Genomic DNA, 960773 nt, shown 5'->3' on the forward strand with positions numbered 1-960773 from the left:
CATTCGCTGTGAAGAGAATGCTATAATTAAGGCTGCAAAGGCTTCTTCCTGGAAATAAGTCTCAGCTTCAGCATCTTTTCAAAAGAGGCTGTCTCTCCCTAAATTCGTCGCACCAGCTTGCTTTGGAAAAACACCAGCTCGTAAGCATATTCCCCGTTGGATCAAACCAACCGTCAATCAACTGCAGCACCTTGCTTCTTACACTTGAGTAAGCCAAGGATGGGGAACCTATGGCCTTCCAGATGTTGTTGGACTCAAACTCCCATCAGCCCCGAGGCATCATGGCCAATGGTTCAAGGATGATGGGAACTGGAGTCCAACGAGATCTAGAGAGAGCTGGGCTTGTGGGCAGCAATCTGGAATAAGGTAGAAGATGGGAACACAGAGTCAGGTCTGAGAGCCAGATGACCCACAGGGTCCCTTCCAATTCTACAATTCTATTATAAGAATGGAAATAAAATAATAATCTAAAATACCCATTTGCTATATTATATATCTGTTATATGTTATATATATATGGAGAGAGAGATGACAATGGTAGATCTCACTCAACCCACCCCATTGAAAAGATGAGTGGAAGAAGAGACCACAAGCATATCTAAAGGTAAAGGTAAAGGTAAAAGTACCCCCTGACTGTTAGGTCCAGTCGCGAACAACTCTGGGGTTGCGGCGCTCATCTCGCTCTATAGGCTGAGGGAGCCAGCGTTTGTCCACAGACAGCTTCTGGGTCATGTGGCCTGCATGACTAAGCCGCTTCTGGTGAACCAGAGCAGCGCATGGAAATGCCGTTTACCTTCCCGCTGGAGTGGTACCTATTTATCTACTTGCACTTTGCTGTGCTTTCGAACTGCTAGGTTGGCAGGAGCAGGGACCAAGCAACGGGAGCTCACCCCGTCGCGGGGATTTGAACCGCTGACCTTCTGATCGGCAAGCCCTAGGTTCTGTGGTATTCCCCAAATTAAGGGCCACAAGCCTGGGTATAAATAAAAATGTTTTTGCCTGTCACCTAAAAACAGGCAGTGGTGGCACCAGGCGTAACAGGGAGGCCCATTCTGTTGTCACCACCCTCCAAAAGGGCCTCAAATGATGAACACAAGGTCTGGGTTGATTCATGTGAATAGAGGTAATCATTGAAGAATTGGGATCCTGATCTTTCTAGGTTGAAACCAGCACTTTGAATTGAGCCTGGAAACTAATCGGCAGCCAATGCAGTCAGGCCCAGATTGGCGCTCAGATTGTCTTGCCCCGGTGAGCAAACTGGCCACTGAATTCTGCCCCAGCTGCAGTTTCCACCTAAGCAGGCTTCAAAGGCAGCCCCACGCACAATGCATTGCTGTCATCTAATCCCAGACGTTGCCACGGCAGAGCTCACAGAAGTTAGGCTGTCCTTGCCCAGATTGTTGCATAGCTGGACCACCAGCCGAAGCGGGTGGAACGCACTTCTGGCCACCGAAACCTCCGGACGGTAGCAGAAGTCTCTCCCCACACCCCAAAGCAACACACCTGCTCCTTCCTCTTCCACCTTATCAGCACAACCATTGAACAAGCAACCTGCTCCTCTTTCTCCCGGGGCTTATGCAGGTGGGGAGCAAGACGAAGCATGATTGCCTCCTGCTTTTAGGAACCCGGTACAGAGGAGCCTATTTGAAGAGCACTTGCTGGTGTTTGGAGCTTGCATTATGCACCACAGGGCAGGGGGAGATGCAGCCAATTATCCTAATGCTGCTTTTGCGCTCTTGTTACGGAGAGTCATTGCTCACCCAGAAGCTATTGAATTAGATAAGTGCAGAACAAACAAAACTATTCATTTAAACTCCCTCCGTATTTATATACCTCCCGCCCTGTATAAACACCCACTGCATTCCGGACATTATATATTCTGCGCGGGGATCAAGACAAAAGCAACATTCATCAAGGCTGCAGGCATTGTAGCTTCTCGCAGCAGCTCTCAGGAAAATGAATGCGTGCACTTTTTTGTCCTGAGAGAGATGCCCCATATCTCACCATCCCGGCTGCATTGCTACAATTTGTCCTCAGCTTTCACAGTTCTTTGTTGTTATTATTTCTGTCCTTGTTCTGCCTTTTAGCTGCAGATATGCATCAGCCTGATTCAGAATTCTCCCCAGACCACCATACTCTTTCTCTCCAGGCTACAGCCCCACATGGATTTTGCCTGGCTGGCATTTGTCCTTGAACCCTGAGGGTACTTCTTCCTTGCTTAGATGGAGGGTAGAGAGGACTGTGCGAATTTTACCATTGTTGTTGTTTAGTCGTTCAGTTGTGTCTGACTCTTCGTGACCCCATAGACCAGAGCACGCCAGGCACTCCTGTCTTCCACTGCCTCCCGCAGTTTGGTCAAACTCATGCTGGTAGCTTCGAGAACACTGTCCAACCATCTCGTCCTCTGTCATCCCCTTCTCCTTGTGCCCTCCATCTTTCCCAACATCAGGGTCTTTCCCAGGGAGTCTTCTCTTCTCATGAGGTGGCCAAAGTACTGGAGTCTCAGCTTCAGGATCTGTCCTTCCAGTGAGCACTCAGGGCTGATTTTCTTAAGAATAGATAGGTTTGATCCTCTTGCAGTCCATGGGACTCTCAAGAGTCTCCTCCAGCACCATAATTCAAAAGCATCAATTATTCGGCGATCAGCCTTCTTTATGGTCCAGCTCTCACTTCCATACATCACTACTGGGAAAACCATAACTTTAACTATACGGACCTTTGTTGGCAAGGTGATGTCTCTGCTTTTTAGGATGCTGAATTTTGCCATACAATGCTAAAATCAGTATTTGGGGCTCTGCCCACCACTGTGGCATGTGGACTGGATAAAGTTGCCCACCACGGAATAGAGTCTTCGGAAATGAGTGGCGGGTACAAATGATGGAGTATCTGCAGTAGGCTATGGTGACAGGGAGAGTCAGAGGGTATCCAATACAGAAAGTACAGAAAGAATGGAAAATTTTTAAAGAGTATTTGAAAAATTATTGTAACACCAACAATCTCCTGGCAGAACTCAAATGATTATTGTGAAATAAAAAATATAGACAACTCCTTTTTGTGATAAGAACAAAGAAAATAAATGGTAATTTGAAACTGTGCGTGAAACAATAATAGGAACAACAATACAATGAGTCTAATCAGAAGTCAAATTTATTTATTTTTCCCCATTTATCCTATATTTTTTTTTCCTCTCTTTTCCCTTTTTTTCTTCTTTTTTTCCTTTTTTCTTTTTTCTTCTTCTTTCTTCTTTATGTAAAATAGATAAAGTTAAAACATATATGGAATGTCAATCCAGTTGTTGTGACGTTTTGTAATACTATGTATTATTAAGGATGGTTGAATGTAGTGAATAGTGAATGTTGTGTTATCTATTGTTATTGCTTGAATGTTAAATAACAAGTTAAAAAAGAAAAGAAAGGAATAGAGTTTTCAGGCTGAAAAATATCCCCCAACCCTGTGTTAAGTCAAACCATGGCTTAACAGAAATGTGGGAGCATGTGAGCTCCCAGAGAGGAGATTGCAGCCACTTTGCTCCTCTCTGGTCATTCAATTGTTGTGCTCTGCTTAGCTAACCTAATCTGTACTTCGGCTTAATTTGTTGACCAAATGTAGGCCAAGGGTTTCACTCTCCTGAACAAACCATGAGCCATAAACCGTAGGCCAAACTTTGGAAACAGCTCATACTTTGGACTCAGCTGCTAAAAAAAATTAAAACACTTTGAATGTGTTATAAACATGCAACACCTGATGGTGTTATGTGATTTTTACATAGTGTTTTTTTCTTCCTTAACTATTTAATTTCTGACTTATTTATAGTGGGGGGCGGGTTTCCTGCACCCCTAGTCTGGAAAGTGCTAAATCAGGTTCAGATGACACATTGGCTGAGCACAACACAGGAGCAGAATGATCTGCAAAGACCAATCTGCTCCTCTGGAGAATATATATAGGTGAAAGGTAAAGGTAAAGGACCCCTGGACAGTTAAGTCCAATCAAAGGCGACTATGGGGTTGCGGCACTCATCTCGCTTTCAGGTCAAGGGAGCCAGCGTTTGTCCACAGATAGCTTTCCAGGTCATATGGCCAGCAGGACTAAACCGCTTCTGGTACAACAGAACACCGTGATGGAAACCAGAGTGCACAGAAATGCCGTTTACCTTCCCACTGTAGTGGTACCTATTTATCTACTTGCACTGGTGTGCTTTTGAACTGCTAGGTTGGCAGGATCTGGGACAGAGCAACGGGAGCTCACTCCATCACGGGGATTTGAACCACCAACCTTCTCATCAGCAAGCCCAAGAGCCTCAGTGGTTTAGACCACAGCACTCATTAAGATGTATCTGCATTTTAGTAAAAAAAAAAAAAAAAATTGAAAACATTTTTCTATACTGTTTTGACCAATTTCAAAGCATTTTTTCCTAATGGAATGCATTTTGCATGTTGTTTTTCGTGAATATATGCATCTTGGCTCCTAGAGGACCTGCTCCCTGCCTTGCAGGCCCCTTCCCACCTGACCTGGAAGAGTGAGGCCCTAACTGATTCTAGCTACAAAAGCTGAGGCTGCTGAAGAGGCCAAAGACCATCTTGGTGGTCTCAGAGTGCAGATTCGGGTCATTCCACTGCTTGCCATGAGAAACCATTGGCAGGATTGGCAGCAACAGCAGCAATTATGCTCTGTGCTTAAGGAAAAAAAATATTCTCTTGCTAATTATGCTGTTTTAAATTAGCGTGTTTTTTTAACTTCCTTTAGTAATGTTTTCTATTAAAATGTTTAAGATTTTTAAAAAGTTATATTTGCTGTGTTAAATGTGTATTTTGCAGTTGACCTCCTTTGTAACAGTTTATTTTGAAATCTTTACAATAACATTTCAGCTTCCTGTTAAATCACATTGCTTTGAACATATATTTGAGTTTATTCGGTGATGTTTTACTCTGGGTTATTTCAAATAGGTTGTAAACGGCTTTGAGATTATTATTATTTTCTTAAAAATATAAAGTAGTATTAAAATGAAATGAATAATGATGGTGATATTTTTATGCATGCTTTAGGTAAAGGGACCCCTGACCATTAGGTCCAGTCATGTCCGACTCTGGGGTTGCGGCGCTCATCTCGCTCTATAGGCTGAGGGAGCCAGTGTTTGTCCACAGACAGCTTCCGGGTCATGTGGCCAGCATGACTAAGCCGCTTCTGGCGAACTAGAGCAGCACATGGAAACGCCGTTTACCTTCCTGCCGGAGCAGTACCGATTTATCTACTTGCACTTTGACGTGCTTTCGAACTGCTAGGTTGGCAGGAGCAGGGACCGAACAACAGGAGCTCACCCCATCGCGGGGATTCGAACCGCCGACCTTCTGATCGGCAAGTCCTAGGCTCTGTGGTTTAACCCACAGCGCCACCCGCATCCCTGCATGCTTTACACAAACATTTTTGTAAACAAGACTTGGCTGGAGAAGTCCATTACAAAATTTAGAGTACGAAGTCCCATGGGGGATTGTGTTTTGGTTCACATGTTATTTTGGAAAGCGCAATTTCGCTAAGTTCACCTTTAGATGAGAATGGAATTGAATTTCCCTACTTCTGGGAAAGGCGGGAAAGTTTTAAAGGAAATAAAAGAGGCAGAATCACACAGGCATTCCGAGAGGCAGTTTTGAGGTGGTCTGAATCGGAAATCAAGTTGTCTTTTGCTTGGGGCCTTTATTAGGGTCCAGGGACTTCACACTCATGGGGGTAGTAAATGGTTGGGGGAGGGACTCTGTTGCTCTCCCAAGGTGAGAGGATGAGAGGAGAAAGAAAAGATCCCAGGTGAGAGCTGGGAGGGACCACTGCCTTCTGTTGCAGCATGTTATTCTTTGAGGAAGAACTACTTGAAAATGATTTATAGGTGGTATTTAACTTATGATGCTGGAGGAGACTCTTGAGAGTCCCATGGACTGCAAGAAGATCAAACCTATCCATTCTTAAGGAAATCAGTCCGGAGTGCTCACTGGAAGGACAGATCCTGAAGCTGAGGCTCCAGTACTTTGACCACCTCATGAGAAGAGAAGACTCCCTGGAAAAGACCCTGATGTTGGGAAAGATGGAGGGCACAAGGAGAAGGGGACGACAGAGGACGAGATGGTTGGACAGTGTTCTCGAAGCTACCAGCATGAGTTTGACCAAACTGCGGGAGGCAGTGGAAAACAGGAGTGCCTGGCATGCTCTGGTCCATGGGGTCACGAAGAGTTGGACACGACTAAACGACTAAACAACAACAACAACAACAACAACAGGCTTGCTAAGATGTATAAGACTGAATCAGATAAGTGCTGGACATGCAATGAGGCTGAGGGTACTTTCTTTCATATGTGGTGGACCTGTAAACGGGTAAAAGAGTATTGGGAAATAATTCATAACTGTCAGAGCTGCCTCTAGGTCCCAGCTCACAGAGGACCAACGCCCGGTTGATGTAATGTACAAAAGTCTTTATTGAAGTTTAGTTTCCATTTCAAACCCCAGAGCGTGCAGCCCTACGTCTTGACTCTAGATCGGCGAAGTCCCCTCTGAGTCACTATCCCTTCCGCACCAGTTCAAGATCCTAGCCCGGCTCCACCTCCTGCGCTGTTCCTTCCTCCTCTGGGTCCTTCTGCCCCCTGGGGTTTCCTCCTTCCTGGACTCTTCTGACGCTGACCCCCCTGAGTCTTGCCCTTCCTTCCGGCGGGCTTTAGGACCTGGCTCCCTATCCGGGCTACCTGCTGTGCCGCTCGCCTGTACATTTGAACTTGGCGCGCGCGCCCAGCCTGTGACTTTCCTCTTGACCGTTTCCCCACTCTCCGATGGAGGCGTGGTCAATCCTGACTCATCTCCTCTCTCTGGTGGTGAGAACACTGGTCCCGATGCCTGGGACTCCTCCCCCCCACTGCGCTCTGGTGGGGAAGCTGGTCCTGATTTCCAACTGCTGCTCAGGGAGTCCCCGCTGGCCCCTTCCTTCTGGGGTTTCCCCCTTGGCACCCCCCTTGCCCTGGCCATCGGCGCTCCTTTCTGTGAATCTTCCGATTCGCTGGAGAGACTCGTGGAATCTCTCTGACCACTGTCACTGCCTACACCCCCCTCGGATTCCTCCTCACTCTCCATTTGCTCCATCTCCTGTGTCTCTGCTCCTGAACCCCTGACAATAACGAATTGAAAAAAATGTTTAAAAGTACTCCCCCCCCCACAAAAAAACCCAACAAAGTCCTTTTTGTTGGGGATAATTCAGATGGACAACCCCAGGTGTCAAAAAGGTTATTTGTGTATGCCACTGCTGCGGCCCGTGTTTTGTTAGCCCCAAAATGGAAAATGAGTGTGGTTCCAACTAAAGAAGATTGGCAACTTAAACTGATGGAATATGTGCAGCTTGCAGACCTAACATATAGAATAAGAGAACAAGAAGAACAGACGTTTAAAGAAGATTGGGAAATGATTATTGAATATATGGGGGGAACACTTGAAATGTGAATATATGGGGGGAACACGTGTACACTTGAAAATGTTGGCAGCATTAAGATAAATTCAACAGTGTAAACAAGTTTTGGTGGATGTAATAATGGAATACTGAATGGTTTAGTTTATGTAAAATATGCAAGGATTTATGATATGCAAAATGAACCATGGAAAGAGAAGAAGGGAAGTCATTGAGATTTTAAGGTTGTTTAAATGAATATTCTAAAGTGTACGACAGAAATTTAATAATACACACACACACACACACACACATACACACACACACACACACACACCTTTAGGAGAGGACTCTGTATTCTATTTTTACTTCTTGCAGCTGTTTTAGTTTTCTATACCTTAGTGCATTATGGGGGGGGACTTTAATAAAAATCTTAACACAAACAATAAAAGCATGAAATAAAAAAATAAAAGGGACATCAAGTGGTGGGAAATGTAATTATGGAATGAGAAACATGTTGGGTGGGTGAGGGGGGTGGAGATGGAACAAGGGTAAAACAATGAGGAGTGTATTTGTGTGTGTGTGTGTGTGTGTGTGTGTGTGGCTGCCTTATATCACAAGGTGACCTAGATCGAGAATCATAAAATATAAACTACATGGTGAAAATAGCCAAATGATTTTCAAATAGTTCTAAAGTAATTACATGTGTGGTTAATGCCATAGGGGGATCTGGAGGCTGAAGCAAGCGCTTATAATAAACACATTTCTTAAATAAATAATCGTTTCCTGAAGTTATCCTTTTTCTCCTTGGAACACCCTGCCTTGCCCACCCTTAGTTGGATTAGCTAAGAGGACTTTTAGTATTAGTGGCGCTCTTGTCGTTTTCTCCGAGATCACTTAAGCACGAAGGGCAATTGAATCTGAAGAGCCCTCGGGGTGTACAGTATCTTACGTGGGTGGCCTGAGATGGACAGCTAAGATTTGCAGCATGATTCCTGCTCTGGGCAGGTGGGGGAAAGCAGCTGAGCTGCTTTAGGTATGTGCTAAAAGAATAGAAAATAAAGTGTCCTATTCTTTTATATATATGTAAAAGCTTTTGCTGTTGAAATCGAAAAGCATTAGAGCCAGGTCTGTTCTACCTTGGTCAGATCCTACCTGGAGTACCATGTCCAGTTCTAAGCACCAAAGTTTGGTGGGTATTATTGGGTTGTTATTGTTGTTTTGATCATATATATTGTGGATTTTATGTTGAACTTTTCTGTGAACCGCCCTGAGACCTCTGGGTATAGGGTGGTATATTGTTCTCTCCTCCGCTCTGTTGCTAAGCCTCCGTTCTCCCACTTCCGCAGCCGTGTTTGCCAGCCTGTCAGCTTTTGCTACTGCCTGGCTCTTTATCCATAAACATTGCCACAGCCCCGTATGCTCTGAGAGCCCCCCAAGTCATCAATATTCTTCCCCAGCCCGCGTCTTTGCCACATCATTTACTTTCTTCTTAGCGTCATCTGATCAGATCATTTCACCCTCTGTTTTTGTTATCGCAACCTTAAACCCATCCGAGGAAGTGAATGCGGGGGGGAGAGACTCCTCCAGCAATCAAATCCTGACTGCTTATGCTCACCGTTTGCTGAGCTCTGGCTTCCAAAACTCTTTTTGACATTCTGCATCTCTTTCGATCGCCAAAACGGAAGGCTAAGCCTCTCCATTTGACTTGGAAATTGAGCCTGACAGCACCAGTTTGGACAGGGTTGCAGAAAAGGAGATGCAGAGCTTCGCATCATGAAAAGCAGTAACAGAGGAAGCTGATTTATGCAAGTCAAGCCTTGGGTTCACCTCACTTGGTATTCTTGACTCTGACTGGCAGAGGCTCTTCAGAGTTTCAGACAGGGGTTGTTCTTAGCAATTATTCTTGGTGATGCTGGGGGTTGAGGCAGGGACTTTCTGTATTGTTATAGATTTGGGAGGAAGACACACACACACACACACAAAAAAAAAACACCCTAGAGATTAACAACTGGTTGGATTTTAATTATTGGAGATTGGAATACCTGCATTGGAATTCCTGAGTTAGCCTATGCAAAAAAAAGACATGGCCAAGCTAGGGCCTTTAAGAATCCATACAGGGCCATTGGCAATGCAAGAGAACTGTCCTTCCCCCTTGGCCTGAGGTATGAACATACTGGGAATTTGGGAGGGTAACTGGGTGTGAGGTGACAGGAAAAGAGAGTCTTGACCAAGGGTTGCTGGGAAGAAGAAGGAAGAGGAGGAAGAAAGCAATCCATCTTGGGCAGGTTGGCTGAAGGCTGGCTGGGAGAGATGCCTCAGACTCCAGGGCTGCACTGCTGTGGGGGACAAGACCCTCTTGAAATGAGCATGCTGTAAGATCTGGACTCCCTCCAGGAAGACTGAAGGCAAAACCAGGTGAATAAATCATATTTCTTAAAGCTACGACAGTCTCCACCATGTCTCAATTCCCCAAAGGACAACAGACCTTGCGGGAGTGCCTTGGAATCTTGCTTCAGCTTGGCAGAGAGAGGGGATGGCATCCAACTTTTGTAACAGTATGCAAAGCACATACTCTGCCACTGAACCGGAGCCAGTCCTCCTATGAGGCAGAGTGAGGCAGCTGCCTTGGGCGGCAAATTCTGAGGAGCGGAAAGTGGCTAAAAAGCTGTGCCACGTGATCTGCTCTGAGCTAGCTTGGCCAGAGCACCAGTGAAGTGATCTGAGGCAACCAGCCCCATGCAGCATGCTTCCCCCACCCCACTGGGGCATGGGCCCAAATGTAGCAGTGAGTGCTCTTGGCTCAGGTACCAAAAGGTCTCCAGCTGGCCCCACACTGAGCTATGGTCCTTCTCTAAGGTCATGTCCAAATTGACGTCCCCAAGAAGCAAGGTGTCAAGGCTTCGGGAAATATATCCCTCTCCTGGTTGCAGCAAGAGCAGAGAAAACAAGGTAGAGTCCTTTTCAACGAGTTTATTCATTCATAGTAGTGAGAGACAACAGAACGCAGCAAGCCCTGACAATGGCGTTGCTCCAACTGCTCTCCTCCCTCCTTCCTAGCAACAGCATCTCCCTGTGGCGTTTGCCCGTTCATTTAGAAAATGTCTGTACGGGGGGAGAGAGAAAGGGTTAAAATGTAGACCAATAGGAAAGCCGGAGGCGGAGCCTACCTGTTTATAAAAGGGCTTAGCCCAGGGTTTGAGTTAGTTGTTGGTGGGTAGTTGGTTGGTTTTAGTGGGTTGGTTGGTTGGTTGGTTGGGAAAAGCAGTTGGCAGGCAGTTGGAAATAGACAGTGCAGTTGGTTCTTGTGTGAGGGGAGGTAGAAGAGAGACAGGATAAAATAAGACTAAGAAGGTAAAGAGTAACAACGTCTCGAATGCGGTTAAAGTTTGTTTGTGTCTGAAATAAACCACACTCTTCTCTGTTAACTTGAGAACCCGACTGAGACTAAGTGATTTACCAGGGAGGACCTCCCCTTCTTCTAACACTTCCCAACTCTGCTGTTCATCTATCTCTGAGCTGTGACCTTCCTAAAACTCCTGCTGTCAATCAATGCTCCATTCCTCTTCTCCTGCAGCGTCAGGAGAAGGGGAAGGTGATCTCCACCATTCCTCCTCCCTCCCGTCCCCTTGAGTCCAATCCCTGAAACAAGGATGTTGTGAGCAGGTCCACCTGGGGATGTCCACCTGGTGATTTGACCAGGCCCCCATTCTATTGCCTGTTCCTCCTCCTGTTTTCTGACACATTTCCTAACACTAGAACTCAGAGGCATTGAATGAAGCTGACACTGGAAGATTCAGGACAGAGAAAAGAAAGTACTTCATGCAGTGCACAGTTAACCTATGGAACTTCCTCCCACAGGAGGCACTGGTGGCCACCAAATTGTTGTTAGGATATTTCATTCCACCTTAAGTACAGGCATGACTGTTGTGTGTCACATGCCTGTTTACACTCCAGCACAGCTTGCTGGGAACTTCCGTTTTGTGTATAGCTATTGCTTATGCTGCTTGCTTGGATATGAAGGAGAGAAGACATGTTTTTCCTATTGTCCTGATTATGCTGAATAAGCTGCTTGTAAATATGCTCATCACAGCCTCTCCCTGCCACTTCTGTTGCGTAGCGTTTACTCTGCTGATTAGAGCGTGCTCCAGCTTCTGAAGCTGGGGTCGCTGAATCTGCACCAAGGACTGGAGATCGCCCGGCACACCGGCCAGTGGGCTGGAGCCAGCTGGGGGCCGGCCAATTGCCCCCGTTTCCTTGGCTGCATCCCAACAGTTGTATGGCTTTAATAAGTCTCTAAGAATCGCTGGTGGGCAGGGTGCTGCTGCAGTCAGGTCCTGCTTGTGGAATTCCCATATTCATCTGCTTGGCTACTGTGAGAGCAGGATACTGGGCTAGGAGGGCTGTTGGCTTGATCCAGCACACCCTTCCTATGATCTTAGGTTCCTCTGCCCTTCCTTATGCTAGATGGTATTGACTGGGGGATGGGACGCGGGTGGCGCTGTGGGTAAAACCTCAGTGCCTAGGACTTGCCGATCGCATGGTCGGCGGTTCGAATCCCCGTGGCGGGATGAGCTCCCGTCTTTCGGTCCCAGCTCCTGCCCACCTAGCAGTTCGAAAGCACCCTTAAGTGCAAGTAGATAAATAGGTACCGCTTTATAGCGGGAAGGTAAACGGCGTTTCCATGTGCTGTGCTGGTGCTGGCTCGCCAGAGCAGCTTCGTCACGCTGGCCACGTGACCCGGAAGTGTCTCCGGACAGCGCTGGCCCTCGGCCTCTTAAGTGAGATGGGCGCACAACCCTAGAGTTGGACACGACTGGCCCGTATGGGCAGGGGTACCTTTACCTTTACTTATTGACTGGGGGCAGAGTGCTTCTAAGTACATGCAATAGCTGAGTAGGGTGGGGAAGGAGAAATGGGGACAGGGGAGGAAGTGAGGGACTGTTGATGTTCTGGCATTGTCAGGCTTCAGATCCCTCCCACGGTGGCAGCCAAGAAACAGATAAAAAGGAAGAGTTCTTACCAAGCCTTTTATTCAATGTTTACAGAGAGAGAACATAGGAATGCAGCTTCTCCAAGATAACGGTGTTGCTCCGAGTAAAGTCCCACCCCCTACGTCTCTCCTATTGTACGTCAGCTGATCTCTGCTTTCTGCCTCTGAGCCTCCTGTTCTACTACTCTCAATGCACGCCAGGTTCTAGGAGAGGGGAGGTCAGGAATGCTTTCTAATTGTGATGGCCTGGGATTCCGATTCAGAGGCTGAACCAGAGGAATCCCGGCCTGCACAGGAGTCCCCGCCTCCAGGGCCGGCTGAACTGGGGCAAGGCCTAGATTCTGAGGAGCCTGCACCTGTGTCAGATCCTCAGGAGCAGGCACCAGGTGAAACCATTCTGGCCCCAGAGGTGCTTGAGGACTCAGTGTCTACAGGTGAGCCTCCTCCGGGGCCCAGTAACCCTTTGGCCTCTCCTGAACTGCAGAGGCTTAGGGCAGAGAGGTGAAGGGAACTGGTTGCTCCCAGGAGGAGTGCTCGCCTTAAGGCCAGAGGAGGCGGGGCTCCAGGGGGCCGGGACCGCCCCTGGCCTTAGAAGAAGATAAAGGTCAGTCAGCCCGGTCCCAGGTTGCGGGAGCAACGTCGTTGTTGGCTTCAGACCTTCCAGTGTTCCTGTTCCCTGCCCGGCCTCCTGCTCCTGACCTTCCAGCGTTCCTGTTCCCTGCCCGGCCTCCTGCTTCTGACCTTCCAGCGTTCCTGTTCCCGCCCGGCTCCCAGTTTCGGACCTCGCCTCTCATCTTGTGAACTCTGACTACGATCACGGTACCTTCCCCCCGGGACCAGCACACTAATGATAACGTGTCAGCCAGCTCAGGGCCGTCTTACCCATAGGCATTAGGGGTGTGGGGCATCTGGGCACCGGGCTCTCAGGGGTGCCAGGCCAAGATTCCAGATTTGTCCAAGATTTGGAGTTTGGGGATTGGGAAGAGCCAACAGCTGCTGCTGAGTGGAGCAGAGCCCGTTGGAGCACCACAGCTCTTCTGCTGCGGGAGAGCAAGGCGCTGAGGCAGCCGGCCAGCTCTGCCTCCCTGCAAGCCTGGGATTGGTGGGCCATCGAGAGACCCATCCAGCGCACGCCTCATGCTCAACTGTTGCTGCACTGGGCCCTGCTTGCCCCCTCCCCAAGTGGCCGGAGCCAGCCTTGCTCTGCTGCTGCCGCCACCACTGCCTTGCCGGCCTGCCCTTTAAAAAGGGTCAACAACTTTGGGATTCCCCTCTAAAGAAAAGGTTGACAACTCTGGGCAACCTCGGGGAGCAGCGCTGGGCAGATCTTTGCACCCCGGCGCCGCATATGCTTAAGACGGCCCTGAGCCAGCTGCTCTGGCTCTGCTGCTTCCCTCTCCTCTTCCATTATCTCCCAGCTTTTCCCCTCTTTTGTCTCAGAGTCATGACCTTCTGCAACCACCGTTGTAATTCTATACTACTGTCCTCTTCTTGGGAAGGTTCAGGAGAAGGGGGGGGCTGTCTCCACCATTTCTCCTCCGGTCCCTGGAGGAGTCCCTGACAGGCATATTCTGAAGTGCAGACCTTCTTCTTTGCAAGCTCCATCTCTAGGTCCCTTCCCAGACTATAGAACAAAAACTAAATTTTGACCAGTGCAGACATTACGGCGGACATTTTTTCAGCCTGAGGGTTGAATTCCTCCATCAGCAATCTTTCAGGGGCTGCTTGCCATGTGGGCAGGCAAGAGTCAATATTGGAATGGATGTTGGCCACTCTGAGAACAGAATGCTGACCCCCCAGGGCTCTTCTGGTGTGATTCTTACCATTGTACCATGGCAAATGGATGTGGAAATGTGCAGAGCTGAACTTATGGTTTGAAAAATGAGAACCTGAGAGAAAACAAAATTGACAGCTTTGCCCATCCATGGTTGTAGCCATCACTACCAGGCATTCCTGACAAACTCAGGAGCAAAGGTCTGAGTCCCTGTCCTCTTAATTTTTTGCAGTGCGGGTCTAACTTGGCTGAACATGAGAGCTTTCTAGATTTGCATGGTGCCTAGTGCACTTCCAGTTCAGCTCATCTCTGGTCTTCTCATTTCTCAGTTTCTGTAAATCCCAATTTCCTCGGGACATTGTAAATCCAGTATGCTCCTTTTGATGATTTCTGAAGCCTGACACCCTACGTCACTATTCCCAGATCATTCTAAATCCTCAATGTGGATTTGACTGCCAACCAGGAGAGGTGGGTTTTTAAAAATAAAAATTAAAAAAGGCAAAGCAATGCTCCTGGATTCATATTAATGCAATCACAACACCCATGGAATAATAATAATAATAATAATAATAATAATAATAATAATAATAATAATAATAAATAATTTGTAACCCACCCTCCCTGGCCGAGGCCAGGCTCATAGCAGCTAACATCATAAAAACAACACAATAAGCATAAAAACAGACATCATTTAATTAAAATGCACCTTAAAATTAATTCAGACAAGTTAAAATCCAGGCAGGTGGCAATTATCAGGGTAGAATTGAGAGTGGTTAATAATTGCCAGGACCAACTGATCATACAAGGACCTGTGAGCGGGTTGGGGGCCTCCTTGGGGCTTGTTTTATACAAAGGAAAGTAAGTCTAACTGCACCCTGCTCAAAGGCCTGGCAGAACAGCTCCGTCTTGCAGGCCCTGCAGAAAGATGTCAAATCCTGCAGGGCCCTGGTCTCTTGTGGGAGCACATTCCACCAGGCCAGGGCCATGGCCAAAAAGGCCCTGGTTCTAGTCGAGGACAGTCTAATTTCCCTGGGGCCTGTGATCTTCAGGGTGTTGTTGTTAGCAGACCGTAAGGTCCTCCATGGGGCATACCAGAAGAGGCGGTCCCATAGGGACGAGGGTCCTAGGCCATATAGGGCGTTAAAGGTTAATACCAACACCTTAAACCTGATCTTGTACTCCACCAGGAGCCAGTGCAGCTGGTATGTTGTTGTTTAGTCATTTAGTCGTGTCCGACTCTTTGTGACCCCCTGGACCAGAGCATGCCAGGCACTCCTGTCTTCCACTGCCTCCCACAGTTTGGTCAAACTCATGCTGGTAGCTTCGACAACACTGTCCAACCATCTCGTCCTCTGTCGTCCCCTTCTCCTTCTGTCCTCCATCTTTCCCAACATCTTTCCCAACATCCTCCATCTTTCCCTTTTCCAGGGAGTCTTCTCTTCTCATGAGGTGGCCAAAGTATTGGAGCCTCAGCTTCAGGATCTGTCCTTCCAGTGAGCACTCAGGGCTGATTTCCTTAAGAATGGATAGGTTTGATCTTCTTGCAGTCCATGGGACTCTCAAGAGTCTCCTCCAGCATCATAATTCAAAAGCACCAATTCTTCAGCGATCAGCCTTCTTTAGGTCAAGCACCAAGTGAATGTGATCCCGCAGCGAGGACCCTGTAAGGAGTCTCACCATGGCATTCTGCACCCACTGGAGTTTCTATATATTTCCATCTACTGGTCAGGATCCAGGGCAATATTAATCTCTTGCTTTGACTGATGCGATAGTTCTGCAACTAAAACTCCTGACATCTTTTTAGAATTGCAGAATAAGGGGTTGGGACACATTTGTTTCAGCCTGAAGGCCACATACCACATACCACATTCACAGTTCAATGACACCTTCAAGCCGGGGGAAATTGCTAGAGGATGTCATGGAGCAATGAGGCAGTGGCTTGGGGAAGGAGCGTGGCCTGGGCAATCCTGAGGACCAGGTAGAGAAGGCCAGAAAGCCACGCAGGCTCTTGAGGTTTGGAGCCAGCTTGCTGCTTGGTGTAGGAAACCCCAGTGAGAGCATCCTCAGCAGAAGGCTCCTCAGCCTCTATCTAAAGACCATCACTGGAGGAGAGCCCACCATCTAGACCAAGGTTTCCCATACGTTTTTGGACTACAGCTCCCATCATCCCTAGTTAGCAGGACCAGTGGTGAGAGATGATGGGAATTGTAGTCCAATACAGCTGGAGACCCAGGTTTGGAAAAGCCTGCTCCAGACCATTGGTTGCATCGTCAGGAAGTTTCTCCTAATATTCAACAGAAATTAATCCTCTTGCAAAGGAGGCCATTAGACCTCATCCGGCCTACTTAAGGCAGCAGCATGGAACACTTTGCAGGCAGTGAGTGGCTTTTGAACCATGTGGGATAGTGCGATAGTCAGGTTCACGAAAGCTTCCTATTTCAAAATTCTCTAAGCAGCGTACACTGTGTACAATATAAAAACAATACCCGTTAAAGCAAACATGCAACCTGAAACCAATAAAACAGCAAATTAAAATAAATTAAACAGAGATTTGGGGGTTCAGACCCATAAAACAGTGTGCAGTCTCATGGGACAAGGAAAGCCTAGGCAAAAGAAGGTAAGTCTGCTGCAACAATTCAATGTGCTCCTTTTGTCCCTGTTTAGCAAATCATTGTGCCTGTGTTTGCCTTTTGGGAATGCCTGGTTCAACGGATGCCATCTGTTGGAGATGCTCTAACTCAGGATTTTCAGCACTGAGCTGGGATTTGGACTACATGGCAGACAAGGAGGAGCTGAAGGCAGTCTCCTTCAGCTCTGTGGCTCCACTCTGTCTTGCTTCACGATGCAATAGCTCCATCCTTCACTGATCTGAAAGCCCACGGGTGACTGGTATTTTGTTTCTAGCAAAAGATATGCTTTCCCAACCTGGCACTTTGCAGATGTTTTGAACCGCAACACCCATCGTTGCTGACCAATAGCCATGCTGGCTGAACCTGGCAGAAGCCACAGTCCAACACCATCTGGAGGGCTGCAGGTTCCCATCCCATGACCCACAGAGAAGGGCCATAGCTTAATGGAAGAGCATGTGTTTTGCATACAAAAATATGTCACAAGAGACTAGGGCCCTGAGGGACTTGACATCTTTCCACAGGACCTGCAAGACAGAGCTGTTCCACCATGCCTTTGGCCAAGGCACAGCCTGACCCCCTCCTTTGGTAATCCTCATAGAACTCTAGCCCAATGGTTGCCATTAATTTGATTTTGAATTGATTTTAGAATGAATTGATTTTAGAATGCTGTATTACTTTTACTGTTGTTAGCCGCTCTGAGCCCGGCTTCAGCTGGGGAGGGCACGATATAAATAAAATATTATTTTATTAAAAAATACCCCGGGTTCAATCTTTGGCATCTCAAAGTAGAATCTGAAAACTCACCTCTCTGAAACCCTATAGCATGGGTAGGGGTCCAGATCTGGCCCAATCGCCTTCTAAATCAGGCCTGCGGACGGTCCAGAAATCAGCATGTTTTTACATGAGTGGAATGTGTGCTTTTATTTAAAATGCATCTCTGGGTCATTTGTGGGGCATAGGAATTCATTCTTTATTTATTTTTTCAAAATATAGTCTGGCCCCCCACAAGGTCTGAGGGACAGTGGACCGGCCCCCTGCTGAAGAAGTTTGCTGACACCTGCCCTATAGTGCTGCTGCTGTAGACTAGCTTCTCCTAGCCTTTTCCATGCTGTTAGACTACAAGTCCCATCATCCCTAACAATTGACCATATTTGCTGGGGCTGATGGGGTTTGTAGTCCAAAGCATCAGGAAGGGACCAAATTGGGGGAAGTTGCATGGGGATTCTTATTGAGCTTATCTGCAATAAGTTTTTGACACCACAAAATACATGCTCTCATCACTGTTTCTGTTTGAACCGGGCAGGTGTAACCTGCTTCATGGCAGTATTATGATGATAAACTCTGTGAGGGTATTTTCTGCGGGGGGCGGAGAGAGAACCATGAGTACCGCCCTGAGTTTCTTGAAAGAACGTGTAATAAATTCTAAACCCAATTTTAGAGGGCTGTGAGATTCAGGCAACTTTCTTGTATCTTATTTGATACTTGCCTTCAGCCATGAAAATATGCTGCGCTTGGGGACAGCCCAGAGCAACTTACTATAAAGTTTCGAGCCTGATTTGTAAAATTGTAGCCGGCTCTCTATAAATAAGCTCCTCCGTGGGAAACACGTTGCAGGCAAATTTAAAACATGTAATTATCTACTTTGCCTTGCTAATGAGTTCTTCTCTACCATTTCGGCAGGACGCAAGCAGGCGGGTGGGGGGGTCTCAGAAAAACGTCGGGGCAAAATGCAAAGGAGACGACTCCGTCTATTTTGACATTCAAAAGGTTAAGGCAGCAGGTGGGGGACATAATGGGAAAGGATGCTCATCAAAGCACCTTGGGCATGTTTATCTGGGGGGTGGGAGGGATGCTGCAAATGCACTTGCGAGCCTTGTTCCTGGTAACGTGTCTGGCTTGTCTCCCCTGTCAATGTGGAAATTGCTGCTAAACCTGGGCGCACCCAAAACCCCTTTGCTTTTTCCTGCCTGGAAGAGGCCCACCTTGCCTCGAGTTTGCCATCTCGTGGCCAGTCCTGGAAACAGCACTGGAATAAAGCAGTATTGTTGCTGCCCTGCTGTAAAAAGTATTCTATGACGCTTCCTGGAGCCCATGCCAGTGGCATAGCAAGGTCAAGTGGTACCCGGCGGGAATATTTCTTGTCACACACACCCATTGAATTTTATTTTATTTTGTTGCCTGTAAAAATGGTTTGACTTTATTTCATATTTTGGGGGGGGGGCAGAGTTGCTGAGCTTTTTATGGGGAGCCTGACTTGTTGAGCTTTTTTTGCAGATATTGCGTGTCTCCCTGCTGCCCTACAGCTGAGGGGGAGCCGGCAGTCCGACTTAATTCGTTCTGGAGGTCCGTTCTTAACCTGAAACTGTTCTTAACCTGAGGTACCACTTTAGCTAATGGGGCCTCCCACTGCCATCGCGCCACCGCCACGCGATTTCTGTTCTCATCCTGAAGCAAAGTTCTTAAGCCGAGGTACTATTTCTGGGTTAGTTGAGTCTGTAACTTGAAGCGTCTGTAACCTGAGGTACCACTGTACAGGCAATTTTTAAAAAATGTTTAATGTTTTCTTATTTTTTTAATAAGTTGGAAGCCGCCCAGAGTGGCTGGGACAACCCAGTTAGGTATAAATAGTATGCTGATGATGATGATGATGATGATGACGACGACGACAGTTATTATTGTTAATATTGTTATTATTGTTGTTAAATAGGAGGTCCCTATTTTCATCAGAAATATTGGAGGCTATGTAGGAGAAGTGGCCTGGAAACAGTCCCTCAGGGCTGATAGAATGAAGTAATTCTTACTTACTTACTTACTTACTTACTTACTTACTTACTTACTTACTTATTTATGAGGGGAGCTCAGTCCTGCTTCATCTCTATCTCCTCCTGCCCAAATCCCATGGACCAACTTTGACAGGTGGGCAGGACAGGTGGGGTGAATAATAATCTGCCCCACTGGGCCAAAAACACTCAGCGATTCTGGCCCAGATGGCCCATTGGCTTGACTCATTATGAAGCTACCTCCTATCTTCTCCCCCCGTTGCTCATGTAAACACCCGTTGATTAATAGGAAACGGCTGCCGTTGAAGGGAGGGAGACTAATAAAGCTCTATTAATTATTGAATTTAATTTAGCTCCCAAGGAGGGAGTACAAGAAGCCTGGGGCGTGTGCCGGTTTTGCAGTGTCACACGCTTGCGCATCCCATTGCCACGGAGCCTACATTTCCCCACAACCCTTTGCTTTGCCATGCCTTGGTTTAATTCATCTCCATTCAACACTAGAGCTTATGAAATATGCAGAGTCGTTGCATGTTAACCGTTCACCTATAAATAAGTTATTTCCTAGACACAGCATGGAGTCTGCACATGGCCCAGGAACACGATGTTCGGGAGGTTTGTTTTCTTTCCCTGTGAAGACTTCCCTCCTCTTTCTCCGCTCATTAATGGATCTTGGCAACAAACAAACAAATGATGGAGGCCAAGCACTCTGGCACTCCAACAGAGTTTGTAACAGCAACCTCCCCGAATGAGCGGTGCTAACAGATGAAGGCATGAAGTTGCGTTCTGTTGAGTCAGGCCACTCGTCCAACCAGCCCAAGGGTGGGAAAGCGAGTCCTTGTTTATTCATTCATTTCATTTCTATCTCACCATTTTCTCTAAGGAGCATAACAGGGCATCTTACATGGGTTTCCCCCTCCTCATAGCCGATCACAAGGTTGGCAGTTCAAATCCCTGTGACGGGTTGAGCTCCCATTGCTCTGTCCCAGCTTCTGCCAACCTAACCGTTTGAAAGCACACAAGTGCAAGTAGATAAATAGGTACCACTGTGGCGGGAAGGTAAATGGCATTTCCATGCACTCTGGTTTCCATCACGGTGTTCCGTTGCAGTTTAGTCCTGCTGGCCACATGACCCAAAAAGCTGTCTCTGGACAAACGCCGCCCTCCCTGGCCCATAGCAAAATGAGCACCACGACCCGATAGTTGCCTTTGACTGGACTGAACCGTCCAGGGGTCCATTACCTTTACCTTTAATCCCTGCAACAGTGCTGTTGGTGTCAGGAGCCAGCTAGCAGTAAATGACACAGAGTTAAGTGAAGCTAACTCTTCATTAGAAAAATCAGGATCGGCACAGGAGTGTCAGCCCTAATGAGCACAGCAACTCTCTCTGGTAGGTCTTGCCCCTGTGAGGCAGTTGGAAGATCCCTGCCTAAGTGCCCTCCTCTCCCAGGGTTTCTGCAAGCAATCTGAGACTGCGCCAGCATGCCTGTCCTCTGCTCCTCCCGCTTCATGCCTCTGTGGGTTCTGGGAGACCAGCGAGGAGAGAAGGTTGTTGTTGCAGCAGCAGGAGACACCTGTGCCTCTTCACCAGCCAGACCCTCTGCCTCTTTCCTCTCCTGTCTCTGATTCTGGACCTCTCTGCCACAGACTCTCCCAGCTCTCTAAGCCCTGTTTACCTCTTTAGCTTCCGAAATCTCCTCTCTCCACCCCCACAGTCTTCTCCTGCCAACCACTCATCATCATCCCACCACCAATCCCCTGGCTCTGAGCCTTCTCCCCTTGATGTTTCCCAGCTGGTTCCTCCCACCATTGCTATGTGTCCAACGAGTCCATGAAAGTGAGGTAGGTTAGGCTGAGAGACCGTGATTGGCCCAAGCTCACCCAGTGAACTACACGGCCAAGTGAGGATTTGAACCCTGGTCTCCCAGGTTGTAGTCCAACAGTCTAACCACTACGCCACGCTGCACTTCTCAAGGGCTCAGTCAAAGAGATCTTTCCTGAGATAGCCCATTTTGCTGCCTTGTTTGGGGCAGGGAAATGAAGAAAGGGCACCCTTGTGCTGAAACGGGGCCTCAGGTTGTTGTCTATGGAGTAGACCAATAAATAATATTACTAATAACAATAGAAATGTCCCTGTAATGGGGAGACCACATGCATGCCTGTTTTTTCGTCTTCCTCCTCTCAGCCTAGCATGAAGCACCTGTAATTAATTTTTCAAGAGGACTATAAAACTGCAGATCCATTTTTAAAGAGTCTGGAACTCTTGCGAACAGCACGGGGCAGGAGAAAGGGCCAGTGAACCATCTGGCAAGATAGAGAGAAACCCGGCAGAAGGCCTGTTGCAAAGGAACTATTGTTCCATGGAATTTCAGGTAGGCTTTAAAATACACTGCTATGGGACCTCGTGGAGATAATCAGCCAGAGGTATTGAACCACCACGGCCAGACACCATCTGCACTGCATGCACAAGGTCACAGGGACCTCCAGGTAGGACGAGGAATGTTCAGTGTCTGAAATCCTGAACAGCTGCTACATAGGACACATTTCTCCTTAATATACACAGATTACAGTGACTAACTAAACAGGGGTATTATCAGGGGCGAACGAAGGCATCGTGACACCTGGGGCGGGGCGTCGCTATGTAGGGCGCATGTGTGGCGTGCGCTGTAAGTAGTGATGCCACATATGAGCTGTACATAGCAGTTTGCCGGCTGCGCCACTCCAGCGCCATACGGCCGGTATGCGGCCCTTGGACCAGACATTCCCCAGCCCTGCAGCAGAAAAAGGAAGAACTATGGTGGACTCTTGATTAACGACCCTGTGTAAGAGGCAGGGAAGAGAAGATCTCCCAGGGTGGGAGGATGGGAGAAGAAAGGCCAGCTTCCAGGTGAGAGCTGGAAGGGTTCACCTTTCTCTGTGTGGGACAAGGCAAGATTTATCTGTAAAACATGATTTTGCATTCTTTTTCTCTTTCCTTTCCTTCTTTTTTTTTGGGGGGGTTAGTTGGTTTTTTATTGTAATGTCTTAATAAAACTTTGTTAAAAAATGGAAAAGGAAGACACCAAGGTAAGACTCTTCTTGCTTCTTAGGGCTCATATTTCCTTCAAACCGCTCCATCTTCAGGAGGCGAGGCTTTCACTTCCCACTTGACACTTCCCGGGCAGGGATGGTTGGTGCAGAATGTGCAGAAGGTTTGGAATCTGCAGGAACAAGATCATGTGGCTCCTTTCTTGCATGCTTCATGGCCTGGGGACAGAGGGGGTGTCTGAGAAGGGTGTGTGGCATGGGCAGAAATCCTAAGGAATGGAAGAAGGTCGTCTTTTCCCATGCTGTCCTGTACGCACTGCATGCAGTGCTGCTTCCGTTGTGCTGCGGTTCGTTTTCTGCAGTTCATTGAAAGCACTCCCCCTGTCATCTCTGAGGATCATTCTCCCAGGCTGCAATGCCTTCTTCCCCAGGGAACCCTTTTATTACCCTGAGATGCCTTTTCAGTGGACGAATGCAAAAGTTTGCCTCTGTTCAAGACTTGACAGGGTGAATGATGGCGAAAGCCAACTTGGATTATTGCTATGAGTCCAAAGTTAACCTTGGAAATCTTTTTGTTTTTATACGTGTGCAGAAGAAAGCCTGGGGAAAGGGAAGGCACTGTGGCCTTTTGTTAACAGCATGTACAGGTTCGCAGCACACGGCAACTCTGGGGCTTGTTAAAACACAGCCATATTGGAGACCGGCTCGTAATTGGCATCTCAAATGTGAGCTTGCTGGACGCAACGCATTAAAAAAGAAAACCATACAGCACCCTGAGGACCATGTACCGATGAGCAGCTGGACAGCTCAGGAAGGCAAAAGCCCTTTATGAGAAGTCCACTGCTAAAGAATCCCAACAGAAGACGTCCAATAAATCAGGGCAGATTCATGCGGTGCTCTGAAATGCACAAGAAAACGAGGGCCAAAGGAGGTTCAGGGCAGGAGCGATGAGCCTCTGGGCTTTCAAACCTCTCTTTGTGGCCCTGTGAATACACCCCAGGTCATGTCCAGGATTGTGGGGGGTTTCACTACAATTCAACGCCAAAGAGCGAGCTTTTGCAGGGAAAGCACCAGGGCAAAAACAAAGAGAGGAAAGGTGGGGGCTTGGATAAGCAGAGATCTGTGCCAAGAAATGCAGCACAGAATGAAATCTGAGTGAGCCCTTCGAGCATGTCCACCAATTTCCATTGTATCAGAAAGGGTTTTAAAGATAAAGGGAGCCTTGACCATTAGGTCCAGTCGTGGCCGACTCTGGGGTTGCGGCGCTCATCTCGCTTTATTGGCCGAGGGAGCCGGCGTACAGCTTCCGGGTCATGTGGCCAGCATGACTAAGCCACTTCTGGCGAACCAGAGCAGCGCACGGAAACGCCGTTTACCTTCCCACCGGAGCGGTACCTATTTATCTACTTGCACTTTGACGTGCTTTCGAACTGCTAGGTTGGCAGGAGCAGGGACCGAGCAATGGGAGCTCACCCCATCGCAGGGATTTGAACCGCCGACCTTCTGATTGGCAAGCCCTAGGCTCTGTGATTTAACCCACAGCGCCACCCACGTCCCTTAGAAAGGGTTTTACTAGCATCCAAAATATGGGAATGTCACAAAATCTGGGCTAGGAGACCTGTGGCCCTCCAAATACTGTTGGGCTCCAATTCCCATCAGCCCCCCCCCCCCCCCCCGTGTCCTGAAAGATCAGAGATGATGGAGCCCAACAAAATCTGGAGAACTAGCTCCATTTTATTATTTTAAAGCACAACTCTCTGGCCCAGAAGTTGTCTGATATCCATTTATTTGAGGGGAACCCATGACCCAGAGCACAAAATGGGAAACCTCATTAATTTGCCATCTATTCAATCCTGCTTTTAATTCCTACATTGCTTTAGCGGGATTGTTTGGTTGCATATTTTAATTACGGGTGTTTATATTTAAATGTTTTTAATGGGGTCTGTTTATTGTGTCGTTTGATGATGGGTGTTAATATTTCGGTGTTTGTGTCAACTGTTTTAATACTTGGAAACCACTTAGAAGCCTACAATGGCATTAAGTGGTATATCAATAATTCAAGTAATAAATAAATAAAATAAATGAATATCACGCTTTGTCAGCCCACTGCTTGGTTTACCGGACATGGCACGCTAGACACTTCTAGCTTCTTGTGGATTTCAAATATGCATAGCCTGAGCCCTAGCTCAAAGTAGCCTCCCTGCAAAAAGAAAAAAGGGGGGACAAGGGGGGATGTTACACCCCCAAGAGTGAATAATGGGAAGTAATGGTTCACCTAATTAGCTCCAACCACACCTCGCTGCTTCTGGAATGCCTAGGAAATGTGCTGCAGGAATAAATGAAAACAACCTCCTTTGCATGTGAATGAGCCCTCCTCTGTTTCCAACACCAGCATCTTGGCTGCAGCAGCAAAAAAAAACCCTGGCATTGCCAGGGCAAAACCAGGGCCCACATCTCACCCCAAACCCTAAATGGACATCTCCGTTTCCTCCATGATGTGTGTGTTATCTTCTGTGTCATTTGGCCACTATGTTGATACTAACAGTAAGTGACAATTGGCGCCAGTCTAATATTGTTACATACCTTCCAACATTTCCCCACCCAAATCCAGGGCGTTTCCCCCACACCCACACACACACACACACACACACCATGCCTCTGCCACCACCCCTCGCCCACCACCGCCATTGCCCCAGCATCTTCTGTAAATCCCAGGTGCCCTGCTCAAAGCGAGACTACGGGGTAGTAAGTTGTTAGGGGCCCTGGCAAGCATTTCTTATTAAGCAGATTGGTGGTTAATAGTCCACAATCTCTAAGCTGATGTTTCATCAGTGATAACTATTCTTCAGGTCCTCGGATAGGTATAACTCTTTCAACATGCATGCATGCTGGCACACTAAAACTCTCTGGCAGCTCCGAGTTAGGCCCCTTCCAGGCCCCTGCCTTCCTTTGTTAATCAATGACCTCCATGGGCCTTTCTCCCTTAGTGGTTCTGTGGGTGCCTCTGGCAGGGGCGGAGGAAGGGGGGTGCAGTATTAGGATATTCCGTTCCACCTTAAGTACAGGCATGACTGTTGTGTGTCACATGCCTGTTTACACTCCAGCACAGCTTGCTGGGAACCTCCGTTTGATGCTTTTGAATTATGGTGCTGGAGGAGACTCTTGAGAGTCCCATGGACTGCAAAAAGATCAAACCTATCCATTCTTATGGAAATCGGCCCTGAGTGCTCACTGGAAGGACAGATCTTGAAGCTGAGGCTCCAATACTTTGGCCACCTCATGAGAAGAGAAGACTCCCTGGGGAAAAAAAAAAACCCATACAATTTTCCGATTGACTTGCCTAAGATCCAGGACAAAGCACCACCTTTCAGAATTTTACCCCCGGATGTCAATTCCGCCTTTGAAATCCTGGCAGCCCTAATGATACTGAAGGAATGGCAGAACTTCAGGAATTCACACCTCAGGGATGGGAAGCTGAACTAAAAACTGAATTTTGCCTGCAGACATTTTTTGCTCTCACCTGCGATAATCTCTCTCCACACCCCAATAAGTCATGGATGAAGTGGAGTTAGATTCCTGAGAAACGAAGTTGACTGTTGCAAACTCCTTGTTGCGCCAACGTCTCCAGCCGATCCAATCTCACGTCGGGAGCAGCCAGGCTGCCTTGGGCTGGGTGTGTTTGTCTAAACTTTGGGGTAATAAAAAAGGATGCTACAGATTCATCAAGAGTTAGGGAACTGTCACTGGAAAGAGACATACCCTGCGCAATGGGGAGAAATCCATACCCTGCTCTAATGAGCACAGCGAACAGCAGAACAAAGCTATTTAGATCCTGTCACATTTTATCTCTTCTGCTCCCCAGTTTTATCAGGTTAATGCAGCAGAGAATACACTGGGAGAGCAATAGCGAAAAGAGGCAAAGGAGCCAGCCTGGGCGAGTCTCAAAGCTGGGCCCTGAGTAGGGAAGGGGGAGAAATTTGATTCAGTTCCCCTCTGAAGATGCATTTACCCAATTTGCACTTTCGAAAACCGCAGACAAACCGAAATCCATCCATCGGAATTTGCATTCCTCTGAATTTTTCAAATTGGTTCTCCAGCTAAGCATAGGTAGAGGTAAAGGGACCCCTGACCATTAGGTCCAGTCGTGACCGACTCTGAGCTTGTGGTGCTCATCTCGCTTTATTGGCCGACGGAGCCGGCATACAGCTTCTGGATGTGGCCAGCGTGACTTCCGTGCTTCTGGCGAACCAGAGCAGCGCACGGAAATGCTGTTTACCTTCCCACTGGAGCGGTACCTATTTATCTACTTGCACTTGATGTGCTTTCGAACTGCTAGGTTGGCAGGAGCTGGAACTGAGCAACGGGAGCTCACCCCATTGCAGGGATTTGAACCGCCGACCTTCTGATCGGCAGGTCTTAGGCTCTGTGGTTTGGTTTAACCCATAGCGCCACCTGTGTCCCTCCAGCTAAGCATAGTGTACAAAAATGTGTGGCACCCCCCCCCCATGGTGAATTTGTTGCACCAGGGCAACTGATGGATTTAATCCACTTTTAAATACACAGACCTAAAGTTCTGGCATGTGCTTGAATCCTCCCACAAAATACTGGCAGTCCAGAGGCCTCTGGAGTTTGCCTCCCTCCTCCCACTCAGCCGCCCTACAGCTGGGGGGGGGAGGCAGCGGGTGGACTGTCAATCGGAAAATTGTATGGGGTTTTGTTGGTTTTTTTGGCAGTTTTGTAAAAGAAAGCTCAACAACTGTTGGTTTTCCTTTAAAAAAAGCTCAACCATTTTGGTGGTTTCGTAAAAAGCAGCTCAAAAATTTTGGGGCCTCCCTTAGAAAAAGCTCAACAACTTTCAGGGTGTTTTGGTATCATCGATCCTAGTATTACCCATTCAGATAATGGTCTCCAATTAGAGCAAGGATGGGAAACCTTTTTCAGCCCAGGGCCACATTCACTTTTCAGAAACCTTCTGGGGGGCCACATGCCAGGGGCAAGTGGGGATCAAAAGGAAAAGCAGACAGAGCAGCAAATGCACATTTTAGCTTTGTCCACCAGTAGGCTAGTTTATATAAATACTCTCCTCCCCATCCCCCTCTATCATCAATTCAGGCAAGCAAGAGGCATGATCAGAGATTAATAATAATAATAATAATAATAATAATAATAATAATAATAAGTTATTTATATAAATTATAAATAATTTATTATTTATATAAATATTATTATTTATATTATATATATTAGTTTCCCCAGCCACTCTGGGCGGCTTCCAACAAAACACTAAAATGCAATAATCTATTAAACATTAAAAGCTTCCCTTCTCTTTGACATCTGGTGGAAGGGTGTTCCACAGGGCGGGCGCCACTACTGAGAAGGCCCTCTGCCTGGTTTCCTGTAACTTGGCTTCTCACAGTGACGGAACCTCCAGAAGGCCCTTGGCGCTGGACCTCAGTGTCTGGGCTGAACGATGGGGGTGGAGACGCTCCTTCAGGTATACTAGACTGAGGCCATTTAGGGCTTTAAAGGTCAGCACCAACACTTAGAATTGTCCCCGGAAACATACTGGGAGCCAGATCATTAACATTCCAGCCAGACAAAAACACTCCAGGAGTGTTTGCATCAGTGTGATTTGGATCTGGGTAGTTTAGTGGAGTTCAGACCAAATGCCGGCATCTAATGTCCTTTCTCCTAGATTCTAGGTGTCAAGGGAAGGCCATTTTATTCTCCCACATGTCCATGGGAAACTCACAAGGAAGACCTGAGCGCAGCAGCACTCTCCCCACTTGTGATTCTCAGCAACTCATGTCCAGGTGTATATGGCCTCCAGCAATCTGATGTAATCCGCTGAGAGCAGTCAAGTACAACATTCCTTATAATGCTAGAGAAGACATGCGGGGGAATGTTTGGTCCAGCCAGTCAAAACTTCCTGTTCCACCTGGCTGCAGCATTCTTTTGTTGCATGTGATAGAAGGTGGGTGTGACCATACCTGTCCAGGTAACAAAAGGACGAGTCACACAGCACACCTCTCTCTTTTTTCACTTCCTTCTTCGTTTGACCAGCTTTTAGCTAGGAATGCTCTGCTAGCTTCTCAGCTAGCAGAAGCACTGGGATTATTCCCCCATATGGGGTAGATCCACATGCACATATTTGTAATTAAGTCTGTCTTCAGGAATCCAACCGTGAACTGATGTGAGTAAACTTCTTTTATTGACTTTGAATAAGGTTGTCGTGTCTTTATTCTTTTAAGAGGGATTCAAGGGAACTTACCAGGAACATACAATTCGATATGATACAGACTGAATTGTATAACAGTGAGAGACTTACACAAGTCTGCTGTGCATGTAAGAAAGGGGATTGTGACTCTGCTACATAAAGAAACTTGCTAGAACAAGTTAGGGAGGATATTAATAAACAATATATCCTCTCCTGCCACCCTGAACATTCCCACAGTGGCTGCCTTGCCCTGTCTGCCCATCAAAGTGTGTGCGGTGATTGCATGCTTTTGCTGAAAGGTGGAGAAGACTGTCCTCTTTCAACAAGCCTTTTCAATAGAAATCTTCATCCCAGTCTGCATCTAAGAACATAAGAAGAGCCTGCTGGATCAGGCCAATGGCCCATCGAGTGCAGCATCCTGTTCTGCAGTGGCCAACCAGATGCCTGTGGGAAACCTGTAAGCAGGATTCAACCACGAGAACACTTTCCTCTGCTGCTGTTTTCAGCACCTGGCATTCAGAAGCTTTACTGCCAATGACCATGGAGTAATGGCTAATACAGTGGTACCTCAGGTTACATACGCTTCAGGTTACATACGCTTCAGGATACAGACTCCGCTAACCCAGAAATATTACCTCGGGTTAAGAACTTTGCTTCAGGATGAGAACAGAAATCGTGCTCCAGTGGTGCGGCAGCAGCGGGAGGCCCCATTGGCTAAAGTGGTGCTTTAGGTTAAGAACAGTTTCAGGTTAAGAACGGACCTCCGGAACGAATTAAGTACTTAACCTGAGGTACCACTGTAGCCATTTGCATCTGTATTAGAACCATTTTGAGATACACACCCACACACCCACACACACACCTGTTTTTAGTTGTTTTACACCTGTTTTATTGTTTTTAAATGATGTTTTCCTTTTTCTCACTGTATATTTTATTGCTGTAAACCGCCCTGGAACCTTGTTGTGAAGAACGCATAATCTAATACAATAAATTATTCATTCTTTTAAATAACAGAATAGCTAAATAAACAAAAAATGGCCAGCATCAGCCTTCCCCTCTCTGCTTGGGTTCCGGAGGACAGGTGTCCTTATACTTCAGTTCTAGAACTTCAGTTCTTTCACTGAAGCGTCTTCTTGGCCTCCAAATGGGGCGGCCAGTTGAGTTGGATCTGGTGCATTCCCTTGGCTCCCTTTCCTAAGAGCTGTGTTGTATTGCAAGAACATTAAAGCAGCCCCTAGGAGGCCGAAAACCTGAGGCAGGAAGTTTGGTGGAGATAAGGGAAGGGATGTTTCTCAAGCAGAACCATTTATATTAGGGTGACATCTTTATTAAATTTACAAGAGCTGAGAGGAACCTCCAGCAAAAGCAGTACAAAGAGTCGTTTTGCTTTGCGGGGCTCTGCTGTGCCACTTCCTGCTTCTTCCATTAAAAGTGCTCCTCTTAAATGTGGCTTCAAGGCCGAGCTAAATCCCATTAGTCTCAGAAAGAATTTAAAACAAATTATATATTCAACGATGGGGTTGGGGGGAGGAGGTAGGAAACTTTAAGGTAGAATTGTGGCGCAGGCACTTGCATGTCTCCCAGAGTCTAAACACAGACCCTCCAAGTGCCCCTGTTTTCCAGGGACAGTCCCAGATTTACAGAAGGCATCCCAGTTTGTGATTTGATCCCGGCTTAGGACAAGCCCTATTTTCATTGGAGAAACGTTGGAGGGTATGGAGTTATGTGATCCCCGAGCCAAGGCATCCAACATATATAAAAACATAATAAAGCACTAAAAAACTTCCCTATACAGGGCTGCCTTCAGATGTCTTCTAAAGGTTGTATAGTTACTTATCTCCTTGGCTCGGGGGTCACATAACTCCATAGCCTTTGACATTTCTGCCTCAGGCAGAAAAATGTCTTGAGACTGACCTGCTCCCAAGCCTATTTATTTGGTAATACAGTGGTACCTCAGGTTAAGAATTTAATTTGTTCTGGAGGTCCATTCTTAACTGAAACTGTTCTTAACCTGAGACACCACTTTAGCTAATGGGGCCTCCCGCTTCTGCCACACGATTTCTGTTCTCAGCCTGAAGCAAAGTTCTTAACCCGAGGTACTATTTCTGGGTTCATGGAAGCTGTAACCTGAAGCGCCTGTAACCTGAAGTGTCTGTAACCCAAGGTACCACTGTATATATTTGTGTGTGTGTGTGTGTGTGTGTGTGTGTGTGTGTGTGTGTGTGTGTCTGTCCCAATTCTCCCCCTGCAAAATGGAGGTGCCCAAGCTGACAAATGAAACAAGACATACAATGAAAACCAAAAATGAAACAAGACACACAAATAAAACCAAAAATACTGTACAAACTGGGATGGGCATCATGAGATGTGATCCCTCTTCCAAAGCATTCTCAGCTGCCTAAAATTGTGTGTGTATGCCTTAGAGGTTTTTTTTCCAACAGAGGGCAGTCAAACATAGACCTGGTGAGAGATTAAGCCAGTCGTTTTTCAAGCCATATTAATATATTTCCGAAGATGAAATTTGAGAGCCCTGCTGATTTGTGGCTTCCTATGGCTCTGTCCTAGGAAATTCAATTTGGGGGAGTGCGTCTGCAGGTACTTCCAGACAGTTGCTATTTTCAGGTGGGATTCAATGACAAACCAGCAAATTCAGATTAGGCAACTGAAGTTGATTGTGCAGCAAATTCAGCCCACCGCCACCACAACAACAACAACCACACACGTGAAATCTGACTTTGTGTAATATGGAAAGCAAGGGGAAACTGCACTGGAAACTCTGGGAGATCCCCTTGCTTGACACAACATTGTCTAACACCTGTACAAAAAAAATAATCAGAAGGAAGGCTCATCTATCCTTCCTGCAAACTGCTCAATAAAGCAGATGTCCAGGAGTGACCTACGTAAGAGCACATGGCACTGAAAGGGTGCTGGTTGTATTTCCACTGAACTGGCAAAGCATTTTCCCCCCTTTATTGAGATGCAGGGATAAAGGTAATAAAGTGTGTTCCATTTAGGCTGACACACAAATGAGGTTGAAAATACATTGCCCTGCTGAAAACACTTACCGGCTGCCACGGCTGGTGTGTAGAGCTGAGAAATAGGGAAGCCTTGCCTTACCATAATGATTTTCTCGCAAGAAATCTTTACAAGTCATATTTCCCCATTGTCTTTCCATGGCTGGCCTGAGATGGCATTCATGCCCCCAGAAGGAAGGCAATGATCATCATCCCCAGTTAGGCCTTGTCTGAATCCTTGGAGAGGGGCTGGGGAGCATGTGGGTCTTCAGATATTGATCAAGTTCACACACACCATTAGGCCAAACTAGGGCTGGATGAATCTGCCAGTTTCTCTCAGTTTCTCACATTTCACAATCTGAGATTTTCTTCCATTTTAAAATCCTCATAAACATTTGCTGGCATGCTAGTACAAAGATCTCCCAATAAAAACATGTTTGTATGCAGCTTTGGGTAACGTGCACATTTTTGCAAGTGATTTCCCTGAATACGATACATTTTGCATGACTACATGCTTTTTTTATCCATAATATATGCATTTTTCTACAACTGTCTCACCACAAATTTGGAAACGTGCAGATTTTGAAGAACAGCTGTGTTTTGGTTCATGCATTGGCTCAAGAAGTGCAGATGGGGCAATTGCTCATGAAAATGGAAACAAAATCACATTTCTCCCAAGAAGCGAGCCAGCAATAAATCACACAGTGCAAGTTGGAGTTAACTCTTTATTAGCAAAAAAAACCATGATCTGTCCAGACCTATTGAAATATCACGCCTAATGAGCACAGCAACTCAAGGTGCCTTCATTATGCTGATGACCCAGCTCTATTCCTCCATAATGTCTGAATCAGGTGAGGCTGTGCAGTCCCTGGGCCATTGGCTGGACGCAGTGGCCAACTTAAAAATGGAAAGTGTAATGCTGGTGGTCAACAAAAGAGGTTTAGAAACTGTCTCAAGGCAAATCTAAAAAAAAATGTAGTATAAACACTGACAACTGGGAAACACTGGGCTGTGAGTGCTCCAATTGGAGAACAGCCTTTTCCAAAGGTGTCATGGACTTTGAAGACACTCGAACTCAGGACAAAAGGGAGAAATGTGCTAAGAGGAAGGCACGCTTGACAAACCCTCACCGTGATCAACTCCCACCTGGAAACCTATGTCCTCACTGTGGAAGGACATGTGGATCCAGAATTGGCCTCCACAGTCACTTACGGACTCACTGTTGAAAGTGTGTTCATGGAAGACAATCTTACTTGGCTACAAGGGATTGCCAAAGAAGAAAGAAGAAGCAGTGGTGAAATGGATGGGGGGAAACAATAGGAGCTTGAATCCTGACAAGACAGAGGCCCTGTGGGTGAATCGTTCCAGTGTCCAAGAAATTGGTCAGTTGCCTACCCTGGATGGGGTCGCACTCCCCCAGAAGGAGCAGTTTCATAGTTGTGGGGATGCTTCTGGATCCAGATCTGTCACTGGAAGCTGAGGTAGCCTCAATGCAAAGGCAGATCTATAGGAGCGCAACCACTTGAGTCGGAGAGCACATGGAGCTTTGGGGGCACTGCACCAGGCACCGCAACTATGAAATCCAATGGAAAGCGAGAGATGGAGGGCACTGGATTTTGGCATCGCCCAGGGCGCCACTGAAATTGAGAGGACAAGACCCGCCGCTGCTCAGTGGCAATTATTATTATCATCATCATCATCATCATCATCATCATATTTATACTCCGCCCATCTGGCTAGAAATGCCATTTATCAACTGAGGCTGGTTTGACAATGACGGCCATTCCTGCACTGGGAAAGCCCTGCCACAGTAGTTCGCACATTGATTACTTCAAGTATGGATTACTGCAAGGCGCTCTATGTGGGGCAGCCCTTGTGCTTGATCCGGAAGCTGCAGTTAGTTCAGAACGCTGCTGCACAATTGCTGACAGGGCTGAGGCCTTGTCAGCACAGTGGTACCTCGGGTTAAGTACTTAATTCATTCCGGAGGTCTGTTCTTAACCTGAAACTGTTATAATAATAATAATAATAATTTATTATTTGTACCCCGCCCATCTGGCTGGGTTTCCCCAGCCACTCTGGGCGGCTTCCAACAGAGATGAAAAATACACTAAAATGTCACATATTAAAAACTTCCCTGAACAGGGCTGCCTTCAGATGTCTTCTGAATGTCAGGTAGTTGTTTATCGCTTTGACATCTGATGGGAGGGCATTCCACAGGGCGGGCGCCACTACCAAGAAGGCCCTCTGCCTGGTTCCCTGTAACTTGGCCTCTCGCAGTGAGGGAACCGCCAGAAGGCCCTCAGAGCTGGACCTCAGTGTCCGGGCAGAACGATGGGGGAGGAGATGCTCCTTCAGATATACTGGACCGAGGCCATTTAGGGCTTTAAAGGTCAGCACCAACACTTTGAATTGTGCTCGGAAACGTACTGGGAGCCAATGTAGGTCTTTCAAGACCGGTGTTATATGGTCTCGGCGGCTGCTCCCAGTCACCAGTCTAGCTGCCGCATTCTGGATTAGTTGTAGTTTCCGGGTCACCTTCAAAGGTAGCCCCACGTGGTGCCAGGGTGGTGTAGTGGTTAAGAGCGGTGGACTCCTAATCTGGGGAACCGGGTTCGATTCCCCGCTCCTCCACATGCAGCTGCTGGGTGACCTTGGGCCAGTCACACTTCTCTGAAGTCTCTCAGCCCCACTCACCTCACAGAGTGTTTGTTGTGGGGGAGGAAGGGAAAGGAGAATGTTAGCCGCTTTGAGACTCCTGAAAGGGAGTGAAAGGCGGGATATCAAATCCAAACTCTTCTTCTTCTTCACGTAGAGCGCATTGCAGTAGTCCAAGCGGGAGATAACCAGAGCATGCACCACTCTGGCGAGACAGTCTGCAGGCAGATAGGGTCTCAGCCTACGTACCAGATGGAGCTGGTAGACAGCTGCCCTGGACACAGATTTGACCTGTGCCTCCATGGACAGCTGTGAGTCCAAAATGACTCCCAGGCTGCGCACCTGGTCCTTCAGGGGCACAGTTACCCCATTCAGGACCAGGGAATCCTCCACACCTGCCCGCCTCCTGTCCCCCAAAAACAGTACTTCTGTCTTGTCAGGATTCAACCTCAATCTGTTAGCCGCCATCCATCCTCCAACCGCCTCCAGACACTCACACAGGACCTTCACCGCCTTCACTGGTTCTGATTTAAAAGAGAGGTAGAGCTGGGTATCATCTGCATACTGATGAACACCCAGCCCAAACCTCCTGATGATCTCTCCCAGTGGCTGCATGTAAATGTTGAAAAGCATGGGGGAGAGGACAGAACCCTGGGGCACCCCACAAGTGAGAGCCCAGGGGTCTGAACACTCATCCCCCACCACCACTTTCTGAACACGGCCCAGGAGGAAGGAGCGGAACCACTGTATGACAGTGCCCCCAGCTCCCAGCCCCTCAAGACGGTCCAGAAGGATGTTATGGTCGATGGTATCAAGCGCCGCTGAGAGATCCAGCAGAACTAGGAAACAGCTCTCACCTTTGTCCCTAGCCCGCCGGAGATCATCAACCAGTGCGACCAAGGCAGTTTCAGTCCCATGATGAGGCCTGAATCCCGACTGGAAGGGATCCAAATGGTCCGCTTCTTCCAGGCGTGCCTGGAGTTGTTCAGCAACCACTCACTCAATCACCTTGCCCAAGAATGGAAGGTTTGAGACTGGGCGATAATTGGCCATCTTAACCTGGCTTCTTAACCTGAAGCACCACTTTAGCTAATGGGGCCTCCAGCTGCCACCGTGCTGCCAGAGCACGATTTCTGTTCTCATCCTGAAGCAAAGCTCTTAACCTGAGGTACTATTTCTAGGTTAGCGGAGTCTGTAATCTGAAGCGTATGTAACCCGAGGTACCACTGTGTATGGCACCGGCGCTTCGAGATCTGCACTGGCTGCTGATTGCTACCGCGCCAAATGCAAGGCGGTGCAATTACCGTATTTTTTGCTCTATAAGACTCACTTTTTCCCTCCTAAAAAGTAAGGGGAAATGTGTGTGCGTCTTATGGAGCGAATGCAGGCTGTGCAGCTATCCCAGAAGCCAGAACAGCAAGAGGGATTGCTGCTTTCACCGCACAGCGATCCCTCTTGCTGTTCTGGCTTCTGAGATTCAGAATATTTTTTTTCTTGTTTTCCTCCTCCAAAAACTAGGTGCGTCTTGTGGTCTGGTACGTCTTATAGAGCGAAAAATACGGTAGTTTATAAAGCCCTTGATGGCCTACAAAATCACCTTACCCCACATGTGCCCACACAACTGCTTTGATTGGCATAACTGGCACTACTACAGGTGACACATAATACCCGTTCCACAGTGGTAAGAACTCAATCATTTTAGTGTGACAGCACCTATATTTTGAAACTCCCTGCCTATTGAGATCAAACAGGCACTTTCACAGTACTCTTTCTGGCGCCTGCAAAAAACATTCCTGTTTAGACAAGCCTATGCAGATGCTTAGAACATTAAGGTAATTTTAATCTAATTTAGGATTTTAACTTTGGTGTGTTTCAAAGTAAGGTTGAGAGATTTTCACGTGTGTGTGTGTGTGTGTAATTAAATTTTATATTTTACAATTTGGAATACGCATTTAAACGTCCTTAAAATATCAACGACTTCCCTTCCTCTCTTTCCGTGGTTCATTTTGCATATCATAAATCCCTGCATATTTTACAAAAACTAAACCATTCAGTATTCCATTACTACATCCATCAAAACTTATTTACACTGTTGAATTTATCTTAATGCTGCCAATGTTTTCAAGTGTACACAATTTCCCCTGATATATTCAATAAACATTTTCCAGCCTTCTCTAAATGTATGTTCTTCTTGTTCCTCTTATTCTATATGTTAAATCTGCAAGCTGTGCATATTTTATCAGCTTAAGTGGCCCTAGCTTCCATCAGCCCCAGCCAGCATGGCAAGGGTCAGGAGTGATGGGAGATGGAGTCCTACAATATCTGAAGGACCACATGTTTGCCATCCTCGTTTCAGGCTTCTTAGTTGAATTCTGCACATCAGGTAGACAAACCTATTTCGAGAAGGGTGGTGAGGATGGGTTAAATTTAAGCCCAGCTTGCCTCACCCCATGTGAGACTTATACGCGATACCACAATAGTATGCCACAAATCATTGTTATTTTTTCCTTCTGTGGGTTTATTTGGGACTTCAAAGGGAAACACAAATAAATTGGGAGGGGGCTGGAAGTAGAACGGCAGGACTGCTGATGCGGGAAACAAAGCTGCCCTTTCTCTGAGTAATTCTCCATGAAATTGTTCTGCGGTAGCATATCTCGAGAATTAAATGGATCAGAAGGAAGTGGAGAAAATTCGGGGGGTTTTATTTTCTTTTAATCTTGATTGCGGTTTCTTTCGAATGCTTTTGATGATTGAGGTTGGTTCTTTCAGAACCGAGGAAGGGAAGATCAGAGCAATGGAAAAAGTAAGGCGGGGGGGGCGAATGCGACCCTCCGTGACTCTCTGTCTGGCCCTCAGAATGCTCCACACCTTTCACTGTCTCTGTTTTCCACCCGAAATGTTTGTTGTTGTTGTGTTGCCTGGTTGTAATGTATCCTTGATCTCTGATCATGCTGCTTGCTTGACTGGAGGAAGAATGGGGAGGTCTGTATGAGTCTGTGTAGAAACAAAGGTCAGAGTTGTATTTGTTGCACCTGGCATGTGTGAGACACACACACACACACCCCAAGGCAAAGCAAGATGAAGATAAACTGTGTAATTTAAAATACTCATTTTACATCCTTAAGATATCAGTGACTTCCCTTCTTATCTTTCCATGGTTCATTTTACATATCATCAATCCCTGCATATTTTACAAAAATGATACCATTCTTTATTCCATTATTGCATCCATCAAAACTTATTTACACTGCTGAATTTATCTTAATGCTGCCGGCTTTTTCAGCTGTACACAATTATTTCCCATATATCCAATTAACATTTTCCAATCTTCTTTAAACGTAGGTCTCTTATTCTATATAAGTCTGTGAGTTGTGCATATTCTGTCTACTTATGTTGCCATTCTTCTTTAGTTAGGACCTTGCTCGTTTTCCATTTTGGGGCTAACTAAACATGGGCCGCAGTACAGTGGTACCTCAGATTAAGAACTTAATTCATTCTGGAGGTCCGTTCTTAACCTGAAACTGTTCTTAACCTGAGGTACCACTTTAGCTAATGGGGCCTCCCACTGCCACCGCACCACCGCCACGCGATTTCTGTTCTCATCTTGAAGCAAAGTTCTTAACCTGAGGTACTATTTCTGGGTTAGCGGAGTCTGTAACCTGAGGCGTCTGTAACCTGAGGCGTCTGTAACCTGAGGTACCACTGTATGGCCACTTGTGTCTAATGGAGAGAAATATACCGCCCCACCCTCCAAAGCAGCCATTTTGTGTCTGGCACCCATAGCACTTTCTCGAAATTGCAAATGTCTCCACTGGCCACAAAAGGTTGGCAACCCCTGAATTAGCTCATCAAGAAAAAGAAAATGGGAGATCCTCTTCAAAGATCCTCTGCACCACCATTTTGTTTGGCCTCGTCTCCCTTGCAGTAATGACATTCAGAAAGCCTTGTGTATTTGCAGCCTTTATCCCTGCTTGTTTCCTGCGGTCAAGATATCTGCAAGGTGATATTCTAGTTTGTAATGCTCCATATTACAGTCCAAACACCATCATGGTCTCCTTGCTGGTATCATCATTATTAATTATTATTACTTCATACATTTGACTCTACAAAAACCCCTAGTAATTTGATAACATGATATTCAATTACTCGCCTGACTAGTTATTGCAAATTACTTCAAAATATTTAGGCAGTTAACTTGCTAAGTAATTGAATCACTTCTGATGTAAAGGAATGCAAAACACCAGCAATTACTTTAATTTATCAGAAGCTGTCAGTCAAACGGAAAGGCTGCCTGATCACAGTTTGATCATCACGCACTTTTACCTGGTGGTATGCACCTGGAAAAATGTCTCCAGGGTTTTGCTTTTTGAACAAATGCAGGTGTCATGATACTACACCTATAGTTTTGTTTTGTTTTTTTACTACTGTGCGTTTTTTAAAAAAACTGATTTTACTTACTACTCTGGATTATGTTTTGCTTTTTAAGTCATTTTTGTTTTTTCCAAGTGAATGCACACACATAATGCCTGCTTTGCACGAGATGATAAGCCAAACAACGGCTTGCCAGGACTGTACAAACATGCAAACTCTTGGAATCTACAGCCATTTTGCTCCTCTCTGCCCCTCTTGGTTTAGCTTAGCATATTTGTTGTCTGAACCTGGGCTCATGGCTAAGCTCTCTCCTCACTAATCATTGTTAGCAACATCACTTAAATAATGTGAGCATTCATTGTAAGGAGAGCTGAGCATCCTTAAGTAAAGGTAAAGGTACCCCTGCCCGTACAGGCCAGTCTTGCCAGACTCTGGGGTTGTGCGCCCATCTCACTCAAGAGGCCAGGGGCCAGCGCTGTCCGGAGACACTTCCGGGTCACGTGGCCAGCGTGACATCGCTGCTCTGGCGAGCCAGAGCCGCACACGGAAACGCCGTTTACCTTCCCGCTGGTAAGCGGTCCCTATTTATCTACTTGCACCCGGAGGTGCTTTCGAACTGCTAGGTTGGCAGGCGCTGGGACCGAGCAGCGGGAGCGCACCCCGCCGCAGGGATTCGAACCGCCGACCTTTCAATCGGCAAGTCCTAGGCGCTGAGGCTTTAACCCACAGCGCCACCTGCGTCCCGAGCATCCTTAAGAGATCGTTAAACCCCTCTCTGAGCTACAAGTCCCCTTGGAAGAGAGATTGGTTATTAAACCACACTGGGAATTGCAGCTCAGTGAGGGAAGTCTCCCAACAACTCTCAATACCCTTAAAAAATTATAACTCCCAGAATTCTTTGGGGAAAGTCATGACTGTCTATTGTAGTGTTTTAAATGTATGTGGCCACAGATAAGACAGATAGTAATGAAAGCTCTAGAAAGGCCACCTTAGATCCAGCATCATTTTGATCAGAGCAATTGACAAAGGCAGAAGCTGGAATGTTTTGCTATAACAGTTTAGCATTCAGGTTTTGTTAGCCACTGTAATATGATTATTCACATACACACACACAGCCCAAAAAGCATGTAAAAATTTAAAATCAGACGATCCGCTAACTATTACGGAAGATATTTTCTTAGTGGTCAGCATACGTGTGGTGGCATAAACAGTTTTTAAAAATTGATTCTGTAAAAATGACTTTAAGTTCAGTACAGATATTGACTAGGATTTTTTTTTAAAGTTATTAGTAGTTTAACTTAGAATAAATTCATCTGAAGTTGGAAAAAAAACTGTGGGTTTTTTATGCACTCTCAACACAGCCAAATAGGGGATGGGGGTTCCAGAATGTTCTAAAGTGTTCTGTGTGTTCCCAACTGCCGGATATATATTTTCCACAGAAGCCCCTCTGTTCCAGCTCCAGGTGGCCATAGGAAGAGGGAGCTCAAGAGAGCAAGAAAAGAAGGAGGCGCGCGTGAGGAGAGCACACCGAGAGGACAGGGAAGCATGCCTTGGACCACGTGTCGTGGGGATATGGTGAAGCGGCGGTACCTGTGGTGGGCTTTGGGCTGGCAGTTTAGGCAACTGCTACCACTGCCCTTCCTCGGCCGAAAAGTGCACCGCAGAACCTGGCTGGGCCCAAGCGGGGAATCGGTACTGAAGATCAACCAAGCCAGGCCATGGGGACCCAGGGAGCGCCCACAGGTCAGTCACAGAAAGATGGGTGGAGATGAGACTGAGGACGCCAACCTGGCCAGGCTGCACCACTTGTGGAGATGTGTGTGTGTGTGTCTTTGAATTCTACTCAGGGCCATCTTTAGCATATCCAGCACCGTGGTGCAAATATCTCTCTGGCACACTCCCCATTTCCTAGAGTTTTTTTAAGTGGCGGGGGGAGGACTTCGGTCAGTCCAGCTTGTTTACATCATGTGGTCCAGCGCACACTCAGCGTGGCACGTAAGTAAGAGGTGCCCGGATCATAGCTGTCAACCTTCCCTTTTTTTGTGGGAAATTCCCTTATTCCAGCACCATTTCCCGCTGCTTCCCGCTGCTATCCCGGATTGTTAGATATCCTGTAGATTGTCCCCGGAACAGGTGCGGCTGCTGATCCCTTATTTTCAAGGCTGCTGATCCCTTATTTTCAAATCTGAAAGTTGACAGCTATGGCTTCCGGGATCGCAGCCCAGATGGCCTTCCATGAAGCCTCCCTCTAAGCGCCTAGTGCCCCTTACCTGCCCCCATCCGGGGAAGTCTGTGCCACATGAGGGCCAGCAAGCAGATCAGGTGGCTTCCCAGCTGTGCCATCCTCGCTCGGCACCGGGATCGCGCAGGGCGCTTCCCTGCTCCGCTCGCAGACTCCGCAGGGAGGCGCGCAGGCAGTGACATAGCCAGAGAGCCATAGGCACCCAGGCAGCCCCGGTGGGAGGGGACATGAAGGGGATTCCCTGAGCCAGATGCAGCATGCTCCAATAGGTGGTTGAGAGGAGAGGAGTGGGCTGCCCCAGACAGTGGCGTAGCGTGGGTTGTCAGCACCCAGGGCAAGGCAAGTAATTTGCACCCCCTAACCCGTGGATTTGCGCCCCCTAACCTGTGGATTTGCGCCCCCTAACCCTAACCCCCAGATGTTGCGCCCTGTGCGGCCGGCCCCCCCTGCACCCCCCACGCTACACCACTGGCCCCAGAGCGCGGAAGGGAGCACACCCCTAATCTCCTTCCCTGACACTCAGCTTGAGGCGCCCTCCAAAATCTGGCGCCCTGCACCACTAACGTCTATGGGTAAGACACCCCTGATTCTACTCAATATTGATCCAGAGCAGATTCCAATATTAATAATAATAATAATAATAATAATAATAATAATAATAATAATAATAATAATTTATTTATACCCTGCACATCTGGCTGGGTTTTCCCAGTCACTCTGGGCAGCTTCCAACAAAATATTTAAAATACATTAAAACATCAGTCATTAAAAACTTCTCTAAACAGGGCTGCCTTCAGATGGCTTCTAAACTTCAGATAGTTGTTTATTTCTTTGACATCTGATGGGAGGGCGTTCCACAGGGTGTATAGTTAGCAGTGTAAAAACTTAAATGTGTTGCCCAAAAAATAGACCAAAGGCAATTATATTTCATCCAGCAGAGCTTTACTGCTACTGAAGACAAATGAGCATAATGGTCACAAATCCAATACATTCAATATTGGCACTGCCCATAAGAAATCCAGTTGCATCAGACTTAACTTAAACTTACAATAACTTATAAAAGTTAGAAAGTTATAAGTTATATATATATAATAAGTTCAGTTCCCTGGAAGAAGGACTGATTCCTAACTTGCTGTGTGAACTGTAGCTCTGTGAAGGAAATGGCGGGGTCTGCTAGCAACTTGCGGCACCTTAGCAAGCTACAGTTCCCAGGAATCTATGCGAAAGCCATAACTTTAAAAGTGGTATAATGATACTTTAAATGTAAGGTTCAAGTGCGGCATTGAAGTTGTATTAAACCAAGTTTAATTCAGAGCCAACACATCGAAATTAATGGCCATGGTAAAGGTAAAGAACCCCTGGACGGTTAAGTCCAGTCAGTGGTGCCCATGGGGTTGTGGCGCTCATCTCGCTTCAGGCCAAGGGAGCTGGCATTTGTCCACAGACAGCTTTCCTGGTCATGTGGCCAGCAGGACTAAACCGCTTCTGGTGCAATGAAACACCGTGATGGAAACCAGAGCGCACGGAAACGCCGTTTACCTGCTTGTCACAATGGTACCTATTTATCTACTTGCACTGGCGTGCTTTCGAACTGCTAGGTTGGTAGGAGCTGGGACAGAGCAACAGGAGCTGACCCAGTCTCATGGATTTGACCCGCTGACCTTCCAATCGGCAAGGCCAAGAGGCTCAGTGGTTTAGACCACAGTGCCACCCACGTGCCATGACAAATGTATGGCAATCAATTCCCAATAGGTCTATATGGAAATGGCAGAAATGACTGGCAGAATACGAGATCAAGGAGAAGAGCAGGTGGAAGATTGGAAGAAGTTTAAAAATTATCTACAAAAACATTGTAAAAATTTTGAATGTTGAGGACATTGAAATGAAACGAAGGGGTTCTAGTGAATAAGATAAATAAGAGTATGAAAGAAGGCATAGATATTGGACGAAAATCTGAATAATACAATATGTGAAGGAATTTTTAAAGGATAAAATTAATAAGAATGAACTTGCTAAATTAATTTTAAAGTGGAATACAAGAAAGGAGGGCGGGTGGAAGTCAGGAAAATAAGGTTATGAAGGATATGAATTTGAAAAGAGCTCTTTTTCCCTTTTTATGTTAATTTGTTTTTTAATTTTTTTTAGGTTTGTAATATTTTGCTTTTTCCAGTTTTTTGGCTGTGTTTTGATTGTTTGTTTTTGTTGCTTGAATGTTGGTGTTTGTTGGGGTTTTGATGTTTATTGTTCTATTGTAATCTTTCTTTTTTTTGAAAAATTTAATAAAATATTAATTATAAAAAAAAAAAACAATTCCCACTAGGTCTATTCTGAGTAAATGTTAAATGATGACTACCTTTCGTTTCCACTTCTCACATTCCTTAGGGAACAGAGGAAGCTGCCTGACACCGTCAGACCATTGGTCCATTTAGCTCAATGGTTGCCTGCACTAACGGGCAGCAGTCCTCCAGGTCTCAAACAGGGGACATTATTATTATTATTATTATTATTATTATTATTATTATTATTTGAATTTAAATACCACCCTATACCCAGAGGTCTCAGGGCAGTTCACAGAAAAGACCAACAGGAAATCACAATATATATAATCAAAATGAAAACAACAACTCAATAGCACCCCTGCCCAAAAAAGAGCCACGTTTTAAAAGGGCATAGGGACATTCCTAGTCTTAACTGAAGGTAAAGGTAAAGGACCCCTGGACAGTTAAGTCCAGTCAAAGGTGGCTATAGGGTTGTGGCACTCATCTCTCACTTTCAGATTGAGGGAGCCGACGTTTGTCCACAGACAGCTTTCCAGGTCATGTGGCCAGCAGAACTAAACCGCTTCTGGCACAACAGAACACCGTGATGGAAGCCAAAGGGCACAGAAACGCTGTTTATCTTCCTGCCACAGTGCTACCTATTTATCTACTTGCACTGGTGTGCTTTCGAACTGCTAGGTTGGCAGGAGCTGGGACCGAGCAACGGGAGCTCACCACGTCATGGGGATTCGAACCGCCAACCTTCTGATCGGCAAGCCCAAGAGGCTCAGTGGTTCAGACCACAGCACCACCAGGGATTGAACCTAATACATTCTGCATACAGAGCAGATGTTCTAGCACTGAGTCACATCCCTTCCCCAAAAGTCCCGTCACTTGATTTTCCCAGAACACTTAGGAAATAATAGCCATCCAAACTAACTCTTTAAGAAATGATTTCAGAGATCCAACACTCCACCAGTCGACTTTGACTGAGCATAAATGGGGCCAGATACAAATGGCTTAGATTGTTTAATGGAAAATAGTGGATGAGGTAAAGATTAGGAAAACGATATAGGGAGGGGGCACAGATAGAAGAAGAAGATAGAGAGTCGGACGTTGCTGAGGTGATGAAGAGACGGTGGTTGGCCAAAATTGCAAAAGAGCTAAAATGTAATTATTCTATTTGCAGGCTCAATTGTAAGAACAGTCTGACCATTAAGTTATTGATGGCACAACGGCAAGGTAGGTCATGAGTTATTCTCTCCCTTTGAAAGTGTCAGGGTGTAGAGAGAAAATGATAGCTTCTAATCTTACCCAGAAAAGCTGTGTGGTACTGTCAACCACGTCTAGATATTTAAACTGCCACCTGCTAGGGATGCTGGAGTTGCAAGATTGCTGCACCAAGAAAAGAATTTGATTAGATAGCTCCACAAGATCCCTTCCAACTCTACAATTCTATTGTTTTATGTCTTCATATTATTCTAATTATTGCTACTACAACGACTACCTGCAAAGTCCCAGGAGGGGCTGCAACAATTTAAAATTAAAAAATGAGAAGAAAGATGCAACAGATTATAATCACAGGAGTAAGAAAGCCCTGAGATGTCTTTTTATATAACAGCAGCGGCAGCATCTTCAGGTTGGTAAGATTTGTGAGGCAGGCTAGGCTGAGAGAGTATGGCTGCCCCCAAAGTCTCCCAGTGAGCTTTAGGGTTGAGTGGTGATCCCTCAGCTCACTGGCTCCAACTCTAAGGGGTCCCTTTGAGCCCCCAATAATACATCAGACTGAGTTCCTTGCAGGATAAAAATATAGTGACTAGAATAAGGTGGGGACAGGATATTTGGGAGCATGACTAAAGACAAGCAGTACTGATGTAAAAAACTTAGGATTTTGGTTTGGGGTCCGCTACAATCAGAGAAGACAGGTGATGTCCAAACAGGGAGAGAAAGAAGCAAACAGCTTTTTAAAAGCAAAGTTCCTTTATTCAGTTGCCACCAAATTCCCTATGTGAAGGTGATAAAAGGTACAAGGAACCCCGCACAAAGGTAAGTCCAGAATTTTATACAGTCACAATTGTGGGTGGTCTTATTTCTTATAAGAAAAAACTTGCTCCTTTTCCCTTATGGGGTACCCAAGAGCCCGTATAGAGACCTTACTGTATGTAGGTTCCCTATCAGTAGGAGAAAATAACAGGGGCCAACCAGAGAATATTGAGAAGCAAAGCAGCTAGTAAGCCTGATCTTTATTAACTGTTGCAACAGGGTGCTCTCAACCACACAGTGGAGGCAGGAGGGACCCAGAACATTGGTGTGCAAGCTCTTATATAGACTTTTGAAATAGCCCACCCTGTAGCCCAAGACCACCCCCCTGAAACATCATACATACATCACAGAAGGAGGCGGTCTACAGCAGAAATCATGTTTGCCAGGGTACCTGATAATGGTCACTGATTGCTTTTACCTAGGTAGTCTGGCTACTCTTTTGTGATGGTAAATACTCAGTTCCTGACTCCAGGTCACAGGCTCACCCTATTCATACACAGATACACCCTTAAGACAGGATTTGTGAGCAAAGAGACAATGGGGAGGTTTTCCCATTTCGAAACATTTGAGGTCAATTAGGGAGAAACTACCGTATTTTTCGCTCTATAGGACACACTGGTCCATGGGGTCACGAAGAGTCGGACACGACTAAATGACTAAACAACAACAGGGAGAGTCAAAATGGTTTCAGGACTGATTTCCTGTACTGTTTTCAGACATGTGGTTTATACTGTATATATTTGAGACCTTAAATATATATATTTAAATATATATATAATTAAGTAATTAAGGAACAAAAGAAGAAAAGGCACACTAGCCTGGGAACTTCCTCTCTGCCCAGAACATTGGAGGCTAGACACCACACCCCCTCTACAGTATTTATAGGATCTCAAACATTGAGATCCCGCTCTGTTCCAGTAACAAGAAGCCGAAAGCACCAGCCTGAAGATGACGAGTGAGACCTCGTCGAAACGTCGCCTAGACACCCCAACTTTTACACGGGAAGACACCCGAGGACACCAAAACCTGCATTCCTGTACCCGTGAAAATCTACGAAAGCAAATATATATAGACATCTGGAAATTAGCCCTCCCCACAAAAACTGACACCAGATCCAGAGGCACACAGAACGCCAACACCAATCAACCACACCAGACCCAAACCCAGACCCTCTCCACAGATGAATTACTGACACCATCCAGTAGCCAATCCATGGTGGCACCTCCGGATGCTGCACCCCCCTGCAATCCCTACACAGATCTGGCTGACACAAGCCACAAAACCACAGCTCGCCCCTATACACGAAGCCAAGCCAAAGCACAACTAAGTGCAATACAGCCATCTTCTCAGGAAAACTCTTCACAAAGTTCAAGAGGTCAAGACACAAAGACTTTAGCAACTAATCCACACCTAATGACCCACCTAAGTGGTACTCAGGATATCACTCAAGAAATCACTCAAGGTATCTCTCAAGTAATTAAGGAACAAAAGAAGAAAAGGCACACTAGCCTGGGAACTTCCTCTCTGCCCAGAACATTGGAGGCTAGACACCACACCCCCTCTACAGTATTTATAGGAACTCAAACATTGAGATCCCGCTCTGTTCCAGTAACAAGAAGCCGAAAGCACCAGCCTGAAGATGACGAGTGAGACCTCGTCGAAACGTCGCCTAGACACCCCAACTTTTACACGGGAAGACACCCGAGGACACCAAAACCTGCATATATATATATATATATATATATATATATATATATATATATCTTATAACATATTTGTCACAGATTCGTCAAATTACAAGGTAAGGGGGAGGTACATGGGTGCAGGGTACAAAAGGGGGGGTTGGGTGCAAGATGCAAGGTGGGGGGCAAATCCTATCCACATGAGTTAGGTAATACCTAGAAATCCAGGAAGACATGGCAAATGATATGGTAATCCGTTTTTCAAGATTAGCAATAGGGATGAGAGTGTCATCCAACAGTTGGATTTTTCTCCCTACAGGGTCAAAGGAAATGGATCTGGTCCTCCGGCACTTTACGGAAGAAGGAAGGGGAGCTGAGTGGAAGTGATTAGTTTGAGGCTAAAAAGAACATTTATCCTTTCATGGTTGCAATAAAGTGGTGCAATTTGAATACATGGGTTCCAGTTCTTATTTTCCTGAAAGTTGTTACATTCATTGAGAAGTCGAACGAATGCTGATAAGGCACAAGGATACAAAGGGGTCAGTTCCATTTGCAAAGACGCCAAATGTAACAATTGCAAAAGGGTCACCTTAGGGATTCACATTTACAAAGACAGAATTATGAGAAAAATACCTAGATACAATTTAAAATTACCTGGATACAATTACGAAAGAATACTTGGATACAATGATTAAAATAGAAATAGGGTAAATTCAGGAAATAGGGTAATAGGCAGTGAAGGGAAGAAAGAAAAATGCTTTACAGTGGTACCTCAGGTTAAGAACTTAATTCGTTCTGGAGGTCCGTTCTTAACCTGAAACTGTTCTTAAGCTGAAGCACCACTTTAGCTAATGGGGCCTCCTGCTGCTGCCGCCACACCACCACCGCACGATTTCTGTTCTCATCCTGAAGCAAAGTTCTTAACCCGAGGTACTTTTTCTGGGTTAGCGGAGTCTGTAACCTGAAGCATCTGTAACCCGAGGTAGCACTGTATTTGACAGAAAGGAAAGAAGGGATTTGAAGGAGGGGAATAATGGGAGAAGCAAACTAAAAGGCAAAATTCAGACCAAGGTTTATATATATATCTTAGGTTGTCTTCATTTGGTTTATTTGGTCTTGATTTTCAGCTTCTTTAGCTTTTTTTCTACACCAGTACTTAGACAGGAGTGCATGAGATAGTCTTCGTGTCTTTTTCTCCATTCCTTCCATTCAGCTTTTGCAAAGGTGTTTACTGGTGCTGGAAGATTTCAGAGGCCCTGGAAGGACACAACCTCCACCCATGAACCTGACCCACCGCAAGCAGCATCTCAGCGAATTTCATTCTCATCTGTCTGGCCTATGCATCTCAGTCAGCTCGAGGCATAGAGGACTCCAGGGTACTAGATTGCTCCCAGAGGTCATGATGGACGGATGTTTCTTGCTAAGACATTCGGCAAATGAGACCGTGGGGCCTGGCCCACAACTCAGCAGATGACAAGACCATGGAAGAGCTGCTGGGTGTTGAAACATGACTATTGCTCTTGTTACAAACCCTGTTCCATTCAAGTGTGGGGAGGAAAATGGAGCCATGTCCTTACCCATATCATCCATCCATCCATTAATAAATTACCATTCCCCCAAGTTTGCAATAGCATTGTCTTGACTAACGACATCACGGATGTAGGCCCTATCACAGTGGCCTTATGAACTTCTCAAGGTGTCGTTATGAAGTGACTCCTTTCCTTTCTGCGATGACATTAAAAGCTAGGAGCATAGCAAATCCCACAGGCAGGATATGAGTGAAGACCATTGTCCTCTCCTGCTCTTGCCTCCAACAGCTAATTGTCAATGGCCTACATCCTTTGAACCTGCCATCTTCACAGCTTCATGAGTTTGCCTAATCCATTTAAAAATACTCGAAACCACAGTTTGGCAAGAGGCGAGGCTGACCCCTATCATCAGGTAGAGTGAAACCAACCCCAAGAGATCTGGGAGACAGTAAAAGGTAAAGGGACCCCTGACCATTAGGTCCAATCATGGACAACTCTGGGTTGCGGCGCTCATCTCGCTTTATTGGCCGACGGAGCCGGCGTACAGCTTCCGGGTCATGAGGCTAGCAGGACTAAGCTGCTTCTGGCGAACCAGAGCAGCACACGGAAACGCCGTTTACCTTCCCGCCGGAGTGGTACCTATTTATCTACTTGCACTTTGATGTGCTTTCGAACTGCTAGGTTGGCAGGAGCAGGGACCGAGCAACGGGAGCTCACCCCGTTGCGGGGATTCAAACCACCGACCCTCTGCAGGATATTGGGCATAACATTATGTTTGAGGACTGGGAAAGGTTATGGACCACTGGGCTGAACTTCACTGCATGTAATGCTTTGAAGGAAAATGTAATGAAAATGATATATAGATGGTACATGACCCCAGTTAAACTTGCCAAAATATACCATTCGTCTGATAATAAATGTTGGAAATGTAAGGAAAATGAAGGAACATTCTTTCACCTCTGGTGGACCTGCCCTAAAGTGAAGGCCTTCTGGGAAATGATATATAATGAGCTGAAAAGGGTATTTAAGTATACCTTCACCAAGAAACCAGAGGCCTTCCTCTTGGGTATTGTCGGCCAGGGGGTGTTAAAGAAGGACCGAACATTTTTTATGTATGCAACAACAGCAGCAAGAATACTCATTGCCAAGAATTGGAAGACTCAAGATCTACCCACACTGGAAGAATGGCAGATGCAGCTGATAGACTATATGCAATTGGCAGAGATGACTGGCAGAATCCGAGACCTGGGAGAAGAAAGGATGGAAGAAGATTGGAAGAAATTTAAAACTTATTTACAAAAATATTGTAATTTGATTGAATGTTAAGAAGGATGCTTGATCATAAATAATTGGCCACCACTAAACTAGATTGAAATTAGATGATAAGTGAGATTAAGGAAAAGACAAATCCTTTGGGAGAACTATCAGATTATATTTAAACGAGTGGATATAAGATTGTAAACAAGATGATAATTTGCTTGGAAAAACTTTTTAACAATGTAAGTGGGAGCGGGAGACATGAGGAAGTCCAAACGAGTTATGAAATTTTGTGTATGACATAAGCAATGTTGTTTGTTATTTATGCTTTTTTCTTATAAAAATTCTTAATAAATATTTATAAAAAAAAAAAAAACCACCGACCCTCTGATCAGCAATCCCTCTCTGGGAGACAGTAGCAGATGTCAAACAACACCAACCCTAAATGCCAGCCCTAATGATAGAAAGCAAAGCCAGGGAACCTCAGACTTAGGAGTCAAATGCGATCTTCTAAACTGCTCCATCTGGCCCTCAGGACTCTCCCTTGGCCAGTGGTTCTCAAACTGTTTTCCTCTGGGCCACACTCTCAGAATAAAATTTTGCTTGCGCCACACCAATTTTTTTATTGAAAAACGAGCAGAAACAACTCCTAGCAGTGCCTGATTTATAACATCGAACACAACTATTTTATAATACGATCGTGGGACACCCAGAAAGTATAAAACAATGCAGCAACATAAGAACATGAATCACTCCCAAAATATAATTATAAATGAGCCTCTTACGTATGCACCTTAGGTATGCATACAAACTCAGTGAGGGGCACGAGCTTGCTTTTGCAGGGTAATCTCGTTTATATTAGGTCTAATTTGAGATAAACAGACTTTCTTCTCATCAACACAAAGAAGCCTTTCTCTGCTCTGGTCTTTCATATTTGTCAGAGTTGAAAATCCATGCTCATGATATGGATATGTCTTGGAGAATTGTAGAAGAATAGCCAATGTTTTTGAAGAGAGCCGTGCATACTATTTCTGGCTATATATATATATATATATAGTATTTTGATACTGTACTAATTAGCTGGAACTGACCACTACTTTCTGACTAAACTTCTAATCTCTAATGACCCTTTATTTGCAGTCAGAACCAATTTATAACAGATAAACATCAGTTCTTCACTAAACAGGGCTGCATTTGAGCAATAAAGTTGCATTTATAGCTTATTACAAATAAATTCAGCTGCAGATTAAAATTAATGACAATCTTAAGAGGAATGCTAAGGATGGGGGGGGGGGGAATCAGTGGAAAATATAGATATTTGACTTATGCAAGATCAAAGATTTATCCATGTACCCAGTATTAAAATTTCCACATGTATGTGACACTTGGAGCCTGTATGGTGTAGTGGTTAGCGTTTCAGACTAGGACCTGGTAGTCCAGGGTTCAAATCCCCACTCAGGCACTGGGTGACCTTGGGCCAGTTACTGTCTCTCAACCTAACCTACATCACACGGTTGCTGTGTGGATAAAATGGGGAATGGAAGAACCATAGAATCATAGAAGTGTAGAGCTGGAATGCACTCTAATATTCCTCTAGTCCAACCCCATGAAATTCATGAATGCAACCTTGAGCTTCTGGAATGAATGAAAGTTTTTTCCACAGTAGTGCATTGCAGCAAAATCAACCAAAAGACTGAAGACGCCTTAAAACCTAACAAAAGGTATCGTGGCATGAGCTTTTACAGTTTACAGTCCACTGAAGTGGCCTCCAGGTCATGGAACCCTATGCCAACCTGGTGCCCTTCTGACGTTTTGAACTATACCAGCTGGAGCTGATGAGAGCTGCAATCCATAACATTTGGTGAGCACCCAGTAGGCAAAGGCTGGCTTAAAAGGTAAAGGGACCCCTGACCATTAGGTCCAGTCATGGCTGACTCTGGGGTTGCGGCGCTCATCTCACTTTACTGGCCAAGGGAGCCGGCGTACACCTTCTGGGTCATGTGGCCAGCAGGACTAAGCCGCTTCTGGCGAACCAGAACAGCGCACGGAAACGCCGTTTACCTTCCCGCCAGAGCGGAACCTATTTATCTACTTGCACTTTGACGTGCTTTCGAACTGCTAGGTGGGCAAGAGCAGGGACCCAGCAACATGAGCTCACCCCATCGCAGGGATTCGAACCACTGACCTTCTAATCGGCAAGTCCTAGGCTCTGTGGTTTAACCCACAGCGCCACCCGCATCCCTAAGGCTGGCTTATGCCATAATAAAATCTACCACTTCTTAAGGGGACACAGGACTCTTGGTTTGTAATGCTTTCAAGCTATCCATTTTATCCAGTTGTCGATGCATGCATTTTAAAACTGAGAAAAGAAAATGTCCATTTTTAAAAAATAAATAAATTAGGAACTACAGTGGTACCTCGGGTTAAGTACTTAATTTGTTCTGGAGGTCCGTTCTTAACCTGAAACTGTTCTTAACCTGAAGCACCACTTTAGCTAATGGGGCCTCCCGCTGCCGCCACGCCGCCAAAGCACGATTTCTGTTCTCATCCTGAAGCAAAGTTCTTAACCTGGGGTACTATTTCTGGGTTAGCGGAGTCTGTAACCAGAAGCGTATGTAACCCGAGGTACCACTGTATAGAATTGCTCTTCCTTTGAAAAAGCACTGTGAGACTTATCTCAGCTGTGGCAAATTCAGCCACAGAGACCACGTCTATGACTAGGTTTTGCTAACCTCATCCATAATCATTAGCAGTCATGGATATTGCTAGTCAAGTAAAGCAACGCTGGGCTAGCTAGCGGCAAGGGTCCTGCCACCATTGTTTCATTTCATTACCCAGTTTAATTGCGTTTTATAAAGGTTGCTGTATAGGGGAAAGCCATTACACATAACAAGCACAGTGGAATACCTTTTCTGCCTCGTCTCTGCTTGCACTTACACTCACCCCTGGTGGAATTCATTCTGCGCCTTGTCCCCTGGGGAGGGAACTGGCTAAGATCCTCAAACTGAGCTGAATTTTCAGAAGCAGGGGAGCCCAGGTATCATAATTGAGATGATACACAATTCCTGTACCAACTGTTGAGAATTTCCATTCCACCTTAAGGAACAGACATGGGATTATTACGTGTCACATGTCTGTTTACATTCCAGCGCAGTCTGCTGGGAACTTCCATTGTATGTATAACTTTTGCTTTTCTCTGTCTCTCTGAGGAGAAGAAAGGGAGACGACATGTTTTCTTTGTCCTGATTTATGCTTAATAAATCTTTAGCTGTTAGTATGTTTCCAAAAGCCTCAAGCCTGTTCTGTTTGTGCAGTATGCTCTGCTAATATAGCATGCTCAGGCTTTTGAAGTCTGAGTTGCTGATTTATGTCGCACCAGAGATCGGGGGATCGTCATGGCTGGAAGGGCATGATCCAGCTGGGGGCTAGCCAGCTGGCATTTTGGCCCCCTAAGGATGCTGACACCAACATGCTCCCACCAAAATGTCTTAAGAGCCCTTCTGGGTAAGAATTTAGTCCAGGGGTGAGGAATCTGTCGCCCTCCAGATGTAGTTGGATGCCAACTCCCATCAACCCCAGTTAGGATGGCCAATGGTCAGGCATGATGGGATGGAGGTTCAAAGGTTCCTCACCCTGATCAGCAGTCAACGGGACACCTCTGGGAAGGTCACAAGAGGTATGGAAGCAACACAGCCCTCCCTATTGCTGCTTCCCAGCAGCTGACCTTCGGCGTCATACTGTGTCTTCTAATGCCAGTTCTAATGCGAACCAACGCCAGTGTACTGGAAGAAGCATAGATCGCCAGTGTTGAAGCAACAATTCTTCAAGATCAACTTCATTGGACTGGTCATGTTGTGTGGATGCTTGATTATCGTCTTCCCAAGCAACTACTCTACTCCAGACTTCAAAATGGAAAGTGTAATGCTGATGGTCAACAAAAGTGGTTTAAAGACTCTCTCAAGGCAAATCTTAAAAAATGTAGTAGAAACACCAACAACTGGGAAACACTGGCCTGTGAGCGCTCCAGTTGGAGAACAGCCTTTACCAAAAGTGTCATGGACTTTGAAGATGCACAAACTCAGGACGAAAGGGAGAAACATGCTAAGAGGGAAGCACGCTTGGCAAACCCTCACTGTGATCAACTCCTGCCCGGAAACCTATGTCCCCACTGTGGAAGGACGTGTGGATCCAGAATTGGCCTCCACAATCACTTACGGACTCACTGTTAAAACCGTGTTCAGGGAAGACAATTTTGCTCAGCTACGAGGGATTGCCAAAGAAGAACTGTGTCTTCTCCTCTTTATTATTATTTAAAGGACGTACATACTACTTTTGATCAGAAAAGGTCACATAGCAGTTTACAAAGAACGGCATGGAACAAAAGACAAGAAATGAAACACAGGGTGCCAAACAGAGGCGTAGAGGGCGTCTGCAGGGTTTTCCAATAGTGTCTCAAATATACGCGATGTCCCTTAAATGTGCGGGGCCTCGGAATGTGACCCCTGTGTAAATGGGGAGCTGCCTGGGTTCACACTTCTCTGAACTTTGCAGTGCTGTTCCCCAGCCAAGTAATGTGTAGAAAAAGGCATAACTAGGGTCAAGTGTGTATAAAGTGAAACTTTCAACAACCATCTGCTCAGGCTTGGGATATTTGGAATCACCCACTGAATGTCATAAGCTGTCTACATGCTTCCTTTCTTCTGTGTTTACTGAAATTGTGGTGATCCAGATGTTTACTGCTTTACTTTGAGTTTTATAATGTGCATGCCAGGAACAGGGGAAGTCACTTAATCTAGTTTTATATGGTTTTCTCTCTTCCTCCATTCCTTCTTTCTCCCTTTTCCATTTTGCTCTGCTCCTCTGCTGTCTTCTCAATGTCTTCTTTCTTTCTTTCTTTCTTTCTTTCTTTCTTTCTTTCTTTCTTTCTTTCTTTCTTTCTTGGTATGCTGTCCCTGCTAAAAATGCAACAAAATTTTATTTACCAAAAATGCTTATATTAGTGAAGATAATATACAATAAATGCATTATATTATATTCACTTGCAAAACATGTATATTAGGCAAAGTTGCATTTTAAAAGGTGTATATTGGATGCAATTCACACTAAATTAAAAATCAGATGTGGAACTGAACTTAAGATTGGAACAAATGAGCAACAGAAAAAAACCAAAATGGACTGATTTGCCTATTATTGAGAGCTGGACCATAAACAAGGTTGATCGCCGAAGAATTGATGCTTTTGAATTCTGGTGCTGGAGGAGACTCTTGAGAGTCCCATGGACTGCAAGAAGATCAAACCTATCCATTCTGAAGGAAATCAGCCCTGAGTGCTCACTGGAAGGACAGATCCTGAAGCTGAGGCTCCAATACTTTGGCCACCTCATGAGAAGATAAGACTCCCTGGAAAAGACCCTGATGTTGGGAAAGATGGAGGGCACAAGGAGAAGGGGACGACAGAGGACAAGATAGTTGGACAGTGTTCTCGAAGCTACCAGCATGAGTTTGACCAAACTGCGGGAGGCAGTGGAAGGCAGGAGTGCCTGGAGTGCTCTGGTCCATGGGGTCACGAAGACAAGAACAACAACAACAACAACAACTGCAGCTTAAACCTATTGACAGGTTTTGGGGTGCAAATTCAATCTTCTCATTTGGATCAAACCCTGTATATATATTTGTTTGTGTTTGTGTGTGTGTGTGTCAGATTGTTAGCCAACATAGCCAAGACCCCAGCTGTAAACGACAACATGAGCTAGAAAGAGAATTCCTCATTTAGCAATGGCACCCCAACCTTTTCCTCCCTCTCCCCACCTCCTCTGTTTGAAAATAGGCTCACCCGCAAACAAACAAAAAGGAGATAACTTTTCGTCTGTTGCAACATCGGGACTCATTTCCAAAGTGACAGAAAGCTGAGCCAAAGGTATCATTATGCTCAGCCATATACCTTAGCAGAGTGTTGACGACAGCTCCTGCCAAGTTCAAGTAGGCATCCATGGCGGGGAGGCCATTGTGTCTCTGAGAAGTAAACAACGGATAATGGATACCTTGCCCAAAGTCAGCTGAAAGGTAATCATTTCCGCATCCTTTGACTGGCAGGCAGATTGCTAGCTTCCATACCCTTTCACAAAAGGAAAGGGAGATATAATTAATCTATTTCTTCTTAACCAAGTTAGGCAACTCATCGTTTCCTCTCTGTGTGTGGAAGCCAGCTATTAGGAGAAGGAGAAGGAGGGTTGCACGCTCAGGGCACTTCAAACTAGTGTGCAAGCAGCAGACCTTCCCACAAAGGGCACTCATCCAACAGGACACTCACTTTCACAGATTCCCTGTTCAAATTCCCCTCCTGCTTGCTTGATATGTTATCGGGGCAGGCCCAGGATGAAACAAAGAAGTCCCACCCTGTCAAAGGCAGCCATTGCTTTCTCATCGATGGATCTTTCAACCAGCTGGACTAAACTGTTGGATTACGGCATTACCTAGTGCACCATCCTTTCCAACATGGTCAGTGTCCATCTTCGGAACCAAGGATGTTTTAGCACAGGCAGGGGAACGAGGGAGAATCCCAGGTCCCGGGAGCAGATGGGGACTTGCAAGCCTCTCTATCTGGCTCTTGGGACCCTCCCCAGGTCTTGCTTCATACTCACTTTCCCCCCCAAAAAAAAAAAATTGGGGAAGGGGTTTCCTCTGGGTGAAACACATCCTTGAACTCTGATGATGCCTTCTGCTTGAATGGATGGAGGATAGAGGTGTGAATGCATGTGCGTAGAAACCAGCCTGCTGTAGAAAGCTACAAATCACATTTAGGCCTCTACCCACTCTTGCCTCCTGCCTTACCCATCACTGTCATGTGACCTGCAGAAAGTTGCCCAGAAGGGAATATAGCTTTCAGGTTCAAAAGGTTTTTCCACCCCCAGGCTGTATATACACCAATCACTTTTCCATTATTATTTTTTTGTTGTTGTTGTTTAGTCGTTTAGTCGTGTCCGATTCTTCGTGACCCCATGGACCAGAGCACGCCAGGCACTCCAGTCTTCCACTGCCTCCCGCAGTTTGGTCAAACTCATGCTGGTAGCTTTGAGAACACTATCCAACCATCTCATCCTCTGTCATCCCCTTCTCCTTCTGCCCTCCATCTTTCCCAACATCAGGGTCTTTCCCAGGGAGTCTTCTCTTCTCATGAGGTGGCCAAAGTATTGGAGTCTCAGCTTCAGGATCTGTCCTTCCAGTGAGCACTCAGGGCTGATTTCCTTCAGAATTGATAGGTCTGATCTTCTTGCATTCCATGGGACTCTCAAGAGTCTCCTCCAGCACCATAATTCAAAGGCATCAATTCTTCAATGACTTCTTTATGGTCCAGCTCTCTCTTCCATACATCACTACTGGAAAAACCATAGCTTTAACTATACGGACCTTTGTCAGCAAGGTGATGTCTCTGCTTTTTAAGATGCTTTCTAGGTTTGTCATTGCTTTTCTCCTAAGAAGCAGGCATCTTTTAATTTTGTGACATCAAAGATTATTTACGCTGTTGAATTATCCTAATGCTGCCAGTGTTTTCAGCTGTACACAGTTATTTTCTGTATACCCAATTAACGTTTTCCAATCTTCTTTAAACACATTTCTTCTTGCTCTCTTATTCCACATGTTAACTCTGCAAGTTGCGCATATTTTGTCAACTTAAGCTGTTTATTCTTCTTTGGTTGGGACCTCGCTCGCTTTCCATTTAGGGGCTAATAAAACACGGCCCCAATTGTTGCATACATAAATAACATTTTCTGACACCTGGGGATTGCAGTCTGAGTTATCCCCAACAGAAAGGACTCGGGGGGGGGGGGGGCGGGTTGGGGGAAAAGTAATTTGAAACATTTTTTTCAATTCATTATAAATCATTTCCCAATACTCTTTTACCTTTCTACATGGCCACCACGTATGAAAGAATGTTCGCTCCACCTCTTTGCATTTCCAGCACTTATCTGGTTCAGTCTTGTAAATCTTAGCAAGCCTACTCAGTTAGAGACCACCTATGAATCGTTTTCAAATAGCTCTCCTGCAAAGAATAACATGCTGTAGATTTCAAGTCCACCCCAGGCCTTTGGTCTGATTCAGAAGGGCTCGTGGTGTTGTTGTTGTTGTTCCTATTGTTGTCATTGTTGTCATATTTATACTCCACCTTTCCCCCTGATAACTTACTTCACAGTGGCTTGGAGTCCTTCCTCCAGCACTTTGGACTCTACACATCACAGTCTGAAAGATCCAGCTCCCAAGAGGGAAATGTCCCATTTCTAAGAACCTCCTTGCTCACTCTCTTGGCTGAGTTTCTCCTGTCAGCAAAATTAGGTCAGCAAGCTGTCCGCATTCCTTAGGAACATAAGACGCTGCCTTACTCTGAGTCAGAACTTCGCCTGGGGAATGACACCACCCGCCACCCGGGAATGACACCACCCACCACCCCATGTTCGTCTTGCTCGGCAGACGACGCTTCACAGAACTATGATTCCCAGAGCAGATTAACATACAATCTCCCTTCCCAGGGAACAGGGGAATATGGCTCTCCTGGAAATTCTCAGCACCCTTAATAAACTGCATTTTCTTTGGAGGAAGCCATCAGTCTTTAAAGGGCTTTAAATGTAAGATGCAAATGCGGCCCTGAAAAAAGTGCCCATCTGTGATCTAAAGGAAAGACCATATTTATAGTAACTGTTTTGGATCTTAAGAGACCTATATTAGATCCTTCCTACTGCCACTAGCACATGGGTAGGCAAACTAAGGGCCGGGGGCCGAATCCGGCCCAATTGCCTTCTAAATCCAGCCCGCGGACGGTCCGGGAATCAGCATGTTTTTACATGAGTAGAATGTGTCCTTTTATTTAAAATGCATCTCTGGGTTATTTGTGGGGCCTGCCTGCTGTTTTTACATGAGTAGAATGTGTGCTTTTATTTAAAATGCATCTCTGTGGGGCATAGGAATTTGTTCATTTTTATTTTTATTTTCAAAATATAGTCCTGCCCTCCACAAGGTCTGAGGGACAGTGAACCGGCCCCCTGCTGAAAAAGTTTGCTGACCCCTGCATGTGGCCCCTGAAAACTTGCCCTGAAGGGAAAGCGGACCTTGGACCGAAGAAGGTTCTACATCCATGAATGGGAGATCTGGCTCACAAAATGATCTGCAGTACGAGACTAAGGGGCATTATAGTGTGCCCTTCTTTCCATCAGCTGGGGGGGGGAGTGCCTCAGAGGCAGGAGTTCTGCCTGCCTGCCGTCCCCAAACTTCAGGCTCACTTGCAGTCAACTGAGCCTTGTGTCCTGTGTAACTACATGGGGAGCCCGGCTGTTGAAAGAAAACGTTACAAGAGGATTTTGTATCTTTAAACTCTGACCGTGTTTTAATTTATTTTCCCCCTGCTGCTTCCAATTCTCAGCTTGAGCGCGGAGGAATGGGGCCAGCTCAAGCAAAGGGAAGAGGGAGATGTTTGGAGGCCAAATGGAGCGCATTTGGGAAGGCCTTGTCAGGCCACCGGTTTCCTAACACCCTGGAGTGGGTTGCTGGCAATGAGATCCTTCGGCCAAACAACAGCTCAGCGTTCAGGACCCCAAAGAACTTGGTGCCCTTGTGTGCTATTTTCCTGTTTATTCTCTCCCCCTCTCTCTTCCTCTCCTCCTCCTCTCTCTTCCCCCCTCTCCCCTTCCCCCCTTTCTCCCCTCAGGGATTGGAAATACCAGAGCTGATGTCACGAGCAGGCAGCACTCGCCAGAAATAAAATCTTGGATAAACTCACAGGCTCCAGCCAGTCCTTTTCAGTCCCTCTCTTTGCCATCTATATTCTCTTCCCCTCCCAGCGCCACTTCCTAACAAGATCTCAGCCTGAGCCAACCAACTTCCTCCCCACCCTCCCAGGAGGAAGAAATATATATTTTTTAAAATTGCATTAAGGCATTTCAAGCAGTTGGTCTTAGAGGGCAGATCCCAGACCAGAAACCAGTTTTCATGTCAGAGTGTATGGATAGGAGTCACCTTGGCTTTTGCTTGGTAGCTGTGGCCCAACAGGTTTGAATCAGGGTACAGCCCCCTGACATAAATCTGTACCAAATCTGCATATGCTAATTTATATATCTAGAGAGATGCATATTTAAGGCAATGGATGGTTGGAGATCTAACTGGCAATGTGCTTTGCAAAATGCCCAGCAGCTCTGCAAGCAAAGGCCACAACTTCACCATACATTTAAAGCCCTCTTATACCAGTCCGGGCTTCTCCAAAGAATCCTGGAAACTATATTTTATTAAAGGGGGGGGGTGTCCATTGTTAAGGGGCCACCACTGAGAAAGCCTCTCTTGTGCTTCCCAGGGAAACCTCTAGATCTTTAATGGTGGGCTCCCAAGAAGGACCCTTGAGCTAGATCTTTGTATATGGGAAAAATTATTTGACCAAAGATGACTGTTTAGATAAGTTACCCCCATGCTGTTCAGGCTTTGAACAAAAGGGGGTAGGTATCTAATCTTTCCTTCTCTCTTCCTGGCTCCTGTTGCTTGCAGCTCTTCAGCCTTGCCAAGTGATGCCTGTTACTACTGACCAAATGGCATGTGATGGAGGCATGAGCAGGGCATGGCTCATATAAACCCCAGTGTCATCACACATCCTCTGCGTGGGAATACATGTGGCCTGGGTGACTCAATTTCTTCAAGTGTGGTGCTGATAACACCAAGGCTATAGAAAACTCAAACTTTTATTTGGCTGGAAAGGAGCCTATTCTACAAGTGTCCTGCCCATCACTCTGCCCACTTCTGCCTCTGGTCCCACTGATCACCCCCATGTGGTTCCTGGAAGTTTCTCCATGAAGGAATGTGGCTCTTGGGCTGAAAAAATCTTCTCCATTCCAGCCTTTCCCAGTGCCTTGAGTGGTGATGGTGGTTTCCTGACAGAAGGAGGAAACTGGCGGTGCAATTCATTTCCTACTCAGACATTAAAGATTCAACAGCCTCTGTCAGGAAAGGGGAGGTCAATTGTGAATCTGGGCTCTTAGTAATAATGTTCAGGAACATCTGGGCCAATGCCAACCCTCCCAGATGAATATTCTATAAACAAGCCAGCTATGTCAACCCCTCAAATTCCCCTCAGGCTACAGCAGCATATTTATTGATGCCGGATTCATTCCTCCACGACGACTGATTTCCATAGTTTCCTCCATCCCCAAGGTACAATCTTCAAATTCAATTCGACGACCAAAAACACACACCTGGTTGCAATATTTCTTCTGTGCACAACTGGGTGGTTTCCATCCTGAGAAGTGTCAACGCACTAAGAATGTGATGCTTTCAAAGCTGGGATAAAATCATAGGCAGAGACTAACCTCTTGAGACCGTGGCCTACAAATAATGCACAGTTGTGAGGGCCCCATCCACATCCACCCAGGGCAGCATGGGACCCTGTTCCCTGTGATGCAATCCTAAACCCTTTCTGAAACTGCATCTACTCTATTCCATCTTTCAGGTTGCATGTGCCATTGCTCATCAGGGCAAAAAGGCTGGTGGAAGCTGGAGTTCACCAATGTCTGAATGACCACAGGTACGCCATGCCTGTCTGACACAGCAATGAATTTACCTCCACCCAAGAAAAAACCTTGAATACAAGAGTCAAATAAAGAGCAAAGTTTCCTTGCATGCTGGAAAAACCCACGCTCAGCTGTATTTTCTGGGTATGTTGCGTGTGTGCATGTACACATTCATTTTGCCCTTCTATCATGGCCTGGCAAAACATAAGGACATGTTTCAGTTGCTCTGTCTAGTTCTTTGGGGGTGTCCACTGTTATCCCTGAAGACGGAGTTTGCTTTGAAACATTCAACTGAAGCCGTTTGGTCGAGGTGCTTTGAGAGTGGGGGGTGGGGAAACACTGAGAAGCTAACAAAATAAAAGTGGGCGGCTTTTAGGACCCTGCATACCAGACACTCGCAAAAGAGTCCTGAAACTTCCCAGCATTTTTTCAGAGCCTGTTGCTTATTCATTCAGACCAGAAGCAAAGACATTCAGCCAAGAGTAAGCAGGATCATCTGGCGTCCCCTGCGATGGGCAAAGCAGCAACGTGAAGACGACGACCAAGAGCAAGTAATACGCAAGGAACAAAACTTTCCAGGCTCTCCTGAGTTCTCAAGAGACTCGTTCATCTTCCTCTCTCCCTTTCTCTTTCTCCTCCAACAAGCTCAACATGAAGCTTGCGGGAGACCCCTGGAGCAGCTTCAAACAAACAGGGAATGGACAGAGTTGAGACCAATTCACCTAAAGAAGAAGAGAAGGCAGCGGAGAAAGAGAAAGGGGACAAGCTGTTGCCACAGGCCCTCCAGGCTGCTCTTCCACAACTTCCTCCCGTCAAAAACACCCATTAAGGTCATTGATCCCTTTCATCACCATGGCACCTCTCAGCTTCTGGGACCTGTGGGCTTTGATGGGCTTTGGGGCTGTCCTGATGGTCCGGGGGCAACATCCACAAGGCAGCAACGTAGACGCCGGTCGATGGAGGCAGATGATCCAGTGGGAGAACAACGGCAGAGTGTACAGCCTCCTGAACTCAGGCTCCGAGTATGTCCCGGCCAGCCACACAAGGGCAGACAGCAGCGCAAGGGTCATGCTGGCTGACGCTGTCGCCAGCCAAGGCAGCAGAAGGGTCCCGGGGAACACCCGGCGGCAGGCTCCCACCTTGCCAGTCCGGGCAGGATCCGATACCATCCGGGGCCAGACACGGCATCCTTTTGGCTTCGGACAGGTCCCTGACAACTGGCGGGATGGGGCCACCGGGGACGGTCACTCCAACTCTCCACGTCCCTGGTCACCCACCTATCGGCAGCGTCAGGTGGGCTCCTCTTCCTCTTCTTCCTCCTTTGCACATTCCTCGTTTGGACAGCTCTACCCGCAGGCCTCTTACCCCCAGCCACAGCCGCCGTTTGCCAACCAATATGAGGCCTACGACCCGCAGGTCCCCCGTGCGTACGACGAGAGCTACACCTACTACCGCACCACGGGAACCGGAGGGGGTGCTGTCGCCGCAGCTGCAGCCAGCGCTGGGGTCGTCTACCCTTTCCAGCCCAGGGTGAGGTATGAGGAACATGCCGAGGAGCAGAACCCCTACAGAGCCCAAGGATACTACCCGGCGCAGGAAAGACCCTATGTCCCTGTGCCCCAACAGCTACAGCCCTCGGACGGCTTAGACCGAAGGTACTCGCACAGCCTCTACCATGACACTGGGACTAGCTATGACCAAAGTGTCCAGGACCCTTATGCCCAGAACCAGCAGTCTGTGGGGCAAGGGGTGCCTGTGGCAGACAACTTGCACATCAACTCGGGGTCCCCCGTGAGTGCTGGGACCAGGTATGGGAACGAGCCGTGGGCAGGGCAGTACCCTCCCTTTGGAGAGGCACCCGCAGAACCCTACGTCCCTCCCCGCAACGTGGAACCTCAGCCACCTTTCCGGCCCTTAGACCCCCATGGGGTGCCTAGGCCGGAGCCCTACCTTCCCATCCGGAACGCTGAGCCTCCCCAACAGATTCCAGACAGCCAAGGTGCAAACCAGGCCCGGGTCAGCGTGGGCAGCATCTACCGGCCCAATCAGAATGGACGGGGTGAGTCACGGACCCCAATGATTGGTGGGAGGGGTGCTGGGGAGGAGAGGAAGCAGTGGGTTGTGGGGTGATTCCTTTCTGTAGACCTCTAGGGACGAGGCAGTCCAAGAAAGAACCTTCAGCACCTTGTCTTAGCTTGAATCTCTCCTACTCTTCTTAAGAAGAACAGCTAGGAAATGCCATGTCTTCTGGTAAAGCTGCTTGAGCAATGATCTGCAAAGCTACTTGAGCTGCATATAGCTATAGGGTCCAGGAGAAGAAATTCTACTTGACACTGGGGCATATTTGTGCCATAGCTTCCTGAAAGTGTGAAACAGTTGTGTTGGTGTGCAGGGCCTTGCACATCTTCCCCTATGGAGGCTGTTCCATTGCCATTATCTTACTCATTTGCTGGTGGCTCCTGCCAAGTTAACCTAATCAGCTAATAGAAATCTCTTTAGATGACACCAAATTGGGCAAAAACAGGGATGGGAAACTGACGGACCTCTGGATATTGTTGGACTACAAGTTCCATCACCTGTGACAACCGGCCGTGCTGGCTGGGGTAAATGGGAATTGGAGTCCAACAACACCTGGAATGCCACAGGTTCTCTATCCCTGGGCAAAAGCAACTGATAGCTAATCGCTAATAATTTGTATGGGATTTGCATAGGGGAGAGTACCGTCTAGAACAGGCACCCCCAAACTTGGCCCTCCAGATGTTTTGGGACTACAACTCCCATCATCCCTAGCTAACAGGACCAGTGGTCAGGGATGATGGGAATTGTAGTCCCAAAATTTGGAGAGACAATTTGGGCAAACAGAATACTATGGGTAAGACCAGGGGAAAGCAAACGTTGTGTCTTCCAAATGTTTAGACAACTCCCATCAGCCTCAACTATCATTGCCATCACAGATGATGGGAGTTTTAGTCTACAAAATTTGCAGGGGATATTGGCTACCCCTGGTTCATAAGATCAGAAACAAGCCACAAGTGCAGGAACACTTTTCCTACTCGCTTCATTTCTGATGTGTGACTTCCCTTGCACTTTCCTGTTTCGCATTAGCTGCAGTTTTCAGTTTCCAACATCCAAACCGAGAAAACACATTTGCTATTGCTAGGATTGCTGTTTATTTCTTTCATAACTATTTCTACTTGCGTGGTGGTTGTTTTTTTAAAAAACAACCCTCAAAGTGGTTTACAAAGAGAATAAGACAATAACACGATCAGCATAACGTATATCAGAATATAAAATTATCAGCAACTATTTAAAACATTAAAAAATGGTAATAAAATAATAACAGATTAAAGCATGCATAGGCATTCCATATGCCTGGGTAGGCTTGTCTGAACACAAAAAATGTTTTTAGCAGGTGCTGAAAGGCGCATAGCGAAGACGCCTGTCTGATGCTGTGGGGAATGTGCCAGAAATTCAACAGGCATAGCTTTCCCCTGTACTGGGTATAGGGAGGGGGGCAGATAAGATGCCGTTTTTAATCTTGCCCTGCCTGTCAACCAACTGGCTGGACAGGGTTAGGGAACCTCAGGCCTGGGGGACCAAATGAGGCCAGGTGAGCTTCTCTGTTTGGCCCCTGGGATGCTCCCCAGGCCACACATCCACACACCTGAGCCGCACACCTGAGTCTCACCCATCACCTGCCCTGCTTTGCACCTTGCTTGAGCATTTCTGCCTGGCTGGAGCATCTCCTTGAAACTTCGACCATGCTACTTGTTTGCCCAGATGGAGGGTAGAGAGGGGTGGGTGAGTGTGAAGAAACTGGCCTGCCCTAAAAAGGTAAGATTTGCCTGGATTGCTCTGTCCACTTTTGCCTCTGTCCCACTAGAGATGGGGGAGAAATCAGATTCAGTTCACGTTTAAAGCCAATTTATCAAACTGGCACTTTCGAGACCTGAAGCACAGCCCTCTTTCAAAATCAGCAGTGCTCCACATTTTGCAATGCGGTTCTGCAGCCCAAAGTTTACAAAAATGCACACTCTATCAGGGTGGAAATGTGCATAAAATAAATATATCAGTGAGAGTCACAGACAAAAGACACTGTGTTAGGTTGTATTACATTCCTCAGAATGCAAGCAAAAAGTGTGTTCACTGGGGGAAATCTGCACAAAAAGTCGGGAGAATTTTCAGGAGGATTTACAGAAGTTGTTGCAGAAATCTGGAGAAGTGGAAAAATGAGAAACAGAGAGAGAGCCAAAACGGACTGATCCTTCCATTCCTAGTCTCCACCTACAACTGATAAGTGACCCCCCCAATTAAAAAGTTGCCCAGAAGGGAAGGTGACCCTAGGGTTTAAAAAGCTTCTCCAACCGACTTGTGAAGAATAAAGAAGGCTAAGACCCTTAGCACTATAACACACACTAACTCTCTCTCTCTCTCACACACACACACACAAACATAAAATCCACCCTTCTCCCTTTCCTGGCCACAAAGAAGGCAGTTTCTGCACGAGCTGTAGAGGAAAATGAGGGCAAAATGGGGCTCATCACCCTGGGAAAATAGCCCATCTAGGAAAAGGAAAACGCTGATCCTAAAACTCTGCTGCCTTGTGGCTATACTCATTCCATCTTTGGAAGGAGAAAAGATTAAGGCGTAAACCCAACACAAATTCAGAGTGGAGTCCCTAAGCAGTGGTGGAGCTTCATGCTCCGGCACCGGAGGGGGCAGAGAGCAGGCGGGGGCAGGGCTGGCACGCGTCCTGGGGGCATGGCACACCACCCACAGGGGTGTGGTGTGTATCCTGGGGGCATGACACGCCACCCACAGGGGCGTGGTGTGCGTCCTGGGGGCGTGGCACACCGCCTGCGGGACGTGGTGCCCAGCACAGATGGGGGGACAGCCAAGATGGCACCCCACCCGGATCATGCTGCCGGGGGCAGTACGTTCCCCCCGCACTCCTCTTCCTCCGCCAGTGTCCCTAAGGCAGTTGGACGGCAACTTGTACACCTCCTTTCGGCAACTCCTGCAGCCCAGCTAATGTCAAACGTCTCGCTCTGCTTCTCTTTGGATCACATCAGCCTATTGTTGGAGTCAATATATCCCTGAATGTCCTGTTGCTAGCATGGGCATAGTCAGGATTTGCGGGGGGGAGAGAACCGATGTGATTGGTCAGTTAGTTAAGTATTTCTATGGTTTTACTTGATTTTGAGGGTGGGCAGCTGCCGCCCCCTCCCCCTTGGCTACGCTCATGGTTGCCAGGAGTCACAAATGGAGGGTGTGCTTTTTCGCTTAGCTCCTGCTTGCAGACTTCCCATAGGCTTTTGGTTTGCCACTGTGAGAACAGGACTCTTGTCCGGATGGGTCCAGCAGGGCTTTTCTTGTGTCCCTGATTTCTTAGCTCTGCAAAGCCAGCACCAATTACTTGTTCTACAGGGGAATGTGCAAAGAACATGTGCCTACAGCCTGAGGCTGTGCCTGAAGATCTGTGGGTTGTGGTAGTGATCTGCCCTTCACCATCTTGCATGTGGTCTATTCATTTCCTCTGCAATAACTCCATCCTCTGCTTCTTTAAAAGCCAAGAGGGTGATGTTTCTCTGGTTTCTTAAAGATATAGTAGGAAACCAGGGTTGTCCTACAGTGTATTATTATCAGTTGGAAGCACAGTAGCTGCAGCTTGCAAAATGTCAGGCACTGCATGATGACTTACAGCACAAATGTATATAGCTTATTCAAAAGTGAGGCCCACTATGTTCCATGGGACTTATTCCCAGGAAAGTGTGCATAGAAGGCTGTTTTGCAGCTGTAGAGTTTGCATGCATTGTTGTTGTTTAGTTGTTTAGTCGTGTCTGACTCTTCGTGACCCCATGGACTAGAGCATGCCAGGCACTTCTGTCTTCCACTGCCTCCTGCAGTTTGGTAAAACTCATGCTGGTAGCTTCAAGAACACTGTCCAACCATCTCATCCTCTGTCGTCCCCTTCTCCTTGTGCGCTCCATCTTTCCCAACATCAGGGTCTTTTCCAGGGAGTCTTCTCTTCTCATGAGGTAGCCAAGGTATTGGAGCCTCAGCTTCACGATCTGTCCTTCCAGTGAACACTCAGGGCTGATTTCCTTAAGAATGGATAGGTTTGTTCTTCTTGCAGTCCATGGGACTCTCAAGAGTCTCCTCCAGCACCATAATTCAAAAGCATCAATCCTTCGGCGATCAGCCTTCTTTATGGTCCAGCTCTCACTTCCATACATCACTACTGGGAAAACCATAGCTTTTACTTCCAGTTGCTGTTGAACCAAAACACCCAACAGACCTAGCCAGTTTGACTAATAGTCAGGGATGATGGGAGCTGTAGTCTGGGAACATCTGGAGGGCCGCAGGTTCCTCATCCCTGCGTTTACCCATGCACCCAGTCAAATTCACCCTTATCTGGAACAAGTCCCATGGGATACAATGGGGCTTACATCTCAGTAGACATGTAGATGATTGCACCATTAACCGCTTGAGACCAGAGCTGGACTTTGGACATTGACAGCTATAGCTAACAAAATTGAACAAGTACCTTGGAAGGCCCCAGGTTTACCAGAACAGGCTTGTTACTTCTGAACCCGAGAGAATTCCTTTCACGGTGCAACAAAACCATGCCAGAACTATGCTTGAGTAATGGCAGGGCCAGCCTTTGGCTCTCTTTTTCTCTCCCAAGGCCTGGTGCCTCCTGATTAGATAACCCCTAGCACCGGAGTCACAAACTGTCTCTCAGACTGGTGGGAAATCCCAGCGGTCCATGAGGATGCCAAGCTCCGAGCATGTTCCTGAGATTAGACCTCCTCCTTGGAGTGCACTCCACGTTTCGTGCAAGCAAGAGTGAACAAAAGGCTAATTTCATTAGCTTGACCTCATCTGATTTGGGCCTGGCTCCAAGAGCTCTAGAGGCTAAAGGGAGCCATGAGTGTGAATATCCTTGTCAGCTCTCTCTGACATATGTTAGCTTCTCTAAAATAAAAACAAACTCCTACTTTACTCCCCTTCGTTCCACTGGTACTGCCCTTTGCACTCTCCTCCCTATATTAGCTCACACCAGTTAGGGATGATGCAAACCTTTCTCTTCAATCAAGCCCTGAGGAGAATTCAGCTGTTTAGCAGAATTCAGATTACAGGATGTGAAGCCAGGTCTGTCTTCAATGAGTCGCATTCCTGAATGCCCCTGGATTTTATTTATTTGTTATCAATTAACTGAGTACAGTTAATTGACGCAGGTGGCGCTGTGGGTTAAAGCCTCAGCGCCTAGGACTTGCCGATCGAAAGGTCGGCGGTTCGAATCCCTGCGGCGGGGTGCGCTCCCGCTGCTCGGTCCCAGCGCCTGCCAACCTAGCAGTTCGAAAGCACCTCCGGGTGCAAGTAGATAAATAGGGACCGCTTACCAGCGGGAAGGTAAACGGCGTTTCCGTGTGCGGCTCTGGCTCGCCAGAGCAGCGATGTCACGCTGGCCACGTGACCCAGAAGTGTCTCCGGACAGCGCTGGCCCCTGGCCTCTTGAGTGAGATGGGCGCACAACCCCAGAGTCTGTCAAGACTGGCCCGTACGGGCAGGGGTACCTTTACCTTTTTAACTGAGTACAGTGGTACCTTGGTTTACAAACTTAAGCTGTTCCGGAAGTCCATTCTTAAACCAAAGCGTTCTTAAACCAAGCCTTGCTTTCCCATAGCAGCGGGGGACTCAATTTACAAATGAAGCACACTCAACAGGAAGCAAAACATGTTCTGCTTCCAAGGCAAAGTTCACAAACCGAAACACCTACTTCCGGGTTTGCAGCGTTCTTAATCCAAGTCGTTCATAAACTAAGCTGTTCTTAAACCAAGGTGACACTGTACCGTTATCAGACATCTCATCACCAAGCTTCTCTGGACATGGAACCATTTGTTATAAACAGACCCAAATATAAAACATTGACAGATCACTGCTCAGAAACCCAGCCTTTGTCAAACCAGAGCTGAGCAGAGTTCATTCCATTGCAGCCTGATTCAGCAGGGCTTTTCTTATGTCCTGAACTTATGGGACTTTCTTAGCCCTAATAATGCAATGCAAAGAGTCCTAAAACATTAATGCAGAGCTAAAACACAGCATACAGCAGAGTTGTGCAGCCTGTGGCCCTCCAAAAGTTGCTGGACCACAATTCCCATCATCCCTGATCATTGGCCATGCTGTCTGGGGCTGATAGGTGGTAGCTCAGTCGGTAAAGCATGAGACTCTTAATCTCTGGGTTGAGGGTTCAAGTCCCATGTTGGGCAAAAGATTCCTACATTGCAGCGGGTTGGATTAGATCAGGGGTCAGCAAGGTTTATCTTGCCTGGGCCAGATCAGTCCCACAGAGATCCCTCTGTGGGCCGGATTGCGGGCATGCGTGAGTTTGTGCATGTGATGGCCTGGGACTCGGGCTTGGAACTGGAGGAGTCTCGGTCTGCACCAGATCCTCTGCCTCAGGTGGCATCTGAACCAAGTCTGGGGCCTGATCCTGAAGAGCTCCAGTCTGCAGAGGTTCCCCTGCAGCAAGCACCAGCTGGGCTGAGTCAGGGGCCTGAGCCTGCGCTGGCTCCAGGTGCAGGGATTACCTCGTTGCCCTCTGCTGGGCAATCACGTGCAGCTGCTCCACTACCAGTTGGGTCAGGAGAGACTGAGGTGGCCTCTGGGTCTATTAACCCACCGACATCTCCCGAGCTGCAGAGACTCAGGTCTGAGAGAAAGAGAGTGTACTGGACCCTGGCCGTGTTGCTCGGGTTAACCCCCAGGCCCAGCACAGTGCGCCCGCAATTCTCAGTGCGCCGCAGAAGTGAGTCCCCGCGCAGCGCACAAGCAGGCAACTTGGTTCGGGGGCAGCTCGGGGGCTGGTCAAATGCCCTCCGCAGGCCGCTTCCGGCCCATGGGCCTTAGGTTGCTAATGCCTGGATTAGATGATCCTCAGTGACTCTTCCAACTCTACAATTCTATGATTCTGTGAACATCCGGAAGGCTACATATTCTCCTTCCCTGTCCTAAAACCTCAGCAAGAAGCAGAGATTACTTTCCTAATATAAATGTCCTTCTTCTTTTTTTAAGCCTGGGGTTTTTCTTTTAAAACTCTGTTTAATGTACACACTAGGCAAGTCTCCCTGAGAAGAGTGTTCTACAGTCAGGGAGCCAATACTGAAAAGGCCGTAAGGATATGTAACCAAGGTGCCAGGTGAGCCTCCCTGGGGAGGGCATTCCACAAGCAGGGAGCCAGCACAGAAAAGGCCCATTCTCATAACGCAACCCTCCAGGCCACTTGTGGAGGAAGCACATGAAGAAGGGCCTCTCATGATCATCTCAGGGCTGGTTCCTATGGTGAGAGGCAGTCCTTGAGTATTGTGGTCCTGAACCATTCCTCCTGTTCTGAACCTATAGGCACAAACGTCTCTGCCTCTCCCCTTTTTCTTTCTTTTTTTCTTGGTGGGTGGTGCCTGCTGGAACTGGTGAGACAGAAGACAGGAAGTCCAACAGGAGGTGGCACCAGAGCCAATGACACACAGAGTCAATGAATTCTAGTTTTGTTCCTGTCCTCCTCCTCCTCCCTGCTGAAGTCTACAGAGTCAACACGGAGGCTAAGGAGCAGGAAGCTGACAGTCACCCCCAGGACTGGATGTTGTTAGGATTCTGCCAGCAGTTCCCGGCTGGTTGCCCAGAAAAGTATAATTTATTCAATAATTACAGAGAGAGGCTCTAGAACCCAGCCTCCTGGATAACGGCGCTGTCCCGAGTGATGGGACAGCGCCTCATTCGTCACTTCTATGGGTGTTGCTATGTTCCCTCTGTCTTTGAGCTCTTTACTCTCCTACTTTCAAGGCTCACCGGGCTCTAGGAGAGGGTGAATCTGGAATGATTTCTAAAGGCACAGTGTCCATCAGCTGCCGCTCTGCCTATGTCCCATCCTCCTCCTCCTCTCCCATTATTTCCCATCTTTTCCCCTCATCTGCCTCTGAGCTGTGACCTCCGCAAACTCTCTGCAAACTGTCTTCCTCTTCGTCCTCCCGGGAGGGATCAGGCTGGAGAGGCAGTCTCCACCATTCCTCCTATGCCCTGTCCCTGAATAATAATAATAATAATAATAATAATAATAATAATAATAATATGTATACCCCTCCCATCTGGCTGGGCATCCCCAGATGTACATCAAAGGCAGGCTGAGGTTGATGGGGCAGGACCCTGTGTTCAGTGGTGGGTCAGCCTGGGTGGGTTAGTAGGGGGTGTGGACCTACAGCCCTCAGCCTAGTTTCTGGCAGCCTGAATCTTAAGCACTCCATAGACAAGGAGGCAAATACAGTGGTACCTCGGGTTACAGACACTTCAGGTTACAGACTCCGCTAACCCAGAAATTATACCTCGGGTTAAGAACTTTGCTTCAGGATGAGAACAGAAATCACGCAGCGGCAGCAGGAGGCCCTATTAGCTAAAGTGGTGCTTCAGGTTAAGAACAGTTTCAGGTTAAGAACGGACCTCCAGAACGAATTAAGTTCTTAACCCCGAGGTACCACTGTAGGAGGGAGAGGGCTTTACAATCCAGCAACGTTGCAAACCCTGCCCATTTTTTACTCTGGAACCACCCACTGCCAGCATGCAGTCTTCAATAGAAAACAGAGAGCGGGGCTGGGGGGTGAGCAGTGCTGGACAGAGGTGGGGGGGAGAATAAAGTTTCCCCACCCCCTGTTCATCGTGTGCCAGGTCGTATCAAAACAAGCTGAGACGTCTTGCCAAAGAGTTTAGGAACCATGGAGAAAGCAAACAAACAAACAATGGAACTTTTGAGGCTATGAAAAGAAAAAGTTATTAAATGCAACCTTACGAAGCAATAGGGGAAATCTGCCCATCTTGAAAGGCTTATACGGGAGACAGCAAACAGGAAGCAAGACCAGGACACAATTGTTTCTCCCTGACAGGGACGGAACAGCAGCAGGAAACTCCTGACTCCACCCAGAAATAACTACGTCTAGGGCCACCTAGTGGCTAAGCTATATAACAACAGTATCCACACGCCGCTCCTTTCATTTGCAATGTTCCTTCATTCAAACCTTAAAAGCACAGGAAGCTCAAACCAGCCAGGACATACATTTGATGTTTCTTCCACATTCTCTTGCACGTTGGTAACATTCAATAGCCCGAGAGTCAAAAACATTCAGTGTTTTGCCATGAGAAGCATCATTTTATTTGTTTAATAGGATTATTGAATATTAAAAAATGTGAAAGCATTTTTTAGCAGAATCTCCTCACCAAGTAGCAAACATAGGATGCAGCAGCAAACCAAATTATAATCTCCAAATGTCTAAACATCAAATTGGGTAACACAGAGGGGGAAAACCAACAATCTGGCCAGCACAATTAAAAGCACTGCTTAAAATCACTTCATAAAACTGTAAACATGTTGACTGGTACCCATTGAGACTGGTAGAGCAGAAGACAGGGAGCCCTCCAGTTGGTGGCGCCAGAGCCAATGACAGGCAGAGACAACTAATTCTAATTTGGTCCATTTCCTCCTTCCTACTGAGATCTAGGAGGCCAAAGAGGAGGAAGTTAACAGGCAGGGCAACCCCTGGACCGGCTGTAAGTAAGAAGGCAGGCAGGTAGGGCCTGGCTGAGGGCAAAGTGAAGTTGGTGAAGCAGTGTCCCATTTTCTGCTAATGGACCAGCCTCTACTGCACGACAGATGAAAAATTGTAGGTGACAGCTGAGGAAGTATTAGTATTAGTATTAGTATTAGTATTAGTATTAGTATTAGTATTAGTATTATTAGTATTAGTATACCCCACCCATCTAGCTGGGTTTTCCCAGCAACTCTGGGCAGCTTACAGCACCTATAAAACATAGTAAAACATTAAAAACTTCACAATACAGGGCTGCCTTCAGATGTCTTCTAAAATTTAGATAGTTGTTTATTTCCTTGACATCTGAAAGGAGGGTGTTCCACAGGGCGGGTGCCACTACCAAGAAGGCCCTCTGCCTGGTTCCCTGTAACTTCGCTTCTCACAGTGGGGGAACAGTCAGAAGACCCTCAGAGGAGGACCTCAGTATATGGGCAGAACGATGGGGGTGGAGACGCTCCTTCAGGTATACTGGGCAGAGGCCAGAATGGGCTTGATGTTTATCTATCCCTCCATACATTAATTATCCCCAGAACTGTCATCTGTGCAGGGCTCTAATCAGTCCATGCATACTTCAAACAAATTCCTAACAACATATTAAAACCAGCACCATTATGGCAATTCAGCTCTCAGAGCTAATCTACAGATCAAAGTTGCTGTTGCTGCTTTTTTTTGTCCTTCTACTGTGGTTGCATTTTTCTTTAAAGTTTTTCTCTTCCTTGTGTCCATTAACTGGCCAGTGAGGAGCTGAACTCTTGCAAGGAGCTCCTGATTGATGTAGCAAGTTAGCTCTTGCAAAGCTGATCTTAATTCTGTAAGCCTGCAGGAACAGCTTTCTCGGAAAAACAAAAAGAGAAACACCACAAAGCCACAGGGACAGTGGATCAGATCGAAAGCAACCTAAAACCTAGACCAGGCCCTGCAGTGGTAATCTACCATTTTAAAAGAAAACACTTGCCTTCTATATTCAAGCCTGACCCAATGACCAACAGAGGCATTTTGCTTGAAACTGCCTGCCTTCTCCTCTGCAGCCTCCACATGTCTCTGATTAGATTTATTTTCATTTTATTTCCGTATATGTACGAGGATCACTTAGCAACAGCTTGGCTTTGCATATTTGTCTTGGATTCCCACCGGGATTTTGATTCACCGCGTGGGCGTTGGGGTGGTTTTTGTGTGCCCCCCCCTCTTTTTCCCATTTGCAAGTTGGTCTGAATCTCAGACCCTAGGATACTGGCAGCAAGATAACCAGGTCCCTACATTCCTCCCCTGTTCCCCAGGTGCTCACTTAAAGTGGATGGCGATTCCTTGGGTTTCTGCTGAGAGGTAACACCAAGGTCCTGACCCAGGGTGCCCTGAAAGATTCCTTGACAGTTTTTGCAGGCGGGAGAGGGAGAATCTGCGTCTCTTGGACGCTTTTCCATCTGAGTAATTCGTTTCTGGCTTATCGGAAATTCCCCGGGCAGTTCCAATTACCGAACTTCTTCTCCTATAAACAATATTTGCAAAGCACTGCTAACACAGAAGAGGTGTCCATTCCACTTAAGAAGGGGCTGAGCTCAACATGCCCAGATGTTCCCAGGCTGTATAGGAAACCCAACAGTGCCCAAGCCTCATTAAGTGAGCCCAGAGAAACTGGCTTTTAGGCCCTCTTCCCACAAAAAAGCCTCCCCTGTCTTGAAAGAGTATCAGAAACTGCCTTATAAAGGCACACACACCATAAATTTAAAGCCCATCTAAAGCACATGCATTCCGCTAGAGAATCTCAGGAACAGCAGTTTATCCCTCGCAGAGCTACAATTCCCAGCACCCTTAGCAAACAGCAATCCCCAGGGCTTTGGGGGGGGGGGAGTCATGTGCTTTGAACATATGGTGTTTGCACAGGGAGAGTCTGACAACTGGTCCGTGTAGCATAGTAAGATTTATTCCAATGCAAATCACCCTGTGCAAGTTAGCCTAATTAGTCTAAATTAGCCTAATTTCCCAGAAAAAAATCTACATATCCTTCCCTCCCACCCCGAAAACCCACATCACTGGTCTTCCTTCTTCCAGATCCACCGACTCCAGTCCATTCCTACCTGCTCCCAGTTTCCCATTTCCCCCCAAAATCAACAGTCGACATTAGAGGAAGCACCGTGGTTCAATGGCAGAGAATCTGCTTTGCATGCAGAAGGTCCCAGGTTCCATTCCTGGCAGGTAGGGCTGGGAGAGAGCCTTTCCTGAAAGCCCAGACAATACAATGGACCAATGGTCTATATATAAGGCATCTTCTTGTGCTCCTGTGTGGCAACTGCCCATGCTCAGTCTTTGTTAGGCTGCTTTTGCAGGTTCCCCCAAAAGCAGTACTCCTGAAAACCTTTGGGAACCCCCAACCGATGGGCATGGTTGGTGCAGTTTTCACTGTTTTAACTGAGTACCCTCTGGGCTTTTAAATTAGCAGAAGAGAGGCTATGTCAGTGTACCATACAGTAGGTGGAATACAGCCTATAGCAGGGTGAAATAGCAAACCAGGGCATGTTGTTGGATCCTTCCTTCAAGACCACGGTTGTTATATAAGCACATTTTCACCTGTAACACGTTGGGGGTCCTGGTTGCTACCAAGCTGTCAAAGCAAAAACAGGAACTGATGGCTCCAGTACCAATCCAGGAAGAATGCAGGGCATTCAGATATCATGCATGCTGCAAAGGAATCCAGCTTTCTCCTGCCTTCTGTTTCTAACCAGTTATTACAGGAATGGGAAACCAGAGGTTATGCCTTGGCCCCTGAATGGTTTCTCAAAAGTTTTGAATCATCTAGCTCAGTACTGCGACATAGATGGCGCTGTGGTCTAAACCACTGAGCCTCTTGGGTTTGCCGATTGGAAGGTCAGAGGATCAAATCCCTATGACGGGGTGACCTCCTGTTGCTCAGTCCCAGCTCCTGCCAACCTAGCAGTTTGAAAGCATGCCAGTGCAAGTAGATAAATAGGTATCACTATGGCAGGAAGGTAAATGGCGTTTCCGTGCACTCTGGCTTCCGTCACAGTGTTCCGTTGCGCCAGAAGCGGTTTAGTCATGCTGACCACATGAACCAGAAAGCTGTCTGTGGACAAACGCTGGCTCCCTCAGCCTGAAAGTGAGATGAGCGTCACAACCCCACAGTTGCCTTTGACTGGACTGAACTGTCCAGGGGTCCTTTATCCTTTTGTTTCCCTTTTTTCTACACTGACTGCCAGTAGCTCTCTGGGAGAAATAAGAATGCCCTTGCACATCCACTTCCTTATAAATATATGTCGCTTGTAGTCCGATGCCAACCATTTGTTCTGCAGGTGGATATGGGCACTGTACCCCATCATGTGCAGACCACTGCTGAATGTGAAGATCTGCAGGGTGGGGCACCAATCCAGGGATGGGCAACCTTTGCATTGCCCAAGTTGTTGCTGGACTCATCAGCCTTGACCATTGGCTGTGCAACATCTGGAGAGCCAGCAACATCTGGAGAGCCATAGCTTCCTCATCCCTGAGTTATTACAAATAAGGGGAGTGTGTGTGTGTGTATATATATATGCATGATGACAAATCTCTCCCCACCCCCACCCTCTTAATGCATGTATGCATGCATCACTGAGTCATAAAGATCCCTTCTCCTTAAACACCGACAATCAGCTCAAGGAATTGGGGGGGGGGGGCGAGTCTCACGTTTCACTTTTTAAGAAGGGAATAGCTCAGTTAAAGAAACTGTTTCCCTTCCCCTCCACAACACCTCCCCCCCCCCCCATCTTCTCTTAATGTGAGAATCCCTTGGGGATTACATCAGCAGAAATGACTAAGCATAGAGGCAGGAAACGAGAGCCAATGTGGTGATGTGATTCCTCCGGGGAGAACAGCCCATGAAACAAGAAAGCATTGTTCTTTTTCACTCTAAGTAAAAATAAAAAAATGAAAAATGAAATCAGGGGCCAATGGTGCTCCCATTAAAATCTGGATCAGAGGAGAGCAGGCTTTCCCCTTGAACAGTCAGCATTCGTTTTCAATCAGAATCTCCATGGCCCATTAGCAGGTTTCACATTTTACACAGCAAGAGTACATCAAGAAAGGACATTGGACAAAAGCCTGGGGACCCCCCCCCCAGCACAATGAGCTGCTGAGGGGTGGGGGACAACCACAACAGAGCTGGCTCGGCCCACACATGATCAGCTTAAGAGGTAGGTGTTGGAGACAAGATCATTACAACCAGAGTTTAAGGTCGTGTGCACATTGCTGCTTACCCTGACTCCAGCATGCTCCCACTGCTAGGGGCAAGTGGCGTTAGCCACGATCCATAGGTATCCCATAGGTTTTTGAGAAATACTCCTGTTTGATGCACTTTCCTACGAGCCAGCTTCCATCTGATTTGAAAGCAGAAGCTGCCGTTAAGTTGAGGTGTGTACATTTCAGGCAGCCATTGAGCGTGCTCAGATGACAGCTTCAGGGAATAGGGAAACACATCAGGAACGGGCATCAGAATATGACTTGAAGCACTGCAAAGCAAAACCTCGCAAACCACTGGTATGAGCATAGCCCAGAGTCACCAGTGGGATGTCTTCACACTACTGGCAAAAACCGCAGGACCCTCCGTTGTGCGCCTCTGAGGGCATTTCCAGGTGACATGCTCATCGAGCATTCAACCTAAGGTTAAATGATGTTGTCTATTTAACGAACATTCACTTCAATTTGTTTGCGGGGCAGTCAGATGACATCTCAAAGCAAGTGTTATCCCACACATTCCATCAGATTTTCCCCATCACTTTCCTTACAGCAAAAAGCCCAATGCTTTTGAGGGAGTGGGAGAGAGAGAAGGGTTTTTTCCCCCCAAGAGCATCCAATCAGCTTCAGTTGCATGGCCTGGATTCATTTGGTTGAAAATAACCATGGTCTGGAAGCACCCAATATCAGTAAATCTCCTATGAATATAGGGCTGGGCCAAAATGGCCCCCTCAGTGTGGTGGCCCCCTTTGCAGACTGAGACATTGGGTGGGGGATTTTCAGGGGTAATAACAACAATATTCAAGGCAGGGAGGGGAAATTTCTCACGAGCTTTTATTAGTGGTCATCTCCCCAGCCCTACCTTCCCAAATTCCCATGTTTTGAGGGTTATGCTCAGGGTTGGCATCAGTGAGAGGCCACAATCCAATGTCCACAATCTTGCAGGGCATTCTGCCAACCCTTGGAGCCTGCTGCTTGGGCTGCTGCTCTTAACTTGATGTCATTGCCTGTTCACTTGAGGCTTGTTCACACATTACACCAAACACGGGTCAACACCGTCCATGTGTTTTTGAGGACGTTTAAACAGAAATAGAGTAGATCTCACCATACCAGGAAGAAGGCTTTGTCCAGGTGGAGTAGGTGGACTAGGTGATAAGGCCTCTGAGGTCCCCACTTGCCCTTCTTGTGGTTCCTTCTCTTCAAGCCACACATGAGCAGAGAGAGCCCTTGGGCAGAGGACTCCTTCAAACAGGGGCCTGTCATCTCACAATCCTCTAACCTTAGAGAGAATGGTGACAGTAGGACCCATGGCCACCCTGAGCTTACAGGGGGCAAAATCACCACAGATGCTCTGAATGGGGCCAGCCTAGCAAAATGAAAACACTCGATTTAATCAACTCCAGAAGAACAGCCAAGTGGTCTTGGACAAGGTACGTTTTTTATTTGCCAACACACACAAAATAAACTAAAAAAGGGTCAGGCTTAGACAGGCAGGCTCTTTAGCTAAAAATGAAAGCTGTCTTCTGCTTTGAAATTTTTCATAAGTCCATCTTTGGCTGGTTGCTCTTGCACAGGGGTAGGCAACCTAAGGCCCATGGGTCATTTAACCGGCCCCCGAGCTGCCCCCGAACTGAGCCGCCCACTCGACGAGTCCCTGTGCACTGCTCTAAACTGGCACTGCGTGGCATGGGGGCTCACTTCCGCAGCACCGGAAATCGCGTGCACATGCGCTCATGCACACGCACGATCCAGCCCACAGAGGGATCTCCTCTGGAGTGAACTGCCCCAGGTGAAGTAAACCTTGCCGACCCCTGCTCTTGCACCTACATCACCACAGCTAACTAACTAACTCCTGCCTCTCTCAACAGGCCTCCCTGACCTTGTTCCCGACCCAAACTATGTCCAAGCTTCCACTTACGTCCAAAGGGCTCATCTCTACTCCCTGCGTTGCGCTGCTGAAGAGAAATGTCTTGCAAGGTAATGTCCCTTCCTTCGGAACAGTCCTGTCATGGCTGCCTTCATTCCGCAACCCCCCACCCCTGAAACAACTTTCTGCTGTGTGGTTCATCTGTCTCATTGTTCATAATCAGATCTGCCATTTTAGGTTGCCCCTGGAAACAGCCTTGTGATGCCTTTTTGAGCTCATTTGGAGGGCCTTCCCGGATGGGCCCACTTTTTCACCACTAATGTAGGAACATAGGAAACCATCTCATACCGAGTCAGACATCCCTCTGGCTCAACATAGCCTAGACTATGACTGGGACACGGGTGGCACTGTGGGTTAAACCACAGAGCCTAGGACTTGCCGATCAGAAGGTCGGTGGTTCGAATCCCCGCGATGGGGTGAGCTCCTGTTGCTCGGTCCCTGCTCCTGCCAACCTAGCAGTTCGAAAGCATGTCAAAGTGCAAGTGGGTAAATAGGTACCGCTCCAGCAGGAAGGTAAACGGCATTTCCGTGCGCTGCTCTGGTTCACCAGAAGTGGCTTAGTCATGCTGGCCACATGACCTGGAAGCTGTACGCCGGCTCCCTCGGCCAATAAAGCGAGATGAGCGCCGTAACCCGAGTCGGTCACGACTGGACCTAATGGTCAGGGGTCCCTTTACCTTTACCTATCTGGCAGTGCCTCTCCGTGATTTCAGGCAGGGCTCTCCCCCAGTGCTACTTGGAAATGTCAGTTCCTTACATCCACACTTAACTTTGCTCTGCGTTTCTGGGCACAGGACTGGGCTTTCCAGATCTATATTGGAGAACTTCTTTTTTTTCTTCTCAGTGGTGTAGCGTGGGGGGTGCAGGGGGAGCCGGCCGCACCGGGCGCAACATCTGGGGGGGGTGCGCTCGCACTCGCAGCTCTCTGCCCCTACCTGGCTCACTCACTCTCTCTCACCGCTGTGCGAATCCAATCCGAGCCGCCGGGTCGCCACCCACTGTGGAGGGGGGGTGCCAGGCGTGCGGGTTAGGGGGCGCAAATTACTTGCCTTGCCCCGGGTGCTGACAACCCACGCTACACCACTGTTTCTTCTTTTCTTTTTTTCCTTTATTTTGCCCCACCGCTTTCTCTGCAAAAACCCACTCTTTACAGCTAAACCGGAGCAAACGGCAATACATAGAAAACCCACATTGCTGTTTGTTCTGATTCAGGGGTAAAGAGTGGGTTTTCCTGGGGAAAGCAATGGGGGGGGGCAGGACTCAAAGTGCTCAGACATGGACTAGGAAAGCACAGAACTGTCCCTGGAAAGTGTGGGGCAAAATGTAAGTGTGGATAAACCCTAAATGCAGACATGTCTTAAAACCTACCTGCCTTTAGGCTCTAAGGTAGTGTTAAGATAAATGTGGTGATACCTTTAAGGACATTTTCACTAACTAGTTTAGGAGGTAGACCCAAACATGAGGCAGAAGGAGAAAGTAGCTTAAGGAGAGAAGATGTGTTGTACATGGTTCTTTCATCAGACTATTTCTTACTCAACTCCTCATTAAACAGAGTATGTTACAGATAGCAACCAATTCGCTAGGAAACAATGGACCTCTTCTCTTGACACCTGCCCTTGTTTCATCTGTCAGATGTTTGGGGAAATACTATATCGATGAAGCAATGTTTCACAACAGCAATATCATGACTTGCGGACCACAGACTAGCAAACCAGCAATTAATTTTTAATGCTTCTCTGGGTGTTTTTGATCGCCAGTCCAAGGCAACTAACCATCCAGAGGATCACTGAAAAGAAAGAGAAAAGCATTTTAATGGAAGATGCCTTCATGCACAGGTACAGCCTGCCAATAAAGTCTGTGCTGTGTGCATAAGTATGGGGAGTTTGTTCCATGGCTGCAGAAGATGGCACTGAGCTTGAATGACCTTGGCGAAGGGGCCAAGCTCAGTGGTAGAACATCTCCCTTGCTTGCAGAAGAACCCCTGATACAATCCCTGGTATCTCCAGGCAGGTCTTGAAGGAAACCCAGCCTGAAACCCGGGAGACCCACTGCCCATCTGTGTATAAAATACTGAGTTAGATAGACCAAGGGTCTGACTTAGTATAAAACAGCTGTCTTTGTTCCTAAGCCAGCCTGGGATCTGGATGTTCAATTTATTCAACAGCATGTCTCCAGCATTTGTGGTTACAGAGAAATTTCGAAACATCTTCGTGTTGTTTTTTCTCCATTTCCTCAATTCCCTCTCTATCACCCTTTCCTTTCCAGAAAGGTAATATTATATGAATCAATTATTCCTTATGGTCCTCGACCAATAAAATTAAGCACACATTTAAAATCATACAACTAGATATAACAATTAAAAACTTAATATAGATAAACATGCATTTTTTAGAAGAAGACAACAAAATATACCGTATCTCCTAATCTGCACTGCAGAATCTTCTTCCTCTTCTTCTTCTTAATATTATTAATAATTATTATAATTGCAACTCTTAATGAGATGGAAGAAACAATACCAAAATCTTCCCAGTTCTTAACAGTGGGCGAATCAAGCTCTCTCTTCATTCACTATGCAAGTTATAATGCAAAAGGAAATGATATCAATATTAACACTAATTTCAAATTATTTTAACTCTAATCATAGAGGATTTCAAGCGCTTACATGGGAGTAAGCATCACTGAGGCCAAAGCGACTCACTCCCAAGTAAATATGCCTGGGATCACAGCCTAGGTTGTACAATACTAAGCAAGGCATGCTAATAGGTGTGAAGTACATACATCAGGTGGCGCTGTGGGTTAAAGCCTCAGCGCCTAGGACTTGCCAATCGAAAGGTCGGCGGTTCAAATCCCTGCGGCGGGGTGCGCTCCCGCTGCTCGGTCCCAGCGCCTGCCAACCTAACAGTTCGAAAGCACCTCCGGGTGCAAGTAGATAAATAAGGACTGCTTACCAGCGGGAAGGTAAACGGCGTTTCCGTGTGCGGCTCTGGCTCGCCAGAGTAGCGATGTCACGCTGGCCACGTGACCCGGAAGTGTCTCCGGACAGCGCTGGCCCCTGGCCTCTTGAGTGAGATGGGCGCACAACCCCAGAGTCTGTCAAGACTGGCCCGTACGGGCAGGGGTACCTTTACCTTTACCTTTACCTTACATACATCAGTCCTTCTAACAGCAGAGTGGTGAGTGCCAACAGCAATGAGGCCCACTGAAGAACAAGAAGCGGGGAGTCCTGATTTTTTCAGAAGCATTTTTTTAAAAAATCCAATGAGGACCCCAAAGCTGGGGGTGCTATTTTATGGCATGGAAGTAAACACTGGGTGCACTTCGAAAGCTGGCAGCCCTTCCGCATTTGCACCCAGGACTGATCCTTTCCCAGAAATCCTCTTACCTTATCCTGCCACCTGCTTTAACGTCCTTCCAGCACTGCCTACACCCCTGAAGCAACAGACTACGACGTCCGAGTTCTCCTGCGTTTCCCGCAAAGAGTGAAGAACCAGGGCACAGCAGACTTCCTGCCCAACCGAGCCCGCCACACCTGGGAGTGGCACAGCTGCCACCAGTAAGTAGGGGGTGCTATTCATGGGACTCTCTGAATGGGGCTGGGAAAGGGCTGGGCGATAAACAGGGTTCCCTGTATAATCCCATTGTTCCATGGGATTTAATAACAGTTTTTCATTTATTCATGACACTTTTATCTCACCGGTTCTCCAAGGAGCTCAAGGCAGCATGGATGAATCTCTTCCCACCCCCACTTCCTATTTTATCTTCACAATAACCCTTTGAGGAAGGCCCAATGTCACCAGAAGTGAGCCCAGTGGGAATTTGAACCCCAAACTTCCAGATCCTAGTCTGACATTCTAAAACCACCACCCTAAGACCCAGGTCCATTCCTTGCTAATTTTATTAATATATTATTATTAATAATAATATTTGCATTTTTCTTTTACTCAATAAGCGACTTCTGAGCCCAAGTCATCTTCAGATTTTTTTGAGGAGCGGCTTGACAAAATACCTTCTGTTGGACTACACTGGCTGACTACAAATCACAGGCTTATCTGGCTGGTGGGAAAAGCTGCAGGCAGCAATTTTAAATTCCCCACCATGCCCTGGAGTGGGAAATTTTAGAAGGCAGTCCTCAGAGGGGCATGAGTCCTACTTTACAGAACACAATCCTCTCGGTGTTCTCATGTCCTTATCCTGTTTGTCTTGCACATGCTTGAAATCCTTGTATCGAATCATAGAATCCTAGAGTTGGAAGGGCCCCGAGGGTCATCTAGTCCAACCCCCTCCAATGCAGGAATCTCAGCTAAAGCATCCATGGCAGATGGCCATCCAACCTCTGCTTAAAAACCTCCAAGGAAGGAGAGTCCACAACCTCCCAAGGGAGTCCGTTCCACTGTCAAATAGTTCTTACTGTCAGAAAGTTCTTCCTGGTGTTTAAAACGCTCTTGAAAACATTTTTTTCCCCTGAGGCCGTGGGTCTGAATAGCTAGTTTTATTAGCCCTGATGTAACGGCTTGTGAATTGTACATTTTAAACTTTTGATTTTCACTGCATCAATTATTTGTTGTTTTAGATTGTGTGCCCTTTGGGGTAGAATATTTTTATTACTTATTCATTCATTTTTAATTTTGTGAAAAACTATGTACATTGATGGAGCAATGAGGATGAGGATAATAATAACAACAACAACAACAACAATTTGAAGAGGTGTCAGAGGAAAGTCCTCCGTTTGAAAGTGTCCTCTGTTTGAAATGCTGTCTGGTCCAATTCCAGTTAAAGGATTTCTCCCACTATGGGGAGAAATATATTGCAATTCTATTAAAATTACAGCCATTGTTCCCAAATTTGCATGTATACATAAAAAATAGCATGTAGGTTTTCCCCTTTGGTGATTTATTAGTGGCCACCCAAGACAGCTTGCAGACATGACAGCTCAGCACAGCTGCCCAATAATAGGGATGTAACAAGGCAACAAATTTCGCCCCTACCTACATTCGTCACAATCAACACTGTTTCCATTTCGCTGCAATTCAGCTTCTGCCAAAAACTGTTTTCCATCTCCCTGTCCATATTTAACATACGGTACCCAAGTTAAATAACTTACATGACTATTTACATAAAATGCATTAATTTCTGTGTAAAGGGAACACCAAAATATGGAAATAAAAGAAGCCTGTATTGTTTGTGGACTTAAAAACAACACAACGTGAATGAATACAGATTGCATTCCCTTAGGTGATTTTTGTTCTGGACCAGCAGCAAACTTGTAAACTGGAGCAATTTCCACTTCCTTTCCCATTTTCACTGGGATTATTTAACATCCCTATTAGAGAGTGGCCGGTACCTATGCCAGGCCTGTTCTTAGGGCTTCGGTAATGTAGAACACCTGGGACGCAGGTGGCGCTGTGGGTTAAACCACAGAGCCTAGGGCTTGCTGATCAGAAGGTCAGCGGTTCAAATCCCCGCGACGGGGTGAGCTCCTGTTGCTCGGTCCCTGCTCCTGCCAACCTAGCAGTTCGAAAGCACGTCAAAGTGCAAGTAGATAAATAAGTACCGCTTTGGCGGGAAGGTAAACGGCGTTTCCGTGCACTGCTCTGGTTTGCCAGAAGCAGCTTAGTCATGCTGGCCACATGACCCGGAAGCTGTACGCCAGCTCCCTCGGCCAATAAAGCGAGATGAGCGCCACAACCCCAGAGTTGGTCACGACTGGACCTAATGGTCAGGGGTCCCTTTACCTTTCTAATGCAGAACAGTAACATGAAGAGGTGGCTCATATAATGATCTCTAGCATTAGAGCAGGTGTGGGGAAACTTTCGACCTCCTGAGGGTGATGGAAGTTATAGTTCAGCAGCAATTGTTGGCCAAAGGTTTTTGACACCATTTTTAGAATCTGAATGCTCAAAGTACATCCCTATTTGCAAAAAAACAAAAGAAACAATGGGTTGTGTCTGTTCTAGGCTCACCCCATGCACTCCTGCTGCAGATCGAGGGCTGGATTTAGGTTTGTTGAGGCCCTAAGCTACTGAAGGTAATGGGGCCCTTTATATGTCCAGCCGTCCTTTGTCAACAACAACTTGTTGACAAACCAGTGATATTTCAGGGAGGAGGCTAGCAGGCAGGGCCCATTACTTACATCATAGGAGCCTACACAAAACAAAACACTGTTGCTGTATGTAGGTTTTATTTGTTTTTTATCTTATATTTTGGAAATGTACATCCAGTGGGGTTTTCCTTTAATTTTTTTGGGGGGCCCCAAGAGAGTGGGGCCCTAAGCTATAGCTTGTTTAGTTTATACGTAAATCCGGCACTGTGCAGATCTGTGTGTGTATCCTCCTGCTACCATCCTCAGGCATTACCACAGCATGGATGAATTCAGCCACTATGACCTGCTAGATGCGGCCACGGGCAAGAAAGTGGCCGAGGGCCACAAAGCAAGCTTTTGCCTGGAAGACACCACCTGTGACTTCGGGAACTTAAAGCGCTATGCCTGCACATCGCACACCCAGGTGAGGACTGGGAGAGGGAGGTCCTCTGCCTCGGGACAGGTCCTCTGCCAGCTGTTGCTCACGAAACAATTTAACCCCTGTGTTGCAAACAATAGTCAGTAATATCCAAGGCAACACAATGACCAAATGCAACGATACGATATCAACGCACACTCTTTTTATAATATGAAATATATGAAATCACATAAACAGAAAACTTATGAATCTCTGAAAGTCACAAAATATGCACTCTTAATGGATTCTCTTGAAAACATAAAACCAAATAAACATAAGTCTTATAAGTCTCTGAAAGTCTTTGAAGACTATGCAAGTCTCTGAAAGAAGAAATGTATCAGATTCCTTTCTGGGGAAAACAGGCTGTAAAGCTTTGTTTATGGCGTCCAACGCTGCCGAAGTAGTTTGCAAACAGACGTTGTGAACAGTGATTCTGGATATACCCACTGTTTCATGGAATTCTTCTTCAGCACAGCATAAGGATACAGAAGTGCTTCATAAACTCATCTATATGTTGAATGGAAAGTATAACAACAATTGCTATGGAGCAGTGTATATTTATATCGTATCATTGTATTGCCTGGGATATTACTGAACTATTGGTCACAGGCATGCAAGTAGCGATGCCAAGGCCTCATGCTTAAGACTAAAGCAGACATGTTGGAAAGTCCACGGTTCAACTCCTGGCAGTTTCTCAGGTAGTCTGAGGGGGAAATCCTGAATAAAAACCTGGCCAGCCACTGCCAGTTAAGTGAAGACCAGGGATGGGGAACAAGATCCTGCCAGGAGACTAATTCCTGATATTCCCATCCACCAAAGGCCACCAGGATGGAAGAGTGATGCCACCCATTTGTCTGTTGCCTGACATTACCATGGCATCAGGTAGAGCGTTTGCCTTTGCAAACTGGTTTTTCAAACCACACAGGCAAAAGACACGTCGAGCAAAACACTTCCTTTGAATGCACAGTTCAAAGTTAAACCCCACAGGCAAAGGAAACAGGACTGGCAATCATTGACAATCTGTTGATTGATGGATGCCAGTCTTGCTTTCAGCAGGGATCAACCTGAGTAGGTCCTAGGTGGACCCCATCCCTGTTTGAGCTTAATAATAATAATAATAATAATAATAAAGCAATAAAATATCAAACATTAAAAACTTCAAATGTTTTCTAAAAGTCAGATAGTTGTTTATTTCCTTGACATCTGACGGGAGGGCGTTCCACAGGGCAGGCGCCACTACCGAGAAGGCCCTCTGCCTGGTTCCCTGTAGCTTCACTTCTCGCTGTGAGGGAACCGCCAGAAGGCCCTCAGCGCTGGACCTCAGTGTCCGGGCTAAACAATGGGGGTGGAGATGTTCCTTCAGGTATACTGGGCCGAGGCCATCTAGGGTTTTAACAGTCAGCACAAACACTTTAAATTGTGCTCAGAAATGTACTGGGAGCCAGTGAAGATCCTTCAGGACCAATGTTATATGGTCTCGGCGGCCACCCCCAGTCACCAGTCTAGCTGCCATATTCTGGATTAGTTGCAGTTTCCGAGTCTCCTTCAAAGGTCACCCCACACAGAACGCATGGCAGTAGTCCAATCAGGAGATAACCAGAGCATGTACCACTCTGGCTTTGTGTTTGGCGCCAAATTAAAGTTGTGTTTTCTGTGTTAGGGTCTGAGCCCTGGTTGTTATGACACTTACAATGCTGACATCGACTGCCAGTGGATTGATATCACAGATGTTCAGCCTGGGAATTATATCCTAAAGGTAAGTCGTCCTCTTCATTGTCTTTCTAAATCTGTCAGGACAAAACTGAGCTGGCCATAAAATGAAAAGCAATTTCTGTGTTCTGCTGTGCCAGTAATATTCGTAGAAGAGATTCTGCTTTTTGGCTGGCATTTTGGATGTTTCATAGCCAAAACACTTACAGTATCTCCAAATTTGCCATCTATCAGTTTCCATTCTAAAGGAGAGAAAATTTCACAGATTGAGAGGAAATTTGAACATTTTTAAGTTTCTTTTTTAGAGCTTTATTGAGCAACGAAAACAGACAATACACACAAAGAAAAGAAAACCAAGAACAAAATAATATAAGAGAGGCATGAGGAGCTTTTGATAATAAAGCCAAAGGGGGGGGGGAGCAGGAGCGAATAAAATGGATACAATTATTACATCATAAATTGGGTATAAAGCAGAGCTATGTAAGAGGCAGAGACAGAAAAAAAAGAAAATCAGAAGGTCTTCCTGTTTATAGATGCTGCCAGATAAAATAACATTTCTAAGGGATTTGACTATTCAAATGAATGATGGCTATACAACACACCCAGGTCTTCATCCTGGAGTCTGACTTGTTCTTTCTGCTTTGTTGCCACAGGTTCAGGTGAACCCCAAATATATTGTGATGGAGTCGGACTTCACCAACAATGTGGTGAGATGCAATGTTCACTACACCGGGCGCTACGTCGCCACTACAAACTGCAAAATCTCCCAGTAAGAGTTCTGAGAATCATAGAGCTGGAAGGGACCCCAAGGGTAATCTAGTCCAACCCCCAGCAATGCAGGAATCCTTTGACCGTGACTTGAACCCACGACCCTGAGATTAGGAGTCCAGTGTCAACTGACTGAGCAATCCTAGAATTTTAGAGCAGCGGTTCCCAACTAGGGGTCCATGTAACCCACACAGGGGGTCTGTGGCACCATTCACATAACAAAAACTACCATAGAGATATCAAAGTAGAGAGTCCGTGACTTGGCTTTGGAAAAACGGGGGGGACAGTACTTAGATAACTGGGACCCACTGTTTTAGAGACTAGAGGGGATCTTGTAGGTCATCTAGCCCAACCGCCTGCTTCAGTACAAAAGTCCAATATCATCTGGAGGTCCACAGCAGTGGTGTAGCATGGGTTGTCAGTGCCTGGGGCAAGGCACTGCCCGCCAATAGGCTGTAATGAAGGGGCAGAAGTGTGGCGACCTATTGAGTGACAACCACAGCATCCCATGAGCATTGAGCAGGGCGGAGAGCAGGACAGGGGATTGGTCGGGAGCAGGCATCTTTCCAAAGCCCATGCGAAAGGTGCCGTAGCAACCAGACGCTGCCCAAATCTGCTTCTCAGTCTACCTGGGCAAACATTGGGAGATTTTTTGTGTGAAGATGAGGACACACTATTTTTAATTTGTTATTACTGTTTTACTTTACTTTACTTTACTTTTGACATTTTGCACCCCTAAGAATTTTGCGCCCAGGGCAACTGCCCCTGTGGTCCCACCCACGCTATGCCACTGGTCCACAGCATCCTCATCCCTGAATGGCAGCATCCCTGGCAGATGGCCACCCAACCTCTTCTTAAGCACCTCCCAAAGCAGGTCTCTTCCACTGTCAGAACAGCTCTCACAGAGTTTCCTGGGAAGAGGGACTGACAGTTAAATCAATCTGAGAATTGTAGCTCTGTGAGGGGAACAGCGGGGAGGTGTCTCAGCACTCTTGACAAACTACGGTCCCTAGGATTCTCTGGAGGAAGCCATGGCTGCATAAAGTGGCACAATACTTTTTAGAATGTATAGCTCAAATAGGACCCAAGTCACTATGTCCCTGAAGATGCTCAGAACAAGAGGAGCTAGTGACAATCAAAGTCCCCGCCTCCGATCACTTCACTCATGACCACTAGCTGCAGTTCTCATCTTTCCTTTGGCCTCCTCAGCCCAGCCCAGCCTTTCTGCATGTTTTGGTTCCTGAGGCTGACCAGAGTCAGCTTTTTCATGCTTCTAAAGCCTTTTCATGCTCCTAACCACATTCGATGGACCGCCAGTATAAACAGGAGCCTTCCCAGAACTGCACTGCAATGCTTGTTGATTTTGACAAAGGAACTGAGAGGGGAAAGGAAGAGGAAGGGAGTGTTTTCCCCTAAAATTATGTAGTTGTGTTGCTGCTCTTTAAAAAAAAAAAAAACCTCATAAAAATGCATTCCTAGCTTTAAATTCTCATAAAAAGTGCATTTCTAGTGTTTGCTCCAACTTGGGTTTTGAATGGAAAAGCAGGAAGACGCCCGTGGTGGATGGGGATTGGACCTGGGGATATAGTGGTGCTCAGAGCAGAGTACCCTAAGCAGCCACAATCCTGGATTTGCAGGGGTGCCGATTCTGGCTCCCTAAATGTTAAGGAAGGAAGATGAATGGGAGTGGATCCATACTAAACCCTGCTGCAGACCATCTCAAACTGGCGGAGTATTCAAAACTGGACCTTTCTTGGGCTCATTTGGAACATTGACTTCTCCTGTTGAAGCTGAGCTGCTTTGAGAATTTAAAACCAGCGTGGCATTGGGAGGCATGTCATGCCTTAGATCAGTGGTTCTCAACCTGTGGGTCCCCAGATGTTGTTGGACTACAACTCCCATCATCCCTGAGCTCTGGCCTTGCTAGCTAGGAGTGATGGGAGTTGTAGTTCAACAACATCTGGGGACCCACAGGTTGAGAAAGGCTGCCTTAGACTGTAATCGAGAGGTGTGACGAAGGCATGCACAGATGGAAGCATCCACTGGCTTACACACACACCTGCGCGATACTGTAATTAACCCTTTTTGCTTCAGCCATGCACCCTCTGCTGAACTGCTGCCAATTGTATCAACTCCCCAGTGGGTTGTAAGCAACGTAGTTCTGAGTTAAAGTCACTTAGAGGTCTACTTTGTCCCACTGACCAAATGATTTGCTCCAGTGGAACATTAATGCGCAAGGGGATGCGCATGCAGGTTGCTGGTAGCTTTGTGGCACAATAGCAGCAGGTTCCTGCTAGCACAACTTTTGTGTTGGATTCCTCTGTTGCACAACATAAAAAAAAACTCACCGTTCCACTCATGCAAGACTCAACTTAATCTCCATACCATAGGAATATAGTTTAAAAGTGTGTGAGTGTCAGGGACTGGGCAGAGGAGGAATGGTGGAGACCACCTCCCCAGCCTGACCCTTCCAGAGAAGAAGAAGACAGTTCCGAATTACAGCAGGGGTTTGAGGGAGGTCACAGCTCAGAGGCAGATGAGGGGGAAAGCTGGGAAATAATGGGAGAGGAGGAGGAAGAAGCACCAGAGGGGGGACAGCTGATGGACACAGTGTCTTTAGAAAGCATTCCAGACCCCCACCTCCCCCAGAACCCAGCAGGCATTTAAAGTAGGAGAGCAGAGAGCTCAGAGGCAGAGGGCACATCTCAGCAGCTGTGGTGATGATGCATAATGGGAGAGAGAGGGGGGTGGAGACTCACTCAGAGCACTGTCATTACTCCAAGAGGCTGCATTGGTAAGCCAGATAAATTATTATTATTATTATTATTATTTGTTCCTGGCAACCTACCATGGGGGTTTGACTCTGACACCTGACAATGAGCATCCACAAACATCAAGGAAGTTGTCAGTACAAAACTGATGTACAGTTGCTGTCCGTAGCCTTAGACCTTTCTCCCTCACTCTCCCTTTTACAGGTCTTGATTCCAACCAGGGTGGTAGAATGGTAGAGGCCTCACTCTTCCCCTGTCCCCAGACCCTGCAAAATCCAAACATCTCTCAAGCTGGTAGCACACCCAGAGGAAACGGCTTGACTGCCACCAGCATCTGCGTGAGAGGACAACCGTTCGACTGCTTCGTTTTGAGAACACAAGTTAAAGAGTTGTCACTTTAAATACTTTTATAAATACTTTTGTCTTTAATCTCTGTGTCTGTTTTGCGCAAAGGTCATCAGTCATTTGGAGTGGGGGGGGGGCATGTGATACGTGTGAATGGGACACAATGGTCTGCTCTTCATTGAATATCTTCTATCCCAGATCAGGGAACAAAGCAATAAGATAAACGGGGGAAATGGTATGCGAAAATTACAAAATTATATAAATAGGTCCGTTAAAGCAACAAAACTTAACAATCCTGCCATGGTAAGCAAGCAAAACTACAAGCAGCCACCATAAGTAGCAATAATGTTGGACCTGGGCAGCGTGGGCCCCTGTAAATTAATGGGCCCTTTATCTTCTACTGTAGCTTCGCTCTCTTTCAAGCAGAGAAGAAGCACTCCAACTGTGCTGGTCCCGGGGGGTTACCGTGCGGCGTGGTCTGTGTCCAGTCCAAGGTCAAGGGTGTGGTATGGAGGTTGTCCGTCAAGGCTGAAGCGGGGTCCAAGGCAAGGAATCAGGTGTGGTCAGGAACTCTGGCAGAAGAGCAGGACAGGGTGCCGGCAGGAACAAGTTACCAACAATGTTGCTCCTACAACCTGGGACTGGGCTGGCTGGCTTTTATCTGCCCTGAGGCATAGGGCAGCCCCGGTCCACAGGTAACTCGCCTCTCCTGGCCTGGAGGCAAGCACTCTTCCTGCGGGAACTTAGTTCCCTCCACCTCTCTGCCCTGAGCCTCTGCAGCTCAGGAGAGACTGGAGGGTTACCAGACCCAGAGGCAACTTCACCTTCCCCTGACGGGGCTGAGAGTGAAGCAGCTGCAGGCAATGGGTCCTTGATCACCTCCGGAGCCAGAGCAGATTCATCTGGTGTCTGCTCCTGAGGATCTGGCACAGGTGAGGGCCCTTCAGGTTCAAGCCCCAGCCCCGGCTCAGCTGGTCCTGGAGGCGGGGACTCCTGTGCAGGCTGGGATTCCTCAGGTTCAGCCTCTGAATCTGATTCCCAGGCCATCACTCCAACACTCGATTCAACTTAGCAGTGTTCACAGTGGATTCTACACCACAGTCATCTTGCTTCACATAAAATGGAGTCTCTCCTTCATGTGGTGTCTTTAGGATACATGGTTTTATTTCCACATGCAGTCAAACCTCGGTTCCCGAATGGCTCCGTTTTGGAATGTTTCACCGAAACGCCGAAAACCCGGAAGTAAATGCTCTGGTTTTCGAACATTTTTCGGAAGCCAAACGTCTGATGCAGCTTCCGCTTGAGTGCAGGAAGCTCTTGCTCTTGCCTCAATTGTTGAACATTTCAGAAGTTGAACAGGCTTCCAGAACGGATTACGTTCAACAACCGAGGTTTGACTGTATATACAACCTGAGTCTAGGAGCATTAACACCCCAACAGATCTTGGATCTGTATGAGGTTTCCAGGGGAGCCCCAAAGCCCAGAATGGAGCAAATATGTCTCTGTGTCTCTAGCTTCCAGTCTCCTTCCAACTCACTCACACACAACTCCGGCTCTGGTTTTATGTCACAGCTAGAATCCAGAGCAAATTCTTTGCTCATGCTGAATCGTGGAACTTAACCAGCCACGCTTGACAAAGGAACAGATTTGGCAAGCTTTTCCCTCACAGATATAGGGTCCCAAGTTTGGTAGGGGATCTGTGGTTTCATCCAGACTTGTAACAGCGTTGACCGTCTGAAGGAAACCTGATGCATTTGTAACACATCGTAACACCCTGGCTGATGGCAAGGATCTCAGTATACTGTAACTCCAAAGTGACATCTCTTGTATCAACAGAAGGTGGTCTAATTGCAGGCATTGTTCAACCTGCTGTTCATTTGTTTCTTTAAGGTTCTAACCTTTAATAACTGATTAATCAATTTTAAGCTTTTTCAGCCAACTGAAAAGGCATCTGCAAGTCATCAGGAAACACATTTGTTTGTTTGCTGGCTTTGTTTTTGCATACCAGCTGGTTTTTAGGACAGTTAGCAACCTGGTAAACAATACAAACAAAACAGTATAAACATAAATGGACAGTTGGGGGGAAAAACAGGCTTCTTACAGTCAGAGTAGAACCAGTATAATTAAAGGACATGGCTAACTTAGATGCATTCATTTCAGGACTGAGTAGAACTTTGTTGGATCCAATTCATTAAAGTCAGAAATGAACAGGACAGCTCTATCCATGTCTGTTTATTTTATATGCCTAATTGTAAGTGATCTGCCTTGCTCTTTAATAATTGTGCTATGAATATGCATTTGTTTTAACTGTAACCCTCTCTCAAATTACAACTGCAATGAAGAGCAGGTAATCACAAGAGAGCCTAAACCAGAGGAAAGACCTACACCCACGTATCCAATGTCTTCAACAAGCAGGAATCAAGTACTGATGGGCTTCTCCTTTCACCTCATTGTAATCACCAACACGGCCACCAACATACCTGAAGCCCTGCAACTATTGGAGAACCTCAGACTCGATTCTCTGCCAGAATGGCAACCAACAGATCCACCCATTGACAGCCATGGAAACACAACAAGCGAATTGTAAGAGAACCAATACAAGTGACGCTGACAGAAAACCCCACACATACACAAAGCAGAAGAATAGAAGCCTAACCACCCCACCCCACCCCAATCACCACCCCCCCTCTTCCCCTCTCTTTTCTTCCCAACCTAATACTGCACACAGAACTAATGTCTCGCAAGGAATGAAACTGATCTGTAAAAAACAGAACTTGAAAAAAGAGACAATGCATGTATTTTTGCGAACGGAGAAATCTTTAATAAAAATATATATAAATATATATTTATATATAAATATATAAATAAATGAAGTGCAGGGAAGAAATGCAGCAAAGGAATAAAAACAGAATAAATACTCAAGAGTAAGCCCCATTGGTTTCAACTGGACTTGCTCCCAGGTAAGTGTGCATAGGACAGCAGCCCAAGAGCAGCTGATTAAGGTTGCAAATCTATGCCCGATTACTAGGGGAGTTAAGTTCAACAGAACACAGCAACATTTACTTTTGAGCAAGCCTTAATAGGATTACACTGGAAATTGCAGTTCAGGCTCAGAGCTTAAAAGCTCAAAATGCCCAGGAGAACAGAAAGGTCTACTTCTGGCACTAAAAAAAAGATGACAGCAAAGTGAGTGCCAAGACCAGACAAGCCTCTTTGGGGAGGGAGGTCCTTAAACAGGGTGCTGCCACTGATTAATAGGGCTATGCACAAACCCCTGACTATATCCCTGATCAGATCAACTCTTCCCCGGGCCAGCCCAGGGACCCCCCCCCCCATCCCCACCGTGGATCTGGCCTGAATCAATTAAGAGGGTGGTACTAATGTTCATGGGACACGGGTGGCGCTGTGGGTTAAACCACAGAGCCTAGGACTTGCCGATCAGAAGGTCGGCGGTTCAAATCCCTGTGACATGGTGAGCTCCCGTTGCTTGGTCCCAGCTTCTGCCAACCTAGCAGTTCGAAAGCACGTCAAAGTGCAAGTAGATAAATAGGTACCGCTCCGGCAGGAAGGTAAACAGCATTTCCGTGTGCTGCTCTGGTTCGCCAGAAGCGGCTTAGTCATGCTGGCCACATGACCTGGAGGCTGTACACCGGTTCCCTCGGCCAATAAAGTGAGATGAGCGCCGCAACCCCAGAGTCAGCTACAACTGAAGCTAATGGTCAGGGGTCCCTTTAACTTTACCTTTACTAATGTTCATAATTTTAAAACACTGATTAAACTAACAGTGGGGGGAGGGGCAGGAGAGGAGATGCTGTGTGAAAACAGCATCCCAAAATGCAAAATCGCATCCAACAATGTGCATATTGGGAAGAATTTGCATTGAAATGCCGCTGAATTTTTCATAATAATTGGTTTGCATACGTCTTGGTTTGCATACGTTTTGGATTACAAACACGTCAAACCCGGAAGTGCGTGTCCTGGTTTGCAACCTTTTTTTGGATTACAACCCATTTTTTTTATTACAAACAAATTTTTTGGGAGGCCCCATTGGCGAAAGCGCACCCCGGGTTACAACCTGTTTTGGCTTACAAATGGACCTCCAGAATGGATTATGGTTGTAAACCAAGGTATAATAATAATAATAATAATAATAATAATAATAATAATAATAGCAGCAAACCGGTGTGGAAATGTGAAGAGCTGAAGACTGGAAAGATGAGAATCTGAGAGAACCGAAATGGAGAGGTTTGCTCCTCCCTAGGAGGCACCTTCAATTACGTTTTGTAGATGTCACATTCGGAAGCCCGCCAGGCCATTCTACATGCTTTCCATTCATCTAGCACTCCTGAGATTAGACAGTAATCCTCTCCCCGCCCTCCCCAAGAAAGAGCAGCCAAGTTCCCAAGCTGCAGGGCCTGGGAAAGCAGGTCAGGGCAGAGACAGTCAGGAATGAGTAGAATGCAGTGGCCGATTCAGCACATTCCTCTCGGAGTTAACCCCTTGAAAGAAGCAGGAGAGGACACAACTCTGGTTTTATGCATCATCTCCAAAGCCAGACCTCTGTAACTGAATGTTTTAGGACATCAATGAGGGATCTCTGTGTCCCTACAACCTTGTGCAAATTAACTTAAATAAAGTCGGCATGTTCGAAGGTCACAGGGAGAGAAGCTTCGTGATTGCCACATCAATGAGTCTGTCAAGAACCCACAAAAGAAGATGTTTTCGGGATATTTCAGTTGTTATGGTGTCGGAAGCCTGCAGCCAATAGAAGGAATGATGCGCTCACCACAATATATTGAGGTTCTACGAAAGAGAGTTATTCCAGAGCTGGAAAAGAGGTACCGTATTTTTCGCTGTATAAGATGCACTTTCCCCCTGCTAAAAAGTAAGGGGAAATGTGTGTGCGTCTTATGGAGCGAATGCAGGTGGGAGGCTCTGTCAGCGCTCCCTTTAAAGAGCTGCATGGAGCATGTGTGCGGCTCTTGGGGGCTTTTCCCCCCACTCCGCGCGCTCTTTAAAGGGAGCGTGGCTCTTGGGGGAGCCTTAGCTGCACGCAGCCTCTCCCGGGAGGGGATGAAGGCTCCCCTTGCCCGGGAGAGGCTGCGCGCAGCTAAAGAGGAAGCCAGGACAGCGAGTGGGATCCTGGCTGTTCTAGCTTCTGGCTTAGCATGTGGCTCTGTCCCTTCCCCAGAAAAGCCTCCAAGAGCCGCACTCCCTTTATTTTTATTTTATTTTTTAATATTTATTAAGGGTTTTTTAATTACAACACAAAAACAAAACATACAAAGATATCACATTTTATAACATATTTTCTTATCCTCTTTGGACTTCCTCACATCTCCCTCTCCTACATTCCAAAATTATAAAAAATTAGTCCAGCAATTTATCACCTTGTCCCCACCTTACAATCTAGTTTTCCAATGTTATATCTTAAATTTTAGATATATTCATTTCACTCTTTAAGACATTTAGCTTAGCCTAATCATTATCTAAAAATTGATTTTTTCATGAATTTAACTTATCTTCATAATTCACTTCATCTGATTCGATGGTGCCAAATTGTTTATGCTCAAGCATCCTCCTTAACATTCATACAGCTTACAATATTTTTGCAAATAGTCCTTAAATTTCTTCCAGTCTTCTTCCACCGTCTCCTCTCCCAGGTCTCGGATTCTGCCAGTCATCTCGGCCAGTTCCATATAGTCTATCAGTTGCATCTGCCACTCTTCCAGTGTGGGTAGATCTTGGGTTTTCCAATGCTTAGCAACGAGTATCCTTGCTGCTGTTGTTGCATACGAGCCGCACTCCCTTTAAAGAGCATGTGGCTCTTGTGAGAGGAAAGCCAGTAGGCTTCCTTTCGCTGAAGCCAGGAGGGCAAGTGCACACCAATCCTGCTTGCTGTCCTGGCTTCAGGGATGGTCCCGCAAGGCCTCCTGAGCAAAGATGGAGGAGCGCTCCCTCTTAGCTCAGGATGTTTTGCGTTACTTTCTTATTTCTTGTTTTCCTCCCCTAAAAACTAGGTGCGTCTTATCGTCCAGTGCATCTAATAGAGCGAAAAATATGGTATCCTGGTGGTACTGGGATATTACAGCAGGTCCTAGCCCTCTTTCACACATCAAAAGTGGTGAAGAAATTTGTGACAGAGCAGCAAATGCAGGTTCTTGATTGGCCAAGGAATTCCCCGGACATAAATCCCATTGAGAATTTGTGGGCTATATGCAAAATATGTACAGATGCAGCAGAACTCCCAACTCAGATGAATCCCCAGCAGCATGGTCAGTAAGGATTTCAGAAGAGGCCGACTGCTGGATCAGGCCCCATTCCCAGAGTGGCCAACCAGATGCCTCTTCTGGGAAGCCCATAAGCAGGATACGAGCACAACAGCATTCTCCCCACATGTGCTTCCCAGCAACTGTTGTTTAGAGACCTTCTACTGGAGCTGGATTGTACCCATCATGACTAGTAGGCACTGACAGCTTTATTCTCTGCGAATTTGTCTTGCCTCTCCAAAAGGGTATGGGAAGTGAGGTACCACTTTAGCTAATGGGGTCTCCCGCTGCCGCCACGCGATTTCTGTTCTCATCCTGAAGCAAAGTTCTAAACCGAGGTACTATTTCTGGGTTAGTGGAGTCTGTAACCTGAAGTGTCTGTAACCCGAGGTACCACTGTATTTAAAATAGGGGCTCATCACGGGCAGTTGAGCACATCAGGGTGTTGATGCCCTTTGACTTCCAAAGCACTACAGAGACACTTAGCCAGAGAGGACCCGCCCTGCCCCATACTAAACTCAGACGGCCTCCTTACTGCCTCTGAATTCCAAGCAGAAAACACTTTGAACATGAAAAGACATTCAAGCCACAGGGGAAAGCGGGTAAATATGGTGAGGAAATGGCTGTGGCGAGAGTGTGCAGGCAGATCAAAGAGCTTGCAAAGCACCTTTGGCAACGGCAAGCAAAGCGGCAGGTGCATGGTTCTTTCTCCGCAACTAAATAAATTCACACGTACCTATTCCAGTCTGTTTAAGTTACAGACAGAAATACACCCAGGCCGCATTTTGCACGTACAGTGCTACCTCGGGTTACAGACGCTTCAGGTTACAGACTCCGCTAACCCAGAAATAGTGCCATGGGTTAAGAACTCTGCTTCAGGATGAGAACTGAAATCGTGCTCCGGTGACGCGGCAGCAGCAGGAGGCCCCATTAGCTAAAGTGGTACCTCAGGTTAAGAACAGTTTCAGGTTGAGAACAGACCTCCGGAACGAATTAAGTTCTTAACCCGAGGTACCACTGTACTTCTAAACTCAATGCAGGATTTGTTCCTTGTCAGGTGACCACGTGTTCTACTTTGTGGAAGACAGCTCTCCATTGGAAAGGCAGCCAGATTCAAGCCCAGCCTGAAGATCAAGCGAGAAAGGAGAGCAGGTGGGGCCTTGAAATTGCTCATCAACCATCATGTGGAAGATGGAACAAGCATGTTCCTGTTACTCCAGAGTAACAGGAATCAATGGCTTCAAGTTACAAGAAAAGAGATTGACTAAACGTTGTTGTTGTTTAGTCGTTTAGTCGTGTCGGACTCTTCGTGACCCCATGGACCAGAGCACCCCAGGCACTCCTGTCTTCCACTGCCTCCCGCAGCTTGGTCAGACTCATGTTGGTAGCTTCGAGAACACTGTCCAACCATCTCGTCCTCTGTCGCCCCCTTCTCCTTGTGCCCTCCATCTTTCCCAACATCAGGGTCTTTTCCAGGGAGTCTTCTCTTCTCATGAGGTGGCCAAAGTATTGGAGCCTCAGCTTCACGATCTGTCCTTCCAGTGAGCACTCAGGGCTGATTTCCTTCAGAATGGAGAGGTTTGATCTTCTTGCAGTCCATGGGACTCTCAAGAGTCTCCCCCAGCACCATAATTCAAAAGCATCAATTCTTCCGCAATCAGCCTTCTTTATGGTCCAGCTCTCACTTCCATACATCACTACTGGGAAACCCGACTAAACATTAGGAAGAACTTTAAGGCAGTAGGAGCTGTTCAGCCACGGAATAGACTCTCTTGGAAGGTGGTAGACCCTCCTTCATTGGAAGTTTTTTTAGCAAAAATGTATAAAACAGGATCAAATGCTTGTTGGAAATGTAAGGGAAAAGAAGGCACCTTTTATCAGCTGTAGTGGACATTTAAGGTAGTAAAAGAATCTTGGGAAATTATTTATAAAGAGTTGAAAAAATGTTTAAAATAACTTTTTCTAAAAAACCTGAAGCTTTTCTTTTAGGAATTCTAGGTGCCGAAATCCTAAGGGAGCAGAAAAGACTATTTATGTATGTGACCACGGCTGCAAGGATATTATTGGCCCAGAGATGGAAAGAAGATAAAGTCCCTACCAGAGAAGAAAGGCAGATTAAATTGATGAATTATGCCAAATTGGCAAAAATGGCTGGAAGAATCAGAAATCAGGAAGACCAAAATTTTAATAAGAAATGGGGGAAATTTATAATTTGTCTTAAAAACCATTGCAAACAGTTAAAACCAGTGCTTTTTTCTGGGGGGATGCATACCCCTAAACATTTTGTGAATCTAAGTTTGGCCTTATTGAGAGGCAGTATTTCAATATGAGTAGAAGAATGAGAGTACCCCTAAACATTTTTTTAAAGAAAAAAAGCACTGGTTAAAACCATTAGTAGGACTGGAATAACACTTGCAGATTAATGGTGAATTTTAGACATAATGGAGAGATAAAAGATATGGATTATTATAAAAGATACAGGAGGAAATGATTCATAATAGAACCCACAAAGAGGAGGAGGGAAGTCCAAGAGATTCTTTGGAATCTTGTTTTTATGTTGTATATTGGATACGTGATTGTAAAACATTGATCTGAAAACCAAAGAAACAATTTTTTAAAAAAAGACAATGTTGAGCTGGACAAACCAGTATAAGTTCACTTCCTATGCCTTCCAGTCACAGTGCGTACACTGGAATCCCACACGCGAGACAGCCTCCCGGTAGAAAACAGGAGCTTGGCTAATCTAATAAACTCCAAACTACCGCTAAGTGGCAGTCAAGGACAAGCTATCGCAGGCAATTTAGTTGATTTGTTAAACAGCAGCTATTCTAGCAGGAAGGCAGGAGAACCTCTTAGCTTAATGGAAGGTGGATAAACATTACTGGATAAAAACCATCCCAAGTGTCCCGCAACAGGCCCAACATGTGATTCATTATACGCTGACACACACACACCCCCCCCCGAAGCCTCTCTGAAGCATCAGCAGCAACGGAAGAGACTTCCGCAGTGATTTCAGGCGCTCACATTGCTTTGCAGACAAAGTTCTGTTACAATCCTTACAAGCAGCCTGTAAAGGTAAGTCAGCTTTGTTTTCGTCCTGCGCCGTTCAGGAAATAGCACCCCAAAATGGTTTCCAGAAGCAATATTCGGGATTAATGTCGCTTGGAAAACAAACCAAGAGATTGCTGTTGGGTTCATGTCCTATCTGCCCCTTTTAAGGGTTCATAAAGCTGTGTAAGTTGTGTTTGAGTTCTACAAATGATAAGCGTGAGTCAAAGATGAGGAACCTGATGTCCTCCAGCTGTTTTACATTATATTACATTTTAAAATTACCAATCATCAATTATCATTATCAATTTCGCTGCTTAATGTTGGTATATAAGTGGTTACAAAGTACAAAAAGCAGTTGGGCAAACATTTTTTAAAAAAACCCTCCTTGTGTGTTTTTGCCCGGCTGGAAGGTGCCCTTGAACTCTGATCATGCCTCTTGCTTGCCTGCATGGAGGATAGACAGCATGCACAGAAACTACTCTAGTGTGCAAGAAAAAATTTACATTAGTTGTTCCACCCACTTTGGCCTCCCAAAGGTTGCGGAGAATGGAATGTGGTCCCTGCGCTGAAAAATACCGTATTTTTCGCTCCATAAGACACACTTTTTTCCTCCTAAAAAGTAAGGGGAAATGTCTGTGCATCTTATGGAGTGAATGTGTGGTCCCTGGAGCCGAATTGCCCAGGAGCGAAAAGGAGATCATGATTTTTTATTTTAGAAAGAGGGAAGTGAGTGTTGAAACAAAGCCGCTGATCAGCAAGCGATCGGGAGGGAGATAAGGCTGCTGGTTAAGGAGGCTGCCAGGGGAGGGGGGAGGTAAAGACAGTGAACCTGCAAGAAGAGGAGACAGGAATACTAAAAACAAGCAATGAGGAGAGAAATTAGAAGAAAAGGAGGTGCAAATAACTGCTCCACCTAAGGAAAAGACACTAAGGCAAACAAGAGGGAAGGGGGTGTTGAAAGGAAGCAGGTGATCGGCAAGCGATCTGGAGGGAGATAAGGGAGGCTAGCGATAAAAGAGGCTGCCTGGGAGGGGGGAGGTAAAAGCCCATGGATCCTCAGGATTTTTGCATTGGGTCACCCCCAAATTCACCATCATATCACATAGCATGTCTATGGCTACAGCCTGCACCAAAAAAATCACGCACCCACTGTTGCATGGGGCCACAATGGCACAAAAACGTGGTTACAAAGCACGGATCTACATGGATCCTCAGGATTTTTTGCATTGGGTCACCCCAAATTCACCATCAGATCACATAGCATGTCCATGGCTACAGCCTGCACCAAAAAAAAAAAATCACACACCCACTGTTTCATTCAGAATATTTTTTTTCTTGTTTTCCTCCTCTAAAAACTAGGTGCGTCTTATTGTCAGGTGCATCTTATGGAGCGAAAAATACGGTATTGCCCTCCAATTCAAGAAAATAGATTATGCAGTTCATTTGGCGAGAAGGAGCCGCTTCCTCCAACAGGAGACAGATCTGCATATCAAAAGTTTTTATTTTCCTTTCCAGACAGATTGTCGCTTTTGTACATCAATACTTCAGAGGATGGGTAGTACTGGACGTCCCAGGGCATTGTAAACATGCCAGCTCTTTTCCTGGCACCCCTTGTGCCTTCAAGAGCCACATGCCCAGCAGGAATTCACCATGCGGTTTGCCCTGGCACCAGGATTCAATTCTCATGAAGAGCTTTATCTGCTGATGTTCTGCTCTAGCCTGCAGAACTGGCAGCAAAGAGAGAGCACAGCCGGCAGCTGTGAGCCACTCGGAATGGATGCCAGCCCAGACACTTGAACTAGGGTAGAGATTTGGCAGGGCCAGAGGCAGATTTAGGGCAGAGTTCCACCGCTTCTAGCTCTTTGCCCTAGACTCTTACTTCATTTCCATTCCTTGATTCTTTCTTCCCTCTGTAGGCACTAGTTTATGGAACAAGTCACAACAGACCGTGTTAAATATGCTTCAGGTTGAGCGCTTTCGGGTTGCGCTCCGCAGTGACCCGGAAGTAACAGAACGCATTACTTCCGGGTTTCGCCGCTCACGCATGTGCAGACAGTCAAAATGAAATCACGTACATGCGCGGAAGTGGCGAATCACGACCCGTGCATGTGCAGGCGTGGGTTGCGTTCGCTTCAGGATGCGAACGGGGATCCGGAACAGATCCCATTCATATCCAGAGGTACCACTGTATTTGTTTTGCTGTTATGCTTTATTATACTGTTTAGATCATACAATATTCAATAAGATAAAAGGTAAAGGGACCCCTGATCATTAGGTCCAGTCGTGACTGACTCTGGGGTTGCGGCGCTCATCTCACTTTAATGGCCAAGGGAACCGGCGTACAGCTTCCGGGTCATGTGGCCAGCATGACTAAGCCACTTCTGGCGAACCAGAGCAGTGCACAGAAACGCCGTTTACCTTCCCACCGGAGCAGTACCTATTTATCTACTTGCACTTTGATGTGCTTTTGAACTGCTAGGTTGGCAGGAGCTGGGACCGAACAATGGAAGCTCACCCCCGTCGCGGGGATTCGAACCGCCGACCTTCTGATCGCAAGTCCTAGGCTCTGTGGTTTAACCCACAGTGCCGCCCGTGTCCCTTATTCAATAAGATTTTATACACACACACACACACACACACACATATATATATATATATATATATATATATGCTTTCGTAGATTTTCACGGGTACAGGAATGCAGGTTTTGGTGTCCTCGGGTGTCTTCCCGTGTAAAAGTTGGGGTGTCTAGGCGACGTTTCGACGAGGTCTCACTCGTCATCTTCAGGCTGGTGCTTTCGGCTTCTTGTTACTGGAACAGAGCGGGATCTCAATGTTTGAGTTCCTATAAATACTGTAGAGGGGGTGTGGTGTCTAGCCTCCAATGTTCTGGGCAGAGAGGAAGTTCCCAGGCTAGTGTGCCTTTTCTTCTTTTGTTCCTTAATTACTTGAGAGATACCTTGAGTGATTTCTTGAGTGATATCCTGAGTACCACTTAGGTGGGTCATTAGGTGTGGAACTTCCTCTCTGCCCAGAACATTGGAGGCTAGACACCACACCCCCTCTACAGTATTTATAGGAACTCAAACATTGAGATCCCGCTCTGTTCCAGTAACAAGAAGCCGAAAGCACCAGCCTGAAGATGACGAGTGAGACCTCGTCGAAACGTCGCCTAGACACCCCAACTTTTACACGGGAAGACACCCGAGGACACCAAAACCTGCATATATATATATATATATATATGTGTGCTTTCGTAGATTTTCACGGGTACAGGAATGCAGGTTTTGGTGTCCTCGGGTGTCTTCCCGTGTAAAAGTTGGGGTGTCTAGGCGACGTTTCGACGAGGTCTCACTCGTCATCTTCAGGCTGGTGCTTTCGGCTTCTTGTTACTGGAACAGAGCGGGATCTCAATGTTTGAGTTCCTATAAATACTGTAGAGGGGGTGTGGTGTCTAGCCTCCAATGTTCTGGGCAGAGAGGAAGTTCCCAGGCTAGTGTGCCTTTTCTTCTTTTGTTCCTTAATTACTTGAGAGATACCTTGAGTGATTTCTTGAGTGATATCCTGAGTACCACTTAGGTGGGTCATTAGGTGTGGATTAGTTGCTAAAGTCTTTGTGTCTTGACCTCTTGAACTTTGTGAAGAGTTTTCCTGAGAAGATGGCTGTATTGCACTTAGTTGTGCTTTGGCTTGGCTTCGTGTATAGGGGCGAGCTGTGGTTTTGTGGCTTGTGTCAGCCAGATCTGTGTAGGGATTGCAGGGGGGTGCAGCATCCGGAGGTGCCACCATGGATTGGCTACTGGATGGTGTCAGTAATTCATCTGTGGAGAGGGTCTGGGTTTGGGTCTGGTGTGGTTGATTGGTGTTGGCGTTCTGTGTGCCTCTGGATCTGGTGTCAGTTTTTGTGGGGAGGGCTAATTTCCAGATGTCTGGCAAGCGGGATGTGTCGTCACGCTTGTTCATGTTGTGAGGGTGTTTCTCTATCTCGATGGCTTCCATGATTATTCTCTTGTGGTGATGTTCCGTGTTAAAGAGCAATTTGGAATCTGCAAAATTAATTTCGTGTCCTGTTTCTTTCATGTGTTGGAAAAGAGAGGAAGTTTTTTCTTCTTTTTTGACGGCATTCTTGTGTTCTGCGATACGTGCATTTATTCGTCTGTTTGTTTGTCCAATGTACGTGGCTGGGCAGACTTTGCAGGGTATTTCATAGATCCCTTGGTTTTCCAACTGGATTTTATCCTTGGGGTTTCTGAGGATATTGGCTATTTTTTGGTTGGTGCAAAAGGCTGTTTTGATATTGTGTTTATGGAGGATTTTGCTAATTTTATCTGTAGTGCCCTTGATATAAGGAAGGAGGGCCATGCCATTGTTTTCTTCTGTGTCTTGGTTTTTGGGGGGTGTTTCCTTTTGGAATGGCCAATGGATACCAGCAAAACAGGATTACGAAGCTAATCCAAAAGGAAACACCCCCCAAAAACCAAGACACAGAAGAAAACAATGGCATGGCCCTCCTTCCTTATATCAAGGGCACTACAGATAAAATTAGCAAAATCCTCCATAAACACAATATCAAAACAGCCTTTTGCACCAACCAAAAAATAGCCAATATCCTCAGAAACCCCAAGGATAAAATCCAGTTGGAAAACCAAGGGATCTATGAAATACCCTGCAAAGTCTGCCCAGCCACGTACATTGGACAAACAAACAGACGAATAAATGCACGTATCGCAGAACACAAGAATGCCGTCAAAAAAGAAGAAAAAACTTCCTCTCTTTTCCAACACATGAAAGAAACAGGACACGAAATTAATTTTGCAGATTCCAAATTGCTCTTTAACACGGAACATCACCACAAGAGAATAATCATGGAAGCCATCGAGATAGAGAAACACCCTCACAACATGAACAAGCGTGACGACACATCCCGCTTGCCAGACATCTGGAAATTAGCCCTCCCCACAAAAACTGACACCAGATCCAGAGGCACACAGAACGCCAACACCAATCAACCACACCAGACCCAAACCCAGACCCTCTCCACAGATGAATTACTGACACCATCCAGTAGCCAATCCATGGTGGCACCTCCGGATGCTGCACCCCCCTGCAATCCCTACACAGATCTGGCTGACACAAGCCACAAAACCACAGCTCGCCCCTATACACGAAGCCAAGCCAAAGCACAACTAAGTGCAATACAGCCATCTTCTCAGGAAAACTCTTCACAAAGTTCAAGAGGTCAAGACACAAAGACTTTAGCAACTAATCCACACCTAATGACCCACCTAAGTGGTACTCAGGATATCACTCAAGAAATCACTCAAGGTATCTCTCAAGTAATTAAGGAACAAAAGAAGAAAAGGCACACTAGCCTGGGAACTTCCTCTCTGCCCAGAACATTGGAGGCTAGACACCACACCCCCTCTACAGTATTTATAGGAACTCAAACATTGAGATCCCGCTCTGTTCCAGTAACAAGAAGCCGAAAGCACCAGCCTGAAGATGACGAGTGAGACCTCGTCGAAACGTCGCCTAGACACCCCAACTTTTACACGGGAAGACACCCGAGGACACCAAAACCTGCATATATATATATATATATATATATATATAATCATAAGCAGATTTTGTCTTCCAATACAGTACATCGGGCACACCAACTCCAGGAGGGCATGTCTTTTGCCCCCTTGAAATCTATGGGCAAGGGGCTGGACCTCCTCAATATGTGATGTCACACACACACAGCACTGGTATGCTGGGCTCTTCAAATGGTGGAGTGCTGGACCTTTGGCATTCTGGCACAACCCTGCTGACAAGTCCAGTTCACCTTCCTGTCTGACACTGGCACTCTAGGTTCATCAGCAGGGTCACACCAGAGTGCCAAAAGTCCAGCACTTTGGAGTGACCCTGTGTACGAACCCAGCACACTTTCTCATCTCATCAGAGGTATATAAGTGGTTACAAAGTACATAAAACAGTTGGGCAAACTTTTTAAAAGAACATCCATGTTTAAAGCACATAATAAAACCGGGGTGAGGAACATAATGCCCAAAAGCTGAAAGTGGCCCTCTATTAGCCCCCTTGAAATCTTTGGGCAAGGGGCTGGACCTCCTCAATATGTGATGTCACACATACAAACACACACACACGGGGGGAGAGAGAGGGGGGAGAGGGCAGGCACTGGTATGCTGGGCTCTTCAAATGGTGGAGTGCTGGACCTTTGGCATTCTGGCACAAACCTGCTGACAAGTCCAGTGTGCTTTCCAGTCTGATACTGGCACTCTGGGCTTATCAGCAGGGTTGCACCAGAGTGCCAAAAGTCCAGCACTTTGGTGTGACCCTGTGTATGAACCCAGCACACTTTCCCATCTCATCAGAGGTCATGCCAGAGTGCCAAAGATCTGGCACAATCCTTTGAGGGGCCCTTGCAATCTTGGGCACAACTGAGTGCCTCTGTAGTACGTCACGTAACTCCCCTTCTTCCCCTTTTCTTTTATTTTGGCCATTTGTCTAACTGTCCTGCAAAAAAGAAAAAAGAAACCCGATAAAGCACATCTGCTGCTAAAAACCTATGCTCAACGATTTTTTAAAAGAAAGATCTTACCCATGCACAATCACTTCTATGTCACTTTTGCTTGTTTTGCAAGTACTAACTTTTTTAGCTACGATTCTATTGTAGGCATTATATAAACTTTTCCTCCCTTTAAGTTGGTTGATTGATTTATCAACCATATGTAGTATATGTTATTCTAGTATTGCACTATAGGCAATTATCAACACGAACAAGTGCCCATGGAAGAATGGCAACCAATGTGATCTTGGCTTTCAGCACTTCAGCAGTGGAAGGAAAACTTGTGTAGATTCCACTGAAAAGATAAGGGGGCAAGAGCTCTGGTTCCCAAAGTTTAAGTTCAGAGAGTAGTTCTAGAGCAGGATTATAACTTATCTGGGAGACCACTGTAAGCAGATGAAAACATTAACACTTGTTATGTAGCAAATATTATGGACAAGATGGACTGGCATAAAATATAGATTGCTGAATAATATGCAGTTGAAAAGGTTGACAATATGACCCATGGAGGGAAAGGGGAATTTAGAAATCTCTAAATAGGGATGCTGCTGAACTACAATTCTGATCAGCCCTACCAAGCATGGTCAATGGCCAGGTATATTAGTTGTTGCAATTCAACCTTGTGGTTGGGCAAACCACAGAAGACCATTATGGGTTTGAGGAGTTTAGCTCCTTCATGCCTAGATATCTTGTGGCACCTGCGACCTTTAAGTAGTTAATTCTTTTTCTCTGGTTATATAAAATGCTATTCTCTCAACGTTACTTACATATCAAGATGGCAGCACCTGGGAATTTTAATCTCTCGGATAAGCCCCTAGCAGGGTCTTACAGTCCCACCTGGCATAAAGCATATGGATGAACTTGAGAGATTTATGTGGGCTACATGCCAAGTGCAAAGTAGTCCTTTACCTTACAAGAATGTATAAACATCAGGCTGCTGAACAATAACCTGAATACCTGGTGTGGTTTATGTAAACCTAACAGTATATAAGTCTGAAGAACAACTCTGTCAGGTAGAACCTGAGTGCAGACTAGATTTGGAAAGTGATGTGGGCTGGCCAAGCTCCAGCTTCAAGAGTCCATTGCTCTCGGGGCCGCCAGCAACCAAAGGAAGGACAGCAAGAAAATAAAGCTTTTTAAGCTTTCTTTCAGATATTAACAATATATTCAGCTTTCACCTAATCTGTGTGTTCACTGTGTTCTAAATCCAGAAATAGCCTTTGCTCAGAAAAATATGGAAGGCCAAAGGTTCCCCCACACCTGTTCCAGGGGTGCATCTTGGAAAAATATTAACCTCTTATGATGGTAGAAAGAGAATAATCCCCTCTCCTTTTGCTCATTCTCGATTTAACTATCATTTATTTCAGCTACCTCCAGAGATCACTTGGACACTGTTTAAACTACAAGCCTACCCATTCAAGAGGTCCCCTTGGTTGGACAACACTGAGGTGGATAGATTCTCATCCTTGCATCCTTTCAAGGTGAACAAAATAAAGCTCTGCCATAGATACTTGGATCTAGTGACTCCAGCCATCAAGTCATGTTACTGCATTTGTAGACTCTAGAGAATGGAGTTACCACAGTGTTATTTAATAATAATATTTTTTTATTTATACCCCGCCCTCCCCAGCCAAGGCCGGGCTCAGAGAGGCTTACAAGCAATAATAAAAACAAGATGAATGGTTACAACTTAAAAACAAAAATAAAATACATTAAAATAATGGAACATTAAAATATTAAAATGTAGCCTCATCGCAGGAGGAGAAGGAAAAGAAAGGGGGAGAAAAGAGAGAGGGGGGGAATCAAATTGGCTCCAAGCCAAAGGCCAGGCGGAACAACTCTGTCTTACAGGCCCTGCGGAAAGAAATCAGATCCTGCAGGGCCCTGGTCTCATGAGGCAGAGCGTTCCACCAGGTCGGAGCCAGTGTTGAAAAGGCCCTGGCTCTGGTTGAAGCTAATCTAACTTCTTTAGGGCCTGGGACCACTAGGGTGTTGCTATTTATGGACCTTGAGGCTCTCCGTGGGGCATACCAGGAGAGGCGGTCCCATAGGTACGAGGGTCCTAGGCCGTGAAGGGCTTTAAAGGTCAAAAGCAGCACCTTAAATCTGACCCTGTACTCCACCGGGAGCCAGTGCAGCTTGAAAAGCACTGGGTGAATATGCTCCCATGGCAGAGACCCCGTGAGGAGCTTTGCTGCAGCAATTTAGGGAGGGGAGCGAGTTGTCAGGGCTACCACACACTTTTTAGACATGGCACAGATGCCCATGCAACTCTTAGCATTACATTTGGACATCGCTTGAAAGCTCAAATATCATGTGGAAATTAACAGCTGAGGAAGCTTCAGGGAAATTGAATAAACCAACATGTGAATAAAGCCATCATGAGTAACTGAGCAACCTAATTCAAGAGTGGGGAACCAGTGGCCTCCCAGGTGTCCCTAGAATGCACCTCCCATCATCTCCAACTATTGATCATGCTGGCTGGGGCTGATGGGCACTGTAGACCAACGGCTTCTTGGGGGGCACCATCCTATTGGCTACCCCAATTACATACCCCCCTTTCCATTACAGAAGAAGACTGCAAGTCACAGTCAAGTTCACCCATTTTTATTTTTATTTTATTTTACACAGCTTTTCCAGAAAGCTCTGAGATTGGAGTAGAATTGGAGCGGCTATTTTTCTTGCAGGCAACGAGATATCCAAGAATCCCCAATGTCAAAGCTAGGAAGGCAGTTGCTATGGACAGTCCTGCCATTGTCAACAGAGACATCTCATGGGTACCTGAGAAAGAAAAGTGGAGATTGAATATGGGCCCTTCTGTGTTTAGAGCATGAGGTAAAGGTAAAGGGACCCTTGACCATTAGGTCCAGTCGTTGCCGGCTCTGGGGTTGCAGCGCTCATCTCACTTTATTGGCCGAGGGAGCCGGCGTACAGCTGTAATGTGGCCAGCATGACTAAGCCGCTTCTGGCAAACCAGAGCAGCACACAGAAACACCGTTTAGCTTCCTGCCAGAGTGGTACCTATTTATCTACTTGCACTTTGAGGTGCTTTCGAACTGCTAGGTTGGCAGGAGCAGGGATGGAGCAACGGGAGCTCACCCTGTCGTGGGGATTCGAACTGCTGACCCTCTGATCGGCAAGTCCTAGGCTCTGTGGTTTAAGCCACAGCGCCACCCGCATCCTGTGCACTACCATACAGCTATGCAATTTACACGTTTCCGCTCATGGAAATGTCATTTGCCAGGAGGACCTTCACCATCATTGCACATTGCAGCCCATCATTGAGGACAGTCCTTCTGGATCTGATGTTACATGACCTGGACAGGCCACATTCACCCACCACATGGTGAAGACAGGTGGTCAAGGGCCACACCTTCTCCCTTCCCAGGAAAAAGTCATTCCATTGGAGGCCAACTGATTTAGAACTCCAGGCAGCTGCAGTCGTCCCGTTCCCCCCAAGACTCACAAGGCCAAACCTGCTTACTCTCCTGGCTAGCACTTTACTATGGTTAACATAGCTGCCTTAGAACATACACAGCTGCTTCAGGTCACCTTGGAACTAGGAGTCCATCCAAGGCTACAATCCTAACCACAGTTAGCTGGAAGTACACTCCAATGAACCCCATGGGATTGACTTCTAAGTAGACATGGTTAGAATTGCACTGTATGATGCCTTATACAAAGCCAGACTATTTATCTGGCCTACTATCACCTAAGTAAAGGTAAAGGGACCTCTGACCATTAGGTCCAGTCACAGATGACTCTGGAGTTGCAGCACTCATCTCGCTTTACTGGCCGAGGGAGCCGGCGTACAGCTTCTGGGTCATGTGGCCAGCATGACTAAGCCGCTTCTGGCGAACCAGAGCAGCACATGGAAACGCCGTTTACCTTCCCGCCGGAGCGGTACCTATTTATCTACTTGCACTTTGACAAGCTTTTGAACTGCTAGGTTGGCAGGAGCAGGGACCCAGCAACGGGAACTCACCCCGTCGTGGGGATTCGAACCGCCAACCTCCTGATTGGCAAGCCCTAGGCTCTGTGATTTAACCCACAGCACCACCCACGTCCCTTTACTATCACCTACCATGGGCAAAAAGATTGCAGGGAGTTGAATTAGATGACTCTAATTCTATGATTCTATGACTGCCAGCTCTCTAAGTGTCAGGCAGAGGTCTTTTTTAGCCCTACCTAGAGACGCAAGGGGTTGAACAGCAGACTTTCTGCATGCAAAATTGCCACCCAAAACTGCAGCCTTACCTTCTTCCATTGCCCCTATGGTTCTTTGGTTTTCAGGAAGATGCCCCAAACTCTTTGGGACACCCAGGACAACAGGTCCTATCACCACGTCAGCCTCTGCTCTTCCCACCGAAGGGTCACCTGCGAAAGCATGAAAGCCTAGAAACTTATTTTCATCAGGTTCGAGTTAAGCTCCTTTTAACACATTTCCTCCTATGGGACAATTATAGCCAATCTAGACACTGACGATGCAGAGGGGTTGGTGACAGCAGGGGGTGGTGGGAACAGGATGAGCTCTAATGGGGTTAAGTCCCAGGAGGAGGGTAGTCATTGGCTGAACATTAGGAGAAACATCTTGGATGGCAAGAGCAGTTGACTGGAACCAGTTGCCTTTTTGTCCTCTGAAAAATTAGAGCCAATAGGAAGCTTTTTTGACCCATGCCTAATTGTTATTTAGGAAGCAAGGCCTCATGTCCTGGAGTCACCACCCCTGTTCCATAAGTTGCTCTGGACACAGAATTTACCATGCACAATAACAGGAGCATCTCTCTGGAAGCGTCCTCTCGTCTCTCTCCACCAGGGATCCATCCTTCCAGACCGGCCTCCAGGTGGCATACAGTTCCTCCTCTCACAGCAGCTGCAGATGTCTGCAGCACCTTCAATGGGAGTCCAGCTGCAGCAAAAGGGGGGGTACAGGAATCACTCATCCCATGCTGCTCTCAGCTTCTCAGACAGCCCCACCCTCCGCGGTCCTCAGCTGCTTCCCTCACCTGTTCCTTGCTTTATTGAAAGAGCAAGCCTTGTTCTGAGGACCAAGAGGCTGATCAGCTGCTGTGACTTTCAAGTGGCAAGTAATGTAGACCTGGAGAAAGTGAGGGGGGAGAAAGTGAGGGGGGACCCCAAAGAAGGACCATTGGACTTTCCTGCATTGCAGCCTATTGAGCAACTCAATGCTCTCCAAATGCCATTGGGCTCCAAGTGCCATCAGCTCCAGCCAGTATGACCAAAGGTCAGGGATAATGAGAGTTCTAGTCCATCCATATCTGGAGAACCACAGATTGCCCCACACTCATGCTCAAACAATTCTGTCACAGTGGCTTTACCAACGAGCTAGTTCTATTATTTTATTTATATACAGTATTGAATTTATAGACCGCCCTATTCCCAGAGGTCTCAGGGTAGTTCACAGAACAAAATCAAAATATAAAACCACAAAATATATAATCAGAATAAAAACAACAGCCCAATAAAAGGCTAAAAACACAGCGTGTGGCTATATCTGGAATCCATAGTGTACAACGCAGCCTCTCTAGCCTTCAAAGTACAGGAGGCACAAGGAAGTTAGCCAGTACCGTATTTTTCGCCCCATAAGACGCACTTTTTCCCCTCCAAAAATGAAGGGGAAACGTGTGTGCGTCCTATGGGGCGAATGCAGGCTTTCGCTGAAGCCTGGAGAGTGAGAGGCATCAGTGCGCAACGACCCCTCTCGCTCTCCAGGCTTCAGGAAGCTGTCTGCAAGCCTTGCAAGCCCGGCGGGAGTTCCTGCGGGCTCACAAGGCTTGGGGGCAGCAGCCTGCAGCCCCGGCGAGTGTCTGCAAGCGATGCGCACCCGGCGGGAGGTCCCGCCGAGCGCGCAAGGCTTGGGGCGGCAGCCTGCCACCCGAAGGAGGTCCTGCCAGGCGGCAGCCTGCAGCCGGAAGCACGCGGAGCCCTCTGGAGGGCTCCCCGTGCTTCAGGCTAGTGTCTGCAAGCCTTGCGCGCCCGGCAGGAGGTCCCGCCGGGCGCGCCAGGCTTGGGGCGGCAGCCTGCAGCCCGAAGCACGCGGAGCCCTCCAGAGGGTGCCCCGTGCTTCAGGCAGGTGTGCACAAGGCTTGGGGCGGCAGCTGCGGCTGGGGGGGGAATAATTTTTTTATTATTCATTTCCCCCCCAAAAAACGAGGTGTGACCTATGGGCCAGTGCGCCCTATAGGACGAAAAATACGGTAGTTTGCCCTTGGGAAGCACTGTGCAAGGGGCTTTTGCAGGCATTGACAGTCAGCTGACTGGCATTACCTGCAAAGCCCCTTTCATCCATGCCCTGCTTTTCCTGTAGGTAGGGATGGAGGAGAAATTCAATTCTATACACATTCAAAGGCAAATCTTCCAAATTTGCACATCCCTAAATAATATGAGAACTGAAATGCAGCTATCCTTCAAAATCTGCACCGATTTGAATGTTTGCAATGCAGTTCTCCTAGAAACATACAACTGTAGAGCTGGAAGGGACCACGAGGGTCATCTAGTCCAACCCCTGCAATGCAGGAATCTTTTGCCCAATGTGGGGCTCAAACCCACAACCCTGAGTTTAAAAGTCTCATACTCTACCAACTGAGCTATCCCAGCTGACAATTACAAAATCGCACACATTAAGGAAAGTGGATTTTAAAAAACCAAGATATTAATGAAAACAACATACAAAAAAGGGGGTGTCCTTGCAAGAATGTATACATTAGTCAAAACTGCATATAAAATGTATTTATTACAATAAATTCACACTAAAATGCTGGTGAACTTTCATGGGGATTTTTTTAAAAAAAAATGCCAATTGCTGCAAAATGTGCCAGATCAAGAAGCTTGCTGTGTTCAGTAATGTCTCACCAAGCCTTCATTATCTCCTGCAAACTGGAAGGCATCAACTGTGAACTGGAGAGAATCTTGTCTGTGTCTTGGGGACACAAAGGCTGAACTGGAGTCATCTGATCTCCCATCAACCAGGCATCTAAGACAAAACACATGGTTACCAACAGTGTCCCAGTAGTTGACAGCCAAATAAATGCAACCCAGAGATCCTGGCAAGAAAGACAAACTTACCCATTGAAGTCAATTATAGCATAACTGGGAGAAGAGTCTCTGTCTGGGCTCAGCGTGGCCACACAGTTGTCAACGAAGAGCTTCAGAACCACGTGGTTCTCAGTGTTGACATCAGCCTGGATGTGCATGGCATCTCCCAACTGATACCTGTTAATGGTTCTCTCTGCACTCCAGTCATCTAGAAGGCAAGCCTTATCTTAATACAGGGATGGGATAATACAAGTGCCCTATGCAAGCACCTGAAATCTTGCATCGCTCAGAGATTGGGGTAGCCTACTGTACAAAAGTTAAGATTTATATTCATTACTCCACACTTTTTCCTCTAGCCTCACCCATCACCGACATACAGCCCTTGAAGCCCTTGGACTAAAAAAAAGGTTCCTCGTCCCAACTTATGAAGTAGACAGTATTTTCCCCAAGGCTGCCACCTACCGTTCATCAGACGCAATGAGAAAGCCAACCTTGCTTCTGCAGAAATGGTAGAGCTGAAAGGAATCCACGTTGGCCTGATGGACTTGCTGCTCACATTGTCTTTCCTGAAAGGGACAGTCTTCACTGATCAACCAGTTCTCCAAGGAACAGTCATTGGGAAGGTGTGATCAGAGAACAAAGAGCCACTCACCTTGGATAGTGACATTCAATAGGAACTTCAGCTGGGCTGGTCCTGATGATTTGAGAGTTTCTTCCAAGTTTTGGACTATAGTAGAGGCTTATGCTATAGACAAGAGAGTCTGGAGTCATCTGGAAGGAGAAGAGTAGTGGCAAATATAGATTCACAACAGGCTTTATCAACCTGGTGCTCTCCAGATGTTATGGACTCCAATTCCCATCATCTGCTCTAGTTGGGGCTGATGGGAGTTGGGAGTCCACCACATCTGGAGGGCACCAGGGTAGAGAAGGCTGCTCAAACTATTGTTGGCTCATATAAACACATCATATTCCTAAAAATAAATGCCATCTTAAAAATATGGACTTGACCCTTGGATCTCTCCCAACTCTGCAATTCTATTATCATTCCATTGCTAGTTTCAATATATATACCCTATTAAATGTATGGAGGTGCAATCACCCCAGAGGGATGTCCTCTCCATCGACTGTTATAATGTAGGAGGATAGTGAGGGACCATGCAGAGGTGGCCTTCTGCAGGGCTTAGCACATGGACACAAAGAACCTAGGACCACCCACATCCCTTTTCTCACCTTTACCTGCCCCATTAAAAAACAACACATTACCAAGCATTTTACAGTTCCAGGGTTCGTTAAAGCATTTATATTTCTGCAAATATTTAAAAAGGTAAAGGATCCCTGACAGTTAAGTCCAGTCGTGAACGACTCTGGGGTTGCGGCGCTCATCTCACTTTACTGGCTGAGGGAGCCAGCGTTTGTCCTCAGACAGCTTCTGGGTCATGTGGCAAACCAGAGCAGCGCACGGAAACGCCATTTACCTTCCCGCCAGAGCGGTACCTATTTATCTACTTGCACTTTGACATGCTTTCGAACTGCTAGGTGGGCAGGAGCTGGGACCGAGCAACGGGAGCTCACCCCATCGCAGGGATTCGAACCACCAACCTTTCGATCGGCAAGCCCAAGGCTCAGTGGTTTAGACTACAGTGCCACCCATGTCCAATATTAGGGTTCCCCCAAAGCCATCAATACCTCCCTCTCATGCACGGGCAGTATCTTTTTAACCACATAAACAAACAGTAGCCACAGTCGGAAAATCAGAAATATGAAGAGTCTTTCCACCCCCATTTTACTTCTTTACTCATTAGGCTTTTCTTGTTACTTTACAACAACTAAAAGAAGCTCAAGGAACTCAAGAAGCACGTGCATTTCATAAGTCCGCCTTACCTGTAAGATGCTGCCACACTCATGGAGCCCAGCTTCAAAGACCACCAAATTCTCTGCATTGTCAAGGGAGGTGTATGGGCAACCAAGAGAGCCCAGGATCAGGTCCTCAGCTTGGATGAGCCTCCTTGTCCCAAACAGGTCCCTGTTCACAGTTACCACCACCTGAGCCTCCATGCAATGCACAGTCACGGGAGTCAGGAGGGATAAAGCCCTCAGCTGGGGAACGTCCACCCAAGCCCAGGGTGAAGGCTGAGACAAGACTGAGCCACGAGGCTGTCCCACTGGAGGGACAGTCCTGGAAGGAGATCTCCAAACTAGATCATCCCCAGACAACTCCCAAGGGCCTGCGATGTCCACCACACTAATTACTACACACAACAACAGCACACCACTAACAGAAGCTAACAGCCCCATTCTGACTGCAAAATTAACCCACCACCCACTGTGTCCCAAAGAGGGCCAGGGCAGGAGAAGAAGGCTTTAAATGCTGCAGAACCAGCCCTTTCACAGCTGCCTTACGTTCCAAGCAGCCTTGCCTCCCCTGCCAGCTGTAGAGAAGGAATAAGAGCAATGAGCCTCAGCTGGAGACAATGCAGCTTGACTCGCTAGGACTTTATCCTGTCTTTTTTTAAAAAAGAAAAAAAATCCTTATTGAAAGTGCAAAAAGCACATAATTATATGGGCACTAAACATGGTGAGATGTAAATAAAAGAGAGAGAGAAACAGAACCCATGTAGAAGGGTAAATAAAGGGGGGAGGGGGAACCCAAAACTCTGTATTTTACAATGTTGTTACAGTGGTACCTCGGGTTAAGAACTTAATTCATTCTGGAGGTCTGCTCTTAACCTGAAACTGTTCTTAACCTGAAGCACCACTTTAGCTAATGGGGCCTCCCGCTGCTGCCGCGCCACCGGAGCACGATTTCTGTTCTCATCCTGAAGCAAAGTTCTTAACCTGAGGTAATATTTCTGGGTTAGCGGAGTCTGTAACCTGAAGCGTATGTAACCCAAGGTACCACTGTATTGTACTTCACCAGATCTTAACCTATTGCAGTATTTGTAAGAATGGATTCCACATATCAGTGAATTTGTCCACGGCAAGTCTGCGTTTATATGTAAGTTGTTCATATTTTGCAAGTTTGTATATAAGTCTTCAATCCAATTGTAGAAGGTACTTTATCCTGAAAACACTTAGCCCATGGGTAGGCAAACTAAGGCCCAGGGGCCGGATCCGGCCCAATCGCCTTCTCAATCTGGCTTGCAGACAGACTGGGAATCAGCATGTTTTTACATGAGTAGAATGTGCCCTTTTATTTAAAATGCATCTCTGGCTTATTTGAGGGGCATAGGAATTTGTTCATTTATTTACAGTATTTTTCAAAATATCATCTGCCCTCCCACAAGGTCTGAGGGACAGTGGACCGTCCCCCTGCTGAAAAGGTTTGCTGACCCCTGACTTAGCCCAAGGGCGCTTCCGTATGCTTTTACTCTCAACTGCCATATATTAGTACATAGCTCTGAATAGACTCTCCAAGGACTCTGATCACACAGGCACAGAGCAGGTGGAGTTCAGGGGGTTGGACTAGCTGACCCTTGGAGCCCCTTCCAACTCTACAATTTATGATACAATGATTCAGACTGCATAGTTGAACTATACTGTGTATTTCACACCCAATAATAATCCACCTGTGTTCTCCATGTTGCTGCAAGGAATAACCCATGAACAAGAGCTTTTGATTTAGTAAGTAAAACTTTAAAAACTTACTCAACAGTGTGTGGCCTGTGCTTTGCTAGAGGGGTAGAGAGCGGGGGCAAGACCTATAAAGCAGACTAAACAGGGTCTGCAAAAGTGTTTAACAACTTGTATTCCACACTATGCTGCTGGTTAACTCTATAATAGTGTTTTTAACTTTGCTGGGAACGCTCTCCCACCAAAGAGTGTGCAGTGCCCCGTGTTTTGAATCTAGATGCTTAGCTGATTCTTTTGTTAATTGCCCACACACGGCTCGGATCTATTTTCCACTCCCACAGTTTGAACTTTCATTATGCAGTCCACTGTGCTTGTATTGACTTTTATTGGACTGCGACTGCCATAAATTGCTGTTCATTCAACTGTTTTCACAACCAAGCAAATCATTGCTGGAAGCAGAGTCAACGTGGTGCTTTAGAGAAGTACATTTTATCTTACTACTAAGGTTTATATTAGAAGCCCTTTGATATTAGAAATCCTTTCATCAACAAAATGCATGGATTTACTATAATTTTTATAATAATAATTTTATTATTTATGCCCTGCCCATCTGGCTGGGTTTCCCCAGCCTCCCTGGGTGGCTTATAGCACATAAAAAAATGGTAAAACATTCGATATTAAAAATTTCCTGATACAGGGTTGCCTTCAGATATCTTCTAAAAGTCAGATAGTTGTTTATTTCCTTGACATCTGTTGGGAGGGCATTCCACAGGGTGGGCGCCACTACCAAGAAGGCCCTATGCCCCCATTATAATGCCCCACTACCACCAACACACTTACATGCCCCTTAAAGGGAAACCATGTACAGTAGAGGACATCATTTATGTTACCACCCATCTGACAAGATCACATCAGAGGAAGCAGAGATGGCATGGCAGCACACAGCATCAGGTGACCCCTTCCACATAAGATGATCCTGCCAGATTTGGCGAATGACCCAACTACTCCAACTTCCTGTTCTCACAGTGGCTGACCAGATACCTGTGGAAACTGATATTCAGGGGCATAGCACTTCTGACAGTGGAGGTAAGACATAGCATGGTCTTCCACGAATTTACCTTTTTTATGATTTTCAGTTTTATACATTTCAATAATTTTACAATCATTTTAACATTTCACAACTCGACTTCCTCCCCCCCCCCTTTTTTGCAGTTCCTTAAATTTATTTTTAATATTTTCTGCATATCCAAATTAACTTAATTTGCTAATTTATTTACAATAATCCTGCCAATGTTCTTATCTGTTAACAGTTTGTAAATATTCCATAAACGATTTTCATTCCTTTATTAGAAGTTTGTTATCTTGATTTCTTATTTTTCCAGTAAGTTTTGCCATTTCTGCATTTTTGTATCCATTCTTCTTTCTCTGGGACTTCTACTTCTTTCCATTTTGGGGTGAGTAACATTCTTGCCGCTGTAGTCGCATACATGAATAGATTTCTATACAGTTTGGGTAGTTCTGTCCCTATTATCCCCAAAAGGAATTCCATGAATTTGCTTAATCCTCTTTTAAAGCTGACCACCACCACAATTTGGAATATGCAGAAAATATAAAAGACAAATTTAAGGAATCGCAGAAAGGTGGGAAAGGAAGTCGAGTTTTAAAATGTTAAAACGATTATAAAAAACTTAAATGTATAAAACTGACAATCATAAAATAATTGGGGGGGGGTTTGACCACCACTACCTTCTTTGGGGGGACACGGGTGGCGCTGTGGGTTAAACCACAGAGCCTAGGGCTTGCCGATCAGAAAGTTGGCGGTTCGAATCCCTGTGACAGGGTGAACTCCCATTGCTCTTTCCTAGCTCCTGCCAACCTAGCAGTTTAAAAGCATGCCAGTGCAAGTAGATAAAGAGGTACCACTGTGGCGGGAAGGTAAATGGTGTTTCTGCACACTCTGGTTTCCATCACGGTGTCCCGTTGCGCCAGAAGCGGTTAAGCCATGCTGGCCACATGACCCAGAAAGCTGCCTGTGGACAAATGCCAGCTCCCTTGGCCTGAAGCGAGATGAGCGCCACAACCCTATACAGTGGAACCTCGGGTTGCGAACATGATTCGTGCAGGAGGCACATTTGCAACCCTCAGCGTTCGCAACCCACAGCACCGTGTCTGCGCACACGCGGGTCACGATTTGGTGCTCTGCGCATGCGCTACCACCGAAACCCGGAAGTAACCCATTCTGGTACTTCTAGGTTCGGCGCAGTGCGCAACCCAAAATCGCATAACCTGAAGCATCTGTAACCCGAGGTACCACTGTAGTTGCCTTTCACTGGACTTAACCGTCCAGGGGTCCTTTACCTTTTTTTACCTTTCATCAGGGCAAGAGCTACTGGAGAGGAGTTGCTGTGCGCATTAGGCCTGACACTCCTATATCGATCGTGTTATAGATAATAAAGGGTTAACTCCAACTCGCAAGCTGTGATTTATTGCTGGCTGATGCAAGTGAAAACTAGAGCAGGGTTGGGAACAGTCTCCCAATTCAGTCTCAGCAAGGGCAGCCAATGGTCAGGGATCCCAGGAGTTACACATTATGTGTTCTCTTGTTTTATTCTCGTTTTAAAGGCTTTCAGAAGAATCTTAAGTAACCTGCTTATTTTTGCTATTTCCTAAAGAAAAGCTATGGTGTAGTCAGCATGGTGCCTTCTCATGGAGCTTCTACCAATAGGGGGGGAAATATTATGAACATATGAAGCTGTTTTAACCCCACACCACTGCTGCATCTAGTTCAGCAGTGTTTCGTATCCACACTAGCAGCAACACTCCAGCATTTTGAGCAGGATTCTCTCCCAACATACCCCACAAAGACTTTTCCAAGAACAGGCTTCAAAAAAAAAGCTGTTACAGTTTATTCAGGACTATATTTTAATACATAACATCATTCTTTGGAAATAATGGCAATGAGCCCGAGGGAAGAGGGGAGGAAGTATATTGTGTTTACTAACCAGGTTCAACTTAATTACTTTAAAAGAAAGGCACTTCTGCCAAGTGATTTGGAGGGGGAAACCATTTGCCAGGGATAAAAGCCAAAATGAGGTAAAAACTGAAGCTCCCTTGGAAAGGCAATGTGAGCAAAAGATACTGCGTTTCCCCAGAGGCAGGGAACCTGTGGCTCTCCAGATATGGATAGACTACATCTCCCATCATCCCCAACCATTGGCAATGCTGGCTCAGGCTGATGGGAGTTGGAGTCCAACCCCACTCCCAGTTTAAACGAGACATTCAAAAAATACAGACATAAGACACCTCCGTTAGCAAACGTGTGAAGCCAGGGATAGACATCTTCCTCAAAGCTACTGAAAGAACCAGATTCCTGCAGTAGCAAAACTGAAGCTAAGGATCTCACCTGGAAATTAGTGCACCTACAAATAAAATCTTTTGGATCCTAAGCTGGGCTGCTGAAATGCATGTTATAACAAGTTGACTCTTTGGGATCACTGGCAGTCTGTATCAGTTTCACCCTTGTGACATCCTAGCTAGAAAATTGAACTAAAAGCGCCTCTCAAATTCCTCATGCTATAGAAACCACCTGGGTTCTGCACAAATTTGGAGGAATAGCAGCAAAGAGGCACATACTCTCTAAAGAGAGGTGTGTTCAGAGCTGCAGGTTGTTCAAGAGAGACTGTTACCATCAGATACACCCAGGGCTCTATCTGCCCCCCACCCCAAATCTGCCTACCCCCCCCCCACCCAACACACCTTGAGTTCTTATCCCACCAAGATCTGGTCAGGAACAGTAAACATCCAATCAGGAAAAACTAACAGAAACTAGCTTCTATGCCCTAAACATACAAAGTAATAAGAAATGTTTTAAAGACATACATAAAAGATCAGCTTAGTCATAAAAAAAATACGAGACTGCTTTGCTGGTTTGGGAGGAGAGAACTTTGCAATGAAGGCCTCAAGCATGGGCACAAGGGAAAGGTATAATAAACCTTTTGACCTGTGTGCTTAAGTTCTGGGGCCACCCTTCCTCAAAGCTACAGAACACAACCAGCTACTGCCTTGCACTCTCGTTCTGGACCATTTGCCTTTCCTGGCATTAAAACCTCACTTCTAGTTTTAAAGAGATGCCCAGTAAATCAAATGTGGATTTTACAAAGGGAAGCCATTACACACTCCCCTCTTTTTTAAAAAAAGTTTTGTTGCTTCCACATCCCCCTTCCCAATTCTATTCAAGACACTATGCAGAAATTTTGCATTGAGATCAGTATTTGCATTTCTTCTTATGACCAGTCACCGGTCGACACCTTCCTGCATCCTCCGCCGCTCTGGCTCAGACACCGTTTGGTATCACATCAGCAGACAAAAAGGCCCAACTCAGATAGTATGAAAACATCCCATCTTCATCCCAAGCCTTTGATTCTTCTAGCTGAGTGATTTTGTAGAAGACTAAGAGCATCTGGCACCATCCTGTGGACAAAAGGCAAAACAGATCGCTGTCAACTCCAGAAGCCCGTGAACTGGGAAACTTTCAATGCTGGACGCACTGAAATCCCCCATCACTATTTCAACATTTCTAATCTGCTAGAATTTAAAAATCTAAGCTACATCAAGAGAGTGTGTCTTCACAAATTATTTTGTTTTTATTCAGAAGCATGAAAGCCTGATGTACTCTACTCATAAAAAGGAAAGACGGTGCCTTGATTAGTATATCCAGTTATCAGCACACTGCCAATTCAGATGTTGTGCTTTGGCAATGCACAAAGAAGTTTTTTCATGGCAGAAGCCCTTGTCCCTTCTCCCCCTGCCCCCCCCAAAAAAAACCAAGGCATGTAGTGCCATATAACCAAAATACCAAAGATTTCTAAATTCTTCAAAGGCCAGTTTGGGGAACTTTCAACTCCTTTGGAGCTGGCTGCACACTCACATTTTTCCATATGTTCTGACAGTCTGGAGTATACCTCATCCGGAGTTGGGTAGAATCCTGGGTTATCTAGTTCAAATGTCTCCACACATGCTTCATGGTCACGCCACCTGTTGATAATAATCTTGTCTCTCCGGCCACGCACCTTTCGCTTAGGAGAAGTTAGTAGAGCTGGTTAAGGGACTGTAGCCTAGCAAGTTGCCAGTTATAATAATAGAACTGTAAAGTTGGAAGCCGATCAGAAAGTTGGCGGTTCGAATCCCTGTGACAGGGTGAACTCCCATTGCTCTTTCCTAGCTCTTGCCAACCTAGCAGTTCAAAAGCACGCCAGTGCAAGTAGATAAAGAGGTACCGCTGTGGCGGGAAGGTAAATGGCGCTTCTGCACACTCTGGTTTCCATCACGGTGTCCCGTTGCGCCAGAAGCGGTTAAGCCATGCTGGCCACATGACCCAGAAAGCTGCCTGTGGACAAATGCCAGCACCCTTGGCCTGAAGCGAGATGAGCGCCACAACCCTATACAGTGGAACTTCGGGTTGCGAACATGATTCATGCAGGAGGCACATTCGCAACCCTCAGCATTCGCAACCCACAGCACCGTGTCTGCGCACACACGGGTCACGATTTGGTGCTCTGGTTCAACCCCCTGCAACGCAGGAATATGTGGCTGTCCCATATGGGGATCAAACCTGCAACCTTGCATTATCAGCACCATGCTCCAACCAACTGAGCCACCCAGACTTCCAAACTAAGTGGCGCTCAATGGAATAAGCTGCTCATAGTACAAAAGAAAGCTGCTTCCAGAAGTCTGGAGCAAGCATGACCCTACCAAAGATGTACATCATTCCTACATCATAGGATCATCTGATGATCTCTCCTAATACAAGATTAAGCCTTTAGTGCTTTACCAAACCACATTCTGCCTGTAGACCAGGGGTGCCAGTTGGGTGCTCCCCAAGATGTTGCTGAACTACATCTCTTGTCCCCGGACCATTGACCACACTGGCTGGGACTGATGGTGAGAGGACAGCCACAGGTCTCCCAGCCTTGCATGGCCAGAAGGCAGGATTCAAGTGATGGCCCACCAGCGGATAGGCCTGTGCTGTGCTCTGAAGTCTTGGTGATCATCACTGGATGTCCTTGTGCCATCAGGTGACTGACAGGTGGGTAAAGCTAAAAGGTAAAGGAGTCTTGGATAGTAAAGTCCAGTCAAAGGTGACTATGGAGTGTGGTGCTCATCTCGCTTTCAGGCCAAAGGAGCTGGTGTTTGTCCACAGACAGGTTTCCAGGTCATGTGGCCAGCATGACTAACCCACTTCTGGCACAACAGGACACTGTGACAGAAACCAGAGTGCACAGAAATGCAGTTTACCTTCCCACCGGAGTGGTACCTATTTATCTACTTGCACTTTGACGTGCTTTCGAACTGCTAGGTTGGCAGGAGCTGGGACAGAGCAACAGGAGCTCACCTGTTGCGCAGATTCGAACCGCCAACCTTCTGATCAGCAAGCTCAAAAGGCTCAGTGGTTTAGACCACAGCACCACCCACGTATCAGGTGGGTGGCACTGACCAGTGAGGCACAGAGGAGAAAAAGATTTGGCCCTCTGTCCAGATCAGGTTCTGCACCTCAGTTTGCTCAAGAGCCTTATTTTCAGCACACCTTTCCTTCTACATGCCAGACTCAGCAGGAAACAATCATAAACATTTTGTGATATAAAAAGTGATTCCTGACGTGGGTGAGGGAGGAGGGGAACTCCATCAAGCTTCCACCTGGCTTGGTGGGCATTCTAACTGCCATCAGGTCAGCTGCCTAAGGGAAAAACTGAATAGCAGGATCTGCCTTGACCCACTGGACATTGTCACCCTGGTTCTGAGTGGGGCGCAGGGACAGAGATGCTCTTTAACTAGGGTAGTGTTTCATAAACTCGAGTCTCCAGCTGTTTTGAACTACAGTTCCCATCATCCCTGACTGGGGTCCTGCTACTTGGGGATGATGGGAGTTGTGGTCCAAAACCAGCTGGATGGAGACCCAAGTTTGGGAAATGCTGATCTAGGAAAGACAAAACCAGAACTCTTACAGGGGGCAAGAGCAATGCAAAAAATAATGATTGTATGGTTCATATGAGGTGCTTACCAGCAGAGCCAGGATAGGAAGAGCAACTATTGCAAGGACACAGAGTACAATGATGGCTACCACATAGCCAGGGACACCTCGATGTATAACGGGAGGCTCCAGCCCATCACCTAAATAAATATTTAAAATGAAGAGCAGTCGCAGAATCATCGAGTTGGATGGTTCCTAGAAGTTCATTTAGGATGTTCATCATCCACCACCCACTGCTAATTGCAGGGGGAGAAAGCAGATTATAATTCAGAAGTGCTTTATTGGTCCAGTTTCAGATGGGGTTACAGTTCCTCTGAAGGAGCAGGTTTGTAGCTTGGAGGTAACTCCTGGATCCTTTGCTCTCACTTGAGGCTCAGGTGGCCTCAGGAGTGCCTTCCATCAGCTTCGGCTGGTGGCCCAGCTATGCCCCTATCTGGATGAGGATAGCCTAACTACTATTGTCTATGCTATGGTAACCTCAAGATTAGATTACTGCAATGCTTTCCCTTTAAGGCCCCTTTCTGAAACTTATACTGGCATACCTGCTACAGTAAAGGAGAATGGGTCCACTTGGAGATCTGAGGAGTCCAGATAATCCTTTGGGCCAACTGAAAGAGCGAGCGTCTGTAGGACATCCTTGCTTGTTGGAGCTGGGTGCTGGAATATCACATCTCCATGACATATCAGGGATCCACCGCTGCAGTCAGAACAAAGAGATAGGCTTAAGGATAGGAACCTGTAGGAACTGAGTTTCCAACACTACCCAAGTGCAGAAACTTGGCTAAATTCCCAGTTGTGAAGAAGGGGCAGACCAGGCAAACTTACAATTGTGGAGAAGGGGTCACACAATAAGAGGCACAGCTAGTGGGAGAGTCACCTTGGTTTTAAAAGAGATAAGCTTAGCCTTTAAAAAACAAGTCCTGTTTACCTAGGTTAAAAAGGCTGTGCAGGTTTTGCAAATGAAAGAAAGACTCAACTGTGAGTCTAGTCTTTCAGTGCCTAGTCTGTATTAGAGCAAGTGAAAATCAAGACAGAATTACTTACGTGATGTCTCGGATTGCCACTTGCAGGAGGTTTTTGTACTTCCCCAGAATATGCGTTAGCTGGAATAATAACAGTAATAATAGTAATAATAATAATAATAATAGATGTTTATGTTCCATCTTTTTTTCATCATCCAGTGGTTTCCTGCTCCTTCAAGCAATTCCATCTTACATCCCTTGCTGCTGTTAAAGCAGCAGTTCAAGTGCTTTTACCTATCTGGAATGTGTCTTTAGAGGGCAGGATGGAATGGGGCTAGTGAGAGTTGAAGGGCCAGACAGAGAGGTCTGAAGGGCCACATCCAGCCTATGGGCTGGAGATCCCCTGTCCTTGTATTAGAGACCCTACCAACCATTAATGTTTAGTATTAACATCTCATGCCTACCACATCAGATATATCCTTGGCAATGTTCTGATGCTCTACAGAAGAACGATCCATCATTCTCTCATTGAATATCCTGTTGGTTACCAAGAAAGACACTGGAAAGACCTGGAGACTTAGGCGTGACCCTGTAAGCAGAAAGCATGGGGTTAGGAGCAGAGAATTAAACTTCCCACCTACTGCCATCATCATCTCTAAAAGCAAGCCAGACGGAGAGCGGCTACTGACCATTGATGGAGAGAGATGTGAGGTCCACAGAGTAGTTTCTAAGCCCCATCAGTGCTTTTAGAGCCCAGTCAATGTCCACATGAGCACTGGTCTCAATATAGACATCTCCATTTATATCGACACCACCTTGGCTATATCTGCAAGCAACAGAAGTTGTGTTACCCTGTGCACATAAGAGTATCCCTACCTACCCCCAAGTGGTGCTACAATACACCCTAAGGAACCCAGCCAGATGGGTGGGGTATAAATAATAAAATTGTTATTAAGCAGGCACCTGGCCAAACATGTTGAAAAACATTGACTGTTTTAATACTTGGGATTGGTTTTGATCAGGCACCCAATCAGAGGTCTTTGAGGTCCTCCTCAAAGTTACTGGTGAAAAGCATTTTATTCCTAGTCAAGTCTAAAGGTTCCATCAATGCACACCAAGACTACAACCAAGGGAAGGTTATCCAGTTTTGACCAGCCTAGGCATTTAGGTACTAGATAGCTCATACCTCCAGCTCAAAAAGTATACACCAGCACTTTCTAAGGTTCAGATTATAAAGTAATAATAATAATAATAATAATTTTTTATTTATACCCCGCCCTCCCCAGCCAAGGCCGGGCTCAGAGCGGCTTACAAACAATAATAAAAACAAGAAGAATGATTACAAGTTAAAAACAAAAATAAAATACAGCATTAAAATAATGGAACATTAAAATATTAAAATGTAGCCTCATCGCAGGAGGAGAAGGAAAAGAAGAGAGAGAGAGAGAGAGGGGGGGGGGGGAATCAAATTGGCTCCAAGCCAAAGGCCAGGCGGAACAACTCTGTCTTACAGGCCCTGCGGAAAGAAATCAGATCCTGCAGGGCCCTGGTCTCATGAGGCAGAGCGTTCCACCAGGCCAGAGCCAGAGTTGAAAAGGCCCTGGCTCTGGTTGAAGCCAATCTAACTTCCTTAGGGCCCAGGACCACTAGGGTGTTGCTATTTATGGACCTTGAGGCTCTCCGTGGGGCATACCAGGAGAGGCGGTCCCGTAGGTACGAGGGTCCTAGGCCGTGAAGGGCTTTAAAGGTCAAAAGCAGCACCTTAAATCTGACCCTGTACTCCACCAGGAGCCAGTGCAGCTGGAAAAGCACTGGGTGAATATGCTCCCATGGCAGAGACCCCGTGAGGAGCCTCGCTGCAGCATTCTGTACCCGCTGGAGTTTCTGGGACAGCTTCAAGGGCAGCCCCGCATAGAGCGAATTACAGTAGTCAAGCCTGGAGATGACCGTCGCATGGATCAAAAAAAAAGTAGGGAAGAGGAACCCATGAAAGCATCCAAAATATTGCCAGACTACAAGTCCCAACGATTGGCTATGCTGGCCTTGACTGATGGGTGTTGTAGTCCAACATTGAGGACCGCAGGTTCCCCTTTCCCCATTATACAGCTTTGCTGAGATACAAGCTGTTTGCTTGAGCCAGTACAAATCTAGTATAGGAGATGCCATGACCAGAGATTTACCTTCTTCAAGAATGGTTCCTTCCCACTAGGACACAAAACAGAAGCAGACACTTGTAAGCTGCCCAACAGCACCACTGCCCAGCCCCTAAAAGAGATTAACTCATGTACATACCCGACTTGATCAAGAGAGATATTCTGGACTGTGTACCGAGTTCCAAGCAACAGGAACACCTACAGACAAAAGTCAATGTTGTTCTTACTCAGAATTCATCAGCATGCAGATGTTAACTTCAAAGCTGGAGCCATCACCGCCAGACAGAATCATAGAGAGTTGGAGAGATTGAGTCTCATGCTTAGCAGAGCTTAGGGTTTCAATGGAAAACAAGGCAAGATGAGTCCACAAGAACCCTGTGAGCAGAGCTTGGGGGAGATTCCTCTTCAATGAGCCACAGCGTTGGTGGTTCAGCTGGAAGGTGAACCAGTTGGACAGGAAAGGATAAAGCAGCGGGAGCCTAAGAGATGAGAGATACATTGGGTGTGGATCCCAGCCACTAAGTGAAGGGAGAATGGGGAGAAAGTGGGAATGTGTAAGGAAGCATGAAATGGAGGAGGAACAAGCAGAGATTCGGGAATTAACAGGAGCGGGGAAAGGTAACAAGAGATGAGAGCAAGGTGCTGACTGAAGCAGGAATAAGGGGAAAGAGCAGACACAGGGTTCTGAAGGCACTTGGGACCCACAAAGAGATAAGACAGGAATCTTCCCAAAGCCATTCCAGCCACGTCCTCCTTTGCTTCCTAATGAGGGCAAGACCTGACCATGGTATGTAAAAGCAGCACCATTCATCCATTTGAAGGCCTTCTCAGATGCTGCCACTTGTGGAGGTTAGGCAGCTGCCAGTCAGAGGGGGCCTCCTCTATGGTGGCATGCCATTAATTAATAATAATATTAATAATTTATTTATACTCCGCCCATGTGGCCGAGCTTCCCCAGCCACTCTGGGCGGCTTCCAACCAAATATTAAAAACAACACAGCATCAAACATTAAAAACTTCCCTAAACAGGACCACCTTCAGTTGTCTTTTAAAAGTAAAATAGTTGCTTATTGCCTTGACATCTGCTGGGAGGGTGTTTCACAGGGCAGGCGCCACTACCAAGAAGGCCGTCTGCCTGGTTCCCTGTAACCTCACTTCTTGCAGAGAGGGAACTGCTGGAAGGCCCCCGGAGCTGGACCTCAGTGTCCGGGCTGGATGATGGGGGTGGAGATGCTCCTTCAGGTATACAGGACCGAGGCCATTTAGGGCTTTAAAGGTCAGCTATGTACTTTCCTCTAATCAGGAGCAGGTGCCCAAGAGATTATGTTTTGACTCCCAGCTCCCATTGGCCCCAGACGGCCTGGCTGATGGTAAAGTATGATGGAAGCTGCAATCCTCCTAACTTTTGAGACTGCAGGTTTCCCATCACTGCTTTAGACATGACTTCCGGGCTTCTTCAACACCACAGATGCCAAGCCACCCAAAGCACTGCTTACAAAACTTCATTATTATCTGCAATCTATACCTTCCTTTTATTCTGCACTCTTTTTTCCTGCCTTTTGCTCCCATCTGGTATTCTTAGGTGGCTTGCAATTCACTAAAAGCAGGGTTGAGAGCTATTGTGGGTAAGGGAGGATCAGTTTTCTAAGTGAGGAGTTGTCACCAGCACCAGTAAGCTTAGGCAGGATGTGCCAGCCACTCTTAAAAGATTAGGCTACACTGCTACAGCCACCAAACTACATCTGAGAATGAGAAAGGTAAAAAGAGAATTATTGCAACCAACTCACTAGGAGGGCAGCATCTTCCAGACGTTAAGTCTCCCACACCTGAAGCCAAAGGGCCTTTCACCCCCAAATTACCTTGCGTCTTAGCTTTTCCATATGTTCCAAGTTCATCATGCCATCAAGTTCATCATGCCATGCTGAAGATCCCAGCCCCAGAACAGTGAAAGATACAGCCAGCTTCTCTGGTTCTAGGTTTTTCAAGCTGAACCCTAGTGGACATTCAAGGGACATAGCAATTAAAAATAATTGCTTTTATTTCTCATTTTTTTGATTTGTTTTATAATTATTAATAGAAAAAGGAACGGGCTTTCTTTCTTCCTCCCTCCCTCCTCTAGCTTATCAACTGACTGCTATTACTGCTGTATAGACAGTTGATTTTTTTAAAAAAATTATACTTTTCAGGTTTATACATTTCACTAATTTTACAATCATGTTGACATTTTAAAATTTGACTTCCTTCCCCCTCTTTCTGCGGCTCCTTAAATTTATTTTTAATATCTTCTGCATATCCAAATTAACCTAATTTACTCATTTATTCATCTTCTTTAAATATATAGTATAGACAGCTGATCTTGAGACAGCAAGTGTGTGTGTGTGTGTGTGTGTGTGTGTGTGTGTGTGTGTGTGTTTAGAGAGAAAACTGGAGTAGAGACCTGGGTTCAAACCCCCTACTCAGTCACAGAGCTGACCTTGGGCAGACACTCTCCCAACAAAATCTACCCTGCAGGGCTGTTGTTGAAGCAGGACCCTAGAGGATTATTATCCTTAGGTTTTTCATATAATCAGCTATTCATATAATCAGTTATCAGTTATCAATATATTCACATATGCTCACATATAACCAGAGTTTTACAGTGATTTTTATAATCCTTTTGAATCATAAAAGCTTTGCCTAGTCTAACAGCAAACTGCTTGAAACCGCAAGTTCAGAGATGGACCTTTCCCCCAGTGCTTTCTTGCACCCTAGAGAAAGAGGAAGCTATAAATCAATAGACGCTGGTACAACTCTCTCCCTCTAGTCCAGACTAAAATTGTACACAAAACAGGAAGGGCTGACCACAATGCCCCTACATGAACAGATGCGCGGGGGAGTTATCGTCAGGAGATCCCCTCCTAGCCAAAGTTTCAATTCCCTGTTCCATCAGCTAGGGAAAAGGTCAGACTGTACAGACAAAGGAAAGCAGAAGTTGGGAGTTGTACTCGTGCACGGTCAAGAGCATGGCAGAATGCGCGCTCATTGGTTATTTTTCACTGGCGTTCGTGATTGTCTCATGATCTGTGATGCTGCACTCAGGTATATAACTCCTGAACAAAGCATGGGAAATAAACAAGATGAGCTTGAGCTCTTGGTACAGCAAACTAAATATGACATAATAGGCATCACTGAAACCTGGTGGGTAAGTCCCACGATCGGAATGTAATAATGGAGGGATACAATCTACAGTGGTGCCCCGCAAGACGAACGCCTCGCAAGACGAAAAACCCGCTAGACGAAAGGGTTTTCCGTTTTGGAGGCGCTTCGCAAAACGAATTTCCCTATGGGCTTGCTTCGCAAGAAGAAAGCCCATAGGGAAATCTCCGGGGACCTCTTTTAAATGCTAGCGGTGGGGAGCAAAGCCTTCCCCCCCCCCTCCGGCCTTCAGAAGAGGTCCAGGAAGGCCGGCGGGGGCCGAAAGGCTTTGCTCCCCACCGCCAGCATTTTAAAAGCAGTCCAGGATAGCAGGGAAGCGCTTCCCGCTATCCCGGATGGCTTTTGAAGGCGGGCGGGGGGGAACAAAGACTTTTGCCCCCCGCCCACCTTCAGAAGAGGTCCTGGACCTCTTCTGAAGGCCGGCGGGGGGCAAAAGTCTTTGTCCCCCCTGCCTGCCTTCCCGGGGGCTTTTAAATCGCCCCGGACAGCGGAGAAGTCTCCGCTGTCCCGGGGGCTTTTAAAATCCTGGGGGATGGCAGCATTTTAAGATCGCCCCGGGACAGCGGAGAAGTCTCCGCTGTCCCGGGAAGGCAGGCGGGGGGGAAGCAAAGACTTTCGCCCCCCCGCCGGCCTTCAGAAGAGGTCGGGAGACAGACTGTCCCCGGACCTGGTCTGAAGGCGGTTTCCATAGGAACGCATTAATTGATTTTTAATGCATTCCTATGGGAAACAGTGCTTCGCAAGACGAAAAACCCGCAAGACGAAAAGACTTGCGGAACAAATTAATTTCGTCTTGCGAGGCACCACTGTATTTCAGAGAAACAGACCAGACAAGAAAGGAGGAGGAGTGGCATTATATGTCAGGGATGTGTATACCTGTGAAGAGATCCAAGATTTAGAACCTCAAAGCCAAAGTGAGAGCATTTGGGTCAAAATTAAGGGAGAGAATAACAACAGTGATCGCATTGTGGGAGTTTACTATAGATCCCCAAGCCAAACGGAGGACATAGATGATGCCTTCCTGGAACAGATGGCCAAGCATGCAGAAGGAAGGGAGATAGTAGTAATGGGGAACTTCAATTACCCGGATATTTGTTGGATGTCAAACTCAGCCAAGAGCATAAGGTCTAACAGATTCCTCACTGGCCTTGCAGACAACTTCATTGTCCAGAAAGTGGGAGAAGCAACAAGAGGAACAGCCATTTTAGATCTGGTCCTAACCAATGTTGATGACCTGGTTAGTGGGGTAGAAGTGGAAGGATCATTAGGCGCAAGTGATCATGCTCTTCTGAAGTTTACTATACAGCGGAAAGGAGCAGCCAAGCATACTATGACTCAATTTCTTGACTTTAAGAAAGCCGACTTCATAAAATTTAGGGAAGTGCTGGGTGAGATCCCATGGACAGTAATACTAAAAGGAAAGGGAGTTCATGATGGCTGGGAGTTTGTTAAGAGGGAGATTATAAAAGCACAACTTCAGGCAATACCAATGAGACGGAAACATGGAAGGTGCCTAAAGAAGCCAGGGTGGCTATCTAAAGAACTTTTAACTGAGTTAAGATTAAAAAAGGATGTGTACAAAAAATGGAAAAGGGGGGAAACCACCAAAGAGGAATTCAAACAAATAGCCAGCACGTGTAGACACAAAGTCAGAAAAGCTAAAGCACAGAATGAACTCAGGCTTGCTAGAGAGGTTAAAAGCAACAAAAAAGGCTTTTATGGGTATGTTCGTAGCAAAAGGAAGAACAAAGAAACAGTGGGGTCACTCAGAGGAGAAGATGGTGAAATGCAAACAGGGGACACAGAAAGGGCTGAACTCCTCAATGCCTTCTTTGCCTCAGTCTTCTCCGATAAAGAAAACAATGCCCGACCTGAAGAATTTGGAGCAAATGATTCAGCAGAGGAAACACAGCCCAGAATAACTAAGGAGATAGTACAAGAATACTTGGCTAGTTTAGATGTATTCAAGTCTCCAGGGCCAGATGAACTGCATCCAAGAGTATTAAAAGAACTGGCAGATGTGATCTCAGAACCACTGGCAGTCATCTTTGAGAATTCCTGGAGAACAGGCGAAGTCCCGGCAGACTGGAGGAGGACAAATGTTGTCCCTATTTTCAAAAAGGGGGAAAGAGAGGACCCAAATAATTACCGCCCAGTCAGTCTGACATCAATACCAGGGAAGATTCTGGAGCAGATCATTAAGCAAACAGTCTCTGAGCACCTAGAAAGGAATGCTGTGATCACCAATAGTCAGCATGGATTTCTGAAAAATAAGTCATGTCAGACTAACCTGATCTCGTTTTTTGACAGAATTACAACCCTGGTAGATGAAGGGAATGCAGTGGATGTAGCCTACCTTGATTTCAGCAAGGCATTTGACAAGGTGCCCCATGATATTCTTGTAAAGAAGCTGGTAAAATGTGGTCTTGACTATGCTACCACTCAGTGGATTTGTAACTGGCTGACTGACTGACCGAACCCAAAGGGTGCTCATCAATGGTTCCTCTTCATCCTGGAGAAGAGTGACTAGTGGGGTGCCACAGGGTTCTGTCTTGGGCCCGATCTTATTCAACATCTTTATCAACGACTTGGATGATGGACTCAAGGGCATCCTGATCAAATTTGCAGATGACACCAAACTGGGAGGGGTGGCTAACACCCCAGAGGACAGGATCACACTTCAAAACTTGACAGATTAGAGAACTGGGCCAAAACAAACAAGATGAATTTTAACAGGGAGGAATGTCAAGTATTGCACTTGGGCAAAAAAAATGAGAGACACAAATACAAGATGGGTGACACCTGGCTTGAGAGCAGTACATGTGAAAAGGATCTAGGAGTCTTGGTTGACCACAAACTTGACATGAGCCAACAGTGTGATGCGGCAGCTAAAAAAGCCAATGCGATTCTGGGCTGCATCAATAGGAGTATAGCATCTAGATCAAGGGAAGTAATACTGCCACTGTATTCTGCTCTGGTCAGACCTCACCTGGAGTACTGTGTCCAGTTCTGGGCACCACAGTTCAAGAAGGACACTGACAAACTGGAACGTGTCCAGAGGAGGGCAACCAAAATGGTCAAAGGCCTGGAAACGATGCCTTATGAGGAACGGTTAAGGGAGCTGGGCATGTTTAGCCTGGAGAAGAGGAGGTTAAGGGGTGATATGATAGCCATGTTCAAATATATAAAAGGATGTCACATAGAGGAGGGAGAAAGGTTGTTTTCTGCTGCTCCAGAGAAGCGGACACGGAGCAATGGATCTAAACTACAAGAAAGAAGATTCCACCTAAACATTAGGAAGAACTTCCTGACAATAAGAGCTGTTCGACAGTGGAATTTGCTGCCAAGGAGTGTGGTGGAGTCTCCTTTGGAGGTCTTTAAGCAGAGGCTTGACAACCATATGTCAGGAGTGCTCTGATGGTGTTTCCTGCTTGGCAGGGGGTTGGACTCGATGGCCCTTGTGGTCTCTTCCAACTCTATGATTCTATGATTCTAACTCGAATTCTTTGGGGTCCCAGTCTTTTGGAAAGGATTCCAACTGGGTCCATTATTGCTCAGCAATAAACTTCACCTTTTTCTCCAAATTGCTGTGTCTGTCAATCCTTTGTCTCCACATAAGTGGGTACCACTGCCTAAATTTTGCAACATTGTGAGTGTAAAAGAGAGACCATGCACACAACTAAAATACTTGCAAAGCAAGTATTACAGTGCACAGGGAACATCAAAGCGCTTGAGTGGGCAAATATGGTATACAGCTATCTTACAAGTAAACTGGCCTAATACTGTTAATATAAGGCTGAACAAACTGTAGTTGTTCCAATATTCAACAATTACTATCCCCCCCAGTAAATTCATTTGCTACACATCCTTCAATTACTCATCTATATAATACACAGGTTGTGTCAACTATGCTACATCCCATATAGTTTTATTCCATTGTAAGACGTCAAATGCTTTATCACATTTCCAGTTTCTTGCTATGACTAGTCTGGCTGCAGCGATCATAGCTGTTGCAACTTCCAGATCCTCCTTGTCTTTATGATGGCTTTCAGATATTCCAACAGAGCTCACCTTTAGACTGAAGAGATTTCAGATCCACCCTCCAGCCAAAGAAGGTGTCCATTTCCCGCCTCTCCACCTCTGTGACAATTGTACGGATGATGTCTGAGGGTATGGGAACAGGGCCTCCAGCCTGGAACACAGCCACAGCCTCAGCGATCACAGAGCCATTCCTGTGGAGAAGCCAGAACCATGATGTATTTGGCCACCTCTAGTAGACCTCCTAGCATAACCCCATTGCAAGGAGGAAAGAATCCACCAGCCTCTGGAGTGCCATCAAATTGATCAATATGATCCCTTGTTCCTAGAAAAGCAAGTTTGGGATGACGTGCTGTGACTAACCATTTTAAACTCTACTTGGAGAGCAAAGGTTTGGCCTTCAGGCATTCTCAGAATGCCAGGAGGAAATGGGGCCTTAGAGTGTTCCCATTAAAATACTCATTTAAACATCCTTAAAATATCAATGACTTCCTTTCTTCTCTTTCCATGGTTCATTTTAAATATCATAAATCCCTGCATATTTTAGAAAAACTAAATAATTCAGTATTCCATTATTGCATCCATCAAAATTTGTTTACACTGTTGAATTTATCTTAATGCTGCCAACGTTTTCAAGTGTACACAATTTTTTTTCATATATTTCTCTAAACGTATGTTCTTGTTCTCTTATTCTATATGTTAAGTCTTCGAGTTGTGCATATTCTGTCAGCTTAAGTTGCCATTCTTCTTTAATTGGGACCTCGCTTATTTTCCAATTTTGGACTAACAAAACACAGGTCGCAGTAGTGGCATACATAACTAACCTTTTCTGACACCTGGGAATTTCAGTTTGGGTTATTCCCAACAGAAAGGACTCTGTTTTGGGGAGGGGGGGGGAGTAATTTTAAACATTTTTTTTCAATTCATTATAAATCATTTTCCTATACTCTTTTACCTTTTTACATGTCCAGCACATATGAAAGAACATTCCCTCCACCTCTTTGCACTTCCAGCACTTATCTGATTCTGTTATTTACCTATAGACTCTTCCCATTATGCAGGCTCCCCACCTTTGGGGAGAACTCTATGCCTGATCAACTGAATGAGAAGATTGAGACTTCCCCATTGAATGTGTGATGGCTAGGATGGAGCTTGTAGGCATGGATCTCCTCCATTCATCCTCCTCTGTTTAGATCTGGTGCCCCTCCAGATGTTTTGAACTGCAGCTTCCGTCAGCCAAGCCAATGTGGGCAATGGTCAAGGCTGAGTGGAGGTGTAATCCAGCAGTATCTGGGTGAGAAAGTCTGGTTCAGATACTCCATGTCTTGGTGCCACTTGCATTTCCAAGCCACCCAATGGTATTTGGCAGTAATTCACAGGCGCACTGGTGGTGAAGACCCACCTGCACTATACACTCAAAGCAATAATGTATTACTTAATACAGTTGTGATTTCCCCCTCCCCCAAAGAATTCTGGGAACTGTCGTTTGTTATGGGCGTTGAGAGTGGTTAGCAGATCCCTCTTCCCCTTGCCATGTTGCAGTTCCTAGAGTGGCGTATCAATCAAGCCCTCTGTTATGTACTGAAGTTCTCACCCTGGGCCAGCAGGGGGATACTGTAGATAGTTTTCACTCAGGTCCACGTCAGTTATTTTAGGCGGGAAACCCTGGGTTGTTGTTGCTACAATGTTGACAGCCCGGCTGCCTATAAAAGCAGGCCGGCTGAGCTGTTTGCTGTTCAGTTCTGTCCAGCTTACAAATAAAGAGCTGCTCTGGAGAAATCGCTGTGTCTTCTGCTATGTTCGCCCACAACTTAACACCCTCTTCCCAGGAACCTCTTGGAATTGTAACTCAATGAGGGGAAGAGGGTCTCTGAACATCTCACAGCACTCTTAACCAATGAATTCCCAGGATTCTTTGTGGGAAGCTGCAGGTGTTTAAAGTGGTAGGCTAGGCTACGGCTTGAAATGTATAGCAGTGACCTGCTGAAGAGTGTAGGTCAAGTTGCACCAAGAAACATGGATGAGGAATAAATTAGTTCTCGCTTTCTCTCAGCTTGAAGTGCACCTCAAAAAAAAGGCCTTTTTCTATATTGAAGGTGAATCCTAAGTTCACAGCTAAGTGATGTGTGATAATGCTCAAGAAATGAAAGCCAGGTGCTTTCTGAACAGGCCAACCTTTTTCTCTCTGGAAACACAACAGTGCGGTCGATAAAGAGTAACTTACAAGAAACGGAGAATGTTTGCTTGAAGAAAGGTCTCATAGGTAGACAGCATCTTGTTTAACTGAAAGCAGAACACAAAGATGCTTATTTGTGCAGGGACTGTTTGCCCAGAAGAACATTTAGAATGCAGAGTTCCCACAGAACAAATATGCAGATGGAGATGAAGCTCAGTGTTTGCTCTTCCAGGACAGCAAGAGACAAATTGGACCAGACACATAATGATGCTGTTTTTGCCTTAACTGCAGGGGTGGAGAACCTTTTTCAGTCCAAGGGGGACATACCCTCGTAGGCAATTTTCCAGGGGCCACTTGCCAGTTTCAGAAGAGCCAGAGCACAAAGAGAGAAGAGCAACAAGTGTAGATGTTATAGTTGTACAGTAGGCTTTCTGGCCCTCTTTAAAAAAAAATTACCGTATTTTTCACCCTATAGGATGTACTTTTCCCCCTCCAAAAATGAAGGGGAAATCCTTGTGCGTCCTATGGGGCAAATACAGGCTTTTGCTGAAGCTTGGAGAGCGAGAGGGGTCGGTGTGCACCGACCCCTCTCACTCTCCAGGCTTCAGGAAGCTATCCGCAAGCCTGGGGAGCCCTGCGGGAGTTCCACAAGCTCGCGGGACAGCGGGGAGGCGCAGCGCCGCCATCCAGCTGTTCCCCAACCTGGTTTGGTTTCCCCGACCTGGTTTTGGGGGGGGGGGAATAAAGGGTGGAATTTCCTTTATTTCCCCCCCAAAAAAACTAGGTGCTTCCTATGGGACGAAAAATACGGTAATTGCCAAGAGCATAAAGCTGAGTGGGTGCAAGTTAAATGCACGTAAATTGCAGATCTGCTGTACAACTGTACAAGTAATTGACTCAAGAGGGATAAAAATAATAGTACGGACTCCTACAGTTGGCCTCACCCATGGATAGAGGGCCCGCCACCAACAATCCTGTAGGACAAAGTGGTGGAAGGGTAGATTACACAGTGATAATGTCAAAAGTGCTCCAAAATCTGATCCAAAGTCTGTTAAATAGGTGTGGTGGTGTGTGTTTTTTGAAACCATTGTCTAGAATACTTACGGTCAACTTTACTTCTTTCTCCAGCTTCTTGTAGCTTTGAGAGGACTTGTTCTGCAAGGATTCTTCATAATCAATTCCAATGAGACGGAACTGCAGAGGCAGATTATGCACAGCCAGAACAGGTGGCGTAGATGTTCTCCAGGTCAAACTCTCCTTCCTGGTGAACTGGCTCAGTGCTGGAGCCTCGAACTTTGACACTGGCTGCTTTGGAGTGTTGCCGTCTTGGTTTCCAGACACCATTTGTGTAGTTGTGCTTATCAGATGCTCAGGGCTGGTCTTCTTGGTGCCAAGAACTGCACTGGCCTCATTCTTCATGGCATCTGTTGACCTCAGTAGAGTAACTAAAAGCTTTCTAGTCGTGAGTGCTTGGGTAGTAGTCGGAATCTGAGTTGGTGCACCTTGAGATGGAGTGAAAGATGCTGGGATGGTGCTCACTGTACAAGGGGCATTCCTGCAAGCTGCTCTTGACAACTCACCAGGAAGAATTCTTGGGCTAGTTGGCAGATCTGTTGTAACAGATGACACAGGGACAGCCTGGGTAGATGTGGTCTCTGGGAGAGACAGATATGCAGGGCCTTGAGAGGCAGTGGAACTTTCATACCCTGAGCTGCCAATGTGCAAAGCCATTGTGCTAACTACTTGTGGGACAGCTGCAGGAAAGGCATCTGTGATCTTGTATCCTAGTATGGTCCCCAGTGTAGTTGTTACAGCAGAGACATTGAAGTCAACCTCAGAGGCCCTTGTAGGCAAAAGTGTGGTTGTATCTGTAGTGTTAGCTGCTGTTTGAGAAGAAGTGATGGCTTTCAAATCATGTGTCCATGCTTCTGCACTGGACGCAACAGGCAGCATTGTGTTGGTAGGTGTCCCCTGCTCTTTCCACCAGCTCATTGGGCCCTCAGTAGCCTCATCATTTATCTTCAAAATTGACTCAGGAATGCTGCTTCTAGAGGAGCCCATTGAGACAAAGCTTGTAGATACAGACCCACGGGTTGGAATGACCAAAAATATTCCTGATTCTGTTATGTTTCCATGTGAAGCTGTGGCATGAGATGACATTGGAATGGCAAGCTTCCATCCCTGGGAAGTCACACTGAGAAATTCTGCTGCAGACCTGGTTGTAGCATCTCCTGTAGAGAGATCAACATGTACCGTACCATCAGAAACATCTCTATTTGGCAGGGTAGCCTCTGCTGTTTCTAGGTATGGGCTAGAGAGGCGCATAGTGTCACTTCTTGCTGTAAATGTGTGCACAGTGGAATCATTAGCCATCTTTGTGGTCAAGGACACTGTTAGAGTCTCTGGCCCAGAAGGCTCCTTGGACTTCAGCACAACCCTCGATGTGGCAAGAGAGGTAGAATTTGGAGAAGGGGTTGGCATCGATCCACTCCTCCTCCTGGGCAAAGCATGGTGCTCATCTGTCAGCTGAACTGGGGACTCTGCAGAAGTTAAGCTAAAGACCAAGTCTTCAGCTGGAGTACCTCCTGAAGCCATCAGTGGGACCTCCGAGGAGAACATAGGCATCAGTTGAGCAGCAGCAGTTATTTTATGGGGCTCCCTGTAACTAGCAGTGTTGGTTACACCTTCCAGTGGACCAACATTATATCCTGTTTCAGCATCCCCAGCATGCAATGTGCCAAGTGAAGAACTTGAAGCTTGCCAGGGTGGGGAACTAATGCCAAAGCTGGTCATGCCACTTTTGCTGTTTGAAATGGTGCCATGTGTAGAGGCCTCATTGAAACCAATGGGTACAGGAGAGGGATCTTCCTTAAATTCCAGCCTAGCTTCTTCGCCTGCAGAAGTGCTTATCACCCCAACAGTGTCTAAAGAGTCCTCTTCAGTAGTACTAGGAGATGGCGGCAGAGATGTGACCTGCTCTTTCATCCGAGAACTCTGGGATCCAACAGACAGGCCAGTTGCTGCATGAGTGCCAAGGCCGAGTGACATAGCAGCAAGAGAAAGGCTGAACGCTGCCTCCCCATCTGCTGATGAATGAGGAATATGTGTAGCAGTCTCCAAAGCCAGCTTGTTAACACTGCCATGAGCCACATCAGCAGAAGACTCTGCTGTCAAACTATGAGAAACAGGTAAAGTAGGATTTCTAGCTTTGGACCACGGGGACCTGTTCATGGTGGGCTCTGTCATGGTTGGTTGGCTTGAAGAGCTAGTCAGAGCAGCTGTAGATGGTAAGCTATGGGTGGGCGGGATTGTGCCCTTACCCTCCCAATAAGGGAAGACCGAATTCAGAGGGACCTCAGTGTAGTTCTCTGGATTGACATGGGCTCCATCCGTGGCAGCCGACAGTGAAGACACAAAAGGAGACTCTGTAGTCCTGGGGATAGGTCTATGTGGAGAAAAGCCAGTGCTTAGGAGTTCAAGCTGTTGCGGAGTGGGAAACCCTCTGGACTTTCTAGAGCCTGTGGAGCCTGCCAAAGTTGTAAAAGTGGGTAAAGTAACAGCTGGCAAAGCTTCTTTTGAATGACTAAGTGAGGGCCAGAGGGAAGACTGGGACAAAGTTACAGGAACAGCTGCAGGGGGCTCTTTACTCAATGATTCAGTGGTATCAAGTTTCTGGCCATTGGACACAATTTTTGGCTCAGAGTCAGCCTTGTGTGAACTTGCACCAGAAGACTGTGAAGAAGAACCAGGGAAGGTATTGGCAGGAGTATGCAGCGTGGAAGCCAGAGAACTATGGGATGCGTGCCCACTGCTTGGGTGGAGAAATTTCATCCTTATATTAGTGGTTCCAGCAGAAGTTGTTCCAACAGAAGAGGTCGTCGAATCTTGACGACTGGTATGCAGTGTCTCATAACCTACAGATGTTAGGTAGGACCCTTCTTTCTTCCTGTACTGCTCACTGAGGAAGTCCCTATGTGTAGAAGTAGCTATGCCAGCATACTCAGACATTATCCTACTTATACTGGTTTTGTAGACCATTTCGGTTGAAGACAACGTTTCATGTAGTCCCTGTGCATCCCTGGTGATGTGTTCCAGAGCAAGTTGGCTTCTTGAAGTTAAGATCACAGTGTCAGCAGCAGTTGGCTGATCAGTAGCAGCAGTATTTTGGAAAGCAGGTTCAGACTGGTGTGTTGTATTTGGATCCAACGGCAAGGAGCTGCTCATGTCTAGAAGAGGCAATATTAGGGACAATGTAGGAGTTACCCTTTTGGTGTAAGCAGTCTCCATTTTTTCGGTTCCTACTGCTTGTGATATGAGAGACAGAGGTGCCGTGGTAATTTCTAGCTGCTCAATCCCTTTAGAAGCAAGCTTAAGAGAAATGCTTGAAGAATCAGGCGCGAGTGAAGTTGCAAGGTCCAGAACATTAGAACTGTTCTCATCCATCTTCAAGACAGTGGAGTCAACACTCAGGGGTCCTTGCTCACCAAAGTTTAATTCCGTATTTCCAGAGACATTATTTGAATCCCATTGGGTATTTGCAACAAAGGACCAGTCAACAGCGCCAGCTGTGCTGGCTGATAAGTTTGCAGTATACAGATCTCTCCCTGTAGCAGGAAAACGTGGTCGGCCACTGTCAGACCAATCTTGCAAGTCTTGCCTAGTCAACTGCTGCCCATCAGTAACATTCTGGAAAGGCAAGGAATCTGAAGACCCTGGTTTTGTGCCAGGTGGAGTCTGGTAAGTCGCAGCTAAATAGCTTTCGTTATAAGCAGCAGTGCTGACAAAAAGAAGAGGAATGATGGACAAGACAGTTTGCCATGTCTGTCTTTGGGCAGTTGTTGCCAAACCCAAATTAAAGCATGAGGATGTTCTCCTGGCTTTACTTGAGCTTCCGGAAGGGGCCAGTTTGCCACCAGGTGGTCCTGTTGTTTGACTTATCATAAAAAACCCCATCATGGTTGCTTGGCTGTGAACTGGAAGGAAGAGATGATTTATTTAAACAGAAATAAAAGTATGAGAACAGTAGTTCTCCTAAATTATAAATCCTATAGGCTAATAAGGATCCACATTATGTAGACAGAACAGCACCAGCCATGCAAGGGATTCTGCAGATGGGTGCCATCACTGAGAAGTCTCTCTGCTGACCATTCACCTTACTTTAGTTGGCAGCAACACCTGTGCTCCATGGAAAAAAGGCTCTTTAAAATGGATTTTTAAAGCACATTCCCCATCATTTTAGAATATGGGGTAAATTGTGTGAAGTGTCCCTTAGGACACCAGCCCTGCCCACTCATAAAAGCCAGTGTTGAGCAGTGGTTAGAGTAGGGTTTCCCAAACTTGTAGTTCAAAAACAGCTGGAAACTCAACTCCGATTATCCCTAGCCACCAAGACCAGTGGACAGGGATGATGGGAATTGTAGTCCAAAAAGAGCTAAGAGATCCAAGTTTTGGAAATCCTGGGTTAGAGCACTGGATTAGAACCTAGGAGACAACGGTTCAAACCCCCACTCAACCATGAAGATCACTAGGTGACCTCAAACCAGTCACTGTTTCCCAGTCCAACTTACCTCTCAGGGGTTGTGATGCTAAAATGGGGAGTGGAGGGAGAACCACATATATGCCACCTTGGGCTCCTTGGAAGAAAGGCAGGATAGATTAAAAAAAAGTACTAGTCCGAACAGAAGAGAGGACTTCCCTCTTCTAGAAGCCCATTTGATTTCTATGCCAAGCACAGAGGATGGGTGCAATGCTCCATCCATGCTGTGCCAGCCTGCTCACTCGCCTACATGCAATTCCTGGTCACCCATTGCTACTAAGCACATACTAAAGTGCAAGGTTGGAATAAGACAGCTACCTCTGGGAGCTGCAACCCAACAACATCTGGAGAGCCACAAGTTGCCCACCCCTGACCAAATGAGACCCGCCTAGTTTTCCCCAATCCAAACTGCACACCCACAAACATGAAGTGACAGCCAAGGCCATAGCACACTTGGGGAACGGGTGGTAGGGCATCTACTTTGCATGAAGAAGGTTCAATCGCCAGCATTGCAGGTAGGGCGAGGAGAGACCCCCATTTAAAATCCCAGCTACTGTCAGATGGTATAGATCATGCTAAGTGAGATGGATGGATGATCTGACTCTGTGCAGGACACCCAACTCCCCTTTAAGCAGCTTTTTCCCCAACCCTAGTGCCCCCCAGATGTTTTGGATGACAGCTGCCATTGGTTGCCATCCAAACGATCTCGAGGGCACTAGGGTTGGCAGAGGAAGGCTGCCCCACAGCTTATGCCCTGCTGCTCACACCAAGACCCAGAGGCAAAGGACCTCTTCAAAGCAACTAAGGTGTACTTAGGGGAAGGGGCTGCCTGAGGAGACTGGAAACAACAATGCAGGCCAACGGATTGGGTCCTGAGCTCCCCCACTGCCCATCCCGTTTCCCCATCCCTACCACAGACTGCTGAAGATACAACAAGGCTTCAAGGAATGGTTCTTCCTCATCACAAGATATTACAACTACCTCCTCAAGTTCTTCTAGACCTCCATTTCCCAAACCTGGGCCTCCAGCTGTTTTGGGACTACAATTCCCATCATCCCTGACCACTGGTCCTGCTAGCTAGGGATCATGGGAGTTGGAGTCCAAAAACAACTGAAGACCCAAGTTTGGGAAACACTGTTCTAGACTTGCATTCTGAGGGCTTGCCCACATGCAACCATGAGCAAGCCATTCAAGTTGTAGGGTGGGCCTTCAGCTACTATTTACTCTAAACCAGGGGTCGGCAAACTATGGTCCCCAGGCAGGATCAGGCCCACCTGGGTCCTAAATCTGGCCTGCACCGCAAAGCTAGAACCCATCGTGAAGCCGAGACTCCCGGCGATGACAACGGGAAGAAGAGGCCAAGCGGCAGCGGCTCTGCCACTCAAACGCCACGCCTGGTTTACCTCAGCGGCATTTGATTGGCAGAGACATCCCCGTGCTGAGCTGAGGTAAACCAGGCATGGCGTTTTTGACTGGCAGAGCCACCGCCACTCAGCCTCTTCCTCCCATCGCCATCGCCACCCTGGTGCTTCTGTGGCCCAGAAAGTGGAGCAGAAAAGCTCACTCTGTCTACCCGCTTCATGAGAAGCAACAGCAGCAGCGGTGGTGGTGGCACCAGCCCCTGGGAAGGTAAGCACAGCACTTTCTTTCTCTAGGCAGGGAGGAAGCCCGTTTCGCACCACTGCCACCAGCCCTTAGGCGAATGAGACTGGCAGGAAACCGAGAAGGGGGCCGGGGCTGGGGTGAGGAGGACTACTTGCCCCTCTCACAATGTGCATAGAAATTCAGATGGATAGATACATGATGGAGAGAGAGAGAGAGAGAGAGATGATATAGATAGATAGATGATAGATAGATAGATAGATAGATAGATAGATAGATAGATAGATGATAGATGATAGATGATAGATATAGATATAGATAGATAGATAGATAGATAGATAGATAGATAGATAGATAGATGATAGATAGATAGATAGATAGATAGATAGATAGATAGATAGATGATAGATAGATAGATATAGATAGATATAGATAGATAGATAGATAGATAGATAGATAGAGATAGATAGATAGATAGATAGATAGATAGATAGATAGATAGATAGATAGATAGATATAGATAGATGATAGATAGATAGATAGATAGATAGATAGATAGATAGATAGATAGATGATAGATAGATAGATGATAGATAGATGATAGAGATAGATGATAGATAGATAGATAGATAGATAGATAGATAGATAGATAGATAGATAGATAGATGATCTATGATAGATAGATCTATGATAGATAGATAGATAGATAGATAGATAGATAGATAGATAGATAGATAGATGATGATAGATAGAGAGAGATAGAGATAGATGATAGATAGATAGATGATCTATGATAGATAGATCTATGATAGATAGATAGATAGATAGATAGATAGATAGATAGATAGATAGATAGATAGATGATAGATACATAGATAGATGATAGATAGATAGATAGATAGATAGATAGATAGATAGATAGATAGATAGATAGTCTGGCCCTCCATAAGGTCTGAGGGACAGTGGACCGGCTCCCTGCGGAAAAAGTTTGCTGACCCCTGCTCTAAACATCCCTCAATGAGAGGGATTAACTCTCTGCAAGACCATAGTTCCCCATCAGACAACCTCCATTCTACATGCGCTAATGGCATTGGCACCAAATCATGCTTTATTAATCACACTATTTGAAGATGAGGCAAATGGATGCCAGCCATTTCTAGTTAGCTACCTAATGAAAAGCTGAGATGATGCACTGTTTAAAACGCCTAACCTTATTAAAACAAAAAACAGCACAGTGGCTTCCCCACTGGAGGTGATATCTCCCTTAAAAGAGAGAGAGAACTGACTGAGCAACTGATAAAGAATTATTAATGGAAGTAGAACGTGAATTAAAATTAAAGAGCTTTGAAGATATAAGAGGACTATTAACTTATATGGTTACAATACCATCAGCTTAATGATATCTTTAAGATGGACAAAAGGAAAGGCTTTTCTAATGAAACCTCTAAATTTGAAAAAGAGCTGTTAGAGAATAGGACTAAATTGCTTTCTAAAATATATAAATTAGTATTAGAATGGCATGCGAAAGTTGAACAGGTCAAATCAGTTATGATACACTGGGCAAGGGACTTTGGACATAATATACAACTTGCAGCACGGGAGAGGTTATGGAACTGGGATTTAAAGTTTACAGTATGTTATACTCTGAAAGAAAATTGTATAAAAATGATGGATCGCTCGTATTTAACCCCTAGCAAATGTGCTAAAATGTACAAAGCAAGGTCAAATACATGCTGGGAATTTAAGAAGAAGAAAAGGCACCTTTTACCACAAGTGGTGGACTTGTAAGGTAGTAAAAGAATTTTGGGAGATGAGAATAATGAACTGGAAAAAAATGTTTAAAATAACTTTTTCTAAAACGAAACAAAAACCTGAAGCTTTTCGTCTAAGAATTCTAGGTGCCAAAATACCAAGGAACAAAAAGAGACAATTTATGTATGTGCCCACAGCTGCCCAGGGAAAACAGAGCCCCTACCAGAGAAGAATGGCAGATTAAATTGATGGGCTATGCCAAAATAACAAAAATGACTGGAAGAATTAGGAATCAGGAAGACCAGAATTTTAATAAGGAATGGGGAAAATACATAATTTATCTTAAAAATCATAGTAAACAATTAAAATTATCAGTAGGATTGGAATGATACTTGGAATTGAACATTGGGCTATGGTTATAATGGAGATTTAATAGAATTGTATTAATAGAGAAAATGGGGGGGGGGGGTTAACGTAAGAATCCACAAAAGGAAGGTGGGAAGTCCATAGGAATTTATTGAATTCTCTTTTTGTTTTGGTTGTTTGACTATTGTATATGTCAAAATTTGGAAAATTAAATATTAAAAAAACACACGAATATAATGCCTGACCTAAGAATCAGAATTCCCTGGCTCAAATCTGCTGTCCACCAGGAGCTCTTTGAAGAAAGCTGCTCTCAGCCTCGGATCCCTCCATCTACAATATGGAGTCAGGAGAAGAATGATCATTAGAGCTGTTGCAAAATTAATGAATGTTAGAATGATGTTGGATAGAAACTAAGTGTTTTCCAGCTGTAATGCCCTAAGAGAATGTGGAAAATAAGGTTTAGAATGAGGTTAAAATTTATTGATAAGGATTTGCTGAACTAACAATTTGAATTGGAATACAAAAAAGGGAGGTATGAGGAGGTCTGGGAAATAAGTTAATGGAAATAAGTAATGGAAATTTCGTGTGTTTTTAATTATTTTCATTTTTGTATTTTTGTTATTTTTCTTTTCTTTTTTCTTTTTGATTTTTATTGTACTACTATTGAAAACTTTAATAAATATTCTTAAAAAAAAAAATAATCATCATTAGAGCTGTTGGCAGGATGGCAGCCAGAACAAACCTTGTGTGGCACTTTCGGAAACTTGAATAAGCGCAATACAAATACTAAAGCACTATTTGATGTGGCTCCCCCTTTGCTGACTTGGAAGCACCCTGCAGACTGACAAAATTGGGGTGGCAGGGGGGGGAGAAGACTCCCTACACATAGGAAGGCAAAAGGCTAGAGTAGGGCTCACCCCTGGCAGAATTTATTTAGGGCATACAGGCAGGACTGGATGAAGACCTTTAGAGGCCCTAAGTTAGGCATAGGCAAACTCGGCCCTCCAGATGTTTTGGGACTACAATTCCCATCATCCCTGACCACTGGTCCTGTTAGCTAGGGATTATGGAAGTTGTAGTCCCAAAACATCTGGAGGGCCAAGTTTGCCTATGCCTGCCTGTACTTAAAAGATTTTGGGGGGCCCACAGATATCCAATTCAAAATATAAACAATAATAAATCGTAAAATAAAATTTTCTTTTTCAAAATGAAGCAAAACCTACAGCAAGATGGAAAATAAAGTTTATATTTCTATAAATAATGTTTATCTTTGTTCAGCTGCACCATCTAGTCCATGGTAAATCTGGCAATGGAAAATTTCTGGAGTGTTTCCCTTCCCTTGATGCCCTAACCATGTGCTTATTTCGCTTACTGGTTAATCCAGCCCTGCATACAAGCACACAAAATCATGCAAATACAGACTTAAGCTGGTACAGTCCATACACCAATTTATGAGATAGTACAAAGTTTGTGCAAATATTAGGCTCAATATTTTTGTCCCCCCTTTTGCTTATGCAAGGAAGTGCCTTCACACTCGTGCGTGTGTGTGTGTGTGTGTGTGTGTTGCCCTCATCCTTCCTTCTGTTTCACACAAAGGATCCCATCCAGCCAACACTCTGTACCCAGCCTTAAGGCCCCTTGTGGCAGACCAGCCTCAACCCTTGCCCTCCAGATGTTACCAGATCCTGCCATCAGCAAGAACGATGGTCAAGGATGATGGGAGCCCAACATATCTCAGGCCCAGGTGCCCCATCTTTGGCAGGGGTGGCCAACATGGTGCCCTCCTGCAAACCCCATCATCCCAGACCACTGATCCTGGCAACAGAAGCTGATGGGAGTTGTAGTCCAAATACATTTAGATATCGCCTCCAAGTTAGAACATTGTGGCTCACAAACCAACCTATAGCAAACAAAAGTTGGAGAGAAGGAAGAAGGTGAAGAGATGAGGAGCGGGAGACCCATCAAGGCTTTCAAAGCTTGGCATTCATTGAACCCTAGGAATTGCTGTAGAAACAACTGAGGTTGGCTTTTGCTGCCCAACTCCCCAGGGGACTCGAGGTCCCCTAAGTCTGTGATGGGTTAAAGAATTGATGGAGGCAGGAACCAGTGGAAGGAAAGCCAGGAAGATCTTTATTTTCCTGTTGCAACAGAGTCCTCTCCCCCCCTTTTTTTTTAATAGGAGGAGAGAAAAGAACAATGGCCTGCCCTGCAAAAGCCAATCCCAATTTTTTCTACAACAATTGCAAGGCAAGTGTGAGCCCTAACCTTCAATGGAGGAGGAAGAGGAGCCAGATATGTTTTGGTGTGCTCCAGTCTTCCAAAAAAGCTCAAGACAACATGTCCAGACGGTGCTCGTCCTCCTTCCTCAGTTCCCAACAACCCTTTAGGCCGAGAAGCAAATTTCCAACACGCCTTTACCCAGTTGAGCGCGAGGATCTGAACCTCGCACTCCTTACCTCGCGATTTGTCTCTGGACCATCTCTCTGGGCAGTCCTACAGGCGTGGCAAGGAGTTTGCATTTGCCAGCTTGTTCAAAGACTTAAAATATTCCTCTACCACCACCCCCCGTTAAAAAGATAAGGGCAATTCAGCCCAGTTCAACACTGCTCCAACGACAGCACAGCATTAAACTGCAGACCATCATCGTCCTTCATTTATTATAGTTATTATTAGAAGGGGGAGCAGATTGGGAAGAGAGAGTTCTTGAGACAGGGCTAGAGCAAACCAGGTCGCCTGCTCGCTCCCCTCGACCCATTTCACAGAAAACACCGTTTTCTTACCTGCAAGGAACTAATCTAAGCACAGAAACGAAGACTTGCACCCCAGCCTGCTCCTCCGCGCCTCCTGTTATTGCATTTGCCCCTGGAGGGGCGGAGACTGAGATTTCCCAGAAACCCAATGCCTGCTTCAGGTTGCAAACCCAATTAACACCTTTTTGCAGGAGATAATCGCCTCCAGGCCTAAGGTGGGCCCATCTCAACAAAGGTTTTGCAAAACAATCGCGGCCACCCGGCGGGTCGTCTTTTTTTTCCTGGTGTTGACGCCTCCCCGGCTGTCTGAGCAAGTTTTACTCATGAGGAGGAAGAGGAGCCAGGTACATTTTGGTGTGCTCCAGTCTTAAAAAAAAAAAAACTGCTGTAAACCACCTTGAAACTTTGGTACTGAAAAGCAACATGCGGGTTGCAAAACCATCACAACAGCGACACTGTAACAGAACATATGCGTAAAAGTAAAAACAGTACAGTGTTGCCAACTTTTGTGCAGCTGTGTTTTTTGCTGGTTTTTTTAATATAATTTTTATTAGTTTTTTTAACATGTCATTTTCAACAGTAATTAAACATACTTTTACATCTTATTCAAATTTCTGACTTCCATCAATCCTGTCTGAAAATTTTCCAATCTAATCTCTCAGTATGCATTTCTTATCTTCCCTATTACATTTCAAACTCATAACCAATAGCTCTATCTTTTTCTGCTTTGTAACATTTCGTATATTTCTCCTTACAAAACTTCTTGTAGTCCTTCTAGTGTAATTTGCTGATTACAGTTGCTCTTCAAATAATTCATATACTTCTTCCAATCTTCTGTAAATCTCTGGTCCCGCAGGTTTCAAATCCTTCCTGTCATTTTGTCCAATTCTGCATAGTCCATTAATTTCATCTGCCATTCTTCTTTCGTCGGAATTTCTTCTTGTTTCCATTTCTGGGCTAACAATACTCTTGCCGCAGTTGTTGAATATAAAAATAATTTAACATCTTGCCTATTAATGTCCTGACCTATAGTAAAAGGTAAAGGTACCCCTGCCCGTACGGGCCAGTCTTGACAGACTCTGGGGTTGTGCGCCCATCTCACTCAAGAGGCCGGGGGCCAGCACTGTCCGGAGACACTTCCAGGTCACGTGGCCAGCGTGACATCGCTGCTCTGGTGAGCCAGAGCCGCACACGGAAACGCCGTTTACCTTCCCGCTAGTAAGCGGTCCCTATTTATCTACTTGCACCCAGGGGTGCTTTTGAACTGCTAGGTTGGCAGGCGCTGGGACCGAACAACGGGAGCGCACCCCGCCGCGGGGATTCGAACCGCCGACCTTTCGATCGGCAAGTCCTAGGCGCTGAGGCTTTAACCCACAGCGCCACCTGCGTCCCTCCTGACCTATAATAACAAGTAAAAATGCTTCTGGTTTTTTAAAAACCTGCTGCTGTGTTTTTAAGCCGCAGGAGCAAGCACTGACTTCTCTGTGGGCTTCCTCGATGCCTATTGCAGAGTACTTTCACAAATAATTAAATTAACCAAGGAGATGGATTTTGCAATTTTATCTTTCTCTTACACCAAGGGCTTTAATTTAATTTCCCCCACAACAACCCTATGTGGTAGGTTAGGCTGAGAGAGAATAACTAGCCCAATGTCAGCCAATGAGCTCCATAGTTGAGTGATGATCTACCAGGTCTAACTTGCTAACCACAGCCTTTTCTGACCTAGTGCCCTTCAGATGTTTAGAGTAGACTTTGCCACACATTTCCTCCTAGGACTTCTATTGAGCAAACCTGGCTGGAGGACCATGTATTAACAGGATAGGGCTCCTGTGGGATATGGCTCCTGTGCCTTTAAGTAAAAGGTGATGTTTAGAGGTGAAATATGGAATCGAATAAAAAATGCAGATCACCTGATAATTGCTGCAAGTGGCACTCCTGTTAAAAGAACAGCCTCAAGGAGGGATTCCAAAGTTCATAGCCTTAAAGAAAGTCATTGCTACAGGTCTTTTATGGGGGAAACTGCAAGACAAAGAAAAGGCTCTGTTTGGATGCAACAATAACATCCTGTCTTTCAGCATATTTTACCAAGTCAAGCTAGCTTTCTTCCTTGCCAGACATTCTGGGGTGTTAAATCCAAAAGAAAGGGAAGGTTGCGCTGGAGAAAAATATGTTTATCTCATTTTATATGTATATGCTGATGTACACCATCTTGATATTTTCTGTCAGTGAGTAGTATACACAGATTTAAATGAATAAAATAAGTTCTTTCACAAATGAATATTTTACTTTATAACAACAGTTTGCGGGCCACTTATCTTTTAGCAACAATATCTAAGCAGTTTGCCACATTTTTAAAAATCCTAGTCTTGAACACATTACAAAAAATAATAATTCTGGTATTGAGTACATTTTTTTAACAAAAACTAAAGTTTCAGAGAAAAAGTTAGAATGCCCCCCACACAAAAAAATCTGTGTTTGAATGTTATAATCATTTCACACATTTACCAAAAGCTGGGTAAACAGAATCATAGTGTTGAAAGGGACCTCTATGATTCTAGTCCAACACACACACACCCCGCACAATGCCAGAATCTTTTGCCCCCCAACTAAGCCATTCCAGAGCAGTAAATGGTATGCCTATTGTAGAAAGGTAGGGAGCATGTTACAAAGTTGTAAAGTTTGTATGTCGATCACATTGTCATTGTATCTTGCATTGTTTTGTATTTATAATATGTTGCGTAATAATTTGTATCTATTTCTGTTGCATTTATAGCCCACCTTTCCTTCAAGGGACCGAAGGTGGCAAAGATGGTTCACTTTCTCTTCATTTTATCTTCACAGCGACCGTGCGAGGTGGGTAGGACTGAGAGAAGTGACTGGGCCAAGGTCACGTAGTGAGTTTCACAGCTGAGTGGGGGATTTGAACCCTGGTCTCCCAGGTTCCCGATCCAACACACTAAGTGCTACACAACACTGGCTCTCACACTAGGTATGGAAGAGACCCTGTTTGTAAATTTTATTATAGAGTGTGTTTTGCCCCCAGACCAGTATGGTTGCTTCTGGTTTTTGTCACCCAAAAGCAACTGTACCTGTTTCAGCCCATGTAGAAAAACTCCGAATTCCAAACCAAGCTGTTACAAAATAAAGTGTGCAAGCTTTTGAGTTTCCCAGAATGCTTCATTGGACAAGAGAGACAACAGAAATGGAGGGGGGACAATGTCACATTTAAATGAAGCTCTGTGAGGTGTTTTCCACCCCACCCCACCCCACCCCTGCATTCCACCTTAAGACTGTGTGTGAATGCAAATTACCTCTATGTCATGGCAAACTAAGGCGGGGGGGGGCAGATCCGGCCCAATCGGTCCAGCCCTTGGATGGTCCAGGAATCAGCATGTTTTAACATGAGTAGTATGTGTCCTTTTATTTAAAATGCATCCCTGGGTTATTTGTGGGGCCTGCCTGGTGTTTTAACATGAGTAGAATGTGTGCTTTTATTTAAAATGCATCGCTGGGTTATCTGTGGGGCATAGGAATTCATTCTCCCCCCCCCAAAAAAAAATTGTCCGGCCTCCCACAAGGTCTGAGGGACAGTGGACCGGCCCCCTGCTGAAAAAGTTTGCTGAACCCTGCTCTATGGCTCCAATATCAGCCATCCCACCACCACCACCCACACCCAACCCTTTGTATTGTTTACCACCCATATACCCAAACGTTTACAGTGAAGGTGCCTGGATGTTAATAGCCCAGAGATGGAAAGAAGAGAGAGTCCCTACCAGAGAAGAATGGCAAATTAAGTTGATGGACTATGCAGAAATGGCAAAAATGACTGGAAGAATCAGAAATCGGAAAGACCAAAATTTTAATATGGAATGGGGAAAGTATATAACACCTTAAAAACCATTGTAAACAATTAAAATTAGTAGTAGTAGGACTGGAATTGGAATAACACTTGTAGTTTAATGTTGAGTTTTGGTCATTATACAGTGTGTAGATTTGGATTAATAGACAAGATGCAGGAGGAAAAGGTTAATATAGGGACCCACAAAGGGGAGGAAGGAAGTCCAGGATATTCTTTGGAATTCTCTTTTTATGTTGGTTATTGGATAATGGTTTGTAAATTTCTAAAATCTGAAAAACTAAATAATTTTTTAATAATTTTATAATTTTAATTTTTTTAAAAAAAATTACAATTTAAATTTTAAAGAGAAGAAAATCTGAATGTGTGCACACTTACACTGTCACTGTTTTGGTTGCCCTAATAAAGGTGGATTTTATAATTGGTGTGACTCTCCAAGCTCTTTGCAAATGTATTCTCTTAGTGACACTGGAAGCTACCTTATCCCCAATCTGCCAAGACAACAAAGAGGGGGAAATCCCCAAACAAAGCTAAAAAAAAAAGAACCAAAGTCCATTTTAAACATGGGTCCACCTTCCCTTTAGGAATGTGTTTCCAGAGGTGCCAAGATCTGCCAATGGGATCCTCCCCCTGGCTGTTATATACATCAAATGTGAATGGTGCTATCATTTTATTGCATTGTCCGTTCCTCATGCGAGACTTGTTTTCTGCAAACGTTTTGTTTCTGTCCTGCAGGAAGGGAATAGTGTTGAAAAGCTTTTCTTTTAGCATACTGGTTTTGTTTTTAACAGGTTGGTTATGTATATAAAAGGTAAAGGTAAAGGGACCCCTGACCATTAGGTCCAGTCGTGGATGACTCTGGGGTCGCAGCGCTCATCTCGCTTTATTGGCCAAAAGAGCTGGCGTACAGCTTCCAGGTCATGTGGCCAGCATGACTAAGCCGCTTCTGGAGAACCAGAGCAGCGCAGAGAAACACTGTTTACCTTCCTGCCAGAGCGCTACCTATTTATCTACTTGCACTTTGATGTGCTTTTGAACTGCTACATGGGCAGGATCTGGGACTGAGCAACGGGAGCTCACCCCGTCACGGGGATTCAAACCGCCAACCTTCTGATCAGCAAGTCCTAGGCTCTGTGGTTTAACCCACAGTGCCAGTAAAACAGAGTAAAAGCAGTGTTTTGTTTATTTGTTGCATCTCTATCCCTCCTTTCCTCCAAAGGGGCTCAAGGTGCTGTACATGGTTTGCATTTTAGGCCAAGTAGTGAGCTTCATGGCTCAGTGGGGATATGAACCCTGGTCCCCCAGGTCCAACTTCCTCCACCCACTATTGTTTCTTGCCCCCTCCCCAATGCACACATTTATAAGTGTTTCTGCAAGGGGGTTCAGTCTTTGGGCTGAAAAAGCTCTCCTTCCCCTACTTTCCCTGCCAGTTGTTCATGGATTTCTAGATCAGGGTTTCTCAAACTTGGGTCTCCAAAAAAACAGTTGGACTACAATTCCCATCATCCCTAGCTAGTTGGACCAGTGGTCAGGGATGATGGGAATTGTAGTCTAGCTGGAGACCCAAGTTTGGGAAACCCTGTTCTAGACACGCCAGTTGTGTTCTTTTTATTCATAATGTTGTATGTTTGGGGGGACCCACCCCCTAAATCCTAGAAATTAAGAAACGATAGGGCTTTATTTCACCCGGGTCAAAGACCCAGTTTGGCACCAACTAATGGACTCTCCAGTGTTCTATTTGTCCTGGAAGTATTCATGTTCTTGACAGGCCATTTGGGGGATTTTAAAAAAAATAACGTGTAGACTTGCACTAGAGAGTCACCAAGGTCTGCTATTAAACTGAACGATGAATGAACACACAAAGAGAAGACCGCAACACACCAGTTCCAAAACAAACATTTTAATCTTGGTGAAGCACCTCTTAGAAATTGTATCCTTACAAAACTTTTTTTTATTTAAATAAAAAGGCCAAGGTGCTCTCGTTGGAACTCTGTACAAAATATACAGTATCAAACACTTGTTTCCAAATGGTTGCACAGTACTTAAATGAGGCGGAGAAAAGACCCCCTTTTTAAATTGTCTGGCAGGACTGCAAGGTGGGGAAATAGCAGGCTTTCCCCCACCCCTTTCCAAACCGATCTGCACACTCAGTGCACCACGGAAATAATAATATTAATAACAATAGCAACAACAACAATAACGAGGAGAAAATGGCAAGCGGTGCTGCCTCTATCACATGAGCACAAGGGGCGTCGCGATGCATCCCTCGCCTAAGATTTGCTTAAGATAAATTGCTTCCTCTGTGACCCAGCTTGCGGTTCTGTACACACATCTAGTCTCTGAATTCTGTCTGGACCTTGCTGGAAAGCGACTTTGTCATATTCAAAGCCTTCCAGTCTGCTGCAAGTTTCAATGTGTGGCAGGGAGAGGGCCAACTGCTGTTAGACACCCAACTCTCATAGAATGGCCAATGGCCAGGGACGGATGGGAGTTGTAGCCCAAGAACATCTGAGCAGCACCACAGTCCTGCCTTAAAACTATCTTCCATTACTGCCTCACGTCTCTTTTTCAGAACAGTAATTTTGCCACCAGCACAAACACATCTTCAGGTGTCTTGGACGATTTGCACGTGACAGAGCTAATCTATCATTCATACTTTCCTTTCCGATTCCCTTTAATATACACAAGAGCTTCTTTAAAAAAATAAATGATCTTAAGTCCACAAACAGTACCAAGAGCTGCTTTGAAAACCTGCACAAAAATAAAGTACCAAATTTGAAGCCTTTAATTAAAAAAAAAAAAATAGATCTGAACACAGCAGCAACTCCTTATAAAGGCCAAGCTGCCACATTTCTAAAATGTGGTAGTTTAAGCCACAAAAAACCAAACATTTAAGTACAGGAGTCATGTCCCCACTGACATTATGGAGAAACCAGGACTTTTCAAAGCTGTCTTCCCTTTTTTTAAATACATACACAGGAGGGAAACTGCCTTTAAAAAAATATATATGTATCAAGTGGTCCCCATTAGAATTAAGCATGGGTCACTGTTATCACAGAAAGCAGGTGAAATGGTGAAGTTATTCCCAGGCTGATTCTCTTCTGATGGTGACGGTTGGAGGCCACCAAGACTGAATGCTTCACAAATCCCCAACCTCAAAAAGAAAAGGAAAAACCTGCCGCACTTAGAAAAGTAGCACATCAGGGGGAAATAGAACCCTGGCCTGCTAGCTTTCTATGTGCGGTGATACTTTGCATCCATACGTATTGTTGTATGGAAGGCGTATTCAGTCATGCGTATTCAGTAACTCAGAAAACTGGGCTTCCACCTCACCTGCATGGTTTGAGCAAGTGAATTTGGCAAGAGAGGCATCATGGCACCTCCCATGAATGAAATTCATCTACAGGAAAAGGAAACCCATGAAATTCAGCTCTTTCTGCAATGCCAGTGGGGGAGGCAGGACTCTTGAAAGGTGCTGCCCATCTCTTTTTGGAGGCCTCAAGAAAGCAGGAAGAAGACGAAGCTGCTAGTACAGCAACAGCTCCCGCCTCCATGCTGCAAGGATCCGTTCCTCTCTTCCACCCACCCACCCACCAGTCTTGCCTGCTGCCTCAACAAGCAAATCAACCGAACTGCAGGCTCAATCCACACTTTGTGGCAAACCAGGGTGAATGGCTTTTACTGCGAACATGATGATCTGGGCTGCTTTCTTCCACCCCATTGGGAGAAACAAACTGATGATTCTGGGCGTAGCATTATGTCTCAAACTATGGAATAGCGGTCTTTTTTCAACTCAAGCAAACCCCTGAGAGGTAAGCCATGAACAAACCTCAGGTGCTGAGCATGGTTGGTTGGTTTTTGAACAAAACAAACCATGGTTCTTGACATGGACAGAGGCTTGGATCCAGTGCTAGTTCAATTCAAAGCCAACCCACTGAAATTAATGGACTTAAGTACATTTATTTCAATGGATCTACTCTGACTTAGTTGGGAAGAATGCTGAGCCAGGGATCATGGTTTGTTTCTCTCCTTGCAACAGCCAAGGGGTAGCAGAGCAGCTAAAATCAATGTGTTCACAATGAACCATTAGCTATTGTTCACCAGGGTGAGCAAATAGGGCCAGTGGTCACAGATGAAGTTCATTGCCCTCTGATGCCCCTGGACCAGTAATGCTGGATTCTCTCTTTTTGTCATGGGTGTGGAGGCAGCAGGAAGGAGAATGATCTACAAACTGCCAAGCAAAATCTTTCCTCTCCAGCACCCAAACTGGCAATTGCTTAAGAATTGTGTCTGGATCATTTCAGAATATATGGAAGTCTCGTGGTTTGCAAGGGATCCAGGAATCCACACCTTTTTTTCTCACTGGCCCTCTGAGCAGTGCCAGGCAGCTTTTCCTTTCCCACAATGCCCCTGACCTGCTGTCACTCTGGAGCACTGTGGGAAATTTAAAGGGTGACAGCTGTCTGTCACAGCGGCCAGCTATACTTGCCGGTGCCCACCAACACAAGAGGAGGCCCACCAGTGGGAAACAGACCAAGGGCATCCTCAAACCTGGACCTCAACGCTGAACGGAGGAGTTTTAAAAGACCAGTAGCCAGCTGCCTCATTCAGCAGCAAGCGCAGTGTGCTTTGGTGCTGGGAGGAAGAGCACAAAAGCCATCTTGTGAACTCTAGGTCCTGTTCCCATGTTCCTCCTTTGACATGGCTGCCACCACAAACTACCACAATATGCCAAGGTTTCCTGAAGACATGTGGAGCCCTGTGGCATTTGGCGGGCTCCACGCCACCAGAGGAACATCTGGAGAGAGTCCTCATCAGCCTCTTCAAAATGCATGGAGATTAGGCCTGGGAGATGCCCAGGACCATGGAACATAGCTATGCTTTCAGGCACCTTGCTAATGGGGTTCCAATCTGCCAGCAGGATGACCCAATTGGACATTATCTCACTCTCCCCACCCACACCAAACACACACACACTCTCACTCATCCACCTCCAACCAGCCTTTCTTATAGTCCTGCAAAATCTCGAGGTAATATTGCCAATCAGGCTCACTGTCATATTGCACCGCAAAAACTGTCTTCAGAGGGTTCTTGTGGTATTTGTGAATCCGCAGCACCAATCCTGGGTACCACGCTTCTGTCTTGTCCTTCTCCTCGTACAAGTGCCTGATCCGCTTGCCAACAAGGTCCGGATACTGAGGGGGCAAAGCGTAGGCCTTCGTACCACCCAGCGCCCGGTGCCTGAACCTCTTCAGGAGCACTGAAGGCTGCTTTCTCCTCTTCTTGCGGGCAGCTTTTGGGGCCGGTGGCCCCTGAATATCTCGAAGGGCGTTCTGGAATTTGATGTGGACCATAGATTTCTGACAGTGATGGAGATCCTTTGAGGTACTGGCTGATTTCCTGTCATCCGATTTGGCCAGCTTCACCTTAAGAGCCCCAGGGAGTTTAAGGGCTGGCAAAAGCTGCTCCGCAGTTTTAGGGTGAAGCGGCAGTCCTTTGGTCTTCAAGGCCACAGAGGCAGAGTCTTTCTCAGGCTGCAACTTTGCTCCCTTTAATGCAGTGTCCCTTTGGATAGAAGGTGAGGAGGGTCCCTGGGACATATCATCATCTATTTGATGGCAGGTCTTGGAGGGCAAACAAGAAGCCAATCTATATTTTTTGCCTAGCTTATGCTTCCTTGCGAAGTGTTGGGTGAGAGACTGGGCTGTCATGCCCTGTAAACATCTGGTTGCATCTGTTGACTTCAAGCCATCTGGTGATAAAGCTTCAGTGTCGATCTTTGGGCTCTCCTCTGCAAGATCACCTGTGGAAACAGAAAATTAATAATAAACGTTCAGCCAAATTAGTGCCTGCGCCCTCAACAGACAACCATCCATCGCAGTCCTATAACCTGATCAGAAAATACACAGCCTTCACTCAGAAGATGCAACAGACTCTCACTTGGACTCCCCCAGTAGGTGGGACTGTAGATAAAAAGGTAAAAGACCCCTGGATGGTTAAATCCAGTCAAAGGTGACTATGGGATTGCGGCGCTCATCTCGCTTTCAGGCCGAGGGAGACAGAGTTTGTCCACAGACAGCTTTCCGGGTCATGTGGCCAGCATGACTAAACCGCTTCTGGCCCAATGGAACACCGTGACAGAAGCCAGAGCGCATGGAAACGCCATTTACCTTCCCGCCGCAGCGGTACCTATTTATCTACTTGCACTGGCATGCTTTCGAACTGCTAGGTTGGCAGGAGCTGGGACAGAACAACGGGAGCTCACCCCATCACAGAGATTCGAACCACTGACCTTCTAATGGGGAAGCCCAAGAGGCTCAGTGGTTTAGACCACAGTGCCTCCCCATGTCCCTAGGTGGGACTGTACACCTGATCTAGCTCCTCCTCTTAAGCCATGCAGAGGGAAGAAGGTCAACTGGAGTCCACTGGACAATTTGCAATGGAATACTGGTTTCCTTGCAAAGAAACTGGGGGCCAGGTGAATCTTGTTCTTGAGCACACAGCTGGGGAACATGGAGCTCTCCAGATGTTGCTGGACTCCACACTCCCAACAGCTCTAGCCAGCTTGGCCAATGGTCAGGGTTTGATGAGAGTTGTGGCCCAGCAAATACCTGGGTTGGCCACTAATTCCCCATCCACGTTCGTAATCAAGAGTGCAGACTCCACGATAACAGCATCACTGCAGCCTTTTGAAATCTCCATCACAGAGGTGGCACCCGTTGATGCCCACACTTGCAGTGCTCATGTCAGGTGGCAGAGGAACCAACCCCCACGGCAAATTGCCAGGAAAGAATAAGACAAGCAAAAGTTCTTACCATCTGCTTTTTATTCAAAATTCACAGAGAGAGGCTTAGGAATGCTGCCTCCTGGAATAATGGCGTTGTCCCGAGTGATTCTCCACCCTTCCGTCTCTCCCACTTACTCATGCATCATCGCTACAGGTGCTGAAAAGAGCCCTCTGCCTTTGTGCTCTTTGCTCTCCTACTTTCAATGCTTGCCAGGTTCTGGGAGGGGGGTAAGGAATGCTTTCCAAAAGGACTGTGTCCACCAGCTGTTGTGCCCCCGCTTGGTGCTTCTTCTTCTTCCTCCTCCTCTTCTCCCACTATTTCCCAGCTTTCCCCCTCATCTGCCCCTGAGCTGTGTTCTCGCTCAAACCCCTGTTGTAATTCTGAACTGCCTTCTTCTTCTCTGGAAGGGACAGGCTTGGAAGGCGATCTCCACCATTCTTCCTCTGCCCAGTCCCTGATATCTAATGCTTTAGGACAGCTTATCACCACTTTCATTTTCCAATTGATTTCTTCAGCACCCTTCGCCTGCTGAGCAACGAGGCGACCGGCGCACACATGCCGAGGTGGCTGCAAGCCGACCATCTCTGCTCCAGGCAATTCACACTGGAACAGCGAGGTTCAAAGTATGTTTTCAAGCAAGGCTGGCATCGTCATCTGGCACCTTGGGACAGCTGCCGCAACCCCAGCCCCTTGGGACAGAGCCCACCACAGCCTGCTCAGGGACACCCCCACAACAAGGCTGGCTATGCACTACCATTCAAAATTTCACAAAGCGCCAGAGCAGCTTCATTCCAGGGCAGGCGGTGGGGCACTTCTTTCAGTTAAGGGCTGTATTGCCTTGACAGTAATCTGCCAAGGGCAGGTGGTTGGCAGAGGGTGGGGCCAAAGGCAGACAGGAATCTGCTTTTCTGACTTCTTCCACCAACCCCTTTTCTCTCTCTCTCTTTGTGACACCTTGAACCAAGATGCCTTGAACCCAGCCACTAGTCCATTTAACTCTGATCAGTGATGAATCACTACAGTGTTAGGACTGGGGTGTGTGTGTATATTTTTCAGCACTCACTACCTTTGAAGCTAAAACTTCCCACTACCCCTGCCTATTGGGTCATGCTGCCTGGGACTAATGGGAGCTGGAATCCAGCAACATTAAGAGTGCACCCAGTTTCCTCATTCCACTGCTGGGGGTCAAAGCCAGGGTCCTTCAGCAAGCAAAGCATGGGCTCTACTACTTAGGGAAAGTGCAGGGGGGACATTTGGCCCTCCAGTTGTTGCTGAACTACAAACCCCACCATTCCTGGTGGGGGTTGCAACTCCCATGAGCTCCAGCCAGCATACCTGCTGGTCGGGGATTATGGAAGTTGGGAGTCCAAGCACCCCTGGAGGTCCAGAGGCCGGGGGGCACCAGCTGGTCTCCACCACTATAAGCAGCTGCACACCACATAAACCCACACAAAGAACAGATACCTACTTGGAGGTATGCAGGACAGCCTGTGAAGTGGGACCTGGAAAAAAATAAAGTTACGCAAAATCATCTGGTGTGTTAGTGAAAGGGTCGGTCATAAAGTTGGCTGGCAGTGGGTGTTTGGTTGGAGCTAATCTACGGGCGACAACCCCCTCTGCAAAAAGAAGACTGTGCCCTCTCTCTCTCTCTCCAAATATATATATATACAGTGGAACCTCGGTTTCTGAGCATCTCGGAAGCCGAACGCCGAAAACCCGGAAGTAATTGCTTCCATTTTCAAACGTGCCTCGGAAGTCGAACAGCTTCCGAGGCGCATTTTTCATATTTTTTTCCCATTGACTTTGCAGCCAACCCATTGATCCTTGGTTTTCAAATGTTTCGGAAGTCGAGCAGTCTTCCAGAACCTTGTAAACAGAGGTTAGACTGTACACACATTAGGCTGCCATTTCACATCCCCTGTGTGAGGAGTTGCAGTGCCTGGATTTGTCATGAGGAGGGGGAACAGGCTTGGAAGAGCCGTGAGGCTATGGGGCACCAAAGGAGCTGTTAAGGGATGCAGCGTTCGCATGAAGTGTAATGTGGGGTGCTAGGATCGGTGAGCAGCACAAATAGGGCCACCAGCCCCTAATACCCTCCCCCCACACACGTGGATATAGACAGCTGCCTTTTACAAGGTCAAATTGTCCACTTAGCCCAGTATTGCTTGCTCTGGCTGGCAGCAGCTCTCCAGGGGCTCAGGCAGACGTCTTTCCTATCAGCCGCTTCTTTGATCCCTTGGCTGGGGACTGAACCAGGCACCTCCGCCATGAGCCTCGGGGATATTGTTCAACACTTTGCGGAAAGGCAAAAAAGCCCACCGGGCTCACGGTGCCATCTTTGGACCCTTGGTGTAATGGCAGGAAAACAGATTCAGAAACCACCGGCAGGGGTGGGGGTGGGGGAGGCACGGCCATGCTGCAACCAGGGCTCTCCACCAGAACCAGGTATCCAGACAGTGGCAGAGCCCATTCTGCCCCTGCAGGCTGCTTGGACATGATTTTCACCTGCATCCCCAAGGCTAGGGAGCAGACGGAATATCCTGGTGTGCAGTGGGTGTTGCATTCAATAACTTTCTGACTGTAGGAAGAAGAAGAAGAGTTTGGATTTGATATCCCACTTTATCACTACCCGAAGGAGTCTCAAAGCGGCTAACATTCTCCTCTCCCTTCCCGCCCCCCCACAACAAACACTCTGTGAGGTGAGTGGGGCTGAGAGACTTCAGAGAAGTGTGACTGGCCCAAGGTCACCCAGCAGCTGCAGATGGAGGAGCGGGGAAGCGAACCCAGTTCACCAGATTACGAGTCCACCGCTCTTAACCACTACACCACATTGGCTTCCTCGGAAGGTGGTGGACTTTCCTAGGTGGTTTTTAAGCAGAGGTTGGAAAGCCATCTGTCATGGATGCTTTAGTGGAGATTCTTGCATTGCATGGATTGGACTAAAAAAAAAAAGAAGGTAAAGGTAAAGGACCCCTGGACCTTCCCGCCACAGCAGTACAGGTTTATCTACTTGCACTGGTATGCTTTCGAACTGCTAGGTTGGCAGGAGCTGGGACAGAGCAACAGGAACTCCCTCTATCGCGGGGATTCAAACTGCTGACCTTCCAATCGGCAAGCCCAAGAGGCTCAGTGGTTTAGACCACAGCGCCACCTGCGTCCCCCGGATTGGACTAGATGAGCCTCAGGGTCCTTTCCAACCCCATCTACAATTCTATGGTTCTATAATTCTGACAGGTAGAAATGTTTCTGTTAAGGTAAAGGTAAGGTAAAGGACCCCTGGATGGTTAAGTCCAGTCAAAGGTGACTATGGGGTTGTGGAACTCCACTGAGCCTCTTGGGCTTGCCGATCGGAAAGCTGGGGGTTCAAATCCCTGTGACGAGGTAAGCTCCTGTTGCTCTGTCCCAGCTCCTGCCAACCTAGCAGTTCAAAAGCACGCCAGTGCAAGTAGATAAATAGATACCTCTATGGCGGGAAGGTAAACAGCGTTTCCATGCACTCTGACTTCCGTCATGGTGTTCCATTGCAACAGAAGCGGTTTAGTCATGCTGGCCACATGGCCCAGAAAGCTGTCGGTGGACAAATGCCAGCTCCCTCGGCCTGTTTCTATTTTTTCCAGCTCAAGGATGTGCGTATGCATATGCACACACGGAGAGAGATTTCCCCCTCTCCCCCTAACAATTTCACCGTTCCTTCTGCCGACCTCCCTGCAGCCTAAACCAACTCCTTTCTGCCCTATCCAAATCAAGTGGCTGGAATGGTCCGAGATATTTGCACCCACACCCCACCAGATTCTGAACTAGACAAGAGCTCCCAACCTACATGTCACACTCACAGTCATGCAAATGCCTAGACTTCACAAGAATAGCATCCATGCCAAACGAGAAGCAGCTGAGCGCAGGCACGAAAACCCAAGAGTACAGCAGAGATATCATTTTGCTTCAGGGTAGAGCGGGGAGAGAGCTCCTTGCTGAAAAGCAGATTGCATGCCATCGTTAGCTGTACTTACCAAGCTGTTGCTTGATGCAGTCGTGCCAGTGGAGGTTCAGAAGGTCTGGGTAGATATCAGGCAGCTGTTTCAAGGCCAGCAGTTTCAACATCCGGGAGGTGCAGCTCTTTAGCTCCAGGTCCCTCAGCAGCCTCTCCTCAGATAAGGTTGTAGGACGTAGCTCCACCCTGTGGTCCTGCAGCACGTGGTCAACAGAGGAGCTAGACAGGTTGGGGAAGAGGGTCTCCTTCACCACGTGGATGGGGATGAAGATGGTGCCCGCTCGGATCACGTGAGGAAAGGGGCACCTGCGAGTAAACAGGATGGCCTCCAGCTGAGACAGCAGTTTGTTAAGGAACAGTGCCATGTCCTTGAAAGCCAGCCAGATCTCCTTGCCCTTGGAAGGCATCGGAGCTTCAGAAAACTTTGAGCCGTTCTTGTGCTTCGCCGACCCTACTGCCTTCCCTTGGCGATCCCCTTTGGACTTGGTCTTCTCCAGCCACTCCTTGAGTAGCTCTGGAGCGGAGGTAGACACGGAGCAGGAAATGATGGCGCAGATCGAAGTATGCAAGGCAGTGAAATGCTGCCTGGGGGAATGTTGCTTATCGGACAATTCGCTGCTGGTGGAAAACGAGGCACTGGTCTCTTCCAGGGCAGGAGACACAGCAGGTGCACTAGGAGGTGGGGCTTTTGAAGCATCTGGCAGCTTAACGTTAAAGCAATTCTGTGGCAAGAGTTGAGTTTCGGGCTGAGTCACCGCCTGTTGAAGGCTTTGATGAACCGGAGACGTGTTTTGCTGAGTCGCTGCATAGGGGAGGCTTTGCTGAACCGGAGACGTGTTTTGCTGAGTCGCCATGTGTGGGAGGCTTTGCTGAATTGGAGGTGTGTTTTGCCGAGTTGCTGCATAGGGGAGGCTTTGCTGAACCGGAGGGGTGTTTTGCTGAGTCGCCACGTGTGGGAGGCTTTGCTGAACCGGAGCCATGTTTTGCTGAGTCGCCACTTGCGGGAGGCTTTGTTGAACTGGTGGGTTGCTTTGCAGATCTGTTGCTTGTCCAGAGCCTTCTCGCAATGTAGAGACATCACTGGCCTTATCAAACACATGGGTGCTCGGCTGCAAGGAGGAAGAGTCTTGTTGCACTACACAATCTCGCCCAGCTGCATGCGATTTTTGGATTTTGAATTTTTTGTACAAGAATGCTGAAGAGCTGTGAAAACTGCTCTTTCCCGCAGGGCCGCTTTTCCCGGCCAACTCGGCCATTTGCACATTAGCCTCCTGCACAATCTCCTGTCTCTTAGGCAAAGTCTCGCTCGCCTCCTTCCCTTTGCTCTCTGAACTTTCCCTTTCAACAGCCTCTATCTTCCCAGGTGACCTCCGAAGACTGGGCACTTCTGCCAAGCCTTCTGTTTTAAAGCTGAGATCCAGGGCATGGTCTTCTCTGGCCCCAGCACTGCCATTTATACAAGCTGGTGGGGCCTGGTGACTGGGCGCAGGCCCACTGGGAGGCAAGCGTTTGACCCGGCAGCTCTCCCAAGTCCCAGCATAATCTTCACGCCCTCTCACAACCCCGGCACAGTTGCTGCTTGGCTCCCTTTCAACAACTTTTGCCATCACATCACGAGCGGTTTCTTTCCTTCCGGGCAGCAGTGCCTGAGACACTTCCCCTGACCGTACAGGGTCTGGCTGCGGTGGGCTCTGAACTTCCATGCATTTGCCTGAGTTACCAAAAGAAGTCTCCTGGGTTTGACAGCTTTTAGAGAGCGAAATCTCTGCTGACTCAGAATCAGCCAGGTAACGTTGGTAAGGCGCCAAGCTAAAGACGTTGTTGATAACAGGCATAGGAGGGGAAGATGAGGGGAGGGGTTCCTCGGGTCTTTTAGCACCCCTTCCTTTGTCCTCTGATGGCTGCAGCATTCTTTGGAGTGAGGAACCGGAATCCTCAAGGATGTTTTGGAGGAGATCTCCTTTAGGGCAGGAGTCATGGGACACAACTGGACTGTCCGAAATCACTATGCACTTTCCTGATTCAGTTTTGCAAGCCCAGAAGTTCCTTTTCTTGGCTTCGGGTATTAAAGCGGACCTTCTGGGTGTGTCACAGAGTTCCTCTCCCTTAGCGTTGGCCTCTTCCGAATGGCTCCGACCTGCCCTGCAGGCAGCCTCTTGCATGGACCGAAACCCACTAAAGAAGCCAGGCAATCTGTCCGCAGGGTGGTGCATCTGCGAAGGCTGGCGTTGAGGAGGTGCCCATTGACTCGGAATGCTCTCGTTGCTTAGCTTGGCAACGTGATCGCCCTCGCGACAATCCGGAAGGCCATCTCTGCTGGGGAAAGAGCCACAATACGAAGCCTTTTCCGACAGGGTGCAGCTGGAGATGGGAGCCTCGTGCACCAAGTCCGCTTTGGTCCTCACGTTTGGTTGGGGCTCCTGTTCCCGAAAAGGCTGGTGGCTCGGCGGGGTTGCCGCAGGAGGAGAAGGACCAAGTGATCTGTAGATATAGCTGTCCAAGTGACTAGGATAATAACTCTGTGGTGTTAAGTAAGATCCTGGGAGATGCTGGGGATCTTCGCGGCCCGGAGAGGCAAAGCCTTTGCACGCTGGCAGAGCAAAGAGGGAATTGGGTTTCTCCGACTGCACACAACTCTGGTGGTACAACAGCATCTGTTCGTGTGAAGGCAGCGGGTAGGAAGTGAGCGGGTAACAGGCAGGTGACCTCTCTTGATACATCAGGTTCTGGGGATTGGCCAGTGGGCTGGTAGCAGGAGGTAGCTTTGACCAGGCATGTTTGAGAGGACTTCCGCCACGAGCCTCAGGGATATTCGGTGGGCTGTGGTATGTGGCCTGGCATTTCTCAAATACTTTGCGGAACGGCGAAAAGCCAACAGGGCTCACAGAAGTGTCTTTGGACCCTTGGTGGGACGGCAGGTAACCCGATTCAGAAACCACCGATTTGGGGGGCACGGCTGTGCCGCAACCGGGCCTCTCCATGTGAACCAGGTGTCCAGACGGTGGCAGAGCCCATTCTGCTCCCGCCGGCTGCTTGGGCATGCTCTCCACCTGCATGCCCAAGGCTAGGGAACCTTTTGGGCTGTAGCCAGACTCGCCACAGTAACTTTGGTTCCGGTACACAGGTTTCGGCACCGCCAGAGTTGAGAAACCTGCCGTCGTTCGAGGAGAATGCTGTGCCGGGTAGCTGTGCACCCAGGCCTGCTGAGCGAGTCCTGTATGGCCCATGTAGTTGGACAACTTCTCCTGAGCAGCCATGCACTTGCTGCCAGCCTTCTCGTGCCCGGAAATTTGACCCCGTGCCCCAAAACTTTCTGTTTCCGGTCTGTACAGCATGCACAGGGCTTTGTCTGTCCTCGGGGGGTGACTGGCCGCGGCACCCGTGCAATGGGCGTAGGTCTCGGTGGGAGTCCAGGGAGACAAAGACTTGGGCCCTTCGTGGCATTGCAGTGGGTAGGCAAAGCACGATCCCTTGTAGCTGTAATGGTTGTCCGAGGTGTAGCCAGGGAGGGCGCTCGACCTGCACAAACCCGACGAGAGAACATGGCCTGCCTCCACCTCCAGTCGAGGGTGCTTGCTGTAACTCAGGGCCCCGAGTGGCTCCAAACGTCGCTTCTCAGCCATTACACTGCCCTCACCACCTCTGGTCTTGGAGAGTCACTCTGGATACTCTGCAAGGGGACGAAAGAAAAGGCAAACAATCAGGGATCCAAGCCTACCACACGGTTTTCTTGCTAGGCAAAGATTTGCTCGCATGGCAGTTAAGTTGTGGGCAAACATATCAGACGACACAGCGATTCTTCAAACAGCCAAAACAGAACTGAACTGAAGGGCTCAGTCAGCCTGCTTATATAGAGCTCCAGTGCAACGTTACTGTAGCAACTTTCTAAAACTATCCAATCACTAACGTCACTTTCGATCCTTCATTTGCATAACTATCTACAGTATCCCCCTGCTGGCCCAGGGTGAGAACTTCAGTACATAACAGCAGTCATCTGCACACCAAGGCTCTCCAGATGTTGATGGACCACAATTCCCATCTTCATCCCTGGCCATGCTGGCTGGGGCCCAGGAGAGCTGTAGCCCCAAAATACTTGGAAGCCATCAGCGTTACCTATCCCTCCATAGCTGGTGCTTCTCTCTTGCGAGTGGGTGATGCCATTTTAGAGACACAAGCAACAGCACTCACAGCCTCAACCTCAGAAACAGAGGGAATTACGTTGTCTCCCTGTTTGAGTATGTAAAACATTGGGGGTATATAACCTATTGCAAATCAAGTTCTCTGGTTATGTCACCAAACTGGGAAAATTATGAGAGAAGGAGAAAATTCTCTCTTGCACTTTTCCCACTCCATTCCAGATTTCATACACCACAGTCATCTTCCTCTTCTTCTTTTGAACTGAAAACGTTGCAGATAGATCTGACATCTTTCCAGCAGAGGGCACACAGAGCCAGCTGCTGAGGCACTGAGAGAGGAAATCCCCTTTTCACTACAATATAACAGAGGAATTGCTTTGCAAGATCCTGTCGTTTTTTTAACCTGGCAGTATTTTGTATAGAAAACATTTATCGAGGAAGGTTAGTTTTTAAAGGGGGAGGGGATCAATCATAAATGTACACATTCATTTCATCTTTCATAATTTCATTCTGCTTTTTTTCCCATAGCCCCCCGAGGGGCAAAAGTATTAAGTAGGGCGACAAAGTCCCCTACAGTAAACCTGCTCAGATTCATCTGGCATCATCCACACATTTTCAAGATACATCCACTGTCTTAAGGACTAGAAACTTGGCTTAAAAAAAAAGAAACAAATCATGAAAGCGGAAATTCTCAGAGTGCTATGCTAACTGGCCAATTTAGCATGTTTATTTTATTTGTATTTAGTGAACAAATGCAATATTTGGCCAATGCAATATTTGGGAAGCATGGCAGTTTTGACATTTCTAGCTTTGTTGACTAAATACAAATAAAATAAACATGCTAAATTCACTCTCTGGTGAAAAGGTTCCCGATGCAAACTGCCATCATTTGCATAGGAACAAATTCATACATTGAGGGTTTTTGCCTGGCTGGAAGGTGTCCTTGATACCTTCATGGTGTCTCTTGCTTCTTGGAAAATAGAAAAGGCTGAACATGCCCAGTGGGCATGGTACAGTGGTTGACTTTTGGGGAGATTGAAAACCAGGGAGGAGGCAGAATAGAATGAAATATCCTAGAAAAGGATAGAGCTGGCTGGAATGTATAACAGGAGCATTCTACACTAATGCATTTTGTTGGTGATCCTACTGGTCCATGCTTTGATTTTTCAAAGCAGACAACAACTTTTGCAGAGGGGGTTAAGAGGAGGGAGAAGGGAGCCTGACTTAAGAGAGAAACAGGCTCTAAGCCCTGCTGGCTCCTGTTTCAAATCTTGCATCACTTAAGTGGTCCCCCTGCATTCGCATCTTCACGGTTACACATTCGCTTAAGTCAGAAAGTCAGCAATTCGACCAACTAAGAAGGAACCGTCAGACAGCACTAGGTCCCTGCGTGATTCCTTGGCAGGAGCAAAAAATGTCTAGGAACTAAACATTTCAGGCTTCTCAGCAAATGCAGAGTCACCACTAAACTGTTTGGGATTTGGGATTCTTACATTAGGAAGGAGGCACTTCTTAAAGGTTCCTCTATTTTTCTTGGAAATTTCAAATCTGACCTCAAAACACCTGCTCTTCTCCAGGCTACAGTCAACACCTGCTCTCATCCAGGCCTCTGAGTCTGCAGAAGGTAAACAACTTAGATAGAAACTACTTTGACAGAGCAATCCTGTGCATGTCTACACAGAAGTAAAGTCCCATTTACTACTTACTTGCTTACTAGGGAATAAGCTCAAGCAGGCTTACTCCCTAGTAAGCAAGTCTGCTTAGGATCTTAGTCACGTTCTAAACTTATCCCACGACTTGGTCACCCATGACAAAAGATGTTTGGAAGCAGAAATATAAGATTGAGAACATTCTGCTATTGCAATTTGTTTATTGTGGAAAGATTTGTTTATTTTCTCTCCCCAAATTGTTTATTGTTCTGTAGGGGCTACAGCATTATCCCTAACCACTGGTCCTGCTAGCTAGGCAATGAATTAAATTTCTCCCCATCCCTAAATTGTCAACCGCCTGAAGCACTTTGCTTAGCAGGTGTGCTTTACATTCTCCCAAATAAATTAGTAACACCATATTCACAGATTATCTACTTTGGCCACAACTGAATTCTGAAAGGTAAAGGTAAAGGTACCCCTGACCATTAGGTCCACTCGCAGACGACTCTGGGGTTGCGCACTCATCTCACTCTATAGGCCGAGGGAGCCAGCGTTTGTCCGCAGACAGCTTCCGGGTCATGTGGCCAGCATGACTAAGCCGCTTCTGGCAAACCAGAGCAGCACACGGAAACGCCACTTACCTTCCCGCCGGAGCGGTACCTATTTATCTACTTGCACTTTGACGTGCTTTTGAACTGCTAGGTGGGCAGGAGCTGGGACTGAGCAACGGGAGCTCACCCCATCGCGGGGATTTAAACTGCCGACCTTCTGATTGGCAAGCCCTAGGCTCTGTGGTTTAACCCACAGCGCCACGGGCGCTTTGAGATCATCAACTCTCTCTGACCCCTAACTCACCCCCATTCTTCTCCCCCCCCCCCGCAAAAAAATACAGTAAGGTCCCATGAGACCTTCCTCTTCAGCACCCCAGTTTAAAAAAGGGAGTTGCAATTAGGTCAGAATCAGCGGCCACATTCATAGCCAGATTTGTGTCAGCATCTAAGCCAAGGTACAACAGACTCGGATTCCAAAGTTCAGAGCTGGACGCGAACTATCTTTCCTTTCCACCTCCCTAAGGACACGCTAATTATATACTTCTCTCCAAAGAACAAACCGAGATTAGCTGTATGCACCGCGGATTGGAACTATTAACTGCGGCAAAACAGTGTGTTTGAAAAATATACCTGGGGAGTTGAAGTGGAAACCTGCATGCTGAATCTGTGCATGGTGATAATTATAATCATCACACACACACACACACACACACACACACACACACACACACACTGCTGTTCGTCCCATGGGGAAAACACACAGGTGTCCATAGAAAGGGGTAGCCAGGTGCAAAAGGCCTTTCAGCAGGTGAAATTCTTCTGCACGATCAATAAAGGTGCAGCTCTTTCTGCTATTCCATCCTGCCCCCCTGCCCAGATAATGGCCATATATTGAGCTCAAAAGAGGAAACAGAAGACGAAGGGGGAAAGATATCTGTTGGGGGGGGGGGGGAATAGCGATACAAGAGTGTGGAGTTAATTCACTTCACAACAAACTAACCCTCCCAGCTCTATGCTTTTCACACAGGAGAATCCGTCCCACATCTTCCCACACATCTTTTCTATTTATACTCCGAGAAACCCTTTCAGAGTGTGTGTTTTATAAATTTCATTTAGTTTTTCCAGATTTTGAAATTTACAACAAAATAATAACATAAACAACATAAAAAGAGAGCTCTGAAGAATCTCCTGGACTTCCCTCCTCCCCTTTGTGGGTCTTTGTATTAACCTTTCTCTCCTGCATGTTGTTTATTAATCCAAATCTATTAAATCTCCTTTATAACCAAAATTCAGCATTAAACTATAAGTGTTATTCCAATCCTACCAATAATTTTAATTGTTTACAATGGTTTTTAAGGTAAGTTACACATTAAGGTAAGTTACATATTTTTAAGGCAAGTTACCAGTATATACTTTCTCCATTCCTTATTACAATTTTAGTCTTCCTGATTTCTAATTCTTTCGGTCATTTTGCCATTTTGGCATAGTCCATCAACTTAATCTGCCATTCTTCTCTGGTAGGGACCAGAATGTGCTTTTTAGCAGGGGGTGAACAAAGCGTGGAGGATTGTATCATACTGGCCTGAATATAAGCCTCACTTTTTCCCCAAATTCCGAGCGTGAAAAGTTAAAGCATGGCTTAAATTCATGACCTTACATAAATGGGCTTTTATGATGTCGCTGCTGAAACAGACGTACGGTAAAACGGAACAAAAAAATGTTTTATTGCCGATTTGCGAGCTTGATACTGTTCATTTGTCATTTGTTACAAATCTATCAACCGCAGCAATTTTCAGTCTGTAACCCAATTCAAAGGGAGTGGCTTATATTCGGGTATTGTCTTTTTCCCCCCATGAATTTTAAAGATGTGGTTTATTTGCGGGTGCAGCTTATATTCGGGCCAATACGGTATGTGTTGTGTTTCTCCTCACGCAGCACTGTGACGTAGACTAGGCTGACAGAGACAGGAAACGCATTCACACACAGGAATTACTGTGTTTGTTTTTCCTATTATAATGCTAGCATTTCTATCCCAGATTCTAAGGCTCCTTTTACAAAGCATTAGCCATTCCATTCTGGAACTCTGGCTTAAAAAAAAAAAATCAACATACTGCTAAATGTTAAATGGCACGAAAAAATGTACGTTGGAATGCCAACACACCACATTTCATAGTATGGAATTACAATAAATTGCCATTTTCAAAACTCTTGCAATTTTCCAGGTTGGCTGGGTTGCAAACGTTTTCCGTAAGCAAATAACATAGAAATAAATGCAAAACTTCCACTCGGTTTTGCTAGGTTTCCAGAAGCGACTTTTGCATCGTGAGAAAGATCACGTGAAACATGGAACTTCTCAGATGAGGAAATGTCACCAAAATGGAATAAAGTACAGGAAGAAACACCACGGACAGAATAATTGCCACACACAGGAAGAAGAAGGATATAGTTTGTGTTCCTCACTCATGGTTTTATAAATCATTTAATGTGTCAACACGAATAGAAGTTATTAATATTGCAGTTGTTGTTCAAGGGATTATTATGATGACTGGAATGTAATGGAAGTTAATAAGATTTTGGAATGCAGAAATAAAGTGGTACCTCAGGTTAAGAACTTAATTCATTCTGGAAGTCCGTTCTTAACCTGAAGCTGTTCTTAACCTGAAGCACCACTTTAGCTAATGGGGCCTCCAGCTGCCGCCGGAGCACAATTTCTGTTCTCATCCTGAAGCAAAGTTCTTAACCTGAGGTAATGTTTCTGGGTTAGCGGAGTCTGTAACCTGAAGTGTATGTAACCCGAGGTACCACTGTACAGCAAATAATCAAGCCATCAATTCTAACACATGGGGGAGCCACCTTATCTAAATTATTTAATTTGGTATTTGAACTATTGGCATTAATAATTGTATTATAAATTGGTATTGTTATAATGTGGCCATTACTGGATTGCAATTGAAAACTAATAAAAATTATTATCGAAATGGAATAAAGTGCGGTCTGAATGCAGCCAGGAACTGGCTTGGTGTCACCCAGCAAACTTAATGGCTTCATGGAGCTTTGAACCTTGGCATCCCAGCTACTAGTCCCAACACTCAAACCACAATACCACACTGGCTTCCAAGCTGGGTTAAGTGTGACATACAATATCTGTAGTCCAGAGGTCAGCAACTTTTTTCAACCGTGGGCCAGTCCACCATCCCTCAGACTTTGGGGGGGTGGACTATATTTTTTGGGGGGGAGAACGAATTCCTATGCCCCACAAATAACCCAGAGATGCATTTTAAAAAGCACACATTCTACTCATGTAAAAACACACTGATTCCTGGACCACCCACAGGCCAGATTTAGAAGGCGATTGGGCCTCATCCAGCCCCTGAGACTTAGGTTGCCTACCCCTGCTGTAGCACCCTGCTTGTGGTTAACGCTTAGCTGGAATGAAATATTCAACGCAGCGATAGAGAAATTAAAATAATAATTTATTTGTCAGACAAATAAATGATAGGCACAGTGGTATATGGTTACCAAAGCTCTGCCCCCTCCAGCCCTGATGGCCAGCACTTATATTTCCTCAGCCCAGCCCCCTTGCTCCTCCTTTGGCTGCCTCTGTCCAATCAGCCTGGTTGAAATTCCTATTGGCTGTTTGCTAGAACCAATCATAAAAGATACACCCATTTCCTATTACCTTTTATGGGAGACAAAGAGCTATATTTCCTTCTATCCATAAATGGCAAACAAGTAGCCATATATCTTACGTTTGCCTCAACAAGGCACCTTAATTACCAGATCACCTTTTGCCCTTCTTGCCCCCCATTCCAAAATAGATGACTAAAACAGATGGCTCATTCTGTCTTACATTATAGTTTTAAAACAGAGATCTTGGGTTCACATTCTCACACACCATCAATGAAATAAGAATCTAACATAAGAATCTAACATTTATTACTTTCTAAATCCTTTGCATCATTACATTTAAGCCAACAATCTCATACATTAACATAGATAGCTTTTTAAAGTAAAACCTCTTCAATTTACACTCCCCTTTCCTGGCCAGCTGCTTTTCCCATTAGCTCTTGCCCTTTAACCTTAGGAAAATGTGGCTAAAGTCTCTAATGGGAGGCACATGGTATTATTTTCTGTTAAACAATAAATCCTACTATTTACTAACTTTTAATTAGTGTTTTTGCAGCTTGATTGTATTCTGTAATATGTGGGGTCAGTGTAACCTTTTTGCTCCCAGCCTATAATTCCCTTTTACAACTTTGAGAATTTTGGCTCCTGCTATAAATCAGGGGGGCCCTTGTCCAGGAGGATAAACATCTGCCAAAGTCCTTAACCAGCTGGTCTTCTGCCTGGCATAAAAAACATTTGCTAATATATCTTTAAGCTCATTTTAAAATACAGGCCTTGATCAGATGCCTCACTGCTATTATCCATTGCCTGCAAACAGAAGCCTATCATGCTATAGCTAGAAGTCCTGGGATGCTTTCATAGGATCCACTTTTCCTGTTTACTCCACCCACCCCATAGATCATCCACTCTCGGTGTCAGAACTCATGGGGCCACTTATTTTGGCAGTCCCCTTTCCTGCTGCAGTCCTGCATGCATTGAAAAATGCGTTGATAACCGCAACTTTATTTAAATGGTTTGCTCGTGGCGTAACTTTGGACCACACATTTCTCAGGAGGCAACTCATTATGAGAACACAGTTGCGCCACCAGCCTGTTATGCAATGAGGCAAGCCCATGGCAAGGCAGCAGGCTGTACACACTTAATATGCAGAGGGAGATAAGTAGGCACAGTACCTACTGAACTCATACAAAAGGTATTTTTGCCCAAGCTGCCAGTACATAGTGGCCCGACATCAAGCCCTGAAAGATTGCAGCTAGCAATTATCTCACTTGGCTAGCACCATTACGCTCAGGTTTCTGAGACGGTTCCTTGCACCTTCCTCTAGAAATACCTTCACATCCTGGTTGTGGGCTTCTCCTAAGCACCTGATCAGCCACAGTGTGAAACAATATGAGGAACTAGGTGGGTCTTTGCCCTCACCCAGCAAAGCTTTTCTTATTTTCTTGCGAAGGAGAAGACAAAACGTTTTGGTCCACCCAGATGTCTGAAATCATGATAGCTGCAAGATGTACTCTTGGCACCAAGGATGGTGACCAAAATACGTTATAAACAGCCTTTCTCAACCTTGGGTCCCCAGATGCTTTTGTCCTACAATTCCCATCATCCCTGACCACTGGTCTTGTGAGGTAGGGATCATGGGAGTTGTAGGCCAGAAACATCTGGGGACCCAAGGTTGACAAAGGCTGCTTTATATCAAACTCAAATAAACATTTGGCATGAGAAATACACTCATCAGAAAGCTACATCCTCAAGCTGCCTCAGGGCCTGGCCTCTTTAGAGCTTGTGTGGAAGACCCAGGCAGGAACTGCTCCAGAACCTGGCATACTGGAACATGCATAACCATGGACTGACCTCCCCAACATCACATCCTTCTTTTCTTACTGCTAAACAAAACCTCCAGCCAACTCTAGGGGCTGAGGGGTCTTCACCCGCCCCCTGATAAAATATTTGAGAGGGCCACACAAAAGCGCCCCAAGTTGATGGGCATTGCCATTCTTTCTTTTTTTCCATGCTTTATTGAAGATCTCATATAACATATATAGCATATATGATGTACATCATCTTGAATATACAAAAAGAAAACAACTGTATAAACAAAATCCATATACAATTAATATACCACATATTTACAGAACTTAAACTTAGGTTCTATTTGTAGTATCTCTTGTATTCTTATCTAATTACTAACATAAGATTAAATGTCTGATTAAATACCTGATTAGTAACATAGATTAAATGAAATAAACTAAAAATTAGACTTCCTATCATTTCCCGATGTATATTCTCATTCTAATAGCGCATGTACATATCATTATTATCATATTTGTTTTTTTCTAATACATCCCTACAGCAATTTGTACTGTACCTTTTGTCTTCCCACCCCCCCCCCATATTTGTCTTTAAACAAGGGTCATTCAAATGCTCCCATAGACATTATGCATCTGTTATTTTTTCGTAAATATTTCTTATATTTATCCCATTTTTGAACAAATACTTGCCTAGAGTTGCCTCTCAAACTATTAGTCATTTGTGCCATTTCTACATATTCCTGCAACTTACTTTGCCAATCTGATGTAGTTGGGACATTTTGCCCTTTCCAGTTCATTGCTACCAGCATTCTGGTGGCAGCCACTGCATAAAGGAAGAGCTCTCTTAAAAAATTTGGTATATCATTGCCTAGAAAACTTAACAGAAAGGCTTCTGGCTTTTTTAAGAATGTTAGCCCCATAATTCTTTTTCAGCTCTTCATAGAAGAGACACCAAAACTCTGATCTTTCTGCATGACCACCACATGTGATACTTGTCTCTATTGCTTTCTCCACACCTCCAACAGTTGTTCGCTATGTTTTTGTACATCTTTGAGAGCCTTGATGGTGTAAGATACCATCTATATTGCAAATTTAGCATATTTTCTTTGATGTTGTAACACGCAGTAAACCTCATAGTTGTATTCCAAAGACTTTCCCACTCACTCAGCAGTATAGGGCGCCCTATATCCTGAGCCCATCTGATCATAACTACCTTAACCTCCTCCTCCTTGATTTACCAGTCAAGGAAGAGTTTGTACATCCTTGATATTATCTTAACATTATTACAGTGTTTACTTATTCCTTTTCAAATCTCGAGGGCTCATTAGTAAATCCGTTCTTTTTATCCTGTCTAAACGTCTCGTGGAGTTGGTGATATTCTAGCCCTCCTGAGAGCTGATCTTTAATTTCCTCATATTTTCTAATCTTAATTTGACTACCATCTTCTATCAGTAGTGACTTATATGTTAGCCAGTTTCCTCTCATATTTTTCTTCTTTACGGCCTTAGCCTCTAATGGAGATATCCATCAAGGGGTCTTAGGTTCCATCAGTCTTTAGTATTTTCCCCATACCTTAAATAAGGCATTTCTTACTATGTAAAGACCTGTAAAGGGGTAAAAGAGTATTGGGCAGTAATTAATAATGAAACCTTTATGCACTTTAGATTTATCATAATTTAGATACGCATGCTAACCGTAGCTGTTGTTAGATGGGCATTGCCATTCAAATGATGTGCATGCACTGAGTCATATGATCGGTTATGCAAGGTATGGCTTACCTGCCCCCCCCCCCATATTTTATTCCACTCAAACAGGACTGAAAAACTGCATCTTGCATCAGTCTGCACCTGAAGCCTGAGCGTTGTCTTTGCAAAAATGTACGTTCATTCATATTTACCCTGTAAAGGGGTAAAAGAGTATTCACAATGAATTGAAAAAAATGTCTAAAAGCACTTTTCAAAAAAAACAAAAAACAACCCAGAGTCCTTTTTGTTGTGGATAATTCAGACGGAAATTCCCAGGTGTTAAAAAAGTTTATTTATATATGCCACAACCGTGGCCAGTGTTTTGTTGGCCCAAAAGTGGAAAACAAGCTAGGTCCCAACTAAAGAAGAATGGCAACTTAAACTGATGGAATATGCACAGCTTGCAGATCTAACATATAGAATAAGAGAACAAGAAGAACATACATTGAGAGAAGATTGGAAAATGTTTATTGAATATATGGGGGGAAATGGTGTACACTTGAAAACGTTGGCTGCATTAAGATAAATTCAACAGTGTAAATAAGTTTGATGGATGTAATAATGGAATACTGAAGGGTTTAGTTTATGTAAAATATGCAGGGATTTATGTTATGCAAAATGAACAATGGAAAGAGAAGTCATTTGATATTTTAAGGTTGTTTAAATGAATACTCTAAATTGTAAATTTATATATATATATGCACACAAAATGGGGGGAAAGAGAATTGTCTTTGCATAACAGTCTCTATAATGCAGCATCATAACATTGGGTGGTATTCAATGACGTGTTATTCAAAATAGACGGACCTTACTTAATTTCAAGGGTGTACTCCGAACAAAACTTAGTTGAACATCACCCATCATCTCTGAAACACTCTCTACAACCTCCGTGTGTCCCCTGTGGATAGCTTGAGGCTCCTCCGCTACTTTGAAAACCTGGCTCTGGAGCTGGTGACATGGGAAGTTGGGTACCATCCCTGGTGCATTCTGATTCGGTAGTTCCACCCCGTCCAGAGGCCCAGGATAGAGTCTCGTTAGGAGTCCAAAGTGGGATACATTTGGGGTGACTTTATTATGTTTTTGCTGTGCTGGAATCATAGTTCCTCAAATGCTTATGACCTTGTATGGCTTTGGTATATAAGACAGAGAAGGTTTGCCTTGCGATCACCAAATTTTTCACCAAGGGTTAATCTCCTGCTTGCATGGTTGGCTGTCATAGGGTTCTGTGCTTCTCAGTATTCTCCATTTATTTTTCTTTTGGCTGGCATGTCTTGCATCTCAATCCTGCCATGCTGAGCTGGAACTGTAAGTTCTGGCATCAGACATCCAAAAAGTACAGTCGCTGGGGAAAACCTTAGAATATCTCAACTTTCCCTCACTGACAATATTGCTGAATTCAGAGAAAACAGCTTGGTTTCTCAGACATGCATGAAGCTCATCCCTGCATTCTCCTTGCTTCTGTATGGTCTGGCATAACTTAAAGGTAAAGGTACCCCTGACTGTTAGGTCCAGTTGAGGAAGACTCTGGGGTTGAGCGCTCATGTCGCTTTATGGGCCAAGGGAGCTCGCGTTTTTCCGCAGACAGTTTTTCCGGGTCATTTGGCCAGCTTGATTAAGCCACTTCTGGCGAACCAGAACAGCATACGGAAAAACGCCATTTACCTTCCCACCGGAGCAGTACCTATTTATCTACTTGCACTTTGACATGCTTTCGAACTGCTAGGTGGGCAGGAGCTGGGACCACACAACGGGAGATCCCCGCATCGCGGGGATTCAAACCACCAACCTTCTGATCAGCAAGCCCTAGGCTCTGTGGTTTAGACCACAGCGCCATCCGCGTCCTGGCATAACTTATACATCTCAAAATCTATGTTCTTCTTTGGACCATAGTACTTTGTCAGTGCATTCTTCCCTTTCATGTAACCATCACCATCTCCTGCAACTGGGAGGATGGTAAAGATGTCACACACTCTGTAGCACAGAGCAGAAGGAGAGCATATTCCATTGTGCTGCATTCCATTACCATAGCAAGGAACAAAATTTCCAGTCTGTGGCTCCATCCATCCCAACAGAGCCCTACGGTTGTGTGGGAAACATGAGCATCAGTTGAGGGAAAGTCAGAGGGAGCAGCCATAGCAGGTTTGGTTTTCTATTTTCCATCTTATACAAAGCAGGAAGACGAAAGGACATTTACACACCTATTTATACACATTTATGCACACCTGTGTACCTGAAGGAGCGTCTCTACCCCCATCATTCAGCCCAGAAACTGAGATCCAGCTCTGAGGGCCTTCTGGGGGTTCCCTCATTGCAAGAAGTGAAGTTACAGGGAACCAGGCAGGGGGCCTTCTCGGTAGTGGCCCCCGCCCTGTGGAACGCCCTCCCATCAGATGTCAAGGAAATAAGCAGCTATCCTATTTTTAAAAAACATCTGAAGGCAGCCCTGTTTAGGGAAGTTTTTAATATTTAATGTATTGTTTTTAACACTCAATTGGGAGCTGCCCAGAGTGGCTGGGGAAACTCAGCCAGATGGGCGGGGTATAAACAATAAATTTATTATTATTATTATTAATTATTATTAACTTATGAGCAGGTATATGGAGGCTTTTGTCTGTGAAGTAGACCTCAGCCAGCATCCCAAAATCCATGTGAGTTCGTAAGTCTCTTGTTGCCATATTCTTGGCACAGATGACAGTGACCAAAATACTTTCTTTATAACAAACATGAGCCATGAGAAAAAGCCCACCGGAAATCTACAAATTCAGCTGCTTCAGGGCCTGGTGTCTCTAGAGCTGGTGTGTAAGACCTAGTCTGTAACTGCTCCAGACCCTGGTGAACTGAAACACACATAAACCATGGACTGGACTCCCCAGCATCACAATAGCTGAGAACAGAACCTCTGTTTTCAGGGCCAGTCTACCTCTGAATTTCAATTTCTGGGGAGCAACAGCTGCTGGGGCAATTGGTTTCAAGCACTGATTGCAGGCTTCCTGGAGGTATCCAACTGGTCCCAGAGGGAAATATGTTGTCTAAGTGGGTCTTTGGTCTACGTTAAGGTAAAAGTACAGGGACCCCTGACCATTAGGTCCAGTCATGACCAACTCTGGGGTTGCGGCGCTCATCTCACTTTATTGGCCGAGGGAGCCGGCGTACAGCTTCCGGGTTATGTGGCCAGCATGACTAAGCCGCTTCTGGCGAACCAGAGCAGCGCACGACAATGCCATTTACCTTCCTGCTGGAGCGGTACCTATTTATCTACTTGCACTTTGACGTACTTTCAAACTGCTAGGTTGGCAGGAGCTGGGACTGAGCAACAGGAGATCACCCCATCGCAGGGATTCGAACCGCCAACCTTCTGATCGGCAAGCCCTAGGCTCTGTTATCATGAGATAATAATAGAAATGCATCTGTGTGGTCTTTGTGGGCAAATGCGAAGTGATTGTTTCATAAATTCTTGGGCGTGACCCAGAAAAAGTGGCTCACTGTTACCTATGATCCATTTGCTCACAAGGAATCTGGGTTTGTGAGCATAGCAAAAACAAGCAACTGAGTGCCTCTCACTCGCCTTCCTTTTTTTCAGTGCAGATCTTGATCTGGTTCATACGCAAAGAATAAAGCTCTTTTCCCCTGAAGACTGCCAACATTTTAAGCTGGCAGGCTCTGCTATGATAAAGCACTTTAAGGAGAACCAGGTGTCTCTATTGTAGAGAACACACCCATACAAACAAGGAGGCAATCTTCAGAGAACAAAAAAACGTTTCATAGTTCAAGTGCTGTGGCTTTTTTGTGCAACAGAGATGATGACAATGAAGACGGTGATTCATTCCATTTCAATACCACTTTATATTTTAAAGAGCAAATCTCAAAGTGGCTTACAACACATTAAAATATCAAATCAGACAATCCACAGTACAACAAATGCAAGCTTCAAGGAAAATATTTCTTTTTATATATATATAAATATTTATTAAGATTTTTTGTGAAAGAAAAACATAAGTAATAAACAACATTGCTTATATCATAACAAAGTTTCATAACTTGTTTAGACTTCCTCACGTCTCCTGCTCCCACTTACATTGTTGAAAAGTTTTTTCAAGCAAATTATCATCTTGTTTACAATCTTATATCCACTCATTTAAATATAATCTAATAGTTCTCCCAAAGGGTTTGTCTTTTCCTTAATCTCACTTATCATCAAATTCCAGTCTAATTTAGTGGTGGCCAATTATTTATGATCAAGCATCCTTCTTAACATTCAATCAAATTACAATATTTTTGTAAATAAATCTTAAATTTCTTCCAATCTTCTTCAATCCTTTCTTCTCCCAGGTCTCGGATTCTGCCAGTCATCTCCGCCAGTTGCATATAGTCTATCAGCTGCATCTGCCATTCTTCCAGTGTGGGTAGATCTTGAGTCTTCCAATTCTTGGCAATGAGTATCCTTGCTGCCGTTGTTGCGTACATAAAAAATGTTCGGTCCTTCTTTAACACCTTCTGGCCGACAATACCCAGGAGGAAGGCCTCTGGTTTCTTAGTGAAGGTATACTTAAATACCTTTTTCAACTCGTTATATATCATTTCCCAGAAGGCCTTCACTTTAGGGCAGGTCCACCAGAGGTGAAAGAATGTTCCTTCATTTCCTTTACATTTCCAGCATTTATTATCAGACGAATGGTATATTTTGGCAAGTTTAACTGGGGTCATGTACCATCTGTATATCATTTTCATTACATTTTCCTTCAAAGCATTACATGCAGTGAAGTTCAGCCCAGTGGTCCACAACCTTTCCCAGTCCTCAAACATAATGTTATGCCCAATATCCTGTGCCCACTTTATCATAGCAGATTTAACCATTTCGTCTTGTGTGTTCCATTTTAACAGCAAGTTATACATTCTTGATAGTACCTTAGTCTTTGGTTCTAACAATTCTGTCTCCAACTTTGATTTCTCCACCTGGAACCCTAGTTTTTTGTCATTTTTAAAAACTTCTTTAATCTGGGCGTAATGTAACCAGTCTCGCACTTTACCCTCCATTTTCTCCAAACTCTGCAATTTCCAATTGTCACCGTCTTTTTCTAATATTTCCCAATATTTTGGCCATTTGGCCTCCATATTGGGTCTTTTTCGGGCCTTAGCTTCCAGAGGGGACAGCCACCTCGGAGTTTTGTTTTCCAATAAGTCTTTGTATTTTGTCCAGACATTGAATACTGCTTTCCTGACAATATGGTTCTTAAAGGCCTTATTGATCTTAACTTTGTCATACCATAAGTATGCATGCCAACCAAAAGCATTGTTAAAACCTTCCAAGTCCAACACATCAGTGTCTTCAAGAAGTAGCCAGTCTTTTAGCCAGCAGAAAGCTGCGGCTTCATAGTACAGTTTTAAGTCTGGCAGGGCAAAGCACCCTCTTTCTTTCGCGTCAGTTAAAATCTTAAACTTAATTCTGGGCTTTTTGCCCTGCCAGACAAATTTAGAGATATCTCTCTGCCACTTCCGGAAACACTCCGTCTTGTCCACAATTTGCAATGTTTGAAACAAAAAGGAAAATATTTCAGATCCTTCTCTTAAGTGACATTTTGTTTCCCAAAATTGTTTAACCACACCAGTTAACAAACGTGGATACATATGCTATAATGTTATTGTTTTAGTTAAATAAATTGTTCCTAAGGAAATGATTATTTTTCTCCTTCCAATAAAGTACAGCAGAAAAGTTGTCCAAAAATAAACAGTTAACTTATTCAACCTCACAATAATTTCATAATTATCTGCCTATGTATTTCTAATGGTATAACCAAATCAGTTGATTTTTGATATAACTGTGCAGGAAAAACTACTCTGAAAATTTACTATTCCAAAAATGAAACCTTCATCTGGTTGTCAATATTAAGATTATACCAGCAAGAATGAGTCTTTCTGTAAAAAAAAAAAATGATTTAAATCAAGTCTTACTAGTGATTGAAATCATGATTGAAATTGATTTGATTTGTGAATCAAATCCACCCTGTTTTAAAGCCACATTCCCTTTAACCTAATCAGGCAAGCAAATGGGCAGCAGCAAGAACCATGAAGACGTAGGAGGCCCAGTGAGGTCATTGCCAAATCCTGGAGCCAGCACCAGTCCCCATTCTGCAGGTGCAAGAAGCCCCCACCTCTTAATTAAACTTCCCTGGCTGCCAACATCATTAATTGCCAGGGCCAGCATCACCAGGCCAGCCTGGTCAGGAACCTGCTGAGAGCCCATGTCCAAGCAGTAGCTTCCTGGACCGCCTCTTCCTCTACAGCTTGCCCACTCATCTCTTGCACCGAGAATCTTCAACCTGCACCTCCCTGCTACAATTCCCCGCAGCCCATCCAGTTCAAAGCACCAAGCATTTCTTCCCTGTTCTGAATGGTCCAGTTATTTTATCTTAAGTTCATAGCTGCCCACCCAGTGGAGCAGGCTCAAGGATCTTTTTGTCCCAGAGAACTCTAGTTTTGATTTATTATGGTTTTCGCAAGACACCAGCTCATTAGAAGGTTGGAAAAGAGGAAAGGAGATAAGTGCTGGAAAGTAAGCCAGGAGTTGCGGCCGGACGCTGGAGTGCTTTCGGTTTTGGAGATGCAAAAGGGAGTTGTGGCGTACTTAGAAATGAGTTTTCGAAGGAGGGGCAATGTTGAAGAAAATTGATTAATTACAACATGAAGGAAAAGAAGAAGGTAAACAAATATTTCACACAGAAACTACAGGATATAAATTCCCTCTGCAAGTTAACGGATATGAATTTATTAAATACGAACAAAGGTCATCACACCAGTGGCTGCTAAAACAAAGGATTAAGACTGGAATTGTGTAATTTGGACTAATTAAGAGAATTGGAGCAGGACCGAGGATTAACATCAGCTCCAGATAACCAGAGCACGGGAAGTCATCCAAAAACATTGAATTCAGAACTGATTAATTGGCTTTTTTATTGTATTGTGATTTGGCATTGTAGCACCCTGCTTGTGGTTAACGCTTAGCTGGAATGAAATATTCAACGCAGCAATAGAGAAATTAAAATAATAATTTATTTGTCAGACAAATAAATGATAGGCACAGTGGTATATGGTTACCAAAGCTCTGCCTATGCTCCAGCCCTGATGGCCAGCACTTATATTTCCTCAACCCAGCCCCCTTGCTCCTCCTTTGGCTGCCTCTGTCCAATCAGCCTGGTTGAAATTCCTATTGGCTGTTTGCTAGAACCAATCATAAAAGATACACCCATTTCCTATTACCTTTTATGGGAGACAAAGAGCTATATTTCCTTCTATCCATAAATGGCAGACAAGTAGCCATATATCTTACATTTGCCTCAACAAGGCACCTTAATTACCAGATCACCTTTTGCCCCTGTTACCCCTGCATTCCAAAACAAATGGCTCGTGGTATTAAATTCTATCTAAACAGAGATCTTGGGTTCACATTCGCACACACCATCAATGAAATAAGAATCTAACATAAGAATCTAACATTTCTTACTTTCTAAATCCTTTGCCTAATTACATTAAGCCAACAAATCTCATACATAACATAGATAGCTTTTTAGAAGAAAAGGCCTTTGCAAAGTAAAAAGGAACTCAGTAAAAAACAGATTCAAAAGAAGCCTCTTCCCCAGGCCAGGGCAATGCAACTTTACTCAGAATAGCATTATCAACATAACACAACACAACACAAACAGACACACACACACACACAGTGCCAGGCTCCTGAGCAAATACTGTACAATATGGTCAAAAATCAGCAGTCTTTTTTCCTGAAATGGCAATTCAGCAATGGGAAATGTGATTTTTGCATAGCGTGCACACACACACACCATGTTCCATGGTGTATTGTCAGGTCAAAAATTATGAAACCGACGCCACAATACTGACTCCAAATCAGTTTTGGACAATACATTGGTACCTTGGTTGTCAAACGTAATCCATTCCAGGAGTCCGTCCAACTCCCGAAACAGTTTGAAAACCAAGGCACAGCTTCCGATTGGCTGTAGGAGCTTCCTGCACTCATTCGGAAGCCATGGAAGCCATAGCGGACGTTTGGCTTCCAAAAAATGTTCGCAAACCGGAACACTCACTTCCGGGTTTGCGGCGTTCGGGATCTGATTTGTTTGGGAGCCAAGCCTTTTGAGTACCAAGGTACCACTGTATATCGATATATCCGCAAAGAAGCTGGAGGGGTGTGGGGGAGCTGCAAGGAGTGGAGGTTTCCCAGGGATGAAATTCTTGGCCCCTGGAATTCTCCCCAGGCAAAACCCTCTATGCTTTGCATCTTGAGCATTTTTGCCCGGCTCAAGTGCTCCTAGAATGTCTCTTCCTTGGCTGGAGGACAGGGGCAGCAAGAGTGTGCGTAGGAACTGCCTACTGTACAGAAGTGAAATTTTCATTTGTTGCTCTGCCCACGTTGCCTCTTCCCACACCCCACCACCAGAATGTGGCTTCAGAAGGCTGCTCAGAAGAGAATGTGGCTCTCTGACTCAGAAAGCGTCCCCCACCAACCCACCCACCTCCGTTTCCCCCTCTTGTTTCTTACTAAAAATGAAGGCCAGGATAGACACTGTCATCACTTTGCTGAGCAAGGAGGAAAGGTGTAGCGAGGTGGGAAGGGATGCTGAAAAAGAAGGCAAAACTCTTGCCGGTATTTCAACACGTGCAAAGTTCTCTGTGAGCGATCTCGAAACCTCGCTGCTTAGGTAAATAAAGACTTCTTCCTGTTTTTAAATGGGATTTTCCCAGAAGCACCAAAGGGGAGGGTGCAAGCAGCTGCTCTTCAGAACCAAACAAGAGGCTGCGTGAGCCACAGGCCAAATCGCAAAAGGCTCAGTATTTGCCAATTGCAGCCCGGGGTTATCTGGGGGCATCGAGAGTCACAAAGGCCAGGGATGGGGAGGAGGAGATGTTTTCACTGCCTTCCTGCTTCCCACCCCAGCTACCCCTCAGCTCCTGAAGCAAGAAAACCTTTTTTAAAAACACCCCACACATACAAAATCACCCGAGCCAGCAACCGTGAACTAGGAAGTCCTTTCGCAATGGTACTGTCACTTGTTGAGGTCAACAAAGTGACTGTCTAGCATCACTTCAGCCCTCAGAAGCCTAGCAGTCACGAGGCCTTGGCACAGATGAGGCCAGACTTCCTCCACATCAGCAACAAATTTAGACGGGGGGGGGGGGAGGTGTCATTCCTCATCCTGCGCTTTACAAGCTAAAGTAAGCAAGGCCCTCACCACCAGCTGATTATTTCAGCTTGCAAAGGGCGAATCATAGGGCTCAAAGAACTACAATTCACAGGGGGTTATGGTCTAAACCACTGAGCCTACAGCTTGCGGATTGGAAGCTCAGCAGTTCGAATCCCTGTGACGGGGTGAGCTCCCGTTGCTCGGTCCCTGCTCCTGCCAACCTAGCAGTTCAAAAGCACGTCAAAGTGCAAGTAGATAAATAGGTACCACTCCGACGGGAAGGTAAATGGCGTTTCCGTGTGCTGCTCTGGTTTCGCCAGAAGCGGCTTAGTCATGCTGGCCACATGACCCAGAAAAAACTGTCTGTGGACAAAAGTCGTCTCCCTCGGCCAGTAAAGCAAGATGAGCGCCGCAATCCCAGAGTCGTTCGCAACTGGACTTAACTGTCAGGGGTCCTTTACCTGTTTATTCATTCATTTATATTTATTTCATGTATAACCCATCTTTCCTGCATGGAGCTCAGGCTGGCATGGAATTCCTTCCCCATTTTATCCTTCACAACAACCCTGTGAGGTAGTTTCAGCTGAGAGTGACTGACCCAAAACTGGAAAGAAGAAGAAGTCCCAGCAAAAGAAAAATGGATACAAAAACTTGTGGGATACGCAGAAATGTCAAAACTTACAGGAAAAAATAAGAAATCAAGATAACAAACTTTTTATAAAGGAATGGAAGTGGTTTGTTGACTATTTACAGAGAAATTGTAAACAGGTAAGAAACTTGGCAGGATTATTGAAATAACCTGCAGTTTTTAAGAGTGTATGCTTAAGGTAGATGAATAAATGAGCAAATTAAGTTAATTTGGAATATGCAGAAAATATTAAAAAAAATAATTTAAGGAACCGCAGAAAGAGGGGGAAGGAAGTAGAGTTTTGAAATGTTAAAATGATTATAAAATTATTGAAATGCATAATATAAAAATCATTTTTAAAAAATGAGAGAGAGAGAAAGCTTCATGGATAAGCAGGGATTTCAACCCTGGTCTCCCAGGGTCACGGTCCAACACTCTACCCACTACCCCACACTGTTTCTCTGAGTTCTCTGGGAAGAGGGATTGGTTGCTAAACTGAGGCATCTGATCAAGGCCTGTATTTTAAAATGAGCTTAAAGATATATTTGCAAATGTTTTTATGCCAGGCAGAAGACCAGCTGGCTAATGACTTTGGCATATGTTTATCTTCCTGGACAAGGGCCCCCCTGATTTATAGCAGGAGCCAAAATTCTCAAAGTTGTAAAAGGGAATTATAGGCTGGGAGCAAAAAGGTTACACTGACCCCACATATTACAGAATACAATCAAGCTGCAAAAGCACTAAGAGTTAGTAAATAGTAGGATTTATTGTTTAACAAAATATAATACCATGTGCCTCCCATTAGAGGCTTTAGCCACATTTTCCTAAGGTTAAAGGGCAAGAGCTAATGGGAAAAGCAGCTGGCCAGGAAAGGGGGGTGTAAATCGAAGAGTTTTACTTTAAAAAGCTATCTGTGTTAATGTATGAGATTTGTTGGCTTAAATGTAATGATGCAAAGGATTTAGAAAGTAAGAAATGTTAGATTCTTATTTCATTGATGGTGTGTGAGAATGTGAACCCAAGATCTCCGTTTAAGACAAAATGTAAGACAGAATGAGCATCTGTTTTAGCCATCTATGGAGGGGCAAGAAGGGCAAAAGGTGATCTGGTAATTAAGGTGCCTTGTTGAGGCAAATGTAAGATATATGGCTACTTGTTTGCCATTTATGGATAGAAGGAAATATAGCTCTTTGTCTCCCATAAAAGGTAATAGGAAATGGGTGTATCTTTTATGATTGGTTCTAGGAAACAGCCAATAGGAATTTCAACCAGGCTGATTGGACAGAGGCAGCCAAAGGAGGAGCAAGGGGGCTGGGTTGAGGAAATATAAGTGCTGGCCATCAGGGCTGGAGCATAGGCAGAGCTTTGGTAACCATATACCACTGTGCCTATCATTTATTTGTCTGACAAATAAATTATTATTTTAATTTCTCTATTGCTGCATTGAATATTTCATTCCAGCTAAGCGTTAACCACAAGCAGGGTGCTACAAAACTGCTCTGAGAAGTGAACAAGGGTCTCCTAACAACTCTCAGCACCCTTAACAAACTAGTTCCCAGAATTCTTTAGCTGTTGTGCCCGTGCCTGAGTCCAGGGGGATATTTGGGTGGGGGAGTTAGCCCGTTCCCAGCTTTCCGCTTATCCAGGTGTTCACCCTTGGCTGACCTATGCTGGAACCCTGGGTCAGCGCTACCTGCATGTCAGGGAGCTAGTCGAACCAGAGCCTATGCAACCACTCACTTTCTGTAATCAATAAAGTTGTGGCCTAAATTCTGCCAAAAACCAAACTAAAATTTTGAGTCAAGTGTGAATTTATTTAGGGGGGAGGTCTCTGGGTCGGAACACGCAAAATAAATGATATGGTAAGAAGGATAGGGCTGGGCGATGTCTGGTTTTCAACTAGCTATAGCACGATATCTAAAATAAGGATGGAACTATGTAGAAGCAAACAACAGGGCTGGGTGATTTGTGGTTTTCAACTTGATGTATAACCAGTTAAAACACTGTGATATACTGATGAATCACAATGTCTGCAATAAGGATGGAACTATGTAGAGCCATCGGCTGGTATCACGGTTCTACCCACATTGTGATTTCTGTTTAGCACACAAACACGCATCATGCTTCATGATATATTGCCAGGTCATGTCCTGAGTGCAAGAGCACTCTCCCTACTGATGTGGCCCTATTACGGCTAGTGGCCATTGATTCCCTTCTCCCCTATTAATTTATCTAATTGTCCTTTAGAGCCAATCCATTCAGGTTGGGGCCATCAATATATCTCTCAGGAGCAGCAGCATAAAAGAATTTATTTATTTATGTATGTATGTATGCATGCATGCAGTTTATAGCCAACCTTTCCTCCCAAATGAGCCCAGGGTGGCGAATGCATCGTTGTTGTTCGTTGTTGTTGTTGTTATCATTATCATCATCAACAACATTTTTAAAAAACTAAAAACTTATAAAGACTTATTTTATGCCTGGTGCTCTTCAGCCATCAAATGCCTGTGTAAATAAGAATGCTTTGAAATGTCTTCTTAAAGCGACTGTCAGGGAACTGCCATCGGAGGGACAGGTGGTGGACAGGCTCCAGGAGAATAGGAGAGAATCGGCAGCAGAGGAAGGAACCAGCAGGGGGAGTGCAGGAGTCACAGCGGAGGGGAGGCTCTGGGATACTTCTAGTGAGAATAGCGAAGAGGTAACAAGACCCCCATTAGGAACTCCCACCCTTCGCCGGAAACTGTCACGCAGAGAGTCACGAAGGCGCATGTCCGTCAAACAGCTTTTATGTTGGCGTAAATTCCGTAGACGCCCACTGTCAGATTCTACCAGCGACTGACGGAGTCATGCTTTGGGGGCTCCGTTAGTGCCTCGGTTTGGATGACCAGCCAAACCCCAGAGGGATCAAGCTTTTACGCACAAGCAGCTCACTATCCCATCACAGCAATCTGACAGTCTTTGAAAGCAGCTTGTGCAAGCAGAGGGCTCAAGATGCGGATAAAGGGAAAACCACCCCACTTGCCAGACGGGTGCCTGGATTGGTGCAGAAATTTGGGGGGGATCCCAGGAACTATCAAGCCTTTAGGACAGAGATGCAATATGCTCTCAATCTACTGTTTGATGACTTCCCCGATGAGAACTCTAGAGTGGCGTACGTGATTGGCCATCTAGAGGGAGGGGCGAAGGACTGGGTTCGGCCCCTGATGGCAGCCAATAATGAAATCTTAAAGGACACTATGAAGTTTTTTCGCGCCATGGACTTGATGTTTTCCAGCGAGATCGAGCAGGGGGTGGTGCGCAGACAGTTAATGGCGTGTAAACAGGGGAGCCGATCTGTACGTGAGTACTGGACTGAGTTCACCATGCTGATTCATAGACTAGGGTGGGACCTTGCTAGTGAACCTATTCAAATGCTGTTTGAAGAAGGTCTCTCTCCGGCAGTGAAAGATGAACTTTCCCGGGCGCCTAGGGCGGAGTCTATGGATCAGCTGACTAAATCAGCGCTGTCCATAGGAGCACGCCAGGAGGCTAGAGCTATGGAAAAGCGGGAAGGAAAGGGGGAACGTTGGAAGGACTTCCGCATTCCAGAGATTCCGGAGCAGCCTTTCCCGCCAGCAGAGCCGATGGAACTTGGAACAGCGCGCGCGCGCGCAGTTTCAAACACCAGTGAAGGGCGGAAGAAGGAGGGAAAGAGCAGCAAGAGATGCTATCTCTGCCAACAGCCAGGTCACTTTGCCAGAGTCTGTCCGCAAAGGAAGGAATGGCAAGGGATGGCGGGAACTGTTGGGGGGAAGGAGGAAGAAGAAATCACGGAGCAAGTAAAAGCCAACGCCTGGTTGCCAACATCAGGGCACAGCAGCCAGGCCAGGGAGTAGTGAATGTGCCCACGCCGGAACCTCCAAGACCAGCGCTTGTGATAGAGGTGTTGCTGGAACTGGCAAACGGACACCCACTGAAGATAAAAGCGCTATTGGATTCAGGTAGCTCATGTAATTTCATGAGTAAGGAGTTTGCAGCTGAACACCAGATACAGACTATCCCATTAAGTAAGCCTTTGCAGGTTACCACGATTGATGGGAGGGAGCTGTTGGGAGGAGAAGTGAACCAACAAACTGTACCAATGATAATGAGGGTGGCAAGACACACAGAACTGATAGCGTTTAACGTAGCCACCTTGGGAGGAGCTCCTATTATCTTGGGAATGAGCTGGATGGCACTACACGATCCGCTAGTAGGCTGGCATCAGAGAGTGGTTTCCTTTGGATCAGCACATTGCCTAGAACACTGCAAGGAGGGAGAGGCTCAGGCAGGGGGCAGGGCCACTCTAGCAGGGATGGAAGTGATGGACAAGGGGAGGGTGCCACCACAATACGCTGACTTGATTGACGTATTCAGCGAAAAAGAAGCAGATAAACTGCCCCCGCACAGACCCTTTGACTGTCAAATTAACTTACTCCCAGGAGCACAATTGCCAGTGGGCAAGCTGTATGCAATGTCAGACAGTGAGATGCAGGAGTTAAGGGAGTTCATTGACAAGAACCTCAAGCGAGGTTTCATCAGAGAGTCACGAGCGGTGGGGGGCAGCCCAGTGTTCTTTGTGGACAAAAAAAACACGGGCAAGCCCAGGCTTGTATGTGATTTCAGGGCCCTAAATGCAGTGTCAGAACCAGTGACTTTCCCTATGCCTAGAATTGATGACATTCTAACACGGGTGAGAAAAGGGAAAATTTTTACCAAGCTGGACCTTAGGGGGGCATATAACTTGATACGTGTGAGAAAGGGGGATGAGTGGAAGACCACTATGTTCACCCCCTTGGGGGCTTTTGAGTACCGGGTTATGCCTTTCGGATTACAAGCGGGCTCCGCCTGCTTTCAATCATTCATGAATCACGTCCTGGGGCCACTGCTCTACAAGAACTGCGTAGCGTTCTTAGATGACGTCCTGGTGTACTCAGAGAATGAGGAGCAGCATGTGCGAGATGTAAGAGAGGTACTGAGCAAGCTGCGAGAAAACCGGCTGTGGGTGAAACTGGAGAAGTGTCAGTTTCATACCAGGGAGGTGGAATTCCTGGGGTACCGGTTGTCTGACAAGGGATTGGCCATGGATCCCAGCAAGGTTCAAGCGGTACTGGAATGGAAAACACCAAAGACCAAGAAGGACGTGCAAAGGTTCCTGGGCTTCGGAAACTTCTATAGGAAGTTCATCAAAAACTTTGCCCATTTAACAGCGCCCATCACGGATTGTCTTAGTAGCAAAAAGAAATTTGTTTGGACGGAAGAAGCGCAGCGGGCGTTCGAACGTTTAAAGCAGGCGTTTGCGTCGGAAGAGCAACTTTTGCACGTGGATCTACAACAACCAATGAGAGTGGAGACTGACGCGTCAGACCGAGCGGTGGGGGCCGTTCTTCTCCAGCCGGGAAAAGATACGTCTGAATGGAGACCGTGTGCATTCTTCTCGCGGAAGTTGAACAAATCCGAGAGGAACTACACAGTATACGACCGAGAACTGCTCGCCATTCATGAAGCATTCCGGAAATGGCGGCACTTGCTGATTGGGGCGCAGCACAAGGTTCAAGTCCGAACTGACCACAAAAATCTGGAATACTGGAGAACAGCCCGAGTGCTGAACCAGAGACAAGTGCGATGGGCCCAGGAGTTCTCCAAATTCCACTTTGAGATTCGTTACGTGCCCGGCTCCGAGAACGTGAGGGCGGACGCTCTTTCCAGGAAACCTGAGTACTTAGAGGGGGAGGGAGCGCCTGAGGCAAGGCATGTAATCCCTGAAGACCGCTGGGTGTGTGGGGCGGCATTGGTCGGGCAGAGGGAACTGATAGAGGGTACTGAGAACGATGAATACGCCCAAGAGAAACTCAGAGAGCTCAGGAGGACAGAGGAGAACACAGGGGGGTTTGAAGAAAAGAACGGGGCATTGTATTACAAAGGGGCACTGTACATACCCGATGGGGAACTGAGGGGCAGAGTACTCAAGCAGTTGCATGACAGCCCCACAGCGGGACATTTTGGACAGCACAAAACCATGTGGTTGGTTACCAGGGAGTTTTGGTGGCCCAAGGTGAGGGAGGACGTACGGGAATATGTCAGGGGTTGCGACAGGTGCCAGCGAGCGAAAGGAGAGAGGGTGGCGCCAGCGGGGCTATTACAACCCTTACCCACGCCAGAAAGGCCATGGGAGGCAGTATCCATAGATTTTATGACGGACCTGCCAAAATCCAAAGGCAAAACAGCTGTCATGGTGGTGGTAGATCTATTAACCAAGATGTGTCATTTTATAGCTTGTTCACATGCGGTCACAGCGGAGGAAACCGCCAAGTTGTTTGTAGAACATATTTTTAGGTTGCATGGCGCCCCCTTGAGGGTTTTGAGCGACAGAGGGAAACAATTTACTTCCAGGTTCTGGAGGAAACTTATGAGCTTACTGCACGTAGAACTCAATTTCTCAACTGCCCGGCACCCAGAAACAAATGGGCAAGCGGAAAGGGCAAACGGGATTTTACAACAATACCTGAGGTGTTATGTAAAAGACAGAGAAAATGATTGGGTGGATAAGTTACCTCTAGCAGAATTTGCCTACAACAACGCGGAGAACGTGTCCACAGGGATGAGTCCCTTTCTGGCAAATTATGGGTGTCACCCCCGGGCATTCCCAGGAGAGGGAGGGGAGAGGTGGAGCGTGCCGGCGGCGGAATATTTTTTTGAAGAGATGGAAGCGATCCACCGTCAGCTTCAACTTAACTTAGAGAAAGCCAAGGAAGAATATAAGAAGCAAGCAGACAGAAATAGGAGGGAAGGTGAAACTATAAGGGTGGGAGACCGGGTGTGGTTATCCACCCAAGGACTACCGTTCAAGGGCGGGAGTAAGAAATTGAGACCCAAAAGATTGGGACCCTTTGAGGTCATACAGCAGGTCAACCCAGTAGCATTCAAACTCAGGCTGCCCAGTCACATGAAATTACACCCAGTATTTCACAGGTCATTACTGTCGCCGTACCAAGAGGGACGTGAGTGGGGGGAGCGTGAGAGAGAGGCCACCCAAACGCCCGTGACAGAAGAGAGAGAGCGCGACATGAACGTGGCAGGAATCATTGATTCCAGGTGGAAGGGGAATCAGGTGGAATATCTGGTAGAATGGGAGGGGGAAGTAGAGTCGGAAAACACTTGGGTACCAGCAGAGGTAGTCAATGACGAGGTCTTAATAGAAACATTTCATCAGCGTTTCCCAAGAAAACCGCAACCCGTGGCACGATTTAGAAGGGAACACTTTGGGACCACCGATGAGGAAGGAGAGTTTGAAGGGTTCCCAGAGTCAGGGGTGGGTGAGGAAGCCGACTCCGACGAAGAAGAGGAAGACGGGGAGAGAGACGGTACGCCGTGGCTAGAAGTGTTTGAATCCTCGGACGACGAGGAGAGTTCCTTCAGGGGCTTTCCGCCCTCACCGCCAGTGGGAGAGGAGGCGGGAGGGGGTGAAGGGGGCCCTGGGGGGGAGGTGGATGTCAGGGAACTGCCATCGGAGGGACAGGTGGTGGACAGGCTCCAGGAGAATAGGAGAGAATCGGCAGCAGAGGAAGGAACCAGCAGGGGGAGTGCAGGAGTCACAGCGGAGGGGAGGTTCTGGGATACTTCTAGTGAGAATAGCGAAGAGGTAACAAGACCCCCATTAGGAACTCCCACCCTTCGCCGGAAACTGTCACGCAGAGAGTCACGAAGGCGCATGTCCGTCAAACAGCTTTTATGTTGGCGTAAATTCCGTAGACGCCCACTGTCAGATTCTACCAGCGACTGACGGAGTCATGCTTTGGGGGCTCCGTTAGTGCCTCGGTTTGGATGACCAGCCAAACCCCAGAGGGATCAAGCTTTTACGCACAAGCAGCTCACTATCCCATCACAGCGACTAATGAGACAGGCATACCTCACCGGAAGGGGCATTCAACCAACAGGGAACCACCACTGAGAAGGCCCTGTCTGGGGGGTCAACGCCAACCAGGAAGCCCCCAGTGGCAGCGCCACCAACAAGGCCTACCCCCTCCAATCGTAGAATCTAACATGGTTGAAATTGCAGAAGGTACTCTTTTAGGTATATGGGGGTAAGCAGTTTAAAACTCAATAAATGGCTTAATGGATTTGGATTGGATTGGATTGATCTTTATTACGGCCATTGGCCCGTCACACGACCCGTCACACGGCTTAATGGATTTTTTTTCTTAAAAAAAAAGAGGGGTGGAAAAGTTCTAAGGGAAAGAGAATTCAACATGTGGGGCCAAGTCTTTTAGACTGCTGCACTGCAGGGGGTTGGACTAGATGACCTTTGTTGTCCATTCCAAATCTACAATTCTATGATTTCTATGAAAATCCCCTGTTTCTTACACCTGCCAGCTTATCAGCCTTAGTTGCCCCGGGCTGCTGCAGCCAACCTAGGACCCAAGTAGGTTCACAAAGGAAGTTATTGAGGGTGTGAGAACACTTAACAAGAGCAGCAAGACACCACAAGTTTCTGGGCACATTGTGTCCCAAGTCTGTTTATTTATGAAAATACTTCTATATGACAATCTCATTAAAAACTGTACACGTTTGCAACGACTGTGCATACACGCCATAAAAACCACGTAAGAGCATCAGAGATCAGCAGCTGGCTATTACAGAAGAGGCTTTCCTAATTGTCTACGGAGGTTTGGCAGCATAGAGAAGTTTTCAGCAAACAAGGAAAAGTTAAAACAGAAGGCGCCCTGCTGAATCTCTGTTGAGTTTTCCACTGATGGCATTCAAGACTTGGACCGATTCAGAGCGAGTGCGCTCAGGTGCAGGCAATGTTTCTCTGATGTTTGAAAGCCACACCGTGGCTTGGTGGCACTTTCAAAAGATTACGAGGCAGGCCACAGAAATAGTCATGATTACACAGGAAGGATGAGGAAGCCATCAAGGGAGAAAGCCATTTTGTAAAATAAAACACCCCCAGCCAGCCTTCTCAAAGGCACGTATCCAAAATAGGCTAATGTTAAACATTACAACGAAGTTTCAATCTTTTTTCAGACGGCCAGCCAGCCCAGCGACACTTGATGAACTGTCTGGCACTCTTGAGCATGTTTACTGGGAAGTTCATGTCCCTCATTCTGTAGAATTTTCCTGGAAAATGAAGCTTAGCATCGCAGACATATATTGTGTCCAGGAAAGTGTGTGTGTGTGTGTGTGTGAGTGAGTGTGAGAGAGAGAGAGAGAGAGAGAGAGAGAGAGAGAGAGAGAGAGAGAGAGAGATTTTCTCGGCACTAAACCAGAATTTCAGGAAGCCGCAAAGTGGGTACATAATGTAACTATGATGCCATTCTGTCAATGCCAAACGCAAAGCCTGCGGCTGCTCGAAATTACAGCTGCCATACATCCAGACATCACCAGTACTTCAATGGCGTAACTGACATCTGGGGGGAAATTTCTGAAAAGCTTTGTCCTGAATCTCAGGCAAGTCAATCAAAAAGAAAACCTCAACAACTTTGGGAAAGCGCAAGGGGGAGGAGCAAGAGGGCTGGGTTGAGGAAATATAAGTGCTGGCCATCAGGGCTGGAGCATAGGCAGAGCTTTGGTAACCATATACCACTGTGTCTCTCATTTATTTGTCTGACAAATAAATTATTATTTTAATTTCTCTATTGCTGCGTTGAATATTTTATTTCAGCTAAGCGTTAACCACAAGCAGGGTGCTACAATCGTGCTTTCTGTTTGCCTGGATAGAGAGGAGTATTTAAGTGTGGGCGAAAACCAGCCTCTAAGAAATGTACTCCAAGGCCACTGTGTAGTACTTTGGAAAAATTTCAAGCCTTTTTCATTCCTAGTATACAAAGTGGTTGTGCACGTGTAATGGCAGCTGAGCCCGTTTTTCTAATCAATCAGTGGGGGAAAAGGCACTCTTTTCATGGGGTTTTCCTCTAGAATGGATTATTTAAGGCACAGTTCTATTCTGCTTCTGTTTCTCCTAGTATTGGCAGTTGTGCAACAAACATACTGAAAATATTGTACGTGGATATCAAACATGGCTTAGTTGCTCTACCCACATGCAAGGCAAAAGTCTGTATCCGTTACTGTCATCACTGAGATTTTAATACCATATGGCTGAAACTTTGCACTACCAAAATCATCTCCCCCAAAAAATCATTGGTTCTGGTGGTGTTCAGTTTTAAAGTTTGTCACAACAGTAATATGACACAACTGATAGTTTTATTAGAGGGGTGCGAGTTAAGCATTGCTGTGTTTGGGAAATCAGAACAACTCTGTTTGCATTTCCAAGAGCCAAAACTGGAAGTCTGTAAATGATGTTTAGGAATGGCTGTTCTACAATGAGGTTAGCATGAATAATCTATCAATCCTAATTTAAATGAACAGTTTAACAGACACAGTCTGTGTGTACAAAAAGTCATCTCAATGAGATTGATGATTGATGTAAACCATGCATTCAATCATAGAAAAAGCAGTGAGAAAGGATTTCATGGGAGGTTTTCAAGCAGCAGTAAGATGGCCATCAGTCGTGGATGCTTTAGTCGAGATGCCTGGATTGTAGGGGGTTGGAGTAGATGATCCATGGGGTCTCTTCCAACTTTAGGAGTCTATCTGCACATTATTCCAAGAGGTCACCTCCTATAGGAATTTGCAAAGATCAAATTCCGCAAACATGCCTAGATTTACATTGTGGTAGAGCATATGGCTTTGCATATGCAAAAGGTCTCACAATTTATTCCTAGCACCTCCAAGCAGAATCAGAAAAGGCTCCTGTCTGAAACCCTGGAGTCAGTAGCCGCTGCCAGTTTTGATCTAGATTATGGGTAGACAAACTAAGGCCCAGGGGCCGGATTCAAGCCCAATCACCTTCTCAATCCGGCCCGTGGATGGTCCGGGAATCAGCGTGTTTTCACATGAGTAGAATGTGTCCTTTTATTTAAAATGCATCTCTGGGTTATTTGTGGGGCATAGGAATTCATTCCCCACTCCAAATATATATATATATATAGCCTTTTATTGGACAAGTGACTCCATCCTGAGCACGAGAAAGATTCAGAAGTTTGCCTCCTAGCTGCTGTTTGCTTGGGCCAGAATCTTCTGTCGAACACGGCCTTTGCCAGCCTAGTGCAGCCAAGATATTTTTCTTGGACTACAAATCCCATCAGCACCAGCCAAGGGTCGGGAATGATGGGTGATGTAATCCAGCAAGAGCCAGGTTGGAGGAGGCTGGTCTAACAGGTTGTATCAGAGGTGTTGAAAGGAGAGCAGAGTTTCCTGCATGTAGAGGGGAGGGGGGATCCAAAATTCCCCAGGAAGAAAGGCTGATTGGTAAAACCACTCCAGGAATTGTAGCTCCGTGAAGGGACCAGGGGTCTCTTAACAACTCTCAGCACCCTTGAACCACAAATCCCAGATTCCCTGGGGGAAGCAATGGCAGTGCAAAGTGATAGAATACTGCTTTAAATGGGGTCCATGTGTCCATGCTGTGTGAAAACCTATGACCAAACCCTTTTCCATGGCATGTGTACCTGTATCAATCAGAGGGATTTGCTGTGCCAAAATTTTAAGTTTTGTCCCATGCACATGTTAAAAATATAGCAGGTACAGTGTCGACAGCTTATCCTTCACAAGATTTCAGTGGTACCTCAGGTTAAGAACTTAATTCGTTCTGGAGGTCCGTTCTTAACCTGAAACTATTCTTAACCTGAAGCACCACTTTAGCTAATGGGGCCTCCCGCTGCTGCCGGAGCACGATTTCTGTTCTCATCCTGAAGCAAAGTTCTTAACCTGAGGTACTATTTCTGGGTTAGCGGAGTCTGTAACCTGAAGCGTCTGTAACCCGAGGTACCACTGTAATACATTGCCTATCCACAAAGTCCAGCTTCCCATCACAGGCCTGAATAGTGAGACCTACCCACATTTTATAAACCCTGACAAAGCAAGCCAAAAAGTTTCAGTCTCAGAGAAACACACATTTGGTAAGGCTTTCTAGAAAGCCACCCGTCGCCTCGTGATACTGATTTTCAGTCTTACAAGAGCTGAGTACAACATAAATCGAAAATGCCTTCCTCCAGCTTCATGGCCATTCTGTTGCATATTATATAAATACAGGCGTCTAACTTATAAAGCACTTTTTTTTTATTTAAAAAGACCTCCTTTGAAAGTAAGTTCTATCCTTCTTTAACACCAATTAGCCGACCATGCCCAGGAGAAAGGCCTCTGGAACTTTCTTTATGTACGCTACAACAGCAGCAAGAATACTCATTGCAAAGTATTGGAAGACACAAGATCTACCCACCTTGGAAGAATGGCAGATGAAAGTGATAGACTATATGGAACTGGCAGAAATGACTGGCAGAATCTGAGACCAGGGAGAAGAGTTGGTGGAAGAAGATTGGAAGAAATTTAAAGACTATTTGCAGAAACATTGTAAAATTAATGAATGCTAAAATGATGTTGGATTGAAATGAAGCTTTAGCAACAAGGTTAAAAAGAATATGTAAAAATGGATTGATAATCAGATGAAAATATAAAGCTATAATATGTTAAGACATAGAATTAAGATAAAAACAAAGAGGGAAAGGATTTGCTGAATTAACCATGTGAACTGGAATACAAAAAAGGGAGGTGTGAGGAGGTCAGGGAAATAGGTAAATGAAATATAAGATATGAAAAGATTGATTTGTTTTTAATTGTTTTTTACTTTTCTTGTATTTTGTATTTTTCTTATGTATTTTTGTATCTTTCTTTTATTTTTATCTTTTTTGCCTTTTTTCTATTCTGTAACTTCTATTTGTAAAACTTTAATAAATATCATTATAAAAAAAAAACTGACCTCCTTTGTCAGGGAAACTCTCCCGGCTGGCAACTCCATGAATGTTGCCTTGCTTGAGAGTTTCCTTTTGTCTCTGAACAACTGTGTTGTTCAATCCCAAACTAGATTAATGTGCACAGAGCACATCATCCATTTTACTTGAGGTTCTTCTTAACATCAAAGTGACAAAGTCTATATGGTTCCAGCGCTCACAAGCATTTCCAGGCTGCTAGAAACGTGCTACTCTCTTGCTGACTGTAGCTCACAATACTCCACCAGCATTGATAGAATACACACAGCTAGGCATAACCATAGTCATAATTACTAGGGAGTCCAGAAGGATGTAACTACCACTGATGATAGGGGAATAACTCAAATACACCAAATACCACTGGCATAACATTCTGCCACGTTTGATATTCACTCATAGCCAAACAGAAACATTACAAATAACACTGGTCGGGTTTTTCCTGATGGGCCAACATAGTTACCTGACTTCTTTATCTGTAACCAGGCAGTGCTTCTGGTTATTATTAGTGACAATTTATTTGAGCTATTTTTATCCTTCCCTACATCCTCAGATCACTGTGCAGGTCACAATACAATCGCTAAGTCATGGACATCTCAGTTGAAAACACAGGTTGCAGGAGGCGACAGGTGGGGGCAAAGAAATCAACCTTCGATCTAGGAGGGGGTAGCTGCATCCAATGTCAGTCCTATCCATTAGGCCCTTTGAAATCAGCCAACAAAACTAATTAAGGTTTGTTAATTTCAATTAGTTGAATACAGCTGTGTGTGTGTATCACTCTAACAGCACAATCCTGTGCATATTTTCTAATGAACGGCACTTTTTTAAAGGGAAAAAGATACCAGTACTCACTATGAAGTTGTCACAGTAAGTGTCACACTTTTAACATGGGGGGGTACCCTTGAGTACTGCCAGAAAAAAGCAATGCTAATGAGTAAGCTTGCCTGTGTTCAACAGGGCTAACTTCCTAAGTGTGCCTAGGATGACAGCTATGCAGTGGCGTAGCGTGGGTTATCAGCACCCGGGGCAAGGCAAGTAATTTGCGCCCCCTAAGCCATGGATTTGCGCCCCCTAACCCGTGGATTTCCCTAACCCCCAGATGTTGCGCCCGGTGCGGGCGGCCCCCCCTGCACCCCCCACGCTACGCCACTGCAGCTATGACTTACCTGGGACAGCCCCCATGGAACGCAGAGAGAAAGTTCTGATTAAATATTGTTATTGTTATCTATCTAGTGCCATTAGAAACTTCCGGTACTCTATTCCGAACTTTAAAAAATGGAAAGCATAGTGCTGGTGGTCAACAAAAGAGGTTTAAAGACTCTCTCAAGGGAAATCTAAAAAAATGTAGTATATACACAGACAACTGGGAAACACTGGCCTATGAGCGCTCCAGTTGGAGAACAGCCTTTACCAAAGGTGTCATGAGCTTGGAAGACACTCAAACTCAGGACAAAGGGGAGAATCGTGCTAAGAGGAAGGCATGCTCACCATGATCAACTCCCACCCGGAAACCTATGTCCCCACTGGGGAAGGACATGTGGATCCAGAATTGTCCTCCACAGTCACTTATGGACTCACTGTTAAAACCGTGTTCATGGAAGACAATCTTACTTTGCCACGAGGGATTACCAAAGAAGAAGAGATGGTGCCATTAGTGTGAATGGTGCTTCTTAGAGTACAAGGGGGAGGGGGTCCCTGTCTCAGAGAGCTTACAATCCAAAATGTGACACGGGGAAAGGAAGTGCAAGGATAAGGACGCATAGGTTGGGGTAAACGGACAAAGTGCGCTGGACAAAGGCCGTAGCTTAGCAGCACAGCACATGTCTTGGCATGCAAAAGATGGAAATCCATGGACACTGAACTGAGAATAATAAACCCAACTGAACTTGGCAGGGGGCCTACTTCCAAGTATACATGCATAGGGTCCCCCCACAATATATTCCTTCAGAGGCATTAAACACTCAACCGAAACCAGTGGTGGAATCAGAGAACCTGCGGCCTTCCAGCTGGCAGTTGTGCTATAGCTCCCCAACCATCAATCATGCTGATGGGAGTTCAGCAGCATGTGGTCAGTGGAGTAGGGTTCAGCAGTGAGTTCCGCAGGCTTAGGTTGGAAGGTCAAACAAGACTACACCCATGAAATTGAAGCAAACCAGCAGCCAGAAGGCCTGATCTTTATTGATGCAACAAAACTCGTTACTAGGGGGACTAGGCCCCCTAAATGTTCCCCTGGCACCTCCTTTCCAAGCCTGGGAAGCTTCTGCCTGGCTCAGGGAGGGAGTTGCGATGCTCACATAAACAACTCCCTGCCCCCCAAATCACCTTCGCAAGCTGGTGCCTCTGGCTCTAACTATCTCCCTATAACAACAAAAAATCGCCACACATCACTGTGGGAGTTGGGGTCCAGCAACATCTGGAGGGAAGCACATTCTTCACCCCTGGCTTGGTGCAACTAAGAGACATCCTTTCTCACACACACACACACACACACACACACATCCCTTTCTTTGTCGCCGGACCTTCTTACTTCATTCTGGGCATCTGCAGAGAAAACGGAGCCAAACCGTTCCTCCATGCCTCTGCTCCAAGCATCACACACTCACTCACACCAATGGCATTTCCTAAACTCTGCCCACTGAGAGCATTTGTGTACACGAGCACTATAGTTACCGCAAACACGAGCTTTCGGAACAGAGGCGGTGCCCACAGATCCATTGCCGCAACGCATGGCTGAGCTGACCACGTGCCTGCAGAGCAGCAGTCTCCAGCACCGGACATGTGTGCGCATGCAAGCACTCCTATAAAGTACACACACAATTTAGGCAATCCATAAATGGTCACAAAGGCCCTAACCAGAGCCTCAAGGCCCTTATATTTTCATAAGCATCCAACAAGAAACAGATGATCTTGTGGGAACAAGTTGTTGGGGTTTTCGTCAAAGGAAAAATCCCACCCTTTAGCAAATGAGAAGGGAGAGAGGGGGGGGGAGAGAGAGGAGGAGTGTCAGGATAGAAAAACACAGCACACTTTTGTCAGCCCTCCTCTAGGGGGTGGGATTATGTTACCTCCTCCTGCTGCTGAAAGAGAAAGACCGCGCTTTACTTACTTCCTTAGCTCTTGTAAGCAGGCAGCAAATCTGAGAAAAACCACCTTGGGGGTTTGAGACCCAGAATTCTAGGCATGCTACCTCCACCCACCCCCCAGAACTTAACCCCTGTCTTCAATGAAGCCTCCACACAGCTAAAGATTGAAGCCTTAATTTTCCTAAATGCTCCTGTCTTAGGGAAAACAGGACAGGGCACACACAAACAGAAAAATAACAACAGAGGAACAGAGTTCCTCCACTCATGTGCAGAATGCTTTGCAACCAGCCTCTGTATTAGAAGTCTCCAAGGAAACCTAAGTGGTAGGCAACTCTCGTTTTAAATAACAATTTAAAAAATTGTGTTTTCTTTCTTTTAAACAGACTAGACTGCCCTGTGATTAAAAAAAATAAGCCAGCACAATCTCCTGCATGGTTCCAAGAGAACTCTGCTTGGTAGAGCGAGAACTGGTCCCTGGCATCCAACGCACGATCCCTTCTTGGGATCGAGTCCGCAAAGCGCGTTTGGGCACCCTTCCAAACGCACCAAGAGACTAAACAACGCTTGCTTGCTCTCCCCCTTCCTGCCTTCCTGCCTTCCTTCCTTCCTTCTTTTTCTTTCTTTCTTTTTTTTTTAAGGCTCTCTGTTTATCTTGGAGGAGACGCTTCCCCGCCAGACACCAACCCAAACACCCCCCTCCCCTCCGCACAGCTGAACACCTGGGTGCTTTTGGAAATGCGCCCTGGCCGCCTCCCCAGGCCAGCAAAGTGATGCAATCGCCATGCTTATCATTCCGGGTTTTGTTCTGGCTTACTTCTGTCTACATTGGGGAGGCCAGGTTAACAAAAGGCCGTTTCAGACGGGGGGCAGGCAGCCCTCCCCAACACACGCACGCAGGCTCGTATACCTCCTTCCCGAACCTCCGTGTTTACTCGCGAGTAAGACCCACGCAAACTCCACGCGGCTCCTACTCCCATCCTTTGACAGGGATGCAGCCCGGGGCTACCATCCTGACAAAGACTGACTTAATTTAGTGGGCGCAGCGCGGCTTACTCCCGAGTAAACATGCCTCTGGTAAGTTGCAGGGAGGGAGGGAGAGAGAGGGGGGAAGTCATATTTTTATATATAGTTTATATATATAAACTTTTATATATATAAACTTTTATATATATAATCTCTCTCTCAGTATATGGAAACAAACAACCCTCTGACTTTTAGAAGGCAACATCTGAAGGCAACCCTGGTTCAGGGGAAAAATTGTGCCTAATGTTTTACCATTTTTAATGTGCTCTAAGCCGCCCAGAGAGTGAAACCCAGCCAGATGGGCAGGGTATAAATAATAAAATTATTTATTTTCTGTGAACCGCCCTGAGACCTCCGGGTCTAGGGCGGTATATAAATTCTATTATTATTATTATTATTATTATTATTATTATTATTATTATTATTATTATTATTATTATTATTATTATTATTATTAAGCCACGATCCCCCATGTATGAGCGAGTTGAGATTCCTTCATTGCACGGCGTTGGACTAGATGAACCCGGGACCCCTTTCCAATTCGACAATTTTACGCTTCCAGCGCGCCTTCAAAGGGCTGGTTTGAGGCAGCCGCCGTCTCTCCATCGCTGGAAAGCGGGCTTGAATCTTGCGCGGAGAGGAACCGATCTTACCTGGAGCTGCCGGGGTCGGACTCCGTCGCTCCCCGCAGGTAAGGCTGCCCCCCAGAAGCGCATCTTAGTCCCCCGATAGGGTGGGGAATCGCTCCGGGAGGATCGGGGCGGGGGAGCAAGTGGTAGAGGAGGACGAGATAGTTTCTCTATTTAAAAAAAGAAAAAAGAAATAGAAAAAGGCAGCCTCGCAGGAGGTAAAAGTTGCAAACGCAGGGCGCACTCGGATCCGAGCCGGCCAAACGAACTCCGGGTACCTAAAAGAGGCAGGCAGCAAATAGAGGATCCAGATCCGTAGCGAGCGCTGATCCGGACTGATTTCGCTTCTTCTCCTTTTTTAAAAAGGGAAAACTCACATCCGAGTTGCCCAGGCCTAAAAACTCTGTCTGGACTTCTTTTTCCCCGCCGTCCCCCGTTGGTTCTCTCCACGCGCCAACAAAAAAAACCACAAACAAAAACCACTTTGCAGAAAGGAAGCGACGAGAGCTTGATCCGGAGCCGCCGCTGCTGCTTCAGTCATCTGAAAGGATCTCTGTGTGTGCGTGTGTCTCTCCGGTCCCTCCCCGCCTCGCGGGAGGAGGAAAGGAGCGAAGGGGAGTCCGGAGGATGAGGGCGCGCGAGGGGGAAGGGAGGAGCCGGAGAGGCTGAAATGTGATGGCAACCTTCCGCGTAATCCGGATTCGGGACGAGCCGAGCCAATCGGATCCCACGCGGAGAGGTTGCATCAACAGGCGGAAAAGAAAGAGGCTAGAAAGTTCGCAAAGATAGAAAAGAAGCCAGCAAGATCAAGAGCATGCGCGTGGAGCCAAGTCCTGTGCATCATCATCATCATCATTCTTATTACCTTTTACCCTTTTTGATTTACTTCTTGTTGTTGCTCATTCAATTCCTTGCAACAATGAGTTCATAGAATCATGGAGCTAGAAGAGGCATCATATTCTAGCCCGACCCCCAGAATGCAAGAATCACAGCTCAACTGGAAGGAACATACATAGCCCCCCTCCCTTATTCTCACAACAACCCTGTCAGGTAGCCAGTTCTTGGAATGGGAGAAAAAAGGCCCAGCTGTCTCCCCAGGTTTTGGAAAGCAGGAGCTAAGACTGCGATCATACCAGCTGGAAGTAGTGCTACTGAATTCAGTGGGGTCTGTGGGTTAAACCACAGAGCCTAGGACTTGCTGATCAGAAGGTTGGCGGTTCGAATCCCCGCGACGGGGTGAGCTCCCGTTGCTCGGTCCCAGCTCCTGCCAACCTAGCAGTTCGAAAGCACGTCAAAGTCAAGTAGATAAATAGGTACCACTCTGGCGGGAAGGTAAACGGCATTTCCGTGCACTGATCTGGTTCTCCAGAAGCGGCACTGAGCACTCGGGGTCAAAAGAAAGTAATTTAAATCAACTGTGGTTGAGACATTTTATTCTGAATCTGCTAGGCAGATGACAGCAGGTGGGTGTCCTGCCCCCCCCCCAAAAAAATCCTGGCTGTGTCTAAGCAGGTCTCCCTACTCTGAGGCTGCACTCCTTGTTAGTTCCTCCTGGGAGTAAGCCCCACTGAAGACAATGAGACATGCAAGTGCTTCCACTGTAACACCTCAGGTCCCAAAGCAGACCATAGAGGATCTAATCTCACCTTTATTTCCAGATATGCATGTGCAAGGTCACAGCTTTATATCGCAGTTTGCCAGCTGGGAGCTCACAACCAACCCCAGCGAAACTTTGCGAAACATGGGTTAGAATGACATCAGAATTCAGTTGTTACAGCTTTAAGAACTCCTCTCCATTAAGGGGGGGTCAGAACATAAGTACGGCAACTGTCTGACAATTAAAAGAACATGGGGGGCATGCTATCCCTTAAATTCCTCTTTGAAAATTTCCCCAGAGTCCTCCCTTCTGAGAAGTCATTGCCTGTTCTACATCATCACATATTTCTAGATGATCAGTTGATTGTGTAATAAGTGTACATTTGTCATTGCGTCTTATCTATTTATTAAAAATAGGTATATCCTGCCTTTCCATCCTAAAGGAAGAAAGCCACAAGCTTGATCTGACATCAAGACAATAAAACACGAACTATAAAAACAGAAGCCAGGAATTAACCACTGATAGCATTGCCCATTAAATTGAAGGAGAGTTTGGATTTGATATCCCGCTTTATCCCTACCCAAAGGAGTCTCAAAGTGGCCAACAATCTCCTTTCCCTTCCTCGCCCACAACAAACACTCTGTGAGGTGAGTGAGGCTGAGAGACTTCAGAGAAGTGTGACTTATTGGCAAAACCAATTTGACGTTTCATGACTTTCTAGTTGCAGGACCTTACCCAGACCTAGCAGAGTCAACGCAGAATCCACGGAAGCAATTGGCGACTTGGCTGCAGACAGGATGGACAAAGCAGGAACCAGGAACTTGTAGTTAGATGTTTATTATATTCAGTGGACTATTTACAGGAGCAGAACACGGATCTTTAGCTAGCTCTCTCTCACACAACTCACAATTCCTACACTGACACAGAACTCTGAACTCTGAACTAACACATTCCAGTTAGTGGGCCATTAATTATCACTCCCTTGAGAGAGCTTGACCAGTCAGAGAGCTGTATCCATGCCTCTGTTATCACCAGGCAGACTTACGGTACTCCTTCACACGACCTTCTGGCTGTCTGCCAAACCTTAATTGACTCTGTGTGAGTAGCTGCACGTACACAGTTTCCCAAGACCCCCTCACAGCTCTCACACAGTGCAATTAACTTCTGAGCACATACAGAGTATTTTACCCAACTTTGTTCTGCAAACCCAAGCTTTCACACATTTGCTTGTTCTTTACAAACGGCAACGGTTTTGTAAATCTGTCAGCAACATTTTCAGCCCTCTGAACATATTCCCATGCAATGACATTTCTCTGTACACTACATAACACATTTTGGTATTTTACGGCCACATGTTTAGATCTGGATTGGCATATTGCATGGCAGTGGAGCGTGGATCTGGGCCTCCTCTGACAAGCAATGCATGACAGCAGCAGGTTCCTACTGAGGGCAGAGAGGCGGTGCTTTCAATAACCACATCCAAACTCCTAGAACTTGAAGGGTCAAAATGAGTCCTTTGAATTGTCTAGGAAGGGGAGTACCATACTTTTTAAACCCAAGGGCCACATTGCTTCTGGGAAACCTGCCAGGGGCCACGTGCCCGTGGTGCACAAAGCCAGAAGCAAAAGTGGGTAGAGTAACAGATATGAGTTTTACTTGAGATCCTGAGGCTCAGCTGCTCTACAGGCACTCGGGCACCCCTCTCTGTCTCCCAGCCAGGCAAACCAGAGTCATCGTAGGAGTTCAAGGAAACCTTCCAGCCAGCCACAAATATCCAAAGCGGGTGGGAAGTAAGGCCAGTGAGGGATGTATTGAGAGTTTGAAGGGCCAGACAGAGATTCCCAGAGGGCCACATTGGCTTCCTGCTTTGAGGTTCTGCCTGCAGCTGCCTTTCAGAGACATACCACCTCCAGTAGCCTAATCCTCCATAATTCTGCCTAATCTCCTTTTAAAGTGCTCAAATTGGTGGCCACCACTGCATCCCTTTGGAGAGAATTCCATATTCCGCAGTGCACTATTGTGCAGTCCTTCCTTTGGCCTGTCCTGCATCTCCTACCCTTCAGCTTCATTGAGAGACCCTTGGTTCTAATATTATGAGGGACAGATAAAAACTTCCCTCTATGCCCTTTCTCCACCCCACACACAATTGATTGATTGATTGATTGATTGATTGATTGATTCATTTGATCCTGGTTATGAATCACTTTCCACAGAATAACCTGAAGGGATTCACAGTAAAAACATCAGCAGTTAGAAACAACTCCATATACACAAACTATTAAAACAATTTCATATTTGAAAACAATTGCAAATCCAATAAAGACGCAGACTGCTATCTTAAAAGCCCCAAATTCTGTGACCGTTCCTCATTGCAGGAGTTGTTCCAGGTCCTCAGTCATGTTCATTGTCCTTTTCTGCACAACTCTTTCCCTGCGTGCTTTAGGAAATTTCTAAGAAGCCAACTTTAAATAAGGAAGGGGCCCCACAAAGGCACAGTCATTCTCCCTCATGATTGCCAAATTGCCAGAAAAAGAGGAAGAGTCAGTCTGAATCTGTAGATTTTCAACAGAGGGTTGATCTCAAGGCTGGTGTCAACATCTGTCATCCTTGCCTGGGCCTCAGTATCCTGCAGGGCCAACTGTTCATGCTTGCCTGAGGCCATTTTATATTTTATATTATTTTATATTATTTTATATTATTTTATATTATTTTATATTATTTTATATTATTTTATATTATTTTATATTATTTTTCCCCAGCCTGGTGCTTCAAGCATAGGTAGGCAACTAGATCTATGCATCCTGACTTCCAGGGCATTGTGGGAAATTGAAAGGGATGGCCAAAACCTCCTTCCCAGTGCTGCCATCACAACCTGGGAAGACCATCAGGGCCCATGGATAGAGGAGGGAGCTCACCGGAGGACATACTGCCAGGGCCCCCTGAAGCCTGGTTCTGTTTGTCTGGGTGGTGAAGCTCATCTAGACATCGAGATAAGACTTGAGTCTTTGAGAAGGGCTGTTTCTCAGTGGCTAGGGCACCTGCCTTGAATGCAGAAGATCGCAGGTTGAGTCCCTAGCATCTCCTGCCTTGCAAAAATACTTGAGGAAGGTGCAACTGGGGATCAAGTGTAGCCTGGGGAGGCCCACCAGGGCCTGAGCTTCCCCACTCCTGGATTCCAGACTTTATCAGAGAGAAGGAGAGAGGGAGAGGGAGAGGGAGAGAGACTGACTCACCTTTCCACCAGATGCCCTTTGAAAGAAAATTCAGCCAGCTAAACTGTAGAATAAGGCATTCCTCTTCCTCTCCTCTTGTTCCTCCTTCCCTCCCCTTCCTTCCATCCTTCCTTTCTTCCTTCCTTCCTCCCCTCCCCTTGCCAACCTTTGACAACAAGGGAGACTTCAGTGAATGATGCAAGAACCTTCTGGCTTTTGATGAGCTGCCAGCTCAGAGTGGAAAGTTTCACCTAACAAGACCCATGGGTAAGGAAGGCTTGAAAGCCTGAACAGAAGCAAGCAAAACACCTCCACAAAGCCGAGAGAGAGAGAGGATGACCAGATATCTAGGTTCTTATGCCTTGCGTGGAGAAGAGAACCATCAACAGCTCTTCTCTAAGAGCTGTTCAAAAGTGGAACGGTCTCTCCCAGAAGGTTGTGGGCTTTCCTTTCTTGGAGGTTGGATGGCCATCTGTCATGGATGCTTTAGTTGAGATTCCTGCATTGGAGGGAGTTGGACTAGATGATCCTCAGGGTGTCTGCCAACTCTCTACAATGCTACGATTCTCCTTCAGGAGCATTTCCCTAGCAGCCCAACCCTAGCCTATTGCCTACCAGAGCCTGTTGAAATCAACTGGTTTAATCTAACTCCTGCCTCCATTTGCAGTGATGGGCTGAAAGGGCATCCCTGCTAGAGCAGAGCTGAGCCCTGCAGATGTTGGACTCCAACTCCCATCAGTCCAAGCCAGTGTTGCAAATGGTTAGGATGATGGACATTGTAGTCCAGCAGGATCTGGAAGGCCCCAGGTTCTCCTGTCTTGCTCTGCAATGAATACTAGCACTGGCTCTCAAGGGTTTCATGGAAGGGTCTTCTTCAGCCATACCTGGAAATGTCAGGGGTTGAACCTGGAACATTTCCCCCTCAAAGCATATTCTCTACTACTGATCTATGGCCCTTTTGCTGAAACATTTTCCTTTCCTCTCTGAAGGAAGCTAACCTGAAAGGAGGCGACCGTCCCAAGGTCACTCAGTGAGCTTCATGCATAAACAGATTAAGCTTAACTAGAAGGTCAGCAAGGCCTTTTGTCAATAGCAACCATAACTGCAAGTTGAGACCAAATGAGCTCTGCTAGAGCCTGCCTTGCTCCAGTTGCTCAAAGTTGTTTCTCGGCCTTAAGATCCCTATAAAAATACAAGTGCTAATTAAATGTATTAAATATGTATCCTACCTTTCAAAGAAGGCAGCACACATGATTCCATTGGCCATCAACCCTGGGAGGTAACCTGGGCTTAGTGGGCGGAGCTGGCCCAAGATCAGTCTCACAGCTGATCAGGAATTTGAACCTGGGCCTCTTGTGAAACTGGAACTGCTGCACCAGGGATGAGGAATTTGTGGTCCTGGGACTGTTGTTGAAATACAGTTTCCATCATCCCTGACCATTGGTCATGCTGGCTCGAGTTGATGAGAGTTGAGAATCCAACAACACCCTGAGGGCCAGAGGTTACCCCGTATCTGCAATGCGTATCATTCAGCTTTTGATCTTTGTCTTGGAAGCATCCCTGATTATCCTGATGTACATCTTCAATGGCCTCCACCCTGCCCATTGTCTTCTTTTCTTACCTTGGCAGGTAAGATCCTTGGCAGCTGTGTGATAAGATGAAACAAACAAGGAGCAGGTCCTCTCATCTTTCGGTTGAAAGAAGCTGCATTTGTTGAATGATGGTCTTCCATGCAATTATTAAAAGCAAAGCCCCAAGGCCTTGGGGAAGGAGGGACAGAGGGGTCACCTGCTTGTATTTCCGACCTTGTTTTGCATGCAAAGGTCTTCTCCAAAAACTAGGCAAACAACCTCATTTTGTATGAAAATAGAATCATTGTTCCAAAATATGCATTGGCAGTTAAGGGATGTCAAGTGATTTCTCTTTACTGAATAAAGGTAAAGGTACCCCTGCCCGTACGGGCCAGTCTTGACAGACTCTGGGGTTGTGCGCCCATCTCACTTAAGAGGCCAGGGGCCAGCGCTGTCCGGAGACACTTCCGGGTCACGTGGCCAGTGTGACAAAGCTGCATCTGGCGAGCCAGAGCCGCACACGGAAACGCCGTTTACCTTCCCGCTGGTAAGCGGTCCCTATTTATCTACTTGCATCCGGAGGTGCTTTCGAACTGCTAGGTTGGCAGGCGCTGGGACCGAGCAGCGGGAGCGCACCCTGCCGCAGGGATACGAACCGCCGACCTTTCGATCGGCAAGTCCTAGGCGCTGAGGCTTTAACCCACAGCGCCACCTGCGTCCCCCTTTACTGAATACCTCTCCATTATTGACACAATTGCTCACTTCCAGAAAAGGCTTAATTAAAGGCTTAGCTAAGCATACTCCCCATCCCCTAACTGTCCTTACCCTAAAGGGGAAGAGCAAAGCAAAGCCAAGTAAAGAATTTTGGAGCACACATACCTGCAGAATGAATGAAATAATATAAACCTGAGCTGCAATGTAGTTATAGCAGAATAAACAAGAGACAAGTGGATTATGGTGATGCTTGATTTAAATCTGGGATAGGGAGCCTGAGGCCCTCTGAACGTTGTTGGACGAGGTCTCCCTTCATTCCTGATTATTTGTCATTCTGGCTAGGGCTAATGGGAGTTGGGTAAGTGGACTAGTGGGTTGCGGTACCAGGGTGTGCCCTCCGGGAATTATTTCAAATGATAACAGAATGAGTTCTTCAACTGTGATATTGCCTCTTGCATTCCTGAGTAGGGGAAAGGGGTGTGTCCGGAGAAACCAGTGACTTTTGCATAGTAGAATGCAAACTGCCATAGGAAGGTCAGAATCCATCCAGCACTCTGCCTTAGCTTGGGCCCTTTCCCTGCCCATTTTGGCTTTGGCCTAACCTAGCATGCAACCCCCTCCAAGGCCACCCACAAAAGACTGGAAAGGTTCAGCACTCCTGCTCTAGTTAGTTTTGACTAATGCAAAAACACAGCATCTTGAGAAGTAGAGACATCACCTTGCCAACAAAGGTTCGTATAGTTAAAGCTATGGTTTTCCCAGTAGTGATGTATGGAAGTGAGAGCTGGACCATAAAGAAGGCTGATCGCCGAAGAATTGATGCTTTTGAATTATGGTGCTGGAGGAGACTCTGGAGAGTCCCATGGACTGCAAGAAGATCAAACCTATCCATTCTGAAGGAAATCAGCCCTGATTGCTCACTGGAAGGACAGATCCTGAAGCTGAGGCTCCAGTACTTTGGCCACTTCATGAGAAGAGAAGACTCCCTGGAAAAGACCCTGATGTTGGGAAAGATGGAGGGCACAAGGAGAAGGGGGCGACAGAGGACGAGATGGTTGGATAGTGTTTTCGAGGTTACCAGCATGAGTTTGACCAAACTGCGGGAGGCAGTGGAATTCAGGAGTGCCTGGCGTTCTCTGGTCCATGGGGTCACGCAGAGTCGGACACGACTAAACGACTAAACAACAACAACAATGCAAAAACAACATCGGTCCCATCTCCACCATATGTTTAAAGTGCTATCATACCACATTAAATAGTCACCAAAGAATCCTGAGAACTGCAGTGAAGGGTGTTGGGCATAGTCAGGAGACTCCTGTTCCCCTCACAGAGCTACAATGGTTTAGCCATCAATCCTTCTTCCTGGAGAACTCCAGGAATGGCAGCTCTGTGAGAGAAATAAGGCTCTCCTAACAATTCCAAGTACCCTTAGCTAACTATAGTTCCCAGGATTCTAGTCCAGCATCCTGTTCTCACAGTGACAAAACAGATGCCTTTGGGAAACCAGGGGAAGCAGGATTTGAGCATAAGAGCCCTCTGCCCCTTCAGCAACTGGTATTCGCAAGCATTGCAGCTTCCAACTTTGGTGGCATAGCGCAGCCATCGGTAGTCCTCCACGTTGAACAAGTGGAGGAAGGAACCATCTCTGTGTCCATAGTAAGCCCTTAACTATAGTTCAGGGTGACAGTAGATGTGCTTTTTCAGAAATGGGTTCTGCTTATTATTTGCCTTTTGCAATTCTCCCTTGATGCAGAGATTGTGGGGGAGGTTTTTCAGCCAGAAAGCCACATTCCCTCATGGGAAACCTTCCATGGCAGTGGTGGGCAGGGCCAATGCAAAAGCAATCAGAGCAATATGCTGATTGTGTGTATGCAAAAGTCACAAGTTTCCACATGCCTTCATCTTCATCCAGGAGAGCAAGAGGCATTATGTCATGGACTGGTTGGATTCAGAGGAGTGATGGGCGACACCAGCTGTGGAACACCCAAGGAATGAAGGCTCCGTGTCAGGGGATTGGTGGTGGGATGACAATGAGTGGTCAGAGGGAGAAGAGGGAGCAGGCAGGGAGGAGGAGGCATCAGAAGCTGAAGAGGTAGCAGGGCTTAGTGAGCAGGGAGAGTCTGTGTCAGAGAGAAGTTTTGAGCTGGAGCTGAAGCTGAAGCAAGTGAGTAGGATGGTCGAGACCAAGTGGCACAAGTGTCTCCCCCTTCTGCTGCGACAAGCTCCCCATCTCCCTTGTCTCCCAGAACCAGAAGAGGTATGAAGAGTGAGGAGCAAAGACAGACAAGACAAAGGAGCCTCAGACTGCTTGGGAAGGAGCCAAGGACTTAAGGAGCTGTGGGAAAGCAGGGGCCTTCAGTCCTCACAACTACATCCTTGGGGCAAGATCTACCGGGAAGGGTTGCTGTGCTCACTAGGCTCCTGAGCTGTTTTGTTTCTTTGAGTAAAGAGAGTTAACTTCACCGGCACCATGTGAGTTACCGCTGACCTGTTCCTGACACCTACCCTGACACATTATCACAATCCAAACACACATTTGTGGCCAGGCAAGAGCACTTGAGGACGGTGCAGAGCCCAGGGAAGAATGTGTCCTGAGGAGAACCTGAGGGCCAGAGAAATGACTGTGATTGGGGCCATATTTGGCCCTTGGTCCTGAGATCCTGAGAAACGGTTGTGCGTTTGTGTAGAAATCAGTGCACCTATTTTTAGTGGGAGCAGTTTCTAATTTGAAACAAAAACCACCTAGGATTGTTTATGTGAGTACAGCAGTCGTTGCTAAGATCCTAAGGATGACCCTCTTATCGCTGCATCAGCCCAGCAGAACTGCAATTCGGTTAGCTTCATGTCATGTGAGACAAGCCTCAGATCTTGTCTGTGATAAGGCATCAAATCTGCCTGTAGAAACCGCAAGTTCTGTAGAAAAATGCCTTGTGTGGGAGCACTCCAGCTTTCGCTTTTGAAATCAGTCGGGATCAGGTTAATGAAACAGCTGCATTTGCAGCTGTAGTTATCTCCATTCCTGTGGCTAAGGGTTCCTGTGCAATTTCTACACCAAAGCAGCTCTGCTATACATCAACTGTCAGTTTTATTTATTTATTGCATTTTTTTTTTGCATGCCTTTGGCCCAAGGACCCCAAGAAGGCACACACGGTATGTCATTCTGACTAAGATGCACATTTTTGCAAGCAATTTCCCTTAATATAATGCATTTTTCACTAGTAGCTTTCTTTTATGCACCCTTCCCTCTGATATGTGCATTTATAAAGACTGCTTGATTGGAAAACCACAGCTCAAAATCTGGATAAGATATTTGAAGGATGGTTGTGTTTTGGTTGTCGCATTGTTTCACCAAGTGCAAATTTGATAGATTTTCCTTTAAATGAGAACAGAATCAATTTTATTTCCCTTCCCTAATTGAAATGATTCACTACATATATAAGTTGTATGTACTGACAAACGAAAGAGTGAATAAAGCATAGAAAAGGCATTATGTGTCTCTCATCTCATCCATTCATAAAAAGAAATACTAGTAGTGACTGGTGGCTGAAAAACATCCTCATTTAGCATGAACAGGCACACTAACCTTGAAAAACTTACAAGATTTGAGGAAACCAATATACAGTACAGTGGTACCTCGGGTTAAGAACTTAATTCATTCTGGAGGTCTATTCTTAACCTGAAACTGTTCTTAACCTGAAGCACCACTTTAGCTAATGGGGCCTCCCGCTGCTGCCGGAGCACGATTTCTGTTCTCATCCTGAAGCAAAGTTCTTAACCTGAGGTACTATTTCTGGGTTAGCAGAGTCTGTAACCTGAAGCGTCTGCAACCTGAAGCACCTGTAACCCGAGGTGCCACTGTAATCAACAGTTGCCAATAGGCAGGGAGTTCTAAGGTACACTAAAAGATTGGTTTCTTGCCATTTGTTTATTAAGAAAAAATTGCACTGAAACGCTGATGAATTGCCACGAGATATTATTTAATCACTAATTGCTGCAGAAAAGAATTGAATTTAAAATTGGAAAAACGAGAAGCTGAGAGCTCCGAAATGGACAGATCCTTCCATTCCTAATTTCATCCCACACACATCCTGTTCTAATACACTAAGCAAAGAGTTGATATGCTCCCATTCTAATCCAGCACGAACCTTACTAGGCTCAGTTGTCCAGGCTAGCTTGCCAAATTCTTTGGCAGCTTGCCAAATTCCATGCCAAAATGATCAGGTGGGCCTCACCTTAAGTGTAGATCATGGTGTGCTTGTGATCAACCCATGCCTTCCAGCTCTCACCATGGCCGACACACAGTATGCCTTGCTATGATTTTGTCTCCAAATGTGCCCAGACTTGATACAATGTTTTTGCTCTTCTATGTCACTCAGTATTCTCTTGAGACATTTCACTTAGCTTACATGAAAAACGCAACTAATAAATGCTAAGAAGCCTAACAACAACATTGTGCGCGCACCCAAGCAAGAGATTCCAGGGGTTGCAGTGCTCAACCAGGGTTTGGTTTTCTTGGAATGAAGACAAAGCGCTGTTCTCCTTCACGGAGAGCACGTGTTGTGGTGGGGGCCGCCAGGACACTCCAAAGTTGGGGGCGGGCTAACTGATCGTTGGCCACTGATGCGATTGGGGCTTCCCTTGTTGTTGGGAAGAAGTTAATGTTGCCATTTATTGATTGACAGCCAGAAATACTAAAACTCCTTGCACGAGGCTAGGGCTTCCTCTTTTCGCCCGTGCAGCGGATTGCCCGTCCCTCCCTCCCTAGAATAGGGTTGTTCGCTTTGACCTTGCTATGCCTGTCATGGGGTCGTCTGCTTTGGAGCGGGGGCCTGGTAGGAATTTTGTCCATCTGGCTGATTGGCTGGGGCCATTTGGTTTTTGCCTACTGCGTAGCAAATCCTCACGACTTGTAAGGTTGCGGTTAGGCATTGGTTTATGGTTTGGTTGGTTGAGGGGCATGGATTGGCTGTGCCTGCCCCTCTAATGCTGCTGCTGCAAGGGATTCCGTTAAAGGAATTGGGGGCTAACTATTGCTTGTCCACTCTGTCAAGGGGGCTCGGGCCATAGCAATGAGCTCCTGGTTGTATTTGGGGTGAGGGCAGGTTCCCTGCTCCGCATAACCCCCAAGTGTATTCCCCCATTCTGACTTTCGCATCGTGCAGAATGTCAGTCTGTCCCCCATGGTGGGGGCAGATAGTCGCAACCAATGCCTAAGCAACCACTCACAAATTTGTATTTTAATAAAGTTGTGGCCAAAATTATGCCAAAAATCTTAAACAAAAATTCTGTGTGATGTGTGAGTTATTGGGGTGGACCTGGGGACCTCGACACGCAAATGGACATTCTGGTGGATTTCTTTACACATACATACAATCTGAGTACACTGTTATGGCTTGAAAGCCAGACTAACGCCATCCTGAACCAAGCAGACACCATTTTAGTGTAACATAATTTTTGTTTTAATCATGCTGTAACACAAACTAAAGAGAGGAACAAATAAAGAACAGATTTGTGTATAAAGGGAATTATGGAAGGACCCTTTGGAGGTATAAACAGGAAAATGCCTAGATACTATTGCTCAAGTGTGAAAACACCTGCCTGTGTAGTTAGGGTGACAGTTAGACCATACCTCCGGGTGTGTTGAATGTCTGAACTGTATTGCCACTGGGTGGACACAAAGGTCAAGGTTACACTCTCTAATTGAGTCCCCAATTGCTTGCTGTAACCTTGCTCAAGTAAGAAATACAACTTTGCTTGTTAATGAATTATCAAATGTCCCTTGTCCTTGCTAGTGGGATGGAGGGGTTCACAGCATTCACACAGATCTTGCCTTCCCATTAGGGATCCAGGAAAACCCAAGTCTCAGCTTTGGATACAGCACAGAGCAAGACATGCCTCTGTCTCTCCCACTTCCAGCGTCAGCCAAAATTCACACACACACACAAACCTCCTTGGCCTCTTGTCCCCCAGCCTGGGATGATGTTGCATCTAGCCAGGTGAGGAATAATTATGAGGACATGCCTACCGCCTTCTTGGAGAACAGACCCTCCAAGTGTCCCTATTTTCCAGGGACTGTCCCAGATTTACAGAAGCCACCCCAGTTCCTGATTTGATCCCAGAATGTCCTGCTTTTCCTTAGGTAAAGGGACCCCTGACCATTAGGTCCAGTTGTGGCTGACTCTGGGGTTGCGGCGCTCATCTAGCTTTATTGGCCAAGGGAGCCGGCATATAGCTTCCGGGTCATGTGGCCAGCACAACGAAGCCACTTCTGGCGAACCAGAGCAACGCACAGAAACGCCATTTACCTTCCTGCCAGAAGGTACTTGAACTTTGACGTGCTTTTGAACTGCTAGGTTGGCAGGAGCAGGGACTGAGCAACGGGAGCTCACCCTGTTGTGGGGATTCGAACCGCCGACCTTCTGATCAGCAAGTCCTAGGCTCTGTGGTTTAACCCACAGCGCCACCCGCTTTTCCTTGGAATGTCCCTATTTTCATTAGAGAAGTTTTGGAGGGCATGGAGTCATGCAACCCCAAAGCCAAGAAGATAAGCAACTATACAACCTTTAGAAGGCATCTGAAGGCAGCCCTGTAAAGGGAAGTTTTTAATGTTTATGGCTAGGGCAACCTGGCCAGATGGGTGGGGTATGGTAAGATATATTATTATTATTATTATTATTATTATTATTATTATTATTACTACCCTATTTTCACTGGAGAAATGTTGGCAGCTATGAGAGAACACCACCACTTAGCTCACAGTTTATGATGCTAATGAAAGGACTTTACTGGCCAGCAAAGGCCATGACCTTATGAAATGACTGGTTTGACTGGTTCAGCAGCTGCTTCTACTAGATTCTAACCCTTACTGGAGACAGACTCTCAGGCCTGGAAGGCTGCCCCCCCCCCCCATGGATGGCATGCAAGCCGACACCCCAAACTCATAGCAATATAATATTTCTGCTGTCATCTACTTAACACTTTCACACTTTGCTTAACCTACACTATGTCAGCTATAACGTCATTCCTAGTCCTCCTCCTTATAATGAGTTTTCTCCCTGAGAGGGTCAGCATTTCTGACATGTGTTATCACTTTTCCCCTTCACTGGATTTTTCGTCCGATACATTAAGTCACCCGGAGGTCTTTCCATAGAGCGTAATTATGGGATTTCTCCTTTTAACGTTCCCAGCCTCTTGATACATGTGGAGGGCTGCAGCTGACCTGGGGAGGGCTGCAGTTTTAGGGGGGGGGCAGCTCAGTGGTAGAACATCTGCTTTGAATGCAGAACGTCCCCGATTCAGTCCCTGGCATTTTCAGGTAAGCCTAGGAATATTCCCACTCTGAAACCCCAGAGAACTACTGCAGTGTGAAGAACACTGAGCTAGATGGTGTGACTCAATATAAGACAGCTTGCTGTGTTCTCATCCATGGGACTGTACCGTTCTGTGCCATGGAATGAGAATTTCCAGGAAATTCCCTGAAAATTTCTAGCCTCACCCATCAGCAGGGGTGTGGGTTTGTGCATGCATGCGAGAGGATGGAATACTATTGCAAACAATTGTAAACCGGCATGGTAGGAATTGTCTTAATAAATAAATCTGGCTTCTTGACCCTCCAAAGCCTAGTCCTTACCTTCACTGCCCCTCTTCACCTCTCTGCCACAATCACTTAACTCTCTGCTTTTTTTTTAAATAATTTTTTATTGGTTTTCCAACACAAATAAAAGACAAAACAACACACGCACATAAACAAACAAAAACATATAAACATGTATAATTTCAAAAACTTTTTTTCATAACCTTACTTCTCGGACTTCCCCTTACCTCCCCTTTTCTGCACCCCTGTTTTAAAATTTCTTCAGCAACTCTTCACACCAATTAATTAATTACTTATTTTCTTTTTAAGCTTCTTCTAACACTTAATCAGTTACAGCTGTAATTCTATATTTTCCTTTCCCCTGACATTTTAGCATTCTTCAATTTTACAACAATTTTTAAGATATACTTTAAATTTCTTCCAATCTTCTTCCACCGTCTCTTTTTCTTGGTCACGGATTCTGCCGGTCATCTCCGCTAGTCCCATGTAGTCACACTTAACTCTCTGCTTTTATACCCCAATATATTGCTGCTCATAGGGGATGTGGGTGGCGCTGTGGGTTAAACCACAGAGCCTAGGACTTGCCAATCAGAAGGTCGGCAGTTCGAATCCCTGTGACGGGGTGAGCTCCCGTTGCTCGGTCCCTGCTCCTGCCAACCTAGCAGTTCAAAAGCACAAAAGTGCAAGTATATAAATAGGTACCACCCGGCGGGAAGGTAAACGGCGTTTCCGTGCGCTGCTCTGGTTCGCCAGAAGCAGCTAAGTCATGCTGGCCATATGACCCGGAAGCTGTCTGCGGACAAACACCGGCTCCCTCGGCCAATAAAGCGAGATGAGCGCCGCAACCCCAGAGTCAGTCATGACTGGACCTAATGGTCAGGGGTTCCTTTACCTTTGTATCGCTGCTCTGCTCTCTTGAGAGTCCCATGGACTGCAAGAAGATCAAACCTATCCATTCTGAAGGAAATCAGCCCTGAGTGATCACTGGAAGGACAGATCCTGAAGCTGAGACTCCAGTACTTTGGCCACCTCATGAGAAGAGAAGACTCCCTGGAAAAGACCCTGATGTTGGGAAAGATGGAGGGCACAAGGAGAAGGGGACGACAGAGGACGAGATGGTTGGACAGTGTTCTCGAAGCTACCAGCATGAGTTTGACCAAACTGCGGGAGGCAGTGGAAGACAGGAGGCCTGGAATGCTCTGGTCCATGGGGTCACGAAGAATCAGACACGACTAAACAACATATCACTGCTCATGATCTCTGCTCCTCCAGCTGTGATAATGGGGCCCCAGGCTAGGTGTGCAGAGGGAGGGACCGCACCTCTGTATGATCCTGATCCAGGGGCCCAAAGGAGGGGTTGTGCGACTGGTTTGGTGCAGGGGTTCCAAAGAAAGATGTCGAAAACGGCAGAGTGATTAATCCTAGTGTTTTGTTATAAAAAGGCGAAAACCTGTGATGCAGTGCCAGTTACAGACTCAGACACCAAAACAGCAAGCATTCGTCAGGACTGCCCATGAGAAGCTAATATGTTAAGCGTTGCTTATACGAAAAGCAAACTAAATTAGCTGGCAGCAATAGCCCAATTAACCACTCCTGGCTTAAAGGCCTGTTTGACATTCCCATCCATCTCTCAGATAGGGAGTAGTTGCTGGCAGGCAGTGAGAAGCCTCCCCTTTCCCAACTAAAACCAAAACTCAAAACTTCAAAGCTTCAAAGCAAGCAAATATGATCTCATTTTACATCTTCCACCAATCAGTCCCGGGGTCATCTCAGCTACCAAGATGCTGTTCACAGGCCTGCCAAGACATTTGCACCATTTGGCTGGGGGGGGGAGCTGTGACTGTTGACTGAGTTGGACCCTCTGAATGGCTGCTGGAGCACATTTATCTGCATGTGTCCTTAGGAATAATTTGCACGTGGATGTGTGTGCAATTTCTCAGGTTACATATGCTTCAGGTTACAGACTTCACTAACCCAGAAATAGTGCTTCAGGTTAAGAACTTTGCTTCAGGATGAGAACAGAAATCGTGCTCCAGCAGCGTGGCGGCAGCAGGAGGCCCCATTAGCTAAAGTGGTGCTTCTGGTTAAGAACAGTTTCAGGTTAAGTACGGACCTCCGGAAAGAATTAAGTACTTAACCTGAGGTACCACTGTATCAGCTAAGAGCAGGAACCAGAAAACATGCCCTGTCCCTGATACAGTTGGGATAGGTGAAGGATATTAAACCTCATTACCTTAGGAATCGAGAACCTCTAGGCCTCCAGATGTTCTTCAACTCCAGCTGCCAGCATCCCTGATGGTTGCCTGTGCTCTCTGGGCTGATGGGAGTTGTAATCCAACAACATCTGGAGAGCCACAGGTCCCCCCACCTTTGCCCTAGAGTGTAATCCTATCTATGCATGTTTACTCTGGAGCAAGTATTCACCTAGACTCACCTCTAGGTAAGTGTGCAAAGGAGGCAGCCTGTATTCCATGAATGCAGAGAATTAGCTGAAGGCTTTATTGGGCCTTGAAATCCGTAAGTTCATTTTTTGAAAGAATAATACTCATGATCAGTGCTGGATTTATATATAAGCTAAACAGGCTATAGCTTAGGGCCCCACTCTCTTGGGGGCCCCAAAAATGTAAAGGGGGGAAAATTGGATATACATTTCCAAAATATAAAAAACAAATAAAATAAAACCTACATACAGCAACAGTGTTTTGTGTTGTTTAGACTCCTATTTGTTATGTGCAAATGGCTTTGGATGCCTATTAGGTCCATAAATTACCATATAGCATATACTCAGCACAAAAAACAGCGAGAATTTGTTGTTGACAAAGGACAGCTGGACATATAAAGGGCCCCATTACCTTCAATGGCTTAGGGCTTCATCAAATCGAAACCTGCTCATGATGTATGAAAGCATCTAATGTTCCTTTGACTGTCGCACCATGTAGCCATGGTTTGCTCTTATCCTTCCTAACCCTCTTTCCTTCCTTCCTTGGGTGCATGTCTGCTCTTGCCCTGACCTCAGATGCATTCTGACTGTTTTCGTAGCAGAAATGCTTAAGACTTAAAATACATATACAGCAGAAATATAAATATATACATTCCAGTGAATGTAAACCTGGAAAACTGAGAAATTGAAATTGCCACATCCATCCCTCCATCCCTTGTCTCAGATGTCCCATTAGACCACAACATGGAAACAACTTTTGAATTACAGCCTCTAGAGATCAGCGTCATTTATCAAAGTAGTATAAAAGTCATTCATGAGCTTAGCTCTATGAGCATTCGGTGGTCTAGAGTCTCAGGATCATGAATTCAGAGCATTTATACCCCACTCCTGGGGTACCAATCAGAAAAGAAATAGAACATTCCCCACTTCAGGCTTACAATCTAAAAAGTCATAACACAAAATGAAAAGGGGATGGGAAGGGAAGAGGAAAACCAAGTCAGCTCAGGTACCAAATCTTACAAGATTCTTATAATGAACAACTCAGATAAAAACTCTTCACAGTTCAAAAACAAGCTTTGATGGCTCCCGAAATATAGTCCGGTAAGTTGATCCAACCTTTCTGGAAGCAGCTATAAAACAACTGGAAGTTGTTGATCTTTCAGGGTGGGACCTCAGTTTCCAGGAGCCTAACTGGAATCTGCCTGAGCCAACCATCCCTGAAACCAGAGCTCTGAATCAAAGACTATCAGGATGTGTAGGCAATTACCTGCTGGAGCTATTTAGTTTGCTTTGGAACAGGATCACTGTTAAATCAATGAGATTTCATTTGCTTTGACCGAGGTGGGCGGATACTCTGATGATTTAGATAGAGAATGAAAGGCATTCAATGTCCTGTAGCTCTCGGGAGAGCAGAGGGGGCAGCCTCCCCCTCCCCAGTGCGACCGGGACAGCGTAGACAGGCAAAGTGGTCGCTCACACAGCACATCCCTCCCCCACAAAAAAATGAAACAAAAGAGGACACAGATCTGCATAAAATGTGTGCATGCTAATTTTTATGTACTGTTGCACAGCACCTCGTTCCAGGCGCTTATCTAGGGCTTGTGTTTCCTTTTGGCATTGAGGCACAACAGAGACTGTGGCATCTTTATTATACATGGTTTATTTACACAGATCATTAACATCTTTTTATGCAAGCTGAGCCTATGATGGTGTCAGGGACTGGGCAGAGGAGGGATGGTGGAGAACACCTCCCCATCTTGACCTTTCCAGGGAAGAGAAAGAGGAAGGCAGGATGGATTGACAACGGGGGGTTGACGGAGGTAGCAGCTCAGAGGCAGATGAGGGGGAAAGCTGGGAAATCATGGGAGAGCCAGAACAACACCCGGCTGATACGTTGTCATTAGAAAGCATCCCAGACCCTCCATCTCCCAGAACCCGGCGAGCCTTAAAAGTAGGAGAACAAAGAGCTCAAAGACAGAAGGCGCATAGCAGCACCCGTAATAGAGACGAATGAGGAAGTGGGAGAGACGGGGGTGGAGATTCACTCAGGACAAAGTCGTTATCCAAGAGGCTGGGTTCTATAGCCTCTCTCTGTAAAGATTGAAATAAAATGGACAGTAAGAAACCTTTCCTTGTCTTTATATTTTCCTGGGCAACTGGCTGGGAGCCGCCAACAGCATCCAGGCAGAGGGAGGGGTTCCTATCATAAGCACCCCAATGGGGTCTTTTTTCTCCCATAGGTGCAAAGTTGGATCAAAGCAAAAATCAAACATTGCTCTGACACTCTCTCCATGTGATGGCCTGGGATTCCTATTCAGAGGCTGAACCGGAGGAATCCCAGCCGGCACAGGAGTCCCCGCCTCCAGGGCCGGCTGAACTGGGGCAAGGCCTTGATTCTGAGGAGCCTGCACCTGGGCCGGATCCTCAGGACCAGGCACCAGGTGAATCCATTCTGGCCCCAGAGGTGGTTGAGGACTCAGTGCCTGCAGGTGAGTCTCCCCCTGGGCCCAGTAACCCTTCAGCCTCTCCTGAACTGCAGAGGCTCGGGGCAGAGAGGCGAAGGGAACTGGTTTCTCCCAGGAGGAGTGCTCGCCTTAAGGCCAAGGGAGGCGGGGCTCCTGGGGGCCGGGACCGCCCCTGGCCTCAGAGAAGATAAAGGCCAGCCAGCCCGGTCCCAGGTTGCGGGAGCAACGTCATCATTGAAGAGCTGTATCGGCCAGCATCCAGTCCTGTTCCTCCAGTGTTCCTGTTCCCTGCCCGGCTTCCTGCTTCTGATCTTCGAGTGTTCCTGTCCCCGCCCAGCTCCCTGTTTCAGACCTCGCCTCTCATCTTGTGGACTATCTCCAGGCTAGTGACTCAGGACTGAACCTTGACTACGGTAGCAGTAACCTTCCCCCCGGGACCAGCACACTCCGGCTTGCCGCATTACTTCTTGGTCAGATCACACCCACCTCCAACTGCAAACTCTGGCTTTCTCTGTTGAGGGAGGGGGAACCACCCATTTGCCTCTTCGCACCACGCCCCTTAGTCTCCCATAATGGCTCATCACCCAGACTGTCAACTCACCAGGAGACTAAAATGGCTATTCCAAGATTAAATTATAACACTTGCTGGGTCCAGGGATTAGAGGGGTCTAGCACCCATCTTAACACCTCAAACACAAGCAACATATTAAGAAGCAGTTACAGTGGTACCTCGGGTTAAGTACTTAATTCGTTCCGGAGGTCCATTCTTAACCTGAAACCTGAAACTGTTCTTAACCTGAAGCACCACTTTAGCTAATGGGCCTCCTGCTGCCGCGGCGCCACCAGAGCACAATTTCTGTTCTTATCCTGAACCAAAGTTCTTAATCTGAAGCACTATTTCTGGGTTAGCAGAGTGTGTAACCTGAAGCGTATGTAACCTGAAGTATATGTAACCCGAGGTACCACTGCACTGTAATTCAAACAAAAACACAACAGATCTTGTCATTATTATTGGACTGCATCCAACATCCCGCCAAATTAAAGTGACTTTGTGGTCCCCTTATTATGCTTGTGAAATGCTGTTTTGCAAGGAAAAATGCAAGTACGTTATCCATGATTGCAGCACAATGGATTGCATGACCATAGTCAAGCTGTTGTATGAAAAGCTTCCCTTAGCACTACTTCTGCATTGTATTGTTTTAACTCTGCCATGCACCAGCACAAGGCTTTCAGTTGCCACCAGTCTTTGCCAGCAAGGTCGGAGCAGGTGGGTGCTGGAATTTGGAGGGTACCAGGTTGGGAAAATTAAGGGAAGGTCTTCACAAGTTACATGGCCACTGAGTCGGGAGGTTGGGTTTGGCTTAGTGCAAGGCCTTCTCAGTTGTGGCTCTTGGATTGCACAATTGCTTCCCTTCTCTTGAGTTTTAGGAGGTTAGCAAAGACTTCCCCCCTCATTCTTCCAAATATTTGATCTGTCTAAAACAGGCATGTCCAAAGTCTGTTTGGGGGGGCGTATCCAACCCACCAGTTGGTTTAATCCTAAAAAAAGGTCTACAACCCTCACGCATTTTCACTTCATCAAATCTGGCCCTCTTTGAAAAAGGTTTGGGCACCCCTGGTCTAAAAGCAACTACAGTGGTACCTTGGGTTAAGTACTTAATTCGTTCCAGAGGTCTGTTCTTAACCTGAAACTGTTCTTAACCTGAAGCACCACTTTAGTTAATGGGGCCTCCTGCTGCCGCCGTGCCGCCAGAGCACGATTTCTGTTCTCATCCTGAAGCAAAGTTCTTAACCCGAGGTACTATTTCTGGGTTAGCAGAGTCTGTAACCTGAAGCATCTGTAACCTGAAGCATCTGTAACCCAAGGTACCACTGTACTATGGGCGGAAATGGGTGCTTATCAATTGTCAGTGTTTTGTGGGAGGGATTCAAAAGCATACTGGAAATCTAGGTTTGTGTAACAGGTTTGAAGAGCTCTGTTGGCCATACAGAGGGCATACTGGGCTAGAAGAAACAATCTTGATAAACTCTTTTGAGCATTGTGTAATTTAATCTGGGTTTCCTCATTTCCTCCTTTTTCAGGGCAATTGTGTTTTTGCCCTTACATGTTTCACGCCTGCAACCTCTCTGCCTTCCTTCCACTGTGATGTCAAACAATGCCCTCTCAATTCCTTGGAAGGGCAACCAGAGAGTTCAAACTAACTAAAAGCTCTGTGAGTAATCCAAGATCTTTCCCAAGACATGCTATATTATTTTGCTTGTGCTGTTACGGAGGCGTTGAATGGGAGACTGATCGTTTGGATGCAAAGCACTGATGGTTTATCTCAGATTATCTAAATCTGAAAAAGCATACGATGTACAAAGCCGCGGGGCTTGCAGGAACCTCCCAAAACAATTCATTGAAGCAAATTAAGTAAGCTGTAAGGCATCCATATGTATCAGCATGTTGTTTTATCCAGAGAATTCTTTCTGAATTTCACATTCTACCCTGGGATCCTTTGGGAGGGAAAACAGGATATAAACCAAAGAAAGATTTTGATGATGGGGGTGATTCCACATTATATTCAACAAATATACTATCTGTGTTCAGAGCAGTTGAGCTGTACACCTGTAAAGTTATTCACATGTACCGGTAATATTTAGTGAGTGTAGTCCCTGTGTGTGCAACTGCTGAGCTGTACAAATCAAGAAGTGTACACTCTCGCACAAATCTTTGCATGAGTGTTGTGCCTGAGTTCAGAGTAATGTACGAAGAAGTCCATTGTTATGCCCTATCCACTTTTCCAGGCAGTGGGGGAAGGGCAGGGGCTTACCTCGATTTCGTTTCCTGTTGAAGGAAGCCCTGGAGGCTTCCTGGTGTTTTGTAATACGTTATTTATTCTGTTTGAAAGACTTACACCCTGCCCTTTTCTTTTCTTTTTAAAAGCGAATTCAAGGCAGTTTACAAGACACAACCGTGCTGCAACAAAAAAAAGCACATGGTGGATCATCTGTATGAACCTCTGACCAGGGCTGGCCCAGTCATGAGGCAGGCTGAGGCAGCTGCCTCGGGCAGTGGAAGCCCAGCACCTCCAATGCTGGTGGAGAAACAGCATTGGTAGCCCCAGCATTTCCAGCGAGATCTTGCCAGAACCAGCCGTTGTTGTCACAACTTGGCAAGCGCCACCACACCGGCCAGATTAATGGAGGCTTCGGCGGGGGCAACAAGGCCCCCTAAATTCAATCCCTTGTATCGCCTACCCAAGACCACCATGCAGAGCTTCTGCCGTAAACAATACTTCGTGACTCAGAAACTACAACTAAGCCGGAATGCGGTAGCTAGACTGGTGGCTGGGAGTGGCTGCTGGGACCATATAACACCAGTCCTGAAAGACCTGCAATGGCTACCAGTACATTTCCAAGCACAATTCAAAGTGTTGGTGCTGACCTTAACAGTCCTAAACAGTTTCAGCTGAGTATATCTAAAGGAACATCTCCACCCCCATGGTTCAGCCCAGACATTGAGGTCTAGCTTGCAGGCCTCCAGTGGTTCCCTCACTGTGAGAAGTGAAGTTACAGGGAACCAAGCAGAGGGCCTTCTTGGTGGTGGCACCCACCCTGTGGAATGCCCTCCCTTTAGATGTTCAGGAAATAAAACCATTTTAGAAGACATCTGAAGGCAGCCCTCTATAGGAAAGCTTTTAACGTTGGATGTTTTGTTGTGTTTTTAATTATCTGTTGGGAGGTGCCCAGAGTGGCCAGGGAAAGCCAGTAAGATGGGCAGCATATAAGTAATAAAATTATTATTATTATTATTATTATTAGCCACTCACCACCCAAAGAGCCCCCAAGCGACTTACAAAATGTTAAGACCATAAAGTGTAACATAAAAATAAAAAATAATAGCACTTTTCAATAAAGAAATACAAAGATCTATAAAATGCACGCCACAAACCAGCAGCAAAAGCTTCTGCAGAAAAACATACAATCAATAAATAGCAAAACCATCCCAATTCATCAGATGTCTGGGAGAAGAATAAAGCGTTTTCCTAGTGCCAAGAAGATGTTAATGATCATGCCAGGCAGCCCTCAAACATATTCCACAAGTGGGAAGCTGCATTTGAAGAGGCCCTGGCCTAATTGTTCCATGCGTGTTCCTGGTCCCATTGAAGCCTTAAGTGCTCAAACAAACACATCCGCCAATCAGATTCAGGTTCTTTCCCATTGAAGCTCAAGATCCCAAATGAATGCCACGTGGGAACCAACCGAGGCCTGCTGGCTTCGGAACCAGGTGGCAAGGAACTTAACTCAAGTGGGCAGGGAACCTGTAGCCCAGGTGTTGTCAGAACCACAACTCCCATCATGCCTGACCATTGGCAATGTTGGCCAGAGCTAATGGAAGCTGGAGTCCAGAATACCTGGAGGGCACCGGGCATTAGCTGCTCTTTGACTACAGGGACTAGGAAGTGGTGGATTCTTTGTGGCTCAGTGGAATGCAACGCTTCTCTCCCCCTCCTCGTTCCATGGCTGATTTCTGCATATTAAGCATGTGTTAAATTTGCAGGATCAGGCTAGACCAGTTATTTCCTAGTCAGCTGGCAACCCTAAGGCAGGCATGTCCCAAGCAGTGCTGATTAATATGCATATTTAAAATAGTTAATATTTATGATATCCCAATGCACTTGGTTATCTTGACCTGGTTCAATATGTCCTGTCCTTTTGAGTGTTGAAATAGGGAAGAATTTTCAGGAGTCTAGTTGCGTTAGTCTGTTGCGGCAAAACATTTATTTGATGGATAAGCTTTTCTGGGCTGGAGTCCACCTCATGAGATGCACAAAGTATCATCCTAAGTTTTCACACAGTTGGAAAGGGGAATTTGTAAGCAGCAAGGCTGGACGGATAGGAAATGCAAAGAGCATCTTCATCATTGTCATGGACTGGTTAGACACAGCCGAATACTGGGAGGAACCAGCTGGGGAACCATCAAGGGAAGAAGGCTCAGAGCCGAGAGAGTGGTGGTGGGGCAATGATGAATGGGCAGAGGGAAGAGGAAGCGTCAGAAACTGAAGATGTAACAGGGCTTAGTGAGCTGGGAGAGTCTGTGGCAGAGAGAATCCAGAATCAGAGGCAGAATCTAAAGTAGGAGGGAGGCCAAGAGGCAGAGATGAATCTGACTGGTGAAGAGTCGCAGGTGTCTCCCCTTCCTGCTGCAACAAGCTCCCCACCCCACTCATCTCCCAGAACCAGAAGAGGCATGAAAAGGGCACAGAAGAGGTTGACTTCACACAGGTATAGTCTCCGATTGCTGGGAGAAAGCCCTAGAGAGGTGGAAACTTAGACAGCTGCGGGGAGGCAGGACCTGTCAGTCTCGGGAACTGATCCATGGGGCCAGACCTATCAGAGATACTTAATTAAGCTATTGTTTTAATTACACTATTGTTTTAATTAATCTATTAAGGAGGGATTTAAAAAAGAAATCAGGGAAGGAGGGATGGGACGTCAAGAAGAAAACGTGTAATAAAAAACCCTGATATATATGATTGGAGCGATGTAATAATTTGGAAGATATGGATTACGTGGAGTAGCAGAAAAGCAAAGGAACCAGGAAAAGGGAAATAATATAGTGTATGTATACATGCTTTATTTGGTACGAAGCTGTAAGTGGAACAGGAGGAGGGGAGGGGAGGGGGTTAAATATGTTCTCTGTTCCTGTTTTTGAAAATGTAATTTTTAAAAAAAGAAAAGAAAAAGAAAGCCCCAAATGCTGTAACCTCTCCTCATTGGAGTTGCTCCACCCAACATTCAAGGCACATGCAGGGAGTGAGCGAAGTGAAAGTCACATCCCCAGTTTGTGGAAGGGCATGTGTACACAGAGGATAAAACAAACAGGATGCATCCTTTATCTCAACTTGATTATCGCAGGGAGCAAGGCAGGATTCAGTCATCCAAAGCTGATGTTCATAGCAGAGCATTACAGAGCCCTTGCTAGCAATCAGCCTAGAAAAAAAGGAATTGGGTCTGCTGAGCAATGCTCCCAGACCACAGGGGGCACAATTACTGGTTTGCAGAGGCATTGAGGGTGCCTGCTCCTAATGAACTCCCTTTGGTGTCATTACCAAGGGGTCACGGAAAGGTCTAGGCTAAGATTCACCCTGATGCAGTCACCAAGTGGCGGCAGGGGGTCTCTTAAGCACACAGCAGGCACCCCCAGGTCCTCTCAAAGCATGTGGGGAAGACAAAGCTTTCAAATAGCTACCAGTGAAAGGGAGGTGCAGACAGATATCCTCTCATTTAGTAGCTGCTCCTCAAAATCCATTGCTTCTCTACCTGCAAGTCGTTGAGCGCAATGGGCATTGCACTATTCCTTCTCTTTCAAAACCAGGCACCTGTTTTCCTCCTCCATTTATAATTGAGATATTTTTTTTTAAAAAAAAAGGTGATGTGGAAAAACACCTATTTTTTGCACAGAAGTCTCACTGCATAATAATGAAAGCTTCTTGTATCAGTGGGATTTGCAACAGAATGCAACAGTATAATGTCCTTGTCTCTTAATAGGAGAGCTCTTGTTCAGTGCAACAGCCAAGCCAGTCATGTGCTCCTCTGGGATGCGTCATTCAGCTCCCCTCCAGTTTTCTGTTCTTCTTTTCCAGATGATCCTCAACATCCTGTGGTTCCTGGCAGAGCTTAGAAAGTTCATTCTGAGGAGGAACTAGGTATAGTTCAACACGTCCCAATGAGAACCAGCTCCAATTTATGTTTGCCCCTTGACAAAATGAACTAGTTTGTTTCATGGGGAATTTATTTCATGTACGTACATCTGAATGATCGTCAGGAAAAAAAAACACAAGAATGGAAACTCGACATTCAATAAGGTCCTGTGCCGAAGTAGAACATATTCTTTTTTCAAAACTATTTTGTTGTTATCTTGCCAACAATACAATCAAACCAAAAATTTAAAGAAAGCGTTGTTGAGATGCCTTTTCTAAACTCAGCTTTCCTCAGCTCAAGGTACTGAAAATCCATAGTTAAAATTTGGAGGTATTTGGTATAAAACTACAACAGTCAGTGAACTAACTCCACTATGATAAAGTAAAAACAAAACAAAACAAACAAAAACCAACACTGTCTCTATAATTATGTTCTCAAAGTCTAATGCAACAAGTTACAATTTTCATCATATACTTAAAAAGATTAAGATGACATCCCACACCAAAAGAAACTTAATTCACATTCAAGTTCAGCTGGAAATTACAGGAATTACCGTATTTTTTGCTCTATAAGACGCACCAGATCACAAGACGCACCTAGTTTTTGGAGGAGGAAACTGCGAAAGAAGCAATCCCTCTTGCTGTTCTGGCTTCTGGGATGGCCGCGCAGCCTGCATTCGCTCCATAAGATGCACACACATTTCCCCTTACTTTTTAGGAGGGAAAAAGTGAGTCTTATAGAGCAAAAAATACGGTACCTTAAGATGCTGGTATAGTTCTGAAGGGAGGGGGCTGCCGTAAGAGATTTTCCCTTAAAGATTTTTTGCAAACTTGGAGGAGGGCCATAGCTCAGTGGCAGAACATCAGTCCCAGGTTTGATCCCCAGTTTCTCCAGGTAGATCTGGGAGCGGTCCAGTGTCTGAAATCCTGCTTAGCCGCTGCCAGTCATAGAATAATAGGATTTTGGAGTTGGTAGGGATCCAGAGGGTTATTTAGTCCAACCCCCTGCAATGCAAGAATCTTTTGTTCAACGCACGGCTCAAACCCACAACCTTGAGATTAAGAGTCTCCTGCTCAACTGATTGAGCTATCCCAGTTAGAAGGTGAAATATCAGATAATACCAAGCTAGGTGAACCAATGGTCTGACTTAACATATGGCCTCTTCCTATACTAGGTAAAGGTAAAGGGACCCCTGACCATTAGGTCCAGTCATGGCCGACTCTGGGGTTGCGGCGCTCATCTCGCTTTATTGGCCAAGGGAGCCGGCGTACAGCTTCTGGGTCATGTGGCCAACATGACTAAGCTGCTTCTGGAAAACCAGAGCAGCGCACAGAAACGCCGTTTACCTTCCCGCCGGAGCGATACCTATTTATCTACAGTGGTGCCTCGGGTTAAGTACTTAATTCGTTCCGGAGGTTCGTTCTTAACCTGAAACTGTTCTTAACCTGAAGCACCACTTTAGCTAATGGGGCCTCCGGCTGGCTGCCTCCGCGCCGCCGGAGCACGATTTCTGTTCTCATCCTTAAGCAAAGTTCTTAACCCGAGATAATGTTTCTGGGTTAGCGGAGTCTGTAACCTGAAGCGTATGTAACCCGAGGTACCACTGTACTTGCACTTTGATGTGCTTTCGAACTGCTAGGTTGGCAGGAGCAGGGACCGAGCAATGGGAGCTCACCCTATTGCAGGTATTTGAACCGCCAACCTTCTGATCGGCAAGTCCTAGGCTCTGTGATTTAACCCACAGCGCCACCCGTGCCACCTGCGCCACCTGCGTCCCATACTTCCTATACTATGTCTCCTCAAATATGCCAATGCCTTCCTTCTGGGCTGCATAGCTGTCAGCACTCATGTCTAAGTTTGCTATTAGAGAGAATTATAGTGCTTGTTGTTATTTTCTTCAATTTGGGGAAAATACAGGGTGCTCTTCAAAGCAACACCAATAAAACAGGTCTCTGTCCTAAGGAGATCATCACTGATGTTATAAACATTTATTAGGTGTTCTTGGCTCTCAGGGTGATGTACAGTATAAAACAGAGTTGCTACCCTGAACACCATAAAATGGCAAAAACAAATAATGTCAGCAACAAAATAAAAAAATAAAACACGAACCTTTTGAAAAGTCATTGCAAAAATACAAAAACACTTTACCCCTTGATTGGTGTCACCAAAAATGGGTATTACAGGTTGACGAATCTGTCAGTTTTGGATTCTCATTTTTTTCGCCCTCTTGAGTTAAGTGTGTCACATTCTGGCATCGCTTTGCCATTTTCTAAATGGAAAAAAAGTCCTTATGGAAATCTGTCAGCATCTGAGTCTGCATGTCTCTTAACATACTTGGTTTCTGTATGCTGTTTTGCCCAATACATACACCTTTGTAAGTAGCTCCTCCTAATATTTATTTTTTAAATAAAAATTATACAGTGCTTGATTGCAAAAAGAAGACCTCAAAGTGGTTTACAAAAATGCATTTTCATTAATATATGCATTTTTATGCATGCTGACATACCCTTTTCCACACGCTTTTATTTATTTTTCTAGTTTGAGAACTGCATTGCAAAATTCTGAGAATTGGGGATTTTGAGGGACAGCTGCATTCTGGTTCATGCATCATTTCAGGAAGTGTGAATTAAGCACAGTCCAGCCTCCAGCTCATCCATGCAGATCATGGTTCGCCTCTCAACACTTTTTACTTGATGAATCTCATGAGTAGAGAGGGGGTGATTTGCATCCAATTTGCCACAGAGATCTCCCCCACTTTGCATACAATCTGCCACAGAGGGAAGCAATTTGCCTGAGAAATGTCTAAACGCTGCAGCTTACATATTGTGGCGTACTAAAGCATATGCCACAAGAAGTACATTATGCCTCAAAAGAGGCACCACAGGGTCCTTCTACTGTTTTGCTGCTGTGGGCAAACACGACCTACCTCGTGAATTTGCATGAGATATATGACTGTAAACTGCTTTGAGAAGGCTAAGAATCTCTTAAATCCATAAAATAACCCTCTGGAAGATTTGGCAGGGCAGGTTTCCCTGTGACGCAAAAAGATCACAGAATCTGATGCATCATTGTTGTTCTAATATCTGCTTTTGAATGTCCTAGAAACTATCTAGAGATAGCGGAAGCAGCAACAGTTTCCCTCAAGGCAAGCAGAATGACGTTAAGAGACTGTGGCGTTTGCCCTCCTAGGTGGGTCATAAGGAAAGGGTTAAATGAGTGTGAAGTGATTGGCCAGTGGGAACCCAAGGGGAGGAGTTAGAGTTGGAGTTTTTAGAAGTCAGTTGGGAGTTGGAGAAGGAAGAGGGAAGATAAGTCTGTGGGTTGGTCTAGTTTTGATGTGAGAGAGTGAGGGAAACTGTTAGGAGGAGTCAGAGAGAAAGTTGGGATAATCAGTTAGAAGTTATTAGGAAGGTAGAGGCCGGTAAAGAAACTAAGCTTAAGAAACTGACAAGAAGAATTATCTGAAACCATAAACTTGTTAATGATTATAAAATAAACTTGCTTATTTGATTTAATGTTAACAACTGTCTGGACTCTGTGTGTACCCGAGAGAAATGGGTTGGTGACAGCGGGGAAGCAATCACAGTGGCGGCACAGGGATCAATAGACCGTCAAACATCCGGAGACCCTGTGTGATCGCCACAGAGACTCTGATAGCACCTCTTTCCTGGTCAGATGCAACGCCCAGAGGGGTCCCCCCCCCCACTTCTGGTAGTTCTTCAGACTCTACCCCAGCCAGTAGGGTGGGTGTGGGGAGTGTTGGTTGGGGGGCAGGTGGGTGCTAGAGGCCACCAGCCACCAAAGGCCATTTTGCTAGCAGACGAAGAGATGCCTGCAATGTCATTCCTTTAAGAAGGTGCAGAGACATATGCGAAGTACTGGAAGACACAGGATCTACCCACTCTGGAAGAATGGCAGATGAAGATGATAGACTATATGGGATTGGCAGAAATGACCGGCAGAATCCGAGACCAGGGAGAAGAGCCAGCGGAAGAAGATTGGAAGAAATTCAAAGACTATCTACAGAAATATTACAAAATTAATGAATGTTAGAATGATCTTGGATAGAAATTAAGCGGTTTCCAGCTGTAATGTTTTAAGAGAATATGGGAAAAAAGGGTCAGAAGCAGGTTAAAACTTATTGATAAGGTTTTGCTGAATTAACAATTGAATTGGAATACAAAAAAGGGAGGTACGAGGAGGTCTGGGAAATAAGTTAATGAAAAATAAGTTATTGAAACATTGTGTGTTTTTATGTATTTTTTGTTTTTGTATTTTTGTTATATTTTTCTCTTCTTTTGATTTTCTTTTTATTGTATTAATATTGAAAACTTTAATAAATATCTTATAAAAAAAAAAAAAGAAGGTGCAGAGACATCGACCTGCTGGGCTTCTTCCATTGGCCTTCGGTCGGGAAGAAGGGCACCAACCGCACCTCCTTTTCGCCTGCCGCAAGAACGCTGTTCTTTTAAAGCCATAAACCCTTGCTATGTCCCCGCCTTGGCCCACCCTCCTCCGCAGAGCAAGCAGCACGCTTCTCTTGGAAAGCAACAGGCAGGAGACAAACAAGCTGCAGGCTGACGTCTCCCACCTGCCCTGGGGGAACTGACTCGGATACCAGACACCATTCTCCACCCGCTTGGGGAGGGCAGGTAATGTCAGATGGAGTCACCTGCCTTGCAGGCATTCTCCGAGTACCTTCCTTGTAAACTGAGCTGACCTGGCTTGTTAGCTTACGCTCCGATGATTGCCACTCCAGGAAAATTTTGTACAAACCATTCCGCGCTGTCACCTGTGTGTTTTCATATCGCTGCTGCTGCTGCTGCTGCTTCTTCTTCTTCTTCTTCTTCTTCTTCTTCTTCTTCTTCTTCTTCTTCTTCTTCTTCTTCTTTGTCGATCCCTTGTAGCAGAGTAAGATTGTCTTCCATGAACACGGTTTTAACAGTGAGTCCGTAAGTGACTGTGGAGGCCAGTTCTGGATTCACACGTCCTTCCACAGTGGGGATATTGGTTTCTGAACAGGAGCTGATCCTCTTAGCACGATTCTCCCTTTCGTCCTGAGTTCGAGCGTCTTCAAAGCCCATGACAACTTTGGTAAAGGCTGTTCTCCAACTGGAGCACTCACAGGCCAGTGTTTCCCAGTTGTCGGTGTTTATACTACATATTTTTAGATTTCCCTTGAGAGAGTCTTTAAACCTCTTTTGTTGACCACTAGCATTACACTTTCCATTTTTAAATTCGGAATAGAGTAGTTGCTTTGGAAGATGATAATCAGGCATCCAAACAACATGATCAGTCGAAAGAATTTGATGTTGAAGAACCATTGCTTCGACACTGGTGATCTTTGCTTCTTCCAGTACAATGGCATTAGTTCGCCTATCTTCATATTGCATATGAACCTACTGGAACATGTTTGCCGTGTATGTGAGAGTCTGAGGGATGCTCACTCAGGCATAAGTCTTGCAGAGTTGCTCCCCAAAAAAGTGAGGGCAGGATTACTCAGTCTGAGTAGATCCTTGACATCTGAAGGGAGCCCTGTCTAGGATTTTTTTAAAAAAATAAATGTTTTATGTTTTGTTATGTTTTTAATATATGTTGGAAGTTTCTCAACAGCAATGGCTGGGGCAACTGAGTCAGATGAGCGGGGTATAAATAATTGTTGTTGTTTAGTTGTTTAGTCATGTCCGACTCTTCATGACCCCATAGACCAGAGCACACCAGGCACTTCTGTCTTCCACTGCCTCCCACAGTTTGGTCAAACTCATGCGTATAAACAATACAAGTATTATTATTATTATTATTATTATTATTATTATTATTATTATTAGACACCCATATTTTCTTTGAAGAAATGTTGGAGGGTGTGTCCTTACTCCAATATCAAAGGCAATAATAAAAAAGGTGAAGGTAAAGGACCTCTGGATGGTTAAGTCCAGTCAAAGGCAACTATGGGGTTGCAGTGCTAATCTCGCTTTTCAGGCCGAGAGTGCTGGTGTTTGTCCACAGACAGGTTTCTGGGTCATGTGGCCAGCAGGACTAAACCCCTTCTGGCACAACAGGACACCATGACGGAAACCAGAGTGCACAGAAACGCTGTTTATCTTCCTGCCACAGTGCTACCTATTTATCTACTTGCACTGGCATGTTTTCGAACTGCTAGGTTGGCAGGAGCTGGGACAGAGCAACGGGAGCTCAACCCATCACAGGGATTTGAACCTAAGAGGCTCATATGCCTTCCTGGGACCGGCAATGAGAAGAGTCCGTCTTTCAGGCTCCACACAGGCCTCTGGGTGGTCACTGTGGGAACAGGATGCTGGGCTAGACAAGCTTTCTGGATTGCTGTTTTATGTTTTATGCTCTCATAGAACATATGGTTTCTCTTATCTGCTGTTTCCGTTTAACAGCCATTTGTTAAGGTTTCATTGTTTTAATTGTTGGTGAATTTCTTGTCTTTCAAACTGACATCAGTAACTTTTGAGAGAGATAGTGGAGGATACGAATCTCCTAAATAAAACAAAATTAAAAGTTAAGGGGAAATGCTTATCAGCCAAGAACCTTGGGAAGATAGTACGTCAAATGGCCTAGCAATGTCACCTTGTGTCAATGGAAAACAGAAAGGGAGGAAGGGAGGAAGGAAGGAAGGCAGGAAGGAAGGCGGGAGGGAGGGAGGGAAGGAAGGAAGGAAGGAAGGAAGGAAGGAAGGAAGGAAGGAAGGAAGGAAGGAAGGAAGGAAGTTTCTGAACTGCCTAGCAAAAATGGAATGGAATGTTGTTGATCCTTGTAAGAAACATAGGACAACTGTCAATGTAAATGAGAAAGTTTAGAAATTTTGCAGCCTGCTTAGTGGTTAAATATTTAGAGCCCTCGGACAAAATTGTCAACAGAGACTCTGAAAATCATCCTGGAGACTGTGGAACAGGGTACAGTGGTGCCTCGCAAGACGAAATTAATCCGTTCCATGAGACTCTTCGTCTAGCGGTTTTTTCGTCTTGCGAAGCAAGCCCATTGACAGCTTAGCGGATTAGCGCTATTAGCGGTTTAGCGGCTTTTAGCGATCAGCTGTTAAGCGGCTTATCAGCGGATCAGCTGATAAGTGGCTTAGCGGCTTAGGAAAAGGGGGGGAGGGAAAAAAACCCACAGGAACTCGCAAGACATTTTCGTCTTGCGAAGCAAGCCCATAGGGAAATTTGTTTTGCGAAGCGCCTCCAAAACGGAAAACCCTTTCGTCTAGCGGGTTTTCCGTCTTGCGAAGCGTTCATCTTGCGGGGCACCACCGTATATCAGTTTCTCTTATCCTCTCCTAAAAAACAACAATCCTACATTTAAAAAAAGAACATGCAACATTGACTCTTCAATATTACAAGGCTGTATCTGTAACTTACAGGAACCTTGTTAATATTGCCCCCCTAAAAGGTTTGCAGGTTAAGCATTGCCAGAGAATTCCTGAACCAATATGCAAACCAAAATATAGCTTTTTTTCAAAATCTGCACACTCCAAATTTTGTGATGCAGTTTTCCAACCAATGAATGTGTGCAAGAAGTGTTTATATTAGTGAAATGTGCAAGCAAAAATGCACATATTAGTGAAGATAATCACACAAAGATGCACAGCCTTCCAAGGAAGTTCATTCCACTGTTGAACAGCTCTTAATACCAGAAAATTCTTCCTGATATTTAGTTGGAATCTAAAGAATCTCTCAAGAGTCTCCTCCAGCACCATAATTCAAAAGCATCAATTCTTTGGTCCAGCTCTCACTTCCATACATCTCTACTGGGAAAACCATAGCTTTAACTATATGGATCTTTGTCAGCAAGGTGATGTCTCTGCTTTTTAAGATGCTGTCTAGGTTTGTCATCGCTTTTCTCTAAAAAAGCAGGCGTCTTTTAAATTCGTGGCTGCTGTCACCATCTGCAGTGATCATGGAGCGCAAAAAAGTAAAATCTCTCACTGCCTCCATTTCTTCCCCTTCTATTTGCCAGGAGGTGATGGGACCAGTGGCCATGACTGCATCATTGAGATTGGCCTCTGTAGGAAACAAAGACCTGGGTTTGATGAACCCGCAAGACTCCTCCTAGCTTCTTACACAAGTCTCTGATGGAAGCAGGAGTTTGACTGCAAAGGAAGGTGAGATCTGGTTTCTGACGGACAAAATAAGTTCGCAATCCCACAGCACGAGCGACAAATCTACCGTTTTTCCAGCATCGACATAAGGGCATGGTCTCTTACTCTATAAGGGATTTTGCAACATGTTAAAAGCAAGATACGTTTTCTATCATGATCTGCATTATAATTTATCTTCGGTCTGGTAGCCATATGTGCCCTACAAGGGCCTCCATTCTGAAACTGAACTTTGGCACAGAGCATTTAAAACCTTAAGTACTTTTAGACTGCTCCTGGGAGCTGGATAATAAATGGAGCAGTGTGACAATGGTAAGGGGGGAAAGGTCAGGTGTTTTTCATTATGAAGTGATTATTATAAATTACTTGTGTATATAGTGATTCATTAGAGGAAACCAAATATCCTGGAAACAAGGCTAGAACGTTTGGGGTAATGAACAGGAAAGATGACCTTTTTTCCCTGATGCATTATCAGGGGTCAGCAAACTTTTTCAGCAGGGGGCCAGTCCACTGTCCCTCAGATCATGTGGGGGGCCAGACTATATTTTGGGGGGGAAATGAACAAATTTCTATGCCCCACAAATAACCAAGAGATGCATTTTAAATAAAAGGACACATTCTACTGATGTAAAAACAAGCAGATTCCCGGACCGTCCATGGGCCGGATTGAGAAGGCGATTGGGCCGGATCTGGCCCCCGGGCCTTAGTTTGCCTACCCATGATCTAGGCCATGGGTTTTGAAACCTCAGTGTGTATTCATATGTTTTGACCTTGCAGAAGCCAGCAGAATTTAATCAGACAGCAAATCTGGTGGAATCTGGTGAGAAGTATGTCTTTAATGAGTACGAGGTTCTGTCATCGTGTTGCCAGTCCAAAGACACTGTTAAAGAAGCACAATCTGAGCCCCTTGTAAAGCAGGGAGCACAGAGGCCATTTTTCCTCACCCCCCAAAAAAAAACTTACACCAACCTGCCCTGCCCCGACATCAAGTGTGAAGCAGACGGCTGCTCTCGCTTCAAAGTCCATTTGCTAAGTGGTTTTTATTGAAACCTCATTCCGCCCCAGTACTAAACCCCGCTTCTCCCAGCACCCAGTCTAAATTAAAAACCACCACACACACACACACACAAACATGGGTGTTTTTTGAAACATTTTAAAATATGATGCACAGCCATCTCTTATCTGATGTGGCTCATGTGGGGAGCTAGGGTTGCTATACCCCCAGGGCCACCCTGAAATCTCCAGGTCTCTTCCGCCTTCTCGCAGGTGGCTGGAGGAGGGCTTAAGTCTCCAGGTGGGCAGGAAAGCCTTCTCCACCCAGTATCTCTAAGCAGGTAGAAAGGAATGATCCCCTTCCTGCAGCTGGACCTGGAAACAGCTCCTCCTGCAATAATAATAATAATAATAATAATAATAATAATAATAATAATAATAATAATTGTACCCCGCCCATCTGGCTGGGTTTCCCCAGCCACTCTGGGTGGCTTCCAACAAAGATTAAAAATACATTAAAATGTCACACATTAAAAACTTCTCTGAACAGGGCTGCCTTCAGATGTCTTCTAAATGTCGGGTAGTTGTTTATCTCTTTGACATCTGATGGGAGGGCATTCCACAGGGCGGGTGCCACTACCGAGAAGGCCCTCTGCCTGGTTCCCTGTAGCTTTGCTTCTCGCAGTGAGGGATCCGCCAGAAGGCCCTCGGTGCTGGACCTCAGTGTCCGGGCAGAACGATGGAGGTGGAGATGCTCCTTCAGGTATACTGGGCAGAGGCCATTTAGGCTAAGGTTTCAATTGTGATTTCATACCAGTGAAGCATTGGCTCATCTGTTAGGCTTTGTGTTTGTCATTTGAGTGACATATGCTCAGCGACGCATACCCTCCAGCATTTCTCCGATGAAAATAGGGACGCCATATTTAATAATAATAATACCCCACCCGGTTGCCCCAGCCACTCTGGGCAGCTTCCAACATATATAAAAACACAATAAATCATTAAACAACTTCCCTATCAGGGCTGTCTTCTAAAGGTTGTATAGCTACTTATCTCCTAGGCTCAGGGCTCACATAACTCCACACCCTCCAACATTTGTCGGATGAAAATATGGACGTTCTAAGGAAAAGCGGGACAATCCAGGATCAAATCAGAAATGGGGGTGTAAATCCAAGACTGTCCCTGGAAAATAGGGACACCTTGGAGGGTCTGTGGTTAATGCTTAATGTGTTATGCTTACTGACATCGCCAGGGCCTGACCCTCAGGTTTAGGTCCTGAAATCTCAGAGGTCTGGGATATCCCTGTCCTGGACACCCTACAAGGAGCAGAATCCTGCATAAGAGCGATAGACTCGTAATCTGGGGAACCGGGTTCGTGTCTCCGCTCCTCCACATGCAGCTGCTGGGTGACCTTGGGCCAGTCATACTTCTCTGAAGTCTCTCAGCCCCACTCACCTCATAGAGTTTTTGTTGTGGGGGAGGAAGGGAAAGGAGAATGTTAGCCGCTTTGAGACTCCTTCGGGTAGTGATAAAGCGGGATATCAAATCCAAACTCTTCTTTATTTAAAATCAATTATATGCCGTGTAATACTTTAATAATCTCTTAAGGGCCATAAAGTCTAGAAAAACCCTCAACTATATTCTTAAAACAAGAGCACAACCTAAAACCAGTAAAACAGCATCATAGAAAAGAAAACATAAAAAACATATAAAAGAGAATAAAAGAGAAACCAGGAAGATTCACGGACAGCCTGGCCAAGATATTAAAATGAAGAAAATGCTGGTTGGATGTATATACAACTGCATCTATAGATGACCTGCTACTAGGAGCTAGCAAGTTATAGCATTTAGGTTTATCCTATAGGCAGTGTCCCCAGCAGATTTCTGCATCTTGTTAAGGACATGTGTTTCCTTAGTTTTGAGTTTTTTTAGTTCCATATGGCTCAGGCCTGGTCTGCAATTCCCATCATCCCCCTGGGCATCCCTGCTGGGACTGACAGTGTCCATCTGCATCTTCCGGGCCACAGGTTCCCTCACCCCTGTAGATTTATTTATACAAAACTCAAAATTTCAAAAGGAAATACCAGAAATCTTACGCCACTTTTGCAAAAGGCTGATCCAGCTGGCTGGTTCACAAAGCGAGAGAACTCAGATGTCAAAGAGCTACTTAACCTTGAAACCACAGCATTTTTGTACCCTTTCTGTTTTTAAAAGTACATCATGTTGATGACATAGCTTAACTGTCCCCTAAATCATCTGCCCCATAAATAATCGCAATTATTTTATTGTTGCCGAAAACTCCTATGAGATTAAACATAAGGAAGGAGACTGTCACATATAAATTCTAAATTAACTTCTGCATTTCTTCTTCTAGAAGAGATAAGACAGGCCTTAATTCAACAATACCATTATCTTAACAGGAGGATATATCAATTTTATAGTTTATAAACATTTCCCTTACACAATATTATTTACTGATCATTCACAGATAAGCAAACTTCAGGAAAACCTTTTAATCTTGAGCAATAAAGTTTTACTGCCCAACGTTCCCTACTTTTTAAATTGCTCTTTGTCCAGAACTTGTTTGGAATGGCACCTAGCACCTTCCTTTAACAGTCAATCTTTTCATCTATGCAAATTTCAAGATGCTATACTGCTTCTTAAGTACTGTACCATTTCCGGCTGCCTGTAGTTTGCAGTAGAGAACACATGACATTTTCTGTCTTTTTGCTGAAGTAGGAGGAGCAGCTGAGTTTCCAGATAATATTCTCAGCAATTTCTGGAATGCCACAACCGTTGGTGCAAAATATGTGACAATATCAACACTCTGATAACGGCCCAGGAAGAAGCACATGGAGGAGGAGGCAATAATACATTCAAATTCTGCTTGCTGGCTCACAGGCATCTCGTGGGCCACTGTCAGAACAGGATGAGCCACAGACCCTGAAAGTGTCCCTATTTTCCTTTTTATATATATATATATACGTTTTTATTAATTTTTAAACATATCAGTTCCAACAATCATACAACATAACTTCTCATCTTATACAATATTTCTAGACTTCCATCAACACCTCTGATGATTTTCCGTTCTTTATCACTTATTATGCATTTCTTAATTTCTATATTACATTTAATTATCCTTAACTAATAATTCCCTTCATAGTCTTTCTTGCAATGTTTCGAATAATTCACCTTACAAAACTTCTTGCAGTCCTACTAGCGTAATCGGTTCATCACAGTTACTTTTCAAATAGTTCATATATTTACTCCAGTCTTCTAAGAATCTCTGATCCCTCAGGTTTCGAATCCTTCCTGTTAATTTATCTAATTCTGCATAGTCCATCAACTTCATCCTTCATTCTTCATTCGTCGGTAGTTCTTCTTGCTTCCATTTTTGTGCCAATAAATTCTTGCTACTGTCGTTGCATATAAAAACAACTGACAATCCTGTCTATTGATATCATCTCCTACAATGCCCTATTTTCCAGGGACATCCCTGATTTAGAGAAGACACTTTTGCCACCCCTACCATTACTATCGGTGCATCCCCTCCTCCCACAGCCCGGAGCATTGCCCACCACAAACCCTCAAGTGTCCCCATTTTCCAGGGGTGCCCCTGATTTAGAGAAGCCATTCTGGTTTCTGATTTGATACTAGAATGTCCCACTTTTCCTTAGGACATCCCTATTTTGTATACTTTACAACTGCACTGGCTGCTTAATAGTTTCCAGATCCAATTCAAAGTGCTGGTGGTTCACCTATAAAGCCTTAAATGGCTCAGGACATCAATAACTTAAGGATCGCTTCTCCACATATGAACTGACCTGGACGTTGCGCTGGTCAGCTGAGACTCTACTCTATGTGCCCCCTCTCAGAAAAGTTCAGAGGGTGGCAACAAGCGAATGGGCCTTTTCTGTGGTGGCTCCCCATTTGTGGAATGGTCTCCCCAGAGAGAGCATGTCCTGGCGCCATCACTGCATGTCTTTAGGTGCCAGGCAAAAACATTCCTCTTTACCCAGGACTATGGCTATTAAATAATCTATGGCCTGTGAAAGTGCGGGGAAGCGGACTGTTATTACGATGATTGTATTACTATTAGGCTGTCTGTCATTGTGTTTTATTATTTTTTATGAATAATAATAATTATTATTATTATTATTATTATTATTTATTTATACCCCGCCCATCTGGCTGGGTTTCCCCAGCCACTCTGGGTGGCTTCCAACAAAAGATTAAAAGTACATGAAAACATCAGTCATTAAAAACTTTCCTAAACAGGGCTGCTAATGTCAGATGTCTTCTAAACGTCAGATAGTTGTTTATTTCCTTGACAGCTGGTGGGAGGGCATTCCACAGGGTGGGTGTCACTACCAAGAAGGCCCTCTGCCTGGTTCCCTGTAACTTGGCTTCTCGCAGTGAGGGAACCACCAGAAAGCCCTCGGTGCTGGACCTCAGTGTCCATGTTGAACGATGGGGGTGGAGATGCTCCTTCAGGTATACTGAATATTAAAAACACAATAAAACATCAAACATTGTAAACATCCAACACTGAAAACTTCCCTGAGCAGGTGAATGATGTTTCTCCTGCCAAGACACCCAGATGACCTTCACACCTTAATGTTTTTTATCACTGATGTTCTGTAATGTGTTTTTAATGTTGTACACCACCCAGGGATCTTCTGATAAAGGGTAGTACGTATGATGGTGATGATGATAGTGATGATGATGATGATGATGATGATAATGTAGTGTATTGACCCTCCTGGCATGACGTTCTAAAAATTACCCAAGTCAACTATTGGACACTCTGCTTTCAGTTTCGTTTATGTATGACAAGCAGCGGCCTGAAGCTTGGGTTTTCCTTCTGCAAACCATTTGTTGTGTGTGTTTGTGCAGTCTCTGTGTAGCCTCCTCTTCAGGATACTTTTGAAACATAGTTAGCCTTCCATCTGCAAAGAGATTGCGATGTGTGGGTCCATTTTACTATGTGATTGCCAGGTGACACTCCAGGATGGCACAATCACAGGGGTGGTTGCCCCACAAGCTTTTTCTAGACGTGTAGATTGGGCTCCAGTCTCAGCAGGTTCTGCATTTTGACTCCCCTGAACAAAAACACAGGTCAATGATAATGCAGGTCGGCCACAGAAATCAGAAGCCCAATGCATCAAGTCAAAGAGAGGAAGATGGTTGCATCCTATCACAGACTAGGCCACTTCAACTCAGGCTCTGGTTCTGGGGTGAGGAACCTGCAGCTCAAGGGCCATAGGTGGACCTCAACCCAATTTCTTTTGGCCCTCAGCATCATCTGACTCTCAGGATACTGCAGGCCCACACTTGCTCTCTGAACTGTGCATGAACCCAAGAAGTGGAGAAGGAATAGGGTGGTGCAAGGAGGGAGATATGAGCTTCACTCACCAACAGCTCTGACTCCCTGGTTGGTTTTTTCCATGAGTCAATGGCCATTAGTAGGGGAAAGGGAGTGGGAGGCCCCATTAGCTAAAGCGGTACCTCAGGTTAAGAACAGTTTCAGGTTAAGAATGGACCTCCAGAACAAATTAAGTACTTAACCCGAGGTACCGCTATACTACGAATAACAAAATAAAACTGAACTGATTGTCCACTCGGATTATCCACACAAAGTCCAAATCATTTTCACAATAGAAAGACCACAGCTTGGGAGACCGCTATTGAGCATAAGGCGTCTTCTTTTGCTCCTATGTATCATGAATTTAGGGAAGGTCAGTAGTGGAGCATTGACTTTGCATGCAGAAGGGCCCACATTCAATCCCTGCCTTTTCCAGGCGGGGCTGGAAATGTCGCCTGTCTTAAACCCTGCAGAAGCCACTCTGTGTTGACAACCCTGAGTGATATGAATCAATGGTCTGACTCTGTGTAAAGCAAGTTCCTATATTCCTCAGTGCCAAGGCTGAGTGATGCCCATAAAAGCCAATACTGTACTGGCGTTCAGTTTCTACCCAAAGTTGAGGCTAATTGTGATTCTTGCTGCTTTCTATCTATGCAAACAAAATGGGTACAAAGTGAGGTGTTCCTGGTAGTTGCTCACCAGCTTGGAACCTTCCTTCCCCTTGAGGTTTGCCAAAAACCTTGAATACCTTCTAGGGGTAATGTAAGGCTCTTCTGTTTGAACAAGCATTTCATGCTCATGCATGCATAAAGATTTAATCTAACAGTATTATTAACCACGCTGCCCCGTTAATGCAAATTGGGCAAACAGCTTCCTCTACAAACCAGGCATCGCATCATTATCTCGTAGGAGTCAATGGGCACAATCAGCTATTCATCCCTTGCATCATAGCAGCCTGCAAGGGGGGGGGCTAAAAGTTTTGCCTGGCGGAGGGGGAGAGTGAAGGGTGATTTTTTTTACTTTAATGTGTTGGGTTCACCTTGATACAAGCACTGACAGGCAAGCCCTGACTCACCTTGATACAAGCCATGTACTGGCATCAGGACCCTATAAGGCTCAACCTGTAGATTTCTAAATAGATTAGTTAAATCAGTAATATTATTTAAATATCCTATTCAAATTGGTTTCTTTTTTCTCCCTTTGTGTATTTGGGTTTGCATTCAATGTTCTCTGTCTGCTAGCCCAAAGCAAATTTCACAAAGCAGGTGTGCTCAGGGTTGCCATATTTCAAACAGTGAAAATCCGGACAGAAAAGTGGTTGAGCTTTTTTCAGCAAAGTTGTTAAGCTTTCTGAAGTTTTACCCAAGGTTGTTGAGCTTTTCGGACAAGTACACTTTAAAAAATGCTGGTTTTGAGATTTATTTTATTTTATTTCATTCTTTTTTTTTTGAAAAACAGCCATACATCCGGATATTCCTGGACATTTCTCTGATTTCTGCCCGGACACATATGTATGGGGATATCTGGAAATATGGCAACCCTAGGTGTGCTTTAATGCTTTCATATCGTGCGAGCTGCAACTCTTTTGTACAACGGGTGGTGTAATCTGTTGTGCAACAAAGTTACCAGCAACTTGCTTATGAAACTACTTTACGTTGGTGCAAAACATCTGCCAGTGGCACATGTATATGACTCAGGGCCTGTCCATACCATGGCTTCATGTGGATCATGAACCCCTTAGATTCATAGAATTGTAGAGTTGGAAGGGATCCCGAGGGTCATCTAGTCCAATCCCCTGAAATGCAGGAATCCTGTCCACACCCGCCACCTCCTTGGATTCCCCCTCATCCATGCCCTGTTCTCCTCCAACTGCTGTTGCCCCCCCCCCCCACTTTCTCCTCACTGAATCCAGAGATCCCCTATGCTTTGAAAATCTGAATAGGAGAACTACATTGATTGTACAGTGGTACCTCAGGTTAAGTACTTAATTCGTTCTGGAGGTCAGTTCTTAACCTGAAACTGTTCTTAACCTGAAGCACTACTTTAGCTAATGGGGCCTACTGCTGCTGCCGCGCCGCCGAAGCCCAATTTCTGTTCTCATCCTGAAGCAAAGTTCTTAACCTGAAGCACTATTTCTGGGTTAGCGGAGTCGGTAACCTGAAGCGTATGTAACCTGAAGCGTATGTAACCCGAGGTACCACTGTATAGGGAATCTCTGGATTTAGGGGGGGAGAAAGTGGGGGACAGCAGAAGTTGAAGGGAAATTCTAGGGGGTTAATGTGGGGGGAATGGTACAGGGGTTGGTGTACATAGTGAGTTAGGGGTCCAATCCCTAGTAATATATATTACAGTGGTACCTCGGGTTAAGAACTTAATTCGTTCTGGAGGTCCGTTCTTAACCTGAAACTGTTCTTAACCTGAAGCACCACTTTAGCTAATGGGGCCTCCCGCTGCCACCGAGCCGCCGCCGTGCAATTTCTGTTCTCATCCTGAAGCAAAGTTCTTAACCCGAGGTACTATTTCTGGGTTAGCAGAGTCTGTAACCTGAAGCGTCTGTAACCTGAAGCATCTGTAACCCACGGTACCACTGTATTGTGTTGCAAAATTTCAGGATTCTTCATAGGAATCAATTCACAAAATAGCAACATCATAATAAAACTCATTTCAGTGGGCAGCAGATAAAAGATAAGTCCTATCAGCAGACTAGCAAAGGTTCCCAGTGTACCCAACTATGCCATATTTAGAGTTGACCTGTTGACGTTAAAGGACCGGAGATACCGGTAGCTGTGTCTGTTAAGCTCAGTGAGTCTCCTAAGAGAAGGACTGACCTTGGATACAACCAGGACTTTTTATACTGCCTGACTCTCAGCAGATGCTTTTGAAAAACAACAGAAGGTTTTGACCGTGACCATGACTGATGATCTGACAGCAGTTTTGAGCTTCAGCAGCTTCGCTGGATGGGTGAAGTTTTGCCACTACAGCGGCAAGAATGTTACTTGCCCAAAAATGGAAAGAAGAAGAGGTCCCAGCGAAATAAGAATGGGTACGAAAACTTATGGGATACGCAGAAATGGAGAAACTTATTGGAAAAATAAGAAATCAAGATAACAAACTTTTTATCAAAGAATGGAAATGGTTTATGGAATATTTACAAGCAAACTGTAACAGATAAGAACATTGGCAGGATAATTGTAATAACCTGCAGTTTCACAAGAGGATATATTTAAAGTAGATGACTAAATGAACAAATTTTTAATTTGGACATGCAGAAAATATTAAAAAATAAATTTCAGGAACCGCAGAAAGAGGGGGAAGGGAGTCGAGTTTTGAAATGTTAGAATGACTGTAAAATTATTGAAATGTATAAACCTGAAAATCATAGAGATAGATGATAGATAGATAGATAGATAGATAGATGATAGATAGGTAGATAGATGATAGATAGATAGATAGATAGATAGATAGATAGATAGATAGATGATAGATAGATAGATAGATAGATAGATAGATAGATAGATGATAGATAGGTAGATAGATAATAGATAGATGATAGATATAGATAGATGATAGATAGATAGATAGATAGATAGATAGATAGATAGATAGATATAGATAGATTAGATAGATAGATAGATAGATAGATGATAGATGATAGATATAGATAGATAGATAGATAGATAGATAGATAGATAGATAGATAGATGATAGATAGATAGATAGATGATAGATAGATAGATAGATAGATAGATAGATAGATAGATAGATAGATATCGAGATAGATAGATGATGATAGATAGATGATGATAGATAGATAGATAGATAGATAGATATAGATAGATAGATAGATAGATAGATAGATAGATAGATAGATAGATAGATATAGATAGATGATAGATAGATAGATAGATAGATAGATAGATAGATAGATAGATAGATAGATAGATGATAGATAGATAGATGATTGATAGACAGATAGATAGATAGATAGATAGATAGATAGATGATAGATAGATAGATAGATAGATAGATAGATAGATAGACAGACAGACAGACAGACAGATAGATAGATAGATAGATAGATAGATAGATAGATAGATAGATAGATGATAGAGATAGATAGATAGATAGATAGATAGATATAGATAGATAGATAGATAGATAGATAGATGATAGATTTTCAGATCATCAGTCATTATATATTTTTATACACACACACACACACACACACACACACACAGTGATGATCTGACAGCAGTTTTGAGTTTCTGCAGCTTCTCTGGATGGGCGAATTTTTGTTCCAAGAACACACTGTTGATTGCTTTCTTCCTGGTGCCCGAGACGGAGAAATCTAATAAATGTAGATGAAATTAATTCTGCACATGGCCTTGTTAGAAGGTAGCACCAGGCGGTGAAGAAAAACAATAATCAAAACAGCTCCCAAAGTGTCCCTGAGGGGAGCCTTTTACAGAGCTCGATATCCTTCTCTTGACAAATAAGGAACAACAAGGAAGGGACCTTGGGAATTCTCCAGCCTCTTGATAACGAGGGCCATGATGAAACTCTCAGCGAGGCTTGCAGGAGGTTGCAGCGAAGGCGCGGCATCTTCTTTGCCTCCTTGTGCTGCTGATCAGCACTGAGTTCTTCCTTCAGCAACAAATGCAGCTCATTTTCTCTCCCAACACGTGGAGCATCGTGTTTTTCTGGAGTCCAGTAACCAAAGTTCTTGAGGCAGGTTACCAGTATGAGTACCACGCAGTAAAATAATTAAGAGGTAGTAGACCTAGGGTTAAATACATCCTCCGCCCTCTGGCCCTCCCCTAGTTCTTCCACGAAATATATTGAGCATTCACCTTGAATTGCTTGGAACAAAGTGACATGGAGATTAGATGGATTATATCTGGTCTTTACTGAGCATTTGTTCTTATTATTTTTTGCAGCAGCAATTATTATTTCTACAACAAGTCCTCAACCTGAATTCACCCTGATTTGCTGGTGGGATGAAGATCTGGTGGGATCTGCCAACTTCAGTTTCTCATTTTTCCCCATTTTAAATTTGTTTCTCTACCATTCTGCAGTGTGTGTGTGTGTTTAAAACCTTCCTGAAAATTCACCAGCATTTTAGTGTGGATTTCTCCTAATAAACACATTTTTACATGCAGTTTGGACTCATGCACACAGTATTGTAAGCAATTGCTTCTACTGTAATACATTTCTTGAATGCTTGAGTTGAGGTTCCTGCATTGAAGGGGGTCCCTTCCAACGCTACAGCTCTATGATTTTATGATTCTATGAATACCAGTTGTTGGGAATTGCAGGTGGGCAGAGTGCTATTATGCTCAGGTCCTTGCTTGCATGTTTCCCAAAGGCAGCTGATTGGCCACTGTGAGAACAGGGAGAGCTGGACTAGGGAGGCCATTGGTCTGATTCTGCTGGCCTCCTCTTATATTAAGAAATCACTGGAGTCCAGCAATGAGGAGGAGAGGCAATCTGCTTTGTGGGTGGAGGAGGGCAGTCACTCTCCCTCCTGGAATGTTGGGGAATTCCAGTGGAAACAGGAACAGGAATTTCCAGTGTTTGCCGATTTGTGCTATCTCTGGAATCCAGTAAATATGATCAGTGTGTACTGCAGTGGTTACTGGCTTGCAAGGACTACTTGATCTATGACTTTTCCCCATTTTCTTTTTTCTTTTTTTAACATTCCTTTACATACCGGTAACTAAGAACAAAAATGTGCGCCCCACCACCGAGACCATTCCAGTGTAATTATCCAGCCTCCCAAAATTTCAACACCTCTTGCGATGGTTTGACTCCCTTTCCCTTTTAACAGTACAAATTCTACAAACACCCTCCATATCTCCTCAGAATCCTTTCTCCTGCATATTTCCCCGTCTTACCTTAATGGCACATGTTAATTTATCATTAATAGCGATATCCCACACCTCTTTATACAGTGGTGCCTCGCAAGACAAAATTAATCCGTTCCGCGAGTCTCTTCGTCTTGCAGTTTTTTCGTCTTGCGAAGCACGGCTATTAGCGGCTTAGCGGCTATTAACGGCTTAGCGGCTTTAAGAAAAAGGAAACAAACTCGCAAGAATTCACAAGACGTTTCGTCTTGCGAAGCAAGCCCATAGGGAAATTCGTCTTGCAGAACGACTCAAAAAACGGAAAACTCTTTCGTCTTGCGCATTTTTCGTCTTGCAAGGCATTCGTCTTGCGGGGCACCACTGTACCTTTCTTCCTTTTTATATTTTGCTTGCCCTTCCACTTCCTAGCTATAATAATGCGTGCAAATCAGTCTCTTAAGCTTAAGCCAAGAAATAGTATTCTTTATGAAATTGAATATCAATATACATATCAAGGCTTTGAGATTAGACCACTGAAGAAGCCCGGAAAACTACCTTGGGAGTGTGCTACCTTCAAGCCCCATTTAAAGGGCCCCATGGGGGGGGGGGTGAACAGTGGCCTGTTGATTACTTGGACTGCCAGGGCAAAACAGGTGCAAAACGCCGGCACCCTGTCATCTACAACTTCATTGTCCACAACTTTATCAACATCTATCTACAATTCTACTAGCATCTCTCAGTATTGTGAATATCACCGAACTTACCTTTTGTTGGTATCTTCATGAACTTACCTGAAAAGGTAAAGAAAACAAAAGACTGAGTTACCGGTAAGCATTTGAAAAATCCATTGAAACCAGATGTTATAAGCTCATCTTTGGTTGAGTAGTCCATAAGTCTCTGTGGCTTTGCACAAGGTTTTGTATTTTTCTCAGAAGATTGATAAAGAATGTATAATTATTGTGTGTATATTAGTTGCCAACGTGTTGCATGAGTCGTACTGCGTCTATCAACAGCACAGGTTGCATTTTTCTAGTGTTAATAAATTTGTGAGAAAGTCATTCATAGCCTGCTAACCTTCCACCCCATCATAAATTGATAATAATGCCACTTTTGGTTAGCTTTAGCCCAGGGACTTCTGTTATCTCCTTAAACACCCTTTGCCAGAAAAATTGTACATATTTACAATTTCCCCATTTTCATTGTGTTTCTTTACCATCGAAAAGAGCGGCACTTGCAATGACCCTTACTAAATGCTTGGGATTTTTAAAATAATATTTATTAAAATTTCAAAAAATTACAAACATAAGAAAAAAGTAATAAAACAAAAAATACAAAAAACTGAAAAATTAAAAATTAAAAACAAATCAATTTTTCCATAGCTTATCTTTCATTTACTTGTTTCCTTGACCTCCTCACACCTCCCTTTTTTGTATTCTAGTTCAATTAGTTAATTCAGCAAATCCTTTCCATCTTTGTTTTTATCTTAATCATTTATCTTAATATGTTGTGACTTTGCATTCTCACCTGTTGACAACCCATTTTTACATACTCCTTTATAACCTTACTGCTAAAACCACATAACTTCATATAAATGTTAGGATTTAATTAGAGTTGAATCTGAGAAGTAGGCACACTCAGGTGTGTACTAGGGGTAGTAGGAAGTGTGCTTGACCCACTGATAAGAATCAGTAATTAGCATGCATAAACACAAATTAAATTAGGCAGATTTCTGAAGTTGTGTACAGTGGTACCTTGGGTTACAAACACCTCAGGTTACAAACACTTCAGGTTACAGACTCAGCTAACCTGGAAGTAGTACCTCAGGTTAAGAACATTACCTCAGGATAAGAACAGAAATTGCACACCGGCAGCAGTGGGAGGCCCCATTAGCTAAAGTGGTACCTCAGGTTAAGAATGGTTTCAGCTTAAGAACGGACCTCCGGAACGAATTAAGTTCGTAACCAGAGGTACCACTATATTAGGACAGTAATCCTAGCCAATCAACAAGTTTTAACTCGGTTCTGGGGCTGTCATGATCTCTTCCACACCTCCAAGATGGCGCAACAGGACCAGGGGGAGAAGGAGAAACCCATGCGGGAAATGCACACCCACAAACTTTGCCTGAACATCTGTGTTGGGGAAAGTGGAGACAGGCTCAGCCGGGCAGCCAAAGTGCTGGAGCAGCTCATAGGCCAGACTCCTGTTTTCTCAAAAGCCTGATACACAGCCAGGTCCTTTGGGATCAGGAGAAATGAGAAGATAGCCATTCACTGCACTATATGCTGGGGGCCAAAGCTGAGGAGATGTTAGAGAAAGGGCTGAAGGTGCGAGAATACGAGCTGAGGAGGAATGACTCTTCTGACACTGGCAACTTTGGCTTTGGAATCCAGGAGCAGTTGATCTAGGGATGAAATACAATCCTTGTGTTGGTTCTGGGCAGGCCTTGCTGACAGGAAGCACCGAACTGGTAGCATTGGGGTCCAGCGCCGAATCAGCAAGGAGGAAGCCATGCGTTGGTTCCAGCAGAAGTATGATGGCATCATCCTTCTTGGTAAATGAAAAGTTTCCAGTATAAAAAAGTAAATAATCCAATATAAAAAAGTGTTAACTCAAAAGACTAATTTCCTCCTGAAGGAACCGCCTGTGGAGATAGACCATGTAATGTTCAAAGCATTGAAAGGGCTAAGTGTGAATAGGTATGAAAAGCTAATCTCCTGTGAGGTAATGAGCTTTAGCACATCAAAGGAGGGAACTTCCCCTGGGTCATGAGACAAGAATTTTGGCTAGGAGGAGAAGCTGTGGGGTTAGGACTGGAGTGATGTAACCAGAAAGTTGTATTGTGCCCTGCAGAGAAAAAATGGTGCTGGGCTTATTGTTGCTGCTGCGATGGCATAAGCTGGTGTGTTTTTGGGTACTGCTGCTGTATGACGCTCCATAAGCAGGCTCAGCTTGTATACATGTGTAAATAAACCAAATATCATGAAGACACCACAGTCGCCATTGTGCCTAATCTTCCAAAGGAAACACAAATCCTGGGTGAGTGCCTGGAATCCTCAAAGTCTTGCGCACTGATTGGGGTGGCATTTAACAATGCGTTGTGGAATAATGTAATAACGGTGCAATTAATGGTGCGAAATTCTGCCACACAGGACCATGAGACTACAGTGGTACCTCGGGTTAAGAACTTAATTCGTTCTGGAGCTCTGTTCTTAACCTGAAATTGTTCTTAACCTGAAGCACCACTTTAGCTAATGGGGCCTCCTGCTGCCGCCGCGCTGCCAGCACGTGATTTCTGTTCTCATCCTGAAGCAAAGTTCTTAACCCGAGGTACTATTTCTGGGTTAGCGAAGTCTGTAACCTGAAGTGTCTGTAACCTGAAGCGTATGTAACCCGAGGTACCACTGTAATGGCATTTTTTTGGTTGGAAGCCAAAATGCAGCAGAAGAGAAACAGTGCTGCGTGCAGTGAACAAAGCCTGGAAAGGAAATAAACGCCTACACACATCCCTAGTTGCCCAAAGAGCCAGCAAACAAACACAGAAGTTCCACTAAAGGCTAGTAGTCACGAGGGCAGGTGTTGCCAGTGCCTAAAGTATTATAATGAAGGTTCCTGGCAGATATCTCTTGGGAGGGACAGCACCACTTGGAGAAGAACTACAGAAAACATATTCAATCTGGTTGTCACCCACCCAGCCTCTGCAGGCAAGGGCACCCAGAGATGGGTGATAGGAACACAGCAAGCTGCCTTATATGAGTCAGGCCACTGCTCCATCTAGCTCAGCATTGTTCGCACCTGGAGTAGCCAACGTGGTGCCCTCCAGCTGTTCTTGGCCTTCAACTCCCATTAGCCCAAGCCAGCATAGTCAATGGGCAAGAGTGATGGGTGGTGAGGTCGAACAACATCTGAAGGCTGCCGTGTTGGCTGTCCCTTGTCTACACTGACCGGCATGTCAGTGAGGACGTCAGAGATGGAATTCAGGACCTTCTGCATGCAATTCATGTGTTCTGTCGCTGAGCACATCACCCTCACAGCTTGGACAATGACCTCAACTGCTGGGCAGAATCGCATGGGGTTATCTATAATAAGTACCGATGCAAAATGTGCAGTTCCATTTTCAAAGCCAGCTTTCACAACATGTCCCAACTTGCTGGGAAACATCCTTGGGAATCTGCATCCTGACCTTGAAGCTTCCAGGCTGTTATGGCTGAAGCACACCCAGGTCTGTGACGGTTTCTGATAAGACCATTTCAGCTGCCCAGCCTCCATTCCTGAACAAAATTCCTGAGTCACTTGTTTAGTAGAAGGCTCCTGGGAAGCTCTGTTTTAATCAAAACTCCCCAAGTCCTTGATGTATCTTGAGTACATCTTGCTAACTACTTGCACTTCTGGGAATTCCATCCATTGAAATATCTAACCAAAAGGTCAGGTCACAAAATTTTGCTGCTTATGTGGTAAAACAACGATGAGAGCTTACTTCTCCTTTTTTCTTTCTCTGGTGATTGGTCTTGTTAGGATGTTCTGGTAGGTCACAAGCACGGACCTCCTCTGCCCTGTAACAACTATTATAAGAAGGCTATGTGGGACTCACATATGGAAGCTGCACAGAATCCTGTTCAGGGTTCCAGTCAGGCAGTTAGGTCCTATTCCAGGATACTCTGCATGCGTGCCACATAGTTAAAGCACATGGCTTCCCCCACATAATCCTGGGAACTGTTGTTTGTTAAGGGTGCCAGAAATTATAGCTCTGTGAGGTGCTAACTACAGTTCCCAAGATTCTTTGGGGGGAAGTCATATGCTTTAAAGGTATGGTGTGTACCCAGTCAAGTGTTTGTTCCAATGCTCCATACCCATTTTCTATTGCACCCCTCCAACATTTCATGTCCACTGGGCATGCCCAGTACTTATTGAGCTGTTTCTGGTCTAGCACAGTTGTGCTTCTAAAGATTTTTTTGGACTTCTGCAAACCCTGAAGTTCCCCCTAAGTCTATCAATGCCACCTTTTTGTTTATGGATAATAGTTTTATCTACATGAAGATCCACACACTCTCCTGAACTTTGATGTAGAAGGAATCAGGGCTTTTTTCCTGCCGTAACTTGCTGTAACTCCATTCTGGAACCTCTCAGGTGGGCGCCATTCTCATTATAAGAGAACAAGGGAGGCGTTCATAGTGAGTTCTGGCACCTATTTTTCTAGCAAAATAGCACTGATAGGAATTATTTACAGTGGTACCACGGGTTACATACGCATCAGGTTACAGACTCCACTAACCCAGAAATAGTACCTCGGGTTAAGAACTTTGTTTCAGTATGAGAACAGAAATCATGCTCCGGCGGTGCGGCGGCAGCAGGAGGCCCCATTAGCAAAAGAGGTGCTTCAGGTTAAGAACAGTTTCAGGTTAAGAACAGACCACCGGAACGAATTAAGTACTTAACCCGAGGTACCACTGTATTTAATACATTTGTTAGTCGCTGTATCTTGCCCTGAGCAACCCAAAGCAACTTGCAACCAACCACAAATAAGAATAAACATGGCATATTCATTTTCATCTTATTATTATTCATATTATTATTATTCTTCATATTATTATTATTATTATTATTATTATTATTATTATTAATTCAAATTATATCCTGCCTTTTTCCCCAAAGGAGCTCAGGGCAGCAAACGTATCAGTACTTAAAAACATTCCAAAAGCAGTTAAGGACATTCTAAAAACATTAGAAACCGTATTTTATTTATTTTGTGAACTGCCCTGAGACCTCCAGGTATAGGGCAGTATATAAATTCAATAAATAATAATAATAGTGGTAGTAATAACAACAACAATAATAATAATATATTTCCACCCGTGATTTTAAAGTTGCCAAGAACAATATCATTCAGCCATCAAATGCCCAGGTGAACAGAATTTTTTTTAAAAAATGTATTTATACATTTATTTAATTTTCAGATTTTGAAATTTACAATCGTCAAGCGACCAAAACAAAAAGAGAATTCCATAAATTCCCATCAACTTCCCTCCTCCCCTTTGTGGGTCCTTACGTTAACAGGAATGTTAGGATGAGGAAGATACTGCATAATTACCAGGCAAAGTGCTCCACAGGTGGGGAATCTGCCACCAAAAAGCCCGTCATGGGTCAACGCCAACCGGGTGGTTTCTGGGGGCACCATCACCAACAGGGCCTTGCCTTGGGTCCACCTGTCAATCTGATTTCACAAATGCCTAATGAAAATATGCTTGGCATTGCCATAAATCTCAAAGGCTTAATTGTTGTTGTTGTTTAGTCGTTTAGTCGTGTCCGACTCTTCGTGACCCCATGGACCAGAGCACGCCAGGCACTCCTGTCTTCCACTGCCTCCCGCAGTTTGGTGAAACTCATGCTGGCAGCTTTGAGAACACTATCCAACCATCTCATCCTCTGTCGTCCCCTTCTCCTTGTGCCCTCCATCTTTCCCAACATCAGGATCTTTTCCAGGGAGTCTTCTCTTCTCATGAGGTGGCCAAAGTACTGGAGTCTCAGCTTCAGGATCTGTCCTTCCAGTGAGCACTCAGGGCTGATTTCCTTCAGAATGGATAGGTTTGATCTTCTTGCAGTCCATGGGACTCTCCAGAGTCTCCTCCAGCACCAGAATTCAAAAGCATAAGGCCTTGCCAGGACATTTAGGAGCATTTGTGATCACCACCGCAGTCATCATGAGAAATCTTACATTCATTGCATGCCCCTCTGCTCATTCACAGCAACCCGCAAAGAGTCCTTCTGAACGACGACAGTTCTCAGACCGTCCAATTTCTGCAATGAAAACGAATAAAAGCAAAAACGAGGGATCCTGTATATTTCTGCAAGGCAGATCTCAGAGAGCAACCGCAAGTGGGGGCCGCACATCTTTTCTTGACATCAAGCTGAGCTGGGCACTTGTAGAAGAAGCTGAAACCAGTGTGCAGGTGTCAAGAGCGGTAGCTGAAACGAGATAAGGAGCCCGAGGAGACGTGGGAATCCCCACCATCTCAGGAGAATCAAAGGCACTCAATGCCTTTGTTACAAAGGGAGGAAATGAATCAAACCAGAATTGGTCTCTGAGTCATTTTCCAGTGATAAGAAAGCTTTTAATCACGGGCACTGTAGCAAAGTAATAAGTGCTGGAAGCCTGCCAGGCCAGCCTATCAGCAGAAGCTGTATCTCAGAGCACGATTCAACTTCTCCATCGCCCTGTCCTTGACCCACTTGAGATCTCCTTGTACCAGGCTGTGGCTTCATGTGTAATTTGGTTCTTTTCATGTTGCTCTACACTAGAGCTGCCGCCTTCAGAAGAAGAAGGGGAAACCCTGGCCAGGTTCCAAAGAATGCCGTTAATGGTAGCGTACCGGTCGGAAATTCAACAGATGAAGCTTCCCCAACATACTTATCTCCATGCCTTACCAGAAGAAAGCTGGCAACCCTACCAAGCACATGGGTGTGGGTGTAGACACAAACATACACACACAACCAGGTAGTGCCAGGTGCTGTCCAGGTATTTTAGGGGGGGAGGGGAATGTGAGTGTGTGTGTGTGTGTGTGTGTGTGTGTGTGTGTGTGTATACACATATATATATATATAGAGAGAGAGAGAGTAATTTGTGAGTTTGGACCTGTCAAGCCAAAAGTCGTGTGAAGTCAAGCCAAAGTCACATTTGGATCCGCCATCTTGATTCAAAATGGCTCCCTAGAATACATGGGGCACAAAACACATTTATAGTTACACAAAATACAAACCAACAAGTGCTCATATCCCCATGTCAAATATTATACCATAGCAACAACCCGTAACTCACTGTATCTATATCTATCTATCTATCTAATCTATCTATATCTATCTATCTATCTATCTATCTATCTATCTATCTATCTATCATTTCATAAGATGTATACACTGCTTGATTGTAGAAAACCTCAATACCTCAATTACTATCATTCATATAAATGACAAGTGCAGCACAAAAATAACATAAATAATTAAATATCTTTTTAATAATGGCACGTAAATATTTCAACTCGCTTATTCTCATCAGTGGCACAGATGCTGCAAATAAATTCCTTCCGCACCACAATATTTTAATGCCATCCATAACACGAGTCTCATGAATTTAATTGGGGTCATCTAATACATAAATAGCAACATGCTATTGTTAATTTATTTGATAGGGTGTTAGTCATTTGTTCTGTTTTTTATTTATTTACAATCTTACAAAGTTTCAATTATTTCACAGCACACCACAACAAAGTTTTTAATGAGCTGGCGGTTTATAAATAAATAAGACGACGGTAATGATTAACAACAAGAACAACAACAACAATTCAGTTTATATCTCCATTCCTATCACTGCCTTCACTTCAAGGCAATTGTCCAGAATACCAGGGCTACACAAAGTGCCAAGCAATTGCCAGACACGACTTTCTGCTGCCTCCACCATCACGTTTTGGGCCCTGGCATTGCCTAGTGGGAGGTAAAGAGAACATTGTGGTCAATTCCCCAAAACTCAAGAAAGGGCGTCTAAGATCAGAGGCTTCTCTGTGGAACCAACATCAAAAGTTAAGAGCTGCTGATTCAGGAGAACAGGAAGGCTAGAAGAACAGGGAATGAGAGCAGGATTGGGACATCACAGTGGCAAACGCTCCCAGCATGTGAAATATTTGGCCTAGTTTTAGTTGGCTTTCCTTTCAGCGTCAATTTGGAATGCGGTGTGCCAATGAGCAAATTATTATTATGACTTTAAGCATTTCTTACATACTGTATTGGCCTGAATATAAGCCTCACTTTCCCCCCAAATTCCGACTGTGAAAAGTTAAAGTGCGGCTTATATTCGCAACCTTACAGTTTGCAGCCAGGAGCGTGGGGAGAACAGCACCAGGAACGCAGCAAAGCAGCACCCGCCATATGCGTAGTCTGCCGTTCTGTGGGAACCAGGGCTGTCTTAAGCCGTAGTCAACACAGCGCGGCTCCGCCCCCCCAGGAGCAGCGAGGAATGGAGCGGTTTAAATTGGGGGGGTTCATTTTTTTTTGCCCCCCCTCCAATTTTAAAGGTGCGGCTTATATTCAGGTGCAGCTTGAAATTGAGTAAATAAATTATGGTGCTTCAGGTTAGGAACATAGGGAACCATTGCTCAATATTGTCTGCAATGACTCTCTCTCGAGGGGTTTGGACAGGTAGGCACACCATGGACGTATAGACTACAGGCACTGTGCGGCTCATAATTTGTGGGCTATGAGATCTTTCTGGGACCTGCTGGCAGTCATAGCTTGAGCTCAGTTATTTATTTATTTAAAAGCATTACCAAACCACTTCATATTTTTTTAAAAATAAAAAAAATCTTTAAGAGGCATCCAAGAACACAACATGGAAAAACAACACAACTGTTTCCTAACAACAGAGATACAAACGTCACCCCAACGGTCTTTCAAAATCAGATTAAAAACAAAAAGTTCCGTGAAAACAGGGCCCAATCTTATGAGTCAGGGGAAAGCCTGGGCAAAAAAGTTATGTCTTTGCAAGTCTTCTGAAGCAACTGGTGAATGGTGCTTTGTGTACCAAGTGTGGGAAATCATTTCTATCTGAAGGACCATGTTCCCAGGTGGCATCCATACCCTTCAACATTTCTCCAATGAAAATAGGGATGTCTCATTTGATAATGATAATTTTACTATTTATACCCCACACAGCATACTGGGCTGCCCCAGCAACTCTGGACGGCTTCCAACATATATAAAAACATTAAACATTATGGGGAGGGGGAACCCTTCCCTATACAGGATTGCCTTCAGACAGCTCGGGCGTCGGAAAACTCCATGCCCTCCAACATTTCTCCAATGAAAATAGGAAATAGACATCCTAAGGAAAAGCGGGACATTCGAGGATCAAAACAGGAAACCAGGATGGCTTCTCTAAATCAGGGACGTCCCTGGAAAATAGGGAGACTTGGAGGGTTTGTGGTGCGTAACGCTCTGGGTTGCAGGGGGAGGGGGCACACTGGTAGCTATGGTAGGGGTGGCAAAAGTGTCCATGGACAGACAGACACACCTCCATCCTCAATTGAAACAAACAAGAGATGTTATCAGAGTTCAAGGCACATTCCAGCCAGGCAAGACCACCAGAGGAGGGTGCCGAGAACAGGTGTTTGCCTGGACAGAGGAACAAGGGCCACATAGAGCTCAGACACTGAGATCCAGCTCCAAGGGCCTTCTGGTGGCTCCCTCACTGCGAGAAGTTACAGGGGACCTGGCAGAGGGCCTTCTCAGTAGTGGCACCAGGCCTGTGGATCGCCCTCCTGTCAGATGTCAGTTATACGACTTCATGTAAATTTCTGGAGGTAGCCCTGTTTTAATGTTCAGTGTTTCATTATGTTTCTGGATATTCTGGAAGCTGCCCAGAGTGGCTGGGGAAACCCGCTCAGATGGGTGGGGTACAAATAATAAAACCGTCATCATCATCATTATTATTATTATTATTACCTGGAGGGCCTCATTTGGTCCCCAGTCCCCAACCGTGATTTACATACTGGGTTGGGCAGCGTAGCAATCCACAGCTCTAAAGCAAACAGCTTTCATCCATTCTGTGGACCTTGTTTGTTTTCCTTAACAATGCCTGCAGGCACTTGGCTGCAAAGTATGCTAATCCATAAATCAGTTTGGGTGGGCAGCCTTTGTCCTCCCTCTTTTCTGGCAGGTGGCAAACAAAGCAAATGTCGAAAGGTTTCGACACTCGCTGAGACTGACGCCTGAAGCCCGGGCTTTCACGTTCCTTTATAGTCAAGGCGGGCCCAGTGAAAATATTTTAAAACTGCTGGCGGACATAGACGGAGAGCCCTGTTGACGACGCAGGCAGGAAGTCACATGGCGACTCCGAGGCAAGCGTCAATCTCTCCACCGCAGCCCTCCGTCTGCAGAATGGAGATAACTGATCCCAATCTACCTTGCAGGGTTACTCTGAGGTTTACAAGATAATGTATGTGAAATTCTGAGAATACTCGAAAGCATCTCAGTGGGGGATGGTCATAGCTCCATGATAGAACATCTGATTCATGCGCCGACAGCCCCAGTTTCAATCCCTGGCATCTTCATATAGGACTGGGAGAGACTCCTTATCCATGGGGAGCCTATGCCAGTCAGTGTAGACAATACTGAACAATGGTCCATTTCAAACCTGCAAACCTTCTCACTTGGGACATCAATGGGGCGGAACTGACATGCCATCTCTGGAGGAGGAAAAAGAAGAAGAAGAGTTTGGATTTGATATCCCGCTTTATCACTACCCGAAGGAGTCTCAAAGCGGCTCATAATCTCCTTTCCCTTCCTCCCCCACAACAAACACTCTGTGAGGTGAGTGAGGCTGAGAGACTTCAGAGAAGTGGGACTGGCCCAAGGTCACCCAGCAGCTGCATGTGGAGGAGCGGAGACGCGAACCCGGTTCACCAGATTACGAGTCCACTGCTCTTAACCACTACACCACGCTGGCTCTCTTAAACTTAAACTTAAACACATGTTGCAGAGTTCCCCACAAAATAGACCAGAGGCAATTGTACTTCATCCAGCAGAGCTTTACTGCTACTGAAAGCAAATGAGCATAATGGTCACAAATCCAATACATTCAGGATTGGCACTGTCCATAAGAAATCCAGTTGCAGCACTTACAATAAAACTTACAATGCTTATAATAAGACATAAACTTAACACTATAGCATACAGAACACCAGATCAAAGAGACAGAAAGAGAAAGTAAAAGACCCAGAACCCTCCTGGCCTCTTGTTATATTCAGCATGACCTTGGCAGAAAGATAACAGAATTGATTTAAACCAGCTGCACTCAGCTTCTCAGAAGGAGTAACCAAAACAAGAAACGTCTGCCTGTTTCTTTCACATAGGAAAATTTCCAAACGTTCCAATATACTCTTGAACCAAGCAGAAGGGGAAAGATCTCTACATATCAGATCAATACTTTCTGTACTAAGAAATGCAAACTGACAGGAAGCAAAGGGGAGAAGGAGCATCTCTCCTCCGCTGGGCTCTGGCGTGTGAGGGGAGGTACGGACAGCCTCTGTAGGGAGATGACCCTTGCAGCACCTGCCATGCCTGTGGCTCCTGCAGCAGGTGGGCCAAAGCTGCAGTCACTGGGCACTGGGCTTCACAATGGCAGCCTATTGTCTTCCGCCCATTCTCCAGCAACCACTACAAGCCGCAAAAGGGCAGCAGTGGCCATGGAGAGGCTCAACAGGTTCATCCTACTCCCAGAGCTCAAGAGCTGTTCTGGAGGGGGAAAGCGGGACATTCCCAGATCCAAAGCTGGGAATGGTTTTGTGAATCCAGGCTGTCCCAGTAAAATCAGGGCAGTTGTGGGAGTCTGCTGTTTTAGTATGGGGCAGCTGCCTATGGACTCTTGCTTTCTCTCATGCTTTGGGAAGCTGGGGGGAATGCAGGGCTCTTCCTTCGGGGCCACCTCGTGACCCAAACGCTGTGAGGCTGTGCTCAGACTAATCCCAAATGATCCCAAAGCAGGTGAGTGGGTTGCAGAGTGCTTCTCTTTCAACACTTGCTGTTGTTGTTGTTCTGCATTCCAGTAAGAGGATGCTGCCTCTGTTGAGCGCTGGAAGGAAAGGTGCCCTTGTATAAATACGGGACCCAGAGGGGCAGCTGGAGGCTTTGACCCTCTTGGTCTCTATTATCTCAGCAAGGTTCAGGTTGCAACCTGTCTGGCAGACAGGCTGCAGCTTGAAGAGCATTTCCTCCAGCCAGCCAAGCCGGAGCAGGAAAAAAACACACACTTCCTGGATCTGTTTCACTCTTACACCGCTGCCTCCTTGTCTCCTGCTGCAACCACTGTTGTGTCCAGCCTGGCTCAGAGTCTGGGAAGTGATCAGCTGTGATCTGCAGGAAGGCTTTTGTGTAAAGGACCCCCTTACCGTTAGGTCCAGTCATGGACGACTCTGGGGTTGAAGTGCTCATCTCACTTTTATGTAGTCAGTCACTAATCCCCATCAATTTAAACTGAATTCATGTTCCTCCCCCCTGCCACCCCCAGATTATGTGAGCACAGAGGAAACATAGGAATTCAAATCTGATCAGTTTGGCCCAGTGCTGTCTACACTAACTGGCAATGGCTCTCTAGGTTTTTGCTGCAGAAATGTGGAGAGATGAATTTAAGGGCTGGGGGAAAGTGAGTAACAGAGAGAACAGAAATGGACAAACCCTTCTATTCCTATATGCAATTAGAAAAACAAGTGAAACAATTCAGACAAAAGGAGCAGAGTATAGATTCAACAAAAGAGACATGGTGGGTCCCGTAAACTGCCCAAGGTCAGGGAACAGAGGTACTCCTTCAGCACACAACAGAAGCTGCACAAAAAAAGTGTTAGTTGCATCTCTGTAAGGAGGGAATCCCAAAATTTAGTGCCTGCCACAAAGAAAGTCTTCTCCCTTTATATACCTTTCCTTATACAAATGATTCAGTCCCCAATTAATTAGCCCGATTAGGCCTTAACAATAGAGCAATCCTTCTTCTATATAGCTTTGACTCCTTTCCAACTGGTTTTGACGCTCTTCCAGCAAGTCTTGGTGCCTTTCCAACAGAAGCCAGCCCTCTGAGGGATGGCGCCATATTGTTTTGGACAAGCACAGATGGGCCTGGAATGCAAGCAGGACGCATAGTGACCTTATCAGGAGCAAAACTTGCAATCACTCAATCACTTACTCAAACTTCCTAAATTAACTACTGGTTGGTAAAGCAAATCACTTCCTTTCAAGCTTTAAACTTCCCGCTTCTTCTCCAAGATAGTTAGTTCAAGCTAGTTACAGCATGAGCTAGGAAGAAGAAGAAGAAGAAGAAGAAGAAGAAGAAGAAGAAGAAGAAGAAGAAGAAGAAGAAGAGGAGGAGGAGGAGGAGGAGGAGTTTGGATATGATATCCCGCCTTTCACTCCCCTTCAGGAGTCTCAAAGCAGCTAACATTCTCCTTTCCCTTCATCCCCCACAACAAACACTCTGTGAGGTGAGTGGGACTGAGAGACTTCTGAGAAGTGTGACTAGCCCAAGGACACCCAGCAGCTGCATGTGGAGGAGCGGGGAAGTGAACCCGGTTCACCAAATTACGAGACTACCGCTCCTAACCACTACACCACACCGGCATGCAGGGTTGGCTGATGTCCAGTTTTCAACATCATGATACATCACCAGCTAAACATTGCAATACACTGATATATCACAATGTCTGAAATAAGGATGGAGCTCTGTAGAAGCATTGGCTGGCTTCACGGTTTTTCCCATATTGTGATTTTTGACACACACCATGATTCGCAATATATTGCCAGGTCAAAATGAGGAGTTGGGTTACAGCCAGCTAAGTTGTACTCAGAGTAAAAAGGTAAAGGGACCCCTGACCATTAGGTCCAGTCATGGCCGACTCTGGGGTTGCAGCGCTCATCTCGCTTTATTGGCCAAAAGAGCCGACGTACAGCTTCCGGGTCATGTGGCCAGCACGACTAAGCCGCTTCTGGCGAACCAGAGCAGCGTATGGAAACGCCATTTACCTTCCCGCCTATTTATCTACTTGCACTTTGATGTGCTTTCAAACTGCTAGGTTGGCAGGAGCAGGGACCGAGCAATGGGAGCTCACCCCGTCGCGGGGATTCGAACTGCCGACCTTCTGATCAGCAAGCCCTAGGCTCTGTGTTTTAGACCACAGCACCACCCACATCCCGTACTCAGAGTAGACCCACTGAAATTATGAGAGATTAATCATGTTGATTACCCAAGTCTGCCTCTGACATGCCAGCTCCTATAGAGTTGCCATTTTCACCCATGCTGCTCCCTTACTCAGCAGGGATTTACCAGTTCAAGTTTCAGCTACAAGCCAAAAACCAAGAACAAATCCTCTTTGGCTAACTTCTCCTTTATGTTATCTTCTGAAAGAGCCACGTATGTTGAGGAGGAAGCTGCTCTAGCCTTCCACACATGGCTCCCCCACCCATCATTCCATCATGCCTAAAATTGCCTTTGGAGTTTTGCTGGATTGCGACAGCCTTAACATCTGCTTTTCTGAAGCCAACCCATTTCACAAACTTGCTCACTAAAGACCAGCTGGTAGCAAGTCGCTGCTGGCAGCCTCTTGTGCAACTGGCTGGACAGAAATCTGTTCTAGGCATCTTGACCTTAGTAACACTTTGGCATGCAATGTTTGGGGTCCTGTTCAAAGCAGACATGTTTTGCCCAAAGTTCTGCTTGGCAAGAAGGGCCACAGCAGTGACTGGGGAAGTGGATAAGAATCTGAACTAGCTGAGTTCAGAATGACAGGGAATCTGAAATGACTTGATTCAGAACTGTCTCGTTCGTGCCAAGCTTTTTCGGAGAAATCTCAGGGAAAGTGCAGGGTTTTGCTGAGGACTTTGCACCCTTCCAATTCTGCCCTGCCAGCCCTCCATTGCTTTCCATCTACCTGGGACCCCAAATTTCCCCTTGATCCCATTCCCTCCTTGCCTCTGAAAACTGTACCCCCACAGGGATGGGAAAATATCATAGAATTCTAGAATTGGAAGAAGATTTCTGAGGATCATCTAGTGCAGGGATGTCCAACAGGTCAATTGTGATCTACTGGTCGATCTCAGGTTCCTGGTTGGTTCCACCCCAAAAAAAAAAAGCTCAACAACTTTGGCTCTGCCTCCCCCAAAGAAGCTCAACAATTTTGGTCAATCCAATGGGTAGATCACTGCCAGGTTTTTTTATAGTGGGAATAGATTACAGTTTCTTGGGAGCTGCCCATGCCTGATCTAGTGCAAGCACCTGCAGTTCATGAATATGCTGCTTTCCCATACAGGGATCAAACCTGCAACACTGGTGTTATAAGTGTGGTCAATTTTTGCTTCTCTCGATTTCTCATTTTTTCCAGTCATAAATTCAGTTCTCCAATTTCCATATCAGTTTGCGAAAAAAATTAAGTCCTCATGAAAATTCACCAGAATTTTCCTGAATATTATACATTTTTTTACATGTTGTATTCAATCAGAAGGGACGCGGGTGGCGCTGTGGGTTAAACCACAAAGCCCAGGACTTGCCGATCAGAAGGTCGGCGGTTCAAATCCCCGTGAAGGGGTGAGCTCCCGTTGCTCGGTCCCTGCTCCTGCCAACCTGCAGTTCGAAATCACGTCAAAGTGCAGGTAGATAAATAGGTACCACTCTGGCGGGAAGGTAAACAGCATTTCCATGCGCTGCTCTGGTTCACCAGAAGCGGCTTAATCATGCTGGCCACATGACCCGGAAGCTGTGCGCCGGCTCCCTCGGCCAATAAAGCGAGATGAACGCCGCAACCTCAGAATCGGTCACAACTGGACCGAATGGTCATGGGTCCCTTTACCCTTACCTTATTCAATCATTTGTGCATTTATTTAACCTAGAGTGTGCACTTTTTGTATTGCAAAATTTGGAAAAGTGCAAATTGGGAGAAGGCAGTGCTTCAGTTTGCATATTGTTTCAGAAAGTGTGAATTGAGTATGTTCATCTTTAGATGCGAACTGAATCGAATTTCTCCTCCATCCCTGCTCTCTGAGTAGTGGTGACCAGATCATGAAAGGGAGATAAGTTCCTTGGGCTTTTATTAGGCATCAAAGGTTTACCAACAAAATATCCCAGTGCAAAGATGTCTGGGATATGAAGTTTGTCCAGGCTGCCAAGTTTAAGGACCCTAAAATTCTGGCAAACTTCAATTCACAGGGATTTTTGCGCAGAGAACTACCCATTGGTAAGGCTTTGGAAACTCATAAAGGTCTGAGGAGCAGCCCTTTGACTTGTGCCCTCGTGGTGGGTAAGTTTGGGGACAGGAGAGCGAGAATAAGTTGGCCTGAGCTTACTTACAAGCTGATCACAAATCACCTCGTTCTTCCCAACATACTGGATTTTGTGTGGCCATTTAGGCATTGCAAAAATAGAAGACAGTTTTGAAGAAGAGTTAGGCTTGTTCTATTGCATTTATATATCATTTCCCAAAAAAAGGCCCCAAAACAATTTAATACCAAGTTAGAAAAATACAATTATGAGAAATGTGTTTAAAAAAATAGAGCTAACAAACAATTCAATTCCCTAGTGCTGCCCAGGAAAATGCCCAGGAAAACAAAAGCATCTTTGCCTGGCACTGAAACATTGGCAAGATTGGCATCTCCTGGAGGGGGCATTTCGCCAGTCTGGGGGGGGGGCGTGCGTGTTGAAAGAAAATGTCAAATATGCTATTTTATATGGGTAGAAGCCATTTGGAAATAATTACTATAATGTCAAAGAGACGCGCAATGCACCTCTGGACTCTTGCAATGGGGACCGGGCAAGAGTAATGTAAATAAATAAGTAAACAAACAATAACAGACTGATTTATGCCAAGATTGACTGAAGCTTCGTTCAGTTTCCTTTGCGGGGTGGTGATGAAGAAGGAAATTGCCCTGCCATTTCGATATTTGTCTCTTGTAACAGGAACGTTGTGCTTCCTTCGTTTCCAAATGTTCTTTGTAAACTGCCCTGGTCTGATTTGATAAGGGAAGGTGGGGTTCAAATTATCTGACATGAGCATGACTTTCCTGGGCCTTCCCTGGAAGGTTTTCCCCTGGCTCACATTCCTGCGGCTTTGGGTAAAGCACACGGCCTGCCCATCTTCCGCCAGGGTTCACTGAGATGCCAGGCACAATGGCCCTTTGATCTTGTAGCTCCAAGACATCTGTGTCATTTTTGCTCTGTGAGCCAAGAGGATCAAATGAATTCCTTGTATACGCATCACATTTGCAACCACCAGTACCCAGGAACTTCCTGTTCAGGGACAGGGTGGGGAGACACAAAGCGATTGTGTTCTGCAAGGATGAGATCGTTCACCCTCCACCTCTGATTATCTGCCCGGCCGCCTCTCAGAGACTGCATCCCTCATTTCCAGAGAGAGACTCAAGGTTGCCTGTGGCAGCAGAAAGAACAAAGAGTCCCGTGGCACCTGAAAGTCTACCCAATTTATTATGGCAGTGTTCCCAAACCTTTTTCACCACTGACTGCTTTAAAATGGCTGAAAGGGGTGCAAACTCGAATAAAATATATGGGGCAGGTAAACCCCACCCTGCAAAATTGATCACAAGAAACGGCACATGCACACCATTTGAATGGCAATTGCCATCAATTTTGGGGGCGGAGGGAGGCCCTCAAATATTTGGGGGGGGGGGGCAAAGGGCCCTTGGCCCCTAAGAGTTGGCACCTATGCTGTCTGTCAGCTCAGTCATAATGCATTGTGCCAGAGGCTGTATGATTTATTTTTAATTGCATTTTTATTGCTTCTTTTACTTCTTATAAATTGCGTTTTTTCTGCACTCCGTAGAATTCAAATCATGATATAACAAAATGCAACATAATAGATGAAAGAAGCAAGTAATATGCATTTAAAAATCAGTAGAGGTATTTAGCTTTTGACAGATGTGCCACCTGACGTTTTCAACCACAAATCCACAGGTACGCTACCAACCATTAGATTGAGACTCCTGGACGACTTGGCCACAGTTTAATAACTTTATTGGACCACAGTCCATCAAATACAGGAAATGTTATTCTCAGTTATGGGACAATGACGGCATTTATATGCCACCTTCCTCAAGCAGCTCAAGGTGGCAAACATCAGAGACAAGTTTAGGGGTAGCATGACCAGTTCGGGTGCACTGGGCGCAGACCCTCAGGGGACGCCCCAACTATGATGCAGAATGGAAGGCAAGAGGTGAGGGTGGGGGCAGAAATTTGGCATTGCATAGGGCGCTGCTGAAATTCTTAGATCCCAAGGTCCGTCACTGCACACACAGTGTTTTATCCGAAGAACAACCTTGTGATAATAGCCAGTCAGATAAATTAAGGATCTATACAATTTTGTAACATGCAGAGAATAACATTTGATAAACCAGAGAGATGCTGAGGGAAGTCTGTGGGGGGAGGGGAGGGGGTTACTTTATGGGGAGGGGGGAGGGGGGAAATAGGGGGAATTAAGGAATATATGTTTTTTGATAAAATGTTTTGTTAAAATTCCTAATAAAAATATTTAAAACAAAAAAAATTAAAAAAAACTAAGAACAACCCTGTGAGTTAGGCTAAGCTGAGACACAGTGACCGGCCCACGGTCACCCAGTGAGGTTGATGGCTGAGTGGCAGTTTGAACCCTAGCCTCCCAAGTCCTAATCTGATGCTCTAACCACTGCACCACACTACTTGGAGCAGGGTTGCCCCTAGGGTGGCACAGGGCCTGGGGCAAATCCCACTGTGTATTCCCTCCCATTGCTTTCTTCCACCCCCTTCTCATCGCTGCCACTCCTCTTCCTCATGGCGATGGCGGTGGCTCCTCACCCAGCTTACTTTTTGTTGTCGTTTTGATCTGTCTTTAATCTTGGCGACCTCTCCCCCATCCCTCTGACTTACTCCTTCCCCCATTTGCCATTGTTTTAGCAGTGCCAGCCCCAAAGGAGCCCTTCCCCTTCTCTCTCAGTGTCTATTTACAAAGGCAAGAGGTGGAGATCCTTACCAGGTGGTGAGATGTAGAACAGCTGCTGGAAGAGGTCATAGACACCAGCATCACTGCGCCTAAGGTGGGTGGGTGCCCCAAAGCATGGGCCCTGGGGCAGTTTCCCCTAGTCCCCTCCCCAGAGAGGACCCTGGGTTGGGGGTGGAGAATTATAAGCAGCAGAAAATGAAAAGCAGAAAGTACCAATGGTGATAATTGCATTATTAACAGTGGCTGTTCACAACACAAACCAAATTTATTGATACCATGGACATCCTGGCATTGAAAAGCTAATTCACATACAATGCAATTTTTAAAAATAACCTTTGTGCTGATTCAGTCTTCAGTGGGTTGTAATTTATTGCCTCCTAGACTCTGTTTTTTTGACTCATCAACCTTATTGCGCCTTTCCTTGTCTCTCCCACATTCAAGCTATTTCTCTTCTCTTGCTTCCTGTCTGTCTCGCTCTTTTCTCTTCCCCTTCATTTCAGTCTGTACTGAGGATGCCTCTGTCCCAGGATTTGAGCCAAAATCCACAGAGGATGAGACTAGTTTCACCATCCTCCTTTCTTTTCAAGATTCCTCCTGGCTGTTCCTCTCTAACTTCCCAGGATTGTGAAAAGCGATCTGTCCCCCTTTCCATTTCCTGACTCATTTGTCTCCAGCAAATAGTTCCCACCTGACATTCCATCTTGGGAGAAGGCATTCCCAAGGATAACAGCCAGGTCAAACCAACAGATGCTGGGCAGTTTTTCTTCATTCCCTCCCACAGATAGTCATCTCCCACTTCCCTCCCCCGTTCTGCAGGCTCCAGGGAAAACCAGGGTGTTTAGAAAAGTATCGGGAGAGAGTCAGCAGCAAGCATTTCTAACAAAGAAGTTCCTTACCTAACTCTCTTACACATGTATCTCGGAAAATCTGGGGTGCATACGAATTGTGGGGCAAAAATTGCATATTGCAAACCACCATGGGAGCCTTAATAATGGACGAATGGCAGTGCATCTCAGTGCTTCAGAACATTTAAAGGTCGCACATTATTTTTAGGTAAGGACTCCAAATCACTATTCCTAGGGATATTCCTGTGGGACCCTGAGCATTTTGCTGTCAGATCCCTTGATAATGTGGTTAACTTGGCGTGTCTCTATGCGTGTGCTTGGACGCAATGAAGAAGAAGAGTTTGGATTTGATATCCCGCTTTATCACTACCCAAAGGAGTCTCAAAGCGGCTAACATTCTCCTTCCCTTCTTCCAACACTTTGAATTGTGCTCGGAAACGTACTGAGAACCAATGTAGGTCTTTCAAAACCGGTGTTATATGGTCTCGGTGGCCACTCACAGACACCAGTCTAGCTGCCGCATTCTGGATTAGTTGTACAGTGGTACCTCGGGTTAAGTACTTAATTCGTTCCAGAGGTCCGTTCTTAACCTGAAACTGTTCTTAACCTGAAGCACCACTTTAGCTAATGGGGCCTCCTGCTGCTGCCACGCCGCCAGAGCCCCGATATCTGTTCTTATCCTGAAGCAAAGTTCTTAACCTGAAGCACTATTTCTGGGTTAGCGGAGTGTGTAACCTGAAGCGTATATAACCTGAAGCATATGTAACCTGATGTACCACTGTAGTTGTATATTCTGTCAACTTAAGTTGACAGTCTTCTTTGGTTGGGACCTCGCTCATTTTCCATTTGGGGGCTAACAAAACACGGGCCGCAGTTGTTGCATACATAAATAACCTAACTATTTTGACATTGAATTATGGCCCTTCCCCAGAAGTGTTTAGGGGGCCATAGGACGTGGGCTGACTGAGATGGAGCGGCTGGTGTCAGACAGGGTGGAAGAGAGAATGGACTGGAATAATACGGAGGAAGAATAGCTGACTGGCTGGGGCAGAGAACAAGCACAGCAGCTTTTTGTTGCTGCTCCCAAAATAGGTATAACACAGTGTAACCTGTCATTAATGGATAAAATGTTTCCTGATTTGGAGGCTGATTTGGGGGTTTATTAACATCTCAGAGATTTCCCCTCCCTGCCCCCCACAAAAGCTTCAGTGCTGACAGCATTCATTCTGAGGGAAGAAAGGTATCCAGCGTGGTGTAGTGGTTAAGAGCGGTAGACTCGTAATCTGGGGAACCGGGTTCGATTCTCCGCTCCTCCACGTGCAGCTGCTGGGTGACCTTGGACCAGTCACACTTCTCTGAAGTCTCTCAGCCCCACTCACCTCACAGAGTGTTTGTTGTGGGGGAGGAAGGGAAAGGAGAGTGTTAGCCGCTTTGAGACTCCTTAGGGTAGTGATAAAGCGGGATATCAAATCCAAACTTTTTTTTTAATCCAAAAACTCAGCCAACTGAGCAACTAGTTCCACGTGCCAAGAAAGACTTTGAACTTGCAGCTCTTAAACAGCGGCTTTGCCCAAGGGACAGCAACAGGACAGCAAACTGCACTGGAAAACTTGACAGAGTTTTTTCAAAGTTCTCTGTGATGTGACATGGGAGCTCTGCTCTAAGAAAAGAAGAAACTAACTGCACTGGGAATACAAAAACTATTGGGAAAACCTATGTAGATAATGAAGAGGGAGGAGAGGACAGTAGCTGAATCTGAGAACAGAAAGGGAGAAGGGACTTGGCCTGATTTCTCATTTGTTCCAATGAAAAAGTAGTTGCTGACCATGGCTGCAGGAACTGGCTGCCTGGGATAGGGCATTTTTTTGTCAGAAAAAAACCTTATATTTATTTGATTTCATATAATAATCTACATAGGCATGAAAAAAGACGAAGAGAAAAGAAGAAAACCAATATATTAATTGCAATTTGTGCCTCAATCTAATTAATATAATCATAATAATACCATTCAAATTTTGAATTTTATAAAAGTGCAATTTTAATGCAATGCATATCCTCTGTCCTAAAAAATATTTGTGATGAATTTATCACCTTAACAAGAGAATAAGTGATTAAAGTTACCCAAATTAATTTGAGAATAAAGGTAAAGGGTAAAGGGACCCCTGACCATTAGGTCCAGTCCTGGCTGACTCTGGGGTTGCGGCGCTCATCTCGCTTTACTGGCCGAGGGAGCCAACGTACAGCTTCCGGGTCATGTGGCCAGCATGACTAAACCACTTCTGTCTGCAAAAAAACCAGATAGAGTCCAGCTGAATCTTGCAGCCCAACAAGTCACATCAACTGATGAGGAGCGGAAACAAGAATTTTACGATGGAGAGCAGTATTCAAATTCATAACCAAAAAAGATAAGCAAACAGGGCTTTCTGCTAACTAGCATACCTAACATGTGGAAATCTCTCCCCCAATAATTAAAAACTTTCTTTCCCAATAGTTACCGGGTGGGGGAAGATACGGCAGGGATAGGGAAGTTATGATCCTCCAAATCCCATCATAGCATTCAGATATTATGTGCAATGTTTGGGTAGCCACAGGTTCCCTATCACTAATCTAATGTTAGAAGTGAATTGCCACTGATTTATTACCTTAACAGCCACAAAAAGGCCAAAATCTTCTAAAGATAAAATAAAATTGGAATTCTTGATCAGAAGAGATTGTCATTTTAAATCAGGATTGGGGATCCTGTGGGTCTTCAGACATTAGCCGGAATACAACTCCCATGATCCCTGACAACTAGCCATGCTAGCGGAAGCTGATGGGAGTTGGAGTATGGAGAGCCACAATCTCACAATCCCTGTTTTAAAGGAGCGGCGGCAATTGTCCTAAGGACTTTTCCCTTGACCCATTATATAAGGGACCGTTCTCTGTATGGGACAAGTTAAGATATACCTGTAAAAGAGGACACTGCACTCTCCTCTCTTTCTTTTTTATGTTCTTGTTTAGATTAGTTGATTTTCTTACTGTAATGTATTATAAATGTCTCAACAAAACTTTATTTTGCCATCATGGTATCTGGATATAGTTTGAATGCTTCACCTGTAGGTTTATAAATCATTTAATGCGTCAATACAAATGGAGGTCGTTAAAACTGCAGTTGTTGTATAAGAGGCTGTTATTTTGACTGGCGTGTAATTGAAACTAATAAGATTTTGGAACGCAGAAATAAAGTAAATCTTCAAACCATCAATTCTAGCATGCGGGGGGGCCACCTAAATTATATAATTTGGCATCTGAATGATTGGTATTAGTAACTGTATTATAATTTGCATTGTTATAATAAGGCTATTATTGGATTATTGTAATTGAAAACTAATAAAAATTACTATCCGAAAAACAAAACTTTATTCTAAAAAGAGTGCTGCCATACCACATGGAAAGTTATTACTTTTTTTAAAGTTAATATCATCAAAATATATTAGCTCAGAGTTTAGTTGCTTTTTTATTTTTTAAAAAATCACTTTCTGCATCTCGCTGTACCGTTTGCATATATTGGGCTCTGCTCTTGACAGACTATAGCGCCTTTCTAAGGGGTTAATGGCTGATGAAACCCTGCAAGCCAGTTGCTTGCCCTTCTGGAATTTGCCACGAGGTGGCAAGTCTTTGGGGAAAATAATACACAATTCCACAAGGCCGGCAGGCTGGCAGAGTTCTCCACCTCTAATTGCCATCCCGCCCCTGCCGGGCAGCCAAGGTGTGCCTATAATTAATCAGCCCAAAGGACCAGGCTTCGCATATAGCTCCTTGAAACTGAGTACAAATGGGAGGATTTAAGAAGCCCAGCACACCGAACTCCTCAGATCCTTGGTATACTTTGGTTCATCTCAAACCATCCATTCCCCTGTGCTCATCCTGGGACGACCCAGGTCAATGGGAGGACTATACCATTCTGTGGAAGCTGGTCTGATAGGGCAAGCGGGTCACAGCCCCACCATCCTCAAACATCCAAAAAACCAAAGTGCTGCACCAACAAGTACAGTGGTACCTCGCAAGACGAATGCCTTGCAAGACGAAAAACTCGCAAGACGAAAGAGTTTTTTCGTTTTTTGAGTTGCTTCGCAAGACGAATTTCCCTATGGGCTTGCTTCGCAAGACAAAAACGTCTTGCAAGTTTGTTTCCTTTGTCTTGCAAGTTTGTATCCTTTTTCTTAAAACCGTGCATTCAGGGGGTGCAGTTGCGACTTGACTTCAAGGAGCAACTCATAGCACGCGGTGTGGTAGCCTTTTTTGAGGTTTTTGAAGGCTTTGGTATTTTTGAAGCTTTTCCAAAATCCGTGCTTCGCAAGACGAAAACATCGCAAGACGAAAAAACTCACAGAACGAATTAATTTCGTCTTGCGAAGTACCACTGTACAAAATAACCCCTCTGCAGCTCCACAAATCCAACTCAATGGTGTAACGTTGAAAATGTCAATCACTTCTCCTACCTAGGCAGTTATCTTTCCACAAGGGCCGACACTGATGCCGAAATCCAGCATCACCTGAGCTCTGTGAGTGCGGCTTTCTCCCGATTGAAGTGCAGAGTGTTTGACAACCGGGACATTTGCAGGGAAATTAAAATGCTTGTTTACAAAGCTATTGTACTACCAACCTTACTGTATGCTTGTGAAACATGGACCACTTATAAACGCTATCTCCAACTCCTCAAAAGATTCCATCAAAGGTGTCTCCAAAAAATTTTATACATCACTTGGGAAAACAGGCAAACTAATACCAGTGTACTGGAAGAAGCAAAGATCACCAGTGTTGAAGCAATGATTCTTCAACATCAACTTCATTGGACTGGTCATGTGTGGATGCCTGATTATCATCTTCCAAAGCAACTACCAGTACTCTATTCCGAACTTAAAAATGGAAAGCGTAATGCTGGTGGTCAACAAAAGAGGTTTAAAGACTGTCTTAAGGCAAATTTTTAAAAATGTACTATAAACACCTGCAATTGGGAAACGCTTGCCTGCAAGAACTCCAATTGGAGAACAGCCTTTACCAAAGGTGTCATGGGCTTTGAAGACACTCGAACTCAGGACGAAAGGGAGAAACGTGCTAAAAGAAAGGCACATTTGGCAAATACACACCGTGATCAACTCCTGCCCGGAAACCTATGTCCCCACTGTGGAAGGACGTGTGGATCCAGAATTGGCTTCCACGGTCACTTACGGACTCCTTGTTAAAGCTGTTTATGGAAGACAATCTTACTCTGTTACAAGGGATCGGGGGGAAAGAAGCCCGCAGACAGCCCCTGCCTGCCATTGGCTCTGGCTCCACCTAAAGTTGGCCTTCTGCTTCCTGCCCTACCAGTCTCAAAGGGCCCCACGGCCAGTGCCATGTCAGAGGGTTGTGTGCAATGTTACTTAGAGGAGCCCCATTGATGGGCATGGCTAAAAAAAGGCCTGTTAATTTCAGAGAGTCAGCTCTAAGGAGGATTTAGTTGGTAACAAGGCAGGATCAGCATGCCTCTAGCATTCAAACCGGACAAAAATGATAGTCCATTTAGATGAGGATATCTTGGACTAAGAATTGCTATTCTCTCTCTCTCTCTCTCTCTCTCTCTCTCTCTCTCTCTCTCTTTTCTCTTTTCTCTTTTCTCTTTCTCTTATTTTATCGACTTCCCAATCTTTTTTTCCAAGCGGTTGTTTTTCTTCCCCTTCTGCTACACCCTACCTTCTATCTGTTAAATATTTTGATTTTATATATTGTGGTTTTTATGCTGATCTTGTTCTGGGTTTTTTAATAATAATTTTTATTAGTTTTCAATTACAATCCAATAATAGCCTCATTATAACAATACCAATTTATAATACAATTATTAACACCAATAGTTCAAATACCAAATTATATAATTTAGATAAAGTGGCCCTCTCACATGCTAGGATTGATGGCTTGATTATTTGTTTCATTTCTACATTCCAAAATCTTACTAATTTCCATTGCATTCCGGTCATAATAATAATCCCTTATACAACAACTGCAATATTAATAACTTCTATTTGTGTTGACACATTAAATGATTTGTAAACCTGCAAGTGAGGAACTCAAACTATATCCTATGCTGATCTTGTTCTGTGAACTGCCCTGAGACCACCAGGTATAGGGTGGTATATAAATTCAATAAATAAATAAAAATAATAAACAAATCAAAACCACAATACTATGATCTACTTACTTCTGTTGCCCATAGCTCAAATCCTGCTCTCAAGTTCATCATACTATAATATTTCTTCAAGAACAGTGGTACCTCAGGTTAAGAACTTAATTCGTTCTGGAGGTCTGTTCTTAACCTGAAACTGTTCTTAACCTGAAGTACCACTTTAGCTAATGGGGCCTCCCGCTGCCACCACACCGCTGCCACCCGATTTCTGTTCTCATCCTGAAGCAAATTTCTTGACCCAAGGTACTATTTCTGGGTTAGCAGAGTCTGTAACCTGAAGCATCTATAACTTGAAGCGTCTGTAACCCGAGGTACCACTGTAGTCCAAAAAAGGCATCCATTCTTCCATAAAACACTGATCATTAGATTTTTTAATTTTGCTGTTAATTTTGCCAGTTCTGCATAGTCCATTAATTTGCTTATCCATTCTTCTTAGGTGGGAATACTTGGCCAGGGGTCAGCAAACTTTTTCAGCAGGTGCCAGTCCACTGTCCCTCAGACCTTGTGGGGGGCCAGACAATATTTGCGGGGGGAATATAAACAAATTCCTATGCCCCACAAATAACCCAGAGATGCATTTTAAATAAAAGCATGCATTCTACTCATGTAAGAACACGCGGATTCCCGAAGCGTCTGCGGGCCAGATTTAGAAGGCAATTGGGCTTCATCCAGTCCCCGGGCCTTAGTTTGCCTACCCATGGCTTGGACTATGCCTTGCTGTTTTCACATAGACTGCCTCCCATGTACTTTTTCCCTCCTAAAAAGTAAGGGGAAATGTGTGTGCGTCTTATGGAGCGAATGCAGGCTGCGCAGCTATCCCAGAAGCCAGAACAGCAAGAGGGATTGCTGCTTTCACTGCGCAGAGATCCCTCTTGCTGTTCTGGCTTCTGAGATTCAGAATATATTTTTTCTTGCTTTCCTTCTCCAAAAACTAGGTGCATCTTGTATCTGGTGCGTCTTATAGAGCAAAAAATATGTTAATCCCGTGAGAGGACTGTACCATGCCAGACATGGCATAGCCAAAATGACTCGTAGGCCCAGACTTTACATGTCCACATATCTAACATTACCAAGTTCAATGTGCAGGTACTGCTGCACACAGTGGCGTAGCGTGGGTTGTCAGCACCCGGGGCAAGGCAAGTAATTTGCGCCCCCTAACCCGTGGATTTGTGCCCCCTAACCCGCACCGCATGCCTGGCACCCCCCCTCCACAGTGGGCGGCAACCCGGCGGCTCGGATCGGATTCGCACAGCCAACACTGCAGTGAGAGAGAGTGAGTGAGCCAGGTAGGGGCAGAGAGCTGCGAGTGCGAGAGAGCGCCCCCAGATGTTGCGCCCGGTGCGGCCGGCCCCCCTGCACCCCCCACGCTACGCCACTGGCTGCACAAAGCCCTATACAGCTTGGGACCAGAATACCTAAAATATATTTCCATCCCCTATACACCCAGTCCATGACTATGTTCTGCAGAAGGCAGCCTGCAGAGATCATTCTGTCAGGAGATCTGTTCTGCACAATGTTGGAATCATGCCTTTTGTGTGGCAGAGCCTACCCTTTGGAACTGTTGGAATTCTGCCTGGGTCAGAGGAATGTGCCACAATGTAGGCACCGGCAGATATTCCTTGTCGACCTCCCTGCTGCTTCTCCCGGCAGATAAGCAGGCGAGGTCTCGGCGATTCTTCCCAGATGTGAGAAGAACACACCGTTTCATTCTCTCTCCCCTTTGGTATCCCCAGGGAGGGGAAAGAAGCAGACAGAAATCTATTTACATCCTTTATTTCTGTCTCTTATATCAGAACAGAGAAACATGTCTGCACTCAATAGCAGTAAGAATCAAACTCCACCCATGTACTTCCAGTACGGGTCACATGACACACACACTGAGCTAACATCCGGTGCTCAGTACAGAATGGACTGCCCCTTTGTTCCCATGGCAACAGTCACAAACATCCTGTCTGGCTTTCCAGCCACCAGCAGCTGACTGAGCTGCTATAGCCTTTGCTTGCTGCTGCATTGGTGCTTTATGGTAACATACTCCCCCTAAAGTATCAATGCGTGCTGCGAGCAAAGCGTCATCCAGAGAAGAAAACAAACAGTTGTTATACTTATAACATTCCCCTGTTGTTTCAGTTCCACCCTTGGAACTACCCGCCACTGGTTTCACCAATGTACCTCTCTGGTTATGTGACTTCCAAGGAATGAGTGCTTCTGCATTACCTTGGTTAGCTACTCTCTGTTGTGCCTTTGTCTCTGACTTAGACACAGCTTCAATTTGTCCTTGGTCGTTTACAACAGCAACACATGCAATAGCTAGGTTAGCAAACTCGTTTGAATACCTCTTGGGTGGTACACCCTTCGTTGCTCTCTCAGACCTACGTAAGAGGTGCTGCTCTTCTTTGCTTTCTGGTTCAGCTTCTGAACTCTCTGGAGAACCAGTACTAAGCTTAATCAGTGGTTCATCCTCCTCTTCTGAGGGTTTAGTCATTATGTGAGATTTCCTCTCAATGACTGTGACAACTGAGCTCCCTGAGCTATCGCTGTCATCATCAGTACTACTGAACTCAATAAGATCAACATCATCATCATCAGAATCATCTGAATCATCTCCAGTGGGAAATGTGTGAACAATCACTCTCTCCTGTCCAGGGGCACTCTCTAGAAATTTTGTGAGAATCACCTGACCAGATTCAGACAAAATTACTCTGTAGAGACCCTTTTCATAACCCACAAAAATGCCTCTGGCATTCTTTACCCCACTTGGAGTTTCTGTTCTCACATGAGACCCAAAAACCTTGAAATGGGCAACTGAAGGTTTTCTCTGGAACAGTTTCTCAAAAGGAGAACATCCCAACTCTTTTGAAACCTTCCTCAACCACGTGTAAGTGTATGACAATAGCGATTCAGCCCAGAATTCATTTGACAGATGCGAACTAAGCAATTGCGCATGCATTCCCTTTTGCAATTCTTTGTTCACCCTAACACAGACACATCTCTTCCATGCTTCTTCGGAACTAGCCATTTTGTGTCTTATCCCTCTCTCCTGCAGGAACCTCTGGAAATCCTGTAAAAGAAAAATAGGCTTCCTATCTGTACAAAGACAAGCAATATTAGCATCATGCATATTTTTAACCTTGTCACAAAACTCTTTAAACCTTTCTAAGGCTTCTTTTGGTTTCTCCAAAAGATAAATCCAGACATAATTTGTGAAAGAATCCACACACACAAGGTAATATTTTGCATTGCCTCTAGATGGTGCTAGAGGACCAATCACATCAGCATACACCCGCTGAAATGCTCTGTCGACCCTCGAGGTCACCTGCTTGGTGTTCTTCTTGGTCAGACCTGCAAAAGAAATCATGTTAGAATCACAAGAATTACATTTCATGTAATCACTTTGATCAAAAGTCAACAAATACAGTCCATCTTTCTCTTTGGCAGAAAGATACAACTCTCCATCTTTGTAGATCTCGCAGCTATCAGCATCATAGGACAGTTTTAGTCCCTTCTTGGCAATCTGTGAAACGCTGAGCAGATTGAACTTCAACTCTGGAACCAAGTAAACATCGTTTATAGTCAAGTTCAGACTTTCAAGATACACAGTTCCAATCCCGGTCGCTTTCAGCTCCTGACCGTTGGCTTGTTGCACAGCGAAGCTTTGCTTCTTAAACGTCGAAAATAGTCCTCTGTGTGGACACATATGAACCGTCGCTCCAGTATCGATGACGAAGAAGTTCCCCGCTTCTAGTGTGGCTTTTAGCGACATCAAAGCCTTTGCAGTCTTTGCCTTTGACGTGGTATGACCTTTGCCTGATGCCTCAGACTTCTGTGAGCTCCCTTTGGCTCCTTTGTGCTGACGCGGCTTCTTACAGTTCCTCTGAAGATGCCCAGTTTGTCCACAATTGTAACATTGGACAACGTTGAAAGCTACAGCATTTTCTCCAGTAGCAACAGCAGTGGGGGTGTCCCTCCCCCTATCTTTCAGTCTGCACTCAATAGCAGAAAGAATCAAACTCCACCCATGTACTTCCAGTACGGGTCACATGACACACACACTGAGCTAAGATCCGGTGCTCAGTACAGAATGGACTGCCCCTTTGTTCCCATGGCAACAGTCACAAACATCCTGTCTGGCTTTCCAGCCACCAGCAGCTGACTGAGCTGCTATAGCCTTTGCTTGCTGCTGCATTGGTGCTTTATGGTAACAGGAACTCCCTCCCACTGGATATGAAACAGATGCAGTCTCTATTTTTGGCAGCTGATGAAAACATTTCTCTTTCAGCAAGCCTTCTCGGTGGACACATCTGGCACCAGTATTGCATGCGAATTACATGGTGTGGTGTTTTATATTGTCTTTAGAGGTATAATTGTTGTTTTTTATGTGCAAATGTTCTGTGCATGTTTTTATTGAATTGTAAATCACTTCAGGGTGCTTTGTGGGAAGCAACTAATAAGGAATAATACGAAAATAACTTGTGCCACAAACCTGTGTACAGCCGAAAACATTGGCAGCATTAAGATAAATTCAACAGTGTAAATGAGTTTTGATGGATGCAATAATGGAATACTGAATGGTTTAGGTTTTGTAAAATAAGCAGGGATTTATGATATGTAAAATGAACCATAGAAAGAGAAGAAGGGAAGTCCTTAATATCTTAAGGATGTAAAAATGAGTACAGTCATACCTTGGTTTTCGAACAGCTTAGTTCTCAAATGTTTTGGCTTCTGAATGCCACAAACCCAGAAGTGACTGTTCCAGTTTGTGAACTATTTTGGGAAGCCAAACGTCTGATGGGGCTTCCAATTGGCTGCAGGCACTTCCTGCAGCCAATCAGAAAAACACACTTTGGTTTCCAAATGTTTTGGAAGTCGAACGGACTTCCGGAACAGGTTCCATTTGACTTCCAAGGTACGGCTGTATTTTAAATTATAAAACAGAAAATTTAATAAAAATTATAAACAACAACAACAAAAAAGAAAATAACTTGTGCCCAATGGCCATTTGGATGGGAAAAAGCAACTTCTGGCAGAAAGTTGGTACCAGTGTCCAGCACAGGTGGAGGGCAGTGCCAGATTTATTTATAAGCTTAAAAAAGCTATAGCTTAGGGCCCCACTCTCTTGGGGACCCCCCAAAAAATTAAAGGGGAACTGGATGTACATTTCCAAAATATAAGATAAAAAAACAAATAAAATAAAACCTACATACAGCAGCAGTGTTTTGTGTTGTGTAGGCTCCTATGATGTAAGTAATGGGCCCCGCCTGCTAGCCTGCTCCCTAAAATATCACTGGTTTGTTCATTTCTATATATATATTCTATATATTTCTATATATAGGGTACCTACATTCTGCATGGACTAATTGCACGGCAACAGGTGCAAATGGCTTTAGATACCTGTTAGGTCCAGAAATTACCATATAGCATATATTCAACACAAAAATAAGTGACAAATTGTTGTTGACAAAGGACAGCTGGACATATAAAGGGCCCCATTACCTTTGGTACCCCACTACTGGTACCAAATATGTTATCAATAAAATATAGGTTCCTTTAATCTGTTTAGGTGTTTAGCATAAATGAGACTCAACATGCTCCAGGGAAAACGCAAGTAAGCACAGACAACCAATATATATTGGAATTTCTCTACAACATAATTTATTATTAACAAACAAATATATACCAAGACAGGGAACATGCACTTAGTTACACACACAACTACTCATCCATACTCACCACTCTTCACTGGAATTGATCAGTTTCCAGTAAGAGTTATGGGTGGCAGACGGCAGCACTGTCGTATGTCCGGCACACAGACCTATCTGAAAAGTCTCATCTTATATAGTCCTTTTGGGTGTTCATCTGAATCCTAGCATTTCTGACTGTCTTTGGCATGTTCCTGGAAGTCCTTTGTCCTTAGCATGTTCTTGGCATATCACAACTTTCATTGTTCGAACCTGGTGTTCTGTACCTTGTGGTGTGTTACAACACTCATTGTTTGAGACTAGCATTGCATAGCCAGTCTTTACGCTGCTTTCCATGCGCCATTCACTTGGCCACAACATGCACATTCCAGTAGCTCTTTGATCAACACAGTTCATTATTAGTTTATCAACAGCATCCATTCTGTATGGGCCATCTTGCGGCCCATATAAACATGGCATTCACTACAGTAGCTTAGGCCTCATCAAACCTAAATCTGGCCCTGGTGGGGGAGGAGGAAGAGGCACATTTCCTTGCCGTAAATAACCTCTTTCCCTGCCACCTTCCCCCTGAAGTAATTTCCCCCAACATTGTTGTTGTTGTTTAGTCATTTAGTCATGTCCGATTCTTCGTGACCCCATGGACCAGAGCACACCAGGCCCTCCTGTCTTCCACTGCCTCCCGCAGTTTGGTCAAACTCATGCTGGTAGCTTTGAGAACACTGTCCAGCCATCTCGTCCTCTGTCGTCCCCTTCTCCTTGTGCTCTCCATCTTCCCCAACATCAGGGTCTTTTCCAGTGTGGTGTGGTCTTCTCTTCTCATGAGGTGGCCAAAGTATTGGAGCCTCAGCTTCAGGATCTGTCCTTCCAGTGAGCACTCAGGGTTCATTTCCTTCAGAATGGATCGGTTTGATCTTCTTGCAGTCCATGGGACTCTCAAGAGTCTCCTCCAGCACCATAATTCAAAAGCATCGATTCTTTGGCGATCGGTCTTCTTTATGGTCCAGCTCTCACTTCCATACATCACTACTGGGAAAACCATAACTTATGGGATTCCAAATGCATGTTGGCCAACCTTTAAAACCCAATGGTGGCAGTGGGGAAGCTCCTTGGGGACATGTGCTTTGGAACAAGGAAATGGCTGAGCTGCACCACCCATGCCTGACTGACCCCTATGGAAGAAGGGCTGCCTCCAAACGGTTAGTATTGTTACAGATTTATAGGTGCTAGAATTCAATTAAGATCTGGCAGTACGGTAAGTTAAATAAGCAGGGAGACAATATACAGCCTTGTCATACTCCTTTCCCAATTTTGAACCAATCAGTTGTTCCATATCCAGTTCTAACTGTAGCTTCTTGGCCCACATAGAGATTTCTCAGCAGACAGATGAGGTGATCAGGCACTCCCATTTCTTTAAGAACTTGCCATAGTTTGCTGTGGTTGACACAGTCAAAGGCTTTTGCATAGTCAATGAAGCAAAAGTAGATGTCTTTCTGGAACTCTCTAGCTTTCTCCATAATCCAGCGCATGTTTGCAATTTGGTGTCTGGTTCCTCTGCCTCTTCTAAATCCAGCTTGCACTTCTGGGAGTTCTCGGTCCACATACCGAGCCTTCCTTGTAGAATTTTAAGCATAACCTTGCTAGCGTGTGAAATGAGTGCAATTGTGCGGTAGCTGGAGCATTCTTTGGCACTGCCCTTCTTTGGGATTGGGATGTAGACTGATCTTCTCCAATCCTCTGGCCACTGCTGAGTTTTCCAAACTTGCTGGCATATTGAGTGTAGCACCTTAACAGCATCATCTTTTAAAATTTTAATAGTTCAGCTGGAATACCATTTAAATAGTTCAGCTGGAATACCATCACTTCCACTGGCCTTGTTATTTGCAGTGCTTTCTAAGGCCCATTTGACTTCACTCTCCAGGATGTCTGGCTCCAGGTCAGCAACCACACTACCTGGGGTGTACGAGCCATCCATATCTTTCTGGTATGATTCCTCTGCGTATTCTTGCCACCTCTTCTTGATGTCTTCTGCTTCTCTTAGGTCCTTACCACTTTTGTCCTTTATTATGGTAATCTTTGTACGAAATGTTCCTTTCATATCTCCAATTTTCTTGAATAGGTTTCTGGTTCTTCCCATTCTGTTGTTTCCCTCTATTTCTTTACAATGCTCATTTAAGAATGGCCCTTATATAAGAATGACACTTATGAGTGGCCCTTATAGTCAACAAAAGAGTGGCAAAAGCTGTACTGGGATGAAATCTCAAAAATAATAGAATGATCTCGATACGAATCCAAGGCAGACCTTTTAACATCACAGTAATCCAAGTTTATGCACCAACTACTGGTGCTGAAGAAACTGAAATTGACCAATTCTATGAAGACTTACAACACCTTATAGAAGTAACACCAAAGAAGGATGTTCTTCTCATTATAGGGGATTGGAATGCTAAAGTAGGGAATTAAGAGATAAAAGGAAAAACTGGCAAGTTTGGCTTTGGAGATCAAAACAAAGCAGGGCAAAGGCTAATAGAGTTCTGCCAAGAGAACAAGCTGGTCACCACAAACATGCTTTTCCAACAACACAAGAGACGACTCTACACATGGACATCACCAGATGGGCAGCATCGAAATCAGATTGATTATATTCTCTGCAGCCAAAGATGGAGAAGCTCTATACAGTCAGCAAAAACAAGACCTGGAGCTGACTGTGGCTCAGATCATCAGCTTCTTATAGCAAAATTCAAGCTTAAACTGAAGAAAGTAGGAAAAACCACTGGGCCGGTAAGATACAATCCAAGTCAAATCCCTTATGAATACACAGTGGAAGTGAGGAACAGGTTTAAGGATTTAGATTTGATGGACAGAGTGCCTGAAGAACTATGGATGGAGGCTTGCGACATTATACAGGAGGCAGCAACTAAAACCATCCCAATTAAAAGGAAATGCAAGAAAGCAAAGTGGCTGTCCAACGAGGCCTTACAAGTAGCGGGGGAGAGAAGGCAAGCAAAATGTGAGGGATAGTGAAAGATACAGGAAACTGAATGCAGATTGTCGGGGTACCTTTACCTTTACCTTTACCTAGCAACCTTTTCTATTGCACATTCACAATGATTTGCGCTTGTGATGCCAATGAGGCAGTCATACACGATCCTGCTTTCAGTACTGTTTACATTGGTCAAAACTGCTTCATTTCCAATCTGCATATCCCATAACTTCCTGCCAAAATCCAGTAACCTAAGGTTAGCAAAAAAAAAATTCAATGAATCCGGGGACTTTTCAACTTCACTTTTCAACTTCAGTAGGAATGGATGGATTTTGTCTGGGGGCTGATTTGTAAATCTGGCGACAGTCCCTGGGAAACGGGGACGTCTGGTAACCTTACCAAAACTTTCTTACCGGAACTGTTTGGTTGGGGTAGGTTGTCCAACTTTCATCATGAAATTAGTGCAAGGGGTGCAGTAACGTTTGGAGAAGCGTCACAGAGCAACTAAGAAAGCAGAATGAAGCTACCACTCATTACTGTGTAAAGAACAAATGACTAAGGCGAAGGCAAGTAAACACCCCATAAGTAAATCAGGATAAATGCACTCATCATATAACCATCCTATAAACATATAAGGAGGAATGCTCAATAAAGACCAGATATAGGCCCCATCTGCACTAGACATTTAAAGCAGTACCATACCACTCTAAAATAGTCATCACCTCCCCCAAAGGATCCTGGTAACTGTAGTCTGTCAAGGCTGCTGAAAGTTGATAGGAGATCCCTGCTCCCTTCATAAAGATACATTTCTCAGAGTTGTTTACAGTCAATTCTTCTTTCCTGGGAATTGCAGCTATGTGAAGTCACCCTACCTCTCTCTGAATCTCAGAGACTGCCACCACCTTTCTCCAACTATGGGAGAAGGTGGTACGGATGCCAACTTTCTACTCCTCACTTCCCACAGGAAAGGGCAACATGGGTGGTAGTGGTAAAATGAGCTGCAGACACAGGCAAGTAGATTTAAGGAGCAGCCTGTGGTATATGCACTGGTACTTTCACTTCCTCCCTCCCCTCTCAAGTTTCCCCATTTCACTAGGGTGCAGCTCTGCAAATGCAAAAACCTGGTATTGTTTTTTCAATGAGGTAGCAAAGGGTGGAATTCTAACTCCAGAAGTAGGAAGAACACCAGAGAGAGAGAGAGAGAGAGAGAGAGAGAGAGAGAGAGAGAGAGAGGGACATGAGGCACCCAAACATTAAATTCTAGAATCAGCAGAGATGGCTATTTGTTTTTTTCTGTGTAGTTAATAGGAAGATTTCTAAGCAGGCAAAACTCCCAGTTCATCTAAACCAGTGTTTCCCAAACTTGGGTCTCCAGCTATTTTGGGACTACAACTCCCATCATCCACAGCTAGCAAGACCAGTGGTCAGGGATGATGAGAATGGTAGTCCAAAAACACCCAAGTTTGGGAAGCACTTATGCAAAGCTATGCAAGCTTTGAGATTTTGCATTTCCCCTTCAGTATGGCATTTCATGCATTCCAGTGGAATTCCATGTCTGTGAGAGCATCTTGTCACAGCTCAGACCCAGCTTGGTTACTCAAAAAAGTGCTTCAGACCCAGATTCTGTAACCCCGTAACTTGGTGGAACCCAAGATATGGCTGGACTACAACTCCAGCATCCCTGGCGACGGGACACGCGGACTATGAGCTACTGCGAGGTGGAGTCTGCCAACGTCTGAAGGACCACAAATTCCCCACAAGTCCTGCTGCTACTGATAGCTGAGCTATCTTTGACCGCACTTTCAGGCGGTATCACTAGATTTCAACGGGATTAGATAAATGCAGAGAACATGCCTATCAGTGGCACAGGCGTGTTGCATCGTGCTCCTCCCTCAATTGTTACCCGTGGCAGCCATCCCATCAGATGGGGGGGGGAGTTGGTGCCGCAGGACCTCACCCCTGTCTCTGTTGAAAAAAAGCAACTTTTGGCTCCTCTCCAAAATTTTACCATTTCTGGTTCTCACCACAATATCTCTGTACCTAAAAAGTCACACCTGAGCTTGTCCCTCAGATTGCGAGTCCGAGGGCAAGGTCTTGACTTTTAGATAGTTGTCGGCTACTTCGGGAGCCCCTTCCTGAGGCTGAAGAGTGGGATGGAAGAAAATGCTCATGCTAAACAAACCGATGGTGATGATAGCCAAAAGGCTACTCTCCATGTTCTGAGGCAGTGTTATCTCCAAATACCAGTCTTTGGGAAGCAACAGTAGAGTAGGGTTATCACCTGCACCAGGGCTTCCTGAGAGAAACTGGGTGCTGCCCTAGATCTGAGTGGTTTGTGCTCTTAAATAAAAAGAGAGAGAGGCTTGGCAGGCAACCACAGCAACGGAAGATTGAGATCAGAGGGTCAACAAGTGCAACCCAGCCTTCTCCTTTCTTCCACGTCGCCGGAGTTGTCTGTAATCACAGTCAGTTTCACTTCCGCCCCACGCATTCGTTCCAGCTTGTGAAATCCGACAGCTCAACATTTCTGTCTGTTTAATCGGAATTCGGTCCCAAGTTCAGCAGGACTTGCTCCTGAAGAAATGTGCACAGGGCTGCAAGATCTCGTTTCAGTTCCTCTTCGATCGCCCTTTCCAACCCGCAAGGCCCAAGTGCCTCAAACCACTTCTATTCTTGCGCTTCCTGGCTGTGGCCACAAGACACCCACCCCCACGTGCCTGCATCTTACAACAGCATCTAAGGGTGTTCCTAAGAATTAGGCTGCCAACGGCCAAGTCCTTTATCTTCTCTTCTTGTTTTCTTTATCAGTATTGTTTTTGCCGCAAGCTTGGAATCGCGTATTTCGTTGATGAACGACATCTAAAGGAGGAAATATGAACACTCCAGATAGAGTTGATCAAAGTTGCATCCACTCCACACATCCTGTTCCTCAAGGTAGCCAGCAAAATCCAACCCAGGGAGGAGCCAACTCCCAGAAAGACTTTTCACAGGTATGCTATGGGATGGAAGTTTCCATTTTGCAGCAAATTGCATAATGGTGTTTTTTTTAAAAAAAATCCTCATGGAAATTCATCAGTAATGCCTCCTAACTAACACATTTTTATATGAAGTGTACACATTTGTGTACATTTGTACACAAAGTGCAAGCAATCAAATTTCCCACATATAATGGATTTTGGTATGCTATTTTCACTAAAAGATTCATTTTTTACACACACCCTCCCCCAAACAGGCATTGTTTTGCAAATGTTGGCTGGGGAACTGCATCAAAATGATCGGAAATGTGCAAACGCTGGAGGGGTAGCTGTGTTTCGATTCACATATTCCATCCGAAAGCACAAATGTGATGGATTCAGCTTTAAATGTGAACTGAACTGAACTCCTCCCCCATCCTTTAGGTATGACACCACTATCAGTATCGCTAAAAACGTTAATAAATCTTACAAATTGGAAATTTGGACTTTTAGTATAAGCATGCCCACATGAAAAGGCACCAAGAGCCTGTGAGCTTTGATGGGTAGAGGGACTTACCGGTATCTATTTGGGAGGAGGGGGCAGGGTGGCATATATATTAAAGGGGGGGGGATGTTGAGGGTTCTGGGTTTTTTCCCCCCCATGTATTGGAAAAATGTATAATAACTATTAACTAAATTCCCAGGTGTCAAAAAAGGTTATTTATGTATGCTACTACTGCAGCCTGTGTTTTGTTAGTCCAAAAATGGAAAACGAGCGAGATCCCAACTAAAGAAGAATGGCAACTTAAGTTGACAGAATATGCACAACTCGAAGACTTAACGTATAGAATAAGATAACAAGAAGAACATACGTTTAAAGAAGATTGGAAAACGTTTATTGAATATATGAAAAATAATTGTGTGCAACTGAAAATGCTGGCAGCATTAAGATAAATTCAACACTGTAAATAAGTTTTGATGGATGCAATAATGGAAAACGGATCGGTATACTTTTTTGTAAAATATGCAGGGATATAAGATATGTAAAATGAACCATGGAAAGAGAAGAAGGGAAATCATTGATTTCTTAAGGATGTAAAATGAGTATCTTAAATTGTAAAACAGAAAACTTAATAAAAACTATTAATATCGAAGATGCAAAAACCATGCACACACATATCCTGATGTTCATTTGGGTGCAAAGCTCTTCTGATGAGCAACAAAATATTTGACCAGCATGACATTCAGCGAAAAGCTCTCCACTGCCATTTGTTCCACAGCAACGCAACTCAGGGCAGGGTAAAGAGGGCGCCCAGGTACTTTCCTACACAGGTGCTGACCAGACCCAGGTCTCTTCAGCTTCAGCAAGGTTGCTGCCTTGCATGCATTCAAGACCTGGGTGGACTAGAAGCCAGAGAGCCTCTGGGGTTCGTGGGTTATTATTCTAGGACGATGCTGCTGACTCAGTACTGCGTTCTCACAACATAAAAGACAGACTCCCAAGCTCTGTTCAAAGACTTAATTTGTCCTTAGCAAAGCAGGACAGGAGGCCTGGCAATGCATTAATTAAAACTCGGCTTTTTCCCATATACATAAAGGTCAACCCCAGGGGGGAGATGCGGCCAGCTATTCATTACCACGTACCAAATGTGAAGTCCACATACCCTTGACAGATACATCATCTTCTCCAGTGATGATAGTGCAATAATAATAATAAAATTAATCACTTCCTTAATTATCACGAGCTTCCATAACACATTAGCCATCATAACCCTGCCCTGGGCCATCACAGCATGAGAAAGACTCTAATATTTATTTAGAACACCAGTCAATATTTAGTTCCACTCATTTAAATGTATTGTTTTTTTCATCCCTTCTTTCAATATAAATATGGTCAAGGCAGCTTACAAATTAAAGGCAAATAATAAATTTCCTTGACTTGATAATATTGTAAGCAGTCCATTACCACATAACTAACATCTTCCAGCTTCTTCAATCTGATCTCTTATTGTGAAAAGTCCAGTAAATCTCTATATGTTATCCATTGGCGATATTCTCAAGGATTCTGCGTCTGCGGGTGAGCGCCATGTTTTCCTTTCAAGCAGGTTTTTGTATTTATCCCATACTCTAAACAAATTCTTCCTGACTACATGATTCAAGCAGCTCTTATATATTTCAGCTTTACCATACCATAGACATGCATGCCAGCCAAATTTTATATTGTGTCCTTCAAGATCTAAAATGTGTGCATTCTTCAACATTATCCACCCCATTAACCTTGTTTAAAGTTGACAAGAAAAATGGGTTTATGACACAAAGTTCACAATTTGAAAGGGAGCTTATAGAATCATCAGGAAAGTTAATTTCCAGGATGTATAAATTATTGTTGGAGTGGGAGATAAAAGACGAGATAGTTAAGTCAGCTTAACTAGGTGAGAGACATAGGACATAATATAGAACTGAGTGCGGGAAAGGTTGTGGGAAAAGAAATTAAAATTTACAGCATGTTATACCCTTAACAGGCAACCAGTCCAACAGACCACTGTAGACAGTTTGGGTGGCAAAGCCAAAGCGCCCAGTGGAAGCCTGAGAACCTTAAGGACATACCAGGACCTTTCCCTGAATGTTCAGCTTTCATTGAAAATAATAAAGAAAGCCTCTGCCCCTTTTGTTTATGATGGTGAAAAGTATAATAGGGGAGTATATCTATCCCATCCTTTGCTAAGAAGCAATTCAGTTAAGGAACTCTAAACTACCTGTTCTGTCTGTTCTACAGCGATATCTTGCAACATATTTGTCTCCGAGTTGCTGGGTTGTCAGCCAAACAGAAAGTACCTTGAGTCACACCCACCTGCTTAGTGGGGTTAGTCTGGAACCGGTTTATCGAGACTGAAACACTTCATCTAAATGGGTCTTCAAGTCACATGACAGAGCACAAGTGGTCAACCCACATCATGTGAACCTATACCAGAGCCTCTCTTGGAAAAGGCAGAGAAGAGAGCAACTAGAGCAGGCATAGGCAAACTCGGCCCTCCAGATGTTTTGGACTACAACTCCCATCATCCCTGCCCACTGGTCCTGTTAGCTAGGGATGATGGGAGTTGTAGTCCCAAAACATCTGGAGGGCCGAGTTTGCCTATGCCTGAACTAGAGACTGCAGCCCAATGCACACTTACACGAGAGTAAGCCCTAATGATGCCCAGAGGGGCTTATTTCTGAACAAACATGCGCAGGATTGCACTTTTGAACGATTCAACTCATACAACGGATACGAGTGGCGGACACTTCCATGGAAAGCTTACAAGAGCAATCGCATTAAAGATCAATCTCAGAGGTTAACTTGGGAGTTTTGCGGATGTGGCTATTTTTTGTGTGCACTGGGCAAAATTTGTTTTTGGGGGCTGCCAGGCCTCCACCGTCGGTGGCGGGAGGGCAGACACCACGGGGCATAGAATCCCTCAGTGACGAAGCCCGAGTAAAAGTGTCTACATGCTGTGTCTGTACTGCCATGCAACATGCAAAGCAGAGGAGTCTCCCAGGACTTTTATCTGCTTGGCCTCGGTTTATAAGATGGACAGGAAAATTGGCTTCCAGGTGGAAAAATCAAAATTGGAAACAGAGTTGCTAGAATCCAATACAAAGAATTTGTCAAAAATGTATAACTTGTTGCTGAAATGGAATACGCACGATGAAACGGTGAAATCGGTTATGATTAAGTGGGCACAAGACATTGGTCATAACATTATGTTTGCTGACTGGGAAAAGTTGTGGACCACCGGTATGAAATTTACGGCATGTAATGCCTTAAGAGAGAATATTATGAAAATGATTTATAGGTGGTACATGACACCAGTCAAGCTTGCAAAAATTTACCATTTGCCGGATAATAAATGTTGGAAATGTAAAGAAACTGAAGGAACTTTCTTTCACCTTTGGTGGACATGCCCAAGGATTAAGGCTTTCTGGGAAATGATCTATAATGAACTGAAAAAGGTACTTAAGTACACTTTCCCTAAGAAACCAGAGGCCTTTCTCCTGGGCATAGTCGACCAATTGGTATTAAAGAAGGATAGAACATTTTTCATGTACACCACAACATCAGCAAGAATACTCATCGCAAAGCACTGGAAGACACAAGATCTACCCACCGTGGAAGAATGGCAGACGAAGGTGATAGAATATATGGGACTGGCAGAAATGACCGGCAGAATCCGAGACCAGGGGAGAGAAACAGCGGAAGAAGATTGGAAGAAATTTAAGGATTATCTTAAGAAACATTGCAAAATTAATGAATGTTAGAATGACGTTGGTTTAGAAATTATATGGTTCTCAGTGGTAATGGATAAGTAAAATGAAAAGAAAATTTAAAAATTAAGTTAAAATTAAGGGTAAGGATTTGTTGAAGAAATAAAATTGATTTTGGAATACAGAGAGGGGAGGTATGCGGAATTCGGGAAAGTAAGGTACAAGAAAGTAAGGGTTTGAAATTATACTTGTTCTTTTCTTTTTTCTGTTTTTCCGTTCTTGTTTTTTTTTTCTCTTTTTCTTTTTATTTTTATGTTCTGTGTTGTAATCTTATGATAAAACTTAATAAAATTTCATTATAAATATATATATATATATATCTGCTTGGCCTTGCTGGGCATAGTGAGGCAAGCAAGCTTCTGTCAATATTTATAGATGCAGCTGGTCGCCAATCTGCAAGACCAGTTTGCAAACATCGATGTTGCGCATGCAAATTGTCAGAAAGCACCGCCTTCCCCTGGCCCTGAGCTTTGGACGGCAACCATTGCACAATGCCTATAAAAACCCTCTTCGGCGGGTCACGTTAGATAAACTGACGGCAGCAGCGCTGCTGGAAACACCGTTGGTCCAGCCAATTCTGGCACAGAAAGTCCATGGTTGGTTTGGCTTAAAAGCAAAACATGCATGTACATAGGGAGAGAGGAACTGTTTTATACCAGGTGAGACTATTCGTCCATCTACCTTGACAGGCAGATTCTCCCCAGGAAACAGGACTTTCCCATCACCCTTTTTGTCCAAGATCCCTTTCATTGAAGGTGCCAGGAATTAGAAACAGGGACTCTTTGTATGCAAAATACTTACTCTACCTACTGAAATAATAGGAAAATGTGTCTGGTCTTTTCTCCCATTTCCTGATCAAAACTGTCTTACTCCCCAAGCTACTAGCACCACTTTGGTGGTTGGGGGAGAACACAGACACAATGCAGGCACTGGGTTGGCTCAATGGAGCTGATAGCAGAGATAGGGAGGTGATCATGAAGAGAAAACTGGTTGACACCCCTTGCCATGCCATTGCTCCAGTCAAAATCAGAGGTTGTCTTCCAGGGGGAGACTCCATCCAACCGTTTTGTCGCCAAAAGCACAAAGAAATATATGGCCTGTATAGGCAAAGAAAGTTGTGGCCACGGGTCAGCTTCCCAATTGCTGCAGTGAATTGGGGAATTAATCCAGCAGCAAGTTTAGAATACAGGTTAAGAACTTAATTCGTTCTGGAGGTCCATTCTTAACCTGAAACTGTCCTTAACCTGAGGTACCACTTTAGCTAATGGAGCCTCCCGCTGCCGCCACACGATTTCTGTTCTCATCCTGAAGCAAAGTTCTTAATCCGAGGTACTATTTCTGGGTTAGTGGAGTCTGTAACCTGAAGCGTCTGTAACCCAAGGTACCACTGTATACCAGGGCATTTTTTGTCCTCTCCTAGTTAAGGCAAAGCAGCAGCTCTTCCAAGAGCAGCTGGGTGGGGTGACAGGGCAATGATGATACTTTTGCCCCCACAAGTTCAATGTGGATCAGTGAGGGTCCTCAGTCAGGGGTTCAAGCCACCCTGGTTTCGGCTGGTGGAGGGGAAAAGGCACTGTATGCTTCAGAGCAAAGAACCCATTCTCCCTGGAATTCCCTGCTGTCTTCAGCTATGCCATCCCTGCAGTCTGAGAACCAAAGATTGAGGGCAAGAAATCACCCTCCATTGTTCCATCTAACTCCAACTGGTCATGACTCTCTCAAGGCCACCCCTGCCAAGCTGCCGACTTGAGAAACCAGAGACTCTTTCTGGGCGCAAAGTTTGTGCTCCGTCTCCGAGAGATGATGACCTATGGTGAATCTCATGCCCTTAGCCCCAGTCCTCCATCCCCAAGCAGTAAGTAGTGTCCCTGCGATAAGCTGGAAGGCAAGGTGGGAAAACTACAAAGAGCTTTTTATCTGTAGGAGACAGACAAGGATCCAATGTTTCTCTTGTGTGTAGCAGTTCAAAGTTTGCCCTTCATGCGCCATGTACGTTTTGTTCCAGGCGCTCCTGTTTGTGCGGAACCAGCTTTGGTTTTAAATGCACTCTAAGGACACGAGAGCAAACTCTGCTGTGTTTATGTGACAGGCCACTGACCAGGCAGGCCAGTCCACCGACCCCACCTGACATTGGCCCACCGGCAGGGATCAAAGGGATAGAGACGGGCCTGGAATGGATCTCTTCCCACCATCCAATCCCGGACTGCACCACCCCAACTCTTGTGTAACAAAGCTGTTAATCAATTGTGAGTGTTTGTTTAGCCCGTTTCTCAGCAAAGAAATTCCCAGGCCATCGCCCACCCCAGCCCCGAATCAAGGTGCCGAAAGCACTACACAGCGGTAGCGAACTTGACAAGACCTCTCCTGCAGAGGGTCTGTTTCCTTGTGTCTTTGATGTCAGCATTCCTGAGCGTCAGCAGACATGGGGAGCAGCAAAAGCTAGTCATAGGGCCCCTAAGCAGACTTACTGATGGAAGCCAAACCCCAGGAAAGTTGTGCAACAGCTCCCATTCTAATCCTGTGAAATCCCTGGTACAAAGGCTAGACCTAAGAAACCATTATGAACCTCTACTACAGCTGCTCTCCTGACTTTTTATGAACACCCTCTCTTGTCTGCAAGGTAAATGCCACACCATTAAAACTGCCTGGCATATTGTGAGTTTACAACTCCCTCTTCAAGCTGGAACAAACACTGGGGTTGCAGAAAAGGAATTACAGAGGATTCCCCCCACCCAATCAAAACTCTCAAGTTCAAGTGCAGGAGGTCTCCAACCATGCAGAGACAGCTGCCAGTAAGGATCCAGTTTTTGTGGTCTTCACTTTCCCTCCCTGCTCTTTCTACCTTCACAGTCCCAGAAGGAGAAAGAAATGCTGTCTGTTCCTGGGGATCAGCTGTGTGCCGACAGGCCCCGCTCCGACAGGATCGCCTTTACTTTCGCCACAATGGTTGGCACTTCTGCCATGGCGCCACGACCTGTAAAGCGAGGACAGAAGCAGGGTGAGGCCAAGCTCCTTCACAGGGAGAGATGGTTCTCTCCTCCAGCTCTGATCTCCAAGGCTGAATACACCTTCCTTTTGACCAGGGCTGGGCAACCATAGCCCTGGAGATGTTGCTGAACTCCAACTCCCATCAACCCCAGCCAGCATGGCTAATCATCAAGGATGATGGGAGCCGAACAACAACTGAAGGACCACCTTTGAAATTATTAATCAGATAATCAAACTGATGGTGGTGGTGGTGATGATTAAATGAGCTTATATATCACCCTATACCTGGAGGTCTCAGGGCGGTTCACAGAAAAGATCGCAACATATACAATCAGAATAAAAACAACAAGCCAGTAACACGCCCCCACCAAAAAAACCCACCACGTTTTAAAAGGACATAGGATCAAATCAACCAAAGGCCTGGTTAAAAAGGAACGTTTTTGCCTGGCACCTAAAGGTGTACAATAAAGGCGCCAGGCAAACTTCCTTGGGCAGAGCATTCCACAGACGGGGAGCCACTGCAGAGAAGACCCCGTTCTCATGTTGCCATCCTCTGGATCACTCAAAGAGGTGGCACACGAAGAAAGGCCTCAGAAGATGATTTCAGGGTCTGTGTAGGTTCATATGGAAAGAGGCAGTCCTTGAGAAATTGCGGTCCTGAGCCGTTTAAGGCTTTATAGGGCAAAACCAGCACTTTGAATTGGACCCAGAAGCTTAATTGGTAGCCAGTGCAGTTGGACCAGGATAGGTTTAATATGCTCCAACCATCTTGCTCCAGTGACTGGCAGTGCAATCTTAGACATGTCTGCTCTGCGGGGTTCAAGGGGACATACTCAGAGGTATATGCATACAAGATTGCACTGTAAATATTGGAAGCTTTCTTCAAAAGAATGTGTAGCAATTTCTGGATGTTCCTGGAGTGACTCAAAGGAGCCCAGCAGCATCTTTGAAACGCAGCATGGGAACCAGCCCACAGGGGCAGGGTTGCATACCTCCTGCTATCCCCATAATTTCATTTAAAGGGAAGAAAGGATGAAGGGAAAGAGAGCTGGCTATCTACCAACCTTCGTCTCCACAGATGAGTTTCTTCACAATGCAAGGAATTTCCACATAGCCAAAGCTCTTGAGCCGATCCACCTGCTGAGCAGTGATGGGGTGCTCCCACATGGCGGTGTTCATGGCGGGGCAGAAGAGCAGCGGCTTGCTGAGATCCCAGGCGCGGATGACGCATGTCTGCAAAGGCAGGCAAAGCATTGGACAGCCTCTCTTGCCACATGGGTAGTGCATCTGCACAAATGCAAGCAAGGAAGGAATGGCCCATCCCATTCCTTGGCTGACAAACTAGAAATGACCACAGATGAGTCATGCTACTGTTCGCTGGGGCTTCGGGGCCCAAAGACCCCCAAAGCGATAAGCAGCATATTAATAAATTGGCTCACGACAATAGCTGAAAACAATTCATAATGGGGGTGGGAGAGAAACAGCAAAACAAGAATGAAATCTGAAATGTGAGTTGAGTATCTGAATGCAGCCAAGAAGGAAGTAACAGAGCTTAGTTGGGACATATCTCCCTGAAAAGCTTGAGAAATTAAAGCAAAGTTTTCGACTGGCGTCTAAAAGCCAACAAATGTAGGCACCTGGGACATGGCAGTCCCAGAGCTTGGGTGTCACCATAGAAAAGGCCCTGTCCGGAATAGCCCCCACCCCAGAGTCGTCTTCATCTTAGTGTGAGTCAGAGTAGACCCACTCAAAATAATGGTGCTACGTTAGCCATGCCCATTAATTTCAATGTGTCTACCCTGAGGATGACAAACGCTGGATACAACCAAAGTGCAGGCAGGTACTGATGCAGGTACTGTGCTGGCTGGTACTGATGGGAGTTGAAGACCAAAACATCTGGAGAGCACCTGGTTGGGGAAGGCAGGCTTGGGGCTTTTAAGGGTCAAAACAAGAACTTGGAAGTATTGCTTAGAAACATGGTATTAAACTCACAGGATGGAATTCAACTACACTAGACCTACTGAAATTAATGGCTCTAACTTAGCAACGTTCATTCATTTCAGTGGATCTACTTGGAGTCAAACTTAGCTGAACACTACTCATAATCATCATGTAATCATTAGTATCTGAAAGATTGTCTCACCCCATATATACCCAATTGATCGCTGCTCTCTGTAGAAGAGGGTCTCCTGCAGATTCCATCTAATCAGGAAGTGCTTTCCACACAATGTAGGAACTGGGCCTGTACTATGGTGGCCCCTTCCCTTTGGAATAAAAAGGTAAAGGGACCCCTGACCATTAGGTCCAGTTGTGACCGACTCTGGGGTTGCGGCGCTCATCTCGCTTCATTGGCCGAGGGAGCTGGTGTACAGCTTCCGGGTCATGTGGCCAGCATGACTAAGCCGCTTCTGGCGAACCAGAGCAGTGCACGGAAATGCCATTTACCTTCCCACCAGAGCGGTACCTATTTATCTACTTGCACTTTGACGTGCTTTTGAACTGCTAGGTTGGCAGGAGCTGGGACCGAGCAACGGGAGCTCACCCCGTCACGGGGATTCGAACCGCCAACCTTCTGATCGGCAAGTCCTAGGCTCTGTGGTTTAACCCATAGCGCCACCCGCGTCCCTTTGGAATACCCTCCCCTTAAAAAGGCACCATATCTATTGCCTCTCCAGTGCCTACATAATACTTTCCTCTTTCAACAAGCCTTTTAAGTAGAGATCTTTCCTAGTCTGCACCTGTATTGGAAATGTTTTTCAATATGTTTTTGATGTTTTATCTCTTGTTGTTTACCCTCCTGAGCACCTCTGGGAAGGGCGGAATATAAATTTAGTAAAATATTATTTGCATTAAAGGAAATTAAGTAGCTTTATTCCACCAAAAATGATTAAATGGGCACACAGGCAAAGAGCAAGGGCATGGAGGTATGAATCTGAAGCAAATTATTTAGTTTCTTTGCAACACAATCTAGGATTTCCAGTTCAATACAAGAGAGTGTAAACCTGAGCCTCAAGCAAATGGACAGAAACAGAAGCTTGGCAGATACAGGCAGGCACCAGTGATGGGGACATCTGCATGAAGCATCAGACGAAGCTTGCAGAAACTCACCAGTAAGTTGTCGCAGAGGCCATTGGCCATTTTGGCCAGGGTGTTTGCATCCAGAGGAGCCACCAGCAGAAGGTCAGCCCAGCGCCTCAGGTCAATATGCAGCACAGGATCCTCACGCTTTTTCCACAGCTGCAGAAAATACCCTCAAATCAGTGAAATCACCTGGTATGTTTAAGTACATTATAGGTACAACACACTAACAGACACTAAGCCCCACTGCATGTTGCAAGATATCTGAAGGTTATGTGGAATGTTTAGGGGCAAGGGAAATTCTCACCTGGAACCACAGTTAGAAAAATGCAGAACAGAGACAAAAGGACAATACGAGTGGACTCTCTGTGCCCTTATCACAACAAAAAGACTGATACTGATGAATTGGGAAAATAAAAATGCAGCTCTCTTCTACAGTATGATTGAAGACTTATACAAACACACAACATGCGAACAACTTGCATATAAATGCAGACTTGCCATTGACATATTCAATGATATTTGGAATCCATTCTTACAAATACTGTAATAGGTTAAGATCTGGTGAAGTACAATAACAACTTTGTAAAGTATATAGTTTTGGGGGTTTTCACCGTCCCCCCCCCACACACACACTTTACTATCCCTTCTACATGGGTGCTGTTTCTCTTTTTCTTTTTCTCTTTTATTTACGTCCCACCACATTTAGTGCACCTATAATTAGGTACTTTTTAACTTTCAATCAAGATGAAATTTAAAAAATAAAATAAAATAAAATGTAGAACAGAGACAATACACCCCTCCTCCCTCTCTCTCTCTCTCTCTCTCACACACACACACACACACACAGAGAGAGAGAGAGAGAGAGAGAGAGAGAGATTCCATGGCGGGGGGGGGGGACACCTCTATCACGTAGAACATCCTGTGCTCTGTAAAGTTGACATGGTACAATTAGACCATACTTGCAAATTCAAATAATACCAGATGTGCAATGCAGGACACACTGCCACCTGCCCCGAAGGAAAGCAAATTCCAAAGGTGAATTCTGCAACCTGAGAAAGTTATTATCCTTTTCCAGAACACCGTCTACATAAATGGGAATTGGGGTGCAAACCAGATCCCCTTTCAGCCAAAGCTCTACCTGGGAGTTCAGATCTGCTGCATGCAAAGAATCGCATGAGGGAGGCGGCACGCTAGCTCCAACCCCTCCATCGCTGACACTGTCGCCCTCCAAGAGTTGGAGGGCTAAATGTAGGGAGACTGCCCTACCGGTAGAGGATTCTCAGGTGATTTGCAACTCTGAACTTCTAGGGTCCTCAATCATGCAGGGAATCTCCACACACGGAAAGGGTTGCCCGCTGCAAAGAGATGTCCTTTCAATATGGGAAGATGCTTAAACCCAAGAAAGGGATGCAATCAAGAGCGTAGAGGCAATGGGCTCCTCTCCTCTCTCTCCCTCATCATGCGAGGCTTGAACACCTGAAGACGCAAGCAACACTTTGCTCTTTACAAGAGCAAAGGTGTCCAGGCAGGACACTCACAGCCCTGCAAAGGCTGGCATGAAGAGTGTGGCAAGGAGCTTCTGAGCAGCCTTTTGGGGATGGGCAGGAATGAATTGACAGCCTCATTTTCTCTACTTCCCTCCACACGCTTAAAAAAACCAGTATGCTTCATTTTTTAAAAAGGATGCTGATTTGGGAGAGGTGCTGTAGAGCATGTGCTTCGCCCTACACATGCTGACATCTCCAGGTAAGACTGTTTACCTGCTTGAAATCTTGCAGAGCTGCTGCCGGTCAGAGTAGGCAATACTAAGTTAAATGGAGACCAGTGGTCTGACTCAGTATAGGACAGCTTTCTATGTTCCTAACTGAAAAGTTAAGTGGCATTGAACACCAACCTGCCATTCATCAGAATCGCTGTAGAGGGTCACAGGGACCTCCTGGGAATTATAGAAGTGCTTTGCATTCTCGGTAGTCACCACCCGCACTTCCACCTGGAAAGAAAAAAGCAGGGGTGGGGAAAGCACGGAGAAGGAGGAAAGAAAAGAAGTCATTCAAGATATTTATTTATTCATTCATTCATTCACTCATTCATTCCCCAGCCACTCTGGGCAGCTTCCAAAAAAAAAAAAATTAAAATACTGCAATAGATCAAACATTAAAAGCTTCCCTAAACAGGGCTGCCTTCAGATGTCTTCTAAAAGTCTGGTAGTGGTTGTTCTCTTTGACATCTGCTGGGAGGGCGTTCCACAGGGCGGGCGCCACTACTGAGAAGGCCCTCTGCCTGGTTCCCTGTAACTTGGCTTCTCGCAGTGAGGGAACCGCCAGAAGGCCCTTGGTGCTGGACCTCCGTGTCCGGGTAGAACGATGGGGGTGGAGACGCTCCTTCAGGTATACTGGACCAAGGCCGTTTAACTCTTTTGAAACTTAAGTCTTATTTGTACTCCACTGAGCTAGTGGAGGTGTAGTCAGATAGGGCCACAGAACCAGATTCCAAGCGAAACACACCTGAAAAGTTAATTCCCATCAGCCTTGCAATTAAGCACTTGCCTGACGAGGTAGGTGAAAAGGAACTGGCATTCAGGTGAGGGAGCAGGCTGAAGGAGGAGCAATGGAGCAGCACCCCAACCCTCCCTCTGTGCACAGCAAAGAACTGCAAAGGGCTGCTGACGAAGGGATGGCATTCTCCATGCCTCTTCAGCCAGTCCCCAGCAGACGAGAACATTTCTCTGCAGGCTAAATCACTTCTGTGGACTTGGTTCCAAGGCGGATTGAAATCACGGCGGGCCAGAGTTAGAGAACCATTTTCATACCTTCTGGGGGCCACGTGCCAGTAGCGAAGAAGAGCAGAGGTGAAAATAGGCACAGAGACAAGTGTGAGTGTTGGCTTTATCTTTATACGGTAGGCTAGTCTCAACATATTCCACCTAACACCCAGACAAGCAAGAAGCGTGGACAGAGTTTGAGGACACATTCCAGCAGTAAAGGAGAGTGAAAAGCAAAGCCAGAAAGGAAGGTGGCTGAGGAAAGTGTTTGGTAGGGAGAGTCCTAGAAGCCCAACAGAGATGTCTGGAGGGCAGGATTTGGCCCCTGGGCTGAGGTTCCCCCTGTAAACAAATGGCAAATAAGCTTGTGACCATGATAGAAACGTAGCACAAAAGAATAATATGTCCATGAAAGATGAAATAAGTACAGTCATACCTCGGCTTAAATGTGCTTCAGGTTGAGCGCTTTCGGGTTGCACTCTGCGGCAACCTGGAAGTGACGGAACATGTTACTTCCGGGTTTCGCCGCTCGCGCAGATGGTAAAAATGAAGTCACGTGCATGCGCAGAAAGTGGCGAACTGTGACCCACGCAGACACGCGTTGCGTTTGCTTCTGAATACTAACAGGGCTCCAGAACGGATCCCGTTCATATCCAGAGGTACCACTGTATATGAAAGACTACACTGTACTAAAGCATAAGATGAATATGACTAATATATACAATTATGAATGCATGAGATTGCATAATGCAGAAAGAACAGTGAATTGAGGGACAGGACAGCACAGTATATTTTCCAAAAACAGCAACAAGTTGAATACTGCCATCCTTCATTGCCACCTCCTATACTGGTACAGAATCTTTCTAAGGCTCCCACGGTTACTTGGGAGTAAGTCCCAATAAGGTGAATGAGACTTATTACTCTGAGTATGCATGTATAACATCACACTATAAATTCCTAGTTGTACTAACAGCCCGTCATTTTAACATAAATATCAAGAGAAATGTATAGCTACCATTCAAGAGCAGACCTAAAGAAGGAGGAGAAAGAGTCATGTAGGTCTCAGGTAAGAAGAAGTGAAACACAGAAGTGGTCCTCTGGTGAAAACTAGTAAAAATCTGAAAACAGGTCTCATTCTAAAGTATCAGAAGGAAATGGAATGCCAAAAAGGAAGCAATAAGGACTGAAGAAAAAGAAGAAACAAAACATTCAGTCCTAGAAAACAGAAGCTTTCCAAGAACTACTCCAGTGTAAACATTACCCAGGGCATGTATAATAAGCAAGAGGGGAAATCAAAACATGAAGCCCCTTTCTCCTCTGTAAGAGAAATGGCAAAAAACTGGAGTCCAGAAAAGACCCTCCCCACAACTGCCTTAAAAACAAAGTGAGATCTGGTGAATAAATGACTTCTCCTTTTCTATACTTCCCTTTGTCAATCTTCCTCAACCCTCCCATAAGTCACTTTCCCAATTAAAATTCATTTCTGTATAGATCAGAGTTGGGGAAGCTGTGGCTGGACTCCAACTCCCATCAGCCCCAGGTAGCACAGCCAACGATCAGGGATGATGAGAGTTGTAGTCTAACATCTACAGCTCAATTGCCAGGCTATGACAATTTTGCAACATCATTTAGACCAGGCTTCTTCACCCTCCGGCCCTTCGGGCGCTGCTGGACTAGAACCCCCACTAACCCCAGACAGCAAGATCAATGGCCAGGAATGATAGGAGTTGTTACTCAACAGTATCTGGAGACCACAGGGCTGGGGGGAAACTGAATTGGACAAGTTTCCCTTTGTTTGCTTAAAGCAGGGAGACCGGCACATTATAGGTGTCTTATCAGGGAAACATTCCAGGCCAAAGCCATGAAGATTTCACAGCTGCTGCTGACCAAAGAGAATGTACAACATTGCTGTTGTTGTTCATCCTAGTCCATTATTTAATGGCGGAACAGGGCCAATTAAAGCCATTAATCAGCCTCCCTTGCATTCCAGCATCAAGGTCGAGGGAGGCTCAGTTCTGCTATCCAAGCTGGAATGTAATCATGACTGTTGATGAGCAAGATTCTGGTTCAGAATAAACTCTGGATGAAGGAAGCCTTTTTTCTTCCCAGTATGCCAGAATCGAAAGAACCAGATGGACTTTCTTAGACTGCAATCCTATATACAAATAGTCTTTATATTGTGGAGGGGGGGGCACCCCTGGATTGCAAATCAAGGAGTCTGATGGCACATTAAGGCAGGGATGGAAAAACTGTGGCACTCCAGGTATAATTGGACTACAACTCCCATCATCCCAGGCCATTGGTCAGGCAGGCTGGAGCTGACAACAGTTGGAATTCAACAACTTCAGGAGGGTTGCAGGTTCTAATCCCTGGATTAAGGCATTTCTTGAGGTATATTTTGTATGCATGAAAATTTATCCCCAGTCTCTGCAGGCAGTTCTGCACAGGAACGCTTCCTAGCAGGTAACAAATGAAGCAGCCACTGGAATCATAGCTCAACAGGAGCCATCTTGAATCAACTGACACTGTATTTGGTTTTCCCATCGGTCTTTAACTGCAAACGTTTATGCTAGTCTTCGCCAACCCGACACTGTCCAGATTATTTCAGACTACAGTGGTACCTCGGGTTAAGAACTTAATTCTTTCTGGAGGTCCGTTCTCAACCTGAAACTGTGGTACCTGAGGTACCTGAGGTACCACTTTAGCTAATGGGACCTCCTGCCACCGCTGCACGGTTTCTGTTCTCATCCTGAAGCAAAGTTCTTAACCTGAGGTATTATTTCTGAGTTAGCAGAGTCTGTAACCTGAAGCGTCTGTAACCCGAGATACCACTGTACCACTCCCATCAGTTCCAACCAGCACACGGTGACTGGGGCTGATGGGAATTGTGGTCCAAAATGTTTGGAGGGCACCAAGTTGGCTAAGGATGTTTTATGCTAGCATAAGCAGAAAAGGGGCTTCATTTAGAAAAATCTCTTCCCTGCTTCCTTCTCAAACAAAAAAACCCTTCTTATTTATCTAGAAAGTGACCTTTATGTGTCTTCTGATGTATTATCTGGGAGGTGAGGGAAAGAGGGAGTTTGAGATGATGCACACAGGTGTATTAGGAGGTACCATCTCAGAATAGCTATTTCCCATTCTCACTCTTACAGGAATGAATGCCTCTTCTAAGATAATGCTTGCCACCTGCTGTTTTATAAGTACTGTTGTTGTTGTTGTTGTTGTTGTTGTTGTTGTTGTTGTTGTCGTCATTTAGTCGTGTCCTACTCTTCGTGACCCCATGGACCAGAGCACGGCAGGCACTCCTGTCTTCCACTGCCTCCCGCAGTTTGGTCAAACTCATGCTGGTAGCTTCGAGAACACTGTCCAACCATCTCATCCTCTGTTGTCCCCTTCTCCTTGTGCCCTCCATCTTTCCCAACATCAGGGTCTTTTCCAGGGAGTCTTCTCTTCTCATGAGGTGGCCAAAGTATTGGAGCCTCAGCTTCAGGATCTGTCCTTCCAGTGAGCACTCAGGGCTGATTTCCTTCAGAATGGAATAAGTACAGTACTGTACTTGTCTTTAAAATAACTTTTAAAAATGAAATTTTGTTGCCATATTAAATGGGGGGATGGGAGCTTTTAGTGAAACGTGGTTTCCATGTATTAACTAACAAGCTAACTATTATACCTTCTTCGGACTGTGAAAGTATTTTTAAGAGCAGGGGTTCACAATGCCACAAAGGATTTCACTGGTGTCCCTGGGCAGATGTCCCAGACTCTGAGCTTTCATTACTTTTTAAAATTAAGTTTTCCCTCACACAAGTCCCCACTAGATAACCTGTGGTAAATTGTATAAATTTGTGCAATTGGTGTACTATGAGGTGGGTGCACTATATTTAATTGGGGGAAGTTAGCGGGAGCAGATCCGCTGCATTATTAATTGGTGGTATTAAGTGGTGGGTCTGCTACAAGGGGCAACCACAAATAAGTTTTTGTGTGGAAGACCACTGAGTGCCATTCTTAGACACAGTTTCTGAGCGTCAGAAATCTTTGATTCTAAGTGTATGTCTTTTGCACTGTTATAAGAATTCTAAGTTCTCAAAAATAACATAAATACGCATAAATACACACATATCTAAATATATAAACAATGTGTCTGAAACAGTACAGGAGAGCAATCCTGAAGCCATTTTGACTTTCCCAATGACCTCAAATATTCCTCTGCAGTAAGGGAGGCAAATGGGGACAGCCTTCCCATTGTCTTTTCACTTACAAATCCTGTCTTCAGGGCATATTTGTGTATGAATAGGGTGACCCTGTGACCTGGATTCAGGAACTAAAGTATCCATCACAAAAGAATGGCCAGGCTGCCCAGCGAACATTATCAAGTATCCTGGCAGACAGGATTTAAATACCATAAATACTATAATCTTTATTGTCATTGTCTCATACAGAACAACAAAATTGAAAAAATCTACATCAGACATTCAAAAACCAACAAGCCTGCTGTCCCAGCTATTTCTGCTGTAGATGCCTCCTATGCAGTGGCATAGCGTGGGGGGTGCAGGGGGGGGCCGGCCGCACCGGGCGCAACATCTGGGGGTTAGGGTTAGGTTAGGATTAGAGGGCGCAAATCCACGGGTTAGGGGGCGCAAATTACTTGCCTTGCCCCAGGTGCTGACAACCCACGGTACACTACTGCTCCTATGATGTATGTATGATGATGATTTTAGGGTCGTCTTTGGCTAAGGGGGTTGGGCAAAGTCAAAAGTCTTTAAAGGTTCCTGCATACTTTTGTTCAGGGTCTCTCCCTCCTTGGAAGGAGGACAGGGAACTCTGTTGCAACAGAAAAATAAATATCTGCCTTGCTTTCCACTGAATCCTACTTCCATTTATTTTTCTCTGACCGATCATCGACTTAGGGGACTCCAAGTCCCATGGGGAGTTGGGCAGCAAATGCCAAACCCCAATTTTTACATCAGTACCAAGCTGGAATCTTGCACACCTCTGGGTTTAACGGCACAATTCTCCTGTTGGATGCAAAATGTCCTGTGTTCATTTAATAAACAAGGCTTTTAAAAGAAAAGACACGTGCATGAAGGAAAGAACAAGGCTACCAGCTGCCACTAGGAACAATGGCTTTCTTGCCTAGCTTGCAGACTTCCCACAGGCCTCTGGGTGCTGACAGTGAGAACAGGATAGGGGACTAGGTTGGCCTGATGCAGCAGGGTCATCTTACGTTTTTAAGGCCCTGGAGTAAAGACAGGTCACACCTCAGTGGAAGGGCCATAGCTTGTTTTACATGAAGAAGGTCTCAGGTTCATTCCCCAACATTGCCTGGTGAAAGGATCAGTTAGCAAATGATGGGAAACACTTTCTCTGCATGAGATCCTGCAGACACAAGGGACACAAATTGCTTGGCCTGGGGTAGGCCAGCTTCCTAGGCAAACAATACATTTTTTATAGTGCTTAAGGTGCCATTAGACTTTTGTGTGTGTGCTAGTTGAGGGTTGTACAGTGGTACCTTGGGTTACATACACTTCAGGTTACATACGCTTCGGATTACAGACTCCGCTAACCCAGAAATATTACCTTGGTTTAAGAACTTTGCTTCAGGATGAGAACAGAAATCGTGGAGTGGCGGCGCAGCAGCAGCAGGAGGCCCCATTAGCTAAAGTGGTGCTTCAGGTTAAGAACAGTTTCAGGTTAAGAACAGACCTCCGGAATTAATTAAGTACTTAACCCAAGGTACCACTGTATTTCAAGCAAATATTTGGAGTAGTAACTCATGAACCAAGTCTCATGAGCTACAGTTGTCAGCCATGAATTCAGGCATCTCTAGTAATTGAAATTAGCAAAGGATTTTGTTATATTGCCACAAAGGCACCAGGAGAGCAATGAAATTTCTCAGAGGAAGTACAGTACACCTCTTTCAAAAGATGCAGTCTAGCATCCATTCAAATGGAACGCAAATCATCTTAGATGGGCATAAATAGGTTTGCAGGTTACTGCAAAATCCAGGACTGTAACCTGAGCCTAAAGAGGGGGGGGACACAACTTATTAAACCCACTCAGCCTTGGCTAACAGTGACATCTACCGGTCAGAGGCATTACTACATACAACAGCTCAAGGGATGATATAGCCGCAAGCATGTCTGTTCCCATGAAACCTCCCAACTCTATTCAGAGTAGCCTTCCAAACCCTGAACTGTATGAGGTGTAAATTGACAGAAAATCCTGGGATCTGGATACCTTAAGGCATGGGTAGGCAAACTAAGGCCTGGGGGCTGGATCTGGCCCAATTGCCTTCTAAATCTGGCCCACAGACAGCCCGGGAATCAGCTTGTTTTTACATGAGTAGAATGTGTCCTTTTATTTAAAATGCTTCTCTGGGTTATTTGTGGGGCATGTGAATTCATTCATTATTTTTTTTCAAAATATAGACCGGCCCCCAACAAAGTCTGAGAGACAGTGGCTGGCCCCCTGCTGAAAGTTTGCTGACCCCTGCCTTAAGGGTTGCTTTAGCCTGTGCCATCTGATCAACATCAGAGGCCCTGTTCTGTCACTGGGATATGATCTCTGGCCTCTGCCATTGTTATTAATTACCTGCCCTTCACCCTGAGGTCCCAGGGCTGGTTACAACAATTAAAACACAACATTAAAAACAGTTTAAAACAACTTACAATCACAGGAAATCAAGTGGGTCCTAAAATATACATCTAAAGTTTCAAAAGTCAGGGTAAAGAGCCTGTGGTCTAAGGACTGCTTTGCATGTGTACTTAAAAGGAAGAAACAAAATAAAAAAATTCCTTCCAGTAGCACCTTAAAGATCAACTAAGTTAGTTCTTGGTATGAGCTTTCGTGTGCATGCACACTTCTTCAGATAAAAGGAAGGATTGGTGACCTTCTTCCTTTAAAAGGAAGAAGGTCACCAATCCAGATCAGAGGATCCTACTATCCTGCTGAGGTTACTGGTGGCTGAATTTGCATGCTTTCCTCTTCCTTCACAATTTATTTTGTATCATGTTAGTGAGTCTGCAGGTAGGGGATTACAGTATCTTTCTTTTAAACTCTACAGAGCACTTCCAAACAATTTTAGGCATGTTACAGGCACTAATCAAGAACAAGAGGTATGTTCTTGATTAGATGAGGTATGTTCTTTTACATAGTGCCCTGAGAAACTCTTTGCCTAATTATTAAGTGCCCAATGCAAAAAGACACAAAGAAAAAGAAGCAATGACCCATTGTAAATACAAAAGCCAGCAATTTACACACATCAGCCCAGGTAACAACTACTCACCCCAGGTATCTTTAGAAGCTCTGATACAAGAATAGGCAACTTTAAAGCAGCCACACTTCCAGTAACACCAACAAGGATGTGAGTGTTCTTCTGCATGGGATCCATTTCAATCTTGGGAACCATCACATTCTGTATGCAAACAAGGAAAACATGGGACTTGTTGCTTTCAAACATCATTTCAGGAATCTGTGTAGGGCCAGATTTTGTTTATTTATTTCCTTGATTCCGTGTGTGAATCGCTTCGCATAAAATATATGAAAGGATATTTTATTTTCAGTAAGCACATCAACAACAAAAACAATTCCATATGAAAAAACAACTCCATATATACAACTAAAAGCAATTCCATATGTAAGGACAAGTTCCAACACAGTGGCATAAAGGTTTCCACTTACCTCATGAAAAAGGAAGGTCTTCAGTCGGGACTAAAAAGACAATAGAGACAGTGCCTGTCCGAGGGAGTCCCAAAGGGTATGTACTACCACGCTAAAGGCCCAATTACTATATTGTATGGAATGGACCTCCTGATGAGATTATATCCTGTAGAGCACAGTAATCTATTGGATATAATAAGGGGTGAGCTGATCTTTTAGGTATCCTGGTCCCAAGCTGTATACCGCTTTGTATACCAGAACCAAAAGCTCAGACTTCACTTGCTAACTAATTGGCAGCCAGTGCAATTCTTTCAACAGCAGTATAGCACAATGATGACAGTCACCCCAAGTGAGCAGTTCAGGCACTGCATTCTGCACTAGCTGCTGCTTCTGGGCCAACCTCAAAGGCCAGTCCCACATACAGCACACTGCAGAAATACAACCTGCAGGTTACCAGCACAGGGACAACAGTGGATTCAATGCACAATGACTTACTAGTTTACTTTACTACAGAAAATGTCAATTCAGGACCAAACACAGGCTAAGCAATCTCTGAAATGGCAGGTGTGTATAGGAGGAGAGTGATGGGACTGCAGGACCTCTCCATGTAGTCTGCTGAACTACATGGAGGAATTTTTGGCTGCTCTCTTTTAAATCTTTCCATTCAATCTTTCCATTCCATTCCAATAACTCCATAACTAGGATAATATCCAGCTCATTAAAGACATACAAACTTTGGAAAAATACATATCTGATGAATGTACACATCAGGCTTGAACATTGAAGCATGGTACTCCAGAAAATGGACAAAAGCTGACATGCCACATTTGTGCAACTAAAGGGAATTCTAACCCCCATATTTTCTAGAATGTGTGGCAGTGTTAGAAACTCAGAAATATAAACTGGGCACCAAAAGGATGTCTAGTTGTCATTTGGGGGCAAGATGGACTGACTATGGTTGAATTATCTTTTCAGCATGGGAACATTGCCTTGCAAATCAGCCAACAAAGGATGCAAACCATGTCAACTCAGAAGTAATTCCCACTCAATTCAGAGGGGCTTACTCTTAGGAAGACGGGGTGAGGATTACAGGCAAAAGGGCCACTCTCCTTAAAGCCTCTTCACTCCTACAGGAGAAGAGAGGAACCAGGCCTTCTCAGTAGTGGCACCCGCCCTGTGCAACGCCTTCCCTTCAGATATCAAGGAAATAATCAACTAACTTTTAAAAGACATCTGAAGGGAGCCCTGGATGGGGAATTTTTTTATGTCTAATGGTTTACCATTTTTTTAATGTGCTGTAAGCCGCCCAGGATGGCTGGAGAAACCCAGCCAGATGGGCAGCGTATAAATAAAATTGTTATTAAAATAAAATTGTTATTATGCCTTTCAGCAGCCACGCCATGTGCACACGGCGAGGAATACATGTGTATGTATATATGCATGTCAGGGCGTGTTTGATCCGAGGATGGATCAAATCCCCAGGTAACCATTATCTTGGCTCGATCCCTCCCTCTCTCATTCTGGCCCACCTCACAGGGCTGTTGTTCGTGAAACCCGGGCTGCGATCCTAACCGCGCTTCTCTGGGAGTCAGTCCCACTGAATTCAAGGGGGCGTTGTTAGGACTGCAACCTAAAACGGGGGGGGGTGGCGAGGAGAGAACGGGGTACAATGCCCTCAGCCTCCTGGAGGAAATGCAACTAGCATTAAAAAGCATATAAATAAGCAGCGACTCTCGACATTCCCTTCCCCCAAACTCACCTGAGGGAACGACCCGTCCTCGGAACCTTCCAGCGAGGGGCGCAGGAACACGGACACTAATGGGAAAGGACCTTCCGCTTCCTAGACGGCTGTTGCAGGCGCATTTATTTGAGCGCTACTCGGAAAACCACTTCCGCTTCCTTCCATAGACTTACTGGACAGACTGACGAACTGTGCGGCTCAACTTCCGGTTCCTTTCTAGAACGAATGTAACCATAAAAGTAGAGTGGCGCTCCTCCATTCCCCCCCACCCACCCCAGGATAGAGGAAGCAGCAGATGCTCATGGCATTTAATGGATGATTCCAGGATTTAGGAGATGTTTTTTAAAAAAGGAAAGAAAAAACAAATCAGCCAGGTGTTGTATCTCTTAATCCTAGCATCTCTAAGGGCAGCCTGCATAGGACATAGGAAATCCCACAACTATTTTTAGTTAGTTACTGATTTTTTTATTCGCAAATTTAACAAAGAAACAGAAATAAAATTAAAAAAATTATTTAAATACTGCTAATAATAACAAAAAACATAGCAATCATCTATTCACAAGCTGAATGCAATAATCATCAGTACATATGTCTTCAGTTACTATAAGCCCTCCAAATGCCTATTAATTCTGTTCCTACTCACAATCCATCTTAAGACTGAGACCAATGCAGACTTTATGGCTTTAACGCCAAACCAGTCTCCACTCCTGCCCTCAACACCTTGCTTAACACCAGGCTTTGATGATGAGTTCTGTAGAACTCAGACATTTGTTCACTATTTTATGACATTTTAATTAGCCCAATAAAGGTACTGAGCTACTATGGACTTTGGAATTCTGCAAGGGGCCACATTCCCTGAATAGCCAAGCTTCTTTGGGCCCCAGTGCCAACATGGAGCCAGAAGAGAAAAGAATGGACAGAGCAGCAGACATGTCTCTTACATTTGGGCAATAGGCTACATTTCAGTCACACACAAGTTACAGGTTGAACACATAGACGCTCCAACAATTTATCCATCCTCCATCAAGGAAAGCTTTTTTTCATGGGGAACTCAGCAGAACTCGGTCCCAGCATCTCTCAGTTGAGTTTTGGCACCTCTAATGGGTGCCATTGCCATTCTAAGAGAAGGAGGGAGGTGTTCATGACAAGTTCTGGCACCATTTTTTTCTTAAAAAAAAAGAGCACTACTGAGAACAGAGCATTTTAGTACTAGTTATCTGAACAAACTTACATTCCCTGAAGAACTGTCTTTATTGAGCTGCATTTCCAAGTGATGTCCACTGCAGTCTTGGATGGCTGCTACAACAAGGTCCTGTATGCAGGCAGACTTTGTATTTGTGGTTAACCTTGGGTGGAATACCTGCCCCTTATATAGAGATCCCAAAGATCGCTTTCTGAAACCTTTGTTCACACAAGCAGGCAGGTACACCTTGGCAGAAATGGTTCAGGGTTTTTTGAGTGACAATAATAGCTTTGTAACACACAGTGACTCTATGCGAAAACCGCAAAAAAGACTTCAGGAAAAAGGAGTTAGCTAAAATCACTGTAAATTGTTGCAGTGATTTGGAGGTTTAATCTGAAATCAAGCTAGATTTTGGCAAATTGGTTTCTCTGTGTCTTCACTCTCTTACATAATGGATGTTGGCTTATGTTATGGGTATATGTTCTGTATTGTTTTTATTGGTACTATTGCTACAAGTATGTCATGGCCTTTGGCTAGAACAATAAACTTGTGAACTGATCTAATACTCAGTGATGATTAGTTTATGAAACTGTGTTAATTAAGTAACTAAAAGGCATGGAGTATTTTAAAAGTATTTATGAAGATGCAGAGGATTACCTGTTTGAAAATGAAGATGGTCTAAATTAAGGTGTTTCAATATTGCCAGGGTATTTTGTTTTAAGAATGGATACTGAAGGCATACTACCCTTATGTAATTTGTGTACATGCTGTTCCTGATGTTGCCTGTTTTTAAGTGCTTAATAAACACATAAACCTAATGTGTCTAATTCCCCCATTTTTCAGACTGCACATTATCAGATTTCCAACTGCACACTATAAAAAACCTCCTCCCCCAGCCCTGCAACCATACACTTGCTGACTACTCACCCAATTAGCAACCCATGCAAGAATCTATATCCACCCACTTTCTTGCCTGTCTGTCACAGCTATCTGGCAGTCTCTCCCTCTCTCTCATATCAACTTCTCGAACATTTTTGTATTCCTCTTCACCATCTCTGCATCTGACTCTTCTTTTCTCTTGCCATTTTCTTTCCGATGAATTCTTCTCCAACGATGCACACATTTTTATTTTTATTTTTGTGGTGATGCACCATCACAATACAAAACCAAACCAAAAGCACAACCTTTGATATAATTTGTTTTATTAATTAGACTCCAGGTTGACACCATTTCATCAGGGACAGACATGGAATGACTGAATAATCACAAGTGGTCCCCATATTTAAAAACCCCACCCCTTGCTTTTCCCATTTGTTCTCTATATAACATTTGTTTAAAAACTCTGTTGTGAATTAGATACATTGAGATGATTACTTATGGCACCACAGCTATTTGAGGAGTCTCTGAAAAGAAATGCAGAACAGGATCGCCAGTGTCTCTCTCTTCTTTACCAAACAGGAGCTCAGCGGAGGAGAAACCTCTGCTCTGCCTGAGCAAGGGAAACTCACAAGAATTCAATGCACAATGATTAGAAGCCATTATATTCCCTTTTTGAAAAATAAATTATAACAAATGCATTCAGCCCACAATTGTTCCCTATCAGATTGAATTTTTTTCCATGAGTAACTCAGTCCAGCCATCAGCATCCAGCAAATGAAAACCCTTCTAAGACGTTACTGTCTCAAGTGGCAGCCCTTAAGCAACACCCACTACATCCAGGCTAAGATTCAAGGCCTATTGGTGCTACCATTTCAGCACACAGTGGACGCTGGAAATGCAGCTGCAAGATGGCCTTGAGGGACAAGAAGCCAGAACCCAACTAAGGAGGAAAAAGCAATGGGAAGCTAAACGTCAGGACAGATGAACAGAAGCTGGTGCTGGTAACCGTGAGGTTTGGTGCATGAGGTTTGTGAATGCAGAAGACATCTATGGCTTACCATAGGTGCTGGGAGATGACAGCAAGCAATGGAACAATATATAATTGCAGGTGATGGGACACCACAAGCAGAAGAGCCCTGCTGGATGAGACCAAAGGCCCATCAAGTCCAGCATCCTGCTCTCACAGCGACAAGGCCAGATGCATATGAAAACCCCACTAGCAAGACATGAATACAACAGAACTCACTCACTCTTGTTCCCCAGCATCTGTTATTCACAGTTACATTGTCTCTGACACTACGGCTATCCTTTCTGGTTCAGCTCCACGCACTTCTTCTCCAAACCATCTCAAGGAGGCATTCCCCAATCCCTGCAAACAGCAAGCTGGCTGGCACAGAGCCCACAGTCATTCCCCACTTGCATGGTCTCCATTTGGGAGAGCCACAAAGAATGAACAAAATATCTAGCCTAGAATCCCTGAGATGCAGTTCGGGCACAAGATTTATCTGTACTAAAAACGCGCCTGCCGTTTTGGCTTACAACAAAACCTGTGAACAAGGGAGGATAGATGCTAACACACACACACACACTAGAGCTGATATCATTTGGGTCCTGTAATCACCAAGCTGGTCAACCTGGGATGGGACAGTATTACTTCCAGCTGCGGGTGGGATTTCACATGATGGAAAGCCCCTCCATTCAAAAACAACAGCATCCCTACATGAAGAAAACTAGCACATCAGGGAGATAAATTCTAGCTTAGCCTTCTCACTGCTTGCTTTCCACGTACAGGGATTTTTTCTCTTTTTTTAAAGGAGGAACATTTACCTGAAGTACTGTCAGGGAAAAATAAAAAATTGTCCAGTAGAAGAAGAAGAGTTTGGATTTGATATCCCACTTTATCACTACCCGAAGGAGTCTCAAAGCGGCTAACATTCTCCTTTCCCTTCCTCCCCCACAACAAACACTCTGTGAGGTGAGTGAGGCTGAGAGACTTCAAAGAAGTGTGACTGGCCCAAGGTCAACCAGCAGCTGCATGTGGAGGAGCGGACACACGAACCCAGTTCACCAGATTACGAGTCTACCACTCTTAACTACCACACCACACTGGCTCTCACAATTTAATTTAATTTAATTAATTTATTAAAAGCAGCATATTTAATTATTATTTTTCGACTGCATCAGACCAACATGGCTACCTACCTGAATCTGAAGTACTGTGTTCAGTTCTAGATACTGCAGAGGATACTGATAAACAGAGCATGTCCAAAGGTGGGCAAGAAAGATGGCTAGAGGCCTGGACACCAAGTCCTTCAAGGAAGGTTCGAAGGAGTTGGACATCTCTAGCTGGAGAAGAGACAATTAAGAGGTGATGCGATAGCCATCTTCAAATACTGTGCTGGTTAGAGTATTGGGCTGGGGCCTGGGAGACCAGGGTTCAAATTCCCTACTCAGCCATGAAGTTCATTGAGTGACCTCGGGCCAGTCACAATCTCTCAAACTATCCTACCTCACAGCGTTGTTGTGAGGGTTAAAATGGAGAGGGGGAGAACTCTGTGTGCCACCGTGCGCTCCAGAGAGGAAGTGAGAGATAGTCATGTAAAATAATAGAATCACAGAATTGTAAAGTTGGAAGGGGCCACAAAGGTCTTCTAATCCCACCCCCTGCAATGCAGGGATCTTTTGCCCAATGTGGGGCTCAAATCCACGACCCTGAGTGTAAGAGTCTCATGCTCTACCAGCCGAGCTATCCACAATAATAATAATAATGGCAGAAGGCTGAACTAGTTGATTTTGAGGTTCCTTATAACTCCTTATGATTCTACCATTCAAGATTCAAGCTTATGAGCCCTTACTTGCAAGCTGAAGTAATACGTCCCCAACACAAATTCACCATTGCAGAGAGAACTGCTCATCGTGTATACCTGAAGGGCATTTTCTCTCTTGGGGATAAAGAGCTACAGATCATCTTCAAACCACATTGTCCCCCCATTCCCTTCACAGATTCGACCAACTTCTCTAATCCCAGAGCTTCAAGGATCATTAAAGGGCACTGCCAGGCACACTCAATGGGAAGCAAGTTCCCCCCCCCCTTCTTGTTGCTGCATTTGAAAGCAGGGCTCCCTGAATTTCTCAAGTCTGACTCCTCCGACTGATGAGCGAGATGAGCAGAGGCCAAGCTGTTCCAACTGATTCAATCTGCTCAGAATGACAAAGCTGGCTTGCCATCTTTGAGAACAGGCCGGCCTTTGCAGTTTTTAACGAGAGAAACAGGCATGCACTGAGAAGGTGGGTGGACTTCTACTGGGATGCTTAAAAATAGCAGAGTTTAAAAACCCTTGCTGCTTCCCCCCCTGCCCCACCAACACATACAGTAACCCATTTCACAGAACCAACACAGGAGCAGGAAATATGCTCTTGTGAAGCAGGAGGAGGAAATTGCAGGTGATGGAGGTGAGGGGAGAAAAGGAAGTAAAAAGATTCAAGAAGGGAGGAAAAGCACACCACCACTCTGAACGAGTTTTGAAAGCATTCTTCTTTGGTGGTCTCTAATCCTACGGGATTAGCCCACTTTTATTAGATCTAACACAACAGAGGAAGAAGTTGCTGCAGGTAGCCAAAAAGAATGGCTGCCCATACAATAACTCCATTCTGGAGGACCCACCAAAATTAAGGTGAAAAGAATGTACTCTTACCAAAAGTCTACATTAAGTTCTGAAGGCAGACAAGACTCTTTTAAGTGTCTCTGATTCAGTGGAACTGCCAATCTTTAATAAACCCTGAATGCACACACACACTTGTGAGGCCGAACAGTAATGATCTAGCAACAGAGAACACAGCAAGGTAAGATGCAGGGGCAGAGGAAGGCATAAACATACTTCACAGCCACTTGAACACCAGGGAATATCACATTCTCTTATTCAAAGCACACAATCCCATAAAGCAAACAAACAATAGCCCTGTTCAAGTACCATGCGTACCAACCCACTTAATGAGCAAGGGGGTGAATATGGTGAACCCATCTCCCAAAAACTCCATCCTTATCCACTCAGTCCCTACATTCTTCCTGTGTTGACCTGGGAAGATCAGGAGGAGCCAAATGCACGTAGAAGTCACCCACCAAACCTTTCCAGCTCAACATGCAAAGGTTGGGAACCGTGGGGAGGAGGGGCAGGGTCCATGGGGGCCATTGGGAGCAGGGCCTGCACACATGACCCTCTGCCTCCTACCTGGGTTATATTTCCTGTTCAGGTGTAGCACTGTATTTCACCATGGGAAGGACCATGAGTGTGGCAGAACACCTGCTTTGCATGCAGAAGGTCCCAGGTTGAACCCCCAGCATCTCCCAGTAGGGCTGGGAGAGACCCCTAGCTGATACCTTGGAGACTGGGTGTGGCTGCCAGTCAGTGTGGGCTATACTGAGCCAGTGAACCAATGGCCTGACTTGGTATGAACCAGCTTCCTATGTTCTGGTGTTGGATATGATGGGGAAGAGGGTGTGTTGGCCAAGGAAACCAGAATGAGTTGCCATATTATTGGTTATTTTATTTTTATTAATTAAATTTACATGCTGCCCTTCCTCCATAGATCTCAGGGTGAGTTAAAATACAAGATAAAATACAAGATCTATACTCAGATCAAGAAAAAGCATTGGAGGTTGAAGTGAAAGTCTGCTCAGGATGAAGTAGAGGCTTCCATGTTCCGAAAAGCGTTTGTCCATGTGTGGTGGCTCTTCACACAAGACAGCCTGTTGTAGACAAGCTTCACATTAATTCCTATACAGAAGCACCTTCTGTGCCTGCATGTTTTTTTAAAAAACAAAAATCGATAAAGCAGCCTTGCGGCTCTGTGGAAACACTGATACAAATCAATGAAAATACAATTACTGGATGCTGGGCCTTCTGGCACCACCAGACAATTCAGAAACATTAGGAATTGTACTACAATGTTTCGGCCAAGGAAAGAAAAAACTCCATTCTTTATATTTAGTTGAGAATTGCCATGTATCAGTGACCAATGGAATTTGGAACGTTCTTCATAGAAGAGTTTGGATTTGGTATCCCGCTTTATCACTACCCGAAGGAGTCTCAAAGCAGCTAACATTCTCCTTTCCCTTCCTCCCCCACAACAAACACTCTGTGAGGTGAGTGGGGCTGAGAGACTTCAGAGAAGTGTGACTAGCCCAAGGTCACCCAGCAGATGCATGTGGAGGAGCGGAGACGCGAACCCGGTTCCCCAGATTACGAGTCTACCGCTCTTAACCACTACACCACACTGGCTCTCATAGAATTGCAGTGTTTGAAGGATGCCAAGGGTCCTCTAGTCCAATCCCCTGCAATGTAGGAATCACTGCTAAAGCATCCATGACTGATGGCCATCCAACCTCTGCCTAAAAACCTCCAAGGAAGGACAGTCCACAACCTCCTGCGGGAGACCTGTCACACAGCTCTTGCTGTCAGAAAGTTTTTCTTGATGTGTAGTCGGAATTTCCTTTTATGTAACTTGAATCCAATTGTTTAAGTCCTACCCACCAGAGCAGGTGAAAACAAGCTTGCTCCATCTTCCACGCAATAGTTCTTCAGATATTTGAATATGGCTATCATATCTCCTCTCAGTCTCCGTAAAATTATGAGGTCATGGAACCAACTGCCTGGTTGGGGGGAGGCTCTCGCTGACCAGAGGTCTTCGAGCACAAGTTGAACAACCACCAGTTGGCAATGCTCTACATCTGGGTTTGTGGCATCAAGCAGGGGCTTGAATTATATGGCCCACACAACAGGGGTGGGGAACCTCAGGCCTTTTGGCCCTTCCCCCAGGCAACACCCCTCACTTGACCCTGTTACTTACACACACACACACACACACACACACACACACACACACACACTTTTCATGATTTTGCCTGGCTGGAATGTGTCATGAGCTCTGATTGAACTCTTGCTTGTCTAGATGGAAGGCAGAGAGAAACTAGCCTGCTGTACAAAAGTAACACAGGCGTTCATAGCTCCACTTGGTTTTGCCTCTGGCCCTGCACACCTCCAGCACATGGCCCTCGAAAGCTTGTCCAGAAGGGAACAAGATCCTCTCCTTAATTCTAGGTATGGGGCTTCTGGGGTTGGGGGCATGTTTGGAATGTGGTTCACACTGAACACAGAGGTCTGCTCCAGTTCAAACAGGGCAGCTCTACAGCACTGCTCATAACTTTGTTTTTTAAGCCACACACTAGCACTGCCTTCCTATCAATACATCGGAAGAGTAAATGGACTTGTTTATAATACCGCACGTTAAGGTAAGTGGTAACCTCTGGTGGATCAGCATGGAATGAAAAGGTTGAGCTCTGGTTTTGAGAGTGGAGAAAGAGTGTGAAAAAGAGCAGGGTTTAAACGCTAAAAAGCCAGCAATGCCCTACGTCAGAAACATGCAGCCCCCCCAGGTGTTGGATTACTACGCCCATCATCTCTGACCATGCTGGCCAGGGCTGATGGGAGTTGGAGACCTTAACACCCAAAGGGTCACAGGCTCCCTAACCCTGTTCTATACAGTATAAGTTGCAAATAGCTGAGACAGAATGAACCCGACAAAGTTCTTGCAACAGGCAGCTATTGTGAACTGGGTTATTCATGAAACCCCCAGAGTGTCCCTTTAGTAGCTCTTGAATGTTTGGGCTCTCCACGCTCACCCCGGCTGATGCAGCTATAATATCATCTACCACCACAGTAAAATTTAAAAACCACCACTGTACATAGTTTCACAAAAGGGGGAGGGAGACCAGCACACACATGTACAGTCACTACAGCACGGCACAATAGTCCTGCATGTCAACGCAACAGCTTCTTCAGATTGGGGGGAGTGGGAGAGAGAGAACAAATTATCTCCAAGGACAATTATCCTAGAACAAAGTCAAAGGGTGGAGGAAGAATAACAATCTTAACATGCCTCCATCCCATCAAGGAGGCTATTATACAGCCAGCCCTGCGCCAACCCTCCTATACAGTGGAATTTACATACACAGAGAAACACACACGCTCTCCTCCAGTTCTTCCTGCCCACTTCAAGTCACAACCCTCTCAGGTTCACATCTCACTCGGGAAGTTCTAGTTGGGTGGGGAAGGTCACACCTCACATGTCATTGGGGTAGTTATAGTTAGGAGTGGCCGAATACTGCGTCTCGTGTGGCATCATGGCTCCCTGGGCAGCACCGACCGCCACGTTCTGAGCTGCCTGCTGCACATGGGGGTTCTTCCAGGCTCCCGTCGTCCACTCCTCTTGCGCTTTGCTGATACTCCCACCGCTTCCCCGGTAAAATTTATGGACCTGGAATGGGGGAAAGAAAAACAGGGTCGTTCATCACCTTTTTCAGTTGAGCCTTGGAAGGACAAACAAAGGAGTCAAGCTCACAGTTGTTTCTTTGGGGAAATCATGTAGCCATCTAACATCAGAAGAGCTCTGTGTGATCAGGCCAAGGGCCACTGTAGTTCAGCATCCTGCTTTCACCAGACCCCCATGGGAAGCCTGCAAGCAGGACCTGAGTGCAACAGCACTCTCCCCACTTCTGAATCCAAGTAACTAGTATTCTGAGTACCCATTGATAAGCCTTTATTCTCCATGAAACTGTATAATACTCTTTTAATTCAAGTTGGTGATCATCCATAGTTTAACTGTGCACCATGTGAAAAAGTTCTTTCTTTTATCTGACCTGAATCTTGCTGGTGGCTGCCCAAGATTCTCCAAGTACGTGGACAGATACTACTGAGGCACACATTAAATATATAGGTGTGAGGTGCACACAGAAAAAAATGTAAAAGCAGCTTCTTGGTGACTGATATACACCAATCAAAATCCATGCATACTGCACGTCACTTGTGTGAACACAGTCATGTCAACTCTGGCCTTTGGAAACAGAAGGATCAGCCAACAGGAGTCTCCTGGGCATTCTCAGCCAATAGAGTGTGAGATATATCTATGTAGCATCCCCATGCAAAACCTTTCCCACATCTTACCATACTGAGGGCAATGAAGGAGAAGACAGACATGGCTGTGAACATGATGGTGGGGATGAGCATCACAACAGCCGACCCCACGTTCGTCCCAAAGAAAGATATTGCTGCAATCCAGCCACTGCAGAGAAACAATGAGAGTAAGAGGAAACATTGTGAGGAAGCTATGGAGCTGCTACTGCCACCACTCAGAACCACTCCTTTGAGTCATAACCTGGAGAAAGGTCATAGTGCAGCGGCAGAGAGCCTGCTTTGCATGCAGAAGGTCCCAGGTTCCAAGCTCAGAAGGTGGCCTCTAGGTCGTTATATCAGTTATATTTGCCTTATAGGATTTCTCAGCTAAGGCCAGTTCTTGAGCCAGGCTTGTTGGGTAGTTAATATTTTCAGAATCTTGTTGGAGCACTTTAAGATGAGTTGACCAATCAGAACAGTGGAAGGAGGAGGAATGGCCTCATCTAGAATTAACTCATTCAGCTCCCTCTTACCCCCCTCCTTTTGGAGAAAATAATGTGTGATTTTGCTCTGTCTCCTTCAGGGCTCTGGGGAGCTGATTAACGAATCTGGCATAATTCCCAGAACTTTGCAGTTCTTTCTAGTAAGTACCATAATAATTATGATTATTCTTCGGCAGTTTGCAGAAGTCAATTATCTCCATATGTGGTGGCCTTGAATTTATGAGTCCGGCGTCAGTGCCATCCAGCAGAAGGGAGCATTTTGGAGACTCTCTGCAGCTGCCACCTGGGCTCGCTCATCCAACAGTTCTGATAATCAATATGTTTCTCTTCCTTAATTTATAACTAGTACAGTGGTACCTCGGGTTAAGAACTTAATTCGTTCCGGAGGTTCGTTCTTAACCTGAAACTGTTCTTAACCTGAAGCACCATTTTAGCTAATGGGGCCTCCCACTGCCGTCGTCGCACAATTTCTGTTCTCATCCTGAAGCAAAGTTCTTAACCCGAGGTACTATTTCTGGGTTAGCGGAGTCTGTAACCTGAAGCGTCTGTAACCTGAAGTGTCTGTAACCCAAGGTATCACTGTATCTTGTAAACTTTGGCTCAACCTTGCGTTTGGCACAGTCTAGCAAAGTGCTCCAGCTTCATGCAGCCTCACAGTTTAGGGGAGTTAGAACAATAAAACAATGGGATAAAACAATAAATTAAAAAAACAAAACAAAGCACTAAAAGGTGTTAAGAAATAAAATGGATGAGAGGATAAAAACAAATGCTATGGGTTGGTTATAGAGCAGAAACTTGCCTTACAGTTGACCTTAGAGCTCAAAACCCTGCCTCAAGCATTCAGCAGCCACCTTCCCCTCTCCTACACAGCAGGTATGAAGGACAGAAAGGGCATTCAATCCCTGGCATCTCCAGCTAACGAGATCATAGGGCAGTTCCCTATCCCTGATCTAGGCCATACAGTTAATTGCCTAAATATTTATTTTAAGTGGATGGCTGCTCTTGTTAACACCTTAGATGTCCAACTTACCAGACTCCCCAGCCGGGGATCCCGACTGCCTGGATGATGCTGATCACCAGCTGAGCCATGAAGGTGAAGAAGAAAGCCATGAAGCTGAAGGAGCTGTCTGTCCTACAAAAGAAAAGAGCCCATCATTGTTGTTTTCTCCACTGCTGTTACTGGCAACCAGTCCAACCACTAGGCAGGTCTCCCACCAGCAGTCAAGACTTAAAAAGAAAGACAGAGTGCTCTCCCATACTTTGAAAAGAGACCTGTCACCAAACAAGATGACCCAGCTAGGATGTAAGCAGCCTCCAGGAAAAGACAGGAGGGAAAGCACCTATTTATTGATGGCTGAACAGGGAAAGGATGACCAAGCTAGCATTAATTTGCAGTGCTAATTTTAAAAAGCTTTCCCCCATTTCTGCATGCCTAAGAACATCGAACACACACTGAAGATGACTAGGACTGCTTGGAAACGGAGAGGACATACTGCCACACTGCCTTTCCTTATAGTGATAGTGATCAGACACATGGCTTAAAGTCATGGGCGGGGGCAAGGATGGATAAGAGAAGGAAGGGTGATGTGATTCGCAGGTGAGAACTACAGAAGCAGAAATGTGTGGTAGAAGCTGGAGACCACCATCGGTTATTCTCTGTGCACAGGAGAATATAACAGCAACTAAGAAATGGGTGGATATGGAGGGGTTACTGAACGCAGTAGCAAAGGGGTGGGAAACCTGTGGCCTTCCAGATGTTGCCGGACTATAATGCCCATCATCCCACACTGTTGATTAGGCTAGCTGGAGCTGTTGGGAGTTGAGAGTCCAACAGCAAGTGGAAGCCATGGATTTCCCATCTGTACAGTAGGACCTAGCCAAAAGAACTGAGGAGCACACTGGGGTGGGGCTGGAGAATGAGAGAGAGAGAGAGAGAGAGAGAGAGAGAGAGAGAGAGAGAGAGAAGCTGTGCCTATCACTTACTTGAAGGCTTTGTAAATGGGTCTAAACCAGCAGACATAGGAGCAAGGCGTAAAGAGAATGAGCCAGAGAATTGCCAGTCCAAAGTTAACTGCTCCACCACCTCCGATCATCCACGCAAGGCAACCAATCAGATTCACTGCCAAGGTGATGCTATTCACTGCAAACACATTTATCGAAAGAGACACACAGAGAGAGGAGCAAAAGTAGCAGATCACACAGCAAGAGCTGGACAAGCTGAGAATGGGAAAGATAAATGAGTTCAGAACTTCAATGAAGAATAATAAGTGCCGCCTCCACGATTTTCCAGGGGTGTTTCCAGACCATAGCTATTTTCAGGTATGATTCAACCACATGCTGGCAAATTCAGATTACGCAATTAAAGCTGAGTTAGAGGCCTTGCCCAACAAACCCACTTCTCCAAAATGACAGGAACCTAGCCTCCCAAACCTTTTACAAACCTTTTACAAACAAATCAGTATGAATGTTCTACAAACATACATCGTCTGGAAGTGCCCCTAGTCAGGTTTCTCATGTTCCCTTTGGGAAATGCAAGGAAGAGAGACAAAGGAGTAGAACAACAAAAAGGAAGCAAATAAACCTACCCTCTTAACAGTCAACAACTACCTACACTGTTGTTGTTTTAAATTGTTTTTATTAAATATTTTGAGACTACACTGATGACTGAGTTGGCCCTTAATGGAAACAGAAACCAGGAACAAAGATGAAGGCTGGGACTGGAAAACTGTTTCATGCTGGCCAAAACCTTTTGTCCAGATCTGAAGAATTAAGATTCTAACTGGACTTGGTTCCACACGTATGTCTACAAATAATAACCTAGGATTGCCATATTTCAAAGGGTGTAAATCCAGACACAAAAGTTGTTGCCTTGACCCAGTATACCTGAAGGAGCGTCTCCACCCCCATCGTTCAGCCCAGACACTGAGATCCAGCTCTGAGGGCCTTCTGGCAGTTCCCTCACTGTGAGAAGTGAAGTTACAGGGAACCAGGCAGAGGGCCTTCTTGGTAGTGGCGCCCACCCTGTGGAATGCCGTCCCATCAGATGTCAAGGAAATAAACAACTATCTGACTTTTAGAAGACATCTGAAGGCAGCTCTATTTAGGGAAGTTTTTAATGTCTGATATCCCTTTTCTTCAGCCATTGTGGCCCTTTTCTTAAATAGCAATTAAATAGCAAATGGCAGAGAGACTATTGACACCACATCACTCCAGTGCTTAAAATCTTGCAGACTGCCCATATGTTACCAGGCCAATGTCAAGTTCTTGTCTTAATTTACAAAACCTTTAACAACTTGAATCCAGGATGCCTTTAGGACCATGTGATGCCTTCAATATCCAGGGTCTTTCAGGGTATATCTGTTGGAGCCAAGGCTAAGATTGGCTCATATCTGCCAGGAGCTCCACATTCCGCATTGTGAGCCTAATTCTGCCTCTCTGGCCAAAAAATTCTATCAATATTGAAAATAAATTAAAATTTTAAATTCAGATTTGTGGAAAGGGAAATGAAAGAGTGGGTCCCTTCCTACTTCTGGTCCATGCTTCCCCACTTACACCCACTGGAATGCTGGCTTGCCCTTTTAACCCTCCAACCTCCACAACTTACACATCCAGAGGTAGTAAAGACGTTTGACTGTGGTTCGGTGTAGGGGTGGGATTTCCTCATCAAAATCCTGGTAAAAGCACGGTTTCAATGGGATGAAATGAGGGAGAGGAGGGAAATTGTTCATTCTTTCTGCAAGAAAAACAGAAGGCAGGTTGTTTCTTTTCCATTTCCCTCTACAAGTAATATTCAGTATTTAAGCAGGGACGTTTCTGAATGGTTCAACACTTTTGTACACAATGATTGTATACAAAAGCTAGGCACAAAACCATGGCTTGCACTAACCATATTAAACAACAATGGCTTAGCAAAAACAAACCATGGTATTGCCATTATGTCTGAACCCAGCATATATCTCTGCCACCCTCATAACAACCCTACTGTGAAAATACTATAGGCAAGGGATAGGCATTCTGTGGCTTCCCATATGTTGCTGAACTAGCATTCACATGGTCCTTGGCCACTGACCATGCTGGGGACAAATGGTGTTGGAGTCCAACAATATATAGAGTGCCAAGTTCCCAAGCCCTGTTATAAGCAAAAAGCAGAGATAGAACAGCTTGCCTTGAGTCACTCAGTGATTTCATATGTTCAGACTGAGGGACTTCCTGGTGTACAGCTGAGACTCTTGAACATTACAGCATTGCAACTTTCAACTAGCCATATTGCAGACCCTCTGAACTTACTTTGTCCACGAGAATGTGAGTGTAAATGTACAGTAGTTTGAAATGTGGTTCAGAAGTGACTGCATTTTTAAAAAAGTACTGCCCATTCTGCTCCCAAGGACAGTTCCATTAATAATTTAAATACTTCTCTTTTGGTCTGTCCCCCATCCCCAATGCACACTTTACATACAGATAAAGTTAGCAGCCTCCTATGCACCTGTTCTGTGACAAAGATAACACAGAAGCTGATGCCCCAGACAGTGGGGGAGCAGAGAGAAGAGGACATTCTAACAAACCATTACTGGTCGTGATGACTAAATTAATTATTCAGAATCCCCAGACAATGAGCTGTGCATCTTATTTGTGACAATTTGCTTGACGTGAACAGGAGCAGTTCAATATGCAATCCTAAGAACATTTGCCTGGAGGTGAACCTGTGGAAAGAGGATTTATTCCTAAGAAGGGCCTGCCCAAGACAATTCAGCACTTTAGATATAAAATCTAAATGGCACTGTTTCATGCCATCACCTCCCAGCAGTAAAAATCCAATAATAAATTAAATGAATGACAAAGATATCCCAGGTCTGAGTCAACAGCCCTTCTGCCTAATGGCAGATTTGGCTTAACTTCCAAGAAAATACATTTATGATCAACAGCATAACATATTGATTAGAGGGAGAGTAGGGAGGGCAGAGAAATGACAGAGGTCTATAGAACTATATACAGCAAGAGGAACTGTTTCTCCCTCTCTTGGTGCTCTGGGGTTCGTGGGACTGATAACAGCCACAATAATATAAAAGGCTCATTTGGGTGACTTTCAGGTCAAGGGAGAAGGGCGACTGACATACAGAAAAGGGACCACTAGCATTCCAATGATGAGTGCCATTAAGAAGTCTGGAAGCCTTCCTTATGAAATAAAAATCCAGAGTGTATAATTGGGCTGATTTCCATCTACATCAAGGGTGGGGAACCTCTGGTTCACAGGCTACACCCCCTGGTACACCTGCCAGGGGTACCAGTTTGGCCTCTTCGCCCCTCCACACCTGAAATTATAGGTGATGTTAGGTGTGGGACTGATATTTATATGGCTTCAAATGAACAGTTGGGAGCTGAAAATGAACTCCTGGTGGTTCCTTTGCTGGAGCAAGGCATGCTTCCACTGCCCACAAATGGAGGAAGGAGGAGGAAGTGATTTCCATTGAAACACTTGCTAATATAGATAGGCCTTTCTTGTCCATTTTAACAGCATTTTCAATGGAAACTGCTTTCTGCTCCTGAAGCAAGGTTCAACACAGGGCTATTTGAAAGCCCTTTTGCAAGCAGCCCTTGCTGTAACTCTACATCACTGAGGAATTGTGGGTGGCTTCTGCCGTAGACCATTCTACATATCACTGACAGCCAATGTAGAATCCCCCCAGATGTCCTTGGCCTCCGGCTCCCATCAGTCCCAGCTAACATGGTCAATGGCCAGGGATGATGGGGAGTCAACAACAATGGGAAGCGACCACATTGGCTATCCCTGGCATATACTCATGGCAATCTCCTTATCTGAGTGTGGACTCTTGTGCAGTCAGAACAGCACCATCTACACACAAGAGAGAGGCATCAGCAGACTCAGTGGAACCCCAAGGTGTGTGGAAGTACAGACACACACACAAATCTACAAGAAAAGGGGGGGGGAATGGAGGAAGAGTCCCATAAGCACGCTCTGTGGGAATGGATTGTTGGCTGACTGTTGTGGTGGGGCAGAGGAAGAAGGAAATTGAATATCCTGAAAGAAGGCATGGCCAGCTGGCTGCCTTGAACAACAGGATTCAAGACTGCAACAAAATCTGTGTTTCCTGAAATTAACCAAATAAGAGCACAAAACTTATTACCAGTGACACTGCTAGGTATTTGGGGCAACCAGAACAAATAGAGTCAAAGCAAAAGTTGGCTTTTAATGGCTGCAAGACTATTAATCTCTAAATACTGGAAATATCTGAAGGGCCACTCTATAGAGGCTTAGCATGAAAAGCTATTGGTATTGGCTGTTTCAGAGAAGATTATCTCTCAAGTACGATTATTTGGAGGACAAATCAAAGAAGCCAAGTTTTGCACCATTTGGTCAGGCTTCATTGATTATTTAGCTAAATTGAAAGATCCTAGTGGAATACCAAAATGGTTTGCATTCATATGGGGCCAATAATCTCCACTACGTATTCTTTTCAAAGTCCAGATACCTTTGATGGGTACAAGAAGTTGTTACTGGAGATTTCTGTGAAGCAACAGATGGGCATCTCTAGACTGGTCCCACTTATTGCTGTCTATCTTTGGCCATTGGCAGACCACTGACAGATCAACACTGTGAATTGCTATGAAAGTGGGAGCTCTGTCCATCAAAAGTTGTCGCTGTGTCAAACACAGGCATCTCAGGAGTACTGATCTTGTCATCAAGTCTTGACTCACTTCAGCCTCCCAGTTCACCCTGGAACATGGGAATATACAAACTACTGTCCCAGGATAAAAAGTGTTGATAGAATCAGGCTTTGCTCAGAGCATCAATTCCTCAAACAATGAAAGCTTTTCCTCACACAAGGAAATCTTACTGTCATCTTACCTCCCATGATGTCGCCCAGTCTTTATTCCACAGATAGACAGAAGAACTTGTCACACCACCAATAAAGCTGAAAGAAATCAGGGAACAGTTATGTGGATAGCATCATTATATAGTTTTGCCACCAGATGACACTGGACTTATTTGTATCTGTTTGGAGCCACGCACTTCCTGCTTGTTTGAGAGAAACAATCAAGTACTGGGCTAGCTTTATGACTTGTGTGTGCTCCCAAGACTTCAATGACAACAGATATGATGTTAAAGGAAGACACATGGGATAAACATGTCCTTGACATGCAAGCCTTTCCACTTCTGATAGACCAGGCCTAATCATGCAATTTGCTTCCTTTGCTGGCTCAAAATCCAAGGGAACATTTGCAGTGTCTTGGCACCACTCGAACCAAAAGCATCACCACCTCAGTAAACATAAGAACAATGAAAATAAGGGCTGGGGAACTTTTTTTCCAGCTGAGGGCCACGTTACCTTCTGGGCAAGCTTCTTAGAGGCACAGGCCAGTGGTGGACAGGGCCAGACACAAATGTGGGTGGAGAAATGAATGCAAAGTTTATAGTTTGTACACACACTCCTCTCTAGTCTCCAGACAAACAAGAGGCATTATTCGAAGGACATATTCCAACCATGCAAAAACACTTGGGGGGCAAAGGAGGACCATTAAGGGGTACAGCATGGAGAGAATTCCCAGGGAACCAGATATAGAAGCCTGGAAGGCCACATTTATTTCCAAACCATTATATAAAGAGTAAGGCCTTCTTAGCTATTTTAAGCCTGATGTATTTGCCTCCCTGGGCTCCTTTGGGAGAAACAGGCAGGGGGAATATACATTTAACGGTACAATAATAATTGTGCTCATCTTCCTATTCTTTCCCAGTCAATTAGAATCCCTTTCCTAGGTAGATAAATTGGAAATGCACAAGATCTGACTAGCAACTGACAGGCAAAACTGTTAGAGGCATCCATAGCCAGCGTCCAGCAGAAGCCTGTGTTGCTAAACAAACCAGCTTTAGCCTAAGAAGTTAAAAAAGGTTCGACAATGTAGGACAGACATACTTAGCCGCTGGCTCTTCCTGAGTAACCTATGAGTGACCTACATTGACCCACACTACTCTCTAATCCACAGATGCAGACCTGGACAGGAAGAGCCAGAATAGATCTACAAGGACAGCCAGCTTGACTGTAATGGCACTACAGTCCCAGACTTTGGCTCATGTTTTCTGAAGGATGTATCCAAAAAATCCAAGCTTCTGCCTTATGACATCCAGATGAAAATACAGCAGAATGCATTGTTCCTCATAGAGGATTATCTCCCTGTTTTCTTGCAGGTATTGGTTTGGTGCATTCCCAAGGACTTAGAGCAGGTGACTCTATAGCTGCATACGCACCATATACTTAAAGCATGTGGCTTCCTCCAGAGAATATTGGGAACTGTAGTTTACCCACATAGAGCCACAAAGCCTAGCACTTCCTGAACAAACTACAGTTCCCAGGATTCTTTGTTGGAACTATTGTATGTGCTTTAAATGTATGGTGCACAGACACACCTATGCTAAGCTTAGAGTCTTCTGCACAAGGTCTGCACAAACCAGGATTGCAAACCATGGTTTGAATACTCTTTGCAAATCTATTGTTTCATTTGATTCCACTGATACCTCGTCTTTCTTCCAAGGAGCTCAAGGAGGTTACACAGCACTTTCTCCTTCTACAGTGGTACCTCGGGTTAAGTACTTAATTAGTTCCGGAGGTCCATTTTTAACCTGAAACTGTTCTTAACCTGAAGCACCACTTTAGCTAATCCTGCTGCTGCCACATTGCCGGAGCACGATTTCTGTTCTCATCCTGAAGCAAAGTTCTTAACCCAAGGTACTATTTCTGGGTTAGCGGAGTCTGTAACCTGAAGCGTATGTAACCTGAGGTACCACTGTATCTGTAGTCTCACAACAACCCTATGAGGTAAGCTAGGCTTAAAGACTGGCCAAAGGTTATCCCATGCAGCTTCATGGCTAATCAATTCATGGACATGGTGATAGCTCAGCACCCACCTCCAATTCTGTGTAGGGGCCCTCTGTGTCTTGCGGAAAAATTGAGGTGTTGTGACCCCTAAAGGTCCCAGATTGGCCTCCACCGTCTTACTGCCCAATGGCCCAGCTTGCTCCTCTGTAACACGTGCTTTGGGGAGTGCCAGGTCCTCCTCTGAAGAGGATTCATCCAGTAGGCCGCATGACAGTTAACAATAACTTAAGAGGTACACAAATCAATGCCACTTTGAAAGGTTCGATCCACTATCTTGATTCAAAATAGCATTCAATAGTATTGAAATATATACCAAAAAAACCTGCCCCTTGATCTCAGGAACCATCATGCCAAGTTTGGTGACTACACCTCAAGAGGTGTCTGAATGTATAGAGAACAGACAGAGGGGCAAACAGCAACTTTCCAAAATATACACCAGAAGAAAAGAAGATACTGTGGGGGAGAGGTGGATGACAGAACCAAAATATGCAAATCCTGTATTTTTTCCATGTATAAGACGCCAAATTAAGGGGACTCCAAATTAAGAAAACACCCCTCAGCACTACCCATGTATAAGACGAGCCCCAAATTTAAACCTAATTTTTTGGCAAAAGAAACCCTAGTCTTATACACGGAAAAATATGGTACTTATATGTGCTTATCCCATACTAAATGTTTTCAGAACTGGTTCTCAGATTTGAACTTATACATTACATTGATTAGCATGAAAAACCATTTACAGATCTTTCCGAGAACTAATGTTTCCGTTTCATTTATTTACTTAAATGTTTTAATGTCACACCCTACTTTGCAATTAACACTTAAAAACTAATGACAACCATATTAAAGCTAGCACAAAACAATAAGTGAAAATAAAAACAAAATTAGCATTAAGTGGCTTTTTTAAAAAGCCAGAGCAAACAAGGTCTTCTCTTGGTGGCAAAAGGATTTTAAATTCAGTGCCAGGGAAGCTTTCTTGGGGAGAGTGTTCCATAAATGCAACAAGGGAGGCTGTCCCAACCTGATACCAGCCCAGTGTTTTGGACTAGAACCCAAGTGATGTGTCTTTTCTGAAAAATGTCAAAGTTGCATAGGGGAATTTTCAGTTTGCAGGAAATGATTCTGAGCAGGGGTGGGAACTGAATCTGACCAGTGGGGCAGATCCCCAGGCCACCTTTAGAAGATGGATTGGGCTGCAGCCCTGTCAATAACCTCCAATCATCTTATTAGGTGACAACTTTAGAGGGACTCACTAACAAACTGATTGGACCCCTTTGAAGATGTGCTAATCAGCTTATTTGGGTTGAGAGAATGCATTCAGTGAGGCTTGCTGTAACCCCGAAGCAGCTGATTGGCAGTTACGGTATGTCCTTTTAATGTCAGCTTACAGGGGTGATTTGTATCAAAATGCTCTTGCAAATAGACATTTTTCCTCCCCAAACTGGCAGTTGTAAAAACTTTCATGTGCTGGGCAGCACCAAGAGTAACTCCCATCAGCTGTGCTAGAAAGTTCGCAGTAGGAAACTCCCTAATGCAGCCAATCCCAGCAGGTCTCACAGATCAGTGCTGTCAGTGAGTGCTACTCACCAAGAAATGGAATACAGGTGCTAAATCAATTCAAAACAAGACATGATCAGGAGGAAAGTTTAAGTTCCCAACTGCTCATTTGCAGCCAAATATTTACCTGCCCCCACACCTGGCATCACATATGTAAGGTGTGGGGCAGGTGAGTGTGGTTAGGGGGAAATGGCCTGGGGGACCCAACTGTGACCTTTGCTGGGTATAATTAGGCCAATAGGTTGGAGGTTCCTCAGTGCTGCCCGAAGGAATGATCTAATCTAGCATGTCTATTCAAACTGCATTTAGTAAACAAAGCTAAACACTTTGAAACTGCCAAGTTTGTCTAACGAGGTATTTTCACTTAGAATCCATTCACTGTTACTAATACAGTGGTACCTCGGGTTACATACGCTTCAGGTTACAGACTCTGCTAACCCAGAAATAATACCTCGGGTTAAGAACTTTGCTTCAGGATGAGAACAGAAATCGTGCTCCGGCGGCACAGCAGGAGGAGGAGGCCCCATTGGCTAAAGTGGTACCTCAGGTTAAGAACAGTTTCAGATTAAGAACGGACCTCTGGAACGAATTAAGTACTTAACCCGAGGTACCAAGGAAAAATAAAAGCACTGTGAAATTTTCTTCCCCACATCACTATTAGAACCAATCCCTTGTGACCATTAGCTCTGCTTGCTGCAACTGATATGGTTCAACATATAGAGGACACCAGGTTGGGAAAGGCTGGAATAAATACCAAGCCTTGTGCAAATGGACATTTTCAGAATCTTAAAATGTGAATGATTCAGGCACAGTTATGCAAGCTGCATAGGAAAGCTGCCTTATAACCAATCAGTGGCAGGCTCCTGTCCCAAAATATGGATGTCAACGACTCTTAATTGTAAGTGAGGAAGAGATAACTTCTCAGGCTAATAGTGGTAAAGGCTCAGCAGGAAGCAGGGGGTCCAGAGGTCAAGGTTCCAAGATGCACAAACGAGGCACGTGGTTCATAACCAAATGGAAACTACACAGATGTCCCAAGAGTTGACACATCCCTTGTGTCAAGTTATTAAAGAAAGGATGGGGTGAGCTCACTCAGGGGGGACTCTTGTCATACGAGGCTGCTGAGTGTGCACGTATCTGTTCTGAGTGGGTACATCTAATCCCACCAAGGAAGGGGGTGCCTGGTTCTTGACAACAAAACTATCTCCTGCCCCCCTGCCTCCAACTCTGAAATCAACTCTGGCCATAAGAAGCTGCCTTATAGTGAGTCAGACCAATTGGTCTATCTAGCTCAGTACTGGCTCTCCAGGGTTTCAGGTAAGGAATCTTTCCCAGCCCGACTTAGAGATGCTGGGAATTGATTGAACCTGGGATTTCCTGTATGCAAGACAGGTGGCTACATCCCTTTCCTAAGGAAGTTTCTCCTGGAATTTAGCAAAAGTTGGCTTCCCTGCAATTTCCACTCATTAATTTTATGGATGTTATGGAACGAGAGTTAAGTTTTCTTTCTCATAACTCATAACTTTGTAAACCATAGTCATATTCCACTTAATATTCTTTCTCTTTAAGCTGGAAAGTCTCAACTTGCCTAACTGGAAACATGTTCTGCCATCTTAATCATTTGGATTGTGATTTCTGCACCTCTTCCAGCTCTACAATAGCTACAGCATAGAAACTTCCACATACATTCGCCACCACTCGAAAGTGTAAGACAATAATCTGCAAATGCCCACAAATTCTGCTGTTCTCATATTACAGGTGACAGCAGTCTCTCTGCTTCCAGCCAGATCACTGGATTGGGAACAGAGGAAGCTGCATTGAACAGTCAGTCCACTGATCCACTTAGCTCAGTACCGTCCATCCTGACGGTGGTTCTCCAGGGTTTCAGACAGCAGTCTTTCATGGCCCTATCCGGAGATGCCAGGGATTGAACCTCAGGTCATCTAAATGCTCTATGAAGAAGCTATGGCGCTTTGCCTGAGATGGTGCCACCAAGGAAGGACTTTGGGGCAGAAACACATCCAGGGCCTGTCCAACAGAATAAGCAAGGGGGTGCAAATGCAGAACTGGTTTACTGTATTTTGAAATAAGTGAAGTAATACATATTGCCACTTAAAGAGCACCCACCCACACCCAAGTCCATTAACTCTAGGGTCTAAAATGCCAGCTGCACCACTGGGAGTAGACCCTATTTTGAGGAATGTGAAGGAACACCTGGTAGCCTTGTGTCAGAGAAATAATAAGAAAAGGCATTTCATTTTCCAGCTGAGAAAGACAGACTCTGCTGCTACCTAATTTCCAAATGCAATACCCCTAGGCTGGGTTTCAAACTGACTGATGCACACTCAACTGCCGTTCATCTCAGGAGGACAAGTAAACATGCAAAGGACTGGACTGAAGAGCTTGTGCATATTTTAGGACTTCAGTCCAACCCAAGCAGATATTTCGGCATTGGTTGGACCCAACACTTTTGATCTTATAAATAATATAAGTCCCATCTTCATGCAAAACATTATCTGCCATTTGCAGATGAATGGAGCCTGAACATCTACCCTAAGGAGTTTATGGTTGTTTCTCTCTCTGAGGGTTGCTCTCTGCTTATTACTATCTCTCTTTCTAATGCAAATAAATGCCCATACTTCTGGGAGATAAAATCTAGTTATAAAACAATGCCATTTTTGTTTTCTTTCTACATATACACAAGTACATTGATTCTCCAGTCAATTTTTGAAGTCCCCAGGAAACAATTGTTTATATTTTTGTGAGAATGGGTCCATCTGAATGACTTTCCCAAAGAAAACATCATCCTACACTAACCTTCCCCAACCTGGTGCCCTGCAAATGTTGCTTGGAAATGGGAGCTATAAGCATAGACCATGCCTAGAAAGTACGGAGATGTAAGTGCAGGTAAGCCTTGTGTTAGAAGTGCCAATGCTTGATTCAACACAAGGCAGCTACGTAGGTTTATTGACCTGTACTAGCTGGCGTGTTCAAGTCCCCCGCTCTGTACTAAATAACACTGTTAGACAGTTACAGTGGTACCTCGGGTTACATACGCTTCAGGTTACATACGCTTCAGGTTACAGACTCTGCTAACCCAGAAATAGTGCTTCAGGTTAAGAACTTTGCTTCAGGATGAGAACAGAAATCGTGCTCCGGTGGCGCGGCAGCAGCAGGAGGCCCCATTAGCTAAAGTGGTGCTTCAGGTTAAGAACAGTTTCAGGTTAAGAACGGACCTCCAGAACAAATTAAGTACTTAACCCAAGGTACCACTATATATCATTAATTATATTTATTTATTTCATAAATTGTGTACACTGCTTGATTGTGACAAACCAAACAAGTCTCAAAGTGGTTTACAAAAAGATAAAAACAAGAAAATCAAGGGGGGGGGATACAATACTATAAACAGACAGAAAGTTAAAATACTAAAACAGATCAAAATTCACATAAGCATTTCTAAGCATCTGGATAGGCTTGCCTTGAACAACAATATGTTTAGGTTAGCCACAGATCCTAGGCCTCTGTTAGCAAAACGGAAGAATCAGCTTGAAAGAAATGAACCTCGTACTTGAGCAGCCACATGATAAAGGTGACAAGATTATGTATCAAGTCCCTGGCGTTGGATGCATTTGCAGCCAAGATTCCAAGCGAGAAATGATGCATAAGAGAAGGTCAATACAGGCTGTGTACACACCAGACCTTTAAAGCACATCCGAAGCACACACATCACAAAGATTCCTGAGAACTGTAGTTTGTTAAGGGTGCTAGGAATTGTAGCACAGTGAAGGGTAAACTACAATCCCCAGGATTCCTGAGGACAGGAGATGTGCTTTGAATGTATTTTAAAGGTATGGTGTAGGATGCTGCCTTATACTGAGGGCTCATCCTGACTTCCTTTTGCACTGTGCTTTCCAGGAACAGGTTCATGCTTTAAAGCTCTGTATCTGACCAGGGTTTTGCTGTTATTTTTTGTCCCAACACTTTCCCCAGGGAACCTCACATTTTACCACTGAATCAGACCAAATGGCAATCCACAGAAAATTTGAGTGCTGTTTGCTTCAATTCAGCGCCAAAATGTGAATTTTCCCAAGGAAAACACCAGGACAAAAAAATACCACTTGGACATTGAGCTTTAAAGTCCGGACCTGTGCCTAGAAACACGGTACAAAAGGGAGTCTGGGTGAGCCCTGAGTCAACCATTGGTCCACCCAGCTCCATATTGCCTATGAGACTGGCAGAGGTTCTCCAAGGTTTCAGGCAGGGATGTCTTCTTGACCTACCTGGAGATGCCAAGGGCTGAACCTGCAAATTTCTGTATGCAAAGCTGAAGCTCTACCACTGAGCTGTGACCCTGGATAATACAGAATCTAGGTGATCTAATACAACTTCCTGCTCAGTTAAAGAATCCAGAGCTGAAGCATCTCCAGCAGATGACTGTTCTGCCTCTGCTTAAAGACCTCCAGCCATGGAGAACACACCTGCCCAGGTCATTGCTTTCATTGGTCAACTGCTCTTACCATCATTAAGTTCCTCCTAATGTTCAACCAAAATCATTAGATCACACACACACACACACACACACTTACTAAGGCCTTCTTAATGCATATAACTCCTCCCCAACACAAACCTGCCCTTAAATTCTCTGACAGCGCCATCCTATTATCTACCTATTGAAAGTAAATCTTGCTTATTTCTGTGGCGTTAACTGGCAGTCAATTGGTTTGGGCATAGTGGAGATATAACCCACAAAATTTGGAATGTTCAGGGTTAACCGTGGAAGAGGACAACTGCCTTAGGGAAGATGCTGATTGGATGGAGTTCAGCAAAGCCCTTGGTTCTACAATACCATAGCTGAGGTCACTCTGCAAACACATTTTGTCTCTGCTGGAATATCTTTGCACACTCAAGCACTCATTGAAGGAGGGGTGGGAAGAGAAGGAACTTACCGTTTTACATAAATATAACCCATATAGAGCAGAACAGTTTACACACACTAACCACAGGCACACATCTACCGGAAGGCCTCAAAATGCAGGAACCCGCGCTCCCCACCAGCACCATCAATGTCAACAGCTTGCGGATGGAACCTGCACAGTCTTTTGCCTCCAATCCCTTTTTCCTTTTTACACGGCGCTACTGTTGGGGGAGGGAGCGGGGTCCAGTGCATGCATCTTGCAAAGGTTAGGAGAGAAAAGGGAAAGCCAAGAGGTGGCTCCCCTGATCCACGGCCCCCCCCTTTTTTTTTTGCAAGGGTGGAGTGCGGAGAATGAGGGGAAGAGACGCGCCGGGGAAAGGCTCCATTGCGTGTATCCTCTCCAGGAAATCGCACTGAAGGCCACATTGCTCGGCCCCGGGGAAAGATAAGCACAACCCCGAAGGCACCACGCTAACATAGCGCGGGGAGGGCAGCGGACTGGAAGGAGGAGGCCTCTTTGCCCAGGCGTCCAACGGGAGAAGCCTCCGCCCTTCTCCCTCCCCCGCTTTTAGGACTCACCGCTTCGCTGCCCCGGTCCTCGGGCCCCGCCGAACGTCTCCCCCGGATCCTGACCCGCAGCGCCCACCGGCGCCTCCTGCTGCAGCGGCCGCAGCTCTCGCGAGGCTCCTCCGATCCTCCTTCTCCTCCCCCCGCCCCGCACGCACCCAGGGCTGGGTGGCTCCGGCGGATGAGAGAGGGGCGGGGCGGGGCGGAGGCGGAGATGCTGCCGCTGTCCCCGGTGCTGAAACGTCTCTGGGTGCGGCGAGCAGCCGGAGAGGAGGAGCCAGGATGCAAGGCGGAGGAGATGCGAGGCTGCTGGTGCCTACAGTACCAGAAGGAGGACTTCAGGGCCTGCTCAGCGGAGTGAGCAAGCCCCCCTCCAAGCAGAAGGGCTGGCTTAGCGCATTCTGACGTGCACATTTATTTATAAAACCATGCCCTCTTGTAAAATATCAGGGTGCAGTACAGCAATATAAGCGCATTATTTTTAGAAAACATACACATTAAGATCAGTACAGAACACTCATTAAAATGACCGGCCACTTAAGAAAATGGTGAACTTTAAACAAGTTTGAATGTTTTAAAAGCTGCATACGCCTGTCAACATTATATTAAAAATAAAACACCTGTTCAAGAGACACCTGGAAATTAAAAGTGAGGGGGCCTGCCACATCTCTGCTGGAAGAGTGTTTGACAACATGGGACCAGCAACACTAAATGCCCAGCTTCTGGTTGAGGCTGGTCAGGACTCTATAACACAAGGGACAACTAACAGCGCTTATCTCTGTTACCAGATTGAGATTTAAGGATTCAGGTGGTCCTTAAGATATCCTGGACCCAGGTTGTCCCAGGCTTTGTACAGTGACACAAGGGCCTTGAACCTGGCCCAGCTGCCTATGGGCATATGTTGCCCTCTAAAGAGCACTACTATGAATCTGAAGAAAAACATGCATCTGCTCAACTTAACCAAAACTTTGCAGCTCAGAGTGGAAATACAGTCCAAACTCAGGCATACATAAAGCAAAGAGTTGTCAAACTGTGGTCTGCAGACCACTGGAAGTCCATGAACTCCATTCAGGCAATCTTCAGAAAGGCTAAACTAAAGCTGAATATCCATTCTTTATCCTGCTTATGTTTTTTATGTCTACAGAAATTAAGTCTGATTAAAAAAAAAACTGGGGTAGATTTAGCAAACAGGCTGATTACAACCATGTAGACTATGGGTAGGCAAACTAAGGCCCGGGGGCCGGATCAGGCCCAATCGCTTTCTAAATCCGGCCTGAGGATGGTCTGGGAATCAGTGTGTTTTTACATGAGTAGAATGTGTGCTTTTGTTTAAAATGCATCTCTGGGTTATTTCTGGGCCATAGGAATTTGTTCTTTTCCCCAAAAAAATATAGTCCGGCCCCCCACAAGGTCTAAGGGACCTGCTGAAAAAGTTTGCTGACCCCTGATGTAGACAGTGTGACAAACTCACATCCATGAGCAGCTCTGATTCCACAGTAAACTTCAATCTGTAAGCACCACATGTGGCAGTGGATCTACAGGATCTGAGACAGAGACCTTTTCCCAGCCCTAGTGAAAGGTGCCAAGGTGCAAACGTTTCACACTCTCTATGGAAAGTATGTGTTCTACTATCACATTTGGATGTGTTGTCAACTGCATATTTTTACCTCACAAGCTGGACCAGGAACAAGAACGTAAGAGCCTGCTGGATCAGGCCGCTGGCCCATCTAGTCAACCAGCCTGTTCTCAAAGTGGCCAACCAGATGCAAGTGGGAAGCCTGAAAGCAGGACCTAAGATTGGGCTGCTAAAACTTATCACCCTGCAATTCAGAATGCTTCTCCTTGTATTATAGATGACCTTTGCAAGCAACCAAAGCAGCTTCATTGAAAAGTAGACACACACATCTATGCAGAAGTAGTAATACTGAAACCATTGCTATTCGGCTTAAGTTCTAGTAATAGAACAGAAATCAAACAAAATTTTTGGTAGTTCTGAAATTATAAATTATTTACAGAATTTAACTGTTCAAATTCTAAAGTATCGTGCAGGACAAAACTTTCTAATGTAAAATTGCTAATCCTTTCAGGAGAAAATTCAGAGTAAAGCACATCTGGCAAAATTAAGAACGAGGAGCACAAGGAAGAATATTCAGAGGCAGGGTGTGTTTGTTAAATGTTACTTATAACTTCCGTTTTAATTTTGATTTCCGATCAGAGAAAATACTTGTTTCATTTGGAATCCAGTATGCCAAGTAATCAGAGCAGCCAGGAATGAAATCCTGTATTTCTCCAAGGAATTTGTTCATCTCTTTAGCAGAAGGATAACCTGTGAAGTAAAGGTTTAAAAGGTACACATTTCTCAATCTCAATATTGTTTTAAAAAACACAGAAAGAAATGAGGCAAAACACAGAAAGAAATATTGGAAGGCCTTAAAAATATTGGAAGGCCTTAAAAATTGCTTAATTACAAAGCAATTTTTTTTGTTGGCTGGGGAACCCTTGTGTTTCCACTAATGGGACACAATTAGCAACTTGAGAGAAGGTGATTTAAACAGCACAGAGGAACAGGGAAAGAGTTTTTAAAAAGTCCTCCACTAGCCCAACAATCCAATCCTACACACACCTGCTCTTAAAATAATGAAATTTTCAAAGAGAGACAGAAAATTCAGGGATAACTCTCCAGTGTCATATTTCATTTTGTCCTGATCCGCATATGGGACAGCTGCATATTCCTGCATTGCAGGGGGTTGGACTAGATGAACTGGCTGGGTCACTTCCAACTCTACAGTTCTATGATCTGATGTCATAACCCAAGGACAGGAATATGAAGAAAGAGAGAGATCATTAATTTAAATTGTGTGTATTTGCATGAATAAATGTAATATTATTTTGACTGCAGCTTTTAAAAAACTATTAAAACTGGATGAAAAGGATTGCTTCTGGATTGTAAATCCAATTCAATTTTAATATCTGAAATCAATAACAAATTCACTTCAGCCCTTTCAGAAACTGTTGGCAAAACAGATGAAATTAAATGAATTGAACCATACTAACTAAACCCACACTTCACAGTTTAAAGGTACACTGAGATCCAGTCTTGTCACTAGAGATGGAGGTTGTCTCTGTGGCATGGAGTGCCTTTCACCAGAAATGTCTGGCTTGCCAGCTATGACCACTTCTAGACACTAATAGTGGTACCTCGGGTTAAGAACTTAATTCGTTCTGGAGGTCTGTTCTTAACCTGAAACTGTTCTTAACCTGAGGTACCACTTTAGCTAATGGGGCCTCCCGCTGCCGCTGCTCTGCCACCGCACAATTTCTATTCTCATCCTGAAGCAAAGTTCTTAACCTGAGGTACTATTTATGGGTTAGCGGAGTCTGTAACCCGAAGAGCCTGTAACCTGAAGTGTCTGTAACCCGAGGTACCACAGTAATCTGGATAGAGTGATGATTGGATTATTGCAATGGTTGGATTATTGCAATGTGAGTTATGTGGGACCACCCTTGCAGGAGGTTTGGGAGCTTCAGTTAGTAGAAAATTCACCCACATTACACCAGTTCTAAAAAGGTTAATTCTTTGCCTTCTTACCTGGGCCCAATTCAAGATGCTGAATTTTATCTAACTAAATTGAGACCTGAATTCCTAAAGAAGTAGCTGTCACAAAGGACTCTGGTCTCCTGCCATTTCTCTAAGCCAGGCTGTCCCATATCTCCCACCAGTTCTATTCAAATGCACTTAAGGATGCATGCCTGTAGTGCAGTTTGTGGAGGGTGCTGGGGATTGTAGCTCTGTGAGCCATTAAGCACAGTTCTCAGAATTCTTTGGGAGAAAGAATGTCCTTTCAATTTGCTTTAAATGTATGGTGTGTACTGTGTACAGAGCCTGTGTCTCTAGGAAAACCACAGTTGTTGAACCAGGGGTTTAAATAGATTTTTTAACTTATCTAGCTGAGCAAGATATAGTTTGCCATTCATTGATGAAGATCAGATTAAAATGTGCTGCTTTTAATCTTTGTTTTGTGTTTTATTGTATTGGCTTTATGCTGTCCTTAAAACTGAGGCCATGTGCATAATACGGTAGTGATAAATCCTAATAGTGATAAATCCTAAACTACGCTTTGTTCTTACCTATCACCATATTGCTTGCTGGATAATCTTGTAGTGGAATATATGCCATCTTCACTGTTTCTACTGTCCCTGGGATTTGATTGTCTTCACTGTAATTTCAGACAGAAATTTTGCTATTATTTACACTTTCAAAAGCCTTTTGTTTTTTACAACAATCAATATAACACCAGAGAAGTCTTTTAATTCCAGATTATTATTTTTGTTTTCCATCAGCTTGCTACTCAAGGGACAAGAATCTGTGCACTGCCCTGAAGAAAGAGATTTACAAGAGCATAATTTTTAACTTGTGCTGTTTTGTATTATCTAGACCCAGACTCCAGCTATGGTTCATCAGACATTTATATTAATGAAGTAAACAGGTTTAAACTGTTAAAAGGCATCCTTTCTTCATAAATATTCTTGGAACTGTCAATTCCCTGGAATTACTTTGGTTGGAAGTCATGGGTGCTTCCATATGGGAGCTTACTACTGTGAACAGGTTGTGACTTCATATGGAACATACACTGAAAGCACATAATTTCCCCAACAAATCCTGGGAACTGTGGTTTGTTAAGAGGGCTTTGAATTGTAGCTCTGACATAAACTGCAGTTCCTATGAGTCTTTTGGGCAGTCACATGCCAATATATATCACCAGTGTACACAACCAGCGATATATTCTAAATGTGTTGCCAGAAACAGATTTTTTAACTTACAGGATTTCCCCCAGAATGGGAAAATCAAGATGAAGTGGGGGAGCATACAAGCTGGCATTTTGATGCCAATAACATCTTGCAGACACAGAAAAACAAAAAACAACAAACCTGCATTCATGAGGAGCACTATTCCCACAAACAAAACCTGTCCAGACGCATCATATGATAAAGTGGAATAAAACCAATATAACTGACTTCTAGCAGAGACTGCCCTGTATGACGTCTAGTATGCACTGCCCTGAGACCTCCAGTATATAAATTCAATAAATAAATAAAATAATAGGCCAAGGCAATGGAACAAGATGCATTAAGTAACCTGATGTAGACATCTTTTCTGGCTGTGGGAGCTCAGTTGGGCAGACTAACATTCTTTGGTTCAAATTACTTCCCTTCTGTGAGGGGAGCTAATTAATGCTTTCATATTGGGTTTCCAAGCTCAACTTAGAGTAGACTCACTGATATTAATAGACTTAAGTTAATCATGTTGATTAATTCCAGTGATGATTAACTCTGGATACAACTCTGGGCATTGTTGATAAAATTACTGTTGGTGGAGTGATAATGATATTGGACATTTCCAATAAAAAATTAAGAATTGAGAACTAGCTGTGAGAACTGACTTTAGCTAATCGACACTATTGAGGCATCTAATCATAGCCTGCATTTTTATCAAAGCTTATATTTTTGATTAGGGCCTGTATTTTAAAATGAGCTTAAAAATTCACAAATGTTTCATGCCAGGCAGAAGACCAGCTGCCTAAGAACCTTGGCAAGATGTTTATCCTCCTGGACAAGGGGCCCCCCTGATTTATAGCAGAAAACAATTCTCAAAGTCGTAAAAAGGGAATTACAGGCTGAGAGCCAAGGTTACACTGACCCTACATATTATAGAATATAAAAAAGGCTGAGAAAACATAATTAAGAGTTGGTAAACAGTAAAATAAAACCATGTGCCTCCCATTAAACTTGAGCCATATTTTCCTAAGGTTAAAAGGTCAAGAGCAATGGAAAAGCATCTGGCTGGCAGAAAGGGAGGGAGTATTTTGGGAAGTCTTTTTCTAAAGTTGTTTCTTTCTTAAACTGAGATCCTTTTAAGATTTCTTTTCCTTTTAAAAGGTTATTTATGTTATGTATTAAATATATTGGCTTAAATGTAATTATGCAAAGGATTTAGAAACTAAGAAATGTTAAATCCTTATGCTAGATTCTTATTTCATATAGTTGTAAGAGTTGTAACTATCCTGAAATTAAGTCAGCCACCAGCCCAGCCCCCCTGCCAAGCAGGAAACACCATTAGAGCACACATATGGTTGTCAGGCCTTTGTTTAAAGACCTCCAAAGGAAGGAGATCTTTCAATGATGATGTGAACTCAAGATCCTTGACATCTGTTTAAGATAAAAATTTAAAACTATTAAACCATCTGTTTTGGAAGGCAATAGGGCAAGGAGGGCAAGAGGTGAGCTGGTAATTAAGGTTCCTTGTTGAGACAAATGTAAGATATATGACTACTTATTTGTCATTTATAGATAGAAGAATATATAGCTTTTATTTTCAATAAAAGGCAAAAGGAAATGGGTGTATCTTTTGTGATTGGTTCTAGCAAACAGCCAATAGGAATTTCAACCAGGCTGATTGGACAGAGGCAGCCACAGGAGGAGCAAGGGGGCTGGGTTAAGGAAATATAAGTGCTGGCCAGAATGGCAGGAGGCCAGGCCAGAGCTTGGTAACCATATACCACTGTGCCTCTCATTTATTTGTCTGACAAATAAATTATTATTTTAATTTCTCTATTGCTGCGTTGAATATTTCATTCCAGCTAAGCGTTAACCACAAGCAGGGTGCTACACTATCACTGAACACATGCCACCACCAGTGTATTTTAGCTACTGCATAAAACTACAGACATCCAACAATATCATCTGATACAAAATATACCTTTTATCCAACCCTCTCTGGGCCTTGGTCTCTTCTTCCACCCTGTGGCACTTTACATCAACAGGTTGACTGGGCTGTGGATATAAAAAAATGGCAGCTCTAAAGCAGTGTTTCCCAACCTTGGGCCTCCAGATGTTTTTGGCCTACAACTCCCATCATCCCTAGCTAGCAAGACCAGTGGTCAGGGATGATGGGAATTGTAGTTCAAAAACAGCTGGAGGCCCAAGGTTGGGAAACACTGCTCTAAAGGAAGGAGGAAACTACATACCAAGTTCATGCTTTCAGCAAATTTCAGTTATTTCATTTTGGAGTACTATTCCATACTGTACATACAAATGCTGTATGTGAAAATCTAAAATAAAAAAGTTACAGACCAAAACAGATAACTAAATTAAAATCAAAATCATGTAATGTACATTCGATATTCTTCTTACCTGCAACTTCAGAGGGTTGGAAATCTGCTCCCATATAAAGCTGCCATTTTTTCCTCTAATTTCTGTCGGGATTACAAAAGGAAAGAGAATCAGGCTTTCAGTGCAGCTTTATCATTTGATGCAATGTAATGGCCATCACTTAACTAACAATGTTTGCCTTGGTAGTACTTCAAGGACCCATTTTAGTCAGGCAAAAGCACTTGAGGCAGGTGCTCAGCTGGGTTGGTGAGGGATGTGTGGCCTGATGAGAGTGCCAAGGGTTGGACAGAGAAAACTGAAGGACTGCTTTTCACACATACACACACATCATGCCCAAGGTTTCCATCCCTGTCTTAAATAACAAGTTTAATATTGAAATGGGGGGGAAATACTTGTGCCCACACACCTTGCTGCAAGCAGGCAGGTAGAAGGAGGAAGTGCCCTAATGCTGTTGAGTTTTTTGTTGCAGAGTTGACACATGCCGTAAGATAAGAAGAATGAAAAACAGTGACTCTGTCTTCTAGATAATCTAAGCTCTGGTGTATTCTAGAGGAAGAGGAAGGGGGTTACAGAAATTAATATGAAACATCCAAACAATTGTTTTAATTACAGCTTTCAATTAACTCTCAAGCAGGACGAATTCCTCCAAAAATCAGCCAAGTTAGAGAGGATTTGGAGGCATCCTTAAATAGAATTAGTTTGTTTGTTGCTATATTTTTTACCACCACAAGGGAGTGCTGCTAGGATATTTTGCCTTGGCAGCAAAATGCCTTAGATCAGGAGTTCCCAAACTGTGGTCCATGAGCTTCATTCAGGTGTTCTGCAGCCCGTATGTGGATTTGTGGTTGGAGACGGCGCATCCAGCACATTAAATATTCATATTGAGTTTTAACTGCATTTGCATTGTTTATTTCCCACACTGTATTTAACAGTTTTCCAATTTGAAGATAATGGAATTCAAATTGTAATACTATAAAATACATAAAACGATGTAGCATCTAGCACAGGCAGCACATGACAATTGCTACAGTAATCCAGAAAAAATCATTAAGTGGTCCACTAAAAGCCTCAGCAATTTTCATGTGCTAGTGTGGGGGGGGGGGGAGTTTGGGAACCACAGCCTTACATCATCTCCATTCTCAGGTATATAGGCAATATAATCCACAATATATGCATATCCTCCATCCCCAAGCTATTAAATATCTGTGAGATACCTCTTGCATTTCCAATACAGAAGGATATTTTAAAGCTGATTTACATCCCAACACTTCTCCTTCCAGAAATTAAGCAGTAGAAGCAGAAGCTTCTAGTGTACAATGCCCAGACTTCAGACCATGTATGGTATTGATAAAAACTGAGCTATAAAGCCAGCTACAAAATATACCTTTTTGTGTCAGGGTGGGAAGCATCACTGCTGAACAGATAATCAGCAGCATCCTGGTTTGTGATCACTCCTCCTTCAGCAACTGCAGAAAAATGCCACAAGGGAATAATCTTTCTTCTTCAAAATATACTTACTCTTTGAAATATGGGTTTTGAAATTTGCAAACATGCATCTCTTGCATTGAACTGTTGTTGTTTACTAATTCTTTATTAAACTTTTTTGAAGATGCAAATTAAAAATGAAGCCAATCAGAATCAAGGGGTGAGTTATTAGCATAACAGGTTTAAGGCAGCTTAATAACGAAACATAACGGTATTCTTAATACTTTCTCCTTTATGTTATCTTCACAGGAATTTCTTTACAGGGCGTTTCTTGACAGAGTCCAAGGTGAAGAGATAACTCAAAAGGTTCATAGTTTATATTGAGGGTTGCGGGGCCGACATTATTCTTTGCACTGGTATAGTCTCTCTTGCCTCCTTGCTAGGAGGGGAGATAACTCAGTTGCAACAGAAAAATAATAATAATGATCTGCCATGCTTTTTTGGCCTCCTGCCTCCACCCATTCATCTCTGACCGATCATAGACTTAGGGGACTCAGTCCCTTGGGCAGCAAAAGCCAACCACCCCTATTTTTTCTATACCAATAGATAGATAGATAGATAGATAGATAGATAGATAGATAGAAAGATAGATAAATGTTTGCTGTGCTGGAGCTCTCCGTCCCTTCAAAGCTAGCTGCTCCCACCAACCCCTCTCGATCCCATTTCCCATAGGAGCCAAAATAAAATATTTGAGGGGGCTGCCCCCACCCCCCAAAAAGTATATGGGCATTGTCATTTCAAATGATGTGAGTGCTCCGTGACATGGGATTGATTTTGCAAGTCAGGGCTTACTTGCCCCCCCCCCACACACAAAAAAACCATTTTATTCAATTTGGCACCCCTGCCAATTCCCTGCCCTCAGTGAAAACACAGAGTTTGACTTTCACCCTCAACCTTCTCCTCAGGCTGAGGGATATAAAATCTCCCCCTTTCCTTCCTCAGAGTGTCGTGATTTCCCCTCACCCCAAAGGCCACGGAGCTCATGGCTGACGCTTTGAGAAAACCAAGCGCTGCAGCCCCTGAACATCCTGAAGGGGGGTCCTGACAGGCCTCCACTTTCCCGCCTTTTTTTTGATACAGTGAAATCAAAATCCTGCAGAGCGAAGGAGGGAGGAATATGTCTCCACCCTCTTTCCACAACTACATTTGACCAATACGTGCACACGTTTTCCACAGTGTATTGCACACAAAAGAGAACCCACAAAAAATTGCTTTTCCTCACAGGAATTCATGGAGTTTTGCACACAGAGGGTGTCCCAGGCAGTCTCTGCCCCCACCCCAATATAGGCTATTTCGATGCTACTGACTTTCCAGCATTCCTGTCAGAATTCAAATCTACCAATTAATCGTGAACAAGGCCAAATCTAGGTTTTGAAGGCTTGTGCGGTCTCCATTGCTAGGCCCCTACTCTGTTGGTGGGCCTTGCTGGGACTGCCCAGCTATGGCAGGTTGCAATTGTGTGAAAGAGGATTTCTGATATATTTTGGCTGCTAGTGCCCGTCTTGGTAGCATAAAGGGCAATAAAACGGAAAGCCTACTTGAAAACATCTTACAACATGGGGTCATGGTGAAATTAGGGACTTGATTTTCCACCGACAGTTATGTACATCTATCACAATAAGGGATGGATGAATCTGCCAGTTTCCCCAGTTTCTCATTTTTCCAATCTTACATTCAATTTTCCACATTTTGCAGGAAATGTTTTAGGTTTTTTTATTTTTTTATTTTTGTGTGACTTTCTCCTTAAAAATAGCACCCTTCAACCCCAGCTAGCCCTGCAGTAGGGTAGTGTAATGAGTGCAAAACCTGTGTAAGCCAGATAATAATGGTCTACAGACACAAACATTTACCCTTTATTAAGACTATTATTTGAACTTTATTCAAGAGCCCAGCAGCACACTGTGAAATTGATATGAGTATTCTTTTTATTGGATTTCATCAAACAAATACAAAAGGACACACCAAAACATTTTTGTTGGGGAACAAGTTTTATCCCAGAGTTATTACTTATTAACCTTTGCTTCTGCCATTTCAAAGCTGAATATTTTTCTAATAAATATACATGTGGACAATTTTATACATGTGCTAAACTTGTGCTACATTGTGAACTTGAGAGGTTTTTTTAAAAAAAATTAATAAAAATTTGCCTTTCAGGGGAAAAATATATAATTAATCTCTCCTTACAAGTTTACAATTAGGAGTGGTTAGTGTAAGAATGCCGTAGGCCTCAACTGCGATGTCACTTTTAGGGACCTACGTGGGATCCTGCTAACTTTTCAGACATGGCAGGGCTGTGTAGCAGAATTGAAGCTGGACCACAGGAAGGGTCAGGATAGCTACCAGAGCAGGTCCCAATGATAGGGCCAGAGTTAAGTCCCAAAAGAAGTCCAGGGGCACCTGCCGTCCCCTTTCATTGACAATGGGATCTTAGCACTGGATCATATGAGTTGTCTATATCTAATAGCTCAGGGTGAAAGAGATCTATTTTACACTAGGTGCTCCTTCTCACCCTGGCTCTATAAGTGAAAAGCAACAAGTCTCAGGGGCTCACTGTTTTGTCCTGCGTCGTTCAGACATGGACAAAGGTACGGGTAGAGTTTCTCTGCAAAATTGTCCATGAAAGTGTAGATGTGAGACATATTGTCTGCATTATAAAAGGATACCTGACCACCCTCATAATCCAAGAACACCCCAATTCTAGAGGGAATTTTGGACAGGGCCAGAGGTTTTGATTCCATGTCTATAGCTTTAAACTCATTCTTATTCCTTAGCTTTATAAGCCAGTGACCCTCTTTGGGTGACAGTGGGTAGTTCCCTTTTCGGTTAATGCTCTCTCTCACAACCCCCAAGGTCCATTTGGTCTTGTTCCATGTCTCCACTTCCCAGTAGTGTCTCCCAGTGGTGAACCCTTCAGCCGCCAGGACAGAAACGCTGCAGTCAAATCTCTCTGGAATGTCCGGCAAAACTAGCTTTGTGTCAGTATGTCTCACGCAGGTCATCCTGTCGGAGAGAACCAAGTTTGGATGTGCGGTTTTGGGGTCCAGAGTCAGGAAGGAAATGTCTGGTGGGATCAAGAAAAACATGACTATTGTAGCATTGGAGACATTTAAGGACAATTGTAAAAGTGTAAATACACCCAATAAATAAGACACCACTGTCAGGAAAAAAAAATTTGTTATGCAAAAAAATTGATTCCTCAATATATGATGTTCTTTTTAATGCACCAGCTAAGGTCTTAATTCAACAGCTTTGCTGAAGCTAAGCAAGTCTGGGTTTGGTGAATGTTGAGTTTGGAAACCACTAATAATTCTGTTAAGGCTGTCTTAAGTTCCATAGTGGAAGAAAAATGAGATATAAATACATGAAAAACATTAAGAAAACTTTTTTCTTGATGTAAAGATATGCAAGTTATTCATGAAAACCTGCATTCCCTGTCCCAACAAAAAAGTAATACAATGTCATTTTAAATTTTGCCACTTTCATTTTAAAGTTTGCAGTCCAAATGCCACTTAACTCACTAATGCTGAACGGCAGTATCTTCAGCTACAGCACCTTTTAATGTCTATTTATAGACTGTAGGCATTGAATAACTAGATATCTCCAATATTGCTAAAGGAAATAGTTGGATATTTGTGTAATGGTTGTTGAGAAATGTTTTTGGAAATGTTGTAAATTGGATTTTCAGAAACTTGTTGATGAATGAATAGAGCATTCCATTCACCTCTATTCACTGAAAAGTTGCTTCAGCATCTATATGTAGTGATGAAGCAGAGATTTAAAACGGAGATTAATTCAGCAAAAAATGATGTTCCATGTATATTGGACTCCACAACACTTTTAGAGAAAGGAATTTGCTAGTTCAGGCAGATGCTGGTGATGTAACACTGAAAACACCTCTTTGAGGTACCATATTTTTCGCTCTATAAGACGTACCAGACCACAAGACGCACCTAGTTTTTGGAGGAGGAAAAGAAGGGGGGGGGGGAATTCTGAATCTCAGAAGCCAGAACAGCAAGAGGGATCGCTGCGCAGTGAAAGCAGGAATCCCTCTTGCTGTTCTGGCTTCTGGGATAGCTGCGCAGCCTGCATTCGCTTCATAAGCCGCACACACGTTTCCCCTTACTTTTTAGGAGGGAAAAGTGAGTCTTACAGAGCAAAAAATACGGTATCTTCTTTTAGGTTAGAAATTATTGTTCATGTTAACTTTGTTTTGAAGAAACTGATTGGTAGATGTTTGCACTCTCTTAAATTATATTCCTGTGTTGTGGGGGACTAACAGGAGACAACAACAAATGATCCTGCAAGCCCTTATTGTGGTGAGAAAGAGGAATCAGAACACTTATGTGAAGCTCAGTGACTGCCTGTCTTTTCTCTTAAACCATTTTACAGCACGGTCCTATACAAATTTATGGTGCCTTTCCTGCCTTTGACTACAATGCAGTGCCAATTTTTCTAATGCCTTGCTGCAGTATCTTTAGAATTACTCAGAAGTTAGTTCAGTGGGGCTTACTCCCATGTGTGTATAGAGCTGCAGCTTTTGTTTGATTTAAAGATGAGTAAGTGGTACAGGACACAGCTTTACCTGGGCTGAGGATGGATTTCATTTCCTTCCATACGGCATAATGTATGGGCCCTTTGTAGTCCCCTGCATTCAGAGTTCCGATCACTAGTTCACCCAGAGATGAATTTTCTGTTTTCTGTTCCATCCTGCACAAATCATGAATTCACATTGCAGTTAGCAGGAAGTGATACTGCCTGAAAAAAAGGTTCTGTAAACAACCACTGTAGTGGTTCACATATCAAAACAAATCTTCATTGCTTAGCCAAAGGCCATCAAAGCATTCAAAAGTATAATGACAATGTGGGATGCACTGCTCAAAATATACTTAAAATATGTTTGTTTAAGATAATGCATTACTATATTCAGTATTGTTGACAGTGATTAAAAACTGTAAGAGGCATTGCAGAAATGGCTACAATAGGACCCTATAAATGAATAAAAATAACAATAACAATAATGGTGCAGCAGTAGTTGGAGCAAGGGAGGAACGGAAAGATAAATTTTCAGCAGCATGTACTAGTATGCTTCATGTTCACATTAAGCCATAATTTGCCTGAAGATACATTTGTGACCAATTAAAATATAAGTTCACTATGTTTCTCATATTCCGAATATTAAATTCAGTTCTCCACATTTCTATAGCAATTTAATATTCTGTCCATCCCCCTGCCCCCTAAAAAAGTTCTTTAAAATTTGCCAGCATTTTTGGGTGCATTTCTCCTACTAAGCACACATTTGTATGCAGTTTTGACAAATGTACATATTTTTGCAATTAATGGCCCCTAATATAATGCTATTTTGCATGTTATTTTAACTAAAATGTATGTTTAATTTGGATGCAGAACTGCACTGAAAAATTCAGAGTAGTGCAAATTTTGACGGCTAGCTGTGTTTCAGCTCAGAAACTGTTTCATAAAATGTGAAATACTGAGGTAGTTTCTCCTCAAAATGCAAACAAAATCAAATTTCTCTTCCATCCCTACACTCTGGCATATGCCAGCAGAAGAGAAGAGCACACGAGCCCAAGGCTCGTGCTACCTCATTCCTGTAATATTAAATTATGCTACAGGCAACTCTCAATTTATGTGAGGCTTACGTTCCGGAGATAGCACACAATGCAAAAATTGAGTGTAGTCAAAAGACATTAGGTGCAATGGTGGGGGAAATTGCCAAAGGTTTCCCCCCAAAAAAACATCACCCACTTTCTACCCACTATGTGTTTGTGTGCCTGGAACCCAAGCCTCAATGTTCACAAGTTAAATAGGTGTAAGTTATGAGTTACCTGTATAGTGTTATGTCTGAACCAGGCCCTACTCTTCTGTAATATGAAATATGAAATATAGCCCTTAATTACATATGGTGAAACTTACAATATTTAGTCCTATTTAGCTATTTAGCATCCATGCAAGATACCAAGAACCAAGGTATCAAGAATGCATAGCCTGGTCCCATGGAGAACATCCTGCCACTGGAACATATGCCAACTTTCAAGGTCATGGCTAGTATACTCATTCCTGCTACCCACCCTATCACACTCACATTTGGTACCCACACCTGAATAAGGCTTGTCCCCTGACTGATTAAAGAAAGCCTGCCTTACTGTTTCGATAACACTTGCTCACAGACTCACACTTACTTTTCCATGAAAGCTTTTATTCCCTGTCAGAGGAAAGGAGAGAGAGGGGAAAAAACAGTTATTTACTAATGGTCTTTGGGACACACTTTCAGCATATGTGGAACCTAGCAAACCCAAACAGGACAGGTGGTTCATTTCGCCGGAAACCAATCGATGCCCCTCACAGGCTGCCTGTCTCCTCTTCCAGAAGGTGTTTCTTTTCTCGCAGATGTTCAAGGTGATCTAAAAAGTTGCTTTCACCAAATCTCTTTGCGAGGCTATAAAAACATGTTGTTGTTGCTGTATCCCACATTCCCTTCTTCTATTTTCAGCTTCCATTACTAAAGGGGCAAAACAACTCTATGTGGGGACAGGGAGGAAGGAAAGCAGTAGATTAACTGCCGCATCCTAAATCCTACCGGCCAACTAGCGTGAATTTCCTCCTAAATCTTTGCTATATCAGCTCCAGGCTAGCATAGGCGTTAAGGCCTGAGTATCAAAGCCTTCTGGCAGCAGGCATTGTGGGGTAGTGAATTGGCACACAACACACACACACTCAAGGCCACTGCTCACCTCACTATTAGCTTGGCTGACTGGCTTCCTGCCTCACCTCCATGTAAGAGGGCCCAAATACGATTTGTGCTTTAGCTCATAGAAATTTAGGGCTTCTTCCTGTGCCACAAATTGCTGGACATTTTGCATCTCCCTGGTCAGGACCTTCAGAGCTCAAGTGGTGCAGTCAAGGGGAAACACAGGGTAATGCAACTCAGAGCATCATTTCCTGGAGCTGGAAAACTCCCTTTTTTCAATAACATATCCCTTATTACTATGGGCTGTTTCCTTATACTAAGCACACAGTGACTGGGCTAGAAATCTCTGAAATAACCCATGGACAATAACCCAAACAATGCTATACAGTTAGGTCCAAATTCCTTACTTTCAGGAAGCCAGCAGAATTCTGCTGGTACAGACGGGCCTGGATGCAGACCAGGGTATCCTTAGCGCTCTGTGTTTGGTCTTGGAGTTTGTTTAGATTTGCCTCCATTTCTTGGAGGAGAATTTCACCCTCTTCTTTTAACTGATTGATGTACATTTTCTCCTTGCCATGAAGAAACTGGTGCAGTTTTAGAAATTCCAAGGAAATGTGGTACTGAAATTGCAATCTGTTCTCCTGGAAAAAAAACAATTTATCAGACAAAGCAAAGGGTACTCTAGTAGCTGATATAAGTATTTTTATAAATAAGTAAGATCTTCTCTTTTTTTGAAAACTGTTGTCTATTACTGCATTGTAATAATTCAGTGACCCTTTCGCAGTATTAAGACCCCACCGTGAAGCACACAATTATTAAAATAGCAACATTATTGTTGGGGGGATTCTCTAGATTTTCTTTTCCTCTTTAATAATAGGCAGTCAAGAGCAAACTCAAAGTGCATCGAGTTACAATTCCAGACAAGCTTACTTTTATATCAGGGGTTTACAAACTTCAGGCGTGTCAAATTTATTTTATTTATTTATTACTAAAATCACATGATCTGTCAACCAGACCTTGTGCAATTAAAGAACAAGGTATCTCTGAGTACATCCTGATATTAGAATTTGTTTTCAGTACCAGAACTGAACAGAGCCCAGTTAGCTTGGGCTAGATTAAAACATAGTTGGGGCCTTTCCCCTCCACTGGGTTTCAAATTGCATTTGCACATCATTGATAATTATAATAATGATGATGGTGATAATTTCATTACATATTGTTAAGTGCCTCAGTATGGCTGGATGTGTTTCTAAGTAGCCTGGTGTCTGTTGACACCATTGGATGGAGAGACGTTGCAGGCGTCTTGATATTCAATCAAATAAGATTGAAGCTACTTTGCGGGGAAATGCATCAAAACACAAAACTTCTCAAGAAACTACAGAACAGATGTGGATTGTGACTAACAGCATGTGTACATGGTTTCACAAACCAGTGGTGGGAGCACATTGGGTTCAGAGTAAACTGAAGTATGTGCACAGCATTCTAGTTAGTTAGTTAGTTAGTTAGCTTCCTTCATTCAATTGATTTAATGTAGGTATGGAAAACACTAGTGACTGGGAGCAGCCGCCAAGACCATATAACACTGGTCTTGAAAGACCTACATTGGCTCCCAGTACATTTCCAAGCACAATTCAAAGTGTTGGTGCTGACCTTTAAAGCCCTAAACGGCCTCGGTCCAGTATACCTGAAGGTCCAGTATACCTGAAGGAGCGTCTCCACCCCCATCATTCTACCCGGACACTGAGGTCCAGCACCAAGGGCCTTCTGGCAGTTCCCTCACTGCGAGAAGCCAAGTTACAGGGAACCAGGCAGAGGGCCTTCTCCACCCTCCCTGTGGAACGCCCTCCCACCAGATGTCAAAGAGAACAACTACCAGACTTTTAGAAGACCTCTGAAGGCAGCCCTGTTTAGGGAAGCTTTTAATGTTTGATGTATTACAGTATTTTAATATTTTTTTGGAAGTCGCCCAGAGTGGCTGGGGAAGCCCAGCCAGATGGGCGGGGTATAAATAATAAATTATTATTATTATTATTATTATTATTATTATTATTATTATTCAGTTTAAAGTGGATTCAGTGCATTCCATGTGTGCCTGTTTTTCACACAATGTTATCCTCATCCAAGGGGCAGCCTATACTTTCCCTAATTATAATTTGAATTTTCCTGAAGTATGGATTAAGCAGTGAAGCGGTGGGGTGGAATTTAATATAAAATCTCGTGTTACCCAATTGTGGGTGTACTGCAGTTCACTTTGCGGATGGATGGCCAAGTGGGGCATTTTTTACATGTATGACATTTTACTTGGTCCCATCTATTTCCACAAACCACTATGTCCAATGGTGAGGCACTCCTTAATGACCTGCTACTGGCGTGGCTAGGCTCACATGTACATTTTAAAAATTGCATAGCCTCCAACATTTCTCCGATGAAAATAGGTACGTCCCATTCCATAATGACCATCTTACTATTTATACATCATACATCTTACTGGGTTGCCCCAGCCACTCTAGGTGGCTTTCAACATATAATAAAACAAAATAAAACATTAACCTTTTTTTTAAAAAAAAAAAAACCCTTCCCTATACAGTATTGCCTTCAGACAGCTCCATACCCTCCAACATTTCTCCAGTGAAAATAGGGACATCCTAAGGAAAAGCGGGACATTTCATGATCACATCAGATACTGGGACAGCTTCTCTAAATCAAGGATGCCCCTGTTAAATAGGGACACAGAGGATCTGAAATTGTTTGCCTCTTTTGTGCATATCTGGTATATCTGATGACTTGTACCTCAAAAATAAAAAAATAGGTCATGCACTGGTAAACAAATACATGAAGGCATGCCCACTATGGTCCTCAGGCTTCCAGAACTCTGGGAGGGTTGGGAAGTATTAACTGAAAGGAGAAGTCGGAAGCTCATAATGCAAACACACGTCATCAAACACCACCCACAAGTGTGGATGGGAAAGCATTCAGACAGAAATCAATTGAAAGAGCTCGTGTGTGGACAAACATGCACCAAAGCTACAAGGAAAAAATCGGATCTGTGAGACCCACGTGTGCATTAACATTCTGGTGTATAGACAAAGTAATTTCAGTGCTGCTATTCTTAAACACAAATTAATGCTACTCACTTTATGACTAGAAATCTTCTCCTCCTGAGCATTTTTCAACATCTCGAGTTTCATCATGATGGACCTCAGCTGCATTCTCATCATGAGCAGTTTTTCCTGGAGGGGGATAGGAATAATTCTATAATCCACAGAATAATTCTATAATTATAAAAAATAATCCAGTCATTCTATATCCAAGGAAGGTGATCAGTCCCATTTAAGTTTGCTAGCCGCATTACCAGAGTTGCATGAAACCTTTCCATGGTGGTCACTGCATTTCACATCTTTCACAAGCATATTACTATATAGATAGGCACAGTGCTTTTTTTCTTTAAAAATGTTTAGGGGTACTCTCTTTTTCCTACTCATATTGAAATAAAAAGGTAAAGGTACCCCTGACCCTCAATGAGGCCAAACTTAGATTCACAAAATGTTTAGAGGTATGTGTACCCCTGTGTACCCCCCAGAAAAAAGCACTGGATAGGCATATACTGTAAATATGTGCTTCCTATAACTCTCTGCAACATGCAAGGAGTCCATGACAGAGAGGCAGACATTCCTTGGCAGATGAGTTAATCTGGAAAAGTGTTACTTTTAGTACAGCTAGAAATTTAAAAAATCACTGGCAGGATGCAAGCTGTTATGTTGGCACCATCTCTGTTCTTTTTGAGCTGTGCCAATCAGGAAGTATCTTTGCTTCATGGCTGAGATTCTTTGATGTAATAGTAATGCCATCTGCAACTAAAACCACTTAAATCGCAATACTAAGTAAGCCAACTTCCAAGTACTGTAAATATATGCACAGGATTGGGCAAGACCAGCATTTCCCATCTTCATGCTCTAGAGGGCAACTTTAACTCACATGTCATCCATTCACCCCCGCAGAAAAAATTGAACTGAAGTCCTAGAAAGTCCTAGAACCATAGGGAGGGGAAGAATCATAGGAAGGGACCACAAGGGCCATCTAGTCCAACCCCCTAATGCAGGAATATTTTCCCCCAACGTGGGAACTTGAACCCTCAACTTCTTCAAGTGTTGTGATAAAGTTCTACAACCCAAAACGGTGTAAAAATATGTGCATATATGGGGAAAGCATACACAAAATTTAGTCAAAATAACATACAAAAATGCATGGTATTAAATAAAATTGGTTGCAAAAATACATATACTAGACAAAAAATGTGTGTATCCGGAGAAATGTGCACTAAAATGCTGACGAATATTCATTGCAAACTGATGCAGATATATGGCAAACTGAATTTGCAACTGGAATAATCATATTTGACAGATTTGTCCACATATTAAAAAAAGAGGAGAAATTCTTTTTAGAAATATTTTAAAATAGAAAAAAATATGTTTTCTGACACAGATGCTGTTTTGCTCATCATCAGGAGTGACATGGGTGCTACCCAACATGTGTTTGTGATACTCCACACTATTCTCCACAGGGCAGCCACAGTTGCAGTTGAGTGGCAATAGGCTGTCCTGGGTACATGGAATTTTCCTTCTGCACAAAATGCAACCATGAGAAAAGCAGTCCATGAAGCAACTAATCTGTGCCACTTGTGTGTGATAAAGCTGTTTGTTTGTTTGTTTGTTTGTTTGTTTGTTTGTTTGTTTGTTTGTTTGTTTGTTTGGTAAGGCTATAAGCTGCATCCAGTTAGCAGAAAAGTCTATTTGAGCTAGAGGCCTGCTTACTGAATGGAAGCATTTTAAAATGTTTGTGCAGGATCATCTCCATCCATTGTTAAAACATTATCCAACCAGCCAGGAGGTTGTGGGTGCAGGGAGCAGGTGGCCCAAAAACTGGATCTTTTGAGCTGGGCCCCCAATTTCCTGACCCTTGCACCTTAAAAAAGAAAGCAAAAACGTTTAAAACAATGTTTATAGGGCAGCTGAGCATGCTGCAAAGCAAGGTGCTGGTGGGACCTCAACCACCCATCTTCATTTCCCCAGAGGAACACTATACATTCATGAAAATGTGTGTCACAGGTAGGTACTTTTAAGTCCTTAGCAACGCCCAGCTAGCTTTAAAACATATATACACACCTTTGATTTCAATGGACCTGATAAGTAGGTACTTAGGTGTTTCCCTTTGAAACCAGCATACAGTAGTTTTAAAAAGCTTGGGTTGTATTTAGCTAAGGGCTTGTCCACACTTACCTTTCCTCCACTCTTTCCAGGTAGGGGCGCATCCACTTTAAAACTCAGTGTTGAGCACCTCTTCTTCTTCTTCTTTTGTTCCTGAGATTTCCCCTCAAAAACCCGCTCATTAAAGCTGAATCAGAGCAAATGGCAACCTGCAGAAAGCCTGAAATTGCCATTTGCTCCAACTGAGCACCAAAGCGCAGGTTTTCACAGGGAAATCTGGGGCGAAAATAAAACACTTGACACAGAGCTTTAAAGCACAGAACAGTGCCTGGGGCAAAAAGGTAAGTGCAAATCAGCCCAGAGCCCTACTCCGAGTTGACCCACTGAAATTGAGAAATCCAAGTTAGTAGTGTCCATTAACTCCAGTGGGCCTGCTCTGAGTAGGACTAGCATTGAATACTGCTACTTGAGTTTGGCTGGATCATTTCCCATGTTTTGATCCGGCCTTGGTAAAATGGTTACCGTATAAATCTGGACGGCATCTGGGATAAGGAGAAACTGGGTGCTTTGTTCTTTGGGTTGTTGAGTTTCTCGGCAGCTGAAGCAGGCTAGCTTTTCTTGCGGCTTCCAGTAGAGGGTGTATGGCTCGCTGTGTTCTATGCACTTCTGTTGCTGGCACCCTACATGAAAGGTCTTAATCCTTTCCGCCATTTTCTCCAGTGTTTTGTTTGCTATGAACTTTCGCTCTGGAACGCTTGCGTGGCATTGTGGACAGAAGACTCCCTTTTTCCCCCATACTGCCTCTAGACAATTTTTACAGAAGTTATGGCCGCAGGGCAGAATGACAGGCTCCTTAAACAGCTCTAGACATATAGCACAGGATAACTCCTTGGTGAAATCATCTGCATGTATCTCCCAAGAGGTTTCAGAAGAACTGGTGCCGGCAGGCTGGGCTTCTTTTTCAGTTGTAGTAAATGAGGTAGTTGAAGGGTTTTTGCTTGCGGGTGCGGACATTATAGCAGAAAGACATGCCCTAAGGCAGCAGTCAAGATAGGGCCATCCTGTCAGATGAAAAAGGAGTTAAATGAGCTTATCATAAAGCATAATAATCAAGGCTGGGCGGCAGTTATGTGAGGACATCCTGCATTGTGGCAAAACTCTACTCGATGTGAGACCTTTCAGTAGTCTTCCCTCCAAGGGCAATATCATTGCTATTTGTACGTTTCTGAGAACAATTCAAAGTCTTGGTGCTGACCTTTAAAGCTCTAAACAGCCTCGGTCCTGTATACCTGAAGAAGCGTCTCCACCCCCATCGTTCAGCCCGGACACTGAGATCCAGCACCAAGGGCCTTCTGGCGGTTCCCTCATTGCGAGAAGTGAGGTTACAGGGAACAAGACAGAGGGCCTTTTTGGTAGTGGCACCCGCCCTGTGGAACGCCCTCCCTTCAGATGTGAAGGAAATAAGCAGCTATCTTCTCTTTAAAAGACATCTGAAGGCAGCCCTGTTTAGGGAAGTTTTTAATATTTAATGCTGTATTGTTTTTAACACTTGATTGGAAGCTGCCCAGAGGGGATGGGGAAACTCAGCCAGATGGGTGGGGTATAAATAAATTATTATTATTATTATTATTATTATTATTATTATTATTATTATTATTTAGTTTGCCATGTGTTACCCAATTAACTCCAAGTGACTTAAAGCAAAAGGAACAAGACAACTCCTATAGCAGCCACAGGAAGCTTTGGGGCATAGTAATAACAAACAGTATTGTCTTAGTCAATCAAAAGCCTGGGGGGAAATATAAGTCTTTAAATGATGCTGAAAAGATGTCATGAAAGGTACCAGGCACATAGCACCAATAGGGAGTCACAACTGAAAAGACCCTCTTCCTTGTCACCAGTATCCAAGCCTCCCTCAGAGGGGGTCCCTGGAGAAGAACCTCAGAGGGAGGTCTAAGGCAGGCATAAGCAAACTCGGCCCTCCAGATGTTTTGAGACTACAGTTCCCATCATCGGAAATGTAAAGAAAATGAAGGAACATTCTTTCACCTCTGGTGGACTTGCCCTAGGGTGAAGGCCTTCTGGGAAATGATATATAATGAGCTGAAAAAGGTATTTAAGTATACCTTCACCAAGAAACCAGAGGCCTTCCTCCTGGGTATTGTCGGCCAGAAGGTGTTAAAGAAGGACCGAACATTTTTTATGTATGCAACAACGGCAGCAAGGATACTCATCGCTAAGAACTGGAAAACTCAAGAGCTGCCCACACTGGAAGAGTGGCAGATGCAACTGATGGACTACATGGAACTGGCCGAGATGACTGGCAGAATCCGAGACCTGGGAGAGGAGAGGGTTGAAGAAGACTGGAAGAAATTTAAGATTTATTTAAAAAAACATTGTAATTTGGTTGAATGTTAAGAAAGGATGCTAGATCATAAATAATTGTGCACCACTAAATTAGATGGAATTAAGATGACAAGTAAGTTGAGGAAAAATTATAAACCTATTGGAGAATTAACAGATTATAGTTAAATGAATGTGACACAAGATTGTAAACAAGAGGATAAATTGCGGGCAAGAATTGACAATGATGCAAGTGGGAGCGGGAGATGTGAGGGAGTCCAAAGAAGTTAAGAAAGTATGTTATGATATATGTTATACTGTTTTTTATCTTTGCATTTATGTTTAAAAACTTTAATAATATATATATATATATATATACAGTTCCCATCATCCCTGACCACTGGTCTTGTTAACTATGGATGATGGGAATTGTAGTCCCAAAACATCTGGAGGACCGAGTTTGCCTATGCCTGGTCGAAGGGTCCAGGTAGGTTTGTATCAGGAGAGATGTTCTAGAAGATACTGGGGTCCTGAGCCGTAAAGAGTTTTCAAGGTCAAAAACAGCACTTTTAATGGGGCTCGGAAGCATATGGGCAACCAGTGTAGTGTTCACCTTGAGCCTGGTAACGGTCACCGCTAATGCTGCCAGGCAAGTGTGGGGCACAGAGGGTTCATGGGGCTGCGATGCGCCACCTGCCTGCCTGCCCACGCAGGGGGAAGTCCAGCTGGCAAGTCAATGCAGCCTTTGGTGGGTGCATCCCTCCAACGCTGGGTGGGCGGCCATTTGGCGAGTGGTTCAGGAGCACTGTGGCAAGATCAGGCTGGGCTCTAGGGCCCAGAAGGAGGTCGTCGTCTGGGCAGCCCAGGACATCCATCCACATTGCCCAGGCTTGTGGTTTGATTTCACCCTGGAGGCACACTCCATTACCTCTCAAGACAGGACAGGTGCCAGCAATAAGGTTACTGCTGCTGGGATGAATATAGCCTCTTCACACAAGGCGTATGGTTAGCTCAATACATACACAGAATCGCCAGGAATTCTGTGTTGTTTGGGAAAAATAAAGCTTTTGTCAGTACCAACCTTCTATCTTTCCACACCAATACCACTTTCCCGCTCTGGATCTCCCTTTCAAAATTACTGACAGATTGAGAGTGGCATTCTATATTAAAATAGCTTCCCGTTGCCATCATTTTTCTAAGCGATTTATTCCCAACTCACCTATTTCCCAGAAACAATGCGTTTCAAGGAGCTATTATTTCTCTTCCACCCTATCTCATTAGACAGCTTTGCCGTCCTGGCTGATAACTGCCACTCACCAACTGTTTTCCTCTTCCAGAAGATTCCATCTGTGTTCCAGTGAAATTATTTGCTCTCAGATCCAGCCATCAGGCTCTCCAGATGAGATCAAAGCTTAACTTCCATCAAAACAGGCCTGTTTTTATTCTTTCCTCAGCATTGTTGTCCAATTCCTTTATGCCGTATAACCAGAAATCTCTCTCACATGGTATCCATGGTCACTAATTACTGATGTACGCTTCTCCTCTAGTTTGAATACAGAAAAAAATCTACTTTTGCCTTGCATGTGATAAGGTGTTTGAAAAACATTTATAATCTTGGTAAAATCAGTTGTTTACCATCAGTTTGATTCCCTCTCCACTCTGGAACTGTGGATGTTGGCCCAGAATATGCTTTTGTGGGTTATATGGTGTGTTAAAACAACGAGTCTTATGACACCTTAAAGGCTACTTTATTATGGTATAACATTTCATGGTCTACAGTCTAGTTCATCAGATGATCCTGAGTAATGGGTGTATATATACACAAGCACACAGCAATTTCACATTGCAGTCTTCCTTTGATGTTCCTTTGTCCTTAGGGTGGCTACTTTTAGATCATATAGAGTCTCCTGGAAGGTAGAAATGTTCCCCTACTTGTTTTGAACGCTGTCATTTCTAATGTTAGATTTGCAATCATTTATTCTTTCACAGAAGGAATGACCTGTCAGAGAGAACTCAGGGCATATAGCTTCTTGCTTGGGGTGTGTTTAGAAACCTGTTTCTGGAATGCAGCCTACTGCAAAAGGTAAAAATCCCATCCATTGCCCATCCCACATTTGCCCCTTCAGGAAGATCAAAGTGTTTCTGATTGGTCCTGCCTTAATCCAGGGGTTGGCAACCTGTGGCCCACAGGCCACAAGCGGCCCCCAGGGGTCGTTTAACCGGCCCACAAGCCACCCCCAAACCAAGCGGCCTGCCTGGCAAGTCCCCGCACGCTGCACTAAAGTGGTGCAGCGCAGCATGGGGACTCGCTTCCACGGCGCCAGAAATTGTCTGTGCATGCACCGGAAATCGCATCTGCGCAGACGCAGGTAATTGCGGGTGTGGGCTCTCTCACACACGTGATCCAGCCCACGGAGGGATCTCCGCTGGATTGAACCGGTCCAGGCGACGTAAACCTTGCCAACCCGAGTTAATCCTTTGCTGTCAGCTCCCCTCTTCTACAGGCCAAGAATTACGGTATTTATCATAAGCAGAAAGCAGTGAGACAGTTTGCTTTTTTCTGAGCCCTGCAGTTTGTTTTTAGTTTCGTTTTAATTATTTTTTTAAAAAGTTACAGCTTGCTACATATGGGCAACAAGCATCTTTTACTTATCTTATTTTTCACAGACTCAAAGAGTTATCTGGGACCCACCCCCAAGTCATGCAACGCATTTTGAGACATTGGGATTTGAGTTCTGATACAGATATAATTTGAGGCCTATTTTGTGAAGGGAGTGCAGTGTGATTTACAATCTCTCTCCTTATTCTGATTCTTAAAACTCGCTTTTAACTGCAACTGTGTAATGAGAGGAGAAATATAACGCTCCTTATGAATAGAACATGTTTGTGAAGATCTGTTGACGGATGTAATCCTGCATTTTGTATGCAATCCTGTTTACACTTACCAAGGATAAGGCGCTGTGGGTTAAAGCCTCAGCACCTAGGACTTGCCGATCGAAAGGTCGGCGGTTCGAATCCCTGCGGCGGGGTGCGCTCCCGCTGCTCGGTCCCAGCGTCTGCCAACCTAGCAGTTCGAAAGCACCTCCGGGTACAAGTAGATAAATAGGGACCGCTTACCAGCGGGAAGGTAAACGGCGTTTCCGTGTGCGGCTCTGGCTCGCCAGAGCAGCGATGTCACGCTGGCCACGTGACCCGGAAGTGTCTCCGGACAGCTCTGGCCCCCGGCCCCCGGCCTCTTGAGTGAGATGGGCGCACAACCCCAGAGTCTGTCAAGACTGGCCCGTACGGGCAGGGGTACCTTTACCTTTTAACATAATAGGACTTACTTATGAGTAAACATGCGTGGACATGCCCTGGAAAACCAATAAATCAAGGCCACCAACTGTTACAAAGGGAAATCTTGGTAGGAGTATTTTATTAAGAGTTTAATAAATGCCAATACTAATAGCATTGCAAGTTACATTCCAGACAGGCCAAATGAGAAACTAATTCATAGGCAAAAAAGTGAAATATATACGATACTCAGAATAGATCCACTGAAATTAATGGACCAAAGTTACTCAAGTCCAATAACTTTAATGGCTCTATTCAACGTACAACTAGTATGTGATGCAACCCATAAGCCTTTCGACTTGCTTCTTTTTGGAAAGATTCAAATTCCTACAGTATAATGAGAAGGGTGGGAAGGATTGTGTCGATGAACACTTTTATTGTGTAAATAATGTTGTCTTGTCTTTTCCTCTTTTGATTTTTTTTTACTTCGTATCTTTGTTATTTCTTTATTTTTCCTCTTTTTTGTTCTTTTAGAAATTTTCTATTTTCTACATAATTTTCTTTTTCTTCATATGTAAAGAGATAGCACATGTTTGTATAGATATGTAAATTTTTAATCAATAAAGAACAATATTTTTAAAAAATTCCTGGAAGATTTCGCTGATAGAAGTATTTGAAAAATCAACAGAAGGTTACTTTTTTTTTTATGAAGCCACATTGCAAATCACTGAATGTTACAATAAATGCATGACTGATCAGATTTCCAAGGCAATCTTCAATTGTCTGCTTGCAGTAGACACACATATATGAAAGCCCACATCATACACTTCAAAGTCTCAAGCACAGCCCATCAGCAGGTCTCATGGTGGAAAACTATCCAGAGAGCTACATAATCAGTAGAAAAGCAGGAACAGTGCAGGAAGAATGCTCAAGGAGCAATTAAAAGGCTCTTTGGACCTGGAGAGGAAAAACATAAAAAAAACCTTTATAAAGACTCATATGTGGGGGGGGGGAAATCCAACAGTGGGTCAAATGCTGCCAAACTACAATTAACCTCAATGTGATCTTGAGCATCATTATTGCAACCTAATCTTGCCTGTTAGTGGCAGGGGAAAGCAGGATAGATACGTAGAATAGCACTTTGAATAGTGAGAAGTATTGGGAGAGCTAACAGGGCTGAGGTGCAAATCCAGAAATCTCTTGGTTCATCAGGAACTCATTGGGTGGCCTTGACCAAGTCACCCCCTCTCTCTCTTAGTCTCAAGCCCCCCCCCCCAAAAAAAATAGGCAGCAGTACTGATTTAAGAAGGGTTGAGGAGCATGTGGTGTTGTGGCTAGAGTGCTGGACTAGGGTCTGGCAGTCCAGGGTTCGAATTCCCAAATCAGCCAGGAGACTTGCTGGGTGACATTGGGCTAGGCATAGGGCCCTTTGGCAGTTCCCTCACTGCAAAAAGTGAGGTTACAGGGAACCATGCAGAGGGCCTTCTCGGTGGTGGCGCCCGCCCTGTGGAGCGCCCTCCCATCAGATGTCAAGGAAATAAGCAGCTATCTGAGTTTTAGAAGACATGTGAAGGGAAGTTTTTAATGTTTGGTGTTTTATTGTGTTTTTAATATTCTGTTGGGAACTGCCCAGAGAGGCTGGGGAAACCCAGCCAGATGGGTGGGGTATAAACAATAAATTATCATCATCATCATCCCAGCCTAAACTACCTCATAGGACTGAGGATAAAATGGGAGCAGAGGCAGAGAAGCATGCATGTTACCTTGCGTTCCTTGGGCAGCAGGGGGAGGGAGGTGGGATATACATGAAATAATAAAATAAAAACGGTGCTGGACTTTAGGGGAGAAATTCATCCTTGCATGTATTTGTTTTCCTGTTCCCTTCATATCATGCCTTTTTGTAGGACTAGGCTGCTTTGCTCTTCTGTTGCAAACTACAGGGAGTGGCCTTTTTACACCACGGGAAATGCTAGGTTTCATATACCCCACCAAGGAATGACACCGTGGTTGTAGATGGGGCCATAGGAAGTTCAGCACACATTCAATATAACCCTTGTGGTCGGTACATTTTATGGTTTGCATTCATTTAAAAAAACCAGTCTGTTCCTTATTGCTAAGTTATCTGTGTGCAGCTGTATATATAATTAAAATACAGCAGTACCTCTGGTTGCGAACGGGATCTGTTCCAGAGTCCCGTTCGCAACATGAGCAATACGCAACCCATGTCTGCGCATGCACATGACGTCATTTTACGTGTCACATGCGCGAGCAGTGAAATCCAGAAGTAACCCTTTCCGGTACTTCCGGGTCGCAGCAGGACACAACCTGAAAAAAATGTATCATGAAGCAAACGCAACACGAGGTATGACTGTAGTGTAATGTTAGCACACCATAACTGTAAAATATAATTTGTATTATGACGCTATAACCCACCAATGATGATTTTTTAAAAATAGTTTGCTGCTGCCACACCCCCAAAAAACCCACCAAAAGTTTCTGGTCGTTATCAATACAGTTGCCAGTGAACAAAAAGTTATTTTTAAAGAAACCAATTAAAATCAACACTGAAAGGAGTTGGTTGGTACTGGCATCCATGTTGTGGCATGGCTGACCCAACTCACTGGGAGAAGTGAGGTTACAGGGAACCAGGCAGAGGGCCTTCTCAGTAGTGGTGCCCGCCCTGTGGAATGCCCTCCCAATCAGATGTCAAGGAAATATACAGCTATCTGACTTTCAGAAGACATCTGAAGGCAACCCTGTATCGAGAAATTTTAACGTCTAATGTTTTACCATTTTTTAATGTGCTGTAAGCCACCCAGAGTGACTGGGGAAACTCAGCTAGATGGGCGGGATAGAAATAATAAACTTATTATTAATTTGTTAGTAGTAGTAGTAGTAGTAGTAGTATACATGGGCAGGCTGAAAATTATGTGCTGTGGCAAGTACAACAAAATGGCTGCCTGCCATACTCCTCCTTCCTCCTACTGCATAAACAGGAAATGTGGTTGGGGAGGAGGGAGAGAGGGCAGCAGCAGAGGCAGTTGTATCGTGCCTCTCCCCAAGAAAAGACCAAGTCTGAGCAGATGCAAGGGAAAACTAGCTGTGTACAACCAGTGATGGGTCAGGATGGGGAGGACAGTAAAGAGGAGTACATATGGTTGGGGGGGAATAGAGTCATAGCCATCCGCCTTTGCATGCAGAATTCCCCAGGTTCAACCCCCGACATTTCCTGGCAGGGCTGGAGAAGACCCCTAGAGAGCTGGTGCCAGTCAGTGTAAACGATGCTGAGGTAGATGGACCAATGGGATGACTCACTAAAAGGGTGCTTTCAGTTTTGCCCCAAGAGGGGATAATATGTTCAATAGGATATTCATCACAGTGGCTGCTCCCCCTGACCTGAATGCTGATTAAAAGACTTGAGGGTTCGCCCAGCACCTCAGAAGTTAAGAGAGAGGTTTGGAGCTCTGAGGGCTTCCCACGTTCTCATTTACTCTGCCCAACAGATTTCAGATTCTCACAGCATTCTACGGTGTTGTGGCGCTTCGCCTTTCTTTCAATAATTCATTAAAACAACAACAAACAACAACCACAAAAGCAAGGTGGCACCCAAGGCAAAAGTTCTAACAAATGTGTGCTGAGCTGCGATAGGTTCAGTTTCCTAATATACGTCCAAACCCCACTCTTGAATAAAAGTCAGAAGAGTGGACCAAAGGGTATCTGCACTGATGAATATTGTGCTACTCTTCTATTCCTCCTGAAAAAAGTTGGGCTTTAGGCCCTTTGAGAAAGAGAGCCATGGAGAAAATACAGAACAGCTATGACTGACTGGGTGCTGGTGGTGTGTGGATGCCTTGTACGAAGGGAAGAAACAAAGCATTACCTGAGAGTAAGTCCCACTGAATTCAGTAAGATTTACTTCTGAGTATACATGGTTAAGATTGCACTATAAATGAAAGCCTTGTGTTCCCCCCTCCACAAAGTTAAGTCTTGGAACCCCCAGCATTTTGAAATAATTATTATATATTAAAATGTGTTGTATTCAGCTTTTTTATATAACTCAGAGTAGATATACTGAAATAGCTACGGCTAACTTTGCTCCATGAATTTGAATGGGTCCACTCTTGAGTAAAAGCTAGCTGAATAGAACTATTTTATTAATTTATGAATCACCTTTCATGAGAGTTTCAAGGTGACAAATGGAACAGCTAAAAACAGATTCAAAAGCAATACAATGCCCCCTCACACACCATAAAGACATATTTTTAAACAATGTGAGGAAAGGGGGCAACAATAGTCTTTGATCTCTCCACAAAGTATCACCGCAAGGGGTAAAGCTATGTTATAGCAAGACAATCGAAGGCAGAGTTCTGGGGAAAAAACTGGTCTTGCAAATTTGTGGAGAATCTGGCATTACATGGCACTGATTGGCTAGTACCTCAGATGTCACAAACCCACCTACCCCCAATCTCTAGAGCAGTTTGGCCATCTGAAAAAAGCTTCCCTATTTCCTCAATTAAGACCAACCAACCCCCTCCGACAAATAAATGTCTGGATAGCAATTTAATTTTTAAAAATAAAGGCAAAAAGCCCACTGGAATAGTGAAGTAGGGCAGATGGTGGTCCAAACCAAAGATCGATTTGCTGCCAGGTACATCCATCACAGTAACTGCAGCTGGGAGTAAAAGATATGGCTCAAGAATTAGGTGCAAGTTCCTTTTCATATTATATCTGTTTTCACCCACAGTTTATAACTAGTCCAACACAAAATTGATTGATTTGTCCCTTATGAGAGAAAGGAAAGGTATTTCTTTAAATTAAATTAAATTATCGTTCATTAGTTATTTTTGTAAAATAACTACACTTTTGTAAAAAGTGAAGATTAAATTAAATAATAATCATGTATATCTTACCTTTGCTGCTGAGGGGGTCATTTGGTTATTACTCTTGCTCTGTAGAAGAAGAAAACAAGTTAAGTGTCTCTCGGACATAAATTGGTCCAATATTTTATGACAGCGTTAATCTGAAGTGCCTACAGATTTCTTGCAATTTGCTGAAAGATTATGGTCAATGAATGTCTGCTGCTCTTGCAAAGGATGACTAAGTTGTTCATGACAATTTGTAGCAACGTATAGATGCAAATCTTAGCCTGTGAATGTCATCTGAAGATAGGTGTTTTCTGGAGGGACTACAGATGGCACAGCTGTTCATGTTTCAAGACTTGGCAAGAAAATGAAAGGGAAGAGAAAGAAGACCACAGTGGCAGATACTCACCCCATTTGACAACTTTTGGTTCAACAAGGGTGCTGTGTTCCACTCTGCAGGCGACATCTTCCCCATCTGGAGTGACCTTGGCATAGACAAGGCGATTGAAGGCCCAGGTTTTATCAAAAGAAAGGTCAGACTGTTTCACACCTTCAAGTGGCTTCCCGCCCTTCTCAATTGTGATGTTGATTTTGGGAGGGTGGAAGTTGTCCACATAGCAATTCACAATGTTTTCTTTGCCCTTCTCCACAGGATAGCGGGAATAAACTTGTACGTTGGGAGTTCCTGTAGGAATGGGTGAAAGAGGTAAAAAGGCAAGGTTTAGGGATACAGGTTATCATCTGCCATGCTTCATTAGCTGTGCACTCAAGGGCTATATCCGACCTAGGAGATAAATTTCCTACCTGGACATTGCTTCCATACAAGAAGATGCATGTATACAGTGGTACCTCGGTTTACAGACGCTTCAGGTTACAGACTCCGCTAACCCAGAAATAGTACCTCGGGTTAAGAACTTTGCTTCAGAATAAGAACAGAGATTGGGCGGTGGTGGTGCGGCAGCAGCAGCAGCGGAAGGCCCCATTAGCTAAAGTGGTACTTCAGGTTAAGAACAGTTTCAGGTTAAGAACGGACCTCCAGAAAAAATTAAGTTCTTAACCCGAGGTACCACAGTACAGTGGCACCTCGGGTTACATACGCTTCAGGTTACATACGCTTCAGGTTACAGACTCCGCTAACCCAGAAATAGTGCTTCAGGTTAAGAACTTTGCTTCAGGATGAGAACAGAAATCGTGCTCCGGCGGCGTGGCAGGAGTGGTGCTTCAGGTTAAGAACAGTTTCAGGTTAAGAACGGACCTCCAGAACGAATTAAGTACTTAACCCGAGGTACCACTGTACTGTCAGAGACTGAAATAGCCCATGTGCCCATTTTGCTACATACACATAGAACAGGAGCCCACTAGTCCAAGGTGATACCTGGTTTTCAACGTCTAAACATCACGGTTTAATGATAAATCACTATGTTTGAAAGAAGGGTGGAGAAGTAGAGTCATTGGCTGGCTTAACGGATTTCCCCACATAGTGATTTTTTTACTGGTGCCTGCTCCTGTGATTTGCTGCCCCCTGCATGTATTTGACTTTCTGTGGATACATACAAGTGTCTTTCTAGCCTTAACCTGTCCTGGAGGTGCCATGCATTGAATGTAGAATGTTCAGCATGCAAAGCAGAACTGCCCTGCTGCCCTTCTCCAAACCTGTAAGATCTGTGGCCATCTAGATTTTGTTGGACTACAACTCCAATCAAGCTGGATCACTAGCCATTGCTAGCTAGGGCTAACGGGAGCTGGAGTCCAACAACACATGGAGGGCCACAAGCTGCCTATTCCTGCTCTATGCCATTCATCTTCCCCAACTGGGTTGCAGCCTAAACTAAAAGTGGTTCACAACAGCACTCTACCAGTATACTAATATACAATAAAAAGAGGGGGTCCCCAAATGCATGTTTTGGGGCTAAACTAAAGATGTCATAAAGGTAGATTCTGGGCCTGAAAAACCAGAAGATCACTGTGTACGTACTAGAAAGGAAATAAAAAGTGAAAGCAACATTTGATCTGCACTCATAAAAGACCAAGACGCCATTTCACTTGCTTTTCTAGCTGCATGTGATAGTAATGAAAACAGAACTGGTCAAAGGCCAATGACTAGTCAGAAAGTCCCTGGAAATGAGCCAGCAAGGGGCAATGGATAAATTATATGTTAATAGGCCACCTTGAGTTCCACCACAGAAGTAGTAGCAGATATAAATGTAAGTCTCCACTGTTTAGGTATCTGAAATTAAAGGAACAATCTGGTGTGTGTTTAACTCCTTCCCTGCTGGCCACCTCCGTGCCACTGCCTTTCACTCCCCGCCCTCCCCAGTGTTCCAGATGAATGTTTTACACATCTGGAAACTTAAAAGCAATGCAGCTTGGGGCAAGGATTAAGACACACCCCGTCCTCAACCCTAGGCCACAAAGTGCAATGGATCACCCACCCTTCATTTTCAGACAACGGCTTCAATTGCTGAGTGGAAGGACAATTTCAGGGACAAGATTTCTAATTGTCTGTCTACTCTGAGGCAAAAGTGCACCAGGAAGTGCATCCAAGGAACTTGGTCCATTAGTGCAGGGATTTACACTTGCACAAATTCCCCTCCATTCCCACACTATGGCACACCCTCCCCAAATCCACTGCAGAGGGTTGAAGTACCCCACATAACAGATTTAGTTCAGATCCACAAGCATAAGCGCTTAGGCACACTTCCACTTGTCCCATGCCTTTAAAGCACAGATCTGAGCAGTTTTTCCTTTGCCTCGCCTCGCTGCCTTCCCACTTCCACTCTTTAGTGCTAAATCCAAACAAATCGTGATCTGCAGAAAACTCGACTGCCATTTGTTCCAATTTGATACTAAAGGTCAGGTTTCCCAGAGGGAAAGCGGTGGTGCAAACTGAGGTGCGGATGTAACCTTAATCTTTGCTCTACCAGAACAAGTTACTTAGTGCTGTTAGATACAACCCATCATTATTTTGATATAAAAGCAGCTGCGGGTGTGCTCAAGTTTCATCAAAGCAGCAGTGACTAAGGGGGTGTTTTCTGGTCCAAGTGTCCTCTCCTCGAACTACTATTAGCTGTAGAGTAGAAATAAACACCAAGGTGTGTTCTTCTGTGGCAGAGGCTTCAAAGGGGTGCTGCGATGGGAAAACAATGTCAGGCCAGAGCCTCAATCTAAAGCACTCCTGCACTGGCTGCTTTTAAATAAAAATGAAAGCACTGGGAGATCTTGTGGCAGACTTTCTGAGACTTGTGTAGCTTGGCCCTGTGAGTCTCTTTTTAAGTTTTCCACTATTGCCCTGGCAGCATTTCCAGCTTTCAACACAAGCTTATCAAGGGTTTTTTTATGACAGTACTCACTGGTGCAGAGTACGGCCAACTCTCTCTCTCTCTCTCTTGCTTTTTTCACCCACAGCCGCCATTTTGTGATGGCACCCATGACACTTTTATCAACATACAAGTACTGGGACTTCATTTTTGATCCCTAAAAGTTCTAAAGCTGACCCTTTGCACATACTGGAAACCCAAAACGAGAAGGAGAATTTCAGGAAAGCAGTAGGGGGAATTGAAATGGCCCCCAAAACAAGGGTTAACACATGTGGGCTTCTTTCCCCTGAGGAATATCGCTGGGGGAAGAGATAATCATGTAGGTGCTGTCACTATGTGGGCGCAAGATTGGGCACAGAGGGCAGCAGCTTTTGGGGGTGGCGGGTGTTAGCTAGCTCAAATACCCCCCTTCTTTCCCCTAGGGAGATGGTGAATATGAGCTCTCACTTTCCCACAAAATGGTCGTGGGGTATGTGTGTGCATGAATTTACCTGTAAACTGCCTAAATTCACATTTTAGAAATTCTATTCTCTTGAGTTTAACAGCTGTAAAATGCTCTAGTCTACAGTAAAGGGAGGAGGAGGAAGGGAAGGAAGCACTTCAAACTTAGCTTACAAAGACGGCACCACAAAACAAAAAGTGTTCCTTTTATCAGGATGTTACTGTCTCATTGGAATCAGCTCCAAACCTTGAGCTCCAAAAAATCCCACTGGACAGACAATACTTCCACCCTCCCTCTTCTCGAGTCAACTCCCATTTTGCACTCTAGAGCTAAGATAGCATCTGTTGGGAGCCCTGCACTTGTGGTTTGGGCCGGAAGTGTAACAAAGGAACCAACGATGTTTTAAGAAGTTAGAAGCACAAAGGAAGACAAAATGTTTCTCAGATGCCATCATGAGCCTTTGTTGTTTTCTACTGACTCACTCAGGTCAGCTGTTTCCTTCTGCCCCATCAGCTTTGGCAAAACACGGATTAGGCCCCCCACAAAACCCCACAAAATATCAAGGAGGCACTCTTAACTCTTTTAATCACCCCAATTCCCCAACAGGATGAACTAAAACAACACAACCTATACGTGTTTACTCAGAAGTAAAACAACAGATCAGTTGGCTAGGAAAAAAAGCATACTTGGGTATACAGGGACAACTGAATATGCCTGCATTGCAGGGGGTTGGTCTAGATGATCCTCAGGGTCTCTTATAACTCTATGAAAAGCCCAGTTGTGTTCGAAAGCGCTTGCTTAATATGATATTTAGGATTACAAACACTAAGGAACACTGTAGCACCTTTAAAAGCTCGGGCGGAAAACCTATACAGGAGTAGGACTACAGTGGGACTTAGGGGGAAAAGCGTAATTAGGTTTGTTCGCCAAGGTCGCCATCCTTATTTCAGAGTAAACACACTCAGAACTGCGGTTTAACAAATTCAGAATAGCACAAGGTTTCTTAGTCTAAAGCCTGCTTGACATATTCCACGTCTGCCACTATGGATCTTTTAATTCTTTAGCAGTGCAATGCTACATACGCGCCCACCGCGTATATAATTAAAACCCACCGAGTTTCACGGTGCTAAATTTTGGACCAGTGGGCACAGGGCGAGGTAACCCGTGTCAAGCTACTCGTGAGAACGCGCGCGGGAGAGGGAAAGGGTTGGGCGGGCTGCAACACAGCCTTACTTACTTGGAGTGGCCTCTAGGATGCCGACCAGGAGCACGAGCGTCAAGCACGACAGCATGAGAGCCTTCGCCATGGCAAAAAGAGACTCGCTGCGTCCGCTTCAGAGTCTCGAAACTCGGCGACTGAGACTGCAGAGTTCGGCCGAGGGAACTTCACGCCCAGAAATCGCTCCTTTCTGACCAATCACAATAACGCACAGATCACGCATCACTAGTAGCCGGGGAGATGTCTCAGCGCAAGCCGGCTGAAAGGCCGCGGGGACTTTCCAGCACATGCGCACTCAGGCCGCTCGATGATTTTTAATTTTTTTTGTATACTGTATTTTACTTTCGGTTTCCGTTGCTTGGAAGGCAGGCCAGTTCCGAGAAATGGGAGAAGCGCAGCTGCGGCAACAGGATAACAAATGAACCAGGGCCAGAGTGCAAGATGTTTTATTATTATTATTATTATTATTATTATTATTATTATTATTAATGTTCCACAGGTTCAGATAAAGCCTGATACCTGTTCAGAACCTGTGGCATATTAATAATATTAATAATTAGTATTAATAATAATTGCTAGCATGGAGGTGCTGTGATGGGGCTCCCTTTGAGGAATGGTTGCAACGTTTGAGACTTTTTAGCTTAGAGAAAAAGCAACTAAAAGGTGATATGATTTGTTGCTGAGTCGTTTAGTCGTGTCCAACTCTTCATGACCCCCTGGACCAGAGCACGCCAGGCCCTCCTGTCTTCCACTGCCTCCCGCACCTTGGTCAAACTCATGTTCGTAGCTTCGAGAACACTGTCCAACCATCTCGTCCACTGACGTCCCCTTCTCCTTGTGCCCTCCATCTTTCCGGGTCTTTTCCAGGGAGTCTTCTCTTCTCATGAGGTGGCCAAAGTATTGGAGCCTCAGCTTCAGGATCTGTCCTTCCAGTGAGCACTCAGGGCTGATTTCCTTCAGAATGGAGAGGTTGGATCTTCTTGCAGTCCATGGGACTCTCAAGAGTCTCCTCCAGCACCATAATTCAAAAGCCTCAATTCTTCGGCGATCAGCCTTCTTTATGGTCCAGCTCTCACTTCCATACATCACTACTTGGAAAACCATAGCTTTAACTATACCGGGGTAGGCAACCTAAGGTCTGTGGACCTTCTCAATCTGGTCCACAGACGGTCCGAGAATCAGCATGTTTTTACATGAGTAGAATGTGTGCTTTTATTTAAAATGCATCTCTGGGTTATTTGTGGGGCATAGGAATTTGTTCCTTTCCCCCAAAAAAATATCGTCCAGCCCCCCACAAGGTCTGAGGAACGGTGGACCAGCCCACAGCTGAAAAAGGTTGCTGACCCCTGAACTATACGGACCTTTGTCGGCAAGGTGACATGATAGAAGTCTATAAAATTACTGTGTTCATGGCGTGGATAAAATAGATGTAGATGAGCTCATGAACATCCAACAAAACTGAATGTTGGAAGATTCAGGAAAGAGAAAATAAATTTCTTATTCATGTAGCACATTGTTAAACTGTGGAACTCACTCCCACAAGATGGTTAGAGGCAGTATTGCTTCTGAATACCATTAAGAACAGGATGCTGAACTAGATGAGCCCATTGGCCTGATCCACCAGGCATCCTGGTCACTGTCTCTTTGAGCTCCTGACGTCGGGACGGAGATACAGGACGATGAAGACAAGAACAAGCCGTCTTAAGAACAGCTTCTTCTCATGAGCGATCTAGGCCCTGAATGGGAAGCCTGGACTTTGAAAGTCATCTAATCTTCCTTGCTGTATTATACTGTATTGTTTTAATTAGTGTTTTTATAGTTGTTTTGATTTTGTGTGGAGTGCCCTACCTGGGTGGATGGAGCAGCCAAGTAATTTCGTTGTCCCGGAGAGGGGGCAATGACAATAAAGATATTATTATTATTATTATTGTTGTTGTTGTTGTTGTTGTTGTTGTTCTCTTACCGAAGGTGGATGCAATGCAGCTGAAAAAAGGGACTATGTACAGATGTTGCAAAAATGGCAGGAGGCGAGATTTATATACCACAATAATAATTAAAAAGCTGTTTACATACAATAGCACGAAATATTCATTAAAATAGCAATGAAACTAGACATTCAACATTGTAAAATTACCAAATACAGATAAAACCAACAGCTTTAAAATATACATACTAAAATATGTCATAGTGGATAGTTCAGTGAAGGTGTCGAGCCAGTGCCCAGCAAGTGTGAAAAATGAGAATTCCATAGGGATGATAAGGAATTGAAAAGACAAGCTGCCAATATAATGCCATTAGGCGAATCTATATTGTGACTGCATTTTAAATACAGGGTGCATTTCTGTGTGCAGCACCACAAAAGCCTGGGAAAGTTTCCAAGCAGGGCAGCCAAAATGTTCCAAGAAACTGGGGCGACTTCCCCGAGGACAGCTTACTATATTAATAATAAATAAATAAATATTTATACCCCACCCATCTAGCTGGGTTTCCCCAACCACTCTGGGCAGCTCCCAAAAGAATAGTAAAAACACGATCAAACATCAAACATTAAAAACTTCCCTAAACTAGACTGCCTTCCGATGTCTTCTAAAAGTCAGATAGTTCCTTATTTCCATGACATTTGATGGCGTTTGACATTTGGCGTTTAACCCTCTTCTTCTGGCACAGGATGCCCTACAGAATCATCGAATCGTAGAGTTGCAAGGGACACCCTAGTCCAACCCCCTGCAATGCTGGAAATCTCGGGATCGAACCTGCAACCTGGACCTTATCAGCTCCAACCAGCTGAACAAAGCGTTGGTTTGGCTCTCCTTTTATTACCTACGTGGGCTTTTCGTTTTTGCATTTTTATGTTGTGGACGCCAAGGTACAACAAATGCAATAAACGACAAGAGTGGGAAGATTTCGCCCAGAGCCTCAAGATACACAAGCGATGGTGCCAACCGAGAGGCGAGCCTCGCAAACAGCAGCAATAGCGGTATATTTTTAAATGAAGCCCAGCAGCTGCTGCCCCTCCCTTAACGAGGCCTCTTCAAAAAGAGGCAGGAATGGGAGACGCCGTCGAGGGAAACGCGCGTTCCCGATGGCGGAGGGAGGGGAAGCGGCGGCGGCCGGGGCCGCGCAGGATCTGGTAAGCGATTGGCGCCGGAGGGATCCCCGGCCTCTGTTGGCGGCCTGGAGCTCCACCTCCTCCTTGCTTTCTGTGTTTGCAGCTCCTTGAGAGCCGGAGGGAGAGAGTATCTGCTGGAGCCACGTTCAGACGTTCCACCAGCGGCTCTGCCCTCCCTTCGCCCTCCCTCTCTCGGGAAGCGACACGCGTGTTTCGCCTGGATGCTTAATATTGTTATTATTTCGGGGCAGCGGAAGACGAAAAGCATCGGGCGGTTTAAGCACGCTTGTTTTAACGAGTTTTTTTGGGGGGGGCGGGATGAGTCCAGTAGGGTTTACACGCGTTGTACACGCGCACGTCGGCATGAGCCTCGCTTGAACACGGAGGTGGGGTTTGCGGAAAGAGTAAAGTAAAATCCCAGCGAGGTGTTTCGAGGATGGGGGAGGCCCCTGCTCAGTCACTTCGCTCTAGGACTCACCCGGGTGCTCTTTATTTTTATTTAATAATAATCAATTTTATTTATACCCCGCCCTCCCCAACCAAGACCGGACTCAGGGAGGCTAACACCAGGTATAAAAACAATTGATTAAAAGACAACTTAAAAACAAGACAAGTACATTCAAATGCAGCCTCAATTCAGTAGAAACTCAAATCAAAAACTTTTTGGTCCTACGCGGGCCAGAAAAAAGCCACACCACGCAGCCTGATTATTACCTGAAACCAGTGCTTGCTTTCTGGGGGGATGCAGGGGGACGCATACACCTAAATATTTTGTGGATCATTGAGGGGCAGTATTTCAATATGAGTAGGAAAATGAGAGTACCCCTAAACATTTTGTTTAGAAAAAAAGCACTGTGTATGGGGGGGGGTGTGTCCTTAAAATCCCTGCAGGCTTACTGTAGTAAAAGCCTTCCTGCCACATTCAAATCTGCTAGCTTTTAACAATGCAAGTCTACTCAGAAGCAAGTCAGGTAGAGTTTCGCAGGTGTTCTTGATAGTGGCTGTACATTCTTGTAGCTTTGGCTTATTTAATTAACAAGATTTGCATGTTGTTTGATGGTAAGAAAACCTGAGCAGTTTACAAAAACACAAAATGAAACACAAGTTCTCAGTAGAAACAGGTCCTTTAAAACATTCTAAAGAACTTTGGCAGGCAACATGCCTATAAACAGTCAAAGTGAACAAGGGTAGGGTTTTCTTTGACTGGTCACCTTTGAAATGACCCATGGCTGTGTATGAAATGGTAAGGGGTGTGTGTGTTTAATTTATTAATAAATCAAATTTCTATAGCATTCTTCATCCGATGATCACAAGGTGGTTTGCAATATAAAAAGTGACCAAGAAGGTTTAAAGAGTGAGAAATGCATTTCTGGCCAGGTGGTCATAGAAAATGTTATGTTGGTTATTATAACTAGATGTTTGAGAGGAACTAGTGTACACTGAGCTAGGATTGTCATATTTCAAAACAGTGAAAATCTGGACAGAAATTGTTTTGTTTTTTGCAAAGTTGTTTAGCTTTGGGGGGGGGGGTCCCAGGAGTTGTTGAGCTTTTTTAAGGGGAAATCGACATTTCTGGCATGGGCTACCATACATCCAGATTTCCCCGGGCGTTTGACCAATACAGTAATTGTGAAGCTTCTGTTTCCCTAAAATCTTGGAGCAGGACACATCCTCCTTCTTGAGATTAATACGTAAGTCTCAAGCCTCAAGTCAGTGAGGGATACTTAACAAGTAACCTGTTGCCAAGGGGAGGCCAGACCAGTGGCATAGCGTGGGTTGTCAGCACCCGGGGCAAGGCAAGTAATTTGCGCCCCCTAACCCGTGGATTTTAGTAGGGGTAGAGAGCTGCGAGTGCGCGCCCCCCCCCCAAGATGTTGCGCCCGGTGCGGCCGGCCCCCCCTGCACCCCCCACGCTACGCCACTGGGCCAGACATCTGAGTCTGAATATGGGTGGGTTAGAAACCCAATGTACTTGCTGCATTCACATCACAGTAAACCATAGATAATGATTTACCATGAATGCATAGATGGCTCCTTTCCCACCCCAGTGTGAACAGAGGCAAGAAAATACAATCTCTAGCTTAATGTTGTGTTGTGTCTGAACTGGGAAATGTTTTCGTTCCAAACTGTGGTGTGAAGCCAGGGTTTCTTCTTGGCTCTACGTGGGGCTGTCCTTGAGACTGACCCAGAAACTCCAGCGGGTGCAGAATGCTGCAGCGAGACTCCTTACAGGGTCCTCGCTGCGAGATCACATTCACCTGGTGCTTTACCAGCTGCACTGGCTCCCGGTGGAGTACAGGATCAGGTTTAAGGTGCTGGTTTTAACCTTTAAAGCCCTATACGGCCTAGGACCCTCATACCTACGGGACCGCCTCTCCTGGTATGTCCCACAGAGGAACTTACGGTCTTCAAACAAAAAACATCTTGAAGGTCCCAGGCCACAGAGAGGTTAGGCTGGCCTCAACTAGAGCCAGAGCTTTTTCGGCTGTGGCTCCGATCTGGTGGAACGCTCTGTCACAAGAGACTAGGGCCCTGCGGGACTTGACATCTTTCCGCAGGGCCTGCAAGACAGAGCTGTTCCACCAGGCCTTTGGCCAGGGCACAGCCTGACTCCCTCCTTCGGCAATCTTCGCGGAGCTCTGGCACAATGGTTGCCATTGGTTTGATTTGAATTAATTTTATAATAAATGATTTTAGAGTGTTGTGTTGTACTGTTGTACTGCTTTATTGTTGTTAACCGCCCTGAGCCCGGCTTCGGCTGGGTTGGGCAGGATATAAATAAAAATTATTATTATTATTACCATTATTACCAATCACGGTTTGTTTGAAGTGAAACGAACCCTGATTCTGTTCTAACACTAAGCCAGGGATTGTGGTTTGTTGGCTCTGATAGGAGAGGATGATGTTGAAGCCATACTTGCCTCATGGTTCATAGTTTACCGTGATTGCAGGAACCGGTGTCGTTGGCTTTGGTTCTGTGTACCTAATTTTGGAAGAGGTTTTGATACTGTCCATCGATTTCTCCCACAAGGGAGTTGACAGCAGGTTGAGGCCCTTATTGTTTCTCCATCTCCAACCAGATCCTGGAGGATTACTTTATGACGGAAGAAGAACATTTGGGTGACAAGACAGCTGAAGAGGAAGAAATTGATCTTTACGTTAACTTGACGTTCACTTCAACAGGTAAGAAAATATTTAAACTGTTCCAGAAATAATAGTATATTCCAACAAAAGCAAAGCAATATTTTCAGATTTTAAAACTCAAAATCACTTCAATGCAATTCAAAAAAGCATTGAAGGCATTTCACTTGAATAAAAGGCTGAATACGCCCCATGCATTTGGTGCAACCCCAAATCCTGAGAACTAGTTCATCGCTCGCAGAGCTACCATTCCTAGCATCAGGGCCGTCTTAAGTATATCTGGCTCCGTGGTGCAAAGATCCCTCCAGTGCCCCCCCCCCATTTCCTGCGCCCAGCCTCCGCCTCTTCCCTGGCACCTGTGCCACGACGGCCACGGCAGGTGGAGGCTCTGGGCTGCTTCGGCGCAGCATGGCGGAGGCGGGCAAGGGCAGCAAGCTGGTGGTGGGAGGCACCGCGTCCAGCCTCTGTCTCTTCCCTGGCGCCCTCTAGAACTTGGATGCCCTGGAGCCCTGCGCCACTTGCCTCTATGGGCAAGACGCCCCTGCCTAGCACCTTTAGCAAACTACAGCTCCTACTATTGCTTTAAATGTCTTTTAAATGTCTGGTGTGTTCACAGCCAAAACAAAATTCCAAAAGAATATACCAAGATTGACAATGGCAGTGGTGTGTCTCTTCTACAGTGTGGGATTTTTTTGGCTGTCTAAAGCATGGGTAGGCCAACAAAGACCCGGGGGCCGTATCCGGCCCAATCACCTTCTAAATCCGGCCCGTGGACGGTCCGGGAATCAGCGTGTTTTTACATGAATAGAATGTGCCCTTTTAAAAAAAATGCATCTCTGGGTTATTTGTGGGGCAAAGGAATTTGTTCATTCCCGCCCCCCTTTTCAAAATATAGTCTGGCCCCCAGAAGGTCTGAGGGGCAGTGGACAGGCCCCCTGCTGAAAAAGTTTGCTGACCCCTGGTCTAAGGGCCTGATTCCTGCATTGTAGTTGATTCGCTGTGGCAGGTAAAATGTTGCTGCCCTCTTCCTAAGATCCCTCCTTCTTCTGCTGATCTGTTCCCCTCACTTCTACAGCTTACCTGGAGCAGACTAGAGGGAAAGTCCTGGAGACAGATGCAGAGCACGCTCATGTGGGTGGATTTGAGGAGGTGATGGTGACTGTTGGGGAAGAGAAATCTGAAGCTACTGAGGCAGAACCCATGCTAGAAGATGCGGCAGAGAATGAAAGCCTTCCCACTGAGCCACAACATGCTTATGATGATCATGATGATGAAGAAGAAGAGGAGGAAGGGGAAGAGGAGGAGGAAGTGGCAATGGCTGATCAAGATGAGGAACCTGCATTGGAGAAGGATCATAAAAGCAAGGAAGCTGGAGAGCCAAACAACCTGGGAGACCCAGCAGTTATGAGAGCTGTGCGTGGCCAACGTACGTTGGAGGTAAGATAGACTTAAGGTGTGCCACACAAGACTTCTCTTACAGTCTTGCCAGTCTCTTCTGTTCATTTGGTATTTGCAACCAAACGGGCAGAAGGTTTGGTAAAAGAGTTGGATCGTATGACTTGGGGTCCCTAATATGGATAGGGTGAGCATGTGACGTTTAAGGTGTTTTGAGAGTAGGTGTCAGCTGGGGCTGCTGATTAATGATCTGTGTAAAATATAAATTGCCCTTTGGGTGTCTTGTACTTTGAGAAAGCTGAATAACTTGAGGCCAGCAATATGGAGCCGATTCTATCATTGTGACTTGTGTTATGTAGGAATTTACTTAGTAACCCAGCCCAGCAGCTATAGAGGGCACCATTTTGAAAATGGCTGGTGTGTTGTTTTCACTGCTGCATAGAATGAGCTTATATCCCAGGTGCATAAATCTGTGTCACAAAGTAAAACAATGGTACCTCAGGTTACCACCTTAATTCATTCCGGGGTCCATTCTTAACCCAAAACCATTCTTAACCTGAGGTGTGCTTTCACTAAAGGGGCTTCCGCTGCCACTGCACCACCACCATGCGATTTCCGTTCTCATCCTGGGGCAAAGTTCACAACCCGAAGTACTACTTCTGGGTTAGCGGAGTTTTAACCCGAAGCATTTGTAACCCAAGGTACCATTGTAGTTTTGCTATTAATTAATATACCACTTACATGGCAACATGCAGTTAATAATGCCTCAATGCCGTATTTTAGATATTCTCTTTTAGGCTCATTTTTTTGTTTGTTTTGCTTTGCAGAGAGAAGATTCTGCTGTCCTGGACAGCAGAGTTGCCAACGACCTCTCAGATTATCCTACTGATTTCTTGGTAAGACTGCTTTCTCCCCCCTGCACCCCTTTAAAATGCAGCCTCTTGTACATTCATTTTATCAGTGTTTTCTGATACATCAGCTGCAGCCGTATTGGGATAGCCTGGCCACTGTAGTCCATGCACTTTTAACCTCAAGACCGGAGTGTGCTCTCTTGTGGGCCTGATTTGGAAACTCCAGGCAATGCAAAATGCAGCTGCCAGACTGCTGGTGGGTGCAGACAAGTGACAGCATGTGGCAACTCTGCTAAAACATCTGTATTTTATTGGGTTGGGTTCAAGGTTCTCATACTAATGTACAAATCCCTGAGCATCCTGGGTCCAGGATACCTTAGACTGCCTGAGCCCTGAATTCTAAGCTCGGTCACTGGGATAATCTGATAGAACACAGTTGGCTGTCCCTCTAGTTTTAGCAGCCCAGCTGGTTTCAACTGCATCATGCTTAACAGCCTATTGCAATCCTTTCAATGTGCTGAAATTGGGTTTGAATTACTCAGTCATTATGATTAATCGTAATTGATTGCTTGCTTCTTTTCCTTTCTCGTTTTGTTTAATTTCATTGAACGAATCTCGCTGATCCAGGGGTAGGCAATTGGGATGTGGCCCAATCGTCTTCTCTTTTTTAAAAAAAATATTTTTATTAATTTTCCAATAAAAACAGCCAATTAACATATCCATCAAATCATAATCATAATCCAATTAAAACCAATAAACTAACATTTAAAAACTTATTACAGTCCAAATTATTAATTATTATTTTTTCCGGGCTTCCCTTAGTCTGGACCTCTGAAGTTATCTCCAATATCTTTGTTCCTGCCTTCTTCTTGTTGTTCCCATATTTTCCACATTCCGATCTTAACGCTTTAAAGTTCTCCGTCCCTGGCTATGCGATTCTCAATCGTGTCAGAAATCATATATCCTTTCATCCATCAAATACAGTTTTATTTGTGTATATATATTTTTTCAACTGTCTATTTGCCAGCGCAGCTTTTCCTGACTTCATTCCAATCTGGGCTGTTGTCCAAGACTATCGTTTGAAGTTTAATGACGCAGCAACTCCCAAGTTGCTAAATCCTTCCAATCTGGGCTGTTGTCCAAGCCTGTCGTTTGAAATTTGAAATTTTGGCCCAATCACCTTCTCAATCTGGTCCACGGATGGTCCGGGAATCAGCGTGTTTTTACATGAGCAAAATGTGTCCTTTTATTTAAAATGCATCTCTGGGTTATTTGTGGGGCATAGGAATTCGTTCATATATTTTTTTTCAAAATATAATCCGGCCCACCACATGGTCTGAAGGACGGTGGACCTGCCCACGGCTGAAAAAGATTACTGACCCCTGCAGTCTGATCCCTTTCAGACAGCTTCAAAACCTTCCATCTGGAATTCTACCCGGAGGAGAGTCCAGTCACTGTCTATGATGGAGGTAAGGCTCATTCTACACCACTTTTCTGCCCAGCAAAGGGAATGATAACAGCACTTGCCCTGTCTTTACCACAGAAGCAGCTTAGGTTCAAGTCTGCTGTATCCAATGGCATCTTGCCTCTACTCATATTTGATCCTTTGATGCACTCAAAACTAACGTCTCACAACAAATGCCAGTGAAATGTAAGAAAGATTGTACAACCTGCAAAAAAGAGACAAGGCATGTACTTCTGTAAACTAATTAAATATTTAATAAAAATAAGTTTTAAAGAGAAACTAAAGACCAGCCTTTCTAAGGCTACAAGTTCTTGAAACCAATAAACCAATTAACTCCTGAACTGTATCTCACACCTCGTGTAAGCAATTAGGCTTCTCTGGTAGGTTTCTGGAACATTCTCCACTTCCAGTTAACAGAAGCTTACTCACGCAAACAGTTTTCTGCAAAATGAAAGATCAGTCCCCAAACACTTAGGCCAGTATCTGCTTCCATGTACCGTGTCACTTAAAATCTGAGTTGGGAGTCACTTCAGAGCATGAACTGAGAGCAAACCAGAAATTCACCAAAAATATAAATTTCTCTAGCTACTGAGATGGTGCAATGCGCTTCACCACAATATCCATGGGGGATTAATCTTGGATTTAAAGGTGAACCTACCAAATATGCTTCTTCTGTAACAATACATGAGCAAAGCACAATCATCCATTGAAATTTAATTCTCTAACCAGGTAAAGTGTACAAAACTGTATTTGCTAGGGTAGTGATTATTTGTTTGTTTGTTTGTTTGTTTGTTTGTTTGTTTGTTTATACATTACCCCACCCATCTGGCTGGGTTTCCCCAGCCACTCTGGGTGGCTCCCAACAGAATGTTTAAAATGTGATAAAACATCAGACACTAGTGTGCATAAAAATGCATACATGAGTGAAACTAACATGCGAAAATTCAGTTATAATTAGGAAAATTGCTTTGTAAAAGTGTGTATATTGGCATAAGGGCATGAAAATGTATATTAGAAATTTGCATGAAAGCGCTGATGAATTTTCATGAAGACTTTCTAACAAGCAAATTGTGAACTGCGGGAAGTGGAGAACTTAACACAGGGGAAAAATGAGAAACCAAAATTGACAGATTTATCCCATCCCTAACCACAGTATAATTGTATTAAATATTACTGTTGCCTCTTGTGCCTCAGGCGCTGGACAGGGCTTCTATGTCCCGGGTAAACCTAGATCTTTTGGCCTCACCGGCACAGAGAAGCTATCTAGACACATCTGGCCTGGAGCGTTCAGGCTTCCGTGCGAGAACCTTCAAGCCCTCTTCTCAGCGCTTCATGCGGCAGGTAAGCTGGCTCATCACCTGGCCCTGTCTCACTTCCGCCCCCGATCCTCAAACCCTCGATCTTGCTACTGTCATTCTGTGCTATGCAGAGCTAATTTTCCAATTGCTTGTGTCAGAACGACAAAGCAGTTGTCTGGGTTTACTAGTCTGGAGTAACAGTTCTATACAGTATCCAGAACATGCACCTAATGCCTGAGGATACCTGAGCTGCTGTGGATATGCCCACCCTGTGGAACAACCTCCCCTCAGGTGCCAAGGAAAGAAACAGCTATCAGACATTTAGAAGACACCTGAAAGCAGCCCTGTATAGGGAAGTTTTTAATGTTTGATGGTTTACTGTGTTTGATGTTATACCGTATTTTTCACTCTATAAGACGCACTAGACCACAAGACAAACCTAGTTTTTGGAGGAGGAAAACAAGAAAAAAAATATTCTGAATCTCAGAAGGCAGAACAGCAAGAGGGATCGCTGCGCAGTGAAAGCAGCGATCCCTCTTGCTGTTCTGGCTTCTGGGGTAGCTGCGCAGCCTGTGTTTGCTCTATAAGACGCACACACATTTCCCCTTACTTTTTAGTAGGGAAAAAGTGAGTCTTATAGAGCAAAAAATACGGTAATTTGTTGGAAGCTGCCCAGAGTGGCTGGGGCAACCCAGATGATGGAATATTATTATTATTATTATTATTATTATTATTATTATTATTATTATTATTATTACTATTAATTTATTATTAATAACTATTTTTTATAATTGTCTTTGCTACTGTCCTGTCTCACAGCAATCTCCCACAATGTCTGGCTCTATGAGATCACCTTACCTGTTTACTCCACCCCGCAGAACACGGCGTGTACTTGGCCTTAATCAGGTAATGTCATGTGTCGTGTCGCCTTTGTTGGTTGCCAAGTTGTTACCAGTCAATTTCAAGGTATTACTATTGATAAAGAAAGCCTTGATTGGCTTGGGACCAGTTTACTGGTGGGGGTTACCTTAGACAATATGTGCTCACTTGTTCACTTTGATCTACAGAACTTTCACTGTTATAGGTGACATATATTAATTGTTCCACAATTGTAAAAAAAGAAAAAAAGGGGTATTTCAGTGTGGCAGCACCTACGCTTTGAACTCCTGGCTTATTGGCACCTGTTTAAAATTCTTTGTTTAGGCAAACCTATCCAGATGCATAGATGTTGATGTGTTTTAATCTATTTTACTATTTTAATCATGTCTTTAACTGCTCTTTATTGATTTTTCTTTTTAAAAAAAATATATTCCTTGTAAATGGCTTTAGAGTTCCTCAACAGTCCAGTGGCATATGAATTTTGTGAAATGGATAAAAACAAATGTGTAGCTTAGCTCCGTTCTCACAGGAAACTATTCCACCTGCACTTCTTCTTTTAAGTTTAGATGTGCCATGACTTGTGATTTCCTTTTACGCAACCCAAGGCACAAGATTGCAGTTAGTATATAATACTAATGGACATCTCACTTCTGAGTGCTGACCCAGATGTAACCGAAACATCACTCCTCCCCCCTTAAGGGCAGCGTTGGTGGACTTTGCAGGGGATCCCAAGGTTTGCAGAAAGAAATATTTAGAAAAAACCCTGGGGTTGCGGAAAACTCAAAATGTGACAGTGAAGGCTGAGCATGCCCAGTGACAGTGGAATGCTGGCTCGGGGCGAGGGATGGAATGGAGTGTCCTGGAGCAGGACATCAGCAGGAGTATCCCACAGGGCAAGCATTTTGTTGCAGGTCCCACTTGTTTTCTTTTGAAATTAGATAATCCACATACACATATTGTATTACATTTTACATTTATACTTGCTTTTCAGAGCTGACTTCCCTCCTTCCTTCTTCTGGTTTTTTATATCGAATATAATTTTATTGCATTATTTTCTTCCATTTTGTATATTGTTATTCATTTTCCATATTTGTCCATAGTATAAGGTAAAGGTAAAGGGACCCCTGACCATTAGGTCCAGTCGCAGACGACTCTGGGGTTGCGGCGCTCATCTCACTTTACTGGCCAAGGGAGCCAGCGTACAGCTTCTGGGTCATGTGGCCAGCATGACTAAGCCGCTTCTGGCGAACCAGAGCAGCGCACGGAAATGCCGTTTACCTTCCCGCCAGAGCGGTACTTATTTATCTACTTGCACTTTGATGTGCTTTCGAACTGCTAGGTTGGCAGAAGCAGGGACCGAGCAATGGGAGCTCACCCCGTCATGGGGATTCAAACCACTGACCTTCTGATCGGCAAGTCCTGGGCTCTGTGGTTTAACCCACAGCGCCACCCGCGTCCCTTGGCCATAGTATATCCATAAACAAATAAGTCCTCATGTTTATACAATTCTTGTTGTCTGTATTCATTTACAACTACTGTTAGTTATATTGGTTTCCTTGTTTTCACCTGAGAGAGCGAAGTACAGATTTCTTGGACCGAATTCTGCCTGGCTCCAAACGTTTGTCTCAAACCGTATCAAGAAGTTTCAAAGTAATTGGCAAAGAATTCTTGGCATTCGGAGCAGCCCTGTGCTATCTCTCGCCAACAGGGGGACACTTTACATTCACTGGGAGATGGGAGTCCCCACTTATGATGATGATGATGATGATGATGATGATGATGATGATGATGATGATTATTACAGAGAATGGTTTTTTGATGGCAGAGGGCATGACAAGTCCTCAAGGGTTTTAAAAGGCAGGGTTACAGAAAGCTGATCAGGAGAGGGTCGGTTGCTAATGCTCTACTGTGTATAGGAGGGAATTTCTCCTGAACGGGATTTAACAGTTCAAGTGTAGGTTTTGGAAAGTCAGAATTCACAACTTGTTTCCTGTGTGTCCTGACCACAGGAAACTGAACATATACAAAGCGGCAGCCAAGTTGTTAAGAACAGTGCTTTTTCTTCCTGGGGGTACGCAGGGGTACGCATACCCCTAAACATTTTGTGAATCTTTGTGCTTTTGTCCATTTTCTGTATTTATTTTCCCCGATCTGAACTATAAAATGGTGGTTTTCTTGAGTCAAAATGGGAGTACCCCTAAACATTTTTTTTTAAAAGCACTGGTTAAGAATATATAGATATTTAACTGTAAAGTATCAAGCTAAACCTTAGATATGCAGGCAACGTATGCTTTTTTGGGGTCTCCAGGTAAGAGAAAGTTATTTGTTTGCAGGACTCCTCCTTCCATTAGCTGCTATTAGGATGCAAAGTAGAGAGAATTGTCAAGTAAAGGACTAGAATGCCCCCAAGTGCTTAGATGTGGCCAAGCAGCTGCATTTTCTCAATCGCCAGTTATAGTTGCCTATCAGAAACCACCAGAAGTTGCTTCATGAGCACTGTTAACAGATGTCACATACCCGTAGTTTTCGCTCTATAAGACGCACTAGACCACAAGACAAACCTAGTTTTTGGAGGAGGAAAACAAGAAAAAAAATATTCTGAATCTCAGAAGGCAGAACAGCAAGAGGGATCGCTGCACAGTGAAAGCAGCAATCCCTCTTGCTGTTCTGGCTTCTGGGATAGCTGCGCAGCCTGCATTCGCTCCATAAGACGCACACACATTTCCCCTTACTTTTTAGGAGAGAAAAAGTGAGTCTTATAGAGCAAAAAATACGGTATTTGTTCTGCATCTGTAAGAGAAAGATCTTTAAGTGACAGTATCCGAACTTTGGAACTCCCTGCCTGTTGACATCAGGTTGGCATCTTCACTGTACCTTTTTCCAGCTTCTGCTAAAAACACTTTTGTTTAGGTAAGCTTAGCCTGATATGTGGAATATTAACACATTTGTTTTTAGTTTCTCGCTGGTTTTACATTTTTAATTGTTTCAAATAGTTGCTTTTTTATCAATAGTTTTATTGTTTGGGTTTTTTGATTCAACTACTTTGACATTTTTTACAATCAACGGAATATCAAACTTAATAATAATAAAAATCTCCTTTCCTCCCTCTTCTCTCCAGACATCTGCCTATGCGTCTCCGCCTCCATATAGGCCCTTTTTCCCAAATGTCAATAGCCCAAGCTGGGCTATGGCCCATAATCTTGATCCTCCACTCTTCAGTCCAACATCTGGCAACCAGCAGAAGTTCAGGTACAGAAAGCATGGGTGAGATCACCTTGTGTTTGATAGGATGCAGCTTGTTCAGGAGTCCATCTCCATCTGCGGTTTAGTACGTGGGATTAGAGTTGTGACGGGGTTATTTTGACTAGCTTGGAGAACTATAATCACAAGAGTTTCTTGGCATGCTCTTGGATCCCTGCTATGACACCTAATTGATTGACTGATTGATTGATTGATTGATTGATGGCATCCGTGTGTCTCAAGAGATGATGGAGTGCACCTCCGGGTGCGAAGTCAAACCACTGCGTTAGCAGTCCCAAAGTGACCTCTCTGGGACGCAAGCTGGACAAGTGGGTATGGAGGTCCTGGGCACCCAGATGGCAAGACGCCCCTCTTGGGCTTGCTGATGTGGTCCAAAGGAGAGCAGAGCAATACGGTTGGCACCAGCTTGGCTTCAGGAGTTGCCAGAAGGAGGCATACAAGGTGCCATCCAACCGTCTTAGGGACTCCACTCTGAATTTGTGTATTTATTATTACAGTCACAGTCCACTTACAATATCAGAAAAATCATAAAACACAACAGGAATACATTGAATTGCAACTGGGTTTAACAGAGACAATTCAGATATAACAGCAGTTAAAAATATACATTAAATCTTGATCAGTAAAATATAACCTAAAATTGACCACTCTGAATTTGTGTAGGGTTTTTTCCTTAGCCTTTTCTTCTCCTGAAGATACCCTGCAAGGCAGCGGAGGTTTAGGATCAGAGTTTTCCTTCTAGATGGGCTACCTTCCCAGGTGATTGAGCCCCACCTGCCCCTCACTTCCCTCCAGGGCACAGGCAGATACCTCCTCCTTGACTATTGCACCCCACTTGCTAGTGCCAGGCAGATACAGTGGTGCCCCGCAAGACGAACGCCTCGCAAGACTGAAAACCCGCTAGATGAAAGGGTTTTCCGTTTTGGAGGCACTTCGCAAAACGAATTTCCCTATGGGCTTGCTTCACAAGACGAAAATGTCTTGCGAGTTCCTGCGGGTTTTTTTCCCTTTCCCCCCTTTTTCTAAGCAGCTAAGCCGCTTATCAGCTGATCCGCTAAGCTGATAAGCCGCTAAACCGCTAATAGCGCTAATCCGCTAAACTGTCAGTGGGCTTGCTTCGCAAGACGAAAAAACCGCTATACGAAGAGCCTCACGGAACGGATTAATTTCATCTTGCGAGGCACCACTGTAGCACAGCCAAGTGCTCAAAAGGCTTTCTATAAGCCCTGGTTCAGCGCAGAGTGCAGATTTGGAGTGTTGATTGTGATCTGCAGACTCTGTTTGTCATCTGTTAATTCAAATAGTATTTGGGGGGAAAGAGGACATCCAGCAAATAGTTTGATCAGGGTTGTTGCCAGTAATTGAGTCTTAACTTTGGAGTAGGGAACTTGACATGCAGGCTGAATATTTGAGAACTGTGGGCAAGATCTGTACTTGCAATTTGGGATGAGGAGAAAATCAATTCAGTTACCATTTAGATAGATAGATAGATAGATAGATAGATAGATAGATAGATAGATAGATTCTTTATTGTCATTACACAAGTGCAACATTGCACAAGTGCAACGAAATTGGATGCCATCCCTTAAAAACAACAAAAGCAACACAACAACAACAACCAAACAAACCACATTCCAGCCACACCCACACCCACACCCATCAAACTCCCAGGTCACACTATCGAGTTACTGCATTTAAGAAGGCCACAGCTCTTGGATAGAAACTATTTTTCAGTCTATTTGTCCTTGACTTGATGTTTCTGTATCTCCTGCCAGAAGGCAGTAGTACAAACAGACTGTGTCCCGGGTGAGATGCATCCTGCAGGATATGGTGGCTTGCTTTAAGTCAGGGGCAGAGGAAGGGCAGTGCAGTGGGGGCAGGCCATCCTGGGTGTCACCACTGAGGGGGTGACAAAATGCCGGGCGGCACTCACCATAGGGCCAGCAGAACGCCCGAGCCATGCGTTTCTCCTGGAAGTGACACAGTGGCTTGGGCGCCCGCAGGCTCCACGCTGCCCCAAACGGTCCACCCGCTGCCTCCCCCCCCCCCCACAGCTGTAGGGTGGCTGAGTGGGAGGAGGCAGGCAGACTCCTTGGACGCCCCGCGGAGTGTCCTTCCCCTAGCTGGCACCGCCCCTGGACACAGGGCACGCGTACCGCCCAAGGTGCCCAAACGGCTTCTTCCGCCGCTGCTTTAACTCACACTTTCTGCCACAATATGAAAACCAAGCACAGCCCATCTTCGAAATAGCAGTTCTCAGTTTTTCAAACTACTTCTGCAGCCAAGTAATGTGCACAGAAGAATGTATATTGAGATAAAGTGCACATAAAAATAGCATGTTAGTAGTAACAAACACACTATATTAGGGGAAGTTGCTTTGCAAAAATGTATTTAAAAGGTCCTAAAAGCATGGGAGACAGATCCTGGTACCTCACCTTTGTCCTCTGTTTTATTACAGTGTTCCCAGTGCCATGACGCAACTTCACCCCCTGCATCAACGGATCCTGACCCAAAGACAGCGAGGGCAAGAAAGGAGGTAAGTGAGGGCAAATGAAGACAACTTAATAGGAACATAGCTACAATCTTTATGTATTTATTTATTACATTTATATGCAGCCTTTTTTCCTCCAAGGAGCTCAAAGTGGCATGCACACTTCTCCCCCCTCTCCATTTTATCCTCACAACAACCCTGTGAGGTAGGTTACACGAAGAGGCAATGACTGGCCCAAGGTCACCCAGTGAACTTCATGGCTGATTTGAACCCTGCTCTCCCAGGTCATAGTCCATCACTCTTAACCACTGCACCCCGCTGCCCCTCATGGGATCATTTGGTGACTCAGTACAGTACCTATTATAATGGCAAAATTAACTTGTTATATGAAGGAAAGTAAAGGGACCCCTGACCATTATGTCCAGTCATGGCCAACTCTGGGGTTGCAGTGCTCATCTCACTTTATTGGCTGAGGGAGCCGGCATACAGCTTCCGGGTCATGTGGCCAGCATGACTAAGCCGCTTCTGGAGAACCAGAGCAGCACACGGAAACGCCATTTACCTTCCCTCCGGAGTGGTACCTATTTATCTACTTGCACTTTGACGTGCTTTGGAACTGCTAGGTTGGCAGGAGCAGGGACCCGAGCAATGCGAGCTCACCCCATCGCAGGGATTCGAACCGCCGACCTTCTGATCGGCAAGTCCTAGGCTCTGTGGTTTAACTCACAGCGCCACCCGCGTCCCATGAAGGAACGTAATACACATCATATTTTTGTGTTAAAATGGATTAAGCTTGTGGATTACTGTAGATAATGTTGGCTATTTTCTGAGGGCTAGTTACAGATTTTCAATGTTTTGATGCGCATTGGAGATCATTTAGTGTTTTTCTTTTCTCCTCTCCTCCCCCCCCCCACCCCAAACTTTTTGGTACGAATGAAATAACTAAACTGGAAAAATACAATGAAAGCACCAACTTCATTCAGACTTCTAAAACTTAGACAAGCTTCTATTCTGAATTACTGAAGGTATTCAAGTTCGGTGCTGTTACCCTAGATGAGACTGCCAGTTTTCATTTCTTAGTGCAGAAAGTATGGATCTGATGTGTAGAGATTTTTCCTAGTCTGATTAGTTCAGGGGGATTCTGTAAGGTTTATTTCTATATGAGAGAAACAGAGAGAAGGTTTCTGATGTTTTGTTTATTTCTCTGGGAAGCTGATTATAGCTGGTTTAAACTGGTTCTGTTATGTTTCTGTCAAGGCCGTGCAGACTATAATAATAAGGCCAAGAGGAGCCTAGCTCTCACTTTCTCTTTCTCTTTGTTCTGGTGGTCTGTTCTGTACGCTGTTAAGGTTTAAGTCTTATTATAAAGTTTGTAGGTTTTATTTTAAGCGCTGCAAGTGGATTTTTATGAACTGTGCCAATCCTGATTGTATTGGATTTGTGACCCTTATTCTCATTTGCCTTCAGCAGCAGTAAAGCTCTGCTGAATGAAGTACAATTGCCTCTGGTCTATTTTTTGGAAACTCTGCTGCGTGTTTATGTTTTCTTACTCCTGACGTGACAGAGCCCTTTTTAAAAGCAGTTCAGAAGAAAGAATACAGTTGTACCTTCGTTTTCAAGCAGCTTAGTTCTCAAAACATTTTGGCTCCCAAACGCTGCAAACCTGGGAGTGAGTGCTTTGGTTTGCGAACTATTTCTGGTAGCCGAACATCTGACGGAGCTTCCGATTGGCTTTCAAGAGCTTCCTGCAGCCAATCAGAAGCCGTGCTTTGGTTTTGGAAGTCGAACGGACTTCCGGAACAGATTCCTTTTGACTTCCAAGGTACGACTGTATGTGACCACAGCAAGGCCTTGGTGGTATTCTGGACCAGTGCAGCAGCCTTTTCGTAAGCGAATTTCTTTTTCTCTTAAAGAATTCCCCGTATGAAGCGCCAGCCGCCGAAGGAGGATCCCTATGCTGTGCTCATGACTCCGGTAGAAAAAGAGTGGGTGATAAAGGTGCAAATGTTGCAGCTTCAGAGTGACAACCTTCACAGGGATGACTATTATTACCAGGTGAGTGTTGTTGTTTAATCGTTTAGTCATATCTGACTCTTTGTGACCCCATGGACCAGAGCATGCCAGGCACTTCTGTCTTCCACTGCCTCCCGCAGCTTGGTCAGACTCATGCTAGTAGCTTCGAGAACACTGTCCAACCATCTCATCCTCTGTCGTCCCCTTCTCCTTGTGCCCTCCATCTTTCCCAACATCAGGGTCTTGTCCAGGGAGTCTTCTCTTCTCATGAGGTGGCCAAAGTATTGGAACCTCAGCTTCACAATCTGTCCTTCCAGTGAGCACTCAGGGCTGATTTCCTTCAGAATGGATAGGTTTGATCTTCTTGCAGTCCATGGGACTCTCAAGAGTCTCCTCCAGCACCAGAATTCAAAATCATCCATTCTTTGGCGATCAGCATTCTTTATGGTCCAGCTCTCACTTCCATACATCACTACTGGGAAAACTATAGCTTTAACTATAAGGACCTTTGTCCACACTTTTCCGTTCCAGCCAAGTAATGTTTATGATACATATGCCTGTATAACATGTGCAGTAAAAACTCACATATTACTGGAAATATTATACAGAAATGCTTTGTACTGGGGGAAATCTACTTTGTGAAGAATACGTATATTGGATGTAATTGCATACAAGGGAGTATATTGGGATAAATTAGCACTACAATGCTGGAACTCCCTCCCTGAAGAAAGTAGACTAGCTCCTGACTTGTCCTTCCACGGACAGGTAAATACCTCCTTGTTCCAATGGGCTTTGGGGAACCGGCTGCTTTTAATGAAAAGGGTGGTGCCATGCTGTTTTTATTGTAATTATTTGTAGGTTTTAAACTGATTTCATATATGTATTGAGTTTGAATTCTATTGGGGTTTTTAAAATTAATTTTCTATGTTTTTAGTGCTTCTTTTATTTAGAGACTTTGAGTGCCATTAGGAAAAAGTTGGGGTGTAAATGACAATAATTAATAATGATGATGGTACTTATGAATTGTTTTTAGGATATCAGAATGTGGAGAACTGAACTTAAGATGCGAAAATTGAGAAACTGCCACTGATAGGTTCACCCACCCCTAAGCAAGAATCCTAGACTGCTCTTGAGAGGGTGGGCATAGCCTTCCAGTCACAAGGCTTGGGTCTGGGTCAGTTCTGTCTCTTGCAACTGCACACCTGCTCTCATATGATGGGTTGCATTCTGACAACCATATTCTCCACCCCGTGGTGGAGCTCCTTCCCTTGGGCTCTGTTAGGTTTGCCCAGGAAACAGAGAACTATAGTTCAAAAGTCAAAACAAAAAAAATTCCTTCCAGTAGCACCTTAAAGACCAACTAAGTTAGTTCTTGGTATGAGCTTTCGTGTGCATGCACACTTCTTCAGATACATAGTTCAAAATATATATAGTTCAAAAGGTGTACGTTAATCACTGTCTGGCGAGGATGGCTCGGGGAGAATTGCCATCTTGACAGTTTTGGATGCTGGAGTTGGGGTGAGCGGGGAGCAACAGAAGTGCTGTGTGCTTCCACTGGCTTTGGTACTGAGCTGTCCTGTCCTCCCCACCCCCCAGGAATATTATCGCAAGCTGGAGCACAAACAGGCAGAGAAGGGGCTTCTTGGAGGGTCCAAGACTGAAGTCCCCAAGCTAGTGACACCGTATATCCAGAAAGTAGAGGCATACGAATCTGGTAAGCGCTCTGCAGAAAAGAGGCTCTTCCCTAGATGTTAGGGATGCTAGGCACTTCCTGACAATGGTTTCCTCCTTCTAGTGGTGCGGATACCGGGCTCCCTGGGCCAAGTGGCAGTGTCTACGTGCTACAGTCCCCGCAGGGCTATTGATGCCGTGCACAACATCCCACTGGAACAGGTAATGCACCCGTCCTGTTGCCTCTGGCTCGCCAGAAGCTGGGACTCGACTCCACCAATTTGCTGCGTGTGGACATGAAGTCTCTTGCGTATATATCTTCACTGGGACCTTCCAACCCATGGGCTTTGTCTCACCAGACTATTTGGGCTAACCATGCCTGATTTCCTGGGCCTTGGAGTCCCATGAATGTTGGGCATGGGAAAGTTTGAGGAAGGTTCTTCATTTGCAGTTGTCACCAGAATTCAAGTTGGGGTTGCAAAGGAAGAATCTTCTCTGCAGCTGCTGCTTGAACCGCCTGACACGTGACACAAGATTTATGGTTCACCTGTCAGTGGTCCACAGCGGATGGTTGTTCCCCACCCCCTAATAAGTAGGGCACGTTATTAACTGGCGGGTGGACGGTATATTCTATCGGCTTTTTCCTCCTGGTTTTCATGCCACCTCTAGTTGACCAGTGAAATTCTGCCCGCCTTGTTGTATTCCGTAAATGGAAACGGCCCCACTGGAAACTGTATTGCAGAGCCCCCTGAGCTGTTAATGTAGCATCCAGGGATGCCAAGCTGGTCTGGTTGCTCTGCTGTTGAAAACTAACACCTGTTCCCCCTCCCCTTTTTTATCCATTTTCTGAAGGCTGTGGGTAATCAGCGACTGCAAGTGCTATATGAAATTGAGAAGGTGAGTCACTAAGATAGCTTCGGAAGGCAGTTCTGTGTTTGTTTGTTTTTTAAGCCAGTGTCCTTGGAGTGCGGCAAGGCCAGTACCAGAAGCATTATTGTTGATTAACTCTTGTTTGGCTTCGTATTTATGTATTTAAACATTGATTTTGGGGGGGATGTTTGGTAATACAGTGATATCTTGGTTCCCGAACGGCTTAGTTGTCGAACAAATTGGCTCCCAAATGCCACAAACCCGGAAGTAAGTGTTCTGGTTTGCGAACGTTTTTGGGAAGCCGAATGTCCAACGTGGCTTCAGCAGCTTCCATTTGAATGCAGGTATCTCCTGCAGCCAATCAGAAGCCCCACCTTGGTTTTCAAATGGTTTCAGGAGTTGAACGGACTCCCGGAACGGATTAAGTTCAAGAATTGTATTGATATATTCTGCATTTGTTGAATTGTTTATTTTTGTCATTTGAATTTACTAATATGTTCTGTATTTTGTATGTTTGTATTTTCAATGTTTTGATGCATTTGAATGTTTGCTGCAAGCTGCTTTGGGTACAGCTTATTGTGCAAAAGCAGCATATTAGTAAACTCCATCAATCTCTATTCAGAAAGGCAGTGTTGTGCTCTTCTTCCTCCAGTCACATACCCACCAGGATCATGGCATTCCAGTGGAGCAGATTCCTAGTGTGGTGTATCCAACACAGGCAATGTCATGACTGCAGATGATGATGATGATGCATAGAAACTCTTGCAGAGTCGTTAGCAAATAGCTCTGATAAGCTAGAACTCTGCACATGCCTCCAGAACTGAGTGATTTGGCTGAGTTTATGAAATAGTCATAGAATATGAGAAAAGCCCCTACAGTGTGAACCAGTCACAAGTACAGTGGTACCTCTGGTTACGAACTTAATTCATTCCGGAGGTCCGTTCTTAACCTGAAACCTGAGGTACCACTTTAGCTAATGGCATAGTTGTCAACTTTCAGATTTGAAAAATAAGGGATCAGCAGCCTCGAAAATAAGGGATCAGCAGCCTCACCTGTCCCGGGGACAGTCTACGGGATATCTAACAATCCGGGATAGCAGCGGGAAACGGTGCTGGAATAAGGGAATTTCCCGCAAAAAAAGGGAAGGTTGACAGCTATGGCTAATGGGGCTTCCCGCTGCCACTGCCGCCGCACCGCCACCGTACAATTTCCTTTCTTATCCTGGGGCACGTTCTTAACCCAGTACTACTACTGGGTTAGCGGAGTCTGTAACCCGAAGTGTTTGTAACCTGAAGTGTTTCTAACCCGAGATACCACTGTGGTAGATTGCAATTGCCTAATTGATGGGAGTTGTAATCCAGCCACATCAGTTTGCAGGTTGCTGGACAAAACTGCTACCTGCCCCCTAGTGACCCTGCCAAAAGATTTTACATTGCAAAAGTAAAAACTAACTAACGCATAATTCCTTGGCGCGGGGTGTAAATGTACATGCCTGTGGTGCCTGAGCATGTGATCCTTAATGCTAGCACCAAATTAAGGGTTTGACCACTGTTTGGAGAATAGTTGATTTATGCTCCTGAACTTGTGGCTTTGTGACACTGCTGGCTCTAAACAAGTTTAGGAGACTCCGTGGAAAATGGAGGCATGGATTTCTCTACAGTTCCCATGAACTCTAGGTAAGAAAATGCTATCTGCTGCCTTCCCTTTGCCCCCCCCCCAAAAAAAAAACAATTGGCAGATGGGAGATAACAGGGGAAACAGCAACCGCCTAGAGAGCACAGCTAGACGCTCGGCAAATATACCGTATTTTTTGCTCTATAAGACGCACTTTTTCCCTCCTAAAAAGAAAGGGAAAATGTGAGTGCGTCCTATGGAGCGAATGCAGGCTGCGCGGCTAAACCAGAAGCCAGAACAGGGAGAGGGAGCGCTGTGCAGCGCTTTGTCTCGCTGTTCTAGCTTCAGGGTTAGCGGCGCAAAGCCTTCGCAGGGCAGCGGGGTGCCTTCATCCTGTTGCCCTCCGGAGGCTTCACGCAAAGCTAGACCAGCTAGAGGGAGCACTGCGCAGCCCCTCCCTCTAGCTATTCTGGCTTTTGGATGGCCCCGCGAAGCTAGACCAGCTATCCCAGCGGCTATCCCAGAAGCCAGAACAGCAAGAGGTGATCCCAGAAGCCAGATCCCTCTTGCTGTTCTGGCTTCTGGGATTCAGATTTTTTTTTCTTGTTTCCTCCCCCCCCCCCAAACTAGGTGTGTCCTATTGTCTGGTGCGTCCTATAGAGCGAAAAATACGGTAGTTGGCTAAAGAGCTGCCCTGTCAAAGACGGTGGTTTTATGGATCTTGTTGGTGTGTTCCTGAAACAGATGTACCTGCAGCTGCTGGATATAGAAGATGGTCAGCGGAAACTGGCGCAGGTGCCAGAGGAGGAGCACCTCCACTTCTGTGAGAAATTTGCGCAAGAGCTGGGACATATCTATCAAGCCCTAAGAATCGAAGAGCAGAATTCGGAAAAGTGAGTGAGTCCAGGGGGAATATTTGCGGCAGTGATGGTACATGAGATGGGTGTTGGGATGAAGAAGACGATGATTATTCTGGCCATGTGTCTGTGGACCCACCTCTATCCATCAGGCCAGCTGCCTACTTAGGTTATCAGGCCGCTGACAATTTCTAATGGTTCATACCATCCTCCCTCTCTAGCGGAAGAGCCAGGAGATGTATAGGGCTGTGTAAAGATCTGCTGAAAGAATACTGAACACAGATAAGCAAAGAACTTGAGCCAATCAGAAATTTCCTCTCGGAATGTTTGGGCCTGCTTACTTCCCTGACTGAGCTAATTAGGAGAAAAGAAGACTGCTGTCCCCATAAAGCAGTCGACAACAAGCCCAATGGAAATATAATCCAGTCAGGCACAGAAAACAGAAAAACAACTAGAACTAAAACAGGCCAGGTAGAAAAAGCACTTGCTCCCAAGAAATCTTCCTTAAAGGGAAAGTGTTCAATGCACAAGAAGAAAAAAGAGCCAGGAGATGTTCTGTTCTGTTAAACAGCCAGGTCTGAAGTCCAGACAGCACTAGGTAGAACATAACCATGGGCCTTTATGTTTACGCATTGGGTATGTTTTAGGCCCCTTTCTAGACTCTCATGGTGCTTTGGCAGTGAGATACATGTGTGGACCAGCTGGTCTTTTCCTTCCAGGGAAGCCAAAGATGAGTTCCTTCAGATCTTGCTTGTGGGAAAAGGCAGGAGGCTGGTGGCCCGTCTGTTGCCACACTTGTCGCAGGAGCAGGCCAAGCAGGTCCTTGTCAGCATCACCCAGCACCTACCGTTTCTCCTTCAGAAGGACATGATGGATGAGGTATCCGTCCTGTGTGTTCCACTTCTCCCTAAAACCATCTGCATCATTGATGACCTTGTTATGAGGCTCCCATTAGAAATTGACTTTTGGGGTGCAAAAAGGGCTTGCCCTAAAATAAGACATTTAAATTGGGTTGTGGAGGAAGCTAAACTGCATTGCTTGCACAATTTAATTTACATCAGATTTTCTTGCATAACCAGACCCAAGTAGGTCAGTGAAGCCTTGCCCCAAGCCGCCAGAAAACTGAAACATGTGCACAGCTTTGTGGAAGCTGAAATGTATAAGATGGGCTGTGTCTTTACTGAATGAACCGAAAATGTTGCTTGAATCCTGTTAGGCTGAGAGTCAGACTGCAGAATTTTTCAGAGAGTAGCCAGTAACCCTTGCTTGATAGGTTGTAAGGGTTTGGGTTAAATTTATCAAGCCCATCCTGTTCTGGGAGTAGAAACTTTATTTCTCTTAACAGGCTCAGTTTATAGAAATAAAGACCTATAACTCTTAACACTACTTCCTATGGTGTTAAGAGTTCTCTATCCCATAGATTAGGTTTATTAACTCTTAAAGGACAAGCAAGCTTGATATTAACATTTATCCTTTCAATTTACTCCTTCCATGTTCTGTGGACTTGGTAGTCTCTGCCCATTCTCTACGGTCCTCTCTGTGATGTCATTGAGCAGTTGACCTTCAGTGAGATGATAGACCTCTTACAGGAGCTAACCAGATTGCAGCCGGAGTCTGTCCAGCAATCGCTTGCTATGGTGTTTGGGAACAAGGTAAGTTTGGGGACAGGGCTTTGAAACTTTCCTGGGGGTCCTGGCAGAATTTTGTGGTAGAGCGACAAACGGGGTGGGAGGGGAGACTTTAAAATTACCTTAGTATTTGCCAGTATCGGTGTGGTTTTATGCCACCCTACCTCAAGGTTGGCATTGAGTGAGGTGGGTTCTATTGCTGCTGTTCCCTTGCTAACATTTCGTGCTGTGTCATCTTCTCTCCCTGCCTCTCCAAGTTTGCCATCTCACTTCTATACCTTCTGCTGAGTCACGGGGAGAGATGTCTCTCCTCCGGAATGCCCCTGAACCCCCGCAACGGAGACTTTGAAAAATGGTGAGGTGGCATCTGTTGGGCAGGGTAGTCCCAAGTAATTTGTGTCTGCAGACACCAAGCCTCTTAACCATCTCCGTCCTTTTTTTTTCCTCTCCTCCCCCTCTTCCCTTTTCTTCCCCTTAGGGTGGATACAGTGCTCCTTGTTGCTAGGGAGCTGTCTCAGGTACCCAAGGCATCGATGGTAGAACCATTTCACCTCCCCAGCAACCTCCTTTTTCTCTTCTGCCGCTATGTAGACAAAGACATGGCAAACCACTTAGATGCCAAGATGGAGTAAGTTTTGGGCATTGACAGAGAGCAGGTAGATAAGTACTGTGAGGAGTGGGGGAAGAGCATTCCATGTAGAGTGGTTGGGGAAACCCAGCCAGATGTGTGGGGTATAAATTATTATTATTATTATTATTATTATTATTATTATTATTATTGCAAGTGAGCTCTTAAATAGAGTGGAGACTGTATTAGTTTGAATGGGATACTGTCCCACCAACCTCACCTCAGTCAGATGACTGCCTGCCTCGTTAAAACCACACAGTGGGGTGGCCCTAGCTGTCAGGTTCCTCCCCCCTCTGTTTTGCCATTTGTTAATTCGGCAGGGAGAGTGATGGGGGCCCAAACGAGAACCAGCTGGTCCCATGTCTCATTGGCTCTGGCTTCATCTACTGTTGGTCTCCCTGTCTCTCCACCCCGCCAGTCTAAATGGGCACCAGTCACCACCGCTGACACAAATAACATGGCAGAACCCAGATGTAAGGCAGAGCTGCAAATTGGAGCATAGCAGGCGACTGCAGAGAAGATTCTCCTACAGGAACATGTCCTTTTTTAGCTGTTTGCTTTTGGTCTCATCTCATGGCGGATCCCTGTTTATGATGGCTTGTTGCTCTTGGAAATGAAGGGCCCATTATGGGCAAGATGAGTTCATTGTTTTCCCTACCAGAAAATTCACTGCTTTCGCAATGCTTATTTTCATGTTCAGCATGCTAAACTGCACTATAAGTTAGACCATTGGCCCCATTAGTTCAGTATTGTCTACCCTGACTGCCAGAGGCACTCCCAGGTTTCAGATGATGGTTTCTCCCAGACCTACCTGGAGATGCCTGGGACCATCTGCTCTACCACTGACCACTGCCCTCTTAACATTGAAGGACCCTTGCTATTGTTTGGGTTTACTTGTTGCCACCTCCTGGCAAGGGGACACGGGTGGCGCTATGGGTTAAACCACAGAGCCTAGGACTTGCCAATCAGAAGGTCAGCGGTTCGAATCCCCGCAACGGGGTGAGCTCCCATTGTTTGGTCCCTTTTCCTGCCAACCTTGCAATTTGAAAGCACGTCAAAGTGCAAGTTGATAAATAGGTACCGCTCCAGTGGGAAGGTAAACGGCGTTTCCGTGCGCTGCTCTGGTTCACCAGAAGTGGCTTAGTCATGCTGGCCACATGACCCGGAAGCTGTACGCCGGCTCCCTTGGCTAATAAAGCGAGATGAGTGCCGCAACCCCAGAGTCGGCCACGACTGGGCCTAATGGTCAGAGGTCCCTTTACCTTTACCTCCTGGCACAGCCAAGAGATGCATATATTGATATGTGAGATACTTTGGGGGCCTTTAGGCTGCTGTGAGCGCCATACATTTTTGGATAGCGATCCTGTTCTCAGCAGAACTCTTCCACATTGTAATTTCTTTTAGGTGGGCTTCCTTCGACTACCAGGCTGAGAACCTTGATTTCTGAGTAGCAGAATGAGAGATGTGGCCAAAGCAGGCTGGGGAAAGCTATAAGAGCCCTTACTCAAGTGCTTCCTGTTTAACATCCTTGCATGGTTCACATTCTATGCATGCAAATGGTAGACCCATTATGAACTGCTTTGCTAAATAAAAATGGGAGGCAGGGTAGTAGCTAATGACTGGGTGGCCAGAAACTTGTGTAAGCTTCATGTTTTGCAAATATAATTGTGGAACGGTTCCTTGTAGTTGGTAAAATTGGATAAAAGGAGATTGGAGAGAGCTCTTCACTGGGGACGCCACAAAATAGCTGAAGCCTTGCAGCAGGCATGGCCAAAGTGGTGCCCTCTCAGTGTTGTGTACTACAACTCCTGTAATCTCTTGACCATTAGCTACACTGACCGGGGCTGATGGGAGTTGTGTTGCAAAACAATATGCAGAGCACTCCATTGGCTAACCCTGCTTTACAGAACACAGTTGGCCACTGACGGGAACTACCATATTTTTTGCTCTATAAGACTAACTTTTTCCCTCCTAAAAAGTAAAGGGAAATGTGTGTGCGTTTATGGAGTGAATGCAGGCTGCACAGCTATCCCAGAAGCCAGAACAGCAAGAGGGATCGCTGCTTTCACTGCACAGTGATCCTTCTTGCTGTTCTGGCTTCTGAGATTCAGAATATTTTTTTTCTTGTTTTCTTCCTCCAAAAACTAGGTGCATCTTGTGGTCTGGTGCATCTTATAGAGCACAAAATACAGTAATACAGTAATTTTCCCCTTTGAATCCTGATTTGCTTTCCTTTGTTTCAGGTGATTGGCTTCTGCCTTCATGAGCTATCGCAACACTTGGAGCCTTCTTTGTTGCTGCAGCGCGATCTTCGGTGGTAGTATCAGTCTTTGAGAGGCCTGGCTGTAGCTAGAACACAGTGGTTATTTAAAGAAAACGATTATTTAATTCACGAATTCTGCTTTTGTTTGTGGTACGACGTGGTTCCCCACAGCCCAAACTGCTCTGTGCCAATTGTAGATATTCAGTGCTAGCTCAGCACGTAAACTCAGCCTGAAATGAGTGAACACAGGCTTCCCTGTACAGTAAATACTAGGTTGTGGGGGATGAACTTTGATTTTTACAATATCTTGTGTACAGCACTTATACAATAAAAGCAAATAAAACTAGTTTGAAATATTGAATCTTGGAGGTGAGGTGGCGCATAGTTGCCCTAAGAAAGATTGCGCATATTTTCTTTGTTAATATTTAACTTTTCCTACAGATGTGGGTAGGTACCCAGAGACCCTTGAAGGCGATAGAACTGCCAGTGCCTTGAATAGGATGCTAATTGTATCACATGTTTCATTTTCCCCCCCAGTCTTTTCATTAGGACTTGTGGGTAGGTTAACCATTTCCTCCCCCATTGTGGTCCCTATTAAATTGCCTCTACACTGCTATGAAGGCCAGTGGCAGCTTTCACCTGGGACTATCATAGTGTGGGAGGAAAGGTTGAACCTTCTTGCAGTCCCCTCCACCTTTTTTTTCTTTTAATAAAAATGAAAATGCAATTTCCCCTTCTTTTCTGCTCCTTTTTTCCCCCCACCCCTGTCCTGGCCAGTTAATAGTAGAAGAGAGAGAGGACATGAAATTTCAAGGGCTGTGTTTTTCAGTATTGTATGTAAGTTGGTCCTTTATATTACATGAACTGCAAGCACTGGTAGAGATCTGGCTTGATGCTACATCAGAATGAGTTGTTGATCTTCAGAGATTGTTAGTGTCTGTAACTGGAGCTAGATGACCACTCTTTTTCAGAATAGAAAGGGCTTGCTGCTTTCAAATGTACAGACACATCCCATTTTTATCTCTGTTAAACAGACTTTTTTTCCAAAAAGTACAGACACTTGTGTGCTGCTGTCTGGTTCTGGTATATGAGGTGGGTCCTAAATTCACACACACACACACACACACAGAGAGAGAGAGAGAGAGAGAGAGAGAGAGAGAGAGAGAGACCTTGAAAATTGCTGGACGTTTTGGAACACTGCTTTATGTTGTTGCAATTATTAATATGCTATGCCAGATGCTGTAGGATATTTCAGTGTATTTTTATTGCTGCTGTTATTTATTACATATTTCATTTCATTGTTTTGCAAATAGAATTGCAGTACAGTTAGAATATACAAAATAAAAGCAGCAATAAAAATGCAATATCATTATTTAGTGTGATAAATGTGCTGCTTCTTGTCTTCAACTACAGATTCACAGACACAGTATGGTAACTCCTTCAATCCTGGCCACTGCAAGCTACTGTAGTCTGTATACTTGTGTATTTACAATGTGGCTTTCTCCTGTACATTATCGTGGTTCCTGAACTCCTCGGACAAGAGAACTGCCCCTAAGCAGTTTTGAATTTATCCATTGAGCTAGAAGTCGCACAATCTCAGCCTCTGTATTACTAACTAAACATGACATTGTACTCTCTGCCATCTCAGTGCTACAAAAAACTACCGTAGTTGGAATTTTACCTACAGTTGCAAGCAATGGACCAGTGTAGAATTCAGTCTTTTTCATTTCCTGTGGTAGCCCTCTGAGCCTGAGAGGTAGAATGCTGAACCACATAGTCTTAATACTTTGTCAAACGAAAGTGCTTTCAGCTCCAAGTAAGTGTTAGCTTTGTTGTCTGTGTTTAGTAAGCATCAGAGCAACTATGTTAAGGCTGTCCCCGTGCAGTTGGTGCCAGATCGTTGCAGAGGTGGGGCAGCCAGGTACACTTACTCTGGGACCAGCTTTTTTTATTCTAGCAAGACTCCTGCCCCAGGCCTCAAACAAGCTCTGCACGGGCCTGGTTGGTGTTCTATCTTTGTGCTAAGTAAGTGTAAGGATGAAAATGGGTTGCAATGGGTAAGCTTCTACAAATGCTATAAGTTACCTTAGTACTAAATACACCCAAAGTATTTTTCTATAAACAGTATCTTGCTATAACCAGTGGCGTAGCGTGGGGGGTGCAGGGGGAGCCGGCCGCACCGGGCGCAACATCTGGGGGTTAGGGTTAGGGGGCGCAAATCCACGGGTTAGGGGGTGCAAATTACTTGCCTTGCCCCGGGTGCTGACAACCCACGCTATGCCACTGGCTATAACTGCCCACTTCCATCATGGCTACATTTACTGTATAGGAAATCATGTGGTGGTACATCTGTTTACTGGTGAGTACAGAAAGAGAAGAGGGTTTTGTCTTTGGCTGGGCATGAAGCCATTTCTGTTAGAGCCAACCACCACTAAAGAATTTCCTTTGCCAGCTAAAAGGCAAGCCTATCAGCTAACTTCATAATGGGATGAAGTAGCTATACTGCTGTAAGTAACCTAGGTGTTCTAGTGTTACCAATTACTAGATCAATAAAGATTAAATCTCGTGTCTAGCATGGCAACAGTTTAGTGGGATCAAATGCTGCTTTATATAACAAAAGGCTTGACATCAGTATTTGGCAATCTGCAAAACTAGGGTGGAATAAAATTTCCTTCTACTCTTCCCACCCCCTACACTCCGCTCTGCCCCATATATAAGGTAGATGATCTCTTTTTGTAGATATGAGAAGAGGCAGAGTAGTAATCAAATCCTAGAGTAGTAATCAAATTATGCATACCGTGTAGTGGTTAGAATCTCGGACTAGGACCTGGGAGACCAGGATTCAAATCCCGCCTCTGCCATGAAGCTCACTGCATGACTGGGCCAGTCACCGTCTCTCTGCCTAACCTACCTTGCAATGTTGTTGGGATTAAATGGGACCATGTATGCCACCTTGAACTCTTTGGAGGAGGGATATAAATGCAATAGGTAATAAATATACAATGTGCATGATCCGGGGTGCCAACTTGAATAAAACACTGTAGGGGCTCAGATAAGCCCTGTTGTTTAGTTGTTTAGTCATATCCGACTCTTCATGACCCCATGGACCAGAGCACGCCAGGCACTCCTGTCTTCCACTGCCTCCCGCAGTTTGGTCAAACTCATGCTGGAAGCGTCGAGAACACTGTCCAACCATCTCTCCCATCTCTCCCTCTGTCGTCCCCTTCCCCTTGTGCCCTCCATCTTTCCCAACAACAGGGTCTTTTCCAGGGAGTCTTCTCTTCTCACGACATGGCCAAAGTATTGGAGCCTCAGCTTCACGATCTGTCCTTCCAGTGAGCACTCAGGGCTGATTTCCTTCAGAATGGACAGGTTTGATCTTCTTGCAGTCCATGGGACTCTCGAGTCTCCTCCAGCACCATAATTCAGAAGCCCCGCATAACTAGTCACATGATGCAGTGACAACACTATTTGAATGGGAATGCCTATTAACTGGGTGGGAGTGGCCCCTTCTAATATTTTATTGTGGGGGCCGAAGCCCCCACGTCCCCTAGGAGTTGGCCCCTACGTGCATTATTATACAAAGTAGCAAAGCGCAGACAAATCTGCACATTCATAAGTTTCATAATTTGCACATTCATAATTTGCACATTCATAAGTGCATGTGACAAATTCGGGAGGGGCCATCCCGTTAGACTGTAATGCACTGCATTTTGGGGGGAGTGGGAAGGAATCCCCCCCTAACCGCCCCACCCTGTCCTGTATTTTGCCAGAACCAGGTGGCAACCCTACGTGACGGAAGAGGCAGGATCTGTTGCCCCTGAGTGTCTTGACATTGCCTCAAGAGAGCCGTGTAGTAGGCCGCCTTGCGCTCCTTGGAAAAGCAAGGCGGAGCCGGCTGCCCAGCCCCAGGCATGCGTCTACTCGGGAGTAAGCCCCCCCCCCCCGCTCAATTCCACAGAAGCCAAGCGAGGTAGGACCAGGCGTGGGAGAGGAGGATGCCAAGAAGCCACGCCCTGCTCCTCTCTCCCCCGCCCTGATTGGCTGCCCACCCCCCGTCCCCCTCTCCTCCCCCCTCCTCACTCTTTCCCAGGGGCGGCTCCGGCTCCGCCCCTTTTCCCCTCTCCGAGGCCCCGCCCCCTCGTCCTGGCGCCGCCGCGGGCTCCCCTCTCCCCATAAGCCGCCTGTTGCCGCTTCCGGCGGGGCTGTGCGGGAGCCGGAAGTGGCCTCCGCGGGTGGCGGCGGCGACATGGCGTCGGGAGGCTCCCCTGTGGACCGGCTGCCTCCGCCTTTCCCCGCGGCGGAGCCTGCGGGCGTCCCGGAGGCGGGCAGCGACTCGGACGGGGAGGACATTTTCACCGGCAGCTCCGTGAGTGGCTTCCTCGGGGGGGGGGCGACCTCCCTCCCTCCCCCTGCTGGGACCCCCACCACCACCAGGACCCCCGCCTTGTCAGTCGCCTTCTTCCTCCTCCTCCTCCTCCTTCCCCTCGGCGCTGCCTTGAGAAGTTTCTGCGGACTTGGCCAAGGGCGAGGAGGGGCCACGGCGGGTCCGATGCGCCCGTGCATCGTCTCGCCCGAAGCGGAGCCTCGCAGGCTTCAGTGGGGCTTTGCTATCCCGGAAATTGTGTGTGTGTAGCAGAAAATATTAAAAATAAATTTAAGGAACCGCAGAAAAAGGGAGGGGGAGGGAGTCAAGTTTCGAAATGTTAAAATGACTGTAAACTCATTGAAATGCATAAAACTGAAAATCATAATTTTATATATATATATATATGAGAAATTGTGTGTGTAGGATTGCAAACTTAATGGCAGTGCAAGCTTTCGGAAACGGGCTGCAAACTGCCCACTTTTTTAGTTTCCACGAAGTTGTTCAGCAAGGGTGTGGGTGTATCTTTCCGTGCCTGCGAGCGGGAAGGTGCGGTTGGTCTGCTTGTGTTGTTTTCGTCGTGCATTTTGTGTTGTGTTTCTGTGTTGTAAGGCGCCCTGTGACCTTCCAGTGAAAGATGGTGTACGAATTCCATAAAGAATCATGCATGTGGGGCTGGAAAGGCTAAATGGCGAATATCATACCCATCTCCCCTCCCCTTTCCTGTATAGGCACCTGCCTTCGGAGGGTAGCCCATTTACGCAGTCTTCCTGTACTCTGTTCCTTGAAGATGTGTTATGATAAACCTGGTGGCATTTAAAGTGCCCCAAGGTTCTTGATTGGTTTTCCTGTAATAGAGTGGGCATGGCTTCCTCTCAGAATGCTGCAGATTGATTGATTGATTGATTGATTGATTGATTGTAAGGATATGGTGCTGGGAAATCAAATCTTGGGCTTATGTTATGAATCTGTTGCATGGTGGAGGCTTGGAAGCAGTTTAAATGTAGAACATAAAATCATCTTTGTCCCCTCTTTTGGATGGCTGGAGGTCCCACTGGTGTTGACTGTTTGATCAAAGTTCTAGACTTGGGTTGAGTTCAGGTCAATTCAGCGGCCCTGAGCCTGGGGAGGCGGGGTATAAATTATTATTATTATTATTATTATTATTATTATTATTATTATTATTATTATTATTATTATTTCCCTGTTTTGTCCATTGCATTAAAGCAGCAGCCTAATATGTTACCTCTCTGTAGCTACTTAATCTATCATCTTTTCTCTGTTTCACAGCCTTTCTTTGCTAATAAGACTTCATAGAAGGCTCTCTAAATCCCATGCTGCATAAGAGCATATATTTTGTATTCTTCCTGAGAGTTGCTGCTACTGCTTGTCTTAAAATGAATGTTGTTTACTTTGAGGCTTGTTTTATGTTACACTTCTGCTAGAATACTAGGTCATACACTTGATTAGTCTTTAAACACTTGTTTGTCACTTTTGCATCCTAAGTCAGTGGTATGTTTTCCACTGAACAGTTACCCTCTGCATTAGTCTGAAAGGACTTGAATTTACTTTATGGTTAATTGCTCAAAAGGAGGATCACTTTAATCTACTGTCCTCAAAAGGAGGATAACTTTAATCTACTGATTCACATTCTTACTGTTGCTGATAATTGCAATTTTTACCTGTTCTTATCAACAACATCCTGAAAAGCCTTTCTTACTGCATGCAAAAAACTGTTCCCGTGTTCATTCAACCATTATTTGACCAGTCCTGGGGATGTTCATCGTGTGATGGAATATAATTGATGTGATGGGGAAAGTTTGGTGCATTTAAGTTTTTGGCAAAATTGTCCTATCCTGATTCCTTTTTTAGAAGTTTAGAACTTAAGTTAATGTGAAGGTAACTTCTAAACTGCAAACAGGGCATAGAATTCTGCTTGAGGAGCCCCTTTTTTGCAGTGGATGTCCTATCTTATCTAGATGCAGCTAATTGGCTAAGAGTCATAGTTAGTCAATGTTTACCAGGTCTTATGTTTCCAGAAAGAAATGTTTCTTTCAGGTAACAGTCTGTGTGATAAACTGCAAAACCTAAAAAGTGAATGGTTTTGAGATACCTACATAAAAGGAGATGAACTTGAAATTCAGATTCCTGGTAAGGGGATGAGGAAGAACTCTGTGGCACCAATTGACTGGAAAAAATCAGTAAGCATGATGCCGGAAGTTGCTCAATCTCTGTAGAAATCATGCAAAACTTGCAAAACTTCAGCAAAATGACTAGAGCTATTGGAAAGGCTAGCTTTACTCTGCTCAGTATTGGTAACTTTCTAAGAATTCTCCATGGATAATAGTATATCTACTTCTGATCTGATTTCCCCCCACCCCCATAGGGCCGCATGTTGCCATGAGCTGTGCCTTTTCATACAGAATAAAAGAGTGCAGAAACTTGCAGCCTCAAACTTCCAATCAAGTTTCTGCAACTTAGAACTTCAGGGAGCACATAAAACATAAGAGCTTCCTTCTGAAGCATTATGGCTCTGGCAGAGCTGCAGGGGACTGAAGCCTTCCAAGGATTTGTTTGTCCTCAGCAAGCCTTGCTCCTGCAGCTCATTGCTCTGGCAACAAAGAGTCTGACTTCTAGCCTCAACAGCTCTGTCCATGGTGCCTCTTGGGTCTGTGACCCCGTTCATGCTGCTATTTTATTTATTTATTTTGAAATTAGCAACTCAGCCGTGCAAACAGTGTCAGTGCTGTCTCCAGATACCAGAGCATTGTGTCTTCAGAAAGTTGTTGGGAAACAGTGGGCCTTTATACGCCAGCACTACAATGACAGAATAGTGTAAAATGCACCAATGTATGCATTATTAATTCCGACCCAAAGAAGCTTTTTTTGACTTTTATTTTTCATAGCTGCTGAGAAGAAACATACTTAATGTACTGAAATGGGAAGGTTTTTTTTTTAAAAAAAAAATAAGGGTTTGAAAAACATTGGGTTTGCAAAATAACTTTACCTTTGGTAAAGTTGGCAGAGTTTTGTGAAACCCGTGGCATCCATGTGGCTGAAGGCATGCAATATATTTTTTCAGGCTTCTGTGGGCATATACTTCAATAACAGATTTAACTTTGTAACATGTATAATAACTGTTATCTGTTCTTCTTAGAGCAAGCCAATGTCGCCTAAGAAAGAGTCGCCTGTAGCAGTAAGAACTACCTCCACAGAAAATGGTGTTCAAGAGGAACAGGATGATCAGGACCTATTCGCAGGTATGTCTTCTTGCCAGGTGTGATGGTGTAAGTTCTTAAGAAAGCATGCACTGCTGTGGATTCTCCAGTTGCACAGGAGAAGAGGTGCTATGTGTTAAGGTGTTACAAAGTTGCTGGAAACAAACACCTTGACTTTGCAAGCAAGCCTGTCTGCTGATATTCTTCTGCTAAAACCCATGTAGCAGTTACAGCAGTCTTCTGCTGTTAACCCTTTTGCAGAAATGGGGCTTTAGATCTCTCCTATAGAAAATCTCTGGGCATGAGCTCAAAAGCTGTGCTGTAGTGGCACTGCAGATCAAGAAATCTCCAGTTTGAATTTTGCTTTTACCACAAGCTCAAGTAGGTGATCTCAGCCTCCGTGCCCTCATCTGCAACATGGGGCGGGTGGGAAGTAATAATACAGTGGTACCTCGGGTTACATATGCTTCAGGTTACAGACGCTTCAGGTTACAGACTCCGCTGACCCAGAAATAGTACCTTGGGTTAAGAACTTTGCTTCAGGATGAGAACAGAAATCGTGCTCCAGTGGCGTGGCGGCAGCGGGAGGCCCCATTAGCTAAAGTGCTTCAGGTTAAGAACAGTTTCAGTTTAAGAACAGACCTCCAGAATGAATTAAATACTTAACCCAAGGTACCACTGTACAGAGTTATCTTACATGGTTGTAAGACTTACAGCGTAACACACGTGAACATTCGTATGAACATTTATATGAATGCTAAGTAGATAATATTAGATGGTGGAAAAAATTTGACAGATACAGAGTCAGAACGGTTTCAGAGAGAGACAGAACTAACTGTGGTTAAAAAAGTAAAGTACCTAGGGGTAAACATAACAGCAAAAAATCTGAGTCTATTTAAGGATAATTATGAAAAATGTTGGTCTGAAATCAAAAGAGACTTGGACAGTTGGACAAAATTAAAACTTTCTTTGTTAGGCCGAATTGCTGCTATTAAGATGAATGTATTGCCAAAAATGTTGTTTTTGTTTCAAACACTACAGATTGTGGACAAGACGGAGTGCTTCCGGAAGTGGCAGAGAGATATTTCTAAATTTGTCTGGCAGGGCAAAAAGCCCAGAATCAAGTTTAAGATATTAACCGACGCGAAAGAAAGAGGGGGCTTTGCCCTGCCAGACCTAAAGTTGTACTATGAAGCCGCAGCTTTCTGCTGGCTAAAAGACTGGCTACTTCTCGAAGACACTGACGTACTGGACCTGGAAGGTTTTAACAATGCTTTTGGTTGGCATGCATACTTATGGTATGACAAGGTTAAGATCAATAAGGCCTTTAAGAACCATATTGTCAGGAAAGCAGTGTTCAATGTCTGGACAAAATACAAAGACTTATTGGAAAACAAAACTCCAAGGTGGCTTTCACCTCTGGAAGCTAAGGCCCGAAAAAGACCCAATATGGAGGCCAAATGGCCAAAATATTGGGAAATATTAGAAAAAGATGGAGACAATTGGAAATTGCAGAGTTTGGAGAAAATGAAGGATAAAGTGCGAGACTGGTTACACTATGCTCAGATTAAAGAAGTCTTTAAAAATGATAAAAAGTTAGGGTTCCAGGTGGAGAAATCGAAGTTGGAAACAGAACTGTTAGAACCTAAGACTAAGGTACTTTCAAGAATGTATAACTTGCTGTTAAAATGGAACACACAAGATGAAATGGTTAAATCGGCTATGATAAAGTGGGCACAGGATATTGGGCATAACATTATGTTTGAGGACTGGGAAAGGTTGTGGACCACTGGGTTGAACTTCACTGCATGTAATGCTTTGAAGGAAAATGTAATGAAAATGATATATAGATGGTACATGACCCCAGTTAAACTTGCCAAGATATACCATTTGTCTGATAATAAATGTTGGAAATGTAAAGAAAATGAAGGAACATTCTTTCACCTCTGGTGGACTTGCCCTAGGGTGAAGGCCTTCTGGGAAATGATATATAATGAGCTGAAAAAGGTATTTAAGTATACCTTCACCAAGAAACCAGAGGCCTGCCTTCTGGGTATTGTCGGCCAGAAGGTGTTAAAGAAGGACCGAACATTTTTTATGTATGCAACAACGGCAGCAAGGATACTCATCGCTAAGAATTGGAAAACTCAAGATCTACCCACACTGGAAGAGTGGCAGATGCAACTGATGGACTACATGGAACTGGCCGAGATGACTGGCAGAATCCGAGACCTGGGAGAGGAGAGGGTTGAAGAAGACTGGAAGAAATTTAAGATTTACTTAAAAAAACATTGCAATTTGGTTGAATGTTAAGAAAGGATGCTAGATCATAAATAATTGTGCACCACTAAATTAGATGGAATTAAGATGACAAGTAAGTTGAGGAAAAATTATAAACCTATTGGAGAATTAACAGACTATAGTTAAATGAATGTGACACAAGATTGTAAACAAGATGATAAATTGCGGGCAAGAATTGACAATGATGCAAGTGGGAGCGGGAGATGTGAGGGAGTCCAAAGAAGCTAAGAAAGTATGTTATGATATATGTTACACTGTTCTTTATTTTTGTATTTATGTTTAAAAATCTTAATAAAATATATTTTAAAAAAAAACACATAGATAATATTAGATGGTGATAATATTAGACACGCAAATCTGAGCCAAGGAGGATCATTGGAGATTTAAAACCAGGTAGAGTATTTAACTAGCTGAAAGCTAGTTGGAACAAATGTATGGTATTTCTAATTCTGGTAATTCTACATGTTCAAATTAGGACAGTTTTGTGATAATTGCATGTTCTCCAAGGAGTGCTTATGCCCAGGCTAGTAGCCGCTCTGTGTTTAGGTTAATTAAAGGAAGTGAAATTAGCAGGCCCTCAAGTCTTTGTACTAAACTATACTTGAAACATGAAAGCTCCCAAACAGGAAACCCAACCACCTCATCTGTCGTACGTGTGCCTAGATATGTCCCTAGGTCCAGACCACAATTTACATGTGTTCCTCTTCTTTTTAAACTGACAACTGGCCATTTGTTTTCAGATAGTTTGGGAACTGATGGGACCTGTTTGCTAACAAGATGAAGTTTATGCAAAATGAAGTTTATTCTTGTTTTGGTATTTTGAAAAGGTCAATAAAATAAGTTCGGAGAAGAAAACAAAGTTTATACATAACCTAAATGACAGCTTTCAGGTGGCTTCTCAATGCAGTCCTGACCTCTACTGCTGAAGGCTGCATACTTCTGGATGACCGTTGTTTGGACCTGCAGGAGGGGAGATTGCTGTTGTGCTCAGGTCCTTCTTGCAGTCTTCCTTGGAGCATCTGGGTAGCCACTGTGAGAACAGGATACTGAACTAAATACACCATTGGCCTGATCCAGGGGGCTATTAAATTCTTATGGTATGCAGTATGACTTAGGCAATTATTTCACTATAAATCTATCCAGAAAGAGCAGGAATTGGTGTTGTGGCCTAGTACAAAGGAGTGCAGCAGCGTTATAGTTGCATATTTATATTCCTTGATCAGATTTGATTGCCAAAGATTACGGCAAATCTCTAACTTGAATGCCTGCCACACAGGCTGGAATTGGGGAGGACAATGTCTAATAGCTCTTCCCGATACATTTCTTGTGGCCTAGAAAATCTCAACATATTTCCTGATTTTTAAGCCATTCTGGTTCTCTGTCCCCAGTTATAAATCTTATCCTCTTTCAGATGCCACTGTAGAATTGTCTCTTGATAGCACACAAAACAACCAGAAGAAAGAGATGGCTACTGTGATCAGCCCTGTCCCTTCTTTAGAGAAAACAGCAAATTTGCCTTCTAAGCCACAGTCAAAAACCTATGAGGAGGTATGTGTTTCTGTGATTGGCTAGTCATATAGTCAGTTGTATATTGTACAGTGGTGCCTCGCTAGACGAAATTAATCCGTTCCGCGATTCTCTTCGTCTAGCGGTTTTTTCGTCTTGCGAAGCAAGCCCATTGACAGCTTAGCGGATTAGTGCTAGAGCTGTCAAGCGGCTTCCAGCGATCAGCTGTTAAGCGGCTTATCAGCGGAACAGCTGATAAGCGGCTTAGCGGCTTAGGAAAAGGGCAAAAAAAGCAAAAAAAAACCGCTGGGGGACGCAAGATTTTTTCGTCTTGTGAAGCAACCCCATAGGGAAATTCGTTTTGCGAAGCGCCTCCAAAACAGAAAAACCCTTTCGTCTAGCGGGTTTTTCGTCTTGCGAGGCGTTCGTCTTGCGGGGCACCACTGTATATCAACTGGGAAGGGTGAATTTTGGTGACTATTGTGAATAGCTACGTTCCTGAGCTAATTTCATACCCACATCTAACAGGTAATATATAAAATACATATCTCCTGCCTTGCAGTTTTAAAGCTTACAACATTTACTATTTTGTCAATTATATATAAATAATATGTTTTTTTGGGGGAGACCCTATTGAACCTGACAAATAGAAAAAAACTTACAAAAATGAATTTTTTAGAAGACAATTTTTTAGGAAACAGTAGATTCCATTTAGGAGAGGATGCTTCAGAGCTGTGGTACTATGTTAGAAATTATGTTTTTATGTATTGAACATGAATGAGCTGTACATGCTGTAGCCTTCAGTCTACACCCTAACTCTTTTAATATTCACACAATATTTAAATATACACACAAATGTGAATATTACGTTGTGCCTGATACACGTCCTGACAGAAGTCCCTGGGTTAACTGACTTGAATGTACTTCTCTTACAGTTGGAAGAAGAGGAACAGGAAGACAAATTTGAACTTTCAGTGGAAGTGAGTGATCCTGAGAAAATTGGTGAGTCACTATGAAATGGAAATTACTTGACATAATTGAAGGGGAAAGCTGCCTGGGTATGTGTTTTGCCTTCCGGACTGAGGCAAGGCTGGTAATAAAGTTCTGCTTTCGGTGGTGGAGCTCAGAACTGCACTGATTGAACTGTCAACCCCCATCACTTACTGTTATGGATCAGCTTCAATACTTTGCTCTTGCTTCTTGCATAGAATGGCAGTGCAAGATTCTGCAAAAGCTTCTTGTTTCTGAAGTTTTTCCTGTTGCCAGAAATGTGATAAAAGAGTACTGTCAAGGGGGAAACTGATTACTGAGTTAACTTCCCACTCCCCTTCTGTGCCATTGTGGGTGATAGCTGGCTAGTAACAGCATAAATCACTTGGGTTTCTTAACTTATATATGTTCAAGTGTAATACAATAGATGCCCATTCTGAAGCTGGATGGTCTCATATATTGTGTTCTTGACCAGAAGCTTAAGACAATTGTGTTCTGTTACTGCAGGTGCTGAAGTCATTGCTTCAAGCTTGTTTTCTAAGCAACAGATGATCCTTTTAAGTTATACTTTGTATCTGTTGAGTAATTAATAACCTGAATATTTAGATTTAGATCTGATTCTATAGAGGCTTTTGACTGATGCACAGCTCTATAGAGGGGTGAAGCAGCAGTACAGCAGTTTCTTCAGCATCATCCCTCTCACTCCTGAATTTCTGTGGTGTTTTTTAAACTGCTCAACATTTTTAAAAGGCTTTGTGTTTTAAAAAGCAACTTGGGCCCTGAATACAAGAGCTTGCCTAAAACAATACCTGCACTTCAGCTACTCTTGTGCCCGAATTCCCAAAAATGCTACTTAAATGAGAGACAGCAGTTTGTTGGGAGCTGGTGTACAGGAACCTTAAAATTCAAATGTACACATGGAAGGTGTGCTGGCTTGCACCTTCTTGCAGCTGTTGGCTGAATGCACACGACCATTCTCCTAAGTCCTGACTTAATACAACCATCTTCCAATTTACTGGCATTCAAAGCATGTGCACCATTTTCACCTAGCAACACCAGGAGTTGACTTCTTGGAGAGGAATATTTCAAGACCAGCTGAGATGCAGCTATTTTGCATAATAGATAATTTGGCACGTATCTTTTATTGCAGCTGCACAGATCCTGCAGATTTTAATACAGGAAAGGATTCTGCAAAAATAATTCTGTATCTATTTATGCTACTTGCTTTTAGACTTTCTATGCTCTGAAAAGCAAGCCGTGTGCAGTGAAGGGATTCTTTGGCCAGCATCCTGTGTGTTGTTGTTTTTTTAAAATGCCTTCAGTGCCATAACAGCCACTTAATTGTTCAGCCTGGGGCAGATGTGCAGAGCTCTCCCAGATCCTAGCAGTATAACAAGTCACTAATTATTATGTTAGGCTCATCTTTGTAGGAAGTAGAGACAGTACTTGGCACCACTGAGGAGCCACTATTGTGTAAGCTTCAGCTGTCAGCATCCTGTAGCTTGTATGGTTGGATAGCTGAAGGAGACCTCCTGGATCATCTGAACCACCTCCATACATGGGGGATGACTAGCAAGATGGAAAAATACTCAAGTGGGGCTTATTTATTCAGTGAAATGGAAAATGTTCAGAATGTTTCATCCTTGACTGGTTAAATGTTTTCTTCTTTGCTTGCTTGCCAATTCTAACACTCTGTTTTAGTAAACTTTATTTACAGTATTACAAACTACCATGCTTTTCTAAAACCTTCATTGCAAACTTGTTTCTGGAGTCTTCTATGGTTCACTGTCCCCCCCCCCCACACACACACACTCCACAACAAAATCAGCTGATGCACATATTATTCCAGCAGTAGCCTATTGAATTCCAAATGTTTTTGATATAGGAAACATGAGATGCAGCCCAGAATTCTGCATGCCTTTGTTATAACATCACATGGCTCAGCTTGTGATTCACTCTGCTGCCCGGAAACTTCTCGGCCAGAGCTATTGCTTAACTATCTCACTTTTAAATTGATTCATTGTTTAGCGCATATAACTTTTCACTTGCTGCCATTTTTAGCTTCACATCCCTTTTTCTATACTTGCTAGTTTGGTAAGTTTACGTTCAGCTTCAGGTAAATTGTGTCACCTTGCTAGGCTGAAATATAGTTGCCCAGCCATTGTGGAAGTGTGAGTTGTTGCAGGTAATGTTGAATTCAATATTGGAGGATTGTCTTCCTGACAGTTTTCTAAAAAGCAAAATTCTAGGGTCTCACCCAGTAGAATAGCATAAGCCATTTGGGAGCTAAGCAGGACTTCTGGGAAGGTGGATACTGGGCTACACTGCCTATTACAGCTTTTTTCAACCCCCCCCCCCCAAAAAAAAACAACCCTGATTCTTAATTTCTCGAGGTCACTTCATGCCTTGAAATGGTGTGGAGTTCAGTATGCTTCAAATGTGCTTTGAGCACATGTAAACACCACGATTGCACTAAGAACCTTGCGTAAGGTACACAGGCTAATCCACAGCCATGTGATAAGATCAAAGCTAGTTTGCAATACTTGGCATGACCCTCAAACAATCAGCAGAGATTCTTCAGCTATCCTGGGCAACAGCCTCCCGTTAATCAGTTTACCAAGAGCCCACTAGGAGGAGGCATCCCCACAGTATGGCAGTTTGCTAGAGACAACTGATTTTTTCCTTCCTTTCTCCTCCTCTCCATAGGAGATGGTATGAATGCCTATGTGGCCTACAAGGTGTCAACACAGGTATGTCTTACACTCTTTCTTGGTAGCACCGAGTCCAATCAATGCGAAGTTCCTTTCAGTTGGCTTTCTGCTTAAATTGCCTTTCCATTGGTATTGCACTGCAAACCTTGAGTAGTCAATGCACTTTTCAATTGACTGATTACACACCAGTTTCTTTTTTTAGGGTAGCGCAGTCATTTCCCTTCCTACCCTTCCTATATTGATTGGTGCTGGTCTTACAGGGAAGCAGCAGAGGAGTCAGGCTCCTGTGGCTTCCAGAGAGTACATTGTGAAGGAAAATACAGAAAACACAGTAAGATGCATCAAAAAGTTCAGAGGAAAGGCCTTCTCCCCACCCCAACCCCCAGAGACACACATCAAAGCACGATATAGAAAAACTGAACTTCTTAATAATAATGAAAATATTTTTGCATGATTGGAAACTATTTTAATAGGGGTGTGCAACCTCATACACGAGTCTCTTCTTCAGCATGACAACATTCCAGTTAATGGCTAAGAAATAGAACTTGAATACCTAGTTACACCAGCAGACTGTTCAACTACAGCTTTGCTTTGCTCAGCTAAGGCCAACTTAACTTTCTGGAGCTGAGAGTTAAAGGACTTTTTAATGCTCACTTGGTTCTGGGTAAATCTCAGTAAGAGGGAAGCTCTTAACAGAAAGCTTTTCTTAATATTTTTCATGAATATCTTGAAGCATCCACTCTGGAATCTTTAGTCACATGCACATTTACTCAGTTTGGTTGATCAGTTAAAAGACAAGGAGTTGTTGAGTTAAATCTGCTCATCCATTTGCAGCCCAGCCACAGTGCTGGTGGTTTCTGTTTCCAACCTGTGTTTCTCCTGTTCCTGCAAATGAGTAAAAATATATCGGGCAGGATCCAAAGAATTTCATGAGAGTCTTTGCTTCTGAACATAACTTCTTCATGCTGCATGGCAAACCATTTTTACAAGTGGAGGACAGTTTGATATGGTATACTCAAAGGGAAGCAAAGTGGCATAAACCAGGTCACAGCCTTATCTCAGTAGAATTATTGTATCCTGACCATGCCTGGGAACCTCTGGAGGGCAGCAGCTCCATCTCCATCATTGTCATTTTGTCTGAGTAAAAAAATCAAAAAATATATAATTAATAATGTGAACTGTTCACTACCTTTACTATATGTAGTGCCAATCCTAAGTATGTTTTACTCAGAGTTCAGTCCTCTTGTCTTCAAAGCGGTTTACTCCCAGGTAAGCAGTCAAAGGACTGCAGCAATGTAAAAATCATGCTTGCCAATGTTGTGTGTTTTTCAGTTCTTTCCAAAAAAAAAAAAGTGTGGCTCGCAGCAGTGGCAAATAATAGTTCATTTTTATAGCTTCAAGAATTCTGCAAGCAAAGCATCTCTATGCACATGCTTGTGTTTGTAAGATATAACTTGATACAGGATGCTTCCATGTTATCGTGATGTCATTGTGTCCTCCTCAGACCACTTTGCCAATGTTCAGGAATAAGCAGTTCTCTGTGAAGAGGAGATTCAGCGACTTCCTGGGCTTGTATGAGAAGCTATCGGAGAAGCACGCACAAAATGGATTCATCGTCCCCCCACCTCCTGAGAAGAGTTTGATAGGTGAGGTTGGTCAGTCGCTCTGGCAGCAACATCTCTGCAGACCTCTGCTCTCTGTTTTCAGTGCATTGTTGTAACTGAGGTGCCCTTGATACTGTGATCTTAACCTTTCCAAGGTTATTAACACTTAAAACATGCCAATGGAGTTTTAAAAGCATAACACTGCGCAACAAGAAAGTATCATCAGCCCACCTTGTCCTTGTGCACCCTGTACGTGTAATTGTTGGTTGCTCTTTGTTTTGCAGGGAGCAATAAACACATAAGGCATACCTGACTTCCTTCCTAACATTGCATCTCTGATACTGGTGAAGTTTCACTGCCAGCTTCCATCTGCAGATCGCTACTACTATACTCCAATACTCCATGTGCTTCTCTCAGCCTCTTGTAGCACTTCTGCCTTTGGGCTCTACACAGAATGTTGTGGCTTTCTATAGAGAGCAATGCCCTTCTGGACGCACAGTGTTCATGTGACCTGTGCTGTTGTCATAATGCCTTTCTGGCTCTTTGACTTGCTCTGCAAGCACTGTTGGAGTCAGTTGCGCACAGTGCTTGCAGAGTGGAGAGCAGTTTTCTTCACATGGGTGCTCAGGTGCTGCACCGAGAACATGTTTGTCCTATTAAAGCCACAGCGAGAGCAAGCTGAAGGTGCAGCACAGGTACAGCTGACCATATTGCTTCATTCTTGTTCCAGGAATGACCAAAGTAAAAGTTGGGAAAGAAGATTCTTCCTCCACAGAATTCCTAGAAAAACGTCGAGCTGCCTTGGAAAGGTAATCACTCTATGCATGTAACTGTCTGCTGTAGTTGACCATTGTCAAAGGCCACAGTAAGCTGCTCACTTGGCCTACTCTGCTATGTAAAACTCTTTACTGAGGAAAAACTGCCATATATGGAGTCAGTTCATTGGTCCCTCTAGTCTTCTCTGAATGGCAGCAGCTTTCTCAATCCCCAAGCAGAGATTGCTCTGAGCCTTCCTTAGCCATATGCCTAGGTGGGGTGAGGGAAGTTGCCACCCAAAATATCTGGAGGGCACTAGGTTGGGGAAGGCAGCCATTGGGCTTTAACCCTTCTCCTTTGTGTTGTCAGAGGAGCAAATATTGAAAGCTTTGGAAGAAGTGCCTGAAATAATTCATAATACAAAACGCAGCCTCCTTTTTGTTCTTGACTTCTGAGAAGAAATCCTCTGACTTCAACCTAATAAAGAAAGTATCTCCTTTGCTTTCAAGCTGATTTTAACAAGGCATGCTTTTTCTTAAAATTCCTCATCATCATCATCCTGTGAATTTCCATCAGTTATAAAACATTCTCTGTAACCATACCTTTACAAACAAACAAACAAACAAACAAACCTCTTCTAGCATGATCCTACTAGCTGAAGTTAAATTCTGATAAAAACGGGCTGGCAAAGATAATTAAAATCGAAAGCAGGTTCAGGTATCTCTCATTGGATAGGGAAGTGAGAGAGGAAGCAGGCACCGTTCCAGTTTTTGTTCTGCTTTGTTACACTTTTGCTATCAGTGATGCAGACTGCAAAAGGGTCACCTTCCTTTAAGACATCACATGTTTTGCTCTATTACCTTTCCTTATCTAGGAGTGTGCCTCTCAAATGAGTTGGAGAGCAAACCTGCTAGCCAGCAGTTTTGCAGAACCTGCACCCCATAGTCTTTCCCTGAACAAGTTACCTCTCTTGATGTTGATGGAAGTGGAGATGGCTAGAGCTTGGCTTCTGAAATTCAGCTCCAAAATATCACTCTTGCACATCTTGCCTGATGCATTGCTTTCACCAGCATTGCTGCTCCCCCAGTCTCCTGTCTCCCCCGCCAAGAGAAATCACACAGCTTGACTCCATCACCTGATTCTAAACCCAGAATCCCGCTGCTTGCCGTCTAAAGAGCCGTTTTCAAGCTGAAACCGGCATCTTGCCCATCATGCCAACCTAAACATCCCTATCATTCAAGTCTCCTTCTCCATTAACAGCTGCCACCACACATTCCACACCCTCCTCCCTTGGTTGTGGATCCTGGCAAAATGCAAATCCCACACATTCCAATTGTCCTGAATGTTGTGGTGTCAATTTGCATTCCCTGCCCCCTTTTTAAAAAAATAAATGCTAAATGAAGGGAGCCTGGCCTCATACTTTCCTCTCCCACAGGTATCTTCAAAGAACAGTCAACCATCCAACCATGCTACAGGACCCAGATGTCAGGGAATTCTTGGAAAAAGATGAGGTTGGTTTGCTGCCGTACCTGAGTGCACAACACTTGTCTGCAAATTGTTTCTGCACTTGGGGCCCGGTTTATTTATCTAACATGGTTTATTTGGTAAAACTCTTGAGGAATTCGTTTTGTAGATGTTCTCAATCGGAACGAACTTGTACTCTCGGACACATTGGTGAGCTGCAGAGGAGGCAGAAAGGCACAAACCTCTTCTCACAGCTTCTCTGTCAAAACAGAGAAACCACTTGTGTGTTCTCCCTCTGGTCAGCTGCTCTTGGGCCACTCAGTCTTGCAGCAATTTGATGAGCGACATGTGACACCAGATACAGATTGACTGGGACTTACTCCATGCCACTTCAGACTGTTCTTCCTGGAGTGGGGCTGAGGAGTTTCTGATGGCATAGGGATTGCTAGATGCGTAAACACTGGAGGGAGTTTGTTGTTTTTTTAATGGTCTTGTGCTCCAGCCCTAAGCTCTTGAGGTCCCTTCCTTATGCAAGCCTTGTGATTCTTTTTTGTCAGTATTCTTTGGGTGGTATTCAGCAAAGTTTACTTGGAGCAGAGCCATTGAAATGAATGGAGCTAACTTAGTTAACTTTCTCCTTTTGCAGTTGTGTAGGGCTAATATGGGACGTGGGTGGTGCTGTGGGTTAAACCACAGAGCCTAGGGCTTGCCGATCAGAAGGTCGGCAGTTCGAATCCCATGACAGGGTGAGCTCCCGTTGCTTGGTCCCTGCTCCTGCCAACCTAGCAGTTCGAAAGCACATCAAAGTGCAAGTAGATAAATAGGTACCGCTCCAGCGGGAAGGTCATGCTGGCCACATGACCCGGAAGCTGTACGCCGGCTCCCTCGGCCAATAAAGCAAGATGAGCGTCGCAACCCCAGAGTTGTCCGTGACTGGACCTAATGGTCAGGGGTCCCTTTACCTTTACTAGGGCTAATATTAGACACTTCAATGCATAGCATGGCCACAGCTTCTTCTCTTTGTTGCTCTCTGTAGTCGTAACCAACTTCTCAGCAAATAGCCTTAGTTTCAATCTTCTGGTTTCGTGCTGAGGCATCATGGCTTGTTTCTGCTTTCCTTCCCCACTGGTTCTGGTTTGAAATTAGGCTTTCCGGTCAATGTGTGGTTTTTTGGTGAAGTCTCACCACAAAAGTTGCCTAGTTGTATCATGTTCTCCTTTTTTAAAAAAAGGAAAGAAAGCAAGTTCTAGTCGCTATACACAGTTCACAAATCATAAATAAGTACCCGTATGTTCAGGGAACACTTGGAATGTGTTCTAGGAATGGGACTGTAACAATATCCCTCCATTGCTTCCAAGTCATGGGCTTGTATTCCTAGCAGCTCCAGAAGCATGATTTATAATTAGGTCTACTGGTTTTACTTGTTTCCCAAAGGCGTCTGGGCCACTTGGGGTTTACCTATATACCTGAAGGAGCGTCACCACTCCATCGTTCAGCCTGGACACTGAGGTCCAGCTCCAAGGGCCTTCTGGAGGTTCCATCAATGCAAGAAGTGAAGTTACAGGGAACCAGGCAGAGGGCCTTCTCAGTAGTGGCACCCACCCTATGGAACGCCCTCCCATCAGATGTCAAACAGATAAATAAATATACCACTTTCCATAGACATCTGAAGGCAGCCCTGTATTGGGAAGCTTTTAATGTCTGGTATATTTTGTGTTCTTTTATACTCTGTTTGTAAGCCGCCCAGAGCGGCTGGGTCAACCCAGTCAGATGGATGGGGTACAAGCAATTCCTATTACAGTGGTACCTCGCAAGACGAATGCCTCGTAAGGCGAAAAACTCGCAAGACGAAAGAGTTTTTCGTTTTTTGAGTTGCTTCGCAAGACGAATTTCCCTATGGGCTTGCTTCGCAAGACGAAAACGTCTTGCAAGTTTGATTTTCAATGCATTCCTATGGGAATCCGTGCTTCGCAAGACGAAAAAACTCGCAGAACGAATTAATTTCCTCTTGCGAGGTACCACTGTACTATTATTGTTACTGGGTTGCGTAGGTTGTTCACTGAGCAGCCTTATTGGAGGATGCTAATCTTTAGCAGGCGATTGGATCAGATGAGGTCTTGATGCCTTCTTGCACTCTGAGAGGCCTCCTCAGCTGCTGGGCCCAGCTATCATGAAATTGGAAGAGAACAAGATTAGAACCTTATAAGATTTCAAGAGCTACTCCAGCGTCCAGCACAATATGACATGTTAGCAGCTGCACATTAAACCCCTCTTCCCACCTGGTGGTCCATCCCAGCTGACTAGTACATAGCATGGAAAGAAAACAGCAAGTGGGTCAGGCACTCTCTTTCCAAAGCAGGGACCCAGTCCCAGGAGGCAGTTTCTATATGGGAAGAAACACCATTCACAACTGATGGGCCTCGGAGCTCCTTTTCTGTTTTACAAGAGGCTTTTCCTAGTGCAGAATACAGACTGATGCTGAACTGTATGGAACTCGGGGATATTTTCTGCCAAACATTGCTGCCTGCCTCTGTTTGGAATATCTCTTGTACCCATTTATACTTCATGCTTCTTTCATGGCCTCTTAATATAAGACTTCAAGTAGCTCAGTTTGTCAGTGCTGTAGAGCAGGGGTAGGCAACCTAAGGCCCGGGGGCTGGATGCAGCCCAATCGCCTTCTCAGTCCGGCCTGTGGACGGTCCAGGAATCAGTGTGTTTTTACATGAGTAGAATATGTCCTTTTATTTGAAATGCATTTCTGGGTTATTTGTGGGGCTTGGCTGGTGTTTTTACATGAGTAAAATGTGTGCTTTTATTTAAAATGCATCTCTAGGTTATTTGTGGGGCATAGGAATTCGTTCATTCCCCCATATATATATAGTCCAGCCCTCCACAAGGTCTGAGGGATGGTGGACTGGCCCACGGCTGAAAAAGGTTGCTGATCAGGCTTTACTCTCCCTACAGTTGCCACGAGCAGTTGGCACTCAGACCCTGAGTGGAGCTGGACTTCTGAAGATGTTCAACAGAGCTACTGATGCCGTCAGCAAAATGACCATCAAGATGAATGAGTCGGACATCGTAAGTTTTTAACAGCTGTATGTTTGACATAAATGTATTTCTTTGGGGAGTGTTTGTGGAAGTGAATACCTATCTCAGGGGTTGCCAACATGGCGGCTTCCAGATGTTGGCAGACCACAACTTGCACCATCCCTGAGTATACCATGCTAACTGGGGCTCATGGGAGTTTAACAGCATCCAGAGGGCACCATGCTGGTGTTTCTAGGCCTAGCTGGATATCGCATTGACTTCCCTTAAAATGAGACCTTGGTGGTTTTACCTCTTTTCAGTGGTTTGAAGAGAAGCTTCAGGAGGTGGAATGTGAGGAGCAGCGCCTGCGGAAGCTACATGCTGTTGTAGAACTGCTAGTTAATCACAGGAAAGGTAACGTCGCAATTCGCTGTCATGGACTGGTTGGGCGCAGGTGGGAGAAACCAGTTGGGGGACCACCAAGCAGAGAAGGCTCAAAGCCCGGGGAGTGGTGGTGTGACAATAATGAGTGGTCAGAGGGAAGAAGACTGAGAAGAGGTAACAGGATGTGGTGAGCTTGAGAGTCTGTGGCAGAGAGCAGTCCAGAATCAGAGGCAGAAGCTGGAGTAGGGAGGCCAGGAGGCAGAGATGAGTCAGGCTCATGAAGCGTCACAGGTGTCTCCCCCTCCTGCTGCAACAAGCTTCCCCCCATCTCCTAGAACCAGAAGAGGCAGGAAAAGGGCAGAGGAGAGGTTGGATTCACACAGGTACAATCTCCAATTGCTTGGGGGAAACCCTGGAGAGTAGGGCACTTAGGCAGTTGTGAAGAGGTGGGGGCTTTCAGTCTCTGCAACTGATCCATAGGGCAAGATCTACCAGGGATGAACTGCTGTGCTCAAGATCTACCAGGGATGAACTGCTGTGCTCATGAGTTTGTGCAGATCATATTTTTGCTAATAAAGAGTTAACTCCAGCTTGCACGGTGAGATTACTGTGGGCTCACTCCTGGCACATGCTTTGTAAAGCTGAAAAACTATGCAAGACTTCTATAGATCTCTGTGCAGCATCTTGAGCATGCTGCAAATCAGGGCTGGACAACCTTTTTCAACCCAAACGTGCACATTCCCTTCTGGGCAACCTTCTAGGGGCTGCATGGCAGTGATGGGTAATAGCTACTGAAGGCAAAGAGCTTCCAGGGGCATGGGAGGCTGCCATGTGGCAAAGAGCAACATGCAATTATTGGCATAACATGTGGCAAACTGTAATCCAGGTCCTTACTTTCTGTAGCATCTTCAGTCTCCAGCTGCAGCATATCCCAAAATACCAAACGGTGAGGTGCAGGCCAGTGGATTGTGTAACCAGTTGCTGCATCTCCAGCAGTGATCTTTGGCTGGCTTAGTTTCTCACGTTTCCTGCTGCGCTTAATGCTTTCTGTTCCACCCACCAGAACTGTCACTGAATACGGGTCAGTTTGCCAAGAGTTTAGCCATGCTGGGGAGTTCAGAGGACAACACCGCCATGTCCCGGGCGCTCTCCCAGCTGGCTGAGGTGGAAGAGAAGATTGAACAGCTGCACCAAGAACAGGCCAACAGTGACTTCTTCCTCCTGGCTGAGCTCCTGAGTGACTACATTCGCCTTCTTTCTGTTGTGAGGGTGAGAATGCCTTGGCAAGAAGCTGGAATGTGTTGATGTGTAATGCCTACGTTCCCAGTCATGGGCTTGAGAGCCCCAGGCCTTAAATTCAGAGGCCTTCTTGAGATACAAACAACAAGTCTGTGCTCTGAATAAACCCAGGTGTGTCACTGTAAACAAGTTAGAACCAGGCAGAGGGCCTTCTCGGTAGTGGCGCCTGCCCTGTGGAACGCCCTCCCATCAAATGTCAAAGAAATAAACAACTATCTGACTTTTAGAAGACATTTGAAGGCAGCCCTGTTTAGGGAAGCTTTTAATGTTTGATTCTATTTTTAATATTATGTTGGGAGCCACCCAAAGTGGCTGGGGAAACCCAGCCAGATGGGTGGGGTATAAATAAGTAATTATTGTTACTGTTAATTAATTAATTAGCTGCCTTTGCAGTGCTACTGTTCTTGACTGGGCTGTTCAGCTACCTAATATTAGACATGGGCATTTTAAATTGTCTCTAGCTATTCCCATGATCCCATCATTCAGATTCCAGAGTAGCAATGATGACTGTGCAACACCCAGGTCTCATCCTGCTGTTCCACTGTCCACAACATGTGTTGGAGGTGGAGGGAGGTACCAATTTTTATTTTTCAAATTTATAACACAACAGCACCAAATTAAAACCAATACATTTTTTTTCAAAAACTGGCTTCCCATTCTCTCAGATATTTCCATTATTTCCCCTTTTAAATGCTGCTTATTTTCCAGATTTATCTCTAATTAACACCCTTCCCTTTCCCTGTTTTCATTTGAGTTACCAGCCTCCCAAGGCTATTTCTTACATTCCACTGAAGATGCAGCATTTACAGCCGGCCATTGTCTCAGAAGTGTACAATGCACTGGAGGGTCTTTTGATGCTCTGATTTAACCCGTTGTTGTGTGTGGTGTTCCCTGATGGAGGAGAGACTCGTTCTGAAGGTGTGCCCTTCCCTGCCAACAGGGTGCCTTTGACCAGCGGATGAAGACCTGGCAACGCTGGCAGGATGCCCAGATCATGCTGCAGAAGAAACGAGAAACGGAGGCTCGGCTGCTGTGGGCCAACAAACCCGACAAGCTTCAGCAAGCCAAAGAGGAGATCTCAGAGGTGAGAGGGACACCCAAACCTGACAGCTCTCCTCTCTCCATCCCTGCTGGTGTGTGTGTCTCCCTATCCTAATAAGCCCCGAGGAACTCAGAAGGGTTATATGAACCAAATCTTCATCTGTAAGCAAGGAGAGATGGCATGGTTCTTTCTGAGATGAGCCCCTCCAGTTAGTGGGGAAACCCGATGGTTTTAACAAAAGCTTTATCTTTATATATCTGCTTACATGTCTGTTCTAGGGTGTTAAAACGTGTAGTGCCAAGTTGTGTGTAATGAAGATGTACACACACACACTTCTGCATCATGACAATGTCCTTTTCACATTTCTGCAGTGGGAATCTCGTGTGACGCAATATGAGCGAGACTTTGAACGGATATCTGCAGTTCTCCGGAAGGAGGTGTTGCGGTTTGAGGTATAGAACTTGCATTAAGCGCATTGGAACCCCTTTAACTTGACAGTATAACACGGCGCTGGCAGACCAGGGAACTGGTTTCCTACCACTCTGAACTGAGATATTGCTGGGTGGGGGAAGTCGAAAGGTCTCATAACGAGGTTTGACTTGGATGCTGCTTTCATTACCCTTAATTTGGTAAACTTTTCCCTAAAGCAGATACACAGTGGTTGGTAGTCTCTGTGTCAAGGAAAGCTAAAGATTTGGATAAGACTGAATGCTTTAACATGGAGGTTTCAGTTTCCGTTGCAAAGCAGCTCCAAGAAATGCTGGTCAGTTTTCCTGTGATAGCTTGTGAGACTGGGCTGCAGGTATTTAGGTGGCTTCAGAATCTAGCGTGAAACAGACCTGTTGGCTTGATTTTGCTGGGCAAAACTGCAAGAGGAGTGGGCAGCAGCTAGGCCCTTGTGGTCTCTTCCAACTCTATGATTCTATTGTTGGATCTTTTGGTGATTCTGCAGTAGATAAGCCAAGGTTTCTGGTTTAATTTTAGCAGGAGCAACAGCAAAAAGCCTTTTTTTCTAGATTGGGCTGTTTTAAAAGAACAGCACTGCTTTGGGGAGAAGCTGGGGTAGATGCTGCAATTTAAGTTCTGAGCTTCAGTAAAAAGGTAAAGGGACCCCTGACCATTAGGTCCAGTCGCAGATGGCTCTGGGGTTGCGGAGTTTATCTCACTTTATTGGCTGAGGGAGCCGGCATACAGCTTCTGGGTCATGTAGCCATCATGACTAAGCCCTTCTGGCAAACCAGAGCAGTGCACGGAAATGCCGTTTACCTTCCCGCTGGAGCGGTACTTATTTATCTGCTTGCACTTAGACGTGCTTTTGAACTGCTAGGTTGGCAGGAGCAGGGACCAAGCAACGGGAGCTCACCCTGTCACAGGGATTCGAACCACCTACCTTCTGATCAGCAAGCCCTAGGCTCTGTGGTTTAACCCATAGCGCCACCCGTGTCTCTGGTTCTGAGCCTTTGGTGCAAGGTTCTGGTTAGAAATAAGGTAGATCTGCAAACCGTATGTCCGCCTGTTCCTGCTGCTCAAAACAGTCATCACTGTTCTGTTACAGGAAGATAATTTCTGTGGCATCTTGGGGGTTGATTGGTTTTGTGCCATCAATAGGCAAAGCTTGTTTTTTTGTGGTGTTGCTTAATTGGGCATGCAGCTGTCTACGAAGCAGGATGCCTTCAGTATCAAGCCGAATCCTAGTGCCTGATGTCTCATAAGAGACTTGCTACAACCTCTTGTTGGGAGGGTTAAGTCTTCACTATTATTATTATTCTTTTACATCCTTTGTCTACAGAAAGAGAAAACAAAAGATTTCAAAACTCATGTGACCAAATACCTGGAGACACTGTTACATTCGCAGCAACAGGTGAGGGAGCAATCAGCCATGTACATCTTCCCTTACCTTTCATCATTTGCCGGCTATTTATCCCAGGAGACACCTTGCAGAACAACGCAACCCAGTGAAATGCTCATCTGTCTCGTTAGAGTTGCCCTGCTTTTGCTCTTATCCAGTACATAATGCAAGTGGGATCCCATATGAGAACGAAATCCAGTGGACCACAAAGTATAGCTGCCCTGTGGCCCTTCAATACAGACTCTCTCCAGTGCTTTACACAAGGCAGAGCACAGGTGTATGTTCTTGCCTAAAGAAAGATGCCCCAGCAGCTTGCAGGGCCATGTTGATTACCCACATAAAAAGAATTAAGGAAGGGAACAAAGCCCTTCAGTGGCCAAAGTCCTTGGTGGGTGGTAAAAGGGGGTGGCGTTACCAGATACTTTTAGATGAGCAGCTTGTGTTTTCCTTTGCTGACATTTCCTCCTCTTTCTTGTGTCCTGTGCAGTTTGTGAAGTACTGGGATGCATTCCTACCGGAGGCAAAGGCCATCTCCTAACCAGGCCAAGCAAAGTCATGCAACCTGGACTGATTCTGCCTTTACTACATTATACCTCTTGGCCTTTCAGATGGATCCTGCAGAGCTGATAGACTCCACAAGCAAAGCAGCAGTTTCCCCAGCTAGTAACTCTTCTTCTAACTGTATATTTTTTCATTTAGGTTCATATATATATACACACACGCGCACACACACATATATATATTTTCCTATTGAAGAGACTAGTCCCCTGCTTTAACAAGCCAAGACCCGCTGTAGGGAGCGGAGAATGGGCAGGGGTTATTGTGTATTTTTTGGACTTTGGTATTGGGCCCAGGAATGCTTCCTGTGACTCCTGTGGTGCCATGACGACTATGTAATAAAACTTAAAATCAGGGCTAATCTGTTTCTTATTTCTGCATTGTGGTAGCTCCTGGCAAGGAGGTGCAATGGAACAAATGTTACTATCGACTGAATAGCTGTGTTCTGGGGAAAGCAGTCATCTGCCAGAATCTGCCTGTCGCTTGGTGCCACAAGCAAACCCCTGGCATTCTGCAGCAGGAGCTGGCAGGAGCCTTCAAATGGCTCGTGCTTTGTTGATGGTGTGTGTGAATTGTGAATATTCAGCCTTACGTACTTTTCAGTCTACCTACACTTTCCCCTTTTCTCTGTATCCACCAGCCTCATTTTATCCCAGGTTACAAACTCTCCAAACCTTTCATGCACTTCTAGCGCAAGAGCTGCTTCTGCCTGAGCAGCTTGTTTTGAGAGGCTCACTGTTTGAATCAATCCTGGTGCTTTGGGGAAGAGCCATAGCTCAGTGACAAAACAAATGCCTTGCGTGCAGACGGTCCTCTGGTTCCATCCCCAGTAACATCTCCGGGTAAGGCTGGGAATGTCCTCTTTGGAGATTTGCTGCCAGTCAGTGTAGACATTACTGAGTTAGATTAACCCTATGGTCTTGACTCTGTTTGAATGCAGCTTCCTAGATTCCCTTGATTTGCAGGTGGAGAAGAGAAGATTGCTGGCCAGTCTCTCATCATCCTTGGAAAAACCTGATTTAAATACTAGCAGCCAAACATTGTCTGGTGCTTGCTAATATTCTAGTGTGTAGTTTTTAGTTAAGCCGAAAACACTTGATTTCTTGCCTGCTCAGAGTCCTTGCTTTGATTTTTGTTCTCCCCCCACTCTGAGACATTGGTGCTAAAGATTCAAAATTAGCTTGACCACAACCATGCCCTTAAAAGCCTTGTATGCATTTTTATCTGCCTTCTGCTTTCAGTTCTAATAAGCTGGGGCTAGAGGTCTCTGCAAACTAAATACCAACTGATATTAAAGAGGAACCTGAAAGTCCTTTGTTTCTATGCTATCCCATTAAATCTGTATCTGAAAAGATTCCCTGTTCCTTGCTCTTCCACGTAGCCTGCAGAGCAGCAGTGGGTACTTCATCCCTTTTGCGAATATATATTTCTGTTTTGTTCTTGTTGGCATAGACTCAGATTGGGGAAGTGGGTTATAAATCCCACAGACGTTCTGTGGACTCAGCACAAGGAAGTATGAGGTAGTGTCACTTAAGCCAAAATGATGGGTTTACCGGGGGGTAGGGGAAAACTGTATTGAGCCCCCAAGGTATTTGTTCCAGACTCCTATACCTGAGAGAGGAGAAACCGGAGCAAGAGTTACCCAGAAGTCTTTCTGTTCATTCAGCCACTGACTATCAGTTCCATTCGCAGGCTGTGCAATGTATGGCAAACTGATAAACTGGGTGGCGCCCCTGTACCTACAGGGTGTGGAAAAACAACCACAGATGCCACTGAGCACACTTGCCCTAGTATGTTGTATTTGGGTTGGTTAGCCATGAAGTGTAGTCCTAAATTGGCAGCCTGTCTCAGGGAACCTGTGCTGCTCCAGATGTTGTTAAACTATAATGCCCATCATCCCTAGACCCTGACCATTAGCTATCCCGGCGGGGGCCACACAGTTTCTACCCCAGTGCACAAGAAAAACAGGATACAGGTGTTTAGGGAAGCTTTTAATGTTTGATGTATTACTGTATTTTAACATTTGGTTGGAAGCCGCCCAGGGTGGCTGGGGAAGCCTAGCCAGATGGGCGAGGTATAAATAATAAATTATTATTATTATTATTATTGGTGAGCTGAGCAGATGTGAGGTCAGGAGGAAACAGAACTTTGCCCATGATAAATTGATGTCTTTAGGGGGCTGAAACACTCCTTGTTTTGTAACTGGCAGTGACTCTCCAAGGTCTTGCCAGACAGAAGCATTTCCTATTGCTCTGTCCTCTAATCTGGAGATGCCAAGGCCAGCTTGGGGAGAGGGGTCTCCTCCACCATATAAATATCATTGTTGACTTTATAACTAGTCTATACCATTGGATCTTGTAGTAAATATTTAAAAGAGGGGAAGTTAAAACAATCCAACCGCTGAGTAACTTCTTATCTGTGAAATACCTGAGTATTCAACTGGAAGTCTATAATACATCCCCAATCTTGAGAGAAGATAACAAAGATTAAAGCTCACTCATTTCAAGTGCCAGGAATCTGAATCACACACTGGCAAGCAACTAGGGGCTCATTCATGCTGTTGCGTAGCATGGCTAAGTAAGCTTTCTGTCATTCCATTAATTATCCGCGGTCCATACTATATTCTCTCCAGATTGCAGCTTTCCTGCACTTTCCCCTCTCTCTAGCCATTATTATTATTATTATTATTATTATTATTATTATTACTATTACTATTATTACTATTATTACTATTATTACTATTATTATTATTTATTATTTGTATACTGTGCTATACCTGCAGATCTCAGGGCAGTTGCAACATACAATCACAATATTAAAAACACAAAATAGACAATAAAAACAAAAACAACCCAATAACCCTCCCCTCCCCAACACATTTTAAAAGAGAATTGGATGTCAATCAACCAAAGAACTGGTTAATGAGGAACTTTGACCCCAATGCCTGGCGCCTAAAAAAGTTTAATGAAGGTCGCCAGGCAAATCTCCCTGGGGGGTGAGCATTCCTCAAAGGAAGAGCCATTGCAGAAAAGGCCCACTCTCAAGTTCTCACCCTCCAGATCTCTCCTGGAGGAAGAAATATAATCTTTTAATACCCCCCATTTTTTCCTAATATTTCTTGATCATTTAATAAGTTCTCATTTAATCTCCATCTCATTGGGAAATTTTGCCCTGTTCTTAATTCCACAATAATAGAGTTGTGATCTGATAACGTTCCGGGTAAAAATTATACGTTCTTTATCTTAATGTACAAATCTCTAGAAAGCCATGCAGAGTCAATTCCGCTCGCAGAATGATCCGCGCTAGCATAAAATGTGAATGGTCGTGGAGGAAGAAAAGGGAACGGGTAAGAGGAAAGTAGGATAGAGGAAAGTTTGGGAAGGAGGAGGGGAGCGGACAAGAGAGAAGTTTGCTCTCCACTTTACGCGCAGCGCACGCGAGCCCTCCTAAGCGGCGGCGCTTGGGAACTGCGCGGCTGGAGTGCGCAAAGGCGGCGTGACCCGACGGGGCGGATCTCCTCCGCAGAGGGCGGAGCGGTTTCAACAAGCGCTGAATGAGTCCGCGGGGGCGGCTAGTCTCGGCTCCGAGGAGGCGGCATGCAGCTGCAGGTCGCGGTGCCCTCGGTGGGACTGCAGCTGTCCGAGGGCGACCAGAGCCCGGAGAAGGCGCGCACGGTGAGTGGAGGCGGCGGCGGCAGCCCGTCGGGTTGCTCCCGGAGCGGGGCTTGGGTTCTTTTGCAGCCGCGGGGCCGGGAGGGAGAGCCCGTCCGCCGGTGCCTCTGGCGGGCTGGAGGGGAGAGCGAAGGCAGCGGGTGCCGTCGGGGCCCGAGGCCAGCCTGCAAGCGCCTTTGGCAGGGAGAAAGGGGGCGCTGAACTTGCTGGTGGGGCTTTGCAGAGGCCGGGCGAGCGAGAGAGGGGGTCCTTTGCGGCGTCCACCAAGGGAAATGAAGGAAGGAGCCCGACACGTGTAGCCTGGGGACCCTTCAGAAGTGAGAAGGCGAACAGCCTGCTTTTGGCGTCTCCAAGGGACGCGAGACGCGATTGTAATTCTTCCAACACCGCTGCCTTTTTGAGTCTGGTGAAAAAGAAGATAGCTGGAAGAAGAGACGCTCGGAGGAAGGACGGACCTCGAGACTCCCTTTAGCGATTGAATGACTCGAGTCTGTGTCCCCCAACAAGTGCGCACCCCACCGCTCAGAAAGGGGGGGTTATTACAGCCTCTGTGGACCAGAGAGGTGGGATATGGCAGGTATAGATAGAAAGAAAAATGTTAGCAGTGAGGGCGGAGAAGAATGAAATATAGACCCTGATAATTGTGCCTAAGGTTAAAAGTGTCCCAAACAAGTACAGTGCCCCCATCACATGGCAGAGTTGGTGAGACCACCAGCCTCCTGGCAGAGCCGTAGCTATGGAGGGGGGGGGCAGCCAGGTTTTATGCCCCAGGTGAAGCCTCCAGCAGGGCGCTATTGAGGCTCCCAGTCCTCTGTGTGTCTGTGTGTGTGTACACAAATGCACATGGGGGAGCATGAAATTGGGTCTTTGACCTGGGTGAAATAAAGTCTAGTTTTGCCTCTGCCTCCTGGCACTGATGAGCTAATGAACAACTGCAGTGCGATTAAAAAAAAAAAAACCCTTATCTCAATTCAAGGCCACAGGTGATAGAACCAAATTTCAAAATACTTCCTTCTCTGGGAAGAAAGTGCACACTATGGAAAACACTTGATTAAATATATCCTCCTTGTTTCACTGTTTAAGCGGAGTTCCCATTGGCATCATCAGGCAGCAGTTTCTTATAAGATGGGAATCCTGTCACATACACAAACACACACCAGAAGTTGTTTGACTACAATTCCCATCATCGCTGATGCGGACCATGCTGGCTGGGCCTGATGGAGTCAGTCTCACAACATCTAGAGGGCCACAGGTTCTGTGTTCCTCTAAGAAGGCTTCCAAAAATGGGGTAGCTGGAAACACATTCATTCCATGACGTTTCTCAGTGTCTCTGTTGTGTTAAAAGATAAGAGCTGGCATGGGAAGCCTGTCGGCCTCTAGATAATTATGGAGTCCATCAATATCTGGAGAAGCAGCCGTTTCCTACCCCTGACTTAAAGTAATGTTTATGCTGCTTGAAAGTATACCGGTTGAGACAATAATACACAGAATACGGGAATAATGTGTTTTATTAAAATGATGCATATTGTTCCAGTAACCTGCCCCCCCCCATGTTTGGGGGGAGGGAACAGCCACTCCTCACACTGTTGCCACAATAACACACACACAAACACACACCTACCCTGTAGGAATGGGCAGAATGGCAGTTGTTGTGCCTCTGCTCCTTGCAGAACCAGAAGAAACTAGGAGGTTGCTAAGATCTGTAAGGCAAGATCTACTTCACTCACATTCACACACTTTTAAAAAAACCCTTCCAGCCACAAGGAGCCAGAAGGCACAGAGTAACTGCCGCCAGTACATTTTGGCACCTGAGGCAGACCCCAAAATTGTACCTCCCCTTCCCGCCAGGAAAGAAGAGGTGCAGCAAGACCTACATCCAGAACAAGGGGGGCGGAGGAAGAGTGGCACTGGAATCAGCTGGGACTTGGACTTGGGAGATCGGGGTTCACATCCCAACTCGGCCACGGAGCTCACAAGACAACCTTGAGCCGGTCACAGTCTCTCCATCTGAAATACCTCACAGGGTGGTTAAAAAATGAAGAGACAGGAGAAGCATATACAGTGGTACCTCGGGTTACAGACACTTCAGGTTACAGACTCCGCTAACCCAGAAATAGTACCTCGGGTTAAGAACTTTGCTTCAGGATGAGAACAAAAATCGTGGAGCAGCAGCAGGAGGCCCCATTAGCAAAGGTGGTGCTTCAGGTTAAGAGCAGTTTCAGGTTAAGAACGGACGTCCAGAACGAATTACGGTAAGTTCTTAACCCGAGGTACCACTATACACCACTTTGAGCTCCTTAGAGGAAAGTTGGGGGCATACGTCTAATAATCAGGGCCGTCCCTCCCACAAAGCAAGGTGAGGCGACTGCCTCTGGTGGCAGGATCCACAAGTGCAGCAGAACCCAGTAGAGATCTTTATTCCCCACTAGTTCATGATGTAGATCTTCACTCACCCCTTCTTTCCTGGTGGGGAGGTATGCCTCGGGTGCTAAAAGGTCTTGGGATGGTCCTGGTAATAATAAATAAATAAACTCTATTGTGTGGCTATAGAATGACTTGGGCCTTTGGATTCCTCTAGGCCAGTATGATAGACTTTGACTGGCAGCAGAGTTTTTTCCAGCGTCTTGGACAGAGGTGATCCCTTGCCCTAAAATCTGAGATCCTTTTAAACTGGAGGCAGAAGAAGAGCCTGTTGGATCAATTCAATGGCCCATCTAGTTCAGCATACTGTTTTCGCATGAACTGGACTAATCCTCTTTTAAAACCATCCAAATTGTTGCCCATCACTGCCTCCTGTGGCAATGAGTTCCATGGTCTAACTGTGCATTGCATGAATAAGTCCTTTCTTCTTCTTTTGCCAATTAATTTTTATTAACATTCCAAATTGTTAACAAATTAACAACAAATTAATTCAGTTTAAAAGTTGACTTTCCACCCCACCCTTCCAAGATGCTTCTTTCCCCTCCCTCCTTTGCTGCTAACGATAAAACACTTTATCTTAATTTTGAATCCTTTTGCATCCATTCTCTATTTCCATTGACTGTTTATGTTCAATTCCTGCTTAGGCTTTTATTTACTCTTTTGCCAGCTAATCGAATAGAGTTAATCTTTTATCAAGCCATGTAAATCATTCATCATAATTTTAAATCACATGTCCTCCAATACGACTTATTCATCATGGCTTTATTTTATCCATCCTGAATCTTCCAACATTCAGCTTCACTTGAATGCCCATGAGTTCTAGGGTCTAGAGATGTGAAGGTTTCAACCTGGGATTTTCTGTGTCCCAAAGCATGCGCTATGGGAAATCTGAGAAGCCCAAATAGATCAGATTTCTGTCGTGCATCTAGCAGTGCTAATGCCAAGAAGCCCAAGCCAAATTAAGAGCAGACACTTAAGACAGGATTCTGGTAAATTGAGACACCAGCTGTGGGATGACCAGCCTTGTTTTCATGGAGGGAAGTGAACTTAGAGTGGCCTGTCTCCAGCGCACACTGAGCGAAGCATCAACATCAGGCATGGCATCTCATGGGCACAGAGTTTCCTGGTTTCCTTATTGGTTGGCAATTCTCTCTGTTTAGTTAAGCTGGGTGTGGTGACCGTGGTTCTGTATTCCAGCTGGAAGGAGCTTATTTTGCTTGTGCCTTTATGGGGAAACTGCAATTGGAACATAAAATGCCTTATGTAGCAGGATATTTTTGGCCCTAGGAACCTAAGAAATCACCTACCAGCCATTGGTCCTTCCAGCTCAGGCAGCAACTCTCCGAGTCGGAGGTCTCTTCTAGCCCTACGGAGAGATGCTACGTGGAACTGAACATGGGGGAGCTGAACATGTCGGATTCTATCACTCAGCCATGACTTTTCACTAATGAATCCGATTTTTTCCTTTTTAAAAAGCAAGCTTCTAGACCTCATGGAAAGCAATGATAGGCTTGAAGGCACGGGATCAGAACCTCATGCAATTCCAGGAAGCAGAGGAGGAGTGACACAGCGATCCCACTGGCCAGAGGGTTAGACTTCAGTGCCCTGCATCGCTTCTTCCCTCCCCAACCCTATTCCACGGTTGTGGGAAGGAAAGAGAATGCATGCATATTGGTTTAAAGTAGATCACAATATGATTTTTTAGTTGCCAAGTGCTCCCACTGCTGGCACAGCAGGGTTCTTGTATGTGTGCCTAGATGAGGAAGAGAAAGCAGCGTATACTAAAAATAGCAGTGTGTACACACACACACACACACACACACACACACACACAACCTGCTGCTGCCACTACACAAACTTTCTGTGAGTAGACTGCTTTTGACATTCTGGGGGTACTCCAATTCTTTTTCCCCCATTGTCTTTTCCTTATTTCATTTTTAATTCATATACAGTACCATCTTTTTCCATTGTTGACCCCAAGACAGTTGGCAGCCCAAGGTGAGGACTATACCATGTGTTTTCCCCCTCCCCCAAATATTTGGATCTGCTGCGCAGAGGAGGGTCTGTTGCTGTAGCTGCAATTCATGGTGAACAGAAGTGAGTGTTGGGTGTGTGAATAGTTGCTTCAGCCGGGTAAACTGAGGCCTGGGCCCAGGGACTTTGGCTTGTTTCCCCTCTAAGGAGCTTGCCCCTTTGGTCTCCTTTTCTCTCTCCTGAACGACTAAGTACACAAAACCTGTGTGGCACCTCTGCTACATCTCTGGAGCATCTGGGCACAAACCCTTCAAGAGGAGATATGTGCTGCATTACAATCTGTGCTTTGCTGGAGTTGTCCGAAGTGTATTCGCCGCACTTCAACTGCACACATTCCTCAGGCCCGACACGGAGTCTTCTGCTGGGCGTTCTTTTATGCAGAGCAGAGTTTATTCAGTATCCCTGCCCCTGCCCCCCTGCTCCCATTTGGCACTTTTGAGAAGCGAAGCCAAAGGCTGATTTCAAAGAGGCTTTTGTCAAGCGGTGTTTGCTTTGGGGAGAGACTGGACTGCGGTGCATTGTGGGGGAAGAAAGCAAGATGACCGCCCTGCTATTGCAGAGAGTTAAGACAGATCTCATCTGTTCAGCAGCAGCAGAGCTGTTTTGTGGTGTGGGAGGGGCACGTCTGGGTGAAACTGACAAGCTTGTGCCTAACCTTTCAGGTGTTCAAGGTGGAAATCCTGTGGAATGGGAGGAAACATTGCATTGAGAAGCGCTACAGCGAGTTCCATGCCCTCCATAAAAGGGTAAGGTGGGTGCATGAGAGTCGGGGGGGTGGCGAGCTTGTGGCCCTGCTGGGTGTCATTGGACTACAAATCCCATCATCCTCGACAACTGCCCATGCCGGCTGGGACTGATGGGTGCTGGAGTCCCACCCACTAAAGAAGAATGGAGAAGTAAGGGGATGGATTGTGCAAAACTGGCAAAGTGTACGTTACACTAAAATAAGAAAACAAGGTTTTATGGAAGAATGCAAACCCTTTTCGGATTACAGTGGTACCTCTGGTTATGTACTTAATTCGTTCCAGAGGTCCATTCTTAACCTGAAACTGTTCTTAACCTGAAGTACCACTTTAACTAATGGGGCCTCCTGCTGCCGCCACGCCACCGGAGCACGATTTCTGTTCTCATCCTGAAGCAAAGTTCTTAACCCGAGGTACTATTTCTGGGTTAGCGGAGTCTGTAACCTGAAGTGTCTGTAACCTGAAGCGTATGTAACCCGAGGTACCACTGTACTTAACCTGAGGTACCACTGTACATGTAACTGTGAACCTGAAATACAGCTTAGCTTTTCGGTTTCCTGGAGTGTCACATTAAATTTTGCTGCTTTGGGCATATGTCTCTGCTCAAGGGAAGTGCAAGAGCCCTCAGCTTCCATGTTGTGTCTGTTTGTTTTTGGAGGGGGGATGGAGGAGTTGAAGAAGGGCGGCCCCATATTACTGCCTATGGCCATAGACACTGCACACAACACACATTTAAAGCACACACACCCTAAAAAGAATCCTGGGAACTGTAGTTTTTTCCCCAGTCCCCAGCACCCTTAAACTACAGCTCCCAGGAGTGGGTATACGGTTAGATACACGGTTTTACCAGTCATATATCTGTGAGCAAGATTAGAGGGGAATGTAGAAAGGGAAGCCTTGTTTGACTGTTGCTTTCAACAGTGTGTGGCAGGAAATTTCCCACTGCTATCTCTCTTTTTTAAGTTAATTTGGGCACTGTTCATTGGGTGTGCTAAGCTAATTCAAGAAAAGTCTTGCTCAATCACCATGTCTTCCTTGCGAGTGTTCTGATGAAAATAACATGCAAATAAATCTTTGAATTTGCTTGAGTACCATCTTTGTGCCATCTTGAGAATGCTCTGCTGAATTCTCTCCCTCCCCCGCCAGTCAATACCTCAGTCCAAATACTTTTAGGGTGAGTGTGGAGGGAGACTTAAAAATATATATATATTTATAAAGTAAAATGAATGCAGTGTGGTTTTTTGCTTACTGAGTATGGGTCACATAAACATGGCAGATCATATACCCATGGGTTTTGGGCAGTGGCAGCAAACTGGTACCCCTCCAGATGTTGTTGGATTCCAGATGTTGTTGGACTTTCAGGCCAGCAACATCTGGAGGGCAGGCACCATGTTTCAAATGCCTGCCCTTGCTTTTGGGGCAATGGATTTTTCCTCCTGGGCATTGGATAATTCTATATTCCATATTTTCTGTAAAGCCCACATTGCAGGTCTTGACCCAAGACTTCCAGACTTCCAATTGGGGCTGACCCAGACTGCTTGCTACCTTGATGCAGAGGACAAGATGGTTCTCCCTCTATCCATGCCCTGCCAGGGTGGGGGACTGTTTGGGCCCCAACAGGCCAGATCCTTACCTCCCCAAAACCCAATGCCCAACTTGGACAGGTGTGCGATCCACCCATCTGTCAGAGTTGACCCATGTGGGAAAGGATCCGCTTTGCCAACGCATTTCCTGCAGGAAATGCACTGGCAAAGCACTGCCCGGAAGGACTGAACTCTACTCACCAGCCGATGAACAGAGGGTTCGATCCTGCTCTCTGCTTAGGTCTACTTTGCCTGCATGTTCCCAATAGGGAACAAAATGACAAAGCGGTATCCAGCAGGATTGCTATCACCCAGCGACATTAGCTGATTGGCAGATGGGCGTGGTTTGGGGAAGCAGTTTTGTGGGCTGAATTTGACCCCTGGTGGGACGAGATTGCCCCACAGGCCATAAGTTTCCAACACCCGATGCACAGAAATGGACCCTGCTGGCAGCTGAGCCTGACTTCAACACTCTCAGCGGAGAGCTGGCTAGTTCTGGGGTCGTAGGACAGAGCACCTCTTCTCCCAGTGCCTCTCTGACATTCAGCATCCACTGCCAGAAGCAGCGGCTTCCCTCTGCCTAACAGTAGGACTGGCCGTGGGCCTGGTGGATCTTGGAGCTCCTTTGATGTCCACACAGCTTCTCTGCTCTCTCCCAACCCCCACAGATCAAGAAGAGATGCAGAGTCCCAGACTTCCCACCCCGGCGTGTCCCCAACTGGATGACAAAAGTCCTGGAGCAGCGGCGGCAGGGCCTGGAAGCTTACCTCCAGGTAAGGATGCAAGGCTGGCAGCCAAGTTGAAAACAGCCTCCCTTCCTCCCCAGCCTGCTCTCACTGATCTTGGTTCATCCGTCTCCTGCAGGGCATCTTGCTATGCAATACAGAGCTTCCCAAGGAACTTCTGGACTTCCTGAAACTCTGGCAGTTTGAGCAGGAGCACAAGGCAGATCTCGGGTGAGTGTTTGGGTGAGCCGGGGGGAGACTGAGCAGGAGCAACACTTTCCCCCTTTGTGCCACTGTCTGGCGCAGGTGGGGAGAACCTTTGGCCCTCCAGATGTTTCTCCAAACACCTCCATAATCCAAACACCATGATGAGAATCTCTTTGAAGTCTGAACCTAAACCCCAGGGACTGTACACTTCTGCAGGTTTTTTCTTAAGCTGCTTCAATCCAGTCCATGTCTATTTATTGTCCAAATCTATTCATTTTTTCAAACAAATGTTCCCAGCTATGCAAATGGCATCGGAGAGTGCCAGCCATCCCATGCTCTGTGACCCAGTGTCCTGCCGCCTGCACCTTGATGCAGGTCGGCAATCTCGGACAATACGCAGGTCTACGAGACAGTCCTCACCCACCCTGGGGAGGTTGCCAGGGCTAATTACCCCCATATCAGCCCTGAATTACCGGCACAGCTGGAGTCCGGCCGTGTGGGAGTCAGCCATTTCCACCGCCGGAAACGGGAATCTCCCGGCCCTCCAGATGTTTCTCAACTACAATCCCATCCGCTTAGCCAGTGGGTTGTCAGGGCCCAGGGTCGTCTTGGTTCCAGCTGCCATCAGCCAGCATGGTCTGGGATGATGGGAGTCCTGCAATATTTGGAGCCACAGGTTTCCCACCCCTGCCTTATAAGCTCCCAGAGCCACCCGTTTCCACACACCAGCTTTTGTATGGAAAGGCTGGCTTTGTTACCACTGTTTGTGAACAGCCTGTCCTGCCGCACCCAATGTTCTTCCCTGGGCGACTTTTCCTCGCAGGACACAAGGCAAGTGCTTCACTGCCCCAGTGCTTTGTTTCCACCAGTGGGAGGGAGTCAAAACAAGTCCCAACAACAGAAGGGTCCAGCCTTTGTCTACGTACTCCCCAGGGGATAAATGGGCTCATCCAACCATGGAGGCTGGCGTTTATTTTCTCGCTCCGGGGGAATGGGCACTCCCTGTGGCTTGCTTGCTGCTACAAGCGGCTGGAAATGCTCTCAAAGGCCAAGTGCTCTTTGTGCTCTTGCTGGCCAAGTTGCAAGTGCCTGTTCCTTTTGCAGAGACACAGAGCGCACCCTCTTCCAGCACTGCAGCATAGTGGTAGAGCACCTGCTTTGTGTACAGATGGTCTCAGGCTCAATCCCTAGGTAGGGTTGGCCTGGAGAAAGGCTGCTGGTAGGCATTATTGACTCAGTATAAGAAAACTTCCTATGATCCTTTGTTCAGAGCAGCAGCATCTGCCTGGTACAGAGTTAGGCCATTGGTCCATTGCCTACATTATTCCAGTGTGGGGTGAGGCTCTCCTGTTTATTGCATTTTTAGCTTTCCTCTCCCTCTTAGGTTCAGGGTGGTGCATGTTGATCCTCCCTTCCGCACATGCATTTTATTCTCACAACCACCTTGCGAAGTAGGCTAGGAGCTGAAATGGACAGATTCTAACCCAAACGGTGGGGCTCAATTCTCTTTGCAGCCCTGGTTACCTGCTGTCCCACCGGCCGGTCATAAGTTTCCAAAGTGATCCATACATCCTCCCGGCTTCCACAGGTAACGGCTTCCTAGTAAGGTTTTTGGGGTGGTGATGGAGGGGAGCAGAGCTCTGGGCTGGTTAAGGTCTGTTATCAAGCAAGGGTCTGGGGTGCATGTCGACACTTTACCCGATACAGAAACAATTTGTCGTGTAGTTTTCGATATGGGTGACAACAGAACCAGGGGTCCCTCACCTGCCATCCTGGACTGGCAGGATTGGGGGAGTAGATGGAGAGCACTTCTTGTTTTGCTGAAAGGCACCTGTGCAAAAACCATTGCAGTGTTAAAGGTAAAGGGACCCCTGACCATTAGGTCCAGTCGTGGGGTTGCGCGCTCATCTCGCTTTATTGGCCGAGGGAGCCGGCGTACAGCTTCCGGGTCATGTGGCCAGCATGACTAAGCCACTTCTGGCAAACCAGAGCAGCGCACGGAAATGCCGTTTACCTTCCCACTGGAGCGGTACCTATTTATCTACTTGCACTTTGATGTGCTTTCAAACTGCTAGGTTGGCAGGAGCAGGGACCGAACGGGAGCTCACCCAGTCGCGGGGATTCGAACTGCTGACCTTCCAATCGGCAAGTCCTAGGCTCTGTGGTTTAACCCATAGTGCCACCCATGTCTCCTTACTGCAGTGTTAGAGATGCCCAAACACTCTGGTTTGGGGTAGTTAAACAGCGTCTCCTGCAACAGAAGGAACCGGTGCATGCTGAAATAATGAAACACGGGATCGCAAAGTCCCAACATAAGCCACTTTTTGTGCTCTGGAACTGAACCGTGTGCTAGATCTCATCTGAGTGCCAGGTTGAAGGTGCCCCTTTGCCCTCTGCTGGGGGCGGCATTGTCCGTCGGCCCATCTCAGAGGACTTAGCTTCCTAGGCCAGAAAGAGAAGACAGGAAGAGGCCTCTGGGGCTGCTTTCTGCTCCCACCTTTTAAGGGTTGAGTGAATGGATTGCCACCTGTAAATTCCCTCCTCTCCCTTTCAGACTTGCTTCCCGACGTGATCCTGAGCGGAGTGCTGCAGGGCTTCTATGCACCCCGGACCTTCTGCCTGCAGTCAAAGCTCTTTGGGGCTCTGCCACCCGCCGACTCTGCGTCCTCTCCTTTGCAACCGGCCTAGGGAACGCTCAGAGGATCAAGTGCAGCTCTGTTTGTTTGCAAAAAAGCAACCGCCGGCTTCCTCCTCGTGTTGTACATTGGAAAGAGGGAGGTTGGGGACAAGAGTACAGCTGGGGAAGCCACTTCTTGAGGCAGGCAGTGGGAAATGCAGTAGGTTGCTTTGTTAGGCTGCTGAGCTCCAGTAGAGTGCAGCTAACACGGGCAGGGCTTGTTGCCACTTCTGGCAGAGCTGTGGCTCTCAGGTGTTTCCAGGTGACAGCTCTTGTCAGCCCATGTGAGTGAGAAGCAGCTGCGAGTCAGGGAGGTACGCATGCCTTCCTCCAAGCTTCATGGGCAGGAAGCAAGAGCAGCACAACAGCAGCTAGGGGAAGGTCCTGACTCAGGTCAGGTGCTGACAATGCAAGATGCTCCTAGTGTTTGTGTGCACAGTGACGCCACATTGATAAGTCTCCCAGCCTTCTGTCTAGTCCAAAGGGAGGCAGCAACTGCTCCCTCACTGCAGTGGCGAGAAACCACTGCCAACTTGGCATGGATCTGGTCCAGTTGGCACCTTAATGCAGGTGTAGCCAACGTGGTGCCATCCAGCTGCCAACAGCCCCCCAACTCCCATCAGCCCCAACTGGCTGTGGTCTAACAACACCCAGAGTGTATCAGCCTGGGGAAAGCTGCAGTGATGGGACACAGGTAGCAGAGCCCTCCCAAAGGAGTCTGGATTTCTCTACAGCATGGCAGGAGACCAGGAGCTCCTCTAAGCTATCCCGATAGTTTGGGTCATTCCTGCTGCAGAAGATAACTGCTTTCTCAGTGGGGTAGATGGTCTACTTTAACAAGAATGGCTATGCAATAAAAACACTTCCACTAGAATTATTGAGTTGTTTTGAAACTGCTGTAATTTGAGGGAGGGGGGTGGAGGGGAGAAGAAGACATTGCCAGTGGGCTGGTTTGTGGCCAGTGCTTCTTAAACCATGGTTTACTTTTACACTGAATCAGTATGCTAGTGCTGGGGGGGGGGGGGGAGCTGAGCCAAATCATGGTTTAGTTGCAAGAGAGGCTTTGTCATTCATGCTCACTTTGTGTTTGCGATGGCTTGGAATAGGCCCCTTTATAAACATACCCACCTTTCATGGGATGCTAAGATTGGACAGGAAGGGACGCGGGTGGCGCTGTGGGTTAAACCACAGAGCCTAGGACTTGCTGATCGGAAGGTCGGCGGTTCGAATCCCCGTGAAAGGGTGAGCTCCTGTTGCTCGGTCCCTGCTCCTGCCCACCTAGCAGTTCGAAAGCACATCAAAGTGCAAGTAGATAAATAGGTACTGCTCCAGGGGGAAGGTAAACGGCGTTTCCATGCGCTGCTCTGGATTCGTCAGAAGCGGCTTAGTCATGCTGGCCACATGACCCGGAAACTGTACGCTGGCTCCCTCGGCCAATAAAGCGAGATGAGCGCCGCAACCCCAGAGTCGGCCACGACTGGACCTAATGGTCAGGGGTCCCTTTACCTTTTTAGGATTGGACAGCCACTTGGCTTTGCGTTCTGAACAGGGGAGCAAAGAGCTTTCTGAACGAATTTGGCAATGGCTAACAAAGAGAACTTTCCTTGGGGAAGTAGTAAATTTGTGACATTCGCTATCTAGAATACCCCTCCAAATAAATGCTGGAAGTTCAGGGTTGGGGTGGGAGGACCTAGCTGTAGCTAATAAAAACAACAACCAGGCAGTGCTACAAAAACACAATGGTCACGTTTATTGGTCCATGTGCTTTCTTACAAAACGGAATGGGACACCCATTGCCCCCCCCCTCAAAGCCACTTGGATGACCAGTGGCTGATGGAATGAGTTGTTACAAGAATGGAGACCCCCCCCCACCCACCCCCGAAGTGTGTAGCTGGGGGAAGGGCGGACAGAAAGGGAGCAGCAGTGGCGGCAGTTCACCTGCTGTGGGACAGTGATGATGCGAGGCCTCCGTGAGTGTGTAGCCCCCCCTCGCAGCCCTTTGCAAGCCAGAGTCTGACCCTCCAGCGGCCACCCGGTTATTCTTTGGCAATGGCAAATGGCTTCTCCACCTCGATGACGTTGCAGTCGGCAATGGTGACGTCTTTGAGAGGCTTGTCCCGACTATCGGTCTTTGTGTTCTCCACTTTTCTCACTACATCCTAAGAAAGGGAAGCAGGAATAAGAAGGGAGGAATGTTGGAAGTTAGCCAGGGGGCATTTTGCTTCTGGTGTGGGTCCAACTGCAGCCACATGGAAATCTCTGGATGCCAGGTTCCTGACTGACATCTCCACCTGGCTGGCCCCTCCAGCTTTCTTAAGCAGGTAAGCATAAGAGCTTATTCATTGCATTGAAATCCCACCTTTTCTTCCAAGAAGTACATGGTTCACCCCTCCCCTGGTTAATCTCTACAACAACCCTGTGAGGTAGGTTAAGAGGCTGTGACTGTCCCAAGGTACCCCAGTGAGGATTTGAACCCTGATCTCCCACGTCCTAGTCCGACACTCTAGCCACTACACCACACTGGCTTCCTACAGTTCTTCTGCTATGGGGCAGCTACATAAATTAAGTAGGTAAATAAAAACGGGGAAAGCAAAATGTCACTGAGAGAAGGTTCTGAAATACTTTCCTCGAAGCCTAAATTTATTTTATTCTGGTTTTATTTGGTGTTTTCATATAGAGTTGGAAGGGCCCCGAGGGTCATCTAGCCCAGTGTTTCCCAACCTTGTGCCTCCAGATGTTTTTGGCCTACAACTCCCATCATCCCTAGCTAGCAAGACCAGTGGTCTGGGATGATGGGAGTTGTAGGCCAAAAAACATCTGGAGGCACAAGGTTGGGAAACACTGATCTAGCCCAACCCCCTGCAATGCAGGAATCTCGGCTAAAGCATCCATGACAGTTGGCCACCCAACCTCTGCTTAAAAACCTCCCAGGAAGGAGAGTCCGCAACCTCCCGTTTTAATGTGTTGCAAACTGCCTTGAGATTTTTTTCCCTTTAGTAGGAGATAAATTAAATGAATAGTCATAATGATAAATCTCATTGTTGTTTTTTAAAGGTGCCTAGACATTCCATTGTGGGGATTGTAAGCTAGGTTTAAGGTGAAATTTGCTTATATATCTGAGTTTCTAACATTTACGATACAATATACCTGTGGAGGGCACTTGGCAATGTCCATCGCATAGGCATTTCTAGCTGCCCCATTTTGCCCTGTAATGTAGCCTGGAGAATGGCAATACAGTCGTACCTTGGAAGTCAAACGGAATCCGTTCCGGAAGTCTGTTCGACTTCCAAATCGCGGCTTCTGATTGGCTGCAGGAAGTTAACCAATCGGAACCCCCGTCAGACATTCAGCTTCCAAAAGAACATTCGAAAACCTGAACAGTCACTTCCGGGTTTCAACTGTTCGGGAGCCAAAACGTCCCGAGTTCCAGGGTGTTCAACAAATAATGTACAACTGTATGGGGTTCCTGTAGTAAGCTCTCTATATATTCGCTCTTAGGCACTAGTTATGCCAATCTTTGACACTATGTGCGCAGAGCTGTTTCCCATACACACAGGGAGGCAAGACGTTGTCAAACTCCCAACTTCCATCAGCTCCAGGCAGCATAGCGGATGGTCAGGGGTGATGGAAGTTGTGGCCCCTCTTCACAGGGAGGGCCCTCGGTTCTCCACCCCTGCAGTTCAAATGTCAGAATTGGCATTACCAGATAAAAATTCAAGTCCACCACAGAGATCTAAAAAGCCCAGGAAGCTGCACAGATTTGTGCCCGATGTCAAAAGAGACAAAGAACAAAGAATAGGCAAAACTATTGTTGAGGGACTCCAAAATTGGGCACCACCCCAGAAAAAGCACACACACCCCCGCCCTTCCTACAGCAGCGGGATCTGGAGAAGAGCCTCCTTAGGCCCATGAACTGCCATGGCAACAATCTAGGAGGCAGTGAAATTTTAATATGCTCCATTTGCTTGGTCCTGGTCCGCGGTCAAGTTCCCATTATTTGGAACCACCAACTGCATTAGAAATCCAAGTAAGGGCCCAGATGCTACTAGGCACAACACACACACACACACACACACACACACACATTCCGCTCACCATCCCTTCCAGGACTTTGCCGAAGACAACATGCTTGCCATCCAGCCATGACGTCTTGACGGTAGTGATGAAGAACTGAGAGCCGTTGGTGTCCTTGCCAGCGTTGGCCATGCTCACCCAGCCGGGCCCATAGTGCTTCAACTTGAAGTTCTCGTCGGGGAAACGGTCCCCGTAGATGCTTTTACCTGGCAGTGAGCAAAAGGGAGAGAATAACACCGTCTTCCAGTGTCCAACTTTGTTTTTTGAGGGTCACTCCTGCCCAGAGGAGGATCCCTGTCCAATCCCATCCAGAAGAGACAGAATTGACTCGGCCCTCACCTCCTGTTCCATCTCCCCGGGTGAAGTCTCCTCCCTGGATCATGAAGTCCTTGATCACACGGTGAAACTTGCTGCCTTTGTAGCCAAACCCTTTCTGAAAAGGAAGGGAGTTTGGTAAGAGTGAGGACAGTTTGCAGCACCACTCTGGGAAAGGCTTGGTTTAAAGTCCTTTCCCAAGCAGTCCAGAACCAGACAGTTTTGGAGCATCAGCTGTAACCTCTCCCATCTGTGGGCAGAAGAGAGTCACGACTGGTGGAAAAGGGTCCAAGATACTGGGGAAAGCAGAATACTTTGCTGCTGCAATGCAAGTGAGGCCTCAGCAGTTTCTCCTCCACCATCACTAGCCCCCCACTGCCTATAGGGCGTCCTATAGGGCGAAATATACGGTAACTTGACGGTCATATTTTGAAAGTTAAAAGCAGCAGCGAGAGGGCAGAAGCTTAATCATGGCAGCACCTCATCTTTCTCTGTGCTCAGCTTAAAGAAGAACATTCCCTCTCCAGCAGATCTTCACTCAGTTTCCAAATATTTGTGCAATTCGGCCAGCAGCAGCAGTGAATGGAGCGCAGTGGAGGCAAATCCTGACATGCAGCCAGTCAGGATTCCTTCTCCCAAGGGCCTGCAAAAGCAAAAGGCTGTAGCACCCAGACTTTGGCCTTAATAGTTTTCCAGGCCCTCTTCACACCAAGGCTCTTTAGATGAGCAATATAATTATTTCACTTATTCAAAGTGGGGTAAGCCAGCCCTCCTGCGTTTGGGGGGCCTTCCTGTTGTGTGGGCCTCTGGATGCGTGCCCCACAGTCCTTGCAGCCACCCCAAATGCCAGCCTTCCTTCTGCGCCCTTGTAAGCAGACTGACCTACTGAGGACTCTGACCCAGCATTTGAACTCACCTCTCCTGTGGACAAGGCGACAAAATTCTCAACCGTCTTCGGAACTGTCTTTCCAAAAAGGCCGAAGACCACTCGCCCCACGTCTTCATCCCCGATCCGCAGATCAAAATACACCTGGTGATCAAAACAGGCTGCATCATGGAACGGCTGCAGAGTGGAGCCCCCTTCCTGTTCTGACCTCAGCCTCAATATGCAAGAGTCCAATGCCTGCGGGGAGTTAGGCTGTCTGCAGCAAGGCTGATATGTAAAGAGCCACCCATGGAACCGTACTGCTAGTTTTATTGGGATCCTCCTCAGGTTATGCCCCATTCAAGTAGGAGGGGGAGAACCACATCCTTGGGAGAAAAAGGTGGTGCATAAATTCAATAAATAAATAAATAGAATATTTGTCCACCTAGACAGGTATTGTCTTTTCTGACCAGCAGTCCTTCTCTCTCTCTCCTCTCAAGGCATAAGCAAAGGTCTCAACCTTGCAATTTGATTCCACCACCCCCAGGCTGCGCCCAACACCAGCAGTGCTCTGAACTCTCCCCACATGCAATGCATTTCAGACAATGCCTAGTGCTTGCTTGAACTGAAAGGTTTGTGTGCACTAGAAACTTCTGGGTTATATGTGGCTGAAGAATAGCCCGCTGTACTAAGTAGAGAGACATATCTATTGCCCCACCCACACCAAAAGTTTTCGGGCTGCACACTCTTCCTCCTCCCTGCTTCTGAAGTGTGGCAAGTGGGCTCTGCCTGACAGTTCATGTTTGCTGGTCTGGAGTGGGATTCTCACTTTTTGCGAGTACATCTTGGGTTAAATTCCCAGACAAGTCCATGCTCCAGAGAGGGATGGGGGGGGGGGAATCTTAAAGGGGAAGGTCATTGGTTCAATTACTCACACCTGCAGCTTGAAAAAGATCTCCCTGGTACAGAGGAGAGATGCTACCAGCTGCATTAGGAAACATCCTCAATCCCTTCCCAGGAGTTTGAGGAAGGGAAGGGGCCAGAATGCACAGACAGAGAATACTTTGTATGTCTGCGGTTCCAGGCCGAGTCTCTGGCATCTCCAGCGGCAGCTCTTGAGCAGCAATAGCTAGTGGTGCTGTCAGGACAAGTCTTTGGGTTCGGCCAAAGGAGGGAGGGACCCCAAACACAGGAGGGCTTTTAAAGGAAGCAAAATAGTACAAACTGTTTTGGAGCACATGAGGACCATTAAGTCCAGAGCCTAAAATTTCCCACTGGCTCCACCTCTCTGGAATGAATTGCCGAGACTCCCAAACCCACCTGCAGTGTTCTAAACTCCCATTGTTCTAGGCGCATTTTGCGACAGGGAATTTCATTAGCACGAGCAGTTTCTGAGCGCTGGGCGCAGTACTGCGCCTGACATTTCAGATATAAACTGCAGAGTGGAAGGAAAGGAGGACCTTTTTCTGCCTCCCCACTTCCAGCTACTCTCTGAAGACTGGAGAAGAGACCCTCTTAAGAATATTAGGAGGGGGGTGGGCAGGGGGAAGGCTAGACCATGTGAAAAATGAATTATTTTAGCAGCAGTTCATTCATTTTCAGCTTTGTGTTCTTGTTATAAAAAAGTGCATCTAGACATTCCGTTGTTGCGTCCATAGCCAAGGTTTAAGGTGACATTTAGCTCCTAGCTTTCATATCTCAGTTTCTAACACTGCCCATCTGCTCTCACTGGCCTTTGCTTCAGATCACACATTGCTTTGTAAGGTTTTTATTTTAGTTTTCAGCCGGCCAGCCTTTTTCCTTTCGTTTTATCCTTTGGTGCCTGTAATATTGCAAGCTGTCTTGGGAGGGTTTTTGCTCTGAAAGACAGCCAGAACGATTTTTTAAGCCAAGAAACTCAAACAACAAAGCGTTCAGAGGCACCATCAGATTCCTTGTGACGTAAGAATGCATGTTAGTCTCTAATGTTGCCGCAAGACACTCTGCTAATTTTGGAAGTTGTCTGATAAAATGATACAGTAACAGGAAAAAACCAAAGGTCTGGCTCAGCATAAGGCTGCTTTGTAGAATGTGGGATCTCTTATCCTGGCCAAGGGTTAGTCACAAAACCTAACCCTTTCTGCAGACATCTCTTTTCAATATGCATGACAACTGTCCTAATTTACCAGGGGCAGCCCCTAATTTCTGACCCCCCCCCTAAATCTCTCTCCTTTCCCAGCCCTGTGCCTATGAATACTCTATCACTTTGGGGACCCCCCCCCCCAAATCAAGGCTCCTAATACCTAAGTCTAAGCACACATACCAGGAAGTTCTATTACGCTCAGTTGTACTTCCTATTGATGCAGATGCAACAAAAGCACAGCCTGTGTTAAACTTGTTGGCCTTTAAAGGAGCCGTAAGATATTTCTGCAGTGGGAGACAAGACACGGCTGCCCCACTGGGGCCTCCAAGCGATAACCACCATGCTTGGAATCAATCATGTTAAGAATGAACAACTGTTTCATTTTTATTTGCTGGTGTTTTGAGAGTTAATTCTATTGTGTACTATTCTAATAGATTGCTGAATATTACTTTACTTGATATAAGTGGCTCCATTTTAAAGTTACGTTTTAGTATGAATTTTTGACCTGGACCTGATCATTATAAGGCATGTGTTCCTTGCTGCATATTTTTTTTGCTGCAAATCGCCTTGCTTATAGCAACATAGAAAGGCGGCATAGAAATTAAAAGCCAAATGAAATGAAGCCGTGCATCCTCGGAAGGGTCTTTCCATCGCGCATGACTTTATGCACCCGCCTGGCCAGCTAAGACCCCACCCTAAGCCTCCCAATGCTTCTTTCCACCCCTCCTTGCACACCACATCCCGATATAAAACAAGACTATGGTCTATTGAAGCCTTTGCCGTACAGTGGTACCTCAGGTTACATACGCTTCAGGTTACAGACTCCGCTAACCCAGAAATAGTACCTCGGGTTAAGAACTTTGCTTCAGGATGAGAACAGAAATCGTGCTCTGGCAGCGCAGTGGCAGCAGGAGGCCCCATTAGCTAAAGTGGTGCTTCAGGTTAAGAATAGTTTCAGGTTAAGAACGGACCTCCGGTATGAATTAAGTACTTAACCCGGGGTACCACTATATAGTCTTTCAAGGAGCACACGCAGGGGACAAGGTTCAGCTCTGAGCGGTTTGCTAAGAGAAGAAAAATCGCCTCCCCGCTGCCTGGGTGCACTGGCCATAAATCGCCTTTTAGGCTTTTCCAGCAATTATCATGTTAGGATAAATCCAATAAATAATAATAATAATAATAATAATAATAATAATAATAATCATTATTGCACAGAACCGGCCATAGGGCTTCTGCTGCTGCGGAATAGAGGGGTGCAAGCGCAACAGGGGGGACCCCCACCCTGCAGAGAAGTACAAGGGGGGAGGGGGCTGCAAATAAGGCCCCCCTCCCCCTCCCCCGCTCACCTTGGCCGTGACCTTGGGCCCCTTCTTGCGCTCCTCCGCGTGAGCAGCCGGGAAGAGCAGCAGCAGCAGAGAGCCGCCCAGGCCCAGCAAGGCCGCGGCCGCCAGCAGCTTCATCTTCCTCCGCTCGCAGCCCCAGCAGCGCCAACCCGGCCACAGAGCCCGCATCCGCCCCCTTCCCCTCTCGCTCGTCCTCCCCTCCCGCCTCCCCCGTGCGCAATGGTACAGCCCCGAGCCGGGCGGAGCGGAGTCCTGGGCGAGAGGGATTGGCCGCTTCCATCTCAGGAGAGGGGGAGGGAGGCCGTTCCCCACCCCCACCCCGGGGGGCGTCGGCGGCTCCTGCGACAAAGGAATGCCACGTTTCCAGCTTCCGATTGGGCGGCGAGCTCGGCCAATGGGAAGCGGGCACGAGAGGCGCCGGCGGCTGCGCGCCGCTTGGGCCAAGTGGCAGACAAAGGAGAGGAAGGACGCGCGGGGCGGGGACTACATTACCCAGCGAGCAGTGCGCGGCCGCCGGCGTCGTGCTCTTCGCTGAAGTTGCCGCCCTTCGCCTGTAGGGGGCAGTGCAACCATCTGCATAGGATGGAGGAGGATGTTCTGTTTGTAGCCCTTTGGAAAAATGGTTGCGTGTTAAAAGGATCAGACGTGTATAATTCCCATCCATAGCCAGATTTCCAGGGATCTGGCCCTGTTATGCTAGTGTCTAGTACACACTTTGTAGTTGTTGTTTAGTCGTGTCCGACTCTTCGTGACCCCCTGGACCAGAGCACACCGGGCACTCCTGTCCTCCACTGCCTCCCGCAGTTTGGTCAAACTCATGCTGGTAGCTTCGAGAACACTGTCCAACCATCTCGTCCTCTGTTGTCCCCTTCTCCTTGTGCCCTCCATCTTTCCCAACATCAGGGTCTTTTCCAGGGAGTCTTCTCATGAGGTGGCCAAAGTATTGGAGCCTCAGCTTCAGGATCTGTCTGTCCTTCCAGTGAGCACTCAGGGCTGATTTCCTTCAGAATGGATAGGTTTGATCTTCTTGCAGTCCATGGGACTCTCAAGAGTCTCCTCCAGTGCCATAATTCAAAAGCATCAATTCTTTGGCGATCAGCCTTCTTTATGGTCCAGCTCTCACTTCCATACATCACTACTGGCAAAAAAGCATAGCTTTAACTATACAGACATTTGTTGTATACACTTACCTGCTGCTTAGTGTGGTGTACTGCTACACACACAACGTATTTGCTCAATTCGGTGCAAACAGAGAAGCACGGGGCTATTAGATGCAAACTGGGTTTATGACTTACTTTGGCTTAAGACACTTGGCACATTGAGAAAGCAAAGGTATTAAAAAGCAAAGCAAAACATCTCAAAGATCCAGCTTATAAAAGAGTAAAGGGACCCCTGACCATTAGGTCCAGTCGTGGCCGACTCTGGGGTTGCGGCGCTGATCTCGCTCTATTGGCCGAGGGAGCCGGCGTACAGCTTCCGGGTCATGTGGCCAGCATGACTAAGCCGCTTCTGGCGAACCAGAGCAGCGCACGGAAATTCGGTTTACCTTCCCGCCAGAGCAGTACTTCTTTATCTACTTGCACTTTGACGTGCTTTCGAATAGCTAGGTTGGCAGGAGCAGGGACCGAGCAACGGGAGCTCACCCCGTCGCAGGGATTCGAACCGCCGACCTTCTGATCAGCATGATTTCGTGTTGCGCACTGCGCCAACCCTAGAAGTACCGGAACAGGTTACTTCCGGGTTTCAGTGCTTGCATGTGTGCAGAAGCGCTAAATCGCGCTTTGCGCATGCGCAGAAGCACCGAATTTCGACCACCGTGCGCGCAGACACGGTGCTGCGGGTTGCGGACTCTGCGGACGTGCTTCCCGCACAGATCACGTTCGCAACCCAGGCGTCCACTATACAGTACTGAGAATATAGGAAGCTGCCATGTATATACTGAGCCAGACCAATGATTTATCTAGCTCAGCGTTACCTGACTGACAGCAGCTCTCCAGGGTTTCAGGCAGGATTGATCCTCAGGAGTGATCCACAGCTCTACCACCAAGCTACAGCCGCTTCCTTTGAAGTGTTCTCTAAAATAGCATTGTGTAGTGTGCAAACCAACATGAGTTTGACCAAACTGCAGGAGGCAGTGGAAGACAGGAGTGCCTGGTGTGCTCTGCTCCATGGGGTCACGAAGAGTCGGACACAACTAAATGACTAAACAACAACACAACAGAGGGATATAAAATTATGCATGGTGTGGAGAGAGCAGACAGAGAAATGTATCTCTCCCTCTCTCATAATAGTAGCACTTGTAGAAGGTTAGAAGAATCAAATTACATCTTCACACAGTGCAAAACTATGGAATTTGATCCCCCATGAGCAATGGTCACCAATGGATGGTTCTAAAAGTTAAATTCATTCTGAATTAAGGTTAATCACCATTACTAACCCTTTCTTCTTAATGTCAGTTGCTGGAAAACACAGGAAGGGGGAGTGCTGTTGTGCTTGGGTCCTATTTGCAGGTTTCCCACACTGGCTTGATCCACAGGCTCTTATGTTTACTTAAACCTTATTCCTCATTCCGTTGCCCAACCATCCTAACAGAAGCATTTCAGAATTGTTCACTATCCCAAATAACATGACAGCACTTGGCTACCTGGCCACTCACTCTGACTGCAGAGGATAGCATGCAAGTGAATGTAAAATACTGTGTTCAGTGTGCACATAGTACACAACATATTCACTACAGCATCAAGACAGAGAGTAGTGTTTCATAACTTCTGCCTGATGATGACAAACAGCCTGGCGTTAGTAAACTAACCCAGTGCATGGTCTCAATTCAAAACCAAGGTGACAGAATTGAACATGAATGCTTCCTTTGTTGGTGAGACCATGGAAGCACAAAAGCACATGCAAGCTGTGTTTATGCTTCTTTTGCAAATATAATCTACGTTGCAAACATCTCCAGTTTTCTCTTAGACAATACAGTATTAGCATATTTTGTGGTTACTGGTTGGAAATGCAGTGTCTCATCACAGGAGTAGCATCCTCTTTGTTTTCAAGATGCTAAATGTGATGGGACATGGCACCCGAGAGAAAATAAAAAGGACTACACAGATGTGAACAGAGCAAATTTGATGGTTTATTTTACATTAAAAGGGTGCAAATAGGGGAAAGGGGGTTATTTAAGGTACACAACATTTCTTGCAATGTCCCATTAAAAACAGGCACATCAGAAAAGATCAGTAGCAGGACCCAATTCCTGGCAAAGTGAAATCCAACTAGCGCCAGAGGAGCCTCCTGCACATCGTGTTTGTGAGCCCTTATCCTGAACCGTTTCAAATGCATTTGAAATTGACATTCATGTTAAAAAATACTACGCTTCATGTTCACTGCCAAGTTCCAAGAGCAGTGCCAGGATTATATGAATAAAACATTGCATTACACATTTAAAATAAAAAGATTAAAAATCAAAAGGCATTTCAACAAGAATCAGACATGTGCACACAATACTTTAAAAAAGATTTTTCACAGCTGATTTTTCTTTACAGTAACAAGAGTTGCACTCATTATCCCAATCATCCCATTTTTAAAAGCACAAAAGGCCTACATTAAAGAAACAGACTTAATAAATTATACATCACAAAATTTCCAATGGGAACAAGCCACTTAACTGTGGTTTCCCTGTTTGGGGAAGATACAATATTTGGTATGGTCCACCTGCCCCCAAATGATAATTCTCTTCTCTGCTTGGTAATTGCAAAGACAGACTTATCACTATCAAGTTGCTTTTCTAACTGGAGAAGATTAACCTGTTCCCAAGTTCCACAAGGTAGCCTATACAGTTATGCAGCAGTTATGCAGTTTGGAAAAGCATTTCTTAGAAAAAAAGTGATCATTTTCCTGAGACAGTCTTAAGAGGATGAGAGAGGCTATTTAAAGCCATTTTCCTGCCTGTGTTTGATTGGCATGCACCTGTCATTTCGGGGGGGGGGAGGATACTGAACTCAGAGCAGGCACTGGAACCAGGTGCTCAATGTAAGAGTGTCCCAGTCCCTCTCAGAAACCACACCCTCCAGAGGAGCAGTATTCTGAGGCAACAACTCCAGAACTAAATCCCCATGAGGTGCTGAAGTGGAGGTTCCTACTACATCACTAAGCTGAGGCAAGGGCATCCTGGTCAGAGACTGAGGTTTCCTCGCTATTAAGAAGTTTGGTAATAAAGCATGCAGACTAAGCTGCAGCTCATCCTCAGACCCAAGGCCTGCTGCATAACAAATACTGAAGTAAAGATCTGCACCCCCTCCAGACATTCACACAGCAGAGAGTAATTCCTATAGTGGTTCATCTACAGCACAGATAGGAAGCCTGTGGCCCTCCAGATGTTGTTGGATTCCAGCTTCCGTTGGTCCCCGCCAGCATGGTCAGTGATTAGGGATTATGGGAGTTGTAGTCCAACAACATCTAGAGGGCTAGAGCTACCCCACCCGAGACCTGCAGTAAAACTATTAAGGGAGGCTTGAGAAATCAGTTCCCTTCCAGTCACTTACTGGGATATGCATAATACAAACACGGCACTGAGTACTGCCAAGGCAAGCAAAGTAGCCTGGCATTCTTAGGCCCTTTAACTGCTACACATCATGCCAACATCAAGACCTGCAAAAAAGAAAAGGAAGCTCAATCGGTGAGGCTCAAAACCAATGGGAAAAAATAGCCTTCCAAGCCAAACAACGGGTACTTCCTTTAAGGCCTGATAAGCAATGGAGAAAGCATATTTTCCCTCTTCCCCCATCTTTAGTATTTTGAGAAAACGGGGCTTATGGCTTTGTATTTATAGGGAGGTGCATATTTGGCAGTTCACACCCAGCAATACAACACCATCTTCAGACTACATACAAAGAAATGCTCACCATGGCAGTTTACCTTCCACAAAGCATCACTCATAAAAGCTCTTGGGAGAGCTTACAAGTTCCATTCGTCAAGGAGCAATATACATTTTGTTCCTCCATCCTGCATGCCATTATAAACCACGGATGTGGAAAGATTTAAGTCATGCGTGCCTGTTTTGGACTACAGGGGCACTGGGCAGGTCATTTTGAAGAACAAGCGTCCCAGGAAGCAATAGTTTTTGAAGATAAATTCATGGCGTGTGTTTTAAAATACAAGATTAAGGCCTGAAAATTGAAAGGGAGAAAGGAATTCAAACCAGCCCCAAGGAAAAGAATTTTCTAATTCTGCCACTGGCAATTTTCAGAGTGATATACTCATTACATCACAAGAAAGCTGCTTTTATAGAGACTAATGCAGATTAGCTATTTTAATTCCTTCCACCCTAAAAAGAAAGGCAACTGTTTGGTAGCAAAGTCTTGATCATGACTGTTTAAAATTCAAGAGGGTGGAGGGGTCTACAAAGGATTACCAGTCCATTTTACAGACACCTGCCTTTCCAAGCAACAAAACTGAAGGTAGATTTTGAATGAGCACTTGGAAGAACTACCCATGTCTTTTTTTAAGAATATGTGCTGACATGTTATTCTCCGAGACCCAGAGAACATTAGAGGCCAGCTAGTCAGCTCCTGAAGCAAGGCAATCCCCACAATTAAGCAGATTTGGCCTTTGGAAAGACACACATCCAGTGATCAGAGGGAAAGGAGACCTATATAATCTTACTCATTCCTATTCACTAGCTTCTGACCGTTTGTTTCAAAATAATCAAATACCTTCAGCTTTGTTTTGCAAAGGATGGCGCTGATTTAGAACTGGAAGCAAAAGTAATTAGCTGTAGTATTATTGATGATCATCATAGTATTCTCTTCAAAACAGCTAAGATTGAATAGTTAAGAATGAAGGGGGAGAAAGTCATTTTTACCACTGACTGTTCTCTGGGAAAATTAGCACATTTCAGAAATGGAGAAGAATTCTTGAAGATGGCTTCGGCTCCATGTTGCTTCATTGAAAATGGGAGGCTGCAGAGACAGCCCTGATATGAAGACACTGTATGGAAGCACTGGGAAACTGGGAGACTGTTTTGATAAAATGGGCCAACACTTTGCATACATTCTCCCATATAGATGCTTAACAACTGAAATGTTCACTTGCAGTAGAAGAGGGTCGTACAAGTAATCCAGACCAAGTTAGTTTCTCTTGCTCCTTACCATGAGTCCACTAAATCTAGACTTTTACTCAAGTATCCCTACTGTGAGACATTTCTTACAGTTTGGTTTGGATAATAACCTGCTTCAAGAGCACATGTTCCCTATATGCATACAAATATTTTCATTCAGAAGGAAGCTAGATCTCCTGAGCAATGGAGCAGAGAAGCAAAAGCAAGATCGATTTCAACCATCAGACATTAAAAATAATGAAGACTTCTAAAGAAAAACAATTTGGGGGGGGGACTGTTTATTGTGTAGCTTCCTCCATTTGCAAATTCTAAGATGCTCCTCTGTGGAAGAGAACTAGACTGCAAAAGGACAGATGCGTGTGGTGCAGCTGGGAGCACAAAGATCAAGTTTTCATGAAATCTTACATCTCATATTTGATATTTCCCATGCCAAGAGCGGGAAGCAAGGCTCATTTTAGCAGGTGGCCTTAGAAACATTTAAAGAGAGTGTTAGTAGTCAGGAGGAATGGGCTGAGAAGTTTAAAAGGTCTTCTAAAAAAAGCAAACCCTTCTAATCAATGACTGATGGTGAAGAGTTCACTCCTCTTATCTGCATTTTAAATGCAATAAAAAGGCAATTGGCCACACTCAGAAAATGGATGCACAACTTTCTAGGATGGACAGCTCATGAGGAAAACAAGTCTACCATTTGGCTCAAGGGTTGAAGTAGTGTTGGGGGAACCAGGGAGAGGAAGGCAGTCAAAGCTCAGCCAAGCAAAGCTAAAAATGAGGCTTTTAGATTAAGAAGAATACTCAAGAAATTGACGGGAACCAAAGGAGTTACTGCAGAGAGAGTTGCTTCTTCTCCCTGAGCAGGTTTCTTCTGTCTGTAGGCAAGGAGCTCCCAGAGTTTTTCCCAACAAGTTAAGAGGGTTATGGTCATGAGATAACTCCCTCCCCAAGGATTACTGTCTGAACTACAGCATTGTGGTGCCACCTATTAGGGAAGATGAGACACAAGATTTCAGGTATCAAATTTCTGAAAAGGAAACATTTTCAGTTCACTTCAAGGCAGTAGGCAGAGGCCACACGGTATGTCCTGGCCTTTGGGGCCAACTCCCTCAAATTTCCAATTATTTGTCTCAAGCCATATCCACAGAAGATCTGCTGGAGTTCACAATCTCTGCCTTGGAGCACACTGAATGGAGAGCGGCCAATCCCATTTGGAAAGTCAGAATAAAACAAAGTTATCCAATTGCCTGGGGCATGTTAATAAGGAGCCCTGACTGCATAACAGAAAGAATCATAGGTAATACTCAGACTGCTCTGCTGGAAGCCACATGCTATTCTAGTCTGTATAGATGGCCTCGAACTTCTAAAAGGCCTGATAAAATATGTCATCTAAGGCAGTGGCAGTGTCCTCTCGCTGATGAAATAGCTTTGCTCCCTTTAAATGGCCAAACTGCCTCATCCTTTCCACTTTCGGTTACAGTAGTCTGCATTTGCATTTCTGTGACCTGCCCAGAATTCAGCCCAGCTGACTTTTCTCCTTCCTGCCAGCAGAAAGACTTCCAATTCCAAGCAGGTTATGTCAGGCACCATGGAGAAAAACCACAAGAGGGGTGTTCACTGACAGCTGGAAAGGGCAGCTGAAAATTCAAGTAAGCTTCAGTGCACAACCAACAGTGGGGTATGAAAACCCCTGAATAGTCCCAGGGGATTCCAAATGTGGTGGACAAACTAAGTCAAAGGGAGGCTTTGCACTCAAATACAAGCTGAACATGTGTGCTGGCATCATTCACACCCACAAGGGGGGGACGGGACACGCAAGTACAGCATACGCATACATAATGCTAAAAATAATTAAAAGTGCAACAACGTAAGTTCCTTTAGAACAACTGACACTTCTCTGTAACCATTCTGAGAAGGGAGATGCCACAGAAACCAGTAAATCAAGGCAACTGGAAATGTAGATTGCAGTTCTCTCGCCATTGGCTTACTATCATGGAATTCGTTGGAGTGCGATTAAGAAGGATCAGGTCTAAGCTGCCAGTGTAGTCAAAACTAAGCCGTTCGCAGCAAGAGGAGCTGGGTCCTCTGGAGAGCATCCTCTCTTCACCACCATCTTGACCCCGCAGTTCATAAAGCCCCCCGCTGTTGGTGGGGGGGGAAAGCATGTCGAGAACAAAAGAGAAAGGGAGCAGGAACAAAAGCACATCCACCAGGAACGCCCTCTTTGCTGAACTGCTGTACAGACAGGAAGGTAGCCAGCCAACCTTCCAACAAGGGCAACGAGTGCTGAAAAGGATGCAATCCTGATTCCAAAAGGAGCTTCAAGCGTGGAGTGAGCAAGCGAGACCATTTAGGGAATCCACCTGAATGTTTATTTTGGAATTTCCCCCCCTTCCTCTCTTTTTGGTTTAATATGTCCCTTGTTTCTTGTCCTCTCCCCAAGAGAAGCCCCATTCAATAAGACGTGGCAGGAACAGCAGGTAAACAAAGTCCCCCAAAGACCTCAAGGAGACGCCTGTCATTTCTGGCGTTGGGAAGACTTCTTCCTTTTCCTCTTATAGAAGCAGCAGCACCTGGAGCACAAAGAACACAGCAAATCAATAGAGAGTACCGGGACCTCCAGCAAGCCCTCTCCTTCCAACACAAAGCATGTGACGTGGCCAACGTCTTCACTCTCAGAAACACACAACACACATGCTCCCAACACCCACCCTCTCCTGCAACAACAGATAAACTCAAGGCATTCAAAGCATCAAAGTAGTCCAATAATCACCACCAGGAACCTCCACCATGCTCTGGGGACCCATGTGATTTTTCAAGGGCTGTAATAACTTGAGGGTTACCATGACCAGTTCTAGCCTCTAGCTTTGGTATTATTTTCCAAACCAACATCATTTGCAACTAACGGGGAATGTGAACATGGCACACAACTCAGAATTGCCACCCCCACCGCTGGCAGAAAGCTGCAAGAACACACACTTTTAACCAAGTTGCTTTCACCAACACAGATGATACATTTACTATACAAGAAACTATGAACAAACAGGATGCTTTTAGAGTGGAACCGTGGCTAAGAACTCCTAAGATAATTCTGAGACATGAAGAACCCTGGCATGGGATGCTGCTGACACAGATGGACCTATGTAGCATAAGATGAGAAAATCCACCGCTGTTGCCTAAAAATACAAGAGGGATTGAAAAGAAGTGTGGAAGAATTATTTAAACAACACGGGTTGGAATTCAACTGCTAAACACAAAGTTGTCTTGATGTGAAGTTTCCAAAACACTTGAAGTAGAATTCTAGAACAGTGACTTGAACAAGAAATCGCCCTTGCTATAAAAACAGATGGAAAAAAACATGCTTTATAGGGAAGTGGACTTCAAGCAATCAATTTAATCTATGATTAATCAGAAATTAAAGTTGTAGTCATGACGATTTGTAGAAGATAATTTTATCAATTAAAAAAAATCAGTTATACAGGGTACCCAGATTTGTGTGCTTCCTCTTCTCTGTGTCGAGCTTGATGGGAAAAGGTACATTTTCTCCCAAGGTTAGCAGGTATTTTTTGCCTTACACCACAGATTTCCTTCTAGCATTAAGAACTACAGGAAACTGAAACTTACGGTTGGATTCAATGCAAGTAAGTCTTTTAATTCTGTATTATCTTAAATGCTGGTGGGGTCTGAAATTGTTCAAATCTTGAAGCCATTTATATTCTGGTGTGATTGTCCATAATATCCTGTAATCCTAACTCTCAAAATGATACAAATAAAGATGTTTTTCGCCACTTTAGAAATGAGAGATAGGTTTTATCTGTTATTTGCTGTCTCATGTTGAAGAGCCACAGTGTCTTTCTGCCAAAATCACCACCACCAATACATACCCCCAAATTTTGGTAATATGGAAATTTAATCGATCAAAAGCCAAGGTAGAATCAATTATTTTTTAAAGCAGAGTTTATAATTGATAAGGCAACAAAGATAAAGCAGGTGGATTTAACAACACGCTTAGAGTAGATATTTTTGCTCTGAAGTAAAATGTATCTGGCATATGCATGAAAGCTGGATAAAACCTAGGCTTGGCTAAGCAGGATCTGCAGTAAAGGTGGACAGGCTTCATGACTTGTGAGGTTACGTGGTTCTTTACCAGAACCCCAAGATCTACTAACCAGAGCCAGGTGCCAAAGACAGAAACATAGAATTAAAAAAATTATAAGGCCAGACATTTGCGTGTGTTTTTTCTTTCTTTTTGAGTACCAGAATGAAATGAAGTCATTCAATATAAAAAGCCCACTCCAGGTTATCATTTCAACTGCATAATCTAGATCAAGAGAGTGTCATTTTGTTGTTAGAATGGTTAAACAGTTGGGAATCAGAAATCCTTGCAATCAACCTTCTTCCCAACACCACCCTACAAGATTTTAGGAGATTATTTTTACAAATATCTTGAGAGACCAATAAAGACACAAGCAGGGAGGCAAGGCATTCCCATGCTTCAGCGGCTAGAAAGTTAAGCATATAATTACTAGATTAATAGTAAAATACCGTTCACAAAGTTAAATTGATAGCATGGTGGCAAATTTGCATTCAACAGGACATTTCTCTCAGATAACAAACATGGAAAGATGATTTAATGATATTTTTTTTACAGATAATAGAGCCCACTCCATGTATACATATTGTGAACAGTTTTATATCAAATGTATTTGAGCAGTAACTGGCACTCAAACTTATGCTCAAACACAAAATGAGTATTGTAGGGTAACTCCAATGGATTTCTCAACTCTTTCAGTTATACCCCAAAATAATAAATGATTGAATCTCTATCATAGCTGGGGTGGTTTTTTAAAAAAACACACACAAAAAAACCACATAGGCGGCAGTTAGTCAATGAAATGATTGGTCATCTTCCTAGGATCTCAAGATTACACATTTATTAACAGCAACACAACTGGCTATTAGTCATAAATGAAAGAAAATTAACTTGCCCTCTATTGACCCCTGGTGCTTGAGGGTATGGGCATGGCTTATTCAATTAAACTCACAAACGAGGTAACAGGGGAGGAAAGCAGCAAAGTGATTTATTGAAAGATTGAAGATTCCCTCACCCCTCAATACTGGAATAATGAAGTCTATGAAAGATTGAACTTTTCAATCCCACTACATTCTGGGAATAAGTTGACCAACAGATGAATATCTGAATTAGCTAATTAAAAGCAAGTTAATACTGTTTAGATCATGATTTATTGTCATTAGATTTAATTAATATTTTTGTCTTCATTTGTTATTTATGTGTACTGTAATGTATAATTATTGTGGAATTATTGTGGAATAATTGCTTACATAATACTTAGTAGAAATAATATTTTTTTCAAAAAATTGCCGTGTTAGCAATTTATGGCCTAGAAGCCCTTCCCTGATAGGTCTCCTGCCCTTTGTGGTCAAAAAGGAATCACCCATTGCCTTCTCACAAATTAGATTATCCTCCAGGAGTTTTTCCTCCTTCCTTATAGCATGTTGCTTGCCTTCTTACCTGAGCCACCTGGACTTGCCTGACAAAATTTACTAGACAGAAGCAGCTTTCAACATGCGTCTTATCACCCTTGTACTCCCTCTTTCAATAACTCAAGGAGAAAACTATTAGTCACCCAAGCATAATGAAGCAGAACAAGGACAGATGACTTTTGAATGTTGCCCATTTTCATCCTCGAAACAGGGATGAGAGAGGAAACTTTGCCCACATGTGACCATGAGGAGCTCTCCGTGGTTTGGAGAAAGACACCACAATGAACAGCCCATGCAAAGCAATAAGCCATTGCGTTGGTCTCACAGAGCTGTGAATGATGGGGAAGAAGGGGGAGGAAAAGAAAAGGCGGAGAACTCACTGTGTTGCACTGAGCTACAATCAAAGTTAACATTAGCATCTGGTCACCCACTGCAATATCAAATGCCTATAGTGCATAGCCTGCCGCATTAGAACAGAGCTACAGGCACTGCTAGCATCAGCACAACTATGTTTCTCCCACTCTCAGTTTCTGGATCAATTACAATGTGTGTTTTTAAAGGAGACTCAACCAATTTGGGAGAATATGGCATGCTGGCAAAATGCTCAACAGTACACATGGACTGTATGTATCCTTCCCTTTCCAGAGAAGTGAATGGTTTTTCCACTAACAATATTTAGCATTACGGATTCCACTACCTTCTACAATAGTAATCAAAGCAGCTGCAATTGGAGACATTGCAGGGAGTGGACAAAACTTGATCTCCTCCTTGGGCGCTGGCAATCCCTACAGAGCCTCCTATGCTCCATCTCATGGATGAAAAGAACCCCATGGCACCAACCTTGCTTGGAGCAAAGAAGAAGTGGCAAGGCAGTCCTTAGAGGTACAACTGGTTCTTGCATAAACTTCCACTCCACAAATAATAACTGTTTACCTAACTGAAATTTCTGTAACACAGACCTTACTAGAAAATTATTATTCACAGAAAATCTGCATCTTGAGAGATCGAAGTAACTTAACTTGCTATAGAGAGTTGCTTATTTTCCATAATTAATTTTAGGTGTAAAATCTGAAACCTTGATTACACAATTTGATTTACTTTGCATAGGTAGCCCCATATAAGGCATGTGATCTCATTAGTGGATAAAACCTCAGAGAGAAAGACAACTCTATAATAAAACAGGAAGGTGACATATCTAGGTTTTGACATGGTGTATTTTAATCAATGATAAAATGAACAACATAAGTGAAGGAAGTTGATCTGTAAAACCTGGGAGGCATGCATGAAGCTAGGGTGACTTATGCTGCACAGATGGCTTCCATTACGGATGACACAGGCTGGATGGTTGGCAGAACCAGACAAGCCAGTCTCTTATGAGAAGCCTGGAGTGGACACTGGGTGGCCTTCACCTATGAAATTAATTCACTATGAAATGAAGCAGAGACAGAGAGAGAGAGTCACAAAGACTGATGGAATACGCGATATATTCCTTAAAAACACCCATTTCCCACGTTCATTGTTTCCATCTATACAAACAAGTGGCAGAAGTAGATATGCTAGCGATTATTTCTAATGTTCCCATCACCTCAAATTTCTAAGGTGGAAGAGTTGCCATAAAATGGTTTCCCCTCCCAATAGTCACATGGCAAAAGTGTCTTGTGAAATTCACTATACTGTATAATTTCTGGCTAACCATGTCCTGAACATGGTTTTTCAGAAATAATACAAGGAGATCCGCCCCAGTTCTGACTTTCCCACTTAAGAAAATGGGTGTGTGTATCAGCTCTTAATGCAATGCAAATGATTCCATAAATGCTAATAAATAACAATGGCCTACCACTCATGCCAATGGAAGATGTACACTTTTGAAATATGCAGCTTGCCCAGTCCAACCAAAAGATTATGACTGAGCATGGTACATACAAAAACACACAGAAGTTGAATAAAATGCACCAATTATGCTAGAAGGCCGGCATCATAATGCAAAGCCATTTGCATATTTCTAAACACACACACACACACACACACACACACACACCCCTACCCACCGAGATAGATGATGATGTTGCAATGCTGCCAGACAGCACAAATATTCTGCAATTGCTTCCAGCAAAAAACTTCACTAACTTCTCTGGTTTGCTCTGAGCAAAATTTAAAGTGCTGGTTTTGACCTATCAAGACCTAAACAGCCTAGGACTTTTACCTGCTAGGTGAAAATTATTATTCAGCAAAACTTTGGAATGGGTTTAATTATAGGGGCTTCCAGATGCCCAACTGCTTAAGTTACACTGTGTTTGTTTGTGTGCTTTTATTTGAATTTATTTTTTAGGTTTGTAAGCCAACTTGTTCCTAAACAGTAACAGAAGTAGAGGATAATATTTTGAAGACAGTAAATACAGGCCGTCAGACAGATTGCTTGTTAAGGTATTTTAGCATTTTAAATGCTGCCCAAATATGAGAGGAGGGTCAAATGCCTCCAAGGGATATAACCTACAAAATAAGGTAGGGCAGTCGGGGACACCACCAACAGGATAGCCTTGGATTTTTAGTTCCATAGCCTATTGCAGCATTTCCCAACTTGGGGTCTTGCAGTTGTTTTGAACTACAACTCCCACCAGCCCCAGCCAAATGGGAGTTGTAGTCCAAAGCAGGTGCAGGGCTGGCTTATTGCACACATTTGGTTTGGTAGCAAACAGATATCTAACATAGTTTTCTCTCTTTTAAAGGATCAGACAATGTTACAAAAGGGTGATCTAAGACTAAATTCTTGAACTGTGGGTAAAATTCCCTGGGAGACTAATGATCCACCACTGCCAAGTGTCAAGTTCTCCACCACCTAGAAACAAATGGACAGAATCATATACTCTTACTCCAGCAAGAACTCAGCAAACAAAGCCAGGGGAGGAAGGTACTTAGTTTGTAAGGAATGCAGGTTGGCCCTAATCCAAGATATTCTCACAAGTGTAAGAGATGTACTCCTGCTGAAATCTCCAACGTCACACACACTGTCCTGCTACAGGGTTAAGAGAAGTTCCCCCAGGCAGCTTATGTTTAGAAGGGAGACCCCTCTGAAGCACACACAGAGTATTTATGATATTTTAATTTTTGTGTGTAAACCGCTTACAATACTTCGGTTTGAAGCAGTAGGCAAATAAGAAATAAATCAAGTGCCCTTCCCACAGCTGCAGTGGGAAGCTATTCAAAAAGTAACAGCACATGATGTGGCTCAAAAGACTGCAGATACATACTCAGGAACTCTGAACTCTTAAACACACACACACACACACACACACACACCCCTAAAGAGTCAGGTATGGCCAAGTATGTCTTAAGACTACAGAAATGCTAATAACCATGGACTTTATGGGACACTTTATGCACATCTATTGCTAGCTATACCTCTTTGGGGGGGGGGAATATATACACACTGGGTTGTATGCAATGCAGTGCCAAGTCACTAAGCAGGATACTTGCCCTGCGGGTGAAATGTTTTGCACCAGCAGAACGTTGTTGAACCAGAGAATGCATATACAGGCCTTTGGTAACTTCGTTGCGTGACAGACAGCACAATATGTTGTGCAATGAATTTCCACGTGTGCAATTATTGTATGGGATTCACCTGTTGTGCAACATTAAAACTCATCCTTGTGCTAGCAAACAGAGAACACTGGATATAGACTATTGTATTTTATGAGCCCACTTGTTTGTACAGTTTATATTTAAAACAAAAAGGTAGCTACAGACAGAAATGAATGAATATGCGTGGATATAAAAGCCTACAGTTTAATCTGCAGCCCTCAGCAATAGTCAGATCAGGAAGGAAAAATATAAGCATCAGCATCTCCAAACTATCTATGTTCCATTCGGCCCAACAAGACTTCAATAATGGCCTAATCCACAATCATAGTTCAAATATGACTATTTGGTCAAACTACTGCCACATTGATGACAGAGTAAACATTTGGCATATATATAGACCAGGTCTGAAAATAACTTCAAGAAGGGGCAACAGTACACAAGGAATAAACCCGTGAAAAGGTAAAGTAAAACACACACAGCCTAAAACACCCCAATTACTGGAAAATTCATGCCTAGTAGTGAATTCACTAGGCATGTTTATCCTAGCCTGTTTATCCTAGCCTTATATTTAAGAATTTGCCTGTGATAGTGAATTTTATAGTGTGTGCACCTGGTAGAGAAGGGACTGAATGCTCCATCCCTCCCTTGCTAGCTCTCTGTGTTTCCATATACTTTCCTCTGCAGCCACCACAGAAATACAAGCAAGCAGAAACAAGACTGGTATATCACATAAAATGAAAACATAGAACAAGCAAAACTTCAGAAAAAATAACATTAAAAAATAACATTAAGCTCTGCAAGCTCCATGGTTCCTTCATAAAAAGCCTTACAGATATAAACGCCCCACCACATAAATTGAATTCACTAGTCTTTTGTAGGAAGATGCTCCATAGACATAATGATACCAGTCCTGTTGGACAGGGACAAACAATTTTGTTTGCTAGGCTGGGATAATTATGCCTGAATCAGGCCATACATTTGTGCCTGAAACTCATGGGCTCACAGTGCCATGGTACTGGACGTCACGTAGAAAGCTAAGATTTGCTATGTGTTCAGTTTTCAAGACACTCTAGGTCCTCAAGTGGGGACACTTGTGCAACTCTCTAAGAATAGAGGCCAGGAAGCATAGCCCAAAATAGTTAAAAGTACTTGCATACCACCCAGAAGTAGAAATTTGGTATGCATACAGATGCCCCAATTACAGTCGTACCTTGGAAGTCGAACAGAATCCGTTCTGGAAGTCTGTTTGACTTCCAAAACATTCAAAAACCAAATTGTGTCTTCTGATGAGAAGCCGCGTAAGCCCCGTTGGATGTTCAGGTTCCAAAAGAACATTCGCAAACCAGGACAATCACTTCCGGGTTTGCGGCATTCAGGAGTCAAAACATCCCGAGTTCCAGGGCGTTCAACAACCAAGGTACGGATGTACTAGAAAAGTCTGAAAGAGGACCATTTTAACACTCAACAGTCAAAACTCAAGAATGGCATTTGTTCTCCAGGACAGAACACACACAGGACTGAATGTTGGGTTGTGAGAGTTCTGTTGTTCTTTAACACACTCCAATAATTAACTTATTTTGTTGTGGGAGGAGGAATTGTTACCAGTAGCAGCCGGAGTCAAGAAATCCATTATTGCAGAATGTAAGATACAATAGTAACATTTGCCTCTTGCAATGAATACATGATACTGCAAAGCAGCAGGAACCTGAGCTAAAACATGACTCGACTCTACTTTTCACTCTAACAATCTCAATCTTCTCTCTCTCCAGTGCCATCAACGCAGATGCAATTCACAAATGCAATTACAACAGGCTGTGTTTTCAACAGAGATTACAGGCAAATGAGACTTCCTTCATGATTTCAACCCCAAACCTGTTAAGATTGCTACCATTTTTCTCCACTACAAGGTATACAACAGTTATCTGCCCTTTCTTTCAGCTACAACAGTAGCCAGGTCCTTATAAGAAAGAAACATGTGTACAAAAGACATAAACTGGGGAAGAAACAGAGCAGCCAAAATATTCTCAGGGCTCTAGATTTCATGGATTAGAACAGTAATTTCTTCCCCTGGTGGAAGTGCCTCATTAACCTTGACTTTTAAACTTTGAATTTGATGTTCTATGCAATAACCTATATAGTTTATTTTGACAATATCATAGAATCATAGAATTGTAGAGTTGGAAGGGACCACAAGGATCATCTAGTCCAACCCCCTGCAATGCAGGAATCTTTTTGTCCAGAGTGGGGCTTGAACCCACAGCTCTGGGATTAAGAGTTGCATGCTCTACAGACTGAATTAGCCATCTTCCTTTGGCTGATTTCGTTCCGTATACAGTGGTACCTCAGGTTACAGACACTTCAGGTTACAGACTCTGCTAACCCGGAAATAGTACCTCGGGTTAAGAACTTTGCTCCAGGATGAGAACAGAAATCACGCGGCAGCACGGCGGCCCCATTAGCTAAACTGGTACGTCAGGTTAAGAACAGTTTCAGGTTAAGAACGGACCTCCAGAACGATTTGAGTTCTTAACCCGAAGTACCACTGTATAGCCAGAGGAGGAAGAAACTCAAGGGCTGCAGCAGACCCTATGAGGGACTCAATACAGAATCCTCATGGGCAGCTGGTTCCTTAAAAACACTCCGCTTTCCACACGTTTCAGACATCACAAGCTTCTCACCTGCTTTTAAAGAGTCCAGTTGTCAGGAAAAACATTCCCATTTCATAAAAAAATGCATCCCTTTCTCTACAAAGCCTCAGAGAAGAGAGAGGCACTAATTTACTTTCCCATTTCTTCCAAAGAGCATCTAGAAGTCACCCTCTGGGAGTGTCCCCTGCCCATTTGGTGAGTAGGACACCCAACACCACACAAATTCCTCTCCACTGCAGTTTTCAAGCAGAAAAGAAAGAGCAGGACTCCTACTTTCTCTATATCCCACACAATAAGAGAAGACAGAAAATACAGGAGTGGGATTGGTGGCAACTATGAACTTTGTGGACCCTTGCCCCAAATCACTGCTCAGAAAGGTAACAATTTGTTTAGCCATTTGCAGTAGCATTACAGACCTCACAGCAATAAAATCTTAAAGTTATCATTTCTTCATGAGACAGTTCAGGTTAAAATGCATGAGGATGGCACCTCTTACACAGAAAGGAGCACATAGTGTTTGACAACTATGAGAGCCCAGCTAGAAAGGAAGAAGAGCAGAGTTGGTAATCTTGGTGCATCAGGACAGGTAGGGGAGGTTTTGCCCCTTGTTGCCGTGTGTAGGTGGCCCTCAAAACTAGCCAGAAAGCAAGTAAACCTATCTCCATAGCCATTAAGCTGTGACTCTTGATTTCTGCAGCTCAGACAAGGAAACTCTTGCTTATTCTGGCCCCATCAGGGCTCAAAATAGGTGTAAGACAGAATTTTTAAAATGTTTGTACCCTAGCTTGCCTTTCCTCTGTTGGGGAACAACACATGGTCACATACATGAGAATCCCAGGTGGTCATCCATACAGAAACTGACCAGACCCAGAACTGCTTATCTTCAGTAAGGGAGTGGACTCAGGTGCATTCAAGGTTATACTCTGGCATGAAACATTATGGATGCCTTTTGTTCACACACACTGTTTGAGAGAACAGCTGCAGTTTGGGGCACACATAAAAACAAGTACAGTGGTGCCTCGCAAGACGAAAAGAATCCGTTCCGCGAGTCTCTTCGTCTTGCAGTTCTTTTCGTCTTGCGAAGCAAGCCCATTAGCGGCTTAGCGGATTAGCGCTATTAGCGGCTTGGCGCTATTAGCGGCTTAGCGGATCAGCTGTTAAGCGGCTTAGCGGATCAGCTGTTAAGCGGCTTAGCGGATCAGCTGTTAAGCGGCTTAGCGGATCAGCTGATAAGCGGCTTAGCGGATCAGCTGTTAAGCGGCTTAGCGGATCAGCTGATAAGCGGCTTCGCGGCTTGGGAAAAGGGGGGGGGGGAAAACCTGCAGGAACTCGCAAGACATTTTCGTCTTGCGAAGCAAGCCCATAGGAAATTTGTTTTGCGAAGCACCTCCAAAACAGAAAACCCTTCCGTCTAGCGGGTTTTCGGTCTTGCGAGGCATTCGTCTTGCGGGGCACCACTGTATCAGCGATAATCACAATGGTGAGAGTAGTAGCTTTTCTCCAACTTGCAAACAACCCTCATCACATAGGTTGCCTCCTTGTCCTATCCTCACCCTCTACAACAAAATATGAAGCTCTAACCCACCTTCTGCAGCCTGGTGCCCTCCAGATGTTTCAGAATACAGTATGACCATTGGCCGACAGACATCTGAGTTCAAAACACCTGGAGGGCACCATTTTACAAGCTGAAGGCTATAAACTAACTCTTCCCCACAAACTGCAGGAAGCCACAGGAAGTCAAGTACCTTGATCTGTGCCTGGTATAAGCAGCCTAGATGTAATTCAGAAAATAGTTTATTGGTTCCCAGTCCAGAATAAATACTATTTTCTTACTGTAGAAGCCTAGCTCTGGAAATACCAAGCAAAGGGCGACACCCACCCAAGCCACATTTTTACCACGAAGCTGCTAACAGAAATCAGGATTGAAAAGAGCAGAACTCTAGCTCTGTAGCAAGTGCAATGCTTTCAGGACAGTTGTGCCCCTGCCACAAAAAATTGACAACTGACAAAAGTGTGCAAGTAGAGAGAAAACTGCATAGGAAATGTATTGCCTCTAGCTCCAAGCACTTCCTAACTTCAAGTATTTGATCACCCAAGTAAAACTTAAAAGACAAGTGTATGGTGTGTTAGGATGACAGTCCAAGGACTCTGAGCAGCTCACCCACCCCTTCTGTTAATTTCATTTTGATTTGGCCAATCATGGCCTAGTCTGGTTCACGCCCCCTTGTATGTGAACCAGAGAGAGTGACTCACCACAAGTTGAGCATTTTCAGGCAGCTACAATAGACAGTGTGAGGAGAAAGAAAGAAAGACAAATAAAAACACAGAAAGGTAGGGAGACATTAGTTCAGAGGCGAGATGGAAGCATGTCATGGCAAGTCATGCAAACATGCAGTGCAGATCTGTGATACACACGACGTCTACCTGCCTTGTCAAACCTGGTTCCACCTGAACCTTCTGCAACTAACCAGGAAAGAACTATCACAAGGGATTGTTGCTTTGAGACAAAGTTTTCACAACTGTCTAGGACAACTATGTTAGAGCATCAGAAAATCATCATTGACGGGAATGTGCTCTAGAGGACTTTGGCAGATAGGAGCAGCAAGAAGGTTTCTGACCCTTTTAAGTTGCAAGGAAACTCTAGAGATAGCTGGCTAAAAAGGCTCAAATGCAAATACCTTAAGTGCTTTGATGGAACATGGCAACTGATCAAAACAATACCCCTACATTTCCTTAACTTCATTTATCATTTTGAGAAGGAGTTAGTCTCCCTACATGCCTTGGAAATAAATTATTACCACCATCACTACTGTGTTATTTAAGTTTCAGCATGTGCTGGAGAAAGCAGAAGTAACGCTTCTGGCACAAAGTATTTACAGTCTAACTTAGGCAGAACATAGGCGACAGTGGAAAATGTGGAAGAGAAACCAAAATAGATGGGACAACATCAAATGAGCTTATGGTCTGGAGCAAAATAATGGAGAGCCTTTAAATTTAAAAGCTACAAAAGACAAAGCTGGTGTGGAAAGTGACAAAGGAAGCTGGAAAAGAGATTTAAGACAATGGGTGACTTTCAGCTACGGTAGCCAGCAGAAAGAGGATGCAATACCATGGATGGTGGTTTAAAACAGTTTTAGAGGTGGAAACAGTAGCAGTATTAAGACAACAAGAAAGAGAAGCATTCCATGTCCGCAGGTTTGCAGTCTTGGGAGATTGGGAAAATATCAAATTTCTGCCAGCAACAGAAGTAGGGACAGGTAGTCAGGAGAGGAAGTATCTGAGTGAAAAGATCCTACCTCTGAATACTAGCTGTTGAAAAACAACAGCAGGAAAAGACTATTGCCCGCATGTCCTACTTGTGGACTTCCCTTAAACGTCTCATTGGCTACTATGAGAAACTGGATTCTAGACTGCATAGGTCTTTGTTTTGATCCAGTAGGGCTCTTCTTAGGTTCTTAAGATTGATATCTGAATTCTTACCATGTTGTTTAGTTTGGGTTACAGGAGTTGTTAGCAATGCAATCAGAGTAAAAGAATTCATTAGAAGTTGATAATTAAGAGTTTTAAAAAGAGAGAATTTTTATCTGTATAAGTGTAGTAAGCACAAGCAATGAGAGCTAAATGCAAGCAACCAGAGGCAAATGGCTACATTTTGAATAGAAGTAGAGCATATTATGAGTCAAGGAATGAGATAAAGGAAAAGGAAAAAAGAAGTTAAAGAGGATCATGTACGGCAAAAACAATATATTTAAGGGAAAGTTGACATGATTGAAGGTACCAGATTGTTTAATTAGAATGAAAGCTACTCTAAGGTTTGGCCAGAAGAAGGTATTGAAAACTTTGGTAAAAGCAGTTTCAGTGAAGTTAATCTAGCAAAAATCAGATTGAAAAGAGTAAAGGAAGGAGTTGGAGGTCAAAAGGTAAACAGGATCATACAAAATGCTCAACAAATTCTGCACGGAAAGGTACTGGATGACAGCTGAAAGTGGGGGAAGGATGAATATAAGGAGGAAATAAGGACTGAGAAATATTTGTATGTCTGAAAGCCCATGATAAGGAACTAGGCAGCACAGAACAAATGAAGATAGCTAGAGAGAGAAATCAGAGGTAGGAAAGGATGGATCAAGAGATAAGGTTGCATGATTGAAGGTAGTGAGCATCTTTCATATATATTTGAAGGATAGAGAAACTGATGAATGACAAAACTAGGGAATTCTGCATATGGAGGAAAATAGAAAAAGGTCTGGATAGAAATTCACAAAGAGATCTTATATTATTCAAGCAGGAGATTCACAGCAAGAAAAAAAAAGAGCAGACAGAAAGGCTTCACTAGCAAGAATAAGTCTGGAGACACACAGACACAGCAGGCTTAAAAAATGACGAAGTCACACAGCTTGAGCTAGACAACATTTGAATGGTCTGTTAGAAGTTGATGGCTTAATAAGTAAATAAAGATCATCCATGGCTGGGAGATGAACAGGCAGAAAGGAAGAGTAAAAGGCAGAGTGAGGAAAGAGAAGAGACAGCATCTTGTCTAGAGGAAAGTAAAACTGAAACGCCTTTTTCAGCTTTCCAAATTTTACTATACAAGTTAAACACACACACACACACACACACACACTCATCAGTTTTATACATAGTTAATTGCCCAAAGCCCTATGAAATTAATAAGACTGTGGTATCAGTCATTTCCTTTGAATAGCTGTACATTTCAACTGAAGTATCATGTTGACCAGAAGTCTGTGTGAATTCAAATGTCTTGGAAACTTTTAGCATACCCAGGAAATTGTGGGTAAAGCTTGAATGTGCAATTTCCATGGAAAGGTCAAATGCAGAGGAGATATGGTACACCGTGTTGTAACCACAGGACCTTCCCCAATTCTACAGTCAACATTAAATGTCCCTAACTTTCTTATTTACTGCAGAAGAAAACAATTCTTCACATAGCTCAGCTGTACAATCAAAGTCAGTAATGGTATTTTATTGGCATCTCCCACTAAGGAGGCAATCCTAAGCATGTTTACTAGGGAGTAAAAAAACTCAATGAATGTACTGTGATTTATTTTCAAGTTAAAATGCAGAGATATTGCTGTTGTCACAGCTGCAGCAACAAGTCCACCACAGGAGAGTATGTCCTTGGGGACATTCTGGAGTCTTAATTTTTAGGCTCCATGGATATGGCGAACCTAACTTAGCTGATGCTGCAGCACCAAAGCAAAGGCTGTCTTGCATAGAGCAACAAGCTGAACAATTTATTGAAAGCTAGTATCCAAAGCAAAGTATAAGTACTGAAGCTTAGTTCACTTGAGTAGCACTTGGTGGAAGCTAGTCTGCTGTCGAAAGAAACTCAGGCAGAAAGCTCTGTATCATATAACAATAAATATCCAAAGTAGTTAATACCTCATCCCACCCCCCATCTGCTGAAATATGCTGTTCCCCTGCAGAGGAACAGAGGCTCAGCTGGGAATGCAACACACAATTATTAAGTTTGCCACAAGGAACACTCAATTTTATTTAAAGACATTCAAATCCTGCAATTCCTGCAGCTATGAAGCTCTCCTTATGGCTGAAGACAGAAATGTTCACAGAACGATAACACATTTCTTGGGTAATGGAGTGCTAGGCGATTACTTCTCAGCTGAAGAGTCATACCTAAAGCACAATTAGAGGTATTGCATACACTTGCTTTTCTCACAAGCAATTTTAGGCTATTTCCAGCCTAGGAAATAAAGAATCGCAATGTTTGCCAAGAAGCCTATGATTGCTGAGACATTCAGTAGCCACAAGGCAAGTCAGTCAATCTGCTATGCCTTGATCGATGAAGCCTTTGTGGAACCTCCTTCCCATAATGCATTAGGTGTGTGCTGACTTCATTTATAAAGAAGAGAGGACTGCTGATTACCTAGAGAAAATTCCACATCATGGTTCATGTAATGGTAGAAGATCATGCAAAGTGCCACCGAATGGTGGAGATGGAAAAACAGCCAAGGCATTACTCTCTCAACAAAATACCTTGCAACACCCAGCAGGCAGCTTTTAAAGTTACCTTACGTGTTTCCATAGCAAAAAAAGGAGGTACTCACAGTCTGGCAGGTTAACCTAAAATTGCATAGGCTCAGGTTTCAAGAATGAGGGATAAAGAGGGACTCTGGCTTCTGCATCCCCAGCGCTAGTTATGCGCATACAGTTTGACAAACAGAAACTACAGCCCTAACTCAAAGGACTTTTACTATACATGCCACTTGCAAATTCTTCTGAAATACTAATTTGCAATGCATGCTCTGGCCAACAGCAACATTAACTGGGCAGTGCAAGTGAAAAGAAGCTGTACCATCAGCAGCAGCAGCACTGAGGTTATCATGCAAAAACAAAGCATCTGATAGCAGGTTATGGATATAGGCATCAAACACAAGAACACACAAACTGATCTGACACACAAATGATGCAGGGGGGGGGGGGACTGCTTTCACGGCAAACATACTTAGCTTCCTCCACTACTTCCACCTCAGTACGTGCTGCAATTTGTACATTGGAAGGTGCTCCTGTTGGTTCATCGATGTTCAACTCACCATTGGTCGAGTTTACCACCTTAAAAAAATAGAAACAAAGCCCTGACATTAATATGAAAACATAGCCCCAGTTTGTGTCACACGCATTGACACATTAAATTAAATTAAGTGAAAATGAAACTTGGTGGTCAGTAAGGAAGTTCATTCTATGACCTGGGTTGTAAGTTCTCTGCAAACATCCCAGCATTTTTTGGTTTTTTCGGATTAGGATATACTTAAAAAATGTGTGAGACATAGAATGAATTCTGCAGACTACTAGTTTATGAATCTTAAGGCATTAATTTTTACACCTCTAGCCTAATTTGGGATCAAGAGGGTTCCAATGACAGAGAAGATCCACAGTGCTCTGAAATAATCAGTGGAAGCATCATCAAAAAGAAAGAAAGCAGTGCAAGTGGTCAAAATATACATATAGTGTACGTGACCAAAGTTTGCCTGTATAAAACTGTCTGAGGAGTGATGGCTTGTCTCTCTATCTCTACTATGTATAATATACACACTCCAACTACAGAGTGTAATAACGATTGAAGCTGGGACCTACATGTGAAGCACATGGTCTGTCCACAAGTTTTGCTCTGCTTAGAGAGAGGGGTTTTTTTTTAAGGGCTTTGCTTTGCTTTGCTTTGCTCACATGAATGAAGGTAAATGGACTACTAAGAATCTGTGGGCTATTAGTTTTGTTTGCTTATTTTCAACACTACATTGGAAGCATTGACTTCTCTTTACCAAATGTTCAAGCAATTCTGATCGGTGAGGGGAGGAAGCAGATATCAGGGTAGCTGTAGCCAGATACCAGACAGCAGCAGCCTCCTTGTATACTCCCCACAAATTCTCATCTATTTCCTTATTGCCTATTTCAACTGGCTTCTATTATCCTGACCACTTTCAGATTTCTTGTCTCTCAGTTCTAAAACAGACTTTGCATACTCATGTATGTATTTATTGCAGGGAGGTTGTAATGCAATTCCACTGAAATCTCAGAACAACTGCCTTCCTGTTTGAGATTCTGGGTCCTCTGGTCTGAAACTTTTTGCTCCCAAGGTTTGAGGCTTTTTAGTTTACTTGTTAAAAAGTGAGTAAGTGGGTGGGGAAATCACAAAGTTGTATGAAATCATGCATGGCATGGAGAAAGTGGATGAGATGAACACTAAGGATCAACCAATGAAGTTGTCAACAATAAATGAACAGTCAACAATAAATAAAGTTCCTGGTACAGAATAATAGAATACAAGAAAGAGTAAATCATATTGTGCTATTGGGTGAAATTTAACCCTTAGAAAATAAAGGTAATAGCTTTATAAATAGTTCTAAACTTCTACTTTCCTCTTTCTCCCCCTTTCTAGCTACATAAATTATTTTATTTTTATTGCTTTAATGGTAAGTACAACCTATTTATAATGTTGTTCTACCCAATACAATTATTTATAGCATTTGTTTCTAAGACACTGTGGAAATACCATAAGCATGGTAACATCAGTTACAAAATAAAAGTATCTGGAAGACACTAAAACAAAATCTGCAAAAAAGAAACAAACTCTGTCTAAAGAATCAACAAATGGTGACATCACACTTGCCTACCAAACACTCTCATACAACACCAAACTGAGGAAATCTGTGTCCCGGAGATATTCTGAGTACAGACAAAGTTCTCAATACTGTGCTGCCTCATACCTTGTGACAGGCAATTCACACATTTTAGCTGAAGCGTCAAGTTAACCAAATATGCACCAGAATGTGGGGCATATGAACATTACAAGAAAGTGACTGCGGTAGAAAATTTGTGTGGAACAGAGAAGGACAATACCTGTACTGATCCCCCATGCCGATCTGAAGTTAAGTGAGATTGCAGAAACAAAGCATTGGCTTGTCGCATTGGTGCCATTTCCCATTCTCCACGACGTTCTGATGCAGACTGCATAGGCATTTGCAAGCACAGAGCAAAAAGAGAGGAGGGAAGGCAAAGGTAAACCAGAGCAAAGCAATGCTTTATTTTAAAAAGCACATTGTCAGCTCGCTGTAGGGTGGGCGCCGAGAAGCAAAGCAATGAAGAAGTATTAATTCTGACAAGTCTACTCCCAACCGTTTGCACAGAAGCCAAAAGCAGTAAATACCAAAGTGGACTTCCTATGGGGGGGGGGGGTCCAGGGCAAGTCTCTGTTATCAAACATTTTAAAGGTTAGCCAAGCCTACTTGCAGTCACACAATCTCTCACACATGTGTACATACTTTATAGATATATACACACACATCATAGGTCCAAGTACAAACCTCTCTTCTCAGCCCAGTGCTGCAGTGGAAATGCAGATCATTCCATTACAGCGATGGGTAGAGAGATCTAAAGCCATCCCAATACTGTAAAAAGTCCTATCTTGCAAAAAAAAGTCTCTCCTTCCTTCAAAGCCTGACATTCACCATTATATATCACTCATTTCAAATATACAGTAAAGCAGATTAGCAGGAAAGATTCCTAAATAAATGATAATATTAATTATTCAGCCTTCCTACCACCCCAAACACCCAAGAAACAGAATTAACAGTCTTTTCTCTGTATGTCCCTCTTTATAAATTACAAGTTTCAGTAAAGATTTGAATGGAAAGTTAATAGTTGAAACAATGTTATGCTAACAAACCTGATTTCGGAGAGGCTGCATCGATGATCGATCCCTATGTGCATGGATGTCTCTTGTTACAGATGGTCCAGACTCCACATGCATGGGCCCCACTGGAGTGGGCTGGAAAAGAAACACACACACAAACAGAATTGACCCACCAGGTGACTCTCAAACAATCCGTTGACTTAACAACTAGAGCAGATAATTTTTTAGTAGAAACCAAACAGATGCTGCCCCCCTATCTTCAATTAATGAACTTGCTGCTTTCAGCCAGTAGCCTACAGCTTCAAGACAAAGAGCTACACCTGAAATCTCATGCTATCCAGCTGGCCAAAAAAATGCACATTTTTAACATCTACATGAATGTGGTAGATGCCACAGTGCTGTTCTGAACTTCTCGTTCTGGACACTCCTCTACCTTCCTGGAGGTTTAATCTTCCCCTGATAATGATGGACAAATGTCTCCTCAGAATATATGAGGTTTGCTCTTCGACCCCCTCTTGGTCCGAGAGGAGAGTTTGGCAATCAGATTGATTCACCCACCCTCACCCACTGGTCACGTTTGACCCTCTAGAGGGTGGGGAGATAACAATCTGCCTGCAGCCTGGAAAAGTTCCTCAATGCTGCCACACACGGCTGAAGGCAGGGAACAGATTATGTAACATGAAAATAATCTTATGGCGAATTTAGTTGATAAGGGAAAGGAGAAAAGGCAACTAAGTCATACTAAAAAAGAAGTAGAAATGAGCACAAACAGTTACAATCGGTCATATCTGACAATCTATGGTTCTTGAGGAGAGCCAAGAAAATATGCATTCTGTCATCCCTCCAGTCACAATGCAAGAGCACCAATTGCACCTACATTAAAATACCACTTGTTCGGAAAGACACATTTAGTAACTTGAACAAAGAAAAATGTTTGGAGCCTTGAACACGTATATGGCTTTGCAGTAAAGTTTTCAATGTACAGCAAAAAGGTCATATTGTGTTCTCAGTTCATCATGAAGTGATTACTTGCAATGCAACTGGCATTTAAAAGGGACATTATAGAAAGAGCAACAGTCAAGAAAAAAAGGAATATGTCACTCAGCTCCAACATACAATTGGCCTGCCAACCCAGTCGTAGGCGTAATCAAAGGTGAATCCTCTCTTTTCAAATAACTCTGTGAAGATTGTTCGTAGATAATCATAGTCTGGTCTCTCGAAGAAGTCTAATCGTCTGACATAACGAAGATAAGCTGCCATCTCCTCTGTTAAAGGGAATTAGGAAGAAGCAACATCAGATAATCTGTTCAGAAAGAAGTAGAAGCAGAATACATTTCAACATTACCTACTGGTTGGATTAATCCCCTAAGATATAAACCTACAAAAGTAGATGAGGGGGTCAACAAACCTGTGCCACTGGTAGGATGATATTTCCAAATGGTTCTCCTTAGTACACTTGAGGCCATTTAGACATATGAAAAGGCAAACTTTCAGGTAGCAAAAATATATACTGGAGAGCAGTTTAGAGAGCAGGAAGCATTTACACCAGACCTCCCAATTCTCTCAGTGGACATCAACATAAAAATACTCATTTTTTCAAGTGTACTACCTCAACAGTTCAGGGTAGGTTAAAGCATGAAGGGTAGGTTAACACTGAAGGGGCGCTGCGCAGAGAGGGAGAGCTGCGCAGCGACCTTTCAGTGAAGCGGGAGGAGAAACGAAGCCCCTTCCATTTCTCCTCCCGCTTTGCTGTAAAGGTGCTGCACAGAGAGGGAGAGAATATTTTTCCCTTGTTCTCCTCCTCTGAATCCAGGTGCGTCTTATGGTCGGGTGCGTCTTATAGAGCAAAAAATGCGGTATATTGAATAGATGGGCTCCTGTCTTCAAAACAAGGGCCCATAAGCCAAGTTACAAAGAGAGGCAAAAGCAAATGAAAATAATGAAGAATAGCTGCATTTTAAGAGCTATTTGAATCTATGTCCTTGCCATAACATTCTGTAGAGGTCATTGTGCTATAATCAGATGCAGGGAACAGAGCCTACACTGCTAATCTGGAGTCAGTAATAACCCAAATAAGGCCACAAATGTTTTGAACAATAACTCAACATACTGTATTCTTCAGCGTATAAGACACTATTTCCCCCCTATTTTTTCAAGTTTAAAATTGGGGATCGTCTTATACAGAGATAGTGCATATGGGGGATTTCTTTATTTGGAGTCCCAAAAAATGGGGGTCTTGTTATACACGGGGGCATGTTATACACAGAAATATATGGTATGCTGCTCAGAAGTTTAAAGGGCTACTTGATTTAAATCAGTCACAACCTGCTGGTCTTGAATGTTCTTTGAGGTACAGCACCTCTGCTGAGCTACATATATATAATGACGAGTAATATGACAGCTATCAAACAGCAAAGAGGTATTTCTTCCCATTGTTAATTATGTTGCACTTGCATGCTGGACTAAAAGAAAGAGTGGGTGCAGGTAATTCTCTCCCCGACCCTCCCCGATGACATCAATAGCAATCAGATTGCTTGAAGTCCATATAAGTATAAAACAGAGTATTTTCAGGTTCATCACACTTATCCAATGACTCACTGACTTAGGAAAGCTATTCAGAGCCACTACTGCCTCCCTAGGATTCAGTGAAAATGAGACAGAGTTGGGTGCTAGTGTGCTGACAACACCACACACCTAGTCTCCTAAGAACCCAAGGAGGACTGGAACCACCAAAGGCAATGCCCATGAGGTCCACATTGGAAGATGTCCCAGATGGACCCCAGCCCCAGTCCATGATATTGGATATTACCACTGAGAGTTCTAGAAGAAACAGCAAAGAAAAACATTCCTCCCAATTCATTTTCCAGCAATCAAGGCACTTTCTATCCTTGAAATGGGTCAACAACCATGTTTGCTAACTTGTCACTCAGCTACTCACATCACCATTCTAGGGCCCTACCTATCAAAAACAATCAATTCCAAAGAAGCGCATGGAGGACTGTAGCCATATGCAGGCTACAAAAGAAAGCTGCCTCTCTAGCAGAGTTGTTGTGGACTTGACTAGACTGATGTACTCTGTGCTAGGACTGGCACTTATCATTAGCCAGGTGGCTGCAAGCAACCATTTAAAACCAGCGAAGGGTAACCTGTGGCTCTCTGGATGTTGATGGGCTCCAACTCCCAGAAGTCACAGCCATTATGGTCAATGGTCAGGAATGATGAAAATAGTTACCCAACAACACTTGGAGAGTCACAGGTTAAACACAAGTATCACTGAAATTTACAGCCAACTCTGATGTTAGCCATACATTGAACAAAGAATCCAAGCATACCAGTAGGAACACATTTGTTCCAACACTTGAGCTCAGGAAATGCTGCTTTAACAGGAGCCTGGTTCCTATTTTCAGAAGGCACCTTGCACAGAAGATAAACGACCCAGTATGAAACTTACCTGGGAAGTTCTCACAGAGAACATCAATTGGAGTGTTCCTCTTTGTGTCCCCAATCTTCTGGTATCTCTCTTTTAATGTATCAGCCTGTGTAAAGCAAATATATATATTTTAAGAGGGTTAGGCTACGCAGTAAGGCAAGCCACTCTCTTCCCCTCTCTGCCTCCCATATGCAACATGGGGATAATATTGACCTACTTTGCAAACTAAGATTATGTAAAGCCGTTTGAGCACTATAAAGTACCATATACACATTACTTGTTACTACTATTGCATGAACAGATCTGCATGTGCAAGCTCCCACAACATGGCTTTCCTGCCAGCTCCTTGACCCATTACAGCCAGTCTGCACCCTCTCCAAAGCTCCTCTTTCTACACAGCCCAGAAAAGGGGTGTTTGAAGTTATTCTGAAACGTGCTCTTTACAAGAACATTTACTCTAAGACCATTACTATCTATAATGCATGATAATCAGCAAGTTGAGAGCGACTCTACTAAACTAATTATCTCCTTCACCCATTAACTCTCTAACCCTTTGCTGTATTCATCCTGACAAAGGACTTCCATCTGCACCACAGCACAGCTCATCAAGCATCTGTTTACAACAGAAGATCTAAAAAGGATGGGAGCCTGATCCTTCCCACCCGATAAAAGCCTATTCCAGATTTTCCTCCTTTATTTGCACACTAGACCTCTTTTTTGTTACTGTTCCTTAATGAGGTTCCAAGAACAAAACAAGGAGAGTTGATGCTAAACCTCTGTGTGGGAGGCCTCCTCCTTTGTGGGCTGACAAATTGGATGTGAGGGACTCCAGCTGTGAAGTGGACAGGAGGGGCTAGGCAGATGAAGAAGGGTTATACAGAGAAAAATCAGGCAAAATGAAAACAGGAACTAAAGGGAAGCTTGAAAATGCAGGTAGGTAGTCGAAACAAAATAAAAAAAAATCCTTCCAGTAGCACCTTAGAGACCAACTAAGTTTTTTATTGGCATGAGCTTTCATGTGCATGCACACTTCTTCAGATATCTGAAGAATATTTGGTCTCTAAGATGCTACTGGAAGAATTAAAAAAAAAATTTTTTTTAAATGTAGCTCATCTGCATTGGGGCAAAATTAAGGATAAGAGATGCAGCAGAAGAAGCATGTCTTGCAGTCATATTTAGCTGCTCAGTAAGGAATATGTCAGCAATTAAAAACAAAAGGGCAAGACATGCAACTTCCGCTGGCTGACTATCAGGATTAAATTCAAAGTTGACTAGCAAACTGAAGAGTATCATAGTGAGTGGAGCTTGGGCAATGAACCAGTCAGGGCCAGCTTGTCCATGAAGACAGGTGAAGTGCCTGCCTCAGGTGGCAGAAATGCATGAGGTGGCGCCCCACCTGCCCCACCACTTCCGCTGCCATAAGGGAGACGTTCTAGCATCCAAACATTGCCTCTCATCTTCCCCGCACCTGGGGAGGGAGAAGCCAAGCGATAACGTTTTGAGGGGTGCCCTGGCTCCTGCCAAGTTTGGCAAGTTCAAAGACATTTCTGTGTGACATGCTGCCACTTGGCTCCCACTTCCCCAATGGGAGGGGTGGGAGAAGCCAAATGACAACATTTTGAGGAGTGCCCCAGCCCCTGCAAAGTTCAGTAAAATCCAAGGCGCAGAAGAAGTAGTGTTGGGGGGTAAGGAGTGAAGACAGGAGGTGGGAAATCCTATTTTGCCTCAGGTGGTGAAACAGGAAGAGCCACCCCTGCCACCAGTTATCACTGACCAAAGCCATGTTTTCTTATAAACTGTACACTCGTACCTTGGTTGACGAACGCCTTGCAAGTCAAACGTTTTGGCTCCCAAACACCGCAAACTTGGAAGTGAGTGTTCCGGTTTGCTAACGTTCTTTGGAACCCGAACATCCGACACGGCTGACACAGCTTCCGATTGGCTGCAGAGGCTTCCTGCAGCCAATTGGAAGCCGTGCCTTGGTTTCCAAATGTTTTGGAAGTCGAACGGATTTCCAGAACGGATTCCATTCGACTTCCAAGGTACCACTGTACAAGTAAATCTGAATCCTCAGAGAAGAGAGTAAAGCTCTACGTCAAACAGGAAGTATCTGCTGGCAGCTATTATGTTGAGCAACACACTTTAGCAAATACCTTAAGGCCTTGCCAGGGCAAACTGCCTCGAAGGAAATACATGAACATATGTCCAAGGGCTTCCAAGTCATCTCGACGACTTTGCTCTGAAAAGATGTAAGAAAATGCACCACTGCTTTATCCGCTCTATCAGAAATGCCTACTAAATTACATTCCTAGCTCTGGCACAATGTTGAAAACATTTGTAGGCAACAGGGAGCACAGAAGGGGATATTTGTCAAAGACTCCTAATTGGCCATGAAGTCTTAGTGTAGATTTATTCTCTATTTACAAAAAGACATCCCTGCTTCATGCTCTATGGATGAACTGGCTCCAAATCTAGATACAGCTATTTCATTAAAGTGGTCTTTAGCTTATTGCAAGTCAGGAATAAAAACCCCAGCACTATGGTAAAAATAGCATTTACAGTGGTACCTCGGGTTAAGTACTTAATTCGTTCCAGAAGTCCGTTCTTAACCTGAAACTGTTCTTAACCTGAAGCACCACTTTAGCTAATGGGGCCTCCTGGGGCTGTTGCGCCGCCGGAGCACGATTTCTGTTCTCATCCTGAAGCAAAGATCTTAACCTGAGGTACTATTTCTGGGTTGGCAGAGTCTGTAACCTGAAGCGTATGTAACCTGAGGTACCATTGTATAGGGTTGCTTATGCAACCTCTACAAGATGGATAAATGTGTCCTTTCAAGTATGACATAGCCTATGCTGTGAAGCTTCCAAGATATTCAACGGAGTACAGTGCACTCTACTAGTGTGAAGACAAAGCATTACGGGCAATGAGAAGTCAAGATTGCAAGGACAGTAAAACAGTAAAAGCTCCAAAGAAGCCCATGTGGATTACACAAGTGCAACTAAGGCATTTACATAAGTAGCCAAACAAGAAGCACTCTGGAAGCTAAATAATGCTTTGGGTGTTTTCTGCTAGAGCTGGCTTACAGGTTGACATAAAACAACACAAACACTGATTTGCTAAAAATCTATTTCAGAGTTTCAAAAAGCTATCAATACCAAAACAGCTAAGGACAAAACTGTGTGTATATGGGCAAGAGCAAAATCCAAATGGAACTAAAAAAGTGCAAGGAAACTACTGAAGAGCTAGTCAGATAAAAGCCATTAATGGACAAAATGAAAAGCTACTGCTGTTGGTAGGTTTTCATTTGGTCTGGTAAAGGCTATTTTATGTATATTATTTGTAATCAACATACCGTATTTTTTCTGTGTATAAGATTATATTTTTCCCTAAATCCACTTATACATGGATAGTACATTTTCTTAATTTTGAGTCCTGAAAAATAGCGGGTGTCTTATACACGGAGGCATCTTATACATAGAAAAAGACGGTATTTATTAATATTCTTAATAATGAAATTTAAATATATTTGTAAAAAAAGGTGCTACTGACAGGTAGGCATGCAAAATTATGCAACAGTAACAACAATATGTCTTTTAAGTTGTAAGCCTGAGGACAGTCTTCTTCCACTTAAGAGCAGGATAAAAATGCTTTGAAAACACACAAAAAGCATTCAAATGTCTCATTTTTGGTAACATCTGAAAATGTTTTAATGGCATAAGTTCTGTAGAAAAGAGCCTGAGCTCTTCCGCTAATACAGATGAAGTAATACATAATACAGATGAAGTAAGATACAAAGGTATCGTAACAAACCTTTGCCAAGATGGGTGTTGATGGACATATATCTTGCTGTTCCAGTTAGACTCTTGTGTTCCCTGTAAGGTATGTGTTTTTGGGTTTCAGGATCAATGTACTCCTTGGCCAGTCCAAAGTCTATTATGTGGATGATGTGTTCTTTCTTATTTCCTTGTCGTCCAATAAGGAAGTTTTCTGGCTTGACATCTCGATAAATGAGATTCTTTGAGTGCACAAATTCCATTCGAGAGATCTGTAAGACAAGACAGTATTTAAATGCCTTTAATTACAAAACTGTCAAGGGTTTGTCAGTTATTCAAGAGCTAGTGTACATTAAAGTGTAAGTTAACATCATTCCCAGATGTTAAAATACCTTAATAAAAAAGAAATAATACGGTGTTTTTTATAGAAGAAATCCATCTGCCAAGGAAACCTCAAGGTGTTCCAGAAGATTTTGAAGTATGATCTACATAAGAGAATCAGTTCATTGAATGGCTCTGAGCATGCCTGTTGTCATTGTTGCCCCACATGAACAGACAGGCAGCGCAGAACATCCTCAACATCCCAAGGAATAGGACGCTTGACAGCAATTGGAAGCAAGCCAACTTCTAGGAGCCTTGTTCATCATTCCTCATCTCACTGATAACACCTCTTATAAGCTTCAAGAAATCCCAGAGTTCCATACAAGTTTGAATGCCACTTCTCTAATCCATGTTCTGCTTTCCATCATCATCAGACTCTTGAAAACTAGAAGTTATCTAGCGCAACCTACTCTTCAACTCGTACACATTTAACATGATGCACTTGCAATCAATCTGACCAGCTTAACACATGTACAACCATTTGAAAGTGCCCAAACTCTATTTTGGGAACCGAACCTTACGCACAGGACCAGCTAAGTTGCATTTCCTTGTCTGCCACCAACAACAAGGCCTGATAATATAATTGTAGACCATGGGGTAGTAACCTCAAGGCTGGAATACTACAATGCACTCTTATGTGGAGCTACCTTTGGCCTGGCTCAGAAGCTCCAACTGGTGCAGAATGTGGCGGTTGGACTGCAGATAAGCACCTGACAAACAACATGTGACACCATTACTAAAACCTCTACACTGGCTGCCCATTACTACTGAGCCAGGCTAAAGGCCCGTGTATTAGCTTACAAAGCTCTTAACTATTTAATTCCAGGGTATCTTTGGGACTGCCTGATCCCTTACACCCCAGCTCAATCACTGACACATGAAGAAGAGTTGTTAGTCATTCCCCAAGTTTGTGAGGCTCATTTGACTGCAATAAGAAACCAAGCCGTTAATACAGGGGTCGGCAAACTATGGCCCCTGGGCCGGATCAGGCCCACCTGGGTCTAAATCCGGCCCATACTGCAAAGCCCGCTGCGAAGCCGAGACTCCTAGCGATGATGACAGGAGGAAGAGGCCGAGCAGCGGCGGCTCTGCCAATCAAATGCTATGCTTGGTTTACTTCAGTGCAGCGACATCTCTGCCAATCAAACGCCACACCTGGTTTACCTCAGTGGTATTTCACTGGCAGAGACGTCCCTGCGCCGTGCTGAGGTAAACCAGGTATGGTGTTTGATTGGCAGAGCTGCCGCTCGGCTTCTTCCTCCCATCGCCGCCCTGGTGCTCCTGTGAGCCAGAGAACAGCGAGGACGAGCTCACTCTGCATACCCGCTTCACAAGAGGCAGACGCAGCAGCGGCGGTGGTGATGGTGGCAGACCCTGGGAAGCTTTCTTTCTCTGGGCGGGGAGAAAGCCCGTTTCGCGCCACTGCTGCCAGCCCTTCGGCGATTGAGGCAGGCGGCAAACCAAGAAGGTGGCTGGGGCTGGGTGGGGAGGAGGACTACTGGCCCCCCTCGCAGTGTGCATATATAGTCCAGCCCTCCATAAAGTCTGAGGGACAGTGGACCGGCCCCCTACAGAAAAGGTTTGCTGACCCCTGCTTTAGTAACTATCACCAGCCCAGTCTTGTGGAATACTCTGCCAATAGATTCAGCAGGCACCTGTCATTTCAACTTTTGAACACCTGTTGAAAACTTTTCTATTCTGTCAAGCTGAAATAGACGATTATGAATATATCTTTCCATAATACATAGTTGATTTCTAATTTTTATATTTTTAATGGTCTTTTTGTATATACTGTTGTAAACCACTGATATTTTTCACAACCACCAGATATGCTAGCTGGGGTTGATGGAATCTGGAGACCAATGAGATCTGAAGGGCCACAGGCTCACCAGCCCGACATATGCAATCAATAATCCTTTCTAAACATCAACAAGAACATAAATCATTCCATTCAGTTCTTGATATGTTCTTGATATGTTCAAATCTTGCTGTCTAAAGTGAACAAAGCATAGTAAACAAACCATTTATACTTACTGAGTTACTGAAGATTAACTCAACTAAGTACGACTAAGAAGCAAGAAAAAAACCCAGTGAACTAAACAAATAAATCACACACAAACACTTACTTTTCTTGAAAACTGAAAGTTAGCATAGTGCAAGGGAAGCCTGTTCCCATCAGCCCAAGTCAGCACAGCCAATGGTCAAAGATGTTGGGAGCTGTAATCCAACATCTGGAGACACTTTGTTGGCTACTCCCCATGTAAGAGTTAATATGTAGTTTCCTGAACCATTTGTTAATATTAGGAAATCATGTAAAATTGTAAGCCAAAGACTGCGAAATCAGCACAAACTATTCTTTTACTCACCAGCTGGATTGCTATCATTAAGACTGTCTTCAGAGTGAATGTTCTATCACAAAGGTCAAATAAGTCCTCCAAACTTGGACCAAGGAGCTCAAGTACCATGGCATTGTACTTTCCACACGGCCCATAGTAAAACACCTGGGGGAAGCCTTCAACTGAAAGTATACAAAACATACTTTTGGAATACATCCAGATGGTTGCAGTAGCATCATTACTATTGTATGAAAACTACCAAAGCCAGCAGATTTTACTTATGCCAGTCAAATTCTGTCACAAAAATGGTTCTGAAATTTATCTATCAATTGTTCTCCCCACCACACCACATGAAACCCTTTCAATTAATTTGTGAAGAGGTGGTGGTGGTTGTGTGTTGCTTTTTTGTAGAGCTGGTGTGCACTAGGACAGTAATAATCACAATCCATCAAACTTTACAGCTGGTATTTAAGAGCTACTTGGATGGGTGCAACGGTTTCTTCATGCTGACCAGGATATTTTACCCTTTTTTTATTTAAGCAAACCATATGACGTCACAAAACTGTTTTTCAAACTCCCCCACAAATTCACTTTCAGAAATGGCTCACAGAGCATGGGAAGATGCTATCTGAGACATCAAAAGTTTAAAGCTCCCTTGGGCATACAGAACTGACTGATCCTAACTAGTACAGTCATATCTTGGTTCTCGAACAGAATGCGTTCCAGGAGTCCGTTCGACTTCCAGAACTGTTTGAAAACCAAGACGTTTTCAATCAGAAGCCGTGGAAGCCACATTGGATGTTCGGCTTCTGAAAAACATTTGAAAACCAGAACACTCCCGGTTTCATTTGGGAGCCGAAACATATGAGTTCTGGGGTATTACAGAACCAAGGTACAACTATCTCTGTTACAAGAACAAAAGAGTCATGCTGGATCAGACCAAAGCCCAACTATTCCAGCATCCTGTATCCCACAGTGGTTTATCAGATGCCTGCTGGAAGCCCACTTGTCCTCAGGACATGAGGACAATAGTACCATATTTTTCACTCTATAGGATGCACTGGCCTATAGGACGCACCGCACCATAGGAGGGGGAGAACAGGGGAGGGGGATTTTTTCTTGTTCTCCCCCTCTAAAACAAGGTGTGTTCAAGGTGCATTCACTCAAAGCCTCCGGAGCGCAGTGGGAGTTCCTGCTGCGCTCTGGAGGCTTCAGGCGGCTACCATCCCCAAGCTAGAACAGCGAGACGGTTCTGGCTTCGGGGACAGCCTTTCTAGCCTCTGCGGGGCAGCGGGGTGAAGGCACCTCGCTGCCCTGCAGAGGCTTTGCGCGCAGCCATCCCCAAGCTAGAACAGCGATACCGAGCGCTCCGCAGCACTCCGTCTCCCTGTTCTGGCTTTGGGCTTAGCTGCGCAGCCTGCATTTGCTCTACAGGACGCACACACATTTCCCCTTAATTTTTGGAGGGGGAAAAGTGCGTCCTATAGAGCGGAAAATACGGTACTTGCTCACTGTTGTTTCTCAGTGACTGGTATTCAGAGACAAGCTCTCTCTAATCCTGGAGGGAGAACATAGTCATGGTTAACAGCGGTTGGCTGATACCTTATCCTCCAAGAATTTATCTAGCCCATTTCAAATCGACCCAAGTTCTGTTTCATGGACCAATTCTCAGCCATAAAATACTATCCCCAAGCAAAGCTTCCAGACAATGGGTTTCCAGTCCTGGAAGTCAATGCCACACGTAAATTTAGTATCTACTGCTCTGTTCTTTGGCTGGGCTGTGAAGATCAAGTAGCATTTTCTTTATTTTGATGCCTACCCTACCCTACATAACAGACATCTTATGTCTTCAAAGAGCATGCCTGGTCAAACAAAGGAATTTATGCAGCAAGATGCAGTGGCGTCCATTGGCTTAGATGGCTTTAAAAAGAGGGCTGGGCAAACTCATGAAGCATAGCACTATCGATGGCTACTAGTCATAGTGGCTCTATGCTACCCTCCAGGATCAGAGGCAGTATAATATCCTGCTTCTAGGAAGCCATCTGGTTGACCACATTTGGAAACCAGGTGTTGGACTAGAGATGTTCTGATCCAGCAGAACTGTTCTGGGTGTATCGTGTATCACACATGTGTTATGGCAGTCACATCTGTTTTCCAGTATACCAGCTACAACCCTTAAGTCAGATCTATTATACGTGCCTTCTACATATATTTTCTCAAAGTTACCTACTAACAGAAAAAAAGAGTTCCCTTTATGCTTGGGATACAAAGGTAAACAAATCTTGAGGACTGTGGTAGTGCATCAAAATTGCAATTGTCAGATCAGCCAAGGACAAACAGTGGTCTCCAGGAATGATATTAATGGGGTTTCAAATACCGTATTTTTTGCTCTATAAGACTCACTTTTTCCCTCCTAAAAAGTAAGGGGAAATGTTTGTGCATCTTATGGAGCGAATACAGGCTGCGCAGCTATCCCAGAAGCCAGAACAGCAAGAGCGATCACTGCTTTTGCTGCGCAGCGATCCCTCTTGCTGTTCTGGCTTCTGGAATTCAGAATATATTTTTTTTCTTGTTTTCCTTCTTCAAAAAATAGGTGTGTCTTATGGTCTGGTGCGTCTTATAGAGCGAAAAATACGGTACATCAACTACAAGTTAAATACTCTCCTTTTATTATCATTTCTAGCGATGAGATTACTTACCTGTGCAGCCAATGTGTTTATAAAACCTATACTCTAAATGCAGCTGTGGGGCACGAGATTTTAATGGCTCCTACAAAAACAGAATGAAAAAATAGTCAAATTAAATGGAACTCTATGGCAGCCTTAGCATCTCTCAAACTTGGAAAACCACCTAGGACCAGGATTTAATTTGACTGGCTTTGAAGAACTGCTATTAAATCCTTGCCCTTTGAATTTCCAACACAAAATATCAGGTGTGAATTCATGAGAGGCCAACTTCAATGTAGGCAAAAACTGAAGATAAGCAGCTACATGGTCACATTGTCAGATAGGAAGGAGCCTAATATTAAGCATCTGTCAAAGAACTTAACTTGGGTCATTAATCTGAATTACATACATGATATTTCATATATGTATGTATGTATGTATGTATGTTACCTGCCTTAAAATCTGCGGATGAAGGGAAGGATATAAGTTAAATAAATAAATAAGTTAGAAAGAAGTGGCCATTCACTAAAAAATATTATTAAGATACATGGCAGGTTAATAACAAAACAGCTTTCCAAATCTCTTTATGGAAGCATTTCATGAATGTGTTTACAACAGGGAAAACAAAAAAAATTCCTTCCAGTAGCACCTTAAAGACCAACTAAGTTAGTTCTTGGTATGAGCTTTCGTGTGCATGCACACTTCTTCAGATACACTGAAGAAGTATCTGAAGAAGTGTGCATGCACACGAAAGCTCATACCAAGAACTAACTTAGTTGGTCTTTAAGGTGCTACTGGAAGGAATTTTTTTTGTTTTGACTATGGCAGACCAACACAGCTACCTATCTGTATTTACAACAGGGAAGTGTTCTACCAAGAGTTTAAAAGACAACAGTTTACAGAGATGTCCAGGAAAACATAGTCTAGATCAACGGAAGAATAATCTAAACTCCTAATTTGCTTAACACTCAGAATTTCAGAGATGTTTAAAAACTGCACATTACTCACCAGTTTGATTGCTACGTATTCATTTGTATAAAGATTTTTGCCTGCAATGGAAACAGAGACACAATAAACATCACAATGGTGACAGGTAAGTCAGTATTGCTAGTTTTTCAGGTTTCCAGAATGAAAAGAGGTTTACTCCAGATATTAGGGCTACAAGTACCATCAGCCCCAGTCAACACAGCTGTGCTGGCTGGCACTGATGACAGTTGTAGTCCAAAACATCTGATCTGCTGTATAACTGCATCAATTAAATCTGACTACAGTCGTATTTTGGAAGTCAAATGGAATCCGTTCCAGAAATCCGTTCAACTTCCAAAATGTTTGAAAACCAAACTGCGGCTCCTGCAGCCAATCAGAAGCCGGAGAAGCCCCATCGGACATTCGGCTTCCAAAAATAGTTCACAAACTGGGACACTCACTTCTGGGTTTGTGACGTTTGGGAGCCAAAACATTTGGGAACTAAGCTGTTCAAAAACCAAAGGTGTGACTGTATGTTATTATGAGTACATTTTTAATGTGCAAAAATGAATTCTATTCAATATTAGAGGGGATAATGTGTAAGTCACCTATTCTTTATCACCCATTGTTTTAGAACTTAAATTCTTCAAAGTTTTAATGTTTCTTTTATATACATTTAATAATACAAAACTATTCAGAGAAAAGTATGAACAAGAATGTCCCTATGTAGGGGGGGAGGGAACCAAAGAAAATTGTTTGAAATGTATTTTTTTAAAGAAAACTGAGCCTAAACAAACTTAAACAAACCCAAGTTTCACGTAAGCACAAAGGTCTTGAAATTGTCAGCTAGATTGCCTACTTCATTTATATACTATTGCTAAAGTTTAAAGTGTATGCATGGTAGTCAATTGAAATATAATTTATATCCAACTTTTATATGAACTACCTCGTGCTTATACTTTTCTTCAGAAGCATAACTGAAATCTGAGTTTAAATAAAATTCCTCATTCTTTTGAGGCTCAAATAAAATCACGATAAATGAAACCCTAGTGAGGTTTATTTTACTCCCCAGCTAAAACTTGCTGTAAAGTCTTTCCCAAGTAGTGTATCAGCTACAGAGTAAACACAAAGTCCAACCTCTTTGGGGTGAGGGGAGAAAGGTGAAGAAAGAGCATTCATGTTACGAGGAAGCAACAGTCAAAATTAGGAGCTGCCTACCTGCCCTTCAGTGTTTGGGGCAGGAGAAAAATTAAGGGTCCTGGACAGGGGAGGAAAATATAGGCATGTGTCTTGAATTCAGAATTTAAGATTTGAGTTGACTGAACAAGCAAACCACTGATTAGATTTGCATATGGGTAAAAGTATATCAGAAGAAGCACAATTCATTTATTTTTAGATGATGTGCATGTGTCATAGCAGAAACCTTAGCATTTCTTTTATGTGTGAGAAAACAGAGAATGTATGGGATTATGGTTGGACAAACCTGAATAGCTAAACTGCCTCATTAGCATTGAGAATTTCATTTTTTTTAATAAAATATTTATTAAAATTTTTAAATACAAATGCAAAAATAATAAACAATATAACATATATCATAACATAGTTTCATAACTTCTTTGGACTCCCTCACGTCTCCCGCTCCCACTTACATCAGTATAGATTTTTACCAGCAATTTATCATCTTGTTTGCGTTCTTATGTCCCGCTCTTTTAAGTATAATATAATAAATCTCCAAAAGTTTTATATTTTCCTCAATCTCACTTATCATCCTAATTCCATCTAATTTAGTGGTGCTCAATTATTTATGATCTAGCATCCTTCTTAACATTCAACCAAATTACAATATTTTTGTAAATAAATCTTAAATTTCTTCCAGTCTTCTTCAACCTTCTCCTCTCCCAGGTCTCGGATTCTGCCGGTCATCTCAGCCAGTTCCATGTAGTCTATCAGTTGCATCTGCCATTCTTCCAGTGTGGGTAGATCTTGAGTCTTCCAATGCTTAGCGATGAGTATCCTTGCTGCCGTTGTTGCATATAGGAAAAAAGTTCTGTCCTTCTTTATCACCCTCTGGCCGACAATACCCAGGAGGAAGGCCTCTGGTTTCTTATGGAAGGTATACTTAAATACCTTTTTCAACTCATTATATATCATTTCCCAGAAAGCCTTCACTCTAGGGCACGTCCACCAGAGGTGAAAGAAAGTTCCTTCATTTCCTTTACATTTCCAGCATTTGTTATCAGACAAATGGTATATTTTGGCAAGTTTAACTGGGGTCATGTACCATCTATATATCATTTTCATTACATTTTCCTTCAAAGCATTACATGCAGTTCAACCCAGTGGTCCACAACCTTTCCCAGTCCTCAAACATAATATTATGCCCAATATCCTGTGCCCACTTTATCATAGCCGATTTAACCATTTCATCTTGTGTATTCCATTTTAACAGCAAGTTATACATTCTTGAAAGTACCTTAGTCTTAGGTTCTAACAGTTCTGTTTCCAATTTCGATTTCTCCACCTGGAATCCTAACTTTTTGTCATTTTTAAAAACTTCTTTAATCTGAGCGTAATGTAACCAGTCTCGCACTTTATCCTTCATTTTCTCCAAACTCTGCAATTTCCAGTTGTCTCCATCTTTTTCTAGTATTTCCCAATATTTTGGCCATTTGGCCTCCATATTGGGTCTTTTTCAGGCCTTAGCTTCCAGAGGTGAAAGCCAAGCACTGAGAATTTCAGAGAAGTGTGGATGAAATAGTATTTGCATGCATTATAGCTACCTAAGATGTTTTATATGGTGAGTAGCATGTGCTGTTGGTGTGGACAGGGGAAGGATGACTTTGTCCTTAGCTGGTGGTTTTACCCAGAAGCAAGAAAGTTTAGGAATAATATTGTACACACGGATCCCGCTATCAAAACACTTGTTATCTGAAATCTCGGTTATCTGAACACAAAGAATTATACGCAAACTTCACTACATAAGGCTGGCTCAGATATCCTAACAACTGGAGTTTGCCTACCTTCTTACTTGTTTGTGTTTTGCTGGTTGGAGGAGGCAATTTTAGGCAGAAACCATGTGGGGGAGGGGGAGGGGGAGGGAGAGAGATCAGACAAATCAGTTTTTCCTTTGTTTTCCTTTAGCTGATTTGCTGCTGCAGTTCCAGGCAGAGTGGAGGGAGGTAGCATGGGTTAGAAATGTTCCCATAGGAAATAATGGATATCATCATCTCATTTTAAGAAACAGCATTCTGCAGCAACCAGTTAAACCAGTACAAACTGGTGGGTATTATACTGGGCTTTAATTATTTTATCTGCTCTAAAAAATAAAAACAAAATAATTGCTTGTTTATGTGGGAAAATTTCATTTAGCAGTATTATGGAACAGAAAATTATATACTGTACTGTAGAATTCTGAAAAACAGCCGCTCAAGAAAGAACTGCATTAAGCATTATTTATAAATTTATATAAGCTTCATCATTTTCTGTATATATGGAAATTACTCAGCTAAACCAAGTTATGTATAGTAAAAAATAGCATATTAAAACTTCCTGAGCAGAAAAGGGGGGGGGGGAGAAAGATGTCACCCAAGTAAAGAAGTGTTATTTATAACTTTCATATGAAACAATATGAAAAACATATGTTTTGAATGAGGTATGTATATACTGCAGCAAAAACTACCTTAGAAAGGGCATCCCCCTTACGCAGGCGAGAGGGAAATGCCTTTCCCAAGGTGACACCTGCTATCTGAAGTTTTGACATGTACTGTACATTAATTGCACAATTAGGGACACCTTTTTAGCTGATCAAAAGATTTTAACTAAATAGTGTAGCCCTGTTTACAACCTGTGAAAGTTATATGCTCTTACCTAGCCTGAGCTCTCCGAAATTTCCACTGCCTATCTTCTTGCCAACTCTGAAATTGGGCCCAACCATAAGAACACCAGAGGCTGAAGTGGAACTTGATGCTCGGGAACTGTGTGAACTTCTTGCTGGATTTCCTTTTCCGGTTCGCCTTTCATCTTTCTCCCTAGTAAGATGGTCCATGATCTTAAAATAAAAATATCTCCCAGTGAGCAGGATTTGGACTTTGCACTTATTCTTGAAGAGAGAAATATATATCCAGAAGAATCATTGGGTCAAACTATAAAATCATTTGGAGATCTTTTGGCACCATATCCAGGTTATTCGTGTTCTTCCACCGAACATTCGATGGGCAACTCCAGAGTCCTCCACAAGGTAGGGGAGAATCTTATATAACCTACAACAGAAAAAAGGGCAATTGTAAGATCAAAATCCTATTTATAAAAGAACAAGCTGTTCACTAAAATAGAATTCAATGATAGCTATTTTGGAATCAGCATTTTCATCAGGTTGCCAGTGTCAGTGTAACCATTTGTTGTTTCTCACTGTGGAAAATATAAACTTGAATAGAGATGGACACTACCCATAGCCATTCCCAGCTATGGAAACGGCAGTTTTCCTCCATTCCAAAAGTCTCACACTTTTCAATCTAAGATATTAGAAGAATATCTTAGCTTTATATCAGGTAACAAAGAAGTGGATCTGGCTACACTTATGAACAATGTTCATGAGTCTAGATGTACAGAACAAAGGGACAAATAACGCTTGACAGAAATAACGCCCAAGAACACAAATGCATTTGTACATCATACAAATCACACAATTTGTCAGCTAATGCTTTGGGTAAAGTAAGGGTAGCCAGAGTTTAATTTTTAGGTTTATTATATGCAAGGCTTTTGCATTTCTGCATTATAAATACAATTTCAACATTATATTTTACAAAATTAAGATTACGAATTTTAACCATTATATGTGCTATGTAGAATTCTACAAGGCAATCTCAGTCAAACCCCAGAGTTCTCTTAAAGTTTGTTAAATCTGTCTTAATGCAGAAGTGGTTACTGCTAAGTTTTGTAGCATTTTAAATAGTATTTAAAACAAAGTAAGTATAAATACAATTTAAAATGTTACAAAACATAGCAGCAATTGCTTCTGCATTAAAACAGATTTAAAAGACTTTAAATTCTATATTGTAAGTAGCCCTAGAAGTTTTCAAACTGAAGATGGGGTATGAAATGTTGAACATAAAGTTGGTTTCAAAAGCAGACATGATAAAATTCTTCAACCTAATGCTGATTATATTAAGCATTGTCACAGCTTCAGTTTTTAAATGTTAGAAGGAAAGTCAATTTTACTCACACACACACACACTCCAACACTTTTAAATGCCTTATTCATCAAACTGGCATAAGAGAGGCAATACTTCTTTGCCTAACAGTGTACCCTTCACACTTAGCCCCACTAATCATGAAACAAATTTAAAGTCTTTCATTACCGATGGTTACTTGCCCAATCCCCAGCCAAGAACACAAAAGCTAAGTCCTCAGATTCTGGAGACATCACAGACCCAAAACATAATGTCTATTACTGCCAGCTCTAGAGATAGTTGTAAACATTCTCGGTAAATGTATCTCACTAAGAAATAGTTCATATCCATGTACTTTTAAATTTTTCAGCCACATATGAAGTTCTCTGTATCACTATTGCCTAACATTTAAGAATTGTTGTCTGCTTGATATAAAATACTTCCTTTGAGGGAGATTTATAACAGAAAAGTAAAAAAATTAATTAAAATAGTTCCTTAATAGGCTGGGATACTTTTATCTTTAGACTGACCAATTATACTTGCACTTTGACATTAATATGCACATTCAAAGAAAGACAGAGCCTTGTTGACTTAATTTGAATACACCATAGGAATCAGACTTCATTGAAGTTGTGCAGCTTATTTCATATAAGTCAATTTATAAAACAAAACATTAGAAATGACAAGGTTTTATCTTCCTAGGGGCCTGATAACAGCCTATTACCATGAGTTTGGATTGCTTCCCTATTATAAAATTCCCTAATCCTTCTTGTGTATTAAAGCTGTACATTCAGTTTGACTCAAATTACTCTGATTGCATTAACTTGTATTCCTAATTATATGTACTTTTCTGCTCATCACAGCGCCTCTTCTGTAATACAGTCCTGAAGATTGTCAGAAACTTTTAAGATACAAATAAACTGAGGCTGAATAATAAAGACAAGACAACCTAGTGTCCATGCACTAAACTAACATTACCGTATGGGAACAGTTCTGCTCTAAAACATAATCTCAAAGAATAGCCATATCCAAATGCATTTTTAAAAAATGAAATAGAAATAGTTACTAATATTGTATTCTGTTATCCTAACTTTTTACTTGTCATATTCTGCTGTTTGACAACCCTAGAATGTATTTTCAGAGCTCCTGAAACCTTTACTTAGTTCAGTAACTCTTTAACTTGCTTAAAAACAGGTAGAGATGGGGGGTTTTAAGTCTGGTACCTGACATTTTCACTAAAGGATAAACTATGTTATATGAACAAAAGAAACTGTCATATACCAAGTCCGAATATTGGTCCATCTTGCCTAGCCTTGTCTGCTCTGACCAACAGTTTTCCCCAGCTCTACTACCCAAAAGCTAAAAACTGATACTGAACCAAAGAACTGATTCATGCAAAGCATTTAGACTTCCAACAGCGGGACGGGGGGGAAAGAACTGGGGGAGAACCCATATGAACCATTTTCTCTTTTAGAATAAATAATTTGTGAAATGCTTTTTTAATAAAGAGTTTTAAAGTATTGTTTTAACAGTACTTTATTCAATCAAAAATAATGTAATACCTTTGTAACACTCTAACAATATTAGGCAATTACCATTCTCAGCATCGGATTTAGGGAAGTTTAGACAGTTCCCCCCAAAAAGGTGCCGAGCCGAAGGGGTGCATAACAATAACAACAACAACAACAACAACAACTTATATTTACACGAGTACCTACTCAAACTTGCTTAAAGGTAAAGGGACCCCTGACCATTAGGTCCAGTTGTGACAGACTCTGGGGTTGCGGTGCTCATCTCGCTTTATTGGCCAAGGGAGCTGGCGTACAGCTTCCAGGTCATGTGGCCAGCATGACAAAGTCGCTTCTGGCGAACCAGAGCAGCGCACGGAAACGCCGTTTAACTTCCCGCCGGAGCGGTATCTATTTATCTACTTGCACTTTGACGTGCTTTCGAACTGCTAGGTTGGCAGGAGCAGGGACCGAGCAACGGGAGCTCACCCCATCACGGGAATTCAGACCGCCGAACTTCTGATCGGCAAGTCCTAGGCTCTGTGGTTTAACCCTTGCTTAGGGCACCATATTACCAAAGCCAGCCTCTGACTCTGTACACTGCAGACATGTATAACTCGAAGCTATTTCTGTTAAGATGAGAAAGCCTACTGTTTTCCCCACAAGAAAATTCCACATCTGTTGAGGGAACAGCACTTTTGCTAGAACAAATTTCCATATACATTCATTCCAATTAATAGATTTTTGTACACAGCCACTAGATATGTCACTGCACATGAGAATCTCCTCACGCTCACCCACTAAAAGATAGTAGTTGTTGCTCGGCAAGGCAGTGATGGGGACAGCAGCTCAGATAACTTAAGATGCCTCCACAAGTTCAAAATATGCAAGACAAACTAGCTTAAAATATTGGTTAATGGCCATTCAAGCTCACCAATCAGTTGGCATTTTACTGTCCAGTCCATATGTGGATATTGCACCATACAAAGTGTAAGGTGGCTTTGTGATCTCATTTGGATGGAACTGAGAGGCCACTGCCAGTCAGAGTAGACAATACTTCACAAGATGGATCAACTGTCTGACCTGGTATAAGGCGGCTTCCTATGTAAATTATGTATACCCGGCTGCAAAAGCAAAAGATGAAAAGCCCAAGTAGAAAATACAAAAGAAACAGAATTCCAATTTGCTTCATTTCTGTCTAGGAAAAAGGTAATGTCAGATGTAGTACTGTAATGCAGATATGTTTGAAAAACTGTATGATCTGATTTTGTGAAAATTTAAGGCAGTATCTAATTTTCCGTATTTTTTTTAATGGCTGCTATAATAGGCTATTTTTCTAACTACTATCCTCTTAGACTCCCCATTAACCTAATTATTTTGACATACCTGGCTCAGAAAGGATAGGTACAATAGCATTTTGTCGTTTAACCCAAGAAAAATCTTTATGTTCCAAGTTACATGTCTTCTGTAAAACCCAATTGGCCGGTTGATGTTGAGAAGCTGCATCACCCTAGAATGTGAGAGACTCATAGAACTTAGGTGGCTGTGATAACATAATGCTGTTCAAGTGTTATTCAGCGAGTATAATCACAACCGTTAGGAAGGCAAGGAGTCCTCACGTTGAATAATATTTTGCCGTTTAAATATATAGTAATAATCAAAAAGTCACGTGTATTATTTTGAAGTCATGTGTATTACACTTAGAATTTACTGAGCACTTTAAAAACTATGGGTTGTATCCAGCTAAGTTCTACCCTGAGTAGACACACTGAAATTAATATCTCTATATTAGTCACATCCATTAATTTTAGTAGTGAGCATGACTAAAATTGGATACAATTCTATTATGCACAGCACTGACTCTGTCCAACAAGATTTATAAATCAATACTGTACATACTGGAATTATTCTCTTTCTGCAAGTTCTTTAGCACTTAAAAGAGCTATGTGAAGGAAGAATAACCCTAATATTTCATATGTCTACTTTGTGTATATGACCAACCAACCAACAGCTCCTCTTTCTGGTCTGTAGAAACAGATATCTTTCTGCTCATATTCAGGCATGAAAAGACAGAACACAAAACTATTAATGTTTAGCCCAGAATAAAACAGTTTAATCACTTGGTGTCAAGAATGAATGAGAAGTATGTCTACTGGGCCTGGAGAGGTATTTGGAGCCATGCTTTATCTATAGCTGCATTAAAAGCTGGGACCAGAGCAATATTCCAAAAGTTTCAGCAATGACAAGCAAGTCTTCACCAGAGGTACTCAATACCGTGTTAGAAACTCAGATATGTAAGCTATTCACTAAATGGCTCCTTAAACCTAGACTATGGGCGCAACAACAGAATGTCTAGTCACCACCGGGGGGGGGGGGGAGATTGTGTATATTGTCAATGTTAATATATTTTACAATTCAGTCACACATTTTAACAATTACGGTAATCTTTTTTTCAAAACAAGTGAACTAATATACAATTCACATCAATGACTCATTTTTAATATCACATTTTTCATGGCAATTATTAACGGACCACCAGAAACATTAATGGGGGTTAGCCTCAGCAGTAGTGGACAATCATAAGTCATTTGAACAATTAATATTTATAAATACCGGTATGTACATAGATACTCTTAACCAAATATATTAAGTCGCAGGTTCATCAAGTACTGCAGTCACAGTTAAATATGTTTGTTATATCAGAATTCTTGGAAGAACAGGCCTAACCGCAGAATCCTAAACATTTCAACACAGAAATAGATGCTACTGAATTCAAAAGAGCCTGCTCTCAGGCAAATGGGATTGGGATCACAACCTAATTCATAATTTTTCAGCAGTACCTCTATAATAGCATGTTTATGAATACTCCATTCGCAAGATAACGTGTTTTGCAGGACTGCTTGTACAACTGAGTCTTCAGAATCTTGTTACCTAAAAGGTTTTGGGTACTTGGGATGCCACATTTCTTGTGGCATGTAAGCTCAGAGACCAGGGACGGTGGTGGCTGTTGTCCAGTGGACTCCCAAGGAGAGAGGAGAGAAGAGGAGGCCGAGGGAACACTTCACAAGGGAGGGTGTTCAAAAAGAGGTGAGGGGCTGCCCACAGGCAACAGGGGAGCTGCAGAAAGAATGGTTGGTCAAGGGAGCAGTGGACTCAGAAAGGTTGAAAACCGCTGGTGTACATGATCAACATCCAGCTCAATTGTCTACCAGCTTGCACTGCTCAGATTAGAACTCTAACACATATGTTACTATTATTATAGTTGTTGTTTTTGTTGCTGTGGTAATTTTCAGCAAAGTTCCATGATTCCTACTGGGGCAAAACCCTAGCATGTGCAAGCTTGACTCAACAACAGATGGCAACATTCTTTCTTTAGAATTTAGGCAGCAACCCTATGGAAAACTTCACACATATATTTTAAAATCAACTAAGACTGCCATCCTCAGTCCATTTATCTGTAAATAAGCTTCAATGAATTCAATGGGATTAGCTTGAGTAGGCATGTATAGGATTGCATTGTAAATTTATCTATACTGGGGAGGTAAAATAATTGGGAGCTGAGTCCTGTGGAATGGAGTACGATGAAATACTTCCACCTTTTCCTCTCTGTATCCATACTGAATGAACTCTGATTTCAGTAAGCAGCACTGTATAGTGCTAAAGTTAGGGGGCTAAGTGGCACTGGTACACTCAAAATATAAAACAATAATTATCATAAGTCTTTCTTTTTCAGCAAATAACAAATGTATCATGGCAGGAGCTTTCATGGACCACTGTTCAATCCAGATGCATGAAGTTTTTATCCCAGGTTGTAAGTAAATGTGCGTGGCATGATATATTTGTTTACAGACATATACACATGTTAGGTAGGTGGAGTGTAAACAGTGAGATTAAATGGAAAAACTAAAACCAGATTTTCCACATTTCATTTCCCTCTGATTTCACTGTTTACAATAAGCACCTGATAAATTTTGGGGTAATACTAATATTAACAGTCTTCCAACATTTATAACAGGCCTCTGTCTCCTCAGAAGTAATCCTCTCTGGGCTCTAGAGGACTTACTCTCAAGGACTGAAGTCTTATTTTACTAATCCTGAGGGAAAGAAGAAACATTACAACTTCTATAATGAAAGGAGAGTCAAGCCCAAATTCTTAAAGAAGGAAAGTAGCCAATGGAGGTGGCAGGAACAGAAGCTTGCATAATCTCCCCTCTTTCTTCCAAATGTCCTCACCAGCTGCTACTTCTGACAACAGAACAAGGGGGCAACAAAATATATTATTTGGGGGACAAGTTGGTGATGGTAACCCACCTTCCCCTTCCATGTTGTCCTCTGCTCAGTTTTCAAAAATTAATTTGATAAACGCACTCACTGACATGATCTTTCTGATGTTTGGCGGCACTTCATCTTCAAGTCCACCAAGCCTACCCCTCTCTCTCAACTCACAAACCTTTCAGGCAAAGCAATAAAAATATTATAAAAGCAAGCTATAGCCTGCCACACTCACACTCTTAATGTAGCTCCTCTGCTCTCTGAATGAATAAAAGATAAAGATTGGGAAATGCTGTAAACTGGATTGGTTGGAGGCATTGATTGGGACCACCCTTTCTCTACGGTATATTGCTCTGTCCTGAAGGCCTGCTGAATGTTGGGAGGGAGGGTTAATAGAGGGGTGCTCCATCCCATTGCCCTCCCTCAGGTTTTTCTGTGTATGAAGGAAAGAGCTGACATGGGGGGAATTGTCCCCACCACAGCAAACAGGGGTGAGACCTAGCAACACATCATATAGCGATTGTTCAATGGATGCATGCATGCTGAGGCTTGTAGCTGCCTGGCCTTCAGAGGAAGACTGAAAATGGAGTCCAGAGAGACTGAGAGAGTAATTTGGTGAAGGCCGGGTGGGGGCAAAGAGTGGAGCTCTGATGGGGGCAATCATCATAATCTAAAGTGAAATCCCCCTTGAGAGATGGATTAATGTGTGTTGCAGGGAGAATAACAGAGACTGGGTTCTTCTGGCTTTAAGAGTTCTGGAATTATTGGGAGAGCAATGCTCCACTTGTGCAAACTCACCGTCATCCCCAACACTCTAAACTAGAAGAACAAAGCAGAAGCAGAGCTTAGAATTTGACTGGGGTTTGGAGTCTTGCTCTGAAAATGAACAAGCCAAGATGAGTTCCACTTCTCTGGACAGGCAAGAAAATGCCGTGACCTAAATTTACCAACCCACCATATACAGTGGTACCTTGGGTTAAGAACTTAATTTGTTCTGAAGGTCCGTTCTTAACCTGAAACTGTTCTTAACCTGAGGTACCACTTTAGCTAATGGGGCCTCCCACTGCTGCCACACCACCACCGCCCAATCTCTGTTCTCATCCTGAAGCAAAGTTCTTAACCTGAGGTACTATTTCTGGGTTAGAGAAGTCGGTAACCTGAAGCATCTGTAACCTGAAGCATCTGTAACCCGAGGTACCACTGTATATCAATGTCTATAAACATTTTGAATAAATCTGCATAGTTTAGCCACTTATTTGTAGTTCAGTCAACAGCTAAAAGTGGTTACCATGGATGCAGTTCACAGTTGTACCCACGCATCAGTGCTGAGAAACTGAACAAGTAGGTGGCTACAGGATATCTGAACCCTGATAGCACAAAGAGGCTGGATTTTTTCTGCAGCAATAAGTTCTACTGCACCCATAAATCATAGGTTAGAATAAATTATCTTAATATTTATGCTCTCTCCAGGTTACATAAGTTTCCCAGTAATGACAAGCAGCGTAATAGCAAATGCCACACAGACGTTCTACCATGGCAGGCATCATTGCTCAGTCATTTTGTGTTTATAAAGCACCTACAATAAGCTGTACAATAATAACTAGGTAAAATGGTAACCAAGACCTTGCCCACCTATTTATCATAAAAGTGTTCAGAAGACAGCACCAAATGAAGCTTTCTGTTTTTTAACATGAAACAAAAGCTTCAACTATTTTAACTAGTCTTAGACCCCACATACGGAAACCTAATACATACTCATCTGTACTGTAATCCAAACCAAGGCTATTAACATATCTAAAAGCACGCCTAACAGAAATGTTACACAGCCTCTAGATTGAGTTCAAAGCATTTCCCTGGGTTATCCATTCCAATGAATAATAATAATAATAATTTATTTGTACCCTGTCGATCTGACTGGGTTGCTCCAGCCACTCTGGGAGGCTTCCAAAGTATATCAAAACATAATAAAACATTTAAAAGCTTCCCTTTACATAATAATAACAATAATTTATTATTATGAGCAGATGACCACCTTGAAAGGAGGCTCCCACTGCAGTTCCCTAACATTTTCTCGATCTGCATGTGGGTTGGTAGCTGTTCAAGGTACAGCTGAGTTTACATTTGCAAGGTCTGTGCCATAAACAGCTTTATAAAAACAAACACAGTCACTTTGAACTAATCCCAGAAGTTAATACGGAACCAATGTAATGCTGCAACACTGGTAGGACCAATTTCCTCTTCCCAGTATCAGTTAGGTAGGGCAGGATGCAGCATTTTGCACCAGGTGTTCCAAACCACGCACAGGCAAACTCAGCCCTCCAGATGTTTTGGGACTACAACTTCCATCATCCCTAGCTAACACGATTAGTGGTCAGGGGTGATGGGAATCCCAAAACATCTGGAGGGCCGAGTTTGCCTATGCCTGTTCCAAACCATTTTCAATAGTAACTCCACGTTAACAACAATGTAGCAGTCAATCCTATAAATTGCACAATGAATAAAGACTATTGCAAACAAAATGTCACAAAGATAAGAAAGATTCAAGATTCAGTACAGTGGTACCTCGGGTTACATACACTTCAGGTTACATACGCTTCAAGTTACAGACTCCGCTAACCCAAAAATATTACCTCGGGTTAAGAACTTTGCTTCAGGATGAGAACAGAAATCATGCTCCGGCGGTGTATTGGCAGCAGGAGGCCCCATTAGCTAAAGTGGTGCTTCAGGTTAAGAACAGTTTCAGGTTAAGAACGGACCTCTGGAACAAATTAAGCACTTAACCCGAGGTACCACTATACAAAGAAACCTCTACGTGGCACATACCCTGCACACACACCCCAACACCTCTGTCACTGCTGGATTCACTTTCACTATCCCCTCAAAAATAGCTACCAGGCATTAGTTTAGAACTGGCACCACTATTCTAACTTGTACTTTAAAAATGACAAATTGAACTTAAGTGAGTTATTGAATGATCCTGAATTCTAAATCGCCAGTGCCTCTATATAGATACTGAACAACAAAATCACCTTTCTGAAATGTGCTGGATTCTATTAAAGACAACTAATTTAAGTATAAATATCTGTCATTTTCAGCTACCAGGTGTATACTGCAGGCAGAAGTTTGGAAGTTTGCAAATCACATGGGAAGAACGCCCTTATTGCACAAGTAGAGCAGGTAAGTCTAAGTGACATCAATCCCATAAATGAGCATGGCTCCAGTAATTTATGAACCTAACATGTTTGATAAATCAACACTAGTACCACACACTGCTAAAAGAATTTAGTCACATTCCAGTAGAGCGGTACCTTGGTTTGCAACCGCTTTGGTTTACAACCGTTTTCTATTACAACCACGTCAAACCCGGAAGTGTGTGTCCCTTTTTTTGGATTACAACCAATTTTTTGGAGGGAGGCCCCATTGCCGAAAACATGCCTTGGGTTACAACCTGTTTTGGTTTACAACCAGACCTCCAGAACGAATTATGGTTGTAAACCAAGGTACCACTGTAATATCAATGATGCTAACTCCTAGATCTGTACTTAAATGTCAGGCTACCAGAATAAAAATTGCTAAAATTTTATTTTTGCTTGTGTCTGTGAAATTTGCTCTATTTCTGAATCATGCAGCCTTCAGTTTTAATAACAATTTTTTAAAAAATCTATTCTACAGCTTTCTAACAGGAAGACAGTGACCATTTTAGGAGCACCCAATGTTTGTAGCTGCTCACGCACACATTGCATCAAACCCGGAAGTGACCCAAAAACATTACAAAAAGAGGTGGAACAGGTTGGGGCGTTTGCAGGCTTTTTCAATGGTGTTTCAAATATACACAATGTGTGGTGCCTTGGAACGAAACCCTGCATAAATTGGGAGTTTTCTGTAGCTGCAGAGTGACAGGTCACCCACGGTAGTGGAGATCGAAACATCTTCTGGTAATATACTTCATATACCACATATAAGATTCACTCAGGTCCTAACAAAGAATTAAACAAACTTGCTGCTCCCCCCCCCCGAAATAAACAAGTTGTATTTTATAAATAATGTAGTGCAGAAGCATATGCAGGCATTCCATCTGCACTACAATAAGACAGCCAAACTTTAAGCATGACTTGAGAGACTGATTTAACAAGACCTAGTTTCAAGTAACTATGTTTAAGATTACCTCTGGTTTTCAGCTGCATATTTTTAACAAACACAGAGTACACTAGTATAATTTTGGCACATATCTTGGCATCCTTGGACACCATATGAATCTTGCACACATGGTAGTATCAACTGGACAAACACCAAATAAACTATTTTTAAAAAAATTACAAGCTAATACAATCCGAACAGCAAATTATTTTTCTTCATACAAACAATCCTCTTTCAGCCCCACAACTAGTAAAATGCAGAAACAAGGCATATTAAGAAGCACAGCAACAGATCAACATTAGTTTAAATCTCCACATAAAGGGTAATAACAATAAACTGCTGCATTTTGTCTATGGAATCATCAAGGCTTAGAGAAGAAAAATAATATGCTCAACAGGCCCATAGCAGAAAGAAAGCAGAAAAACTTCCAAGTTCCTTTAATGGAGTCACATCCTTACTCTTCCTAAATTGTTTAGCTTGGCTTCCTACACAGAGGAGCAAAAGGCTGCATGCTCCGGATATGAAGGATATGAAGTATCCAACACCCACAGAGCATTTCAAAATTGCCAGAAACTTGACTCATAAACACTATGGGTGTGACCCCCAACAGGTTTAAAGAAAAAAAGACAAACCATGTTTTCCACACCATGTGCAGCTAGCCAGTGGAAGTGTGTTTCACGGGATTTGTGCGTCACAACCCTGTATCAGAAGTATCCTTTTAAAAAAGACTGACAACCAAACATGATTTCCTAATCTTTGGCAGCATTATTTTGTATGGTGCTCCTTAATTTACCAATACCGCCCCAATATGACCAAATCTTGTAGACAAAAGGCTGACCTAGACAGACCATTGGCCTGAACCCCTAATAGCAATTTGGTCTCCTTTGACGGTAGGAAGCATCATAGCAGCAGCACTATTGTCTTCTCCAAAGGCAGAGCTGGTGGGAGGGCAAAACCTGGAAGCTAGGAAACTAGGCTTTCTCACACACACGCGCGCGAACTTTTTGATCAAATACCCCTTAGGAGCCAGTCCTTCGTGGTGAGCAGCAGCTCAGCATTTTGCTAGAGTACATCGAGTTAAGGCAAATACAATAATCACCATTATTATTCTGAAAACAGGTTGCAGCGGAAAAACAACACACACACAAAGAACCCTGGAAACACCTGCGCAAAAGCTCCTGCATGGCTGAAAAGGCTCCGTTCTTCAGCATGGAGGGAAAAGGCGAAACTCTGCTCCAGGCATCCCCCCCCCAAAAAAAACGGGGCACACGCAGCCTCCACTTTGGGCAACCTCAGCGTATGCGCTTCACGCCAGGCGCGCCAAGTGTTATCAGGTAGGCGAGGCCTGGGCAAGTCAGAACATGCCTGAGCCGAGGGAGCGCCCCCCTCCCCAAATCCCCCCTTCCTCTCGCCCTGCCTCGCAACGGCAGGCCCCGTCGACCGCCGTTAATGGCACAGAGAGACGCCCCCCGCGCCGCCCTCCTCGGAGGTAAAGCAGCAGCCTGAGGCGCCTCTGCGCTGAGGGAAAAGTCAACGCCGCAAACGAGCGCTATAGACCGCCGGTACCCGCCCTGACCTCCTACCGTCCTGAGGAAAGGCCGCTTCTCCCGGGGTAGGGGGTGGGGGTAGGGGGGGCGCGGGAGGGGGCGCGTACCCCGAGCCACTGCCCCCTCCTTCGTCGAAGCACTCTCAGGAGGGGGGGGGAGAGCGGGACACCCCGGAAGCTCTTGCTGCGGGCTCACGCCCTACGCCCAGCCAGCGCCCTATCGGAGGGAAGCCAGCCGGCCCGAGGCGCCGTCACAAAAACTGCTTCCGGGTCGCGGGCTCCGCGGACGCGCCTTAGCAACCGCGTTCGGTTACCAAGCGGAAGCTGGAGGGGATTTTATGGTGAGAGGGGGGTCACGTGACTCAGAGGGGGAGGAGTTGCCGCCGCCCTGCCCCCCGCGGAGCAGCCGCTGATTGTGAGGATGTGGAGACACGTGGATTAAAAGGAACCGGAGGGGTGAAGGCGACGCATTCGTTCCAGAGAAGTAGCCAAGTTAATGTTTCCAACAAAAGGTTGGCTGGAAGCAGAACTGCTATGTCTACTCTAGTGCAAGCCCCCATTCAGTTCAGATCCCTGGCCTGCTCCTGGGAAAGTAGGCATAGGGTTGCAGCCAATAATAATAATAATACATTTTATTTATACCCGCCCTTCCCAGCCAAGGCCAGGCTCAGGGCGGCTAACAAGCAATAATAAAAACAGGTTGAATGAATACAACTTAAAAACAAGCTTAAAACACATTTAAACATTAAAATGCAGCCTCATCGCAGCAGGAGAAAAAAGAAAGAGGGGGAGGGAATCAAATTGACTCCAAGCCAAAGGCCAGGCGGAACAACTCTGTCTTACAGGCCCTGCGGAAAGAAATCAGATCCTGCAGGGCCCTGGTCTCATGAGACAGAGCGTTCCACCAGGCCGGTGGCTCTAGTTGAGGCTAATCTAACTTCCTTACGGCCCGGGACCACTAGGGTGTTGCTATTTATGGACCTTAAGGTCCTCCCTGGGGCATACCAGGAGAGGCGGTCCCGTAGGTACGAGGGTCCTAGGCTGTGAAGGGCTTTAAAGGTCAAAAGCAGCACCTTAAATATGACCCTGTACTCCACCAGTGCAGCTGGAAAAGCACTGGGTGAATATGCTTCCATGGCAGAGACTCCATGAGGAGCCTCGCTGCAGCATTCTGCACCTGCTGGAGTTTCTGGGACAGCTTCAAGGGCAGCCCCGCGTAGAGCGAATTACAGTAGTCAAGCCTGGAGGTGACCATTGCATGGATCACTGTGGCCAGGGCGGTGTGGGAAAGGTAAGGGACCAACTGCTTGAAGCTCCCCCGCCTGCGTGCTTCATCACCTTTGTCATTCCTTCCCAATCTTCCCCTTCCTCATTGAAGGCAATGCCAGCTGCCCTCTTGAACAGACTTGAAGAGTTGGAAGGGACCCGCTGCCATGCAGGAAACTCAGCTAAAGCACCCATGACAGAGGGCCGCCCAGCTCCGCTTAAAAACTTTAAGCAGAGTTCATTCACAACCTCCCAAGGGGGACTGTCCCACTTAGCTGTGGATTTATCTCTGACTCTTCTTTCTGCTTGAAGATCAGAAGAATCTTTATTTGCATCAGTCACTAGCCGTAGCCAATGCTTTTTTCTGGGGGGGATGCATACCCCTAAACATTCTGTGAACCAAATTTGGCCTCATTGAGTGGCAGTATTTCAATATGTGTAGAAGAATGAGAGTACCCCTAAACATTTTTTTAGGGAGGGAAAAGCACTGGCCGCAGCAATAAGATAAAACATACTGAAGATAGAAATAAAAACCTTAACTATACAAAATACATTTTGGAGGCTTACATCAATAATCAAATCATTTTATTACTTATTACACTTATTTACCACCTTTTTTTCCAGAGAGCTCAAAGTAGTATATTTTCCTCCCCAGCTCATCCTCACGAGCCTGTGAGGTAGGTTGGGGTGGTGACTGGCAGAAGGTCACCCTGTGAGTTTCATGGCTGAGTGGGGATTCAAACCTTGGTCTCCCAGGTCATGGTCCAACACACTAACAATTTCAATACACTGGCTCTCAAAAATACATTCTCTGTCCCTTTGGCAAAGGCCCCGCGGTCACTGCTCATTTCTCACCTAGTGTGAGCTGTTCTTTTCTATCTTCTATCCCCCATGCCTATCCAGCTTTCTGCTGCCATAATCAGGGGCGCCGACTTATAAAAAATATTGGGGGGCCCATACTGGGGTCCTGCCCTGGGAAGTTTTCTAAGATCCGCTCCCGGCCCGTTGCTGCTGCTGCCACCCGCCTCGTGGCCCCCTCGCCAGCTGAGGGAGGGAGAGAGACCGAGAAGGAGAGAGATGCGTGGTGGGCAAGGCAAGTGCCCGCCGCGCCTCGCCTCCCACCGCCCCTCGTGCCGGCCGCCCCCTCCCCTCCCTTCCCCGCCCGCACTCGCTCGCTCGCCCTCCTCACCCCAGCTCTTGGCCGTTCGCCCCAGGAACTCGCCGCTGTTGGGGTTGTAGATGAACCTCCGCCACTCGGCCATAGACTGGCTGAAGGGCTTCTCCTCCTCCTTGGCCATAGCGAGAGAGAGAGAGAGAGAGAGAGAGAGAGAGAGAGGGAGGCTGGAAAGAGAGAGGGAGCTCGGCGGTTCGCGGGCGGCGGTTTTTCCCCTGCCGAAACAACAGCGGCTCCTCAGAACCGCTAAGTAACTCTCCCTCAGGCGCCCGGCGGGAGAGCAGAAGAGAGGAAAAGGAAAGAGGGGCTGGGCCAGTCGCACGCACCGAGCAAAACTACTCGCGCCGCCTCTTTTACTACCGTAATAATTATTTGTTTTAACTCATTACTGAATGTATTTTAAAAGGTAACTATCATCAAACAAGGAAAATAAAAAATACCAACATAATTTTGTGATTTTACAAAGCATAATATAACTACCGTATTTTTCGCTCTATAACACGCACCTGACCATAACACGCACATCGTTTTTAGAGGAGGAAAACAAGGGGAAAAAACATTCTGAATGAAACAGTGGATGTATCATTTTTGTGCTTCATGCTGTGGCCACAGACATGTGATCTGATGGTGAATTTGGGGTGACCCAATGCAAAAATCCTGAGGATCCATGTGGATCCATGTTTTGTAACCACGTTTTTGCACCATTGCAGCCCCAGGCAACAGTGGGTGCGTGATTTTGGGGGGGCAGGCTGTAGCCATGGACATGCTATGTGCTCTGATGGTGAATTTGGGCTGACCCAATGCAAAGATCCTGAGGATCCATGTGGATCCATGTTTTGTAACCACGTTTTTGCACCATTGCAGCCCCAGGCAACAGTGGGTGCGTGATTTTTGGGGGGCAGGCTGTAGCCATGGACATGCTATGTGCTCTGATGGTGAATTTGGGCTGACCCAATGCAAAGATCCTGAGGATCCATGTGGATCCATGTTTTGTAACCACGTTTTTGCACCACTGCAGCCCCAGGCAACAGTGGGTGCGTGATTTTGGGGGGGCAGGCTGTAGCCATGGACATGCTATGTGCTCTGATGGTGAATTTGGGCTGACCCAATGCAAAGATCCTGAGGATCCATGTGGATCCATGTTTTGTAACCACGTTTTTGCACCATTGCAGCCCCAGGGAACAGTGGGTGCGTGATTTTGGGGGGGCAGGCTGTAGCCATGGACATGCTATGTGCTCTGATGGGGAATTTGGGCTGACCCAATGCAAAGATTCTGAGGATCCATGTGGATCCATGCTTTTTAACCACATTTTTGCACCATTGCAGCCCCAGGCAACAGTGGGTGCGTGATTTTTGGGGGGCAGGCTGTAGCCATGGACATGCTATGTGATCTGATGGGGAATTTGGGCTGACCCAATGCAAAGATCCTGAGGATCCATGTGGATCCATGCTTTTTAACCACATTTTAAGTGGGGAGGGAAGGAAAAACACAGAAGGGACACGGAGCAGGAGAGGGGTGTGCAGAGAAGCAGCTGGCTAAGAATGCAGGAGAGGGGTATAACAGGAGGAGGGAGGAAAGGAAGGCAAAAGTTTTCCCTCACCTACCCACCCAAGTCAGCCAGCTCGTGCGCTCTCTCTCGCTCTCCCTCCTGCACGGAGCACAGAGACACACTCTGCTTTCCCTCTGCCTGGAGGGGAGGGGCTTTCCCTGCTCTTTGTTCCGTTTGAGCAAACACAGCAAGGAAACAGAGCAGGGTGGGCAGTAAGACCCTGAGGCAGAATGCCGGAAAAATACGGTAATAATTTTCTTAAATTATTGGGGGGCGGAGCCCCCCCAAACGAATTTTTGAGGGGGCTCGGGCCCCCTCAGGCCCCATGGAGTCGGCGCCTATGGCCATAATCAATCATGACACCCCTGCTTAGATCCCTACACTGGTTCTCCTCTCCCTCCTGCTTCAAGGTGCATCACAGCCAACCTAAGCCATCTATCTATCTATCTATCTATCTATCTATCTATCTATCTATCTATTGTTGTAAATAAAAACTGACCTTTTCCCTTATCGGGTATCCAAGAGCCCATATAGAGTCCTTACATAGGTTCCCTATTGGTAGGAGAGAATAACAGAGGCCAACCAGAGAATATTGAGAAGCAAAGCAGCTAGTAAGCTTGATCTTTATTGATCTGTTGCAACAGGGTGCTCCCCTCACCTGCAGGAGAGAGGAGGGACCCAGAAAAAGGGAGCGCAAGGCCTTATAAAGACTTTTGAAATTGCCACCCTGTAGATCAAGACCACCTCCAGAAACATCATACATACATCACAGAAGGGGTGTAACCTAAGACCACCCCCAAGATACATCATAACTACATCACAGAAAAGGCAGTCTAAAACAGAAATTTGAATATTGTTTTTCTCCTGTTGTTGTTTATCTCCTGTCTGGCAGGTTACTTGATTGGATTGCCTGGGGAGCCTGGCCATTCTTTTGTAGTGATAAATACTTAGTTCCTGGGACAGGTCACAGGCTCACACCCTATTCATATCTTAAATGTGTCCTTAAGACAGGATTTGTGAGGAAAGAGGCAATGGGGAGGTTTCCCACTTTCACCTTGCAGAGAAAACATTTGGTCAGTTTGGTCAAAATGGTTCCAGGTCGGTCTTCCTGTGTTGATCTACGTACGTGCGGTTATGAACATTACCATACATCTACACATACAAAATTCCTATCACACTATCTATTTTAAAGATTTATTGGTTTACAAAAGTATGTGCAACATCTCTTTTTTTCAAGTTACATTTTCTACAGGTCAGTTTCATTTGTTGAGACTCTTCTGAGCCCTCCCCTGGCCTTTCCCTATCTCTTCTCTCACTTTGCTTTCATGAGCTTCACTTATCCACCTTGACTGTCGTCTACTGCCTCATGGGTGCCTGCTCTCTGATTCTGCCTTACTGATTTCTTCTTATTTCCTATTACCCTGTATGTTTAAAACCAGTCTCCAAAATAATTGCCTTCCAAAATATATTCAGGATACCACTTCTTCCTTCAAAGCCAATCTGTTTCATGAAATCTTAGACACAATCCTATTTCCATACAAAAAACTTCTGACTGAAATAAGCATTCTTCCTGTTTATTCCCATTACTGCTTCCCTCAAAGTGCCACATTTTAGACTGCAAATTCCTCAATGCAGAGAGCTATCCTTTTGTACAGTTGTTCAGCTATTAGAACACGAGAGTCTAATTTCAGGATGGTGGGTTTGAGCTCCATGTTGGGCAAAAAAGATTCCTGTATTGCAGTGGTCTCTTCCAATTCTACGATTCTGTGAAACACCAAGCATACTGATGGCACTGCGTAAATAATAACTCTCAGTTCAAATGGAACCTATCAGTAATTGTGTTTTGCATATTAGCTTTATTATGACAGCTTTCATGGGTTAGAGTCCACTCCACATTAGCAGCTAAAGCATTATTCTCACTCAGCAGATATTATATGCAAGTACAGAGACCAAAGGCCATAACACCCTGTTGGTATTTGTGCCCTTTGTATAGTTACGGTATATGTATACAATATAAGGTGTCGTATCAATAACTGCGAAGCCCAGCTAATGTGTAGGTTTAAAGATTGGTGAACATGCAAATATACCCTTAAGTCAACTGAAACTATTGGATTGTGAAATTTGACATTTTAGCTAAACTTTAAGGGTGGGATTCAGCTAAGATTTACTCAAAACAAACCCACTGAAATTAAAGGATCTAACATTTATCCTCATTATTTCACTTGGTCTTCTGTGAATAAAAGGTAGCTGAATACCACCCCTAGAGCAGGAGTGGCAAATCCACAGTCATTTGAAGTCTGCCATTCCCCAGCAAAATCCTTAACTTCTTCTACTTCTTGCCCCTCCTTCTACTTCTCACATCCTCCCATTGCTACCAGGTCAAAGCACACTTTCCTGTTTTCTTACTACCTGAAACCTTGCATCACCATAATGCAAGATGTCTGCAAAAAGCATCTTCCTCTGCCTCACAGCACAATGCGGAGGAAAATACTTTATATCTGCTAATCAGATGCTTAAAGGTCCTGCATCTCTTAAAACTGCAGTTCTCAGATCTGAAAGTGAACTATAATAATTAATAATAATTATTTATACCCCGCCCATCTGGTTGAATTTCCCCAGCCACTCTGGGCGGCTCCCTATCAAGTGTTTAAAACAATACAGCATTAAATATTAAAAACTTCCCTAAACAGGGCTGCCTTCAGATGTCTTTTAAAGATCAGATAGCTGCTTATTTCCTTGACAGCTGATGGGAGGGCGTTCCACAGGGTGGGCGCCACTACCGTGAAGGCCCTCTGCCTGGTTCCCTGTAGCCTCACTGCTTGCAACGAGGGAACCACCAGAAGGCCCTCGGCGCTGGATCTCAGTGTCTGGGTTGAACGATGGGGGTGGAGACACTCCTTCAGGTATACAGGACTGAGGCCGTTGGGGGGTTTAAAGGTCAGCACCAACACTTTTAATTGTCCTTGGAAACATACTAGGAGACAATGCAGATCTCTCAGGACCGGTGTTATGTGGTCCCGGTGGCCACACCCAGTCACCAGTCTAGCTGCCGCATTCTGGATTAATTGCAGTTTCCAGGTAACCTTCAAAGGTAGCCGCGCATGGAGCGCATTGCAGTAGTCCAAGCGGGACTACTACTACATATGTGTTATTTTTATTCACCAAGAAGAAACTTTCCAGTAAACTTTTGAAGTTTCTGGTAAAGCTATTCAAATATTAACTGTCTTGGTCTGGGAATTATTGGCTATCAGGTGAAACCTCCTTTAAAAATAATCCAGCTCTTTGATTTAGCTAGCAGATTTTTCATGTGACTATTTCTAAATGTGGCATATGGCTTATTATAGCATGATTCAAAATAATTCAAATAGAGCAGGGTTACAGAAGAAGCAGGTCGCCAACCCTGTTAACCAACATCTTTTCTTCTGGAAAAGGAAAAGCCATTCCCTTGTGTTGACTATATAACACCAGAGTGGCTAACCCACAGCTTGTGTCCTCAAGAAATCCCAAGTGATTTCTCGTGACTCCATAATTTGTCAGCAGCAGCAACAAATAATTTTCTTTCTTTTTCTTTTCCTGAACTCATTTCTTTGTGTGAGATGGTGCTGTCGGTCTCCCTTGTGCTGGTTTGGGCAAAGGGTTTCAGTCTCTGCCCACCCAAGGGCAGCAATGAGGGCGCAGACCTCTTCCTCACCCTGCTCATCAGATTAATCCAGTTGAGTCTCAAACTTTTTTCTCTGGGTCAATACATCTCATTCTATTCCCACTATACCTTCCCTCCATACATGTTAAGCACTGTCTCATACTGTGTTAAAGCATAAGAACTAGAACACTGACATGAGTCGCAGTATGTGAATAAGCAAAGTATATCCTGAAAGTGCAGGGAGGGAATACACAATGAAAGAATTTGAATATAATTTGTTTCAGTGGCATTTACATTATATCCCTGATGTTATCACTACTGCCATTACCGACATACACTATTGCCTCTGGACCACACTCTGGCTCTGTCAGAATAAAAATGCACAATATAGAAAACTCAGGAAGTTATTTTATTACAAATTATACTTTTTGGTGTTCCCAGTTTAAATAGCTGGAGTTTCAGATTCACCCTTCTCGAACACTCAGAAAGAGAGGCCAAGTGATATCAACTCAAGGTAATGAATTGCATCAAAATACAAACAGGTTTTTTAAAAAGGTAATACAGTCATTTCAACACTCATATGGCACAGAACTTTAGGGAGTGCAGAAAGAAGTAAACCACACCATTTAACACAAACCCCAGGATTACTACTTACTCAACACTGCAATGCTTGATTGGTAGCTAAGCTCCCAAGAAATACTAGTTTTCTCAATTCCCTTAGAGTCATTCAAGTTTTAGGTTATTTTAGTAAACAAAACAGCATGCTAGGTTTTTAGAGACCTGTACTCAAACCAAAACGCATGCAATATATACAGATTTACACACAAAGCTGCCACAAACATTGAGCATGGCAAGATCTGTCAGAAGAAGAGGCAAAGCATCTGATCACATCTGATCATCTTCAGAAGGTGATCCGTCTTCAGCAGGATGAGGAGACAAAGGGCGAGCTCTGTGGAAAGGAGAGATTTTTATCATCAAAAAATCAACCGTACCATGGTTTATTTATATATTAAATAAGTATATATGGAATTGTTAACTCCTATGGTGATATATTTTTTTCTTTTTATTAAAAACAAGCAATTTAAAGAGTTTTTAAAAACTTATTTTCAAAGTTTCTCATTTCGTATAACATAGAAATATATATATTAACATGATAAGTCTAGGCATGAATAAACAATCAAGATTACCAAGGAGTCACAACCTCAAATTATTTAAGAGATTGTAACATTGATGACAACACTGCAAATGTTTCCTATCAGAACTATTAAAACTCAACACAATAATGTTTTATCTGTTGTCAATGTACCACTACATATTGGAGAAAACAAACGTTGTGGAGACAAATATTTCTGTGCTTTAGATGAGATAGGTAATTCTGCCCAACTGCCAGCCAGAACATTTTGCCTGATGCAGTATGTCTGCTGAGATAATAATAATAATAATAATAATAATAATAATAATAATAATAATTTGTACCCGTCCATCTGACTTGCAGCACATATAAAAACATAGTAAAATGTTATAGGGAATCCACAAGCTCTGGCACTTTTGCAAACATTTAAGTTTATACCCCAGGTTATTTTTGAAATAGGCTAGACAGAACAATTCATGGCCTGCATTCCCAGCATCCCAGTACCAAAACATTGTGAATGCAAATAGATGGGGCCATGCAAAGCATTGGAGATTTTATGAACAGTTTCCTGTATCAGTTGCTACATTCTACATCTCCAGCTACCAATACCAATTTCCCCCATCTATTTAGAACAAGTTATTCATGTTTCATGTTTCTCATTTATTAAAATACCATACATCCAAGTCAGCTATATTTAGGAAGCTAGTGCCCTTTAGCAGGGATTAAAGTATCCTAATGCAGGATGCTCAACCCCTGGAATCTAGATTATAACTGAAGATAACAAATTAGTTTAACAAGATTATTCAACAGCCCTCCTTTTGTAATGGAATGGATACTGAGGATCGTGATCATCATGACAATGGACTCAGAAAGTGACTGCCAAAAGCTTCTTCCCTAGTATGGAATCATTTAAATCAAACCCAGCCCACTTCTGTATAAAAGGCTGCCTTTCTTAAATTCTGCTGGGAAACTATGAATGTGTTTTTAAGAGCAATACATAAAAAGCAACAAAGCAAAATTTATGTGTATTTTATATGTTGAAGTAACTTAAAAACCTAAAATTTTGCTCCTGTTCTCCATGATTCCCAACAGCTTTTACCAAATGGTCATGCTGAGGAAGGGAGTTTAATTAGGACAAAGATCTAGTTTAACTGATGGTCCTTCTTGCTATGGATAATAGGGAACCTAAAGCTAAACCTCTTATCTGTGGGTGGAAGCAGAAGTCTCTGCAAGTGAGCAACTTGGGAATGCTTGTTTAAGAAACGAGCAAATTCAGATGAAAATTGCAAACTTTTTATCAGCTCAGGGCCAGCCTGTCCAGGAGGCAGGCTGAGGCAGCCGCCTCAGGCAGCAGAATCCAAGGGGCACCGCCATGAGTAGACTCCCCTAGCACCACCAGAGAAGTGGCTGCAGCAGCTTCCCGCGAGATCATAGGAGAGCGGCACAAAATTGAGCAGAGGCCTTGTATGATCTCACCGGAAGCCACAACCACACAACCTTAATAAGCGAGACTTCAGCAGGGACAAGGGGAGGCGGGTGCTGTGAAAGGCAGCCCCTTTGGGTTTCACCCCAGGCAGCCCGTTTCAGCTTGTTCAACAGGTAAATTTGAAATGGGTTCTGCAAACCCCACAGGAATGTTTCACAGCTCAATAGAATACATGGCTTATCACATTGCACTTTCCAGTTGCAGTATTGTTTTATTTTTTGCAGATCTCCTTTCTTACTTTCTTCTGTGCTTTCCTATTCCACTGCATCCCGGCTCTTCAGGGACCTGGTTCTCCTTCTCCAAATGCTTTGGGGACTGTGTGAAGAACTCCCCGATTCCTTTTTGCCATGGCGGTGTTGGCCTCACACACACTGGGTTGCCACCAGCATATTTACTTTCAGCTGCAAAATGTGGTTAAAAATACTTCAGCGCTGATCAATCATAAAGAACTCAACACACCCAAGATCATTAACTGCAAAAGCTTCAATCCAAAAATGAAATCTGCATAAAAGACAGGAAACCTAGGGCATGAGGAATAAGCAGTCAGGTGGTTTTACCCATCTTCAGGGAAGTCTTAACGAAAGAGCACTGATTAATGTGACTATTTGCCAGATTCTAACATGTTTGTCAGAAGCAAAACTCAAATGATTTAAACTGCATAATCCCATAAAAGGTTAGTCACTAAATGCCACAGTTTACAGTACTGCAGTCTGTCTTTTACTCAAGTGCCTTAAGACTGCAGCCTAGATCTCAAATCACAATGGATTCCTTAGGTTCAGTGCATACTTGGGTGGATGGTACACATCAGATACAAACTATTCAAGGAGTAACAGTCAAAGGGGAAGAAATGAAACTCATCAACTGAACGTTGTATACAGAGCACCAAGGTTTCTCAAGCTGCTATGCTTTTGAAGCTGCCTAGCTTGTACTATTCTGTATTTGCAGTTGGCATCAATTCATTGTTGCTAATGAACTTACAAAAGGGAACTTTTTGTATGGAAAAATGCAACACTGGAAAATCAGTTATGGAAAGTAGTGCATGAAAATGTTCCCCCTCACTTCACTAATTAAAATTATGCAAGGCCAGAGCAGGAAAAACACAAAAGCAGCTTCTTCTGTAGTTGGAGAATTCAAGCACACTGGGCCTTTAACTTATTACAGCACTCTTGCATCATGACAACTGGTTCCGGAATTAACTGCCCTGTTTGGTAAACACCAAGTCCTTGTGCAGCAGAGCACTATCCAATCAGAAGTTAACCAAAATTAGGATATCAGCAGCATTACATATTTACCAAAGTGCTGTCTTCCAGACGTGACGAAGGAAGTCGCTGAGCAGAGATCAGAGAATCCCTGTTTTTGTTTTTAAAGCAGGTAATCCACAACACATGCCCCAAGCCACATAAAAGGCAGCCAAGACTCAAACCCTGCTGCCCTCACCGCTTTGCTCACCTTTCCGTGAAGTAGGAGAGGAGCCCACATCAACGTTTCCGGAGCCCAGCACTTTCCGTGGAGCCCTGGCAGCCACCACTAGGGTTGTAGGAGAAGAAAAGGGTTAGATATTTTCAGGAACTTCACCCACAAAGAAAGAAGAGCTCTTGATTCTACTTGATACCAGCACAACAAGCCTTTACCCTAGGGGTCTGGCTGTAGTTAATTCAATGGTTAGAAGGCACATAGCACATGCATGGAGATGTGGACCCCCAACCAACTTTCACAGGAAGGCAAGGTTGAATTGCAGTGCCAACCATACATGCAACTCTATTTTATACATGCATACTAACAAGTTCCCCTGAGTTCAACAGGGCCTAATCCCAGAAAAGGGCATGCGGAATCACAGCCCAGCTACAGGGCTTTTTACTTCTCAAGTAAAACTGCTTACACATTTAAACCACAGCACAGCTATAGGTGAACAATAAACCCCATTACCAAGCATTACTCTATCACAAATGGAAGCCCTACCACAGTCACCATCCCTAAATTTAGATATCCACCATAAGAACCAACCTAGGGGAGAGGATAAGAAGCTAAACATGTCCAGAAGTCTCCAGTTCAGGGCTCGCCTCTGTTACTGGCCACATTCACACCATACTGTTATGCGTTGGGGGGGGGGGAGGCTAAATGCCTGGGCCCTCTTTTAATTTCTGGATCCAGCAGATATTCAATAGTTGGAATAGCAACGCCAGCCAGGTAATGGCCCCCTAAGCACTTAGCTACATTGGCAAAGAAAAAAAACACTTTACGTATACAGTATGTGTTCTTTATGCATTCTAACACTGACACCAGATGGCGCTGTGGGGTTCCGTTTTTGCTAACCCGATTTCTAATACAAAATTTGCAAACTGAAATGTATCTTTGATGTGTCTAGATCCAGCCTAAGTATGAGAACAAGAGGAGTGGCTCTGTGCCAGAAGGCAAATGGGTGGGGCCCCCTCCCTCAACTATCTGTTAGTTAGAAAGTCAAAAGGCCCCCTGATTAGGCGTTTTAGCTGTGGGATGCTGAATGTTGTCTGTTTTAAACTGTTTCCTTTTTGTTATAATTTTTATTTAAACTATGAACCAAGTACTTGTACATTAACCAATAATAATGTTGTAGAGATTCCTGCAAATTTATTGTGCCATTTCTGTGGTTTTTAACTTACATGAGACTTACTCTATTTATCTGCATCATTTATAATTCCTGTTTATAAAACCCAATAAAAAGTTACTTTAAAAAGAGAGTCCTGTTTTGATCCAAGACTGTGGCTATGGGAGAAAGAAGACCCCTTCAGATTGCTGATGCTGTGTACCTGGTAAGCTCAGGCTGTATAGAGATCTAAATAAACCATTTATTCTAAAGACACCACAGTGTCTGCTGTGCCTCATTCCAAAAGCAAACACAAACCCTGGAACTCCTGGAATCTCAAACTGCTCAAAGATTGGGTTGGTGTGCAACAATACATTTAAAGTACTGTAATACCACTGTTAAACAGTCATGGTTTCCCCCAAATAATTCTGGGAGCTGTAGTTTGTCAAGGATGCTGAGAGTTATAGCTTTCAGAGGGGAATAAAGGGATACTAACAATTCCCAGCCTTCAATGTAAAGAGGGATTGGTTAAGCCACATTGAGAATTGTACTTCTGTGAGTGGAATACAGGTCTTCTAACAATTCTCAGCACCCTTGAACTACAGCTCCCAGAATTCTTTGAGGTGCACCATGACTGCTTAAAGTGGTATCCTGGTGCTTTCAATGTTTGATGTGAATGTGGCCGTTATTTCACTAGCTGACCTTAGGATAGGTTGCTGCAGAGGTCCCAATAAGACATTTATAGTGCAGATATTTGCCCTAAGCCTCCAACACCAACTGATTAAAAAAAAACAGTTTAATGGATCTCACAATGCTCCAGATTGTATCTAAATAAGGTGTCCAGAGCACTACAGGAAATTAAAAGCGGAAGCTCATAGCACACCTGCAATGCAATAAGATCATGTCCGCTAACTAGGAAGGAACATGCAGAAGACACTTGGCCAAAGGCAACGGCCCTTTCGAATCCTATATCCCGCCCTATGGTAGTCCATCTCAGCATCAACCTTTCCAAGGCCAAGTAGGGGAAAAAAAGAATGCCAACTAATCTTGCGGTAAGGATTGCAACACAGCTAATGCACAGGAAACACTTGGAACCATAAAACGCTGAAGATTATTCATTTCCTACCATCCCACAACTTGCCATACTCAAATCTCCCCAGGGCTTCAAGGTTAATGCAGGAGTAATGCAAGTCTCGGCTCCACCACCTGGCTCCAGAACTGGAGCTTAGTTCTAGAAAGCTGCAAAGGCACCCGCAGTTTTATCTAACGATGCTTTCGAATATTTTCTTGCCACGGCCAGCGCCCCCCACGAATGCAGGAGGCAGTGGGCCGGTCCGAATATCCGAGCAGGTTTAAGACAAACTACTCCAAATATATTCCCAACAACCTTCTACCCCCCCTCCCCAAATCCCGGTCCAGTAACAAGACTCACTCTCCCCGTCTACTTAAAAAAAACTAAACAAAAAAAACTCTTTAGAAACTTGGCTAAAGTTTAATGCCCTCCTTCCTCTAAAGATGCTCAGGGCGACACATGGTTCTGCTCTTCCCTCCATTGCATTCTCACAACAACCCTGTAAAGTAGGCTAGCCTGAATGACAGCGTGCAAAAACCACCCAGGCGCAATTGCACGGCTGAGAAAAAGTTGGACGCCGGGTTTCCCTACGATGAGCACAGTAGTTTGCAACCCAAGTACACTAAAACCTATGCCCTACCTTTCCGGTAGGCTCCGCCGGTCCCGCCGCAGTCCGCCTTGGTCCGCACCATCCTGCAACGGCCGCTCGCAAAAGCAGAATCAGACTGCAAGATGCAGCAGCAGCAGCAGCAGCAGCAACGCCCGCTATAAAAGACCCGCGCAGTCTTCTAGCTTCCGAGACTTTCAAGCTGCCAAGTTTTGTCCTTCCCGCGCGCGCGCCCCGCTCCCATTGGCTCTGGCGGGAAACCCGTTTGGCCAATCGCAAGCAAACCCGCGGCTGGCGTTCTGATCAGAGAACGCCGTCGCTTTTAGAACTTTGGTACATGTAACTCCTTTCTCCGAATCGCGGCCTGACCAATCAGAATTGCTGCTCCGCTGCGCGTGGGCGTGGCGGAGGGGGGAAACGCGGCGGGGGATGAATGGGTCTCGCTCGCCTTTCATTCTTCAGAAAAGGCGTTCCAAAAGCCTTTGACTCAGAACTTGCCCTGCAAGTTCGATATCTGACCGTTTGGGCATGGATCGGGACGGCGGGTGCCTTGTCACACTGGTGGTGTGAAGTGGCTCAGCAGCGGGTGAATTGTTGTGGTCTCACCCACGACTGCTGCTGAAAGCGGGCAGGCACTGAGGTTATTCTGTATACGTTTAAGAACTGTATTCTCCCAGTGCCAGATTTACCTATAAGCTAAAAAAGCTGTAGCTTAGGGCTCCACTCTCTTGGGGACCCAAAAAAAAAAAACTAAAGGAAAAAAAGTGTACATTTCCAAAATATAAAAAAACAAAATAAAACCTACATACAGCAACAGTGGTTTTAATATACCTTTTTTTAATTGCGTTTCAGTTCAACAATTACTTTGATAAAATACATATTTTGTTACATGCAAATGGCTTTAGATACCTATTAGGTCCATAAATTATCATATAGCATATATTCAACACACACAAAAAAAATTGTTGACAGACGTCAGCTGAACATTTAAAGGGCCCCATTGCCTTCAGTAGCTTAGGGCCTCATCAGACCTAAATTCGGCCCTGATTCTTACAGTTTATCTTTTGTTTCATTTCATTGGAATTTGACCCCGTGTGTATAGAACTTAGAACAACACTTTGTGTATCTACTGAAATGGTCACTAGTCAATGAGAGCTTATGCCATAATTAATTGGGAGGGGGCATTATTGGGTTGCTTTTTATTTTGACTGGTTTTATATTCTGATTTTGTTCTGTGAACCGTCCTAAGACCTTCAGGTATAGGGCGGTATATAAATTCAATTAAAAAAAATAGATTTGTCAGTCTTTTAAGGTATCACAAGACTTGTGCTTTCGTTGCAAGAGACGTAAAGCTCTCCCATGCTTGGGAGCAAGTCACGCTAAACTCAGTGAGACTTCTACAACTAGACGCATAAACCCTATGCCAAAGGATAAATGGACATAAATCTGATATCAGGAATCACAAGACAGAGAAACCAGTAGGAGGACACTTCAATCTCCTAGGACATTCTATACAAGATCTCAAAGTAGCTGTCTTATTACAAAAGAATTTCAGAAATAGACTGGAAAGAAGTTGCTGAATTGCAACTTATTACCAAACGTAAAACCATGGAGAGACCTGGTCTGAATAGAGACATTGGATTCTTATCTCATTATACAGGATAAAGCTATTTTTAGCCATCTCACCCCTTGCTTTTTCCTGTAAGACCAATTGCAGTGCTTAACAGTCGTCAACAGGTTTACCACACCTATCAGCCAATCACCCATTCCCACCGCCCTTCTGAGTAATACCCCTCCCCGCCCTCTCACTATATATAAGGGTCTGGTGACTTCTGTTTCAGTATATCTGAAGAAGTTTGCATGCACACGAAAGCTCATACTGTACCAATAACAAACTTAGTTGGTCTCTAAGGTGCTACTGTAAGGAATTTTTTGTTTGCTTGTTTCAACTATGGCAGACCAACATGGCTACCTACCTGTAACTAGAACTATAAATGAAAGTTAAACATGAATTAAAGCTGGTATAAGCACCTTCCTGATTTCAGCTGTGTGCATCCCTGCTTGTTACCGAATACAAACCTTACAGGTGCTAAATACTTACCATTATCTATCTTGAATGGTTCCATTCAAAACCAAATACAGCTGAGCTAATTAGGTATAAAGCCAATTTAAGCTCACTTTGGCATTCCCATTATTTTGTTAAACTGACTTAATTGGTTTTAGAGCACTTTAGTGTCGTGTCGTTTACCAAAGAGTAATTGTAGTAATCTGCAGCAACAAGATTACAAGAATAACAATTGTATTTAACTTGCTTGTTGTGGAATGAGCTGCCCTTAAGCAACACATTCCATCAGAACCACAAAAGTGACTGAAAGAGGAAAAGATAAGCAATCTATAACACAGAGAGAGAGAACACATTGGAGATAGAAAGCAAAACAAACTGATTGTCGGAACACTACAATGTACAGTCAAATATGACAATTTATTTCTGTCCTTCTAATACAAGACCTGAGAAATAGGGTGCTTTTTATTAATGGCTAACAGTTTTAGTTCAGGGCAGATAAAACAGTTTTTCTTACAACACATTCATTAACATTTTGGATTTCCTAGCTCTTAATGTAGATGCTCATTTAGATGTTCATTTTGAAATATCCTTCCAGTTTAAAGTGTAATATGACCTAATGGTTTGAAAGCATTATATTATTATTTTTCTATTTTGTTGTGACTTTTTACAGTAGCTTAAGCCCTCACAAAGCGACATATAAAGCATGAGACACAAGGTACAAGAGAAAAACAGTCACTGCAGAATGCATGTACAGATTAGAGGTACAAATAAGGTATTATAATTATTATTAATAATAATACCTGTATAAGAAGGTCTCTGGGGGCACAAACTATTGTGGTATAAATCAATGTTACCCATTAATAGGCCTACCCAAATGCCAGAGCTGGAAGCAGCTCCTGAGAAGAGCCTTGCTGGACCAAACCAAAGACCTACCCACTAGTTTAACATCTGCAAAGTCCTCAATCACGACATGAGCACAGTAGCCCTCCCCCTCTCATGTTTCCTAGCAATTGGTATTCAGGGGTAATACACTAGTTTTGGGGCCACCATTATGAAAGCCCCATCTCCTGCACATGGCAATCAATCAGAACTTAACAGCATGCACTCAAAAAAGGACCTTTGAGATACATCTTCCTGTGCTGTCAGGATGATACAGATTAATATGTTGGTTCCTGCATGGACAAAGGGATTCCCTTCTTAGACCATAACGGATCTACAGTACTTCATCACTATGTAACACTGCCCAATTTTTATTTGGTTGACCTGGTGCACCACCTAAAGTTACTCTCCAGCTTTAATTGGACTGTAGTTGAGAAATCAGCGTGAGCTGCAACGTTCATTCAATCTCTCTTCCATGTTCTGTCCTGTGTGTGCATATTAAATGCACACCTGGCACAAGGTGTGCTAGAGAGGGATGTTAGTACTGTTTGTGTGTGTATGGAATCTAGGATGAACTTCCGCAAAGCTCACTTCATAGCCTTGGACAAGTTGCTAACTCTCACATTATTATTTTCAGGATAAGGAAGATAAGAAGAGCCCTACTAGATTAGACCAAATGCTGTCTGTACCAGCATGTTGTTTCCTACAGTGACCACTTCAGGCTTTGGACCTACCCTTCCCTAGACAATAATCAAACCATTTTGGAAAGAAGCACTGTGCTGCTACAGTTCAAAGTTGGTAGGCAGTATAGTTGAGTGGGTTGACGACTGCACTGGTTAAACATTTGGCATGTGGAATATATTGCCAGGGTGGCTATCTATCCACATTGCCTACCTTACCAGGTTGCTATGAGTTAAATACAGGAAGAGAATCACCACTATCCTCCTAGTGCAGAGCTTTCAAAACATTTAATGTGTTGGCTGCAGTTGACAGGTGTGTCATATGAACACTCCCCGCACTCTTCCCAGGGCTGGAAAGAGGTTAATTTAACCTCTGGCGGTTTGCTAGTAAAACTGAATTATTGTGTTGCAAAATGATGCATGTCTAAAAAGTGTGTCACCACCATGAAAAGTTTGGAAAGCTCTATCCTAGTGAAATTCCTAAGGAGTTTTCAGAGCAGGGTGGTTTTCAGACTGTAGTGATATGCTTGTAGGGGGTAGAACCAGGGGTGGAGGAAGGGGGTGGATGTCTCCACTGAGGGGGGTGACAAAATCTCGGGCAGCACTCACCACGGGCCCTGCAGTGCGCTCTAGCCACGTGTCCCTCCTGGGAGAGACACAGTGGCTTGGGCCCACACAGGTTCCAGGCTGCCCAAACGGTCTGCCTGCTGCCTCCCCCCCAGCTGTAGGGTGCCTGAGTGGGAGGAGGCAGGCAGACTCCGGAGGCCCTGCAGTGTGTCCCGCCCCTATGGGCGGCTTGCCCTGCCCCTGGGCGCACCACCCCAGGCGCCCAAGCGCCTTCCTTCGCCGCTGGCTAGAACTAAGACGTACAGTGGTACCTCTGGATGCGTACAGGATCCATTCCAGAGCCGCGTTCACATCCTGAAGCGAACATAACATGCGACTGCAAGACTGCGGGTCACGTTTCGCCGCTTCCATGCATGCGCGTGACGTCATTTTGAGTGTCTGTGCATGTGCGAGCGGCGAAACCTGAAAGTAACGTGCTCCGTTACTTCCGGGTCGCTACGGAGCGCAACCCGTATATATTCATCCCGAAGCTACTTCAACCCGAGGTATGACTGTACTGAAAATGTGGTAATGGTAAACGTGCTTCCCATTCATCTAAAATGACTTTGGAATCGAAATTTGCTTGCTACATTTAGCATATGAATACAGTAGTAACATTAAATGTTGCTTACTTAAGATGTATACATTTGTTCCAAATTTATTTCAGCTCCTGTTTCAATAGCCCATTTTATACAGGAAACTTACTGTCATATCTCAATGTGTGACATGCACAAAAGAAAATTGATATGAATTGACAAAAAAAAAAGAGGATAAAATAATGCTTTTGTCTTTTTGAACTTTACACTCTAGCACGTAACAATAATATTGCTTTATAGACTGGGCTGATTAGAACCAGGCCAGAGAGCACTTCAGAGCAGTGAATCACGAATCAAGCAGTTACTCTTTGTATATGTAACAGAGGAGGTATACAGCCATTTTAACCAAGTGGCACAGGCAATGCTTTGAAATATATGAAGGGAAGGAAACCACAGGAGGCCTCCTTTTTCCCCTGCTAGTGTTGCTGCTGGTTTCAAGGCCAGCTCAGCCCACAGATCACTGTCTCCTTTGTGTATGTGAAAAAAAAGAAAGGCAGTTGGAACATCACACAACACAGTGCACCATTTCCCCCCCTCCTTGCAGAATATGGAAACTACTTGAGCAGAACTCTGAGCCTTTGGAACTGCACCAGGGTAAGAACTTGTGGGAATGGCATCTCCTTCTGTGGGATTTTTATCCCAATTTTCTGCTTCAATTTCTTCATTACCTATACATACGATTGCCTGTTCTTTTCACTATGTATTTATCTTATTCTCCCCCCTGCCACATTTATTTGTCTCTCATTTTCTTTCCTGCACCCACTTGCTATGTTTGAACTTTCTTCTAACTCTGGGCTTGTCCAGAAGACAAATTTACACATTCCAACTTTTACATATCTACCCCTTCCCAGGAGCATTGTGGCCCTGAGTCTTTTGCACTGGGCTCCAGATCACCTCCCACTACACTTCCTTTTAAAACTTTTAAAAACAATGTTTTCACATTGCTGACAAGGCTGATAGACATGCTGCAAAGCACAGTGCCGATGAGACCCCAGCCAGCCACCATCTTAATCTACTCAGAGACCTACATTTGTGTCTATACTGTATATACAGATAAGCAGGTGCACATTTTATGCAGAATTTATGTCATGGCCTTAGATCTTTTAAGTAGCTAGGCAACAACTCTGTCTGCTAGCAGGAAGGACCATAGCTCAGTGGTAGAGTATCTGAGGTCCTAGGTTTAATCCTTAGCACCTCCAAGTAGGGTTGGGAATGTCCCCTGCTGCCCATCAGTGTAGACAGTGGTGAACTAAATGGTCTGACTTAGTATAGGGAAGCTCGTTATATCCCCCTCCCTCACTTGTCCTTGTTTTCAACCTTCCCTCCTGGATCCCAGTTATGAGAGAGCATAAACAAGATCATGATGGGCGTCTTCACATGAACCTGTTTTGAATAACTATAAAGCCTGGGTTTTGGACTCACAATTCCTAAAAAAATATGAATTCTACTCACACAACACATTGGCAGGAAGCAAGAAAATGATCTAAACGTTATAAATGACTAACATAAAATATATTATAACGTTACATGTATGTTGATAAGAGTCTGAATTGGCAATGACTAAGCACTGCAAAGAGATTTTAGGATCAATGACATTCTCAGTTGGGGGGGGGCAATGAAAATGTAAAATGTCATGCTATTATTAGAAATGGGACTGACAATAAAAATGTCATCTGCAATCCTGGCTTAACAATGAGGATTTTAAATAAATTTGGAAAACTGGGTAAAATTTTAGACACTCCACCTCAGAAGGGATACTGTAAGCCTGGAAAAAGACTTCCCAAATGACAAATGGTTCACAACATATTCTCTTAAAGGAAAGGCTAAACTGGGGCTTTTTAGGCACACACTCTTTAAAAAAAAAAAATATTCACTACAACCCTGTGAGGTAGGTTTAGGATGAGATGGGATTACTGGCTCAAGATCACCCACCCAGTTTGCTTCCTGGTTTAGAGACAATGAAAATCCAAGTCTCTTTCACCCTTATCTATCACTCTGTCTCCTAGATAAACCATACTTTGCCCAGCTGTACCTCTGATCCCAACATAAGCAATTTTAAACTCTAAGTAATGGTCTTCTAGTGCCCGCCGTCTTTAGGATCTTTTTCCTAAGACGGTCCTGGGACCTGACGGCCACTGACGACTGCTAAGCGGACCCAAAGATCTCTTCTTCCGGATTAAATCAGAACCGGAACTATCGATGCACAGCCCTAGTTGCGGAGCCGAGATTGTTCGGCGTTGCACCAAGGTGCCGCCGGCTTACGGAGAAGGTGCACCCCCTCTTTCCTTCCCCCAGCACCGAGAGGAACTCGGGCAGAAGCCGGGATGGAGGCCGCGGCTGGGGCGCTCGTGTCGTGGTGTGTGGGGCAGCTGCGTGGCGGCTTCGGGCTGGATGTCGGCGAGGAGCTTGTCCAGTGAGCTGAGGGGAGAGGAGGGGAGGGGAGGGGGAAAGGGTCGATTCGCCGAGCCGGTTACCCCGCACGGTGGTTGTGGAGAGAAAGTGCTGCCGGCGTTGTGACAGGGAGAGGCGAGTCGCCCCCTTTTCGCTTGGCAGGCGGCCGACGCTAGGCCCGGTGGGGCTCCTGTGCCTTTAGCACAGGCATAGGCAAACTCCGACCCTCCAGACTACAATCCCCATCATCCCTTGCTAACAGAACCAGGGGTCAGGGATGATGGGAATTGTAGTCCTAAACATCTGGAGGGTTGGAGTTTGCCTATGCCTGTTTTAGCAGCTGTAGGAGAGGCAGAAATGCCAATACAGTCATACCTTGGGTTACAGACGCTTCAAGGTGCACATTTTCGGGTTACGGACGTGCCGAAACCCAGAAGTACCGGAACGGGTTACTTCCGGGTTTCAGCGCATGCGCAGAAGCACTAAATTGCGCTTTGCACATGTGCAGAAGCACCAAATCGCAACCCGTGTGTGCGTATACGCGGCACTGCAGGTTGTGAACGTGCCTCTCACACGGATCACGTTCGCAACCCGAGCGTCCACTGTACAGCCACCGGAGTTGACATGTCTGTTACTATTATTATTACAGTGATACCTTGGTTCTCAAACATAATCCGTTCTGGAAGTCCGTTCCAAAACCAAAGCGTTCCAAAATCAAGGCGTGCTTTCCCATAGAAAGTAATGCAAGACGGATTAATCTGTTCCAGACTTTTAAAAACAACTCCTAAAACAGCAACTTAACATGAATTTTACTATCTAATGAGACCACTGAGCCATAAAATGAAAGCAATAATAAATGTACTATACTATAAAACAAATAAGACAGCGTTGCAGATGATAAAAATTAAAATTAAATTTTTTTCTTACTGCACTGATGATAGGCATTGCTTGGATGTGGGGGATTTTATCCATTTCCGCAGTCACACAATCAATCAATCAATCAGTAGCTGAACTGGGTTCCACATGGTCACAAAAACAAATTATCCGAAAAAGCCTCAAAAACAGAAACGCAGAATAAATAGCAAAAACAATTCCTAGCAAATCTGAATTCTACCCACACAATGCATTGGCAGGAAGCAAGGAGAATGGCAATAAATTGATGTAATCGTCATTAATCACTATTTTTAAATTTTCATCAAGCAAACAAATAAAACAATTTCCATAAGTTCCCTTGTGCTAACCCCCTCCACTTTTGTGGGTCTTTATGTTAACTTTTTCTCCTGCACCTTCTCTGTTAATCTAATTCTATTTAATTTCCAATAAAACCATAGTCCAACTTTTAACTACGAGCATCATTCCAATCCTACTAATAATTTTAATTGTTTACAAATTTTTTTTAAAAGATAAATTGTATATTTTCCCCATTATTATTAAAATTTTTGGATTCCTGATTCTTCTGGTCAGCTTTGCTGTTTCTGGATAGTCCATCGGTTTAATCTGCCATTCTTCTCTGGAAGAAACTGCCTGCTTTCCATCTCTGGGTTAATAGGGTCGAGGCAGCAGTAGTTGCATACATAAAAAGTCTCTTCTGGTCACTTGGAATTTTGGCACTTACAATTCCTAAAAGAAAATCTTCTGGTTTTTTAGAAAATATTATTCTAAAGCCGGTTGAATGTCTGCTTGTCCTGTTCAGTTAAATCTATTTACTTACAATAATAAAATCCTGGCAACTTTTGCTCCCAGCCTGTAAAAAGTACTGTTAAAGTACAAACAAGAATGGCCATCTGTCATGGATCCTTCAGCTAAGATTCCTGCATTGCAGAGGGTTTGACTAGATGACCCTTGGGGTCCCTTCCAACTCTACAATTCTATGATTCTAAGAATAAAGTTACAATTAGTTCAACAACAACAACCTAGTTAGGAGATTACTGTAGATTGCATGCATGTGTCTTCAATTTTATATGCTACTTGTTCAAGTAAGGAGGTCCTATAAAGGTAAAGGTAAAGATACCCCTGCCCATACGGGCCAGTCTTGACAGACTCTGGGGTTGTGCGCCCATCTCACTTAAGAGGCCAGGGGCCAGCGCTGTCCGGAGACACTTCCGGGTCACGTGGCCAGCGTGACAAAGCTGCATCTGGCGAGCCAGCGCAGCACACGGAAACGCCGTTTACCTTCCCGCTGGTAAGCGGTCCCTATTTATCTACTTGCACCCGGAGGTGCTTTCGAACTGCTAGGTTGGCAGGTGCTGGGACTGAGCAGCGGGAGCGCACCCCGCCGCAGGGATTCGAACCGCCGACCTTTCGATCGGCATGTCCTAGGCGCTGAGGCTTTAACCCACAGCGCCACCTGCGTCCCCCAAGGAGGTCCTATAGATGACCATTTATCACAGACAGGAGAAACCAAATGTATTTCTATTTGTCTGTGAGCAGTTAAAGGCATAGGAACCCAGCAGGGTGGGAGAGCATAAGCATGTGTCAGCCCTAATTGAGTGATACTGATATTTTGAGTTGACAATGACAGCTGTTGCCAGTCAGTTAGTATAAAGAATATAGACAATATATCTTAAGTTAATTGTTACAGCAAATGCAGTAATCGAGGAAACGAAGGACCCACGCTGAAAGAGACAGAAGTCTCAAAGGATGAAAGAACTTTATTTTATGTATATGCAACATTTTTTTTAGTAACATTTTACTTTCTATACAACATATTTTTGTTAATATGGGTGGTGTATTTTCTTTTTACCACCACCGATGGGTGGTGTATTTTCTTTTTAATTTTGTGATGTAATATTCAAATTTCATATATATTGTTGCAGCTGCTGCATATATCTGTCCTGTAAAGTGCTCTACCTGCTGATTTCTGCTAATCAAAACCTTGTTAAAAATACAGGCAGAAGCTAGAATGCCTCCCTTCTCCCTCCCCTATCTAACTGACAGCCCTGTTGGCACCTCAGTTCCTAGGGCACCACTGCTTTTGACTGTCTCTTTTTAACTAGGAGAAAAAAAAATCTTAATAATAAATCATGTTTCAAATAATAGGATAAAAAATAATAAGATAATAATATTGCTTTTAACTGTTTTATCAAGAATGTTTGTAAACTGCTTAGAGGTTTTCTTGCAATCAAGTGGTAGATAAATTTTGTTAAATCAATAAGAAGGGGGTGCACAGATCTTTCTGAGTGTGGAGTTTGTATATTGTTTCCCTGTGCATTCAGCCATAACTCTAATTTGCTACTATGTTGTCTCATTTAGTTCTTTATTTTGCCCCAGTGCCCTTGGAAGTCTCATTATACAAATAGCATGCTGAGAAATTAAGTAGCAAAAGCGTTTAGCCTTCATCTTGTCTTTTGAACAAGGCACTCCTACAAGCTTCTGCACTTTCTGTTCCTTTATAGATATATCTTGTCTATTGAGGATGAGGAGGAGATTCGAGATTATGTCACTGACCTAATCCAGGGGGCAGATGGCAAGAAGAAGCACTTTGTGGATGAGCTGGTAGCCAGATGGCAAAAGTCCTGTCAGCCAACTTCTGACCCTTTGCCAATATATCGGAAAAAAGATGGTAAGTGGGAGTATAATGAGGCAGTAAGTAGAAGAAATAACTGTTTGATTGCTAGATTGCAACATTTTTAGGTTACCACTGAATCCAGTTTCATTATTGATAAATATGAGATCTTAATCTGAATTGTTCTTGGTGCTCCTCGAGAAAGGTGCTGATGGTAAATTGTTGCACATTGACTTGTGCTGATGGCAAGTGATGTGGCGCAGAGAGCAAGTGAATGTTACAAGGGGAAGGGGAGAGGAGTGGCAGGAGCTATTGAATTTTTCTTTACTGTACATTCTCTTTTAGATAGCTCAGAGGTTCTTCGGCCAGGAGACCAAGTCAAGAGGGGAAGACGCAAAGGAAGAAACAAACAGGAAGCACCTGTTCATGTTGAAGCTGAACAGCCTGTAGAGGAAGTAAAAACACCACTAGATTTAGCCAAGGTAGGTGCATTTGTTGTCCACCATGGGGTCAGATTGACTTTGTGGGTGCTTTATCCAAAGACAGAAGCCTAATCTTCAAAACAAAAACGCATTGGTTGTAAGTTTTTACTTGAAGAGCATAAAGGAGCCATTGTATTTCAGTTGTAGGGACTGATAAGGAGCCTGCTATTCGGAGAGTCAAATGTTTCATCTTTTATCATGGAATGCACGAATAAATCTGTCATCAGTGACCAGAATCTTTCCACATGCTTTTTAAGGACCTAAGGAAAAGTTAAAAAGGGAAATCACCTGAAGCCCAAATTAGAGTTCAAGGAGTTCTGACTATTGATTTATTGCATACTTTTCTTGTTGAGAATTTAAACAAATATGCAAAGTCAGTGTGTGCTGTTCCTTTTTCTTCTGTGGCTAAAAATACAAAGGATTAATGGCATACTTTCTCATTTAGACTGCTTTGTTTGTCTCAAAGTCTTCCAGAGTATGCAGTCCATGCTATTTTCTCTCAAAAATATTTTCCACTCACCAGGTTTTCCAAGTTTTGCTGACTTGCAATAACATTAAAAGTGGTGAGAGGGTACAATTTAGCTGGATCAAACTCTGAGGTGGTCTTCATCTGCTTCCATTTCTCTCCTGGAATCCTTCTAACAGGGCGGGTGGTAATAGATAGCCCAGCTAGAGCAGGCCCTAATGTATTCGCTGCCTGCCTCTCCTGGAAAGTTTTCCATAGGGTCCTTTGTGATAGATGGTACTGTAATCTCAGCAGATCTCTTGGCAGCTGAATAAGTGTTGCCTAATCTTTTACCATAAAAATCACAGTCAATAAAGCCATTGAAATGGATGAAGTGACTACTGTTTCCATGGGGCTATCTGTTTAGCCCATTTTAGTGTTGGCTAAGCTCTAAAATCTTCCTGGATGTTTAATTGTGTATTGACAAATGTACTTTTTTCTGACTGACGGTCGAATAAAAGGTTGATGATGATGATGACTACTGTTTCCAGATAGCTGAGGCATTGGTTTTTGTGTTCAGATTTTTATTCACAACCAGAAATATATGTATATGTATATTTTTAAAAAGAGTATGCCACTGTTTCTTTTATTGAATACAGTGGGAACACTTGTGACCAACAGCTTTAACACACAATTAGGCTTTGCAAATTTCCCACCATTTTGATTCTGCACATTCACGCTAACCTTTTTTTTTACACAATTTATTAAATAATTTACACCCTGTTTTCCAGTTTGTTCAAAGCAATTTCCTGTGTATATTTAAGTACAATTTAAAAAATCATATCGGCACATTTTATGAAAGCCTAGCAGACCCATTTGATAAAATGTAATCCAGATCCCAATTAGGTGCTCCTTTACTTCATCCTCTCCAATGGCCACCTCTAAACTTTCATTAAGAAATCCTTTCCTGTCTCATAGGAGGTTCCCCACTTAACTAAACTCACCCCACACTCATACAATGGACACCCCACCCCATATTCAACCTTTTGGTTTCCTTGCTCTCTCACAACTGGCTACCAGCTTTCTGACAGATGCACATGGAGTGGGTGTTGCTCGCCCTCCCCTCTTCTGCCAGCCAGCATATGGACTCATGGGTCTTTTCAAGGCAATGGGAATACAAAGTTCTGCCCCTCACAAATGAAGTAAGAACAAAAGAAGAGCCTGCTGATCAGGCCAGTGGCCAGTCTAGTCCAGCCTTCTGTCCTCACAGTGACCAACCAGATGCTTCTGGGAAGCCCATCACCAGAACCCGAGTGCAACAACACTCTTCCCACTTCTGATTTCTAGCAACTGGTATTCAGGGGTGTATGGACTGACAGTGGAGGTTTGTTTGGCATCGTGAGGGCCATGGCAGCTTTCTCTTCTTTCTCCCAAGTAGGGTGCCTTAAAGATCTGTTCATATCTCATGAAGGCATAGGACAAATCCTTGCAATCAAATCTCAGAAAGTTGTTTGTATGGTTCTGTGCTTGGCAGAAATAGTTCTGCTGCCACGATTCCCTATTCTCATAATGATAATTCGATGATACAGATTACATGGCTTCTTCTCGTCCTGCATGATAATGTAAGTTGATAAAGTTAAGCTGGAGATAACTGGAAGACCTCCCTGGTAGGTGGGGCATAAAAAACTTGAGTACCAAACAAACTCTGCAAGAGGGGACAATGATTAGGTTGTTTTGTCCCGAGGGAACCTTCCGCAATCTTTACGTTGGTGAAAAAGAAGTGGAAAAATAGATAAGGCATTCCAGTTCTGAAGATTCTCATGCCATTTGTTCTCTGAAATGTGTTTTCTTCTCCCTTCCTGCAACACCTCCGCATAACTTAGGCCCAGGAGATAAACAGTGGCAGCTCCTCCTGCAAGAAGAAGGCAAAATACGTCAATTTGTACACGAAGGAGGGTCAGGACAAACTGACAGTCATGCTCCCGGGGCGCCACCCTTGCGAGTGCCTGGCTCAGAAGCACAAACTCATCAACAACTGTCTGACATGTGGGCGCATCGTCTGTGAGCAAGAAGGCTCTGGGCCTTGCTTATTCTGTGGGACACTGGTATGTTAACAACCTCCTGTATCTATTTGTCTGCCCCTCATTTTCTACCTTGCTTAATTATATCACTTTAGCACTATATTGTTCAGTATCCTGTATAGTGCACTAAGCTATCTCTGTTATACTTCTCAGGGAAAAGAGGAAAGACTTATCCCTCTTTGCTGTTCAGATCTAAATCTCTCATCAAAGAGAGAGCTGCTTCTCATGTGACATGGATGCATGTTCTTAGACCTTCTTTTGAAGTTTTATTCTAAACATAGTTTGTCTCGCAGACATAAGCTGATTTAATGTCCTGACATCTTGCTTTGAAACTTCATAAACCAGTACCATGAGAAGCAGTTCCAGGACAATTACAAGGGCTGTCATGGAAGCTGCATTTCAGAACTCCTGGTGGATTTTGGTATTGAGCAGGGAGCAGGTGAAAGGTGGAGTTCAACGGATTAACCCCACCTAGCAAATTGAGGTACAATCTGAAACGGGAGCCATGAGAAGCAAAGACCTCAAATCTTCTTATGGCTGCCCTTTCATATATGCACAGTGCTTAGAAAAAAAATAGGCACTTGATAACAGGTGTTATTAATAGTGTGTAGAAATTTCATTTTCTGGATCTAGATGGCAGCCTGTGAGCAGCAGAGGTGGGGGATGCTGCTTGACACCTTGTGGAGTCACTGCCACTCAGTGTAGACAGCACTGGGCTAGAATCAGCAGTGGCCCAAATATGTATTTGTGGGCCCACTTCTTAATTTATTATCATGTTTTCAGATGGTGCTAGTGCTGTTAGTGTGACTCACCTTAGCTCAGGCTGTGACCCAGTATTGGGTTTTGACCAATGGGCCATTTGAAGAATAATGGGCTAGATGAGGACGGGGGTCTTTGGATGTATGAAAATTGTGAGTCTTGGACCCAAACTATTGGGTGCAGGTGCGTCATCTGGAACATGGTGATGTTTTAGATGCTACTATTCTATTTTTGTGTTAGTATTATTCTGTCTTCTGTTCAGTTTATGCTATTAAATTTGGTTAGCTACTTGTATTTTATATATTGGTTGTATAAACTGATACACACACACACACACACACACACACACACATATATACAGTGGTGCCTCGCAAGACGAAATTAATTTGTTCCGCAAGTCTCTTCGTCTTGCGGTTTTTTCGTCTTGCGAAGCACGGCTATTAGCGGCTTAGCGCTATTAGCAGCTTAGCGGCTATTAGCGGCTTAGTGGCTTAGAAAAAGGGGAAAAAAGGGAAAAAATTCGCAAGAACTCGCAAGACGTTTTCATCTTGCGAAGCAAGCCCATAGGGAAATTCGTCTTGCGAAGCACCTCGAAAAACGGAAATACATACATACATACATACATACCTATAACAGATACTATGATTATTTCTAGTTTCCAATGTGTGTGGTTTTTTTAATTGTTATACTTATTGTTCATTTGAAATGAGGTGAGCCACCTTAGGCATAATTCTGTAGGAAAGCGGCATACAAGTCAGCAGATGGTGCTGATGAGCCAACCGTAGAAGGCAGTTGCATGGCCATGTGTTCCTGCATGGAGAGAGCAGATCTCATAGTTCTCCATTCTCTTTTAGGTGTGCACAAAAGAAGAGCAGGATGTCTTGCAACGAGATTCCAACAAGAGCCAGAAGCTGTTGAAGAAGCTCCTGGCAGGTTGGTAGCTTATTTTTTTTGGGGGGGGGGGGAGAGACTTGATCCTTGTTTGCAGGATCAGGGAATTTTGCTAACTTTAAAGATTTGCAAGAAGGCAATCCTTTCTTACACATGTTTCTTACGCATTTTAAGTTTTATTTAGAAGGGTAGTTAAAAGCGTCCTGTCCATAAGTTGTTTTAACGCCACTTCCTTCTGGATAACCCTGGCTGGGCTGGACGTTGCACTTGCAGCAGTCTTTGGTGGCTGTTGTCAACCATTTTTATTTGAGTGACTTGCTTGGTCCCCAACTATAAATGCACTTTCAGAGCCAATCAGAGACCTTTAGAAGTCTGATTTGGATTGAAACCACTTCTTCTGCTGAGGGGGAAATGAATGCTCTATTTGCCATGGATTCAAACTGCTCCCTCCAAATGGAGCATTTGTTCCTCTGCAGAGGAAGTGGTTTGGATTCTCTTCCTCATCTTATATCAGAAGTGGGCAGCAAGTAGCAAATGGTTACCAGCCCAATTTTATGTGGGTGGCAAGGCAGGGGGCAAATGTGGGAGAAAGGGGGATGGCTTTGCCCACTTTTGGCTCTGGTCCACATCCTCCACCAGCTTCACCCCCCCCATGTGCCAAGGGAATGCATCCCTTGACAGATGAAAAGGTTCCCCATCCCCTCTTTGTGTGCTGGTGTACAGGCAAGCCTGTGCAGAAATTATTCTCAAAGTGCCACCAGTGTAATCTGTGCCAGGTGGATGTGTAAATTGATGCATGGAGTGCAGGTCGCAATGAACTCTTGTGGATTTCAGGCACTGAGAGTTCTGGAAAGGTGGATATAAGTGGCAAGGACATACTCCCCCGCCAGGAGTCTCGACTCAAGGCAGGTCTGGAGGTGGCTGTGAAGCACAAGGACAAGCTGCTGGAGTATGACAAAACAAGGTACGTGACAGAGCGAGTTAGACATGTGTCTAGATCCAAAGACTTCCTGTGAGGAAAGTTTCTCCAATCCTTCTTTATGAGCAGCCTGAACCACAAGCTGAACTCTCTTCTAAAGATTTGAGGACTGATTTCCAATATTAATATTTGCAGTTTCCGTCCTTGGCCCTGTTCTTGCACTTTCTCTTGTATAAAGCACACAGGTTTCATTTTTTACTCAACAGGTTGCTTTTGACAGAAAAACCTTGAGGTTTTCTTTAAAAGCTTTGATGTGAAGATGCCCACTGTGCCAATTGCTCAATCTCGACTAGCTGGATTTGCCTTTTAGCAGGATAACACCAGCAAGGGGGTGAATTTGACAATTTCAGATCCTCAGATTGAGAGAATCAAAACTGTGCCTGCTTTGCTTCTCTCCCTAGCATATGTGTGAAGCAGTGTTCATTCGGTCACCTCTGTCCCATGCTGTAGACTAGGGATGGGGAACTTGTAGCTCTCTAGATGTTGCTGCATTGCAGCTCCTATTAAACCCAGCTGCCAGACTTTGGGCTCTCATATTTCAGTGGCACCCTGTGTGACCCTAAAATTCAGTCGTCGTCATCCCTCTTGCACTCCGTTCTACAGCATAGTTGTGGCACCCCCTGCAGCATGGCACCCAGTGTGGCTGCAGCAGTTGTGTTACCCTAAAATAGCCTCTTCTGCCACCATGGCCAGTTGTTATGAGCAACTGGCCATTGGTTGTCTCTTACTGCCCCAGGGTGTTGTCCAAAGGCATCTGAGCCACTGCCTTGCTGACGTTATGCAGGATTTGTCAGTGTTTGTAAAAAAGCAAAAAAAAAAAGAAGGAAAGGGTTCTGACCTCCCTTTGTCTCCTCAGTCTCCTTGTCGGCACAAAAAGAGTCCACGAGAATATCCTTGCAGAGTTTTATTCTTAAAAGTCTTTGTGCAAAACACAACTGAACAACTATACACACCAGCACCAATCAACCAACCAACCCAAACACCAGCCTCAGCACCAAACTAACATTTCTCAGTATATATATACAACCTGCTGCAAGCCTCTGAGTCATGCTGACCCAGCTTTATTCGCATTAAAGAAACAGCAGCCATTTTAGCCGTGACAGGATTGGGTCTAGTGCAGGCATCCCCAACCTTCGGCCCTCCAGATGTTTTGGACTACAATTCCCATAACCCCTGACCACTGGTCCGGTTAGCTAGGGATCATGGGAGCTGTAGGCCAAAACATCTGGAGGGCCGCAGGTTGGGGATGCCTGGTCTAGTGAGTGTGTGTGGCCTGGGAACCACGTGTATGCCAGGAAAAAGGTGGACTATAAATGTAAGAAAATAAGTAAAGGAATATAGGACTTGTAGTATCTGACATCAAAGATCATCTCTGTGCTACATGGCAAGAAGTAGTGTGCTAGTGTGTTTAGGGAAGTCTTTAATGTTTTATCTTTTATCAATTTATTATTATTATTATTATTATTATTATTATTATTATTATTATCATCATTATTATTATTATTATTAATTACCAAACATTCTGATCTCCCTTTAGAGAGTTCCCATCCAATTTCTCTTGAATCCAGTGTGTACCCACAGATTGATTCTTTACTTACAAATGCTATCATGGGCTGTTAGGTAGTAATAGCTTAGTGGCAGATCACTTGCTTTGCATACAGAAGATCCTAGAAGTTTCAGTCCCCAGCATCTCCAAGTAAGGCTAAGAGACAACCCCGTCTAATACCCTGAAGAGCTGCTGCCAGTCAGTATATCTGTAGACAGAACCAAGCCAAATGGACCACTGGTCTGACTCTGTATAAGGCAGCTTCCTATGTTCCCTGACACCTGCAGATAAAAAAGGGGTCAGATAGCAGGTGATGGGAAAGACCTCTCCCTGAGCCCCTGGAGAGGGGTGGGGTATTCCCCCCTTTTGTCTTTTGAGGGCTGCAATCCCTGTTGCAAACTACATGTAGGCACTGAGCAAGATGAAAGCCAGAGGTTTGCAAGGCCTTTCTTTCTTTCTTTCTTTCTTTCTTTCTTTCTTTCTTTCTTTCCTCCACTTGCATGAGAATAAGCTGAGAGCTGCATGAAATGAGCATGAGGAGCCACAGGTTGCCCACTCCTGAAGCAAACTGTGCAGGGCTAAATGAACAAATCAGTCCTTTGTAATGACACTGTGTTTCCCTCGGGGCTGCTGGGTGACCGTCTTCTGGTTTGCATGCTAGTGCGCGCCGAACTCAAGTCATCGATGACGAGTCCGACTACTTTGCTACCGACTCCAATCAGTGGCTCTCAAAACAGGAGAGGGAAGTACTGGAAAAGAGAGAGAAGGAGCTACGGGAGCTGAGGCATGCTTCTCGACTCTCCAAAAAGATCACAATCGACTTTGCCGGACGGCAAATCCTGGAGGAACAGGGTGGCATGGCAGACTATCACAGCAAGTGAGTATCATGGCACAGTAGGTCAGGGTGGTGGATTCACTTTTGACAAAGAGGAAAGCTTGGTGGCTACAGAAGCAACTGCTCCTTTTTTGTCAAATGGATGTAATGTTTGAGGCTGGTCTTTCCCCCTTGTCTCATCCTTCTCCCCTTTAGGAATAGGACTTGTAATCAAATAGTTTGCTCTTACTGTTGATGGTCTTCTCACTTCCACTTCTTGTTTTGTGACATCACAGTCACATGCACAAACAAGGATAGAGTGTGTGTGGAATTGAACAGGCGAGGCTTCCAGGATGGCACTTCTTTGCATCTGCTCCTAGTGATGAATGTAATAGCCTGAAGTGAAATAGAGCAGGGCTTGAATCACAGTGCTGTAAGGATTTGGTGAAGTACCTTAGCCTCATTCATCCTGATCCTAAATGCACCTCCTGGGAACATTTTTCATTATTAACAATATAGACTCGCACGTAAAATATTTAAGATCAGGGTTAGTTTGCTAGGACCCTTGCACCAGAAAAAAACTGGCTTACTGAGTGGTCATTAAACTTTTCCTTTGAGTGAAAAGAAGAATTGCTTTGCTGAATTAGGCCAAGGTCTGTCCATCTAGTCAAGCTTTCTGTCTCTAACAATAGCCAGTCACGTGCTGCTGGAAAACTCACAAGTGCTGCATGTTGCTGGCCATCCCTTGTTGATTGTTGAAATCCTACAGCAGTCAGAGGGTCCATTAACCTTTCATGGCAGTTGGTGCATTTCATGAATTGGTCTTTCTATCACCTCACCACTGACATTGCAATTCCTATGGTGGAGGTCTGCTACAGTTGTGTAGCCCAGTGTTTCCCAACCGGTGTTCCGCGGCACACTAGTGTGCCGCGAGAAGTTGCCGGGTGTGCCGTGGGAGGGAGGCGGGCGAGTCGGGCTGCTTTAGCCCCGTGCCTGCTCTCCCAGCTGGAGAGGTGATGCGCGCCTATGGAGGCTCCTGCCATAGGCGCGCGTCACCTCTCCAGCGGGGAGAGGGTCGCGGGGGGCTGCTTTAGCACGCACGGGGCTAAAGCAGCCCCCCGCGACCCTCTCCCCGCTGGAGAGGTGACACGCGCTTATGGCAGGAGCCTCCATAGGCGCGCGTCACCTCTCCAGCTGGGAGAGCACGCACGGGGCTAAAGCAGCCCCCCGCGACCCTCTCCCCGCTGGAGAGGTGACGCGCGCCTATGGCAGGAGCCTCCATAGGCGCGCGTCACCTCTCCAGCTGGGAGAGCACGCACGGGGCTAAAGCAGCCCCCCGCGACCCTCTCCCGGCTGGAGAGGTGACGCGCGCCTATGGCAGGAGCCTCCATAGGCGCGCGTCACCTCTCCAGCTGGGAGAGCACGCACGGGGCTAAAGCGCGACCGTCTCCCGGCTGGAGACGCGGGGCTGGGGCGGGGGAAGCCCGAGCTTCCCCCTCCCCCAGAATGGGACCCAGAGCTCTGGGAGCTTGCGGGGCTGGGGGAGGAGGAAGCCCTCCGCCAGCCTCCAAACCATGTCGGGAGACAGCGGGTGGGCGCGCTACGCCTCTCCCGCTGTCTCCCGAGTTTGTGGGGCTGGCGACGGGGAGGAGCAGGCTTCTCCCCCCGCCAGCCTTCTAGCCAAGTCGGGGGACAGCGGGAAGGGCGCGCTACGCCTCTCCCGCTGTCGCCCGAGTTTGCGGGGCTGGCGACGGGGAAAAGCAGGCCTCTCCCCCCCCCCCCGCCAGCCTTCTAACCAAGTCGGGGGACAGCGGGATGGCGGCGTTCCTTCGGAGGACGCCCCGTGCTCCGCGCTGGTGTTGGCCCCCCAGGAGCGCAAGGCTTGCGGGCGGCGCAGAGCACGGGGCGCCCTTCGGAGGACGCCCCGTGCTCCGCGCTCGTGTTGGCAAGCCTTGCGCACCCGTGGGGGCGCGTGGGGCGCCCTGAAACAGAGGGTTCCCCATGCTGCGGACTGTAGCCTGCCGCCCGATGCGCGGGGCGCCCTGAAGCAGAGCGCCCCTCGCGCCAGGCAGACATGGGCCAGCCCCACAAGCTCGGGGGACAGCGGGGAGGCGCAGCACCGCCATCCCACTGTTCCCCGACCTGGTTTTGGGGGGGGGAAATAAAGGAAAAATTTTTTTCCTTTATTTCCCCCCCCCAAAAAAAGTAGGTGCGTAATTATAAAATACCGGTACTTTCTTTGTGTTTATTTGATGCCTATTAAAGAGAGTTACTTTATATATAGTCAATATAGGCACAGAGTTAAATTTTTAAACATTTTCTAATGGTGGTGTACCTCGAGATTTTTTTTCATGAAACAAGTGTGCCTTTGCCCAAAAAAGGTTGGGAAACACTGGTGTAGCCAATGCACTTATGCACGGTGTTTCTATCTTTCTCCAAGCAAAGAAGTTTCATTTAGCAAAGAAGGTGAAGGGAGCCTGGAAAGGCATTTTCAGTTGGACAGGTGCAGAGTAGTTGAAAAGACTTAACGTAAAACTGGTTGGCTCTCCTTGCAGATTGGATGAAACAATTGAAGCTATCAGTAGGGGAACCTTGACCAAGCCAAAGCAGAACCCTGAAGGAAAATATGAAGAATCCGGAGTCTTGGTGAACCCAAACCTTCTCCAGCCAGCTCCTGTGGTCAGTACTCTTCCTCCTTAACAAAATTCTAGATCTCAGGTGGGGAACCTATGATCTTCCAGATGCAACTGATGTCGCAAAGCTAGTACAACACAGCTTCAGCCAGCAAGTAGTTGAAAGGGTGGTACACCAAATATGAAAAAAGCACAAGTATTCATACATTTACAAGCAAAGGGGCAGTGATGTCCATATATGGCAGTAATCCTTTCACTAGCTTCTTCTAATCACAAGGCATAGCAACTTTCTTATCTTTGCCTCCTTCCTTTGTCCTTAACAGCTATAGCATGAGCTCATTCACAACTGTCACTCTGTCCTTTTCTCACAACTTTCACATTCCGACTTTCACTCATTCAACCTTTCTCACACACATCTCAACTTTTAATTTTTTTTTATTTCTGTAACTTATACGACAGCAGAGTCCAGCAATGCACACTTTGGCCATTTATTCTCTAAATAGTGTTGCTTGAACAAGGGCTCTTTTGCCACTAGTGAGGCAGAGAACCAGCCATGGGGTCTGTCCACGGTATCTCCTGTTGGAGGCCTAGTGAGGTTTTCTTATGCTTTTGTATATGTTGGAAGCCACCCAGTGACTGGGGCAATTAATAAATTGCTATTATTCCTGGGCAGCAGGATCTTCTGGCACAGTGGAACCTCGGGTTGCGGATGTAATCCGTGATGGAGGCACGTCCGCAACCCAAAGCGTTCGTAACCTGCAATGCCGTGTCTGTGCATGCGCGATTTGGTGCTTCTGTGCATACGCAAAGCACGATTTGGCGCTTCTGTGCATGCGCAAGTGGCAAAATCCAGAAGTAACCCTTTCCAGTACTTCCAGGTTTCCCGCAGTCCTCAACCTGAAAACACGTAACCTGAAGTGTCTATAACCCGAGGTACCACTGTAGTTGCATGGGATTGTGTATGCTTCCCCAGATCTTCAGGGTCCTCATTGGAGGATTACTTGTTGAGGTTTGAGTCTGGGCTCAGTATAAGAGTCACAAGCAATGCTGTCACCTGGAACCTGATAGGATTCTTGCTCCGTGCTTGCAGTCATGGGATTGGTTTTAATCACATGACGGTGTATGTTTTCATTCCACAGAGTGGGAAGTGACGGAGACAGGATGTTTATACTACTGTGTTCCGTGATGTAGGACTATTGTCCTTTGTCCTTTCTCTTTGCTGTCTGATGAGAAAGAGGAAGGAGCTGAATCAGAATGCTCCAAGTGTATTATATGTAAATAAAGTAGTTTGGTCAAAATGCTGTGCTGCTGAGTCTGTTCTGCAAACTGCTAATACTGTGCATGATCCTTAAGTGTGCTGATGCCTCTTGGTATCAGTCACTGTGATGTTCAGGCTAGAGGAAGCTTTTGAAGCTCCCAAATGACCGACTAGGAGGGAGAGAACATGCCAGTCGGGTATGTGTCTCTGCCAGGATCCTACACGCGAGTAGGATGATCCTGACAGAACCTACAAGCTACAAAACACCCAAGACACACTTTTACACCTCCCTGTTTTGCAGTTTAAATAGAGAAATGTTAACCTATTTGTGTGTTGTTCTTGTTTTAAGTGGGTGGAGCAGACTGGTTTGCACAGGAAAAATATCCCTTCTGCAGAGGCTGGAAGCGAGGCATGTTTGGAAAGAAGTCGCTTACGAATTCAAGACCGAGAGATACAGGAGATCTCGGATGATGGCTGGTGCCTTAGCATGCATCAGCCTTGGGCCTCACTGCTGGTCAAAGGGATCAAAAGGTAAGCAGAAGACCTGAAACTGGGAGCATTTGAGACAGGGAGCAGCTTGTTTAAGGGAAACTCTTGTGCAGTTATCTGTTGAGGATGATTTTCCCTTAAATGGAGTGGCCTGTCTTATCTAATGAGCGTTATCCAGAGCCTCTTAATTTTCTGTGACAGTAACTGCAGTGTGTAAATAACAGGAACATGAGGCACTTTTGTCCTTGCTGCTACATAAGAGACACAAGGAGAGCTTTCACTTGCAGAAATATTCCTTGGGGCTTAATTTTCAGTAAAGGCTTATTCATGTAACAGAGGGTGAAAGGAATCTAATGCATCAGCTAGAGCACTGAACTTAGACCTGGGGACTCAGATTCAAATTCCTGCTTGGCCTGTCTCGCAGGGGTGCTGTCAAGATAAAAGGGCTCGGAACTGTCAGCTTCTTGGAGAAAGTGTGTAGTAAAATTAAATGTTACATATTTTTTAAAGGACCAGCTTCTAGTGATTAACTTTGACCTATACTATGCTTACTGGCTTCTGGCCTTAAAATTTTCACTTCCCATTTCAAGTGTTAGGTGGCAGTGTTTTCCTCTATTCCTCTGGGTGGAAAGGCAATAACCTTTTGAACAACTGCTGTAGTCACTTAAATGTAGATCAAAAGACTGAGGGCTGCATCTATCACTAGTCCCACTCAGGGCAGATCTGTTGAAGTTAATGGCTATAACAAAAAAAAATTCCTTCCAGTAGCACCTTAAAGACCAACTAAGTTAGTTCTTGGTATGAGCTTTCGTGTGCATGCACACTTCTTCAGATACCAGTGTGCATGCACACGAAAGCTCATACCAAGAACTAACATAGTTGGTCTTTAAGGTGCTACTGGAAGGAATTTTTTTTGTTTTGACTATGACAGACCAACACGGCTACCTATCTGTTAATGGCTATAACTTAGTCATACAGGCCGTGGCCATTTTAGGTGGCTCCAACTGATGCACAGGTCTTTTTGAACCTGGAGGAGGGCAGAATGGGGGTGTGGTGCAGGGCTTATGCATGCTCTGCTGACATGTGCAGGAGCTGGGAATGGAACCCCCGCACAAAATGGTTGTTGCCTGTATTTGCTAATTTCAATTGGACTTCTGTTACATTAGATACAATTCAGAGTATTCAAGTCCAGGTATGGTTGCAAAATGAGTTTTGAGTTACCCTTGAATTTATTTTGAGGCAGCATTGGAGACAATCGGGAGGTTTCTACTGCTTCATGTTTTATGTTTTTAGATATGCTGTAAGCCGCCCAGAGTGGCTGGGAAAATATTATTATTATTATTATTATTATTATTATTAATTAAACCACTTCTGATGTGATCAGGTTGTTGCTTGGCTGTGGAACAAGCTAAGTGTCATTGGGCAAGTCCCTGTTTCGTAGCCTAAGCTGCCTCACACAGTTGTGGAGTTTGTTTCTTCGTCCTTATTTGCTCCAGCATTTATCAGTTAAAAAAAAAAAATCCTAACTGCTATTCTATTTATATGTTGTTGTTTTTTTATCCTGGTCTGTGACCGTAATAAAGTTCATTCATTCATTCAGTTGTGGAGCGGGTAACAAGGGCCCATGCCGCCTATAGCATCCTGAGCTCCTCAAAGAAAAGGGGTGATAGAAATTTTATCAATTAATATGGGGACCACCTCACTGCTTCCTTGCTGTATCTGACTCCTGTGCTTTTGAGACTGTGGAGACCGCATGGCTCTTCCAAGCAGTCTTGGGCTTCAGCAGCTCTTTTACAAACTGACTGTTGCTCAACTCACACTCTCAGGCCCCCATCCCCACCATACTTTTAAAGCAGCATCATGTCACTTTAAACAGTCATGGTTCCCCTCACAAGAATCCTAGGAACTGTAGTTTAAGCATGCTGAGAATTATTGGGAAGCCCCTATTTCCCTCTCAGAGGTCTAATTCCCACACTTACTTGGGAGTAATAATAATAATAATTTATTATTTATACCCCGCCCATCTGGCTGGGTTTCCCCAGCCACTCTGGGCGGCTTCCAATAAAAGACTAAAATACAATAACCTATAAAACATTAAAAGCTTCCCTAAACAGGGCTGCCTTTAGATGTCTTCTAAAAGTTTGGTAGTTATTTTTCTCTTTGACATCTGATGGGAGGGCATTCCACAGGGTAATAATAATAATAATAATAATAATAATAATAATAATTTATTTATACCCCGCCCATCTGGCTGAGTTTCCCCAGCCACTCTGGGCAGCTCCCAATCAGTGTTAAAAACAGTACAGCATTACATATTAAAAACTTCCCTGAACAGGGCTGCCTTAAGATGTCTTCTGAATGTCAGGTAATTCTTTATCTCTTTGACATCTGATGGGAGGGCGTTCCACAGGGCGGACGCCACTACCGAAAAGGCCCTCTGTCTGGTTCCCTGTAGCCTCACATCTCGCAATGAGGGAACCGCCAGAAGGCCCTCGGCGCTGGATCTCAGTGTCCGGGCTGAATGATGGGGGTGGAGACGCTCCTTCAGGTATACTGGACCAAGGCTGTTTAGGGCTTTAAAGGTCAGCACCAACACTTTGAATTGTGCTCGGAAACGTACTGGGAGCCAGTGTAGGTCTTTCAAGACCGGTGTTATTTGGTCTCGGTGGCCGCTCCCAGTCACCAGATTCGCTGCCGCATTCTGGATTAGTTGTAGTTTCCGGGTCAACTTCAAAGGTAGCCCCACATAGAGTGCATTGTAGTAGTCCAAGCGAGAAATAACCAGAGCATGCACCACTCTGGCAAGACAGTCCGCAGGCAGGTAGGGTCTCAGCCTGCATACCAGATGGAGCTGGTAAACAGCTGCCCTGGACACAGAATTGACCTGTGCCTCCGTGGACAGCTGTGAGTCCAGAATGACTCCAGGCTGCGCACCTGGTCCTTCAGGGGCACAGTTACCCCATTCAGGACCAGGGAGTCCTCCACACACGCCCGCCTGCTGTCCCCCAAGAACAGTACTTCTGTCTTGTCAGGATTCAACCTCAATCTGTTAGCCGCCATCCAACCTCCAACCGCCTCCAGACACTCACACAGGATCTTCACCGGTTCTGATTTAAAAGAGAGGTAGAGCTGGGTATCATCTGCATACTGATGAACACCCAGCCCAAACCCTCTGATGATCTCTCCCAGCAGCTGCATGTAGATATTGAAAAGCATGGGGGAGAGGACGGAACCCTGAGGCACCCCACAAGTGAGAGCCCAGGGGTCTGAACACTCATCCCCCCCCACCACTTTCTGGACACGGCCCAGGAGGAAGGAGCAGAACCACTGTATAACAGTGCCCCCAGCTCCCAGCCCCTCTAGACGGTCCAGAAGGATGTTATGGTCGATGGTTTCAAAAGCCGCTGAGAGATCCAGCAGAACTAGGAAACAGCTCTCTCCTTTGTCCCTAGCCCGCCGGAGATCATCGACCAGTGTGACCAAGGCAGTTTCAGTCCCATGATGAGGCCTGAATCCCGACTGGAAGGGATCCAAGTGGTCCGCTTCTTCCAGGCGTGCCTGGAGTTGTTCAGCAACCACTCGCTCAATCATTCAAGAGAATGATTGTTAAGCCACTCTAGAGAGGAGAGTGATCTTGTGCTCAAATTTTGCATGCGGGTTTCCCGCAGGAATTTGGGTGTCCACTGTAACAACAGGATGCTGGACTAGAAAGAGCTAATGGCCTGACCCAGCTGGCTCTTCTTTTGTTCATATATCATTGCCATCAGAATGGCAAGACTCCAGGATGAGTTCAGAGAACGTCAGCTTTGAAATAAAAGTAAAAAGTTTGTTTCTGGCAGTGTATTGTAGCTGGGGGGGAAATGTGTCAGCACTTTATGGATAAATGGGGAAATGTATAAACTTTGGTGCTTTGAAGATCATGATTCCTTAAGCTGGTCTGTTAATGCCTGAGGCCCTTTCATGGATTTTCAGCTTGCAACTTTAATTCTGTCACTAGCGCCTTCCTTTTGAAAGGACTGTCTGTGCCAAGGGTGTTTGCCTCCCCCAGAATACACAGCTTGGATACTAGAATGGCAATTCAGTGTTCCCTGAATCATGTGGGTCCCGAGGATGTTTGGAGACTGAATCTGTTTCTGTTCTATTCCTCCCTCTCTAGGGTAGAAGGCAGGACTTGGTACACATCACACCGGGGTCGATTGTGGATAGCAGCTACAGCTAAAAGGCCATCCCCTCAGGAAATCTGTGAGCAGGAGGCTACCTACAAAATACTGCTTGGGAAAGGTGAGCCTCCCCCCTCCTCCCACCTCTTAAGACCTTGGGATTGCCTGCCCTTTTACCTGAGTCAGGAGGCCAGCTGGCTAAATGAAAATTAGTTTGTGGGCTTCAGAGTGATCACTGCTATACATGTTCTGATTATATAGTGCATATATGTGCACATAGATGAAAAGAATGAGAGGACAGGTCCCTGTCTCCTAAGGGGCTTACAGTGTGAAAACACAACTGGGGTATCAAAACAGGGCCATTTGCTATACCAGCTGTGGATAATGAGGGATAAAGTTCAACAACGTCTGGGGACCCAAAGTTGAAGAAGTCTGCTATAGCTTTATTCTGCTGCCACTGGCTCTTTTCTCCTTTGCCTCACATTTTCCTTTTCTCATTCTCATTTTAAATACTGCAATAACTCAAAATTCTTCAGTCTGAATACAGCATTTGAATTGCATACAATGTGTTCTAACCAATTAGAGAGTTAGAGTTCTTCTTGCCAGTGAACCTGGACCGAATGTAACCTTTGACCTTAGATAATACCTCAGCAAGGCCTGGGGCTGATCTTTGCACTGGCTGGAGGCATGTTAATGGAGCAGATTAGAAGGCCTTGGGAGACCAAGGTCCTCGTGGAGAAATGCTTTTCCCAGGATCAGAAAAGCTTCCCTAAGCAAACGTACTTTTGTCCAAACCATGAAATTAGCTGTATAAAACAGTGTGGAGAGAGCTCACGCAAGGCACTCGAAGGCTAATCAAGACCATGTGGAGAATGGCAGGGCGTGCATCACATGCCTGAGCTTGCCTAACAATTTTCTCTCCGGCTTGCCATAGATTTGGAATTTCCCAAAGATTATCCCTCTGGCTGCCTCCTTGGCTGTGTGGACTTGATTGACTGCTTGTCGCAAGAGCAATTTAAGGAGCAGGTGAGTGAGCACCAAAAAACCCCCAACCTGCTCGGTTTTGTGAGTGTTGAAGCTGGAGCGCATTATTTGGCTGCCTTTGGCAAAAATGAAGGTCCTCCTTTCTCCTTCCTCCCCCCAGTAGGGTGGCAAAATTATGCTATTGCTCTGATTTTCCAGACTGGAGGTTTCCAAAGGGGCTGTGAGTGTCCCTTTCAAGTCCTGCTGCTTCAAGCATAGGAGCCTGCCTTATCCTAAGTCAGGACTATTTATCCATGTAGCCTGCCCAGTGTTGTGTCTTAGGTTTTCACTGTCCAATATTTCAGGCTGCAATCTTTTCCATCATTTGCTGCTTGGTCCTTTTAGGCCAGGGAATTGAGACTTGGGACATTCTGCATGCAGCGCTTGTGCTCTGTGGTCTTCTCTCTACAGCAGGGGTAGCTGAATGTGGCCCAATTGCCTTCTTAATCTGGTCCGCGGATGGTCCGGGAATCAGCGTGTTTTTACATGAGCAGAATGTGTCCTTTTATTTCAAATGCACCTCTGGATTATGTGTGGGGCCTTCCTGGTGTTTTTACATGAGTAGAATGTGTGCTTTTATTTAAAATGCATCTCTGGGTTATTTGTGGGGCATAGGAATTCGTTCATTATTTTTTTCAAAATATAGTCTGGCCCACCACATGGTCTGAGGGACGGTAGACTGGCCCATTGGCTGAAAAAGGTTGCTGACCCCTGCTCTAAGGCAACTACCTGTTCCTCTGGTAGAGTTGGGCAGGCACCAACAGCTTGCTTTTCCAGAAACATAAGAGAAATCACCATAAAACAAAGAGTATGAATTAAAATTTAAAGCAAGTCTTCTGCACACAGGCCACAGGTTTGTTGCAGATGATACCTCTCGGATAGATCTGTTCTCGAGCTTATGGTGGAAGCAGAGGCGGGAGGGAGTGTCTGACTGTGTGTGTGGGGGGGTGCACTTCTCAACCTTGTGTGTGGCTTTGAGCGTCGCTCTTCTCTTTCAGAGCCATGTCGGTTGTGACCTGTATTTGTTTAACCAAATCAGTCCTGAGTCAGGGAAATCCCTTTTTGAATAGGGCTCCTGGCAACCAGTTGGTTGGTTATTGATTTACAGAGGCAGCTGCAGCTAGGCCAGCACACCTAGTAGATTCATAGCAGTCCGTTGGCAGGGAGGGAGATCTTTCTCTACCAGACAAAAGCAGCCGCCACTGCTTGTTTACCCATGTTTGGTAATGTTCTGCATAGAGGCAAAATCTTCTGTTTGTGAACCCACCCACACCCTGGTGTTTCATTCACTGTTTTCTCCAAGGGAGGCTCAGTAAGTGGCCTTTGTATCTGAGCTTCAAAGGATCCCTCTTACTATCACATTCCTGGCCTGTATTTAATAGGTTGTATGTATCTAGTAATGGGATATCTGGTTTTCTTTTGTTATGAGGTTATGTATTTCGTGTTTTTATGCTGTAAACCGCTCTGTGATCTTTGGATGAAGGGTGGTATATCAATTTAATAAAAATAATTGTACCTAAACTTAGGCCCCTCCTGCAGTGTACATTTAAAGCACTGATGCCACTTTAAACAGGCGTGGCTTTTCCCAGAGTATCTTGGGAACTCTTGGTTTCTTAAGGGTTCTGAGAGTTGTTAGGAGATACCTTTTTTCCCTTCTAGAGTTACAGTTCCCAGAGTGCTTTAACAATTGATTTCTCTTCCCAGGGAAATCTGGGAAGTGCAGCTCTTCGAGGAGAATATTGTTGTTTCATGATGGGAGTTGTAGTTCAAAACACCCAGAGGGCACGAGGTTATGGGAGGCTAGCTCAAAGGTACAGCGGTACCTGTACCTTCCTGCCGGCAAGAAGATGAAGCTGACCATGATGATTCACCTGGAGAAGTACTCTAGAGTGGGAGAGCCTTGCACAGTCCATCACTGCTTCCATGAGTAATGGTTTGGGATATGGCTGCATTGGGTTGAGCTCTGCAGAAAGGAGCACTGTCTTTATTTTTTTCATTTTTTTATTTTATTTTTTAAAATATTTTATTAAGGGTTTTCTTGTTTTACAGTGTAAGTGTAATGCCTCGTATTTTTTCCCCCATGTAACATTTTTACAAATCCGTTTCATTTGTTGAGGCATTAGGGGGAGAAGAAAAAAAAGAAAAAAAGAAAGGGGGTGGAGGGAGGGGAGATGGATGGGGGTGGGGTCGGGTAGCGGTGTTTCTATTATGCTTAATGTATGTAGAGTTTGGTGTCAGCGTGCTTGTGTTGTTCACTTGTGTTCCTTTGGTGGTGAGAGAGGTTGGGGTTGGCCTAGGGTGTGATTGTTTGCTTGTGATTGGCTGTGGTGATCTTTGTTTTCGTGTGTGAGTGAGGTGGGTGGGTGTTTTGGGTCAGGTTAGCCATATTGATTTGTATGCTGTTGGTGGATTATTGTCATTGTCCTGTTGGGCTGTGTATGTGATAAAGGGGAGCCATACCGGGGTGAAGGTGTCTTCTTCTGTTTGTCCCCGTGTCAGTTTCAGTTTATTAGTTAATTTTTCTAGTAGGGCTGTTTCCCATACTATTTGGTACCATTGGTCCATGCTTACTCCTGACAGGTCTCTCCAGTGTCTGGTTATGGTGTTTCTGGCTGCTGAGCATTGTTGTCTTGGAAGGTGTTTAGTAGGGCCAATTCTGGGGTGATTTCTAATACTTACTTAGTTATTTTACATATTTCTTGTATGGCTGTTGTCCAGAATAGTTGGATTTTGGGACACTCCCACCACATGTGGAGGTATGTGCCTGTGGAGGTGCACCCTCTCCAGCATTTTGGTGAGGTTCCTGGGTGTATTAGCGCTAGTTTCCTTGATGTTTGGTACCACCTGTAGGTGAGTTTCAGAGCGAGTTCTTTGCTTTTCGTTGATATGGATTTAAAGGGGGGTTTACACCACATTCTGGTCCATTGAGTGGGGTTAATTTCATAGCCTATGTCATTCTCCCATTGTTTTTTGATTGCGTCTAGAGGATTTGCGGGATTTTGGAGTAGTATTTTGTATATTGCGGATACCGTCCTTTTGCCGTTTCCCTTTGTTGTTAGGAGGAGGTTTTTGAAGGTTGTCAGGGGCCTAGTTGCTGCTGATTTTACTGTTGGGTTGTTTAAGAGGGCATGTACTGTAGTTGGTGTTGTGTTAACCAGGGCATTTGGGTGTCTTCTAGTTTGTCTTGTATTTCTTGTGTTGACAAGGGTTTGTTATTTTTTATAAAAGTCTATTAGGCGATATAAGCCTTTGGTTCGCCAGGTTTTTATCTGGAGGTTTTGTGCTGCATGGTGGAATAATGGGTGGTACGCCAGGGGGATTAGTGGGGATGGGGTTGGGGATAGTTTGCCTATTTGTGTTTTCCATGCTTTGAGCATGGTCTGTGTGTACCTATTAAGTGTTGTGGGAATTTTCTTTAGTTTGTTTGGGAGGAGTGGGTATGTTGTGGTGCAGGTATTTTCAATTGTGTCCCTCTCATCGTACCCATCGTTTTGTCTCATCTTCTAGTATATATGGGATTATATGGCGTATTTGGTTGGCAATGTAATATGCTTCTATGTTGGGGATTCCCCACCCTCCTTCTGAGGTGGGGAGTGGCTGAGCAGTGGTGTAGAGCCACACATGGCTTTGTCACAGTGGGGAAACCTTGTTATGTTCCTGGACCTCACCTGTGGGCATGTGACGCAACCGCTTTACTGAAGTTAAGAAGATCTGGGTCTGGTCATTGCCTGGATGGGACGCCATGATTGAGTTTCCGGATTGAAGGAAGGCAGCAGGATGTAAATATGCTAAAGAAATGTGACACAAATGGTTGGCTGATAACACATGTTGGATTCCTTCTGATGGAGCAAACTTTCTGAAGTCTTGCATTCTTCAAGCCAGGTTATCTGACTTTCAGGTTATCTTCTTCTAGGCAGCCAGCTCTTCAACCACTGACAGACCTACCTATTACAGGTGTATATAGAAAGTATGGGTGGGGACCCCAGCCCAGGCCATTAGCTGGGAGCAGCTTGCAGCTGGATTTCACCTTGTCCTTCTGGGTGCTCTTGTGCCAATTAGCTGTTCTGTGGGCAGCAGCTGAGAGGGGAAAAGGGCTTTGATATATGGCAAAGTGTGCACACTGCCATTCTTAGAATTTTTCTGTGGAAAATACTAAGTTGCTTTTGACTTTTATATGGTCAGGGCAAATAAAGGGTGTTGGGGATGATTTGTTGTTGTTTTTATTTATTAAACACACTTTGTAAAATAAAGTCTATGGAGGAATGGAAGGTTTAAGAATTAAATATATGTTTCTGCTTCCATGGGAAATACCTATATGTTTTTTTTAAAAAAAATATTTATGATTTTCAATTTTAACATTTCAAGACTTGACTTCCTTCCCCCCTTTTCTGCAGTTCCTTAAATTTATTTTAAATATTCTCTGCATATCCAAATTAATTTAATTTACTCATTTATTTGTCTGCTTTAAATATATACTCTTATGAAACTGCAGGTTATTACAATAATCCTGCCAATGTTCTTATCTGTTTGCAGTTTGTTTGTAAATATTCCATAAATCATTTCCATTCTTTTATAAAAAGTTTGCTATCTTGATTTCTTTTTTTTCTTTTTTTGTATGCCATTTCTGCATATTCCATCAGTTTTTGTATCCATTCTTCTTTCATCGGGACTTCTTCTTTCCATTTTTGGGCAAGCAACATTCTTGCCGCTGTACATGAATAGATTTCTATACAGTTTGAGTCGTTCTGTCCCTATAATACCTATATGGTTAAGGGTATGAGATGGTGTATGGCTCTGGCCCATTCCTGGAATGTGTCCCCAATAGCTTTCCACTGGGTAATGTGGTCCTAAGACGGCAGAAGACTCTCCACTCCTGATATAAAGCAAACCTTGATCTTACCTGTGTGCCAAAGCATAGGGGAAGCTCTGTTGCTCTTAATGATGTGCCTTCTGCCTCTTTGCTCTCTTCTTGCCACCAGAGGGACATCCAATACTTTGCAGTTTATTTAGTCAGGAACAGGAGGATTGCTAGCCAAGCTCCTGGTCTCCTGCCAGTTGCTTCAGCTCCCTTCCCTTCCTTATCTTCCATTAATTTGAAACCAAACAGCCTGGCCATCATGGAAGGACACCCAACCCTCAGGTGTTATAAGAATCCAGTCAAGCCCAGGGATCTGATTATTTGAGAAAATTCTCTTTATTTGAGAAAGGGGGGGCAGAGAGAGAGAGAGAGAGAGAGAGAGAGAGAATAAGTAAGGAGAAAGGCAATGAGTGTGCACAATAATAAAAGGAAATAAAACATTACACCAGAGCATTGGTCTGGCTCTTGGCTAGCGAACTGGTGACTCTCCAGCTCTTGCTAGACTCCAAACAAATAAATCTCCCAGCAGTGGAGGAGGTGAATAGAATATAAGCCATTCTACATTGGAAGCCAGAAGGCTGCTTTTGAAAATGAGAGGCAAATATATTAATATGCATCAGTTGTTTTAAAAATGTCACAGCAGAGCTGCCCAGCATCTTGATCAGAGGTAGGAAATTGGTGCTCTTGAGCTGCTGCTGGACTCCGGTTCCCATCTGCTCCAAGCTACATGATCCATAGTCAGGGATGATGGGAGGGGTAGTCTTAACAACATCTATAGGGCCATAGATTCTCTGCTGCAGATCCTGATAACCAATAGACAGTTTGTGTTAGAGAAACCGGATGCTAGTTCAGACTAGCTAGCTTTATACTCTGCTTCTCAAACAAAGCGTACGTAATCTTATGCTTGGGAAGAAGCCTATAAGGACTTGAGTCCAAATATAAATCTCCGCACCACAGTGCCACATCCCTGACCATCAGCCATGCTGGTTGAGGTTGGTGAGAGTTGAAGTGCCACAGCTTCCCAGTTCCTGCTCAACACAGGTCAGTCCTGTGGATCAGTTTCTGGATGCATGCTGGCCTCCCTCCTCTTGCGCAACTGTTGGATAAAACAATGCAGAATGCCAGAAAACTCTAGCCTGAGAGAAATCATATTATGTGCTTTTTTCATTAAAAACGACATCGTTAATTCCTGAAAAGGGAGCGGATTGCTTCCATAATTTCATTTCAGTAGCCAACATATATATTTTGAGAAAATGTCTCCTTCACATCATTTATGTTTATTCAGTCACATCTCTATGCCTGTACTTACAGAGTTAAAATAGATAATACCGCTATATTTTTCTGTTGGTAAGCAATGCCATAAATAATACATGTCAGTGTGGCTAGATATGCTCAGTATCTGGTCTGGTTGCCTTTAATTAAAAGCATTTTGCCTGTTTTCAGAAAAAAGTGTGCATAAATCACACCCTTTTCATTAATTACGTATAGAAGACAACTAGCAACTATCCAAGAGGATACACAGCTTTCAAGCAATGAGGAGGCCATTTAGAGCTGAAGATCAAAACTGAAACAAGAACTAATTATACCCGTTGTTATCCACGTACATTCTACACACTAGGGTTTTATTTTATTTTTAAACTAGATAGCTGCGTTAGGACAAAAATCCTAAAGTAATAGTAGGCAGCACCTTCATAATGCCCAACTGAAATATTAGGAAGCGAGCGAGCTTTCAGGTTCGACAGAACTCTTTGTCTAAGCAAAACAAGCAAAAAAAATTGGGTGAGGTGGAATCAGTATGTTAGACTAGATGGGGGGAAAAGCCTAATTTGCACCATGTTGGGTAAGTCTTAATTCCCCCTTTATTGAAAAGAGGGATGGACGGTTGAGGGTGTTGCCCGATAGCATAAATTCCAGAGCTGCAGCATCTTGCCCAGCATTTAAATGTGAACTATCAACTCACTGAAAAAGTCCCATTAATGTGATCGCTCATTTGGTAGAGCATGAGACTCATAATCTCATGGTCATGGGTTCGAGAGCACTGTGGGTCAAAAGATTCCTGCATTGCAGGGCGTTGAACTAGGTGACCCTCGTGGTCCCTTCCAACTCTACAATTCTATGAATTGTTGTCACTGCTGCTGCTTTCTTTTTGTGAACCTTTTCAGTGATTATTATTATTATTATTATTATTATTATTATTATTATTTTATTTATTGCTTGTGTTTGTAAACTGCCTTGGAAAATATTTCCTTTTCAATGATAGGCTATAAAAAAAGAGAAAAGTCCGGGTTGTTCCAGCTGTGTCCAACTTATGCAAGGATGTACATATGTAGCATAGACCTGGAACTGTTTGCCAAGCCTTTTGTTGAGAGAGGGGCATGGGCTGTCTCCCCTGCCCCCCCCCCAGGTGCCTCCTTTGCTCCTACTCCCGACTTGATCATGCTTGCAACTGATTTCCTGCTCAGGGTGCGCAGTGTGAAGAGTGACAAGGAGCTTGCATAAGTGCGAGATGAAAGGGAAATGAAGCAGCCTGGCTAAGATGCATCCATCTCCTCTTCAAAGCAGCCAAACCACTTGCCAGCATGTTTCTGTTATCTGCAAGCAGCAGATAGAAGCTCTCAACAGCCTCCAGGGAAGATGTTGCTTGCATTCAGCAGCACAGTAGGGCTGTGGTTTGTAACCTCAGCAGTTGAGGCAGTTAGTGTGTGTGTGTGTGGGTGGGTTTCCCCTCCTTTTTAGCAAAGCCATTTTGATTACCAAATCCATGACTATTAGCGGCAGTGGTTTTGCACAGTTCCTTTCTCACCTGTCTCAGCTTGACCTAGCAGACTTTCACACCACAGGCTGTGTGGCTTTTAAAAATCTCACCCCGTGGCTTTAAATGAATGCATTGGAGCTATTGCCTTATTTGATTGTTTGTTTTTTATATCCCACCTTGGTTGTCTCTTCCTTTCTATTTTATCTGAGCATAGGCCAGGAGATCTGGTTTGTTTGTTTTAATTCACTGTGCCTGTATCCCACCTGGTCTCCAAGGAGCTCAAGATAGTGTGCATGGTTTGTATGCTTTGTGTCACACAAAACACCCAGCCAAAGATAAAGCACAGTAACGCTGCATTCCTCTCTAGCACATGTGACCTTTTCTAGTCCTCTAGAGAATTCACAATATAATGTTTTATTATTGTGCTTGGAAGGGTGTCATCGGCATCATCCTGTTCATCCTTACACCTGTGTAAGATGTTGATCAGTGTTTTTGCAGGTGTGTAGGATGGCAGCCTGGGACGCGGGTGGCGCTGTGGGTTAAACCACAGAGCCTAGGACTTGCTGATCAGAAGGTCAGCGGTTCGAATCCCTGCGACGGGGTGAGCTCCCATTGCTCGGTCCCTGCTCCTGCCAACCTAGCAGCTTGAAAGCACCTCAAAGTGCAAGTAGATAAATAGGTATCGCTCTGGCGGGAAGGTAAAGGGCGTTTCCGTGCGCTGCTCTGGTTCGCCAGAAGCGGCTTAGTCATGCTGGCCACATGACCCGGAAGCTGTACGCCGGCTCCCTCGGCCAGTAAAGCGAGATGAGCGCCACGACCCCAGAGTTGGCCACGACTGGACCTAATGGTCAGGGGTCCCTTTACCTTTACCTTAAGACAGCAGCCTGGTGGTGAATCTGCAGCTGAGATTTGGAACCAGGGCAAAACAAAAAAATTGATAGCTATATCTGAGGTCTTGTTGTATTAAGCCTTCTAGATGTAGTGCTGGGCTGCAGTTCCCTTCATCCCTGAGTTTTGGCCATGCCAATGGAGTCCATTGACATCTGGAGGGCTACAGATTCCCCTGCTCTGCTTTACTGACTCTGTGAATCTGCACAAGCAGCTGGTTGTACCCACTGCAACATTACTTCACTTTGTGTTGGAGAAATTGGATGTTGGCTCAAGCCAGCTGGCTTTGCCCTGCTTCTCAAAGTGTAGTCTTATGCTTGGTAAAGCTGTAACAGTTTGAGTCTCTATTTAGATATCTACACCAAGAGCCAAAGATTTGTGGCCTCCAAATCTTGCTGGACTACAGCTCCCATCTTCCTTGACCACTGGGTATTTTGTCATTAGCTGATGGGAGTCATAGTCCAGCAACATCTGAAGGGCCCCAAGTTCCCTGTCCCTGATGTAAAGGCTGTTGCCTCATCTTGTGGCAGTGAATTGCATAACAGAAATTATGGATTGGATGAAGGAAGTTAGCATCTTTTGGAGAGGAAGAAAATGGAGAGTTGGGTTAGAATGTTGTGCCACATGGTATGGCGGATCTATGCAACAACTGGTTACTCTCCACTGTGGCATCCGCTTCCAGCACACAGCAGAGATGCCCAAGTGTTGAAATATACCAATTCAGCTGGTATCTGCTTGCAAAAGTGTGCATGCCAGCAGTTTAATGGCAGGCATTCCAGGGAAGGAAGAATTGAATGGCTCCATCTAGCTGGAAACTGTCCCATGCTTTTGGGAGGATGGGGGAGATCTCCTGCCAGGGACAGCCGAAGAGAAGCAAATTGAATGGCCTAGTATCTAAGCTTCCTTACTGCTTGGCGATCAGAGAGGTATGTGCATTCCCCATGTTGAAAGCAAAGCCAGCTTAGGTGTCATCATGACACCTTTAGAGATTAACAGATTTATTGTGGCAGAAGCTTTCCCAGACCGGAGCCCACTTCATCCGCTGCCATCTGCAGAAACCCGTTTCCCGGCTGCAGGCATGAGTTTTAATGCACGCTTACAGCTGCTCATCGCACAGCTGGAGTGCCAGCACTGGGGAAAGCACACATTTCTGACCCAGATAGTTGCCAAGATAAGCTTTAGCAAAGTGAAGGCACTGGTAAAGAAGAAGGGCTTCGAGTGGCTATGGGGAGAGCTCTTTGCTATCCCCCACAGCTCTGAGTGCAATTTGCCTGCCCTCCTCTGCCTTCCATTGCACTTTGGCATTAGGAGAGAGCACTTCACGCTGACATAATTATATACATTGAGTAGTAGTATGCTTCTCGAAGATGGCTTTTTGGCTACTGATTTTTTTTTAGCAAGCAGTAAACCAAGGTCAGGTTTCTGGCTGAAGCAGGGCTGCGTGCATGTTGCACATCTCGCAAACATTGGTTTGGATATTGGGCACCAAATTTGGTGTCCTGAATAACAAAACCTCGATTTTTTCTCTCTCTCTTTTAAATAAAAAAAAACCCCACAAGCTCTAGCCCTTAAGGCTGTGGCGGTGGACTTGAAAATGTGTAAGCAGTATCTGATTAAGGTACTGATTAATATAGCAGGAGATATAGCCCACTTCTTGATCACGGCCCTATAACAGTCTATGGGGCATTATGCTTCTAACAGGGTTTCCCTAATGACCTCAGTGATTGAACTGTTCTGCATAAGGGGCAGTGATCTTTCATGTCATCTGGTTCTTAGTTGTTTGGGGCTTTGTCAATAATTGGAATGTAAACATGGCCCAGTAGTTTATCAGCAGACGGCACCCTTCCCTTGAGACAGGTGTAATGTGTGCACATGCAGACGCACCACTCAACATGTAGGCTGCAGGGTTCTGCAGCAGTGGCAGCTTCTGGATCCGTCTCAAGGGAAGCCACTTGTGAGGTTACCTATCTTGAGGCAGCCTTCTCCAGCAATAACAATCATCAGGCATGATGGGAGTTGTAGTCCAACAGCGTCTGGAAGGCACCAAGTTGGGGGAAGGTTGATTTATTGAATTTATATACTGCCCTATACCCAGAGGCCTCAGGGAGGTTCACAGAACAAAATGAAAATATAAAACCACAAAATATGTAGTCAAAATAAAACAACCCAATAACCCCCCAACCCCATTTTAAAAGGATATAGGATGTCAATCAGATCAACTAAAGGCCTGTTTAAAAAGGAACTTCCCTGGGGAGAGCATTCCACAGATGGGGAGCCACTGCAGAGAAGGCCCCGTTCTTGTGTTGCCATTCTCTGGACCTCTCGAGGCACACAAAGAAGGGCCTCAGATGCTCGTTCTCAGGGTCTGGGTAGGTTCATATGGAAAGAGGCAGTCCTTGAGGTATTGTGGTCCATTGCCCCATCTTTCCCTGTATTTTCTCCTCTGGCTAGCAGCTGTTCTACAGGGTACAGTGGCACCTCGGGTTAAGAACGTAATTCGTTCTGGAGGTCTGTTCTTACCCTGAAACTGTTCTTAACCTGAAGCACCACTTTAGCTAATGGGGCCCCTGCTGCTGCTGCTGCGCCGCCGCTGCACGATTTCTGTTCTCATCCTGAAGCAAAGTTCTTAACCGGAGGTACTATTTCTAGGTTAACAGAGTCTGTAACCTGAAGCGTATGTAACCTGAAGCATCTGTAACCCGAGGTACCACTGTATTAGCCTTAAGTTTCCCCTAGTCCTGCTACCTAAGATCTTTTTAACTGGAGCTGTCTCAGGTCTTCCTCAGGAGTTTGTGGACTGTCCTTCCTTGGAGGTTTTTAAGCAGAGGTTGGATGGCCATGTGTCATGGATGCTTTCACTGAGATTCCTGCATTGCAGGGGGTTGGACTAGATGACCCTCGGGTCCCTTCCAACACCATAGTTCTGTGATTTTATGATTCTGGGAATTGAACTCAGGATCTTCTGTATGCAAAGCATTTGCTCTGCTACTAAACTATGCTCCTTTCCCCATTGGATTTTCAGAGAGTAAGACACTGGTGTCCTATATCGTTTACCATGCCCACTTCTGGCTCGCCGAAGTAGCAGAAATTATGCAAAAGCAGCGTATGTATGCCGCTGCATTATTTTTTTCATAAATCATACAAACTCAACAAGGTGCGCAGGGAACCAGGCAGAGGGCCTTCTCGGTAGTGGCGCCCACCCTGTGGAACGCCCTTCCAGCAGATGTCAAAGCGATAAACAACTACCTGACATTCAGAAGACATCTTAAGGGAAGTTTTTAACGTGTGATATTTTATTGTATTTTTGGTTTTTATGGAAGCCGCCCAGAGTGGCTGGGGAGGCCCAGCCAGATGGGCGGGGTATAAATAATAAATTATTATTATTATTATTATTATTATTATTATTATTATTATTATTCCTTTATATATGTTCAGGTTTATTGTGGCAGAAGCTTTTATAAGACTAGAGCCTTCTCATCAGACACAGATGTATACACATAATACACAGATATGGAGAAAATGACGCGGGTGACGCTGTGGGTTAAACCACAGAGCCTAGGACTTGCTGATCAGAAGGTTGGCGGTTTGAATCCCCGCAACAGGGTGAGCTCCCATACCTCGATCCCTGCTCCTGCCAACCTAGCAGTTCGAAAGCACGTCAAAGTGTAAGTAGATAAATAAGTAGATGAATAGGGACTGCTCTGGCGGAAAGATGAGTTCTGCAACCCCAGAGTCGGCCACGACTAGACCTAATGGTCAGGGGTCCCTTTACCTTTATGGAGAAAATCGGGGAGGGGGGAATCAGTGAGGCTCAAACATCATGAAATGCAAGATGTACAATCTGGACTAAGGACTCTGGACATTGCTGTGCAACACTCAAGTGCATTTGAGATAAGCATAATGATTGTATAGAGAGGCAGCCCTTGGTAATAACACAAACTTCCTAGCTTTGCTGTTCTCATTTAATACCTACTTATTTGCTGTGCAAAGTATGTACAGCTGTTGATAACTTGTTAACCCATTCAGTGATCCTGCCGAAACCCCAATCGTCCTTTTTTCTGGGTTATTGCTTTTGATGCCCGGTGAATAGCTTTTTCTTTTCTCTGGCTTCTCAGTCATAAATATTGTTAGATCTATTGCACCAGTGCCACTCTGCCCCTGGTTTTGTCCTGAATTTTTGGATTTATTCTTAACGCTGTACTTTATACTTCTAATTTTTTTTCTTGTAAATTGCCCAGAGAAATTTTTTGCTGTTGAGAAGTGTAGCAATGTTAGAAATAAATAAAACCACCTAGCCCTTCTGTTAAGTACTTGGGGGGGGGGGATCTTGGTATGCTAGAAAACATTTCTGGGTTGGCTATCGGACATCCTTTAATTCAAGGATGGGAAACTTGGAACCCACTGGCTTCAACCAGCATAGCCAGTCATCAGGGATGATGGGAGTTGTAATCTCCATTCCCATTTCAGTGGTGTGCACATACTGAGCAAGAGCTCAACCACTGAGATTGGACCTCTTTGTTGCCTTTAGCCAGCGCCTTTTCTCTTGGGCATTTTTGTCACTCGGTTTTCATCACTCGGTCCCCAGTGATTCTCTGTGTTCATCTTTATTTAGCAGGTTTGCTTTGATCTAGCTCGCACATCAGTGTCCTTTGCTGTTTAGTCCTCAGGCCGACTCTGCTCATCATACTGTGGGAAAGGCCAGTTGTGAGGTCTGTCTAAGAGTCCATCCCTTTCTGGTCTCCCCTTGTGAGAAGTGAAAGTCAGATTTCTGAAAGCGTTAAGTTCTGTACTGAGCGTGCCATTCCGCGTCCCCCTTGGAGATCTGAAAGTAGCTTGCAGGGGATGTTTGATCTGCTAATATTTCATGTGGCTGCATTTTACAGCTCAGTTGCATGTACTGACGGCTGAAAGACACTGTTCCTGGCAACCCTTCGATAACTGTTTTTAGATTATTATTTTTCTGGTAATTTTTAAATTATTGACGTGTTGGCCACCACAGACTCCTTGAAGGGCAGGATGTAAATTAATTAAATAAATAAGAAAGTAAATACTCTGAAGTTAAGTCCCTTTCAGCTCAATAAGGCTCACTCCTAGGAAAATGTGACTAGGATCACGGCCATAAATAGGGCATTCTGAAGGGCTGGCTTCTGCCACATCAAACTGCCCGATCAAACAGAGCTATGCCTTCGTGTCACAGAATTGTAGGCAAACATTTTGTGATGAGAGAGTCCTAAGGGCATGTGTGAGTGAAGCTGGAAATGCAGAATAGCCAGGTAGCCTAAGGTGGTTATTTAACTGTGTTAAAATTCACAGCGTCTGACTTTATAAAATTTTAAAATAAATGCCTAGCTGTCAGTGACCATTCTAATTCCTTTTGTGCTCATTCTATGATTCTGTGATTCTGTGTCACTGACTAGAACACTGATAGGATTCCTACTGAGCAATTAGATGGAATTCCACCTGCAGGCTTTTTTTTCTGGTATCTTTGCATAAAATGGCTGGAGACTGCTGCTACTAAGACTTACGTTTTTTCTTTGTTTTTGCTATTGAATGAAAGCTAACAAACTTAAGGAAAATTTAGGCTAGTGGCATGGAATCTCCCTGAGGGGGTCATGTCCCCTTATAGCAGCAGCCCTGTTATGTAAGATATTTTAGAAGCTCTATTTCCAGGCATATAGTTCCTGTCTTAAGAACTAGCTGCTTGAATTTGTCTGTATGCAGCGCAGGTCCGCTTACACCTGGGCTATTCTCTGAATAAACCTCAAGAGCTCTTAAGGCCAACGAGCTGTTCCCTGCAATTAAATTCTAAATTGCTCTATGCTGCTTCAAGCATATTTTTGCTGATCTGTGTAACTTTTAGACATTCAATTCTCTCTCTTTCTCTCTCTCATAATTCACTGCGGTGTTGCTAACCCATTTTGTGTGTTTTGTTCTTTTCTAGTATCCACAGATGAGCCAGGAGTCAGCTTCTCCGTTCGTTTTCATCTGTTCTAATGCCCAGGAGATGATTTTGAAGTTTCCCATCAAAGGCAAACACAAAATCTGTAAGCCCTACTTCTCTAGTCCACATTGCAGGGCATTTTTTTGGGGGGGTGTAACTGGTTAATGTTTGTTAATCACCTTTGTTTGTTAATCACCTTTGTTTGTTAATCACCTTTGTTGGCAAGGTGATGTCTCTACTTCCCTAGACAGCATCTTGAGAAGTAGAGACATCACCTTGCCAACAAAGGTTCGTATAGTTAAAGCTATGGTTTTCCCAGTAGTGATGTATGGAAGTGAGAGCTGGACCATAAAGAAGGCTGATCGCCGAAGAATTGATGCTTTTGAATTATGGTGCTGGAGGAGACTCTTGAGAGTCCCATGGACTGCAAGAAGATCAAACCTCTCCATACTGAAGGAAATCAACCCTGAGTGCTCACTGGAAGGACAGATTGTGAAGCTGAGGCTCCAGTACTTTGGCCACCTCATGAGAAGAGAAGACTCCCTGGAGAAGACCCTGATGTTGGGAAAGATGGAGGGCACAAGGAGAAGGGGACGGCAGAGGACGAGATGGTTGGATAGTGTTTTCGAGGTTACCAGCATGAGTTTGAGCAAACTGCGGGAGGCAGTGGAGGACAGAGGTGCCTGGCGTTCTCTGGTCCATGGGGTCACGAAGAGTCGGACACGACTAAACGACTAAACAACAACAACAACAAACTGGTTAATGCCCTTCTGGTGGTTCCCTTCTTTCAGGCTTTCCAGACGGCAAATTATTGCATAAGGAGTGGTCGTCAGTAACATATATTTATATTATTTATATTTATATTTATATTTATATTTATATTTATATTTATATTTATATTTATATTATTTATATTTATATCCTGCCCACTCTGGACAGCTGGGTTTTAGCTGGCCTGGTTTAACTGTTAAGAATATGAGTTCGATAAACCATAGTTTATTGGACAGAATGAGTCACATGTTTTTCCTGCCCCTCCCCTCTTCTCCTTGAGCATCCCGCTTCAAATGGAGGCAGTGTTTAAATGAGCTTCCTTGTTCAGATGGCACAGGAAACTTTGGCTTAACAACCCACAATAGCCTGAGGGAAGGAGAGGGGTCTATGGGGCATGTTTGGACAATATTGGACCAAGATTGTTATGTCTGAACCAGGCCAATAGCTTCTCATAATGGGTTTAGTGAGCTGGTAGCTAATCTGCGAAGAACAATGGAGTGTTGTATATTTTGGCCTGAGGGCCTGGGAGGCATGTGTGTTGTGACTCAGGGCTTGGCATGTTTTCTAGCTCCTGGCCATGTCATGCTGAAAGGACTTTGCAATGGCTTTGGTTTCATCTAATGGAATGCCCTCCAACCACTAGCTATTACTACCCAATTTAGCTTCTTTTGATTCTGTACCTCGTCTACCATTAAGTGTTGCCGCATATTTTTTCTTCTGCTTTCTGCTTTTCAAAGGACCCAGAGAGTTCTGATTAGGCGTAGAGAGAGATTATTTTAAGATTATAACATGTCGCAGGCTGGTGCCCTACCAGCACTGAGTGTGAGGAAGGGTAATGTGAATGACAAAAACTGGCATAATTCTTTATCATTTTTAGTTGGTCCTAATAAATAGTGTCCTGGTTAGATTCCCCCCCCCAACCCCATGGACCAACACAGCCCCTCCCCTGCCAATGTTAGTGTAATCCTTGAAAGCGTAGCTTAAAATCATTGCCATTCCCCACTGATGGTTAAACTGCTATTGTATCCCTGTAGTGTTTTGCCTCTTTCTCATTGTACATCCTTGGATATACAGAGTGCGAGCAAATTATTCACACTCCTGTGTTTACAGTAGAAACAGAGCTGAATATGTCTTCATGTGGGTTGGTTTCCTGGCTTATGCCACAGCATTGTTTCCCGCAAAGGGAGGGGGCCTCTTGCTGTTGGAACAGATTTGGCAGCTGTGGCTGCACAACCCTTAAGAGGGATGCACCTGGCAAGGAGGCTTACCTCAACGTATTTATTGGGGAGGGCTAGACGAGCTGGAATTGTGGTTTTGGGAACTTACTGCGAAATCAGCTTCCTGCAGGCACCAGGTTTAAATGTTCAGAGCTTTTCGGTTTGGCTCTGATCATTTCTGGGTCTTGCCTGCCCTCCATCGCTGTGGATGGATCCATTTGCATTCTAGAAAGGAGTTTGCTGTTGGAAGTCCTGCATGAATGGCATTAACCAAGAAGGCCAGTTTTGAAGGGTCCTTGGCAAAGTGCCCTCTCCTAATTTGGCTGGCTCCCATGGTAGGTGCTAGCAGTGCTCTAGATGAGTGTTTAAGCAGCTGGAAGCGGCTTTTTTAATTTCCCACAATGCCCCAGCATAGCATCACTTCAGGGCATTGTGGGAAATTATAATAACAGCTTCCAGGCGCCCAGTGCTTTTCTTTTTTTAAGGGGGGGGGCGTGTACAGGACAGATGCCAGTGGTTGGTCTTGCTTGGGGCCCTAGCAGCTGCCCAAGGATCTGTGTGCTGGCACCAGGCCTGTCCATCAAACCGGTTCCTCTTCTGCTGCTTGCAGTAGACAGCCAAGCGTGAGGTTGGGATCCCCCACCCCCACTTCTGTGAAGCAGAATGTGCACTTCTGCTGCCAGTACAAACCCTTCTCAAGTGTGTCACAGTCTGTCCTTTCCAAAGCGACAGTTTCCTGCTCGAGGAGGGATCAGCCTAACAGACTGGAAGGAGTTTGCCGTGCCAGAGGCCGCCTGAGTCCCCTGCTCTCTCATCACTTTCCCTAGGCTTTCTCCCTCTTGGGAGGTTAGGCAACAGGAAAGCTTGTTGTTTGCAGGGAGAGGGTGGTGGTGGTTGGTCATTCCAGGCCATTCAAGAATAGTTGGTGATAAGGGTATGGGACGGAGAATCCTGTAGCTGTTATCACAGCAATGCCCTGTTGTTTGTTTTACTGTGGCAGAGCTGCAGTAGGAAAGAGTTCCATTCTGCGTGGATATTAGCTCAAAAGTCGTTATTCTCATGGCATCCATTTGCCTAGTTGAACCATTCAGGCAACGTTAATGTTTCCTTGTTGCAGCATCCCTTGCCAGCCCAGTTCAGACAATGACTAACATTCACATCTTCTCACATTTGGATATGATCCATCAGTTCAAGTCCAAATGAAATTAGCAAGGATTGAACAAGAGCTTGTGAACAGGCTCTCATGCAGCTCCTGTTTATCTGAATTGGATTTGCAAAAGCTGCCCACCCCACCCTGTCACTCACACCCACACATTGTGTTTGCTCCTTTCAAGCAGATGGGTTTGCAAACATGTTCTGCTGTGCTGCTCGGTGGCTTGTGAAAGGTACGTTTGCCCCAAGTGGGACTGCAGGTGAACACATCACATGGGATGGCATTTGAGGAAAGCAGCAGTGGGGAAATGCATTTGGAAATACGATTTCATGTATCTAAGTAAAAAGCATCCATCAAGAATTGGTATTGATGTGACTGGTTTGGTACTTCATGCCAAGGATCTGAGGTTCTCTGCCATAAAGCAGAGTTGTTGCTGAACGTCAAGCCAGGACCATAGGAAACAACCTTTATTTTTTGCCTCAATATGAGTGTGCCTTGGAGGAAACCTTCATTTCTGTGAACGACATGGGCATGAAATGGTTGGTTGAGCATGAAGTGGCCATTCTGTGCCATCCATAAAGATCTTTTTGTTGCCTGTATTATAAAAGATGCAGGCACAATAGCAGACTTTTAAAGGGACGACGGGATGCTGCAAGTTGAAAATCCTGAATGCTACAGATATTTGAACAGTGCATACTAGTGGGCTAGTGGGTGTCCCAAGGTGCAGTATTAGGATATTGCTTTGATTTTTGCTTTGACATGCAGATGTGCAGTACAATCCATCGATTTCCTGCGCCTGAGACACAGTCTTTCATCCTTGGATATCTGTTGACCTTAACAGCTACCCATTTAAATTGGGGTTTACCAGGCTTTTCCACATCCCAGCTATTAATCTTGGGACCAACTTACATGTTCAGATTGGCTGTTTTGTGGAGGAAAATACTACTATATTTCTGCATAAGTACAGTGGTACCTCGCTTTAAGTACTTAATTCATTCCGGGGGTCCGTTCTTAACCTGAAACCACTTTAGCTAATGGGGCCTCCCGCTGCTGTGCTGCGCCGCCAGAGCATGATTTCTGTTCTCAGCCTGAAGCAAAGTTCTTAACCTGAAGCACTATTTCTGGGTTAGTGGAGTCTGTAACCTGAAGAGTATGTAACCTGAGGTACCACTGTATGTCAAAGGTAAGGCTTTCCCTACTCACACCTTTGTGTCCTTCCTCCACCCCAGGCTACTTGGCTGGTTTTCTTTTCAGCTTAGAATTCTTGTTCTTAAGCTGCTTTGAGTGTTATTTTTTAATGGAAAAAAAAGAATATTGTGTTAAAAATCTAATCACACACCTTGGAATTTTAACAACCTCAAAATCAAGGGTCTGGCATGTGTTCCTTTACCATTTTGGACGTTAACTTTTTAACCGAGAAAGGCTGGTGATGTTTGGTGGTGAGTGCAAGGAAACGTTAGGTCAGGGGTAGGGAACCTCCAGCCGGCAACTCCTTTTGCCTGATTGGAATCGCTTTGGCATCATTATGCATGGACTCGCTCTCCGTTTCCCACGCTCAGTTGAGTGGTGTCCCGAACAGTATGAGCTATCAGTTTGTCTAGCTCAGCTTGTACAGTAGCATGTGCATGTCTGAGGGGTGCAGAGGCAGCTAATGAGTAACTGCTGGTTATGGATGAGTATGTCTCAAGTCAGCCGGTGCCCTGACCAAGCCGAGAGATCAATGCAAGCAGACTCCTCTTGACAAATGTTCCTGTCTAGAGCAATGGACGGCGAGCCAAGGGCAGCTGCTGCTTCAAACTGATTAAGGAGTACAAAATAGCATCAAACAAGAGGTGGCAGAGCGCATGCTTGAGCTGTAAATACAAAGGATAGGGCTTGGATATAAAGGGCAGGGGCTTACTGATATGTCGCTGGGTCTCCCTCTCTCCTCCATCTTGTCCCCTCACTGTTAGAGTCAGTGACTCTGCAGTTGATCCAAGCCTGGCCAGGGAGCTCATATGAATTTGGAACTGGTTCCATCTTGGCAACAGAAGCTGAATTGATCTGCTGTGCAGAGCTGCATACGATGGCAGTGCCATCTTGCTAGCAGTGGGGAGAGAGGAATTGCTAATCCTGTTTTAGCCAGTAATACTGTGGCTATTGATTCTGACAGCTCTGTCTGAGAGGATCTGAAGGGCTCAGGTGCTTCTTGGCTCAGGAGCCCTAATAGCTTGTGTTCACTATTCTCAGCAGTTCAAGGGCATGCCCCTGAGATGTTCTTGCTAGATTCCTATGCTCCTCTTGATCTCTCAGCCACCCACCACCGCCGCACTTCTAGTGCAAAGTGGGGAACTTCAGGCCCTAGGGGCCCAATTAAACCCTGCAGGGCTCTCTTTCTGGCCTTTGGGACTCAGGCCACATCTCTCACTGGTCTTGCTTCATGTCTTCATAGAATTGTAGAGTTGAAAAGGACCCTGAGGATCATCTGGTCCCACCACCTGCAATGCAGGTATATGAATCTGCCCCATACAGGCATTGAACCTTTCAACTTTGGTGTTAACAGCACAATGCTCTAACCAACTGAGCTATCCAGGGTGACCCAGTTGGAATGTGTCCTTGAACCCTGATTGGATGGAAAGAGGGATGAGAATGTGTGTAGATGCCATAGCCTACTGTGCAAAGGTAAAATTTGCAGGTGTTGTTCCCCCCACTTTTGCCTCTGGCCCCAACCAGCCATGGGCAGGGGCCCCTAGAAGGTTGCACAGAAGGGAATGCAGCCCTCAAGATGAAAAGGTCCCCACTCCTGGTCTAGTGATGGCACAGGGTACAGGCCTGACCGGAAAAGATGTTGCTGTGCCTCTCCTTCCCTCTACAGTTGCTCCGTCTTGCAGGTGTGGGTTCTCATGGAAAAGAGCAGCCACTACCGCATTTCGGAGTTGTAGGTTTCCATTGCTTTCTGCTTCCCATAGCTGGGATAGAGGTTTCACTGCTCTCTATTATAAGGGGGTTTCTTGACTGAAGTGCTCATGGTCTTTGAGATGGGACTATGCATCCAGGAACGTGGATAAGTCTAACTAGGGTTTTCCCCCCATTAAGGTGATAACATTACCTACACTTGATTCCCCACCCATAAACCTGCCTCGAGGGCCTCTCGCTAAGGATGGAGCTCAAAAGCCTGCTCTGCTGCCCACAGGCTCCTGTTGTATCCTAAGTGTTATCTGTGGTGCAGGATTTTATCAGCAGCAGCATTTTCACCCTGTTCTTCAGCCAACAAAATTTCACTGGCAGGGTCTGTCTACCTGTCTAGTTTGTCTCCCTCCCTTCATCCACAGATCTTACAGCCTTATGTGGCAGATTAGATTGTGGCTTTTCAAGGGCTTTCCAGTGAGCTTGGTTGCTGCCCAATAACTCGAACCAGGGAGGTGACTTCAAAGCTGCCATTAATGTAAGTAGGTTCTCATGATTGGAGTTTCCAAGGGAAAGAAGATGAGACGGAACTGCAGGATCACAGCACCTGGCATGCTGGGCTTTCAGGCTGTTATCTGTGCCCTTAACTAACAGGTGTCGAAGCCTTTTGTCCTGAGAATGGCCATGCCTGTTTCCAGGATGCTCTACTGCCCTCTCTCTGCTCGCGGCCCTGGATAAACTTGCCTGCCTTGCCCACGCCCGTCTTTCAAAATGTCTGGCAATTGTCCCTTAGCTTTCCCAGAGTGTACCAGCTGGCTTGTATCCTCCCCTCAAACAGAGATTGCTTTCCTCTTTGCAGCTGCGACAGCAGAGGAGGTGGTGGCAGCAGCAGCACTAGCCGCACTCCCCTCTCCAAGCCCCTGGATTTCTTTTTCTCTCTCCACCACTCGACACAATGCTTCACAGCTCCTTGCGTCACAGGGCAACAGCGGTGGGGTTTGGAAATGCCTGGTTCCTGAAGCAGGAAAATTGGATGTGACAGCAGCACACTAACAGGGGGAGACCTTGTTGCCTTCAGCTGATTTACATTGCAAATAACCTTTAAAAACAAGTACTCATGAGACTCCTCCCCCCTCCTCCCCGCTTCTTTCCTTTTTTACAGGGAAGCTGGATTCGAAAATTCATCAGGGAGCCAAGAAGGGATTAATGAGGCAGAAAGCAGTGGTGTGAGCCGGAGGGCACAAACACCACCCACCCACCCCACTCCCAGGCAAGAGAAGAATGGATCTGAACCCGACCACTGAGGCTGCTGGAGCGGAGGCCCCAGATACGTGAAGGGGGCATTCTGAAAATGCAGGCACTAACAAAGACGGATCCACAAGCAAAGGAGGGATTGCTGTTAGCTTGCATAAATATTAACAATCAAAGAGAGAAATTGGGTGCCGAGTTGTCTGTGGCCAAAGAGCACCGTGGGGAGCCCTGGAGGAGGAGGCTGGGATTATGGGCTAGCAGTATCTCTTCCGCCTTTGGCTGGCTTCAGGCCAAGCCAGAGGTGCTTTCGGAATTGGGCCTGTGCCAGAGCTTCAAATCACCACCCTATGCATTAAAGCTAAGCATCGTTTGGCTTTGTTTTCTTCTTGGCCTTGTTTCTTGCTGGGCACGGAACAGACGAGATCACTTTGCAGGAGGAGGGCTGGACCGTTAGAGCATCCTCCGGCTAACTGGCTTGGAGGAAGATGTGCTGTAGGTGCCTGAAGCTCTGGCTTGGCATCAAGGCCTGCTGCAGTTATCTCCCGCGTGGGGCCAAAGGACTTGAGCTACGTTTCACCCTCTTATTAATTCCAAGCCTAAGGACAGGGCAAGGTGTCAGGGATGGAATGTGGTTGACTGCCAGCTCCTTGCTCTCTTGAGTTCTTGAACTAAACTGTCATCTTAAATCACCACTTCCGGTTTTTTATGTGAATGAACACACATAGACCACTAGCAGTAGACAAGTAGACAGAGCTGAGTAACTGGTCCCTTCTCATCTGGCTGCATAAGTTTTAATCCTACATATTGCTGGCTGAATAAAATGGATGCCCCCCCCCCCCGTTCTCTTTAATACTTTATATTTAGCAAAGTGCAGTTGTCCTTGCAAACTTGCTCTATCTCTGTTACAAATGGTTCTCTCTCCTCTGAATTGCCTCTATCTTTGCATGGTCTTGAGTGTCAAATGCTTGTATAGCCCAACATTTTTCTGCATGGATATTGCTACCATTGCTCTCCTAAACAGATAGCTGGCACTGACCAAGAGCGTAATTTTTGGTACTTTTGGCTTGCAACAAAGGCTATTATGCTAGCCGTTCTGGTAAAGTGCGCAGAGCTGACCTTTGTTCCTATTATAGCTGTGTGGCTGGCTGGTCTTATATCTGGGCACTTAATTCTTCGCCTGCGTACCCTTACGGTGCCTCTGTTCCTGCTAATCTTACAGCCAGGATGGGAATCTCTGCCTGGCCTCCCCATGTTTTCTCGAAGCCACACTCACCTGCCCCTACCCTCCCACTTGCCTTCATATGCAACATCACATGTGGGGTAGGTAGCAATACAGCTGGATCCTGCAGCTGGACACCAGGGTTGAGCCCCCTAAATATCAGCTGATGGGCAGGGAGTTTGGCCCTGCTTGGTTTGTGTGTGCCAGCAGGTAAGTCTGAGAGAAAGGACATAGTTCAGTGGTAGAGCACATTCTGTGTGTTCAGAAAGCCCCAGGTCCAATCCTCTGCATCTTTAGGTAGGGCTGGGAGGGACACCTCAGTTTGAAACTGGAGAGCCTCTACCAGTCAGTGTTGTCTGTACTCAGCCAGATGGAGCAATGGTCTGACCTCGGTATGAGGCAAGCTACTAATAGTGCTGTGTTCTGACTGTGCTGTATAGCACTCCCATTGATTTCTCTTTACCTCCTCCTGCTAACTGCCACCTTGGCATCTGTAAGCTCACTATACTGTGAAAGCCAACATTTGTCTCCACAAAGGACTGTTAAAGTCACCCGTTCCAATCTTCTCAGCTCAGCATTTTTGCCAAGGAGCTGTTTGGAGAACTTATCCCATCTTCTGCTTCCAAGTTGTCACATGCCTTTTCCCCTCTTCTTTGTCCATCCTCTTACAGTCAACTTGTTTTCAACCAATTATCTATAAGGCCCTCTTTCCAGCACTCCTCCCACTGACGTTTCTCCTTCCTCAAAGCTCCTGTTTTGCTTCTGGTGTCTTGCCCTGCAGTGCAAATCTTGACTTCCACCTGCTGAGCAGGTGTGGGCTAGAGCCATAAATGTCTGGAAATCCCCTGTGTGGGTGCATGCACTGTTGATACATGCAGAAATGTGTAGCCCTTTGTGCTAGTGAGACGGCCTAGCAGCAAAATGCTCCTGCTAAGAGCCTTCAGGGCAGATGGGAAACTGCCTAGAACAAAGCATCATCTAGCACCTCCTTTTAGCAAAGGAGCAGATTACTTCTCTCCCCCCCCCCCGTGTGTGTGTGTGTGTGTGTGTGTGTGTGTGTGTGTGTGTAAAAGGTATTCTGTAACAATTCGATTTCACTGCTGAATGATTCAGTCCTTGAGCAAGTGTGTAAAAAAAAAAAGCAACAAGTCAAGTGTTTTTCATGAACATGTGCACCCATACACAAGCTGAGACTGAAATGTTTTTATTTAATGTCTACCCCACTTTACTGTATAAAATGACCAAAACAGCTTAGTGCTGAAAAGGCAGTGCTAACAGGCAGCATTTTAAAAGCTAAAGCAAGAGACTAAAACAACCATTTTAAACAACACCAACTGAAATAAAAAGGTCTTCAGCAGCAGTCCAAAACTGGAAAGCAGCAGCAATCCAAAACCTAGTGGATCTCTACCGTGACAGTTTTCTATAATCTTGGTGCCAGCACTGAGAAGGCCCCGTCTTGTATCCATCCATCCAATCTCATGTATGGATGCTACAAGGAGCTGTGTCAGCTCCTACATGAGTCTTGCAGTAGCCTAGAAGCTGTCCCTCCATGGCAGGTCCCACATCTTATTGGGCTTGTAGGGACAGCTGCAGATGAGGGTTGGCCCACCCATATTAGGCAAGGTGAGGAGACCGCATCCACTGGGGCAGCAGATCCTGATACAGATATTTGTTTTCCCCCCCCCCTGCTACTGATGTACATCTTCACACTTCTTCCCTAGCGGCAGGGTGTGTGTGTGTGTGTGTGTGTGTGTGTGTGTGTGTGTGTGTGGCATCATTTTGTGGTTTGCCTCAGGTTCCAAAGCGTCTTGGGCCAGCTCTGCTGGAAATAGAATCTCTTTGGGAACAACATGGTTGGGATTCCTCTTTGCATTCTACCTCAAAGTTTCCTCCACCCCTTTCTCTGTCATATCACACCCCAGCTGTACAGATCCTTCAAAGAACTAGGCTGACAAATCTTCACTCACAGACAAATGAAGTACATAAAAAGTGAGGGGAAAACAAGGCGAGGTGGGAATCTATCTGATCTTCCCTTCACTCCAGCACCACAACCCTGTCCCTCTGACAGAAAGTCAGTGCAAGAGGCACATACACTGATAGCCTTGAGGGCTTGTCTCTTGGAAGGCAACATATCAGCTCTGTTCACCAGGAACGTCTATCTGAGTGCAGTGCTTGGAGCCAGGAAACTGGAGTCGAAGGAGGAATCTGACCCTTTCTGGAGATGACTGGTGATAGATACATGTGCATTGCACTTCTTGTTTTGGGATTTTCATTTCCCCCTCTTCCTTTCAAAGCTTTGATGAATCACTGTGAAATCATCATCTTTCTAACAAACGCTCCCCACCTCACATGCTGCAACCCTCGTACAATATCCCTCCTTGCATAGCATAAATACTGTATTTATTTAATGTGTTCATATCCCTACCTTTTTCTCCAAGGAGCACATGGTTCTCCCTTTCCTCAGTTAACACAACCAACAACACTGTAAGGTAGATTAGGCTTAGAGGCAGTGACTAGCCTTAGGTTACCTATTGAAATTCATAGCCAAACTTGGTCTCTTGGGTCCTAGTTTGACACTAACCACTACACCACACTAGCTTTCCTTGGTTTAGTTTATTTGATTTAGACATCAGACCCAGGGGCGGGGAATTTTTTTCAGCTGAAAGACTGTGTTCTGGGCAGCTTCACAGGGGTGAGCAGAGACGGATGGAGCAATTAATTCATCTTTGTACAACAGGCTAATGTCTACACACACACACACACACACACACACACCCCTTCTATCCTCCGTCTAGACAAGCAAGTATTCAAGATTCCTTTCCAGGTAGACAAAAGCACTCAAGGAAGATGTGATGCAAGGCCAGTGAGTGGTACAACCTGGAAGGAGAGGGTGTATCTGTGCGGAGACAGTGGCCTGAGAAAGGCACCGGCTAGATGTGCTGCAGTACAATCAGCCTCTTGGTTGCAGGTTTTACCTTGTTTCTTGGCTTTTTCCCAAATAGTGCTTTTTTCCCCAGAGACAAGTCGGGTCACCAGTGATCTGATGACCTCAGATGTAAGAGGGAGCAGCTAGTGATGGAACGCCCAAGTGCACAGTCTCCAGTACCCTCAATTCTAAATTACTTTTGAGATGATCCCTTGTGTCATCTGCTTCTTCCTGCAGTGAACTAGCCATCTCATGTTAATTTGGAACTTGATGCATCTTACGCACTATACCTCAGTTGGCATGCAATGTCAAACCATGGTCTGGCATTACATGAGCATGCCTTGTGTCTGAAGAACCCTTGCTCCTCTCACCTGCTATGATTCTGTCCCTGTTTCAGGGTAAACCAGAGTTTCCCATCACACCTGAACTGGTAAACTATGGTTGTGCTTCACATCCAATAGGTGAATTGGGGCCCTTGATTCAGTTATGCTTCTGAACTTTGGCTTGGGGGACAAACCATTGTTTTCTGCTTTGGTGATTGTGAAAAACTCTGGTTTTATTGTGAAGCAGGAAGGAAGGACGCCAGCAGGGAGAGGAAACACACAATCCCAAGGCTTGTTCGTGTAATGCTGAAATATGGCTTGGTATCATATGTGACCTGAGCTAATCATGCAGTATTACTGGGATGTTGGTGGAGAAAATTGGTATTTGGGTACAGTTTCAGTTGTAGCAGAAAACGCCTGCATCTGTGTTCTTAGAAGCTCCGTATCAGGATCAAAATCTATTTGGCAGTTGAAGGCTGTTTCAGGCTATCAAGAAAGACAGAAAGAATCACAAAGGAGGTACCAGAAGGAGAAAAGCCATCTCACAAAATGTTTCCAGGGAAAACAGTCTGCTTGGATTCTCTAGGACTTAAATTACAGCATGGAACTCCAGACAACAGGATTGTGTTGTATATTTTTTAAACTAGCAAAGAAGAACAGGAGCCAGAGCAGGAGCTCATTCTCTTGCGCTGTTAACATCTTCTGAAACAGAATTCCTGAGAATGGAAAATAGATTTACTGCAATGATAAATGAATAAAGCCCCATGGGCAGAATAAATTCCTTAGCAAAGTATTTTCACAGCTGGGAACTGAAACATAGGTATCTCTGCCTATCTTTCCATGGTGGGGATCAGGAGATGGACTACATAATATATAATGGTTTGAAAGACCAGCCTAATCAAGAGAAGGGGAATCAAAAGGGATCCAAAACAGCCAGGAAAATAAATTTATTATCAGTTTAGTACCTTTTATAGGCAATATTCTAAGTTTTAAGCTATAGGATTGCCTGACTGCTTGTGATGAAAATGGCCTGAGTTCATGAGCTTCCTCTGAAACCCAGCCAAACCCCTGATGGGGTTGGCAGAGTGTGGTTAGTCAGCCTTGGCTTTTCAACCAGCTGTTGAACTGGCTGCTAGCATCCATGCCTTAATTGGTTAAAGAGAAGTCCTACCTCCACTGTCGTAGGCAGTTGTTGTTGACATCTGTCTGTCTCAAGAAGCAATGGAGTGCGCCTCCAGGAGTGAAGTCAAACCACTAAGTTAGCAGCACCAAAGTGACCTCCCAGGACGCAAACCTGGGCTTTGTGTGTATGAAGGTCCTGGGCTGTCCAGACAACAAGACCCAACCCCCTCAGCCTCACTGATGTCGTCCAAAGGAAAGTAGACCAATACGTTTGGCACCAGCTTGGCTGCAGGAGGTGCTGGAAGGTGTACAAGGCACCATCCAACCATCTTGGGGACACCACTGGATTTGTGTAGGGTTTGCTCCTTAGCTTTTTCTTCTACTGAATATATCCTGCAAGGCAGTGGAGGTTTGGGATTAGAGGTTTCCTTCTCCTAGATGGGCTGCCTTCCCAGGTCGATCCACCCCTTACTTTCACCCACAGCATGTGCAGAAACATGACCATTTGACCCACGGTTGGTCTTGTCTGCTCAATCCACTTCAGTCTGTCTTCTCCCTAACTCTCTGATGTTTTGAGATCCATTGGCTACCTTCACCTGGTTTAGCCAGCCAGTCAAAGTTGTTTCCTGGAGTGTGGACACTGTTGCATGCTGACAGCTGGGAGCCACAGGTGAGAGCTATATGATAGGTGGGGACCAAAGGTGGAAAAGCTACCCCAGAAGGTAGTCCCCCACCAAAGTTACTACCCCTCCCCTAACACCCCACACACCTCAATGTCATAGACGGTATGCCCCTGAATACCAGTTTGTGAGCATCACAAGCAGGGAGAGTGCTGTTGTCCTCGGATCCTGTTTCTACGCATCCCATGAGTATCTGGTTGGCTACTGGGAGAACAGAATGCTGGACTAGACAGGCCATTGGCCTGATCCAGTAAGTCATTCTTATGTCCTTAAAACCTCCACATAGATCGCTACAACCAAGGATGTTCCACTGAAATATGTAGGCCTCTATGCGTGCCCAGCCCTTTGCATAAGGTAAAAGTAAAGGGACCCCTGACCATTAGGTCCAGTCATGGCCGACTCTAGGGTTGCGGCGCTCATCTCACTTTATTGGCCAAGGGAGCCAGCATACAGCTTCCGGGTCATGTGGTCAGCATGACTAAGCTGCTTCTGGCGAACCAACAGAAACGCCGTTTACCTTCCCGCCGGAGCAGTACCTATTTATCTACTTGCACTTTGACATGCTTTCGAACTGCTAGGTGGGACGGAGCAGGGACCAAGAAATGCGAGCTCACCCCATTGCGGGGATTCGAACCACCGACCTTCTGATTGGCAAGTCCTAGGCTCTGTGGTTTAACCCACAGCACCACCCATGTCCCTTTGCATACCATGGTTTTAATACACTGACATTTTAGGCAACTGTATGAGCCTCTGCTGTCTTGTCTTCCTCGCTTCTCCTTGCTACAACCACTTCTTTGTCTGCACATAAATAGATAGGTTTCCTCACCCTTTCAGCTTCTTTGATCTTGTTCCCTATCTTTCTCATTATCAACAGGAAAGCAAAAGGACGGATTTTAAATAGTTCTGCAGAAGCTCAGGATTGAAACAACAGGGACATAATCTAATTATGATGAGCTTCTTTTCATCCCAGCAGTTTCTTGCCGTCCACAGAACCAACATGTCTGTACTGCAGACACATATTTGTTTGCTTATTAATTCGTCTCTATTCTGTAATGAGGGGAGAGTTATTATAAATTGTTATTAGTAATAGTATTATTTTTAATGCTAATTTACTGATAAGGGAAAAAAGCAAATAAGGTATGCTGCACTGCCATTTATTTTTATCCCACCTTTTCTCCAATTATCTCAAGGAACATATAAGGTCCCCTCTCACTTTATCCTCAGAACACCCCTGTGAGGTAGGTTAGGCTGAGACATTGTGATTGGTCACTCAGTGAGACTTATGGCTGAGAGGGGATTAGAGGAGGCTTCCTCAACCTCGACCCTCCAAATGTTTTTGGCCTACAACTCCCATGATCCCTAGCTAGTGGGACCAGTGGTCAGGGATGATGGGAATTGTAGTCTCAAACATCTGGAGGGCCGAGGTTGAGGAAGCTTGGATTAGAGCCTTGGTATCCCTGGTCATAGTTCAACAGAGTGTTTAACCACTACACTACACTGGCTATTGCCTTCCCAACACTTTATCTAGAGATAATACCTTTGTGCAGCGATATATGTCTGGTTTTGCTTGTAGGTGTGTCTTCCAAAGGAGTCCCCTAGTTACACTGGTCTACATCTAGCTAGACCAGTGAGAGGAAAGGAAGGAAGGGGTGAGGAAGAAGAGTTTGCTCCTTCCCCCTTCTCTCTATTGTTACTTGTGCCAAGCTGGGCTCCTCATCAGCTGCACCAACAGGGACACAACTGCCATTTTGGGCCAGCCCAAGTTGGATATGGGAACGAAGGTGCCCGATTGAAGTCCAAATGGGACAAGGAACACTTTTGTCCAAAAACGGGGCGATCTCATTTTTCTAGGGACGGGTGGCAATCCTTTGCAGGTGTGATGGGAAAAACAAAAAACATTCCTTCCAGTAGCACCTTAAAGACCAACTAAGTTAGTTATTGGTATGAGCTTTCGTGTGCATGCACACTTCTTTTTCGTGTGCATGCACACTTCTTTTTCGTGTGCATGCACACACGAAAGCTCATACCAAGAACTAACTTAGTTGGTCTTTAAGGTGCTACTGGAAGGAATTTTTGTTTTGTTTTGACTATGGCAGACCAACACGGCTACCTATCTGTAACTGTAGGTGTGATGGGAATGACCTTTGTCCAATATCCTGGAAATGCACTGCCTGTCCAAGAAGGCAATAGCGGGTCAGATGGGCGAATAGTCTGACCAGGCATTGGGCAGCTTCCCTCTGCACCTGCGAGCTCACGTATCCACCTGTGATATTTGCTGCAAGAGAGACACAGACTTACTGCAGTCTGGAATGTAAAGAGCTGATCTGCCAATAAATTACTGCTTGACAATTCCTGCTGTGCGCCATGCCGCAGGTGATTGTTCTGCACTAGAATCTGGCTGTGATCCCTCTAGGCCACTTCACACTGATGCCTGCTCTTGACAGCTAGCAATTGTTTCCCTCTGAAATGTCCCAAGTGCACTTTGTGCAGAGCCCGTCATTGTTCACTTCCCCCACCCATGTTGCTGGGAAACTCAAACCTGCCAGCCTTTTCTTACAAAGGACTAGGAGCCCAGGAAGCACAGCTACCTGGTGGGGTGTGTGAGAAGGTGATCCTTAAATATTTGTTGTTGTTTTTTTAAATAATATTTATTAGGAGTTCAAAGATTACAGAAAAAAGTTAAACAAAGCAAAACAATACATAAAAAACAAAAGACACTACTTATCTTAACAAAACAAAAACAGAAACAATTAAAAACACATCCAATATTTCCATATCTTGTATTTCATTTACTTGTTTCATCGACCTCCTCACACCTCCCTTTTTGTATTCTAGTTCAATTAGCTATTTCAGCAAATCCTTTCCATCTTTCTCAGTTTTTGTCCTATATTTTATCTTAACAAAATCTAACCTTACTTTTTCCCCTTTGGCCCATTAACAATCTATTTTTACTTAATTCTTTATAAGATTTCTGCTAAAGCCATACAACTTCATTCCAGCATCCTTCTAACATTCATTAATTTTACAGTGTTTCTGCAAATAGTCTTTAAATTTTTTCCAATCTTCTTCCACCGACTCTTCTCCCTGGTCTCGGATTCTGCCAGTCATTTCCGCCAGTTCCATGTAGTCCATCAACTTCATCTGCCATTAGTGATCCTTAAATCTTTGGATGGGGGGGATCTGTAAACCTCCAGCTGTTATTGGACTCCTACCAATCCCATCAGGCATGGCCAATGGTCAGGGATGATGGGAGCTGTAGTCCAGCAACATCTGGAGGGCCACAGGTCCCCATCCCTGCTTAAAGCAATATATGCACACTTTGGATGGCATTCAATACCGAAAACCAGCCGTTCCTTAATTGGATTGCTGCCTTAGGCTCCTTTGGGAGAAAGGGCAGGAAATAAATTTAATTAATTAAATCAATAAATAACTGCTGTTTCTCACACAGCTGCTCGACTCTAACAGCCCATCTGTACTGTCAGACCACTTTAAACAGTCATGGCTTCCCCCAAATAATTATGGGAACCTTTGTCTGTTAAGGGGAGACACCTAATATCAGACAGCTGCCATTCTCAGAATGCCTGGGAAGAGGGGCTTATTGTTAAACCACACAGATCATTGCAGATCTGCGAGGGGAACAGGGATCTCCCAATAACTTTCCGCATCCCTAGCAAACTACAATTCCCAGGATTCCTTGTGGGAAGCCATGACAGTTTAAAGTGGTAAGATATTGCTTTAAATGTATAGTGCAAATGGCTCCTAATACTGATGTTAAAAGTCAAAGTGGACTTGCTGCTTGTCCACTTGAAGCAGGTCTCCATTCTGAATATCTGACAGAGAGAGCGCAAAACTGAAATTCCTTGAGTAAAACCCACAAATGTGTGAGAAATAGGCAGAGAGTCTCATCCAGGGAAGATGGTGGAGGAGAAAAACCCTGTAACTGCTTGTCAAGCTTCCAGATTACTGACCTCTTAATATCCCCCCCAAAAAAAAACTACCTAAAGTTCCTCAGATATAATAGGAGGTTCCTCCTATATAGGATTTTAGATTATAGGAGGTTCCTTCAGTTCCTCAAAGACTGTAGAAGTCTAGACAGATCAAATGATAGGATATATGCTGGACTAGATAACCCTATGTATTTCTCACAGTGATCTACTAGATTCCCCCAGTAAGCCCACAAGCAGGACATGAGCATAACAGCTTTCTCTGGCTGTCCTTCCCCAGCAGCTGGTATTTGGAGACAGAATGCTAGCTAAAATTCCTTCAAGATTATAGGAGATGAAGTTCATTACTTTTGAGTGTTCTTGCTCTCTTTTCTTTTCTTTCTTTACCCTGAAGGAAAACTGAATCTCTTCCAGACTCTGCCAGTCAGTACGGTAAGGCCAGGTCTATTAAATGACCTTTCACAGCCATTTTTCTTCCATTTGAAGTGTCTTAGGTCTTACACAGAAAGGGGGGTGGGGAGATCTGTTTGGCCACTCCTGGCAAATTGGTGAGTGAGGTAAGAGAGAGTAAAGAGAGAAGAATGCAGGAAGGGGAGTGCCTATGAATATTCACTCACATGGTAACTACCAGGGCAGCAAAGGTGGGGCAGAAGCTGTAACAGAGAAACAGGGCTGTGTTTATTTAAGTCTGCTTGAGTCTATGTGTTCCCTTCAGTGCCTGCTTCCATTCGTTCAGGTTTTATATAGGAATTCAGATATAGGAAACTGCCTTGTATTGAATCAGATGCTTAATCCATCTGGCTCATTGTTGTCTACACCCCCCCCCAAATTTATTGATTTTCCACATAATAAAAAGAAAAAACATAACAAAATATGCAACAAAGACAATAAACTAAACACAAAAGAAAACTGTTACTTCAAATATCTAAATCTCTTAACATTGATAACGGACTTCCTCAAATCCCCTCTATCTGAATTTCATTATATCACCTGTGTAAGTTTTCCAACTTCATATTTTTAATATTAACTCCTTTCATTAACTAACCTCTTCTCCTTTATTATTATTCTAATCCTTAATATTTACTACCACATATTTTTATTCTACCCCTAAGCCTATTTGTTACTTCCAATAAATTTCTATTTATCTTATATTATAATATTTAGCTAAATATTCTTTAAATTTCTTCCAATCCTCTTGTGTCTCCTCCTCTTTCTGGTCGTGGATTCTTCCAGTCAGGTCAGCCAGCTCCAAAAAATCCAACATCTTCATCTGCCAATCGTCTGTTGTTGGTATTTCTTGCAATTTTCAGTTTTTGGCTAATAAAAGTCTTGCAGCTGTAGTGGCATACCGGGGAGCAGGGGAGCTCCCCGGTATTAGAGCTTACTGGGGAGCAGGGGAGTCGCAATGGGTACGCGCCGGAACACTAGGTCCTCAGAACGCTCAATCTGAGTTTTTTGGGGGGTTCCGCGACACTCTCGCGGTCACCCCAATCTTCAAAGCACTGGGCTCTTTCATCCGAAAGAGCTCTCATCCGCCATTCATCATGCGGCCAACCGGAAGTTTAATTGTTGTCTACACTGACTAGCAGTGCCACTCCAGCATTTTGGACACGGTCACTTCCACAGTCCGCCTCTACCTGGAGATGCTGAAGATTGCACCTGGGATCATAGAATCATAGAATCATAGAGTTGGAAGAGACAACAAGGGCCATCGAGTCCAACCCCCTGCCAAGCAGGAAACACCATCTGCTGGTTGAAAGATTGGATTTTATTGGAGAACACTGATGTCCTGGATCTGGAAGGGTTTGACAATGCGTTTGGGTGGCATGCATATTTGTGGTATGACAAGGTCAAAGTGCACAAACTGTTTAAAAACCATATTGTCAGAAGAGCAATTTGGAGGGTCTGGATAAAATACAAAGACTTATTGGAGAGTAAAACTCCGAGGTGGCTCTCACCGGTGGAGGCCAAGGCACGTAAGAGACCTAACATGGAGGCCCATTGGCCTAAATATTGGGAAATAATTGAAAAAACTGGAGACAATTGGAGGTTGCTAAGTTTGGAGAAATTGAAAACTAAGGTACGAGATTGGTTGCACTATGCGCAAATTCAAGAGGTATTTAAAATAGATAAAAAAGTTGGATTCCAGGTGGAAAAATCGAAATTAGAGACTGAATTGTTAGAACCAAAAAGTAAACTACTTTCGAGAATGTATAACTTGCTGCTTAAGTGGAATACACAGGATGAGACAGTCAAATCCGCTATGATAAAATGGGCTCAGGATGTGGGGCATAACATTATGTTTGCAGACTGGGAAAGGTTATGGAACACCGGTTTGAAATTCACGGCATGTACTGCCTTGAAGGAAAATATTATGAAAATGGTATACCGGTGGTACATGACCCCAGTCAAGTTAGCCAAGATATATCATCTGTCTGACAACAAATGTTGGAAATGTGGAGAGGCGGAAGGGACATTTTTCCATCTCTGGTGGACCTGCCCGAAAGTGAAGGCCTTCTGGGAAATGATCCATAATGAACTAAAAAAGGTATTGAGATTTACCTTACCTAAAAAAACAGAGGCCTTCCTTCTGGGCATGGTGGACCAGAGAGTGCTTAAGAAGGACAGAACCTTTTTTATGTATGCTACCACAGCAGCAAGGATCCTGATTGCAAAATACTGGAAGATACAAGATTTACCCACGCTGGAGGAATGGCAATCGCAGTTGATGGACTATATGGAACTGGCTGAAATGACTGGCAGAATCCGAGACGCGGGAGAAGAAACAACTGAGGAGGATTGGGAAAAGTTTAAGGACTATTTGAAAAAACACTATAAGTTGTATGAATGTTAAAAAAAAAAAAATGCACCTTTCAGGAAATTCTAGCTTCAGCAAATGTAAGTTATTGGAATGAAAATTAAGACACAAGAATTCAGAGGTAAAATAATGAAATAACTTTATTGTGTTTAATATAAAACATATAAGAATCGAGCGACAGTAAAATTGAAAATAGGGAACATGATAAAATGGAAGTTACAATAAGTTTTGAAATAAGTTAACAAATTGCTGATGTTTTATAAGACAGAGAACGCAGGGTTCGGAGGATGTGAGGAAGTCCTATAGAATAGAAGGAAAAAGATTATGGAAACTCGTTACCTATACCCTATCTTCTTATAACCACTCTTTATTCTTTTTTCTGTATTTCTAAAAAGCAATAAAAATATTTAAAAAAAAAAAAAAAAACAAGCAGGAAACACCATCAGAGCACTCCTGACATATGGTTGTCAAGCCTCTGCTTAAAGACCTCCAAAGAAGGAGACTCCACCACACTCCTTGGCAGCAAATTCCACTATCGAACAGCTCTTACTGTCAGGAAGTTCTTCCTAATGTTCAGGTGGAATCTTCTTTCTTGTAGTTTGGATCCATTGCTCCGTGTCCGCTTCTCTGGAGCAGCAGAAAACAACCTTTCTCCCTCCTCTATGTGACATCCTTTTATATATTTGAACATGGCTATTATATCACCCCTTAACCTCCTCTTCTCCAGGCTAAACATGCCCAGCTCCCTTAGCCGTTTCTCATAAGGCATCGTTTCCAGGCCTTTGATCATTTTGGTTGCCCTCCTCTGGACACGTTCCAGTTTGTCAGTGTCCTTCCTGAACTGTGGTTCCCAGAACTGGACACAGTACTCCAGGTGAGGTCTGACCAGAGCAGAATACAGTGGCAGTATTACTTCCCTTGACCTAGATGCTATACTCCTATTGATGCAGCTGAGAATTGCATTGGCTTTTTTAGCTGCCGCGTCACACTGTTGGCTCATGTCAAGTTTGTGGTCAACCAAGACTCCTAGATCCTTCAGCCTGCATAGCTCTACCAATGAGCCATAGCCCCATAGATTGCATTTCGGCAACCCATTTCACAGCTTCCACGCACCCAGTGCAGTGGACTAGTTGCTACACACCCTTTCACCCCTTTGTCCTCATTCCACGCAAGCAAGGGTCACTATCAGAGTTCAAGGACACATTCAAGCTTGGCAACAAACAAACAGAAACACTACTTAAGCTTCAGGTTATGAAATGAGGCGTGTGCTGGGCAAAAGGGGAGGATGTGGTATGGGGTAAAGTCCTGAGGGCCAGTTAAGATGCATGGAGGGCTACATTTGGCCCCTGAAGTTCCATACTCCTGGCTTGAGGGCGTTATGGAAATTTCAAATGGTGGCTCCCAGACCCAGCACTAAAAGAAAACGAGTTGTACCCAAACACTTTGTTTCAATAAAGGTCCAGAAAGTCTAGCTTAATACAATGGTGAAAAACTATTCAGAGCTACCATTTTATATTTAATACTATCTGCTTGCTCACCGCGTTATCCAACAGGTCTTTCAGCACTTTTATAGAATGCTACCTACTTGTTTGCCACCTGATCCAATAGTCTATTATATAATTAGGAGTTAATTTCTAGTGTTGAAGGACTATTAACGGAGTGGCAACTGCAGCTCTCCAGAACATTAGCATGATTTGACCCAGATCTTGTGAACGTATCCCAGAATTGCAGGTGTCACTTTGGAAAAGTTAGAGAGGCTTATTCTATCTTTTGTCCCCACCCCACCAGCAGAATAAATGATTGAACAACCCTACAGGAAATGTGAGACTGGACCCTTCCATTTTATAATACTAGACTGTATGAAGATGCTTGAAGCAAAAGCACTAACTCAAGTTCAACAAATGTATATTACAATACTGAAAACAAAAACATTTTTTTTTAAAAAAGGATGAAACAGATTTTTAGGATCTTGAACATACCCTTTTCTCTGCCTGCTAAGTGCAGTCATAGAAAGTGTACCTCTTTGGCCATAGGCCAGCTGCCACCGAGTGCATCTCAGTTCTGCAAATTGTCTGTATCCTTATGGTTTTCATTGCTGCTAATGGTGTACAAATTGCAAAAGAATCGGTTTCATTCCAAGCTGCAGCTGGCATTATGAAAAGGCTTTTGGTTTTTGCAGGGAGGCCCAATGAGGGTGCAGTCTTACTTACCTGGGAGTAAGTCCCATTCAACTCAGTGAGACTTACACCTGCATTTACAGGATTGTGCTGTTAAGTCCTAAAGAGAAAATATACTATTGGTTGTGTATATTGTAGAAACCAAAACTGCACTGCTTGATGCTTTGACTGCCAGCCTGGTTTGGAACATCCAAAACAGGCCTGGGGAGGCTTTGACTCAAACAGCTGCAACAAGCCAAGAGAGCCTATTTTGTGGAACTAGACATATTCTGAATAGCTCTCCCAACAGCTGTGAATGAGATAATGTACTGCAACCTGAAGCCAAGCCAAGCCAGGCCTAATCTGCAGAAGTCTGATGAAGTTCTTGAAAGGCAATAAATCTTCCCTGGTTACAAAGATGCATGTGGCTGTGGGTCAGACGGCCTGCGCTATTCCCCTCACAGGCGTAAGCAGTTTTATTTATTGCATAACTGGACAGAACAATCTAATCAGCAATCAGTCTTGTAAATCATGACACAGTGTGGAGATGGTGGGCTCTCAGCTAGGAACTGCTTACAGCTGAGTAAGGAAAGCAGATCATTCCTTTGCTGCCTCCCTTTTCTTCCTTCTCTCCCCAATTCCAGTGCCAAGTCTAGAGCAGAGAGCATAAACGCAATGAGCAGCGCAAGTTGCAGTGTAACATGACATACCTATTCTGCAGTCACCACAAGATTACCCTCTGCTCCTTCTAGGGGAAGAGAGGACATCTCTCTTGTCAAGCTTCCATTTAATAGGGTGTGTGCTGAAGAAGGTTGTAGTAATTGGTAATTATAGTTATATGTTGTCTCCAGTTATTATATGTTGGAATTACGACTCCACCCTTTAGTTTGCTACTGCGTCAGTATCATTTTCACTAAACAATAAATAATCAATAAACAGCTCCCTGTTCTGGGCCTACAATGTGTGTAACCTTGCCTAATATTAATTAATCAGTGGTGACTAGAAAAACCTGATTGTGTTGGCTTATGGGGAAATTGAGAAAATTTAATCCAGAAACAGAAGAAGGGCATCAATATGTAGAAAGACTAGGCCCTGCAATCACTCCTTCTAACAGTGAACTCTGATGGTGAGTGTCAACAGGACTGGACCCAAAACAAAACACAGGAACATAAGAAGATGCCTTGAAGATGCCTGTTTAGGGAAGTTTTTTTTAATGTTTAATGCTGTATTGTGCTTTTAATATTTGGTTGGAAGCCGCCAGAGTGGCTAAGGAAACCCAGCCAGATGTGTGGGGTATAAATAATAAATTGTTGTTGTAGTACTGGGGGCAGACCATTGGTCAACCATTTCAGGACTCTTGGCATTGTCTGGCTCTCCAGGGTTTCAGCCAGGAGTCTCTATCAGAGATGCCAGGGACTGTAACAGCCTGGGACCTTTTGCAAGTAAGATAGATGCTGTACACTTGAGGTACCCTTCCCCTGAGATATGAGGGCTGCTGAGAAACAAGAGTGGGGAGTGATAGCATGCTCAGTAGAACCCTGATGTTTGCAGAAGTACAACACAACTTTGAAAACACACACAGGGGTTAAATAAAAGCCTAAGGTGGACTGAGTATGGAGGATTGAGCAAGGAGGAGTGTAGCCATGAAATTGCTTGTTGTTGTCAGGGAAAGAAAGGAGGAGGGGTGGAATGTTCTGCTTGAACTCCTTACAAAGGTTATGATGCCCAGAAGAAGAGCATTTCTGGCTAAAGAGGCACTCCTGTAAGGGTGTGAAGGTACTCTGCAGCTTATTGGAGCAGGTGCCACTTCTGAGTCACTTCCAATAAAATATGGTTAGACTAAGGCTTGCTCTACACACAGTAAAGAGTAACTGAGCTGTGGACTGCAACTGAAGAACGTTGTGTCCCCTTACTTCAAAAGCCCCTGCCTGTGGAAAACTAGCTTCCAAGTTCAGAGTTATTCAGGCCTTCACCATATACTCAAGGTCAACAGCTATCCTTTGGGTTAATCCCAAAGAATGATCTCTTCCTTGTTTCACAGTCAGGATAATAATTAGAGTATACTGTATTGTTATTAGGATAGTTGCAACACTGGGCTGATTAATTGATTAGATTGGCTGAAAAAGCTTTTAATCAGCTAAAAAGGTGCTCCCAATTCATTGAGCACTAGGGATGCAGTGAAGTCCTAAGCCACTCCTATCTTCACTGTGTCTTATTCTTTATAGCAAGTGGGCTTTAGGGCTACAAACGAGGATTCTCCTTCATATAGTTCAGGGGTGGGGAGCCTGTGGCTCTCCTGATGTTAGAATCACATAATTGTAAAGTTGGAAAGGACCATCTAGCTTGCAATGCAGGCATCATTTGCCCAACAGCGTTCATGAACTCGAGACTCTGAGATTAAGAGTCTCAGGCTCTACCAGCTCCTGAGACTCCTGGTTTTCAGGTGTAAAAATGGCGTCAGGGAAAACCTGGATGCATGGTGGTGATCTGAAAAATTATGGGGTCTTCCTTAAAAAAAGCTCAACAACTTTGCAGGCGTCAGGAATTTCACTTGTTGAGATATGGCAACTGCCGCCACCACACCACAACGTGTGTAATCTCTGATCACCGGCCATGCCTTCTGCAGCAGAGGGGATTTGTAGTCCAGCAACACCTGGAGGGTCGCGGGCAGCCCTCCTTGATCCAGTCCGCCTCGCCAGCTAAGGCTGCACAGCCGATGCACGCTTACTCGAGAGTAACCAGCCTTGCACTCAGCAGGGGCAAACTCTGAGCGCCCTTGCCTTGAACTGGTTTTTGTGTGTGTGTGTGTGTGTTTTGCAAAACTGGATAATTCCAAATTAAGGGGCTCGCGCAGCCCGCTAGAAACTCGCTTTGTAGCCTTCTGGAGTTGCGGATCATCCCCCCTCCCCCCTCCCCCTTCCTCTTCCTCGCGCAGCAACTTTTCCTTCCGGAGGGTTGTCACCCCTTCCCTTTCATCCGCGCTCCGGGTTTTCCTTCGGTTCCCAGGAGGAGCGGCGCATAAAAGCGAGCCCTTCTCCCGGCTTTTCCTTCCCGCTCCTGACTCCTGCCTCCGCGTTTTCCCGCCACCCTCAGATCCGGGGCTTGAGCTCAGCGATACTCAGCGCCCCTCAGCTGCCCCCTCCCTTTCTGGCGGCGGCGGCGGCGGCGGCGGCGGCCGCGCTGAGGGAGGGCCGAGCGGAGCCGAGAGCCGGGACTGCGGCGCGCCAGACCTCCCCTTTCCTCGCTTCTCCTCAGGCGGCCATGGCGGCGGGGCCGGGCCCTTAAGGCGACGGCGAGGTAGTAGCGCGGCTCCATGGAGGAAGCGGCTGAGGGGCGCGCCCGGCACCGGCCGGAACCCGAGGGTGAGTCTGAGGAGAGAAAGAGACGGGGGGGGGGGAGAGGGGAGGGAGGCAGGGAAACGGCAGAGGCTCGTGCGCGGGGCCGGGGAGCGGGCGAGCGGGCGCGCTGGGGCTGGGCTGCTCATGGCGGCGCCACACCAGGCCCCGGGCCTCCTTCCACGCTTCTTGTCAGGCCGGAGGAGCCGGAGTCGGTGAGGAGATTATGCCTCCCCCCCGAAAACACACACAAACGGGATAATAAGATCCCTTCTTCAATCCAAGTGGATCGCGACCTCCTCGCTCGCCCTCCCCTTGAGGACCTGCAGGAGGGGGAGGGGGAGCCTTTCTCCCCGCCTCTTCCATGATGGGCGCCTGTGCGTGTGCGCGCGCGTGTAATGGTGGTGGTCTCTACCTGCTTCTCCACTTTCCTTGCTCCCCCCCCCTCGGTCCTCCGTGCACCCCTCCTCTCTCGCCCTCCCCCCCCCCAAACACAACACATTTGGAGTCTCGAGACCAGGTAACAGTTCCCAGAGTGGGGGGGGGGAGGGGGAGGGGTGCTAAGTCTGTTGCATCAGCAACAACAAAAGGAGCCTTGTGGCACCTTGGAAATGTGGTGGTGGCGGACGGCTTCCTTTCGGGCTCTACGGCGGACGGGTTCGCGTGGAGTTGCCGCCGCCCGCGCACTCGCTCGCACAAAAGCGGGGCTTGTGCTCCCGAGCACATGGGGTTCGTCGGGGGGCAGCCCCGTGTCAGCTAGGCGTAGGGTGGCCCGAGAGAGAGATGAATGGACCTGCACTGAATGTGCGGGCACCTAAAGTCCGACAGCATGCAGGTCCAGATGAGGGGTTAACACAGTTACCGTGAACGCATGCATGCACACATGTATGTGGGCATCCTTGCGGTGCATCTGGAAACTTAACAGATGGGTTGCTTAGACTCCAATGTACACAATGGTCTGGAATTGCGTGTGACCTGGTTTCCTTCATGCTGAATGTGGAGCCTTTTGTGCACAGAGGGCATGGCCAGGGTCACCATGAAATGTCACTGGAGGCTACCAGGATTAGCAAACTGGTATGAGTAGTCATACATTTGATTAGAGGCAGGTTACATGTTTGTGTACGTGTGTGCCATGAATCCTTATCGTTTGGGGGTGTTTCACAGTAACCTCCAGTTTCCTTGGGAGCATCAGGGTCTGCTTTTGCATTATATTCAGAGTAGATTTATGCGAACAGCCCTTGGGTGTGTGTGGGTGTTGCCTGTACAACTGTTGTGAGCTCTGCACCTTGATGGGACTTCTCAGAGCTTCTGCTGTTGTAGGGGCAGTGTGAAGCAACCTCGCAAGCTGGTCCCAAACACTTCTGAGGTGTGTACTTGGGGTCTGTTGTGCTGTCAACTGGCAACTGATGACTCATCTTGAGCATATAATTGAAAAGCATTGTCAACAGATAGAAATTTCTTATGGTATTTTACATGTGATTGGGCATAGATTCAGAGAAGTTGCCATTTGGTAGTACAGTCATCAGTCCAAAATCAGCTTCAGGTAGTTATTTCAAGTCCAAAATCAGCTTCAGGTAGTTATTTCAAGGTATGTTTGGTATTATAGGTTCTTGTGTGTGTTTCCATATAGACATCTGTTCTTGAGGAAGTAAAGCTGCTTCCATTTTCTGTTTACTACTGGGTGTTATCAAGATGCCCTACTTAGCCTGAGAGATAAACCCAACTTTGCCTGACATACCTGTGGGATGTGTGCAGTGCAAGTGATGTTCTTGCAAACTTCTTGCCTAGAAGAAATTGAGTGGTTGGCTGTAGGCTGGTCGCTCCAGTAGTAAAACCATGCAGCTACTTTCAATATTTATTAGAATGGTACAAAATCACAGATGGTGTTCTGAATGAGTTGTCTTACTGTGTAATGTACAGGTTGGTTGTGTTTCTGAACAGTGATGCATTGAGAACATGGTTTTCAAACCTGTTTTATCCCTGCAGTGTTTCTAGATGTCCTTGCTGCTTCTGTGCCTGAATTATGCCTGTCTCTAGAGTGCGAAATGACAGCTCCTCATTGGTGCCCTGGATGGGAAGAAGTGAAGGCTGCTTAAAGACTGCTTTAGGAGGAAATGAGTGGGCAGGTTGAAATGGCCTGTTAAAATGAATCCAGGATAGTATGTGTCTGATCCCTGCTGGGTGCTTAAATTTTTCTGCCTACATTTGTGATTTATACTTCTTGAGATGGCTATTTGACTGGTACATAAGAACACTGTCAAGGTTTCCTTCTTCTATAACTATAGCCATCGCTGTGTAAAAATGGTTATTTGATGTATACCCTTCACTATTTTGTGGGCTCAGCACAAAATCCTTCTAGGACTGCATGAGTTGTGAACCCCTGCAAGAGGTTAATAATCTTTAGATTATGCTGTAACCATAACACATAGTAAAATAGGAGCCATGATTATTTCCCAAACCACTGTTCTCAAGTTTGAATTTGTAAAGTAGGTGGTTGTGGTGCTAGTAGCTAAATTATTATGTTGCCCTTCTGAGTGGTGTGACAGTAATGTGGTTCTTAACAACTATAATGCATGACATCAGTGATAGACTTAGTTCAATATCCTAATTCTGCAATCCTAAACTCTTGCTAGTGAATAAACCAAATTAAAGAAAGTGCAATTTCTGAGTAAGCAGGCATAGATTTATACTGTAAACTTAATCGATGACTTTGCTCATTCTAATGCTGTAGCATTCTGCAATTCTTTGGTATCATTTGGACTTAAAGGGCAGATCATGATCAAGGTTTGGTGTGAATCCTAGTGAATGCAGTGCTGCCACCTTCATTGTAAAAATCAATCACTTAAACTATTTTACAGCTAGTGGTTGTTCGGGGGGCGGGGAAACATTCCTTGTTAAAAGGTTTGCTTTGAAAGCTAGTGTTCTAATTAGATAATTCATATTAACATATTTTAAGCATGTTAAATATTTGTGACCTACACTTTTGCTTTGTGTTTACCCACTTTATTGTTAATAGTCTGTTTGTCCCCTTGCCTGAAGTTAAGGTCAGACTCTAGCATTTCTAGGATTGTGTTGAAAATCTTACTAAAAAGGAAAATCTATATTACATTAACTATTTTCTAATCATTTGGTTTAGAAGCAGATTTCAAGGGTTATGTATTGGTGTCAATAGTTCATTAATGTTACCTAATATTTTGTTTGAATTCTTAGAAGTTAAGAATGAATGAAAATCTTGTCTATGTGGCTGTGTGACATTTTTTCAGATTTGGCAGTTGAAAAGAATCTTAGAGATACTTTGTTTCAAGATGTAACGAATTTTGTAGCTTTGTTTCTTGCAATGTCTCCATTGTCCAAAATGAGAAATTGCAGACCTTGGATGTCTAATGGCCCTGCTGATTTTCTGGCAGGCTTCCATTTTCTAATAAATATGAAGAGAGCTGTATCTTGTTTCCCCCCCCCAAAAAACAAAACCTTTAGTTAGCTCTTGATTATTCTTCTTGGCAATCTAAACTCTCTGTGGTTTTCTTCATTAAGATTGTTTCATGCTGAAAAGGATGTTCATATTTTCTAATTTTTTTATGCTTCTACTATTACTGGTATTGGCTGCATTCAGACAATCTTGACTTAATAAGCTGAGATATGAAATGATGCTTTTGGCTGTGCACATAAGCCAGGATGTAAAGCCAATTTAAATCCATGTTTTAATATCCTAGCTTATTCCAAAACTGTTAGTTTCCTGGTTCAGACAAAATGGGAACTATAGTTAACGGAAGGCTTCCTGGTTTGTTTGCTGACTTGCACAAAGGGTTGTAGTGTGTAACCAAAATATCTTTCATGTCTCTGTTCACTAAGCAAAGAAATTATCATCCAAACATGACCATTATTTTAGATTTTCTATCGCTTTTGGTAAGGATTGCTAATGCTCATAATCCATGAACACTACATCTTTATGGTAAAATGCAATGTGATCTGATGCATCACTACCTTTCCAAATCCAGGTAAGGAGGCACTGGGCTTTGGGAAGAAGGTGCAAGGCTCTGACAGGGTCCTAGAGTTCTCCTTCCCAAGATCTAGTGCTTTCTCAGCTTTGGAAAGGAGATGGGAAGGATCTAAGACCCTTCCTGATCCTCGTGCCTCCTTCTCAAAGCCTGGTGCCTTGCTTACCCAGCTGTGAGAATGCAGCGCACATTTCCATGTCAAAATTACTCTTGTAGCCCTCTTGGTATGAAACGTTGGACCACCCTGTGATGGATCATCATAGAATTTTCAGGTTTGAAGGAACCCAAAGGGCATCTAGTCCAATTCCCTGCAAAGCCGGAATCGCAACTAACAAATCTCTGACAGATAGTCATCCAATCTTCTTGTTAATCTGAAACTGTAAGGTTGCCTTTTATCCTGTATTTGACTATTTTTACCACAATGATGTGCTTATACTTAGGGAAGTTGCAACCCACTTTATGCCAATCTGAAAGTTGTTTATAAGTACAGTCCATGTTGAATCAATTATACAAGGAATTTGATTCATATTCATGAGGATTTTAGTTCTAACATAATTTCTCTAATGGTTGTGGAGGTGACATTTCAAAGCACATGGGTAGTGGTAAATTCTCAAATGTTCAGGGGGACCGGTACTGCTACCTTTTCTTTCATATGTCTGATCATAGCATCATACTTCTCTCCAAATATTTCAGAATCTTGTGGACCTCTTCAAAATAAAATGTGAAAGATAAGCAACATGGTGCAGAATAAGCAAATTCTGATAAAATGCTGTATTTAACTTGCAGTGTTAAATGCAGTGTTAAATAGTGTGTAATTTCAGGGTGGCAGAGTGACAACTAGAAGTTCCACCAATAGTAGTTTTGGACAGGCACGCATAAGATGGCAACTGAATAGGTGGTTGTTTGCTCTGTCTTAGTAAGCACTAAGAAGTTTCCAACTGGTGCTGACACTAAAAATGAAATTGGTGCCCAAGCCCAATACTTTGGGTTATTGTTGGGCACTGTAAGCTAATTTGCTTGTATCTATTGAATCAATACCCTGCTATCCTGCTCTTCAATAATTTCAAAGCGAGTAATCACAAAGATAAACACAGTATAATTAAGAACCACAGAAATGCAGCAATAAAGCATTTCCATCATGGTTGCATGAGAGTGGGCTTTTTCAATGGTGGTTCCCCACTTGTTCTCCTCAGGGTGGATTGCCTTGTGCCATCCTTACCTATTTTCCCCCAGACCTTTGGCCCTTAATTTGAAGAGTTTTAAGTACTTACGGATTCTTTTAGTGGGGCTGGATCTGTAATATTTGTATTGATGTGCTTTTAGGTTTTTATTGATGGTTTGTTTGAACTGGTTTGATTGTTTACACTGTGTTTGTAAGTCACCTTGAGTTGCATGTAAGGAAAGTATTCTATCTATCTATCTATCTATCTATCTCCTTAGACATCCTGGACAAATAGAGGTTGTCTTTAGGTGGTAGAAATCCATTAAAGTGAGTTTCAGGAGACTAATCCATGGCACGGCGCCACAACCAAGGATTACTCTTTCCAGCAATCACCTGCTTTGGAGGCACCCTCTGAAGGACCTCTAAATATGAACTTGGTGTACAGATAGGTTCATATAGCTGTACATGATTTGGTAGATGCTTGCAAACTTTGAAGTGTACCCTGTATTTCTTAGTGGTAAATGGTTCACTGTTGGGATTATATTACAGTTTGCTTCAGGGCAAACATTCACCAGGAAGTTATGCTGAAATATTTCTATATTTCTTTTCACCTTGTTCAGCTGTCTTAAATCACTAGATCAAAGTTGGGGAATTGTATCCATCCAGTGGGTCACATTCCAAAATCCTCCACCCCTTGCAAGTCACAATTGATAGGTGAACAGGTCCACCCAGCTGTCAATCACCTAACAACATAATGACATCAGGTTACTGACACTTGTTAAAGTTCAAAGGAAAATGCTGTAACCAATGATCAGCTAAGTGGTGGTTACCACAATCATATTTGAAGATGTGATTTCAATGCCAGCCATCTGATTGGCACTAGGAATACATCTTCTAAGAGACTTGCTCTGGAGAGAAAAAATGCTCCATTTAAAAACTGCATGTTTTTCCTTCTGCAGAAAAATCATCTAGTGCTTTGAACCCAAACCACTTCCTCCATCCCCTTTGACTGCACTAGTGAGTTCTTGACAGGAAAGCCTCTAGTGCAGGGGTCGGCAAGGTTTACCTTGTCTGGGCCAGTTCACTCCAGTGGAGATTCCTTTGTGGGCCAGATCGTGTGTGTGTGTGTGTGAGAGAGAGAGCATGTGCAGCCGCGTTTTCTGGCGTCTGCGTCTGCGCAGACACAATTTCTGGAGTCTGCATCTGCTCAGATGCGATTTTTGGTCTCTGAGCATGCACAGACGCGATTTTTGGCATCATGGAAGTCAGTCCCTGCGCCGGTTTAGTGCAGTGCACGGGGACTCACCGAGCAGGCGGCTCGGGGGCAATGGCGGAGGAAGAGGAGTGTGTGGGGAGCGCACTGGATCCCTGTGGGGTGCCCCCTGCCCGTGCTGTGTGCCATGCCCCCCGCAGGTGGCACCCCATGCCCACAGGACGCATGCCAGCCCTGCCCCTGTCTGCTCTCCGCCCCCCGGTGCCAGAGCATGAAGTTCCACCACTCCTTGGGGGTCGGTTAAACAACCCCCATGGGCTGCTTGTGGCTCATGTGCCTTAGGTTGCCTACCCTTGCTCTAGTGCAGGAAATTCCAGGGAGGCTCTATGTCAGAGCTGATCAGCTGATTGGCACTGAAGGGCAACCCTGCTTGCTAAGGAACAATCAGGAGCTCCTGATTTTTTCCTTTCTAGCCATGTCTATACCTGCCCACAGCTGACATCACAGATGATGTCACGGATGGGGCAAGTGGGGTGTGGTTTGTGGGAAAACTGTCTTGTGGGCCAAATTGGGATCTGTGGTGGGCCTAATTAGGCCTGCAGACTAGAGGTTCCCCACCACCTCTTCTGTGTATAATCAGTAATAGGGTCAACGTCTTGGTTAGTTACTTAGTGTAATGGGCCCGGGTCTTGTTTGGAGTGCTTTCTCTCGATTTGAAAGAAACATAATTCAAACAAGCCTTCTGTCTCTGCTGCTGGAGCTCTTGTAAATATAGCATGCTTATGATTTTAAGTGAGCTGCTGCAGGAAAGAGTTATGAAAAGAACATTTCTTTTAAGGTGTCTGGCTGGCTTTATGAAAGGCTTCAAGCTGATCACGTGGTTGCTGGCTCATTGAAAGGGTGGGAGACCCTTCTGTGACCTTTGCAGAAGCAGGTTAGTTTTAACTTGGATCAGTTGCTTGTACATGTTAAAGAACAACAGAAGCTTACTGAAGAGCAGTCCTCAGTGCTTATTCAACGGGGAGGTGGGGCAGGAGGCCTGGGCTGGAGCCAGGTGATTGCTGGGTACAATGGAGGCTGCTTTTGTTTGTTTGAAATCTTTTGGTGCACTGTAAGACATTGCTCCTTTTGTGCTATTCTCTCCATGTGCATTCCCACTTCTGAGAAAGATTTAGCATATCTTTGGAGACTCACTGAAGGATCCGGACAGATATTTTGAAGCCATTGAACTTGGAATATATGCATAAGAGCTTATTCTCTCAAAAGTGCTGGAAGACAGACTGTTCTCCTACACTTCACTCTTCTGTATAATGTACAATGAATGATTGGCTTAAAAAAATTATAAACAATATAAGCAGCTGTTTGCCAAGATTTGCTAAAGAATTTTCTGTTCCTTAAAGTCTTTGCTCAAGTGTTGCTTTGGTGTAAGCTGCATATAGAAGAATTATATTCTCCAACAAACCACTTCAGCTGCAAATCCTAATAGACAGTTACTATGCTGTGATCATGGGACGCAGGTGGCGCTGTGGGTTAAACCGATCAGAAGGTTGGTGGTTCGAATCCCCACGATGGGGTGAGCTTCCGTTTCTCGGTCCCTGCTCCTGCCAACCTAGCAGTTCGAATGCACGCAGTGCAAGTAGATAAATAGGTACTGCTCTGGCGGGAAGGTAAACGGTGTTTCTGTGCACTGCTCTGGTTCGCCAGAAGCGGCTTAGTTGTGCTGGCCACATAACCCAGAAGCTGTACATCAACTCCCTCGGCCGGTAAAGCGAGATGAGCGCCACAACCCCAGAGTCGTCTGCGACTGGACCTAATGGTCAGGGGTCCCTTTACCGTTAACCTTTATGCTGTAATCAGACCAAACACCTCACTCATGAAATATGCTATTTAGTTCAAAAAAGAAAGAAGGAAATAAGTTATAGCTGCACTGTTGAGGTTCTGGGGCCATTATTAAATACCTTGATCAGCAACACAGAGAGCACTTTTCAGAGGCTTTTGAACTGTGTCCTAGAACTTGCTGATAAGGTTCCAGGTGGAAATACTTGGAAGGGCATGGACTGGTAGAATTAAACAAAGCACCAGCCTAGCCACCAGGCACAACCTTGCAGCAGTTGAAATCTGTGCCCAGGGTGCTTTATGCTTCCACAGCAATGTGCACACCCTTTCTGCTGCTTCTTGTATTTTCAGGTTCTGGATGTATCTCCCTTCTCGCATGAGAAGCAAACCATCTCTGCAGTCAGTGTGGACTTGTAGTAGGAAATACTACTGGGTTTCAGGGCAATGTTTGTTCTGAGTAGCACTGCCTGCTTGCCAAGGCTTTGCCCATGAAACTCTAAAAGGAGTAGATTGAGAGCAGTTGCATGAAGGGAAGGAGTTCACAGAAATTTCGGCAGACCAAGGCAGTTAAAAGACTTTGTTAACTTTGTGGGTTGAATATTAGCTTTTCTTGTTTTTGAGGCATTTGATAGATGTACAAAACAGCCTCTGTCACTTCAACAGCTTTGAAAAGTTAAAAACATATATATCAAAATTAGGCAGAGGAGGAAAGAGCTCTAAGCTTCAGATGGAAGCACAATGTATGTGATGTTAACGCCCCCTCTCTTTATATATTTTAAAAAGTTATCATAAATAATAGCTCTTCAAAACTGGCCATACTCTGTACATTTTTCACATTTAAACACCTTTCAATCCCACCTTTTGTAACTATCTGATAAATCACTTGGTTCTATGGAAGTGACCAGCTAAAATGTACTCCAATGTGGAAATTCATATTTCTCTTTCAGAATAAATTATAACTATTGAAAAAACAGGTTTATTTCCTATGAGTACATGTTTAATTTCTGCAATAATGTTCGTAAACACATACATCTCAGAGTTCATACACACACACAGACATACACACACACATATACATATACATATATACACACACATATACATAATCTCAGAGTTCATAAACTTTTGGCTTGGATGAGAAAAAAAGGAGGCTAGTTGAGTAGATACATGGGAATAAAAGCTATGGGAAAATGCAGGAAGTGATGCTGTTCACTCACATGCTGTCCCTAGGCACTGGAGACAATACTTTTAATGTGAGTCGTTCATTGCATATATATGAAACTATGACAGTTGTGTTTGACGTTTTACTTAATATTAAATTAACTTACTGATAGTTAGAACTTCATTCGTGTAAGATGATTAAACGATACAGGTGGGGCTCCCTGCAGTTACGTTTTGGTAGTGGTCTGGTGCACACACCCCAGTAAGCCATTGTCTAAACTCTAAAACAAAGTATGACTTTACTGTAAGTGCACCAGTCATTCTAAACATTCTTCCAAAGAGCAGGTACTTAACACTGGATTCGGTGTAACATATTCTGTGTCTGGACATGGTTGATCAGGCAGAATTGTTCTTTGTGCCTTAGTGCAGTGGGACATGTGCACACATGTTGACATGTGTACCATTCTTTTAAGATGGTAGGATCCATGTAGATATGGTAGGGAAGATTAGTGACTCTATTTGCCTGCAGGTAGTGTAGAGGAAATGAAGTGTATCCTGTGAATAGGAACTGAAGCCTCTCAAAGCAAAGTTTACCATACTTCCTATGTGGAGATGTTTATATAATGCTTCTTAAGTTCCTGGTTGTAAAGCTTCTGTGTAGTTTTTGAAAACAAATTAATGCCACAGATGTTACAGCTGCTGTCCACATCTGATTAAAGCTTCTTCTTTTTTGTGGCTTGAAATGGGGTATTGGTGGTAAAAGGCCATCTTTGTCCCTTTTAAACCTATTGGAATGTCATGGTTATTACAAAAATCTTTAAAATAATTATTATTTCAAAAAGTCATAAATGTATTTGTGTTGCCTGTTGAAAAACACAGCACAGCTGAATTTTATGTTTACTTCGAGGAAGCAGTATAACAATTCTCAAAGTGTTGCCTTTCTCTGGGAAATGTTTTGATTTGCTGAAAGAGGGACAAAGCACTAACTTTTGTTGCAATACTTAACTTGAAGGAAAAGTGACTCATGTTACCCTCTGAACATGAAGGGTATGTGCTTTTTTCTGTCACTGAGAGAAACTGCATACCTTGGTTTTACAACAGCCCTGTTTAAGAACTAGTCGGTTTACGAACTCCACAAAACCGGAAGTAGTGTCCCGGTTTGTAAATTTTGCCACAGTCTAAGAACGGAATCTGAATGGTGGAAGGGCACCGGTGGCAGGAGGCCTCATTAGGGAAAGTGCGCCTCGGTTTAAGAACGGACTTCCAGAATGGATTACATTAGTAAACGGAGGTACCACTGTATTGAAAAAGTAATGTGTGGAGCAACCATCTGGCATCCTAAGCCATTGGAAAGAGCAGGACCTGGTCAACCACAGCTCTGTGAGCTGCTGAATCCAGATAAGAGGCTTGTTTCAACACTAGTGCAGGGCAGACCTACTGCTCTGGGGTGACAGTGTAATATGAACCTTTTTATCCCAGCAGAAGAAATATTGCAAGTGCAGGTAAGCATTCTGCCACATGCAAAGCCCCATCTAGCTCCAGCATGCCTTGCTTAATTAGTTATTGAACGCTTGGAACTAAGGCCATTAGCCCATAAAGCAAAAGCCCATCATGTTTAGAATCTGAGATATATATATTGTCTCCAGTGGAGGCAGCAAGGCTTCCAGAGCTGCCTATTCATAGTTTCACTGGGGAGGCCCTTAGTCCAGTCTGTCTCCTGCCCAAATGCACTGGGGGCCAGGAAGGAAAGAACAAGCCATGCAGCAGACAGCACCCAGTGACCTTTTTGAGGAGCCAGGCCATGAGGTTAGGGTAGAAGTCATTCCCTGGGCATTCTAGGCCATTGTTCTGCATATGCCCCCCCCCCTGAATCTGGCCACAAGGTTTGTTTTCCAGAGGTTGAAGTTATAGGTGTTCCTCATGGTTTAGATTGATCCAGTTATGTAGTCTACCTTTGTTAAGAGTGCTTTGAAGTTTTCTTTAAAGAAGTGTCATGTAATAATTGCTTTTCCCTGGGTGCTCATTGGTGTGGAACAGGCATTTACCTTCAAATTCCACAACCGCATGAGGCAGCCACCCAGAATATTAAAATTATAGGTGGTTCAAATTGTTCCCAACAAATCCCCATCCCACCACCCACATTTCAGTAGTGGGAGCTGAAATAATATTTGAACAAGCATTTTGCACAAATGGAGAGATCTAGTTTTGTAGAACAATCTTGCTATAAGCACTTTTTATTAACACCCCCCCCATAAAAACCCCAGAGGTTTTCTGCTCATTCCAGAATTGGCCAGGGTAGAATTTATTAAAGGTTGTGAATCCTTTTGAGAACAGACTTTATAATTTGGTGTGCTTAAACTCTTTGGAACAATGAAGTTTAATTACACTGGGCCACCTTAATAATGGAATGGCAACACAATACTATACACATATTTACCAGGAAGTAAGCACCATAGGGCTCAGTGGGGCTTATGTCTGTGTAAACATGCTTAAGGTTGCATTGTTAATGTGTGGGAATTCTGAACAGGATCATTGCACTTTTGAGTAGTGATATATGATGTTTGCCTTTTCATACAAAACTCTGTATTATTTAGGGTGTGCAGTGTTAGTGGACTTCCAGAGGAGCCAAGATCTTGCTTTTGCCTGCTCTGCAGTTTCAAGCAGTCTTTCATATTTTATTGAAGGGTCAAAATGTCCAAGTTGAACTCTCTGTTGCTTGCATACCAGTTGTGGTTATGGATTATAAGACTTAATATATTAGGAAAATGTGCAGCAAAGGCTATTTATAATTTAAGATTCTTAACAGATATGAATGCTTTGTGGTCTTTCATTCTAATGCTGAGCTGACATTCTTCTGGCACTCATATCTGAAAGTTTAGGAAAGGGTTTCAAAAATGTATGTCACAATGTGCTAGAAGTGGGTCATTTACTTTGTCAGGCACACAGGTGCTCAGGACCAGTTTTGATGGAACCGTGCATTATTTTTGGAGGAACATGTTAACTTACTAGACTTTAGCTTTTATGTAACTTAGAGCCATATTGACTCAAATCTGCTTCTTCTGCCTGTGGCTCTTCTGTCTTGTAATACTTACACAAGTGACGGGATTGGGAGGAGGAAGGTCTTGATTATTATCTACTATATATTTTGGAAAGTGGTTTCTCTGTCTGTCTGCCCTTCTGTCCTCCATAGGTTCAGCTGCCTCTTGAGATTTCATTGCCAAACTCAGCACAAACCTTCCTGAGCTGGCAACTATGGTCATTGCCAATGTTTGTATGCCAGATGCCATACCAAAATGTGAATTTGACATGACTTTTCCCATTTTTCAGCATAGGTTTAGGCACCTTGAGGTATCATCAGAAAACTTGGCACGAGGGTGCCTGAGACAGAGGCGGTGAACTTTGCCACCATTCAAATGCTGGATGCTATTTTATATTTTAATTCAAAAATAGCCTTCCTAAAATAAGAGAACTGGTTAAGAACTTAACTGAGTTATATATACTTAAAATGTATATTGTGTGATGCATTTTAATCCGATGCCTTAGTTGCAGTTTATTAGGGCCTTGAATAGTTTTTTTCAAAAAATGCCTGGTTGTTTGTACAATAAAAAACCCTCTTTTGAAGTATAAGGCCTAGGTTGCTTAGTTTTGATGCTATCTTAGCCATATTGGGGCCTTTGTACCTTATTCCCACTCAAGCTTTTATTTTGGTTGAAAAATAAAGGTGGTTCATTTAATCTGATTCATTTTCTACTACAGAGCACACAAACTAAAAATAGACTTGCTCTGAGATACTTTTGAGGGTTTTTTTTGCCTCCTGTATTTCTTTACCACAACTGAATATTGTGTAGACCTATTTAAAGATGTGAATCCCCAAAACAATTTTAATTTTTTGTATTCTGATGCTTCATTTCAAGCATTATTAGGTAATAATAAATAGAATAATAAAACTGTAGAGTTGGAAGGGACTCTGAGTCTCCAGCATGGTTAATGTGGGTGTGTATATTCCCACAGAGGCCTTCCCTGGTGCTTGCAGGGTCCTGTCCCTCTGCCACTTCTCTCCATGTGCACACACACAGCTGCCTGAAAAGAAGTCTTTTCCCCCAGCCTAATTGTTGCTTGATGGTGCATTCCTGTGTTGATTTGGTTTGTTCCTTGCATTTGTATCTCACCTTCCTTCTCCAAGGAGCTCTGGGTGGTGTGCATAATTCTCCCCCTCCTCCTTTCAATGCTTGTGAGGTTGGTTAGGCTGAGAAGCACTGATTGGCCCAAAGTAATCCAGGAGCTTCATGGCCAAGTGGGGATTTGAATTGTGTTCTCGCAGGCCCTGGTCTGACATTTTAACCACTGGTACCACACTGGCTTTCTTTTTTCCTGGAGATTGCACCTGGGGAGTAAAGGTTAAAACTTGACTCTCCTGCTGCACCCTCCAGGAAGGTCACACACCACACCACCATCAGGCTGTGTGTGGGGAAGCACAATCACTTTTTTCCAAGCCTAATTGTTTGGGTTGGAGGAGTAAGTGAAGGTGTGTGCAAGATTGTAGTGTTCCACAACACTTTTCTCCAATTCACGCATGTGCTTGCAACATTTTATATTACGGCTGTGCATCAGTACTGTAGAGAAGACTCATGGGGTGGAGGGAGGCAGCAATAGCACATTTCTGTTGTCTGATATAGTCTTCCTAGGATAGGGAGAAGCAAAGATGCCCCCCTCCCCCTGCCAGCAGACGTTCCTTGAACTGAAAGCAGCTAGTTAGGAAGCTCCTTTGTGCAGATTTCTCATCTCTTCTTCTGGCTGCCAGCTGGCTTTCATTCAACATTGTTTTCATCATTGGAGAGAGACAGAGGAAGAGAGGAACATCTTAAAAAGAAAGCTACGAAAGGATTCCTGTTTTTTATGGCTTTCTTTTTTTTTAAAAAAAAAAAACCTAAACAAGGCAGCTGGAGAGAGCACAGCTCTGTAGTCTGAGGAGCTAAGAGCACTGCAGCTTCCTCTGCAAAGCAAGATACATCCCTCTGGGTTTCTTTAGTCATAAAAGGAAACAAAAAAGGATCCTGTGTAGAGGTAGTGTATAGAAGAAAGACATAGGCTGGCTGCCAGCAAGAGATGGCGGGAGGAGCGGCTCCTGAACACAGCAGCCGCTCATGTTTCTGCTCTGACCTCTGGAAAAATGGACAGTAAAGGGACTGGCTGGGGTTTTAACAGAGTTTATTCCTAGGTTTCCCAGGTAGAGTCTGCTATATTTTTTTCTGACTGAGATGTTGCAGCTTGAAACTTACCCTGTTCTGCTCCAATTGCTCTGATTGTTCCTGACTTATTTTCCCAGGGGTTGTCTGGAGCCAGAAGGCACATATGCTGTCTTGGACTGATCCCAGTAAAGCGGAGCAGTAATCTGAAATCCTGTTACCTTTGCCATGCTCTAGAGCAGCAGTTGCCTGGTGCTGGAGATTTTCCACTATTTCTGCTGTTCCTCAGTGCAAGCATTCCTGAAAGTTAATCAGGGTGAAAATTGCAGTCACTCATGTCTGGAAGCAACCAGAAGCTAATCCCAGAGTCTGCAGATTTGAACAGACTGGTAGGAGACATTCTCTTTATATGCACTGAACTTTTAATGGGATCAATTCTCCTTTGGGTGTCCAGTCATTCCCAGTTAGGTTTTCTCTGCCTATTGTTTCACTACAAAAGGTCAGAAGTGTAATGCAAGCTGTTGTGGCTAGCCTGGGAGCAGCCACTGTGAGTTAAGGCACAATGAACCCTTGGTTGCATACTGATCTATGTGCAGTGCTTTCCTGAGAGTTGCCTTATGCGATTTGTTAGAAGTGTTTTGATAGGGGCTGCGAGTTCAAAGTGAACTCTAATGACATGGCTGCTTCTAGGAATGTAGATGTGGTTTATAGAGGTTGCAGCCCTTAATGGAGCTGAATTATTTATGTCGGGCCACTGCATGTGTACAGTTTTCCAAGTGAGAAGCCATTTCCCTCAGCATTCCTGTTCCAGGGCTTCTCTTAGAATTGCCTATTGGAAGATTGCCAACTGGACAAGTGAATACATGTACTTTCAGCTGTGTATCGATGAGTTCTGTGTGGCAGGGAGGAAGTGGAGAGGGATTTGTACACTCGGGTGGGGTTTTTTTCCATCTGGTTTTCAGATGCCTTTATATCTTTTCTCTCTACTGAACACTCTGTGAGGCAGGGTGCCAGGAGCAAGTCTGTGGTAGCCAATATGATGCCCTCTGGAGGTTGTTGGACTTAACAACATAATCCCTGACCATTGACTATGTTGACTGTGACTTAGAGGAGCTGTCAACAGCACCTGGCCTCTATGTGGGGGGCTTAGTTAGGGTTTATTGTATAATACTGCTATAATTTTGAATGAAGCTACATTTTTGTTGGGACGTGTAGTATTCTTTTTCTTTGGCGTTCACTCGTACCAAAGTAAGATTGTCTTCCATCAATATGGTCCTAACAGTGTGTCCATAAGTGACTGTGGAGGCCAATTCTGGATCTGCACATCCTTCCACAGTGGGGACACAGGTTTCCAGGTGGAGTTGATCACGGTCAGGATTTGCCAAACGTGCCTTTCTCTCAGCTCATTTGTTCCTTTCATCCAGATGCCTTGCAGGCAGGGCTTGTGTTTTTTTGTCACTTCCAACTGACTCATGCAGCTGGGCTCTGGCATAGTGTGTTTTCTGTAAAGCAAGATAATATAAAATGTTTATAGGGCTTTCTGTCCTATATTTTCTCTTATTTATACTCTTCTCTCCATCACACACAGGGAGGCAGGCAGGCAAATAGAAACACTCACAAACACACACATTCTCCCTACTCTGTTTTTAGTTAGAAGTTGAATAAAGATTGACTTAGTCAAAGCATCTCTATCTTGATTGTAAAAGGTCCATCTTGTCTGTTACTTTCTTTGATATAAGAGATGATGACGTGCTAGATTTAAATACATTTTTTTATGTGCAATCTGGATTGCTTAAATCCCACCTAGGAATCTGAGGAAGGACAGGGTATAATTTTATAAATATTAATCGGGTGTTCACACTGCTTAATATAATTTTGCAGGCAAAAACATAAGATACTTTGGCCTAAAAGGTATTACTGTACAATTATATTTGGGGGTGGAGTTGGAGTAGGATGAATGTGAGCAAATGCAGTTTCATGGTTACAGTTGGAATGAGGATTAAGGGGTTAAATAGTGATGAAAGTGGAGTTGAGAAATATTTGCCATTTGAGAGCCATCAAGTTTATAAAATGAGTAGCACTGTAAGTGCATCACTCAGCAGGTGAGCAGGATGAAGTGGAAGTCACAGGAGGAGGAGACACTGCCTTCCTCAGAGGAATAAAGCTGAGGCTGGCAGCAAGAAGAGGGAAGGAGGTTGACAAGGCACTTGAAAGGGAGTGCTGACAAATAGTATAAAGTTGACAAATATTACTCTATAACACAGTGGGCATATCCATTGCATTAAAATGTTCATACTATTTTAAATTGCATTTTATTCCTTTTTATTTCTTTTATTTCTTGTTTTAAAATTTGGTATGGAGGCAGCCAGGTGTGGGAGATGAGAGCTATGCTAGCTTTTATAGGGCAGCTTTGCATACTCTTCCACATGTGTAGGAACAGTCTTTTTTTGTTTTGGGGCAATAGTTGTAGGTTTGCGTGGGTTGAGTCACCACTAGTTTGAGATGATCACAAGGATGCTGTTTAAGTGTAGTTAATTTTGCCTTTGTAATCTGTATGAAGAAAATCAAGTAGCTTTGGATATATGCACTAATATGTAGTATCAAAAACATTAGATGGTATAAATGCATGTTTCTGTTACACTGATTCACTATCTGAACTTAGTCTTCTGGAAATCTGGAGACATTCAAGTGTATCTTGGTGTACATTCATACCAGGTTAAATATGTTTCAGGTTGCACTCTGTGGCGACTTGGAAGTAACGGAATGCGTTACTTCTGGGTTTCGCCGCTTGCGCATGCGCAGACGGTCAAAATGACGTCACGTGCATGCTTGGAAGCAGCGACTTGTGACCTGTGCACACGCAGATGCGCAGCACGGGTTACATTCGCTTCAGGATGCGAACGGGGATCCGGAAGGGATCCCGTTCGTATCCAGAGGTACCATTGTAGATTGTAATTGCAAGGAAAAGTTAAAAGTTGAGAAGTTAAAGTTTTGAAAATAAGAGTTTTACTAACCTCATTTTGCACCTTGATTTCAGTGTGTCACTTTTCTGTGGTGAGTCTGTATGTGTTTACTATAGAAACTGTTTGCTCAGTATTTTTATTTTTTTATTATTATTATTATTAGTAGTAGTAGTAGTAAAAAGGTAAAGTGACCCCTGACCATTAGGTCCAGTCGTGACCGACTCTGGGGTTGCGGTGTTCATCTCGCTTTACTGGCCGAGGGAGCCGGCGTACAGCTTCTGGGTCATGTGGCCAGCATGACTAAGCCACTTCTGGTGAACCAGAGCAGCGCATGGAAACGCCGTTTACCTTCCTGCCGGAGCAGTACCTATTTATCTACTTGCACTTTGACGTGCTTTCGAACTGCTAGGTTGGCAGGAGCTGGGACTGAACAACGGGAGTTCACCCTGTCGCTGGGATTCGAACCATTGACCTTCTGATCAGCAAGTCCTAGGCTCTGTGGTTTAACCCACAGCGTACCCTGTACTAAAAACATAATAAAAAAGTGCCTATACAGTGCTGCCTTCAGATGTCTTCTAAAGGTTGTACAGTTTCTTATCCATTTGACATCTGGTGGGAGAGCATTCTACAGGTTGGGTGCCAGTCCCGAGAAGGCCCTCTGCCTGGTTCCATGTAACTTCACTTCTTGCATTGAGGGAACCACCAGAAGGCCCACTGGTGTTGGATCTCAGTGTCACTCACTGAACACTGGACGCTACCCAGAAGGAAGGAGTGGAACCATTGCATAACAATGCCCTCAGCTCCCAATCCCCTTAAACGGCCCAGAAGGATACCATGGTCAATGGACTCGAACCAATGGCTCCAAGTTACAAGAAAGGAGATTTCAACTAAACATCAGAAAGAACTTTCTGACAGAGCTGTTTGACTATGGAATTGGCTCCCTCAAGAGGTGGTGGATTCTCCTTCCTTGGAGGTTTTTAAGCAAAGGTTGGATGGCCATCTTTCTTGGATGCTTTAGTTGAGATTCCTGCATTGCAGGGAGTTGGACTAGATGACCCTCAAGCCCCTTGCAACTCTATGGTTCTATGAGCACTATACAGTGGTGCCCCGCAAGACGAATGCCTCGCAAAACGAAAAACCCGCAAGACGAAAGGGTTTTTCGTTTTTTGCGTTGCTTCGCAAGACGAATTTCCCTATGGGCTTGCTTCGCAAGATGAAAACGTCTTGTGAGTTTGTTCGCTTTTCCCCTAAAGCCGCTTGAAGAGGCGCAGTTGCGACGGACCGTGCTTCGCAAGACGAAAAGACTCGCGGAACGAATTATTTTCGTCTTGCGAGGCACCACTGTAGTTAGTGTTTCAACTTCTTCAGATGAAAAAAGTGAGTCATACAAGGTTGGTGTTCAAGGAGCTCTTAGTGTGTGTAGGCTGGGGGTTGTCTGCTTTTTTGACTGAGACCATCCTCTTGTTCTGTAATGACGAAGGGAGATGAAACGGATTTATCATTTTCCTCTGACCTTCCTTCAGACTAGCCCATGCAGGAGGGAGGTTGATTATGATCTCAGCTGCGGAAATAAAGGCGCAGTGATAGTATCTTAACAAGCCAGGCAGCCAAAGCATTCCAGGGTGGCAGGTAGCACTAAACTATGGTTTAGTGCAAGGGGAGGGCTCAACAGACTGTAGATTTTGAAAGCTGCTTCTGACTCCACAGCTGCATGAAACATTCCACTGAGTTTACACTTTCTTTACCATTAAGATAATAAACCCTATGTTTGGGTTAGAACAGAGGCTGGTTCTGTTGCATTGGATGGGGAAAACTTGTGGCTTTATACACATTTTTTTCTGACTCTTTGGGATAATTCTTTTATCACCAGTTTTTGGTGGCTTTAGTTAAGCTCTCACAAGACTTTGATGTTTTTCATTTCTTCTTTTCCCCCCATTTACAGGAATGCTGATTAGCAAACTTCAACAGTTATAACAGTTGGGCACATTGCTATGTTAACAATTATGACATCTGCAATGTTTTATAAAAGCAATTAATTTAATAAAATCACTATTGTGAGGACTGAAAAAAAGAGAGATAAGAAGTCTGTATATCTTGCTCAGATAACAAGCATTGGCTCATGGGGTTAAAAATCTATAATGACCTGTCAGGGGGCAAATTATTAGAATGAAGGAACCAGAGATTCTGTAGACAGTGGTTGGAAAAAAGCTTGGCTATCTCAGCCCCTCAGATGACTTTGACATGGCTCAGGGTACCTGTTTCTGGCTATATACTGCCAAGCAACCCTTTTAGACTCCTTTGAAAAATAATGTCAGCTTTAAGTGTTTCCCATTTGTAAACATGGCAGATCATCAGTCTCCTGTGTGCAGGATGGAGGAGCAGAAAATCAGAACACTTAAAGGAGAGCCAAAGCTGGTGGGGCAGCCATGGGTTTCAAAGGTGTACCTGAAACTACCTGTGGCGATCACACACAGGGCCCCCGGACGTTTGACGGTCCATTGACCCTGTGGCGCCACTGCAATTGCTTTTTCCGCTGCCATCACCCCGTATCTCATGGGGACACACGGAGTCCAGTCAGTTGTTAACATAAACAAATAACCAAGTTTATTTTTAAATGCAGGAACAAGCTTATGGTTTCAGTTAATTTTTCTTGACAGTTTCTTAATCTTAGTTCCTAACAACTGATTATTCCCAACTATCTATCTTCACCTAACAATTCTTCTCACTCTCTCACAATACAACTCTACCAACCCACACCTAATCCTCCCTCTTCCTTCTTCAGCTCCCAAACCTCCACCTCAACTTTCAAAACCTCAACTCAACTCCCAAACCTCAACTGCCTTTCAAAACCTCCCACTCTTACTTTTATCCCCCCCTTGCATTCTCACTGGCCGATCACATCACACCCATTTTAACCCTTTCCTTATGACCCATCCTAGGAGGCAAACACCACACTACCCTTTGGTGGAATTTGGCTCACTGCTAGGAAGAATGCCATTTCACGTGTTAATTATCTTTTGAAAATATAATTGCCATATACTTATCTTGTGGGGTGACTGGCTTGCTAGTTTGTAGCCTCCAGGGAAATACTTGATGTGCAGTGGTACCTCGGGTTAAGAACTTAATTCATTCTGGAGGTCCGTTCTTAACCTGAAATTGTTCTTAACCTGAAGCACCACTTTAGCTAATGGGGCCTGCTGCTGCGCTGCTGCTGCACAATTTCTGTTCTCATCCTGAAGCAAAGTTCTTAACCCAAGGTACTATTTCTGGGTTAGCGGAGTCTGTAACCTGAAGCGTCTGTAACCCGAGGTACCACTGTATAGAGTCTTCATGAAGATAGTGTGCTTGGTCACTTAGTAATTGTAGCATAGCATGATGGGGACAACCATTATGCATTTCATGCATTACTATTTTGTGTACCGTACTTTTGGTCTTCACATGTTGCATATCTGCACAGCTCTGTCTAACCTTTCCCCATAGCTATTTGCCCGAGCCATAATCTGAGGCCCTTCACTGCATGCCCGACTAATAGATGCTTGAAGGGTGTCAGTGAGGGAATGGACCTTCTCAGTTGCAGCTCATGAAATACTCCCAAGGAAAGCTTGCAAGGTGCCAACATGTCATCTTTTTCATGCCAGAGCAAAGGTTGTATAGTATTGTTTCAATGAGTATGTGTACTGTATTCTACTTTTAAGTTGCTTCAAGAATACCTTGGTTGTGAGAAGTGACAAGCAAATTAAGAATAACAATAATCTACTTCTTCAGCCATCAAACTGTGCATGTAAATTTGGGTTTTCCTTTTTATTGCTAGCAGTGTTAGAAACTGGGATAGAAAAGCTATTCACCAATGGCTTCTGGAGCCTGGGTTATGGGTGCAAAAACAGAATGGCTGGTGACCTGCCTATTCCCCATACAGCAAGACTTTCCATTTATTTTTTCAAAATGCATGAACACAGTTCGCATCAGTGACACATTGTTAATATCACATTTTAATAACAGATACTCTAACCCAGTGTTTCCCAACCTTGTGCCTCCAGCTGTTTTTGAACTACAACTCCCATCATCCCTGACTAGCAAGACCAGTGGCAAGGGATGATGGGACTTGTAGTCCAAAAACAGCTGGAGGCACAAGGTTGGGAAACACTGCTCTAACCACACTGGTGAGAACCTTTTTCTTTCAGTTTGCAACAGTCACAGCTTCTGTGATAGGTGGAGTTGCCAGTGAGTGACATTGTCTTACTGTCCACTTATGCTCACATAACATGATTATTTTCAAAGTTCAAATGTTTTTATTTCTATAAAGGAAAGCACTTCCCTGGTACAGGAGCACTGATGCAAATATTTATAAAAGTAGTGTGATGCTCCACCATTTTAAGATCTTTGGTTTCTTTGAAGGTTTTTCCTCCACCCCAAGTTACCATTGCAGTTGTAGTATGTTAACTCCATGAATATGGAGGAGAGGAAGTCTGTGGGAAATGTTTGCACTTAAAAAAACCCCTACCCTTCTATATTGATAATTAGGATTTAGCATGAAAATCCTCATTGGTTGTTTACACAAACCCTAACTTATCATTTATTCTGACATAAAAAATGAGGTTTCCTTAAAAAAATGAACTCCTGAACGCATGAAGCAGGGAAAGAAACAAAGTGGCGACTCATACTGGAGAGACGGGTGGCACCTTTGAGCAGGTGCAAGGGTTGCCCCTGTTCAAGTGCTTCCGAGCCCCTCTAGCCAAGGCAGTGCAGCACCAAAAGAGGCATGTATTTTGGCTCCATGCTGCCCCCCATACCAACTGGCTGGTGTGGCATTGCAGCCACAGCCAGCCAGCCAGCCAGTTGAAGATATTAGGCAGTAGACTTGGCGGCCAGACATCTCCACTTCCTCACAAAAGGCTGGTTGTCTGTCACGAAGTGGATACTTTTAATGTTTTATTATTATTTTTATGACGAATTCCATTGTGTATTTTTTTGGTGTTGTAAGTCGCATTGAGTGTGGTTTGAACTGTGGGAATCCAGCATACAAATAAAATTGTATGCATGTATGCAGTTTTACAGTTATGGTGCTTAAAAAAATATTTTCAATGGGTATGACAATGTAGGACAGATTGACAAGCAGCATATTGCCTTAATACTTTGGGATTTGTGCTTCTCTCTGTGATGTTCTAACGTAACAAGGCCCGGTATGCTATTTTAACTTTGGTGCCTTAATTTGATCATAAAAGTACTTTGGTGTGGGGAAGGGAACTTAGCTGTATTATAGTCCACCTACACATTGCAATTATATGGTAGTATTTTACCACCAGTGGCATTGGTGTAGGCCTTTTCATGTTAGTGTAACACCAGTTGGGTAGTACAAGGATGGGGAACAGATAAGTATGGTATATGCTCAGCTGGTCTGCATGTATATCTATTTGTCTGAATGTGAACACTTTCCCATATATGCTTGTGTACTGGTTCTTATACCCATTTCCTGAGTAACTGCAATGTAATATCCATTGTTCTTGCTTTCCCTTTCAGCAATTATGTTGTCATCTGGGCGCACCTTGATAACTGGAGGCTTGAGAACATAGCCGAAGCTGCTACTTCATACCCAAAGGCTGAGGGAGCAGACAAGAGGCTTGAACCTTGAGGTGGGTCGTTAACTCTAAGATGTCCTTGAGCAGTGGAGCTTCCGGAGGGAAAGGAGTGGATGCAAACCCAGTTGAGACGTATGACAGTGGGGATGAATGGGACATTGGAGTAGGGAATCTCATCATTGACCTGGACGCGGATTTGGAAAAGGACCAACAAAAATTGGAAATGTCAGGCTCCAAGGAGGTGGGGCTACCAGCACCGAATGCTGTGGCGACACTGCCGGAGAACATCAAGTTTGTGACCCCAGTGCCAGGTCCACAGAGCAAGGAAAGCAAATCCAAATCCAAACGGAGTAAGAGTAGCAAGGACAGTGGCAAGGCTGCCCCAGGATCCTCCCTGTTCACTCCAAGTGAAGGGACCAGTGGCAAGAAGGAGGTTCAGGGGCGACCTGGTGATGGCGTGAACTCTAGTGGCTTGGTGGCTGCCATTGCCCCAAAGGGCTCTGAGAAATCGACCAAGGCTTCTCGAAATGTGGCCAACTCAAAGAAAGAGAAGGAGGGGGGTTCGTCCAAGAGCAAGAAGGAAAGGAGTGAGGGTGCGGGTGCTCCAGCAGAAAAGGAGCCCAGTGTACTCCAGCCTCTTGCCTTGGCTGTTAGGGTTGGGCAGTATGATGGCGGCCAAGGATCAGAGCCTGCTGCTGCTGCTGCCGCTGCTGCCGCCGCTGAGCAGCTTGGAAGTATAGCTATTGACACAGGATCTGCACTCAATCCTTTGGGAATTAAGACGGAGCTGGAAGATGGTGACAGTGAGTGTCGACAGCTCAAAAAGGTCAAGGCAGAGAAGGTAAGATGTGGGCTGGGGGCTGGGCCTGGTAGGGTACTGCTGCTGCTGGAAATTAGGGTCTCCACAGTAATGCCAAACACTACAGTGTTCTTCTTTGCTGTAAAGGGCAATATTTTGTCCCATAGTGTATGATGGGCTTGTTGTTGGTCATGAGCTGGAAATGAAGGCAGATTCTTACATTTTACTGGGACTAGGCTGATATTTGTACCAAGGAAGGCTAAATCTGCTTCTAAATCTGGAAGATCATTGGAAATAAATGATTATTTTGCTGTTTAAAAACTATCAAAACTCCTGTGGGGGACACAACAGCTGTGACCTTGTCGGCTGTATGAGATGTTACTAATCAGGTGTCTGTTGAACCTCCACATGTAGATGTTTGCTGGGGTATATCATCTCTTAGGGAACAAATATTCCATCTTTGTCCTAACAAGCACTCTTTCAAGGTAGGGTCATGTTGTTGTATAATGACTTGAAATTGTAACTGTTTCATGCTTGATAAAAGTCCTACATTGATACTGCTTCTGTTAAGAGATTGAATGATAACCCACATAAAGATGGCTGCATATGGTTAATGTTTTGCCATAGATATGTGTATGTGACTTCAGTTGGCTGGGTTTCTGCAATATGGAGATGCAACAAAATATGTGTTTATCACATATGACAATGTGTATATGTGGAATATGTGCAGTTTCCTACATGAGAATTATGTCCATATAAAAATGAATGTGTGAAGTAGTCCTTAGAAATAATCCACATGGAAATGAATATTCTCCAGTAATTGTGTGACACAATTTCTCATCCTGATCTTGTCTAGCAGGTTCAGGGCTTGTGAGACTTGCTCAGATTATTCTTGCTTAAGGTTATTTATGAAAGTGGTGACTTTTATAAGGGCATGGGCAGTTGGGTCACAATACAACCTCAACATTTGTTGGTCACCTCCATTGTCTTTATTACACTCTCTTCTTAAAAAGCTGGTTGCTTAAAGTTGCAGAATCATCTCTGTACTATGTGCTCATTGTTTTTTGCTGTTGGATTGGAGCTAGTCAGAAAGTAGGCCATGGCTAATTTTCAGTGACCCCAGTTACACCTGTTTCCTTGGATTCTTGCCAAAATAAATGCATTTTTTAAAATGCTGGGTTAGTATAGACATTAGTCTGATACTAACTTGTTTAAGTTCTTAAGCAAGAATTCAGAACCTGGATCCCCTGACATAGATTAACTGTACTTCTCCCCCCCCTTTTTTTTAAAATTGTTGTATGCCCTTTTTCTTTTTAAAACAGATTGGATCAATCACAGTTATTCTAATTGAAGCAAAAAATATTAAACATTGAATATTAGAATAGAATAGTCAAAATTAGTGTTGACACACTAGTAGCAAAGAAATGACAAACTGTTCTCTGATATACCATCTCAGAAACTGTGAGGTTAGAAATTAAATTGGTATGTTTGGACCTGCAAGCAGTTTTGGGAGGGGGATTTTCTGCTTTCCCAGTGGAGTCCTGACTTACTTGGATTATGTAGATTCAAGATCCTGTCCTATTTCAATCAGTTTACAACTCCTTAGAAACAAGTTGGACTGAAAGGTTTTTTGAAGTTGTTCAATTGGGCTAAGGTTGTAGGATGCTCTTGTGCTCATCCTTGTAACTTCCATGACAAATGCTTTTAAAGGAAAAATGGATGTTCCCTTGTTTCGGCTGACTGCCCTGTCTAAGTAGGTGGTTAGGTTGGGTTGGGTTTTTTTAGTGCTGCATTGTGCCACTTACCACAGTGTTTTGGTGGTTATGGAGCTGCTTTCTTTGCTCGCAAGGGCTAGACAACCAAGTTCCTAACCTGTATCTCTTTACATGTATGGTAGTTAGGCAGAAACACTGTAACCTGCTAAGGATGATATGGGTGTGGCCACATTGCCACCTTTGTTTTGCTCTAGAGAATAAAATTTTGCTTCTCCCATTGCACCCTAGTCAATTTGTTGCTAGTCACTTACCAAACAGATAAATTTCTCGACTCTCTGTTGTGTTTATTATATGGTTTCTATTTGTGGGACTGTAGGGACCTTTTCTGCTCTGTGTCTGTGGCTTATTATCCTGTTCAGGTGCATGAAGAGAATGGAGTCACCTCTGCTAGAAAGAACAGAAGGAATAAACAGATAAAGCTCCTTGGGGAATTATAAGGTTTCATGAGTGGGCTTTTGGCCTAGAAACTTGTGTTGGGGCATAATTTGATAAATTCCTGCTGCTGTATCCACCCAACAAACCTACAATGTGCTGCTTCTCTAGTCAGATGTTTAAAACAGTAAGCACAGATTTTGCGGAGAAGGAAGCAGGGTTATGGATTGTGAATAATGCTGCAATATTCACCCGGCCTTTCCAAGGCTTCCCCCCCCCCCCGCCCCCTCTAGGAAATGTTCAAGATTTTGTGGGTCATATTAGTAAAGATGATCGTGCCGACTAGCCTAATTGGCCAATTGTTTCTAACTCGCTCCTGAAAGTAGCAAGTGTTTGTGTGACTCTCCTGTGCCTAGTAGTTCTAGGTGTGTGACAGCTCATTGCATCATAGTGGGCAATGATTTTGTATGCTAGAGATATAAATTGAAATGAAGATACTGATGTGGGGAAAAGGAAATAAGAGTGTTTACGTACTTCAACAAGAATGAAAACCTAGGACTTGGATTTACCGTGAGTGGAGCAGAATCTAACAGGATTTACCAAAAGGGAAATAATGCTTTCAAGCTGTAGGGGATTGAGGCCTTGCTTATGCTTTTAAAAAACGGCTCAGTGTTCATTTTCTCTGAAGAGCTGTCAAGGTTCATCACCTTCATATCATGAATTTTATGGCAAGAGCTGTTTGCGGAGAGAGATGTGCTCTGGTTTTAAGTGCCACAGAAACCTATTCATAGCTACTAACTGAAATCTCTGCAATTCTAGGATACTAGTGTAATCAGAAAGAAAAGCAGAAAAATGCATAAATAGGTTATTCTCTTTCCTTTTCTGTTGATTCCATGGGCCAGAAATCATTTGGGTGGGAGTACATAGCCTGTGATGAAGGGGGTTGGTGGCTTTGTGTGTTTTTAAATATAAGGGAAGAAAGAGTGCCTTCATTTGGCTGTTTTATTGTCATATTGCAGAAATAGCTTTAAATTCCTTCCTTCCTATTGATTGTAGGTTAGGGATTTCTTGAATTTCCGTTGAGATATATTATACTTTATTTGTATACACAGAGAGACTGCTTTGCTCTTCCTCCAACCCCAGCCAGCTCGCTTGTACAATGAAAAATAATAGCAACATAATATGTAAAATCTAGAGTCCAAGGTCTGAGCCAGCTTCTGAAACAAATCCTGGAACTTCAAATTGACTGTCCTTGTCAAATTGAGCATACTGCCTGGTCCACCTTTTTATAGTTGTAAAAATGGCCAATAGCAAACTTATGCTAATTGAAAAATATGCTTTGTCTGCTAAATAAATGATATAGTCTTGTATCTTTGTAAAATGGGAGCAACAGTATTTCAAAAACTGTCTTTCAAGTGTTCTTGCAATCTCAGCTAGCTTCTTATGTATATTTGGGGGTTTTTTGGGGGGGGGAAGGGAATGGCAGTAGATGTTTGTGACTTCAGCAATTTGATTTTTTGATGCCTTGGATTCGCCCTACATTTCCTTTGTTAGGTAACTTTGAGCTTGCAGTGATCAGGGAGGATTGCTTTAGCTCTGACAAAGTTTGAGACTAGAATGAGAAAATAGTATGGGATTATTTATTGATAGATTTATTTCCTGCTCTTCACCCTAAGGTCCCAGGACAGGTTACAACATTAAAACACAATATTAAAAGCAATAGAAAACATCCTATCATCATAAAAATAAGGTGGGTCCTAAAAACATATACCTCAGGTGTCAAAAAAACCAGGGTAAAAAGGTGCATCTTCAGCATTCTACAGAAACTATATAATGAGGGTGCCAGTCACACCTCTGTGGGGACAGAGTGCCACAGAGAATGCCCTCTCTGAGGGCGGAGTAGCTGACAAGAGGGCTGCCAACCCCTCCTAGGATGTGCAGGGAAAGAGGTGGTCTGTCAGATATTTGGAGTCTGAGTCATTTAAGGCAGTAAACATCAACATGAGTACCTTGAATTGGGCCCAGAAATGAAGTGGCAATCAGTGCAGCAGCTGTTTTAAAACTGGGGTTATATGAGATCTAAATGAAACCCGAGTCACTAATCTGGCTGCTACATTTTGAACCAACTGAAGTTTCCAAGGGAAACCACAAGTAGAACGCATTTGCATCCAATCTGGAAGTTTTCAGAGCATAAGGTATAGCAGCCACTGAGGCCACCTGAGCCTCCAGTGATGGTGCTGAATCCAGGAGCACCCCCAAACTATGAAACTGCTCCTTCCAGAGTAGTGCAAGTTCAGCCCTGGCCAGTGAGCCCCCCCGCTTTTCTGGACATGGGAATCCAGGTTTCAGCTTCAGTTTATTGGCTCACATCCAGCCAGTCACTGCCTTCAAACACTGGTCTAACATCTCAACCGCCTCCCCTAATTCAGATGGAAAAGAGAGATAGAGCTGGATGTCATATGTGTATTGATGACACTTCAAATAGAATCATAGAATTGGAAGGGACCTTGAGGATCATCATCTAATCCATGAGTAAGCAGACCAAGGCCCAGGGGCCGGCCCCGGCCCAGTCGCCTTCTAAATCCGGCCTGCAAACAGGCCGGGAATCAGCATGTTTTTACATGAGTAGAATGTGTCCTTTTATTTAAAATGCTTCTCTGGGTTATTTGTGGGGCATAGGAATTCATTCACCCCCCCAAATATAGTCCAGCCCCCCACAAGGTCTGAGGGACGGTAGACTGGCCCCCTGCTGAAGAAGTTTGCTGACACCTGATCTAGTCCAACCCCCTGTAATGCAGGAATATGCAGCTGTCCCATATGGGGATTGAGCCTGCAACCTTGGCATTATCAGCGCCATGCTCTAACCAACTGAGCTATCTCTTGATGACAGCTTCCAGAGGCTTCATAAAGATGTTAAATAACACGGTGAACAAGATGGAACCCTGTGGGACACCACAGGGCAACCCCCATGGTGCTGAACAGTAGTCTGGAAATGGCCCTGGATGTAGGAGTGGGACCACTGAAGTAAGGGAGCACCAGCAGATACCATACTAGCTTATGATGAAATATACTGTGGTCAAGAGTATCAAAAGCATCCAACAGAGCAAGGAGAAGGTCATGATTGCACTCCCTCAATTTATCTCTCGATAAATGTCATCAACAAGAATGACCAATGCAGTTTCAGTACCATTAACAGACCTGAATCGTGTCTGGAGTGGATCTATGTAATCAGCATCCTCCAACCATGCATGAAGCTGGACTGCTGCCACCTTCTCAAGTACCTTGCCCAGAAAAGGGCTGTTTTCTATGGGGCGAAAACATTTCTAGGTATGCAGAGGTATTTTTAAGGAGGGGAATACCATTGCCTCCTTCAAGGTAGATGATAGTTTCCCTTCTCCATTGAAGCATTTTGTTGTTGTTTAGTCGTTTAGTCGTGTCCGACTCTTCGTGACTCCATGGGCCAGAGCATGCCAGGCACTCTATATGCCTGTTGTCTTTGTCCATGGAGTTTTCTTGGCAGGGATATTGGAGTGGCTTGCCGGTTCCTCCTCCAATTGAAGTATTAATCACTCCCAGAACCCACCCAGACAAACCCCTACAGCTAGTTTTAAGAAGATAAGATGGGCAAAGGTCAAGGAGGCAGGTGGCTGGCTGCACTTCTTCAAGCTTTTCCATATCTTCAAGCTGCAGTAATCCAAACTGATCCTTTGTAGATGGAACAGTGTGTTCTAGACACTTCCATTGGACTTGCTCTAACTGTGGCATCCAAGTCTATCTGAATCTGAGGAATCTTATTCCTAACGTGCCCTGCAAATTTGTTTCAGCAGGCCTCAATGGATGTCAGAGCAACTGTCTTTTAGTCTGATTCTACAAGCCCATGCACTATTTGGAAAAGCTCTGCTGGATGGCTGCTTGCAGACGTAATAGTGGCAGAGCAGAGTAGGCTTTCTTCACTGCAACCACTGCCACGTGGTAGGCACAGTGGTGCAGCCTCACCATGCAAAAGACATTTGAAGCCAGGTGCCTGAGCTTGGGAGTGCATGGGCAGATAGCTTTCTTCCCTCCTGTTGCTATAAACTATTCATGGCAAGAATTGGGATAAGAAGACCTAGTACTAGCAGCTTGTTGTTGTGTGTGGCAGAGTATAAGAATTGAAGAGCTTTTTGGCAAAGGGTGTTTAAGGAGATAACTGAAATCATTGGGTTAAAGCTGACCAAAAGTAGCATTATTATCAATTTACGATGAGGTGGAATGCTCACAGGCTATTAATGACTTGCTCACAAATTTATTGACAGCTGCACGCATTATTATAGCTAGGAAGTGGAAGGGGCAAGGTGAATATAAAATGGAAGAATGGTATAAAGAGGTGTGGGATATAGCTATTAATGATAAATTAACATGTTCTATTAAGGTAAGATGGGGAGTATGCAGGAGAAATGATTTTGAGGATAGATGGAAAGTATTCATAGAATTTGTACTGTTAAAATGGAAAGGGGCCAAACCATTGCAAGAGATGTTGAAATTTTGAGAGGTTGGATAGTTTTAATGGAATGGTCTTGGGGGTGGGGTGCACATTTTTATTTTTATTTATTAATTATTATTATTTGTTTTAAAAAATTGAAGAGCTTGGGAAACTGCTTTCTACAGTGTTTGTAGACATAAAGGTTGCAGTGGAGCTTGTAGTAGGAGATGGATGAGCAGAAAGCAACACCCATCTCTTCCTCCTCCCAAACAAAAGTTAGCAGTAGTTGTCTTCTCAAAATCCATGTGTATAAAACTTTATTGCAGACATTTAGCAAACAGTGTAACACATTAGTTGGTTGACTGAGGGATGCAATTGACTAGGTATCATTCATACATAAAAGGTAAGGTAAGGTAAGGTAAGGTAAAGGATCCCTGGACAGTTAAGTCCAGTTAAAGGTGACTATGAAGTTGTGTCACTCATCTCGCTTCAGGCCAAGGGAGCCGACGTTTGTCCACAGACAGCTTTCTGGGTCATGTGACCAGCAGGACTAAACTGCTTCTTGTGCAACAGAACACTGTGATGGAAACCAGAGCATATGGAAATGCCGTGTACCTTCCCGCTGTAGTGGTACCTATTTTTCTACTTGCATGGGCATACTTTCGAATTGCTAGGTTGGCAGAAGTTGGGACAAAGCAACAGGAGCTCACCCTGTCATGCAGATTGAAACCGCTGACCTTTTGATCAGCAAGCCCAAGAGGCTCAGTGGTTTAGACCAGTGTTTCCCAACCTCCAGCTGTTTTTGAACTACAATTTCCATCATCCCTGACCACTGGTCTTGCTAGCTGGGATGATGGGAGTTGTAGGCCAAAAACATCTGGAGGCCCAAGGTTGGGAAACACTGGTTTAGACCACAGCGGCATCCGCTCCCCCTTTACCTATTCATACATAAACCACAGCTTATTTGGTATCATTCTGTTTTCTCCTCCAGGCAAACAGAGGAGGAAGCCTATCTGTAATGGTGAAGGAAATGGCTGATTTGGCATTTGTAGGGAAGACTTTGCAGGTGTGGGAAGAGCTAATCTAATTCAACCCTGAAAACCTGCACTTCACATTTACATTAATTGGTAGACACCTTTTAGAAAGTAAATGTTCACTAGTCAGTTCTGCTCAGAGACCAGTGTTTTTCACCTCTGCTAAAGCCTGACCCACTCAGGTACATCTGGCAATGTCATTATAGGGTTGACAACATACGCTGAAGACACATCTCTTGGACACCTGAGGTAGGTGTTCCAGCCCGCCCCCCTCTTCTGTCTGAATTGTTTTTAATATTGAATTTTAAATTGTCATAACTTGCTCTGGAATCTGCTGCTGAAGGAGATGGGTAATAAATTGAATAATAAACATGGGGATGATTACCTGGATCTTGGAAGGAAGGTGCCTCACTTCTGAACATAATGCTACTTAAGTGCTTCAGGTTTTTCCTTCTGTCAGCTTTGAGTCTGTGTGGTTGGCAGCTTCTGATGCTCTGGTTGTGGTGCAGCTTTCTCAGATAATAACACTATAAATGACAGGTTCTCGCTGTGTGGCAGCAGCTCCTGTTGCACCTGCAGGAATGGGAGGTGCAGTCTAGCAGACCGGCAATTCCATCTATTGTCAGCACTCTCTGCTCTTCCTGCTTGGTGTGATGCTTGATAAGTTAAGGCAGAGAATTGAGCAGCGGACTAAATGGCTTCCCTCTGTTTCACTCCTCTAGCTTTATTAAGAGTGGGAACATGCATCTCTAACATGTGGGATACTAATGTGATGCTACTTGGCAGGAAAGGGGACTTTAAGAAGCCCCGCTTGTTAAGAGTTCCAGACACACAGTGTTCTGAATGCATTCCCTTTCACTGTCATAGACTGGAGGAATTCTTCCAAGTGGAGTAATTATACTCCTACTTAGATTCATATCCAGAAAGACACACCAAAAAGCTCTATCTTGACTGGTCTTCAACCAGGGTTTTTCACCTTAACCATCTGTCAGTTGTTATTTATAGCCTTGGTCAGACAACTGCAGCAAGCCTTAAGTTTGCATATTCTCCACCTTCTATGCATGTGAGAGGAAGAAACATTTACAATAAAGTATAGTTCCCATTACATAGGAACTGGGACTGGTGGCTTGTTTTAACCAGCAGTAGTTTAAAATAAACAAAAATAAAATTGTTGATTTTCTATCAGATCTATGTCCATTTGATGTTTGCTTTAAAGTCAGGCTTCTTTGTCTGATGCATACTGCCAAAGGAGACATACTAATTTATATTAGTTGATATTATACAGGTATATGTACCCTGGAAGGAAACACTAATTGGATTGCTGCTGTTGATGAAGGGGCACAGTGGCATTTAGATCTGATTCCTAGCTCCAGGTAAAGTTACGGTCTTCTGTATTTCATTAAAGTTAGGGTATTTTCTACATACAGTGGTGTCTCGGGTTGCAAATGCTTCGGGTTACAAACTCTGCTAACCTGGAAGTAGTTGCTCCGGGTTGCGAACTTTGCCACGGGATGAGAACGGAAATCACGTGGCAGCAGGAGGCCCCATTAGCGAAAGCCCGCCTCATCTTAAGAACGGTTTCAGGTTAAGAACGGACCTTCGGAACGAATTAAGTTCGTAACCCAAGGTACCACTGTATAAGCATAGATTTTCCTCCAATTATATTTCTGACAGTTTGAGCTAAACCTTGCAGCAGAGTCAAATGTAAATTTAGGGAGACAATGGAATGTGAGATATTTGAACAGGAACTTGTACTAAAATTTTGATTGTGTCAATTCAATTTTGAACAGAGACTACAGGTTTTATGGCTGTTACAGAGATATGTAGCTGTTACTTCTCCATTTTTGAATGCTGTGCATAATGGGACTCGTATACTGTAGATATTTCTTTAAATGAAATTTGAATGTTCATGTCCTCTACTTGCTTATAACTGACTATCCAATCTGCTTCTGTCCATTACTACATTTGATCAAATATGTTTCATCTACAAAAGCTCTTGAAAAAATAAAAATTAAGTCAGATGGTGCTACTTCAGTCTTCTCCTGATGATTTAGTATGATGTCCAGTTTGGCCACTATATTGATATCATGCCTTCTTCATTCTGAATGGTCAGGTTGAACCAAGGATTATTTAACCAAAATATTTAGGTTTTTTTAAAGCAGATGTATTTTTTAAAAAGTGCTAACTCCTGAAGGTAAAAATAGTGTAAACATAAAATGTATTTGTAGCCTGTGAGTCCATCAGCTTGTATTTCAGGACAAGACAACCTTTGATATCCATGAATTGTAGCTTTCCCATATTGTGTCATCAACCCAAATGTATTTGGATCGTGCTGAGATGGTGTTTCATACAAATAAAAAAGCAGGACCCTATATGATATGAAACAGTGTGATTCATCACTTTTAGAACATCTTTTTCATGGTTCACATGAGAACCAAGCTAGTTTCTAACTGGATCAAATAGTCAAATATGCAGGTAAGTTAACAGTGAACACTATGATTTTTCTTCTTCTGACAATCTTGGAGGTACTGTAAATCCCATAGGTGTTCTTAATTAGGCTGGGTGTGAGAGTTATCTGGCCTGGAAGGAAAGACTTGGATGCAGAGCAAAAACATTAATTAGTTGACAGAGGGCCTGATCAAAAGGAATAGGTTTTGCCATTGAATATTAATTGTAGCTTCATTTACATTTCAGCTGACACACAGTCTGCTGGGAGCAGGGTTGGGTTTTTAAAACAACAAAACATGGAGACCTTTTTGGAAAATGGATAAAAAAAGTAAAATACTATACAAGTTTAACCTTTACATTGTAGAGAGAATCACAGTTCCATCTCTTCTGCTGTTGGGTTGGTAAAGATAGGAGGCTTCAGAGATCTGGTAAAAGCAGATGCAAAATAATGGTGGTTCTGGGTGCAATATGCATTTGAAATATAATTCTCTCCAGCCCACTTGTGCAGAGAGTTCAAGGATGGCTTTATTTATTTATTTATTTATTTGTTTGTTTGTTTGTTTGTTTGTTTGTATTTAAAATATTACTCATAGCCAAAGACTGCTTATACACATATGAAACAGGGATGTATAGTGACATGAACTGAAAGTGACATGAACTGGAAATAAATAATAGAATCATAGAATTGTAGAGTGGAAAGAGACCACGAGGGTCTTCTAGTCCTGCCCTCTGCAATGCAAGAATCTTTTTGCTTAACATGGGGCTTGAACCCATGACCCCGAGATTAGGAGTCTCTCTTCTGAGGGTCTACTTCCCTTCTGAGGTGAGGTGGTTGACAACTAGAGATCAGCCCTGAAATTTGTGGTGCTTTGTCTTCAAGCTCCCCCTCAGATTATTTGTAGGAAATGCTACTTTTCTATTTAGATTTTAATGGAGTTTTATTTGTGGTACTGAAATGGAATTGTTCACTGCTTTTATTTGTTCATTATATGCTGATGGCTTTATCCAGCTGAAGAATCCCTGTGATTAAGGGGTGTTGGATGAATATTTAAAACCATCAAACTAATATTCCTAATAGATGGTGTCTTTGCCAAAGACCTGTGTGATGTTGGGACCTTAAGTTCAACATAAATCCTCTCATTATGCCCCAACCTTGTATAGGTCGTTAGAGAGCCTAAATATTATAAATCAGATTTTGATATTCTACCAACCTAAGCCCAAACTATTTTCAATTCCCGCAGCTTCACTGCATTAATGTATGTCTGTAGTTATTTCTGTGAACAAGTTAGGTATGTGTCAGCTTGCAGAATAGCTGGAATTGCTTAAGCTGATGACTTAGTGTAGCTTCCAAATCCTGAATGGAGTTGTATCATTACGGTTGGGAATCACAACATGCAAACTTCATAGATTTGTTCTCCTGGTATTAATGCAGTTGTCCCATCCGAGGTCCTGGTCAGATGAAAGAACTAGTTAAATATACAGTAGTACCTCCGGTTACATATGCTTCAGGTTACATACGCTTCAGGTTACAGACTCCGCTAACCCAGAAATAGTACCTCAGGTTAAGAACTTTGCTGAGAACAGAAATCGTGCTCCCGTGGCGTGGCAGCAGCAGGAGGCCCCATTAGCTAAAGTGGTGCTTGAGGTTAAGAACAGTTTCAGGTTAAGAACGGATCTCCGGAACAAATTAAGTACTTAACCCGAGGTACCACTGTATTACAAAGAAAGGTATCCATGTTGCAGAGACCTTAATGCTGACCCCCTGGGTTAGGAGACTGTCCACTACTGAGGCCTTGAAAGGGGTGGTGGAAATAGAAAGCATGTGTGTCCTCTCTAGACTCTCCTCCTCCTACATTTAAAAAAAATTGCTTTACAAAACACAATAAGCAAAAAACTTTCAAACTTCCTGACTGCCTTTGCATTATTCACTCAACTGCTTCTGAGTCTCTTTATAGAACAAATTGGATATAAAAAGGTAAAGGTAGAGGACCACTGGATGGTTAAGTCCAGTCAAAGGTGAAGATGGGGTGTGGCTCTCATCTTGCTTCAGGCTGAGGGAGCTGGCGTTTGTCCACAGACAGCTTTCTGGGTCATGTGTCCAGCATGACTAAACCACTTCTGGCACAACAGAACACTGTGATGGAAGCCAGAGTGCACAGAAACGCCGTTCACAGCGGTACCGATTTATCTGCTTGTCCTGATCTAAAAATTCTAGGTTTGCAGAAAGTTTGGATATTGAAAGCTATTGGGAAATATCAAATAGTTGTAAGGAAATAGCAGTTCAGCATTGCAGGCAATTTATGAGGAGGTACGCGGGTGGCGCTGTGGGTTAAACCACAGAGCCTAGGACTTGTTGATCAGAAGGTTGTCAGTTCGAATCCCTGCGATGGGGTGAGCTCCATTGCTCAGTCCCTGCTCCTGCCAACCTAGCAGTTCGAAAGCACGTCAGAGTGCAAATAGATAAATAGGTATTGCTCCGGCAGGAAGGTAAAGGGTGTTTCCACGTGCTGCTCTGGTTTGCCAGAAGCGGCTTGGTCGTGCTGGCCACATGACCCGGAAGCTGTACGCTGGCTCCCTTGGCCAATAAAGCTAGATGAGCGCCGCAACCCCAGAGTCGGTCACGACTGGACCTAATGGTCAGGGGTCCCTCTACCCTTTAACTAACTGCTAGTTCCACTTCATATTCTATGGCATGGAATAGATGGTATTTATGAAACCGTAAGAGATGAGACATCTTGGCAGCAGCAACTCTGAATGAGAGAAAGCCGAGGTGAGAGAACACCATGAGCCTTCTATCTTATTTTCACCTTTAGATGGGTCAGCAGATATGATATATGTGTCAAACTCATTTTCCTCAGCTGTCATCCCCTCTCTCCTAGCAAGTCATTCACTTTTAGGGGCTGAGGACCAGGCAGCTAGAGCAGAAGCATTGTCAACAGCCCGTGGTACATGCTTGTCTTCCTGCTTCCTTCTGTCAAGCAATGCCAGGCAGTTTACATGATTGTAAAGGTATCATCAGGAGCAAATGTGCCAACTCCTACTGGCTGCTGTGTTGGTAGCCAGTAAATAATAAAGTCAGATATTGAGAGCAGCTGATATTAAGGACATATTCTTCATGCTTCCTTTTCATACCATCCTTAATGGTGAGGACATGTGGACATTCCTAACCACCATAACATTGCCCTTGATTGCCCTTAATTTCATTGTACACAGGTTGCACATTGATAATAAAGGTATTATTATTGATTGATTGAGCGAATACAGCACGCACTTGTGGTTGTTTATCATCTACATTGAAGGGCTAAGACCCAGAAAATGGAGAGCCATAAGTGCAGTTGCAATGGTGTTGTCTAGTCCCTGTCCCAGAGGAGTGGCATCACATTTTGGCAGTGCATTTTGTTGGTTAGCTGATGATTGGAGAGCAATTACTACTCATCTGAGGTAAGTTGGTGACAAATTGCATGTAGTAACTAATGAATGGCATCTGTAGGAGTGGCCAAGAAAGTTGCAAAGAAAGTTGTTTGTCAGGTCAGCAGAGTGTTTCCACACACAGGGTTATGGCATGAAATCCTCAGATTCCTATCTACTCTATACAAGCAATTTTGCATGTGTTATTGCCTCTCAGTATTCAAACCTTAGGACAACTCCTCGTTTCTAGAGTGCTTGGCATTTGTGAAGTGGTAAGAAGGGGGCTTGGATTGAAGACTAATTGTGCCCTTATATAATGCATGAGCATGTACAAAAAACTTCCAAAGAAAAATTACTTACACTTGTTTTTATGATGTTTTTTGTAAGAGCCAGCTACGTGTATATAAAACAAAGCAATGCCCAATGAGATCTTTTTAGGTCGGGGTGAATAATTTGTAGACCTCGAGATGTTGTTGGACTCTGTTTCCCTCAGCCCCAGCCAGCATGGTCAGTGTTCAGGGGTGATGGGACTTGTAGTCCAATAGGATCTGGCAGGCTGCAGGTTCTCCAGCCCTGCTGAAGTGAATTTTATTCATGGCTATTAGACGCTTTCGTATGTTTTATGTATTTATTAAATTTCTATCCTGGCCTTCCTCCCCAAAGAGGAAGTACTATGTTGCAGTGCTATATTGTTTATTTTAGGTTATGGTACCTACTTGGTCAATCCAGTCTAAGCAGCCGAGACTAAGGGTTTCTGTCAGGCACTGGAAAGTGTTTTTTGGTATTAGAGCTTTCCAGCTGCTGCCATTCATTTGTGTCTTTTCCCCCCTGTGGTTTTCCACTCCTGAGATATGCATGAATAAGCTCATGACACAGCTGCCTTTGGAGGACTTGCAAAGTAGAATGTTCATTTCCTTATCATCCACTGACCTACAGTACAAAGCCTTCTGTTGCAGAAACCAGGCAAGAACATGGCATATGGCCAAGATGTCAAGAGTTACAAAGGAGGAAATTGGACTTCCTTGCTTAAACCAGTACTATTAGATTTCGACATTTTGTATGTTGGCACATGTGACTTTGATTGCTAAATGAGCTGAGGCAAATAGCTACCTTCTTCTGATGTGTCTGTTCTGTGAGTAGAAGGTGCTGACAGTATTGATCAATGAAGGGCAACCAGTTTAACATATTTTCTGGGGGGGTTTTTATCCAATGCATCTACTGCCAGCTCCTCTCTCTTCCAGATAGTTCTGCTTTTGGAGCTGGTATCCCAATCTTCACACTAGCAGATTTGTGTGTGCTCATCAATATATTAGAACAATGGTAGCCAACATGGTGCCCTCCAGGACTCGGCAAGTGGAATCATATGTGCCTATAAACACCCCCCCTTCTCCTTTCCCTGGGAGTTTCCTGGGGCTGATGGGGGTCTAACAACATATGGAAGGCATCACATTGGCCACCCCTGCATTCGAAAGAGGCACATAATGGGGAGGGGGGCAAGAGTAACCATCTTAATAATGATAGACTCAGACTGTACACAGAAATTCCTTTTTTTTTAATGACGATTTGTGTCAGGGCTGGGGGATATATCGTCCCAAACCAGTTTGAACTCCATATCTTAGTATCTGTTTCATAATATTTAATCTAGCAATATATTGTAAATCATGATGTGTTTGTGTGTTCTATGCAAAAATCATGTTATGGGAAAAAACGTGAAGCCAGACAATAACTTTACATAGCTCCATCCTTATTTTGGACATCATGATTTATCGGTATATATCACAATGTTGAAAACCAGATATCACCCAGCCCTAATGTGTGTAAATCCCCAAGAGTATGGATGCTTTTCTGATTTCCTGGATCTACAGAGGTGTAGAAGCATCCACAAGGAATTAGGCACATACTATCCAACAGTTTACTGACTTGTCCTTTCACCTGTTACAGCAGTCAAGTCCCCCCCCCTTAAAACCAATGTTATACCGTTTTTATAGTAACTTTTGCTTTGCTTCTAGTTTCCTTGAAGACCATGTAATCTTTCTGCCTACCCCGCCTTCAACCAAACTTGTTCATTTGCATAATCAGTAAAAGTTCTAATTCTCTTCATATTCTTTTTCCACAGTCAGCCACATTCCTTTATTTTACTTAATGATGCAAATTCTGCTGAGAGGTCAAATGTATTTCTGGGTCTGGTGATACAGAGTTCTATTCTAAACAGTCATTGAACTCCTTCATGTTTGCATCCCCAGCAGCAGGGAAGCTATTTTCCTATGGTGTGACGCTGATCTCAAGCTGCTGGGAATTAATGTGTGTAGGCCTGACTTCACTACAGGGGGGCAGCAAGTTAACTCAAAAGTGCAAAATTCCAGGATTAAGAATTTAGAAGTTCCTTTTCCTGCATTTTAATACTTCAGCATGGTTTGGAGGAATTGATGGTAGACATTTGGCTGTCATTAGAACAGCCAAGCACAGCACTCCTTTATTTTCCATCTTGTTTTGTGACTTGCTGCTTTACATTTCCATGTCCCTTAGGCCAAAAAGCAAATGTGGTGCAGACGTTTGGGCTGGATGCAGTACACATGTTGTTTGTGTATTTCCAACATTTTTTCTTATGAATTAGACTTGGTGTGCTCAAAATGAGGCTGCTTACTTTCTGAGTGACTCTAATAACTCCCACCTCCCACTTCCTCTGATGTGGCCACAAGGACGAAGCTGTAAGAATTTACTTCTCTTTTCAACTAATCTCAGTTTGCCTTTCTGTCCATACTGGTAGATAAAGGTAAAGGATCCCTGGATGGTTAAGTCCAATCGAATTTGACTATGGGGTGCAATGCTCATCTCTGCTTTCAGGCTGAGGGAGCTCGCATTTGTCCGCAGACAGCTTTTCTGAGTCATGTGGACAGCATGACTAAACCACTTCTGGTGCACGGAAATGCCATTTACCTTCCTGTCACAGTTGTACCTATTTATCTACTGCCAACCTAGCAGTTCGAAAGCATACCAAACTGGTACGTTTAAGCCACAAATAGTGTGGTGTCTTCCAGATCTTGCTGGACTACAGTTCCCAGAGCCCATGCTGTCTTGGGGCTTAAGGAAATTATGCCCACCAGATGACAATGATGAACTGTATTTGGCTACCCCTGGTTTAAACAGTGTCGTGCCTGAACAAGCCAACTCCAACCCATGCTTTGTGATCCCTGACTTACTTGTATACGCCTTAGTTAAAACTGTGGCCAGTGGATAATGGAGGCAACTACTTCTGTTTCTTCATGGTTGAGGAGGAGGTGGGGAGAAGACACCTGAACCCAATGCTAAATTAGCATTGTGTCCAAACCAGCCTGCAGAACTGTTAAGTAATGCCTGATTATTGTCTTCTCAGAAGGGCTCTGCTTCTGGTCTTTTCTACTAGTCAGGAATTAGAGCTAAGCACTTGGAGCAGAATGCATTAAGGATTTATAAGCACAGGGAGATAATTTTGTCTTGTGAGGAACCATTGCGGCAAGCAAAACATAGAGATGTGGCTTTAAGAATAGGTGATTTGTTTCCACTGGCTACCATCTCATGCATGTTTTCTTGTGCAGCAGTGGGGAGTTGATACTGGTAATAGTTGGCAAAATAAATATGAATGGTCAGTCCTATTCTGCACGTCCAACAGGCAGATCACTGGACGACCGTGGTAGATCACTGGCTTCCCCCAGAGAAACTCAACAACTTTGGCTCGCTTAAAAAAGGCTCAACATCTCAACATTTTTGCCCCGCACACCTCCCTTAAAAAAAAAGGTCAACAACTTTGACCTGAACCCCCAAAAAGCCAGTTTTTAACAGATCACAGTCTCTTGGGAGCTGGCCACCCCTGCTGTACGTGTTTCTGTTTTCCATGGAGATGAATTTATCCAATCCCCCAAGAACGTTGGTCCTTCTGGTGCATTCCACTTACTTGCTGCCAAGAACTAAAACTAATTTTCTTCAAGGTGAATCTGTAGAACCTGATTTCTAAAATAACAAAGCTTTAGAGCTTTTAAAATAAGGTTTTTAAAAAGAAAAATTGCATGTTTATTGAGACTTGAGCAAGTGTAACCTGACATCTCAACATTGGGGATGGAATCTCCCTCCTCCAGTAGCAAGGTTCTAAAAAGCCACATCTCCTAACAGCCCCATTCGGTTTTCAGAGTTCTAAAAGCTCCAAGGCAGGCCCAGGATGTTTTGCTGATGTTGGCAAAATGGCCAAACATCACTCCCACTCACACGACGATGTCCTCCCTCAGATTTGGGCACTGGCCTGCTCCCTCCTGGCAAAGAGAGGGAGAATGGAAGAAAAAGGGAAAAGGGGAGAAGAGGAAGAGCTGGATTTGATTGTGCCAAGAATCCAGGGGGCCATGCCACCACGCAGGGAACAGGCTGCCATCAGACAAGCTGCCTACCCAGCCAGAGGGGATACGCTGGTGCTTCTTGGGGAAGAGGGCAGGCTAGGCATGCCAAGTGTAATCAGCACAACAGGTAGTCATCGCTCCCTTCATTTCCCTTCACCCCTTCCAGCTGCCCATTGGTGTGCTGGTCTGCCTGGGAAGTGGAGGGAGTTGAAAGTGTGGGCTGAACTATTCTAGGCTGAGTGTAAGGGGAGCAAACATTGACACTGATGCCAATAGCTGCTCCCTAGGTTAAGTAACGTAGTTTCCCCATTGCAAGCAAGCAAGCAAGCAAACCCAGGCAGTGGGAGCAGCAAGGACAACAGTAGCAAGTGGGAAGCCTGGGCAGGCTAGCAGCAGCCACCTGAGACAAATGGCTTCACCTCACCTCATTGACAGGCCACCCCTGAAAAGCTCTATCTTGCAAGAGGTGGGTAGTGCAGGATCATCACTTCACAGGCTTTGCTAGGTTATGCATGGTTTGAGCTTCTTTTAGCAATCTTCTCTCAGTGTAGCCTCAATGTGCCAGTTATGTGTAATGGTACATATAAAGTGCAGCTTCCTTCTGCTCTAAGCTGTCTCTGGCCAGGAGTTTAGGAATGGAAGATGAAGTTCTAAATTGTACCCCATTATACAGCCTGTATTTTGACAGAAGACCAAAACCATACCTATTTGTCACGAATGACAAGTGGAGCCAAATACATTTCTAATCTCCAAAGCAGGTTATTGGGATCCTGCACCAAATATTTACAATTTTGCTCTGGGTAGAAGGAGAGTGGGATTCACTTGCATAGTGTTAAAAACACTCTGTGCTTTTAATGTGAATATGCATGTTTTGGTGCATGCTACTGAAGAGTCTACTCCACTCCTTAACAGCTCATGGTGCCAGGCACCAAGACAGATTCTGGCATATTGTGAAGCCTGCACCTGGGTTTGTGGTTTCTTTACCATCAAGCAAACCACTATCAGTAAGTGAGGGACAAACCTTATTTACCACTTGTGGTTTGTTTGAAGAAAAGCAAGCCACAAGCCCAGGTTTCGACGTCAAAGGCATGCTTCCTGGCAGTGCTAGGGAGGAGCAGAGAGAACTTTTCAGCCACGTGCAACAGCACCCTAAGCATTCGTATTTAAACCATAGCCTATTTTTAATTGGTTTAATGTGATGTGTAAATTGAGGCACTGTGTGTTCAATTTTGTACAAAATTGTGGAGCTGATTCAAGTGGAACTTCACACACACCCCTTTGTGAATTTCTCTTGTTCCTCCTATAACTTATGATGCAATTTAGTTTGAAGGTACCTTAAGACCTTTCTGTTGGTCTTTCTATAGAAATAGCATCACTTGTCCTTTGGGTGTCTTCCATACTTGCTACTGTGGTTCTGTGCTCATCTGCATCTTGCATTAGTATGCCCCTGCAGATGTTGCATTGATGGCATCAGATACTCCTGGCAGCCATTAAAACAGATGACTTTTGTTCTGCTTTTCAAGTTGCATGACAGTACAGGTGATTTTGAAGAAGGGTTTGATATGTCAGTAGATGGGAAGTGGAAAATTGGTGCCTTTACCCATGTCTGGGAAGTGGGCCATTACTTGGATTGACAGCAAAAGCAGAGAAATCATAGGAGCTAGCTGGTGCAGCTGAGACACTCTGGCAAGCTACTGGGATGCTGACCAGAGAGATAATAGCGAGGGCACAACACAAGGATTTTCATCTAAACGAGGGGTGCTGTGTTGTTCTTGTAGGGAACCTTGGTTTCTGTCATTTTTCATGATCACAGATAGATGTAATAGTCTCCATCAAATGCAGTACCACTGAATATAACAAAACATTGGCCTTGGATTTCATCTACTGGGGATTTGGGGTCTCTGGCTTGAAAATTGTTCATAAATAGGTGTGGCATTTTGGCTTGGTATGCATGTATTTTACAGCCTACCCTGTCTTAATCCTGGCAGTATTTTCCTTCACACTTATCCAGAGATAGGTGTGCAGTACAAATTTAATACAGAAAGACGTAGAATTAAAATACTGATAAAGCAGAGTGTTTAAAATATAGCAGCCTTCCAGTGCTTAAAATACAAGCCATTAAAATACCTAAAAGAATAAAAATGTCTTAATCCTGCATTAGAAGATGATAAAGTGGATGCCTGCCAAGCCTCCTTGGTGAGGGAGTTCCATAACTGGGACCCCACAAAGCCATCTTAGTAGTCACTGCTTTATCTATGAAGACAGTGACGCTTTGAAAAGGTCCTTAGTGGAATATATTTGTTTTTGGGCAAGTTAATATTAGAGAGGGTGATATTTAAGGTACCTGGTTCCCAAGCAGTGAAGGCCTTTAAAGGTCAAAGCCAGTACCTTGAATGTCAAAGCCATTCACCTACCAGTGTAGATCTCAGAAATGTTCTCAGAAAGCAATGTTCTCAAACCACACTGTGCCCACAAGTACAAGTTCCTGGGGGGAACAAGAGCAGAAAACAGCTAATTAAAACTATGATGCAACCTTCTCTTGCCCTTACATTCCACTGGAAGTGATCTTGAATGCATGCCCTCTGAACTGCCCTTCCCAGTCCCAGTGGGACATATCTCTTTATAAGCTGTTGACTTTCACTGACCCACTAACTGAATCACTCCTGCCTTTCTCATCACCCCACAATGCAGTAGTGTCCCATGCTTTTTATAATACAGTGGTACCTCGGGTTAAGAACTTAATTCGTTCCGGAGGTTCGTTCTTAACCTGAAACTGTTCTTAACCTGAGGTACCACTTTAGCTAATGGGGCCTTCTGTTGCCACTGCACTGCCAGAGCACGATTTCTGCTCTCATCCTGAAGCAAAGTGCCTAACCCGAGTTACTATTTCTGGGTTAGCGGAGTTTGTAACCTGAAGCCTCTGTAACCTGAAGCATCTGTAACCCCAGGTACCACTGTATGTTTATGGGAATGTATTTGTGTGTTAAAATTTTGTAATATGTGCATGTCATTTTTTAAAAGTCCTAATTATAAGAACTCCCAGGATAATTAATTGCAGGTGCACTTTAAATTTGTATTTCTTTCCAGGTTCTTTGTGACTCCTTCCCCATGCTACCTCATTGAATGAAAATTTACAGATAAGAAAAAGTTGTTTTTCACATGCCCCATACAGTACTCATTCATTCATTTTGCCAACCTATTTTTCTTTTAAATATTTTTTGTTATTACATCTTGTATCCTGACTTTCCATTTCAGAATGAAACTCCCAAGACTGCTTACATTAAACTTTGAAACAATCAATTAAAAAGTAAGCAATCAAAAACAAACCAGATGCAGCAAATAAAACAAAAATCAGTAGTGGAATTAGGCATAATAAATGCAGATGCTCGCCTGCCCAAATGCCTGCCAGAACAAAAGAAGGCTTTGTCATTGAACACCATCAACAATGGCCAGATAGATTTTTTGGAGCAGGCCACAGCCTATATGTTACTATGGAAAAGGTTGTACACCAGCAGTACTTAAGATGGTGGCAGGAGGCATAACAGCTTCAGCTGAACTGAGTGGGTGAAAGGGCTTGTGGGAAGGGAAGGGTCTAAGTATTCTGTTCTTAAGTCAGTTAGGCTTTAAAGATAGTAACCATCACTCTGAATTGTACCCAGAAGTCAACTGGAAGCCTTTAACAAAGAGGGTTTGCCTGTTCCAAGAACCTGGTTCTGATCAAATATATAGCCACTGCAATTTGTACCAGCTGAAGTTCCCCAGTTCTTTTCTGAGGCAGCTTCATATGTAGTGTGTTAAAATAATTTTCCGTAGGGTGAAGGGCAGGAAACAAACAAACAAACAAACATACATATACATACAAACATACATACAAACATTCAGCCTTGGTGTAATTATAAGGCACATGTGCTCCCACTAGCTGTTCTGGCTTCTGGGGTAGCCTGCGAAGCCTCCGCAGGGCAGCAGGGAGCCTTCATCCTGCTGCCCTGCAGAGGCTTCGTGGGCTACCCCAGAGCTGCTCAGGAGTGCAGGGCATCTGCGCGCAGCCTGCCCGTGGCTCCCAGGGCTGGTGGGGGAAGCCCCAGGGACCACACATTTGCTCCATAAGACGCACAAACATTTCCCCTTAGTTTTTAAGAGGAAAAAAGTGCATCTTATGGACTTCCGGAGGCGGCGCGAAACAGCAATGGCGGTCCTCTTTACTTTGTGAAGAGGGGCTCCGCGAAAAAGGGTCGTCCGCTGCGGCAAAGTGGAGACCCATCAAGAAAAACCGCAGGCAGAGCGAGCCTGCGGCCGTGGGACTCGGCGGGCGCCTTGAGCCCCCCCAGAAACGGAGAAGGAGCCTCGTAAGAGGCTCCGGAACGTGAAAGGGGGAGCGGCGCTGTGAGTTCATCGCTCTTTTCGTGGAAGCAAAGCCGCGCTGCTGCTGCTGATGAACGCTGACCTTTCTTCTCGAAAATATCGGAATTGGAGCAACATACCCGTGAGTAAGGGGCTTAAATTTTTAACTAAATTGGAGAAATTCGGCTGAAAACGGGAGGCGAGTAACAGGAAGTCCGCCTCCCGACCCTGCTAATCAGATCAAAGCAAGGGCTCTGAAGCGAGCTGAAGTGCTTAAAAGGGATTGTAAAAGTGGAAGAAAGAGTGCATTGATAGACTTTGCATTTTGAGGATAAAAGGGAAAGAATTGTGAAATTTATGGACTTTTGCCCTTTGGAACTGTCCCCCTATTTTTGAGCTAAACGGAGTTAGAAGGGGTAACCCTGTCGTCAGGCTGCCAGCGTATAGAAGAGAACTGTCAAACTGCTGTCAAATTGACGTTTAACATTGTTGCTGGGACCTCTCTTGACACCTTGTGGCTTGATTATAAGAAACTGGAAGCTTTGGAAACCTTCCTTTTGTGCTCTGGAATTACAAAAATCTAACATGGGGAATATAGGAACTTCAATGGCGGAAAATAGTTTTTTCCTTCTTTGAAACTTTGAAATACCCCCCCTAGAGGATTGTGGAAATATAGTGGCCTGGGAATTGAACTTTATTGAAACTCTTTGTGGTTTAATTGTTTATACTCTGGACTTGTCTTTCTCATGGGACAAAAGATCATTTGACCTTGAATAGAGGCAGGTGTGGAATGAGCGGCTCAGGGAGAACAAGAGCAGCTAAAGCCAAAGATAAAGAAAAAGAGAAAAAATCTGGGCAACTTATGCAAACAACTTTAACTCATCATCGCAGATCATCCGTCCCAACTGTGCTGACAGCACAGGAGGTGGAATTTGTACAGCCTGCTGCAGAAGATATGGCAACTGGAGGATCTGAAACAGTCTTGAAACAAATTTTGGAACAACTGGCAGTTTTAAATCAAAAAGTGGATAATCAAACATCAAAAATTGACCAAGCTACATCCTCTATTGGCAAATTAACTGAACAGGTTTCGCAGCACACCCAGGCAATTGAGAAACTGCAAGGAGCTACGGCTGAAAATTACAAATTAGCTGTGGAAGCCAATCAAAAAGCAGAACAGGCGAACATAAAGGTTGATGAGATTAAAGGGGAAGTAAGGCCTCTGAAAAGACAGGTAGGGGAACAACAAGCCTACCTGTCATTGGTTGAATTGAAAAGTAAAGAAAATAATCTCAGGATAAGGGCCATCCCGGAACTGGAGAAAGACAACCTAGAGGGATTTCTGACACTTTTGTTCTCCAAATTCTGGGGAATTGAGGAAGATAAGGATTTTAAAATTGTGACAGCCTTTAGACTGGGAAGATCTGTAAAGAAAGACAAGTCCAGAGACTGCTTAGTTATTCTGAGATCAAGAGAAGAGAGGGATAAGATATTAGGCCTACATTTCAAGAAATCTTTGGAGATAGAAGGTAAAAAGGCTGAAATTTACAGAGATATACCCAAATATCTCTTGGATCTTAGGACCACCTATATAGACTTGACCAAATTGTTGAGACACAACGGAATTCCTTATAGGTGGGAGTTTCCACAAGGACTATCATTTACTTACAAAGGAAGGAAAATAAAAATTAAATCACCTGAAGACCAGCAGAAGTTCCTATACGACCACGAGGAGGACCTGCAAAAAGGAGCCGCAGCTTCTTGGCCTCCACCACCACCGGGACCACCTTCAAAAGTTACACCATCTGGATCTGGACCAGCACTACCACCTCCGGGATCGGAGGGAAACCTAGATACCCCATTGTAGGACCCGCCAATTGAACCAGGATGTCTCTGCAGCTTCTTAGCTGGAACATAAATGGCGGAAATTCCCCGGAAAAAAGAAGAAAAGTTTTTCACATTTTGAAAAAAGAACAATTGGACGTTATTTGCCTACAAGAAACACATGTGACAAGGCTCCACAGAAAAGTGCTAATTAATAAAAGACTAGGCCAAGAATTTATTTCTTCGGATAAAGTTAAGAAAAGAGGAGTGGTGATATATGCAAAGGAGAGCCTGTCACCGAAATTTTTATTTAAAGATGAACATGGCCGAATTTTGGCGATTGAAATACAGACACAAGGAGAAAAATTTTTGATATTAGGAATATATGCTCCAAATGAGGGAAAATCGGAATTTTTCAGGAAGCTGCATGAGATTATGCTGGATTACTTGGACTACAATAACATCATTATGTTGGGTGATATGAATGGGGTTGTGTCTGTAAACATGGATAAGTCACAAAGTGTCAACATATCAAAAGATGGCAGACTACCTAAAACTTTTTTTGAAATGACTGACAATATGGACTTAATTGACATATGGAGGGTTAAGAACCCTCTAGGGAAAGAAGGAACTTTCTTTTCTGAAGCTCATCTGACATGGACACGAATCGACCAAATATGGACAACTAGAGGACTGGCACCTAAGACTAGAAAAGTGGAAATCTGCCCAAAAACCTGCTCCGACCATAATGCTTTGAAAGTGGAATTGAGACTAAATACAACCGGATCCTTTAGATGGAAAATGAATGACACTATTCTAAGAGATCAGGAGATTGTTAAGAAGGCCCAAAAAACTTTAAAGGACTATTTTGAGATAAATTTGAATACCACCGTGGAAAAAAGAATAATCTGGGACGCAAGTAAAGCAGTCATGAGAGGGTTTCTAATACAACAAAACACGATTAAGAAAAGGCTCTGGAATGAAAAGAAGGAGAAGATATTGGAGAAAATAAGAGAAGGAGAGAAAAAATTAAGATCTAGGCCTAAGTCGAAGGATGTGCTAAGAGAAGTGAAATTTTTCCAGGCGCAATATTCGAAATTGATAAATCAAGAGGTGGAATGGAAAATTAAACAAATGAAACAAAGATCCTTTGAATCAGCGAATAAGTGTGGGAAACTGCTAGCATGGCAGTTGAAAAAGAGACAAAAACTCAATACAGTTACAAATCTAGAGATTGAAGGGAGAATGGTTCAGAAACCTGAGGAAATTAGAAAGTGTTTCCAGAGATATTTCAAAGAACTCTACTCACAAGGGCCGCAAAAAGCGTCCGAGGTGGATCAATTTCTTAAAACTAATGGATTACAAAAAATACCCCAGGAAATGAGAACAACCCTGAATTGTAACATCACACAGCAAGAAATTGAAAGTGCCATTCAGAATCTCCAATTGGGCAAGTCTCCAGGCCCTGATGGACTAACCTCCAAATACTACAAGGTTTTAAAGGATTATTTGATACAACCCTTGATGGAGGTTTGTAACCAGATCATGGAGGGGAGGAAGGCACCGGAAACGTGGAAAGAAGCTTTCATCACATTGATACCTAAACTAGAAACTGAAAAGACTCAGCTTAAGAACTACCGCCCCATCTCACTCCTAAATGTGGATTACAAAATTTTTGCGGATATCCTGGCAAGTAGATTTAAAAAAGTATTAAATGAAGTGATCCATAAGGACCAGGCTGGCTTTCTCCCGGGTAGGCATTTGTTTGACAATACAAGAAACATTATTGATATTTTGGAGCTTCTACAAACAAATCTTAACACTAGAGCGGTCTTAATCTTTATTGATGCAGAGAAGGCCTTTGATAATATTTCTTGGATGTTTATGAAGAAAAATTTGGAAGGGATGGGAGTGGGGCGGGGGTTTGAAAATGGTATAGAAGCAATCTATTCAGAACAAAAAGCTAAATTGATAGTAAACAATGTGGTGACGGAGGAGTTTAAAATTGAAAAAGGGACACGTCAGGGGTGCCCCCTATCCCCCCTATTGTTCATCTCAGTTCTGGAGGTGTTGCTAAACATGATTAGAAAGGACCGGTTGGTCCAAGGAATTGAGGTCGGAGTGAAACAATATAAATTGAAAGCATTTGCAGATGACCTGGTATTAACATTACAGGAACCAGTTTCTAGCACTAAAAGAGTGTTAGAATTAATTTCTGACTTTGGTCGGGTGGCGGGGTTTAAGTTAAATAAGCAAAAAACTAAAGTTTTAGCAAAAAATTTGACAGTTACAGAAACAGATGAGTTCTCTAAAGAAACAGAACTAAATGTGGTTAAAAAAGTAAAATACCTAGGGGTGCATCTGACCTCCAAAAATTTGAATTTGTTTAAAGATAACTACGAGAAATGTTGGTCAGAAATCAAAAGAGATTTGGAAACATGGTCAAGATTGAAACTTTCCTTGTTAGGCCGAATAGCTGCTGTAAAGATGAATGTATTGCCGAAAATGTTATTCTTGTTTCAGGCCCTACAGATCGTGGACAAGGTGGAATGTTTTGGAAAGTGGCAGAAGGATATATCTAAGTTTGTTTGGCAGGGCAAAAAGCCCCGAATAAAGTTTAAAATATTAACTGATGTGAAAGAAAGAGGGGGATTTGCCCTGCCAGACTTGAGGTTATATTATGAATCTGCAGCCTTCTGCTGGTTGAAAGATTGGATTTTATTGGAGAACACTGATGTCCTAGATCTGGAAGGGTTTGATAATGCGTTTGGGTGGCATGCATATTTGTGGTATGACAAGGTTAAAGTGCACAAATTGTTTAAAAACCATATTGTCAGAAGAGCAATTTTGATGGTCTGGACAAAATATAAAGACTTATTGGAGAGTAAGACTCCGAGGTGGCTCTCACCGGTGGAGGCCAAGGCACGTAAGAGACTTAACATGGAGGCCCATTGGCCTAAATATTGGGAAATAATCGAAAAAATTGGAGACAATTGGAGGTTGCTGAGCTTGGAAAAACTGAAAACCAAGGTGCGAGATTGGTTGCACTATGCTCAAATTCAGGAGGTCTTTAAAATAGATAAAAAGGTTGGATTCCAGGTGGAAAAATCGAAACTAGAGACAGAATTGCTAGAGCCAAAAAATAAACTACTTTCGAGAATGTATAACTTGCTGCTTAAGTGGAATACACAGGATGAGACAGTCAAATCCGCCATGATAAAATGGGCGCAGGATGTGGGGCACAACATTATGTTTGTAGACTGGGAAAGGTTATGGAACACCGGTTTGAAATTCACGGCATGCACTGCCTTGAAGGAAAATATTATGAAAATGGTATACCGGTGGTACATAACCCCAGTCAAGTTAGCTAAGATATACCATCTGTCTGACAATAAATGTTGGAAATGCAGAGAGGCGGAAGGGACATTCTTTCATCTCTGGTGGACTTGCCCGAAAGTGAAGGCCTTTTGGGAGATGATTCATAATGAACTAAAAAAGGTACTTAGATTTACCTTACCTAAGAAACCGGAGGCCTTTCTTTTGGGCATCGTAGACCAGAGAGTACTTAAGAAAGATAGAATTTTTTTTATGTATGCTACCACGGCAGCTAGGATCTTGATTGCAAGGCATTGGAAGACACAAGATCTACCCACGCTGGAGGAATGGCAATCGCAGTTGATGGACTATATGGAATTGGCCGAAATGACTGGCAGAATCCGAGACTTGGGAGAAGAAACAATCGAGGAGGACTGGAAAAAGTTTAAGGACTATTTGAAAAAACACTATAAGCTGTATGAATGTTAAAAAAAAAATGCACCTTTTAGGAAACTTTAGCTTCAGCAAATGTAAGTTAATGAAATGGAAATTAAGACACAAGAATTTAGAGGTAAAATAATGAAACAACTTTATTGTGTTTAATATAAAACGTACAAGAATTGAGTTACAGTATATTTGAAATTAGGGAACATGATAAAATGGAAGATACAATAAGCTTTGAAATAAGTTAACAAATTGCTGATGTTTTATATTACAGAGAATGCAGGGTTTGGAGGATGCAGGGAAGTCCTTTAGATTTGATGAAAAAAGAACATGGAAATTTGTTATTCTTCTATTCTATTTTCTTATATCTATCCTTTATTCTTTTTTCTGTATTTCTTAAACTCAATAAAAAAAAAATTATTAAAAAAAAAGTGCATCTTATGGAGCGAAAAATACGGTATATTCTTTCTGTGCTCTCCTGTGGGGGAACATGCTCCTAGCCTCAGAAGTCATGTCATGTCACCCCTTGACTGCAGGGCTGGCAGCCCCTCACCCCTTTTTGAAGACCCTCTCTTGTGGAGTATTTCCCCAGCCTCCTCTCCTCTCCCTTCTTCTTGGGAGTCCTCTGGGCAGCAGCTGCCACCACCTTTGGTCTCTGAGCCTCCCCCCACCTCACCCAAAAGATAGAGACTGGCTACTAAGCATAGCAGAAAGGCTCCCCTTTGGCACTGGACACTCAGCTCCTAGGCAAGCATTCCACACAGCAAGCAAAAGAAAAGCCAGTGTGGCACCTGCCTGCCCATCCTCTCACTTGTCTGTCCATTCCCAACAGCAAGGACTGGTGGACTGGCTGACTGGGCTCCCTCACCCACTTGCTTGCTTACTCTGAGGCTGCCTCAGTTCCTGGCATGCAGCACCCGATAGCCAGCCCCAGAGGCATCATTCACCAGGGGAGCTTGTAGCCAGGGCCACTGCAACAAACATCCATGCAAACCTTTGGGAGGCAGAGATGCAAGAGGGCATTAGAAGAGGGAGAGAAGGAAAGAGGAACAGTAGCTAGTGTTGTCTGCGGCACCCCAACCCATCATTCAAGGCACCCCAGGGTGCCATGGCACACTGGTTGAAATCCACTGGGCTAGAGAAATAAAATTGTTTGTTGTTATGTGTTTGCTTCTGTTTGTACACACATGCATGCACACACCTCACACACCTTGTTGTCACTATATTTTCCAGGAGCAGAAGTGAGCAACTGGAGCATATATGGTGGATGAATGCTCCTGAGGATAGCATTTCTCATGCATCAAGTCCTCGTTGGAGAGGCCTAAGAATTAGCTTGCTCTCAGTGCCAAAATGAGTTTTACCAGTAGCACTAGGTTTTAATATTACAACACTGCTCATATTGTGCCAGATTCAGTGATGGATTTAGTTGTGATGCATCTGAAATGAAGCTTCATTTCTCAGCTGGAGGAATGAAAGGCCAGTATCTGGATCACTAATGAGTAAACAGAAGCATGCAGTGAAATCATATATTAATTATGTGACAGTTAAACAGGCTTTGCAGAAGAAAAAGTAGCAGGTAAGCTGTTTAAGATAGCAGTGCTAGGTTTTCAGTGAAGACATAATTAGTTTGTCCAACTTCTGAACCATATAGCCCACTCTTTTACATGCATAGGTGGCTGAAGGGGGAAATGTAAATGGGGAGGTGATGAATGGGCACATCCTGAAGATGATGAGTGTGCTTGTGTCCATTTAAATCTAGAAGAGCCAGTCCTGAACATACCTGTTTGAAAGTAAGTTCTGTTTGTTGGTATAATGTATATGATATCCATAAAAGGTCTGCAGCCATATGGATTCATTTTGAGTGCATATGCATTTTTAATGCACCTTTTGTGTAATTTTATTGTACGCTGCTTTGAGGGTTTGGGTCACCATTAGCCTGCATATAAAAATGAATTGGACATATGGGAATGAATTTATATTATTTATGTAATCTATATGTTCTCATTATAGAATTAGTAATGGTGTGGATTGAATTTGGAACCCTTTACACATGTAAAGCATGTGCTGAACACCTAGCTAGGGATGGTGTGTTCAACATTCTGTTTTCATTCAATCATACACTAGCTAGTGTAGTGTAGGGCAACATACACAGTGTAGTACATTGTACAATGCTGTGCTCAGAATGGGCAGAATATGCCAGTCCTAGAAATTGGCAATGCTTTAAAACTTGCAAAAGTTCCTTTAAGCTCTATTATTAAGCCTATGACAGGGTATATTTTCTTCCATTCTCAAATCTTCTTAATCGTTTCCTGTCCTTTCTCTGTCTTGTTGCCCAGCCTTTCTTTTTCTTCTTCTGTCCACTACCTGAATTCAGCACAGGGGTCTTATAAAGACCTATTTATTTTCATTTTAACAGCTATTACTTGTCAAAAGTGAGTTCCTTCCCTGTTCTCAGTCTGGACTTGAAAACTAGGTGGTTTCTGAGAAACTGGAAAATACTGTCATTAACTATCTCCAGACTTTGTCAGCAACCACAGGAGAAATATATTTTAAACTGATAAATTAATAATTCCTGTGTGTGACTGTGTTTGGGCGGTGGGAGGGCAAGGGTGAATAGATATTTCTTCGTGTGAAGCAATTGGTGTTTAGTGAGGCCTGTGAATTTTGAAATTGAAGAGATTTTACATTTTAATTTGACTATCCATTTAATGACAAAAGCTGCATGGCCTGTGGATTTGAATGATAGCAGCAACTTGCTTTAACCGTGCACCACATGGTTAGCTTCTACTATTCTTTGTTCAGTGGATCATCCTCTTACATCTGCTGAACAGATGGAGGTGTTTTGGGTTGTTGTTTTTTTGCTTTGGAATGGACTAGCTGCCTTTTTTAAAAACAGAACTTCTTTTCACAAGTGAGGCTTCCTTAGGTGGCAAACATCCTTACAAGGTGTGTGTTGCAATGAGTTTCCAGTGAAGTGTGTATGCCTCCATATGTGATAGTACAAAAAAGGGTCTTTCTCATATTTCAGCAGAGAATCTTTTCTCTTTCCTGCATCTCTGCACTTAGAAACAACAACCCCTTTATTAGAAAAAGTGTGTTTTACCTCTTGAGTGCAGAATGTAAGAAGGCTTATTAAAATTATTTCCAAATATGTATTCTGTTTGAGCTCTTTGTGTTCTAGTTCTGAATGCCATGGGCTTTACTTGCTTTTGCAGCCAGAATGCAGGGTCCTTCCTGTACAGCTAAGCTGTCACCCCCTTCCTCCAGACAGTCTGCCAAGTAAATCTCTGTGTGGGAGAATGTGAAAGGCAATTTAGCAAGGGTTGGAGTTGTTCAGCAAGGGCCAGGCAGTTGGATAGAGAGACAGAGACTGCACCAGAAGCTGCCTTGTTGAAGGCCTTAAGAAGTTCCATTTTGAAGTCTGAAAGGATCCCGCAGGAAGGGGGTATGCTAGGAGCCAGGTAGTGATGTTGAACTCATAAATAAGAAGAGCAGTTGTGTGACCAGTAAAGTCTTTTCTCTGGAGAGACAGGCTGACCTGGAGAATAGTCTGCAGGGTTACTGGAGGCTATTTGATGTTCTTTTCTTCAGGATTCTTGTGTCTATCATATGGTCAAGCATTTTTCTAGCAGAAAACCCTTTCTTTTTTAGTATTAACACTTGAAGGTACAGGAAACATATACAGTGGTACCTCAGGTTACATATGCTTCAGGTTACATACTCTTCAGGTTACAGACTCTGCTAACCCAGAAATAGTACCTCAGGTTAAGAACTTTGCTTCAGGATGAGAACAGAAATTGTGCCCCGGCGGCGCAGCGGCAGCAGGAGACCCCATTAGCTAAAGTGGTGCTTCAGGTTAAGAATGGATTTCCGGAACGAATTACGTACTTAACCCGAGGTACCACTGTATGTGTTTAGTGTTTATGGCCCCTTCAGGAGTAGCTATTAATCTTCAGTGCTTTGCAAGGTGGGGAGACAGCTCTAGCTTCAGGAATCTGGGCTGCTCCATCTTGGTGAGATAAGGACTTGAATTCTAATGAAGAATTAAGAGCTTGAGCTCTTTTCTTATTAAATTTGTTGCAAATGATACTACTTTATCCAAAATTGCACATATTGGATGTTGAGATCTGGGGATACTAATACAGTAGGGGCAGGTTTCCCATTTGTACTTTATGGCACTTGTTCTTGGCATCAGTCAATGGAGTGCTTTCTTTCTTTCTTTCTTTCTTTCTTTCTTTCTTTCTTTCTTTCTTTCTTCCTTTCTTCCTTTCTTCCTTTCTTCCTTTCTTCCTTTCTTTCTTCCTTTCTTCCTTTCTTCCTTTCTTCCTTTCTTCCTTTCTTCCTTTCTTCCTTTCTTCCTTTCTTTCTTTCTTTTTGATGTGGATGATTTTGTGTGCCAGTATCTGTTATCATTTTGGCTAATTTCCCTGTGTTTCCAAAATTGAAAGCACAGATATGTTACTCTCAAAGTGCTTTTTGAAAGCAGTGGGCTAGTATGAAGGGGGGGGGGAGTATATTTACTATTCATTAATATCAAGAGGTTTTTGAATCTGAGTGTAGAGTTTGAGGGTTTAAGCATTATCCTGATAACCTTCCCCAGTGGCTTAAATAAGCAGCACAATTATGGTTGTCATGGAATGGAATCAACAGGATCAGATACCCCTGCATCAGGAATGGTGTCTTCTGCCTTGGCACGGCTTCATTCTTCCACTCAAACCAGCTTGGTAGTCGACCCTGGGAATCCTGAGACTTGGATTCCTTTGCTAAGATGTGTAACAGGATCTCCTTGGATATGCTATAGTATAGCTGACATTTTCTGCTGCACTGATTCTTGAAATCGGATTCTAAAATATTGAACCTGCAGGGTTAGAAGATTTGCATGGTGTTTACATATGCATAACACTTGCTTTGTTTTGCCATTCCCATGTTTATGGTGTAACCCCCCCCCCCCCATTATTAATACTTGAATCTGAAAAAGCTTTAAGTACTTCCTTGTATAAAGATCAGTCACTATTCTTGGGGGTGTGGGGCCAACCTGTCAGCCCAATGATAGAGAAGTGTTGGGAGTGGGATGAACAGACTCTTCAGTTATGATCTGTCAGAAAGCCAGCTGGCATTGAACACAGAAGGTTAGAATAGCTGCTGTTGGGTCATTTTGTTCTGGTGCCAAGAATTTTTAGAGGCAAATTGATCCGTACTGGAACTGGACTGCTGTGGTGCTTTAATGATAGATTTATGATAATTGGCAGTGGGCTTCTTAAGTGGCCAGTGGTGTTTTCAACAGTTGGTTCCTTGCTCATGGGGAAATACTCATATATTTCCTGGAGCGAAACTCAAATCTCAGTTTAGAGTTGCTCTTTAAGATTTGCTTGTTTTGTGTTTTTGCTGTTTCGTGATTGGAATCTTAAAGCTTTCAGTGATGTGCTATGTGCTTCTGTTTTCACAAATTGTGTATCCTCTTGGAAAAGGAGGAAGATAATGGTCAGACCATGAACTAAACTGGTTGAGCAAACAAAATTATTGCTACCAGTTCATTACTTAGGTAACTTAATGTAGTCATTTGGTGGTTAGCTAGTCATTTTTGCACTAGTTTAGGAACTCAGGGAACTGCTACCACTGTACTCTGTTTAGATCCCCAGAATAAGAAAGAATATTATACTTGATTTATGGTCCCCTGGACATGTCTCTTCTTCTAATGTAAGTTATCTACTTAACACATGAACCAAGCAATAGAGGTTTGTGTGGACTTGGCCCCACCTTCTTAATCTCAAAGTTTTCTGTGGTATTTTTAATGGTCCTGTACTACCCTTGAGATAAACAAGATAAAAAAATACACATGCTAATTTATGCACTGGTTTAACTTGAATTATTGTCGTCCTGAAGAGCGTGTTTTAATCAGTTTGATGCAGGTATATTTAAACTGAACCCTAAGTATCATATTGGTTGCTACATACTGCAGAATACTGGAGTCTGGCAAGGAGAGAGGATGTGCATAAAGAAGAGATAAGAGCAGCGTCTAAGTAGGAATTAGTAAATCTCAGAGTTTAATTTTTGAGTTAGAATACATTGTCTCCATGCTCTTAAGGCAGCCCTGTTCAGGGAAGTTTTTAACGTGTGATAATTTACTGTATTTTTGGTTTTTATGGAAGCCGCCCAGAGTGGCTGGGGAGGCCCAGCCAGATTGGCGGGGTATAAATAATAAATTATTATTATTATTAGGTGATAAGGCAGGCAAAATTTTAAGGTTGCAATCTGACTCCCACTCTTTCTAACTTTTATATTAGTGATTTGGTGCCATATTTAAAGGTAAAGATAAAGGGACCCCTGACCATTAGGTCCAGTGTGACCGACTCTGGGGTTGCTGCGCTCATCTCGCTTTACTGGCCGAGGGAGCCGGCGTACAGCTTCCGGGTGATGTGGCCAGCATGACTAAGCCGCTTCTGGCGAACCAGAGCAGCACATGGAAACGCCATTTACCTATTTATCTATTTGTACTTTGACGTACTTTCGAACTGCTAGGTTGGCAGGAGCAGGGACCGTGCAACGGGAGCTCACCCCGTTGTGGGGATTCGAACCGCCGACCTTCTGATTGGCAAGTCTTAGGTGCTGTGGTTTAACCCACAGTGCCACTCGTGTCCCTTGGTGCCATATTTAGCCAATGCTAAATTGGCCTCTTAATTAAGAACAGAACGATCTCATTCTTGATGTATGCTCCTTTCTCTTTCCCAATTGGCCTCAAAAATCTCTTCAGAACATACTGTAAACAGAAAATCCTATCTTTAAATTTCTCTAAGACCCAAGATTGTGATTTTTGGCAGATACAGCCCTAGGCATAGATGTTGATTGGATCAGCAGGCTACAGAATAAACTTGCTCATTTAGATACCTGGGTGTGCTCCTTAATGAAATCCTCTCTTGGAAGTGTCACATGTAGGCTGTGAAAGTAAACACAGAAAACCATTGATGAATAGGGGCATTGATGAAGTTCTGTTACAATAAGGGACGGCAGCTGATTGAACCTGCCCTAAAGATATTTGGTAGCAAATATCACATTGAAATCTGGAGCTCTGATTAGAATTCCATTGAAGTTTTGGAAACTGCAGAATATTTCCCCCTGGAAGCTATACTCTTTACCATCAGGAATATCAGCAGCTCTTCTTCGTACAGAATTTATGTGGCTAACAATTAAGGCAAGAGCGTGCTTCGCTCACTCAAAGATGGACTGATCAAGTAGTTCAGCAGTGAATTATAATGCTAAGGACTTGCTTAACACAACAAATCTGTTTTGGGTAACGGAGCTTAGATGTTTTGCAAACATCAGTTTTTACATGCCCAGAATTGATGTGATCAGTACTGGTGTTCAGGCTTTGGGGGTTTGTGAATGTATTCCAAGAGAGACAGGGATAACTTAGGTAATTACTTTCAAGTTTTTCTGCACTTGAACCTCTGCCAGCCTGACCTTTTAATACAATACAGTGGTACCTTGGGTTAAGAACTTAATTCGTTCTGGAGGTCCGTTCTTAACATGAAACTGTTCTTAACCTGAGGTATCACTTTAGCTAATGGGGCCTCCCGCTGCCGCCGCATGATTTCTGTTCTCATCCTGAAGCAAAGTTCTTAACCCGAAGCGTCTGTGACCTGAAGCATCTGTAACCCAAGATACTACTGTATGTTTTTGTTTATTTTTAAACCTATTTTGTTAATGCTTTAAATGTTTTCTGTGCCGGACTTCCGGGTCGGCGCCATCGCCGAATGGCGGGCTCCCTCCGAGCTCCGGAGGGAGCCGGCTTGGCAGGGGCTGGGTCCTACCACACCGGCGATGCGGGGACCCTTAAAAACCACGGCCAGATTGAGGCCGTGGACATGGAGACTCGGCTGGCACCGTTAGCGCTCTCCCGACTCGTGAAGGAGCCTTTTTAAAGGCTACGGATCGGGTGCCGGGGAGAAGCGTGGTGCTTTGAGTTCTCTGCTATCCCTGCCGAGCGCAGCCGCATGCCATCCGGCGGAGAGCGCTGATTTCTTCTATTGAAAATTCGGCTCTAAAGAAGAACCCGTGAGTAATTGGAATATGGACTAAAAAAAAAGGAGATAAATTTTTAAATTTCGGAGCGAACGGGGGAGGTGGAAAAAAGGAAGTCAGCCCACCCCTAAATTGTAGAAGAGCCAAAACAAAGGACTGGACAACTAAGATCGAGTGTAACCTTATCTTGCCGAATCAGCAACTTCGCGAGGGAAAATTATAAGATTGAGCTGGAGGAGAAAAGTGGAATTGTTTTTTTAAAAAAAGCAACCCCCCCGGAATCCCTGGAGCGATTCGTGAAACTGCCTGGAGAAAAGTGATGGAGGTTTTGACAGCTGTCAAAGAGCTGTCAAAAAGGAAGATTAAAATAGAGACTTTGTTATGAGGACTTTGCCGGTTATATTTGTTACAAATTGAATACAAACTGTTTTAAATATCGGTCAACAAGCTACTTGGTCTGGTGGATGTGATTCTGGAAGGGAACTTTGTTACTGCAATCCACCTAGAGGAGCCGAGGGACATTGCATGTGTTTTTCACAGGAAATCTGAACAGCTGAATGGAACCTTCAATCTCCTGGGAAACTGCAGGAATGGAACATTATTTTGTCTACAGAGGTCTACACACTACAGGAAACAATGGAACTATTTGTTGGAAAATGAAAGGAACATGATGCAATGCTTTGCTCTATGAATAACAAACCTCTGCAGAGACACTAGAAACTTTTGGAAAAAGAACATTTCTGTGGGAGAACAGAGAAATAAAAAGGAGGAGAATGATTGATAAGAACAAGGAAATAACAAGAACTGGACAGAACTGGGGGAACATTTGGGATATTCAGGTTTGACAAGCTTATGGATACAAAATTGGAGTTTTTACTCCTGGATATAAAAACCTGGATAGAAGAAATGGGCCCTTATTTGATAGACTCCTTCTACGATTGGACATCCGTAATTAAAGACTGGCAAAGAACCGGAGGGACATAGTGTAATGGGGGAACTCCAGGAAGATATTAGAAGTGGAGGGATAGGTGAAACGCAAAGGGGAAAGAGGGGAGGGAAAATTGGAATCCAAAGGCTGTAAAATTATTATTCATATTTATCTTATTTTCATCTGTACTATGTTTGAAAGGGGGAAACTCATGGAAGGGTATAGATCGATCTTAGGGGATGAGAATTTGGATAAATTGGGTTATTGATGAAGAGTGTAACTTGGGGATAAGAATTTGTTGAATTTAATTGCTTATTTGGAAGATTTGGAACACAAGAGGGGGTAGGGAGGGGAAGTCCTAGTTATTGGCAATAGATTGGATTTAATTTGTTTTGATTTGTTTTAATTTGGAAAACCTTAATAAAAATTATTATAAAAAAAAAATAAATGTTTTCTGTGCCATTCAGGGCTAATGGTTTGGAATAAGTACTGTTTATCTGTTTTTGTTTCCCACAGTCCCACCTTTCTTCCATAGAACGTAACTCAGTATACATAGGATTTTCTTTGTATTCTCTAAAATGTTAGATTTATCTTTAATCACTTAGGATTTGGGAACGTTTCACCCCCCCCCCTGTAAATTGCCTTCTCTCAACAGATGCTTAAGGGACGTGGTGCTGTGGTCTAAACCACAGAGCCTAGGGCTTGCCGATCAGAAGCTTGGCAGTTCGAATCCTCACAATGGTGTGAGCTCCAGTTGCTCGGTCCCTGCTCCTGCCAACCTTGCAGTTTGAAAGCACGTCAAAGTGCAAGTAGATAAATAGATACCGCTCCTGCGGGAAGTTAAACTGCGTTTCCGTGTGCTGCTCTGGTTCGCCAGAAGCGGCTTAGTCATGCTGGTCACATGACCCAGAAGCTGTCTGCGGACAACTCCAGCTCCCTCGGCCACTAAAGCAAGATGAGTGCTGAAACCCCAGAGTCGTCCACAACTGGACTTAACGGTCAGGGGTCTCTTTACTTTTACAACAGATACTATGTAGTAATCTAAAGTTTGTACTCCTGTTGGCCCAGTAAACTTATTTGGCCAGCACTATGCTGGTCATCTTTGCAGTTCCTGCACATTGCACTTTCCTGTGTGCAAAACAGACTCTGTACCTTTCCTGCTGTCTCATACCCTTTAACTGTCCACCTTCTGCAACTTGTTTCCAAATGCACAGGTCACTACTGTATCAGGTCCCCCCCCCCCCCCAGTACTTCCAGCACCAAAACTATATAGCTAATCCTTCTCTTAAATCCGTTAAGCTATCAGCCTACAAATCCCTCTTTACACTTCTATCACACAAGTCCTTGCTAGGAAAAAACTTGGCCTTAAAACCGGGGATTATTAACCTTCCTAGGTACTCAATCATCAGCCCTCACCCTTCAGCTCTTTGCTGTGCTAGCAGTCTGGCACAGTCAATTGTTCAGCTGATGGCTGGCCAGAAGCAATGTCTCTAGCACAATCTGTAAGTGCCAGTGTAATCTTTCTTTGATCTGTGCGACCAACCAAAATATGGAACTAACTAAAATGTGGAACCATCTTGTTTCTCATGAGGAGTCATGTTTGTGAGTGCCCATGAGTTGCAAAAATGCAGTTCACATGGCCTTCATAAAAAATGAAACGTACAAAGTTTTCAGCATTCTGTTTCTCTAGGCTGGTCTGACTTCATTAGGTAATGTCTGAAGTGTGAAGATGATATGGCCTTGTGCTCTGATTTTTGATAGTGACTTTGAAAATATAAAAAGAAGAGCACAATGATCCTCTGACTTTTGTGCAGCCTAATATATTTTTTCACTGAGCACAGCCTAAATGAATCAAGCCTATGTTACAATTTCCTCTTTCTATTCTACTACAAGGGTTTTTAAAATTTTGCCGAGCTAAAATTTCTTCCACCCCCATCCAGCATAATAAAGACTTTGAAATTAAAAGTTACTTGTTAGTTGGTACCAAAAACAGTACTGTACTCTTTCTAATGGCCAGATAGTATTAATGCTTTCTGATAACCCAAAGGACCACTGTACTTATACTGATACTTAATATAACATCTGATAAATGAAAAAATTGTCCAGTTGCACCTTAGAGACCAACGAAAGCTTATACCCAGAACAAACTTAGTTGGTCTCTAAGGTGCTACTGGACATTTTTTTCATTTTTTTCGACTGCGTCAGACCAACACAGCTACCTACCTGAATCTAGAATCTGATAAATGAAATAGCTTTGGGGGCTACTCTAGACCTAGGTAATATCATTAACAGTGCATTCTCAATGAGCTATGATGCTTTCCCAGCTCTTTATAACTTGGTTCTTGGTAGTTAATGAGCAGGAAATGTGGCTATATGTGTGTGTGTGGTTTAAACAAATGAACAAGGCACTTTAAAGAAAATGCCTTGACTTGAGTTATGAATTCTTGCTCGCAGCCCTTCATGATCTGCTGGTATGGAGAAAGTGGCCATTGGCAACTTAAAATCTGGTTATCAGGAAATTGTTTGCTAGGCATATTGCCAGCATGTATTACATCTATTTTCTTCAAGTCATTGCAATAGGCAAGGATACATTTGTATCTGCTGCATCAAAACAAATGGTTGCATGTAAGCTATTTGAGTTGTCCTCATCATAACTATTCTGGTTGTTTTTGTGGTGTTGCATGTAGAAATTTCATCAGCCTCACCTAGCCCGTGGAAGAAGCAATTATCCTATCAATAGTATCTTACTTTTAAGATTAATTTTTGTGATATCACATATGAAGAAATATACAGTGGTGCCTCGCAAGACGAAATTAATTCGTTCCGCGAGTTTTTTTGTCTTGCGATTTTTTTCGTCTTGCGAAGCACGGTGGGTGTCGGTAGTCAAAACTCCTACCGGCCTAAAAGTTGTCTGCCCGCCGCGGGCAGGAGGGAGGGAGGGAGCGTCAGTGACGGTGGATGCCTATTGCCCCTGTTGCTGCTGCAGCCGGCCAGCCAGCCAGCCAAAAGCGCGCGAGCGGAGAGGGGCGCATCCAGCCCGTTGGAGAGGAGCGCGGGGGCGCGTCCCCAGTGGCTCCCAAGCTGACCTTGCCTGGCCCGGCGCCTTCCGCGCTGCCAAAGGAAGACTCACCTGCTGCCTGCGCTGCGCCGGGACTAACTTGAGCGGGGCGAGGAGAACACACACTCTCTCACGCGCACACCGAGAGGCAAACTTGCCGCAAGCGCGGAGATGCAGGTAGGGGGCGCCCCTCTTGTCACCGCCAGGGCGCTGGCGGGGGGGGGGAAGGAAGGAGCCCTGTCCGAAGAGCCCCGAGCCTGGCCTCCCTAACTGGGAGTTGTGGGGAGGGAAGTGTGCGCGCCTTGCTATTTTTCGCCAAAACAAAGCTCCCTCTTCCTCAGAACCCGCCTTCACGCGTTCTTGCCCCTACGGAGACGCACACCGCGTGCTACGAGTTGCTCCTCGAAGTCAAGTCGAAACTGTATTAACGGTTTTAAGAAAAAGGAAACAAACTTGCAAGACGTTTCCATCTTGCGAAGCAAGCCCATAGGGAAAATCGTCTTGCGAAGCAACTCAAAAACGGAAAACCCTTTCGTCTTGCGAGTTTTCCGTCTTGCGAGGCATTCGTCTTGCAGGGCACCACTGTATGATCATGCGTTTTGGGTTCTTCATATTGGATGATGAACTGATTGATATCTCTGCTACTCAGTAGGTCATAGTTTGGTAGAACTGTGGTCAGAGTTGCGTGTTCAACTGCCCCCCCCCCCCATGTTTCCTGTTTTGGTTCTTTGTACTTCTATAGACAGTTACATTTATTTATAAAATAAATAACTGCTCTTTTTGACATGCCCCATCCAGCATCTCACAACATCATAAAACAGACACAAACTATATAAGGCACTGGTGTTAACAATTTTTGAAAAGCCTGGTCTAATTAGTTTACAAATATCAATATAAATTTCCACAAAACCAACAGAACCATTTGTACTAAAATATCTAATTCTGAGAACATATTTTAAGATGAGGTGATCCAAAGAGAAATGTTTTTATGGCCTGCTTAAACATCAGCAGTGATGAGGCCAAATGCACTCCTGGCTGGGAAGGAGTTTCGCGGTCTGGAGGCCGCTACAGAAAAGTCTTGTGGCAGCTGAACTGTCCTGACAAGCTGGAACAGACATATGAGCAGAGCCTTCTAAGGAGGTTTTAATTCTCAGCCAGGCTCATATTAGTTTCTTAGAATACTAATATAGTTGGCCCTAGAATTCTAATATATCAATAAATACTACTACTGTTTTCTTCTGTGGAACTCATAGCAGCATGTATAGTTTTCTCACATGGTACTTATTGAAAACAAATCTGCTTAGTTTCCACATGGATGCTATATCACATGTACTGTATTGTCTTAGTAAAATTGCAAGGAAGTCTGATTCTTGTATCAATACAGAAAGTATTGCTCTTTGTATTGTACTTTGTTTCTTAGCCTGCTTCTGAAATGTTTGGCTTTTGGACCTTGCTTGAGGAAGTAATGGCAATATCATAGATTGTGCCCATTCCATCAACAGCTGTCTGTGAATAATAGATCTGGAAAGGCAACAGGATTTCCTAATAGTCCCCTGACTTGGGGAGGTTAAATGTAAGAAGCAGGTGTATAGATGTTTTCTTTCTCTATGTTTCTTACTCTAAATTGGTGTGTGTTGAATATATTTCAGTTTCACAGCATTGATGAGCTAAACAGCATAGGGGATGCAGAGATCAAATTTATTTTAAAAAGAATTAATTACAAGAAGGAAGATAGCTGATCTTGATTTCCCATTTGAAGTAGAATGAAATGAACACATTTATTTTCCTTCCTTTCCTTTATTGGAGAGATTATTTCTCTCCTCCCAATTCATAGGTACCTTTGTAGCCAAGACAGCACCCAGTCCCTGGACCTCAGGACCCTGTTTCTGAACATCTTGCTTCCAGTGTTAGAAACTGAGATATAAAAGCTAGGAGCCAAATGGCGTCTTAAACCTAGGTTATGGTCGCCACAATAATATGTCTAGGCGCATTTTTAAAAAGCAAGATCACAAAGCAAATGAAGATAAGATGGGGGATTTAGCTGAAGATGAAATAAATGCTCTGCGTGAAAGACAAATGCTTTTAAAAAACAGAAGCAATCAAGTGGAAAAGCAATCTAGAAGAGATGTGACTGCAGTTTTATTCTAGCAAAGGTAAAAACCAAACCTCTTTTGCTCAATTAGAGGGGGTTGCTTGCCAAAATCTGTATCGTTATAAATCTGTGAACAACTTTGCGGAGGTAATTTATTTGTTTCTTTTTACAGTTTGTGGTGTTTGGAGGGTTATAACTGGCCATTGCAAAACACGTCATACACAGAGCAGAGTGGGACTTACATTTAGGCATGTATAGGACAGTGACATCCAGTGAACTCCATGGTTGAGTGGGGATTTGAACCCTGATCTTGCAGGTCCTAGTCCTACAGACACTCTAACTACTACATCACACTGGCTGTTACTGGAGAGAACCCTTTTTCTTTCAGTCTGTAGGGTCACAGCTTCTGTGATAGGTGGAGCTGCCATTGTCTCATTCTATCCATTCATGCCCACATAACACAATTATTTTCAAAAGCCTCATGTTTTTATTTCTGTAAAGGAAGGCACTCACCTGTAAATGGTACAGGAGCACTCATGCAAATCTTTAAAAAGCATCTTACTTTTACTTTTTTTTAAAGTAGGGTGATGCTTATTATATCCTTTTAAGAGATGTGGTGACACAGTATTCCAAGTGTAGCTGCATCATATTGTGTAAGGCCATTATATTTCCAATTCTGTTTTCAGTCCTTTTCTTAATGATCTCTAAAATATAATTCCTCCTTTTTTTACTGCTGCCACAACCTGGTTGCTATCTTAATTGAGCTATCCACTATGATTCTGAGATCTTGGTTCTTGTTGAGTCACTGCCAGCTCAGACCTCACTAGCATATATGTAATGTTAGCATATCCCCCCCCCCCCCGGCAGCATCCATCACTTCAAACTTGTTGACGCTGAATCAGATTTATCATTTTAATGCTCATTCACCCAGTTTGGAGAGATCCTTTTGGAACAGCCTCACAGCCTCTTTTAGTTAAAAACTACCCTGAACAATTTGGTGTCATCAGCAAACCTTGCTAACTCATCTCCAGGAAGGACTAGAAAGACGCTCTGTCTTATGCTGCAGACCTGGGTTCAAAAAGAAGACAACGCACATCCAGTAAATCTCACTCACTGTCACAAATGGGCAGGATCAGAACCCAGAACTAAACCAGAATGGTTTTCTTATCTATTTCAATAGGTAAGAATATTTATTCTACTTAAACTTCTCCCTCCATACCAAATATGCCATCAAATATAAAAAGCAAACTTAAGAATCTCAACTTGGTTGTCAGGTGGCGCTCCTGAGTCACAAAAAACAACTGACAACCTGTTAATTTCGACTGCTTGCTTCTGTGTGAGGTCAGATATAATCCCCTGCTCTCTTGCTCCAGCTCTTAAGTTTGGAGCTGGAGAGGGATGGGTGGGCTGAACAGCTCTGAAGCCCAACTGTACACTTAGAATAGAGGAAGGCCAGGGGATTGTTTTGTCAGTGAGTGGGCAAGACATTCTGAGCACCCCCAGTGCCCAGCACCAAAACAAGTCCCAGCCTTCAGGTTGGAGTTGGAGAATGAGATGGGGATTTTCTCAGGAGTTATGCTTTGCTGAAGCAAGGTAAATGCTGTGTGGCAGTTTTCAGTGGAGCTTATTATTAGCTAAAACATGTTCCTTGGCTTGAGGGGGTGGGAATGGAACTCTTGACAGACTGATTCCAATCTAATTAGAGCAGCGTAGGCCATAGCTAAGCAGGCAAAGCCTGGAGCATGGAGAAATTGCAACAGGTGCAACAAATGCTTGTAACACAGTAAAGAGGGACACAGCAGTAGAAATCAGAAGTTATTAAACCATGAAGGAAAAAGTTAGTTGCAATCACAATGGGTCAGATGGTTGACAATTATTACAAATGTTTCCCTGTTGGGTATCTTCCTTTCCTGCTTACCCGACTTGTTCTGTTGTGATCCAGTATACACTTTGTCTTTGATTTTCCCTTTCTCAGAGTGACACTTGGCTCTGTAGAAGCTTTTCTTGTATACTGGGAAGTAGAAAGCTGTGATAATTTCCTTTTGACAGAGACAACAAGTAGTCTGGATTTATTTATTTATCTATCATCACCACCATCATTAAATTTATATACTGTACCAAGCTTCATCGGAGGATTGCAGGGATAACAACAGAAAAGCACAAAAAGACACAACACAGTAACAAACAAAACAATAACCTTCCCTCCGTTTAAAAGGCCATAGATGGTTTAATTATCCAAAAGGAGTGCCATAGACTGATTGAGTTCAGTGGCTCCAGAATCCAGAGCATGGGTTGCCAATTTGGTGCCTCCTTTGATGTTGTTGGTCTACAACTCCCATCAACCTTGACCATTAGCAGTATTACTGGCAATGATGGGAGTAGGAGGCCAGAAACACCTGGAGAGCATCACTTTTTCTATGCTTGGTCTAAAAGGAAGTCTGCCTTGATGAATCATGAACTGCTGTTGGCTTGTCCAGCTTTCGTTGGTGTGCTGAGTTGATAATGCCAATAGTAGACCACCCATGCTCACCAAGTGTGGCAGGCCCTCTGGTGGAGGATTGTGTATATTTGGAGGATTGTGTTCATCACTTATGCATGCGTACATGTGTGCCAACATATACATGTGCACATACATATTTGTACACATATGTGTGTGATGATTCTACCTGCTTTCTGTTTCTAGAGGAAAAGGCTTAACGCTTTGGACGTGGACTTTGGAAGTTTTGAAATCACAATCGTGCATTTTTAGTTGAATCAGAAGTTGGCACAGTTAACTTTTTGGATGCAGAAACAATTAAAATGGAGTGTCAGAAATCCTGTTACGCATATTAATGTCTTTCTTACCGGAGTCATTTTGCTTGTACCAAAAGACATACAAATGAAAAACTATCTTGGCTTAGCAGGTAAGTGCCTAGGTTTGAGTTCCAACCATGTCCTTTGTGTTTCACCTGACTAGATTTGGTTCTGTTGGAAGTTTGATTAGCTTGGCAACTATAATTTATTGGTTTATCTTTGTACTGGCTATTCCTGAAACATCAGCATTTGGCAATGTTTAAAATGAAAACTTGAGCCAGGAGCTCTTACTAGTTTTAAATCATGCGTGTTGTGATATCCTTTATATACTAAATCCGAGTTATGTATATAAAAGTGCATACCTTGGGGTACCTTTCTGGGCTCTTTTTTTAGTACAGAGTCCTCACTGTAGACATGAAGGTAATCTTTTGTATTTCTATTTACCATCCTCCTTCTGTTTGTCTATAACAGCTGATGCAATTCAAGTAAGATGTGTCTGCAATATAAGCTCTGCTGTCATGTCTGCATATTGCTCACCAGCCATTTCTGACTATGCACTGCCAGTACCTAGTGGTGGTCGGATCTATATGTGTCTCTTTAAATGATTAGAACATCTGAAGCAGGCAACATGCAACCCCAAATAGAGGTGCCTGCTGTGACTACAAGAGATTGAAGTACCAGCATGTTTCTGTTCTTGTAATAGCTGTCTGTGTGCCCTTTTATCCTCTTTTGCTGATCCTGCGGTTCTTGAGCTGCATTATAGTAGGAAAGACACTTCTAGGCTGAAAAAAAAGAGCAGCTGAAATGATCAAGGAATTGGAGCACCTTCCCTATGAGGAGAGACTAAATGAGATTTTTTATGATAGATAAAAAGATAATTAAGGCAAGACAAAATAGAGGTTAATTTTTTAAAATGCAAATATACTTACTCAGTATATCACTTTATCACTATAGTAGCCTTAAATTGTCAGGTGCTGAAAAAACATTTTAAAATACAGGCACTGTAGTTGCCAAATACAGGCACTGCAGTTGAGTAGACATGAAAGAAAAGAAGGTTGGGAATGGAAGAGGAAAATATGCAAATTTAGATACCAATTCTTGCCGTTGGGATCAGCCAAGGTTATGACATGGCTCTTGCTGACATGCTTCTCCTACTGATACAGACAAATGTAAAGGCAGAAATAAAACTTGCAGTAGAACAGATGAGAGAGTACTTCAAACAATGCATGCTTAAATTATACAGAATTCCATGCCGTGGGAAGTGAGTGGTGCTGCTAATTTAGATGGGGATTAGATGAATTCATAGAGGATAGGCTATTGACAGCTGTTAGACATGAAAGCTAAATAGAACCTTCATATTTAGTGGAAGTATGCTCCGGCATGTTTGTTGTTGGCACTGGGAAGACAGCACAGCAGGCAGTACTAGTGATTTCATGCTGTGCTTGTGGGCTTGGAGGCATCTAATTGGCCACAATGTGGAAATGAGATGCTGGATGAGACGGACTCTTGATTTGACCCAACAGGCTGTTTGCTTGCTTACTTATTTATGATTTGTGGATTTTCCAACCTAACCAGTGTTAGAAATTAGCCAGAGGCTAGGTGCGATTTCCTAGTGTTGTGCTGGTCCAATTGTGACCATGTGGACATCTCGGGATACCAGGTTGGCGACTGACTTCTCCATCTGGCTGGCCCCTATAGCTTTCTTAAGCAGGTAAGCAGAAGAGCATTTATTGTATTTATACTCCACCTTTTTCTCCAAGAAGTTCATGGTTCACCCCAATCCTCAGTTAATTTCTAAAACAACCCTGTGTGGTAGGTTAAGAGGCTGTGACTGTCCCAAGATCCCCCAGTGAGCTTCATGAACCTTGATCTCCCAGGTCCTAGTCTGACACTCTAGCCATGACATCACACTGCTTCCTAGATACTTCTGCTATGGAGTATCTACATAAATTAAGTAGGTAAATAAATTTGGGAAAAGCAAAATGTTACTTAGAGAACAATCTGAAATATTTTCCTTGAAGCTTGAATTGGTTTTATTCTCAGTTGTTTTATTTGATTCTTTATTGTGTTGTAAACAGCTTTGAGATTTTTTTTCTTTAAAATATAAAGCGGTATAGAAATGAAATTAATAGGAATAAGAATTCCCACTGAAAAAAGGCGCCTTATTGAGAGAAGGATAGGGGGAGTGTGACCCTGTTACTGTTTCCCTCAGCAGCTGTTTTTAATTATCAACCATGGTGTACTCCTGACATGGCTCTGCAATATGGGAATAAAGAGAACTGTTCTTCAGTTGTTCCATCCCTACCTGCCAGGTTGTTTCAGATAATAGCACTGGGAGCCTGCCTGGCCCCTTGGCAACTATGCTGTTGGGGTCACATGAGGTATCATTTTATCTTTCATGCAGCTTCTATATGAAGCTGTTGAGTATAGTTATAAGGAGATTTGGAGCAAAATGTCATCAGAATGCTCACACTTGGAACGCACTGCCCATTGGAGTTAGACAGCCTCCTACATTGTACACCTTTTGTTGGATGCTAAAATCTTTTTTTATATTTACATGTTTCTCCAAATTTTTGAGTGAACTTGGTGATAGCATCAAATTCCTTTTTTGATAACTGTTTTATCAGTTTTTGTTTGCTGTATTTTTATTTTGTTGTATACATATGTATTTTGTAATGTTTAGTGATTGATAAACATTTGAAATAAATCTGTGACATGTATAAGTCTGCTAGTCAGATGGACCTCTTTGCTGTCTGAGTAAACAACATTCTTAAAGGGACTGTAGTCTTGCTGAGGCTGGGAAGTCAGTTTCAGGTTCACTGCTAACACAGCTACAGTCTGCTTCTAGCAAACTTTCAGACAATCTGATTCTCTGCCAGCAAGCAGTTCTGTAAGTGCAATGGGTTCATATAATTGGGGGACAATATGGTACCCTATGCATAGCATAGTTGCCATTTTTAAGGCTAGTAGTTGCGTATGATTTCATTAAGTTTATTCTTGCTGCATTTTGTTTTTAGTAGTGCTTTATGTCCTCCTTCCTCAAAGTCTCTGTGTGAGACTTAAAAATTAAACTGAGTATTGTTTTTCATGCAATCAGCCTTCAGTGGTGTGTGCGCTTCTCCATGACTCCCATAGTGAAATACTTAATCTCTGTCTATATTAAGTTATGGTCACACATTTTAAGAAGTAATCAGTCACACACCCCTACCTGTCCTACATTGTGTGCGATCATAAGGCAGATGTGCTCATGGTGTAAGCAAACCATATAGTGTCCTGGCCTCCAGGACTGCTGGTGGGTCTGGTAGTGGACATTTGATTTCTTCTCCTACCAAACTGAAACATACGCTCACCATTGCAGGCAGGTGGAGTGATATACAACAACAGATCCCTCTCCCACATGTCTGACAGTACCAGTAAGCTGGAGTAAGCAACAGAGCCTGGGATCACTTTGAATTGCCAATGGATCCAAGGTATGCCAACTGCCTGACTGCAGGAAGCAGCTGAGCATGTGGAAGGTTACAGGGCACCACACCACCTTAAAATGAACCTGTCCAAAGAGAGTCTGAGAAGTTGAGCATAGGCGCAAATGGCTGAGTTAGAACTCACTCTCTCATAGTTTCATACTTCCTCTTTCACCTACGAAACAGAAGAAGGTGTAGCTTTGGGAGGCAACTGTGATGGGTTAAAGGGGCTGCTTGTCCGTGAATGGCTGAGTTCTTAACTCCTGCAATCAGTTTCTAAACTCTCCCCGTCCGCGGAGCCATGGGTGCATGGCTGCCTCAATCGCTGGCAGTATCCGTCAGTGGGCGCCTCCGGAACTTACGCCAACACAGGAGTTCCTTAACGGAAACCCTCCTTTTGGAATCTCTGCATGACAGTTTCCTGCGCGGAGTGGGCGGAGTGGGCGTCCCCAGCGGAGGTCCAGAAACCTCTTCGCTGTTCTCACTGGAAGTATCTTGGAGCCATCCCTCCGACTGAGTTTCTGCAGGGACTCTCTCTCTCCCCCTGCTGGTTCCTTCCTCAGCATCCGAGGGTCTCCTAACCTCCTTGAGCCCTTCCACCACCTGACTCTCCGATGGCAGTTCCCTGACAGCAACTATAGAAGATTTGGGGTGACGGAAGTACGGCACAACAAGTTAGAAGTTTCCAACACCATACCAGATCCTCAGTCATGTTGGTGTGCTGCTGTTTCCCGCCACAAATGAATAGTAACATAAAAACCAATCACAAGCAAATGGTGGGAGAAAGATTTGGGAAGAGCCACAAACAACACAGTCTGCCTGGGGAGACCTGAAAGCATTGTATGTTCATATGGGCAGGCAGCTCTTTTATGATTTACTTCAACAGGAGCAGCTCATTTCAGAATCCCCCCCCCCTTTTTTTGGTATGCATTTCTAGTCACAGAGACAACAATATGGGCATATTTCATTAACATTGGTGGTATGAATAAATAAACCTGCTGCATCATTCAGACGCTGTAAATATTGGGATAACAGATGATTTGCATCCTGAAAGAGTAATGCATATTCTCCTTATTCCCAGTAGCTGCTTTGAAGTAATGTGAATTCATTCCTGGTGTTGTTATGTCCATGAGCAAAAAGAGCAGCAGCCTATAGTAGATTTACTACAGGCTTTACTAAATCTACTACAGGGTTTACTATATTGGATCAATAGCTGAGGATATATTTGGCTTTCCTCCACAAGCTGGATTTCTGAACCTGTTTCCAAAGTTGTGAGAAATTGCAGCAGGGAAGGTATAAGGAGGGGGAAAACCCCTCTCATTCCAGGCCATAAGACAGCCAGGGAAAAAAAAGCAGGCTGGTGATGGGATAGGGGAGAGTAGAAGAGTTGCCTATGATTGAGAGCGAAAATTTTTTATCGCTTAGGCAGACTCATTGTTAAGACTGTGTTTATGGAAAACAATCTTACTCTGCTACGAGTGATCGCCAAAGAAAAGAAGCTAGTAGGAAAGTCTTTCACTGACATCGGCCAATTAGTCCCTTTGTTCTCCAATTGTTTGTGGTGTCAGGTGTCAGTAAAACCTCTGACAGAACCTTGTTTTTGTTACTCTCCTGAACTTTAGGAGAGCACCCTACATTGTAGTATTTGCTTGATATTAACTTGTAAATAATTTAGGAGAGTTGCAGACCAATCCCATACACATCTGCCCAGAAGTACGGTAAGTCCCATTAATTGGTGCGGAACTTACTTCTGGTTAAGGGTACAGCAGAATTTCAGCCTTGTCAAGGAAAATGGCAACATTTAAATTATGGAATTAATGAACAATGTAGGCCATCACATTTTTTATATTTACATTACTGTATATTATTTTATTATTTTTTATTATATCTAATTTGAACACCACCCTTCATCTGAAGATCTCAGGGTGGTTCACAGCATAAAAATATAATACACAATAAAACCACAAAGAAGAACAAACCAGACCAATCACCCCTTCTCACAGAACACATTTAAAAGGACATTGAATGTTAATCAGCCAAAGGCCTAGTTAAAGAGGAACTAAAGATGTATACTGGTGCCTAAAGATGTATAATGAAGATGCCAGGCGAGCCTTCCTAGGAACAGCATTTCACAAATGGGGACCCACTGCAGAAAAGGCCCATTCTCATGTTGCCGCCCTCCAGACCTCTCATCCTCAGATGGTGATTGCAGGGTCCAGGTTGCTGCTCATGGGGAAAGGCAGTCCTTGAGGTGTTGTGGTCAAAACCAGCACTTTCAACTGGGCTACCAAATTCTGCACCAGCTGAAGTTTCCAAACCATCTTCAAAGGCAGCCCCACATATCACACATTGCAGTATTCTAATTTAGAGGTTACCAGAGCATAGATGACAGAAGTTAGGCTATCCAGAAATGCCTCCAAGCCACGTACCTACTCCTTCAGAGTGAGTGTAACCCCATTAAAAGCAGGCAACCTCCCATCCATACAATCTAAGGAACCCCCCATTTACAGTACCCTAGTCTTATCTGGATTGAGCTTCAGTTTGTTGGCTCTGATCCAGTCCATTACTGAGGCAAGATAACAGTCTGGCGCATCCACTGCCATACCTGTAGATATCAATGAGAAGTAGAGCTGTGTGTCATCAGCCCATTGCTGACAGCATACTCCAAAACTCCACATAACCCCATCCAGTGGTTTCATGTAGATGTTAAATAGCATAGGGGATAAAATCACACCTTGATAAACCCCACATTGAATGCTGCATGGGGCCGAAGAGCACTCCCCAAGTATCACCCTCTGGAAACGACCACCCAAGTAGAACCAGAACCACCACAAAGTAGTGCCACCTACCCCAACTCAGGCAGCAGCTCCAGAAGGATATGATGGTATGTTCTGTCAGTTTTTGTAGCAGACTGGAAGTCTTTGATAATGAGATTCAACTATATAAACTAGCCAGAAGTATAGACTTTTGAAGTAGAAACAAATTCCTCTCAGTTTGTGCATCCTCAGTAGACTGTGAGTCACAGTTTGACACAACACTTCCTCATGATAGATCAAGAATGGGGAATATGTGGCCTTCCAGGTGTTGTTGGATACAGCTCACATAGGTTTTGATCGTTTACTATGTTGGCTAGAGCTGATGGAAAGCAGGAGTCACTGTGTCCCAATCCCTACACTAGATGATTCTAAAATCTTTGTTCTCCAGGTTGTTTGAGAATTATACAGGATTGGTTCCCCACCCCCATGGCTCTCCCTATCAACATAAATTAACCTGTGTAAACGTTGGGACCATTATTAATTACATTATGCAGAATTTTTCAGAGAGCAGATTTACATGGGATGCTTGGCTACATTTCAAGTTAACACATGCAAATGTCTAATGGTGTTTGCATGCAAACAGGAAGTAGATATAGAAGTAAAATATGGTCTTGGTTTACCACTGTAACCCACAGTAATTTCCAGGCAGCATTTTCAGAAATGTACAAATCTTGTTTTTTGCATGCCAGACTTAGTTCTCATCTGCAGTACTCACATTTGAAAAAAATCTCACTTTGCATTGTAGCTGTTGTTCTGTGTTTATAGATTGGTAGTGTTTTAGTGTAGCAACTTGAAGCAAACGTGATTGTTAATTTAGTATTCAGGTGGTAGTCTTGCACTTTAGGAATATTCACTGCAAAGCAGCATCTCTGCTCACTTGGCGGGGGGGGGGAGCATTCTTCAATGTTTCACAAGAATTGTTTTAACCTATCAAGCCATAGCTCCTTCTAATCCTGTACTGTCTGACCAGTGACACTGGACTCAGCTAGATTGTTAAAGAAACGGTGTTTTATATGCATTGTATATGCAATACAGTGGTACCTCTGGTTAAGTACTTAATTCGTTCCTGAGCTCCGTTCTTAACCTGAAACTGTTCTTAACCTGAAGCGCCACTTTAGCTAATGGGGCCTCCTGCTGCTGCCACGCCTCTGGAGCACGATTTCTGTTCTCATTCTGAAGCAATGTTCTTAACCTGAAGCACTATTTCTGGGTTAGCGGAGTCTGTAACCTTGAAGCGTATGTAACCTGAAGCGTATGTAACCCGAGGTACCACTGTATAACACCGTGACACCAGATGCCGCCATGGAGTCCCGTCTTTCCCTATTAGATTTCCCTGTGTGAGTTTACAACGTGTTTAACTGAATCGTTTCTTTGATATGTCTAGATCCGGCCACTGATCAGTGAGATCCCCTTAGGAAGCCTTCAAGCATGTCATAGTGAACAAGCTTTGGGTAAGGGATTTAGCTCAGTGGAAGAACACATACTTCTCATGCAAAAGGTCCTATGTTCAATGTACATTCAGGTAGCACTGCAAGACTCTTTAAAACCCTAGAGAAATTTCAGAAAGTATAAACTGCTAGTCAGTATAAACAATGGTGGGTTAAATGCTTGATATAACTCCTTTTCTGTGTGCGTATATGAGAACCATATCCTGTTTGTCACCAACATCTGGTAATTAGAAGTATCCTGTCTCTGAACACAAAAAACTGATTCTCAGCTATCATAGCTAGTAGTATCACAACCATCATGAAATTTGTCCCTTTTTTGGTCATCAAAATTGATGTTCATTACCGTATCTTTAATCATGCTCTGTTCCTGTTCAGTGAAAAAATAGACCAGGATTCCCTAAACCACAGAGCCTAGGGTTAGCTGATCAGAAGGTTGGCGGTTCGAATCCCCGTGACGGGGTGAGCTCCCGTTGTTTGGTCCCAGCTCCTGCCAACCTAGCAGTTCGAAAGCACGTTAAAGTTCAAGTAGATAAATAGGTACCACTCCGGTGGGAAGGTAAATGGCGTTTCTGTGCGCTGCTCTAGCTCACCAGAAGCGGCTTAGTCATGCCCCAGAAGCTGTCTGCGGACAAATGCTAGCCCCCTTGGCCTGTAGAGCGAGATGAGCGCACAACCCCAGAGTTGTCTGCGACTGGACCTAACAGTCAGGGGTACCTTTACCTTTACCCTAAATATGCTGCTGTTCTCCTGGCCCTTGGAGATTAGACTGAAGCTTGGCATGGTGGCCTTTGCTTCAGTGATAAGACTTGAAGCCCCATATTTGGTAAATTGCTTAAAACACAACTAACTGCTCTTTGTATGTTTATTGCTGGTCATTATGGTATGGTTTCTTAAATTAAAACAAAAAGAGATTGTGAACAACCTCTCCAAACTGAGTGAGCGTGCAGTAAAATGACAAATACAGCTTAATGGTAGTAAGTGTAACGTTGGGACAAAATATTTAATTTCACGCATATGCTCATGGGGTCTGAACTGAACAAGACCTTGGGGTCACAGTAGATAGCTCAATGAAGAGCTATCTACTGTGTTCCAACTGTGGAAAAGGCAATTCCATGATAGGGATCATTAGGAAAGGAACTGAGAATAAAACTGCTGCTATTGTAATGCTGTTATGCAAATCTATGGTTCAGCCGCACTTGGGATACTGTGCACAGTTCCAGTCACTTCACCTCAAAAGGGGCATTGTAGAGGTGGAAAAGATTTAGAAAAGAACAACTAAAATGGTCAAGGGAATGAAGAGACTATCCTATAAGGAAAGTTGAGTTAAGAGGTAACATGATAAAAGTTTATAAAATTATTCATGACATGAAGAAAGTGGATAGAAAAAAAAGTCCCCCCCCCCCTCTCGTAACACTAAAACTCGTGGACCTCCAATGTTGGAGGGTTTAGGACAGATAAAAGGAAGTGCTTCTTCTTGTAGCACGTAGTTAAATTATGAACTCTTTCCCCCAAGAGGCAGTAATGGCCACCACTTTAGATGGCTTTAAAAGAGGATTAGACAAATTCATAGAGGGGAAGGCTATTGATGACTACTAGCCCATAATGCTTGTGCATTATGTGCCTCCACAGTTGAAGGCAGTATTGCTTCTGAATACCATTTGCTGGAAACCTCAGGAGGGAAGACAGTTCTTGTGCTTGGGCCCTGTCTATGGGTTTCCCACAGGCATTTTGTCTTGCTCTAATTAAGTAAAGTAGCAGCAGTGGTAAACATGCAAGTCAGCATGATAAAGGACAATTCAGTGGTGTCTGGGGAGGTACAGCTATTTGACATATTATTTTGCACAGATTGTTCCTTGGTGCTGTACAGAATGCAGAAGTAACATGCTGCTTACCCAGGGAAGTTAGTCTCTGAAAGGAGAAAGCAGAGCATCTTGAGGGAATATTGTCCACCATGGGACAACTGGTGTGAGGAAGCATAGAAGGAATCTGTCTAGTTCCTGAAAATGCTCAGCGCACAAACTTGGGGGGCTTTTGCAAAGAAGAATTTGGAGAAGGAGGGGGAATTAGCTTGGTGAGAAAAGTGGAAGGCTGTCCAGGTGAGAGCTGTATGATAGTTGCATAATTAATTAATTAATTTATATACCGCCCTTCAACCAAAGATCACATCCATATGGAGAAACTGGAATCCTTAAATAAAAGGGTCAGGAGTTAGAGGAGCTAGGGTCATTGAACGCTGGAGTATTTACCTTAGATGTGGGAGATCCAGGTTGAAATCTCTAGTGAGCAGTGGACCTCACTGGGGAATCCTGATTAAATGTCTTCATTTAATCTGTTTATGGCTATTGAGCAGCAAAAATACTGTGAAGGGCAGGATCCAATTGTAGCAATTCATTGGGTTATGATACAGAGACTTACGGAAGGATTCCTAGATGATGATGATGGATAATGACCAACTTTAATTGACAGGAGGAACAATGAGAAAACAGCAAGTCCCAGCATATTGCAAGACGGGTTTTCTTGATAGAAGGGTAGACGTGAGGCAACTGAACAAGATTTTGTGTACCTTTGAACATACCATTCAAATACTGGTGGGGCTTCCTGAATACTACTCCATTTCCCCCCGGCACCTTTATATATATTTTTTCCTGTGCATGATGTGTACACCAGAATGCATAATTCTTTAATAGAATTTCCAACAAGATATTATGGGCATTGGTTTGCTTGCCTTAAAGGAGGTTTATACAAATTATTGGCAAAAAAATAGATTACTAGCGATAATAACTATATGCAGAGATCAGTAAAGGTATCTGAACTTGGCTGCCAAAAAATATTTCTGCTAGTCACTAGGCCTGGGTGGCATACCAATATATTGCCCAGGACCGGTATCAGGAGCAGACCGTGATACTGGCTTCACCCGGTGGTATATCATTGGTGAAACTGCCACCGCACCTGTGTCCCTCTGCTAGCGACTTCCTCCAGCAAGTGTTGCTAGCAGAGGGACTCAGGAGTGGTGGCAGTTTCACTAGCAATATATTGCTGAGTGAAATTGCCATCCCACTCTGCCCTCATACTGTGCAGAGGGAGAAAAAAAGCGCTGCATTGATGAGGCACCAGTACAGCTTGTTCTTCCTTCTGCATCTTTAAACTGCTTGGCTGAGGATTGTGCGGTTGCTGCTCCCCTCAGCCGAGCAGTTAAAGGATCCCCCAGCTCAGCACTGACTGGGGGAGCACCAGGGATGGGAGCCCGCCCCATCCTCAACAGAGCAGTGCAAAGGATCCGCTGTGTTCTCCCTGCTCGTCCACAAGTGGTGGGAACACCTGGGATGGCTCAGCTGGGGATCAGGAGCCCTCCCGCCCCCCAGCTGAGCCGTACAAAATTGTCCCAGCCCACTAGGCGCTAGGGTGAAACTGCCTCAGCTCCTGCAGTTAGAGCTGCAGCAATTTCACCCAGTGCCTTGCAGGCTGAGGCCAACGCAGCCTGTTTTTTCAACACCGTGGTATATTGCCAGACTGTGATGTTTGGTGATATACCGCAGAGTTGAAAAGCTGATATCGCCCAGTCCTACTAGTCATTGGGAATGTAGTAAAAGTGTTCCTGCACACAATAGATTGTCTTTCTCTCTCCTCTGCTTTTGCTAGTGTATGAATAACTAGGTGCACTTAACTGTGCATGAATTCAGGCTGTAAGCTTTCACACTACACAGTCATATGGCCTCTGAGCATATTTGCTCACCAGGAAGAAAAACATTGTTTTCTTGTCTGTGTTGGTGAGTACTGCTGAATACAGTGGTACCTCGGGTTAAGTACTTAATCCGTTCCGGAGGTCTGTACTTAACCTGAAACTGTTCTTAACCTGAAGCACCACTTTAGCTAATGGGGCCTCCCACTGCCGCCGCGCCACCAGAGCACAATTTCTGTTCTCAACCTGAAGCAATGTTCTTAACCTGAAGCACTATTTCTGGGTTAGCGGAGTCTGTAACCTGAAGCGTATGTAATCCGAGGTACCACTGTACCTGTTTGGTGGGGAACAGTATCAGAAGTGGGCTATTGCCATCAAGGCAGGACCTGCTAATGCTTCTGTGTATCTGCTGTAGGAAACAGGATGCTGGGCTACATGAACCTTTGTCTTATCCTAGTATAACTGTTCTTATATACAGATTTGAGGATATATGTTTCCTGGTTTTCCTCCATGTTTGCCCGGTTACCTGCTCAGAACCATATTTGTGATGAGAAGCAAACTGGCTCTCTCTTTGTAACTTTAAATAAAAAAGCAGTTCTTCGAGGAGAAATGAGAGCAAGCAAACAAGCATTCTCCTCAGTGGTATACAACCTGTGAGCGCTGCGGCATGCACACAATAACAAGTTAGAGGCTTTAATATTTAATAGACTGGAAGAAGATGTCTCTTCTTGCCTGAGGGATAAACAGCTCTAAAACATCTTGTCTTCCCCACTTATCATATCTAAAATACACACATATATTCCTTCAGAAGCCAAGTATCCTCTGATCTCTTGCCATACCTGTGTACAACATGTTTGCAAACAATTGCAGCAGTATACTGTGTTACTATGTCCTCTCCAGGTCTCTACTTGCATGAGGCCCCGTGTGGAAAATACCTTTATAATTGCTACATACACAAATAAAGTATCTCAAGAACTTTATTGTGCCAGAACTCTCTAAGGTAGATAAGAAGAGATTATTTTTAATTGGACTTTCAGAACATCTTATATCAGATTATAATGGTTTGTCAAGCTTAATTTGGTCTTTTGTGACCATGGTGTTAAAGGACTGCTTTTCTATATAAAATAAAACAATTGCAGGGTGGAGGGAATACCTTCCGCTTGAGGTCAGTTATTATATGAACTGCATTACTGAAGACACACAGATAATATATTTATTTTAATTGACTAGATATTGCAGGCTAGGGACTGGCAAGCCATCATAGCAGATGGAATCTAGCTTTAATAGATGTCATCCAGTATTCACTGACCGCCCTGGGGATTTCACACTTCTGTTTATCTCCTCTTAACTTGCATGAGCTCTGCAACTTACTCAGAATAGTACATTTCCTCAAGTCATGAATTTTTGAGTATGTCGGCCACCCTAACGACACACACTTCTCACCTCAAAGAAAAAGCACCCTTCTAGTCAGTCTACTAATTTTTGCTTCTGGACAGTTTGGCAGGGTTGGTGTCCAGGTAAATGATCTGGTTCATGCATGTGTACTTATCTTGATCTTAATACTTATGCACTTTATTAATCATACAGTATATGTGCTTGTAATTAGTTGCCAGCTTCCATCCTAATGCAGCTCAGCACAAATAATAAATATTTTTTTCTGCACAAGTATTGCTTAATCATTTAAGCTGTTACATATACTTAATGTATATCTTCCTAAATAACATAAAGACATCATTTTGTTCTAAATCAGCATGTTTTGAAGCAGGGTGGCTAGTCTTCTTTGGCCTAAGGGCCGCAATGACATTCAGCTACCACTGCAAGGACCAGCGCCTGCACATAACCACACATTCACCATAGGTACAGCACACACAAACATACACATAGCAGTTCACACATTAACCAGACATGCAGTCTCACACAACTCTTTGCATACATGCCTACCCATACACGGAATATTTTCAGCCCTTCCTACTGCACTACTGGGCTGGATATGGTTGAAAACTGCCATAGAAGGATCTGTACAAAATATAAGGAAGCATTTCAACTGCAGCATTGCAGGGATGGGGAGAATGCCGTTTTTTAATCTTAAAGAGCAGGCAAGGGGTTTATCACAAATACTGACACTGTGCCATCCCCCTGTCTTCGGTGGACATCAGGATCTCCTAAAGCACAAAACAAAGGGGTTAAGGTTAAACAAAGTCCTTTCAATCCCAAAACCAAAATCCTTTACTGTAATAAAAGGAAGAAATGGTGCCTAGATATTCCATTGTGGCAACCAGCAACATAGGTTTAAGGTGCTATTTGATGATTACCTTATATATCTGAGTATCTAACACTGGATAAAAGCTGTTTCTAGGTGGAACCTGGTTTTCCCAGTTCTATACATTAAGATTTTAAACTATTATGTTTGTCTATAGCCAAAAAGGAACACCACCGAATATTTGGTTTCATGTGCTCATAGTTTCCTACATGCGATCTCCCCCCCCCGCCCCCGCCAGTGGAGGTTGTTGTTGTTGCTGAGTTATTTCTGTACCACTTTATATTTTAAAGGGGGGGAAATCAGAGCAGTCTATAACACATTAAATAATCAAATAAAACAATCCAGAATAAAACAAATTCAAGCTTCAAGGTAAATATTTCAGGTCCTTCTCAGAGTGACATTTTGCTTTCCTCATATTTATTTACCTACTTAATTTATGTAGCTGCCCCATAACAAAAGTGCTTTAGGAAGCCAGTGTGGTGTAGTGGTTAGAGTGCCAGACTAGGACCTGGGAGATCAGGGTTTAAATCCCTACTTAGTAATGAAATTCACTGGGTGACCTTGGGCCAATCATAGCCTCTTAACCTACCTCGCAGGGTCGTTGTAGGGATTAATTTGGAAGAGGGGTGAAGAAAAAGGTGAAGTATAAATGCTCTTCTGCTTACCTGCTGAAGAAAGCTAGATCTCAGTTGCCAACCTGTATCCAGAGATCTCCATGTGGTTGCAGTTGGACCCGTGTCAGTCACAAAATGTGCCTGGGGAATTTCAACACTACTTTTATCTCCCCTCACAAAAGGTTGTGCGCTCTCTCTCACTCACTCACAGACACACACACACACACACACACACACACACACAACCATTGCATGTACTCAGTGGCGTACACTCATACATCTATCACAAGGGTAAATTGATGCATGAATACGTAGCTACCAGAAACTATCTAGGGGTTAGTTACGTCCAGTAGCCAAGAAATTCCTTGGCTGTTAGCCCAGCTTAAAAGGAATCTAGACACCACGCCCTGGACACATTCACAGATGGCTGAAATTGTCCCTGCCTTGCTGAAAGCTTGCAAAGTGATAACTTTCAGGTCATGTAGGCTAACTGGATCCTGGCCCAAGGACTTGGCCTGAAATGACCTGTCATCCAGAAATTTTGCAGCTGGTTCCTCCAAATCATGTTCTTCCATAGCTTAATAGCTCCTGAAGATGGATCAGCCAGGCAGGGGTGGAGAAAATGTGGTAATTCCAGGGCAACAAAAGGAAATACTGTATATTCAAAATTAGCGGTTATGTCATGTTTGAGTTGCAAGCTAGAGCAATTATTGTTTTTTTATGTAACCATTTCCATGCTAAACTTTTGGAGACCAACATACTGTGCACGTCTTGTCCTTGTCATCCAACCAGCCCCAATCATTTTGCAGGTATCCAACCTTTGGCTTTGCCTTTCTCTTGGCAACAAGAATAATGCTAGGACTGCATATATTTAGTTGACTTTGCTAAAAGCGTCTCTGTTTCATCAAGGGCACAAAGAACTGAGCGGCGACATGCCTGCTTTCCCAGGGCAATTTTAGACAGCCATTTTATGTTATTAAATTATATGTATCTCTTCCGTGATGTAACCTTCTCCTTTACTCCAAGATAGAACTTAAGTCATTAAAGGCATGTTAGCCCACCTATGAAAATTTCTTGGTGAAGGGATGCTAGATCCATGTTCATGTAGAAGAAATGGCCGACCTGGAGTTCGATGCAGAACTGCCATGCAGTGGGTGTGAGGAGTTGTCACCAGTAGTGGAAAAGGAGCAGATTGCAAGATGGAAAGCATAGTTTTCCAGATTTGTCTGCAAATAGGATTCCTGATTTTCAGCAGCAGAGTTTTTGACCCCAGAAATGGGAGATATATTAGAGCTCTAAGCAGTCAGAGGGATTCTAGGTTGCAATACCTTTGTCTAAAATTAAAGTGGGGTTGTGGCCACATTCTCTGAGATGATCATTTCTCACCTTCACTGTCCTTCCCTTTCCTTCTAATTTCAAAGGAATCAGATTCCTAGATAGTAAGAGAAAGACTAACATTCTGGGAATTGAAACAAATTTATTTGCTACAGCATGAAAAGTGTTTTAGCTCTGGTACTTGGCACCAGCAAAGAGCATCATTTATCATTAGCTCTGAAGTGAAAGCCAGAAAATTCTGGCTTCTGCTCTGCTGTGATGGATACATTTCAGCCCAAAAGGTGGCTCTAGTCTTTCATGAGGGGCACTGTAGGTGCTTTGTGCTGTTTGCATGTGAAATATATTTGATTCAGTGCAGCTCAAAGTTTGAGTAACTTCTTGAGATGCAGCCAGCTTAGAGGTTTTTGGATTTGTCTCCTGTTCCATGGTGTTTACTGGCCCATACAAGGGTCAATCCTGACAAATCTGGCCTTTCTTGTAAGGAGTTATTGTGACTGCTGAAGCCAGTATGCTCACTAGAATTGTGCAGCCTGCCCCATCTCACAGGCTCGAAGTAATTTCATCTTGCTAGTGAACTGACTGAGTCCACTTCTGCAACTCTTGATTGTAAGAGTATTTATTTTGGTCTGCTCAGAAGAACGCTCAAGGAAGGAGTGGGGAATCTTGGAGTTCAGTCAATAGTAAGAGGACAAGGCTACCTTACATCCTTGCTGGGTTTTGAGGCACACAAGCAATGTTAGAAACTCAGATATATAAGCTAGGCACCAAATGGCGTCTTAGACCAAGTTTACAGTCTCCAAAACGGAATGTCTACTTGACATTTTTTGGTAAGGCACTCTAAAGTCTTATTTTTCAAACAATGGACTGTGTTAAACATTCTCAGTTAAACATCTGGCTAGTTCAGATGACAACCTTGAGCTAGGTTAAGAGCTTTGAGAACTTAAAGAAGAAAAGCCACTTGATCCAGGGACAATCCACATATTCATTGGCCTGTTCCAACCTTTTTTTCTTAATGGTGACTGCTCCTGTCAAGGCTGCACAGAAAAGGCATTTTGGTTCCAGAAATTCATTCTGATTGTGCAGATAACATATAACTGATAGAATTCTACAGGATTGAGCATAAGTGTGTGAAAACAGTCCAGATCCAATGATCCCCAGGCATTCACCTCCAAATGGTGGAGATGTCAGGCCCCATCCGGTTGCTCAGGCACCTTCACTTGGTCTCAAATGATCAAAAGCCAGGTGCAAAATGCGCCTGATGCCTGGCTAATTTTGAACACTACACACAATGTAAGAATAAGGAATTTGGTTGGCTTGGTGCCTACCTTGCCTCATGCTGGTTTGTACAGTACCTCATGTCACTTCTGGATGCTAACACAAGCTCTGCCATCTTAACACTAGATGACAGAATTCGGAGGCGAGTTCCTGCTGTGGGGACCTCTTTTGCTACCTGATTGGTTCATCTTCAGTAAAGTGCATTGCTTATTAGTAACTGGTACTTATTTGCAGGCTTGGGGAGGCAACTGAAATGAGGAAGACCTTGGTTTTTTGTGTTGACCACCTGCCCACCTTCTTTGGGGTATTCATTTTCTTCTGCCCATTTTAATGTAATTTGCACCTCTTGCTTTTCTCAGTCAGGCCGTATATCTCTTGCTGAGTTGTGTCCCAAACATCAACTATTCTGTAAGTGACAAGCAGAATCAGCTTTAGAGGAAGTATGATAATGACAAAATGTAGAGTGGCTGCTTTATGGGGTAAGGTATTGTTTCACTAAGGGGAGATATAGGCAGAAATAATTGTTTCACTAGGTCATGGGTGGGGAACCTGTGGTCCTCCAGATGCTGTTGAACTATTACTCTCATCAACCCAAGGCAATGTGGTCAATAGTCAGGGAAGATGGGAGCTGTAGCTCATAGTCCAGCAATATTTGGAGAGTCATAGGTCCCCCACAGACTTTTGATCTGACCTATCTCTAGATTCCTATTTCTTTGAAAGCAGGATACAAAATATATACTAATTACAACCAGGTTTATGATGCTACACATAAGCATTATGGAACAAGTTTATTGTATTCTTGAGCTACGGTGATTGAAATGTGTGAAGTTAAGATAAACTACAGTTGTTTAGTGAGATGTGGTTCCAACCACATGTGTCTTGAGTGCCGCGTTGTCACTAAGAGAGTAGTGCTGTTGGAGTATCCCTGCTCTAGGGGTAACCTTTTCCTATTTGGCTACTTACATCCATAGGCAATAAAGATCTAGGCAGGTGGGCTGGAGTGTGATGCCTTTGTGTGTCAGGGTATTATTGATACCAGCAGTGCATGTTTAGTAACTTCAGTATCAGTGGTGGAACTGAAAGAGAGCTTGTTGTCAGCAGGCTGGTAAGGATGTGTGACTGGGAGTTTGATTGCATGGTTTCGGCAGTAGCCGAACCACTGCTGAATAATCAAGAATGAAATAAATTTACATAGAAATATATATCCAGATGGCTTTTGCTTTTGTTTGGGGCTGGTGAGCATTCTTGATTGCTAAGGATCTGGTACTTAGCCAGCTTCAGAAAAGCTATAGCTAAAAAGCATTGAAGATTTATGAGGCATTGCTATAGCTTACTTCAAGGTGACATTCCTCTGCTTTCTCAAATGTTGTTTTATGTGTGCTGCTTTTACATGTTGATTTTCCCCCCTCCATGGAAAATACCATGTAGCCCATACCTTTTTTGTTCTTTATGTATATACACCAAGAAGCTGTTTCACAACACAGTGACCTAATATAGAACACCTCTTTGGCATTAGTAGAGATGAAATCCTTATGCCTCTTACAGTTGTAAGCACTCTATTGATCTTTCATATTGGGATCAGATAGATTCCATTTAAGTCAGTGGTTTTCAACCTGGAGTGCCTTGAATGATGGTCAGGGGTGCTGCGGGCTACACTGGCCTCTGTCCCGTTTTCCTTCCCTCCCTCCCCTGATGCCCTCTTGCGTCTCTGCCTCCCAAAGGCTTGTGCAGCTGTTTGTTGCAGCAGCCCTGGCTACAAGCTCCCCAGGCAAATGGTGCCTCTGGGGCAGTATGAGGAGACACCTCTCTTTGGGGCAGAGGGGACAGCTCAGCAACCAGAGTGGCAACTGCAGCTGCCCAGAGGACTCCCAAGAAGAGGGGAGAAGAGAGAAGGCTGAGGGAACACTCCACAAGGCAGAGTGTTCGAAAAAGGGCGAGAGGCTGCCAGCTCTGCAGGCAAGGGGTGACGTAACTGGGCTCCTGCGCCCAACAGGGGTGCCACAGAAAGAATGTAGTTGATCAAGGGAGCTGTGGACCCCAAAAGGTTGAAAACTTCTGATTTACGTAATAGTTGGTGTTTCTTGGGTGTTGTTTTTTTTTAATGAGATGCATTCAACTCTAGTTTAATGGGAAAATACATACATTTGTCAGGCAGGGATACTGTACAGGGGTCCATGAAGAGCCAGTGGGCACTCACAAATTTCTGGTACCTTAGTCATGCATTTTTCTCTTCAGTTTTGTTGCAGGTAGTATGTTTCTGCCTTGCTGTGAATTGGTGGCAAGCATGAAGTTATCAGCCTTTGAAAGTCATCCCATTACTTACTAGCTAGTGTTGAGAGATGAAGTCTGTATGGCACAGTCTCTTATCCTGAAGGACTGGTTGCCTTTGCTTGCTAGTAAGATACTTTAGGGTTGCTCAGTATCTTTCCTGCCTACCCTAGGGATCAGAGTTTTTAAATACATAGGATCTGTAAAGTCCATACAGAAAGTAGAAGGATGGGGGTATTTAAAAATTAAGCACTGCTTGGTTTGATATATATACAGTGGTACTTCGGGTTACATATGCTTCAGGTTACAGACGCTTCAGGTTACAGACTCCGCTAACCCAGAAATAGTACCTCGGGGGGTTAAGAACTTTGTTTCAGGATGAGAACAGAAATTGTTGTCTGGCGGCGCGGCGGCAGCAAGAGGCCCCATTAGCTAAAGTGGTGCTTCAGGTTAAGAACGGACCTCCGGAACGAACTAAGTACTTAACCCGAGGTACCACTGTGTGTGTGTGTGTGTGTGTGTGTGTAATATATATATATATATATATATATATATATATATATATATAGTGACTAGGGATAAATAAATTTCAATGTATGTTACATTGCTGGTATACTAAATTTGTGTAAATACATGAGGTGTAGCATTCTTTTTAAACACACCTGCTTCTCCAGGCCAATTGTGGTCTAAGTGTGGACATTTCCACTATATAAATATCTCCTTTCCAAGTTGTCTTTCTTCTGGCTGCTTTGTGTTAATAGATGAGAACCTCTCCTAAAGAGTGTAAAAGATTGACCTCATTTCTTTCCTGTTATGTCAAAATAATATATAGGTTTTTGGATGAATGTTTGGAGCCTGCTTTAATTTTTTGTGTTTTCATCTGTGTCGTTACAGTAGGCAAATTATATCAGTGCTGTAGGGTTCCTCACTTCAATTTGATGTAACGGTTGAGAAATAACAAAATTAATTCTAAGCAGTTATAACAAAAGAATGTTATAGTGCATCTCATGGAAATACAGTTGTTACATGTACAGTTGTTACATGAGTGATAGTTTGGAAACATAATTATTAATCTCCTCACTCCCTTTGCATTTTTGGAACTCCAGAGACATGGAGTATCTCCTGCAATCCTTTATGATCTACTTGGTGGTGAGGAGAGAGTGTAGTTAGGAGAGATATTTTGGGAAGACAAAGCATGGGGTCTGGGGGTGTTTGGCCTTTAAATAGCCTGTATACACCTGCAGGTCTTGGAACTGAGAGCTGTCATTCCTGCCTTGACTGCCAGGTGGCACAATAATCGGCGGTCTACAAACTTTGGCATGTCTTAGTAATCAACCTAGACTCTTGCAGGGTAGGCTTTTCTGCTCCTAGCTCCACAGAGGCAGGTGTGGTTTTGTGTCCATTGCCCAATCAATGGGTTTTACAGAGGAAGAGCAGCAGGTGGGATTTGCATATATGAAGGGGTAATGACTCTTTTTAGGCCATGACACTGATTCTGTGTCCTAACAAAAAAACAAAGGAAACCAAAGCATGACAGATTTTTTGAAGTGACACTCCATTCCCACCTTTGTTGGCAATGGTTCTTTTTGAAAAAATATAAAAGTTGCTTTCCTGGACAGTATATTTTCTTTTATGATTGCCAAAATTTAACTTTTGGTCACCATTGACAACTACATTTTGGGACCCTCTGGCTGGGATACAATCAAAACAAGGTAGCTGACTACTTGATCAAAGGCATCCTTATCATCATAGAATATGGAAGTGTGGACTTTTATTTATTTTATTTATTGACCTCCAAGTAGGTCAAGGTGGTGTCAACATGGTTCTCTCCCTCTTCATTTCATAAGCCATCACTTAACCTGGCATCTTAGTTTAAGAGAAGCCCTTTTGTGAAGCCATATTCTATTTTTGGCTGTGGGTTGAATCCAATATCAGTCACAACCCTGTGTGTTTCTGCAGATGTACTGGGCGAGCAGTCGTATCAAAAGTTCAACACTATTGGTACTTGCACTTCCATTGGTGTATTTATTTTGACCTAGCACTTGAGAGTTATTCACTGAGTGCACCTATTCAGAAGGATGATGCAAATCTGGGCAGTGGAAAAGGAGTGTGTATGTGTGGATCGTCAATGCAGAATTTTGGATGGATGGGTCCTGAAGATTTGGAAGAAGAGATAGTGGCTATGTTAAGTCCAAAAAGATTCACTTTCATTGAGAGGGTCCTAGATCCCTTGCTATATGTTCATGACCTAGTGCATGAAGCTTGAAAAGGACTTTGAAGTTGGTGTAGTCAGGTATGTGCCATTTGACATTATACCACACTAACACAGCTTGCTCATCTGGCAGTGGCTGATGTAATTTTTTTGGAGACTTTTTCTCAGCAGTCCAACATTTGCACTTGCCAGTAGTTTTCATTGCATGTCTGGCTCTGACAATCTTTTTATTTCCTGAGCCTAGCAGGAGTTTTTGCACAGGAGGAGAACACAATGTAATTACTACCTATAGGGAGATTAATGATTCCCAGCTCTCTTCTTTCCCCATCAGCCTGTCTCTCATATTTTATGTTGAGCAAATACACTGGTCTTGTTTGCAGCTCAGAAGAGATCTAGAGGCTTGCCATTGAGAGATGTGAAGCTAGGCTTCAATTCTTCCCTTTTCTCCCAGTACTTCCTCTGACATGTATTCTGGTCAGCAGGGTATATTCTCTCATGGCTTTCTTCGAAAAGCTCTTTCTAAGATTTTCCTTCCTTCCTTCCTTCCTTCCTTCCTTCCTTCCTTCCTTCCTTCCTTCCCTGTCTTCAAAAGCTGCAGGGAGAATTGAGCTACATATGCTCTCCCTTCTTTCTGTCTCCTTTCTTCACCCCGACAGCTGATAAATGATACTACATTTGTTCCATGGCAGAGTGAAGTATGAAATCCCATAAAGCCACCTCACTTATTAGATGGTTCTCAGCAAGCTGCTTATTATGCTCTGTGGCATAATGCAGATTACAAATGTGACCAAATGATAATTAGCAAAGCTGGAGTGGCAATTAGTGTTCTTCTGCTGAGTGCTGATTACCTTTCAAAGTAGAAAGCAGCTGAAGGGTTTGCAAGCCTGCAACTACCCTGACTCTAAATGCACCAAGAAGTGCCCAGATCTGTATACAGGGTATTTTGTGTTGAAACAGTTTCCATCTTCCAAGATGGTGACCATGGTTTCTTGCCAAGTATTTTGCTTTAATCTGTGAGAGGAGGGAGCATCTGCTCAGGATTAGAGAGCAGGGTTTTCTGGAGCAGCTGGTTAGTTCCATTCTCTGTTCTCACAAGCAACAGGTAGAGGTTTCTAGTGTCTTCTGTGGCAGTGTGACCTTGATCTTCAACTTTAATTGATAGGACTCCACCTGGGAGCTCTTCAGAGGTTGTCAGTCCAGCTGGCAGAAATTCTGAGATGTGTAAACCTACCAAGTTGGGGCTGTAGATGACATTCCTTTCTAGGGTGATGTCAGAGCTGTTGCCATAATCAAGGCAAAATGTGCTTTAGATTGTTGTGAGACTGTTCTAGGGAATTGTCCCAATAAGCAATTTCTCTCTTAGTCAGGATAAAGTGGTATGAAGCCACCACTGAGACCTTTCCTTGCTCCCAGACACCTTGAGAATCTTTGCAATCTTTGCAAATGCATTGTGATTACAGTGTAGCTACTTAGTCTCTAGGGACGCGGGTGGCACTGTGGGTTAAACCACAGAGCCTAGGACTTGCCGATCAGATGGTCAGCGGTTCGAATCCCCGCAACGGGGTGAGCTCCCGTTGCTCGGTCCCTGCTCCTGCCCACCTAGCAGTTCGAAAGCACGTCAAAGTGCAAGTAGATAAATAGGTACCGCTCTGGCGGGAAGGTAAACGGCATTTTCATGCGCTGTTCTGATTCGCCAGAAGCGGCTTAGTCATGCTGGCCACATGACCCGGAAGCTGTACGCCGGCTCCCTTGGCCAATAAAGCGAGATGAGTGCCGCAACCCCAGAGTCAGTCACGACTGGACCTAATGGTCAGGGGTCCCTTTACCTTTATAACTAGTCTCTGCATGCCTGTTTCTTTTCTGTCTCCATGTCAATCTTTATCAGAAGCCAGTTCCTAAGCTTGAAACTAAGCAAATTGGCCTGATTTCACAAATGCAGTCATTGGGGCCCTGCTCAACAAAATGTGACATACCCCACCATGCACAGAAGACTGCACTTCTTTTGCCAGGAGACATTTTAAAATGCAAGAGATATAAGCCAGGCTCAAATCCTCATCCTCCCAAGGATGACTTACAGCAGGGATCACTAACCTGTGGCCATACAGATGTTTTTGAGCTACAGTTCCTATCAGTCCTAGCCAGCGTGGCCAATAGCCAGGGAAGTGGAGAACTTTAGTTCAGCTACATCTGAAGGGCCAAAGAATAAGCAGCTCTGGTTTAGAAGATGGATAACATGAGCTGAGTGTTCAACCATGTTCTCCCTCCTCTATTTGCTGGTTTTACTTTGCCCATAGTTTGACATCAATCAGGCAAACTATAGTTGGTACAAACTTCCAAACTATGGGTTGAAGTAGATTTGAAAACCATGGTTTGGAAGTTAAAACTAACCATAGTTACCTGATGGTTTGAAGGGTTGTCTTGGCTATGTGGGAAGTATACTGAGAAAGTGGTACGTCCATATATACAGGTTAGATTTATAGCCTTGTTCTAACATGCTAGAAATGTGTAGGAATGTTTTTTTTTTTCTGCAAGAGAGCATTTGGTCTTGAAGTGAGGGCTGAGGGAACTGGTACAATCAAGATACAGACTTACTGCCTCTGAGAGAACTAGGCCATAAGCTTTGCTACCTGCCTGGGCAGATACATCCAGCTCAGTCACTGCAGATTAAACTGGCATCCAATATTAAATGTTGATGAGATTGGATTTGCTTTGTTCAGCTGTCCAGAGCAAGGATATACACAGAAGGAGAAGGAGCCAAATGCAGGCAAGCAGGCAAAAGGCACTCTGGGTGTTTCGTTCTGCTATGTTAACATGACTGGAAGTGAAAATCCATCCCCAGAGCTCAGCATTGCCCACGTTCTTGGGCACTGAACCTTGCCAAAGGGAAGGCAGCTGTTTCCCTCAGTTATTGCTTGTGTGATGGGGAACGTTTAATGAGAATGTGTTCACTGAAGGATAAACATGAGGGCTTTTGCTTCCTCATCCTCTTTCAGGGGCACTAGCTAACGTAGAATTTGCCCTTTCCCACCATTTTCTTACTAAGTTTTTGGACACAATTATTCCTGAGAGTAGAAGGGAGCTCAATATATTTGCGAGGATACTGTACAATTCTCCCCTCCCAAGAATTGTTTTGGGAACATTGTAGAGATGTAATTCTGATTTGCAGCACTGGGCACACAAGAATCCACTTGCTCTCTTTCATTGCATTTAATTACTTTATAAAAAGACATAGCTAGAGGGGGAGGGGAAGAGGGATGGCATCAGCTAAGGAGGATTATCTGACAACTGTTCAAAAACCAGAATTAGTTTGAATGTGTGTGTGTGTGTGGCTGTTGGCAGTAATGTTCCATAAATAACTCCTGATTTTATGTACATGAATGCCCATGGGAAAGAGAGTGTGCAGGGTATCTTCTGGCAAAGGGGCTTGGAGATTTTTGCTTTTGGTTCATCTGAGACCAAGAACAGCAGGCTATAATCGCCAGCAAGCAGGCAGATTTCCCAAAATGACAGCTTGAAGCCTTTATCCCCCTGATTGGAATGTGTCTGCTCTTACCAGAAGATACCCAGGGCCATCACTTGAATGTTGAGTGGCATTTGGAACAATTTTTGAATTAAATGATTATTTGAGGCAGCAAAAGCCAAATTGGAAACCTTGTACTCAAAAACTGATTCTGTCTGAGCAGCCAGCATCTTCATGCTGCAGATTCTCTTTCAGGGGTGGCTGAGGGATTTCCTTTATAAGGTGGTTACTTAAATTGGGAGAGGGAGATAGTTCTGCTTTGAAAGAGATGGGCAGGTTGGATAAGGCCCTGAAATTGCCTTTTCTTCATATGTGACATATGACCTGCGTATTAGTGGTGATTTTCCTGCTCTTTGTGGTAGCAACGTGATCGCTTGGTGGCAGGCTTCAGGGGATAACTTGCATCTGCCATATTGGAATCTGTTTCTATAGAATACACACTGGCCAATAACCAGGCTGACTTGTGCCTAGTTCTCACCAAGGCGGTAAACCTATGTCTGGCTTGTACCACATCAGACTACAGATGCAGAACTTGTGTGATTTAATGCTTGTTCCTACAAAAATAACTCCAGAGTCGGGGAGGGTTAATCCTTAAATATCAAGGAAAAAGAGGTCTAGTCTATCCCCTACCCATTGTGCCAGTTTTAAGTGTGTGTGTGCGCGCGCACACACACACACACGCGCACACACACACACACACACACACACACACACACACATGCATTCTGTCCATATGAGGTCCCATCTATAACCCAGAAAGAAGCTTACTACCTGGGTGAGAGCTAGGCCTTGGTCTCCTTTCCCCTTTTAAATAAGAGCTGCATGTTTAAAGAGGCATATGAGGAGGAGGGCGCTGGATGAGTCAAAACTTAATTTGTAAAATGCTATAATTTCCATTCACAAGTTGGGGGTGCAAAAAGCACCTAGATTCTGTCCTCCAGTGTTGAACATATTGAGTAAGAACTTGTGACATCTGCTCCTAAAGCTAAGATCCAAGTGGCAAATATAGGGCCTAAATGCCAGACCATCTAATTGCAGACATAAGGAAGACCCAGCTGCCCTTATCCATCTGTATTCATTTGTATTTTCTCTTTTTCCAGATGGAGTCTCCAGTGTCCACCCCTGCAGTGCTACCATTGCATCTTCTTGTTCCTGTTGTCAACAGTGATATCTCATCACCATGTGAGCAGATAATGGTACGCACTCGCTCTGTAGGGGTGAACACATGTGATGTGGCTCTTGCTACGGAGCCAGAGTGCTTGGGCCCCTGTGAACCTGGCACCAGTGTCAATCTGGAGGGCATCGTATGGCAGGAGACAGAAGACGGTAGGTGTCCTTCAGTATGTTTGTTTTAAGAGTAGTGCTGGTCAACTGATGGTTCAAATGCTGTATCCCAGCCTAGTTCAATTTGTGTGGCTTTGCACAAAATAAATGTTGCCCCAGAGGACTCTGCCATAATGCAAATTGCTCTTAATTGGGTCAGTATTGTTCCTTTAGAAGTGGTGTAGCCCAGGGTAAAAGCTGCTTCCAAGAAGGCTCCTCTCGCTAGGCAAAATGAGAACACACTGTAGAGGCTTCTGGGGTGTACCACCTATTCTTGCATCCTATCTTCTTCAGCAGTCGCACTTCTTTACAAACAGTGAAGCAGCACCTAGGTATTGAGATAAAAGACTACACCACGTCTAAAAACTTGGTCATGCCTGTTGCCTTGATTTTGCTGTTCTGGGTTCCTATATTTAGGCACATGAAAGATTTTTCCCTTCACCTTTAGAGTGCCTGTTTTACTCTGATTATAAGCTAAAGGGGGGGGGGGATCACTTGATCTGAGGCCAAAGCATCTTGCCTGCTACAAATTTGCACCTTGTTTGAATTCTACATTCTGCCCACTTCCTGAGCTTGTATTTTCTAAAGCCTCCTCCCAGGGCCATTGTTCAGATTAGTCTTTTACGTTGGAGGTAGAATGAATGTTTGCCAGGTGTGCCTGCTTCTAAAAACAGTGAGTGCATTTTCTACCCCGGCAAGCCAGTCCATGTTCTGCCACCATCACTAGCCCATTGCCTCTACTCCTTAAGAGATGTGATTCATCTACACAGACAGCCAGTAGAAACTGGGAGGTAGGCAATTACCTTGAGTGAAAGTGATGCAAGAACAGCATCTTGCTGAGAAGTAAAATATATCTCCTTGGCCTCTTACATATCCATCTTAATATGATGCCAGGCAGAGTGGAATTGACAGGTTCTAAGCAGTTATTATTTGAGAAGAAAGCCCTGACAGGTGCTCTTTCTCAGATTGGTAGGTCTGCACACTCGTGTCTCTAGTGCTTTTTGTGGAAAGGCTGAAAGAGATGATCAGTGAGCACTGGATCACCTATTATTTGCTTTTTGTAGTAACCTTCTCTTGATTTATGCTACGCACCCCCTTTCTTCTACACTCTTATATTTACCAGGCACATATCAAAACTTTGATTTCAGAGGATTTGCCACAGGGACTCATCCCTCTGGAATATCCGAATACTGTGGGACAAGCCCATTATTCCTCTGGATGCTGTGGTAGTGGCACCCATAATTATGTAGTTTACATATCTCATGATATGGCAATGTCCAGTCCTCCTGTATGTGTTTCAGAGAATGCTGCTTTAGGAGGCAGGCAGAGTATGGCACTTGTCTTATGCTGCTGGCTGCCTTCCCTCTTGCTCTTGGCTTTTAATGTTTTTTGCAGCCTGTCCTTTCATGTTAGTCTTTTTTCTTTTCTTCTTTAAAGATCAGCTATGATTTCAGGACTTGCCTAGGAGGTATGCTGTGATTCCTGTAGCTCAGCTATTTTTAACCTGTACTCATTCAGTGCAATGTGTGCAAAGATCTTGCCTGTGAGGCTACTCTTGGCTGCTGCTTGGTCCCTGCTGTCAGAAGTGATGATTTTCTCTCACATCAGAGGCTGTGCATCCTTCAAAGCAGTTTGGAACTATTGCATCATTGGCTGACTTGAGTATGTGGAGTCTGGTTAATGTATGTGGCAAGAGGTTCCTGCCACCCTCCCCATTTAATGGATTTCAGGTTAATGTTTACAATTTTGCTAGCTTAGGTCATTTCTCTTACATTGTGTTAGATGCTGAGCCAAAATATACATATGACAAATAGCAGAATTTTATTTCCAGTTATTATCAAAAGGAATGGAAAGATACCAATAATAATAATAATAAAGAATCAACACCAGGCTTATCCTTCTTTGGTTTCTTAACATGTAAGCACACCTTTCTCACGAGTCCTAGTTCTCTTTTCTGTGCGTACAATGCTGTTGGTGCTCTAGTGTCCCCAGCTGATGCTGCCACATTATGGAAGCTGGTAGAAGTTGAAATGAACAACAAAGCAAGGAGTAGCCATCTTAGTACTTCATGAGAACAGATAAAAACTCTCCACAGGATTTCAGCAGGTTTGATCAGTGTGGGCGGGTAGCCCATAAATTAAACAAGGTTAGTTTATGAGAACACGTTTTTTTAATGACCTCCCATGGGTAGTTTCAGGTTTGTACTCTCACTTGGTTGTCTGCGGCAGGTAAAAGTCCCTTTCAGGTTGTCTGGCAAGGAAGGGTAAAATAAACTGGTACATTCTGTCCTTTCAGGCCTCTGTGTCACAAATGACTGATGTATTTTTGTGGCAAGGTGAATTGCTACATTTTTTGTAGAATTATTTGCATGGCTGGGCTACTATCTGCTTCTGAGGCCGTCAACTTATGCGAAAGTTGTAGCACTTCTCTATGTTCTCTATGTTCCATAGGCAGCTATCTGCTTAGCATGGCAGCAGCCTTCTAACTTCTGCTTGTTCCTTCTGCCTGCCTTTCACAAGGATATGTTGTGTTAAATACTTCTATGGACATTTTAAGGCAGCTGTCTTAGCAGTTTTCCTAATTCTGTTAGGCGTGATTCTGATCTGCCGGGATCTTTAATGGATCTAATTATACTGGAATGCAGCACACCACTTGCTGCCTTATGAGTTGCCAGGCTCCCATTTTCCTCTTGCTGTGATTAATGCCACTGGGGGTTGGGGAGGAGGGAGGAAGCCTTGTAACTAAAGAGAGCCTCTGGTCTCTCCAGACCTGCTCCATGTGGGGGAGGTCCAATTTCAACCAACCCCTAAAACTGATGATTCAGGCACCATCACTGCTCACCTGGGAAATATCTCAGCCAATAGCAATAGTGCTTAGAGCTAAAAAGCTATTGTCTGACATGGAGATCTTCATAGCAACAAGGATCACTGCATGGCAACAGCAGCTGCTGCACAAAGGAAATGTCAGAAGCGTATTTTCCTGAATCTCGTGCCTTTCGTTTAATCTTGGGGTTGTGATGTTCCCTTTTTTTGTTTTGAGAGGGGTTCTTTTTTGTGAAAAAAGGTGGCAGTTCACACAGTCTCTGGGTAGAAGATGGCAATGCCATTATGGTGATTTAGTGCATACAAAACCACTTGAATTTTGCATTACTGAAAACTCAAACTTAGCAAACTGAGTTGTATCCAAATTAGAGGATATATACAATTCTGAAACCTTGCATCGCTCTAGCTGCCACAGTTTTAACATCTTTTTTTTCTTTTTCTTTTAATGAAATACAGTCCTCTCCCTGCACCCCCACCCCAGCTGTCTGCCCTAGGGGCTAATGATTATAAGTCATGGGAAACAGAAAATGATAGGTTTTGTGAAAGCAGACAATTTGGAAAGGAAGAAAAATGTTTCTTAAGCTGTTGCTTCTCTTCATAGTAATGGAGACTTGGGGCTGGTTAAAAAAATATGTGGAGATGTGCACTTCAGTATTGGAGTCGGTTAATGTACATTTATGTATTTATAACTATTATTTATAGCTATAACTAGATACTTTACAATCCAAAATAATCCTGCAGGTTTACAGTCTAATAGATAGCGAGACATAAGGAAAAGGGACAAGGATGAGGCAATTGACTTGAAAGAAACAAAGGAAATGTGGTGGATGCAAATAAATGAATGGAAAATAGGTAACCTTAAAAATGTTGGCAAAATGGCACCTGGGAGGTGAATGTGTGTCATTTATCCCCAGTGATGTCATGAGCATTCAGGTTCTGTGATGCTTGTGTAATCACATTCCACGCAGTAGTCATTTTCTCCATATGTGTGCCAGGGAAAAATGCATTATGCTTGCAACAGAAATGTTTCCTTGGGGAAACCTTTCTGGATACCCCTACAACATCTGAGTTACAGCTGCATATCTATTACATACAAAAACAATAGTCTCAAAAGACTCTTGGTCTGAAAACAATCTATGTCTCTTAATAGTTGCCATCCCTCTGCATCTGAACTTGCCACCAGTAAAAGGGCTGCAGTTTGGAGTCTCTGACCAAGGAGTCTTGCCTCAGCAGCTGGATTTGTGATTTTTAGATGAGCTGCTGCTGCATCTCTTTGGCCCTATAAAAGTGGGGATTATTATCCTGATTTGCTTTTAGAAAGCACTAGGGATGAGCTTAGGAATAGCATAAAAAAGCAGGGTTACTGCTAGAACATGGTAGGTTTGTAATGCTTTGATAAGGTCTCTCCTTCTCCAGTCTTACAGCAATTCCAAATGCCTTAATCATAGTTGGCTCCGGATTGCTAGTGCTGGCTGAACACAGCCCTTCCACTTCTCTCTTTCCCCCTCCCTCCCCAACTAGGGTGGTTCTTCAGAGGCAAAGGCTGCATCGCAAATCATCTTGCATTTCACAAAATAATTCTGAATGTATTTGCTGGGAGGGATTTTTTGTGTGTGATTGATTGAGGTAGGTTAAATCTAGGACACGGTGTGTCGGGCAGGAGTTACAATTAGTCTTGTGCTTTGTTTGGTTGCCAGAGCAGCAGGCAAAGGGAGGGGGCAGCTCAACCACCGCTGAGGTCTCTGCTTTACAGAGCTCTTCATCTTTCTCCTGTGATCATGGCAGCAGGCAGACTGCCAGAACGTCCTTCCTAATCTGACCTGCCAGCTCTGAGATGGAAGCAGCTGCTGGCGTCTTGCCACGCAATTAACTTGTAAGGCTCTGCAGGAAAGCAGTGTGTGAAGCCTGAGCATAAAGCTTTACAAAGCAGCCTTGCATTGAAGGGCCGGAGCCTGCTGGATGATGGTGACACCTGCAGGAAGATAGATTCTGGAACTTCAGGAAGGATGTTGGGTGGAATGGGAAGTGGTGTGGGCGACAGAGGAGCCAAGATGCTGAGAGCTTTCTGAGGAGCCAGGGAGCCTTCTCCAACAATTAAAAAAAGTAAAAAAAATCAAAATCAAGGCTGTCTGCACTTCCTAACATTCTGAGTTTCACAGTCCCACAGTCAAAAGAGCTCTCACCAAGACAGCCAGCCTGCCAATGAACACATTGCAGACCCCCAGTCCCATTGGTTTCCGGACCCTTGATCATGTAGGTCACCCTCCTCTGCACCCATTTCAGCTTATCAATATTCTTCTTAAACTGTGGTTCCCAGAACTAGACACAATATTCCAGGTGTGGTCTGACCAAGGCAGAATAGAACGGTACTATTAGTTCCTGTGACCTGGACACTATACGTCTGTTGATGCAGCCTACAATAGTATTAGCTTTTTTGGTGCTGTGTCACACTGTTGACACATTAAACTTGCTAAGACCCCTAGATCCTTTTCACATACACTGCTGGCAAGCCATATGTCCCCCATCTTATATTGGCACAGCTGGTTCTTCCTGTCTAAGTGTAGAACCTTACATTTGTCCTTATTGAAACAATAATGTTCAGTTGGGCCCAGTTCTCCAATATTTTAAGGCCATATTGAATCCTGAATCTGTCTTCTGTGGCATTAACTACCCCTCCCAGTTTGGTGTGATCTGAAAATTTGATGAGCATCCCCTCAATTTCTTTCTCCAAGTCATTTACAAAGTTGTTGAACAACAACGAGCCCAGGACAGAACCCTCTGGCACCCCAGTTTTTGTTTTCCAGGATGACAAGGAACCATTAGTGAGCACTCTTTGGGTTCTGGCAGTGCACATGGCAGATGTTGGTAGGGACCTGGAAGAACAGACTCAGATGCTTCTGTGGTGAAACCCAGAAACTGTAGGTCATTAACAAGTGCTTGCTTCTGTTTGAGAGAGAATTTTTTGACCCCAATTTGAAAATGAAGATTACAAAGGTCGCTATATTTTTCACAGCTGGTTATTTCAAATATTTGCTCCTTCTGAGACTTCATTATTGACCTAAAAACGAAGTCTGCAGACAAAGAGTACCCTGAGTGAGCGCTACAAATTTTGAAACTGGACAGCTGAGCACAGCTGGCCTAGGAGTGCTTATGAGTCTATTCTATACAATCAATAATCCTTTATTGAGATCCCCACTCCTGTTTTAATATTTTCTTGACACGGGATTAGAGAGACTACAGTGGTGCCCCGCAAGACGAACACCTCGCAAGACGGAAAACCCGCTAGACAAAAGGGTTTTCCGTTTTGGAGGCGCTTCGCAAAACGAATTTCCCTGTGGGCTTGCTTAGCAAGACGAAAATGTCTTGCGAGTTCCTGCGGGTTTCCCCCCCCTTTCCCCCCCCTTTTCTAAGCAGCTAAGCCGCTTATCAGCTGATCTGCTAAGCTGATAAGCCGCTAATCCGCTAAGCTGTCAATGGGCTTGCTTCGCAAGACGAAAAAACCGCTATACGAAGAGCCTCACGGAATGGATTAATTTCGTCTTGCAAGGCACCACTGTAGTTCCTCAGTAGGGCATGTGTTGTCTAGTACAGAGTCTTTACCCCCCAGGTTCTGCTCCTAAAGAGAGAGGCTCAAAATGAATGCAGGGTGGTGCAAGTTTCAGCCCTCAGAAGTTGTTTGCCCTTGGATGGGGTTTGAGCAATGGTGGAGAATCTCCAGCATATGGACCTGACATCTTAAAGCATTAGCTGTGGGACAGTTACAGTCACAGCTGACAGGAATACTCCTGATTGTTTATTTACAGTGGGGATTGCATTTGACACTGTTCAGATTTGACACCAAGGATAAGCTCCATGGTTTTCCATGGAGAAATCCATCTAACATCATGAAGTCAGGTGTGTAGTCTCACCTAGCTGTTGGATGTGGCCCTCAGAGGGTTGGCCATGTATTTATCGAGTCTGCAAAATAAAAGTGGTGCCCCACTTGTGGACTTGATTCTTCTGTAAATGCATGATCCATCATATGTTTTGGGGAATACAAAGATGAGGTTAGTGGATGTGTTTATAAGCTCTTCAGCTGTTCAGTAATAGAGCTACTTTGGGCACCAGCTTTTGGCCAGTTTGACTGGCAGAGAAAAAAACGTGTTGGAAAGGTAAAGGTACCTCCTGTATTGGACCTATACATGTGCCCAGAGGCAGGGGTTGGCCGTAGCTGTGAATTCCACCCCACAAGAGCACCTGTGTTTCCTAATAATACTGCTTTCTGCAGAACTGAAGATACGACCAGTGCATTAAATAAACATAGTGCTGTTTATGTGTGCTGTTTATAGTAGCAATATTATCAGAATCCTGACCTTGAGGACTATTCTGAACCGTCTACAGCCACGCAACCAGTAAGGTGGGGGTTCTTCAGTTGTATTGATGGCCAAATAACTAAATGAATACAAAGCCCCAAGCAAGTGCTACCTGAGTTCTGCTGCAGGCTTTGGTAACTGTCTCCACCCACACTTGTTCTGACCTGTTCAGCAGGATGTTTCTGCATTGTGCTAAGTTGTAGGCTGAGGATGGGGCAAGATTTGCAAGAGAACTGAGTGTTCACAATCCTCCCTTTTGCTCCTGCAGGTATGCTGGTGGTGAATGTCACCTGGAGGAATAAGACTTATGTGGGGACGCTACTGGATTGCACGCAGCATGATTGGGCACCACCCAGGTAAAGCATAAGGCAAAAAGGCTCTTCCTGTAGTGTGCTTGGTGACGTTTTCCTCTCACTCATTAGGGGATTCTGCTAGAGGATGGATACTTTGATTTTGAGCAATGCTGAGAAACTGTCATACTGTAAGGAGAAGGGATTGTATAGGCACATGTAGCAGGCAGGAATAAGAACTAAAAAGGATATACCAAGAGCTCTGGCCAAAAGTTTCAATACAAGGAATAATTCCTACTCGAGAGTTGAAAAGAAAAACGTGTATATTCTGCTAAGAATAACAGTTTTAAACTAATAGTAGATTTAAACACAACGTATAAGTACGGCAATTTTAAAATAATAGTAAATTTAAACACAACGTTTAAGTGCAAAGATAATGTAGTTTCTAATATGCAGTAATATAAAGGTACATAAAATACCAGTACACAACAATTGTTTTATACAAGTCTCAAGTATGGTTCCTAGGGACAATCATCTATTAATTTGGCTTGAGTTCACATCTTGTTTTAGAAGTTGTGGAACAGTCCTTCCATTTTTAAATGCTTGAAATAGATACGTTAAAAGCTAGAAGTCTCAGGATTCTAACATGGTTCTGCAGGTGTCTGAAAAGAACCCTAAGGGCCATACAGTCTGCCTCCTCCTGATTTAGAAAACAGTGTATGTATGCCTCCTGCTTGTCTACTCCTAGGAAACCCAGCCAAGGATGTGTGTATATAGTAGCCTTGCAGATAAGAGCAGGAGAATTGTGCCAGAGACTCTGGTGCTCTCTCAACCACTTTGGGGTAGCTTTTGAGGCAAGAGCCAATTGCAGAGGGTGGGCATGGCTTGAAGTCTAACCTTGAAAGTTCCTAAGCCATGTTCTATTATCTCCTAGGTTCTGTGATTCTCCCACCAGTGACCTGGAGATGCGAAATGGTCGAGGGAGAGGCAAGCGCATGAGACCCAACAGTAACCCTCCCATGAATGAGAGCACAGCAGCCTCTGATAGCAAAGGGACAAGTAACAGCAGCAAGACTCGGGCAGGGGCCAACAGCAAGGGACGCAGAGGCAGCCAAAACTCCTCAGAGCACCGCCTCCCACCCAGCGGCACAACTGAGGATGTCAAGGCCAGCCCTTCGTCAGTGACCAAGCGGAAGAGCAAGCCCCTTTCTGACATGGAAGTGAATTCAAGTTCTGAGGACTCCAAGGGGAGCAAGCGTGTTCGCACAAACTCTATGGGTTCAGCTGCTACACCAATGGCTGCGGCAGCGGCAGCTGCTGCAGCAGTTGCCACAACAACCGTCAAGGTAGAACCCACCATTCTCGATAGGAACTGCCCCTCCCCCATTCTCATTGATTGTCCCCACCCCAACTGTAGCAAAAAGTATAAGCACATCAATGGACTCAAGTATCACCAGGCTCATGCACACACAGATGATGACAGCAAACCTGAAGCTGATGGGGATAGTGAGTATGGGGAGGAATCATCTCTTCCAGCTGACCTGGGCAGCTGTAACGGTGCTTCTGGTAGCCAGAAAGGATCAGTCTCCCCGGCTCGATCAACTACCCCCAAAGTACGGCTGATGGAACCGCACAGTCCCTCACCATCAAGCAAGTTTAACTCCAAGGCTGCTTGCAAAAAGAAGCTTGGTGGTGAAGGAGACCCTGACTCTGGTGCTCTGTCCAATGATGGCTCTGAGGATGGCCCTCTGGTAGCTGATGAGACAAGCAATGATGGCTTTGACTCAGTGGAGAAGAGGAGCAGTGACAAGGAAAAAGCTAAAAAGCCTGTCAGTGTCAAGCCTGAGAAGATATCATCAAAGAGCATCAAGTCTGCTCGACCCATAGCCCCAGCCATCCCACCACAAATCTACACCTTCCAAACAGCTACATTCACTGCTACCAGCCCTGGCTCCTCCACTGGCCTCACCACCACAGTGGTTCAAGCCATGCCCAACAGTCCCCAGCTGAAACCTATTCAACCCAAGCCAACTGTAATGGGAGAGCCTTTCACGGTCAGTCCAGCACTTACTCCTGCCAAGGACAAGAAGAAGAAGGATAAGAAGAAGAAAGAGTCCAAGGAAATAGAGAGCCCCTTGACTCCTGGGAAAGTGTGTCGAGCTGAGGAAGGCAAGAGCCCCTTCCGGGGAGAGCCCAGTGACCTTGGGACAAAAGGGGAGAGTCTCTTGAATGGCTCATCTGACCCCCACCAGAGCCGCCTTGCCAGCATCAAGGCTGAGGCAGATAAGATCTACAGCTTCACTGATAATGCCCCAAGCCCATCCATTGGGGGTGCCAGCCGACTTGATAGTGCAGCACCCACACAACCCATGACTCCACTTCATGTTGTTACTCAGAATGGTGCTGAAGCTAGCTCTGTGAAAACAAATAGCCCAGCCTATTCTGACATCTCAGATGCAGGGGAGGATGGTGAAGGCAAGTTGGAGAGCATGAAGGCAAAGGACCCTGAGCAGCTTGCCAAGGAAGGGGCCAAAAAAGCCCTCTTTCCCTCGCAACCTCAAAACAAGGACTCTCCCTATTATCAAGGATTTGAGGCTTATTACTCTCCAGGTTATGCACAGTCAAGTCCTGGTTCCATTAATCCCAACAGCCAAGCCACCATAGACAGTCAGGCCCTGAAACTGAAGAAAGACGAGGAACCACCTAGTCCAGAGGTAAAAGTGAAGAACGAGGTTTGTGAGGAGAAGAAGGCAGACCTGGGTCCTTCCAGCCAGCAGCCGTCTGTCATCCAGCAGAGGTCCAATATGTACATGCAGTCTCTTTACTATAACCAGTATGCCTACGTGCCTCCTTATGGCTATAGTGAACAAGGCTACCATGCCCATCTGCTCAGCACTAACCCCACCTACCGTCAGCAGTACGAAGACCAGCAAAAGCAGCGCCAGAGTCTGGAGCAGCAGCAGCGTGGGATTGACAAGAAAGTAGAGCTGGGGCTAAAAGAGAGAGAGGTGGCACTCAAGGAGGAATGGAAGCAGAAGCCGTCTCTACCTCCCACACTGACCAAAGCACCCAGCCTGACTGACCTGGTCAAATCTGGACTGAGCAAGACCAAGGAGCAGGGGAGTGATGTAGCCAAGTCAGTCATAATTCCCAAGCTGGAGAATTCCTCAAAGCTCCAAGGCCAAACTGTAGAAGGCCTCAAGGGGAAGTTAAGTGAAAGCCATCTGGGGAAAGAGACAGAGTCAAAGGCAGGTTTGGACTGTGGGCGGCAGGCTGAGGTGGACCCAGTACTCTGGTACTCACAGGTAAGCAGGTGTGTGTGTGTGTGTGTGTGTTTGAGTGGCTGAGATGAGAAGAGCAGCCGCCAAGACAGTGAGCACTCTCTGAACTCGGTCCTAGAATGTAGCTGCCTATTGCCAGGGGAAAGAAAGGAGGAGTGTGTTGGTTCTCATTGATGCTTGCTCAGTTTCCTAACTTTTGGATCTTTGCATATATGAATGTAAGCTGCAAAACTATATGGACAGATGGAGCAGGCACACATACCATTTGATGGTGGTTGATTCCTATTTTTTCTCATCAGCATGTGGCCCTGAGCTTTAAGACAGTCAGTTTAACCATGAATTAACATCAGTGGTGTTTTAGCCATTTTTAAGTGACTGTGGTGATTCCTGCTGATGGGCTAGTGTGTCTCTATCTTACAGATTATTATACTGTTTCTTTTTAAAACATGAGGGCTTTTGGAAATGCAGAGGAGAGAACTGGTTGGTCTCAAATAATCTTTTGGGGAGATGCAGTCTAGCTGTTCTCTAGATCAGTGCAGTAATACTGAAGAGCACAGGGCTTCAGACTGGTTCTCAGAGACAGTTTGCTACTTGGTTGAGTCAGACATAGCTTCCAGTGGGTATTGTCTTGGACCAGTGGCCGAACACTGGAACCAGAGTTATCCCACTTTGCTAATTAGCAATATAGTGGCACAAACTGGATTAGGGGACAGAAGCAGACTACTGGAAAGTTGAGTTCAGTATTGGGGGGATTTTGACATGTGGGGTGAACATTGCTGGGTTCTGTTCAGATTTTGTTGAGGCTCAGAAATGTGTTACATGGCGTGAAAGAGGTTTCACAAATATCTCTAGCTGAATGACCTATATGTTAGTCTCTCTTGCCTCCCCTCCCCTTCCTCTCAATCAGTAGGGATCTTGAGTAATGATCACATTTTGATACATGATATGGGTGGAGTAAGTGGCAGCTGCATCTGTGTTGCTTAACATTGTGAACCGTTCACACTGTCATGCAAGAGGCTGCAGAGAGAAATATTCTGTGGGGAAGGAAGAGAGGGCTAAACCAGCCAAATGAGATTGTTCGTGTGTTTCTCATACTTTTATTTCTGTTACCTCTTGTTACTTTGCGGTTGTCCATCCCCTTACTCATACCTAGGCCAGGGGCAGAGTGATTGTGACTGAAAGTGATGAAGTTGGAATTTCATTGCCAGCACTGAATGAATTGACATGTTGCTCTTGGACAAGTGTACTTGTCTGGGTTTGGGGGCCTACAGCCTAGACAGTGGTGAGGGCTATGAGGTGTGAAGCTTTCCTCTTTCTTTGGTCAGAGCCAGTGCTTTTTTCTGGGGGGACGCAGGGAGACGCATACCCCTAAACATTTTGTGAATCTAAGTTTGGCCTCATTGAGGGGCAGAATTTCAATATGAGAGTAAACATTTCCCCTAAACATTTTTTTAAAGAAAGCAAGCAAGCACTGGTAAGAGCTTCAAAATCTATGTTTTAATAAGATTGCTGGGATAACTTGATGCCCAGTTTCCTTTTTAAAAAAACCCATCTCTGCCGACATAATTCCCACACTTTGGGAGTGGTAACAAATTCAGTAAGATGACAAGGATTTGGGTGATGGCAGGAAAGCACAAAAGAGGCTACTGTAGGACAACAGTAACAAATAGTTAAGAGGAAATATGTGGAGGACAGAAATCTTGCTCATTGTTCTTTCACTGGTGAGACTTTGGTGGATGCTACCTGTGGTCCCCCCCTTTTAATTGCAACCAAAAAGGCCCTTAATTTTAAGTCAAATCTGAGATTTCCAGGACTTCAGAAATGCCTTTGATTCTAGACACCTGACACCCTTGACTGTATGTTGCTACAGGAAGCTGAGCCTCGCATGTGGACTTATGTTTACCCTGCTAAATACTCTGACATCAAGACGGAGGATGAGCGGTGGAAGGAAGAAAGGGATCGAAAGTTAAAGGAGGAGAGGAGCCGCAGCAAAGAGCCCATTGCTAAGGAAGATGGGAAGGAGAGCACAAGCTCCGACTGCAAAGTGCCCTCCAGTGAGGAATCGCGCTTAGTGGCGAAGGAAGCCAGACCCAGCACCCATGTCCCAGTGTCTTCACCCCTCAGCCAGCACCAGTCCTACATCCCTTACATGCACGGCTACTCCTACAGCCAGTCATACGATCCCAACCATCCCAGTTACCGCGGCATGCCCACTGTTATGATGCAGAACTACCCAGGTATGGGGGCTTGAGGTGGACCCTGAGAACAGCAGAACTGTATAAATCATAATGGGGTGGGATCTTCCATGGGGAAGGGGCCATCGTTTTCATCCTTGGAGATGTTTGATAGCTGGAAATTGGAGTGAATATGTCTGGTATAGTGTGGTGACTATCCAACAACAAGAAGATGCAGAAGTGGTACGTTTGGGTTAGACCAGGGTGGGTAAGTTGTGGCCCTCCCGATGTTGCTAGGCTACAAGTCCCAGAATCTCTGACCATTGACTCTGCTGGCTAGGGCTAATGGGAGGTGGGAGGGCCACAGGTTCCCCATACCTGGATCACAGACCAACAAAGCACGTTTTAAGATCAACAATGCAATCGCACTGTATAGCTATTAAAATATTTTGCAAGTTAGCTTGCAAAATGTGGGTTAACTTCCAGAATAGTGTGTGTAACCTGTATGGCCTTCCAGAAGAGATCCTCTATAATAAATGTAAAAACATCAAGAATGTGTAAGCTTGAGAGAGAGAGAGAGAGAGAGAGAGAGAGAGAGCGCACGCACGCAACATAAAATAAGATTTGAAATTCAGATGCAAACAGAGCTTATTTAAAATGTTTTCCTTAAATAAAAATCCATCTGATCTAATGTTTCCGTCTAGCTCAACACAAAACAGGTGTCAGGTATTGTAGCAAGCCTGGATAATGAAGTTAAAAGTACCCCATTGAAATGTCTACGTCACAAAGACTGCATTTATTATCAGCTTCCCCAGTAAAATGAAATAAATATACTGGAACCAAAATGAAGAATGCATACTGAAATAGAAACCTCCCAGATACACAAGCTGATGATAAACAGTGTTAATATTTGAACAGTGAGAAAGTATCTAAACATGGAGTCAGACCATCTAGCTCTGTACTGTCTGCTGGGAGTGGATCTCCTGAAAGTCAGGCAGAGGGTTTGGGGAGTTGTATTATTAGAGGTGCTGGGGAATTGCACCTGGGACTTGCTGCAGACAAGGAATGTGCTTTGCCACTGAACTACAGTCCCTCTTGTTTTTAAAAAGAGAGGGGAGTAGGCAGACTTGTGTATATTTTGTGAATTTTTCCTGATGTTACTGTTTCATCTTTTGTAAAGTGCTTTGAGGATTTTTTTCAGCCAAGTGGTATATAAATTTTATGAATCAAAAATAAAATAATATTTGTACAATTTTGCTGATGTCCAAGCAAGTAATGCTGGTTAATTGGAATAGGCAAGATAGTGTGCAATGCATCATCCACTCCTCCAGGTACGAAAAGTTCTACCAAGGGCTCCTTTAGGCTTCTGAATTTGCTATGGATGGAGCAATGGCTGCTTTAAACTTGTTACTGCAACCCAAAATAACTAGGAACATTTTTGGGGGCAGGATTGAGATGCCAAATTCTCTTGGATCTGTGTGCAGTATGCATAATCCGCTTCTAAACTTCTCTCTGACAGAATCCCTGGTTCAGGTCTTTCAACTTCTCGCCTCTTCCGGTTAGGGGATTATTTAAGGGCAGTTGGTCTCTTTAATAGCTTGCTCTTCTGCCGTGTGTGGGAAAGTCCTAACCAGCATCTCCTCCACAGGCTCATACCTGCCCTCCAGCTACTCATTCTCCCCATACGGCAGCAAATCCTCTGGGAGTGAAGAGAGCGAGAAGTCCCGCGCCAGCCCCAGCATTGGCTGTAAATCCAGTTCTGAATCCAAGGCCCTAGACATCTTGCAACAGCACGCCAGCCACTACAAGAGCAAGTCCCCAACGGTAAGTGGTGTGCTGGAATGGGAAATATATATTCAGTGCTGTCTTTGGCACAGAACTATCCAGGTGTAAATGCCGTACTTTCCAGGCTGATTCTGGAACCGGGAACTAAAGCATGTGGGCTGTTGCCAGGGATTCCCTAGCTTTTTATTTCCTGGAGTGTGAGTGAGTGGGTGAGTGAGTGAGTAACAAACATGGCTTGCAAGGAAGCCACAGAAGAGCTGGCCTCATTTAGGTACTTGGCTGGCCTGTTCTTGCAGATTCATGTCGGGGCTTCAGCATGTCTGTCTGGTTACTTTTACAGATAGGCGACAAGGCCTCTCAGGAGCGCTGTGGGGTGGGAGGAAGCAGTGCAGGCTGCAGCGGTGTAGGGGGCGCCAGTGGTGCTGAGAGAAGCGTTGACCGGCCTCGCTCCTCTCCTTCACAGCGTCTGATGTCCACACATCACCATCACCATCACCTGGGCTATTCATTGTTGCCGGCCCAGTACAACCTGCCCTATGCAACAGGTGAGAGCATATGGGGCATTGGCATTGGGGTGGGTGGGTGGGAAGGGGAATCCAGAAGCACTGTTGGTGGGAGTTGGGGGCTGTGGTGGTGGCAGAGGCAGAGGCAGGTGCCCTAGCAACTGTTAGTCACACCTTCCTGGGTGCCCTGCTGCTGCCGCCTTACCCAGCCCTTGAAGCTCTTTGGAGGCACTGTGCAACATCTCCACTGTAAACCTGAGTCAGCCCTGTGCTGGAAGCTGCTTTAGTACCCCTCACACCATTGTGCATTATGCTTCTGCTTCTCTGCAGGTCTCTCATCTACAGCCATTGTTGCCAGTCAGCAAGGCTCTGCTCCTTCCCTATATCCCCCGCCCCGGAGGTGAAAAAGGTAAGGATGCCCCTGTTATGTCATTGGCTTGGGGAAGAGTATGAAGAGAGGCAATATCACAGGCTGCTTACATTACAGCCTGCAGGCAGAGTGGGTCTCTTTCTGGAATCTAAAGTAGGCGGCTAGATGGCATGTTACAATTAGTAACCAACAAGTAAAAGGGATTGGCAATTTACAGTGGCACCAAAGTGCCATACAGAAGCTTCTTGTGTAACCTGCAGCCAAGATAAAGCTAAGTGAAATATGCCACAATAAGCACTGGGTCTCATGCAGCAGCTCTGTTAATTACTTTCATTCCTGCACGGTATGTATGTGTGTGTGTACCTACCTACCTACCTACCTCCCTCCTGTTGGTCCTAACCCAATATTTCAAATTTCCCAGCTGTGTCGTGGCTACAGTAACTGTGTGTGATCTGTAGTGTTTTGCTTCTTCTCTGCAAGAAGCCTTCTGAGTCAAGTGCTTCTCCAACTGAGGATAAAAAGATTACTGAAAAAACTCCTAGTTTCTGGTTGCTGTCACTCCAGCACCATCATGTGGTTGAAACTGAAATTGCTCGAGCAGAGTTACATTTCTCCTTTTTCCCCCAACAGGACGCATGATCGGATAACCTAGGCTATACTCAGTCATGTGACTGGCTCACATGAGGAAGCGCTGGAAATTGCATTAGACATCAGTTGAATGGTGTTGATTGTTCTGCTTGACGGTCCTGCCATAATGTGAGGCAGACTCTGCCCCCTCCCCTACCAAACACAAGCTGAGCCCTGTACGTGTGAGTTGTGGAGCTGGGACTTGCAGAAATATTTATTCACCTGACTTGGGGTTGACTGGCCAATTTCTAGAACTCCTCTGGAGCAGGGACTTTGTGGTGGTGGGCCAAGCAGTGTGGCATCACGGGACATTTGGAATGCTGGGGAGGGAGGACACATTAGCCTTGGGTTCCATCCAAGGCTCTTTTTGCTCCTGTGCTGCAGCCCAGATGGCTACTTGGGTGCTGACAGAAGGTGAGACCATCCAGATTGGTGTATTTATACTTGTGATAAGTGGTCATCTGGCACAAGCACATATATGGGCACCTGCAAAGAAGACCACAGGAAAGAGACGATTCTGTTGAGTCAAGATGTCCTGGGAAATGTGGGGGCGGGGGGGGGGAGGCAGCAGGGGCTGCAATGAGCACAAGCCAGCTATGTGCTCCTTTGGCAGGAGCGATACTGAAACTGTAGCACTTTGCCTCCAGGATTGCTGCACCCTGAAAAGCCCTCCCTTCCATTCACTGTTTTTCAAACACCTCTCCCTGCTGGCAGGTCATGTGTGTTGCAGTGGCAAATCTTCTTTTGCTCTGCAGCACAAAAAATACACCCAGTTTGCATAAAATAGGGCCTTTTGGCAGGCTGGCCCTGCTTTCATTGGGATGGGTCTCTACTGCTGCCTAGCAGTCACCTGCTTCACTCTGCTGGAAGGTTACTAGCTGCCTGTCCTTCCTGTCTTCCCCAGCCCCTGCTTTAAAACAAAACACATATTTTGTGTTCATAACAAAAGAATGTGCTGATGGGGCTGGTTGAATTTCAGACATGCAGTTCTTCATTCTCCATACCTTGCAAGACCTTCCCTTCCCTGCAGGGAGTGAAGGGATGGATGTCTTGGCCTGCGATATTTGGATATGGAAGCTCTTGGTCATGCTGAGATGGAGAACCAAGCCTAGCAACTGGCTGCCCACCTTTTGAAAACCTGCAGTGGGTGCGAGCTGTACTGGCCCAAGGCCATCAAAGAGTGACCTCTTGTTAAATGTCCCATGCCCTGTTCTGGTGCTAGAGGAAGCCTTCCCCTGTATCACAAGACGATTGTCTGGATTTCTTTCCCTTGGTCTGTTGCTTAGTGTTCCTTGCTGAAGCTTCTGCCTGGAGCACTGCCCACATTTATGGGAATTTCCTGCCCATTTCTTGCAGGGTGGTCAGCTTGAATAGCAACTGGGAAGGTCTGTTGTGCCCTACCTAGCTGATTTGTGTAAATCAGGTGCTGTGTGTCCCAACAATGCAAGCCTCCCCAGCTCAGTCTTTCTGTTCCTGTCTGTATGTTGTGTGAGGCCACCCTCTGCCTCTTGGACTTTGTACATACTGTAAAAAGGAATTGTTTGAAATCCGTTGTTTTTTCTTTCTTTCCCAGCCTGGGAGTACTTATAGTTCCATTCATGTAGAAGTAGCTGCTTTGAGCTTGGGGAGAGGTTGATCCTTCATGGCAAAGCCTTATTTGCCTGCTGCCTTACAAAAGAAAGCTCATGGTGACCTTTGACTCCAGGAAGGAAGTGTGCTGTGAGTACCATGTGCCATTCCAGACCATGCCACTCAAGCACATTCCGAGAGCTCTGCCTACAGAAGCTCCTCAGTGGTGACTGGCTTTGGTATCCAAACAGGAAGTGCAATGGGAAAACCTTAACGTGGGCATGGGAGATACACAGTCTGCTTTGAGGAGTGTTTTTCTCAGAGGTTACTATCTTATCAGCATGTTGTCCTTTTACTGCCATGTGTCAGCTGTGTAATGACCTGAAGCTGAGATAAGGCTCCAGTGCTTTTAAGCTTTGTTCAGCATACACAGGAGGATACAAAAATTGTTCTCAGAATGCGAACTTCCAGGCTGGTTTTCAGCTATGAAAAGGGGACATATGATGTCCAGCTGGTCTGAATGGATTGGTGCCCTCTTCATTCCTTTTAGTCCAGAGTGTAGCAGGAGGAAGGTTTCTACAGAAGCACCAACTTGTAATCATTTCTATGCTGCATTCCTCATGGTTTTAGGAAGTCATTTCCTCTGTTCAGGTTCCCTTTTGCCTTTCACTTTAATTAGTACATTTCTGACCCTGGAAAAATGTCTGCCTCAGCATCAAAGTCTTTTTTTCATTGGAACTGGTATGCTAAGTTTTCATTTAGAACTTGCAGCCTATGCTCTATTAAAAAGTGTACGTTATTTGCTAACATTTGGGTTTTTTATGCACACTTAAACCCACACCACCAGTGCTATGGGCCTCTGTACATGCAAGGTACTGAGATCAAATAGAAGAGATAATTACAGACAAAAGGTGGATCCTTTTGATCTCTACTTCTCTCAACGCTGAGGAGTCTCATTGCCTTTTAATTTTTTACTGTCCTGGCCCTATTAAACTGGAGCCAGATGCAGCATTGACTCTAGACTGAGCCTAGATAGCTTAATCTAGATGGGTAAGCACTGTGTACTTTGTGCTAGAATGACTGCATCCATGCTTATTTTTATAGAATTATTCTATGACAGATGGAGATTTAAGGAGCAATGCAGGGTACTGACTACTGGATACCTTTTCAGTCACTTTTTTGATTGCACTAAATTGCCCACACATTACCTACAGTAAGGGATAAAACCATTTTATATATAAAAAATGCAATCATTTCAAGCTCTGTTCTTTTCAGAGTACATGCAGCCCTAATGAGGGTTCTGTACTTAGCACACAGTGCTCAGGGCTAAGGTGACACTATGCTACTTTTAAAAAGATTCTTAATCAGGTCTTCAGCGATCAAAATGAGGCGGAATGGTGCTAAAACTAATCAGATAGTGCTTTATCAAGATGAAAAATTGTGTTCTGGACAAAGGTGTAGGAGATGATAGAGAGCCATCCAATATCAGCATCATGGAGGAACCCATGATGATTGAGGAAACTACCTATGTATTAAACCTCTGTACTGCAACACATGTACGATGGTAACAAAATCAAACAGCAAAAGGTAATAAAAGAACAAACTTTTTCAGGGATAAGGTAAGTAATGTTCTTCAGTGATCACTGTTAGGGCCCTGTTTTGCAGTATTTTTATTGCTGACCTAGGGACACAGAGGAATGGGTTGAAGCTTGCAGATGAAAACATAATACAATAGCACCAGTTCAGAAAAATGTATTTGAAAAACCACACAAGACTATCAGGACAATCTCTCAAACTAGAAAAATATGAATGGGATTCTCACTAACTAAGCATTTGGTGGAAGTAAGAGGAAAATAAAATTTGCTGATTACACCCATAGTATTCAAGTGGAGACATGGGCCATTTGAAGAGGCAAATTACTTTGGCAAGGGAACTGAGACAAGTGGAACTTCTCCTTTTGCAAAAGAAGCTGGTACATTAAGTAGATTGCTTTTCCAGTGACCTCATCTTCGTAATCAAGCAGCTGCTTGGTTATAGAGAGGGTTTGTGTGTGACTTCTATAACTTGTGCCTACAGATACTTGCTCAGACTGGATACAGTAGAGCTAAGGGATGGGGACCGAAGCTCAAACTGGATTACATACAGTATACCACTAACTGGCAAATACTCATTAGCAACAAGGAGGAAGGGGTAATTAACTGGCTGTTGTAGCTTGCCAAAATGACACTAGAGGGTAGCAAGAAAAACTTTCTCGTTCACTGGATTTGTTTGTTTTGTTTTTTAAAGATAACCATGTGTATGAACAGAGAAGTACTTTAAAGTTGCAAGATCAGTGAGTCACTAGTGTAATATTATGAGAAACAAATGCAATTTAGGATCTAGCTGATCACAAATTACTACTATTAGAAGTACTGGCATTTTTATGTACCAGCTGCAGCAAGGACACAAGTGCATAAAATACAAAGTGAACAGAAATAATTTTGAAATGCCAGAAATGCATTTTGGCAGTTCTGACAACCAGGGGCAGGAGGTTCTGGAATAGGGCCTCCAGAGCAAGATACAAATTGTTTCATAAGGGAGCATAATAAATTTCATGTCCTCTAAGGAACCTTACCTTTTCCCATAGTTTTAAGAAATAGGCTGAATGCAAATATGTTCATGGACCAATTAGTAACTTACTTAGCATGTTTCCTATGCCCTGTATAGGGATTCTTCTCCCTATTTATATTCACCAAGTGTTTATAGTCCCACATAAAGCAAATTACCATTTGTATTTACCATCTTTTCTTTTTCACCAATGAGCATGTGTGTATGAATTACTTCTGAAAACCAGATCATGGTAGACATGGAGAAAATGTGAATACCTGGACTTTTCTCTAATGCACTGAAAGTACCAATGCTTAGTGTTGCAAATTCCTCAGTAGACACCTAATCCCTCTCTTTACTCATAATACAATGCCAGCTTCCACTGGGTGGGAGGAGACAACTTAAGTTTATTCCTATACATTCCTCTCCAGAACCCCAATTTAAACACTTCCCATTTCAAGCAGTAGCCCCTTACCTAGGTGAGAAACATACTGGCCACTTCTGGGGTAAGACCCCATAGGATTCTGCAGAACTCCACCTATGAAGACTAAATAGCAGATACCTAGCTACAAAAAAAAAAATATTGCACATGTATTCCCTCCTAGACTGTCTATATTTTTGCTTTTTTGTAGCAGTTGAATCATCTTAGCAAAAATCAATATAAGCAAGTTTTGGATACCATTGTTTCACATTGACATCAGTTAAACAGACAAGGAAAGTGTTTGAATCGTATGTTATGAATGAAGCTTGAAGGAACTGGCTGTTTTAAGAAAATATAAGCAGGATAGTTGTCTTCCATTCTACAAAAGAAAGCCATTAAGGGAAGAACGAGATGAAGCTTCAAGCACCAAATAGTTTTCAGAAAAGTTTCCTAGTAGTTTATTCAGCATTAAGCACTAATGCATGCAGTAGTGCTTAATTCCTAGTGGAACAGCATAGGATTGCTTTGTTTATAAGCATACTGCAATCCATTCCTAGGTTTCTCAAGAAAAGCTGGCTGCAAGGGCATCAGTCAGAGCTGCCAGCATAAAATTTTCCCATCACCAGCTGGGGAGGCTTGATTTGAGTACTTGTTGCTTTATCCTCTAATTATAATTTCCACCCATTTATTCAAAATCTCCACTCAGAGTTTTACATCCACTTCCACTACAGAATGCAGTGAAAAACAGCAGAACTATTACAATTCTGGGAGAGGGGTGATTATGCAGTTCTTTCTCTCTAAAAATCAGGGTCAGCTTCGCATGTTTTTTGAATGCCCCTTTTTATTGAAAGCTGTACTAATGCAGTGTTAATACTAACCTAATAAAAAGGCTAGAAAGAGCACAAAGCTTCTCAGGAACCCACAGTGTTGGTTACTCTAGAGGATACCACCACCTAGGCTTTGCTAACAGTGTTACTGTTCCTCACATCCCTATGCCCAAAGCATGCCTCCTGCTCAAGTCTGAGTGAACACAAAAGTATACAGTTATTTAAAATGAAAGCCAAATAACCAAATGAACAGAAAAGCCCAACGCTAATTTAACAAGTCAGATCTGTGTCCCTCTTCACCTCTGAGCTCCTTGCCCATTGGGTGGCTGGACAGGATGTCTGTCCACTAGGCTAACCAGCAGACAACAGAGCTGTATGAAAGGGCTCCATTTACCTTCCATTTACTATTGTGCGATTACATGTGCAGACTTTATATTATTCACTAGGTAACACATTTCAATGGAAAAGTCAACTCAGAAGATATACAGGTCACTCTAACAATAAGAAATGCAGTTTCAGTCCAGAAGAATTTTGTTTTTCCTTTCCTCCGAAGAGGAGTTTTAGCTCCCTCTCGTCTTTGAAGCATGTTCGGGTCCCACTGAAGTGCTGCACTGGGTCTAATCATCATCAGAAGAGACCTGATCCAGGGGGTATACCATGAACAACACATCTGGTCGTGATGGGACACAGGGATGGCCAGGCCTCACAATTTCAAAGCCCAAAAAACTGAATGTCTTCAGTAATGCAGCTGCAAAGACAAAGATTGGCAATATTAAATAGGTGTGGTTGTAAACAAGCTGTGCTCCTAATGCAAATTCCATAACTTTAATTGTATACAGAAGAAACCATTCAACAACAGCCTGAAGGTTGAAAAAAGGTTTCTGGCTCAGAATTGTCTTGTAGGTCTTGCCATATTTCATACCCCTTTTCTGGTCCATTCTGTGCTGCAATCCTGTTGGTTACTGGTTCGTAATACCTGTCATCCTACCCAACAATAGTTCAGTGATATTTCTTACCTCTCCCCCACTCCTGCCAGCCACCAAAAGGAAAACGCAATGTTACACTAGAAAGAAGCAACTTGTTTAGGTGGTAAGGATAGCCAAATGCCAATCATTAATGTCAAGTTCACACGCAATACTCAGCCAGACCTCGGCAAAGTGTGAACATTCACTTTTCCCCCAGCCATTGCATTGCACAGAGCTAAGCCATTGTTTGGCTTAGATCTGGACACAACCTAATACAGTGGTGCCTCGCAAGACGAAATTAATCCGTTCCGCGAGTCTCTTCGTCTTGCGAAGCACGGCTATTAGCAGCTTTAAGAAAAAGGGAAAAAACTTGCAAGAACTCACAAGACGTTTCGTCTTGCGAAGCAAGCCCATAGGGAAATTTGTCTAGCGAAGCGACGCAAAAATCGAAAAACCCTTTCGTCTTGCGCGTTTTTCGTTTTGCGAGGCATTCGTCTTGCGGGGCACCACTGTAGTCTGCCTGCCCCAGACAAACCATAAGCAGTAAGGCAGGAATGAAGTTTGGCTATAGATCATGCTTTGTGGGGAGGCCAGCCATAATTCAGATGTAATGCTAAGGCAGACCATGTCTTAGCCCTGGGCTCTGCAATAGGGATGATCGGGGAGGAGTGGCTGGAATTTTACTGCAAACCCTAGTACACTCCTATGTTCACACTTAGCTGTGGTTTAGGGTACATGCGGATCAGGATTCAATAATTACATTGACGTACAATCCTCTTTTTAAATATAAAGTCTGATTTTGAAACTGATAATCTAAATGCAAACCTGAAAAGGCCAGAGTCCTGGAGCCAGATTCTAGACGACCTCTTAACAAAAAACTCCTCAGAACAGTTTTAATCAATATGCAATTAAATTCCTTTGCTTCTAAGATAAGCTTACTGTGAACAGGTCACTCAATGCACAAAAGAAGCAATTCAGAGGAAAACTGGCATAGAAAGGATTTGCAGTTCCTCTTATAGTACTGCCACTGTTACAACATGCACCTTCAATTAGTAATTATATGCTTTACACTAAATCCCTAAACTTCCTTGATTTAATCTATCTATAGATGCTTAATGCATTTTCTTAAGGTCTGGAAGAGGACAGAGGCATTGAAAGTCCAGTTCATCAACCTCACTTGAACCTGATTTAAGAACTTGGGCATCCAGCCAAATACAGCTATTGCACAGACATGCAAAGCTAACAAGAGAAAGCTACTTCCTTTCTCATTTGAACCAAAGAACTGCAGTATTCTGAGTGGAAACATATGTAGCAATCTTATAAGCCGTATTTTGAGCATTCTGGGTAAGTTGCACTTAGTCCTCCAACATTTCAAGAAATGCTATAACACCATTCAGACTATCCCCAACAAAGCCCTTTAAAAACAACAACACCCCACACACATTAGTTTAGAATACCACACTTGGCACCTGCAGGAAAATTCATCCCCAGAAATTTACCCCCAAAACTAATGGCTACTTTTGCTACTCTGCAAGCCCCAAGGTTACGATTGGTGGGGATAACAAGAGGCTAAAGCACTAACCTCTGTCTTCTCTGCTTTTTCGGAAGCAAATAAAGACATAACTTGCTTTCATTTTTTCTTCAGCAAATTCCAACAGTGCTAATAATCTGCCAGGAGAAAAGGGAAAAAAAATCACATCATACAGAGACAATTTCCCTGGATAATTTGTTAGCTTATTGGAGGGTCTTCAATGTGACTGCCACTCACCCCAACTCACTATTTTGCCAGACTGTCAGAGAAGACACAGAAGTGCCAAGAAAAAGACCTTGCATTTTTTTTGGGGGGGGGGTGTGTCAAAAGTAGAAATTTAACATGGCTGCTAATGAGCATATGCACAGCAACACACAGGTGGAAGGCAAGATGTTACACACAGGTCCCATGAGTTGTATATATAAGTTCCAGAAGGGTCTGTTATTGTCACTAAATCCTTCAATTTCCTTGGAATCTGTTGCACAGGTGGGGGTAAATATGACTAGACTCAGGTCGCTTTATTTCAGTAAATCCAGCACAAAAACAATGTAAAACCACTTAAAACATCACAGCATGGACATCAAGTAAGCAAGACTCTTGGGAGGGCATTCTGTAAATGGGGTGCCACTACTGAAAAGACCCCTCTCCCTAGTAACCACCTCAAGCTCACCCTTAGACTGGAGCAATGAAACCCAAGACATTCCAAAATACTGCAGATTCAGGGGTTGGTCTACTCTGCGCAGGTGGCGCTGTGGGTTAAAGCCTCAGCGCCTAGGACTTGCCGATCGAAAGGTCGGCGGTTCGAATCCCTGCGGCGGGGTGCGCTCCCGCTGCTCGGTCCCAGCGCCTGCCAACCTAGCAGTTCGAAAGCACCTCCGGGTGCAAGTAGATAAATAGGGACCGCTTACCAGCGGGAAGGTAAACGGCGTTTCCGTGTGCAGCTCTGGCTCGCCAGATGCAGCTTTGTCACGCTGGCCACGTGACCCGGAAGTGTCTCCGGACAGCGCTGGCCCCTGGCCTCTTGAGTGAGATGGGCGCACAACCCCAGAGTCTGTCAAGACTGGCCCGTACGGGCAGGGGTACCTTTACCTTTACCTTTACCTACTCTGTGTAACCCTCATGCCAAATTCTGAAATACTGTACAAGCCAAAGCACAGGGTGACCTCAGCCCTAACCCTCTGCTTAGCCAGGCGACGCTTGCCACTGATTTAGCAAGCTGCAGTTAAAAATCAGGCTTTAATCATTGCTTAACTGAACAATGGCCACAAGAGTCAAAAGCAGCAGCAAGCAGAGATTAACTTGGAAGGGATTTTGTTAATATGATAATGATCCATTTTAATTATAACCTTCAAGCTGCTTATTTTAGCTGGCTAAAAATAAACAGTTATGCAATTGTACTGAAACCATGCCAACAGTAGAAGTACTGTCAAAAGAGTGCTGTTAAGAGGATGGGATGAATGGGCTGACTCATTTATAAAAAGGAATAATAAAAGATAATTTGCCCTTAAAAATTGTGGTGTTACCTTTTTTTGGATATCAAGTTATCCGTGTATTAGTAGAGCCCATGTGCAGGAATCCAGGGAATCCAAAGAGGGAAGAGAATGTCTTCCAACACTCGCAGAGAAATATGGAGCAATCAGACATATCCCTCCTTCCACAGCACCCAAGTACAAGATAGTGGGCTGCTCATTTCTATACTTACTTCCCTCAGCAAAACACAAAGGCCAGCAAATCCCTCCCAGTCATCACCTGGAGGGATAACTGGTTTCCATTTCAAAGCAACTGAGATGGGAAGGAAATGGGTTCTACAATAACACCCTTTGGTGAGCTGTCTGAACACAAATTTCTACCCCCGCTCTCCAGTCTGAATTCTCCACAGCAACTAGGGGAAGGGACAAACCAGGAAATACTTTCATGAGTTCTTAATCGTGCTCCCTCTCCTTGAACCTGAATTTCAGTGTCTTAAATCATTATTTCAGTCCACCCAGCAAGCAAAAACAAGGATAGGACAAAGAAGGAAAACAGATTACCAATTCTCATCTTGCCAACCAAGGGTGGAATCCCAAGTTGGGCAAGCAGACTTCTTCTACTTGCACAATGAGACTTCAATATCCTCTCCTCCCTGCCAGCACACCACTATAATGTTCTCAAGGTTCCCCTCCACCTCCGGGAGCAAATTTTGATAAATATGATAAATTCAGCATCTGTCAAAATGGGTAAATTCATTAAGAATCAGTTACCTCAAACTCAAGAAAAACTACTCTGGCAGGGAACAAGAAGGTGCTGTCTCTAAATTAATCCCTCCGAGGCAGATACAAGCAGCATCAGATGTGGAGGGAGAAAATAGATGAATATATTTCAACACTTAGATCTGGGTTGCTTGATTTTAGAGGACACCAATGATACAGTGTTAGAAACAGATATGAAAGCTAGGAGCTAAATGGCACCTTAAACCTAGGCTATGGGCGCTGCAACAGAATGTCTAGGCATGCTTTTGTATAACAAGAATACAAAGCTGAAAATGAATGAACTGCAGCTAAAACCTTATATTCATTTTTCACTGCCAAAAACAAAGCCATACTTCCCCTGCCTACCCCCCTAATATTCTTATGAGGGTCCCTTCTCCAGTCATCGAAGTGGCTGGAAGTGGGGAAGCAGAAAAGGGTCCTCCTTTTATTCCAGCAGTGGCAGTTTTAATTTGAAATCTTAGGCGCAGTACTGCTCCCAGAGCTCAGAAACTGCTCACGTTCATGAAATTCCCTGTCACAAAACGTGCCTAGAACAATGGGAGCTTCAAAGGCTTCATAGATATAATGAGTGTAACAGAAACCTGGTGGCAAGGTTTATTCCACCATGCAGCTGGACAAATTTTTGTACAGTGTTAAAAATAAATTGTACGGTAAGGAGTTAGTTTTTGCAAATTAGGCATATGGGATTTAATAAGGAACTAAGTAGTTTCTTTAAAAAAATAATGAGAAAAGACAGAAAATGAAGATGAATACTGATGTCTTTCAAATCATCAGCACCGTAACAGTGTATTATAGTATATAATGAGGCTAACTACTTAACTAGTCAAAGGCATTGATTCATAGTGAATTCTACTTAAACAGTATATGTCATTACATCCCAGCAGAAAACTCATGGTGGTTCCTTTCACATTATGCTAAGCATGTTAAAATTTCTTTTGTTCCAAGATGTGGTAGGGGAGGTTGGAGGTCAGCTTCAAAGTTATGGTTTGTGGGGGAGGGAAGTCTCAGAACCCAACTATAAGTTAAGTAAGGAAGATAACTTATTCCCACCCCCATTCTTTTCAAGGCACCTCTATTTTTCTTAGTCTCTTGTTGTCCTTCATTTTCACAAATTTCCTGTCTTTTCTTCTTTCCCGGTTCTTTTCTCCTTCCTTCCTTCCTTCCTTCCTTCCTTCCTTCCTTCCTTCCTTCCTTTTTCTACAAAAAAGTCGGGGGAGGGCACTGTGCTGGCCACTTGTACAGTTGGGGGCAAAAAGCTTAGAATAAACCCTAGTGTTTGGGGTGAGCAGTGAGGCAGCCAAGCATGCTGATGACAAAATTTGTTTAAAGTGGTTAAAACAAACAAAAATTGCAACGCGCTAGCTCCAAACATTTTTCTCCCATCTGGGTGAATGGGCATCAGAATGGCAAATGCAATTTAATGTAAATATGTGTAAAGTGATGCACATAATTTCCACCAGTTTTCCTGGACAGATGATCTATATTCCTGGATCCCTCTTTCAGCAATTTCACACCAAAATTCTTTTTAAAATGTTCAGGTGGATGGGAATCAGGTCTGTCCATTCTTTTATGTCAACAAGGCCTGGAATTTTGCCTCTTGTCCCCACTTTTTGCCTCTGACTCCTTTCCTGAGAAAGTTAGTTTAAGCAGAGGGATCTGTACTACATTTTCCACTGTAAAGACAAATGCAAATAAATTATCCAGCTTCTCTGCAACTCTCCTTTCCCCCCTTCAGCACACCTTTGATTCCTTTGTCTACAAGCACTTTAGTAGAGTATGAGACTCTTCATCTCAGGGTCATGAGTTTGAGCCCAACATTAGGCAAAAGATTCTGGCATTGCTGTTCGTTGGACTTGATGACCCTTGTGCTCCCTTCCAACCGTACAATTATATGATTCTATAATACCATGATAGCTATAGACTCAAACACTTACCCTTCTTTACTCCCATCAGCTAATACACCATCAGGGATTTCCACAAAAAGACTCTGATTGGATAGCACTGCATCCCAAGAGGAGACCTTTACTTCCGTAACTTTGTACTGGAAGTGGACAATGTGTGGTTTCCCATCGTGCACTGGAAGATCTTGGTTAACAGTGAGCTTCTCATCCTTAAAGAGTCACAGAAAAAGATTTAAAAGTGTTAAAAGGAAGTGCCAACGAGAATATAATATTCATTTTTTCTTCATTGCCATGAGGACTAAAACCTAAAAATACTCTGTTTTTAAAACAACTACTGAATGTAAGTGCTTCTACTTAATTAGAAAGTTTGCTCAGTTACAGCTTAAGTTAATTTTCATAAGAAACTATTACATATGTTGCTTTTGATGACACAGTCCAACATCTCTGAAGACTGGGTCTTTTGATTCCCAAATCAAAGTCCTATCCCCTGGGCAATCTTCAGGTGGGTACACCTTACAAAATAACTTTCTGCCAAGAGAATTATCAAAACCTGAACAAACTTATTTTGCCCTAAACCACAAGACATTCTCCTGGATAACTTAATTTGTGGCATATAGAACTGCACAGGGAATAGTTTAAAGCTCTGCTTCTTCCTGAGCATGGGATCTTCTCTTGTTCAAATCAGAAAGCAGGACAGCAGCTACAAAGCAACTATTCTCAACTGTGTGTTGTTGTTGCTTTTTAAAGAAAAACAGCCAAGCATATTTTTTCTCCGTTTCTTGACTGGATACAGAATATGATCCAACTATGAACTTGACAGATAGATATGTACATTTTAATAGAATCTTAAAATCCGCATTGTATAATAAGATTAGTGAGGTCCAGACCAGTCACCCCTGCAAGTGAATTAAATATTAATAAAATAGGTTGGGTTACAAAATTAATTTTTGTATGAAGACTTCAAGCACCATCTTAGAAAATGCACTCCCACTTCTGGAATAGCTCTTCTAAGACCACACCTGCAGTGATTTCCGAGTATTAACTAAAAGCAAATATATCATCTTCAAGATTAGTTTAAATCGTATAAAAACCCAGAATTAATCAACCAAATTAAAACCCCCACTATCAACTATTTTTTTTTTATTAAGTGTATTTTAATCCACTGTGTGACTAACACCCTAGTATTACAAAGATTACTTGAATGGCAACTCTGCATTTCAGGAGAATCTCACTCAACTGCTCTTCTCACCATGTTTTTGTAGTACAACATACTGAACAAAATGAGTGTTGTTACTATGCAAGCATCAAATGATGAGCGGTTGTGTCAGAACAATATTTAAATGAATTGTGTAGGGAAGGTGAATATTTCCCTTTATAAAGACACAAATATAAGGAACCATTTGCAATCAAAGAACTGCTCAATTCAACATGGGAGGCAAAAAAAGAAAAGAAAAGAAAAGAAATCACACCAGCAGCATATGATAACCAATATTCACAGGCATTAAGAACTAGTAATAGTCAGCCAGTATTCTTTGGTGAGATCCAAAGATGACTATGAATAGGCCTTTTCTATAGCAGAGCTTCAACACTGTAGCTTCCTGTTTAACACTGGCCTACATGGCATGTTTGCAAATATAACTTTTCTACTCCTGGAAAGCAGGAAAAAGCAAAACTTCAGAGACCAGATGGCAAAGGCTTGAGATTTGCTAGTCACAGATTTATCAGGATCCACAGTACAAAATGAGAATGGTGAACAGTTTCAACCCGTCAGAATCAGCTGTGGCTACTGGTCTCTTCAGATTAATCTATAGATGGCTCTGCAACTGCCCACCCTTTTCAGTTTCTAATCTGAATACTGAAAAGAAATTCATTTGCCCCTTTATTCCTTTTTCATGGCAATAAAACATTCAGAAACCCATTCTATGAGTCAAAACACTAGCTTTGTAAGTGTTATGGAAACACAACTCTGGGGAGAAGAGCAGTTGGGTAATTATTTAGAGCAATCCAGAGGGAGAATTGAAACCTAGTGTTGTTTTCTCCATTATACACACTCCAAATCGGTACTGGCTTGGTGCAGACTGCCATTTCGCTATGCTTCCTAATTTGCTGTATCATAAAAAGCAAGCACTGGGGGGTGCTGAGAAAGGGTACCCAAAGTCCATTATTTGAAGAAATAGCCCAGACTATACAGTACTGGAAGTAAATGCTTGACCTATTCTGTTTGAAGAGCTTTGAATTAAAGAATATCCATTGCATTCTTTGATGTGTGTATTCTTGAACATAAGTACATTCCCTCAAACAAGGCTTATTTAACAACATCCAAAGACATCATCCCAACCACACAAAAAAGCTACATCATACAAAGGCAATCAGTCTCTAGACATTAAACTAGGCTCACCTTATATATCAAAGCTGAGAGAGAAGGATCCCTGCCAACCCCTCGCCCACCGGGGATCTTCGACAGTGGGTGAGGGGCATCAGGAGCACCACAGAGGCCCTGGGACAATGTGCCTGCAGCACTGTAGTTGGGGGCAGTTACTCAAAGGCAAAATACTACTGCAAGAGAGAGGGGGAAAAGCACAAGGTTAGATTTGCAAGGCCGGACAGGATTCAGCTGAGACTCTAAGCATGTCAGCTTAGGCTGGGCCCAATGCATTCTGCAGGGCCGGCTGGCCTGCCCATGAAGTGAGGTGGGGCTTTTGCTTCAGGCGGGGGCTGCTGTGGCTGCACCCGGCTGCTGGACTCTCCCCGCTGCGCTCGGACTGCTGCTGTGGTTGCAACAGCAGGAAGGGTGCAGGACCAGACATGTCAGGCAGGGGGCAGTGGTGGCAGGGTGTTTTTCCTCAAGCAGCAAAAAACGTCCCAGGCCAGCCCTGGCATTCTGGGTAGGCAGCTCTTAGACAAGTGGCAGAGGAAATGATTCCTACTGAAAAGGGAGTGTGAATAGCAAACCCCTTCTATTGGCAGAAGTCCCAGATGACTAAAAACACATGATCAGATGAGCATACGTTTTTCAATAAACAACTAGAAATAGAGCGACAAGATTCTTGAAGGAGCAGGCTTAGGTTTCATGTTTTCAGAAAGGGAAAGAGAAGAGCGCTGGTACTTCAAACCTTGTAACACATTATTCTAAGATTAGTGCAATGCTGCCACTCACAAGTGATCTTATCTGATGTAAATAATAATAGATGTGGTCCCTTTTGTTACATGAAGGCATGAAAGCAAAGGGGAGGGGAAGCATGCCAGTGCGATTTCAGACGTTAGAAATTATTCCTGGATACTGCAGGTGCCTCAGATGTGGGGATCGCCTGGATCTCCTTTAAAAAAAGTCTACCCAAGAGAGCAGAGTCAAATTAGTCAAACATATTTTCTGGCCAAATGGCTCTTCACTGGGAAAAAATCAAGACAAGTGTTGTTCACTTATCTCTCTGAAGGTTTCTTTTTGCCTAGCACACATTGAATAAATTTGTCTCTACACCCTCCTACAGGTTTTTTAATGCTTCTTACAATGTCTGAAGCAGCTCTGAAATTAGGAGTTTTCTGTCTTCACTTTAATAAAACATGAACAGCACACTTCCCATTTGCAATTTTGACATGGTGAAGTTACCAGAATAATATAATTAGCATTTCTTTCTAATCAGTTTCTAGTTCCTGTAGATATTTCACAACAGCAAATGCTTAGTGTTCCACCTGTTCTTTTACCACTGTACTCAAACAAAGCAGTGCAAGATTACCATTTAATCATTTTGGTATGCTGGGCCCTGACATAATGCTAGGTGACAATAAAAATAATGCACAACCAGTAAGAAAATATGCTCAAGCTGAAACAACTATTGCATTTCTTGTTCTATCAGATATTTAATGATGCCAAATATTTTGGCCCACTTTCTGCCCCATCCCATTTGGGGAGTAGGATGGTATTTGTCCCAATGTCTTGACACGGGGAGACTATGAAGTGAGAGGCCTGTGTTCGTGGGTTCCATTTGCAGAAGCACACCAGTGGACACCTTGTGGGGGTTGCTGAGAGGTGTCTATTCCTGCCACATGCGTACATTCATGTTGCATGTCATATGGGGCTCTTCACAATGACACTGTTGTATTTGCATTTGACATTTGTGTTTTCCAGTTATGGCAACCAAGGGGAACCTTGACCCTGGCACTGAGGTAATACTGCCAATCAATGCTGCCCCTTCCATAGCACACCAACTCATTTGGCACCACATAATATCTATACAGGTATGGCTAAATAGCAGCAGTCCTCTGCACTCATATGGAGGGCAGTCCTTCCAACTGGTGCAAGGCCATTTAGCATCCTATACATCCCAGACACTTCTGTACTAAATAGAATTAAGGCCTTTCCAGCACATGCTGCTTCCATAAATTATCTCAATTTTTTTGACAAGACACCTGTAATTTATGCCAATTGTTTCTCATCGTCATTTTACAGAACACTTGTTATAACACAGAGACAGAACAGTTCTTTCCTCCCAGGATGGGCAAAACAACCCCCTATTAAAGGAACATGAGCCAACCTACTAACTGGTTTACTTAAGGCAATGTTGCAAATTCGCTACCGAGGAACTTTCAGACTCAGAGGTCATGCTTCTGACCACTGAAATAGGAATGACTTAAAGAGTCTGAAGGTATCTGCCATACTATGCTGTATTTCCTAGAACATTTGCGGAAAAACAGGCAGCTTTTCAATCTTTCACTCTGTTCTGCAGTAAGAATACTTTCTATCTGAAAACTTCCCAAACCAGTTCCCACATGCCAATGTCAAAGGGAGCTGCACATACTTTACAGCACTGAGCAGAGCTCAGACTCAACAAGTTTCAGCTAGAAAATGTAGTCCTCACATGCCAGCTATACTAATTTCCAATACTGGAGCCCCAAGCTAACATACCGTGAACAACAACTAATTAACTTTACTGAAGCCAAGTTAAATTGACTGTGTGCCCAACTTGAAAAGCAAATTGCTTGTACAGAACAAACAAGCATTCTTACAGAAGTTAATTCTGCCCATGAAGACTGATCCAAAGCAGCTGTATTGAAAGTGTCAGCAACTGAACTTGTATACATTAACTCGGTCTGTCTTCATCACCCATATACACTGCAACAATTAACTGACAAGCAGCTCTTCTTTTGTGCTGGTGTCTGGTAGAGACTGGTGAGGCAAAACACTTGACTGTGCATCTCTTCCCATCCCCCTTTGGCCTCCTAATATGGCTGCCAGATGTGCTTGTTTTCGCCAGTCAACAATAAAGCATTATTGCTGCTGGAGGAAGCTTGAATAATCTAGTGAAGTGGTGAAAATCAAGATTTGTTTTCCCATAAAAAGCAGTTCATTCTTGAAGTGCAAGGTCGTATAAAGAACCTTGGAGAGATGGATTCATCACATCTCTGACTAAAAGAGGTGCATGTCCTACATAGGCACATATACCTATATTGATTCCTGCAGCCCAACGAAGGGCAATTCTGCACCAAACAGTAGCTGTACACATTATGCAAATAAGTACAGTGCATCCTCATACTTTGTGGAATAGTCTCCTTCTGCCTGTCATTGGGGCAGCTATGCAGAACAATGAAGCCCCACCCCCTGACTAATGGGAATCTTGCACAGCCCTCTCTGGCTTCAAAGTGTTCAGGCAAGGCCCATAAACTTTCAAACTCACCTCCATAAGAAATTAAAACTTTTTAAAAGGAAAGCTGAAATTTTCAGGGTACTAAATGTTTTGTCCAATGATGGTTTCTGTGCTTTTACAGTGTAAAATCCACAGAACCCTGAGCTTCTTCAATAAAAGGCACATATACCACCATTGTTGTGAACCTGTATGGAAGTACCACCTAATCTGTGGTATAAATCACTTACTAGTACGCCTTCATATCTTTAGTCCAAAAAGTGGAACTTCATAGCACTTACACTGCATGCTCACCATTAGAAAAGCACAAGAAACGTCTATCTCACAAGCAGAAATAAAAGAATCAGAACTTAAATCACCCTAAGGATAGAGATGGAGTTAAAGGGTGTGTTATCAAGCCATCATTGACCATGGTGGGTGTACATTTCCCCATTTTAAGGGGGCATTGTAGTGTTTCAAAACAAAAATCGGCTAAATATGTTTGGCCAGAAAAATAACAAAATCAATCACACAATCTTCAATTCTCTGAAAAAGAGTTATGTATGGCTACAGCCTAAATAATAAGCCATACTGTGTTGATCTGCCATTAATTCAACAATTTTCATACATCACAAGGATATGATCAGCCTACCCTAGTCAACCTCCAATCCCTCTTATTGGGATACTGGAATCAGAAATTACAGGAAAAAACACTGTAGACATTATATTCATGCCTTTGAAAAAGGTCTATATTCTGAAACAATCAAGATGAGAAAACAATCTGTATATGATACACTTGGATATTTGATTGCATAGATTCATCCCAACTGGCAATTAATGTCATCTGATATATTCATTCAATGATGAAGATAGAAAAAAAGTCAAGTATTGCTTCTCCAAAGAAGGGATTTCATATCATAAAACAAGAGGCAGAAATTCCAAGGTTCCTGTGAAAAAGCAAAGCTGAAATAACTGGGTCAGTAACAACTGGTAAAATTAAAAGACTGACCACAGATTACGTACATCATATCAACTGGAAACCACCAAGTGACGGAAAACAGCATACAACGGAAATTGTAAGTGGCATGGACAAAGAAGCCCATGTGCATGAGTGAACAGAAGGTTCACTGGAACGCCATCCCTTGTTTCAAATTGTACCACCTAGTGTTCAGAAACTCATTCTGAGATGCAACACCACACGCAAGAGTTAACCACAGAAATAATTACCAAAATGGCAATAGTATGTACACAAAGAAATCAACCAATCTATCAGCTAATCATGACCTAGGAATCGAAGTAGAGAGGATAAAGTCCTATCCAAAGTAATATTGATTCAGTTTTATCCGCACTAGCATAAACGGCATTCATAATAGCAGCAGACAATCTAACCAAGGAAAACAACAATACCAATCCCGTTGTTGGCTACATCTAGGTGAGTGCATGTGACTCCCCTGCCTAGTAGCCTGTGAGGATTACTGCTAGGTAGAGAAATTGCTTTCCATATACCACACAAAGAACGTAAGTAGACAAGTGGACTTGTACCACTGGGGATTCGTTTCTAAGGCTGTTTCAATGTTCTTATGAGGAGCTCTTCTGCACACTAATGTAAATAATCACTATTAGGCTGTAGCAGAAAAAGAACTTTTGAGCCTTTTGTTAACACTAAAAAAAACAGTGCTACTCCCAGAATGAAAGAAAGAGGAAAGGCCCAGGAAACTGATAAAACACCAGAATGCCACTGAGTTAAGTGTGGGGACTTCCATTATGGAATGCCCTATCATGACTCTGATAGTTTAAGTAAACAGAGTTGCAATTGTGAGCTTCACAAACATCCTATTTGTGCACTCTATGAATGTTACAAAGTACAAATTATACAATTTTGCTTGCATACAAATACCAAACCTGGAGCACAGAAATGGTGAATATAAAGAATTGGAATCATAGAGTCAGACGAGACAACACAGGTCACAAGTCCAACCCCCAGCTGATACAAGTAATCTGCTGTTACTGCATTCCTCATAAGCAGCCATCCAACCTCTGCTTAGAATCCTCTAACAAAGACCTTCCACCATAATTTGTTCAATTGTTGAAAAGGAGTTTTCCTTGATGTTTACCTTAAGTTCCCTTTCCTGCAAACTGGAACCTGTTGGTTCAGGTCATGCAAATTTGCCCTATGATAACAGAAAGAATGGGGAAACTCAGGCCAAGGGGCTCCAGGCCTTTTTGTTTGGATCCTCAAGACTCCTCTCAAGCCACACACCCTCTTCCTTCAGTCCTAGCCTATTTCTTCCTTGAGTGTTGTCACCTGTCCAGGTGTTCTTGAACGGTGATCATGTCTGCCTAGAAAAATGCTAACGGAATAGGCCCCTTGCACTGAAAAAGATTCACCACCCTGATCTATGTGAGAGCCCTTCAGATATTGGACAATTATCTTACCACTTCTTAATGGTCTCTTCTCCAGACTAAGTATACCCTGTGTGCAATCCACACACAGAGTTGACTCTGTATTTTTCAACATCTACTGATACATCTTTTCAATAAGATACATACAAGGGTACAAGCAAAAGCAATATTTACTGTAACTGGAAACAGAACGCTAGGTTCGTCAGCCAGCCAAAATTTCAAAAGAAAAAACTAGCTGTGCTGCCAGGTAAAAATACATTCTAGAATGCAGTAATGTTTTGACATACTAAACTTGATATTATTTACAATAGGAAGTCTAACATTAGTTTTAAACTGCTTTAATGCTTTATTTCATGATGCTCTAATCTGCCCTGGGACCTTCTGGTGAAGAGCAGGTAATATAAATCAAACAACAACAACAACAACAACAACAACAGGATCTTACACATTGAAGTGAGAGTGATACATGCAAGGCAGATTGTTCATAAACTCCAGTGTATGTTAAAGAGGATCACTACCACACACCACTATTGCTGACCTAATTTCTAGACCTCTGAATGGATAGAATTACTTAACCATTTACATAACACAAGAAGCCTTAAGTAGATTTTTAAAAACATCCTGATGAGTCTCTTATGCTCATCTTACTCAAATTTAACAACACATCAGAGCCCCTTATTCCACTTTGCTGCACTGTACATTCTGAATAATGGAGAGTAAAATAACTTTAAGATTGGATTTGTGCTTCTTTGGAAGTTCAGCTGCATGTATGTCTTGGACAAAGCTAAGAACTCCTTCCTTTGAACAGCTGTAAACAAAGGGCCTTCCTGTTTTGCAAAGCATCGAGTTTTTCCAGACATGCATGTAAGCACTTGCCAGCTCAAGTGACAATCTGACTTCAAACTTTTAACTATCCAATTTCAAATTAGAAACTAACATTTCATGTTGGAGAAAAGAAGCTGCATGCCTGAGAAGGCCGTTCCCAAAAGCATTTTAAGTAGCCTCCTTTCTGTTTTAAAATCTGGGCTCTGCTGCCAGGTGGGCTATTCATACATTGGCCTTCCCAAAGAAATATTTGCCTCTTTGAGTCACCTGGAGACATTTTTGACTTTCAATTACTTTCCAGTCTACGTGTGTGCAAGTGCACATACATACACAGATGAACCCAGAGCTTTTTCAAATAGCCACTCTTGGGGAATATACATGGTATATAAGAGCTAGCAAATCTATGTAGCATATCTGGCAAATATCTACAGGTTTCTGTCTTGTATAAAGAGTTATTTATCAAAATACAGAGTATGAGTTGCTGTAGTGCAGTTTGGAGCACGGCTAATAGCTGGATGGAGGCCAGTATGATGTGGAAATGGCAGAGGCCAACAGTGAAGCTCACCAAGTGCCATGTGCAAGTCTATGTCTCAGCCTAAACTTCCACAAAAGACAGTCATACAAGTAACTGTAAAAGTACTTTGTAAATATTCTGCTTAATCTCCTGTATTTTTCTGCTTGGATTTCCTTCAGGCACCTTCACTCAACTCACTTTTGGGAGGTTTGTGCCTACATCTAATTGCAATTTGATTATTGACCAATCACCACAAGCAAAATGTGGGGTGCAGGGTGAAAGCTATCACAAGACCCGGAGAAGAACTGCCTACTCTAACTGGTTGTTAAGAGTCTGTCTTCATCCTCCTAGTGCTGAAGACTGAGTGCACTAAAAAAAACAAAACCCTCATGTACTGCAGTTATTAACAGCCTTAGTATAGCTATCCAGTTTTGGGGGTAATTCTGTGTTTCCACAGTAGTACAGTAAACATTATTTAGGCATCCCCTAGGGAAGCTGGTTATTCATCAGCCCCAGATACCTAACTATTCAATTACAGAACCAGACCAAACCACAATCCCAAGAGTGTGTGTCCACGTAACTTATTTGTGCATCCACCTTTCTGAAACACGGAGCATCCATGAATAACACAACCAAGTACCCTGATGCTGTTTGGTGTTCTTACAGCCATTTTGAATGCAATGTGCTGTGCTGTCACAAACCTTCCCAAAGTCTTCTGACCAATGGTGTACCAAACCATTATCTGAGTTCCTGGTGCAAGACTTCTATAATCACTATACCTGTTTCCTGTACCATTTCCTTATCTATTTCCCTCCTATTGATTTTGGACTTATTCCTCCTGGTCTGCACAAATTTGCCCCTTGCTCTAACTTGTTCACCCTGGATTTACTTCTTTGTTAACATAGTATGAGTGCACCCAGTGAACAGTCTGGGAACACCTGATGCTTCAGTGAAACTAAGCATTAATTCCTGGATGGGGAGGCTGTAAGGGAGTCCCCACAGAGGTAACTGTGGTATGCCATTTTAAAATGCAGAGTCACCCCATGGATTGGGGATTGGAGAGTGTCAGGATCTTAGCTTCAAGGGGGCACGGGGGGGGGCAAAAGTGGTTACATGATTTAACAGTGGATTTCAGAGAGGGGTGTGTGGTGGAGACGGGATGGCAGTGGGACAAAGCTGCCTCTACCGATTTACCAGAGGCTGAAAAGGGGGAAGCGAAGACGAAGAGGAAAAAGCTCTCTTCGAAAACAAAGTCCTGCGATCGCAGTGACAACAAAACACCCGCCACTCCTTCGCCCGGCACTTCTGGACGGTTCTGGGGTAGACGTGCAAATCTGCAGCAGGCGCCCCCCACCCACCCTCCCTCGGTCCACTGCCGCCCCCCAGCCCCACCCGCCCCTTTTGCACGAGCGCGTGCAAAGCGCCCCGCGCTGCAACCAGCTCTCCCCACCAGCGCGGGCGCGCGCCCACAAAAAATAAAAAATAAAAGCAAGCCCCGCCGCCCCCTCCCCACACGCATTTCGCTCTCTGGCAACTCCACCCCCCACCCCCTCCATTTTGTATCATCCGGGTCTATTCTGGGGTTACTGAGGGTAGGCCGCTTCCAAAGGAAGGCCACGATCCCGAAGGGCGGCGACGGTGAGGAGAGGAGATGCGGGGCGAGGTACACCCCCCCCCCGCCTTCGGGGTCCCTGAGGCGACGTAGGCCGAAGCCTCCCCTCCTCCGCCCCCTCAGTACCTGTCCTGGGTGTTTATCATCCTCGGGGCTCGGCAGGGCGGAGGCGGGGGGGAGGTCGGGAGGAGGCGCTCGCTTTCGGGCCTCACAGCAGCTCCTCCCTTCGCGAGCGCCCAGCTCCGACTGACGGACTGGCAAACCAGGAGCGCGAGCCGCCGCCACCGCCGCCTATGATGCCTCCGCCCGCCCCGTTACTCATCTGCATAGCCACGCCCCTCCGCCAGGCTGCCTGGGAAACAGGCCGCTCGAAACAAAGGCGCGCGCGCGCGCGTGGCGGAGAGGGGCGGCCGCGCGTACTGCGCAGGCGCGAAATAAGTTGACAGGCGGCACGTGGACAGTTACGTGGGCTTTTTTCATCCAGGGGTTGGTAGAGGTGGGCTGTTGCCTGCGCGCGCCAGTTTAGGATCCACGCAGCCCCGGCTCGAACGCTGCGCGCGCCTTACCTGTTGCTCTGCAAAGCCACCTACTCTTATTATTGTGGAGAGTTGGCCTTGGTGAAGATTTGACGTTTTCATCCCCAAAGAGTTTTTGATCTGAGTTTCTACTGAAATGAGGCTGCATTTTAATGTTGTATTTTAATCTTGTTTTTAAGTTTTATTTTACTTCAGTTGTTTTATACCTGGTGTTAGCCGCCCTGAGCCGGGTCTTGGCCGGGGAGGGCGAGGTATAAATGTTTTTTATTATTATTGTTATTATTATCATTGCTGCTAATGCGGCAATAAGTCGCGTTCTCAGGTTGGGCTGCACTTCTTTAACTCGGGAGTTCGCCTCTGAGCGAATAAGTGCAGGGTTCAGGCACGTGTCGCTGTGCACGCAGAGCCCATGGCCCATTAAGTTCAATAGAACCTACTCCCAAGTACTCGAACATAGGTGGCTGGGTGGCCACGCCTTATACTTCTTTGAGGGCAATCCCCTGTTTGAGGGCGTCCCCTGTTTTAAGGGCTGTCTGCTCAAAGTCCTTTTTTAAAAATGAAGGGAGAGCAGGAGGGGCCTTGGAGTTGCCCACCAGCAGTCAGCACCTGGATAGCACACTGAGCAAGCACACAGGCCACTTTGACTAAGTACAGTCATACCTCAGGTTACGAACGCTGCGGGTGGCGCGTTTTCGGGTTGCGGACCACGCCGAACCCGGAAGTACCAGAACGGCTTACTTCCAGGTTTCAGCGCTCGTGCATGCACAGAAACTCAAAATGACGTAACGCGCATGTGCAGAAGCGCCGAATCGCATCACGCGCATGCATAGACGCAACGCTTCAGGCTGTGAACACTGCGGGTTGCAAACGTGCCTCCCACACGGATCACGTTCGCAACCAGAGGTCTGACTGTAGTCTCTATGAATGTTAGAAAGATGTTGGAATGAAGTTATATGGCTTTAGCAGAAATGTTATAAATAATTAAGTACAAATAGATTGTTAATAGATTAAAGGGAAAAATAAGGTCAGAATGTGTTAAGATAAATTATAGGACAGAAAATTGAGGAAGATGGAAAGGATTTGCTGAAACAGTTAATGAAGTGAAATACAAAAAAGGGAGTTGCGAGGAGGTCGCTGAAACAAGTAAAAGATAAGATATTGAAAGTATTGGATGTGCTTTTAATTGTTTTTGTTTTGTTTTGTTATGTATTGTATTGTTTTGTTTAATTCTTTTTCTTTTCCCCCCTGTAATCTTTAAACTCTTAATAAATATTATTTTTTTAAAAAAGGTATGGCTGTAGTCTCTGTTAAGGTGGGAGGTGACATGCATTTATTTGAATTATAGTACTTATTTGTTTTCATAATGTGGATTTATGGGTATAAATTAGAACGTGCAATTCGAACATGCAATTTTAATGCAAATCTGTGTCACCCTTTTTTCCTGAGATGCCTTTCCTCTTTTCGCCACCCTAGTTAATATGGTTTTACACTGCCATAATCGCCCTCTCTTGTTTTAGTTTGATGTTTCCTTGCTAACTACCTCAAAAAGCTAACTAGACTAAGGTTGCACACATTTAATTAGGTTGGGACTGGGAGTAGGATCATCTGAATACAATTAAACTTCCCAGGAAACATGCATAAGCTTGTACTGCCTGGCTGCAAAGCTATGCACGCTTCACTTTGAGCATGGCTGGTCTTTCTAAAGTTGCATAGGATTAAGCAGCACAAGGTGAATCACTGCAGGATGTGACCTTTGCCCTGTTTCTGGGTTAAATGTGCTGTGCAAGCAAGCACTTGTCATGGGAATCCCTCTTCCGTCTCTTGACACCCTCCACTGAGCCACAGCCAGACACCAAGTGTTAAAAATGCCTCTCCTTTAATGCTGACGATACAAACTGACTCTTATAAGAGCTGAAGACTTAACGGTGACAAGCAAGACAAAGGCTTCTCCCATCACAAGAGATCAACAGCCTAATGCCTAATCCTATTTGCCATGGGACAGGGAGGAATTATTTAATGGCCACTCACACTTATGACATAATAGAATTTGCTAAAAATATATTCTAGGGGGTATCTGATCTCAGATGAAACCACCACAGGAAAGATGTGTCCTGTTGCTAAGAAGAAAGGAAGGGGAAAAGGGAAATCTACTAGGTCTTTAGAATAAGAGATTCCAATAACTAAAATAGGAGACAGGAGCAGGAAAGAAAAGAGCACTAAAGGGGAGAATAAAACAGTTGTTGAGGACCACAGGGATTGTAAACCACCATGCGATCCTCGGATGAAGGACAGTATAGGAATTTAATAAATAAAATTTATATATGTGTGTGAGAGAGGAGAGAAAGAGAATCACATACAGAAGTTCACTATATCGGGAGAAAATGCTGTTCAAAGGGTGTCCATTTGTCAAAACCATACAAAAATATGTTTATTAGAGGAAATTTGCATGGAAATGCTGAAGAATTTTCACTGGATTTTTTGTTCTTTTATGAGGAGATTCATCAGTTGCTGCAGAAATATGGGGAACTGGATTTAAGACTGGAAAAAATGGAAAACCAATAGAAGCAACATTGACAGATCCTTCCACCTGTATTAGCTAGGATAGCTGTCTTCTACAGTGGTACCTCTAGATGCGAACGGGATCCATTCTGGAGCGGCGAAACCCGGAAGTAACGCGTTCCGTTACTTCCAGGTCACCACAGAGCGCAACCTGAAAATGCTCAACCTGAGGCAACTTCAACCCGAGGTATGACTGTACTTCCACTGTCAAAGGAAGATGTCTGAGATGCCTTTCCCAAAATCTGCCCCTGAGCACCGGCTCCTCTGTGCTCACACCCACCCCAATGCCAAGTGTATCACAGGTGACTTTTTTTCTCACTCCTTTAGATGCTACAAGTCTGCTTCTGCCTATGTAACAGCTTGTTCACTCTACAGGAAGTCAAAATCAATTGGAGTCCGAGTTCAAAAGAAGCCTATTACTGTCATTCTCCCCACCCTCCTTCTCATTTAATGTCCTTATTAGAGGAAGAGCTCTATTTATATTGCTCAGGAAAAACAAAACCAGCCTTTCCCACAGAGGCTGCTGATTGTTACTAAAGGAAGTTGGAATGTGCTACATATTATTTTTAGGATTCACATGGGAAAAAAAGCTTGTACTGTTTCATTTCCAACCACGGGGAAATAAGAAAATGGTATCAAGTGTGACATGTTTATTTGATACCAGACTTCAGTCTGCTTCGTACTTTACAGGAGTGTTAACAAAATAAAAATGTTTCTTCCAGTAGCACCTTAGAGACCAACTACGTTTGTTATTGGTATGAGTGTTGTTGAGGATGGGTTTTGGGGGGGAGAGGGAGAAAGAACCAAGTACTTTGCAATGAGCTCCTTGGAGAAAAGGTTTGGAGGGTTTGGAGGGATGCCATAAATCAGAAACACCCTAAAACTTTAATGCAGATATAGCCAAAGTGCTGCCCTACAGGCGTTGCAGGTTTTGATGGGACTACAATTCCTATGAGCCCCAGTCAGCATAGCTAATGGTCAGGGATGATGGGAATTGTAGACCAATGACACGGCTGGGATAGCTCAGCTGGTAAAGCATGAGACTATTAATCCCAGGGTGGAGGGTTCAAGCCCCATGTTGGGCAAAAGATTCCTGGATTGCAGGGGGTTGGACTAGATGACCCTCGTGGTTCCCTCCAAATCTATGATTCTGTGACACCTGGAGGGCATCATATTGGCTACCCTGGCTTTAATGCATGATTGTGCAACCCTGGAAGTAAGTTATATTGAAATAAATGAACCTTAGTCTCTGTCTCAGGTATGTGAGGTTAGGACGGCAGCTTTGTACTGAGCCTCTTGGGCTTGCCGATCGGAAGGTCAGCGGTTCGAATCCCCACAAGAGTGTGAGCTTCCATTGCTCTGTCCCAGCTCCTGCCAACCTAGCAGTTCGAAAGCAGGCCAGTTCAAGTAGATAAATAGGTACCACTGCGGCAGGAAAGTAAATGGCGTTTCCATGCACTCTGATTTCTGTCATGGTGTTCCCTTGCGCCAGAAGTGGTTTAGTCCTGCTGGCCACATGACCCAGAAAGCTGTCTGTGGACAAACGCCGGCCCCCTTGGCCTGAAAGCGCAATGAGCGCCACAACCCCATGGTCACCTTTAACTGTACTTAACCATCCAGGGTTCCTTTACCTTTTTTTTTTTTAACTTGGAGCAGAACTATTGAATTTAATAGCTCTAATTAATTATAAACTTAGATGTGCCCATTAATTTTAATGGGTCTACCCTGAGTAGGGCCAAAGTTGTATACACTCCTTTGAAGGTGACCCGAAAACTACAACTAATCCAGAATGCGGCAGCTAGACTGGTGACTGGGAACAGCTGCCGATAGCACATAACACCGGTCTTGAAAGACCTACATTGGCTCCCCGTATGCTTCCAAGTACAATTCAAAGTGGTGGTGCTGACATTTAAAGCCCTAAACGGCCTCGGCCCGGTATACCTGACGGAGCGTCTCCACCCCCCATCGTTCAGCCCAGACACTGCAGTCCAGCTCCGAGGGTCTTCTGCCGGTTCCCTCACTGCGAGAAGTCACAGGGAACCAGGCAGAAGGCCTGCTCAGTAGTGACGCCCGCCTTGTGGAACGCCCTCCCTTCAGATGTCAAAGAAATAAACATCTATCTCATGTTTAGAAGACATCTGAAGGCAGCCTTGCTTAGGGAAGTTTTTAATGACTGATGTCTTAATATATTTTTAATCTTTTGTTGCAATCCACCTAGATTGCTTGGGAAACTCAGCCAGATGGGCAGGGTATTATTATTATTATTATTATTATTAGAAATTGTTCCAGGACAGTGCATTGGTTAAAATGCTGGATTAGGACTGAGAAGACTTGGGTGCAAATCTCCACTCATCTTTTAGGCTACGTTCACAGAAGCCTAGTACCCAGATCATGAGAGAAGTCATTGTTTTGTCTACTCTGCATTGGACAAGTTGTACTTGGAATTCTGCTCTGGGTGCCACATTTTGAGAAGGACATTGACAAACTGGAGCGGATCCACAGCAGCACATCCAGGGGTCTGGAGACCAAGTCCCACCGAAGAGTGGAAGTGAAAGAAGTCAGTGAGGGAGAGCTGAACATTTGGCTGCAGCTGCAGCCAGCTGCCTGGCGAAGGAAGGGGATGGAGCACCACATACAAGAGACTTGTCTTGGGGATGTTGTTACAGTGCAGCTCTCTTCTTATTCTAGCCCCCACTCTGGTCATAATTTCTTAGAGTCTCTTCCAATGGCCTTCTGGCATCCCCCCAAAGAGCTGCTGCAACAGGAAGGGCAACAGGCCGTGGGAACAGATCCTGTGAGACAGCTCGCGGCAGCGGACAGAGCCAGCTGCTTCCCCTCCTGCCACCCCCACTTTCCCAAGCCCTGTTCAGCACGGAAGCTGGAAACAATATGCCAAACGTGAGCCAAGCACTGGCAGTCCAAACAGACGCAGAATAGACGCACGCGCTGTGCCATGCACCCTGCTTTGCATCCAGAGGTGCCCTTTGCACCTTTCCACAGGCTGCATGTGCCAAATGCGCTATTGTGCCACACTGTCCAGCCTGAATATCCCACACCAGTTGGGGGCATTGCTAAGCATGTTTTCATGCACAAACTTTAAAATTGCAGGCAGGTTTGAACCAGCTATTTCCTAGCGCTGATCACAAACTGTCACATATCCGTTTTAAAAGGTTGTGTGAACCAAATGATCAGTCGCCCAGTTTAGAACTGGCCAGCTGCTGGTTTTGCTGACCCTGCCTTTGCCTAGAAACTGTGCTGGACCTAAAGAGGCCTACAAGGCTTCCTGGGCACTCCATGCAGCAGTTCACTCAATATACCTTGATGCAAACTTTTGAGTGGTCGCTTACACATGAGCCAGATAAGAGAAAATGCATAGTCAAAAAGGAGATCCATTTGCATTAAAATTACATATGCTATTTTGCATGTTTAGATGCAAACTCAGAACCATAAATGCCGTAGTGGGGCAAACCATATGTTCTGTTCAACCATGTGCTTTCTCAATCTCCTGTCCGAGTGCAGTTAATTGGTGATAGGCATCTTCCAGGCCCTTCTTGCTCTCCATTCGTAGACTTTTAAAATCTTTCAACCTGACTTGGACCAGAGAGAGAGAGGACTCCTTCAAAATAGAGGACTGTGCTTTGCAAAGTAGTAAACATGACCGATCCCAGTATAAGCTAGACATCCAGGCTGTGTTCCAAAGATCCTGTATAAGTTCTTAATATCTGTCACTTCTTGCAGTGGAAGGCAGGCCCTATCTGCACCCTATGTTTACAGCACTTCTATGTCACACCGAATAGCCATGGCTTCCCCCAAAGAATCCTGGGAACTGGAGTTAAGAGCTGTTCATAGACTCCTATTCTCCTCACAGGGCTCCAATTCCAGAGTGGTTTAGCAAGCAATCCCTCTTCCCAGGGAACTCTGGGAATTGGAGTTCTCTGGGTGGAATAGGGGCTCTCCTAAAAACTATTGACACCTTTAAAAAGCTATGGCTCCCAGGATTATTTGGGGGATGCCATAACTGTTTAAGGTGGCATAGTATTGCTTTAAATGTACAGGGAAGATGAGGCTTCAGACACACCTCACCAGGAAGGGCATTCCACAAGCAGGGAGCCACCACTGAGAAGGCCCTGTCATGGATCAACAGCAACTGGGCAACCACCAGTGGAGCCAACACCAAGGGTCCAAGATAGTTGATATTGGGGAGGTGCTTTTTTAGGTCCCCAAGCCATTTAGGGCTTTGTATGCTAGTAGTAACACCTTGAATTGGTAGCCCATTGACAGTCAGTGAAATGCTTTCAGGACCAGTGAGCCTCACTGGGCTGCCCTACATATTTTCCTAGCAGCTGCTAGTTAAAAACTGAGATAAGGTCACCTAGTGAGCTTGCTTGCTTATTTATCTATTTTTCAACTTGTAAGTCATTATCTTTAAAACAAAAAGTAACACAAAGTGACTTACGAAAAATGAATTCATATAAACCACCATAAACCCTAAAACAGAGTATATACTGAAAACACATCCGTATTTATGAAAAGGTAGCACTAACATCCCACCCACTGAAGGAAACCACAAATAATTAAAGACCTAAGGTCTGGTGTAAGAGGAACATTTTTGCCTGGCACCTGACAATAAATAGATGATCAGGAAAATGATAGAGAGTAAAACCTATTGAACTCAGTGGGACTTACTTATGAATAAAAATGCTTAGGATTGCAGCATAAGGATGCACAGTCTTTACCCAGTAATCTCGGAGTAAGCTCCATTAAATACGGCAGGACATACAGGTACTTCATAGTAGACAGTGTAAGGCTCCATTTACAATAAAGGAATAAACACTCCACACATTTCCTTTAAAAAATGGCTGGCTGCCATAGCGTTGCAATTAAAGAATTTAAAGTGTATACCATATGCAGGGAGCCAACTCTGAAAGGCCTGTTCTCATGTCAACACCCTCTGCACCTCTCTCAGAGGAAGCACACAGAAAAGGGACTTGGATGATAAATACAGGGTCCAGGTTGGTTTGTGTGAAGAGGGGCAGTCCTTGAGGTTTCATGGGAAGGTGAGAATTTGAACCTAGTGCAAACACTCTAACCACTCCACAACATTGCTGAAGCATCAGCGCTGCAGGTCACAGTGTTCCACGGGTGGTCAAGTACTTCTTCAGCTTGCTCAAACAGCCATTGTCCCCACACCACTGGCTTGAAAGGTCTTATAAAGCTTACCGGTCAAGCTGGGCCTTTGTCTGTTTATTTACAACAAAAGCTGTATACTGCCATTTCATTTTTAAAAGTTACAACATTTATGTCTATATCTATACAATAATAACACACATCTCTCTATCCTTCACCTAGGCAAGCAAAAAGCATTATCAGAGATCAAGGGACCAAGTCTAGCCAGGCAAAAGCACTCAAGGACGGTGTAAGCAGGACTGGTGAGTGCTATAGCCTAGAGCAGGCATAGGCAAACTCGGCCCTCCAGATGTTTTGGGACTACAACTCCCATGATCCCAGCTAACAGGACCAGTGGTCAGGGATGATGGGAATTGTAGTCCCAAAACATCTGGAGGGCCGAGTTGGCTTTTGCCTGGCCTACAGACCTAAGGCCAGACAGAGGAGTCTGATGGGCTGAATACAGCCCCTGAGGGTAAGGTTCCTAACCCCTAATTTCCCCATGCCTGATTCCTGGCTGGCTCACAACTCCAAACAACCTAAGGATTAGATATTAACTTTGTGGGTTTCTATTGTGGAAGCCTGAATAGGTCACTTTTCTCAACAAAGAGGCTGTGCCAAAGTGCCAGATTTCGAGGAAGACCTGGGCCTCTTTTTTATTGTCTAGTTTGGGTCTTGTCAGGGAACTGCCATCAGTGCTGGAGGGAGAGAGCAAAATCCAGAGGGATTCCAGAGAGCGCCCCGGGATTGGGAGAGGCAGCCCATCTTCTGGGGAAGAGAATCAGCGTAGCACCAGTGGAGAAGGAGGGCAGATGGGGGAAGCGGCGAGGTGGTCCCATGACTCCTTGCCGGGGACCAGCGGGGAGAGTAGGGGTCCTCCGCTGCCTACGCCCTCCTTGCGCAGAAGGCTTTCGTGCAGAGAGAGTAGGAGGAGACTAGGCGTCAAAGAGCTTCTTTGCTGGAAGAAGTTTAAGAAACGCCCACTGACGGATTCTGCCAGCGATTGAGGCAGTCGCGGGTGAGTGGCTGTCCGGACAGAAAAGGTTCACTCAGGCAACCCAGCCAGGTGTTTGCACCGGCTTACGCATGAGCAACCCCTAGAACCATTACAGGTCTCTTCCACATGCCCTCAATGAGAGAAGAAAAGCATATGCCTACTGCTCGCCAGTAGATGGTAGCACAGGCTTTGGCACTGGAAAGGATCTCGGCTATTGTTATTTGCAGCTGTTGCACTGGATACAGTGGTGCGATTGCAAAGGGGAGATGTTCAGTTTGGACACTCATCATTCTTGTGACTGCAGATCTCCATGGAAGTCTGTCTTCCTGCAAACTAGACCGGGCATAACAATAACATATGAGTCTTGCTGGATCAAAGTGAAGATTCGTCTAGATCAACCATCCTCTTCTTGTTCACAGTGGCCAGCTAGACTTACTCTTTAATTTTGCTTATTACAAATATTTGTAACCCCTTATAACTATACGGATACCAGAGCAGAATGCAAGGTATGGCATAAAATGAACAGATGATGCAATAGTGGAAATACTGGAAAGTGTGGGATAACTCTTGCTTTGATACAAGGCCCTGTTTCTTTTGGAAGACAAGCTGGATTGCACATAACTTGGAGAGTGAATCAGGGCCTCTTTACTTCATCTTAAAGTCTAGAGCAGTTCTTAGGGTAGGAGGTGTTTTTCCAAATGAATGTGGCTTCATTAAGAGACTGAGGCTGTGATCCCCATGTATCTCAATCTGTCCATACTTTTCCACTGCCCTTCCTCCCTCACCTAGCTTATCCAGGGAACTGAACCATCTTATGGCTATTAGTGGAACCCTGTTGTGGTCTAAACCACTGAGCCTCTTGGGCTTACTGATTCCAAGATTGGCGGTTTGAATCAGTGTGACGGGGTGAGCTTCCGTTGCTCTGCCCCAGCTTCTGGCAGCCTAGCAGTTTGAAAGCATGCCAGTGCAAGTAGATAAATAGGTACGGCTGTGGCAGAAAAGTAAACGGCATTTCCATGCACTCTGGTTTCCATCACAGTGTTCTGTTGCACCAGAAGCGGTTCAATCCTGCTGGCCACATGACCCAGAAAGCGGTCTGTGGACAAACGCTAGCTCCCTCAGCCTGAAAGCGAGATGAGCGCCACACCCCATATTCGCCTTTGACTGGACTTAACCATCCAGGGGTCACTTTCCTTTTTTTAAATCCCCCCCTTTATACATTGAAAGCAATATTATGCCACTTCAAACATTCATGGCTTCCTCCTGTTATGTATTGAAGTTCTCACCCTGGCCACCAGGAGTATCGTGTATATATAGTTTTCACTCAGGTCCACGTCAGTTACTTTAGGCGGGACACCCTGGGTTGTTGTTGCTACAATGTTGACAGCCGGCTGCCTATAAAAGCAGGCTGGCTGAACTGTTTGCTGTTCAGTTCTGTTCCAGCTTACAAATAAAGAGCTGCTTTGGAGAAATCGCTGCATCGCCTGCTATGTCTACCCACAACTTAACACCCCCCAAGAATTCTAGGTGAGCCCTGTTGTTTGTTAAGGGTGCTAAGAGTTGTTAGAAGACCCCTCTTCCCCTCACAAAGCTACCATTCCCAGAGCAATTTATCAATCAATTCCTCTTCCCAGGGAACTCTGGGAATGGTAATGCTATGAGGGGAATAGGGCTCTCCTAACACCTCTCAGCACCCTCAAAAAACTACAGCTCCCAGAATTCTTTGGGGGAGTGTCAATGAGAGAGAAGGTGCACATATCCCCTAGGCTAGCCTGCTGCTCTAGGGCACAGTGAAGGATGCTGTTCCATCACAAGGCGGTGGTGGTGGAATTAGACTCAGTGTACTTTAAACTGAAATCTGCAAATTCACACTTTCTGAAGAAATACTCAAACTGAAACACAGCCATCTTTTGAAATCTGCACTTAACCAATTTTTGCAAATGCAGTTCCCCAACCAATGTTTACAAACTGGCATCTATTAGGGGAAAGGGTGCATAAAATTGAAAATACCAGTGTAAAATATTATACAACAATCCATTTGGGGGGGGGGGTGGCGTTCAAAAATATTTGCATTTCGCAAAGACTGCATATAAAAATGTTTGGTTTTTTTGGGAGGGGGGAATCTGCACTAAAATGCTGATGACCTTTCATGACGATCTTTTTAAAATTGCAAATCGCTGCAAAATGTGCAGAACTGAATTTAAGATGGGGAAATATGAGAAACTGAGAGCAATAAAATTTATAAAAATCTTCCCTAGTCCCTAGTCCCTAATCCATCTCTATCTGTCCCTATCAGTCCAGGTGGCTTCTGTACCTAGAATGGGGACACCCACCCACACGACCATGCCATTATCTACTTCGGTTTAGATCAGAGGCAGATTTAGGGGAGCGCAACCGGTTTGATCACACTGGATGCAGAGCCTTGGGGGTGCCCTAGGGGATGCCACAACTATTATTTAGAGTGTGAGAGATCAAGGTTGCTGCTGCAATTTGAGACCCCAAGGTCTGCCACTGGAGGTGTGGAACCTTTATGCCTTAGGGTCAACTGTGGCTCTCTAGGTCTTGCTGCCCAAGCCACACCCACTCTTCCAGGCCACGCCCCTCACCAGCACCTTGCTTCCAATCATCCTTGGGGATTTTTGCCAGATAGAAATGTGTCCTTGAATTCTGCTTTCTTGTGTGGATGGAGAATACAGGTTGTGCATGTGAGAGAAAGGGGGTGTGTACATACCCTCAAACACCTCTCCAATGAAAATAGGGACGACCTATTCCATAATATTAATTTCATTATTTGTACCCCGGCCATTTGATTGGGTTGCCAAAGCCACTCTGGGAGGCTTCCAACAGATATAAAAACATAATAAAACAGGGCTGCTTTCAGATGGCTCAGGAATCAGATAGTTCCATACCCTCTAACATTTATTTGATGAAAAGAGAACGTCCTAAGTGGAACATTCCTGGATCAAATCAGAAACCAGGGCAGCTTCTGTAAATCTGGGACTGTCCCTGGAAAATAGGGACACTTGAAGAGTCTTTGTGTGTGTGTGTTGAAACTACCCTACTGTACTAAGGTAAAATTTGCATTTGTTCCTCTGCCCACTTTTGTCTCTGGTCCCAAACACCACGGGAACACTGCCTAGAAGGGAACATGGCCCTCTGGTGAAAAACAATGTTTCCTGTCCCTGCTTTAGGCAGCAAATGTCTTGTTTCAGCCCTGGCCACTGCTTCCGTCTCAGCTGTAGTTCTCTGTGCCCTGCTCTTGAGAGCAGTGCTGGCACCTCCAAAGAGAATGGCTGCGCTTGTGGATCTCAGTTTGGAAGAAGAGCAAAAGGAAGCATGTGCCTCCCGCCTCTGCCTCCTCCTGCCTTGGACCCAGCATCACATCCCATCATCTCAACTTGAGCAGAGACCGGAGAGCCTGCTCAATATTTCATGACGCGTCTCCTGGCGGCCTTCGTAAGTCACATTCCCTCTCCCTGCCACTCTGCATTTCTTCCCATGCCGTTGCTCCTCTCGGCAGCAGGAGAACCAGGGAGGGGACGGTCGGAGGCTGTGCACCCACTACCATTAAAGCACATTCCTCCTCCATCCGCCTAAAGAATCCCAGGAATGTTGTCGATCCCTCAAAGAACTACAATTCCCAGCAACCTTGACAAACTGTTGTTCCCAGGATTGTGTGTGTGTGTGTACGCGCATTTGCTTGCTTGGGATGTGATTCAAAGGTTTGTTGTGGACACAGCCAGAGTTTAACAAGGATGGAGCTCTATGAATACAGTGGTACCTCTGGATACAAACGGGATTTGTTCTGGAGCCCCGTTCGCACCTAGAAGCAAACATAACTAGCGACGGAATGTCTGCGCATGTGCGCGTCGCTTTCCACCGCTTCTGCACATGCGCGTGACGTCATTTTGAGCGCAAGCGGTAAAACCCGGAATTAACGCACTCTGTTACTTCTGGGTTGCCGTGGAGCGCAACTCAAACACGCTCAACCCGAAGCGCATTCAACCTGAGGTATGACAGTATTAGGAATAAACAGCTCCTCCCCCCACCTCACCTCCCTTGCTAAGATACTAGCATTTTTCAACAACGGGGCTGGGTGGAAGTTAGATCAAAACAGGGGTCAGCAAACTTTTTCAGCAGGGGGCCGGTCCACTGTCCCTCAGACCTTGTGGGGGGTCAGACTATATTTTTTTGTGTGGGGAGGGGAATAAACAAATTCCTATGCTCCACAAATAACCCAGAGATGCATTTTAAATAAAAGCACACATTCTACTCATGTAAAAACACCAGGCAGGCCCCACAAATAACCCAGAGATGCATTTTAAATAAAAAACACATTCTACTCTTGTAAAAACACGCTGATTCCCGGATCGTCCGCGGGCCAGATTTAGAAGGCAATTGGGCCTGATCCGGCCCAAAATGGGTAGTTTGTCTACCCATGGATCAGAATCTACTGGTAGATCACTGGGTGATCTGTTGCGGATAGGTAAGGGGAAAATTAGGAACATACAGCGATACCTCTGGTTACGTACTTAATTCGTTCCGGAGGTCCGTTCTTAACCTGAAACTGTTCTTAACCTGAAGCACCACTTTAGCTAATGGGGCCTCCCACTGCTGCTGCTGCGAGATTTCTGTTCTCATCCTGAAGCAAAGTTCTTAACCCAAGGTACTATTTCTGGGTTAGCGGAGTCTGTAACCTGAAGCATATGTAACTTGAAGTATATGTAACCCGAGGTACCACTGTAGATAGCGCCTGTATAGTGAGTCAGATCATGGTTGCATCTAGGTGAGTACTGCCTACTCCAGGTTTGGGGAACTTCTGGCTTGTGGGCCCATTTGGCCTGGGATGCCATTTTCTCCAACCCCCCCTGCCCCCCCAATGTCATATATGATGTCAGGTGTAGGGCAGGTAGAGACATGACTGCACTGCATAGCTGATCACTGCAGAAAGGAGTGTTGAAGTCACTGCTGGATCAAGCCTGCTAAGATCAGCTGTGCAGCCAAGTTCTGAGAGGGGTACGCTGCAGTTGCAAGGATTTTTTGATGAGGGAAGCCATGTGCTTTAAATGCACGGCATGTACAGAGCTAGAATGTTGACCTGTTGGGAAAATAAACAACCCAAGTACAGCAAATGTCCTATATGTTACTTGCAAAGCAGTCATAATTAACCAACCAGATTTTCAGAATTCCTTAAAGAAAGTGGAGTTTGCAGTCCATATTTTCAAGGGCGGGTTGTTGCCTCTGAAGCAGCCAACCAAGGATTTAATCACCAGTCATTAAGACAAATATAGTGGATTATGTAGACATACCAAGATAATGAGGTTTGTTATTTTGAGGGTGTCCATCATCTTGATGAGGTCAACACAGCGATGAGCAACCCACAGGACAGTGGCACCATAGTTCTTCAACTACAGAGGATTATGAATCAAACAGAACCATCCATCTACACTTACTGCTCACTTTGCCACAAAATTACACACTCACCCTGATAGGCATCTGGGAAGTTACGTATCCTATATTATAGTCCTGTATTTGAATGAGTCCTGCCTGGTCCAAGTCAGCTTTAAAGATAAAGCATCCTAAAAAGGAGAACCAAGAATTTGAAGTTGTCCAGAGAATGAGCAGGCACACAGTTCACCTCTTCGCAGTTTCCTCCACTACGGCGAGATGTATTGCATTACTATTGAGATTCTAGCAATTATTTCTAAACTTGCATCTGTGCATCTACACTTTTTATGCAAGCCAGTGTCCTCTTTTGCCTTCTTCCTTGGCAATGTGGTGTAACTCACTGGAGTCACTGCAACAGACTGAAACTGCTCCAGCCTCTACCAGCAGAGGGGAGCAATGCATCTGTCCCAACTTAGATCACTGATGGATGGGTAAAGAAGGCTGAGTTCTGTTTTGATGTGGAAGGCAGGCACTAAAAAAGTGCTTTTGAGCATCCCATACACTGTTTGAATCAAGTATGACTTGCTTTTTAAAATATGAAACACAGAAGACTTGATGATGATGATGATGATGATGATGATAACAGAATATAACAAAACAGAGCGAAACATCAGACATGGCTTTGACATCTGACAGGAGGACGTTCCACAGGGCGGACGCCACTACCAAGAAAGCTCTCTGCCTGGTTCTCTGTAACTTCACTTCTCGCAGTGAGGGAACCATCAGAAGGCCCTCAGAGTTGGACCTCAGTGTCCGGGCTGAATGATGGGGCTGAACGATGCTCCTTCAGGTATACAGGGCTGGGTCCATTTAGGACTTTAACAGTTAGCATCAACACTTTGAATTGTGCTCAGAAATGTACTGGAAGCCAGTGTAGTTCTTTTAAGAAGAAGAAGAAGAGTTTGGATTTGATATCCCGCCTTTCACTCCCTTTAAGGAGTCTCAAAGCGGCTAACATTCTCCTTTCCCTTCCTCCCCCACAACAAACACTCTGTGAGGTGAGTGAGGCTGAGAGACTTCAGAGAAGTGTGACTGGCCCAAGGTCACCCAGCAGCTGCATGTGGAGGAGCAGGGAAGTGAACCCAGTTCACCAGATTACGAGTCTACCGCTCTTAACCACTACACCATACTGGCTCTTAGGACTGGCATATGTGTGTATACTAGTTTAGCTGTGGTATTTCATAGACTTATAGAAACCATAGAGTTGGAAAAGTAGCCCTAAGTGTCATCTAGCCCAACCCCCTACAATGCAAGAATCTCAACTAAAGCAACCCTGATAAACTGCCATTCAACCTCTACTTAAAACCCTCCAATGAAGGAGAGTCCACAACCTCCCGAGGGAGTCCATTCCACTGTCAAACACCTCTTACTGTCAGAAAGTTCTTCCTGGTGTTTAGTCAGAACCTCCTTTTTGCAACTTGAAGCCATTGGTTCAATTCCTACCCTCCGCAGTGGTTCTCAACCTGTGAGTCCCCAGATGTGGTTGGACTACAACTCCTATCATCCCTGAGTTCTGGCCTTGCTAGCTAGGGGTGATGGGAGTTGTAGTTCAACAACATCTGGGGTCCCACAGGTTGAGAAAGGCTGCTCCAGAGCAAGAGAAAACAAACTTGCTCCATCTTCCCTGTGACAGCCCTGGAGATATTTACCAGCTCCATCTGGTACGCAGGCTGAGACCCTATCTGCCCACGGACTGTCTCGCCAGAGTGGTGCATGCGCTAGTTATCTCTCACTTGGATTACTGCAATGCACTCTATGTGGGGCTACCTTTGAAGGCGACCCAGAAACTACAACTAATCCAGAATGTGGCAGCTAGACTGGTGACTGGGAGCGGCTGCTGGGACCACATAACACCAGTCTTGAAAGATCTATATTGGCTCTCAGTACGTTTCCGAGCACAATTCAAAGTGTTGGTGCTGACCTTTAAAGTCCTAAACGGCCTCAGTCCAGTATACCTGAAGGAGCATCTCCACCCCCATCGTTCTGCCCGGACACTGAGGTCCAGCGCCAAGGGCCTTCTGGCGGTTCCCTCACTGTGAGAAGCCATGTTACAGGGCACCAGGCAGAGGGCCTTCTCGGTAGTGGCACCCGCCCTGTGGAACGCCCTCCCACCAGATGTCAAAGAGAACAACTACCAGACTTTTAGAAGACATCTGAAGGCAGCCCTGTTTAGGGAAGCTTTTAATGTTTAACAGGCCACTGTATTTTAATACTTTGTTGGAAGCCGCCCAGAGTGGCTGAGGAAACCCAGCCAGATGGGCGGGGTATTATTATTATTATTGTTGTTGTTGTTATTAATAATAATTTTATTTGAAGATGGCTATCATATCTCCCCTCAGTCTGCTCTTTTCCAAGCTAGACATACCCAGCTCCTCATAAGCCTTGGTTTCCAGACCCTTGATCGACTGACGTTTGTGCTACACACACCCAAAAAGACATCACAGGAGTCATAAAACCCTTTGGTGCAATTTTTGGAGAGGGCAGCTTATCTCCAGAAATTGCATCTACTTGCTGCAGAAAGTGCTCAGAACCTAAACACATTTTAAGATTTAATTTTGGTGGTGAGATCCTTCTTTGACAGACAAGACTTCAGGAACATAGGAAGCTACCTTAGATAATTGATCCATGTAGCTCAGTATTGTGTACAAAGATGGGCATCAAATCTCCAGAGTTGAAGTTATTTAACCATATTACTTATAACTATAACATTTAATCATATTTCTTTTTAATAAAAAGAGGTGTTTGTAGGTCATTCCTCTGCCTTTGCAGTGGAAGGTAGTGCTGTGGATCAAGCATTACCAAGTTCGGAGTTTTTGCCTGTGGTTCCATTCCTGTCCCATTTTTTTGCAGGTTTCTGTTGTTCTAAATAAAATGGAGATGGGGAGAATAGCATATGCAAATTTTATCCGCACCTGTGTCTTCTCTTTTTGCAATGAACATGCGGGCATCAACCCTAGCTGCAGAGCCTGGATAGCTCAGTTGGTTAGACCATGGTGCTGATAATGCCAAGGTTGCAGGTTCGATCCCTGTATGGACTAGCTGCATATTCCTGCATTGCAGGGGGTTGGACTAGATGATCCTCAGGGTCCCTTCCAACTCTACAGTGCTATGCTATGCCAATCACTTCTTTTAAAGTAGCGTAAACTTACTAGCTTGAGGAGGATGAGGTCCTGTCCTGTCCCATAATCCTACTGCAGCAACCCATGTTAAACATTACTTTCTTGCGGCAATAACATTCGGATATGCTTGTGTTTTTTGGGTTTCCTACTTCCTATGCCATTCATTAACTTGTTCAGTCACATGGCTGGAAAGACAGGATCCATGCCGTCAGGCCTTGCAAAGGTCCAGCCTGCTTCTGCATGCAGAGGTCATGATCCTGGCACAGAGACACCTGTGGGCAAGTTAGCACCGTTCCTGTTGTAATCTGGTGCTGTATAATTGCTGCCAATAACAAAAGACCTGCATCCAGAAGATGAGGACACCGTCCTGGGAGGCTCCCTAAGGTCAAATCACCAAGTGGTCACTTTGCAATGCTTTGCCTGGGATGCTTACTGCCTGTCTGCCTTCTCGCTTACCTGCAGCCAACTTCTGTGCCACTTTGGTCTCTAAGCTCCGGGGTCTTTACAGACTCTGGATACCATTTTTGGAAGATCACATGCGGGGCGTCCCGGAAGCATTTGGTTGGCCAGAATCTTGGACTACGCAGGCATTTGATTCGATCCAACAGGGCTGTAGTTACATTATGCCCAAATAGAAAATTAAATAGTGTTACACATGCCCCAGTCCCCAGGCGGTAAGAGATCTCAGGTGTTCCAGTACGTACTTGGGATTGGGGTTCCTATAACCTCCAACATTTCTCCAATGAAAATAGAGATGTCCTATTACATTATTATTATTATTATTATTATTATTATTATTATTGCTGCTGCTGCTACCACTACTACTACAGTGGTACTTTGGTTCTCAAATGCCTTCGTTCTCAAACACCGAAAACCCAGAAGTAAGTGTTCAGGTTTTCGAAACATTTTTCGGAAATCGAACGTCAGATGTGGCTGTCGGCTATTGTTTCCAGGGCGCCTGCGCCAATCAGAAGCTGCTCCTTGGTTTTCAAACATTTCAGAAGTCAAAGAGACTTCCAGAATGGATTAAGTCTGGCACTTTTGTTTTTGCTATTTTTTTGCGTTTTTGTTTTTGAGGCTTTTTCGCTAAATTTGTTTTTGTGGCTGTGTGGAACCCAGTTCAGCTACTGATTGATTGATTGTGTGACTGCAGAAGTGGATTAAAGCCCTCCATCCAAACAATGACTATCATCAGTGCAGGTAAGAAAATTTTCTTTTTAAAATTTTTATCATCTACAACACTGTCTTATTTATTTTATGTAACGATTTGTTGGGTCTCTGGACCGTAATAAAGATTGATTGATTGATATTTTATTATACAGTAAATTGATTATTGCTTTCATTTTATGTATCAATGGTCTCAATAGATAGTAAAATTCATGTTAAATTGCTGTTTTAGGGATTGCTTTTAAAAGTCTGGAACGGATTAATCTGTTTTGCATTACTTTCTATGAAAAAGTGTGCCTTGGTTTTTGAACACTTTGATTTTGGAACAGTCTTCCGGAACTGATGAAGTTTGAGAACCGAGGTATCACTGTATTATTATTCTATTTAAACTCCACCCATCTGACTGGGTTGCCCCAGCCACTCTGGGCAGCTTCCAACATATATAAAAACATAGTAAGACATTACTACTGGGTTCCTTCTCTGGGTTCACCAGAGGCTGCCAGCCTTTTCTGTGATCTAAGTTTTATTTACACAAATTTATCGACTGAGAATAAGATGGGACAGTTCACTCATACAGATCCTGCTCCCCACTGCCCCAGGTTTCTAGGGATGAGTCCTAATGCCATACTCCTGGATACAGCACTGAAACCGTCTTGTCTCTTTCAGGGATGCCAACTTGAATAAAATTTTGTGGGGGCCCAGGTAAGCCCCGGCCCGCATAATCACATGATGCAGTGCACCCCCCCCCCATTTGAATGGGAATGCAAATAAACTTTATGATGGGCTGGCCCTCTCAAATATTTTATTGTGGGGGTCGAAGTCCCCACGACCCCTAGGAGTTGGCTCTTATGGTCTTTTTCCAGCTTCAGTCCCTGAAATGACTGTCCTATGGTTTCTTTCAGACACAGACCTCTTGCAGTTTATCACCTCCAGCCAGTCTCCAACTATTCGTTTCTGTGCCAACTCATTGCACCAGCTTACATTACAAAGCAGATATGCAACAGACCTGGCTAGGCTATTGACTTAAGTCTGATTTGACCTCTTTAGCAGTCTCTTTTTCTCTCCAGCATCTAGTGTTGCAGCTGAAGAACCCGCAACACTGATTATTGTGCATATGTAATTCAACATCACCCTTGGACATCTTCCATTCCTTTTCATCGAGTGAATGACTTTCAGAAGTTGCTGGATCCGTGTGCAGCCAAACCGTGTGGCGAATCACTGATTTGCAACTGTCAGCCTTCTCAGCGAAGAAGTCCTGGCTCCACCTACTGAGGCTGCCCAGGAGCCAGCATGAGAGGGCATTCTGTTCCAATCGAGCCCTCCTTGAGCAAGAAGGACTTCCCTGAGCTCTGTCCTCTCCAGACTGATATTTGAGCTCCACTCTTACAGAGTTTGAGGGACGCAGATGGCTCTGTGGGTTAAACCACAGCGCCTAGGACTTGCTGATCAGAAGGTCGGCGGTTCGAATCCCCGTGACGGGGTGAGCTCCCGTTGCTCGGTCCCTGCTCCTGCCAACCTAGCAGATCGAAAGCACGTCAAAGTGCAAGTAGATAAATAGGTACCGCTCCAGAGGGAAGGTGTTTCTGTGTGCTGCTCTGGTTCGCCAGAAGCGGTTTAGTCATGCTGGTTACATGACCCAGAAGCTGTATGCTGGCTCCCTCGGCCAATAAAGCGAGATGAGCGGTGCAACCCCACGACTGGACCTAATGATCAGGGGTGTCTTTACCTTAACCTTACAGAGTTTGCAGCCCAAGCCCTGCACAGTACTCTCCAGGTTGTCACTGAAGTCTCACCTCCGCACTGCTCAGGCAGTTGCTTAAAAGAGAACAGGTGTGGTTCTATATTATTGGCCGTTCTTGGATCTTGAATTCTGGCTTGCTCCTTCATCCTGCCTCCTGGTTCATCCTTTGGTCCCAATGAGGTGCATGTTTCCTTAGGATGGTATCAGTGACTACTATTATTGTTGCAGATACACATCAAACCCCATCTTTTACAGAAGGAGAAAGATTTTGATTGCTAGAGGCTTGAGGAAAAACAAACGGTTGGCCAATGCATTCTTGACAAATGTAGTACAGCAGGAAAACAGTTGCAAAATGCATTCAAAATAAATTCTGCTATTAATAGTAATAATAAATAAATAAATATTTTAAAAATAAATGTTTAAAAATGTCACAAAATGGTACACATGGGGTGCAGGTTATGGGTCAGTATTTTGCAGAAGACATTCAAGTGCAACTGGAGATTTGTTGTTGTTTAGTCGTTTAGTCGTGTCCAACTCTTCGTGACCCCATGGACCAGAGCACGCCAGGGCACTCCTGTCCTCCACTGCCTCCCACAGTTTGGTCAAACTCATGCTGGTAGCTTCGAGAACACTGTCCAACCATCTTGTCCTCTGTCATCCCCGTCTCCTTGTGCCCTCCATCTTTCCCAACACCAGGGTCTTTTCCAGGGAGTCTTCTCTTCTCATGAGGGGGCCAAAGTACTGCAGCCTCAGCTTCAGGATCTGTCCTTCCAGTGAGCACTCAGGGCTGATTTCCTTCAGAATGGATAGGTTTGATCTTCTTGCAGTCCATAGGACTCCCAAGAGTCTCCTCCAGCACAACTGGAGCTTTAAGTTTGCACAATTAAAATGGATTGAAATCCTCCATTGCCGACTTTTAAATCCACTTTTAAAAAGAGAACAAGACTTTTTGCAGTTAGGAAAGTGCCAGGGAAAGGCACTGAAAAGTGAAATGTACTGATGATCAATGGGATGATGTATAAACACCTCACAAGCAAATGATGAATGATCCTGCAAACAAACCGGAATGAATGCTCATTAAAGACAAAACATAGTCTGACCCCTGAATAAGATATGTATAAGCAAATGCTCAATAAACAGATAATCTGCAGGACTTATTGGATTGTGTTATTTGTTATCCGTGATGTTATAAGCACTGTCCAGCACCTGCCCACAATGTTCATGTAACCACATTCTGCACAATTCTCTAACAACAGGTGTAGAATTTTTTTTTAATAGTTTGAGCACCAGGAAAATGCAATATTCCCAAATCAGAAGGGCTTCCTTGAGTGTAGACTAGTTTGTCTTTTTCCTTGCAGCAAATGAAAAACAATTCTGTGTGTTTCACTTTGTCTGAAAAGGCTCCTTTTTTGTTTTGCTTTTTTATATACTTTTAATCCCCTTTTTAAAATGCCTAAGCACCGAGAGGAAGCCTCAGAAGGTACTTTGGCGACAAGCTTAAGGAATAACTTATGCAGGCTGTGCAATGATCTTTCATTCAGAGAGCAGGTCCTGGGGCTGGAAGGCAAGCGAAGAGGAACAGTCCTGGAAAAGTAGGAGGCCTGTTCCTTTAACTGTACCAGCTGGAGAAAATTCCAGGCTCTGGGAATGCAGCTTTCGCTAAGTGAGGCGAAGGAGCTGGGAGCAGGGTCTAAGTGCTTTGTGGCTGCTGGATACTGATGGGATGTGATGGCTGCAGCCAGGCGTGCAGGTGGAGATTGCACTCGGCTGCTGCCTCTGGGATGGGGGTGGGGAGAGGTGAGCCTCAAAAAGCAGCAGAGATGGAAGATGCTACAGAGGCAATGGCAGAATTCTCCAGCAGGCACCTGCAAAGGGCGCCTACTCCTTCCCCTCTGGCCCCAGCCAAATGAGGGCTTTGCAGGCCATTGTTCACCGGCTAGAAGGGAGAGGGGAGAAATTCAATTAAGGTTCGCTTTTACATGCAAACCTGCCAAATTTGCACATTCCAAAAACATGCAGATTGAAAAATAGCCATTCTTTGAAATTTGGGCTTCTCCAAATGTTGCAGTGCAGCATTCCAGTTTTGTAACGCGTACAAAAATGCATATGCTAGGGTAAAGTGTGCATAAAAAGGCATATATCAGTGGAAACAGCATGCAAACCTGTATTATATTATGGGATATTGTTGTGCACACACCACACGTTTTAAGCACATGACTTGGCGCCCTCCGTCAATGAGAACACCTGGTTCCTCCTTTCCTCATGATAAAGCCTCTTGTGAGGAAGTGGGAACTGTAGCTTACCCAGCCACAAAAAGCTACAATCGCCAGCACCTTTAACAAACTACAGTTCCCAGGATTCTTGGAGCTGAGGTCAAGTGTTTTAACTGTATGGTGCACATGCAGCCTTTCATTTGACTTTTCCAAGGCCCAAGCAGAAGAAACAGAGGGCTGCTACCCAACAGCTCAGTCAGTAGAGGATGAGATGGTTGATCTGAGGGTTGTGGGTTCGAGTCCTGCATTGGGCAAAAGATTCCTGCATTGCAGGGGGTTGGACTAGATGGCCATTTGTGGCACCTTCCAACTCTACAGTTCTATGAAACCAATGTTAGGCCTACGGAGTAGACCTACTGGCATTAATGAGCCTATGTTTGTCACGTCCATTAATCTCAATGGGCCTGAGTAGGCCTAACATTAGCTGCAACCCAGGTTCTCCACCTTAGCATTGAGAGAGAAAGCACCTTTCATCGGCTGCTGCTCTGAAAATGCTGCATCTTCCCTCTCCCTCATTAAATACACCAACTGAGGAAGCAAGGGTACACAAAGGCAATATCTGGTGAGCTGCAGCTTCCAGTAGATATGCAGGATGCTTTGCTTTGTGCTGTGTCTTGTACTCAGAGCCAGGCTGAAGGAGAGGACAAAAAAGAGGTGGCTTCCGTGTGGTGAGCTAGAGATCATCCTCATCATCATTTTTAACTTGTATACCGTCTTTCTATCTTACAATACTCGAGCTGAAGAAACAAATAATGTACATCTTATAACAATCTAATGCAATACAAAAATGTGATAATAAAACATAACTTTAAAATAGGCAACCTCCATCAAAAAAGTAACATTCAACGATCATTAGAATAGTATCAAATAATAATATCAACATATAAAAGTTAAACAGAAATCCACTCAACAGTTACAATAAACACAGTGGTACCTCGGGTTAAGTACTTAATTCGTTCCAGAGTTCCGTTCTTAACCTGAAACTGTTCTTAACCTGAAGCACTACTTTAGCTAATGGGACCTCCCGCTGCCACCACGTTGCCGGAGCACGAGTTCTGTTCTCATCCTGAAGCAAAGTTCTTAACCCAAGGTACTATTTCTGGGTTAGAAGAGTCTGTAACCTGAAGCGTATGTAACCCAAGGTACCACTGTAATATCTAAACTATAATCAATAAAACAAAGGCAAGCCACAGTACATAAAACAATACAATACACATTGAGAATCAGAGGGTAGAGGGTAGAGCAAGGCAGGTGGAAGGAGGCCATGCCTGATTGAGTCTCTCCCCTCACAGTTCTTCCTCCAGGAACAGCACTCTGAACCAGACCCGTCTGTGAAATCAGCCATCCCAGCAAGCCCAGGGACCCCACCCCACCCCTTCCTGCAGAAGGACTACCGTATTTTTCGCCCTATAGGACACATTTTCCCCCTCCAAAAATGAAGGGGAAATGTGTGTGTGTCCTATGGGGCAAATGCAGGCTTCAGGAAGCTATCCCCCCAGCCTGGCAAGCTCCGGGAGCGATGGTGAAGCTGCGCGCAACTTCGCCATCGCTCTCGGACCCGTTCTGGGGGCTGGGGTCAGGGGAAACTTGGGCTTCCCCCGCCCCCAGCCCCGCAAGCTCCGGGTGCGATGGCGAGGTTGCGCAACCTTGCCTTCGCTCCCGGACCCCCAGCCCCAAGGCTAAAAACGAAGCCAGGAAAGCGAGTGGGATCCATCCCACTCGCTGTCATGGCTTCTTTGCTCTTTGGGGCTCGGGGGGGGGGGAAATATTTTTTCCCCCTTTATTTCCCCCCCCCAAAAAAAAAATAAGTGCGTCCTATGGGCCGGTGCGCCCTATAGGGCAAAAAATATGGTAAATCAATCATTTCAGTCCTCCTGTTCTGCCAATAGGGATGGAAGAGAAATTGGATCCAGGTTGTATTTAAGGGTGAATTTACCTAATCTACTTTTCAGAAAAAAGAGAAGGATGTGAATCAAAATACAGCTATATTTCAGAATTCACCCCTCTCTGAATTTTGAGTTCTCCAGCCAAGAAACGAGTGCAAAAACGCATGTGCTCATGTTAAGCATGCATATAAGCATATATATGATTGAAAACAGCATACCAAAATGTGGGGAAAGTTATATTGGTCAGAACTGCTTGCAAAAATAAATGTGTTTTCTAAGGCAAGTTCATGCTAAAAGGCAGGTGAACTTTCAAGAGGACTTCCAAAAAAACAATAATTTGCAAATGGCTGCAGAAAGGCAGAGAACGGAATTTAGAAAAATGAGAAACCAAGCAAATCTGTAATGGACAGATTTGTCCAGCTATAGCTACCAGCGAGCTTCAGCCATGTTGAACTGCCTTCATGCACTGATGAAATGAGATCCCCACAATCCCTACTTTCCCCATGATAAGCCCCTGGAGAGGAATTGGAGCAGATCCTCTGCTGTACCAGCACAGTTGAGGGATGCTGAGAGCCCACCAGCCACTGACAGGAGAGCTGAGACAATCCAGGCATGGCTGAAGTGAGAAGCGGGCCTTTTATGGAAAGGAAGGCCCTGGCAGGAACCTTTATCTGCCCCGTCCCCCAGGGAATGCAGCCCACTCCACTTTCTGCTGCTGCCAGATAGGGCTATAGAGAAGGCCCCTGGAACTTCCTTTCTTTTCAGCTGCCTGCAGCAACTGTGTAGTCAAACAGGGAGAGGGACTCAGCCTCTGCTGATCTCTGGGGCCTGCAGGAATGTTTTTGGGGCAGCAAGAGGTTGGCAAAGTAAATACTCTGAATAAATAAATAAACACAACTTTTATCAGAGATTGGATTGTTTTCTATGGGGCAGCCATCACTTTTCCACCAGGGAAGACCTGAAGGAAAGACTTAGAGCCCCACACGGACTGGGGCTCTATTGTTGGGTGTATTCTGCAACACGTTCTTGAAGCAATAATTCTGCATTAGCGGAGGATTGATTCTGCTTTACTTCATTCTGGGATGCTTCCCCATTGTAACCCCATTATTGCTGTCCAGAAGGGCTACAGTGCAAGGGAAAAAATGAACTGGAACATTTGTTGTGTAAAAAGTTACAGGATTTCAGCGGGAAGTTGCAGGGCATGGTGTAGATACATTTTATGAAATAAATAAGAAAAGAAATTCAGGGGTGAGGGCAGTTGCTTGCCTTGACACACACACACGCACACACGCACACACAGCAGACCCTCCAACTGTCCCTATTTTCCAGGGACAGTCCCAGATATTCAGAGTCTGTCCTGGTTTCCAATTTGTTCCTGGAATGTGGCTTCTGAAAGCTGTCAACATACAACAGTGACCACAGCCCAGGAAATGGTTTCAGCTGGCTGGCTAAACCAGGTGAGGGTAGCCAATGAGTCTCAAACCCTTAGTGAGTTAGGAACTTCTCCTGAATGCAAGACAGGCTCTGGCAGATTGAGCAGACAAGACCAATAGTGAGTCCAACGGTCAAGAAGGCAGCTTCTGCACGTGCTGTAAAGGGAAATGAGGTGTAGATGGGCAGAGCCATCTTTCCCATAGGGCTTAGTGGTGTGTTGCGCCAGGGCGCCGGCCTCTCAGGGGCGCCCCAGAGAGTGGGCGAGCTACTAGGCTTTGCTGGCGGCCTCCCCATTCCCTGCATTCCTACCAGCTGTGCCTTGTCAATCATATGGCTGGCGGGTGTTCAGCTTCCCTCCCAAACCTCTGCAGGGATTGCTCTCCCGCAGCAGCATGGGGGAGAGTTGCGCCCCGCCAATGGCTGGCTCCCCCCCATCCATGGTAATTTCATAGAATCATAGAATCATAGAGTTGGAAGAGACCACAAGGGCCATCGAGTCCAACCCCCTGCCAAGCAGGAAACACCATCAGAGCACTCCTGACATATGGTTGTCAAGCCTCTGCTTAAAGACCTCCAAAGAAGGAGACTCCACCACACTCCTTGGCAGCAAATTCCACTGTCGAACAGCTCTTACTGTCAGGAAGTTCTTCCTAAGGTTTAGGTGGAATCTTCTTTCTTGTAGTTTGGATCCATTGCTCCGTGTCCGCTTCTCTGGAGCAGCAGAAAACAACCTTTCTCCCTCCTCTATGTGACATCCTTTTATATATTTGAACATGGCTATCATATCACCCCTTAACCTCCTCTTCTCCAGGCTAAACATGCCCAGCTCCCTTAGCCGTTCCTCATAGGGCATCGTTTTCAGGCCTTTGACCATTTTGGTTGCCCTCCTCTGGACACGTTTGGGGGCGCTGGGCGGATATTTGACCCTGGCACCACATCTGCTAAAGACGGCCCTGTAGATGGGCGTCAGGAAACAATGGAGTGCGCCTCTGGGGGTGAGGTCAAACTGCTGCATTGGCAGCACCAAAGTGACCTCCCTGGGGTGCAAACCTGGGCATTGTGTGTATGAAGGTCCAGGGCTGCCCAGACAATAAGGCCACCCTCTCGGCTTCACAGATGTGGTCCAAAGGAAAACAGAGCAATACCTTTGGCATACGCTTGGCTGCAGGAGTTGCCAGAAAGAGGTGTTCAAGGTGCCATCAAACCATCTTAGGGACTCCATTCTGGATTTGTGCAGGGTTTAAAGGTAAAGGGACCCCTGACCATTAGGTCCAGTCATGGCCGACTTTGGGGTTGCAGCGCTCATCACACTTTACTGGCTGAGGGAGCTGGCGTACAGCTTCCGGGTCATGTGGCCAGCATGACTAAGCCACTTCTGGCAAACCAGAGCAGCGCACGGAAACGCCGTTTACCTTCCCGCTGGAGTGGTACCTATTTATCTACTTGCACTTTGATGTGCTTTCGAACTGCTAGGTTGGCAAGAGCAGTGACCGAGCAACGAGAGCTCACCCCGTCGCAGGGATTCGAACCACCGTCCCTCTGATCGGCAAGTCCTAGGTGCTGTGGTTTAACCCACAGCGCCACCCATGTCCCCTGTGTAGGGTTTACACCCTAGCTTTTTCTTCTCCCTAAGATAACCCCCAAGGCAGCAGAGGTTTGCAACCAGAGTTTTCCTTCTCCTAGATGGGCTCCCTTCCCAGGTTGACAAGCCCCATCTGCCCCCCACTTCCCTCCACAGCACATGTAGTAACTGTCTTCTTGAACCCACTGATGGTCTCATTCACTCAGTCCGTTGGAGCCTGGAAGATAGAATGCTCATCTAGCAAAAGGGTATTCGTTCTGATCAAGCAGTGCTTATCTTAAGTGATGTTCTCAGATGGCCCTGTTGCCAAAGGCGAGATAAGAACCTGCATCACACCAGGTTAGACTGCTCCTCTAGCCCCTATATTGCTTTCTCTGGCTGGTAGCAGCTCTCCAGGGTCTCAGTGAGAGTTGCTTTTCCACCACCTGCCTGTCTGAACCTTTTAACTGAAGATGTCAGGGACTTTCTGCGTGTAAAGCGTGTGGTCCATTAGTGAGCTATGAGCCCTTCTCCTGCTAAGCCATTCCTCCCCAAATTATGATCAAGCAAAACCACAGCATGAAACCCCCCACCAAAAAAAGCCTTTTATGGTATATGGGGCATGCATATGTCCAACTCAAAACGTATGGAGCAATGATGAAAGTGGAATAGTGGAATAACCGCCCCCAGTACTGTCATGAGCACAAACTATTATGAATGCACAAAAGAAAGGACATTTGGAGGTGCCCCCAAGTGTGGAAGCCCCAAACAGGGAGGCAGGAACATCACCTTCCAGCCATTTTAGGCACACAGCAGAATGAAGGAGTCCTAGGATGTGTTGGCTGTGGTGGGAAGTTTCATCTTGGTGAAGGTTCAGGTTGCATTTCTGAGAAGAAGCCTTTGCATCATCTGGCTGGATTTGCAGAGATATGTGGCTTGTGAAATATTCATCATATCTCTCTACTCGGGACATGAAATGGCTCTAAATTACTCTAAATATTTCATTGTCGGGGCCGGGGATACAATCTCATCACTTGAGGGCTGACACGCAAAAGCAGTGTGCGATGTGTGTGTCCTAAAGGCATAAGCTATATTGGCTGCCTCAGAAGGGCCTCGGCCTCTCTTGTTGTGCAGTTGGGCATGGGTAAGCTGAGATGCTTACGGGAGAAGACAGGGGCATTCTGGGAGAATTTGGTGAGGAGGGAGCACCTGCCAGGTGTTGTGGAAGGCCAGGCACCTTTCCCTTTTGCCATTCTCCTTCTCTTCATAGTCCTTTCATCTTTCAAGCTCCATCCTTTCATTACCTCCTCCTCCTCCTCCTCCCTCATTTCTCCCCTCAGCCAGTGCTGAGCATCTCTCGTTAACGCGTTGTGAAAGGAACATTCCTGGACCCATGTCTTGTTGAAAGCAATTCTCCACCACATTAAATGTGTAGGATCTGCAAGATGCCCTGAACAACCAAGTTTATTTCCAGGGCTGAGGGGGGCCAACAGGCTGTGCTTAACAGTGTCTGCAGCACAATCTCTGGGTTTATAGAAGCCATACATTTAAAGCCCATTCCTCACAAGAATCCTGAGAACAAAGGTTTGATAAGGGTGCTGGGAATTGTAGCTCTTTGAGGGATAAACTACAGCTCCCAGGATTCTTGGTGTGTGGTTGGATGTGCTTTAAATGTATGCAGCCCAAGGCTGTGATCCTAACCCCATTTCTGTGAGATTAAGCCACGCTTCCTCAACCTCGGCCCTCTAGATGTTTTTGGCCTACAACTCCCATGATCCCTAGCTAGCAGGACCAGTGGTCAGGGATGATGGGAACTGTAGTCTCAAAACATCTGGAGGGTCAAAGTTGAGGAAGCCCTACCAAATTCTATAGGACTTTTTTCTGAGTAGACATTGTTAGGATTGCACTGTATTTCATTTCCTCTAGAGCAGGGGTGGTGAAACCCGGAAGTAACGCGCTCTGTTATTTCCAGGTCGCTGCAGAGCGCAACCCGAAATGCTCAACCCGAAGCTACTTCAACCTGGGCTAAGACTGTATCCATTTCTGATTCCCTCTGTTTCTCATTTTTACAAACCTTAAATACAGTTCTCCACATTTCGACCACTAGATTAGGGGATACAGCTCTGGGGGGGAAATGATATTGGGCAAAACTGCATGCTAACACCTTAAAATGCTGGTAAATTTTCTATGATGTATAAGTTGTATTTGACACCTGTAAAACTAGCAAAAATGTATAGAACTGCTTCCAGTGTTTGCTGGAAATGTAAGACGAAAGAAGGCACCTTCTACCATATGTGGTGGATGTGCAAGATAACCAAAGCATTCTGGGGAATGATTTACAATGAGCCGGAAAAAATGTTGAAAATGACATTTGTGGGGGGAAAACAGAGGCTTTTTTGTTAGGCATTTTAGGTACAGAGATTCCGAGAGAGCAGAAATGACTATTCATGTAAACGATGACAGCAGTGAGGATATTACTGACCCAGAGATGGAAAGAAGACAGGAATGGCTGATGAAGATGATGGACTATGTCAAAATGGCAAAACTGACTGGGAAAATCAGAAACCAGGAAGAGAAGTATTTCAAGAAGGAATGGGAAAAAATTATAATGTACTTAAGAGAACACTGTAAACAACAAAAAACTTTGGCAGGATTTGAGTAATGCTTGTAATGTAAGTAAAGCTGTGGAATAACGGATTGTTATTATTTTTAACAAATTGGAGAAAATAAGATAAGCAGTTGTAAAAAAAAGATTGATAACGGTAACCGTGGAAGGGCAGAGAGAAGTCAAAGGATTCAGAGAATCCGAGATGAAGATGTGAATGATGTGTTTGAATTTAATTTTGTTATGTAAAACTGTGTGTGTGTGTGTGTGTGTGTGTGTGTGTGTGTGTGTGCGCGCTGGTAAATTTTCATGAGGACTTCTCAGGAAAAGGTTGTCAGCGAGGCTATGTCTCTAATTTTATGTTATGCCATGATACCCTTAGCATTCTTTTTTTTGCTTTGCCACCCCACTCATTTTGTGATTGAGGCCTGCAACACTCTCTTAAAACTTGAAATGTGTCCAGAAATGTTGTTGGTCCCTCATCTACACCAGTGTTCCTCAACCTTGGGTCCCCAGATGATGCCGTACTACAATTCCCATCATCCCCAGCCAGCTTAGCCAATAGTCAAGGATGATAGGAGTTGTAGTCTAATAACAAGGTTGAGAAGCGCAGCTCTGCACTGACTGGCAGAGTCTTTCCTATATCTCAGGTGGGAGTCCTTCCAAGCCTTACCTGAAGATGCTAGAGATTGAACCTGAGACCAGCTGCTCTGTCACTGAATTTCTGTCCATTAGGCTGCCGTCGCTAATGAATAAATTAAAACTCATTGGATAAGGTGGTTTTTTTAATGTGTCATGTTATGTAACAAACATAACTATAGGAGGATCTACTCTGGAATCTGGTTTTTGCTCTTAGTGGGTCCTTTGGTTAGTTTAGCCCAAGGTTTCCCAAACTTGGGTCACCATTTGTTTTTGGACTACAGTCCCCATCATCCCTGACCGCTGGTCCTGCTAGCTAGGGATGATGGGAGTTGTAGTCCAAAAACAGCTGGAGACCCTGGTTTGGGAAACCCTGGTTTAGGAACAAGTTAAGCACAAAATCATACCTGCCATTGAACAAACATCTGGGTCTTTTCCTTCTTGTAAGAAGCTGGTAAGGCTGCCACTGTTTTGCAGGGCAGGAAAGTCCCAACAGGTCAAGGCCAAGAGAAAACTTTTCCTAGCCTAGTAAGGCTCTGGCTTGCTCTGTGAGTTCCCCCAGCGCAGGCTCCCTCCCTAGAGACCTGGGCTGCTGCTGCTGCGTCCTCCCTTCTGTCTCTTGGGCTTTACTATTTAAGGCAAATCTCTCCAGGCTCTCAACCCATCTCCATCCTCTTTTTAAAAATAACTTGCTGGGAATAAACAGCTCACAGCACAAGCCTATAAATCAGGTATTCCCAGGCCGCACCCAGCCAAAGCACATGGAGAAAGCGGGGAGAGATGGTCTCGAAAACCAGAAAGGAGACCCATGCTTCCCCCAGTCCTAATTAGGATTGTCTTAATTGGATGGGTAAAGCCAGTTCAATTGCTGTACTTCTATGTTGGTTGATATTTCTGCCTGTTCCATGGCACTTAAATGCCCAGCTGGCCTAGCTGCAGGGCAGCAGGGGGCAGGGGCAGAACAGCTCCAAATTGGGTTGGGATGCACCTAGGACTGACCTCATCCATTTTTTTTTCTGGGCCTTGGGCACATTTGAGTTTTGGAGTGAGTGCCATGGATGCCCTTCCCCTCTGGTTCTCGCTGTCCTGGATTACACCCATCTGAAGATCACACACACCAGTTTGCCAAAGGATCTGGGTAAGATCTGGATCTAGCGGAGTTATTCTGAGCCTTTAAAAGCCCACAGAGCTGGAAGAAGAAGTGGGGGGAAAGCATCCTGTTCCCAGCTTCCTCCTTCATTTCCAGAAAAGGAAAAGTGTTATGTACTGAGTTGAATAGGATCCAAATTGCAGCAGTCTCAATGGTCCTAGAACAATAGGATTTAGAATGCAGCAGTCTGATTGGTCCTAGAACAAAAGGATTCAGAATGCAGCAGTCTGATTGGTCCTAGAATAAAAGGATTCAGAATGCAGCAGTCTGATTGGTCCTAGAACAATAGGATTTAGAATGCAGCAGTCTGATTGGTCCTAGGACAAAAGGATCCAGAATGCAGCAGTCTGATTGGTCCGCAGGAGCCACCCAATCCAACTCCAGGTGGAAGTGAATCCACAAGCTGATTGGCCTACAGGAGAATCCCAGAATTAGCAAATCATGTGGGGCCCATTGTGTAAATAATGTATATAAAGCAGACATTTCGGGAGAACTTCCATTCCTCACTATTATGAGCTGAATAAAGAGCATGAAATTCACACTTGACTCTGAATATATTTCAAAAAGGCAGCCACTCTCGCCGCTTTGTGACAAAAAGGGCAAGCGCAGGCCACTCCTAGGCTCCGTGGGCACCAGGGAAAGGCCTCGTGGTCTTTCCACGTTGGTGACCCCTGGCGTAGGGTGAGAGCTCAACTCAGAACACAGATTGGGTTTCTCCATCGTGATGAGCAGGTTTACATATCACCTGGCAGCAGCCATTACATCATGTCTGTGACAGAGGGAGGAAGAGAAGGGAAGCAGGGCCATTAGCTCGGTGGAAATGCCTGATTATATGCATTTCCATGGGAAACCCCTGAAAAATCCCCTTTCCCCTGGCTCCAAGAATAAGCCCCACATGGTGGTAGGAAATGGTTGCAAGAGGTGGTTGTGGGAACGGGGTGGAGAGAAGGAAAGGATCAGCACCCACTTTCTGCCCTGTGTTTTTTCACCTTCAATAACCCACTTCCTAACTTTAGACCATCTTGTCTTGGCCCAAGTCCTAAGTTACACAAGCGTTTATTGTATCTTTACTTACTATCTCAATTACCAGAAGCTCCCATGTTGTGCTCATAATAAGGTCAAGCTGAGAAATGGAGACTGATTCGAGTTTCATGGCTGAGCAAGGAGTTGAACCTGAATCTGCCAGCTCTACTCTGATGTTTAACCATTGCACCACATTGACTCATCTTTGTTAGAATTCCTGCTCCATGATTGCAGTCATGGGATTGTTGTCTTTCACATGACGGTATATGTTTTGACTCCACAGAGTGGGAAGTGACGAAGACAGGATGTTTGTGTTACTGTGTTCCGTGAATTGGGACTATTGTCCTTTGTTCTTTTTGCTGTCTGATGCTAGAGAGAGAGGGAGCCATGTTGCAGTGCTTTGTGTGTGTTTATATGTAAATAAAGTAGATTAGCCAAAATGTTGAGGTCTGTTATGCATGATGCGCAAACTCTGCGGATCCCAAAGTGTGCCGGTGTCTGCAGGCATCGGTCACTGTGATGTTCAGGCTGAAGAAAGCTTATGAAGCTCCCAAACAATCACATAGGAGGAAGGGAACATGCCAATCGGGCATTTGTCTCTACAAGGGTCCTATTCGAGTGTAAGCTGAGTTGAGTAACCTATGTGGTTCTCCAGATGCTGCTGGACTTCCAACTCCTACCAGATTAAACCAGCACACCCAATGGTGAGGGATGATGGGAGCTGCAGGCCAGCACTGTCTGAAGGTTTACAGGTTCCACACCCCTGAGTTAGACCCTCAGAGGCAAGTGGTGGGAGTTGCACACTGTCATGGACTGGTTGGACAGAGGAACAATGGGAAGAACCAGCTGGGGAACCACCAAGGGAAGAAGACTCAGAGCCCAGGGAGTGGTGGTGGGATGATGATGAGTGGTCAGAGAGGGAGAAGACTGGGAAGAGGAGATGTCAGAGCTTAGTGAGCGGGGAGAGTCTGTAGCAGAGAGCAGTCCAGAATCAGAGGCAGAAGCTGAAGCAGGAGGATGGGGTGAGAGAGGTCAAAAGGCAGCAACAAGTTAGGCTGGTAAGAAATCACAAGTTTCTCACTTTCCTGCTGCAACAAGCTCCCCTCATCCCTGGTCTTCCAGAACCAGAAGAGACATGAAAAGGGTGGAGGAAAGATAGTTAAACACAGGCACAGTCTCTGCTTGCTTGGAAAAAGCCCTGGGGGGGGGGGGACTTAGATGGCTGTGAGGAGGTGAGGTCTTTCAGTCTTGGCAACTGATTTTCATGGAGTAAGACCACTCTGCTCAATAGGCCTGACACACAACCAAGTCTGTGGTGATTGTGTTTTTGCTAAGAGTTAACTCCAACTCTGAACTGTGTGATTACTGTCCTGCACGCTCCTGTGACACATACCTAGGATAAAGGTAAAGGTAAAGGTACCCCTGCCCGTACGGGCCAGTCTTGACAGACTCTGGGGTTGTGCGCCCATCTCACTCAAGAGGCCAGGGGCCAGCGCTGTCCGGAGACACTTCCAGGTCACGTGGCCAGCGTGACATCGCTGCTCTGGCGAGCCAGAGCCGCACACGGAAACGCCGTTTACCTTCCCGCTGGTAAGCGGTCCCTATTTATCTACTTGCACCCGGAGGTGCTTTGGAACTGCTAGGTTGGCAGGTGCTGGGACCGAGCAGCGGGAGCGCACCCCGCCACAGGGATTCGAACCGCCGACCTTTCGATCGGCAAGTCCTAGGCGCTGAGGCTTTAACCCACAGCGCCACCTGCGTCCCACTACATACCTAGGATACAGCCGCATAAATCTTTGCAGCCAGTATAAACAACATTTGCCTCTACAAGAGTGCTCTCGGAATGAACTCTCTGGTGGAACAGAGATAGAAACTTGGGTGGAATCTAGACACCTATTAAAAACACTGTGAAAATGCTTTTTTAAAAAACGTTTTGGAAAATATATTGAATTTGCCATAGCTCACCATCGCCATCTAGTGTCACATTTGTATAATGCACACAAAACGTTTTATTTGAAGCTGTATAGCTGAGTCCTTGGTGTCAGAATTGAAAAGCCACATGGAGGAAAGTTCGTTCAGCAGGACGCGAAGCCCATGTGGGTTTTCAATTCTGACATCACGCTTCCCACATTTTTTTTTTCATTTCTCTCTTGAGGGAATCAATCTGACAGCATTCTCATAGAGGAGAAGATTTTATTGGAAAAGACCTGAGCCTCTAGAGCCATCACCCCCGACATTGTGTCGTGCTGCCCCTGCCCCAAACAATGGGAGATTCCAAGCAGCCTTGACAGGTCTGTTTCCTTTGGAGGAATGAGATCACTGGGAAACGGATGCTGGTTTTATAAGTATCTGTTTATTTATTAATGTATGGATTGGACAGGCATGACGGGGGCACAGAAAGCAGCTCAGAGGGAAGATGGTGCAAGGCCTGAACAAGTCCCCTGTTTGCACCATGACTCAGCCACAGGCATCTGCTGTGCAGGAATCAGAGCCAGAGAACAAGCCAGGAAGTGGGAAATGCCTTCACTGCCCAGACCAGGGGTGAGTACATATTGGGTGATAATGTGCATTCGGTGCTGGGTGCAGGCGCCTTTTCAGGATGCTGGCTGTATACACAACCTCAACCCTATCCAACCCTATTTGCCAACCTAAAGTGCCTTCTGCTGGGACAGTTATAATCTGTTTTGTGCTAAGAACGCACATCTGCTGCAAACATGTGTACACAGAGTGCTTTGTCAAGTCACCTCCTATTGGGGCAGGCCTACTGCTATGGCAGGGCTGTGCCATGCCCCCCTCACTAGGTTTAACATCTATGTGAAAGAAATAGGCAAAACAGGAAACAGTGCAGTAACTTAAAGGTAAAGGGGACCCCTGACCATTAGGTCCAGTCGTGACCGACTCTGGGGTTGCGGTGCTCATCTCGCTTTACTGGCTGAGGGAGCAGGCGTACAGCTTCCGTGTTATGTAGCCAGCATGACTAAGCTGCTTCTGGTGAACCAGAGCAGTGCACAGAAATGCCGTTTACCTTCCCGCTGGAGTGGTACCTATTTATCTACTTGCACTTTGACATGCTTTCGAACTGCTAGGTTGGAAGGAGCAGTAACTTAGTCACCTCTTTAAACCAGTATATATATTCTCTGTATATCAACACACTAGTTCCCGGCCACTCTCTTTGGAAAGACTGTTTCTTGATCCACAAGAAGACTCAAGGATGCATTCAGATGCGCAGATTATTGCATTAGTTTTCCTTTCCTTTCCTTTTTTATAATTTTTAATATTATTGAATATTTCAGCATAACAATTTATAAAAAATATAGCAACCTCATTCCCCCCCATAAATTTCCCTCCTTCCTCCCTGAAAAAACCCCTCCCTTGCACCCCCTCCCAGACTTCCCTTAGCTCCTCTCTCTGGTTTTTGAGCACATGTTACTCTCTGCATATTCTAAAACTGTAATGATCCTTAATTTATCTGTCTATATGTTACCAATAATAAATTTGTGTCTATTCAAAACCTGCCAGGAGATCAGTTCATTTTCGGTATGCCCCACGGAGAGCCTCAAGGTCCATAAATAGCATCACCCTAGTGGTCCTGGGCCCTAAGGAAGTTAGATTAGCTTCAACCACATAGTCCATCAATTTCCCTTGCCACTGCTCTTTTGTCGGGATTTCTTCATTCTTCCATCTTTGTGCTATTAAGACTCTTGCCGCCGTTGCATAGCTGTCGTGTCCCTTATTTGAAGGGACAGTCCCTTATTCCAGCGCCATGTCCCGCTGCTGTCCCTTATTGATGGATGTCCCTTAAATGTCCCTTAAATGATGTCCCTTAAATTTCAAAGGAAGCAGCTCCTCTCCCTCCCTCCCTGCCTGCCAGGGAGGAGGGAGGCTCCAACTGTGTTGCTTGGCTGTGTTGCTCACCCAATAAGAAGTCTAAGAACAACTGGGGGGTGGAGCTTGCATGCCTTGTGTGTGGCTAGTTAATGCAAGCTGAGGGGTTTTTTGAATGCTGGATGCCATTTTGTTGCACGTGCTGATGCAAACTTTGCAGTGCAAAGCCAGGCCGGGGAGCCATCTTAAGTTGAGGCTGCATAGGCCTTGTGGTGCATGTGATTCAGATTCTCTTCAGTTGAACCTCTGGTTACAAAGTTGGTTGGACAGTGTTCTCGAAGCTACCAGCATGAGTTTGACCAGACTGCAGGAGGACAGGAAGACTGGAGTGCCTGGGACAGGTGAGGCTGCAGGTCCCTTATTTTGGATGCTGGTCCCTTATTTTCAAATCTGTAAGCTATGCGCCGTTGTCTCATACATGAATGTGTTCTTCAATTTCCTTGGCAGGTCTTTCCCTACAATCCCTAACAAAAATGCTTCAGGCTTTTTTTACAAATGTTAATTGGAACATTTTCTTCAGTTCATTATATATCATTTCCCAATTTTTTTTAATTTCACTACAATCCCACCACATATGATAAGAAGTTCCTTCTTTTAGTTTTCCTGATTATGATGCTGGCACTTCTGTCCCAGATTCTAATGTTCCTTTTGCACTGCATTACATGTCGTGCTATGGAACTGTGGCTTTTTGAGCAATATACTCCCATGTCACTAAATTTTAAATTTGAAAATCAATTTTTTCCCCCTGCAAGCAAATAACATGGAAATTAGCACTTAACTTCCCATAGATTTCCAGAAGTGGCTTTCATAACATGTGAAAGATCACATAAAGTGTGAAAAACCATCAGGCAGAGAATGTTTGGGAAATGGAATAAAGTGTTTGTCTGAATGCAGCCTAAACCTGTACAGAGACAACAAATTCAGCTAACTGGGTCCTGGTGTTCATAACTACTTTCCTTGAGCACCCCAGCAAAATAGAATATGTGATGGATGGAAGCATTTGTAGCCAACAACCAAGCCTTCTTGGCTGAAAACTAGCCTTCGCCAGCTCAAGTAGCCCAACCTTTGACTGGAAATCTGGATCTTCAGAGTCAGTTGCAGGCTACCTAAATTGTAGCAACTGTTCTTGCATTGCCACCCAAAAGATGCTCATTCAGCCTCCCTGAAATGTTCTCCAGTTTTCTGGCTCAGTGGTGGATTTACCTCCAGTGACCTGGAGACTTTGTGAAATATACTCAGAGTCGAGAGTGGATTTCATGCTCTTTATTCAGCTCATGGTGGTGAGGAGGAATGGAAGTTCCCCCAGAATGTCTGCTTTATATACATCATTTACACAATGGGCCCCATGTGATTGGCTAATTACGGGATTCTCCTGTAGGCCAATCAGGTTGCGGATTCACTTCCACCTGTAGCTGGATTGGGTGGCTCCTGTGGACCAATCAGACTGCTGCATTCTGGGTCTTATTGTTATAGGACCAATCAGACTGCTGCATTCTGAATTCTATTGTTCTAGGACCAATCAGATTGCTGTATTCTGAATCCTATTCAATTCAGTACATAACACCAACCTTCCTAGTAAACCAGTGGGAAATCTGGGTTCAAGTTCTGTTTTCAAGTTGAGGCTCGGTGTGGTTATTTAATTCTCCTACTCAAAGATGCTGCAGTAAAGTGGACCACACCTAATCTTCTTCTTGGTTCCTGGCCTTCCTTGAGGAACTAAAGCAGGTGTTTTGGGATCCCCACTGCATCTAGTGATCTCACCAACCAACAGGGTTGGTATTACACGGTGCCAGGGCCTTCTGTCTGTGTGCATAGGATTTAGCGTTGAATGAGACTGGCCTTGCTGATCAGTTTCAGGATCCCATCAGAAATGGGTTAGCCTGGCTTGACATATGAAATATACTCGGAGTTGAGTGTGAATTTCATGCTCTTTATTCAGCTCATAGTAGCAACGAATGAAATTTTCCCCCAAATGTCTAGCTATATATACATTATTTACACAATGAGCCCCGTGTGATTGGCTAATTCCGGGTTGCCTCTGTAGGCCAATCAGGTTGCGGATTCACCTCCTCCAGGAGCCTGATTGGCTGCTCCTGCAGGCCAATCAGGTCACTGTTTCACTTCCACCTGGAGCTGGATTGGGTGGCTCCTGCGGACCAATCAGACTGCTGCATTCTGGATCCTATTGTTCTAGGACTCAGCTCAGTAGATAACACCATATCTTACCAGACTTAATACATTGCTGTCTATGCATTTTGCCACAACTACACTGTCATGGGTCTGATAGTTCCACCAGGATTTGGCAGTGGAGGAGCAGGAAGGGGAGAGGCTGGAAGGCTGACACTCAGAGATGGCAGTCCTCCCCTTGTGACTCTAGGGGAAGCAGATCTGCCATCCATCTCTCATCAGTTTCATCAGGGAGACGGGAGGCCTTTCTCCAGGTGGCAGCACCAGAGCTGGAGGTGGAGGGACAGGACACAGTTTTGTCACTAAGAACCAGGTGCTGCCTTTGTGAGTGGGGTCAGACACACACATCCAGTTGGAGCTTGGCAGGAAGGGCACGTCAGCTGTTGGGACGCCTTCGTAGCTTCCATTCAATTCTGAACCGCTAGCCTTGCTCATGTACCTTGGAATCATGACTTCTGGACCTTGTGCTTGCTGCTAAGCCTGTACCACTATTAGCCTGAGTAAAGAACTCTGGCTTACTTTCAAGTGTGACCCACTGTCATTGGGTTTGGGAATGGGAACACCACACAAACATACATGTGCCAATAATTAGGGTCAATAAAATGCATTTTAGCTTCCCTTCAGGCCTAACGGTGGGGCTGATCTTCCTGGAGACTGCAGCTGGGAAGGCAAGAGTTAACCGTTGTTCCCCAGCTACAATCTCCAGGATGATTACACAAAAACACACACACAGCGCAATAATTAGGCTTGGGAACAGCCTGTATTTCAAGCCTAGCTTCAGCACAGAGGGAGTTGTAGACAGGACCCTGTGAGCCCTGGGGAAGGCAGGCACCAGTCACTAGCCATCCCATAGTCTATGCCGGCCTTTGTCAAATGCTGCCCTCCAGATGTTTGGACTACAACTCCTATCAGATTCCCCAGCCAGCACAACTGTCCGAAACAGTTGGAGGGAGCCAAGTTTGCAAAGGCTGGTCTAAACTGATACTGCCCTGTGCTGCCTCTTGGTCCAGAGAGAGCCCCTGCCCTCTGCAGCAGCCTTTGGGGTCCAGCATATTCCCATCCAAGCCCCATCTCCTCCTCCCCACCTGGCTTAATCTCTCTGCTTATCCCCACCCCGGTTCCTCTTAGTGGGATTTCTAGGACAACCTCTTCCAGAACGATGCCTCGTTTCGCTCTCATCTCCCCCAATTTGTTAATCCCCTTGTTAGCCACATGACTGAGGTGAGGCCTTCAAAGTTCAAAAGGATACTGTACGGTGTCCATTACGGATCGGATTGCATCTCTTCAAGAGAATCGTGAACTTCTCCAAGGCGAACACAGGAGGAGGGAGCGTAGCAACCAACTTCAGGCACCCCTATTCTAGGCTGGCGCATAGACATGGGCCTGATGGATGGAGTTGGGGCCCAATGTGTGGGGTTCAGGGTGTAGGAGAGCTGTTTGGCCTGAAGCTGGAAAGGGACCATTGATTTCGACATTTGTTAATTTTTTGGCATTTGATAAGTTTCCCAACTTGCTTTTTTTTTTGCTCACAAGACCAAAATGTGTTGCAAATTTAAGGAAATAAGAAATGTGATTTAGTAACAGACATAATATTTGTTGACTGATATAGATTTTGTTATGTTAAAAACTTCATGTTCATAAATATTAATAAAAATGTACAGTATTAGTTCTCATGGCATAAGATTAGACCATGATGGATGTGTCCTCTCCTATCAGCTGATTATATAATCAATGCACTTGCCTTTTTTTTGTTTCATGTGGTTTTTTTATGGCTATGGACCTCTCTGGACCAATACTGGACACACATGAATAAACAAAGTATCCCATGAGTGTGAGAGCTATAAGTGCTGCAGAGCCCTGCATGACATGCAGAGGGAACTATAAGCAACATCCTGACTTCGGAAGCCCCACATGGTTGAGAATTCGTAAGAACAATGTAAGAACATCTAAGGAGAGTCCTGGTGGATCAGGCCAGTAATTCATTCTGTTCTCAGAATGGCCAACCAAATACCAATGCAAATTTACACTCAGCTCAGGTTGGCCTGAGTTCCAGCATTTTGGTGTGTTTTTTTCAGGGAGTGGGCTTCCGTTCCACTGTTTGATATGCTTGCTTGGTTCAACCGAAATTTGTCTGTAGTGAAGAATCATTATTGTGCTAATAATAATTTATATGCTGCCCATCTGACCGCGTTGCTCCAGCCACTCTGGGAGGCTTCCGACAAATTAGAAAGCCACAGTAAAACACCAAGCATTAAAAACTTCCCTAAACTTGCTATTTTCCTATTATTGACGTCCTATGCTGTTTATTTGCTACTAATTTTATTATTATTAATCACCTTCCACACACATCTCAAGGTGATGTACAAAATGCAAAATAAGTAAACAAATAGCTTTAACAACAGTTAAATGTCATACAAAAAATAACAGCAGATACATTTAAGAAAAATACAAAATCAATATCCCTTTGACAGAGACCTGGGAACACTTGTGTCTTCTGTTGTTTCTGGAAAATGCAGGAAGTGAGGTTCTTATATTTACATTTTTCCAGAACTTCCATAACCCTCTGACAGTAACTCCAAGCTCCCTGATTAATGTGACTGAAATAGTTTGCGATAACTTTATATAATGTACCATGTAATGGTACTCTGTATTCTCAGTGTTTGAGTGGAATTCCCTCTCTGCCGGCTGAGTGCTTAGGGTCTCATGGTTTACTGATATTCACTGGAGCAAACTATGAAGAGAAGTAGGGGTGTCTACAGACCCACGTGTCAATGTGACCACGGACAGAGTTTGTGACCCCACTCTTTGGTTGTCTTTGGCAGTACTGCAGCTATGTCATTTTAGACTCTGGGCTTAATGGTTTGATAGGCCTCTCCTTTAGATAGTAATGGGTATTCGTTTACTTCAAAAGGCAGCTCTACAATATTTGGGGGCTGTCCTGCCTAGTGGGAGCCTGGAGCCCCTGGAAAGTCCTACCCCAACAGTAGAGATGGACAAATCTGTCAATCTTGGTTTCTCTCGGTTTCTCATTTTTCCAATTTTAAATTCAGTTCTCCTCATTTCTCAAGCATCAGTTTGCGGTTTATTTATTTTTAAAGTCCTCATGCAATTTTACCAGCGTTTTACTGAAAATTTATCCGAACGTACACATATTTGCATGCATTTTTGCCTAATGCACACATTTCTAAAAGCATTTTCCCTATTATAATGCATTTTGTATCTTATTGTCACGAATATATGCATTTTTATGCACACTTGGTATGTGCATTTTTTTCTGTACTTGCAACTTAGCTAAAGAACTGCATTGCAAAATCTGGAGAAGTACAAATGTCAATGTGATTTAGGTAGGATAGTTAGGTTTTAAACTGAACCCGGTTCCTTTCCCACCCCACCCCTACCTGATAGCACCTCTGGGCTAGGAAGCTGGCACAAAGTGTGAGGCTGCCAAAGAGCAGCATTCATCAATCTTTCCATGGCATAAAACCCAGAGGGAACAGAGGTGGAGACTCAGCCTTGATGACTATGCCCCAATGCTAGTCAGAATGGAGTCTGTCGGAGGCGGAGAAGGACAGATCTGGAGATCATCAGCTCCACACTGTCACCACAGAAGTGCTATGTGATGAAGTGGAGGCTCATGTTATCAGAGAATAACCGCTAATAGCATGGCTGTCAGGGCAGGAAGGAATGCCGCCAAGTGGTACCAGGACCAAGAAGCTCCCCATGCCATTTATAGAGGCAACCAGTTTCCTATAGAAGCCTTTCGGCTAAGGTTTCCTCTCTTATGAAATGAGCTTTGGGCACCTGTGTGATATTATCTCACTTTGTTAAGGAACTGTAGCTCAGTAAGGGGTAAACTACAGTTCCCAAGATTCTTGGGCAGGGGGAAGCCATGACTGTCAAAGTAGCATAAATGTGCTTTATATGTATGGTGCAGATATGACTATGCAGAACAGCGGAGTTCTGTCTTTTGGACCCCCGCATTCCCTGCTCCCTCTAACTTTGACTCCTTGGTCTGTCTAGTAACTTAGATGGCAAGTCCACTCCCCTTCCCTGGGGGGCGATGTTGTGGGCTGGCATCCAGGACCCCCCCCCCCCCGGTGACCCGGCTGGAGGGTGGAGTGATGCCTTCTCCGGCCGTCCAATTGGCACAGCTGGGGGCGTGGCACAGGCTGTTTAAGGTTAGGCATTGGATAAGTCTTTGTTTATGGGAGGGGGGGTTGTAGCCTCCACCTGCCACTCCTTGATAAGGGTATCCTGTTAAAGGGATCCAGCAGTGTGGATCCTGTCCAAAGCCTGTTGTGGGCTAGGGCCATGCCACGGCCCATCGGAACCCTGGGCTCCCCCAACTTGTGGTGTACCCGTAGTGTGACTCCCTGCAGATGGGCAGGAGTCGGGATATACTGTAGTCTAGTTTCACCCAATGCCTAAGCCAAACTGCTCACATCTGTAACCAATGAAGCTGTGGCCTATTTTAGCCCATTAACCTAAAATATTTGTGTCCATGTGTATTTATTATAAGGGAACTACGGGGCCCAGGATCTTGTCACACAATTTCTGCTTGTCTATACAACCCATCCCAGTACAGTAGATGCTTGGGTTGCGAATGTGATCCATGCAGGAGGCACCTTCACAACCCACAGCGTCCGCAACCCGCAGCGCCGCATCTGTGCGCGCGCGGGTCACGATTCGGCGCTTCTGCGCATGCACAAAGCGCTGTTTAGCACTTCTATGCATGCATGAGTGCCAAAACCCGGAAGTAACCCGTTCCGGTACTTCCGGGTTTCGACACATCCGTAACCCAAAAACACACAACCTGAAAAGTCTGTAACCTGAGGTATGACTGTATATATGGCTCAGCAGGTACATCAAACATTAAAGAATTAACCACCATTTTCCACGTGGCTCCAGCTGATATTTTGAAATTCTTATAAAAAGGAAAGTAGATCCTGCAAACCTCAATTCTTCCCATGCCTACATTAGATCACACATTCCAGCTACCAATCTTGCTCTTACGTTCATGTAACAGATGCAGGAAATCTGAGTGAGAAAGAAAGAAAGAAAGAAAGAAAGAAAGAAAGAAAGAAAGAAAGAAAGAAAGACCATCTTAAGCATCACAGTTGTGAAAACACCCTAAGACATGGCCTAGGGCACTTCCAGAAGACCTGCATATTGAGCATTCATTTGTTTGCAGAGAGATTCAATGACGTTGGCTGTTTAATTATTTGTGATTTGTTCGCAGGGAGGTTAGATGATATCACACCAAAGCAAGTGTTATCCCACCATTTCCACTGCATTTCTCACCACTTTCCTTATCACAGTACAGTGCTGTACAGTATTTTGAGAAAGCGGGTTTGTTGTGCAAAAACACCCAACAAACAATCATTGTGCAACCTGAATTTCTGGTGTGCGATTGAACCCCAACACCTGAAATCTCAAACCTCCTTTTAGCCATCATTATCACTAACATGAATTCATTTCCCAATGCAGCGCTTGCATTGGCCGGCTGTGGGAAACCTGCAAGCCAATGCAGGCACCTGGGATGCTGACTGGTCTCAAGAGCACCTTAAAAGGTACAGGGGCCCCTGACCATTAGGTCCAGTTGTGCCTGACTCTGGGGTTGCAGCGCTCATCTCGCTTTATTGGCCGACGAAGCCAATACAGCTTCTGGGTCATGTGGCCAGCATGACTAAGCCGCTTCTGGCAAACCAGAACAGCACACGGAAACACCGTTTACCTTCCCGCTGGAGTGGTACCTATTTATCTACTTGCACTTGACATGCTTTCAAACTGCTAGGTTGGCAGGAGCAGGGACCAAGCAACGAGAGCTCACCCCATCGCAGGGATTCGAACTACCGACCTTCTGATCGGCAAGTCCTAGGCTCTGTGGTTTAACAAAACTGTTAGCCTTTTTTTCCACTGAATATTGAGGATAGCAGTCGGAAGTGAGAATTTTCTAGTGGAAAAATCAGATGGAAGTCAGATTTCCCACATCTTAATTGCTCTTTTCCCGCATCTTATTGCCCTCTCTGGGGAGGGAGAAGGAATAATATCCCCTGGTTTCTTTTACAAGGTTTCCTGTGAGAAAAGCATTTTATGATGGGAAACATCTAAAGGGGATTCCACTCCCCCTTTCTTCGACCTTTCCGTCACAAGAGTCTTCCCACTCCAGACCAGCGTTAGAAATGTCGTCCTTTCCTCCTCCTTGCTTTCTCAGCCAAAGTGCTGCTGGAGAGAGATTAAGGGAGCTTCTTGAGTTTCTACCCTAGGTGAGCAAGCTGCAAAATGTCACTGCTAATCAGGAGGAGGTCTGAGGGAAGACAGCCGCATCTGCAAAGGCTCAAAACATGTCTGAGATGTGTGTGTATGGGGAGAGGGGCAGTTGGCGTGGAAGGGAGATGTTGCTGATTCCGCTCTTGCTGTTTCCCCCTACTTTAAAGAGAGAGAAGTGCTTAAGGTTCTAATCCAAAGGTCGCCTACTTGGAAGTAAGTCCCACTGAAACCAGTAGGATTTGCTTCAGAAGAGGGATGAACGGATCTGCCCATTTTGGTTTTCTTCGTGTCCCAGTCCTGAAATTCTGCAGCATTTTAAATTTAAAAATAACATCCTCACAAAGATTCTTCAGCGTTTCAGTGTGAATTTCCCCCAATAAACACCTTCTTATATGCAGTTTCGACTAATGTACACAGTTTTTTTCAAGCAGTTCCCTTAGTATATTGCATCCCTGGATATTATTTTCACTAATATCTTCATTTTTATGCACATTCCCCAAATAAATGCATTTTGGTAAATACTGTTTGGTTGGAGAGCTGCATTGCAAAATTGGGGCAAGTGTGAATTTCAGGGGCAGCTTTGTTTCGCTTGGCATATTGCTTTGAAAAGTGCAAATTTGACAGGTCCGTACTTAAATGCAATCTGAATTTAATTTCACCTCCATTCCCAACACTGGCCGCAACCTGAGAGCCACTGGGTGCAGAAATTCCCTCTTAAGCTACTATAAGCCATGAGAGCAGCATATCTATTCTAAACAAATGCTGCTGCTATCAGGAAGTGCTTGAAATACCCATAAAAGCAGATTTGTGTGATGCCTTAAAAAGTATCTGAGATAACCCCCTTCTTCCTGGCTTAAAATTGGCCTCCAAGGAAGGTGAATGGAAGGGTTTGTGGAGGCTGGAATTTTTAGCAAAACAGTCAGTAAAATCCCAGAGGTAAAGAAATATGTAACTGAATCATGGACTCAGATGGGCATTTAGGCTTTCCCCTGGCTTTTTGCTGAGCTTGCAAGGAGGAAAAGTACTCCCTGACCATGTGCAGAGTGCATCCCTCACCATGCCATTGCACTTGGCCTCCCTCCACACACAGCGTCAGCTCTAGATAACACTCGCCCCCAGTGCCACCACCCCCGTTGGTTTCAAATTAGGAATATTATTTATTTGTGTAGCTGAAGCCATTACAAAAAAACAAGATACATAAAACCAGTGCTTTTTTCTAAAAAAAAATGTTTAGGGGTACTCTCATTTTGAGTCAAGAAAATCACCATTTTATAGTTCAAATCGGGAAAAAAAATACAGCGGTACCTCGGGTTAAGTACTTAATTCGTTCTGGAGGTCCGTACTTAACCTGAAACTGTTCTTAACCTGAAGCACCACTTTAGCTAATGGGGCCTCCCGCTGCAGCTGCGCCACCGGAGCATGATTTCTGTTCTCATCCTGAAGCAAAGTTCTTAACCTGAAGCATTATTTCTGGGTTAGCGGAGTCTGTAACCTGAAGCGTATGTAACCTGAAGCATATGTAACCCGAGGTACCACTGTAAAGTAAATGGACAATAGTACAAAGATTCACAAAATGTTTAGGGGTATGCGTATCCCTGTGTACCCCCTCCAAAAAACACTGCAAAAAATAAAACAAAATACATTACACAGTTAAAATAATTATTAAGACCAGGCATTCTGTCAGATAAGGGTTTGCTCCCCTGAAGAATTTAACTTATCATCCCCATAAACTTTTCTCCTTAAGACTGCCGGTCTAAAGGCAAAACAAGCCACTATGAAAGAGAAAATGGTTATTATTGGGAATATTCTTGGCTCAAATGGTCATGAGCTGATCCAGTTTGATTTAACTAGACTGACAGCTGGAACCAGAACTGCAGCTGAGGCATTTGATTTTTTTTTTAAAGTCAGGTTTCATTAAACTAGCAGGGTTGCTTAATGAGGTAAGTTGCGTTAGAGAGAATACAGTGGTTTTAAATGCTGGAGGTGATTGGAATGTCTGGGTTATGTCCAAATTAGTCAAACTCAGAGTAGACTCATTGAAATTAATAAGCACGCCTAACTTAGGTCTGCTCTGAGTAAACACTTATTGAACACAACCTGCTATGCTTAATATGCATACACTTGAAAAGCACATTTTTTTGAACTAACCTGAAAACACAGATAAAATCTCTGAGGTCATATTGTAGCAAAAATGGAGAGGTGATTTTAAACTCACACACACAGTACCACAAATGAATGAGTTTGGCGATTAGCCTAAGTCCCATCTGCCCTATGCATTTAAAGCAATATCACACCACTTTAACCAGTCATGGCTTCTCCCAGAGAATCCTGGGAACTGCTGTTTGCTAAGGCTGCTGAGAGAGAGACACCCATTCCCCTCACAGAGCCACAGTTTCCTGAATAGTCTAACAATCAGTCTCTCTCCCCAAGGAACTCTGGAAATTGTAGCTCTGTGAGGGAGAGAAATGCGGCTGACAGTAGTTGACAAGTAAGAATGGGAAGAACCAGTAATCATATAGCCATCGAAGGGTTAACTCAGACATAGGATGAGAGCATTGGGCCATCAAGTTCAATATTGTTTGCTCTGACTGGCAGCTGCAGTGGTTCAGAGCTGGGAGTTTCCCTTTGATTACTCAGAGCCTTCTCTTGTTTTCACCCTGAGCATTTTCCAAGGGGTGACAGCAAAAAATAGAAGTTTGCAAACTGAGTGTTAACTTTGGTCAGAATTGTATTGCAAAACATCAGGCCTGAATGCTGGCACCTCTAGCGCTGAGTAGCTCCACAAAAAACGAAAACCGAAACAACAAAAAAACGGGGTAAGAGGGCAACATTTTTCTGCCTAAATAGATCTGAGCATGGCTTCCCTCCCACACAGGCAGCCCCCAGTAGCTCTTCTGGCCTGACCTTTATTTGCCTGGGCAACAGCTAGCCTCTTGCTCCTTTCTCTCTCTGCTGCAATTTGTTTGTTGAGCTGTTTGCCTGCCTGCCCACTTGCCCTTCCACCTGCATCCCAGAATACAAAGACCTCCTCTCTGACCCTCACTCTGAGTTGTCTGTACTGCACTAGACTTGCGTGGATCTGCTGTGCAAGACTGCAAACGCTGTCTTCCTTCTGGAAGCAAACACCAGCTCCTGGTTCTGTCTGTATTCAGTTCACCCAAGGCTCTGATTAGAGGAGTCCGGGCGACCTATTTGTTGAGCCTCCATTGTGATTTGCTTGCACAACGCTGATGCAGAGGTTAGATTAAATTAGTCTTCATTGAACGTTCATTTTGACTTGTTTGCTGTGTTGGTCCCGATTTGCTTGTAGGATATTCATACGTCTTCATGTTCATTCATTCATCCCATACTTTTTAGTGCATTTCCCTGCCACTTTCCAAACTGCAAACATCGGATATTTTCGTAAAGTGGATTTGTTGTGGTAAAATTCATTTAAATGGCACAAATTGACAGTATATGTTTGATTTCCCCCCAATGACTAGACTGCACTAGCCTCCGTATGCATAGTTAAAGGACTCTGCGTAAGTGTGTCATGCCCAGAGAAACACTGTGACACCACTGTGCTGTGCAATTTTCCCAAGAGGAAATGGGGGGGTGAGTGAGTGGGTTAAGGCTGTGCAAAGGCCAGTCCGGAATGGAACATTCAGCTTGGGGGCTGTGGCCAGTCTGTGCTGTATTTCCCAAAGGAGGATATCCTGCTCCTGTCACCAGGAGCCATCTGGCAGGTGCAATATACACAACCTGTTAGGATGTGCCACCATCTCCCAAGGCATCAAGAGTTCAGGTAACTATTCGTTGTGTGTGTGTGTTATGTGCAGTTGAATCATTCCACAAAATAAACGAGTGAAATGTGACAGCTGTCCCTAGCTACTACCCCTGGAAAAGTGGTGATGGAGGAGGGTCATCAAATTTTGCAGGTACCGGGAACCTCTGGCCCCCCAGATGTTGCTGGACTACAACTCCCATCATCCTTGGCCACCGTCATGCTTGCTGGGGCTGATGGGAATTGTAGTTCAGCAACATCTGGAGGGCCAAGTTTTCCCACACCTGATGTACTGGGAAGTTCTTCTGTGCATATTTCCCGCTCGCCCATGAAATGAACAAGAGTTGTGTTCTTGTGCTCTTGGGACAAGTTGTGTTCTTGCACAGCTCCTCTTCATTTCTAAGACTTGCATGCTGGAGAATTTTCTGCTCGATTATTATGCCCTAACTCTTAATTCAAGCCAAGCCTCAGCTTAATCAACTTCCAGCACCGATGCTCATCTTTGGCACACACTTTGGGGAAAGGCTTTCCAGCCAGAGGATGTGGTTTTACAGTGTGGCTCAGTCCCCAGTGTTTCTTTTCTCTCGAAAGAAAATAATCCCCAGAGCTGCCAATTTGGCACACGGCAGAAAACAAAAGACAGTGTGACAAAAGGCAGTACAGGAAAATGAATGAGAAACTAGGAATTAATATTAAGTAGCATTTAAAAAAACAACAACCTGGATATTGTGTGTGTGTGTGTGTGTGTGTGTGTGTGTGTACCTTTTGTCATTTTTGTGGTTAATTTGTATGAGTGCACACTTGTGAGTTTTTTTGTGTGAAGGCTTGGATGGTTTATTTTCAGTGCATGACGACAACCACGTAAAAAGATGTGGTAATGCTGGAATTCTAAGCCATCACGTGCGAATGTCAGTGTGTCTGTATTATCTGCCTATGGTTATATACAGTGACACTGAGTAAAAGTGATGTTCCTGAGCTTGAGCGTCCCACCAGCTTTCTCTGGAGATTGGGCACTGGGTAGGCCAGGCAGCATCCTTCAGGTCGTTGTACATGAAATTTGGCTCAGGAATCCTTCTGTTGCTGACTGCTACTGCATAATCATTCCTTTTATTTTATTTAACAAAATGTGGATGCCACTTATAACTGTAAATAAAAGCACTAAGCAGTTTCCTGTACTTATATTAAAATTTTAGGAAAGCTGTTGGACTCAGCGTTAAGACATTCAAAACGAGCAAGAAATCCTCACATACATATACGATCTGCGGAACTCCCTGTTACAGGAAGCAGTGACCGATTGCCATTATTATAAGTGGTGGTTTGTTTGTTTTAAAGGGAGAAGTACACACAGCACAAAGCAACACATAGTGTAACAATAGCTATATTCTCTGTTTTATTGAATTTGTATGTAGCTATTTTACTGCATTTTCAATTAGAAAAAAGAAAAGGAGAAAAAAACAGGACCGAAAGGTGAAAAAATGTTATACAGAAAACCAAATTAAAATTTAAAAAGAGAAGTAAAGTTATCAGTTCAAAGGAGTTATAGCTACCAACAAAGACTATTAATTAGGGTCCACATTCACGGGTTCCAGTAGCCTGAGGTAGGGAACCTATTTCCTCACCAGATGTTTCTGGACATCTAAAGTCCCTGACATTGGCTATACTCGCTGATGGGAGATGCTGACATCATCCAGAGGTCAGAGGTCCCACACCACTGCAACGAATTCCCGTGTGGATAAATGTTCATTGGTTCAGTGTAACATTTTAAGAGAATGTAGCCTTTAGCATCAGACATTTCCCACACCTGCCTGTTTGAGCCTTGAAACAGCAAGGAATATAAGCATAAATATAAATTATAAATTCCTGTGCCCTGAGATACAAGGCAAGATGGACTGGACCTCTGCTTTCCCACATAGTGTAAGGCATAGGTAGGCAAACTAAGGCCCGGGGGCCGGATCCGGCCCAATCACCTTCTAAATCCGGCCCGCAGACGGTCCGGGAATCAGCGTGTTTTTACATGAGAAGGATGTGTCCTTTTATTTAAAATGCATGTCTGGGTTATTTGAGGGCATAGGAATTCGTCCCCCCCAAAAAATATAGTCTGGCCCTCCACAAGGTCTGAGGGACAGTGGACCGGGGCCCCTGCTGAAACAGTTTGCTGACCCCTGGTATAAGGGGTAACAAGCCCAGATTTGTACCAGAACCAATGTAGACTTAACATCTAGTAATAACAGCACATAGCTACACGAGAAATCTTAATCCGCACAATCAAACGTCTCTCTGCTCTCATTGAGTTTTTGTGCTGGGGAGTAAAAGGCAAGACTAGGGTGGGGAGGAAAATTAATGGTGGGTTCATTCGGGTCTGGATTCCCTGAGAAGCTACCTGTACGCTGGTTGCTTTCTGGGAAGGGGCTAATAGGAATGAAATTTGTGTCATGTGATTTGTGGCAGCAAAGAGTCCCCCCCCCCCGCAAGCCCTCCTCCTCAAACAAGCAAGAAGAGGAATGCAGCACCTTTCCCGTGGACTCCCCACAAACTCCTTTACATGGGTGAGAGATGTGGACCAGAGGGATGCTGAGCAGACAAGCACCTCCACACAAGTAGTCATGTGTCCCCCCCCCCCCCCAATATTTGTCCTTTTGTCCTGAAATCTAATGCATGGGGGAAAGCTCTCGCCAGCACTGCAGAAATGCATCTTACCCCATCTGTGGATACGGGGTCAGACCAAGACATTTTGCCACCTGAGGCAAACCACAAAACGGGACACACACACCCTGCCAGGGAAGAAGCAGGAAGTGAAGGAACAAGCGGGGATGAAATCAACTTTACCCAGCAACTGAACTGGGAATCAAAGGCTGTCACAGGGGAAAAGGGGCCCACTCAGAAGAATCACACCGGGTGGGTGCCAGAGCGCAGCAGGCCCTGCCATTTCCTCTCCAGGTGTGGGGTGGGGAGACCAGCAGCGCCTCCTATTCACCAACAGGCCGCTGTGAAGGCAGCATGGGGGGCTTTCAAGGAGAGTGGGCCTCCCTTGTGGATCCTGCCACCCGAAGCCATCGCCTCACCTTGCCTCATGGGGGCGGGGGCAGCCGTCTGTGGATGCTGTTCAGTGCTAGTCCTACTCAGAGTAGAACTGCTGAAGTTAGGTTCTAACTAACTTAGGTTCATTGGTTTCAAAGGGTCTGGTCTGAGTAGGACTTAGCTCTGAGTCCCTACAGCCCCCCCCCCCGCAGGTAATATGTTTCCTGATCCTGCCACTGACAGCAGCAGGAAATTAGGTATTAAAGTTGAATCTACAGGTAGTCTAATTTCCCTCCTGCCAACACAAACAAACAGGGCTGGATTTAGGTTTGATGAGGCCCTAAGCTACTGAAGGTAATGGGGCCCTTTATATTTCCAGCTGTCCTTTGTCAACAACAAATTGTTGCTGTTTTTTGTGTTGAATATACAGTGGTACCTCGGGTCTCATGTGCTTCAGGTTACAGACTCTGCTAATCCATAAATATTACCTTGGGTTAAGAACTTTGCTTCAGGATGAGAACAGAAATCATGCTCCAGCAGCATGGCGGCAGCAGGAGGCCGCATTAGCTAAAGTGGTGCTTCAGGTTAAGAACAGTTTCAGGTTAAGAATGGACCTCCAGAACGAATTAAGTTCTTAACCCGAGGTACCACTGTATGCTATATGGTAATTTATGGACCTAATAGGTATCTAAAGCCATTTGCACATAACAAAATACGTATTTTATAAAAGTAATTGTTGAACTGAAATACAATTAAGAAGAAGTGTATTAATAGTGAAATATAATTAAGAAGTAGTATATTAATAGTGAAATAATTATTAAGCTCTAACTTAAAATGATTTTTTATTCATAACAAACTTAATAATGCAAACACATGCAACCAGTCCATGCAGAATGTAGGCACCCTATACAGAGGTACCTCGGGTTACATACGCTTCAGGTTACAGACTCCGCTAAACCAGAAATAGTACCTCGGGTTAAGAACTTTGCTTCAGGATGAGAACAGAAATCGAGCAGCGGCAGCGCGGTAGGCCCCATTAACTAAAGTGGTGCTTCAGGTTAAGAACATTTTCAGGTTAAGAACGGACCTCCGGAATGAATTAAGTACTTAACCCGAGGTACCACTGTATGTAGAAATGAGCAAACCAGTGATATTTTAGGGAGCAGACGGGGCCCATTACTTACATCACAGGCGCCTACACAACACAACACAACACAAAACAAAACACTGTTGCTGTATGTAGTTTTTATTTTATTTGTTTTTTATCTTATATTTTGGAAATGTACATTCAGGTTTTTTTACTTTAATTTTTTGGGGGGGCCCCAAGAGAGTGGGGCCCTAAGCTAGAGCTTGTTTAGTTTATACCTAAATCTGGCATTGCACACAAACCTTGGGAAGGGGAAAAAACATGGGTTGAGCACAGCATTTACAACACAAACTTCCACATGTTTACTCAGAAGCAAGCTCCACTGTGTTCATCGTGGCTTAAGCTGCGGTAAGTTTTGCATACCATGGCAGCGACCTTCTCGCCTGTTTACCCGCCCCCCGTCAAGCAAAAGTCGAGGGGGGGGACCCACATTCCACAAAAAAGTAGACGAAAGAACGGAGAGGGAAACTTTGAAAATACTAATGCATCCCTTTAAGCAGGCGCGGGGTGGGATGGAGAAATAAAATTGTATCCAGGAAGATAAATTATACCTCGCGATCCTACCGCATTCATTACTTGTCAGTGGGGCGGCCGCAGTAAGTATTTTCCGACATGCAGCTGACACAGTGAGTCACAATCCTCGCATCCACGTAGTGGTGCTGCATATGCGACTACGGCAGTGGTTCTGAGCATGTACAGAGTGCTTTTCCCTTTCCTCCCAAGTAACCGTTGCAGGCAGCCACTGACAACAACGAAGAGCTAATGACAAAGCAGAACATCTGCTTCAGGGAATAAATAGTTCGGCCACTCGGATGGTTCCCCCCCCTTTAACCATTGGTCATGCTGGCTGTGGGGCTGGTGGAAGCATCTGCAAGGGCCATCGCTGGTTCCCCAGCCCTGGTTTTCAACAAGCCGTTTGCGTAAAGTTTCTCTAGGCCTGAAGCATGTCAGCCCACGTGGACGTATTTCCTATATACGTGTGTCTGTGTACGTCTGAAAGCTTTTCCCACGAAGAAAGCAGGAGTCCCTCGCTTTAAAATAGCACTTCGTGGGAAAAGCTGCGCGTGCTTGTTGCCATGTTTTCTATATAAAGTTATTTGTTGCCTTTGTTTTCGTGGAGGAACATGCAAACGTCTGCGATCCCCCCTCCCCTCCCGCGGCCCTTTCCCCCGGAGCCTAAAAAGTTGCGATCCAGGAATAGCTGTGCTGCTTGAATTTTGCTGATTGCATGAAGGGGTCCGAAAAAAACACATCCCCAAGTTGGGGAAGAGAGTCGCCGTGCGCCTTCCTCGGCCCACGGAGGAATCGGATTCGGCGGTGTACGAAAGCCCCCTCCCTTTCCCACCCCCACTCCTATTCCACGCAACGCCTCGTTTACTGCACTTTCAGAAAAGCCCGAGCCCCCCACCCGTAACTCCCTCCCAGGACCCCAACGCACCACCCCGGGCTCCTGCAGTGGCTGGGCTTCATCACACGTCGTCGAGGCGGCCGGGGAGCGGGGGGCGGGGGGGCGGACGAGGCTTGATGCTTCGCAGGCTCCTGAGCGGACGCATTTAAGTAAACGGAACAAGGTCAAACGACGGGAAGGGCGGAAGGATGAGCCACGCCGGAGATCTGGGATTTGGGTGGCGCTCGGGGGGCGTGGACTGGTTGGCCTTCATCATCATCATTATTATTCCAATTGATTTTAGTGCTTTTCAAAAACATATAATTAATTCAAATTGAATGCAATTGCAAAAGTTGCCGTTTAATAGTTTATATTTCTGTTGCATTTATAGCCTTCCTTTTTCTCCAAGGAGCTCGAGGCAGCGTACCTGGTTCTCTCCCCTACGACATAGATTAGGGTTAGGCTGAAAAGAAGGGAGTGACTGACAACAAGGTCACAAACACACACACACCCCAGTGCGCTTTGTGGCTGAACGGTGATTTGAACCCTAGATTCCCCCAGGTTGGATGGCCACCTGTCGTGGATGATTTTGTTGAGATTTCTGAGTTGCAGGGACTAGATGACCCTCGGGGTCCCTTCGATTCTATGATTCTACAAGCTCCCGAAACACGAGTTTGGTCCATGTTGTCTCCGCGCCTCCCACCTCGCCCCTCATTTCGCTGCAGCATTTGGGTCGCTCGTCCTCTGGCGGCCCTCGAACAAAACATTGGAAAAAGACGGTGTGCGCCCCCTGCTACGCCCATGTACACACGTATTATTATTATTATTATTATTATTATTATTATTATTATTATTTATGCAACGTTGTTGCTTTACATTTAATTCTCTGCGTATTTTAAATTCTCAGCGTATGGTTCAATTCTAATATGTAAATTTAAAAGTTCTAATATGTATATTAAAAAGTTCGACGGGATGCACCAATGGAATGCGGGGGAGAAGGGCGCCCTCCAAATTCCTTCCGGGGGGAGTTCTCGGGGCGCCTGTAAATCCGCTCTCTCAAATAGGGTTGGGGAGCAGCAGGCTAAAAATGCCCGCCGGAACCCTGGGAAAGGGCAGTTCTCTGCCTCCACCCGGAAAACCAGAAGAGTCCCTTGTCCCGTCGTGCTCCCTCAGCTCCTACTATCAGAAGCCAAGTGATTTTAATTTAGACATTTAAACTCTCTTAGAGCGGGGGAGGGGGCTGCTCTTTAGACGGCACTTGCTTTGCGTTACTTTAAAACGCGTTTTGCCGCTGTCGCCTTTTGGAGAGGGCGCGGGGTGTGTGTGTGTGTCTTCTGTTTGTTCGACTGATGGGGGTGGGGGTGTTGGGAGGGCGTCTCTGCCCCAAAGCCCTGACGGCCCCTCACTTGGTACGGACTGGCCGTCTGCAAAGCGCTTTGCACAGGAGAACTGCCTGCCTGCCTGCCCTGGGCGCCAGCTCCTAGGGGCCTCGCTCCCCCCCCCCCAATAAAATATTTGACGGGGCTGCCCTCGCAAAGTTGATGTGCCAATCAAAGGGTGTGCCTGTGCTGCGTCTTGTGATCGATTATGCGGGGCGGGGCTTCCCTGCACACCCGCCCCCGCATATTGTATTCAAGTTGGCACCCAGTTGGCTACCTGCCCACCTGAGGGGGTCCCCAACGCTGGGAGCGGGCACTTGGCTCGCCCCGTCGGGGAAAGGAAACCCCTCTGAGGAGACGGGAGGGGGAGAAAGAAAGAAGCGCGCGCGAGCCCTTTAAGAAAGTTCAATCGGGCGAGTTCATCAAAGTTTAAAAAGTTTCGCGGAGGAAGGAGCAAAGAGAGAAGGGGGGGGGGGGAGAGGGAAAAATGGACACCCGTCGAGGGCCGAAGAAAGTTTGCAGCCGGCGGCGGCGGCGGCGGGGATTGGCTGGCGAGTTCCCCTGGCGACGGTGATGCAGGGCGAGGGGCTGGGCTGGCGGCCCCGCCCCGCCCCGGCCGGGCCGGGCGCTCCCTGTGGGTGCGCGCAATCGAAGAGCTGAGGCGAGGAGCGCGGGCTGCGCGGGGCCCGGCAGCAGCTGCAGCTCGTTGGCCCCCTTCGCCGCTCATTGGCCGGCGGCGCGAGCCAGCTGGATGTGAGCCTGGGGCGCGTCAAATAAGCCGCACTTCCCCCCGCGCCCACCTGCACAGCACCAGCGCACGTCGGGACCCCTTCCTTGTCCTCAGACACCCCTCGGGCACCTACCTACCTGCGTCCCCCCGCGTCCCCGGCTCGCACCAGGCACCTGCCCCACCTTATCCCCGCTTAAGGCAGACCCTCGCCCTCTCCGCTCCCCTCTGAGGGGAGGATAAAAGAAGGGGGGAGAAGGAGGAGGAGGCGCAAAGGAAAGGAAGAAGGCGAGGCAGCCGCCCAGGACCAGCACGCGAGCCCCCCTGCCTTGCTTTCCTCGGACTTGCCCTGCACCCACCATGAGCAACCTGCCCAAGGAGAATGAGCACAGCAGCAACAGCCTCGAGGAAGAGGTAGGGGTTTGGTTTTTTGGGGGGAGCCCCGTCGGGGATGCGCCTTCCTTTGGGTTGGCCAAGGTCTGCGGGCTCGGAGGGGGGGAAAGGCTGGGCAGCGCGGTAAGGAGGGCGGCCGGTTCGCCCTGAAGTTTTGCTCTTGTGTGCGCGCTCTTCCCCTGGGCCAAGCAAAATGCCTCTTGCTCCTTTTTGCGGTTTCTTGACTTTGCGAGCAAAAGGCCTATGGCCGTTTTCTGGGCTGGGTGAAAGTTTGTTTTAAAATGCATCCGCTATGGGAGTGGTAAACGAGGAATGCATCCCTTTTCTCCGAGTCTTCCTAGGGAGGAGGAGGAGTGCTGTTGGTTCTTGAAGTCTCTCCTTTGTGCAGCAGCTGGTGGCCTTGATTGCTGCCTAAGGGTGGCTTTACCGTAAAATATGGAGGGTTTCCGAAAGCCTGTCTGCCACCTCCTTTCTTAACCTGTGGCCTCCTTACTTAACCTGTGGTGCTTCGCTTTAACTAGTAGCAGGAAGCCCAGACCTACTGAGCAAACAGCCTTTGGAGCACCAAACCTGCACTTCCTACTCATAAAACCCTGCAGTGCCTGTTAAGACTAGACGCTGCATGGGCGTCTCTGCTGATTTAAAGCTTGGCTTTGGACCTTGGCGTAGCTTGGAAGAAGCAGACGGATGCTTGGCTTTCCTCTTCCTCCTCCTCCACATCTAGGTGTTCCTTGTTTCCTCTTGTGTAGTCAGAATCCAGATGCAGTAGCGTATATTTTAAAAATTTTATGAACATGTTATAACAAAAATTTAAAAGAATATCCCAAACTAACAAAGCAGGTCATTTCTGCGAACTTTAGAAATTCAAGTCATGCCTATATCCAAGTCTTAAGTTTCTAGTTTGGAACTGGGAAAAGCTTTGGAAACAACCGTCCTAATGCAGTTTAATTCCATGCAAAAGGGCCAAGGCTGTCTGGTACCTTTTGGCTTCTGGACTTGGCTTGCAATGGAGAACCTGTCATTGGCTTCCCTTCTGCTTGCTCCCATCTTCCATCCAGTCTTCTGCATTTCTTGTCTGCATCGCCACCGCCTTGTGAAGACGACTGTATGTCCTTGACTGGCCATCATAGATCTGAGCAAGTCACACAGACACCTCATTAGGTAGTGCAGGTTCCCTGTGAAAATTCCTCTTTGTGGCACACTCAAGCTTTTGTGGTTTTCTATACCTGTTTGTGCAAAGTAAGTAGCTGTAGTATGAGCCATATGAAGCTGATTTTATATATATATATTAGGACCCGGTTGCCTCCATTTTGTGTGCGTGGCGCCTGAAATACCAAGAAACCTCAATTCCCCTTGGGCTGCTGCAGTCGATTACTTGTCTTCCTCCCCACCCCCATCCCTCTGAAAAATAGCCGTGTAGGTTTCTTGGCGCAGAATGGCGGCCATTCTGGTCCTAAACCCTTCCAAACATTGTAAAAACTCTACAGTACATTCTTAGTATGCGTACAGAAGAAATGGGAGTAACCTATTGCTAATACTTTGCTTGTGCCTGCGATCTAAGAAGGTTGGTGGCTCTCTCCCGCCCCCCCCCAAAAAAAATCCTTATTGAACTCGTTATGTGATATGCTTCATTTGGGTTGGCTGTCCTCCTTTGATGTTCTCTCATAGACTAGGTAACCCTGTTAAAACAGTACTGTACAATGTCTTAATTCTATTGAAATAGCTGCATGCTTATATATGGCATGGAGGGCTCTGGGACCAATTTGCTGGCAAAGCCTCAAAGGTTCATGGTAGCCTGCTTCTAACACTTTCTGTATCTTAGCTGCCTTACTTGTGCGTACTAGAGGCAGAAATGCCCCCCCCTCCCCGTCCACAGGGCAGCAGGTCATTGCTAAGCCGTCTTTCTGCAAGGTGTTTATGTATGGCCACAGAACAGTAATATGATGGATTGGGTTGAAGCGTGTTAAAAACAACAGCAGCCAAAATAGTCCATTGCATCTGGGATTGGAGGATACGCTCAAGCCTTCAGTTTCCATTGTAAATGAACTGGTCTGACTTGGTGGCAGGTCCGAGATTAGAACTTGCAAATCGCCAAATAAACACCTGGCAGTTCAGAGGTTTTTTGCTATAGGCCAACCATGTAGGAAGCACAATTCTGATTGTAGGCATTTTGCGTCAACACCATTTCTAGTTCTGTAGTCTTAGGTACTTTAAAGCAGGGAATGGGCTGGATGGAATAGTAGCCCCCTGGCCAAAGTGGGCAACTGGCCAATTTCTAGCATATTGCTTAGTGTCTGCTGGTATACTGGGATTCAAGCAAAAAATGCATAGTAGGTGGATTTTGATGTTATTTTATTTTGCCTTCAATATATAAAATATGGCAACTATGAAATACACGAACTGTACAAACTTAAACGAGTAGCAAAAGTTTTAAATATAAATTTAGATCATTTGTTTTTCTTGCGTGAAATAGGTTAAATGAAGTGATGAATAAAATGTTCGGTTATATTATGTCATTGTGGACTTGTCCAGTCATTCAAGCGAGACTTTGGAAAGTTCTCCGTAAATCTGAAGTGGCTCTTGCCTCCCGTCTCCAGTATACAGTATTAAGTGGGCTTTAATCTCATTCAGGAAGACATTTGTGTATTGCCGTGTCTATGCATTCAAATTTAACTTAATCTAGATTGCCATGAGCATGCAGTCCTGCTTTTCAAATTTAACACATTAGAGGGCACGGGCGTTGTAATAAAACTTAAGTGGACCAAATACTTGACCCATCCCTGCAATAAACTTAGCATGTGTGATTCTCTATGGGAAGGTCTTGGTGCATCTGCATTGCTTGCCAAAGATGCCTGGTTCAGTCCCCAGTATCTCTAGGTTGGCCTGGGAAGAGACCCCTTCTGATATCCTGGAGAGGCACTTCCAGTTGCTGCAGACAATACTGAGCTTGATGGCAGCTTGCTTTGTTTCTTACATAAAGTTAAATTTTTTTGGGGGGGGGGGAGAAGGTAATTGAGCATTCTCAGGCACATTAACAGATCAGAATATGGCTTACTCTTGTGTGCTCTGTAACCCCCATTCGTATTGCTAAGAAATTCAGTAGTTCTGATTGAACTGTTCCTAAAGGTGTGGAAATGCAGAGGTCAACATTTATATATTTGAGAATGTTTTTCTGCATTTAAGTACCAAGTGGTATGTATGGGGGATCACTTTGTATGTTGTGCCAAGTGAACTATCCCTATTGGGATTTAACTTGATTCGTCTGGAAGGAAAAGTACAGCAGTATGGATTTATGACTGATGCTATGATTGAGATCAGTGCTATTTCAATATGACGTGCTGTGTGTCCACCATGTTTTATTTATTTTTATTCTCATGGGGGGTTCCAAATGCTATCAGGCATATTGGTAGTAGATTTTCTGGTCCTCTAATAGTGCAAATTGTGGACAAGTGATGTGGTGTGTAACCGCTGGGGGTTTGTATCTGTAAGCAGAGGAAAAACTGATTAGCTAAAGGAGTTCTCTGCCGTTACTGATGAACAAGGGGAATTATGTGGGCATGCTCACCAAAGAAGATCTTTGTGTGCTTGTTTTCTGAAGTGCACTACAAGTGTATTTACATACATGTGGGTCTCATTGCTGGTTGCAAATGTTATGCAGGGACCCTCCCTGCCTGTTGTACTGCATCTTTAAATCCTTCTCCCCCACCTTGCTGCGGAGATTCTGCATCTGTCATTGAAGGCATGCAACTGCCCCTCCCTGGCTATGCAGTTAAATTCCCCAAATGGTGCTGGTCTGACTCTTAACTACATGATGAAATATGGGAAGATTGGCTGTGCCGTCACCCTGCCCTTCTGGTTGGCTGCTGTGGGAGGCAGGGTGCTAGACGGGATCGGCCTCTGGACTGATGCAGCAATACTCATGTTCTCTGGATGCAAGAGGGAACCTGGTGCCCTCCAGATGTTGTTGGACTCAATTCCTCTCAACCAGTATGGCTAGTGGTCAAAGGTGAGGGGAGTTGTATGGTCCAGTAGGATTGGGAGTGCTACAGTTCCTCACCCCTAGAGTACAAAGGAAGGATATGTTGTTGTTTTTAATGGGATGGGTGGAAGCCTGGAACTCCAATAAACCTTCATGAATAGGGAAGGACTAATTCAGGCTTCAGATAACGTGGTCACTTTAGATGGAATTGCATGGATAATTCCAGGAAGGGTGGAATGAACCACAATGCTCAATGTTTCAGATAAGGCTGCAGTCCAAACCCCACATACCTGGGAGTAAGCACCATTGAATTCAGCAGGATTGATGTGTTTAGGATTGTGCCCTAAGCTGTTATAAAGTTGAGACCCTTCCCTGTAGGGCAAGGGTCTCCAGTGGACAGCAGGGTGTGCGCCATTACCCCCCTCACACACACACCCAGGATGTCCACAGAAGGTCTTTGTAAATACCACTTCAAAAATTCCCAGTTCTCCAGAGATTGTTGCTTTCCCTTCTTGCTTGGACTGGCTCAGCCTCTTACACCAAATGTCTCTTTAAGCACACCAACATTTATTTTGATGTCTGAAGTGGAAGCCATCAATTCATCTGTCCTGAACAGAGGAGAGTTTTAGAGCGGCTCTCTCTGTAAGTGTCTTTTGCCCGTTCATGGAACGGCTGATCGTGTGTATGTGCACAGGGGCATAATTTTGTGTTTTGGCAGCCATTTTATATTATGCCACACCTTTCCCCCACTGCAGCCATTTTGGGGTCTGCTGCTCACTGCCCTTTCTCCAGGTTCCAGATGTTCCCACTGGCCCCAAATAGTTGGCATCTCCTGCTGTAGCGGGAACACTGAGTTTTCTACAGAATAGGCTGGTCCTTCTCCCTGTATGTATTTGGGGCAGGGGGTGCACAGCTCATAAGGGTGGTTTCTTCCACCTCATAGTGGAAATGACCCTGTTGCACTAGACTTTTTTACACCCTGCAGAGCCAAGTAGGCACACTGTCTTCTTCATTCTTGAGGTTATCTGCTATAATGCAACTCCTAGTGAAACCAATTTGAGGCCCATAATCTGGTTTGGTGGAGCTCCTCCCCCCGGAAAAAGATATATAATAAACAGTAATACCAAATGTTGTTCTGATTGTCCAAATAATACCGTACATTCTTAAGTGCCCTATACTTACCATTTGTTGTATTTGTAGCTTTTAAAGGGACTTGGCAAGGTAAATATATATTTTTCCATTCTCCCAGGAAACAACAAGTGAAACAGTTGGAGAGGGAGTTAAATCTTTTGCCTGTAGAAAACGTCCTTCCATGGAAAGAACTCTGGGGTGGCGGTACCTAGGTTGGTTGTTCTTGCTATACAACGGTTCTCGGGGAACCTGCAGGTCTTTGGGTAGGATCCATACCGTACATTTAAAGCACTGACTCCCTCCACAACAATCCTGGAACCGTAGCTCCCACCACCTCCTAGAGTTGAAATTTCCAGTACCTTTAAACTAAAGTTCCCAGGATTCCGGGTGTGTGTGTGGATCATGCGCTTTAAGTGTGTGTTGGATATGCTTTATATATATGGAAATATTGTGGTGTATTAATTAAATCATTATTAAATTTGTTTATAGCCTTATACCCATAGATTACGGGGTGGTTCACAACTATGGCTTTTGTAGACCAGAGTATCTGATGGAGTGTACTTTAGTGCTTTCTACAGATACCTCTTTATTTATTTCATTATTAATTGCTACCCTTTACTGTAATTTCCCTGGGTGGGTTACAACAATTGAAATACAGTATTAAACTCCAAAGCAGCTTGAAATCAGAGAAGTAAGGTGGGTACCTGTAGAAGTTTGTAACTTAACAAGTGGAAAGGGCTTTGTCAGCATTGTTGGCCCTGGTTTTGGAATATTATTATTATGTTTGCTATTAATACCCTTCCTAAATAGGCTTCCCCACTGGTGGCTGCGTTGCAGACCTTTTGGCCTTGGCCAAAAAAATCATCTGCGCACATATACATGTGAACTTGAAGGTTTTAAGCAGCTTTGTCTGTTATTGTAACTTGTACAAGTCATTGTAAGGTAAAGGGACCCCTGACCGTTAGGTCCAGCCATGGCCGACTCTGGGGTTGCGGCACTCATCTCGTTTTATTGGCCGGGGGAGCCGGCGTACAGCTACCGGGTCATGTGGCCAGCATGACTTAGCTGCTTCTGGTGAATCAGAGCAGTGCACGGAAACACCATTTACCTTCCTGCTGGAGCGGCACCTATTTATCTACTTGCACTTTGACATGCTTTCGAACTGCTAGGTTGGCAGGAGCAGGGACCGAGCAATGGGAGCTCACCCCGTTGCAGGGATTCGAACCACTGACCTTCTGATCGGCAAGCCCTAGGCTCTGTGTTTTAGACCACAGCGCTACCTGCGTCCCAACAAGTCATTGTACCCACCCTGATATCTTAACTGGAGGATGATGGGTGGTATATAAACGAATTAATGAACACATTTTTATTTGCAAGTCAACATCCTATTGCACGCTGTGCTGTAGTATCTATTGTCCATGAACAATTTATTGTGGTACGGGATGCCAAGTCTCTAAAAGGAGCCATAGTATGCTTCCTTCTGTGGAAATGCTGCTCATCTTTTGCTTTCTACAGAAGGAGAAAAAAGGGAATACGAGAATTGAGAGAAGGGACGTGTGGTGACTATGAGGGACTGGGGAAAGGGAGAAGACAGTTCTGTCCACTGGGCTGTGTCCTTCCCATTCCAGGAAGATGCTTACGCACCAGAAAAGGCTATACCTTCTGATGTTGGGACAGCGAACAGTCTCCCACTGCAGGGAACAGGTAGAATTAGAACTCTCTGTCTGGAAGCACTTCTAGGCTGTGCATGGTGACATTTTCTGGTATATAGGCTGCAGCAGAAGAGTTGCTGGACCCTGGACATCTTTCAGAAGCAATATTGGGACTAACTTAGAGGCAAGTCTATTGTTTCCAGTTCTTGTGTAGCTAGCAGACATTCAGAAACACAAGTGATGCCACCTCAAATTTCTAGCCCAACCTCTGTCTAACAAACTCAGGGAAGCATACATGGAGCTATCACAGTTCATTGTAGCCAACGTAATGGAGGTTAGTCTTGGCAACGGTAACCTTCCTATATAGCAGTGTAGTCTGAAATCCAAACCATGCTTTCCTGGAAGTAAGTCCCATTGAATTTAGTAGGGTAGGGCAACAGGGATAGGAAACCTTTTTCATCGAGAGGGCCACATTCCTTTCTAGGCAACCTTTTAGGGGCCACATGTCTGCTGTGGGTGGGGCCAGAGCCAAAGTGAACCGAGCAAGAAATGTGAATTTTATCTTTGCACAGTGCACTAGATTCTAGACAAACTTGTCCGCCCTTTCCTGCTACCCTTCCAGACACGCAAGAGGTCTAATCCTCTTCGAACACCACCCAAGTTCCAGTGTTACACGAGAGGAAGAAAGACTTTTCTCTATCCGCTTTCCCCCTGCCACACATAATTTTTAAAATTTCTATCATGTTGCCCCTTACTCAACCTTTCCCTAAACTAGAAAGTCCCAGGAGCTGGAACCTTTCCTTATAGGGTGCTGCTCCATCTGCATGGTAATTTGGTTGCCCCTTTTCTGAACCTTTTCCAACTCTACAATATTCTTTTAGGGGGTGGAAACCAGAATTGTATATAGTATTCCAAATGTGACTTCAGCAATAGATTTGTTTAATGGCATTATATCTGTTTAGGGGGAGGGTGGCCTGGGAAGGTTCTGAGGGCCAAATAGAGAGGCTTGGAGGGTCACATTTTGCCCACGGATCTGAGATTTCCCTGCCCTGCCCCTGCTAACACAATGCCATTGTTTCTTGGTATAGAAAATACTTGTCCTAGGTTCTGACTTCAATGTGGCTTCCAGCCCTTGCATGGCTTGATCTCATTGGATACCAGCTAATGCTTGATCCCTGTTCTCAGTATATAGCCAGGCTCTGACAAGCCTCTTGCCGTTTCCCTTCAGAGAGCTCACTGAAGTGTCCTGTTCATGCTGACATGATGTGGTTCCAGCCAGATGAGTTGGATTCCATGTAAAATGAGGCATGTGGTTGGCTGCAGGCTACTGCAGCAGCAGCATACATGATGTTTTTAATGGCATTTAATAATTAAGACCTGGATCCCGTCTGCAAAGAGCTTACAGCGTTAAACTGCAATGGTAGGAGAGCACCATGCAATGAGCGGAGAAAAAAATAGGCCATGGAAGAAATGAAGGAGGGAGAGCAATTTCATGTTGTGGCCTTCTAGGCTTTGTTTCAGCTGGGATGAGAGTTTAGGTTTGTGGAAAAGCCAGGTTTCCAGGAGAGATTTGAAAGGAGGAAGGTGACCTTATAGAGTGGCATCGCATTATGCTGTGACTCCCAGCTCCTTCAGATGTGTATCTTATGGTGTTGTGAAAGCTGGACATGTGCTGAGAACTTGGTGTGATGCAAAGTTCTGCATGCTTACTTCCAGTATGCACAGAGTCAGTGCACATCATGGCTTCACCTCAGTGGTGTCGCGTGGGGGGACACGACATAAGGGCAGTGTTTTTTGAGGGATGCGTTTTGCTCCTCACGCTGCCCTGGCAGCCCAATTTGCAATGGCAGCTGCTTTTTGCTGGCGAGTGAGCCTGCCTGGTTCAAGAAAGAAGCCAGGGCTCCCCCTCTCTGGCTGCTGCTTTCTCTTTACTGCAGTAAATGCAATCTAGAGACTACCAACATCATAACTGGACAACATCAGTTTATTTTGTAACAGATAAAATGCCCATCGGCATATTCCTTGTTCCAGTTTTGTGGGTACGAGAGTCATGCTTCTGCATACATGGATCAAAAAAATGGTGTACGGAATGGTAGCACACAATGGCTAACACCTGCGATTCACTGGAACACACAGATCTCGGGCTGCTGGGAATCTCATGAGTTCATACTTAATTGTATTGGAGGCCGGTGGTCTCTACATTTGTGAAACAGGAATGTAAAGGTAAAGGGACCCCTGACCATTAGGTCCAGTCGTGACCGACTCTGGGGTTGCGGCGCTCATCTCGCTTTATTGGCCGAGGGAGCCGGCGTACAGCTCATGTGGTCATGTGGCCAGCATGACTAAGCCACTTCTGGCAAGCTAGAGCAGCGCACGGAAATGCCGTTTACCTTCCCACCGGAGCGGTATCTATTTATCTACTTGCACTTTGATGTGCTTTCGAACTGCTAGATTGTCAGGAGCAGGGACCGAGCAACGGGAGCTCACCCCGTCACAGGGATTTGAACCGCCGGCCTTCCTATTGGCAAGTCCTAGGCTCTATGGTTTAACCCACAGCGCCACCTGCATCCCTGAAACACGAATGTAGAGCTTGTATTTTGACCCACTCCTATGCCCCCTCAAAGCCGTCACCCTGAGGTTTCTGGTGGTTCTGGCTTTCCTTTGTGTGCATGTGGTTGTCCATTCACCAACTGAGCCCCTATGCGCACCCTGGCACCTCCACCCCAGCTGCCCAGTTAATGGGGGGTAGGGAGTGCAAGACTTGCCTCACCCTGGACGTCGGCAACCTATGCTATGCTGCTGCTTCATCTTCGGGTCATTGTAAGCAGAGGTGTGTAAATCATCCCCCATAGGGTATTTTCACCATTTTAAGTTGCAAGGTTTTGAGCTTGGTTTTGCTGTTGAGTTCCTTGTTAAACCATGTCAGGGGTAGGGCCTAATTATGCTTGTCAGGCCTCTCCCTAATTGGTCCAATTGGTTTACCCACAACTTAGAAAAGGAACAAGCTTTGAGCTTGTGATCACTGAGTTGTGCCAGTGTGAAGCTATTTTGCGCCCTAGGCAAAGCTAACTGCACCCACCAAAAGAAATTGCTAGCTTCAATTTTCAATAACAGTTGTATTGTATAAAAATATCAGAAATGAACAGCTATAAGAAAAACAAATCTGCATAAAACTGTGCCCCTCAAAGGTCAGAGTACTGTGCTCTTCTGAGGTCTGTGTCCTTAGTGGCTGGCCAGTTGGCTTAACGGCAGCACCTGCCCTATGGGCGAGGTACTAGCGGCCAGTGGCAAAGTTACTTAATTTTAGACTTGGGGCTTTATGGTCTAGCAGTAGGGGCGGGAAGCGCTCTAGATTAGGATGTAATCCTTGCTTCAAAACACTGCTGCATTTGGGTTGCTCTTCCTGCTCACACAGTTGAGCGGGGACTGAGATGTCTGCCCCAAATGCTTGACCAGGCACGGTCCTGAAGACCTCGTATCAGCAGAAGACTCACCTATTAGTAGGGCTTGAGGACATTCTGAAATTTAGTGTGAAGGGAAGCAGCATCTTAAAATCTCTGCTTTTACTCCTGAAGCACAATGTCTAGCAGTTATGGCCGAGGAGAGAGGGTTGGAAACTTTCTGGGTGATGGCAGCTGCAGCATCTCAAAAGGGACATCCTTGCCTTGCATGATTGCTCTGCTTGTTTTATGCAGGTCATGGAATTTGGCTTTCTCTTGGCGCAGAATATTATGTAATCTGCGTATGTACTGATACATTGCGCACAGCTTTGCCTTGGGAAAAGTTGGAAACCTTGATACAGCGCAGGGTGTTGCATGTTAAGCCCCGCTGCCCAGATTAATTTTGCCAGATTCCTCTTTGCTTCAGAACTGTTGGATTTTTGCCACTACCTTAAGTTAAAACATAATTAAAGGAATCCACTGCCCGCTTCAGGGAACTCATAGTACGGATGAAGACAACAGGTTGACTTGCAAGAGAGACAATATTCCCCACTCACAATGCTCTTTTGGCTTCCAAGTGAAAGTGTCTTCCATGGACTTGATGTCCTTTGCTCTGCAAAGCTCAGTATTGTCTGTGTCTATAAACATCTGTCTGATTTCTTAACTGCAGATGCTGTGAGTTGAATCTGGAACCTTTTACATACTAAACTCATGTTCTGCTCAGTGCAGAACAGCTATAGCTACATCATTCATGCATCCCTATATGGACAATCTCTTAAGTTTATGCATCATATTGTGTGGGTGGGTGGGTGGGTGGGAGAGAGAGAGGGAGAGAGAGAGAGAGAGAGAGAGAGAGAGAGAGAGGGCGAGGGAAGATACTTACAATATATTGCAGTGAAAGGAGGAGTGGATTACCTAGGAGTGAAGGCTAGTACAGTGGTACCTTGGGTTACAGACGTTTCAGGTTACAGACTCCGCTAACCTGGAAATAGTACCTTGGGTTAAGAACTTTGCTTCAGGATGAGAACAGAAATCCCACAGTGGCAGTGGGAGGCCCCATTAGCTAAAGTGGTGCTTCAGGTTAAGAACAGTTTCAGGTTAAGAACAGACCTCCAGAATGAATTAAGTACTTAATCTGAGGTACTACTGTACAAAGATGCATCTGGTGACATCAGTGTTCAAAACTAGCCAGGCACCAGGCATGTTTTGCTACTGACATGGGTCCAGTTGTGACTATGTGGCGATTTCTGGATGCTAGGTTGGCAACCAGTTTTAAAACCTCTGTCTTAAAGATAAAGGGTAAAGGGACCCCTGACTATTAGGTCCAGTCGTGGCCAACTCTGGGGTTGCGGCGCTCATCTCGCTTTATTGGCCGAGGGAGCCGGCGTCCAGCTTCCGGGTCATGTGGCCAGCATGACTAAGCCACTTCTGGCGAACCAGAGCAGCGCACGGAAACGCTGTTTACCTTCCCGCCGGAGCGATACCTATTTATCTACTTGCACTTTGACGTGCTTTCAAGCTGCTAGGTTGGCAGGAGCTGGGACAGAGCAACAGGAGCTCACCCCGTCGCGGGGATTTGAACCACCGACCTTCTGATCTGCAAGCCCTAGGCTCAGTGGTTTGGACCACAGCGCCACCCGCATCCTCTGTCTTAGTCCATAGTTAATACTACTATTTAAATAGTTAATACTATTTCCATTTCCCCTGTGTGTGTTTCTCCTTCTTGCCTACTGGAAGCATGCTACTGTCAAGCAATTTAGTTGAGATCACAGAATCATAGTGTTGCAAGAGACCCCCAAGGTCATCTAACCCAACCCTCTGGTGAATACACATTCCATTTTGACGACCCATAATCCAGGTTTAAGGTGCCGTTTGGTGCCTAGCTTATATACCTGAGTTTCTAACACTGGGTGGCATGATTGTAGCTCAGTGGTTAGAGCATCTGCTTTGCATGCAAAAGGTATTGAGCTCAATCCACAGCATCTCTAGTTTGGGAACCCCTGAACCCCTGGTGAGCCACAGCCAGTCAGTGTAGACAGTACTGAGAGAGATGAACTGATGGTCTGGCTCTGCATAAGGCAGCTTCCTTTCTATGCTCTTCCCATTACCCTGTGTTGTGAGCAAAAGATATATGTGGACCCAATACCTAGATTGGCACTTGCATCTTGATAGCATGTATCAACCATGTGCCATTCTTCTAGGCCAAACAGTAGAACTTGAAGTACACAGGCTCCATGGCTAATCCTTGCTGACCTCTGATGGATACTTGCTCCTGTTGGTCTACAGTGCTTATCTTTACACTTATAGCTGTTGAGCTGGCTCTCCAGGCATTGCATTCTTGGGATATATTGGTGGCAAATGCCTTCCTGTTATGGGATTGTTCCCTGTTGTATTGCATCTAGAGGACAAACGTGTTTGTGAGTACCTTCAATGTGTGCCAAATGTGCAGGTGTTCCTAATTTTAAAAACAACAACTATCAACTGTTCATGAGAACAGTTCTAGTTGTTTAGACCTTGAATCCCAAGGCAAACCATGTTTCAACAGCTTATTGATTAAACAAAACAAATCCATTAAATCAAAAGGTGTGCCCCTTATGACTAGTTGGATATTTCCTTTTGTAAGAATGCTAGAACTTAGGAGTTGTTGTTTTCATCGCAGAGATCTCACAGCTAACTTTGCAACTGGATCACAATTCTTTGGCTCCTATCTCACAGCTAGGCTCTTGCCTAGCTGAAATAATTGCTGTCTGCTTGAAAACAGAGCTTGAATCCACATTTCCCGGTGGTTTACTAGCAAGGTTGGGAAGGAGAATAGCTATGGGTGAAACCTTTCTCCCTTTATGCCAGACAATAGGTGCACACCTTTCAAATTTGCTGAGAGTTGCTTGTTCATTTTGACTAACTCAGAAGCTGTGTTATATTCACTACAGAGAAGCACCCATTTCTTTTTCAGTGGTTTTTTGCCTGTAACACTGCGCTCCTTTATCCCGGCTCTTGAAAACCCTTTTCCAAACCCCATCGGTTTGCTTAAGCCTCTTCTGTGCTCTCCATGCTGAGGTCAATGGCAGTCGTGCACAAGAGTTTTGCTCACCCAGAAAAGGAGTCCCAGAGGATGCATCAAATCCACCATGTGGGGAGCCACTTTAACTTAAGTGTATTAATTGGGAATTAATTGGCATTGTTCTAATTGGGTTATTATTGGGGAAATATTGGAAAACCAATGAAAAATTATTTGGCCGGGGGGTGGGGGTGGAGTCCCAGGTCTTCCATACAGCTTTGAATCCAAGGAGAGTCACAATCACATACATTGTTTGTTAAGGGTTGCTGGGAATTGTGCCTCTGGGTGAGTAAACTACAGTGCCCAGAATTCTGAGAAAATGAATGTGCTTTGAAGTTATAGTGTGCACACAGCCCGAAAGCTATTGAGGTTTGGATTTGAATGCAGGTTGTTTTAGCATCTTCTGTTCATTCTTGGAAGAGCCAGCCTTCAAGTTCAAAACTTCCCCTTGTCAGGTCAGTGATTTCCCCCCATCCATATTCTGGTTTTAATTGCAATAGCGAGACCTGCTGTGATTTGGAAAAACAAGGATGGTGTTCCAGCTTGCCCACCACCTCTGCAGCCCTCAGTTTTGCTGTTGCCTAAGGCCACATTAATATCTTACATTTCAAGCACTACAATACAGCAGGGGCAGAATTTGGCAAAAAATATTACTTTCACAACAATTGGCTTTTATTTATTTTTATTTTGTGCCCCTCTCGGCTCAGTGCACTGTACAAGGGAACCGCCAGCACCGCCCTAAATCTGGCACTGGGTACAGCTTTAAACAGTCATGGCTTCTCCTAAAGACTTCTGGGAGCTGTGATTTGTTAAGGGTACTGAAGGTTGTACAGAGACCCCTATTTCCCTCCACAGAGCTGGAGTTATTTGTGTGGCCTCGACTGGTACCATAGTGATTTAAGTGTATCGTGTGAATGTGGCCTTGGTAACAGCAACAGGTGGGCAAGGCTTGAGGGTAAAACATTAACCAAATTAACTGTTTCTTCCTCAGCTTGGTGAAGTAAACAAAGCAGAGCCAGCCTTGGCCCTACTTACTAGTTTCAACTTTGAAAAGTCACACCTTTACAGGAAGGAATCGCCATTAGTCTGGTGATGTGTATGACTGACTCAGAAGCTAATGCATCTTGGGTCACATACACAGCATAAATTTAAAGCATTCTTATGCCACTTTAAAACCATACATTTAAAGCATTCTTATGCCACTGGGGACGCGAGTGGCGCTGTGGGTTAAACCACAGAGCCTAGGGCTTGCCGATCCGAAGGTCGGTGGTTTGAATCCCCCTGACGGGGTGAGCTCCCATTGCTCAGTCCCTGCTCCTGCCAACCTAGCGATTCAAAAGCACATCAAAGTGCAAGTAGATAAATAGGTACTGCTCTGGCGGGAAGGTAAACAGTGTTTCCGTTCGCTGCTCTGGTTCGCCATGCTTAGTCATGCTGGCCACATGAGCCGGAAGCTGTAGGCCGGCTCCCTCGGCCAATAAAGTGAGATGAGCGCCGCAACTCCAGAGTCAGCCACGACTGGACCTGATGGTCAGGGGTCCTTTTACCTTTACCTATGCCACTTTAACACATGGCTCCCTCCCTCCACATCCTGGGAACTGTAGTTTAAGGGTGCCGGGAATCATAGCTCTGTGAGGGGCCTCCTAAGAGCTCTCAGCACCCTTAACAAACTACAGTTCCCAGGGATGCTTTAGGGAAAAACCATGACTTGCCCTGAACATGGAATGCTTTAAATCGTTTTTATATTAGTAATTTGTACGTACACACTCACAATTGTGTTAACTGGTTTTTATATATAAATGGACTCCTATGGGGAGAAGGGCAGTTTTAAAACTTAATAATAGTTGCAGATTGCTTCAAGACCCTCCCAATGTTGGGCTACAGTTCCCATTGGCCATGCTGGAGGGGGCTGATGGGAGTTACAGTCCAACACCTTTGGAGGACCTAAGGTTGGGAAAGGCTGCAATAGGGCACAGCAATTCCAAACAAGGCAGCCCTGATCTGAAATGCAAAGCTCTTGGCTTTGGACATGTGATTTTGCTTGGCTAGGAGTGGGGCTCAAATCATCTGTAAAAAATTGCCATGCTCCGGTGTAATCCAGAGCAGTGAGTGGTCTAAGAGCAGCTGGAGGCTGAGGTTTAATTTACCCAAAGCCACCGTACCACCTGATCTGGGTCCCATCCAAAGGTTCTACATAGTTCAGATGAGTATCTTGCTTTGCCACTGACCTCTTGCCCTGTTCTAGAAAGCAGCTTGGATACAGGCGCAATATGCAAGCGAGCTTCCATTTGCTCTTATTTTCCTTCCCTCTCCACTTGTCTGCAAATGATGACCATGTATGGCGAAGGCATGAGCCAGAAAGGGCATGTAACTCCCTTCCAAGGCCTCTGCTTAAAACCGATAAAGCCGTCTGAACAGAAGTTCCTTCTGTTGTTCTGATGTTCAGTGTACAAGCACAGCAACCTGGGAGACCCAACCAATGGGGGCATCTTCTTAAAGCAGTCCCTGTGGGGCAGGTGACACTAACCTGATGGCAGTGCTTGTGCCAACCTCTGGACTCTTTCAGCGGGGGAAAATCCTAGGAGGACACCCCTCACTTGATCAGTTTGTTTAAGGATACACTGATGGAGGCAGGAAAATGGTGCTCCCTCTGGAATTTGCTTCCCTGAAGTGACCACTAGGAAGACCAGAAGCTGCCTTACAATGACTGACCATTGTTCCATGTAGCTCAATACTGTCCACCCTGCCTGAGACTGGCTCTCCAGGGTTTCAGACCAAGATGCCTGGGATTGGACCTGGGACTTGCAACATGCAAGGCATGTATCTTAACCCCTTCTTTTATTGTAGACACTTGAGTGCTCTTATCCCTTTATGTCTAAGAATTGTTTACTGTCATGTGCAGGCAGCCCTCAAAAAGCAAGAGACCTCAGTGCTCCAGGGGTGATCTCAATTTGGCTCCAGATTAATCCCTGTAATCATGTAAACACATCTGGTCAAAGCAGTTTGCTGTGTGGGGGTGATCATATAAACAAGCTGCAGCATATAGCTATGAATTTTAAAAGTGTCTTCTGACCTAAAACCTTTTCATGCTCAAAGCGCAATAGTGCTAATGACCAGCAATCATGCTTCCCTTTTCTTTAAAAATCTAGGCTGAATTCTGTTCTTGTAGGGTCATCTAAATGGCAGCTTCAACATATAAAGGTTTATTTTCCCCAACCTGCAGACCACCAGATGATGGGACACCCAACTCCAATCATCTCTGATCACTTCCAGACAACCTGTTTCATTCAGCGTTCATCTTGATTTGTTGCACAAAATTGGTGGGAAGATTAGATGGTGATGAGTCAAGCAAATTCACTCCATTTTCCAGTGCATTCCCCTGTCATTTTCCTTATTATGAAAAGTTTGGTTTGGGGAGGGCGTGGGGGTAATGGTTTATTGCACAAGAATTTCAAATCTGCTTCAATTGCACAACCTAAATTTCCCAGGGGGGATTGTCACTATTTTGGAGTGGGATTCATTCTTGAGGTATCCAAAGTCATCGGGGTGTACCAGGTTAAGTTTGGCTGCTTCCTTGCAAGAGCTTGGCTCTAGACTTCTGCTGGAGAACCTTTCCTGGAACTTCCCTTGATCAGCTTATTTTAGGGCAGAATATAAATGCCAGATGGTCTCTGCTAGTTAAAGCTTGCAAGAGTCCTAGGATTCTGGTAAAGCTCACAAACAGGAAGGGGTTAGTTGAGATACCTCAAGTGGGTAATGGCAATGTATCTTTTCATAGTGTTTGTCATTTGTCCCGCCCCCGCCCCCACCCCCGGTGGGTCTGCCCACCAAATGAAGACTTCTGAATTTAGAGAAGCTTTTGACTTATCAGTACAGCTGGCAGATCAACCTATTATCATTATCGCCTGGGTTGTTTTTTATGTGGTGACCTTTTCCAGATTGGTTTTTTTCCTGTATTCATCTTCTTTTTTCCTATGGATGTGTGCCATACCTTTAAAGCACATCCTTTACCTCCCAGAATTCTGGACATGGTACTTTATTAAAGGTTGCTGGGCATTTTAATTAGGTGAGGGGTAAACCACAGAACCCAGAATTATTTCAAGGAAAGAATGTGTGTTTTGAATGTGCTTTAAATGCATAGCATGTGCACAGCCTAAATTGTTTGCTGCCTTGAGTGTCATTGGTGGAAAAACAAGCTATATATTGTAAGAAATCTTCCCCAGTTTTTACAAGATAGGGTTGCCATATTTCAAAAAGTGAAAATCCAGACACAACTGTTGTTGAGCTTTTTGGAGCAACATTTAGACTTCCAACATGGGTTGCCATACACCTGGATTTTCTCACCTGGAAAAAGGCCATATTCTGCTTCCAAAGGCCATATTCCAGCTGTGCCCAGTTAATTCCAGACGCAAGGCAACTCTAGGTTACAGCACATCAGCACTAGAGGCAGAGGAATTCTTGATGGCATGCTTCTAGATCCAGAAAGAGTTAATAGACAACTATCTTGGATAGGAAGCTAAGCTAGAACATTTCCTTTGACAGGCTTGGAGGCAAGTTGTCATGTGAGCTTGCATCTGTATCCTGAAGATGTGAAGCCTGAGCCAGGTAACGTTTACTGCCTTAGGAACACAAGAAGGGCTGTTGAGTCCAGTGCGCTACTTCAACATACAAAATCTGATATTGTTACTTTCGCGTTACTTTCCATTTTGCATAGTACTATGATTACTGTCTGGGTTGTTCTTTGTTTTCTGTACCATTGAGATGGATGCCCCTTTTTCAGTAGGAGATGACTTTATCTTCAGCTTCAAAACTTGAAACTATCCTCTTTAAAGGGCTGCTCTGTCAAAGTTATTATTTGTTAATCGTTGTACTTGTCAGTCTTTCTTAAAGCAACTCAAAGCTCTGTTCTAAACATGAGAAAGGGAGAGCAGTGACCTTGAATTTGCCTACCAGTCACCACTTGGACAGTAGACTTAGTTTCATCAATTGGCCATGATGACTGGGGTCAGTTGGAATTTAACAGTATCTAGAGAGCATCAGGTCCGCCACCCTTGTAAAATAGGACAGGGAAGCAGCAATTTGCTTGTTTGGTGCTTGCTGTGACTTAGATGAGGTGGGCCATCTAATATGATCGGGATTAAAGCTGCAAGCTTGGCAGAAATCTTGTTAAATCCTGAAAGAAGCTGCAGGTCTTCATATGCGGCATGCAAAATGTTTGCAGGGGTTAGGCTGGGATTTGGTCAAGAATAAAGCAGCATAGGTAGCTGTCCAGGATCAGCAGGATCTCCCTACCACAAAGTCAAGACTTATGCAGCATGGCTGGGGGAACCTGTAGCACCTCAGTTCTCATTGAGCTATAACTCCTAAGGGAAGGGCTGTTTCTCAGTTGTGCTTTAGACCCTGGAGAAGCCACTTCAAGTCAGTGTTGACAATACTGAGCTAAATGAGCCCAGTGGTCTCATTCGGTATAAGGCTACTTCCTGTGGTTCCCATCACCCCTGGACAATGGTGATGCTGGCTGTAGCTGGTGGGAGTTATGGCCCTCCAGATGTGACAAAACTCAAATTCCCCATCCCTTGTGTATAAAGGTTAGAGAACTCAGGAGCAGAGAAGCTCAGAGCTTCCTCTAAAAACATCTTCTTAAGCAGCATAGATTTCTCAAATGCGCAAATGATTGTTCTTGCCGTGGACACAAAAGCCCTGCAGAACATCTGACACACTTAACTAATTTACGTAGCCTGTTCCTGTTGAGCATATTTGGACCAAGTTGTGTTGAGCTCTGACAGACAACAAGATGCAGGGTAATATTGGGGCTACATGTTGCTAATGTCCAGGTATTCACTAGCCTTTTTATTCTTTTTGGATTAACCAATTCTTTTGCCTTGAGCAAATCACACCTGTGCTGCTATTACTGCTGCTTTGGGGTGGGCAGGTGTTATGCCAATTTATGAGCATAGTGATGTTATTCTCTTCTTCCCCCATGCCCATAAAGCACTCACATTGTCTGGTTGCAAAAATATTGCAAAAAAATAATACGGTGACAAATAGGGATGGAAGGATCTGTCCATTTTGGTTTGTTCAGTTTCTCATTTTTCCAGTCTTCAATTCAGTCAGTTCTTCACATTTTGCAGAAGTTTGCAGAATTCTTCATGAAAATTAATCAGCAGTTGACTGCAACTTTCTCCTAACAAACACATTTTTATGTTGTTGTTGTTGTTTACACATTTTGGCAAGCAGATTCCCCCTAATGTATTTTTGCATGTTATTTTAATCAATGTGCTCGTTTTTATGCACACCTCATCCTAACATGTGTTTGTTTTTTTTAATATAAAAATCATTTGGTGAACGTCACAATAAAATTCGGCTAAGTGCGAATTTCAAAGGATAGCAGTGTTTTGGTTCATATATTGTTTTAGAAAGAGTGAGTTGAATGGGTTTTGCTTTAAATGAGACAGGAACCAATTTCCTCCCCCATCTCTAGTGACAAATCAGCAGGTGGCTTGGGGAGGGCTGGAGCAACCAACCTCCCTTCCAAGCAACTAAAGACTCACCCACACTTCCGCTTGACCCGCTGCTTCCCCCCAGGAAACCCTGCTGTTTGCCGCTGAATCGGAGCAAATATCAATTGCGTTTTTAGTGCTAAAGAGCAGGTTTTCTGGGGGAAAGTGGCAGGGCAAAGGCAAAACCACTTGGACCCCATGCCTAGAGAAAACGGGACAAGAGGACAACCACTTGGACTTGTGCTTCCTAGGCATGAGACAAGCGAAAGTGTGGATGAGCCCTGCAGTCACAGCCTCCACCCTAATATATATACCCCGACTTTGACTACCTATCTTATAATACCCTCTGCTGCAATAATGAAGTCTCTCTATTCCATTCTACAATCCTGCAGGGGAAGTACTTAGCTGAGTGTGTTTGGGTTTTAAGAAAGCAAAGGAACACATTGTCTCTATGGTTTTACTGTGAGCACTATAGTTGCGCTTCCTGGTGCAATGTATAAATTCCTGGCACTAGATGCAAGCGGCCTTGGTCATAGGATATCTTGGCCAATGTGCTTCCTGCTCCTCCATGTCAGAGCCAGTGTTGGCCTTAACTTTCCTAGTGGCTTGGAGCGCACACTTCCTGTTGCAGTCATAGTGGTTAAGCATGGGTGCTAGAATAGTCTTTCTTCCTTGCAGCAGGAGGAAGTGTTTGAAAGACAAGCTGCATCAAACCATTCCCACCCCCACCTTCCAAGGAGCTAAGGGAGCACGCTGCCGTCTCCTCCCCGCTTTCACTGCTGGATGCCTCATAGCTGGGCATACCTCTTATGAAACAGCCTCTGCTCCACCAGTGGGGTCCTGCACTCACTCAGGGAGCCCAAAATTGGCATGTTCTCATAGGGTGGCCTTTCTCAAACTTGGCTTCCCAGATGTTGGACTACCACTCTCACGATCCATATAGCCTGCAGGGATGATGGGAGTGGTAGTAGTCCAACATCTGGGAACCCATGGTTGAGAAAGGATGTTCTAGGGCAAGGGTGTCCAAACTTTTTTCAAAGAGGGCCAGATTTGATGAAGTGAACATGCGTGAGGGCCGTCCAAAGTTGTAAAGCTTTTTTTGGGATTTCCCCTCAAAGTTGTTGAGTTTTTTTAGGATTTAATACAATTTTACCCCAGGAAATAAACTGCCACAGGGGCCGGATTAAACCGAACGGCAGGCTGGGTTAGGCCATGGGCCACACTTCGGACATGCCTATTCTAAGGTGTCTGTGTGGGAGCGGGGTGCTTACCTCTGCCTCAGTCTGCCACTCTCAGCCAGAAAGTGTTAAAATGTGATTCATGGCTGGTTGCACAAAAAGCCTTGACTGTTGCAAGTCATAAAGGCAGAATGTGCAGAGTGCAGCATACTTGGCTCCCGATGCACCAGTAGGAAATATGGGAAGCTGGCCCATAGCAGAGGTGGGGAAAAGCAGGTGTCTAATCAGTGCCTGCTTTTTCCCTTCCTGTAAGTACCTTTAGGATTGATTCTCAGTACTGGTAAATAGGACCATCAGTACTGCCGCTGAACCAGGGCATTGTTTATAAGGATCACCTGTCCTGGGGTGGTAAGATCTGTATAAGACCTGATTTATCTTTCAGATCCTTCAGCATTAAGATTTGGGGGCATAGTTGATGGTTTCCCAGTGGCACTGGCAACCAAACATGGGAGCTGGAATTTCCCTGCATCTGTCTTGCAGTTCAGTGATATTTCATGGGCTACATTAAAATCTCTGCTTCAGCGCCGGGCTTGGAAAAACCATCATCGGTTATCTGCTGCTGCCTATGAACTTGCTCTGCAAAGGAAGATCCTTTGTGTTCATATAGGACACAACTCTGCTGCACAGCGGGGGATAGAAAACATAGGAAGCTGCTTTATTCAGAGTTGGATCATTGTACCAGCTTGGTAATGTGTACACAGACAGGATCTCCTGGGATTTAGGTGGTCCTGGGCAAGACTCTGGTCTTGAGAGATGCCAGGAGGATATTTTTGCAGGCACTTGGTGGAAGAGAGACCCATTGCTGCTGCTGTCACCGCCATTAGTAATTGTTCTTCAGTGATATGCTTTTTAAAAAAAAGATTTGTGTTATTTTATGGGGTTTTATGTCTTTATTTGCCTCATTTGCAAACTGTTGCATGGCTTGTGCAAAGGGTGGTATACACATCTTGTCTGAATAGCAAAACTCAAGAAACCAAACCAGTTTAAACAGTGTCATCTTTCACCCAAAAGGATCCACAGATATAACTGCTTTTTTGCACCTATTAATTTAGGTTAGCCTCATAAACATAAAAGGACCTTGGATGCAACAGGTTTCTCAGCAGCTTTGCTGGGCTTCTACTCATGCCTACTTTAGCCCCACTGGATGCCAAAGAACTCTTGTCACCATTATGAAGCGTTGAGAAAACACAGGGGATGAAACCCTAAAATCTAAGGAAGCGATGCCTTGGCAGTTGCCATCTGTGCCCTTGAACCAAAGGTGCCCCAAGCCCAATTACTATACTGTCCAGCCTGCCATTTCATTAAAAGACCCAACTTGTTTGATTAACAGCTAAACAAGCATGTTCCTCTCTGATTATGCAGGACTTAAATGCATCTGCTATTCTCTCCAGGACTGGCAGTTTAGGAATATGCTATTAGCAGCTAATCTTCTTGAAGGTTCCAAATGTTCTCCTTCCTACAACTCCAAACCCGCCCCCCCCGCAAGTGCTCTTTGTGTGTGTTTTGATATTGCTCAGTGCCTTATAAGTCCTGGTGTTTAAAACTGACTGCTGCAGCACAGCATTCCATCTGGCTAGCGTCAAGGGGCTCCAGCTGCATCTTATCCTGCGTCTCTCGGGATCGACTGACAAAAGGCTCTGGAGAGCAAAAGATTGCTCTCCAGAGCCTTGATTCGTTGTGACCAGGAATGGCTTATTGCAGGCTGTGCCCAAGCTCTGCCCCAGATAAGACACGATTGGAGAGTGTGCGTGCTGCTTTTGCCCGGTTCCAAGTCTTAAGAAGGTATGACGTCTACACTGTGTTTAACTGATGCTGTCAACTCCCAACAACAGTTCTTCAGCAAAATGTCTGGTATACCATTTAGTCAGAGTGAGCCATGAGATCATAGCTGTCAAGTGTCCCTTATTTGAAGGGACAGTCCCTTATTCCAGCGCAATGTCCCGCTGCTGTCCCTTATTGATGGATATCCCTTAAATGTCCCTTAAATTTCAAAGGAAGCAGCTCCTCTCCCTCCCTCCCTGCTGGCCAGGGAGGAGGGAGGCTCCAACTGTGTTGCTTGGCTATGTTGCTCACCCAATAGGAAGTCTAAGAACGACTGGGGGGTGGAGCTTGCATGCCTTGTGTGTGGCTAGTTAATGCAAGCTGAGGGGTTTTTTGAATGCTGGACGCCATTTTGTTGCATGTGCTGCTGCAAACTTTGCAGTGCAAAGCCAGGCCGGGGAGCCATCTTAAGCTGAGGCTGCATAGGCCTTGTGGTGCATGTGATTCAGATTCTAGTCAGTTGAACCTCTGGTTATAAAGTTGGTTGGACAGTGTTCTCGAAGCTACCAGCATGAGTTTGACCAGACTGCAGGAGGACAGGAAGACTGGAGTGCCTGGGACAGGTGAGGCTGCAGGTCCCTTATTTGGGCTGCTGGTCCCTTATTTTCAAGGCTGCTGGTCCCTTATTTTCAAATCTGTAAGTTGACAGCTATGCATGAGATCCCTTAGCGATACAGGTTGCCATTTTTTGCCCCCCTAGCACATAGGCGACCAGTAAAAAACCTCTGTGCTCTACAGCGGGTGGACGGGACGGACGGACCAGGGACCAGTAGCCACCCAGATGTTACTGATGTTCCCAGCTTCCATCAGCCCCATGCAGCATGGCCACTGGTCAAGGATGATGGCAGTTGGAGAGAGGCTGCTTTGTATTGGCAGATTTGGTCTGTGGCTTCTTAGTAGATCATAAGCTTAACATGAGTCAACAGTGTGATGCAGCAGCAAAAAAAATTAAGGCCAGGGGTCAGCAAACTTTTTCAGCAGGGGGCTGGTCCACTGTCCCTCAGACCTTGTGGGGGGCTGGACTATATTTTGAAGAAGGGGGGAGAGAGAGAACAAATTCCTGTGCTGCACAAATAACCCAGAGATGCATTTTAAATAAAAGCACACATTCTACTCATGTAAAAACACGCTGATTCCCGGACCGTCTGTGGGCCGGATTTAGAAGGCGATTGGGCCTTAGTTTGCCTACCCATGGCTAAGGCTATTCATTCTAGGCTGCATCAACAGAAGTTTAGTGTCCTCTTTAAAGGAAGTAAATGTACAGCGCTATTCTGCCTCTGTCAGACCACACCTGGAGATACTGTGTCTAGTTCTGGACACCACAATTTAAGGAGGATATTGATAAGCTGGAATGGGTGCAGAGGAGGGCAACTAAGATGATAAAGGGTCTGGAAACCAAGCCTTAGGAGGAATGGTTGAGGAGTTGGGTGTGTTTAGCTTGGAAACAAGGAGACTTCAAAGGGCTGTCACATAGAAGTTGGAGCAAGCTTGTTTTCACCTGCTCCAGAGGGCAAATCTATCTAATCTGCACTTTCCAAAACAACATGAGAACCAAACCACAGCCAGCCTTGGAAATTTTGCACTGATCTGAATTTTGCAATGCAGTTCTTAAACCCAACAGTATTTATAAAAATGCATATTAGGAGAAAAAAGTTGCATCAAAAGGAATACACTCGTGAAAATAACATATGAGAATATTCATGTGATTTCACATGCATTCTCATGTTATTTTCGCTAATGTATTCCTTTTTACACACCCTTTTGTTTTCGTTAGGAGAAATTAGTATTAAAATGCTGGTAGATTTTCATGAGGGCTTTGAAAAAACAAAATTGCAAATTGTTGCAGAAATGTAGAGAGCTGAATTTAAGATTGGAAAAATGAGAAACTGGGAGAATTGAAATCGACAGATCTTTCCATTTCTACTGCCATCCATACCTGGAAATGCTAGGCGTGGAACCTTCTACATGAAAAGCAGATGTTCTACCACTGAGCTGGAGCTGCTCTTGCTTCTCCTGCATTGTTACTCTGGTCCTGTATGCTTCTACAGATTGTTTCCTAACTGAGGGCAGATGCAATAGATGTGTGAGCAGTTGGGCCGATTTAAGCTACTATAATATATATATACCGTATTTTTTGCACCATAACACTCACTTTTTTCCTCCTAAAAAGTAAGGGGAAATGTCTGTGCGTGTTATGGAGGGAATGCCTACGGGTGGCATGCCTACGGATTTTCCTCCTCTAAAAACGATGTGCGTGTTATGGTCGGGTGTGTGTTATAGAGCGAAAAATACGGTATATATTATTCTGGATCTGGAATCTGCTCTGCAGTACAGGTCACCAGCTCTACAGCGGCCCCTCAAGCCGAGAACACCATGTGTGCCTTTGATGAGACAGAATATATGCCGCCTCCTGCCTCCCAAAATTAGATTCAGTTGTATATAATAGATCACACTTCAATTAGTTTCCAGAGTGTACTCAAAAGAAATTTTAGACTGTGGACTTTTTGCAGGCCCTTTTCTTTAGATGGCAGTGTGTATTGTTACTTCAAAATGTGGTGGGCTAGACCTTCTGGACTCTGGACTTCTGCTCTGATGGCACCACTGCCAAAGTAATTTAAAATCCTCTGCAGCAGAATTGAAGAATTTCCCTTGCTGCTGCAGCTAACTGTGCGCTGCACAGAACACAGTAGTAGATGTTTGTTCCCAGAGGTCTTGGCCTACTTACAGTAACCTCACGAACCCCCCACTTGTTTCTGACCATCGCAGCCCCTCCCCACTAGTGACACGGCCGAACCTGGGAGTTGCGGGAAATGGGTGAAAAACAGCAGAGAAGACCCTTACACTGAAGGCTAGTTTGTAGCTTGTACAAAAGAAACAGTTGTGGCATTGGCTACTGCACCAGCTGGGTTCCAGTTTACAGTGCTGCAAATGCATTAAGAAGGGTCTTTGCAGTGCACAAAGAGCCTCCATGTGTCAAAACTAGATGTTGGGGAATGGAGTGTGTCCTAACCTAGCCTTTTCCCTGAAATGTTACTTTTTTGTATGCAAGGAATATTTTTATTTGTAGGACACCATCACCTGAAGAGGTCACCAGCCAAACATAGTCTTGCCACCTTGCTGAGAACTAAGCCAAGGTTTTGTCTTGGAAAACGGTGCACCTTTTCTGCAGTACCTTGGCAGATATTGAAGGACATCTCTTTATGCTTAAAAGTTTGCCGCTTGAATTGCACTCTGTCTGCTTGGCAATACAGGTTGGGTAACTTTAGAGTTTGACACGGGTGGTCTTGAAGGCCCCCATCTAAGGAAGGGAAATGTTTATTACTTTACCCATCCCTGTGTCGTTTTGATGGGGGGCTGTTGAGTCAAGTCCTTGGCCAAATCCGCACTGTACATTTGAAGCTCTGTGATACTACTTTAGCCATCATGCCTTCCTCCAAAGAATCCAGGGACCTCTAGTCTGTTATGGTTGCAGGGAGATTCAGGCTAACTTGGCTAGCTCTAGAATGTGTGTGTGTGTGTTGTGTGAACAGTATACTACACATTAATGGCAAACTCCTTCTCCAAGTGTGAATTCTTATGTAAGTGGCATTGTCCATGCACAAGTAGGAATTGTTAGGGGGCTTACGGAGACTCCAAGGCTTTCGGAAGTACAAAAGATCATTGAGAGTAAAATTAAACGGTGGGGAGGTAGTAAAGGCAGAGCATGCTCTGTAGACCCAGAACGCTGACTGGGCTGTGGGGAGAGAATGGAAATAGAATGGCAGAATAGAATGGCGTAACCTGGGCAAGGGCATGGCTAGAACCCTGAAGAGGAGCCCTTGATGTGTGCTAAATCCCCATCATGCTTTTTATATATTCATCCTACCCAAATGATGTTTTATTTGTGCATCACCTAGAAATGTGAGCATTACAGGTGGGTATATAGATACTTTTGAAGAAAATTGTAAGCATATCAGTAAAGCATTTGCTGAGGAAGCTGCAGGGTGATTCCTGGAATGCTGACTCAAGTTCTGAAGCTAACAGGTGCCAAAGTGCCTTGTTACAAGCGTAGCAAATTTGCAGGCGCAGCCAGCCTGCAATATTGGCGGACGTGGTAACTGGTCTTTGGAGACTCCAAATAGTGCAGAGTGACCTTCGTGCCAGTTTGCCCTGGGCATCATGTGTGTGGCGGAAACTCTGGAAGGCTCCCTATTTGAGAATGTGGATCTCAGGCTGAGAAAGGGCCCCCATCCCTGCCCTAAACGGTTATGGTCCAGAACCATCTTGACGGGGCGGACTTTGGTAATATGGTGCCTTGAGCGAGGGCAAAATTTGGTTCCCCCCCAACCCCCACTTATTTTCACAATAACTCCTTTGGCTACTTTGAGTAGCTACCCAAATGGGTAAGGGTAAAGGTAAAGGACTCCTGGATGGTGAAGTCCAGTCACAGACGACTATGGGGTTGCGGCACTCATCTCGCTTTCAGGCCAAGGGAGCCGGCGTTTGCCCACAGACAGCTTTCTGGGTCATGTAGCCAGCAGCACTAGACCACTTCTGGCGCAACAGAACACAGTGATGAGTGCCAGAGTGCACAGAAATGCACGCTACCTATATAAAGTTATTATTTTATTTTTATTATTATTATTTATTACAACCCCTTGGGTCACTTCCTATGGGGGGAACTGTCTGCACTACCCTAAATCCAGCACTAATATTGACCTACCAGTACCTTAAGATCTACTTCTGAGGTTCTGTTGAGATGCCAGCCTGTAATAAAAGTTAGGACAACAAATAGAGAGAACAGGGTTACTTCAGCAGTGTGCTGCAACCATGTAATCTGGTACCAAGCGAGGTTGGAGAAGCCACAACTCTCACTAATTTTAAACAGACCTTGGGGTCTTATTAAGAGATATACATTGGGTTGTGGCTAGCTGTTTTACTTGGAGTAGACTCACTGAAATCTGTGAAGACTAATTTCCTTATGGCCATTCGTTTCAGTGGGTTTACTCTGAGAAGCAATAGCCCTGGATGCTGTGTTTAATCTCTTCTTCCATTGAATGACATGCTGGTCTGTGCACCTTACATGGAAATAATATTTTAAATATTCTGTTGGGATTTTGTGAATTTGTATGGCATACTGTTTTAAACTTTGAAACCACCTGTCATCTGGAAATGCCAGGGTGGTTTACAAAACATTAAGCGAAGTAAACTAATAAAACAACATAATTAAAAAGGCACAGCACAAAAAAAGAATTCATTTGGCAAGATGTGCAGCAGTAATTCAGAACAATCATAAAACTTTGGGCAATGTGATTCAATGCTACCAGTGTACTGGATAGAATGGGTGTGTGTTAATGTTCATTAAATTAGAAGTAAAAGGTGGGGAGTCATAAAATGGCACCCACAAGGATTATACTAAATTTATGCTGAGCTTCAACTGGTGTGGACAGGACAAAGCAGGATGTACATAGAAAAAACCCACAATGCACCCAAGTAGTATAGCAAGTCAACTGCAATTCTACTTGGGGTCTTCCATCCTTCCTCCTCACTATAGGAAGAAAGTTGCTTCTGAACTAGGCTGTCTTATGTTAGTTATAAAGGAGCATCTCCCTGATCTGCCACCTCAGTCTTTTGTCTAAAAAGCATGAGGGTTTGGGTTGCACTGTCAGGCAGATGTATTCAAATATGATACGGTCTAGATTGGTCACTGCTCTTGTTCCAGCAAGTTTGGGCACTGTGGGAATAGAGCATGGGTAGGCAACCTAAGGCCTGGGGGCTGAATCTGGCCCAATCACCTTCTAAATCCAGCCTGCAAACGGTCCAAGAATCAGCGTGTTTTTACATGAGTAGAATGTGTCCTTTTATTTAAAATGCATCTCTGGGTTATTTGTGGGGCCTGCCTGGTGTTTTTACATAAGTAGAATGTGTGCTTTTATTTAAAATGCATCTCTGGGTTATTTTTGGGACATAGGAATTCGTTCATTTTTTTTCACCCAAAATATAGTCTGGCCCCCCACAAGGTCTGAGGGACAGTGGACCGGCCCCCTGCTGAAAAAGTTTGCTGACCCCTGGAATAGAGCATACTAGCCTGAGATTTAGTGGGCAGGACATTTTTTGCTGGTTACTTCTAAAGGCGCCCGGTGCAGCAGTTTCAGGCAAAGAGTGCTCATTTCTTCAACCCTGCCATCTCCCAGAGAGCAAAGCAAGATTTGTACATGTTGAGCCTAGTTTGTGCTAGGTCACTTTGGAGGCCAGGTGTTTTTATTTCAGCATGATCCTTCCAAGCAATCATGGGGTCAGAAGTAACATGGACAGTGTGTGTCGTTCTGGATGCCTGAGTTGCCACAGAAAACACAAACTGCTTGGTCATCTAAGGCCAGCTTTGCTTCCGGATCTGGGAATATTGCTGCAATAAGAGTGGTGGTCCCCCCCCCGAAGAAGGAACAAGTTGTTTTGACAAGATATTGGTGTAATTTGAAGCACATTTCACTGCTATATCGGGACAGAAATTAAAATAACAAAGTTATCAAACTGTGGCTCTAGTTTTATTTAAAGTGGGCTTTTGTTTATGAAGCACTTCCCATAAGACCACCCCAAATCAATTTACAATATAATGAAAACATAGAGAACACTCATATATAAAAACTGTTAAAACAAATGAACATATAGAAACAGTTTTATAAGGCAATTATATTTATAAAACCAGTTTAAAACAACAGCAGTAAATCCATCAGTTCAAAGTCAGAGAAATATCAGCTGGGATAAAGACTGCCATTGAGAAAGTTTGTTGAAAGAGGAATGTATTTTTCAGGAACCAAAAGGCAATAGAAAAGGTTCCTGCGTGATAGATGTCTGAAATGGTATGCATTTAAGGGCCAAATAATAAATAAATAAAATAAATAAAAAAGATACTGGAGAACTAGAGACTTTACCAAAGAGGTAAAGAGAGAGGTGGCGTGCACTTTGCAAGGGACATCAGAGCAGTGTTGCCCCAGACAAGCACTAGTAAAGGTAAAGGTACCCCTGCCCGTACGGGCCAGTCTTGACAGACTCTGGGGTTGTGCGCCCATCTCACTCAAGAGGCCAGGGGCCAGCGCTGTCCGGAGACACTTCCGGGTCACGTGGCCAGCGTGACAAAGCTGCATCTGGCGAGCCAGAGCTGCACACGGAAACGCCGTTTACCTTCCCGCTGGTAAGCGGTCCCTATTTATCTACTTGCACCCGGAGGTGCTTTCGAACTGCTAGGTTGGCAGGCGCTGGGACCGAGCAGCGGGAGCGCACCCCGCCGCAGGGATTCGAACCGCCGACCTTTCGATCGGCAAGTCCTAGGCGCTGAGGCTTTAACCCACAGCGCCACCTTCGTCCCTAGACAAGCACTACTGTGAATTAAAACTTTCTCGCTTTGCTCTTTTGAATATTCTAATAGTTAAGCTTTCCCGGTGTAAAAGAGTAAGAATTACAAAACCTACCTAGTTGCTGCTCTGGGGGTACCACATGATTGGAAGGAAGGAAGGAAAGTCAAGAGCAGCGATTCAGCAGGCAGCCAGTTTTGAGAATTGCACTTCAGTTATTACCATATTTTTCGCCCTATAGGACGCACCGGCCCATAGGACGCGCCTAGATTTGGGGGGGGATAAAGGGAAAAAAATTATTCCCCCCCCCCTAGGCACGGGGCTTCCCCCGACCCCAGCTCCCAGAACAGGCAGCTCTCCGCAAGCCGTGGGAGCCCAGCGCAAAGTCGCACCAGGCTCCCCCAGCTTGCAGAGAGCTGCGCGAAGCCCGCTCTGGGAGCATGCAGGGCTGGGGGAGGGGGAAGCCCGCCGCCAGCCTCCAAACCACGTCGGGAGACAGCGGGATGGCGCGCTGCGCCTCCCTGCTGTCCCCCGAGCTTGCAGGGCTGGCGGCAGGGAGAAGCGGGCTTCACCCCGCCGCCAGCTCCAAACCACGTCGGGAGACAGCGGGATGGCGCACTGCGCCTCCCCACTGTCCCCCAAGTTTGTGCGCCTCCCCGCTGTCCCCCAAGCTTCCGGGGCTGGTGGTGGGGCTCTCCTGGAGCCTGGAGAGCGAGAGGGGTCGGTGCGCACCTGCATTCGCCCCATAGCAGCCCCAAAGCCTGCATTCGCCCCATAGGACACACACACATTTCCCCTTCATTTTTGGAGGGGGAAAAGTTGTCCTATAGGGCGAAAAATACGGTAAATTTATATCTTGCCCTTTCTCTGAAAAGTTCATAAGGATTGTAAATTACAATACTAGCAGTTTGCTGGTGAACAGCATGAGGAGGAATTGTGCATCTAACCCACTAGTGCCTGCTCTGACTGACAGCAGCTGTCCAGAAAGAACTTTCCCTTTAAATCTGCTTCTTGATCTCTTTAACTAGCAAAGCTTGAAATTGAAATATTGGACATTATACATACAAGTATTTGCTCTGCCGCTAAACTTTAGCTCTTCCCCATGATCTTAGAAAAAGAAAGAACGCCATCTTAATACCCATGAATGACTTTAACAAAATACTGGGTACTTCACACAGACCATGCTCAAAGCATGGAAAACAGAAATAGGCAAACTATCCCCAACCCCATCCCCACTAATTCCCCTGGCGTACCACCCATTATTCCATCACGCAGCACAAAACCTCCAGATAAAAACCTGGCAAACCAAAGGCTTATATCATCTAATAGACTTCTATAAAAATAACAAACCTTTGTCAACACAAGAAATACAAGACAAACTAGAAGATACCCAAATGCCCTGGTTAACACAACACCAACTACATGCACTCTTAAACAACCCAGTAGTAAAAACAGCAGCAACTAGGCCCCTGACAACCTTCCAAACCTCCTCCTAACAACAAAGGGACATGGTAAAGGGATGGTATCCGCATTATACAAAATACTACTCCTAAATCCCACAAACTAGACACAATCAAAAAAACAATGGGAGGATGACATAGGCTATGAGATTAACCCCACTCAATGGACCAGAATGTGGTCTAAACCCGCCTTTAAATCCATTTCAACAAAAAGAAATGAACTCGCTCTGAAAATCACCTAGAGGTGGTACCTAACACCAAGAAAACTAGCGCTAATACGCCCAGGAACCTCACCAAAGTGCTGGAGAGGGTCACCTCCACAGGCACATACCTCCACATGTGGTGGGAATGTCCCAAAATCCAACTATGCTTGACAACAACCATACGAGAAATATGTAAAATAACCAAGCAAGTATTAGAAATCACCCCAGAATTGGCCCTACTAAACATCTTCCAAGACAACAATGCTCAGCAGCCAGAAACAACATAACCAGACACTGGAGAGACCTGTCAGGAGTAAGCATGGACCAATGGTACCAAATAGTATGGGAAACAGCCTTACTACAAAAATTAACCAATAAACTGAAACTGACATGGGGACAAATAGAAGAAGACGCCTTCACCCCGGTATGGCTCCCCTTTATCACACACATCCCAACAAGACAATGAGAAAAATCCACCAACAGCATACAAATCAATATGACTAACCTGATCCAAAACACCCACCCACCCCACTCACACATGAAAAACAAAGGCCACCACAGCCAACCACAAATGAACAGCCACACCCTAGGCCAACCCCAACCTTTCTCACCACCAAAGGAACACAAGTGAACAGCAGAGAACCTGCACAAGCAACGCTGACACAAAACCCCACATATATTAAGTAAAATAGAAACATCACCACCCGACCCCACCCCCACTCATCTCACCCCCTCCACCTCTTTTCCCCTATTCTTTCTAATGTCTCAACAAATGAAACCGATTTGTAAAAAAAAAAAAAAATGGGGAAAAATATGAGAGCCATTGCCCATACCTTTGTAAATCAAGAAAATCTTTAATAAAAATACATTTCAAAACAAAAACAAAGTACTGGGTACTTAGTAAGGGAAAGACTCTACATAATAGTACTTTTGTTTTTGTTTTTTTTAAGGGGTTCGTTGCTAAGTACAAAAGTGAAAAATAATATCTAGGGCTTGCAGTTACATTTCTAGTTGACTTTGGTTAAACCACATTTCAAAAAAGCCAACTGACAAACTGCCACAGAAAATCTCTCCATCCTCTGCCCAGCTTCAGGGATCTATTGCTATATATACATATGCAGGTATCTGGTCTATACAAACAAACAAACAAACAAACAAACAAACTTCTAATCAAATAATCCTACCTACTCTCCAACTAGAAATGGGACAGAAATTCAATAACATTTAAGGGAAATTTATCAAATTATGATTTTGTGAAGCAATATGAGAACCGGAACACTGCCGTCCTTCCAAATTTGCACTTTTCCGAATTTTGTTTGAAAATAAGGTGTACTTTGTGATCTGAAAATATGGCGTGAAAATTGTGTAGAAAAGTGTGTGTTGGAAGAAATTGACCTGGAAATGCTGAAGAGTTTTCATGAGAGCTAAAAACAACAACAAAAAACCACAAATTGCTGCAGTAATGTGGAGAACTGAATTTAAGATTTTTAAAAATGAGAGAACCAAAAGTGACAGATCCTTCCAATTGGACAGTCTCCCAGTCAACAGTGGCTGTTAACTCTCTTGAATATTCTTTGCAGAATGATTGCACTCCTGGATTTGTCAGTCATATGACTTGGCGCTTGAACCTTGGACTGTGACTAATAAGATACCCAGTGATGTGGTACAATGATCTCTAAACCTGCTTGGCATTGTTCCACCTCTTCTAGGTGCGGACACTTTTTGTCAGTGGCCTTCCTGTGGACATCAAGCCCAGAGAGCTTTACCTGCTTTTCCGGCCATTCAAGGTAAGTAGCAGCACACACACCCCTACAAGCAGTTGTGTCCTTAGTCTATTGATATGGCAGCCTTGTGCCCTGTTGGCTATAGAGAAGAATCATAAAGTTGGTTCAAGGTCACCAGGGAGCAGGGCTGAGCAGGTATTCAAGCCCAGATTCACCACCACCCCTCCAACTCCCAACCCCCAAAAGTCACAGAATTGGAAGGAGCCTCAGAGGTCAGCCAATCCAACTCTGATGCAGGAAATACTTCTTGAGCATCCCTGACCAGCTAACCAACCACCTTCCCGGATGGATGGGCCAATGATCTGATCCAGTGTAGGAACCTCCCTTTGTTAAGTGTGTAGCTGCCATTAGTAACTAATGGGATTAATATTTAGGGATGGCAACATGTCGGGATGCAGGTAGAATGTCCTCTGTCCAGCATTTGTCAGTTAGCTGGCTTTTAGTGGCAGGGTTAGGAAAGGGTTCTGCTTGAACCCTTGAAGGAACCGTTGCCAGTCAGACAATGTAAAGGTAAAGGGGACCCTTGACCATTAGGTCCAGTTGTGGCCGACTCTGGGGTTGCGGCGCTCATCTCGCTTTATTGGCCGAGGGAGCTGGCGTACAGCTTCTGGGTCATGTGGCCAGCATGACTAAACCGCTTCTGGCAAACCAGAACAGCGCACGGAAATGCCGTTTACATTCCCGCCGGAGTGGTACCTATTTATCTACTTGCACTTTGACGTGCTTTCAAACTGCTAGGTTGGCAGTTTGTGGGGATTCTAACTGCTGATCTTCTGATTGGCAAGTCCTAGGCTCTGTGGTTTAACCCACAGCGCCACCCGCGTCCCTAGTCAGACAATATTGGGCTACATATAGCAATGACTTGACTCCATATAAAGCAGTTTCATAGGGTGGAAGGGCGTAGTGCATCTGTGGTGGGGATGGTGGTGACGGGGCGAAAGTGTTTCTAACATAGTAACTACGTCTTAATGTTAACTCGCTTTTCAGGGCTGCAGAAGTATTTCTGGCACTTTGTTTAAGGGTGCTGGCCTGGCCTTGCATCCTTTTCTTTCCCTTTTAAGGAATCCAATAACTAACTTGCTGGCTTCTCTCTCCTCAGGGTTATGAAGGATCGCTGATCAAGCTAACATCAAAACAGGTAATGCCTCCCTCCGTCCTCATTCTGGCAGCTTCCCAGTTCTGCCCTTAACCGCTTAAACTGTGGATCAGATGCCCTAATTAGGAAGAGGGAGGGGGTGCGACCCTAGGATTACAGTAAAGGGATGGGCAATAGCACACACTCAAATATAGCTGGGGCTGCTTTTATCCCATCTAAAGCCCCTGTCTGAAGGCTGTTCAGTTCTAACTGTGCTGCATGGCCTGTTTGACACTTTCTAATGGTCTGCATATTGCATGTTTTGTGTGTGCCCCTGTACATAGTTTCCCTTTCCCTACAAAAGTGCAGTGTCTTTCCCAAGACATTGCTTTATTGTACAGATATGGAAACAATGGCTGGAGTCTGGGTATTGCTGGACTCCAGGCTCGCATCAGCCCCAGGGATGATGGAGTCCAGCCCAATGATCTGGAGTGTGCCACAGGCTCCCCATCTCTGCTGTAAGTAAAAGGTAAAGGTACCCCTGCCCGTACGGGCCAGTCTTGACAGACTCTGGGGTTGTGCGCCCATCTCACTCAAGAGGCCAGGGGCCAGCGCTGTCCGGAGACACTTCCGGGTCACGTGGCCAGCGTGACAAAGCTGCATCTGGCGAGCCAGAGCCGCACACGGAAACGCCGTTTACTTTCCCGCCAGTAAGCGGTCCCTATTTATCTACTTGCACCCAGAGGTGCTTTCGAACTGCTAGGTTGGCAGGCGCTGGGACCGAGCAGCGGGAGCGCTTCCCACCGCAGGGATTCGAACCGCCGACCTTTCGATCAGCAAGTCCTAGGTGCTGAGGCTTTAACCCACAGCGCCACCTGCGTCCCCTCTATCTCTGCTGTACTAGCTAACAAAAACACCCACATCTGCCAACACTGCAAAGCAACAAACCTTACCTTAAGGCATCCTTTGTGCTGCTGAATACCCTGTTGGATGCACCCAAAGCTGCAACAGAAGCTAGTCTGCCTCCAGTGCAATGAACAAGCTGGGCTCTCTCCTCAGCAACAGCATGTTCTTCACATCTCCCATCCCTTGAAATGGAAGCTTGGGAGGCTGAAAGGCATAGAAGAACTTGCTGGGGCACCAGGTCCCCTGCCTGTTTGGAGCTACCAGCTCTGTGAAGGGCACCTGGAATGGAATGGATTGGAAACGAAACGAAACCATCACCACAAGCTGTACTCAGCAGTGTGGCTAGATCAGTTAGTTCCAAGCACACATCATGCACATGTTGTTTAAACCATGTGTTCTTTTCCCTAGCCGGTTGGCTTTGTTACCTTCGACAGCCGGTCTGGTGCGGAAGCTGCAAAGAATGCACTGAATGTGAGTATTGAGGACCATGCAGTTCAGGTACTTGCACAGCCCAATAGCCAGAATGACTTGGGCTCAGCATGCAATTCCATCCCATCTCATATCCGGTAACTTCATTGAAAGGGAAGTGCTGTAGATCTCCAGCTACTTGGGACTCATACCAATAACTATTATAACACATACTTGCAAACTTTGCAAGTTCTCCTTACCACGTGGTGGAATGATGCTCAAAGCAAGCTAATCTGGAGTTGGAGCACTTCAGGGCATTAGTGAGCTGTGTGGGTTAACTGTGTTGCACCAGTTAAGCCCAGATGACATGGCTGCCATGTGTTTTCTGCCCTTCAAGGCAGCACCGGTCCAAGACATTTTGGCACCTGAGGCAGACCCCCAAATGGTGCCCCCTCCCCTCCACGAGGGAAGAAGGGGTGAGGGGATATCTACATTGGGAACAAGGGGAGGAAAGAAGGATCGACATCGGGATCTGCTGTGTCTGTGGATCCTACCACCTGAGGCAGTTGCCCCACCTTGCCTCATAGGTGGGCCGGCCCTGCTTCAAGGGAAAACCTAGGAATCTGTGGCATCTGTTGGGATGCAAGGAAAGGTCTTCTTTTCCTGGCTCTCACTTGGAAGCCATTTCATGCAGAAATAGCTTGCGCAGTGGGGTGGAGTTGCAGCAATAGCCTCCCAAGAGCAGAGAGGGGACAGGCTTGCATCCTCATAGTCCCGACTTCACTGCCACTTTGTCCCAGTGATGACTGTTGCCACACGGCTGTTCCTGTGGTGCTCTCCCCACCCCCCAGCAGGCAAACAGCTGCTGATGAAATGAGCTGGGAGCACAGCTGGCAAGGACCAAACATACACAACCACCGCAAAGGCCAATTGATGCTCTGTTGTGTGTGCTTCAAAAACTCTTGAGGGCAGTCTGAAACTGTAGGCTCTGTTCCTGCTACCAATACTCCTACATACGTGGACCCAGCCTGATCCGTGGGAAAGGCACACATACAACTTCTCCTTCCCAAGCTTTTGCATTGACAAGAAAGCACATTTTCTGTATTGGCCTTGCACATTTTATGTACCGCTCTTCAGCCAAATTGTGTTCCAGGGTGGTTTCCAAGAAGATTGACTGCATGACTTTTGTTTCATTCTGTTCTTTCTCTCTTCTGCCGCTGCAGGGCATCCGCTTTGACCCGGAGAACCCCCAGACGTTGCGGTTAGAGTTTGCTAAGGCCAACACCAAGATGGCAAAAAGCAAGCTGATGGCCACACCAAATCCCACCAACCTCCACCCTGCCCTGGGAGCGCACTTCATTGCACGGGACCCTTGTGAGGAATATTGTGGAACAGGGGGAGGAGTGCAGGCCTGCACTGGGGGGGTTGGTGCCCTAGATCAGCCTTTCCTAACCATGGGTCACCACATGTTGTGGAACTACAACTCCTGTCGGCCCCAGCCAGCATGGCCCCAGTGGTCTGGGATGATGGGAATCGTAGTCCAACACTATCCAGGTGGTTGGGAAAGGCTGCTTTAGATGATGGCACAGGCTGCCATTTCCTGCTTTTACTGAGGGTTGCCTCACACATGGCAGCAAATGACTTCCCCAAGCAAACACTGATGGGGTCAGCTGTAGCTCCTTTGGGAAGCAAAACTTTTGTATTAATTGATAATAGCATCTGTGTGCAAGAAAGAGGTGTTGAAGGGGCTTAAAACGCAAGGAGATTAAAATCAATGTATGCCGTGGTATGAATGTGGCAGCTATGCCTATTCATAACTCTTTTGTTTTTACTGTGTGTTTAGACCTGTGTGAAGCAACCCTTAGCAAAACACATCTGCTGCACATGGAGGGAAGAGTATCTGAAAGAACTGGAGCCCAACCTCCTGGTGCCGCTGTGCCCAACTCCCATTAGCCCCACCCAATGAGACCAGTGATGGGAGTTGGAGTGCAGAAGCACCTGGAGGCAAACAGGCCAGGGGACGGGATGGGGCGGCTGCCCTAGATTCATCCCCCGTCTCTGAGTGTGGAATAGGAAACACCTGTGTGTGCGCACCTCTGTGAGATGCTTGAGCAGGGCTGCTTGGATGGCTGGCACTGGGTGGAAGCCCTTTGGTCCTGAGCTGGGGTTATGAGATGTGGTTCAGATGTGTGTATTTGCATCTTACCTTGCTGCTCTTTCCGCCAGAGGTGCTGCTGCCCCTACACAACCCAGCCTGTTTGGTTTATTTCCTTCTCTCTCTCCATCCATGTCTTGAGTGACGTGCTGTTGCTCCCTCATGTCTAGATGACCTGACTGGAGCAACCCTGATCCCAGCATCTCCAGAGGCATGGGCTCCCTACCCACTCTACACCACGGAGTTAACCCCTGCCATCCCACATGCTGCTTTCACATACCCAGCTGCTGCCGCTGCTGCTGCACTTCATGCTCAGGTGAGTCCATAATGCCACCCCCCCTTTTTTTTTATGAGCAGGAATCTGTCTCCTTCCCCTTCCAGCTCCAACAGAATAGCCTGCACCTTGGTCCTGTCATTGCAACTGCAGGGAAATGCAGGACCCAGAGCCTGGTTGGGGTTTGATAAAGTTACTAAATTGTCATTCCCCTCCGCTGCTCACCCAGACAATACTGGCTTGCTTGGGGAATCAGCGGAGAGGATCCAAGTACCAGGAGAGCACAATTCAGTGACAGAGGAGCTGTCTCAAAGGAAAAGCTATCCCTTAAAGAATCCAGTACCCTAAACCGTTCAGCTGCTAGTAGTCTACTAGAGTGGCAGATCTGCATTAAAATAGGTGGTCTAGTACCTCTCAGTGCAGTCATAGGGAAGGGGAAGAAGGCTTGTGTTGGTCTGATATATAGAGTTCAGGAAAAGGACCTGGCCTAGAATTTGAAAGCATTGAATGAGGAAGATGAGATGCAGATAGAAACACTGAAAGGACTGGAAAGTGCTTTGCTGTGTTGCTGTACTGCTGGAGGCTGTCCCAATAAGGACTACATAGTGCAGAGAGCCAAAGCCTTTGACCAAGTTAATGGCTTGCACTCGATTGAATTAGTATAGCCTATTTTATAAAGGGGAAATAGATGTCAACCTTTTGGCTCTACAGTCTCCTGATGCTCTTGCATTGCCTCCCATAGCATAGCATAGCATCCTGGCTCTTTTCTCCCTCCATAAGGGATCCCAGAGTCGAGGAGAGTTCTAGAATGCATTGCTTTACACAGGCCAGATCCCCTCCATGTGACTCTTAATGTGCTTGCGCCTCCCTGGTGTTCAACTCTTTCTGTGTGTGTGATGCTTCTACACCAAGTGTGTCAAATTTATGGTCTCTAATATAATAAATGCATTTGACTACATGGTATGGCTTCTGCAGGCAGTGTGTTCAAAAGTTGAGTGCCTCCTGCCTGGGAGAATACTGTGCCTGTTGCAGGATATCAGCCGGGGACAGTGCTGGATGTGATGCTTTGCTGCTCCTGCAAAAGGGGGAGCTCGGAACAGTGGTGTTTTCCTCTCACCCCTCCTGTCCACTTGGGTAGATCATTTCCCTGGAATGAACCCAGCAACTCGTCCTCTGAAATGAATGAATGTGTTACTCATAAAGCTTTTATAGAGTTAAACATTACTTCGCCCCTCCTTACTAAACAACTGTCAGCGCAGCATTCCGCCCAATACGTGAGGCTGGAAGCCTGGTGTGTGAATGTTAAGGATGGGAGAAGTTTGCTGACAGGTGTTGGAAGGAAGCCTAACCAGGAGATAGTTGCCAAGCCCTTCTGCCTATGTGGTTAAAGCAGCCAGATGAGGTGTTTTGTTGCAGTTCCACGTAACACAACAAGGGTGAATAGTCTCCCCAAAGTGGCGCAACTTTGGCGGGGACAATAAAAACCCTATCTCTTAAATGCTTGCTCCCATCTCTGGCAGCTTATTGGGGCATTTTTCTAACAACTGTATCATCGTCTTCCTTAGTCGGAAGTCAAATCCCAGGCAGCTAGGAATCTTACAGTGAATGATGAGATGTTGTTGCAAGACTACAGGCTTATCCGCACTTACCTGTATCCGAGCGCTCTATTTTTTTCGCCCTGGAGCGTTCCTCACAAAAACCCACTTTTTAGCGCTCAATTGGAGCAAATGTCAATTTGGGTTTTTCACAGAGTGCTGTTTGCTCCAGTTGAGCTTTAAAGAGCAGTTTTTTTGCAGGGAAAGCTCCAGAGCAAAAAAGCAGGGCACTCGGACATGGAGCTTTAATACACTGACCATGCCTGGAACAAGTGGAGGAAAGTAAAATGCAGATAAGCCCTATCTAGACATTAGATTGATCCACTTTCTGCTGCCGCTAAGGACAAACACAGCCAATTCGGAAATAATTTGCCCTCGCTCTGAACACATGCACCCTTCCAGTGCAATCGCCAAGGAAGCACTTGTGAGACCTCCCATTCCATTGCTTTCAGCTCAACCCTAATCAGAATTGCTCCTGGGCTGTGAGAAAGAGTTATGCAGAGAAACTTCTCGTAGAAAGGTACATGAAAAGTGGGCAACTGCCAATGACTACAGACTTGCTGGAGTGTCTCCAGTACCAATGTTTCCCTCTACTAAAACACACCACTTTATTTCTGGGGTGGGAAACCTGTGTCCACATCCCCACAGGTGGTTGTGCTGCAAGTCAAGTCACCCCTGAACATTTGCCTTGTTGGCTGGGGCTGATGGGAGTTTGAGTTCAGTAACTTCCGGCAGGCCACAGGTTCTCCACCCTCTCCTTAGCTGAATGAACTAACAAATGACAATGCAAGAAATCTTCCTCTGTAGCCCTTCTTGCAGCCCAAGAAGAAAAGAGGCATCTCTAGACGGGTTGTTCCAGTGGTTTGAACAGCGATGACTACGGATTCTGTGTTTGCCCCTGAATGCTGATTCCCTCCCACCCTCTTCCCCATCCCACCAAATCTCCTGGCAGGTTGTCATGATCAGTGGCAGCTGCCAGCAAAATACCTCTTGCCCCCCCCCAAGGGGCTCCCACAGCGGCCAACTGGTGGTTGAAATGATCCCTCCTTTGATGTCTTCAGTGACCTGCCGCCAGGATGCCTACGCAGGCCAGCCCTGAAGCTCAAGGCTGGCCCTGGAGGTGTGGGACACCATAGTCCTGGCTTGCCCCTGCTAGAGTGGAGTGGCTGTACAACAGCTTTATTCCTAGAAGCCTTTAAGGATGGTGGGTCCCGTCTCTGGAAAAAGGCTGGTAAGGTAACATCATCTCTCTGCCATTTTGGGCACAACGGGGTTTTCCGCAAGCTTCTTTTTTTATTATTTTTCTGCCCCATCTCTTCCTTGGCAACCCAGTGCATGGGCCTCCACGCTATCCACCCACCAAAAGCCCAGGCAGGATGAAATGCCAGGTATTTCTCTAACCCACCTCTTGCCAACTTGGCACACATGACATGGCACCACAGCATGGCACCCCTTGTGTTGAAAGTGGCCCCACTGAGCAGGGATGGATTGGTCCTGCCTGTGGGAGGGGAGGAGCCTCAGCGGGTGGCAGTCCTGCCACATGGTGCTGTCGAGCTGGGGGGGGGCTCCCTGCCACCTTTTTTCACTCACCACAGTCACGTGGTGGGAGGGGGGTTGAGATTGTAGTCGTAGCAACAGCACACACGGATTTAATTTCCCCCGCACAGCCAACTGGTGCACACACACACATCAGTCACGCTATGGACTCTGTCAAGGAAGGGAGGACCCGTCCTTGACAGGAGACCAGAATATCCTTCTTTACACTCTTTCCAAATGTAAAAAATCCTGATTTCCTTTAATATAATTTTGTTCTTTTACTCCTTCACTCCAGTCTGATACAGTTGCTGCCTATGTCATAGAACTTCATAGGAAAGGGCTGAGGAAGATGTTGGAGAGGGTGGAAGTAGGGTTGGACAAATCTGTTAATTGTGGTTTCTTCTGTTTTTCCAGGCTAAAATTTGGGTTCATATTTCCACTAGTGTGATTTTTTAAAAAGGGAATTTATCCTAATATATACATTTTTTATGCAATTTTGCATAATGCACGTCTTGAAAACCATTTCCCCTAATAATAATGCATTTTTGTTCACATGTTTTCATAGATAAATGCACTCTTGTGCACATTTTACCCCATTTTGTACATATTGCTTAGCTGAGGAGCTGAATTGCAGACTTCGGAGAAGTGGAAGTTTTGAAGCATAGCTGAATTTCAGTTCCCATATTGTTTCAAGGAAGCATGAGTTAAGAAAGTTAGGCTTTAAATGCAAGCTGAACTGAATTCTCTCCCTTCCCTAAGTGGAACTGTTTAGTAAAACAAAGGGTTATGCTGTTCTGACAGACAGATTTTTAAAAAACTTTACAGATTTCATAAGAACTTACATTAGAGGGTGAGAGCACCAATCTTAGAAGACATCTCCCTTTATCAGGAGATACCTCTGAAGGTGATGCAGGCATCTTTTTTTAAAAGTGTGCTGCTTCACAGTTGCTTACTCATGTGCAAGTGTAATCAATTGAGTAGAGTCATGTGATGGGCCCTCGTGATATGGACTGTTAGCCACGGTCTGTATGTATCCTGTATCTTCCCTGTCATTGCATATCGAATAATTGTGTTTTGATGTCCCCCCCCCCCCGCACCAGCCAGCTTTGGTCCAGATTGAGAAAAAGAACACCCTAGCTGCCTTTTTGAAGCTGGTAATATGTACGCAGCCCATATGTAGAAGCAGCTGGCTTACTAAAAACACTCTGGAGAGAACCGCCCATTCCGCCAATGCTCTCTGTCTGGTCAACACAGATATCAAAGCAGCCTCCAGATACACAATTGTCATCTTAGCACAGGCATAGAGCCAACCTCTTGCCCTTCCATTGGGTTGCATGTGCACCTTGGGTGGCTGTATCTCTCCTGGCAGGATCCTGCAGATCTAGCGACTTGAGGGTTTTCTTTCCAGGGTTAAAGAGCACTGCACAGCCCGGCCAGGGAAACTTCCTGTTTCCACTCAGTTGTTGAGCAGAAGGAACAAAACTAATTCCAGATGTGCGGGGGAGATGGATGTAGGAATCTGGGAAATGCTTAAGCTACAGCTTGGGAGTGGTGGGAGTTTGTGGAAGGGCAGAAATACAAAACATGACAATGCTGGTGGCTGCTATCAGGTGGGAGAACTAAATGCAACTTTTAACTTGCAGGGAAGGATAATGGTAAGAAAAAAATTAGGTTGGCAGGCATGCTGCAGAGCAAGCCGTACTCACAGACTGTGCAGATGTTGGAGGGAGTAAGAAGTCCAGTCCCCCAGATGTTAATATTGGCAGCAGATTTTATATATAAATTATAGTGCATCTAGTCGTACCAGTACAAAGGTGTGTTAATCCTCCTGAGCAACTTTTATATTACATCACATCCACATTGTATATTTGAAGCACTCTTGCATCACTCTTAACTGTTATGGCTTCCCCTGAAGAAACCTGGGAACTGTAGTTGTTGAGTGGGAATTGTAGTTCTGGGGGGGGGGTCACCTAAGTCTTGACGCCCATAACAGACTTCAGTTCCCAGGATTCTTTGAGGGAAGCCATTATTGTTACAGTGGGTATAATTTAAGAGTACTTTAAATGTATGCTGTGGATATAGTCTAAGTTGCGAAAGGTCTTTAAGCAGAGACTGCAGAATGCTCTAGCTCTGAATTCCTAGCGTTAAAATGGGGATTCGACCTTCAAGGACTCCCCTCCAACTGTATTATTGGGTGGAGCACATATAGTACTAATTATATTTACATTGGTCCTACTATTATGCCTTATGAGGAGGGCAAAGGTCCAGTTGAAACTGCCTTCATGAATCCTGAAAGATATGTTCCTCTTGGTTCCTGTGCAGTAAGAAATTTCTATTTGCTTTAGCTTGGGGATGGGCAACATGCAGCCCCTCAGATGGTCCTAGGCTGCCCCAGCTAGCATGGCCAATGCACAGGGATAATGGGATTTGTAATCCGGCAATGACTGGATGCCCACAGGTCCCCCATTGTTGCTTTTTCAGGTCATGGTTGTTGGGTTACTTCTGGACCAAACGCTGCTGCAGCTGTCCAGATGTTACCTCTTCTCCCCTGTTAAGTTGCCCTAGGCCCAAAACTTCTCAGCATTTTGCAGGTGTCAAAATAGGGGCTCTTGTACATTTGATACCTCACTATTCTCACACAAAGGGTCCCTGCGCACAAGCCTCGCACACTACTGCACATTTTCAGGCTCTGCTTGCTTTATTTGTTTACTCTGAAGCAGCCTCCTCTGCACCGAATTCTGGAGTAGGCGTGTCTCGTGCGCAAGAGAAGGCTATCTGCAACAGTTTAGTCATTGTAATAAACATTGTAAGTTTAAAAAAAACAAAACTTAAAAAACCACCACACCTTAATTTGCCAGTGGTTGTACTTGTAAAATAGCTGCAACTTGAAATGTGGTTGGTCACGTTGACTAGGTGGTTAAGTTGTTTGGGAAGCAGTGCAGTGGGTTAAACCACTAAGCCTAGGACTTGCCGATCAGAAGGTCGGCGGTTCGAATCCCCATGACAGGGTGAGCTCCCGTTGTTCGGTCCCTGCTCCTGCCAACCTAGCAGTTCAAAAGCACATCAAAGTGCAAGTAGATAAATAGGTACCACTCCGGCGGGAAGGTAAACGGCGTTTCCGTGCGCTGCTCTGGTTTGTCAGAAGCGGCTTAGTCATGCTGGCCACATGACCCGGAAGCTGTACGCTGGCTCCTTCGGCCAATAAAGCGAGATGAGCGCCGCAACCCCAGAGTCGGCCATGACTGGACCTAATGGTCAGGGGTCCCTTTACCTAGGGATTGGAAAGGAAGCAGGTTGTAAGTGTTGCACATGTGATCTATTTTTAAAATCTCAAATAGGAACATTTATTTACCAGAGACTTGGTTCCAGACAAGAAGTACCAGTTCTGATAAATGTGGACAGTTGGAGCACGTGAGAGTGCTTTGGTTGTGATGGCAAGGAACAGCCAAGAATTAAAGCATCACCGCAGAGTTGTAATGTGGGGCAGGAAAGAGGCCCATGAGCTGTAGGTTGAGTCGTAAGACAGCCATTGTTGCCACCTTGTCCTTTTTGTGGCAAAACCTACAGCTCTGCAGGTCATTCATCAAACTTGACCTCCAAGGCATAAACTTCCTTAGAACTGGGAGTTGAGAAAAGATGTATCAGTTGCCTTGAAGGGGCAGAGAAGATATTATGGGACCTTACTAATGTTAGGGGCTTAGCAAGCTTGAGTATGTCTCCCTGTATCAATTATTCAAAAGATTGCAGGGAGCAACACATGCTGCCAGAAAAGAGTGGCAGTCCTGTTTTCCAGAGGATCTTGAGGAATAATGAGCAACCTAAGAGAAGTAGCTTACATGGAGTTTTTGGGAGCACTAGTTACCTTCGTTGGATGCACTGATATTTCCCCCTCCTCTATCACACTCTGTCATTCTCTTCTAGATGCGCTGGTATCCGCCCTCTGAAGCTACCCAGCAAGGATGGAAGTCTCGTCAGTTCTGTTAGTTTTAGTGAGTATCTGGCTTGGGTGACTTGGCTCAATAATAATAATAATTTATTATTCATACCCCGCCCATCTGGCTGAGTTTCCCCAGCCACTCTGGGCGGCTCCCAATCGAGTGTTAAAAACAATACAGCATTAAATATTAAAAACTTCCCTAAACAGGGCTGCCTTCAGATGTCTTTTAAAGATAAGATAGATGCTTATTTCCTTGACATCTGATGGGAGGGCGTTCCACAGGGCGGGCGCCACTACTGAGAAGGCCCTCTGTCTGGTTCCCGGTAACCTCACTTCTCGCAATGAGGGAACCACCAGAAGGCACTTGGTACTGGATCTCAGTGTCCGGGCTGAACGATGGGGGTGGAGACGGTCCTTCAGGTATAATCTCTCATTAGTGGGGATCGGATAGTTGGACGTCAAGTATAATGATCTTTGTTAGATGAAACACAGACGGTGGGCATAACAGCAGAGCCGCCCCTACTATTAGGCCAGGTAAGTGAGGTGAGCTGCTGCCTCAGGTGGTAGATACATGGAAATATGTGGTGAAGGAGACAGGGAGACATGGAATCAACCAACAAGTCCTTTACATTCTCTTGAGCTGGTGACAGTAACGCTACACTACAGCCTTAACGTACCGTGTTTTTTGCTCTATAAGACGCACCAAACCATAAGACGCACCTAGTTCTGGGAGGAGGAAAACAAGAAAAAATAATATTCTGAATCCCAGAAGCCAGAACAGCAAGAGGGATCGCTGTGCAGCGCTCCCTCTTGCTGTTCTGGCTTCTGGGATAGCTGTGCAGCCTGTATTCGCTCCATAAGACGCACACATATTTCCCCTTACTTTTTGTGAGGGAAAAAGTGAGTCTTGTAGAGCAAAAAATACGGTAACTATGTGGAATGGGAGGGTTACATATTATTGCCCGCACATGGGAATACCAGTGAAAGCAAGACTCCCTCATGGCAGGTCCCACTGCCCCCTTCAGTCATAATGTTCAGAAGCACCTGCCATGTGAACAATGTGATGAATGCTGACTGATGTCACATGAAGTGGGAGAGGTGGCAGACTCCCTGGTTAGGGGGCTATTGTCTTTTTCTTACTGTGTTATCTATTTTGTGTTTGTGTTGCAAACCACCCTGTGATCCTTAGATGAAGGGCGGTATATAAATTTAATAAATAGTGACAATAGTAACGTTACTCTTTAGGTTGGAATCTTGGGATCTGGGGTGGAGGATTCTCTCCTGGTTATAGTGTTTGAGGTAAGGTTCAACTGCTGGTCTTCTGTAGGTACAATGCAGGAAGTAGGAGCCTTTTGTCTGCCCTGGGCAGACCCAGATAATCTCCACTAGTGACTGCTGTTTATTCTAACACTCATATATGGCCCATGAGCTTAGGTTACGTCCACCAATTACCGTATTTTAACAAAGTTTTGATTGGTGTTCCCTGCAAGGAGATGCCTCCATTTATAACCACAGACCTCCAATTTTTTTTTGAAGTCTTTGGTCTCTTCTCTGAGCAAACAAGCAATGATAGGGAGGATGGGGGTGGAAGCTATCCTCCTTGCATCATAGTGGGACTTAGATGAATGGTGTTCTCAGCAATGCTCTCCCCCTTGTTTTTTCAAGAGCTGCCTCTTGGTCCACGTTTTCCCCCTTTGTCTCTCCATGGAGTGATGTGCCAGGGATGAAGTTATCTGGATCGCTGGAAACCTTCCTTCCAAGCCCTTCTTGTGGGCACCAGCAAGGTGCTCAACTGCAGTAACCTGTCCTTCTTGTGAACGAAGATGTGGGCTTTCCCGTCCAGGACTGTGAACATAAACTGCCCACCCCCTCACCCAACTCAGTGGACTCTGCATGGTCTGTGTTTTCGCTTGCCTGCCTGTCTCGCCCTCCGCTAACTCATAGCAAACTTCCATTTCTGAGTTTCTCCTCCTGCTACGCTGGAGAGACTCGGTTTTGGTGACAGACCCTTTTTCTCTTCTCGGTTTTCCCCCCCTTTTTTCTGGTTTCCAGCTGGGTTCCTGGCACAAAAACGTGGTCTAGCTGTGTGTACGGTGCAATATCCAGGACCTTCTTATCCTAAACATTGTTTATGCAGTTCCGCTGGAGGAAGCGAAAGACAATCAGTTTTGCATGTTTTCTGGCATGAATTTAAAACACTTTAACTTGGGTGTGTGCGTGTGTGAGTGTGCAAAGCTTGTTTTTGTTCTAGCATTTGTGTAACCATAGCAACGGGTCTTGGCCTAGCTATTGATCACTGAAGTTTTTCATCTTGCTTCTGTGAAGACTTTGCTTCTGGAAAACACTATCCTAGTTTTTGCCCTCTCTCTCTCTCTGTCCCCCCCGCCCCATCCCCTTGGCTTTCTTTTTCCTCCAGTTTTCCCTTTCCAATTTCTGCTTTGACTAGAATTTGAAAAAGAAAAAAAAGTTTCTTCTCGAAAGTACAATGCACTGGGTTTCTTGTCCATTTGCCCTTCTCCAGTTAAAAGTCAGGGTTGTTTTTGTGTTTGTTTTCAGTCAGACTTCTATATATAGAACAGCTGTAAAATATTTAACCTTTTTTTCCACATCCCTCTGATTGGAGAGAATCCAGTCATGCCAAATAATCAGCCATCCTTATGGGAATACCGAACAAAGATGTACGAGTATTTTTGTACCATGTGTAATAAGGAAGTATTTATGCATCATAAAAGATTTTGTGGTTTTTGTGCAATTAATTATTATTAAAGAGAAACTGTAATCTGTAAGATAAGTTAAATGTTTAGTTAAAAGCTTGAAGAGAAAAAGACTTTTTTCTGTAACTGATTCAGTCAGGCATAGTAACAAGAAGTTGTGCAATTTTTGTTAACATTTTATTGCTTGGTATTTGGAAGTGCTTTAAGTATTATTGGACCATGGCTGTCTCGCTTGTATTAAGATTCTTGAGAAATAACTTGCTATATCCTATGAGAATGTGAAACTGGATAATATATGAATTGTACTCAGTGGTGTGTTGACTCTTTAGTGTGGTGGGGGCAAGGGTGCAATGTGGCTCTTAACTTATAGAGCTCAGAAACCTGTCCTGTTTTGGAAATGTGGCATGGGGTTACATTTGCGCCACACCTTCAGAGTTCTTGCCTACCACTTTAGCATCCATAACTTCTCGCAAAGAATGCTGGGAAGTGTAGTTTAAGGGTGCTAAGAGTTGCCAGAAGACTCCTATGCCCCTCTCAGAGTTAAAATTCCCAATTCAGACCCCTTCTCAGGGAACTCTATGAATTGTAGCTCTGAAGGGAACAGGCTCTCCTGACAACTCTCGGCACCATTAACAAACTACATTTCCCAGGATTCTTTGCAAGAAGGCATGACTATTAAATGTATACAGTGGTACCTCCGGTTAAGTACTTAATTCGTTCTGGAGGTCCGTTCTTAACCTGAAGGACCACTTTAGCTAATGGGGCCTCCCGCTGCTGCTTCGCCGCTGGAGCACGATTTCTGTTCTCATCCTGAAGCAAAGTTCTTAACCCGCGGTATTATTTCTGGGTTAGTGGAGTCTGTAACCTGAAGCGTCTGTAACCCGAGGTACCACTGTATATGTATGCTGGATGTTGTGCATCTGCCTCCCTCACCCCTCAGTCCTCATCCTCGCTGTGGTGATAAACCTCTAAGTAGAACAGAATTGCTAGGTCACGGAGGGAAACATACACCAGAGGCAATTTGGACAGGAACATGTATCACACCCTCCAACATTCCTCGGATGAAAATAGGGACATTCTGTTCTGCATCGGTATCACTGCTTGAGCATTTCTCCTGGTCAAGTGCGAAAGTTATTAGAGGAAACACACAAAACGGCAGTATGTTAAGCGCAGAAATCTTTCTGTTCCTATCTCTAGGAACCAAAGCTGTGTACCTCCGAACTACCAGTTGCTGGAAATGCCCTGCTTCTGAGCTTCCTTTTGGCAGAAAAGGATGCTGGAATAAATAGAGATTTGGTCTTGCTGATTTGGTGGTCTGTGCTGCACCATTTCAGACTCTGCTTGTGGGACTCAATGCCCTTTGTATCAAAGAGTCCGGTCATGTAGAAAGCTGCTGTGTTATGGGGGGAAAGTCCCTAGTTTTTGATATGGAGAGAATTTTACATGGGGTAACACCTAGAGCCAGACTTAGCCGCTTTGTTGAGAACTGGGCCTCACTTCTGCATGGCTGGAATGTAGCCAGCCCTCCACCTGCCTGTCCAAATGTCTACCTAACAGTCATCCAGTGAGTGGCTCTGGCTGTCGGCTTCTTCTTTCTTCTTCATCTCTGTGTTGCCTTTGTAGTGCTCAGCAGGAAAGATGATGGGGACTAAACTGAAATTAGTTGGCTCTGGTTCCACGTGCCATTCGGGCTCCTTGTCTTCTGCCCTGGTAGTCTGAATGGACACTTAACCACTGCAGAGCCTAGCCATATGATCAATTCTCATACCTGCCCTTTCCTTGAATGAATTCCACTTTGTGTTTTATAACCGCCTGACACGTGCCTGGTCATCTGCTGTCCCTGTCCTCTTTGCTTCGTGGTGTGCTTGCATCGAAGCCCAAGCTGCCATGACCAGTGCCCACCAATTTGGCACCTCTGGAGGAGAGAATGGTCTTCCCTTTTTGCCTGCTGTGTGGATGCACCTGTTCCATTAGAGGGGCAAGATGCGCTGCCGTCACCAAAAGGCAGGGACTGTTTTCATGAATAAATGATAACAAGTAAACCGTTCATGTTGAAACGACTGCTCAGCCAAGCGACATTCTCCCCAGCACCAAATAACTCTTCCCCACCCCCCTTCCTGCAGTGCAGGTGTCTCCCTAGTGGGCAGGACTAGGAAGGGGGAGGTTGCAGGCAGCAGTTGGAGGGAGGGTTGAAGTGTTTCTGCAAATGCAGGTAAAACTGCACAGCCCCTTTCCCAAATCCATACACACAGGAAAAAGCACAAAGCAGACATTGCGTCTCCCAAATACAAACTATTTCAACATTCGAACCCAGACTTCTATGCATTCTCCATGTTATTGGGAGCATCAGTCACTGGATTCTTCTGGTATTATTATTATTATTAAATTAATTTATACCCCGCCCATCTGGCTGGGCTTCCCCAACCACTCTGGGCGGCTTCCAACAAAATATTAAAATACAGTAACGCATCAAACATTAAAAGCTTCCCTAAACAGGGCTGCCTTCAGATCTCTTCTAAAAGTCTGGTGGTTGTTGTTCTCTTTGACATCTGATGGAAGGGCGGGTGCCACTACCGAGAAGGCCCTCTGCCTGGTTCCCTGTAACTTGGTTTCTCGCAATGAAGGAACAGGCAGAAGCCCCTCAGCGCTGGACCTCAGTGTCCGGGCAGAACAATGGGGCTGGAGATGCTCCTTCAGATATACTAGACTGAGGCCAGTTGTGTTTGATGAGACATGGGTCTGCAACCCTGCTGTGTCTGTTGTAAGGATGGTTGATCTTGACTTTGGCTGTATTCCCTCTCGCCTGCTTAGAAGTGGCATCTCCATCTGCCCCCTTACCCTTGCTGCTGTTGGCAGAGGCGTACCCACAGTTTGGTCAAACCAGTCCCTGCCACAGGCACAGGGCATAAAAAAATCACCTTTCTGGCTATGGGAAGTTGTCGACGTAACACTGCTATTGCAGTGAGATCAGACATGGAAAAAGCTTTCTGTCCTCTTCGCACCATGGTACAGAGGCACACAATTTTTTTTTGCCTTTCATCCTCTCCCCACCCTCCCTCTGGATGTTTCAGTTACCTGGATTGTGTAAAATGTAGTAATAATTTCTAATGTGGCTATTGCAGTAAAGTTGCTTTTTCTTTTCAGAGGGCACTGCCCATTCAACTCTTTGCCAAGGGCCCCTAGGTACACCTTAACTTTTGGTTATCTTCTCCACATTCCCTACCCTTTTGCTAAATCTGAAGTCGGAGGCACAGCATTGCTTACGAGAGGAAGGCAAGGCAGCAATTAGAGCAAAAATCCCAAGTTGTATCTAAGAACAGGCCCCTTTCTGTCAAAGATCTTCCATGATCTGTGTGTAAGCCAGCAGAAGGAAAATTATAAATATACGGATCTCAGGGCAGCTGACAACATAAAAATGCAATATAAAAGCACAAAATGCATAATAAAAATAGGAACAAAACAAAACACACAGCCCAATAACCCCCCCTACCCCATTCTACAAACATATTTAAAAGAAGTATATGGTGCTACTCAGCCAAAAGCCTGAATGAAGAGGAACTAAAGGTGTATAATGAAGGTACCAGCCAAACCTCCCTGGGGAGAGCATTTCACGAATAGGCAGCCACTACAGAACAGGCCCGTTTTCGGGTTGCCGCTCTCCCGACCTCTTGAGGAGGCATGCGAAGAAGTACCTCAGATGATGGTTGCAGGGTCTGACTAGGTTCATATGGAGAGAGGCAGTCCTCAAGGTATTGCAATCCTGAGCCAAAATTGACTTGCCACCTGTATACTAGGCTTTTGCCAGAAAGGCAAAAACTATTTTTTCTGGGTGGTGATGGTCATTTTCTTGGAGCTAGAGCAAAGAGTCTAGCTTTTGGTTTCACTTGATCTTGTGTGTCAATGAGGGATATCCAATGATGATGATGATGATTTATTGCATTTATATCTCACCTTTCCTCAAGGAGCTCAAGCAACATCTGGAAGGCCAAGGGTTCCCCAGATCTGCTCCAGATTATTTAAAGGGAATGAGAACATATTTTTTTAAATTAAAGTACAACCCATGGAACATGGGGTCTCCACTTATTCTGGCTGTGTTATGAAATAAGGGCTATATTGGAAGGAGAGCTACAGTCTGTGGGTCACCTTTCCTGACAAAGCTCCTTCAAGAAGTCAACTTGGCTGCCCTTTGGTTTCCAGGAAGCTGTCCTATACCTGGCATATGTTATTAACCTCAGCATTGCCTGCATTGAGTGATAGCAGCACTCTGGAGTATGACAGTTATTTTCCCCAGCCTTACCTGTTGATGCCAGTAGTCAAACTGGGGACATTTGCAGTTGGAACATATGACTAGAGCCAAGCCCTTCCCATATATGCAAGCCACCAGTGGCACTGTGATCTAAACCACTGAGCCTCTTGGGCTTGCTGATCAGAAGGTTGGCAGTTCGAATCCCCACGATGGGGTGAGCTTCCGTTGTTCTGCCCCAGCTCCTGCCATCCTAACAATTTGAAGGCAGGCCAGTGCAAGTAGATAAATAGGTACCACTGTGGCGGGAAGGTCAATGATAATAATAATAATAAATTTTATTTATATCCCGCCCTCCCCAGCTGAAGCCGGGCTCAGAGCGGCTAACAACAATCAAATAATCCAACCGTTAAGCAAAATTCTGTGCAGATTGCCAAAGGAGGGAGTCAGGCTGCGCCCTGACCAAAGGCCTGGTGGAACAGCTCTGTCTTGCAGGCCCTGCGGAAAGATGTCAGGTCCCGCAGGGCCCTAGTCTCTTGTGACAGAGCGTTCCACCAGATCGGAGCCGCAGCCGAGAAGGCCCTGGCTCTAGTTGAGGCCAACTGAATGGTGTTTCTGTGCTCTCTGGTTTCTGTCACGGTGTTCCATTGCGCCAGAAGCGGTTTAGTCCTGCTGCCCACATGACCCAGAAAGCTGTCTGTGGACAAACGCCAGCTCCCTCTGCCTGAAAACGAGTTGAGCGCCGCAACCCATCGTCACCTTTGACTGGACTTATCTGTCCAGGGATCCTTTGCATTTTACCATTACCAGCTTCTTTGCCCAACTAGGCATTGTCTGCAGACTCTTAAGCAACAACAGCTCTCCAGGGTCTCGGGCAGAGATCTCTCCTATACCTGCTCCCTTGCGCTTTTAGCTGAAGGTGCCAAGGGCACATGTTCTACTGCTGAGCTACTGTTACACCCTCTGTCCCCTTCACACAGGTGGGGTATCTGTGGCTGTTCAGCTGTTGTTGAACTCCAGTCGCCATCACTCCACCAGCCAGCACAGCCAGAAGTCAAGGATAATAGGTGTTGCAGACACACAATACCTGGAGGGCCACAGGTTCCCCATCTCCGAAAATGTTGCCTCCCACTTCTTTTATTTTTACTCCAGTGGCTTCTCTCGCCACCAACACCTGCTCAGTCTCTGCATTGATTCCTGCTGAATCGTTTCTCCCTCCGCTCCTGTCTGTCAAACCAGCCACAGTACTCAGCTATGCTCACCTAAGCATGAATGGCCCCTGGGGACCACTAGAGCCAACCGTGGGAGCACCCTGCCCTCTGAATTATAGACGAGATTGTTTAAATCCTGCATTAACATGGGCTGAGCATGAATAATTCACACGCTCCGTGCTTGCAAAGGGGTCTTGCGCATGTGCGCACACATCCTTCATAATAATCAAAGTAGGTCATAGCAGAAGCCAGGGCCCTAGAACAGAAGCACATTGCAATAAACCCGTGTGTGTGTGTGTACACACACAGCTGTGTTGACAGGCAGAGCTGATTCTGCCTTAATCTGGTGTGTTCATAACCAGCTTGTTGGGAGGCAAACTCCATATAGCACAATAGCTATCTGGTTTTGAATACAGAATCTCCCCCTTCTAAAAACAGACACAACAACCAGGTCAGCTGTAAGTTGTTATTCACTTAAACCAGGGTTGGGGAAAATTTTGCGAAGGTGGCAGGAGGGCTGGGTTAGATGTCAAATTTGGTCTCACTCCCACCACCAGTGTGACAAGACAATGTGCTTCCCATGGGCTCCATGTCGAAGAACTACTCTGGCCCACCATGGCTGTAGCCAGAATTCTTGTTGGAGGAGGGGCATAAAGATCAAGTGTAAAAATACCCCCCAAAAGCGGACATTACGGAAGGCTGGCTTATGTTGGGGGGGACAGATTTCGGGGTGGTTAATTGAGTATTTTAAATGCTTTTCAATCATCCCCCCCCCCCGCTATGCCCATGCAGCCCACTTGGTATGAAAAGTTGGTTGCCCTGATGAAGACACTTGGGTCTTCCTGGTTTTACGAGAGAATTCTGAACATGGCTTTGGCGCCATCTGGGGGAAGGTCTCAGTTCAGCAATCCAAGAACTATGTACAGCAGACGCTTGGGTTGCGAACGTGAACCATATGGGATGCACATTCGCAACCCACAGCGTTCGCAACCTGCAGTGGCGCATCTGTGCACACATGGGTTGCGATTCAGCGTTTCTGTGCATGCGCAAAGCGCAATTTAGCACTTCTACGAATGTGCAACTGCCCAAACCCAGAAGTAACCCGTTCCGGTACTTCTGAAATTCGGCCTGAGTTTATCATGAGAGGTGGGGTGGGTGTGTACACACACACACACACACACACACACACAAGCACATACGTGTAGGCTTGCCAGTTGGAAGGTTAGCAGTTCGAATCCCTGCAACAGAGTGAACTCCCATTGCTCTGTCCCAGTTCCTGCCAACCTAGCAGTTCGCAAGCATGCCAGTGCAAGTGGATAAATGGGTACTGCTGCAGCGGGGAGGTAAATGGCGTTTCCGTGCGCTCTGGTTTCCGTCAGTGTTCCGTTGTGCCAGAAGCAGTTTAGTCCTGCTGGCCAGAAAGCTGTCTGTGAACAAACGCCGGCTCCCACAGTCCTAGAAGCAAGATGAGTGTCGCAACCCCATTGTTGCCTTTGACTGGACTTAACCATCCAGGGGTTCTTTACCTTTACACATGTACAAGCATATTATCAAATAGGAATGGACACAGCTGTCAGTTTTGGTTCTCTCTTTCTCACTCTTCTGATCTTAAAATTCAGTTGTGCAATGTTTATGCAGCAATTTCCAAACGTCCATGGGGCTTACAAGACCTCGATTGGGCCTCAAGTTGAGAAACAGCGTTAAACTGTGCATGGGAATGCGGCCTTTTTTCAAAGGGAAAAAACAAACTTTCCTCCCCTGGATTTTGCTAGTACTAAAATAAGAACTGCATCCTCCAGTTCCTTTTGCTGCCTGGGAATACCTGTGGCCTATAGGTCATTATGTATATAAAAGGAAAAAGACAAGGTTGTTGTCCCTTCTCTACTTTTTTTATTCATTCTAGCTCTGGAAACATTAGCTCTGGAAACATTAGTAAGAGAATAAAATAAAAAGAGGCGCAGAGATGAACAGAAATTGGGAGGGACTCATATTCTTATGTTTAATATACAGTTTTAACATTTACAGAGCCTATATGATCTTTAACAGAATTAGTGAAACTTGGAGCTGAATCTGGATGTTTAGTGTAATATGCATTGAATAAAGTAAAAGCAGAAAATATGGATATAAATGACAGCAGATTCCAGGAAAAAAAATTGATTATAGGGTATTGGTGGTGGTGATCCCATAAGAATAACAAATAAGAGCAACACACACACACACACCAACTGGCAATCTTACAAAACAATGTGAGAAACTATCTTTTTCAGGCCAGATTGCCCGAAGATTTTTCACTTCATTTCAACATTTATCAACTGAGATACTGGCTCAGCAAATTAACAAATGGCAGTGTCTTCTCAAAAATCATTTGGATCAAGAAAAAGCCAAGAAATAAAGGGGGATAAAAATGCGGGATAAAAAAACAAAAAACTGTCATCCGTGGGTTTCAGACCTAAATCTGTATTGTATTATGTATTGCAAATTGCATTAATTGGATCACTGAGCAAACTGACACTGCACAGATCAATCCAATCTCTGCCCAGGGAGAAGCAACTTATGCCACCACCTTATTTGAAGCCCTGCAGTTCATACTAGCCAGGGTGATGGTGGGTATATCTTCTTTTTCTGTCACAGAAGAGATGTCCACATCAGGCCCCTTTCTGGGAGCTGGACTGGCATAATATCCAGCATTTCCTTGAGATGATGGTAGCATTGCCTCTGCTCTGCTTTCTGTGCCTGCAGCAGGGACCTCCATAGTGGTGGCACCCTGTCAGCCCACAGGAACCTCTACTGGAACCTAACCTTCACCAGAAGTGTAGGCCAGGGGTTAGGATGACAACCTAAGAGATTTTACAACATTTGATGAATTAATTAAAAAGGCTGATACAGTGATGCCTCGCAAGACGAAATTAATTCGTTCCGCGAGTCTCTTCGTCTTGCGGTTTTTTTGTCTTGCGAAGCACGGCTATTAGCAGCTTAGCGGCTTAGTGCTATTAGCGGCTTAGCGGCTATTAGCGGCTTAGAAAAAGGGGGGGAGGGAAAAAACTCGCAAGAACTTGCAAGACGTTTCGTCTTGCGAAGCAAGCCCATAGGGAAATTTGTCTTGCGAAGCACCTCAAAAGACGGAAAACTCTTTTGTCTAGCGAGTTTTTCGTCTTGCGAGGCATTCGTCTTGCGGGGCACCACTGTACTAATGTATCATCCAAAATCTACAGGTTGCTCTTAAAATAGAACAGTGGGCCAGAAAAAGTTAGCAGATTAAATGGGAAAATGGGCTCAAAGTATTGCCCGGGAAGGGGGGGGGATGATCCCATGAGACACATGGGAAATTTTGTGGCACAGAGTCCATAAATGTTATTTGAACATGATGATAAGGGAGACTTGTTAGACAAATATACTATTTTAATACCATTTTATGTGCTTATAAGGGATAATGCATAATTCTACAGTTCTTGGTTTCAGAACTGACTTGTAACCGAAAAAAGGAACATAAAAAGTTATTTCCAGTTTCAATTCCTTGTGGACACATCTGTATGCATAATTACTTCCTACTCTCTCTCTCTTTCTCATATATATATATATATATATGAATTTAAGACAAAAAAAAGTTTCTTTGTGACAGCACACAAATAGAGCTCCTGTGACATTCACTTATACAGTGCTTCTCCAATTTGAAATATTGGCTTTACTGATTTTAATTTTGTTCCATACTCAAAGCATGTCTCTTGGTTTCTCCCTTGTGTGAGCCCTGTGTACTTAATGAAGCTCTTTCTTACCCTGAGAGCTAGGGACAGGGGATCTGGGGCCTTCCAAATGTTGTTGGTCTACAACTCCCATCATCGGTGACTGCTGGCCATGCTGGCTGGCGCTGGCGGAGGTTGGAGGTACAACATCTGAATTCCTGCAGGCTTCCCACCCCTGCTTGATACATCTCTTTGGTTTCTCCCTCGTGTGAGTTCTTTGGTGATAAGTGAGGCTTTTCCTCACACTGAAGCTCTTTCCACACTCCAGACATCTGTAAGGTTTCTCCCCTGTGTGAGTTCTTTGGTGAGTTGTCAGGCTTGTGCTCAAACGGAAGCTTCTTCCACACTCCAGACATTTGTAGGGCTTCTCTCCTGTGTGTATTCTTTGATGAGAAGTGAGGCTTGGTCTCACCCGGAAGCTCTTTCCGCACTCCAAGCACTGATACGGTTTCTCCCCTGTGTGAATTCTCTGATGGTACATGAGGGCCGAACTCTGACTGAACCTCATTCCACACTCCAAGCACTGATACGGTTTCTCGCCACTGTGATTTCTTTGATGGTATGTGAGGGATGAATTATGACAAAAGCTCATGCCGCACTCCAGGCATTTATATGGTTTCTCCCCCGTATGAATCCTTTTGTGTTTACTTAGGTATGAGCTCTGGCCAAAGGTGCGACCGCAATCCAAGCATTTATATGGTTTCTCCCTTGTGTGAGTCCTTAAATGACAAGTCAGGCTGGTGCTAGAACGGAAACCCTTCCCACACTCCGAGCATTTATATGGTTTCTCCCCTGTGTGGATTCTCTGATGAGAAGCAAGGTCATTCCTCTGACTGAAGCTCTTCCCACACTCCAAGCATTCATGTGGTTTCTCCCCTCTGTGGATTTTTAGATGGGCAGTCAGGTGAAACTTCTGCCTGAAACTCTTTCCACACTGCAAGCATTTATATGGCTTCTCCCCGGTGTGCATTTTTTGGTGCCTATTGAGTTGTGACCTCCAACCGAAGTTCTTCCCACACTCCTGGCATTTAAATGGTTGCTCCTCTACGTGGGTTTTGCCGTGAGCTTCATGGTTTGGGTTCGAATCAGATCTGTTCTGAGACACAGGGCAGTTGCTGGTTTCGTTTCTTTCACCGTGGGTTGCAATTTCATAGCAGCCGCGGGCTTTTGAAGCAAAGGACTGACTCTGACACAGCGCTCCCTCATTCTCCATATCTCGGATGTCACCTTCTAGAACGAAAACAGGGAACTGATAAGAATTTGAGTTAGGCCTGGAGTCTCGTATCACCAAACCACGTCAGATAACTGTTCTGATAAAAGAAGAGCTGAAAATACTTAGGTGTGAGGCAGTTTTCTGATCTCTTCTATCTAACGTTGACTGACTGCTGGTGTGGTGTAGAACAAGGGGTGGGGAACAGTATACTGGCCATCGGGCCAGATCCTTGCCTACCCTCATGGGCTTTAAATGAATAGTGCAGATGGGGACCTTGAGGGAAACTACAAGACTGTATAAAGATATTTCCAGATTTGTTTGGCAAGGCAAGAAGCCTCGAATAAAATTTAAGATATTAACTGATGCTAAAGAAAGAGGTGGATTTGCCCTGCCAGACCTTAAACTTTATTATGAATCAGCTGCTTTTTGCTGGCTGAGAGAATGGCTGCTTCTTGAAAACACTGAAGTGTTGGATCTAGAAGGCTTCAATAATGCATTTGGCTGGCACGCATATTTGTGGTATGATAAGGTAAAAGCACATAAAGCATTTAAAAATCATATTGTTAGAAAAGCATTGTTTAATGTTTGGATAAGATATAAGGATTTGTTAGAAAAGAAAACCCCAAGATGGTTGTCACCAATGGAAGCGAAGGCACAGAAAAAACTCAATATGGAGGCCAAATGCCCGAAATATTGGGAAATTTTGGAACAAGATGGAGACAGAATAAAATTGCAGAGCTTTGAAAAATTGAAAAACAAAGTGTGAGATTGGCTCCATTATTACCAAATAATGGAGGCATACAATTTGGACAAAAAAGTTGGTTTCCAGGTGGAAAAATCAAAATTGGAAACAGAATTGTTAGATCCAAAAACTAAGAATTTATCAAGAATGTATAACTTGCTGTTGAAATGGAACACTCAGGATGAAATGGTGAAATCAGCTATGATTAAATGGGCACAAGATGTTGGACATAACATAATGATGGCTGACTGGGAACAATTATGAACCACAGGTATGAAATTCACGGCATGTAGTGCCCTAAGAGAAAATTTAATGAAAATGATTTATAGGTGGTACATGAAACCAGTCAAGCTTGAAAAAATTTACCATTTGCCCGACAATAAATGTTGGAAATGTAATGAGACTGAAGGTACATTCTTTCACCTTTGGTGGATATGCCCAAGGATTAAGACATTCTGGGAGATGAGATGATTTATAATGAAATGAAAAAGGTATTCAAATATACCTTCCTGAAGAAACCAGAGGCCTTTCTCCTGGGCATGGTCGGCCAATTGGTGTTAAAGAAGGATAGAACCTTTTTTATGTATGCAACAACAGCAGCAAGAATACTCATTGCGAAGTATTGGAAGACACAAGATTTACCCACCCGGGAAGAATGGCAGATGAAGTTGATGGACTATATGGAACTGGCGGAAATGACTGGCAGAATCCGAGACCAGGGAGAAGAGTCGGTGGAAGAAGACTGGAAAAAGTTTAAAGACTATTTATAGAAATACTGTAAAATTAATGAATGTTAGAAGAACGTTGGAATGAAGTTATATGGCTTTAGTAGAACTGTTATAAGGAATTAAGTATAAATAGATTAATAGAATATTAAAGGAAAAAATAAGGTTAAAATGTGTTAAGATAATTATAGGACAGAAAACAGAGGAAGATGGAAAGGAATTGCTGAAACAATTAACAGAAGTGGAATACAAAAAGGGAGGTGTGAGGAGGTCGTGGAAATAAGTGAATGAAAGATAAGATATTGAAATTGTTTGATGTGTTTTAAACTGTTTTTGTTTTGTTTTGTTAGTTTAATGTGTTAGTGTTATGTAGTGTCTGTGTTGTATTGTATTGTTCTTTGTTTTTGTAGTGTTTAAATTGTTGGAAAAGTAATAAATATTATTTTAAAAATAAAATAAATGAATAGTGCAGATGGGAACCTTGAGGGAAACTACAAGACTGTAGAAACTCGTCAGAAAAATATCCACAAGCCTTCTGAAGCATCAGAGACCAGTGTGTTTGACCTTGGACTGTCTCATATTCAAGCCACAATGGATTTTGAGGTGGCCGAGGCAGGTGACATCACCTCAGATTCATATCTATTTTGTGGCAAATGTACAGCTTGACTTTTTACTAGCTAATCTGTAACATGGATGGTGGCAACGAAAGACATTTCCCCACTCCTCTTACAGCACAGGTGGGAAACCCTTTTCCAGATCAGGAGTCACATCCTCTTCTGGGCAACTTTCTGATGGCAGCATGCCAGTGGTGGGCGGAGCCAGAGGCAAAAGTGGGTGGAGCAAACAATGTAAATTTGACCTGGTTTCTACACACAGACTCACACACCCTTCTTCACCCTCCAGCCAGGCAAGAGGTATTAGAGTTCAAGGACACATTCCAGCCAGGCAAAAACACCTGAGGCACAGAGAGGGTCCAGTGAGGTGCATGGCCTGAGGAGAGCTCTGGAGCCAGACAGAGGTCTAGAAGGCTGCATTTGCCCCCTGACCTGAAGTTCCCCACCGCCTTACATTATACCCTCAATAATTTTGTCCAGCAGATCTTCCTCAGCAGCGACACCAAAGCTGTGCAACCTTTTCCCTAGGAACATATGACTCCCTCCTCTGTCTTTCTCTTTGTTGACTTTTAGGCAGTAAACAATGACAGTGTGGTTCTGTTAGGCAAATGCAATTCTAAAATGGCTCTGGTCTATATTTCTATTTATTATGGCTCTGAATATACCCCACTGTCAATGACCTGACGCTGACCGAAAAGTAGTTTTCACTATGCTGCAGCTTTAACATTGCGTATTCATGTCTAATTATTGTTATCCCCTTTGTGGATTTCAGTTAAATGGAAATGCAGGGTATAGCGTATTTTTCGCTCTATAACACGCACCTGACCGTAACACGCACGTAGAGGAGAAAAACAAGAAAAAAAATATTCTGAATCAAATGTTGTACTAAACTATTTAATAAACAACCGGTATATCAGAATCATTTTACAACCATGTAAAGTGAACAGCAGTCAACAGTGGCATTAAGAACCATCATCACTGTCATTAACAAATGAAGGGAGAATTTTAGGTTTGAGTACTCTTCTAGTCTTCTGTGAACCCCAAGAACTCATCAGTGCCAGAGTCAGAATTTATGAAGTTCAGTTGCTCACAATCACTGACATCACTTTCTTCGCTATCTTCATATAAAATGTCATCTTCTTTTGCATCCAAACCATTGATAATGCCACATTTTTTGAATGACTCTGCAACGATTTCCTCCTTCACCGAGTGCCATGATGTTTTCACCCATTCACAAACTTGAGTGATAGTGGGCCTCTTCATTTGTCCAGTAGGTGTCAGATCATGATTACCAGCAGCCATCCATTTGTTACACTCTTCTCGCATAAAGATCTTAAATGGCATGTTGATGGAAACGTTGAGAGGTTGCAACTGGCTGGTAAGACCTCCAGGAATTACAGCTAGATGAGTCTTCGCTTCTTTAAAGCACTTTTTTGTAGTTTCGCTAATATGTGCTCTAAACTGGTCCAGTACTAATAAGGCAGGTTTTTCCAAAAGCCCTCCAGGACGCTTGGACCACACTTTTTCAACCCATACTCTCATTCCATTTTCGTCCATCCATCCTTTCTCATGAACATGTACAACAATTCCTCGTGGAATCACTTCTTTTGGAAATGTTTTCCTTTTGAAAATTAACATGGGTGGCAATTTGGTGCCGTCTGCACAGCAAGACAACACAACCGTGTAATGGGTTTTCTCATGCCCGGAGGTTTTCACAGCAATAGTTTTGGCACCTTTCAGATCAACAGTCCTATTAGATGGCACATCCAAGGTTAGCGGGACCACATCCATATTCCAAATCTGGCCAATTTCAAATCCATTTCTCTTCCTAGCATCAATTACAAATTTATGAAAAGACAGAATCTTAGATTCATATTCTTCTGGCATTTTTTGTGTAATTCTAGTTTTGGTGCGCATAGCAAGGCCACATCGCTTCATAAATCTGTAGCACCATGATGGTGAGCCAGTAAAATCATGAATGCCTTTCTCTAAAGCAATGCGTTTGGCTTCATATATTATCATTTTTCTGGAGACTGTGAAGCCATTATTCCGGTGATGTGTGATCCATTCTTTCATGGCCACGTCCAACTGTGGCCACTTTGCAGCATGTCCACGAAAAGTGTGCTTACTTTTATCTGCTTTTTGCAGCTGATCCTCCTGTTTCCTCCAATCTCTTATCATTCTTTCTGTTGGAGGTGGCCCAAAATGTCTCTCTGCTGCTCTGTTTCCATGCTCCTTAGCATATTTTACTACCTCTAGTTTAAAAGGAATCTTATATACTAGTCTTCTCTGCTTTATCAGAACAGGGGAGGTTTTCTGCAAGAAAATAGAGTTTTCTGCAAGAAAATGATGAAGGAACTGTCAGTAATGTATGGTATCTCAAATACAGTGATGAAGGAAGAGGAGGGGGGAGCTCACACGTGTCCTAGGCAAAGCAGCCAACTCCTATAGGCCTAGGTGCCTTCACCCCCCATCAATATTTGAGGGAGTCATCCTCCCCCCATGCTGATGGGCATTGCCATTCATATAAGGTACCAGTGTGCATGAACTTTGTCTTGAGATCATTGCACTCTGTGAGATGGGGCTTACCTGTACCTGCCCCACCCCAATATTTTATTGAAGTTGGAAGAGGGAGGGAGGGAGGGAAGGAAGAGAGATGGAGAGCTCACATTTGTCCTAGGCAAAGCAGCCAACTCCTATGGGCCTAGGTGCCTTCACCCCCCCATTAAATATTTGAGGGAGTCATCCCCCACCCCCCATTGTGGTATGCGAGGTGGGGCTTACCTGGCTGCCCCCTAATATTTTATGAAGTTGGAAGAGGGAGGGAGGGAAGGAAGAGAGAGGGGGAGCTCACATTTGTGCAGCTGCCTTGCCTCGAACCGGAACAAAAAGAGGAGGAGGAGACTCAGGGACACGAGCCTTGTAAGCCGCTTTGTTTGAATTTATCGGTGAGGTGCTGGGGGAGGGACAGAAAGGGATGCCCTCTTTGTTCCTCCTTCCAGCTCATTGTAAAGAAAGCAGAGTAAGAGCCACTTATATGTGTGTAAGGGAGAGCCATAGAGCAGGCAGACACTGAGGAAGAGAGGCTGCCTCCCTTCTCCCACCTTGGCTTTTACCCGCTGCGTGCAGCTCTTGCCGGCTTCCAAGCTGCCTCCCTTCTCCCACCTCGCCAAAAAGCCATAGAGCAGGCAGACACGCTGTGCTCAGCTGTTGCCGGCTTCCCAGTGAGCCAGGCCGGAGGAAGAGAGGCTGCCGAAAAGCCAGCAAGAGTGGCTCCTCCCGCCCGCATTCGCTCCATGACGCGCGCACACATTTCCCTTTACCTTTTTTTTGGGGGGGGGGGGGGACTGAGTGTTATGGTGCGAAAAGTACGGTAAATGATATAGTAAATAAAAATACCGATAGGTCCCACTAGACCGGGTGAAGGGGAGCTGAGATGCTGCTGGCAAGAACTGTGCCAAAACATGTTAAGAAATGTAAAGAGGTGTTTTCATCATCTGGGAACTCTTAACTCCCATCATCCTTGCCCATATAGGCTTGGGCTCATAGGAGTTACGAGTCCAAAAACGGCTGCAGAGCCACAAATCCCCCAACCCTGAACTAGGCAGCCTTACCAAGAGAGGCCACAAGTCCACAGCTCTCCTCCATGACTTGCTTGTGCAGAGCTCTCTGGTCAGGATTCAGCAGAGCCCACTCTTCTTCGGAGAAATTCAAAGCTACCTCCTCAAAGGTCACCAGGCCCTGAAAGAAAAAGAAAATGTTTCCTCCTCATAGATAAGGCAGTAATATCCAAAAGGCCGGTTATGGCAGAGGTGCAGTGGGGAAGATGGCTATTATCTTGCAGGATTTACACCTTTCACGAGTTGCATTCATAGATTTCCTAGTGGACAGCTTTGAGAGACACAAACAGAAAGAGAAAGATTCATCGAGGTCCAGAAATGTGAGCGGGGGAACAGAGAACACCAAGCTTCCCCTTTTGTCTCTGCAGGGAGTCTTGCCCCTACCTGTTTAGGTTGCACAGAAGCCATTTCCCATCTACCACAAGGTCGAGATAGCTGAGCATGTTTTTCTGGCACCATTCCATTACCTGTAAAAACACACACAAACAAAGATAGTGGGAAGGTAGTAGAATAAGCAACGCGTGTTCAAGTACACATGGGCATTACAAAGGCCTGCTTCCCACATCGTGCTAAGCCAAACCATGCTGTGATGCAAACGGGCAGGAGACATTGATTATGGCAAAGTTCCTCTGCAGAGAGCTAAACTATGAACCAAAGTTTGGACGCCACGCTAAGCCAAGCCACGGCTGAGCTCAGCTCAGTGGAGCACAGCAGCAAAACGACCAGAGAGAGAAGCAAAGCAGTGATGATCTCAACTAGCAGCCTCATACTGTGTCAGATGTGGGGAACCTTTGTCCTTCCAATTGTTGCTGCACTACAAATCCCATCATCCTAGGCTATTAGCCATGCATGCTACAGCAGATGGGAGTTGTAATTCAGCACCATCCAGAAGCCCTAAGGTTCCCCAGACCTGCACTAAGCCATAGCTTGGATTAGCGAAACAAGTAAGCAAGGCCCATATATTTTCTGTTGAATGGATTTTGGAGGTCAGCACCCATTTCAGCTGTGTGTGTGTGTGGGGGGGTGGAATCTCTCATCCACACAATTTCCTCCCCCCCCCCCAGCCTAAAAAAACTTGGAGCTCTTGGCTGCAATCAAAATACAGTGGAAGCTCGGGTTGCGAACGTGATCCATGCGGGATGCACGTTTGCAACCCGCAGCGTTTGCAACCTGCAGCAGCGCGTCTGCGCACGTGCAAAGCGCGATTTAGCGCTTCTGTGCATGCGTGACCACCAAAACCTGGAAAAAAAACGCAACCTGAAGCACCTGTAACCCGAGATATGACTGTATGTCAAAAATTTGAGGCACGCTAGGGATTTCTTGCATAATAGAGGCAGACCAAATTGAAATATGCCCCATTAATCCTTACACTGTAAGGTGCTACCTCTGTTGGTCTCCTGCATGACCCCTCTTCCTGGTGGACTGTGTCTGATGTCTGATGGAGCCTCCTCTGTCTCGGGGAAACCAGAGCCCACTTCTGCAAACAGTTCCAGCTCCTGAAATAGCAATGAGAAGCAAAGACACAGAATGGGAGAAGGCTTAGAAAAAGTGTGATCAGAAAGCAAAGGCTTGGATTTGGGGGTCATTCCTCTTTGGATGATTTCCCCAAAGAGATAGGCAATTAGTGGGGAATTTTAAGGTATCCTCTCTCACATTCCTGGGCTCATGGAATTACCAGGATGAAGTGCTCTCACCTGCTGCCTTTCTGCCTTACTGAGAAGAAAACCTTCTGCCAAGGCCACTGCCTGGGAACTGGTCTCGGCTCCACATTCTCTGACCCAGCGCCCCATCTCCGCTGGAAGGATGGTCAGAAACTGCTCCAGGATCACCAAGTCCAGAATCTGATTCTTTGTGCGCTGCTCTGGCTTCAGCCATAGGCGGCAAAGATGGTGGAGCTGGCTGCAAACCTCTCTGGGCCCCTTGTCATCTTGGTAGCGGAACCGCCGGAAGTGTTGGCACCGTACAACTGAGCTACTTGTGTCCTCGCCCGGGGTCTTCTGCACCACCATTCTTTCCCAGGATCTCCCACTGCTCCCATTCCTGGTGGCATCGAGGTGGCCTCTTCCTTCCTTGGGGCCGGCTGAATCCTTCTTGCCCATCTTGGATTGGTGCTCCTCCTCTTCCTGCAAGAGGATCGCTTTTCCCTCCTCCCAGTTTTTGCCTTGAGGTAAAGATGGCCCTAACTGGTGCTGTTACCAAGGCCTGCAAAACCAAGACATCATTCTGTAAGTGCATTATTACTTTGTCAAGGCAGGGAGATTTCCCATAAGCTCAGTAGCGACCATGTCTTGTCCCAAAACGAAAGGCAGTGAATGCATATTGTGAGACACAGGCTGGGATGAGGAGGAATTCCTTCACAAGAGGGCTATAGATTAAAGCCCTCGTTCTGACTGAGGTTCAAAAGGTACAGACCCTGTCACTAGTCCAGCTACCAACTAATACTTCTACTAGGAAGAAAGGGAGGTGGAAAAGGGAGGCTGAGATTAACTAAAGTCTTGAAAGGCGGTTCTTGCAGTTATGGTAGATTAAAGCATTCAGTGTGATTGAGGGTCAGAAGATGGAGCATTCCCCGCTTCCTCCTACCTTGGACCTTACTGTGGTGGCAATGGTCTCGTCATTTGATTAGGGCTGCTGAGGGGTGTGACTGAGAAAGGGGTGTGGTCTGGGGTGAGTCCTGAGGGCCATAAAGAGGCCACATTTGGCTCCCCACTTCTGACACATTGAATTACAGTGGTACCTCGGGTTACATATGCTTTAGGTTACATACACTTCAGGTTACAGACTCCTCTAACCCAGAAATAATACCTCAGGTTAAGAACTTTGCTTCAGGATGAGAACAGAAATCGTGCTCTGGCGGCGCAGCAGCAGCGGGAGGCCCCATTAGCTAAAGTGGTGCTTCAGATTAAGAATAGTTTCAGGTTAAGAACGAATTAAGTACTTAATCCGAGGCACCACTGTATCCTGTTCACAACAGTAGCCAGACACTGCTCCCAAACTTTGTGCCCATCAGGAACAGGAGGTTTCTCTTCCTCTCCTCTTTTCTTCTCAGTGTTTTTCTCCCTATCTAGTGCAACCCACGACAATGCAAGAATCCTGCCCACAGCCATCCCTGCAAGAGCGGACGGTCCATGAACCCCACCTTGCGCTCCTTGGTGGAAAAGTGGGATATACTGTACTGTAATAGCAAGCAAGCAAAGGATACCTTCTCTCTGCAAGGTTTGAGCCTGGTAACCTTTTCCAGAATCAGGATCCCGCCCCCCCCCCCCAATACTCACCTACCCACCGTTCCCTGTAGCCCCGAGGCTCCCCCTTTCCCAAACGCACAAAGGCGGAGGCTCACCAGATCGCGGGAGGAAGGAAGCGCCGCTGCAGCGCCTACGGAAGCCAAGGGGCCACTTCCCGCTCCCGGAAGAAACAGGGCAGGAAGGGGCGTCCAGGAGTGGGGCTGCCTTTGCTCCAGGGTTCACTTCCTCTCTCCCTCCTTCCCCCCCCCCCACCATAAAATAAATTCTCTCTAGGAATCCGACTCGATTCATTTAACCCAGCGTTTCCCAAACTTGGGTCTCGAACTGTTTCTGGACTGCAGTCCCCATCATCCCCGACCACTGGTCCTGCTAGCTAAGGATGATGGGAGTTGTAGTCCCAAAAAGACCAGCTGGTGACCCAAGTTTGGATTTAACCCTTTGAGGGCCACGCAACAGGAATCCTCTCCCTGGAGCATCCGAAACGCAAGCAAGCAATGCGCACTGGGCAGGCGGTGCTTTTTGATGCTCCATCCATGCGCGCCAGGCGGGGAATCCGATAGGAACCCGGAGAGGCGCCGCCGCGTTTCTTTTATCGTTATTTCCCGTGCCGGTTGCCCTTGCCCTTCCTATCCCGCAACCCATATGGGGAAAGGGGCGTTTGGCTTGTGCAAGGCGAGGGAGGGAGGAGATGCATGCAGGCTGAGATGGTGGGAGGAAGCAGGGCTGGCCCACCCATGAGGCAAAATGAGGCAAGCTCTTCTGGCAGCAGGATCCAGAGAAGCAGCAGATCCCGATGCACATCATAGAAGTGGGACCCTGAGGATCTTCTAGTCCTGCCCCCTGCAATGCAGGAATTTTGCACCCTTCCCGTGTTCCTGATGTAGATCTTCACTTACCCGCCATTTTGAGGTTCACTTCAGGGCGCCCAAATGTATTGGCGTAGGTGGGACCCTTTTCTCGCTACTCAGTGCAACCCAAGGCAACTGAGACTCCGTTATTCAGTCCTCGGGCAAGCATGACCCTGCCAGAGTTTCCCAGAGGAGGCAGAGGGATAAAGTTGTCTTAAGGCCCCATTTGCGCTGAACATTTTAAGCAGCATCATGGCACTTTAAAAAGCCAGGGCTTCCCCGCAAATAATCCTGGGGACTGTAATTAGTGCTGAGTGTTGGCAGGAGACCCCCATACAGTGGTACCTCGGGTTACATACGCTTCAGGTTACAGACTCCGCTAACTCAGAAATAGTACCTCGGGTTAAGAACTTTGCTTCAGGATGAGGACAGAAATCGTGCTCTGGCGGCAGCGGGAGGCCCCATTAAATAAAGTGGTGCCTCAGGTTAAGAACAGTTTCAGGTTAAGAACAGCCTCCGGAACGAATTAAGTACTTAACACTGTATTCTCCTCAGAGAGCTACAGTTCACAGAGTTTATTGGGATGAGAGAGACTACAGTCTCTGTATGAGGGTGAGCAGGAACACCTGCACAGTATTTGGAAAGAGGCTTGTCTCTTTCCTTCCTGGGGCCTGTGCAAAGTCTCCAGGCTAATCTGCTGATAATTTAGGTGAGGATACAAGGCGGCACAGTGAATTTAATTCGACTTAAAGAATTCCAGTTACCAATATAGCCACTTACTATTCTGTGTATATTCTTGAATAATATGGGGCAACAAAACCATAACACACAGGTCTCTGACCAGGGAATCTTACAGCCTAAATTTTGACTGGGAGGAAGAATCCACAAAAGCAGCTAAGAGGGAGATCAGGGTAGCCAGGTGAAGATGGGAAATGCCTTTCAAATCTGTGTACAGGTGCCTCTAAAAGGATATTGAGCCTCTTCCTTTCTCCTGGCACGTACAGGTGGATGACAGAAACACAGTTTTAAAATGCACATTCATCCGGTGTAATTGGAGCCAGGTAGGAAAGTGGATTTATAATAGCAATTTGGCCTGAGTTTTTCGTGTCTACTTTTAATGTCTTGTCACCTGCATTGAGACAAAGATGGAAAATGCTAAGGAGTAAACCCTACACAAAATCAGAGTGGAATCCCTAAAATGGTTGGATTGTTGGATTATGCCTCAATTTGGCAATTCCAACTGCTGGTGCCAATTGTATGCTCTGCTTTCTTTTGGACCAGGTCAGCAAGGCCGAGAGCAGGGTCTTGTTTTCTGGGCAGTCCAGAACATACACACACACACTGCCCAGACTAACACAGCAAAACCAAGTGCAGGAGGCAGCAGTTACGAGTTACCAGTCTCTGCAGCTGCAGAGATTCACCAATGGTTTGATTTCACCCTCTGGATGGGCACTCCATTGTATCTTGAGAGTGACGGAAGCCAACATTTCATGTTAATAAGCACACCAATGCCAGGATGTTTGTGCTATCAACACTGCTTTGTGAATTTTTACCAAAACAAATGTGCACACATTTAATGTCATTGTCACAATGTGACCTTCTTACGTATTCATACTCTCTCACTCCTCCCATAATGTATGGATGTATGTTTTCCTGTTACTTGAGGAAAACACCCCATGCAGCTGATGAGGGATGAGGCTTTCAGTGGCTACTACCCACAATGGCTGTCAGAGGCAGCATGTCTCTGAATGTCGGTTGCTTGGAAGATGCAAGAGTGCTATTCTCCTCAGCTCCTGCTTCCAGGCTTCCCATGGGCATCCGGTTGGCCCCTGTAAGAACAGGATGGTGGACTCGATGGGCCTGGGGCCTAATCCAGCACTGCTTTTCTTGCATTCTAATGAACAGGACTCTAGTCCATAAGCCTTTATGCCATCATAAATCTGTGGCCCTTTAAAGTCCTGCACAACTCTTTGTTGGAGCTTCAGAATTCCAGCACAGCTGCCCCTCAAGAAACAGGAGGGAGAAAGTGGTAGCTAAAGACAATTCCAGGTGCCTGCTTGTGTCTCTCCCCATGCCATAATAATAATAATAATAATAATAATAATAATAATAATAATAATTTATTATTCATACCCCGCCCATCTGGCTGGTTTTTCCCAGCCACTCTGGGCGGCTCCCAACAGAATATTAAAAACATGATAAAACATCAAACATTAAAAACTTCCCTAAACAAGGCTGCCTTCAGATGTCTTCTAAAGGTCAGATAGTTGTTTAATTCTGGTAACCCCACTTCTCACAGGGAGGGAACCGGCAGAAGGTCCTCGGAGCTGGACCCTCGTGTCCCAAGCTGAACGATGGGGGTGGAAACGCTCCTTCAGGAGGGCCATTTTAAAAGTTAACCACTAGCAGTGTGAAAAGTGCTTGAAAACACAATGGAAGCCATTAAAGTTATTTCAGTATTTTTTTTTTATTTTAAATGGTTTATTTTATTTCAACAGGTATACAGCACTGAGTAAGAGAAAAAAGGAGAAGGGAAAAACAAGACGAAGCAACTAAAATGGTAAGTATACATAAAAGCGAACGAGCAGTATGTACAGGGATTACGATAAAGGGATAGCAGCGTGTAAAACATGTTCATAACAAAGCTAGTAGGGTATGAAAGCATTTGCCAAGATACATAGCGAAAAGGTAAGTAGCTAGGGTAAAAAAATCAGAGTTATTTCCAGATAAACTCATACTTAGCAGGGACCATATTAAAGCGTGGGCGACTATTGACATACGTCATGAAAGCCCACCAAACAGCTGCGTAATCTTCTGGTTTCATAGTACCGTGCAAAACTGTTGAGTTGGTGAGTTTTTCCGTAAACACAATAAACATTGCTTTTTGAAGCCAATTTTCATTTGCAATGCTTGAACCATCTTTCTATCCCTGGGCAACCACAAAGCTGGCTGCCACTGGCAGGTAAAGGACCAACAGTTTCAATACAATCAAAGAAGTGTTGTCTTTAAGTATAGGAAGATGGAACTAAGCCAGGTCCATTTGTGCTACAAGTACCAATGATGGTGCCAATTTCTACTGCCACAACAGACCAAAAGGTGCAAACTGGAGGTGCCAGAACATCCCTAAAGTCCCACAATTGCACCAACACAGTGTCTGATTCCAGAGCTTTGTATATTTGACTTCTATGAATGACCACCATGAAATTCTCTCTGATAAAGTTCATTCAATAGTGGCAAGATTATTTTCCTACTGACTGGTCAGTCAATAGCTTGGTGTATGTGTCTTTCTACAAGCTAAGTCTCCAGCACTTTAAAATATGGGGGGGAGGTGCCAGTACTCACCATGAAGTTGTTACATACACTAAGTGCCACACTTTTAACATGGGGGGGGGGGAGATTCCAGTACTGCGCACCCTTGCGTACCCCCAGAAAAAAAGCACTGGTCAGCGCTTTGAACTGGAGTACAAAGTTCAGGTTGACACCAATATGGATGGCAGAATCCACATATTTTATAAGGCACCTAATATTTACTAAGTTCTCTCTGTTCTTGTTCCTGGGAAATGAGGTGGTGGCAACATCTGGATTCCTTTTTCTGAACAAGCACCTTTTCTGAAGCTTTTTCTTGATAACTTGAAATCTATCCTGCACCCTTCTTCCCCAAATAGCCTCCATATTGCACCACAGTGGTACCTCGGGTTACATATGCTTCAGGTTACAGACTCCGCTAACCCAGAAATAGTACCTCGGGTTAAGAACTTTGCATCAGGATGAGAACAGAAATCGCGCAGCAGCGGGAGGCTGCATTAGCTAAAGTGGTGCTTCAGGTTAAGAACAGTTTCAGGTTAAGAATGGACCTCCAGAACGAATTAAGTACTTAACCCAAGGTCCCACTGTATAAGGATGCTCTTTATACAGTATAGTGTTATGTGAAAAATTGGTCCTTAGGTGTTCAGCCAGACTAAACTAGCTACAGTAAGCAGATTACACGTCTGTTTTCCCAGCGGTGCAGTTTACCTGTTTGTTTCCAGGTTCAATATAAAAGGTTGGGCCAAATATATACTACAATGCTACCAGAGTCCAGTAAAGGTACAGAATCAGGGTGTAAAACAGACCTCCTTGAGATTCTCAAAGTCCTTCTTAAAAGAGCAGCAAGTTTCTGGCTTTTATTACTTAGACAACGTGTTTGAAAGTGGGTGGCCAATACCTGCTGAAATATATTCTCAGAGTATCACCTGAGTAGGAGCTCGAGTGGTAAAGGGAGAGGACTTCTGTGCCCTGCTATGTTCCATGAAAAGTCCAGAGAACAATTTTATAAGTCCATGCAACTGCCTCCTGCTGGGAGAAGGTGCTCTGAAATGGCACGAAGGTTGTTTGCTCTCAAAATAGTTTTCCTTTTTGCAGTAACCTAGGGTTCTGACAAGAGTAGTTAAGAATCATCTAACCCTATGCTGAAGGGTCTAATATTGTGTAAGCTTTTCATATACAGTGGTACCTCATGTTAAGAACTTAATTCGTTCTGGAGGTCCATTCTTAACCTGAAATTGTTCTTAACCTGAGGCACCACTTTAGCTAATGGGGCCTCCCACTGCTGCTGTGCTGCTGCTGCTGCACAACTTCGGTTCTCATCCTGAAGCAAAGTTCTTAACCCGAGGTACTATTTCTGGGTTAGCAGAGTCTGTAACCTGAAGCATCAGTAACCCGAGGTACCACTGTAAAAGCAGAGAACCGCACCCCCGCAGTTAAGTTTCTCTTGTCATATGCTTATAAATGAGCAGATACAGTGGTGCCCCGCAAGACGAACGCCTCGCAAGACGGAAAACCCGCTAGACGAAAGGGTTTTCCGTTTTGGAGGCGCTTCGCAAAACAAATTTCCCTATGGGCTTGCTTCGCAAGACGAAATGTCTTGCGAGTTCCTGCGGGTTTCCCCCCCCTTTCTCTAAGCCGCTAAGCCGCTTATCAGATGATCCGCTGATAAGCCGCTAAACCGCTAATCCGCTAAACTGTCAATGGGCTTGCTTCGCAAGACGAAAAAACCGCTATACGAAGAGCCTCACGGAATGGATTAATTTCGTCTTGCGAGGCACCACTGTAGATCTCTCTCATATTTTTGAAGGTGTTTATCTTTGCAAGTTTACCAGTTTTATTCCAAAGTGCCTGTAGCCTGTGGCAACAGATGATTTTGGGAGAAGACTTTTACAGATGGTTTAACAATAACTTTTTTAAAACAGAAAGAAGATTTTTAAGAGAGTGGTGGTGGGCACTGAATTACAGCTACACATCCGCTTGATTTGAGCTTGGTTTCTTGTGTTCGCAGCACTTTTGAATAAACAAAACAAGTAGGATCAGACTGCACAGGAAATTCCTCAGCAGGAGTGTTAGATATATAAGCTAGGTATCAAATGGATCCTTAAGCCAAGGTTACAGTGGCCAAAACAGAATGTCTAGTTGCCATTTTGGGGCAAGACGGCTCTAAAGTCCTATTTTTCAAGTGATTAACTGACTGATTAATTCTCAGTTAAACATCTGACTAGTTCAGATGACAACCTTGAGCCAAGTTAAGAATTTTGAGACATTGAAGAAGAAAAGCCACTTGATCCAGGGACAGTCCACATATATATTGGCCTATTCCTACTTCTTTTTCTTAATGGTGACACCAACCATTCATAACGTAGGGATATTCTTCACAGCTGTGAGCAGGGCAGTGGGGTAAGTGAAGACAAGCTACAACAATTTACTGTAATTTTGTTCACTGCTCTTGCTCAGGCTGCACAGAAAAAAAGCATTTTGGTTCCTGAAATTCATTCTGATTGTGCAGATAAAATATAACTGATAGAATTCTACAGTATGTGGTATTAGTGTGTGAAAACAGTCCAGATCCAAGGATCCCCAGGCATGCGCCTCCAGGTGGTGTAGATGTGAGGCCCGATCCTGGCACCCAGGCATCTTCACTTGGTTGTAAGTGGCCAATAGTCAGGTGCAAAATGTGCATGGCACCTGGCTAATTTCAGACACTGCTCAGCAGTAAATGAAGTACAGTGGTACCTCGCAAGACAAATGCCTCGTAAGACGAAAAACGCGCAAGACGAAAGGGTTTTTCGTTTTTTGAGTTGCTTCACATGACGATTTTCCCTATGGGCTTGCTTCGCAAGACGAAAACGTCTTTCGAGTTTGTTTCCTTTTTCTTACAACCGTTAATACCCAGGGAATCTGCGCTCCGCAAGACGAAAAGATCTCAAGACGAAACAACTCGCAGAACGAATTAATTTCGTCTTGCGAGGCACCACTGTATAGCATAAACCGATAGGATTTGTTGATGTTTATGGCAAATATTTCTCTAGCCCCACTGAAGTTCTTTGGGCTTCCATATCCTTAGCCCAATATGAAGAGAAGGTATGCAGGATAATAATTATACAAAAAGCAATAAGATAGCTGTGTTAACCCATAAGAAACATTCCCAAAAGTTCTCTAAGTGCTGGATTCTGTATTTTCAAAATGGGGAATCAGTCACGTGTGTTTCTTTATCCTAGCATCTCTTGGTGTCACCTAAAGCCTATGTAGCAGCTGAGGAAGCTTATTCGAATAAGACTACCACCTCTTCCCATACTATACTTAGAGCAGGCCTCACCTGCTCTAAACATTGAAAACAGTATCATGCCACTTTAAACAACCATGGCTTCCCTCAAAGAATCCTGGGAAATGAAGCTGGTTAAGGCTGCTGGGAATTCCTAGGAGACCCCTATTCCTCTCAAAGAGCTACTGTTTTCAGAGTGGTTCCCTCTTCCCAGGGAACTTTGGGAATTGTAGTTCTGTGAGGGGATTAAGAGTCTCTGGGCAACTCTCAAAACACTTCTGAGAGTTTATTAGCTACAACTCCAAGGATTCTTTGGCAAGCCGTAACTCTGTAAAGTGGCATAATACAGCTTTCAATGTACAGTCGTACCTTGGATCTCGAATGCCTTGGCTCCCAAACAAATCGGCTCCCAAACAATCGAAACCCGGAAGTGATTGTTCTGGTTTTGAACGTTCTTTTGGAAGCTGAACGTCCAACATTGCTTCCGCGGCTTCTGACTGAGTGCAGGAAGCTCCTGCAGCCAATCAGAAGCTGCGCTTTGGTTTTCGAATGTTTTGGAAGTCAAACAGACTTCTAGAATGGATTCCATTCAACTTCCAAGGTGTGACTGTATAGTGCAGATGCAGGCTGAGACCAATGCAGTCTTTGGGACACTAAGCTAGCTCCCCACCCGCTTCGCTTAACACTCAAGTGTGGTGAAGCATTCCAGAGAACTCTAAAGCTCACTCACTGTTTTTAATGACATTTTGGTTATACCTGGGCTGAGTTACTGCAACAATATACACCCACGGTCACAAGTAAAATGATGTATTTAAGAGTGATATATCAACTACAGTTAAAAGGAAACACAGCATAGAAAAGAACAGAAGCCACTGAAAATAACCCAATCAAAGCTAATGATTAACACAAAGCAACCACACCTCACATAAATTGTGCCACTGCTCCAAGACTAATGTGAAGCCTGGCACTGCATGTCATCTGCAAGCTTGCTATAATTGGGGGTGTACGACGAGATGGCTGCTCTCAAACAGTCATCCAGATGCTTAGGCGTCAGCCGTGTTCTGTTTTTTGACTTGATAAACTTTCTGGCAGAGAAAAGGGACTCGCATGGATAAGCTGACCCAAAATAAGAGTTTACCTTTGCAGCAGTCTTTTTCAACAAAGGGAACTTCTGGGAACCAACCTGATTCCAAAAGTTGTCGTGGCCTGAATGAGACTTCAAAGCCAAGTCATTTTGCAAGTCCACAATCTCCAGCTCTATTTCCTCCAGCCCAGCTTGGCAGAGTTCTGCAATGGCCATGGCAGTCACTGTGACATCGATGGAGTCGAATGGGTTTGCAAAAAAGGACACGACAGGCTCAATGTCAATGAGCTGCTCAAATTGAGTAAGGAACTGCTCCTCCAGGATCTCTAGGTAGCCCACAAACGGCACGCCGTTGAAGTCATTCTCTCCAATGACTTGCTTCATTGAGGGGAAGTAAAGGAGCGATTTCCTCTCCAGGTGTGACTTCCACAACCTCAGTTTATCTTTGAAGGCATTGACTGCAGTGACCATCCCAGAAATATGCTTGTCTTTACCCTGAAGCTCAAAGTTCAAAATGTTCAGTTTTTGCATCAAGTCAGCAAGGAAAGCCAAGTCCATTAACCAAAAGCTGTCGTCAAGTTGTTCAACATACTGATCTTTAGACCTAAAAAACTCCTTAATTTCTTCAATCAGGTTTAAGAATCTGGCCAGAACTTTCCCTTTACTCAGCCACTTGCCTTCAGTGTGCAAAAGGAGATCATTGTGCTCAGCATCAACATCTTCTAGAAGGGCTTTATAAAGCCTGTGTTTTGAGGAGACGGCCCGGATAGAGTTTATTATCTTTTTAACCACATCCATTATGTGTTTAAACCGGAGTACTTTAGCACATAATGCTTCCTGGTGAATGATGCAGTGATATGAAACAAACTTTGGAAAAGATTCGTCCTGCTGGCACTGGGCGATAAACCCACCAATACACCCCGTTGCTGCTCCCTCGTCGGTGGTGATAGATGACAATTTGTGAAGAGGCAAATTTATTTCCATGGCAAAGTCTTTGAAAGTCTGAAATATATTCTCACCTCTTGTTTTTCCTTTCAGAGGTAGTATTCTGAGTAGCTCCTCTATCACAGAAAGATCACTCAAAACCATTCTCGCAACAACTGCCATCTGAGACGGGTCTGTTATATCTGTCGATTCATTAAACTGAAGTGCGAACCAAAGGCAATTCTGAAGATCACTTTGCAGCTGATAATCCAAGTCTCTGGATATAGACTCAATTCTTCTTGTGATGGTGTTTCCAGACAGCTGCAATTTTTGAATCGCTGCAAGTATTTCTTTTTTATTAGGGAAACCTTCGAACATTGAGTCACCGGCGGTCAAAAATATCTCTTTCAACAAGTCCCCATCCACAAACGGTTTTTTCCTCTTTGCAAGCAAGCTTGCAATTTTAAAAGATGCCATCGTATTATTCTTGGATTGCACCACAGGCCTGGTGGCCGGTGTCGGTGGAATCGCCAATTTGGATTTCATTTCATGGACCTTTTTTTTCCGAAGTTCGGAATCTAGGGGATAATCTTTTGCAAAACTGCTGTGGTTTCTTTCATAGTGTCTCTGGACATTGTGCTTCTTTGAGACGGCAACAGTTGAGGAGCAGACTAAGCAGACACACTTGCCATTCAGATCCACAAAGCAATACCTCTCTTCCCACTCCTTGTTGAAAAAGTAAGTCCTTTGCCTTTTAACGGTCGGCGGCTCACTTATTTTAATAACAGCTAGTGTAGAAGGGGGAGGAAAAGAAGAGAACTTCAGTTCAGCTACTACTCACATGTATGGCCAAACTTCAAAAAAAAAAAATCCTTATTAAAAAGCAAGAGTAAATTAGTGCCGGAGTAACTGATATAGGAGCAAATCAAGTCTCTAGAAAACAGTCAGTCACCAAAGCCAAAGAAATAAAGGACTATATGAAAAAGCAAATAACTCTACAATAACAACACACCCAGGAAATCAAGAGTCCAAATTCTACTGCTGCCAGGTGGTCCACTTTGGCTGTGCCTCTCTCACAGTGGTGGTTGGTGCCCACTGAGATTGGTAGGGGGGAAGGCAGGAGGACCAACAGTAGGTGGAGCTAGAGCCAATGACAGGCAGAACCAATTAGTTCTAGTTTTGTCCCTATCTTCCTCTCTGCTGTGTTCCATAAGGGCAAGACTGAGCCTAAGGAGGAAGAAGCTGATAGGCAAAGAAGCTGCCTGGACTGAGTGAGGGTACAGAAAGCAGGCAGGTAGATGGAGAACCTTGTGGGTGCCACGCACACCTCGCTACTCTTGAGCATGTATATGTTTCCTCCCCTGTGCAGATTATTTCCATGGGTAGTGAGCTGCAGACACAGTTATGTTCTTTCTACACCCCCGTATTTTAAATCATGTCTCTCCTGTGCAGATTTTGCAACAAGCTTCAGGATTTTAGAATTTTAACTCCCCCCGCCCCCAAACACGGCACTTACGTTTTTCGCTTCTTTTCCTTATTTTCCCTATTTTCCCTTGGACTGTGATTTCATGATAGTCGCCGTCTTCAGAAACGGGGGATTTAGTCCTCCTCTTATGGTTTATTTCGGTCTTCCTTTTCTGCTCTTCACTCTTTTTGCACCGCCCTCTTTCCGGCGACATCCCTTGCGGTTCTCCTTTACTCTCCACTTCCCATCTTTCGGCTCCTGGAATAAAGGCAGGAAAGGGATAAGCGAGTTTAAGAAATGGGCCCCAAAAATAATTGAGCTACAATTAGCCATTGTGATAAAGGAAGGACTAAAATATTAGGTGGGAGATCGTTCCTTGCATTAAGTGACAGCTGCCATGATTATAGTTGGACTAAGATCATGGAGACCAGGGTTCAGCTCCCAGCTAACCTCGGATCTAACACTGGTTAAGGCAGCCTTTGCCAACTTGGTGCCCTCCAGATGTTTTGAACTACAACCCATCAGCTGTGCTGGCTGGACTGATGGCAACTGTAGTCCAAAACATCTGGATGGAGCCAGGGGGTTAAAGGTTGGGCCATCAGGTTAGACACAAATGTTATTTTGGCTTTGTAAACAGGTCTCATCATCAACCAGGGAAGAAGACACATTACCTAGAGGGGCCATGATCCCACAGCTCTTCATCACAAGCTGCCTGTGCACAGCTCTCTGTTCTGGATCCAGCAAAGCCCGCTCCTCCTTAGAAAGGTACATAGCAGCCCCCTTCAAGGTCGCCAGATCCTGGGGGGAGAAAGATAAGAACCTTAATAATAATAATAATAATAATAATTTATTATTTGTACCCCGCCTATCTGGCTGGGTTTCCCCAGCCACTCTGGGCGGCTTCCAACAAAGATGAAAGATACACTAAAATGTCACATATTAAAAACTTCCCTGAACAGGGCTGCCTTCAGATGTCTTCTGAATGTCAGGTAGTTGTTTATCGCTTTGACATCTGATGGGAGGGCGTTCCACAGGGCGGGCGCCACTACCGAGAAGGCCCTCTGCCTGGTTCCCTGTAACTTGGCCTCTCGCAGTGAGGGAACCGCCAGAAGGCCCTCGGAGCTGGACCTCAGTGTCCGGGCAGAACGATGGGGGAGGAGACGCTCCTTCAGATATACTGGACTGAGGCCATTTAGGGCTTTAAAGGGCAGCACCAACACTTTGAATTGTGCTCGGAAACGTACTGGGAGCCAATGTAGGTCTTTCAAGACCGGTGTTATATGGTCTCGGCGGCTGCTCCCAGTCACCAGTCTAGCTGCCGCATTCTGCCACAACTTTTCCTTCTTAGGAATATAACGAGAGATACTATCTTTCAGCAAAAGCTAAAAGGCAAGTTCAGGGGAAGTAACTGGGCGTTTTGTGCAAGATTCAAACCTTCACTGAGTGGCATCAACAGATGTATAGGGGGACACGACAGCGGTTTAAAATGATGCACAAAGTGACCTTACTGGAAGAATCTGCGATCAGAAAGAGGAGGAACATCAAGAAGAGTGGAAGAAATTTAAGGAATACTTAGCTAAATACTATAATATAACATAGGTGGAAATACTTGCAAGCACTAAATATGGCTTAGGATTAAAGTATGTTGTACTGTATAATATTATGGATTGAGAATATTATTAAAAGAAAAGAAGTTAGTAATTTGAACAAGTTAATTTTATTAGAAAGTGGGTATTGGAAAACTGCTAAAATGAGATTTAATGAAAATCAGTTAGGAAGGATTTGAGGAAGTCATTTAATCATAGAATTTAACTTGGATTTTTAACCGTAAGACCTTTTGTATGTTTGTTTGTTTTTCTTTTTAATATGTTTTGTTATTTGTTTGTTATTTTGTGTTGTGTTATATCTGTTATAAATTTGGAAAACTAATTAAAAAATTTGGGGAAAAAATAAAAATAAAATGATGCACAGAGTGGATGCAGTGGAGGGAGAGAAGTTTTTCTCCCTGTCCCATAACACTACAACTTGCGGCCATCCAATGTAGCTGAATGTAAATTCAGGACAAAAGAAAGCACTTATTCTCATAGCAGAAGATGCAGCCAACTGGACAGGTTTTAAGAGGGTTAGATGAATCCATGGAGGACAAGCCTATCAATGGCATGTTCTGCCTCCTCTTCCTCTCTGAAGGCAGTATGCCTCTGGGTACCAGTTGTTGGGCATCACTAGTGGGGAGAACACTGCTGTGCTCACGTCCTGCTTCTGGGCGAATGTGAGAGCAGGTGCTAGATTAGATGAATCCAGCCAGGCTCTTCTAACGCCCATGAGAGATTTGTTCAGGTCTAGGGAGATGACAGGACAGAGGCACAGAGTCCATCTTAAATCAGCTTCCTCAACAATCCTCACCCCCTACCTTATCAGGTTGCCCGGAAGCCGTTTCTCGTCCACCACACAGAAGAGATTGCTGAGCACGTATTGCTGGAAGCATTCCACAGCCTGTAAGAGACAAAGTGGTGGGAAGCCAGTTGCACACGATGGAGAACCTGTGGTCCTCCAGGTGTTATTGGGCTCCATCTCCCATCATCCCTGGCTATTGGCCCTGCTGGCTTGGGAGCTGCAGTCAGACATCATCTGGAAGGCCACCCACATCACTGCAGTAACGTATCATTGCTTCAGAGATTTACCGTATTTTTCGCTCTATAGGACGCACCCGACCATAGGACGCACCTTGTTTTAGAGGGGGAGAACAAGAAAAAATAATTCTCTCCCTCTCTGTGCAGCGCCCCTCCAGCGAAGCGGCAGGAAAAACAGAGCCCCTTCCATTTCTCCTCCCGCTTTGCTGAAGGGGCGCTGCGCAGAGAGGGAAAGCTGCACGGCGCCTCTCCAGCGAAGCAAAGCCAGGAGAGCAAGAGGGTTCGGTGCGCACTGACCCCTCTCGCCCTCCAGGCTTCAGCAAAACAACGCAAAGCCTCTGGAGCGCAATGGGAGCACTCCCACTGTGCTTCAGAGGGTTCACATTGCTATTGCTGAAGCCATGGAGCCTGCATTCGCTCCATAAGACGCACATACATTTCACCTTAATTCTGGAGGGAGGAAAGTGTGTCTTATAGAGTGAAAAAGACAGTAAGTGGTGCATGTCGAAGCACACACAAGTGTTACAAAATGTCTTGTCAAAATACATTTATACCCATTTTATATTTAATTTGGGTGAAAAAGCTCTTCCCCATTTCTATCTTGGGCACAAATCAAAGTGCTGGCAAAGTCTTCCAAATACTGAACATGAGCACATTTTTTTTTGAATTATGGCAAAAGACTGGAGACTTGGGAGACCCAGGGAGGCACAAAAACAGCCCACAGGTTTCTTACATCCTCAATAGGGGAGCCCAGGTTCAAATCCATACCTTGCCAGCTGGTCCCACCGTCACCCTCTGGCATGATCCCCTTTCGCAGGGGGCTGTGTTTGGTGTCTGTTGAAGTCTTCTCTGCCTCGGAGAAATCAGCACCAAACAGCCCCTGCCCCTGAAAAATCAACAAGATCCGAGACACTGACTAGGGAAGAAGACATTGACTAGAGAGAAAAGGACTGATCAGAAGCAAAGGCTTTGGGATTGCAGATATTATTTCCCCAAAGAGCTGGGCAATTAGTGGGGAGTTTTAGGGTATCCTCCCTCACATTCCTGGGCCCCTGGAACTACCGGGACAAAGTGCTCTCACCTGTTGCTCTTCCTGCTTCTTCTCTTCTGCCTGAGTCAGGAGGAAAATCTCTGCCAGGGCGACTGCCTGGGAACTGGTCTCAGCTCCACATTCTCTGACCCAGCGCTCCATCTCCGGTGGAAGGATGGTCAGGAACTGCTCCAGGATCACCAAGTCCAGGATCTGGATCTTCGTGTGCTGCTCCGGCTTCAGCCACTGATGGCAAAGGTCGTGGAGGCGGTTGCACACTTCTCGGGGGCCCTCGGCATCTTGGTAGCGGAACTGCTTGAAGCGCTGGTGCTGCACATCCGCTCGGAGCAAGTTCTCGCTCAGAGTCTTCTGCATGGTTTTCTCCCAGGATTCCCCGATGCTCCCAATCTTGATGTTTTCGGAGCTCCTTCCTGATTCAGAGGCAGCAGAGTCTTGCTCTTCCATCTTGGAAGCCTCCAGCGTGAGAGAAGGCTTCCGTCTTTTGCCTGCCAGCTTTTCGTCTCAAGGCAGAGATGTCCCTAAGTAGTGGTGTTGATAAGGCCTGCAAAGCCAAGACATCCTTCTGTCAAGTCTATTAATGCCCCAGGCAAGGAAGGAAGATTCCCCCCCCCAAACAAATGTGGGTGATTCCTGCTACCAACATGGACTCATCCCAGAAGGAAAAGCAGTGAATGCCTTTTGCTGAAACTCTGAACCTCCTTCACCCACTTCCTTCCCTCTGGCAACCCCTTTTTCTCACTGCCTTGTTCTCCTTAAGCCTGTTACTCTTAAACTACTGTGAAAATAGTTTAAATTAAGGCTGCTGCTTGATGGTTGCAGGGTTGTTGCTGTTGTTTTAGCAGAAACTTGGGGAAACTGAGTTCCCTTACCTTTTAAAAATTAAATAATAATAATTATTATTTTGTCTGGGAATGCCGGAACAGATATACAGTGGTACCTCGGGTTAAGTACTTAATTCGTTCCGGAGGTCCATTCTTAACCTGAAACTGTTCTTAACCTGAGGTACCACTTTAGCTAATGCTGCCTCCCACTGCTGCTGCGCCACCGGAGCACGATTTCTGTTCTCACCCTGAAGCAAAGTTCTTAACCCGAGGTACTATTTCTGGGTTAGTGGAGTCTGTAACCTGAAGCATATGTAACCCAAGGTACCACTGTACACCCAATGCCTGAACCAAAAATCCACCTAGATCTGTAATCAATAAAATTGTGGCCATTTCTAATCCAGATCATTGCCTGCTTGAGTTTATTAATCACATTTAGCCCCTGCCCGGGCCTGAGGGTGGGGTGGCGACACTGTGACTGGGGCCACAACAAACTTCCTTTCTGGTGAGTTTCCTTAACCATTTCTCCAGGGGGGAAAAGCACTGGGTGGGTGATACTGCACTTTATTAATTATCTGTCTTTTTCGTCCAATGGAACTCTCAGAAAACTGCCCATTTCTAAGGAAAACCCATTTTATTTTCTCTATTTTAGTTATATTTGGAGAACAATGTAAAACAAAGTAACATTTCTCTGGTATACTGGCTGGGTACATACAGGTTCTTTCTCGCGCAGCTGAGAACTGCCTTGTGAGAGCAAGAGCAAAGGTTTGCACAGGAAAGTAACCAGTTCCCAGCAGTGGAATCCTCAAGTTCTGCAGCAACCGAGACCGACCACAGAATTGGAGAGTTGGAAGGGACCGCGAGGGTCATCTAGCCCAGCCCCCTGCAGTGCTGGAATCTTTCGAACCCACGACCCTGAAAGTACGGTAAGTATCTCATGATCTACGGACTGGGCTCTCTCTCTTCCCTCTTGATTTCAGTCTTCCCCTTTAAAGGAAATTGTGTTCTGCTTAAAAATACCCCCTTCTCTGCCCCCGTGCAAAAATGCACCGGAGGAGGTGAGGTTTGTTCGGTTTTCAAAGGGGGTCGCTCATTCTAATCGAAGTAGAGGCATAATATAATCGAAGAGCCAGGTCGGTTCGTTTTGTTCCCGTTTTTAAAAATTCAAGAGGCCTGCTTGTTTTTGCAGAGAGGACGACTGAAAACGGATTCCCCAATACTGCGGGGAGGGGGGAACGTTGTCCATTTGGGGGCGAAACACAGAGCTAGGCTCGCCTCGCCCTTCCCAGCTCTGCAAAGGACCCCTCCCAGTTTGCAAGCGACCCACATTTCTTGCGCCTTTTCTCTCCCCTCACTGGCTGGGCTCTGGGCCAAGTATCTCCCTCTGGGTCTTCCCGCCCCACTCCTAGCTCCCCCCCCCTCTCTCCTTGCAAGCCTCCCGGGGCTCCCCTTCGCCCAGATGAACCCAGCGCCTCTCACCAAATCGCCCCGATGCAGCTCTCGGCAAAGACAAAGGCCGCTCTCTCTCCCCCAATGGTGGATCCGGGAGGGGAACGGGCTTCGTGGGAACGGGCATTGGATATGGAGGACGCCCCTCCTCTTCCCTCTCCCTCTCCGCCCCCCTCCGAAAAAATAAATAAATCAACTCTCCACTCTAGGAATCCAGCTCCGTCGAGCTAACCCTTAGAAGGCGGTGCGGCAGGATCCTTCCTCTGCGCGCATTTAGTGGTCCACAGGCAGGAAGCGAGCGAGCGCGCTCCCTTTCCCCCCTGCCACTATGCAGCGTGCGCGGCGCAAGATGGTTGCTCCTCCGCCTCTCTTGGTTTGCAAGGAGGAAGCTGGCAGCGCAAAAGACAGGACGGGGTAGGGCGGTTGGTGGTGGGGCGATTAATCCCCCCTCCTCCATCTCGTGCAAAAGTGACTTCAAAGTGATATAGGAAAAATAGAGGTGGTTGGCTTTTGCTGCCTAACTCCTCAAGGGACTGAGCCCCCCAAGTCCATAATGGGTCAGAGATGAATGATGGAGGCAAGATGCAGTGAAAGCAAGGCAGATCTTTATTTTTCTGTTGCAACAGAGTTCCCTCCCCTCCTTGCCAGGAGGCAAGAGAGACCCCGAACGAAGAAGAAACATCTTGTTTAAGGGTTTGCATTTTGGCATGGAGAAGGAGGAAAATCCGCTCCACACACAGTCAGAAATTCATCACACCTAGCAGTTCGAAAGCACATCAAAGTCCAAGTAGATAAATAGGTATCACTCTAGCGGGAAGGTAAACGGTGTTTCTATGCGCTGCTCTGGTTCGCCAGAAGCGGCTTAGTCATGCTGGCCACATGACCCGGAAGCTGTATGCCGGCTCCCTTGGCCAATAAAGCGAAATGAGCGCCACGACCCCAGAGTCGGTCACGACTGGACCTAATGGTCAGGGGTCCCTTTACCTTTAAGGTGGGGTTACTGTGACTCAGGCAGGTGAAGGGGTGATACCCGTGAGGATTTAGGAAGTTTTACATAGTTCCAAACACAGTTTACACAAAACGTTAGCATTTGGTAATACCATCGGGATGCCCATCATACATCCGTCAGTGCAGAGCATCTGGGCAAACAATGACATTTAATACAAGGGAGGTTCATATACATAGGAGAGGGATCCCTTCTGCAACTTCTCCTGATTGCTCTCTGCTTACCTGTTCTCAGGCAAGGGGGATTAAGGAGGCAGAGGAAATATGGTACAGTGGTACCTCAGGTTAAGAACTTAATTTGTTCTGGAGGTCCATTCTTAACCTGAAACTGTTCTTAACCTGAAGCACCACTTTAGCTAAAAACAAACAAACATCTGGAGGACAGCAGGTTGGCAAATCATCCATGGCCCACAGCTAAAGGAATCCCCCCACCTCACCTGACAGTCACTCCCTCTTCCTTCCCTGGTTGCTAGCTGGAGTGCTCCACATTTGCTTGGGGCAAGCATTTGTGTCCTGATGCACCTCACTTAACAGAATAATGTCTTGGGCTTTTCAGGCTTTGGTAGCAACAAGAATCATCTTTGCAACAAACAACAAGCATATTTTCCTTGAAACAGATTGGTGTCTCTTCTTGGAGAGGAAACTGCTCCTACACACCAGCTTTTTGGATTGTCCTATTACATAAGTGGGATGCGGGTGGCGCTGTGATCTAAACCACAGAGCCTCTCAGGCTTGATGACAGAGTGAGCTCCCATAGCTCTGTCCCAGCTTCTGCCAACCTAGCAATTCAAAAGTACACCAGTGCAAGTAGCTAAATAGGTACCACTGCGGCGAGAAGGTAAACAGTGTTTCCCTGCACTCTGGCACTCGTCAGTGTCCCATTGCGCCAGAAGCGGTTTAGTCATGCTGGCTACGTGACCCAGAAAGCTGTCTGTGGACAAACATCAGCTCCCTCAGTCTGAAAAGCGAGATGAGGGCTGCACCCCATCGCCTTTGACTGGACTTAACAGTCCAGGGGTCCCTTACCTTTATGACTTTCATGTTTTCTATGAGAAGGGAACCTTTTCCTTTGTTTCAGTCTGTTGACCTTTGCAGAGGCTGGTGTATTTATTTCACTAAGCAGAAACAGGCTATGCTTGGGTTCTTAGCAGAGAGATTGCAGATGCAAATGATGAAGAACAGTGGGATCGTGGCCATTCCTGGTAAATCTCCCTCTTGCTTTCCCTGGTAGATGATCATATCAGTTTACAAGATTAGCAGGGCTATTTTTATTTCCTAAAACATTTATATTCCACTGTTCCATATAACAAAAAATGCCATGGGAGCTAACAGTGATTAGACACCAACACAAAATGTTAAAACATCAGAAGTATAGTAGGAAAGGTTGGGAATTATGGGAGATCAGTGAACAAGCGACAGGCAAGTGTGAACTTCTGTCCAGGGGGAATGGGACAGATTTTATCAGTTAAGGATTATTTACATGTAACATATATAAAAATACAGATCTGTATAGAGCTGAAAACTTGAAAATTATTCATATTCTAACTGTATTTTTACCAATCTAGTCAATACAGTGGCACCTTGGGTTACGAACTTAATTTGTTCCGGAGGTCTGTTCTTAGCCTGAGGCACACTTTTGCTAACGGGGCCTCCCACTGCCGCCAACGCACTATTTCCATTCTCATCCTGGGGCAAAGTTTGCAACTCGGAGCACCTACTTCCGGGTTAGCGGAGTTCATAACCCAAAGTGTTTGTAACCAGATACCACTGTAATCTCATCTTCAAGTGTGTCATCTGCCTGTATTCTTATATTTTTATTATAGGTTGGCAGGAGCTGGGACCAAACAACGGGAGCTCACTCCATCGTGGGGTCTTGAGCCACCAACCTTCCGATCGGCAAGTCCAAGCAGCACAGTGGTTTAAACCACAGCGCCACCTGTGTCCTATCTGCTTGTATTCTTTATTCCATCTCAGATGCTTGATTTGTCTTCTTAGTTTTTTCAATAAATCACTTGGGAGAAGATCCTGACCAGTGAAGGCTTTTAAGGTAACTCTCCGAGCATTGTCCATGCAAAACATAAATTAATTTTCTACCCCCCCCCCAAGCTGCAGTTCTCCAAATATTTATTGAGTTACATATAATATTTTGCCTTTTAATGTGAGCATTCACAAAGCAGCCTACCACTGGCCTTACATAATTCTGTTCCATCGTCCTTTGGATCGTGCATGCTGGAGCTGATGGGAATTTGAATCCAACATCTGGAGAATCAAAAGCCCCCCATCACTGGTACAATCAACACATCCATATGGCAAAGCTACAATGAACACAGGAAATTGCCTCCCACAAGGTTTACCACTGGTCCAAGACAAAAGCAACTGAGACATGTCTTGACTGACCAGCTTGTGAACCTTTTACGCTTCCTCTATCAAAGTAGTTCTTATGTTACATAAAGCCTCCAAGATTTAGCTGCCAAGTCCAGTGGCACCAATGGGCCTCGTCTGTTTTGACACTGTAGAACACTTTTTGGCTTTTTTCTGTGACACAAAACTGGGTTCTCGGTTTCTCTCACAGAATGGGACACACCACATACCACTGTTCTGGGTATGTAATAATCTCTGATCTGATCCTCCACTACTTTAAGGGGGAAGCATTTTTCAAGTGACATTGCACATTCACCTTCCTAAATGCCCCTCATAGTCAATCCAGCTACATACAGCACAACAGTGTGCTTAGTTTGTGCATGAAAACCCTTCTCATGGGCCCCCGTAAGCCAGATCTTGGCCTGGGTTAAGAATGTCCACAGCAGAGCCACTCCACACAGTATTGTATCAAACTTAGATGATGCAAATGTGACGCACAAGAACACAAGTCACAGCTTTGTTTCTATATATTTATTTTAAAAGTGAAAATTCGGCAATGGCTTCAGATGGCGCCTCTTGGGGTTTTGAAGTTCATCCCTACAGTAGGCTGTGTGACCTGCAGGTTGGATAGGCTGCCGAAGTCCTGGAAGAAATACAGAACAGGGAACACTTAGCAAAGACACACCAAACAGATTTTAATGTTGATAAATGAAGAGGGCATTCCCTCATTCTGACTAGCTGAAGGAATAATGTCATTTAACTTTTGAGACTAACTTAAAAGATGTACAAAACTGACACAATAAATAACAGCACTTTGTATTTGCGGAGAACACAATAATGATCCCCCAAGCTGTCTGGCTTAGCCAACAAGATCCAATGACCATTTAACACTGCAGCATTCAAGAAAAATGCCTCCAAGAGTACTTTGAATACTGCTGCCTGGCAGCGTGACTCTTGGTACTAAAAAAAATGCACACAGAGACAACACTGCATTGACAGTGATTCTCAAGAAGTAGCTAGCTGACCGTTAGAAGAGCAGTTCCTATTGGGAGCTGTGCCAATCCCCTTGCCCCACTCACCAGGAGCTTCAACATCTCCTTGGTATCAGGGTCCACTTCAATGATCTCCTGATCCAGGGCAGAGACCTGATGGGAAAAGAGGTAGAGGTTAGATTTGGTTTATATAGTGGTCAACAGACTATAAACACAATTAACACCAGGACAACACAGCACATGTATGTGATGCAAACATTATACCACACAATGGTTCCGTAGTCCGCTTGCAGCCACTACTAATGACCGGCTTAAAAGAAAAAATGGAGGAGGAGCATCCCCAAATAGTGTGCCAATAGCAATATCAAAGTATACACCAGTCCACAAATATTATGACACTGGAGTGGATTTCTCTGGTATGGGAATGGGCTCTGTACAATCATCTCCCAACTTTACAGTCAAAAGTTTTCATTCTGTGGCCATCAGTCACACTAATCCCTTAACTAAGGGAACACATTTTAGGATTGTAACATATATATGACAATTTCCCTCCACCTATGTACAGTTACCATTAAGTGCATTGTGACACCAACAAAGGTTGTAAGCAGACACATTCATGCATAACATGCCAGTAGTACCAAATTAGATGGAGCTACAGACAAAACTTCAAGGTTTGGGCTGCCTTGCACTATCTTCTGCAACTTTCAGAAGAAAATGCAAATGCCTAAAAGGAGAATCTTCTTGACAAAAGCCTATTATCACCAGCAGCTACAGAGCTCTAAGAACAGATCAGGAAAGAGAAGTGACAGGAGACAGCACTTGGCCAACACACACAGACACACCCCAGAGTATGGCGACTGGGAAAGTATTTCATAGTTCATCAAAGTAACCAGAAGGGCTATTTCTATTGCTCCATTAAATACCCAGATTCTTGGTCTACCAAGCATACACAAGGATCACCCATGACAACTGCTCAAGGTTTAATAATCTAGGCTTATATTTACCAAAATACTAATTAGAAACATCAGGCAATGACACATTTGAAATGTGATGTTACATAAACAGAGGAGCCAGTGTGAGAACAGCAATCTTCAGTACATGGAAGCAAATTACTGGGCAGGAAACATGCACCAGACACTCCTCACACTTCACTTTCCCAACTGCATCCTAGAAGTCATACCAGTGGTATCCTAACTAGGTGGATAATCCATCAGAAACAACACCAAGTCCCCAGGAAGTGACCCCAGTCTTCATTCCAAAAGTACCAAAGGTCTGTAGAATACAGGCTTCTTGGATCTTGCTTTTTTAGCCAGAACAATGGTAAACATCTCATAATACGTCTTCGTGCTACATTTTTAACAAGGCTTGTATTGTACAAATTAATTCGTTTTGCGAGTTTTTTCGTCTAGCGAATTTTTTCGTCTTGCGAAGCACGGCTATTAGCGGCTTAGAGGCTATTAGCGGCAAGACGTTTTCGTCTTGCGAAGCAAGCCCATAGGGAAATTCGTCTTGTGAAGCACCTCAAAAACGGAAAACTCTTTCGTCTAGCGAGTTTTTCGTCTTGTGAGGCATTCATCTTGCGAGGCACCACTGTATTGCTTGTATTGGCTACTCTCAATAGAATCAATAAATATGCTACTTTAAACTGTGAAAAGGCAAGTTGTGAATGAACAAAAAGCCCTTTTTCTTGTTCCTACAAACACTCATAAGAAAGCCAACCAATGCCAATGCAGGGCAAGGGAGAAACTAGTCCATTCCTCCTATGCAGCTTAAGTGAAAATCCACATCAATCAGATGGGTAATGCGTAAACAAAAGTGAAATGGAAGCCTGTATTCGGTCCTAGTCAACTAGGGTTCTGGCCTAGAATTCGGCTACAAGCAGAAAAGACACTGACATTGAAAGTTATTAGAAAAGAAATGGAGTGTTTTACTGAGAGGTTGTGTACCTAAGCTGTTTTGCTGATACTTCTCTGCAAAGAGATTACCAGCCACTAGTTTTGAAAATCAGGAATAAGGTTTTTGTCATGACACAGGTAGATAGAGTCCAGCAAAACTACCCCTTATTACTAAGAGGCATTTAAAAAACCACACAGCATTTGAGAAGTCTCAAGCAGTGAACACCACACTACTGCATTAAGCACACACAAAAAATGTCTGAAAAGCTCAGGGTTTGGAAGGGATGGAAAGAAGCCCCCCAAACACGGGAAATGCTTTCAGGAATTCTCTGCCTGCAGTATCAATGATCTGGCCACAAGCAACAGGCCACAATCACTTTCGATGCAGGTCTGTCAGTCCTTCTCCATGTCAGTGAACAAGCACAGCATATCCTAGCTACTGGACACAAGCTGCTGAGTGCCATAGCTCAAGCTTCCATGCTATTCCACCTGCTAGTTACCTGAGGCTACAGAGCTGAGGAGAAGCACATTCTAGCCTCTGCCAGTAGCCAGGTGATCTAGGGCCAACTAGACGGCTGCATCCCTTGCCTTCCAGAAAGATCATAGCAAGGGGAGGTCAACTTACTCCCATTTATTTGCCAATGAAGAAGCAACTGTTCTGAGGCTTGCTTTCCTCTTCCCTCTCCGTTCCTTATGTAACATTTGTATTAACTATGGACCTGTGGACAGGGATTGTCTCAGCTACTAATGTAAGTACAGCAGTTAGAAAATGGTAGGAACTTTCTAAGTGCTACATAAGATTACAGACAGCCTTTATTAGACTAGGTTCTATACTCTTACCTAAATCTGTCCAGTTCTCAAGGACCAAGTCAATAACAATATGCAATGCTAGTTTCAGATCCAAGTATGCCATCCTAGTGTCCCTCACCCTTTTGAGGGATTCCTAACTGGCTTTTAGCATTATATTCATGTCTGTTTCAAAGTTGCAGTGTAATATATGTCTAACAACGTCACCTGTGACCTGGTTTGTTCATTGTTACATCACCGGGAGATAGAAGTTGAATCAGCAGTAAGGCCACCCAGGTGAATGCTGCATTTCTTAGCAAACACGTACAGTACGCCAAGTGTGCTGGACCAAGAATGTCAAAATAATACATGCAACTTCTCAAAGCATGCAAAAAAAGGAGAGGCAATAGATTCCTTGCTATCTGAAGAGTTGAGAATCTATGCACCACAAGTAACTCATGTGAGCTTTCAAAACCTACCTCAGGGACATAGTTGTCTCTTCTTTCTCTTTCCTCTTCCTGCAGTTTGATGGAGATGCCCCTAACTGGTCCTCTTTGAATGCGTTTCATCAAATGGGTAACATACCTGCAAAGAGAGGGGTGTCTGATTAAGTTTGACTGTGATTCTCTCAAGTCCCATTAAGGAAAAACTGAAGACACACACAAGAAATAATCTTCCACCCGTTCTAACCTTCTGGCTAATTAAGGAGAAGCCCACAGGAGTGTCTGAGAAGCTCAGGGTTTGATAGGGATGAGAATTAACCCTCCAAACACGGGAAATGCTATCAAGAATTCTCTTCCTGCACTATCAATGACCAGGCCACAAACAAGACCAAAGTCACTTTCGATGCAAGTTGTTAAGAAAGGTGTCTAGCTCACTGGAACCTCCCCAGAGCAGTTGGTTGTAATATTTCCATCGTGTCTCCTAGCATGTGCTAGCAGATCAGAACCAAACAACCTACCCAGCAACTTTATTGCGCAGCTTTTTGCTAGGGATGATGGCGATCTCCTCACATACTCGCTTGTTTGTGTGGAAGTCATTCCCAAGACGGGTATAGTATTTTTCAATTATGACCCGGGCGGCCTTTTTCACCGTCTTTGTGCGCACTCGTCCCTGGGAGAGTCAAAAGGGGGGGGGGGAGAGAAAGCAAGATGCAACAGAACAACAGAATGACTACACAATAAATTTTGCAAGGAGCTTAAAATCTTCAGCCTAGCCTTTTCTGTAGGAGCCTTTCTCAACCTGTGGGTCCCCATATGTTGTTGGACTACAACTCCCATCACCCCTAGCTAGCAAGGCCAGAGCTCAGGGATGATGGGAGTTGTAGTCCAACAACATCTGGGGACCCTCAGGTTGAGAACAGCTCTGCTGCAAAGAGTGGAGGAATCCCCAGGCAGCTTCCCTCTCAATGGCCTTACTATCAACACACTCAGGTCCAGAACATGGTGCACTGGAAACAAATAGGGAGCAGGGGCAAAGTGGCAGACATGTGCAGCCTTATCTCAAAAGGGTTCAGAAAAAGTGACATCGGTAGAAACAGTCCCTTTGAGGCAGTCTTTCCCAAACTGGGACTCTCAGATGTTTTTGGCTACAACATCCATCAGCTCCAGTCAGCATGGCCAAACACCAGAGTTCATGGGAGTTGCAATCCAAAACACCTGGAGAGGATGGGACTTAACAAGAACATGCTAAGGCTTCACATTCACAACTTTTTGACTGATGTTTAAACACAACTTCTATCAGGAGTTCATGCAACTGCATTTAATAGAATTCTATTCTATTAAATAGAAGGGAAGCTTATTTACGTGGCATACGTTGCACTGTGCTACATACAAACATTATGCCTTGTGTCACTGCTTAGGCCATGGTTTGGCAAGAGTGAGACAGAAGCTTCTAAACTTGGGGTAAACTTCAGTAACTCATAGAGCAAAGGGTCAGCACTACCCATGCATGGCCAGAAAACATAAAAAAGCACCACTACCCCCAGGCACAGCAGGGAAAAGGTCCCAAGCTAGCTGCAGGAAAGTCCTTGCCCAGCCTTAAATTGTCCACAAATCCAGGTGGGTCACATCCAAATGAAAGTGTGGACAAACCTTAGGCATTTTGGCAAGGGGAGGGCAAGAGTCGGAGTGAGCTACTTTTCAACAGCATTTTTAATGGTCGGGCAGCTAAGGTCGAGGAAGCCTTGAGGTGAGAATACCATATTTAAGAGACACACTCCAGACACCTTTTCTCCTATACCTGTATCGTAAGCCTAAAATCCTCTGGAACCTTTCTCTGGTAAGCAGATGCATTGCTGCACACATATACACACATGCTGCCCCATCACGCTAAAGGGAAACTTGATTCTGCCGGATTTCTCACCGTCTGACAGGTACTCGGGGATCAGGGCGCCCCAAGGTCCGGAAAGGGAAGGCGGCCGCCCTATATTCGGCTCCTTCCCAATCCTTCTTTCCCTTTCTCTCCCATCGCGAGTGAACAGAGGCCTACGAAAAGGTTGCACGGATCGCCTCCGCCGCCATGACAGAAACCGATCTCCCACTGGATCTCCCAGCCGCCGCCCCGCAACCCCCCCCCCCAAATGCATGCAAGGCCTGGCCGGCCTAACTGCGGCCTTGGAGCCTTCACTCAAGGAATGCAGCCATCTCTATACCGGAAGAAACAGGGCACCCCCCACCCCCCCAAGTCGGGTTCAGCCCGCAGGGACAAGAAGTGGGGGCTTAGCCCTTGGACTACCGACCGGGCGACCTGCAGCCCCCTCCGCCGGTGCTAGTTCCACCCCGCATTCCCTTCCCAATGGCCCCCCGGCGGCGGATGGCTTCGGATTCCGCCGCCCTCCTGCTCACCATGTCGACGGCGGCCGGTCGAAAAGAGGGCAAAGCATGCCGGGAAGAGAGCTATAAAGCGCTGGGGGCTAGAAGGACCAACCAAGGAAAACGACGCCGCGCGTCTCCTCAGCGTCGCCTAGCGGCACGGAGGGAGCTTTTTACAAGCCGGGGTGATATAGAGGGAGAGCGGGTCGGGGCGTTTTGCAGCACACCTTCACTTCCGGCTCATATTGGACGAAGGTGACTGAAGAGGTAGGAATCCATTCAGAATAAATCCCCGCTTTGCGTTGCGGGACTTGAAATTGCTGGCTGTTATCTGATTTCATTTATTACTTAAGATATTTATAACCCGCCTTTCTCCCGCGCTGGCATTCCCTCCAGAAAGGTCCGTTTCTCGCTTAATCATCGAATCATGGGACACCCCGGGGTCATCTAGTCCAACCCCCCTGCAATGCAGGAATTCTGCCCACAGCCGTCCCTGGGTGGGCTCGAACCACCAACCAGACACACCGTACTACTGTGGGCACTGGCAAATGGATGAGTTTACTCCAGGCAGAGCCCGCCCAAGGCATTTTGTCACCTCAAGCGAACCCTAAAATAGCTCCCCTCAGCTGCCAGGGAAGAAGGGGTGCTTGAAGAAGATCTACATCAGGAGCGGGGGGCGGGCGGGATAAAGATACACATCGGGATCATGCTGCTCCTGTGGATCCTGCCACCTGAGGCAGCTACCTCGCCTTGCCTCAGGGATGGGTCTGCCCAAGACTGCAGATGAACTACAACTCCCATCAGCCCCAGCTAGCACAATTGTTAGGGCTGGTGGGAGTTGCAGTCTTGAGCTGCCCGTCTCCCCGTGCTGTTTTAACTGCCCCTTAATAGATTTACTGCCGAATGAATCTCCACGTCCTGACAATTTGGTTGTCAGGAGACATTTAATGAACAGGAGCCCAATGGGGGCGGGAGAGGGAGTGGCAAATCATCCCCATCTAACATAATTTCAGTTTTAGGAGTACAGGGTTATTTCAAAGCCTTGCAATAAAATCTAAAATCTGCGGCCCTTTACAATCTTGACGAGACAATTAGTTTATTCAGTTAATTAGTCACTCGGTTTATCAGTATCAGCCCAGTTACTCTTGTTTTTAAAAATATATTTTAAAAACAATTTCAAACCAGTGTGTGTGTGTGCGTGCACACACAAATACACAGTGCTTTTTTTCTACTCGTTTTGAAATACTGCCCCTCAATGAGGTCAAACTTAGATTCACAAAATCTTTATATATATATGCACAATTCTATAAAGCACCACTAAAACATGTTAGTGTGGTATAGGGGTTAGGGTGTTTGATTGGCACCTGGAAGGAAAGGGTTAAAATCCCCATTCACAGAGAAAGCTCACTGGATGATCTTCAGCCAGTCACTACCTAGCCTACCTAGATAAAATGAGGAGCATACCCTCCAACATTTCTCCAATGAAAATACGGGCATTCTGAAGAAAAGTGGGGCATTCCAGGATCAAATCATAACCCGGGACAGCTTCTCTAAATCAGGGACCTACCTGGGAAAGAGGGTCTGGAGGAGGGAGAACCTTGAGCTCTGTGGAGCAAAGAAATAATAAATAAAATTTTATTTAAAACAAAATAAAGAAAGGCTTCTTTTTTCAGGGCAAAAAGAGTTCCGTTGTTCTTCTAACCCTACTGCTGGGCAGTGGATGTCCAAAACATTTTTTGTAAATTATTTTCCCCCACTTGATTCTTTTAGCCATAGGCTGTAGCAACGATGTTAAACCATAAGACTTTTTATTTATTCAATCAACCATTCCATCTTTAAGAATAAAATTCTTCCAAGGTGGCTCACAATAACAATAAAGTCACCAAAAAACAAAACGAAAAAACAAACCCACCACAAACATGCATGATTAAAATGTAAAACACAGTCAATGTAAGATGAGAAAAAAAGTACAGTGGTACCTTGGGTTACATACGCTTCAGGTTACAGACTCTGCTAACCCAGAAATAGTGCTTCAGGTTAAGAACTTTGCTTCAGGATGAGAACAGAAATCATGCTGTGGCAGCACAGCAGCAGCAGGAGACCTCATTTGATAAAGTGGTGCTTCAGGTTAAGAACAGTTTCAGGTTAAGTACAGACCTCTGGAACGAATTAAGTACTTAACCCGAAGTACCACTGTATTTACTCCACATCTAAAGACTACAAGAGAGGTTGACGTGACTGAATCCTTGGGAAGGATGCCACACAACTCTAGAGGCACCACCACCCAGAAGGCCCTGACCTGCTATCAGCCAACCTAATTTATATTGCTGACAGACAGAAGAGCCTCTGAAGCGGATATTAGGAGCTGGGCACATTCATATGTCCAGCTGTATTTGATATCTGGAGGCCAGAGGTTGACGAAGGCACATGGAAGCTGCTTTATATTTGGCCACACTACTTTCTGATCTAGTGAAGTATTGTTTAGTCTGACCTGTAGAAGCTTTCCAGAGTCATTGTAAGAGAAGGGTTTTTTCCATCACCTTTCAATGGAAGATATCATGGACTTAACTGGGAAACTTCTGGATGCAAAGCTGTCACTGAGCAACAGGCCAGAGCTGCTTTCATGCACCTTGGCCAAAGAATTTCGCCAAAGCTTTGCAGAGCAGATGGAGAATCTGCTCAGTGCTTCACCTGATGTACCGCAACACCACTCAGGATATTTCCCAAGTGGTGGCTTATAGACACTCGACAGGCACTGACACCCAGAGGATGGCTTTCCCTTCAAAGGAGGGAGCCCTCCCAGTCCTTCTGCAGCAAGGTTAAATGTTTTTAGTGGATGACAATGCTGCCTTCTTCTCCATGTTCCCTGAAGCAGCCATCAGGCTGGTCTCCAAAGGTCCGAGGTTCCCCCTTAAGCATACAGAGGTGCGAGGTTTGCTGCTGATCATCACTGCTTCACCTCTGGGCTTTTCAAGAGAACCTCCCCTGCCAAATCCGTCCTGACCAAGGAACCATCAGCATGCCAGGGGCAGAAGCCTCCAGATGCAATCTTGGCCAGCAGAGAAGTCTCTTTGGTGAGTTGCCCGGCCACATCTCTTTTTCCCAAAGAGGAAGGTGAGCATGTGGCGGTTGTTATCTCCTCTTCTTGGGAGGACTCAGTCCCACTTCCCCAAAAGCTCTTGCCCATTCTGCTGTGATTCTTGCTGCTGAAAGGTTCACGGGTCCTGCTGGGGTTTATGCTGGGGTTTCTCCTGCCAGAGGCCGAAAGGGGAATATGGTTGTTCTCACAAGCCTGCCTCCTTCTCCCATTCCTTGCCTGGGAAACACAATGCTGATGGTTAGGCACTTCTTAGGTGTGCAGATGAGACAGAAACACAGTGGGCTAGTTTTATAAACAAACAAACAAACAAACAACCAAATAAAATAATTGTCCTCTAAGGTGCTACTGGACAATTATTTCATTTATTTATTTATTTTACCATAAATTCATGTCTCTGCGATTGTGAACTCCTAGTTTGTAGTGGAGTAATGCAGGGGTGGACGCGGGTGGCGCTGTGGGTAAAGCCACAGTGCCTAGGACTTGCCGATCGTATGATCGGCGGTTCGAATCCCCGCGGCAGGGTGAGCTCCTGTCTTTCGGTCCCAGCTCCTGCCCACCTTGCAGTTCGAAAGCACCCTTTAAAAAGTGCAAGTAGATAAATAGGTACCGCTTTATAGCGGGAAGGTAAACGGCGTTCCATGTACTGCGCTGATGCAGGCTCGCCAGAGCAGCAATGTCACACTGGCCATGTGACCCGGAAGTGTCTGCGGACGGCGCTGGCCCCCGGCCTCTAGAGTGAGATGAGCGCACAACCCTAGAGTCTGTCAAGACTGGCCCGTAAGGGCAGGGGTACCTTTACCTTTACCTTTAATGCAGAGGTGCAGAAACCAAATCAAGGAAAATTTTAAGATGGTCGCAGACCAGCATAAATAGAACTAAAAATGAAATTGAAACAATAGATTGGCCTTCTTCTAATCTTACATTCTGGTGTGGGGCAACCATTTCAATCTGATATGTGTTATTTATAGTAATAAAAAGCATGCTGGCCATAAGAGTTGGGGGAGAACATCCAAGATCTACATCGCTAATATACAACCTTGATCACTGGGATCCTCTGATGCGGCAATTCAGGTGATTCACCGCAACCCTGAGTTTCGGTTGGCCTTCACTAAGGACCAAGCCTTTAGCATGGCAGCCCCTGCCCTGTGAAACTCGCTACCTGTAGAGGTTAGGCAGGAAATGCCCCTGCCTTATTTTAAAGCTGAATTGTTTGAGGCAGGTCTTCACAATACGTATTTTTTATTTTTAATCTATTGCTGTTTCAATTGTGTTTTACAGATATTTATTGATCTTCCTGCATTTATGTTGTAAGCCACCTTGGTATATTTTATGAAAGTGTGGGTTAGAATAAAAATAAATAAATGAGTATTGGTGGGCACAGGGGTGTGTTGGCAGCCCCTAGGCTAGTGTCTATTAAAAGGAGGGGACTGTAGATGGACTTTCCTCCTTCCACTTTTCACGACTGGTGCAAATCCAACTCTTATTACCTGGCAGCTCACTGTCTCCCGGGGGTAGCAGGCAATGCTGCTGCGGATTAGCTGCTCCTTGTGCCAGTCTTGCTGCCAGTGTTCCTGAGCAAGTTCTGACCTCCTTCCTTCCAGACGCTTTGCCAGCTCTTGGTTCTCCCAGTAGATGCGTGCAAGATCGCGCTGCCGCTTCCCCCAATTCAAGCTGTACGGGGAAGAGCAGATCACAGGGGAGGGAGTGGTCTCTTTTAAAGAAGGAAAGGAGGAGCTGTGGACCTCCAAAGCTTGTAGGACTCCAACTCTCATCAGCCCCTGCCAACATAGCCAATGGCCAGCGATGATGGGAGTTGGAGTCCAAAAGCGTACAGAGATCCACAGCTTCCTCATTCCATCTTGAAACCCTTTATTTTAGATCTAGGTTTCTTGCATTGCGTCCTGGCCCCCTTTGAGCCACAGCCAGCCCCAAATGATCTGAATTCAGATGGCATTTGCCTCCACCCCCTTGCTAGAAAAAAGCTTACTGATGTCAGGAGGTGCCTTTGGCCAAGGGTCAGCAAACTTTTCCAGCAGGGGGCCGGTTCACTGTCCCTCAGACCTTGTGTGGGGGTCGGACTATATTTTGAAATATATATATGAATGAATTCCTATGCCCCACAAATAACCCAGAGATACATCTTAAATAAAAGGACACATTCTACTCATGTAAAAACACGCTGATTCCTGGACTGTCCGCAGGCCAGATTGAGAAGGCAATTGGGCAGGATCCGGCCCCTGGGCCTTAGTTTGCTTTTGGCATTACAAGGGTTCCTCGGGTTACAGACACTTCAAGTTACAGACTCCGCTAACCCAGAAATAGTACCTCAGGTTAAGAACAGTTTCAGGTTACGAATGGACCTCCAGAACGAATTAAGTTCTTAACCCGAGGTACCACTGTATTTTCCCTACCACTATCAGACTAGAACTTGGATCCCTCTCTGCTGAACCTGCCCTAGTCACTATTTAAACCAGGGTTCAGGAAACTTTTTCTTTTGTCAAGGACTCCATTTTCTCATGGGTGACCTGCCGGGAACCACATGCTGATAGTAGGCAGAGACAGGGCTATAGGTGTGCAAGACTTGTCCTCATCCTCGTCCTCCTCTCTCCCACCCCATTCCCTCTTCCTTGTCACTCCACCCACCCACAATACTTGTCTGAGGGCCACTAGTTGCCCATGCCTAATTTAAACCCACTGCTTACAGACCTGTGAGTGCAATAGAAGTTCCAGTTGTCCACGCGTCCCGGCGACTGCTTGATGCGCCAAAGTTTGGCAGAATGTGAGCGGTTTTCTTGGTCCCGAACCTCTTGACGTTCTCTTTCCAGCTGAAAACACACAAATGAGAGGCTGATGGCAATTTAATTTTCCATCTGGAGATTTGTTTGGCTGAGCCAAAAATATGTGAGGCCAGCAATTGCATTCAGTTCTGGAGTGTAGAAGACAACCTTTCATTCATTAGACTAATACCATGATTTGTGATTGCCCCATCAAGGGTATATGTCGGGTAGATCTTTAAATTATTTGTTTGCATATGCAAGGGGCAGTTATCCCAGGATATCCCCAACCCTCTTGGATATAAACTTCTGGATTGTGACTGCATAAACAAGCCCACGTTGAGCATCCAGTTCAGTCCATTCCACAATACCTGGAGTTTCTTCAAATTCACCTGGAGATGCAAAGGTGTAGGTGGGGCTTTTGTGTTGATCACAGGAACTGCTAGTTCCACCTGCAAGGTTGAGAGAGTGTCAGGAATATCTGAAGCTAATGATCTGGATTCACACTGTTTCTTGTATTTCTTTGACCGGTGAGTTTAGATATGATGACAGCATTGTTACAGCTCACAAGAGCTAGACATGGCTACAATTAAATATTTTAACAAGAATCCCAGATCTATCATGTCAGCAAATCAGGCTCAAAGATAGGATGACAGGAAGCTGTGTTATGCCAAGTAACTAGAACATTGGTATTACTCAAACTGTCAGAGAATGGCTTCAAACAGGAATCTTCTCCCAGTCCTGTTTGGAACTGCTGGGGATTCTCCTGCAGCGTTTAGGTACAAACAGCAACAAAACCCATGAATGACTCATTCTGGGGCTATTAAATTGCACCCTGCCATGGGGAGTAGGTCACCCTTTGAGTCATTCCTTGGGAGAGTTGCAGGAGTTTGGAAAGCTCATCTTGGAAGATGTTTTTAAGGCATTTGAAATTGTTTTAATCCAACTCCAGCTTTCTGAGACCCAGGGTGAGAGTCTGGTGATATAAGCCATTCTGACCTTTCTAAAGGAGAAGTGGAACAGAAGAAAGCATAATGATAAGGCTGCAACATTTAATAATTTTATTATCAAGAAAAACATGTCCCCATAAAGGGACCATAAAGAAGGCTGATCGCCGAAGAATTGATGCTTTTGAATTGATGCTTTTGAATGGTGCTGGAGGAGACTCTTGAGAGTCCCATGGACTGCAAGAAGATCAAACCTATCCATTAATGAAATCAGCCCTGAGTGCTTACTGGAAGGACAGATCCTGAAGCTGAGGCTCCAAGACTTTGGCCACCTCATGAGAAGAGAAGACTCCCTGGAAAAGACCCTGATGTTGGGAAAGATGGGGGGCACAAGGAGAAGGGGATGACAGAGGACGAGATGGTTGGACAGTGTTCTTGAAGCTATAATATGAGTCTGACCAAACTACGGGAGGCAGTGGAAGACAGGAGTGCCTGGTGTGCTCTGGTCCATGGGGTCACGAAGAGGCGGACACAACTAAACAACAAAAACATATCCGCAATTAACTGAGCAGCAGATTTCAACTACTTTATTATTTTATTTTAATGAAGTTATTGTAAATACTGCTGATGGAGAGCTCTATCTTCCAAGAGACATCCCTTCCTGCAAGGGGAGGAGAGAGATGTCTCTTCTACATTTACACCTGCTGTAAAGTATCCTCTAAAAAAGATGGCTCTCCATATGTTGTTGGACACCACCTCCTGTCAACCCCCCAGTGAGTATGGCCAATGTTCAGGGATGATGGGAGGTGTAGTCTTAACAGCATCTCAAGTGCCCACAGGTTCTCTTCCTTAAAAGTCTTTACCTGTGCACCTGCCCACCAATCCACCCCACTCCCTACAGTTTGCTTTGGGGGGTACAAGTGAGGAATATGCCAGCTGTAATAAGACACCCCAACAACATCCCTTTTGTAGTCTATAGTGTACCTTCCTGCAGTGCTCCTGATAACTGGCTTTGTCCCATTTCTCCTGCAGGTACCTGTTGGTTGCTGGTAGGAGAGGCTGGTAGGCTCGGTACATGCCTCACACAAAGCTCTGTATAACTTGCTGACAGCACTGAAGACAGCACTGAAGACAAATGGCTGGAGTGACCCAGCTGGGAAAGAGGCAGGCAGCTCCACTGGGTCCTAACCTCCACCTCTTCTCTGGGATAGTTGATGCTTCAAATGGCACCTGCACAACCCTCAGCTGAAAACAGAGCATGCCATCCTTTTCATAGGCCTTGTGACGAGTCAAGCTGGTGGCTTGGTCCACAAGCTTTGTTCAGGTGGTCCGGGGCATGTCCCCTTTAAACAAGAACGTTGATTTTAATTTCTTTCTTATACTGTGTTTCATTGCCTTAGCATTTGAATTCCTTGAATGAAGCTATCTGGTTCTAAAGTGCACAGAGGTTTGGCCAGCTAGATGTCTGTTGGCAACCCACAAGCAGAACCGGAGGACAAGAGCTGTCTCTCCTCCTGGGGTTTCCATCAACTTGTACTGAGAAGCATTACTCCCCACAACCATGTAGGCCCAACAGTCTTCATAGCTAGCCTTATGCTAGAGGAATTAGTCTAATCCTATTTAAAGGCCGTCCAAGTTGGTGTCCATCAGTGGGAGCGACTTCCATAGTTTAACTTCCAACGTTCAGGTGCATTTGCTGTCCACAGGTACCAGTGTTTTGAGACAAAAACTTTTCTCTATCCACTTTCCCTATGCTATGCAGAATTTATGAACTTCCATCATGCCAACTCTTGCTTGCTTTTTCTCAAAATGTTATACGTGGGGCTGCCTCTGAAGATGATTTGGAAACTTCAGCTGGTGCAGAATTCGGCAGCCAGGCTGCTCACCGGGGCAAGATGTTGAGCATATTACATTCATCCCGGCCTGACTGGACTAGCTGCCAATTTGCTTCCGGGCCCAGTTACATGTGGTGGTTTTAACATCTTAAAGCCTTAAATGGCTCAGGACTGCCTGCAATACTTAAAGGACTGCCCCTCCAGATATAAACTGACCCAGACCCCCAATCACCATGCGAGGCCCTTCTTTGTGTGCCTCCTCCATGAGGTCTGGACGGTGGCAACATGAGACCCGGCCTTCTCTGCAGTGGCTCCGTTTGTGGAATGCTCTCTCCCCAGGTAGGTTCCTCTGGTGCCTTCATTATAGACCTTTAAGTGCCAGGCAAAAACATTCCTCTTCAACCAGGCTTTTGGCTAACATCATATATCCTTTTAAATGTGTTTGTGGGATGGGGTTGGGAGAGGAGGAAATTGTTTTGGTTTTTTTAATTATGTATATTGCATTTCTATATTGCATTTTTATGCTGTGAACTGCCCTGACATCTATGGAGGAAGGGCTGTATACAAATTTAATAAATAATAGTCATAGTAGTAGTAATAACAATACTAGGCCCCAAGTGCTACCGCTTTTCTTCGTAGGGGGGTTACTCCACTCTTATTTTGGCTACCCCTTTCTGAACTGTTACGGAAATTACAGAATTTTCCTTAACAGAACATACTCCCAACTCTACAATATTTTTTGAAGTGAGGTGACTAGGATTGTACACAGTATTCAAAATGGGGTCAACACCAGATTTGCACAGCAACATTACGAGAGTTTTATTTTCAATCCCCCCCCCTAACGATTCCCAGCATGGAATTCACCGTTTTCACAGCTGCTGCACACTGGGACTGTGCTGAACGCCAGCTGGATATGCTTCAGTTTGTACATTGCCGACAGCTTTTGATGCACTATATTCACCTGAAAAACAGCTTCTGTTCTTAAGTAGTCTCCAGAAGCAGAAATGGGATCACACTTCCATCACATCCTGACATGGCAGCCAGCAATTAGGATGTCATGAAACAGTAGCATTAGGATGATGGCTTTGTTTTCTTTATATTACAAAACCCTACTAAAACTGTATAAATTAAAAATTGTCCACCTTGTTCTGAGCAAAGCCACTCTTTTTAAATGCTCTTTTTATGTATGCCTGGCCCCAGAGAACACGGATTAAAATTAACTTAACTTTTGTCTGGGATGAGAGTTGTTTATTTGCCAAATGCAAATGGCAGACAATCACTCTCTTCACTTATCTTAACGTCTCATCTGTTTCTTTGATGTGCTGAGAGACAAGAGCTATATATGAAACTAGGATTTGAGCCAATACATAATTTGAGCCTTTGCTGCTATGGAAATTATATTGCCTTGTCCACCTGACCGACGATAGGCCCTGTCAACCAATTCCAATTTTTGCCCCAACCTTCTTCCTCCCTATTGTATTCTGTAATGGCAACACTCAGATGAAAGTTCCACCTGTACTATAATTTTGAAGCGTTAAACAGTCATGGTTTCACCCAAAGAATCCTGAGAACTGTAGTTTAACAGTACCAAGAGAGTAAGGCTGTCCTGTTCTCCTCACAGACATACAACTCCCAGACTGGCTTAACAATCAAACCCTCTTCCCAGGGAATTCTGGGAACTGTAGTTTCCGGAGAGCAATGGGGGTCTCCTAACAATGCTCAGTTCAACCAAATGTAGTTCCCAGAATCCTTTGCAGGAAGCCATGCCTGTTTAAAGTGGTTCAATGCTGCTTTAGAGAGAACGGTTTTACAGAATGAAGGTCTGTTTTCATAAGAGCAAGGATGCCAGGGAAGTAGCCAATGGTCAGTCACCACCACACAGAGCAGGCTTCTGACACAGGGGACGTGACAGTTGGCTTCCTCTGCAGGGTCCGCCGGCAGCCTCTCCCAGGGTGATGCTGCAAAGCCAGGTGTCATCACCATGGAGCGTTCCTGGGCTTCATCCATTATTCACATGCAACTCGGGTGGAAACTTGATGCCTTGGCTGGTCTAATAATCCACAGGGAACAATGCAAGCCTTTGAAAGGGAACGTAGGCCAGAAAAGGCAGAGGCTGCTTCAGTGCACCCACCCGCGTGTAAATAGATTCTGGTTGCTTTTGTACTAGCCCTTTCCTCTAGAATTGCCAGCCTTTGTTTACTTTCAAGTTTCCATTTGAGAACTCGGATGATGCTGTTGCCAAATCGTTTGGGGGTGAAGCACTACAGAGGCATGGCAGCTCTTGTGCATTTTAGATTTCCTGTTGTACAATGCATTGCTTCTTGCTGAGTATGGTAGTGGGATTACTGCAGTAGTGCTTCTGAATGGCTCCCTGAACACTTTCCTTTAATTTACAGTAGGAGTTTCTGTGGCAGGAAGAGGGGGGGGAAGCCATTCAAATGAAATGAAAGAAAATGCTATTTTCCTACAAAGGTGTGTGGGTGGGGGGGGGGTGTATTTTTTTAAAAAATAATCCTCCTATATAAACTGACAGTGTAATGAAAGGGCATTCGGGGGACCACTCGAATTACAATATTTTGCATCAGGAATCCCACGATGACGCACAACAGGAGGCAATAAAATGAGCACTACTAACCAACAGGAAGCATTCAATTAACATTGGAGAGGACCTTGTGCTGAATGGGACTCGATTGCTCATAAGCCTCAGAAAGGATCTTTGCCAACAGAAAGTCCAGCTCATTACAGCATTACAGTGCTAAAGGTCTCCCCAACAACCTGGTGTGATTACTCCAACTACTGTAGGGACCACCTGGGAGGTTATGATGAAATGAGACAGATCCCAAGTAGTGTATTTCCAGTGAGGAGGATGCAGCAAGGCACTTTAGGGGTGCTCAAACACTGCTTGCGGGCTTGCCATCTGGTTGGCCGCAGTGAGAACAAGATGCTGGACAAGATCGGTCACTGGCCTGATATAGCAGTCACTCGGTTTATCAGTGTTTGAACTAGGGAAGGGGTGTACCAACACCTGACCAATGCGGAATTTGTCAGCAAATGGCAGAAAACCATGGCTAAAAAAGCCACCTCTATTGGTCTGTCACCCCCCCTCCAACTGTATTACCTGGGTTATGAAGGCACCCTAAAGACATTAAAGCTAAGATTATGGGACAATGCACACAGTGACTTGCGATCTCGATCACACGCAGTCTGTAGTCCGCTGGCAGTAGGAGTACAATATGGGCATGTCTTTAACATCTTACATTAAAAACCTGACAGTACCAAATTATCGAAGGCTTTTCACCAAAGCCAGACTAAACGTCTTTCCTTCTGCAGTGTTGGGTGGCAGGTTGAGAGGAGTTCCCTACCAGGGCAGACTTTGCTCGTGTGCTCAAGACATCGATTTCATAAAACATATTTTGTTGCACTGTGCAAAATATAAGCAAGCCAGGGCTGAACTGATATTACCCTTGCTGGTACCTTTCCCGGGAAAATCAGAGGCTCACTATGTCAGGTTCCTATTAGAAGACCGGACAAATGCTAGAACATTAGCAGTGGCAAAGTTTTTATCGGTGGTTGCAAGAACCAATGATCCCTATATTCTGAACAAAATGCTTGTTTAACCTGGAGGTAGGCTGTATGAATTGTGTATTGCTTTGTATCGATTTGTTGGGGTCTCTGGACCGTAATAAAGGTTGATGATGATATAGCAGGCTTTTATGTTCTTAGCATCCTGTTCTCACAGTGACCAGCCAGAAGTCTGTGGGAAACCCTCAAGCTGGGCTGGAGAACAAGTGTCCCTTCCACTATCAATGTCACGTTTCTCTGTATCAAAAATGCAAAAGGAAAAAAATGTGGCTCGTTTTGTTTTGTTTAAAAGACTGTTTGGAAGCTTCCAAGACACACACATTCTCTCTCTCTCACACACACACCCTCAAAGGAAAAAAAGGGCACCTGAGGATTTGCTGCAACGTGTTTATTATGTGCCAAGAACATCACAGCTTACTCCACGCATCTGTAGGAGAGTGCAGTCTTGCCTGCATATACTACAATGAGGTAGAGACTTCACATACTGCTTCACAAAACCCCACAAAGAGCAGCTGGAATATGCAACATCAGCTCAGCAGGAAGAAGGGAGAACTTAGTACACTGGTTCTTTGGCACACAGCTTCCAAAAGAGGGGAAATAATAAAACAAAATCAAAACTTCAACTCCCAGCACGATCTATGGGCTGTGCTGCTGGCTCGACTACATTCCTTAAGGGTACCCTCTTGTTTCCTCAGAACAGAAAAACACAGCCCTTTAAACCAGCTCAGTTATAAAAAGAAAATTGAAGTCTTGGAACTTTGTGATTAAAAACCTTTATCAAGCCCCCTTAGTGCAACTTAAAGTGCAACGAACTATATACAGCAGCTCGAAGTTCCGTTTATCCGGTCCAGTTTCAAAATCCAAAAATCCTATCCTTCTGGGTTGCAAATACTGCTATTCACAACTGGTAAACTTCATTTTTTTTTTTTTAAACTTGAACAGCTCCCAGACACAAGTTGCAATGATGTTAAAAGCTGCCAGGAAAGAAAAAAAAATCTAGTCTCAAACGACTTAAAAACCATTTCAAGAGTGTAAAAAGGAACTGGTAAAAATCCTGGAGCGTAAAATATGAAATATGATTTGGTTTAAGTGAAGAACAAAGTCTCCTTGTTGTTACAGTAAAAAACTCCAGCTGAACAATCTGTGTATTCCGTTCAGATGGGGGGGTTAAATGAATGGAAAGGCACTGTATGGCAACTGCAAAAAAACTGAGCCAATGAGACCTGCATTATTACCATCAGTATTGCAAGGAAGATAAAAAAGGGCCCTTGATAAATAAGAAACCGAGGCGAAGGCATCTGCATTAAACACCTTCTCAACACATGGTCCTTGGCGCTTCTCAGCAGCAACAAGGAACCAAAGTCTGGGAACTGCAGAATCATTTGAGGGGCCCTCCCCTCTGAAAAAATCCCCAAACAAACCCTCGACAAAAAAAAATTCACTGTGCATTAGTGCAGAAACAAATAAAGACCAGCAAGTGCAAACGTGAAGGCAAGATTCCCCGTTAGTCCTTCCGACGGGCACCCCAAGCCTGGGTGTGGCACCGGCAAACATCTCCGGGCTCTTTTCCGGTGGCGGGTGAACAGGAGAACTTCCTCCTGCAGCGACTGCAGTGGCTCCTGGTGCCCCCACCTCTGCTCTAGCTGGAGTCTCTGTTCTTCTGGTTGCGCATCAGTGGGCGGTGGTGATGCAACATCTCAATGGAATGTTTCCAGTGCCAGCAGGAGCGACAGAAGTACTTGAAGCAGACCTATGCAGAGGGGCAGGTGGGTGGGGGGAGAGGGGGAGAGAGAGAGAGAGAGAGAGAGAGAGAGAGAGAGAGAGAGGGGGATCAAGAAGCATCAGTCTGGCTCCATGAGATGCTCTGACATGCAGCAGGAACGGGGGGTGGTTTTAACCGTAAGATTATAGAATTTTGCTTACACACTTACACACACCTCCCAGGGATATAAAAGGAACTTATTTCAATCTCTGGCTGGAATGCCAACAAGATTACCTTATTATTCTGGAATGTAATTTATCAAGAGAGATCAGATAATTAGAGCACATTCAAAAATCTCCTACTAAATGTGTGGACAGATACCAAGAAGGCATTTTGCCAAAAGGAAGTTCTGACATGGGAGCTGCCCACTGCTAGGATCTCTATAGAACAACAACAGAATGGTTAAGACGCCTGGATATCCTGGATTATAGATAGGCTACCTTTCCAAGACTATCTAGGAGAAGGATAACCCTGACCCCAAACCTCTGCTGCCTTGTGAGAGAAGGCAAAGGAGTAAACCATACTCATATCCAGAGTGGAACTTCTAAGGTGGTTGGATGGCGCCTTGAATGCCTCCTTCTGGCAACTGCTGCAGCAAAGCTGGTGCCAAACGCATTACTCTGCTTTTCTTTGGACCGTACCAGGGGCCTTATGACCTGATGACCTCCAGACACACTGCCCAGGCTTGCGCCCCAGGGAGGTCACTTTGGTTCTGCTTATGCAGTGGTCTGACTTCACTCCTGGAGGTGCACTCCATTGTCTATTGAGACAGACGGATGCCAACAATTCCCAAGAGCCCCATCAAGCATGGACGAATGGTCAGGGATGATGGGAGCTGCACGTCAACACCTGGAGGGCCAGAAGTTCCCCACACCTGCTAGACACGTACGCCAAAAGCTTGCCTCCTACCATCACAAAACAAAAAGTTTGGGCTGGGAGTTGGGGAGACATCCAGCTCTTCATCCATGAAAAGCCTGCCAAGAAGTTGAAAAGAGGTTGCCCTCGGGCAAGTGGAGACTGTTCTCATCTACGTTGGTTGTTATCCTTTGGAATATCTGAGGTTGTCTTATACAGCGTTGGGCGATTCGTCTTTCTAGCTCAGTACTGTTTATAATGACTGGCAGTAGTTCTCCAGGGTTTATGAGAGGGACTCTTCCCCAGTCCTATCTGGAGATGCCAAGGATCCAACTAGAAACCTTTGGCATGCATGCAAGCAACACAGATACGCTACTGTTGAGCTACAGCCCTTCCCCCCGCCAATTAAACAGAACACAGGACACCAACGACAGCTGCTTCACCTGTACAACAGAGCAGCTTCCACTCACTCCAAAGATGGTGAAAATGGGCAAACATTTTAAAAGGGGGCAAAGGGGAAGGAGCCCTCAATAAGTTTGTTCTGTGCACTACAGGAGAGTGGGTGGGGTAGGAAACGCTGCCCCTTCAACCAAGTCTAAGGTGGACGGGGGGGACGGACCCAAGAGCCTTACCTGGTCTCTGCAGAAGAAGGGACCTGGCTGAGACCTGCAGATCTGACACATGGCATCTTCCAGGTATGGATCAATCTGAACCTGCCCCGGAGGCAAGGAAAGGAAATTAAAGCCAGAGGGAAGGAGCCCAGGGGACAAAGCAGCACAGCTGGAGTTCACAGTGCAATCTTAATGGTGAGAGGGTGAAAGAAGAAACGCACTTCAGAGGCAACAAGCAGGCGCAAAGGCTGAAAGAGTTCTGAGTCTCCTGCGAAAGCAGCTGCAAGGGCTTGATGTTGAAGAAGACCAGTGCTACTGCCAGATTCATTTGGCTAAAGCAGGCATAGGCAAACTCGGCCCTCCAGATGTTTTGGGACTACAACTCCCATCATTCCCGACCACTGGTCCTGTTAGCTACGGATGATGGGAGTTGTAGTCCCAAAACATCTGGAGGGCCGAGTTTGCCTATGCCTGGACTAAAGCTTTGCTTTCATTTCATCCACACTGGAGAGGTATGCCCCTTTCCCCAGAAGAGGACCACAGGGGTGGTGGTCTCTGCACGGAACATGAAAATCAACTAGGTGCAGCCTCCCATAATATGTATCCCACCCCCCACCCCCACCATAAGAGTGAATGGTTTGTTTATACACATTCGTCATAGTGGCTTCTGAGGCACTAAAGCCAGTTTGGAGACTGACTGGCAGACTTGTTTCAGTTACTGTGTAAGGAGAAAAAGATCACCCTTTCCCAGCATATTTAGAACACAGAAAGCTGCCGGAGTCAGACACATGGTCCATCAAGATTGCAATTGCCTACAATGACTGGCAGCAGCTCTCCAGGGTCCCTCCCACGGGGGATTGAACCTCAGACCATCTGCACGCAAGGCAGATGCTCTACCACTGCGCCACAGCCCTTGCCTCTTCTACTCCCACCGGGTGTGCTTACTTGAGGTTAATGCACCCTTTTTTGAGGCCTTATTACAAAGCGGCTGCTTTGGTAAGATTTTAATCAGGAGCCAAGGGCAACGTTTTGAAGCTTAGCTTCCTTAACACGGCTATTCTCTGCGATCTTAAATTATGAAAGGGATGCTTTACATATAAGGAATTTCTTGAAATAAATGCCTTTACAAGCTTGCTAGTGTGGATATAAATATATTATGAAATATGTTTGATGTATTTATGACTGTTTCTGATGCACCTATATATTGATCTGTTTACTGTTCCCACGAGCTACTTAAGAGCACACTTTGGAAAACCAGCATATAATAAGCTTGATGATGCTAAGATTCCTGGAATATCCAACCTCCTCTGCAATGCTGGAAGAAGATCTCTGCCAGGAAGAGACAGTACTGAGATAGGTGAACCAGTGGCCCAACTCCTCATGCCTTATATCTGCTATTCCCCCCCCCCCCCAGCTCCCTGCTTACTTACTGAAATCAGTATTTAGGGAAAGAAGCCCTACTAGCTTAATTCCTATTCATACCCCAGCTCTAGCAAGCTCTCACTCTCTGCTGATGTCCCCCCAGGATATATATTTTATCCCTCCTAGAATCTCTGTTCTATTTCTAGGGACTATGCAACAGCACCCACTTTAGGGATCCTTGCCGATAAGCACAACACAGGAGCTTGTCTTTTCCTTTCGTTCCTCACCTTTTTTGTAAACTTGGTTGTTTTGATCTCCACAAATGCAGCACTCACTGCTTTCAGGTAGCTGCGCTGGTTGTTGAAGGTGACACGGCCAGATCCTGAAACAAAACCCAGCCCATTAGTGCAGTGCGCAGCTCCAGGGAAAGATCCTGATACGTATCTACCAGCATAGTAATGCAAGACTTATGAGTCAGCACGAACGTGACTTGCTTGCCAAGGTCTACCACAGCAGGAAGGGAGAGGGGGTTCAGAGGTTAATGGAGGGGAGGGATGCTTGTGGAATTCAATCTTTGCAAATTCCTATACGGAACGTCCTGATCTGCAACCCACAGACTAATGTGTAGATTGGAACCTAGCCACCAACAGATTTCACACGACAGCAGCAAGGCGACTTGCCTCTCCACTTTATTCTCACAACGAAGCGGAGATTTGAACCAGAGTCTTCCAAGTCCTAGCTCTTAAGTGCTACATCACTCTTTTTTAAGTGATTTAGACTTCCTCAACAGTGCAGATTAATGTGGAAAAAGAATGAAACTATGGGTAAACACATGAGAAAGTGACACTGGCCCGAAATAGTCAGATATATCTATTTCCAGTAGCAGCCTGCTGCCTATTCATCTTGACCAACTATACTCAAGAGACTTCTAGTGCTGAATGGACGGTTCAAAGCCTTTCAAGTTAAAAGCCAAAATAATGCTGTCTAGATTTACAGCAAGGGAAGCTAACCTGTGACTCTCCAGTTATTGTTAAGATTTCAACTCCCACCAGAACCAGCCAGCATGGCCAATTGCCAGGGATGATGAGAGCCATCAAGTCAAACAACATCTGGAAGGGCAAAAGTTAGCCACCCCTGATTTATACCGTCACCATCCTGATAACCTGAGGCAGAGATCAAAAGCTACAAAGCAGGCAAGTCTTTGGCTGGAACAGCCTACCCAGAGGGAAACAGTTCAGTTTAAAGGGCTGTTATCCAGCGTTCTCTGTCCACTAGCACTAGCGGGTGGCTGAGTTTTAACGCTGCACAACGGAGGAATCAAATGCAGTGGCTGCGCTAGCAGAAACTCATTGCCTTGCAGAATGTGCAGTCTGCTGGGAAACAAACTTAACAACAACCTTCTCATGCAATGTCTTGCAGAACACCATCCCGAAGCCACAAAATACTGCCAGTGGAACAAGTGTCTTTAACTTAGCACTATGTGGGATACAAATCAAAGTGACCACCAACCTTTTCCCCAGTCATGCTATCCCAGCAGTAATATGCCACCCTGTGCAAGGCCATTTGACACCCTTCCCACAACCCTCATGGCACTGGCTTAAGCCAGGCTTGGGGAAGGAGGCATAGGACACTGGCAGGGTCCCAATGTCCTCCCACCTCGGTCCCAAAGCCTGATAAGTGCTTGCCCAGCTTTGGGGAGGAGGTAGGAGGACTCTAGAACTCTGCCACAGCCCTCATGCCTCTTTCCCAAAGTGGACAAGCACTGAGAAGGCACCCTTTTCAGCTGTGCATCTGGTGCGACCGCACCACTCGCATTGCCCTAAAATTGCCTCTGTATCCAGGGTCTTCAACTTAGCTATTCAACATCCTTTTCATTTACAAGGTACCATCTGTACCTATTTTTGGCCATGGTAAGGTACCACCAAAAGGCCCAGAAACCAATAGAATAGGAATGAATAGTCGTTGATTAGCCTCACTTACCAATAGGGTACTTGTGCTTGTCTGTGTCGATACCTGCATACACAACGCCAGCAAACAGGTCATTGAGGATCCCTGCTAAAGCTTCGGCATTCAGCATCCCATGAAGAGCTCCCACGAAGACTGTTTTGCCAGGGTCAAGCCTCTGGGTGGGGCTGCGCACAAAGTTGCTGTCTGCCAGGACCCATGGGATCACTTGTACCTGAAGTCACCCAAGAGAAAACTGTGTTCGAGTCAAGTCCACAAGCCACGTATCCTCCCCCTTTGAAAAACCAACCAACCAACTTATTTCTAAGTGCACCTAATGGTCTTCCCATGCCCTTATGCCAAGTGCACTTCAACCATAGTAACCTTCCAAACAGCTGAGTCAACACACAGATGGCTGCTCTTACATTCAGACTATCTGACTTTTGTACAACAGGCCTTTGGGTTAAAGGTGTCCTGTTGGGATCTGAGCTGTTAAGAGACACAAACTAAACTGATGGGAACTGTAGTCGAAACCCACGTTGCAGAAGGCATAATGCCTAGTTCTGGGCACCACAATTTAAGAAGGATGTCGACAAGCTGGAACATGAGCAGAGGATGGCAGTAGGAGCTGTTCAACATGGGAATGGTCTCCCTTGGGAGGCTGTGGACTCTCCTTCACTGGAGGTTTTTAAGCAGAGGTTGGATACAATCGGTCATGGATGCTTTAGCCAAGATTCCTGCATTGCAGGAGGTTGGACTAGATGACCACTGGGGTCCCTTCCAACTCTTCTATTCGATGATTCTATGGAAGCCAGGAGATGGCTAAAGAATAGTTATTTTATTCCAATTCTGGTACACTCTGCTTCACTACTCTATTTCAACCAAATATTGTGTCCCGTTAACAAGGGGGCTGCCGTCTCCTTTCTGTTCAGTTCCTCTATGCAGTTAAAAGCATATTCTGCCTTACACTCTGCATTTATTACGCATTCCCTGTGAACAGCAGGGTTGGCATGACCCAGTGATAACATATGCTTGCACCATGGAAACAATACCTTGCAAGCAGTACATTTATGCAGCACTTGCCCAGAGTATAGTAGAGCCAAGATATGTGACTGAAGCAGCAACACAAGATGTAGTCGTAGCCCTAATCCTTTGTGCAGTGCCCAAACCAATCTCACAAGGGTCATGCCATCTAAATTGAGGATCCAACTTGAATTCAACTAGGGACAGTGGTAACTTGTTATAGATGTGTGGTGCTAGTATCTTAGGGATGGTTTGCTTAGCAGAACACAACCTTGCCCTTAATTTGGGACACGCAAATAAAACACAGAAGGGTGACTGAGCATCCTGCTGGTTTGTTTGCAGTAGATAATAATTTTATTATTTGCAACCCGCTCATCTGACTGGGCTACCCCAGCCACTCTGGGTGGCTTCCAACAAAATATAAAACACAGTGAGACATCAAACATTAAAAAAAACTTCCCTGTATAGGGCTGCCTTCAGATGTCTTCTAAATAAAAAATATTTGTATCTTTTTTAGCTGGTAACCAGGACATATCCAGCCATCTCTCTGCAACCACAGGCACCAGAAACAATATTTAAAGAAGCTATCTTCAAGATGATACTATACAATACATGCTGAATACACACACACAATGTCACAGGGCAGGAAAGCAGAAGCGAACCAGCAACGGGATGCATTCTTCATGGTTTTACTGCAGCCATCCTTCAGCAACAAAGACCTCTTACTGGAGAAGATCAATGAGGAGCCTTGCTGCCAATTCTGTCAATGCAGAGTCACAAGCAACCTCTTCCAGCATCTTTCACACTCCACAACACATTACCCATCCTCTGACCCACTGGCAACACAAACCATGTGCTTAGAGACCTTCAGAACCAGCACTTTTCCAAATGCGCCACTCTCTATCCCTATCTCTCTTCCTGTCTAGCTAAAAGCTGCATGTGTTTGGAGTCAACAACTATGCAACATATGGCACAATCAGCCTTTGTGCAAACGGGGAGCAATTCCACCCATCACTGAGGGTAGCTGCCTATGTAGAAGTTACCCTGGAGAAAGAGAGGCCGCTGCCAGTGCTTCAAAGGCAACACATGGCTCCTAAATAAAGCAATACGAGGTTATAGCCACCCACCTGGGTGCTTTGTTTGGACTGCACAGCGGCATATCCTCTCACCTCTTTGCAGCGCATCCTGCGGCTGGACATCTTGAAATAGTACTCGCTCAGGCCACTGGGACTCAGCACATCGCGGGAGCAGTTCTGGAGCAGAGCACGCACAGATTTCTCAGATTCAAATACCAGATATGCATAGCCTTGGGCGGAAGACAAGAAATTTACTTAGAACGCAGGGTACAAGCATGTTCCCTTCTTCCCTTGGGAGTATTTTTGCAGTGCAGTTTGTGTTAAGAATTGCCCAGTTGTAGTCAATGACCCGACTTAGTTCAACAGCGACCAGTTTGATGTTTTGGGGATGCTTAAGAGCAATGCTACTCTTCCACCTGCCTGCTGGTTCATCAGGCAGGCTGCCTCTGAACATCGAGGCTCCATTTACATCTATCAGTGGCTCATGAGCCCTCTTCTCAATGCTTTGGAAAGTGCAGGATCAGAGAATGACAACCTTTTGTCTATATACCACTTTCATAAATACATAGCAGGTTATTTCCACCACTGCATAGAGATGGGGGGAAATAATGATATTAGGCTATCTTCTTGCAATGTACAGAATCTCATTCCTTTTCACCGCTTCCATTAATGGAAGATGGAAGAGTTGGGTCAACTGAGCAATTCTTAGGCACAGCAGAGATTGAAATCCACTACTCCAGACCGTTGCATTTGCCAGAGATACAATTTTCTCCCCATTAAGTACTCAAATGGTGCACAAAGACTGCAGTGCCAAGCAATCCAGGGTGCTTGCAAACCATAAGAAGTGAGCTTTTTCGTTTTGCTAACACAGTGCTATTTCTAGACCCTGTTCTGAGCTAACAGCAGAATACAGTCCCTGTAGGTGGGATAGCCAGGGTGGGATGGCTATGCTGGGGGAACCACTGGTATGTCTGACTCCTCATGGCAGGCAGTTGGGGAGAGAGAACAGAATATACTTATCAATGTACTTTTTCCCAGAAAAGAGGCTTTGCTATTCAAGCAGGAGATTCCCCGCCCCCGGCAAAAAGGAGTGTGCACAAACTAGCACTGGAGAGAGTCAGCATGTAATTGTGTACTTTAAATCAACAGAGGTGTATGGGATACACTGGTGTGCATGAACTGAGTGGTAGCAGCCATAGCTCTGTCTAAAGTAAAGGTGGCTCCCTCTGCCCTAACAGCGCCCATTTCCTTCTAAGTACAGCCACCATCACGCCTCTTGGGACCTGCTAGATGTCCTAGACGTCATCCCTAATTACTGGGCATCCCTATGGGTCATCCTGGCTAAGCTGATGAGAGTTGTAGCCCGCAACATCTGGAAGGAACCAAAGGGAATGCATCTGAACCTCCCAATGAGTGAGGAACGGTGCCGAAACTGGAGAGAGGGGGAAGGGGTGTGTGGGAAACCTAGCATGGAAGTACTCCAGGTTTCTCAAGACAGAACATTAGGGCTGATGCATCTTGAACAACAGAAGACAAGTCACTTCCCCAAATGCCTTAATGGCAAAGCAAGGTTTTCTGCTTGGCTCAGCAGAAATTCAAGCCTTAATACAACTGACTGGGGAGAATGGCGACGACAGCTACGGCTTCCTCAGCACAAATAAACACAAAGCTCTGTTCTTTTCCCTGTTTGACTGCCACCGTGTGAACACCGCTGTGTGCAGCCCCGCACCCCGAAAGAGCTGGCAGATTACATTAACGGAAAGAACCTGTGCGCCCGAGTGAGGCCTGTAATCCTATGGTGCTCTACCTGTCCAGTCACCACTATACAGCCATGCCAGCCCAGCAGCCCTCAGTGCTCTCTATACGTAGCATGGATAAAAAGGTTCCTACCATGTCTGTATTACCTTTAGGCATATTACCTTTGGGAGGGTAGCGGGGGTGCTTGCTATCCTTACCAGGCCACTCCACTCTCAGCGAGCCAAACACACGGAAAGTGCTGATCAGACCCGCTGCGCAAATGAGAGATTTAGTTTAGAGGGGTAAGAGAGAGAGAAAACCCCAACTCCTGTGCATGGAGTTATGCTTTGTGCATTTTATTTTTTAAACCCAGTAAAATACAAACATACAGCAATGTAATTAAATAAAACTTCCCCATGGCTCCATCAAACATTGCATCAATAATGATTGGCTAACAGATGCGGGTGGTGCTGTGGTCTAAACCAGAGCCTAGGACTTGCCAATCAGGAGGTCGGCGGTTCAAATCCCCGCAACAGGGTGAGCTCCCGTTGCTCAAGTCCCTGCTCCTGCCAACCTAGCAGTTCGAAAGCACCTCAAAGTGCAAGTACACTGGTACTTTGGGTTACAAATGCTTCAGGTTATGTGTTTTCAGGTTGCGGACCCCGGAAAACCTGGAAGGACCGGAAAGGGTTACTTCCGGGTTTTGCCGCTCACATGTGTGCACATGTGCTAAATTGTGCTTTGTGCAGAAGCGCCAAATCACATCATGCACATGCGCAGATGCAGCGCTGCAGGTTATGAACGCTGTGGGTTGTGGGTGTGCCTCCGTCATATTACGCCCACAACCCAAGCTTCCACTGTAGATAAATAGGTACCGCTCCAGCAGGAAGGTAAACAGTGTTTCCGGGCACTACTCTGGTTCGCCAGAAGCGGCTTAGTCATGCTGGCCACATGACCCGGAAGCTGTACGCCAGCTCCCTCAGCCAGTAAAGCGAGATGAGCATCGCAACCCCAGAGTCGTCCACAACTGGACATAATGGTCAGGAGTACCTTTACCTTTACCTTTAACAGACACATGGGGGGGGGGGGACAAGCACAGGGGAAAGTTTCCTGGCCAGTACAGAACCTCAACGGAGGACAATTATCAACTTGCACCACTGGTAGGAGTGTCACTTTAAGGGGTGGAACTTAATTTTTTACCTTCTGAAAATGTCAGTTAATGCCAAATAACAACTAATGATGATGATATACAACATAACCGCAAATACCTGATTTCTATGCTATTTTATACACATTTAACTTGCCAAGCAAAACTAAATTATATCAATTTAACCAAAATCTCTTTTGAAATTTGTAATTTGTTTGAATGTTAAGAAGGATGCTAGATTATAAATAATTGGCCACCACTAAATTAGATTTGAATTTGATTACAAGTGAGGTTAAAGAAAACACAAACCTTTTGGAGAATTGCTAGATTGTATTTAAATGAGTGGATACAAGATTGTAAACAAGTTGATAATTTGCTTGGAAAAACTTTTTAATGATGTAAGTGGGAGCGGGAGACGTGAGGGAGTCCAAAGAAGTGATGAAACCACGTTTTGATATAAGCAATGTTGTTTATTATTTGTGCATTTGTATCAAAAAACTTTAATAAATATTTATTTTTTTTAAAAAAACAAAATCTCTTTTGAAATCCCAAGCTGTGTTACAACTTTTTAGCACCCCTCATTTTTGGAATGTGAAAGCTGAAAAACTCCACTGCACTAGTAATGTACGAGTTGGTCAGGTCATTCGTTTGGCCACTCAATGGATTTTGGCAAACTCTGGTTTGCACTTCTGTGCTCCATATCCAACCCAAATTCTATTCACTACTCCTGATATGCGTTTTCTGCCTTCTCATGTAATGACACTTGAATCATTCCTGGTTTTGTGCAATTCAGAACAGCAGCTCTGATATTTTAAGTGGCATTCTGTGAAACACATAATAGCAATTACGTGGGGGACTCCACCATTAGTGTCTTAATTATTTGCAGAGCCCACACACTCCACGCGAACCTATCTTTATCCTGACTTCCCTTGTAAAGCAGCCTGGGGAAGCCACAGAGAGGGGATTTTTCTTGATATTATCTGTGACTGACTGGTCTGAGTTTGCCCAGCAAGCTTCTTGTCCAGCAGAGGCTTAAATCTGGCTGTCACCAAGCCAAGTCCAATGTTCTATTCACCACAATTCACCATCTCATGCTCAGAGCATAAACAGCACACTATGCCTCTGTTCTAGGCCACAGACCAAGGAAGACGAATATAAGAATATACTTCAATGCATGGAGCTGGCTCGTATGGCGTACAACTGGCACTAGCTCTCTCACAAAAGTCTTTTCTGTGCCAAATAATGATAGATAGCAATGCCAGGGATTTGAGTGTGGGACCTGCTGGGTGCAAAGCGAAGAGGCTTAGTACTGAGCTATGGGGTCTCTCCTATAATTGGTGAACTGCTTCTGGAATTCATGTGGTTCCAAAAACACATCGTGCTTTTTGGGATATGTGTGTGTGTGTGTGCTTTCTGTGCTTTGTTCTGCTTTGCAGCAATTTTCATGCTGACGTTTATAAATGTTGCATCATCTTTGGGGTTTTTGTGTGCTCCTGGGCGGGGGGGGGTAAGCTTTGTCCCCCCCCCAAAGTAGCTTCTAAATTAAATAACCATAGAATTGTATAGTTGGAAGGGACACTGAGGTCACCTAGTCCAATATCCTGCAGTGCAAGAATCTTTTGCCCAACCTGGGGCCCTCTGGCACCACTGAGCTATCTCCAGGTTTTCAGATAAGCAACACAATACTTTATACTGAAAGCACACTTACTTTAAGAATAGCTAGGCTGAGCAAACAATTGATAACAGAGGCAGCTGTGCTAGCTAGCAGTGTCAATCAACTAGCTCCAAGAGCAGTTGAGCTGCATAGGCCACATCCCTTGAGGCTGTAGATTCTGTATGGGGAGCCCGATGTTGATGCACTAAAAATCCCTTCATCCCTGGCCAGTGCTCACGCTGGCTGGGGTCAACTGTTGAGTTTCCAACACAACCTGGGGGAGTCACATGCCCTGGCGCCCTCGAATAAGAGGTAGATCAAGTCAGGATGAGCTGTTCTGAGGACAGATTGTGGAAACCCCTTAATCTTGCTCTGAAACATTAACAACCACCTTCAGACCAGGAATGGGAAACCCGTCTCTCTCCAGACTTTGCTATCTGCAACTCCCATCATCCCTAACCATTGGCTATGATGGCCACTGCGGATGCAAGTTTTAGTTCAGCAAGCATGTGCTTGTCGTCCGAGACTCTTCTGTGTCCTCCCGCCCCCCCCCCCGCCATTCCAGAAAGGTTCGGAGGGTGGAAACAAGACAACGGGCCTTTTCTGTAGTTGCTCAAGGATTGTGGAATGCTCTCCTCAGAAAGGCTTGCCTGGTGCCATCAGTGCATGTCTTTAGATACTAGGCAAAAAATCCCTCTTTTTCAAGGCCTGTGGCTATTAAATAACCTATGGTCTGTGAAAGCGTGGCGAAGTGTAATTATTATTTTGTTATTATAATTATTATTTTACTAGAGTCATACCTCAGGTTGAAGTAGCTTCGGGATAAGTATTTGCGGGTTGCGCCTGCGATGACCCGGAAGTAACAGAGTGCGTTACTTCCGGGTTTCGCCGTTCGCACAAACGGTCAAAATGACGTCCCACGCATGCACAGAAGCGGCGAATCACGACCCGCGCAGACGTGGGTTGCGTTCCCTTCTGGATGCAAACGGGGCTCCGGAACGGATCCCATTCGCATCCAGAGGTACCACTGTATTTGTCTATCTGTCGTTACGTTTTTCAATATTTTTTTTTATCATTGATGTTCTGCAGTGTTTATAATGTTGTACACCACCCTGAAATCTTCTGATAGAGGGCAGTATATAAACTGAATTACCATATTTTTCGCTCTATAAGACGCACCAGACCACAAGACGCACCTAGTTTTTGGAGGAGGAAAACAAGGGGAAAAAATATTCTGAATCCCAGAAGCCAGAACAGCAAGAGGGATTGCTGCGCAGTGAAAGCAGCAACCCCTCTTGCTGTTCTGGCTTCTGGGATAGCTGCGCAGCCTGCATTCGCTCCATAAGACGCCCACACATTTCCCCTTACTTTTTAGGAGGGAAAAAGTGAGTCTTACAGAGCAAAAAATACGGTAACAACAACAACATCTGGAGGGCAGCAGCTTAGCCAGCCCTGCTTTAGAGAAACCGGAGGGACAGTCTCTACAGTGCGAAACGTCCCCTGTAAATTAGCAACAAAGGTCACAACAAGACAGTTATAACCGCACCTTAATGAAGTGGGGTGGGGAAAAGAGCTAGAGAAAGCCAGACCCTTCACTCCACAACCTGCCCTAGCAGTTACTTGCCTTCTGTGATATCCCAGGGGACTCCTCCTAAGAACACCTTGCAGGAGTAGATTGGATTCTTGTAGTTTCGGGGCGGAAGCTGCCCACTCCATGTGCAGGTTGCCTCGTTCACAGCTGAAGACAAGAACCAAAAGAGAGAGAAGCTTCGTCTAAGAGCTCAGCATTCATCTTGCACCCAACTCTCCCCCGTGCCAATCTCCGCATGCAAGGCCAGGCTCTGACTCACCCGCTGCCTGCTTGTGAAGCCTGGCTTCCCTTTCGATACTGAACGGGTCGTCCACAGAGTCTTGGATGCCCCAGGAAGGCCAGGTAGATGCTCCAGACCACTGCTTGGGGATGCTGGTTGGGGTGGAAGTGACTGAAGCAAGAGTAGCTTGATCTTGATCCAGGTGGGATCCTGCTCCACTTAAGGAATCCCTGGGAATGCCACTAAGAGGCAGGAATGACATCGGTGGGGAGATCCGGAGATTCGACTGCAAGAGAAACGTGTTAAGAAACACAGTTTGAAGGAGCCAAGTATGTATAATTTCAATGCAGCGGTTAATCTAAATCATCCTAAGATCTCTCATCTCTCTCTATGATCCCACCTTAGCCAATGGGAGGAAAGCTACAATTATGAATTCAGGATACTTAACAAAAGCAAGGGGGGGGGGGGTGGTGGTGGAACCATTTCAAACTATGAAAGGACACAGTATCTTTTTCAGGTTTTAAAAGGGTAAAGGTAAAGGTAAAGGTACCCCTGACCATTAGGTCCAGTTGTGACCGACTCTGGGGTTGCAGCGCTCATCTTGCTTTATTGGCCGAGGGAGGCAGTGTACAGCTTCCGGGTCATGTGGCCAGCATGACTAAGCTGCTTCTGGCAAACCAGAGCAGCGCACGGAAATGCCGTTTACCTTCCCGCTGGAGCGGTACCTATTTATCTACTTGCACTTTGACGTGCTTTCGAACTGCTAGGTTGGCAGGAGCTGGGACCGAGCAATGGGAGCTCACCCCGTCGCAGGGATTCAAACTGCCGACCTTCTGATCGGCAAATCCTAGGTTCTGTGGTTTAACCCACAGCGCCACCCGCGTCCCGTTTTTCAGGCTTTACCGTGTACCAAAGGTGATAGAACATCATGGACTCCTCATATATTTTCTCAGCTTAATATAATGAAAGTGTAAGGAATGTCTCGAAAGGCAGGTGGGGGAGTCTGTTTGAATCTTCAAGGTAAAGTATTAAATTACCAGAAGATTATCCACAAGTAAAGTACTAAATGGCCCTAATGGATGAGCCAAATGTGTGATTTAAGGCAATCTAATGGGTTGAATGCTTGAAAATTTCTGCTTTTGTCTACGGCATGCTTCTAGTTGTGTTGGAAGTTTTTGTGCAAAGCACAGTAAAAAAGATACTTAAAAACCCAGAAGCAAGGTTGCAACATTTATTTCCTTCCAAGCTTTTTCTCTCCATCCTTACCCAAACTGCTATGCATCTATTCTTTCTTTCAGAGACAAAATGAATATCATGTGATTTTAGAAAATATGGCTTTTAGCTGATATTGCACGCTTGTATTTTATCTTGTTAAATGAAGTCACTCTAAGACTTCTTTGTATGAAGTGACAAGCAAATGCTGCTAATCATAAATAATAATAATGGGCAAGAATTCCAAATCCACGTTACCATGGCAGGCATAATTAACTGTATTTTGGCAGCTGCCACATTCATTAAATTATATGCAGCTTGCATCTACATGCAACGAGAATAGGCTCATTAAATGCAAGCTTCCAGAGCTACATATATGGCTGGCTAAGGCCCTGCACATGAAACAAGCAACGTTCATGTTAACACTGACAGCTTATTGCCATGTTACTTCTCAGACCTATGGCAAAAGTGGCAGTGCTTGGGATTAGGCTAGTACACCTGTTTTACAAAGCCCTGGACAACTTGGGTCCAGGACACCTCAAGGGCTGCCCTCTGAGTCCTGATCTCCTGGACTGATCACTGAGATTAGGGAGACAATCCTTCCTTTGGACTTCCATGCATCTCTTGGAGACTTCTTTATGTCGGACAGAGCTGTGGTTATTTAAAATTTTCTTGCATAAGTGGTGATTTTGATGATTCTCTTGTGTTACTTTTGACTGTTTCTGTGTGGCTGTAAAGTGCCCTGATGTTGTGTGAGAGGGTGGCTTATAAATACTTTTATCAACTACACACAATCAATAAGGGGGCCAAAAAGTCTTCAGCACAGAATTCTACAACTCTCTGCACAGTTAAAGTTAAGTTTCTAGCTTCAGATGAAGGCAGTGACAACCAACAGCTCAGAAGCCTGTGTGTAAAGAGGAGGGTAAGTCAACAGGAGGGATAATCTTCTGTATCCAGCTCAGTCTCTGTACTCCTACTAACCCGCTAAATGATGTCTTTCCTCGGCTCCCTAATGAAAAGCGATTTGATGAGTTCTATCACCAGAAGTCCATCCAAAGATGAACTGCATTTCACAACCTGTTTATTTTGCAGCAGTTACAGAATACAGTCGTACCTTGGTTGTCAAACGCCTTAGTTGCTGAACAAATTGGCCCTCAAACTATCAAAACCTGAAAGTGAGTGTTTCAAACAGTTTTTTTGGGAAGCCGAACGTCCAATGCGGCTTCCGATTGGCTGCAGGAGCTTCCTGAAGCCATTCAGAAGCCACGCTTTGGTTTTTTTGGAAGCCGAATGGACTTCTGGAACAGTTTCTGTTTGACTTCCAAGGTACAACCGTACATCCTGTCCCCCCGCCCAATTTTCAGATCCTCTATTCCTTCTTAAAGCTATTTTGCCCTAACCAACGAATTTAGTGAAGAAAAAAATATCCCTGCCGACTCTGTAATGAGCAGGAAACCAAGTGTTGTGGTGTATCTTGCACAAGACCAACAGATCAATGATCAGTAGACCCAGCGGAATGTGCAACGCTTATTTAAATTGTGAGCAGATCAGGGTCCAGCAGTTTTGCAGTCACAGGTTATTTCTCCAAGAATACAATCTGAAGCTTGTAAAAAGCTATAGTTTGGAAAAGCAGAATAGCTTAAATCCACCCATTCAGCTGCTTGCGTATTCTCCCATTTCATAGCGACTGGATGGGGAGTCCGCAGCCAGACCATGTTCTCCGAAGTGCCATCAAATCAATTCAGAATTTCAGAGTACCCACCTGCCCTGCCACAACCTCCCCACCGCAAGGATACAACCTCCCCAGCAACTTACAAGAAAGTCTGAGAGATGGTCAGAACCAGAGCTGAATCCGCTGGTGTCAGAGTCTGAGGGGCTGCTGGAGCGTGAATACAGGAACGAACGGGCGTTGTCCAGGCGGGAACCCCTCAAAGGGTTCGGAAGGCTATCAGTCAGCTCAGAGCCAATGGGATCCATTGTCAGGAAATTCACAGGGGGCTTCCCCAGGGGATTGCTAAACACACTAAGAACTGCAAAGGAGAAAGTGATGCTTTATGTACTTTTCAGCCCTGGTACCCTCTGCTCCCCTTCAATCAGATGGTACTTGTTTGCTCTCAAAAATAAAAGAAAAAATCAATCTGGGGAAAATACCTCCTTGAGGATTATAAATCACCATCCACTGCTGTGTCAGGGAATAAAAGGATTGCCCACAAAGATCTGTGCTAAGTGCTCCAATGCAGATGCCCACCTATACCAAGCACACTGGCATCAACACTTCTGAGTGAAAATAAATAAATGTGGACCTGTCCAAGCTTTCATTTGCCGCCCCACGACTGATGCTGTTTCATCAACTACTGCATACAGGACCCTGCCATCTGTGGCTTTGCACACAAGGGGAATGGTGCAGACCATTTATGAGATGCCTCATGGCCACATGAACATCTCAGGCAGGGACATCAGGGGGTAGATCCACTGGTCCCATGAACATGTTTTGCTCTTGAGAAGCACATGCCAGACAAAGCTGCAAGCCAAGGCAACGTGCAAGTTATGTACGATCTCAAATACTTCAGTGATATGGGACCTCCCAAATCTAATTGTCAAGGCTGCCTCGTTTTTTTCATCTCACTGTGCACACAGAGTACATTAAACCACGTGTTCTGCTTACACTAGGGCCTGTAAGCAGAGCCACTGTCATCAATAATGCTTTCAGCTCAAAGCAGTTTACACAAAGGGCATTATCCATGACAGTGGCTCTGCTTGTTGTGTGCTCCCCTCGCAGATAAACCTCGCCGAGTCCTCTCCAACACACCAATGGACTCTCCATAGTTACACACAAGCAAATGGGTGAATCACCAGACACAGAGAGATTGTGTTGCTTTGAGAAGCAGAAGCAAGTGCTCTGCCACAATGTTGGCATTTTCCTTGCCCACATCTTGACTTCTATGTTTGTATTTTCAAGTAGAATAGCTAGAGAGGCTTTACTTGCAGTAAAGAGTAAGAAAAGAACCTCTGCTATGCTAAGCTGGTAAGTAGGCACCTGGGCACGTTTGCGGAGATAGGAGAATTGTACCTTACCTTTTTAAAAAGAAAAGTTGCCGGCCCTCATGATTTCAAGTATGCACTTGAACACATGCAGAATCCTTTGTTGTTGTTATATTCAGCAAGTGGAGCTCTGAGCCCTTTATGAGTACACTCTTTAGTCCTTCAACCCAGGTAAATCACCTTAGCAAGGATGCTCATCTATTAGCACTCAAGTTTTAGGAAACTTAAAACACAAATGGGAAAATGCCAACATGTATTAACTATAAATAGCCTAAAATAGAAGAGTCTTGGGGTCTCCTAATTAATTAGTTCACATACTTGTCGAGTTCAGATGTCTTATCTGTCCCTGTGTAAACAAAGTCCCTACACGGTCTTCTGTAAATACATTTTTATCCATGCTATCTATCATCTTTATGTCCAGCTTAACACTGCAAAGGCAGCACTGGATTATTGTGCTGGCAGCTGTTTCTCACTCGCAACAGATGGAAGACTATGCTGGCTGGGGGGCTGCTTACACAACTCATGAGTAGCCTCACTGCAGAACGTATAACAGGTAAAGTCAACCTGCTAGCATTCTAGTTGCATGATTTATTATGGGTTCCAATCTTGAAGTATGGGTATCAAACGTGGATTTCCTTAACATGGAAATCTCAGCAAGAATTGCACTGAACCAGGTGATTCCTGGCTTTTACAGTAACTTAAGGCAAACCTGATAGGAGAGAGACCTGCAAAGATAAGCTGTGCACTGGTGGCTGTGGTTCTTGCTTTGATGAGTCTTAAGGGACAGTTACCATGCAACTGGGTATCAAATGAGTATTTATTATCTGGATGCTAATGCATCATGTTTTACCTCTGTGTTAGGCTCCCTGCCCTGCTGAACAGCTTGTCTGAACATAAGAAACCCAAACGGTAAAGAGCTTCATATTCTAATGCCTTCTTCTCCATCATACCAGTGCTGGACATCCTTGTCCAAGCAATCTGATGGTGTGGTTTCCTATAATGCGAAGGTGGTTTGGAGGGAAGCTGATGCTATCTCAGAGAACCATCTTGTTCGGGATGCTTTTTGCTCCTATGAAAATTAACTGGCGTCTCCTCACCAATGTTGGCTTCATAGCCAACGAAACCCTGCCTGAATTTAATTTGTCCCATTTTTAGAACAGATTCAGGTAAGGTGGTATTCAATTTTAACAGAATTTGACGACAGACACTGTCTAGGAGACAAGAAGCAGTACGATGCTCCTATTTGTTGTAATTACTTTTATACTGCCCATCAACTATATTCTAGGGTCGCTTACAAAAAAGAAATGTAAAATCCATATAAGCTGTAAGCCACAAAGTCATGAAGTAGCTAAGAACAGTAAGCAGGATTAAAATTACATTGGAAAAGATTGGGGATGCCATTGTTCAAAGGTCCTTTTACCTGAAATCAGGCAATGGGTGTCAGTGGCAAGGCAAACTTTTCCGGAGAAAGCATTCCATAACTGGTGCCTCCTTTTGGGTATCTACCTGCCTCACCTCAGGTGGAAGCTTACTCACACCATCTTTGGTTTAAGCATTAAGCAAACACCAACTGAATGCTTCTTTAACTACAGAGGACCAGATACTAACACCACCCACACACAAAGCAGATTCTCAGAACTCTACAGCAACAGCAATATTCTGCCTCGGAAGCTTCAGAGCTCGATGTTCCAGGCTTCATGGTGGGCCTGCAATCCTGCCAATTTCTAGGCACAAGGGTTCTAAAGCAAGGTGGCCTCCTATCTGAAAAAAGCATTTCAATATTACAACAACAAGGTTTTTGTGTGGTGGTGGTGAAACCAAGACCCTCTTAATTCTGCAAGTTGTTTCCAAAAATTGGCCAGCCAGAATGTCAAAAGGAGCTTCCAAGCACATTGGACAGAAGGGGCAGGAATGCTGTCACACAGCCAGAATCTAGAGATACCGAGTATCATATTCTGGTTGTGAGAGGTTGCACACAGGGTCAATCTCTGTTATGCTATGGTAGCCTGGATGGCTATCTTCATGGAGAGGTTACACCACTTGAACAATCACTTCCTGACTCCGGCCAGTCTATGTGGACATCATGAACTCCCTCTTGAGACAGACAGGAAGTACACTTCCACCCACAGCTGCAGTAGAGAGGCCTCCTCCTGTAGCACTCACAGAGCAAATGTCTCCTGGCGTTTGATATGTGTTTTTGCTGTCCAAGTCAGGACATACCTCTGCTTCAACAGATCCACAAAGACCAGAAGATCCTTGAAGACGACTCTCAACTCCCAACTAGCTGTGTGGATTTGTATGCTCTATTGCCCTTGCAGAAAGCTGGAGTGGCATGTTCCCTACCAACTAGGGATGGGCGATATCTGGTTTTCAACATTGTGAAACAAACTCTATGCTTTTTAAAATTCTATTGTTATCCACCCCTGGCCAAGGTATCTGGTAGATTTGCCAAATGTTGAAATGAGCACAGCTTTCACACAGGCAAGACTAAATGACCTTCCGTTAGCAGATTGGATGGGCCGACACAAAGGAGTTCCTAAGGAGGACAGAGTTTGCAGCTGCAATTCTGTGTCATAACTCATGTACTCCTTGAATGAGCTTTTTATAATGACCTTAGAAACAAATTATATCCACCCATTGTTAAGATCGCAGAAGGGAAGGACGTCTCTTGCAAAGCCCTACTTTGTTGTTGTCTGACGTAGAGAGGTATATAACCTTTAGAACATCCAAACTGTTTACCGAGGCTTTACAAATTCATGTCATAAAACTGAAAAGGGGGAATGGGAAATGATTTACCCTGTAATGGTTGGGGAGTAGAAATGTAAACCGCTATTAGCAGTATTCTTGTTATTCTTGTTTTTATTTGTTTAATGGCTGCTTGCAAAACACAGTAAATCAAACTGAACTGAACACTGTGATATATCACCAGGTAAACATTGCAATATACTGATATATCACAAGGTCTGAAATATAAGGAGGAAGGAAAAAATAAGGTGGGAAGGGAGAAGCAGCAAAGTGTCTATTCCTGCATGTGGACTTCAAACCAGTTAGGGACGGAACATTGCCCAGCCCTAGCTAAGAGCAATGTTCTCCTACAGAACCTTATTTGCATCTTATTGGTGGCAATCGCTCTTTAAATACACACACACACACACACACTCTGCCCAGTTGTCCGATCACTGAATAAGGTGTGCATTTTAGTTTATTGCCAATTTTAGTTTTTTCGAAATTTTAAATTGTTCTATCTTTTTAGCTTATCCGCTTTGAAGGTTTTAAAAAAGAGAAAATCAATAAATTACAAAATAATACTAACAATTCCTGCCTCAACATCCTCCAACATGCCCCCAAAGGACCAGGAACCATTAACCCAGCTGGCTCTTCTATTGGAAGCAGTGAAGACTGGGAACGGGTAGGAAGATTCCCTTCCTTTCCTGATGCTCACAGTAAACACCTTGTTTTAACCCTGCCTTCTAGAAGATGAGTTAACAACATATCCTGCAAGGCTCCATTCCTCAGCTGACCAAGAAATTACCTCCTTTATTCCCCTTGCAGCTAATAATTTTGAAAGCCTCTATCATGCCCTTTCTTCAGTTATTTATTTTCCTAGTCTAACAAGTCCCAAATGCATCTCAGTGTTAAGGTGTACCAATCCCTTGATAACTTTTCAGCAGCCATTTTCTATATGTTTTCAAGTTCTATCTCCTTTGAGAAAGTGCTGTTAGAACTTTTGCACAATATTTTCAATGTAGCTGGCCTCAAGGATACGGGATAGCACTGATAAGCTTATAGTTTTGTTCATATTTTTCCTACTAATTCCTTAACACTGGATTTGCCCTTTTCACAGCAACAGTACATTGAGAGAAACTTTTCCATTTGGTCTCCACAAAACTCAAGTTCCCTTTTCTGAGTAACTACTTCAAAATCAGAACCCCATCAGCATGGACCATATGGGCCCGAATATAAGCCGTACCTGCAAATAAGCCGCCACTTTAAAATTCGGTGGATTGGGGGAGGCTTGGGAGCCGCGGACGGGACGGGCATCATTGCCCCACACTCCCTGGCTGCTTGGGGAGGGGGAGCAGTGTTGCTTTGCCAGTGCCCCCCCATTGCCCACACTGCTTCCAGGGGGAGGGGGGAGCTGCACCGCTTTGCCAGCGCCGTACGCTCGCAAATATGAGCCACACTTGACTTTTCACAATTGGATTTTTTTTGGGGGGGGGGGGAGAGTGCGGCTTATATTCAGGTCAGTATGGTATATATGATTTTTGGTTTTGCATGTGCTCACACCAGTTCTGCAATTCCATTGCCTACTTGCCCAGGTTCTGGAGCTCTTCAGTCTGTAGTTTCACTATATTGAATAGTCTGTAGTACTCAAGTTTGCAAATTACATCAGGGTTCACCTAACTCCAGGTTATTTCTAAGTAGATTACACAGCATTGCTCCAAATAAATTATTTCTTATTCTTTTTTCCTAGTGGGAGAGATCCATTGTTTTATTTCCCCTAATTCAGAAGAAAGTATGCGTATTTATTTCTAGCTTTTATTTCCTATTTCCAGTTGGTATCTGCATTGCATCTGAATTGGTTTTATATATGCATTATTGTCGTTTTAAATATATAAATGAAATATATAAAACAGTTTTTAAGATTGGGTTTTAATATATGTAGGTTTTAAAAACCATTGCTTTAGAATTTTTTTTAAATGATGCAAGCAGACTTGAGAGCTTACTGGACTAAAAGGTGACATGCAACTGTTTAAAAATAGTGTATTTTATAGCACCTGCGGACCTACACTCCTGTGAAACTTCCACATATAAGAGCCAATTAGCAAATATTCACTATGGGGCAGACGTAAGGACAGAGAAGGAACATGTTTCTCCATTCAAGGAAATAGAAGAGGGAATACACAATTTGCATGGAACCCCAAGTACAGGACTGAATTAAATCTTCTCCCAAAGACATGTTAAGACTTTCTCAACTGGATCCTTTTATCATTTAGCAACAAACATGGCCAAATGGAATGGAAGCAAGGAAACTGGCTTGAGCCAGTGGTGCAGCTTAATCAATGTAATGCTTCAATGGCAAAAACCTGACAGCTCAATCTTAGTGAGACAACGTTCTGCCTCTTACTGCCAGCCTGAGAACAAAACTATGTGAAGCAGACAGCACTCTCAAAAGTGTACCACACAAGCTAGTGACAACTAACTACAATGGGACCCAAACAACTGATAAAGGAAGATACAATTTGCTGAGATGGCTGTGTCTTGGTATGTTCATATGCTTGCCACATACAGCACAACACACAATGACAATTTTTAATACTTCTGTCCCCTAGACAGTGGCCTAGGAAAGTTGATATTCATGAAGTGGTACCTTGGTTCTCAAACTTAATCCGTTCCGAAAGTCCGTTCCAAAACCAAGGCGCACTTTCCCATAGAAAGTAATGCAAAATGGATGAATCTGTTCCAAACTTTTAAAAACAACCCCTAAAACAGCAGGTAAACGTGAATTTTACTATCTAACGAGACCACTGATCCATAAAATGAAACCAATAAACAATGTACTGCAATCACACAATCAATCAATCAATCAATCAATCAGTAGCTGAACTGGGTTCTACAGTTACAAAAACACAAAATAAATAGCAAAAACAGACAGACCTAAGCGTAACACTGAAAACGGAAGTGTGGCACTCAAATCAGAAGTGTAACACTCAAAACGGAGCACGTTCAGCTTCCAAAAAAGGTTCGCAAACTGAATACTTCTGGGTTTGCAGTGTTTGGGTTCCAAGTTGTTTGAGTACCAAGGTGTTAAGAACCAAGGTACCACTGTATCTAGGAAGACTGATGCATTTAAGGTTCAGAATCAACACCAAAGAACTCAGCAAGGAGTCAGAGACTGAACTGCACACGATTTTGTGAGTGCTATCTGCAAAATAAGCTTGAAGAGAAACACAAAGGAATGGTCAAATACAGAGTCTCTGGTGGAAGGAGAAAGAGGGCCGCCTTAGGTGGTCTTAATCCAGCACGGCTCACTCCAGAATGGCATTGCCAAAGGAGAAGAATTAAGCAAACCTTCCTGTACTGTAATTCTGTTGCTCTGTCCAAGAACTGCCACTCCCAAGCTGGCAATAGCCCAAGAATCATCACTTGTGACTCAGCTGTTCTATTAAGCACTGGAGAGACCCTCTCTGTGGAATAATCTGGTGGAACTTTTTCTTTTCTATACCAGATCAATAAGCACAGAGAAGGACAAGCCTCCCTCTTTCTAGGAGTAAATTGACTCCACGGATTCAGAGGCCAGGCAGAATACTGGCTCTCTATCCTCTCAAAGAAGACAGCATATGATTGGAAAGTCTCACAGCTGTTAACACTTGTGTTCCCATGCCTCTCATAAGAGCATCTAGCAAAAATATGCAAGAATACTTCTGAGCGAGGAAATAATATAAAAAGGGAGGGGCAGTTCCATGGGACCCATTGTAAAAGCAGCTAGGGCTGTATAAACATTGCAGAGGTAAAATCACAACAAAGGTAATTATTTCTCTCAATTTGGATCGAAGCTGGTGGGGGAGGGACGCACCAAAATGCAGTATTCCATATGAGACGATGAGATAGATACAGAACAGATATGGATTGTGGCTAATGTCAAAGCAGAAGCAGGAGCACACTGGTCGCAGAGTAAACAAGAATGTGTACACAGCCCAAGGGTGAATAAAAAAAGACTACCCAAGCCTTACATAGGTGGGGTGGGAAGCTTAGGAAATGCAGACATGGGAAAATATTTTACACCAACACCCCCGTCCTCTGTAAAAAGGTCTCATATGGAATACTGCATGGGGCTTACTCCAGAGCAAGAGTTGCAGCCTTAAGCCTACTGCACAATGGCTGCTTGGATGCTCACTTTAGCAGCACATAATACTAAAGCTGAGAAGATTATAATAGCCTCTGCACAAGGATGACGTGCAAATTTGTGAAGTATTCCATTAAAATAAAATAAAAATGGAACTTTGGGGCCTTCTTGGTGGTGGCACCCCAATTAAGGGACTCCCTCATTGCAAAGAGATCTGGCGCTTATCTGCATGCATTTTGGACGCCAGCTGAAAGCAGGTCTGCGTGCAGCTGGATGCTAAACATTAATGCTGAGCCTTTGCTGTTTTAGTACTACAGAAAGCCTCCCGGTGGTTTAAAAGGGTTGATTATGTATTGCTGGCTGTGTGGTCGTTTCGCTTCAAGTTCTGCACCCAGCTCTGGGATTGCCTGTGGCAATGAAGAACAGCCAACAAAATAATTTTAAACAAATGTCTACACGGAGCTCCCTTGTCACAGGGAACAATGTGCTGTATTGACCAAATCCAATGCCCTTTTAAATGTGTTGTGGGAGAGGGATTATTGGTTTGTTGCTCTTATTTTTACTATGCATTTGGGGTTTTTTATATTGTAACTTTATGTTGTGAACCGCCCTGGATCTGCAGGTGAAGGGTGGTATACAATATTTTAAAATAAATAATAATAGTAATAATAATAACAATAATAATACTTTCCCTACATTCAACGCTTTTACAAACAAAAAGCAAACTCAACAGCTACTAACCACAACGACTAGATTCTGCATCCACTGTCAAGAGGTATTGCGTCCCTGAATGCAAGCTGTTGTGTTCATCTTGCAGGCTTTCCACAGGCATCTGGTTGGTCACTGTGAGGATAGGATGCTGGACTAAATGGGCCTCTGGCCTGATCCAGGAGGCTCTTGTTACATTCTTAACTAGGAAGAGCAACTTGGAATGTGCAGGTGTACACATCTGTACAAATCCAGCAACATGTGGGGAGGAAACTGAACGGGATGTCAGAGAGAAGAGCTCCTAGTTCATACAGCACGAGGCTACAATGGGCCTTCCAGGCTGTTGTGGGGGCTTTCCTCACCAGGTGTATTCTACAACATGGATCACATCCACAGCACACATTTGAAGCACTTGTAATAATTTTAGCAGCCATGGCTTCTCCAAAAGAATAACGGGAACTGTAGTTTAAGGATGCTGGGACCTGTAGCTCTGAGGTGTCTCCTAACAACTCTCAGCACCCTTAGGCTACAGGATTATTTTGGGGAGGGCAGAGCCATGACTGTTGAAGTGTCGTAGGAGTGCTTTAAATGTATGGCGCAGATCCAGACACATTCCCGACACAAATAATAGTGCATTAGTGGTGAATTTATACTAGACTGTTTCCGCATCTTAATTTACTGGTTGTTCTCTAAAACAACCACAGGCATAACTAAACAGTCCCGAAATTCTGCAAACATTTGTGGTATGGAAAGTTATGGGATTTCAGCATCAAGTTACACGATATGCCCCAATTGGAAGTGGAGCAGTTGTTAAAAGGTAATGGTAAATGACCCCTGACAGTTACGTCCAGTCGCAGCCGACTGGGGTTGCAGCGCTCATCTCACTTTACAGGCCGAGGGAGCCGGCGTTTGTCCGCAGCCAGTTTTTCCAGGTCATGTGGCCAGCAGGACTAAGCCGCTTCTGGCTCAATGGAACACCAAAACCAGAGCAGCGCACAGAAATGCTGTCTACCTTCCCACCGGAGCAGTACCTATTTATCTACTTCCACTTTTTGGCATGCTTTCGAACTGCTAGGTTGGCAGGAGCTGGGACTGAGCAACGGGAGCTCACTCCAGCGCGGGGATTTGAACCTTCAGATCGGCAAGCCCAAGAGGCTCAGTGGTTTAGACCACAGCACCACCTGGGTCCCTTCGAAGCAGTTGTTACCACCCCTGAAACTTTTCCAGACAGAAACGGTATTGAAAACAAGATCACATTATGACCACCTCAGTAGCATCATGAGCACAAATAATCATGACTGCGGAGTAAACAGGGATTATCTGAAGGGGCTCTGAATGTTTTTATCCTCTCCTTCATTACACATGACTACTACTAACAGTACTATCATTACAACATTCCACATGGAGTGTTAAGAGACAGGACTAACTGTACTGGCAACCCTAGAGAGGTTAACTGTACACAGCCATTCACGCTCCACACCAACATTTCATATCTTAGGCCAGGAAATCCCTATTTAGCACCAAGTTAGTAAATTCAAAGGCAGCTTGGACAACACACTCCACCTTTCAAACACATGTACAACCTAAACTTTCTACTGTAAGCAGCATTACTGATATGGGGGGAAAGGGCACATCTCTGTACTGAGCCACAATAAATCCACCCTATGAAGAATTTTCTGCCTACTGCTGAAAAAACAAAGAAAATTCCACAAATGCTAATTGCACACTGCTAATATATCTTGCAAATTAAGACCAGGAACTTGCTTTTTGACTGAATTATGCTCTGCCTGGAAATCAGATCTTGAATGAATTGCACATTAGCAGGTTTAATTACGAGGGTAAGCATACTATTCTTCCATATCACAGAAGCCAAATAGCATTCAAGGATACAGGCAGCAGATTTTTTTTTTTGGGGGGGGGATCTTCATGACCTGATGCTACGTACCAACAGCATGAAGTTGTTGTTGTTTTTCTGAAAAAAGGACTTGAGGTTTGAGGTACAAGAAAGCAAGTTAGATAAGGTTGAAAGCAGGCTTAACGTTACCATAAAGCTATTCTTGAATCCAGCCTTAGGGTTCCAGTTCCCATTGGACAAAAGTAATTAAGGCATTGGTTGTACTTGTAGGAAGTGGCAGAATGGTAGGGTGGGTTGTATCACTTTTAAAAAAATCCTGATAATAAAAAGAAAGCACAGAAAACAACATGTGTTTCCCTGCTATATCAAACTTTCTTTTTGCCATGAGTTAACATGGAGGGGCATTCAAAACTAGACTCCCCAGAAGTGGAACAGTCCATTCAGCTACATATCTAGCAATAGTTTAGTTTGGCCATGACAAAACGATTCCCTATATTCTGCTTCAGTGCTGAAATACCAGAAAATAAGCAAAACATGACAAGCCTTTGGAGATAATGGATACACTCTGACCTGGGGTCAAAAACTGTTCCTACCAGTTACATATTGCTTATAATTCCAATTTCCGATACAGCAGCAGAGAAAGCAAACATCATATTCCAATCTAGCCTGAAAAAGGGAGTAGATGTTTGTCAAGACACAGCCAGACTGTGGTACCATTGACAATGCCTTATATGACCCCATTTATATTTAGAGAAGAGAAAACCTGGGAGTGGGGAACAGGAAAAAATGGTGGGGCTCCCCCCCCTTTACAAATTGGCAATTTTTAATATTACTATTATGAAATATTGTGTTTTAGACTGATGAACAAAACGTTAAAGACAGTATGTTCATATATTTAGTACTCCAGAATGGTGGTTTGTTTTGATACACCAAAAGACAAAAAACAAAAATACAAATGAAAAGAGAGATAGACACAGTATTAATTACAAGATTATAAAGCAAATAATGGTCTTTGGACTGTAGACCCGACCTCCCATCTATTCCTTGTTTCAATTATATGTTACTTGTTGCCAGTACACACTTTTATCATAGATTGACTAATTCTTAATTTATCTTAGATCTCATATCTTTCTTAAAGCTACTACTGAAATTATTCAAATGCTGCGACAGAGTTTAAACTGCTGTAATTATTTTGCATATAAACTCTGAAGACCTCCCATTTCAAAACAAATTCCTGTTTTGGTTTGTTCTTTATTTTTTCTGATAGGCTAAAAAGAGAGAGCGCGCGCGCACAGAATTCTCAAATGCAAGAACAAGATGCACTCTGGCCTCTTGGAGGGCACTGCCGTCACAAGAGAAGGATCTGTTGCCTTCTTTGCTGTGGCCTCCATTTTGCTGGCATAGTTAAGTAGACCTGTTTCTGACCTCTTGACTAGGCCTCAAAGGACTCGGGAGTGGAAAAAGTACAGAGAAATATATTGTTACCACCCAAATTCATGCTTCTGCAAACTGTTTGGATCCATGTCAAAGGCAGAAATACAAGTGATGACAGCACAGATTGTATTTTTCCTGCAACATGGTGGCCAAGGTCTTTGCACAACACAACCTCCAACTCCTCTTGCTTCTTACTTATTTCAGATTCCTCCATCTTCTAAAGCACGTGGGGGTGGGAATAATAATAATAATTATTATTATTTTTATTTATACCCTGCCCTTCCCGGTTTAAAAACTGGGCTTAGGGCGGCTAACAACAAATATGAAGCATTGATTAAAATGTGACTTAAAAACAGCGTAGAATACAACATAAAATGCAGCATCAATATCAATAAAATTCAAAAATTCAGGGGTCATTTTTTGGGGGGGGGGGGGACCCAGTCAGTAGACATCAAACTATCACCAAGGCTAAGTGGCCAAGTTGGTCCTACTAGGGCAGCAAGGAAACCAGGGAAGAATTTAAATGTGGGGTCCCAGAAAGGGTTTCTTCATAGAAGAGTAAAGGAAAAAGGGAATAGAGGATCAGGTTAATTCAAATTGAAGGCCAGGCGGAATAGCTGTCTTACAGGCCCTGTGGAAGGAGATCAAGTCCTGCAGGGCCCTAGTCTTGTAGGACAGAGCATTCCACAAGGTCGGAGCTGTCACTGAAAAAGCCCTGGCACTGGTGGAGGATAGTCTAGCTTCCTTACGGCCTGGGACCTTTAAGCTATTATTCATGGATCTTAGGGTCCTCTGCAGGACATACCAGGAGAAGAAGTCCCATAAGTATGAGGGTCCTAGGCCGCATAAGAAGGTCTATGTTTGGAACTACACTATTTGTTTTACTGTACCACTGATTGTTTCTGCTTTTATTGATTTTTCCCTGCTTCTCATAAACTGGCAAAACCAAAGAGATGCTGGGTTTATTATAGTTCAGCAACTTGTAGCTTCTGGATAAGGTGCAAGGATAATATGCTCACCTACAGCATATTACAGTAATCTAGTCACAAGGTTATCCTTACTTCCCTGTCCAGGAACAGTTGCAGTTGGTGCGCCAAGCGAAGCTGCTAATGAGCCACAAATCGTCACCAGGGCTTCTAGTGACAGCAATGGATTTAGGTCTGAGCCCACCAAACTGTCACCCAGGGCAGGTAAACAACCCAATTCCGAGACCTAGAAACCACCCATAAATAAAAATCATTTTAAAATGGTATGTGCTGCAGCAATCTAAAGGAGGTACCTCGCATTTCTAGTGATGCTGTTATGCTAAAGCATTGCAAGGCTGGAGTACTTCTTTCAACAAGATTCCCATTCACAATGACACTGAGAAATTGTATTACTCGTTTTAGGCAGACCATTTGCTATTTCTGGGTTTGAACCTCTTTCTCCCATTGTTGCTCCAACTGAAATTGTGCGTTTCTGTGACCTTTACACACGATGTGGCTGCAGACATTGCATTACCATGATGCAGGATGCAGGGAAATTGGAGAAGTTGTGGACAACTGTTGCCATACCAATAAGGTATACTTGAGCTCAGAAATGAACGGCAAGTAGAATACAAATTGCTAAATTAGGAAATATTCTTAGTATACTAGAGTAAGAGGGGATGGTGTCAGCATCCCTCTCCCAAACCTGGCCGGCTGGATCTTCTGTATACCCAGCTGCCCATTCCTATTCTGGCAGAATTTGTCTTATGCCGCTGTCACATCCATGCTATACATTTAAAGCACTCATATACCTCTGGTACAGTCATGGCTTCCCCCAAAGAATCCTGGGAACTGCCCAGAGCTGTTACGAGACCCTAAAGTGCCCAGGTTTCTTTGGGGGGGGGGGGAGAACAATGACTGGTATGACTACATTGAAAGTATGGTGTGCATCTTACCTGAGCCATTTATCCCCCTAGGTCAGTATTATCTACTCTTAACTTGGCAATGGCCTGGTAAAGTTATAGACAGGACTTCTTTCCCAACGCTAATTGGGCATACCAGGGATTGAACCTAGGAAACTTCTACATGCAATGCATGTGCTCTACACCAGTGAGCTACGGCTCCGGACGTGGCCACGGCGGTTAACTCAACTGTTGACTCAGCAACTTGCCTCCCTTTCCTATTGTGTTCTGGCTAGCCCTTACCAGCATTGCTGCCTTTCTTCCTTGCTATATGGTCTTAAATGCAATGCAAATGGTCTGCAACCTCTTGTGCTCTCAGACCACTTCAGTCAAACTCTGGAGGGTTGGCTGGGCAAGTTGCTTCACCTCCTATCAAACTTTCAACCAGTGGACAAGTCCTAGTGCTCCCTGCCCTAGCTCCCAAGAGGTGGTAGTACTTGACACTCTACAGCCATGGCCTCTCCACCACAACCAAGATGCCACAACTACATTAACTGCTTAAACCAGTGTTTCCCAAACTTGGGTCTCCAGCTGTTTTTGGACTACAACTCCCATCAGCTCTAGCTAGCAAGACCGGTGGTCAGGGATGATGGGAACTGCAGTCCAAAAACAGCTAGAGACTAAAGTTTGGAAAACATTGATTTAAGCAATTGGCTTCCAGCACAGTTCAGTACAGTTCCAGGACGTGGGTTGCGCTGTGGTCTAAACCACAGAGCCTAGGGCTTGCCGATCAGAAGGTTGGCGGTTCAAATCCCTGCGATGGGGTGAGCTCCTGTTGTTCGGTCCCTGCTCCTAGCAGTTCGAAAGCACGCCAAAGTGCAAGTGGATAAATAAGTACTGCTCTGGCGGGAAGGTAAATAGCGTTTCCGTGCGCTGCTTTGGTTTCGCCAAAAGTGGCTTAGTCATGCTGGCCACATGACCTGGAAAAACTGTCTGCGGACAAATGTCGGCTCCCTCGGCCTGTAAAGCGAGATGAGCACCACAACTCCAGAGTCGTCTGCGACTAGACTTCACAGTCAGGGGTCCCTTTACTATGTGCCATTCCCTGCAACTAAATATACCAGAGAAAGGTGGTCACTGAGCCCAGCTGACAAATCTGCAACAGATGAATCACTTTCCTTACCTGGTGAAAAAGAAGGCTGTGGACTATATACTTCAATGAAAGCCGCACCGCTGTAAGCAATGCATAATAAAGCTACACATCACACAGCCTTTACCACTCTGGATGGTGAGAGCGAGTCACAGAGGAGCTGCATGCCGATTTAAAGGCATCACAGCAGTAAGTACATGCTTGGATTCAGAACTCATCAGTAGTCAAACACTGGCACTTCAAGAGTGCAGATCAGCAATAGTATTTTTAGCATGATTGCGAACTTTTTGCACTTTCAGCCAGCTCCCTGTAGATTTGTACAGCTGAGTCATTACAGAAGCTTCTAAAGTGCTCAGAACCAACAGAAAAGCCTGGTACTTGGCAGGGCCTGTCCCTCCCAACCTACAGGCTGGGGCCTTGAGACAAATCTGGGCCATGCTGCAGTCCTGGTGTCCAGCACTTCGCCAAGATGCCAGCTGCTGCACCAAGACATGGCGAAGGAATTCTGCCTGCTGGAAATCTGACTCTCGACAAAGCATCCAGTCTTCGCTTACTAAAGCAGTCAACTGAAGGAGATTTCTTCCTTTGCTGAATGATGCACTTGGGAAGGCCATCTACATTGCTGCTTGCTTTTTAAAACCTGTCTGGAACCCTGGAGAACCAATGCCAGCCCATGCAGAAAATACTAAACTGCGTGGACCAACAGTATGACTCAGTATAAAGTCGCTTCCTATGTTGTTCCTATGTTTCACAGTTTTTTATTTTGAACTGTTTCACCAAAATAGGTAGGCAAAATCAGCTCCCTTCTGCTGTTCCTCTGGCTCTGCAGAGTCATTGCAAAGCAGAAGAAACAGTAAGGGGCAAGGGAGGCTAGAACAGTGAACATGCAATGGCAGAAGTTCAGCCACTTCCAACCCCCCCTTTTTTTGCTGAAGGTGGTGGTGGGGAGGCCACCCAGCTCAAGCACAATTCTGTGCTTGGATTGAGAATCAAAGTGGTATGTGATTCAGAGCTGACTTAAGACCACGAGACGACAACACACCCATAGTTCAGTTTTTGCAGAGGAGTTAATGTAGCTGCATGCACCAAAAGGCACACAATACTGCCAACTTGGGCCTGCTGTCAACCTTTCCACCAGAGTACCTGTCCCCTTTTGCTGAAAGATTCTCAAAATATCCAATGCCCTTCTTTATCCGCTCATGCTCCATTTCATAGAACCACAGAATTGTAGAGTTGGAAGGCACAACGAGGATCATTTAGTCCAACCCCCTGCAGTGCAGGAATCTTTCACCCAACATGGGACTCGAACCCACAGCACTGAGATTAAGAGTCTCATGCTTTACCGACTCTATGTAGATTTCAATTCCCCCCCCCCCTTTATTATGGACTGTTTATGTAATTATTGCTTATCGTAGGATGAAATGTGGGGCTAACTGTTTTTTTAGAAAAGTAAGTGCTTATACACACACAGAACACCCTGAATGTTATACAATCCCTGCCCTCTAGGTGGGTTAATAGATGTGTGGGTGTTGCCACTCGTCCTATTTCTAATATGACTTTTCTCACATTGGGTATGGTCTGAAAATATCTTGCTATGCATATTGTCTGTTGAACCTTAGCTACAAATTCAAGCCCTACATTGACACTGGTTAACTTAATGGATTTATTTAACAGGTTATATACATAGCTTGTTGGTAGCACTCCTAACAGACCTATGCAGAACATCTTCTGGCCTTAGGGATGGGAGTAGAGAAGGAGTCACAAAGCTCGGCTGTACACTTCAGGGAACAATGCACAGTTAATTTACTGTGTCCACATGTACAACACATGATGCCCAGACTGAACTGGTGCTTGGGCCCATATGCAATGCTATTTCTGCCCTATGTCTCATAAATATGCTCCCAATGCCAATGGGATCGTTCTGCATTGCAAGAATGCCTCTAAATTGCACGCTCATAGTCAATGGAAACTGTTATCTAGGTTGGTGAAATCTTAACTTTTGTGGTCAGGGCAAACTGTGGGCATCAGAGCAGACTTCTGCCATGGGCAGAATTCGAGCAAGTTTTGCATTACTGTAAAGAGACTCAAGCAGGATTTGCTTTACTCGTCGGGGCTCCCATCCGAGGGAAGTTATTTTTGCAGCAGTATCTTACAGCTGGTTGCAGTGCAGTTAAGAAGTACTGTAGTCATATACTGCTGCAATACAATGGAGTCTAGTGCAGCAGGTCTACAGTACAGAAATAAGTTACGGAGCACGCTTTGTTCAGGTAGTTGCCTAGGCATGTCTGGTTAATGCTGGGCTTCTTTGAGGCCTTCATGATCACATGCACACTGTCTGGAAATCCTTACTGATACGTTACCCCTTCACACATTGCCTCCCAGGCTTGTATTATATGCACTTTTAATGGGACATTGGGTACATCCAGCAGACCACATCATTTCCTTAATCACCACAGTCCCCACCTCCCCTGCAGAGACTGTCAAAGTGGCACACAGTTTTTACAGATGGCTACAGTTGAGCAAGTGCCAATACTGCCCCACCTTAAGATGTCTGCACCAAGCTCTTGCCCCAGCCCACTGCGGCCATTATTCTATTGCAATACAAGCAAGCCCGTTAAAAGCACAATATATGCCCAGCAGAGTTAATGGCTGCATTTACAGGGCTCTTTGGGAATCAGTTTGGTAGCGCAGATGTCTTCTGAGCAACCAACATCTTCCACTAATGCAGCCCTGCATTAGTTTTCCTACAGAAACTAGTTGTATTAATGCAACACATCTGTTGCCAAAATGAGCACAGCCCAAAATGAAAACGGTGAAGGAACTAAAGTACTTCTCTGACAGGCAACTTTTGCAATCGAGACTAATAACATAAATGGGCCTTCGGCATGTGGTTTCAAGCCCACCCGCCCCACTTCCTGGGAACACCCACCTGTTCCCCACCCACCCCCATTACATGAGCTGGAGAGGCACACAAGCCTTTCCTTAAGCCATTCTTGCTAGAAGTTTGCAGAACCACTCAGAAGCTATTTAAGATGCTGATGCCAAAAGCATTTACAACAGCCTGACGGGACCAGCAAAAATACTGGCGAAACATCATACTGATTTGTCCTGCCACCCGTCAAAGCCAGTGGTAGTTTCTAAGGCTTTAGCAGGATAAAAGTCAATACAACACACATTCTCAAAGAACTGTACTGACTATCATTGTAAACTTTGAGAAGCCCAGCTGAGCAAAAGCAGAATAGTTTTCAGAGGGCAGTAGCTAGACTATTTTGGGTTTCTTTTACTTAGCTTGGCTTCTCCAAAGTTTCATCTTCCTGACTCATCACAGGCTGGCAAATCACAGAAACTCTGCAGTAGGGGAGGACAACACTCGAAGAAACAGGTGCAAATGCTTGGCTCCCCCATGAAGGAAAACTTCAAAAGGATAATGGAATGTGAGAGTTAGTGCAATCACATCCAACCAGGGATACTATCCTAACCTGGTAGATACAGATCAGTAATCTCACAATAGGGATAGAGGCATCTCTCACAGGCCCTTGACCCAGGAAGAGGTACCACCCACTGCCTAGAGTCAAGATTTGGGCATCTGCTAATGAGCCTGAATGAAGCTCCTTTCCTTTGTTTTTACACCCCCGACAGGGGGCAGATTCAATTGCTGTGGGAACTTCTGGTGGGTTGAAAAGCACAGTAAAAAACAACAACATTCTAAATAAATACAATTAAACTCCTTGCCATCATCAACTACCCACGTTGCACCAGCCTAAAATATTACAACAGCCCACGATCCGAAGCCACTTTGGGGAGCACAACTTTAGTCCTCCAACCAGCTGGCTCTACAGGAGCATCACAGAAAACACTACTACTGCCCCCGCCCAATATTTACCATTGCAATCTCAATACAGTATCAGGTTTAGAAACTTATCACTCCCTATTAATTGGGGAGGGGGGCAGCTACAGTTTCCTTTCCCCAAAAGGACTCACTTAGCGCCCCAATATTACTCTTGAGGGAATGGGTGCCTTAGTAAAACAGTAACAATAATAATGTTAAGAAAGAAGCTGTCGGGAATAATCAGAACCTGCTGTTATGCCAGGAACATCTCCTGGTGACAAAGCTGCAAAAAAAGGCAATCCGGCAACTGTTGCTGTGCGTCAGCAGAGTCACTCACCAGACTGCAGGCTAGGCTGGGCTGCAGCATCCGAATCCTGGGAGCTCCATGGCCTGTCCCACCCTGGCTGGCTGAGAGACTGCAGCCCAAGGCACAGGTCAGTGGTGTCTGGGAGACCACGCGGACCTTCCTGCACAGAAGGTGGGAAGAGCATTCTGCTTGCTGCCACTCCCTTGGAGTCCTGGAAGTCTGCTCAGACAGGGGGAAGAAAGAAAGAAAAAACACACAAATAAAAATACACTCACGCACGAGCTCGGGAGTTTAGGAGTTTTGCAGAGGGAGAAGCCCAAACCAGATCTCACGACATTCAGCAGCTATTATTTCTACAGATAGTGATGACATGGAGGGGTGGCGGGGAGGAGAGGAGCAGAGCACCAGATGGCCTGCGCCCAGACCCACGTCCACCCTCCTATCCCGCCGGCACTAGTGACTGGGCCGGCATGTGACCAGGCTCTGCTGATGCTTACCGTTCTGCCAGAGACGTCACTGGGCCATGCAATATAGCCACATCTTCGCTTACATGATAGAGGTGGAGAGCAAGCCTGCCCATGGGAGCCGAGGCAGCATGCAGGAGGGGAGAAGAGGCGAGGCCAGCCGACACAGTTAAAGAGGGAGCTGTAGCTTAGCTCTGAGCGAGGAGGTGGCTGGAGGCAGCAGCCACCCCCCTCAGTTAAAGCAGAGCAGCAGAGGCAGCAGCACAGCGTGTGTGTGTGTGTGTGTGTGTGTGTGTGTGTGTGAGAGAGAGAGAGAGAGAGAGAGAGAGAGAGAGAGAGATCACACTGTTGGCTTGGTGCTCTCCAGCTCCCCTGGCCCCGCCTCCCCACCCACCCCCCCAAAAAAACCCTTTCGTCCTGGAATGTTTCCAGCTGCTGGCGCAAGCCCTGGAAGCAGCAAAATGCAAAGCTTCACAATTCTGCTAGCATCGTCTGTTTGCTTTAAACTTGGCTGCCGTGAGCCCTCAGTCTCTGCATTGTTTACCGCTATGGGTAACCTTCAAATAAAAGAAAAGATTCTGAGCTACGCGTTGGGAGGTGCATGCACACTTAAGGGGTAGTGGTAACAGAGCCTGACGTTTAAACACTGCTAAGGTTAAAGTCAGCACCCCCCTGCCTTAATAATAATATAAAAAAACTATTTTTGGGGGGGGGGGGGACAGCCACACCCAAAGCATAACCTGTCACTACACTGCTTTCCCATCTAAAAAAATTTATCTCTGAAATAAATGGCACAGGGATGTAGGAGGAAAAGGCAGTTATGTTTTGCAAGTCTCCAAATTCCAGCATAATGCAGAACAGGGTGGGAGCCAGACCAGAGTCTCCTTTGAAGCTCTAGTCATAAGGTGTTCCAGCAGTAACATCCTGCTCACACTGCCACCCACCTGAGATTTAACAGCTGAAACAAACACCAAAGAGCACAGCTACCTGTGCCAACCTCTGGAATTGCTAAGAAATGGCAGTTTCATTCTCGACTTAAGACCAGACATGCTGCCTGAAACCCTAAAGGAGAATTACAAAGCAGCCACATTTTTAGTACAGAATAAGGAGGAGGATCTTTGAGGATGCAAAATTAGCTTCTTGTTGAAATCATCCAGGGTTTTTTTGGGGGGGGTGAGGGGGGAGACAGTCAGTTATCAATAAACCAACCATTTATCATTTTTCATGGTTAAGTATTACCTGAAGTCAACACCACACTTATGTAGTAGGCAGCTTGCATTTTATGCATTATCACTTGATAAAATTCTTCCTCTCCAGCCCAGCAAGAATCTCCACACACAAAAGGACCCCTCCAATTTAGGGATAAGGCATTCACTGCTTTGCATCATAACCACAACTCATGTTTTGAAAAATTAAGCTGTATTACACTTGTTTTGAGTTTTATTGTAAATGAAATTTGCAACAGTTGGAGTTGCCCTTAGGATGCTAAATGAAAACCAAAGGTTGCTGGATCCCAGTATTGCTGACATTTATAGTTAACTATTCATGAAAACTTTATTAGCTATTGATAACTGGTTACATTAAGTTTAGAATAGTCCTGTGTTTTTTTGTTGGTCTCCCACAGCTGTGGAATTCTTTTCTCTTCCCCCTCAGAAGTGTTTTTTTTTTTAAACTGATAGAATATTTAAAACCTTGCAATTTAGGTTGTCATTTGTTGGCTAAGATTAAATTGGAGAGATGTTATTGTAAATGGATCATATTGCATGTTATTTACATTTTTAAAAAAGAGTGTGCTCTGAAAGTTTTGGGATAGAGGTGAATGCAGATTTAGACTAGGAAGTCCTATTCTGGAACTCATGGGATTTTATAAAAAGCTATGACTTAAACATGCATGCTAGCTGGGTAGAGATTTTATCAAAACATTTGAGGGGGGGGGGTTGGATTAGTTGAGTGGCTGAATTGTACATGCCTTTAGAGTGCTTCTTGCAAACACAGAACACTGATTAAGGATTCTCTGTTAGACACAGCAGAGGTCTAAGTACAATATTTAAAAAATCTGCACAAAGTGGCATTTGATGGGCAATATTGGTTGATATATTTCTTACAGAAGGGAGAAAGGGGAACACAATTCCTTGTTATCTATGTTTAGAATATGCCTAATAAACGATATGCTGCAACAGCAATGTTTAAAATGAGAATATTGCTTGGGAAGGGCAGATGGTATAAGGCAGATCGTATAAAGTCCCCACACCCTGGCGGGCAATATTTAGCCATGTGTTTTCGCCAAACCACAGCCCAGAGGTGAAAGTGCTCAGAAGAACATCTGAATCTGATCACAGTCTGTATAATTTAAAAAACAAAACAAAAACATTTGTGGCTGTATTAGGATGCCACAAATGGTGCACTGGGCTGACCAGCGTTCAACATGACTTGGAGAATTTGTGTCCATGATGGAACTTCAGCATAAGGCTCCAAGTCTGAGAGCAAAACTGGTAATTACCTAAAAACCGGAGAATAGACTTAGTAGTGTGTTTGCTGCAGGTCCATGCAGGCACAGGGGAAAAACCCACAGAACACTACAGCAGCACAACTGTTTCCTAGGAGTTTCAGTTTTTAGCAAGAAAGCAGCAGTCTCATGGTTGCCAAGATATTCTTGAATGTGTGGGCAATGTCTGAAGTCTCAGAGCCAGAGGGAATGCTGAATAAAATTTATACTATTCCTGGGGAAAGTGAAAGGCAGGGCTTGGGTGCCCTCACATGGCTTTCCAACTTTCTTGTGGTTGCAGAATTATGCCAACTGCAAAGTACTAATGCAAACTTGCACCGATATCATTTACACAGTTCACAGTAGTCCGATTTTATCACTTGCAACTCTTGGGGTTGTATCAAATCTACTGCTAAATGAAAGTCGCTAAGCGGTAGATTTGCTGCACTGGCAGAACGTCGTTGCACAAGGGAAAATTACGTGCACTACCGAAGATGGCTGTACAATGGGTTGCACAGCTGTTTCACAACTGTGTTGGATTCCTTTGTTGTGCAGCCTTTAAACTCTGCCATCTCCTACAACCCAGGTTATGTCCACATGAAACATGCTTTGTGATTACAGGGCAATCCTATGCATGCCTGCTAAAAGATCCACTGAGTTCAGTACATTTCACAGACTAGGTGCTTTCGTGCAGGAACCTTTTGAACTATGCCTGCACACAAGTGCTACACTGCAAGTGTGGAATACAAGCCTGTTCTAGAGCTATACTCTCAAGAACAACCATTTCCTTAAAATGTAGATAAACAAAGCATATATTTGTGAATGTTTACTCAACATGATCTCCTTTGCGGGAATAATATTCCTTTAATCTGAAAACCTGTTAAACATTAATACTATTCTCAGAAAGAAGTATAACTTAAATCTTTTTAACAAGTGCCAGCCTATTCCCTTGGAGAATAAAGCCCAATCTTCATTTGCTGAGGGAACATCTCAATCAGCTGGGTAAAGCTACCGAATTGGGATTCTGTGACTTTTTCTAAACCCAGAACTCACCCTAAAACTTCATATTTACTTTTGGCAATATAAGGGCCACCTTGTTTTTCCACTTACAAAGGAATCAGCATGTTCCACCAAAGGATGGAAGACAGACCTAGGCATTTGCCCAAGTAGTAGTAATAGTAGTAGGAGTAGGAGTAGGAGTAGGAGTAGTAATAATAATAATTTATTTATACACTGCCTAATTATTATTATTATTATTATTATTATTATTATTAATGTATTTATACACTGCCCATCTGGCTGGGTTTTCCCAGCCACTCTGGGCAGCTTCCAACAAAAGATTAAAAATACATTAAAACATCAGTCATTAAAAACTTCCTTAAACAGGGCTACCTCCAAATGTCTTCTAAACGTCAGATAGTTGTTTATTTCTTTGACATCTGATGGGAGGGCATTCCACAGGGCGGGGGCCACTACTGAGAAGGCCCTCTGCCTGGTTCCCTGCAACTGCTAGTTTATGTTTGAGCACTTTGCTTCCCAAAAGGTTTTCCACTGTCCATAGTTATGAAAACCTGGACAAACATCAGTTATTCAAAACACAGTAAACCAATTATTCTAAAACAAGCTGCTCTGTCGGTAGAGCATGAGACTTCTAATTTCAGGGTTGTGGATTCAAGCGTTTCCAATTCTATGATTCCTGTGCGATACCACAGATGGATGCAGGGAGGACAGCATGCCAGTCTACAGGAAACCAAGCTTCTTCTTGTAACTTTAAAACTATGTTTTTGTGATATCCCATGGTTGCTTAGTGGCTGTTTGTGGGCTGAGATGTCCACTTGGGCTAAGGGGTCCACTTGCCATGCTCATTTTTAGCCTGCCTAAAACACAATGGTCTCTTTAAAGGAGTCAAGATCTAGGGGAGAGGCTCTCTTAGAAATTAACCTGGTATCAGCTTTGGAAGCAGCCCCCTTCTATGATTTTCAGATTGCAGGCTGAATAGTCCTATACGCATTTACACCAACAGGAGCAGATGGTATTCCCCAGGTGTCTGCAGGAGATCAAGTGATATTGCTATGAGAATGATGCCAGGTTATAAATCCTTCAGAGGCTCATGGCAGAGAAGGCAGTGCCACTGGGATTAGCAATTAGTATGACTGGAAACAGTGGGTAGATGCAGCCAATAAATTTCACCAAGTCATGCCAACATGCTTGATGAGATGCCGCCTGAGCAGAACCAGTCAAATGCTTCATTTTATGAAAGAAGGCTCAGCTCCTGCAAAGCTGTTGTTCAACCTCCCAAGAAGTAATCCTCTTAAAGTATTCAAAAGACCTTGTTAGCCCAGGTCTGGATTGCACAATCTGAATTTAACTTTCATCAAAAGGGCCTGGAGATGGCTACGGGCAGAGATTTAAGGCTCCATCAACAGTTTTACTGACCCAGGAACAGCATTTTCGGACGAATGCACTTTAAAGCTTAACTTCTCAAGGTCAAAAAACTTCATGCAAATTACTACTGTGGGTGTGTGATAAGGGAATTAACCACGTGCATGGTGGTGGGCTACAGTTCTATGTGCGCATAATACCACCAGCAATAGTTAGAAGACATCATTCCCACATTATAGTTACATGTTTCAAGGTTAAGCCTGACCTAACAACAAATCCATATAGCCCCATAAAATCTGATACGTACTGAATGCTCTGAAAAGGTAGGGCCTTGAATGCTGGAAAGAACTCATCTATTCTATCTTTCTAGGTGGGTTTTTTGTTCTGTCCTGTAGCAGTGAAGAACCTTTGGCCCATGGGCCAAATTATTATTTATTTTATTTACTTAAGTTTATATCCCCCCTTTCTTCCCACAGGAGCCCAGAGGAGCAAACAAAAGGTGAAAAAACAAAAAAGCATATTAGAAGGCATCCTAATCTGGTCATCAAGGGAGGCTTTCTTTATTTTTCAAACCATGCACACCTGAAATCATGTGTTACATCAAGTGTGGAGCAGGGAAAGCCGTGACTAAAAAGAAACAACCATGAACTCTAAGTACACTCTAAATTGATCCTTGGTGAGTGAGTGTTGCTGTTAAGTTCCAATAAGCTTACCAGGACCCTACTGCATTACAGAAATCCTGATCAGAAACCATATGCAGCCAATCCCTGCTGGAGGTAGGGCTTCCTGTCAGCATCAATCAGCTGATGGGTACCAAAAGCAAACCCTACAGGAAAACATTTCCTTTGCCAGCATGAACAAAAAAAATTCCTTCCAGTAGCACCTTAAAGACCAACTAATTTTTTTTGTTTTGACTATGGCAGACCTATCTGTTTGGCCAGCATGGTTTGATTTCAACCCACCTAGGCAGAAGGTAAAGGTAAAGGGACCCCTGACCGTTAGGTCCAGTTGCGAACGACTCTGGGGTTGCGACGCTCATCTCACTTTACTGGCCAAGGGAGCCGGCGTACAGTAGTAGTAGTATATATAAACTTTGGGGGGGGGGGGGAAACAGTTCACCTGGCATTGCAGTGACATCAGCTAATGAACAGGTGGGCTTCCCCACCCACCTGTTGAAGTGGCCTGGTATATAATCTCCAATCAAAAGGACCTAAACAGCACACAATCCGTTATCTGTGTCCTAAAACAGGATTTGTTATGGATAATTCACAGCCATCTGGATATTTATTATCTAACGTGTGGACCCAAGAAGGTCCACTGCCTCCATTTTCTCCAAACATAATGCAGGTAGTTATTTCTGATAAAAATAACTTAATTGCTAATTGCTTTACTTATACAGCGAGGATGGGGGATTTTAGCTAAATGAGCACCCAGGGTACAGCTTACATATATTTAACTACTTGTGGAGCATTTTGTTTCTCTCTAAATACTATTACCAACTTTGGGCTCGAGCTTCAGGAGATTTATAAATCCCTCGCTGCTTCCTGCATCCAAATCATCAAGGCTGCAGGACAAGACTCAGATCATTTTCATAGGCTTGCTCATTGTCCTTGGATTAGTGTCTTCTTCATTTGCTATCTGTAGATTTAAGGATTAATTTACGACTAATTTAACACTGACTTGCCTGTTATACTGGCATATTCAAGAAAAAGAGCACTTCAGCTACACAACTACAATGTAAACTGAAGCTTTTCTAATTTTACAAAAACTATTTATGCCTGCAATTCTGATTTATGTTTTGCACTGCTCATTACAAGCACAAAATGAAAACAAATGTGTGCTTTCCAACCTCATCAGACAGGGCCAATTTTTAACCATTTAGAAGCATTGGGTAGTAGCATTTGTTCTATTTTAGTGATGGTGTACTTTGGCTTGTGTTTTAATACAACAGTCTTTACCTATGGAATGGGTCTGGTCATGCGGCAGAAAGTAGGGAACAGGTGTGCTTGGGAACTTGAAGTTTACCCACAGTACCAGGAATATAATCCTCATCTGACTCTGCCAGCTGCTGTTCCTCCAGATCGCACACCTTGCTACCAACTTATTTGCTAGCTATTTAAACCATCAAGGAAACTCACACATTGACTGTAAATATTACAACTCCATAGAAGCCTGCAGACTAACACGCCCCATATGTTAAAATATTATAATCAACTCATTAAGTCACCTGATAATAGATCTCTTTCTTTTGCAATGGGTGTTGTGCAGACTCCCTTGAAGTCAAGTGAGTTCCCCAGCATGCCGTTTATTTGTCGGAAAATCTTTGCGTTGCTGCACGTGGTCAAAGCTGGAACGTCAGAGCTGTCCCAGCAATCTTTTATGGTCTTTCCAATACTGTCCTTCTGGAAACAAAAGCAACCATATTAGCACCACAGAAGGGAGAAGGACTTTAGGTCAGAGAGCCTGAATGCAGTCCTTCATGCCTCTCCATTTGGTCATTGAGTGCTTGTTCGCATTTGGACTACTCTGGTGTAATTTGAATGGAGGGGAAAGAGTAGTGTACAAGGAGCAACTTTGTGGTCTTTCCCATTCATAAGAGTAGTTGCTCCCTTTTGTGTGTTGCCCCTGGCTTTTGGTGTGTTGATTCTATGCCAATTAAGTACGGACAGTGCCGGAATAAAGATAGCTGTATACACACCTCAATTCCTTTTTTTAATCTCTCCCCGGAACTGCGCAAAAGCACGCAGGCAACTGTAAATTCTCAGCATACATTTTTGCAGTTTTCCGGTTTTGTACCGTTCACCAAATTACTAGTCTACCACTCTTAACCACACTGGCTCTTAACCTTTGCTTTGCCGACTTTTGCCTCCAGCTCTGCCTGCCACCTGGCTTGTCCCACCCCCCTCAAAGGGTATGTAATGCTTGGGTTGAAATAGATTACCCACCTTGGAACGGCATAATGAAAGCGATGCTACAAGCAACAAATTTTAACTGAACACTTTCAGAATGTGCTTAAGGAGTCAGCCGCAACAGCTTTGGAATCAAACTATTTGCGCCACACAATGGTAATAAACCAAATACTTAGCATACTCTCAAGTTAGCATTTCCAAGTTTGTGTGAGTGGGTGATTCAGAGCTAGGGTCATTTTCGCTTCCTGTCAATGTAGTCTTTTCATACCACTAATCAAATGATTCCAGTGTCCTCTACTCCACCAACCGCGCCTGCATCCTCCACACACCAACACAGGCACACAATTCTGTTTTCAGATATTGCTAAGAACAGACCTGGGGATTGGGGCTTGACTGCTTAAAGTGCAGCATATTAATAAAGCAGTGGCTGCAGATCTAAACTCACACCTCTTGCAACTGTTTCTTAACTTCTGGGACTCTGTGCTTGAGACTCCAAAGCTTTCTGCACCATGAGGACTAGAATGCTTAATGAAATCAGGACTCGGCAATGTTGAATTCCAGCTTCTCCTAGAACACACAGCTGCAGCTACTGTGTGGTAATCAGCAAGCAGCACAATCACCAGCAAGGAAAAAACCTGAACACAGCACAGTCCTTAAAGTATCTGTACTATCACAGAACACACCACAGACAGCCCTTCTAGAGTCAACAGCTAATGAAAACAACTGAGTTTCAGGCAATTGACGGAGGATAACACCATCTAGCTAGTATTATTCCTGACTCCACCACCCCTGTTCCTTAAATTTAGGGCCAACAATGAAATACAAAATCAGTTAAGCTATCCAGCCTTTTTTTAAAAAAGAAACTTGTACAGTGGTACATTCTTATTAAGTTTCATATGCAGTACACAAGCAATTTATTTATGCACTATCAATTCAAGTATCCTCTCCACTTCCAATTTCCAACAACCCTAAAACTACAGTGCCCAGAATCCTTTGAGGCAAAGAACGTGCTTCAAACGTGCTTTAGAAGTCCCTTCTCTTTGCGAGGAAGTTTGAGCTATCTCAGAATTTCTAGTCTTAGCGTCCACTAACTCACCTCCAAGGAACTTATTCTTTCTCTACTAGCAGAAAAGGTATTTTTTTCCACCATGGTACAAACTGAAACTGTGAGCGTTGGGTAGAAAAGCACTTCGAAGGAAAGCACGCCCTCCCCCATAAAACACAGGATAAAATAACTGAAAAGCCAAGCAGATTTCAGTCAGTGGGTCAGAACCAGGGCTTTTTTTCGGCAGCATTTCACAAGAGCTCAGCTCCGGCACCTCTCAGGTGAGCCCCATTACACTTATTAGAGAACAAAGGAAGCGTTCATGCTGAGTCCTGGCACCGCTTTTTCTATAATAGTCCTGGCCAGAACCCATGCAAGCAATACCACCATTATTATAATTTTGCTATGTTAAAAAGTTTTGTAGCGAAAGAAGCAGAACACGGGGAGGAAAGATGTGCAACTTATTGCACGTGCGAAGACTTGTACACAGGTTTGCAATCTAGTAGCGTGCGCCTAGCGACGCCTACTCAGAAGTAAGTCCGGCTGAATTAAATGGGGCTTACTCCTAGGTAACTGGGGTTAGGATTGTAGCCTAAAAGGGGGGGGGGTCCCCACCGAGTTCAATGGCCTGTATTCCAATCCCAGTCCTTTGTACATAGGTTTGCAAACTAGTAGTGTGCGCCTAGCGACGCCTACTCAGAAGTAAGTCATGCTGAATTAAATGGGGCTTACTCCTAGGTAACGAGTTAGGATTGTAGCCTAAAGGGGGGGGGGACGGCTAGGGGTTTGGGAAACAGAAAAGCGGGTGGGGCAAGAGAAGCGGAGCCAGCTAGAGAAAAACGAAACCAACGGGGAAAATGCAGACAGGCACGGATGCGCACAAGAAGAAAGGGAGGTATCTCCACGCCCATGTTCATCGGAATTAAGAGCAACTTCGCTTCTTAGAAAGCAAAGCCCATTAGTACACAAACCGAAGTAGGGGAGCGGAGACGAGAGGCAGTGTTGCCGCTCCTATGCGTCCCCCTCTATACAGCCCTTTTTATGTGCTTACGATAATAGTCAATATTCACGCTGAAGGTCGTGTGAACGCCGCCGCGCCCCGCTAAGGGTCCCCAGGGCGACTAGCTCTGGGCGACTCCCAAACCGAAACGAAACACCTGCACGCGGGGGGGGGGGCGGAGAGCCAGAAGCCGCGCGCGGCTCGGGCACGTGAAAACGCTGGGGAAGCCCGACCCGCCCCGGCCACCCCCTTCCTAGGCAGGCGACGAGGCCGCGTCCTCCCCCGCTGCAAAGCCCTTGGGGGCCCCCGCCCTCCGCAGCTCCCTGCCCACCCGCCGCGGTCACCGAAGGGTTTTTGCAATCCCCGCTTGGAGCCTCTCGCCGTTGCTTCGCTCTCCTCCTTTTCCCCGCTCCTGTCTCGGTCCAGCCTCGGACTCACCGGGACCGTAAAAGCCATCCCAAGGCAACCCGCTCGGAAACCCCGCGCGAGCGCTGCACGCGGGAAACTTATACCTGCGCGTCCGCACGTGGCTCCCGCTCCCCTCCTCCGCGGGGCGGAGGAAAAGGCGCTAATTAGGGGGTCGTCGTTAAAAACAGGGAGAAGCAAAGCCCTGCGCGCGCGCTTGCTTCCCCGGGGGATCGGGCGAAGCGTCGCCGGGTCTGCCCCACCCTCGCGTGCAGGAGTTTGCAAACGCTCCCTGCCCGCCAGAAGGGAGTAGTTTTCAGCACAGGAGGCCGGCTAATTAATCAGCCGTTTGCCTCAGTGCCTCACGTATACTTTGGCACGCTCGAATGGCCACGCAAAAGCTTAAATTAGATTTATTTTTAACTGCGCAACGCCACCCGTAGAAATGCACCAAGGCTAGCAAGCTAACCTGTTTATTTGAGAAAAAAACAACAACAACGCATGCATATGTGCTTTATTCCCCTGCTGTCGGCCTCCCCACCCGGTGCAAGGCGGTTTGCACGACAAATTTGTAACAGCTGAGGACGCGCACCTCGCTGATTTGGGAGCAAGACCCGCTGGATACAGTAGGCCTTACCTTTGAGTAGAGGCTGCACTGTAAAAAACCTTAAAACGCCTTGACAAGAACCCTCCCAAGCCAAACAGATAAAACAGCTATAGTTTTTTAAAAAGTCATCTGAAGGCAGCCCTGTTCAAGGAAGCTTTTAGTGTGTGGTGTTGTTTTTACTATTATTTTAGTTGGCACCTGCCCAGAGTGACTGGGGCAACCCAGTCAGATTGGTAGCATACAAATAATAAAATTATTATTATTATGAGGAAGCCCCTGCATGCAGAGACCACAGCTGTGGCGCCCTCCCAATAGCCGGCTAGATCCCTCTGGGAAAGACACGGGACCAGTGCTTTTTTTTCTGGGGGGACGGACGGACGCAGGAGTATGCATACCCCTAAACGTTTTGTGAATCTAACCGGAAAAGAAACTAAAATTCTTTAAAAAAATAGTTTATTCTCTAGCACGGTGAATCGTCAGTTCTGTTGCTACCCCTGATGTCCATTTACTGTATTTCAACTATAAAATGGTGATTTTCTTGAGTCAAAATGAAAGTAACCCAAACATATTTTTTTAGAAAAAAAGGGCTGCAAGGGACATAAGAGTAACAGGACGCTTCCCCTTTATCCCATCTCCCCCCCCCCCCAAGCAATCAGTAATCAGAAGCAAACCATCTCCTCCTGTGGAGGTAGACTTTGGCTTCCTCCTCCTCCAGCAATATACCGGTATCTAATGCCCTTCTGAAGCCATCCAAGTTGGAGGCTATGTGGAAGCATGTGTTGTGTGTTGAAGAAGTGCTCCTTCCGTCTCCTTTGTGTAGTGTGAACACCCAACCTCACAATCCACACACACCTCTGTTCATAGGAGCCAACTGCTGGGGGCCGATAAATAAAATGTTTGAGGGGGCCTGCACAATCGATCACATGATACGGTGCACACACATCATTTGAATGGCAATGCCCATTAACTTTTAGAGAGGGAGGCCCGCTCAACATTTTTATTGCGGGGGGGGGGGGGCAAAGGAACCTTGGTTAAAAAACACTTATAAACCAGTTAACCATCAAGGGGTGTAATGGAAAGTTGGCACGGTTAATTCCATAATTTGCTAGGCTTTGGGGGAGTTTATTATTTTGCAGTTTTAATACAACTGCATACAGTAGTAAATCAGCTTGCAGCCTAAAAGCTGGGTGTCTCTGGAAGTCCTCTCCGAAAACCATGGTAACTCCAACTAATACAACGCTGGCAGTAGCAACCTAGAGTCTCAGGCGGAGGTCTTGCACTTTACCTGCTACCTGCCCCCCCCCTTTTAACTTGGTGAGAACTAAGCCTAAAACCATCTACATGCAAAGCCTGTGCTATACCACTAGGCACAGAGAGCTTATTAAAGAGAAAACTACTGTAGTTGTTCAGCATAAATGGGCAAACACCCTGTTCTGCTGAGCTGCACCGTGTGGTGTAGTGGTTAAGAGCGGTAGACTCGTAATCTGGGGAACCGGGTTCGCGTCTTTGCTCCTCCACATGCAGCTGCTGGGTGACCTTGGGCCAGTCACACTTCTCTGAAGTCTCTCAGCCCCACTCACCTCACAGAGTGTTTGTTGTGGGGGAGGAAGGGAAAGGAGAATGTGAGCCGCTTTGAGACTCCTTCGGGTAGTGATAAAGCGGGATATCAAATCCAAACTCTTCTTCTAAGCAGGGCCCATGGGATAGCTGTACCTAAGCGATCATTGCTGCTGGCCTCCCCCCAGGTCAGAGAGCACTAAAAAAAATGTTTTTAAGAGCCTCAAAGGAACAGCCTTCCTTGCCTGCAGTCTTCTGGTGTCTCTCTCCTTCTGCAGCCAGTATTGTGCCCTCCAGGGATCATCATAGCAAGTGTCTGCTAGGCCTGGGACGGTTAGTTCAGCTTTCCTCATTTGACATGCTGGTTGCAGCTGATGGGAACTGCATCTGGTGGGCACCAGTTTCAGGAAGGCTAGGTTAGTTGAATAGTCAGTTTGATGAGTTTTTTTTTTTTTAATCCTTTGAAAGACTAAGCACGTGCCCCATTTAACCGAGAAGCATGTTTTATATTTTTAATACTAGCGCAGACTGAAGCTGCAGATGGCAAGATCTGCAGATATTGGAAGCATTCTCCCTTCTCTCACAACAGAAGCAAGGTCTCTTCTAAGAAGATGATGCCAGCTACAAGACTATACACAGCATCGTAATTTCTGTATACTGTACTGCAGACAAGAAAGTCCTGGGTGGTGTGCTCAGAGTATGACTGAATGCAACGGCAAGAGGCATTTCTACCTTATGGAGGGCACTGCCGTCACAAGAGAAGAAGGGTTTAATGACTTCTTTGCTCGCAGTGGCGTAGCGTGGGTTGTCAGCACCCGGGGCAAGGCAAGTAATTTGTGCCCCCTAACCCGTGGATTTGCGCCCCCTAACCCGTGGATTTGCGCCCCCTAACCCTAACCCCCAGATGTTGCGCCCGGTGCGGCTGGCCCCCCCTGCACCCCCCACGCTACGCCACTGTTTGCTCATGTCCTTCCTTTTGCTGGCACTTACATATCTGCCCTCTTTTTAAAAAATAAATAAATTTTTATTAAGATTTTAAAGGTTACAAAAGAGAATAAAACAAGACAGTCAATAAAAAAAGAAAAAAAGCAATACATATATAAAAAATCATCAAAAAACAGAAAAAGAGAAAAAATAGAAAAATAAAAAACAAATCAAACCTTTAACTCGCTTACTTGCATTCACTTATTTCCTTGACTTCCTCACGCCTCCCATTTTTGTATTCTAATTCAATTACGGTAGATATTCCAGCAAATCCTTCCAACTTGGTTTTTATCCTCTTGACTAAGTCTCAAAGGACTGGGAGTGGGAGAAAGTGCAGAGCAACATAATTTTGTCATCATCCAACTCAAACTGCTGCAAATCCATTGGTATCCCAGATTGAAAGGCAGTGATGCTGCACTGATTCTGCATTTCACCAAGAAGCACACTTGGAACTTATTGTTGGAAAGGTTCCCTCCTCCCCAAATGTTGCGGAGTACAGGCCATCTTCCGGTATTTGGCCAAGGAATGTTGTCAGGGATTCTGCCAAGCATATCCCTCCTGCAACATGGTGGCCAACGTTTTTGCACAACACAACCTCCAACTCCCCTTACTTCTTCCTCCAACGTCTGAAGCATGTGAAAGAAACTGGCCTATGTTTGGAAACACACCAGTTCAAGAAATAAACTGTCACGTGAAAGAGCTTGTTTCAATATGGGCAAACCTGCAGTTTATAGAAGTCCATGGTATATATTATGAGAAATATGGGAAACAGACGCTCATAGTGATAGCTTAGAACAGTGGTCCCCAAAAGGGTGTGGCAGGAGACGGCAGGAAGAGTCAAAGCCAATCAGTATTATATTCTGAGAATGATTCATGTTCTTATGTAGCTGCATTGTTTTATATCTTCTGGATGTCCCATGGTCGAATTATAAAGTAGTTGCATTCTATGTTATAAATCAAATACTGCTAGTTGTTATTTTTGTTTTCCAATATATTTTCTATAAATAAAAAAATTGGTGTTTTGCAAGCAAGTTTTTATTCTGAAAGTCTGGCCCAGAGAAAAAAGTTTGATAACTACTGGCTTAGAAAGAGCGACTGATTAAATTTCATGTAACATTCATGAGTTTTGTTCCCCCTCCCCTCTTTTCCTCAGTTCTTGTTATAGAAATGAGTGCTTTATATCTGACTGATGCTGTGGAGAACTGGAGGAGACACAATAATTTTCAGAATATAATTTTTTAAACTATAATGTTGATGGTTCCTTTAAAAAAATATTTTGCCTGCTCCTCATGAATTGGCAAAACCAAAAAATATTCTAGTTTCCTTATAAATGGAGCTAACAAAAATGTAAAAAATAAATAAATTATACTTTTAATATATCAGACACGATAATTCTATGGTAAATTTATATGTAATGCACTTTTTGTTCCTAAAGTAACAAAGTGACCTTTGATACATAAAAAGTGTTTTTTGTTGTTGTTTTTTTAAAAAAATCCCCCCCCAAAAGTGTTCATTCCCCCGCCCCCAATTAAAATAAAAAAAAATCCTACATGGCTTCAAAATATCCAGAAATGTTACATCTCTGTGCTGAATAAATAAGGTCAACTGGAGGAACCCCAACTGAGTTGCAGCTCAAGTTCAAGTTGTCCATTGTCATAAAGAAATAGTAAGAGTAGAAATGGGAACTAATTATTATTTCATTTTTGGAAATAAGGTAAATTTTTAAAAACCCTCATCGTTTTGGGTATTTAAATAATGGAATAGCAACATGATGATTCAGGATAGATATGTCTGCATATGTACCAATATTATATGTGCACCAATTGTGTTTTAAAAATACTATGGCAGTTGTTAGATCAACAGAAATCTCAGTCCTCATATACATGTGGTTTCTTGCCCTTCTGCTCTACATTGGAGGAGCCATGGAGGAGGTTGAAATGGGGAAAGAGAAACAAAAGGAGATGTCTCAGGTTTCACTTTTGCCACCATACAGACGAGCCAGGAAACAGAATTTGCAATTCCAGGAAGAATTTTTATTGAACGATCTCTGCCCATAATAAATAGAGCCATAGAACAGAAAAACAGGGAGGAGACTCACTGCACAACAAGGATGGCAGAGTCACAGGGCATCTTCAGCATCCCAATAACCCGTTTCAGCCTTTTGTAACCTGGTGCCCTCCAGTTGTACTCCAAAAACTCTAGTACGCACCAGGTTACAAAAGGCTTCCCTAATTTGTTGCTGAGCTAATAATGTCTCTTATCCACATCAGAGGCTGCACCTTATTTTCTACCGTGGATTGTTTCCCATTGCCTGATCTCGGCTTTGACCTGTATTTTACATAGGGACAGGGAGACACAACAAGCTGGGTGGAGGGAGACAGATGGCTGAGCCCAGGAAGGAAGGACAGCTGGATGACTGAAGTGGGCGTGATGACGAGAGAAGGAAGCATTCTGGTCACTGCGTCAAGGAGTGGATAATGTCCTTTACTAGCATGGTGCTAATCAACATCTTCTCACTGTTGATAGTGAGCTGTGCCATGCTGCCCGCCTTCTTCTCCAGCATGATGAGGATGAGACTTCCACTGCTAACCGTCTTGGCGGCGAACCTGTTCAGAGGGAAACAACCCAACAAGAAGGTGACTGCACGTCACAAGGTTTAGTATGGTGCAGTAGTCGGAGCAGTGTTTCTCAAACTTTGGTCTCTAGCTGTTTTTGGACTACAATTCCCATCACCCCGAACACTGGTGCTGCTAGCCATGCATGATGGGAGCTGTAGTCTAAAGATAGCTACAAGTTTGGGAAACCCTGAGTTAGGGCAATTTCCCCAGCCTAGTGCCATGTAGATGCTCTGGACTGCAACTCCCATCTGCCCCAGCCAGCATGGGTTGGGAGTAGTAGTTCAAAACAACTGCAGGGTACCAGTTTGGGGAAGGCAAATTCAATTCCCCACTGTGAGTCCTGGAAGACCTGCTCCCTGCCTTGCAGGCCTTCCTCGACCTGACCTGGGAAGGAGGTGCCCTGATTGATTCCAGCTACAAAAAAACCTGAGGCTGCTGAAGTGGTCACAGACCATCTCAGCTGTCTTTCAGTGCAGATGTAGGTCGCAGAGCCTGAGCTTCCATAGGTGCCACCCGCCCTGAACCACCATTGGCAGGATTGGCAGCAGCTATATTCTTTTGTTAATTGTGCTGTTGTGGCGTTGTGGGTTAAACCACAGAGCCTAGGACTTGCCGATCAGAAGGTCGGCGGTTCGAATCCCCGTGACGGGGTGAACTCCCTGCTCCTGCCAACCTAGCAGTTCAAAAGCACGTCAAAGTGCAAGTAGATAAATAGGTACCACTCCAGCGGGAAAGTAAACGGCGTTTCCGTGCGCCGCTCTGGTTCACCAGAAGCGGCATAGTCATGCTGCCCACATGACCCGGAAGCTGTACGCCGGCTCCCTCGGCCAATAAAGCGAGATGAGTGCCGCAACCCCAGAGTCGTCTGCATTTTATATTTAACTTGCTTTAGCAATGTTTTCATTCCCGCCCCCACTTAACTCTGCTGTGTTAAATGTGTATTCTGTAGCTGACTTTCTTTGTAATGTACTATTTTGAAATCTTTAAGTTAATATTTTAGTTTCCTGTTAATTATGTTGCTTTGAATGTATGCTTTATATTTGGTTTTCATCAGTAATGTTTTATTCTGCATTTTTTATTTGATGTTTTAATGTGTTGTCAACTGCTTTGGGGAGATGCGGGTGGCACTGTGGTCTAAACCACTGAGCATCTTGGGCTTGCCGATCGGAAGGTCGGCGGTTCGAATCCCCGTGATGAGGTGAGCTCCTGTTGTTCAGTCCCAGCTCCTGCCAACCTAGCAGTTCGAAAGCACGCCAAAAAGTGCAAGTAGATAAATAGGTACTGCTCCGGCAGGAAGCTAAACGGCCTTTCCGTTTTGCCAGTGGCTTAGTCATGCTGGCCACATGACCAGGAAAAACTGTATGTGGACAAAGGCCGGCTCCCTCGGCCAGTAAAATGAGATAAGTGCCGCAACCCCAGAGTCATTTGCGACTGGACTTAACTGTCAGGGGTCCTTTACCTTTTTACCTTTAAACTGCTTTGAGATTTTTTTTCTTTAAAATATAAAGCCATATAGAAATGAAATTATTATTAATTATAATCCCTCCCTCACATCCTCAGCATGTTTTCATTTTTATTGGGCTGTTTATACCTAAAGAACATTTGCCCAAAAGAAGACATCATAAGATCTGCCAAGCCTTTCTGTAGTTTGGTCTTTGGTTTCCAAAGGCCAAAAGAACAGCACATAAAAGCGGTTTGAAACCTGAGCAATGAGTCTAGATTTTTGTCTATACAGAAAATGCTAGGACAATAGAGATTACAGTCCCTAGAGAGGTACAAAATGCTAAAAGACTATCCTCTCTCAAGGGCAACCAGCTGTCTAGACTTTAAGCGTCCTAGATATTCTTACACTAAAGGCTGCTAGATCCAGAATTCAGAAAAAAATGAATACTGATGTTGCAAAACATCAGACCTGTGAGGCTCTGAAATGTTACTATTTGGGGAGATTTGCGCAACACTAGGTAGACAGTAATTTAATTGCCTCAGCTGCAATGTGTGGTATCCTGGCTTTGTGTAGCTTCAACATTTCCTTTGTTCCATCAAAGTCTGGAACTACAGCTGCAAATTTGTGGGCATCAAGGGCAAGTATTTGAGAACAGAAGCAGTAATAGAAGTTGTCAGACATCCAGGTGGGGATTAGAAGTGACCCAAGAATATGAGGTTAGGACAGGGATGGAAAACTGGAGGCCCATCATGTGTTGTTGGACTACAATTCCTATCAGCCCCAGCCATCATGGCCAATGGTGAGGGATGATGGGAGTTGTAGTCCAGCAACTTCTGGCAGGCCACAATCCTCACTATTTAGAAGAAGCAGAGACAACATTGATCTTGGCATATGGCAGCCATCTCCTCACCGATACTCCTTGTCTGAGCCACAAGGCACACGGCTAACGTTGGCTGCAGATGTCACCTGTTGCACAATCACGTGGTCACTCTGGCATTTGTCAGGAAGAGTCAACTTCTCTGTGATTTCACTCATCCCTGTTAGCTTCCCTGGAGGACAGAAGGTAGAAAAGGGGAAAAAAGAACAGTAGACATCTGGGTGGAGACAGTGTATGACTTGGGAGCAAAAGGTCCAGGTTTCCCTGGCTGTTTAGGATACAAACCAATCTAGAATGGGAGATCTATGCTATGCGTAGCTTCCCGTCAGCTCCCACTTCAGGTTGCATATATAACTCTGGAATTCCCATTCCCTAAAAACATTTGATACTGTCAACTGAAGGATTTGAATTTCGCCACCTCATGTCTGCTTCTATCCTTGAGATCTGCAGGTCAAATGTCTGCAACTATTCAATTTTTTTTTCTGGTCAACTCCACCCTATAGGATACCATGCCTGTACCTCTAAGGACAAAGGCCCACAGTGACTAATGCAATCTCAATAGCTAATGCAAATTTCTGAAGGGTACACATTTTCCTGTTGCAGCCTGCCCATGTTCTTAGGTCTAGAGGAGATGCCCTTCTTGTCTTTCCACCACCAAGACAAGGGCATTATATGGAGATATGGAATAGGGTAGGGGAAGCCAACATGGCGTCCTCCAGATGTTGTTGGACTACAACTCCCATCAGCCCTGACCACTGGCTGTGCTGGCTGAGGCTGATGGGAGTTGGGAATCCAAGAACACCTGGAGGCACCACATGGTCAACCTTTGAGATAGGGGTCTTCTCTATGTTGGTGCTCTGCCGATGGATTGCCCTCTGCCTAGAGTAGGGGTGGGGAGCTGGATCTGACCAGTGGGCCAGATTTTTATCTCCCCTACCCCTTGCAGTGCGAGTCTGACAGGTGGGTGGAGTGACCCACTTGTCAAGCCCCTGATATCACAATGATAACAGGTGTCCTGTGTTTGCCCATGTGGATGAGTGGCTGATTGTTGCCACGTGCAAAGCGCTGTGCAGAGGGCCACAGGTTCTTTGCCCCTGGCCTAGAGGCACAATTGGTGCTGACACTTTTGGTGTTTTGGTGCTTGGCAAAAACTCATCTGTTCCCTTAGGGCAGTGTTGGCCAAACCTGGGTCTCCAGGTGTTTTTGGACTACAACTCCCATCACCCTAGCTAACAGGACCAGTGATCAGGGATGATGGGAACTGTAGTCCCAAAAGAGTTGAAGGGCCAAGTTTGGAAAACCTTGACCAGGGGGTAATGGATTTTTTTTCCTGCTGCAAGTGAGAAGACCCAAGACCCGGAACCCTGTAGGACTATGCTTTATTTGTATCTGGCTTTTGTGAACTGCCCTGAGACCTGCGGGTATAGGATGGTACACAAATTTAATTAACAGCAATAACAATAATTTAGAAGCTGCATTAAATTGGCTTTATCATAATGCTGCTTTACCATTTTATTGTTTCACAATCCACACCAGGATCATATGGTGAAGGGAAGGCTAGAAACTTCTTATAAATAAACAGATAAATCTCAGCCCCAAGGTTACCATCTGATAGTGGATACAACCAGTGGGGTGACCTTATAAACTGGTTCCCAGTTTGCTGCTGCTGTGGGGAGGTAGGGCCCCCAAATGATGCTGTGTCTCCCTGAGTATATTAGCATATTATTATAAAACTAAAGCAAAATTAGTTTTCAAGCTTTAGCTTTTTCGGTGGGGTGTGTGGAGCTACTTTGGGAGCATATTTAAACAGAAAAGCAGCATATAAAATATTTGCAGTGAATAAATGCTTACATACAATTGCCATTTTGGATGCATGCAGAGTATCTATTAAAATAATAATGTGAAGGGGCAGCAGTGTTAGAGGCCTTCATGAACAGTGGCAGCACTATTTGTTGTAGCTTCGCAGTGTACGTAGCTATGTGCACTTGCTTAATAAGATGGCCCTGATCCTGAATATTTTGCCTAAACCTGTCCATATTCAACCCCTTACTTCTTATTGGATTAGGATTATTGTTGTCTACACTACAGATGGTTCACTGACCACAGTTAGAACCAGATCTGCATTCAAAACCCTAAATCTAGGATTTGAATGCAGGCTTCCAAGGCAGAGCCAAGTGGAAAGACTTCATGGACTGAATTCACTTCAGTGGGAGGAGGATGTTGCATAATCAAAAGTTTCCATAGGAAAAAAAAGAGAGAATGTCAAGCGGAAAGCTAGGCTAAATTGTTCTCCGTGTCATGCTAATTTTCTACAGGCAGGGTGGTTTTTTTTGTTTTGGTTTGGTTTTAAATATGCCTGAACATTCAAATATGTAATGCAACACCTGCAGCCCTACATGATACTTGTCGGGAAAAGATTCGCAAGTTGATTCTGATGAATATAAAACCGACCTTGGGTTTTGCAGTACAATTGTGTGGTTACACTCCACTGTGAATAGCAATTCCTATTTATTTTATTTATTTGCCAACACATCTTATAGGCTTGTGGGACAGACCTAAGAGCTTCTGATTGCTGCAGAGAGAGCTGCAAAGGGACATCCTGACAAGATCCAGAGTTCAGGGCAATTCTAGTTTGACACACCCTACCCCGTTCTATCCAGGATGAGTCCCCATTGTAACTTAGCTGAACAAGAGGTACTGATGGGGGCTATCTGAAAAGAAGACATAAGATCGATATATGTTGTAATATCTATATAAGCCAAGAGTTTCCAAATGGAAGTGTACTATGTGTCCAAGGGAGGGTATAGGTGTATTTTTGTGTGTATTTTTTAATATTCAGGAAGGGACCCTCATAAAGCAAAAGCATTTTAGCACCCCCCCCCCCACCCACCCTAGAGGATTATATTTATAGTGTTCTTACGAACAGCCATTCCAAACTAGTAGGCTTTGGGTTAATTGTCCCAGAAAGCCCCCCTGCTTGCAGAAAGTGGTGTGCAGCTTGGAGTGTTATTAGAGGCAGTGGTGCCTGGGTGCCGGGCATTAACATGCCAAAAAGGCTGCCTTGCTGAACCATGCAGGGAGTTTCGTCAGCCGACGGGATGCCAGGTGCTCTGCCAAGGTAAAAGGAGAAGGGAAGACGGAGGGGAAGGTACAGAAAGGGCTCAGGAGCAGGTCCACCCCTCTGCTGGTCTCTCTCACGGCTGGAGAGCAGCATGCAAAAGTACATGCAACTCTACTGCAGAGGCAGAAAACCTAGTGGCCCATCAGAAGGTAAGACGCTTGCGGGCATTGGTGTCCTTACCAAAGCTTCAATGCCAAAACCTTTCATTGAGAGCCTAGCAAACTGAGTTCTGAGGATGCTCCCTAGGTTGCAGAACAGCTTGCCTGTGTGTTCTGTCAGCTGATGCCCAAGAGCCAATTCCTTTCTGCCAGGGCCTATTTATTCTTAGCCTCTGCGCTTGCTCCTGAATCAGAACAACATGCCTGATGCAAGGACAACTGTGTGGGAGTGCCTGTGCTTTTGGATCTTGGCCCCCGTCCAGTTTTGATGATGCATCCTCCTCTAGCCCAAGGCCAAGAATCTGTGGCCCGTAAGTCCAACTCTATTCAGCTCTAGCCAGCATGGCTAGTGGTCAGGGGTGATGGGAGACTCCAACTTTAGCCCCCTTTATCCTTGTCTGCTGCACTGGAATTCACCTTACTTCTGCCCAACTTGGATCAAGAGTCAGATCCTTTGGGTCCTCTCAACAAAGTTATTAAAGACCCAATAACACCCCTTGCTTTTGGGTCAATACTTGGAAACTTAGCCCTGGGCCAATATGTCATCCATCTTCTGTCGGAGTCTATCTCTCAAACTCCGGTGGAGCTCAGTAAGTAAAGCTTAAAAATAGCCACACACCCCAGTGTCTGGCACGCCTTCATAGGTTACACCGAACCATAACGACTTTTTTAAAAATTAGCTAATCAATATTAATTAATAACTGCTAACTTTACTGCCCTATTGCTGTGCGTAGTGTCAATGTACAGCTGACACCCAACATCTGGGCAGTAGCTTAAAATTTGATATGGTGTAGAAATTCTTATAATCCTTGCAAAGTTGAAAATAAAGTTTTTGAAATAATAATAATAATAATTTATATCCCGCCCATCTGGCTGGGTTTCCCCAGCCACTCTGGGCGGCTCCCAACAGAATATTAAAAATATGATCAAACATCAAACATTAAAAACATCCCTAAACAGGGTTGCCTTCAGATGTCTTCTAGAAGTCAGACAATTGTTTATTTATTTGACATCTGATGGGAGGGCGTTCCACACGGCGGGCGCCACTACCGAGAAAGAGTTGCTAGCCTCCTAAATCAGCCTTCATCAACCTGGTGTCTTCTAGAGGTTATTGGACTACAATTCCCATCAACCCCCAGGGGGCTGATGGGAGTTATAGTCCAACAACCTCTAGAAGGCACTAGGTTGGTGAAGTCTTTCCTAAATGTTTCCCCATGTGTATTGACATCTGTACTAGGCTGGGGTGGGGAGACCCAACAAGTACTTCCTTCAAACATGTTTTCTATACAGTTGTACCTCGGGTTACAAATGCTTCAGGTTGCGTTTTTTCGGGTTATGGACCGCCGAAACCCGCAAGTACCGGAACGGGTCACTTCTGGGTTTCGGCAGTTGCGCATGCACAGAAGTGATAAATTGCAACCCGCGCATGCGCAGATGCGCAGCTCTGGGTTGCGAACGTGCATCCCGCACGGATCACGTCCGCGCCCCGAGCGTCCACTGTACTAGTTAAATGGAGACAATTCTTACTTGCCGGGGTGGCCAACAGCCTGCCGGGAAATCCTTTATTGCACTAGCAAGCTAGAAAGGTTACATCTTCCTGACCTCTATTACCCTGTTTGCAACCTATTAACAGAGTTTGGTAGGTGGGGGCATGGAGAAAAGGGGCAAGGGGTCGGGAAAGTTGCAGGAGAAATAGGGTGTGTCTACAGTGCAAGTTGCACCAGGCTAAGGTTAGGAGAAGGGTGTGTGTGTCTGCGGTGAAAGCAGTGCTAATTAAAGGCTCTGCAGCTAATGGGTTGGGAAGAGTCCCCAGGGTTGAAGCAGGGCTATTACTACGGCTAGAAAAGGAGAGAAACTACCCAGTGGAAGCAGCGCTAGCACTATGGCTACAAGGAGGAGACAGCAGCTGCAGCATCCACAGAAAATAGCTACCTGTGCTGGGACTTACCCACACCCATCCTTAACAGTTGCTCTAAAGAAAAAGAAGAAGCAAGAATGCAGAAGGCAGCGGAGGAGAACAAAACACATGATTAGCGTCAGCTGCCAACACGGCCCCCAACCAAAAGTGCTCCCCCCATAGCCACGGCCAGCCTGAGAGGGTGATGGAAGCTCTTGAATGGGGGCGGCGCCAAGAATGCCCTCCCCGTGATGGTCTCTCTCCCATTTCTCTCTCGCTGGCCAGTTACACCCGGAGCAAAAAACCATTGGAAATCACAGGAGTAGGGAAACTCTCTCAAACCCACAAAAAGAGAAGCATGGTCTGCATGCAAAATGCAGTACAGTCCTATATATGTTTACTTGGAAGTAAGGCCCACTATGCCCAGTGGGGCTTACTCCCAGGAACATGTGAATAAGATCGCATCCTTGATGTAGCAGGAAAAGAGCCATGACGATTTTGAGTCTGGTAGCCTTTTTGTAGGGGGAAAGTGCCCCACAGATGCCTATACTAGGGCGAGGCAGTGGGGGGGGGGGCTGAGAGGAGGGGAGGGAAGCCCGAATGGCCAAGGGCAATTCTCCCCTGTCTAGTATGATCTCGCTTCTCTTCCGGGGCAGAGTGGGGCAACAGAGAAGAGGGCTGTGCAATCCTGGCTTCATTACCAAGTTATGGGTTTGGACCTTGTTGTTGAGAATCTGCCCTGCTTCCTTTTACAGCTGGTTTTGAGGCGAGGGGGGGGCGGAGAAATAACACTTACCTTGCTCCTTTTTGAATTCATTCTCGCTCATGAAGACAGGAGCCATGAGCTCCCCCACTGGGGGCTGGATGGACACATAGAACTGGCGTGTGTGTGTGCTGGAAACAGAAAGAGACCGTGCAAGATGAGCTTGGCTTCACCAAGAATTCACCAAGAACAACAGGGCAGTTCCTTAAGACCACTATAATCTATCCTGCAGCTATTATACCCTCAGCTAGTTATCTTACCTTTCCTACTCATAAAAAGGTAAAGGAACCCCTGACCATTAGGTCCAGTCGTGGCCGACTCTGGGGTTACGGCACTCATTTTGCTTTATTGGCCGAGAGAGCCGGCGTACAGCTTCCGGGTCATGTGGCCAGCATGACTAAGCTGCTTCTGGCGAACCAGAGCAGCGCATGGAAACGCTGTTTACCTTCCTGCCAGAGCGGTACCTATTTATCTACTTGCACTTTGACGTGCTTCCAAACTGCTAGGTTGGCAGGAGCAGGGACCGAGCAACGGGACCTCACCCCGTCGCAGGGATTCGAACCGCCGACCTTCTTATCGGCAAGTCCTAGGCTCTGTGGTTTAACCCACAGCGCCACCCGCGTCCCTTCCTACTCATAAGGGCAAATGGGGCACTGGCCCACTAACCTCAACCGGCCCCCATCTACCTGCCTTTTTACTTGCAACCAGTCCAACAGGTGGGCACTGCCTGTCAGCTCCTTCCTTAGTCTCAATGTTGCCCTTGTAGACCATGGCAGGGAAGAGGAGGGAGAGCAAAACTGAATTAACTGGCTCTGTCTGTCATTGGATTGTATCCAGTATTAGACCTATTCAGAGTAGACCCATTTAAAGTAATGGACACATCTAAACTCGGCCCATTAATTCAAATGGGTCTACTCTGAGTTGGACTTTGTTGGGTGCAACCCACTCCAGTCTCAGCAGCCACCAGTTTCCACTGATATGGCCATGTTCCCCGTCTTCCGTCCTTGAATTGTCTTCCTCTGTCTTCCTGAGATCGTTTTAAAATCTTACTTTCAAACACTTGTATTTTGTTCCCCTGTTTATCTTTTTTTAAACTTCAAATTGCTCTTTTATTGCTCTGCATAGCAATCTCTAACTTAAACCAAAATGTTGTGTCTGTGGTCTCACACATCTATCTATCCATTTTTGGTGGCAGCTCCTTAAATGTGGGACTCATTGCCTCTTTGTATTTGCATGAGTCAGTCTCCCTCCCACGCTATAAGAAGCAGATAACAGATATGTTATCTGTTTCTGCAGGCCTCCTTCTAATCTGCGCATATATATATATATATATATATATATATATATATATATATATATATAAAATTTTCAAGAAAGTAAAACCAAAGCATATCACAGTGTCAGTTTGCATGCATTTCTTGGTACGGAAAGTATTGATCTGATGTGTAGAAATCTTTCCTATTGGAAGTAATTCAAGAGGGTTCTGGAAGCTTCTCTGTGTGAAAGAAACTGGTGCAAGCTGGAAGTTTCTAGCTGAAACGTAAGTTTCTATTCTGCCCAGAGACAAGCTGCAGGTTCATGATGTTTGGGTTATTACTTCAGAGAAGCTGAGAACAGCTGGCTTAAATTAGTTCTGTTATCTCTTTCTGTCAAGGTCATGCTGAATATAAAAGTAGGGCCAGAAGGAGCCTGGCTTTCACTTTCTATCTCTCTTTCCTTCTTGTGTGGTATTCTGTATATACAGTGGTGCCTTGCAAGACGAAATTAATTCGTTCCGCGAGTTTTTTCGTCTTGCGATTTTTTCGTCTTGCGAAGCACGGACTTTGGAAAAGCTTCAAAAATCACCAAAGTCTTCAAAAACCTCAAAAAAGTTGCTCCTCGAAGTAAATGCACGGTTTTAAGAAAAAGGAAACAAACTTGCAAGACAAAGGAAACAAACTTGCAAGACATTTTTGTCTTGCGAAGCAAGCCCATAGGGAAATCCGTCTTGCGAAGCAACTCAAAAACCGAAAAACTTTCGTTTTGTGAGTTTTTCGTCTTACGATGCATTCGTCTTGCGAGGTACCACTGTAGTATGCTTAGTATTAGGGTTTTAATCTTATTGTAAGTTATTGCAAGTTTAAGTTTAGTCTACTGCAACTGGATTCCTTATGGGCAGTGCCAATCCTGAATGTATTGGATTTGTGACCATGATGCTCATTTGCCTTCAATAGCAGTAAAGCTCTGCTGGATGAAGTATTAATTGCCTCTGATCTATTTTTTGGGAATCTTGCAATCTGTTTAAGTTTTTGCTCTGCTAACTATATGTTGGAATCTGCTCTGGATCAATATGAGTAGAATTCATGACATGCAGCCCATTGACTAAGGTGACCTGCAGGGAGCTCTCTCATACACCCCCCACCTGCTGCAAACAAACAAACAAACAAGTAGAAGTATAAATATTATTATTATTTAGTAGCAGCAACATTCATCTTATAGCACAGAAAGGATCGACCTATCAGTGAGGTAGCAAGGACAAGGTAGACATGAAGCTAGCGGAGAGAATGGCAAAATATTGCTGATATGGAGTTATTGTACTCTTGAGAGCAGAGCAGAGCTCCTGCTATTCTGTTATGGTGGAGATGCTTTGGTCTGCTCATTGCTGAGAACACAGCCATTGCTTTGCACAAAATGAAGGAGAAGAGGTACTCACCAGAGCTGGAAGCTGGCTGCCTGGGTCGAGTCACAAAAGTCTATGCCCATAGCAACACTGACTGTTTCACCAGGTGCCAAAGACTCTGCAAGCCCAGGAGAAAAGGACCCAAATGAGATGTTAGGGTTGCCCCCATCCCGCACCTTGCACCAGGAGGCTCCAAAGTACCTTAGGGTGGGTTCAACAACCCCTCCAGTTTCATTAAGCAATACATGTTGGGCCTGCGATAAAAGTCTGGGCACTCCATCCCAAACCCCATTTCCACCCAAAAGTCAGTCAATGCTTTCTATGGCTACTGAACGCGCTGAGTCATCACTAGGCTGATTTTTGAGGATCAGCCCCCCCTAGTGGGTTTGGGGGGATAGGGTTGCACTTCTGAAAACTTCTGGTTTCTTGCAAGTCTGCAGATATTTCCCTCTGGTGCGACGGCACTCGCACCTGAACTTTAGAAACAGTGCCAATGTTGCTGTTCCAAATGGCCCAGAGGCTAGAATAAAAGGAAAATGGCCCAATTCCTATGCTGTTGCAATTCTTTTCCCCAAGCCAAACAGTAGTGGTTCTAACCACAAGAGACACACTCAGACTAGTGCATGGTGTAGTGGTTAGAGGGTTGGACTAGGACCTGGGAGACCAGAGTTTAAACCCCCCCTTCAGCCTCAAAGCTCAGTGAGTGACTTTGGGCCCGTCAGTTTCTCTCTCTCTGTTTCTATCCCCCACCTCACAGGGCTGTTGTGAGGATAAAAATGAGAGACAGAACCATGAGAAACACATAAGCTACCTCAAGATCCCTGGAGAATAAAGGTAAAGGTAAAGGGACCCCTGACCATTAGGTCCAGTTGTGGCCGACTCTGGGGTTGCGGCACTCATCTCGCTTTATTGGCCGAGGGAGCCGGCGTACAGCTTCCAGGTCATGTGGCTAGCAGGACTAAGCCGTTTCTGGCAAACCAGAGCAGTGCATGGAAACGCCGTTTACCTTCCCGCCGGAGCGGTACCTATTTATCTACTTGCACTTTGATGTGCTTTTGAACTGCTGGGTTGACAGGGACTGATTCGAACCACCGACCTTCTGATCGGCAAGTCCTAGGCTCTGTGGTTTAGGCCACAGCGCCACCCGCGTCCCTTCCCTGGAGAATAGGTAGGATATAAATGGAATAAAATATATAAATAAGTATCAGCTAGGCTTGCTAGGGGGTAGGTAACATTCTCAAACCCAACTGACTACCCCAGAAGGAGCCAGCGAAAAGCATGGCTGCCTGCTGAATCCCAAGCGCATGCATGTACCCATGCTCACATAGATCCTACCGATCTCCTTGAACTCCTGGACACGCATGCCTGAGAGTAGCTTGGGCTCATTCACACGGATGTTCTTCACCTCAGCAGCAGTGTTATTGGAGATCTGGATCTGCACAGCCACCATACGGGAATCAGGGGTGAAAGGCTGTCGGCTGAAGTAATACTCGACAGACAGCCCCTCTCCCGTCATGCGGTGCAGCAGCTCATACGTCTTTACAGCGCCAAATGCAGGACTGATCATCTGCAAAGCAGGGGAGGAAGGAAGGAAGAAATGGGGAGATTCAGGCAGGCTAAAGTGCAATGAGGAGAGGCAGGATGAAAGGAGGAAGCCCAAGAAGGAACCAGGTGCTCCTTCCTAAATCCCCTTAGGGGAAAAAAGAGGTATTTTAACAGCTTCTAATCTGGATGGAAGAGTTGCCTTCCATACAAGAATGGGTTAATGATTTGCACTCCCTCTCCTTATCTGAAGTGGCACCCTATCAACATAAACACAATTAACAGAAATACAAGAAGCATTTGGTCAGCCTTTCTTGAAATGTATGCATCACAGTTGGCCATTTAGTATATATTGGTATTTCTAGTTTATATGGTCAAAACATCATATTCCTCTTTCCTACATCCCGTTTTTATTTTTTTGTTTGAATGCTACTTTCTTCTTTGTATAAATGTATAATAAAATGTATAAAGTTAGAAATCAAAAGCTGGGAACATCCAGTGCAGTTCTCACTGGAAGGCAGCGTGGCAGCTGCCAGAGCACAGCACAGCCGTGGCCAATCATGGGTCTTGCACAGGAGCACAAGGAGCTGCCGTATACTGAGCCATATCATTGGCCCATCTAGTTCAGCATTTATCTACACTACTGACAATGGCTCACCAGGGTTTCCTAGCCCAGTTGGGAGATGCCAAATATTGAACCCAGGACCTTCTGTTTACAAAATGTGCACTCTTATCAGTGAGCTATAAAATTCCCATATAGTTTATACTAGCCACTTCAGATCTTGGACAGCACACCCGGGAGACTTATTTTCCTGACAAAGACAGCTAAGGAAACGTACCACAGGACTCTAGCTTTCCCCAGCCACATAATTATCAGGTCCTGCACCCTAAAAATATCATTTAAGGTCCTATCAACAAAAAAAGAACCATCGTGGAATAGGGCAGTACAGTGGTACCTCGCAAGACGAAAAACGCGCAAGACGAAAGAGTTTTCAGTTTTTTGAGTCGTTCCACAAGACGAATTTCCCTATGGGCTTGCTTCGCAAGACGAAACGTCTTGCGACTTCTTGTGAGTTTGTTTCCTTTTTCTTAAAGACGCCAAGCCGTTAATAGCCGCTAAGCCGCTAATAGCCGTGCTTCGCAAGACAAAAAAACCGCAAGACGAAGAGACTCACGGAACGGATTAATTTCGTCTTGCGAGGCACCACTGTATCCAACTAACTCATCCCATCAGTGCAAGGATTTCCACTTGTGCAACAGTGTCCCTCACTTTCCTCCCCTTATGTTCACCCTACACACACTCCAAATCTGCTCCAAAGGGTTGGGAGGACACCTGGAAGATATTTAGAGGGTTGTTGGGAGAGGGAGAGCTGCCGGAACATTCACGTAGCATTACGTTAGTGCTATGTTCAAATTCCCACTGAACTGTGATGCTCACTGGATGGCCTAGGGCCTAGGCCAATCACACTCTCTAGGCCAAATCTACCTAACAGGGTTGTTGTCAAACAGATGGAAGAAAGAATCGTGCATTCTGCGAGCTTCTTGGAGGAAAGAGAAGATCTAAAAAGGTAAGAACAGATAAATTGAGAGAGATATATAAATAAACTGAGATCACTTACAGCAGCCGCTAGAGAAGTGTCAGTCAGGGTGAGGCCCTCAAGGTCGGTCACTAGGCTGCTGGAAACTGCGGGGCTGGAGGCAACTGGCTGTGGGGGAGGGGGTGTGACTGTGGGGCAGAGAAGCAGGAAACAAAGGCGTTAATGAACTTCTAGATCTGGACCTTTCACAATTTGGGTTGGGAAGAGAGAATGGCAAGTCAACAAGACCCGCTCTATGGGGAAAAAATAAAAGTGCCTAGAGTCAGATGTGAACACACACACACACACACACGATATACAAAAAAGTGCTCTCAAGCACCATGGACAGATCACCTGCTCTATGGCAACCTGTAAAGCAGTCATTCCAAAACTTTGGCCAGGGCACAGAACATGAATTTAAGCATGGGTCCCTATGAGGCTCCAATATGCTGCTGTGTAACAGTTGCCTCTCTCTGCCAGGAGTCGTTGAATGATCCAGTTGCAGACAGACCTGCTAAGCATAACTTGACCTCAGAAGAAGTAATCACCTGCTGCATCTCTTTCCTCTCAGTGACAATGGACACAGAGTGCATTCACAGCAGGTGACCTTCTTTGAAAGCGATTATTCAGACCCATCTCAGGACAACACAGGAACTTGTTGCCTTATAGCAAGTCGGATCATTGGTCCACCTAGCTCAGCTCCCTCTCTAAGGATTTCCAAGAAGAATGTTTCTAGCCCTAACCTACCTGGGGATGCTGAGGATTAAATCTGGGATCTTCTATCACATCCCTTTTCCAAATTAGAGGAGGCATGCATGCATTTAATTTGTCTGCTTTTGCTCTTCTAAAAATAGTTATCATGACACTTTCCCCCATCCACCCCCAAATCAGGATCAGAGCTGCAGGTG

General features: G+C 44.7%; 24 protein-coding genes, 8 long non-coding RNA genes and 1 pseudogene across 90 annotated transcripts in view; 13 read left to right on the forward strand and 20 right to left on the reverse strand.

Annotated features, from left to right (window-relative positions):
• Positions 1 to 40265: 40265 nt before the first annotated feature.
• Positions 40266 to 47547, forward strand: LOC310831793. Its single transcript, XR_014557956.1, has 3 exons — positions 40266 to 40615; positions 44562 to 44614; positions 47417 to 47547. It is a non-coding gene; the product is annotated as an uncharacterized lncRNA (long non-coding RNA).
• Positions 47548 to 54168: 6621 nt separating this feature from the next.
• LOC310831845 lies at positions 54169 to 59662 on the reverse strand. The gene is made up of 3 exons (XR_014558019.1): positions 59652 to 59662; positions 55824 to 55997; positions 54169 to 54838 (listed from the first exon to the last, which is right to left on the reverse strand). It is a non-coding gene; the product is annotated as an uncharacterized lncRNA (long non-coding RNA).
• Positions 59663 to 61770: 2108 nt separating this feature from the next.
• Positions 61771 to 91381, forward strand: LOXL1 (lysyl oxidase like 1). 2 transcript variants are annotated; one of them, XM_083712679.1, is made up of 7 exons: positions 61771 to 63481; positions 79148 to 79256; positions 82622 to 82759; positions 85553 to 85709; positions 87364 to 87459; positions 88067 to 88224; positions 91157 to 91381. In XM_083712679.1, exons 1-6 carry the CDS (start codon positions 62275 to 62277, stop codon positions 88184 to 88186), a joined length of 1827 nt encoding a protein of 608 aa, XP_083568805.1. In that variant the 5' UTR covers positions 61771 to 62274; the 3' UTR covers positions 88187 to 88224; positions 91157 to 91381. The 2 variants fall into 2 exon arrangements, with proteins under 2 accessions (XP_083568805.1, XP_083568804.1); XM_083712678.1 differs by having other exon boundaries at positions 61778 to 63481; positions 88067 to 88182.
• An 18426-nt stretch (positions 91382 to 109807) lies between these two features.
• LOC310831692 (zona pellucida sperm-binding protein 3-like) lies at positions 109808 to 116650 on the reverse strand. Its single transcript, XM_083712757.1, has 9 exons — positions 116126 to 116650; positions 114897 to 115015; positions 114707 to 114810; positions 114275 to 114452; positions 114062 to 114182; positions 112195 to 112286; positions 111949 to 112097; positions 111446 to 111565; positions 109808 to 109969 (listed from the first exon to the last, which is right to left on the reverse strand). Exons 1-9 carry the CDS (start codon positions 116537 to 116539, stop codon positions 109812 to 109814), a joined length of 1455 nt encoding a protein of 484 aa, XP_083568883.1. The 5' UTR covers positions 116540 to 116650; the 3' UTR covers positions 109808 to 109811.
• A 5497-nt stretch (positions 116651 to 122147) lies between these two features.
• LOC310831509 (uncharacterized protein) lies at positions 122148 to 135481 on the reverse strand (the record flags this gene model as incomplete). The annotated part of the gene is made up of 10 exons (XM_083712121.1): positions 135223 to 135481; positions 129816 to 129949; positions 128096 to 128154; positions 126493 to 126629; positions 126268 to 126392; positions 125886 to 125944; positions 125384 to 125538; positions 124872 to 124981; positions 122670 to 122889; positions 122148 to 122284 (listed from the first exon to the last, which is right to left on the reverse strand). Exons 1-10 carry the CDS (start codon positions 135272 to 135274, stop codon positions 122148 to 122150), a joined length of 1188 nt encoding a protein of 395 aa, XP_083568247.1. The 5' UTR covers positions 135275 to 135481.
• Positions 135482 to 155111: 19630 nt separating this feature from the next.
• LOC310831608 (uncharacterized protein C15orf39 homolog) lies at positions 155112 to 205626 on the reverse strand. Of its 3 annotated transcripts, none has more exons than XM_083712440.1 (4): positions 204940 to 205626; positions 164023 to 167673; positions 161484 to 161517; positions 155112 to 159030 (listed from the first exon to the last, which is right to left on the reverse strand). In XM_083712440.1, the coding sequence occupies exons 2-4, from the start codon at positions 167624 to 167626 to the stop codon at positions 159027 to 159029; spliced, it is 3642 nt and encodes a 1213-aa protein (XP_083568566.1). In that variant the 5' UTR covers positions 167627 to 167673; positions 204940 to 205626; the 3' UTR covers positions 155112 to 159026. The 3 variants fall into 3 exon arrangements, with proteins under 3 accessions (XP_083568566.1, XP_083568565.1, XP_083568564.1); XM_083712439.1 differs by lacking the exon at positions 161484 to 161517 and having other exon boundaries at positions 164023 to 164761; positions 164954 to 167673; positions 204940 to 205623; XM_083712438.1 differs by lacking the exon at positions 161484 to 161517 and having other exon boundaries at positions 204940 to 205622.
• Positions 204852 to 208863, forward strand: LOC310831847. The gene is made up of 2 exons (XR_014558021.1): positions 204852 to 204977; positions 206929 to 208863. It is a non-coding gene; the product is annotated as an uncharacterized lncRNA (long non-coding RNA).
• Positions 208864 to 253525: 44662 nt separating this feature from the next.
• Positions 253526 to 254125, forward strand: LOC310831774 (large ribosomal subunit protein uL5 pseudogene; annotated as a pseudogene). The gene has a single exon. The product of its transcript is annotated as a large ribosomal subunit protein uL5 pseudogene (transcript).
• Positions 254126 to 266667: 12542 nt separating this feature from the next.
• On the reverse strand, positions 266668 to 338987 carry SCAMP5 (secretory carrier membrane protein 5). Of its 2 annotated transcripts, XR_014557952.1 has the most exons (8): positions 338692 to 338987; positions 329612 to 329678; positions 326351 to 326479; positions 324730 to 324886; positions 323777 to 323878; positions 322295 to 322412; positions 316531 to 321608; positions 266668 to 266683 (listed from the first exon to the last, which is right to left on the reverse strand). XR_014557952.1 is itself a non-coding variant. In XM_083712919.1 (7 exons), exons 2-7 carry the CDS (start codon positions 329616 to 329618, stop codon positions 321414 to 321416), a joined length of 708 nt encoding a protein of 235 aa, XP_083569045.1. In that variant the 5' UTR covers positions 329619 to 329678; positions 338692 to 338987; the 3' UTR covers positions 314601 to 321413. The 2 variants fall into 2 exon arrangements, 1 of the variants encoding a protein (XP_083569045.1); XM_083712919.1 differs by lacking the exon at positions 266668 to 266683 and having other exon boundaries at positions 314601 to 321608.
• PPCDC (phosphopantothenoylcysteine decarboxylase) lies at positions 296657 to 312356 on the reverse strand. 2 transcript variants are annotated; one of them, XM_083712921.1, is made up of 6 exons: positions 312251 to 312356; positions 310118 to 310246; positions 301969 to 302064; positions 300102 to 300230; positions 298058 to 298226; positions 296657 to 296979 (listed from the first exon to the last, which is right to left on the reverse strand). In XM_083712921.1, the coding sequence occupies exons 2-6, from the start codon at positions 310238 to 310240 to the stop codon at positions 296894 to 296896; spliced, it is 603 nt and encodes a 200-aa protein (XP_083569047.1). In that variant the 5' UTR covers positions 310241 to 310246; positions 312251 to 312356; the 3' UTR covers positions 296657 to 296893. The 2 variants fall into 2 exon arrangements, with proteins under 2 accessions (XP_083569047.1, XP_083569046.1); XM_083712920.1 differs by lacking the exons at positions 301969 to 302064; positions 312251 to 312356.
• A 1855-nt stretch (positions 338988 to 340842) lies between the features above and the next one.
• Positions 340843 to 348915, reverse strand: TERB2 (telomere repeat binding bouquet formation protein 2). Of its 7 annotated transcripts, none has more exons than XM_083712927.1 (7): positions 348888 to 348915; positions 347234 to 347315; positions 346256 to 346395; positions 345871 to 345932; positions 345437 to 345510; positions 342808 to 342896; positions 340843 to 341005 (listed from the first exon to the last, which is right to left on the reverse strand). In XM_083712927.1, the coding sequence occupies exons 1-7, from the start codon at positions 348898 to 348900 to the stop codon at positions 340860 to 340862; spliced, it is 606 nt and encodes a 201-aa protein (XP_083569053.1). In that variant the 5' UTR covers positions 348901 to 348915; the 3' UTR covers positions 340843 to 340859. The 7 variants fall into 7 exon arrangements, with proteins under 7 accessions (XP_083569053.1, XP_083569052.1, XP_083569051.1 ...); XM_083712926.1 differs by having other exon boundaries at positions 348873 to 348915; XM_083712925.1 differs by lacking the exon at positions 348888 to 348915 and adding an exon at positions 348533 to 348722.
• A 326-nt stretch (positions 348916 to 349241) lies between these two features.
• TRIM69 (tripartite motif containing 69) lies at positions 349242 to 362924 on the reverse strand. The gene is made up of 7 exons (XM_083712745.1): positions 362807 to 362924; positions 359767 to 360305; positions 357175 to 357270; positions 354448 to 354681; positions 353532 to 353554; positions 351917 to 352041; positions 349242 to 350395 (listed from the first exon to the last, which is right to left on the reverse strand). The coding sequence occupies exons 2-7, from the start codon at positions 360256 to 360258 to the stop codon at positions 349851 to 349853; spliced, it is 1515 nt and encodes a 504-aa protein (XP_083568871.1). The 5' UTR covers positions 360259 to 360305; positions 362807 to 362924; the 3' UTR covers positions 349242 to 349850.
• A 2965-nt stretch (positions 362925 to 365889) lies between these two features.
• Positions 365890 to 386329, reverse strand: LOC310831820. The gene is made up of 3 exons (XR_014557990.1): positions 386241 to 386329; positions 367230 to 367552; positions 365890 to 366992 (listed from the first exon to the last, which is right to left on the reverse strand). It is a non-coding gene; the product is annotated as an uncharacterized lncRNA (long non-coding RNA).
• Positions 369659 to 374877, reverse strand: B2M (beta-2-microglobulin). The gene is made up of 3 exons (XM_083712971.1): positions 374719 to 374877; positions 370132 to 370407; positions 369659 to 369809 (listed from the first exon to the last, which is right to left on the reverse strand). Exons 1-3 carry the CDS (start codon positions 374786 to 374788, stop codon positions 369799 to 369801), a joined length of 357 nt encoding a protein of 118 aa, XP_083569097.1. The 5' UTR covers positions 374789 to 374877; the 3' UTR covers positions 369659 to 369798.
• PATL2 (PAT1 homolog 2) lies at positions 377657 to 404865 on the forward strand (the record flags this gene model as incomplete). 6 transcript variants are annotated; one of them, XM_083712582.1, is made up of 19 exons in its annotated part: positions 377706 to 377830; positions 380890 to 380992; positions 382026 to 382387; positions 383173 to 383241; positions 384600 to 384665; positions 385856 to 386002; positions 386779 to 386865; positions 389957 to 390087; positions 392558 to 392635; positions 394504 to 394645; positions 396200 to 396317; positions 396399 to 396496; positions 397127 to 397171; positions 399503 to 399651; positions 400335 to 400494; positions 401127 to 401267; positions 401501 to 401598; positions 401722 to 401871; positions 404115 to 404865. In XM_083712582.1, the coding sequence occupies exons 1-19, from the start codon at positions 377783 to 377785 to the stop codon at positions 404116 to 404118; spliced, it is 2196 nt and encodes a 731-aa protein (XP_083568708.1). In that variant the 5' UTR covers positions 377706 to 377782. The 6 variants fall into 6 exon arrangements, with proteins under 6 accessions (XP_083568709.1, XP_083568708.1, XP_083568707.1 ...); XM_083712581.1 differs by lacking the exon at positions 377706 to 377830 and adding an exon at positions 377836 to 378195; XM_083712585.1 differs by lacking the exon at positions 377706 to 377830 and adding an exon at positions 377837 to 378379.
• A 3428-nt stretch (positions 404866 to 408293) lies between these two features.
• Positions 408294 to 431570, forward strand: SNX1 (sorting nexin 1). 2 transcript variants are annotated; one of them, XM_083712769.1, is made up of 15 exons: positions 408294 to 408503; positions 411658 to 411760; positions 415431 to 415567; positions 416461 to 416527; positions 419222 to 419265; positions 420731 to 420872; positions 421561 to 421639; positions 423022 to 423097; positions 426015 to 426128; positions 426398 to 426491; positions 427525 to 427730; positions 428701 to 428844; positions 429174 to 429254; positions 430592 to 430663; positions 431139 to 431570. In XM_083712769.1, the coding sequence occupies exons 1-15, from the start codon at positions 408384 to 408386 to the stop codon at positions 431187 to 431189; spliced, it is 1530 nt and encodes a 509-aa protein (XP_083568895.1). In that variant the 5' UTR covers positions 408294 to 408383; the 3' UTR covers positions 431190 to 431570. The 2 variants fall into 2 exon arrangements, 1 of the variants encoding a protein (XP_083568895.1); XR_014557936.1 differs by having other exon boundaries at positions 408315 to 408503; positions 429174 to 429903; positions 430204 to 430663.
• A 3093-nt stretch (positions 431571 to 434663) lies between these two features.
• On the forward strand, positions 434664 to 446144 carry SNX22 (sorting nexin 22). The gene is made up of 6 exons (XM_083712960.1): positions 434664 to 434883; positions 439998 to 440081; positions 442330 to 442434; positions 442526 to 442617; positions 444108 to 444181; positions 445148 to 446144. The coding sequence occupies exons 1-6, from the start codon at positions 434806 to 434808 to the stop codon at positions 445279 to 445281; spliced, it is 567 nt and encodes a 188-aa protein (XP_083569086.1). The 5' UTR covers positions 434664 to 434805; the 3' UTR covers positions 445282 to 446144.
• Positions 446145 to 446997: 853 nt separating this feature from the next.
• On the reverse strand, positions 446998 to 454278 carry PPIB (peptidylprolyl isomerase B). 2 transcript variants are annotated; one of them, XR_014557953.1, is made up of 5 exons: positions 453993 to 454232; positions 450576 to 450689; positions 449684 to 449777; positions 448113 to 449550; positions 446998 to 447971 (listed from the first exon to the last, which is right to left on the reverse strand). XR_014557953.1 is itself a non-coding variant. In XM_083712930.1 (5 exons), the coding sequence occupies exons 1-5, from the start codon at positions 454155 to 454157 to the stop codon at positions 447307 to 447309; spliced, it is 681 nt and encodes a 226-aa protein (XP_083569056.1). In that variant the 5' UTR covers positions 454158 to 454278; the 3' UTR covers positions 446998 to 447306. The 2 variants fall into 2 exon arrangements, 1 of the variants encoding a protein (XP_083569056.1); XM_083712930.1 differs by having other exon boundaries at positions 446998 to 447429; positions 449366 to 449550; positions 453993 to 454278.
• Positions 454279 to 457097: 2819 nt separating this feature from the next.
• On the reverse strand, positions 457098 to 511441 carry CSNK1G1 (casein kinase 1 gamma 1). Of its 15 annotated transcripts, none has more exons than XM_083712789.1 (13): positions 511282 to 511441; positions 498410 to 498801; positions 494585 to 494625; positions 493610 to 493679; positions 490941 to 491092; positions 488231 to 488465; positions 486574 to 486659; positions 484442 to 484526; positions 482107 to 482255; positions 481024 to 481125; positions 480198 to 480305; positions 478306 to 478412; positions 457098 to 462665 (listed from the first exon to the last, which is right to left on the reverse strand). In XM_083712789.1, the coding sequence occupies exons 2-13, from the start codon at positions 498585 to 498587 to the stop codon at positions 462611 to 462613; spliced, it is 1368 nt and encodes a 455-aa protein (XP_083568915.1). In that variant the 5' UTR covers positions 498588 to 498801; positions 511282 to 511441; the 3' UTR covers positions 457098 to 462610. The 15 variants fall into 15 exon arrangements, with proteins under 15 accessions (XP_083568915.1, XP_083568914.1, XP_083568903.1 ...); XM_083712788.1 differs by having other exon boundaries at positions 511211 to 511426; XM_083712777.1 differs by lacking the exon at positions 511282 to 511441 and adding an exon at positions 502605 to 502728.
• On the forward strand, positions 457100 to 846186 carry LOC310831800. Its single transcript, XR_014557965.1, has 3 exons — positions 457100 to 464426; positions 497125 to 497299; positions 845295 to 846186. It is a non-coding gene; the product is annotated as an uncharacterized lncRNA (long non-coding RNA).
• Positions 504064 to 509348, forward strand: LOC310831808. 5 transcript variants are annotated; one of them, XR_014557973.1, is made up of 4 exons: positions 504064 to 505029; positions 505234 to 505397; positions 508586 to 508667; positions 509163 to 509348. It is a non-coding gene; the product is annotated as an uncharacterized lncRNA (long non-coding RNA). The 5 variants fall into 5 exon arrangements; XR_014557972.1 differs by lacking the exon at positions 505234 to 505397 and having other exon boundaries at positions 504064 to 505039; XR_014557974.1 differs by lacking the exon at positions 505234 to 505397.
• On the reverse strand, positions 519205 to 525878 carry PCLAF (PCNA clamp associated factor). The gene is made up of 4 exons (XM_083712972.1): positions 525697 to 525878; positions 522871 to 522948; positions 521660 to 521822; positions 519205 to 519752 (listed from the first exon to the last, which is right to left on the reverse strand). Exons 1-4 carry the CDS (start codon positions 525746 to 525748, stop codon positions 519689 to 519691), a joined length of 357 nt encoding a protein of 118 aa, XP_083569098.1. The 5' UTR covers positions 525749 to 525878; the 3' UTR covers positions 519205 to 519688.
• Positions 532739 to 576035, forward strand: TRIP4 (thyroid hormone receptor interactor 4). The gene is made up of 13 exons (XM_083712680.1): positions 532739 to 532902; positions 536276 to 536442; positions 536731 to 536867; positions 539196 to 539417; positions 541007 to 541085; positions 541878 to 542007; positions 544230 to 544445; positions 546938 to 547061; positions 548623 to 548804; positions 552919 to 553043; positions 553857 to 553948; positions 568388 to 568490; positions 575577 to 576035. The coding sequence occupies exons 1-13, from the start codon at positions 532814 to 532816 to the stop codon at positions 575642 to 575644; spliced, it is 1734 nt and encodes a 577-aa protein (XP_083568806.1). The 5' UTR covers positions 532739 to 532813; the 3' UTR covers positions 575645 to 576035.
• Positions 593836 to 706721, forward strand: ZNF609 (zinc finger protein 609). 4 transcript variants are annotated; one of them, XM_083712443.1, is made up of 10 exons: positions 593836 to 594215; positions 617225 to 618124; positions 688748 to 688973; positions 696413 to 696500; positions 697369 to 699739; positions 701586 to 701952; positions 703538 to 703713; positions 704138 to 704219; positions 704508 to 704586; positions 705178 to 706721. In XM_083712443.1, the coding sequence occupies exons 2-9, from the start codon at positions 617357 to 617359 to the stop codon at positions 704579 to 704581; spliced, it is 4152 nt and encodes a 1383-aa protein (XP_083568569.1). In that variant the 5' UTR covers positions 593836 to 594215; positions 617225 to 617356; the 3' UTR covers positions 704582 to 704586; positions 705178 to 706721. The 4 variants fall into 4 exon arrangements, with proteins under 4 accessions (XP_083568569.1, XP_083568567.1, XP_083568570.1 ...); XM_083712441.1 differs by having other exon boundaries at positions 593837 to 594215; positions 704015 to 704219; XM_083712444.1 differs by lacking the exon at positions 593836 to 594215 and adding an exon at positions 594242 to 594403.
• On the reverse strand, positions 708390 to 728517 carry OAZ2 (ornithine decarboxylase antizyme 2). Its single transcript, XM_083712959.1, is given in 6 exon segments — positions 708390 to 711325; positions 713125 to 713210; positions 717257 to 717432; positions 719622 to 719702; positions 719704 to 719779; positions 728322 to 728517. Coding segments are annotated over 6 exon segments (570 nt in total). The 5' UTR covers positions 728342 to 728517; the 3' UTR covers positions 708390 to 711194.
• On the reverse strand, positions 713219 to 717250 carry LOC310831814. The gene is made up of 3 exons (XR_014557984.1): positions 716524 to 717250; positions 714175 to 716489; positions 713219 to 713803 (listed from the first exon to the last, which is right to left on the reverse strand). It is a non-coding gene; the product is annotated as an uncharacterized lncRNA (long non-coding RNA).
• RBPMS2 (RNA binding protein, mRNA processing factor 2) lies at positions 784291 to 834161 on the forward strand. 2 transcript variants are annotated; one of them, XR_014557954.1, is made up of 9 exons: positions 784824 to 785676; positions 819178 to 819255; positions 820352 to 820390; positions 821642 to 821704; positions 822865 to 823015; positions 823967 to 824112; positions 826727 to 826901; positions 831123 to 831190; positions 832804 to 834161. XR_014557954.1 is itself a non-coding variant. In XM_083712955.1 (8 exons), the coding sequence occupies exons 1-7, from the start codon at positions 785623 to 785625 to the stop codon at positions 831183 to 831185; spliced, it is 594 nt and encodes a 197-aa protein (XP_083569081.1). In that variant the 5' UTR covers positions 784291 to 785622; the 3' UTR covers positions 831186 to 831190; positions 832804 to 834161. The 2 variants fall into 2 exon arrangements, 1 of the variants encoding a protein (XP_083569081.1); XM_083712955.1 differs by lacking the exon at positions 826727 to 826901 and having other exon boundaries at positions 784291 to 785676.
• Positions 846187 to 856503: 10317 nt separating the features above from the next.
• Positions 856504 to 861267, forward strand: LOC310831799. The gene is made up of 4 exons (XR_014557964.1): positions 856504 to 857736; positions 857953 to 858836; positions 859146 to 860088; positions 860345 to 861267. It is a non-coding gene; the product is annotated as an uncharacterized lncRNA (long non-coding RNA).
• Positions 861268 to 861415: 148 nt separating this feature from the next.
• On the reverse strand, positions 861416 to 870330 carry LOC310831643 (protein FAM200C-like). The gene is made up of 7 exons (XM_083712562.1): positions 870079 to 870330; positions 867809 to 868319; positions 867496 to 867613; positions 866508 to 866590; positions 864769 to 864895; positions 864149 to 864355; positions 861416 to 863420 (listed from the first exon to the last, which is right to left on the reverse strand). Exons 2-7 carry the CDS (start codon positions 868220 to 868222, stop codon positions 861574 to 861576), a joined length of 2796 nt encoding a protein of 931 aa, XP_083568688.1. The 5' UTR covers positions 868223 to 868319; positions 870079 to 870330; the 3' UTR covers positions 861416 to 861573.
• Positions 870331 to 873930: 3600 nt separating this feature from the next.
• RPS17 (ribosomal protein S17) lies at positions 873931 to 880073 on the reverse strand. Its single transcript, XM_083712968.1, has 5 exons — positions 879934 to 880073; positions 878049 to 878200; positions 877567 to 877672; positions 874494 to 874559; positions 873931 to 874057 (listed from the first exon to the last, which is right to left on the reverse strand). The coding sequence occupies exons 1-5, from the start codon at positions 879934 to 879936 to the stop codon at positions 873977 to 873979; spliced, it is 408 nt and encodes a 135-aa protein (XP_083569094.1). The 5' UTR covers positions 879937 to 880073; the 3' UTR covers positions 873931 to 873976.
• Positions 880074 to 882149: 2076 nt separating this feature from the next.
• On the reverse strand, positions 882150 to 887904 carry LOC310831744 (uncharacterized protein). The gene is made up of 5 exons (XM_083712912.1): positions 887706 to 887904; positions 886146 to 886226; positions 885707 to 885825; positions 884488 to 884671; positions 882150 to 883216 (listed from the first exon to the last, which is right to left on the reverse strand). The coding sequence occupies exons 1-5, from the start codon at positions 887796 to 887798 to the stop codon at positions 882848 to 882850; spliced, it is 846 nt and encodes a 281-aa protein (XP_083569038.1). The 5' UTR covers positions 887799 to 887904; the 3' UTR covers positions 882150 to 882847.
• A 4607-nt stretch (positions 887905 to 892511) lies between these two features.
• CPEB1 (cytoplasmic polyadenylation element binding protein 1) lies at positions 892512 to 940322 on the reverse strand. 18 transcript variants are annotated; one of them, XM_083712692.1, is made up of 12 exons: positions 940169 to 940322; positions 936930 to 937104; positions 929402 to 929590; positions 910148 to 910362; positions 907160 to 907406; positions 906934 to 907047; positions 902691 to 902780; positions 900865 to 901001; positions 898709 to 898907; positions 897016 to 897110; positions 895388 to 895468; positions 892512 to 893888 (listed from the first exon to the last, which is right to left on the reverse strand). In XM_083712692.1, the coding sequence occupies exons 2-12, from the start codon at positions 937000 to 937002 to the stop codon at positions 893778 to 893780; spliced, it is 1551 nt and encodes a 516-aa protein (XP_083568818.1). In that variant the 5' UTR covers positions 937003 to 937104; positions 940169 to 940322; the 3' UTR covers positions 892512 to 893777. The 18 variants fall into 18 exon arrangements, with proteins under 18 accessions (XP_083568818.1, XP_083568828.1, XP_083568831.1 ...); XM_083712702.1 differs by having other exon boundaries at positions 940095 to 940306; XM_083712705.1 differs by having other exon boundaries at positions 902676 to 902780; positions 940169 to 940303.
• Positions 940323 to 945220: 4898 nt separating this feature from the next.
• Positions 945221 to 960773, reverse strand: part of AP3B2 (adaptor related protein complex 3 subunit beta 2) — a 55756-nt gene continuing 40203 nt past the window's right edge. The window contains exons 19-25 of the mRNA XM_083712137.1: positions 959908 to 960030; positions 958082 to 958313; positions 956780 to 956864; positions 954121 to 954218; positions 953376 to 953399; positions 948182 to 948320; positions 945221 to 945815 (exon numbers count right to left, since the gene is read on the reverse strand). Coding sequence (XP_083568263.1) covers positions 945665 to 945815; positions 948182 to 948320; positions 953376 to 953399; positions 954121 to 954218; positions 956780 to 956864; positions 958082 to 958313; positions 959908 to 960030 — 852 coding nt within the window. The 3' untranslated portion in view covers positions 945221 to 945664. The remainder of the gene's footprint in view (positions 945816 to 948181; positions 948321 to 953375; positions 953400 to 954120; positions 954219 to 956779; positions 956865 to 958081; positions 958314 to 959907; positions 960031 to 960773) is intronic.

The sequence above is a fragment of the Podarcis gaigeae genome (genome assembly GCF_964106915.1).
Source record: "Podarcis gaigeae genome assembly, chromosome: 14".
Classification (NCBI taxonomy): domain Eukaryota; kingdom Metazoa; phylum Chordata; class Lepidosauria; order Squamata; family Lacertidae; genus Podarcis; species Podarcis gaigeae.

Bases quoted from the DNA above. Each gene is read 5' to 3' on its own strand.
- LOXL1 (XM_083712678.1), top strand. From the start codon at position 62,275: ATGGCACCTCTCAGCTTCTGGGACCTGTGGGCTTTGATGGGCTTTGGG. The intron at 85,710-87,363 runs GTGAGGACTGGG...TTTCTGTGTTAG, and splicing joins CCTGCACATCGCACACCCAG to GGTCTGAGCCCTGGTTGTTA. The intron at 87,460-88,066 runs GTAAGTCGTCCT...TTGTTGCCACAG, and splicing joins CTGGGAATTATATCCTAAAG to GTTCAGGTGAACCCCAAATA.
- LOC310831692 (XM_083712757.1), bottom strand. From the start codon at position 116,539: ATGGGGCTGTTAGCTTCTGTTAGTGGTGTGCTGTTGTTGTGTGTAGTA. The intron at 115,016-116,125 runs GTAAGGCGGACT...TTCTCCTTCCAG, and splicing joins AGTGTGGCAGCATCTTACAG to ATGACTCCAGACTCTCTTGT. The intron at 114,183-114,274 runs GTAAGTTTGTCT...GTTTTGTCTTAG, and splicing joins GCTATAATTGACTTCAATGG to ATGCCTGGTTGATGGGAGAT.
- LOC310831608 (XM_083712438.1), bottom strand. From the start codon at position 167,626: ATGGCTGAGAAGCGACGTTTGGAGCCACTCGGGGCCCTGAGTTACAGC. The intron at 159,031-164,022 runs GTAAGTACAGCT...CTGTTTCCACAG, and splicing joins CTGCATCAAGCAACAGCTTG to GTGATCTTGCAGAGGAGAGC.
- PPCDC (XM_083712921.1), bottom strand. From the start codon at position 310,240: ATGGTTCCCAAGATTGAAATGGATCCCATGCAGAAGAACACTCACATC. The intron at 300,231-301,968 runs GTTGGTGTTCAA...TATTTTCTGCAG, and splicing joins GCGATTCTGATGAATGGCAG to CTGTGGAAAAAGCGTGAGGA. The intron at 298,227-300,101 runs GTGAGTTTCTGC...CTGCCTTTGCAG, and splicing joins GCCTCTGCGACAACTTACTG to ACATGCGTCATCCGCGCCTG.
- SCAMP5 (XM_083712919.1), bottom strand. The intron at 323,879-324,729 runs GTAAGTGATAGG...TTTCTTTTGTAG, and splicing joins CCCATTTACAAAGCCTTCAA to GACAGACAGCTCCTTCAGCT. The intron at 321,609-322,294 runs GTAAGATGTGGG...CCCCCATTCCAG, and splicing joins CCTTCATTGCCCTCAGTATG to GTCCATAAATTTTACCGGGG.
- TERB2 (XM_083712922.1), bottom strand. From the start codon at position 348,318: ATGAGCTCCGTGGCCTTTGGGGTGAGGGGAAATCACGACACTCTGAGG. The intron at 345,933-346,255 runs GTGTGTGGGCAC...TAATCCCGACAG, and splicing joins ACCTGCCTGCTTGCAGCAAG to AAATTAGAGGAAAAAATGGC. The intron at 342,897-345,436 runs GTATATTTTGTA...CTGAAATTACAG, and splicing joins CAGAGAGGGTTGGATAAAAG to TGAAGACAATCAAATCCCAG.
- TRIM69 (XM_083712745.1), bottom strand. From the start codon at position 360,258: ATGTCCGCACCCGCAAGCAAAAACCCTTCAACTACCTCATTTACTACA. The intron at 354,682-357,174 runs GTGAGTAGCATT...TTTTTTTTCCAG, and splicing joins AGAAGATTTCTAGTCATAAA to GAGAACAGATTGCAATTTCA. The intron at 352,042-353,531 runs GTAAGTGTGAGT...TGATTTGTGCAG, and splicing joins ATAAAAGCTTTCATGGAAAA to GATGGAACAGAAAACAGAAA.
- B2M (XM_083712971.1), bottom strand. From the start codon at position 374,788: ATGGCGAAGGCTCTCATGCTGTCGTGCTTGACGCTCGTGCTCCTGGTC. The intron at 370,408-374,718 runs GTAAGTAAGGCT...CCATTCCTACAG, and splicing joins CATCCTAGAGGCCACTCCAA to GAACTCCCAACGTACAAGTT.
- SNX1 (XM_083712769.1), top strand. From the start codon at position 408,384: ATGGCGTCGGGAGGCTCCCCTGTGGACCGGCTGCCTCCGCCTTTCCCC. The intron at 426,492-427,524 runs GTAACGTCGCAA...TCCACCCACCAG, and splicing joins GCTAGTTAATCACAGGAAAG to AACTGTCACTGAATACGGGT. The intron at 427,731-428,700 runs GTGAGAATGCCT...CCCTGCCAACAG, and splicing joins GCCTTCTTTCTGTTGTGAGG to GGTGCCTTTGACCAGCGGAT.
- SNX22 (XM_083712960.1), top strand. From the start codon at position 434,806: ATGCAGCTGCAGGTCGCGGTGCCCTCGGTGGGACTGCAGCTGTCCGAG. The intron at 440,082-442,329 runs GTAAGGTGGGTG...CAACCCCCACAG, and splicing joins TCCATGCCCTCCATAAAAGG to ATCAAGAAGAGATGCAGAGT. The intron at 444,182-445,147 runs GTAACGGCTTCC...TCTCCCTTTCAG, and splicing joins CATCCTCCCGGCTTCCACAG to ACTTGCTTCCCGACGTGATC.
- PPIB (XM_083712930.1), bottom strand. From the start codon at position 454,157: ATGCGGGCTCTGTGGCCGGGTTGGCGCTGCTGGGGCTGCGAGCGGAGG. The intron at 449,778-450,575 runs GTGAGTTCAAAT...CTTCCTTTTCAG, and splicing joins TCGCCTTGTCCACAGGAGAG to AAAGGGTTTGGCTACAAAGG. The intron at 449,551-449,683 runs GTGAGGGCCGAG...GCTCACTGCCAG, and splicing joins CCGGGGAGATGGAACAGGAG to GTAAAAGCATCTACGGGGAC.
- CSNK1G1 (XM_083712789.1), bottom strand. From the start codon at position 498,587: ATGGACCATCTTACTAGGGAGAAAGATGAAAGGCGAACCGGAAAAGGA. The intron at 488,466-490,940 runs GTGAGTAAAAGA...CTTGTCTTACAG, and splicing joins TAATGATAGCAATCCAGCTG to ATCTCTCGAATGGAATTTGT. The intron at 482,256-484,441 runs GTAAGTTTCATA...TCCCTTTAACAG, and splicing joins TCTCTGTGAGAACTTCCCAG to AGGAGATGGCAGCTTATCTT.
- PCLAF (XM_083712972.1), bottom strand. From the start codon at position 525,748: ATGGTGCGGACCAAGGCGGACTGCGGCGGGACCGGCGGAGCCTACCGG. The intron at 521,823-522,870 runs GTGAGCAAAGCG...CACATTTTGCAG, and splicing joins CTCTCCTACTTCACGGAAAG to CTGAAAGTAAATATGCTGGT. The intron at 519,753-521,659 runs GTAAGAAAGGAG...TCCTTTCCACAG, and splicing joins ATAGGAAAGCACAGAAGAAA to AGCTCGCCCTTTGTCTCCTC.
- TRIP4 (XM_083712680.1), top strand. From the start codon at position 532,814: ATGGAGGCCGCGGCTGGGGCGCTCGTGTCGTGGTGTGTGGGGCAGCTG. The intron at 541,086-541,877 runs GTTGGTAGCTTA...TGTGGATTTCAG, and splicing joins GTTGAAGAAGCTCCTGGCAG to GCACTGAGAGTTCTGGAAAG. The intron at 544,446-546,937 runs GTGAGTATCATG...CTCTCCTTGCAG, and splicing joins ATGGCAGACTATCACAGCAA to ATTGGATGAAACAATTGAAG.
- ZNF609 (XM_083712441.1), top strand. From the start codon at position 617,357: ATGTCCTTGAGCAGTGGAGCTTCCGGAGGGAAAGGAGTGGATGCAAAC. The intron at 696,501-697,368 runs GTAAAGCATAAG...ATTATCTCCTAG, and splicing joins CATGATTGGGCACCACCCAG to GTTCTGTGATTCTCCCACCA. The intron at 699,740-701,585 runs GTAAGCAGGTGT...ATGTTGCTACAG, and splicing joins CAGTACTCTGGTACTCACAG to GAAGCTGAGCCTCGCATGTG.
- RBPMS2 (XM_083712955.1), top strand. From the start codon at position 785,623: ATGAGCAACCTGCCCAAGGAGAATGAGCACAGCAGCAACAGCCTCGAG. The intron at 785,677-819,177 runs GTAGGGGTTTGG...CACCTCTTCTAG, and splicing joins GCAACAGCCTCGAGGAAGAG to GTGCGGACACTTTTTGTCAG. The intron at 823,016-823,966 runs GTGAGGAATATT...CCTCATGTCTAG, and splicing joins CTTCATTGCACGGGACCCTT to ATGACCTGACTGGAGCAACC.
- LOC310831643 (XM_083712562.1), bottom strand. From the start codon at position 868,222: ATGGAAGAGCAAGACTCTGCTGCCTCTGAATCAGGAAGGAGCTCCGAA. The intron at 864,356-864,768 runs GTAATGTGTCTT...CCTTTATTCCAG, and splicing joins TGGGATCATGGCCCCTCTAG to GAGCCGAAAGATGGGAAGTG. The intron at 863,421-864,148 runs GTAAGTGCCGTG...CTTCTACACTAG, and splicing joins AAGGAAAAGAAGCGAAAAAC to CTGTTATTAAAATAAGTGAG.
- RPS17 (XM_083712968.1), bottom strand. The intron at 877,673-878,048 runs GTAGGTTGTTTG...CTCTCTTTGCAG, and splicing joins CTGCGCAATAAAGTTGCTGG to GTATGTTACCCATTTGATGA. The intron at 874,560-877,566 runs GTAGGTTTTGAA...TTTTCCCATCAG, and splicing joins GAGACAACTATGTCCCTGAG to GTCTCTGCCCTGGATCAGGA.
- LOC310831744 (XM_083712912.1), bottom strand. From the start codon at position 887,798: ATGTACCGAGCCTACCAGCCTCTCCTACCAGCAACCAACAGGTACCTG. The intron at 886,227-887,705 runs GTACACTATAGA...TCAACCTTGCAG, and splicing joins ATCAGGAGCACTGCAGGAAG to GTGGAACTAGCAGTTCCTGT. The intron at 883,217-884,487 runs GTAATAAGAGTT...TGTGTTTCCCAG, and splicing joins GGGAGACAGTGAGCTGCCAG to GCAAGGAATGGGAGAAGGAG.
- CPEB1 (XM_083712691.1), bottom strand. The intron at 907,407-910,147 runs GTAAGTTGCTGG...TTTCTCTTGCAG, and splicing joins ACCATCTCTCAGACTTTCTT to TCGAATCTCCGGATCTCCCC. The intron at 902,781-906,933 runs GCAAGTAACTGC...TCATTTGCGCAG, and splicing joins CCCCTGGGATATCACAGAAG to CGGGTCTGATCAGCACTTTC.